At 44.0% G+C, this 1,153,433-nt stretch overlaps 1 protein-coding gene and 1 pseudogene across 2 annotated transcripts; both read left to right on the top strand.

Annotated features, from left to right (window-relative positions):
• Nucleotides 1–375,837: 375,837 nt before the first annotated feature.
• LOC147688996 (ATP-dependent translocase ABCB1-like) lies at nt 375,838–1,060,384 on the top strand. Of its 2 annotated transcripts, none has more exons than XM_086941883.1 (26): nt 375,838–375,888; nt 381,463–381,613; nt 433,165–433,228; nt 454,889–455,080; nt 496,379–496,550; nt 544,288–544,412; nt 582,331–582,508; nt 593,197–593,310; nt 611,476–611,586; nt 623,603–623,728; nt 702,372–702,575; nt 742,885–743,055; nt 747,148–747,309; nt 770,132–770,335; nt 803,282–803,425; nt 807,618–807,722; nt 835,289–835,366; nt 852,814–852,897; nt 852,987–853,190; nt 876,141–876,241; nt 885,735–885,875; nt 972,360–972,516; nt 1,016,977–1,017,174; nt 1,037,299–1,037,505; nt 1,049,521–1,049,667; nt 1,058,346–1,060,384. In XM_086941883.1, exons 1-26 carry the CDS (start codon nt 375,868–375,870, stop codon nt 1,058,541–1,058,543), a joined length of 3,759 nt encoding a protein of 1,252 aa, XP_086798009.1. In that variant the 5' UTR covers nt 375,838–375,867; the 3' UTR covers nt 1,058,544–1,060,384. The 2 variants fall into 2 exon arrangements, with proteins under 2 accessions (XP_086798009.1, XP_086798008.1); XM_086941882.1 differs by having other exon boundaries at nt 433,162–433,228.
• On the top strand, nt 527,118–528,179 carry LOC147688997 (uncharacterized; annotated as a pseudogene).
• Nucleotides 1,060,385–1,153,433: the final 93,049 nt, after the last annotated feature.

Below are 1,153,433 nucleotides of genomic sequence, written 5' to 3'. Positions count from 1 at the left end.
CAGGAAGATCAATGTGAAAATGTTATTTGGAAAACCCATCATGTACGGTATATAATTTATGCAAAATTGGAGATTTGTTACAAACATAAAATAGGACTCATCCATCCAGGTGGTGAGAAGGCAAGTGAGGTATAACTTTACTGAGGTTTTAGTGTAACTAGCTTCTACTCTCTTGTTTACCGACGTCTCCGGGAATATTTGTTTGATTCTTTCATTTCTGTTATGTTTCTACATATGGGAGGGTTAACAAATAGATCCCTCCAGTAGCATGCTGATAAAGTGTTCAGACCGAAAGAAATATTGCCTGAGTTTCCTCTGACAAATGTGAGCTGGTTCCTTCTTTGGCAGGTCGCAAATGCTTGTTGGTTGTTTCCCTGAACCGCTCACTGTCTTCGTTCTTTACACCAGAGATCATTTTAGCGGTTCACTGAGAGAATCTTAATTTAATAAAATTTAGGTGTAAAAGATTTCAAGGTAAAAATATAGAATGCAAAAATGTTGACTCCCTTTACTTAAACAGGTATGTACAAAAGTACAAAAAAAGACCACATAAAGCCTAAAGCGAGGGTGTAAAGCCAATTACAGAAAATAGACTGTTGCAGTAAGAAATGTTCACGGACAGCGAAAGGGAGAAAGCGGCAGATACGTTGTTTATACCGAAAACGGGGCTAAAAAGAAAGATACCCTATCGCAGAAAGCAGAAGCACCTGACTCACTTATAAAGCTCTTCTCCACACTCAAAAAGACTTACGAGCGAGAAATTCGCAAGTGGTGGGAGGCCACTAGCCTGCAGAAATATTTGGAAGTGGGGCGTGTCCCTAGAGGACTGAGAATTCTTCTGGTCCCTTCGTATGAAAACCCAAATAATGAGTTACTGCGGGAATGGTCAGAGTTTATGACTAATGTGATGCAGGTAATGCTAAAACTGCTAGTTAAACACGCATGGAACAATAGAGTGAAGTTACAAGAGGAGATCAAGGACATTGAGGAGAAAATCAGTAGTGACAAAGACACAAAAAAATGCGAGGAGTTGCGTGAACTGATTAAAAAAAGAATAATTGACTACGAGAATACAATTAAATTGAGAAAGCAATCCAAGTTCATCCGGGATGAAAAAGATTACGCAATTGGAAGGATTCTAACATTTGCAAGGAAATATGATGCTCCAAGAAAAACCCTACAGCAAGACAAATTAAGGAACAGAACCCCGGCGAGCACTGGAGAGTCAGAAGTTTCTGAAGACGAATCAGTCAGGGCGAAAAACACAGGGCAAGAAAGAGGTGCTGAAGGTGGCGGACGCCATACAGAAGCAGGGGCACCCACGCTTGCTTCAGAATCAGAATCTTTTTTCGAGGAGTACGAGGTTATAAGAGGACTCAGACAACGACCAGCAGCAACAACACATCCTCCAAAAGCATCAAGAGGAAAACGAGGAGGGGCAGGAGGAGCCGCGCAAGGAAGATCTACCCCAGTGGTGACGAGGAGTACCCGAGGGAAGAATTGGAAATAAATACGATGATGTCAGTACAAAACACCATAGTCAATTTATCTGACAGGGAACTGACAAAGAATGAAGAAAAAGTTCTACAACTCGGTCTGACTTTCTGTCCAACTCCGGCTTTCGACTATACGCAGACACGAATAGATCTGTTCAGATTCATCAGAAAAATCAAATTACAAAAGATACATACGATGCATCCAAAAAATGATGATAGTATAGGAATGGAAGAAATTGATCCTTTGGAAGCAATAACTGGAAAGGACCTAGATGCCATTGTGATGGCACAAACTATGATTGGAACAAGCAACTCCCAGGATTGGGAGATATAACCCACGCAGATATTGGAAGAGAGTGGGATCACCCAACAGGGCTGCAAGAGCACAATGACAATAAAATCAAAAACGAATCCAAGAACCCCACATGATGAGATTGATACCTTTCAAGAGGTTGTTATTGAAGAGTTAAAAAGACTACAAGAAGGGAAATTCAATTGGAAGAGAAGAAATTTGAAAAAGGAGGAATGGGCAATAATCAAAAGTCTAAAAGAGGATGAGAATATCATAATTAAACCTAGTGATAAAGGTGGAAACATTGTCATCCTAAAACGCAGCCAATATGAGGATGAGGCACTTTCCCAATTTAAAAACAAGAAACACTACATCGAAATAAAAAGAAAGAAACATGTAGAAAGTATCGTAGCCTTCAACAATCTAATTACAAAATGGAAGGATGATGGAATCTTGGATTTCAAAGATTGGAAGAATCTGAAATGCGAATTTCCCCAAATAGCCACGTTTTATCACCTACCTAAGGTGCCTAAGAGTAAAGTATGGCCTCCAGGAAGACCGATCGTATCTGCAAAGGACAGTCTGCTAGAGAATACCTCCATTTACATTGACAGTTTTATTTCTCCGTTTGTCAAAGATCTCAGCTCATACTTAAAAGACACAAAAGACTTTTTGAGAATCATACAGGGTGTAAAGTGGGAGGAGGATATGATCCTAATCACATTAGACACCGCCAGCCTATGTACCTCAATCAGGCATGAAGATGGCCTAGTGGCAATGAAGAGTTTCCTGGACAATAGATCTCTCAAATATCGGAGCCATAATAGAATGTTGTTAGAATTAACACATTTCTGTTTAAGAATTAACATTTTCTTATTCTCAGGAAAACTCTACCTACAACTCCAGGGGACCGTGATGGGCACGTGCTTCGCCCCCAGCTACGCGAATCTATTCGTGGGCTGGTGGGAGAAGCACGTGGCCTGGGCGGGGGGAAATGAACGGTGGATGAATAACATCATCTTGTGGACCCGCTACATCGATGACTTGTTCTTGGTGTGGCGGGGTTCACAAAGTGCGGCTGAAGAATATATTAATGAACTTAACAATAACAGTCTAAATCTCAGCTTCACCAGCAATATCAGTAAGAGTGAGGTCTTCTACTTGGACCTTCGGGTCTAAGTTGAAGATGACACAATCCAAACTGCAGTCTACTGGAAACCCACAGCGGGTAATACAATCTTGCACTCAGAAAGTTATCATCCCCGTAGCATAATTAACAATATTCCCCTGGGAGAGTTTTTACGTATGAAACGTAATTGCTCAACAAAGAGGAGTTTGAGAAAGCGAGAGATCAGTCTAGGAAAAGATTTCAACAGAGAGGATACTGTAAAGGAATTTTGGACCAAGCCGAGATAGAGAGCAATTCAGTGGGGAGAAATTACCTACTGATAGATAAACCAAAATCTGGCGAATCTGAAATTAGAATGATTACAGACTATTCACAAAAGTCATCAGAAGTCTTTAACATTATGAGAAAGAACTGGAAAATTTTAAAGACAGATTCTGTAATAGGAAAATCATTATCTAACTATCCCCTCATTTCCTATAGAAAGGGAGACTCATTCAAGGACCATCTAGTTGACAGTCACTATGAGAGCAGAAACAAGAAAAAACCCACAGTTTTTTTTCCCTGTATGAAGTGAAAGGCCTGTAAAAACTCACATAAGGTCAAAGAATATCAAGTACCAGGGAGGAAAACCAAAACCAACATATCGAAACTGCTCAACTGTAATTCAGATTACACTGTATATTGCTTGATGTGCCCATGTGGGAAAAAGTATATAGGAAGTACAGTGAAACAAACTAAACTTAGGGTCCTTGAACACATGAGGGCCATCACCTCGAAAGACCAAAGCTACCCTGTAGCTCGGCACTTCGAGTTGATGCATAACAGCAATAGCAATTTACTCATCTATTACGTACTGGATCAACTAGTCAGAACTGATAGAGGGGGAAACTGAGTAAAGAAATTACGAACCCTAGAATCCAGGTTCATTATCAAGCTCCAGACCAAGACCCCAGGAGGGATGAACAACGAGGAAGAAATGTGGACACATATCTAAAACGTTGTCATCCTTGAACCTTTGCCATATAAGTATGAAAATTCTGAAAAGAACGCAATCTGCCCAATCCCTGAAACCAATAAAATTATGGAACTATTTTATTTGATTTATGTGATAACACAACATGAATTTTATGGAAAAAGCCCATTCAGGGCCTGGCTGTAAAAAACCAAAGACAGATAAATTGTTCCATTGATCCTAAATCTGTGAATCATTCGACAAAGCTCTAAACGGGACAGTTATGAGTCTTGCGAATGAACGGCACTAAGAAGAGAGGCGACCAGTAATATGTCTGACAATATTACCCACCACATGTAATACACATGATAGATAAAACAAAACAATTGATTGTCATAGTTATATAAATTGTACATATGAATGTGTGACATACATAATGATATGGTACCAAGCTATACTGATGTGATTGATTGTATATGGTACTGAACCACTTTAGGATGGCCGCCACAAGTAATGCTGTAATTACATGAATTGTGCCGTTTTTTATGTCTACCTTTTTAGAACACGTGACAGGTTGTCACCAGGAATTTTAATTAAATCACTTAACAAAAAATGCTGGTTTACACTGACGAAGGCGGCAACGCCGAAACGCGTTTGTAACCTTGCCAAAAAACTGCAAAAAGATTCTGTAATAAAACTTGGCGAAACCACGCTGGAGCGGCTATGAGTGCTCTTTTTGAAAATCTAGTCCCGAGGACTGAGGGACTTGGCGTTGGAAATATATATATATATATGTGTATATATATTTTATATATATATATATATATATATATATATATATATATATATATATATATATATATATATATATATATATATATATACAGACACATCTTCCTCCACTTTGCCGGGGGCCTCCAACTCTGCAGGGCGGGCTCACAGACAGGAATGGAGAATCCTGTTATTAGAGAACACACGAAAAAACGGAGCCCACAGCTTCTGCTTCATTTCATGCTGTGACTTTTATTTCTCTCGATAGCTTGGCAGCAAACAACTCTCAACACCTTACGCGTTTCGACGCACAGCGCCTGGCTCACAGGTGAGTTGGATTCTAACTTTATATCTCCAAGTGGTCATGTGATCCATAGTTCCGACCACAGTTCCGATAATGCATTCATATTCAAATTTTAAAGCTGGGCTTGACATCGTATCATATTGTGCATTTAGTAGCGTTGTAATATTGTCAAAGTCCAATTATATGCACTCTTTTCACATTGCATTTCTGGACAGGTGTTTAAAACAGCATAGTGCACTTCGCTGCCACGCAGAAGGATACTTGTTTGAAATAAAAGCATGAAGTCCGTCAGAAAGAGGAACAACTCCTCCTTCGTTTCCCTTTCGCTGATATCCACACCAAATAGCTTGGAAATCCATTTTGGCTGGTGTAGCAAAGCGCGAGTCATGCCCCCTCAATTAAATATACACACACATCTTCCTCCACTTTGCCGGGGGCCTCCAACTCTGCAGGGCGGGCTCACAGACAGGAATAGAGAACCCTGTTATTAGAGAACACACGAAAAAACGGAGCCCACAGCTTCTGCTTCATTTCATGCTGAGACTTTTATTTCTCTCGATAGCGTGGCAGCAAACAACTCTCAACACCTTACGCGTTTCGACGCACAGCGCCTTGCTCACAGGTGAGTTGGATTCTAACTTTATATCTCCAAGTGGTCATGTGATCCATAGTTCCGACCACAGTTCCCATAATGCATTCATATTCAAATTTTAAAGCTGGGCTTGACATCGTATCATATTGTGCATTTAGTAGCGTTGTAATATTGTGAAAGTCCAATTATATGCACTCTCTTCACATTGCATTTCTGGACAGTTATTTAAAACAGCATAGTGCACTTCGCTGCCACGCAGAAGGATACTTGCTTGAAATAAAATCATGAAGTCTGTCAGAAAGAGGAACAACTCCTCCTTCATTTCCCTTTCGCTGATATCCACACCAAATAGTTTGGAAATCCATGTTGGCTGGTGTAGCAAAGAGCGAGTCATGCCCGCTCAATTAAATATACACACATATCTTCCTCCACTTTGCCGGGGGGCTCCAACTCTGCAGGGCGGGCTCACAGACAGGAATGGAGAATCCTGTTATTAGAGAACACATAAAAAAACGGAGCCCACAGCTTTTGCTTCATTTCATGCTGAGACTTTTATTTCTCTCGATAGCGTGGCAGCAAACAACTCTCAACACCTTACAAGTTTCGACGCACAGCGCCTTGCTCACAGGTGAGTTGGATTCTAACTTTATATCTCCAAGTGGTCATGTGATCCATGGTTCAGACCACAGTTCCCATAATGCATTCATATTCAAGTTTTAAAGCTGGGCTTGACATCGTATCATATTGTGCATTTAGTAGCGTTGTAATATTGTCAAAGTCCAATTATATGCACTCTTTTCACATTGCATTTCTGGACAGTTATTTAAAACAGCATAGTGCACTTCGCTGCCACGCAGAAGTATACTTGCTTGAAATAAAAGCATGAAGTCCGTCAGAAAGAGGAACAACTCCTCCTTCGTTTCCCTTCCGCTGATATCCACACCAAATAGCTTGGAAATCCATTTTGGCTGGTGTAGCAAAGCGCGAGTCATGCCCCCTCAAGTAAATATACGGACACATCTTCCTCCACTTTGCCGGGGGCCTCCAACTCTGCAGGGCGGGCTCACAAGCAGGAATGGAGAATCCTGTTATTAGAGAACACATGAAAAAACGGAGCCTACAGCTTCTGCTTCATTTCATGCTGAGACTTTTATTTCTCTCGATAGCGTGGCAGCAAACAACTCTCAACACCTTACGCGTTTCGACGCACAGCGCCTTGCTCACAGGTGAGTTGGATTCTAACTTTATATCTCCAAGTGGTCATGTGATCCATGGTTCCGACCACAGTTCCCATAATGCATTCATATTCAAATTTTAAAGCTGGGCTTGACATCGTATCATATTGTGCATTTAGTAGCGTTGTAATATTGTCAAAGTCCAATTATATGCACTCTTTTCACATTGCATTTCTGGACAGTTATTTAAAACAGCATAGTGCACTTCGCTGCCACGCAGAAGAATACTTGCTTGAAATAAAAGCATGAAGTCCGTCAGAAAGAGGAACAACTCCACTTTGCCGGGGGCCTCCAACTCTGGAGGAAGATGTGTGTGTATATTTAATTGAGGGGGCATGACTCGCGCTTTGCTACACCAGCCAAAATGGATTTCCAAGCTATTTGGTGTGGATATCAGCGAAAGGGAAACGAAGGAGGAGTTGTTCCTCTTTCTGACGGACTTCATGCTTTTATTTCAAGCAAGTATCCTTCTGCGTGGCAGCAAAGTGCACTATGCTGTTTTAAATAACTGTCCAGAAATGCAATGTGAAAAGAGAGCATATAATTGGACTTTGACAATAATACAACGCTACTAAATGCACAATATGATATGTAGCTTGTCTCCTTTCTGGTGAAGAATTGGCTTGGTAGTTTAGTCTGCCCTGTTCCCATGATGCACCGGGCCAGGGACAGACTGATTTGCATATAGCCAGGTTCTGAGCTGGGATGGTGCAGTGAGATAAATAACGGTGATGGATCAAGCCCTGATCTTTGGACTGGGTAAGAGTGGTCTGCTTAATTCAGACACTCTGTTCATCACCACCCCCTTTTCTGAATCGTTTTTGGCCACTATAGGTGTGGCAGGGTATACTCAGACATGAGTCCCTTTCTCACTGCACCATCAGGATTCAAGCAAGCCGGGCCGAAGACGGATGAAATGCCAGAAACCGGTCCCCGGTAGCTTGTCTCCTTTCTGGTGAAGAATTGGCTTGGTAGTTTAGTCTGCCCTGTTCCCATGATGCACTGGGCCAGGGACAGACTGATTTGCATATAGCCAAGTTCTGAGCTGGGATGGTGCAGTGAGATAAATAACGGTGATGGATCAAGCCCTGATCTTTGGACTGGGTAAGAGTGGTCTGCTTAATTCAGACACTCTGTTCATCACCACCCCCTTATCTGAATCGTTTTTGGCCACTATAGGTGTGGCAGGGTATACTCAGACATGAGTCCCTTTCTCACTCTACCATCAGGATTCAAGCAAGCCGGGCCGAAGACGGCTGAAATGCCAGAAACCGGTCCCCGGTAGCTTGTCTCCTTTCTGGTGAAGAATTGGCTTGGTAGTTTAGTCTGCCCTGTTCCCATGATGCACTGGGCCAGGGACAGACTGATTTGCATATAGCCAGGTTCTGAGCTGGGATGGTGCAGTGAGATAAATAACAGTGATGGATCAATCCCTGATCTTTGGACTGGGTAAGAGTGGTCTGCTTAATTCAGACACTCTGTTCATCACCACCCCCTTTTCTGAATCGTTTTTGGCCACTATAGGTGTGGCAGGGTATACTCAGACATGAGTCCCTTTCTCACTGCACCATCAGGATTCAAGCAAGCCGGGCCGAAGACGGCTGAAAGGCCAGAAACCGGTCCCCGGTAGCTTGTCTCCTTTCTGGTGAAGAATTGGCTTGGTACTTTAGTCTGCCATGTTCCCATGATGCACTGGACCAGGGACAGACTGATTTGCATATAGCCAGGTTCTGAGCTGGGATGGTGCAGTGAGATAAATAACGGTGATGGATCAAGCCCTGATCTTTGGACTGGGTAAGAGTGGTCTGCTTAATTCAGACACTCTTTTCATCACCACCCCCTTTTCTGAATCGTTTTTGGCCACTGTAGGTGTGGCAGGGTATACTCAGACATGAGTCCCTTTCTCACTGCGCCCATCAGGATTCAAGCAAGCCGGGCCGAAGACGGCTGAAATGCCAGAAACCGGTCCCCGGTAGCTTGTCTCCTTTCTGGTGAAGAATTGGCTTGGTAGTTTAGTCTGCGCTGTTCCCATGATGCACTGGGCCAGGGACAGACTGATTTGCATATAGCCAGGTTCTGAGCTGGGATGGTGCAGTGAGATAAATAACGGTGATGGATCAAGCCCTGATCTTTGGACTGGGTAAGAGTGGTCTGCTTAATTCAGACACTCTGGTCATCCCCACCCCTTTTCTGAATCAGCATGAAATGAACCAGAAGCTGTGGGCTCCGTTTTTTCGTGTGTTCTCTAATAACAGGATTCTCTATTCCTGTCTGTGAGCCCGCCCTGCAGAGTTGGAGGCCCCCGGCAAAGTGGAGGAAGATGTGTGTGTATATTTAATTGAGGGGGCATGACTTGCACTTTGCTACACCAGCCAAAATGGATTTCCAAGCTATTTGGTGTGGATATCAGCGAAAGGGAAACAAAGGAGGAGTTGTTCCTCTTTCTGACGGACTTCATGCTTATATTTCAAGCAAGTATCCTTCTGCGTGGCAGCGAAGTGCACTATGCTGTTTTAAATAACTGTCCAGAAGTGCAATGTGAAAAGAGTGCATATAATTGGACTTTGACAATATTACAACGCTACTAAATGCACAATATGATACGATGTCAAGCCCAGCTTTAAAATTTGAATATGAATGCATTATGGGAACTGTGGTCGGAACTATGGATCACATGACCACTTAGAGATATAAAGTTAGAATCCAACTCACCTGTGAGCAAGGCGCTGTGCGTCGAAACGCGTAAGGTGTTGAGAGTTGTTTGCTGCCAAGCTATCGAGAGAAATAAAAGTCTCAGCATGAAATGAAGCAGAAGCTGTGGGCTCCGTTTTTTCGTGTGTTCTCTAATAACAGGATTCTCCATTCCTGTCTGTGAGCCCGCCCTGCATAGTTGGAGGCCCCTGGCAAAGTGGAGGAAGATGTGTGTGTATATTTAATTGAGGGGGCATGACTCACGCTTTGCTACACCAGCCGAAATGGATTTCCAAGCTATTTGGTGTGGTTATCAGCGAAAGGGAAACGAAGGAGGAGTTGTTCCTCTTTCTGACGGACTTCATGCTTTTATTTCAAGCAAGTATTCTTCTGCATGGCAGCGAAGTGCACTATGCTGTTTTAAATAACTGTCCAGAAATGCAATGTGAAAAGAGTGCATATAATTGGACTTTAACAATATTACAACGCTACTAAATGCACAATATGATACGATGTCAAGCCCAGCTTTAAAATTTGAATATGAATGCATTATGGGAACTGTGGTCGGAACTATGGATCACATGACCACTTGGAGATATAAAGTTAGAATCCAACTCACCTGTGAGCAAGGCGCTGTGCGTCTAAACGCGTAAGGTGTTGAGAGTTGTTTGCTGCCAAGCTATCGAGAGAAATAAAAGTCTCAGCATGAAATGAAGCAAAAGCTGTGGGCTCCATTTTTTCGTGTGTTCTCTAATAACAGGATTCTCCATTCCTGTCTGTGAGCCCGCCCTGCAGAGTTGGAGGCCCCCGGCAAGAAGATGTGTGTGTATTTTTAATTGAGGGGGCATGACTCGCGCTTTGCTACACCAGCCAAAATGGATTTCCAAGCTATTTGGTGTGGATATCAGGGGAAACATCACTTACAACGCAACTTTTACAACGACATACTATTACAACGCAACTTTTACATCGCAAAAACTTTTACAACGCATGTATTTACAACGAATGTTTTTACAACGCAGGCACCTTTACAACGCACACATTACAACGTAAGTATTGGTAAGAATATAATTATATTTAAAATGTTATATGTTTGGGGTAAAGGGGTATTTTTAGGGTTCAGGGTCAGTTTTGGGTTTTTGGGTAAAGGGGTATTTTTGGGGTTCAGGGTCAGTTTTTAGTTTTTGGGTAAAGGGGTTTTTTAGTGTTCAGGGTCAGTTTTTAGTTTTTGGGTAAAGGGGTATTTTTGGGGTTCAGGGTCAGTTTTTGTTTTTAGTTTTTGGGTAAAGGGGTATTTTTAGGGTTCAGGGTCAGTTTTTAGTTTTTGGGTAAAGGGGTATTTTTGGGGTTCAGGGTCAGTTTTTAGTTTTTGGGTAAAGGGGTATTTTTAGGGTTCAGGGTCAGTTTTTAGTTTTTGGGTAAAGGGGTATTTTTGGGGTTCAGGGTCAGTTTTTAGTTTTTGGGTAAAGGGGTATTTTTGGGGTTCAGGGTCAGTTTTTATTTTTTGGGTAAAGGGGTATTTTTGGGGTTCAGGGTCAGTTTTTAGTTTTTGGGTAAAGGGGTATTTTTGGGGTTCAGGGGCAGTTTTCAATTTTTGGGTAAAGGGGTATTTTGGGGGTTCAGGGTCAGTTTTGGGTTTTGGGGGTACAGGGGTACAGGGTAAAAATAAATTTAAATTAAATTTAAATTAAATTACATTAAATAATATTTTTTTAAATTAATTTACGATTATAAAATTAATATATATTTACCAATACTTACGTTGTAATGGTATGCGTTGTAAAGGTACCTGCGTTGTAAAAACATTTGTTGTAAATACATGCGTTGTAAAAGCATGCGTTCTAATAACATGCGTTGTATCAACATAGATCCGGATATCAGCGAAAGGGAAACGAAGGAGGAGTTGTTCCTCTTTCTGACGGACTTCATGCTTATATTTCAAGCAAGTATCCTTCTGCGTGGCAGCGAAGTGCACTATGCTGTTTTAAATAACTGTCCAGAAATGCAATGTGAAAAGAGTGCATATAATTGGACTTTGACAATATTACAACGCTACTAAATGCACAATATGATACAATGTCAAGCCCAGCTTTAAAATTTGAATATGAATGCATTATGGGAACTGTGGTCGGAACTATGGATCACATGACCACTTGGAGATATAAAGTTAGAATCCAACTCACCTGTGAGCAAGGCGCTGTGCGTCAAAACGCATAAGGTGTTGAGAGTTGTTTGCTGCCAAGCTATCGAGAGAAATAAAAGTCTCAGCATGAAATGAAGCAGAAGCTGTGGGCTCCGTTTTTTCGTGTGTTCTCTAATAACAGGATTCTCCATTCCTGTCTGTGAGCCCGCCCTGCAGAGTTGGAGGCCCCTGGCAAAGTGGAGGAAGATGTGTGTGTATATTTAATTGAGGGGGCATGACTCACGCTTTGCTACACCAGCCGAAATGGATTTCCAAGCTATTTGGTGTGGTTATCAGCGAAAGGGAAACGAAGGAGGAGTTGTTCCTCTTTCTGACGGACTTCATGCTTTTATTTCAAGCAAGTATCCTTCTGCGTGGCAGCGAAGTGCACTATGCTGTTTTAAATAACTGTCCAGAAATGCAATGTGAAAAGAGTGCATATAATTGGACTTTAACAATATTACAACGCTACTAAATGCACAATATGATACGATGTCAAGCCCAGCTTTAAAATTTGAATATGAATGCATTATGGGAACTGTGGTCGGAACTATGGATCACATGACCACTTGGAGATATAAAGTTAGAATCCAACTCACCTGTGAGCAAGGCGCTGTGCGTCTAAACGCGTAAGGTGTTGAGAGTTGTTTGCTGCCAAGCTATCGAGAGAAATAAAAGTCTCAGCATGAAATGAAGCAAAAGCTGTGGGCTCCATTTTTTCGTGTGTTCTCTAATAACAGGATTCTCCATTCCTGTCTGTGAGCCCGCCCTGCAGAGTTGGAGGCCCCCGGCAAGAAGATGTGTGTGTATTTTTAATTGAGGGGGCATGACTCGCGCTTTGCTACACCAGCCAAAATGGATTTCCAAGCTATTTGGTGTGGATATCAGGGGAAACATCACTTACAACGCAACTTTTACAACGACATACTATTACAACGCAACTTTTACATCGCAAAAACTTTTACAACGCATGTATTTACAACGAATGTTTTTACAACGCAGGTACCTTTACAACGCACACATTACAACGTAAGTATTGGTAAGAATATAATTATATTTAAAATGTTATATGTTTGGGGTAAAGGGGTATTTTTAGGGTTCAGGGTCAGTTTTGGGTTTTTGGGTAAAGGGGTATTTTTGGGGTTCAGGGTCAGTTTTTAGTTTTTGGGTAAAGGGGTTTTTTTAGTGTTCAGGGTCAGTTTTTAGTTTTTGGGTAAAGGGGTATTTTTGGGGTTCAGGGTCAGTTTTTAGTTTTTGGGTAAAGGGGTATTTTTGGGGTTCAGGGTCAGTTTTTAGTTTTTGGGTAAAGGGGTATTTTTAGGGTTCAGGGTCAGTTTTTAGTTTTTGGGTAAAGGGGTATTTTTGGGGTTCAGGGTCAGTTTTTAGTTTTTGGGTAAAGGGGTATTTTTGGGGTTCAGGGTCAGTTTTTAGTTTTTGGGTAAAGGGGTATTTTTGGGGTTCAGGGTCAGTTTTTAGTTTTTGGGTAAAGGGGTATTTTTGGGGTTCAGGGTCAGTTTTTAGTTTTTGGGTAAAGGGGTATTTTTGGGGTTCAGGGTCAGTTTTTAGTTTTTGGGTAAAGGGGTATTTTTGGGGTTCAGGGTCAGTTTTTAGTTTTTGGGTAAAGGGGTATTTTTGGGGTTCAGGGTCAGTTTTTAGTTTTTGGGTAAAGGGGTATTTTTGGGGTTCAGGGGCAGTTTTCAATTTTTGGGTAAAGGGGTATTTTGGGGGTTCAGGGTCAGTTTTGGGTTTTGGGGGTACAGGGGTACAGGGTAAAAATAAATTTAAATTAAATTTAAATTAAATTACATTAAATAATATTTTTTTAAATTAATTTACGATTATAAAATTAATATATATTTACCAATACTTACGTTGTAATGGTATGCGTTGTAAAGGTACCTGCGTTGTAAAAACATTCGTTGTAAATACATGCGTTGTAAAAGCATGCGTTCTAATAACATGCGTTGTATCAACATAGATCCGGATATCAGCGAAAGGGAAACGAAGGAGGAGTTGTTCCTCTTTCTGACGGACTTCATGCTTATATTTCAAGCAAGTATCCTTCTGCGTGGCAGCGAAGTGCACTATGCTGTTTTAAATAACTGTCCAGAAATGCAATGTGAAAAGAGTGCATATAATTGGACTTTGACAATATTACAACGCTACTAAATGCACAATATGATACAATGTCAAGCCCAGCTTTAAAATTTGAATATGAATGCATTATGGGAACTGTGGTCGGAACTATGGATCACATGACCACTTGGAGATATAAAGTTAGAATCCAACTCACCTGTGAGCAAGGCGCTGTGCGTCGAAACGCGTAAGGTGTTGAGATCTGTTTGCTGCCACGCTATTGAGAGAAATAAACGTCTCAGCATGAAATGAAGCAGAAGCTGTGGGCTCCGTTTTTTCATTTTTTCGATTTTCATATATATATATATATATATATATATATATATATATATATATATATATATAGTTAGGAATTTGCATTTACAAAACCTTGAAAATTCACTGAAAAAACCATAGGTTATAGACCATATATAGTTAGGGTTTAGCATTTAAAAAACCTTATTTTATTTGCACAAAACCATTGAAATTCCATATATAGTTAGTTGCACTAACTATATATCGCGGACCCGCAATCCACTGCTAATGATGTCACATAATACATCATTCATGACATGGTCAGTGACATCACTGATGACATCACTGATGACATCTCAAATGACATCACTGATGACATCACTGATGACATCTCAAATGACATCACTGATGACATCACTGACATCTCATTTGACATTACTGATTACATCACTGATGATATCATTTATGTGATAATACATCTTCAGACTCTAATATAACCTTACATACACTCAGTGTAAACAGGCACTCACAGACTGTCACACATCCATGGAGTTACTCACACACCTAGTCAGTCATGCAAAGAATCAATCGCATCTCCATTTCCTCAACCATACAGTAATGCACACCTTACTTATTCAAACATATACACCTCTTGTCTCTCGATCCCACAGAGAGACAAGATGGCCGCCGCTCCAGCCTGTTTACAATGATAACAGCCAATCAGCTTCTCCTCAGACTCCCGTTACACTGCCGGTTAGCTTCCCGGTTAGCTGCCGGTTAGCTACCCGGTTCGCGTACCAAGACGCGTCTCTAAGGCGAAAAAATCGGATTTTTTTTTTTTGGGCCTCGCGTGGCTTTATAATATCCCCCTCATCAATCCTAGGGGGTCAGAAGGGGTCTACCTTGCCCTCTTTCCTTCATTTCCCCCTTTGTTTTGGCCTCCTCTTGTCTCTCGATCCTACCGAGAGACAAGATGGCGGCCGCTCCGGACTGTTTACAATGTTGACAGCCAATCAGCTACTCCTCAGACTCCCGTTACACTGCCGGTTAGCTTCCCGGTTAGCTTCCCGGTTAGCTGCCTGGTTCGCGTACCAAGACGCGTCTCTACGGCGAAAAAATCGGAATTTTTTTATTTTTTTTTCGGGCCCGGCGTGGCTCTATAATATCCCCCTCATCAATCCTAGGGGGTCAGAAGGGGTCTACCTTGCCCCCTTTCCTTCATTTCCCCCTTTGTTTTGGCCTCCTCTTGTCTCTCGATCCTACCGAGAGACAAGATGGCGGCCGCTCCGGACTGTTTAGAATGTTGACAGACACCGGAGAGCCAATCAGCTTCGCTTCGGAAAGTTCCGATACGCGAAAAGTTCGCGAACCGGAGCGCTTCCCGGAGCGCTGTTACAGATATTTATCTTGTTTTAAAGGTCAATTTCTCAGAATCCACTGAAGCACATATATTGAGACCTAGCAAAGGCACATCGGGCTAACAGTCCCTACAATTTTGCCAAGTTTTGTGGAAATCCATTCAGCCGTTCGGGCTAAAAGTGAGGCCAACCGCCCTATGGAAATTAACATGGGAAAAACGCGTTTTGGGACCCCCCCTTTTTTCTCGCCCCCCCCCTTGACGAACCTCCCCAAATTTCCAGGAGCTGCTCAGAAACAAAATGTGCCATTTTCCTGAAAATTTCAGCCAATTCCGTCCACAAACGCTAAAGTTATTAGGCATAGAATTTTCAAAAGTTCCATAGAGAAAAAATCCTAACTATATATACCTACTGGCTATCGCCAGTAGGTAATATATATATATATATGTATATATATATATATATATATATATATATATATATATATATATATATATATATATATATATATATATATATATATATATATATATATATATATATATATATATATATATTAGGTTATATATATATATATATATATATATATATATATATATATATATATATATATATATATATATATATATATATATATATATTACCTACTGGCGGTCGCCAGTAGGTAGTTATAGTTAGGATCTACTTTCCATAGGAAATCCGCAACATTCTATTGGGAATTACTTTGGCGCCGGTGGACGAATTTTTGCGAATTTCTCCAAGAAAATGGCCCGCTCCTTCCCTGAAAGTTTGGGGGGATTCGTCATGCGAGGGCCGAGATAAAAGGGGGGTCCCAAAATGTGTTTTCCCCATGTTAATTTCCATAGGGCGGTTGACTTCACTTTTAGCCCGAACGGCTGAATGGATTTGCACCAAACTTGGCAAAATTGTAGGGACTGGTAGCCCGATGTGCCTTTGCTATGTCTCAAGATATGTGCTCCAGTGGTTTTTGAGTAATTTAGGTTAAAAAAAATATATATATCTATGGCAGCGCCCCGGTACGCGCACCGGGGAGCGCACCGGGCGTGCCACGTGACTTGCGCACGGAAAGCTGATTGGCTCTCGGGTGTCTGTAAACATTAGAAACAGTCGGGAGCGGCCGCCATCTTGTGTCTTGGTAAAATCGAGACACAAGAGGTGGCAAAAACAAAGGGGGAAGTGACCATAAGGGGGCAGAGTAGACCGCCCTGACCCCCTAGGTTTGATGTGGGGGTCATAAAAGGGCCCCGTGGGGCATAAAATCATTATTTTTTTTTCGATTTTCGCGGGGGGAGCGCATGGTACACGCAACGGGGAGCAATCCTTGGGTGAAAAAAGAAAGACAGTTTTTAAAAAATGTAGCATTTTCATATAAATTGGAGGAAGTTCTGAAAAGAACGGTTTGTTTTATTCTTTTTGTTGTTTTATATTTTTGTTAATGTTTTTTTGAACATTTTCTTTTTTTGGGGGATTTTCTGTACAATTTTATATTTTTTTTGTAGTTTTTCTGGGGTCAAACAAAACACAGGGAATTGCAAACAGCTCAACTGGAGCAAAAAAAATAGAAAAAAATTAAAGTTGCTTGCTGCAGTGATGGTTTTCTGCAGCTCGATTGAGTAAAGTGATGCTCTGCTCACCATATGATATTGTTTTGTTGCAATATATGCAAACAAATTTAAATTTTGCAATCGTTTTTTGGACATTAGGGACCATCTCCCTAGCCTCTGCACCCGATGGAGTGGGTTGGTTGGAGGTGCTTGAAGAAGAAGGATGGGGAGGGTTCTTGGTCAGTTCCCTGACCTCTGCTCTTGAATAATTGTTTGGGTGCTTCCTCTGCATATGCCTAATCATAGTGTGGTTCCCAAAAGAATATTTCTTGTTTGGGTTCCCTCTTGACAGTTCTTGGTGACAGATGAGGCAAGTCACCTTAGCTGCATTTTTTGGCACCCCTTGGCATCTTGAAAAACTCCCAAATAAAATGTTCCTTGGGTCTGTATGGGGGATTGTCCTCAGGCAGATATTGACTCTCCTCCTGCTCCTCTTCGTCCTCCTCTTCTTCATGACCACCAATGTGGTCTTGTTGTGGTCCTTGTGGTGGTGGTGGCGGTGGTGGTGGTGCAGATGCACCTGCAGTTGCTACTAGTGAAGCCATTTCTCACAGAATGAATGCAGGTCTTCTTCACTCAAACACCAAAGTGAAAATGATGAAAAAAGGTGGGGTATTTCATCATTTGGAAAACAAAACTGTTGTGAACCAATCAAAAGTGTTATTTTCAGGTCACATGACCCGACGCGCTTACGCTACGGGCCCCGGGGCGCGTTCCGTGGCGCGCCCAGCGGCGCGTCATGTAAGCGCGTCAAATGCTTCTGGGTGCGTTTACGCCGTTCGTATCACGCGGACGCGGCTACGTGATACGTCACAATCATGTTTTCGTTCGCGACATTGGCGCTTACGGGACGCTCCCGGGTGCGCTTTCCGGGGCGCACACCGGGAGCGCTCCTAGGCAAAAAAAAACTTTAAAAAAAAAACAATATACAAAAAGAAAAATTGCCAAAATTGTAGGGACTGGTAGCCCGATGTGCCTTTGCTATGTCTCAAGATATATGCTCAAGTGGTTTTTACGAAAATTAACTTTGAAAAAAATATATATTGGGCTATATATATATGTTAGAGCCCAAATGTAGCCCAATGTAGCCCAAAGATGGCCACCAGAGACAAAAAAAACTAATGTAGCCCAAATATCAGCCAGATGCAGCCCAAATATAGCCCAATGACAGAATGTCCCAGAATGTTCTAAATAACAACTAGAGCGCTAACAGTCTTACTTATAAACTGAGACTTATAGTTAGGAATTAGCATTTAAAACACCTTTGAAATTCACTGAAAAAACCATAGGTTTCACACCAGTTATAGTTAGGAATTAGCATTTAAAAAACCTATTAAATTCACTGAAAAAAACCATAGGTTTCACACCAGTTATAGTTAGCTGGAAATTTTACTGACATAAAACCAGTGAAATTCCACGTTATAGTTAGTTGGACTCACTATAACTTGCGCGTGTAATGCACTGCTGATGACATCACATATTACATCACTGACCCAGGACCACCTCGCCTTCAGGAAGCAGCTCAAGACCTGGCTGTTCGAGCAGTAGCGGGCCCCCCCTCCCCAAGCGCCTTGAGACCCTCTGGGTGAGTAGCGCGCTATACAAATGCTTTGATTGATTGATTGATTGATATATATATATATATACTTTAAAACAACAGTAGGGAAAGTGTTGGAGAGTGAAGAGGTAAAAAATACTATTCCCTCTCCAGAGAGTGCAACAGTAGGGAAAGTGTTGGATAGCAGAGGGGTAAAAAATACTATTCCCGCTCTGGTGAGTGCAACAATAGGGAAAATGCTGGATAGCGGAGGGGTAAAACATACTATTCCCACTCCAATGAGTGCAACAGTAGGGAAAGTGTTGGATAGCGGAGGAATAAAAATTAGGGGTGGGCGGCCAGCTACGCTCCGTGCACGGAGTGTGCGTAGTGCCGCCTACTCCGCATTTTGCGGAGCTGGCGTAGCCAGTCGGCACTACGCACGCTCCGCAGACGGAGCGTAGCTGGCCGCCACCCGCCTCCCTCCCGCCCTCCCTAGATACTTTCATATAGCGCAATCAAATAATTTAAAAAGCACTTACCTTGCCGCCGCTGCCCGCCGCGTCCCCGGGGCTCGTTATCTTCCGTCTTCCGTTTTCTTTAGTAATGCGCATGCGCGGGCGGCCGCGCATGCGCATTTTCACGAGAAAATGCGCATGCGCGGCCGCCCGCGCATGCGCATTACTAAAGAAGATGGAAGATAACGAGCCCCGGGGACGCGGCGGGCAGCGGCGGGAAGGTAAGTGCTTTTTAAATTATTTGATTGCGCTATTTGAAAGTATTTAGGGAGGGCGGGAGGGAGGCGGGTGGCGGGGCTGGCGGCCAGTGGTGTTTGCGGAGTGGGGCTACGCGGAGTGCGGAGGTGGGCGTAGTTTTTCGCCCACTTCGCGTAGCTCCGCGAAGCCCCACTCCGCCAACTCCGCCCAGGGCTAATAAAAATTATAACTCCCACTCCACTAATTGTAACAGTAGGGAAAGTGTTGGATAGGAGAGGGGTAAACATTACTATTCCCACTCCAATCAGTGCAACAGTAGGGAAAGTGTTGGATTTCGGAGGGTAACAATTAATATTCTCACTCCAGTCAGTTCAAAATTAAAAACAAACAAAATATTAACACCAAAAATATTCAAAAAACAAAATACATGAAAAAATATATAAATATGTTCAGAATTTAAACATAAATATATTTAATATACAAATTTAAAAATAAAAATCGAATTATAATATTGAATACATATGACAAATACCTACATATATATTAAATGAAATTAAAAATAGTTTCAAACAAATAAATATTTTTAATTAGAAACAATTTAGAAACAAAAACATGAATTATTACATAAATTAACTTTTTTTATTTCCTACCCTATAGCACCACACAATTATCAACCCACATCTAAATTAAAAGAAATGTACTTCCATAAATAATATAATTCATTACCAAATAAAGAAAAAATTAAAACTCATAAAATGCAATTAACTTCCCACACTTTACCCCTATAATGCCCACAACCCACAGCTAAAATTAAACTGTAAAAAAGGTATTACACAATTAAAACTTATTTTCAATTAAAAACTAATAGTATTCAACAACGTATAATAAAGTAAGCAAAATTAATTTACTACCCAACCTTCATCCCTATAAAAGTAAAACCTACACATGAAAAAACTAAACAATTACCCTAATTAAATATCAATGAATAATTATTAATAATGATCAACTAATTATTACTTAATTAAAGATAAATGACTTCCCACCCTTTACCCCTATAAAACCCACAACCTACACCTAAAATTAATCACACAATTTTATTATCTAATTTTCTATTAATATTGATTAACAACAAAGTATTAATTAATTAAACATAAATGACTTTGCACCCTTTACCCCTATAAACACAACAAGCTGCAACTAAAATATTAACAAATTATTAAATAATGAATTGAAAATAAATTGCTTTTGCATTCTTTATCCCTATAAAACCCACAACCCACACATAAAATGTTTTGCACAATTACCATAATTAATTACCAATTAATGAATTAATATCAATTACCAACCAATTAATAATTAATTACAAATACAGTACTTCCCACAATTAACACTATAACATCTCAAACAAATAAATACAAAATAATCATTAGTTCATTATAATTAACTAACTTCCCACCCTATTTCCCTATAAACCCCAAACCTGCTATGGAACAAAAAAACACAACATTTTATTAAAATAAAATTGACAACTACAAAATGTGACACCTACATTAAAAAACATATACAAAAAAAGATACACCACATAAATTAAAAAAATATACTAAAATATATAACACTAATTAAAAATTGATATTGCAAATGATAATAATGACTTCTATATTTTTGAAAACGATATTTTTACCTTAAATTTCGATATTCTTGACCACAATATTGTTGCTGTCGATATTTCTGTGTCACGATATTCCCAACTCAATATTTGTGTTAGTTGACATTTCCAACTCAATATTCTGTCTGAATACTGTCACAGCATTATCTGCAGGTTTCGATCCCTCGGCCTACAATGAAGAGCCATTATTGTTTTATTTATGGCTCTTTTAAATGTTTTCAGCTGTTTGTTCTGCGCCAGGGGAGTGAAGCCCTGTTGCTAGGTACCATATGTTTGGAAACGTGGTGTTATTAGGTGGCAAATGTTTTGGCAAGCCCTTAGGTGAATAGCTCTAATATAATTATACCATTATTGGACGTTTCCAGATGTTGTTGTAGCAAGCCCTTCGCTGAGTCAGTCGCATCTCTTATGGATGTAGGAACAATCTGATCCTTTTGCTGTTAGCAGTAAATGTTAAGCCGTCTGCCTTAACTGAGCAGCGAAATATTACGGGGGTTGCCTAGAAGGTCACTTCTTTTGGAAGGTGATAGCTAACTTCCTTCTCACTGAGATGACATGAGTTAACATTGCGTATTAATGTAAGAGTGACAAAGATATATCTAATATGGAGCTGGTTGAGTTTGATTAGAAAGATGCTGCTGGCGGGTTGTTCTATAAGAATCGGGCATTACGTGCATGAAAGCTTAGGTGCTCTAAAACTCCAAAAGTTGCATGCCAAATTTATTTAGTTTGAAAGTTCAATTTCCACCCTGAGCTGGTACATCCCAATGTGGTGATATGAACTCTTCAGAGGAGGAGACACTTAAGAGCTATAGGTTGAAGTTGCCTAAACACCACAAAGTCTGAGATTTGTTTGTTTTTCTTCCAGATACCTCAGAATTTGGTCTACCGGCAATTTTGAGGCATTTGACCTAATTTTCGTGTTGTATAAAAATTGGCTATTATGACCTCAATTTTGGCATTCTTCAAGTAAATTGTAGTCATAATTGCATCTATTGCCAGTGAGCTTGAATGAAGAGGCCTGGAACAGCCTACGCTTGTCAGAGTTGTGGTAATTGCCAGGCTGCCCTTTGAGTGGCATGTTTTGCTACTTTACAGGCTGGAAAATATATATTTTTTAATCCCTCTATGTGGAAAGGACCTTCAAGCCAGGTTTCCTGGAGGAGGATGATAGCAAAGGTTTGCGAATAAGATAGAAATTCTAGGTCCAATGGTTTACTTGCTAGACTGTTGATGCTTCAAGAACACAGTTTTAGAGATCCTAGCCGTACCTTTGAATATGTGCAGTGTGCTGAGTTTTATCACAAGTTCGTTGTTGCACAAGTTATTGTTCATGAAAGCTCTCTTCAATCTGGGTCTGAAAACCCAGACATTTCCAAGTGTTTTCTAGGTTTGGCTCATTTTCGAGGGGATTTGCCTAGTGCACCCTTGAGGACTGAGTGTATGAATCTTGGTTGGCCAAACATTGTCTCTGAATGTATCCAGCCAAACAAAAATTAGGGTCTCCCGGTTTTTGGTATGGTCTCAACCGTATTCCCCAACTCCTGAAGGTCGGCCATTCGCTCAGCACTTTCTGGGCTATCTCTAGTGACCTCCAAGTAGCCTTAGTTGCCTTGTTCTCTAATGGATTTCAGGAGTGAATGAATTTGATTGTGTACTTAATGAGGGAGCCTCTGGCTTGTTGATCCCAGTGGTTATTAGAACAAGGGGTTCTTCATTTGGTACAGATGATTTTGGAGCAACTAGCTGAGTGTGGTCCTGCTTTACATTTGACCCTTCTTGTGCCTTGTGTGCTCTTGATGTTGAGAAGGACTTTCCCATTTGATCACCTCCCAATGGGATAGTTGATAGTACCTTAATTGCAAGGTTAGCTCCTGTCCTATTGTACAGAGATTCATCTAACTGTTGTACTTCTATACATGGTGGAGGAGTGAATCCCTCTTCTGTGCTCGGAAATGCATCTCTCGGGCCTGTGGAATTCCGAATTGCCATTATATTGTTGCTCTTTTGTTCTTTCAAGGTGTCAACATTGACTACTTCACAAAAATTATAGATGCCTTCTCCCAGATTTTTCTCCAGGCTGCTTACCTGCTTCTGGAGTGGCTTGTAGGTGGAGTGCTGTTTCAGGAATGTTATTCTCGCAGAACCTTATCACTGTTCGGGATGTAGAGTATTCCCCAAAATTGTCAGTAATGGCAATTTTTTTGTTCCTTCCTTTCCCTCTGCTTCCGTCGATTTTGGGCGTAATTCAGCGGCCCCTGGTCTTGCAGATGTTTGTCGAATTAGGTTCTAATTTATTTGAAATTCCCACCTTCTTGTTTGATGATGAATTGTGAGCCCTTTCGGCTTACTGATTATGTTTCAATCCAAACTATCCTTGGCCAAAGGGCTAAGCGTGTTGGTTTGTAGTGAGACATGAGCTTCCATGGTGGAGCCAAGCGAGTGTAATGAAGCCCCAGTTGCAGACTTAGTGGTTTGAGCATGATAGGTAGGGAGGATAATTCACGCGGAAGGGGGGAATAAGTGGAGCTAGCCTTGTGTCAATTGGGAGTCAGAATGGGCTCGCTTGATAAGATTATTTAGGTGGCCTAGTTTTTCATCTATACCAGTGACAAAAACCCTAAGGGTATTGAGTAGTGATAGCTGGGTGTCCATTTTATTTGACTAGTATTGTATGGCATCCACTGAAAGCTGCATTGTGTTTAAATGGGATAATCAGATGGTGCCCATCTTCAGCTCTACTTCTGACCCTAGTTTTGCTTTAATGCATTGAGTGCTTCCTGCTTGAGGTGAACCCTGACTATATGAAGTTACATTCTACTTTCGTTCCTGAATTGTGAGGTAGGAGATGTTGTTATTTGTTCTTTGAGCCTCTATTAGAACTTGCAAGTCTATGATGACATTAGCCTCTATGCCGTGGTTATGCTCAGTGGCCAGTGGAAGTGGAGAGAGCCGAACATTTGCCCCTTGATTAGGTGTTTTGATTGTCTGCTACGCCCCATGGGTTGAAGTTCATGTTCCACAGACTAGGGCCTTGCATTCACCTGGAAAGCCCTTTTGATCCAAAAGTGTACCTCCATTGGTAGCCTCAACAAAGTCATAGATATGGTTAGGTGTTCACCCTTCCTCCTTCGAAGACGTCTGCGGCACTAGAGGGCTGGTGCTTGGAGACCTCTCATAGGCCTGGTCTATAACGCCTTCCATGTTTTCTTGGAGATCCAACTGATGCCTGCTGCTCCTTCTCACTGTCCTTGTGTTGGAAAGCCAATAGGGCTCAAAGCATCTGGATGCAAAAGTCCCTTCCGAGGGGCAATCAACAACCTTTTGTTGTAGTCGTGCCGGTAACCCACTAAGCACCTATTACTGGAGTAGAGGCTGGATCTGGCATCCTTCAGAAAACTGAAGTTTATATACATTTTTGGCTGAATCCAAGGTTGTTGCTTTTGAGGCAAAGGTATCCTTGTTAGGGTGTAGGCCCCGATTGTGAACATTCCTACATGTTGGACAGTAGTTTCTATGCTGGTGGGGACCAGAAGATTCTCTATAGTGATGGTTGATCTTGTTGTTCCTATTGTTTGAATGGTTTGGTAGGTGCATCTTTTTTGACAGATCTTCTGGCGACTCAACAGGAGTCTGTTTTCTGGAGCCTGTCTACACTTTCTGGCAAGAGGAGTGCCATTGAATGCACTTGTTTGCAGTGTGTGAAGATCCACTCTCACCAAGGCTATTTTGTCAGTGCCTGTGGGGGGAAGTGTCTATCAAAGGCCTTGCAGAATGATTTAGTAACAGTTCAGTAGTGCACATGCCTGGGTGCATTCTAATGTCATTACAGTTTTCTGTATTTATCTCTGGTTATCAAAAGTTTGCCCAAGTTGCAGTAGATGTCAGCAGTAGCAACTTGGGAGCAGTGGAATGAGCAGGACAAGCAGAGCAGGAATTTCCTGGGAGGTGCAGAGCTGCAAGCCACACCGTGACCTAGCACAGCTGCTTCTGCGTCCCCACTACCACCTCTAGGGCAGACACCCTAATGGAGTTTACGCTCACTGTTAGCCTGCGGGCCAAGAAGCTGACCAGGATGCCAGAAAGCCTAGACCAGAGCTTTCAGGTGTAGGCAAGTGGGTTATGTGGGCAAGCCAGTTCTGTGGGCGCAGGGGCGGCTGCACATTGATGGTCATTCGCCTGTCTCCTTCCTCCAGGGGTCATGTGAAGTTGATGCATCCATACACGCTTAAGATACTTCATGAACTTTGGCTCCAAATTTCAAGCTTCAGAACCCCCCCTCAGGCTGCCTGCTGATCTCAGCACCCTTTTTGCCATTGCTCAGGCCGCGCACACGTTCGGATGCTCCTCAGCTGGCTCCACTGTCTTTCCTCTCCTGTTCCAATTCTGCTTCCTGCTGGCTCACCATGAACTCATGCCAGGAAGCAGATGCTTGGAAGAAATAGTGTAATTGTGTTGTAAAGAAGAACCCCAATCTACCTGCAGAAATGGGGACCCCCTCTAAGAGAAATTCATTTAAGGCCAGGGAGGAGAGGCGAAAAAACACAACATACAATGAGAGCACACCCTCAGGGCCTATATTTCTGTTATCATAAGAACTGAGTGGCATATTACCAAGGCAGGCGATATGACATTATTTGCAAAGCAGCGATCATTTCCTCGCCCTATTAGCAAGCTAACGCTAACATCAGATAGCGACAGCTTTTAGGTGATAGCGAGCGGTTTGGGGCCCGCTTTGCATGTCAGCGATATTTATCGCTAATAACATGCAAAGTGGGAGTACCAACCTGTTAGCGACGGAAAGCAGTCGCTAACATCGCTATCACCTATTATTAACGCAGGCGTGGCGATTAAAAAATTTGCGCTACGCGCGAATATCGCTGAACACTAACGCCTGCTCAGACCACTTCTTAACCTGTATATCCAATGGGAGTTGGATATTCAAGTTAAGACCCTATTGGGGTTAATGCCTGAATATCGCTGGATTTCCAGCAATATTCATGCATTAAGCCGCTATCGCCGGATATTGTATCACATTGGAGATAAACGTTGCTAATAGCACGTTATCTCTGCGATAAAATGCGGCGATGCGCGGCTATAGAAAAATTGTCGCTAAGCTTATTTAGCGATAAATATCGCTAGTTGTTGATAATATGCCACCAATCCTTTATGGGCTAAACAATCAATTAAATCATTTCAGTGACCCTAACATTTATGATTTGTTTGTCATTATTTCATTTCTCTGTATACTTTATAACAATTCATTTTTTCCCTTTTTTCATCTTTAAAACTTTTTTTGGTATATAAGTTACAATAAAACTTATGAAAATCAAATTCAAAAACATATATAATGTATTATTGAACAAGGAAACCCCGGAGAAAATCACATCAATACATCAAAGATGCAAAACTCATCCAAACACATACAGACTCATACAACAATCACACAAAATACATCTGTGAAAAGGGGAGACTGTAGATAGCAAAATCTCCACGACCAGGTTTGATAAATATGTGCAAAAGGGTCTGAACAATCTAAGCCACAAGGGTATTCATTCGTAGTTAACAACTGCTGCTGTAATTTTAAAGCATTACAAAATTCCCAGCTGGTGAGGCACCTCTGAGCCATTTGCAAAGTGTAAGGTATCCACGAAGAGCAGCAGCAAGTGGCATTTGCCGGTATCAAAGAAAGCTGACAGCTAGCCAATAACTTGCAGCATTTACTTGTACCCTGCTCCTTTTTCCATTTGCATTGTGCCATGATGTTGGTATTGCACTCCTTGTTCTTTTGTTAGATTATATAGGAATGTGTAACCATTACAGAAATTAAATTTTGCAACTTCTTGCGATCCTCACTTTTATATTTTCACCCCATCACCAGATTCACAAAGGAAATATTGCCTTATGAATTATAAGGATACAGGATACCTATGAGTAGTCATGAATGATTTCTTTACTCTTTGCTGGATTAGTATATCTGGAACAGCACTGAAGGTTGGCCAGTGTATTGAAATGGAAAGAGTCACAAGCACTTGCTTTGAAGATTTCTGGAAGGAAACCATTTTAGAATACTTTAACCTTGAGAACCTTATTTTCCAGAATATTTGTCAGCTACAATAGGTAAAGGGTCCAAGCTCTGGTAGAATGGTGAGAGGTAGAAGAAGCTATCCAAGTATCCTTACCTAATTGGATACTACTTCAGTCTTGTCCTGCTGCAAGTTTTTTAGGTCCCTAAAAGTGTTGACCAATGTCTTTCACAAATTCATTTGAAGTTAAGAAACTGTCCTCTGTTAGCACCTCCTTGCTAGTTCAGATTTCTTCTAAGTCTGATCATGGAGGTACTGATCCATATTTAAACTTAACCCCTGTGCACTTTTATGGGTATATCTTTATTTGCGGCTTTGTCCTATGTGGTACCTTTTCACCTCGATGTCAAGACTTCATGGACCACCTCCATATCATTAAACTCAAGCCTTCTGGTGCCCTATTTACAAACAGTGCACTTATTTGTCCAGATGGAGGTTTACAAACCCTGAAATTATTTTTAATTATTTAGGTAGATTTCTTCTGCATGGGAAATTCCATGCATGCATTTGTTATATTTCATTGTTACAACTCTTTTCTAATTTGTTTTTGCTTACAGGTGCTGCGGATGGTGAACTTCCATAGAACAGCGATATTCACAGATGGAGAGTGAGGCTATCGCTATCCACTGGGCCTGTAGACATTATCAGTTGTACATCAACAGCCGTCCATTCAGGATTATTACAAACCACTTATTTCACTGTTTCCAGGGCATGTCATCCAAGATGCTGCCATAAATCAAGAAGTAGATGTTGCAAGACTAGAATAGAATGCAATCCCAAAGCCAACAATTTTGAGGGCTACCTCTCCCACCACCCTCACGAAGTGACTCCAATAGAGGCGGTAGATGCTGATAGCACCTACTGTATGTGAGGTGTGTTGTAGAAAGTTCTAGACCATTACTCATCTACAAGACAAAAACTTATAAGCAGACTATTGTAAATAACGTGCTATAAAAACATCTGCATTTTTAGTTTTCTATATTTTTACATTTTTAAACCTATGATTCAACCGATGTATTTTTAAAAGTTTATAGTTCTATTTTTAAGGAGCACAAATCAAGTTTTTTAATGGATTTCTATGTATGAAAATGCTTTTATGTGTTTTATCACGAATAAAGAAAGACTTGACTTGACTTGACTTGACTACTCATCTACATGAACAAGAGTTGCAGTGAAATGGTGCACGATGAGTGTTTTCTGCGACTGTTCGCAGCCACACAGTTTGGGAAGTGGGATTGTCTCAAAGAATACCTAGCACACTAAACACCTGAAGCCAGCAGGATTTTAGACTTACTATATCATGTGCACCACAAATTAGTGACAGATGTCAAAAGCTGTCTCCTGTGACGACCCTGAATAGTGATTCCCACTGCCGCGCTACGCAAGTGATACAACTAGCCCACAATGGTCACCAGGGTGTAGTGAAAATGAAGATCCACCTCCAAAGTATTGTCTGGTTTCCTCTATTAGAGGAGTTGTTGGAGAATATGGTGTGGTCTTGTAGATGGTTCCTAGTCACTGGTTACCCAGATGCACCACCCCCAGTAATCACTGAGTAAGGCCCGAACAACCACTTATATGTGTCAGCCTAAATTTTGGATGTCTTCCCAATATGCGATACACATTCATTTTTGAAAGACTATTACACGAAGTACCCAGAGATGGAGCTGGTGAGTTCTCAAGCAGCCATGGAAGTCATACCCAAACTTGCGAAAATTATGCCCAGACACAAACTAATGAAGAAGGTGCGAAGGTCACGATTTCACAGAATATCTGTGTTGTGAGTTAAATAAATTCAGTTCAGGATACTCCAGCTTTGTAGTTAGAATTTATTGTAGGAGAAACGGGCCACTGCACCACTCTCAAGCTCAGAGTGGTACAATCTGTCAAAACCAAGAATTAGAATGGAATAAGAACCATGATAACAGAGTTCTTTCAATACCTACTGTGCCAACAAATTCTTAACCATCAATCTGGACAAAACTAAAACCCTATGCTTTGGGAAAAAGCCAAACAGATTTAGTTGGTTCATAGGGAACCTTAAACTTGAGACAGTAGATGAGTACCGATATTTGGGTATCTGGTTCGACAGGGCCTTGAACTGGTCTACACACATGGAAACGCAAAAAGCAAAGGCACTTTCCTCCATATGCGGCCTAAAAAGGTTCAATGGGGACTATGGCGAGAAATCACACCGACCATTACTCAGAGCCTTTGACGCAATGATCCCCCCGCAAGCTTTATATGGTGCAGAGATCCTTTATTTGAGCGGTAAGGGATCTTGGGACACGATGGAGGGTAACTGCATAAAAAGGCTCCTATCTCTTCCTCAATCTGCAATGATACAAGCCATCAGAACTGAATTAGGTACAAAGTCTTGGGTAACTTTAACCCAGATGGCTGTGATCAGATTTTGGAAGAGACTAGACGACCCCGAAAGTAAAAAAGTAGCATATTGGTGTCGTAAAGAAATTCAGAAAAGCGAGTTAAAATGGGCAAAGTCCAGTAGGGAAAAATTGAAGGGAATCTGCAACGCACTAGAGATCGATTTAGATTTGAGCTCATACCAAATACTTATCTCCAAAGGCGATTTGAAGCAAAGGGGGAAAGAGGTCTCGAAATTAACTGATATGGGTTACCTAACTAAGAAAAAATCTGTGGCACACATGCTAAATGCGTGGCCCCAGGAAAACTGGTCCCCATATCTCGATAGATTACCCAATCGTGGACTCAGGCAAGAGATACTGAGGCTTCGAATTGGTATCAACCCATGGGTAACAAACAGAGGCCTCAATATAAGAATGCTAGATGAGGAAGGTCACTGTAGGTGCTACTTGGGAACCAAGGGGGACCTGATGCATTTCCTGCTAGACTGTGCGGTACTCTTAGAATATAGGAAAAGGTGGCTGCGCCCAGTATTCCTAAAATATGAGGTAAAAACAAGGTTTCAGGCGGCCAGACTCCTTTCTGAAATCCCATACTTGGATATTGTAATAGCCCTCGGGAAGTTCTTAAAGGAGGCCCTGGGTGCGCTGAGGGCCAAAGAATAACCTGCATTACTGTATTTTTATCTTAGCAGAAGAGACTCTTGGAGGGATAAGAAAGTGTATAGGTTTTAACATTTGTATATAAATTATGTAGTTTTAATAATGGTGTGTATGATATTTTAATGGACACGTTTTTAAAAATAAGTGTACAATTTTATGTCGCATACTCAAATCGGCGTTACTCACTGTATTGTTTAAAGACTAAGGTCATAATAAACATATATTTTTGATAACAGAGTTCTGTTAAAGGAGAGGTAGAACAAGCACAGGTAGATACAACAATCTGCAATCATGGGGCATCAAACACAAATGGCTAATGCAGCAATGTCCTCAGGCAAACGGGGTGTCGGAGCACTTTATGCACGCTCTTAATGAAGTCGTTCGCATAGCACACGCGAATCAGCAGCCCCTGCGTGGGTGAAAGGTGCTTTTCTGCTGGAATATCACCAAACTCCACACTCGACCACCAGCCAGACCCCAGGACATGCCAGCATGGGGTGAGTGATAACTAACACCATTCCACACCACCAAAAGTGGATGCCACCCCCATTGATGATACACTGACACTACAAAGAAACAGAGACATGAACCAGCGAGCAAGTGTCTGACAACTAGCTTGAACATCTGATCTCCATCCCTAGGACAAACTATTTGGTAAAACCAGATACCTTGGCAGTAAGTGCCGGCTCCCTTTTGAATAACACCCGTGGGTATCAACCACATTCATGGCACCATGATCATCGCTCAGCGAGAGGGAGAAACAATTACCAGCAATGTATTTGATCATTGTTGATCTGATTACCTGGACGGACAAACTTAACTTGATTCCAATAAAGTAGACTGTTTCAAAAAGGCCTTTGGAATGATAACCATGATTCTATGACTCTCCCTTACTGTGTGAAAATAGAAGCAAAAAAAATGCCATCTTTGTTTCGTAGACTTAAATGCTGGATCTGAAGCTCTTGTGGAACAAACTCAGTTGGTGGACCATACCCGAAAGAATACTAAGAGGCATAATGCTATTTTACTCTGAAACCTGGCTAAGAGTAAAACTAGACAATGGCTTCAGAATCTCAAGAAAAGTTAACACTAACAAGGGCCTGAAACAAGGATGCCTTCTGGCCCGCATCTTTTCAATCTATTTATGTAGGACTTGTCCGAAAGGCTTAACGAGAACAATTCACACGCACTGAAGATGGGAGTGCTACCACTATTGCATCTTTCTTACCCAGATGATGTGGTTCTAATAAGTTTAAAAAAGGTTGGATCCAAAGGCTACTTACAGGAATTCTGGAATTTATATCAGATAACAAATTAGAAATGAATTCATCCAAAACCAAAACAATGACCATCAGTAATGGGCCGAGTCCCAAGTTGTGCATCTGGGTAGGAGGGAAACCCTTGGAGGAAGTAACCTGTTATAAATACTTTGGGTTCTACATTGATAACAGGCTAAATAAGCAAGAAATGACAATTTACGTACCAAATGTACAGCAATTTCATTTGCGATTCGCAATTTGCAAGATTTACCAACTCACAATTTAGACACATTTTGCGATTTCCGTTGGGGTCGCAAATGGCATGCCTCATCAATATTCATGAGACGGATTGCAAGTTATGACCCTTGGGGAATGGGCAATAACAGAGAGATGGTGACCTGCTGATGTCAGCAGACATCCATGTCTAAATTTGCCTTTTAAATATAGCAACCTTTTTTTTAATACAGTTCTTTTTTCTTAGAGGAAAATGGGATGCGTTTCACTGTCAATCACAAAGGGAAAAGGGTCTCCAGGGACCCCTTCCCGTTTGTGAATGGCTTACCACCTACATGAAGTAGGCCATAAACTGCAATCTTTTTGCTACTGTATTTTGGTCGCAAATCAATCGTACATGCCCATGCGTCTCGCTATTAAGAAGAGATGCCCTTGTCACGCTACTACCTAATAGTGACCAACAAATCCTATTTTGTGAGTTGGTAACAGGTTACTGACTTCCAAATTAGAGTTGAGACATGCTACAACTAAGCTTTGGCGGAGTTCACAGAGTTTTACTCAGCAGAACCCCTGCGAAGTACCAGAAAAACTCTGCCACGCTACAGAGAGTTTGGGCAGCGGCGGAGTCTGTTAAGTCGTGCTGCTCACACTGATTTTTAGCACCAGGAGTTTGTCCTGCATTACTGGAAGCCGGGAGCGAGATACCACCACACAGCCGGAAGTGCTAAGGACTACAGTCCAGCACCCCTATCCCCCGGATGATGCAGTGGATGAAGTAGGCCAGCTGCCACAAATGGACCTGTGCCACTAGGCATGAGAACCTTTGGCATGAGTTTGGGTCCTGGGGACTGGCATCCAGAGGAGAGCCTGTTGCAGAGCAAGCCCCGAGTGGTAGCCCTTTGAATTGGCCTAGAACCACAGGGTGGAGGTACACCTAGAGGCCCTGAATGCTGCAGATGGCCTGCACGGGCCTTCTCCCATGTGGTGAGGAGCAGGGAAACAGATTTGGCTGCATACTTGGTGTCCAGATATTGGCAAGGGGCCTGTTGGACCACTTGCTTATGCTGCTTTACTTGTCCTAGGTGCCTGGCCGAACTGTGGTTGGGTGGCGCATTCGCTGATGGAGTCTCCAGAGTGAGAAGTTGCGTAGGGTTTGTCGGCACATGAGTCAGCATACCTGAAAGAAAACTGGGGGTCAGTAGAATCCCTGGGGGTTCTTTGGAAGGCCCTGAAGGTCAAACTGTGTGGCAAAATTGTTAGCTACGATATGAGACAGTGGAGTAAGGCCCAACAGAAGGTGTCGGACCTGGAATCTCAGGCACTCAAGCTTGAATGGCGCTAGATAGCTGCAGCAGAAGACTTGATCCTGCTTGATTTGCTATATACTCATTCATTGCTACACTTGTGAAGACAAAGCTTGCAAAACGCTGCCTTGGTTATGCACTCCCTGTATCTCTGCTGCTCCTATTGCTTATATAGAGTCAGGCGGGGGCTCATGCACAACTGGCTGCGAGGCTATAGCAGAGGCATTTGCTTCATACTACTGGAGGCACTATGGTCCTGATATTGCATGCCAGAACCAATCTACACCAGTTTGTTGCAGACTTGCCAGTGAAGTGCTTATCCCATGAGTACTGCGATTCCTTGGACACAGAGGTCACCTGCGAGGAGTTGAGGACAGCCTTTGCACAGCTTCAGTTGATTAAGGCATTGGGGCCTAATGGCTTCCCAGTAAAATTCTTGCAACTTACATAGTCCCAGGCAGGTGATCTGCTGTTGCAGACATTTATTGAAGTCTTGACGAGAGGTGAGTTGCCCAGGGACTTCATTGCGGCGGATATAGTAGTGGTCCCGAAGGAGCGCCTTCATGGCACCCATTGCGAGGTGCACCAAGCCATATCTTTGCAGGACAATTGGGTCAAAATGTGGGCCAAGATGCTAGCTAATTGGCTATTGAGCATGATCTGCCGCCTTGTCCACCTAGATCATTTTGAGATTATGCCTCACTGGGCCTTCAGACAAAAATATACAAAGGGAACCACCTGCAGCTGTTTGGGAGTGCTGCTGACGGCTGGGCTTGGCTCCACTGTGCTTCCTGTTCTCCACCGTGATTTGCGAGCCGGGCTTAGCTCCACTCTGGGTCTGGCCGGGTTTGGCTCCGCCGGGCCGTTGCTAAACTACAATCCCCAGGAGCCCCAGTGCGGCAAGGACGCCGCTGACGACGAACTAAAGGCGCAAGGAGGCGCTTAAAGGCTTCCCTGGTCCCTCGTCCCGCGGGACGCGCGCGGGCGCGCCCGGGAGATGCCCGGGACAAGGGCGGGCCATCTGTGGCCCTCAGAGGCCTGAAGAGACTGGGCTATTCCCGAGACCCTGGTTTACTTGCACTGACCCCTCTTTTTTAAAGTGAGACTTTAATCTTTTAATCTTTTTTAACATTTATGTATAGTCGCATTGCTACTTAATCACGTATTGTTTCTATTTAGGATGTCTAAGGCTAAAAGTGATAAAACTGCTACGGGCCATAGTACCATTGACAAATACATGGTAAAAATAGTCACTCAGATCAACAGTGAACGTCGGGCCTCTCTAGGGAAAGGGCCCCCTGCTACAGCATTGGGTGAGACGCCGCCTCTGATAGTGATGGTTGCGGAGGGAGAGGCCAGCGTCAATGGTGCTGCTAGAGAAAACCTGGTTACAATGACTGTGGTCAGTGCTCAGGTCCATCTAGAACACCATGATACATCTAGTGAGGATTTGGAGGAAGTTCCGCCAGCCATAAGGCCGGTACGCAACTGTAGGCGAACACAGATAAAAGGGGGTGGTAAACAGAAGAAAAAAACTACTATTGTAGATTCTGCTATTGTTAATGTCCCACCTAATAACCCCTTTGTGTTTACTGGAAACAAGGAGAATAACTTAAATGCTAACATTGCACAACTGGTTGCCCTTGTAAAAAACCTCGAGTCTAAATTGGAATCTAAGGTAGAGGAGGCTATCAGACCTTTAACCACCAAGATAGACAGCTGAGGTATCCAGGCTTGGTGGCATGGTATCTTCGTACCAGGCTGCAGTTACTGGATTAAGGGACAACTTTGGGGAAGGTAGACAGGCAGGGATGGTGCAGGGAAAAACTCAGTCAAATTCCATTAACATGACGGCAGTACCTACCACCGTGAGTGGGGCACCATCAAAAGCAACTACACCAGCCACCCAAGTAATAATGGATCCACATATTCAATCTAACCCTGTTTCAAGACAGGGAACAGATAGCAGGCCGCACAGGAGTAAACGCTATCTTAACCTACCACCTGACTGTGCGCCATTTTTGGTAGTCCTAACTAATGTCCCACCCTGCAGTACCATTCCTGCCTTACCCTACGACGAGTCTCATGCCTCACTCAAAAACAAAACAGTGTCATGGCTTAATAAAAATTGTGGCTTTTTAACTGCATATTCTGATCAGATAGTGGCAGTCAGGTGGATGAACTAGGTGGGCCCATCGAAATAAATGGGAAGCGGAGACTGCATTGTTGTGAATTTCAAACATCCCCAACATGTGGCCACCGCTCTCTTAAGAGCTTCGTCACTGATATATAATGAGAGCAGTATATGTGTCCGACCTCTGGGGTACTTCTATGCTCATCTTTGTCATAACTCCCCTCAACAAAGGTTGTGTAGTCCAGTGGCTGAAACTCAGACCCAGGTCATGGACACCCGCTTCCAGTATAATATTGTTAACCCGAGGGGATTTGGAAACGTTACCAACACACAGAATAGACCCAATTTTTTGGCCCAACCTAATTTTGGTGCGAATATCAACACACAGAACAGATACGATCTTTTATCTGGCCTGGACATGTGTGACTGACATGAGACCCCTGTGGGTCAGGGCATCTCAATCTCAGATGAACTGGTACCTATTCTGAACTCACAGGATAACAATTGTGGTAGCAATATTGTATCGTGCAACATTGCGGGGTTGGCTGCAAAAATGGCAGACATAAATTGGGTAAACTACATTAAGCAATTTAAAGTTATCTGCCTACAAGAGACATGGCTGGTTGATTGTGATCTTTTTTTAGAAGGGTACAAGGCCTTCTATGTTCCGGCCACACCATCATTAAGAGGCAGACCTAAGGGTGGACTGGTGATCTTTGTTTCTATCCTTGTTACCTGTAAAATCAGTAGAATTGATGCAAATGATCCTGGTATGATGGGTTTGGTTTTAAATGGGGAACACTGTTGAGTATGTTTAGTGAATTTTTATAATGCTGCCAATGTCACCTCAGTATCTAATCCCGTATCTGTCCTGCATGCTTTTCTCACTTCCTCTCTAAAGGATTTTAATCATAGCCTCATGATTGTGGGGGATCTCAATGTACACCTGTGTGGAGATCCTCTGCACAAATGCATAAATGATTTAAGTTGTGAGCGCATGGAGGGACTCCACCTCGATCACACAATGGCTGGGGAACTATGCAATGCTCTCCTTGATAACCTGGACCTCTCCCTGGCCATGACACTCAGGGATCCATTGAAATGTTTTGATACTCCCACCTTTACGGGGCATGGGAGGGGTACATTTATTGATCACATGCTGTTGTCAGCGACACTGCTGCCTTTTTTAGATTCGTTTGATATTGTACCAAGCGAATTCAGTGACCATAATCCTTTAACAATTCATCTGAAGGGACCTTGGTTTACTAAGGAAAGACAGATATGTAACTCCGGGAGATTGGGCACTACAGATGGGAGGCGGCGACTTAAATGGTCAATAGTGACCCCAGATTTACTGTACAAAAACATTATAGACACATGTACTGAGGATATTGTGAACTGCACTCAGGTGGGGGCAGACCCACGACGGGTTCTCACTGCTTATCAAAATCTGTCGGAGAAGGTGTCAGAACTGATGTCGGTTCCAGCAAAGATGAGTGTGGAAAAATGTGGGCCAAGATGGTTCAATCATGACTGCTCCAAAGCTGCTCGCAACCTTAGGATAGCATTGGCAGCTATTCCGAGAGTGCGGGAAAACGTCAAACTGTGCCGTAGAGAATATAAGTCTATCCTTAAATCCCATAAGGAGTCGCTAAGAGTAGAAGCGTGGAATGAGTTACTTGATCCCTCTACCTTAAAATCCAGCACCAGATTTTGGACAATAATTAAAAAACCATTCCTGGTAGAAAAACCGGGTAATGGTCTGGACTGTTGTGTTACCAAGGAAGAGTGGGAACTTCACTTCAAACAATTATACTCTTCTGGGGTACCTGTTACAACTGCGAAATTGCTTGATGCTAGGGGAGGTGCTATTAGGTTCACTAATGGTGAAGTTATGGTGGCCATTGAAGGACTTACTGCTAGAAAGGCCCCAGGGCCTAATGGGATTAAGCATGGGCGAATTTTGCGAATCTCGCGTTCGCGAATTTTGCGGATTTGCGAACTCGCAATTCGCAAAATCCGCGAATTCTCGCGAATTTGCGGATTTTTTTTTTTGTGTTCGCGCGGGTTTCTGCCAGTTCGCGAGGGTTTTGTACAATTTCGCAAACGCGAACTTACCTGTCGGGTCGCAAGTTTTGCGAAATTGTTGTTTCTACGTGTCCAGCCTGTTTGGGACACTCTTCTTCATCACTGCCACTCTCTGTCACCACTGCCACTTTCTGACTACTCATGCCACCCTCTGGCCCACCCATGCCACCCTCTGTTTCATCACAGCACCCTCTGGTTGTCCAGTCAGTGTACATTATTGTGGCAAAGCAAAGCACACCTTCCCTGCCTCAAGTGACCTGAATTAATTTGGGGCTGATTAATGTGTCACAGAATATTTTTTTACCTGGCACCTGCTTCCTTAGTGCTTCCTGATTAGTGATCTTTTGCACTTGCTAAGTGCTTTCATTGTTGCAAAATTAGTTACAACACCTGCCCTGCCCCAACTGACAATAATGAATTAGGGGCTGATTAATGGATTTGAACTTCCAGCCTGGCTCCTGCTTGTCTCCCTTAGCTGTAATTCAGGACCTTTGTGGCATATGTGTAACTATTCTGAGGTTCAGAGCAGGGTCACATAATAGTTGCAAGTAGGCAACTGAACTCTGGAGGGGCCCCTCAGGAAGCACTACAGGAAATGGCTACTAATGATGAGCCTGAACTTTTGAACCTGGTAAGTAGTTTCAGTTTTCCTAAGATCGTATTTCTGCAATTTAGCGCTTATTCGCGGGGCGCGAAGTTGTACTGGGAAGCCGCGAACTCACGCGAACAGTGCGAGCAAGCCATAAAATCCACTGCTTGCGGATTTGCGGATTTTGCGGGAGATTCGCGAATCTCGCGGATTGCGAATTTACCGAAAATCCGCAAAATCGGCGAGCGAAACGGATTTTCCGCCCATGCTTAAATTGGATCCCCCAGATTTTTATAAGTCCGACCCACACTTTTGGGCGCCCATCCTGGCTGCAGAATTTGATGCAGCTGCCAAAGTGGGCTGTCCTACCTCCTGGGGACTATCAACGATTGTTCCCGTTTTTAAAAAAGGAGATAAGGGCAGTCCTCATTGCTACCGGCCAATCTCATTAATTGACTCCATGGTCAAAATTATGGGGAGAATTCTACTACAGAGAATAACATGCTGGGCAACCGCAAATAACATCATGCCGATTTCTCAGTATGGTTTCTGTGGGGGGCGCTCCACCATAACCCAGTGCCTTAACCTCTTCCTTGTATTGAGCAAATACACCACTGTACAGAGGGGAACTGTCCATCTTGCCTTCATGGACCTTTCCTCAGCCTTCGACTGTGTTAACAGGGGGGGGGCTGTGGAGGTCCATGAGGGAAAAAGGTGTGGATCCAGGGTTAGTCGACTTTCTGGTGGATATGCACAGTAATACCAGTGCTAACGTCAGATATTCTGTAAACGGGGACACCACTTGTAATTTTGACATAAAGAAGGGAGTGCGTCAGGGTTGCATTCTTGCCTTCTTCCTTTTTAATTTGTATATTAATGATTTAGATGATTATCTACAGAATGTACAGGCAGATTGCCCTAGAGTCGGCAGGCGGGGTATTCCAGTTCTTTTATACGCAGATGATGCGGTTTTAATCTCAAGAACGGAGAAGGGACTCCAGGCCCTTTTAAATGGTTTTAATACTTTTATGTCTGAACGAAATCTATTGGTCAACAACTCCAAATCATACATAATGCATGTTGGCCATAAACCCAAAAAGAAATTTATTTTTAAATTGGATGATGTCCCAATACCAGTCACAGAAACATTCTCATATCGTGGTGTCCTGTTTGATACCAAGCTTAACTGGGGTCCACACCTGGCCAAAAAGAAAGGTGAACTGACAAGGGCTAATGCATCTGTTTTTAACTTTGCGACAAAACTGGGCAAGAAACCAACAAACGCAATGATTAAGCTTTACAATGCCAAATCTGTTGCTACAGCTGCATATGGTAGCGGACTTTGGGGATATGTAACTGGAGAACAGTTGCAGGTTGTCGAAAACAATTTCCTAAAACGTCTACTTTGTGTCCCCACCAGTACACCCAACCTGACAGTACATGAAGAACTGGGAATCCAGTATCTAAGTGATATTTTTTCCTTAAGGCCTTTGATGTGTTGGGTGAAACTGTGGATAAATCAGGACATACCCCTTACCCATTTGATTGTAAGAGATCTTGTATCTCAGGACAAACACATGCGTGTCCCCTGGTTAAAATATCTGAAAACTTGCTTTTCCAGGCTAGGCCGCCTGAATTTGTTTGAAAATCCTAGCGGAATTGTAAAAGGGGATATATTAGCAATCAAACAAGCCTTCTATAAGGACAAGTTGGCTCAAAGGGAAAGTGAGGAGCTTATGAAGCCAAGAATTAGGAAATATGTGATGTTAAAAACCTGTGAAAGCATGGAGCCATATTTAATGAGTAATTTCACCTCTCATGAGAAATTCTTGTTGACTAGGTTTAGATTTGACATCTTCCATCATCTTTTAATTCGACCGAAGTCAGACACATTTATTAAGGTTACAGCACCCTGTGGCTGCGACGGGAAGTCTCCTCAGGATATGCTGCATTTTATGTTTTTATGTAGGTTTTATGAATATCCCCGCAAACGTTATCTTGTTGTACTCCTAAGGAAACTTAATTTTAACCAAATCAAACCTGCCTTTTTTTACTTACAGCTTTTGTACAGCGATAGTGTTTTACAGGTTAAAGAATTTTTAAAATTAACCATCAAATTAAGGAATTGCCTAGACCAATGATGTTGTACTTACTATCTGCACTTTACCATGTATCTGGATCATTTTATTGACAATGGGCTACGTGTAATATGATTTTTGTATGTGACTATGAATTATTGTAATAGTATGAATAATGTTTTTTATCGCACTGTATATATGTGCACTGTTATGGTGTGAAATATAACCGAATAAAGTCTCTATTGAATTGAATACAGAGGGTCTACAGCACAATTCAGATGCCTGGTCCCCAAGCTATAATGCTGATAGATTTTCAGAAGGCCTTCAATTCAGTGGTCTGGGATTATATGTTTGCCTTGTTGACCCATCTTAGGCTTTGGGCAAAAATATATCAGCTACATGTGACTGCTATATACTGGCCTGTTAGTGAGGGTGCAAGTCAGCAGGGGCACTTGCCAGGTTTGTCCCGACTCCCCATTACTTTTTATCATGGCAATTGTGCCTCTAGAGGCCTGGGCGAGGGTGGACACTTTGTTTCATGGCTACTAGTGGCCCCCAACAGTCAGCAATAGAATATCCCTCTATGCGGATGACATTTTATAATTTCTGTACAATCACAAGATGATGGGTCCTGTTCCCTACAAATCCTCCATATTTTCGGAACCTTTTCCGGTCTCAATTTGAACTTTTATTTTAATGATGTCAGTGCGCCCTGCACGCTGATCGTCATTACAGAAAAAAAAGAGTCTACCTGAGCAGTATGAGCTAAACATACAATAAAGGACTTCCTCTGGTGTAGAGAGGCCTTTAAATATCTCCCCAGTTTTGGCCAACAGAGGTTACCTGCACCTGTTTCGTAAAGATTAAATATATAATATTTCAGTCCTGCCAAGTATCACGCATCAGGTGTGACGCTCACACATTTCAGTGTGGTGTTCCGCATCACCGCACTGAAATGCATTGTCACGCATTTTGCCACCAGAGGCGCGCGCCACCAGCGGCTCTTGTGCACCGGCTCTGCTGCTCCCAAGAGACGTGCTGCTTTGCTGGACTGAGTTCCTAAATAGTTAAATCCATCTGCTCCCAGCTCCGGAGTGGCTGAGAGCGCTAAAATGTATCATATCTCTGCCTTGCTTGTGTCACCTGGCAACAATGCAGCAATATTCTGGCTGTGGCGCCGGCGCGGTGCAGGTTTAACACAGTCAACTGACTCACTGCTGCCAACTAGGGGGGGGCAGCAGTAGATGCTACTGCTGTCAGTCACACTGTGGCACACCATGGGGCCAGTATCAATATCCGGATGTGCCGGTAGAGTGCCGTCACGTCTGGAGGAAAAGAAAGAGGAAGTAGGCAGAAGCGGGGGGACTCAAGTCGACGAGACTCTGCTGCTCTCTCAATGGCCGTGCAGGAGCATGCAGATCGATCACAATGATCGCGGTGGGCAGCAGGCGGGTGCAAACACTTGACACTACTGCGGGACGAGTGAGTCAGTGGTCAACAGCTCTCCTGCCCTGGATGAAGAAGAACAGGCTGCAGAGTCAGTGCATCAATGCAACAGCAGTGCAGTCTGACACAGACCGCATTAGTCAACTGTGCAAGTAAGTACTGTTTTAGTCGGTGACACTATACAGGTGACACTATACAGGTTAGGACGTGCATAGCATGCAAAATGGTAGCAAGATGAAAAAGTCACGGCCATATAGTCCAGGGGTCACTCGCGACTTCAGTGGGACACTGCATGATCAGGTGGGACTGGGAGCCATGGTGTAAAGGGAACAAACACAGAGCAGGAGATGGCACAATATATAACTGGGGGACAACTTAGGGATAGTGGGTCACGCGAGGCAGAAAGGCTGTGAATGTAGGAACAAGTAGTTCTCGAAAAAAGAAATAATAAGGGTATACCAGCCAAAAGGTGAGACAGCACCCACGCAGAAGGTAAGCACTGAGGAACCCTTTGCATTATTACAGCCCACCGTTACCCTTATTCCTATCAAGCACTGCATCAGGTATTCACATCCACTTGCCCGTAGCACCTATTACTAACTACATGAGTCATGATCTCATCTGAAAAAAATAATTTCACTCAAACAGCATCGATCTGCAGGACTAATCTGTCTGATCATTTTTCCGGAGTCAGTGAGCCTGAGTCCTGGTTTAGTTTTATCTCTGCAGTCTCACGTGACTTTATCAGTAGCAGGCGCGGGCGCAGCCAGGCAGCTGCTCAGCTCTGTGAGTCTCATCTAGAGCACCAGACCACTGTAGTTGGGTATTATCTTCACGGTCAATGTGTGACCGTTAACAGGGGTGCTCTGCAGCAGTTTCAAGAAGTTCTTGGAGTTTCTTGTTGCTCAAATGGCTGTAATTTCTGATATTTAGTCGCTTCCCTCGTCTTCATTGCATGATTTTTGCTCGCGAGAAAGTGTCACTCATAGTCGTTGTAATGTCACTCATAATTTCACTCAAATTTTTAAAATGTCACACATGGCAATCTGAAACCTTGGCAGCTATGTTAATAATATTAAGTGGGAGGTGAATCTCAGTGGCAAAAGGATAACTGTTTTTGTCATCAGACTTCAATGGTACAGCAGTGGCAGTGCGATTTTAAAAAGTGTCAGTTGGTGTATGTTAAACGTGGTGAGATGTAAATACTTTCCCGTCCCCAGAAGTGTTAAGGCCTATTCTCAGTTTAGATTTCTTGTTGAAAGTTTATTAGTAGCTGTCATTGAAGTGCACAGGAAAGGTGAATTAATTACATTATGGTTTATGCAAGTGGATAGCTTTTATAGTCTGCTAAGGGTGCTTAGATAGAGAACGAGATGTGCTAACCTGGTCAGGAGAGTACCCATTTGCATGATTGATATCAGTTCTAACAAGAGAATAGAAGTTTTTAAAAACTCTAATGCTATGAAATCCTTTTTAATCAGTGGGTCTTTATTCTCTTTTTAAATTTGAGACCACGTTGGTACACCTAACACATATACACAATAGACTTTACTGTTAAGCCTGACTGACAGCAATTGACTCTGCAGGGGATCTCTTTTATCATCTGTTATCACTTTGGTAGCATCAGCCAATCTACCTCCTAGTATAATTTCCTGAGGACTTGTGAAATATGTTGGATGCCTTATAAACGTTGAGATTGTGCCCATCCAGCTTATTCATGGAGAAATTGGGAGCATTTAGGTTAAATTCATTCTAGGAGTACATGTTTTTTTCCCTCTTAGTGGATTAACTCTCCTTATCACTATGTAGAGCCAATTGCGAAACACCAGCTTGTAAAGTACACACCAAGTCAGCTGTTCAAAAAGTTGTTGAAGCTACAAATTGTGCTGGATTAGGCAATGGTATTAACAGCCGGCATAGCTCACAGCTGTGCAGCACTTGCTTACTCTGAAGACTTGCTATCCACTGAACTGCAGGTGCGTACTTCTAGTAGGACCGGAGCAAAGGGGTTCCCACTTTTCACCTCTGTGTCTTCATTGACGATGGGTATTATTTGACCTCATCTACTTTATTTACCACATTCATGGCAGACGCTTGTTAAACTCTGTCTTGGATTGAGGCTTAATAACAGGTGTATATGTATCAGATTTCAATGAGTCTAAGTAGTTCTCTTGAATTTCTCACACTTTAGTATTTTAAAAAAATATTTACTCAATACTAGCACACATATTGCATTTCGGTGGAAGAATCAGGGCCAGCATCGCCCAAAAACTGCTCAATCTCCTGAAGCAAAGATGATATTTTGATTAGAGAGGTAGCTTCTGTAGAGTGTCATGTTTTTTGAGCTTCCCTTTCTGGGTAGAGATGATATTCACTTTCATTTTCCCCATATTCAAATTCTCTATTATGAAAGATTTTTATGAAGAAACGAAAAATCCATTAATACAAATAGGAATTATAAAAATTCATCAAGCAATGTATTAAATAATATATTAAATATTTGAGGGGCTGCAGCCTACAATGGGTCATTGACGTGCCTGCACTTGGAAAAAACTTTCAATGAATCAACCTCAGTGCAGCCTTTATTTGCATAACCTGGCCACACTTTGAGAATCAGAGAGCACAGGAATTCCTCTATAAGGGTAAACAAGGACCACAACTAGTATAATTGTTCTGAAGTATGTTTCACTGAGAAAAAGGAGCTGTTGTGTTATGGTCCGAAAAAACTAAAGAAAATGAACTTTATTCCTTTGCTAAACTTTCAAGATGAATCGTTAGAGCAAAATTGAACAGATGAACAAAAAAAAATATTTTCCTTTCTGAAAATTCATTCGCTGCATGGGGCAGATTTGAAAGAAACTGACGCATCTTTACAGATGTGTCAGTTTCCCTGCGCCAGCCTGTGATACCCTTGCGCCACCATGGATGCGCCCTATTTATGATCCAGCGCACCATGGCACAAGGATTGACAGATGCGTCTGTTGGCCCAAAAGTCACGCATGGCTGGTCATGTTGCAAGCATGACGCAACTCCAGCAATGCATGTTATTGTACTTACTGTACTCCATCACTCCTTACACCTGCTTCAAGCAGACGTAAGGTTTTGATACAGTGACATCCTAGAAGAGGTGCAGTGAAATCTTGCAGATATCACTGCATCACTTTTACAAGGCTCTCCTGTGTGGGAATGCTCACCCTGCATACATTATACCTGACGCAGGTATAATGTGACGCAGGGCTTTTACAAAGTCCTAGAGTGCTGGCATTTACTGGCTTGTGCTTCTCAGTTCTGTATGCTCTAGAAACTTCTTTCGACATTCTTCTTTTTCTGGCATGTAAATCAGTCTTACAGGATCTAATTACATACAGATTCAATTAGGCTTAACCCTGTACTTCTTCCTTATTCTTCTAGTATATTTTTGATGTCAAGTAAGGCTTTACTGTAAAAAAACCCAGACAGAAGCTCCAAGGAACAAAGTGGCAGACCCTTATCGGTCCATTATTGACAAGTAATTGTTGAACTGCTATAATAACGGATTAAGGTGCCAAACTGTAAAATAAATATATCACTTCACATTGCAATTTACCTTGGAATGTACAACATACCATGGAAATTAGGTGGCCAGGCAAAACAATCAGTACTGGATCACAAATGATATATTCTTTTGTTTATTTATTAATCTGAATTCCTTTTAAGCATCGTTGATGTATTTTCTCTCAAGAAAATACTATAAGGTTATACTTCACACAGTGAGAAATCCTTCATTACCAGTGGTCTTGTTAACTGCAATATGTGCAGTAACACCTATCACCACACATATGGTAAATACGAGTTTTGTGCTAAATATTGGCAAGTCAAACCTGCCAATCATTATAGCAGTTAAAATGTCCCGTATTTACTCGAGAATACAGATTTTGGTGTGGTAAGAACCAAAAGAGAAATAAGTTATGACAATTGTTCCCTTATCGCCCATTACTTTCATTACCCCTGTAGAGCATTAGCTGGTGTTCTTCCAACTTTTTTTAATATATATTTATTTTCAGAAGGTGATGACAATGTCAGAACAGAACATTCACAGGGGGCACGGCCAAGATGGCGGCGTGAGAATACGTACTGCTCTGGAGCTCCCGCCGACAGACTGCTTTAGCACCGGCTTTCGGGCTGTTTCAGCTACAGTCGCATGCACTGGGGCCGGTACTGAAGAGACATCGGTGAGGTACCTGCCCAAAGTGGTCGAGAATTCTGGGAGGGCACATCACTATTGGCGTCAGGAGCGCGGCAGAGAACTCGATTCCCCAGCACCAACACGAGCAGAGGCCTGGAGACTGCTGTTGGGGCAGAGAGAAGCCCAGGTGACAAGGAGGCAGACCGATGCAGCCCACATGAGATAGTGCCCTGAGCTGGGGTCCCGATCCACCCGAAATGCAGACAGGGCCAGCGGAGCCCGGGGGAGCCGAACCGCAGCTCGTTCGAGCAGTTAAGCAGGGGCGAGTACCCAGTCCGCCATCTTGAGTGAGTAACTTGGCGGAACCCCATAGACCGCCGCAATGATCGAGGGCCCAGCAACAGCACTGAGTCCCCCTGTTGCGGCATTAAGAAGAAGCTCGCTACGGTTGCCGCCCGGGACCCAATGGAGACTCAGTGAGACCGGACTAGGCGGACGCCGACTACTGGAGTGCTGGGACGGCAGTGTGACGGGGTGGGCTCGCTACCCGGGCCCGAAGAGAGGAGCGCTGGCCACTGGGGGTCTCGCCTGAGTGAAGCAGAGACAGCGGAACTTGGCCGGCGGTACAGCAAGCAGGAGCTAGACCACCCTTTGGTGAGCAGGGGTAACGAGCTGCGACTGGCTGGGATGGCTGCGGCCTTGCCCGGCACACACTGCCAGGAGCTCCACAGGACAGGATGAGAGAACGGCCTACCCGGCGAGATTCATCACAAGGCCCGACCTCAGAGGATAGAACTGTTTGTCGCCCATAGAAAGCCACAACCAGAGGACGCTGACTTAACGGGTGTTAACTGCGGGCTCTGGGGCTCACCAGAATATCCTTGCATTGTAATGGGCCCAAGGTGACAGAGGATTTGCCCAGCAAGGCCAGCGAGTGTCCCCCCTTTTTTTCCTTTTCTCGAGCTCCTCAACGTGGCCGTGGGGAAGCGGAGAGAAGCGCCTACACCTCGACGGCTCTCTGCTCCACCGGAGGTCGTAGAGGCGGATTCTTATTGCCATCGCAACCGCCTCTTGGGAGAGAGAGAGGAGAAGCAACGACTTGAGCCGGGCACCCTGAGTGCTGGCTGGGGGTGAGCTGACATAGCGGCCTCAAGTTCAGTGTTCAGCAACCTTGCTGGTTGGATATCTTCCGCACAAAGGTGGGAGTCAGGGGCCTGGCCTGGGCCAAGTGGAGAGCGCCACTATTCAGTCATCGGGCTGGCCTAAGAGAAGATGCCCGGACTGGTGGAGGGCCCTGGGAGCCTGGAAGGACCCCTCCAGAGGGTCATATGACTGTGGGGAATTGGAAGCGGAAGACCCGGCCGTCAGGAACCTCACACGGTTTGGCAAAGACTGCAGACGTCTCCAGGCAAGAGTCGCCTCGCAGACACAATCTTGGGGCAAGTGAGAGCAGTGAAGGGGGTCGCTGCTGAGAATTGAGAGATAATGGCGGCACTGGGTGCACGACAGCACGGGCGAGAGGTCAGGCCTCCTAGAGGGGGCATACTGAGGGAGCCCCTGTGACACTCAATTGTGCGCGATATGTCCTCATCCAGGGGATGTAAAGATAAGACACTGAAGGACTTGTTCCCAAATGCTCAAGTGGGGCAACAATCCACCACCATGGCATCAGGCACTACCTAGCCTAGTCCTGAGAGAGGGGACGGGCGGAACCAATTACCAAAGCCTTCTTAGAATCCATGTTTGTCGCACTAAGGGAAGACATCCAAAACCTCAAGAGAGAATTCACAGAGGAAATAAAGAAGGTACGCAGGGATGTTGATGGTATTGGAGAACGAGTCACCAAATTAGAGGACAGCAGCGACGGAAGGGACACAGAACTAGCAGCACTACAGCAGGAGGTTTTTCCTATTGATGACCAGCATCATAACATCAGGATTTGAGGAGTGAAACTAGCAGACGACACAAAGGACCTCTTTAGATATACGAGGGACCTCTTCAATCACATCCTAGGGAGGCCCCTAGAAGCGGAACTTCGTCTAGACAGAGCACACAGGGTGGGTCCCCCGCGAGCCCCATCGGCTCCACCTCCAGACATCCTGGTCTGCGTGCAAGATTATCGCACCAAAGAAGACATCCTCCAAAAAGCTCGCCAGTTACACCCTCTGACGTTCCACGATCAAACACCTTTAGACCCATCACTGCTCGTCTACAACAGCTCAATATTTCCTATAGCTGGGGACGCCCGTTCCGCCTAGTGTTCCGCATGCACAATAAGCTATACCAACTACGATCCCCGACCGACGCCTGCCGCTTACTGGGGATGGATCACCTTATGGAGGAGAACGACACAGAGGGCCTCAGGCTGGAAACGGATGACTCCAAGCCCCATTGATGCCAACAGGGCCAAAGACGTCGGCCTAAAAACCCCCCTGCAACAGAAATCGCAAAGGGCCAGCAAGCCACGCTAGAAACTTCATTGACGGAGCTGGCTGCATCTCAACCTGGCTGAACCCTATGATATCAAATGGCCAACTGACTGTTTGTTCTTTACCTGGGCCGTTGGCGTGAGGGAGGCTTCTTGAATTCTGGTTGACTACCCCGAATCGACATACCTCCAATCACCTACAGATGAAGGACAATATGTTGCTGTTCTCTTTTTTCACAATTCTTAGTCTTTTGTGGGGGGGAGGGTTGTTTTGGGAAAAGTTTAGCCTTTTTCCGGGGATTTTGCGGGGGGATCCGATGTTCCATGTCCACTTTCTTCCCAGATGTAAGGTAGCTCCACATACCCAAGGGGCACACTGTTAGCTGTTTCCTCTGATCTCGGGTGGCACCGGATACTACACTCTACCTATGCTTTTGTTCCTGTTAGATACCAGACATTCCGGCCACCAGATGTATGATGTTACAATGCATACTTTTACAACGCATACCTTTACAACGCATTTTTTACAACGCAACATCCATTACAATGCATTCGATTACAACGCATGCCATTACAACGAATATTTAAAAACTACCTTTACAATGCATTCCATTACAACGCATACTACCTTTACAACGCATACCATTACAACGCATACCATTAAATTGCATGTATGGTAAGTATTGGATAGTGTAGGGGTAAACATTACTATTCTAACTCCAGGGGGGTGCAACAGTAGGGTAAGTGTTGGATAGTGTAGGCGTAAAAATTACTATTCTAACTCCAGGGGGTGCATCAGTAGGGTAAGTGTTGGATAGTGTAGGGGTAAAAATTACTATTCTAACTCCAGGGGGTGCAACAGTAGGGTATGTGTTGGATAGTGTAAGGGTACTATGCGTTGTAATGGTATGCGTTGTAATGACTGCGTTGTAATGACATGAGTTGTAATTGTATGCTTTGTAGTGTCATGTGTGGTAATGGTTGCATTGAAATAGCATGTGTTGTAACAGATGTTGCGTTGTAATGACTGCGTTGTAAAGGTAGTGCGTTGTAAAAGTTGTGTAGTAAAGGTTGTTTCCCCAAGCCACTACACTTAAGATATTAACCTTAAATGTGCAGGGTCTCAACGACCTGGTGAAGCGCAGAGTAGTTCAGTCTTGCTTGGAAAACTCTCAAGGGGATATATGCCTACTACAGGAAACTCACCTCTTAGCTAGAGATTGCCATCGCCTTCAGTACCGGTAATTTCCCACTTAATGTTTTTCCTCTGGTCCTACTAAAGCAGCAGGGTCGTCGATTTTAGTGGCTCAGCGGTTTAAGGGGGTGGCCCTACACAAAGAGGCAGAGATTAACCTATAGATTTTCCCTGGGTAGCTTGATATTCACTATTGGCTCCATTTATGCCCTGAACGATGGCCAGGAACGGTTCCTGCATTCTGCCCTCACGGAAGCCACAGCCACGACAGTCTGCAATATTATCCTGGAAGGGGACCTAAACCTAGTTTTTGACAACAATAAGGATAAATCTAGTCAGACACTCATCAATCGGGCGCACTCTCAGCAGAAGGGCGAGCCCGGCTACATAACTTGGGGTTCTGTGACCTGTGGCGAAGCTTTCACCCACTTGATCGGGAATACTCCAACGCACACAAGATTTACGTAAGGCTAGACCATTTTTTAGTATTCCCACCCTTACACACGCTCACAATAGGGTTGAAATAGGAGTTGCCTCCCTCTCAGATCACGCACCAGTACTCGCCACGCTCACCCCCCTGCCCACAGCAAAGCCCTCCAGGGTATGGAGGCTCAGAGACACTCTTCTGCGCCGCGAGGAAGTAGAAGCGGATACAATGCTCTATCACGGACTGCCTCTCACATAATGCCAACACTGAGACAACACTTGCGACACAGTGGGCAGCACTCAATCAATCAATCAATCAATCAATCAGTCAATTTACATAGCGCGCTACTCACCTGCTAGGGTCTCAAGGCGCTGGGGTAGAGGGGTCCGTTACTGCTCGAAAAGCCAGGTCTTGAGTTGCTTCCTGAAGGAGAGATGGTCCTGGGTCAGCCGTAGGTGGATGGAGAGGGAGTTCCATGTCTTGGCCACCAGGTAGGAGAAGGATCTTCCTCCGGCAGTGGCTCTGGTATGGTGGCGAGGGCGAGGCTGGTCGATCGCAGCTGGCGGGTGGGCGTGTAGAAAGTGAGGCGGTTGTTGAGGTACTTGAGGCCCAGGTCGTGGAGATCCTTGTGTGCATGGGTGAGGAGTCTGAACGTGATCCTCTTGCTGACGGGGAGCCAGTGCAGGTCTCTGAAGTGGGCGGAGATGTGGTTGTGGTGGGGGATGTTCAGGACGAGTCGTGCAAGGCGTTCTGTATGCGCTGGAGTTTTTCCTGTAGTTTGGCTGTGGTTCCCGCGTAGAGGGTGTTCCCGTAGTCCAGTTGACTAGTGACGAGTGCCTGGGTGACCGTCTTCCTGGTTTTGGTGGGGATCCATCGAAAGATCTTTCGGCGCATGCGCAGGGTGTTGAAACAGAATGACGAGACGGCGTTGACTTGTTTGGTCATCGAGAGGGAGGAGTCGAGGATGAAGCCCAGGTTTAGTGCGTGGTCCGTTGGCTTGGTGGTGGTGCCCAGGGCAGAGGGCCACCAGGGGTCGTCCCAGGTGGAGGGGGGTGATCCCAGGATGAGGACTTACGTCTTGTCTGAGTTCAGTTTCAGGCGGCAGTTCTTCATCCACTCGGCGACGTCTTTCATTCCTTCGTGTAGGCTGGCTCTGGCGGTGGTGGGGTCGTTGGTGAGGGAGAGGATCAGCTGGGTGTCGTCGGTGTAGGAAATGATGTTAAGGTTGGTTTGGCCTGCGATGGCCGCGAGGGGGCTCATGTACACATTGAAGAGGGTGGGGCTGAGCGAGGATCCTTGCGGTACGCCGCAGATGACTTTGGTGGCTGCGGATCGGAACGGGGGTAGGCAGACTCTCTGGGTTCTTCCGGCGAGGAACGAGATGATCCACTCCAGTGCCTTCTCTTGGATTGCTGTGTTGCGCAAGCGCTGTATTAGTGTGCGGTGGCAAACTGTGTCGAACGCTGCAGAGAGGTCCAGGAGGATGAGAGCAGCTGTTTCCCCGTTGTCGAGCAGGGATCTGATGTCGTCGGTGGTTGCGTTGAGGGCGGTCTCGGTGCTGTGGTTGGCTCGGAAACCAGACTGTGAGGGGTCGAGGGATCCGTTTGTCTCAAGGAAGGCGGCGAGCTGCTTGTCGACGGTCTTCTCGATGACTTTGGCAGGAAAAGGGAGGAGCGAGATGGGGCGGAAGTTCTTGAGGTCAGTGGGGTCCGCTGTCGGTTTCTTCAGGACGGCGCTGAGCTCGGCATGCTTCCAGCTCTGCGGGAAGGTGGTGGTGGTGAAGGAGATGTTGATGATGTCCCGGATGTGGGGTGCGATGATGGAGTCGGCCTTGTTGAAGACGTGGTGGGGGAAGGGGTCGGTAGGGGATCCAGAGTGGATGGTGTTCATCGTGCGGGTGGTGGCTTCGGTGTTGACCGGGGTCCAGTTGCAGAGGGTGGTGGTGGGGGGCATTGGTTCGGTGGTTGGGTGCGTGGTCTGTGCGCCGAAGCTGTTGTGTATGTCAGCGATCTTGCGGTGAAAGAATGAGGCGAGTGAGTCGCAGAGGTCTTGCGAGGGTTTGACGTCGTTGTTTCCGGCGCTGGGGTTGGAGAGCTCTTTGACGATGCTGAAGAGTTCCTTGCTGTTGTGGGTGTTGTTGTCCAGTCGTTCTTTGAATGTTGTTCTTTTGGTGGTGCGGATCAGCTGGTGGTGTATGCGGGTGGCATTCTTGAGGCCTGTCATGTTTTCTGTAGTCTGGTCGTGGCGCCAGGTTTTTTTGAGGCTGCGGCAGTTCTTCCGGATGTTTTGAGTTCGTTAGTGAACCACGAGGCTTTCTTGCTGCCGAGTCTGCTGGGTGGGTTCTTCAGAGGTGCGAGGTCGTCGGCGCAGTTAGTGAGCCACTTTGTGAAGTTGCGGGCTGCTTCGTTGGGGTACGTTGCGCTGGCGGGAGGGTTCTGGCTGAGGGAGGTGGTGAGCTGGTCGGCGGTGATCTTGTTCCAGCTCCTGCGCGGAGTCTGGTGCGGGTGGTGGTGGGTCGTGGTTCTCCTGAAGTTGAAGTAGACGCAGCTGTGATCAGTCCAAAGAAGTCCGGTGGAGTGGCTGAAGTAGGCATGAGCGGATTTTGCGGATTGGCAATCCGCGAATTTGCGGATTTGCGAACTCGCAATCCGCAAAATCCGCGAATTCCCGCGAATTTGCGGATTTTTTTTTTTGTGTTCGCCCGTGTTTCTGCCAGTTCGCGAGGGTTTTTACAATTTCGCAATTTGCGAACTTACCTGTCGGGTCGCAAGTTTTGCGAACTTGTTGTTTCTACGTGTCCAACCTGTTTGGGACACTCTTCTTCATCACTGCCACTCTCTGTCACCACTGCCACTCTCTGACTACTCATGCCACCCTCTGGCCCACCCATGCCACCCTCTGTTTCATCACCACACCCTCTGGTTGTCCAGTGTACATTATTTTCGGCAAAGCAAAGCACACCTTCCCTGCCTCAAGTGACCTGAATTAATTTGGGGCTGATTAATGTGTCACAGAATATTTTTTTAGCTGGCACCTGCTTCCTTAGTGCGCCCTCATTAGTGATCTTTTGCACTTGCTAAGTGCTTTCATTGTTGCAAAATTAGTTACAACACCTGCCCTGCCCCAACTGACAATAATGAATTAGGGGCTGATTAATGGATTTTAACTTCCAGCCTGGCTCCTGCTTGTCTCCCTTAGCTGTAATTCATGACCTTTGTGGCATATGTGTAACTATTCTGAGGTTCAGAGCAGGGTCACATAATAGTTTCAACTGGCAACTGAACTCTGGAGGGGCCCCTCAGGAAGCACTACAGGAAATGGCTACTAATGATGTGCCTGAACTTTTGAACCTGGTAAGTAGTTACTTTCAGTTTTGCTTAGATCATATTTCTGCAATTTCGCACTTATTCGCGGGGCGCGAACTCACGCGAACAGTGCGAGCAGTGCGAGCAAAATCCGCTGCTCGCGGATTTGCGGATTTTGCAGGAAATTCGCAAATCTCGCGGATTGCGGATTTCCCGAAAATCCGCAAAATCCGCGAGCGGAACGGATTTTCCGCCCATGCCTAGGCTGAAGGAGATGTGCTTGCTGGAGGAGAAGACGGGGTCAAGAGTGTGGCCGGCGTAGTGGGTAGGGGTGTTCACCAGTTGCTTGAGTCCGAGGTTGGCGAGGTTGTCCAGCAGGGTGGTGGTGTTGCTGTCATTGTTGTTTTCCAAGTGGAAGTTGAGGTCCCCTAGGAGGATGTAGTCAGAGGAGGTGAGGGCTGATGAAGTCTGCAATGGCTTCGCTGAATTGTTTGCGTGGTCCCGGGAGTCTGTAGATGAGAGTGCCTCTGAGGGTGGTCTTGGGGTCAGTGTGTATCTGGAAGTGGAGGTGCTCGGCGGCGGTGAGGATGTTGTCGGAGTTGGTCGTGATGCAGATGGTGGTCCTGTGGACGACTGCGATGCCTCCTCCGGTCTGGTTGACGCGATCCCTCTGGGTGATCTTGAATCTGTCCAAGATGGCTATGGCAGTGTCGGGGGCTGAGGAGGCGTTCATCCAGGTTTCCGTGAGGAAGGCGACGTCTGGTGATGTTGTGTCAAGCAGGTTCCAGAGTTCGACAGCGTGTCTGTGGACGGAGTGGGTGTACTGTTGAGCAGGATGCACTTGAGGTTGTTGTTGCTGGTGCATGGCCTTTCAGGTGCGGTGCAAGTCCGGAGGCAGGTGAAATTGCAGGCTTGGCAGGTGTAGGGTCCGTGGGTGCGTTTCGGGGTGGCTCGGTAGCAGGATGGTTTTCCGGACGGTTTTGAGTGCGTTGAGGGTGGCGGCATCGTAGGTTCGTCATGTGGGCTGGCATCGTTTGGGGACAGGGGTCCTGGCGCTGGGCACGGTCCAGGTGCGGATGGGCTTACCTCTGGCGTGCCAATGACGCGCCCTCTGCGTGCGTCCGCTGCACGGCCATGCAGCGGCCTGCATTAAGAAAGGTGGAGGGAGGGAGGAGCAGAAGCTGGGAGGCAGGTGGCAAATGGGAGAGGATGGGGGCGGGGCCGCAGGGAAGACAGCGGTGGGAAAAGGAGAGTGGGGGGCGGGTGGGGGAAGAAGGACACTGAGACACTGAAAAATAAACCAACAGCAGTGAACAACAGAGAGTGAGAGGAAAAACAGGCAGGCTAAAGGCAGAAAGGCTTATGAAAAATAAAACGAGCAGAGGCTAAAGGCAGAATACAATTATGGGCAGGAGACAAGCAGGAGGAGGGAAATCAGGAGAGAGAGAGACGGACAGAGGAAGAGGTCAGACCTGATAATTACCGCCCACTACTTGGCCACCAGGGATGAGGCGCAGGCGGGAGCCTGCGGGTGGAGGAGGGCCTCAAACTTCCAACAGCAGCATCGGCGAGGGCAACAGGCAGAGCACCAGCAGGGAACGCTGCCGCGGCAGGGGAGCGGACCCGGCCTGAGAACAGGTCAGGGTTAGGGACTGAAGGCAGTCGTTAGACGAGAGTTCATAGCCATCTCAGCCGCAGATAACGTATAGCGCAGGTGCAAAAGGGAAGAACTCACGCAACAAACCAGGGAATTGAAGCAGATGCACCATCGGTGCGGACTAGTGGGTGAGACTGCGCTTGTATCTGCACTGACACAGACATCCAAAGCTGCGATTTTTTAACCTAGCACATTACAATCCTTTTTAAAAATTGTTTTTACCTGATATTTGCCACTTTGCACTTTCCTCTTTGATGCTCTCTGACTCCCTTCTGTGCCTCTTGCTCCCCGGACCACTACAGGTTTTCCCAATTGCTGTTGAGGGAGCGCCAGGTGGGGCACTTCCGGGCTAGAGGGGTGAGGCCAGCATAAAGGTCTGCGCTGGCTGCTTCGAGCTGCGGGCTAGTGGGTGAGACTGCACTTGCATCTGCAGTGACACGGACATCCAAAGCTGCGATCTTTTAACCTAGCACATAACAATCCATTTTAAAAATAGTTTTTACCTGATTTTTGCCACTTTGCACTTTCCTCTTTGACGCTCTCTGACGCCCTTCTGTGCCTCGCGTTCCCTGGTCCACCACAGGTTTTCCCAGCTGCTGTGGATAGAGCGCCAGGCTTGGCACTTCTGGGCTAGAGGGGGAGCCCAGCATAAAGGTCAGCGCTGGCTGCTTCGTGCTGCGGATTAGTGGGTGAGACTGCGCTTGCATCTGCACTGACACGGACATCCAAAGCTGCGATCTTTTAACCTAGCACATTACGATCCTTTTTAAAAATAGTTTTTACCTGATATTTGCCACTTTGCACTTTCCTCTTTGATGCTCTCTGACGCCCTTTTGTGCCTCGCGCTCCCCGGTCCACCAACGGTTTTCACGATTGCTGTGGAGGGAGCGCCAGGCGGGGCACTTCCGGGCTAGAGGGCGGAGGCCAGCATAAAGGTCTGCGCTGGCTGCTTCGCGCTGCGGACTAGTGGGTGAGAATGTGCTTGCATCTGCAGTGATACGGACATCCAAAGCTGCAATCTTTTAACCTAGCACATTACGATCCTTTTAAAAAAATAGTTTTTGCCTAGTATTTGCCACTTTGCACTTTACTCTTTGACGCTCTCTGATGCCCTTCCGTGCCTCGCGTTCCCTGGTCCACCACAGGTTTTCCCAGTTGCTGTGGATAGAGCGACAGGCTTGGCACTTCTGGGCTAGAGGGGGAGCCCAGCATAAAGGTCTGCGCTGGCTGCTTTGCGCTGCGGGCTAGTGGGTGAGACTGCACTTGCATCTGCACTGACACGGACATCCAAAGCAGCGATCTTTTAACCTAGCACATTACAATCCATTTCTAAAATGGTTTTTACATGATTTTTGCCACTTTGCACTTTCCTCTTTGACGCTCTCTGTCGCCCTCCTGTGCCTCGCGTTCCCTGGTCCACCACAGGTTTTCCCGATTGCTGTGGATGGAGCGCCAGGCTTAGCACTTCTGGGCTAGAGGGGGAGCCCAGCTTAAAGGTCTGCGCTGGATGCTTCACGCTGCGGACTAGTGGGTGAGACTGCGCTTGTATCTGCACTGACACGGACATCCAAAGCTGCGATCTTTTAACCTAGCACATTACTATCCTTTTTAAAAATAGTTTTTACCTGATATTTGCCACTTTGCACTTTCCTCTTTGATGCTCTCTGACGCCCTTTTGTGCTTCGCGCTCTCTGGTCCACCAACGGTTTTCACGATTGCTGTGGAGGGAGCTCAGGCGGGGCACTTCTGGGCTAGAGGGCGGAGGCCAGCATAAAGGTCTGCGCTGGCTGCTTCGCGCTGCGGACTAGTGGATGAGAATACGCTTGCATCTGCACTGACACCCAAAGCTGCGATCTTTTAACCTAGCACGTTACGATCCTTTTTAAAAATTGTTTTTACCTGATATTTGCCACTTTGCACTTTCCTCTCTGATGCTCTCTGACACCCTTTGGTGCCTCGTGCTGCCCGGTCCACCACAGGTTTTCCCGATTGCTGTGGAGGGAGCGCCAGGCGGGGCACTTCCTGGCTAGAGGGCAGAGGCCAGCATAAAGTTCAACACTGGCGGCTTCGCGCAGCGGACGCGCGCAGCGAGGGTGCAGGCGGCGCGCTAAAGGCAAGCCCGTCTGCGCCCGTCCGCGCTTGGACCGGGCCTAGAGCCAGGACCCCTGCTCCTTTAAAACCAGGTAATTTCCATTACAATTTCACAGACCTACTTCTTCTCAACAGGCCTGATGACAAATGCCGTAAACTCTCACTATGGAATGAACAACTCCCCTGCCCCTGTGGCTTTACCCTCCCTGAACCTCAGAAGATTCTTGCCTTTCAATCAGCCCAAACCCATGAACTTCCACTTATTTAATAAAAACTCCGCTCTAAAGGGTGGCCTTTTGAATGTCAGATCACTAGTGATAAAGCAGACTTTTAGAATAAGTTTTGAATTAAAGCACGCTGAATTAAAACTCCCATAATTTTAATCTACTAATAGGTGTTGCATGTTTTTTGTATACTGATTCAACCTATAATAATGTGCACCTACACGAACACGCAGGTTTAATTATATGTCCTCTTGTCATGTTTGTCATTCTGTTTTAAATAATACATTTACTTTGTCTTTCGTTTTGTCAAACATTAATTTGCGGCCGATTCAAATAATAGCATGTGCTTTCTTTTAAATGTGCTTTTGTTTATGTCGTGTCTTTTCATGTAATTGTGTTATGTTTGTCTTTTGTATGTAAAGCTAGGTAACTTAAACTAATGGGTTAACATTAGCAAAGGGGGTGGGTAACAGAATAATTATCATTTCCTGAATTAATTATTATCTTGTGTTTCCTTGCATACTAGAGTCTTGTTAAAAGAGGCCTGTGGCCTATTTCTAAAATGGATGTCCGAAGTCCTGTCAAAGTTGGGCCTTGCACAGCAGCGTTTGGAAAAGGAAAATATTTTCTGCAATAATTCTTTGAAAGCCGCTCGTAAAAGCAAGGCTGTGTGGAAGTAATGAATATTCTTTTGACAAAGCTTTCATGGTCAAGGACAGGATGTGCAGCGGCGGAAAAGCTTGGATGGAGGAAGCATTGGATAACTTTACCTAATGTTGCGAGTCACGGAAAAGCCTGTGACACTCTTAGTCTATGAACAATGCCGCTCTTGAAGAAACGTGTTTTCTGCTATGCGAAAGGCAAATGATTTCATCAGATGACATTTCTCGTCCAATCATACTTCGTGTTGCTCGAATATTTGTATTCTTTTAGTTAGTTTTAGATGGGAAAAAGGTATAAACATTGCCCCCTTCGAAAGAGCACTGCTGGCTCGTTCCTGTGCTCTGGAGATGCTGACGGACTTTCGTTTCACGTAAGATCCAATTGAAACTTTACTTTTTCCCTTTAGGTTCACTTAGTTAAGTTAGGGAATTAGGGTTTAGGGAATTTTCCTAAATGTTTGAGCACTTCTCATGCTGATCTTGTTTTGAGCTGACAGTCAAATGTGCCTTTCTAATAAATAATTTTGCTTAATAAAAATTACTAATAAAAGAATGTATGCTTCAAAATGCATTCTGCTTTATAATAAAGTTAATAAAATAGATTTTGAAATGACAAGCTGGTCTTGATTGTTTCCTTGAATTACCATAAGTTAATCCATTGCCTATGATACTGACTTAATTAAATGTATTATAAAGTGCTTCTGAATAATTAGGTCATAAGATTCAGTTGGTCAATTCATGTCTCAGTCATTTATGGGCCTAGTGTTAAATTTATGAATAATGGTGAGTATCGTGATGTAGAGTTATTCATATGAGACTGAATTTCTCTTGGCCCGCTGGATCAAATCCCTGGTAGCAGAGTTTGGTTACTATGGTAACTGACATGTTACATGGTAATTACATAGGATACATGTTTAACACATGTTAAGTTTTGTCTAGTTGTTATTTGTTGTCGAAGGGTTTTTCCAGCAGTGAGAAAAATCCTATGTGCTGGCAGAGTAGTGTGACAGGTGAAGTTACACAGTTCATTTGTTCCGTTTCAAACTAGTGGTACTGAAATATCACTAAGTGTTGTGGACGAACAACACAAGTTTAGGGATTTAGGTATGTTAGGTTCCATGAATAGTGAGGTTTGCCTATGAAATTGTAGCTCTGAGTATAGGGACTAGGAGCTGGTTTTAAAACTTGTTGTGAGAAGAGTAGTAGGATTTTTCTGAGCTTGTGTGAAGGGTGAGGTAGCGTTGTCTATTCTTACTGGTGTTTTTGGATTTCTATTGGTTGGTTAAAGTCCTACCGAAGATTTCATGTATGCATGAGTAGGTTTTCTGTGTGAAAGTTGTAAACTGTTTTTGTGAAAATAGCATTGTCTATTTCACGAGAGTGGAATCTTGAATGTCTTGTAAAACTATCACTTTATTAGCGAAACGGACAAATGGTTTGTTTTTCTGTAGTTATTAACTGCATTCTATTGAAAAGGATTGTTTTAAAATGGCGGTGTGAAAATATTTTGTAAAGGAGGGGTGAGTTTACGGAGTGACACTGACACGCGCAGCTTCGCTGCAGCAGCAGTATACGTCACAGGGTTCGTGCTGTGATTGGTGGACATACGTCACAGCGAGCAGGCTGATTGGTTCACGTGACTGAAACAAGCTGTTAGCTGATTGGTCATTTCTGAAAATTGGTTTCTCATTGGTTGAGCAAGGTGGTGACGTGGCTTAACCTGATTGGCTTGTTGGTGAGTTTTGCGCACGGATTGGTCAGAGTAGCGGAACAACAGAAAAATTATTTACGAGAAAAAGCCTTCATGGTTTCAGAAAATTAAAAATGTATTCAACCCTGACAAGAAAATTGAAGCGCGTGGTGGAAAATTACTTCATAAGTATAAAACACCCGCAGCATATATGGAAGGAGAATATGGTTATCATACTTTTCTCTGGTTTGAAAATTGGATGCAATATACTAAAAATGATGGTGTTTTACCCTGGCCAGAAGATGGATCGTTTAATGTTAAAGTTTTAAGAAACTTAAGAGATAAAATGATGGCTCTTTCACCAAGACCTAGACCCACTCAATTTGAAGCTTTAGTTGAATGGGAAGTTGAAATGATGGAACTTGAGCGAGAAAATTGGGGAAAACCGAGTGGCATAGATAAGGAAACTCACCAAGATAAAGTGCGTCGTTGGAGGAAAGGAGACATGTATGAAGGATTATATCCGGTTTTAGAAATGGTTATAGAAACAGGTCAAAAGAATTCTCAGAAAAAAGGTCATCTTGATCAAGAATTGGATGATGCAGTTTTAGAGGATATGTTAAATAGTCCTCCACCTTATCAGCCAGGTTGTTCACATTCTACCCCAAGGAGTCTTCCAGGTATTTCTCCTAGTGCACCTAGGGAGATTGAAGATTCACCCAGATTTATGAAATTACCTGATAGGGCGAGATCGAGAAGCAAAACAAAAACCCCAAATAGAAAGTTCTAATTCGAGAAATAATTTCCTGAGAAATGATAAAAGGACAGAGTTGCTTGAAGATATACTAAATATTACAGAATATTTTAAAGCAAAGGGAGAATTAATTCAACTGTTAACAAAAGGCATGGAAGCAGTGACAGTTTCAGTTACAATTGGTCCTGTTGTACCAGTTTTTGATCAGAGTGAAAATAGACATTCTGTTATAGCAAATCCTTTAAATGCAGAAATTCAAAAAGTGGCTGAAAAATGTTTTTCGGAGTTAACAGAAATACACAAAGATACAACAATGCCAAATTGAACTTTAAATCAAGGTTTGTCAAATGTCACACCATCAGCTGCAGAATCAGATTCTGGTTCCATAAATAGAACAGACTTAACACAAGTTCCTAAGTCTAAACAACTTGATGTTGCAAAATTAAAAGCAGATTTAGAAGAATTCATTATTGGCACAATTGGTACTGACTGTTTGAATCAATATCAGGATGATGAATTGCTATTCATTTGCAAGAGCATTCAGTGGAAAACTAAAAACAAATATGAACAATTTGAAGAGGTGACTGCTGAATTGGAAATAGATTTGACTCGCCAAAAGCAATTGCAAAAACATTACAGAGTGGATTTTTCTGAAAAAGATATAGAGAACCTAAATACTACAGTCAGAATTACCCATATAAAATAATTAATTGTGTTTCTAAAAAGATTGGGTGATTTAAGTAAATGGAGAGTTAAGTGGACAAAGAAAAGAGAAGAAGAAAAGAGAGACAGAGGAGAAGTCTTTGGTGAATTTCCTATGAGGGAAATAGCTGGTGGGGGTTATGTTCATGTTCCATGGACAAGACAGGATATCCTACTCTTTCCAAATGATTTTCCTCGGCTGAGAGAAAAGCCGGTGGAATGGTACCGTCAAGTTGACAGATTCATTAAAGTCTCAAAAGTTCAGTGGATTGATCTTGATGGTTTCTTTGACATTGTTGTCCCGTCATATCTTTGGACAGAATGTAAAATTTCTGTTAGTTGGCCCAAGGAGGAACTGCCTCGACATAAAGTAACAGGCGCTCCTTCAGACATTGTCATGGATTTCTATGACAAAGTAATTGTCTGGCTGAAAGACAAGATTCCTGCTAAAGAAGTAGATTGGGTTAAAATAGACAGAACGAATCAAGAGCCAAAAGAATCAGTTCATTCCTATTATGAAAGGTTACTCTTGGTATTTAAACAATACAGTGGCTATGAAAAATTAAGTGAAAGTGACATGAGCCACTTCATTTACATGTTTGTTTATGGCCTGAGACCTGAGATTGGGGATATGATTAGGACTGGATTTGTTGGTTGGCAATCACTCTTAGTTGATGACATCGTGAGAAAGGCAAAATACTGCAGTGATAAGTTAGATGCAAAACAGAAGAAACTCAAGGAAAAGGCAATGTGGGGACAGGTGAAGGTAGCTAAACAGCAGATAGCAACATTGGAAAATAAAAATTTTCAGCAGAATCCAGGGAAGTTCAAAGGGAATTTTACAAATAAGCCAAAATTTAATATAAATATAGAAGAGCTAAAACAAAAGCTACCTTGTTTTAATTGTGGCGAAATTGGACACTGGAAGCGTGAGTGTAAAAATCCACCCAGAAATTTAAAAAATGCATCATTAAATCCACAGATGCAGAGTGAGGTAAATCAGCAGCATCAGCTTCAGCAACAGTTAAATTAAATAAGTCAGCAGCAACAGCTACAGTGACAGTTAGCGAATCAGCAGAACCAATAGATTCATCAGAACAAAATTCCACAGCCACCCTTGCCACATTGCATGAATACACAGAGATACAGTCCAGAGACGGGTTTCTGCGGAGCTGAACAGGTAAAAAGATCACAAAAAGTAAATGTGTTAAATGTCTCTCAGCAATTTTGGCTAAAAGAAAATGAGAGCAGTGACTCAGAAGATTTTTCATGACGGTGACTGAGAGAGGAGGAAGAGTGTGTGCTTGGAGCCACTCTTGAGGTAGATCAGTCAGGTCCATTTGTAAATGGTAAAGTGAATGACAAAGATATCACTTTTCTTGTGGACACTGGTGCTACCCGTTCTACTGTTAGATCAGTGGAAATTGAAAATCTTCCTCTCTCGGGTGAATCCATCCAGGTAGTTGGTGTAGCTAATCAGCAGATTAAAACAAACCTGACAAAGCCAGTTGATGTAGAAATTGGAAATTACAAAGACAAGCACAGATGTGTTGTCTGTAACAGCAGTCCTGTTAATCTTTTGGGAAGGGATCTGCTTTGTAAGATGAATTGTAAAATTTATTGTTCACCGGAGGGTATTGAGCTTCAAACTTTAGAAGAAGATGGTTTGTACAAATTGACACTGCTAATGGTTGATGAAGAAAATAAAATGTTCCCTGCTTTTGATAAAAATAATTTACCTGAAGAATTGAAAGAGACAGTAAATTCGAAAATTTGGGATCTAACTGGTGACGAAATGGGTTTAATGAAAAATGTGGACCCAGTAAAAATTACTGTGAGACAGGGAATAGATTTTCCAAATATTGCCCAGTACAAAATGAAACCTGAAACTATTAAGGGTGTCATTCCTGTGATTGAAAAATTTATTAAGCAAGGTGTTTTGAGAGAGATTGAAAGCAGCCCATGTAATTCACCGATTATGGGAATTAAAAAGCCAAACGGAACGTACAGAATAGTTCAGGACCTGAAAAAGGTTAATAAGATATTTGTTCTTTGCTGTCTAGTTGTACCAAATCCAGCGGTAATCCGATTTCAGATTCCGCATGATGCAGAATGGTACATGGTCATTAATCTGTGTAATGCCTTCTTTACGGTTCCACTGCATCCAGATAGCCAGTAAATTTTTGCATTCCGGTTCAGGATCGTATATTAGCATGGTGTCGTATCCCTCAAGGGTATACTGAGAGTCCATCTATCTTTAATCAGTTATTAAAGAAATCCCTGGAAGATTTAAAATTACCTGGAGAGTCAACATTGGTTTAGTACATAGATGACCTCCTGATTGCAGGAAAAACAAGAGAAAATTGTGTAACTGACACCATTAAACTTTTGAATCGATTGGCAGATGAGGGACATAAAGTGTCACCTGCAAAACTACAGTTTTGCAAACAAGAGGTAAATACCTTGGTAACAGAATTGCAAAGGGAATTAGACAAGTCACAATTGAGAGAATAAAAATGATTCGAGCAATACAACCACCCACAACACAAAGACAGATCAGGATGTTTCTAGGAATGGTTATTGTCGCCAATGGATTTGTGGGTTTTCGGTAATTGCGAAACCACTGCAGAGATTAAGAAAAGCAGACATAAAAGACCCGTTTGTTCTAACAAAAACAGAATTGGAGGCTTTTGAAAAGCTAAGGAAAAGTCTCTGTGAAGCACCAGCATTGGGAATGCCCGATTACGACAAGGAATTTGAGTTGTACTGTAGTGAAAGGGAAGGTTGTGCATTATCAGTTCTCATTCAGAAACATGGAAAAATGAGAAAACCTATAGCTTACTTTTCAGCTGTCCTCGATCCTGTTGCTAAAGCATTGCCAGGTTGCTTAAAAGCAGTGGCTGCAACAAGTGTAAGCCTTGAGCAAAGTGAAGGAATCATAATGGGATTTCCTGTAAAAGTGTATGTACCTGATTCAGTTGAAACACTTCGTACCAGAAGTAAAACACAACACCTGTCGAGTGATAGATTGACCAAATATGAAAAAGTTATTCTGGGATCAGATAATGTATCCATTGTGAGATGTCTTAATCTCAATCCAGCTACACTTTTACCAGATAATGTGGTCTCTGAAAATGACAATGAAGCTGATGATGTTGATCATGAGTGTTCGGATGTTTTGGAATACTGTACTAAACCTAGAAAAGACATTAAAGATGTACCTTTACCAGAGTCAGACATTGTTTACTTTGTTGATGGCTCCTGTTTAAGAACAGATGAAGGCATTTTGAGAGCGGCATATTCAGTTTGTACAGATTCTGAAATAGTTGAGGGTTCAACTCTAGAAGGAATTCGTGCAGCACAAGTGGCAGAATTAGTTGCTTTAATTCGTGCCTGTGAAAAAGCAACAGGGAAAAAGGTTACCATAGTGACTGACAGCCAGTATGGATATGGCGTAGTCCATGACTATGGTCAGCTCTGGTCGCAGAGAGGTTATTTAACATCTGCGGGAACTCCGATCAGAAATGCGAAATTGATCAAAAGACTGATCGATGGCATTCAGTTACCAGAAAAAATTGCTATGGTAAAATGCGGAGCGCACAAAAAAAGACAAGATTACATAACTAAAGGAAATGCCTTTGCAGATGAAACTGCACGATACTGTGCGAAAAATAATCTCTCACTTAATCGGGAAAAAGATAATGACGATATAATGAACTCTCTCATGCTAATATCTGTGGTAGAAACATGGCAGGGAGTGAAAGATTTACAATATGAGGCAGACGATGAGGAGAAAAACACATGGCTCAATGAAGGTTGCAGACAGCAAGAGGAAGATGGAATTTGGGTTTACAAAGATGGTAGACCTGTTATGCCAAATTGCATGATTGCTGACATGGCACAGATGTACCATAGACCAGGTCACTTAGGAAGAGACACAATGATCAGACAGTTCAGGGAAATTTGGTATAATCCAAAATGTAGGGTTATTGCAGAATCACTTTGCCAGCGTTGTTTGATGTGTCAGCAAATCAATCCAAACAGAAAAACTGTTGTAAGCATGGGAACCATAGGACGGGAGGATGGTCCTTTTACTAGGTTGCAAATGGATTTCATTGACATGCCACAACATAACAAGCTGAGGTACGTTCTTGTTATTGTCTGTTTGTTTTCAAGATGGGTGGAAGCGTTCCCGACACGTCACAATGATTCAATTACTGTGGCAAAATTGCTTTTAAGGGAGATCATACCTAGATATAGTTTTCCAGTAACTATTGAAAGTGATCGTGGCACACACTTTGAATACAAACTGATTAAATTAATTTGTGAAGCATTTGGCATTAAACAAAAGCTACATTGTGCTTACAGACCTGAAGCATCAGGTGTCGTTGAACAGATCAATGGCACAATTAAAAACAGAATTTCAAAAATGTGTTTAGCTACAGGAATAAAATGGACTGATGCACTTCCACTTGTTTTGGTGTCTTTGAGAAGTACTCCAGATAAAAGAACAGGTCCTAGCCCTCATGATTTACTCATGGGAAGGCCAATGAGACAGGCTTTTATTCAAGTTGGAAAGTTGTTAGCAATAAATGATAGTGCAATTTTAGACGGATGTACCATGTTACAACGCATACCATTACGACTACCTACTGTTACAACGCGACCATTACAACGCATACCATTACAACGCATAGCGCTTTGAGGTGCTGAATAGTGGTAAGTATAATTTACTATTCTAACTCCAGTCCCCGTGGACACTAGGGAAGGTGTTGGATAGTAAATTATACTTATTCCCTATCCTAGAGCGCCCCCCAGCGCAATGCGTTGTAATGGTATGTGTTGTAAAAGTTGCGTTGTAACAGTAGGTAGTTGTAAAAGTTGCGTTGTAACAGGTGGATACCATTTTAGACTATTGTAAGCAGCTCTCTGACGTCGTAACTTCTGTATTCCATGAGGTGGGAACAGATGTGATTTCAAAAGAAAAGGAGCAGGCTCATGATCTATTTCCAGGAGATTGGGTCAGGACAAAGGTTCATCGGAGGAGGAACTGTTTGGTACCCAGGTGGCAAAAAGCAAGACAGGTGATATTAGTTACAACAAATGCTGTAAGGTGCAAAGGATTGAAAAGGTGGGTGCATGCAAGCCATACCTTTCGTGTAACTGCACCTGATAACCCTGATGAAGATAGTGACAACACTACAGCTGATTGTGATTCAGAAGGAGAACCTGAAGATCCAGATTTTGAGGATCGACAGGGAAGTTGACATCTGGAAAATTCGGAAGCAGATCAAGCATCAAATGAAAATTATCTAGACATCGTTGTTGTTGATTCAGAGGATGATGAAGATGCTCTAGAAAAAAGGACTGAAAAAGAAACTGTGTCAGAAGAGATTCAAGATCAGGAGAGTATTGAAAAGCAGATTGGAAGTTCTGAAAGCAGGAACAGGAAATCTGGAACTGGGAAGTTAGAAGTAATTCCGGAGGAAGAGGACGAATTGCCAAGTACCAGCTACAGAGATGTTGTTCCTAACGGAGTAAAGCTGCCGAGTAAAGAAGTTCCTAGATACAGTATTGAAATCTTTGAAACTGATTCGTATGACAGTGATGAAGAGTCTGAAATAAAAAGATTCAGGAAAAGAGCTTGGGAAGCTGAATGTAACGAAATTGAGCCTAAGAAACAACATTTGAGAAAAGGTGATGTCTGGCCAAATAGAAGACTTGAAATTCAAACTAGTTAATAGATCGAAAGAACAAGTTAACGAGGTGTCAAGTCAGAAGAGTGATTCAGACAAAAAAGAGCAAGCTGGAAAGAAATGATTAGGGTTTAGTTTTCTTTAAGGTTGAAGTTTGCTTTTGGCATAAGGCTGAAGAAATTGTGTTAGGTGACACAAGGTCGAAGAAATTGTGTTAGCTGGTTACGCTTTATGGACGCATGGTCGAATAAAAGTTGTTAGAGGGTTACTAAAAAAAAAGAAATTTTTTAAAAGAGGAGGGTGTTATTTTGACTTAGACTAATTTTTAATTTTTACATTTTGTTTTTAGTTTGAGCTGAGTGAAAGTGCCTAATACTGATAATTCAAGGTGTGCAATTCTCAGAAGATGTTGTAAAATGTCTTCTATTTGTGTGATTCTAATCATTCTAGTTTGGTTAATTTTAGCAGTCATCTTTCCTTTTGGCATTAATAGGGAGGATTACAAGGTGAATATGACAAGCAAAGCTGAATCTAAACAAGCTGTTCATGATATTGCAGGCAAAACTAATAGGGTTATTGAGCATAAACCAGAGCTCCATCAGGACAGATCTGTTGGACATTTTTCTACTAATTCTTTTTCTAGACTCTTATTCGAGTACGTTAGAGCCATGGATGTTAAGGACTGTTATGTGTGTGTTAAGCTTCCTACTTCAGTTTCTTAAGGGGTCAAGTATAATATGCTTTCCCTTACTTATGGAATAACATGCAGTGTTATATCAAGCTTGTTTTATCAAACAGGTCGACTGGAGTACTATTACTCAGACTTCGATGAGATTTTTGCTAACTTAAGAGTTGTGCATAGTCTTAACAAAGTTAGGCCTGCTAAACAGATGAGGGAATTCTTCCTGGTAACTAATGAACTCACCTACGAGTACGCTTACAGAATAATTTAACTTGCAAAATGAGAGATGAAGAAAGATCTTTCCTTGATCAGGTTGAGGAGAGGAGAGCGATTTACAAAAGGAATGAGATGCTGAAACAAACTAAATCCAAGTTTTGGCAAATAGAGGACGAGAAGCCTAATGGTGAAAAAAGATTTGCTGCTATTCAAATAGATGATCCAGTTAGTGGAAAGCTATGCATTAGAAGAGATAACACGCTTTACGACAATTATTTTGTCGGTGCTAGTCAATGTGAGGACACTTATCGGATTGTAAGGGGATGGGGATTTAAAGGTGGTAAAGACCCAATTTTCCCAGGAATCTATTTTGTTTGTGAAAGTAAAGCATATTTCATTCTCCCAGACCATTGGTATGGTACATGTTACCTTGGTCTTGTCTTTCCTAAAGTTTTCCATGTTGACAGAAATGGGGAAGGTTCATTCGAAATTGTCAAACACCTGAACAGATTTAAAAGAGAAAGCTTTTCTGAGATCATGGGAGATATATTTGGTGCAATAATTCCAATGGTAGGAATTACTCTGAATGCAATTAAAATCAGAAAGGTTTCCACAAATGTTGACAGGTTGTCCACTGATACTGCAGGCGGTTTTCAGTTGGTTAATACTGAGCTCATTGCCATCAGAAGCATGGTTATGCAAAACCGGCTTGCGTTAGACATCCTTCTAGCAAAAGAGGGAGGAGTCTGTGGGATTTTGCATGTTCAGCATTGCTGCACATATGTCCCAGATAAGAGTCAGAAAATAGAATTATTGATCAAGAATAGTACAGAATTTCACTCAGAAATAGAACCCATGGAAAGTGACAGTTTTTCTGAACGTTTGGCAATGAGATTTGGGGCAATTAAAGAATGGTTTGCAGACATTGGCAGTTCAATCATTGGCAAAGTGCTTTATCCTGTTATAATCATTGTTATAGTGACACTTTTGTTAAAAATCAGTTGCATGATTCACAAGAGAAAGAAGCATGTGAGGGAGAAAAAGAGGATTTATAAACTCAGAAAGGCTCAGGAGAAGGAGATAGAAATGAATGAATTTCGCAGGGATCAATATGTGAGTTCCAGACAGACTGATGAAACAGGAGTTTAGATTTACTAACACAAAGAGAGATCATTATATGACATTACTAAAAGTATAAAATTTTAAATACATTTTTGGGTTTGTTTGGTAATTTATAAATCACCAGATGAGGGAGTTGATGAAGCGGACTTTTAGAATAAGTTTTGAATTAAAGCACGCTGAATTAAAACTCCCATAATTTTAATCTACTAATGGGTGTTGCATGTTTTTTGTATACTGATTCAACCTAGAATAATGTGCACCTACACGAACACGCGGGTTTAATTATATGTGCTCTTGTCATGTTTGTCATTCAGTTTTAAATAATACATTTACTTTGTCTTTCGTTTTGTCAAACATTAATTTGCTGCTGATTCAAATAATAGCATGTGCTTTCTTTTAAATGTGCTTTTGTTTATGCCGTGTCTTTTCATGTAATTGTGTTATGTTTGTCTTTTGTATGTAAAGCTAGGTATTTTAAACTAATGGGTTAACATTAGCAAAGGGGGTGGGTAACAGAATAATTATCATTTCCTGAATTAATTATTGTCTTGTGTTTCCTTGCATACTAGAGTCTTGCTACAAGAGGCCTGTGGCCTATTTCTGAAATGGATGTCCGAAGTCCTGTCAAAGTTGGGCCTTGCACAGCAGCGTTTGGAAAAGGAAAATATTTTCTGCAATAATTCTTTGAAAGTCGCTCGTAAAAGCAAGGCTGTGTGGAAGTAATGAATATTCTTTTGACAAAGCTTTCATGGTCAAGGACAGGATGTGCAGCGGCGGAAAAGCTTGGACGGAGGAAGCATTGGATAACTTTACCTAATGTTGTGAGTCACAGAAAAGCCTGTGACACTCTTAGTCTATGAACAATGCCGCTCTTGAAGAAACGTGGTTTCTGCTATGCGAAAGGCAAATGATTTCATCGGACGACATTTCTCGTCCAATCATACTTCGTGTTGCTCGAATATTTGTATTCTTTTAGTTAGTTTTAGATAGGAAAAAGGTATAAAAATTGCCCCCTTCGAAAGAGCACTGCTGGCTCGTTCCTGTGCTCTGGAGATGCTGACGGACTTTCGTTTCACATAAGATCCAATTGAAACCTTTCTTTTTCCCTTTAGGTTCACTTAGTTAAGTTAGGGAATTAGGGTTTAGGGAATTTTCCTAAATGTTTGAGCACTTCTCATGCTGATCTTGTTATGAGCTGACAGTCAAATGTGCCTTTCTAATAAATAATGTTGCTTAATAAAAATAGCTAATAAAAGAATGTATGCTTCAAAATGCATTCTGCTTTATAATAAAGTTAATAAAAAAGATTTTGAAATGACAAGCTGGTCTTGATTGTTTCCTTGAGTTACCATTGGTTAATCCATTGCCTATGATACTGACTTAATTAAATGTATTATAAAGTGTTTCTGATTAATTAGGTCATAAGATTCAGTTGGTCAATTCATGTCTCAGTCATTTATGGGACTAGTGTTAAATTTATGAATAATGGTGAGTATTGTGGTGTAGAGTTGTTCATATGAGACTGAATTTCTCTTGACCCGCTGGATCACTAGCAAAACATAAATACAAAATCTCGCACCTCATTTCTGACCATGAACTAGACCTTCTGTGGCTAACCGAAACCTGGGCAGACACAACTTCCGAACCAGATTATGTGACAGCCACCCCGGCAGGGTACCAAGCCTTGAGGGTGGATAGACCTCTGAAACGAGGTGGGGGGTAGCCATGATCCTAAAAGAACACTTCCCGGTCAGATTTAATCCGGCCTCCACACTGTACTGCGAAGTCCTAATATTTATGATTGAACTAAGTACCAAACAGACATTTAAGGGCATGCTCTTATACCGACCACCAGGTTACAGGAGCAATTTCACTTCTAATCTAGACTGCCTACTGGAGCCCACCCTACAAAATGATGATTTCACCATCTTAGGTGATTTTAATTTTTACCTCGAGGACAAAATAAATAGAGAGACAGCAGCCCTATTAGAAACCAGCCGTAGCAGTGGGCCTCACACAAAAAATCCAGACCCCTACTCAAGAAGCAGGGCACACACTTGACGGCATCTTCACATCAGTCAACAACCTTGTCCCAACCAAAACCCTGCCTCTAACCTGGTCTGACCACTCGCTCATTGAATTTTCCGTACCATGTACCCCCCTCAGCCCTACTGAGACAGTTAAAACCCCGGCCACGGCAAAAAGAAACTGGAACTTAATGGACAGACAGTCTCTCCATTCCCAGCTGGAGGCTTCCTGCCCACAACTCACTGGGCCTCCTGAAACCACATCCCTGCCATACACTAAATGGCTAAACAACGCCTTTGATACCTGCCTCCCTATAAAAAAAATATTTTGCAACAGGCCCAACCCCTCAGCACTGTGGTTCTCCGATGATCTTCTGAAGGAAAAACAGCTCTGCCAATCACTAAAAAGACGTTGGCGAGCCAACTACAGCCTGAAAGAAAAAGAGATATATAAATTGGCCCTGGCACAATTCAAACGCCACCTGATAAGCAAAAAAACAGGTTTTTACACGAATCAGATCCAAACGGCTAAAAATTCATCCAAAGAACTTTTTGCGGTGGTGAACAAACTCACTACTGGAAAAAACCTCACGGATCAAAAGTGATCAAAAGTTATGCAATCACATCGCAGCCACTTTTAAAACAAAAGTGATGAATATTTTTAAAAACTTTCAGGACTCCTCTTCTCCCTCCCCTATGGATTCCATCATAAATGAACCCAATGCCAACACTCTGCTCTCCTTTTCACCGATCTCTTTGGACATAGTAACTAAACTTATCCGAGACTCTAGATCTGGGTCTCCCACGGACCCCTGTCCACCAAAAATTCTTAAAGAATATGCCGAACTGATCAGCTCTAGTCTTACTGAAATTTTCAATGCTATGTTCACTTCCAGTTCCTTTTCTTCCATCTGGAAAGACGCCATCCTTCCTTTGTTGAAAAACCCCTCTCTGGTTGCTTCAGATCCCAACAACTATCAACCCATAGCTCGGTTTCCACTACCTTCTAAAATAATCGACAAGATCATGAACTCCCAGCTGACCCAATTTATTAATGAGAAAAGCTTGCTAGATGCCTCCCAGTTTGGCTTTCGTCAGGAACACAGTACCGAGACCGCACTCATCAAGGCCACAGAAGAAATCAGGGCGGTGATGGATCGAGGAGCCACAGCAGTGCTAATACTCCGCGATCTATCAGCCGCCTTTGAAACAGTGGACCACTCTCTCTTGCATGAGCGGCTCGAGAAACATGGAGTAGGGTGTTCTGCACTGGCCCTACTGTCCTCCTTTCTGAAAGACAGGAGGCTTACGGTCTCGTTCAACACCTTTTTCTCAGACCCCTAACCTCTTCCTTGTGGGGTGCCACAGGGCTCCTCGCTGAGCCCTTCACTCTTCAACATATATGTCTCGGAGCTGGCTCCACTGATTCAGAGCTATGGCTTTCGCCTTACTTCCTACGCTGACGATACACAGATCGTAGTGACAGCTTACAAGAATGAAGCCCCCATCCCACAATTTCTAAACTGTATGCGCTCCATCAACCAATGGATGAACTCATGCTGCCTCAAACTAAACTCTGAGAAGACCGAGGTTCTGATTTTTGGCAACTTACTGCCCAGTTGGGGATATCTATTTTGGCCTCCAGAACTTAGCGAACCCCCTAAACCGGTATTAAAAGCTAAGAACCTGGGGGGGTGTCTGGATCACAAACTTTCCTTCATCCAACACACAAACTGCATGGTCTCGGCCAGCCACTTCCTTATAAAGAAAGTTAGGAAAATACTTCCATACCTCCCGATGGACAAAAAAAAAACTGTAGTGACATCCCTAATCCAGTTAAAACTAGACTATTGTAACGGACTGCTGGGAAATCTACAAAAATAATACTTGAAAAAACTGCAAAGTGTACAAAACTCGGCAGCACGATTACTATCTAACATCCCCAGATATGACTTGATTTTTGCTGAAATTCGTAGTTTGCACTGGCTCCCAGTGGAGCAGTGGATCAAATTCAAGGCCCTCTTCCTAGCCTATAAAGCCTTGAACCAAAAAGGCCCGGTCTTCTTACAGAACCTGCTCACCTGGTATGAGCCTACCAGGCATCTTCGTTCCTCTGGCACCAAACTTCTTCAGGGGCCTATAAATCCGTACCTTACAATGGGGCGGCCGCAGCTTTCACTTTTACACTACCAAGCTCTGGAATTCCCTTCCTCTTGATCTCAGGAGCGCACCTACTCTCATCTCCTTCAGGAAGGGCCTGAAGATCTGGCTGTTTCAGAACTAGACGCAAGTACATACCCCCACCGTCCACAGCGCCAAGACACCTCCGGGTATAGGTGCGCTTTACAAATCCATATAACATAACATAACAGGGGACGGGGGCCCCTCAGGTGTGGTGACAGCTTAAGACCGTGCACCACCAACTTGCAGCGCTTAACCAGGATAGAGCGGAATTTGCAGCGGTGCGATTGAGACATGCCTACTAAACGGGGGTGACAGATGCGGGCGCCTCCTCGCCCACAAGCTGCGTGAGACCTGACAAAAGCAGGGGGCCCGGAAAAAAGCTGAGGGGATGGTAAACAAGTCTCAGATGATGGAGACATTGCTGAGGCGTTTCGTGACTTTTATGCTACCCTTTACGCTAGCACTCCTTTAGAGTTCTGACGGAGCTTCTTTCCTTGACTCCGTCACCCTGCCAGCTCTGACTAAAGTCCAGGATGTTCATCTCGACGGGAAGATTCAAACAGAAGAAGTCATTACTGCCATATCTTGTCTCAAGCTGGCTAAAGCCCCCAGTCCGGATGGCTTTTCTGCTATTTTTTATAAACAGTTTTATTCCCTAATAGCCCCTCTTCTTACTCAACTTTTTAACTCTTTTGCCGAACCTGGGGCGATTCCAAGAGACCTCCTCTAGGCCCCCATAGCAGTAATCCTAATCCCAGGAAGGATAGAGCCAGGTGTGGGGCATACCGCCCTATCTCTCTCCTTAATATAGATCTTAAACTGTATACAGGGATTCTGCCCGCCGGCCTTGCCCTTCTTATGCCCGGTCTTATTGACCTGGACCAAGCGGGCTTTATTCCTAAACGCCATGCCTCGGACAACACAAAATGTGCCCTGCATTTCATTGAGAAAGCCACACGTGTAATGGGAGAATATATGATGCTTGCGATTGATGCCAAAAAGGCCTTCGATCGAGTCCACTGGCCTTACTTAGAGCACGTCTTGGAACGCATGGGGATAGGAGGAAAATTTCACACATACATCCTGAACTGCTAAAAGTTCCCAACAGCTATGGTCTGGGTGAAGGGATACACATCCTCCTGATTCCCCATTGAAGGAGGCACGAGGCATGGGTGCCCTCTGTCGCCTCTTCTTTTTGCCGTCTATATGGATCCTCTGGCTCAGAGGATGCAGCAGAACCCAGTGGTTACCAGGATCAAATTTGGCGGCTATGTACATACGATCAGCCTCTATGCTGATGATGTTTTAATATCACTTTCTAACCTGTGGAGTGCATTGCCGGCATGCCTTGCAGACTTAGACATCTTCGCACAAGCGGTGGGGTTGAGGTGAATGCAGATACATTGTTAGCTCTAGATCTCTCCCTGTCACGACCCACTCGAGAATATCTGCAAAGCGTGCTTCCCATTCAATGGCCAGCAGACACGTTCCTGTATTTGGGTATTCAGCTGGCTTCCTCTCTCCCAATGGTAGTCACCAACTATGCCCACCTGAGACAGAAGATCCGCCGGGAACTTGGTCAGTGGAAACAATACCCTCTTTCGTGGCTAGGCAAAATCGCAGCGGTCAAAATGACCATTCTACCCGAGATCCTCTATCTCTTTCGCACCATTCCTCTCCAACTGCCTGCAGGTTGGATAAAACAGACACAATCAGATTTGGCTCAGTTCATCTGGAGCGGTTGAAGGCCACGACTGAGGTGGACCCTGGCGAAGCTCTCTCCCGAGAGGGGTGGTCTAGGAATTCCTGATCACCAGCTCTACTTCCAAGCAGTACAGCTGCGGCACCTGGTTGAGTGGAGCCGCTGGGAATCGGAGAAACACTGGTTGTTTCAAGACCAGGCAGTTGCGGCGAGACCCTTGCAGGAAGTTCCCTTTTTGCTCAAGCACCATAGACCCCCAACCTACACGCCTCGTATATCACGCGAGTCCCCCTCAAAGTGTGGGACGCTACTAATATTAAACACAAACTCACCACCTTCCTCGTCCGCTCACCCCACTAATGGACAACCCCGACTTCACCCCAGGTACGGACACGGTAGGCTTTGCAGGTTGGAGGCCTGCAGGATGCAGATTCCGGTATCATATGTATGATGCCGAAGGAGTCATCCCGTACCACCAATTTAGGCAGGAATATGGGCTCCCTGAAACAGAGAGACTTTGGTATTTACAAGCAAGAAACTGGGTGCTCCAGGTTCAGGTCTGCTCCGAGGCATTCAGGTCACTCTCCCCCTCTGAGTGGTGGCTTATTACGCGCACGTCAGATAAAAAAGTTTACTCTGACTTATACAAGGTGCTACAGGCCAGACACACCCACACATACAATCCCGGCAAAGCGCGATGGGAGAGGGAACTGGGCAGGACACTCAGTCACAAAGAATGGGAGGGATATTTTATAGGGCCCGACATTCAGCATACCACATGGGGCTCACTGAAACTCTTACAAAGGTAGCAACATACTGGTACTATACCCCGGAGTGTCTTCACACAATGGACCGCACCTGGGAGGGGACATGTTGTCGGGGCTGTGACCAGGTGGGCACATTGATACACCTATTGTGGGAGCGCGAACAAGTCCAACCATATTGGACTCAGGTACTTGACAAAGTGGATAAACTTTTCAACACAGAAATTCCACACTTTCCAACGTATATCCTGCTGGGTCTTCCCAACCCCCTGACTCTCCCATTGAGATCCTGTAGAGGCCAACAGATGGCAATAGCGCTGGGGTCGGCGATACAAAATGTGCCCGCTCACAGGCATACCCCCACTATACCAACCTTCACAGGCTGGCTATATCGCCTATGGCATGTTCTTGGAATGGAGAAACTGACATCACAATGGCAGGGGAGGGATCCAAATATGTTGACCTGTGGCAATCCTTTTTGTCACTCTTGGCCTCCGAATTCCGAGAGGTCATCTCTTCCTCTATACCATCGTTTACTGCGCCTCACGGATACACAGCAGGCGGCTTAAAAAAGGAGGCTATCTAGGGGTCTACATAGCTCAGGTAGTGGACATGAAACACAGGGAGGGGGGGATGGATGGGTCGGGGGTGGGGGTTTCCAATGTCCCTTTCCCTTTGTTAAATGTTTCCTTTTATGTATGGGCTTTCAGCCTGATACACGCCCACTGTTACGCATACGCTCTTGCAATGCCTGGTTAAGTCGCATGTTCTACAGTAACAGTGGTTGGATAGCTAAACATGCATGGTCGCATTTGTGTGTTGCAAATTCAATAAAGGAATTTAAAACTAAAAAAAGAACATTCACAGTGCTACAGTGATCGGATCTCAAGAACACCATCTGTGGCATCCCTCAAGGTTCATCTCTCACCCTTCCAAGAAACTACATCAACAGAAACTATAATTTGGAAATGAACAAAATATTATTCTAATCCATGCTATGGGAGGGCATCTGCAAATAATGATGTGCTAAAAGAACATGACTACCCCCCAAAAGAAACAGAAATAGAAGTAAGAGGGCATCCTTTGGAACTATATGCAAAGGGATGCCCGCCGGCCGCAATGGAGTGTAAACAACGTTTTTGACCTGAGCTCATGCCTCTGTGGATGAAAGAGAGACCCACTCAGTTGCTTTATGACTATGAAAACATCTTTTAGGCAGCAAGGGTTTGCGGGATTTATTTGACTTGTGCATAGATCAAAATAGGAGATGAAATTTGACTGAGGAAGCACTTCAAAGAACTGCAGAAAATCCAGTGTTTAAGATTGATTGTGAAATGGCAGAGGTGTTTTCTTTTGAATTGTGCAGGACATTATCTACTCTGCGTTATAAGAAATTGACTTGATTGAGGCAACATGAGTTTATGATTTACGAGCACAAATGTAGTGCATGATAGTGTGGCCCCTTAAATCTTACATGAAGCACAAATGATTTACATGCAAGGAGAAATACGCATGGAATATATATATATATATATATATTACCTACTGGCTATCGCCAGTAGGTATATATAGTTAGGATTAATTCCCTATGGGACTTTTGAAAATTCTATGTCTAATAACTTTGGCGTTTGTGGATGGAATCGGCTGAAATTTTCAGGAAAATGGCACATTTTGTTTCTGAGCAGCTCCTGAAAATTTGGTGGGGTTTCGTCAAGGGGGGGCTGAGAATAAAGGGGGGTCCCAAAACGCGTTTTTCCCATGTTAATTTCCATAGGGCGGTTGGACTCACTTTTAGCTCGAACGGCTGAATGGATTTGCACGAAACTTGGCAAAATTGTAGGGACTGTTAGCCCGATGTGCCTTTGCTAGGTCTCAATATATGTGCTCCAGTAGTTTTTGAGAAATTAACGTTTAAATCAAGATATATATCTGTAACAGCGCTCTGGGCAGCGATCCGGTCCGCTTACTTTTCGCTTATCGGAACTTTGCGCGCAGAAAGCTGATTGGCTCTCCGGTGTCTGTCAACATTCTAAACAGTCCGGAGCGGCCGCCATCTTGTCTCTCGGTAGGATCGAGAGAGAAGAAGAGGTGAAAAACGAAGGGTGAATTTAATGAAAGGGGGCAAGGTATCCCCCTTTTGACCCCCTAGGAATGCTGTTGGGGTTATTAAAGGGACCCGTGGGGAAAAGATAAAAAAAATGATTTTTCACGGTAGAAGCGCTTCACGGGCCGCGAACTGGGCCGCAAACTGGTAGCGAAACGGGAATTCGCCATTTTGTGCTTCGTAAATTAAATTACTAGTTATAAGTGGGTACGGGAGACGTATCCTAATCCCCTATGTTTCCTGAGGGTGGGTGAGGAGGCTGATATATGTTGATACATCTCTTCCAGCGGCTGTGCGTGAGCTTTTTTTTTTTTTTTGCTGCGTGACAGTCCGGAGCGGCCGCCATCTTGTCTCTCGGTAGGATCGAGAGAGAAGAAGAGGTGAAAAACGAAGGGTGAATTTAATGAAAGGGGGCAAGGTATCCCCCTCTTGACCCTCTAGGAATGTTGTTGGGGTTATTAAAGGGACCCGTGGGGAAAAGAAAAAAAAAATGATTTTTCACGGTAGAAGCGCTTCACGGGCCGCGAACTGGGCCGCAAACTGGTAGCGAAACGGGAATTCGCCATTTTGTGCTTCGTAAATTAAATTACTAGTTATAAGTGGGTACGGGAGACGTATCCTAATCCCCTATGTTTCCTGAGGGTGGGTGAGGAGGCTGATATATGTTGATACATCTCTTCCAGCGGCTGTGCGTGAGCTTTTTTTTTTTTTTTGCTGCGTGACAGTCCGGAGCGGCCGCCATCTTGTCTCTCGGTAGGATCGAGAGAGAAGAAAAGGTGAAAAACTAAGGGGGAATTTAATGAAAGGGGGCAAGGTATCCCCCTCTTGACCCCCTAGGAATGTTGTTGGGGTTATTAAAGGGTCCCGTGGGGAAAATAAAAAAAAAATGATTTTTCACGGTAGAAGCGCTTCACGGGCCGCGAACTGGGCCGCAAACTGGTAGCGAAACGGGAATTCGCCATTTTGTGCTTCGTAAATTAAATTACTAGGTATAAGGGGGTGCGGGAGACGTATCCTAATCCCCTATGTTTCCTGAGGGTGGCTGAGGAGGCTGATATATGTTGATACATCTCTTCCAGCGGCTGCGCCATCTTGCCTTTTTTCGAATGCCACAATTTTGTCGTGCACGGCAGCCATTTTAGATGCCAGGCTGGTCCCAGGCTATCACCTACCCCTGCGGATGTAGTTTATGGCCCCAGCTGTAGAGAATTCAGACATGCCAATCCTCCTGATTCAGGCGTGTGAGTACTGATTTCAGTGCTAGTCTCCCGCCTCCCGATTTCTGCAAGCAAAAACCCGGGGGCATATTACTAACAACTAGCGATAATTTTTGTCTATAACTTGTTTAGAGACAAAAATTATCGCCGCACATCGGCGATTTTTATCGCAGATAAACCTTGCTATTATCGCAGAAAAGTCAGCGATATTCATGTATTATCGACCTAATGCTCTTAGCCATGTTATCCACCTCCCATTGGATAACATGGCTAAAACCTGCTCAGGGCAGGTGTTAGCTTTTGGAGATATTCGCGCTTAGTGCGAATATCTCCAAAAGTTGGTAATAGAAGGTAGCGATGTTAGGGACTGTTTCCAGTCGCTAACATCTTGGCACGCCACTTTGCATGTCATTAGTGATAAGTATCACTGACATGCAAAGCCGGGCCCAAGATGGTCGCTATCTCCTTTTAGGTGTCACTAACTGGTGTTAGCGACAGCTTGATAATAGGGAAATAATTTTATCTCCGCTTTCATGGTTTTTAAAGCCAAAAAAGGGGAGATAAACCCCCTTGCTAATATGCCCCACGATTCCTTGGGGGTTTCAGCTGATAGGGCTTGGTATTGTGTTACATGGTAATTTTTCCATGAAACGTCAGAGGGTCGATGTAGGGGTTCTAGAAGAGGTGATAAACCATTTAAGCCTCATGAACAAGCGCATGGTCTTTTAAAGATTTCTGAAGTACTCGGGGCGGCGGTGTGTGTGTGCCCTCTTTCAGGAGCGGGCGGGGGGGCACTGCCAGCAACTTGCCAGGTCAGGTAGTGTTCAACACGTGCATCACCCTTTCTCTGCTTGCTATTGCGCTCCATGCTTCGGAAAGGTAAGAAAAAGAACGTGCATTTGAGTTTGAAATGTCCGATCCTGCAGCAGCACACTTCCAAAGCCCACACATGACAATAACCCGATTCAAGGCCCCATTCATCCGTTTTTCAAAAAATAGATAACACTCCAACAAATTAAGGTTATAAAACTTTATTAACTTTTAACGATAATGAACAGAACAAAAACTAAAAACATTTAAACATTTATTAACACAAAAAGCAACAATGGTTAGAAGCTGTCTTTTGTGCGAATAGTCCCAAGGCAGCACAACGTGCAGAGTTCTGGACGGCACCCAGGTGATGTCGCCTGGGTGCCGCACTGGTTTAGGGATCCTACAATGCTGCTCCGAAAATTGGCGTGGGGCGTCCCGGGTGGGGCGGGGGGAGGCCTCGTCAGTAGCGGTCTGTTGTGCGAATAGTCCCAAGGCAGCACAACGTGCAGAGTTCTGGACGGCACCCAGGTGATGTCGCCTGGGTGCCGCACTGGTTTAGGGATCCTACAATGCAGCACAGAAAAACAGCGTGGGGCGTCCCGGGTGGTGCGGGGGGAGGCCTCGTCAGTAGCGGTCTGTGTCCAGTGTCACATGGCTGACACAACATGTACGACAGGCACCCAGGTGATGTCCAGTAAACTGCCGCACTGGTTTTGGTATCCTACAATGCTGCTCCGAAAATTGGCGTGCGGCGGCCCGGGGGGGGGGGGGGGGGAGGCGGCGTGAACGGGTCTCCCCAGGTGGCGGCCATCTAGCTGAGTTGCGCTCGCTCTTGCGGCCACAGCGTCTCGCTCACCATGTTGTGGAGTTGCTCCCACTCTTGCAGTGCAGCGATAGGCGGCTGCCACATGGCTGTCAAAATGGCGGACGGCTCTTCGGTTTTGGGCCTGGTCCACTGAAATGGCCCTGGGACACCTTGGAAGTCGGACGCTTGCCTGCTAGGGCTTGGGCTCCATTCTCGAAAAGCGTCCCCTCAGCCGTGAAGATTGTATAAAAGTCTTGGGGGCCCCCGACTCCCGCAGGCTTCCGGTGGGGAGCGGCTGCCATGATTGCTCGCGGAATGACCACGACGGAGCCACGAGATGGTGGTGCTCTCATGCTGACGCCAGCTTCAGTCTGAATGATCCAGAAACAAGGTGGGGCTTTCATCGTTTGGGAAAAAAAAATGTTCTAAACCAATGAAAAGTGTTATTTTTAGGTCATATGACCAAGCCTTCCATCTTTAGGAAACCAAAAGTAAAATGAACCAATGAAAAGTTTTATAAACAAGTCACATGACCTGTTATGCGACATAGGGCTACAAAAAGCGTAGAAAATCCGTTGGCACGTGAGGCGGCGTCAGTAGCGGACCGATGTGCGAATAGGCCGAAGGCAGCACAACGCGCCGAGATCCGGATGGCACCGAGGTGGTGTCCAGCAAATTGCCGCACTGGTGTGGCCATCCTACAATGCTGCGCCGAAAGACGGCGTGTCCAGCTGAATTGCGGTCACTGTTGCGGTACAGTGACTCGAACGCGCCGAGATCCGGATGGCGCCGAGGTGGTGTCCAGCAAATTGCCGTACTGGTGTGGCCATCCTACAATGCTGCGCCGAAAGACGGCGTGTTCAGCTGAGTTCCGGTTACTCTTCCGGCACAGTGACTCGAACGCGCTGAGATCCGGATGGCACCGAGGTGGTGTCCAGCAAGTGGCTGCACTGGTGTGGCCATCCTACAATGCTGCGCCGGAAGTCGGCGTGGGGTGCCCCGTTGGCTTATGAGGTGATGTCAGTAGTGGACTGATGTGTCAATAGGTCGGAACCAGCACAAGGCGCCAAGATCCGAATGGCAAGTCCTGGATGTTGAGTGCCTCAGTTGAGATTTCTGAGAAGTGCTTGTAGAACTGTCTGAAGCTTATTTGCACCTGCTGCAGCTTCACTAGGTCCGGCGGAACTTGTTGCCTTTTCCTTTGTGCTTCTTTTCCTACAATGCGTTTCTTCTGAAGACACGACCAGGTCCCTGAATGTGTGCAGGGGGACGCTATTGAATGAATGAACGCGCCGAGATCTGGATGGCACCGAGGTGGTGTCCAGCAAATTGCCGCACTGGTGTGGCCATCCTACAATGCTGCGCCGAAAGACGGCGTGTCCAGCTGAATTGCGGTCACTGTTGCGGTACAGTGACTCGAACGCGCCGAGATCCGGATGGCACCGAGGTGGTGTCTAGCAAATTGCCGCACTGGTGTGGCCATCCTACAATGCTGCGCCGAAAGACGGCGTGTCCAGCAGAGTTGCGGTCACTGTTGCGGTACAGTGAGTCGAACGCGCCGAGATCTGGATGGCCAAGTTTCAAGTTTCATCTGGCAGTTTTTCTCCATCCCTCCTGGATCAAAGAAGGTGAATGCTAAATATGCCACCTGCCTCATCTGAACATATGAAGTTAACTTGTATACACTGTGGTGCTATGCTGTCCTATGGCAACATGAGCATCAACCTGATGAATACGGCATTCGAAAATCATAAATGCCCTAATGCACCCAAGAAGTAATTTTTTTTTTGCTCCAGTTGAGCCGTTTTCAATGCCTGTTTTTTGTTGTTTCCCCTCCATCAAGAACAAAACAAAAATACAAGGCGCTAAGATCCGAATGGCAAGTCCTGGATGTTGAGTGCCTCAGTTGAGAGTTCTGAGCAGTGCTTGTAAGACTGTCTGAAGCTTATTTGCACCTGCTGCAGCTTCACTAGGTCCGGCGGAAATTTTTTCCTTTTCCTTTCTGCTTCTTTTCCTACAATGCGTTTCATCTAAAGACACGACCAGGTCCCTGAATGTGTGCAGGGGGACGCTATTGATTGAATGAAAATGGCGGCTTGACACAAAGCTGACTCAAGCGTTACTGTTGGTGCTATACAGACAAAAATTGGTTTTCAGTTTGTACATTCTTCAGGTTTTTTTTTCCATCTAAGTCTGATTGAGAGTTTGTAGAAAAATGGCTTCAGATTTTCCACATACTACTCTTCAACATTCTTCCTAAATGTAACAATGTGAAACTCACTAGGAGAACGGCTGTTTCTGTTTCCTTTCAAAATGCTGCCACCAATATTTTCTGAATAGAAGACACCATCTTGTAACATAAAGGGCCGAAAGGGGTTCTGGTCTGGCCGATGGTTGGTGGAGACATTTTGACTATATCTTGGACCTGCCCGGCCTCGCCCAAAATGGCGCCGGTATAAATGGGACTCGTAACTCTTTGCCCGCAAATGTATATCTAGAAAATGTTATTGTAAGTGGCCCTGTCGTATTTTAATTACAAAATGTACGTCCACCGATTCCGCAACTGTTAGACACCTTTGTTCTTGTCACCTAATGGCCCGCTCGTTACGTTCTTCTACAGTGTAAATGTCTCCTCATCATATACGATTTGAGTTTGCTCCGTGGCCGGCCCACGTGGTTATAGGCCCGTATTTGTATACTGACATTTTCACAATAAAGGTTTTTAAAACAAAACACGGTAGTAGTATTTTCATTTGTAAAGTTTTTACTTTTAGTGACTGTTTTCGAATCAGTAAAAGGCAAGTGAAATAAAGCAGTCCAATTACATGACGGATAAAAGGTATAATATGTAGGAACGCAGTAAAGATAAATGGTCAAGGGCAGTTGTGTTTTTCATGTCTGCAACATAAAGTGATCGATAAGAATCTGATAATCAGGCGTATCGGCGACTAAGACAGCAGGCCGAATCTCTTTTACTCAACGGCTCCGTCATGGAAGGAAGAAACGCCCTTTTTCTCGAAAAAGGAATATATTTTACTTGCAAGACAGTTGTAAATTTTCCGGGAAAGTACATTAGCCTGGAATATTATAACATATGTTTGAAAAAAAAATATTGTTCGAAAATAATAAAAAGCGTAATTTTTAGGTCATAAGACCAAGCTTTTCATCATTAAATTAACAAAAGTAAAATGAACCAATGAAAAGTTTTATTAACAAGTCACATGACCTGTTATGCTTACGTTACGCGCTGCGCGCCGCGCCTCGGATCACTTCCGGGTGCGCTAACGCGGCGTGTCATAAAACGCATTACGCGACAACGTAGGTCAAGAATATAGTCTAAATGTCTCCACCAACCAGCGTTCAGAACACAACCCCTTTCAGCAGTCCAAAAAGTTCTGTTAAATGACAACAGAGGGGACAGGCAACAAGAACCATCAGTCAAAGAGGGGAGGGCAAGTTCTTCTCTTCCGGGTCATGTTGGGGCGCTACCGGAACTGATCGAATTGGTAGTCTACAGTGTTTCTGGATGTTTCACACTAAAGCTGGCGTCAGCATGAGACCACTACCATCTCGTAGCTCCGTCGTGGCCATTCCACGAGCAATCATGGCAGCCGCTCCCCACCAGAAGCCTGCGGGAGTCGGAGGCCCCCAAGACTTTTGTAGAATCTTCACGGCTGAGGGGACGCTTTTCGAGAATGGGACCCAAGCCCTAGCAGACAAGCGTCCGAGTTCCAAGGTGTCCCAGGGCCATTTTAGTGGACCAGGCCCAAAACCGAAGAGCCGGCCGCCATTTTGAGAGTCCTGTGGCAGCCGCCTATCGCTGCACCGCAAGAGCGGGCGCATCTCAACTACATGGTGAGCGAGACGCTGTAGTCGCAAGAGCGGGCGGAAAACAGCTGAATGGCGGAAGAGGCACAGTGTAGCAAAAGCGGGCGGAATGGCAACTAAAACGATAAAGGGGCGCCCCACTACAGCTTGTCTTCAGGTCAAACGGATTGTGGGACAAGGTCCAGAATTGAAGAGTCATCAAAAGGCAAAAAGTACCGCCGGGAGCCGGCCGCCTATGTCGGGGGCGATCTCAGGCTACACCAGTGCTATAAGACTTGGGGAGGGTGTCGGAGCCAAGCGTCTTCTCCGAGTCCATGGCCATCACAGCGTCCCTCAGGGGCCTCCGTCAAGCTGTTTAGGAAGGTAACATATCACATTGTTTTCTAATGCAGTCAGGTCCACAAACGACACTCACTTACTTTGAGAATAGTGAAGCTGCAGTAGGTGGAAATAAGCTTCAGACAGTGTTACAAGCGCTGCTCAGAACTCTTAACTATGGCACCCAACATCTAGAACTTATGCTATTTGAGAATGGTAGTGACATCGAAGCATCTCAGGGACCAAAACCATTAACGTACTTTCACGTATGAAAATCTTACTTGGGGAGGGGGCAGGAGCGAAGCGCCCCCTCCCAGTCAGCGCCACCACACCGTATGTTGAAAATCTGAAGCCATCGTTCTACAAAGTCAACCAAACTTGGATTGAAAAATCTAGAAAAATGTACAAACTGAAAACCAGTTTTGGTCTGCATAGCATCAGTAGCAACGCTTGAGTCAGCTTTGTGTCAAGCCGCCATTTTGATTCAACAAAGCACAGGCATTGAAAAAGGCTGAAATTCAGAACTCTAAACTATGGCACCCAACATCCAGGAGCTTGCTATCCGGATCTTGGAGCCTTGTGCTGTTTTCGATCTATTCACACATCGGTCCACTACTGACATCATCTTATAAATCAACGTTATGTAAATAGTTTTTTAATAAAATGTTTTACCCTGTTTCTTTGCTGGTGTGTTGTCTATATTTTTAATATTTGCATAGGGTTTGTCATTATTTTGTGCGGGATGGGTGATGGAGCCGAGCTGTCTTGCAGCCCTCATGGTGTGGAGCTCAGTTCATGTCACTATTTTCGTATTTCTCAAGAAGGGTTGTTCCTAATATTTCTATTTTAGCGAGGTCAAAAAGAGATCCAATTAGTGGCCTACTGATTTTGCTCGATTACTTTTATTTTTTTTACACGATTTTTCACTATCTGCAAAGACTAAACAGAGTATTGCGACTTTGTGCTTGTTTGTAAATAGAGAATGATCCAAAGAGAACCAATTCTAAAACAGTAAATGCTTGGACAACAATCAATCAAATGGAGAGACAAGGAGGTACGACGGATTACAACGGAGGGGAGGGGGGGGCAGCGTTCAAAGCACATCAGCGTGCATAAATACGAAAATGTTTTTATCTATCACGTACTTGACATTTTAAAGCTTTTCATATTTGCTATTAAAAAACCAATGAAATTCACAGAAAAAACCATAGGTTATAGTGGATATATAGTTAGGAATTTGCATTTACAAAACCTTGAAAATTCAATGAAAAAACCATAGGTTATAGGCCATATATAGTTAGGAATTAGCATTTACAAAACCTTATTTTACTCGCATAAAACCATTGAAATTCCATATATAGTTAGCTAACTATAAGCGCTAACTATATATCGCGCACCCGCAATCCACTGCTGATGATGTCACATATTACATCATTCATGACATGGTCAGTGACATCACTGATGACATCACTGATGACATCTCAAATGACATCACTGATGACAACTCAAATGATATCAATGATGACATCTCAAATGACATCACTGATGACAACTCAAATGACATCACTGATGACATCTCATTTGTCATCACTGATCACATCACTCATGTGATAATACAATGAACCTCTTCAGACTCTAATATAACCTTACATACACTCAGTATAAACAGACACTCACAGACTGTCACTCATCCATGGAGTTACTCACACACCTAGTCAGTCATGCAAAGAATCAATCACACCTCCATTTCCTCAACTATACAGTTATACACATCTTACTTATTCAAACATATAATAACACATATTTACTCTCTTATATAATCCCTGATACAAGCTCACAGTGATCGATACAGCCACTCACACATTCACTGGCTCTTATGTTCAGTTATTTATATATCTCAACTCTCACATGTATTGTGTTTTACATACGTACTTACTTGCACATGTAGCAATGAGAAATCCATTCACTCACCAACACACCCATGCACAGTCAACCGCCCATATAGCTGTTTCCACATGCACTCTTGAACTCATACTCCTAGTGAATCAACTGCTTACACATCTATGCACAGAGTCACGCACCTCCCAGCCACCCACACACACACTCAGCCTCCCATTCAAATATTTGGGCAACCAATCAATAACCCATATGGCCACTCTTATAGCTACTGATCAACACATGCAGCAGCTTACACAACATCAAACATACTGATGCACGAATTAAGACAGTTTACTCACTAACCCATGTACTCAGTGAGACACATTTAATCACTCACTCATACAGTCAGTCATGCACCTACTAAATTCTTCATCCAGACACTTATACATCCACTCATTCTTCAATATGTGAAACATATTTAAACTTTACAGACACATACAATCATTGGATGTTGTGATCAGTGATGTCATCAGTGATGTCACTGACCATGTCATGAATGATGTAATATGTGACATCATCAGCAGTGGATTGCGGGTGCGCGATATATAGTTAGCGCTTATAGTTAGCTAACTATATATGGAATTTCAATGGTTTTATGCGAGTAAAATAAGGTTTTGTAAATGCTAATTCCTAACTATATATGGCCTATAACCTATGGTTTTTTCATTGAATTTTCAAGGTTTTGTAAATGCAAATTCCTAACTATATATCCACTATAACCTATGGTTTTTTCTGTGAATATATATATATATATATATATATATATATATATGTATATATGTATATATATATATATATATATATATATATATATATATATATATATATATATATATATTACCTACTGTGTCAGTAGCTATATATAGTTAGGACCTAGTTTCCATAGGAAATCCGCAACCTTCTATTGGGATTAACTTTGTCGCCGGTTGAAGAATCTTCGCGGATTTCTCAAAGAAGATGGCCCGCTCCGCTCCGCTCCTTCCCTGAAAGTTTTGCAGGGATTCGTCAAGTGGGGGCTGAGAAAAAAGGGGTGTACCAAAACATGCTTTCCCCATGTTATCTTCCATAGGACGATTAGACACGGCTACAGCCCGATCGGCTGAACGGAATTACTAGAAATTTGGCAAAATGGTAGAGTCTGAGTTGCAGATCACGCTTTTACTTAAATGGTGTAAATCCCTCCAGTAGTTCCTGAGAAAATTAAAAGGAAAAATTTGTATATATCTGGGCGGAGCCTAACCACACATCTCATCGTGAGATCTGATTGGCTGTCAGCACTTCATCCAAGAAGTGTTGGCAGCCATCTTGGGACCAATATACATGATAGCACCTCATTAAAACGCATTGCAGTTAATAGAAGGTTTTAGGACTTTAGTTACATTATAAACCATTTGTTGATGGTACCATACTCATTTTAGGAATTGTGGTGTGTTCCAAGGTGATTTTACCATGTGAAAAAGCCTTCTGCTGGGATATCATGAATCATGTTTGAAAGAAAACTATTATCTCATGCTTTTCCCACAGTGGTTTGGAAGGGGATCTATAAGCTAAACTGAAAGCATATTTTCTGTAAATTCACATTATCTTTCTCAGTCATGTGAGAATGAAGTCTGACATTCTCAGTAAAACATGTACATCCAACAAGGACACAGACTGTCAGCTGATTCCTTTGTGTTCAACTGCAGCCTCCTAGAGTTTTCTAAAGAAGAACTAGAGTGCTAACAGCCCTACTTATTACAAAGGTATGGCACACCTGAAGACATCTTGATTGGAATAGAGTGGTAACTCTTAAAACATTTAATTTAAAAAAGAACAAAATGAGGGGTTATATTTTGCCATAGAAAGTATGATTAGTGCTGCAGAAAGAAAAATGATGGCACATTTTGAGTGACTTCTCAAATCCTCTTCTATTTTACTAATCAATTCTGACATGCAGTCTCCCAAGATGGCCACCAGAGACAAAAGAGCCCAAATATCACCCAGATGTAGCCCCAAGTATAGCCCAATGACAGAATGTCCCAGAGTGTTCTAAAGAACAACTAGAGTGCTAACAGTCCTACTTATTACAAAGGTCTGGCACACCAGATGCCATCTTGATTGGAATGAAGTGGTAAGTCTGAAAATATTTAATTTAAAAAGGAACAAAATGAGGTGGTTCATTTTGCCATAGAAATTATGATTAGTGCTTCAGAAAGAAAACTGAGGGCACATTTTGAGTGACTTCTCAAATCCTCTTCTATTTCATTAAAACAATTCTGACATGCAGACTGAAACATGCACTTTGAATACCAGCAGCAGACTTCCCTGGTGAGCAGTAGCTTTACTACAGTGATCTAATGAGCAACTAGAGTGCTAACATTCAGAATTTATGGCAAATGTGTGACACATCTGAATGCCTTCTTGATGGAACCAAAGTAAACAAGCATTGAAAATGCAATAGATCTCGCCCTCGTTTAAGTTAAAGCCATCCTGTTTGTAATGAGGTGGCTTTTTAGTTTTGCTTTTATTAGTGTTTTTCAAACTGGCATGTAAATAACATGCATATGTATGCATATATTTATATGTATGCATGCATTTATATTTGTATTTATATAGATATGCAGATTATATATGTTTATATATGTATCTATATATATATATATATACACATACATATATATAAATAAATGCATATGCATATATATATGTGTACCTGTGTGCGTGTAAAGAGAGGTAGAGAGGTGGAGGTGTAGAGGTAGAGAGGTAGAGGTAGAGAGGTAGGGACTAGTAGAGAGAGAAGTAGAGAGAGGTAGAGAGGTAGAGAGTAGAGAGTGAGTAATAGAGAGTAGAGAGTGAGTAATAGAGAGTAGTAGGGAGCAGTAGAGAGAGTAGCAGAGAGTGAGTAGTAGAGAGTAGTAGAGTGAATAGTAGAGTGAGTAGTAGAGAGTAGTAGAGAGTAAGTAGTAGAGTGAGTAGTAGAGAGCAGTAGAGAGAGAGTAGTAGAGAGTAGTAAAGAGTGAGTAGTAGCGAGTAGTAGAGAGTGAGTAGTAGAGAATGAGTAGTAGAGAGTGAGTAGTAGAGAGTGAGTAGCAGAGAGAGACAATAGTAGAGAGTAGTAGAGAGTGAGTAGTAGAGTGAGTAGTAGAGAGTAGTAGAGAGAGTAGTAGAGAGTGAGTAGTAGAGAGTAGTAGAGAGTGAGTAGTAGAGAGAGAGTAGTAGAGAGTGAGTAGTAGAGAGTAGTAGAGAGTGAGAACTAGAGAGTGAGTAGTAGAGAGTGAGTAGTGAAGAGTGAGTAGTAGAGAGAGAGAGTAGTAGAGAGTGAGTAGTAGAGAGTAGAGAGTAGTAGAGAGTGAGTAGTAGAGAGCAGTAGATAGTGAGTAGTAAGGAATGAGTAGTAGCGAGAGAGTAGTAGAGAGTAGTAGAGTAGTAGAGAATGAGTAGTAGAGAGTGAGTATTAGAAAGTAGTGGAGTAGTAGAGAGTGAGTAGTAGAGAGTAGTAGAGAGTGAGTAGTAGAGTGAGTAGTAGAGAGAGAGTAGTAGAGAGTGAGTAGTAGAGAGTAGTAGAGAGTGAGAACTAGAGAGTGAGTAGTAGAGAGTGAGTAGTGAAGAGTGAGTAGTAGAGAGAGAGTAGTAGAGAGTGAGTAGTAGAGAGTAGAGAGTAGTAGAGAGTGAGTAGTAGAGAGTAGTAGATAGTGAGTAGTAGGGAATGAGTAGTAGCGAGAGAGTAGTAGAGAGTAGTAGAGTAGTAGAGAATGAGTAGTAGAGAGTGAGTATTAGAAAGTAGTGGAGTAGTAGAGAGTGAGTAGTAGAGAGTAGTGGAGAATATTCCAAAGTTTGGCACAGCACCACTTGCACCACAAGTCCAATCAAATCATATCACTTAGAGTCCTTATTGAAGTACTGAATCTTGGTGTATATTCAAATGCTTTTATTTTCTTTAAGTTTATGTACCACAGCCAGCCGACGCGTTTCGTTCTGTACAACAAAACTTCTTCAGGGCGCTTTTATTTCCTTCAAGTTATGTCGGTATCCTGTTGTCATATAACTAGATATTTCTTCCAAATGTTAGATGAGACGTAAGTACATTCTTACTCAAAGTGACTAGGTATCAATTTTACCAACGCAATTCGGGTAGACTTGAGTAATTTATAGCATCCTCAAAGTCAGTCTTTCAAAAATTCCAAAGTATAGGACATGATAATCCAAATCCAAATGTTTCTCAAGAAAAGTCATTTTCAATCGTTTGGAATATTGGTATTTGGGCAGATATGACCCACGGACATGTGGACAGGTCAGCTAGTCGGCCCCCAAGGACCCCCAGTATGCAAGGGGAATTAGTTCCCCCTCTTCAAACATGCACAGGGGTTGCGTTGCAGAGAGGTGTAAAAAAGGGTGTGGCCTCATTACACCTCTCTGCAATGCAGCCCCCTGGTGCATACTGGAGTATCCTGGTGGGCTAGTTGTCCCCCAGGGACCCCCAGTATGCAAGGGGAATTAGTTCCCCCTCTGCAAACGCACCAGGGGGCTGCATTGCAGAGAGGTGTAACAAGGGGCATAGCTCATTACACCTCTGTGCAATGCAGCCCCCTGGCGCATACTGGAGGTTCCGGGTGGGCTAGTTGGCCCCCAGTATGCAAGGGGAATTTGTTCCCCCTCTTCAAACATGCACGGGGGCTGCGTTGCGAAGGGGTGTAAAAAAGGGTGTGGCCTCATTACACCTCACTGCAATGCAGCCCCCTGGCGCATACTGCAGGTTCAAAGTGGGCTAGTTGGCCCCCAGGGACCCCCAGTATGCAAGGGGAATTAGTTCCCCCTCTGCAAACACGCCCGGGGGCTGCTTTGCAGAGAGGTGTAAAAAGGGGCGTGGCTTCATTACACCTCTCTGCAATGCAGTCCCCTGGCGCATATTAGAGATTCCTGGTGGGCTTTCAAGTCTTATATAATTAGGAATTAGCATTAAAAAAACCTTTGAAATTCACTGAAAAAAACATAGGTTTCAGGCCTTATATCGTTAGGAACTAGCATTTAAAAAACCTTGCAAATTCACTGAAAAAACCATAGGTTTCAGGCCTTATATAGTTAGGAATTAGCATTTTAAAAACCTTTGAAATTCACTGAAAAAACTAAAGGTTTCAGGCCTTATATCGTTAGGAACTAGTATTTAAAAAACCTTGCAAATTCACTGAAAAAACCATAGGTTTCAGGCCTAATATAGTTAGGAATTAGCATTTAAAAAACCTTTAAAATTCACTCAAAAAACTATAAGTTTTTTAGGGGTGTTATAACTAGCTGGACATTTCACTCATACAAAGCATTTTGTAACATGCGAATACTCACCTAGGAAAGCATTGTGAAAGCTGCGAGTATGTTCCTAAACTACACTGACCGGAATGCTCGATGCTACACACCCTGATGGGCGGTACTTTGGACATTAAATTCAACTCGAAATACTAGGCAGCTGTTCTTTTCTGTTTGCCTGCCACTGAGGAAGGGAGAAAATGTCTCCGGAAACGCGTTTGGTGAAAGGCTGCAAGAACTGATGTAATCCAGTGCGCTGTGCCTCTGCTGTTGCCGTTTTGAATAAATAAGAGGTAAAAACAGTACTCCGTGTGTGGCACTTCACCTTGGGAGCAATTTCTTTTGGATGTGTAGTGGCCTGCTCTGGCCACGGAGTTGCCCCCCTGCTGACGGTGCAGGTCCGGTTTTTCTACCAAACAAGAGCAACCTTTGGAAACAAAGTCACCTCGTTCAACCTGGCATGAGTAAGCAGCAGAAGCGGAGCACTTTGTAACATGCGAATACTCACCTAGGAAAGCATTGTAACAGCTGCGAGTACGTTCCTAAACTACACTGACCAGAATGCTCGATGCTACACACCTTGATGGGCAGTACTTTAGACAATAAATAGAACGTGAAATACTAGGCAGCTGTTCTTTCCTGTTTGCCTGCCACTCAGGAAGGGAGAATATGTCTCCGGAAACGCGTTTGGCGAAAGGCTGCAAGAACTGATGTAATCCAGTGCGCTGTGCGTCTGCTGTTTCGAATAAATAAGAGGTTAAAACAGTACTCCATGTGTGGCGCTTCACCTTGCGAGCAATTTCTTTTGTATGTATATATATAGGGACCCTTTTGCTTGCCAGCGCTTGTAAGAACAATAAAGCCAACTGTTTGAATCCCCCGTAGTTGGTCACGCTCTTCTTTTTGCGGGGAAGAGATTGGAGGTGAAGTACTGCCAGCAAGTAGGAGATGCAGGCTACGTGACCCACTCTCGTTCAGGAGCAACGCATAAAAACCTACAAACCCCTTTTGGAACCTGCATACAACTGCATATCCGTCGCCCCCCCGGTGCAAGATTCCCAGTTGGAGAAGATTGGCGCATGCGGAGAGAGGAGGCAGAACGGACCTGCCTTAGAAGGGGGACAAAAAGCTGGTTTTTACCTGCGGAATGACTGCTGCATCGGCGCTGTAACACTTTCCAGTGAGACTGGAGGGCAGCACTTGCTGTCTTTGCTGTCTCCTCACCGTAGGAGCGCAATTGGTGGACTACATCGCCAAGCATGCTGTTGAGCTGCAGGAGCAGCGCGAGGTGCCTGACACCTGTGAGGCGAAGGCGGGGCGAGTGGTCACGGAAAAGGGAGTGGCCACGGGTCTAAAAACACCGGAGCTTTGAATCCCCAAGTAACAAAGAAGGACACTATTGAAACGGGCACTGAGGAAGGACAAACGAAGTCTGAAACGCGTCTGCCTAACGTTTCAGGGACCCTTTTGCTTGCCAGCGCTTGTAAGAACAATAAAGCCAACTGTTTGAATCCCCCGTAGTTGGTCACGCTCTTCTTTTTGCGGGGAAGAGATTGGAGGTGAAGTACTGCCAGCAAGTAGGAGATGCAGGCTACGTGACCCACTCTCGTTCAGGAGCAACGCATAAAAACCTACAAACCCCTTTTGGAACCTGCATACAACTGCATATGCGTCGCCCCCCGGTGCAAGATTCCCAGTTGGAGAAGATTGGCGCATGGGGAGAGAGGAGGCAGAACGGACCTGCCTTAGAAGGGGGACAAAAAGCTGGTTTTTACCTGCGGAATGACTGCTGCATCGGCGCTGTAACACTTTCCAGTGAGACTGGAGGGCAGCACTTGCTGTCTTTGCTGTCTCCTCACCGTAGGAGCGCAATTGGTGGACTACATCGCCCAGCATGCTGTTGAGCTGCAGGAGCAGCGCGAGGTGCCTGACACCTGTGAGGCGAAGGCGGGGCGAGTGGTCACGGAAAAGGGAGTGGCCACGGCTCTAAAAACACCGGAGCTTTGAATCCCCAAGTAACAAAGAAGGACCCTATTGAAACGGGCACTGAGGAAGGACAAACGAAGTCTGAAACGCGTCTGCCTAACGTTTCAGGGACCCTTTTGCTTGCCAGCGCTTGTAAGAACAATAAAGCCAACTGTTTGAATCCCCCGTAGCTGGTCACGCTCTTCTTTTTGCGGGGAAGAGATTGGAGGTGATATATATATATATATATATATATATATATATATATATATATATATATATATATATATATATATAGTCAAACTACTTCTGTCTCTCCAGTGCGGCACCACAGAAATCACAGACCACCAAGCAGCATAGAGTATATAGGGTATGTTTATTATCCCTTCTTTGTTCACTCTTGGCATGACGCGTTTCGGGTAATGAATACCCTTGCTCACATAGCGAACATGCAATACAAAATAACATTTATATACAATTTTTTTTCAAACTTTGAAACACCACGTGATCATGAAAAGTGAAGATATACTTATGTGCATGAAAAAACGGCAATACAATGGAATTTTGACTCCTTTTCCTGTTTCAAACATAATACATCACTGTTGATTTCATTTTTGCCTCATGTCGGAATATAGCAGCTTAAATGCATGAAGTATATGTGCAACAATTCGCTATAAATATTTATACATAAAAATTGCAACAATAAATAATGTATAATACAAGAGTATTTACACATATTACAAAATGAGATCTTTTTTTGAAAATCACATATATAAATCTCATTATCATTGTAAAAAAGTTTATGGATCCATCTGATGTTCATTTTGGTTCCAATGTGCAAAATTCCAGCTTCAATGCTGCGATGCATGTGCAAATTATGCCATTTCTTATGCAAAATTACTGCCTCAATGCAGTTGCATATATCTAAACTTAATAATCATATACTGCTGAGAATATTCTTCGACTTATCTAATTCTGTTATGAATTCATGATGTAAAAACATGTTAATAAACAACTGTTGAATCAGATTGACACCTGGTCCCAGGTATCAAAATTACTCAACAGACTACTTCATTGAAATTTGCCAAAGTGCTTGGTGCTATAAAATATACATAAATGAAAGTACCTAAAAAATGACCGTGAAGTCCAATGAGTTCAAACCTCTGCATCCTTTTTGGGGAGACTTATAACTAAGTTTCTTGCCTCCCTTCTATCATTCATCTAATTGTTAACTGGAAGATCAGTAGATACCCCTTCTCTGCAAGCCTGCAGGATAATACTAGTCTAAAAAAGAGAGAGATATCTTAAAGGAAAGTATGTAAGTCTTCAGTGTTATTGAGACGGTTGGGAAATGTACTGTTCAAATTCAGAATATATTTGGTTTCCAGTTGTCTCAATAATCTTTCCCTATTTCCACCTCTCCTAGGCATATGGACCGTATCAATGACAAAGTATGAAAGATAATTAATGTCTTTGTCGTGAACAGCTTTAAAATGTCGTGCCACAGGATAAGCTGGGTCACAGTTTATGATGGCTCTAATGTGCTGCAGGATTCTCATGTGCACCTGGAGCTTTGTGCTTCCCACATAACTTAGTCCACAGGTGCACGTGAGAACATATACTGCAAATTCCGTGCGACAATTGTTACTGCCCCTGATATCCAGTTCATAATTCTTGAAGGGTGTGATGTATTTCATGGTGGTCACACCAAATTTACATGCACTGCAGGTTGCGCATTTAAAGAAGCCTTGTCTGGTAGGTAGCCATATGGTTGCAGGAGCTATTGCCACTTTAGATTCAGATAAATGTGCGGCCATAGTCTTACATTTCCTAAAGGTCACAGTTGGTGTATCTGGTAACCTTTCCTTCAAAATGTTGTCAGTTAATATTATATATATCAAACTTCTGCTTTGCTTTGTGGAAGCAACAGCAGGAATCCTGCTCTTGCTTCCAAAAATCAAAGCAGTATTGCTTTGGGCCAAGGAGAGCTGCATGTTAGCAGCTCCCCTTGTCCAAAAGCAATGCCAGGGACAGTGAGGGCATTGAGGCTTCCCAGCGGTCCCCAACTTGAAGGCCAGCCTCGGGGATGGGGTCCCCGGGGCCAGTAGTGGCCCAGGAGGAGAGCCACAAGGCCACCTCCCTTTTCAGGTTAAAAAAAAAGGCCGACCTTGGGGGATGGGGTCCCCAGGGCCATAAATGGCCTCAGGAGGGGGGCCATGTGGCTTCCATCCCGCAAAAAAACAGGCTGTCCGGGCCCCAGGGGAAGGAGTCCCAGGGGCTAAGAGTGGTCTCCTTCCGACAAAAACAATTTTAAAAAATCAGGCAATGCAGCAGGGGATGGGGTCCCCAGGGCCAAAAAAGGTCTCAGGAGGGGAGCTATGCGCCCCCTCTTTTTATTTACATACATATATATAAAAATAAAGATATGACCATGCCCTGGAGAATGGGATCCGTGGGACCAAAATCAGCCTCAGGAGGGGGGCGCCCTTCCCGGTTAAAAGCTGACTTCTTCCTCACGAATGCACATTAGCGGACGCCCCGCATGTGCATTTCTTGCAAGAAATGCACATACGCATTTGTGAGGAAGAAGTCGTGATAAACCAGGAAGAGGGAGCCCCAAGACGCCGCATCTCAGGTAAGTTGTTTTCATTAGTTTTATAATTTTTTTATGATTTTAAGGGCATTTAGAAGAGGACGCGAGGGAGACGGGCGGTGCGTAGTGGGGCTACATGAACTGTATGGGTGTGTGTAGATTCCCCCCACTTCGTTATGCTTCACGTAGCCCCACTACACCCACTACGCCCAGCCTTATTTGTAATGTAATAGGTCTGCATTTGCAACAGTTAGAGCTATTAGCGTTGTAAATCTAAAAGTGTTTTATCAATGTTTCTTGGAGTGGAGTGAATGTAGGTTGTGTCTAGTGGAAATATTTGGTATGTTTGGAAGTGAAATTATGTGGATAGAAAGTATGTGGTATTTAGTCTATAGGAAATATGTAGAGTGGTTATATGTGTTATGGAGAGTAATTATCTGGTATGGTAGTCTGATTTGTGGAATGGTTACCTCAGGTTCAGTCTTCTTTGTCTCCATAGAAGCTAAACTATGAACTCAATATTTCAAAAAAAGAAGGAATCACCAAGGACCACTTCTGGACCTAGTCAAAGGTATAAGCATGGCCACTGAAATTATGCAACTGTTGAGCTGCACCAACGTTTGCAAAATTAGAAATTTTCCGCATTAGCCACATAATTCATCATCTGCTGCCTAGTCTGCAGATTTGAACAAAAAAAGAATTGTTTCTAGTTCAAACGGCTCAAGCATTACAAAAATGCAGCGACAAGTGTTACAGCATGTTAGAAGGTCCTTTGTACTGGTCACCTGTTACTTATTGCTAAATCTGGGTGTTAAATTGGTACTAATAGTGTGCAAGACACTCTTGCTTCTTTCTGAGCCTCTCTTGCCTCTTTCTGCATCATTGTTGCTTCTTTCAGCACCTTTCTTTCTTTTTCTGTATGTCACTTGACTCTTTCTGCACATCTCTTCTACTTTCTGCACCTCTTTTGCCTCTTTCTGACTCTCTGTTGCCTCTTTCTAAACCTCACTAGCTTCTTTCTGCACCCCTCTTGCATCTTTCTGTACCTCTCTTGCCTCTTTCTGCACACATCTTTCTACTTTCTGCACCCCTCCTGCCTCTTTCTGCACCTCTGTACCTTCTTTCTGCACTTCTTTAGTTTCTTTTTGCACCTCTCTTGCTTCTTTCTGCACCCCTCTTGCCTCTTTCTCCACACCTCTCCCCCCTTTCTGGATGTCTGTTGCATCTTTCTGCACTTCTCTTGCCCCTTTCTCTACCCCTCTTCCCTCTTTATGCAGCTATGTTGCTTCTTTCTGCACTTATCTTGTGTCTTTCTGTACTACTCTTGCTTCTTTCTGCACCCCTTGCACCTGCTTCTGCAACCCTGTTCTCTTTCTGCACTCCTTTGACATCTATCTGTTCCTTCTTTCTGCACGTTCGTATTACTTTCTGCACCTCTCTTGCTTCTTTCTGTACTCATCTTGCCTCTTTCATCATTACTTTTCCCTCTTTCTGTACCTCTGTTGCTTCTTTCTGCAATGTGACTTCTCTTGCTTCTTTCTGCACCCCTTTTGCCTCTTTCTGCACCCCTCTACCCTCTTTTTGCACCCCTCTTGCCTCTTTCTGCACCTCTGTTGCATCTTTTTGTACTACTCTTCTTTCTTTCTACACCTCACTTGCTTTTTTCTGCACCACTTGTGTTTCTTTCTGTACCCCTTTTCTCTCTTTCTGCACCCTCTTGCCTCTGTCTGCACCCCTGTTCCTTCTTTCTGCTCTTCTTTTGTTTATTTCTGCACCCCTCTCAATACTTTCTCCATCTCTGTCCCCCTATTTGCATGTCTGTTGCTTGTTTCCGTACTTATTTTGCCTCTTGTTCCACCCCTCAACCCTCTTTCTGCATCTTTGTTGCTTCTTTCTACACTTCGTTTGCTTCTTTCTGCACCTCTGTCCCTTCTTTCTGTAACACTTTTGCATCTCTCTGTACCCATCTTTCTCCTTTCTGCTCCCCTCTTGCCTCTTTCTGCACCCCTTTTAGTTGTTTTGCTCTACTCTTGCTTCTTTTTTTACCTCAGTTGTACATTTTTGCATCCCTCTTGCCTATTTCTGTACCCCTTCTCCATCTTTCTGCAACCCTCTTGCATCTTTCTTTAGTTCTCTTGCCTCCTTTTGTACCTCACTTGCATCGTTCTACACTTCTCTTGCTTCTTTTTGTACCCCTCTTTCCTTTTTCTGCACATCTCTTGCCACTTTCTGCACCACTCTTGCCTCATTCTGCACACCTTGTGGTTCTTTCTGCACTGCTCTTGCCTATTTCTGCACCCCTCTTGCCTCTTTGATCACCTCTTTTGCTTCTTTCTGCACTTCTCTCTCCTCCTTCTACACCCATCTTGCCTCTATCTGCACCTCTGTTGCTACTTTCTGAACTTCTATTGCCACTTTCTGCATCTCTCTTGCTTCTTTCTGCACAGCTGTTGTCTCTTTCTGTACCCTTTTTCCTTTGTTGCCTTCCTCTAGCCTCTTTCTGCTGTTCTCTTACCATTCTATGCACCTCTCTTGCCTCTTTCTGCACCTCATTCGCCTCTATCTGTACTTCTCTTGCATCTTTACACACCTCTGTTGCTTTTTACAGTAATTCTCTTTCCTTTTTCTGTACTTATTTTACCTAATTCTTCACCTCATTTGTTTCTTTCTGCATCCCTTTTGCCTCTTTCTGCACCTTTCTTTTCTCCTTCTGTACCTTTCCTGCCTGTTTCTGTACCTCTCTTACCTCTTTCTGTACAGATTATGTTTCTTTCTGCACTTCTCTTGCTCTTTCTGCACCATTTGCACCTCTTTCAGCACCTCTGTTGCTTCTTTCAGCAATTCTCTTTCCTCTTTCTGTACTTTTTTTGCTTGTTTCTACACCTCTCCTGCGTCTTTCTGCACTGCTGTTGCCAATTTCTACATCTCATTTTCTTCTTTCTGCATCCCTCTTGCCTCTGAACCCCTCCTGTCTCTTTCTGTACCTCTCTTGCCTCTTTCTGCACCCCTGCCCCCTCTTTCTGTACCTTTCCTGCCTGTTTCTGAACCTCTCTGCTTCTTTCTGTACCTCTAGTGGTTCTTTCTGTACCTCTGTTGCTTCTTTCTGCACTTCTCTTCCTTCTTTCTGCACCCTTCCTGCCTCTTTCTGTACCTCTCTTGCATCTTTCTGTACTTCTCCTACCTTTTTCTGCACCCCTCTTGCTTCGTTTTTTACCTCTGTTGTTTCTTTCTGCACTGCTCGCTTCTTTCAACACCTCGTTGGCCTCTTTTTGAACTTCTCTTGCTTCTTTCTACACCTCTGTTGCTTCTTTCAGCAGTTCTCTTGCCTCTTTCTGCACTTCTCTTCCTTCTTTCTGTACCCCTTCTGCTTCTTTTTTTAACTCTCTTTCCTCTTTGTGTGCCTCTCTTGTTTCTTTCTGCACTTATATTTCCTCTTTCTGCACCTCTGAGTTAGAGGTCGTTTTAATCCACCTGCCCTAATATGTTCTAGGGCCTTTAGGGGAGGTCATGACAATTACAGGGGGGAACCCCAACCCATATTGTACCCTATTGGTTGTAGGTGTTTTCACTGTGTCTTTCAGCACAGCCTGGTTAGTCAGAGTCAGTTACCACCAGTACCAGTCAGCAGCACAAATTAGGGGGCACAGGATGACTTTGCAACAAGGCCTCTTTCTGCTCCTCTGTTGGTTCTTTCTGCATATCTCTTGCATCTTTCTGTACTTTTCTTTGTCTTTCTGGACTTCTGTTGCTTCTTTCTGGATGTCTCTTGCTTCTTTCTGCACCTTTCTGCCTCTTTGTGCACATGGCCTACCTCTGTAGGCATAGTTAGAAATTAACATTTAAAAAACTTTTGAAATTCACTGAAAAAAACATAGGTTGCAGGGACGTTATAGTTAGAAATACGATTTAAAAAACCTTTGAAATTCACTGAAAAAACATAGATTTCAGGGACATTATAGACGTTATAGTTAGATATTAGCATTTAAAAACCTTTTGAATTCACTAACAAAAAACATAGGTTTCAGGGACAATACAGTTAGAAATTAGCATTTAAAAAACCTTTGAAATTCGGGGGAAAAGCATAGGTTTCAGGGATGTTATAATCAGAAATTAGCGTTTAAAAAACCTTAGAAATTCACTGAAAAAAACACAGGTTTCAGGGATGTTAAATTCGGCTGTTATAGTTAGTTGAGCTAACTATAACCCCCACCCCCGCAATGCACTGCTGATGACATCATATATTACATCATTCATGACATGGTCAGTGACATCACTATTGACATCACTGATGACATATCATATGACATCACTGATGAAATCATCCATGTGATAATCTGATGCACCTCTTCACACCCTAATATAACCTTTGATACACTCACTCTAAAATAAAGACTAACATTTTCAAAACCATGGAAACACCAATACCAGTTGCTGGATAACCACTGATTCCTAGATCTACACACACATCCACCCATTCACCCATGCAGTCACTCATACATACAGTCACTCCTCAATACAGCACTATCATATGCACTCACACACCGCCACTCATCCATAGATTTACTCACACACCTAGTCAGTCATGCAAAGAATCAATCACACTTCCATTTACTCACCTGTGCAGTTATACACACAGCACCTCACTTATTCATACAGATACTAACACATACTTATTTTCTTATACAATCACTGATACAAGCACACACTCATCAATACAGACACTCTCACAATCACTCAATCTCCCGTATAATCATTTATATACTCTAAAAATCACATATACTGCCTTTCACATATGTAGTTACTCATACATGTACCAATGAGAAATCGATTCACTCACCAACACACCCATGCACACACTCATCCACCCATAGAGCCCTTCAGAGATGCACTCTTGAACCCATACACCGAGCGAATCACCCACTCACACATCTATGCACAGTCACACAACCCCCACCCACCCACACAGACTCTCAGGCACCCCTACAGATACTCAGACAAACAATCAATCACCCACATAGACACTCATGTAGCTACTCGTCAACCCCTGCAGCCACTTACACACCAACTGATAGACTGATACAGAAATTCACACAGATTAGCCACTAACCCATGCATTCATTAAGACACTTTATTTATTCATTTGTCAATGATTGGATGATACAGTATACACAAGGATAAATCAAGGCAATAACTATACTGAATATAAGCAAATATCAAAAGCAATATCGCAAATGGAGGGGATAAGAAATAAAGATAGATGACAAAAGGGAGAGAGTAAAACATAGATTAATATCTGACAGATAATTATTTAAACCCAAAAGCATATTTGCACAGAAATAGACCTCCTAATACATCACATTATATTGCCTAAAACCAAGACCCCCAAATTGCATTACATTTAGCAACTGAGCAAATGCCTCTTGCCTTGGCCACTGCCTGTTCCATATCATGCATCTGTCTAACAAGAAGCCACCAGCCCGTAACAGATAGGGGCTTTGGTGAAATCCACTCCCGGGCAAAAGTCAGCCTTGCCAAGACTAACAAAATAGTTAATAAACCATTCCTTTTGGATCCAGCATTCCTACAACCCAGCATAATTTCCCCTATCGTCAAAGGCGTTTCCAACCCCAGTTTCTGAGGTAGACTGCAATTTCAAAATATAGGGCAAGGGTAGTAACAAAAGAAGTGTGGAAAATTATAAACCACACAACACACAGTTAGCTCCTCGGTATCCACAGTACATAGTTTATGAATGTCGGGTCACTTACTCAGACCAACAGCCAAGGGGGGTGGACCAGCCCAGCCTCCTCCGGCCACTGACGGCCTAGGACGGCCCGCCTTCTGCCCGGGCTCCGCCCGGTGTCGCCCGCGTGCGTCCCGCGACGCGGGAATTGCCCCTTCCTTTTGAGCGCCTCCGGTCATAATACGAGTGTGGGGAGAAAATCGGGAAAATAATTGCCTATAAAGTAGCTGATGTCAGAGCCAAGGCTCATATCAAAGTAATATGAGTAGTGGGACAATTGTGTCTTATGTCACTGAGATCTCTGAGGACCCAGTGAGGGATGTAGGTAGCAATATTGGGAGGTTTGCGAATGAACACTGTAGTAAAGGCAAGAATCCTAACAATGCACATGGCATTTCTAACAATGACCATACCATGGGGATTTCAATTGTTAGTTGGAATATTGCCGGTTGGGCTTCTAAGGTACAGAAAATGGAGTGGGAGGGCATTGTAAGGTCCTATGACATTCTATGCCTACAGGAGACATGGTGTGTTGCCAAACCTAGTTTCAAAGGGTACACATGCTATAGCCTAGAAGCTACTGAATCAAGGCATGGCAGGGCAAAGGGAGGTCTACTTTTTCTAATTTCGGTGGATTTAAAGCTGACAATTATCAAACATCTGCTAGTCGAACCCCACTCGCAAATTCTTTGGGTCCGCATAAAGGATGGCACTGATTTGCTTTCAATAAATTTTTACAATAACATTTTTTAATAATTCACGGCACAAAGTAATAGAGGAGTTGGATTGTGCCCTCATGAAGCTGATATCTGAGGCAAAATGCACTTTTACTTATATTTGGTTAGGGGATTTTAATTTAACAGTTTGCAGTCTGTCCTCCTCCAGGGCATGTGGGATTCAAACCAATAGCGGGGAGTGCATGTCGCATTTCCCACATCATGCCTATGGGGAAGCTATCAATAACGTCATGGCCTCTTATGACTTAGAGTCAGTGAGTACTGACCTAGGGGGTAGTGAGAGTCCCATTCCCACCTTTACTGGGCAGAATAGCGGATCCACTATCGATCATATTATGGTTTCATCTAATTTGGTACCTCACTGCCTGAGCATGGTAAGGGATGCCTCTGCCCTGAGTGACCATAACTATATCACTATGCAAATAACTACATGGGAATGCAGAGTAGAACTGCCAATAAAAACTTTGGGTGATGTCGAACCACACAGGGCTAATGGGACCAGGCTAAGGTGGAAAGGGGAAAAAGCATCTATAGTGGAACCCATTATTGCAAATAAATGCCTTGGGTGAAACATTTTTCCGCAATCTTTCAGGATAATACTCAGACGTCCGAGGAGCAAAGGCTTTGGCCTGTGGTGCCTTTAGATATCGCCTTGAAGGAAGTGGAAAGTAGTATTAAATCTAGTAAGGGTGGTAAGGCCCAGGGGCCAGATGGAGTCCCAATTGATGTTTTCAGGGCTCAGCCGCAGCTCTGGGGACCATTACTTACTTTGGCACTCAATGCTGCGGTTACCACCCTGATCCCACCTTCTTCGGGTGACTCCATTAGTGTCTACATTTATAAAAAGGGGGATAAGGTATCAGCTTGTAATTACCGGCCGATTAGCCTGCTTGACTCATCGGTTAAAATTATGAGTAGAGTGTTGTTGTATAGATTAGAAGAGTGGGCTGATGAGAACGGGATTCTTGCCGATTCACAATATGGATTCAGGAAGGGACGAGGGACGTTAGATCAGTTCCTGAATCTAGAATTGTTGATTGGCAAGTATACTAGAGCTAAGCCCGGTAATTTATATCTTTGCTTTGCTGACCTAAGCAGTGCTTTCGATTTAGTAAACCATTCTCTCCTGTGGTCAGTTCTGCTAGATATGGGCGCCCCCAAAGAAATTATCTTTTTCCTTGCAAGATTGTACAGTAAGATGCAAACATGTGTACGCTATGGGGTCCGTGGGGAGTGTACCCCAAATTTTAATGTTAAACGAGGAATCAGACAGGGATGTGTTCTTGCCCCCCTGTTTTTTAGTCTTTTTATTAATGGGGTTGATTCTGCCCTGAAAACTGTTAAAGCTGATGCCCCACAGGTTGCTGGTAATAGTGTCCCTGTTCTGCTTTATGCAGATGACGCAGTACTTCTGTCCCGAACACCTGTTGGCTTGCAGCGCCTGATGAACGGGTTTACCCATTTTATTGGGAGTAGGAGACTGATGATTAATAAAAATAAAACTCATACTATGACCTGTGGGACAAAGACGGGAAAAACTGTGCCTTTTTTATAGAAGGGGTAAAGGTACAGCATGTTAATAGCTTTTGCTACCTGGGAGTTACCTTTTCCAGAGATGGTAGCTGGGGGCAAGAATTAACCAACGTTAGGACGAAAATGAGCAAAAGCTCCTTTGGTATTTTTAAATTTGCCTCTAATTTGGGAGATAGACGAATTAAAGATATGATGGAGATCTACAAGGCACGCAGTGTATCCATCGCCCTTTATGGGGCGGGACTTTGGGGTTATTGCAATGTTGAGTACCTGCAGAGGGAAGAGAATAACTTCATAAAGAAATTATTGTGCCTCCCTAAATCTGCCCCAACAGAGTTGATACATAAAGAGGTAGGGGTCGCCTATTTGGGCGACCTAGCCTTACTCAGGCCTCCACTACTCTATCGAGCGATTTGGCTCAAGGAAGAGACTGAGTTTAATCAACTTGTAATTAGGGATTGCCTTGGTTTAGACAACTGGCTGATGATATTATGGCTTAAATATGTTGTTCACAGTTACCTGAGCATCTATGATATTAACTTGCTGTTAGACCATTGTCCCCCAAAAGGTCTTGTTAAACAGGACATGAAAAATTCTCTTAAGTCCTATAGAGCTCTGAAACGCTCAGCTGTGACCAATTCCCTCGTCACTGTTAATATTTACGATAAATATATTGCTATCGAGGGATTCCAGAATTACCTGAGTGTGGTAACTAGGCCTGCGCATCGAGTTGTACTAACTAGATTGAGAGCTGGAATTGCTCATGCTTTGGTGGCCTTTCCACATCGAAAAAAGCACCTGGTTGGCCCTTGTCCCTGTGATGGGCATTCTAAACAAAGCACCATGCACTTTATGCTTATTTGTACGTTGTTTCAAAATGTAAGGATTACATATTTAAAACCAATATTTCTTAGGTATGGTATTCGTACTGTGGAGGATGCAATGTGTTTATTATACAACATGGACTGCCCTTATATATGTTTTTATGCTGCGAGTTTTATTTGTAAATCTATGGCTTTTAGGAAAAGTATGATTTTTTAAACATTACTGTCATTTTATTGTATTTTATCTTGTTGCATTTTGATATGTGCTTTTATGGTCATCAATTGTTATGAAGCGAATAAAGCTTCATGAAATGAAATGAAAATGACTGACGATATTTATTATATTTAACCATGCTCTTCTCTGTTAGTGTTTTCTTCAACCTCAATCTAAGATTGATGACCTCAAACCCCAGCTGTTCTGAATCACCAGCTCCCTTCAAGACGGCCTCAGCATGTAGATCTTCTACAATGCATATTGCTGAAGTTGTCTCTTTAAGTGCCTCTATATCAGGTTTATTTTGAGGCCAAATATACTGTTAATTATGCCCCCTAATAATGTATCCCAGACCACGATAGGAGAGGCTGACCCTGTATTCTCCTTGAAAAAACTTTTGATTTGTTCCCGAGTCCTGGCTACATATTCCGCATCCAATAAAAGATACCTAAGGAATGTAAATGATCTAGGTGGCCTATTCTCTTCGAGGATCTTACAAATAAGAATAGAGTTATGATCTGATCTCACTTTCGGGCATATAACTATTTCTGATGACCATAGAATTTGTTCAGATACCCAAACCATATCAATTCTGGAGTATGATGTATGTGAAACAGAAAAATATGTGTACCCTGGTATATTTGGGTGCAATGTTCTACAAGCATCTCTAATGACCTGCAGCCGACCTAGTTCCCGTATTGCCATACATGTCCTTCACACCCTATGAAATGCCTCTCATCTTGCAGTATCAATCCCATAATCCATAGTGCAGTTAAAATCACCCATCACCACCCGTTCCCCCTCCCAATTCAACACCTCCATATTTATATTATCCACAACTGTGGGATCCATCATTATTAGGGCCATACACTACGCAGAGCACATACTTCTTCTCTTTAAACATAATCTGCGAAATAGCTCAACGGATTCCCTTATCCGATGTTGTCTTGCAAACTATCGCCCAAAACCGTTCATTCTTTAATATTGCAACCCCACGGATAGAGGCACTTTGAGTAGAACATACTATCACTTTGAAACCTAATTGTTTTAAAAAAAACACTGATCTTTATAAGAAAGATACGTCTCCGTTAACATAAACAAGTGTGGGTTAAACATTTTTAGCTCTCCTGCCACTAGTTGCCTCTAAATCCTGCTTTTCAACCCCGCCACGTTCCATGCTAAACATTTAACCCACTTCATAAGAAATGAAATACATTGCTTATTTTAGTATCCATCGTAGCTACCTGAATATACCTTCCAGCTGTACATTTATCATTTTTGTTCACCCAAACGTTGACCTTTTCTTTTTTGAACTCCCACCTATTCCCTCCCTCTCCCCCAATCTCCACAGGAGACCGGCCCTCTCCTCCCAGCATCTAGAAGGAGAAATCATCCTCTCTCTCAAAGCTACCGCTGGTTTGGGAGCCCCCTGAGAGTCCCAGCCCACAGAGGCTCCAAAGGCTTCTTCTCTCCATATTATTTACAAATTTTAAAGCAAAACGTAGAATCAAGGAAAGCATTAAAGAGGAGAAAAAAGGGGGTATTTGTTTAACATACCATCCAAATAGATTCTTACATAGCAAAAAAAAAGAGAATAGTATGCATTTTCTACCCTCTTAAACCACCCCCTCTTTTTGCCATTAAAAGGGAGCCTCCTTTGCTTCTATCTCGGAAAAGAATAGATAAGATTGGCCCCCAAGAACTACTTTCAGTTGAGCTGTCTCTTGCAAGTATGCTTGCAATCTAGTAGCTTTCCTTGGATCAATCAGTTGCCTAAGTTGCCAACGTCTATCTATTGTTACCTTACAGTAATCAGAACAAAAATAAATTAAATAAGGATCAATAGACATAGGCGATCTAGGACCTGCTGCAGTAAGAAATTACCAAAATAAATCAAGAAAGGTCTAGGATATTGATTATCATGCCTCTTTTGCTCCATTGGAAATCTGTGGGCTCTTTGAATCTGACATTCCCAGTCCGAATCCCCAAGGTCCAGGAAACCGTTTAGCAATATTTGTACTATAAAAATTCTGGGGTCTGATTCCTCTTGCCCTTCTGGAATGCCAAACATCTTCAAATGTTGCCTCCTCTGATGATTCTCTAAATCTTCTAGTTTGAGTTGCACAGTGGCCAGCAGATTGTCATGCTTCTCAGTCATTCCAGATGCTTTCAAATTCATTTCCTCCGTGGCTGCCACTCTCTGTTACAGTTTAGCTATCTCAACTGTCAGTGTCCCTACTTTAGTAGTAACTTATTTTAGAGACTACTGATACCCTGAGTGTCTGATCGAACTTGGGTGAAGAGTTCTCTAGTTTCTTCTCTTTCGTCCTTAAGATTTTGAAGGATCATCATGGTTTAATTTCTCTGTACTTCCTTGCTTTCCGGGTCCTCGGATGGTTGCTGCAAGCTTGTTTCCTCGAGCAAAACCATTGAGGCTGACCCAGAGCCATGTTCTAGGTCATCAGTACCCTCAACTGAGAGCCCCATTGCACCACGAGCTTCGTCCGCCAGACCAGTCTCTCATAACCTTGATATCAAGTTTTTGACCCCCCTTTTCTTGAACCCATCGCCATATAGGACTATCAGCTGAGACTCTATTCTTTCGTTGTTTTAGCTTCTCATCTCCTGACTTTTGATCTGTGCACCCAAAGGTTTTTTTCAATTCCTTCACAGTTTTAGAGTTTTGATTTCCCTTTCTAGTAGCCGCTGAACATGGAATTTGCTTCTGTTGGCTGACCGCAGCCAGATGTTGCAAGGCTGAGGGGCTTTGGCTCTGCTTTTGTGCTTGATCAGTAACAGAGTCTGAGGACAAAGTACTGGAGGCACCCAATATTAAATCATTAGGCATAGTTGCTGGGGTAATAGGGCTTATAGGGCTAACAAGAATACCAGTCTCATCAGGAATTAAAAGAATCTTGCCTTCAGACCCTCCTTTATCCTGCTCTGAATTTCTTTGATTCATATTAGTAGCCTCACCCCCTACCGGACTCGGGTCCACATCACCATCCTTAGAGATTCCAACCTCAGTTACAGTCCCCCCCTAGGGTGTGGATACTTTCTTTCCACTTTTCAGAATCTTAGCTTTGCCCGGGCATCTCAGCTGAATCCAAAGTGTTTACCAATTTACCAGAACTGGCAGCGAGGATTTCACACCCCATAGGGGTCTCTCCCCCCATATCTTTGGAGTTCATATTAGGAATTCTTCTGTTATCAGATCCTTTCTTGAACTGAATAAATGCCTGTGAGTTGTTTAAGGCATTACATCCAAGGGAAATAGGAGCCGCATTACTTTGTTGCTCACTGATAGCTAGACTCACTATATCTGCTAATGTGTTGCAAGTATTGAAAGTGTCAGCTTCAGCTACCATATCAGAAGTGAACCATTCCACTGACTTCCTCGACTGCAAACATTGCAATACAGGTTTCCCCAGCTTCCCTAACCCAGTACTTGGATTGGAGGAGTCCACCCTCTAAACCTCTACATCTCCAATATCTGTAATGCCCCCCCCCCCCCCCCCGAGTCACTGCCGTACTCACCGGCGCTCGGTTGGTAGCCCGGGTGCTCCTAACAGTAGTTTTCATTGGAGTCATGTTCTGATGCACCACCAAGTACAACTTCGCCTCCGGACACCAACGAAAATGTCCTCGTCAGTTTCCTTGTAAATTCTGTGTAAATCATTGGGCGGCCAAACACTCTGCAACTTTCGTGAACGGCAAGCGCCTGGGGCCAATCCTCGCAATCGCCTGCATCCAGTACCACTAACTCAGCATGATCGGCCGAATCCCAAAGCAGAATCAGCACAGTGAGTCCGCCAGCGAGTCCATCAGCCAGTAAACCTTGATTCCTGCAGTTTTGTGAGTCCGCCAGCGAGTCCATCAGCCAGTAAACCTTGATTCCTGCAGTTTTGTCGTATTCCTCCGTAAGCGCTGAGACGCTGAGGACGCGGTGAGAATCAAACAATGTCGCCGAAGTTCCATTATTTAAAATCCTCCCTTCTGCCTTCCCTTCTGCCTTCCTCCTTGCCACATTTCTTTAGTCATGACTCCAGCCTCCAGGGCTCCTCCATGAACTGGCTCTCTGAGACGGCGTCAGTCTGCCATCTTAGCTCCTCCCCCACCCCTTAGCGCCCATTTATGCTCCAGAGCCCACCCATTAAGAGATGTTTAATCACTCACTTATACAGTCAGTCAGCCACCTCCTAAATCATCCATTCAGACACTTATACACCCACTTATTCTTCAATACACCTTGGCATATATATATAAAACATATTTAAAATTTACAGAAACACACAGTCACTGGATGATGTCATCAGTGAAGTCATCATTGATGTAATTTGAGATGTCATCAGTGATGTCTGAAGGCTTTACCAGTAGGATGAGTATAGCAAAGTTGTATGTACATCAATATAAGCATTATATATATAGTAAATGGCAAAGAGATACAATATGTGAGGCTGTAAGTAGTGTTTTCCTTATGTCATTGTTAATGTACCTCAGTAATAAACTCTAATTTGATCTTTTCATTGCATGAATCAATGTGTGAATATAACCTTCTAAGTACAGTTGCTCTAAATAACGAGCTATTGTGCCACATTTATTTTTTTTATTGTGCATGGCTTTAAGTGTCCTGCAAGCCTAGGCATAATAGAATGACTATAAAGTACGAGACACTTGCAGGCTATTCCTGACCTTTCTATATTCCTGAGTACAAATGATTTAAATGTGCGAGGAACTCGAACTCAATGTTTAAAGTGAAATTCTCTAGGTAGAAACATTAAGTTGGTCTTCAAAGTGACATATTTAAGCCCACTTGACATGCACATTCCTCAGGTCTAAGAATTATCCACTAGTTATTCGGTTTACATATGCAGCCATCTTGTGCCTTCGCCAGTTACAACGTGTTTGTATGTAAAAAAAGAATCCTGTTCTAATTAATTTGGAACCTAATTACAATTTACTGTTTATTTTATTCTATGAGGCGTAAGATGAATCAGTGGGTGTAGACGACAAATTGCACAGCAGTAAAATAAACAATGGATACCAGCATCTACATCAAACAATGGGAGGGTTTCCTTTGAGCAGGCACGCCTCTAATTGCAAGCAAAAGCTATGCACAACTGTTGAAATTATGTCGTATAAATTGTGTTACGCCGTCGGCACTTTTACTTTCGACACTTCCTGTCTGGTGGCTTTTCAACGTGATGTTAGTATAATGAGACCAGCTGCTGTGGAAAGTTTTAATCACCTTTCACTGGGCTACCGAAAATATCTGTAGTCGCTGGATTTTGTTTTAGGAAGGATCAACAGAAAATGTTGTTTTAGTTTTAGATTGGGAGACAATGCGTAACTTGTGAATAATCTCAGTACACCAGTGGCGGATGCAACTGTGTACTGCAACTACAGATCACTGAAAATCTACTTAAATCAGTCACCAAATCAGATTATAGGATAATGATTGGCCTATCATATGTGGAACAGTCAAATCTGTTATATCAACACTGATATAGGGTAGATCAATACAAACAAGTATGGGTGCAATGCAGATGCAGGGGCATTATTAAATACATGCTTGAATCAATTGAAAAAAGGAAAGGGTTCATTTAGAGCTTGGTAAATGATAAGCCCTTTCATCATTGTGGTGAAATGACCTTCACTCCTAACACAGCAAATGTTCATCCACCATATTTAAGATCTGTCATGACAGCCAGCCTTCCACCTGCCTATTTTTTTGTTTTGCAGTTTTATATAGCACGAACTCGACCCTTGAAGTTATTGGAGTGTTTTACATGAGCACCAGTTATGTTACACAAGGGCACATTAATTGTTGGTAGGCACGGGGAGATTAAGTGATTTGACCAGAATCACAGGATGTTGAGCCGACACCCCGGCTTGAACCTCGTGCTACAGCTCCAACGTCAGCAGGTCTGGCCGTTACTACACCCCCAATGCCCGGTCCTTCAGCGAAAGGGATGTATCCACGTTTCTCCCCTGGACTATGTGTTCTGGATTTTATTGCTCCACGAACCACAATTGTGTAAAAATGTGCATATCCATAATCTGTGAAATAAAATATTCAATTTGGCACCCTTCCAATTAATATGGTTAGAAGAGCAAATACAAAACAACTGCGACACACATGGCAGAGATACACACATGTCTAAACTGGTTAGCATGGAGCTGCAAAAGCTAAACTGATGACCAAACGACACCACTATTGTTCAACCTTGGTCATTAGATTTAATAAATGATTATTCATAACTATGTACGTCTTATTGCATCAACTGAAGTGGAAGTCAACTTCAAATGCCACAATGCCTCACATTATCAAACATAAACCAATGGCTGGCGCACACTGTTGAATTGACAACATCAGATCACTTAGCTCACATGAGATTATCCTGCACAGAGATTAGCGCATGCACTCATCCCCTCAAAAAATCTACGTAAATGTAGAATTCCCTAGATTCACACCAACGTGTCTACAATGTCAATACAGCACCACCACCTTTCCTGATATCAAAACTACTAATACCTACCAGGTATGCCCCAGTTTATATGTAGGATCTCACAACACCATAGCGGTTCACCACTGTGTGAGTGTGGCATGACTGGCCATTGTGGCTGGTACACAAGCAAGGGGGAGCATCCCAATCAGTCTTGAAAGGTGATCCACTGTGCTCCACACCCAAGGTGTATGATGAAGCAGATCTATACACCACAGTGAACAACCACTGAACATAAGAGGATGTTTTGCAGTGTGTGTTGATCAAATGAAATGATTTAGGATTACGTAGCCACACCAGAACTAAGTGCCATAAACCAAACTTCACATCAAAAGTAGTTCGCCCTCACCAAGCAAATGCTGAACAATCCCATAACATGAATGAGGTCCTTATTGGAAATAAATACGTTGACAAGTGGGACAAATCACTTTGGTGTGGCTAACATGTTGACCGATGTGTCACTAAAGCTTCATTAATCTGTCATCACATTACTAAATCAAAGGTGACATCATCACGGCCAAATTATAAAAGCAGATTGTGACACATCTCTAATATGTGTACGTGACCTATCGTGATTTTACTGGTTCATGCATAGGTTTGAAGGGTGTAGACTACAGATTATTCTGATGAATGAGCTGCTCAGAATAATTAACCCATGGTCACAAAAGGAGTGTGCAGCAAATTGTGATTAACTAATGTGTCAGATTTTTCCATTTGCAACTGTGGTGTACCCTGTTCACATTCACTTGAAGTAATAATGACATGTGTACAATCGATCTAACCACATATGTTATACCTTCAAATCAATATAAATCAGCTATTTCAATTCACTATTCTTCAATCCACAAGGAGGTATATTTGCTTATCAGCATAGTCCCTCAGGGAATACAGAATATGAGAATATTGCCAAGAAAGTAGACTGTTAGATTCCATTTGGAACAGTCTTTTGCAAAGATCGGATATACAAAAGTGCAGGAGTGACAGTACCTTCACTAGTGGAGGCATTACTGTCCTGATGAGCATCCGAGATATAAGAGTTACCTTTAATATGTTCATTAGTCTCAATATAGCAGTACTTTTCAGAATGCAATTTGTGATTTTGTTCTTGCATGTCATTGAGATCGTTACGTAAACTTTAGGCACCTCACCTCAAAAAGTGTGGCATAACTGTCACAGTTGTCTAGTGTTGAGCCTTTGCCTATGTTGACAAGACAGAAAGTGTTCAGCCCTGTGTATGTATGAGGAAATGTGATTCATAGTCAAGGAAAGCACTAGGATCACAATGTGATCAATTGTTAACATGCAGGATATCACATGTGCAGAATGTAAACAACTTTGCAAAACCCTTCTCACCGCAAAGCCCTGTTAGGTAGCGAAATAACATGTTGACACAAGAGACATATTTTGGGATAATTGTCATGATGAACGGTACCGACGCTGTCACATGAGAAAGCACAGGTTGGCCACAGATGCCGCACCCTGTTCATGCAAGGACTTCAAATGCGGTACTACTCAGACACATAATACTGTGCCACTATTGCAGGGCCTTATCAAGCGGTCACCTCTTGAGCAAAGAGTACAGTCCTACACAGCAACACAATTCCAACACCCAACCACTATAAACACCTCATAAACATCACCCTATGACAAATCAATTCCATACCGCTGTCTAGAAGAAGTTCATAGGACATATAACCTATCTTGGTACACACTCTCATGTACGAAGACATATGATATAAACATCACTACGTGCAGGTTCAATTTAAACACAATGTAAAATTCATTATGGGTGGCGTGCGCCCTGAAAGTTTGTTAGGCTGTCTGGCACATATGCCCATTATAAATATAATGATGGCAGAAACTAAAGTAGTGCTATGTATGCCCATCGTTGGTATGGCTGTCATGGTGGCCAGCTACCATGGAAAGTGCAACATGCTATACACAATGCATTTCCACCAGAATCTGTATGTGGCAGAATAATAGGGGGTACCAGATAGAGAGCTAAATAACTACCACACTGTATATCAATTCTAAAGATATGACAACGATTACTTTGAGAATTCCTTTCGACCCTGATCACCCACATTTTTTGAATGATCCTTTTAAAGACAGGTCTGCTTTACAGACTGCCTTCAAAAGTACATTGCATGCAAATTTGACTTTGAATTAAAGGTACTACCAAAGTGATCATTTGCATTGTTTTTACATATGTCACCCAAAGGTCTCACCTAGGTGCCCAAGGGGTCGGGTGCCATGTAACTATAAGCAGGGACGTTATAAGAGATGTTTTATATGCCCTGGCGAGGGAAAAACTGCTAATTTCCTGTTCCCCATTGTAGATAATTAGCTCCATAGGCTAATATTGGAATATTTTATTTACGTATAAATATTGACAGGAGAGAGCTAAAAGTTTTCATTACAGGACTTAAAATGATAGTTATCATAAATCCAACAACTTGATACTGTTAGGGTTATAATAACTCCCACAAAAAAATAAGTTATTACACTTTCTTTTCTATAAGTCAAAATCCAGCCTTCCAGCTGCTCTCTCCTGGTTGGACAGCCAAGCTGTCTTAATGAGGAATGCAGTGGCCTACTAGAGAGACAAAGTATTTCCTGTGGCTGGAGAACTGCAGCTGCAGAAGTAAACGGAAGGATGAGAAAGGGGTAGCTAAACTGGTCTTCAATGGGGGAATGACACTTTAGGACAGCACAGGATCACCCCCAAATACTTCACCCCCAGCCACACAGGAGCCCCTGTAATTAAATTAGTGAAGGGGCTGGAAGTGGTGTGTTAGAGAATCTTAGCCACTGCAGTAGGTTGGCTTAGCCAGATCTAACCGCCAAGGTGAGCGTTTCTACATTTTGGAAGAATGGTGCTTTCTGTGACAAGAATATGCTACACTTTGGAGGAAGTGGTCACACTACTTGGTGGCACCCTGCATCCCATTGTACAGGGGAGGCCTCCTGTTTGATGTGCAGGCACACTGCATAAATATGGAAGAGTTGCATGGCAACACAGATCTGATGCCTGAAACTGCAAGGAAACCTGATTAGCACCCCAAAGTTCTGCATTTTGAAGGACTGCACTTGCTGCACATTATGGAACTACAGCCCTAAGTACTGTGCATTGCTTCAAAATGGATTAAGAAGTGGAGGTCCTGCAAGCTACAGGTTAACTGAGCCCACCTGCATCATCTTCCCCATCCTGCAGTGAGCCTAGTGGACCTTTAAGCATTTGGCCAGGTGCATTGTGGGAATTGTTGTCCCAACATCCCAAGGACCATTTCAGAGATTCTAGATCCCTGGAATAGTATTGTGGACACTTTGATCCCTCAAGGGGACCTTCTGGAAGAAGATCCATACGTTTGGAGAAATCTGGTGACCTTTTTGAAAAAGCTCAATTGGGTGATGAGAATCAGGTTGGCGACGTCAAACCACAACTCGGCCTGAAATCCAGGTTTGCACTGCTGAAAGCTCCGGAGCTTCCTGGAGTTGACAGAGACATGATGATGACCCAAGCCGCCATCATCAACTCCAAACCAGGCCTGCTAGAGGGGCCCACTCGATGTAGAGAGAAAACCCTCCAGGAGAGTTTCTAAGTGAGAAGGTGTATGTGGCCAGTGCTCCAGCGCGGTCCGCCTCAAACTTTGACATTGTCCCAGTCAAGCCCGACCAGGTGTATGAAATTGAAGGTATTGTTTTTTAAGCACTGGCAAGTATTTATTCGTGAAAATTCATATCTGCTGTTCTCTACATTTGATTTCTTTCATTTTGGTGTCTATTTGTTCATAAAACTATAATCTCATTCTATAAATTGCTGTTGAAATTTTTATTGTGTGTTGTGTCTTAGTTTTTTTTGTTTACTTTTCTTTATTGATTTAAGAAGAAAAGGAACACTAACGAGCCACTGTGCTCCACCATCATTGGGGTGGAAACCAGGAATTCGTATTGCTAAGTTTGGCTGTCATAAATAATATGAACGAAGGAAGAAGCAAATACCCACCTCCACCCTGTAAATAAATACTCCTATATATGAAGGGAACGGACAATAATCTGGAAAAGGACCTCCCAAAGCCTTCTATGTAGTTGACATGCTAGGGGCTATCTGTGTAGGGGTGTCTGCTAGTCTCAAGAGTCTTAGCTATTTGGGGCAGGTAAGCTCTGTAAATTCCGAAGTCAATAACGTGAAAAAGGGCGCCCATGAGTCGTGGAAGGAAGCCCCAGGGTTGGTCAAGGAGAGGGAAATCTTTTCCATCCCCAGGATGGCCCACAATCAGTGGACCATGTCAAATTAGAATTCCCTTTGAAGACGAACAATCAACATGAATACGATAAACACAATTTATCAGTTTAAAAACACATTATACACAATAAAAACAACATTTTGGATCTATACCTTAGAGATCAGCTCCTTTATTTTTTTCTTTCTTTTCCTTGTGTGGTCCCCGTGTTAATGGAATACCAATGAAACGTAAAACTTTGATTCAAATGAGCCTGCTGAGAATAATCATATTTTTAGAAACTGTAGTGAAGGAGCCCTAGAACTCTGTCGCCCTTTTAAATGTATAGGAGCCATAAGCACATAGTGCCTGAGTCTCACCTTTCAATTAAGGTCAAGAGATGCTTCTATAGTTGTTTCTTTACTCAAAGTGTCCTGAAGATGGTGGCTTAATAATTGGGGTGCCACCGAAACGCGTCGATGCTTTGAAAAGTGGCTAAATCCTGTTGGGTACAAGAGATACAGAGACAGTAAAATGGATGTCTTTTTCTTTGTGCACTACGTTGTTTGGATTGGTTGTGCAAAGGTTAAAAACTGTCTTTGCCTTAGTTTCCTTCCCGGCACTATTAGATCCCCTGGATTAGTGTCTGCAGCTTGTTGTCACTATTAGAGTGAACATTGTGATGTTGTTTTTATTGTGTATAGTGTGATTTTAAACTGATAAATTGTGTTTATCGTATTCAATTGATTGTGTATTGCTTATTAAATGTACATTTTATTTTTGTAATCATTGTGTCTGGTTTTCCTATTTGGGTGTTCTCAGTATGGTTGTCTAATTTGTGTGACAGCAGCGTGATTGAATACTAGGCCTTATGTTGATTGTTCGTCTTCAAAGGGAATTCTAATTTGACATGGTCATTTGTGGTGCTCTATCCCTTTGGATCGCTTGAGCCCCTCTCCTTGTTTTCAAGGTTTTTCCACAATCAGGGGAGCCATCAAATTCGGGTTGGGACTTTCTTAGTACCCCAATGTGTCAGGACATTTTGGACTGTCGCCCATAAGGCCAATGCCATCTGTCCACCCCTCCTGGATGTAAGAGGAAAAGTGAGGGTGTTAGGAAGGCCCAAAATAACGTAGGCTGGGAATCTGGGAATCTGAGTGTCGAAGTAGGAGTCTATGTTGTCCAGAACCTGCTGCCAGTATGTGCCCAGGAGGGGGCATTCCCACAGTAAGTGGGTAAGGGTGTCTTGCAAGCCACAGGCTCGCCAGCAGTGTGGGATGCATTAGGGATGGCCCATATGAAGCCGCACTGGGGTTAAATACCAATAGGTGGACACTTTAGTAGCAGTCTCGATAGAGGTCACGTTGCATGCAGTACGTCAGGCTATGTAATAAATAAATATTCCTCCATTCCTTCTGTGTGAGTGCCGTACCCAACTCCTCCTCCCAGCGTAATTGTCCGGGGGACTTACCATCGTCTGAGGTGCATCGAGTAGATTTATATAAGTCTGAAGTCAGTCGTGCATCCCTATGCCTTGTCAGCAGTCACTTCTAAAAAGGAGTGAGAAGCCTCTCTGCACCCTCTCACACCCCTTTTTGGAGAACCCTATGTCAGACTTGTAAGTATCAGTACCGTTCTGTCTCGGGATGCCATGGTCCGTACGGAGGGCAGAGAAAAGAAGCGGCCCGTGAGATCAAAGAAGTAGCCTATGGAGTGGCATCCCTCTGCCGTTCAATGATGGAAGTCCCGGGGGTCCAGTCCTGGTTCTGTGCTATAGGCGCTATCGGGGATGGGGGTGTCACAGTCTCCCATGCTAATGATGTGGGGTGGGTTACCTCTGAAAGGTATAGGCTGCAAGGGTGTCCTGCACATGATAGAAAAGGTACCCCCATAAAGGATAGAGGGTACCCCACCAAACTGATTCGTGACTCCACCAAGAGAGCACTAAACAACCATTGGGAGTCCCTCCTTGAGGTACACCAAAAGGAGCGTGATGACCTGATTACTTGCGTCACCAGTTTTGCCAGAAATTCCAACTTTATTAAAAAAAACTGTAAACAAACATTGGGGCATCCTAAACACAGGGGGCGTTGAGTTACCCAAGCCGAGGTTTGCCTTTAAACGGACGGCGAACCTTAAAGACTCCCTGATACACATGCGCCCCAAGAAACAACACAGCAGTGGGCATCAGACATTGTGGCACCTCCCCCCGTTGTTGGTCACTACCCTTGCAGTGGCTGTGCGGTGTGCCCCCAGTCTAGACAATGTAAAGAAATCAGGCTTACCGATTCCTTTACGTGGCAACTTAACAGACACACGAATTGTCTCAGTACTAAATGCATCTACCTCCTGATCTGTCCCAGCGATAAGTTTTATGTAGGTATGACTATGAGACAGGTTAAGCTCAGAATAACGGAGCACAAAAGCAACATACGGTGCTCCAGAACCCACACAAGACTGTATGAACACTATCAACAACACAATCATCCTGCTGACAGCATCCAGTGGTTAGTGCTCGAGTCCCAACCAGCCATGACCAGGCAGGCACTGTTCAGGCTTGAACAGAGATGGGTGCACCGCCTCCAGCTTGATACAGTTGGGCTCAACGATTCAGTCCCCTGGGCTACCGTTTCTAGATGACACGCCATAGCTGGCACCTGTACCGACTCATTAGCGCAGAGTCCTCATGGACTTATCCATACCTGTGTTTCGCAAGGAGATTTGACACCCTACAATTCACACAGCCCCTTCCGCGAACTCAATAGTTTTCTGTTCACCTCGCCCACCATTGACAGGGTGGGACCAGCCACTCCTACAGGGAGACCCAGAGACCCTCTTACATCTCCTCTACCCTCTCAATGCAGCCTATACCTGTAATGGGACACGTGCCTACATCACCTACATCTCCCGACACACTAGGACAGGCACCCCTTCTACACATAGCTGACACCTCAGCTCGGAACAAGCCATCCCCTTACAATGGCGATCCTCACCATCAGAGGGTTTCTGACCTACCCTCGATGTCCCACACACGAGGCATCCAAATACTAAGGCTATCCAAGTGCCTGACGGACCCTTGTTGCCTCACACACGAGCCTCGCAACCCATTTAACATCAGGGAGCCTACCTTATTCCCCTTGTTACCGGCTGGTAGCAGTTCATATCCACCAAAATACGCCCCCCACCCCTGTTAAGTTTAATTTATTTCAAATACCTGAATGATATAAATCATATAGCAGCAACCCTGTGTAGCACTAACCCCTAGCAGAGTATGCATCCACTTTCCTACCGCGATAGCGACCTTTCCAATATGGCCGCCAATTGTGCTACTATCGCCCGGAAGCCGCTCTAGCTTACTTGCTGCCTGGGCACATGCGCATGATGCACGGGAGGCGCCACCAAGCCCGCAGAGCCCCGGCGAGGTAGCGGGCAGCCTATATAAAGATGGACCCAGCAGGGACACACCACCAGCTGCTCCGCACCCTGACCAGGTGCCGCGAGCGTGAGGGGTAGGTGTCGCCGCCGTCCCAGCGTCTACGCTCAGGTAAGCCTTGTCCCCAGCCCCTCCGACCGTAGGTTCCAACCATCTCTCGCAACCCCACAGCTCCACCAGGAACTAGTCTCCTACCCTGTGATTTCCAACTTATAAATCACACCTTCCCTTCCATACCCTGCAGGTACTCTTACCAGACAGCGCTGGCCTCACGGGAGCATGCTGCGAGGCCTGTGTTACTCTCCCTTAGGGTAAGAACCTTCCCTTTTTCTCCCAGGAATGGGTGTGGATTTGACAGATTCGGCTTTACACTTAAGACTAGTGTTTTACTTGTACTTTGGTTTCTCCAATGAGAGATAGTAGTCGCGCCATATTCAGACCTATTATGAAGGGAAATTCTCTTCCACTTTGTGTCCGGTATGAATGTTTTCCCTACACGCCCCCCTCACAGTGTGGAGAGTGTTTATCAACAGTCACTCCATATCATCTAATGTATGACTACAATATTGAGATATGATTTGACCCGGTTTCTGTTATTTTCTTTTTTTACCTCCTACCCTTAGGTCGCCTAATTAGAGCAGGACCCATGGCCCGCTTTGTACCCGACCCAGTGAGGTTGTATTTGCATTTGCTTTTTACTTTCTGAATGAGCAGCGTATCACCGTTTTCCTGTGTAGTCCTGACGAATCGCCGGTTGGCGAGAAACATGTTGACCACAATATGGGGTTGAGTTAGTTTTCTGCATACCCTACAGTCTCTAGCTCCCCTCACACCCCTTTTAATCAGGGAATCAGCCACGCCAATAAAATACATTGTGGATCGCTTACCCTGTTTTAACATTCACTCACTTTTCACCGACTACACTTCTTGTTCTCACTCACACACATCATCGGCAAGGAACAAAAGAACTCCGCCAAAAGAGTGCCTCCTGGAGGAGCAGTGAGCCGATGATGAAGCTGGGCATCCTACAGTCAGGGTGTTTTACACCTAGCGCTCTGGGTGTGTGAGGCTCTCTAGTTCCGACAAGGGAAACTCTCTAGTTCCCTGATTCTGCACTTATCCTTCTCCACACTGATGTACTCTCCCCGGGGAACTTTGTATCCTTCTGTGTGCTCTGCCAGGGACCTACCCATAATCAGGCAATGTTTTTTGGATTCAAGATGGAACCACTCCACTAGCACCTTCATTTGGGCCGCTCGCCAGTATGCTAAAAGGTCAGGAATACCTAGCCCTCCCTCCACTGGGTCTATAAATGCAAGCTTCCGACTCAGCCGAGCCCTCTGGTCTCTCCAGATAAAGGGCTCAATATCAGGTTGCAATGCGTGTACGACCCCAATTGGTGGTGTCAAGGTGAGTGTGTGAAACAGGTAGAGAATCTGGGACAACATCACCATTTTGACTGCTGCAATACAGCCCAACCATGAGAGAGAGTGTGGTCTCCATTTTCGGAGGGAGTTGCGGATTTGTTTCAGGATCGCTGTGTAATTCGTTGTTCTGGTGGCTGCGATAGTAGCGTATACTTGCAATACCAGGTAGGGAATGAAGTAACGTGCCCGTTGGATCGGATATGTGCGCTGCAGGAGCTCCAGAGTGCCAGGATTCAAAGATAAAGCAAGGCTTGTGACTTGTGCACATTAATTTTGAAGCCCGAGGTGAGTGTTAACCAATCTAGTTCATCCAGGAAGGGTGGTAGGGAATCTCTGGGGTGATCCAGCGATGCCACCACATCGTCTGCATATAAGCAGAGCTTGTGCTCCAAGCTTCCAAAGCGCTCTCCTTTAATATCGGGGTCATCCCGGATTCATTGGGCCTACGGCTCCATGTAGAGAGCAAACAGGAGCGGCAAAAGTGAACACCCCTTCCTAGTCCCTCTACAAATAGGAAAGGCCGAAGAGGCCATCCCGTTTAACTGGACTGTAGCTGTAGGAGATATGTAGCTCCCAAAGATTCAATCTATGAAGCAATCCGGTAGTCCGAAGTGGACCAGGGTCGCCCGGAGATACGACCAGTGAACCCTGTTGAACGCCTTTTCAGCGTCAAAAGAGAGGATCAAGCGTTCTGCTGGGAAGCGTTCGGAGCGATCCATTAGATGGAGGAGCCGTTTGGTAATATCAGAGCATTGTCGTCCGGGGACGAACCCTGACTGATCGTGGCCAATCATCCCGGGTAGGTGCCAAGAGAATCTGGCCGCCAGCATACCAGTGAAGATCTTCAAGTCCACATTGAGGAGGGATATAGGGCGGTAAGAACCACAAAGGGTTTAGGAATTACCGTTATTAGGGCCTCCAGCATAGAGGGTGGGTAGGAGGAAGCTGGGGTAGATCCAAGCAAATTAAAAACAGGCACCAGGAGTGAGGCTAGTAGTGCACAAAACTTCTTATAAAAATAGAGGAGAACCCATCCGGGCCTGGTGACTTATTGAGTTTCAGACGAGAGATTGCCAAAATTACCTCTTCCAGACAAATGGAGGCCTCCAATTCTGCTGCTTGACATGGTAATAATTTAGCCGTGGCCACATCCCGTAGGTAAGAAGTAGGCTCATTCTCAGGTAAGGATTGGGCCGCATATAAAGTCTCATAGAATTGCCTAAAAGCCTCTACAATCTCGGGGTCGTCACTACAACCCCCCTCCTTGCGAATCCCGTATCTCGGTGACCTTATCAGCTTAACGTTGTGCCCAGAGCTGATTGGCAAGGTGTCGCCCACAGCGATCTCCCCCCGCATAAAAGGCATGCTTCAGGTGGAGGGCTACGTATTCGGCCCGATCAACATCTAACCCTGCTAGTTGTGCTCTAACTGCTTTGAAGAGTCTCCAAACCCTGGGCGCCCCAGTCCTCTGATGTTTGTGATGAAGCAAGGTTTCATATCTACAGACTTGCTTTGACTCAACCCTCCCAAAATAACATATAATAAATTATTCAACATGTTTTATCTATTAATATTTGCATTACACAACATATTTAGCATCCAGGGGAAGCTTGACTATGTAATTTTACTAACAGTAACCTGAGTGTCCTAAAAATGTCCGCCCGTAAACGCTGGAACTTCACTGCGCATGCATCTGCCACATCTACGTGATGTGACGTCTATTGCTTTGGTGGGAAACTTCTTGCTTATGTGCACTAGTGCCAAGATGGCCGCTTCATGATTACTCACACTTACGCATATGCTGCTGCTTGTACTAAACTTTGTTCTTTCTGCTTAACTATTAATGCTATAGTATAAATAAAGTAATGGGGTTAGAGTAGAAATAAATGGTATACAGTGCATTCATTTATTTTTGTATTCTAATATGTTTCTCTTTGACTTTATTATCAGCTTGTGTTTGGGCCTAAAAGTAACACAAAACTCCATATTGGAAAAGCTGCGCCTGCGCAGAGAATCCCTGAAAATCATGCAGCTACTGTCATTGAGTAGCTGCCAACACCCTTCTTACCCACAATGTTCCTTGGAACCTGCACATTTGACCTCAAGAGAGGAAGTAACTATATTGTATCAAATACAATGTATTCGAATTGTATACCAATATTGGTGGGTGGAATAAAATGGTGAGAAAAATAAATTATGTGCAGTAACTTGATCAATACAAGTAAATGAAGAATGATCTCATCCTAGTATGGTGTGATGACCTCTCCTCGTCTTTTTGACCAATCACTGAAGGGGAACACATAGATTTGCAACATTTAGGGGTGGTGGATTGCCCTGGAAATTGTATAACTAAGGTAGGTTTAGATAGAGATTTTGTCAGACTTGTCCGAGTAGCTGACCTGTCACTGGCCCAACGCATGCTATAGGAGATCGAGAGCAGAGGTGCTGGTTGAGCACTCTATCAGAAAATTCGAGGTGTTTGGTGGGGAAATTATCAATTACCCAGACGGGGTACCCACATTTTTTAGAGAGAGGTGTGACGCTGGCGTTACACTTAGCGGAGGTCACCTGTCCTGAACTGCACCTATTTTGTCCCGTGGGAACCTGATTAGTCAGGAGCCTTGTCTTTTGCCCCAGCCCGTGGCCAGGATTGTTCCTTGTACCATTCTAGGAAAATATAATGCATGTGGTATTTCCTTGTGCTATTTCCCTTTGTCACCCTTCCCAGGTACCAATGTCTAAAGGTGTTACTGTGATTTCTTGCAAATTTTATATCCTATTAATCATATTCTTACTTATAACATTTATGGTCTCTGTAATTTGGATGAAGACTCACCTAAACTTGCATAGATAAAGCTTTTTAAACATTTCCAGAGTCTGTGTTTATTACAGGAAAGGCAAAATTGTTTAAATACTGCTTATTTATTCTAACACCCTTTCGATCCCTAGGACTTATAGCAAAGGTGACAAGGATTGGTAAGTCATAGTTTACAGATATAAGTCGTAAAAGGACTCAAAGTACTGATAGGCGGATAGTAGTAGAAGGATGACTACTAGTTCAAAGTGTGAATGTTTTATGGGCCCAGGTGAGTATGATAAATTAAGCTAGTAGTCCCGCGCTCTATCATATGTGCTCTAGTTTGGCTACTTCCACAGTCAATCGCGCTCTTTTCTTTTCACCTATCCTTATTGTCAGCCGCTACTATGCCAATAAATTCCCCCCGCACCACTGCTTTCATGGCCTCCCAAAGGGTCATCGTAGAGATGGTAGGAGAGTCATTAAGTTCCAAATAATCCATCATGCATTGCAGGATTTTTTGTACCACTGAGGGGAATTGTAGCATGGCCTCGTGCAGGCACCAGAAGCAGCGAGTAGGGTGACGGTAGTGTAATGATAGGGATATTTTTATCGCTGAGTGGTCGGATAAGGGGAAGGGAAGGTTTCTCCATGTCTCGCGTCTGTCGCGTCAGGGAGTCAGAGGTGAGGACATAGTCAATTCTAGCATAGGTCTTGTGTGGGTGTGAGTAAAAGGTATATGTCCGAGCGCTGGGGTTACAGAGTCTCCAGATATCAGTAAATCCGGCCTCTGTCAGTAGTCGTTTCCCTTTGGTGGAAAGAGTCCCTGACTGTTCCCATCTTTATCCTTAGCGGTCCATGTCACTAACAAATGCTAAGTTTAAATCCCCCCCCCAGGACGAGTGTTCTATCCGGGAGGCCCCTGAGTTAATGTATGGTGTCCTTAATAAAGCCCTCTTGCTCACTGTTGGGGACATACACCGAAGCAAGTGTGAATGTGTGTGCCGCTAGAGTAAAAGTGTGCGCTAGGAGTCTCCCTCTGATCTCAGCTTGTTTATTGCTCACTTGGCCAGGGAGCCGAGGGGAAACCAGGATCGCTACCCCTGCTGTCTTGGAAGTGGCAGAAGGAAACATCTGGTGAGGGAACATTCTAGACCTCAATATGTGCATATCTTTGTACAGGAGGTACGCTTCCTGAAGTAGACAAATATGGGTGTCGGACTGTTCAAGATAGGGCAGGATTGTCCGTTGTTTAATAGGGCTATTTAGCCCCTTAACATTAAGGGTCACAATGTTAATGTTGGAAGACATGGGGAGGAGTCCCTATATGAGCTATGAATAGGTGCCCCAGATCCAGCAAAGGTGAAAAAAAAGGAAAAGGAGTTGGAATAAAAGGTGGCATTCCACCATCAAAATGCAGAGGAGGAGGAGAAAACCCCAAACCCCACAACAAAAAAGAAACAAGAAGAACCATTTACTTATAGAGACCACAAATGTCCGGGCCTCCACCCAGTGGTGAGGCGGGAGATGGATAGCAGGAACTCCCTCCACCCCCTACCTGCACCAGGCCCCGCCAGTGAAAGCATGGTAGAGCCCAACCATATTGAACACCAGAGCTCCTCAGTTGGTACGTATCAGTCTGCAGCATTCGAATCCTCCGACAGGGATTGAAGGAACGCCGAGCGGTCTTTGGCCATATTGTCTGGGCGCAAACTCCGCAGCGAGCCCCCCACCTGCTGCCATAGAGCAGTGTCATCTTGGTGTTAACAGGGTGCAGACCTCTCAGGTGTAGCATGGTCATGTTCTGGCAGATGAAGAAGTCACGCGGCCTCCTCAAATGAGCGAAGTTGACGCAGCTTGCCCTCCCATTTAAAGATGAGTCTAAACTGGTGCCCCCAGGAATATGCCACATCTTTGGAGCGTAGAAAGGCTGCGATGGGTCAAAATTCTCTGCGTCAAAAGATCTGGGTTTAATCCATCCTCGGAAGCTTGTTTCCGGTCCAGTGAAGACATTGCTTGGCAGTTCGGGCTGGACTGTTCCCATGATGTACAGGGTCAGACTGATTTGCAAATGGCCATGTCTGAACTGGGGTGGCAAAGTGGGCTAAAGAACGGTGATGGATTAAACCCAGATCATTTGACTGGGTGTGAGTGTTTCATTGATTCAAATGCTCCGTCCATCACCACCCCCTTTTGTACCGCTTTTGGCCACCATCAGTGTGGCAGGGTATGCTCAGACGTGAGTCCCTTGCTCACTTTGCCACTGGATTCAAGCAAGCCGGGCTGAAGACGGCTGGAATGCCAGAAACCGGTCCTCGGAAGCTTGTTTCCGTTCCAGGGAACACATGGCTTGGCAGTTCGGGCTGGACTGTTCCCATTAGGCACAGGGTCAGACTGATTTGCATATAGCCATGTCTGAACTGGGGTGGCGGAGTGGGCTAAAGAACGGTGATGGATTAAACCCAGATCTTTTGACTGGGTGTGAGTGTTTGATTGATTCAGATGCTCCGTCCATCATCACCCCCTTTTGTACCGCTTTTGGCCGCCATAAGTGTGGCAGGGTATGCTCAGACGTGAGTCCCTTGCTCACTTTGGCACTGGATTCAAGCAAGCCGGGCTGAAGACGGCTGGAGTGCCAGAAACCGGTCCTCGGAAGCTTGTTTCCGGTCCAGTGAAGACATGGCTTGACAGTTCGGGCTGGACTGTTCCCTTGAGGCACAGGGTCAGACTGATTTGCATATAGCCATGTCTGAACTGGGGTGGCAGAGTGGACTAAAGAACGGTGATGGATTAAATCCAGATCTTTTGACTGGGTGTGAGTATTTGATTGATTCAGATGCTCCGTCCATCACCACCCCCTTTTGTACCGTTAAACTCAAAATAGCCCTTCCAAGAAGTCCTGTTTCCTTATAGCACAAACTAAAATATTACTTGTAAAAGATGGCTTGAAAACTTCCTTTAATTCATTCTAAGGGGGGGATTACGATGGCGTAACGATCACTACCCGGGTCAGCGGTAGCGACTGTCACACCATCGTAACGTGATTTACCCACCGCCATAGCACTATGGCTGTGGGTACTGCGGCGGACGGAAAGGCCATCCGCCGCTTTTTCACTAGTCGGCAATACGATTGTGGACTGGGCGGAGCTGCGGCTCATATGTGGTGGTGGTGCCTAGCAGAACTGCCATCCATATTATGATGTCGAGATTTCAAGGCCTTTTCATGGCGGCAATGCCATGGAAGTCGCATCGCGGTGCCTGCCACATTGTGCATGGTAATGCACAACATGGCATTTTACCATTATGGCGGGTGCTGCAGCCAGCAGCACCCAACGCAATGCTAAAATATCAGATGCGATCGCCGATGTGGCGGTAGCATCATGATCAGGGGTGCAGGACTGCCGCAGGGCAGGAATGCGGGACCGCCGCATGGCAGATGGGTGGTCCCGTTTCTGCTAGGATGGCGGGCGGCCTCATGTCCGCCCACCATCCTAATAGGCCCCTAAGTGAGGAATCTATTCACAGACACTTCACGCCCATGGCCCCTTTACCCAAAAGGAATAGAAATGTACTGTTCTACGTGTAGTAAGTATTCATTTGTGCACCAAATGCTGCGTTCCTGAAAAATTCTGAAAAGTAATCCAAGCCTGCCGAGGACTCCAAAAAGGACACGATTCGAAATGAAATCATAAAAACAATCAAAAGCAGATAGAGGTTTGGAGTGCAACGATCTAGATCTAACGGAGTAAATAACCTGAACGAACAGAACAAATCCATCACTTTTCATTATCTGACTTCCACAAGGCCTATGGTCTTGTGGGAACACTGAAATTAAATTCTTCTGCAAGACTGTCTGTTTAGAAACACTAAGGAGCATATTATCAAGAACTGCGATAACATTATCGCCACTTTAGCGGCAGAAAACTGCCGCTAAAACTGCGATAATGGGCTTGATAATATGTTCTTTTGAATTCCCATAGCAGCCCAGGTTCTGGTGTTAACCTGGCTGCTATGGGAATTCACAAGGGCATATTACGCCCATTATCGCCGTTTTAGCTGCAGTTTCCTGCCGCTAAAGCGGCAATAATTTTATCGCAGTTCTTGTTAATATGCCCCCAAATGCTTTTACATCTGTTTTTGGGGACCATGGTAGTCGATAATTTCACCTGCAGATAATGGGAAGGCGGTCCAACATCTCTCATAGGAGCCCTGTTAAGGCAATAGGTTGTATGTCCACAAGAACATTTTGCCCGAAGAATGTCCGCTATTGTTGAACTAATAATACATAAGGGGAATCATAACATAATCCTTTATTGAGCTTATAAATCCATAGTACTACCCTCTCACTCACCCTCAGTCAGCGCCAGCTCTACCACGTTCAAACAGTCACTCAGTGAATGGAATATACCAATCCAATAACGACAGAGAAAGGGGGAGTAAAGGGAAACTGTAAGGTTAAGATACATGGATATACATGGAATAGCATTTGTTTTAAGAGCAATATTGTTGTACATATATAGTAATCATAGCATATTGGACATGGCCCTCTTTGTGGTTTCTGCTTGAGTAGGGTTTTAACGCCCTCAGGCCAGAAGCCTAATTGCTTACATAACACATCTCCTTTCGGTAGCGAAGTGTGAACATATAGGGGCCTATTTACAAGCCCCTTGCACCACTGGTGTGTCACTTTTAACATGGGAAAAATGACATACTGGTGGTGCAGGAGGCTTGTAAATGAGCCCCATACAGAGCAACAATCAGCATAGAACATAACTAGGTGTATAAGATTGCATTACACCTCTAGTTGTAGAGCAGGGGTATGCTGTTAGATAGTCCTTCTGCTAACTAGGTGTCTGTCTGATTGTTTGAACGTGTTCATCTCTCCCCTCTTCAACCACTTGGGCAACTTTTGGGTTCAGAAGATCACTCCCAAAGTTCAGGACTGTAGGGCATTTGGCAAGTCCATCGATGCTCCATGTTCTCCAATCTTCCAACCCCCACATTCTATTTAACCTTGTTGATTTTCGACGATTTGGAAAAAACACTTTCTTCTACCCTTCGGGAAGTGGGTAACTTTACTATGAGCAGGTTTCCTGTCCTCCATTTTAAATGTTTAGTTTCATGGTTCGTATTGTACTTGTTTTTGCAAAATGCTTGATGATGAATTATTCATTCATTCATTTCATCTCTCCATCCCCATACAAGTTCTCCACTATTCAACCAGCCAGGGGAGAGTTTTGTTCCTGGATGTTGACCTTTAAGGGTTACGAAACGGGGCACCCTTGTTAATGAATTGGGTATTGTATGATAAGACCATACAAGTTCTGATGAAATTTGTGCACTGGTTCATGTGGAATGCAAGAGTTGCACACATTCTTTAATCATTGTATTCACACATTCTACAAGCCCATTGGCCCGAGGAAAGTATAATGCTGTTTTCAAATGTTGTGTCAACATTTTGCTTAGCAAATCCTTCATCTCATCTGAGGTGAATTGCACACCATTGTGTGTTATGAGACTGCTGGGAATATCTCCCAGCATAAAGGTATCAGTTGAAACTTCTGTCAGGTCTTTAGTGGAGATGAAATTCACTACTCTAGTCGCAATCCAGCGGGAGTCGTAATCCAACAAAACAAACATTTACTTGCTGTCGGATCCGATACCCACCAATGAGCATTTCCCCAAACTATTTCGGTTTTTCCAACTGGTTTTTGTTCATTTTCTTCTGTAAATTTTGGGCACTTTTCCACCGTAAATACAGTGTGAAAGTGTGCATGCCCTTCCTATTTGTGTTGGGTGAGTGGCGCTGATTCACTGTTCTGAAACATGAGTTAATCTGTTTTTGCAGACTGGTGGGTGCACAATGGTATATATCATGATTAAACTCATGAGCAGCTTGCCATTTTAGGATGCTCTGAGTGCGCACTCGCACCTATGGTGCCTTTGAATGCGCATGCCGCCTGCCAACACAGGCTAGTGCGTGTTCACACACACAAGTATTAGGGTAACTAGGCAGAGATTGCTAGTAGGGTGACTACTCTCTGCCTAGCTGATCAGAGACTGCTAGTTTATCTATTCTCTGTCCCCATGCCCGGTGTCTATCTGACGAAAAAAAAAAAAAATTATATCAATTTTTAAATATGAAGTAGGATTGCTTTTATATATGACCTTTATTATATGAACTTTATACCTTATGGTAAACAACTAGACGTAAATGTTATTTTAAACCCCCTTTTTACTGTGTTTGTGCTTAAAGTCATGTCTGACTTTGTAATTTAATTGTATTTTATTATGTGTTTGTTTGTCTGCTTTTATGAGTAAATACTCGAATAAAGCACTTTTGAATTGAATTGAAACTGGACAACAAGTATTAGTTAAACCAGTGACTTCTCTGCCGTGCAGACTCAGGTGGCACACCGCCACCTCTGGTGCTAGGTCTATATGTCCCTCCTGAGATAGCAGGTCAGTTTGTGCAATAGCACACATACACTGAGGTAGGGAGGAACACCTATGTGTGTTTTCACTACCTATGAGGCCTACCTTTGCCATGGGTTAACATGGGGAAGTGGTTGACATTACTTCCAACTGCAAGAGTGAATGGCAGTGGAGCAGCCTGATGATATTTCATATCAATGCATCCACAGGGCCAACCCTTCCCATCGGTAAAGGTGGTTGTCATGTCATAACTATTTTTAAATGCCACTTATAGAATATGAACATTTCTATGCTCCAAGAGTTCCGGGACTATGGTGCCTTTCTCCAGTGGACACCAGGGGTCAGGGGAGCACATTGTAGTGTAGTTCCTATATTCTCAGTAGGCTCTCTGCATTGGAATAATATATCCTATAGATTAGACGTAGGACTGAGGTCGACTAGGTCTCTATCGAATATAATAAACTTAATAGTGTGTGCCAGCTAGCTCAGAGGTCACTAGAAACTTTCTCGAATTCACAAGAAGGGATTAGTTTCTGACTTCATGAACATGATAACTTTCTTTCCCAAGAATAAGAAATATATCTCTCTGAGTTGCGGAAATAATAGATGAGTATTTCACGTAGTCAATCGTGCGTGCTTCGTTTCAACAGAGTTGTAGAGAAATAGAGAGACAGGCGTTTTCAATAAAAAGGTTTATTGAACAGTCTTCTTTCTCATACAAGAGAAGTGAACTGCTACAATCGTTAAGCAGGCTGCAAAGTATAATGCGTACAGTGAGAATAGTATTATAAAATAATACTGTAAAAGCATTGCGTGGTTTCTAAGCCATATAAAATACATACATAAATAACATTCACTAAAAATACTCAACTGGAGCTTCTAAAATACGCCTACCCCAATGTACCTATCCTCAGTCTATCGCAAGGGAAAAAGTAAGTATTGTGTAGCATAGGTTTAGTTGTTTTTTCCAAGAATCTACCAAAGGTTTCTCTAGGTTCTAATCAGCTCCATACCTTAGTTAGAATGAAGGAGGTCTGATATCTCAATCTCGGGAATCGGTTTCCCAACACCCCGCAAGGGGATATGGAAACACTGGAGCTGCATTCTCGGCGAGAGAAGAACAGCCTCTTGATCAGTGTGTCAGCTGGAGAGTCGGCTTCCTTCGGCACTTGCTGTATCGAGCTGCGTCGGCCAAGTAGATAGTCAAACTGCTCCGAACCACCGTCCTTTGCCATAGCAAAGTTAGGGCATATTTATACTTTGAAGGTGTTTAGGAATGCCACATTTTGACGTAATGACGTGCATATGAACGTCAGGAAAGAACCCCTATGGAATAGTTATTCTTTGAAAAGTACATGAGTTCTTAGACAAATCAATATTCAAGTAAGGGGAAGATCCCTAACTGCTTAAGCCGATTTTCCAAGAAATCATTGTGACGTTTGGTACGGGTGGAAGTAGCCATGCCTGTATTTGGGTCGCATGGTCTATGCCTAAATAGGGGATTGATTTCTATGCCTATATAAGACCAATGTGAATTGTACCTATATAAGGGCATGAATCGGGAAAATTCCCTTGGAGCTCTAAATGTCACACAACAACATCTGTGCATTCCCCAATTGACAGCCGTAAACCATGGGCATCCCATGGGAATGGCAGACCTCTGCCCTTTGAGGGCCGAATAGGATAGATTGAGGATAGAGGTTGTCACACTTAGCCTCTAGAGGCCGGATCATGGCCCCGCTAAAGATTAAGATCTGTATTCCAAGGCCAGATGGCAAGATGGCCTGTAATTTAGGGGAGACATCTGTGGTTCCAATGGAAAACGACTCCCAACTCCAAAGACACACAACAATATAACTAAGGGTACCATCCTTCAGCAAACGGTGATATACACTTTTGGGGACGTGGAACTGGAGAAACTGGACTGCGTGGTGCACATTGTCAGAGGTCTGTGTTCGGCACATGGAGGATAACTGTCTGAATAGGGGCTGGCCTGAGCCGAGGACCTGCTGAAGTGTGGTGCCCTGAAATTTACTCCCCAAGGCCCGACCGTGGGCCTTCGGTTATCTCAGAGATATCAGGGACAGCAAACATCTACCCTGAGGGACCTACACCATCTATCTGTGACATCTGGGAAGCGGTATCCACTCTAGTGCCCATCTTGACTAAGAAATCCAAACTGGTAGCGGATTGCCTAATGCGGAGCCTCAGAAACCTTGCCTGCATATAAGGTGTGTGGTTCCCGTACTGCGGGGGCCTCAATACTCATAACTGTCTAGTGTTTGTGAGTGGATTAACCGGTTACGGGAACCTGCATGGCCCGTTTCATAGATTGTTCTGCATTTCTCTTGTGTGACACGCCGACTGCATGAACATTGCGTGTGGTGTCCAATTCACAGGGTGCAACCCTTGGAGATGGGGGTCTTACCAGAGTAGTGCCTCATTCTACCTCATGTGGCTCTGCTAAACTTGCACATGTTTGTGTGCGACTCGGTTGGTCTGGTGTAAACTGTATCATTGTGCACCAGGCGCTGTGCCTCATTTCCAGGGAGGTATGGAATTGCAACTCTTCGCTATGTCTAACCACAATTGCCTGGTGCAACCCAACTCAACATGCACTGGTCGTTTAGTTTAGTTTTGTTTCGTTTTGTAAAGCTTTATTCGGTTCATATAAAAACGACCATAAAAGCACATAAGACATAATACATAGTTATACAAATTCGAACTGCATAGTACAGAGATAATCAAGTAATATAACCACAATTAAAATATCATACTTTTTCTGGCATTAATGCATTTAAGTAAAAAAGACGCAGTAAAAAAACAGATATCAAGATCTTGCATTTTAAAAAGCAGCTTAAAACATAAGTTTTAGGTAAACAATGCGGAAATTCATATAGAGATTGCAGATAAGAAGAAAGTGCAATGTGCATTGTTTGGTTTGGCCATCACGAGGGCATGGGCCTACCGGGTGCCTTTTAGGATGTGGAAAAGCCACCAGGTGATGTTCCAGCCCAAACCTAGGTCTGGTAAGAACATATCTATGTGAGATTCTTGTCACCTGGCTCAAATATATCTGGAAGCCTTCACAGCCTAGATATCTATTGTTAGTAAGGGGCCCAATACATGTGGTTAATTCTGCTGGGTTAATTGTTAAGGGGCCCCATACATGTGGTTAATTCCGCTGGGTTAATTGTTAAGGGGCCCCATACATGTGGTTAGTAAGAGGCCCCATACATGTGGTTAATTGCCCGCTGTAGTTCGACCGCCTCTTTGCTCTGTATGACATGAACTTATTTTTCATCACTGTTTTGGGCATTTCTACTACAGCGTAAGGATCATCCAGAATATTTAAATAATACATTTCTTGGAAACTATGTACAATATATTTTAGCCATGGTATCCTGAGATAGTTCTCCAGATCAAGGCAATCCTTAATTATTAGTCTATTAAAAGCAGTCTCCTCTTTTTGCCAAATCGATTGCCAGATCATTAGAGGCCTTAAAGATATCAGATCTGACAGATAGTTAATCCCGACTTCTCTATGGATTAGTTCTGTTGGGGCTGAAGTTGGTAGGAAGAGCAGTTTTTGAGGAAATTATTTTCCTTGGTTTGTAAACTGCTATCGGAGTGATATCCCCATACCCCAACCCCATATAGTGCGATAGAAACGCATCTTGACTGATAGATCTGCGTCATGTCCCTAATGCGTCTATCGCCTAACTTAGCTGCAAATCTGAAGACTCCATGGGCACTTTTAGCCATCTTTGCCCGAACGTGTATTATTTCGTGCAACCACGTTCTGTCTCTGGCGAAGGTGATACCTAGATAACAAAATGTATCCACTTGTTGGACTTTCTATCCATCTATAAAAAAGGAATAGGGTTTGTTAAGACTGCTGCCACAAACCATAGTGTAGGTTTTTTTCTTGTTAATCTGCAATTTCCTATTAGTTATTAAATCGGTGAACCTGTCTATTAGGCGCTGGAGGCTGATTGGGGTCCTAGACAATAATACAGCAATGTCTACATAAAGCAGTACCGGTACATCTATCCCTCTTGCTTGGGGGCACCTGATTTTACTAAGTTTAGTGCTGCGTCAACCTCATTAATAAAAAGGGTAAAAAGCAGAGGGGCGAGGACGCAGCCTTGTCTGATGCCACATCTAACGTTTTATTTGGGCGTACACTCCCCTCTCACCCCGTACCAGACAGAAGTTTGTAGTATTTCGTACAGCAGCACTAAAAAATAAATTATTCCCTCTGGGGCTCCAAGCTCTATTAGCGTTCGCCATAGGATTGAGTGATCCACTAGGTCAAACGCACTACTTAACCCCTTGCAAGCTCATGACGAGCTGAGCTCGTCATGAGCTACAGTGCTCCGGTGCTCATGACGAGCTGAGCTCGTCATGGCCATTAGAACGGTCGCCCGCTGGGATAATTCCCCTGCTGTGCTGAACGTTCTATTTAAACGGGTGTGGCCGTGACGAGCTCAGCTCGTCATGAGCACAGGAGCACTGTAGCTCATGACGAGCTGAGCTCGTCATGAGCACCGGGGCGCTGTGCCTGCCCCCCACCTCCCAGCCCAGCAGGAAAATTACCCCAGCAGCCAAGGGGTTAAGTCCGCAAAGCAGAGATAAAGAGAACCTTGTTTGGCATGAGTATATTTCCCAATTAATACATATAAGTTTATGCACTGTTCAAGCGTTCCTTGCCCTTTCCTAAAACCATACTGATTATTGGCTAAAATCCCATTTGCCTCCACACACTCTTCTAGCCTGACTAACAGAATCCTACTCATAATTTTAACGGATGAGTCTAGTAGGGAAATTGGACGGTAATTTTTAGCAACCGATTTATCCCCCTTCTTATAAATAGGAATAATGATAGATTCTCCCCATGCCGGTGGGACTCCATTACTTACAGTGGCATTAAAAACAATTGTTAGTAAGGGGCACCATAACAATGGGACGGCTTTATAAACATCAATGGGAACCCAGTCCAGCACCTGAGCCTTTCCCCCCTTACTTGCTTTAATGCCTTGTTCTACTTCATCTAAAGTAAAATTTAGCGGTACTATAGGCCAGGACCTAATATTGGCACAAGAAGAATGACTAGCTTTAAATATACCAGAGAAAGGGGTTACCTAGGCCTCGCTAAATACCTGGGACATTAGCCCTGGGACCAATTCATCTTTTAAAAAAGGGGAGTTAACATTTGCCCAAAACAATTGGCAATTAGATGTCTCTGCCGCCTGTGCTAGTTTATCCCTCTCTTTTCCTCCGCTTAAGGGCAAGTTTATAATTACTTCTTAATTTAACTACGAATGTCCGCTCCCTAGACCTATTCGTTAATGCCTGCTTTAGCTGTGAAAGCAAAGTGGTACAAGCATGTTCAAACCGTACCTTATTATAAGTAATTTCCCAGGTGCCAGACCTTGTAAAATTGGTATCTATAGAATTATTGATTTTGATAAAATCCCTTAAAATCAGTTCTGACTCACTAATAATATTCAGGATGTCGTTTATCTCCACAGTACAATCCGTTACAATGGTTTTTAACACTTTCTCGGTATGCGCCCTTTTCCACTTTATTCTAGTGCCCGTTTGGTCTATGCGGTTCAATGTTAACCACAGTACGTGTAGTAATATCAGGCAAAGATTCCCAAATTACAGTTGTTAAGATACTACAATTGTGGTCACTGAGTAGGGTCTCTTCAATCCTGGGCACCATACATAAAGGGGTGATCATTGAGGATACCACGACATGGTCAATAATTGAGTTTGAATTCTTACCAGTAAAAGTAGGAATCACATTACCACAACCATCTCTTGCATATTGCAGGAGTTCCATGACATGGTCTGCCATGATTTTCTTTAATGACTCACCATACATATTGTGGGGGAAGTGGAGGTCGTCATCTCCTGTATCACTCCTCACCCCACAGACCCTTGATGTGGACATAGGACATATTGGAAAATTAAAATCACCCACCCAAATGAAATCAAAAATAACATTTTCCTCTGTATTCAGCTTCTCAATAGCAGTCTCTAAATCCTTGATGACTTTGGTCCGTGTATTATCGAAGATATTATTATAAAAATTAATTAAGAGGACATCCTGGGCATGTTTTTGATAAAGCCAGAGGATCTGCGTATGTGCCCCGATATTCAGGTGCCTTTCCACTTTTAGTGGCAGACTTCTTAAAACAAGAGTTAGAAGGCCCCCCTTTGCTCTACCAGACACCGAACCCTGTGCTAGTAACAAACCCATCATAACTAACCAGTTCCGTACACCATGTCTCTTGAAGACAGATAATATCATGAGAACTAAGGAAGTCCTTCCAAGACAGATGTTCCCCTTTTGAAGCCAGCCCGGCTATAATCTAGCTAGCTATAGATATCCCTTTAATATTACATATAACTTCCAGCTCTGGGGTGGTGTTTCCTTCTTGGGGGACCCACTAACCTAGATTAATATTGCATTCACCTCCTAGACCTATACCATGCAGTAGGATATCCGCAGGCATTGTTCCCTGACCATCTAAATTTCCCCTCTCTATGACAACAGACCTAGAATTAGCCGCCATATCAGTTATAGGGTGGTCCACAACCTGTCAATCATATACATTGAGGGTACTAAGTGCTTAAAATCGGTTGGACACAAGTATCGCATGTTGGATTTGCCATCCCCATTGTTTCCGAAATGAGCTCGATGGGTCTAGGGACATGCACTGGTCATTGTTCCTCTTTTCCAGGGAGGTATGAAATTTGCAACTCCCCCTTTTATGCACCAGAAGCTTTGCCCGGATTTCCTGGGCAGGACCCAGATCATCATGTATTGAAGGGGGTGCCTCATCCTATTGACAGGTTCCCCTGTGTTACTCCCCATTCAACACTGCTGACCATCCTGCTGATCCCAAGCGCCTACAGACTCCGAAAGGCTCAGGAACATAGTAGGTGGGTGTCTATGTCCCTCAAGGTCTGAGCTTCCCTATCACCAAGTTTGAGGTCAGAATCCCTTGGGGGGCTGCAATACCTGAAGCCCAGTGCACCGCATACTTTTGAAAGTGCATGTGCTTGTTGCTGATTCTTCAACAAGTGCATTTGGCTCCAAGTAGCCCCAACCTCTAGCACCACTTCCTACAAAGATCTTCCACCACCTTGTACCGTGTGCCCTGTGGCCTGTCGGTTTATGAAGCTGCTTGAGGTCCTCTTGCGACTTCAGTGCCTCCAGTCTGTGGGTCCTTTCGAACGTCAACTTTGCTTTTCTTGGGTTCCCTTGGTTGCTCTAGGCTTGCCCTGACTCCCCTGTGTGTGGTGAGTCTCCTGAACCTTGCTGGTCCGAACCATACACTCCCTTGACCTTCTGCATGGGTTGCTGTTCCCAAGGCTTGTTGGTGCTCCTGCCGGACACTGACCCCTCAACACTGGACATTCTTTGTGGTACTTTTCGTATCTGGCTTTTGATTGTCCTCAATGTTGCCTGGTATCAGCTCAGGTCAACTAGAATCCACATTTCGATTTCAACGCACATTCTTCTCCCTTCCAACAGCGGGTCTTTTTTGAAGTCTTCCATTGGGTTCGACAGTGGTTTTTGATGCCATTTCCCACCTATGCACCTGGCTTCTCTGGGTTAGGTAACTTGGGTACTTCAGTATCCATGGATGGGGTGGCTTTCCAACCATCTGTCTTCCACAGGGTTTCTTCGTAGTCCACTTGGAAGGGTCCTTAATCTCTAAAACTCCAACTGTGACTTTCACATAACACATAACATAACATGAGTATTTGTAAAGCGCACGTTCACCACTACGGGCATCTTGGCGCTGAAATAACAGATGTTTGTTGTTACCCAACTCAATGGTACTCATTTTATCGACCCCAAATGGATGAAAGGCTGAGTGGACCCGCCGGGATTTGAACCTGTGACCATGAGGTCGAACACAGGCCCCTGCAGTAGACGCATTAGTCCACTGAGCCACCAGACCCGGCTAATAGAGTTGTATGGAGCAAGCGGTCATGTTCCCACACTCTACCCGCCCTCTGTGGGGTCTCTATCCGCTCACCTTGGGTGGTTCCTTGGGGTCGCAGTGATACTACGTCCTCTTGACCTCGTCCTGACTCGAGTCGTGGTTCTTATACCAATTTCTTAGTATATGGTTTGTTCCCCCCTGGGGCTCACTGTGTATTATTGCTATGTACTGTTGTTTCTGTGCTGAAGTATTTGTATCTATCTCTGTTAAGGAGATACTGTAACATACTAGATAGTATTAAAAATAAATACATATTTTTTATAACTATTTTGTGGTTCTCTTTTCATTTAATCTATTCTATAAGATTGGATTCTTGTAAAAAAAAGTCTGCGTTATACTCTTTCAAGACTTAGCCTGAAGGCTTCTCTCCACAGCTACCACTAGGAGAGCTTTCTAAAGTTGTTTGAGATCTTACATCACAATAATGGTTGTCTGGACTGGTGCAGGGTGCCTACTTTAACGAGTGGAATGCACATACCAGGAAAGCCTCTTACCACATCTCTTAAACAGAAACAACTGTGTATTATAGCATACCTTCAGCCAATCTCAGAGGTCACTTATGTGTACTAAGAGATAGGCTAGTACTTGGTGAATGGATTTTTAATGGGAATTCAAGCTGGCACTAAAAGTGTGAAAATATAATCAACAATTGTATAGTCACTTAAAAATACAGAGATACCTTGTGCAGTACTAGGCCTCACCCATATTAAAAAGACTACTTAAGTAGAAGGGTGACGAGGTAAATAAGTGTAACGGTATATGTCTGTCTGTTTAACTACCCCAATGGGTTACTTAATCTGTATGTAAATGGCTGAAGAAATAGCTCAGTGTTATGTTGTGCGTATTATTATTATATATAGTATGTTGCTTTAAGGCTCGTGTTAGGAGCGAGCCTATCTTTCGAATGCTTTTACTTCATGTTGTGTTCTGATTCTGTGTAGCAGTTGAAGCCTAACTTTGTTGCTGTATGGTTGTGCTTCCTGGCACCACCTGTTTTCTACCATATTCTTAATAAAGGATTTACAGAAGAACCTTGCCTCCACCTCTACATTTCAATTGGCGACGATCGGGATCTGGATTCATTTATTTTGCAGTTTGTGAGAATATATATATATTTTTTTTATTCACGGAAGAAGAAAATAATGTCTACAGTTTGATTTGGAAACTGTAACAAAGACTTATGAGGATCGATCTTCTCTACAACGTCTACTTAGCCTTGGATGTTTATTCGCCTTTGTACTTCAGGTAGGCGAGAATTCACTTACTGGGTTCAGTTGGGCCGCGGCACATGGTTGCATCTTTCAACTCCGTGTTGGATTCCATGCGCGACACCCTCCTGCACGAACCTTGAGCCACGAACCCTTTTGGAATTCTACCACGGCGTACTACGTATTGTTTACGCGGTGATGCTTTCGCGCAAGGTCACGTTGCGTGACCCTGCGTAGCAGCCATTTTGGGTTTACTGACGAACTCCTCAATTCTTGTCCATTTTACTGAGGCAATCGAAGGAACACTATTTCTTTGCATAACTGTCAGTTTAAGCAATTTATTGACACATTAATGCTACGAACAATTTACTAGGAGAACTGGTGAGACTGTCGGGGCACAGTAATTTTTATGTATATTATTTTACATTATTGAAGATTTTTACGTTATTGAGGAAATCTTACATTTAAGTACTTAACTTGTATGGATACTGGTGATCAACCCCAGGAAAATTTAAAAGAAATAAAGGCTCAACAAAGTTTTGTCATCAGTCCCCCACAACCTTTTTGGGCTACAGGTTCCCAACCAGACATGAAATGGGTGGAATGGAAAGAGTATTTTAACAACTACATTTGTGCTATTGATGAGAACGCAAAAATGAAACCTGAACAAAAGAAAAGGATACTTTTGCATTCTTTGGGACCTAAAGGTTTAAAAACGTATTCACAAATGCAAAAACTAATTAATGCTGACTTAAGTGAATTTGATAATGCCATCGCAGATATGGATAGGTATTTCGCACCTAAAATGTGTATAGGTGTAGTGAGGCACAAATTCTTCCAGAGGAAACAAAAGAAAGAGGAACTGGTTGATGAATGGGTTGATGATTTAAAAAAACTTGCTATTGACTGTAAGTTTGGAAATTTGCACGATGATCTCATTCGGGACCAATTAGTTATGCACAATGATAATTCTCTGATTCAGGATCGCCTTTGAGTAAATGGTGATGCACCTCTAGATGACGTACTTGCTATAATGAGGAAATCGGAAATGTCAGGGAGATGTGCTACTGTTGTAAAAGATACAGTTAAGGAATTAGACAAAGCATCGTCTGCTGTTTTCAAGATTCAAGGAGCAACAAAAAATCAGAATAAGCAAGTTCAGAACAATAATTTTAGTTAACCTGTCAGGAGTCAAGGACAAGACAACAGAATGGAAGACAGAAGGTGTTACCGTTGTGGTAGCAAGGAACATATGGCTTACTACAAGTCGTGCCCTGCTCTACGGAAAAAGTGTAGTGTGTGTGCACTAATAGGCCATTTTAGTAAAATGTGTCGCAGGCGTAGTAATGTCAAATGTATCTGGAATGAGGATGCGTGTGCTAGCGAAAGTAGTGAAGATGAAGATGGTTGTGTGAAAAACGTGAGGGGGAACTATATGTTGAATATCACTGATGAAGCTATGGAAGGTAAACCTATCTGTGAAGTATCTTTAGGTGGCATTAAAGTGAATGTGTATGCGGATTCGGGATCTCCATATACGATTGTTAATGAGGAGGTGTGAAGAAAGAAATTTATACATAAAATAGGGGACAAGTTGAATGCCTCAGATGTTAATCCTGTGAGTTACACAGGAGAAAGAATTGGCTTATTGGGATTCAGATGGCTCACCTTCCTCTTTAAAGGTAGGGTAACCAGAGGCAAGTTGTACATAGCCAAAAAGGGACCATCTGTTCTAGGCTGGTATGACCAGAAGAATCTTCACATCATCTTAGACCCTAACAGCAAGGAGAAAGTGTTAGTCTTAGATGAGTGTAGCAGGTTAGAAGATGTATTAAAAAGTAAGTTCCCCAGTGTGGTGAGTGGAAAGTTAGGCAAGTTGAAAGGTTTTGAGCATAGAATCATGCTCAAGGGGGATGCACAACCTAAGGTGCATAAGGTCAGACCTATTCCCCTCTTAATAAGGGATGAAGTTAAAAAAGAAATTCAAGGTCTTTTGGCTAAGGGTGTTATCGAAGAGGTAGATTCTTCGGAGTGGATTAGTCCAGTGGTCGTAGCAAGGAAATCCAATGGCAAAATTTGTTTGTGTATTGATTTACGCCATCTTAACAAAAATATAGTTATTGAACGGTTTCCTTTGCCTAAAATTAACAAGATGGTTTCTTCCTTAAGAGGAGCAACTTGGTTTTCCACAATAGACCTTTCTGCTGCTTACCACCAAGTAGTTTTAGAACCTGAGTCGAGACATCTGACAGCCTTCATCACACGGTTTGGTTGTTTCCAATTTATAAGGATGCCTTTTGGCCTTGCATCGGCCGCAGCTGTGTTTCAGCGTTTAATGCACAAATTGTTTGGTGATATGGATGGCATTTGTTTTTTCCAGGATGATGTTCTAATTGCAGGTACTGACAAAGAAGATCATGACGCCAAGCTATGGAGGGTATTTGACACACTTAATTCAGCAAGTTTAACTGTGGAGTTATCTAAATGCAAGTTTGGTGAAAGAAGTGTCTCATACCTTGGCCATATCATTAGTGAAGAGGGTGTCAGGCCAAAAGCATCACTAATAGAAAGCATCGTTGCTTCGCCTGCACCTGAATCTAAAGAGGAAATCAAATCCTTTTTGGGAATGGCAGAGTACTGTGCCAAATTCATCAAGGATTTTGCTTCTAAGGTATATAACATCATGTCCTTGTTAAAGAAAAATGTAAAGTTTGAATGGACTAAAGAGTGTGAAAGAGAGTTTACTGAGATTAAATGGGAATTGCAAAAAGTGAACGCCTTATCAAGTTTTGATCCCAATTTGGATTGTCTTTTGACAACTGATGCAAGCGACAAAGGTTTAGGCGCAGTATTGTCGCAAGTTCAAGGGAATGGAAAAGAAAGAATTATTTTATTTGCGTCCAGGGCATTGTCACCAGCAGAAAGCAGATACCCTATTATAGAAAGGGAAGCTTTGGCCTGTGGATGGGCTTTAGAGCATTTTCGTGCATTTGTTTGGGGTAAGATGGTAAACATCAGGACTGATCATAAACCGTTAGTCCACATCTTATCTACGGATGGCACTGCAACTGCTTCTGCTAGGTTGGCAAGAATCTCTATGCGTATGAAGGAATACATATAAAATATCACTTATGTACCAGGGAAAGACAATGTTGTAGCTGATTGTCTATCAAGGCTTCCTTCCTCGCTAGAAGAATGTGTTGATGATCCTTGGGGGAACTTTAGTGTAGCGTTTGTACACGATTCTGGTGTCCCAGCCATCAGCAAGGAGGATTGGTTAAGGGAGCATGATGCGGACAAGGAGTTAGTAGAAGTCTCAAAATTTATTTGTCAGGGTTGGCCCAAAGAAAGATTCTTGTCTGGCAGTTTGAAACCGTTTTGGGAGGTACGGTCTGAGTTGTCATTTGAGAAAGAGGTTTTGATGAGGGGGGACAGGATTGTTCCACCTGCTGGGTTAAGGAAAAAGATTTTACAGTTGTGTCATGAGGGACATTTTGGTATAGTAAGGACTAAGATGTCTGTTAAAAATTCGTTTTGGTGGCCGAAAGTTGACAGTGAAGTAGAAATCTTTGTTAAGGGTTGTTCTGCTTGTAGTTCCTCAGATAAATCTTTGAGGACTTTGAGACCAGCGATGAGTGAGGGACTCATTCCAAGTATGCCTTGGGAAACTATCTCTGTGGACATTTTTGGTCCAATTGGTGATGCAAAGGAGTATGGATTGGTTGCTATTGATCTTTTCACCAAGTGGCCTATAGTTAAATTTGTGGATAAAGTGGACACTCAGGCGGTGTTAAACTTTTTGGATAAGATTTTCATAATAGAAGGGTTACCAGTGAATATTTTAACGGACAATGGAGTACAATTTTTGTCCAAGACTGCTAAAGAATATTTTGGGAAGTGTGGCATCACACATAAAACAACCTCATTGTACAATCCTAGCGGAAACGGAACTGTTGAAAGCTTTAATAGAGTGATTAAAGGCATTTTGCAGGCGGCTAACAACAAGGGTTTGAATTGGAAATTGGAAATACAAAAAGCTGTTTGGTCTTATAAGGTGACGTTAAATAATTGTACGGGTGTGTCCCCTTTTGTAATGATGGAAGGTAGACTACCCAGGTGCAAATTTAATCCTAGTTGGTTATTCAAAGACAGTGCTCAGCAATGGTCACCTGAGGAGGTAAAGAAAAACTTAGAGTTGGTGCATGGCAGAAGTAAGGTATACTATGATAAACGTCATGGTGCAAAGGATATCGTTGTAAAAACTGGAGATTGGGTTAGGATCAAAAAACCTTACAAAGTTTTGAAAGGTGAAAATAAATTTGATTTGCCTAAGAAGGTTATTGAAGTTGTTAGGAACTCGGTCAGATTAAGTGATGGTAAAGTTTGGAACCTGAAGGATGTTGCTTTGGATATTTGTCAAAATCATGATGAGGAAAGATTTGTGAGGAACAGACAGACGGATTTTGATTGGGTTGAAGACTATTTTGAAGCTAGTGAATTACAATCTCAGCTTGCGCCTGGCGTATCGCTTCCTCAATTAAGGGAAGGGGAGGTGGTGATTAGTTCTCCTGACTGTCAGGATAGTAGGTCTTTGCATGATCCATGTCAAGTTGACATAGAGTACAAGGGTGGTAGTGAGAGTTCTCCTTCTGGTAAGGGTTCTCCTTCCGCTGATAGTGACACAGGTTATGTGCCCTCCTTACCTGCTGCAGAAGTTTCCAAAAGGAAAAGAGTTTTGCCTAGTTGGCTAAAAGATTACGTTAGGTAGTTCAGCAGGATTATTGTTTTTTTTTTCCTTTTCCTTTTTCCGTTCCTTTTCTTTTTTTGTTTTCATTTTGTTTCTTTGTGAGGGGGGGGTGTGTTATGTTGTGCTTATTATTATATATATAGTATGTTGCTTTAAGGCTCGTGTTAAGAGCGAGCCTATCTTTGGAATGCTTTTACTTCATGTTGTGTTCTGATTCTGTGTAGCAGTTGAAGCCTAACTTTGTTGCTGTATGATTGTGCTTCCTGGCACCACCTGTTTTCTACCATATTCTTAATAAAGGATTTACAGAAGAACCTTGCCTCCACCTCTACATTTCACTCAGTGCCTGTTTTGTTGAATACAGGGGTATGTAAGTGTGTCTCTAACTGCTTTTGATACTGTTGGATACATAACTAATGTCTGAGCATGTGAGTGAATGTATAAGTGCCTTTGCAATGTCTCACTGAATCAGAGAGAGACTGTATGGTTTTAAACACATGTATGTCCCTTGCATTATGGGTGATATGTAGTACCTGGCATAGAAGTCTCTAAGAGCACGAATGACTTTATGAAACTGAAAAGCACATCTCGTAGCATTTAAAACACAATCCAGAGTGCATTATACATAACTAGAGTATATTCCAGCGATCCGGACCCCCCCCCCCCATGTCCTGAAGCAGGTGTTTGACTCAGACGCCCCTACTATTCTTGAGCTAGTTAATAGCTTTTTTTCCTCTGGGATTGTTCCTTCCCTCTGGAAACGGGCTAGGGTTAGAGCTCTCTTGAAGAAACTTGCCCTGGATCCCGAAGTTCTTGCCAATTATCGACCGATTTCATTACTTCCTGGGATTGCCAAAATTTGCGAAAAGCACGTTAATTTGGTTCTTTCTCCTTTTTTGGGAAGAAATCACTGCCTCCATCCCTCTCAAACGGGCTTTAGGCCACAGCAGGGCACGGAAACTGCCTTGCTGGCAGTTACAGAGGAGGCCAGAAAAATTCTTGATGTCGGAGGCTCCGCTGCTATTATTTTGCTTGATATTAGCACGGCCTTTGACACGGTTAACCATCAACTTCTGCTAGCTAGACTCAGAGACAGTGGGGTGACTGATATGCTACTCGACTGGCTTGAGTCCTTTCTCTCAGATTGCTTTTTTTCGGTGTTTGAGAACACGGCCGTCTCTGATTGGATGCCATTGCAGTGTGGGGTGCCTCAGGGCTCCTCTCTCAGCCCCACACTTTTTAATGTTTACATGTGTCCGTTGGCAAAGATTGGTAAGATGTACAATGTCAAGATTGTTATGTACTCTGATGACACTCATCTTCTTGTGTCTCTTAACCTGGTAGACAATAATAAGTCTTTTTTGGCAAATTGTTTGGAAAAAGTTTCAGCATGGATGGACTCTGCCTTCCTAAAGCTGAACGCTGCTAAAACAGAATTGATGTTTTTGGGAAGGACTACCAATCTGGAGGTCGGCACTATCTGGCCCAAATGCATGGGAGACATGCCTGCCCCTAAAGACCAAGTTAAAAGTCTTGGTGTATGGCTGGACCATAATCTGAATTTTAAGACGCAGGCCTCCAAGGTAGCAGGTACCTGCTACTGCATTCTTATCAGGAGGATTCTGCCTCTGTTGCCTTTTAATGCTAGGAAGCTTCTGGTATAGGCACTGATCTTATATAGGCTTGATTATGCCAATGTGCTCTATTTGGGCTCCCCTTGTTCTACGATAAAAATACTTCAAACAGTTCAAAATTGTGCGGCGCGACTTCTCATGCAGTCGCCCAACAGGGAATTCGCTAAACCGCACATTAAGGCACTTCACTGGTTGCCAGTTGATAAAAGAATTCAAATCAAAGCCTTGTGTATTGCCCAAAAATCACTGGTGGCTTGTACTCCTCCGATTCTTCAATCAATCATCTCTCCGTACATCCCTAGCAGACCCCTCCACTCTGAGGTGAAACATCTTGCCATTGTCCCCAAATTCAATCGAGCCCGGAGCGGGGGCCGTCTTTTTTCGGTCATTACGGCAAAAAGCTGGAATTAGCTCCCTGATTTTATCCGTCTTGAAGCTAATCATCTTCTCTTTCGTAAGCATCTTAAAACCCTCCTGTTTTCCTGAGCCCCTTTAGTCATGCAGGGCATTGTCTTTAGCGCTGGGAGGCCTTTGGTAGCCATGCGCTTTATAAATGCGTTATTCATTCATTCATTCATTCATTCATTCCAGAGGTAAGTAATGTGTACTAAAAGGTGGGTTTAAGACTTGTTGAATGGCTGTTTTATGCAAGACAAGCTGTGACTAAAAGTACAGATATAGCAGTTGCTGTAGTAGGCCTTGTGCAAAACTGGAGAGATACACACCGCAGTACTAGGCCTGACCCATGTTTAAAGGACTATTTGTCTGGATGGATGACAAGGTTGTGTCAGTGCTTGCCTACATATTTGAGTGAGTGTCGGAGTCCACCAATAGCAGTGCCATGAGGTGATTAAGTAAATGTCTCAGTATGTGACTGTCTGTTGAGTACATCTATGGCTCACTAAATGTGCATTTAAGTTGCTGAACAAATACCTCAGTGCTTGTGTTAGGGAATAGAGGGGTATGTAAGCGTTTCTGCAACTTCCTTTGATACTTCTGCAGACATAAGTAGTTTCTGAGTATTTGAGTGAACATATAGATACCTGTGTCGCTCTGTGACTGGATGAGAAAGAGGCTGAATGCTTAAATGCTTTGGAAATATGTATGTCAGTTGTATTATTGGTAGGATATGTAGTGCTTGGCATAGAGGTCTACAAGTGCATGAGTAACTTACTAAAACTCAAAAGGACATCTGTCATTCTTTTAGCACAAGCACCATGCTTTATGGCATAACTACAGAGTATCCCAGAGGTGAGTTATATGTACTAAAACTGTGGATTTAAGACTTGACAAACAGCTTTTACATGCCAAGTGAAGATGGCAGTGAGAGTCCACAGACAGGTTCTGCCCTAACCCATGTTTGAACACTGATTATTTACCTATCCCTAGCACTCTTATACTACACATGTGACTCACCATCTTACCATCTTAACACATATACACCTGCCCTAAAAATTACCAACAGCTACCCTAAAGGGCATCTAATACATAGTTCTCAAGTTCAGTACAGTCCATGATTGTCCTTTCAATTCTTAGACTTGTAGTCTGCTTTTAAAATAGAATAATAAGTACTACAATTCCCGGACTACAAACAAAAACATTAGTTGTGACAGCACATCATGTATAGACATGTACAACTTAGCAGATCTTCTAATACAGTGTTAAACATAAGTTAAATATAAGTTTAACACTTAGCAAGCATTTTTTTTCTAGAAATTACACCAAGCAACAGAAAAGCACATGTACAATGTACAGTTTCTGGGAAACAAATTGTGAACCAACTTAGCACACACCTAGAGCCTCATAACGATGAGACCCAGAAAGCTTTACGAGTGTCATCGCAGGTTTCAGTTTCAACCACCACAACACGATGCAGGAGGTTGAAAGTGAAACCGGGCGGTCATTCTGGCTGGATTCAGACAGGCTCAAGGAGCCAATGGGCTAGTCATAGACTAGCCCATTACCCCAATGGATGGCGTTTCCACTGTAGGGATTACGATGTTAGTTTCCGACAGGCTTTTCATGTCGGGCTTTCTGACATGGAAAGCCTTTCGAAAAGTGATATTGGGGGCCCCTAGGAGCTTTCCCTTCACCCTGTGGCCTGCAGTTGGGGGCAGAGGGGGCACCTATGGTGTCTCCCTGTTCATCCCTATACTGTGTGGCAGGCACCCCTAGGTGGCTGCCACACGGTGCAGGGATGAACAGATCCTTCCATTTGTCTATAGGAGCTTGTGCTACAGCCGGTTTATGGCCACAGCACACATGCTTCCATATAGAAATGGTAGTATGCATATGCACCATGTGTCAAGTCCACAACTGTGTCGGGTGGACATCAGTCCACCTGACATCATAATAAGGGCCTTAGTCTGCACCTGAGACAAACTGTTACATACTCAAACACTCAGAAAAGCATCTTACTCACCTATTAATACACATATAAAATGACGCACATCCTCATAGAACATCTCATAAAGAATCCATACTTTTCTTTATATTTCCTACTCACTTTTAGCCACTTCACACACATATATACCTGTTCAATTGCATTGTACTGTGCTCAATTGTACAATCAAGGCCCAGTGGGCTAATTCACTCCATTATTATTACATCAAAGTGGCTTCTCATGCAACCACTATTTAGGAATTGATCATCATTGTTCATTATACCATATTATGAGTCAAATTGAGATGAGCTGTGCCCGTTCTTGAATAGATATATCTGGCTCTTGTGCTTTTCATACTAGGGACCTGAGGGAGACAAGAGGTCCTAAACAGTAGAAAATTAAAAGAAATGAAACACTGACAAACCTAACATACTAGAGAACAAGAGACAGGGGAGCCAGTCAGAGAAATGATGCCTTTTAAAACCTTACGGGATCTACAAAACACTTCATGTTTAAATAAAGGGGTTATCCAATGCACTCTTTAGTAGTAAAACATTTGTTATGTAACAAATAACAGTTCAGTACAAAAGATAAAGCGACAGAAATTTCTAGGAATCTCCGGAAGGAGAGTCGTCCGTTGGAGTCCTTTATTGTGTCAAACAGCCAGCCGACACGTGTTTCATCGCTTTTGCGAATCCTCAGGGCTATAAAGGCCGTATTACAACCAGAAGGACGCACAGCTGGTGATAATTCCGACCCAGCCGGCCCGTGACCGTCAATGAAGAAAATGCAAGGAACTGGACTCCACACTAAAGAAGAGTCTTGTCAGACACAAAATAGCCTATAGTCGGGTACGACTTCAATCTCTGTAGAGAGGACGCCAATTTCTGGTTACACCAAGCGTGTACTCTCCCCGGGCCGTGTTCCTGTCCAAACACTGGAACATCATAAATGGAAATCAATGTTTTCACAAATTATATTCAGAGAAGCATCAGCAATCACATTAACACTTCCTTTCAGTCCCTCATTTTGTGTAGAGTTTCAATAATGTCACTTACTTTAGGGTTGGAAGGCCTTTCCTTCCTAGTTTGAGTGGTTTAGGGTGTTTTGTAGAATACCATCGCTTGAGTTTCATTTTCCTATTTTCCTATATATATATATCCACAGAAAAGGGTGCCCTCAGATGGAAGAGACTGTAGGTAACAAGGACCCCCTGATAAGGATGAATATCCTGGGACAGGGTAAATAATGTATGAAAAATAACACTCCCAGGCATACACTAAGGAAAGTACGCAATAGATTCAACAAACAAACTAGTTCAGTTAAGAAAAGTGTAATTTTTTAATTTGATAAAAAAGAAATATTAAAATTTAGTGCATTAGTCACAATTGATAAAAATAGCAATATAATGATACATATGTATTCACAAAACAGATTAAAAAGAGGTTAGATGGCATCCGGTCGACGCGTTTCGGCATACACAATATGCCTTCATCAGGACTTTTACCATCAAAATTCTGTAAAAAAGTAATCATAACAAGATTTTAGTGTTATTGATTTCCTATCGTGACAGGTTTGCAACTGAACTAGTTAACGGTTTGTTACTCCATTCTATTGGTACGAATATAATACTCATTTCACATTCTCGATATACCGCTTTAATAAAACATCTCAAAAACCTATGCGTATACGTTAATCTCAAAAACACGGCATGATGTAATTTATGTTCATAAATCTGGCAAAGATAGCCTGACCGAAAAGTATTATCCTAATCATAGAGTATAGCAAATCTAATTCTACTAGGGACATATGGAAAAGATGGTACAGTTGTAAACAATCTTTTTTTGTGATCCATTCTGAGGAGTTAAATACTGTAACTGATAGTCATTATTACATGTTTGCCACCATATATGATTAGAAGTGGGTACAATTGACAAAAATACTTTTTTATATATTCAATTTCATGATTACTTGATACATTTTGCAAAAAACATATTCACAATCATGTTTGCATATGTCTGTCGCTAGACTATGAATAAGGCTTACTCAATTCATGATTACTTGATACATTTGCAAAAAACATATTCACAATCATGTTTGCATATGTCTGTCACTAGACTATGAATAAGGCTTACTCACTCGTGTTTACTCAGGTAGTAAAATAAATTAAAGGAAAGGATGAAAAAAAGGAGAAAAAGGAGAAGGGAGAAAAGAGGGATAGGTATTTACACTTTTCACACTGTTTGAATTTTCTTAAATGTTACTAGATTCCTTAAAATTAATTCAGACGGTGCTATTTAGTAAATGCCACGTGTTTGGTTGACTCCTATCTCTAGTTACTAACCTAAGGCCCGTTCACCTAATTATTGTTCTCTTACCTTAAAGTCGTATCATTGTACGTGGACAGTACTATAGTTATCTTCTACTGAGGCTGTATTAACACAGAGGGGTAACCTGGGTCCAGGGCGTAATTACATACCTACAAGTAAATTATGTGATTTAATTAGTAGCCACCCTGCTGCTATTTTTTATTATAGGCGAGAGAGCACATATTAGTAGTATCTTACCCTCAAAACAATATTAATATGCTTTAAGTCTGGGGTCCAGTCAAACGGTTGAGCAGCACCATAAAACAATAGCGTGTATTATAGGAATCCTACCAAAGGATACAAAATATGGAAATGATTAAATGATCCCGGAGAGGTAATCTGTTGTAAATATTTTCAGTGCAGGTAAAGTCCGCTTACCTAAATAGAGAAGGGAACGTTGCTTGTTGATAGTATTAATCCTTTCTCATGATGTGTTAAAATGTGCGGCGTAGGCGTTTATATGGAGGCGCCGTTCACAAGATGGCTCCTAATGAAAACATATTTGCTCCTTTTAGATCACTATATCGTAATACAATGATGGCCATTAGATGCGTAAAGTAATATTTTGCCTTAAAATGGCAAAGCAATATTAACAATGAAGTGATAATATACCTTATTATTGCGGAGCAATTATAGCAGTGACAACGTGTACGCCTCACACGCCGGGCGTTCAAGCTTTAAGTACTCGAGTCTTGATGACGACTTGAAGTCGAGTAGGGTTTAAAAGCCAAGCGCATGTAATTCCTATTGAGTAACGGGCACATTGTTAGTATTTACATCGCTATCTATTTAGTTGCAATTAAGTTAAGACTAATCTAAGCGGTATATGCGTTCTCTTACCGTGAGCGCTATGAGCGAACAGCTGCATCCGGGTTCTCTGCCAACGAGTCAGGTTACGAAAAAGAGCGACTCTGATTGGGAGTTTCAGACGTTCTTTTATAAGGCCATTTTCTATTGGATTAAATGTCACCTGTGTATCTTAAAGGGCAATACTATTGTTGACACTTCGTGTGTTTATGTCTAACCCTCCTAAAATCATTAGTTACATATCTTCTACTGTTAATAAAGGTTAAAAGCAAAAGTATACTAGTTGTATTGCGATATAGGGGAAAAAAAAGGGAATTATTCGCACTTTATATTATTTTTTATCTAACCTTCCCAAGGTTGATAAGTTCATATGTTCTGGTATCGTTAAAACTACAGTCTGGTTATATGTGAGAGATAATCTCAATGTAGAGTGTAATCTATCTGTTCGGGATCAAGGTTGATTATATACAGAGGATTAATAGAGCTGATTCAAGATTTGTTTATATCAAATATATAACCATATTTTTTCTTATCTTTTCTCCTCCTTTACTATTAGGTATAAGGATCTTTTCCAAAATGCGCCATCGCAAGTCGGATTGTCAGCACCATTAGTGGCACACTTCATGGACTTTCAACATGCTCCATCCGACTTGCGATGGCGCATTTTGGAAAAGATCCTTATACCTAATAGTAAAGGAGGAGAAAAGATAAGAAAAAAACGAGAAGTTTTTTGGATCTTTTCCCTCAAGACCTTCACCCAGGGCCTCAATAATGAATTGCCCTGGGAGAATGCAATCCTATGAATACTGTAACCCTTTTGATTAATAAGATCCCAGTTATTGATAATCTGTCCCTTATTCTTTCGGTATATGGTTATATATTTGATATAAACAAATCTTGAAGCGGTATATCGAGAATGTGAAATGAGTATTATATTCGTACCAATAGAATGGAGTAACAAACCGTTAACTAGTTCAGTTGCAAACCTGTCACGATAGGAAATCAATAACACTAAAATCTTGTTATGATTACTTTTTTACAGAATTTTGATGGTAAAAGTCCTGATGAAGGCATATTGTGTATGCCGAAACGCGTCGACCGGATGCCAGCCCTCAGATGGAAGCACACACTCAAAGCAATTAATTCATTTCTAAAGGTCTTAAGCATTTCAGACTTCCTTGTCCTTGTTCACAGGAAAAATGCTTGGCTATCTAGTAAATCCCACTCGAGTAAAAGTACACATTGCAGGACTTCAATTAACAACATGCACTGGCTTGGAACTCACTTGGGAGGCCCACTTAACAACAGAATTACTAACAGGTGCCTGCAATGGTTTTACTGGATAACCTGTTTTGGGTGTGTACTTCTTCTGAGAGCAACCATTCTGTGGAGACAAATCTTCTCAAAATTTCCCCCAAAAAGTGTGATTGTGATTCTAGTAGTGCATGGAAAGTTTCAGGGTGATCCATTAAGCAGGGGCTGAGAAAAAGAGAGGGGTCAAAAAAAGTGTGTTTACCATGGTAATTCCCGTAGAGATTTTAGACACATTGACAGCCCACACAACTTGATGGAATTACACAAATTTCGCTGAAAGCTAGCTCTCCGTCCGAAAAGTGTACTTTTTGTGAATTGGTCTAAATTCATTTAGTAGTTTTTGAGAAAGTGAAAGAAATCCATATTTAGAAATATTGGAACGCAAAGGCTTCACAAACCCTCCCCATCATGTGCTGAGATCTGATTGAAGTGTTGGTGGTCATCTTGGGACTCGGCTTCAGCTGAGTCAGTGAAAAAAGAAGTGAAGAAAAAGGGGAAGGGGAAGAATAACCTGACTCCTTAGCTCTGATACTGGGGTCTCCGAGGCACTCTGCCAGGCTAAAAAAGCATTTTTTGTAACATTTTGCAAAAAAAAAATCACATCAGAGCTGCGAATCCACTGCAAATCCACTGCATAAATAAAGAAAAAAATGCTTGTTTAAATTATAGCCCCAGGGTGGGCCAGGCCGCAGGGGCATGCAGTCAAAAAACGAGGTATGCACAATTCAAGAGCTTATTTTTGCAGCGGGCGAACCACCTGCCCGGTGCTAATGTTTCTGATTTTTGAACTCTAATACATTTATTTCAGCATTTATGCCATAAAAGTTTCCACTTCACCAGTTAGCCAAGCAACAAACTGAAATTGAAAGCCATAAATAATGAATAAATAGGTAACACATGTACAGTGTTCAAAGTACATTAGACTGTTGCTTTCATGTCGCAGATAAATAAATTCTGCAATACAAGACACTGAAAACAATTCTAAAATTCCAGCTGGAATAAAAAACGTGTACAAGTACAAGCTAAACCATGAGAAAAACGATATACATGCAATTATCGAATGCAATTTAAAATTAGTAAATTAAAACCTTTGGGTTTTCCTCCTAATTCCCTCATAGAAATCTGGCAACAGCACAAGCAAACAAGGGTCTAGCGTCTTTATCTTAATATTCATAAAGCTGATTGATAGTTGCATGTATTGAGCAGCTTGCAAATTGGCTTTATCCACTTGGCTCTAGGAAGCACATATTTTGGACAGGCAAAGAGTATATGGGCAACAGAATCAATGACAATGTTGTAGACATAGCGTAGACTAGGTAACATCAGGTTGTGGTGCCATCCACTGGTAAAGGTGTTCAGAGGGAGGGTGCCAATCCTAAACTGGATGTACAGCTTCCTATTTTTCAGTACCTGGAGGATATCTTGGTAGTGTAACAGTGTGCTAACTGATTTGAAATCCAAGAACCCACTGATAAGCCTCCTCACAGTCTGGATTTGTTTATCTCTATTTGTGCCACCCACTACCAGTCATGTGATTTCACCAGATGTTTGGAGGGGATTGAGGCAGGAATAGAGATGTTCCAAGTTTCTCGCAACAAATTATTTATATTGCTTATCCAAGCTTTCTTATTAAAATTATCTAGAAAACTACTTTACATTAGCACATTGACATAGGGGAGAAGTTCAGGTGAAGACCTAATTCTCCTAAAAAATAACAAGGAATGTATCTTGGCCTTATCAGCAATGGATTTCCTGCCCTTTTCCAGTTTTAATGGGAGCAGTAAATAAAAAATTGTAAATTGATACTTGTATAGCGCACTACTCACCCGCAAGGGTCTCAAGGCGCTTTTACGAAGACCGCTGTGGAACGCATCCTGGCTTTCCCTGTGAGGCATCCACTCCTGGGCACCCCCAAGGTGGCGGCCAGGCATCCTTAGCGTTGTGGGGGCCATTGTGGAGATTAAGCAAGCTATTGCCCAGAGTTGCAGAGTGGGACTCCATGATTGGAATAGGCACCGAGGCGAGAATTATCAGGTCCGTGGATTTTTGAGCCCAAGACCCACCGAGGCGGGGAATTGAACCCTGGTCCTGGGCTAGACCTCTGCATCAGGGTCTGCCGCTCTAATCATTGAGCCACACTTCTCCAGTGAAGTACTCAGGGGGCAAAATAACCTATTGTTTCTATTTCGCAGTGGACCACATGGACCCTCTACCCTCTGCCCTAGTAATAATATTTAGCCGGGGCCGTGTGGAACTCCCTGGCCTGCGAATAACCAACTCCCCGTTGCTAGCTTTAACGGTGTGACTGTATGGGCCCTCCCGACCTCATGGACTACCACCTACCCAAGGCCAATTCCTTTTGAAAAGAGAAGGATAGGCCATACATGGCCCTGGGAACCACAACCCCCAGGGCCGCCTTCTGCTATGTCCCTGGGTACCCAACCCCCGAGACAGAGCTGTTTGCTTGGCAGGAGCTTTGACAGCACCCGCCCACTTTAGCACTCCGGTTAAGTGGGCGGGAGCTATCAAAGTGATCCCACCTGCTGGAAGCAGAGGTTTCTGCTCTTTCCCTGCCGGCAGACATGGGGGCAAGTAAAGAGATAAAAAAAGATTGCTCCTGCACAGAGAAATCTGCCTTTCCAGTAGCAATGCTGGCTCCAGCAGGAAGGGGGAGCCAGCTGGGACCGTTATGGCCTTGATGCTCCCCTGCTGTACTGAGGAAAAGAGAAGAAAGGTCAGACATGAGCAATAAGAGACATGATAAAGGTGAGAAATGAGAACAAAGAGGTAGGATAAAGGTGAGCAAAGAGCATAGAGAGGCAAGGTAAAGGTGAAGAATGAAGAGAAAGAGGAAATATAAAGGTGAGCAACAAGTAGAAAGAAGCAAACTAAAGGTCAGAAACAAGCTGAAATAGTCAAACTAGATATAAAAAAAGAGCAGAAAGAGGCAATATAGAGTTCAGAAATTAGCAGAAAGAGGCAAAACAAAGGCCAGCAATGATTCAGAAAGAGGCATAATAGACATCAGAAAAGAGCAGCAGAGGCAAAATAATAGTCAGAAATGAGCTAAAAGAGGCAAAATAGAGATCAGAGATGAGCAGAAATAAGCAAAGTAAAGGTTAGAAACGAGCAGAGAGAGGAAGAAAAAAGGTCAGAGATGACAGAAAGAGGCAAAATACAGATGAGAAATGAGCAGAAGATGAAAAATAAAGGTAAACAATGAGTATAAAGAGACAAACTAAAAGTCCACAATAAGCAGAAAGAGGCAAAATAAAGATCAGAAATAAGCAAAAAGACAGCATAGAAATCAGAAACGAGTTAAAAGAGGCAAAATAAAGGTGAGCAACAAGCAGAAAGAGACATAATAGAGATCAGAAATGAGCAGAAAGGCAACATAGAAAACAGAAACGAGCAGAAAGAGGCAAAATATAGGTCACAAACACTGCATTGGCTCCACATCGGGTCAATGAACAGCAACCTTGCATTCAACCTACAAGTAACTTGGAACTAAAATTTCAAGTAAGTTATCCAATTCTTTTGACAAAACCTTAGATATTTTCACAAATCGCTCAACCTGTATGTAACATTCCACTGGGAAGAGTGATGTCATAAATTATTGCAGAGAAAGAGGCCCCCAACAACCCTCAGCAGCCAAGGTCATCCCCATACCAGTAGTGCACCAGGAGGTGTGTTTGCAAAGTGGTTGAGAAAGGAGACAGGGCGTCGGATGAGGTCTCAGCAATCCCACTGCGAGGTACTAACTAATGGCAATAATAGGGGATCCTGGCCACCAAGGACCTTCAGCTGCCAAGGGGACTTCATCCCCCAACCAGTAGTGCATCACAAGGGCATTTGTCGACAAGGTCTCAGCAGTCCAGCTGTAGGAGAGTTACTGATGACAACAATCGGGGTTCTTGTCCCCCAAGGACCTTCAGCAACCAAGTGGCCTAAATCCTCCAACCAGTAGTGCACCAGGTTATACATTTGCAGTGCGGTTGAGAATGGAGGGCGTGGCCTCCAATGATGTTTCAGCAATCTAACTTTGGATGACTTACTGGTGGTAACAAGAAGTGTTCTTGACCCCTAACTACTCTCAGCATTCAAGGGGACTTTTTACTTAGGCTCTTCATGCTCACGGAACTCAGCAGAATTGGGTGCCTTTTTTTGGTAATGTCACAGATTTCTACGTAGTGAAACTCTGAAAGCTCCACCCAGGCCTAGCAGAAAGAGGAAAAATAATGGCCAGCAACAAGCAGAAAGAGGCTAAATAAAGGTCATAAGTGAGCAGAAAAAATACAGAAAACGAGCTGAACTCATGCACAGAATCTTCCTTTCTCCCTCTCTTCCTAACTTTTTATCTTTCAGCAGAGAGGCTTGTTTGCGCAGCGGGGGCAGTCACCTCTGGCCGGTGGGAATGGATGGTGTGCAGCAGCCTGGGTGCATAGGAGCGGGCAGACACCTCTGGGCAGTGGGAGTGGATGGGGTGCAGCATCCTGGGTGCGCAGGGGCGGGACAGCGATTTAGGCATGTGCAGTTGTATGTAATCTGCCATTACTGAGTCTATACTATGTTTCAGATGAGTGAGCTTGACGGCTTCACGTTGTCGCGGCACATGGTTGGAGACACACCGGTGGCGGAAAGGTGAGCTGTGAGTGTTTTGTCCACTGTGTCAGCAATCTCTCTCCCTCTCCATCTCTTACTTTCTCTCCCTCACAATCTTTATCTCTCACTTCCTCTCTCTCTCACACTGTTTCTCTTTTTCTATCTCTATTCCTCTCTCTCTCACTCTGTCTCTCTTTCTCCCTTCCTCTCTCTCACACTGTTTCTCTCTCTCTTCCTCTCTCTCATTCTTTCTCTCTGATGGAAGCATGACGCACAATCTTATCTTGCTTTTTGTCTAGCAGGCTATGACTCACAGATTGTCAACCCCCCCGACACGGACCTCCCACCATGTGGCGATGACTTGAGTTCCACTGAGTTAGTGCCACCAGAGCTGAGTGGGTATGCAGCCTGCGATGATGCGTGGCCTTGATACACCTTCCTGGCAATCAAGACACAATTTTAATTGTGAGCTCAGCTGGACCGCGTGTACGCAACGGTGGAGGAGGTTGCTTCGACACGTGGTGGGCCCTCTTGGACACACGCCGGTGGCGGAAGATGAGCAGAGAGGCTTGTTTGTGCAGCGGTGGGCAGTCACCTCTGGGCAGTGGGAGTGGATAGTGTGCAGCAGCCCGGGTGTGCAGGAGCGGGCAGACACCTCTGGGCAGTGGGAGTGGATGGGGTGCAGCACCCGGGGTGTGCAGGGGTGGGCAGACACCTCTGGGTGGCGGGATTGGATTGGGTGCAGAGCCAGGGTGCGCAGGGGCGGGACAGCGATATAGGCGTGTGAAGTGGTTTGTACTCTGCTATTACTGGATCTATACTATGTTTCAATGAGTAAGCTTGAGGGCTTCACTATGTCCTGGCACGAGGTTGGAGACACACCAGTGGCAGAAAGGTGAGCGTTGAGGGTTTGGTCTACAGTATCGGCACTCACTCTCCCTCTCCATCTCTTCCTTTCTCTCCCTCATACTCTTTCTCTCTCTCTTCCACTCTCTCTCTCTCACTCTGTATCTCTTCCTTTCTCTCTCACACTGGTTCTCTTCTTCTCTCTCTCTTCCTCTCTCTCTCTCACTGTTTCTCTCTCTCTTCCTCTCTCTCACACTGTTTCTCTCTTTCTCTCTTACTCTGTCTCTCACTCTTTCTCTCTCTCTTCCTCTCTCACTCTTTCTCTCTTTCTCTGCCTTCCCCTCTCTCTCACTCTTTCTTTCTTTATTTCTCCCTCTCTTCCTCTCTCACTCTTTCAGCAGAGAGGCTTGTTTGCGCAGTGGCGGGCAGTCACCTCTGGGCTGTGGGAGTGGATGTGTGCAGCAGCTTGGATGCGCATAAGGGGGCAGACACATTTAGGCAGTGGAAGTGGATGGGGTGCAGCAGGCTGGGTGTGCAGGAGCAGGCAGACACCTCTGGATGATGGATGATGTGCAGCAGCCTTTCTCTCTCTCTTCCTCTTCTCACTCTTTATCTAGAGAGGCTTGTTTGTGCAGTGGCAGACAGTCACCTCTGGGTGGTGGGAGTGGATGGTTTGCAGCAGCCTGGGTGCACAGGATCAGGCAGACACATCTGGGCAGTAGGAGTGGATAGGGTGTAGAAGCCTGGGTGCGCAGGAGCGGGCAGACACATCTGGACAGTGGGAGTGGATGGGGTGCAGCAGCCCAGGTGCATAGGAACGGGCAGACACCTCTGGGAAGTGGGAGTGGATGGGGTGCAGCAGCCTGGGTGTGCAGGGGTGGGCAGACACATCTGGGCAGCGGGAGTAGATGGGTTGCTGCAGCCTGGGTGCGCAGGGGCGGGACAGCGATTTAGGCGTGTGCAGTTGTATGTCCCAGCACATGGTTGGAGACACACCAGTGGTGGAAAGGTGAGCTGTGAGGGCTTTATCCACAGTGTAGGCACTCACTCTCCCTCTGGTTACTGTCACATTTGTTTGTCGGAGGGGGGGTCAAAGGGTGTAGTGTAGTTCTGATATTCCCAGTAGGCTCCGCGCATTGGAATAATATATCCTATAGATTACACGTAGGACTGAGGTCAACTAGGTTTCTATCGAATATACTAAACTTAATTGTGTGTGTGCCAGCTAACTCAGAGGTCACTAGAAACTTTCTAGAATACACAAGAAGGGATTAGTTTCTGACAACTGCATACACATGACAAATTTGTTTCCCAAGCGTAAGAATATATCTCTCAGAGTTGCGGAGACAATAGATAAATATTTCACTCAGTCCATCGTGCATGCTACTTTTCAACAGAGTTGCAGAGAAATCGAGAGACGGGCGTTTTCAATAAAAATGGTTTATTGAACAGTCTTCTTTCTCATGCAAGAGAGGTGAGCTGCTACAATCGTTATGCAGAATGCAAAGTATAGCGTACAGCGTAAACAGTAATATGAAATAATATTGTAACAGCATTGTATGGTTTCTAAGCCATATAAAAATACATACATTAATAACATAGACTAAAATGCTCAACTGGTGCTTCTCAAATACACCTACCCCAATGTACCTAACCTAAGTCTAGTATGAGGGAAGAACTAAGTGTTGTTTAGCATAGGTTTAGTTTTTTTTGCCAAGAATCTACCAAAGGTTTCTCTAGGTTCTAATCAGCTCCATAACGAGTTAGAATGAGGGAGGTCTGGTATCTCTGTCTCGGGACTCGATTTCCCAACACCCCGCAAGGGGAACCGGAAACACTGGAGCTGAATTCTCGGCAGGAGAAAGGCGGTTTCCTGATCAGAGCGTCAGCTGGAGAGTCGGCTTCCTTGGGCACTTGCTGTAGCGAGTTGCGTTGAGCAAGTAGGTCGTCGAACTGTTCCGAACCAACGTATCTTGTTAGAGCAAGTGAAGGTATATTTATACCTTGAAGGGGTTTAGGAATTCCATAGTTTATCGTCGGGCATATGAACGTCAGGAATTAACCGCTAGGGAATAGTTCTTCATTGTAAAGTAACTGAGTGCTTGGAGAAATCAATATTCAAGCAAGTTGAAGATCCCTAACTCCTTAAGTCAGTTTTTTACAAGAAATCATTGTGATGTTTGGTGAACGGATGGAAGTAGCCATGCCTGTATTTGGGTAGCATGGGCTATGCCTAAACAAGGGCTTGATTTTAATGCCTATATAGGGGCAACATGAATTGTACCTATATAAGGGCATGAATCGGGAAAATTCCATCGGAGCCTAAAACGCCACACAACAGGGGGATTGCGGACAAGGGCCTGGTGGTGGAGGGTGTCAGGGCACTGTTGGGTGTCCGAGCTGCATGATCGTTGGCTCCATTGCATCTGTTGTTGTTCAGGTGTGGCTGTGGGCTCGGCTCCCTTTCATGTTGCAGGTTGTAGTCCGACTTTACACCAGGTCAGAGCAGGTGTAAACTTCTTGGTGCTAACATCCCCTGTTTTGTACTCTCTTCGCCGATCTTGCTGGTGGTTGAGAACGTTACAAAGTGGTGTGTTCACTGCTTTTTGCATGGAAATGCCTACTCTGCATCTCATTAGCATTAGTTGCGGGGGTCATCCGTGATGATGCCTTTTGAGGCTGCTATCGCTGGTAAACTAGTGATATAGGCTGTTTGCATCAGCTTGTGGATGGTGCATTACATTTATCATAATTTTGGCTGCTGTAAAGTGCTGTTAACTCGGCAATGTGTCTTTGAGAATATGCCCCTAGATGTTTGAAAGACCTGAGAGGTACTCGAGTGCCGCGCTGAGAGCCGCGCACCCAGCACATTCACACTAAGGGGCGTGCTGAGAGCCACGCACCCTTCTTATTCACATTAGGGGGCTGCGCTGAGAGCCGCGCACCCTTCGTATTCACACTAGGGTGCCGCTATAGGATCGCGACTCTATACTTTTTTGAAAAATAAAAAGCGTTCACTTTAATTTACATTTGCATCGGTGACCCCACCCCGAGGCATGCCCACATCTACATATTTAAAAAAAAATTTAATGGGGAGGGGGCCATGTGGCCCCCCTCCCAGGCCACTTCTGTCCCTTGGCACCCCATTCCCTGTGGCCTGACCTCTCTGTTGGTGACCGTGGGAGGAGACCCAATGCCTCCACGGTCCCGTCGGCTGGCCACCTCCTGCGGGAGCTGGCATTCCTTTTTGGGCAACGGAACCTGCTTCCCTTGCCCAAAAGCAATTCTGCTTCGCTTCATTGAACCGAAAACAGGTTTTTCTCCTCTCGCTTCAACAAAGCAACTGAGGTTTGCTATGACAGTGTGCGAGACATGCTGCCACCCTCTCATAGCAAACAACAATGTCCAGAGGGTGAGCTCCCCGGGACATTGCAAGTGCTGACCCTGGGGAGTGGCATTACCCAGGGCCATCAAGGGCTTCAGCAGGGGAGCCGCGCAGCCCCCCAGCCTCTATTTTCAAAGCCCAGCATATTTAATTAAAGCCCCAGGGGGGTGGCAAGCCCCGGGGCTTGAGGGGGGCCTCAGACGCACTCAAAAATTAAAAACAAGCCCTGGGGAGGGGGCGGTCCCCAGGACTGCGGGAGGGGCGTGTGCCCTTCTGCACCAAATGTACATAGCCCCGGGGAGGTGGTGGTCGCCGTGGCTGCAGAGGCCCCGCAGGCCCCCGCAAAATAATTATACTATTGCATCCGGAACCTGGCCCACACAGTGGCTCATTTAAATTTAATGGAGCAGCCCCTGCTTTTTCATCCGAATTCACGCACGCAGCGCACATTTTGATGTTGTTATTTCTAAAAATAAAACATAATTTTTGGACCTGTGGATCCTTGTGGGACACTGTGAGCAGAACTAGGGGGTCAGGGTGTTTCTACCCTGCCCCCTTTTCTTTTCTTTTAATCTTTTTTCAACTGTTTTCTTTTGACTCGGTTCTACTGAGTCACAAGGAGGCTCCCAACACTTCCTGGTTTGGAGTGTTGGCAGCCTATTACAGTGAAGCTCGTGGTCATGGCAGCCAATCACAGAGAAGCTATTGGTTGGGAGGGTGCGCTAACCTACCGCTGCCCCAGATATCGAAACTTTTTTTTTTAATTTCTCAGCAACTACTGAACGGATTTACACCATTTTAAAAAAAAGTTGCTTTCTGACTCAAGCACTACCTTTTTGCCAAATTTGGTGTAATTCCGTACAGCAGTTTGGGCTGTAGCCTGTAATAACATTTCCTATGGAAATTACTATGGAGAAAACACTTTTTGAGACCCCCCTTTTTTCTCAGCCCCGATTGATGAATCATCCCCAAACTTTCAGGATAGGAGCTAACCTGGATATGTATATATATATGTGAACGAGGCCTCTGGGCCGGCCGAAACGTTATGCTGGCGGGCGAGCTTCACGAAAAAAACTTCTAAATTGCTCATTGCAATCTGGGTCGGCTCCTCTTTCCTTACCGTGTTTGAGCTGGAGTTCTGGACTTTTATTAAGGTCCAGAGGTGTCAGGGACAACACCGAAGACCCCTGAGTTCTACCTGTCTCGGTGCACAAATAAACAGAAACACGGGCTTCTCGATGGTGGCGTCAAAGACCAAAGGTTTATTACTGCAGGGACACAGAAGTCACAGAAACTACACACGGGCAGATTCTAGGAGCCTGTTCGATTTGCACAAAATGGGTTGCTCCTTAAATACAGTTTTTTTAGCTGGGGGCAACATTCTCCACATACTCGTGTGTTTCTAAACCTTTATGTTCTAAACAATAAATATTTGGCGTTACACAGGAATCGTCAACAATATCTGATGTCAAAACATTACGAACGAGAGGTTCCCACTGTTCCATCATAATCCCATGTCATCTCTTCATTCAAGAGCCGGACCGCCTCATCGTAAATTTCGTTACCTCCCCCTAATAAAGGCCCAGAAGGAAAGGAGCAGAGCCAGGTGCAGAAGATAGAAAAACAGGATAAGAGATGTTTGTGGGTCGTAAATGGGCAAGGCTACCAGCTTCGGCCACCTAATCATGATCAGGCCAACGAACACAAGAACCAGTATAGCAGGACTGGCCTCAGGCAGAGGAGGCAGCTTGTGCCGAGTCATGCGGCCACAGCGTTTCTGTCCTAAAGTGCACGTGTCACTAGCAAGGTGAGTCGCCGGCTAAAGCCTACGTGTCCTTAAGTGAAATGAATTGATCAGAGGTCACCGCGTGTCCATTGACTATGTGAGGGCAAGAATACAAGATGGATGCCTCAATCTAAAATGGATGCCATGGGTGAATCAGAAATATGGTTATAACAGGAGTGCTCTTGCTCGTAGCATAGCGAAAACACCAGGATATACTAAATGGATCATTTGCGGTTCACTGGTACCAAAATTATGAGTTTACGACAATGTTGAAAACACGGGTTCAAATCGTCACGGAACCTCAGACCCTCCTTTTGCCCTTACATAGGCAATTACTCAGTCTATGTCAGAGTCTATCTCGATGTTCATTAGGTCAGTGATATGTTGTTGCATCATCATCCTTTCTCGTACCTTGTCTCCAAACACAGTCGGTTTTCTGAAACAGGTTGCAGCACAGAGGCTACCCAAAGCGGGACCACATTGGATAATAAGGCAGCACGAGAATAGGAATACTGGGATAATACCAACGACCATCAGAACCTTCCATCCCCACGCTGATAGTAGAGTCCAAAGCCATTCCATTAAGGACCAATTTCCCTTGTCTAAGTGAATAGAGTCGGAAATCTTGTGTAGCTTGGAAATCGCTTCGTATACGGTCGGAGCATTATTGGGGATAAAAACACAGCAGCTCGATTGGATCATTCTGCATACCTCACCTCGATCTGCAAGTATTACGTCAAGAACCATACGGTTCTGTAACGTCATGAGACGATCCGCCTGGAGCTCAGCTGTTAAATTACTAAGGGCACCAGCAGTTTCTGTAATAGTAGATTCAACTACCCGTGTTAGCTGACGTAGATTTCTACTATTGGCCATAGGCCCCCAGAACGGAAGGAAACCTTTGAAAAAGTCTCCGGCTTCCTGACCAGCGGTATCTTCTTTGCTGAAAACACCTCTTGCTACTCTGGTCTTGTGATAATCTGGGGAAGCAGTATATGTCGGAGGCAACAGTCGAGCAATATAGCATGAACCTGAAAAGTCAGCAGGCAACCATGTATATGCCCTATCCTGACAGATGAAGTAGGTACCCTTAGCAGTTAGGAAGCAAGGGGAAGAGTTTGACGGATACACATAAGTCTCAACACAGTCACTCTTCCCTAGCCGAGCTCTTGGATTTCTCCCATTACCTTGCAAGCAGAATTGACCTCGGTGAGGTACGACCCAGACTGGAGTGGAGCTCTTACGCTTGCTTTCACCCAAACTAATGCTATACTCCGTAGAGTTCCAACTCAGATAAACTCGTAGTTCATCTCTAGGGACAGATGGGGAGTTATTGACGTCTTTAATCATGTCAGTTATTCCCTTTATCAAGGCTTTATTAACGGAGTTATATTTAGCGGAACGTGGAGGACGCGGGGGATAGGTCTCGAGAGCATAGACAAATACAGTTTGGAAGGCCCGACATGATCCATTGTAGCTAAAAGGCAAGACCAGATAGGGAATGCCTTTATCCATAGTGTGTGGTATCAAACCACATACCCAGCAGTCTCTTGTGTTAACTACCAGTTGGTGTTGATGCAAGAGCTGTACAAAAGTGTTATTTATAAATTCTGAGCGTCGAGCTTACTCATGTTCAGGGAACGGATGAAAGGAATGAAAAGAAGCAACAGTAGAAGAAACAAGATCAAGGGGAGGTACTGTAGTTGTTATCGGTGCAAAAATTAAATGAATACCAAAGACGATTCCACCCACCAACGTTATTAAAAGAATCAAAAACGTAATTGCACATTGCATCAGAAAACATTTGTTATGAAGAATCTTGTATAGTCTATTTCTGCGAACATAAATTACATTCTCTCGGTGCAGCCCAGGAAGCTCCATCTTCTACAACCGCTCGCGACCACTGATGATATGTACGTAGTTGAAAATGCCTCTATCAGCCCTGGGAGTTCCCAGAACTAACAGAAAGACCGACCTTGTGTCTGGCCCCCGCAGATTCAACTAGGCACAAAGCCACGACCCTACGGCTACCCAGACGGCAAGGTAATTAGAACAACAAAATATACATAGAGAAATACAAAATATTAGCAAGCTTCCTGGCTGGAGGCAATGTATCAGATCAAAATATGAAAAATAGGCAGTTTCCTGCTTTATTAGTCCTTAGAATGAGAACGTAGGTTGTATCTCAGTTTTCCTGGAGTAGTTTGATCCGGAAATAGTCTATTATCAGCAGGAGTAACAATGTTCGAATTCGCAGAGGACAAATGTTCGTTTGATGCAGAGGACAAATGTTCAGTGTTCAAAGGAGCAGCTTCAGAAGGGGAGTCAGAGTTCGGTGAATCAGTTATCAGTTCTGCATCGCTGAAAGGAACATATCTAGGAATCGGTTCGGTGTCAGAGGCACCAATTCCTTTTCTCACCCATTTATCATAAGGGAGTGGAAGGGGTACACGCTTAGTATGTGTCGCGTGGACCCAGTTTTTCCTTCCAGCCACACGTACAGCAGTCCTTGTTGCCAACAGTACTTGGAACGGGCCGACGAACTTGGGTTGAAGATTTCTGGTCCGTCCAAAATTCCTGATGACAACGTAGTCTCCGGGTTTCAGCTGATGACCTGGACTTTCCGGAGGCTTTGGCAATGCATCGAAAACCTGTTGGTGAATGAGACTCAATTTAGCAGTCAAGTCAAAAAGGTAATCAATTAGCATTGGGTATTCCAGTTGTTTGAACTCCCTAGGTCTTGGTACCCCCCAAACATTAGCAGGGCGACCGAACACAATCTCATAGGGGCTAAGCCCCACTCGAGAATGCACAGTCGCTCTTGTGGATAACAGGGCCAAAGGTAGTGCGTCTGGCCAGGACAAGCCCGTGGAGGCTTGTATCTTAGCCAGTTTCAGCTTGAGGGTGCCATTGTACCCTTCCACTAAACCTGCTGACTGGGGGTGATTCGCACTCTGAAACTTTTGCTTAATACTCAAACCTGCACACACACTCTGCATAACTTTCCCTACGAATTCACTCCCGTTATCTGACCATACAATCCGTGGCATACCATACCTGGGGAAGTATTCTTTTAGGAGGATTTTGGCAGTGGACAAGGCAGTATTATCTTTGAGTGGATATGCTTCGATCCACCTTGAAAAAGCACAGACTACCACTAGGACGTATTTAAGGTTGTTACATCGATCCATGTAAATGAAATCCAACTGAATCACTTCGAAGGGGCAAGAAGGAGGAGCGAAGTGACCAGCGGGTGTGGGGATTCCCTTGCCAGGATTATGCATCAGGCATATCATGCAATTTTTCACCACTCTATCTGCACACTTACTAATTCCATCATTCTTCCAGACTGGAGCCAACATCTTACAAATCCCTTTAGAACTGATGTGCGCTGCTCCATGCGCCATCGTTACCACCACAAGCACATACGCATCAGGCAACATCCAACGCTGCTGTTCTGACAAATCAATCCAACATCCACTCGAGTCCAATTTACCCGTATTCTCTTTCCATGCAAGCTTTTCCTCTTCAGTCGCTTCTTCCTGAATTGCTTTCACACTTTCCACTGTGTCCTCACACATTCCTGATTCAGTAATCCATCTTGCAGACGTTGCAACATACATCCCACTCATCGTATTCCTAGCTGTCTGTTTAGCGGTCTCATCAGCAAAGGCATTTCCATGACCAACATCATCCGTGATTGTTCGATGAGCACTGCACTTCACAATCGCAACTTCCATTGGTAAGGTTAGAGATTACAACAAGTCATTGACTAGCTGACCATGCTGGATCTTAGTCCCATGGGACGTAATAAAACCTCTTTCCTTCCACAAATGGCCAAAACTATGCGCTACACCGAACGCGTACTGACTATCTGTAAACACATTCACTCTCTTTCCCTTAGCTAAAACACACGCTCTAGTCAATGCAATTAATTCTGCAGCTTGGGCAGAATTCTGACTCACTCTTGCAGTCTCCACAATCGTACTCAAAGCCGTTACTGCATAGGCAGCTGTTACATCACCATTCTCCAATTTAAAACAAGACCCGTCGACATACAACGTGCCATCTGGATCTGATAATGGGGTGTCTTTAAGATCAATCCGTCCTTTTGTCTCTTCCTCGGTTCTGAAACAACAGTCATGTGGTTCAGAATCACTCAACTCCTGACGAATCGGCAACAGTGTTGCTGGATTCAATACATTGCATCTTTTAATCTGAATATGACTTGCTAGCAGTGTCAGCTCATAGCCTGATAATCTAGCACTGGTAAGGTGCTGTGTCTTGGTTCGGTTCATGAGCGTATCCACGGCATGTGGAACCATGACCACTAGCATGTTGTTCATGACCAAACCAGCAGATTGTCGAATGGACGCTGCAGCTGCTGCTGTAGCTCTCAAGCAACTAGGAAACGCTCTGGCTACCGGGTCTAATGTTGTTGAAAAATACGCACAAGGGCGTTGTTTATCACCAAATCGTTGCGTCAAAACACTCAATGCGCAACCTTCTCTCTCGTGCACATAGAGTGTAAATGGCTTACAGTAGTCGGGTGTTCCCAACACCGGAGCTGAACACAGTGCATTTCGTAACTCAGAGAAACTTTGCTGACATTCGGCAGACCATGGCACCGGACTCGGAACACCTTTTCCAGTCAAAGCCACCAATGGTTTTGCCAAAAGAGAAAAATTTGGGATCCATTGCCTGCAGTATGAAGTAATACCTAAAAAGGCACGCACTTCTCTCTGTGTGCTAGGAACATTCATCTGCGTAATTGCTTTTATTCTCTCTGGGGTCAACCTTCTTCCCTCCTTTGACAAGAGATGACCTAGGTAGGTCACTTCTTGACAACAATATTGCATTTTGGAAGATGACACCTTGTGATTTAAATTAGACAAATGATGCAATAAGGAAATTGTAGCTGCTTTGCAAGTTTCCTTGTCATCGGCAGCCACTAGAAGATCATCGACATATTGCACTAAAGCAGAACCAGGAGGAAGTACAAAAGAATCTAACTGACTTTTTAATGCCTGGCTGTAAATGGATGGGCTTTCACAATAGCCTTGTGGAGCACGTTTAAACATGAAGCTTCGGCCTCCTAGAGAGAAGCCGAAAATATCTCTGCTTTCCTCGGCTATCGGAATGCTGAAAAAGGCATTCTTCAAGTCGATAACTGAGAACCATGTGGCTGTAGCAGGAATCAACGTTAACAATGCAGTAATGTCTGGAACCACAGGAAACTGTGGGATCACAATTTTGTTAACCTCGCTAAGGTCGATTACAAATCTATAGACTGGAGGCTTTGAAGGATCAGTGCGTTTTAGAATTGGCAGTACAGGGCTGTTACAGACATTTCCTCTAGTTTCCTCTATTACGTCTTTCTTGATCAAATCTTGCACTATCAATAAGAGCGCACGTTCACCTTCACTAGAGATCTTGTATTGTGGGATTCGTGGAAATTTGACATTTGCTTTCAAAGTTACTACATATGGTGGAGTTTCCAAAAGACCTACGTCGTTAGGACCAGTCGCCCAAAGAGTATCAGGGAGAGAACGCAGCTCCAGTGGGAGCGCATCCATTGATAAGTACATCGGGGAGATGATTCTCTTACCCAATGTAAGCTGTACTCCTGACGGAGAACAGTACAAAGTCGCGTACAGGCGTTTTAAAAAGTCTAAACCAAGCAGATTTTCATTACAACCAGTCGTCAAAATCAGAGGTGCTTTCAATTGACGAGGTCCAACAGAAATAGACAAAGGACCAGAAAAGGGGATTGTGAACAGGGGCGCCTGAAAAACCTACTGAAACATTTGTTAAGCCAGACAAAGGTGCGCCAGGGAGTTTCGCATGTATGATAGAACTTTTTGCTGCACCAGCATCCAACAGAAACGGTTCGACTACACCTGATGTGGCTACTGCGACATAAGGCCCACTCTGATCTACTGGAACTGATACTACTCCCTCTCTTTGTCCATGGCTGTCCTAGTACTCATTTTGCTGAAATTCCTCACTAACTTCACAGTAATCCTCAACGTGATACTGTTGAGATCTAGTTGGTTGTGCATATTGTCCATTTCGCTGATCAAAATAATTAGAAGGGCGATCATTCGTTTGTGGAGGCATAGCACCTCGTCCTCGACCTCTAGAATTTTGCGTAGAACCACCACAACCTCTCTGAGCTGCAGCAGCATTGTTTTGTGCTAGTACCGGACATTCATTCTTATAATGGCCTTCCTTTTTGCAGTAAGCACACTGATTCCATTGGTATTGCGGTCTCTGAGACCCATAGTCGGTCCTTTGGTATGGCCCTTGCTGTGTGTTTGTCTGATTCGTGCGAGGCGGATATGCCTGCTGCAAAAGGACTTTAGATTTTAAATCTTTTATTTTCTTATCTGACTTTTCTTTCTCCTATTTATCCCTATTTTCATAGTACTGGGCAGTTGCAAGTATTTGCGCAGTCGTAGAGACAGCCCACGCACTTTCAGAATCTTTTAATTTATTACTGAGCTCTGGTAACAGATTGTGCACAAATTTATCAACAAATAATCTCTGGCCTCCTTCCGTGCTCATATCCTGACCACTGTGATCTACGAAAGTTTCTTCAAATCTGGTGAAAAAGTCGGAGACGCTTTCGTCCTTCTTCTGCCTGCATGCGGACAACTTGTCCCAGTTAATGCGCAATGCTGGCATCAGAGTTTTCATTAAATCAATTATTCTACCGGGCAAATCAGCAATTAGAGGTTCAGGTTTAGAACCACCAATTTGTTGACCATCTGCCGCTATTATAGCTGCCCAATCACCACCTAGGGCAACTGGATGATTTTCTTTACGAATTTTAGCCCAAATTGGTTGTGGTACTACATTGCCAAAAACCATGTCAATGTCCACTAAATTCATTACGCAAGCTTCAACCGTCTGAGCCAACTCTTTGTAATATCCAGCGGGATGTTTACGCGGATCTGGCAAAGCCTGTTTTACTGCTAACATTTCAGCTCGTTTCCACGGAATGTGTATCCACACTCTCTGGAATTGGGCCGGAGCGGCTGCAATACCACAGACCGCATCAGCTTGCACAGCTTCGCGCCATATTGGAGGAACTTCTCTCATGGGATATTGACGACCTTGTTTCGTGCTACGTTTTTCTAGATCCCTTGGTGAACGGAGGGAAGGATCAAATCTAAAATCTAAAATTAGTTCCATTGCTTCTTTTATCTCCTGACCAACTATCATACCTGCAGCAAATTTTTGTTGAACATGAATTAATTCATCCGGTACTTGTTCAGATTCGCTCTCCTCCCACTCTTCACGTAAAAGGGAACACATGACATCAAACACATAGCGCTGTGTCGGTTCATTCCATTGCATAAATGTATCTAATACATCTCGTACATTATACCTTCCAACTTTCGAAATCCACCTAAGGGCAGTAGAATTTAATATTCCTCGTTCTTCACTACTAGGAAGCTGACTACGTCTCTGAACAGATTCAGAGGCAGGAGTCCTAATCAGAGTTTTGTAAAAAGGAGATAGAATATTAGAGACAGAATCAGTGATTCTCCGACGAACAGAAAGCGGAGTCACATAGCTTGCAGAAGTTTGAAGTAGAGTAGTAGTCGGAACAGAGGAAACAGCAATAGTAGGGGTAGCAGGCAAAGTAGCTTGTGAAACAACAGGTATTAGTGGTACAGGCACAGGCAGAGGAGCTGGCAACCCTGGAAGAGGGGGTGCCGGAGGAATATTATTAACCACAGGGAGTGCAGGAGCTTGATTCAGGGGAGCAGGAGCAGGTATACCAGGCTGTCCAGCAACCGGTACCAAAACATTCGGCAAGGGTGGAGCCGTAGCACCTTGTGCATACGGTGGAGGTGACCTCAACAAGTAAGACAACAGGGGATCCTTTTCAGGGTCCTCTACTATCTTAGCTGTACTCGATGGCAAGGCAGGATAGCATTTGTCTATCGCTAAATTACGCTCTCTATTGGCTACCTCTATCGCTTTCTCAGATTCATTGAGTTGCAGCTGCTTGGCAGACTGTTCTAAAGTCAACTCTTGCTCTTTTTGATCCTTCTTCAACTTTTTAGTTTCTCTCTGTTTGGATTCTTTTCGCCAATAACGGAAAGAATCAAACATTGCCGGCCGGGCTTTCTTCTTAAACAATTTCATTTCTAGATTATCAAGAATTTCGGGTTCAAAACTACCATGTAGTGGCCAACTAAGGACACCATCTTTCTCCGTGTAACGGATCCACACCTCATTATAAGATATTGGACCCACACCGTGCTTACAGTAAAGACCATAAAGAGGAGTTCCAATCAGAGGAACCAGACACGAGTCCTCCAACCGGGAATCCATGTTGCAACCAAAACATGACAACATACAATTTTTCCGACTTACCATTTTATAAACCGGAACACAGAACAAACACAAACAAAGGTGCGCACTTGAACTAAGAACTTAGGCCTACCAAAGTGAACAAATGTATCGATACCCAAACTAAACCGGAAGATTATCGTAACTAGAACAACCAGTGATAATCTTACGAAACCAAACCAAACCAAGGAACTAAAGGATTATCCAAACAGGAGCAAACCCTTACGAAGTAACCAAACAACTAGCAACCACTTAATACTTAACTGAGGCACTGAAGACGTCACCAAGGAGAAACCCGTCTTGTCTCGCTGTACTAAGGTCTGCACCTCGGGTCCAAGACAGGGCGACAGTCAAGGCAGCGGACCACTGCAGCCGTCCGAACGGCAACCCTCGTGGAAGAGAACGTCGGGCCACTTTTGCGATATGCAGGGATCGATGAAGTGGGCCGCCTCCCTCTGGAATCTTCACACGAAGCTTCTCGAACTCTTCAGGCTTTTGGACCGGTACCGAATGACGTCGCCTCACGTTGGGCGCCAATTGGAGTTCTGGACTTTTATTAAGGTCCAGAGGTGTCAGGGACAACACCCGAAGACCCCTGAGTTCTACCTGTCTCGGTGCACAAATAAACAGAAACACGGGCTTCTCGATGGTGGCGTCAAAGACCAAAGGTTTATTACTGCAGGGACACAGAAGTCACAGAAACTACACACGGGCAGATTCTAGGAGCCTGTTCGATTTGCACAAAATGGGTTGCTCCTTAAATACAGTTTTTTTAGCTGGGGGCAACATTCTCCACATACTCGTGTGTTTCTAAACCTTTATGTTCTAAACAATAAATATTTGGCGTTACACAGGAATCGTCAACAATATCTGATGTCAAAACATTACGAACGAGAGGTTCCCACTGTTCCATCATAATCCCATGTTATCTCTTCATTCAAGAGCCGGACCGCCTCATCGTAAATTTCGTTACCTCCCCCTAATAAAGGCCCAGAAGGAAAGGAGCAGAGCCAGGTGCAGAAGATAGAAAAACAGGATAAGAGATGTTTGTGGGTCGTAAATGGGCAAGGCTACCAGCTTCGGCCGCCTAATCATGATCAGGCCAACGAACACGAGAACCAGTATAGCAGGACTGGCCTCAGGCAGAGGAGGCAGCTTTTGCCGAGTCATGCGGCCACAGCGTTTCTGTCCTAAAGTGCACGTGTCACTAGCAAGGTGAATCGCCGGCTAAAGCCTACGTGTCCTTAAGTGAAATGAATTGATCAGAGGTCACCGTGTGTCCATTGACTATGTGAGGGCAAAAATACAAGATGGATGCCTCAATCTAAAATGGATGCCATGGGTGAATCAGAAATATGGTTATAACAGGAGTGCTCTTGCTCGTAGCATAGCGAAAACACCAGGATATACTAAATGGATCATTTGCGGTTCACTGGTACCAAAATTATGAGTTTACGACTATGTTGAAAACACGGGTTCAAATCGTCACGGAACCTCAGAGCTCCAAGTTGATTGGGAACTCTTGGTACTGGACTGGGTGTACGGGCATATATATATATATATATATATATATAGATATATATATATATATAGATATATATATATATCTATATATATATATATATCTATATATATATATATATAAGAAATAGGCAGCTTCCGATTCCGTGATACATCCTGTGGCCTGACGCGTTTCGATGGACTTTCACCATCTCTTCAGAGGCCTCGTGAGCAGGAAAAAATGACGAGCATGACTCGCCGCCCATTGTATTAATTGGCTTCCGGTATGCCGAATTTGTTGTATTTTGGGCAGCGTAGTCCATTTAAGCACTACATATATTCGCCTTTATTCCCGTTGTTTCTTGCCAATCGCAATGTTCATGGCACACCCATCGTCAAAATCAAATGACAGCTGCACTTGCTGTGGTCCTGTGTCCCCTCGCCTGCCGCTCCACACCTGTGAGTGCCCCACGTATTAGAGAGACACTCCTGCTTTGCATAAGCAACGACCTACTCGGTCGACAGTATCTGTTAGCGGCGTTTCTGGCAGCCCAAATTAATAGAAAGACACCATTCCACCCAGGGCCAGCCGAACTCTCGGCGGGTGCAACCGAAAAGCGGAGGTGGAGCCGCTTTAAAGATCAACAAACACATGGCAACTTCGGTACACACACGGGGCATTAGTGGGCTTAGTCGTATCCGCAGATGCGTTTCTGGCTTCTGCCTTCATCAGTGCAGAAAAGCCATCGATGATTGGCCACAGTCTTTCAAACAGTCCTGCCATTTGATAGGTGTATCCTTGGCCAATGAACAGCCAGCAATGGGGGGTCTTCATTCCCGTTGTTTCTTGCCAATCGCAATGTTCATGGCGCACCCATCGTCGAAATCAAATGACAGCTGCACTTGCTGTGGTCCTGTGTCCCCTAGCCTGCCGCTCCACACCTGTGAGTGCCCCACGTATTAGAGAGACACTCCTGCTTTGTATAAGCAACGACCTACTCGGTCGACAGTATCTGTTAGCGGCGTTTCTGGCAGCCCAAAATAATAGAAAGACACCATTCCACCCAGGGCCAGCCGAACTCTCGGCGGGTGCAACCGAAAAGCGGAGGTGGAGCCGCTTTAAAGATCAACAAACACATGGCAACTTCGGTACACACACATATATATGTAGTGCTTAAATGGACTACGCTGCCCAAAATGCAACAAATTCGGCATACCGGAAGCCAATTAATACAATGGGCGGCGAGTCATGCTCGTCATTTTTTCCTGCTCACGAGGCCTCTGAAGAGATGGTGAAAGTCCATCGAAACGCGTCAGGCCACAGGATGTATCACGGAATCGGAAGCTGCCTATTTCTTTTAAATAAGGATGTCTCCTTCATCGCAGTGTTGTGCGGCCTCAAATGCTGGGCATTTTTTAGTACATGTTTATACGGCTGCTCCAGGCCGTAGAGAGATCGCACCATCCATAGAACTTTATGGATGCTGACAGGGGGAACCCCCACCCTGTAAATGGTAATGTGATTTGTAATTTAACAGGCAAAGTCCGATTCGGGAAGCCTAATGGAGGGCTTGAAAAACATTTATCCTGCAAACAATCGTGGGCATGTTACCCACTGGAGGGGATAAATAGTGCTTAAATGGACTACGCTGCCCAAAATGCAACAAATTCGGCATACCGGAAGCCAATTAATACAATGGGCGGCGAGTCATGCACGTCATTTTTTCCTGCTCACGAGGCCTCTGAAGAGATGGTTAAAGTCCATCGAAACGCGTCAGGCCACAGGATGTATCACGGAATCGGAAGCTGCCTGTTTCTTTTAAATAAGGATGTCTCCTTCATCGCAGTGTTGTGCGGCCTCAAATGCTGGGCATTTTTTGGTTCATGTTTATACGGCTGCTCCAGGCCGTAGAGGGATCGCACCATCCGAAGAACTTTATGGATGCTGACAGGGGGACCCCCCCCCTGTAAATGGTACTGTGATTTGTAATTTAACAGGCAAAGTCCGATTCGGGAAGCCTAATGGAGGGCTTGAAAAACATTTATCCTGCAAACAATCGTGGGCATGTTACGCAGTGGAGGGGATAAATAGTGCTTAAATGGACTACGCTGCCCAAAATGCAACAAATTCGGCATACCGGAAGCCAATTAATACAATGGGCGGCGAGTCATGCACGTAATTTTTTCCTGCTCATGAGGCCTCTGAAGAGATGGTGAAAGTCCATCGAGACGCGTCAGGCCACAGGATGTATCACGGAATCGGAAGCTGCCTGTTTCTTTTAAATAAGGATGTCTCCTTCATCGCAGTGTTGTGCGGCCTCAAATGCTGGGCATTTTTTGGTACATATATATATATATACATATATAGAAAGACACCATTCCACCCAGGGCCAGCCGAACTCTCGGCGGGTGCAACCGAAAAGCGGAGGTGGAGCCGCTTTAAAGATCAACAAGCACATGGCAACTTCGGTACAAACACGGGGCATTAGTGGGCTTAGTCGTATCCGCAGACGCGTTTCTGGCTTCTGCCTTCATCAGTGCGGAAAAGCCATTGATGATTGGCCACAGTCTTTTAAACAGTCCTGCCATTTGATAGGTGTATTCTTGGCCAATGAACAGCCAGCAATGGGGTGTCTTTATTCCCGTTGTTTCTTGCCAATCGCAATGTTCATGGCGCACCCATCGTCAAAATCAAATGACAGCTGCACTTGCTGTGGTCCTGTGTCCCCTCGCCTGCCACTCCACACCTGTGAGTGCCCCACGTATTAGAGAGACACTCCTGCTTTGCATAAGCAACGACCTACTCGGTCGACAGTATCTGTTAGCGGCGTTTCTGGCAGCCCAAATTAATAGAAAGACACCATTCCACCCAGGGCCAGCCGAACTCTCGGCGGGTGCAACCGAAAAGCGGAGGTGGAGCCGCTTTAAAGATCAACAAACACATGGCAACTTCGGTACACACACGGGGCATTAGTGGGCTTAGTCGTATCCGCAGATGCGTTTCTGGCTTCTGCCTTCATCAGTGCAAAAATGCCATCGATGATTGGCCACAGTCTTTCAAACAGTCCTGCCATTTGATAGGTGTATCCTTGGCCAATGAACAGCCAGCAATGGGGGTCTTCATTCCCGTTGTTTCTTGCCAATCGCAATGTTCATGGCGCACCCATCATCGAAATCAAATGACAGCTGCACTTGCTGTGGTCCTGTGTCCCCTAGCCTGCCGCTCCACACCTGTGAGTGCCCCACGTATTAGAGAGACACTCCTGCTTTGTATAAGCAACGACCTACTCGGTCGACAGTATCTGTTAGCGGCGTTTCTGGCAGCCCAAAATAATAGAAAGACACCATTCCACCCAGGGCCAGCCGAACTCTCGGCGGGCGCAACCGAAAAGCGGAGGTGGAGCCGCTTTAAAGATCAACAAACACATGGCAACTTCGGTACACACACGGGCATTAGTGGGCTTAGTCGTATCTGCAGACGCGTTTCTGGCTTCTGCCTTCATCAGTGCGGAAAAGCCATCGATGATTGGCCACAGTCTTTTAAACAGTCCTGCCATTTGATAGGTGTATCCTTGGCCAATGAACAGCCAGCAATGGGGCGTCTTCATTCCCGTTGTTTCTTGCCAATCGCAATGTTCATGGCGCACCCATCGTTGAAATCAAATGACAGCTGCACTTGCTGTGGTCCTGTGTCCCCTCGCCTGCCGCTCCACACCTGTGAGTGCCCCACGTATTAGAGAGACACTCCTGCTTTGTATAAGCAATGACCTACTCGGTCTACAGTATCTGTTAGCGGCAATTCTGGCAGCCCAAATTAATAGAAAGACACCATTCCACCCAGGGCCAGCCGAACTCTCGGCGGGTGCAACCGAAAAGCGGAGGTGGAGCCGCTTTAAAGATCAACAAACACATGGCAACTTCGGTACACACACGGGGCATTAGTGGGCTTAGTCGTATCCGCAGACGCGTTTCTGGCTTCTGCCTTCATCAGTGCGGAAAAGCCATCGATGATTGGCCACAGTCTTTTAAACAGTCCTGCCATTTGATAGGTGTATCCTTGGCCAATGAACAGCCAGCAATGGGGCGTCTTCATTCCCGTTGTTTCTTGCCAATCGCAATGTTCATGGCGCACCCATCGTCGAAATCAAATGACAGCTGCACTTGCTGTGGTCCTGTGTCCCCTCGCCTGCCGCTCCACACCTGTGAGTGCCCCACGTATTAGAGAGACACTCCTGCTTTGTATAAGCAACGACCTACTCAGTCGACAGTATCTGTTAGCGGCCTTTCTGGCAGCCCAAATTAATAGAAAGACACCATTCCACCCAGGGCCAGCCGAACTCTCGGCGGGTGCAACCGAAAAGCGGAGGTGGAGCCGCTTTAAAGATCAACAAACACATGGCAACTTCGGTACACACATGGGGCATTAGTGGGCTTAGTCGTATCCGCAGACGCGTTTCTGGCTTCTGCCTTCATCAGTGCGGAAAAGCCATCGATGATTGGCCACAGTCTTTTAAACAGTCCTGCCATTTGATAGGTGTATCCTTGGCCAATGAACAGCCAGCAATGGGGCGTCTTCATTCCCGTTGTTTCTTGCCAATCGCAATGTTCATGGCGCACCCATCGTCGAAATCAAATGACAGCTGCACTTCCTGTGGTCCTGTGTCCCCTCGCCTGCCGCTCCACACCTGTGAGTGCCCCACGTATTAGAGAGACACTCCTGCTTTGTATAAGCAATGACCTACTCGGTCGACAGCATCTGTTAGCAGCGTTTCTGGCAGCCCAAATTAATAGAAAGACACCATTCCACCCAGGGCCAGCTGAACTCTCGGCGGGTGCAACCGAAAAGCGGAGGTGGAGCCGCTTTAAAGATCAACAAACACATGGCAACTTTGGTACACACACGGGGCATTAGTGGGCTTAGTCGTATCCGCAGACGCGTTTCTGGCTTCTGCCTTCATCAGTGCGGAAAAGCCATCGATGATTGGCCACAGTCTTTTAAACAGTCCTGCCATTTGATAGGTGTATCCTTGGCCAATGAACAGCCAGCAATGGGGCGTCTTCATTCCCGTTGTTTCTTGCCAATCGCAATGTTCATGGTGCACTCATCGTCGAAATCAAATGACAGCTGCACTTGCTGTGGTCCTGTGTCCCCTTGCCTGCCACTCCACACCTGTGAGTGCCCCTCGTATTAGAGAGACACTCCTGCTTTGTATAAGCAACGACCTACTCAGTCGACAGTATCTGTTAGCGGCATTTCTGGCAGCCCAAATTAATAGAAAGACACCATTCCACCCAGGGCCAGCCGAACTCTCGGCGGGTGCAACCGAAAAGCGGAGGTGGAGCCGCTTTAAAGATCAACAAACACATGGCAACTTCGGTACACACACGGGGCATTAGTGGGCTTAGTGGTATCCGCAGACGCGTTTCTGGCTTCTGCCTTCATCAGTGCGGAAAAGCCATCGATGATTGGCCACAGCCTTTTAAACAGTCCTGCCATTTGATAGGTGTATCCTTGGCCAATGAACAGCCAGCAATGGGGCGTCTTCATTCCCGTTGTTTCTTGCCAATCGCAATGTTCATGGCGCACCCATCGTCGAAATCAAATGACAGCTGCACTTGCTGTGGTCCTGTGTCCCCTCACCTGCCGCTCCACACCTGTGAGTGCCCCACGTATTAGATAGACACTCCTGCTTTGTATAAGCAACGACCTACTCAGTCGACAGTATCTGTTAGCTGCATTTCTGGGAGCCCAAATTAATAGAAAGACACCATTCCACCCAGGGCCAGCCGAACTCTCGGCGGGTGCAACCGAAAAGCGGAGGTGGAGCTGCTTTAAAGATCAACAAACACATGGCAACTTCGGTACACACACGGGGCATTAGTGGGCTTAGTCGTATCCGCAGACGCGTTTCTGGCTTCTGCCTTCATCAGTGCGGAAAAGCCATCAATGATTGGCCACAGTCTTTTAAACAGTCCTGCCATTTGATAGGTGTATCCTTGGCCAATGAACAGCCAGCAATGGGGCGTCTTCATTCCCGTTGTTTCTTGCCAATCGCAATGTTCATGGCGCACCCATCGTCGAAATCAAATGACAGCTGCAATTGCTGTGGTCCCTCGCCTGCCGCTCCACATCTGTGAGTGCCCCACGTATTAGAGAGACACTCCTGCTTTGTATAAGCAACAACCAACTCGGTCGACAGTATCTGTTAGCGGCGTTTCTGGCAGCCCAAATTAATAGAAAGACACCATTCCACCCAGGGCTAGCCGAACTCTCGGCGGGTGCAACCGAAAAGCGGAGGTGGAGCCGCTTTAAAGATCAACAAACACATGGGAACTTCGGTACACACACGGGGCATTAGTGGGCTTAGTCGTATCCGCAGACACGTTTCTGGCTTCTGCCTTCATCAGTGCGGAAAAGCCATCGATGATTGGCCACAGTCTTTTAAACAGTCCTGCCATTTGATAGGTGTATCCTTGGCCAATGAACAGCCAGCAATGGGGCGTCTTCATTCCCGTTGTTTCTTGCCAATCGCAATGTTCATGGCGCACCCATCGTCGAAATCAAATGACAGCTGCACTTGCTGTGGTCCTGTGTCCCCTCGCCTGCCGCTCCACACCTGTGAGTGCCCCACGTATTAGAGAGACACTCCTGCTTTGTATAAGCAACGACCTACTCGGTCGACAGTATCTGTTAGCGGCGTTTCTGGCAGCCCAAATTAATAGAATGACACCATTCCACCCAGGGCCAGCCGAACTCTCGGCGGGTGCAACCGAAAAGCGGAGGTGGAGCCGCTTTAAAGATCAACAAACACATGGCAACTTCGGTACACACACGGGGCATTAGTGGGCTTAGTCGTGTCCGCAGACGCATTTCTGGCTTCTGCCTTCATCAGTGCGGAAAAGCCATCGATGATTGGCCACAGTCTTTTAAACAGTCCTGCCATTTGATAGGTGTATCCTTGGCCAATGAACAGCCAGCATTGGGGCGTCTTCATTCCTGTTGTTTCTTGCCAATTGCAATGTTCATGGCGCACCCATCGTCGAAATCAAATGACCGCTGCACTTGCTGTGGTCCTGTGTCCCCTCGCCTGCCGCTCCACACCTGTGAGTGCCCCACGTATTAGAGAGACACTCCTGCTTTGTATAAGCAACCACCTACTCGGTCAACAGTATCTGTTAGCGGCGTTTCTGGCAGCCCAAATTAATAGAAAGACACCATTCCACCCAGGGCCAGCCGAACTCTCGGCGGGTGCAACCGAAAAGTGGAGGTGGAGCCGCTTTAAAGATCAACAAACACATGGCAACTTCGGTACACACACGGGGCATTAGTGGGCTTAGTCGTATCCGCAGAAGCGTTTCTGGCTTCTGCCTTCATCAGTGCGGAAAAGCCATCGATGATTGGCCACAGTCTTTTAAACAGTCCTGCCATTTGATAGGTGTATCCTTGGCCAATGAACAGCCAGCAATGGGGCGTCTTCATTCCCGTTGTTTCTTTCCAATCGCAATGTTCATGGCGCACCCATCGTCGAAATCAAATGACAGCTGCACTTGCAGAGTGTCTCTCTAATACGTGGGGCACTCACAGGTGTGGAGCGGCAGGCGAGGGGACACAGGACCACAGCAAGTGCAGTTGTCATTTGATTTCGACGATGGGTGCGCCATGAACATTGCGATTGGCAAGAAACAACGGGAATGAAGACGCCCCATTGCTGGCTGTTCATTGGCCAAGGATACACCTATCAAATGGCAGGACTGTTTAAAAGACTGTGGCCAATCATCGATGGCTTTTCCGCACTGATGAAGGCAGAAGCCAGAAACGCGTCTGCGGATACGACTAAGCCCACTAATGCCCGTGTGTGTACCGAAGTTGCCATATGTTTGTTGATCTTTAAAGCGGCTCCACCTCCGCTTTTCGGTTGCACCCGCCAAGAGTTCGGCTGGCCCTGGGTGGAATGGTGTCTTTCTATTAATTTGGGCTGCCAGAAACGCTGCTAACAGATACTGTCGACCGAGTAGGTCGTTGCTTATACAAAGCAGGAGTGTCTCTCTAATACGGTGGGGCACTCACAGGTGTGGAGCAGCAGGCGAGGGGACACAGGACCACAGCAAGTGCAGCTGTCATTTGATTTCGACAATGGGTGCGCCATGAACATTGCGATTGGCAAGAAACAACGGGAATGAAGACGCCCTATTGCTGGCTGTTCATTGGCCAAGGATACACCTATCAAATGGCAGGACTGTTTAAAAGACTGTGCCAATCATCGATGGCTTTTCCGCACTGATGAAGGCAGAAGCCAGAAACGCGTCTGCGGATACGACTAAGCCCACTAATGCCCCGTGTGTGTACCGAAGTTGCCATGTGTTTGTTGATATATACACATATATATATATTATCTCATTCACCTTTTCAGCTTTTTCTCAAACAACAAGAAATGTGAAGAACAAAAGAGTTTGCCCATAAATTGCCTCCTATACAAAGTCCACAAGGTAACCTCCTCAGAAAGGGGCATTGATTGGGCACATGGCAGGCAACTCAAGCATTTTTCTTGGGAGGAGTATGTTTACATTTGGTAGGGGTTACGGAAAAATAGGGGATTGATTCAAAAGGAGCTGTAAGAGTTGTAGGGGTGCTAGAGGATTGGTTTTGGAGATAGAGGGAGCTGGAGTGGGCGATGTGTGTGTAAGTCTGGCAGTTGCATGTTGTCCTGGTGTCTGTTGTGTATGTTTGGATGTGTGTTTTTTTGGTGATGTTTGATATTCTGCTGAGTGTGTGTGTTTGCTTTTGATTGGAGTTATTTTGTTTATAGGTGTCTTTGTGTGACTGTGTTGATTTTGATGAGTGTGTTTTTATGGTGGTTGGTGTGGTTGTGGTGTGGTGTTTGTTATGATGCTTGTGGGTATGGTGGTGGTTGTGCATGTGGTGGTGGTTGTGGTGTTTGTCTGTGCGTTGGTGGTTGTGGTTCTAGTGGGTGTTGTGCTTGTGGTGCTTGTGGGTGTAGTTTTAATAATGTATATATTGTTGTTTGTTTATGTTACTTAGTGTGCTTCTGTTTTTGTCTGTGTGATAGTGCTGCTTGCGTCTGATTCTGTGGGTGCCTACAAAGAATTGAGTGGTGTGCTTGGGATTGTAGTGTGAGTTTAGATTTTGGTTGAGGAAAAGACCTTAGTTGGGGCAGAAGGTTGGGCTAGTTGGGAGTCTGAGGCTATTGAAGAGACTTCTATTTTGACAAGTAATCTATGTATGCCAGACATTGAATTGTGAATGGCATCCAGAAATGCAACCATTTTTTTCCTTTTGGCAGGATAGCCTCTTGATGTCATTCACTATCGCAGTCTGGCCTACAGAGATGCTAGGTAGGAGGTCAATATCCTCCTCACTCAGCACAGCCGGGTTGACAGGGGGTGAGGTGCCTGTGGCAAAGGAGACCCCAGCCCTTTTAGAGGGTAGTTTGGCCAACTGTGGGAGGGGCAATATAGAGGGTGGATGTGTGTCTCTGGGTGGTGGACAAGGATGAGGTTTTTACAGTTCTGGCAGGATCCACCACCACTAGGAACTGGTCACTTGTGGAGTCCTCTGATGAAAAGTTTGTGCCCTCCATTCCTGTCCCCACACCCTCCATGCCACTGTGTCCATTGGTGTCACATGTGTCACCCTGCAAAACACAGTGGCGAGCTCCTTCCCTGCCTGCTAGGATAATGTTTCCTTCTCCTGCTCTTGTAGATGCTGTAAAGACATTTACAATAGTCTTATTGTATCTTTGTAAATATAACTAAAAACCAAATACTTGAAAACAGCAGCAATTTGATTTGCGTTCGAAGTAACTTTGAGTCCGACACAGGGCAGCAGTAAGCACTTAATTTGAGGCTGCTGCATTGAGTGTGGTCGTGTCTCTCTCTCTCTTGTACAGTCTAGTGGGGCAATGCTCATTTCGCCCCTATGCACCAGCCGCCATTGGTTTCATTTGTGATGGAACATTCCATCTGCAAAAGTCCCTTTAGGTACGCTATTTTTCTTCATTATTGATTTAGCATCTGACAACAAAATACATAAAATTCATGTTTTTTGTTATGTCACTCTGTCACATTACTGCTTGTTTTTTTCTTAAAATATATGCCTACAGAAATCATTTCTCAATAAGAAAGACTTCACATGTACATTATTGTATGAGTAAGACATTATTCACAATTGTAATTTTTAACATAACCTAAAATGTTTTCTGTATTAAAAACATAATTTTAGTATATTTATAATCAAAGTTTAAGCTATTTAATCTTATATTTCCAGTAATTTCGGCACACATGTTTACTATTGTTTGTTGATAATACTAACTCACAAATGTGAAGTTTGGAACATCCACTGTATCATAAGCGGATTTTATGCTATGTCACCTGAAAAAGGGGAATGTAACATCCTTCACAATTGTGAAAGAGCATCACATATGCCACACTAAAATCTTTTGCCCTCTTTGACAGAACTGTCCCTCATAAAATCGAGTCAAGTTATGTTTAATGTATGTTTGGCAGGCATGTACCTGCTCAACACAGTCCTTTTTAAGTGATCAAAAATATATTGTTATAATTCTCAATATTTCTTTTTAAAAAGCACATAATGATACACGTTGTTCAAAACGTGCACCTTTAGAAACTCTTCTTGTGCTTTGGTCAAGTGTCAACCTTTATGTTCATGCCACATTTTGTTGCAGTAACATGAAAAAAAAATCCATACCCCCTTCATGCTGCTGCCTAGCTTTCAACTGCCCGTCAACCAGGAGGTATGCCACCACAAGTATGAGGGCATTGGGGGGGTCCGGGTGCATCGCATACCCTTTGAATGTTGGGAGGACTGGATGAGCTGTACTTCTGCTGACTTCTTAATATAGCATCGTAGGTCCTCCCAACTAGCGTCTGCTGATGCCTGTTGGGTGACATGCATCAGCTGTGCGTGCTGCGTGCTATACGACTTAGGGCCGGATGTAGGTCGGTCGGTAACGGCCGAAAATCGGTATTTTCGGCCGTTACCGACCGAGATTCACAAAATGGTATGTAGGGCCACATATTTTACAGATTCGGTAAATTTACCGATCGGTAAATTTACCGAATCTGTAAAATACCGAATCGGTATTTTTACCGATTCGGTAACAATGAGATGTAGGTGGGACTCTTCTGAGTCCCACAAGCCTTACAGAATCGGTATTTTACCATGGAATCCAACTTCATGGTAAAATACCGATTCCGGTGTGCATGCACATGTGTGCATGCACACCTGTGCCATATGACAGGCAGACCTGCCCTTAGGGCAGGTATGCCTGCCACATGGCCCCTGAATCTTTTTTGGGGGTGTTAGAGGGTGTCAAAGTGACACCCCCTGCACCCTTGTCAAAATCGGTATTTACCGATTCGGTAAATACCGACCAGTAATGCCCCATTCATTCCTATGGGCTTCAAAGCCCATAGGAATGAATGGGGCATTACCGGTCGGTATTTACCGAATCGGTAAATACAGATATTTACCGATTCGGTAAAAGGAACATCTGGATGTTCCTACATATCCACCCCTTAGATTTACCGATTTTTAATTACCGAATCAGTAGAATTCGGTAATTAAAAATCGGTAAATCTATTTTACCTACTTCTGGGCCTTAGTCCTTGGAAGTGCAATTAGCATGGAAATGCTGAACTACTGTGCTCCGTATATTCACAGTAACCAGGAGCCAGAGATGAGAGATAAACAAATAGAATTGAGGCGCAAGGAGCTTTGTATGCAGCAGGGCACTCATTGAGCCCAGGAGTCTGCAGATAACAAGGCTTTAAGGTGAGGGCCCTTGCTGGAAAAGTTGTTCCTGAAGCCAGGAGACAAGCAAACACGCTCCAGAGTTACGACCAATAGGACTTAAGGACTTAAGAAAAAAGGAGCAAAGTTCAAAATTGGGTAAAGTTGCAGCAGTACAGCACACAGTCATTCAACTCGAAGGCACCGCGAAGGTAAGTGTTTGGGGGCAGAACTTTCAACAAGAGAATGCCAGATGTGGAAAAGAGAGGGGTTAGATATATATATATATATATATATATATTACCTACTGGCTATCGCCAGTAGGTATATATAGTTAGGATTTATTCCCTATGGGATTTTTGAAAATTCTATGTCTAATAACTTTGGCGTTTGTGGACGTATTCGGCTGAAATTTTCAGGAAAATGGCACATTTTGTTTCTGAGCAGCCCTTGAAAATTTGGGGGGGGTTTCATCAAGGGGGGGCCGAGAAAAAAGGGGGGTCCCAAAACGCGTTTTTCCCATGTTAATTTCCATAGGGCGGTTGGACTCACTTTTAGCTCGAACGGCTGAATGGATTTGCACGAAACTTGGCAAAATTGTAGGGACTGTTAGCCCGATGTGCCTTTGCTAGGTCTCAATATATGTGCTCCAGTAGTTTTTGAGAAATTAACGTTCAAAACAAGATATATATCTGAAACAGCGCTCCAGGCTGCGCACCGGTTCGCTTACTTTTCGCGAAACGGAACTTTGCGTGCAGAAAGCTGATTGGCTCTCCGGTGTCTGTCAACATTCTAAACAGTCCGGAGCGGCCGCCATCTTATCTCTCGGTAGGATCGAGAGAGAAGAAGAGGTGAAAAACGAAGGGGGAATTTAATGAAAGGGGGCAAGGTATACCCCTCTTGACCCCCTAGGAATGTTGTTGGGGTTATTAAAGGGTCCCGTGGGGAAAATAAAAAAAAAATGATTTTTCACAGTAGAAGCGCTTCACGGGCCACGAACTGGGCCGCAAACTGGTAGCGAAACGGGAATTCGCCATTTTGTGCTTCGTTAATTAAATTACTAGGTATAAGGGGGTGCGGGAGACGTATCCTAATCCCCTATGTTTCCTGAGGGTGGCTGAGGAGGCTCATATATGTTGATACATCTCTTCCAGCGGCTGTGCGTGAGCTTTTTTTTTTTTTGCTGCGTGACAGTCCGGAGCGGCCGCCATCTTATCTCTCGGTAGGATCGAGAGAGAAGAAGAGGTGAAAAACGAAGGGGGAATTTAATGAAAGGGGGCAAGGTATACCCCTCTTGACCCCCTAGGAATGTTGTTGGGGTTATTAAAGGGTCCCGTGGGGAAAATAAAAAAAAAATGATTTTTCACGGTAGAAGCGCTTCACGGGCCGCGAACTGGGCCGCAAACTGGTAGCGAAACGGGAATTCGCCATTTTGTGCTTCGTTAATTAAATTACTAGGTATAAGGGGGTGCGGGAGACGTATCCTAATCCCCTATGTTTCCTGAGGGTGGCTGAGGAGGCTCATATATGTTGATACATGTCTTCCAGCGGCTGCGCCATCTTGCCTTTTTTCCAATGCCACAATTTTGTCGTGCACGGCAGCCATTTTAGATGCCAGGCTGGTCCCAGGCTATCACCTACCCCTGCGGATGTAGTTTATGGCCCCAGCTGTAGAGAATCCAGACATGCCAACCCTCCCGATTCAGGCGTGAGACTACTGATTTCAGTGCTAGTCTCCCGCCTCCCGATTTCTGCAAGCAAAAACCCGGGGGCATATTACGAACAACTAGAGATAATTTTTGTCTCTAACTTGTTTAGAGACAAAAATTATCGCCGCACATCGGCGATTTTTATCGCAGATAAACCTTGCTATTATCGCAGAAAAGTCAGCGATATTCATGTATTATCGAGCAAATGCTCTTAGCCATGTTATCCACCTCCCATTGGATAACATGGCTAAGAACTGCTCAGGGCAGGTGTTAGCTTTTGGAGATATTCGCGCTTAGCGCGAATATCTCCAAAAGTTGGTAATAGGAGATAGCGATGTTAGGGACTGTTTCCAGTTGCTAACATCTTGGCACGCCCACTTTGCATGTCATTAGTGATAAGTATCACTGACATGCAAAGCGGGGCCCAAGATGGTCGCTATCTCCTTTTAGCTGTCACTAACTGGTGTTAGCGACAGCTTGGTAATAGGGAGATAATTTTATCTCCGCTTTCATGGCTTTTAAAGCCCAAAAAGCGGAGATAAACCCCCTTGATAATATGCCCCACGATTCCTCGGGGGTTTCAGCTGACAGGGCTTGGTATTGTGTTACGTGGTAATTTTTCCAGGAAACGTCAGAGGGTCGATGCAGGGGTTCTAGAAGAGGTGATAAACCATTTAAGCCTCATGAACAAGCGCATGGTCTTTTAAAGATTTGTGAAGTACTCGGGGCGGCGGTGTGCGTGTGCTCTCTTTCAGGAGCGGGCGGGGGGGCACTGCCAGCAACTTGCCAGGTCAGGTAGTGTTCAACACGTGCATCACCCTTTCTCTGCCTGCTATTGCGCTCCATGCTTCGGAAAGGTAAGAAAAAGAACGTGCATTTGAGTTTGAAATGTCCGATCCTGCAGCAGTACACTTCCAAAGCCCACACATGACAATAACCCGATTCAAGGCCCCATTCACCCGTTTTAAAAAAATATATATAACACTCCAACAAAGTAAGATTATAAAACTTTATTAACTTTTAAATATAATGAACGGAACAAAAACTGTAAAAACATTTAAACATTTTTCACTCAAAAAAGCAACAATGGTCAGAAGCTGTCTTTTGTGCAAATAGTCCCAAGGCAGCACAACGTGCAGAGTTCTGGACGGCACCCAGGTGATGTCGCCTGGGTGCCGCACTGGTTTTGGGATCCTACAATGCTGCTCCGAAAATTGGCGTGGGGCGTCCCGGGTGGTGCGGGGGGAGGCCTCGTCAGTAGCGGTCTGTTGTGCGAATAGTCCCAAGGCAGCAGAACGCGCTGAGATGTTGATGGCACCCAGGTGATGTCCAGTAAACTGCTGCACTGGTTTTGGTATCCTACAATGCTGCTCCGAAAATTGGCGTGGGGCGGCCCGGGGGGGGGCGTGGGGGAGGCGGCGTGAACGGGCCTCCCCAGGTGGCGGCCATCCAGCTGAGTTGCGCCCGCTCTTGCGGCTACAGCGTCTCGCTCACCATGTTGTTGAGTTGCTCCCACTCTTGCAGTGCAGCGATAGGCGGCTGCCACATGACTCTTAAAATGGCGGACGGCTCTTCGGTTTTGGGCCTGGTCCACTGAAATGGCCCTGGGACACCTTGGAACTCGGACGCTTGCCTGCTAGGGCTTGGGCTCCATTCTCGAAAAGCGTCCCCTCAGCCGTGAAGATTCTACAAAAGTCTTGGGGGCCCCCGACTCCCGCAGGCTTCCGGTGGGGAGCGGCTGCCATGATTGCTCGCGGAATGACCACGACGGAGCCACGAGATGGTGGTGCTCTCATGCTGACGCCAGCTTCAGTCTGAATGATCCAGAAACAAGGTGGGGCTTTCATCGTTTGGGAAAAAAAATGTTCTAAACCAATGAAAAGTGTTATTTTTAGGTCATATGACCAAGCCTTCCATCTTTAGGAAACGAAAAGTAAAATGAACCAATGAAAAGTTTTATAAACAAGTCACATGACCTGTTATGCGGCATAGGGCTACAAAAAGCGTAGAAAATCCGTTGGCACGTGAGGCGGCGTCAGTAGCGGACCGATGTGCGAATAGACCGAAGGCAGCACAACGCGTCGAGATCCGGATGGCACCGAGGTGATGTCCAGCAAATTGCCGCACTGGTGTGGCCATCCTACAATGCTGCGCCGAAAGACGGCGTGTCCAGCTGAGTTGCGGTCACTCTTGCGGTACAGTGACTCGAACGCGCCGAGATCCGGATGGCACCGAGGTGGTGTCCAGCAAGTTGCCGCACTGGTATGGCCATCCTACAATGCTGCGCCGAAAGACGGCGTGTCCAGCTGAGTTCCGGTCAGTTTTGCGGTACAGTGACTCGAACGCGCCGAGATCCGGATGGCACCGAGGTGGTGTCCAGCAAGTTGCCGCACTGGTGTGGCCATCCTACAATGCTGCGCCGAAAGTCGGCGTGGGGTGCCCTGTTGGCTTATGAGGTGATGTCAGTAGTGGACCGATGTGTGAATAGGTCGGAACCAGCACAAGGCGCCCTGCACTGTTGAGCTTTTTTCAATGCCTGTTTTTTGTTGTTTCCCCTCCATCGAAAACAAAAAAAAAATATAAAACTGTGCAAAAATACAAAAAAAGTTCAGAAAAGCAGTGCTTGTAAGACTGTCTGAAGCTCTTTTGCACCTGCTGCAGCTTAACTATTGCCCTGGTGTGGCCAAAGATCGCCCATGACATAGGCGGCCGGCTTCCGAGGTCCGGCGGAACTTTTTTCCTTTTCATTTCTGCTTCTTGTCCCACAATCCGTTTCACCTGAAGACACAACCAGGTTCCTGAATGTGTGCAGGGGGACGCTATTGATTGAATGAAAATGGCGGCTTGACACAAAGCTGACTCAAGCGTTGCTGTTGATGCTATACAGACAAAAATTGGTTTTCAGTTTGTACATTCTTCAGGATTTTTTTTCTCCATCCAAGGCTGATTGAGAGTTTGTAGAAAAATGGCTTCAGATTTTCCACATATTACTCTTCAACATTCTTCCTAAATGTAACAATGTGAGACTCACTAGGAGAACGGCTGTTTATCTTTCCTTTCAAAATGCTGCCAACAATATTTTCTGAATGGAAGACACCATCTTGTAGCATAAAGGGCCGAAAGGGGTTCTGGTCTGGCCGATTGTTGGTGGAGACATTTTGACTATATCTTGGACCTGCCCGGCGTCGCCCAAAATGGCGCTGGTATAAATGGGACTCGTAACTCCTTGCCCGCAAATGTATATCTAGAAAATTTTATTGTAAGTGGTCCTGTATTTTAATTACAAAATGTACGTCCACCGATTCCGCAACTGTTAGACACCTTAGTTCTTGCAACCTAATGGCCCGCTCGTTATGTTCTTCTACAGTGTAAATGTCTCCTCATCATATACGATTTCAGTTTGCTCCGTGGCCGGCCCACGTGGTTATAGGCCCGTATTTGCATACTGACATTTTCACAATAAAGGTTTTTAAAACAAAACACGGTAGTAGTATTTACATTGGTAAAGTTTTTACTTTTAGTCACTGTTTTCGAATCAGTAAAAGGCAAGTGAAATAAAGCAGTCCAATTACATGACGGATAAAAGGTATAATATGTAGGAACGCAGTAAAGATAAATGGTCAAGGGCAGTTGTGTTTTCCACTCCTGCAACATAAAGTGATCGATAAGAATCTGATAATCAGGCGTATCGGCGACTAAGACAGCAGGCCGAGTCTCTTTTACTCAACGGCTCCGTCATGGAACGAAGAAACGCCCTTTTTCTCGAAAAAGGAATTTATTTTACTTGCAGGACAGTTGTACATTTTCCGGGAAAGTACATTAGCCTGGAATATTATAACATATGTTTTAAAAAAAATAATGTTCGAAAACAATAAAAAGCGTAATTTGTAGGTCATATGACCAAGCTTTTCATCATTAAAATAACAAAAGTAAAATGAACCAATCAAAAGTTTTATTAACAAGTCACATGACCTGTTATGCTTACGTTACGCGCTGCGCGCCGCGCCTCGGATCACTTCCGGGTGCGCTAACGCGGCGTGTCATATAACGCATTACGCGACAACGTAGGTCAAGAATATAGTCAAAATGTCTCCACCAACCAGCGTTCGGAACACAACCCCTTTCAGCAGTCCAAAAAGTTCTGTTAAATGACAACAGAGGGGACAGGCAACAAGAACCATCAGTCAAAGAGGGGAGGGCAAGTTCTTCTCTTCCGGGTCATGTTGGGGCGCTACCGGAACTGATCGAATTGGTAGTCCACAGTGTTTCTGGATGTTTCAGACTAAAGCTGGCGTCAGCATGAGAGCACTACCATCTCGTAGCTCCGTCGTGGCCATTCCACGAGCAGACATGGCAGCCGCTCCCCACCAGAAGCCTGCGGGAGTCGGGGGCCCCCAAGACTTTTGTAGAATCTTCACGGCTGAGGGGATGCTTTCGAGAATGGGACCCAAGCCCTATCAGGGAAGCGTCCGAGTTCAAAGGTGTCCCAGGGCCATTTTAGTGGACCAGGCCCAAAACCGAAGAGCCGGCCGCCATTTTGAGAGTCCTGTGGCAGCCGCCTATCGCTGCACCGCAAGAGCGGGAGCAACTCAACTACATGATGAGCGAGACGCTGTAGTCGCAAGAGCGGGCGGTAAACAGCTGAATGGCGGAAGAGGCACAGTGTAGCAAAAGCGGGCGGAATGGCAACTGAAACGGTAAAGGGGCGCCCCATTACAGTGTGTCTTCAGGTCAAACGGATTGTGGGACAAAGTCCAGAATTGAAGAGTCATCAAAAGGCAAAAAGTTCCGCCGGACCCCGGGAGCCGGCCGCCTATGTCGGGGGCGATCTCAGGCTACACCAGTGCTATAAGACTTGGGGAGGGTGTCGGGGCCAAGCGTCTTCTCCGAGTCCATGGCCATCACACCGCCCCTCAGGGGCCTCCGTCAAGCTGTTTAGGAAGGTAACATATCACATTGTTTTCAAATGCAGTCAGGTCCACAAACGACACTCACTTACTTTGAGAATAGTGGAGCTGCAGTAGGTGGAAATAAGCTTCAGACAGTGTTACAAGCACTGCTCAGAACTCTGAACTATGGCACCCAACATCCAGAACTTATGCCATTTGAGAATGGCAGTGACATTGAAGCAACTCAGGGACTAAAACCATTAACGTACTTTCACGTATGAAAATCTTACTTGGGGAGGGGGCAGGAGCGAAGCGCCCCCTCCCAGTCCGCGCCACCACACCGTATGTTGAAAATCTGAAGCCATCGTTCTACAAAGTCAACCAACCTTGGATGGAAAAATCTAGAAAAATGTACAAACTGAAAACCAGTTTTGGTCTGCATAGCATCAGTAGCAACGCTTGCTATCAGAGTGCATGAGTTTCATGCTCGATTGATTGAGCTAGCCGGATCGGGCAATAAAAAGTATAAAATAGTTATGTAAATAGTTATTTAATAAAATGTTTTACCCTGTTTCTTTGCTGGTGTGTTGTCTATATTTTTAATATTTGCATAGGATTTGTCGTTATTTTGGGCGGGGTGGGTGACGGAGTCGAGCTGTCTTGCAGCCCTCATGGTGTGGAGCTCAGTTCATCTCACTATTTTCGTATTTCTCATGAAGGGTTGTTCCTAATATTTCTATTTTAGCGAGGTCAAAAAGAGATCCAATTAGTGGCCTACTGATTTTGCTCGATTACTTTTATTTTTTTACACGATTTTTCACTATCTGCAAAGACTAAACAGAGCATTGCGACTTTGTGCTTGTTTGTAAATAGAGAATGATCCAAAGAGAACCAATTCTAAAACAGTAAATGCTTGGATAACAATCAATCAAATGGAGAGACAAGCAGGCACGACGGATTACAACGGGGGTAAAGGTCTGCAATAACTACCGTTCACTATCTGCAAAGAGAGAGTACTACTAAGAGAAAAGAGGGGAGGGGGGGGTGCAGCGTTCAAAGCACATCAGCGTGCATAAATACGAAAATGTTTTTATCTATCACGTACTTGACATTTTAAAGCTTTTCATATTTGCTATTAAAAAACCATTGAAATTCACTGAAAAAACCATAGGTTATAGTGGATATATAGTTAGGAATTTGCATTTACAAAACCTTGAAAATTCAATGAAAAAACCATTGGTTTTAGGCCATATATAGTTAGGGATTTGCATTTACAAAACCTTATTTTATTCGCATAAAACCATTGAAATTCCATATATAGTTAGATGCGCTAACTATATATCGCGCACCCGCAATCCACTGCTGATGATGTCACATATTGCATCATTCATGACATGGTCAGTGACATCACTGATGACATCACTGATGACATCTCAAATGACATCCACTATAACCTATGGTTTTTTCAGTGAATATATATATATATATATATATATATATATATATATATATATATATATATATATATATATATATTACAGTTGAAGAAACAATAGAACTGGAACGAATTGAACAGGGGTCCTTAAAGCTGGTAAGGACCCCAAAGTGTTTCAGTAGGAAGCAGTAGCTGCTGAAAATACTGCTGTAAAAACATTTAGAAAATGAACCCAAGGAAGGCACTTAAATGTTAAAACAACATTAGAGCCTACTTGTATGATGGTGCCTGGAAAAGGTAAACAACCTAAAGGGCAGAAAGGGCGGGTACAGGTAGATGCTGATGCTTCAACTGCAATTCGGACCCACAAAGGGAGTTTCGGGACTCCCAAAGACAATGGGATAAGAACAACTTTGAGAAGTACAAGGAAGAAATCCAAATCTAAAAAATTCCCTACAATGTGAGAGGGGGAGTGTCAATGTCCAGAAAAAAGTAAGACTTTGTGGTAAAACATTTTTAAAAGAAAACAATTTTTAACAGATTCACAGATAGCTGGGTATGCAAACATACTGGAGGACAAGAATAGCAGCCAAGGCCACTTACATCTACGCACATCTTCTATGAGCCAACAAGACTAGCTAAAGCAAAATGACTGTATTTTAGAACCTAGATTTTCCTTGTCACCTCAATTCTTAACATTGCAAAATAAAGAGGTGTCACAATTGGTGGAGAAAAGCATTGAGGGAGAGAAAGAAAGAAGACCACAGAATCGTTGCAAGAACATAGTATGAAAAGAACATGGAGCAGCCCCTGAGTTCAGATTACCAGTGGGTGTAGCACTTCGCTCCGCCCACGGAGTAGGCGTAGTGTTGCCTACTCCTCCCTTCACAAAGTAGGCGTAGTAGGCAACACTACGCCCACTCCGTGGCCGTGCGAATTTGCCCACCACCCGCCTCCCTCCCGCCCTCTTCTACAACCCTATTTTTCATATTACATACAGTAAAATAAAAGGAAAATAACTTAACTTGGGTGCGGCGTCCGGGGGCTCCCTCATCCTGTAGACGAGTCGAATTCTTCAAACGAATGCGCGTGCGCGGATGCCCGCGCATGCACATTCGTGGGCGCCCGTGCATGCGCATTCGTTTGAAGAAGTCAGTGCGTCTACAGGATGAGGGAGCCATGGGTCGCCGCATTCAAGTTAAGTTATTTTCCTTTTATTTTACAGTATGTAATATGAAAAATAGGGTTGTAGAAGAGGGCGGGAGGGAGGCGGGCGGCGCATAGTGGGGCCACAGGAAGTGTGTGGGTGGGCGTAGCGCCCACCCCACTTCGCGGAGCTTCGCGTAGCCCCACTACACGGACTACGCCCACCCTTAGTTCAGATAATGATGCCATAGAAGGCTCAGCATATACCTCCTCAATAGTGATAGTAATTAAGGCAACGCTATCTGACTCAATGTTGGACTTAATATTAATGCTACAAAAAACATTGCAAGGTCTCTTGGAAGTAACCATAATGAATAATGATATCCTAAAAGACCAAAAAGATCAGATGCAGAACATAGTGGGAGAGCTAAAATGTATTCGGGACCATATGTAGACCACAGTTAGACCCATAGAAATTGTAAATCGAAATACAGAAAAAATAGGGGAAGCTCCTCGACAGATAGAAGAACAGAATGTGTATATCTTTAATCAACCTATACATGTAAAGAAACAGGGAGAACCAGCAAGATAAAGGCTGTAGATGCCCCGGGTAAAAAGAGGGAGGAAGATCCCAGGAAAGGCTACTGTAAAGAGGATAAATGGAAAACTGCAGATAAAACATATTTTGGGAGGCAAGACATAAGAGAATAAGCCAAAGATAAAAGGTCCTGTAAGAGACGTGAAAGAAGGGAAAAGGAAGGGGCTTTCTGGAGAAGAAGGATGAAGAGGAAAAAAGGGAGTAAGGAAGGATTTACAATGGCCACCAAACAACTGTGAAAACAGCAGAGGGAGGGGCACGGTACAAAAAAGACAGCTGCGTGCTAACCCCACTACTCTTTTCCATATTGGTTGCAGATCTCGCCAAAACCCTTACATTATCAAGAAGAGCTAGCCTTAGAATGGCTAGCAAACACATATCATGCCTTTTGTATGCAGACAATCTGGTGATTTTAGATCAGATGGAGATGGGTCTACAGAGAAAGTTGCATGCATTCAGGGAACACTGTAGACATAACAGTTAACCATAAATATGCATGAAACTAAGGGGATTTGTTTTGGTAAAATATTTGATACGTTCAGCTGGCACTTGGGAACCACAAACATGGAAATATGGTGAGTATAAGTATATAGGAATTCGGTTTGAAATGTCATTAAACTTGCATACCCAAGTTGAGACCCCTAAAGGTGAGGGTCCTTGAATTTATTGAGTGACTTGAGATCATTTAAATAGGACTATGGGGATATGTCACATAGACCAGTTTTAAAAGCTTATGTGTCCAATATACCTTCAGAATGACAATACGGAGATGAATTACTCTACATTATTGGCAAAAGCGGATGGGACACCAAAGAAGGGAAATGTGTCCCCTTATGTCCTGATCAAGTTCGTCTATGATACAGGCCATTAGACTAGAGGCGGTTTTGACCTCTTGGAACATATCGGCCCAAGTGGCTCTATTAAGATTCTGGAAAAGACTGGGCCAGGTACAGGAACAGAAAATTTCCCTTTGGTGCAAAAAAGAGAGCCAGCAAAGTGGATTAAAATGGGAAAATGGGGTCAGAATTGTTTTTAAATCTGTATGTATGGATAGGAAGGTGAACTTATGTAATGAAACCCTTCAAGTAGAAGTTTCCAAAAGGTGAGCTGAGGCCAATAGGGTTGGAACTATCCCGGGAAAAGAATTGGTGATATTTGTGTGGGAAAAAATCAGCACAACTTATAGCAGAAAGGAGTCTGGTTCCTTTATCTGGATATCTTAACAAACCATTAGCTCACGTATGAATTTATTAAGAATAAGAATTGGTATCAATCCGTATCATGCAAATGGGATAACAAAAAATGGAAATGATCCAACATGATAGGAACTGTATATGCGCGCTCTGTACAAAATGCAACATTTTGCACATATTAGTGGATTTTTTAAAGATTTTATGTCTACTATTTCTTAAATATGGTATGACGAATCGAGCACAGGCCATAGACCTTCTTACTGCTTTTTGCTACTTGGACATTGCAATTACTATTGGAAGATTTATGATTGCAGTAAAAAAGCCATGCTCAGAAAATAAAATGAACTTGATGTATGGACAATTCACCTTAGAAATATAATAGGAAATTAAATAGTATATTTATAACCAGGAAGTTTAAATGTCATTGCTCTTATTCTGATTTTAAAGAAGAAACTATATATATTTAAACCCCACATCAATAAATTGCAAATTATTTTTTTAATCTAATGATAGAAGAGGTAGTTAAGAGTGGACTAAGAACAAATTCAAAATTGTACATTCTGATGATTTGATTACGATTTTTTTAATTACATGGTTTTGAAGGGGTATTCTCAAATCAAGGCTTTGTCTTCTTTTAAACTGTATGAATATGAATTATGAATTTTAAGTATAGTAATTTAGACTCTTAAATTGTGAAATGTTTAACATAAGGTGATTATATGTGTAATTGTGTTGTTTGAAGACCACTGGTCTAAATAAACATTCATTTGACTGACTGACTGATAACTTTTCCCACAGTGGATGTTGCCCCACTTGCATATCCTCAGGATCCACACCTTCTTGGAGATGGCCTTTCAAATCTTCCTCATCTGTAGTGTTTTATTTACAAAAAAACACATTTTTAACGTTTAAATGCAGACATATGAACACAAAGTGAGTGAGAATAGGACGGCCTTAAGTTATGACACCATTTCCAGACCTTTCCACCATGGAAGAACATGATATAATCAAAAATATAGATGAAATAGGCAAACCCTTCTTTATTTATATCACTAGCTGGAGCCATATCTTCTGCCTCACAATAGGAATCCCACATCAATAACACCAATAATTAAAATAATGACAGTACTCCATTTTCTGGCCACAGGATCCTTCCAATACATTGTTGCAGTATCTGGTGGAATGTCACAACCAACTTTCAGTTGTGCGCTTCAAGAAGTTCTTTCTTCCATGATGAGACACATCAACCTCGTCATCCAGTTTCCACAACATGAGGATTTTACCAATGTGAAGGGAGATATTTATGCTTTGGGTTGCCTACCACATGGGATTGGAGTAATTGATGGAACACATATTGCCTTGGTCAGGCCACGTGACAGAGAACAAGTCTACTGCAATTGAAAATCTTCCATTCAATCAATATGGAAAATGTGTGCTTTACAGATCAGTACTTCAAGACTGTGTGTGCGCATTTTCCAGGATCAACACATTATTACATTATACTATGGAACAGCACCATACTCCTTCAAATGTCACAACTTATAACTGAGAGGGCCTGCATTGTTGGTAAGTACAACCTGTCAATATATATTTTAGTTACTTCCAAGTTTAATGATCGAAAATAGTATTAGATTTTGGCTCATTTTTTTTTTCATGTAGGAGACTCAGCTTATCCTAACTGACCATGGTTGTTAGCACTGCTGGGGAATCCATCAGCGCCAGGAGATGTCCACTTCAACAGGGTACATGGTAGAACACTACGTCCAGTGGAGTGGGATTTTGTGCTCCTAAAGGCCAGATTTCAATACCTGGATAAGACTGGTAGAGCCTCCTCTACTTTTCCAATATTGTGTGCAAAATCATCATGGAATGCTGCATGTTACATAACATAGTCCTGCGATTGAACATCCCGCACATTGCAAAAGCATGCTAGTCTACTGCCCATCAGGCCCCAAAGGTATTTTTCAAAATAACATAAGCTCACTATTAGAGGCCAGTGCCTGCGAAAAATATTTTTTTCTTTTAAGGTGATTTTAATTTTCACCTCAAAGTTTAGGCAGACAAGTACTTAGCGGCCTTCCTTGACACCATGAGCATGCTATGATTAACACAAATAATTAACAAATACTTTAGATGGCCTCTTTACCAACAGCTTCCTGTTTACTATCAAGGAGGTTTTACCGCTGGTCTTGACAGATCATTATGGTATTATTTTTTAAATAAACTCTCCACAAGCCCATCATATGAGTTTAGGGCCTAGTCATTCTATTTGGTCGCAGGCATGGAAGGTCACAGGCATGGAAGAATACCAATGATAACCTTCTTACCCAGCAACTGCTCCAAACCAAGCCTAGTCTGCCAGATGACACTGAACAAGCCTAATACTTTTTCAAAGACTGGCTAAACTCTGATGTCCTCAAAGTAGCTCCTTAAAAAAAGTCCTCCAACAATATTAGGAAAATCCTGTCCACCCCATGGTTCACTGAAGCACTTAGATTCGAAAAACAAGACTGCAGAAGGCTAGAAAGATGATGGTGTGTTATATATGATGTGCTGGAACAATCCCTTTATATGGACGCTTTATCCAAATACAAAAGCCTACTGATTAAAGAAAAGAGCAACTACTTCGCTCAACTAATAGATGGAGCTAAATATTCTACCAATGAGCTCTTTCAAGTGGTCTCTAAACTTACCACACAATCAAGTAGTGCAGTAAGCAGCCAATCCCAAGTCTTCTGTGACACATTAGCTTCTCGCTTCAGGGATAAAGTCAACCAATTCCAGTCTAAGTTTGAGGCATCATTCTCTTCCATCACCGGGGCTGATACCACTCAAGTCATTTCCAGAATTTGCAGAATTCTCTCCAGTTACCTTTTATCAGATAGCTAATATGATTTCAAAGGCCAAGTCAGGCTCTTCACAAGACCCGTGTCCTCCTTCTGTTCCTAAACAGGTTCCTGAGCTGTTAGGCATTAGTCTCCCAGCCATTTTTAACTCCATGTTTAGCACTGGAGTTTTCCCTCACTCTGGAAATCAGCCTCCATCCTACCTCACTTAAAAAAACATAGCCTGAACCTAGTCGGGCCTAATACCTGTCGACTGATCTCAGTTGAGAAAGTCATGAACACTCAGCTGGGCCCTTATCTACAAGACAATCAACTTCTTGATGAGACTCAATTTGGCTTCAGGTCTGGGCACAGCACCAAAATGTCCTTGATCAAAGGTACAGAGGAAGTAATGGCTGCACTAGATAATGGATGAGCCACAGCACTTATTTTCCATGGTTTGCCTGCAGCATTGAACACATTCAATCACAAGTTGCTGATTGACTCTTTGAGCACTCTTGGAATCAAAGATCAAGCTTTGGCCTTAGTCACCTCCTTTTTTACAGACAGACTACAGTTGCCTTGGGCCATTATGAACTCTCCCCTTCACTCTTCCTTTTGGGCTGCCTCAGGGATCATCTAAAAGCCCTACAATATACAATACTTATTTCACTGAGTTGGCTAACTTGGTTAGATCTTTTCCCTGGTCCCTGACTTCCTATGCTGACAACACTTAAATCGTCTTGTTAGCCTTCAAAAATGGCACCAAACTCTTGGCTCAGTACTATGACTGTATGCGGGTGGTCCGTCTATGGATGATTAGTCATTGCCTGAAACTCAACTCAGGTAAAATGCAGGTACTACTGTTCATAAACCTCTCCCCAGCCTTCTTGGAGGCCCCTTCCCATCCCTGTGACCAAGGCTAACAACGTAAAAATGCTCATTGATGGAAAGCTTGCCTCTGGGCAGCAGGCCAATGCAATTGTCTTCTCTAGCTTTTATTTACTTAGGACAATTTAAAAAATCCTGCTCTTTATTCCTGCGCACACCAAAAAGAATGTCATTAACTCCTTAGTTCTATCTAAAATAAATTCTTGCAATGGCTTATATTCGGACATGCAGGAAAAATATCTTAATAAGCTTCATACTGTGAGGAATGCAGTGGCTAGGCTCCTCTAAGTCATTCCTAAATTTCAATCTGTCTCTAAGAAAATGTAGGGATTTCATTAGCTACCTGTAAGGAGCTGCATCAAATTCAAAGCCCTCTGTATGACCTATAAGGCTGTTTTTGACACCGGCCCTATGTTCTTTCAGATGTACGAGCATTTTATTTTTCCATGCTTTTCCGCATTGAGATGACCTTGTTTCATACCAAGCATTGCAAGCCCACAGCTGCAAAGCAGGGATGAATCAGTTTTTCCCCTCCTGCATGGCATATTCAGGATCTTCAGGCAACCTCTCTCTCTAGGAGAGATGATGCACTGCTGCATCACCCTTCCTCTCTTCAGCATTGAACTTCTATTTGTGACAAGCACTAAGGTGATTGTTCATTGAAGATATTCTGAAGCTGTATTTGTCTCAGCTACCACTGGCCAGCTGTGCAGAAAGTGGTTATCGCTTCCTTGGAAAACAATTTGTTTTCACCAGGCGACAGGGTAAAAATATTCCACACAATGAAGTCCAGTCGCGATCTTGAACTCCCTGCCTAAATCCCCTCCAGTTCTTCATTTTTCACCCCTCATATTCCTTTAGAATTCTCCATTTCTGTTACCCCTCTGCAAAAGCCATTGTAACGGAGCAAAACATTTTGGATCCTCAAAAAAAGAAAAGCACAGTGTTAGAAATTGGGTTGCTACCTGTCCAGGTAGGAGCCACAGTGTTAGTCAGGGTAAGTCAGATACACACTATAAATTAACCTGTGCTCACCCTCTGGTAGCTTGGCACAGATCAGTCAGGCTAAATGCAAAAGGCAAGGTGTAAATTATTTGTACAACACTTCAAACAGTAACACAGTGAAAACACTGCCAAAAGACTCCACACCCAATTAGAAAAATAAATTAGGATTGTATAAATAAAACAAGACCAAAATGACAAAACTCCAATAAGTTGAAGTCAAGATAGGAATTTTCTCAGATTAAAACTTAGAATGACACTTAGAAGCAATAAGCCCCTAAGGGAATATGTGGTCGTGTTTGACCAGGCAAGGTAAAGAGTTCTTGCTGACCACAATGGAGCACAGGCCAGATACAGGAGCCAAACAAGGCCAGCTGAACAAAAGTACCTTGATCCTGGTCACAACACTGAGATACAAGGTGAAGACAAGCGTTGCATGAGGGTCAATCCAGCAGTTGGGGTAATGCATCTATTTTCTCCACGCAACAATGGTGATGCATTGAAGACCAAGCGCCAGTTCCAAGATGCTTGCACTTGAGGAGATGTGTTGATCGGTTCACAGTGCAGTGGCAGTGAAGCAGTGTTTCCAATACATCAATTTCAATGGCAATGTGCTGGTTCCAAAGTGGTGTGCCGGTTCTGTTCCCACAACAGAGACATTGCAGCAATTCCCTTCATGCAGCAGAGGAGGCGTCAGTTCTAATTGAGCAAGTACCTAGATCCACTTAAAAAGGGCCTTGCACAGGAACAGGGGTTGAGATGTTGTTATCCCTGAGACTTAAAACTGGAGGCACTGCAGCATGGCCTTGGAGATCACTCTGGATTCAAGCGAGAGTCCAGTTCTTCTTCAGCAGGGCAGAGGGCAGAAGGCAGAAGAGCAGCGCAGCTGAAAAGCAGTTCAGCGGAGTTGCAGCCCTTGTAGCAGGAAAGCAGTCCTTCCTACTGACAGAGTTTCTTCACAATTCCAGTATTGTCTGATTTTGTGGGGTCAGAGACCCAGTACTTATACCCAGTTGTGCATTTGAAGTGAAGGTGACTTCAAAGGGCTTCAAAGAGAGGCTTTGAAGCGCACAGAGGTGCTCCCTCCCACCACTGGCTCCACCCTCACTACAGGGGGTATGCAGCTCTTTATGTGAGAACAGCACACTAATAAAGTATAAGTGTCAGCTCCTCCCTCCCATCCTGCCCAAGATGGCCCATCAGAATGTTGATGGCGACTCAGTCACACCTAACCTTGCTTTGTGTGTGGCTGCCCTGAGAGAATGCACAAAGTCCAGCTTTCACACACCCTTGATGTATATTGAAGACAGGCTGAAGGCATACAGAAGTAAGAGCAGATAAATGCTATCTTTCTAGAAGTAAAAAGAACAGCTGATGGATGGAATGCTAAACAAATCAAACATTCACTCCTACTCATGAATGTAGGTTAAATCCATAATTTTTCTGCTTTTCATGATTAAACCCAGATCTGTGACTGGGGGAGAATTTTTGATTTGTTCAGCATTCTGTCCTTCATTGGTTCTTTTTTATGTTGCCACCATAAGTGGGAAGGGCATGCCAAGACATTGGTCCCATGCTCACTGTGCCACTATATTCAGGCTAGCCCGGCTGATGAGGTGTAGTAACCTGGAACTGGTCCCAGGATGCTTGGTTCTGGTCCAGGGAGGACCTGGTCTGACACTGTGGGCTGGGCAGTTCCCACGGGAACAGGGTCAAGACTGATTTGCGTATGGCTGGGTCCAAACTGGATTGGCATGCTGAACAAAAAAACAAAGGATTAAACCCAGATCTGTGACTGCAGTGAATGTTTGATTTGTTATCATTCCTTCCATTTCTAAAATAGTGATGATGAATTCAACTTTGCCGACAAAAAGGATTTATCATCAAGGGGCAGATGTATCAAGATTCCATTTTGCGATTCCTAAATAGCGATTTTTAAGGAATCGCTATTTAGAATTCGCAAAATGGAATGTATGAAATAAATCGCTATTTTTTTGCGAGTCCTTAATCTTCCTTATTTGCGATTTCGCATTTTGCTAATTCGCAAATAAGGAATATTTTCCCATGCATTCCTATGGGCCAGGAGGCCCATAGGAATGATTGTGAAGTAATTCTCAAATTGCGAATACGCAATTTGCTAATCGCAATTTGTGAACTATTTCAAGGGTGCAGGGGTGTCTCATGGACACCCTGCTGCAACCCTGAAACTTACATGTGTGTGCATATGGCGCACATACATGCCCTATGGGCATGTATGTGTGTCACATGCCACCTTCAAAATTGCCAAATTGTGAATTTTGAAAGGATTTCGCAAATTAACACCAACCTGAAGTTGGTGTTAATTTGCGATTTCTTAACCTGAATTCGCAATTTGAAAAAGCTTCATACATGGCATTTAAGGAATCGCAAAATTGTGATTCCTTAAATGCTTAAGCAAAATAAGGAATCGCAATTTTTTGCGATCCCTTATTTTGCTAATTATACATGCCAAAAGATGCAAAATGTCCGTTTGCTATTCGTTAAGGCCGAAATTCTGCGAATTTCGGCCTTAATGAATCGCAAAAGGCTTGATACATCTAGGCCCAGAATTCCAATGATGTGAAACATGATGAAGCTACTACTTGTCAATGAGCAATTACAGTATATAGGTGCAATAAGGAATTCCCAAAGTTAACCTATGAGAGGGGTAGTCCTAACAGAAGTGAAAAACATATTTGGGAGTTTTTCAGTACCAGGATATGCAAATCTTAACAGTGCATTTCCTACCTTTAATTACACAGGACCCTGCCCTATGGACCACTATGGCCTTCTTTAATGGTGACATATGGAATAAAAGGGGAGTTTAAGGCTTTGCAAGGGGTTTTAAAAGTCAAGTCAACATGACAGTAAAACTGCACACACAGTTGCTACAGTGATAAGTCTGAAACATGTTTAAAGTACTACTTGTGTGGGTAACACAATCAGTGCTTCATACCCACTAGTAGCATTTAATTTATAGAGTACTGTACTTGGGGCTAACACATAAATTAAATATGCCAATTGTGGCTAAGTTAATCGGACCATGTATTAAGGGAGACACATGTGCACTTAGCACTGGTTGGCAATGGTAAAGTGCTTAGAGTCCCAAGGCCAACAAAATGAAATCAGCAAAAAGGTGAGGCAAACATGCAAAATGTTTGGGGCAAGACTACCCTAAGGCTGTCAGGTCTAACACATTGGAAAGAAACTAGACAGTCTCCTCTGCTTCAGAGCTCTTTCATGACAAAGAGTACAATGATTCCAGCAATAAAGTCATGAAGTATTTTAATGGGGAGTAATACAAGCAGGAACAAATCAAACTTCTGTAAAGGTCCACTCGGAGCGGATGTTCTTACGTGGCTCATAGAAAATGGGCATGGGTCGATCCGGCACACTTAGGAACTGTTGCCATTTTTTGGGTGTAACTAAAGCATTGTATGGTAGGGTACTGTCATTTACAGACAGCAAATTTTCCATTGAAATAGACCAACCAAACTATATTGTACACAAATGATAATGTGTGAAAATCAGGTTTCAGCAAATATGTATCATTTGTGATTCATCAAGTAAAGTATATTGATTTGATCTGACCCTATTACAATCTCTGTTTCCATCACACTTTAGAATTAGAAAAAAGTGCTTAATTTTTATTTTTTGACTATTTTATGTCTACAATTCCTTTCCAGTTATTTAAATGTTGTTGTGTGTTACAAAAAAATGAAATCCTACAGCCTTTCTTTTCACACTCCTTTATCCCCCATCAAGATTGTCACATAATCCTCTTTAATTTTCTTTCTCTGACTCGAAAGTGAGAGGAGTTTGTAACAACAATCCATGTGTTTCCAAATAAGCAGCAATTTGTCAGAAAACATATCCTGACATTCCACCTTTGTCTTTGCAGTGCAGCAAAGGTTAAGATATAAATACAAATATAAAAGCTATTTATTGCTTGCTCTTTAGCGACCCACGAAAATTCAGCTCGGGACCCACCCACAGTTTAGGAAACACTGCATATGAGTTAGTGAATTTATGAAATTTGAAAATGTTGCCAGTAGTGTTTCATAGAGTTTTAGAGTTATTTTTTACTTCTGTCATATCTGCATGTATAGTTACAGTAGCCAATTTCTAAAAAAACCTATGGGCAGCATAGCCACATGTGCATGAGGTTTGTGTTACATGCACAACTATCTTAATTTAACAATGCAAATGCACTTTTACAATTCAGACATTTTTAGTTTGAACTCAACAAAAAATTCTCTTATACAAAGGTTTCTATATGAGTAAACCTCCTTGCATGGTAGTGTTAAACCTTCACTCACCTGAAATCCAGGTTGTTTAACTTGAGAGACGTGCAGAGGAGTCTCAGCTGCCCTTTAGAATTTACTCCCGCTAAAACTGAATTCATAAACATAGTTGAACATAAGCAAAATCCGAAGGGAAGGGGGAATAGGGACAAAATAATAAACAGAAAGAAACACTCCAGATCCTTGCTTCAATTCTGTCTTAAGTGCTCCGGCATCTATGGACCGTGTCTCTAATCATGAAAAAGAAACAAGAAAGTTTAAGCTTATGACTTAGGTCTTGTAATTTTCTTTTACCTTTAAACCATACCAATAGGAGATTATACCTTTCTATTCTTGTCTTAACTCCACCAAAATATTAGTCAACGTGTAAAGGTAGCGTACATTCAATTACTCTCTGTGAAGAAATAAACACACTTAAGTAACTATAACCTATCACAGATTTAGTTAAAGAAGTTGACTAGGTTGCTTATTGTAAACTTACTGAATAACTAAAAGCTTTATTTATTTCAAGGAAATCTTTGTTTCAAGGTAAGTATAAATTGGCTGATTAAGGTAGTGTTGTTCTTAAATGGTTAATTGTAGATCACCAACTCCTAATTAAACAAAAACGCTAGCAGTAGTTCACCTATCGATCTGCAACTGAACTGTCTTTGTGTTCTCAGAAAACGAGTTGCCAATATGTCTATGCGTATTACAAATCCTTTATTTCTATTGTTTTGAGTAGTAACGCTGAAATACGATGCGCATTAGTCCAATGATTGATTAAATTGAATATGCAGTGACTTACTTGTTCGGCGCGCGCTTTTTTTTCTATTTAGGGGGTTTTGTAAAGCGCATGGTGACGCACAGCGGCGTGTCCCCGCGCTGAGGAGTGACTCTTACTGGAACCTATAGAAGCGGCATACCTTACTGAGCGAATAGTGCAGTTTTAAGTTTGGCTCTAAAAATTGATTCTGATGGCTCTAATCTCAATGCCATGGGTAGTTTGTTCCATCTTGAGGCTGCAAGGTACCTGAAAGATCTTCCGCCCATCCGTGCTCTAGACACCTTGGGAACAACCAGGAGTCCAGAGCCGGAGGATCTCAACGAGCGGGATGGCTCGTAAGACGTCAGAAGTCCTTGCAAAGGGAGAGGAGATCTCCCATTGATGATCCGATGGCACGTGCATAGAGTTTTGAATTCTACTCTGCTTCTGACCGGGAGCCAATGCAGAGACCGAAGGGCCGCTGCAGATGCGGCTCTTCTGGGTAGTCTAAGCACTAGTCGGGCAGCGGCATTCTGTAGGACCTGTAGGCGGTTGAGATTCTTCTCCAAGGTCCCTAAATAGAGAAGATTGCCATAGTCCATCTTTGATGTGACTAGTGCATGCACCAAGGTTTGTCGGGCTCTCACAGGTAAAAACTTCAAAGTCTTCCTGAGACTTTTGAGGGTCCCAAAACATGATCCGACCACCTGATTGATCTGGGGGCCGAAGGTAAGGTCAGTATCAAACCAGATGCCCAAGTTCTTAGCTTTCTGGCACGGAGTGGGTGTTGGACCTAGACAAGATGGCCACCATGCCGACGTCCATGCTGATTGGCAGACCCCCACGACCAGCACCTCGGTCTTGCCTCCGTTGAGCTTGAGGCAGTTGGCGGACATCCAGGCAGCTAGATCTTGCATGCAAGCTCTGAAGATGTCCGCCGAGAGACTGGGTGCACGCGACAGGGAGATAACCAACTGCGTGTCGTCGGCATACGACACCAAACGGAGGCCGTGACTCTCTACTAAGGTGGCAATAGGAGCGACATAAAGGTTGAAAAGTGTTGTACTCAGGGACAAGCCCTGCGGCACCCCCTGGTCCAAAGGAATACGCTCGGAGTAGTGGTCACCCTGCCTCACTTCGAAGCCTCGGCCAGTAAGAAATGAATAAATCCACACACACTTTCATCAGGACCTTACTTTCTCTTCCAGGTTAACACCAGAGCCCGGGCTTACATGGGAATTCACAAGGACATATTATCAAACCCATTATCGCCGTTTTAGCGGCAGTTTTCACCTGCTAAAGCAGCAATAAATTTATCACAGGTCTTGATAATATGCCACAAGGTTTCCTTGAAGACGGGGAATGAATGTTGGTGCCGGACCGGAAAGCCAATCCAAGTGTCAGGATTGCTATGGTTACCGCTGCAAAATGAAACCTTGGTGAAGCAGGAATGAAGTCTCCAGGTGAGGAAGGATTGTTAACGAGCGTAAGCGCTTGTTCCTGCTCGTTCGGGATATAAATAGCTTTGCAGGAGGGTGGGGTTTCTCAATGTTTCAGGAAGAAAGCGTGCTGCACATGAGTTTAACTGACTTTTACACAACATGCTTATTTCTGTACTCTGCACATGGCTTAACAGTCTTTTATACAACGTTTCTACTTGTGCAAGGGGTTTTAAGTCCTTTAAAAATAAGCATTGGCAATTCAGTCGTTACCGAACGACTTTCTAACTTATTAGACATTCAAGAAAAAGCTAAGAAACATCTAACTAAATACAATATGTAATGAAAAAGCAAGCAGACAAACATAGACTAGACACTCCAGAATACCAAATTGGAAACAAAGTATGGCTTTCTGCAAAGAATTTGAACATATTAAGACCCAGAAAATAACTATCAAGATACATAGGACCATTTCCTATAGTTAAAATTATTATTCAAGTGACAGTACAGCTAGGCTTAAAAATAAATATAAGACTTACAAAGAAATATGAGTGCCTGACCTTGAAAACAAATAAGCACTGGCAAAGTACAAAAGAAATGTACATGAAGCAAAAAGAATGTACATGAAACTAAACTTTTCTTTTAAAAGACAATCCTATAATGAAATGATCATCCTTTTCATGATTCTGTGTGAGGTTGAGCATGATTCTTTACACAAACCCTAACAGTCACTCCCCTACTGGACAAGGTTTTTGTGGTAATGGTAAATAAAATTGTCTTACTAATCTTGGTGCGTGAACAAATGCCGCTGGTTCCCAAGAGTTCTAAGTAGCCTCGTATCCTTTCCAGGCTATTAAGTAATAGAGCTTTAAATGACCACTGATGGGAATGGGTTGGGGTTCTGACCTTGTTTCAGGATTATAGGGTTTCAATAAAGAGACATGATGGTAGGATGTATGGCATAATCAGAAGGTAAGTCTAGCTGTACTGTCACTGGAATAATAATTGTAACTATAGGAAATGGTCCTATGTATCTTGGTAGTAATTTTCTGGGACCTAATATGTTCAAATTCTTTGTAGAAAGCAATACTTTGCGTCCAATTTGGTATTCTGGAGTTTCTAGTCTATGTTTGTCTGCTTGCTTTTTCATTACATCTTTGCATTTATTTGGATGTTTCTTTGCTTTTATTTGAATGGCTAATAAATTAGAGATTTGTTCAGTGACGACTGGTGTTGAGGAAGGGATTACAGTTGTAGGTAAGACTCTTGGATGGTACCCATTTAAAATATAAAACGGTGTACATTGTGTTGCTGAATTATTCATTGTTATTATAACTGAATTCAGCAATGGCAATGCTCCATCCCATTCGCTGGTAAACTCTGCCATTAAACATCTCAACGTTTGTAGTAACGTTTGCTTTAATCTTTAAGTTTGACCATCGATCTCGGGATGAAAGGCTGTGGAAAGAGCAATTTCCATTTTCAGAGTTTTACATATATTTGTCCAGAATCTCAAGGGAAATGGACTTCCTCTGTCCGAAACACCCTTAGAAGGCAAGCCATGGAAGCCCACTATCTCTTGAATACAAATGTTTGTTAATTCTAAAGCAGTAGAAATTTTAAATAGCAGTATAAAGTGTGCCATTTTAGATAAATAGCCAACTACTACCAAGAAAGTTGCATACTTGTTTGCTGTAGGTAAATTAGTTATAACATCCAAATTGACCGTATGGCAGGGACTTGGAGGAGTAGATAATGGTTGTAATAAACAATTTGGTGCCTTGTGTAAAGATGTTTGTAGCACAGATAGGACACGTGTTTACATATTCCTTGATATCGGTGATTATTGAGGACCTCCAAAAAATGTTTTTTTACAGTTATCTAGAGTCTTTTGATAACCTGGATGACCAGCCAAACTTGAGTTATGATGCCATGTCATCACCTTCTCTCGTAAATCTTTAGTTGGCACAAACAATAGTGATTTGTCGTAAAATAAACCTTCCTGGATAGAATTTTGAAAATATTTTAACCATGTTTGTGCATTTATTTTTAGAGGCTCTGCCTTTAGTGTTTTCATAAAATCATCTTGAATGATTGGCGCCAATATTTTCTGTGGAGAAATGATGGGGGGACCTGTTAAATCTTTTTAGGAATAATTTGTGTAACCATACCTAGATAAAATGTCTGACTGCAACTGCATGTGACGCGCTGAAAGGGCTTTCACAGAGGTAAAAATGTTTACATTTTTATGATCACTAAAGATGGTCACTGGAAATTGTGTTCCCATTTAGTGATGTCTCCATTCGGTGAATGCTAAATTAATAGCTAAGATTTCCCTCTCAGCCACTGTATAGATTTGTTCCACAGGTAGCAATTTCTTGGAATAAAAAGCTACAGGATGTAATTGACCATTGTGCGTATCTCTTTGAGAGAGTACCCCTCCTACAGCCATCTGGGATGCATCTGCTTCCACAAAAAATGGAAGACCAGGGTCTGGATTTTTCAATAAAGGTGCAGAAGTATATTTTTGTTTCAAGAGCTCAAAAGCTTGAGCTGCTTGATCCGACCAAAAAAATAGTTGCACTTTTTGTAATACTTTAGTAAGGGGTACCACTGTCTCTGGAGAGTGGGGTATAAAAAGTCTATAAAAGTTGTCAAAACCCAAAACTTTCTGTACTTCTTTTACTGATGTGGGCTCGGGCCAATCTTTAATGGCACTCAACTGTTTTTTGGGGTCCATCATTATTCGTGCTGGAGATAAACAATAACCTAAATCTACTGTGACTGTATTGAAGATACATTTTTCCAGTTTTGCAAACAAATGATTGTCTTGCAGTTTGCTTTAAACTGCTCTTACTTGATCCGTATGTTCTTCCTTTGTTTTAGAATAAATGAGTATATTGTCAATGTAACAAACAAGCATCAAGAAACTCATGTAACACCTCATTTATATAGTTTTGAAATGCCGCAGGGGCATTACATAAACCAAAGGGCATGACAGTGTACTCAAATAATCAGAATTTAGTTTTAAAATCAGTTTTCCATTCATCATTCTCTTTTACTGTGACAAGGTGGTATGCCCCTCTTAAGTCTAATTTTGTGTAAATTGTTGAATGTCGCAACTGGTCCAAGAGGACTGGCATTAAAGGCAAAGGGTACATATTTTTGATAGTAGCTTTGTTTATTCCGCGATAATCTATACACAGGCGCACACTTCCATCAGGTTTAGGGATGAAAAATAATGGCAAGGATACAGGGGATGTGGAATGTCGTATAAAACCTGACGCCAGTAACTCATTCAAGTAAGTTCTCAAGTATTTAGTTTCCTCTTCTGAGAGAGCATACACTCTACTATTTGGTAGAGCCAATATAGCCCCGGGTATTAAATCTATGTGACAAGCATATGATCTATGCGGTGGAAAAGAACTAGCTTTTACAGGATCAAATAAATCTTTAAATTCCTGATATTCCGGTGGGATACCAGGAGCAGGTGTTACAGTATTTTCAAAATGTAATATAGTCCAAATGCTCGACAGTGAGAAGAATCTAAAGTTACCGTTTGTGAAATCCAGATTCTTTTAGGATTATGCATTGTTAGCCAAGGTACCCCTAAAATAAGACCAAAATTAGGTATATCAATTAAATCAAAACTTATCTTTTCTGTATGATGATTTTGGCATACCATGGTCATAGGGCTGGTTCTTTTTCTTATCATTCCTGACGATAATTCAGAACCTTATACATAACAAGAAAAAATGACCGGTCTATTGTGATGCTGTACTAGTAGCTGTGAAACCCGGGCACATGCAAATACAACGAGTCACAACTGGCTGAGATATTCCCATCAGACTACCCTTTGGTGGAGTCTCATCATATGGGATGTTTGTTTAGTCTATCCAACCTGCCGCCCAAGCCATCAGATGATGGTGCGGATATGGATATAGAGTAGAAACTCTAGCCAAGTTGTTACTAAGAGGGTAGTGTTCAGGGTGTGTGGTGCAGTGCTGTGGTGAGAATTAAAATTAACGACTCAGACAAGTAAAGTATTTTAATAGGATTTGTCTGAGTGCCAAGATTAAAATCACACCTGGTAGCAAAAATATATAAATGCACTGTGGCGCTGTGCAGGACGGTCGACATGTTTCAGCCAAAATGGAAATGTTTATCCGGCTTTCATCAGGACCATAGATGATAAGCTATTGCAGCCTAATGAAGTGAAGTGCACAAGTGAAAAAATAATAATACATTTATATATAGGTGCCAAAAACAATAATATCAGAATACTTATATCTACCGGGAACTTGGAGCCCCAATGTTCACACGGGAGAAATGTATTCTCTCTTAATCCTGTTGAAAAAGCACAAGAAAAATACATGTTCACATGTATGGCCATGTATTCACAAGAAACTGTACAGACAGCACATCAAAATAGAAGTAAATTATACTCTATTTGTTTGAAGAGTAAACTCACTCAGTCACAGAGGGAAATAGTAGCCTGACTGTGAGTACTCACCACGCTTTGCGTGGGAGATGACCTCACCTCACCCTGCGACCGCTCGGGAATATGAGGCCCCGCTCTAAGGTGCAGAAATAAAAGAGGGCATGAATTTGCAAAAATTAAATGCCCAAAGCCTGTGGATATAGCATCCTAAATCCAACTCACTATATACAAACTCAGCCAACACAAACCATGGAAAATAGACTCCATAGGATATGGCTAGGGACAGCTATGCAAAAAGTACTCAGTTGTCTAGTATAATTGGTTCCAAAATCTGAAAAAATAGATTTGTCTAGAGGCTATTTGTAAAATTACCCAGAACTGGAGGATGTTTTAGGAAAAATAGCCAAAGACTAACTAGGAGGGAGCCTTACCTGTCCGTCGGTACCTCTCTCTGGCATCCGAGAGTAAGTGGAGGTACCGGGTAGGACCAGGCTCCTCCCTTTTATATCATACTCGATTGGTTAATTAGTTAATTGTACCGTGTAACACCCGCCAAATCGGGTGATTATTCGATAATTGTTGGTACGTTTTTGAGAGATGCGCATGCGTATGAGCGCTCAGGAAGAAAGGTTCTTTTAGACGACCTGCGCAGATCTTCGTAGGTCGCGGTCGGCTAACACTGATCGTTCGCGCAGGCGTGTGACGTGAAAGACTTCACGCGTCCGGGATAGGTAAGTGCGCTATTCTCCTGCGCAGCCGCTATATTATGACTCCAGACCTGCTGGTGCTAGACAGAAGGATGAATAGGCATGCACGCTGCAAAGTCAGCGAGGGAGATTTTTGACATAAAAAAACTCACGCAATCTTGGGATAACGTCGACTAGAGCTACACGGTACTCTTGGTCAAAACGAAAATCAAGTACGGAGGATTAATAAGCCAAAGAGTGGACGATATAAGGGGAAATATATCTAACACATGTCCAGTAATTACAAACATTTTTTGGACTAAGTCTCTAATAATGTGAATGTTACCTAGACCTCAAATTGGTTATAAACCCCAGATGACACACGAATAGCTAGGTGTATCAGATCTTGAATAACATGGGCATTAACTGAACGTGAGCTCAAAAAATACACCAAATTCAGAAGGGCTGCAAGAATATGTTGCAATTAATCCTCGCCATATGATTTATGCATCTCTATAGTAACATAAGCAGATCGCAGTATGTTGGAAATTAATGTTGATGGATCTCTAAACAGTTTAAAACTGGTATACAGTAATCAAATTGAGATCCATGGAATGGAGTTGTTTTATCCTCTGCTGTCGCTATGGAGCTTAAATATCCATTTTTGTTCTTTGACAAATAGGAATTTAGATTTGTCACTGATATGAGGTGGAATATATAGGTGTTCTAGAATCACCCACTTTAGATCTTCTGGACGATGTTTCATAGCCAGGAAATGGTTGGTGAGGCAAGTGGACTGTTTCTGGCAGCGAATTGTGCTTTTATGTTCGCTAATGCGAACCTTCATCTTCTGCGTGGTATGATCGATATACCGAAGTGCACACGGGCAGGTAATCATATATATCACTACCTCGGTGTTACAATTGGTGCGTTTACGGAGTAACCATGGGTTACCTGTGCCTATATCTACTTGATCTGTTTTGTATGTCTGGGGACAAGCACTGCAGGAGCCACAAGGGAAGTGACCACGTACTGGTTGGGTATTCCATAGTGTGTTGAGAGTTTCTGCCATTTTTCCTCTGGGTCTGGTATGAACCAGACTGTCTCGTAAGCTACGTGCTTTTTTGAATCAAAACAAAGGGGGAAGGATGTTTGTTTGAGCGATGTTTAGACTATTCCAATGCTTACGCACTGTCTTTTGAATTTGATTAGAAAGGACACTGAATGTGCTAACAAAGGTTAGCCTATCCAGAGGTGCCTTTTCAGGGCGTCTCTCCAAAAGTGCCTCCCTATTGGTATTAGTGGCTCGTTTCCAAGCTTTTCGTACCAGATGGCATGGGTATTGTCGGTCTTCCAGTTGTCTAGACATAATACGGGCATGTTTGTTGAAAAGGGGAGTGGAAGAACAGTTTCTGCGAACCCTTAGAAACTGTCTTACCAGGAGATTCTCCCGTAAGGCCCGATGATGATGACTGGTAAAGGCTAAAAGAGAACTCCTGGACATAGGTTTTTTTATAGAGTTCGCTTTCCAGTTTGCCATCTTTAGGAAAGATGAAAATGTCCAAAAAGGGCAATTCTACCCGACTGAACTCAATTGTGAATTTCAAATATGGGTTTTGATGGTTCAACCAATCATGGAATGATTGAACCTCCAATGGCGGGGATCGCCAGACCAAAAAGATATCATCAATGTATCTCTTCAATAGCACCACCTGATGGAAGTAGGGGTTGCTATGGTTGGGTACAAGATTCTGTTCAAACAGATGAACATAGAGGTTGGCGAGGCTGGGGGCAAAAATACTCCTCATAGATGTTCCAGAGGTTTGTAGAATGATCTGATCTTCGAATTTAAAGTAATTTTCCATCATTGCCAATCTGGCACATTCCATGATGAAATTCACTGAGGTAATGCTCTGTAAGTCACGTGTGATAAGAATAGATCTAATAGCCTCCAAAGTTTCCTCCTGCGGTATGCAGGTATATAAAGATTTGAAATCGAAGCTGACCAAAAGGTCAGTCTCCGGGTCGAATCTTACCTCTGGTAGAAGTCTTAAAACATCCGCCGTATCCTGCAAGTATGTAGGCATCTCTTTTACAAGAGGCCTCAAGAAAAAATCAACAAAGGTGGACAAGGTTTCAAGCAAGGAGCCTATGCCTGAGATGATGGGGCGTCCTGGGGGGGGGGGGGCGAGTGGGTTTATGAATTTTAGGCAAACAATAAAAGCCAGGCATGACTGGTTTATTGGTTACCAAAAAATTCACTTCCTGGGGCGTAATCCATCCTTCCGAATTCCCTTCTGCAACCAGGGTCTTGATCTCTGTAAGGAGACGGGGGTAGGGTCACTGACAAGACGTCGGTAGGAATTAGTATTATCCAGTTGTCTCTGGCATTCTTGAAGATAGGTAGCCATGTCCAGAACAACAATGGAACCGCCTTTGTCCGCCGGCTTGATAATGATGGACTGATCAGTAGATAGATGGGCCAAAGCAATTCTTTCTTTGGTGGACAAGTTTTGGAAATTACGTTGATGTTTGTCGAATAGGGCCATGACATCATGAGTCACCGCTTGTTCAAAAGTTGTGACTTTTGAAGGAACCTGTTGTGCTAGTGGATTAAATGTGGACTTAGGGCGTAGCCCTGTGTTAGTCAACTGATCCTGTGCATCTGCAGGCAAATCCTTATCATTTTTTTCAAACAAAAAATTAAGGCGAACCTTCCTGAAGAATCTTTCCAATTCGCAACGAGTCTCAAAGGGATCCCCCTTATTTGTAGGCACAAAACCCAAACCTTTCCTTAACACTGACTGCTCATCTGTTGTCAACTCACGAGAGCTGAGATTCACTATTAAGTTCCTGTCGTTGTGGGTGTTGTCTGAGCTGCTCTCCGGCTCCTGGTGTTGGGGAAGGAATTTCATCATGGAATGTGTCAGATTGGCAATGATGGAAAATTACTTTAAATTCGAAGATCAGATCTATCTACAAACCTCTGGAACATCTATGGGGAGTATTTTTGCCCCCAGCCTCACCAACCTCTATGTTCATCTGTTTGAACAGAATCTGGTACTCAACCATAGCAACCTCTACTTCCATCAGGTGGTGCTATGGAAGAGATACATTGATGATATCTTTTTGGTCTGGCAAGGCACACCATTGGAGGTTCAATCATTCCATGATTAGTTGAACCATCAAAACCAATATTTGAAATTCACCATTTAGTTCAGTCGGGTAGAATTGCCCTTTTTGGACATTCTCATCTTTCCTAAAGATGGCAAACTGGAAAGCGAACTCTATAAAAAACCTATGTCCAGGAATTCTCTCTTAGCCTTTACCAGTCATCATCCTCGGGCCTTACGAGAGAATCTCCCAGTAGGACCGTTTCTAAGGGTTCGCAGAAACTGTTCTTCCACTCCCCTTTTCAACAAACATGCCCGTATTCTGTCTAGACAACTGGAAGACCGACAATACCCACGCCATCTGGTAAGGAAAGCTTGGAAACGAGCCACTAATAACAATAGGGAGGCACTTTTGGAGAGACGCCCTGAAAAGGCATCTCTGGATAGGCTAACCTTTGTTAGTACATTCAGTGTCCTTTCTAATCAAATTCAAAAGACAGTGCGTAAGCATTGGAATATTCTAAACATCACTCAAACAAACATCCTTCCACCTTTGTTTTCCTTCAAAAAAGCACGTAGCTTGCGAGACAGTCTGGTTCATACCAGACCCAGAGGAAAAATGGCAGAAACTCTCAACACACTATGGAATACCCAACCAGTACGTGGTCACTTCCCTTGTGGCTACTGCACTGCTTGTCCCCAGACATACAAAACAGATCAAGTAGACATAGGCACAGGTAACCCATGGTTACTCCGTAAACACACCAATTGTAACCCTGAGGGAGTGATATATATGATTACCTGTCCGTGTGCACTTCGGTATATCGGTCACACCATGCGGAAGATGAAGGTTCGCATTAGCGAACATAGAAGCACAATCCGCTGCCAGAAACAGTCCACTTGCCTCACCAACCATTTCCTGGCTATGAAACATCGTCCAGAAGATCTAAAGTGGGTGATTCTAGAACACCCATATATTCCACCTCATATCAGTGACAAATCTAAATTCCTATTTGTCAAAGAACAAAAATGGATATTTAAGCTCCATAGTGACAGCAGAGGATTAAACAACTCCATTCCATGGATCTCAATTTGATTACTGTATACCAGCTTTAAACTGTTTAGAGATCCATCAACATTAATTTCCAACATACTGCGATCTGCTTATGTTACTATAGAGATGCATAAATCATATGGCTAGGATTAATTGCAATATATTCTTGCAGCCCTTCTGAATTTGGTGTATTTTTTGAGCTCATGTTGAGTTAATGCCCATGTTATTCAAGATCTGATACACCTAGCTATTCGTGTGTCATCTGGGTTTTATAACCAATTTGAGGTCTAGGTAACATTCACGTTATTAGAGACTTAGTCCAAAAAAAATTTGTAATTACTGGACATGTGTTAGATATAGTTCCCCTTATATCGTCCACTCTTTGGCTTATTAATCCTCCGCACTCATTTTTCGTTTTGACCAAGAGTACCGTGTAGCTCTAGTCGACGTTATCCCAAGATTGCGTGATTTTTTTTATGACAAAAATCTCCCTCGCTGACTTTGCAGCGTGCATGCCTATTCATCCTTCTGTCTAGCACCAGCAGGTCTGGAGTCATAATATAGCGGCTGCGCAAGAGATCAGCGCGCTTACCTATCTCGGACGCGTGACGTCTTTCACGTCACGCGCATGCGCGAACGATCAGTGTTAGCCGACCGCGACCTACGAAGATCTGCGCAGGTCGTCTAAAAGAACCTCTCTTCCTGAGCGCTCATACGCATTCGCATCTCTCAAAAACGTACCAACAATTATCGAATAATCACCCGATTTGGCGGGTGTTACACGGTACAATTAACTAATTAACCAATCGAGTATGGTATAAAAGGGAGGAGCCTGGTCTGACTCTGTACCTCCACTTCCTCTCGGATGCCAGAGAGAGGTACCGACGGACAGGTAAGGCTCCCTCCTAGTTAGTCCTTGGCTATTTTTCTTAAAACATCCTCCAGTTCTGGGTAATTTTACAAATAGCCTCTAGACAAATCTATTTTTTCAGCTTTTGGAACCAATTATACTAGACAACTGAGTACTTTTTGCATAGCTGTCCCTAGCCATATCCTATGGGGTCTATTTTCCATGGTTTGTGTTGGCTGAGTTTGTATATAGTGAGTTGGATTTAGGATGCTATAGCCACAGGCTTTGGGCATTTAATTTTTGCAAATTCATGCCCTCTTTTCTCTCTGCACCGTAGAGCGGGCCTCATATTCCCGAGCGGTCGCCCGGTGAGGTGAGGTCATCTCCCATGCAAAGCACGGTGAGTACTCACAGTCAGGCTACTATTTCCCTCTGTGACTGAGTGAGTTTACTCTTCAAACAAATAGAGTATAATTCACTTCTATTTTGATGTGCTGTCTGTACAGTTTCTTGTGAATACATGGCCATACATGTGAATATGTATTTTTCCTGTGCTTTTTCAACAGGATTAAGATAGAATACATTTCTCCCTTGTGAACATTTGGGCTCCAAGTTCCCGGTAGATATAAGTATTCTGATATTATTGTTTTTGGCACTTATATATACATTTATTATTATTTTTTCACTTGTGCACTTCACTTTTTTAGGCTGCAGTAGCTTATCATCTATGGTCCTGATGAAAGCCGGATAAACATTTCCATTTTGGCTGAAACATGTCAACCGTCCTGCACAGCGCCACAGTGTAGTTATATATTTTTGCTACCAGGCGTGATTTTAATCTTGGCACTCAGACAAATCCTATTAAAATACTTTACTTGTCTGAGTCGTTAATTTTAATTCTCACCACAGCACTGCACCACACGCCCTGAACACTACCCTCTGAGTAACAACTTGGCTAGAGTTTCGACTCTATATCCATATCCGCACCATCATCTGATGGCTTGGGCGGCAGGTTGGATAGACTAAACAAACATCCCATATGATGAGACTCCGCCAAAGGGTGGTCTGATGGGAATATCTCAGCCAGCTGTGACTCGTTGTATTTGCATGTGCCCGGGTTTCACAGCTACTAGTACAGCATCACAAAATACCGGTCATTTTTTCTTGTTATGTATAATGTCTTGTTAAGGGAAATAAAATGACAGGTCGTTAAATACATTCCCTCGACCCTTTTCAAATTTAGTTTTGTAGTGTGATAATTCAGAACCATCAACTGCACAAACTGACTCAGGGTGGGTTTCCCTCTCTGTGGGTATATGTGAATCTTGAGTCAACTTTATATCTAAAAAATTCCCTGTGGCTCCGCAATCTAGCAGGACTGACACTGATTGTCACAATTGGGTACTAATAATCCTAATAACTTGTATAACAAAATGTTGAGGTATTCTTGGCACAGTATTTGCTAAATATTTTGAGATCTGTAGATTTGTATCACTCGCGCAAGCAACCTCCCTTCTTGAGGAGTTTATTAGTTTTCCTACTCCAGAGGATTCATTACTAAAGCATTTTAGTGTAGTTCCTATATTCCCAATAGACGCTGAACATTGGAATATTATAGCCTACACATTTGACGTAGGACAGAGGTCAACTAGGTCTCTATCGAATATACTGAACTTAATTGTGTGTGTGCCAGCTAACTCAGAGGTCACTAGAAACTTTCTCGAATACACAAGAAGGGATTAGTCTCTGACAACTGCATAAGCATGACAACTTTGTTTCCCAAGAAAAGAATTTATCTCTCAGAGTCGCGGAAACAATAGATAAGTATTTCCCTCAGTCAATCGTGCATGCTTCGTTTCTGCAGAGTTGCATAGATATAGTGAGACCGGCGTTTTCAATAAAAAGGTTTATTGAACAGTCTTCTTTCTAATGCAATAGAGGTGAACTGCTAAAATCATTATGCAGACTGCAAAGTATAATACGTACAGCGAGAATAGTATTATAAAATAATACTGTAAGAGCATTGTATGGTTTCTAAGCCATATAAAAATACATACATAAATAACATAGACTAAGATACTCAACTGGTGTTTCTAAAATATGCCTACCCCAATGTACCTAACCTAGGTCTAGTACGAAGGAAGAAGTAAGTATTGTGTAGCATAGGTTTAGTTTTTGCCAAGAATCAACCAAAGGTTTCTCTAGGTTGTTATCAGCTTCATACCTTGTTAGAATGAAGTAGGTCTGGTATCTCTGTCTCGGGATTCGATTTCCGAACGCCGCACAAGGGGAGCCGGAAACACAGGAGCTGGATTCTCTGCAGGAAAGCTTCTTGATCAGTACATCAGCTGGAGAGTTGGCTTCCTCCGGCACTTGCTGTAGGGCAAGTAGGTCATCGAACTGCTCCGAACCACCGTAGTTTGCAATAGCAAGTGAAGGCATATTTATACCTCGAAGGTGTTTAGGAATGCCATAGTTTGACGTAAAGTCGGGCATATGAACGTCAGGAAAGAACCCCTAGGTAATAGTTGTTCTTTGTAAAGTAACTGAGTTCTTGAACAAATCAATATTCATGCAAGGGGAAGTTCCCTAACTGCTTAAGCTGGTTTTCCAAGAAATTGTTGTGACGTTTGGTACAGGTGGAAGTAGTCATGCCTGTATTTGGGTAGCATGGGCTATGCCTAAATAAGGGCTTGATTTCTATGCCTATACAAGGGCAATGTGAATTGTACCTATATAAGGGCATGAAACGGGAAAAATTCAATCTGAGCTTAAAATGCTACACAACACCCACTCCACTTTCTTATGTACAACATTACTAAGTTATACACACATAAAAACATATCTAAGCATGATGTGTTAAAACCCACCCAAAATACATACAAATGCATTGGTCTTGGTTGTACACGAAAAGCATTTGTGCTTACGCATTAAAAGCAATGTTTCATTCAAAGCATATAGATGACATTTGAAAATGCTATCAGTATGAATCATGAAAATACATTTGTGAAATTGCTCTTAAATACAGAAGAAAAAGTCGAGACCAGTTCATGGCAGATTATATAAACTGTTTGAATGTGGACAAGGTCAAATGTTGTCTCTTTGACGTTTTTCAAAGAATTCTGATTGTCTATGAATAGTTCAACTTAAGGCAGATTACTTTGTGCCAAAAAATTGAAAAAATACACATTTGGAAAAACAGAAGTTTGATCCTAGAAAAAAAAGAATTCCAAATTTAGAAACTTTGCTTTGAAAAATTGAAGGTCGAATTCAGAGTCTCTCAGAACAGTGTGTACCAAATCAAATGTCAGTGTTATTGTTTGGAGAAAACATCAAATCTTCTAAGTCTGCAAAGAATGTGTTTACTATTGTAGGTGAAAGTTGGATTACCTCGTTAAGAAGATTAATCACGGGGGGAGGACCTTCGCGCGTGACCAAGATGGCCACGTGAGCACAGGGCTCCCGAGACCCTCGTAACCTCCCGCATATATCCTGTTGTTTATCCTGTCTCCTATTGATGTCTTCGTGAAGACGAACCACGGGAGAGGCAAGAACTGCAATCAGAATCCTGATCGGACCCTGGGAGCTGGAGTTATGGCGCTTGGAAGATTGCGGCCTACACCTCCGTGATGCCCGGCTGTGGAGTTGGCATAGTGCCCGAGGTGCAATTGAACAACATCGGCCTGAGGTGGAGGGGACGACCGGTCTGGTTCACTTTCACTTTCGGTTTTGCCTATTAGAGAGATCCGGGACTGGGAGCGCCTCTCTCTCGCCGCGGGCAACTGTTTGGCTTGGCACTCAAGTGTGCATATTTCATTGATTGGTCTGTTCTGGAAGGATGCTTGAGCCCTGTTCTGAGGCTGACTCTGGACTGCCGCTTGAGGGACCTTTGACTCCTTCATTTTTCCACATAGTGTGACTGTTCCAAGTCGACCGACATCGATTGCTGCCGGGCATAGCCTGCCATCCTTCAGCTGCCTTGTTTGCGCTTTGTTCCCCACTCCCGTTCGGGATCATACCTACTACTTCCCGCAATGGCTGGGAAACAGGAGGGGGCCAAACAGAAGTCTAAGACCACTCGGCGGGGTGGCTATACCCAAACTAACATCATGGATCGCTATGCCCAGGCTAAGGGGTCACCCAGTGGACAGGGTAGGTCGCTGGAGGAAACGAGAGATCCACTGACTTCAGCAGCCGAGCCAACCCTACAAGATGTTATGGCCGCTATCGATGGGATCAGATCGTACCTAGGGAAACAAATGGAGACTCTTGCCCACAAACTCAATACGGTGGCGATTGATGTGAACCTGAACCACACGGACCTAATGAAAACCAATGAAAAAGTTAAATCGATAGACATCAAGACTTCCGGTCTGACAGACGACGTTGTTGAGTTACAAACGGAGGTTCGCAACTTAAGGGATTCCACTGACCTTTTTACGTGTCGACTGGAGGATTTTGAAGGAAGGGCTAGGTGGAACAAAGTCCATATCATTGGAGTTCCGGAGAAGGCTGAGGATCCGGCAGCTGACCTCTTTGTTAAGAACCTCATCGTTAGTCTCCTCTCACCCAAGGGACTGAGTAAATTCTTTACTGTGGAACGGGCTCACAGGGTTCCGGGTGGTAAACCTAAGACGGGTGCCTCACCGTGGCCTATGATAGCACAGATCTTTAGCTTTCGTGACAGGGATGCTATCCTGCAGGCTTCGCGGGTGGGTGGTCCCGTAAAGTTTGAGAATTCTACCATCAGCTTTTATCCAGACTTTACCCAGTCGGTCCAGAAACAGAGACTTGGTTTTCTTGGGGTAAAAAAGAGACTCCGTGAGATGGGCCTCAAGTACGCCATGCTTTTTCCGGCCAAGTTAGGAATCGAACACTCAGAGCGGACCTATTTTTTCGATAGACCGGAGGTGGCGGCCGACTGGCTGGATACTCTACCGACCCATCGTCCACAGGATGAACAGACTGGCGGTGCAGAGGGCAGATCCATGGAACAGGAATAAGCCCTTTTTTGTCTGGTTCCCGGGGTCTTAGAAGGGCCTTGAACTGTGGTGCACTAGTTATGTCATATGATTCGGTGTGACATTTGGGGGGTTGCGGGGTTATTGGTGTGTCTTTTTTCTCCTCTGTTCGACTTTCTGTAGCTCAGTTTAGATGTGGGGGCGACAGGCGCACTGCAAGTTGGGGTGGCTTTTTAATCTTACGCAGGGGTGCAGGGTGTGGGGTTGTAACAGGCTTTTTGGGGGGGAGGGGGGATTTGTTCGTTTTTATGTTCATGTTTCTGCAAGGCACAGTATTGCATGACTTTCTGATTACAGTGCTGGTTTCTTCTCTGGGTTGGATTTTCTTTCTCTTATGGGATGGGGGTAGGGGGTTGAGGCTTATGAGCTGGAATGTGAAAGGGTTGGGAGATAGGTAAAACGTGGAGTAGTGCTGCAACTATTAAAACGTCACTCCCCGGACGTGGTCCTTCTTCAGGAGACTCACTTGATTGGGAATACATGTTACGCCATGAATAGGAAGGGGTATGGCTTGGTAGCGGTATTCACCTGTTACAACGCATTTTTTACTCCGCACTACCACTACAACGCGGGCATTACAACGCATACCGTTACAACGCATTGCGCTGGGGGGCGCTCTAGGATAAGAGGTAAGTTTAATTTACTATCCAACACCTTTCCTAGGGTCCACGGGGACTGGAGTTAGAATAGTAAATTATACTTACCACTATCCAGCACCCCAAAGCGCTATGCGTTGTAGCGGTATGCGTTGTAAATACCGCGTTGTAATGGTACGCGGAGTAAAAGTATGCGTTGTAATGACATACATCCCTTGGTAGCCCATGCGGGGTTCTCCTCTGGTTCCCGGGGGTGGGTATCCTTATTAAGAATTCTCTCCCGCTGGAAGTTGATGAAACAGTCCTTGATAATAGAGGGTGCTATGTCGCCCTTACAGGGCAGTGGGAGGGCAAGACCCTCTCCCTGGACTCTGTTTATGTCCCCCTTGGCCTGCAATCAACAGCCTTCATGGTCTTGGGGCGGGTTATCCTTGCTCTCCCCGAGGGGTCATTACTGCTGGGTAGTGATTTCAATGCGGTTGTTTCTGATAGGAACCCACCTAGGGACCTCAAGGGTGCTCAGAACTGGCTTCATGATTTCATTTATACTCTAGGTGTGGTGGATTTCTGGAGACTGTTGCACCCCGCTCAGCGGCAATATATGTTTCATTCTGGCGCTCATGGTAGCCTCTCGAGGATCTGTCACTGAGGTTAAACATATGGCTCGAGGAATCTCTGATCATTCTCCTTTATGGCTTCAGATGGAATTGTCTTCAGGGACCGAGGGGCGGGTAGTCCGATCAACCCTTGGTATCGCCGAAACCCTAAAACTCATAATGATTTGATAAAGTCACTTGATCAATATTTCTTAGAGAATGAGGGCTCTGTTTCGCCGCAGTGTCGCTTTGGGAGGCTTTTAAAACAGTCCTTAGGAGCCAAGCCCTGTCGCTGATTGCGGGCGCTAAGAAACGGAGAGATGAGGATGTAGTGAAGGTTGAGACTGAGATAGCAGATCTGGAGCTAGACCTAGAGCAGGAAATTACCCGCGCTAGGATGCATGTATTGCGATTAAAGCAGTTGGAATATAGGGCGTTGGTTACGGAAGCGGCTAGGGCCATGAGTCGAGAGCAGCAGGGACGTCTGTATGATGTGGGAGATAAAGCAGGTAAACTGATAGCATGATTGAATAAGAGGGACAGAGCTAGTCGTGTGGTGCCTGAGATTGAAATGGCGAGTGGTGCTCGGGTCACTGACCCTGTAGGGATTGTTGCGTTTTTTGCGGATCATTTTCTGACGGTGTACTCTTCCGTGTCGGACAGGCCGGAGGAGGACTCTCACTTATGGTTGCGAGACATCGCTCTGCCGAGTCTTTCAGAGGCTGATAGAGAGGAAATGGATAGTGCAATAACTGTTGATGAGGTAGCCCTAGCGAACCGCTCCCTGCGGTCTGGAAAAGCCATGGGTCCTAATGGTCTGCCGATAGAGTTATACAAGTTGCGGCCTGACAAGATAGCTCCCTATTTGAGAGATATGTTTCTAGAGTCTCGTGAGTGTGGTTCTCTGCCCCGTGATCAGCGACTCGCGACGATTGTTGTTATACATAAGGAGGGGAAACCAGGGGGTAAGTGTGCGTCGTACCGACCGATATCTCTTTCGAATGCTGAGCCTAAGATTCTCGCAAAAGTATTGGCTAATCGATTGATCACTGTTATTAGCGATCTGATCCATCCGGATCAATCCGGTTTTATTCCCCATAGAAACACTGCGCTGAATCTTAGGCATCTGCACGGAGTTCTCGCGAGGGCAGCAACGCTACGTGAGCCGGCCATTTTGGCGTCGTTGGATGCCACAATAGCTTTTGATACTGTTGAGTGGCCATATCTGTGGGCTGCGTTGGCTAAATTTGGGTTTGGTCCCGGTTTTATTGGCTGAGTGCGGCTTCTGTACGAGGACCCCCGGGCACAAATTGTGGTGAACGGTCGCGTCTCCGTTCCGTTTGGTCTCGGGCGAGGTACTCGACAGGGATGTCCCCTTTCACCGCTCATGTTTGCCCTAGCCCTTGAGCCCCTCGCTGCATGGATCCGCTGAGAGCCCTCGATGAGGGGTATCCGGTGGTCCTTTGAGTAGGAGGATCGCATCTCGCTTTACGCAGATGATATTTTGCTATATCTGACCTCGCCCAGGAAATCGTTGATAGTTTTATGCGATGTCCTGACCTCTTTTGGTAGAATCTCAGGCTTGATTATTAATTGGACAAAATCCTATTCTTTTTGGCGACGTTCCCCTCCCCGCGTAATTGCCCCATCCAGGTGACGCAGACGGGATTTAAATATCTCGGTCTATGGGTCTCTATGGACCCTGTAACTCGGTATTAAGCATGGGCGAATTTTGCGAATCTGGCGTTCGCGAATTTGCGTATTTGCGAACTCGCAATCCACAAAATCTGCGAATTCTCGCGAATTTGCGGATATTTTTGTTTTTATAGTGTTCGCAAGGGTTTCTGCCAGTTCGCGAGGATTTTGTACCAGTTCGCAATTGCGAACTTACTTGTCGGCACGCAACGGTCGCGACTATGTTGTTTCTACGTCTGGTTCATCATCACAGGTTCACAGCACCCTCTGTTTCAACACTGCCACCCTCTGTTTCACCCATGCCACCCTCTGGTACATCAATGCCACCCTCTGGTTCATCATCATCACTGTAGATTTTGGGGGGGGGGGGGAAAGCAAGCACACCTGCCCTGCTTCAACTGACATGAATTAATTTGGGGTTGATTTATTAATGTGTCACTGTTTTAAAATTCCAGTCTGGCACCTGCTTCCTTATCTGTAATTTGCTTTCTGTTGCAGTGCAATTTTTTTTTCCAGGATCTTTGTGGCCTACTTGTAGCTATTCTATGATCCGGCTGTGAAGGTCAGAGCAGGGTCATACAATTGTTTTAACTAGCAACTGAACTCTGGAGGGGCCCCAGTCAGGAAGCACTACAGGGAATGGTTACTAATGATGAATTTGAACTTTTGCACCTGCTGAGTGCTTTCAGTTTAGCAAAACTCGTTTTTCTGCAGAACAGCAAATGTAATGCCCCAAACAAACTTACTTGTGAAAGTTGATTTCTAATCCAAAAGTGATCCAAAGAAAGTCAAAAGGCCTCAAATCCAAAAAGGGCAGGCAAATGTCAACCTGAGGAGTTATTCCGATAAAAATCATCATTTTCAGAAGGTCTATGCTGCTTGCTAGTGGATTTCTTGTGCAGAATTGCAAATTTTGTAATTTCGCGAGTGCGAGATTGTTGCTGCCCGCCGCACCTACATATTCGCAATTGCGAACTTACGTAGCACGCCGCAAAATTGTATCACCAAGAAAAAAAAATCAGCTGCGTGCGAATTTGCAGATTTTTGGTAAATTCGCGAGCGTTCGCGGATCGCGAATTTACCGAAAATCCGCAAAATCCGCGAGCGGAACGGATTTTCCGCCCATGCTTACTCGGTATGAGCAGAATCTTCTCCAACTTCTGACTAGATTGAAGCAGGACGTCGCGGGTTGGCGTAAGCTTCCGCTTTTGCCGCTCGGATGCGCGGCCCTCTTTAAGAGAATGTCTCTGCCTCGTTTTCTTTATGCCCTCCAAAACACTCTTGACATAGTCCCTGTTAGTTATTTTCGTACAATTGAAGGTCTTCAAAGGAAACTGATATGGGACGGTAGACCTCGCATCGCGCTTGCCAAACTAACGGTTCCGTGGTATGACGGGGGTATCTCTCTCCCTGACATCAAACGATATTATTGGGCGTCCCAATTGGGGGCCATTATTCATGGAATGTATGGTCCTGAATTGAATCCTGCTTTCGCTATGGATAGATGGCTGCTGCCTGGGGGGAACTACTATAGGGCGCTGTACTCGAATTCAGTGGTCAAGTCTTTGTCGGGGCCTACGAAGACGGCAGTTCGTATATGGCAAGATGCAACTAATTCGATGTGTTGGAAGGACCGTTTAACTTTAGCGACCCCACTTTTCGACTCTGAAAGACTTAGTAAACTGTGGAAGACTAAGGGGTTCGATAAGTGGGACCTCATTGGTATTAGCAAGGTGGGAGACCTCTGGGTTAAGGGGCAAGTGAAATCGTTTGAGAATTTAAGGACGGAGTTTGAATTAGGGAACACGGAGTACTTCCGCTATGCCCAGGTTCACCATGCCTTGATGTCAGTCTTTCCAGTGGGGGAGGTAGTCCCGGAGTCGTCCCCGCTTGAAGATAGATTGTTAGACGGTAATGTTCCAGACAGTACTATTTCCCTTGTCTATAAAAAGTTGATCAATGATAGGTCGGACCTCCTGCTGCCCTTATGTGATCTCTGGGTTCGTGACGGCCTCGAATTGAATGACGAGGACTGGCAATCGGCGATCTCCTCTCCCAAGGAGGTCGCGATTCCAGTGAGACTTCGACTGGTCCAGCTTAAGATCCTTCACAGAGTGTACATCACGGGCCCCCGTCTTGGTCAGATGGGCTTTTCCGAGGAGGGTCTGTGTAAGCGGGGATGTGGGCAGGTGGGGACATTTCTTCATAATATTTGGGAATGTCAAGAGGTCGCGGCTTTTTGGAGCGGAGTGTACGATGTAATGAAAGAGGTGAAGAGTATTTCTCTCTCACCGGAGGCCAGGTGCTGCTTGTTAAATGTCTGGGAACCTACAGATTATAACCTAGCCCACACCCAATGGGCAGCCCTGGGGGCCGTGATTGCTAAACAGGATATTGCACAGTTGTGGGGATCCCATAGGCCTCCTACAGTTGAAGTATGGAAGGAAAACATGGACTGGTGTATGTTTAGGGGAAAAGACAGTGTATCAGGACCGGGGCCGCCCCCGGAAATGGCATAGAGTATGGGGGCCATGGAACAGGTATCGTGGAGACATATTTACACTGCCTGCAGTGGATAACATCGATATCCCACTCTCCCCCTGACCCCACATAAAGTTGCACTATTGTCTGTTTATTGCTTCTCCCCCTGTCCCCCTCCCTCCCTTGTATTGATTATTGATCATTCGATGTAATGATTTCTCCATCCTCGTTTGAACAAAGCACGCTGTATATTTTGTTCTTGCCTTGCTTGTTATATTCAATAAAAAAATATTTTAAAAAAAGAAGATGAATCACACATAGATGGGAAGCATCGCCATCAGCGTTGGTCAAATTAGCAATGTTCGAATTGGATGGTACATTTGTGCCGCTTTCCTCTCGTACCTCATCGTCAGCATTTAGCGTCTGTGAGATCTCAACGAATGCTGTCAACAGAATTGGTAGTAAGCATGGGCTGAAAATTCATTCTGCTCGCGGAATTTGCGGGTTTTCCGCGATTTCGCGATCTGCGAATCTCGCCCAATCGCGGTAAAATCCGAGAATCAGCGGGACGAATTTTCAGCCAGGCACTTACAGGGTTACAGCAGCAGGTGCAAAAGTTGAAGCTAATTTTTTGTAACCTTTTACAAAAGGGTTACAAAGAAATTAACTTCAACTTGGGCACCTGCTGCTGTAAGCCTGTAACTGCTTCCTGGCACCTCGTTGCCTACTTTTAACCATTCTCTGACCCTGCTCTGACCCTTGAAGCAGGGTCAGAGAATAGTTACAAGTAGGCAATGAGGCGCCTGTCACGAAAATTAAACCTCAACAGGAAGTACTGACAGATATAAAAACAAGCATTTGCAATGCAATAGGTCTCGCATTAGGAAAGTTTGAGCTATTGGTCTTGTAAATGACAATTTTTTTTTTATTTATATATTGGTTTTGAAAATAGCTAAATTAATAGCTTTGACATTTACGATGCCAATAGTTATAACTTTCGCAAATGTGACACCTATAGCATTTGTAATGCAACATGTTTTGTATTTACGTGACTTAGATGTATTGATATTACAACTTACAATGGCTTTTAATTTTTTTAAATAATTAATACTTAAATAAAAGTGATTTTAATGTGGGGCGTGGCCAAGATGGCGTCGGAGTAAGGCGTGCTCTCGAGTCGCTCCGGCGCCCGACCTGCTAAGCATTGTACAGCTACGCCTGCGGGGCTTCAATCCGCTCTGAAACGGCCGCAGACATCAACGGCTTTGTGCGGGGTGGTCTGGTGCCATCGGTATGTCCTGGAGTGGCTGGGCGACGCCGCCGGGAGCTCTTCAGCTTGAGGCCTACGGAGCACCGGCCTTGCGTGAACGTGAGGCCGCAGTGGGACGCAGCTGCACAGCATCAACTTGGTGTGACCTCGCAGACCGGAAGGTGTCATCTGCCCTCCCCAGCCGTCCACCCCCTCTGCTGCAGCGAGTTGCTTGTTTTGTGGCGTGCCTTGCACGACTGGACGCCTTGTCAGCCGGCTGGCCACGTGCGCCTGAACGGTGGAACTCTAGCGGACCCGGATGAACTGGGAGTGGTTCGGCCTGCCCCTCGCATCGGTGCCCTTGATGGCCTCTGCCCACCGGAGAGACGTCTCCACCGGTCCCCTCCAGTGTGAACACCGCCCGGCCTTGGGAGGCCCATCACCTGCGTTTCCTACAGCTTCCCTGCGGCTTGCAATGGTGGACTTGTGAGATTCGCCTGCGACTGGACATGAGCTACATAAGGTCTTCGCTCTGTCCCGCGGACTGTTTACCAGACTCACGCGATCCAGGAGCGGTGCCTTCCGCCCGGCTTCCCCGGGTGTCCTCCCCCGGTGCCTGACCCCGTGCTACTGAGACTTCAGCATCCTCGGCGGGAGGCCTTGTGCCGCCATTTTCTCGGGCGGCTGCCGCTGGCAACGCGGGTGCCCCAGCAAGGCTTGCATCCTAGACGGCCCTGCCTCTGCAGCTCCGCCGCGATGTCGCAACAGCCGCGTAAGGGGAGGACGGTGAAGGAGGGGACCTCCAAAACATCGCAACCACCGAATTCCCCTGGGGCGAGTGGCTCGGCTAGACAATCAGACGAAGACGCGCCGGCCACTAAGGCCTTCATGTCTGAACTCTTTGCCTCGATCAAGGAGGACATTTCCGAGCTCCGCGCTCAACTGGCTTCAGACCTACGTGAGGTCCGGAGGGACGTGGATGGCATCGGGGAACGGGTGGCCGTGCTGGAAGACCACGATTTGAGTATGGCCAATGACGTACACCAGCTGCAGCAAGATGTTCTTCGCCTTACGGACCAGAACTTGAACCTGCAAGCCTATGCCGAGGACCTGGAAAACCGCTCCAGGAGAAATAACATTTGTGTCAGAGCGGTCCCCTGGGACGGTGAGGCTGGGGATCTGAGGGGCTACGTGCAGGCCCTCTTCATACAGGTTCTGGACGACGAAGACGTCCGGGAGATCAAGCTGGACAGGGTGCACAGGGTGGGCCTACCCAGGCGAGGGGGTCCCCCTCCGGACATTCTTGCGTGTGTACACGACTTCCAGACTAAGGAACGCATTCTCCGGAACGCCAGAGCACTCTCCGACTTGGACTTTCGGGGCCATCGACCCCAGCTATTCCAGGACTTGGCAGCGTCCACGCTTCAAAAACGAAGGGAATTCCGGCCGGTGACTGCCTATCTGAGGGAGCACGGCATCTCCTACTCCTGGGGTCACCCCTTCCGGATTATCTTTCGCTGGCAGAACAGGTTGGTGCAGATCCGCTCTCTGAAGGCTGCGAGGGAGCTGTTAGGACTGGAGGAGGACCCACCATCGCAAGCGTCACAGTCCTCACCTTCGCGGCGACGACGTCGCTCATCTTCCTGGCACCGAGTTGGGGCTTCCCCGGAGCGGCTGCGCCCAGACCACTCTGTGAGCTTGCAGGAAAGAGGATCGGCTGTGGCGTCGGTGGCCTCGGCCACCCTTGCGGATTCTCAGCAGACCTCTGGAGCGGCATGATCCCTGCTTTCTGTGATGGTTGGGCGCCGGGGCGCCTCTATTCTTGAGGCCCTGGGGTACTATGGTACTTTTGGAGAAGACACCCCGGGCCTTGGCCCTGGGGGCCCCTGATCTGGTGCCCCCACCCCACTTCCAGTCTGATGTGGACCGTGTGGCCTGTGGCCCATTGGAACTGTCGACTGTACACTACAGGTTGCGGGCCCTGTGCCCTGTTTTTTTGGTTCTTGGGTTGTTCCGGGGGGATGGGTCTGTTAACGCTCTGCGTGTGGATGTCATGACAGGGCGGTTTGGGTTGGGGATGGGGGTTGGGGGGGTAGTGACGGCGACCGTGTGTGCTGAATGTGTGCTGATGAAGTTTCTTTTGATGTTCACTCCTGTATTTTGTTCATTGCTCTGTGGTGTGACTCATGTGGCCCCCACGTGCTCTGGAAGCGTGGATGCCTCGCGTGGCTTGAGAGGTGAACTTGCGAGCTCTTTGGGATGGTTGTGGCCGGGATCTTTCCCTCGAATACCTGTGCTTGCTTATCTCCCTTGGGAGCGGTTTCTGGTTCTTGTGCAGCACGGTGGCTGTTTGGATGTATGCATGGCGTGGTGTTTTAACTTTCCCTTATGCCTATCAGCGTAGGAACTTGGAATGTGAAGGGCCTTAACTCCCCGCAGAAACGGCAGAAACTCTGGAAGTACATTGTGGATCACCACCTGGATGTGGTCGCCCTCCAGGAGACCCACCTGGCTAGGAAGGACGAGTTGAGGCTTCGCCATAGACAGTTCCCTCTTATCTACAGGGCGTCTGCGCCCACGAAACATAGAGGAGTGGCCCTGCTCTTCCGAGCTTCCCTGCATTTTCAACCCATGGGAGTGAGTGTGGATAGGGAAGGCCGTTGGCTTCTGGTGAAAGGTTTGTTGCGTGGTCGCCTGTGTAGTTTTGCTGTATTGTATGCCCCTAATGCGGGTCAGAATGGCTTTTTGCAGGGTCTACTGGACAAAATGGGGGACTTTGTGGAGGGTCACTTACTCTTGCTGGGTGATTTCAATATGGTATCGGACAGGGGTTTGGATAGTTCTGGGGCCCGCAGGGCGGACCCTGGTGTCTTCTCAGACGAAACTAAACGTCAGTTGGGTGATATGGGACTGATCGACAGTTGGCGCTCTCTCCATGCACAGACCAGGGATTACACCTTTTTTTCCAACGTTCATAGATCATACTCCCACATTGACTATATCTTGGTTAGCCAGGCTCTTCGGGGGGACATACAATTGGCTACTATTTTTCCACTCTCACTATCGGATCATAGCCTCGTGGTTCTGGGACTACACTGGGCCACTGGGGGGGATGGTTGGCGTAAGTGGTATTTCCCGGCAGCTCTGGTGCGGGATGAGATGTCCTGTAAGGCCTTGCGCACGGCTATTGGTGAATTCTTTCTCCTCAATCCCCCGGCGGACACATCGGTATATACCACGTGGGATGCGTGCAAGGCCTCTTTAAGGGGCACGTGCCTTGCTCTCAACGCGAACTTGAACAAACTAAGGCGCGAGAAGAGGGAGGCTCTTGAAAAGGAGCTGACCTCTTTGGAACAGGCCCACAAGGCGAACCCCTCCAGGGTGACACTGCGCCCCCTGACGGCGGTACGAGGGAAGCTGAGGGCCCATTATAATAACAGGGCGGAGTTTACTCTTTTGCGCCTTCGGCGCACCTCCTACTCCCAGGGCAACAAGATCGGACGCCATCTTGCCCGGCAACTCCGGGATAAACGCGAGAAAGATTATATAGGGGGAATTCGCGACCATGCGGGCTCTGTTCAGCATAAAGATGCAGACAAAGCAACCATATTCGGGCGCTTCCATGCGGCGCTCTATTCGAGTGACGCTCTCGATCCGGGGGCTCAATCTAGATTCCTAGAAGGCCTGCCTCTCCCGAAAGTCTCTAACGAATGGAATGACTTACTGTCCTCCCCCATCACCCGGGAGGAGGTCTTAGATGCCATTAAGGCCCTGAAGTTGCACAAGGCCCCTGGGCCTGACGGCTACACGGCCCTCTTCTACAAAACGTTTGCCTCTGACATTTGCGACTACTTAGTCTCCCTCTTCAACGCAATGGCGGTTGATGGTAGGACCACGGACTCTATGGCCGAAGCATTGATCACTATTATCCCCAAGCCGGGGAAGGACCCCACTTCTTGTACATCCTATCGCCCGATAGCGCTTCTCAATTTGGACGCCAAGCTGTACTCCTCTATACTGGCGGGTAGACTGCAGGGTCTGATGCCTGCCTTGATCCATCCCGATCAATCCGGGTTCATTAAGGGCAGGCAGACTCATGATAACCTGCGCCGCGTCGTCCACCTCATCGAAAAGGCGGAACGATTTCGCATACCTGCGGTGCTAGTGGGGCTTGACGCGGAGAAGGCTTTCGACCGCATCGATTGGGGGTTTTTACATCAGACGTTGGTGGCCTTCGGATTCTCGCCCCATTTCATCAGGATGATTGAAGCCAACTACAGTGGCCCTACCTCTCGTGTGCTGATCAACGGCCATAGATCCGCGAGTTTTCGTCATTCTCGAGGGACGCGCCAGGGGTGTCCCCTCTCGCCCCTACTTTTCGCCCTTAGTATAGAACCATTGGCGTTGGCGGTGCGGGAGGACGAGCGGATTCTAGGCCTTCCTTTTACAGGCGAGCAGCATAAGATTTCGCTCTTTGCTGACGACGTCCTGCTGTCCATCAGAGACCCAGCTCTGTCGTTACCTCATGTCCACTCGGTACTCTCTGCCTACGAGGCGGTGGCGGGCTTCAAGGTTAATTTCGATAAATCCTACATCCTGAATCTGACCCTGTCGGCGGGGGAGGTGCAACTGACCCGGCTGCTTACTCCGCTCGCGTGGGCGTCAAAGTGCTTGCTCTACCTGGGCGTACGGTTGACTTCCACCGTGGGTGCCCTGTTCCACGCTAACTTCCCCCCGATGTTATCTTCCATTAAGACTGAACTGGAACGGTGGAAGCCTAAATTCATTTCGTGGCTGGGCAGGATACACGCCCTCAAAATGGTGCTCCTTCCCAAACTGTTATACCTGTTTCAGGCTTTGCCTATTCCGATTGGGCTCGACTACTTCCGCCGATTGAAGACCGTGATGCTGAGATATGTCTGGCAAGGGGGCCGAGCACGGCTTCCGTTTGCGGTTCTGCGGCGCCCGCGCTTGGAGGGGGGGTTGGCTTTCCGGACATGCATTTGTACTACAAAGCTGCACAGCTGAGGGTCATCGTGGAGTGGTCCCAACAACTGTCGGAGAAGCATTGGCTCCACATGGATCGGAGCGTGGCAGGCCGCTTCATCTGGGATCTGGCCTGGAAACCTAAGGCAGACCGGCCCAAGAATGCTTACATTAGCACTCCCACGAGCAAAGTGCTGAAGGTCTGGGACACGGTGAGTGGCGACGACCGCTGGACCACCTTCCCGTCACCATTCACCCCGATTCACTTCAACCGGGCCTTCCCCCCGGCTCTGACAGAAGGTCCCTTTGACGCTTGGAGGGAAGGTGGCTGTAGAGCCCTCACCCACTTGTTCCATGGCGTCGAACCCCTCACTTTCCACAACTGTATGAGGGATTATGGTGTTCTTCCAACGGAACGCTTCAGACATCTCCAGCTCCTGCATTGGGCGACGTCGCCTGCAGTGGTGGACGCGGCTACCAGACCCTTCTCGAAATTTGAATCCTTCCTCCTTCGCACCTCCACCATGAAGGGAGCGATTTCCTTCCTGTACAAATTGTTGTTGGACTCTGCCGTGTCGCCGCGACCGCGATACCAAGACCATTGGGAGACCACATTGGGGAGGGACATCTCTACTAGTGAGTGGCAGGGCCTATGGAGGGACGTAACGGCGCATAATCACTCTACTGACCTCAGGGAGGCACATATGAAACTCATCTTTGATTGGTACCTGTATCCCTCTAAATTGCACCGCATATTCCCAACTTGTTGGGAGACTTTAGCCACATATGGTGGGAGTGCCCCACCATCAAGCCATTCTGGGCTGAGATTCTGTCCCACGTAAAGGACAGTTTGGGTTACCTGATCCCGGACTCCATGGCCTTTGTCTTATTAGGGCTTAGGGACCCGCTGCTCGAGCACCAGACTAGGGCGGATAAGCGTGTTATGTGGTTGTGTCTGGGTGCGGATAAGATGACTCTAGCAGCTGCGTGGAAGTCACCATCTGCCCCCGCTATTTCCTTTTGGCATGCCCAATTGTGGCATCTGTTAAGCATGGAACGCCTCTCTGGCATTTTCCTAGGGAATTTTAAGAACTTTATGTGCAACTGGGGCCCGCTTGTGAGGTTTCTGTCCCGGGGTCTGCCTTCAGCAGTGTGTCCATCAGCGCTGTGGTCCCTTCATCTCTTCCAAATTTGATTTCAAGAGTGTCTGTATTGCTTTGTATGCCTGCTGGTCAACGCCACTGGGGGGGAGGGAGATGTTGGGGAGGGACGAGGGAGGGGGGTCGTTGGGGAAATTGGTTCTTTGTTCCTTCTTTGGTTGCGACTAGCTCTGATTAGGGATGGCCGCTGGCCTTGGGTGGAGTTTAAGCTGCTCTTTCTGTCTGAGGATGCTGCGTCCACTGTTGGGATATCTGTCCTGCACGAGGGCCTGAACTGAGCGGACGCTCCCCCGTTGCTCTTTCGGACTATTGCCAGCTTTTTGTGGACTTTGGAGCCCTGTTGCCCTTCTTCTGCGAATGATTCCCTCCCTATTTTTGCGCCCCCTGTGTGGGGTTCTGTGGCGGTATGTCGCCAGTCTTTCTCTCTTTTCTTTCCTGATCCCCTTCTTACTGTTTCCCTACCCCCTCTCTGTTTCATCTGATATACTGCAAAATAAAAAATTTACAAAAAAAGTGATTTTAATTTATAATGACAATAGCTTAAACTTTTGTAAATAACTTTTGTGAAGATTATGTTCAGTGTATTTTATTGTGACGAAAATCCAAGAACAGAAGTGAAATATTAACATCTTTTTGTGACATTTGTAATAAAGCTTGAAACATTGAGAGAACATATTTGAACCAGTTGTTGAATGATTGCGCAGATTGATGCAGGGGTGGCGCTGAGTGGTGCTGTGGTGGTGCTGAGTGGTGCTGTGGTGATGCTGAGTGGTGCTGTGGTGGTGCTGAATGATACTGGGATGGTGCTGAGTGATGCTGGGGTGGTGCTGAGTGATGCTGTGCTGGTGCTGAGTGATGCTATGGTGGTGCTGAGTGGTGCTGTGGTGGTGCTGAGTGATAATGTGGTGGTGCTGAGTGATGCTGTGGTGGCGCTGAGTGATGCTTTGGTGGCGCTGAGTGATGCTGTGGTGGCACTGAGTGGTGCAATGATGGTGCTGAGTGGTGCTGTGATGGTGCTGAGTGATGCTGTGGTGGTGCTGAATGGTGCTGTGGTGGTGCTGAGTGATGCTGTGGTGGTGCTAAGTGATAATGATAATGATAAATGATAATTACGCACTTATATAGCGCACTACCCGGAGGCATCTCAGCGCTTGTATGAATACCGCAGAGGAACCCTTCCTGGCCTTTGCCTGTGAGGAGCCCACTCCTGGGCACCCCCAAGATGAAGTCAGGCACCCTCAGCGTTGTTGGGGCCGTTGTAGAGATTAAGCAAGCTATTGCCCAGAGGTGCAGTGTGGGGCTCATGATCAGAATAGGCACAGAGGCGAGAATTATTAGGTCCGAGGAAATTGAGCCCAAGACCCGCCGAGGTGGGAGTTGAACCCTGGTCCCGGCCAGCCTACTGCATCAGGGTCTGCCGCTCTAACCATTGAGCCACACTTCTCTAGTGATGCTGTGGTGGTGCTGAGTGGTGCTGTGGTGGTGCTGAGTGATAATGTGGTGGTGCTGAGTGATGCTGTGGTGGTGCTGAGTGATGCTGTGGTGGCACTGAGTGGTACCGTGGTGGTGCTGAGTGCTGCGGTGGTGGTGCTGAGTGCTGCGGTGGTGGTGCTGAGTGATGCTGTGGTGGTGCTGAGTGATGCTGTGGTGGTGCTGAGTGGTGCTGTCGTGGTGCTGAGTGATAATGTGGTGGTGCTGAGTGATAATGTGGTGGTGCTGAACGATGCTGGGTAGCGCTGAGTGAGGATGTGGTGATGCAGAGGGAAGAAAGGCACAAAAAGCAGTCTAACAAAGGGCAGAAAAATAAGGGAAGAAAAGTCTAACAGAGGGCAGAAGGGCACAAAAAAACAGTCAAAAGGAGGACAGAAGGGCAGAAAAACAAGGGAAAAACAAGTCTAACAGAGGGCAGAAGGGCACAAAAAACGAGTCTAACAGTGGGCAGAAAGGCACAAAAACGAGTCTTACAGAGGGCAGAAGGGCACAAACAACGAGTCTAACAGAGGGCAGAAGTGCACAAAAACAAGGGAATAACAGAGGGCAGAAGGGCACAAAATACGAGTCTAACAGAGGGCAGAAGGGCAGAAAAACAAAGTAAAAATGAGTCTAACAGAGGGCAGAAGGGCAGAAAAACAAGGGAAAAACTAGTCTAACAGAGGGCAGAAGGGCAGAAAAACAAGGGAAAAACGAGTCTAACAGGGGGCAGAATGAATCCCGCCCTGCGTGTTTGTCCACGAAGATGCCACCTTTTTGTGCAATACCTCTACTCAACTGGAGTACTTTCTACTGTCTAATCAGTAAGTGCTCCCTCGTTGGCTAAATGTATAGGGGCAGATTTACAAAGACTGGTGCATCCCCAGGGATGCATCAGGTATTGTGCGCCACAGCTCCCATTTACAATGCGGCGCACCATGTGGCAAAAACGGCACAGATGCGTCACGCATCTGTGCCGTAAAAGCAGTGCATTTCTAGTGCTGCATCGCAAGTGCGACGCAGCTCCAGCAGTGCTCTGGGGGGCCCTATCTCCCCACTGCTACGTCAAGCCTTGCGCCTGCTTCAAGCAGGCGCAGGGTTTTGACGCAGCATTGGCCTAAAAGTGACTGAGTGAAATCTTGTAGATTTCACTCAGCCACTTTGAGGAGGCGTTCCTGCGCAAGAACGCCCTCTACGCCGGAACACCTCCTGATGGTGCAGGGCTTTACAACGTAATGCATCTCTCAGAAGCGTCACGTTGTTAATACCCAGCACCATGGTGCATCTTTTGTGCTGCTGCTGTGTCACAAAAGTGACGCAACTGCGGCGCAAAAGAGGCGCAAGCGGCTTGTAAATCTGCCCCATAGTGCTTTTACTCCACTGTAGCTGCGTAAAGGGCCAGAAGAGAGACCACTGTGCCTGCACCTGCGGCCTGGTTGCCCCCACGCTCCTCCTGCTGTCGCTCCTGAGCCCCGCTGTTTTTGCCGCCTTTCTCCTGCTGCTGCCTGGGCGACCCAGCCGCCGCTGAGCCGTCCGCCCGCACCAGACTTTCCCGCCGCTGCCTCCCTGCGGCCCACCCCCGCCAGCCCATTCGCCGGCCCACCGCTGACCCTCCTCCCGGCTGCCTACTTAAAGGAGCCGCGTCCTCATCCAGGGAGCGACCACTGTGCCTGCACCTGCGGCCTGGTCGCCCCCACGTTCCTCCTGCTGCCACTCCTGAGCCCCGCTGTTTTTGCCGCCTTTCTCCTGCTGCTGCCTGGGCGACCCAGCCGCCGCTGAGCCGCCCACCCGCACCAGACTTTCACGCCGCTGCCTCCCTGCGGCCCCGCCCCCTGCCAGCCCATTCGCCGGCCCGCCACTGACCCTCCTCCCGGCTGCCTACTTATGACGACCCCGAGCACGCACAGCGTTGACGTGCAGCGGGCGTGCTGATTATGCACCGAAGGTGCGCCAGAGGCAAGCCCGTCTGCACCCGTCCGCGCCTCGACCGCGCCCACCGCCAGGACCCCTGGTCCCCGACGATGCCTGCCCAGACGACGGACCTATGGGCCGCCACCATCATCGCACTCAAACCTGACCAGACAAGAGCCTGCCACCGAGCCACCCCGAGAAGAACCCACGGACCCTTCACCTGCCAAGCCTGCAAGTTCTCCAGCATCCGGACCTACACAGCCACCAAACCGAGCACCAACAACTTCAAGTGCATCCTGCTCAACACCCGCTCCATCCACAGACACGCCATCGAACTCTGGAACCTGCTCGACACTACCTCACCAGAAACCTGGATGAACGCCTCCTCCGCACCCGACATCGCCATCGCCATCCCAGACGGATACAAGATCACCTGGAGAGACCGCGTCAACCAGATTGGAGGAGACATCGCCATCGTACACAAGAACACCATCCGCATCACGACCGACTTCAGCGACACCTTCGCCGCCGCCGAGCACCTCCACTTCCAGATACACACTGACCCAAAGATGACCCTCAGAGGCACCCTTGTCTACAGACTCCCGGGACCACGCACACAATTCAGCGAAGACATTACGGACTCCATCAGCCCGCACGCCCTCCGATCAGCTGACTACATCCTCCTAGGGGACCTCAACTTCCACCTGGAGAACAACAAGGACCGCAACACATCCGCTCTGCTGGACAACCTCGCCAACCTCAGACTCAAGCAACTGGTCAACACCCCCACCCACTACGCCGGCCACACGCTTTATCCCATCTTCTCATCCAGCGAGCACATCACCTTCAGCCACTCCACAGGACTGCACTGGACTGACCACAACTGCGTCCACTTCAGCTTCAGAAGAACGACGACCCACCACCACCTGCAACAGATCCCTCACAGGAACTGGAGCAAGATCACCGCCGAGCAGCTCACCTCCTCCCTCAGCCAGAATCTACCCGCCAGCACAACGGACCCCATCGAAGCAGCACACAACTTCACAAAGTGGCTGACCGACTGCGCCGACGACCTCGCGCCACTAAAGAACCCCCCCAGCAGACCCAGAAGCAAGAAAGCCTCCTGGTTCACCAACGAACTCAAGGACTCCAAGAAAAACTGCCGCACCCTCGAGAAAGCCTGGCTCCTCAACCAGACCACAGACAACATGACTGCCCTCAAACACGCCACCCGCAAGCACCACCAGCTCATCCGCACCACCAAGAAGAAATCACTGAAGGAACGTCTGGACAACAACGCCCACGACAGCAAGGAACTCTTCTGCATCGTCAAGGAGTTCACCAACCCCAGCACCGGCAACAACAACATCACTCCTTCACAAGACCTCTGTGACTCTCTCGCCTCGTTCTTCCACCGCAAGATCGCCGACATCCATAACAGCTCCAGCGCACCATCCACGCACCCAACCATCGAACCAACGCCCCCCACCGCCACCCTCCGCACCTGGACCACGGTAACCACCGAAGACACAGCCCGCACGATGAACACCATCCACTCCGGATCTCCTACCGACCCCTGCCCCCACCACGTCTTCAACAAGGCCAACTCCATCATCGCACCCCAACTCCGGGATATCATCAACACCTCCTTCAACACCGCCACCTTCCCGGAGAGCTGGAAGCATGCCGAGCTCAACGCCCTACTGAAGAAACTAACAGCTGACCCCACCGACCTCAAGAACTTCCGCCCCATCTCACTCCTCCCTTTTCCCACCAAAGTGATCGAGAAGACCGTCAACAGACAGCTTGCAGCCTTCCTCGAGACGAACGGATCCCTCAACCCCTCGCAGTCCGGTTTCCGAGCCAACTACAGCACCGAGACCACCCTCATCGCAGCCACTGACGACATCAGAACCCTGCTTGACAACGGAGAAACAGCGGCCCTCCTCCTCCTGAACCTCTCTGCAGCGTTTGATACTGTCTGCCACCGCACCCTAGTTCAATGCCTCAGCAACATCAGTATCCAAGAGAAGGCACTGGAATGGATCATCTCGTTCCTCACCGGAAGAAACAGAGAGTCCGCCTCCCCCCGTTTTGATCCGAGGCCACCGAAGTCATCTGCGGCGTACCGCAAGGATCATCACTCAGCCCCACCCTCTTCAACGTCTACATGAGACCTCTTGCAGCCATCGCACGCCAGTACAACCTCAACATCATCTCCTACGCTGACGACACCTAACTGATCCTCTCCCTTATAAGAGACCCCGCCACCGCGAGAACGAGCCTACACAAAGGGATGAAAGAGTCGCAGAGTGGATGAAGAACAGCCGCCTGAAACTGAACTCAGACAAGACGGAAGTCCTCATCCTGGGACCATCACCCTCCGTCTGGGATGACTCCTGGCGGCCCCCCGCCCTGGGCGCCACCCCCATGCCAACAGACCACGCACGCAACCTGGGCTTCATCCTGGACTCCTCCCTCTCGATGACCAGACAAGTCAAAGCTGTCTGCTCATCATGCTTCAACACGCTATGCATGCTACGCAAGATCTTCCGATGGATTCCGACCGAAACCAGGAAGACGGTCACCCATGCACTCGTCTCCAGCCGACTGGACTACGGAAACACCCTCTATGCCGGAACCACAGCCAAGCTACAGAAAAGACTCCAACGCATCAAGAACGCCTCCGCCCGACTCATCCTGGACATCCCCTGACGCAGCCACATCTCCGGCCACCTGAAGGACCTGCACTGGCTCCAAATCAGCAAGAGGATCACGTTCAGGCTCCTCACCCATGCACACAAATCTCTCCATGACCTGGACCCGAAGTACCTCAACAACCGCTTGACCTTCTACGCGCCCACCCTCCAGCTATGTTCTACAAGCCTCGCCCTCGCCGCCGTACCACGCATCCGAAGAGCCACCGCCGGAAGTAGATCCTTCTCCTACCTGTCGGCCAAGACATGGAACTCCCTCCCCATCCATCTTCGGCTGACCCAGGACCATCTCGCGTTCAGGAGATAACTCCAGACATGGCTGTTCGAGCAATAGCAGACCCCTCCCCCCAAGCGCCTTGAGACCCTGCCGGGTGTAGTGCGCTATACAAATGTTATGATTGATTGATTGATTGAAGATGTGTCTCCAGTGATCATGTGTGCTTGTGCCTGTGTTACAAGCACACATGATCACTGGAGAATTTGCAGATTTTTTGTGATTTCATGGGGAAATCCGCAAATTCGCAAATTTCACCCATGCCTAATTGGTAGCCGCTGGGGACAACGCAGTGCGTGAGCCGTCACTGGTCCAAGCAAAGTATCAACATCCGTTGACATGACTGATTTGAGTGTAAGACAGATGTCTAACACACATTCTTATCCGCATAGCAGGCATAGTAGAACAGTTAAGATGCAATCTTGCCAGATTGGTCTGAATGACATAAACCATGTGGCATTCAATTCTCTTAAACAAGTTAATCCCAAAATGTGGTCTATGCGCTCACGACACTTCATTACCAGTAGAGTATTTAGCACGGTGATCTGGGTGTCTGCTGTGGATTGGCTTGCCATATCGAAGCAGTAGGAGCAAAAATAGTATCCCTACTGCGAGTCCCAAAATGAGTCAGCCAAACACAGAGTGCACAAAGTTTGGAATTATTCCTAGGACTGCTTCAAAAGGTGCTAACAGTCCTGAATAAATCGTCCTGAATACATGTACAATACCACTCGTATCTGACATGTTTAAGATACGACCTAAGATTTCTGAGAAATGTATAGGGCAGTTTGTAGTTAATAGGGTGTGTATCTCTGCAGAAGTCCTTGCGACTTGCAGATCATAGGTCTCTTTGGCCGAGGTCAATGGCACAATTTTCTGTAAAAAGAATGGCTTTTATTCTGCTTAAAGTATCAATTCGTATAGAAGAGATGTTCAGTGAAGGCCATAACAGCAACTCCTGGTCTGTCTTGGTTTTTGGAAAAAATACTTGCATACAGCAATTGACTCTGGCTGACAGAGTTACAAGATAGGCTAAACCTGGCAACATGCCACAGCAGCTGTGATCATTCAACATAATGTAACTTCCATTAGAAAGTTGCCTTAAAATTGGATCGATCACTGCTGCTGGTGAACCTTGCAGGTGGCAGGATAAATTGTTAGACAAACCATCGCAGGCCCTGTGTAAATGAATACCCTGACAAAGGAGAAAAACGCTTAGTGCGTTTTCACAATTTTTACCACTAAGAAACATTTCTTTCCCCCCACTCCAACATTTGTGTCTGTATGATAATTCACTGTATGTCTTGATGCATTCTTTACCCAACCTTTCATATATTCCTTGCGGGTATATGTTTTAAGCAATACTGAAAATGGAAAATTGTAACAGGCAGAGTGATTGTACCGTGTATTATACATTCAATGGCTGGCTTTTCAGCGACAGTAAATGGCAATCTTTCCAGTTTTTCAATGCTAATCACTGTATAGTTTGCTCCCTTCTGTGCCAGTTTGATCTGTTTATCAGTGAGATTAAATTCTGAAAACAGTGACGTGGTATTGATTAAACGCCAAGGTACATAGCCTGAATGAAGGTTTTGCAACGCCCAGCCCAATAGCATTATAGAACCTAATTGCGACTGACAATATTGCAACATGACCAAGTCCTGTTCCATTATGTCTATGGCACATGATACTATGCTGTCCAAAGAATATATCCTGGAGTCGTTAACCCATTGTCAACTAGAGAGAGTGATTTCTCTAAATTAACACAATCAATTTCTCGTATTCGTTCTGCAGTCTCTGCTTGCGTAATCTTCCATGCTTCATTATTACCAGCATAGATACTGGCATATATAAAATGTTTATGACACAGTTTAGTAGGTCCTTGTAGGAAGTCCCTCAGATCAGCGCCATCTTTCAAGTAAAGATAAATGTTGTTTTACATCTCTTAGTTTAGATTTGTGTAGCCACCCAAGGCACAGTTTCCCTACACTGTATGTTGTTACTATTCCTGGATGCTGTCTCTGAACATATCTTAGATCCGGCCTAGTGAATGTGAACCCTTTTGTTTTATTCAGGAATCTATCTTGACAGTTGTTGTGTCTGTGGGCCAGATTAACCATTTTTTCCAATCTGGATCTGTTCTGTTGTGAAGCAAAATGGTATGCATGTCGACCACCCCCTCTGAAGTGTTACTGCTATCAGGTGTAGGTGTAGGTATGGGCGGATTGTTTAAATCTTTTATCTTGGCTAACCCAAGACAAGATGTTAGTTGGACAGTGTCATTCAAAAACATTATTTGCTCTGGGATGATGCAGGATCTAAATAAGGCTTCTAATCGCTGTACTTGCCAGTCTTTTGCGCCCCAGACAGTTTTTGTCTCAATGTTGTCTTTCCAAAAGTCAAAACCTAATGACACAGCTGAGCATAAAAGGCAGCAGAATAAATTTGCTTGGTATTTGTCAACATACTTTCATTCCTGTCCAATTAACATTTTTAAAGTTAAATGATTACGGATTTGAAACATTAAAACCTGGAAAATATGGAAATTTGGCATACATTTTTTTTGGCTACCCTTTTGTGGCGTAGGACAATGTTCCCATTGGTTATATTTCAGCACATATCTAGCATTTGCAGATCTGTGCAAGAAATGTTGACCATAGTGATTATAACAATACAATTGTTCATAATCTGATGAACCTTTTAAGTATTCATGATTAGTACATTTTGACATTATATCAATACCAGTCTCAAAGTCCCAATCATCAGAAAAAGATACTAGAGGAAACAAAGTCATTCAAGGAAATCTTGAACTGGTGTGGAATCTTCAACAGCTCCGCCAGACCGAAAATGTCATATTCAGTTCTGTTCCAAGCAATACCACCATGTATAAGAACAGCTGTGATGTTCACTGCTGACAAGTCTCTTTGTTCACAATTAGATGATTTGTGCGGCTTGGAAAGTAAGTTCTTACTTGCTGTGTCCTTTTTAACATATCTTCCATTTATCAGCATTCCCAAAGTTATTACCAGAGTCAACTAAAGTAGAAGACAAAGTACACCCAACGCAATCCAAAGGTCAATCCATGGTGAAACCATATCAGTCTTTTCCAGTTGATGAAAAGGTTCTATAAAAGATCTTTTTACTGGCATTGTTTCAGGTTCGCCAGGATCCACTGAAAACGTATTAAAGTTAATGAAATAGACAGAGGCAGTTCTGTCAATGGTAGGGATTGCATCAGGATTCGTTAAAATCGCTGGAACCACTTGATCACTTGTTACATTTGTATAGTCAGATGCTATTTCATTGTAGACAGGTGTTTCTTGTTAAACTGTTGTTTTATTCTCAAGAGGTACAATTTCCATGGCTTTGTTGCATAGTCCTTCTTTTTGCACTGCAGATTCTTCAAAGGTGATGAGTCTCTCAGTTTGAAACTCTTGGATTGTAGCCAGATTCGGGCGTCTGCTACATCTTTGGCGTCCACTTGGCATACTGCTTATGATAGGCCACATGATGTGGTTTTATTAGGTTGATGGACACAAACCTGTTCTCCTTTTTGCAAGCAAGGGGCGGCAGTAATATTGTTCTTGATCAGTGGATGGCTAGGACAGGTACTGGTTGTCTGTAAGAAGGCCCAAATTCCTTCTTGTCCGCAATCTTTTCTCTGACTAGATCCCCAATCTTTGGAATCCAGACAGGTCTTGCTGAGATGGTTGGTTTCCCTTCAGTGGTTGTTGGCTTCAGGAACACATTACTTTGGCTTTTTCTTATTTCATTTAAGTCCTGTAAAACAGCCAAACGATCTTTGATATCAAACGGTTTTTGTTCTACCACTGAAGTCTGACAATCGAGATCCAAAATAATCATTCTTGTTCCAAAAAGGATTTCATTTGGAGTGATACCCCATAGAGAACTTCTTGGAAGATTATTAAGACTACTTTGGACACTTATTAGATGTTTAACCCACCTGTCACCCAAGCCTAATACCTTAGCTTGTATAGATTCCTCTATGTCCCGGTTTTTTCTCTCCAATACCGAATTTCCCTCAGGATGGAATGGACTAGAGTACCGCGATGCAACGCCCAATTTGGCCATGGCCTCCTCGTAAGCTCGACAGCTAAACGCAAGACCCTGGTCAGAATTTTAGCGTGCCGATTGTGTATGTGCCGATAAAGACTCGCAAATCTTTTATCACAGTTCGAGCGTCAGCCTAGCGCTGAGGTCACATCCAAATTAATCTTGTGCTCGAATCCACTGCGACCATGATATATTTGTAGTTCCCATCCCTTTGTAAAAGACTGCAGTGATCCAGGTAAACGCAAGCTCATGGTTTGTCTGAAAATAATAGGGGAGTCTGCGCAGGACATTTTACTGTAGAGACTTTCATCTTTTGGCAGATTTCACATTCCAAAACATAGTTTCTAGTTTGTTTCCTCATGGGCGGCCACCAATATTGTTGTTTTGATAACAACACTGTGGGGGAAACACCTGCGTGTGCAGAGGCAAGCCATTCATGTGCTGCTAAGATTAATCCTTATCTATGTTCAATGTTTGGAATTACTCTATCCCCTCTATAAATGGAACATTATTTGCAACAGTTATGTGTGAGTATTTGAGTGGAAAGCCTTCCAGGTAGTGTTTTACCACTGTCTTTGGTTGAAGCATTGACAGCTTGCATAATTTAGCTGTCTATTTTCAATTTTAAACGAGTTATTGCTGCTATGGAAGCCGTTTGCACAGCAGCCTTCGGGGCTTCATCAGCCAATGAATTCCCTGCAATGTGAACACTATCACTTTGATGACTCAGTGTATGTATCACGTGAGCCTTTTGTAGTTCTTGTCGTAACTGAACTACTTGTTCCCAAAGCAACTTATGCTTGATTGTGCCACCTTTTGCATCTTTGTAACCGTTTTGAATCCAGTTTTGCAAATATTCATTGTAAGATTGAACACAATAATACGGATCGCAAACTATGAGTGTGGGGAATTTGCGATCGGTATTTTCAAGCGCCATCTTGAATGCTTGTAGTTCAGCTCGCTGAGCTGTACAATATCCAAGAGATTGTGTTTTAGTGACCATTGGTGGGAATTTGCCATCTCGCCAGCGACCTTTAACGATCGCGCACGCAGTACTATAAGCTTGTTTATCTCAGTAGCGGGCTGTGCTGATCCGTCAGTATAAATCATACATTCATATTTTTCTAGAGCCAGAATCTCAGTAGGAAGAGGACATTCTTGTTCATATTGTAGAAATGCTTGCGTTTTCAAATAAGGGTAAAAAATGTATTCAACGTTTGTTGCAGCAAGAGAATTAACCGATTGTATCCATCTCGGATGTAAAACATTTGCATTTGGAATGCTCGCTTTTGTTACTGCCTCTAAGGCAGGTACAGGTGTAACGACCATAATGCGTTTAGCTTGTGCGAGGGCACTCTCTTTTGCTACTATAGTTTGAACCGCTGTCAGAACTTTTCCTCTCGAAGTGAATTTCATTTCTGTTTGTGTGTACAAATGTGATTTGTACGGTATTGGTACTTTTTCTCTTTTTTTAAAGGTTAAGTATGTAAATCCGCACTGTCCTGGAAAAATTCAGATCACTAGGTTGCAAACGTTTATGCGTGTTTGTAAATGTTTTGATGCTAACATGTCTGTTTGCAATGAACGCAAAATTTCTGTATATTTTTTACTTCAATTTACTGTTTTGAAATCAGGTTTAATTAATTTGTAGAGAGGTTTAACCCTTTCTGCGTAGTTTAGAATGTAAGTTCTTCCGAAGTTCAGGAAAACTAGAATCGACTGTAAGTTTTCAGCGTTTTTGGAGGTTGTAGCAGTGCACATTTCTCTAGAAAGTTTGAGGCTAGGCTATTGCCTTCACTTGAAAGTTCATTTCCCAGGAAAAGGACATTTAAATGGGCAATTCTCAATTTCTTGACATTGAATTTGTACCCTTCAGAGGTGAAGCCCAATATTTTGGTGTTGACCCTGTTCAAGTGCCTATCCAAGGTATACACACAAAATATAGAATGGACACAATATCGAATGGACAGAATATAGACAACAAAAATATCGAATAGAATAGCATTAACATTGAATCCAAAATATAGAATGGACAAAATATCGAATGGACAGAATATAGACAACAAAAATATAGAATGGACAGAATATAGACAACAAAAATATAGAATGGGCAGAATATAGACAACAAAGATATCGAATTTGAGGTAAGTAAGTTAATATCAATTTTTTAAAGTGTTTTTATGTTACTATATGTGTGAAAAGTGTATATTTATTTTATAATTTATTTTAATTAATTAATTTATGGTATTTAGTTTTTGCATAATATAATTCTGTAGCAGGTTGTGGGTTTATAAGGGAATAGGCTGGGAAGTAATTTAATCATAAAAAAATATTGAATATGTTAATTTATTTATTGATATTTATTTAGAATTTATTGTTAATTAATTATTAATTGGTAATTATTTAAAACATAAATGGTAATTAATTTTAAACAATTGAATAATTGATAATTATATTAATGTATTTTCTGTAGCAGGTTGTGGGTTTATAAGGGAATAGGGTGGGAAGTAATTTAATTATAATTAATTAAATATGTCAATGTATTCGTATTTATTTTGAATTAATTGTTAATTAATTATGAATTGGTAAATAATTAAAAAATAATTGGTAATACATTTTAATTATTTGATTAATTGATAGTTATGTTAATTATATTATTGTATTTTATGTAGCTGGTTGTGGGTTTATAGGGGAATAGGGTTGGAAGTGATTGAATTTTAAATAATTAAACTTTTAAATGTAATTATTGGTTATTTTTGTTGTTATTTTTTATTATTTTTTAATTGTTAATTAATTTATTGTTAATTAGTAAATAATTTGTATTAGTAGGTACATTTTTATAAAAAAATAATTTTCTTTTGTATTTGTAATTGATTAATTAACAGATTATATAAAATTGTTAATTATTGTAAAATATTTGTAATTGGTATTAATATTTAAAATATTTGTATTCATATATGAAGTATTTACTTTCCCTACTGGTGCACTCTCTGGAGTGGTAATATTAATTTTTACCCCTACGCTATCCAACGCTTTCCCTACTGTTGCATTCTCTGGAGTCAGAATAGTAATTGTTATCCTCCCGCTATCCAACGCTTTCCCTACTGTTGCACTCACTGGAGTGGGAATAGTAATTTTTACCTCTACTCTATCCAATGCTTTCTCTACTGTTGCACTCTCTGGAGTGGGAATAGGAATTTTTACCCTCTCGCTATCCAATGCTTTCCCTACTGTTGCACTCACTGGAGTGGGAATAGTAAATTTTATACGTACGCTATCCAACGCTTCCCCTACTGTTGTACTCTCAGCAGTGGGAATAGTCATTTTTACCCCTGCGCTATCCAACGCTTTCCCTACTGTTCCACTCTCTGGAGTGGGAACAGTCATTTTTACCCCTATGCTTTCCAATGTTTTCTCTACTGTTGCACTTAATGGAGTGGTAATAGTAAATGTAACCCTTTCGCTATCCTACGGTAAAAATATTGTATATTTTTTGTTAATATTATGTTTATATCTATACTAATATAATAAAGAGAGAGCCCAAACCTTTGAGGCGGGTAATCTCAGAAACGACAGCACCAAACACAACACCCAATACAGCGTTGGAAAAAGCAGTTGCAACAGAAGGACATAGGCTATGCACACACCTACCATATACATTTAAAAGGTAAAAGAACTGTGCCTGCAAAGTAGTCCCTTGTGGGCGTGTCTGCGTTGTGCTGTGGGCGTGTGCTGGGGGCGTGACAAACGCTGAGGGCGTGTGGTACGTTCCGCCCTTCATGCCATGTATCATATTGTGTGCTAATCCCACCCTGCTCCCTTTAAATACCCCTGCACCCGATAATCATAACCCACCCTTATTCCTTAAAATACCCCAACTCCCTTAAACACTAACCCATCTTAACCCTATAAATATACCCTGTATCAAAAACCCAGACCTATCCCTAAACCCTAAAAATACCCCTGTGCCCCAAACCTAGCCCTGAACCCTATAAATACCCCTGTACCTCAAAACCCAAACCTAGCCCTGAACTCAAAAAATACCACTGTACCCCAAAACCCAAACCTACCCCTGAACCCTAAAATACCCCTGTACTCCAAAACCTAAACCTACCCCTGAACCCTAAAAATACCCCTGTACCCCAAAACCCAAACCTAGCCCTGAACCCTAAAAATAACCCTGTACTCAAAAACCCAAACCTACCCCTGAACCCTAAAAATGACCCTGTACCCCAAAACCCAAATGTAGACCTGAACCCTAAAAATACCCCTGTACCCCAAAACCCAAACCTAGCCCTGAACCCTTAAAATACCCCTGTACCCCAAAACCCAAACCTACCCCTGAACCCTAAAAATACCCCTGTACCCCAAAACCCATACCTATCCCTAAACCCTAAAACTACCCCTGTACCCCATAACCCAAAACTATATCTGAACCCTTAAAATACCCAAACTCACCAAAACATATACCTCAGTACCCCAAAACATATACCCCTGTACCCATACTTACCTTAACCAAACATAAAAAACATGCTTTTACCATTCATGCATTTACAACGAATTTCGTTGTAAATGTATGCGTGGTAAAAGCATATAAAATGTAATGCCATGTGTTATAATGGCATTGTGGTGTCATGGTACGCTCGTAATGAAAGTATGCGGAGTGATGGTATACGGAAAGAAAGTTGCGGAATAATGGGTGTTTACCCTCCCCTGGTAGGTACATTGGTGGCACGGCGGCCCACATCTCCAGCAACATACTCATATTTTTTACCACCAATTTGAAAAATACACAGGTCTCCTTCACTGATGGCCAGCACCAACATACACTTTTAGACACACCTCCTGCCACAAGTTCTAGAATTGCGAACTTTAGAGCTGGGGAGCTACGTTCGAATCTCAGCATCAGCTCAATATTCTGTGATTCCAGGCAAATCGCTTTGTCTCCCCGTGCCTACCGCAAATGAATGTGTTCTTCTGTAATGTAAATTGTGCTCATGCCATGTTGTCAAGTTCACGCTATATAATATTGCAAGGAAAAATAAAGTTGGGAAACTCGAGTTCACACACTACTGAACGCGCACTCTTAAGTGCATCAGCAGTGCTCTGTGAATGGGAGCGTTGCACAGGCCTGCCACAGATAAGAAATGCTATTAAAACGAAATCCTACAAAACAATATACTACTGGCCGGCAGCAATTCATACCCGGACAACGTCGGGACGGGCTGCTAGTATATATATATGTATTAAAATTATATATATATTTTTAAATTACATTAATTATTTATTAAGTTTACGGTTTTTAAAGTATTTTAAGTATGTTTAGTTAATTATATTTATTATTATATTGATACTTTATTATATTTGAAATTGCAAACCATAAAAGTCAATTTAAGAAAAATTACAGTCAAGTATACCCACAGAAAATATTACAAAGCAAAACATTAAAAGTAATCAATCATAATAGCAACAGACCAGCAAATACAAGGTTCATTTAATAGCTGTGAAAACAGAAAAGCAGGCCTAGACTAGTAAAGTTTCTTCCAGCTAGTAGTGGCTTTAAAACACGGGATCTAAGGTGCTTGTAAATGGAAAAGAATCAGGAAAAGTGCTTAGTGTCTTGAGTGGGTGTGGCATCACAGATTCAAGGTGGGTGGTCCAAATAACAAGACCATCCCTTTGGGGTGATTAATAAAAAATGGACCATATTTAACCTGTGCTAATAAATAATGATGAGTGTTGGACATGTGAAACAAAAGCTAGGGGTCTATGGACAGAGAGGACTACACAAGACAATATGACATGACTGAAACCTTTGTTAATGTTCCCTCTTTTTGAGTACCTGGCTTAGAAAAGCATATTTTATCCAAATAAGAACTGTCTACTTAATGATAGCAGAGGTGCTAAAAAGGGATGTTCGCCCTAACTTAGACGAACAATTCCAAATGTAAGTAATTCAGGGTATACAGGAGATATGATCCAAACCTAAACAGTCTTCGAGTAATTTCCTGTTAAATTCCTATGGCGGCTTGAGCCAGATGGACAGTCATAAAATGAGTGGTCTTAGTCGATTGTGTCAGAATAAAAACCCTACCCCAGTTCTTCATGAATGATAAAAGTAGACGAGCTAAGAGGGGGGAGCAAGAAACCTTCTGAAGAATGTATTCTCAACACTGTGTAAGGAAGCAATGCTAGCATACCCCCTAATTACAAAGCCATGAGACACTAGAGGCATATATTTTGCTTCATAGATCTCAACCACGGCCGCCTCCGATTTCCAGTCTAGCAGTAAAGTCAAAGACAGCAGCAATACTGGCAACAGCATGTCTCTGATACATTACCAACTGAGACCAACTAAGGAAGGCCCTTGCTGAGGTGGAGTCTGCTTTTAGTGTTTCTCAGACCTATCATCATGGTGTGCAATTTAGTCTAGTTAATACTAAGATCAGGGGTGTTCATATAAAAAGGTTCAGTAAAGTTTGAAGACCTTGCGCTGTCCACGAAACGAAAACAGTATCATCTGCATATAAAAGAGCTGAGATAGCGCAGTCATCAAACAGATCACAACCCTCATATACATGGATCTGCTTCATTTTATTAACATAAAGGGGTAATAAAAAAGGGCCCAATGCAGCCTTGTGTGACCACTCTGTGGAGTGTAAAGTGCTTAGTGCGTTCTCTTTTCAGGCCACATCTGACAGAGGCACTCAGGTTAAAATGCAAGTCACATAAAAATAAAAAAATATATGTTTATATTGATCCTCATGTCCAGCATAAAATGCACCACAACCTGTCTCTATTAATCCTGTCAAAGGTGGACCTTAAGTCCATAAAAACCAAATGTTCGGCTCCCAATCTGGCCAGGGTTTATTTATTAATTAAAAGATACACATTTAAGCATTGGTCTACAGTTCTCTTGCCTGGTATAAACCCGTCTTGGACATCCGTTAGCATTCTGAGGGCTTTGGCTCAAGTTGTTAATCTAAATAGGAGCACTTTGCCTATAGCTTTGACCTCAGAGTCTATCAAGGAAATCAGGCAATAACACCGTTCATCGTCCCGTGAGCTATTTTTGTGTACGGGAACGATAAATGATTTAGACCATGAGCTGGGGAGACTAAGCTTAAAAACTGTGTTAAAGTAGATTATTAAAATTAGGGCCCATAATAAGTGTATGTTAGGTTTGAATAGTGTCATAGGGACATTCAGCAGGTTTAGAATAGCATCTCCTACTTTTTTCCAATCAAATGAAGGAGAGAAGTCATTCAGATAGGTCAAGGCTGGTTGAACATCAGCAGGTCCCACAGCAGAACAAGGCCTACCATAAAATGCTTTAAAGTGTCTGACCCACATGTCAAACATGAAATTCTGCAAAAGTTTGCTTCCCTGGTTAGAAGTAAATAATGGTTGATTCACAGCCTCCCAAATGTTTGTACTAGATCTAGAGGAATAGGCCTCTGTTTCAAAGCATAATTCCTACTCGGTAAGGTAATATTATGAAGGGTTCTGAGAGAGGCGAAGGTACATCTGTCCCTAGGCTTTTCCTTCTGAGCTATCAAGAGCTCATCATAGTATTTATTTATTTATTTATTTATTGACATTTGTGGAGCGCGGCGAATACCCGTGGGCGTCTCGGCGCTAATTAAGGGCATAGATCAGCAACTGGGGTAAAGAAGATATACAAGGCTATTGGTCAAATAACCACGTCTTTAGCTGTTTGCGGAATATGAACAGGGAGGGACTTGCTCGGATATGTGCAGGAAGGGTGTTCCAGAGTTTAGGGGCGGCAACCAGGAAACGCCTGTCGCCCCATGTGACTGTTCTTGTGCGAGGCACAGCCAAGAAGTTCTGATGACAGGAACGAAGAGATCGGGTTGGAACATGATGGAGAAGATTCTGTTTGAGAAAGTGGGGACCTTGATTATTGAGTGACTTGTAAACAATACACAGCGATTTGAATTTGATACGGCTGCGTATCGGGAGCCAATGGAGATCCCTAATGATGTTTGTAACTGGTGCGAACTTGGGGATCCCAGCCAGCATTCGTGCGGCTGCATTTTGGATTGACTGCATCTTATTTGTCACTCGGACTTGAGCATTTAAGAATAGAGCGTTACAATAGTCCAAGGAGGACAGGACTAGTGAGCTGACCAGTGTTTTCCCGGCCGTATTCGGTAGGAAAGGTAGTATTTTCCTAATCATTCTCAATTTCATATGAGCTGAAGCCGCAGTTTTGTTTGCATGTGCCATAAAGTTGAGGCCAACATCAAAGATGACGCCTAGATTTCTCACTTTGCTGGCTGGACTAGGCGGGGGACCGAAAGATGGTGGCCACCAGACAGGTGACCAGCCCGGGGAGAGGTGACCGAAGATGACCACTTCAGTTTTTTCTGAATTGAGTTTCAGACAATTCGTGGCCATCCAGTCACCTATTGCCATCATTCCTCTCGTGAATCGATTGGCCACTTCCTCACCGTCCCCTTTGATAGCCAGTACCAATTGGGTGTCATCGGCGTAGGAGGTCAGGCTCATCCCAAATGCTTTGATGACACTTGCAAGGTCCGACACATAGATATTAAATAGTGTCGGACTCAGGGATGAGCCTTGAGGGACCCCACACGGCAGAGACACCTTAGATGATTGGTAGGGTCCTAGAGATACTGCCTGTGATCTATTGGCCAGAAACGATACAAGCAAGTCCAGAGCAGTTTTCTGGACCCCCAGTCGTTCGACACGGTCGACTAAGATCTTGTGGTCGACCGTGTCGAAGGCCGCCGAAAGATCCAGCAATACCAGGAGTGCTGTCCCCCCCTGGTCTCGTATGGCTCTGATGTCATCTGCAGCCTTTAGGAGGGCAGTTTCCGTGCCATGACATTTGCGGAATCCGAACTGGGTGTTGTCGAGCAACTGGTGCTGCTCCACAAATTCCGACAGTTGCTGATTCATTGCTTTTTCTATTACCTTAGCCAGGAAAGGAAGACTGGCTATCGGACGATAGTTTTTCAAGTCATCTTTATTCAAATTAATTTTCTTTAAGAGGGGTTTGACCAACGTATGTTTCAGAGAAGCCAGGAAAATTCCGGAGCTAAACATAGTGTTGCAAACATGGGTTATAACCGGTATCAATGTGTCCATAACTGGCATAAGAACTTTAAGCGGACACGGGTCTAGTGCTGAACCTGAATTGATCCTTGAGATAATGCTCCTTGTCTGATCCATAGTAAGATCGACAAAGCGGGTCAGTGTGTTATCCCGTGAGGTGGAGGACAAGGATAGTGGGGTAGAGTCCGTGTTTGAAGAAAAAGCCTGATAGATGTCGTTAACTTTTTTAAAGAAAAAATCAGATAAGGCGTCGCAAAGATGTTGTGAGGGAGGTGGTGTGAGGTCGTGCGTGCCACCCGACAAGCGTTTAGTGATGTCGAATAACTCTTTGCACGAGTTTTTGGCGGTCTCAATTTGTGCGGCATAATAGGCTCTTTTCGCCTCTGCGATCATCTGTTTGTACCGGGCAAGTGAATCTTTGTATAATGATTTGCTTTCTGGGTCGTAGCGCTTCCACCAAAGTCTTTCTCTTTGTTTAATTGTTTCTGTTTTTTGAGTTCATCCGAGAACCAGGGAGCACTAGGGGAGGCTCGATTCTGGGAGATAGATTTTACGGGCGCTAGCTCAAGTGTGGCCTGATTGAGCCAGGTATTGAACTGATTTATGGCGACAGTAGGGTCAACTGGCAGCAATGGCGATGTTCTAGCCAGGAATGTGTTCAATGTCCCCACCTTTATGTCCTTCCATGCTCTCACCTGTTTGCGGCTATTGTTAACGGCCCTCCTCTTAGAGGCGTCGGATATAGCTAAATGACTTAAAATGGCGTGGTGATCGGTCCATGCCAGGGGAAGGACATCTGCAATATGTAGCGACTCAATATTAGTAAAAATGCCGTCAAGAGTGTGACCAGCGTCATGGGTAGGGGCAGAAATACGTTGATACAGACCTAGTGTTTCCATGTCCGCTAAGAGGCATGCAGTGTCTGTGTCACTACTTGATTCAAGGTGGAAATTAAAGTCGCCTAACATTGCAAAGTGATCTTCAAGAGCTATGGATTCCAATATAGACCCAAGGCTGAGTAAAAAGGGGCACGTGCTCCAGGTGGGCGGTATACCAGTACGCCTTTAAAATTGAAGAGGGGTGTGAGCTTAATACTAAATAGTAGGGCTTCGCAACATGTGGATGGTATCAGTGTGGTCCTGATTGGTAGATAGTCTCTGACAATAATTCCTACCCCACCTCCCCGCTGGCCTACTCTGTCCTGTTTGTGTATGGTGAACCCACTAGGGACTGCTATAACCAAGTCGGGGTCCGAGGCACCATCCGTCCAGGTTTCCGTGATGAACAGGACGTCCAAGTGGGCATCTGTTATTAGGTCTGCAATTTCTTGCCTGTGTTTGCACATGGAACGGGCATTGATAAGTGCTAAGTGAAAAGTGGTGATAGGAGGGGGCGGAGTAGTCAGGGCCTAAATTTTGTGTCCCAAATGAGCAGTGTGAACAAGATAATTGGTAGGGTACATCGGTGAATGATAGTGGGTCATAAGTAACACAGCAATCACTGCCTGGTGACCGAAGTACAGAGAGGGATGAGGACGAGTAGACCAGTCTGGTCGCTGAACCAGGGGTTTTGGCACTCAGCACGGACCCAGCGCGGACGGGCGCAGACGGGCTGGACTTTGGCTCGACTTCGGCGCGCTTCCGGCACGCCCGCTGCGCCAGCCCGCTGCGCCGTCTGTAGGGAATACACATTTATAGGTAGTGAGGAGGGTAGGAGGCAGCCAGCGACTAGAGCGCTGACCTGCCTACCTCAAGTACTTTACACAAGAGCGATCCAACCATTTGACATGGGTAAATTGATGCTGTCAAGAGGAAGAAAGAAGGACTACTACATGTCTACTTACAAACTTATAGGAGCTGAGAAAATTCATGTCTGGACATTGGAAATTGAGGCATGAAATAAAGGTATTAAAACAATAAACACATACATTATGATAAAAACATTTTGAATCAATACCCTTCCATCCCAGTCTAAGTACTGGGTCATGTGGGGAAAACTGTCCATGGGATAAATTCATGGAGGTGTCCATGTGTTGCCTCCAATGTAAGGTGGCAAAAAGTGTGTTATGATCACTCTTGTGTCCCCCAAAAATTCTAATTAAACAAGAGTGACACCAAAGCAGTAGAAACACAAATAAATCATGGTAGAGACAACTCTCCTGGTAAACGTGGGGGGTAAAAGTGCAGTTGCCAAGCTTCTTCTAGCTCTCATACAGGACAGAAATATTATAGTCACTTGGCAAACACAAGAAGACGATGGACGGAACGCTGAAACTTTTAAAACACTCACCCCCAGTCACAGCTCTGGGTTGAATCCATCATCGACTAAGAACATGACATGATGTCCCCACTAATAAGCAACAAATCGGGCAGAAGCTCCAAGATAATTAGAGATACCCAACAGATCAGTTCTTAAACCATTTATTTATTTTTCATCATTAATTTTTTCTGGATAAAAGGGATGTAGAAAAGTTCATATTTATAAATAAAATATCACACAGGAGGTGAACATATATTCATAAAAGGACTACATACATTTTCATGAACCATGAAGACCAGCCAACGAAATACAAAAAAATGAGGAACACACCATAAATACAGCAGTATAATTATCAAATATGACATACAGAAAAAACAAAGTCAAAAACTATTACAAGAAAAACCACACAAGACATAAAACACAGTACATAACAATGGGCAATAGGATCACAATATGTACAGTCAAAGATATCACATAAAAACCAACAACCAAGAAAAGCGCAAAGGCACGTTTCGGAATATGTTTCTGCTTAGTGATTTTCTTCATCAGGGCACATTGTTTCTGCTTTATATAGAAAGTAGAGGCAGGAAAATGGCCATCAGTCAAAATGGTGCTGGATACAGTGCGGAAACAAGTCTGGAAGATCTGGCTGGAGATGAAAGAAATATAGACGTGGCCAGCAAGAAGCGATATTAAAAAAAGGTTGATAAATCCAAGTAGAATGTAAAAGGCCCCAGCGGAAATAAGTAAAATGCCAAGTGGTCTGTCAGTAATTGGACAGTTTCGAAGTAGAGCATTGAATCCCTCTGAAATTTGACAAGAGTTTGAATCCCAGGGATCCAAAAAGGCCAGGGCGAGAACACGGTAGCAAGGTCCCATAGAGGCGGCAGGCTTGAAACCACCAATAAGTAAAGCCAGCTCGATAAACTGATATGGGGACTAAGCATAAATTTCCGAGTGCACGTACCGCCGGTATGTCCATAGAAGAGGCTGGAGCCTTCATCCATTCATCCATCATCATTCTTTAGCTCACTTTGCCACCCCAGTTCAGACCCAGCCATATGCAAATCAGTCGTAACCCTGTGCCTCATGGGAACAATCCAGTCCGAACTGCCAAGCCAGGTCTTCCCTGGACCAGAAACAAGCATCCAGGGACTGGTTTTGGGGTAACACCCTTCATCAGCCAGGCTAGGTTGAATTCAGTGGCAAAGTGAGCAAGGGACCAACGTCTGGGCATGTCACTTACCAGGGCTTCAAACAACTCACTGTACGCAGTATGTACGGAATGAATGTTTGAGGGAGAAATTGAAATTCCTTCGTCAGACCTGCAGTTACCAAAAAGAAGGAAGTTAAAATCACCCATTAAAACCAATGGAGTAAAAACACTGCCAGAATAAGAACATCTAGCAATCAGAGATATAAGTATGCTGAAATGATCGACAGTCAGATGGAAGCTGTTAATATTGTAAAAATGAATGACAAGCCGCCTGCAAGATAAAGACATCCACAATCCTAACAAATGCATCTATTTTTCATTTGAGAGCAAAAGAACCTAATGTCAAAAGACCACCCTTGTTTCTCCTTGACTGAGATCTCTGTATGGATACAAAGAAACTGCTGTAAACATCAATGAAGAAGCTATGGCTAGTTTCCCTAATCTCCTGGAGGTAAATTATTGTAAAACTCCTTACAAAAGCCAACCAGGAAGAGTCAGCCCTAAGTCCTGCAATGCCATCAATATTTGGGAAGTATCCTTAACTGAAAAGAATTAAGTACAAAATGCATTAACCCTGAAGTCATAACAATGCCTTTAAAATAAAAGTCTATCTCACACATATGCTTTTTTGTTATGTAATGTTATGTTGTAACAATTTATAGAGCGCACAAATACCAGAAAAGGTGTCTCGGCGCTAGCTACTCCTGAGACAGGACAAAGTGAAAGAGGACAGAAGTAAACTAATTATTAAAAATCTAGGTTTTTTAACTTTTTTCCAGAACGTCAAAAGTGAAGGCAAGTCTCTAATCTGACAGGGAAGAGAATTCCAGATTTTAGCAGTCGCTACAACAAAGCTTAGTTGAATCCATATGTTCTGGGAACAACAAATAGATTTGCGCCGGCCGAGCACAGTGACCTGTTTGGGGTGTAGATCTTTAACGATTCTTCAAAAATGTGTGTCCTATATTATGTATGGCTTTAAAGGCAATGCACAGCACCTTACATTTTATTCTGTTTCTGATAGCCATCCAATGCAGTTGTCTGATCACTTCAAACACAGAATGAAATTTATGTGTGCTGGACAGCAGTCTAGCAGCAGCATTTTGAATTAATTGCAGTGTGTTTATGATTGATTGCTTAGAGTTCATCAGTAGACAATTGCAATAGTCTACCTTAGACAAGACCAAGGCCGATATGATCGGCTTACTGGCTGTAATAGGGATGAAAGGAGACAGTCCAAGATTTCTGGCCACCTACCAGAGGACCATGCCGGGGAGAGGTTACCAAACACCATCACCTCAGTCTTAGAGGAATTTAATTTGAGGCTGTGATTGGACATCGAGGCCCTCACCGCCAACATACCATCATGAAAATTAGCCAAAACTAGGGGTGGGCGTAGTTTGCGAAGTAGCGCTATGCGTAGCTACGCCAAGTGCACTTCGCAATACGCGAGCTACGCGTAGCACTACGCGAAGTGCGTAGTAACATGTTCGCACTGTGCACGATGTCGTTTTCAATGATAGCACAGTGAGGACAAGCATCCAGCACTGTGTAATCATTAAAAACGGCATCTTGCACAGTGCGAGCTGTACTTTTCTGCCGCTCGAGTAGATTTTTACTCTAGCTGCAGCTTTCTCAACGCAGACTGGTAGTTTTTCATCGTGAGCGGTTGCGATCATGTGCGACCACTCGCAATGAGAAACCTGACCTCCCCGCATTGAGAATCTTGCCGGGAGGCTTATTTTCAATGCTCGCGATCGGCAACTTGATGTTGCTGATCGCGAACAAGGAAAAAGTCTCGTGAGGATGTAATTTTGCTTGCTCGCTGTCGCTAACTTGACGTTGAGGACTGCAACCAAGCAAAAAAAGTACTGCCGCACTATGCTACGCATGTTTGCACTGTGCTATGTGAAGTTCACGTAGTGCAAAGTTGCGCAAACTTCGCAAACTACACAAGCGTAGCGTAGTGCTTTGCCACAGAATTAGCTAAAACACAAACAATGTGAGTATCGTCTACTCATGGTGCAAGGCTTCAGCCAGCAGATTTATTCACACGTGCCAGGTTGGTCAGGTACTAGAAAAAATGGTTAGGGGTTCTGCCCACCTCACCCTCCCGTACCTGAGCAGGAGTCATCCACGGATGAAAAAAGTAGAAAAAAATGGTACTGAAGGGATAAATCCACTTTTATTTCTCAAACAAGAAACAATTAATTTTCTTGTGAATAGTAAATTAAATCAAAGAAACATATCCATAAATTCATATATACATATATGGGCGGGCAGCCAGAGAGGCACAACAGAGAACATTATATATACACAACACATCACATGTACATTCTATACAAATTTACAACATATATAATACAAACAATACTTATATGTACCCTAAGGAAAAGAATTATATATATAAGAAAAAATATATATATACATACACCAATTTACAGATGTATCACCTCTTACAATCTAACGGAGTATACAAAAAAGGTAGTCCCAACAGACAGGCACCAGGGGGGTTAACACATTTACCCAACCTATATTTGTGTAGGTGCATCAATGAATAAATCAAATCTTTGTTGTATTGAGCTAAGGGACTCCGTTCTAAACCAAAGGTGTCGACGCAGTCGCGGTCGCGTTTCAGCCAGATGATGTAGGCTTCATCAGGACATGGGTACTCTAACAACAACAAACACATATATTATTTTATCCTCTTTCTTATCGAAACAAGGAAACACATTACATTACAGCTGCAGAAATTCAAGTGGAACAATCTATCTCCCCCACAAGTGTGGAAATGCAGTGTCACTAGAGAGCTCAATCAAAACAAGAATAGAAAGAAATATAACCACACTAAGTGCACCAGATTGAATCCAAGATCACTTCAGCATCAGAAATGATGTTCAAGAGAAGAACCACAATCAAACAGGGGGAGGATAGAGCAACAAAAACCCACACCCACACCTAGAAAGGGTGCAACGCGTAACTATGTGATAAGGTAGGACCAAATAGAAGCCATAGGTATTTATCCTTTATATCCCAGAGTGTCCAAAAACATGCGCAGATCAAGGATTCCATTACGTCCATAAAAAGGGAAATGAATACCTCATTTACAAAGCCCTGTCCAAATCTAGGGCAACTATACTCGATCAACCCACAACCCACCCAGAAGGGTGGGGTAGGTGCCAGCGTCTCGGCTCAAGTCTCGAGAAATCTGTACGTGTCAATCACAAGGACAAACAAATAAATCATAGGAGCACGACCAAAGTCACACATGTATTCAAACTCTAATAGATAGTAGAGTACCATTATTGGCAGACATACCTTAATCTTTACAGTGTGTCCGCCCAACACAGTATATAGATTCCAAATCGTATGGTTCACAGGGGTGGCTCAAGTCACACGCTCTTCCTATCATCAAGGCGAGTTAAAGAAGGAGAAGAAACAAAACAAAAAAGGAAAACCCATCACGAGTTATACCAATCTATATGTGCTCAACACGTCACTCAGTTACAGAAAAAAGCACAAGGTAATTGGAGCCAGACCCCACAAACAAAGAAATAAATAAATAAAACCACACTTAGTAACCCCATAGATAAAGGCACCCTCGCGCGATGTATCCGAGAGAATATGTGAACTCAAGCTAAATTCAAATCAGCCAGTTATAACACCGGGGAGGCGGGGAGTCAAGGCTAGCTCAGAACACTGACCGCAGTAGCTACTCGGTCAGTGGAATATTTATAGAAGTGAAACTGCAGGACGAGGGCAGGGCAAACACCCAATACAGTCTACAGGCAGATTGACACGGTCCCGTCCGGGAAACCCCAATCAAAAGTAACTAGCCAAGGCTCATACAGAGCGAGCATAGTAAAAAGCTCAGTGCGGGGAATGGAACCAAAAAGGGCATAACGTGGAGAAGGGGGTACCTGAAATCTCCAAATATGCACTAGTACGAGGAACCGGTGTCCACTTGCAACGTCTTCCTCCGGGTAGGCACCGCAGTGGAGCGGGCGGCTAAGTAACGCCTAGGGCAAGGGGCGTGTCAGCGTAAGACGGAACGTGAATGCCGTCAATAACACCAAAAAGGGACAAACGATCCCTGAGTAAATCCGGAAGTCAGGCAGAGAGAACTGAAACAGGGAAACTGCTAGCGAACGAAACACACGCAGGAAGTAATCAGCTACATCCGGCCAATCTCAAGTCAAAGTGCCGAAAAACACCAAAATAAAGGAATTAAACTAAAAAGACAAAATAATTAAATGTAATAAATAAAATAGGAAAAGAGAGAACAAAACACCAAAGATGAACCTCTAGTGACACCCCAAGGTTGAAGTTAAACCAAAAACACATTTGCATTTCCACTTACAAGGGTTCCCATTCTTAATCAAACTCCATGACCATACATCTCAAAAGGATAATAAATATAAAAGAGAACAAGTATAAAAGGACGCAGAATCACAAAACATCATGAATATATAAATGCCACAAACATGTAATAAAATATATGGTGGCATGCAAAAAGCTATACATATATATATATATAATACACAATCCATATATGTACATAGATCAAACAAAATATACATATATCAAGCCTATTTCCCTATACAGTCAATACATCGCATCTAGCCATAGGCTCAATACAGATTCACAACAGAGTAAGTTCGATCAAAATCAGGAAACAGAGTATAAAAAGACTATAAATCCGAAGTCAAAGCAAAGGGTCAATGGATTCAGATCAATGCCCAAATTTCATCACGCTCATTAAGTCCCTTTTCAGAGGTATGGTATCTTTCTATTAATCTTGCTTCTGTGCGATTCAACTTGGTCTCTAATTCGGTTTTATTTTTTGCCATAATGGTAACCAGAACTGCCCAAGTCAGATCCTCTTCATTGTGGTCAGCTTCCATATAGTGCTGCACTAAGGGTGCGCCAATGTACTTGCACCTTATGCGTGATTTGTGCTGTCCAATACGCATTTTAACTGCTTGCGTAGTTTGTCCAATATAGGATAAATTACACGGACATGTCACTACATAGATAGCGTTCTTAGTGTTGCAATTGGAAAAGGTACGCATCGTATGTGTATGGCCATTGATATCAATTGCTTTCAAGTCTTTCGTGTTAGGGCACACAGCGCAATTCATGCAGCGGTAGTGTCCAATCACAGGTGGTAATCCTAATAAACTCCTAGTGTCTTTTTTATTGGCCGTCAATCTACTTGCCTTTACCAGATGCTGCTTGATATTTTTTCCTTTTCGAAAGGCAAATAGTGGTTTGGGAATATCCAAATGTTCTATAAGTCTCCAATTCCTGGATATGATCTGCTTTACCTTATTAGCTTTTGGATTAAAAGTTAAGACGCAGGTCAAGGATGTGCTCTCTTTCTTTTCTTTGGGTATCAACAAACTTTCTCGGGGCGTGTACCAAGCACGTTTCAGAGCTGCTCTTACCAACTTCCTAGGGTATCCTCTATTACAGAGTTTAACCATCAGGGTGTCCGCATTGTCAAAATAGTCGTTTTTGTTAGAACAATTGCGACGGATACGCAAAAATTGCCCATAGGGCAAATTTTCTTTAAGACTGAGAATCTTGCCGGGAGGCTTATTTTCAATGCTCGCGATCGGCAACTTGATGTTGCTGATCGCGAACAAGGAAAAAGTCTCGTGAGGATGTAATTTTGCTTGCTCGCTGTCGCTAACTTGACGTTGAGGACTGCAACCAAGCAAAAAATGACTGCCGCACTATGCTACGCATGTTTGCACTGTGCTATGTGAAGTTCACGTAGTGCAAAGTTGCGCAAACTTCGCAAACTACACAAGCGTAGCGTAGTGCTTTGCCACAGGATTAGCTAAAACACAAACAATTTGAGTATCATCTACTCATGGTGCAAGGCTTCAGCCAGCAGATTTATTCACACGTGCCAGGTTGGTCAGGTAGATATAAAAAAGCATAAGACTGATGGAGGAGTCCTGTCGGACTCCACACGCAAGACAAAAAGAAGGGGTTTCAAATTCACCCAATTTAACTGATTGGGCTCTGTTGGCTAAGAAGGATACTAACAGAGCTTTGGCATAGTCCCTGATGCCTAGGGAGGAGGTACGGTTGATCAGGAGACCATGGTCAACTGTATCAAATGCTGCAGATAAATCCAAGAGGACCAATACCACTGTGCCACCATTACCAACGCAAACCTTATTTAATCTCTGGCTTTGATGAACGCTATTTCTGGACTATGGCTTTTACTTAAGCCAAATTGCGTTTCATCTAACAAATTGAGGGATGAATCTATTAGGTTAAATGGTCATTTATAACATTTTCTGCTAATTTGGTGGGCAAAGGCAGACGTGCAATGGGCCAATAGTTGTTAGTGTCTATTGGGTGAAGTTTACACTTCTTTAATAGGGGACGAATGGAAGCTTATTTTCATTGAGAAGGATAGACACAAACTGTAAACATAGAATTGAAAGTGTTGGCCAGAACTGGCCCAATTAGCTCAGAAGACTTCTTAAGGGTAGAGAGCGGACACAGGTCCAAGGGTGATTCTGATTTAGCCCCCACTACCGGGTGCATTCCTAGCTCTGAGTCGACAGGGGTGAACTCTCTCAGAGAGGAATTTCCGAAATATTCTCTATGCCCGTCTGAACTGGTTGAGGAGATGGGAGAGGCATTAAAGTTGGAATAGATGGAGTCTACTTTAGCCTGAAAACTAAGGGCTAGGGGATTACAAAATGAGCGAGTCGCTAGATTGGCCCAATTACAAGGTGGGATCCCGAGTTTGGATACCACCATAAATAAGTTTGATAGGGTCTTGGGCAGCTTCAATTATCTTATTAAGTAGCTGCTTTTCTCCTTAAAAGGAGATGTTTGTAGTTGGCCAAAGCTTGTTTATTAAGAATTTTCTCCTGGCTATTGTAATCTCAACACCAGCATCTCTCTTGATTTCTACAATGCTGTTTCTCAAGCCTCAAAGCTTCCGAGTACCACAGGGCTGAGGGCGTGATTCTATTTTTGAAGGCTGTCTTGTAGGGAACTAATTTGGCGAAAGAGGCATGAAGCCAATCTGTATGGCTCAAGTCTGCCTGGTCTGCATCTTGGGAAAGAACTGGCCAAGTGTCCCGTTTTGTCTAAGAAGCCATGGTCTATATTGTTCCAGGCTCCGAAATATTTGGAGGGCACATGCCTAGGGTGAGGGGAGTTCACCTCCAAAAACCGAATGTTGAAAAGGACTGCATGATGGTTCGGCCTAACTAACAGGAGAACCTCCTTGAAAGTTATAGTGTCATTGTTAGTAAAGAGGCCATGTAAGGTATGTCCGCAGAATGGGTGGGTAGGCCTACTTTGTGCAAAAGGTCCACTGATCCCAACTCCATACTGATGCGATCCCAGTCCTTGTCATTGTTAACCGGCAGATGAAAATTGAAATCACCAGTATAGTAAAACTCGAATCCTAGGCTGCAGCTTTGAATGGGCAGCCCAGAGTCGCTAAAATTACCACTAATAACTTTTCCATGACAATTTAATTATTTGCAGGTGAGTATAAAGCGTCAATCAGTAGCGACCAAAGTACAGAGAGAATCTAAAGGATTTTATATGGATATTAAGTAACATTACTGAACAGAATGTACAAGTTCAAAAATGTAATTTACATAAATGGTTGTGCCATAGGATTTGCAAGGCATAACATTGCAAGCCTGCCAGTTTCTGTGAGTAATTTCTGTAGGCATGGGGGTGGAGGAGAAAATGGCTAGGGCCACGTCATAATGAAAGGTCTGAAGCCTGCAGCTAATAAGAGGTGCTTCCTTGGCATGATAGATCAGTGTCGCTGAAGCGATCCGCCTGCAAACAAAGAACAGCACACCCAATGACAGACTAAAGCTTGGACGAGGTTCAAACTGCTGGTAAAACGGCAAGATTTTTATTACGTTTAATTTGTTAGTCTATTTCGAAATAATGCCTTTGACTTGCTAAAGTAGTTTATGTAAATCTGCTTCTGTACATTTAGAAAAAGCCTGGGGTTTGGAAAAGAAACAGGAACATATTTTGAAGGCAGAAAACCAGATTTAAATGATGTATTTAACGCGTAGCACCTGAAATGGCTGGTAAAGCCAAATTGTACTCTATGTAAATGTTATCAGTTTTCTTGGGGGTGGGGGGGGTGGGGGGGATTTTAGAGCTAGAAATATGCCAGTTGGCTGTTAGGCATTAGCTCAGGCGATGGAGACAAATATCTGCGTTGCTGTACTTATTGACTTCTCTAGCCCATACTAAAACACCATAGTACGTATGAGAACATTAACTTCCTAATTAGAAATGATTATTACATCTTATTAAGAATTGGTGCGCCTGGGTGATCTGCACCAAAACTCAGAGTGATGCTATGAATCATTTTCAAACACAGCTTTCGAAGTGTCGCTTCTTGGAGTTCGGTGGGGCTTGAGGAAGGAGGTGGGCAAAAGGCCAAGCGAGGAAAGACAGTTTGGGCACATTTTAACTCTGCAATCAAATAATTGTTGTGGTTAATTCTGCTGCACTCAGTTGTGAATTACCTGTATGTGACAGATTTGAATCCACCCACAGGACAATGCGCACACTGTCAAAATACTCGGAGCGTGAACAGAAACATATTTAGGGAGGGATAACTTTAAGGCATAGAGATTTTATGCCACAAAGAGCAATACATATGTGTAAGGTAATGTAGGGTGTTCTCAGCCTATCCAGCAGATCCCTGCTTCTGCCTAATATGCAACTGACTCTCTCTCAGCCTCCCCAGCCTTTCCAAGGCTCCAACCTGAAAGTGCATCTCCCTGGGTCCCAACAAGAGATTCACTTTCAAATCAAGGTGGGGTTGGCTGAGCAATATATTTGCTTATTCTCTTCCCCTTCCTGCAGGTAGGACAGATGAATGAAGCATTGTCACTGCTTCGCAGCTCTGTGTGAAAGCAGACGGTTAAGGTTGTGAACTTAGTTCAGCCGGTTGAGAAATCTATTGCAGATGACTGGTTCCATGTGCAGTAAGTGAGCGTTAAGTTAAGCTTGAAAATAGTGCATCATTTGTGTAGAAAAAGCAATAAGTGCCAAAACTCATGATGTTCACGGAAGGCATCTGCAAACTAGAGCGCTGCCAAAATGCCACGAACACTGTTACTACTTCCGTCACTCTCCAACTAATGTTTCCACTCGGTCTAGTCTGTGTTACACAAAGGGCTGAATTATCACCTTCATTTTAATGGATATGGATTTTTTAAACACTGCTGCTTTGTTCAAAAGAAAAAGACAGCGCTACAACCTGTTAGAAATAAAGGGCGGTTTCGAAGCACTTGCAAACACTGGCACACATTACGCACTGCCTATAAATCACAAAATGCAATTCCAATGAGATCACTTACTATGGCGAGCGCCTGCAAAATATATCTTGGCAACCAGTGTAACACAGTGCAATATTAAGATTGCTCAGGGACATAATTCACGAAATGTTATAAAATATTTATCAAAACATTTCTTTCTTTTTAACGGATCACATTTTCTCTAATGCTGAAGTTTTGATTCTATGGAGAGACTGAAACATAATTTCTTTCTTTGTGAATGAAACAGTAGTGAAATGTTATACATTTTTCTGGAATAGTTGAACGAAACATGAAACAGGAATATACTCTGAAATTATTTTGATATTCTCTCTGTGTGAAACTACTTAGAAAATATTGATTATTGGCTGTCTGCCTATGATCCAAAAGTGAGCAAAATCTTAAATCCAATTTAAAGGAAAATGCTATATCCAAAGCATTGTCTTAAAATGCGGGCTAAAGTTTGGCATCCACGTAGTTTGATAAAATGCGCACACACGAAACGAGCAACAATTCCATCTGTTATAAAGCAGCCACAGAAAATGCAGTTGTATAAGAAACATTACTACATATGTGTGGAGATTCACAGAGATACTTGAACCGGGTTTGTCCAAGAGAACTACTTAAAGAAATATTTTTTGCAAGGAAACGTAAAGGGATGATTCTAACAACTAGATTAATTAAGTAAAATCTAATACTGGTCTTTTATTCTCATTCTTTTACCATAGGGATGATGGTATACCACTAAATAGTTGTAGGCATTAACAACTGTGGTATTTTATTGAGTTTACTAACAAATGTATGTCCCATCGGCTGGATTTGACACGACTGATCATATTACTGGTCTTCTTTCTAGTCTCACTATTCATCACCACTCTAGCACACAACTAGGGGCCTTATTTATGAAGGCCTTGCGTCAGTTTTGCGCCGCCGGTGCGTCACTTTTTTGTGACGCACCAGCTGTGTAAAAAATGCGCCTCGTTGAACTATATTTAAAAAAAAAGTGACGCATCTAGGTACATGCGTCACTTTTTAAACCCTTGCGCCACATTATACCTGCGTCAGGTATAATGTATGCAGAGGGGGCGTTCCCCCGCAAAAGGCCTCGTAATAGTGACACAGTGAAATCTATGAGATTTCATTGCGTCACTTTTAGGACGCTGTTGCGTCAAAATCGTGCGCCTGCCTCACAGCAGGCGTAAGACTGACACAAGCCCTTTCACATGGGGCTTTCCCCATGTGAAAGGACGCATTGCTGGAGTTGCGTCACTATTGTGATACACTCCAGCAATGCGTCACTTTTGCGCTTACAGATACGTCAGAAATACTGACGTATCTGTAACTCCTTGCGACATGATGCGTCATACATTAAATATGACGCATTAGGAATGTCGCAAGGAGTGCGCAGTGAAAAGTGACGCATCGCTGTTTTCACGCAGCGATGCGTCACTTTTCATAAATGAGGCCCGAGTACTCCTAATTCTGGCTGCTCTTTCCCAATCACTTACGACTCAAAGATATTATTGCCATTTAAAGACACTGTAGTCATTCATGCTGAACTCCTCTAAAAGTTAGATACAAGTACTATTTGTAGGAAAATTCTTCTTTTTCGATGATAACCCCTATTTTTTGTAGACAGATGGTGCTGGTCTTTTAACTCTGTGCACTGGGACGCTGCTTACCAGGCCCCAGTCTTTTGCCCTGACCCCTAACATTTCTTGAAACTGATTATGCTTCCAATTGACATATTTAACCTACCAATAATGCTCTGTTATACAATGGAAATTTGACAGAGGGCCTGTAGCCTAAATGTCACCAGTGGACTGCAGCACCCATTGTGCCACCTTCTACAGTAACAATTCAGACATGACAGCAGGCCTACCATTGTAGCCTGACTGTGGGAGTTTTAACCAGCAAATGTGACCCATCAAAATAACAACTTTGTCAGGCTTGTGAAGAATGTGCTGCTTTAACTGAAGATGTGTGTTTTCAATTGCTTCATAAAGCTCAGTTGATTATTATCTTGGAACGAGGAAGACAAATGAGTGACCCCCTGCTCTTGCTCTTTTAATTCTAGGGACAGGAAGAAGAAAGAGAATATTGAAACTAAGCTCTCTACGGGTACTCTATAGAGTAAAAAGATGATAACGTTGATGAGTGCCAGCCAAATGTTTGATTCTGTGGGCAGCACATAAGGCCTGGAATTCGAATATTCTGCTTACAGGCAGCCAGTGAAGATGAACAAGGGTCAGGCGTGCTCAGTGCATTCTAGGCAACCTCAGCAGAGCTTAAGCCCTGGCATTCTGGGTGAATTGTGAATTACTGATAACATGTGAGGGACTACTTAATCCTGCGATCTATGACCCTGCTCGCAGGCAGGTCGCTCCCCACTCGGCTGCATGGCTCTGCCTGCATTGTTTTTGCCTAATCTTGTATTTTTCCCCTGTGCCTAACTTGTTTCTTGCGCAGACTTGTTTTTATTCCCCTGTGCCTGTACTTGCTTTCTTGCCCAGACTTGTTTTTATTCCCCTGTGCCTGTGCTTGCTTTCTTGCCCAGACTTGCTTTTATTCCCCTGTGCCTGTACTTGCTTTCTTGCCCACATTTGTTTTTATTCCCCTGTGCTTCACTTGCTTTCTTGCCCAGACGTGTTTTTATTCCTCTGTGCCTGTACTTGTTTTCATGCCTAAACTTGTTTTTCCTTCCTGTGCCCAGTTCTCCCACTGCCCCGCCCCTTTTTTTCTGCTGCTGCGTCCCTGCGGCCCCGCCCACCTGCATTCCCATTCGCCGCCCGCTCCCGCCTCCCAGCTGCTCCTCCCTCCCACATCCCCTCATATGGAAGCCGCTTCGTAGTAGCGCTCAGCGGGCGTGCCGCTGGCGCACCTAAGGCCAGCCCGTCTCTGCCTGTCCGAGCCTGGACCATGCCCAGCGCCAGGACACCTGGACACCATGAACACCACGATGCTCAACACGGCTAAGATGCCAGAACCCTCCACCCACTGAACACCGGACGATCACACACCTGCTTCCTGGCCGCCCGAAGAGCGCCCACGGAGCTTTCACCTGCCGGAACTTCAGCTTCACAAGCATCCGCCCCACCATGCAGCCGACCAGGAAAGATCCCAACGACCTCAGATGCATCCTTCTCAACACCCGCTCCTCCTGAAAACATGCGGTTGAACTTGACTCAACCTCCCCAGACGTCACCTCCCGGACGGAGACCTGGCTGAACCCCGCCTCGGCACCCGACATAGCCATAGCCGTCCCGGAAGGCTACAAGATCACCCGCAAGGACCGCACCAGCAGAGCGGGAGGAGGAATCGCCATCGTCCACAGGAACACTCTCAGAGTCTCGACCAACACCGACGACACCCTCAGCACCGCCAAACACCTGCACTTCCAGATCCACACCGACCCCAACATTACCCTCAGAGGAACCCTCATCTACAGACCGCCCGGACCCCGGGGACCTGAACTTCGACCTCGAGAACAAAGACGACACCGACACCGACACCGACTCCACCACCCTGATCAACAACCTAGCCAACCTCGGACTCAGACAACTCATCACAACACCCACCCACTCCGCCGGTCACACGCTTGTCCCCATCTTCTCCGCAAGCCCTCACATCTCCTTCAACCATACCACTGAACTCCACTGGACCGACCACCGCTGCATCCACTTCACCTTCAAGAAACCCACCACGCACCACCGCACCCAACAGATGCCTCACCGCTGCTGGAGCAAAGTCACCGAAGACCAGCTAACCACCACCCTTGCCCAGAGCCCACTCGCCGCCCATACTGACCCCGACACCACCGCCCGCAACCTCAGACAGTGGATCAATGACTGCGCCAACACCCTTGCCCCGATCAAGAAACCCTCCAACAATCATACCAACAAGAAAGCCAGCTGGTTCACTGAAGACCTCTGGGCCTCCAAGCAAACCTGCTGAAAGCTGGAGAAGATCTGGCTCCGTGAATGAACACCAGACAGCCACGCCGCCCACAAAAATGCCACCCGCAGACACCATCCCCTCATCACATCCGCCAAAAGGGCCTCCTTCAAAGACCGCCTAAACAACAGCGCACACAACAGCAAAGAGCTCTTCAACATCATGAAGGAACTCTCCAACCCCAGCTCCAACACCAAGGACGTCCCACCCTCGCAAGACCTGTGCGACTCGCTAGCCACTTTCTTCCACCGCAAGATTACAGGCATCCACGACAGTTTCAACGCCACGACCGCCCGACAACCACTGAGGCCTCCACCACCACGACCACCATCCGCACCAGCCGCCTGCTCTACTGGACCAACATCAACGACAATGACACCATCAAGATCATGAACACCATCCACTCCGGATCTCCGTCAGATCCATGCCCACACCACATCTTCAACAAAGCCAGCACATCCATCGCACCCCATCTCCGGAAAGTCATCAACACCTCCTTCGAGACAGCAACCTTCCCGGAGAGCTCGAAGCACGCCGAGATCCACGCCTTACTCAAGAAACCCAAGGCAGACCCCAAGGATCTCAAGAACTTTCGGCCGATCTCCCTGCTCCCGTTCCCGGCAAAGGTCATCGAGAAAACCGTCAATGAACAACTGACCCGCTACCTCGAGGAGAACAACATCCTGGACCCTTCCCAGTCTGGGTTCCGCAGCAACCACAGCACCGAGACTGCCCTCATCACCGCCACCGATGACATCAAGTCCCTGCTAGACAATGGAGAAACGGCGGCCCTCATCCTCCAGGACCTGTCAGCCGCCTTCGACACAGTCTGTCACCACACACTACGAACAAGCCTCCACAACGCTGGGATCCAAGAGAAGGCCCTGGACTGGACCACTCCAGCAGAACACCTTCCCCCCTTCCGCTCCGAAGCCACCGAGATCATCTGTGGCGTACCCCAGGGCTCACCCCTCAGCCCAACTCTGTTTAACATCTACATGGCACAGCTCGCCCAAGTCGCCCGTCGGCACGACCTCAACATCCTCTCCTATGCCGATGACACCCAGCTGATACTCTCCCTCACCAAGGACCCCCACACTACCAAAACCAACCTTCACGAAGGAATGAAGGCCGTTGCTGAATGGATGAGGAACAGCCGACTGAAGCTAAACTCGGACAAGACAGAGGTCCTCATCCTCGGATCCAACCCTTCAGCCTGGGACAAATCCTGGAGGCCGACCACATTGGAAACCGCTCCAACACGCACCGACCATGCACGCAACCTAGGGGTCATCCTCGACTCCACCCTCTCCATGACTAAACAGGTCAACGGCGTCTCCTCCTCCTGCTTCAACACCCTCTGCATGCTCTGTAGGATCTACAATTGGATACCCACCGAAACAAGAAGAACAGTCACCCAGGCCCTTGTCAGCAGCAGGTTGGACTATGGAAACACCCTCTACGCAGGAGCCTCGGCCTAACTCCTGAGACGGCTCCAACGCATCCAGAACGCCTCTGCACGCCCGATCCTCGACATCCCTCGCCGCAGCCACATCACATCCCACCTTAGAGAGCTGCACTGGCTCCTGGTCAATAAGAGGATAACCTGAAAGCTCCTCTCCCACACACACAAGGCACTCCACAACACCGGACCAACGTACCTCAATAGACGACTCAGCTTCTTCACCCCCTCCTGCCAGCTCTGCTCCACTGACCTCGCCCTCACTACAGATTCCCCGCTTCCGAAGAACGATCTCAGGTGGCAGATCGTTCTCCCACCTCGCCGCCAAGACATGGAACACCCTCCCCATCCACCTACGGCAGACCCAAGACCTGCTGACCTTCAGAAAAATCCTCAAGACCTGGCTTTTCGAGCAGTGGCAGCATTCCCCACCCCAGCGCCTTGAGACCCTCACAGGTGAGTAGTGCGCTTTACAAATGATATGATTGATTGATTAATTGATTGATTAATGGGGGAGAATTGCCTTAAACAAGGCAGGACAGCATCAGTCCCTGGACCAATGTTCTTAAACATTTGATGGGAAGCCATTTGATCATCTTCCTAAAGGATCTCAAGAGACCAAATCAGGCACCTGCAACTTTCCGTGCCCGGGAGCTCAAAGTTTAATCCTTATCTAAGATAACCTCCTACGGTCTTTACTTTTTATCTGGGCGAAGGGTGGTCCCCTAGTCTTAGGGCCAGAGGAGTAGATCCCAGAGTGAGGCGTTGATTCTATTCACCATCACCTCTGTTTTCTCTCCATTGAGCTTGAGATAATTTGTTGCCATTCAACTAGTCACCTGCAGCTGACAAGTAGTACATTTTCCAGAGTTTGAGTCTGAGTTGTGTGAGATTGAGACAACAATCTGAGTGTCGTCCGCAGATGACACCATCATATAGCTTGCACAACAAATGATGCCTGATAGGGATCCGACATACACATTAAAAAGTGTCAGGCTCAAGGAGGAGCCCTGCAGCACCCCAAATTTAGGCTGATGTGCCTCCAATGAAAATGACCTTTCACTGACTTGAAAGCTCCTTTTTGCTAGAAACAAGATTAATCCATTTAACGGCACACCTGTCATTCCAGCCTCTTCTAACCTCTAATACAGGATTGGGTGGGAAATTCTATCAAATGTTGCTCTCAAAATCCAAAAAGATGAACACAGGTCACCCTCCCTGGTCCAGCAGCATTCTAATGTCATCTATGGCCAATAAAAGAGCTGTCTTTGCACTGCAGCCAGAACGAAAACCAGTCTGTGGCTGGTGCAGTAAGTTATCTGAATCAAGGAAGTCAGAGAGAATGCCATTGAACAATTTTTCCAGGATTTTACTAACTTCCGGAAGTAGCAAAATGGGTCTACAATTATCTGCCTTATCCGGGTCCAGAGAAGGCTTCTTTAGAAAAGGGTGAATTATTGTGTGTTTCTAAGTAACAGGAACATCTCTGCTCTCTGAACATAAGAACCAATTTACCAGCCTCACCCGCTTTTAACAGAATGCCTATGATGGACGGGTCCAGTGGTGAGCCTGACTTCAGTGTAAGTGGTACCCATAAAACATTGTTTTTACTCAGTTTTGGGAAACTTGAGAGTTCCACTATTGGCTTCTCAACTTCCTGTCTGTTGTTGGATTTCATAGTAGGGTCTGAAAGTCTTGATGGGGAGTTATAGGTAAGCCTGACCTTCCCTAAAACATTATTGGCCAGCTTCTCACTGTGTTCCTTAGAGGAAGAGGGGTCCGCACCAGTAATATTAGGTTTGAAAAAGGAGTTTACAATGGGGTATATTTCTTTTGAGGAATATAGGGACTGACTAATCTATGAGCAAGGTGTTTTAACCTGGCTTTGCAGATCACATACTGATACACTCTTTCAAGCTTTCTTATACATTTCTTTACTACCTTCCATTTCATTTCATATTGTCTGCATTCTTTCCTCAGCTCCTTCCTCTCAGGCGTGAACCATTTAGCATTTGTTCTAGCTCAGGAGTGTTTGCAAGTATTAAATTAATCCATTTATTAAAGGTCCCCTAAGAGGCAAAAAACATCACCTTCCAACCAAGAAGCAGACTTGCCTAGAGCTGCTTCCCACTTTAAAATATCCAGTTTAGCCCATTGTTTTGTAGATTTGACTTGAGCTCTATTAGCTTTGGGAATTCCCAAACTGGGAGTAGAGATTGGAACCAATAGATAATCTAAACAGGTGAATTGCAGAGGGGCATTCACTGTCATAGTCAGGAATTTTGTAAAGACCAGATCAAAGCTATGGCCCTTAGTATGAATAGGCAGCCTACCCAATTGCACTAGCTGCATTGCTAATACATTTTTTATATGACTGCTAGCCTATGTACTTGACATATCATCTATATTGACTTACTGCCTGTTGGAAAATGGCCCTCTCTGTAGGTCATCCCAGACATTTTGCTTTCTTCCTCCTCTTTTTCTGGCATCTTTTTGTTGGCCTTAGGCTTCTGAACATTTTACCACTGCTGACCAGTGATAAAGTGCACATACTTCTCGCATAAGCATAGTACCTTTTATCCACAATTGGTATATTTAATATATCTGTAAGCCCCTAGTAGAGTGCATCTACTGTGTGATTAAATGCTATCTACTAATGGGTCTGCAGCACTGCCTGTTCCACAAACATAAAGTAGCCATTTAAATATACCTCAGGCCTGCCACTGCAAAACCTGTGTGTGCAGTTTTACTGCCATGTCAACTTAGCTTTTAAAACCCGTAGCCAGGCTTAAAACTCCCCTTTTATTACACATATGTTAGGGCAGAGTGCTGTTTAAGTAAAACGTTGGACATGTACTTTTAAGTTTCGCATGTCCTGGTAGTGAAAAACACCCCAATTCGTTTTTCACCGGTGTGAGTCCTAGTCCTCTCGTAGTTAACATTGGGAATTTCTTCTTACACTCTTAAGATGTAATTCCTGATTGGAAAGAAGTAGCTCTATCGTGTCTTATATAATTGGAATGCTAATGATAAAACCCTCTTTGCTGGTAAAGTTGGACTTAACATTACTACATTAGAATTGCAACTATTAGGAAAGTTGGCATTTCTCTTCTCCTAAATCTCTGTGTGCATGCAGCCTGTTTACAGTACACGTCTGTGGTGGGTGACAGATTGAATGTGTGCACTACCTCTAGACAGTCACACACGAAGAAAAGTTAGGTGTGCCTTACTGCCAGTCTGCATCCTGATGGCACATCCTGGGCAGGATGGGAGGGAGGAACTGACATCTACACCTGAATAGTCAGCATCCTTTGCCCACACAAAAGGCTTATTACCCCCTGTAGTGAGTCTGGAGCAAGGGCTAGGATGAAATGACATCTGTGCACTTCATATACCATTCTTTGAAGCCACCCCCACTTCAATGGCACAACTAGGTATAAGTACTGGGTCTCTAACCGAACTAGATAAGACCTTCTGGACCTGTAATGAAACTCTGTCAGGAGGAAGTACTGATGTGCTGCTACAAGGACTGTCACTCTGCTGGACTACTGATCTGAAAGAACTGTTTTTCTGCTGTGCAGTGTTGCCCTGCCACTTGCTTCCCTCTTACCCTGCTCAGGAAGAATAGGACAATGTATCCGAACCAATGCATTGCCACCGCTGCAGTCTGGGAAGATTGATGCATCCCCTCGACTATGTGGAGAAACCCAGTGGCTTGTCTATGGAACTAATGCCTCTCAGCTTGGGACATCGTCTTTGGAACTGGTGCATCACCATCATTGCATGAAGAAAATCAACGCATCGCTCGGAATCGACACTGATGTATCGCTCATCTGCACCCCAAATCTCCTTGTTGTCACCAGGATCAAGGCCTTTTGTTCAGCAGGCCTTTCATGGTTTCTGTATCTGGCCTGAGGACCATCACAGTTGGCCGGAACTCTTCACTTTGCCCCAGTCCAGCACAACAAGATAACCTCAATAGGCGCTTATTGCTTCTAAGCACAATTTTTACATTTAATCTTTAAAAATTCATATCTCGACTTATACATTTTGGATGGTTGTCAGTTTGGTCTTGTGTTATTCATAGAATCATAATCTATTATTCTAAGATGGTGTGGAGTCTTTTTGTGCTGTTTTCCTGTGTTACTGTTTGAACTGTTGTACAAATATTTTACACATTGACTCTTAGGTTAGGCCTGCCTGCTCTCTGCCAAGCTCCTAGAGCGTGAGCACAGGTTAATTTATGGTATGTATTTGACTTACTCTGACTAGGATTGTGGTTACTGCTTGGACAGGTGCATTACCCTGCCAACCAGAAACCCAATTTCTAACACTGCCCACATGGCATAGTGCAGCATACTTAAAAGTAGGACATTTATATTACAAATGTCCTTACGTGAAAAAGGCCAACAGCTATTTTCACTTTTGCATTGCTGGTTGTTCCGTAGCAAAGCACTGGATTACATTATTACACTTAATAATGCTAATTTTTTGGGAGAAAACAGCTAGAAATTTAATTCTGACTCTTTTCAATAGGTGTTTAAATTTGATGACTATTAGGAAAAGGGTACTTTTAGAAAGTTAATAACTGTTAAGGCAAAGGTACTTTTAGAAAGGTACATTTTTCCTCCCTAAGGCCTCTAGAGACTCATTCGCATAAGTTAAAAAGGTCACCCAGACGCTGAATAGCACACTTGATGAGGAGTGAACTTGCTCCAAGAGCTGAGACAAAGGCATTGAGTGAAGGGAGGTGTTTTTGTTCCCTTGACAGGATGGCCTGTTGACTGGGCCCAGGAACTTTTTTAACATCAAAGAGGCCTATCCTGTAATTGCCACAAGTGGTTAACACCCAGGTCAGCCCCTTCCTTTATCCACCTAATGTAAATGTAAATGTGTGTGTCTTGTAAAGCGCACTGCTACTCGGAGGCGTCCTGGCGCTATAGACCGCTGGGGAACCCGTCCTGGCTTTCCCTGTGAGATGTTCCCTCCTGGGTATCTCCAAGGTGAAACCAGGCATCCCCAGCACTTATGGGGGGCCGTTGTGGAGATGAGGCAAGCTAATGCCCAGATTTGCCGAATGTGATCCCTGGTTAGAGTAGGCACCGAGGCGAGAATTATCGAGTCCGCTGACCCTGGTTCACAAACCTGCCGCATCGGGAATTGAACCCTGGTCCCAGGCCATCCTCTGCTTCCGGGTCTGCCGCCTCTAACCAGTGAGCCACACCACTCCACTTATTCAGGTAGGCACCAATTGAAACTAGAGAGGACATACTCCCATAATTGATTTAGCGTGATCTAAGTGGAAGATACTGCTAATTATCATGACAACACCTCTAGTCTGCCACAGAGGCTTTGAACAGTGGATGAAGGGTTGTTCTGCCATATCAGATTTTGGTAAGGAGATGCTGTGTGGGATTAACTTTATAGCAAACAAGAACTGCTACAAAAGCGGATAGGGTAACCCCAGGCTATTTTTTCCCTATTGGTCAGGGAAGGGTCAGGAGTTTCCCCCTTCCACAAGCTGGTGGACTGCCATACATAAATGTAGCACCCCTGGGCACCTTTGTATGAACACTAATGGACCTGTGGAAGACAGAAGCAGGACAACACCTACTGTTTACCTGTGAGGAGACAAGAGAGGCTGAAACTGCTCCCAATTGTATCCAGGACAAGGAAATGAACTACAAGAATCAGTTAGCTGGCCCTTGTTAAGCTGCATGGCTATAAAAGCACTATTTTCGAAAGAATTTTGCTGTTCAGTTCCAACTGGGTCATCCCTGGACTTTGTTGGTGGCTTCTGCTAGTATGAGTATGCCAGAGCAAGTCTTCATCCCCAAGTCCTGCTGAGACCTTGAAACGTTATGGCTCTTGAAACCTCAGCCAGCCAGGACTAGCCAAGTCAGTTTGGTGAAAGTTCATTGCTGCTTGGCCAAAGACTCAGGTTGCTTCAGCTCGGAACATTCCTATAGCAGCTAATCCATTTCAGCAGGAAGTCATGGAGAGGGATTCCAGTCTTATGGAGCCCTACTGGACTACAGCTTGCAGCCTCACCCCACTGGGGGAATCCGAACTCCAAAAGAGAAAGTAAATGCAAATGTAGAAATCTTCAATGAACCAAAATTATCCAACTGGTGAGGGGCCTTCTGCCGCTGTGATTTTGAATGTCTTCCACTCAAGGCTTTTCCACCAGAGGTCAACAGCGTCATGGAGACCTCCGCTGACAGTGGCCTGGACACATGGAACCTTACTTGGCCACAGGCTGCTGCCTTGCCCTGCTGAGGATTTTTGACTTCGAATGCAGAGACTATTGGCCTGATTTAGAGTTTGGCAGATTGATTACTCTGTCACAAACATGATGGATATCACATCTGCTGTATTTTAAGTGCCATTGGATATAATGCACTTACAATACAGCAGATGAGATATATGTCATGCTTGTGACGCAGTAACTTATCCACCAAAACCGAAATCAGACCCAAAGTCGGAAGGTAAAACATCCTATGGGGTGGAACCTGGTTTTTGTAGCTGATCAGTGCTCCACCTTCATAGGCCTTAAATCATTTCTTGTTCCTGGTCAAGTGCAATGAGATGACTGCAGTTCTCATTTAACACTTTGTGGGAGTATTTTCATTTAAAAGATTAAAAATTAATATCTCCAGTACTCTAAGTGGGTTTTTGTCATTTTGGTGTCATTTTTTTAATTAAAATTGGGGTTTGTTTTGACTTTTTATCAGTTTTGTTACTTCTTAATGCTTTACTTGTTTTCTTAATTTATACCAGTTTTCTCTGTGCCATAGCTACTAGGGGTGGAGCTCAGGTTTAAGTTATTGAAACATGTACTGTCCAAAAGGTGCTACTCCTTTGCCTACCTGACTGTGGGTGGAAACGCTGCTGGCGCTTGTTCTCTGCCGTTTGCTGCTGACATTTGGCTGCCTTTAGACCCACGCCTCGCGGCCCCCGCTCCGCGGGCGCCGCTCGTGGTCAACGCACTCCCACCTACGCCGGATTTTCTTCTGCAGGGGGTCCTGCCACTGCCCATTAATTGTCGGGACTGCGAGGACCAGCAGGCGCAGCGCTGCTCAACCCGCCGCAGCTGGTCCTCTTCCCGCCCCTCCCGCTTGAACCTGATAACTGCGGGCTGGGAAACTCTGCGTGGTGCTACTCCTTTGCCTACCTGACTGTGGGTGGAAACGCTGCTGGCGCTTGTTCTCTGCCGTTTGCTGCTGACATTTGGCTGCCTTTAGACCCACGCCTCGCGGCCCCCGCTCCGCGGGCGCCGCTCGTGGTCAACGCACTCCCACCTACGCCGGATTTTCTTCTGCAGGGGGTCCTGCCACTGCCCATTAATTGTCGGGACTGCGAGGACCAGCAGGCGCAGCGCTGCTCAACCCGCCGCAGCTGGTCCTCTTCCCGCCCCTCCCGCTTGAACCTGATAACTGCGGGCTGGGAAACTCTGCGTGGTGCTACTCCTTTGCCTACCTGACTGTGGGTGGAAACGCTGCTGGCGCTTGTTCTCTGCCGTTTGCTGCTGACATTTGGCTGCCTTTAGACCCACGCCTCGCGGCCCCCGCTCCGCGGGCGCCGCTCGTGGTCAACGCACTCCCACCTACGCCGGATTTTTTTCTGCAGGGGGTCCTGCCACTGCCCATTAATTGTCGGGACTGCGAGGACCAGCAGGCGCAGCGCTGCTCAACCCGCCGCAGCTGGTCCTCTTACCGCCCCTCCCGCTTGAACCTGATAACTGCGGGCTGGGAAACTCTGCGTGGTGCTACTCCTTTGCCTACCTGACTGTGGGTGGAAACGCTGCTGGCGCTTGTTCTCTGCCGTTTGCTGCTGACATTTGGCTGCCTTTAGACCCACGCCTCGCGGCCCCCGCTCCGCGGGCGCCGCTCGTGGTCAACGCACTCCCACCTACGCCGGATTTTCTTCTGCAGGGGGTCCTGCCACTGCCCATTAATTGTCGGGACTGCGAGGACCAGCAGGCGCAGCGCTGCTCAACCTGCCGCAGCTGGTCCTCTTCCCGCCCCTCCCGGTATTTAGTTGCCGCTACGGACGCGCCAGCGGGACGCGCGCGGAGCATAGCGCGGAGCGAAGCCCGGGCAAAGGGCGGGCCCTCTGTGGCCCTCAGTGGCCGAGGTAGGCCGGGCTGGGCCTGGTCACTTACATGGACTAAGTTATTTGTATTGTGCACTCCTTGAGTTGTATTGATTGTGTTGGTTTATTCCTGGAAGATTTCGATAATTGATATTGTTTACATATCTGCTAGAATCTACTTTTATGGTTTTTTCTTCTTTCTTTCGGCGGTCCTCATTGGATTTTCTGGACTATTTGCTTTATCTTTGAGAAATATTTTTAATATTTTATATTAATTCTTCTAGAAGTCGGTATTCTTGTATTGATATCTTGTGAGTTATATTTAAAATGTCTAAAACGTTGCGTTCAGGGAGGGAAGTTGGAGGCATATTGGCCTCACAAAAAGAGTCTGTTCGCATAAGAAATAAATCTGTGAACAACCCCCCACTGAAGGGTCAATGTCAACTATCTGATCTCTGGGATCTGCCGACCCTTAATAAGGCTAATGTATCAAATAAAGCCTCCGGTGTCAAGGGCCAGGTGGTTCACACCACTGCTCTTATGTCTCCCCCGCCTACTTCTGTGTTGCTTTCTGCACCACATTCAGTTTCGGTGGTGCCCTCCCCTATTGCGATTCTTGAAGGGAAGGGAGAAAGCATGGTTAATCTAGTGGGACCTGAAGGAGATCTTACGATTTACCCACTGTTGTCTTGCACTCCACAGATTGACAGGTCGGGTGGTGGTCTGTTGCTGCCATCATCTACCGACTGTGAATTCTGTGGTCAATGTGCAAATATAGCCAAAGTGGAGTCTGAGGCCCCCAGTTGATCTCTGGGCGGTGCGACCCCCTCCCGGCTTATGCTCCATAGTAGCACCCCTTCCTTATATGATCAGGATATGCCTAATTTGTTAGACGCTTCTGGGTCTCTGAGTCTTAACTTATCGGGTATATGCCACCCTCCGGAGGCATGCGAAAAACCCATCTCTGAATCCATGATTGCTCTGGAACAATTACTGGCCTCGATATTAGCTTTATTGGGGAAATTTGTTGGCAGCTCAGACTGCATCTTGGATTCAGTTACCCAAATCTTGAAGGCCTTGTTACAAAAATCAAGTGATTTGAGAGGTGCTGCCCTACCCATGACGGCACATAGCTCGCAAGGGGGTGAGATAAATATCTGTGCACAAGTTGCTAATTCGAAGGATGTGGTGCCTGCCCAATTACATACTGCAGCTAGTCCCCCAACTGTAGTGTCGAATTGCATTAAGAATTCTGTTATAGAGATTGAGGAAGAAAATAAATCTGTGGCTGGTCCTACCGGGGTTCAAGACCTATTTCCCATCTTTACGTCTGAGAACAGAAAAGGCATCTATGATTCTGAACCTGTGGTAAGAAAAAAAATCGGCAAAAATGGAAAAAATAAAGGGAACAAAAAGAAGCCAATTCGCAAGTACAGGAAGAAAAGGCAGCGTCGAATAATATTCCAAGATTGCTCGGCCGAAGTGGAGAATGAAGAGGTTGGTTCAGAGGTCCACTCATTTTCAACTAAGGCGGATGCTGAATTGAACTCCTTTCTCTCCTCACCTCCTAAGGGTAGACGCGAACTGGGTCCCTTGACATCTCAGGAGGTTTTGCTTCGACTGGGGGGTCCCTCGCAAACCCAGTCTCAACCACCTGTGAGTGGAGACCCAAGTAATTTTCGATCCGGCCCTCTTAATCCTATGGCGTCTTCCTTTGCCATGGCTTTGGAGACTGAGGTTGTCCCTATAGTGGAGGACTTCCAATGTATATCCAAAGCTCCAGTGGACACCCTTGTCTTGGACTTTCTACCTTTATTTGATGTGGACCTTCCCCTAAATAGAGCTCGGTTACTTAAGCGATTCAGTGAGAATGAAAATCTCCACCATATCCAATCTAGGGATATTGAGCTGGTTACCCTGTTTGGTGAAGTTAAGGTTTCTAGTATAAGGGTTAAATTTTACTCACCAATCATTGTAAACCTGATATTGCAGCAAGCCGAGACTTTTCAACGCACGGGTATTGATATTCTCCCGATTTTTAATTTGGGCAACATTAAGTATGCGCCCGGGGAGGCATTAGGAGCAGACAGGATTGGGGGGGTTACCGCTTCCCTTGGGGATCTGAAGATTCAGGTCTCTAAGGGAAAACGTGTGGTCGTGCAAGCAAAACCACCCCCGTTGACACAGATTTCCTCTTGTATAGAGGATAATGATCGGTGGAATTGGCTGCATGGAGCCCTGACCTCAAAAATTAAAGACAACCCCAGACTATTCCAGCATCTTTAGCACTTCGTTGAAGATTATTTCTTGGAATGCCTCAGGGATCCATAGCAGCCCTGAGAAATTTGATTTCCTTTTTTCTGTAGGAGCTAATGTGATTTGTTTACAGGAAACTTGGTGTGTCAACATGTTGAATGTGTCTAAAGATTTTTATGTCTTGGAAGTGCCTGCTGCCCCCTCCAAGAAAGGACACGCCAGGGGGGGAATAGCCTGTTTATTGTCTAATAAATCGCAATGGAGATTCTCCCACTATATTGACTCCAGTAAACTCTTCCATGCCATAACTATAGAAAATCTGTTTAATGATGGCACTAAGTCCCCTATCATGATTTTAAATGTTTATATTCCTCCAGAAGAACGTTTTAATGTGTTAATGAAGCGGGTATTTCGTTATGTGGATCAGATTAAAAATGTTCCATCTCCACCGGAGGTGCTGATTATGGGCGATTTGAATTGTAAGATCTCTAATGTAAGTCTGGATCTTTTTAGGAATAAGTCTAAAGAAGAGGCGCACTTTATTCCCCAAGCTCTCTTCCCCGAAAAGTCAGTGACAAATAAAAGAGGGAAGATCTTGCTAAATGAATTAGTGGCTGTCGACGGGATTATAGTAAATGGGAGATTCCCGTCGGACGTCCCTGCAAAATGTACCCATAAGTCTCCCTTTGGGTCTTCCATCTTGGATTATGTCATCACTGACTATGGCTTGTTTCCATCTATTCTTGACTTTAAAATTGTACCCACCCCTCTGAGTGATCACAGTTTATTATTTGTAACTATTTCCTTAAAAACCCTGCCTACTGCACCTTGGTCTCTTAGCGGCAGCGATGCTGCCTTCCATGCTTCCTCTGGAAGGTGTTATTGGAATGCCGCAGCCGTTAAAGGAGTGCAGGAACTTTTATCTAATACTGTTTTAGTTCTCAATGAGTGGCATGGTAACGAAATAGTATACTTCGAAGAATTTTTGCGGAAGATTACGTCTTGTGCAAAAAAATCTTCCCGACCAATAAGAGGGGTTGAAGTTCCCAGGGCACTGTGTACCTTAAATAAGGAAATTAACAACCTTGTCCGGGAACAATACTTGGATAGAGGTATAGAACGTGGAAGAGAGATTTCAAGGCTAAAAAGGAAGAGAAGTAGACTTAAACTAAAAATAAAAAAGGCTAAGGAGGACATTATCTGGATCGATCTGCGAGAATCGGTCGTCCATGGTAGGATTAGAGATTTCTGGGCAATAATAGGCAAGGGGTGTGGGTCCAGATTAAGCCCCTCCCCCATTCCCATAGCGGAAGAGGCATGGTCCATCTACATTCGGGACCTTTATGCAGGGAATGGTATCTCTGATATTATCGCTTTTGATGATTTCCTAGGTAGTGTTAACACTATGGCGCAGGATGCGGACGGCCTTTCGAACTTTCCTCTAGCAAAGGAAATCGAGACGGCCATAAAAAACATGCGTGCATCTGGGGCAATGGGACCTGATGAACTCCCCATGACGATCCTTAAACAGGACCCGCTCGGGTGGAGTAAAATACTGTATCCCCTGTTTAAGGTATGTTTTTTGTCTAAAAGGGTTCCTGTCTCGTGGAGGGGGAGTATTCTGGTCCCAATCTTCAAGAAGGGAATTAGGGATTGCCCAAGTAACTATCGTTTGATTGCGCTCCTCGACTCAATCGGGAAGGTCTTTGCGAAATGCCTTCTAGGATTTCTTTCCGCTTGGGTTGAGGAGAACAATATCCTGCCGTTTGCTCAGACTGGGTTCCGTAGGAATCACGGAACCCTGGATAATCTTACTGCTCTACAGGTAGTTACGGACAAATATGTACAGGTGAGACGGGGGACGGTGTATGCAGCTTTTATTGATTTCTCCACTGCGTTCGATAAAGTGGATCGCGGAACGCTTTGGAGAAAATTGGCTGCGCTCGGTCTCCCGTCTCACCTGCTGGAGCTGGTGCGGGCTCTCCATACAGAGACCTGGTGTAGGGTCCTGTTGGGGGGAGAAGGGGGGCTTTCTGACCCAATTCCATCGAGTAATGGCCTTAAACAAGGCTGTTTACTGGCTCCCCTCCTATTTTCTTTATATACGGCTGATTTGCCCGCCACTCTGTCAGCCACTGAGGGTATCGCCCCCTTGTTGGGGGGGAGCCCTGTATCTTGTCTGATGTATGCCGATGATGTCCTCATTCTTGACTTAACGCCCAAAGGACTTGCAAATCGGCTGCATGCCCTCCATAGTTATGCGGTGGCTCATTGTATGAAGATTAATATAACCAAGAGTAAAGTCATGTGTATAGTAGGAAAAAAGAGGTGTCGAGCTGCAGATTTTGGTTGGTGTATCGGGGGGCAAAAATTGGAGGTTGTAAAGTCATATATTTTTCTGGGGAAAATTGTTACGGCTAATCTGAGTGAGAAGCTCCATATAGAGCATTGTTCTCGCAAAGCTCTTGCCCATGGCAAAGGTTTAAACTCACTTTACCATGCAACGGGGAAACGGCACTTTCAGATTTTATTGGAGGTGTATAGATCTAAAATCCCCGCGACAATTTTGTATGGTATAGAGTTATTAGAGTTGAAAAAGTGGGACTTCTGCCATAGGATTGAGGGGAAACTCTTAAGATCTCTCTCCTCATTAAATTCTGCCTGCTCTCTGGCCGCCTGTAGGCTTGAATTTGGTCTAAGGAGCAGTTGGGTACAGGGCCTTTGTGCCCTAGTTAGATGGGTGGCCTGTCTTGCAAGAGCGGAAGCTGGGACACTGAGAGCACTCATTAAAAGTGAATTACTAGGTAATTTCAAGGAGTTTTCCCAACTTGTTTGTAATTTCAGAAAAGCCGTAACTCTTTTAAAATTAGACGAAAAGTCCCTTTTTGTATATTCCCCTACTCAGTTAAAACTTGTGCTAAAAGCAGCCTCCTGGGACCTATGCTTTCAATCGGATAAAAAATCAATCCATGGGAAAAGGAATGTACATATCCTTCTCGATACTTATCTGATGAAGCAGCCACAATTCTATGTGCGATGGTCCCTTCCACGTGGTATACGTAGATTTTGGTTCCTGCTGCGATACGATTTAATTCCTTTAAATCTTTTGTTATCCAAATGGTACGGCTCCACCTCTTTGTGTAATCTATGTCATCTAAATACTCAGGACTGTATGCATGTTCTACTGATTTGCCCGGCGTTATGTGAATTGCGTTCTAGATGGATAAAAGTTATTTGTCTCCGTCTGGGCATTCTAACTCTGAATGATTTTCTTCATGCACTTTATTGTCCCCCTAACAAAATGTTCTGCTCCTACATTTTTAAATTTTTCAAAGGTTTTTTAGCTATTTATTAATAACCAATGGAGACGCCTTTTTGATTTGCCAAATTTTCTGTTGCACTGTTTTGTATTTTATTTCTGTATATTGTATGTGGCCCTCTGTCGAGAGCCAAAACATAATAAATAAAATTGAATACTGTCCAAAAGAAGAAGAGTGACTTTACTGCTTGGGTGAAGTACCATCCTCACCAAATAATATTCTCATTTCTCACTCTATTCTTTCATTTACATTAGCACTTACTGAATGCATCTATGTTTATCTAGACCCTCTGAAATGCAGGCAGAAACCTTTGGTTTCTTCGCAGTCATTTTTAAAACAATGGAAGAATCTATAACTAAGCAGCTAATGCAGCACAATCATACCAGTAGAACATACACAAAAAATACTGACAAGAACCGTTCAACAGAGCTAAAAACTCAATGAATTTGTGTTCAACAGATTGGCCTCCTGCAACAGTCTTCTAGTAGGCGGTCCCCATTCCTCCTCTGCAGTAAAGGACAAGATCCTACACTTTGCTATCTACATTCTCAACACTTTACACATACATAACTCTCCCTCACCATACCCCCATCAAGCTGACAGGCTAGCCACCAATTAGAGGCCTTACACAAGCAAATAACATGTGTATTCAAAGTAATAAATGACCTCGGCCCTAACTGCATCTCCGTTATCCTATCTCGATGCCCACATATCCGGAAAACTAAACTCCACCATCTATGAGATTTTAGTTATACCCAAGATAACTAGTGCAACCTCCAAGTCACCACAATTTTTCTCCCTTTGCATTAAAACTCTCAACAACTAGACATTTGTTCAACCCCTCTATCAACTATTTAACATTTGTATTGGAGCAACACAATTTGCAACTTGAAAGACAAGAACAGAAACAGGGATGTTCCTACTGCGAGTGCCTGAGGCACTCTATTTGGAAACTTCAATCAAGTGCAACCTATTTCACCACACTTTTATAAAATTTGTTTTCAAGTTGCAACACACTTTTCCCACAGTTGGTTATTTGTTTGCCTATGGGTTTAAGTGGTCCTCTGAATTGAAGTCTTCTTTTAATATGGCTGTGTAATTGATGATTTCCCATTGTATGATTTTAATTAAACATGCAATAAAGATTTGAATTTGAACATACACATCCAAACTAACTGTTGGAAGGTGGTTTATTATTAGGTGTAGGTAGGTCTTAACACTACAAATAAATACACAATCACAATACAAGGTCTAGTCATGGTCTCAATAAATTATCCTCTTGCCCAACCCTTGATAGGTGGTTGATAGTAGCCAGGCTTAACTTAGGAGACAGGTTTGTAAAGCATTTAGAAACACCAATACATTCAATAGGTAAGACACAACACGCAATAAAAATCCAACACCAATTTATAAGCATAGTAAATATCTTTATGATTAAAATGACACCAAAATGACAAAAATCCAATATATGGAGCAAAGGATATGAATTTATAAAGTTGAAATGTTTTCTAGTGCTTAAAAGCCAAAAGCACCAACTTGCGACATCTGGTCATCCTAGTGGTAGGGCCTGGTCACGTTTTTTACCCTCTGACTCTGGAATTTGTGTGAGTCTCCTTTGTAGGCCAAGTTTGGGTTTAATGACAACGGCTTGCTTCAGTGGGATGCCTCAGCTGTTTCCTGGAAGTCTTGTTGACGATGAAAAGCCTCCAGAGCTTAAGCTGAGCAAACATGAATTTCAGGCCGAGTCGCAGTTTAACATCTTTGCTTTGACTCTCGATGATGGGTCAGTCAACATATTGAGCTTTTTGGTTAAAAAAAACTCCAAATAATCTCAAACGTCTGGAGATGCCTTTGGTTATTTGTGGTCTGGATTGGTCCAAAACAGAGCCAAGGTTCCAGAGGCTTAGAGTTGCTCCTTGGAGAGTTGGGACTACAGTTTCTGCAATGCACCGGGCTAAATCCTTTAAAGTCCTGCTGAAGGTGGTCAGCTGGTTCCTTTTTGGAGGAGATGATGAAGGTAGAGCACTTGTACCCTGTTGCTTTTAGGGAGTCCACTCCTTAATTTAAAGCAAAACCCTTCTTTTGCAGCAGTTTCACACAACACAGCAAGTGCTCTCATTCAGAGTTGAAGACCTCTTGGTGTAGGCCAGGGATTCTAGCAAGACAGTCCTTCTTCTTCTTCTTATTTCTTCAGCCAGGGATTTGAGTTGCTGGGTATTTATCCAGGCATATGGGCTGGCAAGCAGGCAGTGGGCCGACCATTAAGGCAGCAGGGTAACACCCTCAATAATGACCACTTTCTCTGAAGTGTGGCAAATTCATGTCCCAGAAGCACTGTTCTTTAAAAACCAAAATGGAGAAAACCTCTCCTGGAGCTTAAGGTATGGCTAAGCCAACCTACAGAGGTTTCTAACTTTCCCTAATAATCACCATACAACCCCATGCTAAATCAATTACAGAGGCTTCCATCTAGCTGGGGGTTCAGTGAGGTGGGTGGGCCTAGGTCCTGTCTTAAGTGTCTTTCCCTCTTTAAAGACCAATTTAGAAACCCAGCCCACTTCCTGACTTTTGCTCTGGAATTTGCAGATCTCCTTCCACCAGATGTCTCTCTGCTTCCTCTCAGTCCACTTCACACCTCATCAGAGCAGGTTGGCTCAGCCTGTCAAAGACTGACCAATCAGGAGAGACTATTCTAGAGTTAGATTTAGGCATATCAGAAAAGCAAGTTCTATAACTTCTTTTTTGTTATAGTTATAATGCATCCAACCTTGGCTTGTTGTTGGATTCGGTCTAACTGATATTTAGACACCTTGAAGTATCATTTTAGCTCACTCCTGTCAATAGATAGATGTTATTTAAGTTTATTAAAGCCTTCCTAAGTTAGCCTATGGAGCAAATGACTACAATGGGGGTAACACAATTGGCAGTTTTTACTTCACCAGGACAAATAAAACATTGTTCATAATGTCCCTGCTTATAACTGCAAGACACTCTACACATGGGCCACCTCAGGGATACCTTAGGGGTCACCTATATGTAAAAATAAGGTACCTTTAATTCCAAAGTGAAATTTGGACATGGTTTTATTTTTAGAAACAGCCTGCCAGACAGTGCCGGCTTTTAAACTGACAGCAGGCAACACAACAGTGCACACTTAAGTGTTTTAAATCTACTGGGCCTCTAAACCTCCATGATCTATTATATACTAGAGACTTAAAGGTTGGTTGTCACTACCAATTGTAATCATACCTATTTAACATGTGCTTTTTACAAAGAGCACAGGCCCCGGTTTCTCACACTAACCTTAACTCCAAGCAAGCAATAAATCTCTATTCAGTGTAAAAGGCCTAAAAGAGCAGATTAGGAGCACAATACATAAATATGTATAGCAAATAAAAAATTCAAATATTAGTACAAAGAGCAGTTGCACCGAACTTAAAAGAGTGCTTTACATTCTTCAATTCATGAAAACTATAAAGCCTGTAGACACAGAGCATTACATGCAAAACCAGTTGACAAAATTAAAAAACAGTATTGGCTAACAAGTTGTTTAAAAGAAAACAGCTCTTGGTAAAACTTAGACCATTGACTTGAAATTTTGCTTTAGCTAAGCCTCCACATACACAAAAATCGAGAGCCAGGAATCACAATGCGTTGCCTGGTATCACTTTTCAAAATTCTAGATGCAGTCCTAAATTTCCTAGTTCCCAGATTATGACAGACTGGTAAACCCCACTTCCTTCTAATACTTTGGTACTTTGGGCAGAAAATAATGATATGCTCAACTGTTTCAGCCACTTGTGGATAGAGTGGGCAGCACCAGTCACTATCGCTAGGGTAATATATCCATTTTGCGGTGAAGATGTGATTGGGCAAAATCCCTAAGTAGAATTTAATATATAAAGATTTAGCATAGGGAGGCTCAATCTCATACAGATATGCTTCTGAGTAATAATCTGCTTTAAACTCTAGGAAGGAATCTTTAAAATAGCAAGCTCTAAGAGCACAGAAAGTTATGTTGTCAGTATAACTCCAATAGACACCTTTCAAATATGTCCTAGAAACCAAACCAGCATATGCAGGGGAAAACCACAAACCCAATTGGAGCCAGTGAATCTCCCATAACCTGAGGCCATGCAATCCTACCGGCCCCGGGCTGCCCCAGTAACCTTCTAAAACCATATGCAAAGGAGTGAGCTTCGGAGTTCAACACAGAAGCTGTCTTAACCCAGCTATGTCATTAGTACGTCTAATGCTATAATTTAGGTGAAGTGAGAGAAGCGGTGTACTGACAGATAGACTGATTAAATTCCTCAATAAATGATTTTGTATAATTTTTAGGGACCTAGAGTTTTAGAAGCCCAAAGTTCCCTACCATACATGGTACATCCTAAATAAAACCTGATTCTTATAGATTTAGAGGGCTGGTGTCACCAGGTGAAAATAGAAGCGACGATGGGCCCTCAAAATACCCTCCCAGTGCTGCTCTAGCTTGAGTCGATGCACCTGAATGTGGCATGACCAATCGATTCGCTCAGTGAGCATAACCCCAAGATAATTGAACACATGGGGGCAGATTTATGAGGCCCTTGCGCCTCTTTGCGCCGCAATTGCGTCACTTTTTTTGACGCAACGGCGGCGCAAACAATGTGCCCTATTTACAATGTGACGCATCTAGGAGATGCGTCACGTTGTAAAGCCCTGCGCCATAAGGAGGCGTTCCTGCGCAGGGGGGGGCGTTCCTGCGCAGGAACGCCTCCTAAAAGTGGCTGAGTGAAATCTATAAGATTTCACTCAGTCACTTTCAGGCCAATGCTTCGTCATGCGCCAAAAGCCTGCGCCTGCTTGAAGCAGGCGTAGGTCTTGACGCAGCATTGTGAAGATGGGGCACCCCTGAGCCTTGCTGGAGCTGCGTCGCGCTTGTGACGCAACTCCAGCAATGCGCCACCTTTCCGGCACAGATGCGTCACGCATCTGTGCCGTTTTTGCACCATGGTGCGCCACATTATAAATGCGGCGCACCATGGGTGACGGAGCGGTGGCGCACTGTGGCGCACATTAACTGGCTCATCCCTGGGGATGCCCCAGTTAACATAAATCTGCCCCATGGACTCTTTCCAGGGCCACACCATTGACTGTCGGTTTGAAGGGGTAGTTGGGCAGGAGTTACAAACCATATATTTTTTTCTTGCCACTGTTGGTCTCTAGCCTCAGCTGTTTGCAGAATGACCCAAAACGATCCAGAAGGTTCTGGGTTACCATAGGAGATTTAGATAACAGGAGGGTATTGTCTGCAAGCAGTAGGGTGGGGAACATGACCCGACAAGACGAGGGGCGTCCCCTTTGCGTTGCTCGAGCTGAGACACCAACCTACTAATGTATAAGAGAAAAAAGCTAGAACCTAACACACTCCCCCTCCTTATACTCCAATTGACTAGGATGAGGTCGGTCAATTTGCCCTGTGGCCCACAGCTAACCTGGGCATAATTATTTGAATACAATGTAATTAAGACTTCTATAAGATTCTCAGGGACCCCCATCTCATCCAATACCTTCAATAGTACATTTCTGGGGACTAAACCAAAAGAAGACTGAAGATCCACAAAAATAACATACAGTCTACCACCTCCCAAGTAAACATGTTTCCAACAATTGCAAGTGGAAGACCTGGTTGAAAGTTCCTATGCCATCCCTAAAACCAGCCTTCAGGGGAGTTAGCAAATTTGAGTCAGACATCCACTCACTTAACCAATTCAAAAATAATCTGACTAAACAGTTTTTGTGAATTGTCAAGGAGGCTGATCAGTCTTTGTTTGAAGGTAGGGATCTAGAGCCCACTTTGTAAATTGGGATTACCTCTGCCCCAGCTCAAGTAAGAAGCATGAGGGCACCATTCATTATAGCACTGAAGTAAATAGAAAAAGAGGGGTACTATACATCTCTGTGAGACTTAAAAAGATCATGTAACACCTCATCTAATCCTGAGGCTTTGTTTAGTATGGTTTTATGCAGGACTTAAGAGCTCTTAATGCCTGAAATACTTTGGTCTATTGGTGTTGTCGATTCAGTAGAATGAGGACTAAGGAGGAGTTAATAACCACCACACTGGTGGCCTGAGTATTATAGTCAGACTGAGGCAATCTCTGTTCTGAGACTAGTGAGTAAAACTCAGAGAAGTTCTCACCACTAGCAGCTAAAGATGTTACTATCTAATAGTGCAAGAATATCCGATTCCTTATTGCCAACAATAGACCAAAAGGAATGATAGTACTTACACTAAATGGCACTCAACATCAATTCACATTTAAACTGTTCCTGAATTCTTTTCTCATTAATAATTGAATTTTGTACCATGACCTAGCCCTCTATATAGCGTCTCTTGACCCAGATTTAATGGATTGGTAAAGAGAACACTTAGCCAGTCTGCAGGATTTGATATGCCAGGGGGCCATTTTCTTCCTTTAGGGACTGGATTTAAATTCTACCAAGAATATGTTCCTTAGTAAGGCAAACATATGGTTGTGGATTTCGCTCAGTCTTAAGAATGAATCTGAGTCATCCAATGTTCTTGCTTCTGATACTTCAGCATCCAAACCTGCATAAACCACCTAAAACACTTCCCCAAGGCTCCTTCTGAACCTTCCAGAGAGAGCCACTTAAGCCTATGCCACTAACCCTAACTGTTTTGCCTGAGTAATCCTAACAATGCAAACAATCAATAGTATTGTTTGTTTACAAAATCAAATTCAAATCTTTATTGTGTGAATAAATAAAATCATACAATTGGAAATCATCGATTACACAGCCATAATAAAACAAGACGTCAATTACGAGGACCACATAAAACCATAGGCAAATAAATAACCAACTGTGGGAAAAGAAAAACACATAATATGGTCAAATTAAATTCCGCCATATTGCAAGTCAACAAGTCATATCTTATAAAAAGAGGCAAGTTACACTTAATAAAATCATCAGTTATGTGCAAATTCTCCTGTGCAAATTAGATTTTTATTCTCACCATTTTCAACTACAAGTTTACTATACTCAAGTCACTGGCTTCTAGTTTCTTTTTTGTTAAAATCAGAAACTTTGTAAAGTTTGCATTCATGAATATATCTGTTGGGTTAAACAGACTAATGTAGCTTGTCCACATGATTGTACTCCTCAATTATTAAAATAGATTTTTAAATATCTCAGTATTTCTCCCTTCATTGCTGTACATATACAAACCAAATGAATAATGCTTTCTTCCCATAGGTTGCATAGACTGCAGGGGATCGATTCAGATGGTCGCAACCATGAAAATGCATGCATTTTTTTCCTGTAAGATAGACAATTCTCACTTTAATAAATATATTATTTATTCATGCAGTCCAAGGCATTTCTAGGTAGGGCTGGGCTTTAAAGGATCGTATACTCATTCACAATCATCCATGCATGTGCTTGCTTAGTAAAATGCTCTTTATCTTTCGGGAGTGACAGACGTTTTATTATTCCGTTAATTGTCTTTTAAAGGATGTTGGTGTTATAGTCATATCCCAAATCTCATGTGCAGATAACTCTTTCAATGCTGTTTGCAGATATTTCCAAATTTGTGTACTTTGATTTAGCTGTATTTCTTGCCTGAGTAAGCATCTCATTGGATTAGAAGTATTAGTTTTTATTTGTTTCCATACTTTTATATATTGATCAATCCTTGTAATTTGCTGATTGCATATTCCAAATTCTAATTTAATTTGTGCAGGTGATGCGTTAGCAGGGAGCCGAAACAAATACTTGAACATTTTGGTAATAGCATTATTCGAGAGTACGGCGTCTTTGTCAAAGAGTGCTTCACTACCATAAGTGAGACTGGGCAGCAATTTTGCTTTTATAACCTTTAGTAGTGGGAAATAGGTAAAAGAACTATGCAATGATTGAAAAGCCATAAGTTGAGAGTTACTTCTTTTTGTTAGCTCTGTTTTACGTTGTAAAAATGAGCCCCTGTCATCAAACAGTACACCCAGGTATTTATAAGTTTTCACTTGTTCTGTCAACTTTGGAAATACCAATTATATTTACTATGTTTCAGTGCTTTGTTATTGACTTCCATTACTTTTGCGTTTGCTTCATTTATTACCATCTTGTGCTCAATTGAGTATTTTGATATTTTATTTATAAGACGCTATAACCTATCTTTGTTTGATTCAGTAGAATGATGTAATCAGGTTATAGTAGATTTGAAATTCATTTATCTGCCAATTTAGGTGGACAAGCCAACTCGTTATCTAGAGTTTCCGTTAAATCATAAAAATAAATTAAATAAGTAGGCTGCTAGAACACACCCTTGATTTAAACCCTGGGTTGTTTCGATTTTTCTTGATAGCTGTGTGCCTTTACTTAATCGAACCCCAGTCTAGGTGTCGGTATATAGTAAATGAAATGCTTTTAAAAGGCCAGGGTCAAAGCCATATTATTCCAATTTTTCCCATCCAATTTGCCAATTTCCACAATCAAAAACTGATCTAAAATCCATGAAACATAGGTATAGTGGTTGATTTCTCAATTTATATTTTTCAATTAAAATTGCAAGTTTTGAATTGTTAGTTGCCATAACTAGTCCTTGTATAAAACCCAATTGATTTTGCGGGACTAAGTGCATTTCTGTTGCCCACTCTATTAATTCTCTCAGAAGCATTGCTGCAAAGAGTTTAGCTTCTGTATCTTGCAACGTAATTTATCGATAATTTGTTGGCTGTGCCCACTCTCCACTTTTGTAGATAGGATAAACTATTGAACCTTTCCAGGACTCCAGTATAGTTGATGTTTGCATTGCTTGGTTAAAAACCCTTGTTAGGTAACCTGCCCCAATTAGTGCATTCTCTTTCTAAATCGCAGCTGGAATCCTGTTCAGGCCAGGGCTCCATCAAGTCTCAGTTTCTTAATAAAAATAAGTAAAAAGGGACCATTTTTCAATAGCGTTAAGAGAGTCACCTTCAAAACAATTTTCAACCGTATCTTGCTGGTGTTATGATCGATGCTTTGGAGGTTTTCGACTAATAAAGTTTCCTATAATTTAATGTAGTCATGCCTCCTGGAAGGGTCACATAATTTTCATGTCACAGTTTAATTTTGACTCTATTATTAGTTGACTATGATCACTCCCATTTGTTCCTGTGAAATAAAATCCTTTGAAATAGAGTAAGAGGCACTACTGAATAGTCTATCCGGGATTTATTACCAAGTGCGTGGTAAGTCCATGAAGGGGTGAATCTTGTGGAAAACGCTCATTTAAAACCCTTAGTATCAAGGATTCTAGCTCTTTTAATACGTTCTTACCAATTATCCCTTTTTGCCCCTTAGTGTCTTGAATAGTTGGGTGGATAGGGATTGCCTGTAGATAATCCTGCTTTGTTCAACTTCATCTCTAACATAAGACCAGAACATATTCATGTTAAAGTCGCCCAAGATGATAATTTCAGGTTGGATAAATGTATTCAGTTGCTGAAGCAGTATAGTATTAAATTGCAAGCCATTGTTTTTCTTGAACTAGGATCAGGGTGAATATATTCATGTATAAGTAAAAGTGATTTTATTATATTTTTGTCTTTATAGCGTAATCAGAAGGTCACAAGTATTTAGGGCTACCACCTCACTTTCCACTTTTATTTCTATTGAGCTAAAAGTTGCCAAGCCCCCACTGGATCTGCCATATTTGCTTATTTTCATGGCGGGCTTATAGTATTCCAAAAAACGTTCTAATTTAAAAGTATTAGATGCCCAGGTCTCCTGAAGGAAAATAATTTGAAAATGATCCAATGTTGCAATCAGGTACTCATTTTGAGTCTTTGATTGTATACCTTTTATGTTCCAAGAGCATATTTCAAACCCTTCTCTTGGTTAAGTCACCACCTCCTGGTCTGATGGATTTTGTCAAACCTGCGTTACTCCATGTAGAGCAGCTGTTAGGCAACCACATTTTAGTTCCTCCACTGTTTCTCTTTGTATGTATGTATTGGCATTTATATAGCGCACTACTTACCCGTAGGGTCCCAAGGCGCTTCGACCGCTGCAAAACCCTTGCTGGCTTCCCTGAGAGATGGTCCCTTAATGATCAGAGTGGGCACCGAGGCGAGAGAATTATCGAGTCCGCTGACCCTGGTCCAGAAACCTGCCGCGCCGGGAATCGAACCCTGGTCCCGGGCCGTCCTCTGCTCTCGGGTCTGCCGCCTCTAACCAGTGAGCCACACTACTTCACTTTTATACTCCAGAGTGGATATAGAACCTTGTCCAATTGTTTTAGCAATAGGATTTTTCAATATTGAAAATACCTGCTTATTATCTGACCCTTTCCATTGTTCGTCTGATTTTCAGGGGGGAATAAACAGACTTGAGTAGGAGGGTTGAAGTTGCCTTGTCACTTTTATTCCCCATTTCCAAAAGACTTCATGTTCCCTTAGGATTAGGTCTACTAAGCAGGGGGAAATCCAGGATACCAGTGTTGATTCCAGATTATTGATTTTATTTGATAGAAATTTAATTGATTCTATATCGTCACTTCTAATTCTTTCTAGTGACAATATTGCCTTACACAGTCAAAATGTCATACTTACCACAGGACTGATATTCTGGTTTAAAAATGTGTTGTGTTCCTCCTTCTTTATGTACCTTGTGTTTACTCTTGAATTCTCGTGATATACCCACTTTGTTTTGTAAAGTATTAAGATAGTTAGATGATACCAGCTCTTGGGATTTTCTATCTTTTGGACATAAGTCTGTTGTTCGGTTGGTTGTTGGTTCCTAATTAAACTATTTGACATACTGAAATTATTATTTCCATCTGTATCCCGGTCTTGTAGGACCTTGCATTTCCTCCGACTTTTCAAAACTCCTATGTTGTCTTGGACAATTAAAGTAGCCTCAATTTCAGCTCTTGTCTTTTCTGTTTGCAATAATTCAAAATGTGCTTTCTTATTATATCCCTCAGCTCCTGACATGACCGTTTGGTGTTTTGTTTCAGTTTCGACCTGTTTTGGATGGTCTGTTGGGTTTGTAATGGTTTTACTTATTCCTACTATGATTACTTCAGACGGTTTTCAGTTGATCCAAGGATAAAATCTTTGCTTTGACTTTATCAGATAGATTCTGAGATGCTTTTCTTGCTTGACTCGTATTTTGTAGACTATTTCCTGTTGTTATTGTCACTGTTTCTTGGGGAAATACTGTTATTGCGCTTTTTTACTTTATTTCTTGCTTTCCGTTGTTTTTCCCTCTGTCTTTTTGACAACTGGGGAACTTGTGCTGTTAGTACTGGTGATGTTAATAGAGAGAGTGCTTTCTTTTCTATTAGCTCCTCCTTCTTTTCATCCGTTATATCCTTGTTATTTTCCATAATTAAATTGTTACTTTTTTTTTACATGCTCAGTCAAATAATCTTTATTTCCCTGAGTGGGCAAGTTTCCTCTTATGTCCTCGATTACTATATTTACTAATTCTGGAATTCTAGCCAATTTGTTAATCAGCGGAGTACAGTTACACTCTGTATATGGTGCTATTGGTTGTGCCTGAGCCGGTATTATCAGGTTGTTTAATGTGGCTAGCTTCTGGTCAATTCCCACTACTGAAGATGCCACATTGTTAAGAAGATCTATTTACACCCCATTTAGTTCGATTGATACATTAGGGCTTCTAATGTCAGTTGAGAAGTTCTGAAAAAAGGTCCCTGATTGCCACGAAGTCCCAATTTCATGAAACTAGTACTCCTGAGGTTTGTCTGTTTTCAGTAGGGTGTTGTTTATTATTCCTTTATACAGGGCTTGGTTGTTCTTCCACCTTTTTTCTTGACTGATCTTGTGGCAAACTACTGTTCGGTTCATCTTTTTGACAGGATGTACTCCAACACTGCAAATTATCTAATTTCATAATATAGTCATCCATATTACAGTGGGATCTATTGGTCTGCCTGTAAGTCTCCTAGCCCCACTTTTGTTCTGTATATTATGGTATAACATTTGTATCTATTTGAAGGGGTTGGGATAAGCTATTAGTGTCCCTAGGAGTTTAGACCGGAAACAAGCTTCCGAGGACCGGTTTCTGGCATTTCAGCCGTCTTCAGCCTGGCTTGCTTGAATCCAGTGGCAAAGTGAACAAGGGACTCATGTCTGAGCATACCCTGCCAACTTATGGCGAACAAAGCGGTACAAAAGGGGTGGTGATGGACGGAGCATCTGAACCAATCAAACACTCACACCCAGTCAACAGATCTGGGTTTAACCCATCACCATTCTTTAGCCCACTCTGCCACCCCAGTTCACACATACCCATATGCAAATCAGTCTCACCCTGTGCATCATGGGAACAGTCCAGCCCAAACTGCCAAGAAATGCCTTCCCTGGACCGGAAACAAGCTTCTGAGGACCTGTTTCCGGCATTTCAGCTGTCTTCAGCCTGGCTTGCTTGAATCCAGTGGCAATGTGAGCAAGGGACTCATGTCTGAGCATACCCTGCCAACTAATGGCGAACAAAGCGGTACAAAAGGGATGGTGATGGACGGAGCATCTGAACCAATCAAACACTCACACCCAGTCAACAGATCTGGGTTTAACCCATCACCATTCTTTAGCCCACTCTGCCACCCCAGTTCACACATACCCATATGCAAATCAGTCTCACCCTGTGCATCATGGGAACAGTCCAGCCCGAACTGCCAAGCCATGCCTTCCCTGGACCGGAAACAAGCTTCTGAGGACAGGTTTCTGGCATTTCAGCCGTCTTCTAAATAGTGTTTGGAAGTGAGGAAAGCAATTTGGCATTCATGAGACCAGGGCACCGGATTAGACACACCTTTGTGTATCAGAGCTTGATAGGGGCGAGCAATCCAGGAGAAGTTTGGTATCTAGTGGCGGAAGCACCCTGCCATACGCAAAAAGGCCCTCACCTCCTTCTGCATGCAGTGTCTGGGAAAATGTGTAATGGTGTAAATCCTATTGGGCAGCAATTTCCATGTCCTTTCTGATAATTTGTTATCCAGGTACTTGACAGTGGTCATACAAAGCTGCAATTTCTTAACGGATATCTCATAATCCTTCATAGCTAGGTGACACACGAATGCTATTGTGTCGGTAGTGCATGCTGCCCTTGATGGTGATGCTATCAATAGGATGTCAATGTACTGGTAGAGGGTGGAGCTTCCCATCAGTGTGGGACAATCCAAGTCCTTTTGTAATGCTTGGGAGAAGAAAAAAGGTGACTCTGTGGTCCTCTGCACAAGTCTCAAGTCTCTTCTGCCTGAAGGTGAAGGAGAACAGGTACTGACTATCTGGATGCTGACGTATGTTGAAAAATGCCGAGTAGAGGTCCAGTATTGAGAAATATTTAGCTGTTGGAGGAATGTTAGATAGTATTGTAGAGTATGGTTGGGTGGCACAGTAAACAATGAATCACTATTTTATTCAACACCATAAGGTCCTGGGTTAATGTGAATAAGGGGGCCCCATCCAGGCCCCTAGATTCCTTTATTACGGGAGGCATGGGTGTGTTGCAAGGGCTGTATCCAATTTCCCTTATTATGCTTCATTGTAAGAGATCACAAATTATTGGTGCAATTCCCACTTTCCTTCTTTGGAAATCCTGGAGAATGTGTGGTAGTGTTACTCCCATTTGGACCCTGATTAACACTGGAGGCTAATCTAAAAATATGCCCACATCATTCTGGTGATGCACCAAGACTGAAGCGGGATCATGTCCTTTTGTTCAGGAGAAAAACACGTTTGGCACATGTCATGAAGGCATGAAGAAGTAACTCATAATCTTTGCCCTCCAAAGAGATGCCATCAGTGGTGCAGGCAGTGGTGCCCTGCAATTTGCAGAGCAAATTTATGGAGTATATTTAAATAATTGGTCGAGGTAGTTTATATATTTAAACAATGACATTTTGAAGAACAGAAACAAGAAGTTCACCACTCTGTAACCATTCAGATTTTTATTGAGTTTACAAACAGAAAAAGTCGTGAGCTTTATCATGTTAGCGAGGTGAAGTGTATATTTACACATTGTGAGAAGAACATAATCAGAATCTGGAGTCAGCATCGCTTGGTATGGGACCCCAGTAGTGTGTAACTGATAGGTTTGTGTGTTGGATGTCAGGGGGTTGGGAGTGTTATTTTCTATTCTGTATGCAACCTGCCATTTGAGCATAGGTAGTATCCTGTTTGTTCAAATCGTTGTTCACAGCGTCCAGTCGGTACATCCATTTACATTCCCTGATGTTTAGTATTGTACAGATGTCCCCTCCACGTTGACCAAGGGACACTTTCTCTAGTACTAACCATCTAAGAGACACAGGTGTGTGCATGTTAGTAGAGAAATGTTACAATCGGGGGAACCTCCTGCATGTTCCTTTCTTCACCAACCCTATGCCAAACTGCCGCACTGTTTCCGAGCAATATGTGGAATCCTACTTTAATTTTGGAAGCCAATACCAAGAGTTCATTCTGTCCAAATGACTAGAGTAGACCAATAACTGACCCAAAGTTTTCCTGCTTCAATAGCTCTGGAATTTGTCCAACACCAATGGGAGATTGAGTCCTTTTAACTTCATATAAGGGAGTAGGCCACCCTTCCTTCTTTTCCTCATGCCAGGGCAATTGTGCATTTTGTATGGGTGGGCAGAACAGATTTCCAATTATTAAAACAGAAACCTCATATATTCAAAATAAAATAACAAGTATTTCTACATACTAAAATGCATACAGTCATTTCACAAATGTGTCACAAAAATGTATTCTAACAAGCAGTAAGAGAAGTGGTGATTTTGAGATCCTCCCTAACCTAGGGGGAGAACCAAGAAGATGCCTTCAAAACAAAGAGCACATCTTGCTGAACGATTCAAATCGGTTGTGGTCACATCCTCTTAGGACTACCACAGGCATAGTTATGGGCACAAATACAGTCCCAATTAAAAGCCCCTGCAAAGCATTATGGGACCAGATTAGCAGTGGGAAGTGAATATTATAGTATCCAAATAATTCTACAAAGAGCTGCAGTTCACCTCATCATCCCTTGATGTCCCTGATGAGGCAAATGCAATAGCATTTAAAATATTATACATCAAGCTGCAGTTCACCTCGTCGTCCTTAGATGTCCCTGATGAGGCAAATGCAATAGCATTTAAAATATTATACATCAAGCTGCAGTTCACCTCGTCGTCCCTAGATGTCCCTGATGAGGCAAATGCAATAGCATTTAAAATATTATACATCAAGCTACAGTTCACCTCGTCGTCCCTAGATGTCCCTGATGAGGCAAATGCAATATTTTTTAAAATATTATACATCAAGCTGCAGTTTACCTCGTCGTCCCTAGATGTCCCTGATGAGGCAAATGCAATAGCATTTAAAATACTATACATCAAGCTGCAGTTCCCCTCGTCGTCCCTAGATGTCCCTGATGAGGCAAATGCAATAGCATTTAAAATATTATAAATCAAGCTGCAGTTCACCTCGTCATCCCAAGATGTCCCTGATGAGTAAAATTCAAAAACATTGAAACCCTTTCATGAATGCTAATAATAATGCTAATCTTATCCCATAATGCTATGCAGGGGCTTCTAGTTGTATTTTTGCCCATAACTGTGCTTGGGGTGGTTCTAGGAGAATGGGACCACCACTGAATTGTTCAGAATGATATGCTCTTGGTGCTCAAGGCATCTGCTTGGTCCTCCCCCTAGTTTAGAGGGGACCCCAAAATCATCACCACTCTCATTGTCTAATGTTTATCATTACATCTCCTGATTGTATTGTTGAAATAGCTCTAGAACCGCCAAGGCGCTGGGCTTGCAGTCACTCTGGTTTGTCTGGTGAGAAATACGTTTGGAATCTGGAATGGCAAGAGGAAGTTTTTTTGTGATACTTAAACCAAATCCTACTGGGGGAGTGATCCACCTCCCACAAACTTTTACATTGGTATTTATACTACTCAAGCCAACCACAATATTGTAGGAACTGTTTAAGTTTTGACCACCTTAAAGAAGAATGCAAAAATGAAGGTTGCAAGTTCTGTGGGGGTATAGGCCACAAACACACCGAATGTAATGCCCCCAAATCATGTAACCTATATGGATCCAAAGAGCACCTTTATAGAGCATGCCCAAAGCAAAGATTCTCATATGCGGCATTTGCAGCTGCCAAACATCACCAGCCAGGGGATAGTAAACCTTACGCCGCAGTGCTGGCACCATTAATCTTTAAGACAGTTAGTGATGGAGGCACCAGGGAAACACCCTAGACAAAAGACAAGTAATACAGGTTGAACCTACCCCTACCCCACAGGCAGAACAGGAACAAACCAAGGAAAGTACACAGGTAGTAGAGGAAACTCAAATGACAGAAATAGGGGAAAGAGAAAAGAAAGTTAAAGGGATGTCAGACAAAAACTCACAAGTGGAAGACAGGGAAATAGATTCAGATTGTACTCTTGTCCCTACTGATATATATAACATCATCAAAGAAGCAAAGGACAGGGCACAGGAAAAAAGGGACAGAGAAGAACAGACCTCCTCAGAAGAGGAAACAAAAACCACCGAGGGCCAAATGCAGATGGTTAAAAAAAGGAATAAAATCAAAATTAAAAAACAAACGGCGGCCCCAAGTGGTCCGGCCGCAACAGAACTGAAAGAAACTAAGAAGAAAAACTCTACCAAAAGGGAACTGTTCAGGGTCCAGGTATAGTGTACTAGGGGACCTCTCAGACTCAGAAGACGTAGGATATAGCTTATTCTCACAAGAGGTAGAAGGAACCCCCCACAAAGACCTTTTTTTCCCCATACTTAGGGGGAGCAGAAGAAATTGGCGGGCAAGAGATGCAAAATAGTGAAAGCAATCAGCAAATATGTGACAGCATCTGGTCGCCATTGAGCTTGGAAAATGTTCAGATTTAACATGTATTGTATACTGTGCAAAGTAATCTCCATTGCAAATATAATGTTTAACATCATATCATGGATTGCCCGAGGAATGGGCTCACAAGTGAAAAGAGCGTCAGTGTTTGAGCTCTGCAAAGTACAAAAAGGGGACATTATATGTTTACAGGAATGTACAATTCCCCACTCCACGGACTACAGTCACATATCCAAATATTGGGAAGAAGGCCCCTCCAAATGGTCTGGGGGTAGAAACAAGAATGCTGGAATAGGCATTCTCATAAAAAACAAAGGGACATATTATCAAGGGGGTTTATCTCTGCTTTTTTGGCTTTAAAAGCCAAGAAAGCAGAGATAAAATTATATCCCTATAATCTAGCTGTGGCTAACACCAGTTAGCGACAGCTAGTAGGAGATAGCGACCATCTTGGGCCCCACTTTGCATGTCAGTGATATTTATCACTAATGACATGCAAAGTGGGCGTGCCAAGGTGTTAGCGACTGAAAACAGTCGCTAACATCGCTATCTCCTATTACCAACTTTTGGAGATATTTGCGCTAAGGGGGAATATCTCCAAAAGCTAACACCTGCCCTGAGCAGTTCTTAGCCATGTTATCCAATGGGAGGTGGATAACATGGCTAAGAGCATTAGCTCGGTAATGCATGAATATCGCTGACTTTTCAGCGATATTCATACATTGCGGCGATTTTTATCGCATTTGCGATAAACCTTGGTAATATCAAGGTTTATTTTCGGTAAAAATCGCCGCAGCTCAGCGGTAAATTTTTGTCTCTAACCAAGCAATAGCGATAATTTTCGCTATTGCTTGGTAATATGCCCCAAAGAAATGTCAATCCTTGATACTAAAATTATACAGCCAGGCAGGGCTATGATGGTCACCATACAATACAGAAACACTACCTTTAAGGTCTGTAATATTTATGCACCAACCGACAAGAATGAAAGAATGTCCCTGTTTGAAATGCTCCCAAGTTTTATTGCAGGTGCAACCCCAATGGTGTTAACAGGGGATTTCAACTGTATCATAAACCCCACAGACAAATTTGGGAAGAAAAATTGTTACGAAATTGATAAGTCTGCAACATGTTTGAAAAATATGTGTAATGATTTGCAACTGTCAGTTAAGGGGCAAAGTCAGGGTCAAAACAAAGGTTCACCTGGGAAGCAGAAAGTGGCAAAGTCAAATCAAGAATTGATTTCATTTTCACCTCCAAAAATATAAAAGCAAGGAATTATGAAACAAACGAGAGTGGTATGTCAGACCACAAAATCTTGAAAGCAACCGTTGAAATCTCAAACATGTGTCAAATGGGGAGGGGTGTGTGGAAAATGAACATCTTGTTATTACAAGATGAAAATATATGTAAAAATTACAGTGATATGTACAACAACTTAAAAAACAGAAAGGAAAGTTTCCCATCCTTAGCGGAATGGTGGGAAGAGGTGAAAAAAAACAAAAAACTTTTTTTCAGAAAACAGAGCATGATCAAAAACAAGGAAAAGTTTCAAAAATTTGATGAAATACAGCAAAGAATGATCACGCTAGAAAACCTGGAAAGGGGTGGAATTGGAAGTAGGGGAGGAAAGAGAAAAAACAAAAACAGAACTGAAAGAATGGCTGAAACAACGAGGGAAAGAACACTTTTTTAACTCCAGGGTCAAGATCTTTGAAGAAGATGAAAAGTGCTCAAGGTTCTTTTTCAAAAAGGCACAGCAAGTGCAAAAGGTAATGAATGAACTGAAAGACACAAATGGACAAACAGAAAAGGGCACAGAGAAAGTAGGGAAAATAACAACAGCCTTTTTTCCCAATTGTGCAAAAAAGAGACATAAGATATAAGTGTATGTGAAGATTTTCTAGGTTCTTTGCAGAGCTCTTTATCCCAAGAGGAACAACATTTTCTAACCACTCCCATTTCAGGAGAAGAACTCTTCCAAATTATTCAGGAAGCCCCAAAAGGATCAACCCCTGGGCAAGACAGCCTTCCATGGGAGTTTTACAAAGCTTTCTGGGGGCTTATTGCAAAGGATTTTTGGAGTCTGTTGAAAGAATGCTTGGAAAAAAATATTTTACCCCCTCCTTTCCACAGGGCATCATCACCTGCTGGAGAAAAAGGGGGACAAGCTGGACATCAACAATCGGAGGCCAATCACCCTCTTGAATGTGGACAGTAAGATCCTAAGTAAAGTACTGGCAGGAAGATGCAGGAAGGTGCTGGCCTCCATCGTACACCCAGACCAAACATGTGCGGTCCCAGGAAGGAAAATCTGGGACAGCTTGACCATCATTAGAGACACCTTGTGGTTAGCGAAAGACAGGGGGAATCCACTAGCCATCTTGGCCCTTGATTTCCAGAAAGCCTTTGACTCCCTAAGTCATGAATACCTTTTCAAAGTGCTCAGGAAAATGGGATTCCTAGAAGGTTTCAACAAAACTATTGGCTTAATATACACAGGATGTGAAAGCCAGGTCCTTATAAATGGTACACTATCTGAGGGATTCCACATTGAATCAGGGGTCAGACAGGGATGCCCCTTATCACTGGCACTCTTTGTATGTGCAATACTGGCCCTCTGGTACCAGGCAGCCAAGGCAAACAGGTCAAATGTATGTGTAGCATACATGGATGATGTCACCATTGCTTGCACTGACTCTAGATCCATAAAAAAAACTTTCCTTATAACCCAATTCTTTTTCTTAGCAGCTGGGCTACAGGTGAATGTGGAGAAAACGCACTGCATGACGGTGGGACAATGGGACAAACTGTCTCAGCTCTCAGTGAAACCTTCCAAAGACCCGGTTAAAATACTGGGGATTCTTTTTTCCCAGGACATGAAGGGAGAAATAAACTGGGAGAAGATCCAGGCAAAGCTCAAGCAGAAAATGGCGCTCTGGACGACAAGAAAACTTCCCTGGAAGGGAAAGTCTTGGTGCTGAAAGCAATATGTCTACCAATCCTGTTGTTTATTGCCATGATTTACACTCCATCATACAGGTGGACAAAAGTGACACAAAGACTTTTTGCAAACTTCTTTTGGGGGTCAAAAATTGAAAAACTAAAAAGAGACACAGTTTTCAAACTACCCACAAAAGGAGGGAAAGACCTGCCAAACCTCCATGACTTCCTGATGTCACATTTTGTTAAAAACGTACTGGGGAATGCAAAGAAAGACTCACATGTGGCTGCCTACACACTGTTTGCATGAAGCTTCATCTTATCAAGAGTGGGCATTTGTAAACTGGACAATAAAAAGCCTTTTTTACTAGAACCACCCCCTGCGTACAAAGGCATCAAACCTTTCTTCAAGAAGCTGGAAGAGAGACAAATTCAAGCGAAGGACATCACACCCCAGATGGCCTTAAGCAAAGAACTGAAAGAAACTGACTCAGTGACAATGGTAAACAACTTATCAGAGAAGCAATCAGGGAAGGTTTGGGAGATGGTGAACCACAAAGACTTGACAAACTCCCAGAAAGACTTGGCATGGATGATGGTATCCAAATGCCTACCAGTGAAGCAATTCCAACATGCAAGGAAACTGGCAAAAACAGCAAGATGTCCATCACCAGGCTGTGCAGCAGATGAACCCATGATGCACTTCATTTGGCGCTGCGGTGGAGCACAAAGTATGTGGAAGGCAATAGGACAGCTCATTAAAGAATTAACAGAACAGTCATCCCTGTCCTATGAACTGGTTCTCTATGGGTTGGACATGAATTGCAATGCAAATAAAGAAAGGACGCTATGGAGAATAATAAACTGCGTGAAAGAGGCGATGTGGGAAAACAGGAACCTTTCCTTGTACAAACACCAAGCAATCACAGAAAAAGAATGCCAAAAACGTGTTTTCAATAAAATGTTCTCTTACATGTGCATAGACACCCATAGATTTGGACAAGAGTGGGCAAAGGAAACCTAGAAAATCAGGAGTTGGTCTGGATGGGTAAAATGAGAAATCTTGATGGAAAACTACCATAGATAGCCTGCGTGTGCTTCTTTGAGAATGGTTAAATGTACAGTACCCAAATATAAGGGCCTGCTTAAAATGTAAACCTGACAAATAATTTTAAATAAAGTATATTTTTACCCAAAAAAAGCATGTAAAGTAGGTTTATTAAAGCATTATTTGATGCAGTTTAAAAACTGATTCTACTTCACAAAACGGATTTGAGTGTTTCACGGAATGCAGATTTAACAAAAATTCGCATAATCCATGAGCGGAACGGAATTACTGCTCATGGCATGTAAACTCAATAAGCATGTCTTCACACCATTCCTCCATTTCTTGATACTGAACCTATATTAATCACTCCTAGGTGCTCTCCTGTCCTGATGAAGACCCTGACACAGTGAAACGTAGCCTACCGATCTGAAGACCTACATGCTCATAGGACTAAATTGAATATATACAAGAATACTTATGAGCAATGTATACATAGGCATTCTTTGACTTTTCACAGGCTGGAAAGGACTATTTGTATATATTGTGTATTGTATGATTGCCACATACACCTTTACCTTGTCCTTCACCCACCAATTCACTGCCACTTCCCCAATTCCCCCTCCTTCCCTATCTCACAATAGCACTGCAAACTGATTTGTGAACAGATTTGTTTAGAAAATTAACAAATTGTCTCCCATTAATGCTTTGAATACAAATCACATTGAATGCTGATATTATATTTGTGAATTAAATGTTTTTCGATATTTTTGAAAATCTGAATGGTTACTTTCAGAGTGGTAAACTGCTTGTTTCTGTTCTTCAAAATCTCATTGTTTAAATATATAAACTACCTCTACCAATTATTTAAACATACTGCATTGATGACCCAGGCCGGGTGGTTTTTACCTGGGCATAACCCCGTAAAAACTGAGCAAATTTATCGGGCACGACCTATTAAAGATAAACTGATGATGTACAGTTATCGGACCTTTGACAAGCATCATTTGTTTTGTCAAATATTCATTAATCAACTTGCCTGTCAGACCAACTGCTGTTATTTCGTATTCCTAGAATGGGCACGTCATGCACCTGAAGTACCATCAGCACTGATCTAGTGGCTCCAGTGTCGACCAGAAATGGAATTGTTTTCGCAATTACTGTCACCATGACATATGGACCTGCTTGGTTGACCTCAATCACCAGAGCCATCAAGCAGTCTCCTCCTTTCAGGCAGCCCTAAAATGTCTCGCCAGGTGGGGGGTAGGGCAGGTAGTACCCATCTGTCAGGTCAATGCTTGCTGGTCACTGCATATTATTGCCTGTAGGTGGGGTGGGGAGGGAGCAGGAATGACAGGTGCATTTCCATGCTCCAATGGCCATGTCCTGTGTTTTGTGAGATAGTTTTGTGGGGGGTGTGTCAAAAGCATTATTGAATATGGATATGTCTGCTCCTTCCTAGTGCATCCACCTCTGGACCACGAAGTATTTAGTATGGGGTAGTTGGCTCGCCTGGTTACAGTGGAATCAATTTTCTCTTGGCAGGGGCTGTGACATCACTCTATCTCTTCCAGATCTACCTCTGCCTCTTGCCTAGACCCTCCCCCTGCCTCATTGGCCATTGTTCTGTTAATACTGCTCCTGGGCAACCATAAGCAGCACCTTGTCTTTCTTTGGCTTAGCCTCTTCCATTGCTTTAAGATGCAGCCTGTGCAATATTTGGCAGCAGCCAGCACTTTCTCCACAGGCTCTGGTTGCCAGCAGATGATGGATGTCTGTAGGGTTCTGATCAGAAAAGGGAAGAGGAATTTGCGTCCATTCAGTTCCCCTGAATAGGTACCTCAATTATCAAGAATGGGAATGGACACTTGTATCTACCATAGCCAATGGTTATGTGTTGACAACCCTCATAGACGCTAAGGTGTTAAGCGTGCGGTTTATCTTTTGTCCGCCCCTTCTCTTGCGTCATGGCATATTCATCGGGTTGACAAACGACGTGCTATATGCCAGCCTCACCCGAGGCAACCTCTGGAGAGGGTAGAAGTGTCCAGAGAGAAAAATAAGAGTTGGAGTGCAGTGCCACCAAAAGAACCAAAAAGATTTAAAAAACAGTGTTGCACCGCAAAAACAAAATTTATTATAAAGATGCACACTGCAATTAAAAAAAGAACATAATAGTATATTAGGCAGTCGAGTTACATGAGTGCCATATAACTATTAGTGGGTCGACATGTTTCAGCTCTATTTGGCCATAAGGTCTACAGAGCTTTCGTCAGGACAGGACAAACAGATAAAGATGAATACTTACACAATTTGTGTAGTTTTCAAATGGAAGTGTGAGAATATCACACTCAGATTCCTGTATTGAGGAAACAAAATAGACAGTGTATCTTGACATATAGCTAAAGTAAGTAGGTCTTATAATATAGACCACAACACATATGAGACAGCTAATAACCAATCTCAAATTAAATATTATGAGTACGACTCTATTGGTACCACATTTGACAAGAGCTAAGGAGACAGAAGGCAAAAAAAAAACGGACAGCTCAACTGGGACATAAGATGGAGTTAGACTGTATGTCGTGCATAATATATGCTTCATGTGAGAGCACCATTGGAGTGAAATACAGCGTTCTCATCACGGTACAGGTACATACTAACGTTACATTATTCATAGAAATAGTGGGTTCGTGTGTAGAGAATCGTAAACATAGTCTGAATGCGCAGAGAGGTGGAAAAGCGTTCTGCATAAGTTAACATCTAGTGGGTTAATTCCAGAATAACAATAAACCTGAACACATATTTGGCGCGTGCCAAGTTACGCAATGCAGCAAAACTTAACCCTGTTTAAAATGCTGTCATGCGGCGTAATGCTGAACCTGTACAAATCTGCGCATGCAAAGTTACGTAATACAACAAATCTTGATTCTGTTTAAAATGCTAATATACGGCGTGTACACATAGAGATGCCTTTAAGTGTAAGAGAAAACACTGCATATGGGTGGAAACAAGAATAGCATTGAGCTTGAAATAAATGTTACACTTTGCAACGGGTCGTGGCTCCAATTATAGTTATAGTACACAGCGTGATGTCGAATTTTTAAAAAAGTGAAAGTACCTTCTATTACAGGAAATCTCACCCCAACAGGAGCCCAGAGTCGCTTCACGCAGGGCGTTTGCTAAAGTAACGAGAGTGAAACATAGCCGTTTACAGCTTGTAACTAAAGACGCTGTCACTTACTTTGTTTGTAGAGACTGACCACCGCCATTTTTACCCTCGTGTTAAGCGTGGTGACGGCTTGTGCTGACTCTGCCCCCGGGAAGTTGGAGGGTATTTCCTTGTTTGTATTAAAGGAATAGAAATGAACGATGGACTATAGTATTAAATGGCTGGTCGAAAGGTATTGCGGCGTTATTAAAAGTTCAGGCAACTGTTATAACAGGAAACAATTTACAGCCCTTGAAAATTTGGGGGGGGTTTGTCAAGGAGGGGCCGAGAAAAAAGGGGGGTCCCAAAACGCGTTTTTCCCATGTTAATTTCCATAGGGCGGTTGGCCTCACTTTTAGCTCGAACGGCTGAATGGATTTCCACGAAACTTGGCAAAATTGTAGGGACTGTTAGCCTGATGTGCCTTTGCTAGGTCTCAATATATGTGCTTCAGTGGATTTTGAGAAATTAACGTTTAAATCAAGATATATATCTGTAACAGCGCTCCGGGCAGCTATCCGGTTAGTGAACTTTTCGCGTATCGGAACTTTGCGATGCGAAGCTGATTGGCCCTCCGGTGTCTGTCAACATTCTAAACAGTCCGGAGCGGCCGCCATCTTATCTCTCGGTAGGATCGAGAGAGAAGAAGAGGTGAAAAACGAAGGGGGAATTTAATGAAAGGGGGCAAGGTATACCTCTCTTGACCCCCTAGGAATGATGTTGGGGTTATTAAAGGGTCTCGTGGGGAAAATAAAAAAATATATATTTTTCACGGTAGAAGCGCTTCCCGAGCCGCGAACTGGGCCGCAAACTGGTAGCGAAACGGGAATTCGCCATTTTGTGTTTCGTTTTAATTAAATTACTAGGTATAAGGGGGTGCGGGAGACGTATCCTGACCCCTTATGTTTTCTGAATATGTTGATACATGTCTTCCAGCGGCTGTGCGTGAGCTTTTTTTTTTTTTTGCTGCGTGACGTCTGTTAACGTTCGATTCGATGGAAATCAGGAAGTGTCACTGCGATAAAATATTTTGTTATAAATGAATCCTTATTGATAAACATTGTCTGCGCCATCTTGCCTTTTTTGTCCAATGCCACAATTTTGTCACACCCTGTGCCCGCCCGACACCTCCCTTTCACCCTATTCACTACCGCACCCTCTGACACTCCTCTTCCTCTGTGTCCGATTGTCCAGGCCGGACCCAGGCTATCACCTAGCCCTGCGGATGTAGTTTATGGCCCCAGCTGTAGAGAATCTAGACATGCCAACCCTCCCGATTCAGGCGTGAGACTAATGATTTCAGTGTTAGTCTTTCGCCTCCCGATTCCTGCAAGGAAAAATCCGGGAGCATATTGCCAACAACTAGCGATAATTTTTGTCTCTAACTTGTTTAGAGACAAAAATTATCGCCGCACATCGGCGAATTTTATCGCACATAAACCTTGCTATTAGCAAGGTTTATCGCAAATGCGATAAAAAACGGCCGCAATGCATGAATATCGCTGAAAAGTCAGCGATATTCATGCATTATCCAGCAAATGCTCTTAGCCATGTTATCCACCTTCCTTTGGATAACATGGCTAAAAACTGCTCTGTGCGTGAGCTTTTTTTTTTTTTTTGCTGCGTGACGTTTGTTAACGTTCGATTCGATGGAAATCAGGAAGTGTTGACCACCATTTTGTCACTGCGAGTAAATATTTTGTTATAAATGAATCCTTATTGATAAACATTGTCTGCGCCATCTTGCCTTTTTTGTCCAATGCCACAATTTTGTCGTGCACGGCAGCCATTTTAGATGCCTTGACCAGGCCCACTCTCTGCACGCCGTCGATTCTCAGCACGGCTCCCCACCCTCGCAAGCATCTCCCCCACGCACTGGTCACCCCCGCTCTCTCTCTCATGCATGGGCCATACACTTCCCCCCATCTGCGAAGCTCTTCTCTGAGAATCACACCCTGTGCCCGCCCGACACCTCCCTTTCACCCTATTCACTACCGCACCCTCTGACACTCCTCTTCTTCTGTGTCCGATTGTCCAGGCCGGACCCAGGCTATCACCTAGCCCTGCGGATGTAGTTTATGGCCCCAGCTGTAGAAAATCCAGACATATCAATCCTCCCGATTCAGGCGTGAGACTACTGATTTCAGTGCTAGTCTTCCGCCTCCCGATTCCTGCAAGGAAAAACCCGGGGGCATATTACCAACAACTAGCGATAATTTTTGTCTCTAACTTGTTTAGAGACAAAAATTATCGCCGCACATCGGCGAATTTTATCGCACATAAACCTTGCTATTAGCAAGGTTTATCGCAAATGCGATAAAAAACGGCCGCAATGCATGAATATCGCTGAAAAGTCAACGATATTCATGCATTAGCGAGCTAATGCTCTTAGCCATGTTATCCACCTCCCATTGGATAACATGGCTAAGAACTGCTCAGGGCAGGTGTTAGCTTTTGGAGATATTCCCGCTTAGCGCGAATATCTCCAAAAGTTGGTAATAGGAGATAGCGATGGTTAGGGACTGTTTCCAGTCGCTAAAATCTTGGCACGCCCACTTTGCATGTCATTAGTGATAAATATCACTGACATGCAAAGCGGGGCCCAAGATGGTCACTATCTCCTTTTAGCTGTCACTAACTGGTGTTAGCGACAGCTTGGTAATAGGGAGATAATTTTATCTCTTTTTTTTTGGCTTTTAAAGCCAAAAAAGCGGAAATAAACCCCCTTGATAATATGCCCCACGATTTCTCTGGGGTTTCAGCTGACAGGGCTTGGTATTGTGTTACGTGCTAATTCTTCCAGGAAACGTCAGAGGGTCGATGCAGGGGTTCTAGAAGGGGTGATAAACCATTTAAGCCTCATGAACAAGCGCATGGTCTTTTAAAGATTTGTGAAGTACTCGGGGCGGCGGTGTGTGTGTGCCCTCTTTCAGGAGCGGGCGGGGGGGGCACTGCCAGCAACTTGCCAGGTCAGGTAGTGTTCAACACGTGCATCACCCTTTCTCTGCCTGCTATTGCGCTCCATGCTTCGGAAAGGTAAGAAAAAGAACGTGCATTTGAGTTTGAAATGTCCGATCCTGTAGCAGTACACTTGCAAAGCCCACACATGACAATAACCCGATTCAAGGCCCCATTCACCCGATTTTTAAAAAATATATAGCACTCCAACAAAGTTGGATTTTAAAACTTTATTAACTTTTAAATATAACGAACGCAACAAAAACTGTAAATATATTTAACCATTTTTTGAAATTAACCAGAACTATAACGATAACAACAACAACAACAATAATATAACTTTTATGCCTAAATTACGCAAACATTTAGCTAATCTCCTAAAGGGGGGAGTCGCCATTTCTTTACAATAATCAATAATGAAAAATCCACATCAATAGGGTTGTCCGTTTTCTCGATGCAGCACTATAGTGCAACATACACAGCACCTGGGGTGTCAAGAGTGAACAGGTCTTTCTTTGTTCCTTAAGATGTTATCTGTGTCAACCTCTTCCGAGAATGCTGATGCGTTTGGATTTCCTTGTGTTTCTTAATAGCATTGGTGTCTGCACACTTCTTTGTCAATTCTGTGAAGATGATAACTGCTTCATAAACAGACGATATCTTTGTTTAGTCATTAGTGTTAAGTGTGTCTGAAACTACAGTGCCCTTCTGGTTTTTTTTCTTCAGGCTCTACAGAGTTTTGTGTGTTGTTCTTTTGAGCGACAATTATTCCAGAGGTTTCAGGTTTACTTGTTTTGTCCTGCAGTGAGTTAACAGCTTTAGAGACTTCATGTTTATTTGCTATGTCCTGCAGCTCGTCAAGTGCTTCCGAGACGTCAGCCTCATTTGTTATGTTTGACTAGATCCTGGACCTGCCCGGCCGCGCCCAAAATGGTGCCGGTGTAAATGGGACTCGTAACTGCTTGTTGTGTACTGGTTGCCCAACCTTGATATCACGAGATACATATGCAGTTTTGAAGCACATGGCGGAGGCTTGTCTGCTGTAGTGGGGCGCCCCTTTATCGTTTCAGTCGCCATTCCGCCCGCTTTTGCTACACTGTGCCTTTTCCGCCATTCAGCTGTTTAGCGCCCGCTCTTACGGCTACAGCGTCTCGCTCACCATGTAGTTGAGTTGCTCCCACTCTTGCGGTGCAGCGATAGGCGGCTTCCACAGGACTCTTAAAATGGCGGCCGGCTCTTCGGATTTGGGCCTGGTCCAGTAAAATGGCCCTGGGACACCTTGGAACTCGGACGCTTGTCTGCCAGGGCTTGGGTTCCATTCTCGAAAGCGTCCCCTCAGCCTTGAAGATTGTACAAAAGTCTTGGGGGCCGTCGACTCCCGCAGGCTTCCGGTGGGGAGCGGCTGCCATGATTGCTTGCGGAATGGCCACGACGGAGCTACGAGATGGTGGTGCTCTCATGGTGACGCCAGCTTCAGTCTGAAACATCCAGAAACAAGGTGGGGCTTTCATCGTTTGGGAAAAAAAATGTTTTAATCCAATGAAAAGTGTTATTTTTAGGTCACATGACCTAGTCTTACATCATTAGGAAAACAAAAGTAAAATGAACCAATGAAAAGTTTTATCAACAAGTCACATGACCTGTTATGCTTACGTTACGCGCTGCGCGGCGCGCTCTGGATCGTTTCCAGGAAGCTGCGCCTTGCGCACCGGAGCACTTCCGGGTGCGCTAACGCGTCGCGTCATATGACGCATTACGTGACAATGCAGGTCCAGAATATAGTCAAAATGTCTCCACCAACCAGCGGTCGGAATACAACCGCTTTCAGCAGTCCAAAAAGTTCGGTTAAATCTTAAGAGCGGGAGCAACTCAACTACATGGTGAGCGAGACGTTGTAGTCGCAAGAGCGGGCGGTAAACAGCTGAATGGCGGAAGAGGCACAGAGTACCAAAAGCGGGCGGAATGTCAACTAAAACGGTAAAGGGGCGCCCCACGACAGCGTGTCTTCAGGTCAAACGGATTGTGGGACAAGGTCCAGAATGGAAGAGTCATCAAAAGGGAAAAAATTCCGCCGGACCCCGGGAGCCGGCCGCCTATGCCGGGGGCGATCTCAGGCCACACCAGGGCAACACGACTTGGGGAGGGGGCAGGAGCCAAGCGCCCCCTCTCAGTCCGCGCCATCTCACCGCCCCTCGGGGGCCTCCGTCAAGCGGTTTAGGGAGGCACCGTATCACATTGTTTTCCAATGCAGTCAGGTCCACAAATGGACCCCACTTACTTTGAATAGTGAAGCTGCAGCAGGTGCAAATAAGGTTTAAACAGTGTTACAAGAGCTGCTTAGAACTCTGAAGTATGGCACTCAAGAACCAGGACTTATGCCATTTGTGTAAGGCAGTGACATGGAAGCAACTCGGGGACAAAAAGCATGAACGAACATTCACGTATGAAAATCTTATTTGGGGAAGGGGTAGAATCCAAACGCCCCCTCCCAGTTCGCGCCACTACACCGTATGTGGAAAATCTGAAGCCATCGTTCTACAAACTCTCAACGCTTGCTATCAGTGCATGAGTTTCATGCTCGATCGATTGAGCTAGCCGGATCGGGCAATAAAAAGTATAAAATAGTTATGTAAATAGTTATTTAATAAAATGTTTTACCCTGTTTCTTTGCTGGTGTGTTGTCTATATTTATAATATTTGCATAGGGTTTGTCGTTATTTTGGGCGGGGTGGGTGGCGGAGTCGAGCTGTCTTGCAGCCCTCATGGTGTGGAGCTCAGTTCATTTCACTATTTTCGTATTTCTCATGAAGGGTTGTTCCTAATGTTTGTATTTTACCGAGGTCAAAAAGAGATCGAATTAGTGGTCTACTGATTTTGCTCGATTACTTTTATTTTTTTACACGATTTTTCACTATCTGCAAAGACTAAACAGAGTATTGCGACTTTGTGCTTGTTTGTAAATAGAGAATGATCCAAAGAGAACCAATTCTAAAACAGTAAATGCTTGGATAACAATCAATCAAATGGAGAGACAAGCAGGTACGACGGATTACAACAGGGGTAAAGGTCTGCGTTAACTACCGTTCACTATCTGCAAAGAGAGAGTACTACTAAGAGAAAAGAGGGGAGGGGGGGGCAGCGTTCAAAGCACATCAGCTTGCATAAACACGAAAAAGTTTTTACCTATCACGTACTTGACATTTGACAGCTTTTGATATTTGCTATTAAAAAACCATTGAAATTCACAGAAAAAACCATAGGTTATAGTCGATATATAGTTAGGAATTTGCATTTACAAAACCTTGAAAATTCAATGAAAAAACCATTGGTTTTAGGCCATATATAGTTAGGGATTTGCATTTACAAAACCTTATTTTACTCGCATAAAACCATTGAAATTCCATATATAGTTAGATGCGCTAACTATATATCGCGCACCCGCAATCCACTGCTGATGATGTCACATATTACATCATTCATGACATGGTCAGTGACATCACTGATGACATCACTGATGACAACTCAAATGACATCACTGACAACATCATAGATGACATCATTCATGTGTTAATACGATGAACCTCTACAGACTCTGATATAACCTTAGATACACTCAGTGAAAACAGACACTCACAGATTGTCACTCATCCATTGAGTTACTCATACACCTAGACAGTCATGCAAAGAATCAATCACACCTCCATTTCCTCAACTATACAGTTATACACACCTTACTTATTGAAACATATTCTAACACATATTTACTCTCTTATACAATCACTGATACAAGTTTTCAATGATCCATGCAGCCACTCACACATTCACTGGCTCTTAAACACAGTAATTTATATATGTCAACTCTCGCATGTACTGTGTTTTACATATGTACTTACTTTGACATGTAGCATTGAGATATCCAATCACTCACCAATACACTCATGCACACAGTCAACCACCCATACAGCTGTTTCCACATGCAGTTTTGAACCCATACATCTAGTGAATCAGCTGTTCACACATCTATGCACAGAGTCACACACCTCCCAGCCACTCACACACATACTCAGTCTCCCATACAAATACTTGGGCAACCAATCAATAATCCATATAGTTACTCATATAGCTACTGATCAACACATGCAGCAGTTTACAGAACAACAGATATAATGATGCACAAATTAATACAGTTTAATCACTAACCCATGCACTCAGTGAGACACATTTAATCACTCCCTCATACAATCAGTCATGTACCTACTAAATCCTTCATCCAGACACTTATACATCCACTCATTCTTCAATATGTAAGACATATTTTAACTTTACAGAAACATACAGTCACTGGATGTTGTCATCAGTGATGTCATTTGAGTTGTCATCAGTGATGTCATCAGTGATGTCACTGACCATGTCATGAATGATGTAATATGTGACATCATCAGCAGTGGATTGCGGATGCGCGATATATAGTTAGCGCATCTAACTATATATGGAATTTCAATGGTTTTATGCGAGTAAAATAAGGTTTTGTAAATGCAAATCCCTAACTATATATGGCCTAAAACCAATGGTTTTTTCATTGAATTTTCAAGGTTTTGTAAATGCAAATTCCTAACTATATATCGACTATAACCTATGGTTTTTTCTGTGAATATATATATATATATATATATATATATATATATTGCATACAACTTGTCCTGTCGCAGCGGGAGCGCCGTTACAGCCGGTGCTTGCGATGGGACCAGGGCAGTGTCCCAGATTTGTATTTTTACCAAAAAATCGCCGCACTCGCCTTGGTTTTCAGTTTGCAGTTTTATTATTCAAAACGTGACAAAACACCTACGCGTTTCGAACCGAACGTTTTGAATAATAAAACTGCAAACTGAAAACCAAGGCGAGTGCGGCGATTTTTTGGTAAAAAAAAAATATATATATATATATATATATATATATATATATATATATATATATATATATATATATATATATATATATATAATTACATGTTTTGGGGTTTATGTTGATTTGTTACATTTGGTTAAAGAGTAAGATTATGAAACTTTCTGTCAATAAAATTTGAAATTTGTCCATTATATTCTTTCTTGGTTTAGGAACATTACACATATTTAGTTACTGTAACACTTTGAAGTTTTGGAAAAAGGGTGTCAGTCATGCAGAATGTACAAGTTCCACCATTTTTTTAAGTAATCCAGGAGAACCTCCTATTAAATCGAGCAAGTGGAAAAAAATATACTCTCATTATGCGAGTCTGTGGATGTAACTTAAGTGCTGAAAGGAAATATTCTTTACTAATGCATTGTTTAGGAGGGGAAGGACAAGAAGTACTAGACCATTTACCTGTTCTTACTACACAAGAACAGGGAGTGATTGATGAATATGAAATATGCATTTTACAATACTATAGAACACAGAACTCTGTATGCATTTGATTGTCCTGGTGTCAGTTGCTCCTGAGAAGCTGATGGCTGGGGTGTAACAAATAAACCTCCATCTAAATTACTTGCAGAGTCTTTATATTAATCTGAACTTTACAGCATTCAATGTGCTTTTTTATCCAGTGTCATCTGAAATATTTCCTTCCATATATTGATCAACCTCATGAAAAGGAATAATGGGAGCTACTTAATGCTACACTGGATTCTATAAATGCACTAATGGTAGGCTTTTCAAAATGTCAGATTGAGCAGATGCAATTAACGCAGAATGCTGCAGCATGCTTGATCTTAAACATGCATGAAATTTGAAAACCAACGGACATTAGGAACATCAAAATCTTCACTTGTCTGAGGGCCGTGGACCAAAGGATGACATGGATCAACCGCAACTTGAATGCACCCAAAACATGAAATACTCACCTGTGGTGACTGGAAAACCTATTAACCTCTCTGTGACTAGTCTGACAATCTAGGACCACCACCAACAATATATAAGGAGGTAAGAAACCTCCGAATTACCATGAATGCCAAGCTGTCAATGAATTCACAAGTGGATAAGGTAGCCATATCAATGAAAACACTGAAACACATCTTTCCGCACCTAAGATTTCCTCCTGAGATTCAAACAACCATTTCACTTGTGCTATCTTGTCCTATGTAAACTGGATTACACTAATGGTCTATATCACAGCTCACCTATGTCAACTATGAGAATAGTAAAGAGAATTTAGAACACTGCTGCTAGACTCCTCTTACATGTAAAGCCACAATCACTCATATCCCCTGCCTTTAGGGCTCAACACTAGTTACTAGTTGCCAGAAGATCCACCTTCAAGCTGCTCTGTATCACTTGGTCCTCTTTGCAGGATCACCCCCACACGTTTTGCCTTCATATTCCTTTTTTCTGAACCCATTATTGCAGGCTTTTAGAACTTTACTATTGCTAACCTGTGCTAAAGTGCTTGTGATCACTACTTTAAACATAGTGAAATTGGCTCACACCCAAATGGCACATTTAATTTTCTTGTAATGACCTAGTAAAGTGATGGTATATGTATCCAGGACCTGTACATTAAATGCCACTAGTGGACCTGCTGCAGTAATTGTACCACCGACTTAGGTAGCCTTTTAAACATGTCCCAGCCTGGCATTTCAGACTGTGTGTGCAGTTGTAAACTGACATGTTGCCATAGCAGGCCAAAACCTTTCCTTTTGATACTCATAAGTCACCCCTAGGCTAGGCCCTAACCAGCCCACAGAGTAGGCTGAAGTGTATTAAAAAATAACATGGACACATACTTTTAGATTTTACATATCTTGATAATGAAAAACTTGTTTATCACTAGTGCAAGGCCTACCTATCAAACAGAATAACATTTGGTTACCTTACTACATTTAATAAGTGACAACTTTCAATTGGAAGCAGGTGGTAATGTTGAGTTTGGTGTCTAAAGAATTGCAATTTAAAACCCTCTTCAATGTAAAGTTTGATTTTAAGGGCCTGATTTATATCTTGGCAGTACTCCTGTAGTCTAGTTGCGGCTGCAGTTCCAAGTACTCGGTTGAGCTGACGGCGGTCCACCTGCTTTATTTAGATTTGGGGTGGGAGACAAACTCCACTCTGCCGGCAGAGTTGGTGGAGTTTTGCCACTCTGCGCTCCATATGGAGCGTACAGTTCTGCCTGTGCATGTTTGCTGCTCACTTCCATTATGAGCAATGCTGTGTGTGTCAACTGCAAGCTGAAAAGATAAAGGACAGTCCGTGTCTGTGCTACTCTTGCAGCAGCTTCACTGACACGCTCTGACTCCAAGAACCACCCGGTCTCTACTGTGTGTCAAGTACATTATCCGAGCAAGAACCTATGGCCTCCTCCCTCGAGTTATTATCTGCTCTCCACTGAATAATAGGCTGCAGTGTCCCAGGGAGAGGCTAGTGCACCTGTCAGTCCCCGTCCAAGGCATCACAGCCACCTGCCAGAGTAAGGCAGCTGTAAGTTTCAAGAGTACAGTGAGAGTGAGACCTCCAGCCATAGCTGTGCTCTCCATGACACTGGAGTCAAGCTATCCTGCCTAATGAGTTGTGAAACCCCAAAACCGGTCCTGGATGCTTGTTTCCAGTCCAGAGAGGACCTGGCTTGGCAGGATGGGCTAGACTGTTTCCATGAGGCACAGGGTAAAGACTGATTTGCATATGGCTGGGTTCAAACTGGAATGGCATGGTGAGCAAAAAAACATGGATTGAGGCCCAGATTCCTCCACTGGGGTCAATGTATGACATTGTTCTGCATTCTGTCCATCAATTGTTCTTTTTGCAATTCTTACATATAGCATAGCACACCAACAACATACACACACTATTGTATGTACACCCACACTCACCACAACAACAATACCCACACTCAACGCCACCAAAAATCAATTTTTTTATATGTACATAAAGGTGAGTACATGTTACCACAATAGGTGGTAAGATGTACTCTCATGCATGACACATAAACAAAATGCATGTAAGTGCAATGTAAAAATACATGAGTTAAAAGCTAATGTTAGCACATGATTCATAGTGAGACAAGTAACACAGAAGCCTACCTTAGAATCCAGTGACAATGGGGCAGTTGAGGATCATGGTCAAGTGGTAGCAGGATGACCGCCGAATTAGCGACTGTGGGAACAGATCCGCCAACATCTTAATCAGGCATTAAGTCACAATTATGAAGATCCCACTTTTAGAAAGTTGGCATTTAATAATTCTAACCGTTTGGTGCCAGAAGCCTGTATTTGCAGTCTGTATTGTGGGTAGTATGACCAGGCGCAGCTGGTAGTTGGTTTTTGTGCATTGCTCCCAGACAATGAGACAAAGAGGGAATAGGTGTTGAAACGGAGGTGGAGCTGTCACCTACCACACTTGCACATCACAAAGGCTCCGCCTGACCCCCCTGCAAAGGGTTTGAGACTAGTCTTTTGTGCCCTTAGTCAAGCTGTGCCACAGCACAGAGACAGGAAATTCTAGACACCTCTGGGGCTGAAAATCCCCAGATCCTTCTCCTACTTCAAAGCTGGCACCAGGAATAGATAGCGGACCATAAGACCCATACCTTCAGTACACCAATGGACTTGTGGAACATTCCGAAGGACTGCTGTGCTGCTCTGTGCTGCAAGAAGAATTGCTGCTCAATGCCCTGCTACACTGCTGCCCTACTGCCTGAGTGAAAAGAACTGGTGCTCCATTTTGAACCAAAGACCACCAGAGTGACTCCAGGGGCTAATTGGTTAGGCTCCCGATCAGAAACTCAGGGATACAAAAGGCCCCATCCAACCTGAACCCAGCACCTACATTCTGCCTGCTGTAAGTCTTGCCCCCCCACTTCCCCCAAGTAGTGCTGCCCCAGTCCTGGACCTTTGGGAGAGGGTCTGATGGTGTTCTGCCAATGCAGCTGTGTTCTTAGCAGAACTCATGGGTTCCAATGTGAAGCCTCGCGGCTTCACATTGGAACCACTGCTGCACAATGCATCCCTGATGCAGGACCTTGCAACTTTCTGGAACCGCTGTTGCACAATACCTCCTTGATGCAGGACCTCAGAACTATCGCGGTCGGCCTGAACTTGTGACTTTGTCCCAGTCCAGCATGACTAGATAGCCATAGTTGGTGCATGGTGCTTCTAGGCACTATTTTGACCTATATTTTTAAAATTGCAAATCTGCAGTTCTAACAATTGGAATTTTGTAGTTTTGGTGTAAAATAATTTAATAAAATTAACTCTATTTTTCTAAGTTGTTGTGGGGCTTTTCTTGTCTAGTGTTTCCACTTTATTACTGTTGGAAGTGCTGCATACATTCACAGTACCTCTAAGTTAAGTTTGGCTGCTTATGTGCCAATCAACCAGAGGGTTAAGCACAGGTTAATTTGGGGTTTGCTTCTGTTAGCTTGAGTAGGGTTTCACCCCCCCCCCCCCCAGCTAGTAACCCACTTTCTTACTGTATCCAAATTATTATTATTATATTTATTTGAATGCAATCAACAATGATCTATTTAATATATAATAAAACAAATTTGCTTTCTATCATGAATTGGGTCAGTTTGGTAAACTATACTTATGTAAGCCTGTGCAAAAGCAGATCAAATAAAAAACGTTACGATGGCTCAGAATGTAATGTGATGGCATACTTTTGCACATCTTACTACACAGACTGGAAGGGCTTAAATGTTTTACATAAAATGTCTCTGAGACGGCTGCTTTGATATAAAAAAAAATGGATACAATGTGTTTGTTTAGTAATAAAAGAAAATGACGGTTCAAATGTATCCATTTATTCAAGCACCTTTAATTTCAAGTACTCCTACTTCAGTAGCATTAGGTAAACAGTGACCTCTTCTTTTCAACAATAATAACTTATAAATTGATAGGAAAATCAATTTTAGACAAGTTTAAAAAATTGATTATATTTCGGCCGAAGTAGATTTTTCTACAAAGGGGCACACATTTTATAGAAGTCTCAGGCTAAGATGTTGCTTTCTCTTCCTTTTCCGGAGACCTGTTACATGCCAGGAACTACAGGCTTGACCTGGGATCAGTTTCGAAAATGAGTCTCTCTAGTGTATATTTTTGTGTACATTGCCAAGGTTGGAATGAAACAGCTGAGCTCTTAATTAAGTAAAGTGAAACTCTGTTGATTTTGTTAAGATTCTTTCCTCTGACCTTCTCTTGTTGGCATCTAAGTTTTGTAAGATACAAAAAAGACATTCTTGTAGAGGAAACGTGGTGAGGCATTTAATGCCGCTGCTAAACTGTGTAATAATCCCTCAGGGGGGCAGGATAGGACTGCTCGATGCAGGGATGCAGAATTATTTAGAAGCCCTAACTGGCTAGCCGTTCACAATATAACTGGAGCTAAGTACATTTATTTGTAGATCTGACAGGCTTCCACAAGTCAAGTTAAAGGCAATGGCTACTCTCAGGCACTAATACAGCAGTCGCAGCCGGCATGACTTGCAGGTGGGGTGCAAGGGGTCACGCAGAGAGGGGTTGCACAAGGGGGGGATTAATAATAAAAAAAAGAATAACTTAACTTTGCCTCCGGTCCCGCGTCGTGTTGTCTCTGCTCTGAGTCCCAGGAAGAAGCCTGCCTCCCTACCCTCCCCTAAGGCAATCACAACGCTGCAATGGCAGCAGTGTGATGTCTGGGATGCACAAGCGCCTATGGGGTGGCCATGGATGCAGCCTACATGGAGAAAACGGAGAGTGCGTATGACTGGTTTAGTCGGCCCTGGGGCCAACCAAACAGTCAGCGCCCAAAACAGTGGGCAAGCCAGGACCGCCAACCCACCCCCAACCAAACATTTCTGCTTTCTTTAAACCATTTTATGTTTCAGGTTCTCGCACTGCGATAAAGCAGTGGGGCGACTCTGATCCGCCCACATGGAGGAGCCGCCCCTGTAATACAGATGAAGTAAGACACTTGCACACCTTTATAAGTGCTTAGTGGTGAAAATAAATTATTCCATATTTTGGTGCTGATAGGTTTCATCTCCTGGGTATGAGGAGTGCAATCATTCAATAGCGAAAGTGTTTTCCTCCAACCGTGAAAAACGTCCCCAGTCTGTACTCATTCCTTAAAAAGGTTCCATGACTTCATTAGCAAAAGTCATTCAAATGAGTCTTTCATGTTCCTATTGTTTTCTCCTTATTCATCAACTTTTCCTTACATGTTCAATGATGGTAATGTTGCAATCACATTACAATTTATCCTTTGCCACCTCAAAGTATGCCCAATGCATTTCGGGCTGGGCCTTTTATCAGGGGCTTTCTGCTGCAGACATATTACAATTTTCTAATCTTAGAAACTGAATACCACATCGTAATTTATTAAAATTGTGGGAAAGGATGACTTGCTGTTTTGTTAAAAGTGAAAAACATTCCATCAGCATGAAGGATATTTAATTTACATTATCCAATCTTCTTGTGATAAGATATAGAGTGCGTAACAGAGTGAAATCAGTGAAAGGCCAACCATGGAGACAAGCCTCCAAGTTTATATAAGAAAACGACTACCATACATGTGAGCCGCACATCATTCCTACATGGTGTGACTTTCTGGCACTGCCATGGTCTTTATTGACTCTCCCTCTGCCAAGATACTTATCTCCACCCTTATGAGAAGTTAACTATGCTATGCCTCATGGGCAAAAAAAACGACAAGGGTTTGGCTAAAGCGCAGCAAGGACACGCCGCTAATAGATTCAACAAAACAATATGCCAGTACGAAGCAATGGTTTCGAAATTCACACAAAACGATGAATAAAACAATTGTTCTGTAAAGACCACTAATTCAGTCTGTATGAATCTTTAAATTAAATTGTTTTAATTTTTATTAAAAAAATTCAAAAATAATTTTTTCGAATATTAGAACAAAATAGAAAATACAGCCTATTTACAGAATGTATTTTTATGTTAGAAAGGGAATATCTACAAAACATTCATTAAAAAAGAGAGAAAGAGTTCGAATTTCTAATAGAAGAATAAACAAAAAAAAACATTTATCCCATCCACAAGTTCAATCATTCCGTGTTGCTTTCGTACACATACCACAGTCATTCGCTCAAAATCACAAAACGAAGAAAATAGAACAAAGTCAGAAAATAGAAAAGGGAGGGGTACCTCACCTAGAAGTTTTAAATCTATATTTTTTGTGTGGTGGGGTACTATCAGATACCTATTTTACATGGGATCGTGTAAATCAATACAACAACGGCCATCCGACTTAATTTTATATCATACATTTATATTCAAAAGAAAATAAATAGCAGATTGGCCTAAAAGAAAGGGTCAACGCGTTTCGAAGCCCCTTAGTACTGGGGGTTCTCCTCAGGACCGTGTAGTACAAAATCCTGTAAATGTTCGGTTGGATCCAAGCAGTAAGGGTTATTTTGGCACAGTATTTTTGTGGAAGGGAGAGTTCTTACGATGTCTCTCAATGGAGCCTCTTATTCAGATGGGGCCTTATCAATTCTTTTTGTGGTTTAGTCCGTTCTTGACTCTCAGTCTGCCTTAGTTATTTTGGCAACACTCTTCTCAGCGTCAGGGATCAACTTGTCCTAATGCGTAAGCCTCATGGGCAGTCACATCCTAATTTGTTGGATGGAACTGCTGACTACCAGACAGGAGGTTTCCATTTCAAAATGATGCCATTCGGATGCACGTCTGACCGGCATTGTAATAAGTCTCCTAATAATTTGGGTGCTCCCCATTCATTCTCCTTTTACTGTTTGTTTTCCTTCTTCTTTACATTGTTTTGCCCGCTTCTAACCATCGGTGCAGCAGGTGCAGTGGCACATGGGACTTGAGAGCCAGATTAAACCCTGACAATCGCTTAGTTTTAGGTATGTGGACATAAAATCGAAAAAGGGGATATCAAGAGGAAGAAATATTGAGTTGTAATTATTGTGGTGCACAAATATCATGTGTTGAAATATAATTCACAAGTATATCGATTTTAAGGTAAGTAATATTGATATTAAAATATATCTATTTACAAAAATATGTACGTTGTTAATATCGATATTAAAAATCTCTGCTGTTAATACAAAAATATCTTTCATAACAATATTGTTTTTTATAATGTTTATGTGTTTTAGTATATATTTTAATTGTGTACATACTGAATTTTTTAATAATTGTAAATGTTTCTTGATTTGATTTTCAAGCTTCTAGAGCAAGCATTTGGCCAAGAGCGTCTTGGCACTAGCATAGTTAAATATCCAATCTCAATGCACTAATAGCAGGTGTGCAAATCACTTACCTAGAAAGAGGGAGAGGAGAACAGCAAGGTCTTTAAGTTTTTTTCTGGAAGTAAAGCAAACTAGTCTGATTTTGTATGTATCGGGGCAGCCTGTTCCAGAGAACATCATGGAGTGAACAAAAACCTGTCCACCCCAGGTCGCTTTCTTGAATCTTGAAACTATTACTGACCTAGAAATGGCTGACCTTAGGGATCTCTTGGGAAAATACCAGCTGAACTTGCCTCTGAGATATTCTGGGCCTGATCCATGTAGTGCTCTATATGCCAGGCAAAGAGCCTGAAAAGAAATCATCTCCCTTTCTGGGAGGGAGCCAATGATGCTCCTCCAATGCCCTTGCTACAGATTTGAAATTTGGAATATTTTTCAGAAGACAAAAGTCAGCATTTTGTAGCATGTGAAGCTTTTTTAATGATCTCTGTTTAACACCTATATAAAAGGCATTACAGTAGTCCAGAGTAGTCCAGATTAAGGAGATAACCACTGTCTTTTTTAGATCAAATGGAAATAAAGGTAGCACACTCATCAACAATTTTAAAATAAAGACAGATAATGAGGATAAAGAATGAATCTGGGCAGTAAATGATAATTCTGCATCAAATGTAACACCTAGGTTCCTAATTTTGGATATACTGGCCGTGGAGGGGCATCAAGTAACTTGGCCACCAATTATGCCCCCAGAAATTGACATCCTTCCCAAAAATCTGAAATTCTGTTTTCTGGGAGTTTAGGTCTAAACAATTTTTGCTCATCCAATTATCACTTCCCATGCTTCTGTTAAATCAATCAGCCTCTCTAATCACATTTCTGGAAATCAATACCACAATTTATGTATCATCAGTATAAGCAACTGTGGCAAAGCCAAAAGAATGGTTTAGCTTAGCCAGAGGATCCACATATATGTTGAAGAGTGTTGGAAAGGATGACCCCTGAGGAACCCCACACAGCTGGGTAAAATATTTTGACGTGAACTCCCCAAGGGCCACCCTTTGTGTGCAACCGTCTAGAAAAGAAACATGGAGTTTCAAGGCTGATTTGGAAATCCCAATACATGCCAAGAGATTTTTTAAAACCTTATGGCTTACTGTATCGAAGGCCAATGAAAGATCCAAAAAGATCATTGCATCCTTACCTCCCTTGTCCATGAGAGATCTTATTTCTTCTGAGACTACTACTAATGACATTTCATTGCTGTGATTTGGCCTACATTCACATTGTGCAGCATTCAAAATAATATTTTCTTCAAGAAAATCTATCACCAGTTTGTAAGATGTGTTTCAATTACTTTGGCAGGGAAAGCTAATCTACAAATTGGTCTAGAATTGTTTTCTTTCGTAGGATCAAGGGAGGGCTTTTTAAAAGAGGAAGTACAGAGCTTTTTACATTTCCCAGGAAAAAGTCCCTCCTTAATGATTATATTACACAAAGCTGTCCAAGCTGGTGCTATTTTGAAAACTGCATCATGTATAACTATAGATGAACATGGATCTAAGGGAGCTCCTGATTTATTTTGTCTACTGAATCCACTGACCTGATCGACTGTTAGGGAGGGAAAATTAGAGAGCTCAACCTTATTAGCATTGTTAACGTGGGACTCCTCATCATTGTGTAGTAAAGGACAAACCATATCATGACTATATACAGTTTTGACTTTATCTTTAAATCTTTAAAAAAAAATTAGCCATATTATCACAAAAAGACAGACTTTGGGTAGGCCTGTAAGACTGATGAGAATTTGTAAGTGTTTGTATAGTTTTAAAAATATTTTTCTTAATATAGTTTGTAAATTTAGAGTTGTTTTTTAAAATTAATTTAATAGTTTATTGTCATTTTTTGTGCCGCAGAGGGCTGTGGGATTTATTAGGAAACAGGGTGTTAAGCAAATTAATTATAATTATTATTATTTAACATTTAATCAATGTTACTTTTTTAATTAATTGTGTTAATTGTGTATTTTATTAAGTTATGTTTTCGGTGCTGATTGTGGGGTTTGTATGGCTATATCAATTATTTTGTTAATATTTAATTATTTGTTTATATTGATATGCCAGGTGCGGGTTGTTACGTTTGTGGGGTAAAGGGTGGGAAGGTAAATATTAAATACATTTTTAAATTTATATATTAGGTGTTGGTTGTTGGGCTTGAAGGGATAATGGGTAGGAAGTTAATTAAATATAACCATTGCATTATTAGTTATTTACCATTCATTGTTTAATTGATAAATGTAATATTTATAATGTTAGGATATGTTTTAGATGTGTGTTGTTTAGTTTGTAGAGGTATAGGGTAGGAAGTCATTTAAGAAACATTATATGTAATAATAGTTACTCATTAAAAATTGTGTTATTTATTATGTTATAGGTTATTGTGTTATGCTTTTTAATTGTAAATATCATTATATCTGTTGGTTGTTATGGTTGTGAGACTATAGGATGGCATTATTTGTTTTAATTTAAATTATTTATTAAGCATTGTAATTAAAATGCACATTTGTTTTAAATGTATAATAATATTATATATAATATTTTTTAATATTCATATGTCTTGTTATTTATTATAGTTGTTATAAATATTTTATGTGTTTGAAGTGACCTACTATCTCTCTACTGTTGCACAGACTGGAGTGGGAATAGTACATTATCCCCGCTGCAATCCTACTCTTCCCTACTGTTGCACAGACTTGAGTGGAAATGGTAAATTAGACCTCTCCTGAGCCCCAAAAATTCCCGACTGTTACACAGACTGGATAGGGAATAGTAACATTTAGCCCTCTCAATTCCAACATTTTCCATACTGTTGCACTGACTGGAGTAGGAATAGTCAATTGTACCTCTTTGTAGTCCAACTTTCCCTCTACTGTTGCACAGACTAGAGTGGGAATAGTAACATTTTGCCCCTCCTGAGTCCATTCCTTTCCCAACCGTTACACTCACTGGAGTGGAAATAGCAAATAGTACCCCTCTGGGGGCAAACACTTGCCCTACTGTTGCACTGACTGGAGTAGGAATAGTAACTTGCAACCCTCCTGAGTGTAATGCTTTCCCTATTGTTGCAAAGACTGGAGTGGGAATGGTAAATATTACCCCTTTGTATCTAACACTTTTCCTACTGTTGCAGTGACCGGAATGGGAATAGTGTTTTGAACCACTCCTAAGTTCAGTGTTTTCTCTACAGTTGCTCTGACTAGAGTGGGAGTAGTAATTTTGAACCCTTCGGAGTCCAATACTTTCCCTAATGGTGCACAGACTGGAGTGGGAACAGTAATTTTTACCCCTCCTGAGTCTAACACTTTCCCTATTGTTGCACAGACTGTAGTGGGAACAGTACATTTTACCCCTCCTCAATACAACACTTTCCCTACTATTTCACAGACTGGAGTGGGAATAATCATTTGTAGTTCTGCTAAGTTCAACGCTTTCCCTGCTGTTGCAGCTACTAGAGTAGGATTAGTGAATGTTTCCATTCCTGAGTCCAACGTATTCACTACTGTTGCACAGAATGTAGCGGAAATAGTATATGTATTGTTCCTTCAATTATTGTTTTGTTTATATTGTTTATATTTATATTATTATGATGTTTGATTCTGTGAATTTAACATTATATTATTTTTATTTAGTAATGTAAAATTCAGCCTCAGGCCGACTCGTTTCGTGCTCCTACACTTCATCAAGGGCTTGGCTGGTTCAGACATGCACAAACGATTATCAAAGCACCTGGGTCCTTTCGAAAAAACCTGCCTCAGTGGGCGTGGCATATATGTATGTACGTATATATATATGTATATATATATATATATATATATATATATATATATATATATATATATATATATATATATATATATATATATATAAATCTATATATCTAAATCTATATATATATATATATATTCACTGAAAAAAACATAGGTTTCAGGAACGTTGTAGTTAGCTGGACATTTCACTCCTACAAAACCATAGAAATTCCACTGTTGTAGTTAGTTCAGCTAACTATAACTCGTGCTCCCGCAATGCACTGCTCATGATGTCACATATTACATCCTTCATGGCATGGTCAGTGACATCACTGATGACATCATGAATGACATCATCCAGTGACTGTGTGTTCCTGTGAAGTTTAATTATGTTTTAAATATATATATATACCAAGGTGTATTGGAGAATGAATGGGTGTATAAGTGTCTGGATGGAGGAATTAGTAGGTGTGTGACTGGCTGTATAAGGAGGTGATTAAATGTGTCTTAGTGAATGCATGGGTTAGTGACTAAACTTTGTGAATGTCTGTATCAGTCTGTCTGCTGTTGTGTAAGCTGCTGAATGGGTTGGTCAGTAGCTACATGAGTGTCTAAATGGGTTATTGATTGGTTGTCTAAGTATTGTTTTGAAAGACTGAGTGTGTGTGTGGGTGGGTGGGAGGTGTGTGACTCTGTGCATAGATGTGTGAGCGGTTGATTCACTGGGTGTATGGGTTCAAGAGTGCATGTGGAAACAGCTGTATGGGTGGGGGAGTATATGTATGGGTGTGTTGATGAGTGAATGGATGTCTCATTTGTACATATCCAAGTACCTACATATGTAAAAGACAGTGTACGCGAGAGTTGAAGCCTATAAATGACTGTACATGAGAGTCAGTAATTGTGAGACTGACTGTATAGATGAATGTGTACCTGCATCACTGATTATATAAGAGAGTAAGCATGTGTTTGTATCTGTAAGAATAAGTGAGGTGGTGTGTGTATAATTGCTTAGGTGAGTAAACCGGAGTGTGATTGATTCTTTGCATGCCTGACTAGGTGTGCGAGTAACTGCATGGGTGAGTGGCGGTGTGTGAGTATCTGTATTGGTCATTGTAGCTGTTTACCGGTCAGACCAATCCTTGTTCCAGTGTTCCCTGAGCTTTTGCTATTCTTTTTTCCACTGTTTCCTAAGCTTTAGGTGTGAGGCTTCCAATAGCTCAGAGCCAGGAGCCGGGGTGCCGCTCGCAAGCCGAGGAAAGAGTGGTGATTCTGCCGTTCTGACTTTCCCTTTCCTGGTGTGGTGATTCTGCCGTTCTGGCTTTTCTTACCCTGGATTTGTCACGCTGAATTGGGGCACTTTGGATTTTGCTTGGACAATTGCCTGAACCCGCCGGGGAGTGTGGACGGGGCCGGGACTGCGAGGCCCAGCATCCAGAGCGGCCAGGCACTCGCCGCAGCTGGAGCCTCTTCCCGCCCCGCCCCCCTGCAGCACCTGAAAACGGCTCGCGGCCCCCGCTCCGTGGGAGCCGCTCGCAAGCCGAGGAAGGAGTGGTGAATCTGCCGTTCTGACTTTCCCTACCCTGGTGTGGTGATTCTGCTGTTCTGGCTTTTCTTCCCCTGGATTTGTTACGCTGAATTGGGGCACTTTGGATTTTGCTTGGACAAACCATCACCATGTAGAGAGTACACCAGTGCAGATCCATTAAAAGTAGATGTAAATTCTGATCACCCAGTTTATAGACCCACTAATGAGCGATCCTCTGAAACCATGATTAGACTAATTACAACCCCACACAATAATTAGTCTATCACCAAAACCAAAATCCGCTAGCAATAAAGGCGGATGGCCTAACCACCGCCGTGGAAGAAACTGAATCTATCCAAATATTGGAGCCTTTAAATGACACTGAGGGGTCTGGGGGTCTATTAGAATGTTGACCAGAAGGAACCCACGAATGGGGAAAAAGGGTCCATCTATAAAAAGACATAGTCTGTCCCTAATTTCTTGGAACATTGCGGGTCTCTCAAAAAAATCTAAGGACCCGACTTTTATAAGCTTTGTGGCCCAGTTTGATGTGATCTGTCTGCAGGAAACTTGGGATGAGGGTAAGACTCACTTGGAGGGTTTTAGTACACAAGCCGTTCCGGCGTGTAAATCGGGCAAAGGAAGATGTTTTGGTGGCTTATCCACTCACTTCTCTAATCTGGCTAATCTAACAGTCATTAACCTGGACACTATAAATTCCCCTCATAAGTATAGGCAATTTTTTCAAACCTTTTACATCAAGGGGGTAGGATCCCAGAGTTTGCTCCTCATAAATTTATATAACAACATACCAAGGGAAGAGCAAAAACTGGTTGTAGAAGAACTAAACGGAGTTGTTAGTAGGAGGCTGGAAACAGAGCAATCGGACACATGTTGCATTATAACAGGCGACTTTAATTGTCATTTGTGTGCCCAAAATGGGACAAAGTCATGTGGTATAGTGGACTTAAGGGAAGACCCCAGCACGCATTTTAAACATACTACCTTTGGACAATTACTAAATAGTATGATGCATGACCTGAATCTCGGTTTTGCAAATGAGTTAAACGATCCTCAGGTAAATTTTGAACCCACTTTTACTGGCCGGGGCTTAGTTTCCATCATTGATTTTATGCTAGTTTCTACTAACTACCATCACAGCATACGGTCTTTCAACACTGAAAAAATCGCACTTAGCGATCACTACCCGATTAGTGCTATTTTTGTTATGGGCCCCAGAGACAGCCAAGCTACGGACCTGGCAGAGGTTCTATACTGCCATGGGGTCTCGCTGGCTAGGTCAAATGGCTATGCAATCAAATGGTGCAAAGTCAATACTCAGAAATTCATTCATGATCTCGTGTCTGACGACCCCAACTCCTTTATGAGTTGCCTTGACGATAATCCTAATCCTTCATTGGTCGTAACAGCCTTTGGGGAAATCACATTTAAAATAAGTGGTAATCTAGTTAGAAAGAGGAAGAATTGTGACCGGGATAGAACAGTGGGTTGGTTCAATTCTGGTTGTACCAAAGCCCACCAATATCTAAAGGAAGTACTAAAGAGGGTTCCAAGAGATAAAATCGAGATCAGGGGGGCAAGAGCAGCCTACAAAATAGCGTTAAACAAACGGAAATTGGAATTTAAGGAAGCGGCCTGGGAGGCCCTGCAAAGGGCTAGTGAATTAAGAGATAACACTATGTTCTGGAGAGAGGTTAATGCCCCTTTTTTTAATGACAGACAAACAGATTCGATTGAGATCGCTATTGAAGAATCTGTCTGGGTCAATTACTTTACAGATTTGTTTAAGAAAGATGACCTGGGCAGTTTAGAAAATGTATCTGTAGCGGACTCATCCCATCAGGACTCTTCACCAATAGGTTCTTCCATAAATGCCTTCCCCCTACAGATAGTTTTTACTTTAGCAGAGGTTGAGATGGCACTACAGGAAAGCTCCAAATCTAAAGCCCCAGGCCCAGATGGGGTCCCTGTGGACATTTATAAAGATAATATGGACCTATGGGCACCACTACTGACTAATGTTCTTAATAGCTATAAATCTATCGGTTTTCCAACAACATGGCAGGAGGCAGTTGTGGTGCCCATCTTCAAAAAGGGAAATCGCCAGGACCCTAAATGTTACAGGCCGATTTCCCTGCTAGATTCATTAATGAAAGTAGCTGGCCGAATCATCCTGAATAGGCTGCAATCTTGGGCTAAGGATGCGGGCATCCTTTCCAGATTCCAATATGGATTCAGAGAAGGGATGGGAACCATTGAGCAAGGTCTCAATCTGTCATTAATTATAGGTAAATACATGGCAGCTAAGAAAGGTGATCTCTTCATAACATTTGTAGACTTGAGCTCAGCTTTCGACTGCCTCAGTCACAATGTCTTGTGGAAAACCCTGACTGAACTAGGGATTGATAATTCTATCCTTGACTTTTTGAAGGAACTTTACAGGGGGGTAGGTGCGAGGGTCCGATATGGGAGAAATGGGGAATGCACGTCAAAATTCCCCATAAAAAAAGGGGTACGCCAAGGCTGTATACTGGCGCCCCTCCTTTTTAACTTATACATCAATGGTGTGGCTGCCCACCTAATGACACTTGATGTAGATTACCCCAAAATAGATGGCTGCGCTGTCCCAATTTTACTTTATGCTGACGACGCGGTCATCATGGTGAGAACACAGCAAGGCTTACAGAAAGCATTATCTAGTTTTTCTGATTTTATTAGGTCTATAGGCCTAAAGATAAATGTGGGAAAGACCTTCACTATGGCCTGTTCATCAAAATCTAGTATCCAATGTAAAGCCTTCTTAAACCAATCAAAGGTCAGTTTAACAAAATCATTTTCATATTTGGGCATTATGTTCAATTGTAGAGGTACATGGACCTCTGCCATATCCACCCGCAATATGGTTTTTATCCCGAGCCATTGGGGCTCTGAAACAATTCACAAATAAATTGGGTGGCAAACCGTTCCAAATCCTCCTTGATATCTATGCTGCAAAATGTGTATCTACAGCAACTTACGGTGCTGGTATTTGGGGGACGGCGAATATTCAAGAGATTCAGACAAAGGAAAATGCTTTCCTCCGATATCTCCTGGCCGTCCCGAGGTCAACTTCAAGCACCGTTTGTCACAGAGAGCTTGATAGGGTCCATATATCTGACCTAATCAAAATTAGCCCAATTATGTTGTGGCACAAGATATGGACCTCTGAAGACACAGTTTTTAATAGACTTATTATCGAAGGCGCGCCTAAGGCACGCCCGTCTGCGCCTCTCGGCGCCTGGACTGTGCCCAGCGCCAGAACCCCTGGACCCCGCGAGCGCCAACACCAGACTCCACTACAACGCCAGCACCCTCCACACACTCAACGCTGGCCAAAACCACACCTGCTTCCAGGCCGCCCCAAAACGGACCCACAACCCGTTTTCCTGCTGCACCTGCAGCTTCACCTGTGACAGAGCCACCAAACCTCCAAAGACTGGACCCAACCACCTCCGCTGCATACTCCTCATCATCCGCTCTGCACACAAACACACCATCGAGCTCTGGGATCTGCTCAACACCTCCGCCCCAGACGTGGCCTTTCTGACTGAGACCTGGTGAAATGCCTCCTTGGCGCCCGACATCAGCATAGCCATCCCGAACGGCTACAAGATCACCCGCAGGGATCGTGCCAATGGAATCAGAGGAGGAATAGCCATCATCCACAAGTCCACCCTCAATGTCGCCACCCACGCAGACGACACCCTGAACACTGCCGAATACCTCCACTTCCGGAACCACACCAACCCCAACACCACCCTCAGAGGAACACTCATCTACAGACCCCCTGGACCCCAGACTCAGTTCAGCAACTCCATCGTCGAACTCGCCAACACCCACGCACTCGCCTCCACGGACTACATCCTCCTCGGGGACCTGAAGTTCCACCTCGAGAACAACAACAACACCAACTCCTCCACCCTGATCGACAACCTCGCCAACCTTGGCCTCAGACAACTCGTCACCGCACCCACCCACGCCTCCGGCCACATGATTGGCCCCGTCTTCTCCACAGGCACCCACGTCGCCTTTGACCACACCACCGAACTCCACTGGACCGACCACCGCTGCATCCATTTCACCTTCAAGAAACCAACGACGCACCACCGCACCCAACAGCTGCCTCGCCGCTGCTGGAGCAAAATCACCGAAGACCAGCTGATCACCACCCTCGGCCAGAACCCACCCGCCAACCCCACCAATCCAGACGCCGCAGCCTGCAACCTCAGACAGTGGATAGACGACTGCGCCAAGACCCTCGCCCCGCTCAAGAAACCCTCCAACAGCCACACCAGCAAGAGAGCTACCTGGTTCACCGACGACCTCAAGACTTCCAAAAGCGCATGCCGGAAACTGGAGAAGATATGACTCCTCGAACGCACACCGGACAACCACGCAGCTCACAAGGATGCCACCCGCAGACATCGCCACCTCATCAGATTAGCCAAGAGATCCTCCTTCAAAGACCGCTTGGATAACAATGCACATGAGAGCAAGGAGCTCTTCAGCATTGTAAAGGAACTCTCCAACTCCAGCGCCAACGCCAAGGACATCCCGTTCTCACAAGAACTGTGTGACTCACTAGCCATCTTCTTCCACCGCAAGATCGATGACATCCACAACAGCTTCAATGCCAAGACCACCCGGACAACGCCAGACTCCACCTCCCCAGTGAACACTACCAGTGCCAACCGCCTGACCTCCTGTTCCAACGTCAACGACGACGAAACACGCAAGGTAATGAACTCCATCCACTCAGGATCTCCGTCAGACCTGTGCCCACACCACGTATTCAACAAAGCAGACGCAGCCATCGCACCCCAACTACGGAAGGTCATCAACACAGCGACATTCCCGGAAAGCTGGAAGCACGCCAAAATCAACGCCCTCCTCAAGAAGCCCAAGGCAGACCCCAAGGACCTCAAGAAATTCCGCCCATCTCCCTGCTCCCGTTCCCGGCAAAGGTCATCGAGAAAATCGTCAACCTGCAATTGGCCCCCCATCTGGAAGACAACAACATCTTGGACCCGTCCGAGTCCGGATTCAGATGAAACCACAGCACCAAGACAGCCCTCCTCGCCGCCACAGACGACATCAGGCACCAACTAGACAACGGCGAAACATCAGCCCTCATCCCCTGGACCTGTCAGCTGCCTTCAACATGGTCTGCCATCGCACTCTAAAGACACGCCTCCTAGAAGCCGGAATTCAAGAGAAGGCCCTTGACTGGACCACGTCCTTCCTCTCCGGCAGAACCCAGAGCGTCCGCCTCCCACCCTTCCGATCCGAAGCCACCGACATCATCTGCCACGTCCCCTAGGGCTCATCTCTCAGCCCGACGCTGTTCAACGTCTACATGGCCCCCCTTGCACAAGTGGCCTGCCATCACAACCTCAACATCATCTCCTATGCTGACGACACCCAGCTCATCCTCTCTCTCACCAAGGACCCACACACCACCAAAACCAACCTCCACAGCAGCCGTCTGAAGCTGAATTCGGACAAGATGGAGGTCCTCATCCTCGGACCCACCCCCTCAGCCTGGGATGACTCCTGGTGGCCGCCCACACTGGGAACAGCACCAACACCCACTGACCATGCATGCAGCCTAGATTCATCCTCGAATCCTCCCTCTCTATGTCTAATTAGGTCAACGCCATGTCCTCCTCCTCTGCATGCTCTGCAGGATCTACAAGTGGCTCCCGACCGAAACAAGAAGAACAGTGAAACAGGCCCTTGTCAGCACAAGACTGTACAATGGCAACGCACTCTATGCAGGAATCCCAGCCAAACACCTAAGACGACTACAATGCATCCAAAACACCTGACTGATCATCAAAGTCCCCCGCCGCAGCCACATCACCCCCCACCTGAGAGACCTCCACTGGCTCCCCGTCGACAAGAGCATCACCTTCAAGCTCCTCACCCATGCACACAAAGCACTCCACAACACCGGACCAGCCTACCTGAACAGCAGACTCAGCTTCTACACCCCCACCCACCAACTCTGCTCCGCCAGCCTCGCCCTCGCCGCTGTCCCCCGCATCCAACGAACGACCTCCGGCGGCAGATCCTTCTCCTACCTCGCCGCCAAGACCTGAAACACCCTCCCTACCCACATATGGCAGACCCAAGACCTACTCGCCTTCGGAAGACTCCTCAAGACCTGGCTCTTCGAGCAGTAGCAGCACCTCCATCCCCATAGCACCTTGAGACCCTCATGGGTAAGTAGCGCGCTTTACAAGTACTCTGATTGATAGATTGGTTGAGCAAAATGTCGATAATTTCTCATCCTCAGTGTTAAGTTGGCTCACTGTTGCCATAGATACTAGTCTACCTCTGACCAATCAAAAAACGAACAACCATTGCTCACCCGCTCCATGGTACGACGAGTCACTTAAAACTGAAAAAACGAATTGTAACATCTTAGAAAGAAAATAGAGAAAAGATTACGCTTCTGCATCCAAGTTGATCTACCAAAATGCTTTGAATAAATATCATAAACTCTGCAAACAGGCACGATTAAACGTTGTCACTGTGACTATTTCTAAAGTGGCCAATTGATCTAAAAAACACTGTTTAACACGGTGAAGGAACTCGCCGGATCCAAAACCTTAATGCAGCTTCTTGCATGGACTCAGACTAAATGTGAGGAGTTAGCCTCTTTCTTCATTCACAAAGTCAACAAAATGTATCAAGATGTTGTTTTGGAACAAACAGCACATCAGATCATAGTCCATCCATCACAACCCCCACTAGGCATGGCCCATTCTTTTCCAAACCAGGATGAAAAACTCAATGACATAGATCACTCTCTGATGACTTGGCCTCTACTTACAACAGAAAGTGTAATTACACTCTTAAAGAACATCAAATCTGGATCTCCACAAGACCCATTACCCGTATCTATACTCAAACAGTTAAAAACCTCTGTACTATCTGTGATAACCCATCTCCTAAATACCTCAATAGAGGAATCCACAATCCCTTCAACATGGAAACATGCGATGATCCATCCCCTTCTGAAGAAGGAGAATGCGGACCCAGAGATATCCAGCAACTACCGTCCCATATTGTCAGGGACTTAGCAATTTGATCATAATCTATGTTCCTTAGGAGCAGTACCCAAAAGCCCACCTTCCAGCAGCTTCGGCTCTGCACTTAAAAAGTTCCGCAGAGGATCAAAGTGGCTGGACGAGGGGAGGTAAGGATGGGTACTGCGGGGAGGGGAATCTGGAACGAGAAAAAATAAAACAACTGGAACACGTGACCTCTGCCACGCTGTTGAAGGAACTCCGTAGATGACTAGACTCAGTTACCTTAAGAAAAGGCTGGTTAATAAAAATACATTATACTGCCAATCACCTTCTTGGCTTTCCTGTGTAATAATACTAAAAGTAATTTTAATTGGATTTAAACTATTGTTGTCAAACTCTTGATTAACGTTTTGGCTTCTGTTCAATTACACCTTGTACTAAAAGTATTAAATAGGTAGCCATCAGTGAAAATACTCCTAATAAGCCCCCTAAGTATTATAAAAATAAACACCAAATAAGTATCATGGAAATAAACACCACAGAAGCATTTTACCTCATGCAAAAGGTATTTCACATTAAATACTGTTTCGTAAATAAAGATTCAGTAAATAAAGATTCAGTAAAATAAAGATTCAGTAAACTATTCAAAACATCAAAGGGTTCTTTGCATTACTCTCAATAATCGTTATAGTTCAAAGACATTTATAGAATGTCACATTATGCACTCGCGGTTTTTTAAGGCATTAGCTTTAAGGTTTTAAGCTAACACGCAATGACTGCCCAGTTCCATGGAGATTTTCACATTAAGAAATGAAAGGCGCACCCAGCCGGGAGCCCTTTCCGACGTGTAAATCAAAACTGTTCTCGAGCACAAAAACGGAAGGATCCTACCTGCGTTTTCTGTGCAACGAATCTCGTGGTAGAACACTACCATAGGTCTGCAACTGCAACTGAGGGTCTTTGAAGAAATCAGTGGACTCTGGACCGGGAACCAAGACGTGCTCACTCGGGAATGAATCTTCAATAAACCGCATGGATCCCTGGGCGTGGCACTATTTATAGTGCAGTATCCAAGCTAACAGTACTGTGAAGGGACAAAAGAGCTCCCAGCAGAAATGTATATGAAGAGCAGACAACAAGCATTGGTACAAAACATGAGGCAAATAACATCGGTACGAATTATGAGCAAGCAAGCATTGCAACCAACAAGACATGAGGAAATCAAGCATTGGTATCAAGCATTGCAACCCACAAGACATGAGGGAATCAAGTATTGGTATGAATCATGAGCAATAAGCAGTAATACAAGGAATCATAGAAATCAAGCATTGGTATGAATCATGAGCAACAAGCATTTATACAAGGAATCATAGAAGAGACTTGAGATTATAGCTCCTGAAACATAGATACTGACAGTGCCCCCCAACAAAAATGGAAACACCCCTCCTCAAAAGGATCAAGTCACAGCCTCTGGATGTTGAGCATGAAATTGTCGTACCAAACGGGGAGCGTGGACATTCTCCTGTGACACCCAAGAATCTTCCTCGGGTCCGTAACCTTTCCAGGCTAGGAGATACCATAACTTCCCCCTGAAGCGTTTACTGTCTTTGACACATTGGACCTCAAACTCTTTCTCATTGTCAATGTAAACTGCAGGAGGAAGGGATCACCTCTTTTTAGTAGCTTTCTTCAATAAAGAAGTATGGAATACAGGATAGATTTCCATTGTCTTTGGGAGTAACAATTTGTACGTAACTGGATTCATACATTGTACAATTGTATAGGGTCCGATAAACCTTGGGTGGAATTTATAGCGTTTTCTGAATTGGAAGTTTTTAGTAGAAAGCCATACCTGTTCACCTATCTGATACTGTGGACCTTTTTGTCTCTTTCTAGCGGCAAACTTTTTATATGAAGCTTTAGCATTCATCACATTCTTCTGTAAAGTTCTGGTAACTGCCTGCATTTCTCGGAAGTGAGAGTCTAAGGAAGGTATATTGGTTTTAGTTTGAGCTAACAATAATGGTGAAAAATGTGGATGTTGACCATGGACAGCGAAAAAAGGTGACATACCAGTTGAAGCGTTTTGTAGATTATTGTATGCAAATTCTGCCTCCCATAGGAGAGTTGTCCATGAACCTTGTTTCTTGAAAAGAAACAAGGAAAAATGGAAAAAAGAAAAAAGAAAGTACTGTTTTAGGATCTGAATAACCCGTTCCGTTTGTCCATCAGTTTCTGGATGAAAACTAGTTGAAGTATTACTCTTGATTTTCAAGGATTTACACCAAGCCTTCCAAAATTGTGAAATGAACTGTGGACCGGGGTCTGAAGTGATGGATCGGGGTAAACCGTGTAAACGTATGACATGTTGTAATAAAAGTTGGACGAGTTGAGAAGAAGTAGGACGTTTTTTACAAGCTATGAAGTGAGCCATTTTAGACAAACGATTCACTACAACCAGTATTGTTGTCATCCCTTGATCTTCCGGTAGATCAGTAATAAAATCCATAGCAATGTCCTCCCAAACCTGTGTCGGTGTTGGAAGAGGAAGTAAGAGACCCTTTTTCCTTCCATGTTCTCCTTTGGCTTGAGCACAAATGTCACAATCTTGGATGAAAGAGATAACATCTTTTTTCCACGTTGGCCACCAGACATTCCTTTGTACTAGGTCCTTAGTTTTAGTAATACCTGGATGACCCGCTAACTGTCTTGAATGGCACCATTCTAACACTTGAGTTTGTAGTTTTTTTGTTGGAACAAACAACAAGTTAGAAACAAACAGTAGATTTTGGTGAGTAGTTCTATTGGGGCCTTCCTGTACCCAAGAAACAAGTTTTGGTAAAGGCATGGCTTGTCTTATTAGGTGAAAGAAGGTATCTGACATTGTGACGCCAATTATCTGATTACTTGACAGCATGGTCGTAGGTTTAGGAGGGAAAGAGTCATTTTGATTGAAATCATATCGTGATAAGGAGTCCGCTTTGTTGTTCTTGATACCTGGTCTGAAGGTTATAATAAAATCAAGTTCTGCAAAGAACAATGTCCAACGAAGCTGTCATGGAGTGAGTGCCTTCGCACACCTTAAAAACTGTAGGTTACGGTGGTCAGTATAGACCGTCACTGTGTGCTTAGCTCCTAGTAAATAGTGACACCATTCTTTGAAGGCATAACAGATTGCTAGAAGTTCTTTCTCAGCTATTGTATAGTTTAGTTCTGCAGGTAAAACATTTCTGGAAAGAAAAGCAATCGGGTGGAGTTCGTTACTTCTTGCATCCTTCTGTGATAAGATAGCTCCTATAGCGAAGTCTGAAGCGTCAGCTTCTACTATAAAGGGTCTTTCAGTATCTGGGTGTCGAAGAACAGGTGCTTGGGTAAACGTTCTTTTGAGAGCTTGAAAGGAAGATTCAGCATCTACAGACCAAACAAATTTAGCATTCTTTCTCAACAATTGAGTTAGGGGAGTAGCTAGAGTTGAAAAATGCTTGATGAATCGACGATAAAAATTAGCGAACCCTAAGAATCGCTGAATGTCCTTTACTGAAGTTGGAGTGGGCCAATCCATCACAGCTTGAATTTTTCTTGGAGCCATAGTAATACCAGATGGTGAAAGTATAAAGCCTAGGAATTCAACATTAGTAGTATGAAATTCACACTTAGATAGTTTGCAAAATAAACCATGGTTTCGCAACGTGGTTAAAATAATTTTAACATGTTGAACATGTTCCTCAGTAGAGGAAGAAAAAATTAAGAGATTGTCAATGTAAGCGATGACGAACCTGTCGAGATAGTCCCGAAGGACATCATTAATAAAAAATTGAAAAGCGGCCGGGGCATTGCATAAGCCAAAGGGCATTACACAATATTCAAACAAGTCAAAGCGAGTTCGAAATGCCGTTTTCCACTCGTCACCGGGTCTGATGCGTACCAAGTGGTAGGCACCTCGCAAATCAAGTTTGGTAAAAATTGTAGCTGAGCACACCTGATCAAGAAGCACTGGGATCAATGGTAGGGGGTACCGATTCTTAATGGTGATGTTGTTAAGCGCTCGGTAGTCAATACATGTGCGCAATTCTTCATTGCTTTTTGGCACGAAGAAGAGTGGCGAGGCTGCAGGGGATTTGGAGGGTCTGATAAAACCATTTTTTAAAAATTTGTCAAGATATTCTCGAAGATGTGGATTTTCTTGATCAGTTAACGCGTAAATCCTACTACAGGGTATTTTGGCTCCTGGTACAAGATCAATAGCGCAATCATAATCCCTATGAGGAGGTAGGATTTCTGCTTTCTGTTCGCAAAAGACATCAGAAAAAGATCCATAAATAGATGGCAACTCAATATCTTGTTCTGCAGCAGTAGATACATAAAGAGCAGAAGCACTACGAAGAAAGGAACTTGAGGACTCCTCTGATAATTTGCTTATGGCAGAACAAAAACATTCTTGCTTGCACCAAATAGAAGTAAAAGCTAACCCAATCAATAGCAGGATTGTGTAAAGTTAACCAAGGTATGCCTAAAATAACTCCAAATTGAGGTGTATCTATGACGTCAAAAGAAATGGCCTCTTGATGCTTTCTGTTGTTGGCATCGCAGATCATACTTAGCGAACAGGTACAATGAGTAATCATTCCCGAAGTTAGTTGGGTCCCATCTACCGCGTAGACAATTTCAGGTTTTGTTTTTGCTGTGATTGGTATGTTTGTTTTAGTGACGAAAGCTGTGTCAATGAAATTTCCGGTAGCCCCTGAGTCTATCATAACCGCTACCATTAATTGTTTCTGGTCGGGTAAGATGAATTGGATGTTCAACATCAAATGTGGTACAGTTAACTGTAAAGTATACGCCGCTGACTGTTCAGGAGGACACTGCAAACTTGAAAAAAAAATCCTGATCCGATCTCGAGTTAGCTAGTTTTCCGACTTGTTCTCTTTCTTGTCACGTGGCCAGGGAGTTTTGGATTTAAGAAGACAATCTTTAACAAAATGACCTTTCTTTCCACAATAAAGGCAAAGACCATTTTTTCGTCTGGTTTCTTTCTCTTCGGCAGAAAGTTGTTTCCTTAAGCTGCCAACTTCCATTGGTTCTACATTATCTTGGGTGTTAAAATGAGATTTTTCCTTAGCTCTAGTAAAAACTCGCACATCCGTTCTCCTTTTATCGCCTTTACGATCTGCAATTCGGTGATCTAAACGAAGACTAAGAGCTATGAGATCAGCACAAGACCGAGGTTGAGGATCGATTGGTGCGATCAAGTCTTTCAACTCATCTTTCAAACCTTGGTAGTATAAAGCTGCTCTCTTCTCCTCAGGCCACTCAGTTTCAGCCACTAAACGATTGAATTGTGTATGATAATGAATCAACTCTTTATTTCCTTGTTTAAGTTCTAGTAACCCTCTATCTGCAGATCCTGTGATGGTTCGTCTGTCAAATATTTTTACGAACTCGCGTTTGAAACGAGCCCAATTATATAACATAGGATCATCAGACTGTACCAATGGAACCGCCCACATTGCAGCATCACCACTCAAAAAGGAAATCAAAAAGGCAATACGTGACTGAGCGTCTGGGAAAGAAGCTGATTTAACCATAACATGTAATTGAACCTGAGTCATAAAGGTCTGAAACTTGTTTGGTTCCCCAGCGAATCTCTCCGGTTTTGCCAAAGGAACCGGTGTAGGTACAGATACTGTTATTGACGAGCCAGAACCAGTAGCGTTGGTTTGAGTAGGAACAGGTGTGTGCCCTGAATCCAGGCGTGACTGTAACTGAGTAACTGTGTTAGCTAAAGCTGCGGTTTCTTGACGACTAGCAGCTAGTTCTTTCTGTAAATTCCCTAACATAGCACAGAGATCATTCATGGTGGCCATCTTTTGTGTACTGCTCAGGAGGAACTGTTATTCTTGGGCGGAATATTCTGTCAGGGACTTAGCAATTTGATCATAATCTATGTTCCTCAGGAGCAGTACCCAAAAGCCCACCTTCCAGCAGCTTCGGCTCTGCACTTAAAAAGTTCAGCAGAGGATCAAAGTGGCTGGACGAGGGGAGGTAAGGATGGGTACTGCGGGGAGGGAGATCTGGAACGAGAAAAAATAAGACAACTGGAACACGTGACCTCTGACACGCTGTTGAAGGAACTCCGTAGATGACTAGACTCAGTTACCTAAAGAAAAGGCTGGTTAATAAAAATACATTATACTGCCATCACCTTCTTGGCTTTCCTGTGTAATAATACTAAAAGTAATTTTAATTGGATTTAAACTATTGTTGTCAAACTCTTGATTAACATTTTTGCTTCTGTTCAATTACACCTTGTACTAAAAGTATTAAATAGGTAGGCATCAGTGAAAATACTCCTAATAAGCCCCCTAAGTATTATAAAAATAAACACCAAATAAGTATCATGGAAAGAAACACCACAGAAGCATTTTACCTCATGCAAAAGGTATTTCACATCAAATACTGTTTCATAAATAAAGATTCAGTAAATAAAGATACAGTAAAATAAAGATTCAGTAAAGTATTCTAAACATCAAAGAGTTCTTTGCATTACTCTCGATAATCGTTATAGTTCAAAGACATTTATCTCCAAGTTGGGCTTTACCGAGTTCAAGGTTTAAGAATGTCACATTATGCACTTGCGGTTTTTTAAGGCATTAGCTTCAAGGTTTTAAGCTAACACGCAATGACTGCCCAGTTCCGTGGAGATTTTCGCATTAAGAAATGAAAGGCGCACCCAGCCGGGAGCCCTTTCCGACGTGTAAACAAAAACTGTTCTCGAGCACAAAAACGGAAGGATCCTACCTGCGTTTTCTGTGCAACGAATCTCGTAGTAGAACACTACCATAGGTCTGCAACTGCAACTGAGGGTCTTTGAAGAAATCAGTGGACTCTGGACCGGGAACCAAGACGTGCTCACTCGGGAAAGAATCTTCAATAATCCGCATGGATCTCTGGGCGTGGCACTATTTATAGTGCAGTATCCAAGCTACCGGCACTGTTAAGGGACAAAAGAGCTCCCAGCAGAAATGTATACGAAGAGCAGACAACAAGCATTGGTACAAAACATGAGGCTAATAACATCGGTACGAATTATGAGCAAACAAGCATTGCAACCAACAAGACATGAGGAAATCAAGCATTGGTATCAAGCATTGCAACCAACAAGACATGAGGGAATCAAGCATTGGTATGAATCATGAGCAATAAGCAGTAATACAAGGAATCATAGAAATCAAGCATTGGTATGAATCATGAGCAACAAGCATTATACAAGGAATCATAGAAGAGACTTGAGATTATAGCTCCTGAAACATAGATCCTGACACATATCATTGCACACCTAACTCAATATGCCATAACACATGATCTTCTTTACTCATCTCAATCAGGCTTCAGAGCAGACTTTTTAACTGAAACCACCCTACTTGGGGTAACAGAAGGCATACAACACCATTTAGACAACTGGGATACAGTGGCGCTCATTTTAGTGGACTTGAGCGCCGCATTTGACATGGTATCCCATACGGTGCTTATAAATACACTCAAGTCAGAGGGTATTGGAGGGACCGCCCTAAATTGGCTCATTACCTTCCTTACAAACCGTACCTTCCAAGTCTTCTCCCAAACTGCCTGCTCTGAAGTCGATTATTTTTCTCACGGGGTGCGCAGGGCTCCGTCCTTAGCCCCTTATTATTTAAACTTTATAGAAGACGGCGTACTGAGATGGCTAGGAAATCTGGCTTATCCAAGTTTTCCTATGCTGATGATTCTCACATTATTTTCTCCATATCTCCACATAACCCAACTACCCCGCCCCCACTTTAAAAACTGGTTTAAATTACATAGCATCATGGATACAAAAAAATTCCTGAAAATAAATGGAGAAAAAACGGAGATACTAGTACTGGGAAAACAAAAAGATCTCTGGAACCAGCTACACTGGCCTTGCAAAATGGGTGATCTTCCATCCCCTCACCACGAGTTCGCAACTTAGACATCATAATTGATGATGCACTTACTATGCATCCACAGTCAGTTAAAGTCGAGGCAACCTGTTTTATCATCATTAAGTGGCCGCAAAAAATTTGCTGGATGCTACCAGAAGCAACCAGAAAAACTGTAGTCAATATCTAATTTACATCGAGGCTTAACTACTGCAATGTGCTCTATGTGGGATCAAATAAATTTGTAATCCATAGACTACAGATGGCCCAAAATGCCGCGGGTAGACTTTTATGTGGAGTCCTAAAGCCACTTCCATCTTGGCCTATCGACGCAAACTACACTGGCTGGAAATCAAGAAGCAAATAAAATTCAAGGCACTTAATTATATGCACACAATTAAATCCCAGTTACCTGCTAGCACTGGCCAAGCCATACTTTCCCTCTCACAATCTCCGATCAGGCGCCCAAGAAAGTCTTGTTGTCCCGAAATTTAAATAAGCCCGGATGGGCGGCAAATCCTTCTCGTTCCTAGGCCCTTCACTTTGGACTTCTCTCCCCATTGCTCTTCGTAATGAGACAAACCATATCCAATTCCGCAAATCCATAAAAACCTGGCTGTTCGACAAATAGAATGCTTTCTGTCTATCATGCCTTGACCTGTTTTTTGCGCCGGGAAACCCTTTTTGGGTAGCTGTCGCGCATTATAAATTCAAAAACCAAACTAACTAAGTCAAAAACGAAACTTCTACTTTTAATGCTTCACAGCCAATGAACATTAATCTTGGGAAGGTACTCCTTGGAACACGTTACCCTATGAGATGTCCCTGATACTCTGGGGAGGGGAAGAGAATGGCTGGCATTTCAGTGGTTTACAGCCACTCAACAATAAGCTTGGGAAGGTCCTCCTTGGAACACGTCAGCCAATCAGATGTCCCTCCTCCCCAGTGGAGGTAAAGGGAATGGCTGGCAATACTTGTACTTTCAATGGTTCGCAGCCAAGGAGCAGTAAGCTCTGGAAGGTCTTCTTTGGAGCATGAGAGCCAATCAGATCTCCTTGCTACTCTGCAGAGGGGAAGGGAATGGCTGAAAACACTTCTACTTTCAATTGTGCGCAGCCAATGAACATTAAGCTTGTTGTTGGAGAACACCTCGGCCAATTAAACATTAATTTTGTTCCACGCACACGGAGAGAACACACCCTCCCACATATTAAATTTCCTCTAACAAGTGACACTATCCATGATAAAAGTAAACACCGCATTATAAGTAAACATTACTCTGCATTATATTAAAGGAAGGCCACAATATGGAGTATTGTTGTTTTCCCGATATGATTTTCACAGCCTACTGAACATTACCACAATACCGCGCATCATTGTTTTGCACACGTGATTTCCACAGCCTATGCAACATTCACACTACCTGTGTGTGCACCCTACACACTTTTTGCAGCAATACGGCGCGTTGTTTTCCCAACGGGATTAGCAGAGCCTTTGCACCCTTGCCGCAATACCACGCACCGTTGTTCTGCGGACGTGATTTCCACAGCCAACGCAACATTCAAACTCCCTGCCTCTGCACCGTACAGACTGCTTAAAGTAACTACACAGTGTTCCTACTATGACCTCTTATACAATTTTTCTCTTTTTTCCCCCTAATCCTTTTAACTGAGTCATAAAATGGCTGCCAACACTTCCTAGTTTCAACTGTTCACAGCAAATGCGCTGCATGCTCGTTATCGTAACCCCTCAGCCAATCAGATGTCAGAATTCTCAATTATCGATATCTGTAAAATTTCATATTTCTCAGAAACTACTGATCAGATTTACCCCATTTAAACAAAAGCGTGCTTTCCAGACAAAGACCTTTCTTCCTGCCAAATTTGGCGTAATTCCGTTGAGCAGTTTGACCTGTAGCCTTGTCTAAAGTTTTCTATGGAAATTGCATTGAGAAAACACATGTTGGGACCAATGTTCTCTCTAATTTTTTTCCTCTGTGTGCAGCAGTGTGAGGTCTCTGTGCGCTCCAGCCATGGCAATGTGCGCCAAGAACCCGACCGCGTGTGTGGTTGTAGCAACAGGGGTTCTGACACTGGGGTTCCTGCTTGATTTTGCAGATAAATAACCTAAGTACTGGAAGTGAGGAGGCCTGTTTGATGGGCCAGACATGGCCGGACTGGAAACCCAAAGTAGCCCTGGCAATTTTGGGAGGGCGGAGTCTGGCCACCGACTGAAATGGCCACCTCCACGTAAAGCTCCGAGACTCCAGGGAAGAAGTGTTTTCCACACAGCTGTTATGAATCGTCCATGGTGCCAGAATGAAAGCAACATGAATGAGATAACAGTGACATAACTTTGAGAATACCAGACGTCTGTGAAAAAATGATTGGTTCTGTCAGGAAGCACAGCCTGATTCTGAAGAAATCCCACAAGTCTGTGAAAAAATGACTCATTTTGACAGGATACACAGCTTGATTCTGAAGAGTTCAGTGGAATTCCCTTTCTTGAAGTGGAAAGGCTGCTGTGTGTTTTGGAATTACTGTTGTACTTCTCACAGGGCACAGGAGAAGCATATGAGAACTTTCAGCCCTGAGGCATTTCTCTTCATTTGACAGCTTAGTCTCTGCTACAGAATTAAGTAGACAAGGGGATTCCTGTCAGCAAAGTGTGCAGAGCAAACTTAGATAAACAAGGGAAAGCTGTGTGACACTTCTGATACACTGTTTTTCAGTAATCCCTGTTTGAAAACATGCCGCCATCATTTTTTAAAATCCCTGAAGTCTGTCCATATCCAAATTTGTATTTGCGTTTATAGAGTTACTACCTAATTGCTTGCTTTGTGAGGCGACTGAATATCATATTTGGTTACTGGCTGTACTTATTTCTTGTCTTCTCTAACATTGATGTATAACAGTATGCCAAATGGCAAACCTAAGTGAAAGCCTTTGTTTACCCTAATAGTAGGGAGCACTCTACCTTTGGGCACTTCTAATACAGTTACACAACATGCTGCTTATTTTAAAAGAGATCCCTGCTGTGGAGCAGTATTTGGATCTATGGTTGTAGAAATTTCAGATCTCACGACAGAAATGAAGTCAATAAGGATTGATCCAAACTCTTTCTACACAAAAATGGAAAGTCTAGATAAATGAACCACCGTTTTTGAAGAATGATTAGATAATGCAGAGTACTGGGGTCCAGATATCTGGCATTTCAAACAAAAAGGAATAATTTAGAAAACAGGGCTGAAGAAATAACATTGTTTTTGGGGAATTCTAGACAAAATGGAAATTACTCATACTGTAAATAACTTGCTACTAACTTTAATACCATGGCTACTGAACATATCTTTTGAGCATCCCCATGAGTTGCAGAGAGCTCACAGAATTTGGCCAGGAACTTCAACTTCAATTCCAACCCTTGAATCTAGACCTAGACCAATATTTGCGTGTCTCCTGCATTATGAGCAGGTCCGTCAGAGACCAATGACAAAAAAAAATAGTTCCTGCAACTTAGGCCAAGACTCCGGATGGGAATGGGATATAAAATATGGTCTTTTAGAACCTGCTACAAGGTGGATCACAATGGATGGAAATCAAGGGATAACACAGAGCCTGAAGATGTGGTATGCTTCCTGGGAAGCTTAGAGGACCAGCACATAGACTTAACACCACCACTCCTGACCGAAACAACTATGAACAGTCAACTTCAATTACAGAATGATCCTCAAAGCCACTTTACTGGTAGATTACACGTCCCTACCTTTACAAAACAGTCTGACGGAGAAAAAGTGGTCCACTGTGTAGAAGTACCCACAGAGGACAATAATAGAGACAAGTTGAGATCACCTCTAAAGTCATCCATGTCTTTTGATAATGTAACTGATGATAAACCTTCCACTGCTGCTTCTTCCAGCTAAATGAGTATATATAAATGCTATGCATGAATGGTATTTTCTCACTGTTTTACTGCAGATATTACCTCTGATGGATTTGATTCAGTTCCTTTCATCATACATTGTTGTTTAATGCACCATATATATCTCATACTGTATGTGTACATGCAGACTTCATCCTGGATGGACTTTATAACTCGTGGCGTGGTTTTTCTCATTATCTGTTTACCATGAGAGATTTTCTTTGCTTGCCTGCAGATTCTGGGTCTCGCATTGATGTTTCGACCCACCGACGGAAGATACACATTCTTTGATCTATAGTGTTCTTTTCCTTTCTAGCAGTTAGAACGGTGTATTTACACCAATTAGAGTTTACTGTTAACTCTATTTTGGGACTATATTTTCACATATTGATTTCAGATTTAATATACTCCACTACCATATTTCCACATCATTTATCAACCTTATTCTTCCTTTTTACCTTTTTGATTCATTCTTGCACAATACAATCCTTCTCTAAGAATTCCAGTTAGCATCATCACAGCTAGTCGTATGCACATTGTTTCTATCAATGTCAATGAATTTACTAACTACATTCAAAGGAAGAAAGTTCTTTCCTATTTAGCCTCCAAACATATGGATATTTCTCTCATTCATGAGACCGACCTATCCAGAATAGAATAAGAAAAATTATAACAAAATTGTGAAGGCACATTCTTTAAAGCTGCAAACCCTTTTCTCACATGCCAATAGATCCTATATCCCATACTACTAATAGAAAATGTGGTGTAGCCATTCTGATATGGAAAACACTACATTGTAAAATACTACAGTCATGGTCAGATGAAGATGGTCCATTTGCTTTAGCCAAGTTAAAATCGGTGATAACAAATTAGGAGTGGGTTCTATTTCTGCCCCCATTGGGAACAAAGCTCATCTTTTCCTTCATCTAAACAGAATTCTAAAGGAAATAGACATTTCTAAAATAGCTCCGGGGGTGATTGGAATCTTAACTCTAATGTGATCTTAGACAGAGTGGGCCCCATAGGCACGAAGTTCTCCCATTGTCCAGGGGTATAATGAAAGCAGCTATTTTAGGCTATGATTTTCAATTGAAATCAGACATCCTGAAGTATCTAGGTATTCATATCAACACTTGTTTGGAGCATATGAATCAGGATAACTTAGATCCATTTATCGCTAAAACAAAGTCGGAGTAGGAAAAATGGTCCCATCTTAGCCTGTCCATTTGGCGTAGAGTAAAGGCAGTGAAAATGATTATAGCGCCTCATTTTACATATGTTTTCGGTATGTTGCCTCTGACAGTTAAAATATCACTATTGCAAGGTATCAACAAAGTTATTAAAATCTTTATTTAGGGACCTCTGAGACCAAGACCTAAAATCTCCAAATTGATTGCACACAGGCGTTATGGGGGCCTTAGTTTACTGTGCATTGAGCATTACTATAAAGCCCTCCATTTATCTCAAATGGGTTATCTTTTGCCCAGACATAATGACCCCTCTCCAGTGGTTCTCATTCTAAGACAATCTGTGCAGGCAACATAAGGTTTACAATGTACCGATAGCGTCCGAGATGCCATCGGTACATACACCTCGGACACCGTCGCCATCCTTACAGGCTGGATCTTGGCCTTGGGTCAGTGCCCACCTTTTACCTAGGAAATATTGCCCTGATTTCAAGGTTTGTGACTTCTTTCTTAGTCAGACTACTTCGGGACACCAGAGAATATCTTAATTATGAAACCCTTATCCTTCAAAGGCAAATTTATACATAATTGCCCCAGGTGACTCCTATTATATTCTTGCTTGACTCCCTCTTCACGTGGCTTGGATTGTGACCTCTCTCTACCGACATTATTTAACTCAGAAATACATCTCCAGATATTTGAGGAAAAATCCTTGGATCAATCAAGAATATTGGATTTGGGACTACATTGGGAGTGTTGTTTCAGACCTAATTACTGATATTTTTTTCTTTGGATTGGGATTTCTTTGGTGCACGAGATAGCAAATGTACTCACAGCATATGAGAACTTAACAGATTTCTCTCCTTCAACACGGGTATTACCCTGAGAAGCCCTGATGAAGTTCTCAATAAGAACGAAACGCGTCGGCTGAACTGTATGTTATTTATGAAATATATTCAATAACGAATTTTTTTGGAATACTACAGAGCAAATCCCTGGATATTCTTTCATTCCTGCGCACACCATTCAAATTTTGATCTAGGATCTGGGACACAGTGACACGACAGGACAGTTGGTGTCTGGGTTCGTCGCGCGGGACTATCATATGCAATGAAACAGGTTTAGAGGTGCAGGAGAAACAGTCCACCGTTCTTTGTGCTCTTTCTGTCAGGTTTACAAATGTTTTACACTCATAAATCACCATCTATACAAACTTCCAAATCTAATATTCAGTCTGTTCTAAGATTTGGATAACTGCCCACAAACTCTTTAAGAGTAACCCAAGACTACATAAAAAGGCCCCCATATGGCATAATTCTGATATTAGAATAGGTAAACAGACTATTTCCTTGGACATATGGGAGAGAGCAGGAATTCTAATGTTGGATCACCTACTCACTTTAGAAGGTGAGCTTAAAACCTTTGAAATCATTCAGATAGAATTTCTAAACCCTAGCTCACAAGAGGGGAAATAACTACAACTAAAACAAGCTCTATTTCATACACTAGAGCCATATTTGCGGATACTTGAGGATTCCCCAGTGTTACAATTCTTAAAAATTGGTGGAAATTCAAAGGTGCTGTCTCTGGATTTTATAATCTCATAGTGAATAAACTACACTTATGCTCTCTACTAGCACAACTTCACTTCAAATGTCAAGTGTTAATTACTATAGCTCATTCCAATGAGGAATGGGCAGATATTATTATGAACATAGATAAAGGAATCAGAGAGGTCAGTGTGAAATGTACTCTCTTCAACATTTTTCATAACTGGTGCTGGTCACTACAAACGCTCAAGAGTAGTTTACTACACCAATCTACCTGTTGGAGGTGGCCACAGGAGGACTGCAATATATTACACATTGTATCCCAATGTCCAATTTTGAAGGAATACGTGTCCTCCATAACTTCTCTCTACACAGAGTACACAGAGCTATAAATGTGTCCATTTCCTTAACAGAAAACATAGTTCTATTACTTGATGTACTGATCTTGCAAATATCACTAACCATACAAGACTATTCACAGCTATTGCACTCACTGTAGCAAAAATGTGTATATTAAGACATTGGAGAACAGCACAATGTCCTACACACGATGAATGGCTTATTAAAATATATAAAATGGCATCATATGAAAATCTTGGACAATTTTGGAATTTTCATCCAATTTTGGAAACTTTTTTTAGCTAATATATATTCTATTTCTGGTAATATTTAAGATGTCCTTCCTTTTTAGTATTTTTAATTCATTATCATTTTTATTTATATTTATGCTGTTGCTGTTATCATTTGGGCTGTTTATGCTTTAGCCAACAACACTATAATTTTAATTAGGATTTAATATTCACCAATTGGAAATTGTTGGGTTCGTAGGAATACCTCCATGTGAAATGTTATATTTGTGAATTTCTATAATATTTCTATAATATTATCCCCACTATCTTCTAACTATCTATAATATATGGTTTAATACACATTGTATACTGTCTATAGCATCTCCTCCCGTGTCCACCTTTCCTACTTTTTCCTTTCCAGGTTTTATAAGTATCTCAGATATTGTAACTTTTGATATCTGCATTATGAATTTTGTGTTTAGAAATCTGAGAAGTTATCATTTCATAGTGATTTATTGTGTGGTCATATTCTGATTTATTGTTTAATTCTCTTTGTATGTATTGTTTATATACTGACATGTACTTCTCAATAAGACAATACATATAAAAAAGCAAAGAACTGGCCAATTTTGGATAAGCCACAATTGCATCCCAGGCACGGCCATCCACAGATTACCTTTTGATTTAGACCCTTTTGTAGAGGTTGAACTTCATCAGCACAGCAACGCTGAACATGGATACCAAAGGGCAGACACCTTGTTCATGAAGCGCTCCTAGAGCCATAGTTCCTATTGCTAAAAAGCTCTAAGTGGAAAGAGATAGGAAGTCTTACTCACCAACCAAATGTTTATTAATTGCCCCTGGGAAGTGTATACACATGACCTGGATGATTGCATATTATCGCATATACTTTAGGTATTTTCACTCAAACAATTGTCTAATGGTTTCTGTAAAGTGCCTCAAAGAGATTTATTTTGTTTGTTGCTAGGAGAATGAATACACATACGCATCGAAGTTCAATTTTCAGTGAGTGGTTTAAGTCACTAAGTCCTGGCCACACAGAGTGAAATTTGATTCAAAACTAGCAGAACTTGTAGCATAACTCTCAAACGTTCAGGTAATGTTTACTGGGCACCACTTCACGGGTTTCAGTAAGAAAAGGACTATTCATTTCTTCTATTCTAGGGGGAAACACCCGTTACAGCGGAAGCACTGCATCGCGTTGCTATCGCATCGCGACTATTACATCGCAGATGGCTGTACATCGCATGCTACCGCGCCGCATGCTAAGACGCCGCGATGACTTTTAAAGCGCTAGGCATTACATCGCATTACAGGGCAAAAGCCATGACATCGCCACAAAACAGAAACTGGTTATTACGAATAAAAACTACTTGCTAATGCAAGATAAAACAAGAAATATACACAGAAAAGCAAAAACGAACGGAAATAAAAGTGCACAGTACAGTGCACCAAAAAGAAAAGCAAACGTACGGAAATTACACTAAAACAATTAGCAGTACAGTGCACGACAGACATAATCCGCAATATGATGGCCGAGGGCACTAAATAATAGAAAAGATTTACAACCACATATTATCTGATACAATTAAGATTTTTGGTATGATGAGCGAGGGCACCAAGTAATAGAAATGATTTACGACCACAGAACGGACAACGATGGTCTGAGTGCAGCGCGGCCAACTTTGGTGCTGGGGACTAATGTTCGAACCTCCTGTCACGTCTCCAACACATATAAAGTTATGATATTATCTCATTTAGAATTATGATTTCCACCTTTTGGCCCTGGATTGATTTACATGTATTATTCTATGTTTTCGAGTGGGAGTTACTGGATGAACTAAGAATGTGAACCCTTCTATATCAGTTCATACTTTCCAGACTGGATGAACTAAGAATGTGAACCCTTCTATATCAGTTCATACTTTCCAGCGGACTTTTGTTGCTGCCAAATTGGACATTCAGGCCTCAAGCTATATATACAAGCCTTTTTATTCATAGAAATCATTCTGTGAATGTTCGATGGTATCTTTATCTTCGTTGGACTGGGAAGTGGTGCGTGCTAATTAGCGGTCCTTTTGATTTTAAAAATCGAAAACAAACAAAAACCGAAAAGTAACACTCCAACGAAACCCAGCAGCCATCGATACAGCAACTACAACCCGGTCTCCTCCCACCCCTCCTCATGCCCCCCTACCGCTCAGAGGGATAATCCCATCCCTTCCCATCATTCCGCTATCCTCGGGTAGGCAGGCTGACCCAGTGTCTATCAAGGTATCTCTCCCTGCTTAAGCATGGCTAGAAAACATATTTTCCATGAACACAACGATAATGTATACAGCGCCACCTCAATTATACTTCTGAATGTTACCGCACAAACTACAGACATTGATTTGAACCCCCCTCCGTTTTTGTACTGATATCTTTCCTGTTAATGAGTTCCCCCCCAGCACGAACCTATCTTGCCACGTTGTACGGTTTTTTCATTTTCACATTCACACATCCCTTCTGCCCTGCCCTTCTAAAACCTCTGCTGCAGTTACTTGATGTGAGAGGAATATTACTCAAAAACACATTCGAGTGCATCGTATCCTGAATGTCTTTCATGACTCACACCCAAAAAAAACAGGACCCAGGTTCGTGTCTAAACACACAATATGTGGTGGAATTGCGTTGTTAGTAAATAGTAAATGTCAATTCAAGTGCGCGATACAAGGATCCTGACTAGGGGGGGGCGACCGGCATAGATGCAAATGCAGGACGGTGAGTGTAAAGAATCCGGACAAAGGTTACACATCATGACAAAAAGTAATGAGAATCGGGGCAAAAGGTACGTCATATAGACACATCAGAGCGCAAAGAGCTGGTTTCACGCTCAATAATATTTTCTTTTCACTTACTTGCAATGTGGGGCGAGTCCTTTTATACCACCCCAATATGTGTTCCCAACATGTAAGGCGAAGCACTTTAAAAAGCGTGCAATTTCTTAAGATATAATTATAAATGTAATTAACACAACACCCCAAAAAAATGCAACATGTGCAAACATCCGATAGAAAGTGAAGATTTGGCGTTCAGGTGAGGGGGGGGGGGGGAAGGGGGCCAGGGCTTAGAGGCGGGTTCTCGCAGGTGATTTCAAAGACCGCGTTGTTTTGCCATGCGACATGCTGTACTGCGGGGTAAAGTACGGCCCAATAGAAAGCAACGGAATCGCGTTGCAATAGATTGCGAGGTAATAACAGACGATGTCATGGACTCGGCGATGAAATAGATGCGGGGAAAAAGCACGCGATGTAAATGTGCGCGATGTAACATCATACATCCATTCTAGGTCACAGAGGACAACAACTATTCCATTTAGTCTTGCTAATTTTCCGCACAGTGGATTTCAAACTCTGTGTTTCTTGTATTTTCCACATTTGTCTTGTACATAAAAAAGCTCCACACAGGTTGTGCAACTGCCGAAGAAATTCTGGACCTTCTTAGTGTGTGGGTTTTTCAAAATGTCAGCTCTTGGCCTCAAGAATCACTTTTCAAAGTCAGGGAAAAATATTTAAACAGAAGACACACTCCTCAGTTCTTCAGTAGGCATTAAGGGATTCTCCCAAGCTGGTATGCCACCGGGTCTTTTAATGCCCCATATCCAAGGAGCACAATGACTTGAGAGAGGAGCAGCAGTCTTTTATAGGGTTAATAGAGCAGTGATTGTCAAAATTCTCTACACAAATCAGGGCAAATTTCTAAACATTTCACCCCTCACTTTTTCTGCACTATGGCTCATCTATGGTTTAAACTAATCTGCAAGGCCATATTATCCAGATTTGCAAATATGCCCCAGGTCACTTGGGTGTCGTTTTTTAATTATTATATTTTTAACTGGAGTGATATATTTTAAAATTATATTTAAGACACAGAGAGGCTTATTTACAAGCCCCTTGCACCGTCAGTGCCTTACTTTTTGTGATGCGCCAGCAGCATAACCTGCTGCCCCATATTTACAAAGACATGTAAACGTACCCTGCTTAGCTTTTCGTGTCCTTGTAAATACGGCCCTTTACACACAGCACTTTGCGTAAAAGGGGCGTGCATTGGGTATTTCTGTGGGTGTTCCCATGCAACACCTACGGCTTCTGTCGCATTTCCAGAATTACGAAAATCGTAAACCTGGAAATGCATCAGAATGCTACGCCTCACCAGGGGATGTTCAACAAGGAGAAATGTTTTCCTTTCTCCTAGTTTTTTTCCTCTACCTATGCGTGCTGTATTCTGCAGCAGACATAAAACTTGGAGATCATCTCTGGTGATTGTTTATGTGCAGGAAGGTGTCCCTTCCTGCAAAAAAACCATTACAAAAATTAAGTTTTGTAACTTCTATGTGTGCTAATGCAACATACATGGAAGCTGACAAATGCCTGCACAGAAACAATCATCCCTGTGACGCAGGCATCCTTGCACCATGGTGCAAGGGTGCCTACGCTGACGCATGGCAGCCAATTGCGTACCAGTGCAGGGGAAAGCACAGGGATGCTACATAATATTGTAAATGCGTCACATCCCTGTGCTTTGCAAAAAGACAGCAGTGTGGCAGAGCCAAGCGGTTAGGGTGCCACGCTGCAGCACTTTCTTGTAAATGAGACCCAATATTTCTATCAGGCAATATTTTGGATGTGATGTTCTGGTGCCATACTGTAATAGATTGGTTGATGAAACCCTACAACAACCACAATTCGTGTCAGGGTGAAGTCACAATCAAACCCCAAAATAACATGTGCTCAACCTTCTTGTAGATTTGAATTTTGAATTTGAATTTTGAATTTTAACATATTTGTAGAGCGCGCTTATACCGAGACGGTTTCATGGCGCTAGGTAGCAGTGAATTCAGTGGACAGGGACAGAGACTAGACTGCAAGGGATCTGGAGAACAGGAAGGTCTTGAGATGTTTGCGGAATTCCGCATAGGAGGTAGAGGCTCTGAGGGCAGAAGGGAGAGAGTTCCAAAAAGATGGAGCTAGGACCGCAAATCTTGTCCCTCCGGACCTCTTCCTCCTGAAGCGGGGAATTGTCAGGAGGGCCTGGTGAGATGAGCGGAGCTCTCTGGCCGGAAGGTAGGGTGATATGACATCACAGAGGAAGGCAGGGGCAGTCCCTGACCTAGCCTGATAAGTCATGCAGCCCAGCTTAAAGAGAGCCCTCTCCTTCACCGGTAGCCAATGCAAAGATTGTAGCAACGGGGTAGCATGGTGAAATTTAGGGAGTCCGTAAATCAGGCGGGCAGCCTGATTTTGAATCTGTTGAAGGCGACGGATCAGGTAGTCTGGGGCGCCATTGTAGACCACATTCCCATAGTCAAGGCGCGATAGCACCATGGCCATGAGGATAAGCTTAAGGGCGGGAACAGAAAAAAAGCGGGACACCTTGCGGATAGTGCGAAGTGAAAAGAAACAGGAGGACACCACTGAGTGAACCTGCGTGTGAAGGGAGAGCTGGGAATTGATGAAAATGCCCAGGGTTTTGACCTTTGGAACTGGGAGGGGAGGGGAACCAAGTGAGTCTGGCCAAAAAGACGGGGACCAGAGACTGCAACCACTCCCGGTCAAAACCAGTTCGGTTTTGTCGGGATTTAGTTTAAGGTGGTTGCAGTTCATCCAATCTTGGATGAAGAGCATCACCCTCTGGAAGTTCTGGGCAGAGGAGGGAGAATGGGAAAGGTTAAAAATAAGTTGGAGGTCGTCGGCGTAATTGAACACCGAGACCTCCATCTGCTGTAAAGAAAAAATAAGGGGTGAGATGTATAAATTAAATAGCAGGGGGGACAAAGAGGAGCCCTGGGGGACGCCGCATGTCACTCTACGAGGAGGGGCAGCAAAGTCGGCCAGATGGACAGCCTGCTCCCTGTCCGTTAGGAAGGACCGGAGCCAGGCGTGAGCCGTGCCCCCAATGCCCGCCGCCTCGACACGGGTCAGCAGGATGTCATGGTCCACCGTGTCGAACGCGGCGGACAGATCTAAGAGGACCAGGGCCTGGGGGAGGCAGATGTCAATGCCCTCCCTCAGTTTGTCCATCACCGAAACTACCACCTTCTCGGTTGAGTGCAGCGGGCGAAAACCTGCCTGACAGGAGGAGAGGCGGCCAGTGGACTCCACAAAGGAGCTCAGGGTCGCGGTAATATGAGCCTCTGAGACCTTTGCTAAGTAAGGGAGAAGGGAAATGGGACGATAGTTAGCGGGCAGAGAAGGATCGGCACCTGCCTTTTTCAGAATTGGAATGATAACTGCTGATTTATGGGCGTTTGGGACAGTGCCAGTTGTAAGGGAGTGGTTAATTAATGTGAGTGGAGGGGAATAACAGCTGGAGAAGATCTCTTTCAGGGCAAAAGCCGGGCCGATGTCCTGGGGTGAGCCCGATTTTACCCGGGCCAGTAAGGGGAGAAGGGTTTCTCGTGTCAAGAGGGGAAGCTGAGTGAGGAGTGGAGCAGCGGGAGGCGGGGGAGCAGTGGACGGTGCCGGGAGTGAGGGAGGGATGTTGGCTTTAATGAGAGCTACCTTCTCGATAAAGAAGGAGTTGAGGGAATTGCAGAGTGATTGAGACGGAGGAATTTTAGGAATCACCCTGTCGGAGGCAGCGAGCTTGTGTACTGTGGCGAAAATTTCCTTAGATTGATTTTCCGCTGCCAGAATTCTGCCAGAAAAGTACTCAGTTTTAGCTTTTAGTATGTCCCTTTTATAATCATTGAGTACCAGGCAGTACTTTGCTCTAAGAAGGGGGCAGTAGGTACGTCGCCAAGCTCGTTCTGCTCTGCGCGCCGCCAACTTCTTGTCCCTGAGGAGGGGAGTGAACCACCTGTTGGCCGCGTGGGCGCGTTTAATAGCCACTCTCTTAAGGGGAACAAGGCTGTTGCATGTCTTTAACAGCCAGTTGTTGATGGCTGTGAGCTGAGTGGGGAGAGATAGATCATTAAGCTCAGGGCTGGATGCCGCAAGGGAGGAGCAGACATCAGGAAGATCAGCCTTGTCCCACTTTCTGACCCAGATGTTTTTGGGCAAAGCAGTCAGGCTTACCTTAGTGCAAGATGTGTGAAGTATTTATGCAACACTTTCATCAGTGATAAAGTGAAAACACTACACACACAAAATTCCACAGCAATTTAAAACAAGCATTGTCAAAGCCAATAGATTTAACCTGAGTGGGAACTATTGGCTTTGTCAACGTTTTCTAGACATGTTGCAGAGGAAAGTGTGCTGCTTTACAATATGGCTTAAAGTAAGGAAATAAGGTGCTATGACATGGCAAGTGCTTTTTCTCTATAATTTAAGCCATGTTGCACAGAAGCAAACGCGACTGTTCAACATATCTAATAAAACATTGACTAAGCCAATAGATCTCACCTCACTCCCACAACTCTCCTGGAAGGCATGGGCACTTGCTTCACTTGTTTATTACCATCCTGAGGTGATAAACACATTTTCTGCTTTCACCAGTATAAACTGAATAAAAGTAAAGAGAGACAGAAGGCGTAGGAGAAACAGTATTAATGAACAGAAGGCGGTTACAGGAGGACATTAACCAAGAAAGGAAAGAAGAGTGACAGAAATATTTTTAAGTGGGAGAGACTGAGGAGCAGTGAGAAAGGGTGCTAGCAAAAGAGGTGAGTAGAATGGAAATGAGACGATAAAAAGGCAGAAACAGTTAAGCGATCCATTGAAGACCCCAGCTGACCACAGGTTCAGTATCTTGCCATGCAGCATAGAGGTTTAAAGCACCTACTGGAGAGACGTATGTGTTCCCTACTGGAAGCAGAATAGAATTTTGCTAAAACTGTTTTGTGCATGCATGTATGATGCAGATCACTGAATAGCTATCTGGTTAAATTCCTCATGAGTACTGCGCCTGCTGCAGAGATAACTGTTTAATTTGCATACCTGAAACGCAATGTATTAATGTGGGTTTGCATAAACAGTAAGTCAAAGGAGCATATGTATAAGCCCTTATCCCCATGGGAACGCCACGTTTTGTGACGTCCTATTGGTGATAGGGCCTTGCCTTATGTACAAGGCAGCGTTAAGCCACTTAACATGGCTTAACGCTGCCTTGTACACAAGGCACCTATGTTTAGCGCGAAAGGGGCATGCAGTGGGTGTTGTGGTGCGCGTTCCACTGCAACACCCATTATATTTGATGCAACTCCCTATGTACAAGGGTGGCGTACATAGGAGGTAGCACCAAAATTAAGACCAGAGAAACATTGGTCTTAAGTTGGCAAAACGAGGAGAAATGCATTATATCTCCTCGGTTTAGCTTTTTCCATGTGTGCTACCTTGTGCAGCACACATGGAAAAAGCTAAATGCCATGGTTTGTATATGTACAGGAAGTTGTCCCTTCGTCTACTCAAACAAACCTTTTTTTAAAAAATCAATTTTGTAACTTTCATGTGGGCTGCATGAAGCAGCACCCATGAAAGTGACAGAATGGCATTCTAGGATTGTTTATGTGCAGGAAGGGACACCTTCCTACACATAACCAATCCTCCCCTGTATACAGACACCCTTGCTCTCTGGTACAAGGGTGCCTGCGTTGGCGCTAAGTTGTTAAACTTAGCACCATAGCAGGGGAAACACAAAGATGCACCACATTCTTGTAAATATGGTGCAGCCTATCGTTTCCAAAATGGGGGAGCGTGTCGTTAAGCCCAGGACTCTAACAACACGCTCCGCCACTTCTATTGTACGTATCCCCCAAAGTGTCTAATCCTGGTTAGCGTTAGCCAGGTTAGTGTGTTAATATACCTTACACAGAGATACTTGTACAACCTGCTTGTCACATACTGGCTTCTCGGTACGAAAGGAACATTGTTTAATACTCTTACAACTGAAATTACTGTGAACATTCTGGACACAATAGCATTTCAACATCCTGGGGCCGCTTACATAAATACCAGTGAGGACATATTAATTTAAAATATTCTGCATGTGTTGCTTGGTGGGGATTAAGCAATGATTGCAATGAAAATAGCAGACGAGAATAAAAATGGTGAAAGCTCCAAAAATAAAGACAGACATGGCTAATAAAATGCAGACGTGTTTGAAATAAGGAAATCTCCTTTGCTGGCTTGCAGCTGCAGAATTTGTAAATCACAGTCAAAAAGCAGTAAATTAGGCAGACTGATAAATACCTATACTCCAAAGTTGTGTATTAGAACTAGACAATTCCATAGAGAGAGATGTGGAAGATGCAATTTGTATTATCCTCTGTGTCCTCTTCACAATTCAAAGAAAATGTGAGTGACCGTAGCAGCGAAGCGCAGGGGAGTGATCTGTTTATAATCCTGTGAAGTAGCATCTGATTATTTAATATGAATTGAACAAAATTCCACCTAATGTTGGTTCAGACGCGTTTATTCAGTGATGGAATATCGAATATGTACAAAGTACATCTCAGGGCTGCTTTTCCATGCTGACAGTGTCTTAAATACAAACAGTGTCTTAAATACAAGCAGTGTGGGCAGTGAACATACACCAACCCATGATGCACTATTGAACAGTTGCAATCTGCACTAAAATATGCACACATGGTGCTGTCCTTGTATTGTAGTGCAATTTAGATAGCGCCTTATGACCCCTGGCAAACACCAATGATAGCATTTGCTCACTTTGCTTTTGCTCCAGTCTTATCTTTTGAAAGGGAACCAGACTGTGTATTAACAATACAATTCCTCAAATATTCACTACTAGGCTAAGCTATTTACCACTGCATACAAATAAATGTCACCAGTAATGGCCTTTTGTTTACAAAATTAACTATAAGCAATAACTATCTAACAAATCCATCAGCACACATTAACAGCAATTTAGTGAATTCCTAAAACCCTTCCCACAAACCAAGTGACAAGGAAAAAATGGCTTGTCCAGGATCACACAATGTCTTTCAGTGGTGAAGTTGAATAAGATTGCCAGGCAATTCTTGGTATCATATTTTTGTATAGAAAACTAATTTAAATAACAGGAATGCATTACATCCTTACATATAAACAATGGATCCTGAAACTGGCCCGGAGTGGCGGAATGTTTACAGTTGGGAAATCGCAGCAGATGGGCGAAGTATATCGCCATAAGTCTCTCCTAATCGTACAGTGAGCCTGCTGCACCCTGTGTGCAACGGAGTTTTCTGAAGGACTTTGACTGCTCCTGGTTTGCACGTGCTCTAAACACTGTGATCACCTCTAAATGACCAGCACATGATATCGATATGGGGTTTTCAGCATTCTAACGTGCTTTGTAACAAGACAGGTCAGTTTTCCTGCTGCAGTGACAAATGTTACTGTTGGGGCCTATGCTGAAATATATACCATTGAAATGTGGTTGCTTTTTTGTCCCTGTATGCATGTTTCTGAATGAGGCCCGGGTGGGAGAATGGGCTCAACTAACAATGGTGGGAGGTGCGAAGAGGAGTATAAATGCCTGCAAACAAATGTACTCTTATGGAGTGCTCGATTAACATAAAAAAATGCATCTATACATTTTTTTAAACAATGTCTAGGAGCTCAATGGTGGGGGCTGAAAGAGATGTCTGGGGGAGAAATTGAACTGCTATGGTCAACTTGGCGAGCGTTCTCTAGCCCTGTCCAGAGACTCCCACCTTTCGAGCACCTATCAGTGCCTTGCTGATCAATAACTTGACCATAAAGAACAGACAAGCTGTTTCAAATAACAAAGAAGTTTGGTGATAAAAGCAGAGGAAAAGGAGTACTTGGGCTATGCACCACTAATAAGAAACACAAAGAACAACAGGAAGCAGCATGCTACAACCAATAGAAAAGGAGGAAAAGTAAATGGCATGCACACAAACAAATTAAATTAAGGGTGAGATGTAAGCCCCTTTTAAGATTTATATTAAATACAATAGAATACACAAGCACAGCGCAAACACTGTGCAGGGGAAACCTAAAAATAGGGTCAAATTTAATAAGCAAATCAAGACCAAAATAACGACAATCTAATCAATATGAGGAAAATAGAAAGCTTCTCAGGGGTCTCACTGATACACCTGGTCCTTTTAAACCAACAAAGAAGAGATTGGCACAGAAGCTGTAATATAAAGAAAACATATTTATTGACCTCAGATGAGGGAGACTATGTCACACAGTACCCTCAGGCAACTGTAGTAGACATTCTAAGGAGTACAGAAAACAGGGACCTTATATATGCATAGGTTTCCATAGTCAGCATAAAACCAAGGGGAGGTCCTGGCATGTACCAGAATGCAAAATGACTAATATGGGTATACAAAATTTGCTTGCTCAACAAAGTGGGAGGAGAGACCAAATTGAGCACATCAGTAAGAATAGCCTGACAGTTATAACATAAGGGCAGGTGCGTTCTACTAGCTAGGCCCCTCTGAGCATGTGCAAGGCTCTGGAAGAGGGAAATGACACATGGCAAGCGCATAGCTAACTAAGATGGCTGCCAAGTACAATATGGCTTTCAGCTCATGCTAACAGATCCCTGCAATCTTTAACAAGTGGAATCCGAGATATGCAATGTTAAAGATTTCAGTGAATTTAGTGCCAAAATCCACAAAGTGCCAAACTGTGAATATATGGTTATGTTAGACCGGGACAAAGCAGCAAGTTCAGGCCGTAGGCAATAGAACGCCAGCTGGCTACTGGGACGAAATTAGGACCACTGATTATAGCACCTTATTCCTGATGTCAAAGCAATGCAGAATCCCCTGTTAAGGATGTTTCGCGCAGCAGAGGCAATGTGAAGTCCTACTATCAGGGAGGTACGGGCAGCAGGTGATGCATCAGTTCACAGGGTGATATGTTGAACAACAAAGGCAATATACTGATTCTGCTGGAGATGCACAGCACCACTGAGCTGGTTCTGCTGGTTCCACAGATGGGATAGCAGAACACCTTTGGCCCAGTTCCAGAGATCCAGGACAGGGGTGGTACGGCTAGGGAGGGCAGGACTTCGAGATGGCAAAGTCCAGATACAGCGTTCAAGGTTCTTGAACACCTGTTAGATCCCTGAGGCTTCTGATCAGGAGGCCAGCCAACTATCTCTTGGAGTTACTCTTGGGTCATGAGTTTAAAGTTTTATGTTCAGTCCTTCTCACACAGGCAAGAGGGGAACAAGGCAGTACGTCATACAAGCAGGGCAGCAGTCCAGCAGAGTGACACTCCTTTCAGCAGCACATCAGTCATTCTTCCTGGCAGAATCTACAGGTCCAGAAGTGTACTGAGAGTTGGGGTCCAAGGTCGAAATTTCTAGAGTTTTCCAGCCCCATGACATGTTCTTGCCATGGCCCCAAGTTGTCTGGGGTCACAATAGTCCAGTGTCAAATCCTTTGTGCGAGTGCTCAGGCAGAGCCTTTGTGATGTGCAAGTGTAGTAGGTGACACCAACTCCCCTCGATAAGTCAGAGTGGCCCATCCTGCCAACACCCATCTTCCCTTTGTCATCTACACCTAATCATGTATCCCAGAATTAGGTTGCATCAGGCCCAGACTGGCCATAGCGGGCACCGGGCAATCCTCCGGTCCTCCGCACGGGTGGGGGCCGGTTTTGGGCCCCTGGGGGGCGTTTTTTTTACAGGATGCTTTTGCAGTAAAGCTGCAAAAACGGCCATGTAACAAAACTGTCCGAAAACCGGCTTCGGCAAAGTGGTGCTCGGCGGCCCCTCCAACCACCCTCACCGCGCCCCCGAGTGGGGAGGGAGGTGGGGGGGGTGTGGCCGAGCCCTTTGCCGGGACCGGTTGTGGTTCCCAGTCCGGCCCTGGGTTGCATGCACCGAAGAGATAGGACAAGAACATGCCAACTTTCTAATAGTGACATTTTCAGAATTCTGATTAAAAATCCGACTTTAGTATTCAAGAGGGCCTTTATTACCAAGTCTTCATACATCAGACTTTGAGAGGGGGTTGCAGACACAGGGCTACTTGTAGAATATTATCAGAGCCACTGGAATTATGCAGCTGGGCTGAATAAATGATGTGGCATGAAAAGGCAAATTATGCAGCATAATGCAGCACAGTTTGTAAATGTATTACTTCATTATTTCATTATAATTTCATCAATTTTAAATGTTGTAACACTATCGGAGATTTAGTTCCATTAGTACCCGTTTAACACTCATATATAGCAATAATCAACAGAAAGCTGACCAGTCAAGTTTTGAAAAGGGCCTTCCACCGCAATGGAACACATTTTGCTGCATGTTTTGTAACTTTTGAACCATTTGAGCTAGAAACAAAATGTATTTTTGGGTAAAATCTGCAAAATATGAGGCAGATGGTAGATTATGTGGCAAATGCAGCAATTGTATAATTATGTGAAAATCTTCACGTCCCCACAATGACATAATTCTAGGGGCCCTGAATATTATACACAAACACACATACCCACCCACACACACACAAGTGCCCAATGATGTTAATACCAACATCGGTGGCCAAAAGACAGACAAGTGTATCCCCACTTTTAGATACAATGTTTTTATTAGCAGACTTCAATTCCTCGGGAATATCCGGGATAAACACAACGGGATGTGTGAAAAATAGTGTTTCTAAGTAGACGTTTTTAGTGTATGTACTTCAGCCATGACTGGATGCAGAAGCTAGGTATCTAAAAGGCATTACAAAAGATAACACACACCACTACATCGAAATTTCTACGTGTTCCTTTATGTCAGTTCGTCAATTTCCAAGGACAAAAATATTTAAGAACTTAGCTGACAGAGAATACTTGACTGAGAATCTATTTTAAAGAAAGAAAATGGAAGAACAATATTATACAATGGAGAGGGTAGACGTGTATGTTGTACCTTTAGAGTGAGTTGTTCCTGACAGTCAGGTGACCCTTAAAAAAATAGCTCGTCACAAGATACTTTGGAGACAATTATAGTTGCACCCAATCATATACACTCACCGGCAATATTAATACAACACTTCTCCTCAAACAAACACACAGTTATGTCAGTAGAATGTCCTGTGCTGTATCAACGTTTTCAAATGATAACACATTAGAATTACAAGAAGGATTTCATTTTGCCACCATAGATCTGGTATCTGATTTCATTGAGAGGAAAAGGTAACGACTGCATTAATATAGTGAGATAAACAAGTATTCAGTGTTGTAGAGTTACTAGTGTAGCCATTCACTTAATATTCTTCATTGTATTTTAAATATTTAGAGCACAAGTAAACAAGGGCACTTTACTCATAACCAAACGACTTGAACAAGGAAAGGTATGAATGAACTTCGAATTAAAGAACCTGGAAAATATATGTCTCTATGCACCAAAACGTTTCATGCTGGATGTTGAAAAGTTGTTTGAGTCCCATTGTCTATGTTGATGTAGCTGGCCTTTAGAATGTGATAGAAGAGGGTTAGGAATTGTTTTAATTCGTGTGTTTTAGGTTGTCTTCGGACAGTTGTGAGAGTTGTGAGTTTTCTAAAGTTTGATATGATAAGTGATGTCAGTGTAACACATAGTTTTATGCTCAGCAGGCCGTTCTGAGCGACACAAGAATCAAACTCAATAAGTCAACAATTAGTTGATTATTAGTTGGTAATAACTATTTATTAATTTACTTGCATGCTTGTACTTATTTCGCAAAAAACTTGCAACTCTTACTTAAAACAGACGTGTTTATTTCAATGTATATGGCAATTTATTGGTATGAATATGTATTGTATTGTGTTTCATGTATTGCTGTTATGTGGTATGAATGAAGGTAAGAGTCTTTTAAAGGATCCGTGTATCCGAGCATCTATACCTCCTTGCCGGAGGAAGATCGAATCTGCTCTACTGAACTAGAAGAGAAATCGGCTGAGCTGAGTTTTCCACCCCTAAGGGAATTTCACGCCCCCGCAATAGAATTAAGGAAGTGGCTTTTAAAATTAAATCAGGCTCCACTGCCGATCCAGCTGCACCCAACAGAATAAAGGAGGGCGTGGAACTAATGATACCTGTTATACAGCAACGAATAGACGCATCTTTCAAATGTGGAGAGGTCCCTAGGGCATGGGAACACGCAACTGTTGTACCTCTAAATAAAACCTCAGCCAACCCTGAGGTGGACAATCTATGCCCCATCTCTCAGCTCCCCTACTTCTCTAAAACTGCTGAAAAGGTTGTGAATATATAATTAGTGACACATATTAATGAACACAACCTTCTACATTCTACACAATCGGGTTTCAGAGCAACCTTCTCAACTGAATCTGCTTTCCTCTTTGCAACAGAGACTATATGGAGACGGCTGGATGCCAGTTAGACGGTAGCCTTGGTCCTATTGGACCTGAGTGCCGCCTTTGACACTGTATCCCATAAACTACTTTCGAGCGTCTACAGGTGTGTGGATTAGATGGGGTTGCACTACAGTGGATGCTGTCCTTCTTGGAAGTTTGTAGTTTTCAAATCTTACTGCGACCCCATTGATCAAAAACTCTGCCACTTCATCAAGGGGTCCCACATGGATCTATCCTGAGCCCCACCCTTTTTAATTTGTATATGGGTCCGATGGCTGAGATTATGGACAATTACAAGATCTCTATGGTGTCATACACTGACAACACACAGCTTGTAGTGACCCTTGCACAAGATTCGGATGAGTCAGTGCTACAGTTCTCTTCCTGTCTCAATGATCCGGCCTCATGGATGCTAACAACTGCCTTATATTGAATGGCAGCAAGACAGAGATCATGACTATCTGGAAAATCCCCCTCCATATGGGGTACAGCCTGGTGGCCCCAGACACTGGGGCCTGTCCCTGTGCCCAAAAAAGAGGTAAGAAATCTGGGAGTGTGGCTCGATCCTAAACTCTTGTTCAAGTCTCAAACTAGAAAGGTGGCAGAAAGATGCTTTAGCACCCTTAATATGCTAAAACCTGAGACATTCTTCCCATATCAGCAAGGAAAACCATAGTACACATTCTGGTGACCTCACAACTCGATTATGGGAATGTCCTATATCTGGGTGCGCAAAAAGACAGCCTGAAATGTCTCCAACGAATTCAAAATGCAGCGGCACGCCTTGTCCTCAACCTACCTAGATGCACTTCAATGACTAAAGCTCTTGAGTCCCTTCACTGGCTGGCTATTGGGAAGAGAATTATTTTCAAAGCCATGTGCTTCTGTCATCGGAGCATACAAGGGAAAGACCCCAGCTACCTGCACAATTTTTTCACCCCGACAATCCTAGTCGACAGCTAAGATCGACATGAGCGCATCTACTAAAGATCCCTAGGATAAGAAAGGCAAGGATGGGAACTCACTCATTTGGCCCGTTAGCCGCCAAAAACTGAAACACTCTCCTGCTTTTGTTACGTGAGAGACATCAGAGCTCTGAAAACCTGGCTATAGCAACTCTAGTCCAGTATTCTTTCTCCCAATCCTGCTAGCGTGCTTCTAGCGTGGGGACTATCCTTTGGGGGTAACCGGGCGCTTTACAAATAAACTATTATTATTCTATTATTATTATTTGATCCGTCCATGTTAAATGGAGCTCCTGAAATTATAAATGTTTTCATGATAAAAAAAGACACTTTTACCATTGAACCTTCCAATGCCAGAAGAAATATATGACTAAGATACATATTAAACATTTAAAATGTATTTCGATTTGTTCTTATGTTGTTGTAGTTACCCACATTTCATTGGCTGTGGATGACTCTCGCCAAAAAATAAAAACATAACAAGATGAAGGACGACGCTGTGACTCCAAATGACCTTGGTATGTATTTCTTTCAAATTGATTTCCACGTTTCACCCAAATCCAGCCTTTGGATTTGAATGCAGTTTTTCAGGGTTCTTATCAACTGATTTTATTGTACACAGTGCGTGAGGAACTGTAAAATATGGAAATATAAAACGAAAATTCTATTCTTTATCACCATGACTTGTATTAGAAATCACGATTCCTAAATATCAAATGTTAACAAAGCCAAACTATCTCACTGAAGCAAGGGGCTTACTTATATTGAATTTACATGAGGGATTCAAATTGCAAACATTAGATTTGTATTACACTCCTACTAGTAAAGTTATGTCCACCAGGTTGGATAATGTCAAGTGGCGGTCTAAGTGTAGAGGAATCCCAAACGTCTGTAACCAACAAAGGAGGGCCTCACCTTTGAAGTTTTGTTGGAAAGGGATCTGGCCTGTAAAGTCAGCTTTGGGTGCAGCTGAAGCCCGTAGTTGAGTTCTGTTCAGAGAAAACATGACAGCACCAGTTTGGTTAATTCTAGAATGCTGTACAGGATTTTTGGGTCAGAGGTAACACTGTGGCCAGAAGAGCACCACACAGCAGATGCTGGCTCCTCCTCAGTGTGGGGAACTAGTGAGACTGCAGTGGCCTTGGAGCTCCCCCGCCCCCACAGGCTCCAATAACCCTAGCATGTGTGGGTGTCCTGGGTGAGATCAGGACTCTCCCATCAAAACAAAGATGACATGCAGCTGCAAACATAAGATGAGAATCCACTAATATTCAACGCTGCTGGCCTCAGAACACTACACGCGGGCTTATTTGTATATGTTCGATCGGGGCAGGGGCACCACCAGAATATTATCCAAATGTTGTACGGATCTGCAGGGAGTGAAGCAGCCCCTCTTCCAGAAATCATTAAAAAACAAATCACAGCTTCTTGTGACATAGACATTACCACCCTCTGATAAAGTAGGCATGATTTCAAGCACTACTGGGGCTAGAACTTTTTCTGTGTGTGGCAATCTTCTGTGGTTGGTCCCACGGCTCCATTATATGGGCTGAAAAGGTAATAAAATATTTAAATATATGGTGAAAACTTAATTAAAATGATTATTTAAAGTATTTTATTAACAATTAATGTTGCCACGAATAGTTTTAATAGTTAATACATTTGAATATAGTTATGTTCCCATTGCTTGTGATGGTGGTATCATGGCATGAAGCTGTTTTATTAATGTAATGGCCCCTTGACAAAACCAATAAGTCTGTGTTATACACGTTGCTGTGGTGAACCCTTGACAAAACCAATAGGCATGCCTTATATATATTAATGTGGTGACCTCTTGACACAGACATTTTGCCTGCCCTATTTAAAATGACACCCTCTTATATTGTGATGGTGCATCTGGTATAGCTGGGTGCATTATTATTATGGGGCTGAGGACCTTTGGGTATGCAATATAATGGTATCATCAAAGGCACTTTCCTATATCAGGGTATATTTGTATTTCAATTCATATTATTTAGTAGTGTGTGTAATAAACATACTTTTCATTTTTAAAAGACAAAACTCAACTTTACAAACTGAGTGTTGTTGTTGCATGCCAGTGAATGGAGATTAGTGTCCAACACCTCTGAGTAGGCCCTGGTCTGCTCTGCTTTCCTACCCTGAGAGAGCCAAGCACTACAATGGTGTACTTGTGTAACAGTAAGAATAAAATTGCGGACCTATTAATCATGAAGGACTCATAAACTATGCCCCTAGTAATAGAAGGTCTTATTGTTGGAACAAGTGGCGACTGAAACTCTTCATCTGGTAATAGCTTTGGCAGATTACCACTTTGCTCTAAACAAACCAAATGGCAAATTGGAAACTAACATCATTTGACTAAATAATTTGACAGCAGTGTTGGACAATGCAGTGGATTGATAATATGTGATACATCTGCAGTAGGTGCTTTGTTTTTGGATGAGAAAAAGGTTATGTAGCTTTTTAGGGAAAAGTTGCCTTTTAAAAATAGCTATTCTAAGCAAGGGTTATGTAGGATGGTGGAGAACATATTAATTGAGGGCCTGCCTGTACCTTATTTCATAGGATGGCTAACACCATACTTTTAGCTTTGTCAAGTTGAAAAACAGGGGCATGGGCACAGCCAGGTTAAGAAGCTGGAGGTTGGTTAATGGTAACTCACTACTGTCTTTTCAGGGTTACCATCTGCTATGCATCACAAGGTTTATCTGTGGGCTCTTTACCAGTTATAGGCAAGTACTTGTGGATTCAGTGGCAGGTTTGAGACGAAAGAAACCTTAGCAGTGGTGCAGATGGAGAGTCTTCTGCACTTACAGCAGAATATGATGGCAACTTATTTATAGTAAAACTTGTGGAGATTTACAAGGTGTCTTTAATGGATAGAACAGGCAGTGATATGAAAGATTGTATCAGTACTCCTTTCGGTGTGAGTCCATGTAGAAAAGTCATTTGCTAACTGTGCTGCTTCAGATTGCTGCTAATTTGTTTCAAATTGTGATTGAGAATCTACCAGATTTGAGACAAGTGAGCTGTGGTTTTCTAGGGGATAACTCAGCTAAATGTTATGCAATTTTGAGTGTGTGAAGAAGTGCGTGAGTTGGGGGCAATGAAAAATAGAGAACAAATATTTAAAGCCTCTTCATTTAGTGTCTACTATTACATAATACTCTACTGTTAATACCTCTTTTCTAGAGATGAGAGGAGACAGGCATATTGACCCACTCAAGACTATGGGTGAGCGATAACTCCCACTCCATTGGCAGAGTTGGCATAATTTTGGTCACTCAGCATTATGCTTTTAACACAGAGTTCTGGCCAAATGCTGCCAGCAGCCACATGACAGAGTTTTTTCTCACATGTGGCTCATGAGCGCAAGTCAGATTTGGTGGTGCCTAGTGTGATTGTCGGTCACTAAGAGGGCATCCGCGGAGATTTCCCCAATGCGGGCAGTAGTGGGTTGTCGTGACTTCCCAGTCAGCAAACTACTGTTCAAGTAGGAAATCACAGTAGCATAATTATTTTAAGAAGCAGCGCTTTCTGGAATGCCGCGTGGTGCCGTGCGTGCTAATTTTCCAATGCAGAATGAGCTCCCAGTGCTAAAAATCAGTGCGAACAGCGTGACATGCCTATTTATGCCCATTCATGGAACTCCACAGAATCGCGTGGAGTTTTCATTGAACTCCACAGAATTTCATGGATTGAAACTCTGTGATTTCCACTCACATCTACTCAAGATGGCATCTCTCATGAATCCTGATGTCATCAGATAGATTTTTCACGGCTGCGCTGTTCCAAAGTCATGAAAACAGATGCAAAGTGTTGATAAAACGTGCAGATGCTTCAGATCTATATCAATAGCAGTGGAGAGACTGGACATCCTTAGTGAGTACCACTCATAACCTCAAAAGACCTCCAGGAACTTTCATTGATTATGATTCTGGCTTGAGGTGTGATATAAAAACATACACGAGTTTCATGAAGTGAGTTTTGATCCAAAAGCATCATATCCACATCTGTATGCTCAGTCTGTGCAATATAAAATTACAAACTTGACATGTTTACATGTTCTGTGGCATCGTGAGGGAGTACAAACCCATGATGTTGCTGCGATACCACACAGTCTATTACCATAGCTAAAAGGTCATCTAGAACCTTGGAATTATCATTATCATCCAGTTTAATTAGTGAGATAGGTCAATGGGAGGCTCTGTAGGAGGAGGCTCTCTCGTATCACGCTTGACATATTTTTTAAAAAGGCAAATGTGGGCCAGAGATTTGGGAACTGCTGCTTCATTAGAGATACTAATAAATAGAAGGTAGATAATAGGGTACATCCCAAATAATGTATAGATCTCTACAGGCAATGAGTCATTTCCTGCTGCTTTTCCATTTGGCAGGGATTTTATCACACTCAAGATCGGGTCTGGGAGAAATTTAAATTATACCATTATAATTTGTGTCATTTCAGGAATTTCACACCATTTTATTAATAACATGACATCCATAGTAAAAACCTTCTGCGAGCACATACTTTGGGGTAAAAATGGACCACAAACCCACTGGAACAACACAACTTGATTGTCTGTTCTTTTATTTTGTAGCCCTTTATGGCTCGAAATGCGTCCTCACCTTAAAAATGGGCACGAGGATGTATTTCATGCAAAAATATAGCGAGTAATGATGAATTTGCATTTCACTTAATTGGGCATCATTTTATCTAGTTCTTTCTGAATTTCTCATAATGTGAAAGCAAAATCTGTGAATTTTCGACACTTCAGCTCAATATCTCTAATAAGGTTAATGCTTTCTCCAGACTGCCGTTAAAGTAATATCATATGTTGGTGAAAATTGCATAGGCCATGCACAGCTTGGTAGGCTGACCCCAGGTATGTGGCAAAGAGGCTAAATGTAATTAAAGTCCATCACATAATACAACCAATTCATGATATCACATTCATAGCTGTCTCTGACACGGTAGTACGGGTAATCTGATTTAAAATATTTGTTATTGCATCTGTCTAATTAAGAATGAGCTCATGAATATAGGAAATAATGTGCAACTGATGCTTTGCATGGCTGTCTATGATTTATGGACTGTGGTCCTAAGCATAACCTGCAATTGTCAGTGTTTTGTTGGTTGTAAACCATAACCACAACAGAATTGTAACTGAATTTTTTAGGTGAATTTGGGATTTTTAAGCATATATTCAAGTATATATCAATTCCAACCATAACCTCGTTTTAACCATTGTTTTTTTTTCAAATAAAGAATTTCTTTATCTATATTCACACTCTCTCTCTCTCTCTCTCTCTCTCTCTCTCTCTCTCTCTCTCTCTCTCTCTCTCTCTGTCTCTCTCTTTGACACCTGTGGTCCAATAATGAAGTCATGCATTTAATAGGCTTAGCTCAAGTGGGAATTAGTAGGAACCTATGTTTTTCGCTGTATAAAACTAGTCTGTCACTTCAATTTATTTATTTGGCTACATTCTACTTGAGAAAATGAATTGTTCAAAAGTAAAAGGAGTCACAAGCAGCATTTGAATTGGTTTCTTGTAGTAAGTAGATGATTCTGGGAGAAGTAATTCAAATGTTATCACAGTCTCATCTTAAATGAAGGCAGTGGCATATTAAAAAGTAACTTTAGTATATGTTCTTATCCACAGCAGAATTCCCAATGAAAGGGTATGACAACCCCAACTTCCAAGATGATGAAAATAATCAAAAAATGGGAAAATCAAAAAAAAGAAAAAAGCGGTATGCATATCTTTTAACTGTTTATATGTTCTAAAATATAGCATCACAAGGATAGATTTTACAGTTTCTTTCATTTCATTTCTAGTGATGTAAATGACAACTTCGAAGAGCCTAAGCCAAAAATGGTTGGATTACTGGAGATGGTGAGTTCACTCTAGACTTAGGGCCTGTTTTACAGTTTGTTGGGCAGGGTACTACATCTCAAATGTATCAGATATCCCTGTCCTCCGAATCTTAGTCCACCCCCCTCATTTAGAGATGGGTAGAACATAAGATTTGCGCCAACCAAGCCCTTATTTTCTTTGTCGAAAGAAGCTTCCCATCTGAGGAAGGACAGTACACCTCCCACCTTAACTCCTTCGACGCTCATGACGGAGCGGTTCCGTCATGAGCGTCGGTTGGGCTGTACTCATGACGGAACCATTCCGTCATGACCACGCCTGTTATTTAGAACCTTCAGGACAGCGTGAAAATTCGCGCCGCGCTGAAGGTGTTAAATAGTGCAGATCATGTAATATCTTTTTATTTCTGTTTGTTTCCTCCAGAAAAAACATGGTGGTGAAGGTAAAAACAAACCAATAATAACTCCTCAATGTGGGAGAAAACTTTCAATGTTTGTAGGTAATTTTTGTTTGTTTTTAAGAAACATGCACTCACTGTGCAAGTTTTTTTCTGAAACACAAAAAAAGTAAATAGTTTGGTGAACAGCTGTCATACTTTTTCGACATTAAAATGAACTGCAGTTATGATGCTTCCATTCAATTTTCAGAGAGAATTGTTGTGCCAGTGGTCATCTCTAATGTTACAGATGGTAGTACATCAGGGTGGCGGAGGTAATGTCCTTCACCACCCTGATAGTAAATGGGCATCCACCAAATCATAAATCGGTCCCTTAGAATTAATTTAAAGTTGGGAGGCATGCTACCTCTTCAGTTGGGGAAAGACTACCAACACACCAGCAATGGATAATATCCCATATTTAAGATCCCTCATCAATTCTGCAAAAACCTTGTTAAACAAAAGTGCCCCTCCTGCTGCAGTATAATTGACCACAGTAAATGAATCTTTGTGGAAATTTCACAATGCTCATTCCCAATCAATTAATCAATCATTTGTAAAGCACACTACATACCCGCAAGGGTATCAAGGCACTGGGGGGGGTGCTACTGATCGAACAGCCAGGTCTTGAGTATCCTCCTGAAGGTCAGCAGGTCTTGGGTCTGTCATAGGCTCAGTGGGAGGGTGATCCATGTCTTGGGGTTAGGTGCAAGAAGGATCTCCCACCGGTGGTTGTTCTTTGGATGTGGGGGACGGTGGTGAGTGAGAGGTCGGCGGAGCGTAGCTGGCGGTTGAGGATGTAGAAGGAGAGCCGTCTGTTGAGTTAGGCTGGGCTGGTCTTGTGGAGTGCCTTGTGTGCATGGGTGAAGAGCTTGAAGGATATCCTTTTGTTGACGGGGAGCCAGTGCAGGTTTCTCAGGTGTGGGGGGATGTGGCCGTGGCGTGGTACAATGAAGATCAGTTGTGCCGAGGCGTTTTGGATGCGTTGTAGTCGTTTCATGAGCTTGGTTGGGGCTCCCGTGTAGAGGGCATTTCCGCTGCTGACGAGGGCCTGGGTGACTGTCTTTCTTGTATCTGTCGGGATCCACCTGTAGATCTTGCAGAGCATGCAGAGGGTGTTGAAGCAGGAGGAGGAGACGGTATTGACTTTCTTGGTCATTGAGAGCGTTGAGTCGAGGATGATTCCCAGGTTGCGTGCGTGGTCGGTGGGTGTCGGGGCAGCCCCCAGTGTCGTCGGCCACCAGGAGTCGTCCCAGGCTGAAGGGTTGGAGCCGAGGATGAGGACCTCCATCTTGTCCGAGTTCAGCTTCAGACGGCTGGTCTTCATCCAGTTGGCGACGGCCTTCATTCTTTCGTGGAGGTTGGCTTTGGTGGTGATGGGGTCCTAGGGGAGGGAGAGGATCAGCTGAGTTTCATCAGCATAGGAGATTATGTTGAGGTTGTGAATTTGGGCTACATGTGCGAGCGGGGCCATGTAAATGTTGAACAGCATCGGGCTGAGCAAGAATCCTTGGGGTACACCGCCGATGATCTCCGAGGCTTTGGAACAGAATGGGGAGGCGGATGCTCTGGGTTCTGCTGTAGAGGAAGGAGGTAGTTCAAGCCAGATCCTTGTCTTGGATCCCTGCGGCGTGAAGGTGTGCGCTTAGTGTGCTGTGGCAGACGGTGTCAAAGGCAGCAGAGAGGTCTACGAGGATGAGTGCTGCAGTCTCGCCGTTGTCCAGCAGGGTCCTGATGTCGTCGGTGGTGGTGATGAGGGCAGTCTCGGTGCTGTGGTTGCTGCGGGAAGGGCCCAGGATTCTGTTTTCTTCTATGTATATGGTTAGCTGTCTGTTGACGGCTTTCTCTATGACCTTGGCCGGGAAGGGGAGCAGAGAGATGGACCTGAAGTTCTTGAGGTCTCTTGGGTATGCCTTAGGATTTTTGAGTAGGGCATTGATCTCTGCGTGTTTCCAGATCTCTGGGAAGTTCGCAGTCTCGAGGGAGAGATTGATGATGTTGCGTAGGTGGGGTGCGAAGGAGCTGCTTGCTCTGTTTAGGACCTGGTGTGGGAATGGGTCTGACGGAGAGCAGGAGTGGATTTTGCGCATCACCTTGATGGTGTCATTGATGCTCACGCTGGTCCAGGCTAGCAGGTGGTCGTGGTCGATAGTGTGTGGACGGTCTGTTGTGTTGCTGTCTGTTGGGGCTGTCTGGGTGTTGCAGCTGACATGGATGTCTGCTATCTTGCGGTGGAAGAAGGTGGTGAGGGAGTCGCATAGGGCTTGCAAGATGTCCATGGTGTTGGAGCTGGGGTTGGAGAGTTCCTTCACGATGTTGAAGAGCTCCTTGCTATTGTGTGCGTTGTTGTCGAGGCGGTCTTTGAAGGAGGTCTACTTGGCCACCCTGATGAGGTGGTGGTGGTTGCGGATGGCGTCTTTGTGTGCTGCGTGGCTGTCTGGAGTTTGTTCACTCTGCCATTTCTTCTCTAGTTTCCGGCAGGCTTGCTTGGAGGCTAGGAGTTCTGGGGTGAACCAGCTGGCCCTATTGCTGGTGTTTGCGTGGTGGGTTTCTTCAGCGGGGCGAGGGTGTTGGTGCAGTCCTCGATCTATGGTCTGAGGCTGTCGGCAGCGTTATTGTTGTTGGAGGGTTCAGTGGGTGGGCTGAAAGCAAGGTTTGCGTGTAGTTGATCTTCAGTGATTTTGCTCAAGCAGCGGCGGGGGATCTGTAGGGTGCGGTGGTGTGTGGTGGGTTTCTGGAAGGCGAAGTGGATGCAGTGGTTGTCAATCCAGAGGAGTTCGGTGGTGTGGCTGATGGAGACGTGCAGGCTTGAGGAGAAGACGGGGTCAAGCGTGTGGCCGGCAGAGTGGGTGGGTGTTGTGACGAGTTGCTTTAGTCCGTGGTTGTCGGTCAGGGTTGTGCAGTTGTTGTCGTTGTTGTTCTCAAGGTGAAAGTTCAGGTCTCTGAGGAGGATGTAGTCGGTGGAGGTCAGGGCATACGTGCTGATCAAGTCGATTATGAAGTCGCTGAACTGAGGGAGGCGTCCGGGGGGTCAATAGACGATGGTGCCTCTGAGGGTGGAGTTAGGGTCTGTTTGGATCTGGAAATGCAAGTGTTCGGCGGTGCTGAGCGCGTCGTTGGTCCTAGTCTTGACACCTATGCTGTACTTGTGGACAATGGTGATTCCTCCTCCAATTCCATTGGTGAGGTCTATGCGGGTGATCTTGTAGCCGTCTGGGATAGCTATGGCAATGTTGGGTGTCCAGACACAGATGGGCACATACTGGATTGTCTTCGGCATGCAGCGCACAGCAGTCGGCATATATGGGGAGGTGGGAGGGAGGAGCAGATGGGAGGCGGGAGGCAGGGGGAGCGAACGGTCAGTGGGCAGTCAGGGGGGCGGGCCACAGGAGACGCAGTGGCGAGGGTGGTGAGGGACAACGAAGGTAACAGAAGGAAAAAGGGGCACAGAGACGAGGTAAAAACGAGTGGCACAGAGGGCAGAGGGGCACAAAAAACGAGTGGAACAGAGGGCAAAAGGGGACAAAAATGAGGGAAAGACGAGTGGCACAGAGGGCAGAAGGGCACAAAAAATTAGTGAAACAGAAGGCAGAAGGGCATAAAAAACTAAGGAACAAAGGAGTGACACAGAGGGCAGAATGGCACAAAAAACGAGTGGAACAGAGGGCAGAAGGGCACAAAAAACGAGTGGAACAGAAGGCAAAAGGGGCACAAAAATGAGGGAAAGACAAGTGGAACGGAGGGCAGAAGGGCACATAAACGAGTGGAACAGAAGGCAAAAGAGGCACAAAATCAAGGGGAAAACGAGTGGCACAGAGGGTAGAAGGGCACAAAAAATCAAGTGGAACAGAGGGCAGAAGGGCACAGAAAACAAGTGGAACAGAAGGCAAAAGAGGCAAAAAGCGAGGGAAAAACAAGTGGCACAGAAGGCAGATGGGCACAAAAAACAAGTGGATCAGAAGGCAAAAGGGGCACAAAAATGAGGGAAAAACGAGTGGCACAGAATGCAAAAACAGCACAGAAATACCAGAAAAACGAGTGGCAGGGAGTCAAAATACAGAATACAGAAATACAGGGGCAGCTAAGAACAGAAGGCAGAACAGGCAGAGAGGCACAGGGGCAGCGAGGGGAACAGAAGGGAAAACCGGGCAGGGTCACAGGGGCATCGAGGGGTGCTGAAGGAAAGACCGGGCAGAGAGAGCACGGAAACAGTGAGGGGAACAGAAGGTAGAAAAAGGGGCACAGACCACATACAGGCAGCGGGGAAGACATACAACGGCAGTCACAGACACAACAATGAAAATACATGCAATACAATAAAAGCAATAAAGCAGAGGATGAACAAACCTACCTACGGCCTACCACTGGCCACCAGGGATGAGGCGCAGGTGATAGCCTGCGGGTGGTGGAGGGCCTCGAACTTCCTCAGCAGCGGCAGCTGGGGCAGGGAGACACAGGCGGTGCTGTGCAGAGGGGGAGCGACCTACCTGGTAGGGAATATTTACTGTTACTAACTTGTGTAATCAAAAGCACCCCCAAGCAGTGGATCCTTTTTCGGGATCCTCATTGAAAGTATTCATAAAATACTGGGAATGTGTCTTCACATGTTATGGAACACTTTCAACAAGGTTACAGACTACCATGGTAAACAAAACAGACTGTCACAAAAGAGGAACTGCCAACAATAATGGCAGATCATTAACCTCATAGATGCTATTAAACATTCCTCCCCAGTGCTGCGCTGTCCATTGGAACTAGTGCTGAATGGACGTCCAATGGTCGTGCGCAGCACTGGGGAGGTAGTGCTGCCGTCGGCCAATGCACCGAGGCAGCACTTAAGGGGTTAAACCTAAATCAAGGGACTGGTCTTATGTCATGTTTCATTATTGCTGCATCCTGCAGATTCCTAAGGTGAGAGCAACTGCAGCTGTTCTACTAGGAGGGTTGTTTCCTCAACATAGGAAGACATGACACATTTTTTTTATCCTGTTAATTCTCACCTCTAAATCAGGCCTTATGACTATATCACTGTCTGTGAAAAACTGTAAATGTTATCAAAAATACTGAAAGGTTCATATTTTTATAACACAATAATATTTTAATTGGAGTGCATAAATGAATTTTTTAACAATTGGTATTTTTATTTAACCTCTTTCTAGTTCTGCTTTGCTGATCGCATTGATGTATTCCTGATGATTGTTGGCATATTTTGTGCACTTGTCAATGGTCTTGGACTGCCACTGATAATCATAATCTTTGGTGAGATGATTGATGTTTTTGTGATGGGCGGTACTACAAATTCATCAGAAGGTAAATTTTGTTTAAATAGCACAGCACTATGCACTACACATGTCATTCTTCTAAACTTGTTGGCAGCAAAGTAACCAGATGTGGTAGTTCATCTTAGTGCGTAGTATCTATGTTTTATTCAGCAGTTATTCATTTGAAAAAATATCTATCAATATCTATATCATATCTATCTTCTATGCCTACACCTATAAATATATATCTACATCGATATAAATTTGTACCTATCAATCAAACAATCAGGGCATTATAAAGCATGCTACTCACCCTTGAGGGTATCAAGGTGCTGGGGAGGCGGGGGTGCCGCTCCGAACAGCCAGGGCTTGAGGGTCTTCTTGAAGGTGTCCAGGGAGAGGGCGCATCTGATGTCTACTGGTAGCTCGTTCCAGGACTTGGCTGCGATGTGAGAGAACGATCTTCTGCCTGATCTGGTTCTGCAGGGTAAACAGACATAATATCGAAACCAAAATATAGACTGGACATAATATCGAGGAAAAAATATAGACTAGACAAAATATCGACCAGACATAATATCGACTACAAAACTATCGAGTTATATCGAAATTAATAGCCAAAATATTGAATCAAAAATATAGACTAGACATAATATCGACTAGATAGAATATAGAGAAAAGAAAATGGAAAATAAGGTAAGTTTTTACTAATTTTAAAAAATTGTGTAATATAAATCTGTAGCGGGTAGTGGGTTTATAGGGGAATAGGGTGGGAAGTAATTTAAATAGAATTAATTAATTATGTATTTATTAATAATAATTGTCAAATGATTAATAATTGGTAATTAAATATAAAAATATTGGTAATTAATAATAATTGATTAATTGATAAATAATTAATTTATAGTAAATTAGTTTCAGTAGCGGGTAGTGGGTTTATAGGGGAATAGGGTGGGTAGTAATTTAAATATAAATAATTAATTATGTAAAATAATATTATTTGTAAAATAATTATTAATAGGTAAATAAATAAAAATTAATTGGTAATTAATAATAATTGTTTAATTGATAAATAATTAATTTATAGTAAATTAGTTTCTGTAGTGGGTTGTGGGTTTATAGGGGAATAGGGTGGGAAGTAAATCAATAATTAATTAATTAATTAAGTTAATTAATTAAATTGTTTAATTAATTAATAATTGTCCATGAAAATACAAATAATTGGTAAATAAAAGTTATTGGTATAGGAAATTAAATTTACTTGGTACTAAATTTTCTCTAAATTATAATTAATTATGAGGTTTTGCCTTTTTATACTGTTGCACTCACTGGAGTGGAAATAGTAATTTTAACCCTACGCTATCCAACGCTTTCCCTACTGTTGCACCCACTGGAGTGGAAATAGTAATCTTTACCCCTACGCTATCCAGCGCTTTCCCTACTGTTGCACCCACTGGAGTGGGAATAGTAATTTTAACCCCTACGCTATCCAACGCTTTCCCTACTGTTGCACCCACTGGAGTGGGAATAGTAATTTTAACCCCTACACTATCCAACGCTTTCCCTACTGTTGCACCCACTGGAGTGGGAATAGTAATTTTAACCCCTACGCTATCCAACGCTTTCCCTACTGTAGCACCCACTGGAGTGGGAATAGTAATTGTAACCCCTACGCTATCCAACGCTTTCCCTACTGTAGCACCCACTGGAGTGGGAATAGTAATTATAACCCCTACACTATCCAACGCTTTCCCTACTGTAGCACCCACTGGAGTGGGAATAGTAATTTTAACCCCTACGCTATCCAACACTTTCCCTACTGTAGCACCCTCTGGAGTGGGAAAAAATAATTGTAACCCCTACGCTATCCAACGCTTTCCCTACTGTTGCACCCACTGGAGTGGGAATAGTAATATTTACCCCTACGCTATCCAGCGCTTTCCCTACTGTTGCACCCACTGGAGTGGGAATAGTAAATTTTACCCCTACGCTATCCAACGCTTTCCCTACTGTTGCACCCACTGGAGTGGGAATAGTAAATTTTACCCCTACGCTATCCAACGCTTTAGCTATTGTAGAATTCACAACAGTTGTTACAATAAATGTTAACTATTTTGCTATGCTACAGTAAAATTATTATATATGTTTATTTATTAAAAAATATATATATAAATATATATGTATTAGTTTTTTTATATTTTTATTTAATTTAAAATAAATATTTATTAATATAACATTAATTTAATAATTTTAAGTAAGTTTATAATAAATATATTTATTGCTACATTAGTTTTAACTTAATTTAAAGACATTTAAAAAAAACATATTTTTTACAGTCTATATTTTAGTAACTCGATATTTTAGAGTCGATATTTTAGTACTTACCTGTTTAAAGATAGCCAGTCGATATTTTGTCCATCGATATTTTGTCAACGATATTATGGCAACTCGATATTGTTGGGGTTGATATAATTTCAGTGATCCGTTCTGCAGATCCGCAGGGTTTTAGCCAGTGCAGGTTGGATGATCGCAAGTTTCTGTTGGGTACGTGAAAGTTTATTCTGTCGTTGAGGTATTTGGGTCTTTTGTTGTGCAGGCACTTGTGGGCGTGAGTGAGGATCTTGAAAGTGACTCTCCTCCACCGCAGGTGTTCGCTGATGTATTCATGCTGGGGGATGCCGAGGACGAGTATAGCTGAGGTGTTCTGTATTGTTTGCAGTTTGCGGAGCAGGGATTTGTTGGTGCCGGTGCAGACTGCGTTGCCATAGTCGAGTTTGCTGGTAATGAGTGCATGGGTGACTGTTTTGCTCGATTCGGGGGGATCCATTTGAAGGTTTTTCAGAGGATGCGGATGGTGTTGAAACAGGTTGAGGTGATGGTGTTGACTTGTCGGGTCGTGGTGAGTGATGAGTCGAGTATGATGCTGAAGTTCTTGGCGTGGTCTGAGGGGATAGGTGGGCTTCCAAGGGCAGTGGGCCACCAGGAGTTGTCCCATCAGAGAGGGCTTCTTCCGAGGACGAGACTTCTGTTTTTCCATCAGCAGATCCTGGGTCTGTCACAGGTGGGTGCGGAGGGTGTTCCATGTCTTGAAAGCGAGGTAGGAGAATGATCTGCCACCGGTGGTTGTTCTGTGGATGCATGGAACTGAGGGCGAGGTCAGCGGAGCGGAGCTGCCGTTTTGTGGTGTAAAAGGTGAGTTGTTTGTTGAGTTACACTGTTCCGACGTTGTGGAGTGCTTTGTGAGCGTGGGTAAGAAGCTTGAAGGTGATCTTCTTGTTGACAGGGAGCCAGTGCAGATCTCTCAGGTGGGCTGCAATGTGGTTGTGGCGGGGATGTTGAGGATTAGTTGTGCGGAGGTGTTTATGTGTTGTAGTCTTTTCTGGAGTTTGGCCATGGTTCTCGCGTAGAGGGTGTTGCTGTAGTCCAGTCTGCTGCTGACGAGGGCCTGTGTGAAAGTCCTTCTGGTTCCGGTGGGGATCCATCTGTAGATCTTGCAAAGCATGCGGAGCGTGTTGAAGCAGGAGGAGGAGATGACGTTGACTTGCTGGGTCATTAAGAGTGATGAGTCCAGTGATGAGTCCAGGACGAACCCCAGGTTGCGCGTGCGGGGTCGGAGGCTGTCGGTGCGGTTCACAGTACTGCCGGCCACCAGGAGTCTTCCCGAGTGGAGGGGGTGGAGCCAAGGATGGGGACCTCTGTCTTGTCCGAGTTCAATTTCAGGTGACTGTTCTTCATCCATTCGGCAACGGCCTTCATTCTTTCGTAGAGGTTGGTTTTGACGGTGGCGGCATCCTTGGTGATGGAGAGGATCAGCTTTGTGTCGTCGGCATAAGAGACGATGTTGAGGTTGTGCGATCAGATGATGTTGGCGAGCGGTGCTATGTAGATGTTAAAAAGGGTTTGGCTGAGGGATGATCCTTGTGGCATGCCACAGGTGATCTTGGGGGCTTTAGATCGGAATGGAGGAAGGCGGACCCTCTGGGTTCTAGCGGTGAGGGTGGAGGTGATCCAGTCCAGGGCTTTGTCGCGGATCCCTATGTCATGGAGGACTGTACATAGGGTGTGGTGTCAGAGGGTGTCAAAGGCGGCCGAGAGGTCCAGAAAGATAGGGCCGCAGTTTTGCTGTTGTCCAGCAGGGTCCAGATGTCTTCTGTGGCAGCAAGGAGGGCAGTTTTGGTACAGTGGTTGCTGCGGATCTGGTTTGGGATGAGTCCAAGTTGTTGTTCGAGGAAGTGGGTCAGATGCCTTTTGACAATTTTCTTGATGACTTTTGCTGGGAATGGGAGCAGGGAGATCGGCCGGAAATTCTTGATGTCCTTTGGGTCAGCCTTAGGGTTCTTGAGTAGGGCGTTGATCTCAGCATGCTCCCAGCTCTCCCGGAAGGTGGCAGTCTCGAAGGAGCTGTTGAAAATCTTCTGGGTTGGGGTGCGATGATGGAGTTCGCTTTGTTGAAGATGTGGTGAGGGCAGGAGTCGGATAATGAGTCGGAGTGGATGGTGTTCATGATTTTGATGGTGTCATCATCATTGACGTGGGTAAAGGAGAGCAGGAGGTTGGTGTGACTGTGGGATGGTGAGTCTGCGGTGTCGGCAGCTGTCAGGAAGGTCTTGTGGTGAAAGAAGGTGGCTAGGGAGTCGCAGAGGTCTTGCAACAGCTGGATGTCGTTAGAGCTGGGGTTGGAGAGTTCCTTCACGATGTTGAAGAGCTCTTTTCTGTTGTGTGCATTGTTGTCGCTGCGTTCCTTGAAGGAGGTTGCTTTGGTGGTTTGAATGAGTTGGTGAAACTTGCAGCTGGTGTTCTTGAGGGCTGCATGGTTGTCCTGTGTCTGTTTGTGGCACCACTATGCGTTTGCGTCTGCAAGGGGGGCCATGTAGATGTTAAAGAGGGTGGGGCTCAGAGGTGACCCCTGTGGTACTCCATAGGTGATGTCGGTGGGGTCGGAGAGGAATGGTGGTAGTCTGGTCCTTTGGCTTCTTCCGGTGAGGAACGAGCGGATCCAGTCTAGGGCAGTTCCTTGTATGCTGGCCTCGTTTTCAACATCTGATAAGGAACCATATAAAACATTTGTATTCAGTTCACTTAAACTTAATGAAGGACTTTTTACATAGTACAGTTTCTTTACAAACTTCGACATTTCTGAATCGTGTACTGCTAACATCCTTAAATGATGAAAAACACTTTTATAAACTTTTATTAAAAGACAAGCTGGAGAATGTCCATACTTCTCAGTATACTTTCTTAGATTACATGGATCTAGTCCTTGTAACAACTTAATCTTCACTGTTACACTTTTTTGAGTTTATACTTGTAGCAAATTTTGCATTATATCAATGGATTCCTGTTGAATACTACATATACTACTACAACTACATTTATACACAGGAGCTTGTGGACGTTTCCCTTGCACTTCTTCAGCTATTAACTCTTCTGCCCTTTTACCAATCATTTCCTCCTTTAGATGAGGACAATCATCCTGAACTTTGTAGCAACGACCTCCAGTATCAACTGCAACTGATAAACTATTTTCCTGGAAGTAACTTTCCTAATTAAAAAAAGGCTCAGTAGTAGAAGTATGTCCCCAATGTCCACTTAAGATTTTACAAAAGTTTGTTCTTTTTACAACTCTCTTTTTTCTACTTTTGTCTTTCAATACTTTGACTATTTTATCCAATAGTTTCTTACTCTTTAAAATCAAAATGAATAACCTATGTTTTAAATTGAAAGCAGTATCAACTATACTTTCAATACACTGCTTCTCTTTGAATTGCAACATTTTTCTTTTGTATTTGCAGCATGTTTTCATTAAATTCTGAATCACTCTAGATCAAAAAAGTGTCGGACAAATTTCTTGAAATTGCTTTTGACTCCAAGTAGTAAATACTATTTCTTTATCATGTTTCCTTTTCAATTGAACTCTGCTTCACCTTACTTGAAAAATTCTTCTTTTTGCTATGTGTGATCTTTTTCATGAAATGTTTGTAATATTTTTTCAAAAGTTGTCTTCTACTTTTAATAGAACAAACTGTTTCTGTACTACTCACATATTTTTAACTTGAATATTTTTTCTTTTACTCAAATATATATTTTTCTTCTCTTTTCTTTTTCTTTCACTTCTTCTAGGCATTTCCAAATTTTAATCCAAATGAAATACATTTCTGAAAATCAAAACATAGATTCAATTATTTTTCACATTTGTTCACTATGTTGAAATATTAACAAACAATTACAAAACTTCCACTAACAACTTCCAGACCCAGTGCTGCAACGTGATGGAGCACGACAGAGGAGCACTAGGAAGACAAGTAGTGCCTTAGAACATACAGCAAGTATTTATTTAATTATTTACATACACCTTTACAATTTATATATAACTGCACTACCTCATACTTTTCACCTCTCCGCCACACCCCAACAGCACACAGCCATTTCTCTGCAACCCACCGCAGACAACTTTATAAATAGTATTTCTTTTGTTTTATCTATGTACTTAGGATGATATTATCAACCAAACAGCACACACACATTTTCCATTATTATCCTAACAATTTTATCTACACTTCGCAAAAATAACACTGCACCCAGGGCTTTAAGTGGGGGGGGGGTATCTGTGGGGATCTGACCATCAGCACTTTATTTTTGGGGACCTTGAAACGGGTCTTTATAGGGCTCTATTTTCGGGCCTCACAAACGTAATCCGTTTTTTTTCTTTATTGCACTGCAGTGACACTGTGAGAGCATGCACACTGCTCACTACTTAAAAGTGCAGACATCATGCCAAGTGACTCACACTGTAGGAGAAGGGAAATCCTTTAAAGAGAGCCATTTTCTCTCAGGATTTCCCTTCTCTTTTTGCAACGCAGCAGCAACATCATCGTGGGGTAATTAGCAGACAGACACCAGAAGAGCAACGCCCATTGCCCAGAAATGGCTGATACAGCTTCCCGGGCACAGACACAGAGGACCTCACAGGTCTTCAAAAGATCACTTTTTTTGTAAAGGAGACTCGGTTCTTTTTCACCGCTTTTTACAGCCCCTACATCCCCACTCTGCCTATTGCTGAAACAATTAGGCTCCCCTGAAAGTTCACTCTAGTTGCGCCTCTGCAAACAACCACAAGCAGGCAACTCCAGCACGAACCTGCTCTCACCTTACACAGGGTGATGTTTTAGTGCTACGAAAACACACACTTTGCCTGCCTCACTTAGGCCCCCATTAGGATGACAGGTTGACTGTCCACTTCCATGCACAACATGGCAGGCACCGTGCGGTGCCTGCCATGTTGTCCATGGAACTGCTGGGCGGTGCATTAGGTACCCCCCATGTGCACCCCCACTCCCCCTGCAACGGGCCCCCAAAGCAGACTCTGCATGCCTTTCTGTGGTGGCATTGCCACCACGGAAAGGCATTGCAAAATGCCATTCCATATATGGCTGTCAGTGTCTGATAGACTCCTCCACCATACAGAACCCTTTTCCGCCCGTCGCAAGGCGACTGGAGCGGAAAAGCGGTGGACGGTCTTTCCGTCCGCCATGGACCCCCCAGCCATAGTAATATGGCGGGGGGTCAATCCGACATGGATGGCGGGCAGATCGCCCCCGCAAGGCCGGCGGTGGCTACCGCCGGCCTGGATGGGGGCGATCTGCCCGCCATCCTAATGGACCCCTTAGTTCTCCCACCCCCTCTTTAATATGAACATAAAAGTTTAACAATAACTTTTATATTCCTATACTGTGCTTCACATGGAAATATAGAACTCAAGGTTCTCATCACCCCAAATTAGCTCTCTGGTATAGTTTCTGAAATGTAAGAAATACAGGTATTCAGTATCTGTCAGTCACGCCCACTTTAAAACAGTGTACCTATATACAACTTGACAAAACTTTATATTTCTAAATTAACGTCTCTTTCGCTAGATGTACCTTTGTTTACAACACCACCAGAGAAGGGTGGTGAAGTATGCTCCACAAAGAGCAACTCAAAGCTTTGGTATTCTTTATAAAATAATCTGCCTGTCAATGCTTTTTGCAAGCCATTATGATGCCTTAAAAGGGTGGTGGTGAGTATAATAGATCGTATTTAGGATCAGGGGCGGACAATGCACAGAAATCAGAACGTATAGTTGAATAAAGGGCGAGTGGATGCATGACCAGAGGCATCAATGCATAGATACATAGATGGATGTATCAACGTATGGATGGATAGAAGGATGAATGAATGCAGGGACCAGTACTTGTGATAGACGGGTGGGCTGATAGATGCTTAGGATTGGTTCTGGGACAGATGTATCTATGCATATATAGGCGTATGGCTGCATGAATGGTGCAGTGCTTACTAAAGGCGAGTTCGCTCATAAGATAAGCACAGGAAGAGATGTATGTATGTATATAAGTAGGAATATATGCACCAATAAAAAGATGGTTGAATGGCGCAATGCTTAGGATGGATGGACACTGAGCTTTAAATTGGGCCGGGTCTGAGCCTCCAAACAGCTCTCTTTCAGCCCTCTCAAAGATAGTCAATTTTTATTTTATTTGATTACATTGCAGTGAGAGCATGCACATTGATGTACGCATGCTTATTTTGTTCACTACTGACAACTGGAGACATCACGCTAGGTTACCCACGTTGTAGAAGGAAGGGAAATACTTTAAATAATGTTTTTTTTCCAAATGTAGGATAGTTGGAGAGGATTTTCTAAAGCACACAATGATACTTATCTTAATTTAGACCACGCCCCAACTTGCATAGCCCACTCCCCTTTAACCACATGCGCGCTGTGCTTATTCTGCTGGAATGCTGACTTTTTAAAAAACCCATTGTTCATGACGAGCTGGGCTCGTCATCAGTGTTTGAGGAGGCTACACCATGACGAGCCCAGCTCGTCATCAGCCTCGAAGGGGTTAAAAGCTTTGCCCCCCTTTTAAAGCACCCCCACTTTTTTTCTCCCACTTAGAACCCTAACTAGACCATAGTAACAAAGAAACAGTATAAGCGTCCATTGAAATCTACAATGGCATCAAGTTTCATAATTTTCCATCAATGCTGTCAGCATTCTACCACAGTACAAGAGTGTCTATCAGCACGAAGATTTCTTATCGACAGAAATGTTGTGTTGTCAGAATTTCTAAGAAATGTCATTTGTACTAGTGAGACAGACATGGCATGCGATCTAAAAAGTAAAGTGAAGACCTGGGCAGATCTGCTAAACTGGAGAGAAAAGGTCATAGGGGCCAATGATTAAGCCATTACACCGTCCGACCTAGCCTCCTCAGTAACTTGGACGGAAGCAAATCGGACAAAGTGAACGGGAGCTGTAGAAGGTAACTGTGTTATCTGCAAGGGAAAGCTCCATCTCTCTCCATTGCCTCTCCGCAGGGCTGGTAAAGAATGGGATGGAGTAGTTGGAGGTATCCCAGCTTGAGTTTTATTTTTGTAGTATGAGGACAAAAAAAAAAGAAAAATGTTGTGTTATTTGTTCACCTGTCTGCTGGAACACTCATCACCAAAAGGTATAAAAACATGGGAATTTGCCAGAAAAGCATATATCATACCATAAAATATTTAATGAATGGGCACACTGCCACTGCACCACCCTCTTCCCCATCCTTCCTTAACCTTTCAAAATCAAAGAAAGAGCCACACCAAACCTAGTAGACACACTATAGCAATACAGGAACTTAATTTCAACAACTGTCTGCTGGACCACTCATGAACCAAGCTTATTAAAACATGCAAATTTGCAGGTAAAACATATACCATGCTATAGGGCACTTTATAAGTGCTCCCAGTGGTACTACATCACCTTCGGTAGCTCAACATCTACATGTTACTAAATTCTGTGTTTCAATCAGCAACATAACCACCTCCCCACACCCACCCCTGCCCTTCCTTAACTGTACGAAATCAAACAGAAACCCCCACCATTCCTAGTAGCACCACTATACCTTTACACAGGCTTAATGTTAACAGGTGTGTGCCGGAACACTTATCAACAAAAAGTATTCAAACATGCAAATTGACGGGAAAAACATAAACCATCCCATAGCACGGTTAATAAATGAGCCCAGTGAAACTACATTACCTTTACTAACTACACATGCCCACATTACAAATGTCCTTTTTATAATCAGCAACATATGCACCTCCCCCACCCCCACCCTTACAAAATCAAACAATGAACCCCAGCACTCCCGTTACCACCGCTATAGCCATACATAGAATTAATGTCAACAGGTGCCTGCCAGAATGCTCACCAGCAAAAGCTACTAAAACCTGCATTTTTGCAACTCAAACATACACCATACCATACGACGGTTTATAAATAGTCACAGCACCACTACACCACTTCAACACCAGCCCCTGCTTAACTTTACGCAATAAAAGAACCAGCCCAAACAAACGTAGAAGTGCCACTATAGGCATACAAAGGCTTAAACATATTAAAACATGCAAACATGTGGGTAAAACATATACCATGCCGTAGTAGTACCACTATACCCATACACAGGGTTGATTTTAACAGGTGTCTGCTGGAACACTTATTAGCAAAAACTATTCAAACATGCAAATTGGCGGGAAAAACATAAACCATCCCATAGCATGGTTTATAAATAGGCCCAGTGAAACTACATTACCTTTACTAACTAAACATACCCATGTTACAAATATCCGTCCTATATTCAGCATCATACACACCTCCCCCACCCCCACCCCACCCATGCCCCTCCTCACCCTTACGAAAACAACGAGCCCCAGTACTCCCGTTACGGCCACTATAGCCATACATAGACTTAATGTCAACAGGTGTCTGCCGGAACGCTCATCAGCAAAAGATATTAAAGCCTACAATTTTGCAACTCAAACATACCTCATACCATGAGATGGTTTATAAATAGTCACAGCACCACTACACCACCTCAACACCCGCCCTTGCTTAACTTTACACAATAAAAGAACAAGCCCAAGCAAATGTAGAAGCACCACTATAGGCATACAAAGGCTTAATTTCAACAGAAGTCTCCCGAAACGCTCATCAGCAAAACATATTAAAACATGCAAACATGTGGGTAAAACATATACCATGCCACAGGGCGCTTTATAAGTGCTCCCAGTGGTACTACATCACCTTTAGTAGCTCCACATCTGCACGTTACTATATTCTGTATTTCAATCAACAACATAACCACCTCCCCTACACCCACCCCCTCCCTTGGTTAACCATACAAAATCAGACAGAAACCCCCACCATTCCTAGTAGTGCCACTATACCCATACACAGGGTTCATTTTAACAGGTCTCTGCCGGAACACTTATCAGAAAAAACTTCTCAAACATGCAAATTGGCGGGCAAAACATAAACCATCCCATAGCACGGTTTATAATTAGGCCCAGTGAAACTACATTACCTTTACTAACTACACATGCCCACGTTAAAAATATCTGTCTTAAAATCAGCAACATACGCACCTCCCCACCCCATCCATGCCCTTGCTTAACCTTTCAAAATCAAACAACGAGCCCCAGCACTCCCATTACCACCATTTTAGCCATACATAGACCTAATTTGAACAGGTATCTGCCGGAACGCTCATCTGCAAAAGCTAATGAAACATGCAATTTTGCAACTCAAACATAAAGCATACCATAAAACGGTTTATAAATAGTCACAGTACTACTATACCACATCCAATCACGCCCTGCCTTAACTTTACACAATAAAACAAAGAGCCAAAGCAAACGTAGAACCACCACTACAGTCATACAGAGGCTTAATTTGAACAGATGTCTCCCGAAACGCTCATCAGCAAAACGTATTAAAAAAATGCACATTTGCGACTAAAACATATCCTATGCCATACGGCGCTTTATAAGTCCTCCCAGTGGTACTATATCATCTTTAGTAGCTCGACATCTGCACGTTACTATATTCTGTGTTTCAATCAGCAACATAACTACCTCTCCACACCCACCACCGCCCTTGATTAACTGTACGAAATCAAACAGAAACCCCCACCATTCCCAGTAGTACCACTATACCCATATACAACTTTAATTTTAACAATTGTCTGCCGGAACACTTATTAGCAAAAAGTATTCAAACATCAAAATTGGAGGGTAAAACATACACCATCCCATAAGACAGTTTATAAATGGGCCCAGTCGAACTACACCACCTTTACTAGCTAGACATCTATATGTTACGAAAGTCCTTTAAACACTCTGTAGAGCAGAGGTCTTCAAACTTTTTGATGCCGAGACCCCCTTGTAAAACCTTTTTAGGCATAAGGACCCCCTTCCGACAAAAGATTCTAGAAACTGGTACTCCTCATCATAAAAAACTATAGACAACCATAAATGCGCCTGTTAGACCTCATCACATCCATCCATCCATCATTCATACACCCACACTTCCACACATCCATCCATCCTTCATCCATCCACCCTTTCATCCTTCCATCCATACATCCATCCTTTACCTATCCACCCGTCCATCCACACACCCACCTTTTCACACATCCATCCATCCATCCATCATTCATCCATGTAACCTTTTATCCATCCATACATCCATCATCCATCCACCCTTTCATCCTTCCATCCATACATCCATCCTTTACCTATCCACCCGTCCATCCATCCATCATTCTTCCACCCACCTTTTCACACATCCATCCATCATTCATCCATGCAACCTTTTATCCATCCACCCATACATCCATCCTTCATTCATCCACCCTTTCATCCTTCCATCCATACATCCATCCTTCATCCATCCTCCCTTTCATTATTCCATCCACCATTTCATCCATACATCCATCCTTCATCCACCCACCCTTTCATCCATCCATCCACCCATCCATCATTCATCCCCCACCTTTTCACACATCCATCCATCCATCATTCATCCATGCAACCTTTTATCCATCCATACAACCATCATACATCCACCCTTTCATCCTTCCATCCATACATCCATCCTTTACCTATCCACCCGTCCATCCATCCACCATTCTTCCACCCACCTTTTCACTCATCCATCCATCATTCATCCATGCAACCTTTTATCCATCCATCCATATATCCATCCTTCATCCATCCACCCTTTCATCCATCCACCCTTTCATCCATACACCCTTTCATCCATACATACTTCATCCATCCACCCTTTCATTATTCCATCCATATATCAATCCACCCTTTCATCCCTACATCCATCCTTCATCCACCCACCCTTTCATCCACCCATCCATCCATCATTCATCCATCCATGCAACCTTTTATCTATCCATCCATCAATCCATCCATACATCCATCCATCCATCCTTCATCCATCCACCCTTTCATCCATCCATCCACCCACCCATCATTCACCACTCACCTTTTCACACATCCATCCATGCATCCATCATTCATCCATGCAACCTTTTATCCATCCATACATCCATCCTTCATCCATCCATCCACACTTTCATCCTTCCATCCTTCCATCATCCTTCATCCATCCACCCTTACATCCATCCATTCACTCATCACTCATCCACCCACCTTTTCACAAATCCATCCATCATTCATCCATGCAACCTTTTATCCATCCATACATCCATCTACCCTTTCATCCTTCCATCCACCCTTTCATCCATCCATCCTTTATCCACCCACCTTTTCACACATCCATCCATCCACCCAATCATCTTTACATCCATCCACTCATCATTCATCCACCCACCTTTTCACACATCCGTCCACCCTTTTATCTTACCATCCGTCCATCCATACAGCCATCCACCCTTTCATCCATCCATCCTTCATCCGTCCACCCTTTCATCCATCCATCCACCCATCATTCATTCACCCACCTTGTCTGTGCCTCTCTCATGGGGGGTCAGTATCTCTCTGCTTCGTCTTCCTCTCTCATGGGGGGGCATCTCTGTGCCTCCCTGCTTGGGGGGGGGGGGTGGCAGCCGGCTGTGAAAACATCTCACCATGAAGAACAGACTCTCAGCCACATTTCTCCTGCACAGGTGCCAGGTATGAGGGCTCGTGGGACTTGAACCGATGATATGATTGTAATGTCCTTCTGCTGTCCTTCTGCTGTTTACTGTGTATTTGTAAAGCGCTCTGATACCTACGGGTTAAACTAGCGCTATTTAAAACGTTAAAAGTAAAAATAAACCCACAGCTAAGTCCATTGAACTCGAAGGGCTACAGCCTCCTCCCCCCCCCCCCCACTCCCCCCTCCCCAGCTCCTGTATGTCAGCCTGGCTGAAACAGCTTGAACACACACAAAGGCACACTAGAGTACTATCACAGGTCTTTAAAAGACCTTTACTTGTTAACGAGGCTTTGGTGTTTTTCACACCTCGGTGTGAATTAGGCGGCCTCCGATTTGAGCAACCTCGATCAGCCCGACGCCAGGAACTGCACTCTGGCAGAATCTGCGACCCCCTTCCCAGGACTCCACGACCCCCCTGGGGGTCGCGCCCCACAGATTGAAGACCTCTGCTGTAGAGTGTATAGCAGGGGGTGGGGAGAGTAAACGAAGTTCTAATTCCCAAAGCTTTGATATACCGCCCCTTTACTGTATCTTTATTAAAGAGTTTAAAAGGAATTAATAAATTGACAAGTGTCTCAGAAGGGATAGTGAAGCTCAGCATCTGTAAACGCCGGACCACTTCAACACCTACATATATCCAGCACAGGGACACAGCCTAACAAATAGTATCCCTTAAAATCACATGCAGTTCTCTAATGTCAACAAAGTCATACAGAAAATATACCGCACATTTTCACTTCTTTTTTAACTCTCACACATTTATAAAACATCTCTTCTAAAGAAGCACTCGCCAACCATTTCTATTCCATAAGAACAGACAATAATTAATACGTTTACTGCCATATATTTGAGTATATATACCTTTTCATTAATCACTAGTAACAAACTACAAAAACTATCAACTATACCCAAATGCAAATCAGAAACCATGTTCATATTATATCTCAACCTAGGATCACATGATTCAAACTATGCGTACATATAAAAGGAACGTATCATCATCATTGGGTCTATATTTGGAATAAATTCATAAAAGACATACCATTTTCCAAAAAAGTTAGCATAAAAAAGAAATAAACATCATAATAAATTGATTACATAACAGTAATCCAAACCAATACATTTCATGATCATCAGTGTGCATTAAAGGGTTTGAGACCAGACTAATAAAAAGCAGTAGGTCCACCGTGAATAATGCATAAAAATATTAAATAGATTTTTTTAAAAAGTCGCTAAAAAATCTCTTTCGGAAACTCCCACCAGAGCTGGTATAGTAATCATAAAATCCTCTGTAAGATTAGCCAGGCTAGTTACATTTTAAACAATATAACACAATGTGTGGTATTATTCACCTCCAACAAGTTACAAGAATACAGATATCATTGCCTCAGCTCCTTTGCTCGTATAACCCGCATCCAGCCTAAAAATATAGCAACAGCAATCACAATAGGTTCATTGGTAGATGTTTTTAAAATCCTTAGTGTCTCATTGCTTAACCTAGTCCCCAGGTTTAAAAAGATAGGTTTTAACCATTTTTGCCTAGAAGATTTATAAGCTGGGCAAGCAACTAAAATGTTTTGTGCTGGACAAACTGGACATTTGCTGTGGTTTGATAAATCCATTTACAAGAACATAAATTGGTGGGAAGTAAGACCACCCTAAATTGGCGGTGGAGCTTCCGATCTTTAGTGGAAGTGATGAGATCCCAGTACTTTTAATACTCTGCTTCTAGATTATGTTCTAAAAAATCACTAGATAGTGAAGGTGTCACTAAGGTAGAAAAATATCTCACTTTAATCATATTCCAATATGCTGCCTTATATTCACTCTACAGAGGAAAGGGGTTTCCCACAGGATTTACCCATAGCCTATTCATCGTCATCTCACATAGAGTGACTTTTACTTGTCTCAGACATCAAATTTTATGCAAGCTGTCAACCTCCCTGACTTCCAGCAGAGCTTGTGCTTACTGGGATAACTCTGGGGTAACCCAGATCCTTTTCCAGTACACCACAGGCCTGTATTGCGCCGTGTTTGTGATAGAATGACAGCCAAGATCTGCCACTAAGGGCTATAAGTGAGTTGACTGAGAAGACCAGTCACTGCCCTTAAAAATGTATTTCGTGCAATTACTAAGGTGGCTAAATTGTTGAAGCCCCACAGTTCAGCGCCGTACAATATCGAAGCACTAATTTTGGAATTATAAATTTTTAAAACTGGAGCAATGTGTTTGGTGTAAGAAAGACGCTGCTCCTTTAACAGGGCACTTGACAGTTGGGCATGTCTAAGTGTTAATAGATTAATCTAAGGCTTTATACTGAATGTACTGCCAATAGTTACCCCCAGATATGTAAAGGTCTGTATCTGTTCCAGAATACCTTCCTTCATTTCAACTCAGCCATTAATAACCTTATGTTTGTGTAAGACCATGAATTTTGTTTTCCCAACATTCACCTGAAGATCATGGTCTTTGCAGAACTCCTCAAATCTCCCCAGTGCAGATTGTAAACCCTTCTGCATCTTGGATAATATCAGGGTGGCATCTGCAAACATAAGCAGGGGAATCTTCGATCCTGCTAAGGTGGGAGCGTCCATAGGGAAGTTCTGGAAATACGGAACTACCCTATTAATATACAAGGAGAAGAGGGTAGGTGCTAGTACGCACCCCTGGCGAACCCCCTTAGCTATTGGGAACCTTTGTGTGATGTTGCCCAGCGCATCCCAAAGTACCTGATCATAATTAGCATTGTGTAGAGTAACGAAAAAAGCCAATATTTCATGAGGCATACCTAGTTCCTGGAAGGATCTCCACATTTTATTGCAGGGAACAAGATCAAACACCGACTTAAGGTCAAGAAAAGCTGCATAGATAGTGCCCCTGCCTCAAAATACCACGCGCCAATATACTAAATTAAATCTAAAAACCTGGTCAATAGTGCTGGTACAGGAACGAAAACCCGCCTGCAGAGGTGGCAAAATTTCATGTTCATCCATCCAGGCCTGGATTCGGCTAAGTACCATCCTTGCAGAAACTTTGTGTATAAAGTCAATAAGGCTTATCAGCCTATAGTTACCTGGGTTGGAACGGTCTTCTTTCTTAAATATCGTGAGGATTTCTGCTCCTGACCAAGCATCGGGCTTAGATGCCCCACTAGCAATAGCGTTTACCAGGAGCTGTATATACATTACCCAGTTGGTAGTGTCATGAAGGAACAGGTCTGGCGGAATATAGTCCAACCCAGATGCCCTGCCTCTAGGAACTGTTTTTAAGACTGTTTCCACCTCTTTCTTAGTAAAAAAACAGAGTTGTTTCAGGAACAAGCAAATCAAAATTTTCCTGTACGGGGTTTAAAATTGCAAATTGGGCCTTGTAGTGCGATACCCACATCTTAGGGGCTACATGGTTCACCGGCATACAGCTCGATTCACCCTGGCCCCAATTCACAAGATGCCAGAACGTGGTCATACTGGCCTTGAGCAGCTCTGCCCAGTATTGCTCATCCCGTTCTCTTTTTGCTTGCTGTTGGGGCGCTTTATACCCTGCCCTGGCCATTCTTATGTCTCCCTGGTTCTTGGACCTTATTGCACTAGCTAAAGTTCTATATGCTTGTCTACAGGATTGACTATACCAAGCAGCTGTCTTATGCCTGGAATTATTCTGGGGGTATATAACCGCAGTCGTAAAAGAAGCCTTTAAGCTTATTAAACAAATCACTGTGGACCTGTGGTACCATTACATTCATCTCCTTTTGAGTTGCACAAGTTAAAAGAAAAGCTGACATGTTGGCCACTAATTCACTCATCTGCTGTAAGTGCTAATCTTTTTTAATAACTTTATTCCACTTGACTCTCCTTGTGTCATATTTAAAGCTACTTCAACATAGGCATTTCCAGGCACCTGACTGGCGGCAATGGGATTTCTTTCAATCTGCATGGAAAGAACTAGGGGATTATGGTCGCTTTCTGTCCGCTCCAAAACTACCATATCTACTAAAGTGGGACAAAATTCCGTATTAAGGAAAATAAAATCAATGCGACTAATATTGTTGAAGGTTTGCGAGCCCTGCCTGTCATAAGCGGACCTCCCGTTAACTGCCCTAACCGCCTGTTCTAAACAAAACACTTTCAGCTGTAAAGTTGCCCCTGTCCATTTGTTAATCGGAGGAAGATCCAATTGTGGCATGTTCCACTGGCCGTCCTCCTCGCAGCTAAGATTAACATCATTGTCATCAAGGGGTTCAAAAGCAGATTTGAAGTCGCCAGCAATTATCATATTGCTTACACCTCTGTGATCGTTTAAAAACGTATCTAAGATGGCTACGGTGGGAGAGGCTTTCCCACCTGACATAGACATTAATGAATAGCAAATCAGGGACTTCTGCCATCTGTATTCTAATTATAAGTATGTCCCTACTGTCAATGTACAATTCTTCCGTCCTATACCGGTCAGACTGACTCACCCAAATTGTAATAGGTCTTCCCCTCTGCCCTCCTTGTGCCTTTTTTGAAAAGTTTAAAAAACCCTGTCGATAGACGTGGTCAGAGCCCAAGTTTCCTGGAAGGCCACCATGTCGTGGCCTTCAATAAAGGTGGACCAGTCCCCTGACGGTATTTTTGAACATAGGCCTGCTATATTCCAGGAAATTACTTTTAAGTCGGGCATAGGATATGGCTTGTTTGTTTTACACACAATATGCCCAGTACAACATGGGTCCCCTTTGCTTGGTTGAGAGAGTTCATGGCATCTCACCTCACTTATGATTCTGTCACTCCTGTTGTTAGTTATCATTGCAAAAGTTGGTGCTTCGTTTATTTGGGTGCCTATTACACAGTTAGGCAAACACCATACATTGGATCGGTGTGTAACTGGAATAATGGTACTTAAGTTGTATCCAAGTCAATCTATTTCTTCCAAAGTGGGGAAAGCTTTAAACCTATTACCGACAGGGACCGCGTACTTATAAGGGCCTTGCTAAAAATTTGGGTCCATCAATGCTCCTCTACCTCTTACATGCTCATCACTGGGCTGGTAAAAGAACCCCAGGGGGAGTACATTGATGTCTTCCTCAGTAAAACTTCCCGTCCCTACCCTGTCCGAATCATTTTGAATTCAGTGAATAGTGCGTTCCCAACCTTCGATCTAGCGTTCAACAAATGCAAAGCTTTATTCTTTAGCGAGGACCAATCTTCGTGGGCACAAGGAGGAAGCAGTGGTACATTAGCTAGTACAATTGTATAGGGAGTTGCTTCGGGTGATAGATGTAAAGACATATTAGCTTTCGCCACCGACCCCAGTAACTGTTAAAAATACCCAGGGACCTACCAAACCTGCTTTGCGGGTTGAGTGAACTTTTGAAGGAGGAATTACTATGGGGTTAGCCACCAATGGCCCTGTCTCAGTGAGGAGTGTTGGTTTCGCTACACTAGCTGGTAATCTGGTATCAGAGACGCTATCCTGTCTAGCATTGGTCAAACTTGCTTGCCCTGACCCACTCAGAGGTTGAAAGGTACTAAGTATGTGCTGCTCTAGTATACACAATCTTTTGTAAATTCCTGACAATTTTCCAATAACGGGTCCAGAAGGGCAGTAAGCTTCTCCTCAACTCTACTCAGGAGGACAGACTCATAATTGCTGTTCACACTATTAATAATTCCATCGTCTCTATTATCACATCCCAGTACTTCCTTTGCGCCTCCCTCACAACCATGTGTCACAGACTTCCTTTTCACCATTTTTTATGCCTGGTGCGTAGTTTTTGTTACTACCTTATTAGTGGATTCATCAGAGGTGGATGTAATACAATCTAAACTGACTAATGGGGAAGACCCATTTTGCCGATGCGCCAGGAAAGTTTGACTCTGTGCGGGGGAGCTATCAAGTACAACATTTTTTCGGGGATAGCGGCGGGAACAGATTGTACTGAATCACTGGGGAGTCTCTGGGAGTCTAATGAGAGTCACCTTTCAGTCATCTGGATCTCATGCATTAATACGGACTCAGCCCACGTCAGAAACGCATCTTACATTCCCACTACTCCAGGCCCTCCTCCCCCCTTACGCTTTCCTTTGCTTATTAGCCCAAAGATGTGACAACACAAAGAGAATAATGCAAACAAGCCAGAAGGATAGCTGCAACATGAGGATTATATGGCTTACGCTTAGACAAATGTTAGTGGGGTGGCCCAGCCCAGTCTCCTTCGGTCTCCGACGGGCTCAAGGGGCCTGCCCTAGGTCCGGGCTTTGTCCGGGCTACGTCCCAGCGCAAGTCCCGGGTCGCGGTAGGAGGGGCTGCCCTATGAGCGCATTGGCCCCGCCTCTCCTTCACTCACGGCAGCTGCGACGACCTGCGGTGCACTATGGGGGTTGAAGTCCACCCCAGAGTGTGGAGATGTCGTGGCAGTGGCAGTGTTTACTCCTGGGACCCTCGTCCCACCAGGGATTCTCGTTGAGGCAGATGCAGGCATAAAGAAATCACCACGGGCAGGTGGCAGGCAGGCAGAAAGGCTGAAAGGCTCCCGCGCCACGGGGGGATAGGCTGCGCTATGGGCGCATTGACCCCGCCTCTCCCTCACTCACGGCAGCTGCAAAGACCTGCGGTGCACTCTGGGGGTTGAAGTCTACCCCAGAGTGTGAAGATGTCGTGGCGGTGGCAGTGTTTACCCCTGGGGCCCTCGACCACCAGGGTTTCTCATGGAGGCAGATGCAGGCGGAAAGAAATCACCATGGCAGGCAGCAGGAAGGCAGGCAGAAAGACTGAAAGGCTCCCACGCCGCGGTGGGAGAGGCTGTGATATGAGCGGGTTGGCCCCGCCTCTTGCTCACTCGCGTCAGCAGCGAAGACCTTCTGTGCACTCTAGGGGTTAAGTCCACCCCAGAGTGTAAAGATGTTGTGGCAGTGACAGTGTTTACCCCTGGGACCCTCGTCCCACCAGGAGTTCTTGTGAAGGGAGATGCAGGCGGAAAGAAATCACCATGGGCAGGCAGCAGGCAGGCAGACAGAAAGGCTGGAAGGCTCCCGCGCCACAGGAGTGAAGCTGCGCTATGAGCCCGTTGGTCCTACCTCTCCCTCACTCGCGGCAGCTGCGAAGACCTGCGGTGCACTCTGGGGGTTGAAATCCACCCCAGGATGTGAATATGTTGTGGCAGAGACAGTGTTTACCCCTGGGATCTTCGTCCCACCAGGGGTTCTCGTGGAGGCAGATGCAGGCAGAAAGAAATCACCACTGGCAGGCAGGCAGAAAGGCTGAAAGGCTCCAGCAAAGGTAGAATCTGCGCTATGAGCGTGTTGGCCCCACCTCTCCCTTACTCGCGGCAGCTGCGAAGACCTGCGGTGCACTCTGGGGGTTGAAGTCCACCCCAGAGTGTGAAGATGTCGTGGCAGTGGCAGTGTTTACTCCTGGGACCCCCGTCCCTCCAGGGGGTCGCGTGCAGGAAGATGCAAGCGGAAAGAAATCCCCACGGTCAGGCGGCATGCAGGCAGGCAGAAAGACTGAAAGGCTCCCGCTCTGCGGGGGGAGAGGCTGCGCTATGAGTGCGTTGGCCCCGCCTCTCCCTCATACGCGGCAGCTGCGAAGACCTGCGGTGCACTCTGGGGGTTGAAGTCCACCCCAGAGTGTGAAGATGTCGTGGCAGTAGCAATGCTTACTCCTGGGACCCTCGTCCCACCAGGAGTTCTCCTGGAGGCAGATGCAGGCGGAAAGAAATCACCACGGGCAGGCGGCAGGCAGGCATGCAGAAAGGCTGAAAGGCTTGTATCACTTTTTCTATCTCCATCTCCTCTCCATGTAATCTCCAAACTCTGTAGACGGCCTCCCAGTAAAACAACTTACCTTGACTTACATTCAAATCTACCTCTCAGTGTCAAAAATGAGACCACAACCTGCCACTTAACATTTCTGGGTTTCGTTTTATCGCTTTTAACTTAAATACACATACATCTCCTACCACCACTCCCCCACTCACTAAATTCCACAAAAAGTATAATTTGCAAATGTGCAACATTTTGTTTATCTCCCCAAATACATTACAAACCCAAAATAACGCTGTACCTCATATTCAAAACCATACAGTCCTATAAAGATGACAAAGTTCACTTCTTTGTGAAAAATTCCTAAACAAATATAAAGTACTTATTTAACATCAGCTCACATTTTATGCATATTTTATAACCAATATCAAATAACACACATTACTAACACTATATTACTTTGAAATAAAAAACTACTTTCAAAATTAAAAACATCACCTCAAATACTTAATCACTACTACAGAACACATAACACACCTTGTTCATTTCTAACTCACCTTTGTAGTTGTTATCCAGATTTCAAATGTCACCCATGCATACAATTCTTTCTTTGTCACATAGCACATGTAAAGCACCGATTTCATCAAGAATGGAACCAGGAATGGCAAAATTTCTATGTCTCTCCACACATAAATACATGTAAAGAACAAATCAGAAAACTTCATTCCTTCAATGACATTCCAAAACTTATCTCCATTGGTTAATTTCAAATTTTCTATACAAAAAGCTACTTAATATTCTGCGCCACATACAGGTCACAAGTTCAACCTATTATATAACCACACTTTCTGGAACATTCTACGACACCTGCAAGTTAAAAGTTCATCAATTGTTTTTGGACCCTAACTATATACTTTTACAACATTTTATCGAACATTTAATGGCATGTGCAGGTTAAAAGTTCACAATAGGGGTCAGTAGTTCATCAGCTTTATCTCCAACTCTAGCAGCTCCTCACCTTATGCCCCCAGCACCATCAGACCCGTAGGAGTCAGTGCTTTACACTTTCCAAATACCAAATTCATTTCATACACACAAATTCACCTTCGCACTCCCTATATAACACCTTGTAAAAACCATACACAAGTTACAATGTTCGAAACAAAAGTTCCTTGGAGTAGCTATAACTGCAGGCTGACACTACTTGGATAGATGTGGCACAGCGGCCAGAGCACATGACTTCACAGCATATGACACACACAGTTTGGACTCAAGTTTTGATCCCCGAGTCCGGCAGTAGCTCAGCTTAGCAGCATGAGACTCTATTTACTACGTCACATATTTTACGTACCCCAGGACTTTCAGACCAGTACGGGTCAGTAGTTCATCCTAGTAGTTATAAACACATGCTGACAGTACTTCCACAGCTGTAGTGCAGCGGCCACGGCACATGACTTCACAGCATAAGACACACAATTTGGGCTCACCCTTTAATTCCAGAGTACGCACCAGCTCACCTTAGCAGCATCAGACCCTAGGCAATACCTCACTTAATTTTCGTAGCCTAGCACTTTCAGACCAGTAGGCATGAGTAGATCACTTTGCTCCCCCTGTTTGCACACACTAAGCACCCAACAGAGGTTACAGTGCTCCTACCCTCCTCTTTCCTACTTTTTTTGCCCTTTTTTCCCCTTACTCGCTTCAACTGAATCACAAAATGACGGCCAACACTTCCTAGTTCCATGAGACTCCAGACAATACCTCACATATTTTCCGTACCCAGGACTTTCATACCAGTACGGGTCAGTAGTTGGTTCTTGTAGGTATAAACACATGCTGACACTACTTCCACATGTATAGCGCAGTGGCCATGGCACATGTCTTCACAGCATAAGACACACAGTTTGGGCTCACGCTTTAATCCCAGAGTCCCGCACCACCGTACCTTACCAGCAACAGACTCTAGGATATACCTCACTTAATTTCCATAACCCACCACTTTCACACCGGTAGGGGTCAATACTTCACTTTGCAACCCCTCTATAGCACACCCTAAACACCCCACAGAGGTTACAGCGCTCCTACCCTCCTATTTCCCACTTTGTTGCCCTTTTTTCCCCTTACTCGCTTCAACGGAATTACAAAATAGTGGCCAACACTTCCTAGTTCCAACCGCTCGCACTGCTCGCAGCCAATAAGTGGCAAGCTCGTGCTCGTAACGCCTCAGCCAATCAGATGGCAGAATTCCCAAATATCAATATCTGTAAGTTTCAATATTTCTCAAAAACTACTGAACGGATTTACACCAAATAAACAAAAGCGTGCTTTCTAGACCAAGACCATTCTCCCTGCCAACTTTGGGGTAATTCCGTTCACCCCTTCGACCTGTAGCCTTGTCTAAAGTTTCCTAAGAAAATTTACAATGGAAAAAAAAACTTGTTGGGGACCCCCCTTTTTTCTTGGCCCCCTTTGACAGATCACCCCCAAACTTTCAACATAGGAGCTGATATCAACAAAGAAGTAGCTTTGAGAATTTCACAAAGATTCGTCAACAGCGCCAAAGTAATTGGGAATAGAATGTTGCCATTTTACGATGGTAACTAGGTCCTAACTATAACTACCTACTGGCGACCGCCAGTAAGTAATATAGATAGATAGATAGATAGATAGATAGATAGATAGATAGATAGATAGATAGATAGATAGATAGATAGATAGATAGATAGATAGATAGATAGATAGATAGATAGATAGATAGATAGATAGATAGATAGATAGATAGATAGATAGATAGATAGATAGATAGATAGATAGATCGATCACCTACTGGCGGTCATCAGGAGGTAGTTATAGTTAGGACCATGTTTCCAATGTTTTTTGCTTGCCTATATCTTTGGCACCGTTTGACGAAGTTGATGACATTTTCCCAAAATGTGCTCCGCTGATTTTTGTTGTGCATGGAAGGTTTCTGGGCGATCTGTCAAAGAGGGACCAAAAAAGGGGGGGGCATGAAAGTGTTTTTCCACTGTTAACTCCGTAGAGATTTTAGTTGCGACTAAAGCCCGTACCGCTGGACGGAAGTACACCAAATTTGGCAGAAAGGTAGCTCCTGGTCCAGGAAGAGCAAATCAGTTCAGCAGTTTTTGCAACATTAAAGGAAAAGCAACTGTGTAAATATAGGGAGACGAAGGCTCCGTGAACCCTCCCAACCTCATTCTGAGATCTGATTGGCTGCCAACTAAGTATGAGCGAATTTTGCAGATCTGCGGCCCGCGAATTTGCCCAAAATCGCAAAATAAACATGATTTTGCGGATTTTCCCGCAAACTCGCGGATTTTTGGGTGATTTGCATAACTATTACTGGAGTACCTTCTACTGGCTAATCTAGTAAGTGCTACCTCATTGGGTAAATGTATAGTGCTTTTCCTACACTACAGCTGCGTAAAGTGCCAGAAGAGTTGTCTCCAGTGACATCTGCAATAACGCATTACCGGCAATGTTAGCCTATGGGCCGAAAAGCACCTTAGAAACAGGGCCAGATCACCATTCCTCTCAACTGACAGACAAACTACTATTTTTCCTCTAAACTAGACCTTCCCACCGTGCCTCCCAAACCCCTAAACCCATCCCCAAAAATCTAGAACACCCCCAAACAGCCCCCCAAAAACATGCAATACTGCTACCTCGCAAGCCGCCAATGTAAGCCAATGGCGAAAATGCACCTCCGAAACAGGTGCAAATTCCCCTTTCCCCTCAACCTACAACCAAACTGCTATTTTGACACAAAATTAGACCTTTCCAGCAGTGCTCCCAGACCCCTAAACTCACTCCAAAAATCTTGAACACCCCCACATAGCCCCCCAAAAACATGCAATACTGCTATCTTGCAGGCCGCCAATGTAAGCCAATGGCAAAAATGCACCTCAGAAACAGGCCCAAATTCCCCTTCCCCTCAACCTACGACCAAACTGCTGTTTTGACACAAAATTAGACCTTCCCAGCGGTGCTCCCAGACCCCTGAACCCACTCCCAAAAATCTAGAACACCCCCAAATAGCCCCCCAAAAACATGCAATACTGCTACCTTGCAGGTCTCAAATGTAAGCCAATTGCAAAAATGCACCTCAGAAACAGGCCCAAATTCCCCTTTCCCCTCAACCTATGACCAAACTGCTGTTTTGACACAAAATCAGACCTTCCCAGCAGTGCTCCCAGACCCCTAAACCCACTCCCAAAAATCTAGAACACCCCACATTACTCTCCCAAAAACATGCATTACCGCGACCTTGCACATGCCTTAAAATCGTGCCAAAACCCACTCTGAAACTAGGCCCAAAATACCCCTTTTCCACCATGGATTTTCTTTAAACCACTTGCAATCAAAACTAGACATTCCTAACTCTATACCCAGCTAAGCAAATCCACTAAGAACTACCTACAACACACTCCAATCGCACCCTGAAAACACGAAATAATCATATATTAACATGGGCGCCTATGGCAGCGGTTTCCCTTTCTCGACTTAGCCTAAACACACCCTTCCCATCAATCGATTCCTCCCAAATTTCCCGCACCCCCGCCAATTCCCCCTCCCTATCACTCACAGAAGCCCAGTTCCCCTAGCTCAACTGGAACACCCCAAACACACTTTCTCCTTGCGCCCCCAAACCACCCATTGGATGACATAGCATATCGCGCATTGACTAAAAATTGCTGTTTTCTGCACTACTTCGATCCTCTTGAAACTTAGCAGGACACTTGTTCCAGTGATTCCCAAGAATCTCAGCAAGGCAGGACAAAATCGAGCCACTGGAAGGTGTACAACTTTTCACCCAAACACACGTGCCCGCAAAACACCAAAAAAGGCCAAAATTCGGCCAATTCTGGACCAAAAAATGCCCGCATCCCTAGACTCAGGGAACCCTACCAAATTCAACCCAAAAACCCTAGTAAACCGCACTGAACCCCCAAAACAGGCCTAAACCCTAAAAAACACGCACATTCCCTCAAACCTAGCCTTCAACCCTACACTGAACTGGCCTAAAAAAAAAATCCGCCCGTTCGCGAATTTTCGGCAATTTTGCGAGATTCGTGGATTGCGTATTTGCCGAAAATCCGCAAATTTCACGAGCGGAACGGATTTTTGGCCCATGCTTACTGCCAACACTTTAACCAGGAAGTTCTTCAGCCAAGTCCCAGAAAAAACATTAAAGAAAATATTGGGGGCAGGGTAGGAATACCTTGACCGTGTAGCCCTGGTCCTAGGGTTCCCTAGGGACCCCACAGGGGCAAATGTTCTATTTATTTTTATGGCGAAAATCACAACGAATTAGCAAATTTGCAGCAACAAAAACCTAAAACGACTGTGGTCTTCTGCGCTTGTTCAAACAAGGGCCCCTTGATTTGTCCAGGACCTGGGGCATGCCATTACCTCCAGATGATAACCTGACTACTTATTATGTTAACGATTTTTAAAAGGAGTCTCCATTAAAGGCCTGTCACTTCTCGCAAGTCAATTTGAATCTGCTTCTGAAATGGACCCCAAAGGGGCAGAGCCAGCATCCTAGCACTATGCGCACATTTTCTACCCTGCCGTGTGGGACAAAACACTACCTGGACTAGGGATCACTAGCCCCTTTTGACATTACCTGTGCTTGGGCACCCAATTTCTCTCCACAATACGCGCCAACAGGTACATCTACAGAATGAGCCCAAGGGTTGGACCCATCACCCCATAGATGAAAGGGCCTCTGCTCTCCCACCGTATGGAACAATACACTACCTGGACTTGGGGTCACTAGCCCCTTTTGACCTCACCTGTGTTTGGGGTCACCATTTCCCACCAGGATACATACCAGGAGGCACAACTGCACAATGGAGTCCAAGGGGGTAGGACCATCACCCCAGTGTTAAAAGCACAACTGCTAGCCACTTTCAATCAGAAGAGTAGGTCACAAATTAAAGATCCATTAATAGAAAATGTAAGCTTTAGCAGTAGATGTTACAATTTCACTGATATTTGTTAACACCACAGTTACTTCAAGGTACCCTTCTGATCTGAGATGCTCAGTGGAGGACAGGCAACATGTACCCATGTTATGTAAACCAGGGATGCCACACAGGTTTGCCACATCTGCCAGTTCTTCACATGATAACCTCAATGTATTAACCTCTTTCCTTTCTCTGAGCGGCTGTTCCGAGAGAAGCGAGATAAGAAATGGTGCAGGCAAAGCACACCCCATGTCCATACCCTGTTGAAATCTGGAGACCTTCCTCAGGCCTCATTCATAATAACCTCTTTCCTCACAATAGCACAGATCTGCAAGTGACCTGAGAGAGGCACTCATGTAGAGGAGGCACGGGAGAGGTTGATGAGGGAGGGGATGGGTGACCTCACAAGATCTCAGGTGAAAAACAGTTAGTTTAGGAGGCTATGCACTCAGCGGACATATGCTTGATGGCCTCGTCTCTAACAATCCTTCTTTAAAAATTCAGAATATCTTTCCTGCATCTGGTCGGATCATTCGGTTATTACGTTCTCTATAGAAAGCCCTAGAGATCAGGCCTATTTGCCTAATACACCGGTTACCATTAGTTACAAAGATTATAGTAAATTTGATCCTGTCATCTTAGCACAGTCCTTAGATGAACATTATCCCCTTTCACTTACAGATGCTGAATCTTCTGCAACCTGCTATTCTGACTGGTTGTCGGAATCCTTCAGGGAGCTAGTTCCTATTAAAAATCAAGGTTCATATGACACGGAACCTACGGCTCCTTGGTTCACAGAAGCCTTGAGGCTTGTAAAACAAGCCTGTAGAAGGCAAGAAAGGATTTGGAGGAGAAATTATGACAAACAGATGAGACAGGCATACAAGAAGGCACTAGCCACTTACAAAGATCTCATCACAAAGGAAAAAAGCCAGTTTTTTACTCATTTAATAGATAGTGCCTCCAATTAATCGAAAAAAATGATTTCAAGTTGTTCAGAAACTCACTATCATCTTGAATAAGACTAATTCCTCTGACAGTCAATCCTTTTGTGATGCCCTTGCATATGCCGTCAAAGTGAAAGTCAATGGCATTTTTAAGTATTTTGATAGTGGGAATTCTCAACCTCCCCGGAACCTCTTACGTAGTGGGGTCCAGGTGATTGCTTGAATACCCATTTTTCTGCCACAACATCAGAACAAGTGAGCTCTTTACTTTTGCAAAATAAATCCGATTCCCCTTTTGACCCCTGTTCGGAAAAGATCCTAAAATTGGTTCCAGACATTAATGCGAGGAACCTATCACATACTTTTAATATCACGTTTTCTTCTGGTAATTTCCCTTCTGTCTGGAAACAGGCTTCTATCCTCCCGCTTTTAAAAAAGTCCACTTTAAATATTTAAAAAATTGTGAAAATATAGTAAACTGTGAGCTATCTAAATAGATTCTAGATAACCAGCTTCTAGACACCTCTCAGTTTGGCTTTAGACAAGGGCATAGGACAGAAACTGTCCTGGTCAAGGCAACAGAAGAAGTGAGAAAGGCAGTAGATAGTGGAGGTTCAGCAGTTATGATCTTATTGGACCTACCTGCTACCTGCGATACTGTTGATAATACAACTCTAATCCACTGCCTAGAGGAAATAGGGGTGAAGGGGGTTGTGCTTGATCTATTCACCTCTTGTCTCAGAGACAGATCAGAACCAGTATCATTAGGGAAATTCAATTCCTCACCTTTTTCCCTGCCTTGCAGCGTCCTTTATGGGTCGTCTTTAAGACCAACACTCTTAATGTTTATGTAGGAAAACTGGCCCCTCTCATTAGAAGCTTCAATTTTGAGGTAACATCCTATACTGATGATACTCAGTTGATAATTGCGGCAGCCAATAATGATTCATCAGGCCTCTCAAGATGCCGAAACTGCATCAAGGCAGTCAGTCGCTGGATGAGTGGGCTCTGTCTGAAGCTCAACTCAGATAAAACCGAGATCATTGTGTTCGGAAACCCTTCTCCGGCTTGGTCTACTAATTGGTGGCCTGAAAATTTGCCTCAGCCACCTCTTCCGGTCACCAAAGCTAAGAATTTAGAAGTCATTACTGATGACAACCATAGTATGAATGTGCAAATCTCAGCTATAACGTCCTCAACTTTATATATCCTAAAAATGATCAGGAAATGTTTTCATTCATCCTGGATAGCTATAGAAAAACCTTAATCACAACGCTAGCCCTTCCCAGGTTGGACTACTGCAATAGTCTCTATTTAATCATTCTAGAAAAACACATGAGACAACTTCAGTCAGTCTAAAATACCACGGCTAGATTGATTCCTAAGCTTCCCAAATTCCAATCCATCATGCATGGACTTCACAAGCTCTACTGGCTTCCCATGCGCAGTCATGCAAATTTAAAGCCCTCTGCTTAGACCACAATTAAATGCATGACTCAGGAACAGCTTTCCTTAGATCAGACTTTAAGCAATATAAGCCTAATAGAGAACTCAGATCGGCCAAAGCCAATTTCTTAGCTGTCCCTAAATCAACCAAGCACATAGCCAATAGGTCTCGCTTTTGGGACCTTATAAGTATTAGGTTAAGCAGCACAATATCATTAGTGCAACAACATTAACTGTTGCCTGGTTAAACACTTATAAGGTTCCAAAGGCCAGACCTATTGGCTATGCCAATGCTTGTTTACTTTGCTCCTGGTTACCCACCTGCTTCCAATGAATGGAATTTTCCATGTGCAATTTGCTGTGTTTCGATGAATTTCATATCTGCGAATGGGTAGTTCATGTAAATAGTGGTTCACCACTTTGTAATCGCAGTTTTAGGTTCAGTATTTTCTATTGCAAAAATAAGAAATCGCAAATGAAGCAGTATAGTGCGCAATCATAGGAAATACACCATTTGCAATTGTTTGTAATTCAACAAAACACAGTGTAGTGGATGCAAACCAGTGTGTGACTAGTGTGTAGGCTCGCTATTTTTTCAGGCATCAGTTTCACCTATATTGCAAGTGACTTCTAAGGGCCTAAGGCTTTTATAGGCACTGACCTGATATGCGACTCACTATAACCCAGCCCAACCTGTCTTTTCCAGGCCTACGGGCTCTTCTGAGACACTAACCTGGCACATGAATAATATCCCCCACCCCTTCGGGCCTTACAGCAGCACCTGCATGACTTGTGGTTGACTCATCTCTACAGCTATGGGCCTCTCTCTAAGGTACCTAACTGACAGGTGAGTGTGAGCTGGCTGTTCCCTCATACTATTGGCCATTTCTGAGGTACCATATGTGAATTATTCTGCCCCAGTTGTACCTGCTTTTCAGAGGCACTGGTCTGACATGACAGACTCAACCCCAGCCCCACCATTCTTTCCAACGCAGCTTACTGAAATATGACTGGCTCTCCCCTAGCCCTGCAGGCATTTCACAAATATTACTTGACTTGTAATTGATTCTCCCTGGTGCTTCTGCCTTTCATGTGACCACGACTGTCTCTGCACCAGACCCACTGACATTTAAAACACACTCAACTATCTGGAGTTTCTTAGAGGCCAGTTCTCATCAAAGAGTCCATAACATGAATTGTTGCAAAGCGCCCCACTTTTCACCACTTCTCAGACCTCTCTGAATCAAACTCTGCTTTGTGCCGTCGTTTGTTGAAAGTTCCAATGGCAGCATCCCAGAATCTGGTGCTTGCAGCGCCCGGTCTCCATGCTTCAGCTCATTCTAATTAAGGAGCACTTCGGCGTGTGCAAGGGAGCGGCTGCGCAGTCAGATTTCTGTGAGGAGCGCAAGCGCCGGGACTTTGCTGCTCTTGCGGCTGCTGCCGGGATGTGGCTTCTGCTGTGTTAATCAGAGCCGGAATGACGAGTTTTATGCCCGTGCGGCATCTCTGATATATTAACCTTGCCTGCAATATTGGGATTTGTCATGCAGAAAAAGCCACTTGTATTCTTAGGCAGAGAAAAGGAGGGGGAAAAGAGAAAGGAAGAGGAAGGTGGAAGGTGGGAGGGTGCGTGAAGAAAAAAAGGAGGCGATAGAGAGAAAGAGAGTAGAAAGAAGGGGAACTCACAATAGATGATAGAGAAGAAGAAAAAGGATAGAAGTATCAGGCAGTGATGAAATAGAATAGAAAAAACATGAAGCAACAATAGCCAGGCCGTGCCCTTTCCCCGTGGGTTCACGAGTGTCCAATTGCTACCATATGGCGTCGCTCGCTGCCACAAGGAAATCGCCAAACGTACACGCGTTGCCATTCTAAGCAATGCAACGCATGCACGTTTTTAGGACAAAAACGCAATTGATTACATGAGGTTCCCTCATATGCAGCGCATGTGTGCTGTGTAGGCGAGACCTAAAAAGATGCAATGGGGTGGCGGAGGTATAGTCCTCAACACGATCAAACTTTGGAACAGCCTCCCACCCCTTCACAGGGCACTTCCCTCACTAACATATTTTAGGAAGGAGATACAGACATGGCTATTTAACTTTTAAACAACATCTAGCTTGCCTTTCAGACAAAGGCAAGACACCTTTGAGGTAATGGCGCACTTTAAAACATTCTTAACATAACAACAAAAACAGGGTGCTGGTGACGTGCGTTCTTTATGCTGTGGTACATGAGGACATCTTAATCAAACAAAGAAGCACATACATCATATAGTTAAGAGAAAGTATCCTTGTTTGGTGGAGATTTACCTCTTTGTAGTTTTGTTGTCTCCTCTATAGGACAATTCATATTATCACAGATTTATGGATAAAGATGCACAAGGAACAATTACATTGCCGAAACACACACAAGAAATATGACCAATGAGGTAGCTCTCAGTAATTAACCAGAAGCAAGCATTGCAGTTAGGTAGACATTTTATTGAAAACTGTTCTCTTGTACAATAAAGGGACAGGTGAGGTTCTGTTCTGGTGTAGTCACTCACACAGTAACTGCCACTCCCCCACAGACACTCACACACCCATTCTGACACTCACATCCACTCATAAATCCACAAAGCCACTAATATCCACTGACTCATCCTTACACCACTTATACACCCTCTCACACACCCACAAAAACCATTTACACACCCACTTACAGACCTATAAGACTACTCACACACCCACTTAGAGGGCAATACAGCCACAAACACACACTAATTTACCTATTCAGTCACTCACACACCTACTCTCAAAGGTCACATGTTACAGCTAGCAAATAGTGTTAAAAAACCTTAGAACTTCACAAAAAATATAAGATTACAGAGCAATTATATTTAGGAAATAGAATTTAAAAAACCTTAGAAATTCAAAAATAAAACCAAAGTTTTTCAGGGCCATTATAATTAGGAAATAGAATTAAAAAACATTAGCAATTCACTGATAAAAACAAAGGTTACAGGGACGCTATACTTAGGTTCAGGCATACAAAACCAGTGAAATTCAGCAGTTAGAGTTACCTGAGCTAACTATAACTCACGCACCTGTAATGCACTACTTTTGACTTCATATATTATATCACTCATGACATGGATTACCTATTCTTGTTCTTAACCCGTTTGTACTTTATCCCGCTTTGCACTACTGCACTTTTAATTTGCCTCAAAATTGAATATCATGCTGTGATTTTTAACTAAATTGTACTTGAATCCAAAAACCTGTTAACTTACCTGTGCTTGACTCAATTGGTAGGGTGAGAGGGCGCTATACCACGATTAAGGTAAAGCAGAAACTGAAAGTCACCGGAAGTAGCACTGTAGAAGGGGCAGCGTTCTAGCTTTCAATCATGGGTGATTACAAAAATGGGGCAGCGGCCTAGAGATCGTAGGGATTGCCTATTTTTGTTCTTAACCCGCTTGTACTTTATCCCGCTTTGCACTACTGCACTTGTAAATTGCTTCAAAATTTAATATCATGCTGTGATTTTTAACTGCATTTTTAACTGAATTGTACTTGAATCTGAAAACATATTACCTTACCTGTGCTTGACTCAATTGGGATGGCGCTATACTGCGACTGCAGGCACATGCAGTGGGCGTGCCGCTGGTGTGCTAAAGGCAAACTTGTTTGCGCCCGTCTGTGCCCAAAAGAAACCAGGGGCCAGGAACCCTGCCCCTGTATTATTACCAGATCTCAGTAATCGCCGCCAGTACTCTAGGGAGATGCTCTTAAAAAATTAGCCAAATCCCGGCAATACAATGAGGCACTATGTGCGAAAGTCTCCCAGGGAACACGGAGATCCCATTCTCAGGCCTTCATTGTAAATGGAGGAGCCAAACACCATCAGAACAGCATGCTAGGAAATGTAATAGCCTGGCTGGACTTCAGCTGACCTGTATTTATTTTAACTCTAGGTCGATGCCCAAACACTGCCTCGAGATCTGGGATACTTTAGCTGACATAAAACCTGACCTAGCTGGATGATAATAACTCCTCCGACATTAACACTGCCCTACCATCTAGATACAAACTAATAAAACAGGACAAAAGGGAACAGAAGGGAGGGGAATAGCCATTTTATTCAAAGACTGCTTTACTTGGCATCAAGAGGCGAACACGAGATCCTAGCATTCCAACTGTCCAATGGAGACCATAAACTACTTGGGGGAGTAGTAATTTACAATCCCCCAGGAAACAAGCTGGGTTTTAGCACTAGACTGCAGTTTCAACTACTCTCCTTGTGCTAAAACATAGCAACTTGTTAGTCATTGGCAATTTTAATGTTCATTTTGAAAAATCTGCCGACTCTGTGGGTAAACACTTGGAAAACAACTTGCAGATGTTGCAGCTAAAAAATGGATTAAAGGACAAATTCACACGACTGGATACAAACTTGATCTGCTGTTTTCCAACATAGAATCCACTAATGTCTTCAAGGTTACACCTCTGTCCTGGACTGACGACTCCCTTATCTCTTTTTCTGTTACCTGCAAACCAGGCCAACCTGCTTGATCACACATCTTCAGCAGTAAAAAGGGCATGGAACCGTATCACCCCTGACTTATTCGCTCCCCACTTCTCCCTAAGCAACCTAAGTATTGCTAGGGCACTCTCTGTTCAGACAGAGGCTGAAATTCTACATTCTGAAATCACCCACGCATTGGACCAGTGTGCCCCCAGGTTAGAAAGTAAACCAAATAGGAAAACACCATATGAGAAATGGTATTTGTCAGAACTGAGACAATGAAAGGGATATGTAAAGCATTAGAACATAAATGAAGACTGTCTAAAGCAGGTAGCAATAGATTGCTCTTCAAAGGGGCGTTAAAGACTTATCAATTCAATTTGTAAAGCTTTATTCGACATTTGTCATAAAAGCATCCTTCCTGTCCCTAATACAATAAATACTATATTTAAAAATAATTTTAAAACACATATTAAACATTTGACAGCCGAATATTACATGATAAATACAATACGGTTAAAATTCAGATCATTTCTTAAAAAAAGGACAATTCATACAATGCAATAGGAAAATTTAAGACAACACTATTTCATAATACATTAACATTTGTCTTTAAAGTGCGTGTGCGTATTGACCATGCCCAGGCAAGAAATTTAGCTACGGCAACTACAAAAAGTGTGGAGGAATCCGTTTCAAGTATTCTCAAGGCTGTTGATTGACTACGTGTGCCAATAATTTGGCACACTGGCTTCAGCCATTTACGTCTAGGGGTAGCATATTGTGGACAGCAAAACAGCAAGTGGGAAATATGTTCAATTTGGTCCTTACAAGAATAGCAATGATCATCCCACATGGGGGACCAATGCTTTTTAAAAGCATTTACCGGTAAGGTTCCAATGCGGAATTGGAAGTACAATTTCCTATCGTAAGGGCGTTCTATTATATCCCAATATATTTCACACGACGGATACATTTTGATATCCCAGAAGCGGGTTGTCAGTGTTGATTGGGAACCTTTACGGAACATCACTGTGTACACCATTTCCCAGTACAGTTCTTTCAATTTTGCTTTTGATGGAAAACTAGCCACATCATAATTTCCCCATAGATGATCCAGTTTTAACAATACAAGAAGCCCCTTGAGTTCTTTTAACCATTTAATACAGTGGAATCGGTCAAACTCAATGACATCCTTCAAAGCTTCAGCATAATGGCCCAGCTCTGGGGTCACCATCAAGCGCCTCCAATATAGTAGTGGCCGTAGTCTGGCTATATCCTCAATATTTTTCTTGCCAAGGTCCAATTTCAAAGTGAGCATGGGTGTGCTTTGTGGGACCATAACTAGCCCTCGCAAAAACCTGTTCTCTGCACAACTCAATTCTCTCAGATTTGAAAACCCCCACAGTTCAGACCCATACAAGCAGGCACCTAATACTTTCATATTGTATATCTCTAGTGCAGGTTTAACCGGCTTTGTTAATGATTTGCGGTGTTTCAGTGTTACTGCACCAGCAAGCTGGTTAAACTTTAATAGAGTATTATCAATATGCGATTGCCACTTCATGTTTCCTTGCATGGTGATGCCTAAATAGGTAAAAGCGTCCACTTTCTCTAGAGGGATGCCTTTGTATTTGATTACTCCTTTGAAAGAGGACTGGTAGTTTAGGCACATGAATTTAGTTTTAGTAGTATTCAATTCAAGTCCTCTACTATCACAGAATTCCCCAAAGGCATCCACCACTTTCTGGAGACCGCTCGGAGTGCGTGAAAGTAGGAGCGTGTCGTCCGCGAACATTAAAACTGGGACATGGCGACCTGCTATAATAGGGGCGTCACTTGGGGATTTCATTAGGTGGTCAACAATTCCGTTAATATAAATTGAAAACAGTGTTGGAGCTAGCACACAGCCTTGCCTAACTCCTCGTTCTACTGGGAAAGAATCTGTGGTTTCACCTTGCTTGCCCCATCTAATTTTGGCAAAGTTATTGTCATGGAGGCGGACAAGGAGAGTAATAAATTCCTGGCTTAGGCCTACATCAGCCAGGGTCTCCCACAATTTTTCCCTGGGGACTAGGTCAAAGGCTGCTTTTAGGTCTACAAAGACTGCGTACAGCGATCCCTTTTTGAGTGAGACATTTCTCCAATAAATTGTTAAGAAATAGAGAACTTGGTCAACACTACTTGTCAGTGGGCGAAACCCTGCCTGATAAGGGGATAGTATGTTTTTGTCGTCAATCCATTGTTGTAGCTTATTCTGAACTAGGCGACCCATCACTTTTTGCGCAGTGTCTATGAGACTTATTGGTCTATAATTTTGGGCTAGTGTTTTGTCTCCTTTTTTAAATATGGGGATTATTTCTGCTCCCTTCCATGAGTGGGGTATTTCCCCTCCCATTGCCACAGCATTAGCCAGCATTTTAAAATATGAGCACCACGCATTCCGGTCCGACAGAAATACGTCGGCCGGGATGCCATCCATACCTGGGGCTTTTCCTCCTGCTATACCATCCAATGCTTTAGTTACATCATTCTCATCGAATATTTGGTTTTTGAAGAAAATAGATGGCGGATGTTGGACAGAAGCATGGACCGGATTGCGGGCATACTGTGGTTTAAAAAACTCAATCCATTTGTTAATAGGGACATTATTTTGTGGCTGGGCAGCTATCCCTCCCCTCTCCCATTTTACAATAGCCCAAAAGCGCTTGGAGTCCTTGGCAGCGCAAGCTTCCTTCAATTCCTGCCACCCTTCTTCATCCCAGCGTTTCTTGGCCTTTTTTTGGGCTTGTCTGTATTCATCTCTTGCTCTCCTAATTCCTATTGCATTGCCGATTTTTAATTCTGAACTCAAATTAAGTCGTGCCAATCTGCAACTTTTGTCATACCAGCCTTGTCTCTGTAGGGTTTTACCCTCTTTACCGGAATCTACTCTTTTGATGAAAAAACTTTGTAATTCAGTAAAAAGTTTTTCATGGGCCTCCATCATATAATCTTGGAAGCCTGACATCCCTTGTTCAGACCTGATATTATTTACTTCATTTACCACTAACATTTTAAGTGCCTCTAGTTTTATATTATCTTTTATCATCATTCCCCATTTAAGGTGGCGCTGGTTGTTGGAGCATACTACATCCTGCGTCACCATTCCATTATCCTTAGGCTGCGATGGGGGCTTGCAGTGGAAGATGAAGGTTAGTTTTAAGGGATTATGGTCGCTTTCTAGTCTAGGTTCTACAACCATGTCTAGCATTTTGCTCCAAAATTTTACATCTATTAATATATAATCGATTCTGCTAGATGAGCAGCCATTGTCGAACGTATTATTACCTACTAGATCGGAAGGCGAGCGCCCGTTTGCCGCTCTCAGCCCTCTGGCTAAACAGAGACTTTTTAGCTGGATTGCCACATTACTCCATTTTTTAATGGCAGGCAAATCCAACTGTGGGATTCCCCACTTGGCATCCTCTTCCTCGGACAGAATCCTGTCCTCTTCCCCCAGGGGCTCATAGGTTACATTGAAGTCACCACCGACTATTAATTGATTTTGTGGTGATAATAATTCTATGTTTTGTTCTAGAACTGCTAAAGTGTTAGAAGTTTTTCCCGTAGACACTCCCCTAGCATAAACGTTAAAGATGCTGAGGTCTTGGCCATTTTCCCATCTGACAGTAAGGGCCATAATGTCATTTGATGGTATTGATAGTTGTGTTATAATGACATTTAGAGATTGTCGTACCCAAATTAACAAGCCTCCAGATGGGCGTCCGAGGCGGTTTCTAATTGCCGGGATGTAATAATTTAAATATCCCACTTTAAATGTTGGGGTAAGTGACCAGGTTTCTTGCAGCATAATGATATCGTGCTGATTAATATATTCAGCCCATTCCAATGTGTTTATCTTACTTGCTATGCCTGCAATATTCCATGATACAAGGGATAGTGTATTAGTTTTGCATTGATCTGGTAGCTGATCTTCTTTCTGATCGCTTGCATTAATTGGCACTTCTAATACAAATTTTTCCCCATCCCTTGAACTAATCTCAGACTCTCCAACCCCAGTAGCACATATGTGATCTTCTGTTGCTTTCTTTAACACTTTTAGAACGCGGTTGTTACATGTCAAGTGCGATGATTTATTTTTCTCTTTATTCCGGTTGCCCAGATTAGAGCTATTTATGTTACCTTCTCCTGTGAGTTTTTGCTGCAGCGGCCCAATGTGAGAGGCCAGATCGTGGCTTTCGAGTCAATCGCATTCGTTTAAGTCAGATAGAGCCGAAAAACAGTTATCCAAATTTAACCCCCAGTCACCGCTAGTACCACCCCTATCCATTCTAGATCCAACCACTGACCACTTGGTTCTAAGAATAGTTGGTTTTGCTAGTAGACCTCTTCTACTATAGAAGAAGTCTAACGTTAGCGGGACTATTTCTGCCGTTCTTCGTTGGGGTGGGAGCATATTTTGTAGGATGTCTGGCAATACATCTGGACCCTTCAAATTTAATACCACACAATCCCCGGCAAATTTCTTGGGTTTAGACCCTATCCACTTAACTCTTCTTGCTGATAGCAAGTCCTCGGACAACTTTTCTTTACCCCAAGGAGTTGCTTGGATATTATTTCCTAGCCACTGCAATGATTTGTTTAGGAGAGAATCTGGGGTCTCAATCTGATCTTTTTTCAATATTGGGACGTTGGCAAGTACTAACACTAGAGGTGACGCTTCCACTATCAGCTCGACAGGATTTAGATCAAGGTGGGAGTCAGATATAAAACCATTCTCTTTTGTCGGTGGGGGAACTACAACAGTGGGGTTGATAAGATCACTTGTAGCACTAGGAGCACCAGTCTGCACTGGTGCAGGTGCAGCTTTTACGTTCTCAATCATATTTTCCTGCAGCTCATCTATTTTATTTATGATTGAGTTAGAAATGTCCCCCATGTTGTCGTTTGTTGTTTTTAGTAAGGACTCTAGTTTGTGTACTTTATCGGACAAGTGATCTATTTTCGATATTAGTGGTTTAATTATTCGTACAATCCTAGATTCTAACATACCCATGAATTTGTTCGACAACAGGTCATCCCAATCTATAGTGCAACTCCCTTCCTCTACTATATCATCAATTACATTTTTGTGTTTAGGGTTAGGCGGAGTTGATGGTTTTTTACTATTTGATCGTAGTCCTGGCCTTTTAGTGGGAACTTTAGTGGACCTCTTTACTGCTCTTGGAGCAGGGACTGGTGTTGGCGGAGTGGTACTGCCATCAACTAACACTAAGTCATTACAGTGCAGGTTAGGTTCATCAACCACTAGTGATTCAGTATTTATAACAGATTGTGGGGCATTTATAGAAGTGTTTAGTACAGTTGAAACAACATTTTCCACATTTTCAGCGTCACTTAGATTCATGGCTTCTATGGCTTCTGTGTCCAAGTCGATTAAGCAAGACACTTCTGTTTGAGCACAGGGAGGGGAATCATTAAGCCCTAGGGAGGACCGCTGATCATTGATTATTTTAGTCACTCTGTGTACCAGATAGTTCTCCATAGTATTGGCAGGGGTGACAGGTGTTTTCCTCTTTGACATGGTTAATAAAAGGGGCAAGGTAGGATAGCAAAACACCCCCGTACGTATACACAGTCAAAACCAAGAGCAAGAAGACACTACGACAAGTAACTCACGGTGCGGCAGATGTTAGTGTTCCGGGCCAGTCCAGTCGTGGCCAGTCTTGGACTGTCTTAGACTGTCCGCCCTTTGTCCGGGCTTAGTCCGGGCGTCCCGCTCGCGTCCCGCGACGCGGAGGACGGCGGGTTTTTCAAGCGCCTCCGGGCGCGATGACCCCAGGGAAGGTGTTTCGGGTCAGGAGCAGGCTGGGAAATGTAGTTCCCTTCACCCGGCGGCCGCGAGGGAGACTCGAGCGGCGGCGGGGAGGAAACCAACGAACACCAATGCAGGTTAGCGTAGAGCGTGGAGGACTCTCGGCACCCCCAGGCAGGTTCTGGTAAGTTGCTGGCAAGACACCCGCTCCACCGAGGACGGCGGGTTTTTCAAGCGCCTCCGGGCGCGATGACCCCAGGGAAGGTGTTCCGGGTCAGGAGCAGGCTGGGAAATGTAGTTCCCTTCACCCGGCGGCCGCGAGGGAGACTCGAGCGGCGGCGGGGAGGAAACCAACGAACACCAATGCAGGTTAGCGTGGAGCGTGGAGGACTCTCGGCACCCCCAGGCAGGTTCTGGTAAGTTGCTGGCAAGACACCCGCTCCACCGAGGACGGCGGGTTTTTCAAGCGCCTCCGGGCGCGATGACCCCAGGGAAGGTGTTCCGGGTCAGGAGCAGGCTGGGAAATGTAGTTCCCTTCACCCGGCGGCCGCGAGGGAGACTCGAGCGGCGGCGGGGAGGAAACCAACGAACACCAATGCAGGTTAGCGTGGAGCGTGGAGGACTCTCGGCACCCCCAGGCAGGTTCTGGTAAGTTGCTGGCAAGACACCCGCTCCACCGAGGACGGCGGGTTTTTCAAGCGCCTCCGGGCGCGATGACCCCAGGGAAGGTGTTCCGGGTCAGGAGCAGGCTGGGAAATGTAGTTCCCTTCACCCGGCGGCCGCGAGGGAGACTCGAGCGGCGGCGGGGAGGAAACCAACGAACACCAATGCAGGTTAGCGTGGAGCGTGGAGGACTCTCGGCACCCCCAGGCAGGTTCTGGTAAGTTGCTGGCAAGACACCCGCTCCACCGAGGACGGCGGGTTTTTCAAGCGCCTCCGGGCGCGATGACCCCAGGGAAGGTGTTCCGGGTCAGGAGCAGGCTGGGAAATGTAGTTCCCTTCACCCGGCGGCCGCGAGGGAGACTCGAGCGGCGGCGGGGAGGAAACCAACGAACACCAATGCAGGTTAGCGTGGAGCGTGGAGGACTCTCGGCACCCCCAGGCAGGTTCTGGTAAGTTGCTGGCAAGACTTATCACAATGCTCTCAAAAGTGCTAAGAAACACTAGTATGCAAACCGAATAGATGACAACCGTAATTCATCCACAGAGTTATATAAAATAGTGAAGGAACTCTGCAAACCTACCAGTATGTCCCAATAATATGACCCCTTCAAGTGACAACTGCGAGATAATCAGCAACTTCCTCACTGATAAAATCTCTAAAATCTATTTCTCCTTCAAAAGCCAACCCATTTCTGATTAACCAGACTGGGAAACTATGGCCCCACACCCTGAAGCACATGCTTACTTAAGCAACCTGGCTTCTCTTACTGAAAAGTAGGTTACAAAAGCTATGACCAACGTCAAATCAGGATCTCCGCTTGATCCTTGTCCTCAATTTATTTTCTTTCAGCTCGCATCAGTCATAAGCCCATCTGTAACCCATATTTTTAATAAATCCCTTGATACTGCAGTATTCCCGGATATATAGAAGGAAACTGTTATATTCCCATTATTAAAAAAATCTGGCATGAAAATTTACAATCCTGTAAATTACTGACCAGTTTCCCAACTGCAATAATTGTCTAAAGTATTGAAGAAACTGGTCAATAGTTTTCTAGAAACCAACGATCTTTTGAATCCATCTCAGACTGGTTTAGAGCTTCTAACAGCACAGAAGCCACCCTACTTGCAGTATCACATACCATCTGATCTTTGGTGGATCAGGGCAAAGCTGCAGCCCTGATCCTCTTGAATTTGACAGCAGCATTTAACACTGTATCTCATGACCTCCCGTTGAGCATTCTGCATAGAAAGGGATTACATTTGAAACTCTTCAATGGTTCAACTCCTTCCTACGTAATAGAACACAAAAACTTCTAAATTCAAATGGGCTCCTTCTCTTCCAGTTAAAAAAGCATCAACTATGGTCTGCCACAGGGAGCCTCCCTAAGCCCAACCCTTTTAAACGCCAATGTCTCTTCATTAGTTAAGATCAGCAGGAAATTGAGCTTCAATATCTGCAACTATGCAGACAATAACCATCTACTAATAGCCTTCGAAGAAAAGCATGAGTATACCTGAAACAACTGTCTCTCAGAAACGGCAACTTGGATGACAGAACACTGTCTGAAACTAAACGCTGAGAAGTCTGAAATCCTGCTCTTCAGACTCACCTACTCTGGGACAATACCTGGTGGCCCCAGTCACTAGGAGCCACCCCGGAACACAAACAGGTTGCAAAAAACCAGGGCATACTCATCAACAATGCATTAAACATGCAAGACCAAGTGCGAGCACTGTGTGTAAAAAGCTTTGCCACGCTAAAACTACTAAGAAGATTCTTCACATGGATCCCCTTAAGCTGCAGAAATGCTATTACTCAGACATTACTTTCAAGTACACTAGATTATGGGAACGCACTCTATGTGGGCATGCCTGAGTATCTTTTCTCATGACTGCAAGTGATCCAGAAAGCCGCCGCCAAGCTGGTTTGTAATAAAAGCAAATACAGCTTAGCATCTGAATGCCTGATAGAGCTCTATAGGCTACCTGTGTGCCAAAGGGCCAAGTTTAAGCTACTGTGTTATGCACACAGATTGCTATGCAAGTGTGGTCCCCGAATTCTGCAAGACAGCATCAGTTTCTAGATTCCCACACGAAAACTGAGGTCTTGCCATCATGCCTTGGCCAAAATCAAGCGCATTAAGAAAGTTAGAGCAGGGCATTGCCTTTTCTCCAACTGCATGGGGCTCACAGCAGGAGGGTGATCCTCAGGCAGGAATCCACCCAATAGGCACCAGGAAGGGGAGAGTGGCCCCTTGAGCAAAGGCCTTTCCTCCCACCCATTCAAAACGGGTGCATTGAGCCTTTCTGCCCCCCGGGGGCAGAAAGTTACCTAGATACCAGGTATTCGTTTTTTATAGATCAGGGGTGGGGCTGCCCAGAATGGGCATGCCTATGCCCCCACCCTCCCCCCTTAAAAATATAAAGTCTTTCTGTCCCACCCAGGAGGCAGATGGGGGAAATATCTCCTGAGGCAAAAAGCCTACTAGACACCAGGTATTGTTTTTTTATACATAGTGGAGGGGTTGTCCAGAATAAGCATGTCAATGCCCGACCCCAAAAATATTGCTACAGTCTTTCTGCCCCACTGAGAGGCAGATGGGAGCAATTGCGCTTTAATCTGCCCCCTTGGGGGTCAGAAAGCCTACAAGGAACTAGGGATTATTCTTTTTCAAAATTCTGGGGTGGGGGAGGCCCAGAATGGGCCTGCCTATGCCCCCACTCCAAAAAACAATTATCAACAGTCTTTCTGCCTCCCTAGGGTCCAGAGGCAGATGGGGGCATTGTCCTTGATCTGCCCTCCCAGGGGCCAGAGAGCCCACTATGCACCAGGGATTATGCTGGCTTTTTTATACGTAGGGGTGGGGGCTGCCCGTAATGGGCATAACAATGCCCACACCCCTAATAAAAAATAGCCACAGTCTGCTTAGACTCCATAGCCCAGCATCCTGGGATCGGTTCCGGCCTGCAGCCTGTCTCTTGGATCACATGACTAGGTATTCTCAGGTATTTCCTAAGCATGGGCCAAATATCTGTTCCGCTCGCGAAATTTGCGGATTTTCGGCATATTCGCAATCCGCGAATCTCGCGAAATTGCCTAAAATTTGCAAATTCGTGAGCCAGCAGATTTTTTTTTTTAGGCCAGCTCAGTGTAGGGTTGAGGGCTAGGTTTGAGGGAATGTGCATGTTTTTTAGGATTTAGGGCTGTTTCGGGGGTTCAGTGCGGTTTACTAGGGTTTTTGGGTTCAATTTGGTAGGGTTCCCAGAGTCTAGGGCTCAGGGCCCGATGCAGGCCCGTTCATAATGATGTTGGCAAGGTTTTAGGGGGGTTTGGCGTTTTTTAGTCGAGAAGTGGCCTTTTTTGGCCTTTTTTGGTGTTTTGCGGGCACGTGTGCTTGGGTGAAAAGTTGTACACTTTCCAGTGGCTCGATTTTGTTCTGCCTTGCTGAGAATCTTGGAAATCACTGGAACAAGCGTTCTGGTAAGTTTTAAGAGGATCTAAGTAGTGGAAGTGCTGAAAACAGCAATTTTCTGTCAAAGCGCGATTTGCCATATTATCCAATGGGCGGTTTGGGGGCGCAAAGAGAAAGTGTGTTTGGGGTATTACAGTTGAGCATGGGGAACAGGGCTTCTGTGAGTGGTATGGAGGGGGAATTGGTGATTGTGCTAGAAATTTGGGAAGAATCGATTGATGGGAAGGGTGTGTTTAAACAAAGTCGAGAAAGGGAAACCGCTGCCGTAGGCGCCCTTGTTAATTTTCAATTATTGCGTGTTTTCACGGTGCAATTGGAGTGTGTTGTAGGTGGTTCTTAGTGGATTTGCTTAGCTGGAATGAGAGTTCGGAATGTCTAGGTTTGATTGCAAGTGATTTTTAAGAAACTCCATGGTGGAAAAGGGGTGTTTTGGGCCTAGTTTCAGAGTGCATTTTGGCACAATTTTAAGGCATGTGTGAGGTCACGGTAATGCACGTTTTTGGGAGGGTAATGTGGGGTGTTCTGGGAGTTGGTTTAGGGGTCTGGGAGCACTGCTGGGAAGGTCTAATTTTGTATCAAAACAGCAGTTTGGTCGAAGGTTGAGGGGACAGGGGAATTTGGCCCTGTTTCTGAGGTGCATTTTTTCCCATTGGCTTCCATTGGTGGCCTGTGAGGTAGCAGTATTGCATGTTTTTGGGGGGCTATTTAGGGGTGTTCTAGATTTTTGGGAGTGGGTTTAGGGGTATGGGAGCACTGATGGGAATGTCTAATTTTGTGTCAAAACAGCAGTTTGGTTGTAGGTTCAGAGGAAAGGGGAATTTGTGCCTGTTTCTGAGGTGCATTTTTGCCACTGGCTTCCATTGGCCGCCTGCAAGGTAGCAATATTGCATGTTTTTGGGGGGCTATTTGGGGATGTTCCGGGTTTTGGGAGTGGGTTTAGGGGTCTGGGAGCACTGCTGGGAATATCTAATTTTGTGTCAAAACAGCAGTTTGGTCGTAGGTTGAGGGGAAAGGGGAATTTGGGCCTGTTTCTGAGGTGCATTTTTGCCATTGGCATACATTGGCGGCCTGCAAGGTAGCAGTATTGCATGTTTTTGGGGAGCTATTTGGGGGTGTTCTACATTTTTGGGAGTGGGTTTAGGAGTCTGGGAGCACTGCTGGGAAGGTCTGATTTTGTGTCAAAACAGCAGGTTGGTCGAAGGTTGAGGGGAAAAGGGAATTTAGGCCTCATTCTGAGGTGCATTTTTGCCATTGGCTGACATAGGCGGCCTGCAAGGTAGCAGTATTGCATGTTTTTGGGGGGCTTTTTGGGGGTGTTCTAGTTTTTTGGGAGTGGGTTTAGGGGTCTGGGAGCACTGATGGGAATGTCTTATTTTGTGTCAAAACAGCAGTTTGGTCGTAGATTGAGAGGAAAGGGGAATTTGTGCCAGTTTCTGAGGTGCATTTTTGCCATTGGCTTACATTGGCGGCCTGCAAGGTAGCAGTATTGCATGTTTTTGGGGGGCTATTTGGGGGTGTTCTAGATTTTTGGGAGTGGGTTTAAGAGTCATTTATGAAGCGCTTAACTAGGGAAAAAGTCAATACCAAAATCCAATATGTAGTGCAATGGTATGGTAAATGTAGGTGAAGGGTTAAGTGACTACTCAAGCCTACATGTGGGTACTCTAATAAAGATAGATAATAGAGAATTCCTCGCAGACTGTGAGACAAAGGGAGATTAGGCATTTGCAGAATGGACCATCCTGCTAGGTTAGCAGGGGCGGAGCTGCTCCCCAACCCATTCACATTTCAAAGGATCTGCCTCAGCACACTTCCGAATAACTTGGCACCAGTCTTTTGTCACAATAGACCTCTTGGTGCTTAGTCAGTGGAAGTCAGCAATTCCACAACCAGATGACAGAAAGATCTAGATGTTTCTCCCACTTAAAAGACTGGCACCAGTTATAAATATTGGACCTCCAGAGCCACTCTTCAGTACACTCCTGGATCTGCGGCGGACACTCAGAAGGCCTGCCTGGTACTTCAGAGGTCTGCCCTGCTGCTTGAATATAGATTCAAGCAGCAGGTCTTGCTTCAAATCTTGCTAATCCCCCACAGCTCCAAAGAAACACTAAACTCCGCAGATCAAAGGCTTTTCTCAATGCCTTGAAACAAGAATGACAGAATTGAGGGCCTCTATTTTGCTTACCTTGTGTCTAAACTCTGGAACTCCCTGTCACCATTATCAAGATAGACCAAACAAGAAACTAAGTTCAAGAAACTCCTCAAACCCCATCTTTCTTAGCAATATACCCATGCTACTAACTGTCTGAAGGACATGACATCTAGCTTTGGGAGACCTGTGTGTGTATCCTTGTGCTTCACAAATGCCTACCATAGCATACCATAGTTTTGTACCTCATAGGAACTGCCCTACTGCTACCAGAGGACTGTCCTGCTGCTTGAAGCTTATTTTGTACCCTCAGAGGACTGCCCTGCTGCGGAGACTTGCTGCTCGATTCCAAGACTACTAGATTAACTCCAAGGGCTAGTTGATTGGCCTCCTGTTCTGAGCTACAGGGAGACAACAAGCTCCAACAACTTGAACTGAGAACCTGGATCCTGCCTGAAGGGAGTTCTATCCACCAAATAGTGCATTTCCAGCCCTAGAGCTTTGGAACTGCTGCTAAATGTGCCAAACAGCTGAAAAGCTCATCTTTTAACTTGGAACAATTTCCATAAAGGGGCCTGATTACTGGGACCTACCTGCTCGTTGATTCGCCCAAGATGCACAGCAGATTGGGCTGACTTCACAGTAGCTCCCATTACATTTTTCTCTGCAATAGTAAATTGTGATAAAAACACAAAGTAACAAAACAGGTAAATGTAAGCTACTTCTTCAGATAAAGCTTTTGACGGATTTTTAAGATTAGTTGTGATAGTTGAGGGTAGTAACATTGACTAACGAGCTATCTGAGCTCAATTGGTGGGAAAAATGATTTAGCATACTATATGCATCAGTCTTATTAAATTAATCAAAACTCTCAGTCAATGACAGGGAATTATTAACTTACATGGAAGCGAACAAAAATGTATAAACCTGCAACTTTTTCATGTAAATTACAAGAGTAATGGTTAAGTGTTGAGTGCAGCCAATGCTGTTAAAATTCTAGATTTCATTGATAGTAAACGTTTCTTCTGTCATGCAAAAATAAAACATTTCCCTGATCATTTCAAAATTGTTTGTGGGTATTGTAATTTTCTTGACTGTGTACATAAGTAAATATATGACCAAATTATGGAAAATCGTTTGGTGTAATGCATTTAGAGTTGGGTTTTTGCCTTTACTGATATTAACTTTGAAACAAATATTTATAAGTCACTGGACTTATTTGTCTTAGGTTCAATTCAACTAATAATTCTGTAGGAAAGGATTTACTAAGTTATCTTTTGAATCCTGGTGGAATGGTGTAGGAAGGTGGAGTAATCTGTTGGGTTAGACTTCACTGTGTAATACCCTCACATTACCCCAAAAATGATCCTTAGATTCACAATATTAATTCCATAGCTCAGTCCTGGTAGTGTGGCAAAGAGCAGTGAAGCTTTACTCAAGGAACATGTGTTAAGTATTTCAGAGATCCAACATGGATGATAAGAAATTGACATATAAATCTAGACACCAAAACAAAGTCAATCAGATAAGTATGGCTTGTATTGTGGAGAAGTGTGGCTCAGGGGTTAGAGGCGGCAGACCCGGAAGCTGAGATCAGTCCTGGACCAGGGTTCAATTCCCCGCCTCGGCGGGTCTTGGGCTAAAAATTCCACGGACTCGATAATTATCGCTCCGGTGCCTTCTCGACTCACGGGTTCACACTCTGCGACTCTGGGCAATAGCTTGCTTAATCTCCACAACGGCCCCTCGCGGCGGGATGCCTGACTTTCACCTTGTGGATACCCGCTGGGGCTATCACACAGGGGAATATCAGGACGGGTTCCCTAAGCAAGCGCCGGGACACCCACTGCGGGTAGCTGTGCGCTATATAAGCTCAACTACATTTACATAACCAGAGTTAAGGATTTTAGGTAGCAAAATTAAACCAGTGCAAAAAAAATACTGTAAAACATTTTCAGTTCAGTCAATCGGAAAAAGCACTAGTTACAATCAGTCATTTTCAGGTTGAGTTGTGTGAAACCCAAAGAGGGTAAAGGTGATGCAGGTCAAAGGACCAAGCCATGACAGTCAGTTCAATTTTACCTGGCTCAGAAATCTCTGGTGCAGAGTTGCCCTGGTTGTCCTTGGTGCTGGTTTTACTGCTTACACGATGATGGTAAGGAAAAGGGTGCAAAAAGTAGACAGCAAAGCCACTGCTGACATGGATGGAGTTTTTGAGGTGTTCATTCGAGGTTCAGTGTTGAGTTAAGGTGGTGGTTGCCAGACTGTCCACCAACAAGCCTAGGTACTGGTAAGGTCCACAGAAAGTTATTTCGATGTCCAGAGGTCCAGGGGGAAAGGGGACCTACCTGAAACTTGCTGGAGGTTAGGAACACATTTCTCATAATGCACTAGACCATCTACTGTTGGATGGTCCCTTGGAGGGCCTCATGGCCAGAGATTCTTTGATTCCAGTAACTTGTTTTCATCTGCACTCTGCAGGGGACTCAAGACAATAGTCCAAGGGAGTCTGGAGTTGCCTTTGACTCAGGAGGGTTGCCACAGGTGCAGGGTATCACACCTTTGAATAATGAAACTCCTGTTTTCTAAGGCTCGGGTCTCTTCTGTGTCCTTTGTTGAAAGGCAGATCAGAAATGAGGATCTTGTGACAGGGGTAGGCCTTAAATCCTAGATTTAGGAGTGTTAGGGATGCGGGTGCAAGTGGCCAATGGGTTACTTGCCCCAGCGGCTAATTGAGCCCTGAGGTGACCACATCAGGGGGTGTGTGTCACCTTTTTCCACCCAGAACCCTCTGTTCTGACACTTAAAACAGCAGAAACCATCCTTAGTTGTACAGACCTGGTAGCCCACCCTAGAGTTGTGGATATCCCTCTGGGGTAAACACCTCATGAATACCTAATGTTCGTACCTGCCTGGAGGCAAATGTGTCTGGGCACATGGGGAAGGATGTTTCCTCCTTTAGGAGGCTGCAAGGTTGCATATCATAGGAATTGAAATCTTTTAAGCTCACCACCATTATGTGCCACTTCACTAGCCATCCTGTCAGGGAGGGGCGTGTTACCTCCTTCCTGTCCAAGCCATTGTTCCTGACTCCTGGAAGAGCTCACACCTCCTGGGAGGGGATAAGTTTCCTGTCTTGGTGCAGCAGGTGTGAGCTGGGAGCCAGAGTACAGGATAGGCTGAGGCAACCATGTAAGCAGCCTCTAAGGTAGGCACCTCGTGCATGCCACATCATCCTCAACACAAGAGTAATGTCAGAGGAGTTAAGGTACATTGTTTGATACTAAACATGACATATTTCGGCAGTACCATAATGGACCTAGAGACCCAGAGTTTGCCCGAGTCCAGCCCATGTTATCCTATGAACCCCTTATAACTTATAGTAGCCTTTAATGGTAAAAACCTCTACAGGTACATAAAAGCTTGCACTCACATGTTCTCACCTTAAAATAATGCACCCTGACACCTAGGCTCAGGAGAACTTCCTTAGGGGTGACTGGCATACGTTAACAAAATTGTAATAAGTTTGCCACTCATGCTGCAGGCAAAGTCAAGTTCAAGCAGTTTGCATTGCTCCTGCAGTCTGCAGTGGCAGGTTTACTTGGGTCATTGAGGGTGGCACAAACAGCTCCGCAGGCCCTGGTGACCCCTTCAACACCCATGCCCTGGGTACCACTGTTACCATATACTAGGGACACTTGGGACTTATAAGGGGGTCAAAGTCCTTGCCAATTGGGATTCCCAATTCACATCTATCAGTTTTACGGAGAGAGCACTTACACTTGGGTCTGGCCAACAGGCTTCAGTACACTTTCAGAGTCATAAACATCAGCCCTGGATCACCAAGTGGTCAGCAAGTGGGGGGTGGGGGGACCATACAAAAATGGCAATGTCCTACAAATGGTATTTGTTTAAAATGGCACAGTGGATCGCTATTTAAATATCAATTCCAGATATGAGGGTGAAAGATGTATTTTTGCTTTCTCTTTTCAGCTACTTATCTCATATGTCCTACATCAAATTAGAGCATGTTTCTCAAAATGAAACTTATAATAATTCTCTTATTAATAATTACAATTAGTGGTGTTAATGTTATTAATAATAAGTTTGACTATGAATGTAAACTACTATGTTAGATCTATTTATATATTCTCATAAAAATTGTTTTCACAATTACTCTATTATTTTTCATTCTGTTGCTTATTTATTATTACCTTGTTTCTCTCTCTCTTCCTTTTTTCCCTATTTAATTATGTCTTGATTTCCTTCTCCAATCTTTCATATAATAATTTTTATATATTATTTTACGCTGTCATTCCTATGTTTTTCTAAACGTAGCAATAACTATTTAATCGGTTCCATATTTCAAATTGTCATGGCTGTAGAAGCAATATTTCCTTCTACTTATTCTCATTTTCTTGTATATTTGTAAAATGCATGGCCTCAATAACAATATAAAACTCTAAAAGAAGTTGCCACAGACAGCAACTGATATTGTCTATCCTAGAAACTTTCAGTTCTAAATCAAACATACTTGGACTAACCCTGATAACAGCCACAGGCATTCTCATCTTAGGGCATGAAGCTCTATTTTCTTAACTCTCACACTCATCCAATTGCACAGAGGTACGTGTTAAAGCCTCTCCCTTGTCATATAGAACTGGAGAGTTAGAGTGGGGGCTGGAGATTAGAAATGTAACATGTATGCAGAGTTTAATTGACTTGTTATATATTTTCTTTTTCACAAAATGCTTCAGGTTAATTATTTCAGATACATATATATTTTCTGTTCATTTTCAGCAGCACCAGCAAACAGTTCTCAATGCAATGGTTCTCCTGGAATAGATCTCGAAGCAGAAATGTCAAGGTAAGGAAATCCTCCTATTTTCAAAGAATGCAAAGTGTCTTTGTTTTATTACTGGGAGGTGCCCTTGAAAATGGCAACGTGCTCTGTGATTTTCAGGACTCAACCATATTTCACTCACAATCAGTGTGATATTAGAGTTGCCATTGATGCATGCAGTTCCTGTCTGTCTCACAGTGACTCTGAGACTAGCTGTTTCGCTATTTCTCTTTCCCAGTCCTCTTCATATGTATCTATTTCTTTTTCCTCTTACTCCGCCTTGGATTTCCTTTCGAGTTAAACTTTTAGGGGCAGATTTATGAAGGACTTGCGCCGCTGGTGCGTCACTTTTTCCCATGTTAAAAATGACGCACCGGCGGCGCAAGGCCTTCATAAATCTGCCCCTTAATACATATGCCTTTCGCATGTGGGCATTGGAACAGTTAATTGCTAATACGTCGCCAAAGTGTGCATTTATACTGTTTTGTTTACCATTCTTGTCAGAATTATTCTCAATAAGTGCTTTACTGCTAATATCATCTCAGGTAACAGTAGAAGAGCGATAAAATGGAGCAGGGAGAAATACTTGAACAATAAAAGTACACTAACCGTGTACCTAGAACAATTGAAGTCCAGCATCCACATTAGGGGCAGCAATGAGCATGAGACAATTTTGACAACTTACATTAAACTCTCCAGCAAGCTATTGCTACTGGTCTGCACCATAGACATCAAGCAGCTATAGTGGAAAACTCAATGAAGGCTGCTACGACAAAGAGTGCAAAGCTGACAAGCAATGGCTGACAAGGACTGGCATAACTCTCCAACAAACTGGCAGCCATATAGGGCCACAAGTAGAGACTACAAAGCCCTATTGAGCGAGAAGAAATTGAACCATCAAGAAGAAGTGTGGCAAGACTTGATTAAGGCAGTGGAGGGGAAAAATAGTACATTTTTCTGGGGGAACATTGTCTGAATATTCAGGTATGGCCCAGGATCCCAGGAATATCACATTCCAGCACAAACCTAGATAGCTCAAATACTCCAGTGTCAATCAAATGCCACCACTGGCTGAACAAATGATGTACCACCAATGGGGCATTTACAAATTTTGCATCCAGAAGATGGAAGAGCAATTCTGGAACAGAAGGCAAATAAAGCACCTCATCCCGATTGAGTGTCAGTCGACACGTTTGTATTTGTATTTATAAAGCACAACATTCATCCTGAAGGACATCACAGTGCTAGGAGATCATACAGTAGGGCGTAGGGTAATTGGTTGTGGCGTGGAATATTCTAGAGTGATGGGTAATCTACTTAGTACCTAGGAAATAGGAAGGTTTTTAGCTTCTTTCTAAAAGCCAGATATTCATCTGTCAATCATAGGTCAAGTGGGAGGTCATTCCACAGCAGCCAATTTAGAGAAGGAGCGGTCTCCCATCCTAACTCTGGAGGTGCGTTTAACCCTTGCCAGGGCCTGATGGCATGATCTCAGGTTACGTGGAGGGACATGGAACGTCATTTTGTCTTGCAAAATGTGTGGGCCTTTCTTATGCAGAGTTCTATGCGTATTGCAGAGGAGCTTGAATTCTTTGGTGCACTGGCAACCAGTGTAGTTCCTTCATGCTGTCAGATGCTGAGCTGTATCTGCTCTTGTTGCAGATCAGTCTAGCAGCCATGTTTAGGACTACCTGCAGGCAAGAAAAAGGTACACGGGTAGGCCCACTTAAAGTGCGTTCTTGTAGTCCAATCTACTCAGAAAAAGTGCCTGAGTGATCATTTTTCTACAGTTTAGTGGGATCAAAGGGAAAAGTCCACAAAATAGTTTTGGTGTGGCAAACCTTTTTCCGCATAACGTTCCCACTTGGTACTGCATGGGTAGGGTATTGTTGAATAGGATACCCACATTGTTAGTGACTCGCTTGGGTTCAGGGGTGGATCCCAGAGCTTGGAGCCACCAGCTGTTGTCCCAGATTGAGTGTGCAACCCCCCAGAGCAGAATCTCGGATTTTCCAGCATTTAGCTTTAGGCAGTGCTCTGTCATACAAGTTGCAATTTCGGTGAGAAAATTGATTAGATTGCTCTTGCTCTCAGTGTAAGCCCGATTGTCATCAAGAGGGATCATTAATTGTGTGTCATCTGCATATGAGCAGATGTCAAAGCCCCATTTCCTACTGACTGCTGTTAAAGATGAAACATACATGTTAAAAAGAGTGGGGCTTAGCGAGGCTCCCTGTGGGACTCCATATTTGATACTTTTTGGTTTAGAGGAGCAAGGGCCCATTTGAATTTTGTGGGTGCAGTTTTTCAGGAGGGATGCAAAACCATGAGAGGGCTTTTGAATGTAATCCTTTTTCATGGAGGATTCATAGTAGGTTGTTGTGGGATACAGTATTGAAAGCCGCAGTAAGATCCAAAAGGATCAGTGCTACGGCTTTGCCTTGGTCCACCAAGGATCTGATGTTGTCGGATACAGCAAGTAATGTGGCCTCAGTGCTGTAATTGGCTCTCAAACCAGTCTGGGAGGTGTCCAGGAGAATATTGGTTTCAAGAAAGGCGGTAAGTTGTTTACTCTCAAAGACCTTTGACAGATATGGTAGCTGCGAGATAGGTCGGTAATTTGCTGGGTCATAAATATCTAGGCCTATTTGTTTTAGTAGGGAAAAGACCATGGTTTCCCTCGATATAGCTGGGAAGGAAGCTGACTCCAACGTTTGATTAAAAATTGCGGTGACATTGGGGAATAGAACTGATACTAATCAGGAGAAGATGAAGTGTGGGCATGGATCGAGTGGCGAACCTCTAACACAGAAGAAAGAAGACCAGGTCTAAGTGTGGTGTGCTGTCCTAAATGGTGTGTAGGAATCACACGGAAAACCATGTGGCTGGAGATGTTATGTTTCAATGGGCTAGAAACGTCCCATCAGACCACCCAATAGGCGGTATATCATCATTTGGGGGATGGCAGTAATTCCTGCACCGCCAAAGAACAGTGCGGGCAAGGAAATCAACCATGTTCTGCCAACATTGTGCCCAAAATGAAAAGTGTATTATAGAAAAGCAGTGCTGTGAAAAAGGTGATGCTTAAAAATGACTACCTAGACTGCGTGGATAACCTGATAGCAGAAAGTATAGGTGTCATGATTAAAAACACGCCTAGTAGCGAGATAGTGGAGCTACATGGTGGCGTTGTGTGGGATGGTCAACTAGTTTCAGCTGTTAAGAGTAGTGCTCCAGCTTTCATCAGGACCTTAAATTAAGTGCGCTACTGCCAGATTGACTAAAGGGTGTACAAGTATTAGGAAGCTCAGGTTGCATCAAAATACTATATAATTGAAGACGTATCACCCAGACTTGGAGACTCTGTGTCCTCTGCAGACAGGAAAGGAATGTTCTACCCAGCCTTGTGTGGGTAAAAGCCTCACCTTACCCGGCGACCGCTCGGGAAATGGAGGCCCCGCTCTATCCGTCGGTACCTCGGCTCGAAAACGAGCGGAAGTTCCGCTCGTTTTCGAGCCGAGGTACCGACGGATAGAGCGGGGCCTCCATTTCCCGAGCGGTCGCCGGGTAAGGTGAGGCTTTTACCCACACAAGGCTGGGTAGAACATTCCTTTCCTGTCTGCAGAGGACACAGAGTCTCCAAGTCTGGGTGATACATCTTCAATTATATAGTATTTTGATGCAACCTGAGCTTCCTAATACTTGTACACCCTTTAGTCAATCTGGCAGTAGCGCACTTAATTTAAGGTCCTGATGAAAGCTGGAGCACTACTCTTAACAGCTGAAACTAGTTGACCATTCCACACAACGCCACCATGTAGCTCCACTATCTCGCTACTAGGCGTGTTTTTAATCATGACACCTATACTTTCTGCTATCAGGTTATCCACGCAGTCTAGGTAGTCATTTTTAAGCATCACCTTTTTCACAGCACTGCTTTTCTATAATACACTTTTCATTTTGGGCACAATGTTGGCAGAACATGGTTGATTTCCTTGCCCGCACTGTTCTTTGGCGGTGCAGGAATTACTGCCATCCCCCAAATGATGATATACCGCCTATTGGGTGGTCTGATGGGACGTTTCTAGCCCATTGAAACATAACATCTCCAGCCACATGGTTTTCTGTGTGATTCCTACATACCATTTAGGACAGCACACCACACTTAGACCTGGTCTTCTTTCTTCTGTGTTAGACGTTTATTTGGGGCATAAGTTGACAGGTCTTTAAATTATATCCCCTTTGACCCTCCCCACTTTTGTTTTTCAGCGAGTGGCGAACCTGCCTTAACCTCAATCATAGATTTTGTTACTTGCCCTTCTGAGAGGGAGGCCAGAATGGCTGGATGAGCCTGAGCCTGAGGATGTGGTGTCATGGTTTCCCAATCTTTATTATCTCCCTCGGGCTGAATGTTAAAGGATGTGTAGATTTGGGCCACTTTTTCAGTGAAGAATTTGTTAAGTAATTCACAGTTTTCTATTGTAGGTGCCGTAATTTTGGACAGGCTAGTGGGGTTGGAGAGTTCTTGAATATCTTTATATAGTTGTTTGGATGAACTACCATTGTCTTCAATTCTTTTGTGTAGTAGTTCTTCTTTGTGGTTTTTTAGGGCACTATGATAGCTTATCAGCTCGACTAGGTATCTTTTGACAGTCTCCATTTGTGTTTCCGAGTTCTACACTGTTAGATTTGGGGGTCTCTAGTTGGCACAGGTAGGTACTTGTGACACATAGGGACCCTCTCCTCTAGTCAGGATAAGGGGGATTACACTCCTAAAATAACCCCTGCTCACCCTCTAGGTTGTGTGGTGCGAGCAGTCAAGGTTTATTTCAGAGGCGTTGTAATTTAAGCAGTTGTGACCACATTCAGTAACCCAGTGACAACACTACAAATGGACACCACACAGGTTTTATATAAAAAATAAGTAGACTTTATATAGAGTTACCAAAAGACCATAAACGACAGAAATACACACTATTATTGCTTTGAGATGGTAGATTTAAATTTAGTTCAGCTCAGTTCTTATATGCGACACTCTGCGTCATTGTACCTTAAGTTGCGTTGCGCTTCCACAACAAGCAATGTAGCAGCGATTGGAAATGCAGAAAAGTTCAGATACAAAGAAATAAAGACGAGAAGATCTTCCAGATGCAGCACGCTTCTCGGGGATGCGAGAAGTCCTGGGTTCGATGCGTGGACTGCAGCGGCGACACCCGTATGATGCGAAGGCAACAGCTCCAGCGGTTACGCTCTTCTCCACGATGCATAAAGCTTCTGCTCAATGCGACAACTACAGCGGCGCCATCCGCGATGCGATGGCAGCAGCTCCAACGGTGGTGCGCTTCTCGTGGATGCAAGGTGCTCTTGGTCGATGCAGTGCAATGCGACAGTTCCAGCGGCGACACCCTCCTTCGGAGTTGCAACGGCAGGCACAGCGACAGGGACACGCTCCGACCTCGTTGCGAGATTCTTCTCCTGATGCGGTGCAGTGCGACAACTACAGCGGCGACACCCTCCTTCTGAGTTGCGACCGTAGCAGCAACGACAGCGACACGCTTCTTCTTTGTTGTGGCACGCTTCTCTACGATGCGGTGCAGTGCGACAGTTCCAGCGGTGACAACCTCCTTCAGAGTTGCGACGGCAGGCACAGCGATGGCGACACGCTTCTCCTCGTTGAGTCACGCTTCCAACTCCTTGCAACACGCACTTCCTCTGAAGGCCCAAAACAGCAGTAGGCACTTCCAAAAGAACTCTGGGGAGCTGGGGGTGAAGTCTGTTGTCCCTGAGACTTCAGCAGGAGGCAAGCTCTTTTCCAAGCCCTTGGAGATCCTTCACAAGTTGAAAGCAAAGTACACAAAGTTCCTTTCTTCTTCCTTTCTTCTTCTTCCTTTTGCAGTAAGGCAACCACTGCAGGCCAATCCCCCAAGCAGCACTTCAGCTTGGGAATAGTCTCTCCTCAGTTTCTTCAGATTCCTCTCCTCAGTAAAGGTTTCTTTTTGTAGTCCAAAAGTGATCTAATTTCATGGGATCAGGGTCCAAATATGTATACCCCAAAATCCTTTGTTCTCTGAGGGGAGAAGGGCCTTTCCCAGTCCAAACCAGTTCTGAAGCACTCTGTTTACCAGACTTCTCCTTTCCTTTCACAGTGCAGGGCAGGCACATCAGACGCCCCACAGGAGGTGGAGCCAGCATTGTGGAAGGCAACTACAGTCCTCGAGCACTTTGTTTACAGGACTCCTTCTCTTCTTTCAGTGTGCAGGGCAGAGAAATCAGCCGATCCCCAGGGGGTGGAGCCAGCATTGTGGAAGGGAGGCACAGCCCTATTCAAGGTTCAGGTGCAAATCCTCTCTCCCATCCAGATGCAGAGCTCTCTATTCACCACTGGGTGACTCAGCCTGTCTCCTGGAATTCCCCAGCCCTGTCACTCACAAAACCAGACATAGGAACACACAAACTAGCAGATGCAGGTTTGATTGGTTAGACAAGCAAAGACCTACTTTATAAAAGTGGCATTTGCAAACACATGTTCTCTGAGACAGTTAGGATTATAAAATGTAAAACTCTAACAGCACATTCTGGCCTATGGAGAACAGGTAGCCTCGCAATAGTGAAAACGAAAATGGCTGTAATTCACTGTTAGGACATGCAACACACATCAGGGCTTGTCCTACCTTATACTTACAATGCACCCTGCCCTTGGTGACTGATATGAAGAAAAGGGAAGGTTTAGGGACTGGGAAGTGTGTGCACTTGCCCAGTCAGCATAACAGTACCAGACTGCACACAGACTCTGCAATGGCAGACCTTTGACACATTTTACAAGGCTGCTTCTGTGGGTGGCACAACCAGTGCTGCGGGCCCACCAGCAGCATTTGGATTTACACACCTTGGGCACACTTAGTGCACTAGACTAGGGTCTGACAAGTAAACCAAATAGCCAAACAAGGAACCACTGATTAATACATCAATTTACAATAGGGAGCACTTGCACTGTGGCACTAGATAGCAGTGGCACAGTGCCCAAAGCATCTAACACCAGCAAAAATACATGAGGTAACAGCAAAAATGGAAGGGAGACCCACACCAATGGTGCCAGGTCTAACACGTGTTCCCTCCAGATGAAAAGTGGGGAGAACTACCCCAAATCCTGGGAGTTCTCTTCTTTAAGGCGGAAAAATCTGGACAGACCATCAGCGTTGGCGTGTTCTGTACCAGGGCGGTGTTCCACAGTAAAGTCCATAGCCTGTAGGGAAATAGACCACCTCAACAGCTTTGGATTCTCACCCCTCATCTGCATCAACCATCTGAGGGGCCTGTGGTCTGTCTGAACCCGGAAGTGAGTCCCAAACAGGTATGGTCTCAGCTTCTTCAATGCCCAGACCACAGCAAATGCCTCATGCTCAATAGCACTCTACCTCTGTTCCTGTGGAAGTAACCTTATACTGATAAAGGCTACAGGTTGATCTAGGCCCTCCTGATTGATCTGTGACAAAACAGCCCCCACACCATGCTCTAAAGTGTCTGTCTGAACGATAAACTCACTTGAAAAATTGGGTACCCTGAGCACGGGCGCCATGCACATGGCAGCTTTCAGGGCCTCAAAAGATTTCTGACTGTTGTCAGTCCAGATCACCTTCTTGGGCTGCTTCCTGAAAGTCAGATCTGTCAAGGGTGCAACAATGTTGCCATTCCCCATGACAAACCTCCTGTAGTACCCTGTGAGACCTAAGAAGGCTCTCACCTCTGTCTGGGTCTTGGGCGGTTCCCAAGCCATGAGGGTTTCAATCTTGGGTTGTAGAGGCGCCACCTGGCCGCTCCCAACTTGGTGTCCCAAGTACACCACAGAACCCTGCCCGATCTGGTACTTACTCGCCTTGATCGTGAGGCCTGCTTTCCACAGTGCCATCAACACTTCCCAGAGGTGGTGCAGATGTTCCTCCCAACTGGCACTGAACACTGCAATGTCATCCAGGTAGGCGGCACTGAATTCCTCTAATCCAACCAACACCTGGTTGACCAACCTCTGAAAGGTGGCAGGGGCATTCTTCATCCCAAAGGGCATAACACAGAACTGGAAATGCCCATCTGGTGTGGAGAAAGCTTACCTCTCTTTTGCCCCATCAGTCAAGGCGATCTGCCAGCACCCAGATGTTAAGTCAAACGTGCTGAGGTACCGTGCAGCCTCTAGCCAATCTATGAGCTCATCAGCTCTGGGGATGGGGTGCATGTCAATCTTCGTGACTGAATTAAGCCCTCTGTAATCCACACAGAACCAGAGTTCGGGCGCAGCATCCAGCACTGCAGCCTTCGGGAGCAGGACCACTGGGCAGGCCCAAGGACTGCTAGATGACTCAATCACACCAATTGCAAGCATCTTTGAGACCTCCTCTTTAATACAAGCCCTTACCCTGTAAATTACCCTGTAAGACTTGTGCTTCACAGGTAAGCCGTCTCCTGTGTCCACATCATGTCCAATCTGTGACACCAGGAACCAGGGAGAATAGATCAGAAAACTGTCCCAGCAACTGGTGGCAGTCATTATGTTGCTCATGGGTTAACACCATCCACTGACCCATCTTGCTCTGAGGCTGACAGGAGGTCAGGAAGAGGCTCAGTCTCCTCCTCCATCGCAGCATCCGTTGCCTAGAGCATGCCCACTTCAGACCTCTCTAAGTGGGGCTTAAGGCGGTTAACATGTAGGACCCTCAAGGGATTCCTAGGAGACCGCAAGTCCACCATGTAGGTAACTGGACTTTTGCGCCCCAAAACCTCAAATGGTCCGGTCCACTTTTCTTGGAGCGCGCAGGGCTTCACTGGGGCCATGACCCACACTTTCTTGCCAAGTTGAAGATCTACCAGAGTGGCATTCTGGTCATACCAGCGCTTCATCTCCTCCTGGATGGCTTCCAGATTCGCCCTTGTGAGGTACCTGAAATGCCTAGTCGGGTTCCTGAAGCCAGCATGTAGCTATATACATCCTGGGGAGGTTTCCTGGGAGATTGCTCCCAGCCTTCTTTAACCAATCTCAGAGGTCCTCTGACTGGGTGTTCATAGAGAAGCTCAAAGGGACTGAACCCTAGAGATGTCTGTGGCACCTCACGGTATTCAAACAACAGGCATGGTAAGAGGACGTCCCACTTATGCCTCATGGGTTCCTCCAGACCCACAATAATGCCCTTTATGGGTTGGTTGAACCTTTCAACCACCCCATTTCCTTGGGGGTGGTAAGGAGTGGTGAACTTGTACGTTACGAACTACAAAAGCCATGTCCTTCCCAGAACGGAATCAAGCATCCGAGGACCGGACCGGTTTCGAGGTAACACCTCTCATCAGCCCGGCTAGCTTGTACGTTACACCACACTCCTGCCACAGGGACTTAATATACTTGGAAATGAAGTTGGTCCCCAGTCAGACACTACCTCGCGAGGGAATCCCACTCGGGACAAAATTCACATCAGTGCTCGTCCCACCATGGGGGCCTTCACTGTCCTCAGAGGTATGGCTTCCGGGTACCAGGTGGCATGGTCCACCAAGACCAGGATGAACCTGTTGCCCATGGCTGTCTCGGGGTCCAGTGGCCCCACAATGTCAATCCCCACCCACTCAAAGGGGGTACTAACCACAGGGAATGGCTGGAGAGGAGCCTTGTGCTTCCTCCCACTCTTTCCACTTGCCTGGCAAGTCTGAAAAGTTCTGCAATGAGTATCTGAACTCTTTCGCATTTGGGGCCAATGAAAGTGGGTGATAAGCCTTTACAAAGGTCTTGTCCTGCCCCAAATGTCCTGCTAATGGCACATCATGAGCCAGCCCCAGTAGGAAGGCTCTGAACTTCTGGGGTACCACCAGCACACAGGCTGATCCAGGCTCAGCAACCTTAGGCTCACTATACAGGAGACCATTCTCCCAGTAAATCAAGTGTGACCCTGACTGATCACCAGCTGCCTGGCTTGCAAGCTGTTGCTGCAAACCCACAAGAGAAGGGCACTCTCTTTGCTCCTTGCACAATTCTTCCCTGGAGGGGCCTCCTCCTTGCTGCCAATGGGTCAGCTCAGGCAGGTCCCCCAGTTAAGCTACTTGCTCCCCGGTAGGCTCCAGGGCATCCCCCTCAGGATCTACCTCTTCCTGGGCTGTGGGAACTTGGGGGGCTGGTTTCCCACACCCCTCACCACTTCTCTCTTTAGCAGGTTCCTGGGCCTCCCTCTCAGGCTCCAGGTCCTCTTCAGAACCCCTACTGCCTGACATTGACCGGGTGGTCATGCACTCCCAGTCAGGCAGTCCAACCATCTTCAAGTGAGTTGTTTTCTCCACCTTTTTCCAAGAGGAACTCTCCAAATCATTTCCCAACAAACAGTCAACAGGCATGGTGGGCCTCACAGCTACCTGAAAAGTACCAGAGACCCCCCATACTCAAAGGGAACCTGAGCCATTAGACAATGACTCTCTGTGTTTTCGGCCTTAACAACTCGGCAAAATGCATGAGGGACAATCTGCTCTTGAGGCACCAGGTGACACCTGACACTGGCTCCTGTATCTCTAAGAGCCTCCACCTTTTGGCCATTGACGGTCACTTGCTGCCCATATTTCTTAGTGTTACCGGGCAGCTTAGCCTCTGAGACCATCTCACTGTCTCCTAAAGAGACTAAGGTCATCTGTGCTGGACCCCACCCACCTTGGACATCAATCTCGTCCCCCAAGGCTACACTAGCCATCTGCCGGGGCGGAGCACCAGTGGGTGCTTTTTTACCAAACAGGCGGCACCTGGTATCATTCACCTTATGACCCAGGTCACCACACTTGTAACATTTCAAGGGCCCCTGGGGAACAGGACTACCTGTCGGGCCCTGGCTTCCTCATAGGGGGAGGCTGGGAACCTTTCACGGGGTTCCCTTGGGGACTACTTTGGGGCCCTTTGTGGAACTCCTTCTGTTTACCCTTGTCAACCCCACTCTTCTGCCCACCCTTGGCTGAGTCTCCCATGTGACCCTTGTGGACCTGGGTGCTCACCCAGCGGTCCGCCTCCTCAGCAAGCTTTCTAGGGTTAGTCAGCTTGCTATCTATCAGATGCTGGCAAAGCTCTGGAAAACAATTATCAGACAAGTTCTCCCATGCAATAAAATCAGAGAGACCTTGAAAATTATTAACCTTGCTGCCTTTTACCCAACCATCCAATGCTCTGCATTGGATGTGACATATTCAGCCCAAGTACTGTTTTCTAACTTTTTGCATTTCCTGAACCTCTGCCTATAGAGTTCAGGTGTCAAACTTCAGGTGTCCAGACTAGAGAACTGCATTGCATCGTAGGACGCACAGAGCATAATACAGGGGCTTTTACCCTTTTTAATCGCAGCAATTGTTGTTGACTTTTTACTGTTAATAATCTACTATTTTAAAGGCTTTTGATTGATTGCTATAGAATAACAGCATAACACTACCGCATACCCGCACTTTAAAAAAAGGAAACTCACTTCTTCACCCGCTGCTTTGGCGTGGATTGAACTCCCGTGTGGTTGCTGTGCCATTTTGTGTGAGGGAGGGTCGGGCTTGCTGACACCCGGAGGCGCCATTTTGAGAGGCGTTCTAGTTGTTTGGCAGCTCCTACAGGCCACCATATTTAAGGGGGGATGCAGGTGCGCAGTACCAAACTACAGAACTGCATTGCATCATAGGACGTACAGAGCATAGTACAGGGGCTTTTACCCTTTTTAATCGCTGCGATCGTTGTTAACTTTTTACTATTGATAATCTACTATTTTAAAGGCTTTTGATTGATTGCTATAGCATACCAGCATAACTCTACCGCATACCCGATTTTTAAAAAAGAGAAACTAACTTCTTCACCCACCGCTTTGGCGTGGATAGAACTCCTGTGTTGTTGCTGTGCCATCTTGTGTGAGGGAGGGTCGGGCTTGCTGACATTCGTGGGCGCCATTTTGAGAGGCGCTCTTGTTGTTTGGCAGCTCCTAAAGGCCACCATATTTAAGTGGGGGGATGCAATCGCGCAGTGCACGCGCGCAGCGGACGTGCCAATGGCGCACCAGAGGCAAGCCCGTCTGCCCCCGTCCGCGCTCCGGAGGTGCTTGGCGCCGGTAATGCTACCTGTTCGGCCAGCACTCGAGGGTGTCTAATCTATGGCAGAGAACAACTGATGAGGTTAGGTAAGGCAGAATGCAAAGCGACCCCTGCCCTGACCTGTGTGGGAAAGGCTGGAAAGATAACTTTCATGGGGACTGATTAGTAGCCGGTCCCTTGTTAAACATTCCATTGAGGTATCAGGCCTGATAGAGGATATGGGACTAGACGCTATGGGGCCCATTATGATGTTTGGCGGATTGCCCCCGCCAGGTTGGCGGTAGCCACCGCCGGGCTGGCGGGGCAATCCGCCCGACATCATCACCAGAATTCCCCCCCACCATATTAGGATGGCGAGGGGGGACTGCGGCGGGTACCTACAGGGGTAGCTTGGGCCTTCCTTAGGGGTGACTTACATGTACGAAAAGGGAAGATTAGGACCTGGTAAGTGGGTGCCAGGTCGACATGGCAAATACAAACTAGACACTGAAGGGGCAGGCCTGAGATGCCTTTTCAGGGCTGCTTAAGTGGGTGCCACAATCAGAGCTGCAGGCCCACTAGAAGCATTTGGTTTACCGGCCCTGGCACTTTTAGTGCATGTTACTAGGGACTTACTAGTAAACCAGCCAATCATTGAAATACCAATCCATAACACAATTTACAACAGGAGCACTTGTACTTTAACACTGAACAGCAGTGAGAAAGTGCACAGATACATTAAGCCAGCAAAAACAGAGTAAAAACTGGGAGGTCAGAAGGCAAAAAGCCTGGTGAAACATGCCAAAAGATACCAGGTCTAACACTTGCACTGCAAACGGCCCAAAAGCCTGCATGATTCGTGGGTCACTTGCTCCAATTACTGGGAGGAACGGCCCCCCTCTAACAGCTATGCAGCAACTTTTGGCTTCGGAAGAACCATCCCAATCTACTACCTTATTACTAAACTCTTCTAACAAGTCAATCCCAAACCCTGACGACAGGGATGTTGGTCAGGTGTAAAACATTCACAGCTTTCAAGTCTGCCTGAAAAAACGATGAATGCTGGGAATGCTGCAAAAGCTTCCTACCCCTTGTTCTTTACGGCTGGTTCCACAGTGAATCTGAAAGAGCAAAGCAATCTACCGCTAGGAACAATGCCTGATGGGTATAGCCATGATATTGCGGAATTTGCTTCTGCACCTAACAAATGCTCTATGCTGGCAGATGTATTCCTGATCGCTCTATAAGTTCCCAAGACAAGGCACTGTCTCTACCTCAAGCAGCATCTCTGGAAAAAATACTGAACATAGTTGTGAGCAAATTTCATCAGATTAAACTGTCGCAGGAAGACGCTAGCAGATAAACTAGTGAGCAGTTGAGCCAAATCTTTGACAGCCTGCAGCAACTTACTTCCATTATGACGCAGGTGCAGCAGAAGGTTGCCAATTTGAAGGATTCAAGTGACGATCAAGCAGGAATCAACATGAAAGTTCATACTGATTTATAGCAGCTGCAGCTCAAGCAGGACGAGGCAGAGAACAGATCCAGGTGTACAAATCTAAGATTAGTTGGAATTCTGGAAGATAGAGAGGCTGACCAACCTGTTGCTACCTTAATTTTAGCACTGATCTTTAAGTAAGTTCTCACAGATAAAGAATCAGAAGGAATGGACTTAGCTATCGCACATGCCCATCGAGTCCCTGATATTCAACCTGCTAATGCGAAATAACCTAGAACATTCCTAGCAAACTTGAGGGACATTCGTATCGAAGAACAAATTCTATCTTCTGCAATGATAAATAAATCATTAATCACATCTGATAATTTCACGTTTCGTATATTGTTTTTTACTTTTCTATTGCAGAGGCACGTTGTTGCAAAGAAGGTATTGCTTTATTTGATGATTTCAAGCGCCATGGAGCTCCTGCTAGTATTTTGCAGCAATCTAATTATACGTTTTTTTTTTTTATCAGGAGCATGCACATATTTTTCACCCTGTCAACTTGGCTAGAAATCTTTTGTTTTCTATTAAACAAAATCCAGGAGCAGCTGGGCCAAGAAATGGGGTCCCTGAGATATTTGAGCACTAACAAGGGCAAGATTTAGTTGATCTGATTTGAGCAAGGTTCAGCGAGGGGACGTGCATTTCAGTGCATTTCAGCCAAATATATGAATGTATCTCATGTACGATAATACATCTCTCAAAACAGCATCATGCAATGTTAATGGTGCTAACAACCCGTTTAAATAAAAATCCACTTTAGAATGGCTTGTAGCAGCCCAAGTTCAGATAACTCTATTACAAGAGAAGCACAAAAAAGCCCAATCTAAACTACCAAAAATGCCAACATGTATCTCACAAGCATGCTACAAAACTGATTGATTGATTCATTGATTCAGTGAATTAACATATTTTGTTGTCCCCCTTTTTCAGAGGAGCAGGTTTTACTAAAGAACATTTGCTACAACACTAAACATAGTTGATATATGATTCATGTTAACTAACTTTACATGTCCAGAGTAAGCCAATAAGCTTTATTTAAAATAAAACATAGATTATATGCATCAGGTCAGGACTTTGAATCAGTCTTCTTCAGTAATTGACTTCTTTGGGGCAGTCCGTTGCAGCCAATTTCTTGAGATGCCACCAAGAAAAACCTAGCTCATCCTTACAAGATTATTTTCTAATGATTTTGGCAAATTTGGCCATATTTCTATTGGCTTTTTGTGCGTTTACTGCTGCATCCATTGTGATGCATAAGGTTCTGTTTTGCATCTGAAAAGTATTGCAATCATCCCGCATTCTCTTTTTATATCTTAATGTCATATTGTTTACAAAGCAATCATTCATGTTATTACTTCAGGACCTGCTTATTTTTTTTTTCAAGCAATGGCATCTAATCCTGACAGATGAATATTCGGTGTTTCCTCTCCGGTGCTGTCAGGGGGTAGTTTGATTGTCATGATCATACTGGTGCACTGGAAAAAAAGATTACAAACACTCTGAGTAATAAAAAAAATGTAAATTATTACTAGGTTAATAGCAAACAATACTGAATGCTTCTGGGTTTTTATTCGTCTTACTAGCACAAAGATGGACAGCCTTCAGCAACTCCCACCTAGTACGGCGATGTGGCTCTCACAGCGAACCCCATAGTATCTCCTCTACTTTGCTGCTGGGATTCTGCTCATACACGGGCTTTCAAGCTGCCTCATCTCCTATGGCCTGGCGGCTCCTATCCTCTGCTGCTGGGCCACACCAGCCTATCAGCTTTCCTGGCAGTTTTGCTGTAATCCCGCCACCATGTCTCTGCTGTAGTTCAGTGCAGGAAGTTTATCCTTTCTACTCACAATCATTGCACAAGTCAATAGGTCTGGCTTGTACATCAGAAGACCCGCATTAAGAATGCTTTTTCAAAAAAGTAAATAAAGTGTTCCAATCTTATTTTCACAGTTGGCCAAATGGTCAAATTCTTAGAAGCAAAGTTGCTTAGCTCTGAGCTAATACACATCTCGAGAACCATCATACTGGTCAGACCAGGAATAGAAAAAAATGAAATGTTACAGTAACTTAGTTAGCTCAGGCCTGATCAACAGGTCCATAAAAAAATAAATATTGCTGAAGATTTGTCTCCACAGCCCCATACAATCATGACACTGCTGATAAGAAAGAAGTAGCTTCTAGCAGCTGAACATGCTGTCCTAGACACGGAGAGAAGAGAGATCTGTACTGCCACTTTCCCTGGGGCCTTAAAGGGAGAGTGAAGCTAACATTTCCCTTGGGTGCCTTTGGCTGAGGCCCTGTAGTTAGTTTTTCCTGCTACGGAATTTGCCGAAGGTTTTTTTATAACTGGTCTCTCAAAGAGATGTAGATGACAGTGTTTCACAAACTCCAGAAACAGATAAAACCAGCAAGTATTGATAGTTAGCCTGAGGAGGAACATTTGGCTACAGGCACTGGCCAAAGTGCCCACCCATGGGTGTGGGCTCTTTAGTGTGAACAGAGGATGGATCCAGGAAACAATACCTTAAACAACAAACAGAAAATGCTGCCAAGTTCGGGTGGAAAGACGACCTTTGCAATACCTGGAGGGATGTGTACTCAGACCACGAGTGGTCAAGAGGAATGAAGTTGGGTAACAAAGATTGGGGGAGGAAAGTAAATGGATGGGTGAGACTAGTGAACACCTGAAAAACCTAGGCTTCTCAAGTCAAGTCCAAAACGAGAAAAAGTCACACTAATGAAACAGGATAGAACCCTCAAAGGCAATGCTTACAGATATATTTGTACAGTGGGAACCATACCATGGAGCCAGCCAAGTGCTTATCCTATATAAATTAATCAACAATAAAATAGTAGTATAAACAAGAAAGGTAGAGTTGTGTAGAAGTGGGTATGTGAATGTCAGAGAATTCGATTTGACTTAAGTTTTACACATCTAGGGTGATTTGTTTTGCGATTTCAATAGCAAGGCCACTGAACCAATATTGTTAAGGCCAGCAATCATGTATTTGACGTGCAAACTAAAGCAATCTGGTTCTTCGAAAGGTGAATATTGCCTGACCCATGCAATATATGAATATGTTTTATTTGTGGTGTGGTGAATTCCAGGATGTTTCAGGCACTTGGACTGGCTGTGATCAGAGTAGCAGACCAGTATCGCGCCTCCGCAACACTGATGAGTTGCACTGCTGTTTATACACGTGCTTGGTTTCATAAGAGATATGCCTAAAGGTGACCTGGTACTTATACATCCTTATGCTATAAGGACTGTGGCAAGGACGAGGGACATCCTGTTTCCCTCCTTCCTTCCTGGAAGAGGGCTTCTGGCAATCTTTCATCATTTGAGTACAGTTTCCCTGGGAGGGTACCTGTAGTTCACTCTCTCCCCTCTCTGGAAGAGGAATTCAAAATGGCCAACATTTGAGAGAAGCTTTTGCCGCAAATCGAAGAATTAATAAGGAGCCGATAAACACAACCACTCACAATATACTGCATTGACATATATTACCTGTATAGGAGGGGGTAATGAACGACGAGAATACTCGTGAAGATTCCAGATCACCGGTTACAAATGGATCCCACGTTTCCCATGGCCAGAACATGAACGCATAGCACTGAAGAAACTGCGACAAAGAGATAATTGCAGTTGTTCTCATTTGCAACATGAAACTGCTTATTTGTGTCCATTGGTTTAATTTGATATTGTTCATTTAATATTATTATAGAACATGCCTTGGGTCTATTTGCATGGCACACAATTAACATGTCCAAAAACGTGTAGGTTAAAATAAGAGGAGAAAACACAGGACTATTGGCTTCTCAAATACACTCACTGCAGGGTTCTATGTTTGTCCCAATGGTAGAAGGTTCGAATATCAGTGGGTGCATCAGCCTTTCATTCTCCTGGAGTCGATGACAGAGTACTATCGTAATGGTAAGAATACCCATCTGTTTTTCAGAATCAAGCTGTAAACAGGCGAATGTGAGCTTGACAAATACATATGGGGCAGATTTACAAGCCCCTTGCGACACTTTTACGCCGCTGTTGCTTCACTTTTGTGACGCAGCATCGGCGTAAACAATGCGCCACGTTGCGACTTATTTACAACGTGATGCATCTAGGCAGATGTGTCACGTTGTAAAGCCCTGCGCCACATGAAACCTGTGTCTAATTTCATGTGGGCGTTCTGTCCCAGGGTCGGCGTTCCCTCGTAGGAAAGCCCCGTAAAACTGATGCAGTGAAATCTACAAGATTTCACGGAGTCAATTTTACGACGCTGCTGCGTCAAATCCTTACGCCTGCCTGAAGCAGGCGTAAGGAGTGACGCACCACGTTGAGTATGGGTGGCCCCTGTGCATTGCAGGAGTTGTGCCGCGCTTACGACGCGACTCCAGCAATGAGCCGCCCATACACCACAAGATGCGTCACGCATCTTACCTTCCTTGCACCATGGTGTGCCGCATTGTAAATGCGGCGTATCTGTGATGGCGGAAGGAGAGGATTGCATGACGCATCTGTTCTGGCGCATCCCTGCTGATTTGCAGAGATGCGTCAGAACATGTAAATATGCCCCATGGTGTATAAAGTTTACCTGCTCCTAGGAAAGAATATGAATGAGACAGAAACAGATAGTGTCAATGTGATTCAAGAGTCGTTGGAAGAACACCAATTATTCCAAAAAGGAGTGGAGTTAGAAAATGTGAGACAAATTATGAAAAGGGAATGCAGGCCGGGAGAATGAGAGACCAAGTGCAGGGCCTGACTTGTGTGAATAAGACACTTGTTATTAAATCTTTTCAAAGAGGCACATTGTTCCCAGAGGCAAGAAGAACACGTCTCTTTTGCCAAGATAAGCTTATGAATTATTGCACGGCTGATGAAATAAAATAAACCATGCAATGACAAAACAAATATCTCCAGCTTTGTAAGAAATGGAAGTGCTGCATCTTTATCGTGTGGACTTGTGTACGGTCGTGAGCACGAACGAGTGGCTGAAAGTGGGAATCCGCCATTGGTTCTGAAAAGGAGTAGAAGGGTGAATAGATCAATCGATTAATATACAAGTGACTGACTGTCAGGGAGGTGAGTGTTTGCACAGACGAATAAGTGAGTGATGGGGAAGCATGGGCAGACTTAAGGGAGGCCGCAGAAAGAAGGGACATTACTGAATTCTGGAGAATTGTTAATAGACCATGTTTTCAGGACGGTAATGCCCCTGATATCGGGACAAACATTCTGCCGGATCATTGGCTCACACATTTTAAGGGCCTGTATAACTACGGAACAGAAATTGTCCCAGAGGAGGTGAGGTTGCCCAGCAGGGACAGGTAGTAGACTTTACCCTAAATGAAATTACTGTAGGAATTGAGGGATTAACAAAAAATAAAGCCCCAGGCCCAGATGGGACCCAACCTGACCTGTTTTTGAGTAATGTTGAGCTGCTGGCCCCAATACTGACACGAGTAATAAATGCTGCTAATAGGTCTGGCTTGCCTGCTCTTGGTCTATGGCTATAATCGTCCCTATTTTTAAAAAGGGTAATAGGGACAATCCTCAGTGTTATCGACCAATTTCACTGATAGATGTGTCAGCTAAGATATTGGGTCGGGTAATCCTTAATCGCCTTACTGAGTGGACCGAGGATAATAACATCGTCTCGGACATTCAGTATGGCTTTAGGATAGGGAGGTCTACAAGTGACCAATGCCTGAACCTCTATATGCTGATAGCAAAATATACTAAAGCTAGCAATGAAGCCACTTACCTGGGGTTTATGGATTTGGCAGCTACCTTTGACCATGTGAATAGGGATAAGCTTTGGGCTATGATGATCAACTTGGGGATTGACCTGGGCTTGATCAACATCTTAAGGGAGTTACATAGGGATACCACTGCTAGGGTATGCTACAACATGGATGGGGGATTGACAGAATCCTTCCCATGCAGGAGTGGGTGAGGCAAGGATGTATCCTTACCCCTTTTTTATTCTCACTATATATTAATAATTTAGAGCAGTTTCTGAATAACCTAAATACAGATTGCCCAAGAGTAGGGTCCCGCTGCATCCCAGTACTTTTGTACGCGGATGACGCGGTCCTAATCACTTGTACCCTAAAGAGCCTACAGATTTTAATAGACGGATTTGTTAAGTTTATGGAAACTTTAGACCTGTCTGTTAATTTGGAAAAATCATATGTAATGCTGGCGGGTAATAAACCTTGTACCATTTTCTCTTATAGGATAGGAAGCCATATTTTAGAAAGGGTTCAGTCCTTCTCGTATCTAGGCTTATTATTTGATGGTTCCTTAAAATGTAATCCTTTGATGGAGGAACGTTGCTGTAAATTGGTTTCCGCTAATGGCGCTACTGCAAGTTATGGGCGGAGGGTTGGCAGATGGTCTTCCGAACAAGTAATGAATCTTTATAGCTCCATTTGTTTCTCCAAAGCTATGTATGGGGCAGAAGTATGGGGCTTTGCGAATATCAACCAATTACAGCGGGAGGAAAATAAATTCCTACGATCACTCCTGAATATCCCTCAGAACACCCCAGCTGTAATAGCCCATAGAGAACTAGGGAGGCCATATCTTGAAGACTTGGTTAAGCTCAGACCCATCTTGGCTTGGTTAAAAATCTGGACAAATCCTGAGGCGACCTTGAGTAGGCAAATCCTAGGTGATTGCCTGGGAAGGGATAAAAGTATGAGTATACCATGGCTTAATTATGTAAAGACTAGTTTGGAAAGCCTTGGTCATAAGGACCTTTTTACAAATCCCGCAGCAATTGTATCTCAAGATAAGTTGACTATAGAGAGATATTTTTTGGCCCAGAGAATCGCACACAGAACAGAGGTTGAAGGGATCAAATGTACTGTGAGTGCCCATAGCCTTGTCAAAAGTACTGAGGGAATGGAGCCATACCTCTACCTTATGTATAACGCCCAGGATAGGTTTTTAATGTCTCGTTTTAGGCTCAATCTGTTACCATATTTATTGGCGGATCCACCAGGTTTTAGACATTTAATTGAGCAGAAGGGTGCCTGCGACAATAGGTCTCCGCAGGACACCCTTCATTTTGTACTTTTGTGTTCTTTTTATTCAATGCCTAGGCGTAGATTTCTGATAGGAATTTTAAAACAAGCTAAATTGACACATGCCAAAGCCGCTTTACTTTTTTTGCCACAGGCGATTGACCCCCTGACATTATGTAGCATTATGAATTTTATGAGATTGAGGGTAACTAGAGGGTAACTAGAGGGTAGGCCTGATTGTTACTATTATAATGAATTTTTCTTGCTAACCTCTTTTCAATTTTATGTAATTGCAGTCAGGGTTCTGATAATGATTTAATTGTATTTTAATTGTTTGTATATATGTGCTTTTATTGTGTTTTTTTAATTACCGAATAAAGAACTCTTGACTTGACTTGAGTGATGGGCAAGTGCATGAGTGAATGTGAAGGTGGATGAGTGGATGCATGGATGAATGGATGGAGGGATGAAAATGTAAATAAAGAATGAATGGACGAGTACATTGGGAACTGAGTGATTGGATGGATGCATCAGTGGAAATTGTTAGAAATTATGATATTGCCGGTCCCATAAAAGTATAACAGCTTTGCAAGATGTGTTAAACCAATAGAGGGAAAACAGTGTGGTAAATGCTGAACAGTCCATTATCAAACAACATTAGAGCCCAGACTCCAGCCTTGCTCCTCTATATGGTCATTGAGCCCCTCGGTTCTTCTAAAGTTCTTCTTATAAAGTACAACTGCGAGTACATTATCATATATAACTCATAAAATATATTAGTTATTGCTTTTTCCACTATTATCATGATGCTGACTGTTCATCATACGTAACATGTTTATGAGGGACACACCTTTGTATTGGAGCCTTTAACCCGGACTCAGCTTCCCTCACAACAATGTCAGTAAAAGCATTTGATAATGGTACTTTGGGGATTTCTCTCTTCTCTTTGTGGAAATCTATAATTCCCTTGCATTTGCCATACGATCAAGGCACTGCATTCGGTGAGTAGAGCAAATGTTAAAAAAAGTTTTGCATAATATTGAGTTCATGCAGATCTTATTCAGCAGTTTAAAAAGTAACTCTTTTTTTCCATCCAACAGGATAGCTTGGTATTATGCTGGAGTTGCTCTTGCTGTACTCATATTGAGTTTCTTTCAAGTCTGGTTCTTTTTCCTTGCTGCAACTCGACAGACTGCCAGGATCCGGCGCAAGTTCTTCCAAGCCATCCTCCACCAGGAAATGGCCTGGTTTGATTCATCTAAAACGGGAACACTGAACAACAGATTAACAGAGTAAGAATGTGTTTTTGAACACCAAATTTAAATCACTCATCTGGCAAATAGTTTAAGGATTCATTCCCGGTCTCCCTGAGATCTAAATCAGGGAAAGAATTGTTGTGAGATTAAAAAACTGGTCTCTGTATTTTTACTTGCTTGTCCACAGTTGACCTAGAGCTGTGTTGTTATTTTAACTTTGCCTGCATTTGCTCCCTTACCTTTCCTGTGTGTGGCTGTGCCGCTGGACTCCCCGTTCCACCGCAAGCTGACTACTAGCTCGATTGATGTGGAGGGAGCCCATTGGCCGCGACACTCGCTAGGGGTTACTCACTTCCGGTTGAAGGAGGTGAGCAGTCTAGCGCTCCGACCTCCTCCTCCTCCTTATAACCCGATGCAATTTACGACGCGGAGCGGACGCGCGCAGCAGGCGCGCCTAAGGTAAGCCCGTCTGCGCCAGTCCGCGCACGGCTGGGACCAGGGGCCAGTCGCCCTGCTTGATGACCCTCCACCTGGGTGTACTCGGCGGAAGAACTGCTCTCGTTATGTGGCAAAGTACCCTCTCCCACGCCCATGCTGGGTCCAGACAATCTTGCATGCCTCAGCTTAGTGCAACACTTCCCTTACACTCCTGTTGCTGCCTCGCCGCTTCTGGGGGACTCTGACTCGGTCCCTTCACCAATCACTCTGCCCTCAGACAGGTCAGGTGTTAGACGTAACTGTTTGTCTATCTGGTACCTCAATACCAGATCGCTGGTTAAACACCAGGTCGAGATTTTCTATCTTCTCGACACAGTCAGGCCTGAAATACTTCTATTGTCTGAAACTTGGCTCACGGCAGAGTCCTCCCCCGATATCCTGGCAGCCGTCCCTGATGGCTATTATGTCCTCCAGGCTAACCGCCCCCAGGGTAAAATTGAAGGGGGGGTGGCAACCATCATCTCTCACTCCCTCAAATCCAAGTCGTTCACCATGCTCCCTATACCCTCCGCTGACTATGTTCTTTTCAAATTAGAGTTAGACACCCTCCCTCTTACTTTTGCCCTATTCTACCGTCCTCCTGGTCAGTCATCCAGCTTCCTGCACCATTTTGGCAGCATGGTAGCTGAATTAGCAATAAATCATGCCAGCATCCTCGTAATTGGGGATTTTAACTTCTGGCCCAATGCCCTGCACGAAAGTGCCCACTCTAGGGAGTTCACCGACCTGTTAGTCGGTCTCAACTTCTCTCAGTTCATTCATACACCTACCCATGTTAAGGGACACATCCTCGACCAAGTCTAGTCACTGAATGAGGACATCTGTGATGTACAGATCTCCCCATGTGCTTGGTCGGACCATTTTTCCATCTCTTTCACAGTCCCCAAGTCCTCAACTATGACAGCACGCCCCGGTAACCCTCCACTAATTCGTAATTGGGGCCGAGTCGATATCCCTTCGCTCTGTCTCTCACTTGCCACTACGACTCCTCCCCTGACTGGGGAGGCTGGTCTTCCTCTGTCTGTCAATGTTCAGGCAGAGAACATTTATAACTGGCTGGCAGATGCTCGGGACACTTTTGCCCCATTAAGGAAACTTAGGACCAAACGCCCCCATGATGCTCAGCGTTGGTTCACTAGTGATCTCTCCAACATGAAACTTGCACTACGACAAGCAGAGCACAAGTGGAGAGCTCATTACTGTCCTCACAAGAGGTTGATCTTTTCGGCAGCACTGAAAGAATACAAAGCCGCCATTCTCGTTGCCAAAACAGAATATTTCTCGCAGAAAATTCTCAACTCCTCTAATAAATCGAGGAAGATTTTCATGATAGTCATCGAGCTTGCAAAACCTGACCGGGTCACAATGCCCCCTTGCTCTCCCAGACTCTCTGTGATTCTCTCAGCAATTACTTTGTTGATAAGATAGATCTCATCAAAGCGAGTATCCCTAGCCTTGATCAGGGATTCGACATAGGCAACCCCCCAATGAACCCTCTTTCGCTATTGAATTTTCCCCCAGTTACCACTGATACTTTCCCGAGCTTCTTTGCAGAGTCCGCTCCGGCTCTCCCTCCGATAGTTGCCCAGCTCATGTTGTTCTGAAGGTCTTTCTCGACCTCCCTGAGGTCCCCCTCTCCTTGCTTAATAATTCCCTCAGCCAGGGTATGGTTCCCAGTCCTTTTAAATCTGCCATTGCCACACCTATTCTGAAAAAAACAGGGGCTAATCTGGCCACTCTCAGCAATTTTCGGCTGATATATCTGCTCCCATTTCTGGGCAAACTGCTGGAAGTCCATGTCTCCAGCTGTCTTCGCTCTTTCATTCAAAGTTCTGGGTTTCTAGACCAGCACCAGGCACGATTCAGAGCTCGGCACTCTACTGAGTCGGTCATGGTAGTAGTCCATGATGAACTCAGAAAGGGAGCAGACCGGATCATCTCCCAGGCCTTGGGGCTCCTTGACTTGTCGGCGGCATTCGATACCGTTGATCATTCCATCCTTATTCAGTGGATCGAGAACGCCGGCATCAGGGGCACCCCGCTCAGGTGACTTGCCTCATTTTTGCAAGACCGCAAGCAAGCAGTTTGTCTTGGTTCCTTCAGGTCCGAGGACCTTGCTTGTGGGGTCCCCCTGGGCTCCTCCCTTTCCCCCTTATTATTTAATCTTTATATCCTCCCACTGATTCCCAAACTCAGAGAGAAACCAGTGGTTATTTTCAATTATGCAGATGATTTGCAGCTCATCTTCAATATTGACTCCTCCCCTTCCTCAGTAGAGAACTTTCAGAGCACAATGATGTTCATCAGCAGCTGGATGAGCGCTAATCAGCTTAAGCTTAATCCAGACAAAACTGAGCTGGTGCTCACTGGACCCCCGAATAATCCATGGAATCCCAGCTTCTGGCCAATCACGCTGGGTGGAGCCCCCTGCCCAGCGAGATCAGTCAAGAGTCTTGGAGTGACCATCAGTAAGGATCTGTCTATGAAACACCAAAACAAATCTGTGATGTTGGCTTGCTTCTTCCATCTGCGCCGCATCAGGAAGATTAGCAGATTCCTTACCCATGATGCCCTGGTTCACATCGTACTGGGCTTAGTAGTGTCCCTCATTGATTACGCGAACTCCCTCTACATCGGGATTCCCCTCTACCAGTCTCACCAACTCCAACTCGCCCAAAACCAGGCTGACAGAATGATCTTTCGGCAACCCAAGTCTTGTTCTGTGAAACCGCTCCTGAAAAATCTGCACTGGCTCCTAGTAGTCCAGCGTAGTCTCTTCAAGGTTGGCTGCACCACCTACCTAGCTCTCACTAATCAAGGTCCCTCTTTCATTGGTGCCCTGCTCCAGCGATATATCCCCTCCCGAACACTTCGGTCGGCTGGCCTTAACCTCCTCTCCACCTGTACGCTCAAGCGTAAAAGGCTTGGGGGTCTAAGATTTGCCTCACAAGCCCCTCGCCTGTGGAATTCCCTCCCGCCCGACCTACGCCACATTACCTCCTACCAGGTATTCAGAAGAGCCCTGAAGACGTGGCTGTTTGTACAGGCATTTGAGTAACATCCTCCTACTCTTTTGTCAGCATCAGTTAGTCTCAAAGCGCCAAGAATATGCTGGTGTACGTGCGCTGTATAAATGTCTTTTTCATTCATTCATTCATTCATTCATTCATTCATTCAATACTCTTTATGCAGCTTCTAGGATTCTTTGGGGGAAATAATGATATGAATAATAGAAGGTGCATACTAGTTTGGTAAATGTGTTAGAACAGAAAAGTTACCTTAATAAAGTACTTAGCTGCATATTTAAAAAAGCCTGGTTACGTTTTTTCCCTTCATATCCCTGACGCCCTTGGGTGCGTGTAATGCATTGCACTAGTGATTGTGCAGTTGTGCAGAGATTTTACTAATATTTTTATGGATTAGTCACGAATGTAAGTTACCTTGAATGATCCATACGAGAACGACTTTCACTAACTGAAAATAACATGTCGCTCATGACAAATTCCAGGGCATATTTTCCCAATCAACAGTGTAAAACAGCTGAGTCACCAGGGCAGTTCTTGTAACTAGCCCAGGGTAGACCATACAGGGAACTAAACTTATCACCTCTCCATGTTGACGAACAAAGGCCCATATGAGTAATGACGGCGTTTTCTTAATGATTATAATCAACGATTAAAATCAGTGACGGCTGGCACGGATCGGGGCTGGTGAGGCGGAGGGCGGAGTGTTGGTGGAAGGGGGTAAAGAAAAGAAAATAAAACTTACCTCCTTGCCGTATCTCTCCCAGTGGTACGTCATCGTTCCTCCGCTCTGGCTTGAACAGAAAGCACCCAGGCTCCCCTAAGCCAATCACAACGCCGCAATGCAGCATCTGAGCACCATGGTGCAGCACTCAGCCAGGGAATGGGAGCCTGGGCATATTCTCCACCCAGACTGTAATGCAGCCTGAGTTGAGAATATGCAAAGTGTGCATGACTGTCTAGCTGGCCCAAGAAGGCCAGCCAAACAGTCATGGGTACTTACAGAATGCTCACCACTCACCCTCATGCTCTGAAAGCAGATCAGCCCCGCCCGCAAAGCTGCCACAGCAGGAACACATAACATGATCATAACAACGAGTTATTATCATTTTTTTTCCCACTGCTAGAAGCAGTGGGGCGACACTCCTCTGCCTTAGTGGTAGAGCCGCCACTGATTAAGATAGAAAAATCCCTGGCAAGGCAGTTTTTTCAAAAGATCACCACCGGAGCGATAAGCTACAGACAAACCATTGGTTCAGTTGACCGAAGGCCAGCAATGGGCCTTGGCAGATAAATGTATCTGTGAGGCAGAATAAGGGCAGCAAAAGCCGTGTCACGTTGCAGAGAAAACCCGCTTTAAAGCAATGCGTTACTGTATAGAAATTCATCTTTATCTAGCACCGCCTCGAAATTGTTTTATATTTTGGGGATTCTCCATAGTGACCTTTTGAGCTCTAGGCCATCAAACAAGACAGAAGACAAAGAAAATATGTTACCATTTCGTTTAGCATATTTGGCATTTTGTAAGTCACTTGTTATTTGCACAAAAATGAAGAAAGATGTCTAAAGGTCAAATTCTAAATATGATCCCGCAGAGACGTTTCTTCACTTTAATTGGAAGGAACTCCTGTCTCATGTACCGTAAAACAGACATGTATTACTCTGTGCTAGACTAGACGATTAAAGTAAAAGCCAAACAAATTTGACAAACAAATAGTATAAGTAACACTGCATAAATAAGCCATAGAAGAATGCCAAGGTGGATAGTACATGAATTATTATGGAAGCTTTGCATATATTTGTAGGTTACAATGTGTATCATAACCTTAATTGTTATGTCACATGAGGCCCCACGCAGGCTGTATGTTTCTATTTGTCTATAACTCCAGTGGTGGCTGCCACCAAAAAAGGGTGGTGAGCAGGTGGAGGGAACGCAGGAGGGGGAGCGCAAGGGGGGAGCGTGGGGTATTAATAAATAATATTATTTAAAAAAAACTGCCGGCCACCTCCCAAGTTGCGCCTCCTGTGCTCGTCCTAGTCCTAGCAGCCCCTGGGACAGACTACCTGCGCAATCCCCGTGCTGCTCTCATGCAATGAGAGCAGCATGGGGATTGGCCTGAGCAGGCTGAAAATACACTCTCCTCTGCTCAGGCCAAGGAGTCTGTGGGGTTTCTCCAGCCCAGCTGTTCAATGCAGCCAGGTTGGAGAAACATAAGTGTGCATGTGTGCTTGTGCAGCCCAAGACAGCCGCCAAACAAACGTGAGCACTTAGGGCCTCATTTATGAAAGCCTTGCGCCACCGGTGCGTACTTTTTCCAATGTTAAAAGTGACGCACCGGCGGCATAAGGCCTTCATAAATAAGGCCCTTAGAACTTAGTGCACATGGCACTACTCCTCCCCCTCCCATGCCTTGGCCCACGCATCCCTGCAAGCACTGGCAAATGAAAAATAAAATAATGCTAGAACACGGTTTTATTTTTCACCTGCTGGCTCTAAGTCAGGCAGTGGGGAGACGCTTCTTCGTCATTGCGGAGTAGCCGCCGCTGTAGTAAAGAGATTTGTAAGAACATTATGCTTCCATATAAGTGAGTAAAAAATAAAAATCATTAGTCAGGATAAAATATTATTGGATATGCCTCAAATACAGCTTTTTAAAGTTTGAGCAATCAGTCTGTTCTCGTGCCCTTTATTGCGTTCTTATATATGAGAGCTGTAGGTCTGACAGATGATTAAAGGCAATTTCAAGATTCAAAGAAACTTTATTCGGATATCAGAGTATCCATAAAAGTACAAATACATAAAATTCACTACAAAATTTAAAAACATCATAAGGTCACGTAATGCATACAAATTCATGGGTCAAACATAGTCTGTCTAGCTCGAACGGCTATTCGCAGAAAAGTACCAATACAAAAAATAAGTTCTGTATCATCCACAGTTAATATCATTAGATAAGCATTTTCCAAGCTAATAGGTTTCAATTTTTTAAAATACGGAGTTAAGAACCATTTAATATATTTCATATAAAATTTACAAAAGAATAAAAAGTGCAACGCAGATTGACCACTCCGGCCGTCACACGGACAGGGCGAAAAATCAAGTTCATTGTGGTGGCCGAGGGGAAAACAAAGTACAAATTTAATTGTGCCTGCCTTTAAACAGAATAATAAGCCCCGCACCCAATGACTCATTAGAAGTGTCAAATAACGAGGCATGGGTAAAGTTAAAAAATCATGGGCCAGATATGTAGAGACAGTAGTCTTTGAAGATTCCCTGCATAATCTTTCTTGGTCATACAGTGTGTATAGAGCATTTCTTAATTCATTTTCATGTGGGAGATCATTTGCAGTATAATTGGTAAAAACACTCCCTTGATTAATGCTACAAAGGTTATTATACACTCCAAAGAGCCAAGCAATATCCAAACATTTATCACAGTTTAAACAATCGATAATGATGTCTCTAGTATGTGATGCCGCAGGGTTCTTCCATATAGAGAGCCAAAAGAGGGCAGGCGGGCACGAACAAAATCTTCGATAAAATTCAAATTTAATTCCTTATGACAGACATATTGTGTGGTGGAAATGGGGACGCAGAGCATCTTCCTGAGAAATCTATTCTCTTCAAATTGGATGGGTCCGCTCTTAGCCACACCCCAAACCTCCGCACAGTAAGTGGCAACGGGAATACACTGTGCTTTATACATTTTTAAAATTGCAAATATGGTACCAGTATTTCTGGGATGGGGTAGGCTGAGGATGGAGTTAATGGCCTTTGAGAACTACCCCTGGAGTGAGCAATATGCTCAGTCCAGGAGTTGTTCGCAGCAAAGACCACCCCTAAATAGGGAAAACTATTAGTAGACCACAGCCTGGCAGCGCCCACCGAGATACTACCTAACTGTCGTTTCTTAGGGCCACACGACGTAATGAAAGATTTCTTAAAATTTGTTTTTAAATCAAGAGACTCCATGAATCAACAAACCCCTTCACCAGAATATGTAAAGCATTCCGGGTGCGGCCCATAAGGACCGCATCTTCTGCATAAAGCAGAATAGGAAGAGATTTGCCCATAATTTTCAGGACGTTATGAGAAAGAGGGGTAAGGACTTTGTGCAGGCCGTTAAGATAAATAATAAAAAGAAGAGGGGCTAACACACACCCTTGTCTGACCCCTCTTTATACTTTTATGGCGTTTGTCACTTCGTCCCCCTGACCAATCCTGACACAAGCATTAAGGTCCTTGTGTAGGTAAGCCAAAAAATGCACAAGGTGCTCATCTAGACCATAATTCAAAAGGGCTGTCCAGAGTTTCGATCTATTAACGAGATCGAAAGCAGAGGACAGGTCCATACATGCAAGATAAACTGCCGATCTGCGTGCAATATTATATTTACCTAAAATTAGGTTTAAATTAAGACACTGCTCAATGGCTCCTACCTTATTACAGAAACCTAATTGGCAGCGTTCCAAAATACCATTGTCCTCAGTCCAGCTCAGAATCTTATTATATAAGATCTTGCCAAATTTTTTCAAAGTATTATCAATAAGAGAGATAGGTCTGTAACTGCTAGGTTGAGAACGGTCTCCCTTCTTAAAAATAGGAACAATGATACTTGATGACCAGGTGCGGGGAAGAGGGGCAACGGTAAGATTATTAAAAACATTTAAAAGAAGCGGTGCCAAAACTTCTAAGTTTGATTTGATAATGTCAATGGGTAAGCTATCAGGGCCAGGTGCCTTATTTCCTGCAGTCTGATTAATGCCGTCTTCTACCTCAGATAGAGTTATGTCAACCCTCGGTGGGTGGCAAAAGGACGGTGGGGCCGACTCCGAGTGTGGTGCGGGATAAATGGCATCAAAATGATTCACCCATGCTTCACCTGTGATGGTACAACTGATCGGAGTCAGGAACTGACTAGAACAACGAAGGTCCTTGACAGCGGCCCAAAAGGCGTTTCCTTTCTTTAGATCAGCTGCTCTGGCCAGTGCATCCCAACGGTCTCCGAAGATCTCTGTTTTTCTTTTGTTTATGATCTCTCTATACCTGCGTCTTGCTTCTCTCACTTAGATGGGACATTTTTATCTAAAAGACAATGCCCTATGCAGTTCCCTATTTGCCACTGAACACTCCCGGTTGAACCATCTGGGGTCTAATTCAGTTTCCCTGCGTAGTACTGTTAATAAAGATTTAGCGGCTGAACAGATCTTTACAAAGTCAGAGACGGCCGTGTCTGACAAACATGAGTTAAAGAGATGTAAATTATCTCCAACTAAGGCGCAGAACACTTCCTTAATGTTGATACCCCGCCATTTGAGTCTAAGTTTACCTGTCATGGGGATAGGTTCCTTGCACCACATTCCTTATTAAAGATGGGCTGGGATTCCAAACTCATAACAACCCTAAAAGGGTTGTGATCCCCTTGGTTCATTGGGATAACAAAGCCCTCTGATAAACAATCAGTGAGGCGGGGTGAGACAAAGAAATAATCAATGATCAAGGAACATCCCCTGCCTCTGAAAGTTAGCACTAACTGGACATTCATTGAGAGATTAGCCACAATATCCATGACATTTTGCAAGTTGTGAGTGTGAGAAGTTGGCCTGATATATGATGTTCACTAGTTCTAGTGACCACCTTGTATCAGTCCAAACAACCCTTATGATGATTGGTTGTAAGTCAATCTTATAGACCAGCTATCCTAGGGGTAGCGTGGACAAAGCAGTCTTAGGCTAAACTCTGTAAAGGCATGTGAAGCAAGCTGTTTTACCATATACACTCTCCTTGAATACCAAATGAAAGGACACCACACAGATATATATAGAAAATATATATATATATATATATTTATTTACTACAAGTATCCCCTATACTCTTTATGAGCACAGAAGCAAATGCGTTAACACAAAACAGTGTTTAAATATACAAAAATTGCACATTATGGATAGGCCCTGGTGGCCACTCAAACCATATACTAAAATAGTGGTATAAGTACCACAAATAGAAAAGGGAGAAGGCCTAGGGCCTTGGGAATCACTGGGACTATGATGAGCTAACAACTGTTAGTGACCAGGAGGCCCACGGGATGCGTGTGCAGTGCTGAAAGTTACACGTGGGCGCCCGTAGACTTTCAATGAGTGCGTAAAAAGTACAAAGTTACTGCAAAGGGAACCTTCCGGACAACCTAGAACCTAGCAACTTGGAACATAGACACTAGAGGTGTATTGCTACACAGGAGCACCGAAGTGCCAGGGTTACCTCACCCACAGGACGCGGGTGCATATGTCTCAAAGTGTGTTGGGTTTCTTCGTGCTGTTCAATGGAGCCTGGAGATGAAGATGCTGCAGGCGGGTCGTCGTGGAGAGTTCTGGTGGATCCAAGGGTGGATCTGAAGAAGTGAAGACCTGAAAGGAGAGGGGACAATGTTCAAAGTCACTAGCCAGTGACTACCGTGGAACCAGGATGGAACCAGGCAATGACGGGTGCCAACAGGTGAAGAAGTAAAGATTGTCTCTGCAGCCATGTGGACACGAAGAGGTCAGCGACATCCAGGAGTCGATCACCAGCTGTCCCATGAAGGCTCTAGCTGATGGCGGTGTTGGCTTCTTGATTGGAGCAAACAGGCCTTGGCTAATGCAAGCCACGCAGGAAACGATGCAAGCTTCTTACTCTGACCAGCAAGGTCAGAGGGGCTGTTCCTTTTCACAGGAGCAAGGGCCAGTCTGGAGCAACCAGACCAGCAGTGTAGATTTCAATGTCATCGCCAAGATGACCACTAGCCAACGGACCAATAACCGGGATGACGTGTCGAGTGGCAAAATGCAAAAGGGCCCCACTCAGATCTCGTAGATGCAAGAGGGCTCACCTTCGGTGCAGATGCTGATCGGTGGTGGGGCTTCTTATACCCCAAAGCACAGCATTGCGGATTCCTCGGGTGCTGCGCAGTCAGCTTCTCGTGGATCTTACAAGATGGCCAATCCCACTTCTCTCGGTGCCTCCACGGGTCTCATCTTTTCAGGGACTGTGGATCGGGCTCTGAAATGTCTGGGAATCCAGATCTTGTTTGGCTCTGGGCTCCGGCTCCGGCGGGAGGCGGCGGCAAAGCACACGTCGAGTTGCTGGGTGGTGCCTGTGTTCACAGGGTGGTCACTCCTTGGCCACAAGGGAGATTCTCTTCAGTCTTCTGTGCAGCAAAATGTCGAAGTCCAGTTTTCTTCTTAGTTGCAAGTTGAGTTCAGGATGATCTGAAGTCTATGGGCACAGCTCCTACTCTTAAACCAAATCTAGGGGCCGGATCATCTGCTAGGTCCCACCTCTGGGTGGGACCAGGAAGGGGGGTGGTTACACCCCCTTTCCTTTGTCCAGTTTCGCGCCAGGACTGGGGCTGGAAATCCCCAGCTCCGGTTTGAACTGGCATATGCACAAGGACACCTTGTGTGCCCCAGGCATGTCTCAATCTATTCAGCCCTCCCAAACCCACTACACAAAATCCTGTCTGGGGTGGTGCAAGCACCTCCCCTGACAGGAAACCCTTTGTTCAGGCCTCCCAAGCTGGAAGGACTCCCAGCAGCAGGAGGTCAGACTCGTGTCTGTGGTGGCAGCATCCATTTTGTGATGCTGAGGCTCATGTTTAACTTTACCCGGGTTTCAGGTTAGGTACATGTCGTCTCCTTCTAGAAGGGTGGAATGCTACCCCCGTCGCCAGAATTAGCAAGGGGGTAGTATTCCAATTCGTATAACACCTTACTCGACATGTTCTGATAAAGCCAAACCAAAGATAGCATTTACCCGCGAGGTTCATAATGCACTTAAGAGTATATGGTATGGCAATATCATGAAACAGCTAAAGGACATGGTTCCAAAAGCTGCAGACAGGCTCAGCTCATGCCAGAGCACCATTTCACATGAGACCAAGCACTCTGCCTCCAGGATTGTCGAGGCCTACCATAGGAGTGACTTATATGTTACCATGTGTTCATATATGTTAGATATAGATATACTATATCTAAGTAAGAGGTGATTACACCAACTTACCCCAGCTGAGTGAACAGCCAGTTGTTCAAATAGCTAGGCCAGGCCAGGGGTGGCACAATACATGCTGCAGCCCCTGGTAGGCCTGGGTTACACCTATGCCCTGGGTACCTAGAGTACACTGTTACAGGGGCCTATAAGGTGAACCAGTTCCAATTGGTAATGCACCTAGAGTGCATTGGTATTAATTTAGAGAGAGAACAGCAGGCTGTGGATCTGATTAGCAGGCCCACAGCCAAATTAAGTCAGAAACCAGTGAAGTAAAAAGCAAAAATTTGGGGTGACTGTAGGATAGCAGACCCTACTCTCCTACAGTGAGAGCTTAAAAAAGAAGACAGTTCGATGCCCCTTTGAGAAGAAGTTCCTTGCTCATTCAGCCTGATATGCGAAGGGGCATTGTTAAGCCTAGCATTAAAATCTCCGCCCAGCAAGATACCACCGACTTTATCAAAATATTGCCTTGACTCTAAGTTGTCAATAAAATTAAATAAATCAATAAAATTCCTATTTGGGGAGGTGTTAAAATCATTATTATAAAAATTAATCAAGAAGAATGAAACTTTCCGTTTAAATAAAAGAGCTTGGAAATGCAAATTATCAGTTGATATGTTCTTAACCCACCCACCAGCAGCAATATTAATCCATATCGATAGGCCGCCAGATGGCGGTCCAATCTTGGTTTAGCAGCTAAGATGTTATGGCACTGGAACCCATTAAGATGCAGCTCTTGTGTAGCCCAGGTCTCCTGAAACATTACGATATCCTGCTGATTTATTAGCCTAAGCCACTCTGGGTCTTCTAACCTTGATTGGAGGCCTGCTATGTTCCAGGTCAAAATATTTAAATCATTAGCTCCCACTGTTCTAGTCAATCTGAGTACATTATTAGAAGTAATAAGAGGGGATGAAGAGGATCTCTTGCATTCTCTGCGTGATGAGTTTGTGGGGGTGGTTGCCAGTCAGGAATATCCAAGTCTGACAGGGCAGAGAAGCGATTTGCCAAAGGTAAATCTACATGCACATTTGGATGAGACTCCAAGGCATGCAAAATGTTATCTGTTTTCAATGTAGGCAGTATGTCATCAGTCTGGGTACCCGTGGAAGAAGTAATCACTACAGGTGTAGGGAGGTCCATGCTTCTTACGGTTTTAGATGGATTTTTGGGTTTTAAGTTAGGGGGGACAACCCGCTTCTGTTTTGCCGCGGGCTCCTGTAACTTTGTTGAGGCCATAGTTTTAGGAGCGCGTGCCCGGGTGGCTAATTTGGGACCATTAGGTGGAGCAGTGGGGGGAGTATCCATGATCAGCGTTGGCGATAAGGAGGGCATTACTTCAGGCATTACTTCAAGCAGTGGCTGTAAGTTCAGCGTTAGAGAAATGCGATGATGGGGAATATCACCCTGATTTAACGCATCCAGGGATGCGTGTCTTTCAGCAGTTAAAAGGTCCAAAGACAGACGCCATTCACTGAGCTCGATTTCATGCGTGAGTAAACTTTCGGCCCTAACAATAAAAGTTTCAAGAGTTCCTTCTGCTCCTTTGCGCTTAGTCATAATAGATTAGTGCTAATGGTGCCCCCACAAACGACAACAGTTATTAATGAATAAATGATCAGAATGGGTACGCTAAAATATAATCATCAGTACCTCTAGCCGATAATCTCCAGGGAGCCGATGTCAGAGGGCTGGCCCAGCCCAGGCTCCTCGGGCTTTGACGGGCCCGCCCTTGGCCTGGGCTTCCCCGGCGCCCATCCGCGCGTGTCCCGCGGGCTGGAGATGTTCTGCGTTCTTATGGCGCCAGCAGGCCCAGCGGGAGCATCACCGGTGTGCCAGGGCAGCTGGGGGATGTAGTTCCTGGTCCCTGAGCCCGGTAGCTGTTTCCCTCACAGCAGGATTCTCCAGATAGAATGGGCATTTCCCTCACGGCAAGATGCAGGTAAGTGTGGCGCTGGTAATAGAGTTTCTCAGCTCCCCTCTCACCCGCTCAATGCTCCGCGTTCTTATGGCGCCAGCAGGCACAGCGGGAGCGTCACAGGTGTGCCGGGGAAGCTGGGGGATGTAGTCCCTGGTCCCTGAGCCCAGTAGCCGTTTCCCTCATGGCAGGATTCTTCAGATAGAATGGCCGTTTCCCTCACGGCAAGATGCAGGTAAGTGTGGCGCTGGTAATAGAGTTGCTCAGTCCCTTTATATAAAATAGATATGCATGTGTGTGACACATGCGGTTGTAGGGGTTCTCATCCTCAAGGTCGGCTCCCCTATCAGTCGATAATATGGACCCCTGCAGGTAAAATCTCGACGCTCGTTTTCCACCATATAAAGGGCAATTTATATTACTTTAATTTCATAAGACCCTCTCTGACATTGGTAAACTTTTTGTTAAGCAAAAACCTTTCTGCTCCCAGATTCTTTTTTCTTTTTGTATGGCTACCACATATCAAAGGCAGTTCCTCACACTTGCCAACTATGAAGAAATAGACTCTTGAAGAGGTGAAGGTGTATAACTTCTCTTCTGATTGTGGTATGCCTGTGTGTAACTCTCTATAATAGCTCTGCTGTTTAAAACCAACACATGCAGGCAATTTAGGAGATAGTTCTAATGTGCAAGGACCATTCCTTCATATTTTGTATCAATATATTCCAACAATGTTTTAATCTGTTTGTGGCTTATAGAGCAAATGGTGGTATGACTTCCTAAATAATCCACTGAGATATTTAAATGCATAGGATTAAAAGATATCTGAATAACATTCACAGTTCCCTCTTCTTTCTACCACAGTAAGGGTTAGACCTGTCAGCCTTAGGGTTGTGTTCCCTCAAATATTTTGCCTTCCCCCACCTATTTTTCAGAATGTGTTTTTGTTCGCCGTAGGAATCGGTGCACTATACCCCTGCTAACCAGTGCTAAAGTGCTTGTGGTCACTCCCTAAAACATAGTAAAATAGTTTACACCTCCTTAGCATGATTCATTTGCTTACATATTTCTACTAAGTGGTGTACCATATACCCAGGGCCTTTGAATTGAACGATACTAGTGGCCTGCAGCACCTATTGTGCCACCCACTTAAGTAGACCCTTAAAACATTTTCCCAGGCATACCATGACAGGCTGTTTTAAGCTGCCAATTCAACTTGGCAATATAACCCATTGCCAAGCCTAAAACTCCTTTTTATCACATATGCCACCCCTAAAGTAAGCCCTGGACAGCCCATAGGACAGGGTGAATTGTAAATAAACAGTTGGACATGTACTGTTAGGTTTTACATATCCTGGTCCTGAAAAACTTTAAAATTTGTTTTTCACATATCTTGGGCAGGCTGTGGCACACCAAGGGCTTTGACAAATGGGACCTCATCGGTATTTCCAGGGTGGACTATATGGTCATTAAGGGCGAAGTTAAGACCTTTTCTCAATTGCCGGCCGAATATCACTTGGGCGGTTCGGAGTTTTTCCGCTACGCTCAGCTGAGACACGCGCTGCTCTCTGCCAAGCCGGCGGAGGGTGAGATCCCCGAAAGTTCCCCCTTGGAGGACAGGATCCTTGATGGCCATATGCCTGACAGTGCCATTTCCCTGTCCTATAAGAAATTGATCAATGTTCGAACTGACCTCCTCCTGTGCTTGCGAGAACAATGGACGACTGATGGCCTTGAACTTGACGATGAGGACTGGCAGAGTGCAGTGTCCTCCCCTAAGGAGGTCGCCATCTCCTCACGTCTCCGGCTGGTACAGTTCAAAATCCTTCATCGGGTGTATGTCACCGGCCCTCGGCTCTTACGTATGGGATTCTCGCCTGACGGCCTTTGTCGTCGGGGTTGTGGTGCTCTCGCAACCTTTTTGCATATTCTATGGGAATGTCCCTTCATTGCCCCCTACTGGGAGAGAGTACACCGGATCATGGGAGAGGTGACTGGGGTTGTGCTGGCTGCGGAGGCGCGGAGGTGTCTCCTTAACGTTTGGGAACCGTCTGACCACAACACGGCGCAGACTCGTTGGGTGACATTGGGCAATATGGTTGCTAAGCGCGATATTGCTCAAAAGTGGGGCGCTACTGCGGCCCCCCTGGTGGTACAATGGAAAGCAAACATGGACTGGTGCATGTTTAGGGAAAAGACGGTTTATGTTGCCAGGGGAAGGCCTCAGACATGGAACAAAGTGTGGGGGGCATGGAATGCATACAGGGGTGATGTGTGTTTGCCGCCGGAACCTGCCCCCGTGGACGAGCACCTGTCACCGTAACCTGTGACACCAACTGTTCTCTGATGTTTGTAATTCTCCTTCTCCTTCCTTCCCCCCCCCCTCCCTATCCTACCATTCGCTCTATTATCGAATCTCTACCTGTCCTCCCCTGCCTATGGCCGACTCCTTTACGTCTCTATTGCTCCATTGCCACTCTCACATGCCCTTTGGCGTTTCTTTTCTTGGTTTAGTTATCTTGTTATTAAAAATCAAAAAACAACCTGCAATGTACTGACGTTAATCGCCTTGCACTATTCTCCTCCTGAGTCTATGCTGCCTTGCCTCCGGGATGTTAGGCTGAATAGCTGTGTGCACTTTTATAATAAATGTTTTAAAAATTAAAAAAAAAATAATAATTGTTTTTCACTACTCTGAAGTCACCTCTACTAAAGGATAAAATTAGGTTGCCGTTTAATATTCAATAACTGCTAACTCTCATTGAGAGCAAGTAAGAAATTCAAATTTTATGTCTGAGAACATGCAATTTAAATTGCTCTATAATGGTAAAGTTGGATTTTAAATCACAATTTTGAAAATGTCACATTTATAAAGTTGGCATTTTCCTGCCATCACTATTTGGTGCCTTCAGCCTGTTTTTGGGTCACATGACTGGGTGTAACTTTGTAAATTCCACCTAGACAGCCACACAATAGAGTGATTAGATGTATCTGGATGTGCCATCGCTTGCAGAGTGGCAGGGTGGAATTGGGACCAGCCCCACTTGCAAGTCAATAGGCTGTCCCTTGTCATCACACAAAGGTCTTCATACTAGCCCATTGTGCCTGCAGTCAGGCTGGAGCCAGAGGAAGGAGGCAGGATATTCTATGCACTTGAAATTGAATCACTAGAAACTGCCCTACTTCAAAAAAGTCACCAGGTATAAAAAAAGACCCTTAGACCAACCCTTCAGGACCTATCTAAGACTCAGAAGAAGAATTGCTGTGCTGCTCTGCTACAAAAAAGACTGCTACTCTGCTGCCATGCTACCTTACTGTCCTTCTGGGTCTAGTACAAATACAAGTTCAAATCCCACCGCCTGACCACCAATGTTAGAACTGGTGGTCTCTACTTGGCAGAGGTACGTACCACTGTCCAAATAGGGACCCTTGCTTCTAGTCAGGGCAAGGAGATAACCCTCTGAGATAACCCCTGCTCACCCTCTAGGTAGCTTGGCACGAGGCTAACCAGAGGCAATGCGTAAAGTATTTGTACCAACACTCACAGTAACACATTGAAAACACCACAAACTGATTCCACAACAGTTTAGGAAAATAAAGATCTTTATTCTAAACTACACAAGACCAAAACGACAAAAATCCAACATACACAGTTCAAGAATATGGTTTCAAAAGAGTTCTTAAGGTTGTAATGTAAGTTCTTTAAGTTGCGATAGAATAATCCACAGATGCGTGAAAAGTTCACAGTTGCGTCACGTTTACTCACAGTACCTTTTAGTTGCAACAAAGTTCCAAAAGCAGAAGCTGGTGCGGTGGAAAACAAGCCATGCGTTGCTCCTGGGGAGGGGATGCGATAGCCCCGCTGCAGCAGCAGGCGTGTTGCGACGAATCCGGTCTGTATGGGGAGGAAGGCCACTTGTATGGATTCTGGTGCGTAGGTTCCACAGGAAGTTGGTTCTCGCAAAGGCACGATGTGACGATCTCGTAGGGGCTGCGACGATCTCCGGGGCGACGATGCGCAGTCCAGCGGGGATCCTCCCTCTCGCGGCTCCTGGATGCGATGGTTCTGCGACGATGCTCGCAGCGACGTGATGTGGTTTGCAAGCAAGCGGTGCGGCAATCTCACCCAGCGACGACAGGTTCTGCGACGACACTCGCAGCAATGTTCGGCTTCCCGCACCGATCGGGTGCGTCCCAGCAAACGAAGGATGCGATGGCTCTGTCAGCGGCGTCAGGCGCTGCGAAGATCTCGACCTTCGTAGCGGCGGGAAACTTCTCGCACTGTCGGGGATGAGCTCCGCAAGCGAGCGATGCAACACTTTTCAAATGCAAAAGTCTCTCAAGCTTAGTTTCAAGCTTCCCAGCACAGGTACAACTTTCAGAGGCCCCACAACTGGATGAAGCACTCTAGGAAGGACAGAACTCTCTCAGCAGAGTTCAGGGGAGCTGGGGGTGAAGTCCTTTTGTTCCTGGGACTTCACAACAGTGAGCCAGCTCTTCTCAGTCCCTTGGAGATTCCTTCAAGACAGGGGACACAGGCAGCACACAGCAAAGTCCTTCCCCTCTCCTTGGCATCAAAGCAACAGCTGGTCAGTCCAGCAGAGCAACAGCAGGACAGTCTTTCTTCTTCAGAGTCAGCTTTCTCCTTAGCAGAGGTTCCTTCTTGATTCCAGGATGATCTAATTTTCTGTTGTCAGGGGTCCTGTACTTATACCCCTAAAGACTTTGTTCTCTCTGTGCATGTGGGCCCTGAGCCCGGTCTGAACCAGTTCTGAGTGTTTCCTGAGCACTTTGTTTTGCTGGCTTCTTCTTTCCTTTCAGAGTGAGGGGCAGGGTCGTCAGCCGCTCTCAGCAGGAGGTGGAGCCAGCATTGTGGAAGGCAGGCACAGCCCTATTCAGGCCCAAGTGCTAACTCCTCCAACCACTCCAGTTGCAAATGCAGTCATTCAGCCTAGGGCTGACTCAGCCAGCCTCCTGGGGAATCCCCAGCCCCTGTCACTCTCAAACCAGACAGTCAATACACAAACAGGCCAAGGCACACAGAAGGGTCAGACAAGAGAACAACAACTTTCTAAAAGTGCTGTTCTCAAACACAGGATTTAAAAACAATCTTTCCTAAAAGATATGTTATTAAATTCTGAGTTCAGGGATACTAGATACTTATGTCCTATCTTGTTCCTATGGGAAGAAATGCTGGAAGCCACTTTAGCCAGCATCCCCCATGTTAATCTATGGAGCAAGATATGCTTATAATAGTGAAAAACGAAAACGGCTGCAATTCACTACTAGAGCATGTCACCTGCACTAGTACATGCTCTACCTTTCACATGCACTGCACCCAGCCCAGGGGGGTACCTTGGGCCTTCCATAGGGGTGACTGATGTGCACAAAAAGGGAAGGGTTAGGCCTGGTAAGTGGGGACACTGACCAGGAGGACAGGGCAGCTTTTTAAACTGCCCATAGGCACTGCAGTGGCAGGCCTGTGACACCATTTTAGAGCTACTCCTGTGGGTGACACAATCAGTGCTGCGGGCCCACTAGTAGCATTTGCCATCACCAGCCCTGGCACACCTGGTGCACTTTACTAGGGACTTCATGGTGATACAAATATGCCAAACATGTATATCCAATCAGAATAGCAATTTACACAGAGAGCACATGCACTTTAGCACTGATCAGCAGTGGTAAAGTGTGCAGAGTCATATTGCCAACAGCCAAGGGCCAGGAAAAATAAGGGAGGAAGAAGCAAAAGGTTTGAGGATGACCCTGCAAGAAGGCCCAGTTCCAACACAACCCCCTTCCAGCCTAAAGCCAGGGTAGACCAAACGATACCTTGATGGGATTCCCTGCTTAAGGCGATAGAACATGGAACCTGGCCCAAACGGCAGGGCACTATTCCTATTCTTCGCCTTCCTGAACCTAGTTCAATCACTCTATCCATACTCTCAGGGTCCACCATGCCAATCCATGTGGAACCTTTCACCTCACCTGTGGACACCACCTGTGCAGCACCTGACCTTAATTTTCTCACAGGTGTGTCCTAACAGATCGACAGCAAGCCACAGTGACCGCCAACAGTGATCAGGGATGAGACCCAGGCCTCATGCCTCTCATGGCTCTCAAACCCCTGTGGCATCAGAGGGTGGGGGGCAGTGGCCCCAGGTGCTTGACACCCTTTGTCCACTCTCTCTTTTGTCAGGTCAGATCTGACACTCTGGCACTGACCCACCAGTCCCGGACCAGTATCCGGCGGCTGGACAAGAGGCTGAGGTGGGCTTCTCCACACCTGGTCCTCCTCTTCCTTGGGGCTCTGTAACCTCCCACCTGGAGCAGTACCCCCTTCTAGAATAGTCAGGGCACCTGTGGCAGGTACCCTGCACCATTCATCCACCAGTTCAGGGGTTCTTTCCTGCAACTGGTATTCCAGGTCAGGGGGACACCCCAGACCTGGCCCTCAAACCTAGGCTCCAACACCCCCAGGTCAGACAACACCTGAACATGGCTTCCCCACCCAGGGACCAACCCTTGCGGTGGAACACTTGCCTGGCACACCAGGACTTCACTCACTGGTGTGCCCACACTAGTAGACAGTACCCACCTGGCCAACACAAGGGTATGGCCTAGTCCACCCCCAGGGTGAGACTCCTGCCCTCCTGCCAGGGGCAACCCTGTCCACCAAGAAAACCAAAACACAACTTTCCTACTAGTTCAGGACCTCCCTCCAGCAACTGGTCTCCCAACCTAGGGTTTAACCCCTCAGGTTGAACCGCGGTCAGAGGCCAGAGCGCTGCACCCTCCCTACTGGAGGGGTACCCATGGGACCCATATTGGTCAGGGCACTGGTTACAGATGCCCTTTCTTCCAGGTCAGGTAGATTCTGAACCTTGTCTCCCAACCCAGGGACCAAAACCTGCAGTTGAGCATTCGCCAGGCATGCCAGGACTTCTGGGGACTCACATAGTACCCCCTTGAGGGTGACACACAACTCATGTGTCCTGTGACAGTCTGCCTGGTGCATATCTCCCGACCCCTGTCCACCTGACAGTGCCGGAAGATCCCCCAGGACAGAAGTGGTGTCACTATGGTTACTCGTTAGGAGACTCAACCCTTCTGACTGGTCCCTGACCCACTGGTTCTCCCACTGGGGACTCTTTCCCCCTCTCATCCCTCAGTCTGGACTTCTGTACCCTCCCAACTGGAGTGGCACTGCCAGTCACCAGAACTGATGGAGGTATGGGTACAGGCACTCCCCGTTCAACAGACACTAGGAGATCCTCCGCAAATGGCCTACTAGCACCTTCTAGGCCCTCAACCTGGTGTTCCCTTAAGGAACCCTCCAAGCCTTAGACTGGGTTTTGGGCACCGTGAGACACACCGTCCCACACTCACTCCTTCTCCACTGAGACCGGACATGAGCCCCTACACCCCTCCCAGTACACTGGGACCTAACTGGGCTACACTGAACCTCCTCCACCTCACAGGTCTGGAAGATATCTAAGCCACTCCTTTTGGGATCACTCCCCAATGCCTCCTCAGGCTCTCTGGCATCCACCAAGAGGTCTGCCTCCAACGCTAGCTCCCTGGGATCAAAGAACTCACACTCCACCGGGTGTTGGCATAGCTCTGGAAACAAGGGCTTAAAATATGCTCTCCAACAAATGAATCACACAGCCCCCCACAGTTGTTAACCAAGCTACCCTTAGCCTCACCCTCCAGTGCCTCACACAAGTACCCCACACCATTCTCCTGAGACTGGCAAGACAGTATCTGAATGTCTCTGTCACACGACCCACACTCTTCTGGCTGGTCTTCACACACACACACCAAGGTTTCTACCATGGGGGGGGCCCTCTCCCTGTACCTCTCATTTAGAGTCAGTAGAGTGTCCCTCTCACCACTAGGAATATGGTCCCCTGTGCCAAACCCCCAATCTACTTCAGGGACACTGCACTCCACTGGAACTACATCATAAACCTGAACCCCCTGGTGTATGTTGACCCCCTCCCTCAAGTCAGGCGCCACATCTCTGGGTGTTTGTACCTTTCTCTCAGCACTGGAAACTATAATCTTGCTGCCACCATCTGAGCTGGACTCCACCTCCAACTCAGCAAAGCTCACTTCTTGAGCTACCCATGTTTCTTCTTCAGCTGAGACCCTCATGGCCTCACGCCTCTTAAGTTCTATCTCAAGTTTCCTGATTCTTAATTCATGGACCAAGTTCAATTTCAATTCTCCAGAGCACAGGCATTTTTGCTCTTCTCCACCGCCCTTTCTCTCTCTTCCTCCATTTGCTTTATCTTCAATTCAAGCCTCAACATTTCTAACTTATGATCTCTAGCCCTTTAGTTTTCCTCCAACTCCTCTGGGGAAAAACTTTCAGCTGAATGGTTGCTGCCAGCCCTTGAGGCTGCTCTGGACACAGGCAGATCCTGTGGCCTGAAACCATCCCTCTGTGCATCCTTATCCACTTCTGCATCATCTGTCGCCTCAGCCTTTTTGGTCTCCCACCAGGCCCTTAAGGCCTCCTGTAGCTTCCCCCTCCTGGAGCAGCGCTTCATGGGGCATCCAAAGTTCCTGCAGAACTGCCTGAGTTGACCTACTTTGTAATCACTTAACATTTCAATATCAAACTCCAGTTCTGCAACATGACTTGCTGGTTTACCATTCCGAGACATGATGCTTGGATTATTTCAGGGTTATGATCAAAAATAGAACCAAAAATAAAAAATGTAGTATGTGGTGGCATAGTGGCCTGCACTCACTAGTGATGTACACTAATCAATGTGGGTCTAGTACAAATACAAGTTCAAATCCCACCGCCTGACCACCAATGTTAGAACTGCGGGTCTCTAGTTGGCAGAGGTAGGTACCACTGTCCAAATAGAGACCCTTGCTTCTGGTCAGGGCAAGGAGATAACCCTCTAGGTAGCTTGGCATGAGCAGTCTAGGCTAACCAGAGGCCATGCGTAAATTATTTGTACCAACACTCACAGTAAAACAGTGAAAACACCACAAACTGATTCCACAACAGTTTAGGAAAATAACGATATTTATTCTAAACTACACAAGACCAAAATGACAAAATTCCAACATACACAGTTCAAGAATATGGTTTCAAAAGAGTTCTTAAGGTTGTAATGTAAGTTCTTTAATTTGCGATAGAATAATCCACAGATGCGTGAAAAGTTCACAGTTGTGTCGCGTTTACTCACAGTACCTTTTAGTTGCAACAAAGTTCCAAAAGCAGAAGCTGGTGCGTTGGAAAACAAGCGATGCGTTGCTCCTGAGACCCTGGGGAGGCGATGCGACAGCCCCGCTGCAGCAGCGGGCGTGTTGCGATGAATCCGGTCTGTATGGGGAGGAAGGCCACTTGTATGGATTCCGGTGCGTAGGTTCCGTAGGAAGTTTGTTCTCGCAAAGGCACGATGCGACGATCTCGTAAGGGCTGCGACGGTCTCCGGGGCGACGATGCGCGGTCCAGCGGGGATCCACTCTCTTGCGACTCCTCGATGCGATGGTTCTGCGATGATGCTCGCTGCTACGTGATGCGGTCCGCAAGCAAGCGGTGCGGCGATCTCACCCAGCGACGACAGGTTCTGCGACGACACTCGCAGCGATGTTCGGGTTCCTGCACCGATCGGGTGCGTCCCGCAAACAAAGGATGCGACGGCTCTGGCAGCGGCGTCAGGTGCTGCGACGTTCTCGACCTTCGTAGCGGCGGGAAACTTCTCGCACTGTCGGGGATGCGCTCCGCAAGCGAGCGATGCAACACTTTTCAAATGCAAAAGTCTCTCAATCTTAGTTTCAAGCTTCCCAGCACAGGTACAACTTCCAGAGGCCCCACAGCTGGATCAAGCACTCTAGGAAGGACAGAACTCTCTCAGCAGTGTTCAGGGAAGCTGGGGGTGAAGTCCTTTTGTTCCTGGGACTTCAGAACAGGGAGCCAGCTCTTCTCAGGCCCTTGGAGATTCCTTCAAGACAGGGGACACAGCACACAGCAAAGTCCTTCCCCTCTCCTTGGCAGCAAAGCAACAGCAGGTCAGTCCAGCAGAGCAACAGCAGGACAGTCTTCCTCAATCAATCAATCAATCAATCAATCAATCAATCAATCAATCAATCAATCAATCAATCAATCAATCAATCACAGCATTTATAATGCACGCTACTCACCCGGGAGGGTCTCAAGGCACTGTGGGGGGTACGTTACTGCTCGAACAGCCAGGTCTTGAGCTGTTTCCTGAAGGAGAGATGGTCCTGGGTTCGCCAAAGGTGGGTGGGGAGGGAGTTCCAGGTCTTGGCTGCTAGGTATGAGAAGGATCTTCCTCCGGCTGTGGCTCCGCGGATGCGTGGTACGGTGGCAAGGGCGTGGCTGGTTGATAGTAGCTGGCGGGTGGGCATGTAGAAGGTCATGCGGTCGTTGAGGTACTTGGGGCCCAGGGCGTGGAGAGCCTTGTGTGCGTGGGTCAGGAGTCTGAACGTGATTCTCTTGCTGATGGGAAGCCAGTGCAGGTCTCTCAGGTGTCCGGTGATGTGGCTGTGTTGGGGGATGTTAAACATGAGCAATGGGACCCCCTCAAATATGTAAATTATGGCCCTGGAACCGAGGGGAACAAGAAAACACAAAGCAAGAAGGGTGTTCCTACAGTGGCCGTATCATTCAATAATGTGTGTACATCTCTAAGTAATCACAAAGGGCAGTGACAGAAGAAGATAAAGTGCAAACAAAGTTCATTCAGAAAAATATTTATTTGTTCTTTTTTTATTTTTTCTAGATATAAATTCATATAAATATTATTGTTGATCAAAAAAATCTTTTTGAATTAATAGGTAATACATAGATTAATTGAAAAAATACATAAAGAGCACAAAACAGTCATAAAAACAGCAGCAAATTAGCAGGTCCCCTGAAAGGCAATCATACACAGCAGCTCACTCACGTGCTAACAATCATTCTACATTCACACCACATACAAAGATGAAGAAGGAACTGGATTCCAAATAGCAAGATGACTATGCTAATGTGATCCAAGGGCACCAGAGTGTAATTGTTGGCCCTTGTAGCGGGTCTACGCGCGTTTCGGTGGACAAGCCACCTTCATCAGGACCTTGTTCACCAAATTGTGTAGATATCAGGGGATCAAACAAGAGGAGATTTGGCCTAAAAAGAAAAGATAAATCTGTCACTAACACATACACCAAAGAACTATTTACAAGAGAGCATTAATACATTCACTGTTGGGTTGGAACCCGGGGTTCATCACTGTGGTTAAAGAGAAAATCTACATTATGGAATAGCAAGCAGGGGAGCCTCGTCATGTGAGCGCAAAAAATGCTGACACTAGGTGACTAGTCAATATGAGAGTTAATGAGAGAGTGACCGAATAAACAGAGAGATTCCTATTTTGCATAAGTTGATACTACATATAAAGGCATATCCAGTCATGTAACAGTACTTACGAGTTAGAAGATCAGCTATCACTAGAACGAATTCACTTTAAGAATTAGGAGGTAAAGTCACATGAGTTGCACCATATCTGTGAAGGGACCAAGGTAGGTTGTTAGGGTAGGTAATAGTAGAAAGGACTGGATGGTATGCATGCGCTGTCCCTAATTCATAGGCTTTACATCGGTAAAGCCTATGAATTAGGGATTACGAATTCACTTTAAGAATTAGGAGGTAAAGTCACATGAGTTGCACCATATCTGTGAAGGGACCAAGGTAGGTTGTTAGGGTAGGTAATAGTAGAAAGGACTGGATGGTATGCATGCGCTGTCCCTAATTCATAGGCTTTACATCGGTAAAGCCTATGAATTAGGGACAGCGCATGCATACCATCCAGTCCTTTCTACTATTACCTACCCTAACAACCTACCTTGGTCCCTTCACAGATATGGTGCAACTCATGTGACTTTACCTCCTAATTCTTAAAGTGAATTCGTTCTAGTGATAGCTGATCTTCTAACTCGTAAGTACTGTTACATGACTGGATATGCCTTTATATGTAGTATCAACTTATGCAAAATAGGAATCTCTCTGTTTATTCGGTCACTCTCTCATTAACTCTCATATTGACTAGTCACCTAGTGTCAGCATTTTTTGCGCTCACATGACGAGGCTCCCCTGCTTGCTATTCCATAATGTAGATTTTCTCTTTAACCACAGTGATGAACCCCGGGTTCCAACCCAACAGTGAATGTATTAATGCTCTCTTGTAAATAGTTCTTTGGTGTATGTGTTAGTGACAGATTTATCTTTTCTTTTTAGGCCAAATCTCCTCTTGTTTGATCCCCTGATATCTACACAATTTGGTGAACAAGGTCCTGATGAAGGTGGCTTGTCCACCGAAACGCGCGTAGACCCGCTACAAGGGCCAACAATTACACTCTGGTGCCCTTGGATCACATTAGCATAGTCATCTTGCTATTTGGAATCCAGTTCCTTCTTCATCTTTGTATGTGGTGTGAATGTAGAATGATTGTTAGCACGTGAGTGAGCTGCTGTGTATGATTGCCTTTCAGGGGACCTGCTAATTTGCTGCTGTTTTTATGACTGTTTTGTGCTCTTTATGTATTTTTTCAATTAATCTATGTATTACCTATTAATTCAAAAAGATTTTTTTGATCAACAATAATATTTATATGAATTTATATCTAGAAAAAATAAAAAAAGAACAAATAAATATTTTTCTGAATGAACTTTGTTTGCACTTTATCTTCTTCTGTCACTGCCCTTTGTGATTACTTAGAGATGTACACACATTATTGAATGATACGGCCACTGTAGGAACACCCTTCTTGCGCTGTGTTGGGGGATGTCCAGGGTGAGTCGTGCGGAGGCGTTCTGGATGCGCTGGAGTCTTTTTTGAAGTTTGGCTGTGGTTCCGGCGTACAGGGTGTTCCCGTAGTCCAGTCGGCTGGTGACGAGTGCCTGGGTGACGGTCTCCCTGGTTTCGGTGGGGATCCAACAGAAGATCTTGCGGAGCATGCGCAGGGTGTTGAAGCACGAAGATGAGACGGCGTTGACTTGTCTGGTCATCGACAGGGAGGAGTCCAGGATGAAGTCCAAGTTGCGTGCGTGGTCCGTTGGTTTGGGAGCAGTGCCCAGGGCCGGGGACCACCAGGAGTCGTCCCAGGTGGAGGGTGATGATCCAGGATGAGGACTCCTGTCTTGTCTGAGTTCAGTTTAAGGCGGCTGCTCCTCATCCAGTCGGCGACGTCTTTCATCCCTTCGTGTAGGTTGGCTCTGGCGCTGGTGGCGTCATTGGTGAGGGAGAGGATCAGCTGGGTGTCATCCGCGTAGGAAATGATGTTGAGGCCATGTTGGCGTGCGATGGCTGCGAGGGGGCTCATGTAGATGTTGAAGATGGTTGGACTGAGTGAAGATCCTTGTGGAACGCCGCTGATGACTTCGGTGGCCTCGGATCTGAACGGGGAGACGGACTCTCTGGGTTCTTCCGGCGAGGAACGAGATGATCCACTCCAGTGCTTTCTCTCGGATTCCGATGTTGCTGAGGCGCTTCACTAGGGTGCGGTGGCAGACTGTGTCGAACGCTGCAGAGAGGTCCAAGAGGATGAGGGCCGCTGTTTCCCCATTGTCGATCAGCGTTGTGATGCCGTCGGTGGCTGCGATTAGGGCGGTCTCGGTGCTGTGGTTGGCCCGAAACCCGGACTGCGAGGGGTCGAGGGATCCATTCGTCTCGAGGAAGGCGGCCAGCTGTCTGTTGACAGTCTTCTCAGTGACTTTGGCCGGAAAGGGAAGTAGCGAGATGGGGCCATAGTTCTTGAGGTCGGTGGGGTCCGCCGTTGGTTTCTTCAGGACGGCGGTAAGTTCGGCGTGCTTCCAGCTCTCCGGGAAGGTGGTGGTGTGGAAGAATGAGTTGATGATGTCCCGGAGATGGGGTGCGATGATGGCGTCAGCTTTGTTGAAGACGTGGTGTGGGCAGGGGTCGGTTGGTGATCTGGAGTGGATGGAGTTCATCGTGCGGGTGGTGTCTTCGGTTTTGATCGGGGTCCAGTTGCAGAGGGTGGTGGTGGCGGGTGTTGGTTTGGTGGTAGGGTGCGTGGTCTGTGCGTCGAAGCTGTTGTGTATGTCTGCGATCTTGCTGTGGAAGAACGAGGCGAGTGAGTCGCAGAGGTCTTGTGAGGGAGTGATGTCGTTGTTTCCGGCGCTGGGGTTGGAGAACTCTTTGACGATGCTGAAGAGTTCCTTGCTGTCATGCGCGTTGTTGTCCAGTCGTTCTTTGAGTGCCGACTTCTTGGTGGCGCGGATCAGCTGGTGAAGTTTGCGGGTGGCGTACTTGAGGGCGGTCCTGTGGTCTGGTCGAGCCGCCAGGCTTTCTCGAAGGTGCAGCAGTTCTTCTTGGATTCCTTGAGTTCGTTGGTGAACCAGGGGGTTTTCTTGCTAACGGTTCTACTGGGAGGGTTCTTTAGTGGAGCGAGGTCATCGGCGCAGGCGGTCAGCCACTTGTCGAGGTTGCTGGCTGCTTCTTTTGGGTCCGCTGTGTTGGTGGGTGTGTTCTGGCTGAGGGAGGCGGTGAGCTGCTCGGCAGTGATCTTGCTCCAGCTCCAGCTCCGGCGGGGAACCTGTTGCGGGTGGTGGTAGGTCGCAGTTTTCCTGAAGCTGAAGTGGACACAGCTGTGGTCAGTCCAGTGGAGTCCGGTGGCGTGGCTGAAGGAGATGTGCTTGCTGGATGAGAAGACGGGGTCAAGCGTGTGGCCGGCGTAGTGGGTGGGAGTGTTCACCAGTTGCTTGAGTCCGAGGTTGGCGAGGTTGTCCAGCAGGGCTGGTGTGTTTCTGTTGTTGTTGTTTTCCAGGTGGAAGTTGAGGTCCCCTAGGAGGATGTAGTCGGCAGAGGGCAGGGCGTGCGGGCTGATGAAGTCTGCGATGTCTTCGCTGAATTGTGTGCGTGGTCCCGGTAGTCTGTAGATGAGGGTGCCTCGGAGGGTGGTCTTGGGGTCATTGTGTATCTGGAAGTGTAGGTGTTCAGCGGCGGTGAAGGTCTTGTTGGCGTTAGTTGAGATGCGGATGGTGTTCTTGTGTACGATGGCGATGCCTCCTCCCGTCTGGTTGACGCGGTCCTTCTGGGTGATCTTGTATCCGTCCGGGATGGCTATGGCGATGTCGGGCGCTGAGGAGGCGTTCATCCAGGTTTCGGTGAGGAAGGCAACATCCGGTGCTGTCGCGTCGAGCAGGTCCCAGAGTTCTACGGCGTGCCTGTGGACGGAGCGGGTGTTCAGCAGGATGCACTTCAGGTGGTTGCTGCTGGTGCTCAACTTGGCGGGGGTGGTGCAGGTCCGGAGGCAAGTGAATTGGCAGGCTTATCATGCAAAGGGTCCATGGGTGCGTTTCGGGGTGGCTCGGTAGCAGGCAGGGTTCCGGCCGGCATTGAGTGCGTTGAGGGTGGTGGCGTTGTAGGTCCGTCGGGTAGTCTTGGATCGGCGAGGGCCAGGGATCCTGGCGCTGGGCGCGGTCCAGGGGCGGACGGGCGCAGACGGGCTTGCCTTTGGCATGCCTTCAGCGCACAATCGGCACGCCCGCTGCGCGTGACCGCTGCGCGTGACCGCTGCATGTCCGCTCGGTCACCATTTAAGGCTAAGTGGGAGGGAGGAGCAGCTGGGAGGCGGGAGCAGGGAGAGCACAGAACAAAAGGGGGCATGGCCACGTGAACAGCGGCGGGGAGCGGGGCGGGGAAGGCACAGGGGGAAAAACAACAAAGTATAAACAAAAAGCCAATAAAAATACAACAATGCAACAGAATACTACAAAATTACGGCGGAACTGCGGGGGCAACGAACAGCGAGGCAGGCAGCTATTGCGGCAAGGCAGACGGCAACACGAGGCTGCGAGCAGCAGCGAGGGGCACACACACAGCTGTTGGCCGTGTGGCATGGGGGTGTCCTGAGAACAGGTCACTTCCTTCATCAGAGCCAGCTTTCTCCTTGGCAGAGGTTCCTTCTTGATTCCAGGATGATCTAATTTTCTGTTGTCAGGGGTCCTGTACTTATACCCCTAAAGTCTTTGTTCTCTCTGTGCATGTGGGCCCTGAGACCGGTCTGAACCAGTTCTGGGTGTTTCCTGAGTACTTTGTTTTGCTGGCTTCTTCTTTCCTTTCAGAATGAGGGGGAGGGTCGTCAGCCGCCCAGCAGGAGGTGGAGCCAGCATTGTGGAAGGCAGGCACAGCCCTATTCAGGCCCAGGTGCTACCTCCTCCCACCACTCCAGTTGCAAATGCAGTCATGCAGCCTAGGGCTGACTCAGCCAACCTCCTGGGGAATCTCCAGCCCCTGTCACTCTCAAACCAAACAGTCAATACACAAACAGGCCAAGGCACACAGAGGGGTCAGACAAGAGAACAGCAACTTTCTAAAAGTGCTGTTCTCAAACACAGGATTTAAAAACAATCTTTCCTAAAAGATGTGTTATTAAATTCTGAGTTCAGGGATACTAGATACTTATGTCCTATCTTGTTCCTATGGGAAGAAATGCTGGAAGCCACTGTAGCCAGCATCCCCGATGTTAATCTATGGAGCAAGATAGCCTTACAATAGTGAAAAACGAAAATGGCTGCAATTCACTACCAGAGCATGTCACCTGCACTAGTACATGCTCTACCTTTCACATACACTGCACCCTGCCCAGGGGGTACCTTGGGCCTTCCATAGGAGTGACTGATGTGCACAAAAAGGGAAGGGTTAGGCCTGGTCAGTGGGGACACTGACCAGGAGGACAGGGCAGTTTCTAAACTGCCCATAGGCACTGCAGTGGCAGGCCTGAGACACCATTTTAGAGCTACTCCTGTGGGTGGCACAATCAGTGCTGCAGGCCCACTAGTAGCATTTGTCATCACAAGCCCTGGCACACCCGATGCACTTTACTAGGGACTTCATGGTGATACAAATAAGCCAAACATGTATATCCAATCAGAATAGCAATTTACACAGAGAGAATATGCACTTTAGCACTGATCAGCAGTGGTAAAGTGCACAGCGTCCTATTGCCAACAGCCACGGGTCAAGAAAAATAAGGGAGGAAGAAGCAAAAAGTTTGGGGATGACCCTGCAAGAAGGGCCAATTCCAACAGTCTTCAATGACTATTTGGCTGGCCTCCTGATCACACCATTTGGAACAGAAAAGGCTCCTATCATCTTGAATCCTGAACCTGGACTCTGCCTGCTGTGAGTCCAACTCCTAACTCCCTAAGTTGTGGTCCACCAGTCCTGGACCCAGAGAAATGGAAAAGGGAGAAAGGGAGAAAGGGTGCTCTGCCAGCCCAGCTGTGGTCTTGATGAAGGGCAATTTAAACTTGATACAACTACACTTAGCACCTCATCGGTGCTTGCAGAGCTTTGACACATGCCTGTATCACAGGCCTGCATGGCTCATCGGAACAACTGTGTGACCATCCCCGACATGGACCAGCAGCCTCTCAAGGAAATCAATGCAACCATGAAAGCCAGCATTGGAGCCCTCGCAGCTCATTTGAACCCCATATGTATGACGCTTCTACAATGCTGACCTCATATTGCTTTCCGGGAGAGGCACTGCATGGCGCAGCCCTCTGAAACTAGTACTTAAAGTAAATTTCTAAGAGGAACTAACTTGGTCCCTGTATCCGGCCCACACTCCAATTCGGTTGGCCAGAACATGTAACTATGTTCGGGTCTGTGTGACCAGCCACAGTAGTGTTTTGTACTTCTAAGATTTATTCTTAGGTAAATCTTACAAATTGCATATCTCTGGTTCTACTGATTGGAATTTTGTCATTTTTGCTCAAATAATTTCTTAAAATGTAGTTTATTTTTCTAGAATTGGTGTGGGATTTTTTGGGATTATGTTTTCACTTCTTTACTGTTTGTGTGCTGCATAAATCCTTTACACATTGTCTCGAAGTTAAGCCTGACTGCATTTGTGCCAAGCTATCAGAGTGCTAAGCACAGGTTAATTTAATGACTTCACTGTTTCACCCTGATGGGGATTGTGGCTGTTGCTTGAGCAGGGTTCCAACCCCACTCAACCAGTAGCCCAATCTCTCACAGTAAGCTACACACATCTAATCTTCCTAAATACTGCAACTGTTCCTCAATTTAATCTGATATTTTGAAAGTGTAAACCATAAAAACATCTTGAATGTTCCTTGAGCTTCATGACTAGATAAGTGCTTTAAACTAATTCAGAGTGCAAGAAAGTTTTGCAGAGATCAGCCTAATTGTGTGAAATCCACATTAATTCAAATAGATCTGCTTCATCATTATTAGAATAGTTTGACCAGGCTTACCAAGTACAATTACAGCATTAGGGGGAGGGTAGTGTAGCACGCCTTTCAACAATTATCTGATATGTATAACATACACTTCAATATAGTCTGAATACCTGTGATGCAATGGAAATGCAGAGCTACACCATGTCAGTGAGATCCATGAAGGGAAAGGAAAGCACTGAGCATGGATATCATACAAAGTATATTTGTATCGGACAGTTGGAGTAGCATAATTTTAGCTCCATCGTTCTATATTTAGTTAGGTCACATATATATTTATACTTAGCCTTTTGTACTCGTGTGATGCAATATTATTAATGCCATATGGTGCACCAACTTTATGACAACTGCCTTTATTGTGTGTTTTGATATATGTGTGTGTGTATGCAAATTAACATTTTCCTTTCCAGAAACTGGTGTGCTAAACTGCCCTTAATGCAGTGCATATGCCAGGGATTAGTGAAAATGAATCCATGTTTACTTTATAAATTGTAACCAGTTATCATTTTTGTTTACAAATACATGTATCAGTTATAGTGTACCATAAAAGGGCACAATACAAGACAGATTGATTGTATATAAAATATTTCATTTATTAGAATGCATGTAGGCTGCAGGATTAATATACATGTATAAGAGAAATGTTAACCTAGCATGATTGTGGGCCTTTAGCTTACCGTTGAGACATTTAATAATATGGTAAAAGGTGTTTTTCTACATATTTTCTCCTCTGCAGGTGCATATCAAAAGCAATAATTTGTTAGTGAAAGCACATTGTATTTCTGAGATAGTGAGGCGAAGGAGAGTTAGCTCCTTCTCTGGTCTTGCCCCAAGAAATTTGGAACACTTTACCTCCGGAAATCAGGACAAAGCCCTCGTTCGCCAACTTAAAAAAAATCTCTTATGGCTTAGATTGCTTCTCAAGGAGCGATGAACCTTCTTCAGCCTGGCTCATGATGGGTGGACTTCCAGTGGCTCTTAGAACTGTTAAGTTCAATATTAGACTGTATATATGTAAATGTATGTTATTCCTTCTCTGATTATCATTTGTTTTCTCCTTTCCTGATTTTGTATGACATGATGGCTAATTGTACAGAGCTCTGATACCCAAATCGGGTCATGTTTGCACTGTATAAAACTCCAAAATAAATAAATAAGGTTGAACAATTTGAATGAAGAACAAACGGAGAGTTACCGTTACCAGTTTGCATTATCAAATGAAGGGAGGAACCTAGGATGCTTTGGAAGTGAAGATAGGAATATGGGAGTAGTGTTGAAAGTATCCAAGATATTTCTTGGGAACCAAAATATACTGAAATGTGCTTGAGGTCATGTTTTTTCTGAATGTTTTTGTGCATTATAATGAGTGAACCTACTTTGGATTTAAACAGATTTTACCTTAGATTTGGATAGGTGCAGAACTCTCTCAAGTTCTTTGATTGTCTGGCTTCATGCTATCATCTTACCTCTAGGACTTCTACAGAGCCTCTGATGCTGACACCTTTCTTGCTTCCTTGATTGAATAGGTTTCCCCATCCTTTGTTTCGTATAGGGTTGGTTAGATGCTGAAATTCTTTTACGTGTATGTGGAAAAGGATCAAAATCATTCATCTAGACAACAAGTCCTTTTCCTTATAATTTGCTTTGCTGCAACTGTTATTCTTATATACTCTTTGCTCTTGAGGACTAATATTGTTAGTTGTTTTGGTCTTCCTTTGATAATTTTGCATTTCTATAGTATGTTCTTGAGCTTGATCTATATTAGTCTGGCTTTAAATTCTTCAAGTTACTGACTCAGACTTTGATTGTGTAATCTTAATGATCACACTGTACTTGGATACGTAAATTGTTGTTGACCCCTTTCTTCTCTAAGGCTGCTAAAAAGGTCTATTGTTCAGAGTTGAATTTGAAGAAATGACACAGAGCGTACTCACAGTTCTAGGACACAAAGTGTGCCTACATCAAAAGCTCACTCAAGTCAATCAAGGAATTTCCTGTGTGAGATGGTGAAATATTTGTATAAAGAGAAATAAAGTTTTTGGAAAGTGGGTTATCAGTAGTGGATAAATCTCCATCTACCACTGGCAATAACGTCACTAACACGGTCTAGGGCTCCGTACATGCCTCGATAAATTATTCCCATGCTCAACCCTTGGTAGCTTGGCTGCGAGCAGGCAGGCTTAACTTAGGAGACAGGTATGTAAAGTATTTATAAACAATAATTCAGTATATAATAAAGACACAACACACAAAAAAAATCCCTCACCAATTTATAAAAAGACAAGATATTTGTATCTTTAAAATGACACCAAAACTAAAAGAATCCAATGTAGGGAACAGGACACATGAATTTTTAAAGATTTAATACTATATAGCACTAAGAAACCTATAGCACCACTCTGGGAAATCTGGTCATGCTTGAACGGACAAAGTCATAGTTTCAGTCCACCCGCGATGGAGCCCTGCTTGGATACCCTGTGCGGTAGGCCTCAGTTGAAATTTTAACTTCGGACTTAGAAACCTTTCTTGGGCTTTTTCTGCCAGGCTCCATATACGCTCTTCATCAGTCCAGATTCTGTGAGGGTTTACCAACTTGCATTTCAGGGAGCTCCTGGTCAAACTCTAGAAGTCGGACATCCGGAGCTTTTCAGTGGGATGAACCAGCAGGTCAGGCCGGCTTTGCTCTTGTGGTTGAGTCACTCCCCTTATTGAACTTTGGTCCAAATTTGTCCGAACTCCTCCAAACATATGGAACTTCTTACTGAAGTTCCTCTGGAGGATCCAAAGTGTCCAAAACACAACCCAAGGGTCTGGAATCTCCACAATGGTCCTTGAAAGGTTGGGACCACAATTCTCACAATGCCCCTGGACAAAACACTTCCAAATCCATCCACTGGACGGACTCCATACAGGGAATTATTGGTGGTGATGGACCAGGTGAGCTCTGTTAACCTGTAGCTTGCAGGGAGTCCACACTCTTTATTCCTCTTGAAGCTAGGTACATCCAAAGGGCTGTAGTTCCAGTTAATGCAGAATGTGCAGTCAGTCAGAATGCAGGGCCTGGTGGTGCAAATCAAGTTTCCAGCTTGAAAATCCTTGTTCTTTTAGCTTTAAGTAGCAGATCTGAGAGTCTTTGATCCTTTTACATATTTATTCATTGTTCCCTGGGGTCAAGCAGGAAAGAACTCCTGTCCGATGAGGTGCAGGGAAACACCCCAGAGCAATACCACTTCCTCCAAAGTGTGGCTTAATCTTCTCCCAGAAAGCACTATTCCTCCGAAATTCAGTATGTCTGAAATCTCGGCAGAGGAGTAAGAACTAGTTAAACTAACCTCCAGTATGGCTCATTTGCATAGCTCTCCTCCTCCTACCATCTCAAATTCCTGCCTTAAGCTTGCCATCTTGCTGGGTCCGAGGGGCTGGTGCTTAGATGGACCTGACATGGCCTGCCTGTCATATTCCCCCTTTGAAGGTTCATGCTTTGTGACCTCTCCCCCCTGTCTGGCATTCCTGTGTCCCCACCAGATAGCCTCTCCCTGGGTGAGACACTTATCACTTCATCAAAGCAGCCTGGCTAATCCTGTTAACTCTGACCAATCAGGGAAGGGGGCAGGGAAGCTGAATTTTGGCTTACAGACAGGAATATCTTGTGACTTCTTTTCTGTAATCTGTAAGATAGATTCAACAATGGCATATGGTTGGATTTTTCAATACCATTCTCCTAAGTCTTTGAATGGTATTTTCTTTTAATTCCTAGCGATAGTTATGCATTCATAAACTATTGAAATGTTATCCTATTGGGCTCGGTATCTACAATGGGGAAAATGAAATGTGAAATGTCTCCATCACCAAGGCATATAAAACATCTTTACTAAAGGCCCTGCTTATAGTTACATGACCCCCCACCCCTGGGACACCAAGGAGAGCCTCTAGGAGTCCTGAATATGCACAAATAGTATAGATCCTCACTCTACAGTGCTCCCAGCACCAACGTTGATTTTGGAAGGCAGTTTACTACAACAGGGAAAGTGAAGTGAGGTAGTGTGGCTCACTGGTTAGAGGCGGCAGACCCGAGAGCAGAGGACGGCCCGGGACCAGGGTTCGATTCCTGGCGCGGCAGGTTTTTGGACCAGGGTCAGCGGACTCGATAATTCTCTCACCTCGGTGCCCACTCTGATCAGCGATCACACTCGGAAACTCTGGGCATTAGCTTGCCTCATCTTCACTAACGGCCCCACCAGACCGCCGGGGATGCCTGGTCTCTCCCTGGAGATATCCATTAAGGGACCATCTCTCAGGGAAGCCAGGAAGGGGATTCGCAGCGGTCGAAGCGCCTTGGGACCCTCCGGGTAAGTAGCGCGCTATATAAATGCCTATACATTTACATTTACATACAAATGTGCATGTCTCTATCCCCAGGGCATGGAAAACATATTTTATATGGGCTCTCCTTATTATTACATGACCCCCCCCCCGCGCCCCTGGTACACAAAGGAGAGACCCTGGGGCCACCTAAAAAGCAGTTTATCACTTTTTAGGTGACCCTACCACCAAACTCGAGTTTGGGCACAATTTACATTTAAAGCCAGTGCTGCAACAAAAGTCTGCATTTAAAATGGCATCAGGCTCTCAGCAGTGCACGCAAGCATGTGGAGAAAGTGCTGCTGACCTCTAAACTGCCATGCCCTATTAAATACTAGGAACTTGTAGGTAGTTTTAATCCCCTACCCTATTAGCTACTAGGGACTTGTAGGGTAGGTCATGCCAATTATAAGTGTACCCTAATATATAGTGTACGCACATGCATGTGTGTGTTTTCACTGGGTTTTCAACATAGCACTGGCCCGAGCCTGATTAAACAGAGCCCAGGGGCAGTCAGTGTCAGTTACCAACAGTACCAGTCAGCAAAAAATAGGAGTGCACAGGGCACACAGGATGACTTTGCAACAATAGTTTGTTGGTGTATGTAATCCTAACACGCTGAGACCGGTGAAACATACACTTTTCCAAAAGTGATTTTGTTAATCAGGTACAATAGCTCAATCCCATACAGCATTCATTGTAGAGATTGCTGTGTAATATAAAGGCCAGGATTTCGAATCACAATGGGTCCCTTCAGCCTTTAATCAATTTGGTGTGAGCTGGGTTTATATTAACACCTAATATCAATGCCTAGATACCAGTTAAATGGCAGCATGTGCTATATGTGTTGTAGTTGTTAATTATTGTTTTTATTATAGTGGAAGATATTTCCGCAGTTTCTCTGGATGAAATGAGCAGCTTGTCCAAGGGAGAACCGCTCGAGCTACTAAAATCTTACATTGCAGTTAACATTTAATGTGCGTCAGTGTTATTTTTTTGAAAAATCTGGTGCCATCTAGAGCCTGCACTTGCATTTTTAGCAGGTGTTAGAATGATATAATCCACACTGACTGCTCTGCCAAGCGGAATAATAGAAGAACAAAGACTACGTTTTCCATTCGTGATATTAGAAATATTGGCCACATATAATGTTGACTCATTTCTGGTTTATAGCATGACAAAATACCTTTTTGTCCACTGTTAGAAATGGGGGTCTCTAGTTGGCAATGGTTTGCACCTTTGCCCAAGTAGGGATCCTTCTTCCCAGTCAGGGTAAGGTGGACACACTTTGAAAATAACCCCTGCTCACCCCTTTGGTAGCTTGGCACGAGCAGACAGGATTATCTCAGAGGCATTGTGTGAAGCATTTGTGCATGCATACAGTAACCCAGTGAAACCACTACACATGGACACAACACTAGTTTAGAAAAATAAGCAAAACTTTATCTAAAACAACAAGACCAAAAATGACAAAAATCCACCCTACAGTACTTGAAAAATATGTACCTTGCAAGATAACCTTTAAATTGCAGAAGTATCCCAAAAACAGTCGGTAGTCCCGTTGCGGACGGTTCCATTGGCACAAGTCGTTTGGGGCAACCGTTGCAGTTGCGATGTGAAGTGGAAGTGGAGCAGCATGCGGTGCACTCATGGTGCCTAGCAGGCAGCGACTCGGTGACGGTCATCAGACGACGTCGGTGAGACCAAGGCTATGATGTGGAGTGAGGCAGTGCGCAAGGCATTGCTGGCAGGACACGGTGAATGCGACTGAGCTGTTTGATGTTTGGATCGGGCAATGACATTGTTGGTGACATCCGGGCACAGTGAAGCGAGAACACCGTACAAGCAATGGCTTGGTGACGGTCACCCAGCAGTGTCAGTGAAACCAAAGACACAGTGTGAAGTGTGGTGGTACCTTCTATGTTGCAATCAGGACACGGAACCAGCGTCAGACTCGGTGATAGAGTTGACTGCTCTTTTCTTCTGCTGCGACTGAAACCAGCAGTTCCAGAGATGTTACCCAGAAGGATGGTGAAGTCTTTGCTGTTCCTGAGACTTCTTGAACAGGGGGCAAGCTCTCCCTAAAAACCCTTGGAGATACTTTGTCAAGCAGGATACACATACTGTTCCTCTCCTTGGCAGAAACAGCTACTGCAGGCCAAACTCAGACACTACCCAGCAAAGGGGTAGTACTTGTCCTCCAGCTTCTTCCTGATCTTCTCCTTGGCAGAGGTTCCTTCTGAAGTCCAAAAGTGATCTAAATGCCTGGGGTCTGGTCCCCACTTTTTATAGCACACATTTCTTTGTTCTATGGTGGCAGAGAAGCTCTTTGCCCAGCCCAAACCAGTCATGTCCTCTCTGGTGCAGTTGCCCGGCAGGATATGGAGACAGCATTGTCCAAAGCAGACCAGGCCAATTCAGGTTTTAAAGAAATCTCCTCCCCCAACTCTGAATGCAGCCTAGGTCTATTCTGCCCAGCCCTGACTCACCGTGGATAGGGAGGACCGACCTTACCTCTCGAAGTAGCTGTCTGAACAGAATTCACGTCCCCAGTCCCTGTCACTCCAAAGCAAGACAGTCAATACACAAATTTATTAGAGGCCCACAGGGTTGCTAAGCGAGAAAATAGATACTTATAAAAAAAAGGTAGTTTCAAACCCAGAATGTAAAAATCATCCTTACTGAAAGAGGCCTCTTTAGATTCTGAGTTCGGCATTCTTAATCCCCATTTCACATTTGGTTCCCATGGGCAGTTATACTTATAAGATGTTAAAAGTAAACTCCCTATTTTATCCTATGAGGCAGATAGCCTTAAACAGTGAAAAACACATTTGGCAGTATTTCACTATCAGGACATGCCACCCTCATCAGGGCATGTCCTACCTTTCACATACACTGCAGCCTGCCCACAGTAGTATCTGGGGCCTACCTTAGGGGTGACTCACATGTAAGAAAAGGGGAGGGAAGGGCCTGCAAGTGGGTACACTTGCCAGGTCGATATGGCAGTACGAACTGCACACAGATTTGCAAGGCTGCTTGTGTGCGTGGCACAATCAGTGCTGCAAGCCCACTAGCAGCATTTTGTATACAGGCCCAGGGCACACACAGTTCACTGTACTAGGGACATGTCAGTAACCCATATAAGTCAATTATGAAAACACTAATCTATGACAACAATTTATAGTGAAATCACTTGCTTTTTTGCACTGAAGAGCAGTGGCAAAATGCCCAAAGCATCTAGGCCAGCAAAAACGAAGTCCAAAACACAGCAAAAACATCGGAGGCAAAGACAACAATACAGGGGAAACCCACGCCAGGGATGCCAGGTCTAACATCCACATTATACAATGACCTTTGGAGTCAACACTGTTTTATATGCTGAATCATTCATCACCCAACGTACCCTTGCAAGGAACTCTGATTGTAAAATGTAATGAATTCTGAGAGAGCTTTAGAGGTCTTAAATTCAGAGAATGGTAGTAAGAGATTTAACACAAATCAATAAATACTGCACATTTATATAAAATATTTTTGGTTGAAATGTTGAGATCTAGGGGCCCGATGTAGGTAATTCCTATTTACCTACTCTTAAATACCGAATCATACCGAATAGGTAAATAGGAAGGCGGCAGATGTAGGTAATTCTTATTTGTCTGTAAGATTCGGTATTTACCGATTCAGTAAATACCAAATCGGTATTTCCTATTGATTCCTATGGGCCTTGAAGCCCATAGGAATCAATGGGAAATACAGATTCGGTATTTACCGATTCAGTAAATACCAAATCGGTATTTCCTATTGATTCCTATGGGCCTTGAAGCCCATAGGAATCAATGGGAAATACCGATTCGGTATTTACCGAATCAGTAAATACCGAATCCTGCAAGGGTGAACGGGGTGTCACTTTGACACCCTGTAGCACCCCAATTCCAGGCTTGTGTGCCATGTTGCACACATACATACCCTAAGGGCATGTCTGTGTGTCACATGGCACAGGTGTACATGCACAGATGTGCATGTACACCTGAATTCGGTATTATACCACCCAATTGTATTGGGTGATAAAATACCGAATTCTGAAGGCCTGTAGCACTGTAAACAGTGTTACCTACATCTGGGATTTACAGAATCAGTAAAATTACTGATTCAGTATTTTACAGATTCAGTAAATTTGCCGAATCGGTAAATTTACCGATTCAGTAAAATAATGCCCCCTACATCTCAATCACCAAATACCGGTCGGTAACGGCCGAATTCGGCCGTTACCGACCGGTATTTGGTGACCTACATCGGGCTCCAAATAACTTACATGAGTCTTGAAAATGCAATTTTCAACTAAAGCTACTCATCTGTAAGCACATTAAATGAAATACTAGTGGAATATTGTTATTCTAACAACCTCACAGCTAGTCATATATTATCAATGATATTCATATAGTCCCTTACCGGTCGCATATGCTCTTCACTCAGGTTTGGGTCATTATGTCAGACACTAATAATTAACTGATGTTATTGACTTACATAGTGGTCAGGTAAGCATAAGCCATCATTGGTGCTGATAACGAGTTTCATCAGTGTAGGAGCAGATGGTACGCCACCGTCATGCCCAGCAACTCCGATACTCGCCCATCTGCCAAAATATGACTAAAAGTGGTCTGGTGGGCAGGCGGTGTGGAGATCCCATGGCGGTTCCTCTTTCAAAGGCAGCAGTACCTTTGATAAAGGCACGTAGTAGAAACACACAGCAGGGTCCTGCTTGGCATGGAATTGAAAGTCCATGTCATGCAGGAACTGGTGTGCATGCACACAGAGGGGTGCATGTTATGCCCTCCTCTGTGCACCCACATGTGTAGGAGGCAGCCCCCTTTGTTTCCTCTCCGCCACAGTGTTTATGGAGGGGGAACCTCCATGACACTGTAAACGGAGAGGAAACTTGGTGGGGCTGCGCATCGCGGGTCCTGATCACCGCAAAACCACCAGGGAATAGCAGTTCCCTGGCGGCGGTCCTAGGTGGTCCAACTGCCCAACTCATAGTGGGGCGGTCAGACTGCCGGTGTGGCGGTGGCTAGACTGCCACTGCCGCACCCCGGTGATTCTGGCGGTCTAAGGAATGCCAGACCAGGCCATAAGAGTTGCATGTATATTAAACTGCTTTTTATACAGACAACACTTTTTTATTTGCCTGACTCATAATGTTTGTCTCTCTATTTCTCTTGTTTGTCTTCTCTCACTCTTCCCCTCTATTTTCATACAGTGACATCAACACCATTCGTGATGGCCTTGGAGACAAATTTTCAATGTTTGCGCAATATCTTTCGACATTTGTGGCAGGGATGGTCATTGGATTTGTATACGGCTGGAAATTAACGCTAGTGATTTTATCCGTCTGTCCATTACTTGCTGCATCAGCAGCAGTGTGGTCAAAAGTAAGTAAATGAAGAACAATTATAAAAGAATATCTTGCTGTTTTTGTCTTTTTAATCTGTTAAATATAAAAACCACAGATCTAATATGTATCAGAAACAAAAAGCATAAGTACTGCATCTAAACCTTTAGAATTAAATGCTATTAGGAATAGTCATATGATCATTTTTCCTACAAATGGTGCATTTGAAGAGTTATAAAGAACCATTTGGGTATGTTGTGCCTTTTACCTTCAACATTTGCTGAATAAATTTTTGTTGGTGTGGTCACTCCTTTAAAATATGGTTAAATTGGCTCATACCCAATTGGCATATTTAATTTGCTTGTAAGTCCTTTGTAGAGTGGTATACCATATACCCAGGGCTGGTAAATTTAATGCTACCATTGTGCCTTCGGCACTTATTGTGCCACCCACTTAAGTAGCACCTACCTCCCAGGCCTGCCATTGAAGCCTCAAAGCAGGTTTAAATACCCCTTGCAAAGCCTTACGCTCTCCTTTTTTCACATATAAGTCATCCCTAAGGTAGATACTAGCTAGCCCATAGGGCAGGATGCAATAAAAGGTGGCACCTGTACTTTCAAGCTCTATATGTCCTAGTAGTGAAAAACTCCTACATTTATATTTCACTACTGTGAGACCTACCCTTCCATAGGATAGCATTGGAGATTTTGTATTACTTTTAATAAACTGTTATTTCCAATTGTATGCTGGTAGCTATGTCATGTTTGGTGTCTTTGGAATTGTAATAAAAAGCCCTATTAAATGGTAAAGTTGGGTTTTTTATTACCATTTTGAAAAGCCCAATTTAAGAAAGTTGCCATTTTTCTGTCCTTGGCTCTTTTGTGCTAGTAGCCTGCTTTGGGTCACATGACTGGGTGTAACTGACAGTTAGTCTTTGTGAATTACTCCCAGACAGTCACACAATAGACAGATTATATGCGCCTTAAAGGGCCATCTGTTGGCAGAATGGGGGGCAGAGCTGAGCACAGCCCCACATGCAACTAAATAGTGAGTGCTCTGCCCTCACACAAAGGACCTATCACCTCCACTTTGACACTACAGCTAGCTTCATGCCAAGGCAGGATATTCAGGTAATTCCAAGCACTTCAAAGCCACTGTCTAGAAGCTTTTCCCACCTTCCAGAAAGCGGGCAGCAGGGTATAAAAAGGGGATCTTAGACACCAACTCCTCAATACACTACTGGACCTGTGGATACTCATCCAGGATGAAGGACTGCTGTTCTGTGTGAAGGACTTCCACTCTGCGGCACTGCTGCTCTGAAGGACTGTTGCTCTGCTGTGCTGACCTGCTGTGTGCTGTCCTACTGTTTGGGTGAGAAGGACTGGACCTGCATCACTTGAATCCAGAACTCCTGAGTGACTTCAAGGCCTGGTTGGCTGGCCAACTAATCTGAATCCTCAGGGAGACAATAGGCTTCCATGAACCTTGCACCTGTATCCTTGCATCTGTGAGTCTACTCTTCCAAGTGGTGCCACCCAAGTCCTGTACTCTTGGAAGTGGGCCGTAGGTTCTCTGCCAGCCTCTGTCTATCCAGAGTAACCAATGCATCTCCTCTGCTGCTTGGCACAACCCCAAGCAGAACTCATGCATAGCCGCTGTGGGTGGATTGGGCCCGTAGCAAAGACCATCATCACTGCAACAGACCAAAACCACTTCTGAACCACCGCTGCTTAACGCATCGTCTGCACAGTCCCTCACATCCTTTGTCAACGGCAGCCTCATGGCGATTTTGGACTCTTCAGCATAGCCTCACAGGTTGACGGAACTGACACATAGCATTGCCTCTGTAACGCATCCTTGATGCCGCACTTCGCATCTCAAGACCTCAACCTTGATGACAATGCCAAACCTTATATCGCAGCTTTGCCACACCTTGGAACAGAACCATTAGCCAGCGGCGGCCGGTGGTGGGAGTAACTGCTGGGTGGTGACGTGCGGAGTGGGAGGGGCAGTGTGGGGGGTAGTAATGTATGGATTACGGATTTTAACAGGTATGTAAACTTATAAATAAATAAATCAAATGTTGTAGTGCGCACTGCATCGCATTTGGTGATGCAGTGCAAACAACAAAATTCATTTTATTTATTTATATGTTTACTTACCTGTTAACTTCTGTAATCCATACATTACTACCCCACACCCTCCCCCTCTTCACCCCACGTCACCGCCCGGTAGGTACTCCCACCACCGGCGCGGCTGCCATTAGCTCAGCTGTGCGATGCATCTTCGAAAGGGATCCTGTCAATGCTTTGCAAACCGGGATTTAAGGTACTTTGTTCAGCTGGCCAAATTGGGTCCCTGTAGCTGGCCTGCGCTCCATTGTGGTTGGCCTGAGCTTGTGACTATCGCCCGGTCCGGCACAACCAGATATCCACAGCTGGCTCTTTGTGCTTTTTAGTGCTATTTTATCTCAAAACGTTGAAATGAATATCTTCAGTTCGACTGATAAGACTTTTGTTTTAGTCTTGGTTTGTTTATTAAAAATGACTCTATATTTCTAAACTGGAAAGGGATATTTTTTTGGTGATTTTTCACAATTTTACTGTTAAAAGTGTTGTACAAAACCTTACACATTTCCTCTAAGTTAAGCCGGACTGCTCTGTGCTTTTCTGTCAAGAATTGTGGTTGCTGCTTGACTAGGGCTCACACTCCAGTCAACCAACAAGCCAATTTCTTACACACACATGTAGTTCTTCATATTTTCTACTGCTGTCCATGACTTTCTTTATTATTCCAGCCTTCTACTTAACACTACTGTCTAGGTCGGGGATTGACTCCTCCACCTTATTTATATAAACACCTTCGGTTACTTGTGTACTCTATATGCCTTTCTGATGAAAACCTCCTTTGTTTGCCACCTTCAGGGAGTCTCATTACATTCCCCAATGCGATTCAATACCCCAGTTGGTCCTCCATTTGGGATGCTAACTCTGTATCCACACCATGTATGCTCCATACAATGAGGGGTATTAGACAATATAATTTTGCACAAGTAGTACAGAGCAAAGCTTCTACCCAAAGCACAGGGACTGTTGAAAAGATAATGTATTCTATTGTACAAGGCATGGTGGGTAAGGGCGGGCGGACATTTCTATTCTGCCCACGGAATGTGCGATACTCGGGCGGAAAGGAAATTGGCCGCCGACCCGCCTCCTGCCTCCCGCCCGCCTTATTAAATTAGATTTACAGGCTACAAATAAAGTTAAATAAAACTTACCTTATTGAGCTGCAAACTTCCCCATCATGGCTTCTTCTTTGCAGTTTCAAAGAATAAGCCGCGATGGGGAAGTATGCAGCTCAATAAGGTAAGTTTTATTTACCTTTATTTGTAGCCTGTTAATATAATTAATAAGGCGGGCGGGAGGCGGGTGGGAGGCGGGCAGTCTCGCTAAACGGAAATATTGCGAAGAGGCACAGAGATTTGTTCAATCTCCGTGCCTCTCCGCATAGTCCCTTCCATGACTTCCGCCCACCCCTAATGGTGGGGTAAATAGAAGGAATACATCAAGTCTCTTGATGTTGGTTGTCACCACACATCGAGATGTAACCCATCCAGAAGCAAGTTACATTTTAAATCAATTTTCCCTATTGTATTGAAGCTAAATTGGAGTTGGTGGTCTGTTTTGTTCTTGAAACAAATTCAAAGGGGCATAAGAGGCACAATTTAATATGGAAAAACACAGATTTAAGGTGTTCAAAATGTTAATTCCTGCTGAATAGAAGTTCTTGGATGTCAGACATTTCCTGTCACTCCTTCCATTACAATGACTCAGTGTTACCTAATACGAGTCCCTTAAATTACTGCTTCAAAATGAAGTACAGGTAGGCCCGGTGCGTTCATTGGGGCGTACAGGCGTAGCCCCCCCCCCGCCCGCAGCTCCCTCAGCGTCTCTGAACTTAAGTAAACTGAATCAGTTTACTTAAGATCAAAGATGCCGAGGGAGAACTGACAATCATGTCAGTCAGCATGACGCCGTACGGCCCACCCCTTCAGAGACTGATGGGGGTGGCGTTCTGGCGTCATGTTGACGGACATGACTGTCACACTAGTGGGGGGCAACAGGCAGCAGCACAACACAAGTGCGCATGAGTGGGGATGGAGGGAACATTTTTAGCCGTGCCCACTCATGCGCACTTTTGTTTTCACTTGTTTGCGCATGCCCATGGGCATGCGGCGGGTGAAGAGTAGCCGTGCCCTAAGTCAATCCTGGCGCTGCTGGCATTGCCAGGATTGGCTGAGAGGGGCTACCAGTCCGCTCCAGTGCTGTTCATGAAGGCGTCAAGGGGAGCAGATGTGGTGCGGACCTGCTGTGAGGTAAGTTTACTGTTTATTATTTAGTTCTCCACTCTCCCCGACCCATCCCCTCTGCACGGTTCCCCCATTCCCCTCCTCCCAATCCCCCCCCCCGAGCCGCGATTGCACATGCTTGTTCCTCTCCATACTGAAGTGGTGGCAGTAAAAAATGCTTCACTAAATCAAAGGAGAGAGGGAGGACTAGGTAAGCTAGTCTGAATCCCCGCTTTTATATATCAAAAATCAAGAAAGACTAGCTAGGTTTATACAGGTAAGACTCAATGGAGTACGTATGTCAGGGAAAACCAGTGGGTTTTATTAGAAAGCCCTCACCCACCAACCTAGTTGGTGGCATGCTTCATCATCGGGCCCACCACAGTGGCACCTAACGTGCCCCGGGTGTGCTTCGACGCCAGATTACTGCGGAGCTGGTATAATTACTGAGTGTGCAATGTGGTGAGTATGAAGGTGAAGATTAAAAAGCCATACAAAAATCCCAGCACCCGAGGGTAAAAGCTATTTTAATGAAACTGGGTATCTGTTGGCACGTTAAAAAGGCAAACGGACACGGTGGAGTATGGATTATGACCTCCAGTGTCCTGTGTGGTCTACATGTTTCAGCCTGGCCTTTCTTAATTTGAAACAGGCTTTCCTCAGGACCAAGTGAGTATGTGTGGGGTTATAAAAATAATTTACAGTGAGTGTTTTTTGGATTTTATGTGTAGCACGCACTAAGGTGCTATATGGGTGAGAAGGGGATTCCCTCTCGCTTTGCTACATATAACATAAAAGGGAAGACATACAGACGTACAGGGTAGAGTCATATTAGCATATTATTGCAAAAACAGTCGTCATTCCACCGTCTTGTAAGGTGAGTGAGCGACCTATACATGGCTAAAGTGTGGTCTTGTCAGTGGCAAGACTCATGTGATAGTTATCTAGAAGCCGGTTGTAGTGGTGAGCTAGAAAACGAAAATGCCAATGTGAGGTTCAGGTAAGTGAAAGAAAATCAATTATTGTCCTCACACAGTATTTTAGCTGTTCAAAGCCTCCTTGGGTCGCCTGGCAGAGAAAAAGACCCTAAAAGAAGGTAGTATTGGTTTTATAAAGTTATCCGACCTGTAAGGGAAGACCTCAACACCTTACGCCTCAATTACTCACGAAACTGTCGATCTGGTTCCTCCTTGGACCTGTAATCCTTCTGCGGCGCCCGGTTGTGAAAGGAGGGCTAGCCGAGTAGGGACTACTACTCACGGCACGCATGCGCAGAGCGCGCATGACATGGCGCTTTCAGCGCAGCACCCCTCCCTCTGTTTCTACCCCGACCCAGGTGCAGACAATTACGGAGGCTTTAAATAAACATGCTCGGCTAGCCCTCCTTTCACAACCGGGCGCCGCAGAAGGATTACAGGTCCAAGGAGGAACCAGATCGACAGTTTCGTGAGTAATTGAGGCTGCGCGCTACAGCAACTGTGGGGGTAAGGTGTTGAGGTCTTCCCTTACAGGTCGGATAACTTTATAAAACCAATACTACCTTCTTTTAGGGTCTTTTTCTCTGCCAGGCGACCCAAGGAGGCTTTGAACAGCTAAAATACTGTGTGAGGACAATAATTGATTTTCTTTCACTTACCTGAACCTCACATTGGCATTTTCGTTTTCTAGCTCACCACTACAACCGGCTTCTAGATAACTATCACATGAGTCTTGCCACTGACAAGACCACACTTTAGCCATGTATAGTTCGCTCACTCACCTTACAAGACGGTGGAATGACGACTGTTTTTGCAATAATATGCTAATATGACTCTACCCTGTACGTCTGTATGTCTTCCCTTTTATGTTATATGTAGCAAAGCGAGAGGGAATCCCCTTCTCACCCATATAGCACCTTAGTGCGTGCTACACATAAAATCCAAAAACACTCACTGTAAATTATTTTTATAACCCCACACATACTCACTTGGTCCTGAGGAAAGCCTGTTTCAAATTAAGAAAGGCCAGGCTGAAACATGTAGACCACACAGGACACTGGAGGTCATAATCCATACTCCACCGTGTCCGTTTGCCTTTTTAACGTGCCAACAGATACCCAGTTTCATTAAAATAGCTTTTACCCTCGGGTGCTGGGATTTTTGTATGGCTTTTTAATCTTCACCTTCATACTCACCACATTGCACACTCAGTAATTATACCAGCTCCGCAGTAATCTGGCGTCGAAGCACACCCGGGGCACGTTAGGTGCCACTGTGGTGGGCCCGATGATGAAGCATGCCACCAACTAGGTTGGTGGGTGAGGGCTTTCTAATAAAACCCACTGGTTTTCCCTGACATACGTACTCCATTGAGTCTTACCTGTATAAACCTAGCTAGTAAAAAATGCTTAGCACTTGCCAGCACACATACCTCACAGCTGAAACTTCGGTGGCTGGTCAGAGGTTTGACACTACAATAATGCAGTTGCAAAGCTAGGCCAAACTGACTAGACAACATAATGTCCCGTCTAATTCCACTGCTTTCATCAGTGGCGGCAGTAGCAGCAGCAGGGAACTGTGCACATCCTACACCGCTCTGTGCTATGGCAGAAGAGCCCATGGGAGGATGGTACAAAGCTGACCATGGGTGCGACATAACAGACTGCATCTCCGGTGTCCCCTTGCGGTAAGGCTCATCGGTACTCATGCATGAGTCTGTGCTACAGACGCATTTGCATAGCTCCTTGCCCTCGACCCTCCGTCACTTATTCCATTGCCTAGCTGCTCTCGGACTCCTCACATTGTTTATGGAGGAGGCTGCCAGCCAGCCCTGCTCCCTCTTAGTGCTCTCCTCGCACTTGTGAAAATTTTCACACAAAGCTCCAGCTCTGATGACACCCTCCGCCCCGTCTAAGATGCTGAACAAGAAGCGATAGACTCCATTAACTGCAGGAGCAAGATGTTATCACAGGAAAATTGTTTTTTTATAATGGTGTATTTGTTCTTGTGTCCAGGACAATCCTACCAGCTAGGGGGTCGTTTAATAATTGTCCTACCATAGTGGGCACACTGTAGGCTATATGGCTTGTTTGCCTCACAAATGCCTAAACAGACTTTCCATACCTCGCCATAAAACAGCCTGTGCATTGCAGCACTCTGGACTTGCCAGTGCTCGCTATCTTAGTTGTACTTTTGCAGTACTGGCTGGTTTAAGAGTGCCAGCAGGTGCAGCACCAGGGGTTGCACAAACATAGTGCACTACGTTTACAATTCACAGTGTATCTGAGTAATGTGCCCAGTATCACACATTTGTTGATCCAAGTACGAAAGAGTGTATCAAAATTCAGGACTCCTGGTTCCTCTGTGACCTGCTTCATTGTGCTCCATCCTATGTTCCTACAGCATAGCAGGAGAAAGGCATCTTCGTTATTTATATGTAATACAGACTATACTGTCTTTCTCATACTGTCCTCTGCACCACACACCACTCCCTCATCTTCTTTTTTCCTGTTCTCCATCTCATCTGTCTTCTCTCGAATTCCATTTCTTATGCTGGTCTAGCTCTCATCTCAACCCCTCGTTCTCTTGCCTCTCTCACATTCTTTTCCTATCTACCTGATTCCTCTCTCCTCATCACTGCTGGCCTTCCCTTTTGCTAATTTATTTTTCCAATCCTCTCTATTTTCCTTGCTCTCCAGACCATTTCTCAGTTCACACATGATTTCCCCCACTTTCTACCTTCTCCCACTCCGCTACCATCTCTAAGTATTATCCCTGGGCAAAGCACTACGCTATGCTCGCATAGTTTGCATAGTTTCTGTAACTTCGCACTACAAGAGCTGCACGTAGCACAGTGCAAAGATGCATAGCGTAGCATAGTGCAACAGTCATTTTTTGCTTGCTCGCGGCCCTCAACGTCAAGTTGGCGACGCGAGCAAGCAAAATTACTTCCTTGCGAGACTTTTTCCTTGTTCGCGGGCATAGAAAATAATCCTCCCGGCGATATTCTCAACGTGGGAAGGTCAGGTTTCTCATTGCGAATGGCCGCGCATGCTCGCGACCGCTCGCGATGAGATACTACCAGTCCGCGTTGAGAAAGCTGCAGCTCGAGAAAAAATCTACTCACGCGGAAGAAAAGTTCAGCTCGCACTGTGCAAGATGCCGTTTTCAATGATTGCACAGTGCCGGATGCTTGTCCATACTGTGCAATCATTGAAAATGACACCTTGCACAGTGCGAACATGCTACTACACAGTTAGCGAAGTGGTACGCGTAGCTCGCGAAGTCTGAAGTGCACTTCTAAGCTTCGCGTAGCGCTACTTCACGAACTACGCCCACCTCTAGTAAGTATATGTTCCTCTCTCTGTCTCCTTATATACCTCTCTCCCCATCTCCTTGATGTCTCCCATTACTGACCCCTTCTTATTTCTCGTTCTTCCTTATCGTTACTCCCTTTACAATTCTTTTCCTCTTACTTTTTTCCCTCCTTTCAGAAGATCTTCTGACTGAGAATGTCCTGAACCCGATCATTTGGAATAATTACTTGATGCAGCTCCTCAGGACCAACTTGAGCAACATAACAAGATCCTCTGCTAATTTTAGGAACCAATTCTATAGATCAGCACTACCTTTAAAGAGACACCTGAAAAAACTCATACGACAGGCACGCGGACACACCAAAAACGCTAGTGTCTGGACAGCCGTACGCAAGGTCAGGACCCAATACAAGAAATTAATATGGACCAAAAAACAAAATGAGTTCTGGTCTAAATTATTGCATAACATCAAGAAAGCCGACTCGCGGGCCTTCTGGCTGCAAGTTAACTCTGTAAACCGGACAGCCCAACCAATAGGCATGGCCTGCATAACCGAATCCCAATGGTCCCAACACCTAACGGATACATTCTCAATCAACAACAAGCGGTCAGTTACCATCTTGCCTCTCGAAGCAACAGACAACACAGTGCGGGAAGTCACTGCCCCAGTCCACCAAGGGACCAGTGCAAAGGTAAATGGTCCAATAGCTTTATGGCCCAGGCATGATGGCGAACGAAGTATTTTAAAAATAATTGGGAAAAGCAGGCAAGACAGCGCCCCAGGCCCAAATGGCGTTCCACAAGCCATCTACAAGACTGACCCGCAGTATTGGGCTAGCAAACTCAGCTCACTGTTCTGAACAGTAACCAACACAGGCAGTATTCCTGAGAGCTGGAGGGGAGCTATTATATCCCCAATCTATAAAGGTGGCGAGCACAAGGATCCAAATAACTATTGCCTGAATGCTCTCCTCGGAGCAGAATCAAAAAATTACGCGTCACTGATACTTGCGGACCTGGCTGAATAGTCAGAAATGAACAGCAAAACACCATTGAACCAAACCGGCTTCCGGCGCGGCATGGGTACAACGACGAACGCCATGGCCCTATGCCTTATTGCTGAGAAAAGTCTACAGAACTCCCACGATCTTCATACCTGATTTGTAGACTTTAAAGCAGTATTTGACCGTGTAAACAGGCAAATGCTTTGGGCGAAATTAAAGCACCAGGGCCTACCGGACTCAATTCTCTCGCCCATTATTAACCTTCACACTGAAACCTGGATGCAGGTAAAAGTCGACAATGGACGACGTCTGACCAGGAAGATCTACACCGTTGACGGACTAAAGCAAGGATGCGTCTTGGCCCCACACCTATTTAACTTATTTATGAGCGATCTGGCAGAAAGTCTAGACATCCTCCCAAGTTAGGCACCTTTCGCCTAACGCACTTATCGTACGCGGACGATGTGGTACTCTTGAGCCAGACAAGAATCGGCCTCCAACGTCTGTTAGACGACTTGTCCGCCTATACAAAAAGGAACCTTTTGACCATAAATATTAAGAAAACAGAGACAATGCTCATATCACGCCGACGCAAAAATCTGCCAATTTTTCAAATAAACAACGACCAGCTGGAATCTGTCAATGACTATAAATATCTGGGGGTACACCTAGACAAGCATTTAAATTTCCTGGTGCACTTCAAAGCCATGGAAAGAAAGGGGGCAGCATTATTGCATGCCTTCACAAACTTGGCAACTGAGCTAAAGGGTCCTGTTGTCTCCCCCCTGCTAATTGTAATGAAAGCCATATCAGATGAAATCTCTTTATTGATGTCATAACTTCACTTTCACAATTGCTATCAACTTTCTTGCTTTCCATAATTACTTGAAAATGCACCATTTGCCACTCTTTTTCCACAAACGTTTCTCTGTAGGGGGTAAAGAAGCCTCACGAACCCTGCTTATGGTGGTCGGGCTTGCTTACTCGCCACTGGGCACTCATCTAGCACATTTACGCCCTAACATTTTCAAATGTCACCAGCCACCATTGAGTACAGGAAGTTAAAATGGTTGTGGCACCTGGTCTGGAGACAGAATTTACCAATTTAAAAAGTTGACTGGTCTGGCCTGGGATTTTTGTACAATAGCAATTATCCGTTATTCATATAGGGCTTTAAATGGTTTATCCAAAGAGATTGACGTACACATTTTAATGTACAATAAATATTATCAAATTTAAACTAATTCTTATTTTCATGAATTCAGAAGGACGAATGATTGACTCAGCCTTACACAACAGCAAACACTCTACCCAATGGTCTTCTTCCCAACTGTTGTTTTTGCATTTGTCAACCCGAGTGGGATGGGTATGCTCAGACGTGAGTCCCATGCTCTCCACACCACTTGAGTCAAGCTATCCTGGCTGAAGACGGCTGATAGCCAGAAACCGTTCCTAGGATGCTTGATTCCGGTCCAGGAAAGACATGGCTAGGCAGTTCGGGCTGGACTGTTCCCATGAGGCACAGGGTCAAGGCTGATTTGCATATGGCCATGTCTGAACTGGGGTGGTGTGGAGTGCAATAAAACAATGGATTTAGGTCTGATCTCTGTACTGGGGAGAATGTATGACATTGTTCTGCATTCTGTCCATCAACTGTTGTTTTTGCATGAGTCACCCCGAGTGGGATGGGTATGCTCAGATGTGAGTCACATGCTCTCCACACCACTGGAGTGAAGCTATCCTGGCTGAAGACGGCTGATAGCCAGAAACAGGTCCCAGGATGCTTGATTCCAGTCCAGGAAAGACATGGCTTGGCAGTTCGGGCTGGACTTTTCCCATGAGGAATAGGGTTAAGGCTGATTTGCATATGGCCATGTCTGAACTGGGGTGGTGTGGAGTGCAAAAAAACGATGGATTTATGCCCAGATCTCTGTACTGGTGTGAATGTATGACATTGTTCTGCATTCTGTCCATCAACTGTTGTTTTTGCATTTGTCACCCCGAGTGGGATGGGTATGCTCAGATGTGAGTCCCATGCTCTCCACACCACTGGAGTCAAGCTATCCTGGCTGAAGACGGCTGATAGCCAGAAACCGGTCCTAGGATGCTTGATTCCGGTCCAGGAAAGACATGGCTTGGCAGTGTCATATAGTTACTGCTTTTCTATATACTGTGTTAAGTTAGCATGAGTTTATTAAATGTTTAAACAACATATTTTCCTTCGGCTTCAGTTTGCACACGACACATAATTGTTATTGTAGCTTTCAACCTAGACGAAAGATGTGATTTATTTGAGAATAATATGTTATTGCTCTTATATCAGTCGTGCTTGGTACACTTGGTACACTGTTTGCACACTGAGTGCCGAACCCTCTAAGAATAACCTAACACAAGGTTGCTGGGAGGCCTGATCCTCGCACCACATTAGACATAACACAAATACAGTTGCTGCCAACATTGGGCTCTAAGCGGGTTTAAGATAGAGTTACTGAGAATGCAAAAACACACTTGATGATGCTTCGCATGCAGAGAGCAGGCAGCAGATGATGTAATCCTCTCCTCCTGACATTTAGAGGTAAAACCCAAATGAGACCTTCTTAGATATAATATAGTATGCTAATTAGGGAGTGCGATAAATAGGTTTTATTAATTTCTATTGATTTTAGCATTATAATATGCTATCACCGTTTGCTTATTATGGACTAGTAACTATGCTGATAGCTCTGATTCTTATAATATGTCTTTTTGTATTATATAAGATACTGTTTTTGAGAACCTTGCATTGAATAATACATATTTCAAAAGTGCACGTGTCCTCTGTTACTCTACGTTCTGGTTTGAAATGATTATAGAGCGAAAGAGTGTTCATGTGTTCCACGATACCTGAGGTAACCTAAGTTCATGTTCTGGTTTGTCTAAGTCATTGGGAGTTTGTTATGACCAATGAGACACTGTAGCTAGCTCGGTAAGGGGATTTTGGAAACTGAGGTGAGTTTTGGGTCACCCTAATTCACTGAGGTTCCTGATCTCTATGCACAGTTCTGTAAGAGAACGGAATCCCTGCGACATGGCTCCCATACGTTGTTGGCCTTATATCATGACACTCGAGTAGTATATCTTTCAAACCTTAACCCCTTCATTCCTGTTTCCGGAAAACGGTGGTGTCGGAAAAACCTACCTATTTTTGAAATAGGTCTTTTCAAGCTTGAATCTATCTAAAACGGTTTCCTTGAATTACTATCCAGTTGTGCTACAAAGTAATCTTTGTTTTTTCGCGTTCCTGTGCAGCCATGGCACAAGGCGTGGACATCCCGCTGCATAGTCGCATTGCGGTGCGTGATCATTTGCGGGCTTATGATGTTCCTTTGGATGGCTTGGCTGTGGTTCTGGTGGTGAGTGCGGAACATGCTTACCCGTACGAACTGTTTTATTCGGGGGTGACATTTCCGGCAGTGGACGCAAATTCTGGTGTGTTCCACTCATACACTGCCTCACCTGTACCTGCTGAGTATGCTCCGTACAGGGCATAGGAAGTTCCTATTGATGTTTGGCAGCATGGAGTTTGGTTTGGTGGCGCCCTACCCCATTCTTTGACCGCTCCGAGATTAGGTCCTTTGTCCATTTCGGGCGCAAATTGGCCCACTTTAGCTGGATTTACTCCTCACCCTAATCACGGCAATTGTAACTTAGGTGAACTTAGGCGACTTCATGTAGTCGCTTTTGTTGTGATTAGAGCCCTTGTACATTACACAAGTCGTAATGTTCAAGGGGCAGCCCCTAGAGATGCAGCCCTTCCGGCAGGGCAGGCTGGTTTGAAAATCAGTCCTGTCATGGTGAATTCCGTAATGGGCAAGAAGCCCCAGGATAAGGATGATTTTCCTTTCTGGCTTGCCGTGGAATTTGACCAGCTGGAAGCGGTATTTCCGAAACGACTCCTGGTGAGAAGCACGGGATTCTAACGCTTAGCTTGTCAAAGGATTTGGACCTGTGCTTGTTGACTGTGAGTCGTGGGGTAAGACTTTTGCAGCGGTCTATTCGAGGTGCTATGGCACCCCGTCTATGTCCAATCTGTCTACGGTCCTTAAATTGTTCAAGATGATCACGGACCGGAGTCTGCGGTTGAATTGGGTATCCGCCTGTGTGGCATCTTTGATGTAGTTTGCAAACTGATCCTTGCGAATGTCAAGGGGGATGAAGTGAACTTTCAGGTGGCTAACGCGTTAAAGGCGATTCCCGGCCCGAGAAACCCCGAGAAACCCCGACAGTTAGCGAAGATAATTGTGGCGGCTTATAAAACGGTTGGCCGCAATGCCAAGGGTCTTAAGCCTTTTTCTGATAAAGAGATAAAGCAGCCCCAGGGACAATCTTCGGCAGCGGCGGTTCAGCCCAGTTCCAATAAAAAACAGAATTGGCCTTAAAACAGAAACAGGGTAAGCAACAGCAACAACAGGCTCAAACATCTCGCCCTGCGTCTCCGTTGCCTGCGCAGTCGGAACGTGTTTATGATTTGCGCGACCGTGCGATGATTAAATCTCCTGATCTGTTTCAGGCTTCTGACCAACGCTCTCCTCGTTCATTTCAGGACTCATCGGCTCCGTCAACAGGTGGTGGAGGGGGTGGCAGGGGCCGAGGTGGCCAGCAAGGACGTGGTCAGCCCCGCCCGCGCAACAGTGCAGACAAGCAGGAGGGCTCTACGCCTCAGAGACCGCAGTTTGCCAAGAAGAAAGTCGCAGCCTTAACGGCGCATCGATATGCCCCAGATTGTGAGAACGAGGCTTCGGAATCGGACTTGGGCTCTGACCTTGCTGGACAGCGCGGCGGAGATTACCATAGTGAGAGAGGCCCTCCGTCCACTACTGAAGGTGACAGCGACTGACACTTATATTGTGATTGAAACAGCTGATACAAGAGTTGCTCCCGTGATTCGTGAAGTGCATGTCATGGACTGCCTCGGAAGAGCTCGTTATGGGTTCTGGTAAATTAGGATCTGCTAGAGTACAGCTGTTTGCAGAACTCGTGTACTTGCTTCGGAAATCCTGCCTGTTTGCCTGCAGAAGCGGTGGAGTGGAGTAACCGACCCTTTGCCATCAGAAAGGAGAGTGTGAGGCGTCTTTAACAGGGGCCGGGACTGCGAGACCCAGGGTTCCGCGCAGGATCAACGCAGCGCACCTGGAGTCTCTTCCCGCCCCTGCTCCTCCCCGTTTGCCCGGCCTGTGCTGACCAGTGCCTTTATAACAGCTCGCGGCCCCCGCTTCGCGGGAGCCGCTCGCAGCTGTTTGCAGAACTCGTGTACTTGCTTCGGAAATCCTGCCTGTTTGCCTGCAGAAGCGGTGGAGTGGAGTAACCGACCCTTTGCCATCAGAAAGGAGAGTGTGAGGCGTCTTTAACAGGGGCCGGGACTGCGAGACCCAGGGTTCCGCGCAGGATCAACGCAGCGCACCTGGAGTCTCTTCCCGCCCCTGCTCCTCCCCGTTTGCCTAGCCTGTGCTGACCAGTGCCTTTATAACAGCTCGCGGCCCCCGCTTCGCGGGAGCCGCTCGCAGCTGTTTGCAGAACTCGTGTACTTGCTTCGGAAATCCTGCCTGTTTGCCTGCAGAAGCGGTGGAGTGGAGTAACCGACCCTTTGCCATCAGAAAGGAGAGTGTGAGGCGTCTTTAACAGGGGCCGGGACTGCGAGACCCAGGGTTCCGCGCAGGATCAACGCAGCGCACCTGGAGTCTCTTCCCGCCCCTACCCCTCCTATAAAAACGTGCCTCTGACGCATAGCGGGACGCGTGTGCGGGACGCCGGACGAAGCCCGGACAAAGGGCGGACAGTCTTAGACAGTCCGAGACAGGCTGAGACCGGACTGGGCACGTCACTCTGCCTCTATTGAACCTGATTTGTACTATACAGTAAGACTATTAATCCCTGAAATACTCGTTCACCCTTTTTTTAATTTTGCACTGTATTACCGTGATTTAGCTTGTTTTGGCAATTGGCCAATTTTTTAGGACTTAACATCTACCTCATTTTAAAATGCCAAAGAAGAATGTTGCGGTGGGGGGTAATTCCATTGAAAACTATATGGTACAAGTAGTGTCAAAGATCAATAACGATAGGAGACAATCTTTAGGTCTTAGTCTCTCCCCAAATTTATCCTCCTTAAGCCCCTCACCAGACTCACCATGGTTAGATATTCCATCTCAGGTTGAGGGAAGTGTAATTTTAGATTCTGAGATACTCGAAAACGGTCCATCAAACATGAGTATCAATATAGCTCAGGGTCAAGATATAGCTACGATCAATGTCTCAGACTCACAGATAGTAGATCCTGAAGAAAACCATACTGCACAAGACAGTGAGCAGACAACCATAGAAGCCGATCCCCCTGTTCAAGCTCCAGCTTCGCGAGCGATTAGAAAGTGTAGAAAAACCCAACTACTTCGCGGTGGAGTTAGTACAGGGAGGAAGAGGGCTGCGTCACCACTGAGAAGCAGGGAAAAAGGTAGGAGGAAATTAGAAGAGGACGAAAAATTAAATATGGAAGAAGAGCTTATATCCAGGATAGCAGATTTAATTGACACCAAATTTAGAGCTCTAATTAAACCGGTAGTGGCCAAACTGGATAAGTTGTCCGCAGATGTGAAAAAGCTGGGAGGAGATCAAAAGAAGTTAATGGAAGAGGTGTCCAACATATCCGGTTCAGTTAAAAATCTGGCCATGCCTGTAAAAGAGGTACTTGGCCTCCAGCCAGATACAGGCACAATTCCTAACACCACAAGGGTAAATCTCTCGGATCAGACGCCAAATACTGCATCCAACCAGTCACCGTCAAGGGACATCCACCTTCCACAACCACCAGAAATAACCCTTCCAAGAGCAGAAGAAGATATACTACACTTCATTGAGGATGCAGCTCCTTTAGTGCTGGTTTTAGCAAATGCTCCCCCTTTAACACCGGACCAAACTGAATCATCTACGGCGCTAACAAGTAAAGCCCTACACTGGCTATCGGGCAATATGCGGTTGGCCCCCTGGGGGAAGCAACAGCTAGCTAGAGATATTAAATCAGCCAGAAGGGCCACTTGGATAGGTCAAAACCCCCAAAAATTTAAAGGCGACTGCATAATTATAAACTTTGCAAACTCTGCAGTCTTACCAAATATCCTTCCAAACATTCTACCACCACAACGAAGGAGTGGTACTATCATCCCTCTCACTTTGGAATTTTTTGGTAAAAAACAAAGGAGTATGTCATACCCTAAGCCTAATCATACCTACACTAGACCAATATGGCCAGAAAAAACAAATGGTTGGGGTTTTGATGTACCAGTAAATAACTGGGGTTATAGCAGGGACGGATATGACCAACCACCACGTCCATATCATACAGATCCCCATTACTTTAATATCCCCACTTCCAATAGGTATGATATTTTCTCTGCAGAGGGTGGGCTGGAAGGGGTAGAATGACTACCAGAAGACGTAGGCATAGTGAATGTGAATACGTGTAATACTGTAATCCCTACTACCAACCCTCCTGCAATTGAGAATTTGAACAGAACACAATGTGGAGGTCAAAAATGTGTGGAGGGACTTTCATTGTTATCATGGAATATAGCCGGACTTTCTGATAAAATGCAAGATAATGACTGGCTGCACTATGTTAAAAAATATCCCATAATATGTCTCCAAGAAACCTGGGTAGTAGGGAAAAACCTGTACATTGAGGGATATCAGAGTTTCATAATCCCGGCAATACCATCTGCAAGTGGAAGAGCTAAAGGGGGATTGGCCATCTTTGTCAGTTTGTCGCTTATATGTCACAAAAATGAACATAAATCTGGTAACAATAACATACAGGTTTTGGAATTCAGAAGGGGTAAAACTAATTTTGCACTGTTTAATTTTTATAATTCTGTGAACCAGGCTGGAGAATGCAATATAGAAACCTTACGTGATTTGCTAGGGGCAATTGATAGTTCTCTGCCATGCTCTAAAATCCTAGTAGGTGATTTTAACACACATTTATGTGGGAACCCTAGCGTGGGACCTGTTGGACAATTGGGCTGTAACAGTATGGAAGGAATACACTTTGAACACTCGCGTAGGGGTACAAGGTTAAATGAGTTAATGAATGAAAACAATCTATTCACGGCAATGTCGACAGTACCTGATCATACTGTATTCCGAATCCCTACTTTTAAAGGCCATGCCACAGGTACATATATAGACCACATCCTTATCTCAGCTGACTTTGTTAATATCATCGAGGATTTTAGAATCCTCATGAGTATTTACAGCGACCACAACCCTTTATGCATTACTATGGGCATGAGTCTACTTGAAAAATACATTCCTCGTGAGGACCGTGGCCATTTAAAATGCATTAATGGGAAGCGTCGCTTAAAATGGGCAATGGTGGATTGCGATCAATTTTATACCTCTGTTAGTGCAGTTTGTAATCAAGAATTAATGATATGTACTTCCCCTGCATCAGCTCCGACGCAAATCCTGACATCCTTCAAGGAGATAGCTAACAAGGTGGAGTCTCTTCTAATGGTACCCAATAAGGGAAGGATAAATTCAAATTGCAATCCAAAATGGTTTGACAGTGATTGTTCAAAGGCCAGTCGCGAGCTCAAGAAAGCTTTAAAAACAAAACCGAGAGATCCATTGATCATCAGGGGTTTGCGAAACGATTATAAGAAATCACTGGCTACTCGCAAGCGAGCTGTTAAAAAAAGTGTATGGGAGTCACTCCTAGAGCCCGAGACTTTAAAAAATAGCTCGAAGTTTTGGGAGATAATCAACAAACCAATATTTGATTGTCCTACCATCCCAAATGTGGGCACAAACATATCAGAGGACGAATGGATAGACCATTTCAGTTCTATTTTTATAAATAATGAATCACAGGCAGAACACAATTCAGGTACAGGTAGAGATATCTCTCTATGCTTCACAAATGAGGAAATAGTTAAAGGAATTAAAGTACAAGAAAAAGAGGGAGATCCCCTATATGCCAATGTGGGACGGGGTAGGATAATGGTAAAACACAAAAAGTCCCTAATTGTCTGGGAGTACCCTCTGTCACGGCCCCTTGTTCCCCAAAGGACCTAGCGTAACTCCAACACTATTGTTGTGTCACACCTGGTCCTGTCATACGACCTGGACCCCACTGACAGTTATGAGAACAAGACTTAACTACTCGAGGTCCATTTAACACACTGAACTTGCAATGAAACAGATATAATTCATGTGGCATTCAAAAAAAGGTCTAACTGTATTTGTGTATATTAAAAACAATAATTTATTAAAATCTCATCACATTACAGCACATCACAGTTTGCATCATTATACGAAAACATTACAATAAAAACCAAAGAGTCGACGCAGCGTTTCGGTGTCTTGACCAGTGTGTCACACCTTCTTCAGGACAGGTTTTTTTAAAAATTCACTAGAAAGAGAATGCCACAATTATACACTGTTTATAACAAGACCTCGAGCTATGACTATAAACATTGCACCCTTATACAAAAACATTTAAAAACCTTACACATTTTGACAAAACTAGTTGTAACTAGTTTTGTCAAAATGTGTAAGGTTTTTAAATGTTTTTGTATAAGGGTGCAATGTTTATAGTCATAGCTCGAGGTCTTGTTATAAACAGTGTATAATTGTGGCATTCTCTTTCTAGTGAATTTTTAAAAAAACCTGTCCTGAAGAAGGTGTGACACACTGGTCAAGACACCGAAACGCTGCGTCGACTCTTTGGTTTTTATTGTAATGTTTTCGTATAATGATGCAAACTGTGATGTGCTGTAATGTGATGAGATTTTAATAAATTATTGTTTTTAATATACACAAATACAGTTAGACCTTTTTTTGAATGCCACATGAATTATATCTGTTTCATTGCAAGTTCAGTGTGTTAAATGGACCTCGAGTAGTTAAGTCTTGTTCTCATAACTGTCAGTGGGGTCCAGGTCGTATGACAGGACCAGGTGTGACACAACAATAGTGTTGGAGTTACGCTAGGTCCTTTGGGGAACAAGGGGCCGTGACAGAGGGTACTCCCAGACAATTAGGGACTTTTTGTGTTTTACCATAAAGGAATTAAAGGTCTGTCAAATAATAAGGCCCCGGTTCCCGATGGACTTCCGCCTGACCTCTTTAAGTCACGCGAAGCACTATGGGCGCCGGTACTCACAGCAGTACTTAATGCAGCTGTGTTATGTGGATGCCCAAAATCATGGGGGGTATCTACAATAGTCCCTATATTCAAGAAAGGAGACCGTAGCAGCCCGGCCTGCTACAGACCGATATCGCTAATAAATTCTGTGGCAAAAGTGATAGGAGGAGTCATTTTAAATAGATTGTCTAGTTGGTCAGAGGAAAATAATATAATATCTCCAATCCAGTATGGTTTTAGGCCCGGACATTCTACCATTTCCCAATGTCTGAATTTGTATCTTATAGCCGGGAAGTACACCAAGGCACGAAGAGGAACGATCCATATGGCATTCATGGATCTCTCTTCGGCCTTCGATTGTGTGAACCGTGGGAAACTCTGGGGCGCCATGGAAAAAATGGGCGTGGACAAAAACCTAGTAAACTTACTAGAAGACATACATTCAGACACCAAAGCGAATGTCAGATATACCCAGGACCTAAAAGTGACCAAATATTTTGGAGTGTTTCGGGGCGTCCGGCAAGGATGTATTCTGGCCCCGTTCCTCTTCAATCTATACATTAACGACCTGGAAGAGACCCTTTTAAGTACCAACACAGACTATCCATACATTGGTCGAAAAGGTCTGCCGGTTTTACTATATGCGGACGACGCAGTCCTTTTATCTAGAACGGCCAATGGACTCCAAATTTTACTAGATTCCTTTTACACTTTTATGAAGACCAGAGATTTAAGTATTAATAACACTAAATCCTACATAATGAAGGTTGGCCAAGGCTTTAAAAAACCAAACCACCTAAACGTAGCTGGAGTGGAAATACCTGTAACGCACACATTCTCCTATCTCGGGGTCCTCTTTGACAGCCAACTTAAATGGGGACCCGTGATTCAGAAAAAGAAGGGAGACGTTTCAAGGGTAAACGCGGCTATATTGGATTTCTCAAAAAAGTTGGGAAATAGCCCAGTTGCCGCTCTACTCCAACTATACAAGGCCAAAAGTGTAACCACAGCTTGTTACGGCAGTGAATTATGGAGATACGTTCCCTTGGACGTACTCCAGATAGTTGAAAATAATTTTTTAAAACAGATTTTAAGGGTCCCAAGGGGTACAGCAAATTTTTCTGTGCATGAAGAACTGGGGGTTCCGTATGTCAGTGATAAAATTGCATTGAATCCCATGTTATGCTGGATGAATAGCTGGTTAAATGACAATATTCCCTTGACCAAGCTTATTCTAAGAGAAGCACTTACATGGGATAACAGGCTGGAGGTTCCCTGGCTTAAATATCTATCTAAATGTTTTACTGATTTAGGCCGACCTGAGCTCTTTTTATGCCCGGAATCCATCACTATAAAGGATCTTACTACGGTCAAAAACGCTTTTATTGACTTGAGACAACAGGAAAGGGAATCATGTGAATTAAAAAAAGAAAGTGTACGCAATCACATACTAATTAAAAGCACTTTGCTTATGGAACCCTACCTGACATGGCATATGTCAAGTTATGACCGATTTCTGTTAACAAGGTTCAGGTTCAACCTGTTTCATTTCTTGCTGGCGGTACCTAGGGGTTCTCATCGAGGTCAAGTGTTGCCAGCTTGCGGCTGCGACGATAAGTCTCCACAAGATCTGGCACACTTTCTGTTTTTTTGCCCCTTTTATGCTGTACCAAGGAAGCTATGCTTGAAACCCTGTTTGAAAAAATTGAACTTTCAACAATTCCGTCCTGCACAACATTTTTTACAGCTGCTAAACTGTGATTACACTTTATTTATATGTAGTTTTTTAAGAATGGCAATCAAATTTAGAAACAGTATGGAAGGATAATAATACTGATACTGTTATTTATAACTGTTGTCAAAGGAACATTATTTTTAAAAAGGTCTTTAATATCTTGATATAGTGCTGTATTTTTAATTCTGTGTTTTTTGATCTGTAATTGATTACGCTTTTTTAAGATTATGTGTATGTCATGTTATTAATAGTAATGTATATACTTTTATGGTTGTCAAATCGAACAACCGAATAAAGTTATTTGACTTGACTTGACACTACTGAAGGTGACAGCGACTGACACTTATATTGTGATTGAAACAGCTGATACAAGAGTTGCTCCCCCTGACAGACTATTTGAAATTGTCCTGTTAATTGAAGGTGACATACAGCGTACCATAAAAGGGGTATTTTGGGAAAATCTTTCGTCTACGTATGACATTTTGCTTTTGGAGGCTGACTGGCCCCCACCTTTTGTTCTTGCAGCTGCGCGAGGGGAGGAGGTGATCCTCCCCAGTTTCGTGAACACTGTTTCGAGAGTGGAAGCGCTGCACTTTGCAGAAGAGTAGGCTCTGGCGCTTGCACCGGCTGTGTACCGCAATCAATGTGGCTGGGATAAATTGTCCCCTAGCCACGAGATTCCTTTACGGTCTCAGCCGCAGCCTCAACCTCAATATTTCATCCGACGTGAAGCAAAAGCTTCAGTCGCGGCTATCCTTGAACAATTGTAATATTAAGGTGTAATTGAAACATGTGTGTCACTGATGAATAACCCCCTCTTTACTGTGAACAAGCCAGACGGCTCATATCGTTTGGTTTTGGATTACCGGCATTTGAACTCGCATTGCCGTAACTGTGCAGTACAGAATACTCACGGCTCCGCCCTTGTAAATAGTCTTGTGCGTAAGCGGTTCAAAACCACGCTTGACATTTCCAATGGTTTCTATGCCCATACATTGGACAGTCTAAGTCCCCAATGGACTTCCCTCACATGCGGCGGTGTCCAAAAATGTTTCGGCGTCTCCCAATAGGCTATAAGAATAGCCCTGGAGTTTTTTCCGCCCGCATTGTCTCTCTGTTGGAGAGAATCAACCTGGATGCTTGTTCGTATGTGGATGACATTTATCTCACAGACAACGAGCTTTGGGAGCATCTGTGTCGAGTGAACAGTATTATTTGTAACTTTGCAGACATGGGTTACAAATTTAACTTTGCAAAATCGCACATTGCAGAGTATACAGTGTTGTTTCTAGGCTATGAACTAAACAATGAAGGAAAAGGATTGGCTCCTCACTTCCTGGAGAAATGCGCACAGTTGCGTGCTCCGACAACACTGAAGAAATTACAGTCTTTACTGGGCTTCTTAAATTTCGGGAGAACATACATTCCGGAATATGCCCAGCGTATCAAGTCTTTGTATGCTTTGATACAACCATCTTTTTCCAAATCATGCTGGCTGCCTGAGCATTCAGCTATTCTGCAGTCTTTGCAAGCTGATTTGCTCACTTCTGAATATTTACAGACTCGTGATAACCAGACCAACCTTGTGATAAGAATTGTCCCTGGGACGGTAGGTTTCACATACCTAACTTTTAATGAAGGAGATACAGTACCTATTTCTTACAAGTCACACTTGTACACTTCGGCTGAAATGCATTTTTCCACTGTGGAGAAAGTTTTAACGGCTGTGCAGATGGCAATACTCAAGGAACGTGCCCTGTCACAGGGAAAAAGCATGTTGGTTGTTACCCCGTGTCCTGCCCAAGAGGCAGTTACGAAAGCCAGTGTACCAAATTCCAAAGCATTGCACCCTCGGTGGATACAATGGGCTGCTTCCTTGACATCCCAAGATGTCACGTTTATTTTTGATGCCACTTTACTGTCGCAGGAGTACTTACAGTATGAATTTGTTCATCCGGCTCCTTTAGCAATGCAGCCGTTGGAGGATTTCGATTGCATCATTTACACTGATGGTTCAGCGCAGGTTGTGCATGGCTCTAAACATGCCTACGTTTCCGCATGCGCCATTGTGGTCGGTGCTATGGTAAACAATGAGTTCAAGTCCAGTGTCGTGCACACGCAGACACTTGGAGACTGCACTGCACAATTAGCAGAGCTTCGTGCTCTGATGCTTGCATTGGAGTACGCAGATCCTTGTGTGACGACTTTGATCGTAAGTGACTCTTACTACTGTGTCCAGTCTTACAATGAAAACTTGTTCTTTTGGATTCAGAATGAATGTCGTGATTCCAAAGGTAGCACAATAAAACATAAAATGATCTGGGTCCGAGTGGCGGAACTTAAAGAAAAGTTACTACTCGTGATTGCGATTCTTGCGCTTGGCCACCAGCATGTGGGAGTCCACTCTGTCGGAAATTCGCTTGCTGATGTTATGTTATGTTATGCGTTTTTATTTGGCGCACAGATGCTCCAGCTAAGGAGCGTCCTGGCGCCCGACAAGGCAGCAGCACAACACAACGAAACAATAAACAAACAATAAACAAACTAAGGAAATAAGAAAGTTTTCACCGCACGGCGAAAGGAGAGCAGGTCCCTCTCGGCACGAATCACCAGGGGCAGGGAGTTCCACAGAACCGCCGCGCGAACTTGAAACGAGCGCCCTCCTGCCCTACTCCGTTTAAAGCGTGGCACAACCGCCAATTCCAAGTCCGCAGATCTTAAGGCTTGGGTTGGGGTGTAATGAGCTAGGAGAGCCATTAGAATCGTTGCTGGGGACCCCTTCAGAATCTTGTAAGCGACACAGAGGACCTTAAACTGGATCCGCTGGGCCACCGGGAGCCAGTGCAGTGAACGCAGAGTGCTAGTGGTAGGGCAGAATCTTGGTAGGCCTACCACCGCTCTAGCTGCGGCGTTCTGGATCCGTTGTAAACGCCCAATCTCTGCTTGATTCAATCCAACCAGTAGGGAGCTTGCTTAATCCAGCCTAGAGATGACAGTGGCTTGGATCATGAGCTGCCTCGTGGGGGCATCGAAAAACCTAAGCACTGGACGAAGCCCACGCAGGATACCAAAGCAGCAGGCAGCCGTCCGTTTGGTATGACACACAAATGAAAGGGTAGGGTCCAGCCAGACCCCGAGGTTCTTAAGCTCGGCGACTGGGAGGGGAGCAGGACCCAACTCCCCTGGCCACCATCTCTCTCCCCAAAGATCCGGTTGTCTGCCAAAGACCATGACCTCGGTCTTACTAGCGTTCAGCTGGAGACAGTTGGACGTCATCCAGCTGGCGACCGCCCGCAGTCCTTGTTGAAACCTGGGGGCATCGACTTCGGCATCCCCGCTGATCGTGACCGCTAGCTGGGTGTCATCGGCGTATGACACCATCGTCATACCCCATTGCCTGACAACCTCAGCTAGCGGCCTTACGTAAAGATTGAACAACGTAGGACTCAGCGAGGAGCCTTGGGGGACCCCCAGGTTCAACGGATGGAATTTGGACTGGTAAGGTGGGACGGTCACGCTAAAGGCCCGATTGGCTAAAAACGACCGGAACCACTGGAGAGCAATGCCGGTGACACCAGCCTCCTCTAAGCGCCGCAGAAGGATCTGGTGCGAGACGGTGTCAAAGGCAGCGCTCAATTCTAATAGCACCAGTGCTGCCGTTTGTCCCGCGTCAAGCACGGAGCGCAGATGCTCCACCATATAAAGCAGAGCCGTCTCCGTGCTATGACCGGCCCTAAACCCATTCTGCGTAGCATCGAGGATATCTGCATGGCGGAGATGTTCCGAGAGGACTGCGTTGACGTGCGCCTCAGTCACCTTGGCTGGCCACGGCAGGAGTGAAATTGGCCGATAGCTCTCAGGCTTGCTACCGTCCAGGCTAGGTTTCTTGAGGATAGGACGAACCATGGCTCGCTTCCACTTCAGTGGGACCTCGCCAGATGTGAGTGATGAGTTGATCAGAGAACATAGCGGCGAGATCTGATGTACCGCTAGGTCATTGAACACAGCTGGGCAAAGCGGGTCCTCTGGGGACCCCGACTTCACCTGCCGAGCCAAAGTGTCGAGACTATCAGGTGTTAGGATCGGAAAGGAATGCAACCCCTCAGATGGTAACGGCTTAAGAGGTGGATTAGCCGCGGGGGTGGGCACCGGAAAGGCTCGATAAATGGCATTCACCTTTTCCAGAAAGAACTCTGCCAGTTTTTCACAGTGCTCCACCGAGCTCTGGTGCGTCGAAGTTACCTTCTTGGCCGTGAGGTCTTTCAGTACCTTAAAGATAGCCTTAGACGGGTTCGAACTTGTCCTAAATTGTGCAGCATAGAAGGCGGCACGGGTTCTACACACTGCCCGGTGATACAGTTTCACCGTAGACAGGTAGAGAACCTTCTTCATGCTGTTATAAGACTTGCGCCAAGCCCGCTCTGCACGCCTACAAGAAACCTTCAGTGCCCGTAGCGAGTCATCGTACCAAGGGCTGGCTTTGCCGGTTCCAGTTTTACAGCATACCAAGGGAATGAGTGTATCTAAAGCCCTGGAAACCCAATGACAAAACCTGTCATAGACCTGATCAGCCGACCCCGTGATGTCAAATGAGTCGGCTGATAGGAGATGGAAAAACTCGTCCAGCTTGAGTTTATTCCAACGACGTCTTGGAATAGTACACACCACTGGCTTAGGTTGTCTAGCCGGTATAGGGCACTGGATCTGTATCAAGTAATGATCAGTCCATGCTAAAGGTGTGTAGCTGGAGATGCAGGGGTCCGTAAGATTGGTAAAAAACGGATCAAGGGTGTGACCCCCTGAATGGGTGGGCTGTGCCGCCAGCTGAATCAGCTGGAGCGCCTCGAGGTCGGCCACAAAACTGGACACCGTGGGGCTAGCTATGTTGTCAAAGTGCAGATTTAAATCTCCAATGATGGAAAAATTGGAGCACCCCGCAGCCAGTTCACTAATGGCGTCAGGTAGCGCCGTTCTAAAAGCCACTTCACTCCCTGGGGGCCGATATATCAGTAGCCCCGACAGGGTGAAATTAGGTGTAATAGCTACCTTAAACATTGCACTTTCGCAACCCGGGATTTTTTGACCATGCCACGTACATGAATAGCAGGACTTAACCGCAAGGGCTATTCCTCCGCCTCTAGAAGCTCGGTTCAAAGTGAATACCGAGTATTCCGGCGGGAAGGCCAGATTGACAACGGGCGAGTCGGCATCCTGCAGCCAGGTCTCCGTCAGACAAAACACGTCAGGAGCATCCTTATCTAGCAGATCGAAAATATCTAGATGGTGCCTGACAAGCGACCTAGTGTTTAGGTTCCAGATTCTGATATAAGACTGTGGACTAATGGCCACCGCGATATCATCCCTACAGTCCCTACTTACGGGGGCAGAGAGTGTGAAACATCCGCATCCACACGTAAAAGGGCCACATAAGGGATCCACACGAGGCGCAGTACAAGTCACCCCAGACCGGTTGATGGCAGCCAGGCTGTCTCTGGTGTAACACGGCATGATAAACAGAAGGACGGCCAGGAGAGGGCTCAGAGTCCAGCCACGTCCAGCGCGTCCTGTCGCGGACGGGCGCAGACGGGCAGGAATCTGGCACGACTCCGGCCACGCGAGGACGCGCCCGCTCCGCTGGGGGGGGCATTAAGTAGGCGTCCCCTCGCTGGCTCATGCGCAGTCAAGCGCTGTCGGAAGGAAGCTGCTCTGCCCCTCTCTAAGATGGCGCCCACCCCAGGAACCAAGCCCGCCAAGCGGCGGTGGGGGACACAATTTAAGGTGCAGGTGAGGGGGATTTTTAAAAATGAGCCCAGCAGTCTGCTAAGCGCCAACGCGCAACACAAATCACATCCAAAATGCAAATTTCAATTTAATTTTAAAACGCGGTATACACGCCAGGCGCTCCTGCAGCAAAGCGCTCAGCTACCTTGTCTGATGGAATAGAGCCGGGACTCGCCTTAAGTAGGCGTCCCCTCGCTGGCTCATGCTCATGATGAAGCGGCGAAGTCAGCAGTATCAAAATACTTAGTTGCAGCAGTTACACAGTCCAAAAGTAAAATAGATGATGACATCTTGGCGGCTGTTGCTGCCACTGAGAAGGGAGGTAAATATCCTGCGGGGTTTCCTTCGAAGTACACATACCACTTAAGTCCTAATAAGGTTCCTTATGTGAAAATTCCTGAAGTTGGCGAACGTTTAATTCCCAACTCGGATCGCAGAGCTACTTTGATTACAGCGGCGCATGCGGGTGTCTCAGCCACTGTAACTCAGCTACAACAGAGGTTCTGGTGGCGGGGACTGTACAAACAGACGTGCGATTATGTCCTTCAATGTGACATATGCCAGCAGATTAAACCTTCAACTGCTGCGCGTCCACCTCAGTCACAGTTGTACATATCTAATAAACCGCTAGGTTGTGTTTATTTAGATCACTGCAGTCCTTTTTCTTCTGATACTGCGTATAAGTACATCTTAGTAGCAGTTGAATTATGCACACGCTTTGTGTGGGTATGGCCCCATCGCAGCGCTGATTCACGGACTGTCCTTAAGGATTTGCGTGTCTTTGTAGGGATTTTTGCCTGTGGTACCTTCCATTCGGATCAGGGTCTGGCTTTCGCCTCTAAGGCGTATAAGGATGCTATGGTTTCATTGGAGGTCCAAGTCAAGTTTTCGTCTCCGTACAGACCTGAGGGTAACAGTGTAGTGGAACGAATGAACTGTGACTTAAAGCAATCTTTGACAGCTCGAGTTATAGGCACTGGCAGAAACTGGTTCGCCCATCTCAATGGTGTGCAGCGTGCGCTTAATAATCTCCCTAGAAGGTCTCTGGGTGGGCGGACCCCATACGAAATGCTCTTTGGTATCAAGATGTATGTACCTGACCTCGACGGTCTAGACTGCAAGGCCCAGGCCGCGGCCTTTGACGTAGATGAACATTGCAATGTTTTACAGGATCTACAAAAGACCAGAGACAGTCTAGCTAAGGAACATTTGCCCTCCACCTCGGATGATGCGTTGCAGATCCCGGTAGTTGGCTGGCTACCCCAAGTTGGAGAACTGGTTCGAGAGAAGATCGATAACAAGAAAGAATTTGGTCCTTCATATCGTGCACCGGTTCTAGTTCTTGGAGTGAAGGGCATGAGAACAGTCATATTACCACCACTTCCAGGTCGTAAGGAAAACAGATTTATCTCAATTGACAATGTCAAGACACACAGGGTAGCCGATTCTTCATAGCATGACACCGGCGGTATCCTGTCCTTCCATGGTGAGGCATTCTATGTTGGCCATTACTTCTGGTGCTGAGCCAGAGGTGTCCCTCGGGATGCCTGTTATTTCCAGTCCTTTATTAAATACTTTTCCTGTTAATGACACTGAGGAGCTGAACTATACCTATCCAACTGATTTATCAATGCCGGATTTGCAGACCCGTTTGGCCACACAACCCAGATACTCTTTTTTCTCTGTTTCAGTACATTCGAAGAAACCCTCAAATATTGCAATTTATGCCACTTTCTTTAAAAAACATTTTTTGATTCCCCCATGGACTTACATTTGGATGATTCTATTTTCAGTTTATCTTTTTATGTCAATTGGTTTTGTGTTTTATTTTTTCCGTCTAATCGATGTCCACTATGTCAACGAAAGAACAGGAATTCGGTACCTTAATGGAACATTGGCCCCTCTTTCCTCTTCACATTCAGCACACAGACTGAAAGAGACTTGAATACAGTTAACATCACTGCTTGGCTTGTCCTTGATGGGATTGTGTGGGATGCGGTTAGGTTTCAAATACATGGTCCCACTGAAGTGATTAATGTTCCGAATGTGCTTAGAGTAAACATGGGGGATGTGGTAAAACAAAATATACGTTCTGATGATTGGGATATTCAGGCCGTGGAAGCATTATTCTCTGATTTAAAATATTATGCTGCTTTTGATGCTGAGGATTTATACTTAGATTCTGTTAATTATGGTGATTTGTTTTGCTTTCAACATTATGGTAATCATTTCTTTGCATAAAACAAGTTCCAGAAGGGGTACTGTAAATTATACACAGTGGGAACACTGCCCAGCTACATTAAGAGGCAGCTCCAGTACATTTCTGAAAAAATATACTTATTTTACAGACTTTAATCAATCAAATCCTGAGTCATTTTATTTCAAAATGACACAAAAGTCCATGTCCAAAGTTAGACTTACCGATACAAAATTGCTGTATTCGAAGTCCTTTCTAGACAAGTTAGCTGTGGATGGCTACGAGCTATGGAAGGAAACAATTGACCTTAAATCGGTTTGGGGTGCCAAAGATTGGCAGGTACAAGGCACTGAGGCTTTGCACCGTGCATGTCTCATCCCGAATCACATGTTGTTTCTAAATTCAACTATTTCCCAAACAACATGCTTTGGATTGGCTACTTCAAAAAAATTAAATACACCAATTATCCCCGAATTGGAAGAATATTCAGGTTGGGATAATCATACTGAATTATCCATTTGTGAGTTATAAACTATATTGCAAAATTCATCCTTTAATGTGTCCAGTCTGGATCCAAAGGGTTGGCTGATGTGGCATAGAAGCTCTGATTCTTGCCAACGTCGTTTTCTGGGTTTGACTGAAGGGTTTACACAAGTCAGGCCTGATCCCCGTTTTGAAACTGACCATACTGTCACAACTTACTCTGTGGGCAAACTTTGTCAGAATTGGTTACAACATTCCACGTTGGCTGCAGTTAAACTACATCTATCTCAGTTAAATGATAATGTGGATTTAAATGATTTTATAAAAGGCCCGGCTAATGGTAGATCTAAATGGTGGATTTATGCGGTTTACAATGAAATTTGGAAATGTTCTCAAATTGAGGCTGGTAAGCGCCTAAGGGCTATTGACCAAGCAAATTTGGAAAAAGTGCTTGCAGTAGTCGATAACAGTATTAACATGCTTTCTTCCCGAATTTACACGTTAAATAATATTGTTTCTTCGGTAGTTGACATTGTGAATGATGAGGTGTCTGTGTTATACCATGGTCAAAATCAATTGCGTTCTGTAATGCAGTTTGCATGGACACTACAGACTCTTAAGGCGGGATGCGTGCCCTGGAGTTACATGAACGTGTCCTCCCTCTTTGCCCCATTTAATTTGACTGACAAGCAGCGCATGCTTTCAATGCGGGATGCATAATTTTCTATGTTACATATTGAAAAGTTAGAATCTTTACCCTTTTCTGTAGCTGAAGCCGCTGCTGCAACATGGCTTATCCATGGATTAATTACATTACCATTTGCCTTGTACAAATTCACTAATTGTATGCGGTATATTGCAATAGGGTGATATGAATCACTAGGCAGCGCATTCCTCCAAGAGGCATGGTCTCTACCATACACTTACAGATGTCTAAAAGATGGAAAGGAAGTGAATCTTAATGGTGAAGAATGCACGCAGTCGCCTGACCGCTCATTAATATGCAGACACATCCAGTTACACGGTTCTTGTAATCAGGACCGGCCTAATTTAGCCTGTGTTATGAAAGGCACACCAGTACCAGCGATTGTTCCCACATTTACATTATTGACAAAAGGTAGTTATTTGCTTTTGAATAACGAAGAGTGTTGTGGGTTAATGGTCGGTATCGCTTATGTGGTTACTGTATCAGAACGTGTGGTGTGTTGCAAAAATGTACTATATCCTCCCACACATGGGAATTCAGATGTTTCCATCTGGCCGCGTATCCCAACCTTGAAAGCGGAGTTCAATGGTCTGAGTAGAATAAGAGCCCTTTTGTCTCAAAAGGAAGTGGCCCTGAGCTCGACCCGTGAAACTTATGTCCTTCACATAGCTAACACACGCACAGAGGTGCAGGCACTTTTAAATACTGACTTGCCGTTTTATTTCTGCAAATTAGTTCATCAAATCTTTAATGCCTCTTCCACGTCTGGCTTAGCTCATTTTTTTAAATTAGTTAGCAGTGGTCTTGTGACTACCTTTGAAAAAGTTTTTGGTGTCATCCCTGCGTTCTTCCATTCTATATTTTCAAGTTTGTTTGGCGGATTCCCTGTTTTGCTGGCTTTGGCTACAGGCATTTTGATATTATTTTGCTTCCTAAAACATTGATGCCCGTCCTGCGCAAGAAGCCGCTCAGCTCCTTCTGACACTGTTTCGTAACCGGATGCTTGATTACTATGGCACCCTGCCGCTTGCGACTTTAAGCACGGCATTTGGATTATCGTTTCGATTTTCCTATTTCACATGTGTCCAGCCTGTGTTTCATTGCCTGAGCTGCGATTTCAACTGGGCCATTGATTTGTGTCTCTGCTTGCCGATATCTCCTGACGTCGATTTTAATCACCTGATGGGCCCCGTAGTTGCTCACGAGTTGGTTTGTTCTGGCGAAAGGATTATGGCCTTGGCAGCGATGCATGGACTAATGGGTCAGTGGGACATACCCGCAGCGGCGCATGAGTTTCTGGCACTCAGCGTTCTTGAGAACCCACCAAGTTGTCCTCTGATGTTGCTAGAGGATCCGGTGCTGGAGGAGCACGTATGTTCTTTCCCATTACTTAATTGGATGGCTGAACTGTTTTCGGATGATAACAGTGATTTCATGTTGGAGGCAGTTGCTGCCTATTTTGCATATTCGGTCCAATCATGAGATGCCTTGGAGGCTTTCATTATTATGGCACATGACTTTCTGGTATTTTTGAAAAGTGCCCTTTTTCTTACGAACGTTTGACTTTATATGATCTAGGCCTATAATTTTATACTTGGCCTTGAGTTGAAGACTTTTAATTGCATTTTGTTTGGCCACTATAGGCATTCATACATATTTTTATATCGTTTTTTTTATATACATTTACATACATTTCGCTTGGCTCAATATTGTTGAACTCTGCTTTCATGTTATGCCTTTATTCTAGTATTGGCTTGTTTTTTGACCGTCCTCGGATCATTGGGGGGGTGTCATATAGTTACTGCTTTTCTATATACTGTGTTAAGTTAGCATGACTTTATTAAATGTTTAAACGACATATTTTCCTTCGGCTTCAGTTTGCACACGACACATAATTGTTATTGTAGCTTTCAACCTAGACGAAAGATGTGATTTATTTGAGAATAATATGTTATTGCTCTGATATCAGTCGTGCTTGGTACACTTGGTACACTGTCTGCACACTGAGTGCCGAACCCTCTAAGAATAACCTAACACAAGGTTGCTGGGAGGCCTGATCCTCGCACCACATTAGACATAACACAAATATAGTTGCTGCCAACATTGGGCTCTAAGCGGGTTTAAGATAGAGTTACTGAGAATGCAAAAACACACTTGACGATGCTTCACATGCAGAGAGCAGGCAGCAGATGATGTGATCCTCTCCTCCTGACATTTAGAGGTATGGGCCCGCCCTGTTAAAACCCAAATGAGACCTTCTTAGATATAATACAGTATGCTAATTAGGGAGTGCGATAAATAGGTGTTATTAATTTCTATTGATTTTAGCATTATAATATGCTATCACCGTTTGCTTATTATGGACTAGTAACTATGCTGATAGCTCTGATTCTTATAATATGTCTTTTTGTATTATATAAGATACTGCGTTTGAGAACCTTGCATTGAATAATAAATATTTCAAAAGTGCACGTGTCCTCTGTTACTCCACGTTCTGGTTTGAAATGATTATAGAGCGAAAGAGTGTTCATGTGTTCCACGATACCTGAGGTAACCTAAGTTCATGTTCTGGTTTGGTCCAGGAAAGACATGGCTTGGCAGTTCAGGCTGGACTGTTCCCATGAGGCACCGGGTCAAGGCTGATTTGCATATGGCCATGTCTGAACTGGGGTGGTGTGGAGTGCAAAAAAACGATGGATTTAGGTCAGATCTCTGTACTGGGGTGAATCTATGACATTGTTCTGCATTCTGTCCATCAACTGTTGTTTTTGCTTCTTCCCAACTCCAACAAATTTAGGAGTCAAGATTATGCTTGCCGCTCAGTTGTTCTGCATTCTGTCCATCAACTGTTGTTTTTGCATTTGTCACCCCGAGTGGGATGGGTATGCTCAGACGTGAGTCCCATGCTCTCCACACCACTGGAGTCAAGCTATCCTGGCTGAAGACGGCTGATAGCCAGAAACCGGTCCTAGGATGCTTGATTCCAGTCCAGGAAAGACATGGCTTGGCAGTTCGGGCTGGACTTTTCCCATGAGGCATAGGGTCAAGGCCGATTTGCATATGGCCATGTCTGAACTGGGGTGGTGTGGAGTGCAAAAAAACGATGGATTTAAGCCCAGATCTCTGTACTGGGGTTAATGTATAACATTGTTCTGCATTCTGTCCATCAACTGTTGTTTTTGCATTTGTCATCCTGAGTGGGATGGGTATGCTCAGACCTGAGTCCCATGCTCTCCACACCACTGGAGTCAAGCTATCCTGGCTGAAGACGGCAGATAGCCAGAAACCGGTCCTAGGATGCTTGATTCCAGTCCAGGAAAGACATGGCTTGGCAATTCGGGCTGGACTGTTCCCATGAGGCACAGGGTCAAGGCTGATTTGCATATGGCCATGTCTGAACTGGGGAGGTGTGGAGTGCAAATAAATGATGGACTTAAGCCCAGATCTCTGTACTGGGGTGAATTTATGACATTGTTCTGAATTCTGTGCATCAACTGTTGTTTTTGAATTTGTCACCTCGAGTGGGATGGGTATGCTCAGACGTGAGTCCCATGCTCTCCACAACGCTGGAGTCAAGCTATCCTGGCTGAAGACGCTGATAGCCAGAAACCGGTCCTAGGATGCTTGATTCCTGTCCAGGAAAGACATGGCTTGGCAGTTCGGGCTGGACTGTTCCCATGAGGCACAGGGTCAAGGCTGATTTGCATATGGACATGTCTCAACTGGGGTGGTGTGGAGTGCAAAAAAACAATGGATTTAGGCCCAGATCTTTGTACTGGGGTGAATGTATGACATTGTTCTGCATTCTGTCCATCAACTGTTGTTTTTGCATTTGTCAGCCCGAGTGGGATGGGTATGCTCAGATGTGAATCCCATGCTCTTCAAACCACTGGAGTCAAGCTATCCTGGCTGAAGACGGCTGATAGCCAGAAACCGGTCCTAGGATGCTTGATTACGGTCCAGGAAAGACATGGCTTGGCAGTTCGAGTTGGACTGTTCCCATGAGGCACAGGGTCAAGGCTGATTTGCATATGGCCATGTCTGAACTGGGGTGGTGTGGAGTGCAAAAAAACGATGGATTTAGGCCCAGATTTCTGTACTGGGGTGAATGTATAACATTGTTCTGCATCCTGTCCATCAACTGTTGTTTTTGCATTTGTCACCCCGAGTCGGATGGGTATGCTCAGACGTGAGTCTCATGCTCTCCACACCGCTGGAGTCAAGCTATCCTGGCTGAAGACGGCTGATAGCCAGAAACCGGTCCTAGGATGCTTGATTCCTGTCCAGGCAAGACATGGCTTGGCAGTTCGGGCTGGACTATTCCCATGAGGCACAGGGTCAAGGCTGATTTGCATATGGCCATGTCTGAACTGGGGTGGTGTGGAGTGCAAAAAACTGATGGCTTTAGGCCCAGGTCTCTGTACTGGGGTGAATCTATGACATTGTTCTGCATTCTGTCCATCAACTGTTGTTTTTGCTTCTTCTCAACTCCAACAAATTTAGGAGTCAAGATTATGCTTGCCGCTCAGTTAAAAAGTTCCAAAAAGGAATAAGATTTACGGATTTGCCTGTTCCTTCTGGCTGCTGGCCCGCAATTACTTGTTGCATACTACTAGGACAGTTTACCACTTGGTAAATTTGCATGGGAAATTACTAATACTGAAGTGTAAATACACCTAGCACTGTGCAATCACTTTGAATGGGAACTACGGTGTATTATTGGGGCCAGTTTTCCAGCCATAAAATCTCACTCAATTCCTAATACAGTGAGGTTTAACGAATACATTTACTACCTGCTCTGAGCAGGTAGTAAATATTTGCTGCAGGCTCTGTGCATGGTGGAGCTTGAGGCATGGTGACGAGGGAATGGGGGGAGAACATTTCTATTGTGGGGTGAAGGATTGTATGCATTGTATGCTTCCCCCGTAATGAACAAAATGTAATTTATAATGAATTTATTCTGTAGCCAAAGCCTCAAGCGTTTTCCCAACTAGTTTAACTGTTCAAAAAAATGGCCTCTGATTATTCCACATCCACTGCTGTTGAAAGCACTTGGCACACCGGATGGTGCGGCTGACTTGACCCCACGCACGTCTGCCAAAGCGTTTTTTGGTTCACCAAGCCCTGCCCCCTGAGAGGCTGCTCAGCGATGGCGATGGCGGTTGGCTCCATGCATGCGATGGCGTTGGCGTTTAGCTATGTAATGACTCCACACTAAGCGAAGCTAGCAGGCGATGGTCAGCTTTTGGGCCCCTACCTCCACCCTGTTGGATTTTTAGTTGTCACGCTGCTCTGCTGCACTGTCCCACTCTGTAGCGCTCATTTTTCATTGTTCCCGCCCGCCTTTACTTGGCTGGGCTGAAGCTGGGCAGGGCTGAGCGAGCGAGGCAGACCTGAGGTTGGGGACAGCACGCGCGGAGACGTGCCAGGACAGGAGAAAGGACATTGTGGCTGATGAGACCGCTGATGGAGAGAGAGTTGCTCTTGTTGCTGCTGCTGCTGTGAGTCACCTAGAGAGGAGGCGCAGATGATATGAAGCTGTGATATGGCGCTGAGTTCATCCTTAGAGGTATCTGAATAATTTTGGCTCTGGTGCTGGAGCCGATAAAGTGGGCTCTTTTTTGACTTTCAAACATACAACAGTGGTGAATGAGGAACAGGGGCTGGAACAAGGGCTGGAGCATTGATTAAGCTGCTCGAGGTGTAATTGGACCAGCCAGAGCTCCCAATTACATCTTTTTAGCATAACTTACCTATCAGTAGCTATCTTTCCTTGTGCCAAAGAGTTAAAGGTGTTAAAAAATTAAGATGTCAGCAAAAGTGAGAAATAAACACGTCAAGGCTGGGACAGCAAAGGAGTTCCTAAAAACTGGTCAGTCTCCACCAACACCTGTACTTGGATCTATGTCGATACAACGCATGTTATTACAACGCATGCTTTTACATCGCATTTTTTACAACGCAAAAACTTTTACAACGCATGTATTTACAACTAATGTTTTTACAACGCAGGTACCTTTACAACGCATACCATTACAACGTAAGTATTGTTAAATATATATTAATTTTATAATCGTAAATTAATTTAAAAAAATATAATTTAATGTAATTTAATTTAAATTTAATTTTAATTTATTTTTACCCTGTACCCCTGTACCCCCAAAACCCAAAACTGACCCTGAACCCCAAAAATACCCCTTTACCCAAAAACTAAAAACTGACCCTTTACCCAAAAACCAAAAACTGACCCTGAACCCCAAAAATACCCCTTTACCCAAAAACTAAAAACTGACCCTGAACCCCAAAAATACCCCTTTACCCAAAAACTAAAAACTGACCCTGAACCCTAAAAATACCCCTTTACCCAAAAACTAAAAACTGACCCTGAACCCCCAAAATACCCCTTTACCCAAAAACTAAAAACTGACCCTGAACCCCAAAAATACCCCTTTACCCAAAAACTAAAAACTGACCCTGAACCCCAAAAATACCCCTTTACCCAAAAACTAAAAACTGACCCTGAACCCCAAAAATACCCCTTTACCCAAAAACCCAAAACTGACCCTGAACCCCAAAAATACCCCTTTACCCAAAAACTAAAAACTGACCCTGAACCCCAAAAATACCCCTTTACCCAAAAACCCAAAACTGACCCTGAACCCTAAAAATACCCCTTTACCCCAAACATATAACATTTAAAATATAATTATATACTTACCAATACTTACGTTGTAATGGTATGCGTTATAAAGGTACCTGCGTTGTAAAAACATTTGTTGTAAATACATGCGTTGTAAAAGTTTTTGCGATGTAAAAGTTGCGTTGTAATGGTATCTCGTTGTAAAAGTTGCATTGTAAGTGATGTTTCCCCCTGTACTTGTATCCAAGGGTGCTAGAAAAGGGAAAAGAAACGTGCAGCAGAGAACAGATTTAAAATTTGAGTGCTAGCATTAGCAGAAAAGAATAGACAAAATGCCTCTTCAAAATCTTTGGAAGAGGAAGACGAAGAGGCAGAGGCACTGTCTGAGTTGTCGGCAGAGCTAAGTATGCTGGCTGTGGGTGACGAGGATTGCGAAGGAGATGGAGAGGAGGATAAAGTAGAGGATACGCTGAGTAGAGGAGAAGAGAACCAGTTAAACTCTAAACAATACCCCCTCTTCAGTAAGCCTCTGGCAACACGGCGCAAACTTACTAGCTCCCCACAACCAAGCCGGGAGGAGCAGAAGGCGAAAGGGCAAACGGGTGAGAAAGGCATTCAGGAAGTGCAAGGGCGGAAGGTGCTATCCACCCCGATCATTCCCTGTTACCTCAAGCCTCACAGCCACAGCCCCAATCCAAGTCGATTGGAGTACTAGAGCCTGCAGACCTGGCAGATATTACAGAAGTAAATACAGTTATCCTTGCAAATGCATCTCTCTCTGCCCAGCTGCTAAGCCCAGAGACTCAGGTAACGCAGCAGATGCTGCAAAAGATAGATAGAATGGAGGTATTACCAGATAAGCTGACTTCGATACCGGAGCTAGAACCAGTTTCAGTGTCAGAAAAGGGAATATGCATGCCCTTGGGGGCTGACGGAAACCCTGGAGAGAGAAGAGATGAACAAGACATTTCAGTTCAAGAAATGCTAATAACTATCCTCCAAAAATTAAGGGATCTGAAAAAATCGCAAGCATTTGAAATATCTCAACTACATAGCAGACTGACAAAGATGGAGGAGAATCTAGGCAATTTGCCCAGAAGGGTCGCAGAGGCAGAGGCACAGGTTTCAACCTTCGAAGACACCGTCATCTCCATGCAGAAGGATCTTCAGGTGCTGAATAAAAATAAGTCACAGATGGAGTCAAAACTACAAGACTTAGAAAATTACAATAGGAGATCCAATCTATGCCTCGTAGGAGTATCGGAGGGGCTGGAGTGCGCAGAAGTGGTGAAATGTACTGAGGTATTGTTGAAAAAGGCGATACCTGAGCTGCAAGGCGATCTAACAATCACGAGAGCCCACAGGGTACCAGCACATACACCCGCTAATCTTAAATATCCACGAACCATCTTAATGAATTTTTCAGACTGCAGGATTAAAGAGCAAATTTTAAATGTGGCAATATCTAGGAGAATTTTCAATACTGATGAAGTCAAAAACTTTAGAATCTTCTCAGATATGTCAGCTGCCTCTGCTCGCAGACGTAAGGACTTTATCAAAACGATTGACTCTTTCAAGACCAAAGGTGTGCAGGCGATGATTGTCCAACAGTCCAAATTAAAAGTGATAGCAAAAGGATTTTTTTTTATTTTTACAGATACCGAAGAAGCCCAAACCCTTTTGAAAGGTGTTAATACAACATAAGGAAATGAGAATCATCTAAAAAGGCAGAAAGTCCAGAAACTTAAAAATCTCCTCTGAGGGACGGTCACAAGGTGAATCAGCAAACGTGAAAGGATGCAACAAGATGGCATCCAACAAGAAGAAGAAGAAGAAGGAGGGAATGACAGTGGGACAATTGGGCTTTTTGTTCCTTCTAGAGGGGGTGGAGGGGGGGAAGGTGGAGGGGTGAAGCAGTGGAAAAAAGAGAGTTCATAGATGATTTTCTTTTCTTTGTGCTTTATATGAGTCTTTATATTTACAGCAAGGTGAATAATGCTGCTAAGTGCAGGTTTTTTTTTGATGGATTGTGTTTTCTTGACTCATGCATGGTAGATTGCATATTGATCATTGAACTTTAATGCACTTTAACGCACCCTTGCTCTTTTTTGTTTACCATGCCGCTTCAATATATGCGTGAGTTGCACTTTAAATGTTTTTTCCACATCTGAAATTACAAACAGCGCGATTTGCACATTAATGCTATTTTTGCACAATTGCTATAGGCTTAGGCTGGCTGTGTTGGTGTAATGTTTGTATAATTTGCATTTTAGATATATTCTGTATAGATGAATTGACAATTGCGCAATTTGCACATTAATGCTATTTTTTGCATAGTTGCTATAATGTTCCGATCAGATGTCTTGGTCCAAATTTTGCGTAATTTGCACAACCAAACGTGGTCTCTCCTTTAGAGCATATAACAGCTATTTATTGTGGGTTTCAGTGTTGTCGTACTATCGATGAGAAATATATCTTGCATATTTTGCATATTCTGCATATTTTGCACATACTGCACTTGCGGCACTTACTGCACCTATTGCACTTTGGAAACATCTCTTTTGCACATAGAGCATAAAATTGCACTCAATCAGGTGTTAGCTGGATATGAACTGCAACCTGTGGATAAAAATAAGCAATGACTTACCTTTCTTATTTAGTACACCATGATGAGGAATAAGGTGACATTCTTGTCTTTGAATGCAAATGGATAGAACAACAGCCGTAAAAGGAATGCTATAGAGAGCTGGCTAAAAGGTCTCCGCCCTGACGTGATCTTTATACAAGAGACGCATCATAGGGCCCTATCAGATTCCATCAAAATGTTCAGAAACTGGGTGGGCTATTGAATTTTAATTTTTTTAAGTGAATTTGAATTTATTATTTATTGTTTAGTTAATTAAAACCATAACAAGTTTCCTTTATACTTTTGAAGCAATGTTTAAAGATAAGATTACATAAATAAAGATGTTCAAAGATAAAATTACAGCATAAATAAAATCCAAATGCTCATATATAAAAAACTTAAAATGGGGAAGAGTAAAGAAACCAAAAAACATAATACATTTTAAAAAATATTAAATTGCTTTCAAGCGTTTTTCAAAAGCAAGCAGGAACTTTATAGTCTTACAGTTTGTTTGTGAGTCCGTTGAATCCAAGCAGCCAATGATCGCTGTCCTGCAAGTGCGTAATCTCTTAACCAGAAAGCAATTCTTTAAGAAGAGCGTATGCTCCTGATTTAGCTTCTTACAGTGACAAATGATGTGAATTATGTCCTCCTTAGTATGACTACAAAGCCGCCAGGCAACAGATGCAGGATGTTTCCAGGCAGGCTCGTCGGCCAACGCTGGATATTTACCAAATCTTAGGGCCATCAACCTTTTCTTGATAAAAACTGAGTAAGTAGAATCCAAGTAGGATGCCTGAGTAAGTAATGTGTAGCTGTTGATCACAACCCATGAGTGGGAGCGATGGGGAAAAATGTCCTTATCAGTAATCAGTGAATTAAATTTGGCGGCTTTGTTTATTGCCTGTTTGAATGAAGTAAATGGCAAATTTTTATTCCAAAGCTGTGCAGTACATGTTAATTCCAGCGCACTAGTCAGGAATTTGTTTGCCTCTGCTTTATTTTGTGTTTCCAATTCCTGCCATAAAAATTTGTTTAGATTATTTTCCATGGCATTCATCTTAATCCGGTACCATACCTTAATGCATGTATTCAATCTTCCCACTGACTCGTTCATAAGCCCAAATTCTAAGCGCATTTGCGCTGGTGAAACAGAGCGGGAAAGTTGAAAGACTCTTGTAGATTTTGGTAATAAGATTGTTTAGAAGGGCGCAATCCTTACTGTGCATTGCTACACTTGCATAAGCTAAGGTGGAAAGAGCTTTGCTGGCAATACCAGTTAGTAATGGTTTATGAGATGGGCCCTCTAGTTTTTTTGACAAGGTGCTGAATGCAAAGATTAAGGCTCCAGCTCTTTGTGTCAGGTAATTTTTCTGGTCTTTTAAAGTTAACTTATCATCAATAAAATATCCCAGATATTTATAATTTGATACCTTTTACATCTTTTTACCTTCAATGCAGATATTATAATCTATTGAGCGTCGGTTGGTAATTAACATAGTTTTGGTCTTAGATAAATTCAAAGACAGCTTGTTTGCAGACAGGAAAACTGAAAGTTCTCTTAGTAGCCTGGGGAAACCAACTTTTGTTAAGCTCATGAGCACAATGTCATCAGCATATGCGAGATGTGAGAGTTGCAAATTGCCTAATTTCGGAGAATGAGCATTACAGGAGTTTAATTTACCAGAAAGATCCAAGAGAAATAGATTGAATAGATGTGGGGCCAGGACGCAACCTTTTTTTAATCCTGTTCTTGTGAACACTTTTCTTGACAATCGGGAGCCATCCCCTAGTTTTACTTGTGCCCATGTGTATGAGTAAAATAACAACTGGCCCCTTAATATGCTCTCAGGTATATCCCATGATCTCAATTTTGCCCATAATAGGTCCTGCTCCACACTGTCAAATGCAGCTTGCAGATCTATAAAACATAGGTTCAGCTCCTGTTTGGTACTCTGGCATTTTTCAGCTATCATGGTAATGAATAAAATATTTGAAATTGTTCCGATCCCCGCTCTAAACCCTGTTTGGTTGATTGGGTCAAGTTCTCTTTCTCCTGACCAGGTAACCAAGTCTTTTAAAAGAAGTGATGCAAAATATTTTGCTTCAACGTCCTGCAGTGCTATAAGTCGGTAATTAAGTGGGTTAGTTCTATCGCCATCTTTATATATGGGCATTATTATGGATCCTTGCCAGCTTTCCGGAACTTGGTTGTAGGTTTGTACATCAGCAAAGAGGTTCTCAAGAAGTGGGCTCCAATATTCGGGTGCATGTTTATAAGCAGCTAGCGGGATGCCGTTTGGCCCCGGGGCCCCGTTACTCTTGCCCTTTTTAATTAAGTTTATGATCTCCTCCGCAGCATACGTTCCGAGCGTAGTAGCCAAGGTTGGAGCTTTGCTTGGATTAGTTATTGATTGCTGACTGCAGCATTCCACCTCATTTGTCCTTTTATTATGATGTTGCGGAATGAGTTGTTTCCCTGAGATTTTTATAATATTTTCTTTAAATTTTAACGAGAGAAAAGTAGCCCATTCGCTTTCCTGCACATTTGATGTAAGTACATTTGAAGGTCTAGTTAGTTCATTTATAATTTTCCAGAAAGTAATTGAATTCGGGAGTTTGGAACTAAAGAGCAATTTAGTTCAAAAATTCTCATTTATCCCTTTTTTATGCTCCCAGACCTTCTTTTTATACAACTTTCTTAAAGCCTGGAAAATGTCCAATTGTCAAGAATCTTTAACATTCGATTGTAACTTTTTATGTGTTTTTCTCAGGTCCCTTCGTAAATCTGTCAATTCCTTTGGCAATTTGTTATTTAAACTGAGTCTATTGGCCTTCAAATCTGGTGATTTCATTTTTAACTTTAGATTCTCTAGAAAGAGAGGCCATACTTGAATGCTATTCATTGGGATGCCACCTAAATTGTTCATTGTATCCTCTATTATCGAGAACCACTCGATTTTATTCGAATTAGACCAGTTTATGAGTTTTTGACAGGTTGTGCATAGTTGGCCCTCGAGTATGTATGATGATTGGAATCTTTCCACGCACAAGTTGAATTTAATGTGTTGCATTGCATGATCACTCATGGGCAAATACTCAATATAAAAACGATTTAGTAAGGGAAATAACGAAAGGCTTACAATTGCATAATCCAGTATTGATTGGGCATACGGACCATAGAAGGTTTTCTTAGGCGGTCGATCCTCATCAGTCCTTCCGTTCAGGATACGCATGCCTAAGTACTCTAACTCTGTCGCCAATTGTATGCCTAATCGATCTGTTCTGGTCCTTGCCCCACCTTGTGTCTGTTGTGGAACGCTCCAGTACATGTTATCTGCAGTTAGTATTTCATCTTCCTCCAGGGAGTGGAGGAAGTTGGTATTAAAATCACCGGTTATTATTATGTTCCACAATGGCTCGGAGCTGCGAAGGTCAGTTATTACATCACATATTAAGGCATTTCTTTATCTTTTTCATTCGAACTTTAGGTTGCGTGTAAAAATTAATCAGGATAGTGGTCATTTTATTGCTTGGAATCAGACCTGATAGTTTGATTACTTGAATGCTTGGATCTGGAGATTTGAGTTGTTCTGAATAAAATTTTAGAGCAGATGACACGTAGACTGAAAGACCACTGATGGCTCTACCATAGATTTTACATTTTTCAGCGGCTACCGAGTGGAGCGTGAAGCCAGCCAACGCAATTTCTTCTTGCAACGATGTCTCTTGTAAAGCAATTATATAGCAATTTGCCCATTCATCTAAGGCTAATCCATCCTCCAGTAATCTTTTAGCTCCGGCAATGTTCCATGATAGAACGTGTATACCTCTTTTATCAGCTTGCTTCGCATTATCTCTTATCGGTCAGTTTTTCCGCTTATCATTTAGCAAACTGGGAAGCCATTTCCAGCGCTCTGTTGGTGATCTAGTTTCTCCCCCTCTTTATGCTTCCATTTCTTCCTGGGTGAGGACTTCATCGTTTCTGTCTTTGGCATTGTATAGGATCGAGTAAACGGGCTTTTGGCGAGCCGCTTCAGCCGGTTTCCTAATGGATTGCAAACTACAAGTTTTCTTTAGTGGAAAACGATAACGAGGGGTAACGGGCTGTGATAGTTGGATACCCCATATTTGAAATAATCTGATCTTCCTAATATCGTTTGAGCAATCCCAGGTCCAGGTGGTCAGTGTCTGTTCATTTATTAATTCCGTTGGCCCTGTTAGGAATTGAACTCGTTCAAGATCTGTGGATTTAATATCTCTTAACTCCTTGATTTCAGCCATTAATTTAAGGATATTGGGCTATTGTTTCTCATCTGTATCAGGGATGGCACAGAGGGGTGTGAGTATCTTTATAGGTAAGCATGTTCAGTTCCACATTGAAGGCTCACATTCAGATAAGAGTGGTAGATGGCCATTCCTACATGGGAAAATTAATTGGGTAAATATAATACTTGTTACAATATATGCATCAGTTATAGATGATCCGCTTCCTATTTTACAATTAAAGCAAGCACTGACAGGTATACCAGGTCAAATAATATGGGGAGGTGATTTTAAGTTTTTTACAAAATCCCACAGTTGATTCTACCAAAAAAGATAGGTGGCCAAATAAACCACAAGTTGCTATAGCTCTGCAGGGATGCAGGACAGATTTAGACATATTTGATAATTGGTGTTTTCAAAGCCCGTTTAAACATGAATATTCTTGCCACTCTGCAAAATATCACTCAGCATCCAGGTTGGATTTTTTCTTAATTTAACACAGTCTCGAAATTAGTAAATACAAGCATTTAGCAAATGCATTCTCAGATCATGCACTCCTTAAGATGGAAATAAACATAGGTAATATAGAAAAGAAGTATCAAGAAGATGGTACTTCAATAAACTAAATCTAGCAAAGTAACAATGGTTTGCAGAAATAGAGAATGAGATAAGGGTCTTTTTTAACTTGAATAAAGGCTCGGCCCCAATTAATATATTATGGGACGCCTTTAAGGCCACATTGAGAGGCCTAATCACCTCCAAAGAAATACCAAAACGGAAGGCAAAAAGGGAGTAGAGAATGGCACTGCAAACTAGATTGGCCCATGCAAACCAAGAGTAATATAGAAATAGGACCCCACCACTAGACAAGATGTATTTAATGCCAAAACAAAAATGAGGGAATTTTATTATGAGCCAGGGGATATGGCCAGTAGACTATACCTGCAGTAAAACTATGAAGAGAGCGAGTACACGGGGAGACTGCTAGCCTGGCAAGCAAAAGAAAATCAAGTCTGTATATACGATAGAGTAACTAAAGTCCGCATGAAGACTACCTCATCTATAGGTGAGGTGTTTCTTAAACATTATAAAGATATTTATCAGACAACAGGCTACATTGGAAACAATCCACGATTTTTTACAGGAATTACAAATCCCAAAATTTGGAAGCAATTTTAAAGAGCTGCTGCTAGCGGAATTTACAAAAGAAGATCTAGATGTTGTTATCAACTCCCTGCCTAACTGCAAAGCCGCTAAGGAGGATTGTATTCCAGGGGAATTTTTTAAAGCATTCTGTTAACTGAATTTAGACAGACATATAATATCCGTCCCAAGAGATATTTAGGAATTTATATATCAGAAAAAGTAGAAGATCTCTATTCACTAAATCATATTCCTCTATTGAAAAGGGTGAGTTCTCAGTTAACACAATAGAATCAACTCCCTTTGTCAATAATGGGAAGGGTTGCGTTAATACGAATGTCTATTCTTCCATTTTTTAACTTCCTTTTTAGTGCAGCTCCTTGTGCAATACAGACTTCCTTTTTTAAGCAGATAGATATCTGATTCCTATTTTCTATGGGCAAATAAGGTATCAAGATTGGCACTTAGCACTTTTTCGGTCGCAGAAGGAGGATTATCTCTTCCGAATATTAGAGATTATTATTATGCGACATTTGCACATCATGGTTTTAGTTTTTTTTTTAAATACCAAAGAAGCAGATCATTTTTTTATGACAAAGATTTTAAGGGTACATAATATTATCAATCCTTCAGGAGTGACAAGTACCCTAAGACAGTATTTCCACTGGTTATTTAAACAAAAAGCCCAGCTTCTAGCATATTACGATATTTTAAGAATAATTGCTGAACTAGACTTGCGAACATATATACAGGAGAAATTGGTATTTTGGATAAAAATACATTGAGATTGTGGAAAGAAAACGGATGTGATAAGATCCAGGATTTCATTGAGGGGAATTGTTGGAAAACATGGGAAGAGATCCAGACGGGGCTCCAGCATTTTAATATAATTCTAAAATGGTCTTTTATTAGATTAAATGCTACGCTGGAAAAGCTAGATATAAAAAAACTGCGTTTTAAACCCAGCGTTAGCGAAGCCCTCAATGGTCCCATACAACGGAAGGTTAGAATCTGGATAAAAATCTTTAACGAGAATAAATCTCCTCTGCTATATGAAAAGATCAGGGATAGATGGAGAAAAAGAGAAGGCTTACAGACCTGTAAACCAGCCTGGAATTAACTGAATAAATTGAATGCAGTTATTTTCCGAGGAGCGAATTTTAAACGTATGCAATATTACTCGAAATGGTTGATTTACAGAACACCCTCTTTTCTCCATAATATATACCCACTACTAGAAGATAAATGTTTTCGTTGTGTAGAGAAGAGCAATTGGACACACATTATGTGGGAATGTCCAAAAAACTGGCGTTTGTGGGAGGAGATTGAGAAATACCTCAGATATACAATAGACCCCCAAATCTCACTTAATGAATCTATAGCAACCTTGGGTTGCTCTTCCGCTATCTCTAAGCATGACGAAAGTTTATTTATTGCAGCTCTAGTAGCAAGATCCCTAACCCTGCAACTATGGAAAACAGACAAAGTACCTACTTTCAATGCATAAAGAGTAAAACTATCTAAAATGCAAGGGATGGAGAAGAAATATGCATTAAGATCAGGAGCAGTGAGAAAATATGAGAAGTACTGGAGTGTGTTTGAATCCTAGGTCCTCTGGTGTCACTTTGCACTTTATTAAAAACAAGATATTGATCATAACTTACGGAAGGTCTAGGATGTTTTATGAATATATGTATTTGATTTAGCACTTTGCACTTTAATGAGAACAATTTTTTCTATTGAATATAGGAACTGTGATTGCCTTATTGTGCTTGAATCTTAGGCGTCTTGGTTTTTTGTTGCACTCTATTTAAACTAGATCTTGAATATAATATGTGGAAGGCCTGGGATCCTTTTTTTTCTCTTTCTCTTAATATTGTATGTATTTGAGGTAGCACTTTGCACTTTAATGGAAATAATTTTCTGTTTTGACCATAGGAATTGTGACTGCACTATCGAGTACTTTTTAATTTGTATTCAAATAGTGTTTTGATAACTTTTTGCACTTTATACTGCTGGAATTTCTTATCAGACTCGTATGTATCTTATATTTATGTCTATAAACTCACAATAATTTTTTATTTTTTTTAAAAAGATTATTCCACATCCGGAAAAAATCTGGCTTGGAAAAACCTAACATGCAATAGTTAGACGTAACACAATTATGGCATGAAGATATGAGTTTATTTTGTTATGCCTGACTCATAATAGTGCCTTTGGTGTAGTAAACTGGGATGTTCCTAAAATGGCATAGGCTAAGGGTTGCACAGGAGATACTAAACAGAGTGATGTTTAATGTGCTTACTTGCAATTCTTCCATTGAAACATACAGTAGAAACAATATTAAATCCAGTTTCAATTATTGATTCCTTGACAGCTCCTAGGATCATTGGCAGCCAAGGAAATGACCGCATACGCAAAATCAGGGGCTATAGCCGAAGAAATTCTGTCTGCAATAAGGACAGTTGTTGCCTTTAATGGTCAGAAGAAAGCAGTGACAAGGTAATGTGTGATTATCTCTTAATAAGGGAATTCATGACATTTGGAATGTGCTTATATGTATCCATATTTGTAGCAAAGTCACACATTCAAATAATTTGAGGCCATTACAGCTGGTGTTATATTAATGTATATGTGAAGCATCAGTTTTGTATCAAATATGGATACTCCTGCATAAACATAACAATAAAGTAACCCCAGACATCTCCGCTTCAGAAAACTACTGAAAACCCACCTCTTCCCATGATCCTCTGCCCTCCTTCTCTCCCGGAACACCCCACCGAATCTGCTGTCTTGGTTTTAGCGCTGGAATGCTCACGGGTTACTTATTCGCTCTACAAAAACCACATTCATTCATTCATTCCAGACACATTCATAACAAATCGTGTATAATAACAAGACAAAGTGAAAAGACAGCTTACTATGTATGTATATATATATTCAACACCATGAACAACTTCAAAATGCACGATTTCAAAACCGCGCAATCAGTATCAGTAAGAGTGCAAACATGGGCTAAAGATCGAAAGGGCAAGATAAATGAGTAAAAAAGTTATCAGCATATTCCTGACACACATGACAATACTTGGAAGCAGGAAATAGGAAGATATAAAAAATATGTATCCATGGATTTTCTTTTGTTGAAGTGGAGCCAAAATAAATACACGTTTCTCCATAAAAATCTCCCTTCTAAACAGCTGTGGCCCTTGCATACAACATTTAGAGCTGTGCCTTTTGCATACAACATCATCCACAAACACAACCGAGAACTTTAGTTAAGGAAAAGGTGAGAGATCCAGATTTCTTTAACATGAAATAATAGAGTGCTGATGTTTCATTATCATTATACGCGACCCTTGACCTTCTGGTAGGTCGCTCCCCCCTCCGCTGCAGCGCCACCATCTCCTGTGCCAGCCTTGCCTGCTCGTCACTGCCTGCTGCTGTCTGTGTCCCTGATCGCCGCCTCCACTGCAGCCTTTCCCCCCGAGTGCCTGCGCCTTAACCCTTCTTCCTGTACCCCAGCTGCCTGTGCCCCTGTCTCCCCGTGTGCCCGTGTGACTGCCAGCCTCCCTGCTGCCCCTCCGAGTGGGCCTGCCTGCTTCTGACCTCGCTCTCCCCTCGCCGTTTCCTCCCGTTTTCCCACGCCGTTTTTCTCCCTTCCCCCGCTGCCCTTCAGGCGGCCCCGCCCCCGTGCCCATTCGCTGCCACCTTCCCGCCTCCCAGCTGACCGGCCCTCCCCACCTCCCCCTTACATGGCGACCGCTGCGCAGCCGAGCGCAGCGGCAACGCCCAGCGGGCTCGCCGCTGGCGCACCGAAGGCGCACCTAAGGCAAGCCCGTCTGCGCTCGTCCGCGCCTGGGACGTGCCCAGCGCCAGAACCCCTGGTCTCCGCACCAGAGACGAAGCAAGACTCCAACACCCTCATCGCACTCAACGAAGGAAGGCCCTTCAACTGCTACAAAGCCACCCCAAGCGCACCCATGGCCTTTCACCTGCCATAACTGCACCTTCACCAGCACCAATGACGCCAAAGCCCCGACAGCAACAGGAGCCGACCGACTGCGATGCATCCTGCTCAACACCCGCTCCGCACGCAAGCACGCAGTCGAGCTCTGGGACCTACTCACCACCACAGCACCGTATGTCTCCTTCCTGACTGAGACCTGGCTGAATGAAACCTCCGCCCCTGACATAGCAATGGCCATTCCCGACAGGTACAAGATCTCCCGAAGAGACATCGCCAACGGAGTCGGAGGAGGAATCGCCATCATACACAAGAACATCATCAAGGTCTCTACGAACACCGACAACACCCTCACCACCGCTAAACACATGCACTTCAAGATCCACACAGACCCCACAACCACCCTCAGAGCCACCCTCGTCTACAGACCACCGGGCCCACGCCCCCAATTTGGCAACTCCATTGCAGACTTCATCAGCACGTACGCACTGACCTCCACCAACTACATCCTGCTCGGCGACCTGAACTTCCATCTGGAAAACATCAACGACAGCAACTCCTCAACCCTGGTCGACAACCTCGCTACCGTTGGACTGAAACAGATCGTAACAACCCCGACCCACATCGCCGGCCACACGCTCGATGCCATCTTCTCCTCCAGCCCCAACGTCACCTTCGGCCTTATCTCCAAGCTCACCTGGACCGACCACCACTGCATCCACTTCACCTTCCAGAAACCCGTCACCCACCACCGCACCCCACAGATCCCCTGCTGTTGCTGGGGAAAAGTAATCAAGGAACTGCTGGAAGCTCACCTCGCAATCAACCCTCCGACCAGCCCCACCGAACCAGAGGAGGGGGCCCGCACCCTCAGACTCTGGATGGAAAAATGCACCAACACCGCAGCACCTTTACGACTACCTGCCGACAGAGACACCAACCAGAGAGCCAGCTGGTTCACCCCCGAGCGGCTGACATCCAAGCGCGCCTACCAAAAATTCGAAAACATCTGTCTCAGCGATAGAACACCCGCCAACCACGCAGCCCACAAAGACACCATCCACAACTATCACCACCTCATCAGAACAACCAAAAGAGCCTCATTCACAGACCGCCTCGACAACAACGCCCACAACAGCAAAGAGCTCTTCAACATCATGAAAGAATTCTCCAATCCCAGCTCCTGCACCAACGACATCCCACCGTCGCAAGCTCTGTGCGACACCCTCGCCGCCTTCTTCCACCACAAGATCACCGACATCCTCAACAGCTTCAACACTCAGATCATCCCAATGCACCCCACCACGTCAAGCACACCCAACCCCACCGGCCATGACCTTCTGACCATGTGGACCAACGTGAGCACCGAAGACATAATCAAGACCATGAGCACCATCCACTCAGGCGCCCCTTCAGACCCTCTCCCCCACCACATCGCCAACAAAGCCAACAGCCTCATTGCACCCCACCTGCGCAACATCATCAACCTCTCCTTCGAAACGGCCACTTTCCCGGAGAGCTGGAGGCATGCCAAGATCAACGCCCTCCTGAAGAACCCCAAGGCGGACCCGAGCGACCTCAAGAACTTCCGGCCCATCTCCCTGCTTCCGTTCCCAGCGAAAGTCATTGAAAAGACCGTCAACACCCAGCTCACCCGCTACCTAGAAGACAACAACATTTGGACCCGTCCCAGTCTGGATTTCACAGGAACCACAGCACTGAAACAGCCCTCATCGCTGCCACAGATGACATCAGAATCCTTCTCGACAATGGCGAGACAGCAGTCCTCATTTGCCTGGACCTCTCCACCACTTTCGACACCGTCTGCCACCACACTCTCCGCACACGCCTCTACGACGCAGGGATCAGAGACAAGGCCCTGGACTGGACCACCTCCTTCCCCACCGACAGAACCCACAGAGTCCTCCTCCCCCCGTTCCAATCCAGAACCACCAAAATCATCTGCAGCGTCCCTCAGGAATCTTCCCTCAGCCCGACACTGTTCAACGTCTACATGGCCCCCCTCGCCCGCATCGCCAGACTACACGACCTCAACATAATCTCCTACACCGACGACACCCAGCTGATCCTCTCCCTCACCAAGGACCCCCTCATCGCCAAATCCAACCTGCACCTGGGGATGAAGGCCGTCGCCGACTGGATGGAGGCAAGCCGGCTCAAGCTGAACTCGGACAAGACGGAGATCCTCATCCTCTGCTCCAACCCATCGGCGTGGGATGATTCCTGGTGGCCTCCTTCCCTGGGAACCCCCTGACACCGACCAACCATGCACGCAACCTAGGGATCATCCTCGATTGCACGCTCAGTATGACCTACCAAGTCAATGCAGTCAACGCAGTCAACGCAGTCTCCTCCGCATGCTTCGGCACCCTCTGTATGCTCCGCAAAATTTTCAGATGGATCCCAACGAACACTCGAAAAACAGTCACCCACGCCCTGATCAGCAGCCGACTCGACTACGGAAACGCCCTCTACACCGGAGCCCTGGCCAAACTCATCAGCAGACTCCAAAGAATTCAGAACGCCTCCGCACGTCTGGTCCTAGACGCCCCTCACAGAGACCACATCACCCCCCACCTGAGAAACCTGCATTGGCTCCCCATCGACAAAAGAATCACCTTCAAACTCATGATCCAGGCACACAAAGCACTCCACAAGACCGGCCCAGCCTACCTCAACAGCAGACTCTCCTTCTACAGCAAACTCCGCTCCGCCGACCTTTCCCTGGCCGCCGTCACGCGCATCCACAGAACCACCTCCGGGGGCAGATCCTTCTCCCACCGCACCGCCAAGACCTGGAACGCCCTCCCCCTCCACCTACGACAGACTACTGACCTCCCGGCATTCAGAAGACTGCTCAAGACCTGGCTCTTCGACCACTGACTGCAGCTCCCACTCCCAGCGCCTTGAGACCCTAGCGGGTAGGTAGCGTGCTTTACAAATTACTTGATTGATTGAATGATTGATTATCTCGTCCCAACTATGTGACACCGAGCCCAGGCATACTCAAACAGGATAGCTATGGCCCTCACTAAACAACATTTATCTCCTGCCCAAGTGGGAAGTAAATATGTCTCTGGGGCGTTATATATGTACATATAGAAAATTATAAATTCTGTCCATGTCTAGATAGGTGGCAAAATGTGGCAAAATGTGTAGTCAAATTTGTAGATGTGTACCAGGCGATTTCCACGAGCTGCCAACACCATCACCTGCTAGAAATGCATCTCCTAATTTGATGGTGCTCTCTATTCCCTGAGCAAAGCAGAATCCACATGAATTTCATCACACATCTCTGAGTCTCTACGAGGCTTCCCAAGCAACAATACTCTGAAAAAGATAAACAGAACTCAGCTCTCCTGCTGGACTCTGTTTCCCATCCCATTCCTCGAGTTTAAATATCAAAAGGAAGTTAGGAGTGGCTAGTGGTGAATACTTTTGACCTGGAACTTTCTCTCATTCAATTGAACTTGAGAGTGGCAGGGAGAAGTCTGTATGGAGCTCCAGCAGTGCAGTTTGACCTTCTCAAGAGCATTACACCAGACACTTTTATGTAATACTAGCAGCCCGTCCCGACCTTGTCCGGGAGCAATTAGGCTTCTCGGACCCCCGCCTGCCCTGACATTGTGCAGCAGCCCGGCCCCCACCCGCCCTGACATTGTCAAGCAGCTCGGGCCCCTGCCCGCCCCATCCCCCGCGAGCAATCCGGCTTCCCGGACCCCCGCCCGCCCCGACATTGTGCATCAGCCCGGCCCCCCGCCCGCCCTGACATTGTCAAGCGGCTAGGGCCCCTGCCTGCACCGTCCTCTCCCTGCCCCGACCCCAGCCTGCCCAGAGCCTACCTCAGCTGCCGCTCCTCCCCGGCGCTCCTCATTTCACCGCTCCGCCGCTCCTCACCGCTTACTGCTCCTCCCGCCTGTTCGCCGGTCCTCACCGCCATTCCGCCGTTCGTCACTGCTCCTCCCCCGCGCTATGTCCGCCGCTCCTCTTCCGCTTCTGCACGCCGCTCCTCCCCACGCTCCTGATGTCATCACGCAGGTCACGGCCGCCGCTACTTGCAAGGGACTACATTTGTTTTATCTGCAATTTTTTAAATAACGGATATTTTTTTATTTATATAGCCTATGTCCATCTGCACACCCTGACGATTACAGTGATGTATCGGGTGTGTGGATTGGCGCTGTGGTTCCCGAGTTTACCCGCCTCAAAGGTGCAAAGTTCTTCCTTTATTATAGTAGTTTAGATATTTCTCCTGTTGCACTGCCCAGAACTAGTTAACGGTTAGTTTGAACCCTCACAACAAGCGCGAGGTGGCCTCTGCAGTCAGGCATTGTGGAAACAGATACAATGCTGAAATTGACTCCGTAACTGTGGAGTGTATAACTGAGAATATACTCACCCATAGAAAAATATCAACAGGAGAATAACCAACTTAAAATGAGTAAGATAAGAGAACTAGATTAAACTACCATGACAACAGCGGGATAGAAGTACAAACGACTATAAGGATTTTCTCAAGAGAATATATAGCCCTGAAGAAGTCGCTGGACATTTCCCATTGAACGATAAAACACGTGTTGGCTTTTTGTGGATAAAGATTACTACAACTGAACAAAAGATCACAAAGGAATAAAAGGAAAAGACAACTGATAACTTTCGATTCATGTTTATGTTATTACATATGGGAGTGTGCTGGTGGATTTCTTGTGCATTATTTCTGTGGTCTTAGATCACATATTGGGGGGCGGAATGAATCTCCCTACCTCACAAGCACCGCATCCTCAACACATGAGCAATAAATACTTTCTGGATTTTTATGGAGCACCATTCCTACAACCAGCCACCCGTAACAAGAGAACACGTTGTACTGGAAGCACATGTACTTGTTAAAAAATTGGTTTGGGTCAAAATCATGAATGTGAAGAACAAGCATTGTAATTTGCTACACAACTCACAATAATCCATATATGCGCTGACATAAGGGCAAAAAACTCTTTAAATGTACAGCTGACATGTATTGCGTGTAGACTGCACCAACAATACTGCATTGCAGTCTTGATGATGAAACCCCAAGCAACCAAGTGGGGTGAGGGTGATACATCTCCATAAAATGACAGGTTTTGCTTGTGGGCATGATCATAGCATTATGCTTTGACCGAAGACACCTAGTACCACAGTTTCAGTTTTTCCTAGTCAGCATCATATGCCTTTTGTACATTGATGATGTGATACTTCTTATGGTTGCAGTACACTTGTGTACTGCAACATATAGCACTATGTGGGGTCACCAGTACTATATGATTGCACTTAACTGATCCTACGTCGATATAGAAAATTGTGCTATGGCATAGAATTTGCCTTGGTGGCATTGGCTGTGAAAGTGTCACCTAATAACTCTCAGAAAAGTGTCCATCACTTAGATGAGTATTTTCCTGAAGGCTGGCTGAGAAATGCCATGCAACAATCTTTTTGTCCATTATGTGGTGCCTCTTGCGAAGAATTATAGTAGAGCTAACATATTCAGAAAGGGGAAACGGCAGTATATAAATATTGTAGTCTCCACAGTATCCCTATTGATGCAAGGTTGTTTTTTATTTTTCCAATATCAAGCCTCTACTTACCCTGGCTGTCAGACTCACTTATGTTTGAAATGCCAACCTTCCTTTCTCTGTCAATCCTGGCTTTTATCTTGCATAGCTGTGCCCTTTGAGGTTGTTGCTTGGAGGCCTGGTTTCCATAATCATGCTGCAAGGCTTGCTGTAGCCTATAATGGATCTAGCACAGCTTAATGTAGTCTACTAGTAAAGATGCATACATGGTGGTGTACTGTAGAGTAGAGATGTGAGGTGTTGCAATCGGCTTGTGAGTGCTTCGTGTATGAAGCTGTTTATGTAGTTCTGTTCCTGTGTACAAATGGGTGCCATTTTGATTTTCCAGCTGCTTCATGGTGTTCTATATGTTTGATGTTCTTTTTCAGCTAAATGTAAATGTAAATGTAAAATGATGTTTAAACCGCGCTACTATCACTCCAAGGAGCATCTTGGCACCTACACATAGACCTGGATGGAACTAAAGTCTGATCTGGCGGCTAACTGTAGTGAGACCAGGGCCCTCATACTAGTGCATGAGCGCAGGTGTCAGGGAAACTAAAAATCCAGGTCTTTAATGCCTTTCTGAAGTCAGATTCCTGTTCCAAAGCACGGAGATGTGGAGGGAGTTTGTTCCATGCTTTGGACCCTAGGACTGGCAAAGATTTGCCATCCCTTGAGCTGAGTTTAAAAGTCGGAATAGCCAGCAGGTTGGCATTGGAGGACCTTAAGGTGTGCGATGGATGGTATCGGGAGAACCTCTTTTGTATATATTTTGGTCCTTGCGAGTGGAAGGCCCTAAAGGTGATTATCAGGATTTTAAATAGCACCCTTTTGACCACAGGTAACCAGTGGAGAACTGGGCCTTATGGGCCTGGTGTATCAGGGCACGCCTTAAATCCCCGAGTTTACCTGCCTTGTCGAACAGAGACACAAGAAACTCTTTTGGGCATAGAATACCAAGTTTATTAGCAGCAGCTAAGCACCGTTGTCCCAGAAGTACATACAGAGTGTAGATTCTAAGGAGACTGCCACTTTAGTACGAGGCGCACAATCTTTTACAGTAAACATATTTATGACATTTACTCCCAATACATACAAAACAGGGCAATAGGAAAAGTTGGAAAACAAGCTATCAGGTGTCCCGAATACGCCCCTCTCTCAGACCCCGTGTGTTACCCCTCCCAACAAATTAATCAGTGCTAGTACCGACAATCCAATTTGCAGGTGGCAGGACGTATTTGTGTGCCTCAAAGGATAGTTGTGTAACAAGAGAATACAAGGAGAGAATAGTGAAGGCCAGTCGGATAAGATAAAGCTAGGAGAGAATAGGAGAAGCCAAATATTCAGTCAAGACAGGGATCAATCAACCCAGACATGGATTAACGAACTCCGCCAGACCCTGAAATCGGTTTCGTAAACAAGGGCAGGGGGTTACTCTTTAACCGAAGAGGCACGTAGTAGTTGAGAAAAGCAAGAACACTCCGTTCGCCATGCTGCCTGAGTGAGAGCAACACAAAATGGCGACGAGACACAAAATGGCGGCTAAATACGGGACGAAGTCAGAAACCGAAGAACCTCAGACCCTCCTTTTGCCATTACTCAGGCAAAAACACAAAGGACTCAAGTTAATCTGAGTCGATGTCAATGGCCATGAGGACATTGAGTTGTTGCTGCTACATCATTTTAATGTTCTCTGTTTTCTGTGATACAGACCTTGGGACACATATGGTGGTACAAAGACCGCAGATGGCAGGGCCACACAGTATACAGAGACAAGAGAAAATTATAGCCAAAAACCATTCCAAGGAAAGTTAATATCTTCCACCCCCAAGCGGACAGTAGTCCCCAAAACCATCCCATCACAGACCAATCTCCAGTGTCCTGATGTATAGACTCGGAAATTATATGTAACTTAGAGATAGCTTGGTATACCATAGGGGCATTATTAGGAATGTAAATGCAGCAATAGACCCGATCAATTTACAGACTCCTCCACGATCTGCAAGAACAATGTCTAAAACCATCTGGTTCTGCAAAGTCATAAGGCGATCCACCTGAAGCTCAGCTGTCAAATTACTCAAGGCTCCAGAAGTTACATTTATGGTAGCCTCAACAACACGAACTAACTGTCTTATGTCTCTGCTGTTGGCCATTGGGCCCCAGGAAGGAAGCAACCCTTTGATAAAGTCACCTCCTTCTTCTCCTGCTGTGTCCTTAGAATCAATAACCCCTCCGCCATATCTTTTTCTGTGATGACCTGAAGGAGCAGTATATGTTGGAGAAAGAAGAAAAGCCACATAGCAAGTGCCTGAAAAGTAGGTAGGAAGCCATGTATAGGCTCTATCACGACAGACAAAATATGTGCCTTGTGATTGCACTAACGGTGAAGAAATCTGAGGTAACTAGATATACGTCTGGGAACAGACACTCTTCTCCTGTGGATTTTTAACATTTTGGCCATTGATCTGCAAACAGAAATTACCTCGATGAGGTAGAGTTTAAATTGGTGGGGATCTCCTTCGTCTAGCCTTATCTTTAAGGCTAGTGACATAATGAGTCACGTTCCAGCCATCATATGCACGTTTCTCATCAACGGGAATCTTACTAATCTCACCAATTCTAGCCATGGCCACTATTCCCTTTATCAAAGAACTGTGACTAAAATCTGCCCCACCACCATATGGACTACCAGGAGGATATCGAAGTTGGTTCTTATAAACATTAGAAAACATGGCCAAATAGGCCCAAGTGGAGCCTTCGTAGGAAAATGGAAGGACTAAATATGGCATCTCTCTCTCTGTGTTATGGGGCATGAGTCCACAGACCCAACAGTCAGTAGTGTTGACTATCAGTTGATGCTGATGCAATAACTGAATAAATGAATTATTGAAGTATTTCGTCCTCCTAATTTGTTCATGTTCTGGGAGTGTATGAAACCGATGTGGGGAGGCAGTGGTAGGAAAAGACATGGAAACAGAAGTTGGAACAGGTGCTTGCTGCATTTATTTATATAGCCTATGTCCATCTGCACACCCTGACGATTACAGTGATGTATCGGGTGTGTGGATTGGCGCTGTGGTTCCCGAGTTTACCCGCCTCAAAGGTGCAAAGTTCTTCCTTTATTATAGTAGTTTAGATATTTCTCCTGTTGCACTGCCCAGAACTAGTTAACGGTTAGTTTGAACCCTCACAACAAGCGCAAGGTGGCCTCTGCAGTCAGGCATTGTGGAAACAGATACAATGCTGAAATTGACTCCGTAACTGTGGAGTGTATAACTGAGAATATACTCACCCATAGAAAAATATCAACAGGAGAATAACCAACTTAAAATGAGTAAGATAAGAGAACTAGATTAAACTACCATGACAACAGCGGGATAGAAGTACAAACGACTATAAGGATTTTCTCAAGAGAATATATAGCCCTGAAGAAGTCGCTGGACATTTCCCATTGAACGATAAAACACGTGTTGGCTTTTTGTGGATAAAGATTACTACAACTGAACAAAAGATCACAAAGGAATAAAAGGAAAAGACAACTGATAACTTTCGATTCATGTTTATGTTATTACATATGGGAGTGTGCTGGTGGATTTCTTGTGCATTATTTCTGTGGTCTTAGATCACATATTGGGGGGCGGAATGAATCTCCCTACCTCACAAGCACCGCATCCTCAACACATGAGCAATAAATACTTTCTGGATTTTTATGGAGCACCATTCCTACAACCAGCCACCCGTAACAAGAGAACACGTTGTACTGGAAGCACATGTACTTGTTAAAAAATTGGTTTGGGTCAAAATCATGAATGTGAAGAACAAGCATTGTAATTTGCTACACAACTCACAATAATCCATATATGCGCTGACATAAGGGCAAAAAACTCTTTAAATGTACAGCTGACATGTATTGCGTGTAGACTGCACCAACAATACTGCATTGCAGTCTTGATGATGAAACCCCAAGCAACCAAGTGGGGTGAGGGTGATACATCTCCATAAAATGACAGGTTTTGCTTGTGGGCATGATCATAGCATTATGCTTTGACCGAAGACACCTAGTACCACAGTTTCAGTTTTTCCTAGTCAGCATCATATGCCTTTTGTACATTGATGATGTGATACTTCTTATGGTTGCAGTACACTTGTGTACTGCAACATATAGCACTATGTGGGGTCACCAGTACTATATGATTGCACTTAACTGATCCTACGTCGATATAGAAAATTGTGCTATGGCATAGAATTTGCCTTGGTGGCATTGGCTGTGAAAGTGTCACCTAATAACTCTCAGAAAAGTGTCCATCACTTAGATGAGTATTTTCCTGAAGGCTGGCTGAGAAATGCCATGCAACAATCTTTTTGTCCATTATGTGGTGCCTCTTGCGAAGAATTATAGTAGAGCTAACATATTCAGAAAGGGGAAACGGCAGTATATAAATATTGTAGTCTCCACAGTATCCCTATTGATGCAAGGTTATTTTTTATTTTTCCAATATCAAGCCTCTACTTACCCTGGCTGTCAGACTCACTTATGTTTGAAATGCCAACCTTCCTTTCTCTGTCAATCCTGGCTTTTATCTTGCATAGCTGTGCCCTTTGAGGTTGTTGCTTGGAGGCCTGGTTTCCATAATCATGCTGCAAGGCTTGCTGTAGCCTATAATGGATCTAGCACAGCTTAATGTAGTCTACTAGTAAAGATGCATACATGGTGGTGTACTGTAGAGTAGAGATGTGAGGTGTTGCAATCGGCTTGTGAGTGCTTCATGTATGAAGCTGTTTATGTAGTTCTGTTCCTGTGTACAAATGGGTGCCATTTTGATTTTCCAGCTGCTTCATGGTGTTCTATATGTTTGATGTTCTTTTTCAGCTAAATGTAAATGTAAATGTAAAATGATGTTTAAACCGCGCTACTATCACTCCAAGGAGCATCTTGGCACCTACACATAGACCTGGATGGAACTAAAGTCTGATCTGGCGGCTAACTGTAGTGAGACCAGGGCCCTCATACTAGTGCATGAGCGCAGGTGTCAGGGAAACTAAAAATCCAGGTCTTTAATGCCTTTCTGAAGTCAGATTCCTGTTCCAAAGCACGGAGATGTGGAGGGAGTTTGTTCCATGCTTTGGACCCTAGGACTGGCAAAGATTTGCCATCCCTTGAGCTGAGTTTAAAAGCCGGAATAGCCAGCAGGTTGGCATTGGAGGACCTTAAGGTGTGCGATGGATGGTATCGGGAGAACCTCTTTTGTATATATTTTGGTCCTTGCGAGTGGAAGGCCCTAAAGGTGATTATCAGGATTTTAAATAGCACCCTTTTGACCACAGGTAACCAGTGGAGAACTGGGCCTTATGGGCCTGGTGTATCAGGGCACGCCTTAAATCCCCGAGTTTACCTGCCTTGTCGAACAGAGACACAAGAAACTCTTTTGGGCATAGAATACCAAGTTTATTAGCAGCAGCTAAGCACCGTTGTCCCAGAAGTACATACAGAGTGTAGATTCTAAGGAGACTGCCACTTTAGTACGAGGCGCACAATCTTTTACAGTAAACATATTTATGACATTTACTCCCAATACATACAAAACAGGGCAATAGGAAAAGTTGGAAAACAAGCTATCAGGTGTCCCGAATACGCCCCTCTCTCAGACCCCGTGTGTTACCCCTCCCAACAAATTAATCAGTGCTAGTACCGACAATCCAATTTGCAGGTGGCAGGACGTATTTGTGTGCCTCAAAGGATAGTTGTGTAACAAGAGAATACAAGGAGAGAATAGTGAAGGCCAGTCGGATAAGATAAAGCTAGGAGAGAATAGGAGAAGCCAAATATTCAGTCAAGACAGGGATCAATCAACCCAGACATGGATTAACGAACTCCGCCAGACCCTGAAATCGGTTTCGTAAACAAGGGCAGGGGGTTACTCTTTAACCGAAGAGGCACGTAGTAGTTGAGAAAAGCAAGAACACTCCGTTCGCCATGCTGCCTGAGTGAGAGCAACACAAAATGGCGACGAGACACAAAATGGCGGCTAAATACGGGACGAAGTCAGAAACCGAAGAACCTCAGACCCTCCTTTTGCCATTAGTCAGGCAAAAACACAAAGGACTCAAGTTAATCTGAGTCGATGTCAATGGCCATGAGGACATTGAGTTGTTGCTGCTACATCATTTTAATGTTCTCTGTTTTCTGTGATACAGACCTTGGGACACATATGGTGGTACAAAGACCGCAGATGGCAGGGCCACACAGTATACAGAGACAACAAGAGAAAATTATAGCCAAAAACCATTCCAAGGAAAGTTAATATCTTCCACCCCCAAGCGGACAGTAGTCCCCAAAACCATCCCATCACAGACCAATCTCCAGTGTCCTGATGTATAGACTCGGAAATTATATGTAACTTAGAGATAGCTTGGTATACCATAGGGGCATTATTAGGAATGTAAATGCAGCAATAGACCCGATCAATTTACAGACTCCTCCACGATCTGCAAGAACAATGTCTAAAACCATCTGGTTCTGCAAAGTCATAAGGCGATCCACCTGAAGCTCAGCTGTCAAATTACTCAAGGCTCCAGAAGTTACATTTATGGTAGCCTCAACAACACAAACTAACTGTCTTATGTCTCTGCTGTTGGCCATTGGGCCCCAGGAAGGAAGCAACCCTTTGATAAAGTCACCTCCTTCTTCTCCTGCTGTGTCCTTAGAATCAATAACCCCTCCGCCATATCTTTTTCTGTGATGACCTGAAGGAGCAGTATATGTTGGAGAAAGAAGAAAAGCCACATAGCAAGTGCCTGAAAAGTAGGTAGGAAGCCATGTATAGGCTCTATCACGACAGACAAAATATGTGCCTTGTGATTGCACTAACGGTGAAGAAATCTGAGGTAACTAGATATACGTCTGGGAACAGACACTCTTCTCCTGTGGATTTTTAACATTTTGGCCATTGATCTGCAAACAGAAATTACCTCGATGAGGTAGAGTTTAAATTGGTGGGGATCTCCTTCGTCTAGCCTTATCTTTAAGGCTAGTGACATAACGAGTCACGTTCCAGCCATCATATGCACGTTTCTCATCAACGGGAATCTTACTAATCTCACCAATTCTAGCCATGGCCACTATTCCCTTTATCAACGAACTGTGACTAAAATCTGCCCCACCACCATATGGACTACCAGGAGGATATCGAAGTTGGTTCTTATAAACATTAGAAAACATGGCCAAATAGGCCCAAGTGGAGCCTTCGTAGGAAAATGGAAGGACTAAATATGGCATCTCTCTCTCTGTGTTATGGGGCATGAGTCCACAGACCTAACAGTCAGTAGTGTTGACTATCAGTTGATGCTGATGCAATAACTGAATAAATGAATTATTGAAGTATTTCGTCCTCCTAATTTGTTCATGTTCTGGGAGTGTATGAAACCGATGTGGGGAGGCAGTGGTAGGAAAAGACATGGAAACAGAAGTTGGAACAGGTGCTTGCTGCATAGTGTAAACAACCCAAATTACACAAGCCAATAAAATACATGAACATATTAAAATACATAAGGTTATGCCACATGGCCTAACCAATAATCTTTTACATTTACTTTTCATTTGTTCATTCTTAGCACAGATTTCCACTTTAGAATCCATACTCTAAAGCGTTGCTCACGGCAATCTTCCTAGATCACTTAGCTGTGATTATTAGCCTTCCTATGACACTGCAAGTCCTGCAGACCTACTGCCACTACTCAGGTCACAGCCTAAGACTCCTACCGTGACCCTGCAACTTGATGGATAGTGGAAAAGAAATGTCTCGCAAAAAGTGTAATCAGAAGAAGGGGAAAAAAGTTCAATTGTCTTAGGTTAATCGGGATTTTAAATTGCACAGAGTCTTATTAGGGATCGTTTGTTCTTGAAACAAAGTCTCTGGATTTACTGTGTTCAGTCGTAGATGTGATGGTACAGCTTCTTGCAACACGTCGTCGTCTTCTTTCTCAGAGTTCGTTCAATCCAGGCGTGCACTACTGAAAGGTACAAATCGAGGGACCCTTTCGCCTTCACTGTCACTTATACCCTTACGAACCCACTGATCGAAAGGCAAAGGGAAAGGTACCCTCTTACAGTGCACGCCATGGACCTAATTCTTCTTCCCGACGACATTTACTGCTGTACGTGTTGCTAACAAAACTTGCCGAGGCGGGCCCCAACGAGGTCCCAGATTTTTTTTCCGCTGGAAATTCTTCAGATAGACCCAGTCACCAGGTTGGATGGAGCGACCTGGATCGGCAGAGGCCTCCGGCAAAGCGTTTTGAACCTGTTGGTGAAGAACACGTAATATAGTGGTGGGGTCATGCAAGCAGTCAATCAACATTGGGTATGGGATGTCAGAATACTTCTTATGTCAAGGGACTCCCCAGACGTTGGCTGGGCGCCCAAAAACAACCTCATATGGGCTGAGTCCTAAACGAGAATGTACAATAGTTCTCGTGGATAAAAGTGCCAAAGGTAAAGCGTCAGGCCAAGCAAGACCTGTTCTGGCCTGAATCTTTGCCAAGTTAAGCTTGAGAGTGCCATTATAGCACTCTACCAAACCTGCTGACTGAGGGTGGTTTGCAGCATGGAATTTCTACCTAATACCAATACACATTTTCTGCATAATTTGACCTACGAATTCACTTCCATTGTCACTCCAGTCGATTCGCGGCAAACCAAACCTCTGGAAAAATTCCTTCAAAAGGACTTTGGCAGTAAAGAAAGCAGTATTGTCTTTTAGAGGGTAGGCCTTTTTCCATCTGGAAAAGGCACACACCACCACCAGAACATACTTTAGATTGTTACAACGGTCCAAATGAATGTAATCATTTTGTATTACCTCAAAAAGGTAAGTAGGGGGAGCAAAATGACCTGCTGGAGTTGGGGTTCCCTTTCCTGGATTATGCATCAAACAAACAATGCAATGCTTCACCACATTCTCCGCACATTTAGGAATTCCTTCATTCTGCCATACTGGAGCCAGAAGTTTACATATGCCTTTTGCACTAATGTGGGCTGGACCATGCGCCATAGTAACTACAGGTAGTACGTAGGCGTCTGGTAACAGCCAACGCTGATGTTCTGACAATTCCGTCCAACACCCTGCCGCGTCCAACATTCCCGTACTTTCTTTCCACTTACTCAATTCTTTCTCAGTTGCCTCTTCTTGAATCGTTCTCACACTTTCTATTGTGTCCTCACACATTCCTCCCTCTCTGACCCATCTTGCAGGGCCTGCAACATACATGCGACTCGTAGCATCTCTCGCTGTTTCTTTCGCTACCTCGTCTGCAAAAGCATTCCCACGACCCACATCATCAGTGATTCTCTTATGCGCACTACACTTTATTATCGCTATTTGTGTAGGTAAAGCAAGTGATTCGAGAAGGTCAGTCACCAACTGACCATGCTGTATCTTAGTCCCATGGGAAGTAAAGAATCCTCTTTCCTTCCACAAACGACCAAAGCTATGAGCCACGCCAAAGGCGTATTGGCTATCGGTGTAAACATTCACTCTCTTTCCCTTAGCCAACACACAAGCTCTCGTCAGGGCAATTAATTCAGCTGCTTGGGCTGAATTCTGTGCATTGCGTGCTGTCTCCACTACCGTATACAAGGTGGTAACAGCATAAGCTGCTGTCGTCTCGCCATTTGGAAGCTTAAAACAAGACCCATCCACCCATAGGATTCCATCCGGATCCACAAGTGGTGTGTCTTTTAAGTCTATTCTGCCTTTCGTTTCCTCCTCTGTTCGGAGAAAACAATCATGCTGTTCTTGAGTGTCTTTCTCTTCCAGAATGGGTAACAACGTTGCTGGATTCAAAGTATGACACCACTTGATGTGTATATGGCTTGCCAAGAGCCTCAGCTCATATCCAGACAAGCGGGCACTCGTGAGATGTTGTGTTTTCATTCTATTCAAAAGAGTATCCACTGCATGTGGTAATATAGCAACAAGAGTGTTATCTAGTACCAACCCAGCAGATTGACGAATGGAGATTGCTGCCGCTGCTGTAGATCTAAGACAACTAGGCAATGCCTTGGCTACTGGATCCAACGTAGCCGAAAAAGAGGCACATGGCCATTGTTTGTCTCCAAATTGTTGCGTTAAAACTGACAACGCACAACCTTCCCTTTCGTGAACCTAAAGTGTGAAAGGCTTACTGTAATCTGGAGTACCTAACACAGGGGCAGAACACAAGGCAGTACGTAAGTCAGAAAAACTCTTCTAACATTCATCAGTCCAAGGAAGAGGTTGGGGTGTATCTTTCAGCGTAAGTGCCAGCAGAGGTTTAGTCAACAAAGAAAAATTTGGAATCCACTGTCTACAATAAGAGGTAATGCCCAGAAAGGCATGCACCTCTCTTTGTGTGGATGGCACAGACAATTGCGCGATTGCTTGAATTCGTTCTGGGGTCAATCGTCTTCCCTCCTTCGACAAGAGATGACCTAAGTAGGTAACCTCTTGGCGGCAATATTGCAATTTAGAGGGTGACACCTTGTGATGCAGGTCAGACAAATGACGCAACAATGAAACAGTCACACCCTTACAAACATCCTCTGAATCAGCAGCAACTAACAAATCCTCCACATACTGAATCAGGGTGGCACCTGGGGTCAAAGTGAAAGCATCAAGCTGAGATTTCAAAGCCTGACTGTAAATGGAGGGACTCTCACAATAGCCTTGAAGTGCACGTTTGAATCGGAAACTTCGGCCTCCAAGAGAGAAACCAAAAATATCCCTACTTTCCTCAGCAATAGGAGTGCTAAAGAAAGCATTTTTGAGATCAATAACCGAGAACCATGCCACCGAAGCGGGTATCATAGTAAGCAAGGCAGTGATATCTGGGACAACAGGAAACTGGGGGACAACAATCTTGTTGACCTCCCGAAGATCAATCACAAAGCGATATACAGGAGGCTGAGAAGGATCAGTGTGTTTAAGGACAGGTAGAACAGGACTGTTACAAACATTACCTCTCGTCTCTTCAACCACACCCTTCTGAACCAGATCATAGATAATAGCCAACAAAGCTCGTTCACCATCATTGGAGATCTTATACTGAGGAATGCGTGGTAATTTAACATTAAGTTTAATAGTCCCCACGTAAGGCGGAATCTGAAGCAGACCAACATCATTCGGACCTGTAGCCTAAAGCATAGCAGGGAGAGAATGCAATTCAGGTGGAAGTTTGTCTTTCGATAAATGCATAGGAGAAACCAATTTCACACCTAAAGTAAGATGCACACCAGAAGAAGAACATTACAATGTGGCATGAAGACGTTTCAAAAAGTCCAAACCCAACAAGTTCTCTCCGCAACCAGTCGTTAAAATAAGTGGAGCTTCCAGATCGTAAGGACCAATCGAAAGAGGCAAAGGACAAGAAACCGGGTTAGTAACTGGGGCACCAGAAAATCCTCCAGAAACATTAGTTAAGCCAGACAAAGGTGCCCCAGGGAATTTGGAGTGAATGATAGAACTTCTCATTGCACCAGTATCCAAAAGAAATGGCTCTGCAACACCCAATGCAACAACTTCAACATAAGGCCCATTCTGATCCACTGGAACTGATAAGACTCCCTTACTTTGTCCATGGCTGTCCTAACTAGAATGAAAATCCTGAACCTCACCCTCAACACAATAACCGTCATTGTAATACTGTGCAGACTGAGTATTCTGCTGATCAAAATAATTGAAAGAATTCTGAGGGGGAAAAGAACGTTGTCCTTGAGGCAACGCACCTCGCCTCCTACCTCTAGGTGCCGATTGAAAACCACCACGGCCTTGCAGCCCTGAAAATCCAACATTACGCTGCAATAAAACCGGACAGCTATTCTTAAAATTACCTTCCTCTTTACAATAGGCACATTTGATTAGGACCTAACAAAGGTCGCGGACAAAAGGTTCAGGTTTTTGTAACAACCTCTGAGGCTGGGGAGGCTGTTGAAACTGACGCTAGGCAGAAAGAGGGGGATAAGCCTGTTGCAAAAGAACCTTCATTTTTAATTCCTTAGTCCTCTTCTCAACCTTATCTTTCTCTTCCTTATCCCTATTCTCGTAATACTGAGCAGTGGCTAATATCTGTGCAGAGGAAGAAATGGCCCACAAAGTTTGTGAGTCTTTCAGCTTATGCGATAATTCTGGAAGTAAATTAAATACAAATTTATCCACAAATATTCGCTGTCCACCTTCAGTACTCATATCTTGACCACTGTGGTCGATGAACGTCTCCTCGAAACGAGCAAAGAAATCGAAAACACTCTTATCTTTCTTCTGCTTACACGCAGCCAACTTATCCCAGTTATCACGTAAGGCAGGCATCATCGTCTTCATTTAAGCGATGATTCTACCAGGCAATTGTGTATTCAAATCATCTGGCTTAGCACCACCCACTTGTGCTGCATCTGCGGCACTTATAGCGGCCCAATTACCACCTAAAGCTTGGTCGTGGTCTTCCCTACGAATCCGAGCCCACAACTCTTTTGGAACTACATTTCCCATCAGCATATCAATGTCGGCCAGATTCATAATACACGCATCAACAGTCTGGGACAGCTCTTTATAATACCCAGCAAGATTTTTACGAGGGTCCGGTAGAGACTGTTTGAGTGCCAAAACTTCAGATCATTTCCAGGGGACATGTACCCATATACGTCGGAAATGAGCAGGGACAGCCTGAACAGCACCTGCCTGCGAAACCGCTTCTCTCCAGACTGGAGGAACTTCCCTCATAGGATAATCTTTCATTTTCTGTCTAACTGCAGGATCAGGTTCAAGAATAGTTTGAGAAGAAAATAAAGACCTGAAAGTGACAAGTGTCTTTACAATGTCCTCAATTTCGGAACCCACAACAAGTCCTTTGTCAAACTTATCCTGTATTTCTAACAGACCTTAAGGAGTTAAATCCAACTCCATACTTTCCCATCCTTTGACAGGAATGTTACACATGACATTCAAAACATATCTCTGCGTGGGCGCATTCCACTGGAGAAAGGTACTCAGAATATCAGGTACACTATACTGTGGACCACTCATGATCCATTTGTGAGCAAGAGAGTCCAACGCAACTTGTTCGTCAGAATCTGGGATTTGACTACGAGATTGCCTTCGAGAAAAAGCAGGAGTCCGATTAAAAGGCCCAAAGAGGGGGGAGAAAAGACCAGAAACAGTATCAACCAACCGATTGCAAGTAGGGGAAGAAGCAGACAGTAAAACTGGAGATGCGGTATGAAGCAAAGGAAGAGAAGAACTAGTCCCGACAAGAGGGACCGAAGATGAAGGAGACTAAGGTACAGAAGTTGGTGGCAAAGGAGGTTCAGGTGGCAATGCAGGAAGGGGCAATTGTGAAAGAGCCAGACCAACTGGTTGAACAACAGGTTGCTGGACAGGTGGCAACAATAAGGGTGCATTAGCTCCCGGTACATAAGGCGGAGGCAATCTCAACAAATGGGACATTAAGGGCTCTTCCTCAAGATCCTTACTCTGTGGAGAAGTAGGCAACACAGGGTAACACCTATCTATTGCCATACGATGTTGTCTGTCTGAGACTTCAATCGCTTGATCAGTCTCATTGCCCTTAAACTGCTGGGCAGCCTGTATGATCGTCATATCCTTCGCTTTTCTATCTCTTTTAGCCTGCTTAATTTCTCTCTGTTTGGCTTCTTTACGCCAAAGGCGGAAACAGTCAAACATTGCCGGACGGGCTTTTCTTTTAAACAAAATTGCTTCCAGATTGTCTAATATGTCAGGCTCAAAGCTACCATTTTGTGGCCACTGCAAAACATCATCTTTCTTCGTGTATCGGATCCATGCCTCATTAAAGGCAATGGGGCCAAGACCATGTTTAGAATAGAGCTCATAAGTTGGAGTTCCAACCGGAGGAATCGGACATGAGTCCTCGAGCCGGGAATCCCTATCACAACCAAAACAACAAAACTTCCTAAATTTGCTAAGACCAGGCATCTTAAATTCACTGGTTCGTTTACCAACTTCAAGGGGTTAAAGCAAATAACACAGCACAAACGTACTCACCCCTTGGCTTTGGCTATTGCAATGGTCGAATAACAAAGCTCAAAAATAAATCAAAGAAGTGGACGCTACCCACGAGTACTTAACTAAGTGGTCTCTCACGCCAACAGAGGTCCGTCTAATGTCTCGTGATACCAGTCATCACCAGAGGGTCCAAGGCAGGGCGGCAGTCAGGGCAGCAGTCGTCAGCAGCCATCGGAAAGGAGTAGCTGTGCTGAAAAAGACCTTCGGTCCACTTCGACATACAGGGGTCACTTGGCGTGGTTCGCGAATCCTCCAGAATTCTCTTGCGAGGCTTCTCACGACCCTAGGGCTGAACCGCTACCTCTGAACCTGCCCCACATTGGGCGCCAGTTGGAGAACCGGGCCTTATGGGCCTGGCGGCGCAGGGCACGCCTTAAATCCCCGAGTTCACCTGCGTTTTTGAACAGAGACACAAGACACTCCGTTGGGCGTAGAATACCAAGTTTATTAGCTGCAGCTAAGCACAGTTGTCCCAGAAGTACATACAGAGTGTAGATTCTAAGGAGACTGCCACTTTAGTCCGTGGCGCAGAGTCTTTTATAGTAAACATATTTATGACATTTACTCCCAATACATACGAAACAGGCCAATAGGAAAAGTTGGAAAACAAGCTATAAGGTGTCCCGAATACGCCCCTCTCTCAGTCCCCGTGTGTTACCCCCCAACAAATTAATCAGTGCTAGTACCGACAATCCAATTTGCAGGTGGCAGGACGTATTTGTGTGCCTCAAAGGATAGTTGTGTAACAGGAGAATACAAGGAGAGAATAGCTAAGGCCAGTCGGATAAGATAATGCAAGGAAAGAATAGGAGAAGCCAAATAGTCAGGCGAGACAGGGATCAATCAACCCAGACATGGATTAACAAACTCATCCAGAACCTGACATCGGTTTCGTAAACAAGGGCAGGGGGTTACTCTTTAACCGAAGAGACACGTAGCAGCTGAGAAAAGCAAAAAAACTCAGTTTGTCGTGCTGCCTGAGTGAGGGCAACACAAAATGGCGACGAGACACAAAATGGCGGCTAAATACGGGACAAAGTCAGAAACCGACGAACCTTACCAGTGAAGAGTCTTTAATGCGGCAGACGCTGAAGATCTCTTTGGCCATTTCAGAACCAGCCTGGCGGCTGCATGCTGCACCACTTTCAACCTGTGAGTGACCACCTTGCTGGTTCCCGCATATAGACTATTACAATAGTCGAGTCTTGATGTTACCAGGGCCACCGCTACCATTTTTCTTGCTGTTAGTCGGAGTAAATCAAAGAATTTTCCTAGCCCTTTAATGACTTTGAAACAGGTGCCAGCTACTGCTAGCTCCTGGTGTTTGAACAATAGAGCGGTATCAAACTTGATACCTAGGTTACGTGCAGCGTTGGTTGTACTAGACGGTGCCTCCACATTCTCAGGCCACCATAGTTTGGGAATAAAATCATTTTGTGTGCCCAGTGGTAAGATTTCCGTTTTTCCTGTGTTGCACTTCAGATGGTTCTTACCCATCCAATCAAATGTGGCCGTCAGACAGTGTTTGAAATTATCTTCCCAGTCCTTAGTGTCTTTATCAAGGACTAGGATGAGTTGCGTATCATCCGCATACGCGACAACATCCATCCTAAAGGACGATATCAGCCTGATCAGAGGGGTGGTGCAAACATTAAAAAGCGTTGGGCTCAGGCTAAATCCCTGAGGCACTCCTGATGTAAGAGTTTTTTCCTTTGAGCAGAAGTAACCAAGGGTGACCACTTGCCTTCTGTCACTCAAAAAGTTCTTTATCCACTCCAACACGACTCCTGTAATGCCAGATGTTATTAGCCGGTCAATCAAGATGGTATGTGAGACCGTGTCGAAGGCTGCCGATAGATCTAATAGTATCAGGAAAGCCTTCTTACCCTGATCCATTGCCGTTCGTATAGTATCAGTGGTAAACAGGAGCGCGGATTCAGTGGAGTGTTGGGCTCTAAAGCCTCATTGATTGGGGTGCCAGGGGTTGTTTTCCTCCAGAAACTTTGTGACTTGTTTGTTCACAAAGGATTCTGTAAGTTTACATAGCACAGAAAGCAACGAGATAGGCCTAAGATTGGACAGAGTGGTAGGGTCAGCAAGTTGTTTTTTCTGCAGAGGCTTAACTGCAGCAAGTTTCCATTCAGAGGGGAGAGTTGCGGTGGATAATGATGCATTAACAATGTTATTAATCACAGGGTTAACGGTGTCTGCAAGCGCTTGTAGGACCGTAGGAGGGCATGGGTCAAACAGCGATCCTGACTTGATGGCCAATATGGCCTGGCGTGTTTCCTCCAAGCTATTAGGTCGAAAAGTTGCCATAATGTTCGAGTGTGATTTTAACGCGCTCCCTTCTTCCGCTGATTGTATGATGGGGCGGCAAAATCTTTGGTAAGAGCCTGTACTTTTTGTTTGAAAAAGTCCGCTATGGTATTACAGAGTTTTTCAGATGGGGGGATTTCCTGCAGCAATATTTTTGGATTGTTAAATCCCTTCACAATGTTAAAGATCGATTTTTGTTTGTTCCTCGCTGCTTCTGTTGCTGCCGTGTAGAAATTAGTTTTAGCTTCCTTAATCAATGCATGATATTGACTTCTTGCTAGTTTGTATCTACCGCGTTCCTCATCTTGATAGTCTTTTCGCCACCTACGCTCAAAGGCTGGCACCTCTCCTTGTTTTTCTTTTAGTGTGCTATTGAACCTGGGGGCAGATGCTCTTCTTTGAAATGCCCTATTTATATTGTTGGTATGGCCAGATTTTTCTTTAAGAGTAGTCATCCACTCCCCAAATCAGATATTGTCCATGACAGGATTTCCTGTCATTAGAGGCATGCAGTCATTAGCTATTGTAGTCAGCTCTGGATGCCAAATGACCGATTTCCAACCCCCCTCTCCAGTCTGTGCCCCTTTCCTTAAGTGTTTGCCCATAACTCCCCCTTCTAGTGAGAGATTAAAAGGGATCAGTGAGAGATATGACCATGTCTGGACCATAGGAGGGTTAAAATCAAGTGTAGCAAGGTTAGAGCAGATACAATCTAAAATGTGCCCTGCCCGGTGCGTTGTCTTCTGGGTGAGTACTGATAGCCCTAACATCTCCATTGTGTCTTTAAACGAAATGACTGCCGGATCTAAGGGAGAGTCCAAGTGGAGATTAATATCCCCGAGTAAAGTAAAATTGGCGAATCTAAGGGCCAAGTTACTATGTCCCTCCCCGATACTTTCCAGAAATTCCTTATTTGGGCCTGGAGGGCGATAGACCAGTGCTCCAGAGAGAGTAAAGGAGTCATTGACCTTAATGCAAAAGCCAGCGCATTCTGCTCATTTTACATCCTGGAACTCAGTTATAGAGCATTTCCAGGTATCCCTGTGGATAATCGCCAGTCCTCCCCCCCCGTTGATCCTCTCGGTCCATCCTTTGTATGAGATATCCTGGAGGTAAAGCTTGCACTATATCAGGATTACTCCATGCCTTCAACCAAGTTTCAGTGATAAAAAGGCAATATAGGTCACTTTCAGTTATCAGGTCGAAGATGTGCAAAGCGTGTTTGGACATGGACCTTGCGTTTATGAGTCCCCCACGCAGTTCTTTACTACCACCTGTGAGTGATCATATTTGCGTGTAAGAAAAGGATTTTTTACAATCCCGGCAGCTGACCGGGCCTTCCCATAAAGATAGATAGAGCAACTGCTGACATGTATGAGAAGTTGTTTGTAATGCTAGTAGATAACTCCTATTATATAGAACAGTATTTTGCAAACGGACATTATCTCTGGCCCTAGGCCCAACCAGAGCGCTGACGGGCGCAGACGGGCTTACCTTTGGCGCACCTTCGGCGCGCCATCGGTGCGCCCGCTGCACGCGTCCGCTGCATGTCATCGCCATAGGTGCTTTAAGTAGAAGGCTGGGCTCGGTCCTAGTACACGACTAGACTGTCAACCTCAGCCAAGATGGCCACGAGTAATGTGCCCCCGGAAGTGAGGATACTCGCTCCCTATGTGCTGCGCTGTCTCCCTCCACACAAACAGCACCAGCTGGGGTGGAACGGGGAGCAAAGCGGCGTCTAAACCGTGAGTTTTACAGCTTGGGTGATTAGAGGCACTTGTTATTCAGTACTGGCATATTTATGTTAGTTCCTTTTTGTTTCTAAGAACAGTCGTTTATTAACGGAATTTGAGTTAAGGTGACATAGTACCCGATTGGAGGGTACGTTTATTTTACATTTATTTTACATTTTTTCACACAAGTCACTGGTTCACGTGACACATACGTTGGGTGCACTATACTAAACTTGATGGCATGTATAGGGCATACCACAGTAGTAATTATCACTCAATTGCTTGGATAGCTGGCATGCTTGGATAAAGTGAGATAATGCATCTGCATGAGTAAATAGGTTGTGTGTCCACTTATTGTGGAGTGCATGAGCACAAATCGAAGTTTGATGACAATATTTGAGAAATATGTACACATCGTTACTTTTTCTTATACATCATTTTTTCTTATACAGCATTTCCCCTGACGAAGATGCTTAGGCATCGAAATGCATTGGGAGTCGTCACAAGTTCTGATGGAATTGCTTATTTGTATTTGCATTAGTTCGGTATCTGTCAGGAATAAGTGAATCATATTTTCAATGACAACTAATTGTTAATATGTTTGCAAAAAAAAGCTGAAAAAACTATGCATTTTTGAAAATCAATAGTAAACAATCAATGAACTTCAATCATGTTGATTATTTCTGTTGTTCATCAGAGTAATGATGGTATAATATAGATCAATGAATGTTTAATTTAACACTTTCACATTAAGATAAATGATATAAATGAGTGGTTAAAATTTCGCACCTGAGCAAGTTCGAACAGTGCACTCCTGCACTAGACATAGTTGTGTCTGAGTGTTCAGTTAATTTAGAGACCTGACAGGGGTCAGTCAGGTAGCAGGTCTGCACCGATTTATTTTTTTTTAAATTGCATTAAGGTTCAAAAGCAGTGGTGTGCAGGTTACAGACACATCTTTGTTCAAATTTTGGAATTTCACATAACAAATGTAATGCAGAATTTCCAAAATTACATGGTGTAATTTAAATTTAATCTGGGCCTATTTGGGTGCTCCATCCAACATTCTTCTGTCTGCAAATGTCTTACTTATGTTACTAAACTGACCATTTGTGTTGCCTGGAATCAAAAGCAAAACTACTTTCCAGACAGGTGCCATACTACCTACGCCTCGTATTTCCTCATCTTCGCCCATTTTCCTGGTAATAGTTCCTTCACCATATCCTGTAAGCACGCTGCAACACTGCAGTCGAATCTTCTTTTGGGCGTTTGGATGCCTTTTCTGATACAGGCGTCTTTATCCACTACATATGAGACATCACAATTTGTCACTACTTAGGATGTTTGCATTAATAAGCAGTGGGTTGTCGTTACCTGTGATCTCAGTTGTGTCTGAAAGGGCTCTAAGAGCACTGTTTACATATAATTGAATTGGAATCTCTACCCCCCACCCCCCTCCACACACACACTCTGTTGAAAGTTCATTAGTGGCCTTGATCAGGTATCCCATAAATCCTTTGTATAGAAGTTAATATGGACTGGGGCTAACATGCACTTGGTTTGTCCTTGCTCTTTTGTTTATGTCAGTTTGTTAGTGATCCTGTCATTTTTTCCCAATTACCCAAATATTGTACGGGATGGAGTCTATGTACACAGCTTCATGACTGCAGCCCTTAATAACTGGTCCCTGTTTTTTTTCCCACTATGTTAAATACTTGTGTAGTCCAAAAATAGCAGGCAAAGGCACAGGTTTTTTGCATGCAAAATGTATCTAGTAGATGTAGGAAAAGAAATATGGGTCCCACTGTGAGCTAGCCATTTTGGCATCCACATTGTGAGAGGTGTATCATTTTCTCTTTCTCCTTCTACTGCTGTATGGAAGCTTGAGAGCTTTATGCATCTTCTGTTCATCAATGATCAATTTTCTGTTTTAAGGCTATCTCTATTTCTTTTCGAACATTTTTACGTATCTGGATGATTAAACTGGCCATCTATGACTTTGGAGAGATTTGTATGAAACTACGGGTTTAAATACTGCCCTTAGAATCATTGGCAGCCAGGTGTTTGGTACCAAAAAGCACATCATAGGACTCATGTTGGGTTATGTCATGTTATGTTTATATGTAAAGGGCACTATCACATATGTCAGCATGGAAGTTCTATACATGAATTCCCTTCTTCCACACAGGCACCGGGTAGCCCCTACCGGACTTTGGTGCTCCCTGCTAGACCTCTTTCTCTTAGTTAGTTGATGGACAAAAATACAGAAGACAAGTACAAAGCATTTCTGGTAAAGAATGACAGGCCAGGATCTTCGTTTTAAGATTTACTTAAAAGAATTAAAATACAGAAATGCACAACCTGGGCCATCAAGTAACATTGCTGATTCTTAGATTCAAAAGAAAATACAGAAAAACTCAGTAGAGTTCTAGTCAATATCTAACATATATTTACCATCAGAGTGTGGAGAAGGGTCTCCTGTCATCATAGAGAAATCTTACCCTTTTATAGGGCTTTAGACAAAAGCTTCATCCATTGACTACATTGGTACATAGTTTGCACACTTATAACCAATAGAAATTAAGCAAAAGCAACAGTTGATAAAGAAATACACTATTCTAATACTTGGAGATCTAGTGTTCAGAGCATATTCTCTCTGTAAGTGAAATATTACATAGTATGTTATTCAGGCTGGGACAGTTGTTCTGTCCTTGAGAAGGTGCACTCTGCTTAGGTAGTCACAGGCAATAATTTCTTAGCTACTGAAAATCTATGAGTCTTTATTGTGGTACATACTAAACAGCACCTAGAGTCACCTGATTAACTGCAGCGTCAAAATAAAAATGGACTACAAGGCCAAACTATCCTTAGTTAAAATAAAGCATAAATGTTTGCATTTTGAGCATAACATATAAAGCAATCCTCACCCACACCCTTGAGGGTTTCCTGTTGCTGGGCAGATGTGTGTGCCTAGCCCTGCCTGTTGTAGGTTGGCAAATTGAAAAGCCAGGTATTCAGCTTCTTGCAGAATTTAAGAAGGGAGGCAGAGACTCAGATGTAAAGTGTGAGGCATGCGTTGAGTTGGATCCGCTCCTTTATCACAGGCCGTACTCAATCAGTAAGATTGGGCCCTTTTACAGCTCCCACTATTTCCACCACATGCGGAGTACCCCAGGGCTCATCTTTGTCACCTTTGCTTTTTAATTTGTACCTGCGCCCTCTACTGTACTCCCTAAGAAATGCCAAAGTTACCATCTTTAACTACGCGGACGATCTACAACTCATCTTCCCTTTGAACACCAAGGACTCTGTGGAAGAATTTTATAACACCATGACACACATTCAGGGATGGATGAGTCGTAACCATCTGAAACTTAACCCAGGCAAGACTGAACTTGTCTTGCCTGGGCAAAGTGAATTAAGTTGGAGCCCATGCTTTTGGCCTTCTAGCATGGGAGCTCCACCTACGAGATCGTCCTCAGTCAAAAGCTTGGGAGTAATAATTAGCGAGGACCTTTCCTTGAAAAGACAAGTAGGTACTGTAGTGTCGTCCAGTTTCTTTCAACTTAAAAAAATAAGGAAAATAGCTTGCTTTTTTACGCAGGCCGCTCTCACCCAGGTCATAATTGCCCTTGTCTTATCCCGATTGGATTTTTCTAACAGTCTCTACTTGGGGCTCCAAGCGGGAGAGTTAAAACGACTCCAGTTGGCCCAGAATCAAGCCGCCAGGCTTATTCTGGGGCTCACAAAATGGCAATCTATAAGACCTGGCTTGAAACAACTACACTGGCTACCTGTTGCGCAGCGAATTGCATTCAAAACCGGGTGTATTATTTTTAAAACCTTACAAAACTCAGGCCCGAAGTTTATAAAAGATCTGGTCTCTAGATATAATCCATCTTTAAATCTCCGCTCTGCTCAAAAATCTTTACTGATTGTTCCATCTTACAAAAGGAAGAGCCTTTGTGGCAGCTGCTTCGACCATCTTGCAGCCACCTTTTGGAACTCGCTTCCCTTACAATTGAAATTGAGTGGAGACCTTCTTAGCTTCAGACATTCTCTTAAAACTTGGCTGTTCTTGAAGGCCTACTGCTGAGCTGTATCTTACTTTTAACTGTTGAGTTGTGTTCCTTTCCCTTAGCGCCATGAAGCCCACGGGCGTACGAGCGCTTAATAAATACATATTAACATAACATAACATAACATAAGGTGGTTCTTTCATCATGTCCCCCAAGTGCCTGATACCGATGCATCGGTTAGGGTGTTTAAACCAAAGAGTACTTTTATTCCTCCCACATCACATACAACTTTGGATTTATTCGAGTTATTGGTGAAGAAAGATTTGGTAGACACACACAAGAATGCACCTAAGAGTATGAATTTGACGAAACAAGAACTGACAACTCTAAAGGCATTGAGCAACAACCAGGATTTAACGTTTCAAGCTGCAGACAAGGGAGGTGCCCTTGTGGTTATAGACACTACCTATTACAACCAAAAAGTCTCATCCCATGTGGACGACACCGACACTTACATTGCTCTGGATACAGACCCTACTGTTACGTTTCAAACTATATTGCATGACATTCTTTAGAAAGCAAAGGACCTGGGATGGATCAACGAAAAGACTTTCAGATATCTAATCACTGAATATCCGAAAAGACCTCATATCTACATGCTACCAAAACTGCATAAAGATGCCCGAGACCCTCCCTTCCGCCCCATTGTGGCAGGATGCGGTTCGCTCCACGAGCCAATAGGAAAATTTCTTGACTACTATTTGCAACCACTGGTGCAACAGTGGGTATCATACATACAGGATACCAAGGATTGTCTCAATAAGCATGCTAATTTAGCGATATCCAGTGAGAGTGAAACATGGTTGGCTACAATTGACGTGACCGCACTGTATACGTCAATCCCCCATGGGGAGGAGGCAGACCCGGACGCTGAGATCAGACCCGGGACCAGGGTTCAATTCCCGACGCAGCAGGGTCTTGAGCTCAAAATGTCCACGGACTCGGTAATTCTCGCTTCGGTGCCTACTCGAATCACAGGTTCACACTCTGCAATTCTGGGCAATAGCTTGCTTAATCTCCACTACGGCCCCCCGCGGCGGGATGCCTGGCTTTCACCTTGGGGATACCCAGTAGGGGCTATCTCACAGGGAAAAACCAGGACGGGTTCCCAATGCAAAGCGCTTTGAGACCTGGCGGTGATATTGCGCTATATAAAAACCCATCCATCCATCCATCCATGGGGAGGGTATAGAAGCGGTGGAGTGGATGCTGTTAAGGAGTGATTATGAAGAATCATTGAACATCTTTTTACTGGAGATTTTACAATTTTGTCTCTATCATGGTTATTTCTCGTGGCAATCCAAGTTCTATCTTCAGAAGACGGGAACCTCCATGGGCTTTACGGGGGCGCCTGCGTACGCAAATATCTTTATGGCTAAGTTTGAGCATTTTCACATTTTGGAAAATTCGAATTGGACTGAACATCTAAAACTGTATGTCCGTTATATTGATGACATTTTGATAGTCTGGCAAGGGACTAAAACACAGTTGGAATAGGTCATTGAGATACTGAATGGACGTCACCCTAGGATCAAGTTTACTAACCACATTGATCAGAACACCATAAACCTTTTGGATATCACCGTAACAAAGCTGGGAAATCAAATCACAACCAAATTATTCAAGAAACCGACCAACAGAAATAATGCTCTGCATTATTCTAGTTTTCACTCCCAAAATTTGAACAAACATTTGCCATTTTCGAGTTCATCAGAATTAAGAGGATTAGCAGTGATGAAGCACAGGCTACTGAGGACATAGAAGAAATTGCGCAACAATATAGCAACAGAGGATACCCAGATAAGGTATTAGCTGGAGCAAAATTGAAAGTTGCTTCAAAAACACGAGAAGTTCTACTGAAAAAAGTCCAAAAAACACCGTCAAGGAGAGAAGTATGTGTTTTGAAGCAATCTACGCTCACACCTAAGATCAAGAAATGTATATTGCGGAGATGGGAGTTAATTGAGCAGGAAGAAGACTTCAGAACAGTATTTGTTGACACACCGATTTTTGCACTGTCAAGATCCAAAAATCTTAAGGAACTGTTGAAACATAAAGAAACGAAGGCAATTCAGAAGAAGGCGAAAGGGATGCGCAAATGTTTCAACTGCGGACACTGTGGAAATGTACTGATGGGAGACACATTCACACATCCACATACAGGAAAACAGATTAAACTCAGACACACTTCTGACTGTAATACGAGCTCAGTTATATATGCCATTAAGTGTACGTGTGGCCTAGTATATGTAGGCCGCACTACAAGGAAAATCAAGATCAGGCTCACTGAGCATAAATCAAACATAAGGTTAGGAAACGAGAAATCAAGTTTGGCGCAACATTGGAGAGAGAGGCAGCACACCATCCCCCAATTGAGATACACTGTACTAGAGCAGGTGTTGGTTGAGCCCCATGTGGATCCCAACGTGCGAATAGCCCAAAGAGAGACATTCTGGATGAGGTATCTGAACACCGTTAAACCGGGTGGGCTGAATGACAAAATCGAATTTGCGTGTTATTTATGAGTATATTATGTATAAACCATGATCCATGTTCCTGTGGTCATAAGTGAGTTGTTAATACAGGATCAAGTTTTGGTTAAGCGCCACCAACGCCTGTGCACACATGACATTTTTTATACTTCTATATATTTTTTTACACGTTTTTTTACACGTTTGCTAGATTGCTACACGATTTTCACTAACATACACATTTTTTATGTTATTTATTTTAATTGTCATTAGGACATTTTACACATGATTGCTGGATACACTGTACAGATTATGAGCAATGAGACCAGAGTAGTTTGGTGACATAGCTCTCTCAATAAAGTTTTTGTATTCGAAAGCTACAGTCCTCTTTCTATCAACACAGTTTGGGTGCTCGTGTTTATTATTAAATGGATTTGTACCATTTTGCGCTGGACACGATTAAGAAGCATGTAAAATACTTCTAAAATAAAAACGCTTTGGAGTATTGTAGAAGCCTCACGACAATGTTTGGAGGTTGCGAGTAAGGGGGCGGGGACACCAGTCCGTTGTTGATGTCGGGCGTTAAATTACGTCCCGGCATGCCGTGCCGATGCTCGGCGTTTTCTCACAAACTCGAACAGACGATGGAGGCAGTGTTCACGTATCGGCAAGAAGTTTAAGGTATTACACAGGGCGAGTACAATTACGGTTTTCAGATAGTGATGTTGTCGAAAAGCAAGGATAGATAAAAACGCATGGAGTAAGGGTTGTTTTTGTACCTTAGGTGGAGCAGCAGTGAAACAGAAGTTTCGAGTCTTGTGTAGTGACAACAGGAAGTAAGTAGCTGGTTTGCACAGGGTGATAGAGGCATTTGTTATTCAGTACTGGCATATTTATGTTAGTTCCTTTTTGTTTCTAGGAACAGTCGTTTATTAACGGAATTTGAGTTAAGGTGACATAGTACCCGATTGGAGGGCAAGTTTATTTTACATTTATTTTACATTTTTTCACACATGTTACTGGTTCACGTGACACATACGTTGGGTGCACTAGACTAAACTTGATGGCATGTATAGGGCATACCACAGTAGTAATTATCACTCAATTGCTTGGATAGCTGGCATGCTTGGATAAAGTGAGATCATGCATCTGCATGAGTAAATAGGTTGTGTGTCCACTTATTGTGTAGAGCATGAGCACAAATCGAAGTTTGATGACAATATTTGAGAAATATGGACAAATTGTTACTTTTTCTTATACAGCATTTTTTCTTATACAGCATTTCCCCTGACGAAGATGCTTAGGCATCGAAATGCATTGGGAGTCGTCACAAGTTCTGATGGAATTGCTTATTTGTATTTGCATTAGTTCGGTATCTGTCAGGAATAAGTGAATCATATTTTCAATGAAAACTAATTGTTAATATGTTTGCAAAAAAAAGCTGAAAAAACTATGCATTTTTGAAAATCAATAGTAAACAATCAATGAACTTCAATCATTTTGATTATTTCTGTTGTTCATCAGAGTAATGATGGTATAATATAAATCAATGAATGTTTAACTTAACACTTTCACATTAAGATAAATGATATAAATGAGTGGTTAAAATTTCGCACCTGAGCAAGTTCGAACAGTGCACTCCTGCCCTAGACATAGTTGTGTCTGAGTGTTCAGTTAATTTAGAGACCTGACAGGGGTCAGTCAGGTAGCAGGTCTGCACCGATTTATTTTTTTTAAATTGCATTAAGGTTCAAAAGCAGTGGTGTGCAGGTTACACACACATCTTTGTTCAAATATTGGAATTTCACATAACAAATGTAATGCAGAATTTCCAAAATTACATGGTGTAATTTAAATTTAATCTGGGCCTATTTGGGTGCTCCATCCAACATTCTTCTGTCTGCAAATGTCTTACTTATGTTACTAAACTGACCATTTGTGTTGCCTGGAATCAAAAGCAAAACTACTTTCCAGACAGGTGGCATACTACCTACGCCTCGTATTTCCTCATCTTCGGCCATTTTCCTGGTAATAGTTCCTTCACCATATCCTGTAAGCACGCTGCAACACTGCAGTCGAATCTTCTTTTGGGCGTTTGGATGCCTTTTCTGATACAGGCGTCTTTATCCACTACATATGAGACATCACAATTTGTCACTACTTAGGATGTTTCCATTAATAAGCAGTGGGTTGTCATTACCTGTGATCTCAGTTGTGTCTGAAAGGGCTCTAAGAGCACTGTTTACATATAATTGAATTGGAATCTCTACCCCCCTCCCCCCTCCACACACACACTCTGTTGAAAGTTCATTAGTGGCCTTGATCAGGTATCCCATAACTCCTTTGTATAGAAGTTAATATGGACTGGGGCTAACATGCACTTGGTTTGTCCTTGCTCTTTTGTTTATGTCAGTTTGTTAGTGATCCTGTCATTGTTTCCCAATTACCCAAATATTGTACGGGATGGAGTCTATGTACACAGCTTCATGACTGCAGCCCTTAATAACTGGTCCCTGTTTTTTTTCCCACTATGTTAAATACTTGTGTAGTCCAAAAATAGCAGGCAAAGGCACAGGTTTTTTGCATGCAAAATGTATCTAGTAGATGTAGGAAAAGAAATATGGGTCCCACTGTGAGCTAGCCATTTTGGCATCCACATTGTGAGAGGTGTATCATTTTCTCTTTCTCCTTCTACTGTTGTATGGAAGCTTGAGAGCTTTATGCATCTTCTGTTCATCAATGATCAATTTTCTGTTTGTAAGGCTATTTCTATTTCTTTTCGAACATTTTTACGTATCTGGATGATTAAACTGGCCATCTATGACTTTGGAGAGATTTGTATGAAACTACGGGTTTAAGTACTGCCCTTAGAATCATTGGCAGCCAGGTATTTGGTACCAAAAAGCACATCATAGGACTCATGTTGGGTTATGTCATGTTATGTTTATATGTAAAGGGCACTATCACATATGTCAGCATGGAAGTTCTATACATGAATTCCCTTCTTCCACACAGGCACCGGGTAGCCCCTACCGGACTTTGGTGCTCCCTGCTAGACCTCTTTCTCTTAGTTAGTTGACGGACAAAAATACAGAAGACAAGTACAAAGCATTTCTGGTAAAGAATGACAGGCCAGGATCTTCGTTTTAAGATTTACTTAAAAGAATTAAAATACAGAAATGCACAACCTGGGCCATCAAGTAACATTGCTGATTCTTAGATTCAAAAGAAAATACAGAAAAACTCAGTAGAGTTCTAGTCAATATCTAACATATATTTACCATCAGAGTGTGGAGAAGGGTCTCCTGTCATCATAGAGAAATCTTACCCTTTTATAGGGCTTTAGACAAAAGCTTCATCCATTGACTACATTGGTACATAGTTTGCACACTTATAACCAATAGAAATTAAGCAAAAGCAACAGTTGATAAAGAAATACACTATTCTAATACTTGGAGATCTAGTGTTCAGAGCATATTCTCTCTGTAAGTGAAATATTACATAGTATGTTATTCAGGCTGGGACAGTTGTTCTGTCCTTGAGAAGGTGCACTCTGCTTAGGTAGTCACAGGCAATAATTTCTTAGCTACTGAAAATCTATGAGTCTTTATTATGGTACATACTAAACAGCACCTAGAGTGACCTGATTAACTGCAGCGTCAAAATAAAAATGGACTACAAGGCCTAACTATCCTTAGTTAAAATAAAGCATAAATGTTTGCATTTTGAGCATAACATATAAAGCAATCCTCACCCACACCCTTGAGGGTTTCCTGTTGCTGGGCAGATGTGTGTGCCTAGCCCTGCCTGTTGTAGGTTGGCAAATTGAAAAGCCAGGTATTCAGCTTCTTGCAGAATTTAAGAAGGGAGGCAGAGACTCAGATGTAAAGTGTGAGGCTGTCTCACACTTTGAGAGTGTTGTAAGAGAATGCCTTTCCTCCTGATCTGATTCTGTGTATGTATGGGATGTCTGCGAATAGGAGTCATACAGAGTGGACGTGTCTGGGTGGTTGGTGGAAAAAGTTAAGACTGTCAAGGTTGGTGGAGACTAAGCTGTGCAGTGCCTTAAATGTGTGTGTGTGTGTGTGATTAGTGAAATTAGTGTGTTTGTGTATCAGAAGCCAGCAGAGCTTCCTCAGATGTGGTGTGATATGAGATCTATATGAGAGCTTGAGGATGAGTTTGGCTGCTGAGTTCTGGTTGGTTTGTTTAATTTTAGTGAGATGCTTGGTGATCCCACAATAGAGGGTGCTCCCTTAGTCCAACTTGCTGTTCATGAGGGCGTGAGTGACAGTTTACCTAGTGTTGCTTGGGATTGACTTGAATATCTTCCTTAGAATCTTCAGGGTGCGAAAGCAGGATGCAGTAACAGCATCGACTTGTGTAGTCATGTCCAGTTTGCTGTCGATATTTATTTTGTGGTTCCTGGCGTGGCTGCTGGGTGGGGTCCTAGTTTAGCTTGCCACTAGTTGGACGTCCATGACGAGGTGTTCTTGACGAAAATCACTTCTTCTGTCTTAGTGATGAGCCTGAAATAATTGGCTTTCATCCAGGTAGGGACTTTGGTCAGGCATGCAGTTCACTTGTTTCTTGTGTTGCGGTCTCATCCGAGAGAGTATGAGTTGCTTGAGTTTGGCATAGGGAAGGATGTTGATGTCGTGTGCATGGATAGGGCTGCATTATGAACCTTAAGGCACTCCACAGATGAGTTTGTGGGATTCCGAGGAATAAGGTTTGAGGCTGACATCTTCTGTTCAGAAGGAACATATTCAGAGAAGAGCAGATCCTTGGGTGTCAATTTTGTGCAGGCACCTTATGAGGATGGGGGGTGAGATCATGTCAAATAATGCAGAGAGGTCCATTAGAATGAGGGCTGCCATGTCTCCACTGTCAAGGATCAAACAGATGTTGTTTAGTTTCAATGAGGTCTGTTTCTGTGCTTTAGTTGGGTCTTAACCAGGACTGTGTGGAGTTAAGGAGGTGGCGGTTGGTTGCTCCATAGTTAAAAAGCATGGTGGATCAGGGGATGATTTTTTGAGCAGGAGAATGATGATCACATGTTTCCAGGTGTTCAGGAATGTGGTTGAGTCAATGGCATTATTAAGGATAGGTGTTAGTGCTTTACTGGTTGGAAAGAGCCCTTTTGTGAAGGAGTGGTGGGGGCAATAGTTAGAAGGGGCCCCCAGTGGAAGTGCTTCTTTGTAGCAGCAATTTCAATGGTGGTGATGGTGTCCCACATAGTCAGAGTTTGTTCTTTGGCTATGATGGGAAGTTGATTTCTAACAGTGAAAGGGCCTGGTTGAGATTTAAAATGCTATAATCTGAAAGTGATTTTTTAACTGAAGAATTCTGAGAGGTCTTGGGAGGGAGTGATATTGCTGAAGATGGAAGGAGGCACAGTGAAATCTTTGATGATGGCAAAGATTTCCTTGCTGCTGTTATTGCTGATGTCAATACAATCTGCAAGTGGTGTGCTCTTGGTGTTCCATATCTACTGGAGGTAGTGTCTTAAGGTTGATTTGAAGATGAACCCTAAAAGTGTTGAGTCATTGGACCTTTCTCATTTTATTTCTTTAAACTCTTTTTTGCTGCAACAATGTTGAATCATTGTGCACTCCTGCTCTCGAGTTGATTCACTTTGATGTCATACTCATTTGTAGATCCCTGGTGTACAATAGTTAGGTTAATGTCTTGTAATATTGAACTGAAGTGTCTGATATATAATATTTGATTAATACATTCCTAAAACGTGGGCCCACTGCAGTACTTCTTTGCTACTTAAATGTAAAGAGAGTCTTGGGTAATCAAGAGGTAACTCCTAGTCATTCTCTTACATCCTACTGTTATCTGTCCTGAAGCTTTTGGTGGTCTCTCTTTGTTGCTTCAAAACCGCACTCTTTCTTGATAATGGGCTAGATGCTGTAACCTTTATTGATATTATTGATGATGGATTTTTCAGTTGGAGGATGTTGATGTGACATTTCTTAGCACTTGCAATTGACGCAACAACAAACATTAAAGAAAAATGTAAAATACCTTCCTGAGATACATTTTGAATAATTATATTGATTTAAGGAATTATCCCAGATGCTCAAACATTCATGGACTGGGACTAAATTTGTTTTTTACATTTGATGACGTAATAATAATTGTTGTTTTCTCTTGCTTAGGTATGAGGTTAACCTAAGAGATGCAAGAAACGCTGGTATGAGGAAAGCAATTACAACAAATCTATCTATGGGCATCTCACAGTTTCTTACATTTTCAACCTATGGACTTGGGCTTTGGTACGGAACAAAATTAACTGTGGATGAACCTGAGAATTATTCAATCGGTCATGTGATGATTGTAAGTACATACATAAGAATCATCACTTCTACATAAACACAATTAGAATAAAAAAACATCCAATTCGTTACACAATTGCTTAATATGATATCACAGTTGGCAAACTAAGGGCCTAATGTATATGTTGGTGATATGTATACTCTTTTGCAATGGCGACGGAGTACTTTCAAGATAATGGACTGCCCGCTTGATTTAGATGCAGGCAGACCATAAGTTTAATCACAATAGAGCCTAATCTGTCTCAGCCATGAATTAGAGGTTAGTGTTCACTGCCCCTTACTGCTAGGAAAACCATGGCAGCAAGGAGCAAGGAAACTTGGTAAATACCTCCCTCACCAGAGGGAGGACTCTGATGGAAGAAGGACATTTTCTTTTTTTATTTAAAAAGAAAAACCCAGCTTCAGGATTTTCTTTTAGAATTTTGTTTTTAAAAAACTGTTTGGTGCAGGGCTCTGGCATGGCAGTTTCCGGTAATGCTTTAAGGATGGAATGGTACTGCTTAATTTTGTTGTTTGTTAAACAATGCAATATTTTCAGTCACACAAAAATGTCAATGTTAACGTGCTGTTTAACAGGAATAGTCTTAAATATATTTAGTAGGGTTATTTTAATGTTCATTTAACATTATGCTGTATTCTAGAACTGTACCAGTCCTAATTCTTTTCTTACGAACCTAAGTTTCTTACAACTTTAAAAATGTTGGCTAAAGTATCATATTTGTCATCCCCTTCACCGTTTACCAGCCTTAGCACATTGGAATGCTGAGAGCTCCAGTAAAGACAAAGGAGTGACTCAGGGCACTTAATGGGTGTATAGAGATAATGATCAAACACGACCATGGTTGTGTTTATCTTTCTCCCTTTTTAAATAGAATATTCTTCCTTTGGTGGGTGAAAAAGTTCTAATAGACTCTGGAATTTCTTACTTGGCCCATACCAGCTGGTAAAGGCCGTGTTCCTCAATACAGGACCTAACTCAGATGAGGGCCTTTACAACTGGTATGGCCCTAAGAATTAGATTATAATGCTACATTAAATACACATGTCTACTATTAACAGTCATCAAAACCTTTTGATTCCTCTGCATCATGAGTGATGGTAAGTTGGTCTGAATGAGAAGGAGAGACCTCACATTGCCTATTCTCCGGCCGCTCACACACTTCAAGGTAATCAACATTTAAATCGTGGGAACATTGCAGTGAATAAAATTCAGGATTTGTAAACGAAAATTGGGGCAGGATTAAAATGATCACCTCAAACCTAAGAGCATTGCACTCCTCATCACAACTTGGCCTGCGTGAAATTATAATGACGCATGAGTAATTGGCATAGTTTGGTAATTTCACATAATGGAGTCTAAGCACAAAACAACAAATCCAATCCTGAGTGGCAGGGTTTTGAACGCAAGCGTCACTTCCTTTACCTTGGATAGTCAACAAACAAATAAGGTAGGTTTTCATATGAGTTGACCATTCAGGTGATTTGTGAGTGCAACACAACAAATCCACACTCCAGCTACATTATTCTGTACATAAGTGAGCCAAAATCAACTCAAAATTACAACTGTTATTTTCATTTTTACCTGAGCGGACCATTCAGATAATGTTTTGATTACGAGATTCATTTTGTGCAGTTCCGTAAATTTCTTCATAGTTATATTGGATGTTGTGTAATTATGCAACAACATATTACCTGGCTTTCATACACTCTTAACCACAACCCTCTTCTATTGTTTGTAGTGGGGTGACAAAGATACAGTGAGGAGTACAGTAGTGGAAAAACTTGGAAAAAGGATGGATGCAAAATCATATGCCACCTTTTGAGGGAAAAGAGTTAGGGCCTGATTATATGTTGCTTGGTACTGGAACAATGGTACAGTGGTCAATGGTAAACTTACACGAGTATCGTGTAATCACAAGTAAACCATATGTAATGGGAACTACTATGTGGGACTGAATTACCTGGTTGTAAAACAAAACAGAACTCCAAATTCCATGGGGTGTTAGAGCACACATTTATAACCTGGTTAATAGATGCTGGTGAAACTAATCAAAGGGCTTGTGTTCCTAAGTCAAAATAGACCACCCCGTCACCTACCCCCTTGGCGTCTCCACCATTAATGCCGTAGAAGTGGAAGGGGGTAGGTGATGCGACCTGGCCCCCAGCTCAAACCATAGCACGCACACTAAGCTGCGCCTTTGCGCCATCTGATGACATGCTGTAGTACAGAACTTAGGCTGATCTGGATCAATGAGATACACACCCAGCAGGTAGCTCAATTTGGCACCACTCTATGTGGGGTAGTATTTGCACTATATTTGTTTTTTGTCCTGAGGAAGTGCCCCGGATCCTTAAGACCAAAAAGGGCGTGAAACATGTTGACAACACAAGGAGGATTGACCACCACTAGGTCCACCTCTTCAAACAGGAAGCGCAATCTTCCTTTCCAGTCTTCACATCTGATTGACTACCAGGTTTCATACTAAAACCAAAGGTAGCCACAGTCTTTATTAGACCTTTCATCTCTGGAAGGAATTCCTACTAATAAAGTGTAGTACCCGGAAATCCCCCTACCAGTTTTAACCTCACACACAACACCCCACTTTAGAAGCCAGCCCCCTCACTTTCATTCATCTATGCAGCAATTCTTAGGGACCTGTTCGACATTGCAGCGCCAGCCCAATGAGGAGCAACGCCTGATGATAAAGCATGACATCCCCTAGGGGATGTGTGAGGGCAACATGAACAGTCTTGCTGACTGTCCACTCCCATTATTCTGACATAGCCACACTCTATAGCTGTGAGATTAGGTGCTTTATATACACTCTATTTTGACTTAGGAACTCGAGTTTCTGTATTGATCCTTGGGAGCATGTGCTCTTGAACCTCTCTAACATTTCCCCTGTCATCCACAGGAACCCCTCTCCTCTCTGACATGGTTTCTTCCTTTTTTTGAAACGTAATATATGCTGGTACCTTGGTGGGGTGTACGGTGAGAGAAAGGCTTGGCAGAGTAGGAAATTAAAGTTTTTTTCTGGCTTGAGGGAATTGCATGCTAAGTGGAAAAACTTAACTTCTTTGAATCAGGTGGAATGGAAACACGTATCCATGAAGTACTTTAGCTCTGTCTGACTAAGAAATGGGGTCCATGAAAGTTCATATTAATATATATTGTGCTTTCATCTTCTTGCTGAGGATTTGTCAGGTAGATACAGGGCTACCAAATCTTTCTCACCACTGAAAGAGTTGTGTTTAAGATAAAAACAAAAATGTTACAGATGACCCTATGACAGCTATCAAAAGCTCAAAGTCATGTAGATAGATACAGATTGTCCCCTATTGCAGCCCTTCATACTGACGGTTTTAGCTTTTTCCAGTTCTTTTATGCGCACAACATACATTGTAAAATACATCATGGGTTCTTGGGTCAGCCCTCTTCTGCCATTGGCTTGTTCTAGTGAGCCTCCATTTAGCAATTTGTTTTGCATATTATAAATCATGTTTTCTGGGCAGCCCATTTTGGGCTATATTTATCATCATATCACGCAGTGCAGATCAGCAAGTCACGTTGCTGCACTGCGCTGCATGTTAGGGAAAGGGCAGAAATGCTCCGTACTTAACATTGTATGGTGCATTCTTGCCTTTCCCAGCGCTGGTTCACAATGTGCTGCCTAGTGCCAATGCAGGTACTCTTGCTCAATGGTGCAAGTGTGCTTCTGTTGTTGGCAGAATTGTTTATATGCAGGAAGGGACACTTTCCTTAACAAAAAAATCCCCTGAGGCATTTTCCTCCTTCTATGTGTGCTGCAGAATGCTGCAGAATTCTCAGGTCTACCACTTATGGTAAATCTGCAAATGCATGAAAATCCAGGGGGTTTTCATGCTAACACCCACACACCATCCATGGAATGTCTCCCTGAGGCAGAGTAACACAACGGAGTGATGTGCACTGTGTTGTGTTACTCAGGATATAGCAAGCCACTCAGGGTCACATCTCAAGGGCTGCATCACTTTTGCACCCTGTTGAGTAGTGCACAAGTGATTCAACCCTTTGTGTATGCCCATTGTTAGAAATGGGATTTCTGGTTGGCTAGGGCTTGTGGCTAAGCCAGGCAGAAACCACCACTCTAGTCAGGGCAAGGGAGTTACACGCTGAAGATAACCCCTGCTCACCCCCTTGGTAGCTTGGCACGAGCAGTCAGACTTATCCCCGAGGCAATGTGTAAAGTATTTGGGCAACACACAAACAGCGGCACCACACTAGGCACACCACAAAAGAAACTCCACACAAGGTTATATAAAAATAGCCTTTGTATTTTCATAAAGACATTAGATCATAACCACACATATACACTGCACAAACTGGCACCAAGTAGAATTTTACAGGGGATTATATACAGGACAGGGCCAATTGGGCCACTGTCAGAACCATCAGAACCGGTTAGTAAATATAAAACACAACCAGTAACTACTGGTACAATAATGGTCATAGGCATAAAACACTTTAGGCTCAACCTTATTAGCATAAACACAATATGCAATAGGCCTCACCAGCATAAACATATTATGCAACCATCATGGGGCATAAATCACATCTGGCAAGCATCAGCATAAATACATAATGCACACATAATGAGGCCTAAACATTATAGCACTAGCGAATCACAGTAACCCCATGTACACACTGTAATTGCATTAGGCATTAATCAGCAGTGCACCGCAGTAACACTACAACAAGGTGCATACATCACCTTACAAACTGACCCCAGGCCAACTGGCCTTCCACTGGGGCTCAAATGCTCTATGTCCAGAAAAGCAGGGCGCTAACTGTGGTCTTTCAAGTAGCCCTATGGCTGCCAATGCAGCTAAAGCAAAGGTGCGCAGCTTGCAGGAGGCGGAGGAGTGTATCTCACTCCTTTCTTGTCTCCCACAAAATGCCCCCAAAGGAAAATGGCATTGGCACCACCATGCCGTGGAAGCCCCACTCTGGGAGAATGTATGATGTTACAACGCATACATTTACAACACATGCCTTTACAACGCAGTTTTTACATCACAACATCCTTTAAAATGCATTCCATTACATCGGATGACACTACATTGCATTTTTAGAAACTACCTTTACAACGCATTCCATTACACAGCATACTACCTTTACAACGCATACCATTACAACGCATACGATTACATTGCATTTAAGGTACGTATTGGATAGTGAAGGGGCAAAAATTAATATTCTAACTCCAGGGGGTGCAACAGTAGGGTAAGTGTTGGATAGTGTAGGGATTAAAAATTACTTTTCTAACTCCAGGGGGTGCAACAGTAGGGTAAGTGTTGGATAGTGTAGGGGAACTATGCATTGTAATGGTATGCATTGTAATGGTATGCGTTGTAATGCCTGCGTTGTAGTGACATGCATTGTAAAGGATGTTGCAATGTAATGACTGCGTTGTAAGTGTAGTGCGATGTAATGACTGCATTGTAAAGGTTGTTTACCCTCTGGGACTTGTAAAATAACTTTGCCCCAAACGTTGCAGCTACCCGCTCTCTCTCGCGGTGCAGCTGTGGCCAAATTCCCCTGGGCACCACTGTGCCCTTGGAGCCCCACTCCAGGACTCCCAAATGTCAACAAGAATGCCCCAAAGAAAAATGGCACTTCCAGGGCTGCCTTAGGGAAAGCAATGGCCCATGTACAGCCCCACTCACCGGGGCATCTCAGGACTCCTCTGGCTGGCCTGAATTGGTGGTTACACTGCGTTCGCCCGTCTGGAGCGTACATGGAGCTAAGCCTCCTCACCCGTGATCCTCTCAGCATTGTGGGCCCGCTCACCATCAGGCTTGGAATTGCCTGACTTCCTGTGGCCTCCCTTGTTGCTCGGCAACACCTCAGAACTCCATTGCGCGGGTTTCGCTTACGAGCGATAGCGCTGGACAGCTATCCGTTCTCCTCCTTCTTGGTCTCAGTCAACGAAAGGGGACAACAATGGAGTGCTTGTCCTGCACTCCTGCAGGGCCATCACCAGTAAGGAGAGAGAGAGCGTTTCCTCCCTGCAGCTCTCCCCTCCTACTCCCCCTGGACCTTCTTCACGCTGCCCAATGGGTTTCCAACCACTCGCAGGGCTCCCACTTTGCTCACAGGACCCCTGCCCACATTCAGGTGCCGACTTGCCTGACTTCCAGTATGCTGGACTCGGTGGCTTCTCCTCTCCTTACCTAAGCGCGGGGTAGGCTCCCGCCTTCTAATAAACACAATTGCGGGGTGGGCACCCACATTCTTCCTACTGCTGGGTTGGCTCCTGCCAGTCAACACAAAATACAGGGTGGGCGCCCGCTCCAAAGGCACCGGTTCATCCAGGTGGAGGAATCCCCACACCGGGGTTCCCTCGGAATTCAGTGCAGTGCTGCAGAGCACCATGATTCCATCATGGAATTAAAGATATAGTGCTCACAAGGCGCTATGCTCAAAAACGTCCAGGGCAAAGGCTGGGCCCAGGCAGGCCAGCTCACAGGATCCTCCAGCAGAGAAGGCCGTCTGTTGTGGCGGTTCCTCCTGGTGCCCAGTTGCAGCAAGTCCCCTCAGCACAGGAAAAAGCACAACACACATGGGGCCACAGCCTCTATATTTATATTACATCTGGGCTTTGTCTACCCTGGCACAGGGCTTGAGGGAAAAAGCCAAAACTGGTTCGGGGGGAATTGGAGCACTTTGTTTAGAAGGCTCCTCTTCCCCTTTGTCAGGTGGGGGCTCATCATCAGACACACCACAGGGGCGGAGCCAGCATTGTACAGGTTAGGCACAGACCTATTCAGGGACCAGGGACTACTCTTCCCACTACTCCAAATGCAGATGCCCTATTCAGCCTAGCGCTGACTCATCCTGCCCCTCCTCGAGCCACACACACCTCACCAGCCCCTGTCACTCAAAAGTCAGACATGCAATTCACATCAGGCAGGCAGGCACATAGCACATAGAAATGCCAACTTCTAAAAGTGGCATTTCTAAAATAGTTATAATAAATGCGCACACCATTGCGTAGCATTTAATATTACTATTTCAAACATACCAAACTTGACCACGCTGCTACTCTCATATCAGGAATTACCACTGAAACACTTATCAGGGAATCCCCAATGCATTTCTATAGGAGGGCACCTTCACAGTAGTGAGAAACCAAAATGGCTGTTCGTCACTACCAGGACATGTCACACACTTAAGGTACATGTCCTACCTTTCACCTACAATGCACCCCACCCATAGGGCTAGCTAGGGCCTACCTTAGGGGTGACTGATATGCAGTAAAAGTGGGGTCACGGACATGGCACACACTTTAGGTGCCACGTCGCAGCGACAGTAACACTGCGCGCACAGGCCCTGCAACAGCAGAGGCCTGAGACAGGTTTGAGAGGCTACTTTGGTGGGTGGCGCAATCAGCGCTGCAAGCCCACCAGTAGCTTTTAATTTACCAGCCCTGGGTATAGAGATACCACTTTACAAGGGACTGACAAGTAAATTAAATATACCAAACAGGTGTAGGCCAATCCTTACCATATTAACACAGAGAACACACACACTTTACATTGGACAGCAGTGCTAAAGTGCCCAGAGTCCTAAAACCACCAAAACCCTGTCAGAAAAAAGTATCGGAGAAAATCAAAGGGATGAAGCTCCAAAAAGGGCCAAGTCCAACACCCATATTTCCCATCAGTCTGTTGGAATGGATGAACACATCGAATGAGCTCAACCAAGGCCTGGCCTGCAGCCTCTTTTGTTTATAAAAGAGTGTGGCTGGCCCTCTTCCCATCATTACATCCACACAAAGCCTTTCATATTAGAGTCAGGGCTACACAGGAAATAAGTTCACATCCACGTCACACCTATTTTATGATGAATTTGTGGACAAAAAATGAAAACAAGTAGCCTTAAATAGACTATCCCTCAAAGCCATATTTTATACTGACCCTTCCAAAATGAACAATCTTAATTGCAGGTAATTCTTTTTCTTTAATGACCTAAATGGGGATGATGTTATACATCATATTCCATGAGAAATACAATAGTCAGCCAAAGCCGAATATATTTAATAGTAATTAATATTAAGGAATGTATATTTCTTATGCAATGTAAAATACGTGTTTGTAATAGTCGAAATGATTCTGTGTATGTAGATTCTGTGCACAGGATTGTTGTTCTGCACATGTTATGCCGAGCTTTCCACTGGCCACAAGATAAATTAAAAGCTAGATGAGCAGCTATTATGTCATCACTTTGACTGCAAAAGGAAAACATGTACCAACAATTAAGTCTCTACTCCCTAGTTTTCTAAATCAATGATACCCTGAACAAGAGCACATGGATTAATCTTCTGAAAAGATAAAATTGTTATATTATGTAATATTATTATCACATTTTTATTCTTGGTTTGTGAAATCATTGATGAACACACATGAAATAACATAGTAAATGCCAGAAACACAGTAGATAGCTTTTGAAGAAGATGTTACAAATATTATCAATAATCAATATGAATAGTGTTTTACAAATTGTGTTGTTTTATACAAGACACAAAAAACACAAGCAATAAAACCTTTATTGGTCTGGGAAGGGGAGGGAGCTAATATCCAGAGGTAAATAATGAGCTGAGGAAGAAACCAATAGGACTGTTGGAGGGACAAAGTGTTACATGGGGTTAGGCATGTAAGTGAAGGAAGCAGTATGGAACACAGGTTGTGGGGATTACAAGGGGAAAGCACTCAAGGTAAAAGGGCATCGCTGATTTGGCCGGGTTGAAGCAAACACGCGAGGGAAGAGCAACACAGAGCATAGGGTGGAAGTTGCAGGGAGAAGAAGGCAAGGGAGACAGCAGCACAAGGAATGGGGAGGAAACACACAAAGGGAGAGAAACACAGATCGTGAGGGAAAGGGCATGGTGGGGAAAGGCACACGAGGGGGGATCTGCAAAACACGTACTCTTGTGGAATGCTGAAATAAAACAATAAAAAGTTGATTCCTAAAAGTGAGTAGTGGAGTCACCCAATCAAAAGGATACTGCAGAGGCTATGCTCCAGATTGTGTACAAACACAAGATAGGACAAGGAAAATCATAGAAGGAGAAGTAAGAAAATAAGAGTAACAGTAAAACCAACCAGTGATAAGTGGTGGGTGGCCCAAGGCCCAATGTAAGGGCTTGCTAAACTACACCATTAGGCAACCTCGTTTTTCCAGCGATAGGTTAGATGTGATAGATGGTGCAGGGATACGCCATAAGGATAGTCTTGACATAGTAAACACATTTGAAGCTTACTATACAGAGTTAAATAGTTCTCAACGCACCTCTCCCCCTGAATTTACTCCCTATTTAGAATACATAGCTCTTGGATGGCTAAGTGACTCACAGCTCGACTTCTTAGCAGCGCCATTTGAAGAGGATGAGCTGCGGGCAGCCATGATGCAAATGAAGTCCCTAAAAGTGCCGGGTTCCTATGGCCTTCCCATTGATTTTTATAAAACCTACATTGATCAGCTGCTCCCAGTACTAAAAGAGGTTTTTCTTGAAACCCAGGAGACACAAATCCTACCTGCATCGATGAGAGAGGCGCTTATTACATCATTATTAAACCAGGCAAATCCGCAGATCGCTGTGAATCTTACAGCCCACTCTCTCTCATGAATACAGATGCAAAAATACTTGATAAATTGCTAGCGAACTGGCTCAACCTACTGATGGAAAAACTGGTCCTCCCAGGCCGGGTTTATTCCCGCAAGGGCGACTTCGCACAACCTTAGGACACTATTCTCCATCTTACCGGCAGTAGATCCCAAGCTAGCCCTGGTGGCTGTGTTTCTTAATGCCTCTAAGGACTTTGATTCGGTGGAGTGGGACTAATTTTTCACCATCTTACAATGTATGAGACCCCCCACATGCTTTCTATTATGGATCCAGCTTCTCTACACCTCACCAACGGTGAAAGTTTTGATCATCGGACACACCTCACACTCGATCTCTCTATCCCATGGTACTCGTCAGGGCTGTCCACTCTGTCCCATTCTTTTTGCATTAGTAATAGAACCATTGGCAGTCAAGATCAGGCAACACTATCATCACAATAAAGACCCCAGCCGAAATCTTAACCCGCTACTGCGCAAGTTCGTTAAATTCGCGGCCATTCAGGTATCTACATTAACTGGTCCAAATCACTGAATCAGGCTGTTAGAACAAATACACCAACACTGGCAAGTTTTCTACTCAAGCATATTTTCAAAATGTTGCATAGAGACAGATAAATCTTTTATGAACTATACTTGAGAGCAGGGCCGGACTGGGAATGCAATCCAGCCCTGGAAATTGAGTCGGACCGGCCGCGAGGTTGGTGGGCTTGGGAAACACTGCTGGTACTTTTGTTACAAGGGGCCGATATTACAGCAATGCTGTAAAACCCGTCGGGGTAACAAAAACGGTCCCCAGGGTCCCAAAAGCAGCCCCCACCCTGGTGTCCCACCTGGGAAATGCCCAGTGCCTTCTATAGCCAGGCCAGCCCTGCTTGAGAGCACGAAGCAAAACAACAGTGCATGAATATTAATAAATCTATTGACTATACATAGGTTTCAAAGTATAAAGTGTTTCTTTTTCCAGAGCTATTTGATAGAGGAGGAAGTACTTAAATTCACTACCTGATTGCTTTCTCTTACAGATTTTCTTTTCACTTATGATGGGTTCATTCCATCTTGGCCAAACTGCCCCAAATCTGGAAAGTGTGGCCAGTTCTCGCGTGGCAGCCTATGAAATTTACAAGGTTATCAAAAAGGTAGGCAACCAAAAAAGTCAATCAGTTGTTTTTTCACTATAATTTTTTAACATTGCTTCTACATCTTATGTGCTTAAGGTTGAACCCACATATGCTACAAAATACATTTTCCTATCAGAAGAAATAGAAAAAAACCTAAGCTAATCCATTGTGCATTATTGATATACCCTCTCTTCAATGCCATTCAGTCTGTGTGGTTGTTTATGCAGAGTTGTACTTTTAGTTTATTCAAGTGGAAAGCTATTTTATTTCCTTTCCTTTATTTGGTAAAAAGTGAATATACCTTTTTCATTGAAGTGGTAGGGATCTCAATCTTTTAAGGCACCAGGTACATCCAGAAAGTAAAAAATACATCAAGGTTGCTCTTTTATAGTCGATATATTTTAGGAACCAGGATGGTTTTATACATTTATTTAAGCAATTCTGCAATGCCACATGTGCACTGAATCATCAGTCAATTTAAAAATGTATAACAAATAAGGTTGACTGCTTTCTACCCCTCAAGGCTAGTTCAGATGTGACCGCTGAGGCAGTGTCTGCTTGTCCTGGGCCATCCCAGCTCTAAGTATTTGAGGCAATTGACACAGATATGCTGGGTATCTACTACATGTAGAAGTGAAGATGTCTAGAGAGTGTTCTGAGGGATAATGGTGAAGTCCACTTTTGTACACTTCAGTAGCCTGTGGGTGGGAGGACCTCTGAACCCTCTCTAATCAATAAGCAAAAAGTTCCCAGGGGCAACTACACTCACTTTTGTAGCACTTCTTGTTTGCTTTACTGCAGACTGGCTGAAGATGTCTTATTCTAGGAGAAGTTATAATGTCAAGCCCCATCTTCCAGGGTAGGTCAGCCGGAACCCACCCATCAGTATGGTGTTAGGAAAATTAGCAGCCCCCGCTTAAGCTATGTCAAGCTGGTTCTGAATCCAGCTCTCATCCTACTGGGATGGTGCCAGGATGAATACAATTTTCCATGGGATCAGAGCGTCCCCGTCCCAGGTCTCTCCTTTATACTATATATGCGCTCAGGCACACTTTGCTCATTATTGGTTTCATTCACCCCGCTATGATCCACATGTCGCCACTGAACATTGGCTCGCAGATCCAATCCCACTGGATGGCGTCCTCCTTTCTAACGTCGAACCCCGAGGGCATTGCCCCACTTCTGTAGATTGCACAATAGAAGCCTGGTCCCTCCTCTACTCCCCCCTTCTACCACTTACCTATCATCCAGAGATGTCACTATTACAAGAAGGTTTATTTAAGAAGGTTGCACGTACACAAAATATTCACTGCGGAGAGACCTATATGTTAGTGGTAAATTTCGCACTCTCCAACAACTATGCCCTGACCCCTCACCATCTACCATGGAAACCTTTTTATATGCCCGCCTTCGACATGGCATCCAAACCTGTAACCCCACATAACCCTCTGATCCTGCGACATGGGCCCCACTGCACCAAATCCTGCGTGCATCTACTGCCTCAAACTTGGTGTCCACATTCTACCACACTCTGTATATAGATGCTGACTATCCTCCATGTGCAGCTTGTGCTAAATGGGCTGCGGAGCTGGGGCAGGACCTCACTGAAGAACAATGGGTATTCTGCTGCAGGCAGACGGAACAGGTCTCCTCCAATGGCAGACTCCAAATTATCCATTATAGATTCCTACATCGCAGCTACTACACTCCATTTAGACTCCATAAATTCGGTTTGCCGGACACAAACAGATGTGATAGGTGTAAAGCAGAAAATGCTGATTTCCTGCACCTTGCTTGGCAGTGTCCAGAGGTACTTACCTATTGGTGTCAGGTCCTCATGGCTCTGGACTCTATGACTTCTGTGTCTATATCTTGATGGTCTCAGCGCCTTGAGACCCTACGGGTATGTAGTGCGCTTTATAAATGTCATTGATTGATTGATCTTGATCACCACTTATAACCCTTCTTGGGTACACTGAACTCATCCCTGCCATGTATTGAAAATGTGTGTCCTGTCTTGTGCTGGCTAAGAAGCAAGTGGCATGCAGATGGGGCTGGGGGCGAGCACCCAAATTTAAAGATTGGCTGGGAGACATGATTCTCTGGCAGGACCAACTCTGCACTTATGCTGAACTACTCCCTCGTTCCTCACGTCCTCGCGACATTTGGAGCCCACTGCAGACACATTTCCTGGAACATCCTGTCAATGCTATAGACTGACCATGAGGCCTGCTCTCATTACCCCTGGGTTTACTCAAGCCAGCTTATGCTGTGGCCTTCGCTTGTGATAACTGTGCAGGATGTGCCTATTTTAGAGATCTACGATCAAGGAGCACCGCAGCGGCCGGTGTATTGGGGTCTATCCTATGTAATACTGTAAACAAAGTGCGCAAGTTAAGGGAAGTAGACCTGTGGGGGACAAAGCCAGACTGTGCTGGTGAAATAATAAACTCCATCAATAAAGACAGCCGGATAGCGATTACTTTGGCTGAAATTTTATAATCAAGATTCAGCAGGGACAATGGCTGGTAGGAACAACACAGTGAGGGGTCTTTGCCGGGCTTAGGGAGAAGGATAATAACAGCCTCCCTGAAGGTTGGAGGAAGAATACCGATTTCAAGGGCCTCCGCATACACCTCTTTCAACCGGGAAACCAGTACATCCTTATATGCTTTATAAAAATCTGCAGAAAACCCGTTGAGGCCGGGCGCAGAGGAACCTCTAAGTGCATCAATCGCTTCCACCACACTTTCCTGGGATATAGGAATGGCCAGGAAGTCTTGCATATATCGTTCAAGATAAACAAAGGCAATTTCGGCAAGATATTCCTTCTGTTTACGGATGTCCCCGGTGTTCTAGTGGTGTACAGAGTTTTGAAGTAAGACAGGAAGGTGTCTCATATCTCCGGAGTAGAGTGTACCACCTGGTCATACGGATCTTTAATTACAGTGATATAGGCATTGCTCTACGGACGGCGGAGCGTATGGGCTAAAACCTTACCAGGCCGTTCACCCTCCCCATATCGTCTGGCCACATTCTGTTTGTTCTCTTACGCGGATGACACCCAGATTGTCTTCTCCCTATCAGGGCGAGACGAGAATAACCCCTCTGCACTAAAGTCTGGCCTCACTCTTGTGGCTGACTGGAGGCAGAGGAACTGTCTCAAACTGAATGGGGAGAGGACAGAGGTGGTCATTCTGGGTAAAAATAAGAACCTTTGGGGCCCTCAGCACTGGCCAAATGAGATGGGTTCACTTCCTGTGCCCACACATGCCGTACGCAATTTGGGCGTCTAAATTGCCGACAAGTTAACAATGAAGCAGCAGGCCATTAAGGTCGCAGCAACCTGTTTTTCCACTCTTAGGTGGCTCCAAAAAATCCTATGGATGCTTCCCATTCCCTCCCGTAGAACGGTTGTCCAGGCATTGATAACATCTCGCCTGGACTATGGCAATATACTATATTTGGGCGCTGATGTAGCCACTGTTAAAGTACTCCAGGTTGTACAAAATGCAGCCGCGCGACTTTTGAAGAATGTTCCTAGGAGAACTTCGGCATTATCTGCCTTGCATGATCTTCATTGGCTTAAGGTCTCTAGTCGCATAAAGTTTAAGACATTGTGCTATATGTTTAGAATCAAGCAAGGCATTGCACCTACATACTTACAAAAGCTGGTGCAACCCTACAGGCCCAAACGTACTTTTACATTCTTCGGAAATTGGGAACTTCATTGTACCAAGAGTTAAGCTGGTAAGGATGGGGGGACGATCCTTTTCCTATCTTGGTCCCAAATATTGGAATGCCCTGCCCACAGCCCTTAAATTAGAGACCAGTCTTCTTCGCTTTCGTAGAGCACTGAAAACGCTGTTGTTCACATACGTAGTTGGTACCTGTATGCTGACTTATCTGACATCTTCTTCTCCAGTCTATACCTAGCGCCGGGAAACCCACTGCGGGTAGCTGTGCGCGGTAAAAGTTCAAATAAATAAATAAAAATAAATAAATTAAGGAATAATAGTGCACGCTCAGTTGTCTCTTGAAACTCCATCATTAAAGCCAACCGTCGAGCCTCACCGGCCTCCGACACAAGCAAGTCCACGTCTAGGGCAGCAATTTCTTTCTCAATACAGCTTAAAGTGGATTGTAGATCTCACAGGACCCCTGCATTCTTAGCAATACAAACTCCCCTGATATAAGCCTTAAAACCCTCCCAAAGTACTGCCCAGGAAGGCCTTACATCTGTTTCTTTCAACTTCCTGAAATTCCTAGAGCATCCCCAGCTGCCCTTCCTGAGCTGATATGTATCATATGCTCCACACTCAGCCCATCCTGTACCAGGCCTAGGCCATTGAATCTGCCCTGAGAGCAGTTTTCACACTTTATTAAGGTCAAGCACTGGTGGAGCAGCTGTGTAAGGTTAAATCAAATTAGCTCCCCTGAGTGTCAGGCAGAGGGAAACAGTACCTATGAAAAGCTACCTTTCACAAATATGCATCAAATTGTGACTTTAACTTTGAATTGTATTTTTATAAATATTAAACATAGTGGTTGAATTAATTCTCTACTGGTCCCTAAATTGAGACAAAAAAATATTGTATGTTGTTTCTATGGGCCAACAACAGGCTTGCACAGTAAAAATAACTGTAGGGTGCTTGCCACTATAGCTACATGTTAACATTATGATTCCAAGTGTCCCGCTTTTAAAAACCACTCACAATACCTTGTAGGTTACAAGGTCTACATAGGGGTGACTTTATTTATTTAAAATGAAGGTTTTTCTCCTGCCAAAAAGAATATTTTGACATTTTGGACTGATGGTTCAAAGCACAGGAGGTACAGGAGGTACAGGTACAGTCGTAGACCAGAAGCTGTGTTGATATTGTTGTGATAGTGAATGGCACAATAAGTGCTGCAGTCAACTGGCGGCATTTAACTTTTCATGTCATAGGTGCATTTCTGCATTTCTGCACCACATTATATGATCTTCTAGGGAAAGTAGATATGGCCATTAGATGTGTGCAAATATCACTATATTTTAAAGGTTAGACAACATGTACTAAGGTCTATTTAGCAGCGTCTCAATGCACAGCGTCACAAAAGCAGCAGCAGCAGTCTAAACAATATGAGGATAGCGGGTAGCTGTGCGCGGTAAAAGTTCAAATAAATAAATAAAAATAAATAAATTAAGGAATAATAGTGCACGCTCAGTTGTCTCTTGAAACTCCATCATTAAAGCCAACCGTCGAGCCTCACCGGCCTCCGACACAAGCAAGTCCACGTCTAGGGCAGCAATTTCTTTCTCAATACAGCTTAAAGTGGATTGTAGATCTCACAGGACCCCTGCATTCTTAGCAATACAAACTCCCCTGATATAAGCCTTAAAACCCTCCCAAAGTACTGCCCAGGAAGGCCTTACATCTGTTTCTTTCAACTTCCTGAAATTCCTAGAGCATCCCCAGCTGCCCTTCCTGAGCTGATATGTATCATATGCTCCACACTCAGCCCATCCTGTACCAGGCCTAGGCCATTGAATCTGCCCTGAGAGCAGTTTTCACACTTTATTAAGGTCAAGCACTGGTGGAGCAGCTGTGTAAGGTTAAATCAAATTAGCTCCCCTGAGTGTCAGGCAGAGGGAAACAGTACCTATGAAAAGCTACCTTTCACAAATATGCATCAAATTGTGACTTTAACTTTGAATTGTATTTTTATAAATATTAAACATAGTGGTTGAATTAATTCTCTACTGGTCCCTAAATTGAGACAAAAAAATATTGTATGTTGTTTCTATGGGCCAACAACAGGCTTGCACAGTAAAAATAACTGTAGGGTGCTTGCCACTATAGCTACATGTTAACATTATGATTCCAAGTGTCCCGCTTTTAAAAACCACTCACAATACCTTGTAGGTTACAAGGTCTACATAGGGGTGACTTTATTTATTTAAAATGAAGGTTTTTCTCCTGCCAAAAAGAATATTTTGACATTTTGGACTGATGGTTCAAAGCACAGGAGGTACAGGAGGTACAGGTACAGTCGTAGACCAGAAGCTGTGTTGATATTGTTGTGATAGTGAATGGCACAATAAGTGCTGCAGTCAACTGGCGGCATTTAACTTTTCATGTCATAGGTGCATTTCTGCATTTCTGCACCACATTATATGATCTTCTAGGGAAAGTAGATATGGCCATTAGATGTGTGCAAATATCACTATATTTTAAAGGTTAGACAACATGTACTAAGGTCTATTTAGCAGCGTCTCAATGCACAGCGTCACAAAAGCAGCAGCAGCAGTCTAAACAATATGAGGATGATCACACAAAAAGAGGCAGTTTTTCACATGCACCAATTAGCATTATATTACATTACACTCAACTATTTTTTTAATCTTTATTTTCATTTTTACACATACATGTCAATAATCAATGCATACAGCGGTACAATGGTAAGACGCCTTCGCACATAGGAGTGTCATAAGAAACGGTACATGGTTAACCCATGGCAACAGTAAGCAATTGAATAGATACGCAAGTTAAGTCACAGTGTCAACCATTCAGCATGAACATTTCCATCACCCGTAACAGTCCCGCCACTCCATCTCTGCCCAAGCCCCAATCTACAGCGGCATACATGCATAGCACACAAGTAAAGTCATATCCAAGGAGTATAATACGTTACAACTCTCCTAGCCAACTCCTTCAGGAACAATGCAGTTCGCAACCTGTGCGTCAGCTTCACTGTGTGTTTTGGCAATGTATGCTCTATATGGACCCCAAATGTCTACCGGGCATGAGGGGCTAGGCACGAGGGTCTCATATTCCTCGCAGTTTACATTACAGTACGCCAAGCTGCGAATCCACGCCTGCGAAGTAGGGGCCTTCCCACTACCCCATAGTAATGCCACCTCCCGCTTGCCAAAAAAAATCCCAGCGCTGCAAACCTTCTGACCTTTTTGGGGAAGTTGACCATATAGCCTAACAGCGCAAATTCCGGAGTAGGCACAAGTCTCATAGAAAGCATGTCTCCCAGCGTGGCGTGTATCTGTACCCAATAGTGCTGCAACTTGGGGCAGGACCAGGCGAGATGAGCAAAGTCTGCTTGTGGAGCATAACATTTCTGACAGTGGTGAGGCCTAGAAGGGTCTATCCTGTGGGACCAAGCCGGGGTGTAATACATCCTGCAGAGAAATTTGAAGTGTAGCAGCTTGTGTCTACGGTTCAGGGATACCTCCCTCTTGACCCTGCAACATTGCTCCCATTGATCGTCAGCAATAGGAAGGCCCAAATCCTGCTCCAATGCCATGCGAATCTTACGATCAGAGAAGGGGCGATCCATAAGACACTGTTTATACAGTTCGGAAACCAAATGCTCACCAGTTGGACTCTCGATTAGTAATGAGAGTGGAGTGAACGTTTCAGGAGCAACCGGAAAACGTGGGTAAGGTAGCCCGCAACATGGAAAGCATACGTTGCAACACAACAACATCTATAAAGGAGCCGTCTTGGAACTGAGTGTCCTCCGATACTGAAAAAACATGATTGTCGGGAAAAAGATCTCTAATCGTATGAATTAGGAATTTGGCCAGTATGCGTTGCACTAACACTTTGCCAGTAATAGGAATCAATGTGGGTTTTGGCTGAGGCAGTGCCAGAGAATATAATAGGTCCAATCCCAATAACCTACGTAACTTAACCCATGCCCAACTGGTGGTGGAGATCGTCTGAATATCCTGTGGGTCCCGCTGGAGCCCTTTAGGTAACACTGTGGGCAATTTCTGCGGCAGAACCAAATCTGCCTCCAACATTAAATAAGGGATTCAGGCGACTGTGTGCTACCAAGCGTAGGAATAACAACACTGCGCAGTTAAATAGTATAAAAACATATCCGGGACTCCCTATCCGCCTGCTCAAGCGGCAGTGTCAGATTCTGCCAACTCACCCGTGGTCTCTTGTCACCCCATACCAAGCGCAAAAGAAGTTGGCGCAGCTGTGAAAAAAAGGACTGGGTAAGAGGAATGGGGATGTTGTTAAAAAGATATGAAATTCTCAGGAGGACTACCATTTTGACAATGGCCACTCTACCTGCCATTGACAAAGGTAGCCGTAACCACCTCACCACCTGTGATTCCAACGAGCTACTCACACGGCCATAGTTTAACCTAATGATGATAGCTGCAACTAAATGAATATAAACCCTGAGATATTTAACCACATCATGGCACCATTCCAGCGGAAATTCACAGTCCCATATAGTCGTACTATTTGTTAACGGAAAAATCACTGACTTATGCCAGTTTATACTAAGACCGGAGAACCTGCCAAAACGAATAATTTCCCTTATAAGGGGTTCAAGGTTAAGGTGGGGCTGCCGCACATATAAAACAGTATAAACGGCGTATAGTGAAATCAAGAGCGGGCCGGTGCGAAACTGCAAGCCATGGTGCAAATGTTTCTCTTGCAAATGCCGCACTAAGGGGTCCATCGCCAAAATGAAAAGCAATGGGGACAAGGGGCAGGTGAAAAGGCGGAGAGATTGTGCCATTCAGGCATAGTCTAGCTGTGGGTTCCGTGTATAGCAGAGCAATGGTAGAGACGAAGCCTTCAGGCATTCCCATGCGGCACCATCACTGAAAGAAAAAACGGCCACTCAAGGGAGTCGAACGCCTTCTTGGCATCAAGGAGCACCGCAGCGGCCGGTGTATTGGGGTCTATCCTATGTAATACTGTAAACAAAGTGCGCAAGTTAAGGGAAGTAGACCTGTGGGGGACAAAGCCAGACTGTGCTGGTGAAATAATAAACTCCATCAATAAAGACAGCCGGATAGCGTTTACTTTGGCTGAAATTTTATAATCAAGATTCAGCAGGGACAATGGCTGGTAGGAACAACACAGTAAGGGGTCTTTGCCGGGCTTAGGGAGAAGGATAATAACAGCCTCCCTGAAGGTTGGAGGAAGGATACCGATTTCAAGGGCCTCCGCATACACCTCTTTCAACCGGGAAACCAGTACATCCTTATATGCTTTATAAAAATCTGCAGAAAACCCGTTGAGGCCGGGCGCAGAGGAACCTCTAAGTGCATCAATTGCTTCCACCACACTTTCCTGGGATATAGGAATGGCCAGGAAGTCTTGCATATATCGTTCAAGTTAAACAAAGGCAATTTCGGCAAGATTTTCCTTCTGTTTACGGAGGTCCCCGGTGTTCTAGTGGTGTACAGAGTTTTGAAGTAAGACAGGAAGGTGTCTCATATCTCCGGAGTAGAGTGTACCACCTGGTCATACGGGTCTTTAATTACAGTGATATAGGCATTGCTCTGCGGACGGCGGAGCGTATGGGCTAAAACCTTACCAGGCCGTTCACCCTCCCCATACCGTCTGGCAACATTCTGTTTGTTAAGGAATAATAGTGCACGCTCAGTTGTCTCTTGAAACTCCATCATTAAAGCCAACCGTCGAGCCTCATCGGCCTCCGACACAAGCAAGTCCACATCTAGGGCAGCTAAGTTCTTTCTCAATACAGCTTAAAGTGGATTGTAGATCTCACAGGACCCCTGCATTCTTAGTAATACAAACTCCCCTGATATAAGCCTTAAAACCCTCCCAAAGTACTGCCCAGGTATCCACCGACCCAGTGTTGATCTCAAAATAGTCCTCAATGGCCTCCCTCACCTCCTCAAGAAACACCAGGTCCTAAAGTGCTTTACCAGGAAAAAGCCATTGTTTCTCATATCCCCCAGTCCTGTGAATGTTAATGCGAAGTACAACCAGTGAATGGTCTGAAAGCGTACGTGGCATTGTATCTAACCCACGGAACCAACCAGCGATTCCAGGTGAGACCAACCAATGGTCTATTCTAGTCCAAGTGTTGTGGAACCCAGAATAATGAGTATAAGATGTGAGGGCCAGGTGATGTATGCGTTCAATGTCAACCAGTGAGAACTGCCTACAGATGTCTAGCATGACAAGGCATGAGAAGTGTTTAACATCAGGAGAGGAGGAAGTGCTTCCCCTAGCAGGATATAGCAACAAATTAAAGTCCCCTCCCATTATCAATAGGCAGGGATCAAGAGCCAGGAGGTGCACTTGCAATGCGTGGTAGAATCCCGGTGAGTCTACATTAGGCCCGTTTATGCCCACTAGAGCAACATTGTGTCCTAGCAGAGAGCCGACCACTATCAAAAAACAGCTCTCTCCATCAGTTATGACCTTGGAAAGAGAAAAAGGAACTCTTTTATGGATATATATGGCCACACCTCTAGCATAACTGCTGTAATTAGAAAAGTATCTGTGGGACCCCCAGCTCACCACTATAGGCTGCGCATCGGACTTAGGAAAGTGCGTCTCCTGCATGTAGACTACGCCAGTGTTATGTCGAGCAATGTAATTAAGAACTTGCCATCTTTTTCGAGTGTTATTCAGCCCACTGACATTCCAGGACATCAGAGATAGCCCGGAAGGACCGGGCTGCCAGCCTAACTGTGCCATCCAACGAATGTACTAACATGCATGTGTCTTTTCAATCTAACCCAGCGCCATATACCATTGACCTGCATAGTAATACTTAAAAAACTATGAAGAAACAGCAAATGTCCCCCCCCCACCCACCACCCAGCCACACCCTGTCCCTGGAGAGGCAAAACCCATCCCCAAAAGCCTAAGGACGGTGTGATTCAATCAAGCATTGCAATAATGTAATCACACATGAACACCGTAAACTTGGCATAAACAGCAAACATATTTCAGTGTTCACCATGAGGCGCAGCAACGCCGCGCTGGCCGGCCAAAACAAAACATTACATTGACAAATGGAAAAAATACCACAATGGGAAATACATTACAGAGCCTCAAAGCGCTGGAAAGAATCAGCCAGTCCCAGGATTAGAGAAGAGTTCCACACTGGCTTCTGAACCGCTATGTGGGGGATACGTCGCTCGTGCAGCAGCCATCGCACCATTGTTATTCTTCTTGTACTTGTGGCAAAATTCCTGTGCTTCGGTCGGATTCTCAAAAATGCAGGATCTTCCGTCAATGTCCACCTTCAGTCTAGCCGGGTAGAGCATACCATACCTAAGACCCAGATTCTTCAAAGCGGCCTTCACACAATTAAACTATTGTCTTGCATCTTGTACCACTACTGTGAAGTCTGGGAAAAATGATAGCTTACTCCCCTGCCACTGTACCTCCCCTCGCTCACGGGTGTCCCTGTCCCTGAAGTTCATGAGTCTAGCAATGATGGGTCTCGGAGGCTGGCCGGGTTTGGGGCGGGCCCCAATGATCTGTGGTCACATTCCACCACAAAGCCCTGCGTGAAGGTCTCTCTGCCAAACAGATCAGATAGAAGTTGCTCCACAAAGACATCCATACGGCCAGTGGTGGCAGTCTCTGGCACGCCAATTGTTCCGGCAACTATGGGCTTCTAAATCTCAATTCTTTATAGCTACTTCCTTCAAAATCCTTTCCACCCTCTCTAGCCGTTTCTGCGATTGCACTGCTCCATCTTCTATGTCAGAGACCCTAGCCTCCACGACATCCAGCCGACGATCATGTGCTTGGACCTTTGCGCACATATCAGCCAATCTCTTATCCAATGCATCAAACCTGCCATCCAGGGCCTTGAAGCCAACCCTCATCTATTTTAACCTTGCAACAGTGAGCGAAGCAGGGTCGTTGACATCATCATTGCCCTGTGCACCATCGGCCGCGTCTGTGGAGTCGTCAGATGTTGCGTCCGTGACCTTTTCAAACGGCAGTGTCCATTGCTTAGGATCTTTCCGTCCCATCGTTTAATATAACTGTCCGTGCCCACCAGAGCAGACGGAGATAGGCAGAAACGTGTCTCTTAGCTGGCGCGTAGAATCGGTATCACAGAGGTATGAGTATATGGGAAAGGACAGGCCGTGGGCCTAACTGCACACCGCAGCGCCACAATGTGAGAGGTTGCACACCAAGCCAATAGAGGGTGCACTATAGTACTGGCCGCACAGAGGTACGATGCTTGTGTCCCGAGGGATGGGCAGCTGGCGGTGCGGAGAAAAGGACCACAAGTGCAGCACAGCGCCGGACAGCCAGCCAACAGGAGAATCCCGCTAGTGGGAGTGCTCTGCCCAAATCACAAGCACAACCAGCAGAACAGATAGTGAAAAGCGGTGGGGCCCAAAGCCAGTGCTCATGTATTCCAGCGCAGGGGAGCCAGAAACATTCCCGCAGGTCGCGTCATGCCCTCAATGATAGGTGCAATTGAAGAACTTAGTGCTTTCCTCATGAGGATCAATAGCGGTGGCGCAGCAGTCAAGAACGGCATCCACCCCACGCCGGCCCACAGATCGCCATTGAGGTCAGAGACGTCGGGCCAGGTACAACATAGGTCCCAGGGCCGGCGCAGGAATGGCAGCTTCATCACCCCCAGGCCAGCACAGATAACAGCTGCAAGGGCCGTCCAGGGGGGGGGACGGGAGCCAGCACACCCGACCAGGCCCCGCGCCATCACGACCCCCGAAGCGGGACCTATCAGGCCTCCACCCCTAGCCCCCCACACCCCCAGTGGCAGCAACGCACGTCAAGGCCCAGCAAAACCGCAACCGCAAGGCTCGAGAAAGACCCTGCAGCCGCCATGTCTGACGCAGGCCACAACATACAGCCCCAGCAGGGGGTGATCACCCTAATAGGGAGGCTGATACCGGCCAAAGGACACCGATCGGGGGCTTACGCTCACCTTGGTGGTCCAAGCCGCACCCCTCACGTCATTGTCGCCTCCAGGAGGGCCTCAGGGCCGTTGTACTGCTCCAAGGATTGCCATTTCAGGGAAAGGTCGCTCCGCACCTTGGATGAGCCCGGCGCCGGCACCCACACGATCCACGTGCTTCCCGGGGCATCATGGTGAGGCGCCTGTTGGGTTATACATGGCATATGTTAAAGAAATTGGGCTTTGAAAGCGCCCGGCCAGCGGAGCTTCAAGCGCAGGCGGCCATCTTAGTCGCCTGCGTGGCTACGCCCCCCCCATATTACCCTCAACTATTGACACTTTTTCCAGCATTTATCACTGTTAGTTTTGTTCTAGTTAATGTGACTGTTGAGTCTTTGCCCTGGAAATACTCATTAAAATAGATATAACGTTTTGGTTCCCAAAAAGGACTTCCCCATTGCACCAAATATCAGTAAAAGGATTGATTTGTCTACTTACCCAAGGACATCAATGTCAGAATTTCTACCAACTTCTTCTCTATCATTAGGTAGATTGGCTGATATATATAGAGGGGATCCACTGCTAACTTCCAGTAAAGAAATGTATGTACTGCTGTGTGGTCTTCCATTAATTGCTATGAAGTTCAAGTGCAGAAAGGGGCTCTTTATGAGCCAAATGTATGAGGTTATAAAGGTGAATTGGATACAAAAAGGTCATGAAATATTAACCACTGAAAAGATACAATTCTTAAGATCAATTCATGGTCTTCTTTAAAGTATGCCTTCAACACCACTCCTTCTTGATAATGTCAATGAGTACGTACAGGATACAGACTTAACAGTTAACTAAAGCTAAACAAACAGTGAATTAATTGTGAATTAGTAAAGAAAAGGGTATTGACCCCAGCTTCTTAGTGGTTTCCTATTAGGGACACATCACACTGAGACATATTTGTTTACACAGAGGACTTAGTTTGCCGAAAAAAAATAAGAGATACACCAATTTCTTTTAGGTAATCCAATAGAATACGAAATTGTTTTACAATCTACAGCAATGGGAAACATTCTATGTTTATTTAAAGGCACACTTCATAGATGGAGAGGTATGTTATACTTCCATCAAATCTTTCAGTCACTGCAAGAGAATATTTTGGGTAATAATGTTGGTACATTTGTGGGCGTGTTAGGCATAACCAGCTGGTGAACAATAAACTCAATTTCATTATGATGAATAAGCCTCACTATCTTATTTGCTAACATGATTGACTGAGATGTCACCACATTGTATAATTAAAGTGAGGAGCGTCCTGGATCCCTGAGTAATGAAGAGGATCATAACCTCACCGTCTTTGAAAACAATTTAGATTATCTAAGAGAAAAGGTAAAGTTTTTAGGATTATCATTAAAACAACTGTCAACCTTGGAACAAGAAAATTAATGTTTCACATAATTAATTTGGGAGCCTTTATTCTTCCAGGGCTTTCTTAGAGGGTTGATACAATTGAGTGCTAAGAACTTCCTGTCCTGAGGTTTATCCTCCTAAACCCCGCCTCACAGGACCATCTGCATCAAGCCTGTTGTCATCAAGATTGATGTTATCAGCTCTCGTTGTTGCTTAAAGTGAATGAATACTTGTCCGGTAATAGTTGGATCTCCCAAGGCCTCTTTAAAAATGGTGTCCTTCATATTAATTAACTGTTTCTGTCCAGATTTACTTTGACTCTGACAAACTAGCACATTTACCGAATTTCTCGTTCTAAAATATACAACCTTCTTCTTAACAAACTACCCTGTAATCCTCTCTTGATTAACCTCCACAATTATACGATTCTACTAAATTTATGTAAAAGAAGAACACTACTGAGCTTCCATCGGCAGTATTTATAAAGCAGAGCGAACTGGAAAAACTTGGATATCATTTTTTCCTCTTGGGTGATCAGTAAAGCATGAGGACATTACCTAAATGAACACCAGAATGTATCCCTTGCAGCAGAGCATTCTACAAATGGTAAAAACAAAGACAAGGGGCCTTAGTTAGAGTAGGGCAGATGTGGTGTATGGTCGTTCTGGTGGATTAAGCGTGAATTGATGTCAAGGTCTGAATTTCTCTGAATTTTCTAGAAAAATAACTGATTACAGTGACAAAGTCCAAAAGCACATTTATGCGAACGTCACTGGCACATAATACTTAAATATATTGGAAAGTAGTCTAAGGTATGGCTAATAAAAGTGTAATTATTAAATAGATGGTTAATATTAATAATCACCCATGGCTTGGCTTGGCAATTGCTTACTAATTTAAGCATATGCCACTTGCAAAGTATGCTGCAAGTTCTATAGATGTACTCGGTCAAGATGTTTTTTTATAGTTAGGCTCTCTATCATGGCGAGCATAAAATAGCATTACTCAGAAATTTCAGGGGAAAGAAATTTTAAAAATGTCAATACTTGCTCCTCTAGGAATTTCACTCTCACACACTTTGCATCGGAAAGGCAATACGTCACCAAAGAAATTACGTGTAAACCTCTTCCTTGGCATCGAGTACAACGTTCTTCCTCAAAGCAATGAGTATTTCCTAATGTGATGTTCTGTTCGCAGAATATACAGCAGGCTGCACCCACCTATATTTCTCCAATGAGAGCTTTGTTGTGAGTGTGAAATTTATTTTCATGTGCATTCAACACATTTTCACCAAAATACATGTTAAACTATTCACTATTTATCTGAAATGCCAGCTGAATGTTAACTGGAATCAAATGTATGTTGTGTTTCTTCTCTTGAAGAGCTAGTGCATTCTGAGTTAAAGAAAACACGAACAAATGCCCAGAAATATAAATAACACAACTGTTCCATATATAACCTCAGAGATACCTCCTCAGACAGGCCTGATCATGTCACTACCCTGCTATGCTTCTGCCATGGCCGCTGGCTATAACTTCTCTGAATTGCAGGGCACAAGGATGGCTGGAGAATTATGGGCAGTGGCAAACATCAGCCTGGCAGTAAGTACACATTCAGGTTCATATACATGCATTCTCTTCCAGCAATGGAGGGTCACCTGTTGAACCGCGTACCTGTCGGAAACCATTGGCTGTTTGGAATACCTGGAATCATCCCGTGCCACAGTTTACATGTCCTCGATTGAATTTGGACTCTAGGGCCTCATGTAGGTAAATGGTATTTACAAATCGGTAAATGCTATATAGGTAAATATTCGGTTGAAATTACCGAATCGTTAAGATTCGGTAAATACCGATTCAGTAAATTACCGAATCGGTAAATTTACTGAATCTGTAATTTTTAAGGCCCCTACATCTCAAACTCCAAATACCGGTAGGTAACAGCCGAAATCGGCCGTTACCGACCGGTATTGAGCCCATATGTGATTTCTGAGGGCCCTAGGGGCCTTCAGGTTTTACGCTGCCTAGAGCTCAGGAAATTGTCAGGCAATATGTCTTGTCCTTTCCTGGAAAAGCAGGGAATAGGAAGGAGCCAGCAGGTAATCCTGGCATGCCTCACACTGACAAGCCTTAACCAATATTTCCTATCTACAAGGACTTCTGAAAATAAGGTAGTGGGTGCCTCCATATATTTCTTACTTGGCAGTTTGAAGGTTTCAGGATGGAGAGGAGGTGGGGCTGAAGATACTGACATATCCCTTAATCCCCCTTTTGATTGGCTGCTGGGAGGACGGAGGTACTGGATGACTACTGCTTCTAAATTTGCCTATGCCACTGTATGTTGATTCACTTGATTCAGACAGTGAAACTCTTTGAAATGCTGAATAGTTTCATTTGCTGTTCTGGAAAAAACGTAAAGGAGAATCTCTCCACTTTTCAATTGGACGCATTTGTAAAAATAAATACGGAGGATTCTTTCTTAATAACATAACCTTGAAAACGATTTAGAATTGTTTTGGAATATTATCTATTCTGGGGAGATTACTGGAATGTGGTGGATTAGAGAGATATTTTTTATAGAGTTTTTTCTATAATGCAGACCCCGCCGAAAGAGGTGTCAGAACACTGCACCCGAGTTGTTGAAAGCAAAGCAGCGATTAAGCAAGCAACATGTCCTTTTGATTGGGTGAATGCAAACACCAACAGTACAGAATTAAAAGGCACTATGAATATTATTTAAAAAAAGAGGTAAATCCTGAACATAAATATTAAACCAATCCAGAATTTATGGAAGTCAGAAATTTCCCAGAGTGAATAAATATTTCATTTGTTGATTCCTTGGCATCCTAACAGCCCAGTATGAATACACTAGGCTCCAATCTAATTTGCAGTTATCCATAATCAAGAAAAGCATTACAGTCATGGCTTTAAAACCAGTAACAATTCCTAGTAGTGTTTGGGTGCATCTTCAGGTGATATGAACTAGACTGTCATTGTAAACTAGCTATAGGATGCTAGAAGGCTGCAGTCCAGAGACTTCAAATGTAAGCATCAGGTATAATCAGTAGATATAATAATACCGTATTTAATAAGGAGGTGGTTGTGAGAAAACAGTGATTAGATAAACACATATATTTAGTGGTTGCCAAATATACATAGTTTTAAGAACAATAATTATTAAAGAGGCATTTAGAATGTGATAAATAAACAATATACTAACAATTCATACCAGTGTATACATTGAGTTCATTTTAAGGCAGGGAAGCATGATCTTCAGAGGACAATTATCAATTTAGGTTTGAAGTAGAGGCAGGATAGACTATGTATTAAGAGTCAATACCAATAGCATATGAATCAAAGGCAGACCCCCAAATGAATTACCCTGAGAGCCTACAGGAATTGATTCCTCTTGCTGACTCCTTTGGCCTTAGTCCAGACTGAACATTACTTCTTCCCTGTGTGTCTATCCACCCACTCACTGGGCACTGCATCGACATCACTTTGTGTATGGAAATATGCTTGCACAGTTGAACACTAAATATATCTAAGGACATTAGACTTCTGCACAACTTTCATAACTCTGTGGTGGTCCTTAGACGTTTTCACATTAGCGCATGTTCTAATTCATCACAGAAAAGGGATTTGTTTGTGTTTCTGACATTTACAATTGAGTGGATGAATTCACGTTATATTTGCAGGAATACTTCGGAAGCAATGGCTTCTTTTCTTTGAACATAGCCAGGTTTCCAGTGAAGGGTTACCCCTGATGTTTCCCCCAATCACAACAATAATACAGAGTAATGTTTTATAAATACATAAACAGATTTGCCAATCTTATTCTCTATATTAGGTAATTTGTTTAATTTATGACACGCCTAAACTGTTAAAAATGTAGTTGACAAATAATCTTTATTGGCATTAATCAGTATTGGTTTGCCAATAGACTGCATATTGTACTGCTCCAATATTGTTCAGACACTGTACTCACAGATGAAATCCATGCCAGTCTGGCTTTTCCAAACACTAACACAAATTTACTTTTCTCTATCAATTGCATCTTCAGACAGTTCACCTGAGCTCCTTTGCTTTACTTTTTTTTACTTAGAAACGCCTTATAGATAGCAGCTCTACCGATGGACACAAACCAGACAGATTCACAGGAAGGATTGAATTCCGAAACATCCATTTTTCATACCCTACAAGACCTGATATTCAGGTAAGTTACACCACTATGGACCCATAAAAAGGGAGCCTTGGAGTCTTGCACATGTGGCACCATGTTTTGTTATGTGAACAATTATGCTGCGGGGGGTAACTGCTAAATAGAGCTAATGTTGAAATATTTGAAAGTAAGGACTTTAACATTTGTTTTTTCAGTTTATTTCTAGGTTTTTTAAAGCAAAGTAATATTTTGTTACAATATGTAAATCCAACCCCCCCCGCCATGCACGGCTGTGTGCGGTGCTGGATTGGCTGCGGGGCCTGTGAGCAACACTCACATGCAACTAGCCTCACACTTTACACAACCTTTGGCGATTCACAGTGGGGGGGTTGGCCACAGGGCCTGGCCCTAGGGACCCTACCCCAGGGTATTTATTATAAAGGGGAGGGGGGTCCAAGTGGCCCACTCCCTGAGCCACTCCCGGAGCCAAATTAGGCCCTGGGGACCACATCCTCAGGGCTTTTTTTATAGGGAAGCACAGCTGTGTGGCCCCCTCCCTAAGCTGTTTTTTTTATTAAAGAGGAGGGTCCATGCATGGTCCCCCTCTCCAGGCCAATTATCCCACAGGTCCCGGCCTTATTGTCGGGGGAAGGGGGCATGTGGACCTCCCTGGGCTGATTTCGGACCTGGGCAAACCCATCTTCTGGGGCCCAGCATAATGTTTATGGGAATGGGGCATGCAACCCCCGTCTAGGATGATTTCACCCCCAGGCATCCCATCACCCAGGGCTTGATATGACCACCCAGGGTACCCACCACAGTCTCATTGGGGGACACAGGGAGAGTCCGAAGGCCTCATTGGCAGTAGCACATTCCCTGCAAAGAGCAGGCAGAGGCATTGCTCCTGCCCGCAGGGAGCAGCTACTAATGATGCTCCCTGTGGGTGGAAGCTATATTTTGATATGTTTCCCTGCCTGGATCAGCGCGTGCAGAGAAACAGATCAAAAGTCTGCTCCCAGTGGGCAGGCGATACAAAAGGGTATGATGGACAGAGCGTTGAGCAAATCAAACACTCACCCCCAGTCAACTGATCTGGGTTTAATCCATCACCATTGTTTAGCTCACTCAGCCACCCCAGTTCAGACATGGCCATATGCAAATCAGTCTGACCCTGTGCCTCATGGGAACAGTCCAGCCCGAACTGCCAAGCCATGTCTTCCCTGGACCGGAAACAAGCATCCTGGGACTGGTTTCGGATTCATAATCCTCATCAGCTAGGCTATCTTGAATCCAGTGGCCAAGTGAGCAAAGGACTCACGTCTGAGCATACCCTGCCAACTTAGGGCGAACAAAGTGATACAAAAGGGGATGATGGACAGAGCGTTTGAGCAAATCAAACACTCACCCCCAGTCAACTGATCTGGGTTTAATCCATCACCATTCTTTAGCTCACTCAGCCACCCCAGTTCAGACATGGCCATATGCCAATCAGTCTGACCTTGTGCCTCATGGGAACAGTCCAACCCGAACTGCCAAGCCATGTCTTCCCTGGACCGGAAACAAGCATCGTGGACCGGTTTTGGATTCATAATCCTCATCAGCGAGGCTATCTTGAATCCAGTGGCCAAGTGAGCAAGGGACTGACGTCTGAGCATACCCTGCCAACTTAGGGCGAACAAAGCGATACAAAAGGGGATGATGGACAGAGCGTTTTTGCAAATCCAACACTCACCCCCAGTCAATTGATCTGGGTTTAATCCATCACCATTCTTTAGCTCACTCAGCCACCCCAGTTCAGACATGGCCATATGTAAATCAGTCTGACCCTGTGCCTCATGGGACCAGCCCAGCCCGAACTGCCAAGCCATGTATTCCCTGGACCAGAAACAAGCATCCTGGGACTGGTTTCGGATTCATAATCCTCATCAGCCAGGCTATCTTGAATCCAGTGGCCAAGTGAGCAAGGGACTCACGTCTGAGCATACCCTGCCAACTTAGGGCGAACAAAGTGATTCAAAAGGGGATGATGGACAGAGCGTTTGAGTAAATCAAACACTCACCCCCAGTCAACTGATCTGGGTTTAATCCATCACCATTCTCTAGCTCACTCAGCCACCCCAGTTCAGACATGGCCATATGCAAATCAGTCTGACCCTGTGCCTCATGGGAACAGTCCAGCCCGAATTGCCAAGCCATGTCTTCCCTGGACCGGAAACTAGCATCTTGGGACCGGTTTCGGTTTCATAATCCTCATCAGCCAGGCTATCTTGAATCCAGTGGCCAAGTGAGCAAGGGACTCACGTCCCCAGTGGGCAGGAACATTTTTTAATGTGTTTGCTCCTGCTTGGTGAAAGTTTTGAAAATGCTCCCACCAAGCGAGAGAAAACATAGGTTTCTCTATGCAACCCCAACTCCCCTAAGGTAATTAGTAACAGGGATAGGCACCCTGGGGTCTACAGAGGTTCGGGGAGGGGGCCCACATGTCCCTCTCCCCTTATTTATTGATTTTGGCTGTGTGCCGTCTTTCCCTCCTCCCCATACATAATTTCTTTGGCCTAGAGGGTGGGTTCCCCTTGGTCTCTAATGACTAAGGGAGAGGGGCCATGCAACCCCCTCCCAGACATAATATGTTCAGGACCCTGGGTGGACTCCCCAGGGCCTATGATGGCTCCCCTCCCTATAACTATTGTTTTCAACCCCGGTTGTGGGCTCCCCGGAGTGTCTTGAGGCAAGTGGAGCGGGGCTGGGCAACCTTCCCCCTTTATACAGCCCCCAAATGGGCTTCCTGGAGCTTATAGTAAATAAATGTGACCACAATGTCATTTTCCGATCCCGCAACAGTGTCATGGGATTGCAGAATCTTTTTGACACCTTTTTCCCTTTTTGGCCCCAGAGGGCCCTTCTGGGTCCACCCCATGAGGCCTAAGGGGTCAGGGGATTCCTATCCTGTCCCCCTATATTCTTTTATTTTTAAATTCAGGCCAGGGTAATAAGTATCAAAGTCCTGTAATGACTGACAGAAACATTTTCTCATGTTGATGGCAGCCAATCAGAGTGCTCACTCTCACAGTAGTCTGACTCCAGCAGGAGAGTGAGGGTCAAAGGGAAATAAAGCTTCCTGAGCCAGTCAGAATGCTCTATTTTCACATTGGCTTTTAAGACTTTCGGGGGCTTATTTACACGCCCCTTGCACCACTTTTGCGTCATTTTTAACATGTGAAAAGTGACATACTCAAGACATGAACTGTGACATCACTGATGACGTCTCAAATGACATCACTCATGACATATTCCAGTGAGTGTGAGTATTCTTCATAACGGTTCCGAGTGTTATGTATGGTAAGATACTAGAAAAGATAACTTACTATACTTTGTGTACTACTAATGAGTGAAACTATTTCAAACATATATTATGTGAGTTGCTGTGTGACTGTGTGTATCAATGTTAGAGTAGGTATCTGAGTGGCTCTATAGGTGTGTGAGTGGCTGTGTGGGTGAGTGAGTAGCTGTGTCAGTAGCTGTATGGTGTGCGAGTGGTTTCATGGGTGAGTGAGCAGCTGTGTGAGTGGCTGTAGGGGTGAGTATGTGACTGTGTGTGGATGAGGAAGTGGGTATGTCAGTGGTGTATGGGTGAGTGAGTGGGTATGTGAGAAGCAGTATAGGTAAGTGTTGGGGTGCGTGAGTGGCTATATGGGAAAGTGGGTGGTTTTCTATTTGGGTGAGTGAGAAGCTGTGTGATTGGCTGTAGGGGTGAGTATGTGACTGTGTGTGGCTGAGGCAGTGGGCATGTCATTGGTGTATGGGTTAGTGAGTGGGTATGTGAGAGGATGTATAGGCGAGTGATGGGGTGTGTGAGTGGTTGTATAGGTGAGTGAGTGGGTGCATAAATGCTATATGGGTGAGTACATGGGTGTGTGAGTGACTGTATAGGAGAGTGAGCACATGTGTTAGAATCTGTATGAGTAAGTATGTGGATGACTGGGTAATAGTATGGGTGAGTGAGTGGCTATAATAATTGACTGTATGGGTCAATGAGTAGGTGTGTAAGTAGCTGTATGGTTGACTGACTAAGTTTATAAGTGGCTGTAAGGGGTGGATGTGTTAGTGACTGTATATCTGTTTCACTGAATGTGTGAGTGGCTGTATTGATGAGTGATTGGGTATGCATGAGTGGAGATATGGGTAAGTTAGTGGCTGTGTGAGAGGCTGTATGAGTGAATAGATGTGTGAGTGGCTCTATGAATCAGTGATTGGGTGTGTGAGTACTCGTATGGGTCATTGAATGGGTTTGTGCGTGGTTGTGTGGAAATGGGTGATGGGAGGTTGTATAGGGATATGAGCGGTTTGGCCGATGATTACATCAGTGATGTCATATGAGATGTCATCCATGTTGTCATTGTGGCTGCCTTTTTAAGCATTGTGGAATGGTTTCCCGGGCTGAAAATTCTGCACAACAGTGATATAAATGTTCGAGTTACTCTGATACCAGGTTTGAGAAATGGCGGTGTTAAAGACACAAGTTATGTGTCCACAATAGATTTTATTTTGTGTGCGTAATTCGCCAGTGTGGCCACCTGTGTAACGTAGCAGAAACCTTGCCAATATCGCAATGTCACTTTGAATATTGGTGAAAAAATGCTAAAAAATAAAGATATAAACACACCCACCCTCAGTTTTACTTAGATGCTCAAAGACCCACTCACAGATAGGCATGCACCCAGTAACAGACTCATTCAGAGATTCATAGACTGAGTTGTAGTCCCATACCGACACTAACACATCCACTCACAGACCCACTCACAAACTCACACACCTAGTCACAGACCCACTAAGTAACTCATGTACCCATTGACAGACCTACTAATGCACTCAGCCACATATCCACTCAGAAACTGATGCTCCTACCAACAGCCCCATTAAGAGACTCAGACATCTACTCACTGACCCACTCAGAGAGTGATACAGTCTCTGACAGACCCATTCAGACCCTCAGACAGTCACTCAGAGACCCACTCAAAGACTGACGCATCCACTAACAGACCCATTCAGAGACTCAGACACCCAGCCACATACCCTCTCATATACTTATACACTCACTCACATGTCCACTCAGACAGTAATGCAGCCAGTGAGAGACTGAGACACCCAATGACAGAGCCACTCAGACACTGATGCACCCACTGAGAGACCTGCTCAGAGACTCAGACAACTGCTCACTGACCCACTCAGACACTAATGCATTTTCTGAAAGACACATTCAGACACTCAGAGACCCACTCACAGAGTGATGCATCCCCTATTGTTCCTTTATAACTGTTCTGTGGAGTCCACTGATCCTCACCACACCCCAAAAAGGTCATCGATAAACCTTGTCCAAATAATAATGTGATTGTCGCATGTCTCAAAGTGGTCCCTGCGGAGCACCTCTTCCTCCCACCAGCCCAAATGGAAACATACGTAACTGGGGCGAAAAAGGTACCCATCCCAGTACCATGTGCCTGATGGAACAGCTCACTTCCAAAGTGAAAGAAGTTGCTCTCCAGGCGTCTCCTGACCATTGTTAATAACATCTGTGTATTTTTCTACAAGGTGACCTTCCTGTTTTGCATAAAATGACACATTTCCCTGAGATCATTATTATGGCAACTACTGGTATACAGTGCTATAACACCCGGTGCAATCAACACATAATCATCTTCTATTGGAATATCATATATTATAAGTAAAAAGTAATCAGTCTTTTACATAGGATGGTAGATTTGTTACACATTGCTGTAGAAAATAGGCAATGTATTTTGACATGTTCCATTGTGTTCTTTTACACTTTTGAGATCAAGTATAATACTGGTGTTGTTGGGTAGTTGTTTTGTAGAAACATGTGTTCCTCCTGTGTGATTAAACAAACTTTGCTCCATCTCCTTAGCGCACCTTAGTACTGTTGATTCACTTGTGATAGCATGTTTGAATCACATCTCATTTAACAGTTAATTTCATTTAGTGGATTATAACCTTTCTTATATATATATATATATATATATATATATATATATATATATATATATATATATATATATATATATATATATATATATATATATATATATATATATATATATATATATATATATATCGCACTGCAATCATAGGAAAATAGTTTTTGATTTGCTAATAACGTTGGTGCCATTTGATGAATCTTCACGACATTTTCAAAAGTAGTTTGCCAGGCACTTCAGCTGTTGTCTGGAAAGTTTAGGGGTGATTCATCAAGTGGAAGCAGAAAATATATTATTCCCATAGGGATTTTAGACACTACCGAACCACTGTATGGAATTACATAAAATTTGGCTACATGTCATCTTATTTTTATTTTTATTTTTTAAATATTTTTATTAATTAAACAAAACAGTAGGATTCACATCAGTATAGTCATATAATTACACATAAATGCACTTTTATGGCCATCTTGCTTAACTCGCTTGGCGTATCCCACCCTTCCCCCGTACCCCGGATCATCTCCCTCCCACCCCACCACCCTAACTCCTATAATTTTTCCAGTCACCCCATAATCTCTTCCATTTCTTTGGGCATCCCCTGGCTGCATAGATCACTTGTTCTGCTCTCTGGCACAAATCTAGGTGCACCTCCCAATCCTTAACTGATGGGGTGGACCCCGCCCCCTAATCCCTCGCAATATTGCATTTTGCGACCCCTGCTGCCAGATCAGCCAAATTTCTTTTCACTTAGGCCTGTCATGGTCCCCTTTTATTTCAAATATTAGCCAACCATGTTCTACCGGGACCTCCACCTATGCCACCTATGTTATTACCAATGTAGTCTGGGCCCAGTACCGTTGCATCAGCTGGCAGTCCCACATGGTGTAGTAGAAGGATGATTTGTGCCCATAGCCCTTCCTGCACAGTGGGGAGCCTGCTTTACCCATTTTATATGGGAGAGTTTCTGCATAGTAGGATCTGGGAAGAATCTTGAGCTGAACCAATGGAAAGAGTGCTTTTTGTAAATTAGTGTAAATCTATTCAGAAGTTTTGAAGTAATTAAAGATATTAAGAGTATATCTAGAGACATGGATGCATAACCTAACGGCAATGCCATGATTGGCTGGCCGAAACTCAAGATAAAAGTAGTGCCTGCCATTTTGTGAAACGGGGCATGTTTCAGAGGTGGGTAAATAAATTAGAAATTGGATATAAAGGGTCAAGGTAGGGGTATCCTTATTCCATGGGACTGATGGGGGGTGCTGTGAGGGATCCCTCAAGGGGAAGAAATTGTAGGAAAATGTTTTTTGGGCACATGAGGATCTGTGTTTCTATCAACATGGCCCACTGAGTGAGTCTGCGGCTGATCTGAGGATCCAGATCCACATTTTTAAAAAATGCACCTACTCTCAGACTGACTCATACAACCACTTACATACCCATAAAAGCCCTCACACACCTACTCACACACCCATACAGCCACTCACACACCAACTCAGAGAGACAGTGATCCACTCACACACCAACTCATAGACCAACATAGCCACTCACACACACCCACACACCTAGGTTCCTATGACGTTATAGTTAGTAAATTGCCCTCACCATACACTGATAATTACCCCACATAATACATTACTCATGGCATATTCAATAATATAATTGATAATAACACTGAAACATTTCCTGTGAAAATATTAATGTGAAAACTGTGCATGGCAGGGTTGCGAGTTATAGTTACCTTAGGCCATTAGTTATATTTACTGGAGATAACTATAGCTGCTGAATTTCTATGGTTTTGTCTGTGTAAAATCTAAACCTGTTGTAAGGTCTGACTCCTCAACTGGTACAATGACTTTGCTGCCTCACTACTGAAATCTACAATCAAGGCTCACCCAAGGATCTAACGGTAATGACAATTTTATCTGTTCATGTTGTTTGTAAGTGGCAATTGGCACTGGTGCGTGACTCTTAGTGGGTGCCTAAACTATTACTATATTATTCTTGAGGTATCTTTTTTAGACATGCTTTTGCGAACTATATCTTTCATTTGGGGCTTTCCTTAGGATCAGAGTCATCTCCTCATACCTTTTCTTTATTGAGTAGGACAGAAAATAATCAAGTACCCAGAAAAATTCAGGGGATACACTGATTTGCTCCATGCCACTGATTCACATAGGAACATTACACTTTTGAGTACGTTTGTAGATTTTCACAAACTCCAAGTCTAAACTTACTAAAAAAGTTACACGTCTCCACCTCTAGAATAATATAATTGGATTATTCTTGTATAGGTGCATAGCAACCCTCCCTCACCCCTCTCTGAACTTCACTAAACCCCTCCTTCTCCTCCGAAATCCCATCCCCTTTGGCAGGAAAATTCTGCCCTTTTCGCTCCCTCTCCCCTGTGTCCCTCCAACATTTACTACTAGAATATATAGTTGTATGTGTGGAGACTCTGCAGTCAAGACAAAGAACTCCACACATATAAGTATTGTATGAGAAATTTGGTTGTTGTGTGAGTGTGGTGTTAACTAAGCATGGGAGAATTTTTAGAATTCACGATCAGCGAATTTGCGGATTTGCGAATTCGCGATCCGCAAAATTCGCAAGTTTGTGCGAATTTGCAGATTTTTTTATTTTTGTGTGTTCGCGGGGCGCCTTGCGCGTTCGCGGGTGTTCGTGGGGCGCTTTGCGTGTTCGCGTTTTTTTTTTTGCCTGTTTAATCACTGCCACCCTCTCTTTTTTTATGCCCTTCTGCCCTCTGTGCCACTCGTTTCTGTGCCCTTCTGTCCTCTGCCCCACTCATTTTTTGTCCCCTTCTGCCCTCTGTCCCACTTTTGTGCCCTTCTGCCCTCAGCCCCACTTAGAATGGCGCCGGCAAGCTGCCAGCGCCATTCTAAAATAGCTATAAAGAGCTTCAACAGGAAGCACTAATAGATAAAGTAAAGCAGGTGCTCGAGTTGAAGGTCAAAATAAGTTACACAATCATTAATCACCCCAAGTTTGGAGTGATTAATGATTGTGTAACTGAATTTGAGCTTCAACTCGAGCACCGGCTTTACTTTATCTATTAGACCTTCCTGTTGAAACTGACTTTTGTAAGTGTTTTAGAGTGGCTCTGGCAGCTTGCCGGCGCCATTCTAAAAGAGTTACAAAAGTCAGCTTGAACTTTTGACCCAATCCGTTCTGCTCGCGGATTTTGCGGGAAATTCGCTAATCTCGTGGATTGCGAATTTACCAAAAATCCGCAAAATCCGCGAGCGGAACGGATTTTCCGCCCATGCTTAGTGTTAACCCTTCTCGAGCACCAGCCACAATCTCTGTCAGGGTGAATTGCAAAAAGGCAATGAGCAAAGTATTTATGCAGCACAAAACAGTAATAAAGTGAAAACACATTTTAATAAATTATTTGAAACTAAAATGATAAAAAAAATCGAATCAGTAGAACTGGGCATTTCTAATGTTTGCAGTAAAATTGTGCACCTAAAAGATCAAAGTGCCAACCATGGACATCTAGTCGCACGTGACCGGGTCAAAGTGTAAAAATATGTCCAACTGCAAAGGAGCGCGAGTCAGATATAAAAAATGGATTGGGCGAGTTCAGTGCTTACCTTTGGACTTAGAAAAAATTTGTAGAATATATCTCTTAGGCAGTCTCAATTCAGCAGGGCAAGATGACAGGTGGTGTTGGATTGAGGAGGAGGTGTTGTTATTTAGGAGCCACTGAATAAAGTCCTGGTGAAGATTTCCATATTCAGACTTAGTCTATTTTTTGGAAGTTAAAGTTCTCCAGTGGGACGAGGCTGAAGGCTGTTGCCAACGAGGGCTCAACGAGGCTGGTTACCCCTTCTTGGAAGGAACAAGGTTTGCTGCTGTAGAGAATAACATCATGGGAGCTACTACAAAGCCATGCCAACAGGCAATGCACCCTGGGTGGATAGATAACCAGGTTGGTTTTAATCACCACCACTGAGGGACCAAGACTGAAAGGGTACCACTTAGAGGGTTAGGACTCTAGATGGTTCCAGGTGAAATTTCAAGATGGTTGGAGCCTTTCTGTCCTTGAGGCTCTGTTTAGGAGTCTGACCAACTAGCCATTGGGGTACCTTTGATAGTCCTGGGTTCAAGAAGTGGAAACTCACGCAAGCAGCAGGGTAGGCATCTGAGGCTCCATGGCAGGCTTCAGGCAGCAAAGCAGTCTTTCCAGGCACAGCAAAGAAGTCTTCTGGGGTACACAGCAGACAGAGCAGCTGGGAGTCATCTGAGAGCCCTTCAGCAGGTCTAGAGATCAAAGAATGGATATGAGGGTCCTACGTTTGTACCTGGTGCTTTCTTTGAAGTAGTTTGAAGTAGGAGACGTTTCCAGAGGATTCCCTTTGAGGTGCTTGGAGTTTCCTGGCTCCAGCCTGGTTGTCTGAAAAATGCAGTGTTGTGAAGTCCATTCTGTGAAGGCAGAGCGCAGCCTACTGATTTGCAAGTGGGGCTGTGCCCAGCTCTGTCCCCCCATCCTGCCCATGATAGCCTATCCAGGCACACCTACTCTCTCTATTGTGTGGCTATCTTGGAGGAAAAAACTAAATCCAACTGCCAACTACAACCAGACATGTGACCCAGGGTCAGGCCATAGGAACAAAATAGCTAGGGTAGAAAAAAAGGCCTCCTTTTTAAAAGTGAAATCTTCATAAATTTAATTTAAAATCTGACTGGGGTTTTAAATTACACTTTCTGAAACACCAAACATGACATTTCTACCTGTTCCCAATTCAAAATGAACACTTGTAATATAATAAGGCAACCTAATGTTTTCCTATGAGAGAAGATCTTACACTAGTGAAAAACTAATTTGTGAGTGTTTCACTACCAGGATATGTAAAACTTAAAAGTACATGCCAATCTTTTAATTACAATGCACTCTACCTGGGGACTACCTTAGGGGTGATATCTATTTATTAAAAGGGAATTTTGGGGTTTGGCAAAGGGGTTATTTTACCAAGTCGAATTGATAGTTTAAAACTGTTTTCAGGCTGCAATGTCAGACCTGAGACATGTTTTAAGGGGTTACTGAAGTGGGTTGCACAATATGTGCTGCAGGCCCACTAGTAGCATTTCATTTAAAGGCCCTCAGTATATGGTATACCACTGTACTTGGGGCTTATAAGTAATTTAAACATGCCAATACGGTGTAAAACTATTTTACCATGTTTTAGGGAGTAAGCACAAGCACTTTAGCAGTGTTTAGCAGTGGTAAAGTTTATAACATCCTAAAGCAAGCAAAAATGAATTTAAAAAAGTGGGAGAGTGAAGGCAGAAAGTCTGGAGGAAGACCATCCTAAGGCGGACAGGTCTGTCATATAAGAAGTGCGGATTTGGAAAACTCTGCTCAAAGTTTGTGAATTGTAATTTGTAGTATTTTTTGTAGTAATGCAAAACACATTTAAAAGTGCAGTTTGAAAATCTGACCCTGAGTGTATCATCCCTGCTAAAATCTAACTCCTGCTCAGTATACCAAAAGGTAATACCTCTAGCTATATGGTTCTATTGATGTGCCCTGGCAGCCCATTATTATGTGACTATTGGATTTACAGTGATGATGGCTTTAGTACCAAACAATGCTATTTTGGAAGCATTGTGTCCGGGCTACACTACAATCACCATATCTAAACAGCAGAGGCAAACACCTAATTGTTTCTACTATGCTGCATAAACAGATTTTACTGTAAATGTTGATGTATTTTTGTTCATTAAAACTCATGTGTTAGAACATACACAAATATGTACATACACACATACTTACCTTAAATACACTTTGTGTTGTAAAGGCATGCTTGGTAAATGTATGTGTTTGGTAAAGGCATTATGTTGTGAAGGCAATGTGTGGTAGTGATGCGTGGTGGAGACATTACGTGGTAATGCCTGCGTAGTAAAGGCTGTTTCCCTTATTAATGTTGCCAAATGTTATACATTCGATTTTAGAGCTCAGCAGCTAAGATTCAATATTTTTCTATTTTGCATGTTATCACTTAAACCCCATTGTAATATTTCAATTATGGCTGACATCTATTTGTAACTTTCAGATTCTTAAAGGTTTAAATCTAACTGTGGAACCTGGAAAAACCATTGCTCTTGTTGGTTCCAGCGGCTGTGGAAAAAGTACCACGATTCAGCTGTTACAGAGATTTTACGATCCGCTGCAAGGAGAGGTACACTCTGTTCTAAAGTTATCAACCTGTAGTAATCTACAAACCCTTGCTTTCTTGATCATTTAAGCTGAGCTGTAAATGTCAGGTCATTTTATAATGCGTTATAGTCATGTGTAGTGACACAACTTAATTTTAAGGATCATAGGAAGGCTATCTGTGATGTAAAATGGTGAAGGAAGGCACCTGGTGTCATATATAAAGACGTTTTGGCCTTTAAAAGTCTGAATTATACATGGGGACCTTTTTTAACCCCTCCCCTGCTGATGACGGAACCACTCCGTCATCAGCTGCGGTGGCGCTGTGCTGATAACGGAGCGGTTCCGTCATGGCCCGGCCGCCGCGCCTGTGCGGCGCTGATTTCGCGCCTGCGCGGCGCGTTCTATTGAGCGGGGCGGGCCATGACGGAACCGCTCCGTCACGAGCACAGCTCAACCGCGGCTGGTGACGGAGCGGTTCTGTCACCAGCATGCGGCCGCCGCGCGGCCGCCCCGCCCTGTTAGTGCTGCAGCGGAATAGCCGCCGCAGCGAAAGGGTTAATGTCCAGAAAAACAAGTCTTTTTTTAAATGACTGCAAACTGTTTTTTTTACTGCAAGAGGTAAATGACTATGTTTCAAGTGCAACCTGCTCTAATATTAAATTTAATAAAGCATGTGGATGGATTACCAGCCATGCACTGCATCTACTCTTTAAGGTCTGGATGTACTATGATTTTGCATCCTTTTTGGCATTTACTAAGCAATGAAAAGGCACTTTGCATGGCTTTGCAGGGTTTAGTAAATACAAAGTAACAGAAGGCAGCACCTTGAGTTACTTTACTTCAGGTAGGCATCACATGGGTAGACAATGGGCATTTGCATTGATCCACCCATGTATTTTGACAGAAACATAGATATACAAAGACATGTGAACCTGGGTTTGCTCTAAAATGGTGCGCTTACCCGAGAGCAGTAGGAGAAGAAATATATTTATTTCTCCTTGTTACTTCCTCCGTCGATGTGTGCTGCATACTAAAGCTCACATATAAAGAGGAATATGTCTCTAGCAATGTTTTTTTCTGCAAGAAGCTGCCCCTTCTTGCATAAAAACAATCATGTCTGTAACACAGGCACCTTTACATTATGTTGCAGGTGTGACTGTATTGTTGCTAGGCAGCACACTGTGCACTAGTCCAAAAAAAGAGCAAAAATGTGCCATAACGTTCTGGTCTCTTCCTTTCACACGGTGCTGCACAGCTATCTCCCTAGCTGTGCCACACTGCATAAAATATCTCTAAGTGTCAGGTACACTCCAGACACACTACAAAAAATGTAGGGGCATATTACCAAGCATTAGTGATAATTATCGCTATGCTTGGTTAGTGGCTATTATTTTATCGCCGTGCATCGTCTATTTTTATCGCTTAGGAGCCTTGCTATTATCAAGGTTTATCTCCTAAGCAATAAAAATCGTCCGAAATGCATGAATATCGCTGAAAAGTCAGCAATATTCATGCATTAGCGAGCTAATGCTCTTAGCCATGTTATCCACCTTCCATTGGATAACATGGCTAAGAACTGCGCTGGGCAGGCGTTAGCTTTTGGAGATGTTCGCGCCTAGCGCGAATATTTCCAAAAGTAGGTAATAGGAGATAGCGATGTTAGCGACTGTTTCCAGTCGCTCACATCTTGGCACGCCCACTTTGCATGTCATTAGCGATAATTATCGCTGACATGCAAACTGGGCCCCAAGATGATCGCTAATTCCTACTAGCTGCCGCTAACTGGTGTTAGCGACAGCTAGGTAATAGGGCAATAAAATTATCGCTGCTGTAGCAGGAAAAATTCCCGCTAAAGCAGCGATAAGGCCCTTGGTAATATGCCCCGTAATTTGTTGTGAACAGCAAATTTGTATGCATAGCTTCATCTTGTTTCCTTTTATATTATATTGAAAACATTCAAAACAGTAAAGTCACAAAGATGTACAAAATATATTGGAATCTGATTTCGATATCTAACCTGTGGTGGAGGAGCGGAGGCAGTCGGGGACTGCCGCAACAGTGGTTTGTCTGCCGTATTACAAGTACGGCAGTTGGAACATTTTAGGACCGTGGTAACCGCCAGGGATCCATGATCCCTGGTGGTGGTGGTGTGAAGCCACAGTATACTTGGCGGTGCCGCTGCAGCCCCAACAAGCATACTATGAGTTCCCCCACTTAAGGCTGTGTTCACACCATGAAACTGCTGGTGGTGTTACGGCGGGATTTTTGATCTCTTATCTGAACCTCTGCTCCTGCTCTCTCATGGATCTTTGCAACCTATTTGATCTATACCATTGATATAGCCTCACTAATCCCCACAATGTGATTACGCAAATCAATATTATGATGATAGGTTTCAGTATGTACCAAATTAAACTCCTCCCTAGATTGGCAAACCAACCTCCAACTTTACCCATTCCATGACCCACTTTTTCCCACACATTCACCTGTGTCAGATCCTCAATCTCATGATGAATTTCAGTGATGTTCTGTATATGCTTCTCAAGAGGTTTTGAATTGCCTGGAATGTAAGTGCAACATTCCTGGACCTTCAAAGCCTTACATACTCCGCCCTCTTTGGCTAACAGAACGTCTAAAGCAAGTTGGTTCTGGAGAACCATTGCCCTTATCGATTGCATCTCTCCCTCCACCAGCATTAATGATCTAGCAGTACTGGCAGATAATCTATCTACAACTATTGCCAATCTCCTAATCTTGACATCATTCAGTATTAGCCCTAAAAGAGGGAACATGGCACCAAATGCGTCTCCAACTACCTCATCATTACTTACATCCCTTCTCCCTCTGGCTTGAGTTCTTCCCTCTATGATTTCTAGATCCTTCGCATGATATATTTTGGGGAAGACAATTGCTAGATAACATGATCCGTACCAATTATCCGGTAGTTTCACGTATGCATTTCTTCCACAGACAAAATATACATTCTGGATCACCTGCATTCCTTTCAAGAAATCCTTGGTATAGTATTCTATTTGAAAAGCATGTTCACAACTTACTTCTCCCACAAACACATTCTCATAGTAGGTTTTACCCCTGTATATTCATAGTTTTCCTCTTTGCACTCGATCTAAAGCTATTGGACCATTACTACCCTTCCTCTTGTGTGACTTTTCTTCCTCGGTCCAATCTGTTTTCCATTGGCCCGAAGCCTTTAGGATCTTCTGCCTCCTATATCGATCATCCACCTGCCCTATAAACTTTTTCTCAATTTCTGACACTTTACAGGTCAAATTATTTCTTCGGGCATATGAAGTATCTAGCGTTCTCCAAGGAATGAAAAATTTTCTTAATCGATCCTCACTCTTGTAATAGTCCAATTTATTCATATGCTTGTAGGCCGGGACCTCTGGTAAAACAGCGTCAAAGTTTGAAAAATAATACTCAAAGCTATCGCGTTCATTAAATATACTAAGCAACAAGCTACATGTGATTCCATAAGTCAGTGGAAGATGATGATACCTAATACCTTCGTCTACAGAGGCTGGCAATTGCATGCAGACGTAGCAGTCCTTTGCATCCATAGCATCGATATATTCATACAGTAATTTAGCATATGCATTTGATTTGAAATTTACCTGTGATTCATCTACGTGCAACCTACGAGCTTCTGCTGCTAGCAAAGCTTTATCTTTCTCTGTATTGTCCCCCTTTTTACCTGCAGTAGTAGGTCTCAATGTTACTACAACTTTTGCTTCTTTTGTTGCCTTCTCTTCATTTTCATGTCCCACTATATATGACACAGTAACTACTAGAACTATAAGGAAAATTACTCCCCCTAAAAGTGTGCCTACTATGCATTTTGCTTTGCGGTTCGGGTTGCCGGCCTCCATGATCTCAAGACAGTGTAGTTCTAATTTTCTGCCACAACTCAAAGTCTCTTTTCTTTGCTCCTTCAACAGTCTTCTTTGCTTATTCTGTCTTTTTGAACCACACCTGGAAGCTGACAATCCCTCTTGCAAGATCAATCTTTTGAATTATAGCAACAGACAACCCTAGCCCTTCTCCATCCACTAAATGAAAGAGTCCCTAAATTCCTTCTTCTTTCACTTGGCGCTAGGTTATCTTCTCAATCTTGTTTATTTACAAAGTCTTTAGCAGTCTGTAATCATACGTGTTCCAGCAGGTCTAACCACGTATTCTAAAATTTCTAAGCTAAGAATGATCTCCTTGAGTGCTGGTATCGTTGGACCAAAAGTTGGAAATTCTACTCTGTTTAAAACCAGTTCTCTTATTCTGCTCAGATAAGGAGGATTGGGGACAGTGAGAGTCAGCAACCCTTCGATCTCAAGTCCAGGTACCAACAACACCACTTCCAGTGTTATGATTGGGTCGGTACTGGTCACTGTCACTTCCCTCACCCTCCCGGATCTCCGTGCACTAGACATCTGCTGCTAGGTAGGTCCACTCAGGAGTGGCGTATCTTCTGCAGGACACGCGCACCCTCCTTGATCTTCTTGGACCCTCCTGTTCTTGATTCTGTGCACCTTCGTCCAGATCTGAGTCTTCGGATATAGGAGAAAGGGTTCTTCCTGGAGTTGGCTTCAAGCTCAGCCTCCTCTTCCTTTCAGGCCAACTAGCTTCTCCACGCCTTGTTCTCCTATTTCTTGTCCTCACACTCGATTCTTGATCACTTGTGGCTTGATCAGTGTCTGAGCCGTATTCAAAACAACTTTCTCCTTCTGTGCAACGTCAGTTTCACTGTCGTCCTGTCCTTCTTCCGCTTGATCTGACGCGCTCCCAGCTTCCTCCGACACCCCCACAGCTTGACTGATCCCCTCTAGTGGTTCATCGTCACCAGCTCGATTTTCATCTGTGAGAGGAGCTGTTTCTTCCAGGGGTGCTGGAACTCTTCGAGTGTGGGAGGCGTGTATCCAATTTGGCAGCCCTCCACACTTGACAGCAGTATTCGTTGTCAGAATTATCTGGTAGGGTCCTTTCCAGCGCACATCTAGGCAGTTCTTCCGGACGTGCTTCTTCACCACCACCCAGTCACCAGGGCACAGGTCGTGACATAGGTCTCTGGAAGATGGAATTTCAGCAGCCTGCACCTGAAGAGACACAGAATGAATGACATCAGAAAGTCCCTTGCAATAATCCAGGATCAGATCATCTGTGATATTCAACAAAGCTGCAGTTGGGACAGATGGAAGTCTCATTGCCCTCCCCATTAGAACCTCATGTGGGGAGAGACCTGTTCTCCTGTCTGGTGTGCTACGTATACTCATGAGTACCAATGGCAGGGCATCAGGCCAGCTTAAGGATGTCAATGAACACACTTTGGCCATTCGGGATTTTATCGTCCCATTAATCTGCTCCACGATTCCCGAAGCCTCTGGTCGATAGCTACAGTGCAACTTCTGATCAATATTTAATGCAGAGCAAAGCATCTTCACAACTTCACTGTTGAAATGTGTCCCTCTACCTGATTCCAAAGAGGTCGGCACCCCGAAGCGTGGTATTAACTCTCTAAGCAACAGTTTTGCTACTGTGAGTGTGACGCATCTGCGTGTAGGGTATGCCTCAACCCATCTGGAAAATATACATACAACCACCAGAACATACCTAAGACGGTTGCATTTTGGCATCTCAATAAAGTCTAATTGCATCCGGTTGAAAGGCCCACCAGACCTCCCAATGTGACTCAATGTAACTGGTGTCCTTTTCCCTACATTCAATTGCTGACATGTTACACACCTCTGACACACTGCTTCTCTAAACTTGGGGTTATAGCAAGTCTGCCTAAATACCCGCAGCATGGCATCTCTTCCCAAATCTACTGGACCGTGTATCTGACGTGCCATTGGACTCACTAATTCATTTGGTAATAATGCCCTTCCATCTGCTGAAATCCACAAATCCATTTAACTTTTTACACAACCTGCAGTTTCCCATGCCTTTTTCTCAAAATCTGATGCGTTCTCTTGCATGCCTTTTAAATCATCCCACGTATCAACTGTTTCTAGCATCATGTTTAACTCTGTCTTTTCCTGTGTCCCTCCCACTTCCACTTCTGTGAAAGAGTATCCTTGCTCTGCGCAGTAGCGAGCAACCTCATCGGCGTACCTGTTTCCTTGGGACACAAAATCCGTGCCTTTGGTATGGGCTACGCATTTGACAACGGCAATTGCTGCCGGACCTTGTAACGCTTCTAACAATAGTCGCACAAACTCCCCATTTCGTATAGGTGAACCTGAGGAGGTCATGTAACCTCTCTGAGACCACAATTGCCCAAAGTATTGAACTATACCGAAACCATATTGGCTATCCGTGTAAATGGTGACTCGAATTTTGCTACCTGCTAAACAGGCACGTGTCAATGCAATGAGTTCAGCTACCTGAGCGGAGTGTACTCCTTCCAGGCAAGCGGCTTCCACAACTCCAGTAATGGTGCAAACAGCATAAGCTGCTCTCAACTAGCCAGTATTGTCCCTTACACATGAGCCATCAACAAAGAAAATTTCATCAGGGTCGGTCAACGGCTCATCCACAATATCTGGTCTTGGCTTGGTGCATAGTTCAGTCACATCAAGGCAATCGTGATTTTCACATTCCTCGTCTTCTATATCATTAGAGAGTGGCATCAAAGTGGCAGGATTCAAAACAGAGCACCTCTTAAGGGTCACGTTCTCCACAGCAAGAATAACTTGCTCGTAGGGCGTGAGCCTATTATTGGTCAAGTGCTGTGTCTTGGTCCTGGTCATTAACAGTTCCACAGAATGAGGTACATACACCACTAATTGATGTCCCATTACAATACTTTCACACCTCTCAATGCTGACACACGTTGCAGCAACGGATTTGAGACATCCGGGCAACGCTGCGGCTACAGGGTCTAAGGTAGCCGAAAAATATGCAACTGGTCTATGGGCATTTCCATGAATTTGTGCTAGGACTGACAAAGCACAACCTTTCCTTTCGCAACAGTAAAGTAAAAATGGTTTTTCGTAATCTGGCATTCCCAAAGCTGGAGCACGACACAAGTCCTCTCTCAGCTGTAGGAACGACATCAAACAATCCTTGTCCCATGGTACCGGATCACTCACCTCCTTGTGCGTCAGTTTTTGTAAGGGTTTTGCTTTCAGGGAAAAGTTAGCTATCCACTGTCGGCAATAACCAACCATTCCTAGGAACATCCTGACCTCTCTTTGTGTCGTAGGCGAATTCATCTTTATGATCGCCTCTATCCTGTCTGGTGACACCTTCCGTTTTCCTTTTTCAATTCGGTGACCCAAGTACTGTACTTCTGTCAGACAGTACTGTAATTTGCTCGGAGACACCTTATGTCCATTTTCAGCTAAATGGTTCAGCAAGGTGATGGTGTCTATCTTACAAGCTTCCTCTGTTTCTGACGCAACAAGTAGGTCGTCTATGTACCAAACTAGAACCAAGTTCTGTGGTAGTACTAGACTTTCAAGATTTTTCTTCAGCAGCTGGTTGAAAATCGATGGGCTTTCTGTATACCCCTGTGGGATACGACACCATGTTAAGACGCGATTTTCCAGCTTAAATGCGAAAAGAAACTGGCTCTCCTCATCTAATGGAATTGAAAAGAAAGCCTGACAAAGGTCTATCACTGTGAACCACTCGGCTTGGAATGGTATCTGAAACAATATCACTGATGGATTCGGTACCACTGGACAACATGAAACAACTATGTTGTTAACCTTTCGGAGATCCTGTACTATTCTGAATTTCCCGCTAGGTTTCTGCAAACCCATAATCGGGGAGTTGCATGGACTACCCACGATTTCCTTCAGTATTCCCTGCTTAATCATGGAGTTGATCACGGGTTTTATTCCTGCAATCGTCTCCGGGGTCAATTTATATTGAGGCGTTCTTGGATATTCAACATTTGGTTTTATCATGATTTTCACTGGTTCTACTCCTTTAATCAATCCTATCTCTTCTCCAGTGAAATCCCAAACTTCAGATGACACAGTATCCCTTAAATCCCAAGGGAGCTCTTCCACCGTCAGCGTAGGATACAGTTCTACACATACTTTTGAATTTGCAACTTTAAAGGTGGCATCGTCATCGTTAGTCTGTACCTCTACTCCCTGAGGCGTGCAGTATATTGTGCAATTTAGTTTGCACAATAAGTCTCTTCCTAACAGACACACAGGGCTAGAATCACATACTACAAACTGATGTTCATCGCTGTATTTTCCTATTCTCACTAGCACTGGTTCCGTCAAAGGGTTAGTCATTCTCCTAATTGCGACTCCTACCACTTGAATTGTTTCCCCCGACATTGGCAGATCTGGAACCACTGCTGATCTCAAAGTTGACGGAGTAGCTCCCGTATCTACCAAAAATGTCGTAGGGCACCCTGCCACCTCAGCCTCAACAAACGGTCCCCTTTGGTCCACCTCTAGAACTGCCCCGAGGGTACAGTCCTCCTCTCTACTCACTCGCCGTCCAGTTAGTGGATCAACGTAGTAACACTCTTCTCCTCCTACTAAAAGAGGCATTTGTCTATAGATGTTTCCCCCTGTCGCAATCTTTGGTGGTTGAGGGAACTGGGCTCGAGGAGCCAATGTCCCCCCTTTGACCACCTTACCCTTAGGTACTGTCACCCCTTGTACTGGAACGGTCTGAACTTCTTCCTCCTCTTCTTCCAGTTCTCCGTTTTTAGGATTATAGGGACACTCCCGTTTCCATTTTTTTTTTAAAAATCTTTTTATTGAGAGGTTTTTTTTTTTTTTTTACTGTTACATACAGGGCACGGCAATATTACTGGCAAAATAAATCACATTGAGAGAAGAAAAGGAAAAATAAAATGCAAATAAAACAGCAACAATAATAAAAGGCGCAACACCCAGTTGAAAAAAAAACATAATCAAAACTAAGAAATAGCAGTCCAAATTCTGAAAACATAAATCTAATCAAGCAAAGTTTCCATTCTATAATATTTTCATAGCTTCACTTATTTACAATTATATCCTATCAGCTGTCTCCCTCCTTCCATCGTGTAATGGGACCCCATATTAACTTACCCAACTTCCTTCCCCTTTTTCCTTTCCGTGCATAGATCTCTTTCTCAACATTATAAGTTGTTATTAATTTGGCCAACCAATTATGAAAAGTGGGTGGGATAGGGTCAATCCATGCAGAGGCTATTCATAGTCTCATAACTGATAATGCTACAAATAAAAATTCCCTCCCGCTTGATAATTGTTCATCCTCCACATTTACTCCTAGTAATATTGTTCCGGGAGTTAACACAATTTCAGTTCCTAAAATATTATTTATGAAACCTTCAATATCTTTTTTAAGTAAATATAGATGAGGGCACTTTGCAAATACATGTTTTAAATCAGCTTCCAGGCTTCCACACCTATAACACTTAATACCCACAGTACCTCCCCATTGTGCTATTTTTGCAGGGGTATAGTATAAATGATACAGCGTTTTATAATGTTGCGCCTGCAATGGTGCCGAGCATAACAAAGAATATCCCTTTTCTAAAGAGATGCTAAAGCTTTCCCTGCTGATGTTAAGATTATCTTTCCATTTTTCATTCCATTTTTCATAATCATCCTGCTTTGATTTTATCAGTTGAGCATAAAACCTCTTGATAGTACAATCTTCCCCTAATTGAATCACTTCCATAATCGGATCGCGCCTGAAACCCAGAGCACCCCCCTTTTTATTCAACAGGAAGCTCCTAATTTGTAAGTATTTAAAAAATTGCCTGGTGTCTAGCTTAAATCTAGCCTGTAATTCTGAGAATTTAAAAAACCCCTGTTCCCCCATTACATCCCCTATACTTCTAATTCCCTTATTTTCCCACTCAATAAATGTGGAACCCGAGAAAATCTCTTGTGGAAGATTTGGGTTATCTGAAAGTCTGGTGTATACATTATATTTCCCCAAGCCTTCTCTTTTAACAAAACTTTTCCAAATTGTACATGCTGCTATAAGCGTCTTAAACTTTGTCCTTGTATAGTAACTTGCCTCTGTAAACTTCAAAAACGCATTCTCCACTTCTATTCCCAAGGTTAGTCCATAAATTGCCAGTGTTCCAAATTCGCTCCAACCTTCTGATTCTGCCCCTCCAACAAGCCAGTCATATTTTGAAGAGCTGCTGACCAATAATAAAGCTTTAAATCTGGTACTCCTCAGCCTCCCCTCTCTCTCGGAAGTGTCATGAATCTGAGGGCTCTTCCAGTTTTCCCCTTTGCCCAGATGAATCTATTGATTATATGCTCTAATTTTTTAAATAATTTGACATCAAATAACAAAGGTATAGCTCTGAATAGATATAAAAATTTTGGGAGAACCATAATTTTTATTATATTCGTCCGCCCCACAATTGACATGTGAAAGTTGTCCCTTTCTCTTTTATTATATTCGTCCGCCCCACAATTGACATGTGCAAGTTGTCCCTTTCTCCACTTTCTTAATTAAGGGGGTAGTATTCTTCTCTACTAACAAATCCACATCTGCCAAAATTATTACCCCTAAGTATATGCCTGCCTGCATCATTCGGTTATCTGTACAGATAGTATACGAGTTTTTAATTATCTGTGTTTTAGATGTATTTAATTTATAACCCAATATCTTTCCAAACTTCATCGCCTCAATTTCCAAATACTCTATAGATTCAGTAGGATTAGGAGTGATTACAGTGATATCGTCTGCATAGGCTAAGATTTTACAGTGCCCGATGAGTGTTGTTAGAGGTGTGATCATCTCAGACGCCTCTATTCTACGGATTAGTGGGTCCATATATATAGCAAACAAAAGCGGTGAACAGGGGCACCCCTGTCTTGTACCCCTTTTTATTCAAAATTGCCCCGTATTCCCAGCATTCACACGTAGAGTTGCTACCGGATTTAAATATAGAATCTGTATTGCTTAAGATATCCCTGTTTAATACCTGTTCTTTCTAAAGCATACCAAAGATAATCCCAGGAGACCCGATCAAATGCTTTTTCTGCATCGAGTAACATTACTGCCATCGGGTCTCCTGTGACTGATGTAACATCAAATAGAGTTATTACTTTACGTATGTGGTGAGTCGTTCCTATTCCCGGTACAAAACCATGTTGAGCACTACTAACTATTTTGTGGATTACTCTGGCAAGTCTTAATGCTAATGCCTTGGAAAACACTTTCACGTCTGCATTCATTAAGGTGATAGGCCTATAAGATCCTGGTTCCTCCGGATTTTTTCCTTTTTTTAGTATTACTACCACCTCGGCACTCCCCCATGATTTGGGTGCTGATTTACCCAACTGTGCCTGTTGCATAATCTTTATTAGCTCTTCTTCCAAAATATTCCAAAACACTTTATAAAACTCTATAGGTATTTGGTCAGGGCCCGCTGCCTTACCTGAGGGAAGTTTCCATACTGCCTCCTTAATTTCCTCTGTCTGCAAAACCACCTCTAAACCATCTGCGTCATCCTCCTCCAATATATCCACCGGGATCTCTTGAAGATACTCTTTCATATCCTCTTTATCTCTCCGGGTGTCTCGCCCCGCTAGTTCGTCATCATATAGCTTCTCATAAAAAGTCCTAAATACTTCCCTTATTTCATTAGACTCTGTATACGCCCTACCTGATGTATCCCTAATCTCTCTCACTGTTCCCACCACTTCTTGTTGCCTTGTCCGGGTAGCCAAGATGCTCCCTGCTGACTCACTCAGTTCATAGCACTTCTCCCTTTTAGTAGTGTATATTTTCGCTGCTTTGCTGGCTATATCACTCTCTGCCTCGCCTTTTGCTTTCACTAATTCTATCAAGGCATTATCCATTTGACTCCCAGTCAAAACACATTTTTCTAAATTCTCCTCTGCCTTGAGTACCTTTTTGGACAGCTCTAAATTCCTCAACTGCATCTGTTTCCGTTTATAAGAATTATAGCTCCTCGTTTTCCCCCGTACCTCTGCTTTAAAAGTGTCCCAGACCACCCCCAATTCCGCGCTATCCCTGTTAAAGAAAAAAATATCGCTAATCCATTTATTCATATGTTCTATATATTTATCCTCTTTTAACAACCCTCTTTCAAAAGTCCAATTTGTATATTGTCTAACATTTGTTTTTGTTACTGTTGTAAGTACTAAAGGATTATGATTGCTAAGGATCCGTGGCAGCCTTTCAATATTTGTATTCGATATGGTAGTACTTGAAACAAAAAAATAATCCAATCTTGAACACGTTCGATGTGGGGCTGAGTAATATGTAAAACCTTTGTTATCCAATCTCTTTTTCCCCCATACATCTGAGAGAGCATTGTTTAAGACTAACCTATGTAGTGCCTGATTAACTCTCCTTTTCCGACCTTTATATTTTCCAAAAGAGCCCAATCCTAATCCATCTGCTCCATTTATATTAAGATCACCTGCCAAAATAATTTTCGGTGCCCAGGTAGCCAACTCCACATCTAAGAATTGAAAGATTTCGGGGTCATCCTTGGTTGAACCATAAACAGTTACAAGTGTTGTCCTCTCCCCATCTATATAACACTCAACCATGGCCCATCTACCCCATTTATCCTGTGCTTTCTTCCTAGTCAAGGTATTTTTATTTCTAGCTAAAATAGCTACCCCTCTTTTTTTAACCCCTTGGCTTGAATCGACTAATAAATGGAAGCCTAAATGACTAAGGAAATATGCTTGTGTAGCCATAACATGTGTTTCTTGGATACATACAAAATCCACATTCATTTGTTTTAAGGCTACTGATATTTTTGATCTTTTTTGAGCATCATTTAAACAACATACATTCCATGTTACACACCTAACTCCCATAGCTTAATTTATCATATAACTTTTCCCATCTCCAGTCTCGTATGCACCCTAGCCATCTTGTTGTACAAAATTTTATCAACTCTCTAGGAACATTATTTCTTATCTTTCTTCCTTCAGATTTTCTCCTCCCTGTCCATTCTCCTGTTTCTGCTGTTGCCCTTTCTAAAATACATCTCTCTCTTATGTGTCCTGCCGTGTCCTGTACCCCCCTAACTCCCCCCCAGTTCCCTCTTCCCCCTCCCCCCCTCCCTTACTGGCAAATAGGTCAATCCTGACCTATGTGTGACACTCGCGTTTCCAATGTCCCACCTGGTGACACTGGAGACACTTTGTCGTCCTTTTCAAGGTAAGAAGTTCTACTTTAGGTCTCGGATTTTCCTCATTGTCCCTATTCTGATTATTTGATCTCCTTCCCATCGTCCCTGTTCCCTGTTGCTGCTGTCCACCCTTTCCAGCTGACTGCATCTGAACCATCATCAACTTCTCCTTAAGTTTCTTTGCTTTAAAATCTATTTCATCACTGCAATACCTTGCGTATCTCAAAATTTCATCCAATGGTTTGTTTTGCCAGCAAATTAAGTGTTGCTGAATCATCAAACAAATATCAGGTCTCAACCCCAAAACGAATTTCGATACAAACTGTCATATGTCTTTGGGATCCATTACATCTAATCCACTGTATTGTTTGAACGTTTTCAGCAATCGCTCATAAAATTCATGGACTGTCTCCTTGGGTTCCTGTCTAGTTCGGTCTATTTTCACCCAATCTATATCCTGCGGTGGCACCTTCTCTTTCAGCCATGTCATCACCCTTTCATATTTTTCCATTACTCTTTCTGACGGTCCATTAGTATGAGCATCTCTTACTGGTTCAGCTGTGGGCCATTCGACACTAACTTTGCATGCTGTCCACAAGTCTCCTGGGACCACAATATCAAATAAGGTGTTCAAATCAATCCACAGTACTTTAGAGATTTTCACAAACCTCTCTACCTGTTTGTACCACTCTACAGGATTCTCTCTTAACTTTGGAAATGAATTGGTAAACGCAGCCAAATCTCCCCTACTCCAGGGCACATGTACATAACTCCCATTCGCTATTTCTCGCAAAGGGTATGCCTCCATCCGCAGTGGTCCTCCCTCCGGGGACATCACAATCGCGCTCCGCCTGACAGTCCCTTTCTTGGACCACCTTTCTTCCCATTTATCCAGATCTCTCCATGCCCTTATTACTGTGATCAGTTCCCTAATGTGTGTTTTTAATCCAATTGTCCTCCTCTCATCAAGGTCCTGATCTGAATAATCCAACCTATGGTTACCCTGTAATACCTTTGTTCTCGACAAGTCTACCATATACTTGTCTTCCAGTTCAGATAATTTCTCGTGAATTGCTCTCACCTTCCGAGTAATATCCTTTGCTATAAACAGCACCTCATCTTGCTCGTACATGTCAATCCTTTCTAAAGGCAACGTACCATCTATTATCTCGTCCAGGTCAGATTTCAAACTAGTCACATCGAGCCTTTTTGCCTTTATCACAGCTTTCAGTGTGTTGTCTCTAGAGAGACTAACCAACAAAAATTAATACAGAGTTCCCCGGGCAAAGTCAGCTAAATGACTGGCATTAGCCTCTCTCATCGAGTCAGGCAGAAAGGGTGAGTGTTGTGAACCCTTTTCGGAATTTGTAGGGATACCTCACACAGCTCACCGGTTGGACTACATTTGTAATCCCACCCGGTGATCGTCCAGCGTCATCATCGGTATCCTGCCCCTGCGACAGACTGGCGGTGCAATGCCTGTCGGGCAACAACAGATGTTGCACTTTGGCGGGGATCTTCTATTCCTTCGCCAAAGGGTGTGTGGGTGTAAGGGGCCTAAAAAAGGAGGGGTTTGTGGTTGTGCAAAAGTGAGCGTGGGTGAGATTAAAAAAAGTCAGTAGAGTCCAAAAAGATAGACTTTTAATGGTATGGCTCACTGCTTTATTAAAATAATAAGGGGTATAGAGGCGGAACAATCAAGGTAGTCGAGCCTCATTCAACCCTTAGTGAGTCAATGGTCAACATGTTTCTCGCCAAGAAGGCAATTCGTCAGGACCAAAAAATGTAAATAGTGCTCATATAATTGCAGGGGATCCCTCAGTGATCAGAGGGATCCAGTATACGACCTGGTGTGTGTCGTATGGCAATCCTTCGTCAGGGCCCTTCCCAGAACTGAATGGGAGAGAGGAGAAGAAGGGTGTCATCAGAAGATTCTTTGTATATCTCTGTATCCCTCGGTGGAACTTACATGCACCTTTAACATGCTAGTATGGTGTAGCGAGGTGTCGATGGGTCTCTAGAGGCCCCATCGTGAAGAGATATGAGAGTGAGAGAGAGGCAGAAAGCCATTGTGAAGAACGTGGAAAACTCGCGTTCTGTGACTGTTAGGAGTATACAGTGGGTGGGCATGCCTGTGGTCTGCCCTAGAAAATGGCATGCACAATAGTATCAGACACATTTAGCTGGAACTCTTCATGCGATAAAAATCTTGTGATATCAAAGGCTGTCACTAAGCCAGTAGCATGTATGGTTGCAAGCAGTATTTAAGACAACATTTGTGGAGAGAAAAACAATATTTAAACATATCCTTGAACAATTCAAAGATAAACACTAGATGGCGTCAGTGTGTTGCAGGAGACTTAACCTTAACGTGAACCATAAAACATGCCAGGATATTATAGTGTTAATGAACCCAGTTATGACCTTACCCGTATTCTTTACTAGGGAAGCTCCCTCGCGCTGACCTGGTGGGGCCAGAACTTGGTGTGAAACACCTGAAAGGAGTAAGTATTGCCGCCGGGTTAGGGGCTGGGCGGTCAGCGCGTCTTACCATTTTCCCGCTTAGAGCTCGGTCCCTGCCGCGGCGATCAGAAGGGAACGCACGCGGAGGGTGTAACATGGAGCATTTCGCCTTACCTGGTAGTTCTTGGCAGAGGGCGTCTAGGCACCTACCCCTCCCACTTCGGACGATACCGCAGGACAGCCGGTGGAGCTGCAACGTCCCGAGGACTCTGTTTAAGACCGAGGAGTGCGGCCATTAGAGTGGGCGTGTTCAGGGCGTGTTGCTAGGCAACGGAATGCCGTGAGTGAACATCGAAGATTCCCTCTCTAGAGAGCCCATCTACGTCTCTCCCATCACAGCTCTGAGTCCTACGTCTGGGCTCAGGCGTGTTATGGGGAGTCCTCCCATGCTCCCATCTCTCCAGGTCCCATGCAGTTCCATCTCCTCTTGGTGTATGGTGAAACACTGCTCGATTCCCCATAATCCCACATCTCCCATTCTGCCTGGTGCCTCTAGATGCATGATAAGACACTCCATTATTCCCCATGCTTTCGCAACTCCCCTGCTGTCCATGATCGCTCGACGCAGGGCAAGGCCCTTCACGGCTCCCCATGTTCCCGCGATCCTGCTCCTGCCCATGATCGCTTGACGCATGGTGAGACACCTCGTGGCTCCCCATGTTCCCGCGATTCCAATGCTGTCTGATATCGCCAGGTGCATAGTGAGTGCACTTAAAGCTATCCCTGTACTCTTGCGTCCTTCGGTCTCCCTCACTGTAAATGAGACGAGACACCCCTCCACACTCTGTACTTCTACCTTCTTGCTCCTGCCTACTTCCACCATGGATATGACGGGTAGCTCCTCTACTCTCCGGACTCTTATCGTCCCACTCCTGACCGGTTTCGCTAGCCCCACCCTGAGACAATGTCCCATCGCCTCGACCTCCACATTCAGCTTCCGCTCTTGATCTGTTACTCTGTGTTCCTGTGGCAGCATCCCATTCCCTCAAGTCAGCCCTCAACTCCTTAAAGGATTTCGGCCGTGGTCCTCTCAGATCCATCGGTCCTCTCTGACCCCCCTGATCTGTTATGGGATCCACTGCTAAATCCAATGGGGTGCTCCATTCTCTCGGTCCTGGCAATTGCCTCCGGGCATTTGTCATGTTGTTCCACCTTTCCATTTCTGCTCTTTCTCTGTCTAGCCGTACCTGTTCCTCCTCTCGCACTTTCTCTGGGTTATAAATCGATACTATAGGGCCTATGGTAACGGGTACTTGAAGAGCATCTGGCAATTGATAAGACTCAACACTCTCCGTTGCTGGCACCTTCTGCACCACAAACCTTCTGACTACTCTCTGTACTGGATTAGGTTAAGGTGTTTCCTCACCTTTGGTGGGTTCCCAATCCGTTATAGGGAGTGGTCTATTCTCCCCTATGCCAACCCTATCTTCCCTTGGGAGCTCGATACCTTCCATCTCTCTATTGTACGGAGGCGGTCTATCTATCAACAACCTATTTATTAGGCTATCCTCTGTCTCGCTCTCGTTATCCTCCTCTGGCGTTCTCTTTTCTCCTGTAACCTCTATTACTGGGTACAACTTATCCACTTCAATAGTCTGCACCCTCCATTTCTTGCTTTCCGCATCCCATTTAGCATCTTGTACTGCTCTTACCGATCGTCTCACTCTTTCTTGACGTCTGTTCTGATTCCTGTCATGCGCCGCCCTAATCCACGCATTAAGGGCTTCAAACTGTGTTGGTCTAGGCAAAGGTCTCAATGAAGACATAACTGCTTTTAGCTGGTGCAACACTTCTAATCTAAACGTTCCGTACTTCGTAAAAGTCAGTTCCTCGTTCCCTTCTGTAATCTTACTCCAAGTACTAAGCCACAGTATAGCATGCAACCCAACATTCGTAGCCATATAATGAGCTGGTGTACTCTCTGGCGGGGCCTCTTCCCCGTAATACGATTCTCTCCTTTTTCTCTTAAAGATCGCTCTAAAACATTTAAAACACTTCATGTTCGAAATCTACAAGATTTTCCTATTTCCCTGCGTTCGTTGTCAGAGCTCCAAGTATTACCTGATATGTAATCACCTTGGCTTGTACTTGCGCGGGAGCAGAGATGATTCAGGCTCAGGAACTAGATGCTAGTACCCGAATCCCAAGAGACGATGCCGGCAGGTCTATAAGAACCTCCCTACATCATCCTCCGGGAAGGGGGTGTGGATAAAATAACAAACAGAGAAGAGACTGGTCCGGAAAGTTTCCTCAGACAACTTCCTTCAGGATGTCTGCGTATTAGAAACCTGTAAGAGGAGCACACCATTAGTTTTCCCTCCTAAACTACTCTGACTCTGATGTTCTCGGGTTCTACTTTAACTCACTTAATATTTTCCTGGACCTTGCTTCTCTTCTATGGGATATGGTTTTTCTCGTCTAGTTAGTCATTACTGTATGGGGAGACAAGAGCGAATGGGTTAATTCCTTACTAATACTATTCTGTGGTCACCCCTGAGCCAATTTCCTTTAACATACTTACTTGGCTAACTAATCGAGGACGCTGCTTAGGGGGTTCTGTAAAGTTGCTCAGAGTTGGAAACCTGGAACAAGTCTTTACTTATAGATAGTCTTTACACTAGCAATTGACTCAAGGAGGAATGTTCTGGTAATCCTTCTTTCCCGCTTATTTCATACAAAGTTCAGGAAATGATTTCTCTTTTCTCTTTTCGCTCAATGTTCAAGAAATAGGTTTCTCGTTTCTCTTTTCACTCAATGTTCAAGAAATAGATTTCTCGTTTCTCTTTTCACTCAATGTTCAAGAAATAGATTTCTCTTTGTCACACAGGTTCTAGAAGTTCGAGTTATGCACTTGACAATGTAAACTACGTCACTACGAATATCTTCAGTTTGGCCAAACACTTGTTATTCGACACTTAGCTTTCCGTTGCTGACTGACTCTCTTACTCGTTGAAATCTTCTTCTCCACAGGAAATCACCTTTACTCACTATACTCTCGACGACTCTTCGGAGGTTCTCTTACTGCTGGAAACTTGGACTTGGAAAAGGGCAGGTTATTACGCGTTTGAATTAATACGCCGTAACAACGTTTCCTCGACACTCGCGCTAAACGCAAATGGAGTACTACAACCAGGATACTTAAACTAAGGATTCGAGGAATTCACCAGAGTACGCACACAGGTTCTTCTTCTCTAACGGTTCAGGTGAAGTGCGTAGTTTCTAGAACTTACGTCCCGCTCATACTCTCCGCACCAGAACGAGGCTAAACGACTAGAGCGTCAACCTCACAGCACCACGGCACCGCGGCAGCCATTTTGTCTCTCCAGAGTCGGACCCTCTCCGACCATGATGAATCTGTGTACCTTCGGACTTTACTTTGGGTCGAGGTTGAACCACACATCAGCGTATCCACATGACGGGTTCTGACAGTACCCCCCAACAAGGCAGGCTCCTTCCCTCTGGGCTTGGAAGGGTAGCGTTGATGGAAGGAATGAACCAATCTGGGAGCGTGAACATCTTCTTCCAGTTCCCACGATCGCTCTTCCGGCCCATAACCCTTCCAATCGATGAGGTAGTACAGTTTCCCTTTGGAGACCTTGGAATCCAGAATGTCTTTCACCTCAAACTCTGTTCCCGTCTCCAGGTGAATTGGCTTAGGGGGTACTTGCATTCTCAGGTCTGCAGAAGTTCTCTTAAGCAAGGAAACATGGAAGACAGGATGAATCTTCAGCCTAGGAGGGAGTGTCAATTGATAGGTGACGGGATTAATTTGCTTCTCCACGGGGTAAGGACCAATAAAGCGGGGTTGAAATTTTCGATTTCCCTTTAGTCTCAGATGTTTTGTGTTCAACCACACCTTATCCCCCACGGACAGTGGAGGACCAGCACGCCGCTTCCTATCCGCATAAATCTTATACCTCTCCTTAGCCTTTTGCAGATTGTCTGTTGCCTTTTGCTGGATTTGACTCATCTGGGACACCAGGTCCTCGACAGCTGGGACTGCAGTTTCCATTTGTCGAATTGATGCGTTTGGGTGTCGTCCATAATTCAAGAAGAAGGGGGAGAAACCAGTGGAACTGTTTCTCGCATTGTTATGGGCGAATTCCGCCGACCACAAGTAATCAGCCCACTGAATTTCCTCCTTCAGAAGGAATAGTCGAAGATACTGCTCCAGCTCTTGGTTCACCCTCTCTGTTTGCCCATCTGTCTCTGGGTGATAGCTCGTGGAAAACCTAACTTCAGTACCTAGACCTTTCATGAATGCTCTCCAAAAATGAGATACAAACTGGGTACCCCTATCCGAAATGACCACCTTGGGTATGCCATGGATCCTGACTATTTGGGAGCTAAAATGATCTGCTACTTGTTTAGCTGACGGAGTTCCTTTTAATGCTATGAAGTGGGCCATTTTTGAGAAGGCATCTACTACCACTAGAATGGTGTCATAACCTCTGCTCAAGGGTAAATCGGTAATGAGATCAAGAGTCACTGTGTGCCAGGGATAAGGAGGGGTGGGTAGGGGTTGCAGGAGCCCCTTTGGTGCTTGTCTTTCAGATTTTCCCTGAGCGCAGATCTCACAAGCCTTAACATATCTCTCAATATCTGTTGACATTCCAGGCCACCAATAGTGTCTCTTTATCAACTCTTCGGTTTTGTTCTCTCCCTTGTGTCCTGCCAGCTTATCATCATGACACTCACGCATCACTTGTTGCTGCAATTCCGTTGTAGGCACATACAAGGCCTCCCCTTGATATGGCAACTGACGAACAATCTTCCTGCTAGGATCTTCCTTAACCCAATTCTGCTTAGCCTCCGAACTCATGCTTTCTGCTATGGCCTCTTGGACATCGATCGAAACTGTGGCCCCAATAAACTTGTTCTCAGGGATGATCGGTTGAACCTCTATGGCCGTTCTCTGAGGGTCGGTGTCCAGTCTGGAAAGTGCATCGGCCTTCCCGTTTTGTGCTCCTGGACGAAAGGTAATTACGAAGTCGTAATCTGCAAAGTACAAGGACCATCTGAGTTGCCTTGGCGTGAGTGTTCTGGCGGATTTCAAGAATTTCAGGTTTCGATGATCCGTGAATACTGTGACTTGATGCTGTGTCCCCATCAGATAATGCCGCCACTCCTTGAAGGCATCTTTGATAGCCAGTAATTCCTTCTCGGTGATAGTGTAGTTGATTTCCGCCGGGGTCAGCTTCCTAGATCGGTAAGCTACTGGATGCAGTTGACCTGTGCTCTTGTGACGCTGCGACAGGACTCCCCCCAACGCCTGGTCTGACGCATCGGTCTCTACATAAAACGGTTCCGATGCATCAGCATGAAGCAGGACTGGTGCAGTAGTAAAGGCTTCTTTTAAGGCTTGGAAGGCCTCCTCGGCTTCTTCCGACCACTCGAACTTCGTTCCTTTCTTCAATAGCCTGGTAAGGGGTAGAATCCTTCCGGAAAACTCTCTAATGAATCGTCTGTAGAAGTTGGCAAACCCAATGAAGCTTTGGACCTCTTTCACGCTCGTTGGAGATTTCCAGGTGGTTACTGCCTCTACCTTCCTCGGATCCATTAAGATGCCAGACGGGGAAAGGACAAATCCCAAAAATTCGACCTGGGAGACGTCGAAAGCACACTTCTCCAGTTTTACGAACAACTTGTTCTCTTGTAGTTTCCTCAAGACTCCTTTCACCTGCTCATGGTGTCTCGTCACATCGGAGGAATAAATCAAGATGTCATCGATGTATACAATGGCACACTGGTCGATGAACTCCTTCAGGACATCATTAATAAAATGCTGGAAGGCAGCTGGGGCATTACATAGCCCATAGGGCATCACTTGGTACTCGAATAGGCCGAATCTAGTCCGGAAGGCCGTCTTCCACTCGTCACCTTCTCGCATTCTGACTAGGTGGTAGGCCCCTCGCAGATCTAATTTTGTGTAGACTTGAGCTCCTTTGACTTGATCCAATAGTTCCGATATCAAGGGCAGGGGGTATCTGTTCTTTTTTGTTATCTTATTGATTGCTCGGTAATCGATGCATGTTCTTAATTCCCCTTCCTTCTTTGGCACGAAAAATAGGGGCGATGAGACGGGTGACTGTGAGGGTCGGATGAAACCATTTGCCAGATACTTGTCCAGGTATTCTTTCAGATGTTGGTGTTCTTTCTCGGTTAATGCGTACACTCGACTGCATGGCAAATTGGCTCCAGGTTCTAGATCTATCTTGCAGTCATAGGCTCTGTGTGGAGGTAAAAGCTCGGCTTCCACTTCGTTGAACACGCCTTCGAACTCCTTATACACCTCCGGGACCTGGCGTGTGTCTATGGCACACACAGAGTGCTCTACAAGACTCAAGGCATGAGCTGGGTTTATTTCTTCTCCGCTATCCCTTGGAACAAAACAGTTCTCACAACAGTAGTTTGAGTCCATGAGAACGGTTCTGGAGTTCCAGTCAATCGTAGGGTTATGCTCCGTGAGCCATGGCAATCCAAGAATTAACTGAAACTGTGGAGCATCGATCAGGTTGAACTGGATCTGTTCACGATGGCCATCTGCGGTAATCAGTTCCATCACCTCTGTGTGGCTCACGATGGGCCCCGATGACAGGTTTGTTCCGTCCACGGCGCGGACTGGCTCACTCTTCTCTTTCTTAATGGCTCTGATTACCACCTTGTCCGCAAAACGCAAGTCACAGAAATTTCCCGTCGCTCCAGAGTCTATCATGACGGAGACTTCGGTCAGGACCGTCGATCGGAACATCACTCTCATAGACAGAATCAAATGTGGAGCCGCCGCTTGTAGGGTATTCGCCACATGGTGTTCCTTTGGAGTCTCTTCAGTAATCGCACCCACCCGTTCAACTCCAGCCACGGGTGGTGCCGCTAGTTTTCCTTCGGCCTGAATGTTCCTTTGGGCTTCTTCGGACAGTTTCGGACAAAATGCCCACTCGAACCACAATATATGCACAGGTTATTCGTTCTCCTCCTCTCTCTTTCTTCCTTCGTTAGGGGCCCTCTGATGGTTCCGATTTGCATTGGTTCTACTCCGGAGTTTCCTTCTGAGGTTCGTGTTCCTTCTGGACGCGCCCTGTCAAATCTAGGAACGACCGCTCGGAAATCTTTCTTCTTTTCCCCTCTCCGCTCTCCTTGACGAAAATCTATTTCTAGAACTAAATCGATGAGGGCCGATATCTCCGTTGGGCGATTTGGAATTTGAGCTAACACGTCCTTCAGCTCGTCTCTCAAACCACGATAAAACACTGCTGCTCGCTTGCTTTCTGGCCAATCCGTCTCCACCACCAACTTGTTAAACTGCGCCAGATATGCTATTAAGTCTCGATTGCCCTGTCGCAAATCTAGTAATTCGTTGTCCACCACCTGGGAGATTCTCCTGCGATCAAATATCCGAAGAAATTCTTGTTTGAAATTTTCGAAGTTCCTCAACAGCGGGTCTTCTCTGGTGACTAGAGGCATGGACCAGGCCGCGGCGTCCCCGCTCAAATACAGGAGAATGAAGGCTAATTTGGACTGCGCGTCAGGGAAAATGGATGGGCGGCACAGGAAATGCAAGGAGCATTGTGAGAGAAATATCTGTGCCTTCTGTGGATCCCCACTAAACCTTTCAGGGGCGGCAAGAGGAATAACTGGAGACAGGGAGTGAATGACTTGTGTAGTTGACCTGTTTGTCGCTTCTAACACTGGGTTCATGGCCTCTCGCTCTAAACTACTAGTTCTGTGTAACCTCAGGGCTAACTCGGCTGTTTCCTTTCGGGCGTTAACTACCTCTTGTTTTAAATTCTGATTCTCTTCCCTTACTGCTCCCAGTTCCTTGTGGATTGCGTCTAGGATTGTCCCTAACGATTGAACATCTATTCCTTCGGCCATCTCTGCTCAGGTGCAAAAAATACTTGGGCACTTCACTCTGTCAGAGCTCCAAGTATTACCTGATATGTAATCACCTTGGCTTGTACTTGCGCGGGAGCAGAGATGATTCAGGCTCAGGAACTAGATGCTAGTACCCGAATCCCAAGAGACGATTCCGGCAGGTCTATAAGAACCTCCCTACATCATCCTCCGGGAAGGGGGTGTGGATAAAATAACAAACAGAGAAGAGACTGGTCCGGAAAGTTTCCTCAGACAACTTCCTTCAGGATGTCTGCGTATTAGAAACCTGTAAGAGGAGCACACCATTAGTTTTCCCTCCTAAACTACTCTGACTCTGATGTTCTCGGGTTCTACTTTAACTCACTTAATATTTTCCTGGACCTTGCTTCTCTTCTATGGGATATGGTTTTTCTCGTCTAGTTAGTCGTTACTGTATGGGGAGACAAGAGCGAATGGGTTAACTCCTTACTAATACTATTCTGTGGTCACCCCTGAGCCAATTTCCTTTAACATACTTACTTGGCTAACTAATCGAGGACGCTGCTTAGGGGGTTCTGTAAAGTTGCTCAGAGTTGGAAACCTGGAACAAGTCTTTACTTATAGATAGTCTTTACACTAGCAATTGACTCAAGGAGGAATGTTCTGGTAATCCTTCTTTCCCGCTTATTTCATACAAAGTTCAGGAAATGATTTCTCTTTTCTCTTTTCGCTCAATGTTCAAGAAATAGGTTTCTCGTTTCTCTTTTCACTCAATGTTCAAGAAATAGATTTCTCGTTTCTCTTTTCACTCAATGTTCAAGAAATAGATTTCTCTTTGTCACACAGGTTCTAGAAGTTCGAGTTATGCACTTGACAATGTAAACTACGTCACTACGAATATCTTCAGTTTGCCAAACACTTGTTATTCGACACTTAGCTTTCCGTTGCTGACTGACTCTCTTACTCGTTGAAATCTTCTTCTCCACAGGAAATCACCTTTACTCACTATACTCTCGACGACTCTTCGGAGGTTCTCTTACTGCTGGAAACTTGGACTTGGAAAAGGGCAGGTTATTACGCGTTTGAATTAATACGCCGTAACAACGTTTCCTCGACACTCGCGCTAAACGCAAATGGAGTACTACAACCAGGATACTTAAACTAAGGATTCGAGGAATTCACCAGAGTACGCACACAGGTTCTTCTTCTCTAACGGTTCAGGTGAAGTGCGTAGTTTCTAGAACTTACGTCCCGCTCAGACTCTCCGCACCAGAACGAGGCTAAACGACTAGAGCGTCAACCTCACAGCACCACGGCACCGCGGCAGCCATTTTGTCTCTCCAGAGTCGGACCCTCTCCGACCATGATGAATCTGTGTACCTTCGGACTTTACTTTGGGTCGAGGTTGAACCACACATCAGCGTATCCACATGACGGGTTCTGACATTCGTTTACTTCCTGATGACAATCCACCAATCCCAGCGCGGTTCTCGCTAACCGGCCTATCCCAGCGCGGCTTCACACCAACCGGCCTATCACAGCGCGGTTCGCGTCAACCGGCCTATCACAGCACAGCTTCACACCAACCGGCCTATCACAGCGCAGCTCTCTCTGACGTCACTCGTCTCCCCTTCGCAGCAGTTCATCTCCTCTCTCAGCTCGTCTCCCGGTCATGCATGCGTCCCATTCATACTCTGAAAAATGATTACTTCCGACCAAGCGATCACTTTTCTTGACTGTACGCCCACAGTCTAACTGTAATTGTCACTTTAACTGATGAAATGTCTTTCCGTGAACGTCCAGACAATCGCCTTGACTGATAGGTTACTTACACACAGTAACTTCCGACCAGCGTCCGTTACCCATACACTCACTCTTTCGTTCCCCCTATCTCAGTCCTGCGGGCGATCAATGGTACCTCATGACCCCCTTTACAATGGTCGACAATTACTCTGGATGTCCGATACACCCGAACCACTTAAGCTCTTCTCTGAACTTAAGATTTTCACCAGGTTGCGCGCGCTCACAACCCTGCCACAATCACACTACAATTTACAAAAAGGGGGTGGTGATGAACAGAGTGTCTGAGTTAAACAGACCACTCTTACCCAGTCCAAAGATCAGGGCTTGATCCATCACCGTTATTTATCTCACTGCCCCATCCCAGCTCAGAACCTGGCTATATGCAAATCAGTCTGTCCCTGGCCCAGTGCATCATGGGAACAGGGCAGACTAAACTACCAAGCCAATTCTTCACCAGAAAGGAGACAAGCTACCGGGGACCGGTTTCTGGCATTTCAGCCTTCTTCGGCCCGGCTTGCTTGAATCCTGATGGAGCAGTGAGAAAGGGACTCATGTCTGAGTATACCCTGCCACACCTATAGTGGCCAAAAACGATTTACAAAAAGGGGGTGGTGATGAACAGAGTGTCTGAGTTAAACAGACCACTCTTACCCAGTCCAAAGATCAGGGCTTGATCCATCACCGTTATTTATCTCACTGCCCCATCCCAGCTCAGAACCTGGCTATATGCAAATCAGTCTGTCCCTGGCCCAGTGCATCATGGGAACAGGGCAGACTAAACTACCAAGCCAATTCTTCACCAGAAAGGAGACAAGCTACCGGGGACCGGTTTCTGGCATTTCAGCCTTCTTCGGCCCGGCTTGCTTGAATCCTGATGGAGCAGTGAGAAAGGGACTCATGTCTGAGTATACCCTGCCACACCTATAGTGGCCAAAAACGATTTACAAAAAGGGGGTGGTGATGAACAGAGTGTCTGAGTTAAACAGACCACTCTTACCCAGTCCAAAGATCAGGGCTTGATCCATCACCGTTATTTATCTCACTGCCCCATCCCAGCTCAGAACCTGGCTATATGCAAATCAGTCTGTCCCTGGCCCAGTGCATCATGGGAACAGGGCAGACTAAACTACCAAGCCAATTCTTCACCAGAAAGGAGACAAGCTACCGGGGACCGGTTTCTGGCATTTCAGCCTTCTTCGGCCCGGCTTGCTTGAATCCTGATGGAGCAGTGAGAAAGGGACTCATGTCTGAGTATACCCTGCCACACCTATAGTGGCCAAAAACGATTTACAAAAAGGGGGTGGTGATGAACAGAGTGTCTGAGTTAAACAGACCACTCTTGCCCAGTCCAAAGATCAGGGCTTGATCCATCACCGTTATTTATCTCACTGCCCCATCCCAGCTCAGAACCTGGCTATATGCAAATCAGTCTGTCCCTGGCCCAGTGCATCATGGGAACAGGGCAGACTAAACTACCAAGCCAATTCTTCACCAGAAAGGAGACAAGCTACCGGGGACCGGTTTTTGGCATTTCAGCCTTCTTCGGCCCGGCTTGCTTGAATCCTGATGGAGCAGTGCCAGAAACCGGTCCCCGGGAGCTTGTTTCCTTCCCAGTGTAAGAATTGGCTTTTGTAGTTTGGTTTGCCCTGTTCCCATCATGCACTGGGACAGGAACAGACTAATTTGCATACAGCCAGGTTCTGAAACTGGGATGGTGCAGTGAGCTAAAAAACGGTGTTGGATCTAGCCCTGATCTCTTGACTGGGTGAGAGAATTCTGCTTAATTCAGAGACTCTGTCCCTCACCACCCCTTGTTGTAAATATTTTTGTCCACCCTAAGCGTGGAAGGGTATACTCAGATGTGAGTCCCTTGCTCATTGCACCATCAGGATTCAAGCAAACCGGGCCGAAGACGGCTGTAATGCCAGAAACCGGTCCCCGGGAGCTTGTTTCCTTCCCAGTGTAAGAATTGGCTTTTGTAGTTTGGTTTGCCCTGTTCCCATCATGCACTGGGACAGGAACAGACTAATTTGCATACAGCCAGGTTCTGAAACTGGGATGGTGCAGTGAGCTAAAAAACGGTGTTGGATCTAGCCCTGATCTCTTGACTGGGTGAGAGATTTCTGCTTAATTCAGAGACTCTGTCCCTCACCACCCCTTGTTGTAAATATTTTTGTCCACCCTAAGCGTGGAAGGGTATACTCAGATGTGAGTCCCTTGCTCATTGCACCATCAGGATTCAAGCAAACCGGGCCGAAGACAGCTGTAATGCCAGAAACCGGTCCCCGGGAGCTTGTTTCCTTCCCAGTGTAAGAATTGGCTTTTGTAGTTTGGTTTGCCCTGTTCCCATCATGCACTGGGACAGGAACAGACTAATTTGCATACAGCCAGGTTCTGAAACTGGGATGGTGCAGTGAGCTAAAAAACGGTGTTGGATCTAGCCCTGATCTCTTGACTGGGTGAGAGATTTCTGCTTAATTCAGAGACTCTGTCCCTCACCACCCCTTGTTGTAAATACAATCACACTACAGGCATTTAACTCTGCATGACATTACAACACAAATACAACACAAAACACCGCAATCTGACAACGCATGACCCTTATTATACTCACTCTCGTCCGACTCTGCTGCTTTTCTCTCGCACCGTCAGCACCTTCTTCGGCAGGCGATTCTTCTGTTGCTCATCTCTCGATCTCTAGGGGCCTCGGGGTAATCTTAACCTAGTCTAGATCACCTTCCTCTAGAAGGTAACCATCCTACACTGCTACCAACTGTTACGGCGGAATTTTTGATCTCTTATCTGATCACTATAGATCTAGATCCCAACTCAGGTCAACTGAACCTTTGTTACCTGTCATAGAGTAAAAGCAATCCACTACTAGGTTAATCAGCTCAAGACTTCACACAACTCTGAAGAACCACTTACCACGAATAAGTTTTAAAGTTTTATTATAAAGCCAAAGATAACTGGAGATACAAACATCTCAATATAAGGTTCAAAAGATACACTGGCATCAATACAAACATGAATTTTCTGAATGCTCTTAGGCGACAAAAGAATATCACCAAGACTAATTCAAAGATCAGCAAATTTGCAAGAATAGACACAAGTTGTAACTTGAGCGTCATTTACAAAAGGAAGAAAAATCCAGATTAGACTATCTCTACACTAGACTAAGTGACATCCTTACTTAGCAGAATCTTAACCTAAAAAGGTGTCAACCGTGGTGACTTCCAAAGAAGATCACTCACTTTCCCTTAGTCTTTGTTGTAAATCTGTGCATCGCAGTTATGCCCTCTCTGCCTACCCATCCGCTCTCTAAGATTCCTCAGGCCATCTGCTCTAACTCCACCCAAGGGTGCTGTCCCTAATACAAAATCACAATTACAGTTGAAACGCCCCACTGAGACGCCCCTCACGTACACCCCTCACGTGGTGTCGGTTCTGGCTTTTTCCATGCTGATACTCCTCTGGGCTCCTTGTTAGCGTTGACCTTGCTTCTCAGGCTTTTCTCCGGCAAGACGGTACCCCCCAGGAAATTCCTGAATCCTCCTCCAGGCCTGTGCCTGTCTCCCAGAACAGAGCTCTATTCATCACTCTCTTGATTGGAACCCCCTTGCACCTGCAAACAGACACCCATGAAGTGGGCCCCAAATTCCGGCCTCCAGCTTATCTCACAAGTCGTAAACCTTCGAGCATGGTCCACAATTTATGCTTAACACGACCTGATTTTAACTAGCACATGCAGATCAAAAGAAACGACTTATCTCTCCAGGCCTACTAGAATTACATGAAACAGGCCTGTGCACTCTATGAACCTTTATTTCTCAGCCTAAAACAGTATTCTAACTTATTACACACTCTGGTTATTGGAAACACTTCTATAAAACATATATTTTCAGTCTATGATCAATAATACTTTGAATTATAACAACAATAATCGATATTACGTGAAATTGTAAAGGCACGTTTTCTTTTCTCAATGGACTGCCATGAGGCCTGCACATTTCTAAGTTTGGCAGCATTACATTCTCCTCTGCAACAGCCACATAACATGGAATTTAATATCATTCTAACATCTCTAAACATTACTACATTAGCTTTTCACACTGATATATGCATTCTGTATTAGTTAAACACTCTTATGTGTATGCACTCTATAAATTCGACACTCTTATATGTGCCTTTAACTAGACTTATGCAACGTGCTTGTAAATATGGTGCACTTCTACATTTTACTTAAATTGCGCTCTCTCAGTGGTGAGGAAACTTTGGGGGCCCCTGGTGCCTCTGACCATGGGGATGCATGCAGTGTGTGCCCCCCTGTCTGTATGCCTGTCCAGTCCATGCTGTGCAGGAACATGCTTTGAAGTTCCCATTGCAGTGCCTTTTTCAAAGGCACCGCCGTGGGAGCACCAAAGGACTGCCCACTAGACAACAAGAATACTCGTAATCTGGCAGGTTGCCAGCACTCGAGTTTGCCGTTGCGGGTGGTTAAATGCTCACCCGTATCACCAAACTTGTAATCATGCTCTTAGAGATCTTTCTATGTAGCTTATGATTTGGTTTGTAATTTCACAACCATGCAAATTTAAATCAGTTCCCAACTGAGCATAGGTTCAACATTCATTACAATATATCAAGTACATACGTGGTTCACTTGTCCCTTTCTAACCCCTGTCTGGAAAGCGGGAACTCTGCAGCCTTTTCGCACTCGTGGTCCGATGATGGAGTTGATTAACGCATGCAAATGACGAGGATGAGCGTTCCACATTGTTGACCTCTGCTTGCTACCTCGAGGACGTTTGATGGAGTCCTACTGAATCTTAGGTCGCTCACCCCCATTTTGATTTGTCTCCCCTCCTTACTATCTTCCTATTCCTGATATCCTTCCTGTTTATCTCTTCAATTCCCTACTTATAGGAAACAATCTACACCAGATTAGATCTGTTTTTCATGGCAAACTATTAGAATTCTCTTACCTTGCTTTAGACTGGAGCTCCACCTAGTGGCCGAATTATGAACTTCGACCCACACTCTTTTCCTTATGGAACTTATTTCCTTTAACCCTCTGTCTGGATCTTCCTATATGACTTCATTTCTTTATTTGTGATTGCTTATCAACATTTAGCTGGGGCCTGTAGAAATACTAGAATAGCATGCAACAGTTACCCATCCCTGGTTGGCAATCTAGCAAACTACTTTCACTATTAAAGTCTTTGTTGTTGAACTCACTAGCCTGTTGAGCCCCCGCTAAGCTCTATACCAGACATATATGGCAATGACTTAGCCCTGTTATTTCCATTCCTGATCTGCAAGTGTAATTGTTCTGTCCCAGATAGTCTAGACTACTTTATTCTGCACTGCTGTGGAGGCCATACTACTACTTTTACTTTCTTATAATCTTGTTGGTTCTTAAAATTGCAGCTGAGTAAGAACACTTGGTAGTAGCGTATGGGCTGTGGTTCACCATTTTCAGTGTCCCTCCCACTCTCCTCCCCTGATACATTCCCCTTTACCTTAACTCTAATTGCCCTCACCATCGTCTTCTAGCTCTCTACTTCTCAGCCCCGTTCCAATATGCCCCCCTTCAAACACGCACACATCCCCCATGACGATACTCTCTCCAAACATGGCCCCAACTCCTGGACCATCCTTTACCCCCCAACCTGTCTAAAAATGCTAAGAAATCTTCAAACATAAACTACTCATTCGCAACCCTGAAACACTTATCATTGATAACTACCTTAGCCTCTCTTCTGACATAAAAAAACAACTACATCTTCTATTCCAAAGCACTTTCCTAGGTAAGCTCCCAGTCACTCACTCAATCAAAATTCCCAATGGATTTAAATTATCCACTACTCCCTCCCCAATTTTTCCTGGTGAAATTGACATCTACATCTTCAAAACGGGTAACATCCTCATACAAGCCGCCGAATCCCACCTCGCCATCTTTGTGCACCACTTCAACACATTGTCTCTCCACCTAGACAAAATAGTCCCTAATCCTCTATATACCCAACCAATCAACACCCCGCTCTCTACCCTTCCCCCTACCCAACTCTCCCTCTCCCCTCTCTCCCCTCCTCCCAACACCATAGTGCAAAAATGTACCACCCCCTCCCCTGTCATCTCTATAACCTATGCCATCTCCCAATCACTGTCACCCATATATTCTCCCCCTCCAGCGATCCTCCCTCTTCCTGACATCTCCACTGCACACCCCCTCCTCCAACTACTCACATCCTCCAGTGACCAGTCCCCCTCAACCCATTCTAAAATACCTAACCCTTTTCCTTCCTCCTTGACCCCTATCCAGAATCTCTACCCCTCCGCCCTGGCTCTCCCACCATACCACCTCTGACCCCACCCTCACCCTTGCCTAATCCTCCATCACTACCATCAAATTTCTCACCACCGTTAATCCCAGATGCAGTCCTACTTCAAACTCTTTGCACCCTCATATTGTCTCTATCTACATGCCCTGAGTTCTCAAATCTCTTGTCCTCCAGCACGCCACCACCCACGTCTAATAGCCTTAACTCTACTCTTTTCACCACCATTGACCTTGCACACTCCACACACAATTGCCCCCTTGTCTGCAACAAACACTATCCATTCCCTCTCACCTTCATCCTCCCCTTCTAAGATCCCCCTCACCCCTGTAACCCTGACCCAACACAATATTGAACCCAGTCTCTCTTTACTGACGAATGAACTCTCTCAACTTGAGAAGATGTTAAATCCCTCAGCTTTGGAATCCGACTCACGCGTGCAAACTCATCCCAACCGCAAAATCCCTGCCAACATCAATCGTTATCATAGGAATACTTTCCCCTCTACAACCGGATGTCTAGACCTCGCTGCACCTCAAACCACCTCTCCCCATCAGACCTCTCTGACATAGGCAATTCTTACCATCCTAGTACTTTAGTCAACAGCCCACCTCCCCTCTTCTCCAACATCCCTGTTATTCTAGGTACCAACAGAATTCCCTCCTCTCCCGCCTCCCCAAGACCCCCTCCACAACTCACCACCATCCACTCCTGCCCCCAAAAACAACCCCAAATCACTCGCCTGCATGCTTGTTAACTGTCAATCTGCCATTCAACACGCAACTAAAATCTCTGAATCTATCCTCAGTGAATCAATTGACATTGCGTTCCTCATGGAAACCTGGCTCAATGACCACTCAACGAGCATGATTGATCTACTCTCCCCCCCTGGATACTCCATTCTCAGAAAAGACAGACTTGACAGAATAGGGGGAGATCTCGCCATAATCTTCAAAAACAAACTTCAACTCTCCCTTGTTAACAACTCCGGCCACTCCACCTTCGAATAATTTGAAGCTGAACTTAAAGTTCAAGATACGCACCCTATTAGTTTACATACTATCTACAACCCTCCTAGTGATCCACAACCCTTTATTGATGAACTTTCTGACTTGATGACACAATCCTCAATATCCAACTCAAAAAATCTCTTCCTTGGAGCCCTCAACTTCCACCTGAATGACACCAACAATCCCACTAACACCCTCTTCGCCAACCTTCGTCAGATCAATGACCTCAAACAAATTTGTTAGTCCTCCACCCACATCAAAGGAGCCATCCTGGACGCCATCATTACCAACAATGACTTGGACTTCATGACCAACATCATCCCCATTGACTGGTCCGACCACCACCTCATATTCTTCACCATTGCTATCATCAAATTAAACCCATGAAATGGACCAGAAATCTAAAATGTATCCCTCCTGACGAGCTTGAGTCCAAACTCCAAGCTCATCTGCCCCTCCCTTCTCCCTCACAAGACGCAAATGAGCTTCCTGATCATTGATTAAAGCTGTCACGGATGTCCTAAACCAATTGGCCTCTCCTAAGCTTAAAACTCTAAGTAACGTTCCTTCCAAATCATGGTGTAACCCAGAACTCAACAATGAAAGACGTACATTAAGACTGATGGAAAGAACCTGGAGACAGCATCCCTCCTACTCAAACCTTACACTCCTCAGATCAGCTAGATCTACATACAAAAAACCAATGTTTAATGAAAAGGCATCCTTCTTCCGTACATAACTCGATCAGGCCAAAAACAGACCTAGAGAACTGTTCAACATTATCCGTCACCAAACCTCCTCACCTCCGCCTAACCCGACGGCCTCAACCGCTAGTTGTTAAGAAATTCTTCTTCTCTGAAAAAATCACCAAAATAGATCAATCCTTCCTTTAAACGCACATCCCAACCAACCCCCTTACTCCTGACATCACCTCTAAATCACACACCACTCTCCAGACACCCCCTGATTCCCCCTCATACTCACCCGCTTCCTCACTTCACCCTAAACCCTCCTGACAAAACTTCCACCCTGTAACTGAGCGTGAAGGCCACAGCATCATTGCTAAACTAAAACCATCCTCCCATACCAAAGACACTCTCCCTTCTAACCTTGTCCAAGACCTAAAGCACATCATTGACACATCCTGGACAACAATCATCAACCCCTCCCTTGCTACTGGAAGGGTCCCTAGCTCCCTTCAACTTGGTCAAATCTCCCCATTATTAAAAACACTTATGCTGATCCTAATGACTTAAACAATCTCCGCCCCATCACTAACCTCCCCCTTCTTTCTAAAGCCCTCGAAAAATATGTCTTGCTCCAATTAAACAAATACATCAAAAAATTCAACCTTCTACACCCCTTACAATCAGGCTTCAGAAAAGGCTGCAGCACTGAAACTGCCATACTAAACATTGTTGACGACATCCACCACTCCCTTGATAATGGTGAGTCATATCTACTTATCCTCCTTGATCTATCCGCAGCTTTTGACACTGTTAACCACTTTATCCTACTTAATGTGCTCAAAGATCGTTTTGGCCTCAATGGTACTACCCACAAATGGTTTGTCTCATATCTTCAATATCGGAACCCAGCAAATTAAATTTCAGGACTGCCTCTCTAACCCCACTCCAGTCTCCCTAGGAGTCCCACAGGGATCTATTCTCTCACCCTCTCTCTTTAACCTCTTTATGGAACCCCTCACCCTCATTCTTAAACAAGCTGGTATCAACTACCACCTTTATGCTGATGACACCCAACTCTACTATAAGATCAAATCCCACGTTGACATCATACACCTTAATAATACCCTCACTAAAATTCAATCCTGGTTCCACCTTAATCATCTCAAACTCAACCCCCAAAAAACTGAAATCATTCTCTTCTCCCCTAAAAAAACATTCATCTCCCCTTTCAAACCTGAATCTCTGACCTCAATGTCCTCAACTGCTCTCGCTCCTTGTCCAACTCAGTAAAATCTCTTGGTATCTCCATCGATAACAGTCTCAACCTCATAGTCCACGTCAGAAATCTGGCTAAAGGAGCCCTCTTCACTCTCCGTCATCTCAAGAAAATCAAACCCTTTCTCCCAACTGAAGATTTTAAATTAGTAGTTCAATCCCTGGTTCTTTCGCAAATTGATTACAACTATGCCATCCTCACCGGAATCCCCAAGGTCCACTTAGCTCCACTCAAATCTGTACTCAACCTTGCAGCCAGGCTCATCATCGACTGTAAACGGTTGAACCACATTTCCCCAGCCCTCAAAACTCTTAAATGGCTCCCCATCGAAGGCAGATCTGCCTACCAAACCGCATGCATCAAACAAAAAGTCCTCCACCAAAATGGTCCCCATACCTCTCCAATAAACTCTGCAAAGCAGGCAGCACACGACCTCTGAGAAGCACTATTGCTCTCCTCCTTGTCCCACCCCTGCTAAAAAAGAAGTCCACACAATCCCACTCCTTCTTCGGAAATGCCCCTTGCATCTGGAATGCCCTTCCCAAAGACCTACTATGCAAACCCTCCTACTCCAGCTTTAAAAAAGACCTCAAAATTCCCCTCCTCAACAATTATTGGGAGTCTTCACCTGCGCCTTAAACTCGGTCTGCCATATCTTATAGGCATTTAATCTTTACTCTGACTATCTGTTTATATGATATGTATAATCTCAAACTGTTCTTCCTGCTGTTATTTAATGATGTTGTAATTTTGCTGTACTGTAACTAGCTCTGTCGTGTAAAGCACTCTGAGTTTTGTTATTCCATGATGCTGTAATTTGTTTCTTACCGTAACTAGCTCTATCATGTAAAGTGCTCTGATACCTCTGGGTTCAGCCAGTGCTATATAAAACCTCTATAATAAATCAAATAAAATAAACAAAAATAAAATAAATGCCAAAATAAATACGTTCCTAAAATTATTAGATGGCCTTTTAAATTATTGCCTGTTAGTAGTTTATACACTTAGGGCCAGATGTAGGAAGCCTAATACCGGTTGGTAACGGCCGAAATTACCGAATTTCGGCCGTTACGACCCGTATTATTTATTTATTTTATTTTGAAAGTTTTATATAGCGCGAACAAGATCTTTGCAGATATCAGAGCGCTTTACAGGGGGAGATGAAGTAATAGAATGTAATAGTTGAGGTAGTTAGGTACAAGGTGCATAGTTACATAGGTAGGTCAAAGAAAAACCGGAGGTAGATCATAGGTGAGGTAGTGTCAGTACAAGGTACATAGTCAAACCGTTGCGCCAATAATATAAAAGTACAAAAGTAAGCATATACTTATTTAAGCGTGCTGCAAGTGTTTTTGGAGATAACATAAAGGTGGGCATAGTTGAGGTAGGTGCGTGCAGGATGTATAGTCACACAGGTGCAACAGTAGTACAAAAGTAGGGATGGTTGAGGTGGTGTAGGTACAGTGTGCAAGTCAGACAGGTGCGTCAGTAGTACATCAAAATACAAAGAGGGAACATATACAATCAAATAAGTCATAATACCAGTGGTACAAGTAGTACAAAGAGGGAACATATACAATCAAATAAGTCATAATACAAATAGTACTAGTAGACCAAGGGGTCAGGCCGGTATTACGGAGCGGATTCATGAGAGCTACAGGATAATAGATCATGTGTATTTAGCCATGAGGATCGCTTTTACTTCTTTCTTAAACAGTTTGTTGGAGGAGATGAGCCTGGTTTCAGGAGGGAGTGAGTTCCAGATCCTGGGCGCCATTCCTGAAAAGGAGCGTTTATAGGTTTTTTCCTTTCTGAATCTTCGAGGTTTCAGCAGAAGATTGTTTGTACTTCTAGTAGTTCTAGAGCCACCCGAGATTGTCAGCTTTTGAGTGAGGTAGCTGGGCGAGTTGTGGTGTACAGCCTTGTGAGTCATGCAGGCGATTTTCAGATGTATTCTGGCTTCAAAAGGCAGCCAGTTCAGGGATTTAAAGTCAGGGGAAATATGCGAGTGTTTTTTTGAGCCAGTGATGAGTCTCGCTGCAGCGTTAAGGGACGCTCTAAGGGGTGCCGTTGTTGTTAGTGGGAGCCCGCAGAGGGCGGTGCTTCCGTATTCTATGTGCGGGATGACTATAGATTGTACTGCAGTTTGGAGGTCTTTGTCTGGAAGGAAGGCTTTAAGTTTCCTCAAGGTATTGATTTGGAAGTTCGCTCCTTTGGTTGCCTTGCTGATGTGCTGCTGCATGTTGAGATTGGCGTCAAGTGTTATGCCTAAGGATTTTGCTGAGTCTACGACGGTAGGTTGTACATTTAAAGCTGTTAACTGCTTAAGCCATGTTTGAGCCGTGGAGATTTTTGCGGGAGGAGAGATCAGGAGGAACTCAGTCTTCAGGGCATTGAGTTTGAGGTGATTCTCTGCAAGCCAGGACTGGGTGTTTCTGATCGTGGTGTTCAGAAGCATGATGTCCTTGGGGGATTGTATTTTGAGATAGAGTTGGGTGTCGTCGGCATACATGTGGAAGTGAACATTGGATGTCTGTAGCAAAGTAGTGAGAGGTTCCATAACTAGGTTGAACAGTGTAGGGGAGAGGGAGGATCCTTGTGGGACGCCTAGTGATACAGGTACCGGAGAGGACATCAGGTTGTTGCTTTTGAATCTTTGTGAGCGGTTGTGTAGAAAGGAGGTGAACCACTTGAGAACAGTCCCTGAGATGCCCATTCTTGTGTTTAACAGTTCGAGTAAGTTCTCATGTTTAACTGTGTCAAATGCTGAGGAGAGATCCAGAAGGATGAGGAGGCAGGTTTCGTTTTGGTCTAGGATTTGGAGGGCGTCGTCCACTATGTGCGTCATGGCTGTTTCGGTACTGTGCCCTGCACGGAAGCCTGATTGATGAGCGTTGAGGAGATCAAACTTGTCTATGTGTTTAGTCAGTTGTAGCTGTACGCATTTTTCCAACAGTTTGGCGAGGGTGGGAATATTTGTAATAGGGCGGTAGTTGTTTAGATCAGTGGGGTCTGCTGTTGTTTTTTTTAGTAGAGGTGTGACTTGTCCGACTTTGAGGGCATCAGGGATGGATCCTTGTTGAAGAGAGCTATTGATGATTTTAGTCCAGAGTGGGAGGAGCAAAGGGGTAAAGTCTTTTACAGCGCTTGCAGGAAGGGGGTCAGTTAGGTGATTGGATGGTTTCAGGGTGCTGAGCAATCTGCCAATTTCTTCTTCGGAGTAGGTGCTAAAGGATGACCATGTAGCGTTGTTCTTTGGTTCAGGCGCTGCTGTGAGTTGGGGGTTGGAGTAAAGGATTGCTTCATTGAGGAGATCGCTTCTTATGTTGTCGCTTTTTTGGTTAAAGAAAGCAGAGAATTCTTCACAGGAAGGTGTAATGCCCATGGTGCTGATTGTCTGGGGTTGTTCTTTGGATTGTGTTCTGATTAACTCAAACAATTTCCTTGGGCGGTTTTTTGCTTGGGCGAGCTGGAGGCTGAAGAAGTCTCTTTTTGAGTGTTTTATTTTCCTGAAGTAGGCATTTCTCTGCTTCTTCAGGCTTTTTAGGTGCAGTGCAGAGGGGTCTGACCTCCAAGTGCGCTCTGCCATTCGCATGGCCCGTCTATCCTCATTGAGGCTCCCGTCATACCATGGGTTGGAGATCTTGGACGAGACTCTTTTCAGTTGCATGGGTGCAGCCTCATTGATTATTGTGGACATAGCATTTAGATAGTGGTCAGTCAGGAGTTGAACGTCCGTAGCGCCGGACGGGGGAAGTAGTAGATTGCAGCTGTTAGGCGGTAATGAGTTTGGGTTGAGTTTCTTCATGTCCCTTTTCCAGACTTTGGGCTTAGAGGGTTGACATGGGTTAAATTTAATTTTTTCATTGATAAGGAAGGAGACAATATGATGATCTGACCAGTCACAAGGTTGAATTGACTCCAGTTGAATAGCGTCCTCTTTGGCGATGATAAGGTCGAGGATAGCACCTTTCTCATGAGTCGGGCTATTGCATATTTGGGTGAAATCAAGGGCGTTGAGGAATCTTTTGAGGCTATTAACCACTGTGTCACTGCTGTCGTTCCAATGGAGATTGTAGTCGCCAAGGAAAACTTGGGTATTTTGCCGTCCTGAATTGGTTGTTATTGTGTCCATGAGTTGTTGGCAGAAGGAGAGCTTGTCTCCAGGTGGGTGGTATATGATGTGAAGTGAGCAGACCGGTTTGCTTTCGCTTATGACATCAAGGCAGAGGTATTCACAGGAAGTAAGAGAAGGGGCGGACGCTTTAGTAACAGAGAGATTGCTTCTGTAGATACAGGCAATTCCACCGCCTGTCTTTATGGGCCTGTCAAGTCTAATTATACAGTAGTTGGGGGGGACTAGTATATCCAAGATAGGTGTAGAGGAATCTGACAACCATGTTTCAGTCAGAATGGCCAGATCCGGTTCCTGAGACATGATGAGCTCGGCGACCCCCGCGGAATGTTTTTGGGCCGATCTGCAGTTGAGAAGTATGCATTTGAGGCTAGGGGCGCAGAGGGTGGAGGAAGGTTCTGTAGTGATGGGCACATTAGTGAGGTTGTTAGGGACGGCGCCTCTGTTATCCTTTTGGTGCCTGAGGGGGTTAGAGATGATCGTTGGGATGGGCAGGTGGTTGGTGGCTAAGCGATTTTGGGGAGCCGGGACGTAAGATTGGAGAAGGGCGTGTGTCTCATGGTCTGTGAACGTATTGGCAGTGCGTCTGGGGCGGTTGGTGGTATTGCGAGAGGGGATAGAGGTCCAGTGTGGGGGGAGTTGTGTGATAGGGCGAGTAGGCGGTGAGAAGGAAGTGTTGTTAGGTGTAGAGGGAGTATTGCGATTGGTGGTAATGCGATTGTGATTGGTATTGTGATTGTTAGAGTTGCGAGAGGGGATAGAAGTCCGGTGTGGGGCGTGGTGTGTGGTAAGGCGTGTAGGAGGCGCAGGGAGAGTGTTATTAGGTGTAGAGGTGGTGGTGGTAGAGGGGTGTCTGGGGTGTGTGATGAGCAACTCTTTGATGGAGTGTAGTTCTTCTTTCAATTGGAGGAGGGAGGACATGATCATGTCGAGCGTGGTGTTCGGCGCGGAGTTGGGGAGGGGTACAGGCGATGAACCGGCGAATAGGTTGTTGGAGACGGGTGAGGATCGGGATGGGGAAGTGGAGCTGGTGAAGGGGTTGGGAGTGTTAGAGAGAGGATAGATGTTAGGGATGGTGTTGGCGTTGTCGGGAGGGGCATCAGTGCTAGGGGGGGAAGGGTGAATGAGGGCTGTGTGGAGGCTGGAAGTAATGGGGAGGAGGAGGGATAGTGGGGAGTGAGAGTGGGGGGTGAAAGGTTGAAGGAGGGGTGAAGGCTAGGCGGGACGGGAGTGCTAAGAATGTGGGGCGAGATAGGCGGAGAGAGAGCCAAGTTATGCGGGGAGCAGTTGGGGGAGGAGGGGTGTTCTGAGAAGATTGGTGTGGAGGACGGGACAGGCGTGCAAAGTGTAGGGGGGGATATGGGAAGATGAGCGGAGGGATGAGGGTAGGTAGGGGGGATGGCGGAGCGGGTGGTGTAAGGGGGGCGGGGTCTCTGTCTGAGATTGAGGGGTGGTGAGGGGTAGCTGCAGCAGGTGGGTAAGTGACTATGGTGCTGGGTGTGAAGGTGAGATGAGTGTCGTTCTGGTGCTGAACTTGGTTGGGGGTGTTAAGGGTGGGTGCTGTGTCGTCAGGGGTGGAAGGACAGGAGGTGATATGAGTGAAAGTCCGAGGATTGGATAGGTGCTCTTTGAAAGTGGGAAACAGATTGTCAAGTAGTTCCAGGTTCCTGTCTGTCGCTTGAATTAGGACAATCCCGTTATTGTAAATAGTGATGGTGGTTCTGCCTGGGAAGAGTTGGGATGGTGTGATGGAAAGTGTTAGGCCATGGGTGGATTTCCTGGTGGAGGAGACGTTGAGTAGGGTGAGAAACGCTTTTTTCCACTGAGCTCTGCGTGTAGTGTGGAAGATGATATCGGTGTTCAAGGGTCCATTGACCGACGAGAAGTAGGTGTCGGCAAAGGGGGTTTCTGGGTGGCGGCTTTTTTGGTGAGCACGGGTGGGTAGTTGATTTTATATGTGTGCTTGCCGAAGAGATCCATGTTGCAGGTTAATAAATAAATGTGCTGAATGCACGCTACAAATGCCACCACAGTTTACAAGGCTCCAGAGTGCCCCTAGGGCGCCAACGTGACACTAGTGCGCCTACCTGACTCTAGTGACTCTAGTGAGCGACCAAAATACTTGAGGTAGCAGTTGGTAAATTACAGGAGAGGAAAGCGAGAAATGGGTGCAGGTTGCAGAGTTTTGCAGAGTAGTGCAGAATACAATTGGAGGAATAATTCTGATAGAATAAGAGCAGAATACAGATGCAAGGCAATCAGTTACACGCGACAGGTAGGTCCCCTAGGGCGCCAATGTGACACTAGTGCGCCTAGGGCTCCAACGTGACACTAGTGCGCCTACGTGATACTAGTGAGCGACCAGAGTACTTGAGGTAGCAGTTGGTAAATTATAGGAGAGGAAAGCGAGAAATGAGTGGAGCAAGATTGACACTAATGAGCAGCCAAAGTGAATGAGGTAGTAATCAGTGCAAGATATATGAAGTAGTAGTCAGTGCATATGGGAATGAAAAGTGTAATGGGTGCAGGTTACAAAAATGCGACACATCTATATGCAGTCGTGAACGAAATACAGATGCAATCTGAAGATACATGAATCAAAAGTGACAGTAGTGTGCAACCAAAATATATGAGGTAGCGATCAAAACATACCAAGTGAAAAATAACAATAATAATATTAAAAAGTGCAAGATACACGAATCAACAGTGACAATACACAATATATGGATTAAAAGTGACGATAGTGAGCAACCAAAATATATGAGGTAGCCATCAAAACATACCAAGTGAAAAATAACAATAATAATAATAAAAGTGCAATGATTAAGAATGTACAAAAAACGACTAGAAGTGTAATACTGTAATAGAAGGCAGACACTCTATAACAGGAAAGTGAGTGGATGACTAGTCCATGATGGCAGCCAGGGAGAGAGAGACCAGTCTAAAATGGCCTCCATGTAAGGGCGATAGAGACAGTAGTCCTCTGTCTGTTTTTGTTCCTTTGAGAGCAGGGCCTGGCAGTTTCAGTTTCTATTTGAGCAATCCCTGGGAGTCTTATCTCTATTTTGGAGGTCCTATGCGGAGGAGTTACGAAGAGGAGCCTCGTGGGCATCTGGCTCGAGGTACAGGAGGGGATTTATTGCTTCTGTTAGTGAACTCAGCCATTTTGAAAAAAGGAAAATTTAAAAGTGTGAAGCAGTAAATGCCTTTAGAGTGTGATGCAGTAAATGCCTTTAGAGAAGTCTGTTTAGTAGGTAAACCGATGTCGACAGCAAAGTTATGCACACATCGAGTTTTGTAGCTCTCAAGGGTCTAACAGAAATGCGAGATGCAAATATCATGCTCCATCAAACCTCCATGCACGCCTGGGGAGCCTCGATCCCTGCCAGCGTCTGTAGGTCACCCGGTCCGCTGCCTTGATCCACGCCCCTTCCCGCCTCGACAGGCGAAGACGCTTGCTTCCAGCTTGGTTTCCTCGCTCCACCCCGGCAGCTTCCCTGGGCAACGAGGCAACACTCTCACTCGGCTCCCGCTCCCTCAGCCAGACCGCAGATGGGGGCGACGACACCCGTTTCCCGCTTACCTCGCTCCACCACGGCAGCTCCCAGGGCAGCGGGGCAGAACTCCTACTCGTCTCCTGCTCCCGCCGCCAGCTGCAGGTGGGGGCAGGCTCTTTGATCGATCCTCCGGAGCCAGGTAGCCCCCTCCGATGAGTGCTGCAGCTAACCCTCCAGGGTCCGCAGGTCCTCTCTCCAGGTCCCGGCAGCAGCAGGGGGGACCGCCGGGATTCACAGCCGCAGGGGGATTCCTGCTGCTGTCCGCAGGGCAGACAAACTCTCGAGCCGCACCCCCTCCCGCCTCAGTAGGTGACACTGCTTGCCTCCAGCTTGCCTCGCCGTGTTCCTCGGGGCTCCACTCCGGCCGCCCACGCTCCCCCTCGGCTCAACTCCCGCTGGCTCCAGTATATACGGAATCCGTCCCGGGCACCGCCGATGGCAAGGGCAGCCCTGGGTCCGTACACAGAGGAGAGGGGGGGGTGTCTCGACTCTCTCCAGCGAACGTCCCCGGGGGGCGACCAGGTGTCTCCAGCGACGGTCCGGCGGGGGGTGGGGGGGGAGAGACCAGGGACCCCCAGCAGGCTTCAGACCGAGCCACAGCAGACTCCAGGCAGCCAGACGGTCGACCCAGGCACCGCCGATGGCCGGGGCAGCCGAGTGTCCGGTGAGGCGGGGGCGAATCGGTCCTCTCCCTCGACGATCCCAGCCTCCGAGGGCTGACAATATTAATCCAATTATCCTGTTGCCGTTACTTGCTTGCGATGTCCAAGGGTGCTGGGTGCTAACAGGGATTAAATCCAAAATTGGAATCCCAAGCACTCGGAGCTCGAGCGTAGAGCTCCTACCCGGTGGCCATCTTGAAAATGCAGGTATTTGAGATGTAGGGGCCTAATTTAAGGATTCGATAATTTACCGAATCGGTAATTTAAGGAATCGGTAAATTACTGAATTCTTAAATACCGATTTGGTAAATTACTGAATCCTTAATGTAGGAAGTACTCAAGGGAGTGCTTTTCACTTGTAAGGATTCGATATTTACCACCCACTATAAGTGGGTGGTAAATAACGAAAACCGTTAAAAAATAAATGTTTTAACGTGCAATGTGGCAGACATTACAAACTAAAGGGCATATGCAGAATTGGCCAGTTTGTGACTGCAATAAATATTTTTAAAATGTAAAGAAGTCAAATTTTTATTTGGTAACCTGTTACTGAATAACAATTTGGTTTAGCAAGTCAATATTTGAAAGGGGTGTGTTTAGGGCATCATTTCTTCATACCGAATCCCAGTGGTAAGTATGGCTGTTTTGTGACCGAATTACGGTTTCAAAACATTCATATTTAACTGGCACCTCAGAAGAGGTGGTACCCATTTGCACATGGGAAGGGACACTGCCTGCTCATCAAAAATGAAACTGTGACGAACGTTTTATTTTATTTTTGGAAATGCATCCTAATTTCCTTCCTTAAAAAATGCTTTATTGAAAAGTAATCACAAACATGGTGGCTGGCTCACCCCAGCAGGCCACCACACCTGTGTTGGTGCTATTATCAACGGTACACAAACTTCGATCTACCTTACTAATATTCAAGAGGAAGGCCGATTTGCAACCAATCAATAATTGCTAAAGGAAACTCTAAGAGTTTCATACATTAGGGATAGTGATTCGCAGGGAATTATTATTAGGAATTTGCTATCCATAAAATCTGTACTTCTGGCCATGAATAATAAATGACAAAAAAAGACCTCTTGAGTTGTTAGTAAATTTGTACAGCTTTTTGAATGTGTATGTGTTGAATAATCATACATTTGCAGAATATATATGAAACATGCAAATGTTTCAGGACATTAAATTTAGGCTCAGATTTCACTCATACAAAACCAGTGAATTTCTGCAGTCATAGTTAGCTGAGCTAACTTTAATTTATGCCCCCAAAATGCACTTCTCATGACCTCACATAATACATCACTCATGACATGGACAGTGACATCACTGATGACATCACTAATGACTTTACTGATGACATTACCAATGACATCATCCAGTGGTTGTGAGTGTTTTCTAAACGTTTATGAGTATTACAAATATGCTAAGGCACTACAAAAGTTAAATTTCTATACTTTTTGTTCTACTAATATGTGATCCTATTCTAACATATATTATGTGAGTGGCTGTGTGACTGTACCCATGTGTGAGTGGGCGTGTGAATGTCTGGGTGTGTGAGTGGTTGTATGGGTGAATAAGTGTGTATGTGAGTAGCTGTGTGGGTGAGTGAATCACTGTGAGTGGAAGTATGGGTGGGTGAGTTAGTGTGAGTGGCTGTATGGGCGTCTCAGCAGCTGTGTGAGTAACTATGGGTGAGTGACTAAGTGTGTAAGTGGCTGTATGGGTGAGTGAGTAGCTGTTTGAGTACATGTTTGGTTAAATGAGTGGGTGTGGGAGTGGCTGCTTTGGAGAGTGACTGTATGATTGTCTGTATTGGTGAGTGAGTACATGTTATAGTGCTTAACCCCATCAACGCTCATGACGAGCTCAGCTCGTCATGAGGCACAGTGGAGCTGCACTAATGACGAGCTGAGCTCGTCATGCATAATGGATATGAAGACCCTTCAGCACAGCAGGGAAATTGCTGTAGCATCGATGTGGTTAAAAGGAAGTGTGATTCGGTATGTAAGTGATTGTGTGGGTGTGTGAGTAGCTCTGTTGAGAGGCTGTATGGGTGAGTGACTGCGCGGAAGATTGTTTTGATTAGTGAGTGGGTATGCGAGTGGCTGTATCGGTGACTGAGTGGCTTTGTGAGTGATTTTATGGGTGAGTGGCTTTATGAGTAGCTGTATGGGTAAGTGAGTGTCTGTTTGTATGAGTGAGTGGGTATGTGAGTGGCTCTGTGGATGAGTAACTGGGTGTTTGAGTTGTTTTATCGGGAGGACAGTGGGGTGTAGGAGAGGTTGTGTGGGGGCGTGAGTCGGTATGTGATCATTTCTGTGGATGATGTCATCAGTGATGTCATCAGTGATATCATTTGAGATGTCATCAGTGATGTAACTGACCATGCCATGAGTGATGTAATATGTGAGATCATATGCAGTACAGTAAGTAATACGTTTATTGTTTAGTTAATAAAAACCTTATCAATTTCCGGATAAAGAAGCGTGATTCAGCAAAATTCATAGTTAAAATATGACAGAGCGCTTGTCTCCTGAGGCGGAAGCCGGGAGCAGCATACAGAGCGTCTTTTTAAAAATTGTTTGAAAATTGTTTCCATTGCTCTTATTTGCACATCCCACTTACCTTTTCCCATTCATTTTGTGGCCTTGCCCTCTGCAGCCGATTAGGCGCTGAGAGGGGAAACTGAAAGAAAGTGCAGGTTGACGGTGCAGTTGGCCGGACGATCCCACACCCAGTCAGTACTTAAGATGCCTACCTCAGCCGCGCGCATTAGTGACAGAGCGCTTGTCTCCTGAGGCGGAAGCCGGGAGCAGCATACAGCATGTCTTTTTAAAAATTGTTTTAAAATTGTTTCCATTGCTCTTATTTGCACATCCCACTTACCTTTTCCCATTCATTTAGTGGGGAAACTGACAGATAGTTTTGCCGCCATCTTAGGGAAGGTGCAGGTTGAAGGTGCAGTTGGCCGGACGATCCCACCCCCTGTCAGCATAAAATGACCTTATCCTCTCGGCCGCGCTAAAGGCAAGCCCGTCTGCGCCTGTCCGAGCCGGGACCGGGCCCACACCCGTAATCCCTGGCCTAATCCAGCTTGAAAGGAGGAAGCTGATGTACTCTAGTCAGGAACTCCTCTTGCTAAGACCTAGAGCTTCTTGCCCTGTTATTGAGTTGCACAAGGAATGTAAAAACTGTCCGAGCTGCTCTCGCGCCTTTGCGTTCTCATCTATTGGGGAGTCAATCTCACCCCACAAACAGTCCAAGATATCAGATTGCAGACTCACCATCATTAAGGCAGGTTTAATTAATGCCAGGTCACTGGTTAAACACAATACTGAAAACGGCGGAACTGATCGAAAGCCAATACCTTGACCTACTGTTTATTACGGAAACCTGGGCAGACGAAGCCTCTGATGCTGATCTGACCTTAGCAATTCCAGATGGTTTCTCCATTTGTAGAGCTGACAGAAAAGGGAAACGTGGGGAGGGATTAGCAATTATAGCTAGAGATGGGCTTAGGATCAATAGTTCAGAAAAAGGTAGCAATCCGGACTGTGAAACACTGATCTTTCAGATCAAGATCACTAACAAATATACTTTTAATGGCCTATTAATCTATAGACCTCCCAGTGCCAAAACTCCATTGATTGAGCTACTAAGTCCTTTCTTAGAATCCAGTGTAACTGGTCCTGACTATACCATTCTGGGAGATTTTAATTTACACCTGGAGAAAACTTTCGACCCCAAGGTAGCCTCATTTAAGGATGCACTGGCTAATTTTGCCCTGGACCAAAAGGTTCTTCTAGACACTCACTGTGCTGGCCATTCTTTGGATGGCATTTTTACCTCCTGTCAGGGCATAAGCAAAATAGGAACTCTTTTAGTCCCATGGTCGGACCACAAGTTGGTCACCTTTTCATTGAAAATTAAAGAAGACACAGGAAGGCCCGTTGAAGCTCTTAGGAAGGCCACCTGTCCAGACTGGTCAAAAGTCAACTCACAGACTTTTCTTGATAAACTTTGTTTATCCTACCCAGATCTTGCTCCGGACAGCAATATAGCCTGTAAGCAATTTAATGAGTGGATAGATGCCGCTGTTCAGGTTGCAGTCCCACAAAGGAGAGTGATTTTCAAAAGGAAAACTCCCTCACAGCCTTGGTTTTCAGAAGCATTGAAGGCACAAAAACAGAACTGCAGAAGAGCTGAGAAAAAGTGGAGAACAAATTGACACCAAGCTCAAAGAAGAATACAAAGCGGTCCTAGCCATCTATAAAAACTGACTATGACTGAAAAAAGCAAATACTTTGTGCAAAAAATTAATGAGTCAAAAAATTCTAGTAAAACTCTTTTTTCCACTGTAAAAAATTATCAAAAATTGAAAATAACAGTACGGAGGCAATGGCTTCAGATTTTTGTAACTCATTGGGTGAATTTTTTGTTAACAAGGTATCTTCGGTCTTCGATTCCTTCAAGACCTACCGCTCAGCTAACTCAGTTCAGGTTTTTTCATACCCAACAAAAATAGCTGAGCGGTCAGCACACATCCCATTGTTTCAATTTACTCTGTCTACAGCAGATCAAATCCTGCAGGAGGTGATTTCCACTAGTTCAGGCAGCCCAATGGACCCCTGTCCGCCTAAAGTGATGCAGCTCTTCCCAGAGCAGTTGAGCTCGTTATCGGAAAAACTATTTTCACAAATCCTAAAAACCGGTACTTTCCCAGATGCCTGGAAAATTATATCGGTGATGCCACTCTTAAAAAAATTGAAAACTAGATTGCGAGGAACCAGGCAACTATAGACCCATAGCCAGGATTCCTTTCGCAGCAAAAATTCTCGAGAAACTTCTAAATAAACAGCTGTCTAGATATCTGGCGGAGGGTAACTGGCTGGATCACTCTCAATTTGGTTTTCGCGAGGGACACGGAACGGAAACGGCACTGCTCACGGCTGTGGAAGAACTCAGGAGTGTGCTGGATGATGGAGGGAAGGACGCCTTGGTTCTATTAGACCTATTGGCGGCCTTTGATACGGTCAGCCATGAGACTCTCCTGAACCGTCTGAGAGAAGCAAGGGTCCTTGACTCAGCCTGTGCCCTCCTCGCATTCTATTTAGGGAACAGAACTTTCTCGGTAGAACTAAGAGAGGCAAAATCCAAATTATTTAGTTCACCATGTGGGGTTCCTCAGGGGTCCTCTTTGAGCCCCACCCTTTTTAATTTATATGTTGCACCACTGGCAGAAATTATAAGGGGTTGTGGCTTTACTCCAGTATCCTACGCCGACGACACCCAGATAGTGGTGTCTATCAGCAAGGATGTGAATGAGACGGCAGAATTTTTTTTATTGTGTATGTCACAGGTTAACCAGTGGATGCTGAATAATTGCCTAAAGCTTAATGGGGACAAGAGCAAGGTGATGCTACTGGGGGGTGACGCAAACATCTGGTCCCCGGCCTGGTGGCCTGATAACCTGGGCACCTGTCCAGATCCATCAGAAAAAGTGAAAAATCTGGGCATTACTCTTGACACCAAACTTTCATTTGATGCCCAAGCCAGCAAACTGGCCTCAACAGTCTGGTTCATCTTAAAGATGATAAAAAAAATACTGCTGTACTTACCAGAGGATTCACGAAAGACAGTGGTGACAGCTCTAGCCTTGTCGAGGTTGGATTACTGGAATGGTCTGTACGCCGGGGCTGGAGTGCAGATCCTAGCCAAACTACAATGCCTGCAGAATGCAGCCACAAGGCTGGTGCTTGGCATCCCTAAATATGAGCCAATTGCCCACAAACTAAAAACCATACATTGGCTCCCAATAGTAAAAAGGGTGCAGTTCAAATCGTTGTGCCTGGCCTATAAGGCACTTCAGGGATCAGGCTCACAATTCCTGAAGACCCACTTGAAACTGTACGAACCGGCCAGACTTCTTAGATCCAGCCAACTGAAACTAATCAGAGTCCCGAAATTTAGACGGGCCAGTTGGGGCGGAAGAAGTTTCTTGGTGCACACAGCACGGGCCTGGAACCGGCTGCCTCTATCTATAAAAAATAGCCCATCTCTGGGGTCCTTTAGAAAAGCAGTCAAAACTTGGCTATTCACTGCGGTTATCTAGGTTGCCCATCTCAGAAGTTAGCGGTATGTCATAGCGCCAAGACGCCTCCCGGCATTCGTGCGCTTTACAAATGGATAAATCAAATCAAATCATATCAACAAGCATATCATAAGCATATCATAAAATCATTAATTCCTCGCTATTGTCAAAGTCAGCAAAATGACAATGTCTCTGATCTTCCAGTGAGGCTTAAAATATTCTTCTCGAGCTAGTTGCCTTTGCAAAGTTCCAACTAGTTAACTCGGCATGTAAAGTTTGGACAAATCATTCACGGCCACATGCATCAATCTAGAATTTTGCAATTCCTAAATAGCGAAATTAAGGAATCGCTATTTAGGAATTGCAAAATCCTATGCATCAAGAAATACTAAAAATGTTTAGGATTTCTTAAATTTCGGAATTTGCGTTTCGTTAATTGCGAATCACAATTAAGGAATGGCATTACATTGATTCCTGTGGGCCTAGAGGCCCATAAGAATCAATGCCGTTTTGCATTTCTTTATTTAGGAAATCGCAATTTGTTGATGCATTGCAAGGGTGCAGAGGGGGGTCCAAAGGACCCCCCCTGCACCCCTGAAAAGTAAAAGTGCATGTTTCACACACACATGTCCTAAGGACATGTGTGTCTGTAACATGACACTTTTCAAAATGCATTTTTGTGCTTTTTGAAACAATTTCGCAAATTAACACGAGGGTCAACCTCGTGTTAATTTGCACTTCCTATTTCAAAATTCGCATTTTTAAAAAAAATTATGCATTGCATTTAAGAAATCGCACAAATGCGATTCCTTAAATACATTCGCATTTTTAGGAAATGCAAAAAAAAACGAATTTTGAAAAAATGTTTCATGCATTCCAAAAGCGTATTTAGGAAGCGCTAACGGCCGAATTTACCGATTTGCACCGTTTGCACTTCCTAAATAGGTTGATGCATGTGCCCCTCAGTGTGCAAAACGAGAGAATTTGGTACAGGACTGATGGCCTTGAGCTCTCGGTTCATTGCATACATAGGTAGTCAAACAATCTTCCATCTTGCATAGCAGCTTAACAAGTGCATCCTTTCAGAGCTGGTTCAGTAGACAAAGTGCGTGTGAGTTCCATTCTTGGGCGTAAACATATAAGACGGGAAAAAGCTTGTTTGCTGGCGAATTGGGGCCATATGTATCAAAAAAGATTTTAGCGATTCTCATATTGTGATTCTTAGCGAATCGCAATTAGAGAATTGCAAAATGCAATGTATGTAGGATTCACAAAAAATGTTGCTAATCCTACATATTCCTTATTTGCGAATCTAAAATTCAGATTCACAAATAGGGAATACCTTCCCATTGGGAAGACATCCTCAATTTGCGATTACCAGTTAGAGAATCGCAAATTGAGAATGCAGTTTCAAGTTGCAAAGTTGCCAAAAGGACACCCTGTTGCACCCCTGAAATATGCATGTGTGCACATTTTGCGCACATACATGCCCTAAGGGCATGTATGTGCGTCATATGACACTTTAAAAAAATCATAAAAGTGCATTTTTAAAGAAAATAGAAACTTGTTGGTGGTAATCTGCAATTCCTTAAGGCCAAATAGCACATTTCTGGTGCTTCTAGAATTGCATTTAAGGAATTGCTATTTGAAATTCCTTAATTGCATTCGCAAAATAGAGAATCCCAAATTTTGCAATTCTCTTTTTTGCGATGGCCTTTTGGGATGATACATCCCAAAAGGCTTTTTTCAATTTGCAAACGGACCGATTCTGAGAATCTACCAGTTTAGGAAAAAGGCTTGATACATATGGCCCAAAGTGCCTAGAGCATTGTGGATGAAAATGTAAAGACTTTGATCACTTAATTCGATGAATAGTCTTAGCAATGAGTTATAACAATTTTATAATGGTGCATTTGCTAAAGGAAGATTTAGGATGAATGGTGCTTGGCCTTAGTGTTTATGATTCACTGGGCCACAACGCTGCATGGTTCTTTTAATTGCAGTGATTGCTGGTTGCTTGTTCACTGAGTTTGCCCTTACCGCATCCATGAATCGTATCCCCTTGTTATTAAAGATGGGCTTCAGTAGCAGTCGGCATTCAAATTGCAGTGCCCTGCAAATGCACAAAAGGTGTAAAATGCTCTCTTCCACTTTCTCATCTAAGCAACAGATAGTTGGTGTCAGTAATCGTTTCCAGGGAGGAATGTGTGGCAAGATTGGTAGAATGCCCATTCGGAAGCAGAGGTACTTTTCTTTCACTCTCATATTGAATCCAATGCCTAAGTAAGATTTTGGGAAGGGCTTGGTGTAGCTCTGCAGAACGGACCATCGATAGGCCCTTACTTTAAGTGCTGCCTTTTCTTCCACTATAGACAGCCTTTTCAATGTCTTGTTTACAAGATGTTTGAAACTGTTGTGGGTCCCTGAGGTTGCCAAGAGGTCTTTGAGGTCTAGTTGATTTATTAATGATGTCAAATATGCCATCGCTGCACAGGCCTTCCTTGCGTATATTTCATTCCATAGATGTGTGTTCAGTGTTCCTCGTTCTGACTTTTTTTGTCCTGTGCCAGCACTTGGCATAGGCTCCTTTGCTAGTGATATCTTGGGTCTGCAGGCAGAATTCCAGCCTAATTTGGGTGGGCGAGACATAATTGGGTAGATTGAATATCATTCTTACCGATCTTGAAACTGTACTGCCCAGATTTACAGCGTCTCTTCCATTCAGGCACTCGCTACCATAAGTATTAGCTGGAACGAGATTTGCTTGTAAAACCTGCACCACTGGGGTAAACTTTGGTCCAGCAGTTTTGTTTCTGATGGATTTTAGAGCTACCGTAATTGAGTTACCTCTTCTCTTGATGGCTTCTTTTTGTGTGTTAAATCTGCCTTTGCTGTCTATTATCACTCCCAAGTACTTACAGACTTCTACTGCTTCTATTGATGTCCCACCCAAATGCCAATGGTGACTGGATTTTCTCTTTTTTGGGTTTAATCGCATTACCTTTGACTTGTCAAGATTGATAGTTAGGCCCTTGATAGCCGATTAGTTGCTGTTTGAATCTAAGAGGTGCTGTAGACCGATAAGAGTTCGGCTGATCAACACAAGGCTATCCGCATGCAGCAGATTGGAAAGAAAAAAAAAACTCAAGTTGAAAAGCGTTTGGCCCATACACTTCCCTGTTTCAGCCCCTTTGTTGTTGGAATTTTTCTAGAAAGGCAATTTCCGTCCCCCAGCTTTACTTGGACCTACGTGTTGGTATGTAGGGACATTATCTGGTTTAGGAGAACAGATTCTATTTCCAGTTTCTTAAGTTTGGCCCAGAGTTTGTTCCTGTCAATGTTGTTGAAAGCTGATGAAAAATCGATAAAACACAAAAAAGAGGGAGTTTTGCTGCTTTGGCACTATCTATTAGTAGCAGCAGGGATAATATGTTAATTGTAGTTCCCATGCCTTTGAAGAAGCCCGCCTGGTTGATGGGGGTGAGCAATTTGTTGTTTGCCCAAGCTGTCAAGTCATCCAGGAGAAGACCAGCGTAGTATTTGGCCTCAATGTCAATTATTGCTACAAGCCTGTAGCTTTTTGCTTTGTCCTTATCACCTTTTTTGTATATTGGGTACATGATAGATCCCCTTCAGGAGTCAGGTATTGTGTTTCCTCCCTAGATTTGTTCATTCAGCTGTAATAGTACAGGCACCCAATACTCTGAATAGTTTTTAAATAGCATTGGAGGCATCTCATTAGGGCCCGGTTTGCCCTCCTGCTTGCCTTTGGCAATCCTGTTCTTAATCGGATGAATTGTAAATGAAAGAAGATTATTTACTATTAGGATGGTTTGGTCAGGGGGAGAGGCCTCAAGGGGGTGGCTGGGGCTAAGCTTCCCAATCCGAAGGTCACCCTCTTCTGAATTAAAGTGTTCCAGTAGGTGAGTTGCCCACGCATCTTCTGTAAGGTGTGAGTTAACTCTCTGAGCATTCAGTTTTCTAAGCTATATTATTCTATGCCAAAACCTTGCACTATTATTGGTTTTGGAATTGTACAATAGCGTGGCCCAAAAATTATTGTCCGATTGACTATGTGCTTGCCAGACTAGTTTTTCTTATTTGCTTTTAATTGCGCTAGCTCCTTCTGAATGATGCGGTCATGTCCCGTTCACTGGAGCCTACGTAATGTTTTAATTATTTCCTTCGTCAGCTCCAGGAGGTTCCGGATCCTAGGTCTGGAGAGATAACTCTTCTGGTTGTCTAACGGACAATGTAGAGTCTGTTGTTGAAGAGTTTCCCTAGATTTTGAGCCAGCTCATGCAGTATGTATATCTCCTAATTTTTTGATGAAAAGTTCCCAGCGCGTTATCACGTTTGAGTTTGCCATTTCCTGGTTGTCCCAAAGTGACTTTGCTAAAGCCTGCAGTGTTTCAGGTTGATTGATTTTACATTTTATCCTCCAGAAGTTCTTGAAGTGTATGGAATCAGGATCCACCACAGGCTGGTCTAATTCCGGCCTGGATATGCTCATGGTGATTTGCTGTGGTAGGTTGTCGCTTTGATCTTGTGTTCTATCTGAAAGCCTGCAATCATGTTGATAAGCGGCAAAGTTATGAAGGTGTAATCAATTAACGTGCAGCAGTAGCGTTGTGAAAAGTTGCCGCCTTATGCTGATCTTGTGAAAGCATCCATTTAGTTCCACAAAACTTAGATGTTCAATATCTCTTATCAAATTCCCGACATGTGCTGATTGATTCGTCTTGTTGCTCTGATCCTGGTGTGGAATAGTCCAGGCCAAAAATTGTTGTTCCCAAAGCTCGTCTCTTCTAGTAAGTGCATAATGAAGTTTCATGTCATCAATAGATTAGATGTTGATTCTTCTGAGACCAATCTGGTTATTTCGGATCACAGCAATTTGACTCCTTTGGTTTTCTCATGTGAATGTATGTAGGTTTTAAGCACTATTATATGTGGTTGTGTGGTGCTATCCCATATGTTCACTCTAAGAGCTTTGACTACATTTGGTGGAGTTGTGGTAATATCTACGTCTTTTGTCGCTGATATGTTCCTAATTGGCGAGTAAGTTGTTAGGCTGCCCTTTAGGTGCCCAAATTTGGCACCTCTTACTGCTGGTGTGTGGTGTCTTTTGAAACCCAGTATGTGAATGGATTCTTCTGACCAAGTCTCTTGTAATAGGATGAGGTTGAAGCCTTGGAAGAAATCCATAAGGTCTCTGTCCAATGTTTTGTTTCCTAAGCCATTTATATTCAAAGAGCAGATTCGTAGTTGGTGCTCGACTGCTGGATATTTTTTTGTTCTGCGTCAGGTGCTGTCTCCATGTTGATGTATTGTTCTGGCTAACCAGGTCCAATCTTCTTGTGTGAAGGCTGAGTTCTGATCTTTTCATTCTATCAGGGCTGTGTCCATACTAGAGTCCCTTTTAGTACAGTTTGTGGCTGCTTATCCAGTGATGTAGTGCCTAGAGTTGCTTGCTTGAGTCTGTTTGGAATCAGAGGATCTGGGCAACCCGGATTTTGATAGAGGAGTATTTTAATTCCCCAGGACTTTAGTTGGAGCTCTTCATCCAAAAAACTCCTCACTATTTCCTCTGAGGACAAGATTGCCTTTGTTACTTCTCTATTCTTTCTTTTTTTTCTTTTTTTTTATTTTATTAAAGAACCAGTAGGAGCTTAAAACAATCAGAGATCATTTTAAACAGTATATACATGGGAAGAACAAAAAAAGTACAGGTAAAAGAGAATAACAAAACAGAACATATAGTTTCGGGAGTGGATACATTATACATACATTTCAAAACATTCAAAAATTGTGGAGCTGGATGGACAGACTAAGAGCTACTAAGTGGCAAAGTTATAATCAAAGTAGAGTCTTGTTAACCTCAACCAATTCCACTTGGAATTATCCCAGCTTTCCAATTTGAGACGGCTCACCAAATCGCCTCCCCTCGAAGCCTTGCTTTAAAGACTCTAGTAGCAAATGTAGCCGATTCGTAGCTGTAAACCGCTAAAAAGCAGGCCAGCCACATCTGAAAGCTGGGTGGGGAAGCTTCCTTCCAACGGGCGGAAAGAATTAATCTCAATACCGCTGTACCAATGAATAATAATCTTTCTTCAATTTTTGAAAGTTTTAAAGAATAGTCATAACCTAAGACAAATAGGGTATCAGACTCGGGGAGTTTATGACAAAATACTTTCTCCCAAAAGGAAGCAATCATACTTTTTATAACAATTAAGTTACCAGACAGTTTTAATGTTAAAGTTGGGAGAGATTGGGCCATTTATGGGATTAAGATACTGGGAGACCTTTATGGTTCTGATGGTTTTCTTCAGTTTTCGACCTTACAATTGCTTTACAAGTTGCCAGGGGAAATGCTACTCAAATATATGCAAGTTAGGGACTACTTAATATGAAAAAAGAAGCTGAATAAAATCACAAACTCGGATATGTGGGACTTCTTGTATAGTACAAAAAAGAAATCCTTATTTAGCTCTGGATACAAACTCTTAAACCAACATAACGTGGATGATTTCCCGAGATTGGCACAAAAATGGACTATAGATTTGGGAATAAGTGTGACACCACAAAACATATCTAGTGCTTTGGTTAATATTAATAAAATAGTCCACTCTTCGAGCTTAAAGCTTCAACTATATAGGATGGTCAGCCAACTCTATTAAACTCCGCAGAAAATCTCTAAATGGTCACAAAATAGCGATCTTATTAAATGCCCTAAATGCGATCTGGTGGCAGCAGATTTCATTCATATGATCTATTTGTGCCCAATGTTGGCTTCATTCTGTCAAGAAATAGAAAATACCCTACTTCAAAAGCAATTAATTTGCTTCCTACTTACTGCACCTATGGTCTTACTTGATTTAAATACGAGAAGTAATAACTATACTGGTTGGCTAAATATAGCACTATCTTGTGCTAGACTGGTGGTAGCTAGAGCACGGATTTCACCGAATCCTACTTGTAGGACAGAATGGTTAACCTTAATCCATGAAATAAACAGTAGCCGAAAGGCAGTAGAAAGAATGGAAAGGATTTGGGCTAATTTTGTATAAATCCTATAGGATACAAGATGAATTGTTAGGGACTTTGAACTTTGAAGATTGAATGCTTTTTGTCTATTTTGATTTCGTATATATTTCTTATATTTAGTATTTTTGTCAGGCTGATGCGGTATTATGTGTAAGAATACTGTGTGTTACTTTGTATACTTGATATCTCCCTGAAATCAATAAAAAATTTGTTTTAAATATAATGTTTTTTTTGTATGACATGCTTGCCAAAATAAAAGATTAAAAACAAAAAAAAAACAATTAAGTTCGGAACAGTTGCTAAACATGTGGATTAGAGTAGGGGGTCCTTGTAAACATCGCGGGCATAGATCATTCTCTCTTATGCCCCACACAAAAAGTTTGGCCGGGGGAAAATAGAGATCCAATACTGTTTTGAACAGTTGAGCCTTGAGGTTACTAGCCATAAATAATTTATGGCTCCTCTCCAGGACTATATCAATATCTGGATTATTAAGTCTCGCCGCCCATTTAGTTTCCGTCTGTTCAATATCATCCTGTGTTTCTATCAGGAGAGTGTCATAAAACGCTCCTATCCTGGTATTTGGTCTAGCCATTGCCTCAATTATATAAATTTTTGAAAGACTCAGTGAAGACCCTTTAGCTCTTAGCTTAGCCAATAACTGTGCAAACTTAAGAAAATCCCCATTAGAAAGACCATATTTCGATTTTAAATCAATAAAAGCAGTTTCTGATCCTTTTAGCAAAAACTCGTTAACAGTTTTAATACCCAGCCTTTCCCATTTCCTTGCCGTTGATTCAATATCAAGACCGAGTGTAATAGTAGATTGCCACAGAGGTGTGTAGCGATTGATTTTCCCAATATGCATGTGTTTGGCTACTTTATCCCAGTTACTTCTCTATTCTTTCAAGATCATGCAAGCTTATGTCTGCCAAGCTACTGATTGATCAAAATAATCGTAGAATGTTCCCTTTGTTGAGGATGTCCCCACAACCTCTAGACTTGAATTCCGGGATGAACAGGGTCGAGCGATTTTTAATTTGTGGCTGGTCAATAGTTGGAAGTTTGGCCTGGATAGCCTGGACCACTTGAAGGTGAAGATTTAGAGAGTCATTTTCAGATCCAGGGTCATCCCTGGTCATGGGGATTACTTTTGTTGAAGAGACTGAATGTGATTGTCCTTCATTAGTTGAAGCTTAGCAGTTGTTACTGGCTGTGGAATTCATGCTTTCATCTGATGCTTTGAAAGATGGCCTGGGCGGATCTTCCTCAGCCCTGCTCAGCTCAAATTCGTGACCCCCCGAGATTGCTGTGGAAAGTTGGCGCAGGTTTTTGACTAATTGTGGAAGCAATTGATCTTGTGTTTAGCTGTCAACTTGGCTTTTTGTCCCCAGTTTTGTTCCCCCTGTGGGGAAGTAGTCCGTAATGTTCTTATTCCTCTTTAATCCTTCCCTCCTCTGCTTATGTCAGGTCCTCTTTTCTTGCACCATTGTTCAGGACAGGTGATTCTATTCCCTGTTTTGTTGATGAAGGTTCATCCCAATAGTTGGAGATGCTGGCTGCACTCTCGGGCTCTTTTGTATTCTTTTGCATTATTATGATCATCATCTCCTTTGGCCCAGTGTTTCTCACTTTTGTAAACTGCTTTGGTGTTAGCTGTAATTATTCATCTTCGGCTTGAATGATTGCATATGGACCTGTCATTATGGGAATCCCTGGTTAGTCGTAACCTGTTTGCAGCCGGTTAATCGTTCTGTGGAGCTATGAGTGTGGGACTCCTGAACTGTTAAGCTTGATGAATTTGATGATTTCTTAATGTCTGCTAGAATGTCCCCCATTACTGCTGGGAAGGTAGAAGGTTTATCTACTATGGTGAAACAAGTGCAGTGTGATTGTATTATTTGTGTATCTGCCTGAGCCCTTTTGATTTTCTGCCCACTCTGACAGCCGTGCACTGGCTGCACAGTCCTCCGTCGGGTACCCGTAGACTCCTGTGAACTTTTGAGGGTGCGAGCTAAAGCAAGCAGAGAAGAGGCAGCCCCTGCTTCACAGCGCTGACAACAACAATCAAGGAGTCAAGGTGAAGCATCTCCTCATCCAGACTCTCGCAGCAACGCAGTACAGTGCAGGGGCTACGTTATAGTTAGCTCACCTAACTATAACTGCTGAATTTCACAGTTTTTTTATGAGTGAAATCTGAGCCTAACCTGTTTTTTTCAGTGAATTTCAAAAGTTTTTTAATGTTAATTCCAAATTATATGTTTCCTGTAATCTTTACTTTTTGGTGAATTTTGAAGGTAGTTTAAATTGTATTTCTTAACTGTAACCTATAACCTTTAATAGTGTGTGTGTGTGAGTGGTTGTATAGGTCAGTGAGCAGGTGTGTCAGTAGCTGTATGGGTCTGTGACTGGGCGTATGAGAGTTTTTGTTGGTGTGAGTAGCTGCATGTGTCTGTAAGTAGGTGAGTGAGTGGCTTTATGGGTTTTTGAGTGGGTGCATAAGTAGCTGAGTAGGTCTGTGAGTAGGTGAATGAGTTTCTGAGTGGGTGTCTGACTGGGTGCAAAAGTGTCTGAGTGGGTATGTGAGTGAGTGTGAGAGTTAGTGGGTTTGAGAGTACCTCCAGGACTTTGTGAGTCAGTGTGTAAGCAAGTGATAAGTGTCTGAAAGAGTCTGTAAATTAGTGTGTGAATCTTTGAGTGGGACTGTAAGTGGTTCTGTGAGTCTATGAGTGCATTTGTGAGTCAGTGTCTGAGAAGGTCAGTGAGTAGATGTGCGAGAGTATGAGTAGTTCTGTAAATGGGTGCATGAGTGTCTGAGTGGGTCTGTGAGTGTTTGCATGAATGTCTGAGTTGGTCTGCAAGTGGCTGTATGGATATATGAGTAGTTGTATGAGTGTCTAAGTGAGTGACTGAGTACCTCTGTGAGTGGATGTGTGAGTGTCTAAGTTGGTGCGTGAGTGGGTGTGTCAGTGTCTAAGTGGGTCTGTCAGTGGGTATGTGAGTGACTGTATGTGAGTGCGTGCATTTCTGTGTGGGTGTGTCAGTAGCTGTGTGAGTGATACAGCCACAAAGGAAATGCATCTGCCCTTCTATCCTAGTCCATAGTTTTGCACAAAATATCTACCCAAGTGGAGTACTTTCTACTGGCAAATTATTAAGTGCTGCCTTCTTGGGTAAATGTCCAGTACGTATTTTCCATTACAGCTGCGTAATGGAGCATGAGGATATGTCACCAGTGACCTGTAAATTCATTTTGGCAATGTGATTATTCCTGGTGCATCGTTATTCAGAAATATGTGATAACATGAATCTTCCTATTGAGAAGACATCCAGACTACAGAGGTAAATCTCCACCAAACAAAGGTCCTTCTTCTTAACTATATAAAGTAAGTGTCTTCTTTCTTTGGTGGAGATGTCTTCATATTTCTCAGCATCAAGAACGTGTCATCAAAATTCGCAGGAATTGGGCTGGGGGGCCAATTGTTAAGCTCTCCATCACCCTGGCAAAAGGCAGGAAGACCTTTGTATACTACTACAGTAGGTGGGGCCAAACAGCAAAGCTTTCAAGTGATTTTTTTATTTATTTATTTATTTATTTTCGATATTTTTATTGCGCATACAATTACCCGAAGGTGTCTCGGCGCATGTGGAGGCCAGAAGGACCGAGCAACAAGCTTACTGGTTAAACAACCATGTCTTTAGGAGCCTACGAAAGCTCATCAAATTGGGGGCGGTTTTAATCATGAAGGGCAAAAGGTTCCAAAGCTTGGGCGCAGCAACCAGGAAACGTCTGTCTCCCCAGGTTGCTGTTCTCGTGCGAGGTACCGGTAGGAGGCAGGTGTTGGCAGATCTCAGCTGCCTTTTAGGGGTGTACAGCTGAAATGCTTCAATCAGAAACTTGGGTCCAATGCCATGCACTGCCTTATAGGCAATGCAGAGGGTCTTGAATTTAATACGGCCCTCTACTCTCAGCCAATGCAGATGACAAATGGCGGGAGTAGTAGACTGGCGGCGAGGGATGTCAAGAAGGATTCTAGCAGCCGCATTCTGTATGGACTGCAACTTAGATATAACGAGTTTCTGAGAGTTAAGAAAGAGGGCATTCCCGTAATCAATTTTGGAAAACACTAGGGTAGAAACCAAAGTCTTCCCAGCTGACGTAGGGAGGTAAGGCAGCTGTTTCCTAATGTTCTTTAAAATAAAGAACGCAGATGACACAACCTTGTTGACGTGAAGGTTAAATGACAGCTTGCTGTCAAAAATAACTCCCAGGTTTCTAGCCTTTTCAACTGGGACAGGTGGAGAGCCCAGCTGGTTGGGCCACCAGATGGAAGACCATTCCGGGGAGAGTTTACAGAAAGTCATAATCTCGGTTTGTCCGAGTTAAGCCTCAGACAGTTGGAGGACATCCAGGTACTGACAGCAAGCATGGCCCTTTGGAAATTAGCTGCCACCACTGGGCCGTCCTTATGGATCGCCAAAACCAGTTGGGTGTCGTCTGCGTAGGATGTAAGTCGCAACCCATGGGCCTTTATTACCCTCGCTAAGTCCGCTACATAGATATTAAATAGCGTAGGACTTAGCGAGGAACCCTGTGGGACTCCACATGGGAGTGCAGAGACAGGAGAGTAGAAATTACCCAACTTCACTGTCTGGGTACGGTTGGCCAGAAAAGATGAAATAAGATCTCTAGCCACGCCATTGATCCCCAGGGCTGTGACACGGTCGACCAAAATAGCATGGTCGACCGTGTCAAAGGCTGCAGACAGGTCCAAAAGGATCAGGACGGCCACACCTCCCTGGTCCATAATAGCTCTGATCTCATCAGAGGCCTTTATTAAAGCGGTCTCGTTTCCATGCCCTTTCCTAAAGCCAAACTGCGTTTCGTCGAGAAGTTGGTGAGTATCGACGAACTCTGAGAGTTGTTTATTCATCAGAGCTTCGCATATTTTGGCGGGAAAGGGGAGACACGCAATCGGTCTATAACTGGCCATGGCTTCAGGATCCAGGGAGGGTTTTTTCAGAAGGGGTTTAATCACTGCCTTCTTCCACGGGGCAGGATAGTGACCAGTTTGAAATGCGGTGTTACAAATGTCCATAAGTGGGCGAGAGATCACCTCACTTAGGTTGGCCATCACTGAGGGGGGACAAGGATCCAAGGGGGAGCCAGACTTGATAGTAGAAACGAGTCTGCTGATTTGATCTTGCGTAATGGGGGCAAAGGAGGAGAAGGGATCATGGTCAATGACTAGTTCTTCCCCGGTACAAACTCTGGATCTTGACCCTACATCCCCTGCAAAGGATGAGTAGATATCTGCCACCTTAGTGATGAAAAAACTGGACAGAGCGTTGCAGAGAGACTGTGAGGGTTCAGCCCCGGGACCCGAAGAAGGAGTGGACAGAGTGGTGACCACTGAGAACAGTTCTCTGGCAGAGTTCCTGGCATTCTCTATTTGGGCCGAGAAAAAGGTAGTTTTACGGGCAATGATAGCCTTTTTATATATTATCAGGGCATCTTATAGGATTGCTTGGCTATGGGGCAGTAAAATTTCCTCCAGCGCCTTTCTAGGTTCCTACAATGTTGTCGGTGGAGCCTGAGCTCCTCAGTATACCATTCCGCCGACGGGGATATTCTGTTGGGTCGCGTAAGATTCTCCGGGGCCACCTGATCAGCAGCATTCTGAATCCAGTCTTGGAAATCGGAGGCTGAGAGAGCAGGGTTGGCTCCTCCCATGGGGGAGGATAGTGTCAGAATGTCTACCATCTGAGGGATATCTGCATTTTTCCAGGCACGGGTCCCTATCCTAGTTCGTGGCCTGGAGGAGGAGGGGTTAACAGGCCGAGTATGTATGCCAAAGATAATGGCCCTGTGATCTGACCACGTGAGGGGAAGAATATCTAATACAGAAATATCTGGGTTGTTGGTAAACAAACCATCCAGTGTATGTCCCGCCTGGTGAGTGGTTCCCTTTACCAGTTGTTGAAGTCCTAAAGTTAGGAGATCAGCAGCAAGTTGAATGGTGTCATGATTGCCCTGTTCTTCCAAAGGGAAGTTAAAATCTCCCAGTATCATGTATTTCGTGTAGCTTATGATATGGTCATTAAGATCAGAGAGTGTAGCAAGAAAGGGATTTCGAGGCCCAGGAGGTCGATATAGCAAACATTCCTTTGAGGGATTGTTTGCAATTAATATTAATAGCAAAAGTAGCTGCTACACAATTGGTGGATTGTATGGGATCAAGAGTGGTACAATACTGATTTTTATAAATAATAGCGAGTCCTCCACCTCTTCCTATATGTCTATCATACCTAGCAACACTGTAGCCCTCGGGGGTTGCCTGGCAGAAGTCCGGTCCTGAGCCAGCATCTCCCCAGGTTTCAGTGGCAAAAAGGAGATCAAGATCATGAGCAATAATGAACTCGCTAATCTGTAAACTGTGGCATGGGAGGGAGCGCGTGTTTATAAGCGCTGCTCTGCAGCCATGAAAAAGAGTGGTATCCGATTCATGAGAACATTTATTACTGGGGGCATCTGAGGCTAAGAAGCCTGGCAAACAAGGCTGCGGAAGTTGGTATTGGCACCCAGGACAAGGGGAAGGGGTAAGGCCCACTGCAGTAGAGAGAGGCAGGATAGTACAATGTTGGTGAGAGTAGCCTGGGTTCAACTGTCTTAATTGCTGGGGGGAATAGCACACTAAAGGGCCAGGGGTCATGGCCCTGGGCCGTGTCCGGTCGCGGACGGGCGTAGACGGGCTTGGCTAAGGCGCGGCTTTGGCGCGCGTCCGGCGCGCCCGCTGCGCCAGCCCGCTGCGCCATCTGGTCATGGTGCCAGTTATATAGGGTGTGAGGAGGGTGGGAGGCCGGCGCGACTAGAGCGCAGCCCCAGCCACACCAAAGATGGCGCCCACCGTCGCCTGCACCGAGTGAATAAACGGCTGGGCGAGGCAGGCAAAGAAGCAGTAGCGTGTGGAGGGGTGTCAGTGTGCCTCAATAACAAATTCCCTTAAAATACGTAATTTAGAGCCCCCAACAGAAAATAGTGAAACAATTTAAAAGTCCTTAAAAAAAACGATTTACACAGCGTGATGTTGCCAGCAGAGAAATGGAATCGGTCCAACTAGCTCGCAGCCCTAGTACTCTCACTAGGGAGAGCTCTGATTAGGCAGCGAGAGCAGAATACAACCAGGCTAAATAGCTTGGGAGGGCGGGAGGCCGGCGCGACTAGAGCGCAGCCCCAGCCACACCAAAGATGGCGCCCACCATCGCCTGCACCGAGTGAATAAACGTCTGGGCGAGGCAGGCAAAGAAGCAGTAGCGTGTGGAGGGGTGTCAGTGTGCCTCAATAACAAATTCCCTTAAAATACCTAATTTAGAGCCCCCAACAGAAAATAGTGAAACAATTTAAAAATCCTTAAAAAAAACGATTTACACAGTATGATGTTGCCAGCAGAGAAATGGAATCGGTCCAACTAGCTCGCAGCCCTAGTACTCTCACTAGGGAGAGCTCTGATTAGGATTTTACATTTGAATACTCATAGCAATTTAAAGGGAGAACCATGGACTCTACTCTCACCAGGTAAGGACAGGAGAGGACCAACTCCTCACAGTCACTACAGATTGCACAGATTGGAACTTGAGTGTGGCCCCCTCTCTATAGAAAAAAAAGAAAAAAGGCTGGGCCCCGGGGGATGGGGTACCCGAGTCCAAAATTGACCCAGGGAAGCGGGGCTATACAGCCCCCTTCCCTAAAAAAAGAAACGGACTCAGGGATAAAAGCCCAGCAACTTGCCAGAGGCCTCGCCCCCTTCTCCACCACTCTGCAAACACGCCTCCTGGTACACTACTGGTAGGGAAATGAATTCCACTTTACTCCTGCAGGCCAAATATACATGTTCACTGAAAAAAGAAAGGTTACAGGGACGTTTCACTTGGACAAAACCATTGAAATTCAGAAGTTATATTTACCTGAGCTAGCTATAACTTATGCCCCTGTAATGCACTGCCTATGACCTCACATATTACATCACTCATGAAATGGCGTATCAGTCTGTGAGTGGGTCTGTCAGTGTCTATGTGGGTGTGTGAATGGTTGTGTGAGTGCATGTGTGGGTCTGTGATTGGGCCTGTGAGTAGCTGTGTGAGTCTGTAAATAGGTCTGGGAGTGCCTCTGCAGATCTGTGAGTGAGTCTGTGAGTGCCTGTGTGGGTCTATGAGTGGCTGTGAATGGCTGTGTGTGCCAGTGAGTGAGTGTACAACTTGGCCTCTCCAGGACATAGATTCCAGCTCTGCGGAATAGCGGTCCGCAGGGCTATTAAGGGCTAATGACCCCTCCTTTCTGTGTTTAGGGATAGACCCGGGGAGGTGGTGGTCCCTAGAGCCAAGAGCCACCTGGGAAGGAGGGTGCACGACCCCCTAATTTTCAAAATGTTACCGAAGTCCCAGGGTGGTGGTGGCGAGGGAGTGGTCCACACAGTTGCCTTCCCCCTTTAAATGTAATTCATGGCTCTCGGGAGGTAATGGTCCCCAGGCCCTTTAAGGCAATAATTGAGGTGGGTCCATATTGCCCAACTACAATTATTTTATAAAGCACCAGAGAGATGGTGGTCCCCTGGGCTCTTACAAGTCTCAGGAGGAGGGTCACGTGGCCCCCCTCCACTTAAAACAGCATCAGCTTGCCCCAGGGAGGTGGTGGTTCCGAGGCCAAGACTGGCCATGGGAGGCGTCAGTGTGCTACCCCTCCCCATTTTATATATATATAAAGAAGCCCCCAAGACCTGGTCTACCCAGGGGCTAAGATTTACACAAGTGCGTAAGACTGTGCTTTGTTTTTAAAGAAAAAATGCAGTGAATTTGCGAACCTTTGCAATTTCACTGCAAACATTTAAAAATATATATTTTTTTGCCCTGTCGGGGTCCCCTGGGGGCCCAAGGACCAGGGCTAGGGGGTCAGGGTATTCCTACCCTCCCCCCCTGTTCTTAATGTTTTGGGCTGTTTTTGGGACTCAGCTGATGCTGATGTCCCAAGATAGCTGCAAGCACTTCCTGGTTGGAATTTTGCCAGCCAATCAGATCTCTGCACAAGACCATCAATATTTGCAAAGTATATGCAACCCTAGCTCTCCAAAAGTACTGAATCGATGTCCCCAAATCACAAAAGCACCCTTTCTTGACCAAGATCTAGCTTTCAGGCAATTTTTGTTTATTTATGAAGTAGCATAGAAAGAATAAAACAAGAAACATTACTCAATGCAATATCCCTAGAAAATAAAATCAATAACTCCTTGGCAATTTCAATTTCCATATTCATTTATTTCAGTGTTCAAATAGGATTTTTTTTTTTCAAAATATTCCCTGCCCCCAAGCAACAACATTTCTGTATTTGTTCGTCGATAAGATTCCATATTACCATAAGAAAAAAGAATATTTAAAGATGTAAAGTTGATGTGTGATTCTTCTTTGGTAACAAAGTGCTGCATTTAACCCTAAAGAATTCAGGAGTTACCATTTACCAGCCGCCACTCCAGTAGTCAAACAACTTTCAATTCCAATTCTTACATATTCTATTTAATTTACTTATTGCGCCAACCCTTTTTGCATATATCCCAATGAAAAACTCTTTGCATTTTAATAAGCTATTGAGTGATTGTCAGGACCATCTCTGATTGACAATTGCCTAAGAATAACGATCTAGCTACTAGAGTGGCAATACAAATAAATTGGTGCTGGACAATAGTTAGCTCTGCCGCTATTTCTGCTCTACCAAAGAGAGCAGTTGAAGCATCTGGAGGAAAATTGATTGATAGGGGCAGATTTACAAGCCCCGTATGCCACTTTTGCGCCGCCATTGAGTCACTTTTCTGACGCAGAGGTGACGCAAAGCCAGTTCCATGCTGTGGGGTATTTACAACGTGGCGTATCTAGGAATATGCATCACATTGTAAAGCCCCGTGCCACATGAAACCTGCGTCAGGTTTCCTGTGGGCGTTCTGGCGCAGGTGGGCGTTCCGGCGCAGGAACGCCCCGGAAAAGTGGCTGAGTGAAATCTACAAGATTTCACTCAGTCACTTTTCCGACGCTGCTGCGTCAAAACCTTATGCCTGCGTGTAGCAGGCGTAAGGAGTGGCGCAGCACAGATAGTATAGGGCACCCCCAAGCAGTGCTGGAGTTGTGTCGCGCTTGTGACACGACTACAGCACTGCGTCACCTTTACAGCTTTAGTTGCGTCACGCATCTGTCTATTCTTGCGCCATGGTGTGCCGCATTGTAAATGCGGTGCATCCATGGTGGCGCAAGAGGGGTCTGCTTTGACGCAAAATAACTGGCGCATCCCTGCTGATATGCAGGGATGTGCCAGTTATTGTAAATCTGCCCCATTGTTTTTTGCCAATTTCTAAAAAACATTTAGCCAAAAATTAATTAGAAGGCTGTATGTAAACCCACTATATAGCCAATCCCCAATTGCTTGTCTACATCTAGAGAAATTAGCATCCACCGCAGGGTAGATTTTGTGTAGTCTGGCAGGAGTATAATAGATCATCCATTTACTAAATAGCGCCATCTTCTTTAAATTATATGCTCTAACTGCCTTACAGCTCATTTAATTATAGCCCTGACACTTTTGAATGTCAAAATGGCAGCCCATGGGTGATTACATTCACTCTAGATGATCTCAAACCATCTGCTTGTTGTCTACAGACTTAAATATTCTATACTAGGTCCCGAGCCCTTTGATCTTTAGAACCAGATGGGCTCTCCCAGGCTCATTCCATCACTATCTTCTAACCCTGTAATTTCCAAATTAATCTGTTTGATCTGAGCATAGTCAAAGGCAAGATACATATTTGTTGTGCTATTTCAGTCAACTATTTCCTGCCATGATAAAAAGTTCTCATTTCCATAAAGATCTTTTATTTTATGAAACCCTAGGTTAGCCCACTGATGACAAACCTGGTGGGACCATTGTAGCCCTAGAGGTCCACAATCTGACAGAGACAGACTTAGCTGTGGATAGCGCCAGGGGATTCCATGTTCTTCCCAAATTCTTTGGAGATAAATCATTATCAATCAATCAATCAATCAATCAATCAGGGATTTATAAAGTGTGCTACTCACCCAGCAGGGTCTCAAGGCAAGGGGGGAGGGGGGCGGGTGCAGTTCCGGATCAGTCGACGAGCCAGGTCCTGAGGCTCTTCCTGAAGGTGTGCAGTGTGGGGGAGTGTCTGATATTGATTGGGAGCTCGTTCCAGGGCTTCACTGCGATGGAGGAGAAGGCTCTTCTCACCTGATCTGGTTCTGCAGATGCATCGGGTCTCTGCCAGTGCAAGGTTGACAGAGCAGAGCTTCCTTTTGGGTACGTGGAAGGAGACTCTTTCTTTTTTTTCTTTTTGGGAATGTGGGGGTTCGTAATAATGGGGAGAGGCCAATCTAAGCTTCCTGCAACATTACGTTTAAAAAGAAATTTGCAGCCTGCATATCCCCCAAATTATTATAGTTCAGCCAAATAATAATTGACGCTTGGAAGTAAAAATTAAAATTAGGAAGGGTAACGCCTCCTTCTTCCACATCTAGCTGCAAGGTTTGTAGTCTCAATCTCAGCCTTTTCCCTTGCCATATAAATTGTCTAATTTCCAAATCAATAACATCAACAAAAGATTGAGGGAACTTTGTCATTATGTTGGAAAATAAGAATAAATACAATGGTAGGATACACACATTTTTTTCAGGACTGCAAACAGGACATGCCACGGGATTCTATAGAAAACCTTTTCCGCGTCCAGCAATATTACTGGTCCTTTCATTTTATTAGTAAAAACATAGTCAATAGCTTGGATCAGGGGGTGAGTATTAGAAGCCAAGACCCTATCTTCAACTAAGCCATTTTGATCTTAATGGATAATTGAGGAAACCACTTGTGAAATCTAGTTTTCTATAATTTTTTAGAAGATCTTATAATCGTTGTTTAGTAAGCTAATGTGCAAATGGGAATTTACCTCTTCTTCAAATTCTCTTTTTTTTGTTTGTAATTCTTCTTTAACATTTTGCAAAATATTACATCTTGAAAGCAATAGCATCTGCCACGCACTTTCAAAAGCTGGATAAACAGCCTAATGATAAACTTGCATGACACGTGCCTCTTAGGGACTGAGAAAAACATTAATTGGTATGTGTGGAAGGGGGAGAAAGAGGGGGGTATGAGGGAACCCGTGGACTGATAGGCATGCCACTGATGACAGATCTAGTGTTGGCCTGATCTGTGGAGCCCTACGGGTGGTGGTTTGTTCAAAGGGCTGGATTCCGTGCATGTGCTGGGTGCTGTCTATAAATCAGGCACATCGTCCTGTGACTCTGTGGGCATGCTCCCCCTGTTCCTGGATGCTGCTATTCCGGCTGGTGGGGAGGTGGGCCAGGGCTCTGGAGAAGGGGTACTATGCACCTCCTATGTGGGTTCTCTTCTCTGCATCTATACGTACAGTGGTCGGAGTGGGTACATGTTGCTGCATTGCTGAATTGCTGCGGTGCCAGAGGAGGAGGGGTATGGGGAGAGGCTGGGGGAGGAGGTAGGTGAATTGGGAGCAGTGCAGGAGGAGACCAGAGCCTGCAAGGGGATAGGAAAGATCTCCGGATACCCAGTTGGGAGCAAAAGGTGGCTGAGGGTGCGGAGGATGCATGATGGGTGATGTAGAGCAGACTTGGTGTGTCCACATGAGAGAGAGGGAGGGGGGATTGAGGTGCATGTAAGGCTGTATGAGCACTGATGGGGAGGGAGGATTACCTCTTAAGCGTGGGGTCGCTGCTCTTATTTTGGTTTGGTTTAGAGGTGTTAGCTGATGTGGTTGCCGCTGTGGGGGTCGGGTTGTCTGCTGTAGGGCTCTCATCAGTGCGCTCTCTGTACGCAGGAAAGGTGCCCATATCTGAAGGAACAGGTCAGACTGGTCCTGCAGGTTATAAATGACTTGTTCCTGGGAGGCCATGTGCATCATGGCTACCAACCATGACTCTTGCGACTGTGGGGTCGGTGATCTCCACTGTCGCAGTATGCATATTTTGGCTATGGCTAGTGCTGTGTGGAGGAGGTGGAGTTGTGGCCTTGAAAGCTCTGGGGAATACCACAGATAATGAAGAAAAATAGTGGCGGGTGTAAGTGGGAGGTATAGGGGCATTGTGGTGCGTAAGACATGGCCCACATAGGCCCAGAAGGGTTGCATTGTTGGACATTCGCATATAATGTGGGTCATCTTGCAGCTGGTGCTATCGCAGCCCTGCCCTGTGCTGTTTTGTCATGACCAGTGCTAGTCGTGGAGTGTTTTGACTAGATAGAATTTCAGTCGTGCCTGGCGGGTGCACCTGTCCAGGTCGTCCAGGATCTCTACCCATTCATCGTTCTCATAGAAGACTGATAGGTGCCATCTGGTGCTGAGGTCTCACCACAGGGACTGCGAGAATGGATGGAATGTGAGTACTCTGTACAGGCCAGACGTAACCCCTTTTTGTTTCCCTCACAAGTGTAGATACAGTACCACTGGCAAGTCCTGCAGCGACCAAGGACATGGTCTCAAACTTTTCTTCAGGCAGTGTCGAAGTTGCATGTACCTCCAGGATTGCTGAGCAGAGAGGCCAAACTCCTCCCTAGAGTGCACAAATGTTTTAAGATTACTGTTGTGGAGGAGCTAGTCCAGGGTGTGGATGCCTGAAACCTTCCACAAGGACCAGGACAGTGTTTGCCCATCAATGCTTATGCCTGTGATTTCTCACAGTGGGACTTTCTCATAGATGTGTGGGTTCAAGCTCAACTTTCAGTGCGCCCATTACCAGGTCTTGTGCATGGCTGATAGTATCAGATTGGTGGGGTCGTGATGGCTTGCCCCTGTCCCATATAGGGTGAAGAAGCCTGCATCTGTAGACAGCAGGTGCCTTTCTATTTGTATGCATTGTGGCACGTCAAGTGTTCCTGTTAGCGTGTATACAATTTGGGATAGCTGCAGTGAGAGGGTGAAGTGTTCCACAGATGAGAGGCTCAGTCTTCTGGTAGAGCAGCGTGCTTTCACTTTCAGCATGGCCAGACGGGGTCTTGCGAAACCCCATACAAAGGATTTTTATCCTATAGGGACCTGGGTGGTAACATGCCAAGGGTATATACGAAGCCCAGGATTGTGACCATTCGCACAGCTTGTTCTCTACCTCACAAGAAGTGCCCTAGCGCCTTCCATTTTTCAAAGTCCATCCCCTCTTTCCTCTTGTTCACCAAAACACCCAGGTATTTGTGACACAAGGGTTACCAGTGAAAGGGGAACCGGTGTATGGCTGCTTTCGTGGTACCGTCTGAAATGGGCTGTGCTTCACTTTTATCCCAGTTTATTTTGTAGCTGGAAAAGGAGGAGACATCCTCTATAATATGGAGCAGGGATTGCAGGGAGTGGGGTAGGTCTGTGAGGGACGGTAGGATGTCGTCTGCATACAGGTAGAGTTTAGATTCTGTATAAAAGGTAATATAGGAGGTACCCTTATTTTGGAAAAAGGATGGGTATGAGCATTTAAACAGAAAAACAAACTTCCTTTTTTCTTTTATTAAAGAGGGAAAAGATCAATATCTTCAAACCCAATTGTATATCCAGCCAGAACTGGATCAACACAAATTTTAAGATTAAACTTTTACAAGGTCTAATCTTACCAGGTTGCCAAATTTCCATATTTATTTATGCAGTATGCCCCATAGTTGAAAACAATACAAACTCAAAGGAATGTTCTATTTTTCTATTTTAGTTTTCAGCAAATTATTTTATACAATTCATAATATTTTAACACAACCCATGAAAAAACAATAGATCATACATTTTTATTTAAAACATATATTAAACATAATAAAAAGAAGAAAATAAACTGTTGGCACAGCGTTTCGGTGTTATAAAGGTTCGTCACCTTCTTCAGGACAATAATTTCAAGTTAAAAATAATCTAGGTAAAATATATAAACACTGTGTTACCAACCAACCTAAAGACACATTCCATTGTTTTCTCAACTGTTCTTCTATGTACCAACCTGGGCAATTGTTCTGATTGATACACTATATACAACTATTCACATTTGATGGTTAAAAATTTCATATTTCCGCCCATGCATTTAAAAGTTTGTCCTAATTGCTTTGAATACATTCTTGTTATACTTATATATATCACTGTGGTCTTGTACTTATAAAAGGCATTCCTCCATTTCACTGGTCATAAATTCATGTGGTATACTTATCAAATTATCAATCATGCATTTCTTCATAGAAATAGTAACGTTTCAACTCATTGATGTCATTTCTTTTAACTTCAAGCATCTGTATGGTTAAATCCAATTATATTAACAAAACACTGTTTTTGTTACATTTAACATCAATGTATTTGATAACCTGAAGATAAGTCCTTGAAAGTGTTTTTTAGATATATAATTTTAGCGTTTGATAATCTATTTACTTTTACCTGAAAAATGTCCAGTCATTACAAATATGTCTATTGTGTATCAATAAATAACATCACATACCTGGGCTAGTACTATATGAGCCCTTCTCAATTGGCTTCAATAGTGGGCAAATATATTCTTCAGTACAATCAATTAGAAAGGTACAGGTGAGTACTGCAATGAGGAAAAATATTTAATTTTGAATTTTTCTTGAAAATTCCTGTTATTATTATCTCTTTTAATAACATTAGTCAAATATAGTCCACTCAAAAATAATTTAGATACCCGTAAAAGATACCTGATTTTATATCCAGGGTTTCCACTTAATAAATAAACCTCTTTAGAAGGGCATTTTTGTTTATTCAAGGGAATATTAGGTTAGTGTGTTGCTTCTTGTAAAATGTACCTTAATGATGAGTTTGTCTTTACAAAGCAATCTCATTTGATTATGGATTTCTTGCTTTCATCATCAATCAGATATACTGAATGGAGATTTATTGAGTAAATATATTATGGTGATGAGCTCTTATGTTTTTTCAATTTACATACTCTCATTTCATCCCTTACCTTTTGATTTTTTTTAATATCTTAGTTCAAGGCTATTTCCGTTGACTGCTAGTTTCTCTTGTTCATCTTTATTCAATTTGATGAACTAAAAACAACATTTTTTATAAGAAGTTTTAAAGCGAGCAGTTATAGTTTATATTAAGTTACTATTTCTACTATGCACCGCATTTTGGCCATATCTTACCTTAGATAAAACCTTAATCTTGTCATTCCTCTCACTATTTTCTATTATGGTGTGTGTCCCGGCATGTTATTACTCTGTACCACAATGTCTAAAAATTAGAACAATAACTTAGTTAATGATTCTAATATACTTATTACTTTTTAAGGTGAAACTACCCCTAGTATTCCTGCAGTAGAGTCACTCACCTGAGGATAAGGGATGCCGAGAGTGAACGTCCGTCTTCCTCGCCCTCCAGACTGGATCTAAATGTTAGCTTGTTCCCTAGTTCCTTTTATCCGCGTTCTAATGAGTTGCTAATTGCCTAATTAGAACGGCTTATTAATAATGCTTTGTACGACACTCTATAATGTCTATGTTATCAGTGCGGACATCTTGTAATGTAGTCAAATTATGAAAAGCACTGTGTTTTACTTGTACTGTGCGCTTTATGTTCTACCCTCTTGCATTCTAAGTTTAAAATCATCATCATTTTAATTTTATCTGCATTGTTTGTTTTTGTGCGATAAAATTTGGATGTTTCATCCGTATTATGCCTTCTCGGATTTTCGCTTTAGAATATATACCGATATTCATTAGAAAATCAACCTTATCCGGTTAGCCACGAGACTGCTCTATTTTCTCTATGTATCCTTTTGTGTCTTACTTTTGTTGTTCCGAAAGATCAGATACTCGAAGCCCGTGTCTTAACCTCTCTACATTACAATTACACCAGGTTACTGTTTTTCTCTCAGCGACGGCCATCTTTAAATGGTTCTTCATAGTCTACATGTTATAAAGATTACATTGGGAGACGTTGGCCGTTTGATGTTTTGTGGCTGCTAGGGGCTCCTAGCAAAGAAGACGAGGAGTGGGGATAGGGGAAACTTTGACATGTTCCCCTGTGGGTCGGGAATGGATCCAATGCAAAGCCCCCACAGTTTCCTGTGCAGTGGGGTTATCGTATAGCAGTCACAATTTGTCTATGAACTGGTCCCCCAGTCCGAATCATTCCAGTACTTTAAAAGGGTATTTCCATTTGATGCAATCAAACACCTTCTCCGCGTCGAGTGATAATTGCAGTGCGTCGTTTTAAAGGCGTTTGATGGACCACAACGTGTGGGCTAGAGTTTGCGGAGGCCCAGTGGATATTTCCCGAGTCCACAAGCCCTTGATTGGTGGAGAGGTAGCCCTGAAGGTGTGCTCGCATTTGGGTTTTAACCTTAGGGGTCCGGTGGCACTAAATGTTCATGCCCCAGGGCTTGCAGCCTGCCTTGGCCAGTCCTATTTCCAGGGATGAGGATTGGAGAGTGGTCAGAGAGTGTTGCCTCTAGGATGTGGGATTCCTGGACAAGCTGCACCGCTCTCTGGGAGACTAGGAAGTAGTTTAGGTGGGAGAGCATGCCATGGGTGGGGGAGGTAAAAGTATATTCTGCATTGGCTGGGGGACAAAGGTGCCAGTGATTCACAAGTCTGTTATCTGCCATTCTTTCGTCCATCATGGCCCTGTCCGTGGTGTTGCCCTGTCGGGAGGCCTGTTCTCTCCAGGACTGGGTCTCTCACAAGATACCAGTCCCCACCTATAAAGTACTGCGAGGCACCTATTTCCACTAGTAAGCAGTTCAGTTGGAGAAGGAACAATTTTTTCATTCCCTTTGGGGCATAGACTGATCCCACGCAGATATGGGCACCTGGATGAGTGAGGACCACCAAAAAGTGTTCACCTCTTGTGCCTGGGGCGCCTTGAATGCTTTGAATGGCTGAGAGTCTGGATGACCTTTGCAGCCTTGAATGCTGACCTGCTCCTTGTTCATGCCCTGCAGAACCAGGCTGATATATGCCTTTGTACTTAGCAACTCAAGAACTCCCCTCTCTTTGTTACTGTGCTGGGCGGTGGTGACTGATGAACCCTGTGGGCCGGGTGACTGGACGTTTGGGGGCCTCAGTTGCTGGCTTGTCTTAGCTGCTGATCTGGTCTTCATCCATGCCCTGGGGTACCAAGCCGCTACTTGCCATTGCAACTTGTGTCTGCCTTGGGACTGGGGGGAGCATGTGGGTCTGGAGGCCTGTGCCCTCTCTCACTACTATCAGGAGGCCCGGGCGGTGGGGTGACCATTTGCTTGGGCCATTTTAAGGGCAGGGTCAAGCACTCTCAAAACAGTCATACCCTTAGATCTAACTACCTTCGCCTCTTGACGGCCCCATCTTTCGTCGGTCTAGAATGGGTGGTAGAGCCTTTTCAGTGATCACTGCCAAACTTTGGAACAGCCTGCCACTCTCCCTCATACTGCTGAGTCTGAAGCCGTTTTCTGAGATACCCTTAAGACCTGGCTGTTTTCCAGCACCTAGACCCCTCCTGGTTCCCACTTCTGCCGTCTGATATTGCGCCGAGACACCCCCGTTAGGGATAGCTGCGCGCTCTACAAACTTCTAAAATAAATAAATTACTGCATTCCCATCGGGTGCCACCGCTACTCCAGGGCGGCAAATGCTTTCAGAAGATGTGGGAGGCAGGACCGGGCAGGCCGAGGCTTTCAGACGCACCTCGAGGCCCGGCACCTTCCACTCGTTGCTTGCCTTTCAGGAAGCCCGTCTTCTCTCACTTACTTGCTGGGTGATGCGCTGCAACACTTGTGGCTCAATGTCCCTGCTCACATCTCTGGCCGTTGTTCCCTGGGCCCCTGACACCATGGAGGAGTCACAATTTCTGTTTCCGCCACACCAGGGTTGCGTTGTTATTCAGTTGGCATGAGAGGTGGCTTCTCTGGGTCCTGTAGTGGCCGAGGCTCCAGGCACACCTCCAGTCCCATCTCTTTCAACACTCTTTGGGCATCACAGCAGGTTCTTAGTTTCCTTGGGGCTGCCGATATCGAGGTGGGCACAATTGCTTCCCCTCCCTGTTCTGCCATCTCACCAGGGTAGTGGGTAACTTCCACAGATGCGGAAGGCGAGGCCTCTAGTCTAAGGGAGGGCTGAGGCTGCAGGGGTGCCTTGAGGCCCGGCATCCTTTCAGTTGCCTCAGGCCGCTTTCTTACTAGTGTGGTCCTCATTTTCAGCAAATCCTGTGCAAACCATACCTAGGGCTCTTGGTGTCGCTGGGGACATCGATGTTGGGTCCCCAGCCACGCTGGGAAGGCCACCGCCTCTGTCCAGAGCCCGTCTCACAGCGGAGCTCTTGGTTCAGGCAGCCATTTTCCCTCGTGGCCAGACCACGCACCCAAGATTTCCCTTTTTTAACAAAACTGATCACAGCCACTTGAGTGAACATATGGAGAACAATGCCCTCTTGGAGGATCCCATTAAATAGAAACACAAAAAATGTGTTCAATTGGGAAGAAATAACTTTATAAACCTCGATGGGAATTCCATCTGGCCCACTTGCCTTAGCCGATGGGATGATATAACCGCCTGAGCGACTTCTGCAAGTGAGATAGCCGAAATCAAAGTCTCTCTCCGTTCCGTAGATAGTGTAGGAATATTTAACCCTCCTAGCTAGCTTGTAGCTTCCTCTGAGGTGGTATTCTGTGACTCGGAGTATAGCTTAAGGAAAATCTCTGCAATTTCTTGAGGATGTGAAGTAATTCTAGATGTGGCCAGGTCAGTTTTTTTTTTAACACAGTTGGATTTTAGCCCTACGCTTCGTTGCCCAAGCTAAATATTTCCCTATGTGGTCGCTCTCTTCACATTTCTATCATAGAACAGAATTCCAGTTCAATATTTCCTTTAATGTAAAGAAGTAATGCAAGTTATCTTTCGCACTAGAGAGCTTATTTTTATTTTCTTGAGTAGGTGAGGATAGATACTTTGTTATTGCTCTACTAAGTTATTTTCCTAGCTGTACCCTTTCATCCTTCTCCTTCTTCCCCTTATAGGCCCTGTAAACAATTACTTCCCCTCAAAAAAAGCCTTACAAGCAGCCCACACTCAGAATTATGTTGCTGTGTTGATATTTTGCTTTAAGAACTCCTCTAATGCAGGGTACATATAAATAATCCACTGCTCATCAGTTAATACGGAATTATCAAATACCCATCTGCTCCCAGTTTTTGCTTGAGTTTTAATCTTAAACTTGACCAAAATGACTGCGTGATCCAAAAAGGGTTCTCACTTATTTCTGATTCAGTTTCTAGAAGTGTATGGGATAGAAGAAACACATCAATCCGAGAGGAAGAGTGGTACCGCCCCGAGTGACATGTTTACTTCCTCTCGCATGGATATTCGTCTCTTCAGCAATCGACCAGAGCAAAATCACGGATTAAATCCTGTAGCAGTTTTTTCGACATAGGCTTTGTCAGCGTTTTATGGGTCGGAGAGGAGTCAAAAGCTGAATCTATCAGAAGGTTAAAGTCTCCGCTTATCAGAAAGAATCAAGAATGTGCTGTTGCAAAATCATAGAGAGACTGCAAAGTTGCAGGAGAGTCCTCAATAGCTTACCATGTTGATTAACTGTTCTGAAATTCGCATCTATGCCCAAAGCCACCTGGCACTATCATCTTTGTGCACCATCGTAATTTCACACTGTAGATTCTTAGCTACCAGTAAAGCAACCCCCTAATGGCTGCATGATAAGAAGCATACAACTTGTGCTGAATAAATTGGAGACCCTTCCTTGTAATGTGTCTTACAGAAAAATTACATTTGCTTGCAATGCTTTGAACCAAGCCAACTTAGATCGACACTTCACTCTGTTGTTAAAACCATTTACATTGGACAATACTATCTTTAGAGGCCTAAGTGCCATCTCTAAAATGTACGGTATACAGTCCCAACCAAATTCTTGCACTTCTTTACTACTGCTACATTATTTTCCTATTCCCTCCCAGTGACCCCCAACCCCATCTTGTTAACCCCTCCTGTGACCCCTCAACCCCTCAACCCACCTTCCTTGGACCCCCTTGCCTCCAGAACCCCAGTCCAGGGTTCCCTGGGTGCCCCCCTCAACTCTCACTAAGCCCAGCCGACCCTTCCCCAGCCATAACTTGGGGCAGTGTGCCATGGCGCCCAAGGCAGTTGAGTGGGTGGCTGGCAGCCATAGTAAAAATTACCTCATGGCAGAACTCTCTCAGGAACCAGTAGCCATCTAAACCTTTACAGGAAAAAGAAAACCAAGCCAAAGCAAAACACTAGCAGACTCCATATACTACCAGTTATTCTGAAAAAGTAACATGTCGGGACATATTTTCCATTATTCCCTCCCACGTGGTGTGACAGGGACTGAAGAATCTCCCAAGCTACTTCAACCGACTGACATATGTGAGCCCTCCCCTTGTACAAGTCTTTCAGCTTGGATTGTTGGATGATACCCACTGGGACACCAAGCTGCCGAAAGCTGTTCATCATGCCTCTGAATTCCTCCCTGCACCGGGCTGCAAAGACAGACATACCAGAGAATAATTCAAACATAAAATGTAAGGGGTCTGGCATGCCTTGTCTCGATTAGCACATGCCAAGATTTTTTCCTTAATACTAAGGTCACCAAAGTGTACAATGATTGTTTGTGGGTACTTGGCATTGGGAAACTGAGCTGCTGGTGCACAATGATCCTGTGTGATTGTAAGATCAGTCTTATGTGTTGCTATTTCTGGGCACACATATTTGGAAATAAGGTCTGATAGGACAGCTATCACTGATTGGCAATTTTTGTCTAGCTTCGTGGAACCCAAGAGTACAAAGCATTGCTTATTTAATAGGCAATAGGCAAGGAGCAAGCTGTTCCCGCAGCCTCTGCTGTATGGACTGCAGCGTCAGCCGAGTGACTTATTCTCCACAAAAAGAAGAAAAACTAGACAGTCAAAATGCACTGGTGCACACAATTGTTGTTTGTTTAGGTGCTGCGGCTCCCACCATGCCTGCCGCCTCATCAGGATGCACCTGTTTCTTAATTTAACAGAAACTGCCAGGGAGTTGTAACATAGGCAGGCAGTAAATCTCAAGTTGTACAAATAAAAGCTCATTAAAAATAAAAAATGAGCAAATAATATTTTAGAGCAAAATTAAGTTTACTCTTAGAGTAAATTAATCTGTCAAGAGGGAGGTGAACTGTTTGGCAAGACGATTTAAATGAACTGTTTATTTTAAACTTCTTTCACGTATCGTTAAAAAACCAAAAGTACTCAATTGTTTTCGTTTTCACACATTTATCATGCTGGGCTCCACAATTATACAAACTGGTGTTAACAAGTGGTAACTGATACTCAAAAATGGTAATTCATAAACTGGCAATCAATTTATACCAATGTCTTAAATTACGAATTTTAAATAAGGCTAACACTTTCATTCTGTTACAGCTGTTATCCTTTGTTTATATATGTAATGCTAGTTGAATATATATAAATAAAAATTTGGTGGTTAATGTTGTTATTTTGCAGATTACTCTGGATGGACATGATCTTCGAAGCCTCAATGTGAAATGGCTGAGAGAGAAGATTGGAGTTGTGAGTCAAGAACCCGTCCTCTTTGGTACAACAATTGCAGAGAACATTCGATATGGCAGAGAAGATGTAACTGATGCTGAAATTCAGCAGGCTGCAATAGAAGCCAATGCGTACGACTTCATTTCCAAGCTCCCAGAAGTAAGATGCTATATTTGAAGTAATGTACTGGGAGCAGTATTAGAAATGATCAACACAAATGTAAATAATACCTGCAATGGGCATCAGCTAGGAGTAGCTGAAATCGCAGTAGTGAAACCTGGCTTGCCTTTTGGTGCCTTTGACAGTGCCCTAGCTGGCCCAAGATGGTAGTGACAAGAACAACATGTTAAATGAATGTTAAATGTCGTATACTTGTAAAGCGCACAGCTGCCCCAGCGAAGGGGCGTCCCGGCGCTGTATACCGCTGGGGTACCCGTCCTGGCTTTCCCTGTGGGATGGTCCCTACTGGGAATCCCCAAGGTGGAGCCAGGCATCCCCGGCATTGATGGGGCCGTTGTGGAGATTAGGCAAGCTAATGCCCAGAGTTGCCGAGTGGGACCCCAGGTTAGAGTAGGCACCGAGGCGAGAATTGTCGAGTTCGCTGACCCTGGTCCACAACCCTGCCGCGTCGGGAATTGAACCCTGGTCCCGGGCCGACTTCTGCTCCCGGGTCTGCCGCCTCTAACCAGTGAGCCACACCACTCCACACGACAACCTGGACTCGTAGACAGGGATCTACGAGTCCAGGTTGGTTTCTGTTCATTTTCCCTTACCTAGCTATTCAACAGCTGAAGAGAAGTGTGGAGGGCCTAATGGTGGCAAATTGGAGTAAACCCCCAAATGTCAGTGAGACTCCAAGAATGAGTAAGTTACTTCAGTTGTCCCTGGCACTTTTGTAAATAGTCGTGACAATATCTAGTCTGAGCCAGATTGATACATTCTTGAAATGAATAGTATAGTTAGAGAAAAAAATTCCACAGGTACAACATAGGTGTGAATGCACTGGAATGCCCATATGCCACTCATGGAACTCCTACTCCTAAGAAATGTAATTCAAGGCAGCACCAGTCACCGTGTTATGTTACATTTCTTTACAAAGCACCTCAAGTCTTCATAAAATCAAGCCATGTGTGGCTTTGAAAATCCTAAATAACCCTTTGTGTTGCCCTACATCTCCTTGTGCGATGCAAGAGTGATGCAAAGGCTTAGTAAATATGGGCCATGGGTAGCCATAAAAGTCTTAGTTGTTTCTAAATAGTTGAGTGAAGACTTACAAATATCCAGGGACAAAGGGGATCGTTCTACAGATATAGAATCAAAAAATGAAAGCACAATCGCATGTGAAGTATGGAAGTAAGGCAGATTTTAGGATTCAATCCAGGATCACAATGCAATAGCTGTTGTGGAACATACTAGAGGCAGAAAGATGATATAACTAAGCAATCTAGATCACCCAATCTGTAGATAGACATGACCTCACTTAAAATGGCACCTCAGTTAACTACCAAGTAAGAGAAGCACACTCAAAAGGGTTCAAAGGGAGATCATTGGAAGTCCAAAAAGACAGTGTGAAATCCCAGGAAACAAGAGGAACTTGAATTGTACATGTCTGCAGATAGAATATTTTCAAAAGGCTGCCTGCCTATGTGACAGCAGCTACCATGAATTAAACACGGTGAACATTCTGCTGATAGAGTTTAGACAATTGGTGAGGGAAGGGTCAAACTGGAAAGTAGCTAAGCAGTTCCACCAACAGTTGAGGCAGGAAAAATATTCAAGGCCAGCATAACCAAAATGAAGCCTTCAGAATCACAGCTGCTGTCTCCTTGAAATTCCTCCAAAATCCTTGGAATTAGGGTAATGGGATAATGTGTCAAGTACCTCTTGAGTCATAGGGATAGTTAGAGCATCCACTAACTATGCTTCTGGGTGCCATGTTTATGTGCAAAAGTGAGAAAGCTGAGTATTGTTGGAACTAAGTTTGTCTGCTCCACCAGTAAATTGTCCAATAAAGGAGGTATTTTGAGATGAGAGACAATAGATGCATTTTCACCCAAGAGAAAGGGTTCCAGGCCATCTGAGCTAAACCTGTCCTCCTCATGTCCTCTTAGTAATTGACATACACCTTGACTACCTGAATATTGGTCTATACTAAAGAGCTTTTCCTATCTAATGAGGAAGAGAATTTTGAAGATCCTGTAAGATGACTGTAACTTCCTTTGATTTGGATGAGTGAAGCAAAGATCAACAGTCACAGTGAAGTGGTAGAATGGCAGAATATTGGACTGTTTTGCCAGGAAGAGTACATGTTCATGTGTACAGATTATCTTAGGGTGCCAAGTTTTATCTATACCCAAAAGTTCATAAATATGTTAACAAACCACCTGGTCAGATGATGATTTCAGCTATTGATTGTCATTTAAAAAAACATTTCTAGATATGTAAATCATTTATGGCAGGAACATTTTAAAAAAGTACCCTCCTTTGCCTAGGATACCAGTGATTTTCTAAAGTGGATATTTGATATATCGTGGGAGGAGGATTTTATATTGATGTCTTTGGATGTAACCTCACTACATACAAGCAAACATCATGAGGAAGGTATAAGAGCCATTAAGTATATTTGAGAGCTAGACCACTTAGGTTACTCAAATAAAAATAATATCAATCAAAGTGGGGAGGAGGGATTTGATTGTCCATTCAATTCCCCCTTGTAATATATATGATCAATAGAGAATGAACACTTGTAAGCACGTTACAAATAGATTTTATGGATCACCCTCATAAATGCTATGGTACTTTTGCGGTTTATATCGTTTTTCCGCCCCACATATGCGGTATGGCATTATCATTGGGTGTACCATATTTGTCTATATGCCAGCGTCAAGCCTGAGGCAATCTCTGATGTAGCGTGGTAGTGTCCAGAGATAAAAAGGGGGGACCCCCAAGAAAGTGGAAGAATATTTTGACTTTAAACCAATTCTCACCTGATTTAGACTTTTAATTGTCAGGTGTGAATTTTAGTAGTTAAAAAGCAAGGGGTATAATGGAGAATCGAGTTAATGGATCTCTTTATATCACTTTAGAAAAGGTCTGCATGTTTCTGTCCCATCTTGCCCAGCCGGGTCTGAGGGACATTCGTCAGGACAAACACACAGAATTAAAAAATATATCTTGTTCACACAATTTGTGTGATATATAGTGATTTATTTATCACTCTGTTTTCAAATAGGTATGTTGTACCTGTAATGAAAAGAAACATAAAGAAGTGTGGGGGTACAGTGTAGCACTCATCAAATATGCTCATTTAGCACTCATCAAATATACTCAATTAGAGGTACATGGTAAAAATGCCTCATTATTGCATTAATGTGGATTCTGGAAGATCGTGCTAGGGAAAAACAATCATGTTGTGCTGGGAAGGAGGTGAAATTTAGAAATGACTCATTGGTTTTGACTGTCAATTGGGGGAATGAGAGAAGTACTGTATTATCAAACTTTATCTCACTCATTAATAATCAATTGTTTGCTTAAAACAAGTTTAAATAAGCTATTTTAATCGCTAAGGAAACGCAGTGTTGGCTACTAATGTTTAACCATATATCATATGGATATAAATAGATCTCTTGTAACCGTTTTGAAACAGGGTTAAATTATTTGACGGAGTCACTAAGGAAATACCGTGGTGACTACTGATGTTTAGCTTTATCTATGAGATGTAAGAGGATCAAGGTACCCTGAATAAATGTTAAATTACCTGAAATGGAATATAACCACGTTTTCACAGGAGCGCAGGATTTTCTGGTCCTGAGCTAAAACATAAGAGAAGTATAAAGTGAGATTTAACTTTACCATATTGTTCCTGAAGTATCTTAGTCCAGAGTTAGCAACCGAGAATCTCACCCGCACATTAGAACTGCTCCGTCTCTTAGGTGCTGGCTCTGCTCCCGATTACGGGGATTAGTTTCCGGAGTGTTTTTGAAACGCGTTTTTTCAGGTTGGGAAGTAGAAAGAGGACTCCAGTGACTAATTATGTTTCGCATTTACACTTCGTTCTAAAGTATGTTGAAGCCAACAAGTTAGTTAAATACGTATCTAGTGATGGAAAACCCAATCAAGAGATAATTTTAAACCGTTTAATTCCAAAAATCAAAAATTATGAAATTATATCACTTTTTGGAATAAAATCGTTCCTCTGTTCAAATACTTGAATTACCCTTAAGATACAGAAGGTTTTTCCAATACTGCTTAGTTTGGCTCTTATATCTCGAGAATGGTTTTATTGACAACATCGATATCGGTGTTTTCAGTGAGTAGAGCTAGGGACAGGACTTGGATTTTGGTAATACCGGCTTATCGATGAACTGATCTTAATTATAACCTTATATAGTGATATTCCAAAGACTAATAATATGTCTAACAGACGACAACATATTATTTATTGTCTTTAAATGCAAGAGAAGTTTACTCATATGTTAGTCAATATTCTGTTGTAGTTATTGTCTCGTAGGGGACGAAGAAATTGAGCTATATCTCTGTCAGCCTTATAGTTTAGTACTCAACAATGTCTTTTACAAACAACGAGGACAACTATCTATGATGTCTTCAATTTATCCATAGTTAGTATCGTCTTACATAAACTGTGGGTACATGTTGTTGGGATCTATTTTACAGACTCATGGCTGTTAAATTGGTGATATTCACTCAGGACGTATTGGACTATTCTGTTTAGGCAAATTGATGCCAAGGTATATTGCCTCAGGCTTGAGGCTGGCATATAGCACAAATATGGTAGACCCAATGATAATAGGATGTGGTGTGGGGAGAGTCGTCTACCCACCAAAATGTGCGCACAATATACATTGAAACACACCGGTTTCTTCACAAAAATTCAATTTATTTTCTTCAAGTTTGAATCTTCTTGAATTATTCTTTAAATTCAATCTTTAATCCATAGACAAATGGCATGCATAATAAGTCTTATGCTGCAGTCTTCATGTAGTTAGTATATTCTTATACACCCAATGCATTTTAGGTCAACAAACGAGGACCCTTCATCAGGGGTCTGTAACAAGGTTAAAAAGGACCAAATCAGATACTCCACAATTAATAAAACAAATATATCAATCAATAATCATAGGTATGATAAAAAAGAGCATGCATACCAGAGATTCAAAAGAACCCGAAAGTGTCGAAAAAATTTACAAAGTGTGCCTGGCAGAAGGGCGCCTCACAGGGTGAACGTGAAACTACGTAACGGATGTGAATTGAGGTAGCTGAATGGTGAAGTTAAACGAACTCTGTGAGCATCGAAAGTAAACAGGTAGATAAAACATAAAACACGCGAAGTACTGTGTCGAGTTAAAACGGGCCAGCAAAACAGTGAAACATGCACGATATACAACGGATTTAGCTCCAATCGCTTCAGGAAAACTTACATGGGACCGGACAACCGCGTGTCTCGATAGAGATTCAGGAAGTCCAACTCACGGTAGACGTGATAGGTCAAAATATGTCATGTGATCGGAGTCAACTGGCCGATGGGAGCGTGAGGTCAACACCATGTGATATGGGTGTATGTGCTTCAAGAAAACTAAACCGCTCGGAACAATAAAGTTGTGTGGATGAAAAACACCAAACGGAGTGTGAACCATGTATGTAACAGAAAAGGTGAAGATACCTTGAAAAACGATCGTAAAGGCAAAAAAAACATAAGGTTTTAAATGTGCATTCTCAGGTGATTTGGAAAAAAAGACTTTACACAAGATCAGCAATCTTATAATTCATTAATCTAGGTGGGACTCCGAATGTATCATTAATAGCATTGATATTATATTTACAGGAAACATGAATGTTCTATCCTATCATTCATCCCAATCTGATGTGTAGATTTGAGTTTTTTGATCCAATAGTATTCTGCTCTTAGTCTTTGTTTCACATGGTCCACCCAATGATAATGCCATAACGCATATGTGGGGCGGAAAAACGATATAATCCGCAAAAGTAACATAGCGTTTATGAGGGTGATCCATAAAATCTATGTGTTACGTGGTTACAAGTGTCCACTCTCTATTGGTTACTCAAATAAACACAGCTGTTGTTAGGTATGGTTAAGTGGTGCTTAACATAAAACTTATTTCTGTTTAACAATGAGGTGTTCTAGAAGATGACATAGACAGTTATGGGTACTTGCTTCACCCCCAGCTATGCTAATTTGCGTATGGGCTGGTGGGAGGAGCAGGTACTCCAGGGAGAACACACTGAATATTGGGCACGGCATGTGACATTGTAGCTACAGTACATGGATGACCTGTTTGTCATTTGGAAAGGATCAGTAGAAAGTGCATACAATTTTGAAAGGAAGATTAATGTTGATGACTTGAATCACCACTTTACGAGTTCTATAAGCAGCACAGAGGTTCATTATTTGCATCTGAAATTTGATAGAAAGATCTAGTTCAGTCACATAAAAAGCTTGCGGCAGGAAACACCATTCTGAACACAAGCAGCCTCCATCCTGAGAGATTAGAATATGATATACAATATGATGAGCATATGTGTATTTTAAGAAACTGTAGTGAGATCAGAGAACACATTTTGGCACAAGAGGAGATGTGGAGGATATTCCAGGAATAAGAGTAAACACAATGGACAGTGGAAGATGCCAAGCATAGAGCTAATCAGCAAAAGAGAAAGAAATTGTTGCTTGAAAGGTGGAGAGGTGTCACACACTACACCAGGTTCATTACACACATTCTGCAATGAAGAAAGCTAACTCAGAAGAATAATGTTCCAACATTGACATTTGGTTAAGATCGACCCTATATTTGGCCGATCGGTTCCCAGACGACCAGAGATAACATGTCTGGTCAATGGAGGACAATCTAGTAAGGTTCAGTCTGGAGGTGGCAAGATCCAACTGGTTAGACAAAAATAAGGGTTTTCTATAATGTAGTAAATGCAAAGGCTATCAGTATGGTACCAACAAAACTGAGTTTTTCTCCACACTGTGTAAAAAAAACATGAAAATTATAAGAACATTTAATTGTAGAACATACTATGCTTTATATATACTTACCTGCCCATGTGCCCTGTTGTATGTGTGTAGTACTATTCATGAAGTTCACAAGTGGATTCTATAACATGTCAGGGCAATAAGAGAATAAAGATAGGACATACTCATTGGCCGGTCATTTCAAGGACGCCCATACTAGCAATGACAGGGTGCTGCAATATTTTGTGATTGATGTCATACATAGGCAGTACAGAGGAGGAATAGAGAAAAAGAGTTGCATGAGCTAGAGTCGAAATACGTCCTAAATCTGGATAGCAAGACCCAGGGCAGAGTCAACATTGACAAAGATTTGTGCACTCATTTGTAGAGCTTTTCCCTCAGCATCAGGAATCATATGTTGGAATTAATAAGAAGCATAGCCCAATGGGAAATCCATATGATGCTTAGATGGGTATTGAAGACACTGTAGAATAACAAGGTAAATAAATGATTTCCCACTTGGGAATATATGCCTTAGGTTTTATAGAGGAGCATATGTGTCAGTGTACATTAATGAAATTACTGTCTATCTGACATTTGGTTGAATGTAAACATTTTTAATTTTTATTGTGAATTAATTTTTGTTTCTATAATGTGTTTTCTTATGCACTTTGCACTTTAACGGAGATATGAATGATGTTGGAATGCTTTCCATATTCATAAATTTGATAATCAAATGTGCCCATTTAAACTGAGCCATAATGAAAGGGGTCTGTAGTTGCTGCAGGTGAATCATGATAGATTAAGTTTATGATCTATACTTTGACCTCTCCTTTAAGCCAGTTACAGCCTGAGCAGTGGCAATGTAATTGTGGGCCTAGTCACCAGGTGAACATGGCATTTCTATTGTCACACATATTCCACTTTTACATATTTTGCACCCTACCTTGTGTGCAGAGTGGTGTGCTTAGGGGTGCTGTAGCTAATATTAAAAATAAATCCGGTTTCTGTACCTGCATACCTTTCAAAATTGTGATTTTTATAGGTCTGTACAGTGGGCTTCAAGTTGCAGCTTCAAGGTTACACAGGATAGGCCTAAACCCATGGTTTCACTGCAAATGTAGGGGATGGCACAAAAAACAGTAGGTATTTTTCAGAGTGGCTAAAAAAAGACTAAATTAACTTTCTAAGGGGTATATGAGGACTAATATTCTACATAGAAAGTATGTTTTCACAGTGGAGAAAGAACAAAAGAAATATGATTTTCCACAATTCTGCAATGCATATGACAACTGATTCTGACAATGTAAACAAAATGCTACATTATGCACAGAGGTCAAAGATATATCTTGTACTGTGTGATTTGCCAGAAGTCCCAGATGTATTCTGAAAGATTTCCATAATCTTTTCAAGCATATAAATGTACACAACTCATTTGTCTATGTCTTTAGGCACAGTTTTTTTAGTGTGGGGATCAGACTGCTACAGGACCGCTGCCTCTGCCAGGATCCAGGATCCTGTGGTGGTGTCACAGTGGGAAGAGGCAGGAATATGCTGGCAGTGAGCCCGCCATGGAAAGGGTGGCAGAGATGCAACTATGGGGGCCCTACCAGGGCTCCCAGCCACTTCTGGGCTTGGGAGTGCATGTCTGGGGCACATGTTGTACCCCGCTGGAATTGCATTCCAGTTTCTTTTTGGTGTGGCATGCACAACATGGTGCATGCCATACTGTGCAGGAATGCGCTTCAGGTGCTGTCAGGGAGGCGGTCTCCTGTTAATGCTCTCTTGTGAGCCGAACAGAGCCGCTGCCGTGAGACTGCTGCAGCACTGCCCACCTGCCCTGGATTTAACCCATAATCTGGCTGGCGGGCACACCAAGGGCTTGGCTGTACTCCTGCCAGCGCAGGGGTGGCGGTGCCGCAAGCAGACCACCAAACTCTTAATTAGGCCCTAAGAGGAGCTATTAACAATGTTCCCGGATTCCAGATTAAAGGGTTAAAGAAAACAAAGATTAGAGGTTCTAGGTGTTTGTCCTATTTGAATCTTAGGATACAATTACTTTGCTGGCTTTCTTAGAGTATTCAGACAAAATATTAAAAATAAATATCCAGATGCAGCAATATTGAGCTGCAAATGTTGTGATGCAGAAATATGGTCAGGCCATAAGGCAGTGTTTTATTCTATCAGCCCACTCCAATCACAAATCGTACTCAGAGCATCATCCTAAGGACCCAAATTCCAGATCATGGAGCAAAATAAACACACATGAGCCCGAAAAAACCCTGCAAGATACAATTCCGGCATTAAGCGGCGCCGCCGTCGACGTTGATATCACGGGACAGAATTATACCAGTTGGGTAAAAAAGGTCATGTATAATGTAGCACTGGAAAAAGTACTGAAACATTGTTGCAGCACCCCGTCTCACCCCTGGTTCTCTGAGTGCCTAAGGCTTCAGAAACAAACATTTAGGAAGCTAGAACGAATGTGGAGTTCCAAATACGATCCTCTTGATAGAGTAAACTTCAAAAATGCCATTGGCAAATATAAAATCCGGATACATAGGGAAACAACAAAATATTTTACAGAAAAAATTATTTTGGCTAACAATTCAGCCAAAGAACTTTTTTGTATAATAACTAAAATGAGACCAGTAAATGATGGCACAGCAAATAAAACCTTCTGCGACACCCTTGCCAGTTTCTTTCAAAGTAAAGTCACAGAGGTCTTCAATTCCTTTTCATCAAATCATATTGAAGACTCCATACCCACTAGGAATAATTCCCTTACAATCTTTGACAGGTTCTGTCCCCTAAACAAAAAGCAGATATTGAAACTTATAACAGCATGCAAATCAGGGTCCCTACTAGACTCCTGCCCCCCCCCAAAAACATTTAGCTCTGAGGGTCTTTGAAGTACAACTTAAACAACACAGTGCTCAGTACAGGACATATTGCCACTGAATGGAAGATGGCATCCATCTTGCTCATACTGAAAAAAAGCAATCTTGACCCCCAGGAACCCAGTAGTTATGGGCCTATCTCTAGACTCCCATTCCTGGACAACCTAATGGAAAAACATTAAATAATGAACTGATGGCCTTTATCAGCAGCAATAATCTGCTGGACCCCTCCCAATATGGTCTCAGAAAAGCTCACACAGCACTGAAAGGACCTTGCTTACCGCCTCTGAAGAACTCTGATGGACCATGGAAAAAGGCGGTTGGCTGCTTTGACACGGTCAACAACACTATCTTGATCAACTGACTAATGGAGTTGGGAATAAGAGGCGTAGCCTTGACTATATTGAAAAACTTTCTAACAAACAGAAGAACCCATGTAGCCTTGGGCAACTTTACTTCAAAACAATTCAGTTTACCATGTGGGATGCTGCAGGGCTCTTCGATAAGCCCAACGCTCTTTAACTTGTATTTCGTCCCCCTCCACTTTGACCACCAAGTAAAAGCACTCTCTTCTTCTGTATTTATTACACTGAAACTAATAAAGAAAATCTGTCCATTTATTCCGAACAAACTTAAAAAAACAGTTGTTACCTCCTTGATCCTGACCAAGCCGGATTATAGTAATGCTCTCTTTATCGGTATCCGAAAGAAGTCTCCACAAAAACTTTAGACTGTATAAAACACTGCGGCCTGACTTCATGCTGCCATTCCCAAACATAAAACAGCAACCCAAACAGTTGTCAATCTGCACTCACCACCCATAGCAAAACATCTAGAATTTAAGATGTTATGCATGCCCTTTAAAGCCCCGCATATTTCTGGACCAAGCTATTTTCGCGAAAAAATATCCTGGAGCTCCCCAGGCAGAAAGCGCCAATCCTCAGAAGCAATGCTACTACCCCTCACCCCCCCAGAGCAAAGTTTACTGCCTGTGGTGGTAGGAGCTTTCTGCCGAAGGCAGATACACTCTGGAACAGCCTACCCCTGATGATAAGGAAACTTTACGATTTCCTGATTTTTCTGAAGCAAATAAAAATCTGACCGTTTACATGCATTTAATCAGGAGTAATTAGTCTACCTGCAGCCCCGCATTTGTTCAGCAGCAGTGCCAAGATGCCTCCAGATATTTGAGTGCTATACAAAACCCAAAATTAAATCAAATCAAATTATTGTGAGCAAAACTATCGTTGACAAGAATATCGGTTGCAAGGTAAGTAATATCAATGTTAAAAATATCTATGTTGTTAATATCGTTTACAAACATATTGTTTATAGTAATGTTGTATTTAAATTATTTATATGTATTGTGGTATATATTTAATTATATATGTTATGATTTGTTTGTAAAATTATTGTTAATGATTTTTAATATAATTTGTATATTTTTATTTTTGTTTTTTAAAATTAGTGTATTAGTTTATTGTTATTTTTAGTACTGGAGCAGACTGTGGGGGATATAAATGTACAGGGTGGGAAGAAAATTCATTATAATAAAGTAATAAGAATAAGATTGAGAACATCGTCTCTAATATTAAAAATGCTAACAAGTTAACAGACAGGCAAGGAAACACCACCCTAGTCCCAAGAGTAAACTGCCATCTTGAAGCCTGGCCTCCTATTAAATTAGATATACTGAAGGAACTACTAAAATCAATCAAATCGGGTTCCCCACGTGACCCTATTCCTGTCAGTATCATAAACAAATTAGAGGATGCTGCCCTAACTCCCATAGCAGAAATACTGAACGTATCCATAGAGCAAGCCATAGTTCCTGCTCTATGGAAACATGCGATGGTCAGCCCCCTACTTAAAAAACCAGGCGCAGACCCGATGATATTGGCCAATTATCGCCCAATTTCATTGCTACCTGCCTTTTCCAAGATCCTAGAGAGGCATATCCACAAGGCACTCGCAACTTATGTAGAAAACAATAATCTCCTACACCCGTCTCAATCGGGGTTTAGGAGTGGTTTTTCTACTGAGACGGCCCTGCTCGGGGTCACAGAAAGGATCAGGGAGCTCATGGACGACGGCCAAACAGTAGCACTGGTCTTGTTAGATCTCAGTGCGGCCTTCGACACCATTTCTCACTCCATACTGCTGGACAAGCTGGGGGAGTATGGTGTCGAAGGCAAAGCTCTGGAATGGATTAGATCCTACCTTTCCCTCCGTACTTTCCAGATCTCCTCTTCGGAAGCTTGCTCTGAGGTATTCCACTCTCCTCACGGAGTACCACAAGGATCTATTTTGAGCCCACTGCTTTTTAATTTATACCTACGTCCACTGGCCAATCTTGTAGAAAATGTCGGCTTAAGTTTAATGACCTATGCAGATGATTCACAAGTCCTATTCTCACTCTCCAAATCTGACATGTCTTCCCCATCTGCATTAAAAGTAGGCCTCCAAGAAATTTTTTGCTGGATGTCAGACAACCAACTTAAACTAAATGGAGATAAAACAGAGGTACTTCTGTTAGGAAATAGCAAAGATCTCTGGAATGATTCCCATTGGCCACCATCATTGGGTAAACTTCCATCTCCAGCCTCGCAGGTTAGAAACCTTGGGGTTACCATTGATGATTGTTTATCCATGTCCCAGCAAGCAAACAAAGTAGCAGGTATATGCTTCACCATTATCAAATGGTTACGCAAAATCATCTGGATGCTGCCGCCTACTACCCAGAAGACCGTGGTCAATGCCTTAGTGACATCCCGGCTTGATTACGGTAACATCCTATACCTGGGCTCAAATAAGGCAGTGATAAAGCGTCTGCAACTAGTGCAGAACGCTGCGGCTAGACTGCTTTGTAAAATCCCCAGATCTGCTAGGATCACCCAACATCTCAAGGATCTGCATTGGCTTAAGGTTGAGAACCGTATTCGTTTCAAAGCCTTGAGCTACCTATTTAAAATCAAAGCTGGCACTGCCCCCAAATATCTTCAGGCCCTTGCTAAGCCCTACCTTCCAAACCGTAACCTGCGTTCAGGTACAGCGGCAAACTTTGCAGTACCTAGGTTTAAAAGAGCCAGAATAGGCGGGAGATCTTTCTCCTACCTGGGTCCAACGCTGTGGAACACACTGCCCTCTTACATTCGCAAGGAGGAAAGCTATGTGAATTTCAGAAAGAACATAAAAACGTGGCTTTTTAATAAATAATTGCTTTGTCTGTTCTCTCCCCAGTGATTTCTGAGTGTTCTGCGTTTCTGGCGCCGGGAAACCCTTTGTGGGTAGCTGCGCACCTTATAAATGCTATAAAATAAATAAAATAAATAAATAATATTAATTTTTTAATTAATAATAAATATTTAATTCATCATTAAGATTTATGCGCAGGATGTGGGGTTTGTAGGGGAATAGAGTGGGAAGTAATGCAATTGTAATTATTAATAATTGATTTTTGATTATTATTAATCATGTAATTGATAATTAATTATGATATTCTGTAAAAAAAAATTGTTGTGGGTTTTTGTTTATGTATGGGTAAGTGGTGGTAAATTATATTAATAAATAATTCATGTTACTAATTAATAATTATTTAATTGCTAATTAATTATGCACATTGTGTAAAAAGATATCAGGTGTGGAAGGTTGGGTTTGTAGGGGTAGAGGGTGGAACATTAAGTATAAATAATGTATTATTAGTTCATTGTTATTAATTGTCGAATTGATAATTTATTATGTAAATCATGTAAATAGGATATTTTGTATTTATGTATTATGTGTGCATTGTTGCATTTGTAGGAAGTAAGGGAGGGAAGTTAATTAAATATAATTATTCTGTTATTAGTTAAGTACTATTAATAGTTGAACTGATAACTATACAAATTTCCATCATTATGATTGTTATGATATATTTTAGCTTGTTGAGGTATAGGTTAGGAAGTTGTTTAAGTTATAATAAATGTAAAAATTGCTATTATTTAAAAAGTCTGTTATTTATTATATGTTTTAAATTGTGTTATACATTGATTGTAAATAACATTATATGTGTTGGTTATGATTGTGAGAATACTGTGTGTTATTTTAATTATAATATTAATATTTGTTTTAATTTAAATATGTATTAAACATTGTGATACATATGATTTTTTTTAATGTTTTTAGATATATTATATTTAAATATTTGTAATTTTTGCTATTTAATGTAGTAGTGAAAATATTTTAGTTGTTTGAAATGAACTACTCTCTCTCTACTGTTGTATAGACTGGAGTGGGAATGGCATGTTTTACCCCTCCGCAATGCAACGCTTTCGCTACTGTCGCAAAGACTGGAGTGGGAATAGAAACTTGTTTCCTCTCCTGAATCAAACCCTTCCCCTACTGCTGCACTGACTGGAGTAGGATTAGTTATTTTACCCCCCTGCAATCCAACACTGTCCCTACTTTCACACAGACTGGAATGGGAATATTAATTTGAACCCATCCTGAGTCCAACGCTTTCCCTTCTCTTGCACAGACAGGGGTGGGAAAAGTACATTTTTACCCCTTCTGAGTCCAACCCTTTCCCTATTGTTGCTCTGGCTGGAGTGGGAATTGGAAATTATACCTCTCAGCAATCCAACACTTTCCCTACTGTTGCATGATTTGGAATGTGAATAGTACATGTGTTATTCCTGCAATGTTATTTTTTTTAGATTGTTTAAATTTATATTATTGTGATGTGTATGTGTATTAAAATTATAATATTTTTTAATTAATAATGTTTGTAATATGAAATATATTTTAATACAATTTAATTTTTCATATTGTTTACTTTTTATGTGTAATTAAATTGGCATGTTCCATTTAATCTGTTATGGTTTTTAATGTATTGTGTGTGTGTGTATGTGTGCATGTGTGTGTGTGTGTGTGTATATATATATGTATTACCTACTGGCGATCGCCAGTAGGTAGTTATAGTTACAACCTAGTTTCAATAAGAAAATAATTTTTTGATTTGCTAATTACTTTGGCGTCGTTTGACAAATCTTCGTGAAATTCTACCAGAAAAATGTCTATCCAGGTCACCTCCTATCTTGAAAGTTTGGGGGTGATTCGTCGTGCAGGGGCTGAGAAAAAAGAGGGGTCCCAAAACGTGTTTTCCCCATGTTAATTTCCTTAGGAAATTTTGCGACGAGCTACAGCACGAACTGCTGAACGGAATTACCCCAAATTTGGAAGAAAGGTAGAGCTTGGTTAAGAAAGCGACCTTTTTTTAAATTGTGTAAATCTGTTTAGTAGTTATTGTGAAATTCAAAAAATAAGAGTCAATAAATCAATTTCCCATTGGAAACTTTGTGCAGGGCTACAGCCGAAACTACAGAACGAAATTACCCCAAATGTTGCACAAAGTTAGTGCTTGGGTCAGAAAGTGACCTTTTTTTAAATGGTGTAAATCCATTCAGTAGTTGCTGAGAAATTAGAAAAATAAAAGTTTTGATAACTGGGTGGACCCTAAGTCCTGTGAACGAGCTTCTCTGTGATTGGCTGCGAACACTCCAAACCAGGAAGTGTTGGCAGCCATCTTGTGGCTCTGTAGAACTGAGTGACTTGAACACAGAGAAACAAAGGTATAAAATAAGAGAAGGGGGCAGGGTAGAAACACCCTGCCCCCTAGAACTGCTCAGGGGGTTGCAGAACGACCCCAGGGCCAAAACAAGCATTTTTTTAGAACAAAATTGACGCAACTCGTGCTGGGGTCTTGGGTTCCGGTGTTTTATTTTAATGAGGCTCCTGGGTGGGCTAGGTACTGGGGCATTTGTTTAAAAATATTAGCGGGGGCTCGCTGGGGCTGCAGGGGCCCGCTGGGGCTGCAGGGGCCCGCTGGGGTCCCTGTATCCCCGGGACTTCACTCATGTTGGGAGGGGGTTTGCGCGGCCCATCTCATGTTGCTGGGATTCGGCTCATGCACAGAACTTGTGCAGGAAACCAGGACCTCAGTGAATTGTGGTGTACCAGAAACTCACCTCAGTACCGAGAACCCCTACCTGACTGGCATCAGTGTCTCATTTGTTCTCTGTCCTACCGTGAAGCTACCAATGATTAGATAACCCAGAATATTCTCAGGAATGGTGGGAATCAAGAACACTCTTTTGTTCATATTCTCATACAAGTTCACAACAAGAGTAATCAGAGACATGTTAAAGTTTAAAATGTTTAGTCGAACAAGAAGAGCAAGGGCGGATGGGGGTAGCCGCACTTCCCTGCTGTATTCCCTATGTATTAGATCAAAGAGTACTTCGGGATGGTGTGCTCCTACAACTGCTGCCCCTGCCGTTCTTAGGTGCCAACATCACAGCAGAGATACAACTACACCGGAAATTGGAGTGGTGCACTACCCAAGGGGTCAGTTCAATAAGTGAGTTCACTTGTAAAGTTGTGTCAAAAAATAGTTCTTTATTTTCACAGTCATCCGACAAAACTGAGTTTCAGCCAACGCGTTTCGTTCATTACCAATGAACTTCTTCAGGGCTGAAAGTTACATACACAAAATAAAATAAATATACGTCCAAAACATCAAAAATTACTCAATTACATACAAAAAGTTGCAACAAACATGGGGGGCAAAGGGGCATGTGGGGAACAGAAAGGAAAATGGAAGCAAAGGGGTGATGGAAGTGGCACCGGGTGGGGGGCAAATGGACATAGACATAGCAACATATATATAGTGTTGCTAAACATTTCCCTTGTTCCGAAGTAGTTGTAATCTATGTGGCGAGAAACAATAGTGATCCAAGTAAATGGGTGACATATTACTGTTTTTCAGAGTTTAATCTGTGGCAACTAATGCGTCCAAAAAACATTACCAAAAACATTACCAAAACAGTACCACAAAACAGCCACAGCGTTAAGAAATAAGTGAAGGTAATATCATTGAGGTCTGCCTCTACATAAATCTGTGGAAGGCATCTGTAAGTAGAAGACTAGGCAGTTACTCAGTGGTAGTGTTGTAATGTCACATGTGGCATACAGTGGCTTCCAGTGGTGGTATGCTGGCGATATGGTGTGGCATAGAGGTTTGGAGGGTGATCAGGCCGTAGTCATAACATTGTAATAGCAGAAGGGGACCACATATGTGAAAGGACTGAGTTGAAGCATGAAAAATAAGAAAACAGGGGGCATAAAAATCGAAGAAACAAGGGGAGAAAAAGAATGAGAAAACAGAGAGCGAGGGGGCGGGGAGAAACAGGAGATGGTGACTAGAAGCAAAGTGCATGAGGAAGGAAACAGTGCATAATATTTTATGTAAGCATGGACGGCAGGAGATAAAAGTTTTCCCTGGAGCTGTGTCCTGAACTTGCGTAGTATGATTCTGCTCGATCTCTAGTAATGCAGCGTCAGTACCGCTGGTTGTCCATGTGGGAATTGTGGCCTCCTTGATAAGGGCCACGGTCCGTGGGATCTGGTGGGAGCAAAGGATGCAGGGTTGAGAATGTGAAGGGAGACTCAAAGCAAAGTACCGTGCATGTGAAAATCAAAGGTGCTAGCACAGAGAAAGAGACAGAAATGCTGTGTTAGCCTTTGTCTATCAAGCTAGGCTGTGTGGTCTAAATGCCGTGTGAGGCGCTAGTCTGCCTAGGTGCGCTAAAATTGGTAGTTGGCTGCGTTTATCTTGATGTGGCAGAATGCATGAGTGACGATGGGTGGGGTAAGCCTAAACATGTAAGGCTCATCTGGAAAGTTGCATGATAACAGTAAATGGAAGAATGAGAACCGCGGTCCCGTAAATAATAATTGCCGACTGCAAGGAGGAAAACCCGGCAGTGTGAAAACGGCTGTGCGGGATTAATAAATTTAAAAAATGTGAATCAGGCGGGTTGTGCATGATGGTGGTGTCACAACTATGAAAACCTGGTTTGTGAGGCTGGCAGTGGAAGGGTGATATCCTGCGGTCCTAGAGTGGGATAAGACACCTGTAGAGTGCCCCAGTGAAAGCGGGAAGTAGATCTTAAAGGATGAGCGGGTAGTGCCTAACGACGTGTGCCATGAGGCCCTGGTTGTCCGGGAGTGGGGGATGATAGCGCAGTGGCTGCTGGCTTGTTGGAAGACAAGCAGGCTGTCAGACCCCCGTGGCCGTGGTGCAGTAGTGCAGAGCGTGGAGGGACCCCATGTATAAAGTGGATCACCGCATTGTAAGCAGTAAGCATGAGGAATATGGGTGAGATAGTGTACCCATAGGGATGCTAACATGCCACTGAATGGCCTAGTCGAGTGATAAAAAAGAACATCTAAGCGCCCCCCGGGGGTGTAGAGCAGGCATGCTGGGACATGGGCAATGTTGTAGCGTAAAAAAAAAAAAAAAGTGAGCGGTGGTCTAATGGGCTCAGAACCGGACGCGCCGTTGTGTGTGGAGAGTAAGGGGACCTGATGGAAAGAACAAGCACAGAGTAATCTCTTCAGACCATGGGGGCCCTGTGGAGGGGGGCGAGCGGGGGTCAGTTAAAAATGTGCATAGACAGAATGGAGTACGTAAAGATATCCAGGGGACTATGCAGTGGTCGCGGTGCAGCAGGGGAGGGCACTGTGAAGGGTAAATACCTGGGAAGGCAGTGTGCCTGGATCCGTCCTGATCTGGTCTGTGTCTGACCAGGGGTTGAGTATCTGGAATGCATGTGCTTGAAGAGCGGGAAGCTTGCATTAAGGAGGACATAGTGGAAAGACTGTAAGGGTATCCGGTGGATACCGGATTCGACGATTTATCAGTTTTATCCACCAGGATGTCAGATCTGTGTAAGAGTCAGCAGAAGTCGACATCAGTGAGCAAGATTGGTTCGAAGTAAAAGCCAGCACAAACATGTGAGGGTATACAAAGAGCAAGCTGCTTGATGGAATGGTTGGTAGTGTCAGTCCATGTTCCAAAAATGGCAGAAGCGTACGTGGGGTGGTAAAGACCGGGGGAAACTGTGAGCGAGGTCGCACCCGCTTCTGTTATGATAAGAGGAATAGGGATAGGCATGTCCAAAACCAAACGTCCAGAGCCAGTCACAAGCGCAAAAAAATATATATATTCTCTGGGGTTAGGATGAAATCAATGATGCCCTATATTAGTTAGAAAACCTGCAGGAGCATATGTGGGCTGGTAATGAAGACAGGGATGCTGTGAGTGAGGTCAAATTAACCCGCCTTCTATGGGGCTGTGAGGGGCAGTCCCAAGTGCTTGTATCTGATGCGGGTTGTGTCCTCGTACTGTATGGAAAATAAGCATAGATATTTGTAATAACGCGGAGTGTGGGCACGGCAGGAATGAGCCGAAGGTGTGGAGGAGTGGGGTGTGTGGGACTGGGTGTCCCCATAGTAGGAGTAAAACTGGTAGAAGATGTGGAGGGTGGATGCAGGGAAACCAGCAGTGAATATGATAGGGTGGTGTCTCTGGTGGAGCCGGAGATCTGGTCCCCGCTAGTAACAGGAAGGCCAAAACAATAGTCAGAGGGTGATTAACTCAAGACGTAATGGAACTCATGGTCAGAGTTGTGTCCTTTACTGACTGCCTGTAGCCTACAGATCCATTTGGCCTCCGCCCCTTCGTAGTGTCAATTTCCTATCCCCCCTCGGTTATTCATGGGGATATGGTCAATGCCAAGGAATTTGAATTTGATAGGCCCAGTGTGTGTTGAGTGATATTGCCCTGTCATAGGGTATCTCTCATCGCCATTGATGAGTGCCTTACTGTGTGCCTGTATTCTGGTTTTTAGGCTGCACATGGTGCTGCCTACGTAGATTTTCTGACATGGACATTCGATAATATAGATGACATACTGTGTGTTGCAATTGATGTGGCGTTTGATTGTGTGAGTAGTGTCTGAGTTGTAACAGAATTCCTTGCATTTGTTTTAACCCAAAATGCAGATGTTGCAGTTGGTGCAAGTGTAGAACCCCTGGGGGTCTGTGGCAACCATGTGGTGATGGTGGCTTTGTTAGTTGTTACGTAGCTCGGGCATAAGGATCTCCTCAATGTGCATCCTCTTCTATACACCAGTGAGGGGTTGCTGTTGATGAGTGGGCGTAATGTGGGGATTTCCAGCAGCAGGTGCCAGTGTTTTCTGAAAGCCCTGAAAATCTTGTCTCTAGGTGCCGTATAGTTGGTGAAAAAGGCTATTCTTTCCTTGTGATGTTTACTCTTATTATGTTTACAAGTCCTGTCTTCAGGGCTTGTTCTGAGTGTGGGGAGGCTTAGTGCTTTCTGTTCTGCTCTGTCAAGGATTCTGTGCTCATACCCCCTTTGTATGAAGCATTCCTTAATGTCCTTTAGGTTCTCTCGGAACCCCTCCTCTTCACTGCATGTGCGTTGTGCCCGAACCATTTCACCGTAAGCTATATTGGAGATGACTGATTTTGCATGGGCACTCCCAGAGTACAGTATGCTGCTGCAGGAAGTTGTTTTTCTAAATAGTGTACTGTGTACTAACTCATTTTTCACAACAAAGCGAATGTCCAAGAACTCAATGTGTTCTTGGTGGTGCTGCATGGTAAGTTGGACAGTAAAGGGGTTGCTGTTGAGGTATGTGAGATATTCGTTCAGAGCTAACTCTGGGCCTGACCACAGACTAATAATGTAATCTATGTACCTCCCCCAATAGACAATGTATTTGGTCCAAGGGGAGGCACATTTGGCCCAGGCATGCTCCTTCTCGTACCAGCCCATGAAGAGCCGGGTGTACGAAGGTGCAAACATGGAACCCATGGCAGTAACCTGCAGCTGGTGGTACCACCTTTCGTTGTGTTTGAAAAAACTGTTGGTGAAGATCATCGCGATCGTGTCCATGATCGTGTTGTTATATGCATAGTGGTCTGCCCCTTCTGTTTTAAGGTAGTGGCAGACTGCCAACAACCCAAACCTTTTGAAGATACAAGTGTAAAGTCCCACCACATCTAGGGTGACAAATCTGAGGTCATCAGACCATTGGAATCCTTCTAGTTTAACTAGGATATCTTTGCTATCCCTCAAGTAAGCTGGTAGTTTGGTGACATGTTTCTGTAGTGACAGATCGACAAACTCTGACATTCGCTCAGTGGGTGACGCTACCCACGAGATAATGGGTCTGTCTGGTGGAAATGTGCCTCCCTTGTGCACCTTCAGAAGGATATAGATGCACGGGTAGCGTGCATTGTCAACATGTAGGTATCTGTACTCATTATCAGTCAATAAACCTTCCTCCCTCCACCCCGAGAGTCTTGTGTTGATAATGTTTTGTAATGCACTCGTGGGGTTATGTTCAATTGATTCATAACAGAGGGGGTCATCCAGTTGTCGTGAGATTTCGCCAATGTAATCTTGTTAATCCATTACCACTACATTCCCCCCTTTATCCGCTTTCCTGATTACACTGTTGGAATCATATTGTAACCTTTGTAGTACCTTTCTTTTCGTGACTGATTGGATGAGGGGTGTGGTGTGTATTTGCTCGAGCTTTCCAGTTTTATAAGTTTCTGTGCGATGTTGTCCCCAAATTTCTTGATGTTGGCATGGTACGCCCCAGGTTTGACAAATTTGGATTTACATTTGAGACCAGTTTCCCGCTTGTAATCCTCCCTGATGTCCAAATCATCCAGGATGGTCTGTAGGCACCTTGCCTCGTCATTTTCTATGGATACGAGTGTTTGAACTTGCCATATGTCCCCTATTGTTCTATGTACAGGTGATGAGTTACATACATTACCAACAGGTCTGGTTGGTTGCTGTGCAAAAAGTCCTTTTGCTGACAATACCCACCCCTATGTTCAGCCACCTGAAAGATTTCCTGGTCCACAATCGCCCTATACTTACAAACCCCACAGTAAGAACTCAACCACTACCAAGTGGACATTTTCCCTGCAACAATTGCAGTGTCTGTCATTTAACATCAGTAACAAAAACTGTAATTTTCAACAACAACACGAAATGGGAACTAAGAGGTTTTTCCAATTGCAACACCAGTGGAGTGGTATACCTCATAACATGCACCTGCAAGTTATACTATGTAGGTATGACCACCAGGAAGGTCAGCACCCGCATAGTGGAACATAGGAGCAATATCCCGTGCAAACGAGCCACTACCCGGATGACTAACCACTTCATCGAGCAGAACCACACACCCAACGATCTAACTTGGGTGGTGTTGGAAACAGGAAAATACAAAGACAACCTGGATCGAATTCTCCATGAACGCGAGCAAAGATGGGTGTTCAGATTACACATAGACACCCTTGGGTTGAATGATGAAATTCCATTGGGCGCATTCAGAAACTAATGTGGTCCACAAAAGACACAAAGAAACCATGGATATCTATTCACAACTCTTTCTGACCTTTCACAAACTCCATCAGGCGGTTTGATGACATCAAAAAACAGTCATAAGCCCATATAGTGATAAATGAAGTAAGTACACCAAAATAAGTTACTATCAAAGAACCAAGTGCATCAATAACCATAACTTTATGAATCCGACCTTTTCACTGAACAAGTATTTGAAAAAACTAACGTCTCTTCGTTTTTCAAAAAGTGTTCTAAATATCACACAAAAGAAGTAAATCATTGGCACACCGATGTAAAAACTTTCTTTCTAAAAATCTCCACGAAATACGACATCTGCGAGTCGTTTTTTAAACACACTCGCGCCCAGTACATTAGCATCCACCCAATATGGCCGCCGTACACGAGACGGTCTAGCTTCCAGCGGTCAGAACCCGGAAGCGCGGTGACTCCAAATACACCGGTTTACCCAATTACCGTCAATATACGGTCGGGTGAGGATCGAGCAGGTAATACCGAGCGGTTTCACCAATAGGAAGTAAGTACAGCGAAACGAAGCATCAGGAGAGAATACTGGCATATCGATCTTACGGAGGGTTTTGACTCTTCATAATAACGCGCAATTTCTGATGAAACGCGAATTTAATTATTGCTTTAAAAACCTTACAGCAATGTTTCCACGAGGTGATCCCGCCCTCGCCTGAGACCATGAAGTGCAAATTAGCACCCATACATGTAAATATGCCCTTTGCCATGACAAAACTGTGTGTGTATATATATGTTGTATGTCATGTCTATAGTCACATCAAGTCCTGTGTTATTTATATGTGTGAATTCACAAAACCACTTTTTTCACATTATTTATATCTTTGCACTGGATTTGAAAGCCTGCATGCACCGATAAGGTGCATAAGGCACACTCACGCCCTAGACAATGTGAGCTGCATGTGTGATCCCCTTGCTCTTTAGGGGGGATGTTTGCCACTAATCAAGTGTTATTCTCTTTTACAGATACGCCAATAAGATACAAATCGGATGTATAAACACGCATGTTTAATAATTAACAGCGCAAAGAAAAATAAGTTAAAATTGTAGGTTAGTCATCCGGGTAGTGGCTCGTTTGCACCGGATATTGCTCCTATGTTCCACTATGCGGGTGCTGACCTTCCTGGTGGTCATGCCTACATAGTGTAAATTGCAGGTGCATGTTATGAGGTATACCACTCCACTGGTGTTGCAATTGGAAAAACCTCTTATTTCCCATTTCTTGTTGTTGTTGAAAATTACAGTTTTTGTTACTGATGTTAAATGACAGACACTGCACTTGGTAGTGGTTGAGTTCTTACTGTGGGGTTTGTAAGTATAGGGCAAGTGTGGACCAGGAAATCTTTCAGATTCTTCCCCCGGCGGTGGCTGAACATAGGGGTGGGTATTGTCAGTCCACCACTGTTGACCACATTCCCTTTGTTCAATTCCTGCGACTACGAAGGAATTGTAGCCACAAAGAGGATTACATGATCCAAGCGGAAGACCGGAGCAACAAGCTGAAAAACAGGAAATATCCAAGCAAACTAATAAATAACTGTTGGAACTGAAAGAAAAATCAGAATCAGACAACACCAGACCAATCTGCATCACAACATTCAATCAAGTATCAGACACAGTGGCCAAGATAATCAAAAAACATTGGCCTGTGGTCAACAGTGGTGGGCTGACAATACCCACCCCTATGTTCAGCCACCGCCGGGGGAAGAACCTGAAAGATTTCCTGGTCCACAATCGCCCTATACTTACAAACCCCACAGTAAGAACTCAACCACTACCAAGTGGACATTTTCCCTGCAACAATTGCAGTGTCTGTCATTTAACATCAGTAACAAAAACTGTAATTTTCAACAACAACACGAAATGGGAACTAAGAGGTTTTTCCAATTGCAACACCAGTGGAGTGGTATACCTCATAACATGCACCTGCAAGTTATACTATGTAGGTATGACCACCAGGAAGGTCAGCACCCGCATAGTGGAACATAGGAGCAATATCCGGTGCAAACGAGCCACTACCCGGATGACTAACCACTTCATCGAGCAGAACCACACACCCAACGATCTAACTTGGGTGGTGTTGGAAACAGTAAAATACAAAGACAACCTGGATCGAATTCTCCATGAACGCGAGCAAAGATGGGTGTTCAGATTACACACAGACACCCTTGGGTTGAATGATGAAATTCCATTGGGCGCATTCAGAAACTAATGTGGTCCACAAAAGACACAAAGAAACAATGGATATCTATTCACAACTCTTTCTGACCTTTCACAAACTCCATCAGGCGGTTTGATGACATCAAAAAACAGTCATAAGCCCATATAGTGATAAATGAAGCAAGTACACCAAAATAAGTTACTATCAAAGAACCAAGTGCATCAATAACCATAACTTTATGAATCCGACCTTTTCACTGAACAAGTATTTGAAAAAACTAACGTCTCTTCGTTTTTCAAAAAGTGTTCTAAATATCACACAAAAGAAGTAAATCATTGGCACACCGATGTAAAAACTTTCTTTCTAAAAATCTCCGCGAAATACGACATCTGCAAGGTGTTTTTTAAACACACTCGCGCCCAGTACATTAGCATCCACTCAATATGGCCGCCGTACACGGGACGGTCTAGCTTCCAGCGTTCAGAACCCGGAAGCGCGGTGACTCCAAATACACCGGTTTACCCGATTACCGTCAATATGCGGTCGGGTGAGGATCGAGCAGGTAATACCGAGCGGTTTCACCGATAGGAAGTAAGTACAGCGAAACGAAGCATCAGGAAAGAATACTGGTATATCGATCTTACGGAGGGTTTTGACTCTTCATTAAAAACGCGCAATTTCTGATGAAACGCAAATTTAATTATTGCTTTAAAAACCTTACGGCAATGTTTCCACGAGGTGATTCCGTCCTCGCCTGAGACCGTGAAGTGCAAATTAGCACCCATACATGTAAATATGCCCTTTGCCATGACAAAACTGTGTGTGTATATATATGTTGTATGTCATGTCTATAGTCACATCAAGTCCTGTGTTATTTATATGTGTGAATTCACAAAACCACTTTTTTTCACATTATTTATATCTTTGCACTGGATTTGAAAGCCTGCACGCACCGATAAGTTGCATAAGGCACACTCACGCCCTAGACAATGTGAGCTGCATGTGTGATCCCCTTGCTCTTTAGGGGGGATGTTTGCCACTAATCAAGTGTCATTCTCTTTTACAGATACGCCAATAAGATACAAATCGTATGTATAAACACGCATGTTTAATAATTAACTGCGCAAAGAAAAATAAGTAAAAAACAAACCTATTTATTTAAATATAGGAGTGGAATATACAGGGCTGGACCCTGTATGGTCCTGATGAAAAGCTTGGGGAGCTTGAAATATGTCGACCACAGAACACTGATCTAGCCCAAATTCAAGGTTAGACAACAGTGTTACCCCATTTTATTATACCAAACTAGGAGCAGAATAAATTGTTGAGGCCCACTAGCACGGTATTTTTAATCACACACCCACTCCACCACCACAACACTCTACACCACACATAGCCTTTCACAAATATAGTGCTCCTGCGTAGTCCGCTAGTCGCAGCACGCCCCTTTTCGTAGAGAACTGGGATGGCCCCAATGATGAAGCATGTCACTGTGGGGAATCCCCGGTGAGTGAGGGGACTCTATAAAGAGATTTTTATTTCTCATTATGGTAAACACTGACAGAATTTGGCAGTAACCATACACACAAACTAGGTCTCTGGACCCATCACAGTGGGTTCCTGACTTTCTGATACAAGTCTATGTGGACATCAATAAGGTCCCCATACTGGGTGGGGCAGAAACTCAACCCCCTTTTCAAAACATTACATTCATGCTCATCAACGATCCTATTAGACAAGTTGATAATCTGTAAATCGGTTTGTGACACTGGCATGGCTGTTAGACTAGTAGAATCCCCGTGGTGGGAGCTCCTGTCTGTTCTAGAGGAGGAATGGTAGCTAGTTTTTTTGGGACGAAGTAGCATCGCTTGACTGTCTGCTCTTCCTCCCTGGCCTCCCGCCTCTCCTTGTTTTTTTATGCTCTTTTTTGTCTACCTGTCGCCTATGCTTAGTCTCTCCAGTTCCCTCTGGAAACTTATGGTACCTTCGCCTAAAGGGACTTCTAGTTGTGCTGTGCTGGAGGTGGAGCTTTCTGATGATGCCAGAAAGCTACTACTGGCTGATTTAGTTTCTAGGCTCTCCTCCCTTCCCCTTTTTCTATCCTCTTTGCTCTTGGGGTTGTCATACTTTCTAGCAAACATGTAGTCCTGCCATCCCTGTAATTTTGGTCGTCCCTCTTAATGTTTCTCTTTTGTTTCCCCTCAGATGATGTTGGTGCTCTTCTAGGGCTTTATTAAGGATGGCATATTTTTTTTCCACTAAGTCCTGGCAACCTAAGGCTTCTATCTGCTTCTCCATTTCATCTATTTCAGCCTGCAATTTTTCTCCCTTCTCTCTAGCGTGTTTTACCAGAATTCTCATAATTGTCAGAGATGCTCCTTCTAGATTCTGTTCCCATTCCCCTAAGAAGTCCCCGCTTAAGTCTACAAACGTGGCAAATATGAGTATTCTGAGTCCTCGGGGAATTTTCTTATTGTCCAAGTTACGCTGTAGGGTTATGCCATCCCACCAGCGGGCCAATTCTTGTTTCTTGATTCTTTATAGTTTGATAACGCAAAAATAAAAAATATTGAAGTAAAAAACTATAGATGTAAACAATATTAATTTATATATATATATATATATATATACATATGTATGTATATATATTTATATATATATATATATATACAAATAATATATGTATCTATATCTCTATATCTATATATACATATAGATATAGATATATAAATTAATCTATAGTTTTTTACTTTAATATTTTTTATTCAATATTTGTGTACTTACCTTCGTGGGTATGGGAGTCAATATTTTTGTAGTTATATATATTTTTTCTATAATTTGAACATTGATTTTTAACATCGATATTCTATTCTATATGTAAAATTTTGTCAAAATGTACATTAATGTAATTTATTTTGTTAAAATTAATATTTATTATGTAATATATTTAATATAATATATATATATATAACATATAATAATATATATTAAATATATTACATAATAAATATGAATTTAAACAATAAAATTACATTTACGTACATTTTTACAAGATTTTACAAGTAAACTTTATTGAAATAATAAACACACACATATAATAGTTTATAGATATATATATATATATATATATATATTACCTACTGGCGGTCGCCAGTAGGTATATATAGTTAGGATTTTTTCTCTATGGGATTTTTGAAAATTCTATGTCTAATAACTTTGGCGTTTGTGGACGGAATTGGCTGAAATTTTCAGGAAAATGGAACATTTTGTTTCTGAGCAGCCCCTGACAATTTGGGGGGGTTTCATCAAGGGGGGGCCGAGAAAAAAGGGGGGTCCCAAAACGCATTTTTCCCATGTTAATTTCCATAGGGCGGTTGGCCTCACTTTTAGCTCGAACGGCTGAATGGATTTGCACAAAACTTGGCAAAATTGTAGGGACTGTTAGCCTGATGTGCCTTTGCTAGGTCTCAATATATGTGCTCCAGTGGATTTTGAGTAATTTAGGTTCAAAAAAATATATATATCTGGGCGGAGCCTAACCACACATCTGATCTGATTGGCTGTCAGCACTTCATCCAAGAAGTGTTGGCAGCCATCTTGGGACCAATATACATGATAGCACCTCATTAAAAAGCATTGTAGTTAATAGAGGGTTTTAGGACTTTAGTTACATTATCAATCATTTGTTGATGGTACCATACTCGTTTTAGGAATTGTGGTGGGTTCTAAGGTGATTTTACCATGTGAAAAAACCTTCTGCTGTGATATCATGAATATTGTTTGAAAGAAAACTAATATCTCATGATTTTCCCACAGTGGTTTGGAAGGGGATCTATAAGCTAAACTGAAAGCATATTTTCTGTAAATTCACATTATCTTTCTCAGTCATGTGAAAATGAAGTCTGACATTCTCAGTAAAACATGTACATCCAACAAGGACAGAGACTGTCAGTTGATTCCTTTGTGTTCTACTGCAGCCTCCTAGAGTGTTCTAAAGAACAACTAGAGCGCTAACAGTCCTACTTATTACAAAGGTATGGCACACCTGAAGCCATCTTGATTGGAATAAAGTGGTAACTCTTAAAACATTTAATTTAAAAAGAAACAACATGAAGGGGTATATTTTGCCATAGAAAGTATGATTAGTGCTGCAGAATGAAAAATTAGGGCACATTTTGAGTGACTTCCCAAATCCTTTTCTATTTCATTAAAACATTCTGACATGCAGTCTCCCAAAATGGCCACCAGAGACAAAAGAGCCCAAATGTAGCCCAAATATCACCCAGATGTAGCCCAAGTATAGCCCAATGACAGAATGTCCCAGAGTGTTCTAAAGAACAACTAGAGCGCTAACAGTCCTACTTATTACAAAGGTATGGCACACCTGAAGCCATCTTGATTGGAATAAAGTGGTAACTCTTAAAACATTTAATTTAAAAAGAAACAACATGAGGGGGTATATTTTGCCATAGAAAGTATGATTAGTGCTGCAGAATGAAAAATTAGGGCACATTTTGAGTGACTTCTCAAATCCTTTTCTATTTCATTAAAACATTCTGACATGCAGTCTCCCAAAATGGCCACCAGAGACAAAAGAGCCCAAATATAGCCCAAATATCACCCAGATGTAGCCCAAGTATAGCCCAATGACAGAATGTCCCAGAGTGTTCTAAAGAACAACTAGAGCGCTAACAGTCCTACTTATTACAAAGGTATAGCACACCTGGAGCCATCGTGATGGGAATAAAGTGGTAACTCTTAAGACATTTAATTTAAAAAGGAACAAAATGAGGGGGTATATTATGCAATAGAAGGTATTATTAGTGCTGCAGAAAGAAAAATTAGGGCAAATTTTGAGTGACTTTTCAAATCCTCTTCTATTTCATTAAAAAATTCTGACATGCAGTCTCCCAAAATGGCCACCAGAGACAAAAGAGCCCAAATGTAGCCCAAATATCACCCAGATGTAGCCCAAGTATAGCCCAATGACAGAATGTCCCAGAGTGTTCTAAAGAACAACTAGAGCGCTAACAGTCCTACTTATTACAAAGGTATGGCACACCTGAAGCCATCTTGATTGGAATAAAGTGGTAACTCTTAAAACATTTAATTTAAAAAGGAACAAAATGAGGGGGTATATTTTGCCATATGAATTATGATTAGTGCTGCAGAAAGAAAAATTAGGGCACATTTTGAGTGACTTCTCAAACCCTCTTCAATTTCATTAAAAAATGCTGACATAGTCTCGCAAGATGGCCACCAGAGACAAAAGAGCCTAAATGTAGCCCAAATATCACCCAGATGTACCCCAAGTATAGCCCAATGACAGAATGTCCCAGAGTGTTCTAAAGAACAACTAGAGCGCTAACAGTCTTACTTATGACAAAAGTATGGCACACCAGAAGCCATCTTGATTGGAATGAAGTGGTAAGTCTGAAAACACTCAATTTAAAAAGGAACAACATGAGGGGGTTAATTTTGCCATAGAAAGTATGATTAGTGCTTCAGAAAGAAAAATTAGGGATCATTTTGAGTGACTTGTCAAATCCTCTTCTATTTCATTAAAAAAATTCTGACATGCAGACTGAAACATGCACTTTGAATACCAGCAGCAGACGTCCCTGGTGAGCAGTAGCTTTACTACAGTGATCTAATGTGCAACTAGAGTGCTAACATTCAGAATTTATGGCAAATGTGTGACACATCTGAATGCCTTCTTGATGGAACCAAAGTAAACAAGCATTGAAAATGCAATAGATCTCGCCCTCATTTAAGTTAAAGCCATTCTGTTTGTAATGAGGTGGCTTTTTAGCTTTGCTTTTATTAGTGTTTTTTCAACTTTCATGTAAATAACGCACCGTTTTCACCAAATCGACTTTGCCCAAGCACACCCTTCCCTTCGGCCAACAAATCCCAAAAATTCGGCACACCTGCCGATCTACTCTCCCTACAGCTCACCCAAGCCCCGTCCCTCTAGCGCAACTGGAACACCCCAAATTCACCTTCTCCATGCGCACCAAAAACTCCCATTGAATAACATGACAATTCGCTACTCCGCACAAAAATTGCTCTTTAAAGCACTTCCACTGCTCCGATCCGCTTCAAACTTGGCTGGACACTAGTTCCAGCGATTCCCTAACATCTCACCAAAAATCAGCCCAATCCATAAACTGGAACGGGGACGAATTTCAACCCGAATACACGCCCCCCGCAAACACAAAAAAAAGCCATAAAACGGCCAAATCTCGACCAAAAACCGCCAAAATCCCTCAAAACCTTGCCAACACCAATACGCACGAAACTGAACCGGCCCCTCAGCCCTAGGCTCCGGGAACCCTACTTAATTGACCCAAAAGCCCTAAAAAAGCAACATAATACACACGAAAACGCCCTAACAACCCTAAAATGCATATAAGTATATGTATGCATGCATTTATGTTTGTATTTATATGTAGATATACAGATGATATATGTTTATATATGTATGTATATATATATATTCACTGAAAAAACCATAGGCTATAGACCATATATAGTTAGGAATTAGCATTTACAAAACCTTGAAAATTCACTGAAAAAAACGTAGGTTATAGACCATATATAGTTAGGAATTAGCATTTACAAAACCTTGAAAATTCACTGAAAAAACCATAGGTTATAGACCATATATAGTTAGGAATTCGCATTTACAAAACCTTATTTTACTCATACAAAACCATTGAAATTCCATATATAGTTAGTTGCACTAACTATATATCGCGCACCCGCAATCCACTGCTGATGATGTCACATATTACATCATTCATGACATGGTCAGTGACATCACTGATGACATCACTGATGACATCTCAAATGACATCACTGATGACAACATCCAGTGACTGTATGTTTCTGTAAAGTTAAAATATGTCTTACATATTGAAGAAGGAGTGGATGTATAAGTGTCTGGATGAAGGATTTAGTAGGTGCATGACTGACTGTATGAGTGAGTGATTAAATGTGTCTCACTGAGTGCATGGGTTAGTGACTAAACTGTCTTAATTTGTGCATCATTATGTCTGTTGTTCTGTAAACTGTTGCATGTGTTGATAAGTAGCTATATGAGTAACTATATGGGTTATTGATTGGTTGCCCAAGTATTTGTATGGGATACTGAGTGTGTGTGTGGGTTGCTGGGAGGTGTATGACTCTGTGCATAGATGTGTGAGCAGTTAATTCACTAGATGTATGGTTTCAAAAGTGCATGTGGAAACAGCTGTATGGGCGGTTGACTGTGTGCATGAGTGTATTGGTGAGTGAATGGATATCTCAGTGCTACATGTCAAAGTAAGTACATATGTAAAACACAGTACATGTGAGAGTTGACATATATAAATAACTGTGCATAAGAGCCAGTGAATGTGTGAGTGGCTGTATGGATCATTGTGAACTTGTATCAGGGATTGTATAAGAGAGTTAATATGTGTTAGTATATGTTTGAATAAGTAAAGTTTGTATAACTGTATAGTTGAGGAAATGGAGGTGTGATTGATTCTTTGATTGACTGACTAGGTGTGTGAGTAACTCCATGGATGAGTGACAGTCTGTGAGTGTCTGTTTACACTGATTGTATCTAAGGTTATATTAGAGTCTGAAGAGGTTCATCGTATTATCACATGAATGATATCATCAGTGATGTGATCAGTAATGTCAAATGAGATGTCATCAGTGATGTCATCAGTGATGTCATTTGAGATGTCATCAGTGATGTCATTTGAGATGTCATCTGTGATGTCATCAGTGATGTCACTGACCATGTCATGAATGATGTAATATGTGACATCATCAGCAGTGGATTGCGGGTGCGCGATATATAGTTAGTGCAACTAACTATATATGGAATTTCAATGGTTTTGTATGAGTAAAATAAGGTTTTGTAAATGCGAATTCCTAACTATATATGGTCTATAACCTATGGTTTTTTCAGTGAATATATATATATATATATATATTTACTTTAAAAAATGAATACATTATCATCCTTAATTTATCTTAAAATTTAGAAATTTTATAAAAATATTACATATATAAATATATATATAAATGATTTGAAACATACAAACATGTTCTAGAATGAAGTAAAACATTAAACTATTCAAAAATATTTAAACTTAAATTGCCCAATACAATCAGTGCAACAGTAGGAAAAGTGTTGGCTAGCAAAATAAATTTACTATTCCAACTCCAGTGAGTGCGGCAGTAGGAGGGGTAAAAATTACTTTTCCTACCCCAAACATTGCAACAGTAGGAAAAGTGTTGGATAGCAGAGGGGTAAAAATTACTATTCCCACTCCAGTGAGAGCAAGAGTAGGGAAAGTGTTGGATAGCGGAGGGGAAACATACTTTTCCCATTCCAGTGAGTGCAACAGTGGGGAAAGTGTTGGATAGCAGAGGGGTAAAAATTACTATTTCCTCTCCAGTAAGAGCAACAGTAGTGAAAGTGCTGGATAGTGGAGGGGCAAACATTACTATTCCCACTCCATAGTGCGCAATTTAGGGAAAATGTTGGATAGTGGAGGGGTAAAAATCAGTAATCCCACTCCACTAAATACAACAGTAGGATAAGTGTTGGATAAGGGAAGGGTAAAAAATGTATTCCCACTCCAGTAAGTGCAACAGTAGGGAAATTGTTGGATAGCGGAGGGATAAAACCTACTATTCCTACTTCAGTGAATGCAACAGTAGGGAAAGTGTTGGACAGCAGAGGGGCAAACACTACTATTCCCACTCTAGTGAGTGCAACAGTAGGGAAAGTGTTGGATAGCAGAGGGGTAAAAATTACTATTCTTCCTCCAGTGAGAGCAACAGTAGGGAAAGTATTGGATAGCGGAGGGGTAAAAATTACTGATCCCACTCCAGGGAGTGCAACAGTAAAGAAATTGTTGGATAGCAGAAAAGTACAAATTACTATTCCAACTCCAGTTAGTGCATCAGTAAGGAAAGTGCAGGATAGCAGAGAGATACAAACTACTATTCCTACTTCAGTGAATGCAACAGTAGGGAAAGTGTTGGAAAGCAGAGGGTAAAAAATAGTATTCCCACTCCATTGAATGCAACAGTAGGATAAGTGTTGGATAGCGGAGCGGTAAAAAATGTATTCCCACTCCAGTGAGTGCAACAGTAGGGAAAGTGCTGGATGACGGAGGGGTAAAAATTACTGATTCCACTCCAGAGAGTGCAACAGTAAGGAAAGTGTTGGATAGCAGAAAGATAAAGATTACTATTCCAACTCCAGTTAGTGCAACAATAAGGAAAGTGCAGGATAGCAGAGAGATACAAATTATTAATTCCATTCCAGTGAGTGCAACAGTAGGGAAAGTGCTGGATAGCGCAGGGGTAGAAATTTATATTCCAACTCCAGTGAATGCAACAGTAGGGCAAGTGTTGGATAACGTAGAAAGAAATTACCAGTCACACTCAAACACTTAGAAAAAAATATACACATAAAAAAAGAAAATTAATTAACAAAATAAAATAAATATAAAAAAGTTAAACACATAAAAAGAACACATATTATAATACTAATTACATATAAAAAAAATGTCCGAATATGATATCAAATAAAATAATAAATACATTTACAAAAAGTATTCTGACAAACTAGAAAATATTTACAAACAAAAACATTAATTAAAACATAAATGTATCTATTTTATTTTCTAACACCACACCAAAGACAAAACACTTCAAACATTGTAATTACATTTATTTACATAATTAATAATGAGTTAAAAACCTACTATTAATGAAAAACCTAGTAAACATTAATTGACTACACACACTTTAACACTATAATATCCACAACACACACCTAAAAAAACTATAAAACAGTAAAACACAATTAAAAATTATTTTAAAATTAAAAACTATTACTATTAACAACTTGTAATAAATAATTAAAATGTATTTAATACCCACCCTTTACCCCTTTAAAAGTAAAAACAACACACACAAAAATAAACAATTACCCAAAATAAATGTCAAATAATTATCATTATTTATATATAATTAATTAAACACAATTTAATTCCCACCCTTTACTCCTGTAAACACCACAACACATACCTAAAATAATGACACAATTACCATAAATAATTACCAATTAATTTATAAAAAAAATAGTGAACAACCAATTAATAATTCATTAATTAAAAATAAATTACTTCCCACCCTTTACACCTATAAACACCACAACACACCTAAAATTAATTACACAATTACCAACATTAAATACAAGAGCTGGAATGGGCACCCTTACCAACATCTCTGTGGTCACGCACCTAGCCAATCAAGCTATGGCTAAATCCTGCTCCCTCTACGCCTGCTTTATTGACCTCAAAGCAGCATTCCATAAAGTACAGAGGGCAAAGCTATGGGTCAAAATGCAAAGCTTGGGGGCACCAACAAAACTTTTGGAGGCAATTATCAACCTTTACTCGGATACATGGGTCCAAATAAAAAAACGAGACGAGCGCAGCATAACAAGTAAGATCTAAACTAAAAACAGGCTGAAACAGGGGTGCGTGCTGGCCCCTTGCCTCTTCAACATCTATACCGCCGACCTCGAGAAACACCTCCAACAAGTTCTAACCAAACCCCCAAAACTGGGCAAAACACTAATCACCAGCCTTCAATATGCAGATGATATTGTCCTTCTATCACAAACACTGATAGGCCTGCAACGATCAATGATCCAACTAGGAGCCTATACCATCGCATCCCAATTAGCAATTAATCTCAAGAAAACTAAGGTGCTGTGCTTCTCAAAACGACATAAAAAAGGGTCAAAAGGTAAATTCATCTGGAACTTAGGTGACAAACCAATAACCCAGGTGGAAACTTACTAATACCTAGGGTTTCAACTGGATCAAAAGCTCAACTTCAAACATCAGCTGAATCAAGTGAGAACAAAAGCAAAACAACTTCTTTACGCCTTCAAAATTTTACACAGGAAATTAAAAGGCCTCTCAACAGGGCATCTGCAAAAGGTAATCGCAGCAAAATTCATACCAATTATATCATATGGGTCGGAAATAATGTATACAAAAGACTCAGCCGCCCTTATCCAAGCCCAATCAAGCTTCTTCAAAAGGTTGTTCTCAATTCCTCAGCACATTTCTCAAGCCCAGATTCGACTGGAATACGGGCTAAAAAACTAGAAACCAGCCAGACAAGGGGCGGTTGTCAAATACTATTGGCGGATGAGGCAAGCAGAAGATAACACATTAGCCCACTCCTGCTGGGAAGAAATCGAAAAGCAAGCGAGGCTAAATAATTCAATTGCCACTCAAGGACCTACACTTCGAGGGGGCATGGCATACAAACACCTCTTTCTCTGGTTTCAAAAAAGAAGTAAACAGCGCAACCAAATAAATTTCGCAGCTAATGGATAAAACTGCATTCTCAAAGAGAAACCACTCTTGGGCAGTGATTCATTCTTATCAGTCGCTTAAACCACAACCATACTTGTTAGAACACTTTTCACAACACAAAAAGCATTATCTGACTATGTTACGGTTGGGGTCATTCCCCACGAAAGACCTAACCCCAAAATGGAAACAAGTATGGTTAACAAAAGAATGCCGGCTGTGTGGACAAGGAGAAGAGAGCCTCTTACATCTCCTATGCATCTGCCCCACACTCCTAGAAATTCGGAAAAGGGTCCTTTGCAAGTTGTTGATAAAAAACCAGCTACGGACATGCAGAGCTGCAGTCATACAATGTCTTGGAGGCCACTCCATTGAACTATCTTGTAAAGCCATTATGCTTTGGAAAACGGCAGCCAAAGAATGAACTGGAGCGGTTCCGTTACGACTGCTTGGACCGTTCTTCTTCTGCTCCTGCACCAACATTATTTCTGGTCTCCTTGTTTACAGTACTGCCTCTCACTGTACAAAATGTCATTTTAATATAAAAGTTAACTTTATGTATTATCTATGGATGATTATCTAGGTCATAACAATATTGTGTTTTCATCTTTTAGCCCCTTTTTAACCCTCATCTATTTATCTATTTATGAATTTTCCTCAACATGTTTGTATTATTGAACATGTTCCACTCTTTTATGATTTGTAACGAGATCAAATAAAAGTATTTCTGACTGACTGAAAATTACCAACATTAATTACAAGATAATTAAGTAAAATATATAAAGAACCAATTATTAATTCATACATTAAAATTAAATTACTTTCCACCCTTTACAACTAGAAACACCACAACACACACCTGAAACTAATTTCAAAAATACCAAAATTCATAACCAATTAAATATTAAAAATCAATTAACAACCAAGTATTAATCCATCAATTTAAAATACAAACAAGTCTTATACAAAAAAATACATCACATACATATAAAATATATACTAAAACACATAACAATAATAAAAACGATATTTTTAACAACTATATTTTTGAAAACGACAATAAACACTTCGATATTTTTAAAATCGATATTACTTACCTTAAATTAATATGCTTAACCAAGATGTTCTTGCTGTCAATATTTCTGACCCATGATATTAATGGAGTGAACTGAATTTGAAGTGAACAGAAAATAAGCACATTTTCACAGGAACATCTAAAAATCCACTGGCTGAATGTCCTTTACAGGGGCATAGAGAGAAAAGTTGGCCTAATGGCTAGGGCTGTCGACCTCGATTCTGGGGACCCGGGTTCAAGTCTTGGCAATGATGCTGAACATGCTGTGATTCCGGGCAAATCACTTAATCTCCCTGTGCCTAACGAAATGAATGTGTCCCCATGTAGTGCAACTGGTGCCATGTTAAGTGCTCCGTTACCGGGTCAAGTTCGCGCTATATGAAACTCCGTAAAACAATTTAAAAAAAATGGTATTCTTGAGAAAAGTATTCCACTAAGTTCTCATCCCTATTTAGAGTTCCTCTAGAAAAATGGATTTTCAGTTTCTTTCACACTCCATATCAAGTCCTTTTTATCTATAGAAACATGATGAGCATTGTGATCAACCTGAAACTTGTCCAGAGGTTTCAAAAATTCCATTAGGTGCCTTTTTTGGGACATTAATGGAGTTAGACCATAACCATTGACACACGGCTGAATCTCAAATATAAGGTGGATTTTTAGAGCACTGCTTGTCACCCCTGAGGGTATCCAGATGCTGTATTAGTGACCGTAGGCATATGGTGAGACTGGGCATGAATACAGGAAGTCTTGATGCTGAGGGAAATTGTCAGGTGGGTTAGTTGAGTGAAGCCGGTATGCAGGCCTCAAATTGTATAGTGACTTAAATGTGTGTGCGAGAAGTGTGAGAAGTTTGAACTGGCAGCTCATCTAGATGGGGAGTTGAGCTCTCTGAGGATTCGTGTGGTTGGCATGGGATGTCGAATATGTATCTGGCAGTGGCATTTTGGAAGGCTTGAAGTCTGTGAAAGAGAGCCAAATTTCATCCGCGTGTCTAAGGTGGGATCTGCAATAAATCAAGCACGTCCTTATAGGGGGGAGTGAGTCTGAGTCCAGTCAATGGGGGCAGGGTTTAGAGATGGAACAGAGATGTATTGCTGGGAATAAGACACAGGAGAGTATTGGCAGATGTGACAATCTGTTAGTGGGAGAGACCCCATGCAGACAAGTTTGAAGGTATGCTCACAGTCCCTGATCTTCATATTCAATATTTGTGACCTGGACCAGTGGATGCGTGCACCGGGAGAGCCACGGACAGCATGGCTGGTGCTGGCTGTGGTCCTGATGCGGACCAGCGCAGACGGGCTTGCCGTAGGTACGCCGGCTGGCCGCTGTCCGGATGCGGACGGGCACAGAGGAGCTTGCCTTAGGCAAGCAGGCTGTGAGCGTCCTCTGCGTGGCTACGCTGCAGCCCCGTTCAAATGTATCGCCATGAGTGGGAAAAAGCTAGTGCGCTGTCCCACAATATTCCTGCTTCAGCCCCCACAGTGATTTCTGGAATGGATGGGTCAGGAGGGAGAACCTGCCCCGATCAGGTGGAAAATATCCCAAAGAAATGCCCAGATTCAAATTCAATCACAGTGAGTTGCGATGTGCATGAAACAAATTTATATACAGTTTAAAAGCCACTGATTTAAAGAGTTTAAAAGGTTTAAAAGAATGTGCTTGCAACTACCGCAGTCTGTCAGTAGTTGCTGAATACTTCTGGGTTTAATAACATTTTTTTGAGGAGGGCGGTGATATTGGCATGTTTCTAGCTATCTGTTCCAGCTTCCTTGAGTGTTTCGAGGGAGATGTTGATGATGTAGGTGAGTACAGTGCTTAATGTAGCCAGGTGGTAGATATGGTGGGGGCAGGGATCTGTAGGAGCCCCTGATCGGATTGTCTTCATTAATGTTGCAGTGTCCTTGAGGGATATAGGGGTACCTGCTGTCAGTTGGTAGTCTTTGGGTCATGAGGTTAGCAGGCTGGGAAAGTCGATGGGTGGTGGCTGGAGATTCGAAGTTGCTGTAGATGTTGGGATTTTTTTTCTCAGAACTTGGAGAGGGTGTTGCAGAGTTCTTGTGTAGGGATGATGGTTTGGGTCCTGCCTGTTGGGTTGGTGAATTCCTTGACAATGGCATAAGATTCCTGGCAGTTGTTGGAGCTAGATTCACTTCTCAGGGTCCGAGTCTTTTTTGTTGCCCAGGATGTGCTGCGGCCTCCATTAAGTAGGGCTTTAGTGAATTGGAGGACCCTCGGTTGGTGCTGGATGGGCTTAGTAAGAGCAGGAAAGTCCAGTGGGAGCAACACGGTGGGACAATGCGATCAGTGGAGCAAGCAGGGGACCAAAAAGTGACAGAAAATATCTAGGTGCAAAACAGAGCAAAAGGAGGAGAAAAATATGGAAAGGGGGCACTTAAGAAGAACAAAGAATGCAAAAAGGAGCAGTAAAACAGAGACAGGGTAGATATAACAGATGGCTCGAACAAGAAAGAGCAGTTACCAAGTAGGGGACAGAACGAGCAGCTAACAAGAAAAACAGCAGGAAACAGACACCAACATGAGTCAGAAGGGCAAGGCAGGGTCAAGGTAGTACTTAAGAAGAGGAGAGATGCATGAGTACCTACTCAATAGAGTCACACTTCTTCCTCAATTAAGTAGGGCCCTGGAGAGTGAGAGAAGTGCAGGGGTTGGTGGGTGGGCTCAGCTAGAGCAGGAGAGGGGGAAGGTTTGGTGAGAACAGCAAGGCAGGAAAAAGCAATCGGCTGAACAAGTCAGGGGCAACAACTGACAGAAGAGACCAAGATGCAAAACCGAGCAGTAAGAGGAGCAAAGGATGCAAAAAGGAGCACCTAAATAAAAATATGGGGCAGATAGAACAGATGGCACACACTAGAAAGAGTTGTTACTGAGTCTGGGTAGAGTGAGCAGCCAACAAGAAAAACGGCAAGAGACAGACACCAACATGAGCCAGAAGAGCAGGGGGAGGCCAAGGTCATACTGAAGCAAAAGAGAGATACATGAGTACCTACTTCCAAACCTACTCAAAATGTGATGAAGAAATCACAACCATAATTTAAGAAAATTAGATCAGATTTACTATTATTATATAATATAGTAGGATTTAATTGAAAAACAATTATTTAAAAAGAAGTCAGATAGACAAGGAAATATATATTATCTTATCATTTTATAACTTCTAGAAAATAGAGTTCTAGGCAAAAAGATACACATAAAAATGTATATCTTGTAAATGAGCTATGTTGTATATCAATTCATCTTCACTTTAGTGTTCTCTATTTATTAGAAACCAATATAATATATTGAAAGATATTGCCTTGTTTTGGTGTAGTGAAAACTGTAAGGTTAAACTTGTTTTGGGATGGGAACTGATGCCAATTGTGGAACACTCATGCTCCTGCACAAAATGATCTTTGCATTATTCACACACTTTCTATAATATGAGTTCACACTTTTTCAACAACAATGACTTGGCTGACAATTTTTTTTTTAATATTGTTGATGAGAGGTAATGACCTGGGATAGATATTGTGAAGTTGAAATTTCCTTTTTTCCTCAGAAGAAAAGTAAGCATATATAACAGCGTATATAATATGTTTGTTATCTTTTTTAAGAAATTCAACACAACAGTTGGTGAAAGAGGGGCTCAACTAAGTGGAGGGCAAAAACAAAGAATTGCAATTGCTCGTGCCCTAGCAAGGAACCCGAAGATTCTATTGTTGGATGAAGCAACATCTGCTCTGGATACTCAGAGTGAAGCTGTGGTGCAAGAAGCTCTGGATAAGGTAAGGGTCACCCTTATCAATTATATTGTCATGTGTTTGTTCCTTTGAATTCAAAATTACATGATGAGTTTTGTTTGAATTTGTTTTTGTTATATTGCTTTTGTGAGGCAATATTTAATAGGAACCTTTGAAAAATGTGTATAATATGTGAGATGATGAGTATGATGATCATAATAATGATGCTAATGATAATAACATTGATGTTAATAGCAGTAATAACAATAATAACCTCTAAACACATTTCCACAATTTCTACGTGCTGAAAAAATATAGCTGCTACTGCTGCTGCCCTGGTCACAGCGCCCTTACGGTTCCTCAGTAAATATAATACATGGCCTGCTCTGGTGCCAAGTTGCTCTTTGCATAGGATTTTCTCTATCATATTGGACCTGATTTTGCTATAGTGGCTGCAAGCCAACATAAGGTGTTCCTTGTCACACTGATGTTTGTAAGAAACCTACGGGTTGCAAGTGCTTCTAATTGTATTTAGTAGCAACACCCCCCCCCCCCCCCGGCTAAGGAAAGAGTCTTCTTTCTCTGATCTTTGCTAGAAAAACAGGGTGTAGTTGGGCACTCATGGATGGATGAAACAGGCCAATACGGGCAAGGTAAATGACAATTAATGAAGTAGTACTAATACCTAATTGGCTTCAAAGCACAAAATAACTTAGGGGCCTATTAGGATGGCGGGTGGATCACCCCGCCGGGCAGGCGGAAAACATGCATAATATGGTGGCGGTGTCTGCAAAACACCGCCATCCATATTATGATGCGGACGACGAGCAGCCTTTCCAAAAGGCTCGCAGTCTTTGCTGTTGGGGGCCCGTAGAAGGCCCCCATGGTATTGGGGGGGGGGGGTTAGGGGTGCATATGGGGGTACCTATGGTACCCCCCTGCATTTGCATGCACAAGGTGGCAGGCACCGCGTGGTCCCTGTCATGATGTGCAAGCAAATGCACAACATGCATTTAACATTGCGGCGGGTGCTGCTTACAGCACCACCAGTCGCAATGTTAAAAATCCGGGATGCGCACGCCAGTGTGGCGGGCGCAACCTAATCTGAATAGCGGGACCGCAGCGACATGGTCGGTCGGTCCCGTGCCCCGATACGGTGGCCATCGTAATAGGCCCCTTAGTGGCTAGTTTAAATCTTAGCAGATGGGGTAATTACCATTGCCATGGTGGAGAACATTACTTCCCCCATACCCTTTACTTTATATTTACAAATATCTGGAGCCCCTGCAGTGATTTTTTGTATTTTCATGAACTGCGGTCACAGAGGTTCCTGGAAATGCATTGTAAATTTGACAGAAGGATCCGTCAATTTGACAGAACCATATGAAAAAGAAAAAAAAACAATGGCCCCCTTGCCCGTGGAACATTCAGGCATGGCATGGGGGTCATTTAAACATTTTCACTGACCCTTACTGCCATGTTTTATATGCCAATTATGGGCACTGAAAACTGGCCATGTGTCTGCCTATTCTAAATAGTGCTGGCAGACACATTGCCAACCATTAACAGCTCCTACTCCGCCAGACCAACGGAGGAGTATGTAGGGAGTAGTCTCCTCTTTCTGATAATGTGGCGGAGATCCAGTTTGCATAAAAGGTACTCTGTCACTGTTGGAAAGGCCTCATTTAGAGTTTGGCTGATGGGTTACTTTGCACAAACATTCCACAGTCCACTGTATTAAAAGTGCATTTTTTCCAATGGCACTTGTAATACAGCTATGGCATATACATCACCTTTTTGAAGAGTAACCCTTCCACAGAACTATACATCAGACATCAGACCCATAGTTTGTCGGTTGCTAAAATAAATAAATCTCCTATTGATTTCAAACTCTTCAGTAGATGGGGATGTGTAGGAGTGTACCTTTATTCTATTAACCTTTCAAACTTTTTCCTGATAATTATAATTTCAGTTCAAGTTTTCAAATTTTCTTAAGAAACAGGTCTAGGAGTGAAACATATGCATCAGTTATTTGTTATTTTGCAATGAATTTTGGAAATTATGCAACAGTCATTTAGCACTGGTCTTTCATCTGAATGACTTGCATATGTTCTTTATGAAATGTACTAGTATGTGTCTGAAAATATAAGATATATTTATTTCAAAACCATTGCATTATTTTAAGAAAAAAAATGTACCAACAGATTAGGAAGAAGCACTCATGCCTTATATTTCTTCAAACTATCTTAAGTTTATCTTTCTTTAAGTCTTAAGTTGTTAAATTGTAGAATATCAAGTAACCAAAATATAATACTAAGGGGCCTACTTTGATGTCGGTCAGAAAGCCTCGGACATGCTGTCGGGGGCTTTACGACCCACAGCTTTGATTTCACTTTAGACTGCTGCAATACAATACCGGTGGTCAAAAGTGAAACCAAACTGTCATTTCAGCTGGATTCTGGTGGGCTCGCGGAGTCCAGCCCAGTCAGCGGCCACATTGTAATCCCTGAGCACAGCATTTCCGCCGTCAGGATTACAATGTCAGTTTCCAATAGACTTTCCATGTCGGGTTTTCTGACATGGAAAGAATGTTGGAAAATGACTATGGGGGCCCCTAGCAGAGCCCCCATTCTTCCACGGCCTCCAGGTAGAGGTTGAGGGGGCACCTATGGTGCCCCCCTGTTAATCTCTGCATCATGTGGCAGGCACCTCAAATCAGAATCTCCCATTTCTCCATGGCTCCAGGCTCTGGACTGGACCACCTCCTTCTTCCACGGCAGAAACCAGTGCATCTACTTCCCCCCTTTCACACCGAAACAACTGAGATCATCTGCGGCATACCCCAGGGCTCATCGCTCAGCCCCACATTGTTCAACATCTTCATGGCACCGATCGCCCATGTCACCCAACTACATGATCTTAACATCATCTCCTACGCCGACGACACCAAGGACAACCTCACCGCCGAATGAAAGACATTGTCGAGTGGATGAAGAACAGCCGTCTGAAGCTAAACTCAGACAAGACTGAAGTACTTATCCTCGGCTCCACCCCCTGTGACTGGGACGACTCTTTGTGGGCGACCCCACTGGGATCAGCACCAACACCAACCGACCACGCACACAACCTGGGGTTCATTCTCAACTCTACTCTCTCCATGACAAAGCAGGTGAACGCCGTCTCATCCTCCTGCTTTAACACCCTCCGCATGCTCCGCAAGATCCACAGGTGGATCCTCACTGAAACAAGAAGAATAGTTACCCAGCCCTCATCAGCAGCAGGTTGGACTAGGGAAACACCCTCTATGCAGGAACCTCGGCCAAACTCCTGAAATGACTACAGCGCATTCAGAACGCCTCTGCAAGCCTGATCCTCGAATCCCTTCCCGCAGCCACATCACACCCCACCTGAGAGACCTGCACTTGCTCCCCATCGACAGGAGGATCACCTTCAAGCTCCTCACCCACGCAGACAAGGCACTCCACTGGACCGGCATACCTCAACAGATGACTCACCTTCTACACCCCCAACCGCGAGCTCCGCTCCACCGACCTCACCCCTGCCACCGTCCCCCGCATCCAAAGAGCGACCTCCGGTGGCAGATCGTTCTCCCACCTCGCCGCCAAGACCTGGAACACCCTCCCCATCCTCCTACAGCAGACCCAGGACCTGGTAGCCTTCAAAAGACTACTTATGACCTGGCTATTCGAACAGTAGCAGCATCCCTGCCCCAGCACCTACAGATCATCACGGGTAAGTAGTGCGCTTCACAAATGTTCTGATTGATTGATTAATTGCTTCGGCCAGTTTATGGCTGCAGCACAAGCTCCCATAAAGAAATAGGATTATGCAACCACAGCATGTGCGTTCGCATTGTAACAGCGGTGTCGGGACTGCCGACCAGAAGTTGGTAGGTCCCGAGACCGCGGTGATGTCACCAACATTGTATTGAGGCCCTTAATCTGTGAAGAATCTGTGTCATCTGACACTGAGAGTGGATCATTGGTACATGGAATTTAAAGCTGACTTTCAGTAAACACAATATGTCTAGCTGATTTAATAATAGCTATCTCACACATGTTATAACATTGCTTAGTATTCATTTGATAATATCTATGTTTTTGTTTTATCTTCAAGGCTAGAGCTGGTCGTACCACAATTTTGATTGCTCACCGCCTCTCCACTGTGAGGACAGCTGACATCATAGCAGGATTTGAAAATGGCATCGTTGTTGAGCAAGGCTCACATAGTGAACTCATGGAGAAAAAAGGAGTATATTACTCTCTTGTAATACAGCAGGTAATCATGGAGAGTTATTGCTATAAATTATTCTCAGAAGTACATGCCAATGCAGAAGCCACACCCTGCTGTTTCAATAGCATAACATGTGAAACATTTGCTGTAACCAGGAGTTTCTGACATTAGTCCTTAATGTTTGGATATACTTCAATTTTTCAAGATAATTGTATATTTAACAGGTTGATATTTAGATCCAAAGTACTTTAAGTAAATGTTTCCAGTGTAGATATCAGGTCAGGATATTATCCTCATTGAGAATGATAGGGGTTCCTGTTGTGGTGGTTTTAATTTATTTTTTTACCAAATTCTGAGAATCCATTCAAAATTTCTGGATGGTCACATCACTTTATTTTTGTTAACTGTATGATTGCTGCAACAAAGTTCCAATATTGTGAGTTTAATTTTCAAACAAAAGAAATGTCATGTTGTAATCATAAAGATAATAAAGTGTAGAAAAATGGGAGGCATTGGGAAAGCAAATTATCCCTTGCATTCAATCTTATTTGATAATTTGTTGCATCAGGTACCATCATACTTCTTAAGCTTTCGCAGTGGGTTGCCATGTTGCTTCAATACATCTCAAATTTAGTCTACTCTCTTCCATGTGTGCTTTGTTTCCTGCATCAGAATTATTTACTGCATTATATGTCAATTCTTCCCAAAAATGAATGCATATCCACCTTTATGTGATGTATATTACCTAATCAATCAATTTCTCAGAATATGATCTCTTCACCTCACTTTATAGTGTTGCGTGTTTATCTAGGTTCCTGATCGATACTGTGACCTTATGCCCCTATTCGGCTATAAATCCATTTATTCCCTATATTGGCATAACCGTTCAAGTGCGATTTTCTGAAAAGTCATCTCTGGCCTCACACGAACAGAGCCACATTCCAGCATAGTTCCCTCTGCCACTTCCTTTGCGACCAATTAGTGCAATGACAGAGCAGCAGTCACTATCTGATATTCCTAGATAACACTCCGAGTTCTTCAACAAGATAAAAACTCAGCAAACCTGGAAATCCCCGCTTGCTATGTTTTGATTAGTAATGGAACTCTAATGAGCAACTGATAACTAACACTTCCTAGTGACATCTTTAATTGACGTCTTATGTCCAGCAAACTTGCGTCAAACCCGGCACCTGTCAGGTATAAATATTACCAACGTTGCCTTAAGCAATGCCTGTTGTACGAGCTACTGAAGCCAGCTGCCTGCACGACCCCGTGTTGGTAAATCTAGCACTCTGTCGCTGCAGCCTGCTATCCTGTGGTGGTGAAGCTGCTGATACCATTATCGCCGCTAAAGCGCGACCTATGGTGCAGTACGCTTAAGGAGCTGAACAGCCGTCCCTCTGCGAAGACATCCAGCAGACTCCAGCTGCCCGCGGACGCTGTCCCCCCTCCTTCCTCGACGCGCTGAAGAGAAGCCGCTGCCTTTCTCGTGCAGAGAAATCCAGTCCCGGCGCTTCCGGTTTACCCTCGCGGGTGACTGGGATATCGAGAGTGACCCCTGAAGGAGATACCAATCCTCCATCATTCTATTCAGAGGTATGGTGTTGACTAAACCCTTAGACGAGAATTCTTGAAACAAACCTTGGCAAAACCAACTTAACTTAAAGCTACTTACTTACTCCCCTTTCACGTGTTAGGCTTAGGTCAGGCACACTGGGGTAGGCTTAGTTAGAAGCACCAGTTGAGTATGTTAGCCTAAGGTATATATGACTGTATATATGTTTTATTACTTTTAAACCATTGTATGGCTAAGAAACCATATCAATGCTTTTACAGTTCTATTTCGCAATACTTATCTTACTGTACGTACTTTTTATAATAACAATTATTGCAATTGTGGCAATACATTTCTCTTGTACGAGAAGAAAGACTGTTCAATAAATGTTAACCCTTTATTGACAAACGCCCGTTTCTCTATTCTCTACATCTCGTGAAAGTAAACTGCACTAGACTGACTGAGTGAAATACATGTCTATTGTTTCACACGACCCTAGAGATTGACTCTTGATCTGAGGAGCAAAGTTGTCATGTTGCACGGTTGTTGGAAAGCTGAATCCCTTCTTGTCTGTGCCAAGGAAGCTGATCACTTCCTATGCAGAGAAGAAAGTTTCCAGTGACCTCTGAGCTAGTTGGTAACACAACCCAATTAAGTTTAGCATAGTCAGTGGAGGCCTGGAATATCCGCAGTTCCACGTCGATACTACTGTTTATGTTATTCCAATGCGCAGGGCCTAGTGGGAAACTAGGAACTACACTACAATAGCTATGAACACTAACATGCTAAATGTGTCCTTGTGTTGCTAATTGACCATTACAGAAACTATTTTCTTTTCTCTAATATTTCAGAAGTGAAATCTCAATTTTTCCTTCAAGTCCTGTAACTTGTGACCCGACTTTTTTTTAGATTTTTCTGAAGGCACGATTTTTGTTTAGAGCTTTTTGTCGGGCGAGTATGGTTACAGGAACTAAGGAATTCTCAATAATGATCTTTGGCACCTATAGAAGACTCTGAGTAGAACAGAGGATCTTACTTACCTTCTAGAACACAAGTCTTCAGGTTGCTTTAAAAACATGTGTTTCCTGATCTCTTAAAGCCTATTAAGCTCACCCAAAAGGCTTTATATCCCAATTACCTTTTCCTCTTGCAATAACTGCTAGGAGGCTTATGTAGATCTTTTAAAGGTGTAGACTTCTACATCTCAAGACTTTTCAGAAAATCATTTGGAAATGCTGCTTAATCTGGAAGACATTGTCCACACATTTCTACTGGCTCCTACTTTTGGAAATTGGAATTTGGTGAAAGTGTGAGCTTTCCCAGCATTTTCCAAATGCATTGCTTGAACTATTCTACTTTGCAAAGACAGCAAGTCTAAGTCAATAATAAGTAGGGCTCCCGGTTTATGGTATTTTGTTTGTTGCTATTTTCGTCTGTATTTATCTATATTTATTTTTTGGGCATGTTATCTGTATTTATCCACATTTATTTTTGTGACAAGCAAAAGACGACGCAACAGCTAGTATTTTTCCACATTTATTTAAATTGATACAGGAAGGAGGCTGTAGGACATAGATACTGGTTGTGACAGAGCAAGCCCCATGCTAAATATTAGCTATAACGTGGCTTTAAGTCAGCCCAATTATTTTTACTGGAAGCGGAGTGGACTAACCTATAGCTGCCAATGTTTCAGATTGACATGTGTACCATTTTAATAATTTCAGTGAAATTATGAGACATTTCTATGACTATGAGTGGCTTTGTTAGGAGCAAAATCAAGCAGGCACACTTACTGATTGGAAGGCTAGGGGTAGGGCTTTTAGTGAAGTCAGGAAGAATGGCCCTCAGACTAATGCGCGTGGTGTTTTCAATGGACCTGAGTAGGTACGGTGCTGCCAGGTTAAGGGAATTACCCAATAACCCCAGAGGTTTGTGTGAATCAAAGGATCCAAACAGGAAACTGAGCACAGTCCCGGGCACACGTAGTAGGGATATAACAATGTTGTGGAAGTCTTGTGGAATTAATATTGCTGTGGTCGACACCAGTTTAAAGTTTGAAAAAGTTATTAAATAAAGCAACAACTGAATTGAAAACAAACAACCAGCAGACACGTGTTTCGTCACTAGGAGTGGTCCTGTGACTCTTCAGGGCTGTATCCCGTTTGTATGGATATGGAGAGCAGGCCCCATGAAACTGTTGATAATTCTAACCCAGTCTGGGGTGTGCTGCACACTCAATGGAATGGACAAGTAGAGGTAAAGGTGCTTCAAGTTGGTCACTGGCATGGTGTAAGCGCCACGTGAATTGAGAGATGCAGGTTGGGGGTACAATGTTGTGCAACACGACTTCCACAACATTGTGATATCCCTACTACGTGTACACTTACTAATCCAACTCAACACTGGAGCTTAGTTAAACCCTCCTCAGAAGGATGAAAGGAACAGCCAGCCCTGCTGAAACCTCAACCTAAACCTGATCTGTAGTCAATTATGTGATATTTGTAGCACACAGATGAATAGTGCCTCAGGGCTGCCTTTGAGATTACACATTGTGGGAGCTTCAGACGTCGGCGCATAGCCATGTGCCAAGAGGCTACGTGGTGTGACGATGTACTCGTCTGTCCACACTCACTCTCCTGAAGAGCTGTTGCATGTGCAGCCTCACTGCCTCAGGTATGCCACGAGTCCCCCCTGCACACCCCACTTCCAAAATACATATCTTTTGATCGGATTAAAGTAATACTCCCAAAACACAAACATGCCTGAATATGGACTCGAATGGTTGGCGATAACTTAAATTCCATACAGTGAAGTTGAAGCTATTGAATATGAAAGTATGAAAGTTTGTGGCCATCACACAATATTACCTCTGAATGAAGATTTTCTCTAAATAAATGTATGCCGACAAATCTAGTCACTTCTGCTTTGATTTAGCCCTCAATTAGTCGTGTACAATAGAGCTTCAGAAGCACTCTCAGCCAAAAAGGCATGAGAGCCTCGGCCGGGGCAGCCCGCAACGAGTCACCCCGGCCCAGACTGGGCGACGCAGCTCTCCCAAGGGCTCCTTTCGGAGCTCTCACTCGTCCACGAGTTCTGGGGTGGTGTGAAGAATTACTGCCCATTCTCCCTACTCCACCGCAGTAAAAGGGGGGCTCCATTGCTGCCCTTAACTCGGGGTGGGGGAGAGTATCCCGAAATTAAAGTGCTTTTCACTTGATAACATGCTCGCTACGTCCCTTACCCAACTGGTGTTCGATGGGTTTTCACCACAAATGAAGGTACATTTCATGTGACAACAGACTCACTGCAGCCCTTACCAGCATGGGGAGGCAGGTGAGTGGTTTGTTGGCTGGGGGAGGGGTTTCAGGCGTTCAGTTGGGGTTCACTCTGAAACCAAGGTGAATTCCAAGTGACAGTAGACACTTTGGGGCCCAACGCCAGAGTTTCTGTTCAAAGTCCATGTACGTTTCACATGAAAACAGACGATTTGCACCATATACGGATAGATTTTGCTCCGAAATCGGGTACATTTCCCGTGATAAATACACCTCCTTTTCGCAGCGGCCTACCAAGAGTTTCACCCCAAAAATGAAAAAGCATTGGACATGATAAATGGACTCGCTGCCGATTTTTATGAGGGATGTCACCCCAACGTTTGCACTTCTCATGATATTTCAAACAATGGGAATTTGTGCCGCCTCCGTTTCATAGTAATTCATTGATGAATGTGTCTTTAAAAGTTCATGTGAAGTTTATATAGCCATATGGTGACATTTAGCCACATGCCGATAAACATCTAAAAGTGTGATTGACCACCAGCCGCACCCGAGTACTTCACAGGTCTTTAAAAAGACCATTCACTAGTTAACGAAGCTTTGTTGTTTTTTTCACCCCTTCTTACCAGACTGCAGGCAGTGTCTATAGGACCCCCCTGTGCTCAGTGGCTTATACATCGAAACGTAAAAAACTCCCTTTTACACGGGACAGCAGAATTGTTTATTTGGAACGTCAGTAGCAAAATACCCGACGGCATTTTTGCTAGTATTTTGCTGTTTCTAAATATAAATACAGACAAAGGAAATATAGATTTCCATCTGTATTTATATGTAAAAACGGAAAACCGGGAGCCCTAATATTAGGCTATGCCAGGTTGTTTTCTGGCTTCCATGTGAATGATTGGAGCTGTTAGAAAATTCTAAGGAATGGACCAGGCAATAGCTCTGAGTATATAAAGAAACATAGAAATACACACATTTTTATCATATTATCAAAACTGAGAAGTGGCAAGGGTAAATCGTGCCATTTCTTCAGCAACTGTTTTATTTTGTCTAGAAAAAGTTCCAAATTAATTCACCATGTTATCATCATGTCTTTGTAACCTTACCCCAGATAGGCTACTATCTTTGTGGTTTTGTTTCTTTCCCAGGCTTAGTCATATTGACTGAAATAATTTATGTTTTATCTATTTTCAGTACATTTCCTGAGATAAACATGTAATCATTTCTACATTGCCAATGGCTAACATTTAAACAGCAATGTCATAGGCCAAGCCTTTAGGAGTGTGACGGAGCAGGATTTTCAGTATCTCAACCTCCGGGTATAACCATTAAATAACCCCTGACACTTGTTGTAGGGACCTTTGCACCAACCCCAGAGGGAAAGCTACTCCAGACCTGTGTTGGAGTAACAACAGAGGAGAGGCTGATCATTACCCTGATAATTCCTCTGGGTGGACACAGAGGCTGTACACAAAGGGATAAGTGTTTCTCAATCTTGGATGTCAGGAGACTTCCTCACCCAAAAGCTAGTCCCAGGAATGTATGTGTCACCCAAAAGATACTTTATTCAAAACACTTAGGACATGTGGAAAAACAGAAGAAGGACTGCACTGTTTGAGACCTGTAAGGAGACCTGAAGGATTGGGCAGTTTCACTTTGTACCAAGGACAAAGAAGTAGACTAACTGCACCTCTCCTATCACTTCTGAAAACCTGGGTAGGGGAAGATTTGTGGGCAGGAAGTTCTCTGGAGGTCTGAAATAAACATGTCAAGCTAATCTATGAATGTGCTGGCTAAAGAACCAGGTTTACCCTGCTTGGAGCTTCCCTGCAGCAGCAAATCCATTTCGGTGGGATCTTTGTAATTAAGTATCTAGCCTCAAGCAGCCCTAGTTGGACACAGCCCAGAGCCCTACCCTCCTAGAGGATTCTGAGCTCCCAGAAAGAGACTAATGACCTGGTTTAGATTGCGTCAGATGGGTTACTCTGTCACACCAGTGAGAGACATCTTGTCAGACGAAATATGAATCCCATTGGGTCCTATAGGTTTTACATTTCAGGGGACAGAATATCCATCACTGTTGTGATGGAGTAACCCGTCCACTGAGTTCCTAATCAGGCATTAAGTCAAAAAACAAAAATCTTCACCAAATTAAGGTAGCAAAAACATCCGGCTGGTGAGAGAACTTTCCTTGGCATAAAATTAGCTTTTCTCTACTTTGAGGTTTTCATGACAAGACCAACAGCTTCACTGGGTCCAATGCCTATCTGCTGTTGTGGAGCCCTCATTGGATATTGTCTGCTACCTTACCCTGCTGAAGGATTTTGACTTTCATATTTGAGTCCCAACGTAAAACCTCTTACAGGGCAGAACATGGTTGGGTTGTCTGACCCGTATTTCATCGTGAATGGCCTGAAATCACACCTAGGTACGGGTCTGCCGCGACCAGTTGACCCACATTGGTGCTTAGTGCATTTTTGGTAATATGCTTATTTAAATCTTCTCAAATTAATATATTCTGTTCCCATTATCAGTTAATTGTTGTTTTATTATTATTAAATACATTACATTATTGCCTATTTTATAAATTTGAGTGGGGTTTTCATTATGTTGTGTTTTTTAAGTTTTTTACTGTTTTAGTACTTTAAATAGTTTCCATATTTTCCCTCATTCATGCCTGCCTGCTCCGTGCCATCGTTAAGAAGGGTTGAGCTCATGTTTAAATTACTGAAATATTTACCTTTACCCAATAAGATATTGCCTTTATTACTAGTGGTGGGCATCAATCCACACCAACTTATGAACCACAGGATCAAACCAGTTTTTTAGCATCGTTTTGGGGATTTATTTTTTAACTTGTCTTATGACAAAAACCTTGTAACAGTTTACATACAACGGGGCTTTTTTACAAGCCCTGTGTGCCTCCAGAACATCACTTTTTGTCCTTAGCTTAGCCATATCTACAAGGCAAAATATAACCACCCTGCGTGGCATTCATGGCCTTGTAGATATGGAGTGAGGCAATGCAGCGAGTCGCTGTGTTGCCTCACACTACGATGGGGAGGCGTGCCATGGGCGTTATGGTGGGTGTTCCCACGTAACACTCATGACATTTGACACATTCCCAGATTTACAACAAGATGTAAAACTGGAAAGGCATCAAAAGCTTATGCCTCCCCAGGTGCGGCGGTGCAATAGCAGTCCGACTGCCTTTGTTGTACTCGGGTGGTCAGAATACTGCCACCACCGTGCCACCATGAGCCTGGAAGTCTGTGGGCCACCAGGCTCATAATCAGGCCCAATGTGTGATATGAATGAGTTTTGTTCTGTTTTTAAGTATCATCTTACAAGTTGTGCGGAACAATTTTCTAGTGTGGGTCACCTCCTGCACAAAAATAGTGGCAGGTTTTCCTTCACCCAGATTTCCTGGAACGTGGAATATGATTTCTCCAGCTGGAAAATGCAGCTGGACAAATACCATTGGTAAATGGTTTAATTGCACCTATTCTCCGGTCCTCACCATAGCGCGCTCAGTCAAGAATCGGGGCGCAATTCATTTAATGGTCAATGACCTGCAAAGTACCATACTCCCCAATTCTATCCTCTCTCCCCTCTTTCTCCCACTCTCTAGAGAAGTCCTTGCAGATATTAATCACATGCTCAGAGCAGGTGGTAAATATCTTCATTAAATCCCCAGGAATAAGTAACAATGTGAAGAATTCCATCTGGTACATTCAGGTCCACAGTATGCCTCACTGTGAGGGACAAACTCATAACTGCAGGAACTCTATATGGAGATTCAACCCGTCATCAGTGGTTCCATTTACCTGGAATCTCCACATAGAATTTCTCACAACTCATAATTGGGACATAAGCTCCCTTGAACGCCCAAGACCCTGAGTTCATTTCTTAGAAATTAAAGGATGTAGAGAGAAAGTGCTTTATAAGACATGTACACTGTCTTAAAAGAGAATCTGGCACAAAAACAGCAGCCAATTTAGGCTTAAACAGAGCGGAACAACGTGGAAGTTTCTTTTAATTATTTAGAATTTGAGCTGTGGTACAGAGAACTATTGAACAGATATAAGTGGGCTGAGGTGTTTTGTTAGATGACTAGTGTAGTGGTCACACAATCTTGGTCTGAGAAGGAGATTACTCAGACTTTTGAATACTATTTTAAAATATTGATGCAAGGGTGTATGTTTGAGCATTTTTCTTTTTTAGGTCAAATCTTGCCAAATTTTCCATGACCTGTATGTTTTTATTGAAGTGAAAGCTTCGATCAAGAAAGGTGGCAAGTGATTTTGTTGCGGTAGCCATTTTGAATGTGATAGTTGCATTTTGCAGTTCTTTTGACTAAGGGTCGACAAGTGTTTTGTTTTTGGCTAAGGTTTAAAAGTAAAAATTCAGTCTTTGCTATGTTAAATTTAGATGTCATTGCTTCATCCATTATCTATGTACACAAGCTGCCATTTTAGAATTGTGATTAAATTAAGAGATTTAAATTTTAGATACACTTGCATATCACCAGCACACTGGTGATTTGAGTTATTTTGAGTTGAGCCATTATGTGCTGGTTGTGCTAAACACTGGTCACAAAATAGTGATATGCGACCAGTATTTTTGCAATCAGTATGGTATTTAGCATACCCATCTCTGAAGGGACCTGTCTACTATGTATGGTTTGAAAAATACTGGATTGCAACAGTTCATTTGGCCAACCTCATTAATATTAATATTAATGAGGTATGTCCCAAATTGAGGGACACTATTATTCGTTAACAGCTAAGGGATGGTGGCCTGGTCGGGTCAGTAAACCACCATATCTGGAATTGTTTTTGAAACAAAGCCATAATTTATTTTAAATACAGCCCATTTTCCATTTTAAAAATAAAATGTGCAACAAACATTTTTTTAAGGCTGGGCATAACTTTATGGAACTCCTGCCTACTCTTAACCCATTTGCTGCTAGGCTTTGACTAATATTTAACACAGTTTTGGCACATTAGTGGGAGATAGTCCATTTTACCAATTCCTTGTGCCTACAACCTCCCTCCAGTTTGAGGTGGAAACAGGTGTAAAAACCATGGTGGGTCCTAGAAGCATATACATCTCTAAACGCTAGACAACTTTCTGAATTCAGCAAGTGGTTATTTGTGTAGATCCTTCAAGGATTTCCTATAAAAAATAGTAGCTGAAATAAAACATATTGAAATTCAGTTTACCAAAAAAGACATTTGTTTATATGTTTTCATCTGTAACTTCTTATTAGTATGGTAGATTTTCAAAAGCAATATATGGTTATGTCCGCTGAGCCTTTCTGGTTGTGGGGTTTGATAGGGCTTCTACATTTTCAAAGAACTCAAGGTACCCACTTGGACAAGAAAATGGCGACCTACGTTTGAGGATTGTAAAGATTGAGTGGTGCCGCGATTTTTCGTGGGTGAGCGAGGCTTAAAAAAATTAAGTATGGAAGAACGAAAGAACGGCGGTTTGAAAACTCCGTCATAGCAAGCAAAGGGATACGAAGTTTGAGAAGCTAATCCGGCTGGATTTAGCACAACCAAATACAGGGGCATTAACAGCTTCATAAGGCTCACATAAGCATCGAAATATACATCGCTCAGGAAGGAAACTGGGAGGTCCTCACTTCAAGATCTATAATACATAAGTAAGAAGCTGCACATTGAGAGAGCGTTTCCATGTCATTTCAGATAAGAATGATACAGCCCTGATGAGAGTCCTGAGAGGAAACACCAGTACTCGAAACGCGTTGACATATGGACTAAATAGGCTAATTGAATTAGAATTTTTTTCACTGTACAATCAAGGCATTCAGAAGAAAAATGTTTTCCTTGTTCAAACTTTATTGATTATTTTAAGGGAATTATTGTACAATCAAGAGATTCAAAAGACAAAATGGTGGTTTTCTTGTTTGGATTGAATAGTGCAATTTCAGAGTTACAATAGTGCAAATGATTGTTGTTGTTTGATGACAATATTTATTCACAAATATTGCTTGTATATTTTAGGATATTGTCCATTAGAGCACAATTACTTCATCTGTTTGACTTTTTGTTTTCAAAGGGATAATGAAATGTTTTGAGATGTTGCTGTGAAATATTGATGTTTTTTATTCTCTGCACACTAATGTATGAGATGTAAAACAAATCATATAAAGTAAAAATACCAAGATAAACAGAAGTAAGGTCAATTATTTGTCCAATATTGAAAAGCACCGCTCTATAAGTTGGTCTTATCCAGTATTAGGAGACTATACAACTTTCCTAGTGTCCTCTTATACAAACGTTGAGTCTCGATGTAAATTTATAATGTTCGTTTAATGATCCATTTTAGGAAAACACCAGCCAACGCGTTTTGTTCTGAAACCAGAACTTCTTCAGGGCGATAGTTGTTCCGAGGCAGGTTAACCTCCAATCTCGAGAAGTAGCGGAATGGGGGAGAGAGGGCTTTTTATCCTTAAGCTTCTTTTCTATTCCTTGTATTGTAACTTCCCCATGAACGAACTCCAAATTGCGAGAGTTATAAGTATCCCACTCTAGTATTCTTTCTTATGTAAGTAATTGAGAAGACCGGAAATTCTTTAATTTCCAGAGGATTTTGTATATATTTGATGGTACTTTATCTTATGAAGGAAAAATCCGTCTTTATGTCATAGGGTATACACGTCTATTTAATCCAGAGATAATAAGTATCTTTACGGTAGTCACCTTTTATAGTTGATCACGATGCATCAACAACTCGGCGTCCTGCCGTTTCAAAACGCCGCCATCTCCGGTAGCGGACTTTTGGCATAGTGTGGGCATAATAATACAAAGTGAAGCGTGTCCTGCGGAGACCGTTGGTCGCAGCGGCACTGACCCTCCATCTCCATGGAAGATGTGTGCCCTGTGGGAACTGCCAAAATGTGGCGGAGTAAGTTCAACCTGAATCGGGTCATTAAGAATCTGGCCTGTGCATTGTGAATGAGGGAAAGATACGGTTCAATGCCCAGGCAGGATTTGGCAAACAGGTAAGCTCTTACCAATGGTTTGGTCAGCTCCCTGTCTCCCCTGATGGATTCCACGTAATTTTAAAATTCCATCTTCATGAGGCCCTTGTCCCGGGGTAGCAATTTTGTCAGGTGGTTGAAATAATCAACATGACCCAGGCCCATCAAAGTTTCCCTCACGTATTTGAGCCAAGGGATATTTCGACCCCGATCCCAGGCAATACAGTCCATTATTATCTGCTTAATTAGTGAGGCTTCGGGGTTTGTCCATATTTTAATCCAACATGTGACAGGTTTAAGTTGCAACTTGTCACTAATGTAAGTGAGGCCCAGTTCCACATGGATGATGTGGGAAGGTGTACTCTGGGGTACTTTCAATACCCACCGCAAATATTTATTCTTTTCAGTTTGTAGCTTCTGTGGATCAGTAGAGACCCAGACCTCACTGCCATACAAAACCTTGGCGCAGCATTTGGAACTATACAATTTCAGTATTTGCTCTGAGGACCAGCGACCCAGCCTGCGTGCGAAGTTCATAATTGCCCCAACGGAACTACTTAGTGTGCTGCATTTCTCATCTGCCAGGGTTTTAAAACTAAGGTGGCTACAAAATAAGATCCCTAGGTATGAAAATGCCTGCACTTTTCCCAAACAGTGAGTGCCAATCATGTAGTTGAATTTCCTGTTTGGTGTTTTTCCCATTTCCATAATATATGATTTTGAGAGGTTGGTGGACAGATCTAAACTCTCCATAAAACAGACAAAGCCGTCTATAAGGCACTGGAGTCCATGCGCGGTGCGTGCTAGAAGCACTGCCTCGTCCGTGTAGAGCAAGATGGGGATCCCTCTCCTTCCTATCCTTGGGCAGTCTAGCCCTAGAGCTCTGAGCGCCTGATCTAAACCTTTTATATATAAAGTGAATAGGAAGGGTGCCAGAATGCAGTCCTGTCTCACTCCCTGAGAACTTGGAAAGGAGTTGGTAGTAGTTCCCTCCTTGTTGTATCTGACCTGGGCGGAGGTGTTCTGGTGTAAATGTAAATGTATAGGCATTTATATAGCGCACTACTTACCCGTAGGGTCCCAAGGCGCTTCGACCGCTGCGAAACCCTTCCTGGCTTCCCTGAGAGATGGTCCCTTAATGGGTATCTCCAGGGTGAGGCCAGGCATCCCCGGCAGTCTGGTGGGGCCGTTAGTGAAGATGAGGCAAGCTAATGCCCAGAGTTGCCGAGTGTGATCGCTGATCAGAGTGGGCACTGAGGCGAGAGAATTATCGAGTCCACTGACCCTGGTCCAGAAACCTGCCGCGCCGGGAATCGAACCCTGGTCCCGGGCCGTCCTCTGCTCTCGGGTCTGCCGCCTCTAACCAGTGAGCCACACTACTTCACTGGTGCAATACTCTTAGAATGTTCATCAGTCCTGGATCAACTCCAAGAGCCCCAATTAGTTCCCACAGTTTATTTTGGTTTACCCGATCGAAGGCTGCCGTCAGGTCCATGAAAGCCAAGTACACTCTCCCTTAATTAGCAACAGTGTACTTGGCTACCAAGAGATATAAATTGAGGTACTAATCGGAAGTTGAACGGCCATTCCTAAACCCATACTGAGTATCAGTAATTATTTCATTTTCTTCCGCCCAATCCATTAAACGATTGAAGATGGCCCTACCTGGGACTTTCTCTGTTACATCATTAAAGGAAATGGCCCGATAACATTGTGGGCTATCCCTATTGCCCTTTTTAAAGATAGGGACTATTGTAGCCATGGACCAGGACACTAGCATACCTGACTCCACTGCTGCATTTATGATTCTGGTTAATATGGGTGCCCAGAGTTCTACCTGGCTCATTAGGAGATCTGGGGGATGCCATCGGGGCCCGGGGCATTGTTCCGTGACAAACACTCAATGCCCGCTTTTATCTCTCCCGGAGAAAAAAATGTCTGGGTAGGGCCTGCGCTTCCTTCCTCTGCTACAGTCAGATCGTCAATGCTGCGGTGATTGTAGAGACCTTGGAAGTGCTCAAACCAGGACTCTGGTAAAATGTGACCTGCTAACTTGGGTTTGTTAGTGTCTTGAAAACGAGGGTCGTTGATGACTTTCCAGAAAGCGGTTGAGTCCTTCGACTCGTCCGCTTCTCTTAAATTCTCTCATGCCTGCTGCTGCAGTAAGGATTTGCAGCATTTTAATGCTTTTTATACCACGCCATGCAAAAGGACACCTTCTCTTGGTCTTTAGGGGCAGTTTTTAAGGCTGTCTTCAATTCCCACAGGGCGGTTGAACATTAACGGTCAAACCACCTAGGGGTCTCCAATTCCTTTTTCACCGTTCTACACCTGAGCCAGCCATCAATTTGTTGTGTGACTCCCACAAATGCTTTGATTAGATCTACCCCCTCCACTGTTAGATCTAGACACTTCCAGACCTGTTGTCCGCTCTCTGTGAGTAACGCTTTATAGAATGTTTTGCCATTAATGTTAGCCTATCTAAGTCTCCTGCTTTGATCAGTGACTTGGATTGTGCTGCCGGCCTCCCCTCGGCGTCAATGATTTGTCGGGTTGGGGTCCCTAATAATCAGGACCAGGGGATTGTGGTCACTGAAAAACTGACCTCTATATGAAAACTTGTAATACAACACTTTAACGTGTTGGTAACAAAAATGAAATCAATAAAAGTACCTCTTCCCCTGCCTTTAAAGGTTGGGTGAACCAAACTGTCCCCCCCCACTCTGATCAGATCCATAGTGTGCGTGAGGGCATATGTACCCAGAACTTTACTTAACTCATTTCCTGCCCTGGAGTGTTCCAAATGCAAGCCCTCTACCAATGGGCAAGAGGACCAATCCCCCCCTGTAATTTTCAGAAAGGGGCACGGGTGACAGTTAAAGTTGCCCAGTAACACCACCTGGTAACTCATCGCACCATACTCATGTATTCCTGCCAACCAGCACTCCAACTCGGACAATCTTGTTAAGGTCTGTCCCACTATATAAGCAATATAGAAGTTAATGAAAGTTAAATTTAGACTCCTATTGCGATACCTGATCCCTTGCATACAATCTGAGTCCCAGCCGAGGTCTTCCCAACTCCCTTGTAACCTCAGGTCCACATAAATGATCAGACCACCCTTGGCTCTCCCCATGGCTGCCTTGCGTGCAGGAACAAAGTACATTTTGTATCCTTCTAAAGAAGGTGCACCACTATTTACCTCCCACGTTTCCTGTAGGCAAATAATGTGAAATTTCTTTATTTAGTCTAGCCAATCATGGTTATTTAGTTTAGAGGACAGTCCTGCAATATTTCAGAAGATTATCTTAATGTTTTTATGATTCAGGCCAACTGGGCTTTCAAGCCTGGAACGGGTTTGAGGACTGAGTGGTTCCACATGTGCTCGAGAATTCCCTGCTAGGCCCAACCCACTCTGCACTCCATCACCCTGGTTCTCTGAACATCTTAGATCATTACGGCAGAAATGTAGACAGAAGGAGAGAGCCTGGTATGCCTGTCCTGACCCTCAGGGGAAAAATCTACATAAGTCAGCCCTGAGAGAATATAAAAAGGCCATAGCTGTCGAAAAAAAGAACTATTTTAGCAAGATTACCACCTCACTGAAATCATCCAGAGAGCTTTTTAAAGTCATTGACACTCTATCAACACCTAAAGCTATCGGATCAGTGAACGAGTCCCAGGAGCTCTGCGACGATATTGCAAGCTTCTTCCAAACAAAAATTTCTGACATATATGTCTCCTTAAAATCCCTTAATACTGAACTAGATGCCAATAGGATACTTCTGTCCCCTTCCCCCTCCTTTCCACACAATGAAACCCCTGAATTGGACCCCTTGCCTAATTTCTCTAAATTTCCACATCTGACACACGACGATTTAAATCGTCTCCTTGATTTCATCAAGTCATGTTCGCCTCTTGATCCATGTCCTTTAAAGATCATGAAGTCCTGCAGAGAGACTGTTCTTCCTTTTCTCCTGCAGGTTATGAACATGGCTACAGATGAGGGGTCTTTTCCAACCCCCTGGAAATCAGCGGTTGTCAAGCCCCTTCGAAAGAAACCTTCCCTAAATCCTGAAGTTTTTAAAAACTTCCGGTCAATATCTCTGCTTCCAGCCCCGGCAAAGATACTCGAGGCCCATCTTAATTCTCATCTTACTACCTACTTAGAGACGACGGGCCTTCTTGACATTTCCCAGCATGAGTTTCGTGCTGCCCATAGCACCGAGTCTGCCCTCTCTGTCGTAGTTAACAACATCTGCTCCGAAGTGGACAGAGGGCAGACCGCATTATTGGTGCTACTTGATCTCACAGCAGGATTTGATACCCTATCCCCTTCAATCCTGGTGGACCGGCTGAAGGGGATAGGGGTAGGGGGAACTGCCCTGAGCCTCCTATCTTCTTTCCTCTCTCAGAGACAACAAAGGGTCCAGCTTGGTAGTTTCTTGTCCCCCTCCCAGGCCGTGCAATGTGGGGTCCCTCAGGGCTCCTCCCTGAGCTCCCTCTTATTTAACATCTATGTAACCCCACTTGCTGAGGTAATAAGATCTTTTGGGTATCAAATACTGTCCTATGCAGACGATACCCAAATTATAATTTCCACCACTTCACCGGCCAAAGAGGCTGCCTCCAAATTTCGAACCTGTATAGAGGCAGTCTCGGAATGGATGGTGTGTAACTACTTAAAGCTCAATGGGGAGAAGACGGAGGTCCTAGTCTTTGGGGCAACCCACGATATCTGGTCCGAAGACTGGTGGCCCCCTTCTCTGGGAGACTGCCCTAAACCTTCCAACTCGACCAGAAACCTTGGTGTCCTCATAGACTCGGCCCTCTCCTTTGACCTTTAGGTCAACAGAACAGTATCCACCTGCTGCAATACCATCCGCATGCTGAAAAAGATCGGCCCCTACCTGTCATTTGACGCCCGCAAGCAGGCCACAGTCGCCCTGGTATTTTCCAGGCTCGACTACTGTAATGCATTGTATGGGAGCATTAATAAAAAATCCCTCCATCGGCTTAAGATGGTCCAAAATTCTGCTGCTAGGATGGTCCTAAAGCTACCCAGGCTTACATCCGCAACTCAGACCAGGAAGGATCTCCATTGGCTTCCCATGCATGCCAGGATTTCCTTCAAGCTCATTTTTCTGACCCACAGGGCTGAGTTTGGCTCTGCCCCCGAAGGTATAAAGACTCTTGTTAGTCCTTACTCTCCTAAAAGATCCCTTCGTTCATCCTCACGAAATCTGCTCGTCGTCCCCAGATTCAAAAAGGTGAGATAGGGTGGCAGAGCCTTCTCTACTCTGGCTCCCAAACTGTGGAACAGTCTCCCCCACAAACTCTCCAACCAACCCTCTTTGGCCATTTTACGGAAGCTTTTGAAGACTTGGCTTTTCTCTCAGGCGTATTATTAAATGTTTTCTGTATTAGTATAAGTGTCTATGTGTGGACTGTGCCTTGATGACCGCCGGGCTAAGTTCGCGCAATACAAATCAACTTTCATTCATTTATTCATGTCCAGCGGGAAGAATGGGTTCATTTGACTTTAACGTGACTGTCCCTCCCAAATCTCCGTGAGGAGGTGAACCCTCCGGTATGACACCATTCCCAGTTAACAACCCGCTGATCAGTTAATCTAATTCATTTAGGGTTGAGACACTATAAAGAGGTGTGTACCTGTTAGTTAACTGTACTGTCCAACCCTCCCGGTCTAGTCCAGCTAGGGGACGCCAATGATCATCCGGGTTTTTTGCACGCTTCGTGCCCCTGTAGAAAAAACACAGGGGGAGTATCCTAATGCTGGACCCCCCCCCCATCATGAAACAACCCCATGCATTGATTCGAAAGGAGGTCTCTTGCCCCCTCAGGATACCTTAAATTTAATATCACACAGTCTCCTGGAAAACCCTTCCTGCTATTTTCAATCCAGGACATCCTTCGTGCCTATGATGTGAAATATTAAAACCTACATTGTTAACCAACCAACCAATGGGCTGCCTTATTAATCAGGGTTCATGGAGTTTCTTCACTTTCATCACTACAGCCTGGGACCCCTGTCAAAACCATTGTATAAGGGCATGATGCCAGTGGTAGGTCTAAAATCGGCAAGCCACTTGGGCCCCGTGCAAGGTCGGCTGATGATGGCCCTGTGTGCTTGGATTTGGCTGATCGTCCCCCGGGGTGTATGGTAGCTGTGTTATCTGCCTATTTTCTTCCCCTGCGTTGGTTGTACCTGTGGCATTTCCATTATTGGTTCCCACCATTGATCTCTTGTTTGCATCCTCATTTGTTCCTTTAGGCTGTCCACTATCAGGATTTTCCCCCTCTATTACCCCATTACTAGGAGCTGACTTGGGGCAAATAGCAGCCTATGTTACCCCCGCCCTTTTTGAGTATTGGCCCATGGTCGTGGAGGACAGAGTGCTGCCCTGTGCAAGTAGCAAGGAGAGTTTCCCATCTATCGCATCCATTTCTCATACACAGGACCCAGATACGTGGGTAGCATTGTTTCCAACTTGGACAACAGTGCCTTTTCCACTCCCCGATTCATCTCAGCCTCCCCGGGTTTTGACACTGAGTATTGGCTGCGTGCCTCCCTACTTCTTTGTCCCTGCTCGCTTTGACTGCGCCCCTCTGTTTTGGAATGGGTTTCGACATATGATGCCCCCCGGGTTCGATTGCCTGTAGCCATTGAGTCAGCCAGATGGGGCCATAGTTGCTGTACCCTTAACTTTCAGAGCCCTTTTAGATCGCGTGACTACCTCCCCACATTCCCCTGGAGTAATTCCTGCACCTGATGATTCTGCACCTAGCGCAGGTTCTCCTCCCCCAACCCTACCCCATCAGGTGTCAGAGAAATTGGATTGTGATGCCCCTCCGTCTCTTCTATGGTAATCTGTGACTGATTTAAGTCAGCGGCTGACAAATCGACAGAGTGCGTTAACAGACCCGCCCCCTGAGACAGAGGAGTAGCGTGAATTAGGGCTTTTGAGTTGTCACCAGGGGTTGGATTAAGTTGGCCTAGAGGGGTACCCACAGTAGGTGATTTGCTCATGGCTATAGTGCCCATGGGGGATCGCTTGTGTTCTATGAGCGTGTCCAGCGAGAGTCTATTCTCTGTCAACTGGATTTTGTGGATTAACAGAGACTCTGCTCTCCTGAGAAAAGCATCAAGGGTCCCCTTTACCCCGCCCCCAATGACAGAAGTAGTGGCTTTGCGCTTGCTCATTCTAGACAATCAGGGCTTATGCCAAACTTATATTGCACAAGGTAAAGTTAAAAAAGAGTCAACAAATACAGCAAAGAGCAGTACCTTGATGGCTATTAAAGTTCGGATTTGGTTCTGTCCTGTGGGCCCTTGAATGTCCTGAAGATTTGGGGTCACAGAGAAACCCTTTTGCCGTGTCCTGGCGCAGATGAAGAAATGCAAGGCAGCTGTTTGGTATTTTTTAACCCCCCCACCGCGGACCTTCTTCCCGGTAACTTCTGGTGCAGAACTAAAATAAAGCTCCAACTAGAGACGAAAGAGGGGTGGCCCAGCCCAGCCTCTTCCGCCCCCTGACGGGCCTGGACAGGCCCACCCTTGGCACACCTTCCGGTGCACACAATGATCAGCTGATCACCTCCTCAGTCCCAGGTTGCACCAAAGCATGCACACTGCTTTACTGAGACTTACTCCAACTCCGGTGCCCCGATATCCAGGCGCTCTTCACCAACGCCTACGGCCGCACCTCGACACGCTCACTGTGCCGAGCCTCACTTCTCCTTCTGTGCACTCGATGACCAGGAGCTGTTCACCAACCCATACCTGTGCACCCTGACACACACCCTGCACGCCCGAGATTCACTCCACCTCTGATGTACACGCCGACCAGGCGCTGTTCACCAGCAAATGCCGTGCACCATGACACACAGCCAGCACGTCTGAGTCTTACTTCAGCTTCGGTGCACACGCCGACTAGGCGCTCTTCACTAATGCCTGCGGTGCACCATGACACACACCCAGCAAGTCTGAGACTCACTTCAGCTTCGGTTCACACATTGACCAGGCGCCCTACATTAACGCCTCTTGTGCACCACGACATGCACCCAGCATGTCTGAGTCTCACTTCTCCTCTGTGTGTCCAAGATAACAGGGCACATCTTTCTGAGGGTCTCAAGCTGCCACTACATGCGCTCATCACATTGCTTTGAACATCTCTGAAAACTTTTATGTTCCTGTGTTTCCAAACAGGGATCCACATTCAGCAGAGACACACAGAAATGCTTAAAGCACAAAACATAGCCACTTTCTAAAAGAGTGGTTTTGACCACACAGTGACAAAACCACTTTCATAGAAAGATGTGTTATTACACTGTGAGTTCCTACATACTAAACTTCACCTCTCCATTTCAAACTGATTGAAAACTAGACTAACAAAACACACTACCCAGCCTCCCCCATTCTGTCCTATTGGCAGAATGGCATTTCACCAGTGAAAACGAAATGGATCTTTTTTTCACTGTCAAGACATAGCACACACCTCAGTATATATCCTGCCTTTTACTTACACTGCACCCTGCCCAGGTGTTACCCAGGACCTACCACTGTGTATGAAAAAGGGATAGTAAGACCTGACAAGTGGTTGCACTTGTAATGACAACATGCTAACTTAGCAAACTGCACGCAGGTCCTACCCTGCAGGCCTGAGTTCCCTTCCCCGCGCACCTTTGCATTACTAGCCCTGGCACACAAAGTGCACATCACTAGGGACGTTACTAGTAAGGCAAACATACCAATAGTGGCCAGTCAATGACCATTAAACTTTACATAGGGAACACTTGTACTTTGACACTAATCTGCAGTGGCAAAGTACCGAAACCATCCAAAAACAAAGGAGGTAGAGGCAAAAAAGCCTGGGGTAATCGCACCAAGATGTGCCAGGTCTAACAAAAACAACAAACATTGATCTATTCATAAAACTTTTGAAGAATCTTCATGTTTTCTTGTATATCAAACAAACAAGTATTCTCTGGGGAGCGCACCAGCAAACAGTGGATACATGTGCGAACACCTATAGGTTTGATTAAAAACTAGCTCAATACAAAAGTGGTCCCGCACACTTAAACAGAAAATAACCAAGTTTTTTATATATACATATTAATCATTAAAAGGCAGAATCAGTGGTCTTGTGGAAGCTCATTCTTTATTAAATCTTCATTTAAAAGTCTCTAGCCATAGCCAATGCATTTCGTCCTTTACAGACTTCTTCAGGGCGAATAAACTCTGTATCATAGAGTGGTCGTTAGTCACTTTCATAGAGTGGTCGTTAGTCACTTTCAGTATGTCCTCTATCAAAGACAATTATACATCATAAATCTCATGAAAGTTTTTAGGTCCTTCTAGTGATAACACTTCATCTAAGTCGATGGTAACTCGCTTTCACGTTTGGCGAATAACTTCAAAAACAGTAGTTCCTTTAGTAGGTCATTATAGTTTAGATATCAGCCGGCTCCATGGCGTGGCGTCCTCCGTACTGGTATGCCATTAATAAAGAATGAGCTTCCACAAGACCACTGATTCTGCCTTTGAATGATTAATATGTATATGTAAAAAACTTGGTTATTTTCTGTTTAAGTGTGCTGGCACACTTTTGTATTGAGCTTGTATGTAAGGACAGTTCTCTGCCCTGGGAGATTTAGGGGATTGTGAATTCCTGGTCCGTGGTACCTAAAAATGTGTATAATACAGTACGTAAGATAGGTGCAATCGTTTATAACCCCACTCCCCTGAAGCGCTTATCCAAATTGATTAAAAACTAGATAAAAGACAAGATAAACAAGTTATATAAAGATAATACCACATTTTATCAAAAGTGGTAGACAGGTTCTATTTTAAAAATTTGTCTTTGCAGAACAAAAGTACTCCATGTTGTGTCACATTGCTTGATATGTACAACAATTGCATATCAACAACAATTATTTAATCTATTACCTGCAATGTTAAGCAATAGGTTTTTATATATTTTCTTCCATTGTTTATCTCAAATTATACAATGAAAATAATCAACAATAAAATCTGCCTACCCCTCATTACTTTAACCCCTTGGACGCAGATTTATTTTCTGCGCTGTGCGGTAGAAATAAACCGCGGACGGGATTCGTACGGGTTCCGGTCATCGCGCGCAAACGCCCACCATGACGCATGACGGGGCGGGAGCCATCATGAGCATGCAAGGGGCAAATTAACTTTTGCCACTGTGCTCTGCATTGTAGTGGATTTGAATGGCACATTTGCACTCTTTGCAAATTCATGGCTATAAAGACATTTATCTTGTATTGTGAGACAAGGGACCAAATTCACAAATCTAAGTTGTAATTTGAAAAATTATTTTTTCACATGGATGCTCCATGCAGTATATTTCTTCCTGTGAGTTATAAGTTGGCATTCCAGGACTGGAATGCCCTGGAGGTTTGTGAACAAGCAGAAATGTTCACAGATGTGTATATTCACCAAACATTATCCTACTACTTCCCACTCTGAAATGTGTTGAATTCTTTACTTCTTTGCAAGAAAGGAGTACGTCCGGGGTGTAAAAGAGAAGGTGATATCACTCAAAATTAGTGGGGCTGTACGAAGAAAATGGTTCTCCAGAAAGCAACATATTTTTTGATTAAGAAAACAAACTTACCACATGAATTTGTACTCTACTTTGTTTTTTCCTCATACAAAAATATGTGTGTGTACATTTTTGTTTAAGAATGAGGAACTCTCAAAACATTTACTAGAAATATGCCCATAAATGTGTAACATGTTAAAGTTTACAGGAGTAACATGGCATTTTTGAGTGAATTACAAACAGTTGTAAATCAACACCCACACAAGGTTGTAAAGTGGGCTTCCAAATTTAAGGATGCTTTGAGAATGAAACCTACTTTTTTAAGGTCTACACTGACATGGCACTATTTCCTTCAGTACATAGCAGAACAAATGTTGTAAACATGGTACACTTCTACTATCTGTATCACCAATTGTATTTTTTGTAGAGTCATAAAAAAGACAGTGATGTAGAGGATGTTGAGACAGAAGACGAAACAGATGATGACCTTGGAAACGTTGATGACAGTAGTCCAACTATCAGTCCAAAACAAAACACAGACAGAAGACAGAGCGTATTCAGTGTTATCTCAAGAAGAAAGTCATCTATCAAGAAAAGGAAATCTAAGAAAAAAAGAAATACGGATCCGGAGGTGAGCTTTTTGGTGTATACTTAGTATTTTGACCGAAAGTGAGACCTCTATCCAAATGCCAGTTTCAAGAAATGTTGAAAGAATTCCACCAACTATATAAAGTGATTTGGTTCTCATGGATGTCAATTTGAGCATGCCAAAGGTCGCATCTGTGGCCCCTGACCAGCACCTTGCTACCCCTGTTACTGCCTTTGTGACTCCTGGCCCAACAACAGAAGCTAAACAGTCGGCAGAAGAGTATTTTTTTACATTCTGCTGCCCAAACTGGGAACCATTTCTGTAAAGTAAGTAAGTAATGCGAACTCTTCTGAAAAATCAAAACAAGTGAAACAAGAACACACGTTGCTAAACAGCTCATGTTTCATTGTTGTGGCTGTCTGAAGAGTCTATTTGAACTCTTTTTACTAATAAATGTAAAGGGCAGATGTGCAGGATCCGGGCATTGAGTGCCAAAGGATCGGGGGTCACTTGCAAATAAATAAAACCTTCATGGGACAAAATTCAAAGTAAAATCATCAAGGTGTATTTAAAATGTATGAGTGCAAAACTCAGTTAAATACAAATCTGAATTAATAATGCATAAAAAGAAATCCGATTGTAAAGAAATTATCATATCTCAAATTATAATTCAAGAAATACTAGCATAATCTACTCAGGTCATCGGTCTAAGGAGCAAGAGCTCTGACATGAAGTCTGCCTCATAGAAAGAAGCCAAGGGTAAAGATATAATTCTGCAGACAGTCTAACATGGACACTGCACAGTTCGAAAAGGCTGTGGCGTCCGCCACAGGTAAGAGCAGTGTGGCGGGGTGGAGGCGGGGTGGGGGCCGGAGACCTAGACATACGACGGGATAAGTAAAATATAACCAAACACTTACCTTGCGCTGCCCGCGTCGCTGACTTGGCGATGCAGCCAGCGCAATGTAAGTAGCTTTATTTCTTTTTTTATTTTAAGTTAACTTATCCCGTCATATGTCGTGTTCACTGTCCCCCACCCCGCCCGTCCCCGCCACGCCACTCTTACCTGTGGCAGCCGCCACTGTGAAAAGGCACTGAAAATCTAATTGTGAAGTCAGATAACAGCCTGGCATAGAGAAGTCTCAGTATGAAAACAGGAAAAGTCTAATTATAAAACTTCAGAGCAGTCTGACAAAGGGAGGACTTAGTTGTAAGGCTAATAAAGATCTGCCACGCATTCCAGAAAGGGCACATTTTATAGTTTCAGACAAAAGAAAAGAAACTCACTTTCCAAGGCATAAAGTGGCATCATATGGCTGGACTAAAATAGATACATGACATAAACCATTCAAGATTGTAGAAATTGTGCCACACAAAAAAAAGATGACTTTAGAAAATGCATGCAGCATAAATAAAGGTTAAACGCCCTTTACCGTACAAACAAGTGAAAAGACATTGACTACCTAAGCAAACGAAAGAGTAAACCATTTGAAGTACAATTGTGACATGAGCAGCTGCAGTCCTTGAAAATTACAGCATGCAAGAACATCTCAACATGCTTTCCTCATAAGGCACACATTTAAATACAGTTCATTCAGTGCATGAAAACAACACCATAAAATGAATCTCTTTTTGTCGATTTTATGAAACAAACTAAAAAACAGAGAAGAGAGATATTCACGTATAAAATGTGTTCATGCAATTTGAAAAGCAACATTTTCTTCAGCAACGTTAAAATGGACGTCAAGTAAGCTGTGGCCCAGTAAATTTAATTTGCTGTAGTAAATGAACATTATTGTCTAATTACTAAAATTATTCTGTCCTTATAAAGAGTTAAAGTGCCTTTCAAGTGGTCATGAATCAAAATATTTTAACAAAAATAAGTAATATTGTAAACCAATAAAATAACAGCTATTGATTTTTTAAATTTTTGTAAAACATTTTCTTCTGATATATCTATATATTTTCCATTGTTGGTGTACTTTAGTAGAACTAATATTTCACGACCTTTTTTGGTAGACATAATTAAGGTTCCTAGTTTTGTTCTCTGTTTTGTAGAAATATCCTCCACTTCAAGCGAAAGGAAAGTGTACTCTTTTGATGAAATATCATGTCAGCTCCTAGTTAAAAGACACAAGACATCTAAAAGTTGTTTTACTAACTCCTATGCCATATTATATTATTTGTGTGTTTGTTATGGGGTTCTTATCGTCTAAGGTCATATAATATCACCTTCAATTATGTCAATGAGGTTAAAGGATGTTTGAGGACGCTTGCGCTACCACTGGTGAATCGATGTCTACGATGTTGGTATTCTCGTCTCCCAGCACTGGCGCAATTATTTCTGGTAATAGGGTCAAGTAGATACTTCCTGTCGATAGCAACATATACAGCTTTGTATTCTTGCTTTTCTCTTCAGTCCACCCTGCCCAGGACTGCTCAAAATGATGTTTCATGCATGCTCCATATACTATTACACAGTGATATTAAGATGTGAATACCTAAACTGAAAATCGTAAGGGCCATGGTAAACATAATTTGTAAAAAGTGCCTGAGGATTTCTGAAAAGCAAGTGCATTTTATATACAATAAATGCACTCAAAAATCAAGACTACAAATAGTGTCCAGACTACAAATACTGTCCCTACTCTTATTTTTCAGTGGTTTATCTTTGTAAACATTAGCAAGAAGAACATCTTCAGATCTTTCATGTTTTCGAATTTCAAAGTGATGAACAACTCTGGTTGAAAGCCACTCAGATCTAACTCCACAGCTTTTAATGCATTGTAGGACACTTTTATTTAACTATTTGGACAAAATATCGTGTCAAGAATACAGAGGATAAAAATATAGTGAAGGTAAGTTTGTATGGGTTAACAAAGTTGTATTTTACTTAAATCCATATCTATGTACCTTGAAAATATATATATCTTCTAGGTACGTTGATGTGGCGTTACGAAGAGTAAATCTATACTTCCCTATATGCACTTACCTTCTTGAGACAACCTTTGTTTATGAACAATGCCTGCACAAAGTAAGGCAAGCAGTTTTCAGCTTATGATCAAACAAAAAGTATTGGTTTAAGAAGGAAGATCTACAGGAGTTTATCTCAAAGAGTATGTGGGGTACATTTGTCAAATTGCACAAACTTCCCAGACATGTGACCAGTGCAGGCACAATTCTGTCCTGTTTGGTCAACTGCCAGGTATTTGTCATTGTATTGACACTGCAACATTAAGGAGTATGTAACTATGGGTCGGCCGGCTGGGATGGCTGCTGAATGTTTGCTCTTGCATCACACCATTTCTCATGAGCCATGCCCATCGGTAGTATGGCAGCACTTAGCAAAGCAGCACACCTGAAGTTGGCCTATGTGAACAAAGTTCAGTGAGGATCTAACTGCCGTTGTCTGAAGTGCTCATGCTCAGCAGATGTATTCTCTCCCACACAACGTTGCTCAAAAACCCTGTAAAACATCTCAGAGGCTGATTCACAAAGGAAAACTTAGACCGGAAGTCTAATTTTGGACCTAAAGTCTAAGCTTAGGGCTAATTCATAAAGGGAAGTTTAGACCTGAAGTCTAAATTTAGATCAAAATTCAATCTTTAGACCTAAAGTCTAATTTAGACATGAAGTCTTACTTTAGACCGGAAGTTTAACTTTAGACCCGAACTCTGAAGCACTGGACTGGTTCAAAGTCAAAAGTTCAAGCCAACCACGATGGATCACAGGTTAGATACAGTCCCAGATTAGTCTTGATGAAGGGTTAACTTCTCCAGTTTTGTGCCAAGAGTTTTGTTTGCATTAGAGAGGGCCACAGGCAACAAGGGGTCAGAGTGGTGGGCAGAGCATCCTGGGTGTTGCAGGTGAGTGGGCTCGAGCTTTGCCCTTGCTGTGCGAAGAGACTGGCTGGTGGCAGCTCTTGCTAAACTTCGGTGCCAGCTGTATAGTCTTGGTAGCAGGCAGCAGATCAGCACAGCAAGGCAGCAGTTCCTTTAGAGCAGCAGTCCAGCAGAGTGGCAGTCCTTGTAACAGCACAACAGTCCTTTTTCCTAGCAGAGTATACACAAGAACAGAAGTGTACTGAAGAGTTGCTGTCTGGTGTCCTCTTTTTATACTCACGTGCCCAGGTTCGGGAAGGGGGGAGAAGCTTCTATACAGTAGCTTTGAAGTGCATGAAATCTCCTACCTCCGCTGTCCTGGCTCCAAGCTGACTGTAGTATTAATGCAGGGTCGTTAGGCCCTTTGTGTGAAGGCAGAGCACTGGCTATTTAATTGTAAGTGGGGCTGTGCTCAGTTCTGACTGCATCCTGTCCGCAAACGTCCCACCAAGGCACACCTAATCCCTTTATAGTGTGACTGTCTGGGAGGAATTCACAAAGTCTTACTGTCAGATACACATAGCCATGTGACCCAAGACAGGTTACAGGCACAAAAGAGCAAAGGGAAGGGAAATGCCAACTTTCTGAAAGTGGCATTTTCAAAATTGTAATTTAAAATCAGACATCCCGATAAGGTAGGATTTTAAATTTCTATTCCAGAGACACCAAACTTGATCCAGTAATCTCTTCCCAGTTAGAAATTACACATAAAATGTAATAAGGCAACCCCAATGTTATCCTAGAAGAGGCATTGGTCTTGCAGTAGTGAAAAATGTATGTAAGAGTTTTTCACCACCAGTACATGTAAAATTTAAAAGTGCATGCCCAACTTTTTAAATACATTGCACCTTCCCTCTGGGATGTCCAGGGACTACCCTGGGGATGACTTGTATGTATTAAAAACTGTAGGGGTGGGCGTAGTTCGCGAAGTAGCGCTACGCGTAGCTTTGCAAAGTGCACTTCGCACTACGTGAGCTACGCGTAGCACTTTGTGAACTGCGTAGTAGAATGTTCGCACTATGCAAGATGTCGTTTTCAATGCTTGCACAGTGCGGACAAGCATCCAGAACTGTGCAATCATTGGAAAAAGGCATCTTGCACAGTGCGAGCTGTACTTTTCTGCCGCTCGAGTATATTTTTACTCGAGCTGCAGCTTTCTCAATGCGGACTGGTAGTTTCTCATCACGAGCGGTTGCGAGCAAGCGGGACCACTCGCAATGAGAAACCTGACCTCCCCACATTGAGAATCTCGCCGAGAGGTTTATTTTCTATGCTCATGATCGCGAACAAGGAGAAAGTCTCGCGAGGATGTCATTTTGCTTGCTCGCCGCCAACTTGACGTTGAGAACCTCGAGCAAGCAAAAAATGACAGCTGCACTAAGCTGCGCTATGCTACGCATGTTTGAACTGTGCTACGTGCAGTTCGCGTAGTGCGAAGTTGCGCAAACTTCGCAAAGTACACGAGCGTAGCGCAGTGCTTTGCCCAGGGTTATTAAAAAGGAAGGTCTGTGCCTGGCAAAAGGTTTATTTTGGCAGATTGAAACGGCAGTTTGAAACGGCATACACAGGCTCTGCAATGACCGGCCTGGACCATGTTTAAAAGGCTACTTAAGGGGGTGTTACAATCAGTGTGCTGGCCCACTGGAAGCATTTAATTTATAGGCCCTGGGGAAAAAAAATGTATTGCCACTTTACTAGGAAACTATGAATAAAATAAATATGCAATTGGGTTTAAGCCAATTTAACCATGTTTAGGGGAGAGAGCAAAAGCAGTGGTTAGCAGTGGAAAAGTGCACAGAGTCCTGAAGCAAAGAAAACAAATTCAGCAAAAATAGGAGGAGGAAGGCACAAAGTCTGGAGAGACAGTATGAGTCTGAGGAAACATGGACTACAGTGACTCAAACATAATAGTGGTCTGTACTTGCAGCAGTGAATAGCTCTTGCTTGGCTATGTTACCAAATGACCAAAGAGGTGAAAGATCTTAAATCAGCTGTGTTTTGTAGCTTTTATTTCCATAGAACAGTCTTGTAGTTGTTCCTCATTATGGCCCATTTAAGACTGACTCTCAGTGGTGTCAATGTTTTTATATTGGCCCTGGCTCTTCTGTTGGATATGTTTCATATTTTACAGTGATTTTAATTTTAGATTTTCACTTAGGCTGGACTAATCCAAACCGATGCATCGACAAACACAGGCTAGGTCTTTTAACATAACAGACTCATTTGAAAAGGGTTTGGGGCCAGAGTCCCTTTCTTAGTGCAGACCAGACATGAAATCTGTTTGGGATTTACAAATCAACACATATGGCAATTTGGATTGGTTTGTAACAAAAAAGTATAGCAACTCAGCCCAATGAGCTTCCTTGCGTTACTGTGCATCAGGGTGACATTCAATGGATGATGCATGGACATTTTTGGGCATCCTCCCAGGGGTGTTGATGCAAATCCATAACTACAAAGAATTGTAAAATACATGAATTTAAGCAAAATACTTGCACCTACCTCAGGTTGGTATAACCAGGAGACATACTTTTTCTCCTTATGTTTTCTTCTTTGCATGCTTGCTGCATTCTGCACACCTCCCAGCACAAAAACTATGCAGACCACAATGCAGACATCCTTGCACTATGGCATTGGGCATGGCCTCACTGCATGCACCAGTGCATGGAGAGAAAAGAACTGTGTAATTTATTTGCAATATTGCTGCCCTCTCCAGTTCCCACAATACAGCACATTAAGTTTGCAACCCTGCGTTGAGTAAATCTGGGCTCAGGTCTTGGAAACATGTTGAGAACAAAACACCTTTATATACAAATACACTTATTTGTCTGATGACTATGCAATTGCAACAAAACTAGATTTTTTTCCTGCACCCTAAAGTCGAAATAAAATTGAAGGTTTTTATTGTTTGCAATTTTTTTAATACACATGGAAAACTCAACAATGAGTAAAAACAGATCTTTGAGCAGAAACCATTTTACAGGAAGCAGCAAAACAATCAAAATTGCACTGCAAAATTCTATATTCGGAATAGAGAAAAGCATTGCGGTGATAGAAAGAGCTAAACCCCAGTGTCCCGGCCAGTTAATGCATCCATCATCCAGAACCGGATGGATGCTATACCTAGCAGTGCCCCCACCTCTGTGCATCATTCGCTACCAATGTCATCTCCAACAGACTGATGTTTAAAACTCCCACAACCAGTCCCAAGGATCTGGGACCTCACTTGAAAGCTAAGAGCAAGCCCGCTCCAATGCAGCCAAGGACACAGAGAAAAAGTATAAGCCTGTGAATGTTGAGGGATGGCGAGCGTTTGTTCCAGCATAATCCGCTTTGGATACCACACAGCCAGTTTTTGAGGGGCATAAGTTTTCCCATGAAAGCCCAAAATAAATACAGAGTAAGACAGGAGGCAAAGACATGAACCACATTAGCCCACTCGAGCCTGCAGCAAAAACAACAAACATCTACCCAAAGCCTCATAAAACCCAGGCATTAAGGAGTATAGTAAAAGTCGTTTATGCATTTAATATGATGCACAACATGTTCAAAGGGTATGTCCCAAAAATGTGTTGCGCCTCAAGGCCCCATCTGTTACCTCTGTATTGAGGAGTTGATTCCATTTAACCACCCTTACCTGAAAAGGATCAACCGAATGATCCCATGAGAAAGAATAAATTAGACGGTAAACCAGATCGATATTTCTATTTGCTGGAGCTTTTATTACCAGCTATCATAGGGAATTATCAGAATGCCTAATCTCATCTTTATTGAGACTAGAAATGAAGTGTAGTAGTTGAAGATACACATATAAACAAGTATGTGGAAGAAAAACTGCTGCCTCAGATTCTCAAAAGAGAGAAGGATGTCCTCCTCAAACAGTTGACTCATAATAGAGAGTTTGGCCCTCTCCCAATTCTCCCAGAAACAATAAAGAACACAAGAGGGTAAGTTGGGGTTATATCCTAAATATGTAAGCTGATTAAGCGGAGTAATGTTAGGAAATCTTTGCCTAAAAAAACCTCCAAATAAAACTGAAAACCTTTGAAGTCTTAAATAGGGTTCTCTTGAATTATATTGTGTGGACGGTACCAACACCTGGAACAATCGATTTCCTTAATGGCAAAAAGTCACCAAACATATACCAGTGTACCCACATTCCCCCCTTCAAAATCAGACAAAGTCGAGAAAAAATAAATGAGGTGGGATAATAAAACTGAAAAACAGGGAACAAACCCCCACCATTCTCTTTAGGCTGTTAAAACAACTGTATCTTACAACGAGGCTTCCTATAACACGATATACACCCCTGCAATGAAGGTTCAATCTTATTACAAAAAAGCTGGTGGGAAAAAAGAGGTACACACCGGAAAAGGTAAAGGTACCTCGGGAGAATCATCATTTTGTTAAGATTACAGTGACCGATCCAGCCTAGATGAAGAAGGTTCCACTTGGTGAAGGAATTAACTGTATGTTGCTACAGCTTAGCTTATGTGTAGATAACGGTACCCCCAGATACACCACTGACTGCAGTGGGGGGTGACTAGGTCTTATTTGAATTTAACATATATCCAGAAGCTGTCATGTCATCTTCTTAAGCTAGAACCTTAACTTCAAACTGGTTTATTCTTAAGGGCATGATATCCTTGGATGATTTGAGGGAGTGAATAAAAGGCTCAATATATAATGCAAATAACTAAGGCGAGAGAGGACACTTCTGTCTGTATAACCAGAGCAGTGGATCCTTGCTTTCAGTCCGGTATAAACTCGACAAACTCTGGAGACAACACCTGAGCCTGTAAGGATTGCAGGTAGGTTCCACAGGAGCGTCAGGAATCCGAAGAATATTCCACAGCCTTCCCCTACGGCCTTCCGACTCTATCAAACACTAGAGTACGAGAGACACGCCAGGGGAAAACAGGGAGACAAAACAAGGAAAGTTGGGGGAAAAAAATGTGTTCAATGGTGATCTTCAGGCTGGATGCATGGTACTTCAATGGGGGAACTGGTCAACAGGTAGGCTGCAATAAAAGGTGAGTAAGTTTTCTATCTAATGACACACTACACTGATATCACTAAGACACCTTTATACATAGAAACATCACATACCCAAGGTTTCCTAACTTGTTGCTGAATTAAACTTGTGGAGTCTTATATAAGGAACTTCATCTGGAGCTGTGGCAAAGATGACATAATGTGTTAGTGAGTAATTATTAACTAAATAAAGGCGCTGTTACCGTGATTCCCTGTAGTGAAGATGAAACTGCACCCACTCTGGTCCACGCAAGAATCACACCAAATACACGAAGTTGAATCTCAGGACTTGAATCCAGTAAGGGGATTTAATAAAAACAAAAGGGGAGTTTAGGGCTAATAGTGAAGGACAAACTTAAGGGGGGGGGAAGAATGGACACTAACTAACTATCTAATGGGTAATGAGAGAAATACAGAAACACAAACCGGGCAGCAGAGACCAAGCCCGGCTGCCGGGTAGAGGTATTCCAGGGAGGCGGTATCGGAATGAAGCCCGAACGGACAACGGAGAACAGGCCCTGCTGTCAGACGAAGCACACTCCGGAAAGAACACAAAGCTGAGCCCAGCCGGATGGCGGGGCAAAACCCGGCCGCTGGGCGGGACTCAAGGGCCAGGGGGAAGAAGGTTCACGGAGAATATCGTGAACAAGCAGCAATATGGGAAACAGGCACCCAAACTATGAACGCCTATAGACAGCTAACCGCTGCCGATCATAAGCGCAATCCGGAGCCCGCTCAGGAACGCGGGGGCCGGGAACGCTCTCTTCGGTACAGCGTACAGCAAACAGGAAGATCCAAACAATACGGAAGTCAGGCATCAGTAGCAAGACGGATACGGAAACGAATGGAGCTTGACGCAAGAACGTGAAGCGTCGCTCCTTGGTTCATGGTGGTCTAAATAGCACATTTTTTAAAGGGGCAGTGTCATAGGAGTCTCAAGGGGACAGTGTCATAGGAGTCTCGAGGGGACAGTGTCATAGGAGTCTCGAGGCATGACAGTACACTCCCTCCACAATGTTTCCCTCCTGATTTGGGCCTGTCAGGATGTTTTTGATGATACACTCTTAGCAATCGAGGTGCATGGATATTGGAAACGGGTTCCCACGTGCGCTCCTCAATACCATAACCCTTCCAATGAACCAAGTATTGTAATGTATTCCTCACTCTACGGGAATCTAGGATGGCCTAAACCTCATATTCTTCCGAATCTTGAAGAGTTATAGGAGCAGGTCTTACAGGTACTTTAGTCCCAGGTTCAACCGGTTTGAGTAGTGACACATGGAATACTGGATGAATCTTAAACGATGGAGGAAGAATCAGTTTCATGGCAACAGGATTGATCACCTTTTCCACCTTATAGGGACCTATGTATTTGGGGTTAAACTTGCGTGGACCCCCCCAGAGTAATGTATTTTGTGGAGAGCCAGACCTCATCTCCTGGTACGTAAATAGGTTCCAATCTCCTGTGTAGGTTTGCTCCTTCTGTGTATCTCACCTTAGCCATTTCAAGACTCTCTAATGCTTTCTTCTGTACTTCATGTAGTCTCTCTACCCTGTCGGAAGCAGCAGGGGTTGGACACTCAGGAGGAATACCGGAGGGTAACAACTTAGGGTGATAACCATATGAGCAAAAGAAAGGAGAGGTGTTGATGGAGGAGTGTGTACTGTTGTTGTAAGAGATTTCAGCTAACCAGGCTAACTCATCCCAATCCTTTAGGGTTTGCAACATCTGATTCCTTAAGTATTGTTCAAAACACTGGTTAACTCTCTCCGTTTGACCATCTGACTGTGGGTGGTGACTTGAGGACAAACGGACGTCTATCTGGAGTAAAGAACATAAACTCTTCCAGAATCTTGACACGAAATTGGGCTCCTCTGTCGGACACAGGATAGAAGGAAAACCATGAAGTCGAACTATCTGTTGCATGAATATGGATGCCAGTTCTACTGCAGTGGGTAATCCTTTCAAAGGCACGAAATGAGCCATCTTTGTGAATAGGTCTACTACCACTAACAAGGTATTATTCTTCAACTTCGTGAGCGGTAGTTCCACTATCAAATCAAGTTACACAGTATGCCAAGGGGCAGAAGGAGAGGGTAATGGCATGAGAAGGCCCACGGGATTGAGGCGTGATACTTTGGTTTGTGCGCATACATAAAATGTCTTCACAAATTGTTCAATGTCTTTAAGCATATTAGGCCACCAAAAACGGTCACGCACTGCTTCGGTGGATCTTTTGATCCCTGGATGACCTGCTATCGGATGAGAATGGTACCACTTCAGAACTTGATCCTGTAACTCCTTTGTCGGTAACACCACTCCCCCTTGTACCTACATAAGTCCTCCTCTCATTGACTTTTCATGTGACCCTACCACCTGCATCATGTCTACCGAGGCTTGGCTGTTTCTAACCTGTGTTAGGAATTCATCCTCAGTCTGTATGTTTCCTATGATATTGGCTCTGGGAATGATATAGGTCTGCTCTATGTGGTCTGAAGGGGGTTCAAATCCCAATCGTGACAGGGCATCCGCTTTGCCGTTTTTCCTCCCAGGTCTATATTGGACAGTGAAGTCGAATTCACTAAAATATTGAGACCAACGTAATTGTCTCATGGACAGTGCCTTGGCTGATTTGAGGTATTGGAGGTTACGATGGTCTGTATATACTACAGCAGGATGTCTAGCCCCCAAGAGGTACTGCCTCCACTCTTCAAAGGCCTTTTTGATGGATAAAAGTTCCTTGTCCCCCACGGCATAGTTATATTCAGAAGGGGTGAACTTATGTGAGTAATAGGCAACCGGATGACACTCGCCTGACACCGCATCCGCTTGGGATAGTACACCTCCCACAGCCACTTGAGAAGCGTCCACCTCCACCACAAAGGGCAGTGCAGTATCAGGATAACGCAAAACAGGGGCACTAGTGAAAGCCTCTTTTAGGAGCCGAAAGGAAAGATCTGCCTCACAGGACCATACAAAGGGAACACCTTTCTTCAATAGAGCTGTAATAGGTGATACCAAGGCTGAGAAATTACGGATGAACCGTCGATAAAAATTGGCTAGACCCAAAAAGCTTTGGATTTCTTTTACTGAACGAGGAGCAGGCCATGCCAGAACAGCCTCCACCTTGGAGGAATCCATACTAAGACCCCTAGGGGAAACAGCATATCCCAAAAAGGGTACCTCCCTGGTGTGAAAAGTACACTTTTCTAGCTTGCAATATAGATGATTGTCTAGCAAACGTTCTAACACGTTGCGTACATGTTGTTGGTGTTCAGTCAAGGTAGAAGAACAAATTAACAAGTCATCTATGTAGGCAATCACATAGATCTCAAGCATGTCCTTTAATACTTTATTTATGAAGAATTGAAACGCCGCAGGGGCATTGCATAGCCCAAAGGGCATCACAAGGTACTCAAAGAGACCGTATTTGGTGCAAAAGGCAGTTTTCCACTCGTCTCCCTCCTTGACCCGCACCAGATGGTAAGCCCCACGTAAGTCTAACTCAGTGAAAAATTGGGCATTGCGGATTTTGTCAAGGAGAGAGGCGATAAGAGGTAGAGGGTAATGGCTCTTTATTGTAACAGCATTTAACTGTCTCCCTCCTTGACCCGCACCAGATGGTAAGCCCCAAGAAAGTCTAACTTAGTGAAAAATTGGGCATTGCGGATTTTGTCAAGGAGAGAGGCGATAAGAGGTAGAGGGTAACGCTCTTTATTGTAACAGCATTTAACTTCCGATAATCAATGCAGCAACGCAGACCCCCTTCTCGTTTTGGAATAAAGAATAAAGAGGAAGAGGCCGGGGAACGAGACTGTCGGATAAACCCTTTTTCAAGCATGGAGTCCAGATAGTCACGTAAATAAACATTCTCCTTTTCAGTAAGGGCGTAAACTCTGCTGCATGGAATCCTAGCCCCTGCCTCGAGATCAATACGGCAATCGTAGACCCTGTGTGGGGGGAGAACCTCTGCTTCCTTAGCATCAAAGACTGCCTGTAGGTCTTGATAACAGGGCGGTAGAGCAGGACTATTCTCATTACAGTCGCTGCCTATGTGTAATTCATCCACAGCTGCCCCAACTAAAGGTGGAGGTATGACAGGAGGGAACGTTACGGTAGAAGTCTCCCAATTGATGTTAGGGTTTTGAGACCTCAACCACGGAATACCCAGCAGCACCGGGAATTGTGGAGAGCAAATTAAATCGAACATTACTTCTTCATGATGATCAGGATCTATTGTCATGTGTAATGGGGTGGTACATTGCGTTACAGGACCAGAACTGAGAGAACTGCCATCGATGGTGGTAACATTACTGGCTATCTCCTTTTCTGTAAAAGTTATCATATTCTCTTTTGCCCACTCTAGGTCCATGTAGTTCCCCGATGCCCCCGAATCAATCATTACCAATACATGCAAACCAAGTGCACCTTGAGTCAGATGTGCAGAGACATATAAATGATTAGTGGGAGTAGTGATAAGGTCAGAGGAAGAGACTGTAAGACCAGACCTACCTGGGTTCCTCGTCTCACAAGAACTCAGGCTTCCTAGTTTCCTGAAAACTTTGACTGTGTGGGTTTTACCGGGCATTCCCGCAGAAAGTGACCTGCTTTACCACAACATAGGCAAAGTCTAAGTGTTCTTCTCCTCTGTCTTTCCTCCGGAGTCAGGGGTCCTTTAATTATACCTATCTGCATAGGTTCGCTATCGTCGCTGGGTTTTTCTGGAACACTCTTTTTCTCCTTTGTAGCAACATATCAGTACTCATGCTTCCCTCTCTCTTTCTTCCTTTCTTGAATTCGATGATCAATCTTTACTACCAAATCAATCAACGCTGTACAGGAGGTGGGGAGATCAACTATTTGAGATAAAGCATCCTTTAAATCATACTGCAGACCCCTGTAGAATATGGTACTACGTTTTTCTTCGGGCCAGTCGGATTCGACCACCAGCCTACGAAATTTAGTTATATAGGTCACTAGATCATGAGTACCTTGTTTAAGATCTAGTAACTCCGTATCAGATGAATGAGTATACATATGTCTGTCAAATAGTTTGCGGAATTCTCGCCTAAAGGATGAGTAGCTATGTAATAATGGGTCATCCCTGTCTACTAATGGTATCGCCCAATCAGCCGCAGACCCACTAAGGTATGAAATTACAAAAGCTACTTTGGCCTGGTCTGAGGGAAAACAGGTAGCTTTACAGGAAAACTGCAGTTGACATTGGCTAAGGAAAGCTGCGCATCGCGCTGCGTCTTCTGCAAATCTTTCAGAGGGTGCTAGAGGTATGACAGGGGGAGTGGTTACTTGTACCACCGGCGTTCCCCCACCTGTTGCCCCCGCAGTCTGATGTCTTTGGATAGTGTCTACTCTTGTCATTAGTGTTTGAGTTTCAACCTGCAAATTTCCTAACATACCCGCTAAATCTGCCAAAGGTAATGCTTCGAGATCCATGACGCTCGGGCAGAAGCACCACGTGGGCTTCACGTTCTGTAAGGATTGCAGGTAGGTTCCACAGGAGCGTCAGGAATCCGAAGAATATTCCACAGCCTTCCCCTACGGCCTTCCGACTCTATCAAACACTAAAGTACGAGAGACACGCCAGGGGAAAACAGGGAGACAAAACAAGGAAAGTTGGGGGAAAAAAATGTGTTCAATGGTGATCTTCAGGCTGGATGCGTGGTACTTCAGTGGGGGAACTGGTCAACAGGTAGGCTGCAATAAAAGGTGAGTAAGTTTTCTATCTAATGACACACTACACTGAAATCACTAAGACACCTTTATACATAGAAACATCACATACCCAAGGTTTCCTAACTTGTCGCTGAATTAAACTTGTGGAGTCTTATATAAGGAACTTCATCTGGAGCTGTGGCAAAGATGACATAATGTGTTAGTGAGTAATTATTAACTAAATACTGGTAGTAATAATATAGTCTAATTTGTACACTTCTCACTTTAGCTGTTTTGTAGAAGGCTTGAAGAAACATTCACTAACTGGTGTCATGCAAAGAACCTTTAGCCCACTTCTTCTGATGGTTGTATGACCGTATATAGAAACCAAAAAACATATATTCAACCTTATGTATGACAAGCCTTATTATAAAAATATATAAGTAGAGCAAAGGCGCTGTTACCGTGATTCCCTGTAGTAAAGATGAAACTGCACCCACTCTGGTCCACGCAAGAATCACACCAAATACACAACGTTGAATCCCAGGACATAAATCCAGTAAGGGGATTTAATAAAAACAAAAGGGGAGTGTAGGGCTAAGAGTAGAGGACAAACTTAAGGAGAGGGGGGGGGGGGAAGAATGGACACTAACTAACTATCTAATGGGTAATGAGGGAAATATAGAAACACGAACCGGGCAGCGGAGACCAAGCCCTGCTGCCGGGTAGAGGGATTCCAGGGAGGCGGTGTCGGAATGAAGCCCGACCGGACAACGGAGAACAGGCCCGGCTGTCAGGCGAAGCACACTCCGGAAAGAACACAAAGCTGAGCCCAGCCGGATGGCGGGGCAAAACCCGGCCGCCGGGCGGGACTCAAGGGCGAGGGGGAAGAAGGTTCACGGAGAATATCGTGAACAAGCAGCAATATGGGAAACAGGCACCCAAACTATGAACGCCTATAGACAGCTAACCGCTGCCGATGATAAGTGCAATCCGGAGCCCGCTCAGCAACGCAGGGGCCGGGAACGCTCTCTTCGGTACAGCGTACAGCAAACAGGAAGATCCAAACAATACCGAAGTCAGGCATCAGTAGCAAGACGGATACGGAAACGAATGGAGCTTGACGCAAGAACGTGAAGCGTCGCTCCTTGGTTCCTGGTGCTCTAAATAGCACATTTCTTAAAGGGACAGTGTCATAGGAGTCTCGAGGGGACAGTGTCATAGGAGTCTCGAGGGGACAGTGTCATAGGAGTCTCGAGGCATGACAGAGACTAGTCCAGCGGGCTCCATGGACCTCACAAAAGAAGGGCCAGGAGACCCACTCAAAGGCCTTCTCAGCATCTAAAAGAACCATATCCACGGGTCCACTGCCAAAGAAAGGCTATCTCTAGGGCAGTAATTGCTGCTTTGACGTGTGATGTTGTGTCACATCCCGGAATGAAGTCATGCTGGTTTGAATCCACCAGCCCAATGATTACTACAGATAGTCGATTAGAAAGGATTCATATATAAATCCTTGAGTTTGCATTAATTAAAGAGATTGGGTGAAATAACCCTCAAAGCATAACATATTTCCCTTTTTTTAGGAAAATAACAATGTTGGTCTACCCCAAAGATTCAGGAACATGGCCAGAATCATCAAAGGATTTAAACAAATCCCTAAGAACTGGGGGGGAAAATACAAGAACATGAAGTAAAACTCCAACAGAATCTGATCAGGACCGCAGGACTTACCTTAGGCTAAAGAACCAATGGCAATTTCCACCTCAGAAAGAGTCATAGGTGCTTATAGGTTAGACCTCTGGATATGACTCAAGTTATGAAGGAAATAACACCCAACAAATTACAAAATATCTTCATCGGAGGAAATACATTCCTCTCGATAGAGTTATTGATAGAAAATAGCAACTGGGTCAACATCAAGCTCCCATTTCTCACTACGAATCTGCTGATTGGTATAAAGCTAGAACTATCATTCACTCTACAAGAGATTATCTGCCCCATCTCTTCACTATTTTCAAAACTAACCATTTGCCTAGCGCAGCAGTTTTTCACCATCTGATCCCAAATTCGCTTCCTAAGAGAGGCCGGTAGAGCGTTAGACAGTTCCAACAAAACCTCAATCCAGGGCCCATCCCTAGTGATGATGCAATGTTCCAGATTGGTCTCTAAAGAACTGAAAGTCCAACAGGCTTCAGCCTCCTCCAATATTGCCATCCTCTCCTCGCATGCAGCAAACTGGAGCATTTGTCCCCAACACAAAGCCTCACATGGGTCCCAGACAACAAAAAGTGTGGCTGTACCGATTTTAAATTTCAAAACTCACATAAATGAGAGTTCATGAGCAGATATAGCCCTCATCAAGTAAGAGTTTACATTTAATTGTCCATCCAGGAGGCCCTGATGACTGAATAGGAACACTGAGTTGGATGATCAAATGGAGAATTGTGATTGGATATAGCCCTTGGATTAGGAATCAGCTTCAAGGATGAAACCAACATGTCTAAATGTGACAGAGATTTATGGGGGACAGAATAAAACGTAAAACCTGGTTCATTAGGTCGCTCCAATTGCAAAAGATCAACCAATACAAATGTGGAGATGAGTTTCTGCAGAGCTCCCCTAAATCGATACCTCCCACCGAGAGCCGAACTTGAGTCGCTGTTGGACTTGGCCCTTAAGGAAGGTTCACCCCTAATCTTTTTGCTTTAGATCTGTGATCTGTATGGATGATTTTCTGGTCTGTGCGCACTTTTTCCCTGTGTCCCAGAGTAAAGTGCGTGCATGTAGTTAGGCTGGCCTGTTCTCCCATAGGAATGCATGGGGAATGTATGTGTCCCTGGTAGTTCCTGATGCGTAGGGAGTGCATGCTCGAATTTGGTATGTGCGAGCTCGGGAGAATGAATGCTTCGCAATGGTGTATGTGGCATGTGTGTGTCATGTGTAGAAATGCCACTTCTAGGGCTTGGCATATTACTGTAAAATATGCCTGCCGTGTGATTGGCTGGAGCTGGCTGGTGAGCCTGGCTCCAGGAAGGCTGGATGGGTCTGCCCGGTGGTGAGTGTGAGATTAGCATGTTGATGGCTTGGGAGGAGGGCACCTGGTCCCTGATGGGCCTGGACTTTCCCCACACAATGCTGGCTCCACCCCCTGTAGTGCGACTGATGTCCACAGCCCTGCCAGTGAATGGAATGGGTGGTTGAGCTATCAAGGGTACTTCAAAACCAGCTGCGACTGGTTTTACCCCCACCCTGCACCTACAGACAAAGGGAATTTACTGTATAAGAACGGGCTGTGTCCCCATACAATTGTTCCTTGGTTCTCCTTGTGGATCCTTGCCAGAGGGGGCTGCTGCTGCTGCTTGGGCCAGAAGGACCGCCACTTGGCTGTCTCCCTGCCTGGAGACCCAGTGTGCTAGCTCTGGCCCTGCCTTGCCCCTCTGCCTGCCTCCAGACCCTGCTGGAGCTTTTGCTGTGCCTATACTTCTGAGAGCGCTGCTCTCTTGCCTCTTAGCGCTGTGAGCGCTTTTCCCTGCCTGAGAGCGCTTTATTTTGATTATAGCGCTGGACTTTGCCTTGAGAGCGCTTGGGAGCGCTCCGATTGCCGAGCCGGTGCCAGCCGGCATTTGCCCGCTTAATTGCCGATTTTCGGCATAGCGAGTGCCTACCTCGCTTTATGTCTTAATTGAAAGCTGGTGCCCACCCGGCATTGCCCCGTTGTTATTTTGCTGTTTGAAGCCGGAGCCCACCCAGCATTGCCCCGAGATCACCGCCGCAGCCCAGGAGCACTGAAAACCGTTGCCGGGCCGCTGCCTGGTGCGACCCGGAAGTCCCGCCTCCTGACCCCCAGGGCCCCGCTGCCATTGGCGGCCCCGGCAAGAGTCAGGCAGAGTGCACTGTGACGAGGCCAGGCAGGAGATGAAGGAAGCCGGCTGCCGCGTCCGCGAGGCTCCCCGAGTGAAGAGTCAAGTCAAGTCAAAGAATTTATATAGCGCACTACATACCCAGAGGGTCTCAAGGCGCTTAGGAAGGGGAGGAGGAGCCCCGCGCTGCCCAGCGAAGGTGAGCCAGCAGTGTCCCTGCCCTCGCAGCTACGGGGAGGACCTGGTGAGTGCGGGGGCGGGTCCTTTGGGATTCTTCGAGCGGCCCCAGTTGGCAGAGGGCCGCTCCAATGCTGCAGTATTTCTTGTGGGAGCAGAGAGGCTCCTGGGGCACATTTGTTTGTGAGCCATAGAGGCTCCACCTGCCCGCATTGGTTCTTGCGAGCCCCGAGAGGCTCAGGGCACTTTCTGTTGTCGAGCCCAAGAGGCTCGAGGGGGCATTCATTATTCTTTGAGCCCACGAGGCTCCTGCCCATATTGATTTAGAGCCCTGAGAGAGGCTCTGGGGGCATTTCATTATTTTGAGAGCGCTGAAACTCTAAAGCGCCACATTTGCTTTGCGAGCCCCTGAGAGGCTTCTTGTCCACCTGTGTTCTTGAGCCCACGAGGCTCCAGCGTTTGCCCAGCTGTGATTCACAACTGTCCAGCACTTAGTGGACAGTTGCTACGTTTAGGCTTTGTGTTTGTGCTGCCTGCACAGACCCCCTGGCATTGAGACTCATGGCATTCCGCCCCTTGCGAGGCCAGTTGGCCTGAGGGACAATCCTAGTGTTGTGCTACATGCACCCTGCGCATTGTAAGTTGCTTGCTGATGTGATTCTTGTGCAAATGTTCTAACCTGCACCTCTGACTGTGTTTAATGCCTCATGTGCAATTGTTTATGTCCCATTACCTTTGCTTAGGTGATTGCTTAGGTATTTTATGTTTTTTGTTTAGGTTTTCCTTCCCTTTGCTAAGAGTGACCTGCTTAGGTGATGGTTTTCCTTCCTTAGGTCCTGATGATAAGGTCCTAGTTCCCTGCGTGATTGTCCTACAGTGTTTTAGGGTTGCGTAAGAGGTATTTACTCTTTACCAGTGATTACTGGTTGTGTGCTACATGTACTATTTTGGTGCTAATCATTATATGTTTATGTGCTAAGTGTATACCTACAAGTATTATTTCTAACAAGTGCCTACCCCTGACAGTGGTCCATGTGGCCCTGTCCTGTACATAATCCCTAGTAAATTCTGCCCGTGCCTGTTGGCACATTGTAAAGTTTGTGTGTTATCTAATGTGTTTTTACTATAATACAAAGGCTATTTTTTATATAACCTTGTGTGGAGTTTCCTTTGTGGTGGGCCTTGGGTGTTGTTGCTGGGGTGCGTGTGCAAATACTTAGCTCACATCGCCTCCACGTTTAGCCTTGCTGCTCGCGCCACGTTACCTAGAGGGTGAGCAGGGGTTATCTTGGCGTGTAACTCCCTTGCCCTGACTTAGGAGTGGTGGTCTCTGACTGACTTTGGCGTGAGCCCTGGCCAGCCAGGGATCCTGTTTCTAACATTGGCGGCAAGCGGTGAGGATAAGGATTTGTGTTTGCGCTGTACCACAGTGGCGACAGGCCACAATTCAAAGCTCTACATTTTTAGATAACCACATTTGGGGATTATTGTTTTTTAGGTGAAGTTCAGTTTTGCTTCTCCTGAAAGGTGTCATTTTGTATTTTGTCCAGTACCTTGTTCCCCGCCCTGCTCCCAGAGTTTGGTACCTGTGCCGCTTGTGGTCAGGTTGAGAAAATCAGGGTTGGTAGAAACTGCCTTACCAGTCCGAGGGGAGGGTTGTGTGTGAATGAGTGTGTGTTTACCTGGACAGTGGAGTGCAAGTTCTCTGAGATAGGAATCTTGCTGAATTGTGTTGATTGTATTCTCCTGTTTAGCTCAGACCCCCAGGTTCCCTGTGTCAAACTTTTCTCGAGAACGTCCGCCAAAATGGAGCCAGTTTTTGATCTCTGTGGTCTTTTTAGATACAGTAGGTTAGAGCTGGTCAGATTTTGTGAAAAGGGAGGCATAGAGGTGAGTGAGTTGGATACTCAGTCCCAGCTTAGGGACAGCCTGATCCAATGGCAAAAGGATCAGTGGGATCGTGAGCACAGTGAGAGAGATAGGGCCCGGGCCGCACGCCATGAGGGTGGTGAGTCTGTGGGGAGCCCTGAAGATTCTTATGAAGAATGTGAGTTGGATGGTGATGACAGTGGATGGATGTCAGCAGATAGGGAGGACCCCATAGATAGGGAGTCCCTTGCTGGGTCCAGTGTCAGTACCAGCGCCCCATCCCTTTCCCTGTCCCCAGAAGAGTAGTTGGATAGGAAGGAGGAGAGGGAGCATCAGCTAGCGATGGAACAGCACTGGTTGGAGCATACCAAGCTAGAGGCTGAGAGGGCCTTGTTCAGGGAGAAGGTAGCCCTAGAGAATAGGTTATCCCCTGAGTGCATTTGTAATTGTCTGGATTCCCCAGGGAGGGTGGAGTCCAGTGGTGGCAGCTATTTAAATTTAAATGTAGACAGTCCCACTCCCAGTTCCCCGAGTATGGTTCCTGTTTCCCCAGAGGAGGAGAATAGGTTGAGGTTTAGGAACCGTAGGAAACCGTCTCACCAGAAATGGGGGTATTTTGTGGATGACTGTTCTGATGCAATGTGTGATTGGCTGAGGGCTAACTCGGACAATGAGCTGGACGGTGTGGTGAATATGTTCCTCAAAGAGCAGTTGCTCAGTGTTGTTTGTCCAGAGTTGCGCCAGCACCTGCTGAAGTTGAAGTGTTTTTGTCCTTGGGACCTTGCAGAAGAAGCAGAGCGCTGGGAAGGTGCAAGATGTTCCTTAGCGCCGCTAGTGAATGATTCCAACAATAGTGGGTCAGGTTTTCTCCAACCCAGCGTGGTGGAGGAGGGTGAGAGTAGCCCAGCTAGGTCCCAGTATAGTGAGGAGGGTGTAGGGGCTCACTGCCTGTCTCAGTGGAGCGGGAGTGAGTGTGAGACCAAGAGTCCCCAGATGCCCGAAGCCCTGCCTCAGAGCCTGGATGGTTTCTTTAGGGAACACCAGGGTGGGGACCTATGCTTACCTGTTAGTCCACTTGAGGGAGATCTCCTAGTGTGTGGAGGACCTGGAGCATCCGTAAGCGGCGCTTCTATGGTTGTAGAGTCTAGCAGTACTGCTCCAGTAGGGAGAGTACAGAAGTCCAGTAAAAAGAGTGATTGGGGGATAGGATGTGAGTCCCCAGAAGTCCTGGAGTGCCAGGCAGTGATTCCACCAAAGGTTCTAGACCGGAGGTTGGAGGTCCAGGTTCAGGGTTTGCCTGACCTGAAGGGTGGGAATACTGTAATCAGTGTCCTGACCAGTTCTTTCTCCAGAGGTACCTCCCCGGTTGGGAGGGAGAAGGACTCTGGAAGGGGGTGCAGAGGGTGGGAGAGCCCACCTCTGACCCCGGTACCACCTGAGGGGTTAAACCCTAGGTTGGGAGAATGGTGTTTAGGGGGTACCCCTCGCAGAAGGAGGAGGAACCCTAGGAGAAGAGGTAAAGGGAGGAGAGCCTTCCCTGAGACTCCTGGTCCACCTAAGGTTGTAGACCCTAGGCTGGAGAACCAGTGGCAGTCTAGCCCTGTCTTGCAGACAGGAAGAGTGGAAGATGGCTATTATGTGCCAGGGGTTACTACCCCCCACTTTGTGAGTAGGCAGGAGCCAGTGGCACCTGGGTGGCCTAGGGCCTGGTCCTCGCCGAGGGCAGCTGGAGAGTACCAGTGGGGTAGTCCAGTTAGTCCCTACCATAGTTTTAGAAAGAACCCCAGGGGTTCACTATGGCGTAAAACAGGAGGGTGTCCCTGCAGTTGCGGGCCCGCGTCCGTGTTTTATCGCCCCAAGCAGGGAAGTCCATCATGGTGGTGATTGGTCTGCCCTGCGTTTTGGCTGGAAGGGGGTTGTGTTGGACTTGGCCCTTAAGGCAGGTTCACCCCTAATCTTTTTGCTTTAGATCTGTGATCTGTATGGATGATTTTCTGATCTGTGCGCGCTTTTTCCCTGTGTCCCAGAGTAAAGTGCGTGCATGTAGTTAGGCTGCCTGCTCTCCCATAGGAATGCATGGGGAATGTCTGTGTCCCTGGTCGTTTCTGATGCATAGGGAGTGCATGCTCGAATTTGGTATGTGCGAGCTCGGGAGAATGAATGCTTCGCAATGGTGTATGTGGCATGTGTGTGTCATGTGTAGAAATGCCACTTCTAGGGCTTGGCATATTACTGTAAAATATGCCTGCCGTGTGATTGGCTGGAGCTGGCTGGTGAGCCTGGCTCCAGGAAGGCTGGATGGGTCTGCCCGGTGGTGAGTGTGAGATTAGCATGTTGATGGCTTGGGAGGAGGGCACCTGGTCCCTGATGGGCCTGGACTTTCCCCACACAATGCTGGCTCCACCCCCTGTAGTGCGACTGATGTCCCTAGCCCTCCAGTGAATGGAATGGGTGGTTGAGCTATCAAGGGTACTTCAAAACCAGCTGCGACTGGTTTTCCCCCACCCTGCACCTACAGACAAAGGGAATTTACTGTATAAGAACGGGCTGTGTCCCCATACAATTGTTCCTTGGTTCTTCTTGTGGATCCTTGCCAGAGGGGGCTGCTGCTACTGCTTGGGCCAGAAGGACCGCCACTTGGCTGTCTCCCTGCCTGGAGACCCAGTGTGCTGGCTCTGGCCCTGCCTTGCCCCTCTGCCTGCCTCCAGACCCTGCTGGAGCTTTTGCTGTGCCTATACTTCTGAGAGCGCTGTTCTCTTGCCTCTTAGCGATGTGAGCGCTTTTCCCTGCCTGAGAGCGCTTTATTTTGATTATAGCGCTGGACTTTGCCTTGAGATCGCTTGGGAGCGCTCCGATTGCCGAGCGGGTGCCACCCGGCATTTGCCTGCTTAATTGCCGATTTTCGGCATAGCGAGTGTCTACCTCGCTTTATGTCTTAATTGAAAGCCGGTGCCTACCCGGCATTACCCCGTTGTTATTTTGCTGTTTGAAGCCGGAGCCCACTCGGCATTGCCCCGGGATCACCGCCGCAGCCCAGTAGCACTGAAAACCGTTGCCGGGCCGCTGCCTGGTGCGACCCGGAAGTCCCGCCTTCTGACCCCCAGGGCCGCGCTGCCATTGGTGGCCCCGGCGGAAGTCAGGCAGAGTGCACCGTGACGAGGCCAGGCGTGAAACGAAGGAAGCCGGCTGCCGCGTCCGCAAGGCTCCCCGAGTGAAGAGGAGCCCCGCGCTGCCCAGCGAAGGTGAGCCAGCAGTGTCTCTGCCCTCGCAGCTCCAGCGAAGACCCGGTGAGTGCGGGGGCGGGTCCTTTGGGATTCTTCGAGCGGCCCCAGTTGGCAGAGGGCCGCTTCAACGCTGCAGCATTTCTTGTGGGAGCAGAGAGGCTCCTGGGGCACATTTGTTTGTGAGCCATAGAGGCTCCACCCGCCCGCATTGGTTCTTGCGAGCCCCAAGAGGCTCAGGGCACTTTCTGTTGTCGAGCCCAAGAGGCTCGAGGGGGCATTTATTATTCTTTGAGCCCACGAGGCTCCTGCCCATATTGATTTAGAGCCCTGAGAGAGGCTCTGGGGGCATTTCATTATTTTAAGAGCGCTGAAACTCTAAGGCGCCACAATTGCTTTGCGAGCCCCTGAGAGGCTCCTTGTCCACCTGTGTTCTTGAGCCCACGAGGCTCCAACGTTTGCCCAGCTGTGATTCACAACTGTCCAGCACTTAGTGGACAGTTGCTACGTTTAGGCTTTGTGTTTGTGCTGCCTGCACAGACCCCCTGACATTGAGACTCAGGGCATTCCGCCCCTTGCGAGGTCAGTTGGCCTGAGGGACAATCCTAGTGTTTTGCTACATGCACCCTGCGCATTGTAAGTTGCTTGCTGATGTGATTCTTGCGCAAATGTTCTAACCTGCACCTCTGACTGTGTTTAATGCCTCATGTGCAATTGTTTATGTCCCATTACCTTTGCTGAGGTGATTGCTTAGGTATTTTATGTTTTATGTTTAGGTTTTCCTTCCCTTTGCTAAGAGTGACCTGCTTAGGTGATGGTTTTCCTTCCTTAGGTCCTGATGATAAGGTCTTAGTTCCCTGCGTGATTGTCCTACAGTGTTTTAGGGTTGCGTAGGAGGTATTTACTCTTTACCAGTGATTACTGGTTGTGTGCTACATGTACTATTGTGGTGCTAATCATTATATGTTTATGTGCTAAGTGTATACCTACAAGTATTATTTCTAACAAGTGCCTACCCCTGACAGTGGTCCATGTGGCCCTGTCCTGTACATAATCCCTTGTAAATTCTGCCCGTGCCTGTTGGCACATTGTAAAGTTTGTATGTTATCTAATGTGTTTTTACTATAATACAAAGGCTATTTTTTATATAACATTGTGTGGAGTTTCCTTGGTGGTGGGCCTTGGGTGTTGTTGCTGGGGTGCGTGCCCAAATACTTAGCTCACATCGCCTCCAAGTTTAGCCTTGCTGCTCGCGCCACGTTACCTAGAGGGTGAGCAGGGGTAATCTTGGCGTGTAACTTCCTTGCCCTGACTTAAGAGTGGTGGTCTCTGACTGACTTTGGCGTGAGCCCTGGCCAGCCAGGGATCCCGTTTCTAACAGTCGCGCTGGGCCTTAGAGGTAGAGTCTCTATTGGGGGATAAAGTCACGTTAAAATTGTCTCCAACAATAAGGGGTGGTGGCCAAAAATGAAGCTCAGTCAACAAAAAGTCTAAGATCAGTGGGTCATCAGTGTTTGGCCCATAGACCACACAAATGGTAAACAGATGCTATAATTGTGGATAGCTGCCCGCAGCCATCGCCCCTGAATCCACCCTTTGACATAAAGCCATGTGTTTTGATCTGTAGAAAAAGAACAGATTATCATTGTTTCGTGCAATAGTTCTTTATGTATATAGAGGAGAGCCCTCTGTCTATTCACTGCACGCACTATTCTACTGTGTTTTGGTTGCACCCATCACCCTTGTGCACCGTGTCATGCCGGACCAATGTACCTCCACCTCATAACAGTACCATAGCCATTTCAGTGTCATGCTGCTGTCACAGTAGAGGCGTCTTTATGCAGATTAATTCTCACGTGATTTGTGTTTATGCCAGACCATGTTTTCCTTATCTGCATAGTGCACACGTTTATTCCCAAAAATCAGTGCCCTTTGGAGAGCACAGGCCGATGAACCCCCTACTCACACTCTTTTGTCATGGTAACTTAGAGGGAAAAAACAAGTCTATCATGCATCAGTGCCGAACCCAACCAAAGACAGTCAAAGCAATTATCCCTCACTAACAAGTGCTTGGAGTCCACCTGGCTTCTGCACCTATTTCTATCTCTCTCTTCTCCTGAATGGATAACTCAAATTTAAATTTTGAGTTATTTTAAACGCCCCTCTCCTCGCCAGGAAAAGTTGACTATCCATAATGAACACTTCCCTCCCTCTCTTTGTTAGTCACCAATTATTTTTAGCCTAAGAAAAATGCCAAGGTGCATCTGGCTCCAGTCCTAACTGGTAGACGGACACACACACTTTTGTTTCCGAGCATGGAACAAGACCCTGTTTGAAGTACATGTGTGGGTCTCGGCCCCCCCGTAACTAACGGAATCCTACAGATAACAGACAGCTCTGAACACTGAAAACTGAGGAGTCCTCAGTGGTGTGATTTGCGTGGATGCCACTACGTTTGTTTACTCAGAATTTCACTGAATATTGGAAACAAAAATATATTTTTTCAGATTTCTGTGAAGAAAAATTGCAGATTTTGTATGTAACAGCAAACTCCCACAACCCAGGGCTTTCCCTGTTCCACAAGTAAATTAGAACCTCACCGGTGGGTTGGCCCAGTATAATTGAGAGAACAAGAAAAAATTGTGACCATATAAAGTTAATATATTGTCAATCTGGTCTTCACATACTCACTTTGGCCTTTTTCCTGCCTGGTGCAATAAGCTCAAATTAACAAGTAGGCTTTTGCTTTTATTGGGACAAGTGTTGGGACGTTGGATGGCTGGACTGTAGCTGTTTACTAGAAGCTTTGTAGTTTTCCTGCAAGAAAACTGAAGAAAATTAATTTTTTACTCAAACGTTGACATCGACATGGATTTTTGATTAATTACATTTGTTAAAATTCATGCACGCCACCTCACTGTGATTTATTTCCTCGTTGTCTTTATTTCTCAGAAGTGACGGGTTTTGTAGGTTCCCCTGAATATGAGCCAAAAAGCACACCAAAACTGTGGCTATTCCCTGTCTGAAGCTTCCTTCATCAAATACATTCCCTAGTATCTAGTTTTGGTTCCCTAATTAAAATGATGGAAAACTCATCATGTCTGATAACCCCACACTCAGAAGAACTAGTGGAACACTGATTTTGAAGGACAGGGGCAAAATGTACCAAAGAAATGAGGTAATGAACACACAGTCAAAAGCACTCAGATTTCAGCCTCTTGCTCCTTGCTCCTTTTCATGTGTCCGTGAAAATTCTGTACTCACCAACGAATGGAGTGATGCAACATGGATCCCCAAAACAGAATGGGAGTCCTGACAACAACAAAAGACTACAAATAATCTTCGGTGCAACCTGCTTCCTTACCAGACTGGGACTTGGCCACCAGCGTCAGAATAACATATAATCTGCAGCTCTGTGTGCCGTTCGGTCTGCTATATCCAGGTTTCATGTCACCACGCACGACCGTGCGTCGGACGTCAGGATACCAGGGTGCTGATGGGAAATATAGTTCCCTAGCTTCCGGGATGGTTCTTCTGCACGGAGACTTTCTGTGGACATTGCTGATGTTGCCTGACAGAATGGCAGTTCACACTGCACTCCCCCACTTTCGGAACTCCGCAGAGTTTTTTTGTCACTTCACAGAGTTCTGTGTATCAAAACTCTGCGAACAACGCCCAGGCTTGGTAAATGTTAAATATATGTATATAGTTGTTGCAAAGAATCTGTAAATCTTACAAATGTGTATAGTTGTTGTAGATTTCAATGCACCTCGGAGTAATACTGTCACCAGAAGACAGGTGGCCTAAACTAGCATTTCTCTTGCGGTTGCTTTCCAAATTCCAAAATGTGAAGCTGCCTGTTGATTGCACTGGGCACTGAAAATCCATAGAAACCACACACATCTTATATGGTCACTCTCAGACCACCAAAAGGAACAAACTTAGGGATCACACATGGAATTGATATATTGCTGCATGAGGGGAAATGGAATGAATTACCATATTTTGGGAAATATATTTCCAATATTTGACAAATGTCATGTTCAGTACAATCATATGGCCAGCCAATTAAAGAAAGGGAGCTCTGGCACTCAGCAAAAAAAAAAAACATACAATGTGTATATGTTCCAAATATATGTTTGCAATGTGTCCAGACAGACCCATGGTGCTACATGCAACCAATCAGGATTTCGCTTGCACTTGCTTCTCCAATTTCCAAGTGCACTCTGCCCATTTTTTTGCCTGTAGGCTCCTTGAACATATGGAAAACCCATATATATTTGCTACTCACACATTTAGGAGATAAAGGGGAGCAAAGTTGGGGTAGAGACTGGAGGGAATTGCCATGTTTAGAAAACAAAATGCTAAACATTTGACCAATGTCATGTTCAGCATGACCCCTAACTCAGTGAATCAGGGTGATGAGTTCAAGCCTCAGCCAGGCCCGCAAGTGCGAAAGGTTCGCTCTTCTGTACGTAAAAGTCCTCAGACTATTTAAGAAATTGGCACAGAAACTGGAAATACAAAGACAAAGTTTAATAAACCTTTAAAGGTGGTACTACAACCAACACAACACCCTTCAGTATTGTACAAGGTAGCACAAAGAACTCGGACACGCGGTCCCCTTTTATACACAAAAGAAAGGGCTCATAAGTGGGCGGTTACAGCTCAAAAGTATAATTTACATCCATATATGGACATTTCTTGAACATGATCAATACATGGGTGGAGTTAACGGTTCATGAAGCCCCCCCTCCCGAATGCACATTCAAATCCCCTCTAAGCAGAAACAGATGTTACACGTACTGAGCATGCGCTAGATAGGCTGGAACTATTTATAGCCAGTTGCTGGGCAAACTCCAGGGGTGACGGTCAGTGAGGTAGGACTTGACTCGTGGCGAGCACATGGCACGATGTGGCCTACAAGATGGAGGCCAGAAAACAAAATGGAGTCTGGCCGTAGATACAAGAAAAAGTGGAAAACTACACTGAAGACACAAAAATATGTCTTCAGCGAATGCTTAACATTATCGCTGTTTTATTTACAACAAGGGGGATAAAGCCCTAGCACACAGCAGTAGAAACCTTAGGATGAGTTGATAATTAAAATTGATGATTGTGATAAGATTCCAAACCGCCCAATGGAGATACCAGGTGAGAGGAAGACAGGTAACCTAAACTGGAATAATTGGTTAATTTCCAAATTTCCATAAAGCACATAATTTAGGGCCTAATTACGTCTGATCGCCATCTCTTCGGAAACGGGACTGCCCGACTAGCTTTGGGTGATCCCGTAACTGGTATTGCGATACAACCGCCTTCAAGCCAGTTTATATTTTGTATTGCGGCATGTGATGTAGGCTGAGGCACACACCGCAGTACAAAATATACACTCTGAACATATCCCTGCACTATGTGGCAGGCACCACCTTGAAGTGCCTGACACATGGTACAGGGATATTTAGGCCCATGTCGGAGGGCCAGGGGGTAAGGGGGACCCTCTGCATGGCCCCCAATGTCCCTTTCCTCCTGCCTTTTCATGGTGGGTAAACCACCATGAAACAGCCGGCGGGAAGGGACATTGTAATTCCTAAGGCAGTGTCTAGCAGGCACCTCCACCATTTTAGGGATAGCCGTCACTCCAGCGGTCTGACGGGTTCCATGAGCTTGTTGGATCTATTACAGACAGTCTTTCCAACCGTCAACAATCCGCTTACCATCATAATGCTGCGGCCGGTAATGCAGGGTCCGAAGGTGGTGGGATGACCAGGTCGGGCTGACGGCAGCGGTCCCACTGCCATCGTAATGAGTCCCTACGTTTTTTATCTGCGTGCCTGTTGAACCCATAAAAATCCATACATGTTGGGTAACCTCATGCTCAAGAAACCTAGAGGGGCAAATACGCTGGTGAAACTTTGGCAGGGCTATGTTCCTGTGTGAGGGAGACCCCATGTTATAGAAACAAAAGTTCAAAGTCTGACAACTGTACTGCTTGTTCAACCATCTGGACTGAGAGATAGGGAGCTCTGCTTTGCACCATTACTAACTTTATGTCAAACAGAACTGGAAATATGTCGGTTTTTTGCTTTCCATATCTTCCTGAGTTTGATATCTGGCATGAAAAGGAAGAATGCGTCATAGGCAGTAATTTTAAAACAATGTAATACTCTGCCCCGATATTGCATAATTTACTATGCAAACCATTGCAACAAGAGCACTGTGTTTTTTACAATTTTTTTAAATGGTTGTTTTAACCGCATAAACGCGGTGCAGATTTCCGCGGTGCGCTGAAGATTTTAAAAACCTGCGGTTCATGACGAGCTCAGCTCGTCATGAGCGTACGAGAGGTGTACCTCATGACGAGCTGAGCTCGTCATAAGTGTCAAAGGGGTAAACTTTTACACATGAACGTATCTCTTTTTTTTTTTGAAAACTTTTATTGTGCATAGTAAGCGTACAAATACGGGCCCACAACCATACAGGCCGGCCTCGAAAGCAGTCAGTAGCACAAAAAGTAATAATAGATCAACCCAGCAGTCCCAAAGAAAACCCATGCGATAAGTGTCCAAAACGTGACTCAAATAACGCGGGACCGCTAGGCACAGGAGAAATTAGGTTAATTTTTTTAAAGTTTTGTAGATAAGAAGGATCAGATGCATTCAATCCACCGAAAGCAAATGGCAGGCAACGAACCAGCGAGTTAGCAGCAAAACGAGGGAAAGAAATTAAAAGCAGCAAAGGATAATAATCATCAGGATAGTTGCACAATAAAACAGTACATGTTGGCCATCGCCCGCCCCACGGACTCAGTACACCCAAATCCACGAAAGTGACAGTATCAACAACGGAGAGAATAGGTATCACTACCCCGAAGCACCTGACTGACCTAAAGGAAAGAAAAAAGAAAAAGGAACCAAGAAGAGACGAGAGAAATAAGGCCCATAGAAACTGAAACTTAAACAAAATCCCTACCCCCAACCCCCCACCCTGCACGTATGCGGAGGCTACGCCCTACCCCCCCCCCTAGCAGCGTGCCTGTCGCCCACAAACCGAACCCGAAATTTAGAACAGAAAAGGGAAGAAGAGAAGATAAAGAAAAAAAACATAATACACATAAGACCGGAGGAGGGCCAGCGGATATTCCCAAAACTACCATCACGTAACACTCCAGCCGCCCGATCCCAGACCCCGCGACCAATACAATACCCATGTTCGATATCCCCGGCAGTCCATCAGTGTCCCAGCAGTACAAGTGAAAACAGTCCTAAAATGATGGGAGGCACACTCAACCCTGGCCCCTGCGATGCGAAGCAGCGACATAGTCCAGCCTCATGGTAGACATCTTGAAGGAGGCGAGCGAGCCAAGTATCCAGATCCGAGTGGGAGGACGACCAGTAAAGTCCATCCGATACACAGCCATGTAGATATCAATGGTACAAGAAGGGACAGTGTACAACAAAGATCCTCCAGAATTGACAAGCCCAGTCAATAGGAGCCGCGTCAGGATGGGGAAGCAAGTCATGCCGGGGACCTCAGGAGGGGCAGCTAGACCTGGCGCCCGGCTGCTTGGCTCCAGCCACATCGCATCTCCAGAAACTTTAGTTCACCCCAAGGATAGTACAGCCGGCACCTCAACAATAGTAGGATCTCGCACCCTCAGTGTGTCGATAGCAGCCTGAGAGGAGGAACAACAGAAGGCAGAAGCAGAGTGTGGCAGAGTGTCCTGCTCCCGGAGGCATCAATGATCAAGCAATGGTGCCGCAGGTGAAATCACATCTAGCCGGTCTCCCAATACACGGGCAGCAGTGCGTAGAGCCGCTCTCAGAGTAACTAGGGTGCCCAAAACGTCACCGATCAGCACTGGTGCATCGGGGAGAGAGGATTCAGCAGTCCTCTGCACGCAAGGCGAACAAATGCAGCACTGTCCCATAGGCCGTCCACCATCACCATTCGCAGTCAGCTGGGCACCGCGCAGACACGAGCCATGGCACAACCAGGCTTGAGGCACAGGGGAAGCACACTCCATGTGCACAAAGTATCAGCGTGATGTAGGCAGACAGCAGTGTCTTCGGTAGCAGCCCAGGGTCCGCTGTCCCAGGAAAGGAGAGCAGGCTGTAAGATGGCGCCCAGCCCAGCTCGTTGAGAGACAAAGTATCCAGCAAAGTTGTCTCCGGGTGAAGGACACGATACAATGTGTTCCCCCGCATCGGCGGCGTGCGAGCCCATGAAGCGATGAAGGAGGTTGCAGGGAGCAGGACGAGCTTTACGCCGCCGTGTTCGATCCGCCGGTAATGGTGGCTGTTATTATGAGCAGGGCCGGCCCCAGTCCGAGAACAAAGACCCGGCCACAGCCGCGCAGCGCCAGGAGGAGGCGGAGACGTTCCGGTATTCTCACTACCGGGATCGAGCAAGAAAACACACCAATAGATCCGGGGTCGCCTCCCGGTTCCGCCGACGTTACTCAATAGCAGGATAGGCAACAGGATAGAACGGAAAACGGGAGAAAGGCGAGAGGGTCGGCGGAGCCGAGGGATCAGGCGACCATCATGGTTGCCGGTTAGGCTCCTGATGAACGTATCTCTTAACATATTTTTTAAAATATTATTGCACTCTATGTTGTAACAGTTTTTATTAACTATACAATAAAATAATTTATTTCATTACTATGCAAACTGCATTCCCAAGGGAACCCATGCATATTTATTATTGCTAGATTTAATACATTCATGGCAACATACCTTTAGCTTGAGTTCTGGTAATTATGTTTGTTATTTTAGAACTGCAACAAAATATTGATAACATTTGTTACAAGAAACTATCACCACATTTTTCAATATATTATCTGGGTGTAATGAGATTCTGATGCCGGTTTATATAGTTTTGAATGTGCTAAATAAATCTCTTAATATCTTCATCTAAAAAGAAATTAGTCTTTATCATATAATGATAATAAGAGAACTGCATTTTATCTACTAGTGCATACCAACTGAAAAGGCATAGTAACATTACTTTGGGTTTTAACCTCTGGATACATACAGAAGGCTAATTGAACGCCAACATTTCCCTTTGATTAACAGTAGTGAATCACTCTAATGTGTCTGTGAGCCTGACAGAATTTGTATTTACATTTATGAGACACCTTTTGTTTTGTTCCTTTTGAGTGACAGGTATCATAGTGGCATAGAACTGCATTGTGCATTAATAAAACTGTTGAAAATATGTTTACTTGTAAAGTTTAAATGTATGTTCTACATTTTGTCTTGTTACAGGACGATCTTCCAGAGGTGCCATTTACCAAGATTCTTCGCTGGAACAAGCCAGAATGGTTTTACCTTATTTTGTGTGTGATAGCTTCTGCTATTGCTGGGGGTATTTGGCCTACGTTTTCTGTGATGTTTGGAAAGATCATTGGGGTATGTGTACAACATATAATTATTTATGTATTTGAAAGTTTTATAGAGTGTGAACCAGACCTGTGAGGGTATCAAAGCGCTTTACAGGATTGACAGGTTGTAAAATCATTCATAGGATGGGTGTATACAATTGGGATGGGAACAGGTAGATGACATCAGTGATGTAATTTGAGATGTCATCAGTGATGACCATGTCATGAGTGATGTAATTTGTGACATCATCAGCAGTGGATTGCGGTTGAGCGAAATATAGTTAGTAAAACTAACTATATAGGAGCAATTTCCATGGTTTTGTATGAGTGAAATGTCCAGCTAACTATAACACCCTTAAAACTTATAGTTTTTTTAGTGAATTTCAAAGGTTTTTTAAATGCTAATTCCTAACTATATAAGGCCTGAAACCTATGAATTTTTCAGTGAATTTCAAAGGTCTTTTAAATGCTAATTCCTAACTATATAAGGCCTGAAACCTATGGTTTTTTCTGTGAATTTCAATGGTTTTTTAAATGCTAATTTCTGACTATATCAGGCCTGAAACCTATGGTTTTTTCATTGAATTTCGAAGGTTTTTTAAATGACAATTTTTAAATGTATTAATTGTTATTTTTTTTATACTGATTTACTACATTTTTTGCAGGCAGGTGTTTAGAGGGCATGCACCATTTTTATAACACTCTGCAGCGCAGCTCCATGTCGCTTACTGGAGATACCTGTTGGACTAGTTCCCTCTAGGGGACCTCTGTATTGAACAGGAATTAATTCCCCAACTTAAACTGTGCAAATGCGCCCTGTAGAGTGTTCTAAATTGGGGGATTAAGTTCCCTTGCATACTGGGGGTCCCTGGGGGCCAACTAGCCCACCATGAGCCTCCATTATGCGCCAGTGGCTGCTTTGCTTTCCCCGGGGGCGGCGGTCCCCGGGGCAGTGTAGGGGGCGATTGGGGCCCCCCCACACTTCTTTATCACTATGCCCCCATGGTTTTGTCCCCCGGGGGGGTAATTTGAGGAAAAATACTGGGTTTAAAAAAGAAATGTGGCCTTGGGGGTCCTTGAGGGACCACCTAGGCAGGCCTAGGAGGTCAGGGTGTTTCTACCCTGCCCCCTTTTTGTGCTCTACACGTTTGTTTTTCTGCTTTCTTGTGCCTCGGTCTACCGAGGCACAAGAAAAAAAAAAGGGGGCAGGGTAGAAGCATCCTGACCCCCTAGGCCTGCTCAGGGGGTCCCACAAGGACCCCCAAGGCCCCCCCCAAAAATTCTTTTTTTTAAAAAAATCGTGGGGTGCGCGTACGGTGCGCGTTCCCCGCGATTTAAAAAAAGAAAAAAAATTGCCTTGGGGGTCCCTGTGGGGCCCCCTGAGCAGGCCTAGGGGGTCAGGGTGCTTCTACCCCGCCCTTTTTTAGGTTTTACACGTTTGTTTTTCTGCTTTCTTGTGCCTCAGTCTACCGAGGCACAAGATGGCTGCCATCAATTTCTGTTTTGGAGTGTTGACAGACATTGGCAGCCAATCAGCATGCAGCTCGTGCACGGGAAGGTGCGCGCATGGTGCGCGCACGGTGCGCGCAGAGTTCGCGCTTATAGATATATATATTTTTACTCTTTTGATTTTCTCAGGAACTACTGGAGGGATTTACACCATTTGAGCAAAAGGGTGATCCGCGAATCATACTCTACCGTTTTGCCAAATTTGGTGTAATTCCGTTCAGCGGTTAGGGCTGTAGCCATGTCTAAAGGTCCTATGGAAATTAACATGGGGAAAACACGTTTTGGGACCCCCCTTTTTTCTCTGCCCCGCTTGACGAATCTACCCGAGACTTTCAGGGAAGAAGCGGAGCAGAACAGGCCATCTTCTTTGAGAAATTCGCGAAGATTCAACAACCGGCGCCAAAGTTATTTCCAATAGAATGTTGCGGATTTCCTATGGAAACTAGGTCCTAACTATATATACCTACTGGCGACCGCCAGTAGGTAATGTATATATATATATATATATATTCACTGAAAAAACCATAGGTTTCAGGTCATATATAGTTAGGTATTAGCATTTAAAAAAACGTGCAAATTCACTGAAAAAAACATAGGTTTCAGGTCATATATCGTTATGAATTAGCATTTAAAAAACCATTGAAATTGCTCCTATATAGTTATTTGTACTGCACTGATGACATCACTGATGACATCATCCTGTGACTATGTGTTTCTGTAAAGTTTAAATATGTTTTACATATTGAAGAATGAGAGGATGTATAAGTGTCTGGATGAAAGATTTAGTAGGTACATGACTGAATGTATGAGTGAGTGCTTAAATGTGTCTTACTGAATGCATGGGTTAGTGACTAAACTGTCTGAATGTGTGCAACAGTATGTCTGTTGTTGTGTATGCCCCTGCATGTGTTGATCAGTAGATATATGAGTGGCTATATGTGTTATTGATTGGTTGCCCGAGTATTTGTATGGGAGACTGAGTGTGTGTGTGGGTAGCTGGCATTTATAAATGACTATGCATAAGAGCCACTGATTGTGTGAGTTGCTGTATGGATCATTGTGTACTTGTATCAGTAATTGTATAACAAAGTATGTGTTACTACCCCTTAAAAGATGGATTGCTTTTGTGTTTGATTATTGACAATGCTGAGAGTTCCTGCCACTAGTGCCAAGATGCCTATTTCTGGGTCTAGGCATGCTTCATAAACCTTTTAACATAACATAACATTGCACAGTGGCGGTTCCAATGGCGATGCAGTATGTGGCGGCATTTGAGTCTTTTTAACTGGTCTAATCCTCACAACAAAGGGGATGTGCCAGTACTGCTGGACCCACAGAAACTGGCAGAGCACCTTAAGCCCCCTTCCAAGGATGCAGGACTGGGCTTTGATCATTTGGCAGGGTAGACTCACTGATGACTGAGTCCAGGTGCAGATGCAAGGTTGTTGGCAGCCTGTTATATCCCTGAGTCTTCAGATCAGGAGACTTGAAAATAGCCATTGGAGTCCCACTGGGTTCAAGTGATGAAGGTCCAGTTTTTCTCACCAGGCAAGAGAGCAGCAGGTCAGCACAGCCAAGCAGGAGTCTATCATAGTAGAAGTCCAGCAGAGTAGCAATCCTTGTAGAAGCACAGCAGTCCGTTTCCTAGAATAGTATCCACAGGTCTAAAAGTGTACTGAAGTTGTGGTGTCTGAGGCCCTTCTTTTATATACAGTTCTGTCTTTTTAAGTGGTGAGAAGCTTCTAGAAGCATAACTTTGAAGTGCAAAGATGCCCTGCCTTCCTGGCCCTGGCTCCAGACTTACTTTTAGGGGATATACAACCCTTTGTGTGGAGACAGAACACAGCTTTTTCAAGTGTAAATGAGGCTGTGCCCAGCTCCTTCCTCCCACCCAAGGATCCCAGGTCTAACAACACTACAGTAAAAAAAAAGAATGTGCATGGATGCATAATTTAATAACTTTGGCACCATCTCGGATTGGTGTCACTACAACGCAGGCTATTACAACGCCTGCCGTTACAACGCGGTTTTTACATCGCATACCAATACAACGCATAGTGCTTTTAAGCGCTGGATAGTGATTTATTTAATTTACTATTCCAACTCCAGTCCCCGTGGATAGTAGGGAAGGTGTTGGATAGTAAATTAAATATATTCCCTATCCTAGAGCGCCCCCCAGCGCAATGCGTTGTAATGGTTTGCGTTGTAATGGTTGCGTTGTAATGGTAGTGCGTTGTAATAAATGCGTTGTAAGTGATGTTCCCCACCATCTCATGAATCTGCAGGACGTTTGGTTTGATATGTTTTGTTCAGATAGAACTTGTGGAGTGCTAAAAAATTAAATCGTGCTTATTCTGAAAATGCATTTAGGATTTGTTACCACAATGCATGTTCGCCTGATGGGTAACATGCCATCATTGATATGAGCTTTCGTACTTAGGTTTTTAAAGGTACTTAGGTTCTTTAAGTATTATTCCCACAGCCACATTTATTAATCATTAAACTGATAAGCTGCGAGCACCAAGTATATTAACAAGATGTTTTTAAGACAAAAGATAATATTCAATTAAGAGTTTGCCAAAGTAAAACTCATGTATCTGGCGCTAACCAAATATGTGTTTTTAATATCACAGAATATGTGTTTCTTTTATGGATTTTCACAAATCAAATATTCATGCTGATAATTGTATTTTGATTTTTTTTATTAATAGGCGTTTCAAGAAACGGATGGGGAAAAACGACTCAGAGTGACTAATGTGGTTTCTCTAATGTTCTTCATCTTGGGAATCATTAGTCTCATTGTCTACATTGTAATCGTAAGTGAATCTATTTTTTGGTAACCAAGAATTGGTTTCGTAAAATACATTAAGGATATATTTCTGTACAGAACAAAGTGAATTGTTTCTTTTTAAGTCCTTCCGGTTTCCTCTTCACCATACGTCAAATCTAAGCTGAAGTTAATTGATATAAGTTGTTGTTTATTAAGCTTTTTTACAAAAAAAGAATACTATAACGTCTTTTATGTGATGCCATTTAATACATAAATGTTTCTTACAAACGTGATCCCTATTACAGGTGCCATCTAAATATGTTGGTCATTTCAAGTTCAGTGTATGTCTTTCTCTTAAGGACTGGTGGCAAAGACAAACTTTTCAGTTTCCCTCTTGATTGCCCAAGGAAAGGGCAACTCTTCCTAGAAGCCACGCTGTCCCCCTGCACAGTATGACGTGAAATATGTTGTGTGTGCCCTTAGGAGTGTTGAAGGCCTGTTACATTTTTTCCTTGACTGCTTAAGGAAAGGGTGGCTCCAACCAGTAACCACACTGCCCCTTCACACTATAACACATGTGAAATGTATGCTGTGTCTCCCTAAGAATTAAAACCAAGGCAAAAGATTCAAGAAATCTGGTAATGCTTGTTTGAGGATGGACATTTATATTAGAGTAGTTAGTGTACCAAACGATTTTGACATTAGTAAAAGAGAAGAGCCAGGTGACAATTTCACTAGAGGAAACTAAATGGAATCTGCCTGCAAGCATTAAAGCCAAAAGTTTGAGCGGGGCTATGAAAAAACTAAAAGGTAGGCAACAACTGTGTTGTGACACATCTAACTCTTGTGATTGCTTCCTTTACATACGATTTCAACAGGAACTGATATCACTAGAAAGACACATGCTTGTCAGTCAGTCAGTCAAACATTTACTTTATTTGGTTAATCATAACCATAAAGCATACATATACAAAAAAACTTCCATAAAAATAGTAGCAAGTTAAAAGTTCATTTAAATAAAATGTATCTTATTGTTCATTAAATTTACCACTTTGTCTCAGGCCTTATCTATGATCTGTTTCTGCTTTTTAAAACTGAGACTCTACAAAATTCATAAATTTTACCCCACGGCATGCTAAAATGTTTGAACCTCCTTCCAACCAGCTTAGCACAGCTTGCCTGCAGGTGCGAATCTGTAGCATATTAAAAATTGGTTTCAATAAAATGTTTCTCTTTTCTTTTAAGGGAACACATGTACACAGGAGATGGCACAGTGTCTCACTGTGATAATCACATAGTCTGCATCTTTGTCCCTGATGTGTGTCCTTCCAAGATGGAATCAAGTCTTTGGAGGAATGGTCACCCATTCTGAGGGCCATGTATTTTCTTTTTAAAGATAGTCTAAAGTGCGCCGTGAGGTACGGTTGTGGTTTTAAACATTTGTACGAATTTAGGATAGTCCATGCGTGTCGTCGTTTGGCCAGGATCTTTTTATCTTCAACCAAAGAGAGGGCTTTTGTGTTTAGCTTGCAAATCTTTTTAAAGGTGGCTTCTTCTGGTGGGTTCTTCCAGATCTCCACCATTTTGAGGGTTTCCAATGATGCTCGCAGGTCGTAGCCCCATGAATTGGGTTCCTGTTGGTCGTGTTGTTTTTTGATTTCTTGCCAACATAAATTATTTAGGGATCCTGTCTCTGCCATTCTCAGTTTCCAGCACCATTTCACTAGTGCTGCTTTCCTTTGGTATGTTTGATTTTGCAAACCAATTCCAACAAGATTTGGGCCGGGGCCGTACCTTTGTGTAGGAGAAACACAGATTTATATATTTTTGTCTGTAGGGTATTTAAAATGTCTGATTCTTTTCCGTGCCATATTTCCAGTCCGTATGAGAGAGTGGGTAGAACTTGGGCTGCCATTACTTTTAGCAGGTGGTCGTATGAAGGGCATTGCAGTTTCTTCTGGAGAACTTTGAACGCAAATCTCAGTGATTGTGCTTTTGCCGTGATTATTCTTTTTTGGGTTGAAAGTGACATGTTTTTGCTTATTGTGACCCCTAGATATTTATACGCTGTTACTTCCTCTATGTGTCTGCCATTAGTGAACCACTTGAAAGAACTTTTACTGGTGCCCGCCAATCTCACCACTTTTATTTTTTTGATGTTTAGTTCCAGGCCTTCCCTCTCAAAATAATCTGTTAATTCCTCTATTGATCTTTGTAGGCCTATTGGTGTTTGACTTAATATTGCAATGTCGTCCGCACATGCTTGTCTTGATTTCAGAAACCCCAAGAGAGTTCTCTGGACAATCTACCATCTTGGGAAGGGTAATTCATAGGCTTGATCATGCCTCTTCCATCAGAATCATGGTATTGGTGCCAGATTCCACAGCAATACTACTACACATGCTGGCTAATGCCTCCAGCTTATGAGGGAACACTCCTGCAGGTGACAGTGATTGCAGAACCATAAGTGCTGTTGAGTCAATGAGGATGCCTCGATACGAGCTTGGTGATGTGTCCAGCACCACACTGCCTGAGCATGCAGTCCATGCAGGCATCCTCTGACAGTGGACCACCTACATTAAGCCCTGGGCATGGGTGTGAAACTTTGTTCACAACTATTTAACGCATGATGTCTGTTCCTGTAACATGAACATGTCAGACAAGTAAAGTGCGCTTAAGAAGTAATCAAATGCCTTTTTTCTTTGGGTACTATTGGATAGACACTCAACCGGTGATATAGACACTTATATTATAATAAATCAAGTAAGAAGCATTTATGAGGGTTTAAGTATAATATCACGAACAGCGATATGATTCAGAAAGAACTTTAAGGGCCATATGCATTAACATTTGGATTTGTGATTCCTAAATAGCGATTTTTAAGGAATCGCTATTTGGGAATTGCAAATCCTGTTGCATGGATTCTGCACATATACTTAACTATGCGCAGGAAAACAGGACCTCAGTGTGCAGGAGCTGAGCCTTCCTACCGCTCAGTACCCACAATCCCAGAACCGACCAGCTATAGCTATAGTGTTTTATGTGCTCTTCTACATAATCACAAAACTACACATAATTGGACAACCCAAAACACAACATACCCTTTCAGAATTCCTGCCTCTTCTTTTCTAGCTCCAGGAGGTGTAAAAGGGCTGCCCTTGATGTCTGATACAGAACACTGTGTTATCAACATGCATTGAGACCACATTTTCATTTGCACCCAATTTATCCCCCAGTCTTGAAACTTCTTTCTAAGGGTCAATGCTAAGGGTTACATTGCAAGTTTAAATAGCAGGGGCAAAACAGAGCAGCCTTGCCTTCTGCCTCGCTCAATGTGCCGCCTTTCTCAAATGATGCCCCTGCTTTTTAAGTGTCAAATGCAATGATGGTGCGTTCCGCCTCTATTTTGCTTGTGGTGTGAAGTACTTGCAAGCCTGCATAGGTTCCTTATGGTGCTGCAACCTGGAATACAATAACATGGATCATGTTGTAAAAATTACCCCACCATGATATTGTATTTATCTGCTAGTACTATATGTAAGAGTGTAACATCTGAGTGTATCATCAACAATGGCCCGTACGATTCAGTATCTCTGGGATGTTATGTTATGTTTTGTTATCCGGATTTGTAGAGCGCACAGATGCCCCAGCAAAGGGGCGTCCTGGCGTATGGATCTTTGTTAGGTATTAGCATCATCCCAGCAATGGCTTCCATCATCGTGCTGAATACACTGTTTGACCTCTACATATATTTCCATCTCTTTATAGAGTAAATAGTGCTTTTATGCTTACTACCAGCATACGAAAACCCCATTTCTTCCTGCTGATCTTTCCCTTGGCATCCCAATGATTGCCTCTAGTATTTCTTCTTTTGAAAGCTGTTTCTACCCCGGCACAGCTATTGGCTCATCTTTGAGTTGGGGGGTGGGGGGAGGGGGGGGAGGGTTGGGAGGGGGAATTTCTAAATTCTGGTTTCAATAGATGGCCAGCTTTCTTGCATTGGTTGCCTGTAAGACTGACCACGCGTAGCCTAAATGTTTTATTTATATCTTCATGTTTTACTGCAAAAGGTCAAGTAGATTTTCTAAGGATAATTTAAGTTGGGCTGTTTTTCTTTACCAACCAGGATAGCGATTTACTTGAAGAGTCTCCCTTTCTGTCTAGGTTTCATCTGTTTTCTTTTAGTACAAGTTTGTATAAGGTGCCCCATGTTTCTCCAGGCTCATGTTTTGCTGACACCAATTCAAGTTCTCTTTCAAGGTTATGTGGACTCTAGCTTCTCCAATTGATTAAGAGCGAGATTTTTTATGAATTTAGGTATTATTTGTAGCACATGATAAATAACGATACCACAGGGTACATTATTTTTCATGTGTGATAACAACTATCAAGAGTTTGTGGGGAATACCAAGTAGAGTTTGGTGTTTAAAGCACGGACGTATGCATGGTATGCCAAATACCGTACAATTTCCCCTGTAGAATTTAGGCAGGTTAAACTTGACAACATGTAAAAACAGCTGAGGTATTTAATGCATTGAATAATTAGCGGATGCGTTAAATACAGCTAAACTCTGATTTCAACCTGTGCATAAACAGTATGGCTGAGATACCCGCCACCCCCTCTCAACACAATCCCCAAGGATGGGAAACCGGAAACAGTTCTGAAGTCTTTGGAAGACGGGAGGGAGTAACCCTCCCGGCCGTATTTATTAAAATATGAAACAAAATTAAAACATTAAATAAACAGTTTCATATTATGTACAATTTCATTACCACATTGCGATGTTTGGCTAACCTTAACAGATTCTCTAATACAAAGGTTCTCCTAGCCGAACTAACATCCTACAAAACATTTACTTGAAATTTTGAAATTGTACATCCTAACGTTTAAGGGCCAACGGCAAGGTCGTAACCGGTGTCAAGATCCCTAACCCAGAAATATCGCCCTCACTTGTGAGGGGCGGCCCAGAGGCGTACCTCAAGTGCAATTACCAATTTCCCTTGACTTGACGGGGGCCCCAATAAAACTCGACGCCACTTAGAGGTCGTACGAGGACTCGTGTGAGGTATCTAGAAGGTAGCGTAGACCCCCCCCCAAACCCCACACAACTTACCACATCTGCCGTCGCAGACGTCCTGGCCCCGGGAAATTCCCCAGGAGGGGGCTGTAACCCCTCCTACCCAGGAAGGGGCCTTGACCGCCTTTCCTTTTCTTTCGGCGACCCATCCTTAGAAGGGACCGCCTCCCCGTTGAGGGGCCAATGGCCACCTCCCCCGAGCGCTCCCATCCGTGTTGGGTGACGCCCACTCATAGGGATCTTCCAATTAGTGCTCACCGATCATGACCTTACCGCCCGACCAAAATAAATACGACAATGCTAACTAAATGACTAAACTAAAAAGACAGTAGCAACTACACCTTTATTAAATGCATGCTTACCAATGAACACTAAAGCAGAATTTCTTCATTTGCGAAATGTAACACAAGTCGACCATTCTTTATTACATACTCAAAATCATCACGATAATAACACAACCTGTAAACGCAAATCCGAGTTATCCATCAACTTTATTCAAAAACCACTTGCTGTCCTCAGGGGCTGGTGGGTGGGTCAAAATTGGCTCTTCGTTCCGTCTCGAGCTCACGTGCAGCGAGGAGGTGCAGCTTCAGAGCACAGGAACAAGAGGATGCCTTCGGATCTTGCTTCTCCTTTTATCCGTCTTCAGGGCGGGCGTAAACCCGCCCCTGCCTGCCCCAAGGGCGTGGCCAGCCGCGTCGGTGTCTAGGCCAACCCACTCTAGGGCGGGAAAAGGCGCGCCCGGCTACGCCGCTTCGGGCATACCAGCCGAGACTCGCCTCCCGCCCAAGATGGCTTCCCGGGGGGATCGTGGTACTCCGCCATACGTTCGGGGGGACCGAGTGGTCGCCCCTTTCCATATGGCTGAGATACCCGCCACCCCCTCTCAACACAATCCCCAAGGATGGGAAACCGGAAACAGTTCTGAAGTCTTCGGAAGACGGGAGGGAGTAACCCTCCCGGCCGTATTTATTAAAATATGAAACAAAATTAAAACATTAAATAAACAGTTTCATATTATGTACAATTTCATTACCACATTGCGATGTTTGGCTAACCTTAACAGATTCTCTAATACAAAGGTTCTCCTAGCCGAACTAACATCCTACAAAACATTTACTTGAAATTTTGAAATTGTACATCCTAACGTTTAAGGGCCAACGGCAAGGTCGTAACCGGTGTCAAGATCCCTAACCCAGAAATATCGCCCTCACTTGTGAGGGGCGGCCCAGAGGCGTACCTCAAGTGCAATTACCAATTTCCCTTGACTTGACGGGGGCCCCAATAAAACTCGACGCCACTTAGAGGTCGTACGAGGACTCGTGTGAGGTATCTAGAAGGTAGCGTAGACCCCCCCCCAAACCCCACACAACTTACCACATCTGCCGTCGCAGACGTCCTGGCCCCGGGAAATTCCCCAGGAGGGGGCTGTAACCCCTCCTACCCAGGAAGGGGCCTTGACCGCCTTTCCTTTTCTTTCGGTGACCCATCCTTAGAAGGGACCGCCTCCCCGTTGAGGGGCCAATGGCCACCTCCCCCGAGCGCTCCCATCCGTGTTGGGTGACGCCCACTCATAGGGATCTTCCAATTAGTGCTCACCGATCATGACCTTACCGCCACAGGCCGGATAGTTGACCGGCTATCCGGACCCCCCACACAACTCCTACCTAAAGGTCATGTTATAACGTTTTCAGCCATGCCAAGTAGTCTCCTATGAGTAACTCATTCCCCACCCGAGACAAATGCACACCATCCCCCAAATACATACTGTCATCATTAATACACCCATGTGAAATAGAATGCAGTGTCTTGGAACGGAACAACCTACTCACTTTGTTATTAAGCTTTCTAACAGAATGATTTAAAGCCGGAACCGAAATAGCCCCCCGCCACACTTTTCGTGGGATCATATGGGACCATGCAATTGTGCACCCTGGAACTCTCCTAGCTAACCAACTTACAGTGGAAAGCATTGCCTCAAGGAGAAGTCGTCTACCAGTGGTGACCAAATCATTACCCCCAAGATGTACTATGACTACAGCCGGCGGTGACCTCGTCCGCCCTAGTAAACCCTCAAAAAATGATTGAAACTGGTCAATACAGAGACCGCCTCTTCCGTAGAAGGACACACTGTACCCGTATTCCCCAGCCACGTGAATCATGTCACCTGCCTTGAATACGTCCGCGGCACGTCTCACGTATGAGTGGCCCACGACCCACACCTCCTTTCTCACAGCCGGTGATGTCTGACCGCTGGCCCGGTGTTGGGTCGACTGCAAAGTTCGCCCCGCCTCGTAGGCTTGCGCCACTGAAAACCAAACAAAAACAAGAAGCGTGAGTACATTGTTACAGCTTCACAACATGTGCAACCGCACATACCTTTTATAACAATTGGAGGACCAACGCCCCACCCGTTTAACTTGTTCAACATTCAGACCCCTGGCTGTAGCTTCTGTAGCAGCCCCTATCCGAAAGGAATGGGTCCCAAACTCGCCCGGGTTCAAGCCCGCAGCGGCAATCGACATCGCAAGCACCCGCTGAAACTGAAACTTTGTCAGTGGGGTGGCGTCAGCGTGTCTCAACAAGGTCCCCCCCCATGATGCCACCCTCCGTGCTAAATAATCTTCTAGACACCTTACCGGGCACATGGAGGACCCGGGAATCCTGCGTATGATTACGCAGTCACCCATCCCACTTTGATCGGTCTTGGACCTGACAAATGAGACCGTCATCGTCTCCCCTCTGATCTGGACGTGCTCCTGGCACAATCCTCCTGTCACATCCTGCTTGTTCCTCGCCACTAGTTCGCTTACCCGCATAGCCCCATGGAATGCCAGCGTAAAAGCGGCTCGGAATAACACTGTCTCAAACTGAGATGAACACGTAGCAGAGAGTCTGGATAATAACTGGGCCAGCCTATCCAAACCTATCGGGCGCCTCTCGTCTACTCTGCGACCCTCAAGGCGTTGCCACCCCCGTAGCGCTTTCTGTACTACGAAAGACGCTGTCGGGTCCTGGATCCCATGAGCCCTAGCAACAAAAGAAATGGCAGCCCGATGCCTCTGAGCCGTGGCCACCGATTTCCCAACCAGGTGTAAAGACATCAGAAAATTTACCACCCACTCCTCCTGTCCCCAAAGCTCCTCTCTATCAGTCCCCAAAAAGGCTAAATAGGACCGGAACGCCCCTTCATACGCCTTCCTCGTCCTGGGTGCTAAACTCTCTCCCACGAGGTTACGAAGTTCGGGGCACCGAGAGACCAGAGAGCTTCGGGAAAGGGTGCCGGCTCCGGGTCCGCTGTGGGCAGAAAACCCCAGAAAGCCTGCATACGAAAACGGGACAGTGCATCAGCTGCCTGGTTCATTACCCCTGGGACATGTCTAGCTTTAAACAACACATTCAATTGCATACACAGTAAAACAATTTCTTTTAGTAATCTCAAAATCCATTTGCATCGTGCTGCCTGGCTATTGATACACTCGACCACGGTCATATTGTCAGACCAGAATACCACGGAGTGATCCTTGAACAATTCGGGCCAAGTTCTCAGGGCCACTAAAATGGGGAAAAGTTCCAGGAAAGCAATGTTACTTGTCAATCCACTGTCATGCCACCATGTCGGCCACTTTTGTGCCGACCATCTTGTGCCAAAGATGGCACCAACACCTATGCTCCCTGCCGAATCCGTCCACAGCCCCAGCTCCTCAGAGGACACGGCCGTTTTATTCCAGACGACTCGACCATTGAAATCCGCCAGGAATGCCAACCAAATGCGCATGTCCTGGCGGACCTCAGCCGAGAGCCTCGTGCGATGGTGGCCTTCCTTCAGGCCGACCATGGCTTGAGCAATCGAACGAGAAAAGGGGCGGGCCATTGGTATAACCCTCAGGGCAAAATTCAACTGGCCCACTAGCTGCTGTAACTGATGTAGTTTGACCTTGGATCCATTTATACACATTTGCAGGGATGTCTTGAACTTTAACACTTTTTCGGCTGGTAAACGAAAACAACCTTCATCGGAGTCCAATTCGATCCCCAGAAACTCGAGGCAAGTGGACGGCCCCACAGTCTTACCTGGTGCCAATGGCACGCCAAACTGATTCATCAAGACACAAAATTGTGCCAAAGCCTGCCCACATTCCGGATCCCCGGCTGCCCCCAGGAACAAAAAATCATCAAGGTAATGCATCACATTTCGGAAACCCGTCTTCCTTGTGAAGACCCATTGTAGAAAAGTACTGAATTTTTCGAAATAGGCACAAGATATAGAGCACCCCATCGGCATACACCTATCCATGTAATAATGACCCTGAAACATGAAACCTAGGAGACGCTGATCGTCTGGATGTACCGGGAGCAACCGGAACGCTGACTCGATATCAGATTTTGCCATCAGCGCCCCGGGCCCCAGGCGATTCAAAATGGCTACGGCCTCATCGAAGGATGCGTACCGCACCGAACACACTTCCGGGTCTATCGCTTCGTTTACGGAAAGACCACGTGGGGCTGATAAATTATGTATCAGCCGAAACTCACCCGGGTCCTTCTTTGGGACCACACCTAAAGGGGAACAAACAAAGCTAGGAACCGGTGGTACACTAAACGGACCGGCGACTCGACCTCGAGTCACCTCTTTCCTGATCTTATCCTGTACCACGGTCGTATGCTGGAAGACCGATAGCTGATTTTTACATTTCGCTGCACCTTGAAAGTCCCCCACTGGGATGCGGAAACCATAAGAAAACCCGTTCCGCAACACCCCAGCAGAAGTACGATCCGGGTATTCACTGAGCCAAGGAATCATCGCCAAGGTATCAATCGGGGTAGGTAAAGGCGCCCCTCGGACTATATTAGACCTGTTTGGCGCCTCCTCTACCCCCGTTATCACCCGTTTTGGCTCTGCACGTGGACTCAGGATGAGATGATTGCCCACACCCACTACATTCGTGCCTAAATTTGCACGATCCCTGGGGCCTGGTACATTTACCCCTGTTGAAGTTCCAACAAACCCCCTTTTTTCCTGTATTTCCGGCCGGCCTCGAGTAATTGTCGGTACCTGTACCTGATCGAAAGGGCGTCCCCGCATACTGGCGGTAGGATTCGCCAACGTTACTTCCCACCAATGGCACTTTCAACATACCAGTCTCCTTCATTTTATCCCAAGACACAGAATCATAACAATCCCAAGTTAAGCTTTTATCATGTTCTTTAGCCTTTCTAAACAGATTATCATAGCAGAACCAATGGTTACCCTCATGTGATACCGAGTACCCCATGATTCGAGACTGATAAATCGGCAATTCGTGCAGCAGATCGGGCCTTCGTTCCCCCAAGATCGATGTAAAGACCCCCCACGCTTTGCCCCAATTGCCAATATTTTCGTTCACCTTAAAGGCGGCCATTTTTGCGCGCCAAACACTCGGATGCATGAGATCCTTCTGGCCCTTAACATGCTCCATTTCATAGTGATCAGTAAGCAACGAGAAAATGTTTACATATTCTCCCGCCCATATCTTCTCCTTAATAGCCAAGGGAACATGCTGACCCACCCTTTCCCTACGAGAAGGTGCTGACTCATCCCTTGCAATCGGCAATGGCCGCTTACCTGAACCGGACGGCGTCTCTGCGACCGAACCTGTCCCCTGTGGCTTCTCTACTACCGCAGCCGGTGTGGATACCTTCGCTGCTTCCCGTGACTCACGCAGTTGCTTCATCAACACCTGCGCGTCGACAGCCGTGGCGCCCTCACTATCTTTACCCAACCACGCTGCTAGTTGTGCTGCCAGCTCCGGCGGCATATCGTCCCCGGACACGGGGGTGACCACAACGGGAATCGGATTCCCTCCCTCCGGCACGGGGGTGGGTGCCTCTAGCGGGGCACTAGGGCCCGGGATGTCTTCCACAGCTCTCCCTCTCCTGGGCCTCTTGTTTTTCCCTCCCGGGGCTGCTCCCGCCAAAGGACGTTTCGGTCCCCCTTCCTCGTTTTCATCCATTCGCCTCTTTAACTCAGTCATCTCTTTCATAAGAACGCGCAGCATCTGGTCAGTAGTCATGCGCTTTCCCGCCTTCTTCGGCATTCTCCAACAGAGTATCTGGAAAACAAACAAGAAAGATTACAACGCTCAAAATTGGCTCTTCGTTCCGTCTCGAGCTCACGTGCAGCGAGGAGGTGCAGCTTCAGAGCACAGGAACAAGAGGATGCCTTCGGATCTTGCTTCTCCTTATATCCGTCTTCAGGGCGGGCGTAAACCCGCCCCTGCCTGCCCCAAGGGCGTGGCCAGCCGCGTCGGTGTCTAGGCCAACCCACTCTAGGGCGGGAAAAGGCGCGCCCGGCTACGCCGCTTCGGGCATACCAGCCGAGACTCGCCTCCCGCCCAAGATGGCTTCCCGGGGGGATCGTGGTACTCCGCCATACGTTTGGGGGGACCGAGTGGTCGCCCCTTTCCAGGATTTACGTATTGGGTCAGAATTTACCGCCCCACTCGTAATCAGGCCCCAAGGCTTTCTTGCTGCGTTTGAGGGTATCTTGTAATTTCCCTTTGGCTCTATATACTCTGTTCATGCAAACGCCCCCAAAGACCTCTTTCATACATTTCCATTCATTAGCCTGTATGTCTGTAGTCTCCCAATAATCCAGAAACGATGTTATTAACTTGTATATGATTGTTATGATCACTGTATCTAGGTGAGTTTCAGGGTCTAGCTACCATATAGGGATTCAAGTGAGAGTTTTGTTCATTCTAAAACCTGCTATTAGAGGGAAGTGATTAGAGAGGCATCTGTGTAGGTTCCATGGTTATTTTATTTTGTCGATAATATTTTGTGACAGCAAAATTTTGTCTCATCAACTGTAGGTGTCATGTGTAGCTCAGTGGCTCAAATATTCTTTATCATCTGGTCAGGTTTTCGGATTACAGGCGGGATACTGCAGGGTTGTATATTGTCTGCTTCATGAGCTATGTGTTAATCGTTGGCCACACCCTCTTAAAGTGAATGTTAGATATACGTTTATAGTTTATTTAGTAAAAAGATTGTTTACCTGTACCAGTCAGGATTGCATGTGAACATTTAGTTTCAGCTGGTCTGGTTGAATTCCTTTTGCAACTCTGCTCCTGCAATCTTTCACATTCTTCTTCCCTCAAAAGATATCCAGTATACAGGCGTGGGTCTTCTACATATATTCTATCTCATCTTATTTTTATGGATCTGCTAGAGGCTAGTTACCCTTACCCTGAGAGTAGCCTTTATATATAACAACATACGAGGAAGCAGGTGTCTTATTATCCTTTGCCCTTTCCCAGACAGATAGGAGTTCACTTAGCAACTAATATTCTGATGTCTTCTTAATCCCAGCAGCACTCTGACGTGAGAGTGAGAGATAGCTTTCACAATGTTAACCCAGCAGCAATTGGCTAGTTTACTGTGATGAATCACAACAGAAATCAAAATACTGACTTCATGTTAAAGGGACCCCGCAATGCCTTTTTTCCAACTTTGTAAGATGTCAGAGTAAAGCCTTGTCTAAGGTCCTTCCCCCCATTTTCTAAGATCCTCTCTTTCTTTTTGCTGCCTCCCAATAAAAACTTCTTTCAGCCCCTCTAAGATTAAAGTAAGAAAACACCTTCTAGGCACCATTTCCTTCATCGCCATAAGGGAGTGACGCTTCAGTCTGTCTTAAGATCACTAAGCCAGTATTGTGGCCTTCATTAAATTCCTAGTTTTTGACTGTTTTTGTTTTTTGAAAAAGATGGAAAGGAGTTTGTTAATGCCAACAAATTCACACATTTGAGTGTGTTCACAAACTGTCAAGATAAAACATTCCATGATCCTCCCAGTCCTTACTGTGTATGCTAATGTATAACTGTATGCAGTTTCCAGCATGCATTTATGCAGTAGTTTGTGAATGAAGTTTAATTTAGGCAAAATCCAATAATCTTAATCTAAGAATGATATGAATGTAAAGTCCTACCACCACTTATGAGGGATAAAATGGGAGGGTGTAGGAAGAAAGAACCTACCCAAATAAAAAGAAACACAAATAAGGGGAGGGAAAAGAAGGATCGACAGGTAAGAGGAAAAGGTGCTGCATAGTCAATCATTTAAAAAAGAACACAGATGTAGTTCACTGGAAGCATTTAAAATAATCATACATATAATGCTTTGAGGTCACACCAGGTGGATTTATTTTCCGCTGGACTATTTCTACAGCAATAGATCTCTCAAAGTGTGCTTACTTTTGTAGCCTCAGATCAAGTTCTCCTGTACTGTTGAAGGGTTACAATTCCAGGTTTGCAAGAAAATCACTACTATCGGGAAAAGACATATGGAAAAGAAATTCTGTCACTGATATCATCAAACGATGATGTCATGCAGAGCCTCAACGGCAAACAAATGTTGTTTTTCGGAATCTCATCCCTTTGTGCCTGAGAAGGGGTCCAGAAAGGAGAATCCCTTCTGTGTGAGCACCAAAACGAAAGTCAGCACTAGTTACCATGCTGCGACCTCCATGTCCTCTCCACTCAATAGGTAGTTGGGAGATGTATGTGGATGACATGCCCTCCACACTAAAGATCTGGTAGATTGTAAAGATTTCAAATATGTCATTTTGATTTTATTTGGGAAGGTTGCAGTAACTAATGACTGATTTATTTTGACTTTGTCTGAAGTGGTGATAGTTTTTATGGGTGTACCCTTTAAAATGTGCTGTGAGCATGTATCCATTTATGAACCGATTACTGAAGTCTTTTTATTGTGTTGATGAAAGGGAGTGGATTTTGTTCATAGTTGCATAAAGATAGTTCGTTGTGCGGTTGTTAAGGCTAACATGATGTTTAGTTTTCTTCTCAAGATCAGATTTGTGGCCATTTCTTTTTTTTTGTTTAGTCGTTTACAGGAGGATTAAATAGTTTTGTGGAATTACATTTCGGGATCTGGAATTCATTCAACATTTTATGGAGCTTCTTTACTGCACATGGGACTACAGAAATGCAGAGTGCATACTTTTGTTTTTGCTCTCACATTGGCCTTGTATGTTCTGGTGTGGAGTTAAAGGATATCATTTTGATGTTGCTGTGGGTTTTCTGCTGAAGTCTTCTCAGGGTTTGTTTCTTTCATTGTAGCAATTTAACACCCAGAGTCTTTCAGACAGGTGTCCTGGATAGTTTATTGCCTGGGATTGATTTGAGTGGACATAGATTGTTAAAAACACTTATGTGCCTATGATAGAAGTGATCTACTTTTACTAACATACTAGTAGTTAAGGCAATGGAGAAGAATGGAGCTGAAAGAGTAGCAATCTAGTTTCTTGTAGGATCTCATGGTTATATCTTGATGTAGGCAGTGACTTATTTTGATTGTTGATGGTTTGGAGCACTGGAATGTAATTACATGGTGGTCAGTCTTCAATCCGCTCCTCTTGCTGCCTCAGCAGGTCTCCCGGACTCTGCCTGCTGGCAGTTTGCATTTGCCCTGTGTGCCAATGACTTATCCTCTGCGTTCCTTTCTTTTGTTTCCTGTATTGTGCTCATTGATTTAGCTTAATTGCTGCCTATTAGGGTGCTGCCTATAAATTTATTTAGCCATACTGTTGTTTAGCCTTTGTGGTAGTGTATTACTAGTTACTCACTCACTGTTATTTTGTGCTGTTTGTAACAGCTCCTTTTTTCAGGAGCCAGTTTGCTGCATGCTCTGTTTTCCTGCCGCTCATGTTTCCAACCACCCAGCGTCCTGCCCCCTCTCAGGACCTACTTAATGGAGGCTGCAGCACATTCACATAGAAGCTGCATGCAGAGAGCATGCTGCTAGCATAGCAAAGGCAAGCCCATCTGCGCCTGTCTGTGTCTGGACTACACCCAGTGCCAGGAACCCTGGTCCTCCTACCACCCACAGATACTCTGCTGCAGAGCTCCTAGCCCTGGACCCCAAACAGTGCAACAACACCTTCTACCTCAGATCTCCTTGATCAATGGTAGGACTTTTTACATAGTGCTGCTGCCTCTTTGCCTGCAACTCAGGAACTTCCGCCATCACAGAATCACTCACTACCCCCACCTCACTGACCACGGCTGCCCCAGAACTACTCCATTGCCTCCTGCGCAATGCCTGATAACTCTGTAAACACCACACTGAAATATGGGATTTCATCACCACCCTTAACCCAGACATACTTTTCATCACAGAGACCTGGATAAACCCAACATCCACCCATTACGTTGCCACCATGAAGCTCAATGTCTACAAGATAATATACGAGACCGCACCAACAAGCACGGAGGCTGTATCACCACCACCGAAGAAGACCCTACACCAATCATAGATCACCTCAACTTCCAATGCTAAACCGGCTGCAGAACTACAATCAGAGGCACCTTCAGACCCCCAGGGCCATGCCCCAGCTTCTGTAATGCCGTCCCCGATTTCCCCGCCCCACTCGCCATCGACTCAGAGCAGTGCATCTTCCTATATGATCTCAACTTCCACCTCAACAAACCGAAAGTCGCAAACACTGCCAACCTCCGGGAAAGCATGAGCAACATCGGCCTCACCCAACTGGTCACCAACCTCACACACAGTGTAGAACACATGATCTTCACTGCCATTGACAGAATCAAGTAGAGTCATGCTACCGAACTCACCATGACCAACCATGCCATCGTCCATCTCACCATCGCAGGATCCCTATGCACCACCACCAAGATTCCTAGCTCCTCCTACTGCAGCTGGAATAAAGTGACAGAGATCCAAGAGACAGACACCCTCAACGCCATCCATTCCGACATTGCAACAAACCTTGAACAGGCTGTCAAGAGTTTTTCCACTTGTATCACCAGCTGTGCCAAAAGAGTAGCCCCTATCATGCCAGCCAAGACTAGCAGATCTGCCAAACAAGCCAGTTGGTACACACCAGAACTATTGACATTGAAATGCAACTGTAAATGGCTAAAAAGAAGATGTTGCATCAGCAAAAATCCCATAGACCAAGCACCTTCAAATCAGCACTTAACAAATGCCACCAACAACTAAAAGACAGGAAAAGAAATGCCCTGCAGACCACATAAAGTAAACTCCAACCACAGCATGAAACTCTTCAGCATCGTCAGAGAGTTCTCCTTCCTGTCAGCCACTGAGAACATGATCTCCCTTCCCACACCCTCAGCAGTCTACTTCCACAACGAAATATTCACCATCTACTGAAACTTCAAACCCCAACCCACCAACCTCTACAACTTCCTCACACCAACAAGCGCCATTCAAACCCATCTGCACAATTAAATGAACTGCAAACTCAACTCCATTCTCAATGCGTTCCTCACAACAGCTACCTTCCTCAATGGATGAAAACACAGAGAGGTTAGACTTCTCTTCAATAAATCCTGCCCTGACCCTACCAAACTCAAGAATTACCGCCCCAATCTCTCTGCTCCCTTTCCTCACCAAAGTCGTCGAGAAGGCCATCAACTGCCAACTCACCAAACACCTGGAAAAAACAACCTGCTAGACAACTCTGAATTCAGTTTCCATGCCAACCACAGCGCCATAACTGCACTGATTCCTTCTACCGACTACATCAGAACCCTCCTCAACCAGGGAGAAACCGCAGCCATGATCCTCCTCAATCTCCCAGCAGTGAGCAATACTGTATACCCCCAGACCCTCATAAAGAGACACTACCACATTGGGTTCAAGGGAGACACCCTCGTATGAATAGCATCTTTCCTCTGAAGAACAAACCCAGAGAATTTGCCTACCACCATTCACCTAGGAACCTAAGTAAATCATATGCAGCATCCCTCAAGGTTCATACCTCAGTGCCTCCCTGTTCCAAATACACATGACATCCTTGGCCAACATAATCAGAAACCACAGCCTCAACATCATGTCCTTTGCAGATGACACCTAGGTCATTCGATCACTCTCAGTAGACCCCTCCATAACAAGGAAAAACTTCGACAACAGCACGACAAGTGTCGCAGACTGGATGAAAACGAACTGTCTGAAACTCAACACTGATAAGATGGAAGTGCTGAATGTTGGGAACAACACCTTACCGTGGAACGACATCTGATGACCCTCTGCCCCACACAGACAGACCATGCCTGCAACCTTAGCATCATCCTGGAAAGGAAACTCACTGAAATGCCAGATCAACACAGTTTCCTCTGCCTGCTTCCGCAGGCTCTGAAAGATCTTCCAATTGCACCCTATCAACACCAGGAAAACCATCACTAAAGCCTTAGTCACCAGCTGGCCAGACAACGACAACACGCTCTACGCAGGAACCACCATCCAGCTCCTGAAAAGACTCCAGAAGATACAGAACTCTGCTGCCAGGCTCATCTTTGACCTCCACAAGCAGGCCCACCACACCTCAATCAATCAATCGACCAAAAGGACATTTATACAGAGCACAACTACCTCCAACTGAGGTGTTCCAGCACTAACAGCAGATACAGTAGAGGAAGAAGGGAGGATAGGGCTACGAACGGGAAAACACCAGGTCTTCAATGCTTCCCGAAATACTTGTTCAGTTTCTGCCTTACGAAGGTGGTCAGACATGGAGTTCCACAAAGACGCAGTTCTCACTGAGAAAGCTCGACCACCGATCCTGGCTTTAGCAAAAAAGGAGATCCTCAGAAGTTGCAGTAGATTGGATCTCAGGGCCCTAGTCTGGTGATATTTACTGAGTCTCTGTCTCAGGTACGGAGGGCCCTTATCCCTGTTAGCTCCATAGGCGATGGTAAGCGCCTTACACTCTATCCTCCTTTGGACAGGCAACCAATGGAGTCTCTGCAGGTGGGGAGAGATGCAGTGACAAAACAGCACATTTCTAATGAGTCTGGCCGCAGCATTCTGAATAACTTGCAGTCTGTGGGTCAGATAAGCTGGAAGACCCAAGTATAGGCTATTTGCGTAATCTAACTTCAATGTAACCATAGCGTGGACCAAAGTTTTCCTACAGTCCCTAGTTAGGAGATGCAGGAATCTCCGCAAGGCTATTAATTTCCAGAAACAAGCCAAGGAGACTTAACAGATCTTGGCTTTGCAAGAGAGGTGCAAGTCAAATTTAAACCTGAGATTCCTAGCAGAATCCACTGGGATCGGTGGGGGGTTTAGCTCCGACGGCCACAAGAGATTGGAGGTAGGAGGTGAGGGTTGATTAAAAAACAATACCTCCTTTGAGTCTGTATTTAATTTCAGGCAACAATCCGTCATCCAGGTCGAGATGTTGATCAGACAGTTTTTAAAGTTGTCAAAAGCTGCCTCCGAGTGCTCTTTAAAAGAGAACACCAGCTGAGTATCATCAGCATAGTAGACAGTTTTCACTAGGGGGGGGGGGGCGGACAACTCCATTCCGCCCATGGAATGTGCAGAGATTTGCCCCTTCCGACTTCCACGATAAAGGCGGAGAAACAAGGCACACTCTGGCGTAACGGAAGTAGGCCTCCTGCCCGCCGCCCGCCTTCTGCCCGCAGTAATAAATAACTTTAAAAAGCATGATATATAACATTTCAAATAACCTTACCTTATGGGCGGCGTCTCCTGGCTTCCATCCATCTCCATTGCGTCTTCTTCTGGGAACTGCGCATGTGCGGGAGCCCACGCATGCGCAGTTTCCAGAAGAAGATGCCTGGAGGCAATTTTCTCTATCTGTGCTGTTGAATGCAGCACACATAGAAAGAGTAATAAATTAGGAGAAATAAAGTTATTTTTACTGGTTATTTCTCCCCTGGGTAGGTGTCTGCTTTTGATGCATTCCCAGGTTTACAGCATGTTGTAAATCTGGGAATGTGTTAAATGCCATGGGTGTTAAATGGGAAGGGCCACCGTAATGCCCATGGCATAACTTCCAGCTGCACTGTCACATAAAGCAGAGACTTGTGCTGCGTTGCCTCACTCCATAGCTACAAAGCCATGAAAACCCGCCTAGGGTGGCTTTTTGTGGCCTTGTAGATATGGCTAAGCACTGTGTGACTTTCCCGAGGTGCACAGGGCTTGTAAATGAGCCCCTAAGTCTCATTTTTAGAAGTCAAAAATCGCCAGCGGGACAAAACTAAAGGCTGTAACTGATGAGAGTTCGGCGAGGCAGGATATCCCTCTGGTGAGGGACCACTGAACAGGATTTGCTGCTGTGGAGATGAATGTAGCAGAAGCTACTTCGTATTCACACCGACCGGCGATGCAGCTTAGGCAGATAGACGAGCATGTTGGTCCTGGTCTCCTCACAGTTCTCAGAGTAGTTTTTAGCTAAATGTTTTCTAAGTCCTAAGGTTTAGATTTTGGATGTCTGGGCACTTTTCACACCACCAGCAAAAGTCCAGGACTGGACGGTACCACCTGGGGGGTGAGGACTCACACAGACTGGGTCAAGGTGCAAGTTCAAGATGGTTAGAGTTTTTTATGGCCCTGAGGTATTGATCAGGAGAGCAGCCCATTCGCTCTGGGAGCCCTTTTACCCTGTTATCTCCAGAAGTAACAACATCTCCATCAGCCACACCTCCAAACCACATTGGACCGACCACCACTGCATCTTCAACAAACCGACTGTATGCCACTACACCCACCGCTTTCCTCGCAGAAGCTGGAACAAGGTCAACAAAGACCAGCTCACCACCTCCCTCAGCAAAACCCCACAACCGACATCCACGGATGCCAACACCTCAGAACGCATCCTCCACTGTTGGATCTGTGACTGTGCTAACACACTGGCTCCCCTCAGGAAACCCTCAGGCAAGCAGCCATCGTAAAAAGCCAGGTGGTTCTCCCACTCCCTGCAAGAGTCCAGGTGCACAGCTCAAGGAAAGATGAAGGAGCAGCAAGATTGTGGCTGACAACACAGCCTTTAAAGCCACCATCAATGCACACCACCACCTCATTAGAACAGCAAGTAAAGCAGCCATACAAGAGCACATCAATGCCAACACACACAACCGCACAAACTTTTTGCCTTGGTCCAAGAATTCACCAACCCCAGCACAGAGACATCAGACATTCCCCCCTCGCAGGTTCTCTGCAACAATCTCACCAGTTTCCTCCACTGCAAGATCAGGGAGATCTATGATAGCTCTGCAATCCGAGACCCCTCCACCTCTCCCGCAAACACTGCACCCAATGGCTTCAGAACCCAGCAGACATTGCCCAGTTTGACCAACCTTCACCTCTAACAACACCCTCAAGATCATGAAGAGCATCTTCTCCGGAGCCCCCTCGGATCCCTGCCCTCACCCTATCTTCCACAGAGCCTGCACCTCCATCACACCTGAATTCTGCTACACCATCAACTGCTCCATCAAGTCTGCCACCGTCCCTGAAGACTAGAAACACACAGAGATCAACCCCCTGCTGAAGAAACCCTATGCTGACCCGACCGACCTCAAGAACTACAGACCCATTTTGCAGCTCCCCTTCCCAGCCAAAGTCATCAAGAAAGCCATCTATGCCCAACTCAACTAATTCATTGAAACAAAGCACATGCTGGATCTCTCCCAATCGGGCTTCAGAAACAACCACAGCACCAGGAATGCCCTCCTTGCCAATACAATCAACATGCGCACCCTCCTCGATCAATGCCAGAAGGCTGCCCTCGTCCTCCTGGACATCTCCGCTGCCTTCAACACCATCTCCCACCACAGCCTCTGCTCAAGACTACACAATGCCGACATCTGCAAAAAAGCCTAAGAATAGATCCGCTCCTTCCACACCAGCCGAACACAGAGTCAGACTCCCACCATTCAACTCAGAACCCAAAGAGATCAGATGTCGGCTGCCTCGGGAATCCTCCATGAGCCCCTCCAGCTTCAATATCTACATGGCCTCAATTGAAGCCATCATCAGAAGACACTCAACATCGTCTCCTATGCCGACAACACCCAGCTGATTCTCTTCCTCGCATACAAACCCTCAGCGCCTTAAGACCCTAACAGGTGGGTAGCCATGCTTTAGAAGAACCTTGATTGATTGATTGATTGATTGGTAGCTCTGGGTTCAAGAGATGGAAAAGAACACAAGTAGCATGGCAGACCACTGAAGGTTCAAGATGTGCGTTAGGCAGCAGGGCAGTCCTTCCAGATGCAGTAAAGCAATCATTGGGAAATACACAGCAGGCCACAGGCTGAGGGTCCCATTTTATGCCTGGTGCCATTGAAGTAAGAGAAGTTTCTAGAAAATTCCCTGTAAAGTTTCCTGCCTCCCCTACACCTGCTGCAGGCCGGCTGCATGAACAATGCAGGGGTGACGAGTCCTTTGTGTGAAAGCAGGGCACAGCCTATTGATTTACAAGTGGGGCTGTGTCCAGCTTTGTCCTCCAATACTGCCAAAGATGGTCCTTCAAGTCACACCTAATCCCTCTATTGTGTGGCTGTCTGAGAGGAATATGAATGTCCAACTGCCAACTATACCCAAACATGTGACCCAGGAACAGGCTGCAGGCACCACATTTTTAGGGCAGGAAAATTCCAACTTTCTAAAAGCACATTTTCAGAATTTTTACTTAAAATCTTTCTACCATTAAAGATGATTTCAAATGTAATTTCGCAGACACCAAACATAAAATCTTTACCGATTCCCGATCAAATATTAGCACTTAATAAATGTAATCAGGAAAACCATTGTATCCTGTAGAAGATTTAGACCTCACCGAAGTAAAACATATGTTTGAGGTTTTCCATACCAGGGCATGTAGAACTTAAAAGTACTTGTTAAACCTTTTAATTACAATATACTCTGCCCTATGGGCTACCAAGGGTACATCTTACGGGGTGGCCTATATGCAATAAAAGAGGAGTTTAAGGCCTAGAAAGAGGGTCATATTGCCAAGTTGACATGACATTGTAAAAGTGAATTCAGAGTAGAGTGTCTTTCCTCTGACATGTTTTAAGGGGCTACAAAGTGCTTCAAGCCCAATAGAAGCATTTCATTTACAGGCCCTGTGTATATGGTATTCCACTTTGCTAGGGGCTTATACGTAAATGAAATATGCCCATCAGATCTTATTCAATCTTTACCATTGTTAGATCTGGGGATCTCTAGTTGGTAATGGTATTCACCTTTGTCCACATAGGGACCCTTACTTCTAAGTCAGGATAAGGGGATTACACTCCTTAATAACCTCTGCTCACCCCCTTGGTAGCTTGGCATGAGCAAACAGGCTTATCTCAGAGGCAGTGTGTTAAGCATTTGTGAATATGCACAGTAATACAGTGAAAACACCACAGATGGACACAACACAAGTTGTATAAAAGTAAGTATTCTTTATATAGACTTAGCACAAGACCACAAACGACAAAAATCCGCAATACTACACTTAAGATTACTTAAAGTTGCTTAGTTCATGTTGGTGATAAAGGCGACAAAATTCTCAACAATGTACCTGGATGTGTAACGTAAAGTAAACAAAAGGCTCGCAAAAGGGGAGATGCGTCGGTTCCGTATTCCGGGGGAGATGATGCGTCGTGCCTCAATGCTTGCGCAGAGTAGGGGATGCGTTGTTCTCTTTACAGGTGCGGAGGTGATGCGTAGATTCTCGGCCTAGGGGCCCGTTGTGGTTGCCCAGATGGCACCTTGATATGATGCGATGATCCAGTTGCGATGCGAGAAGATGGCGCCCTTGATGCAACGATGATGCGATGACGCCCTGGCAGCCTTGTGACGACTCAGTACTTTGGAGTCGCGACAGGCCCTGTGACAAGTTTCTCCGGTGATGCAAAGTGACTCTTTTGATGGCATCACGCTTCTCCGGTGATGGGACAGCAGGCAGCTTCGATAAGCACACGCTTCCAGGGAGATCGGGCAAAGGCTCGCTTCTCCGGCGATGAAATGATTTCAGCTGCAGCGGCGACGCGCTTCTTCTTGATGTGTCGCGCTTCCATCTCCCAGTGACCCGCAAGTGTCGGGAGTCAGAATTCCCAGCAAGGAAATTCAGTGGGTGGCTGGAGGTGAAGTCTTTTGTCCCTGAGACTTCAGCAGGAGGCACGCACAGTTCAAGCCCTTGGAGAATATTCTGTAGATAAAAGTCCTTACAAAGTTCCTTCTCCTTTCCCTTGGCAATGAAGCAACCACTGCAGGCCAACCCAGCAAACAGCACACTGGCAGAGGGACAGTACAACTCATGCAGCTTCCTTGGTTCTTCTCCTTGGCAGAAAGGTTTCTTGTCCAGAAGTGATCTAATTTCTTGGGATCAGGGTCCCAATATTTATACCCCAAAATCCTTTGTTCTCTGAAGGCAGATAGGCCTCTGCCTAAACCAAACCAGTTCCTGAGCACTTTGTTTACATGACTCTCTTCTTCCTTTCACTGTGCAGGGCAGAGGCATCAGCCGCCCCACAGGAGGTGGGGTCAGCACAGGGGAGGGAAGATGCAGCTCTGGAGAACTCTGTTGACATAATTCCTCCTCTCCTTTCACAGTGCAGGGCAGAGACATCAGACAAGCCACAGGAGGCGAAGCCAGCATTGTAGAGGGAAGTCCCAGCCCTACTCAGATCCCAGGTGAAACTACTCCCTCCCATCTAGATACAGATCTCTCTATTCACCACCGGGCTGCCCCAGCCTGTCTCTTGGAATCCCCCAGCCCTATCACTCACAAACCCAGACAAGGAATACACAATCCAGCAGAGGCAGGCCTGGATAGTTAGGCAAGAAAATACCTACCTTCTAAAAGTGGTATTTTCAAACAGAGAATATTAAAACCAACTTTACTAAAATATGTATTTCATTATTCTGAATTCAGGCATACTAAATTCGAATTTCTGCCATGTTCCCTGAGTTAGTTAGGATTATAAGAATGTAATAATCTAACTGCCCTTTCTGGCCTATTGAGAACAGTCAGCCTTCAATAGTGAAAAACTAAAATGGTTGTAATTCACTATTAGAACATGCATCAGAGCATGTCCTACCTTATACTTACAATGCACCATGCCCTTGGGCCTACCATGGCGTGTCTAATATGAAGCAAAGGGAAGGTTTAGGGACTGGCAAGTGGATGCACTTGGCCAAGTTGACATGGCAGTGCTACACTGCACTAGGCCTTGCAATGGGAGACCTGAGACACACTTTAAAACCTGCTTCTGTGGGTGTCACAACCAGTGCTGCAAGCCCACCAGCAGCATTTGATTTACAAGCCCTGGGCACACATGGTACACTGTACTAGGGGCTGACAGATAAATCAAATAAACAAATCATGGAATTACCAATTAGTACATACATTTAACATAGGGAGCACTTGCACTGTGGCACAGTACCCAAAGCATAAAACCAGCAAAAACATATCAAAACAGAGGAGGCAATCTGTCAAAATGGAAGGGAGACTCACGCCAATGATGCCAGGTCTAACAACCATGTTTTTGGGGAGTGAACACAAGCATTTCCGCACTGGTTACCAGTGGTAAAGTGCAGAGTGTCCAAAGACCAGCAAAAATGAATTTGAAAAAACAGGAGGCATGAAAGCAAAAGGTTTGGGTTGACCCTGCAGAGAGATCCAAGTTCAACAGTGTGTGTCTGAATAGAGGGACAGGTAAAGAGTATGAGAGTGAAAGGTGTTGGATTTAGGATAGGAAGATAACCATCACAAGGTAAAATTAAAGTTTAAGGTGTATATGATCTAATAATGAGTGAGGGCAAAGGTAGTTGCAAGTACTCTAGGTTAACTGGTGGATTGTGTAATAACAATTGGGAAGACAATATTAGGGAAGTGAGTGCTTAATAGAGTATTAGAAGTAATGAGGTTGGCTCTGGGTTTTCGTAGGTTAGATGGTGTGAAAGTGAAGGATTAGTGTCAGAATGTTAAGGTGGAGAGATGAAGGTAAAGGTAAGGGTAATAGCATTGTTTAATGCAGAGAGGATAGGTGTTTAATGGAGGGCAAGGTAGATGGTTGGAGTAGAGATTTCACATATATTGGCTGGTAAGTTCAGCATTGTTAAAATTCAATCAGATGCAAGTAGTTCAGAGTGTGCAAAATTAAGGGTTAGAAGGGCCAACAGCAAGGCATCAACTTTTACAAACACAGCTATGTAGATTCTGATTTGCAAGGGTTGTCAGATTGATATGGGATACAAGCCTACATATGTGGCGCATGTTTCTTTAGTGGTGGGTGCTAGGGAAATTCATGGGTGCAGCATCACAGTAATGCGTATAGTAAACTCAACTGACTTGAACCAACATCTAACTGGTCTATTTAGCCTATCACTATCATAGGAATTTGTTATGCTGTAGAAATCTCAGAAGTCTCAGCATTGGGTTTACCAACAAGTGCTTATGTCACTGTTCGATAGATTTCATAGACCCTACAGTAGTCAGTTTATTGGCTGTCACAAAGGTGGAGTGGTGACACTACTTAAAAGAAAGCACACAGCCCACAGAAGGGCATCTGTGGGGCCCACCTAGAAGTGGTGTTGTCAATTATTGGCAAAGGGCTGGCCCAAAGACCACTTTAAGTATATGATAATTTGTGGAAACTATAGGTCTTACCATCATCAATAAAAACTTGTGTTAGGGTACCATTATTAGAAGGAACTCTTTAACTGCAAAATCATTAGCTCAATATACTCCTCTTTCCAATGTTTCACCGTGGAGATCACACCCATGACACCTAAAACACTGAGGCTGAACTTTTACCATCATTTGGCAACAAAATTGATGTTATTGATGTTTCCTGCAAAGAAAAAACAGACAAAAAACAAGTACATTATTACATTTCTTTCTACCCATAATAAGGACTCAAACTTCGATCTGATTTTAAGAAAGAAACACCATATACACATTTCTAACCCATTTAAAATGCTAAGATCCAGGTTTACAAACATTAGGAATGCCGATTTCCTAATTACTATTCTCTTAATATATGAAACTATTTTGAGTTTCATTTCCAATTCCTAGTGGGTCGCAAATAGACCTATCTTATGCATATTGATACGGCAGGTGACAATTTGCGACCCATTAGGAATCACAGCCATCACAGGGATGGTGGCCTGCTAAGGTCAGCAGACCACCATGTCTGCAGCTGCTTTTATTAAAACATTTTTTTTTAAATGCCGTCCTTTTCGTAAAGGAAAACGGAATGTTAAAAAAAAACATTTTAACATTCTCAAAGGGAAAGGACCCCTTCCCTTTTGTGAATGGGTTACCACCAATTCTAGAGTGGTAGTAAAGTATTACTGCTTTGCGACCAGACTTTGGTTGCAAAACATTAATACATACCATTCTGATTCGGTATTTGGAAGGGATACTGAAGTATTATTTGAGAGCAAACGCAAAGTGAGATAATAAGTTACCAAATCGCAACTTGCCTTTTTATAGATTGTAAAAAGATGTTAATGGTCACAAGAATAAGACCATTTGCGACCACAAAAAAGCCTTGAACATCTGGCTGTTGAGCTCTTGCCATGCAAAATTAGAAAACGAAATTGTAAATTTTAGAGAGATCAAACACATTGATAAACACTGGCAAAGCAGATGGGTCTGGCATTAATGTGGAAATGAAATCACAGGCATGCAACAAATGCGAGCAGAATTTGTGAACCGCGGCTGTTTATTGTTTTATTCCCTAAGGTTCTGGTGCTGGTGACATGCAGCACTGCAAGAAAGTGTGTCTTTGACTGTATCTCTATTTGCATTTGTTAGCACATAAACCCCTTCCATGCTGATGACGGCCCCCAGCCGTCATGCACTACGGCGTTCGTGTGCTGATGACGGCTGGGGCCGTCATGAACCCGCCCACTCACGATTCTGCCGCACAGGCGCAGAATCGCGGCCGCATGGGAGGGGTTAAGTACAGAGCTATTGATTTCCCCATGCTGATTATTTATTTTATTTGGGACACTATGATGTGTTTTTTTCACTGTTTGATCATAGTAAAAGTGTTACATTAAGATAATATACATTAAGATAACTTAGCATAGTGTACAAGCAGTCTTTCAATATTTGAGCCCCTACTAGGTTTCCTCCTTCTCTCCATTGGGAGATTCGGAGACAGGAATTAGTGACACTGTGAGTTAATGGGGCGACTGAGTTAAGCTCCCCAGAAAGGTGAATAACCTGCTGGACCAAGAATAGCAGTGTAGTTTAACAAACATTTTCCATGATTTTGGGCAATGTAATAATATTAATCAGGTGTTCTGAGCAAGCTGTAAATCTTAGGGAATCTGGTGTGGGAGAGTGTTGGATGGAGAGCAAGGATAGCATTTGAGTAGTAGAGAGATCCTCCCATGGTTCAGGAGTAGGTGGGCAGGGCTGGGCTATGCCTCTGCCCACATTGGCTGCCCTGCTCCATCCATGGTTTTGCTGTGTGTGTTCCACATCCAGAAAACTGGGTCAAATGTTCTGAGATGCAGCAGTTTCGAATACAGAAACACTGGAACACTTGACTCCGCCTGAAATAGTATCCTACAGGGGACATTGCTCCGGCACCGCATAATGAGGGCCTATGTGAGGTACCTGATTTTGTTCTTGTGATTCACAAAATACAAACATATGTACATAAATTGCCTGTCTAGCGACACCACCAAAGAAAATGCTCACAATGATGCCTATTTTTTCCGTTTTTAGGGATATACCATCGGAAGAGCAGGTGAAAATCTTACAATGAGACTACGATTGTTATCATTCAAAGCATTGCTTCGACAGGTCTGTATAATATATACAATTAAATTACACTTTTCAAACATCAAATATTTGTAACATCAAAAAATATGTGTTCCTTTCCAAAACGCGAATGAAATTTAGAGGTAAACATATATCTCAACAAAACACGCCTTGCCAAGGCTGGAAATATGTTGTGGTAATACAGTTTTTGCATGTAATGTAAATCAATGGAAACAATGGAAATTCCTATGCCATGGTCATATGCCTTTAAATTCAAACTAATAAGTGGCGTTCTTTCTGAATTTGTGAATACAAATAGCGACTTAGATTGATATCTGATTTTGGTGCATGCTCATATATGAAAAATATATAAGTATATGGGTGCAACTCATCTGAAGATAAACACCTAGTTTATTTGAAGAATTAACAATTACCCTTCTTGTTTCTTAAGTAGTTTCTATTGTTTTGCTCACACATGCTGTTTTGCAAACATTACAGAGAATACCTAGGCAGACCAAAAGGACCTCAAAACTCCCACTCCTCACACAAATAGGCATGTGGTTGTGCGCGCCAGCAAAGCAGAATCGTGTACGATCTGCTACGGAAATGTACCCAATCAATCCATAGTTTCGTTTATTTTAACATCAACAGTCATCAAACTAAAACAGCATAATTTATTTGATCATATCACAGTAATGAAATTCTTCAATGCAATTGGCACCAAAGTGGCATTGAACTGTATAATACAAGGTATTGAGAATACTCTGGGCCATTTCTTCCTATTAAACTCTGGTCAATAGGCCTTGATAGTATCCTGAGAAGAAAAGGGGTTAACAACAATTTAAATCCTAAAGTACAGTGTGATCATTAAGACCACACAATAAAAGTCTGAGTCAGTAACTTGAAGTTAAAAGGTTTATTACAAACTCAAAGCCAGATTGATATATATCAATCTCAAGAACAATCTATAAAAGTATAAGATCATCAAAGGAAGAACAAAAAGCCCGATTCACAGACTAACTTAAGACAAATTCCTAAACTTACTACCATTTTGGTATTCACAGAGGCACATAGGGCCATATGTATCATCAACCTGATTTGCGATTCTGAAATAGCAATTTTTTAAGAATCGCTATTTCAGAATCGCAAATTTGGATGTATGTACAAATTCACAATTCTTTTGCGAATTCTTAGTATTTCTTAATAGCGATTAGCAAATTGCGAATCGCAATTAAGGAATACTTTCCCATTCAATTCTATGGGCCAGGAGGCCTATAGGAATGAATGGGAAGTTATTCTCAATTAGCGATTTGCAATTTGAGAATCGCAAATTGAGAATAATTTCAAGAGTGCAGGCGTCTTCAAAGGACACCTTGTTGCACCCTTGAAATAAGCATGGGTGCACATGTGTCGAACATACATACCCTAAGGGCATGTATGTGCGTCACATGGCACTTTGAAAAATGCAAAAATTTGCATTTTTTAAGGAATTTGCAAATTACCACCAACTTGAAGTTGGTGGTAATTTACGATTCCTTAGGGACAATTAGCATTTTTTTTGCTTCATACATTGCATTTAAGGAATCGATAAATTGCGATTCCTTAAATGCAATTGCAAAATAAGGAATCACAAATTTTGCGATTCCTTGTTTTGCACCAGACATACCATTTGGCAAATTCGCATTCGCAAACACTGAAATTTTGCGAATTTCGGCGTTTGCGAATGCGAATTTACTTGATACATATGGCTCTTACTCATTTTGATATTCACAGAAGGCACTTACTCATTATGGTATTCAGTGCTATTGGCGGGATTCCACTATCCCAGAGAAGTATTCTTATCTCCGATTCTATAGCTCGAAAATACCTAGGAGGCACTGGGTAAACGAAACCGGAGAGTGCCATCATTTTGCATAGGGAGGCTTTGCCAGTAATGACAGGGGGAGTGTCCTCCAATGTTGTACATCTTCATGTAATCGACTCAAGGGGGTTTAAATTTGCAATCATAAAATATCACCAGGTCCATGTTAACATAGATACCCAGGTATCGAAACCCCTCATTACCTCTCTGTGCCGTACAAACTCTGGGAAGTTTGATGCGCGAACCCCAAACGACGTAGAGTAACGACTGGTCCCAGTTTATTGTGTATCCTGAATACATTTGATACATGGTAAATATATGCAGCACCTTATGTATAGTGTTTTAATTATATTGTTGATTACATAAAGTCTTTAGTTTTGGTGTTTAGATTTACCTGCTTTTAAATGTATAGTTCGAATATGCAGGGGCAACAGGGAAGTGGAAGAGGCCATTAGGTCCATATAAGTCCAAAATAAAACGTTCAACATGCAGATAAAAATTGCACACATAAAACAATGGATTTGGTCATTGAAGAGGTAGAATTATTAATTAATGTGGGCAAACTCTAGAAGGCAATCCAATGGGCACATACTTCACGCGCCAACCCCTTGCACTACGAAGAAAGGTATTTAACCCTGATATCCATCTTACTCCATGTTGAACAGTTAGTACACAGGTTTTGTCAAAATGTATCCAAACATTTAATCAAATCGCTCAAAATTACTGCGAGGACAGCGAGATTTCTCCATAGTTTTTTATTATTCACATTTTTAACTGCCTTCAGTGTGCCCAACTGAAGCATGTAGCGGTAAACAGTTCATATTCCATCACTTCACATAATTCTACCCAATGCATTTCAGCCTCTCTTTAGACCTTCATCAGGGGTAACTTGAATGCCGCAGTCGGAAACTTTAACACCTTCACTGCTTATCTACTATGATTGCGTGTTCTCTCTTTGTCCGTAAACTGTCCTCGCAGTGATTTGACACAATGCCAGGGTTAAATCCCTTTCTTCACAGTGCAACGGGTTGGCACATAAAGTATGTGCCCATTGGATTGCTTTTCAAGTATCCGTGACTGGGATAGTTCTTTACGGCTCCTGTGTGCACGCATCTATTGACACAAAATTAAAAAGGTAAGGTATGCATTCTGCATCTAACAGAATTCTTGTATTTCAAACACTAGAAGGGCAACTCAAACATAATGCACATCTTCAATAAACCTGATAAAGATATTGCATCCGTACTATCCCTCTGTAGTGTTTCTCTGCTAAAAATACAGCTGAGTCTTGTAAATCTTTTAATTACCCAATCTTGTGTAACAACAGATTCTCTGTTCTACAATCTCTGGAGGGCAGTTAATTGATTATTCAGACTAAATCGTTTGACTTTTGCGACATTGGTGCTTCCATTACCCTAATAATTCCATAATGCAAAATATTCTTGGTACTTTAAATACACTCAAAGATGAGGTAGCCCAACTTAAAATCTTATTTGTGAATGTTTTACTGTCAGGCCAGAGCATTCCCCGCAGGGCTGCGCCAATGGAGGGGTGCCATTGTGCCATCAGAGCATCCATGAATCAATCAACAATGACAGAGGCATGACCTGCTCAATTGTTTCGAACCATTGTCCCAATATCAGATCTCCCTCATGTATTCCCGCACCCCCACATATAAATTTCCATCTCGGGAGAGAGGAGCCCGTGCTCCCTAATGGCATTCAATTGATAGGAAAGCTGCCAATGAATGGCTATTCACCTTTACCTCCGCTCAGCGTGGGCAAAGACTGGCTCCGACTTCCATCCACAAGCCTTTCCACCAAGGCTTTGAAATAGACCATTTATTTTCCAAATTTACACTGCCTTCCGTCTCCAAATACCATAAGGGTGCCAAGGTTTTTATGATTAATGTTCCAAAACGCAGGCCCAGGGCTTTTGAAGATGGTAACTCCCTTGTTAACAAGGCCATTCGAAGATTAAAACTCAGGGTGGCTCTACTTATATTATCCGATCTTGCATTATCCGTGCTCACAGGATATTGACTAGAGATATCCCTCTAGATTAAATTTATTTAGAACTAGATAGTAAGCATGGACACTAGATCTATAACTCCTTCTTGCACCCCAATTATATTCAAGCCCAGCAGTTCCCCAGAAATTATATTAGACCCTCCTACCCATTTTTCTTCTCCTTGCAATTTAAATTCATCATTGGTGGCAGATATGTATTTTGCTTCTCACTTACCTTCCAGTGACCAACTAATGGAACCCCAATCTTACAACTCACAGTTTGCCAAGGAACTCTCTAAATCTAGCAAGTTTTCAACCACAACCACATTCATGCGCCTCTTTGTGAGCCCCTAGTGGTCTCTTGATGAAATAGAATGATACCCTCTACCTGAGCCTACTGTTAACTCAATCATTGACTGTCCTACTTTTATTCAGAAAATTTCTCCCAAGCTACCTGATACATGCACTGATGTCACTGCAGATCCTTTGATGTGAAATAGTAACATTTGTATACTTTCATGGGATGTTGCAGGGGTCTCCAGCAAAGCTGTGGATCCTACCTGTAACAGTTTAGAGGCTCCTTTCATATAGTCCTTATTTAAGAATCTTGTGCAATTTCCACACTACATAAAGTGGAGTACACCACCTATTGTAATAATGCAATTCTAGCCACTATCGATAGACCTCCAGGCAGCTTGATAATTTGGCTTGAAATATTGTTGATTAGCCACATTAAAACATGGATATTCCTTCCTTTGACATCTTGGTGCTGAACATTACGCCTTGCAATGTGAGCTCCATTGACCTCTTGAATATCTATAATTGTTCAGTCCCTAAAATGAGAGTCCCCTATTTTAGCCACGTTAGAAAATGTCCTTTCTTTAATTAAAAATTCTATGTCCCCGATCTTCGCGGGAGACTTTAATATCATATACAAACCCATAGAGTTTATTACATCTATGATCCAAAGGGAAGACAAAATATTGGGCGTTCCATCTTCTGAGGCAGAACGTATTAAAATTTGCAGTATGGCCGCTTCACAGCTCACCTCACTAACCCTTTCTTTCAGACTGAGGGCATGCAATGGGAGGTCAAAGTCTGGTTGCTCTAGGGCTTTCACATTCAATAGAGGTGACAAGAAAAGTCAAATTGATTATTGCATCTTAGATTCTAGAATATGGGGTGAGCTATGTGATTTTAAGGTATTACCCAGAGGTGACAGTATTGATAACACATTAGATCTAACTCAATTTGGTAATCTTCTTTGTGACTTGTCCACCTCTTTGGTGAACGCCCAATTTAGGGCCAATGTTACCAACAACAGTACAGATATTAAGTGGGCATCTATAGGCAATGACCTGGGTTCGTTGTTCAAAATTTATACTATCTTTTCTTCTATTTTTGCACCATTGAATACTGCATATTTCCAAACAAGTTAGTAATGGACAGTCACCTTTCTCTTTTAAAGTCTCTTAAAGATTTATCAAGGCCATCTTGACAAATTTCAAGTAAAGTGCTAAAAACACCTCCATTGTATGACAAAGATTGCAGTCAGGCTAAAGCGTGACCTATGAAGGCAATTAAATCCCATAATCCTGCTTCTGTTATAGATGCTAGACAATCTTATAAACAAACTCTCAGAGCAAAGCAGAACAGTGGGATGAAACCATTTGACTGGATCTGTTAGACACTTCTAAAGGCAGGAATGAGGCTGTGTTCTGGCAGATCCTTTTCCATGTTAGCATCAGGGCTAGCTCTTCCACCAATCACTTTATTCCCTCACATATTTGGGAAAAGCACTTTTGAAGCTTTATTTTGATATCCAACCAGAGCGTTTTTATCTATGACCTGCTCCTCTTTCCACATCTATAGGCAATGAGCTTCAGTTTTCACTTCCGAATACAAGGTTAGCCATTGGATGTTTACACTCAGGTAAGGCTCCAGGATCAGATGCCATCCCTGGAGATCTTTACGAATCGGAGGTGGATATATGGGCCCCTTGCATCTGTTGCCTCTCTAATGAAATCTTACAGGTTACTGAATTACCCACTACTTGGGCAGGGGCTCATATTATCCCTATCTACAAGAAAGGACTGGATGAACTATGCCAATATCCTCTTTCCCATTCGGGCTAGGTTCCATTGTAGGATTAGCATTGTTGACCAAGGTCTACTGTTTACCCTCATCACCATGAAATATGCTACTCTTCTGAAAAACCACCTTGATGTGGTCTTTGTTGATCTTGGGTCTGCCTTTGACTTGGTCCTAGGCATCCTTTGAGAAATCCCAAGCAATCTGGGAGATCCTCACCACATATTAGATATTCTTATTAGGCTCCATCAATCAAAATACGCACAAGTTAGATGGGGAAGAGGGGTGAACTGACTAAGCTTATACCCGAAAGCCGGAGGATCCAATCACGGTGCGTACTACGTTATTCTACCTATACATCAATTAAAAAGCAGCCTGATTATTCCAAATAATTCAGTAGACAATTGAAAAATGCATAGATCCTCTAAACATAAGGCAGTTTCTTCAGCACTGAAGGTCTAAAGGGGTAAAACACAAGCAGCAGTGCTCTCTGGAGCAGAGCCATGGGGAATTTCTAATCTCACCCCATTGAAGACCAAGGAACTTAAGTTCAATAAATTACTACCTAATCTCCGTCTGCGCACAACGTCCATACCTATAATTATTGAAACTGCTCTTAAGGGAGTTAAACAACATCTTGCTGCTCTTAAATCCCTCTTATATTGGGCCAGGATTTGGTCTTATTAAGAACTAGACCACTACTAAAAAGATGTTCTGGAAGTCAAAATCTTGCTCCAGGCCATACAATTAAGTGGCTGTTGCACCTAAATTCATGGTTCTCCAAATTGGTTCTGCAGAGAATATATACACTTCCCGAGACCATATGACCTAACACAAAAGCCTTTATAACAAAAACTTACTTGGACTTCATAGTGACCCAAGTGCACCACTCTACTAACCTAGCATCCCTTTCTGACCAATTCTTATGCCACAAATTGCTCCCTAAATTTGAACCTTTTCTTGATGAAATTACATTTCCCCTTGTGAAAAGCCTTTTTTATCAAATGCCGATTCGGTATATAACCCCTAAATATTCTTACTAACAAATGGTCTTGATGGTATTCTACTTCTATTGAGTGCCATAAGTGTGGCAAGAAAACTGAGGATATTGACCACTTCTTGTTCTTTTGACCTTGATACGCTGGCCCCAGACTCAAATGGATACGGCCCTTGTGCCTTAACTTGGGCTTCAATAGTTACTTCACTGCCCACAGGATTTTCATCTCCGCCTCTTTAAGAAGAGTAGTCTTTTCTGTTAGTAATATTTGTTTCCAGCATGGATCATAGGCTCTAAACTTCCTTGAACGTATGACTCCATGCACTTTATCTGTGTTCACTCAGCTAGCGGCTCTTGCTTATATAGCCATGACTAAGGTTGCATTATATAAACTGCTCATGTGAGCAATATCTTCCTTTTGGAGCCCTGATTTGTTAATAGCAATTCGTAGCTTAATAGGCTGTATCATGCTGTGGAGTCCATTAACTTTTGGTGCAAGACTATTATGCACTTTATTTGAATATCGACTTGTTGCTGCTGTATTCTATGCACTTTGCTTATTTCTTTCTGGGCTCTTGATTCCTGCTACTGCACTTTATGCCCATGTTTCGAAACACTGTGCATGTAGTAAGGGACCAAGGCTTCTCTTTGGGACCCCTGGCTCCCGAACAGCAGTCAAACATTTTTAGCACATATGTTTGAGCGCACAAATGTTTTGTGTTAAATCATTTTTTTTGTCTTTTGCATGAAAGACCAAAATTGCTCAAACTTTCTTTTTAGGTCGAGCATTTGAGACCTCTTGTATATACTTTAGTATTAACTTATATGTGAATGTACTATGTGGGCTCTGGAGATCAGCCTTAGGACTTGTCTGACTTCGCTTCAGGACTTTTTTTCATTTCAACTGCCCCTATTTTACTGTTTTTGATCGAAAATGACCAGTGGAGGTCAGTAAAATACCAGAATTTCTTTCTACTTTAGGGACTTTCTTTTGAATTTTTTTCTGCTACTGCCTCTATTTAACTTTCTTGATAGAAAACGACCAGCAGAGGTGAGTAAAATACCAGAATCACTTTAGCATTCTCTAGATTCCAGTCCATAGAAATTGTCTTCCATGAGCACCCACAGACAATAATATTTTTTTTTAATCTTGTATTTTCAGTGGTATGACCAACAAAGGCCCTGATTTTATATTAAAAACAGAGCTTTGAACTATACCATTTCCCGCTGAAAGGCAATATTTCTCTCCATGTGTTCCTATACCTGTCGTGTCACGCAGTTTGGTGCTTACTTTCCCTATATGTTAAAGAACAGTAGATGTTTCAGCACCCAGGCTAGTGTGCTGCATTGCTAAATATATATATATATATATATATATATATATATATATAAGGTCCCAAAGGCTAGACCGATTGCATTGCAAAAGCTTGTTTTGTTTACTCTCGGCATTAAGGACTGTTTTTGCATGTCATTTTCATATGTTTAGGCTATGCCCGATATTCTTCATGTTAATCCGTATGAGATCTAGTGACCTTCAAAATTTACCCACATGCGACAACAATATCTTCCTGTAATTTTACTTCTTTAAATCACTCTTTATTCTCTTGCTATGGTTTGTCTTTCTTTCTATTTTCTGTTTTAAAGATTGTAGATCATGTATTTTATTATTCTCGTGTATGGCCATTTAGCAGTAATAAAGTTTAAAACTACTACTCACTTATGCAGACGACTCTCAAATTACTTTTTCACTGTCAAATTCAGATCAAGCATCTACTTCCCTCCTTCAATCCGGTCTCAGGAAAATTGCCAAATGGATGAGTGATAATTTGCTCAAATTGAATGGTGGAAAAATGGAAGTCCTTATATTAGGTCCCAATCAGGACCTCAGGAGTCCCAGACACTGGCCATTAGAAATGGGAGCCCTCCCCATTCCATCTGACCAGGTGTGGAATTTGGGGGACCATTGACAAAGGCCTAACTATGCAGCACCAGGTTAGGAAGTTAACTGCCCTATGCTTTACCATCTTGCGTTGGCTAAAGAAAATCATTTGGATGCTGCCAGAAGACACACAGAAGTCAGTAATTAATGCCCTGATTACCTCACAGTTAGATTATGGCAATGTTCTCTACCTAGGGGCATCACAGGCGGTCCAAAATGCTGCTGCGAGGCTGTTATGTAAATGTCATAGAACGGAACACATGTCAGGACATCTCCGTGCATTACATTGACTGAGGGTCGAAAGTAGAGTCAAGTTTAAAACTCTCAGCTATATGCACAAAATAAAATGGGGTACTGCCCCGAGATACCTACAATCGTCTCATGGCCTTTTTAGCCTGCCTAAGATCTGACTTTCCAGAATGGGAGGCAGGTCTTTTTTCGTTATTTGGCCCTAAGCTGTGGAATTCTCTCCCTTTGACTATCCGAATGGAACCAAGCTATGTCCGCTTTCGCAGAGCCATCAAGACTTGGTTGTTTGATAAATAATTCCCCCTGTTTTTGCATGATAGTAATTTTTTAGTTTCCTAGCTCTCTCTTTAGTTAGCACCGGAAAATCCTTTTGGGTAGCTGTCGTGCTCTATAAGCTCAATAAATAAATAAATAAATACTAATATAGAAAAGTTTAATTGACCATTCTTGTTATGTGGAGGCAATTGGAGTCACAATGACAACAAATATACATTTTTGCCACTATCAGGACTGTGGAAATCCATTTATAGTAGAAAATAGCATCATCTGTGCCTGGCATATTATCTAGGATAGCCAGCTTTGGCTGTTGCTCAGAACAATCTATGAATGTGGCCTGGGATCGCTAGATCTCCAGGACTCCAGTGCGCACAACGATGTAGACCCCGAAATGCATTGGGTTACAAGTGTAATTGTGTTGTACTAAAATTGTTTTGTATAATTGTATATGAATTATTGATTTTTGATGCAATGTTCACAAAATGACATGAATGGATTTTTATTGACTAAACTTGTGATGATTTAACAACAAAGAAAAATTTTGACTAATGGTTTCATTTGTATAAATAACTAATCGTTGTGCGCACTGGAGTCCTGGAGATCTAGCGATCCCAGGCCACATTCATAGATTATTACGGGTTCAGCAGGCACTAATCTAGTGCTGCACACATATCGAATTAATGCCAGGAGACTGAAAAATCTGAGTGCAATACCCTCATCCCCATACACATGTTGCTCAGAACAGGCATGAACTAGCATTTTGTAATGTACACAAGATGTCTTTACGATGCATGGTACATTGTGTAAAGTACAAAAATAAATGAGTAATGTCACTGTTTAAGTACTGCATCTTCAGTATGTATCATCTGTTGTGAGCTAGGCCTTTTTCTATTTATATGTTGACCAGTGCCAATTATTTGGCATTTTGAAGTATGTGGGGCAGTTTTACACACCTCTTGTTCCGCCTGTGCGTTACGTTGCATGACACACAGGCGGCGCACCCTGCTGAGTGATATTTACAAGCACAGGTAAAGCCACCCTGCAGGACTTTACCTGTGCTTGTAAATATTACCCCTTTTCACGCAACACTTTACCTGTTAGGAGTGTGACATGGGTGTCACACACAAAAGCATTTCTTGAGGGACCAAATCATGATTTCCGGGTATTAAGAAATGCTAAATAGCCTTATGGCATGTATAAAGGCCTATACGGTCGCAAAATGCAATTTCTACCCAGTAGAAATCTCATTTTGTGATTCCCTAAATAGGCAATTGTAAATAGGGGTTACCTATTTGTGATTCCCTAAGCACATGTACAAAGCATTTCCTAAATGTATAATGGGCATCTAGAAAATGCTATTACCATTGACTCCAAGTCAATGGTAACCATTACAATTTTGAAAATGTACCCAAAATGCTTTTTTCCCAGTGACATAGAGCCCCCAAGGGCAACTGGGCATTCTTACCAAGCATTCACGAAGTGGGTCTAGAGGTGCTCTAGAACCATCCCTTCACAGGCACTCATTGGGTTGTCTCCCATAGATAAGAAGACTTTCACTCTGTTGGTCCAATCATTCATAAAGATTTTTATTTCATGAAATTTAAGTATTATCCGTTGAAAACATGTTTTTTTTGTCCTTTACATGATTATTGACATGTTTTATATTTCAGGCATTGTCATTATAGGGCATCCAATGCATTTCGGGCATTCAACAATATGCCCTTCGTCAGGGAAAACGACACTGCGAAAAATGATAAAGTGTTGTTACTGTTATGATAGGTCAAGTAACATACATCCAAAGCATTATACATATCCTACTAGCCTAACAAATGATATTAATAGAAACCAGTGTTTGTGCAATGGGTAGTCAGGAGAAGATACAAGGTGAGCATGCATTGTGAAAAAAACTGGTGATAGAATACAAGTTTTACTCACATGACTGGGGTATCCAGTTTGTAGTGAGATCTGTCAAGAAACGGTAAAAGAGAGAAAGCGGCTCTTAGAGACAAAGCTCTTGAAAAATATACACGGATTTGGTCTTAATCCCTCGGAGGGGAATGGGTTCGTCTAACTTACTAGCCTCGGTAGAAAGAAGTGTCGGTTCCACTCAAGTCCTCTCCTTCATAAGAGCTACCTACCTTAATTATACCATTTTCCAGGGTATGTACCACCCTCAAATGTTGTGAATATGTGTATTTCCTTCATTTGATTGGACAAAAAGATGAGGAGAGGTCATCACACCATACTAGTATGAGATCATTTCTATTTGATGTACTTGATCAATGTTCCCACCCATAATTTACTTTCCCATGAATGTTATTCCACCCAGCAATATTTAGTTTCAATTCATATACAATGTATTAAACGCAGTCAGTATTTCTTCCTTTCATCGGGTTAAAGGTTGAGGTTCCGAGGCACATCGCGGGTAAGACGAACTTTGGCAGCCTTTCAATGACAGAGCTTTAAGGTTTTCAGTGTCAGTATGCGCAGGCGTGCTAATTGAAGATGGAGTTTTGCAGTACCCTTCAGGCCTAAATACCAGCGAATAATAAAGCCAAAGAGAGATATGTTAGAAACCGAAAATAAATGAATGCACTGTATACCACTTATTTCTACTCTAACCCCATTACTTTATTTTAACTATATGTTTTTCATTATATATATATGCATTTCCTAAATAGAGATTTCCCAGTGGCGACTTTGACTCTGTAGTAATCACTATTTTTGTACATTCTATTTTGCATTTCCTGATTAGCGATTTCTTAGGATTCACTATTAAGGAAAGGCACAATTGGAATTTCGTAAAATTAGATTTAAGAGCTGTAGCCTTACCAAAACCTAATAACGACTCACTGGCATTCAACATTTTTGCCACTTGTACACTGCCCTACAACAAACGTTTTGAGGAAGTTTTTATCATTTTGGACCAATATGGACAGAAGATTGTCTGTTTCCATGTTTTGTTGACCTCTATGAACGAGACTGCCCAAATAGTTCAATTTGGAGGCCTTTGACCTGAACCTATAAAGGTTAGCTTAATGTCTGGTCATACATTTAGTTATAGGGAGTGCTTTACTCTTGCTCCAGTTCATTCTATATCCTGCAAATACAGTGAACGAGTTAATCAGGGACATAAGATGTGATATCAACATATCAGGATCGCCTAGTTTCAGATGACATTGTCAGCATATAAAATGTTTTTTGTCTGTCCTGCTGTTCTCGCTATTCCCTGTATTTAGTCTGTTTGCCTAATAGCAGCTGCTAAGCATTCTAATGCCAATAGAAATAGATGCAGGAACTGGAGTGCTCCTGTCATGTCCCACAATGTATCGGGAAGTCCTGAAATACATGTCTTCTGAAGCCTACTTGAGCAATTCAGTCTGTATATAGCTATTTTATTTTTGCCACGGAGTGCATTTTCAGCATCCACTGACAGCAGTATCTTCTCATATGTGTCATTTCTAACCTGCCATAAAACATTGATCAACAATCACATGTGGTTTCATATCAGTGAGGATGGTAATTAGCACACTGGGTAGGATCATTATCGGCCTCTGTGGCACTTGGTGGTTGGGCATCTGGCTGCAGCTACACTTGCAACATTGAAGACCTCCATGCCAGTACTAGCAGTCAGAGGGTTTAGTTTGCTGCCTCAGAAGCCATTCCTTTGCACTTCAAGCTTTGTTTAAACTCTTGCTGTGCTTTTCTCAGACACTTGGGGTGAAGAATAGCTGTAAATTCTCATTGGATTGCAGTTGTTGTCCTACTTTGTGCATTTATCAATATCTACAAGGCTGCTATGTCATCAGCGCTCACATTTCGACTTTCCTAAAAACAAGTTTTAGTGATTAAAAAGTAGCGATTTATTATGATGATATTCATCATCGTTTGATCTTTATTTCGACATTTTTTCAGTCATAAAAGATTGCAGTTAAGACATATATAAAACCAGAGGACATAAAATTAACATTTCATAAAATCAGATTATCAATCAGGATGTGCAATCACAATAAACAATCACTCCTGGGTTCCGCTGTGATCAGGGAACATCTTTTGGTCCACATAGCTAGAAGGAACTTTGAGAGTGCATAAACTATATGCAGTGATGTGTCAGTCTTAAAGACTCTCATTGCAACATAACATTTGTTGAATCCCATGTTCTTACATACATAGGGGTACCAACCAGTACTTTCTAGCTTTTCTGTAAACGGGGCTAAAAAGAGCATGTGTAATTCATCCTCCTTAGTCGCACGGCACCCGGGGCAGGAGTTACTCGTGGGAATCGACCACTTGCCAGTGAATGCCCTTAATGCTAGTGTTCAATGCCTCCATTGGATGTGTAGCTTCCTAGCTCCTACTGGATAAATGACATTCAAAAACTCCTCGAAAGCCTAGGAGTGTTTAAGTGTTAAGAAGGTTGCTGTCAGAGAGCCAGCTTTGGAGTCATGCAACCATATATTCTGTTTATAATCCATGAAGAACTTTGCAAGCTTTTTACCTGAGACCCCCCTGCATGCCCGTTCTGGATCATACCAGAGGTCTGATAGTGCCATTTTCCCCAGTTTTCTTTTTCACAAATGCAAATGCAAGCCAGGGGATTTTTGCTGCACTACCATGGCTCAACACGTCCTTTAATTCAAGCCTGTAGTTGGACAGTTCTGGAGTTATCCATAGCCTGCGCCAAAACCTTAACCTCTTCGCCGCTAATGACAAGGGTAACTCGTCATGGAGTTTCCATTGATTTCAATGGAAATTACATTGAAGTTCCACCAGAAGCATAGCATCCAAGTGGTTAAGGGTTTCAGAGCTAGCTCATCCTGGATAAAACTCAGTCCTAAGTCCAATCTCAATGGAAGGAGAGGTGTGCTTTGGGGAAGTGTGAGTAACTGCCTCATAAACTTATTCTCCACATTAGGGATTTCGGGCCTACAGGAGTACCCCCAAAGTTCCCCACCATGAAGAGCAGATGCCCTCGCCTTGACTTTGTAAATCTCCAGTGCAGGGCTCACTGGCTTGAATGTAGATGTATTTGACATTTTGAGAATGCCACTCACTAGTTGGGAGAGTTTAAGTTGGGATTTCACCTGTTGGGGATCCCAAGAAAGGTTTTCGTTGATCGTCACCCCCAGGTATTGAAAAGTCTGTACCCTCTCCAGTCTGACTGACCCCAGGATCGGTGTTGGGCGGGTGAGTGCCGGGGGACTGAAAATCATAAATGTAGTCTTATCAGCATTGATTTCCAGTCCGCGGCAAAGGCAAAAATCCGTGAAGCCGTCCAGCACTCTCTGGATCCACATGGGGGACTTGGAAAGCAGGAGGGTGTCATCGGCAAACATTATCACTGGCACCCTCCTACCTGCCAATCTGGGTGCGTCGTTGTTAGGAACCGTATCCAGGTGCGATATAACGCCATTCACAAAGAGGCAGAACAGGGTTGGTGCCAGGACGCACCCCTGCCTGACCCCCCTGCAAACCAGGAACCGGGACGACAGCACCCCATATTCAATATTCTACTACTTCATGACTTTTGCCTCTATGCATAATTCAAAAAGCAGCTGCTTTTGGGACTCACAGAACTTTTATATTGGACCTATGCTCACATAAATCATTAATGTTTACTAACATATGAGTATGCTTTGAGGTTGTTCCACCCGCCAAAAATTGAAATATTTACTCAAATCATTAGCGGAAATCTAAAATTGATGTGTTTTTTAAATATCTAAGGGATGGGATGACATACGCCCAATATTGCCCGAAATCTAAAAATACAGAACTCATCTTAAATACTTGCCATAAGTACCAGTCATTTATTATTTGTAAGTAAGGCACTTTCCCTGTTCAGAACAGCTATGATTCACATGGCCAAACAAGACAGTAAAAAAACTAAAATTAAATCATTTAAATAAGGGTAAGCCCCTTAAAGACATTTTCTGTGGCACGGGTTAAGCTGAGAGGATTTTCCTGAATCAGTGTGCTAATATTTGATATTTGTGGCATGTATCTAATAACACACTGAATTCACTAAGGTTTACCTGTACTTAAGAGAATTTTAAGTTTGCTATCAGTAGGATTTAGAAGTGCATATTTATTTTGCACCTTAACATAATAATCTAAACTTATAAACAACTTTTTTCAAAAAAAAATCACAACAGAGTGGTGAAATTATATGAGTGAGTAAATGGCTTGAAGGGGCAAGTACTGCGCTTTTGAGGAGTAGGCCTCCCAAAATAGGGACTAAGCAATAAAGACCAAAACACATTTATCAGGTAAATATGTTAATAAAAATATGGCATGTGCAGGCAACATAAACAGTGGCCTTCCACTATATCTCAATTTGGAGAATGTCAAAGTTTATTTAGAAAGTTTTGTCTGCAAATCAAAGAAATCACATATGTGCATGCTGAGTAACAAAACCTTAGATTCATGGGGGTATGCTTTCCAAAAGTTCTATCTGAAATTCATAGAAGCTTTAAAACAGACCTTCATTGCTGTGCATCTCTAGTGAACTTCAAGCTCAAGTGAACTCCCTTTTGCAGGATATCGTGAAACATTTTTAATGAGTTTTTTGCTAAATCCTCAAATCTGTATAATTTAGTGCACCAACATAAGGGACATAGCAGAACTTTTTGCTGATATACGTTAGCGCTGGCAAAATTTTGGCACTGATGTAAAATTAATATTTCCAAATCCTAAGCTTATTTGTAATTTGATGTTTTGATGTTCAGAAGTCTCCACCTGTTGAGATATGATGTGCATCTAATATTCTCTTAAATATATTCAACCAAAATGTTGATTTGGGGGCTATTCAAGGGTTTTCAAGCAGTAAATGACAACTAATAGGCTAAAGGCGAGCTATTTCGGAAAGGTTAATGGCATGCTGCATATATGTGTGATAAATTAAGACCGCCACATAAGGGGTGAGTGATGAATTCTAATCCGCCGTCGGAATTGGTGGAGTTTGGGCTACTCACGTAACCCATGTAATGCAGAGTTCCAGCCAAATTCCTCCAACCTTCATGTGGTAAGTTGGCGAGCATGAGAGAGAATAGGCATCCCGTAGCATGTTTTTTGGGTGTTAAGAGGGCACCCCGCAAGATTTTCCTAATGTGGGCAGTCGCGGGATTTCACAACCAATTGCGGTGAGAAAACAGCCTATCAAGGAAAAGATCTGCTTCAGGGGTGGCAAAGAAGCAGCGTCCTCTGTCATGCAACGTACTGCCATTCGTTCTGATTTTGCAGCACAGAACAGGATCCCATCAAAAATAAATCAGTGAGTGCAGTGTGACGTGCTGATGTATGCCCATTTGCGGAACTCCACAGAATCTCGCAGAGTCTTCATATAACTGTGTAGTTCCTCCTTGACTTCCGCCCACCCCAACTTCACAAACTATGGAGTAACTGTAAACAAGCTACTTGTGACCTCCCTAAAAGTGACCTAGAAAGGTGCCCCTCATGGATATGCCACCACGGCTGTTTTGAACAGCCTTGTTTTTCGAGACACGATAACTCAGTGTCCAGTATACTGGCCATATGAATGCATGTGGACTAGCTGTGCAATGGACAGTGCCTTTTTCTGCCTAGCCACAGGCCACCGTGGTCCAGCACAATGAGGGGAGCTGAAAATAGTCTCTCCAGCTCTCCCCTCAACTCCTCTGTCCCTAATAAAGCCCAAGCATGGCTTTACTGCCAAGCAAGTAGTAAATTGATGTGGATTTGGGAAAGGTATTTCCCCAGAAGGTGAAAAACATGTGGATTTGGCCCCAGCATTCCTGGTTGCGAGTGTTGCTCCACATTACAGAAACTCCAGATTCAGGTGCTGGAATGTTGGCCGGAATTTCCAGTTTCATACCCCAGGGAAGTTTTTGTGAAGCCATGAGTATTGAAAGGTATATTTAATATGTGATTCCATTTACGAGAACAGAGAGGTTTTAATCAGAGCTAAACAGAGTATATAATGGCACTAAACCGTATGTAATCTTTGTGATGTGAGAAAAATATACTTGCTTTTGTAACTCCGAGTGTATAAAGCCTTTTATATGATGTTGTATATATATATTCTTTTTCCAGGAAATTGGATGGTTTGATGATCATCGGAATGCTGTAGGGATTTGGATCACACGTCTTGCCACAGATGCATCTCAAGCCAAAGGGGTATGCTTAAATAAACCTCCTATATCATTGCCAACATCTAATTGTGTGAATATTTGTGAAATATTAAAATATTCTATCCTTTTTTTCAGGCTACTGGAGGTCGTCTGTTTCTAATTACTTTAGCCAGCTGCACCATGCTGACAGCTATTGTAATTGCATTTGTTTATGGATGGCAACTCACTCTACTGATGTTTGGTTGTGTACCAGTCATCCTTGCTGCTTACATTATTAAAACAGCATCTCTGTCTGGCCATGCTTCAAAGGACCAAGCTGCCCTGGAAGAAGCTGGAAGAGTATGTTTCATTGGCTTATTTATTTGTTTACTCTGTTCTTACCAGCTCTACTTACAATTGAATTTGAGTTTGAATGTTGCACTAGACACTGAATAAAGGGGTCTGATTTACATTTTATATGACCGTTTACTCTGTCACAAATGTGAAGGTTGTACTATCCGCTGTAGTGTAGTTCCTATATTCCCAATAGGCTCTGCGCATTGGAATAACATAAATGATAGCTTAGACGTAGGACTGAGGTCGACTAGGTCTCTATTCAATATTTTAGACTTAATTGTGTGTGCCAGCTAGCTCAGAGGTCACTAGAAACTTTCTTGAGTAAACAAGAAGGCGTTTAGCTTTCCTGAATAGACAAAAAGGGATTAGCTTCTGACAACCATATCACATGACAACTTTGTTCCACCTGCAATAAGGAATATATCTCTAGAGTCGCAGAAACAATAGATAGCTATTTTACTCAGTCAATCATTTCACCAGAAATGCAGAGAAATAGAGAGACGGGCATTTTTAATAAAAGGGTTATTTATTGAGCAGTCTTCTTTCTAATGCAAGAGAAATGAATTGCCACAATTGCAATACTTGTCATAAAGTAAAGTGCGTACAATAAAAGGAGTATTATGAAATAATACTGTAAAAGCATTTATATGGTTTCTAAGCCATATGATACTTAAAATGGATAAAATACATACAATGATAAAATAATGACTAAACGTACTCAACTGGTGTTTCTAAGATACGCCTACCCCAGTGTGCCTAACCTAAGCCTAGTACTGGGAAGGAGCAGATGAGTTACAGTTTTTACCAAGAATCTGAATCAAGTATTCTCTATGGGTCTAATCAGCTCCGTACCTTAGGTATAGAATGAAGGGGGTCTTGTATCTCTCTCTCAGGACTCGATCTCCCAGAAACCCACAAGGGTGACCGGAAAACACTGGAGCTGGAATTCTCTGCAGGAGAAAAGACAGCGTCTTTCTCAGTGCGTCAGCAGGGAGGGTCGGCTTCCTTCGGCACTCGCACCAGCAGGGCGTCGGGCAAGTAGATAGCCGATTCTGCTCCAAACCACTGTGTGTTGCTTAAGGCAGATGCTGGTATATTTATACCTGGAAGGTGCCGAGTTTGACGTAAGGTTGGACATAAGAAGTTACTAAGAACTGGCAGTTCTTTCAGGACTCTCAGGAGTTCTAGGACAAATCAAAACAGAAGCAGGGGAAATTCCCGGGCTGCTGGAGGCTTGGTTTGTTTAAGAACGCGTTTTACTTTCTAGGAGTCTATGGGAGTAGCCTTGCCGTATTTGGACTGCATTGGCTCTGACTTAATATGGATATGATTCTTATGCCTTAATAAGGATATGATTTATTATAACCACACAAGGGCATACATCGGCAATATCTAATTAGGGTCCTAGATACATTCACAACACCGCCTGATTGCAAGTGCTACAGGACATAATACACTTGTAGTAAGACAGACATTGAGATGGAGTAACTTGTGTGCCAAACTCCTAATCAGGCCTTGTCTCAAATGGATACAATGTGAATCTAAATCAGATAGTATCATTTGGAAATGAAGCACAAAAAAGATTTGCCTCAGCTTATACACTATTATGGAGCTTATAAAGATAGTCCAACTGTGTTGTTGGAGATATAACATTTATTTAGGAGTTAACTGATGGCTAGTAATGCTTTTCAACGAGTTACTGACATCTTGACATCCCTATAACAAACAATGCTCCAAAATAGAATTTCCTTTTCATTTTTCTGACAAGAAATCCAGAAAGTTGCAGAGATTCAAAAGCACTTCCTCCTAGTGTTCCTACACTTCTCTTTGTAAAGCTTGTGCCCAAAGGTGTGGTGAAGTCTATCAATCAATCAATCAATCAATCATCGCATTTATATAGCGCACTATTCACCCGGAGGGTCTCAAGGCGCTTTGGGAGGGGGGGTCCGCTACTGCTCGAACAGCCAGGTCTTGAGCTGCTTCCTGAAGGCGAAGTGGTCTTGGGTCAGGCGGAGGTGGGTCGGGAGGGAGTTCCAGGTCTTGGCGGCCAGGTAGGAGAAGGCCCTTCCTCCTGTTGTGGCTCTTCGGATGCGGGGGACGGCGGCGAGGGCGTGGCTGGTCGATCAAAGCTGGCGTGTGGGAGCGTAGAAGTTGAGGCGGCTGTTGAGGTAACTCGGGCCTTGGTTGTGTAGGGCTTTGTGTGCGTTGGTGAGGAGCCGGAAGGTGATTCTCTTGTTGACCGGGAGCCAGTGCAGGTCTCTCAGGTGTCCGGAGATGTGGCTGTGTCGGGGGATATTGAGGATGAGTCTCGCTGAGGCGTTCTGGATTCGCTGGAGTCTCTTCTGGAGCTTGGCGGTTGTTCCAGCGTAGAGGGCGTTGCCGTAGTCCAGACGGCTGGTGACGAGGGCCTGGGTGACAGTCTTCCTGGTCTTGGTGGATATCCACCGGAAGATCTTGCGTAGCATGCACAGGATGTTGAAACAGGACTAGGAGACGGCGTTGACTTGTCTGGTCATGGAGAGGGAGGAGTCCAGGATGAAGCCCAGGTTGCGTGCGTGGTCTGTCGGTTTGGGTGCAGTGCCCAGGGCGGGGGGCCACCAGGAGTCATCCCAGGCAGAGGGCGATGGAGCCCAGGATGAGGACTTCCGTCTTGTCTGAGTTCAGTTTCAGGCGATTGGTCATCATCCACTCGGCTACGTCTTTCATCCCTTTTTTGTAGGTTGGCTCTGGCGGTGGCAGGGTCGTTGGTAAGGGAGAGGATCAGCTGGGTGTCATCGGCGTAGGAGATGATGTTGAGGTTGTGTTGGTGTGCGATGGCTGCGAGGGGGCTCATGTAGACATTGAAGAGGGTGGGGCTGAGCGAGGAGCCTTGAGGTACGCCACAGATGACTTCGGTGGCTTCTGATCTGAACGGGAGTAGGCAGACTCTCTGTGTCCTTCCAGCGAGGAAGGAGATGATCCACTCCAGTGCCTTCTCCTGGATCCCGACGTTGCTGAGGCGCTGCCCTAGGGTGCGGTGGCAGACAGTGTTGAATGCCGCCGAGAGGTCTAGGAGGATAAGGGCCGCTGTTTCTCTGTTGTCAAGCAGGGCTCGGATGTCATCGGTGGCTGCGATGAGGGCGGTCTCAGTGCTGTGGTTGGCCCGGAAGCCAGACTGTGAGGGGTCCATTAGTCTCAAGGAAGGCGGCCAGTTGCTTGTTGACCATCTTCTCAATGACTTTGGCTGGAAACGGGAGGAGCGAGATTGGGTGGTAGTTTTTGAGTTCGGTGGGGTCCGCTGTTGGTTTCTTCAATAGAGCGCTGAGTTCGGCGTGCTTCCAGCTCTCCGGGAAGGTGGCGGTGTCGAAGGAGGTGTTAATGATGTCCCGCAGGTGGGGTGTGATGATAGCGTCGGCCTTGTTGAAGACGTGGTGAGGCCAGGGGTCGGTTGGAGATCCCAAGTGGATGGAGTTCATCGTGCGGATGGTGTCTTCGGTGCTGATCGGGGTCCAGGCGCTGGTGGTGGTGGTGGGGGGCGTTGGTGCTGACATGGGGAGCGTAGGTTGTGTGCTGTAGCTGTTGTGTTTGTCAGCGATCTTGTTGTGGAAGTAAGAGGCGAGGGAGTTGCAGAGGTCTTGCGATGGGGTGATGTTGTTGTTTCCGGCGTTGGGGTTGGAGAGCTCTTTGACGATGGTGAAGATTTCCTTGCTGTTGTGTGCGTTGTTGTCCAGCCGTTCCTTGAATGCTGTTTTCTTGGTGGTGTGGATCAGTTGGTGGTACTTTCGGGTGGCAAGCTTGAGGGTGGTCATGTTGTCTGGTATTGGGTCTCTTCGCCAGGCTCTCTTGAGGACTCGGCAGTTCTTCTTGGAGCTCTTGAGTTCGTCGGTGAACCATGTGGCCGTCTTGCTGCCGGGTCTGCTGGGCGGGGTCCTCAGTGGGGCGAGGTCGTCTGCGCAGTTGCTGATCCACTTCGTGAGGTTGTCGGCGGCCTGGTTGGGGTTCGCTGAGCTGGCGGGAGGGTGCTGGCTCAGGGATGCGGCGAGTTGGTCGGCTGTGATCTTGTTCCAGCTTCTTCGTGCAACCTGTTGCTGGTGGTGGTGGATCGTGGTTCTTCTGAAGCTGAAGTGGACGCAGCTGTGGCCCGTCCAGTGGAGTCCGGTGGCGTGGCTGAAGACGATGTCCTTGCTGGATGAGAAGACGGGGTCGAGTGTGTGTCCGGCGTAGTGGGTGGGGGTGGTCACCAGCTGCTTGAGACCGAGGTTGGCGCAGTTGTCCAGCAGGGTGGTGGTGTTGCGGTCGTTGTTGTTCTCCAGGTGGAAGTTGAGGTCCCCGAGGAGGATGTAGTCAGCGGAGGGGAGTGCGTGCGGGCTGATGAAGTCGGCGATGTCTTCCCTGAATTGTGTGCGTGGTCCCGGGGGTCTGTAGATGAGGGTGCCTCTGAGGGTGGTCTTGGGGTCGGTGTGGATCTGGAAGTGTAGGTGTTCGGCAGTAGTCAGGGTGTCGTCGGTGTTGGTCGTGATGCGGATGGTGTTCCTGTGGATGATGGCGAGGCCTCCTCCCGTCTGGTTGGCGCGGTCCCTCCGGGTGATCTTGTATCCGTCCGGGATGGCGATGGCGATGTCGGGCGCTGATGAGGCGTTCATCCATGTTTCCGTGAGGAAGGCAACGTCTGGAGATGTGGTGTCGAGGAGGTTCCAGAGTTCGACGGCGTGTCTGTGGGCGGAGCGGGTGCTGAGCAGGATGCACTTGAGGTGGTTTCTGCTGGTGTTCGGCTTGGTGGGTGCGGGTGCAGTGCAGGTCCGGATGCAGGTGAACTTGCAGGAGTGGCAGCTGAAGGGTCCGTGGGTGCGTCTCGGGGTGGCTCGGTAGCATCCCGGGATTCGGGCGGTGTTGAGTGCGTTGAGGGTGGCGGCGTCGTACGTCCGGCGGGTGGGCTGGGGTCTGCGGGGTCCAGGGGTCCTGGCGCTGGGCGCGGTCCGGGCGCGGACGGGCGTAGACGGGCTTACCTTTGGCGCACCTTCGGCACTCAAGAGTTTGCTCCCGCTGCGCGCGTCCGCTGCGCGGTCGCTCTGAGGTCATCATAAGTGAGGAGCCGGGAGGGCGGGTCAGCTGGGTGGCGGGAGCGGGGCGGCCAATGGGCAGGAGGGGGGCGGGGATGCCGGAGGCAGTGGCGGGAAAGGAGGCCCGAGGGCGGCTCAGCGGTGGCTGGGTCGTCCGGCGGCTGGGCAGGGAGCGCGCAGGAGTGGTGGTACAGAAGGCAAAAGGGGAGAAGGGAGAGGGGAACACAGGGGAACACAAGTCAAGAACACTGGGCAAACAGTAGAAGGCACAAAATAACGGCGGGTTGCAAAGGGGGAGAAAAAAGTAAAGTCAGCAGGCGAACGGCAACAGGGGACACACAGGAGAACAGACGGCGGGCTGCAGGGCAAGGGAAGGCAGCAGCAGGAAGAGCGCAGTCAGCAGGGCAAGGTGCTGGCAGACAGCGGGCAGGAGCAGCGGTGTGGGGGCGACCTCACCTGGAACAGGCTCAGCGGTCGCTAAGTCTACAGCCCAGGGCAGAAAACATCAAAGATATGAACTTCTATCATTCTTTGCACATGGCATGCTTTTGGAATGTTAGTAGTTGCTGAATAGGAAAGGGTCAAAACTGTGACCTTGTGACGTTCATGTATTGTCATTTTTCTCTATACATAGTCTCATATTTGGTCCGTTTCCATGCAAGAGACTTAAAGGTAGGTATGAGGACTATTTTTATTAGGAAAGAAGTGAAATGCAGACTGGTAAGACTTTTGGCATTGACTACAAGTTCTCAAGTTTTTGGTCAGATATTTGTACGGTATTTGAGCTTTCTTTTTAAAAAATTTTGACATCTGCAAGGCATTCTGGGTAAGAAAAGATAGTGGGATCCATCCGATCCTATAACCATAATGTTCCCTTAAACTTTAGTTGTCAGCTCAAAAATGTTTCCTGGCTACTGGCAGCCCACCCCCCCTTGCTCCGAGCATAACAAACGCAGTTGGTTCCCATTCCAGCAGAGATTAATTTAGTTGTATGTAGCATTGGTGCTTGTAAGCCATTTGCTTGTATCAACACAAGCCACACACAACTTTACTTCAGTGAGTTTCCAGATTTCAGAAATACCCATGCTTTACTAGTGTTTTCTATGTGCCGGCAAAACCCTGGCCCACAACTTGCAGTCTCTCCCTGTGGAAAGTAAGAAGAAATAGTGGATGTTTAGGCATGTTTTTGACACAGGACGTTCTGTATAAGATAACTTGCTGGCATCAGTGCAAGGCTTACCACCCTGGATCGCCTTGCATCTCTACTTTTCCAAACTCCATCATATTTGTAGAGATCCTTGGGTACTGGCTTACCATGTGCCACAATACCCCAGCCATCACCTAGGCTAATTGAGAGAATATTCTTTTTTTAGTCATAGTTTTGATGTTTGTAGGGCCTTCTGCTTAGGAAAACATGTTAGTATCAATAAAAGTCACAGCAGCCTGGATTCCCTTTGCCATTAGAAATGCCCAGGGTTGGTAGTATTCCCTCAGTGTAGACTGACCCCTGGACCAAGTACTGCAGACATCCTCAAATAAAACTGAGATGAAATTAAGGGTTTTTACACATATATTTGATATTTACATGGTACTCTGGGTAGGAAATACTTAGGAAATACTTCAGAGAAGCTACACTTCACTAGATTCTCCCGGTCTCTAGTATTCAAACAGGCGTATAGTTGAGTGGGTTTCCTCAGTGCAGGTTGATCCCGAGTCAAAATATCCCACATATTCACTACTTAGACAAAATTGGATTGAATAGTGCTGAATTTTGAAGGACATTTTGAGAAGAAAAATATGCTGATCTCTGAACTTGACATAGGTCTCCGATTGGTAGAAATGTTCAGAATTGATCGGGTTCCTTTTTCACCAATAGACTCATAGCCTAATTTTGTACTGCGTAAAATGAAAGAAAATTGGAAATTCTTTTGTATAGTTTTTATGTTTTGGCTAACAAATTGGCAGTATATTCCCCCAATTTGCCTCTGAAGGAGGCCGAAAGGCTGTTTGGTTTCTGAGGATAAGAGGGAGCAAGACATTGACAGGACAGATTGGCCTCCACCTCATTCCTTTTTTAACACTACTCTAACCCTCACAAACTACACTATCTTTTGTCTGTGGAGCAAGGGGGTGGTGCAATGCCAGGAGAGGTTCTGCACCTGATCAAATAACTTATTTTTAAAACAATCAATAGTATCTTGTGAATTTTCTGCAAACCCTGGAGCTGGCAGATTGGCAGGGACCCAAGACTGTCATGTACCTGGGGTGGCAGGGGGCAACCTAGTGCCAGGATAAATCATCTCCTCATCTAATTTCTTTTGTTGAACACCAGTTCCAGATTTCTTCTGGACTTTCATCACCCCTGGCCAAACACTCTAATCTGCACACCCAGGAGACACAAAGTATTTCTGCTGTTTCAGGCCCCCACTTAAGTGATAAAAAAATCCAAATGTCATATGGGCTTTCTTCATCACTGAGGCAGACTGATTGGAGATCTACCCCTATGGCTGCCTAAAGTACTAGGGCCTGAGTAGGATGGGTCAATTGCCCATTACAGGGGTCGATTTGCCTCAATTCTACCTGGTGGTTAAATGGTGTTGATTCTTGGTCTGGATTTAGCCTCCTGCAGTGATCCCTGCGTAGGGATCTACTAGTAAGAGGCACCCCTGAAAAGGAGCCATCTCCCCTTTCCAATGGTACATTTACTCTCCAAATATATGCTGCTGGGGCTGAGCTGTGTCACTAATTTAAAGGATCCAGAGATCTTAGTAGCTACTGCTTTCAGTTTCAGAGCTGATCAAAACCCCTGGCATGCTGCTTTTCATCAAACAAAAGGAATATTTTCCCTTGCACCTCCGGAGGTGGTGTTTGAGTGGAGACTTCTGAAGCATGCATCAGATGTTTTCCATGCAATGGATAAGAGGACATGACATCTATGGTATACTGTAGAAGATGCACAATTACACTTTCAACATTTCCTAAATCTCTTTATTACTTTTGTGACACAGTATTTTTTTCCAGAAAAATATTTATCCATATGGAGCAAACAAGCAAAACATTTAATAAAAGAAATATAGAGGGGGTAGTGAAAGTTAGGAAAGGTGATCGGATTGGATGCATTTAAAAATAACTATACTTTTTTAACTGTGTCTATTTCATAAACAACATGTGTTATTCCTGTGGTCGAGGTACTTATAAAGCGCACGTTCACCCATAGGTATAATGGCACTAATATTCCAGAGACTACAAGCAGGTAATAGGAGAGACTATGTATCAGAGCCAAAAGCTTTTCTGAAAAGCCATGTTTTCATACGCGTCTGAACATTTCCAATAATGGCAATGATCGAATGTGAAGTGAAAAAGAATTCCATATCTTAAGGGCTAGAACTGAGGACCTCCACCCGCTCATCTGAGCCTTGCAAAATCTTGGTGCCGCTAACAAGTTGGCCATAGAGGAGCGCAAAGTTCATGTTGGAATATATCTGATAATGCACCCTGCAAGAAAGTCTGGGGTTAATCTATGAATAGCCTTAACCCCTTTTGCTGCGGTGGTTATTCCCCCGCTGTGCTGGGGGGAAGGGAGGCACGCACAGCACCCACATGCTCATGATGAGCTCAGCTCGTCATGAGCTACAGTGCTCCTGTGCTCACGGCGAGCTGAGCTTGTCACAGGTGCATTGGCTCCCGTGGAACGTTCAGCACAGCAGGGGAATTCTCCCAGCACCTTGGCGTTCCACGGGCCGCTCATCATGAGCACCGGAGCGCCGTGGCTCATGACGAGCTCAGCTCGTCATGAGCATGGGAGGGGTTAAAGACTAGACAGTATACTTTAAATTGAATGCACCATATAAGAGGGAGCCAATGAATTTGCTTTAGAATAGGACAGGTGTGTCCATTCGGGAGCCCTACACCAACCTTGCAGCAGCATGTTGAAAGAGCTGGACTAGTCGCAGATCACATTCTGGCAGACCCAAATAGATGCTATTAGCATAGTCTAAGCAGTTACCAATAATTGCCATTGTAATAATTTTCATGGCTTACAAGGAAAGGTAGGAATTACGTTTCTTCAAAGTCTGGAGTATAAAATCCCCTTTTGAAACCCCACTGTTAATTTCTGGTCCCAGGGTCAGTTGCCTATCCACTAAAATACCCAGGGCCTCATTCATGAAAAGTGACGCATCGCTGTGTAAAAACAGCGATGCATCACTTTTCAATGCCCCCTCCTTGCGACACCAATGATGCGTCATATTTACAGTATGATGCATCATGGCGCAAGGAGTTACAGATATGTCAGCATTTCTGACGTATCTGTATGGCGCAAAAGTGACGCATTGCTGGAGTGTGTCACACAAGTAAGGCAACTCCAGCAATGTGTCCTTTCACATGGGGCAAGCCCCATGTGAAAGGGCCTGCATCAGTTTTACGCCTGCTGTGAGGCAGGAGTAAGAAATTGACGGATTTGTGTCCTAGAAGTGGCGCAGTGAAATCTTATAGATTTCCCTGCGTCAATTCTATGACCCTTTCTTGCGTCAGAACGCCCCCCCCTGCATACATTATACCTGGCGCAGGTAGAATGTAGCGCAGGGGTTTACAAAGCGACGCATCTACCTAGATGCGTCACTTTGTAAATATGGTGCAACAAGGCATATTTTTTACGCTGCTGGTGCCTCACAAAAAGTGATGCACCGGCGTTATAAAAGTGACGCACAGCCTCATAAATGAGGCCCCCAGACTTTTTTCCACAACCTTTGGTGTATGAAGTAGACCTATTTCACAGACCCAGCAGTGAAAAGTACAGGCTGTGAGATTACTATTAAAGACAACAATTTCAGTCTTTTCAGCATTTAGCTTCAAAGAATTACAGCTGCGGCCGCCATAAACAAAGGGTGGTGGGGCGGGTGATGTTGCGCAGGAGGCGTTGCATGGGGAGAGGGGGTACAATTTTTAAAAATATATATAAAACTTACTTTTTGCCGCTACTGGCGTCCCCCTCCAGCATCGTGTTCACCACCTCCTATCTGCCTGGGTCCAAGCAGCCCCTGATTGATCTGTGCCCTGCTCAGACCACGGAGTCTGTGGTGTTTCTCCCGCCCAGCTGCTCAATGCAGCTGGGCTGGAGAAAACCTAAGTCTGCAAGTGTGTTTTGGTCGGGCTGAGATGCCCAACCAAACACATATGAGCACTTAGCTGCTGACAGAACCAAGGTGTTGCAAGCCAATTTCTTGTGCTAAGCTTATTAATCGGGGAACCAATATCTTCCTCTTCTAAGCCAGTAAATTCTTAGATCTCTCAAGTCAGGCTCTCCAACTGATCCTTGCCCAGCTAGAGTCCTGGCTGGGGTGGCAGAGGTGGTCTTCCCAGAGGTTAAAACAATTATTAATCCTTCTCCACAGACTGCCACTGTATCCCTGGCTTGGAAACAGGCTTCTGCCACTTTAAAAATAAACCTCCTTGGATCCACTTAAACCCACCAGCTAACGCCCATCTCTCTCCTCCCGGCAATGTCCAAGATTTGCGAAAAGGTGGTCTTTCGACAGCTTGAGGCATATGTGGAAGCATCCGGAGTTTTACACCCGGCGCAATCTGGCTTTAGGGCATCATATAGCACAGAGACTGCACTGGTGGAAATGGCTGAGGTGATCAGGGAATATCTGGACGCTGGCAGCAGAGTAGCTTTGGTCCTACTCGATCTTTCTGCCGCCTTCGATAGGGTGCCCCATCATCTACTTCTCACTCGCCTTTCAGACATTGGCATCGCGGGCCCGGCCTGGGACTGGCTGAAATCCTTCCTGGAAGAACGCACGCAGCAGGTCTGGATGCCACCTTTTTATTCTGCTGCCAGGATAGTGTCTACGGGAGTCCCACTTTGAGCCCTTTGCTCTTTAACATTTATCTGACTACGCGGATCTTTTTGGCAGAGGAGCTGGGAGCAAAAATAATAGCTATGCCGATGATAGCCATCTGCTTTTTACCTGGAAAGACTCTGACCTGTTAACCGAAGGGGCCCAGAAAAGTCTTGCGTCGGTGTTTCAGTGGCTTGCACTTGCTCAACTGAAGTGCAATGAGGTCAAGTCGGAGGTCCTTTTGTACGGCAGTTCCCTCCTGCCTTTAGAGAATCCTTGTGGCCTCCTGACTTTCCCCAACCAAATTCTGTGGGCACCCGGGCCAAGAATTTGGGGGTATGGTTTGGAGAAGCCCTTCGCTTCTCAATGCAAATTAAGAAACTCACCGGAGTGTGCTTTGGTACTCTTAAATCTCTAAGACGATTCTTCCCTCTGCTTCCCAGGCCTGCTAGGGAAAAGGTCGCTCGAGCCCTTATCCTCTCCCGCATTGACTACGCCAATGCTCTGTACATCGGCATTCCAGGTTATCTGGTTAAGAAATTGCAGACCATAAAGAACGCCGCAGCCAGACTTCTGTTCAACATCTCCAGAAGATCAAGCGTAAAACAGCACTTGCGAGATATACACTGGCTCTCTGTGGTACATAGAATACAATTCAAAGCTCTCACTCTGGCCCAGAGAGCCCTACACGGTCTTGGTCCAATGTACCTTATGAAGCGTTTTGCTTTCTATGCTCCGAGCAGGGCGCTGCGCTCAGCCTTCCAATGCCGGCTGGTGACTCCCAGATTCCGTAGGACGCTTCTTGGTGGTCAGGCCCTCTCTGTGAAAGCAGATAATGCTTGGAATTCTCTCCCCCTGGAATTACGCGACATCCAGGACTCTAGGTTATTTAAAAAACAACTCAAAACCTTCTTCTTTAACCTTCCAGTCTAAACTCTTCTGCTTTGCCAGGTTACGGTAACTTTGCGCGCCAGGATACTCTCGAGTAGTTGTGCGCAACATAAAACTTCTATAACATAACATAACATAACAAATTATCGAAGGACTGGGCTACTACAATCATATTATTTTTCAATTCTGGCGTGGAATTTTCCAAAGTGTCGATCATCTTTTCCTTCTCTAGTTTGTGCAATACTCTGACCTATGAGCACAGGGGATTAACAAATCTAAATGATTAAAGTAGTGGTCACATCAGACACAGGGTTCAATATTGCATGACATCAAGCCTGATTTACAACAAAATGACACAGCCATTTTTCTGCGCCAAGATGTGTCATTTTAAAATCACAGGGATGAGTCATATTTAAAACAATATGGTGCACCGTTGGCTGTAATGCGCCAGTGCAGACACCCTTGCGTCATTTTGCAAGGGTGCCTGCGCTGAGGGAATGATTATTTTTGTGCAGGAACGTACACCCATCCATTAAAAGCATTTCCCTCTTTCTAAGTGTGCTGCAGAATGCAGCAAGTATAGAAAGAGGAAAAAAACAAGGAGAAATTAAAGTATTTCTCCTTGTTGCACCTCGTTAGGCCTCACACAGGGTGGCTTTGCATGGCCCTGTAAATATGGGTCTGCACACTGCGCAGCCGGCACTTCGAAAAATTGACGCACCGGCGGCGCAAGGGGCATGTAAATAATCCGCTTAGTGAGCAGTCAAAGGTTCAAGCTAAGTTTAGAATGTGACTCTTTAGGTGGGTGGATTTATGTATGTGTTGCATGAGCTTAACAGAGGCTGGGTTTAGTGTGGGTAGTTTTCTGGGAGGTGTTTGAGGGGGTATTTAGGAGTAAGGGGTTTGTGGGGGAGTTTTTAGTAGGGGGTGGTTTTAAAGCTTAGGGTGGGGGGTAACGGGTCGTTTTCTTTAATTAGGGGCAGGGTTTTAGGCCCCAGGGCTGTGGAAGGGGTTGCGGTAGTAATTAATTCATCAAGCTCCTCACAAACAATTGGAATGATGAAAGGTAGGGATAAAGGCTCTAATAAATGTTACACAGGTAAAGTTTGATATACCATATTATTCTAGTTGCTAAATGCTCGCAATTTGTCCACCTGAGCATGCAGAGTTGGACCGCCATCCTGTATAATTTCAGTGATCAATGGACATAGTACCTCTTGGCATACTAAGCAAGCAAGCATGTGCCCAGGTTTATCGCCTGTTGCTTGAATCAAAGCAGTGTATTCTGCATAATCCAGCATATATAGCATCGGACGCGTCCCATCAGTGCTGTGTAATGTGCTTTAGCATCTGGCAAAGCGTGATAGATTATCTCATCTGGAGGATGTTGAATGTCCATGCTCGCAACCCTCCCATCAGCAGTTCAGACTAAGCTCTCTGCAAATCACAGCTTTAGTCTGTATATAGAAGCTCCAGTATCCACCTTAAACGAGTCACATTTAACAGCCTGTGTAGTTGTAGTAGTGTGAGTACATGCAAGGTAATTGGTAATATGTGTGCGCTGAACTTCATGGAAGGCAGCTTCATCTAATGTATCTTTTGAAAGTCATCATGTAAGATTCGGATGATGCGGTGCACCCCATCTGATGTCTACAAAATGGGCCATGTGGTCAGAGATCACTCGCCCTTGATAATCGGAAAACGCTACCAGCAGAATAAGCTCTGGAGAGCAGAGGAAACAGTCTGGTCAGACGTAAATGCGAATACAGATGCAGGACACAGATGAGTACGCCATACATCAAAGAGGGGCCATTGCTGCGTCCACAGTGCAAACTGCTGTGAATGTTGACAGGCTGGGGAACCAAGAAGCAGAGAGTGCAAGAGATCCAGGATAAGATCTTGGACATTATTGTAGCCGCCCTCCCCCCCCCAATATCCACTGGATAGCTACTCATTGTGCTAAGACCCTGGACAATGTAGTCCAAAAGCCCTTGTTCAAAATTTGGGGCATATATACATCCTAAAAGAACTGGTTGGTGATCTTGAGTGCCTCCTGCAAACAAATATCTACCTTCACTATCAATCTCTATTCGGAGACATTGAAAGGGTGTGCATAGATGGATCCATAATAAGGCTCCTTGTGCATAAGAGGAGTATGTTGTCCCATAAACCTGGCCACACCAGCAATTACTGAGCTGCTGCAGTTCTTTGTCAATGAGATGAGTCTCTTGCAAGAAACAGATAAGTGCCTCTATTCATTTAATGTATGCATAAATGGAATATCAACATTGCGTCAACTACAGTCCCAGTATATTCAGGGTCAGGAATCTAGTGCTACAGTGATGATCTATGTTGCCTTTGCCAGTAGTGTAAACAGCCTCCCGCACTGCTCTCCATCCCATCCACCCCACAACACTTGTGCCTATGTGTAATTCAGTGCTGCCTGTGCCAATAGGGAATAACAATGGGGTATAACCAATACAAATGTAACTTAAACCAGAGCCTACAGCCAAAGACTGCACACCCATACATGTATAAAGCTTACACTCCAAATGATGGAAAATTACAATTCACCATGTATTGATGAAACTTGAAGAGGGGAAGGAGACCAGCAGATCTGCAAACTGTCATGCTACAGGTGTATACGTTAATATAGTACATTATATTCAACACTGTATATTTTGACGGGGGAACGGCTGGAATAATGCAAGAAGAGCCATGTGTGCCAGAACACCACAAGCATAACCATGCTTTCCTGTACAACACATCTGCCTTAACCATGCTTATGCGTGGTTAAGGCAGATAGAGCTCTAATGTTCAGGATGGGGGGAAGCGTTGGAGCAGGAAGCTTCAATGAGGAAAGGTAAGTGGGGCTGGGACAGTGTATTGGGGTAGTTATTAGGGGTGGGTTTGTGGGGGGAGTATTTAGGAGTGGGAAAGGTTTTAGGGCTCAGAGCGGGGGTAGATCAGGTTTTTTTCAATTTGGGGCAGGATTTTAGGTCACAGAGCAGTGGAAGGGGTTGGGTAATTTTAGGTAACAGTGCAGGGTGGTGGGGTGGTATATGGTGAGGGGCAAGTTTTTAGGCCTCAGGGCAGGGGAGGTGAGGTAGGGGTTAGCATTTTAGGGTTTAGTGCAGGGGTGGAGTAGTGGCAACCTTAACTTTGCCTAACCCCTTACCATTCAAGCCTTTTCCACAAAAATTCATGGTAAAGGCCTGCATTTTAAAGGACTGCATGGTTTAGATGCAATCGTGGTTCAGGCTGTGTGGTAGAGGCACAGGTGGTTTAGCCAAGTAGGCCCATGAATCTTGGGATTGAGAGTATTATAGCAAGCCATCCTCTGTTTGCGTTGTAATAGTAGGCCCAATCATAATCCCCCCCATGACTCAAATCCACAGAGGTCATCTCATCATCACTTGAGGCAGAACTTGTGTCAGTGCAGTGTAAGGGTGAGGGGCGGTGTGAAGCATAAGAAGCCTCTATGGCAGATTTCTGGCTCTGTCACAACTCATTTGGGGATGGCAATCTGGTAGTCTCCCAAGCTTTTTTGTGACTACCATCTCCTCTGCCCCCTCGGCAACCACTCACCGATGCTTGATTACTAATCTTCAAGGGACGGCAGTTCCCCTAAAATTGGGTTTCCACCCATTTCCAGGCTGATTCTGGATCTGAAAAAAGTGAGTACCCTGTTTATGTACTATTTACAGCTTCACTGAGAACATTAGAGAATATTGTACATTTAGTTCTAGAAGATGTCATTTTGCTGATTGAAAATAGAAACTCAACTGTTCTTATACTTCAGGGGAGCAGCATGTCTGGCCCCTTTTAAAACTGCAACCCTGTATTTGTAATGAAGCAGCTTTGCGATTATTGGACGTGGAGGTGTCCCTTGTTGAGGACTATGTATAGGAACTCTGTGCTCTTTCCATTGAAAAAAGAGGGGAAAGAGTGTGGGTTAGTGTAAACAAATTCACCCATTCTTCCAGGGAGTCAATTGTGTTACGGGATCCCTCTGAACCCTCCTGCATGCCCACCACTTGGATGTTATTTCTACAGGTTCTACCTTCGGTTCCCTCTGCTTGGAACTCCAGTTGATGAGTAATCTTGACTTGGTGTTCTGGACTGGCCTCTATGCACTTTAACTTTACCCACGCTTTGTATGTGGCACATTGCTTAGTCAGTGCTACTGATAACGCAGAATCATGTAAGGTCAATGCTAAGCATTAAAGGCAGTATGTAGCTACAACGATGTTAAATATAAGCAGTTCAAGCACTATGATGCCTTCAACCCATCTCTTCATGCACTTGTCTCTTAGATACACAGTTTTAGCAATAAGCCACTCTCTCCCTTACCATGCACTCTGCTTCACACTTCGATATGCAAATTCTGCCTTATGCTGCTCTCCACCACAGTCTGTGCTTGCCACTAAAAGAGCTTCGCCCTACACATGTAAATTATTTTTCATTTACATGCTTCTTGATGCCTATTAAATTCATTTCAGCAGACTCACTGTATTCTACAGTAACTTGCAATGTACCTGAGGTGCTAGTTATTTCATCAGCTCACACCATCAGAGTCTTGAAGGGACCCACCTGGGTCGAAAAGGACACAGGGTCTCACTTTGCTGTGTGCTGTGTCCCCTGCTTGAAGAAGAACTTTGCTGTGTGCTGTGTCCATCTGAAGAAAAGTCTCCAAGGGCCTGAGAAGAGCTAGCCACCTGTTTCTGAAGTCCCAGGCACAAAAGGACTTGACCCCCAGCTTCCCTGACTTCCTTGCTGGAAGTTTTGACCTGCCCTGAGGTGCCTGTAACTGTGTGTGAAGCCCTTGATGCCGGGAGCTGGAAGCGCAATGCAACAAGGGGGAAGAGCGATGCCAACGCAGCAGCTGCCAACGCATCACTAAGGAAGCGTGTCACCATTGCCGCTGATCGCCATGGCAGGGCAGGGCCTGTTGGTGCTCAAGAAACTACCGATGTTGCATCACGACCGTCAGGCGTGCATGCATCGCACCCACGTTGACACATTGCACCAAAGACGCCATTTTATTTAATTGCACCAGATCATCAGAATGCATCGAGGCGCCATCTTGTCGCATCGCAACCGGAGTGCATCGCCTTCTCTGTGACCCTTTTGTTTGTTCTGCGTTACGCATTTAAGGTAGTTTGAGAGAAAAGTGTCGCATTTACCATCTACAAGTTTATTTTTGCAACAACCTTTTTTAAAGACATTCTGACTATCTATATGTTGGATTTTTGAAGGTTTGGTATTGTTTAGTTTAGATAAAGATATTTTATTTTTCTAAACTGGTGTGGTGTCCATTTGTGGTGTTTTCAGTATGTTACTGTGAGTGTTGGTACAAATACTTTAGACATTGCCTTTGGGATAAGCCTGTCGGCTCGTGCCATGCTACCAAGGGGGTGAGCAGGGGTTATCTAAAGTGGATATCCCCTTTATCTTGACTAGAAGAAGGGTCCCTAGTAGGACAAAGGTACCTACCTCTGCCACCTAGAGACCCCCATTTCTAACAACAACCCATGCAAAAATCTTTCTATGGCCAATGCTTAACAATAAGGTGGATCTATACAGCATGGCATGTGTAAGTGACCAGGAGCTACCTTTATATCTGCATTCACTATAGGAGAATTTGCATGCAGTAGAGAGTCTGTTAGAATCAAGAGAGCGAGATTATCTGACCCTTATTTCTTTTGTCACAGACTGTGCCACTCCAGCGATGAAAGAGAACTTCTTCAAGTTTCCACGACCAACTGTATTTTCAAATTACCGAAGCTTCCAATGTCAGTACATTCACCCCTAGAATGGTGAATTTGTCAATGCAAGTTTTGAGACCACTCACATTTATCCCACAAATAACCCCTTCCAGATGAAACTTAAACTTCAGAAAAGATGTATAGATGTCATTTTGGTCGTCCTTGATGGTGATCTCATGTCACTTGGCAGCTTTACAGAGTGGCACAAAATGTCAATCCTAGATTCACATGCGAATGCAGCAAGGATACGCTACAATTCCTGGATTTGCTATTGTACCCTAATGATGGAGTTATTTTCTCTGAGCTCAGGGAACTGATGGCCCGTAATTCACTGCTAGCATATGACAGTCGCCATCCACACGCACTTTCTAACAATCTCCCAGTGGGCCAATTCCTTAGACTTTGTAGAAATTCCACAGAACTGGATAAGTTTAAGAACCATGTGGCTGAGGTAAGTGACTGTTTGCCACAGAGACATTACCCAAACATACTTATCGAGGGGACAGCAAAAATTCCCAGAATAATCATAGGGATGCACACTTAAAAGTAATCCCCAAACGAACCTTGGACAGGTTGGTCTTTGTAAGCACTTTTGGCCGCTTGGCAGAGACCTCGACGAAGGTTGTCAGTTGAAATTGGCATATCTTCTTAACACAGCCGAAAAAAACCTGGAAAAAACCCTATTTGCCTTAAAACAAAGCATGAGCATTAAGGATATGGTGGTGCACACGAGGCCCAGGATGATTCAGAAAGACAGTTAGAATACACTCTGGTCATTTTAACAAATAAAGGCTCAATTCCACCTGTGGCTCATGTTCAATCTGCCAATTTACAATCCTCTCTCTCAGATACACCTAAGATTAAAACCTCTGTGAATTCTGCAGAACCATGCCAATTGTAAAACTAGTGAGGTCATCTATTTGATCCCCTGTCCTTGCATGCTCAAGTATGTGTTAGCATGACAACTCGCAAGGCGAAGCCAAGGATAGTTGAACATCGGAGATCAGTAAGATGTAAAAAATCGAACACAAAGCTGGCCAGACACTATATTTCATTACAACACACTGACAAAGACATTAGGCGGACAATAATAAGCATACCTCACAACAGCACATATACTGGAGATTTGGAGGATTTACAGTTTTTTTTTCCAGTTAGTTTGCCAAACTGGAAGATTTCCCCCCTCTACTTTAGGAGAGGAGTTGGCCTAACGGCTAGGGCAGTTGCCCTCGAATCTGGGAAACTGGGTTCCAGTCTCGGCAATGATGCTGAACATCCTGTGATTCTAGGCAAAACACTTAATCTCCTTATCCCTAACAAAAATGAATGTGTCGTCATGTAACACAACTGGTGCAATGTAAAGTGCTCTGATAACCGGTTCGGGTCAAGTTTGCGCTACATAAAACTCTGTAAAAAAAGAAAATACTACTCATGACTAGGAGTCCCAGAATACATCTGGGTTACATTGCTTGATTTTGTCCTTTGTTATGGTAGGCGGTGCCACAGTAGCGACAATACAAATGTTTTTTCATAACATGCCTATATTGGGTTTCTATGGATAACATATGATTCAAAACCCAGGGGCACACCTGGTATTTTCCTAGAGCATTTAGAACGCCCATGCTGACAATGTGACTACATTTTCCATGTCTCCTGACACGTACGGCCTTACACTTTTTTTCAAGGCTACGCTATGTGTCAAAATGCATTTCCTTCAAAGCGACGCCCCCAAATGTATGTGATGGCTCTTGCATGGGTACCGCTTTGGACCTGAGAGAAAACTCTGGAGTTGAGAGATTATGCCGCCACAAACCTCTACTGGTCACTTAATCCATTTTTGGGCAGGCCTCAGTCATATATATTTGATTGGCACAATTGTCTCTTGCTTACAAACAGACCAGTTTTGAGGCTCTGCTTTCACTTTCTGAAAAGCAGGCACAATATATACCACCACACCATTAGGTTTTATAATCATACCAGTAATGTATATGATGTATGATTGGTGCAGTTTTGGTAGTGTAAAGGGTTCTCTGTCATTTACATATATTAACCATCATTGCTTTGATGACTTTTATGTTTTGTAGCAATTGTGGTGGAGGTAGTCTACACCCCCCTCTTTTTCTGCTTGAGAGTGAACAACATTCCCAGTACATGGGAAAGTCATCTGCTCACCTCACCTCTGTCATTAGAATGCACCGTGGTGAAGGGCACCCTTCTCACATAGGTGTATATACACCACTGTTGATACTGGTTTGTGGACTATTGTGACATTTTCAAATGCTTTCAGTTGCTTGTTTTAATAGTTTATCTATGTCTTCTTTCTGATTCAGCACGACGGTGGACCCATCAATAAAATATTGTGGGCCATCTTCTGTATCAGTTGGCCTTATGTACAGATGCCAAAGTCAGGTTCAAACTATATCTTACAAATGGGGGTGGGGTCGCACACTACTCGCACACCGGCGGTGTCGCCCCTAAGGACTCTGGTTAGTGTAGTTACGTGTTCGCGATGCATCGTCTTTCGATCTTCTGCTATCTTCGCTGTCTTCGCCATCCCTGGACACGTGTTTTGGGGTATTACCCCTCATCAGCAGGGATAGGCCGTGTTCTGGAGTTGCTGATGGCTGCCAATATCTGCCAGGTATAGTACCACTCGGGCGCGTAGGTGCGGGATCCCAGGCTCATCAGCCAAGAGCTCAAGGGAGCTTTAAAGTTACAAATGGTGGTGGGGTCGCACACTACTCACACACCGGCGGTGTCGCCCCTAAGGACTCTGGTTAGTGTAGTTACGTGTTCGCGATGCATTGTCTTCCGATCTTCCGCTATCTTCGCTGTCTTCGCCATCCCTGGACATGTGTTTCGGGGTATTACCCCTCATCAGCAGGGATAGGCCGTGTTCTGGGGTTGCCGATGGCTGCCAATATCTGCCAGGTATAGTACCACTCGGGCGCGTAGGTGCGGGATCCCAGGCTCTTCAGCCAAGAGCTCAAGGGAGCTTTAAAGTTACAAATTGGGGTGGGGTCGCACACTACTCACACACCGGCGGTGTCGCCCCTAAGGACTCTGGTTAGTGTAGTTACCTGTTCGCGATGCATCGTCTTTCGATCTTCCGCTATCTTCGCTGTCTTCACTATCCCTGGACATGTGTTTCGGGGTATTACCCCTCATCAGCAGGGATAGGCTGTGTTCTGGGGTTGCCGATGGCTGCCAATATCTGCCAGGTATAGTACCACTCGGGCGCGTAGGTGCGGGATCCCAGGCTCGTCAGCCCGCTGCTCAAGGGAGCTTTAAAGTTACAAATGGGGGTGGGGTCGCACACTACTCACACACCGGCAGTGTCGCCCCTAAGGACTCTGGTCAATGTAGTAAAGTGTTCGCGATGCATCATCTTTCGATCTTCTGCTATCTTCGCTGTCTTCGCCATCCCTGGACACGTGTTTCGGGGTATTACCCCTCATCAGCAGGGATAGGCCGTGTGCTGGGGTTGCCGATTGAGGCCCTTAGTGTTAATCCTCTGGTGAATTAATATTAGGCATGATGAATACTCTTGTGAATGAAGGTTGACCTAAAAAAATAAAAGGAAAAAACAAAAAAAAATATTGCCTTCTATCCACCTATCTAAGAAAGAACTCACTTGGGTTGAGGCATTGTCATTTTAGGGTCCAAATATAAATAAGGAAACAAAACCTGGCCCTGAGGGATTTGAATGTCATTGTCTGAGATAAGGAAAGAAAAGAGTGTTGCATCCGACCTCTCAGATATCCTATAGAAAGATTCTCAGACACTTTTATACTGCATAACTGGGGTAAACCTAAGAGTGTATTATGATTCAACACAGCCAAAGGCAGCCAACAAGTTCAAAGCATCGGTGCCACGACAGCCGTGTGGTCTACTACAAACTCATTTTGTTCAAACTGTTTTTTCTTTTTGTTGGTCGAAACCTCCCTTGACAAGGACAGGGAATATTAAAAATTTTTCGAGTTCATCACTAAACATGTTCACGCTAGGAGGAACAAGAAAACAAATGAAGCAATGTCATGTAGATGCTTCAACCATTCAAGGTTTTTTCCAGTAGTAGTCTGATCATGGCTGTTTTAGATTTCAGTTGAATTATTCACAATTTAAGGGACACATTAACAGGATTTATCATTAACAGCATAAGATCATCTGTCTTTAAAATCTCTTTATACAATGTGCAGGATAAATAGCTATTGAGGGTCCAGGTGTCTGATTCCTCAAATCTCTCTTGCAATGTTCTAACGGATACACAGTAGTAAGACGGGCAAACAGAGAGTCCTAATATTCCAAGAGTGCAATGCACTTCAGTACTATCATAAGGTAGAAGATTATTGTTAAACTCTGAATAGATTTTAAGAAATGTTTTATTTAATAAAATGATTGTGCAGGAGAGTCACGTTTCTTCTAGGATACTAGTGTTGCATTTTCATCAACCTGAGATGTACACACCCCATGATTACTTGTCACATTGGGGCATATTATCAAGAAAGCTCGATACATTATCGCCGCTTTTATCGGCAGGAAACTGCAGATAAAACGGCGATAATGGGGTTGATAATATGCTCTATGGAATTCCAATCCAAGCCCATGTTAGATATCTTCACATCTAACATGGGCTTCGATTGGAATTCCATAGAGCATATTATCAAGCCCATTATCGCCGTTTTATCTGCAGTTTCCTGCCGATAAAAGCGGCGATAATGTATTGAGCTTTCTTGATAATATGCCCCATTGTATTTTAGCAATACTCAAGTTGTGTTGAAAAAAGGTCAGTAGTTTCTGTTCGTGTTTCCGAGCTCTGCTGTCAGCAGTACATGCATTAGCTAGGAGATTTTTCAAGTTACTATATGTGCCTTAGGTGAAAACCTGAAACTGTGGAGATACCATATGCTCCCGTGCAGTGCAAAGAATGAGGCCATGATAGGACCCTAGAGCAATGAATACAGAAGGGAAAAGAGTTACAGAAATGTTGTAATAATCAATATGCAACTGCACCGTATGAATTCGTACCTGTCATTATTTTAATTAATCAAACATGAATAACATAAACTTTGAACTTTGTGCTGTACTGTAAGACTTGATTGGGATATCTCCTTCCGGACCATAGTATATCACTGAATGCGTGAGAGCCTGAATTCCAAATTTCGTCATCTGAAATAGTAAATGCATCACACATTTCCCTCAGAGGCGAGAGACTTAGGTTTGTTAAGAGATAGTATTGAAACAAGAGGAGCAGAATTATCACTATTGGATTTTAGACAAAGTAGTCTGCTGATGTTGAATCGTAATTCTCCAATGGAATAACGGGCTCAAACGCATTTCATTAAAGGTGTCACTTAATGTGATATCATCACTTTCTTTGATAACTTTTTTTGTATTTTCGTATCATAATAGATATCAACAGAAGCTGTGGAAAACATACGGACGGTGGCGTCATTAACACGAGAGGTCGCATTCTATGAAAGATATGCAGCAAGTCTGAAGAGACCATACAGGTAATGCTTACTCTAGAAAGATGCTTTTTTCATTTACCTTTTTATCAACTGGACCACAATCAAAAATGCGTTCCTTCAGCAAGGGCAGAAACTTAAAATTCAACATATCCGAATTAGAGTTGCTTATGTTAGTGGTTTGATAATGAACAGTGAATATGGCTAAAGGGCCCGATGCTGAAGGGGGTCTGAGAGGACCGGAGTCCGCTGTGTCATTGCAGCCCAAGAAAAAAACAAACATTTAGGCAAAAACCTCCTGTTTCTGCCACTGTGTGGGGTTCATTGGAGAAGGCCATAGAACACAGAAGAAGATTGGGGTAAATGGAGGATACAGAGGACCAGGTTTTGCTGCCTACCTTCAGGCTCATTCCTGTCATCCATGGGCAAAAGCCAGCTGTTTGGGATTCGTCCGCGCAAAACATGGGCAAAGGAAATGTTCATCTGCTCTTGTCCTCCTCTGATTTTGCACCATGTTGACAGGGATACAGCCCCAATATTTGCAATTTGTCAAGGCAACTGTGGAGGGGGAATTTCTGGCCATGTAGGAGGGGATGAGAGAGTTCACTAGCCAGGTTGATGTGTTAGGATATTCTCAATACCTTTGACCAATACTGTAATCAAACCGAAGGAAAACCTTTGTTTACAGGTATTGACTATAATATTGCCCTAGGATCCCCGATTTCCTATATGAAAATCACTCGAGGTTGTGAGCAATGTTCTCTCTAATGTTTTTCCTCTATGTGTGGCAGTGTAAGGTCTCTGTGCACTGTAGCCAAGGCTATGTGCACCAGGATCCAAACCGCGCATGAGGTGCAGCGACAAATATCAAGTGGAGATTGTGTGAGTATTCTTGTTAATCGCAGCGCCAGTCATGTGCTTCAATTAACATTAATTCTTTCCCAGAGGCACACAATGTTCTCTAGAGCTGGTGGTGGCCTGTGCAACAATGTTTGTTGACACCTCCCAATGACCACCTCTGCCAGTGATTGCCTTTTACCCTTCAACAGTGCCCCTCAAGTCTCCATTACCAGACTCTCTGAGATGCATTTAGTTTGTTTTTTTCAGCGCAGCTCATACCAGTGTAGGGTGTACTTTACATTGAATAAACAACAAGAGAGAAAGGGCTATAATAATTACTCTCCCGCCCCTAGGGATAAACAATCGTAAACAACTAGAGAGTATTATTTACAAAAAGTAGCAAACAAAAACTACGTCAAAGGAGTAGTCAGGCAGAACAGCCTCCAACACAAATCAGTGCTCCATGCAAACGTATTAACTGTGCCACAGAAATAAAGTGAAAGTACCAAGATGAAAAAGGAACCCTCAGGCACCCACTCAAGGTAGGTAGCTGTTTATCTTCATTGGGTTCCTGTGGTTAGTGCATGTGAGAAAAAACATCAAACCAAAATAGGTGCAGATTAAAATGAGTGTAGATCACTCCCTCAACCAACACTTTTAATGGAGGGGTGATTCGAACTCAGTTAAAACCAATGTGTATAGACGGACATAAAGAGTTAAGTAAATTTGAACTCCTTGTCCTAAAAAACGGTCGACATGTTTCAGCTATCTGGTCTCTTACGACCCAGCATTCCTCAGGACCAGAAATATAAAAAACTCACCACACGAGGCAGTACACCCCCTAACGTGTCTACTCACGGTGGATGGATATTCACATAAACGCAGTTATTACCAACTTGGGTTCTATCTATTGGTAGGTGTCTTGTGCATTACCTCTATTCTGAGAGGTTTGTGGAATCTGTGAAGAAACCCATAAACAAAATTCAAGTAAAACATTGTTATATAGCATTTCTCCTTTCTCAAGATATCACCGTAGTTGGTAATCTTCATTCCCTTCACTCACCCTGTGGCATAGTAAAACCAACATTTAATTAAACGAAAACACATACACAAAGATTATTGTTATTGTGCTAGAGGGATATATATCTATCTTCCCCCACTAGTCAGTTATTCTGATATTAGCAGATTATAAGTCCCATCCTTTTTGTTCCTCTTGGCCACTAGTAACACTACTCCTGTGTGAACCTGGATTATTTTTCAGTCCATGCTCCACTATAAAAAATCAACTTAAAATCACACAGTCGTCCTTCGAGAAATGACATATGGGTAAAGGTTTATCACATATACCACATCATGTCTGTATTAACGTCTGCTTTTAGGGTCACGCACAGAAGGATAGAAGACTCTGAATCAAACTTTACAATAACTCGTATAATGGAACTCACTTGATTGAATTCCCACTTTTGTCTCATGTATAATGAAAATCAGACCTTCTCTTTCTGATCTATTTAAAGAAAAAGACAGGCGAAAACACGAGTCAGATGGAAACACTCCTTATTTTTTGATAACAAGGTAATAACCAAAATCATCACACAGTTAACCACCGGTGATAAAATGCACATCTCTATAGGGTTAGCACTATGACTTACATCTCTGTTTTCAAATACATTACTTCATGAGTCCGTGGTGGGGGACATCTTCACGACAGCATCTAATTAGGAATAATGGGAGTCTGAAATTATTCCCCACTCAGACCACACACCAAATGGAATTATGTTGTGTATACCCATCAACTCATTAGCACTACGTTGAAAGGTTACAAATAAGACTAAAATAGGGCGTACACATATGGCTGAATCCCGGACAACCCAAGTTCAATCGCTAGCTAGATGATGCGATTTTAAAGTGAAGTGATATTCATTAAACACTTAATAGGTCCGTGAAAATTCATAGCCTCGATAATAGTACGGCTTCGAGATATAGAGAGGCATGTTAACCTGCTCCATGTACTCACTGGTTTGCTGGCGGCTCCCCGCATAGACACCTAACAACAGCTCACCCACGGCTCGAAAAGACAACTCGACCCGCGGACTGAGCAGTCCTTTTCACTACCGCTATTCGCCGTAAACTACGTGGATGCTTACCACGTGATCTGATCACGCACGTTAGTCGCAAGATTTAAAGCAACAGTAGCCCTATTTTGAATATGCTCTAATGTTTATCAAAAGGGACAAAAAAACTACCACTATGGCCCCCACAAACCCATCCTCCAATGGGACCTATGTTATTCCTCTCAGCGCACCATTTCAATATCTCCTCAATGGTCATTAAAGGGAAAAGGCCACCAGACCAAGACTGCATATCGCCATAGATTAAAGCCGTCGAAATCTCAAAGGGGTCACCCAGATTGATGATGTTACGTGCACTTACATCAAGGGACTCTAGAAGAAGGGAGAATTAATAAAGTGCAGGGAGAAATAATACGTCCACACATAATTTTAACCCTTTTAATATAGGTCTTGTCCTCATGTGTATATTAGAAAATTTGAGAACCCTTACAGCGTGCATCATATCCTTATATGTTTGTAAATACCAGACAATTTTGAACAGTGATGATTACAATAAGACATTTTTCAGCGTTTCATCACTGTCCCCCATGGGACATCATCGTTGAGTCCGTGTCGATTGGTTGCCAGACGGTGAACCCATCTTTGTTCCTTTTCGAACAAAGCACTCTCACTGCTGTGTTCCAGGTGTTTAATAATGGACCACTTTAAATCATTCAGACCATGCCCCTGTTCCAAGTAGTGTGCTGTCAATTTAGTTGTACTCCTCTGGCATCTGACATTACTACGATGTTCCCCTATACGTAGCTTAATTTTACGTGTAGTCATGCCCACGTAACGCAGGAGGCATGGGCAGACTATCAGATACACTACGTTGCAGGTGTTACAATTAGTTTGACTCTTCAGATGCCAGGTTTTCCCTTCTTCTAAATTGAGGGTTTTGGTTGGCGTGGTCAAATGGCACATGCTGCAACCTCCGCACGGATAATGGCCCACCACTGGTGGTAGACCCCAGGTAGCCAGTACATTTGGGTCCTGTATCTTGTCTTTTTATTAACAGGGCGAGTACGCACTAGTGCATCTTTCAGGCTTCTCTCGCGCCTAAAGGAAAAAAGTGGTTTTTGCCAATTGAGGCCATTACTAGTCAGGATTCTCCAATGTTTTGTTATTGTCCGATTTACCACATTTGAGATGTTAGAGTATGTTGTTACACATGTCAGCGGTGTTTCGAGTTCCCCTTCTCTTAAGTTTTCCTCTAGGAGGGCTTCACGATTTTGATTTCTAGCCGCTTGCAGCTTTTCTTTAGGATTACAGCTGGATATCCTCTGTGTGAGAGCTTATTGGTCAGGTCATCTGCCTGCTTCTTAAAATCGGTGATGTTACTGCAGTTTCTACGTAAACATAGATACTGACCGAATGGGAGATTCTCCCGTAAAGGGCGCGGATGAAAACTCGTAAAATGGAGCAGGTTATTCTTGCTGGTGGATTTGTAATATATCTTGGTAGTTAGGTGGTCACCAGTCCTGGTGATCATCACATCCAGAAATTCTATGCTTTCCCTGCTATATTGGTGGGTGAACCTCAAATGAGGATCGCAGGTGTTCACCCAATCAAAGAAGGCCAAAAGGCTCTCCTCAGTGCCCTTCCATATTAGCAGCACATCATCAATGTACCTCTGCCCCAGGGTAACATTGAGAGTGTAAGGGTTGGTATTAGCTAAGATATGGGTTTTCTCGAAATTATGGACATAAAGTCCCGCAATACTAGGGGCAAATGTACTCCCCATAGAAGTACCAGTCTTCTGCAGGAAAAACTTGTTTTTGTACTGGAAGAAATTACGTTTCAATGCCAGAGTTGCACACTCAATGACAAACGTTTTGGAAGTATTATACTCCCACGGAGTTTGATCCAAAACATCCGCCAAAACCTTTAAGGTCGCATCCTGGGGAATACAGGTGTATAGGCTCTCAATGTCTAGAGAGACAAGAAAGCAAGATTCCTCATGTAGTTTAACTGTCAAGAGCATGGCCAATAAGCTCTTAGTGTCTTTAATATAGGTGTTAGTGGACTGTATCAGAGGCTTAAAGAAAAAATCACAATATTTCGAAAGAGGTTCTAGTAAAGACCCTATACCTGCCAAAATCGGTCTACCAGGAGGGGGAAAATGGTTCTTAAGCATTTTCGGTAGACAGTAAAAGTAAGGAACCTTACCTTCGGAATTCGTTAGGAAATCTGCTTCATGTTTACTGATGTAATCATCCCGTTCTGCAGTTATCACTAATTCAACGATCTCATCCCTCAGTGATACAGATGGATCTTCATTGAGAATTGTATAACTTTTTGTGTAACTAAGGAGTCGTTCACATTCGGCATCATATGCAATAGTGTCTTGTATAACGATGCCACCGCCCTTATCAGCGCTTTTGATTGTGATATTGGGATCATTTTTTAATGATTCGATGGATCTGTATTGTGCACTTAATAGGTTTTTGAAAGGGGTAGGTTCCTCAATAAGTTCTACTTCCCGAAACACTGCCTGTTCAAAGGCGATTACTTCTGCTGGAACCAGGTGTGCAGGGGGAATGAAGGTTGATCTATTTCTGAAGTTGGTATCGGTGCTAGGGGTTTGGCTTTCTACTGTCTCACTGTTTTCAAAGAAAGCTTTCAAGCGTAATTTTCTAAAAAACTCATTGAGTTCGCACAAGAGTTTGAAGCGATCGAGCCGTGCTGTTGGTATAAAGCCTAACCCTTTCTCCAGAACCGATTGTTCGTCTGTATTTAGAATCCTACTTGACAAGTTAGTGACTAAACTCATATGTGGCTGGGACCCGCTCTCTGTTCTTGCGTTTTGCTGCGTGTATTGTCCCCCACCGCCTCTGGTGTCTGCCATCGTACTTGATTCCCTCCTCGTCTCTTGCCCCGGCCTCTCTTAATTTTCACGGACCTATTAAGTTTTTAATGAATATCACTTCACTTTAAAATCGCATCATCTAGCTAACGATTGAACTTGGGTTGTCCGGGATGCAGCCATATGTGTACGCCCTATTTTAGTCTTATTTGTAACCTTTCAACGTAGTGTTAATGAGTTGATGGGTATACACGACATAATTCCATTTGGTGTGTGGTCTGAGTGGGGAATAATTTCAGACTCCCATTATTCCTAATTAGATGCTGTCGTGAAGATGTCCCCCACCACGGACTCATGAAGTCATGTATTTGAAAACAGAAATGTAAATCATAGCGCAAACCCGATAGAGATGTGCATTTTATCACCGGTGGTTAACTGTGTGATGATTTAGTTATTACCTTGTTATCAAAAAATAAGGAGTGTTTCCATCTGACTCGTGTTTTCGCCTGTCTTTTTCTTTAAATAGATCAGAAAGAGAAGGTCTGATTTTCATTATACATGAGACAAAAGTGGGAATTCAATCAAGTGAGTTCCATTATACGAGTTATTGTAAAGTTTGATTTAGAGTCTTCTATCCATCTGTGCGTGACCCTAAAAGCAGACGTTAATACAGACATGATGTGGTATATGTGATAAACCTTTACCCATATGTCATTTCTCGAAGGACGACTGTGTGATTTTAAGTTGATTTTCTATAGTGGAGCATGGACTGAAAAATAATCCAGGTTCACACAGGAGTAGTGTTACTAGTGACCAAGAGTACCAAAAAGGATGGAACATATAATCCGCTAATATCAGAATAACTGACTAGTGGGGGAAGATAGATATATATCCCTCTAGCACAATAACAATAATCTTTGTGTATGTGTTTTCATTTAATTAAATGTTGGTTTTACTATGCCACGGGGTGAGTGATGGGAATGGATATTAACAACTACAGTGATATCTTGAGAAAGGAGAAATGCTATAACAATGTTTTATTTGAATTTTGTTTATGGGTTTCTTCACAGATTCCACAAACCTCTCAGAATAGAGGTAATGCACAAGACGCCTACCAATAGATAGAACCCAAGTTGGTAATAACTGCATTTATGTGAATATCCATCCACCGTGAGTAGACACGTTAGGGGATGTACTGCCTCGTGTGGTGAGTTATTTATAATTCTGGTCCTGAGGAATGCTGGGTCGTAAGAGACCAGATAGCTGAAACGTGTCGACTGTTTTTTAGGACAAGGAGTTCAAATTTACTTAACTCTTTATGTCTGTCTATACACATTGGTTTTAACTGAGTTCGAATCACCCCTCCATTAAAAGTGTTGGTTGAGGGAGTGATCTACACTCATTTTAATCTGCACCTATTTTGGTTTGAAGTTTTTTCTCACATGCACTAACCACAGGAACCCAATGAAGATAAATGGCTACCTACCTTGAGTGGGTGCCTGAGGGTTCCTTTTTCATCTTGGTACTTTCACTTTATTTCTGTGGCACAGTTAATACGTTTGCATGGAGCACTGATTTGTGTTGGAGGCTGTTCTGCCTGACTACTCCTTTGACGTAGTTTTTGTTTGCTACTTTTTTGTAAATAATACTCTCTAGTTGTTTACGATTGTACTTTACATTGCACACACATTAAACAGAGACAATCAATCATAGGTATGAAATCAGTGTGCAAGAAATGTGACAGAGGATTGCAAGGTGTAGGAGTGACATGTCATTCATACTTGTAGGCAGTATAGTTTAAGAGTGGTTTATCTGGAGAAGCACAAACTCGGAATTAAAATGTAACGCCATGGTTAGGTTTCTCTTTAATAAGAATCGCTTTGTACCCAAATAAACCCTTTTTGCAACATTAGGATAATGAATGGCTAGGGAAAAATCAGAACACTTTAATGTATACCTTGCAGTATGCATGGAGTTAGGCTGGCGGCTACCAACAAAGCTCCTAGTGTTGATGGCTTTCCAGCTGGGTTTCACTCAGCATTTAGATTATCTTTCCATTTTGGCCAAAGCACGCTGATTCTGAAGGCACGCGTGTGCTTGTAGACTTGTTGCATTTCTTTTAGTAATAGAGCGGGCCAGATTGTGTGCTGCGCTCTATTACCAAAGAAAATGCAGGAAGTGTTCAAGCACACATTGTGCTTTCAGAATCGCTGCCTTTCATTTATTAAAAGGGCGCAGCTGCAGGACAAATTGTATGCCTTAGTTCAAGTAATAATGCTAATTGCAGCACATGACGGTTGCTGCGATTAACATGAATACTTTCAGAAAGGCATAGTATCTGTCCCCCAACCACGCCCTTTTAACACAAGAAATGCAGCAAGTGCAGGGAGACACTTGCTGCTGAACTCACCTGTGTGAGCTTTAAACAGCACACTGCGCGCTCGAGGTGAGATAGGTGTGCAGGCGTGCCCGCGCGAACCTTATTGAGAACAGTAGTTGTGAGTCGTGCTGACAGTGATCTCAATCATTTGGAAGTGTCTCTTCCAGCTAAAGTTGCATTTGTGGTGTTTCCTGCTTGAATTGAGACTTTGTATAAGAATATGGGGAAGCTCACAATACTAAAGGCCTAGTTACGATGTTTGGCAGATTTACGTCCCCCCGACACAATGTCATCTCGGGACCGACTGACGTCTGGTGCAGTTGCATAATCCCATTTGGGGAAACATCCTTTACAACGCAGTGCCTTTACGACGCAACTTTTACAACGCAAACCATTACAACGCATTGTGCTGGGGGGCGCTCTAGGATAGGGAAAAGGGTTAATTTACTATCCAACACCTTCCCTATTATCCACAGGGACTGGAGTTGGAATAGTAAATTAAACTATTCACTATCCAGCGCCCCAAAGCACTATGTGTTGTAAAGGCATGCGTTGTAAAAACCGCGTTGTAAAGGCATGCGTGGTAAAAACATGCGTTGTAACGTCATACATCCTCCCATTTGTCTATGGGAGCTTGTACTGCAGCCGTAAACCGGCTGTAGCACAAGCTTGCATGGAGAAATGGGAGAATCTGTTTATCCCTGCATCAGTTTCCTGCTCTCATCGCAATGACACGCTAAATGTGTGAATAAATCAATTTAAAAATATGAATTCATTTAAAGTGCAAAGACAGTAGTAATATTAGGCCATTTCTCACAGCAGTCCCAGCAGGGGAGTAGCTTCAGGGTGGTGTTTAGGGAGTTATACATCTGTAATAGACATGTTGTCTAGTAAGAAGTTGAGTACAGGTGCTTTCATTCGGGTATGGTAAAGTGTCTGTTGGATTTTACCTGGGATTTGTCTATACACACACACACACATGCACTCTCTCTCCCATAGCTGTTTTGAAGTTCCTAAAAAAAATTGCTTATTTTGCTAATTATTCTGTTTCAAATACCCCTAACAATCCGCATTCCTCTCCCTCTCCCCTGCCTCTTAAACCCTCTCATGCCCCACTTTTCATATAATGTATTTTAATATGATATACCCAGCAATGATTGTTGGAAATCTGAAGCTCATACCCCCGAATCTTACAGACTAAGCTACTCCCATGGGACCAAGAGATTTTTTTAAATATATTTCGAAGAACACAGAATGGCAAATGTCATCAAGCGCGCTGTATTCAGAGCTGCTACAAGAAACAGCAACCCATCCGCCACCGAATGTTGAACTGGCGTTAATCTTTGCCTATGGTGTGGTTTAGACTCACATTATAATTTTTATTTCCTATTTTTTGCTTCTCAGGGATGCAATGAAAAGCGGACCAGTGCATGGATTCGTTTATGGGATAGCACAGTCCATCCAGTACTTTCTGAATGCAGCAATTTTCAGATTTGGAGCATGGCTTATTGTGCACTGCTACATGAATTTTGAAAATATGTTCATGTAAGTATCTGGCGCTCGAATCTTCCGAGTCATTATTAGCTAAATGGTTCACTTGAAATCCATCTATTCATGTCTGAATGTTTGATCTATGAGTTGATGGTACTGTGTTGTGATAACACCAATAGCTTAAAACCCTGCTTCTAAGCTCTAATTTAAGTCACCCATAAATATACCTTATTGCCCATTCGGTACATAGTGTACATAGTGCCTTGAAGTAGTACATGCCTAAATTAATGTTAGCATGTTCATAAGCTGTGAATAAATCACTGTATTGGGTTTAGCTGTTCCAATAGGAAATACTAGCAAAGCAGTATACATCACTATTTCTGCATTATCTAGTAGGAAACAGCAACAGAAAAGGTTAAAAAACATTTGTGTTTTAAAAAATCCAGTAGTTTGATTTCTTTTGACTTGTTACGAAGCAGAGTTTTCAGAAAAATTATATTTGCCTGCCTGTGCCTTTATTGCCTAATTAGGTTTATTCTGCATCTGCTAGCCAGCCGTGCCCTACCCAAGGTGTGAAATTCATTTCCGTAGCTGCACGGTGTCATTGGATTAACAGGTTAGTTTAAATGAGAAGAGATTTCTCCTTTGAGCTAAGCTGAATAATGAAGGTGGGACTGCTGCTACTCCTGTTTGCACAACAGTATCAAACACTACATGGCCTGGCGCATCGCTATTTGGGCCTGTTTCCAGTAAGCCAAAAAGGAACTATGAAAAAAGTAGGTGGGCCAGGTCCAGCGAATATTTACTTCATTGGTCTAGAGCAGGGATAATCAAAGTACGGCTCCGGGGAGCATGCAGCACTCCTGACCTTCAATTGCCACCCCCTGGTGAACAGCAGCACTGGGCTGCTCTTCACTTGACATAGTAGATATGCTTTGAAAACTGTGAAACAAACAGGGGTACTTTATTTACATGTTAACTACAGTAACAGTAAAGAAGAAGAGGAACACCTTTAGTTTCAAAGACCTCTTGCGCTAAACATGTAAACACATGATAAACTCACTTAAAACTACAAAAAAGTGCATTTTATTAATAAGTGTGAGCACTTTACCTTAGTAGGTAAGATTGTATCACTGCATTAAGAGGCATTTATTAGCAGTGATAGTTTTCAAACGTGATCATCGAAACATTCATAGTACCCCCATCCTGAAAACTATGCCATTAGTGAACCAAGTGACAAGTCATTTGTCAGGTACCCCCTGTGAGTAGCTTTGGTCGTTATATATTTGGAACAACAATATAGTTTACTAAGTAAAACACAAGAGAACATTTTGTACAGCACACATCCTGAACTTGTATATTGTAGGGGGCTCTCATATGTGTCTCTCCAATACCCCAGAGATCCTCATTGAAGGCATGATAGGAATATAGGGTGCCTCTTTCCCTACTCCTCCCTTCTTATATTCACTTCCACGGTCCTGATGAAGCGCTCTGGGATCCATTAGGGACCAATTAAAAGCGCAAAACATGTCGACCTCTCACTTTTAGACACCACACCACATTGTCACACGAGTTGAGGGAAGTGGGAATGTATTTGTTTTTTCCCCTCTCTAACAGTATAAAGTGCATCTCCATCCACGTTCTGATTTTATCCTAACCCTGAGGACCCTTCAATAAATACATTAGGGTACCAACAGGTTATTTTATCTGGACTCACCCTGATCACTTGGCCCACACACCCACATGCACAACTGCAGCAACTCCTAAAAGATCTCCATCAAAGTGCCCTCTTCGAGGGCCCGTGAGGGACTGCAGCGCCACCCCCAAGAGGAGCAGTGGCCAATGATGACGCTTTACACTTGCAAGGGTGTGTGAGGACACAACACACACAGGAGTATCACTCCCTTCTTTTACACTCTCATTCCTTCTCTTTGGAGACACCTTATCCTTACTTGCAACCATAATAGGCTACATTCCACGTACTCTCTTTTAGGAACTGGTACCACCTTTAGTACTTACAATTGTCTTTAGGAGCATCGGTACAGGACCTTTTTCTAATTGGCTCCATGTCCCTCCCTCTTTGAATTGTGGTTACTGGTTCACAAAGCAACCTTTTTTGAATGGTGTACATCCGTTTCGTAGTTGCTGAGAAATTAAAAAAATAAAAGTTTTGATATCTATGGCTGCAGTGCATTCACAAATCCTCGGGATCACAAGCTTTATTCTAATTGGCTGTCAACACTCCAAACCAGGAAGTGTTGGCAGCCATCTTGTGACTTGGTAGAAGTCATCAGTGATGTCATCAGTGATGTTAATAAGCTTGTCATGAGTGATGTAATATATGGCATCATCAGCAGTGCATTGCGGGGGCGTGAGTTATAGTTAGGTTTACGACGTCCCTGAAACTGTCATGTGCTTATCTAGGTTCCTGATCGATACTGTGACCTTATGCCCCTATTCGGCTATAAATCCATTTATTCCCTATATTGGCATAACCGTTCAAGTGCGATTTTCTGAAAAGTCATCTCTGGCCTCACACGAGCAGAGCCACAGAGCCACATTCCAGCATGACTCTCTGCTACTTCCTTTGCGACCAATTAGTGCAATGACAGAGCAGCAGTCACTATCTGATATTCCTAGATAACACTCCGAGTTCTTCAACAAGATAAAAACTTAGCAAACCTGGAAATCCCCGCTTGCTATGTTTTGATTAGTAATGGAACTCTAATGAGCAACTGATAACTATCACTTCCTAGTGACATCTTTAATTGACGTCTTATGTCCAGCAAACTTGCGTCAAACCCGGCACCTGTCAGGTATAAATATTACCAACGTTGCCTTAAGCAATGAGCGAACATGTTGCTGATGCCAGCTGCCTGCATGACCCCGTGTTGGTAAAAACTAGCACTCTGTCGCTGCAGCCTGCTATCCTGTGGTGGTGAAGCTACTGATTACCATTATCGCCGCTACAGCGCGACCTATGGTGCAGTACGCTTGAGGAGCCGTGCAGCCGTCCTCTGCGAAGACATCAGCCCAGCTGCCCGCGGACGCTGTCACCCCTCCTTCCTCGACGCGCTGAGAGAAGCCGCTGCCTTTCTCGTGCAGAGAAATCCAGTCCCGGCGCTTCCAGTTTACCCTCGCAGGTGACTGGGATATCGAGAGAGACCCCTGAAGGAGATACCAATCCTCCATCATTCTATTCAGAGGTATGGTGTTGACTAAACCCTTAGACGAGAATTCTTGAAACAAACCTTGGCAAAACCAACTTAACTAAAGCTACTTACTTACTCCCCCTTCTCACGTGTTAGGCTTAGGTCAGGCACACTGGGGTAGGCGTAGTTAGAAGCACCAGTTGAGTATGTTAGCCTAATGTATATATGACTGTATATATGTTTTATTACTTTTAAACCATTGTATGGCTAAGAAACCATATCAATGCTTTTACAGTTCTATTTCGCTATTCGTATCTTACTGTACGTACTTTTTATAATAACAGTTATTGCAATTGTGGCAATACATTTCTCTTGTATGAGAAGAAAGACTGTTCAATAAATGTTAACCTTTATTGATACACGCCCGTCTCTCTATTCTCTACATACTGTGAAAGTAAACTGCACTAGACTGACTGAGTGAAATCTATGTCTATTGTTTCACACGACCCTAGAGATCGACTCTTGATCTGAGGAGCAAAGTTGTCATGTTGCACGGTTGTTGGAAAGCTGAATCCCTTCTTGTCTGTGCCAAGGAAGCTGATCACTTCCTATGCAGAGAAGAAAGTTTCCAGTGACCTCTGAGCTAGTTGGTAACACAACCCAATTAAGTTTAGCATAGTCAGTGGAGGCCTGGAATATCCGCAGTTCCACGTCGATACTACTGTTTATGTTATTCCAATGCGCAGGGCCTAGTGGGAAACTAGGAACTACACTACATGGTGCCCAAACGTTTGGTAAGGCGATAAACTAACGCAAGACTTGTAGAGTAACTCAGTCGTGCATATTTCACACCCCTTTCTCCCGTAAATACTCCAATAGACGTCTGGAGTGGGTGAAAGGTTAAAATCCGCCCGACCTTAGTAGGAAGAGATTCCTATGTAAAGCTCTGGTTTATTCAACGTTGAAGGATACAGTGTTCCAAAATATTGTGCATCTAATCTTTGTCTCCTTGGAGACCTACTCTGCAAACCTCGCATTTTTACAATGCCAGAAAACGGAGCCCCTGGGGCCGCAGTAGATGCGACTCAGCAAGGTCCCGAATACACAGACCCGGGTGCTATTATCATCCCGGTCCAGTTAAGAAGATCTATAACTTTAAAACTTATAGAAAACGGACTGCCACCTTAAGGTGGTACAGTAATTTTCGTGATAGAGGCTCACGAGTATCGGCAGACAGAGGTATTCTATTCATGGATAAACTTTCCAGCGGTAAACGCTATAACACAAGAGTTTCACTATTACAAAATAGAGGAACCTCCGGGAGAGTACGCTCCTTTCGAGGAGATTGAAATCCCACTTAAATTTCAAGAGCACCTGCTCTGGTTTAATGGCGCCCTAAAACACAATGATCACATAACTAGGCTCGGTCCACTAGGTAGACCAGGAGCCACGTGGCCGGTTCTAGCCAGCTACACACCACATCCTGACATTGTAAAAATGTCTAGAGAAGAGCTGTTAGCACAGCTAAACACATTAATAAAAATACATAGGCAATTAGTCCAATATGTAATACGGACTGAAACAGTCCAGCCAGCTGTTAATACACCACAGCTGACCCCTCATCAGGGGAACACAAATAAAATTACACCACAGAACATACAGTCATGTCTTGGTAAAACACCCGCAAAACGGGAACAAATTCCTTTCTGGTTAGCCCAGAAAATCACTCAAATAGAGGCAGTATTTCCTGATACTACCCCTATTGAGAAACACAGAATCTTGACCATCTGCCTTCCTATGGGAATCGCACCACACGTGGAGGACTGCGACACTTGGGGTACAGTCTTTGCTTCCATTTACACAAAAACACACGGTGTTCCGTCTATGGCGGTAATACCAGACGTGCTAAAACAGATTCAAAATGAATTCGGTCCAGAACCAGCTTTAAATCTAGGTATGAAATTACTGAAAGACTTCAAGCAGGTCACGGCTATATTATTAGCCAATGTAAAGGGAGAAGCAGCATCTGTGGCGATTCGCCAGAAGTTGAGGGAAACAGATATAAAAGATCCTGTTGAGCTTGCCAAAATCATAGAAAAATGCTATGAAGAATTAGGTAGAGACAGCTTGGGTGGGAAACCAGTTAAGCCCCAACTGCTCGAAAATCCTGAAAAATTATTTATTAAAAATAATTTAAACACTCCTAAAAAGAGCTGGGATGGAAATAAACAATCCACTCCCAAGGAAAAAGTTTTCCAGTCCAGAGGAAGGTCTCCTCGACGGAGGGAGAGAACTCCGACTCGAGAACGCCAGTCTCCCCAACGGGAGCCCTCTGAGAAAAGATATAACCTTAGAAATAGGGATAATATAAAAAGACCTGATAGATATCAAAGTATTGATACACGTCCCTCTCGATCTCTTCCACAGAATTCGGAAAGAAGAGGACGATCAGACCCAGGAGAGCACACCAAGTCCAAAGACAAGGAACCTGCTCAAAATAAGAAATCTCAATTTCAGAAAAAGAAGGTAGCCAGTATTAGAGTAATCAACCATGCCGAGAATACTGAGGACACAGTTGAAAAACGGGAAGTGGGCATTGACAATGTTGGACAGTGCAGCAGAGATCAGTATAGCGCGCAAGATCTTGATGAGTCATCTGGAGACAGTGGACACGAATGAATACATTCAAGTTGAAACTGCCGACACCAGACTTAGCGAGCCCCATAAAATATACGAAATAACATTGCGTATAGAGGGTGATAAGACTAGGAAAATTAAGGGTCTATTTTGGGATAAGCTCTCAAAAGGCTATGATATTCTGTTAGCTGAAAAAGATTGGCCCCCGGAGTTTGTCAGGGAGTGCCCTCGTGGCGAAGAAGTGATTATGCCTGCCTTCTCGAATCACATACCGATTCATAAGAAATACACATATGCAAGGAAATGGGCAGTAGCCCAGGCACCTGCATTGTATAAAAATCATGTAGGATGGGATGAGGATTCACCGCCTCACAAAATCCAACTAAAAAGTGAACCAACTGCCCAACGGCAGTATCCCATAAAGCAAGAAGCTAAAAAACAACTCAGGGAGATCTTAGATCAACTTGAGTACCAGGGGGTGATTGAAACATGCACCTCTCAAATGAACAATCCTTTGTTTCCTGTCTCCAAGCCAGACAATTCATATCGTCTAGTTTTGGACTACAGACATCTTAATACGTGTTGCAAAACTTTTGCAGTACAAAACTCGCATAGTGCAGCCCTAATGAATAACATAGTTAGGAAAAAATATAAAACGACATTAGACATTTCTAATGGTTTCTTTTGTCAAAACATTGCACCAGAAAGCAGATATTTGACCGCTTTCTCCGCATTTGGGTCACAGAAAAAATTCTGTCGACTCCCACAGGGGTTCAAGAACAGCCCAGGACTATTCTCAGCTAGGGTAACAGAGTTACTACAAATCTATGATGATGAAGCATTATCTTACGTAGATGATATTTATCTCACAGACGACGACTTGGATACTCACTTGAAAAGAGTGAACACCATTATACTTGGGTTCGCAGCAGAGGGTTACAAATTCAACTTTAAAAAGTCCCGAATTGCCCATCTGACAGTACTGTTTTTAGGGTACGAATTATCAAGTGAAGGGAAAAGCCTAGCGGACAACTTCTTAGAGAAGTGCGCTGTACTCCAAGCTCCAAAAACGCTGAAGAATTTACAATCAATACTAGGTTTTCTGAATTTCGGAAGAACTTACATACTAAATTACGCAGAGAGGGTTAAACCTCTCTACGAACTAATAAAACCTGATTTAAAACAAATCAATTGGACTCAAAAACACACAGAAATTTTGAGATCACTGCAAACAGACATGTTAGCAAAAACAAAATTAGATACACGTGACAACACACGTGATCTTGTAATCCGAGTCATCCCAGGAAGATGCGGATTCACGTACCTAACCTCTAATGAGGGAGAAAAGGTACCAATAGCTTACAAATCACATTTGTACACAAAGGCTGAAATAAAATTCAGTTCAACGGAGAAAATTCTAACTGCGGTTCAGACTGCTGTAGCGAAAGAAAGGCCCCTAGCACAAGGTAAACGAATAATAATCGTAACACCAATTCCGGCTTTAGAAGCGGTAACTAAAGCAAGCATTCCTAATGCTAAAGCTTTGCATCCGAGATGGATTCAGTGGGTTAATTCTCTTGCTGCAACAGACGTAGTTTACGAATTTGATCCTAACTTAAAAACACAGGAATTTTTACAATATGAATACGAATGTCCTCTGCCAATTGAAATCCTGCCTCTCGAAGAATACGGAAGTATTATATATACTGACGGATCAGCACAACCCGCAGTTGGGGGTAAGCAAGCTTACAGTGCTGCGTGCGCGATTGTTAAAGGTCGCTGGCACAAAGGAAAATTTAGACCATTGATCACTAAAACACAATCTCTAGGAGATTGCTCGGCTCAACGAGCTGAATTAGTAGCATTTAAGATGGCGCTAGAAAATACTGATCGCGAATTCCCCACACTAATAGTGTGCGATTCTTTTTATTGCGTACAATCTTATAATGAATACTTGCAGAATTGGGTGGAAAATGGTTTCAAAGATGCAAAAGGGGGCACAATAAAGCATAAAATGCTTTGGGAACAGGTAGTTCTTTTACAAAAAGAACTACAAAAGACTCACATGATACATACACTGAGTCATCAACGTGATGGCGTTCACGTTGCAGGGAATTCATTGGCTGATGAAGCCGCGAAGGCAGCTGTGCAAACGGCTTCCGTAGCTGCGATAACTCGGTCACAAACAAAAATAGACAGCGATGTTCTACAAGCTGTCAGTGCGTCAGTAAAAAATGATAAGAAAACACTCCCAAAAGGCTTTCCTGAAAAGTACTTGTACTTAACGGATACAAATAATGTTCCTTTTGCTCGAATCCCTGGAGTGGGGGATAGAGTAATTCCAAACAAGGAACACAGACTAGGACTAATAAAAGCGGCACACGAAGGGCTTGCTTCTGCACACGCTGGCGTTTCCGCAACAGTATCACTATTAAAACAGATATATTGTTGGCCTCGCTTGAGAATACAAACTAAAAAGTATGTATTAGAATGCGACATATGCCAAAGGATAAAAGTATCAACAGTGAAACGACCAGCGCAGACACCCCTTCTCATCTCGGATAAACCATTTGCATGTGTTTACCTGGACCACTGTGGTCCTCTACAAAGGGACGGTAACTATAGATATATCATGGTAGCAGTGGATTCCTGTACGAGGTTCATATGGATGTGGCCCCAGCGCTCGGCTGACGCTAGAACGGTTATAAAAGATTTGCGAGTCTTTATCGGCACATACGCAATTACCACGTTCCATTCTGACCAGGGTCCTGCTTTCAGCTCTCGAGCCTATAAGGAGGCCATGGCCAGCGTGGGAATTGGGTTGCGGTATTCTTGTCCGTCGCACAAGTGTGGTAGAAAGAAAAAGCCGGGATATAAAGCAATCTATAACAGCGAAGGTATTAGGTTCAGGCGCTGGGTGGGTCAAACATTTAATAAGTGTCCAGACTAGTCTTAACAACATGCCAAGAAATTCTCTAAAAGGTTTCAGCCCATACGAACTATTGTTCGGAATTAGAATGAACGTTCAGGACCTCGATAGTCAGATGTCAGTGGTACAAGAAGAAAAAACGCAGTTTGATGTAAAAGACCGTTTGGCTGTTTTACAGGAACTGAATGAAACAAGAAAATCATTAAGCAACATAAAGTTAAAGCAACAGCCAAGTACCACTGACGAGTCACCACCCGCAACAGCCCCAGCAAGGCCTGTCTGGATTCCGAAGATTGGGGATCTAGTCAGAGAAAAGATCGCGGTTAAGAAGGAATTTGGGCCTTCTTACAGAAAAGCAGTACCTGTCTTAGCAGTCACCGGAACAAGATCAGTTGTGCTACCGCCCCTTGCTGGTAAAAAGGAGAACAGAGTCGTGTCTATCGATCTGGTAAAACCACAAGCATGTGGCCTATAATCAACAGTAGGCCCAGTGGACTCCCAAGAAACAACAGAATACCCAAACTTGCAACAATCCAAGAGGTTCAAACTGAAAGACTAATCACATTCGATCAGCCTGCAGTGCACAATGAAGGACTATGCAATAATGCCATGGAACTCGTGCCTCTTGAAACACAGCTTGAAACAGTTCGTCAAGAAACAACACCAGTCTACAATGATGTGGCATCAGAAAGTGCTACCGAGAGACAGATTGAAAGAACAATCCCATCAATTGACAGAACTGCCTCTGGTTATTTCATCAACTTCGACAACTTCTCTGAAGATTTAAACGACCCCGAAGTGATGCCAGAAACAAAAAAGTCTTTTAAAGAAAAAGCAACGGAACTCTTTCATCAACTGAAGGAAATCTACCTAATTTCCCCTTGGCTAGAGTTCTGGTTCGGTCTAGGTGTATTTTTCCTCCTGCTTTGGCTCATCATGGTACTATGTTTGGGAAAATTCATTGAAGGAAAATATATTACAATGGACACAGCAAGTCAGAACATCAACCTAGTCCTGAAACCACACAGATCATCCCACGTGAAGAAAAGAGAACTGTCAACAGTAAATGTCACAGCAATTCCAATACATGGTGGGGTAGTATGGGAGAAAACAGACTATTAGATCTATGGTCCGGTTGAAATCCTGAAGTATCCTCATCAACTAAAGGTTTCCTTAAGTGACTTTGTGACACCAAGTACATTCTCTGATGGTTGGGACTTTAACAGTATTAATGACATGATGTCTGATTTAGTAATGTCAGCTAGATTCACAGATCATGATTATTTACAAGGTTCATCTAGTTATGAGCAGTTATTCTGTTACACCCACTATGGGGATCATTACTTGCATAAATCTGCACAGCCTAGAAATGTTTTTATGTATAATCAATGGGAACATTGTTCTACACCACCTAAAAGCAGTTCTAAAGCATTTTTTGAGAAATTCAAATATTTTTCAGGGTTTAACACCAGTGATGCAGAAACGTTTTATTATAAACTGTTAGATAAAACAGGAATGAAAACAATGCTGACAAATTCTAAATTGATATATTCAGAAGCATTTTATGACAAAATGATGACATTTGGGTTTGATTATTGGAAAAATAATATTGAAACAAAATCAATTTGGGGTACAAAAGATTGGCAGGTGCAAGGCATAGAAGCACTATTTAGAACCTGCATGATACCAGAACAAATGTTATTTCTAAATGACACTGTACACCAAAAATCTTGTCTTGGCCTAGCTAAGAACAAAGACCTTAAAACACCGTCTATACCGAAGCCAATACCTGAAAATGCAACAGCTGATATTGAGTTAGACGTGTCACAAATTTTACATTTCAACAGAACACATCCTGATTGGAAAAAGTGGTTAATCTGGCCTACAGACACAAATAGCTGTCAAGATAGATTCCTGAATAAAACACAGGGTTTAAAAATGACCAGATTAGACTCGAGATATTCCCAGAGACAACATCCAGGAATTATAACCACATACAGTGTAGGGAAACTCTGCCTAGAATGGCTAACTACATCCACACTGGCTGAAATTAAGCAACACTTGTCTTTATTAAAAGATGGTGCTGATTTGCGCGATTTCATTCTTGGACCACGCAAACAGCGTCAAAAGCGTTTCATAGCGACCAGTATCTATGCTGCTTACAACGAGGCTTGGAAAGTAAAGCAAATTGAAACTGCTGAAAAAATACGAGAAATTGATCGTATTAATTTGGAGAAATCACTTTCTGTGGTAGACAATGGGTTAATGACTCTGTCTTCCAGAATATATTCTTTGGACAATATTGTATCCTCTGCCTTTGATGTGATAGACAGAGATTTGCTAATGTTACAACATGGCCAGTCTCAATTACGCTCTATTATAGAATTAGGCTGGACGCTGCAAAATCTTCGTTCAGGCTATGTGCCTTGGCGTTTAATCAACACAACGTCATTATTTTCCAGTTTTAACCTTACTGATAAACAGATCAGTTTGGCACAGAAAGGAGCAGACTATACAATCCTGAGCATCGAAAAACTCGAGAGATTATCATTGACAATGTCAGAGAGTCCTGTCATTGAATGGATAATACACGGAATTATCACAATTCCGATAACAACTTTCCGATTTAAAAAGTGCCTTGAGTACATACCTGCTGGCCAATATGAACAATTGGGTAAGGGATATGTAAAATCCGAATGGAAATTACCATACACTCATTCTTGCTATAGTGACAGCGACAAAAATGTATTTCTTAGTGGTGACAACTGTAAACACTCACTAAGCGGTATACTTTTGTGTCAGGGTATTAATTTACACGGAGCATGTGATGGAAATTCTAACAACCTTTCATGCCACCAGCTAGTCACACCTGCAACTCAGATAGAGCCCTTCTTTATGCAACTCGCAAACGGGAGTTACATTCTTAGAACGGATCACAGATGTTGTGGCCTGACGCCAGGGAAAAGTTATCTAATACAAGTAACGTCCATGGTCAAATGTTGTATGCAAGCATTGTTTCCGAGCGGGCCTCCAGACATAGTAACTCCCCTCTGGCCTCGTCTGAATCTCTATTCTATACGAATTGATACATTAAGCAAAATGAAATCTGTGCTTTTACAGACAACAGTGCCTATAACGTCATCTAAAGAGACGTATGATCTTCTAGTCGCAAGGACGGCTACTGAGGTCCATGACCTTTTATCAACAAATTGCCCCGTGCATTTCGTAGAAATGCTCGACCAACTCCTTAACATGTCTAGTGCTACAAGCATCCCAGGCATATTTAAGACAGTCTTTACGGGACTGCTAACACCCTTCCAGGCAATTTTGGGAATCTTTCCTAATTTTGTGCACTCCATCTTTGGCGGCATACCACTATTTTTGGGACTCATCGCAGGGATCCTATTTTTGACCATTCTGCTGCGATATGGCAAGCCTCGGCTCAGACATAGCTCCCATGGGAATGGAAGAGACAATCCTAGCAATGCGCTACAGGGACAGGATAACTAACGTCCTCGGATTGGCCAGGCTGAGAGATCTAAACATGACCTGGTTCCTTTCATTCAGACCAATATGGCAAAATTGCATTTTACCTGTGCTACGGTGTATGCTTTGCGGCGATGAATGCGTGTTGGACATCTGTCTTTCACTTCCATCAGCAGTACCAATGGACGTCGATACTTTGCTAAGTCCAATAACGGCTCACGCATTGTGTTGTCCCCAGCGGCTACCAATCCTGATGACGGCATTCGTGGAGACTCCTGTACTACAGCCAAGTGGTAACAGTGGAGCGAGTGACAAAAGCAACATCATCCAGGTACAACGTTCTGTGAGCAGGGCTGGTCCTGTCTTCGATGACAGCAATCATTCTCACACCTGCCAAGTTTCAGCGCTATCTAATTTGGTTGAACTATCACCTGATTTTGTAGACCAATTCTTTGCGAGCCTGTCTGATACGATGTTCTCACCCACAGAGAAACAATAACTTTTGAGAAGCTTTCCGACACACAGCGTTCCCATGAACTCTGAATTCGGCCTTCAGTTTTGATCAACATAAAACTGCCAGGAGCTTTGGTAAACTGATTTTTTCTTTGAATTGGACAATTTTTTAAGAAATATTGACCCTCTCCTTTTGGCACGAACAATTCTTTGCTTAACGTAAAAACTATTCTTAGAGAACAGAAGCTTCACACTTCTATTTCTAAAAACACATCTAGAGACATAACAACATAACACCAGCCTCTAGCACACATATTATTACAATGCATTTTTTATGTGATGATTTATCTCGCATTTCTTCTGTCAGAGATACTTCATGTGTAATTCTTTATGCATAATCGTTCATTGATTTCATATGCAATAATTTCTGAATGAATTACTATGCTTTTAAAAAACGTACAGTACCTAAATTCCATGTATTACAAGTACGCCTATTTCGAATGCATTTATGTATTTTGGGGTGGGCAATGTTACACCATGTTACACATGCATCTAATTGCTTAGTTTTAGTAATTTTGATGGACATGAATTCGTGGAGTGGGTGTCATGTGCTTATCTAGGTTCCTGATCGATACTGTGACCTTATGCCCCTATTCGGCTATAAATCCATTTATTCCCTATATTGGCATAACCGTTCAAGTGCGATTTTCTGAAAAGTCATCTCTGGCCTCACACGAGCAGAGCCACAGAGCCACATTCCAGCATGACTCTCTGCTACTTCCTTTGCGACCAATTAGTGCAATGACAGAGCAGCAGTCACTATCTGATATTCCTAGATAACACTCCGAGTTCTTCAACAAGATAAAAACTTAGCAAACCTGGAAATCCCCGCTTGCTATGTTTTGATTAGTAATGGAACTCTAATGAGCAACTGATAACTATCACTTCCTAGTGACATCTTTAATTGACGTCTTATGTCCAGCAAACTTGCGTCAAACCCGGCACCTGTCAGGTATAAATATTACCAACGTTGCCTTAAGCAATGAGCGAACATGTTGCTGATGCCAGCTGCCTGCATGACCCCGTGTTGGTAAAAACTAGCACTCTGTCGCTGCAGCCTGCTATCCTGTGGTGGTGAAGCTACTGATTACCATTATCGCCGCTACAGCGCGACCTATGGTGCAGTACGCTTGAGGAGCCGTGCAGCCGTCCTCTGCGAAGACATCAGCCCAGCTGCCCGCGGACGCTGTCACCCCTCCTTCCTCGACGCGCTGAGAGAAGCCGCTGCCTTTCTCGTGCAGAGAAATCCAGTCCCGGCGCTTCCAGTTTACCCTCGCAGGTGACTGGGATATCGAGAGAGACCCCTGAAGGAGATACCAATCCTCCATCATTCTATTCAGAGGTATGGTGTTGACTAAACCCTTAGACGAGAATTCTTGAAACAAACCTTGGCAAAACCAACTTAACTAAAGCTACTTACTTACTCCCCCTTCTCACGTGTTAGGCTTAGGTCAGGCACACTGGGGTAGGCGTAGTTAGAAGCACCAGTTGAGTATGTTAGCCTAATGTATATATGACTGTATATATGTTTTATTACTTTTAAACCATTGTATGGCTAAGAAACCATATCAATGCTTTTACAGTTCTATTTCGCTATTCTTATCTTACTGTACGTACTTTTTATAATAACAGTTATTGCAATTGTGGCAATACATTTCTCTTGTATGAGAAGAAAGACTGTTCAATAAATGTTAACCTTTATTGATACACGCCCGTCTCTCTATTCTCTACATACTGTGAAAGTAAACTGCACTAGACTGACTGAGTGAAATCTATGTCTATTGTTTCACACGACCCTAGAGATCGACTCTTGATCTGAGGAGCAAAGTTGTCATGTTGCACGGTTGTTGGAAAGCTGAATCCCTTCTTGTCTGTGCCAAGGAAGCTGATCACTTCCTATGCAGAGAAGAAAGTTTCCAGTGACCTCTGAGCTAGTTGGTAACACAACCCAATTAAGTTTAGCATAGTCAGTGGAGGCCTGGAATATCCGCAGTTCCACGTCGATACTACTGTTTATGTTATTCCAATGCGCAGGGCCTAGTGGGAAACTAGGAACTACACTACAAAACCTATGTTTCTTTCAGTGAATTTATATTTATCTCCAAATGAAAAAGCATCTAAAATTGAAACCGCCACACGTCATTGTGTCAATTCCTTTTATTTCCGTGGGTAGCAGAGCGGCAACATCACTTGACACAGCTTGGATCTCACCAAAGTCCGTACAAGTTTCGGGCGTGCGTTTGCCATTGTTCACCTCTAACTGAAGCCTTTAATCAATTGAACAACAGCTCAAACTATGTTAGGATCACAGAAGATACAATGCTAGAAAGTCACCAAAACTACAATATAGAGCTACAGAAATGGTATGATGAAAGCTTGATCAGCCATGATAAATTTACGTTTTTAAAAATAACAAGTCGAATAAAACCTGTACTTTATTTAATAACCTAGGTACATAAGGATGTGCTGAATCCGCCAGGGCGCCCCATAATTTCTGCAATTGGGAGCGCTCTGGAGAACACATTGACATATGTTGACTCTTTTCTTTGTAAGTTGGTGAAGACTCTTCCATCCTATATACAGTATACAGGAGATTTTCTTCAAAGGATATATGATCTGCAAAGGGAAAAAGACTTCCTATTAATTACAATAAAGGTGACTATGCTCTATACGAGTAGTAAACATGAGGATGGCTTGCATGCAATAAAACACTTTCTAGGTGGTAGACTGTTTACATTCTGTGCATACATGCATATGCTTCTACAAATAATAGAGAAATACCTTACCAATAACTATTTTTTATTCAATAGAGAACTCTTCCATCAAATAATCGGTCCAGCAATGGGCACCTGCTTTGCCCCCAGCTATGCAAATTTGCATATGGGCTGGTGGGAGGAGCAGGTGGTCCACACAATGTACCAGGACAAATGGCAAAATAACATCATGCATTGGAGTCGCTTTTTGACAACTTGTTTGTGGTGTAGAAAGGTACAGAAAGGCAAGAAAAAGAATTGATTAAGAAAATTCAAGCTAACAATCTTAATCTTAAGTATACAAGTAACATCAGTGACAGAAGCGTCAACTTTATAGACCTTTCAGTATATATTAATGAGGGGGAGCTTCAAACAAACCTTTATAGAAAGACGACAGCAGGGAATACATTGCTTCATGCAACTAGCTTCTATCCTAAAAACCTATTCAGAAGGATACTTTATGGGAATGCTTGAGAACAAGGAGAAACTGTAGCAACCAGGAACATATGAGTAATGAGATATTGTGCCTGAAAAACAGATTTAAAGTCAGAGGGTACTCAGATGAGAGCATTGAGTCAGCAGTCTTAAAAGGAAGCAAAAGAACCAGGGAATAAATTCAATCTGGTAAGAGCAAAGCAAAGGAAAAACGTGAAAAGAGCACAAAGATCAGTGCAGAATAATAACTACATATATCAAGCAGCATAGTATTTTAAGAAACATCTTAAATAAGCAGTGGCATATTGAATGTAACAATCCTATTCTAGGCAATTCAATTCATGAAGCTTTATTCGGTACATATAAAATGACCATAAAAGCACAAGGGAAAACAACATTAAAAAAACTAATAAAAATAACAGATAAAACCATTCATAGAGAAATTGTACAAGTAGATTTAACAGACATAATTCAATAAAACACATACTTTTCCTGGAATTAATGCAGTAATTTAAAAAGGTTGCAGTATAAAAACAAATATCTGCAGATTGCAGGTTAAAAATTAAATTCATAGCCTGCTTAACTGTACGTACACCATATTTTACAAACATAGGTTTCAGAAAGGTAGTACGAAAGTTCATGTACAGTTTACAAAACAGCAAAAAGTGCAAAGTGCTCTGAATAGAAACGCCATCACACATGCATGGCCAAATCGGGTGTTTTTTGATATCCGGATGAGCCACTAAATGATGTGCCATACCAAACCTTAGTCTAGTAAGCACAAACTTATGTGAAGGCCTTGTCACCATGGTTAAATAAAAAGGAAATCCTTCTACAAAACTATATCTATTATAAAACATGACAGTGGATAAAGATCTTTAGGCTACTGCCCGCTTCCTCTCCCTAAATGCCATGAATTTGCTTTTCAACTCAGCTTTAGGTATCCTAGATGCTGCACTTGGTTCAGATAAAATATTTAAATCAAATATATCTGAGAAGCAAACAACAACATATTTTACCCAGGCTATCTTTAGATGTTTATCCAGTAATAAGCAATCGTCGATTATGGACCTGCTTAAAAACTTCTCATCCTTAAGCCAAATAGAGCGCCAGATCATAAGTAGCCTTAGGGATAACAGATCAATTAAATAATTGGTATCTAATTCTCAATGGATTAGTTCGGTTGGGGCGGAGGTTGGAAAAGACAGGAGCTTTTTTAGGAAAGAATTTTCCTCCCGCTGCAGATTATAATCGCATCTGTGGCCCCATACACCCGCCCCATACAATGCTATGGCAACACATCTTGCCTGATAAATCTTAAGCATATCCCTGGTGCGTCCGTCCCCAACCTTCGCAGCAAATCTGAAAACTCCATGGGCATTTTTTGCCATTTTATTCCGGATATTATTAAATTTGTTGGTCCATTTCCTGTCTTTGGAGAAGGTTATACCGAGGTAACAAAATTTGTCAACCTGCTGCACCTTTTTACTGTCAATAAAAAAGGCATTTAAAAATTTGCTTTTGGCCCCACAGGTCATTGTGTGTGTTTTCCCTTTGTTAATGACTAATTTTCTATCCTTAATAAAGGAGAAAAACTGTCAATCAATCGCTGTAATCCCACGGTGGTTCTGGAAAGCAAAACAGCCTCATCGGCATACAATAATACCGGCACCGGGGCACCTTTAATCTGGGGGGCGTCTGCATTAACCTTTTTTAGAATAGCATCAATTCCATTAATAAATATTATAAAAAGGAGGGTGGCCAAAACGCAGCCCTGCCTGATCCCTCTTTTAACTCTAAATTTTGGGGTGCATTCTCCTCTGGTTCCAAAGCGCACACATGTTTGCAATTTCTCATATAACCTGGCGAGAAAGAAGATTATGCCAACAGGTGCTCCTAACTGCAAAAAAGTTGGCCATAAGATAGAATGGTCTACCATGTCAAAAGCACTACTTAGGTCTGCAAAGCAGAGGTAGAGTGAGCCAGGTTTAGCTTCAGTATATTTCCTGATCAATAAATCAAGGTTGATGCACTGATCGAGTGTAAACCCGGGCCCTTCCTAAATCCGTACTGGCTATCAGCCAGAATGCCCTCCTGCTCGACCCATTCCTCCAATCTAACAAACATGACTCTACTCATGATCTTGACTGAGGAGTCAAGAAGTGAAATGGGGCGATAGTTTTTAGCATCAGACCTACTTCCCTTTTTATAAATCAGCACTATAATAGATTCTCCCCAGGTTGCAGGGGTCTCAGTACACACAGCTGCATTAAAGACAGTGCCCAAAAGAGGTCCCCACATCTCAGGTGCTGCTTTATATACATCGATAGGCACCCCATCCGGGCCCTGGGCTTTCCCTCCCTTACTTGCACGAATGCCACATTCTACCTCTCTTACCGAAATATCCAACGGCAAGACAGCCCACCTATTAGGATACGTTTCTACAATTCTATTAGAATCAAAGATATAGAAATGAGCGATCCATCCATCACTCAGTACATTAGAGGTTAACTAGGGAGTCTTTTCATCTTTAAGAAAAGTAGAGTTAACCGTGGCCCAAAACAAAGTACTATTCGATAACTCCGCTGCTTGATTGAGAGAGTCCCAGGCCTGCTGCTGTAACTCGCTCTTCCTCTGTTTTAGTGCACATTTATATTCCAATCTTAATTTAATAATTAAATTAATATCCCTGGGCTTTTTTGCTAGCGCCTGTTTTAGGTCAGTTAATGAAGCGGTACAGTGATGATCGAACTAACTTGGTCCGTTTCTACGCTGTCCGCTGCTACGTCTGGTGAACCTGGCATCAATAGAATTATTAATACCATTAAAAGAGAATAAAATCTTCTCGTGATCAGCCCTATTTTCGAGGATGAAAACAATGTCCACCAAGCTCTCCTTGACAATAGAACTGATCAACTCATGGGCCCTATCTCCTACCCATCTTAGTCTAACACCATTGGGCCTGTGAGGTTCTACATTAGTGATTGTGGTCCCTACTTTAACTGAACTACCAGCCCAAAAAGTAGTGTCCAGGATTATACAATTGTGGTCACTTAATGAAGTAACATCAATTTTAGGGGGGGCACAGCAAGAGATAATATTATAAGAAACAATCACATGATCAATAACTGAACTAGGATCCGATTTTTAAAAGTAGGAATAGATAGACCATTTATATCTTTGATATAATCCAAGATTTCCAGGTCATAGCAGCCCATGAGTTTATGTAACGCTTCCCCATAGCTGTTATGTCCGAAATGCAGGTCATCCTATCCGGCATTATTTGTGAACCCACAGACCTTTAGTGATGACAATTTGCATAAAGTAATATTAAAATCCCCTACCCAAATAAAATCAAATGCAATATTCGCTTCTAAACATACATTTTCAATGGCGCTTGCCAGATCTGTTACTACTTTCGCCCTGCTGGTATCGAAGATATTATTATAATAATTAATCAATAAGATATTACGACCTTTATCCTCGATAAGCCAAAGTATATGCACATGATCTCCCACAGTTATATACTTTTTTACTACAATTGGGCGAAGAATAGATATTAGTATCAGTAGACCACCTTTAGCTCTTCCCAGTCCCACACCCTGCGCCGGAGGTTATAGGACACAAATCCTGCATAACTAACCTCTTCCCTGCACCATGTTTCCTGAAAACAGAGAATGTCGTAGGTATTAATAAGGTTTGACCAACATAAGACATTCCCCTTAGATGTTAATCCTGCCACATTCCAACTAACAATCGTAATCCCTTTACCCCCTGTTCCAGCGCTATCCAACATCATACAACTATTTAGGCCCTCACCCTCATTCTGGTTTCCATTACTTGAGCCCCCACACTCCATGGTCACATTTAAATCTTCCACCAAGTTTAACTCAGGAGTGATTTTTGGCTCAAGTACCACATTATTATCGTCTATATCATCCGTATGGAAACTAGGGGTCACATGGGGTTGGGGCTGACCGTCCTGTTTGAGTCAGTCATTTGCATCCAGAGAATTTAAAGCCTGAAATCGGTTTTGCATAGTAATATCAGGAAATGGCCTGTGGATGGGTGGATAGGGTCTGCTTCTTTTACTATCATATCGGGTAGTATTAAGGTGGCTGTAAAAGAAGCCAAGTGAGCGGGCACACACATTATTGTCAGAGGTTGGTAAATAGGGCGCTCTAAGCAGTACGGTAGCGGCATGTTGTGGATGTTTAAAATTTACAATGACACAGTCACCCCTACAACTCTTCTTAGAATTCTCTATCCAATTAACCCTTCTGGTAGTTAATACTTGATCTGAAAATGCAGTTGGAAAACCACATTGTCTATGCAACCAAGAGACCGTCTTGTTTTTTAAAGATTCGTGTGATTCCTGGTGGCTCATATTGCTTTCAGTGGGAGGTACATTAGTTAAAACCACCACATACGGTGCACAATCAGGGGGGAGGTTAATAAAACGTCTTCTCTTTACTTCAGTCCACCCCCCCCTACTCTCAGCTGGTGTTACAGCCTGTTTATCTTGGGAGACTGTTGGGGGAGGGTTCTGTATAACAGTCTCACTAACACGCGACGCCCCCGCAGGGAGGGAATCTTGGCTGACGCTACTACTCTCAGTAGGAGCCATTGAGCTGCTCGCCTGATTCGTATACTTGTCCAGAAGACCTCCTAATCTAATTACCTCCGCAGACATCCGATCAAGTTTGGCCACTAGGAGTTTAATAATGCCCTTTATCTTGGAATCAAGGATACTAACTAGGAGATTAAATTGCTCAGTATCCAATTTTACAGCGCCGTCTTTGGCCATGGTATCCTCATCCTCGGCTATATTTTTGGGGGGAGTAACTGCTCTTTTTCTAATAGTACGGGTTCCCCCACGTTTAGATTGAGCTTTCCTGCACACTCTAACCACTCTAGGAACAGGGGTCGGAGAGTGCTGTGCCATGGTATCAATTGAGTCGTCTAACACTTGGGTGGACGTTGACTGCTCAGGCATTTTGTTGTCTGATACATCCAAGTTGTAAGGGTTACAGCTATCATCTTGCGCTGGTGAGGCAGTGGGAGCGAGCAGGGTAGGGGACAATAGGGGACTACTTAATCCTAGCGATAATCGCCTTTCATAGTTAATTTTATTGACAACCTTGACTAAGTAATTATCCAAGGTGGCCAGCACTGGTGGAGTTTTCGCAGCCTTTTGTTTAGACATGACTACTAGGCTAAATAAAACCAAACAAATACGAAAATTAAGAACCCAAAGCTACCATGAATTTCACACGTTAAAAAAGTATGCCACTTCCTAATGGCACGAAACTTTAAAAGAAGCACAAAATGATATGCACAAACAAGTTACAATACAAAGTCTCACGGTATGAAGAATGGGGGCCTCGTTAACGACCAATGTCTGTGGCCCAGTCCAGCCTCGTTCTGCCTCAGACTGCCACAGACTGCCCTCCCTTTGCCCAGGCTTCGCCCGGCACTGCCCGCGAGCGTCCCGTGGGCGGTAGGCGTTCAGAGATCTTATGGCGCCTCCAGGTGCGTTGGGAGAGTCACGGGACTACAGCCGTTGCCCCTACAGCTTAAGGTGGATTGACGAGCAGTTGGGAGCTGTTTAAGAACTGGTGCCGTTTCCCTCACGGCATGTTCAGAGCACCGGTAAGTGACCCCCAAGAGCGCTCGGCGCTCAGAGATCTTATGGCCCCTCCGGGCGCGTTGGGAGCGTCACGGGACTGCGACCTCCCTGGGGCTGCTAGGTAGTGTAGTCCGTAGTCCGCTGGACGGGACTACAGCCGTTGCCCTCACGGCGTAAGGTGGATTAACGAGCGGTGAGGAGTTGTTTGTTTATTACACAATTGCACTTAGCACTTTTTAAAAGACAGTTTGTGCATGATAATGAATACTGACTAATGTGCCCACTTGAGCTAAATTTTAATTAGGAGTTGGCAACAACCATGTTGATCATTTGCCCACTTGGGTGAAATTGTAAGTGACTAAAAACGGAGCACAGAAGGAGACTTTGATGAATGTTTAAGTCTATTAAGACTGTCAAAATTATGTGGATGACCAGTCTTGCTCCCAAATGCAACTATTGTGGTATCATATCAATATTCAAGATACATTTTTTTTGTCAGGATTTTAATCAAATTGTGATAAAATCACTGTGATTTAGTAATGGTTTTATGATATAGCACAAAACCCTGCCAGTCTGTCTTCACTAGTAATTTCACAGAAGTTTTTGCGTGACACGTGGCAAAAAATATGTTTAAAAAGTGATTGAAAATGTACTTCCTTGTTGGTAAAAAAGGCTGCTGGGCAGCCAAAATGCATCCACTAGTGACCAGCAAATAAACATTTTTTTTCATCTGTACACTGTGTTGTCATCCTTGTAGCAGAGGGAACGGAGGAAATTAAGCAGACCTTGCTTGGGTGGTCCGAATCGACGACGCACCCTTTGTTCAGGAGCACTGGTGGTGGTACTCAGGCAGCTCCAAAGGATACATATATATATATATATATTTACGTCATCCATAAGTGAAACTAATTTGTTTTTTTTAGATGTAGAAATCTTCATTTTGAACAATCAACTATGCAGCAAGATACATAGAAAACCAACTTCATGTAATAGCATCCTCCATGCCAATAGTGGACATCCAGCAAAATTGAAGTGGAGTATAGCCTATGGCCAGATGTTAAGAGCTAAATGAAATTGCTCTGAAGATGGGGACCTGAAACAGGAAATTGAAAGAATGAGTGATCGTATTCTGGAAAGGGGGTACCCAATTGAAGTGGTTGAGACAGCGAAATTAAGAATGAATTTGAAAGAGAGAACAGATCTCCTAACACCAGCAATTAACACAACAAAAGAAATGAAATATGGATCAGGAGAGAAAATGGAAAAAACTCGCCTAATCATGGACTTCCACAATCAAAGTGATGATCTGAGGAGGGCACTAAAGAAACATTGGAAGATTCTATTACTGGATGAAACCTTAAAGGAGAATTGAACATCATTTCCAAGTGTCACATACAGGAAAACATCCTCACTACGAGATATCCTAACCAAAAGTCATTTGGAGATTAAACCACCAGTTCAATCATCTTGGCTAACCACTCCTGGATTTTGGAAGTGCGCAAAGTGCAAGGCCTGTGAAAACGGTCTCAAATTACAGAGTAAAAAATTGCAGAATGTCAGGTCTGAAAAAATTGTGGATCACATTACATGTGAATCGAAATATGCAGTCTACAGGTTTTCATGCCCGTGTGTGAAGTCTTACATAGGAAGTACCATCAATAAATTGAAACTAAGGATACTACAACACCTACGTGCGATTATGAACAAGGACCCCAATTACCCGATGGCAAAACACTTTGAGGAACACCATCTAAGTGATTGTAGCCAATTACAATACTCAGGGATAAAGATCAGTAAACAATCACAACGAGGGGGTGATTGCACTATGCAACTTCGCAAACTGGATTCAAGGATGATCCTGGGAATGGAAACTGAGACCCTTAAGGGCATAACCAAGATGCAGAACTGCAGGTACATCTGTAAATAGACTATAAGACTATGTAAATGAATAATTCAGAAAAGTGAGACATGGATCTCCAATATCAATTAGCTTAATGTATATAGGTGTAAATATCTCAGAAAAGAGTGACTTAACCAACCCATCAAACTTGAGTGGTAATGAAACATAACAGCTGCAAGAACAATAGATCGCAAAAATCGACATTATTAGTTTCTCTTTTAACCATCATAAACTATGCACCCATAAAAGACAAATATAAAAGAATAACTCAATTCATATAAGTGTTATACCATGAAATCTGCAAATAATGTACATACGAATGAGGAATTAAATTCCTCACAATAGAATAATTTGGAAGTACATCACTGGAGAACGGATCTTGGTACTTTACAGAAATGAATAAGTGACTAATATAATGAGATCGCACTAGGAAGTACAGGAGAAATATATACATATATATATAAAAAATGAGTTGCGAAAAGTACATTAATGGATTGAGAATTTGGGAAGTTATCTGTAAATGATTGCAAATAGTGTACATAGTGGGACTGACAATGGAAAAACTAACTTATCAACTGTCGAAAGAGTAAAAGAAGTGATAGAATGGACAATAGCTAATTACTTCAATTTGAAATGGTGATCAATAAGTACTTGACTATGAATGTAATAACTCGAATTAGAGTAAAAATGCATGCTGCAGTATGATTTAATTCAAACTCAATCATGATTATATATGTGTGCTTTACTGTGAATATTATTTGAAATTTGAGTTAGAATCTTTTCCCTCAAGAAAACGGTGCCTACCTTTTGGCCGTAATCTGTAATCAAGGTTGACTGTCTAGAGGAGCAATAGAAAGGGAAAAAGGGCACGCTCACTAAGTATTTTAAGAAGGTCTAGACATCAGGGACTCTATGGTCCAGTGGGAGGCTGCAGAAGTCGAAACGCGTAGGCCGTCCTATCTTGCACGTAATCTTACACATGGTGTGTGAAAAATAAAACTTTTGAAAACACACCTGCTGCTGTGCCGTGACTCCTGCCAGAAGGGAACCAGAGAGCTAGAAGATTCCATGTAATATATATATATATATATATTCACTGAAAAAACCATTGGTTATAGACCATATATAGTTAGGAATTAGCCTTTTCAAAACCTTATTTTACTCACACAAAACCATTGAAATTTCATATATAGTTAGTTCCACTAACTATATATCGCGCACCCGCAATCCACTGCTGATGATGTCACATATTACATCGTTCATGACATGGTTAGTGACATCACTGATGACATCACTGATGACATCGCAAATGACATCACTGATGACATCACTGATGACAACATCCAGTGACTGTATGTTTCTGTAAAGTTAAAATATGTCTTACATATTGAAGAATGAGTGGATGTATAAGTGTCTGGATGAAGGATTTAGTAGGTGCATGACTGACTGTATGAGTGAGTGATTAAATGTGTCTCACTGAGTGCATGGGTTAGTGACTAAACTGTTTTAATTTGTGCATCATTATATCTGTTGTTCTACAAACTGCTGCATATGTTGATCAGTAGCTATATGAGTAACTGTATGGGTTATTCATTGGTTGTCCAAGTATTTGTATGGGAAACTGAGTGTGTGTGTATGGGTGGCTGGGAGGTGTGTGACTCTGTACATAGATGTGTGAGTAGTTGATTCACTATATGTATGGGTTCAAAAGTGCATGTGGAAACAGCTGTATGGGCGGTTGACTGTGCATGAGTGTATTAGTGAGTGAATGGATATCTCAGTGCTACATGTCAAAGTAAGTACATATGTAAAACACAGTACATGTGAGAGTTGACATATATAAATAACTGTGCATAAGAGCCAGTGAATGTGTGAGTGGCTGTATGGATCATTGTGAACATGTATCAGGGATTGTATAAGAGAGTAAAGTAAATATGTGTTAGTATATGTTTGAATAAGTAAGGTGTGTATAACTGTATAGTTGAGAAAATGGAGGTGTGATTGATTTTTTGCATAACTGACTAGGTGTGTGAGTAACTCCATGGATGAGTGACAGTCTGTGACTATCTGTTTACACTGATTGTATCTAAGGTTATATTAGAGTCTGAAGAGGTTCATGGTATTATCACATGAATGATATCATCAGTGATGTGATCAGTCATGTCAAATGAGATGTTATCAGTGATTTTATCAGTGATGTCATTTGAGATGTCATCAGTGATGTCATTTGAGATGTCATCAGTGATGTCATTTGAGATGTCATCAGTGATGTCATCAGTGATGTCACTAACCATGTCATGAATGATGTAATATGTGACATCATCAGCAGTGGATTGCGGGTGCGCGATATATAGTTAGTGGAACTAACTATATATGAAATTTCAATGGTTTTGTGTGAGTAAAATAAGGTTTTGAAAAGGCTAATTCCTAACTATATATGGTCTATAACCAATGGTTTTTTCAGTGAATTTTCAAGGTTTTGTAAATGCAAATTCCTAACTATATATGGCCTATAACCTATGGTTTTTTCAGTGAATTTCATTGGTTTTTTAATAGCAAATATCAAAAGCTGTAAAATGTCAAGTACGTGATAGGTAAAAACTTTTTCGTGTTTATGCACGCTGATGTGCTTTGAACGCTGCCCCCCTCCCCTCTTTTCTCTTAGTAGTACTCTCTCTTTGCAGATAGTGAAGAGTAGTTAACGCAGGCCTTTACCCCCGTTGTAATCCGTCGTGCCTGCTTGTCTCTCCATTTGATTGATTGTTATCCAAGCATTTACTGTTTTACAATTGATTCTCTTTGGTTCATTCTCTATTTACAAACAAGCACAAAGTCGCAATACTCTGTTTAGTCTTTGCAGATAGTGAAAAATCGTGAAAAATCGTGTAAAAAAATAAAAGTAATCGAGCAAAATCAGTAGGCCACTAATTGGATCTCTTTTTGACCTCGCTAAAATAGAAACATTAGGAACAACCCTTCATGAGAAATACGAAAATATTGAGATGAACTGAGCGCCACACCATGAGGGCTGCAAGACAGCTCGGCTCCGTCACCCACCCCGCCCAAAATAACGACAAACCCTATGCAAATATTAAAAATATAGACAACACACCAGCAAAGTAACAGGGTAAAACATTTTATTAAATAACTATTTACATTACGTTGGTTTATGAGATGATGTCAGTAGTGGACCGATGTGTGAATAGGTCGGAAGCAGCACAAGGCGCCAAGATCCGGATGGCAAGTCCTGGATGTTGGGTGCCATAGTTCAGAGTTCTGAGTTTGAGCCTTTTTCAATGCCTGTGCTTTGTTGGTTCCCCTCCATCAAAAACAAAAAAATATATAATACTGTGCAAAAATACAAAAAAATCAAAAAATGTTTACAAAAGCAGTGCTTGTAAGACTGTCTGAAGCTTATTTCCACCTACTGCAGCTTCACTATTCTCAAAGTAAGTGAGGGTCGTTTGTGGACCTGACTGCATTTGAAAACAATGTTATATGGTACCTCCCTAAACCGCTTGACGGAGGCCCCCGAGGGGCGGTGTGATGGCACGGACTTGGAGAAGACGCTTGGCTCCGACCCCCTCCCCAAGTCTTATAGCACTGGTGTAGCCTGAGATCGCCCCCGACATAGGCGGCCGGCTCCCGGGGTCCGGCGGAACTTTTTGCCTTTTGATGACTCTTCTATTCTGGACTTTGTCCCACAATCCGTTTGACCTGAAGACACGCTGTAGTGGGGCGCCCCTTTACCGTTTTAGTTGCTATTCCGCCCGCTTTTGCTACACTGTGCCTCTTCCGCCATTCAGCTGTTTACCGCCCGCTCTTGCGACTACAGCGTCTCGCTCACCATGTAGTTAAGTTGCTCCCGCTCTTGCGGTGCAGCGATAGGCGACTGCCACAGGACTCTCAAAATGGCGGCCGGCTCTTTGGTTTTGGGCCTGGTCCACTAAAATGGCCCTGGGACACCTTGGAACTCGGACTCTTCCCTGATAGGGCTTGGGTCCCATTCTCGAAAGCGTCCCCTCAGCCGTGAAGATTCTACAAAAGTCTTGGGGGCCCCCGACTCCCGCAGGCTTCTGGTGGGGAGCGGCTGCCATGTCTGCTCGTGGAATGGCCACGACGGAGCTACGAGATGGTAGTGCTCTCATGCTGACGCCAGCTTTAGTCTGAAACATCCAGAAACACTGTAGACTACCAATTCGATCAGTTCCGGTAGAGCCCCAACATGACCCGGTAGAGAAGAACTTGCACTCCCCTCTTTGACTGATGGTTCTTGTTGCCTGTCCCCTCTGTTGTCATTTAACAGAACTTTTTGGACTGCTGAAAGGGGTTGTGTTCCGAACGCTGGTTGGTGGAGACATTTTGACTATATTCTTGACCTACGTTGTCGCGTAATGCGTTATATGACACGCCGCGTTAGCGCACCCGGAAGTGATCCGGGGCGCGGCGCGCAGCGCGTAACGTAAGCATAACAGGTCATGTGACTTGTTAATAAAACTTTTCATTGGTTCATTTTACTTTTGTTATTTTAATGATGAAAAGCTTGGTCATATGACCTAAAAATTACGCTTTTTATTGGTTTCGAACATTATTTTTTTTTAAACATATATGTTATAATATTCCAGGCTAATGTACTTTCCCGGAAAATTTACAACTGTCCTGCAAGTAAAATATATTCCTTTTTCGAGAAAAAGGGCGTTTCTTCGTTCCATGACGGAGCCGTTGAGTAAAAGAGACTCGGCCTGCTGTCTTAGTCGCCGATACGCCTGATTATCAGATTCTTATCGATCACTTTATGTTGCAGGAGTGGAAAACACAACTGCCCTTGACCATTTATCTTTACTGCGTTCCTACATATTATACCTTTTATCCGTCATGTAATTGGACTGCTTTATTTCACTTGCCTTTTACTGATTCGAAAACAGTGACTAAAAGTAAAAACTTTACCAATGTAAATACTACTACCGTGTTTTGTTTTAAAAACCTTTATTGTGAAAATGTCAGTATACAAATACGGGCCTATAACCACGTGGGCCGGCCACGGAGCAAACTGAAATCGTATATGATGAGGAGACATTTACATTATAGAGGAACGTAACGAGCGAGCCATTAGGTTGCAAGAACTAAGATGTCTAACAGTTGCGGAATCGGTGGACGTACATTTTGTAATTAAAATACGACAGGGCCACTTACAAAAAAGTTATCTAGATATACATTTACGTGCAAGTGCCATGGGTGGCGTTAATTCGAACTTTCAATAGTACAGTAATAAATAACACATCAGAACTTAATATCAATAGGGATGTAGAAATATTCAATCAATTCTCGTCCCCGCCCGCCATGAGCATCAAAACTGCATTCATATCTCGTGATATCAAGGTTGTTCAACCAGTTCACAACAAGGAGTTACGAGTCCCATTTATACCGGCGCCATTTTGGGCGAGGCCGGGCAGGTCCAAGATATAGTCAAAATGTCTCCACCAACAATCGGCCAGACCAGAACCCCTTTCGGCCCTTTATGCTACAAGATGGTGTCTTCCATTCAGAAAATATTGTTGGCAGCATTTTGAAAGGAAAGATAAACAGCCGTTTTCCTAGTGAGTCTCACATTGTTACATTTAGGAAGAATGTTGAAGAGTAATATGTGGAAAATCTGAAGCCATTTTTCTACAAACTCTCAATCAGCCTTGGATGGAAAAAAAAATCCTGAAGAATGTACAAACTGAAAACCAATTTTTGTCTGTATAGCATCAACAGCAACGCTTGAGTCAGCTTTGTGTCAAGCCGCCATTTTCATTCAATCAATAGCGTCCCCCTGCACACATTCAGGAACCTGGTCGTGTCTTCAGGTGAAACGGATTGTGGGACAAGAAGCAGAAAGGAAAAGGAAAAAAGTTCCGCCGGACCTCGGGAGCCGGCCGCCTATGTCATGAGCGATCTTTGGCCACACCAGGGCAATAGTGAAGCTGCAGCAGGTGCAAAAGAGCTTCAGACAGTCTTACAAGCACTGCTTTTCTAAAAAAATTTTGATTTTTTTGTATTTTTGCACAGTTTTATATTTTTTTTTGTTTTTGATGGAGGGGAAACAACAAAAAACAGGCATTGAAAAAGGCTCAACAGTGCAGGGCGCCTTGTGCTGGTTCCGACCTATTCACACATCGGTCCACTACTGACATCACCTCATAAGCCAACGGGGCACCCCACACTGACTTTCGGCGCAGCATTGTAGGATGTACAAAAAGGGGGTGGTGATGAACAGAGTGTCTGAGTTAAACAGACCACTCTTACCCAGTCCAAAGATCAGGGCTTGATCCATCACCGTTATTTATCTCACTGCCCCATCCCAGCTCAGAACCTGGCTATATGCAAATCAGTCTGTCCCTGGCCCAGTGCATCATGGGAACAGGGCAGACTAAACTACCAAGCCAATTCTTCACCAGAAAGGAGACAAGCTACCGGGGACCGGTTTCTGGCATTTCAGCCTTCTTCGGCCCGGCTTGCTTGAATCCTGATGGAGCAGTGAGAAAGGGACTCATGTCTGAGTATACCCTGCCACACCTATAGTGGCCAAAAACGATTTACAAAAAGGGGGTGGTGATGAACAGAGTGTCTGAGTTAAACAGACGGCTGAAATGCCAGAAACCGGTCCCCGGTAGCTTGTTTCCTTCCCAGTGTAAGAATTGGCTTTTATAGTTTGGTTTGCCCTGTTCCCATCATGCACTGGGACAGGAACAGACTAATTTGCATACAGCCAGGTTCTGAAACTGGGATGGTGCAGTGAGCTAAAAAACGGTGTTGGATCTGGCCTTGATCTCTTGACTGGGTGAGAGTATTCTGTTTAATTCAGAGACTCTGTCCCTCACCACCCCTTGTTGTAAATATTTTGGTCCACCCTAAGCGTGGAAGGGTATACTCAGATGTGAGTCCCTTGCTCATTGCACCATCAGGATTCAAGCAAGCCGGGCCGAAGACGGCTGAAATGCCAGAAACCGGTCCCCGGTAGCTTGTTTCCTTCCCAGTGTAAGAATTGGCTTTTGTAGTTTGGTTTGCCCTGTTCCCATCATGCACTGGGACAGGAACAGACTAATTTGCATACAGCCAGGTTCTGAAACTGGGATGGTGCAGTGAGCTAAAAAACGGTGTTGGATCTGGCCTTGATCTCTTGACTGGGTGAGAGTATTCTTTTTAATTCAGAGACTCTGTCCCTCACCACCCCTTGTTGTAAATATTTTTGTCCACCCTAAGCGTGGAAGGGTATACTCAGATGTGAGTCCCTTGCTCATTGCACCATCAGGATTCAAGCAAGCCGGGCCGAAGACGGCTGAAATGCCAGAAACCGGTCCCCGGTAGCTTGTTTCCTTCCCAGTGTAAGAATTGGCTTTTGTAGTTTGGTTTGCCCTGTTCCCATCATGCACTGGGACAGGAACAGACTAATTTGCATACAGCCAGGTTCTGAAACTGGGATGGTGCAGTGAGCTAAAAAACGGTGTTGGATCTGGCCTTGATCTCTTGACTGGGTGAGAGTATTCTGTTTAATTCAGAGACTCTGTCCCTCACCACCCCTTGTTGTAAATATTTTTGTCCACCCTAAGCGTGGAAGGGTATACTCAGATGTGAGTCCCTTGCTCATTGCACCATCAGGATTCAAGCAAGCCGGGCCGAAGACGGCTGAAATGCCAGAAACCGGTCCCCGGTAGCTTGTTTCCTTCCCAGTGTAAGAATTGGCTTTTGTAGTTTGGTTTGCCCTGTTCCCATCATGCACTGGGACAGGAACAGACTAATTTGCATACAGCCAGGTTCTGAAACTGGGATGGTGCAGTGAGCTAAAAAACGGTGTTGGATCTGGCCTTGATCTCTTGACTGGGTGAGAGTATTCTGTTTAATTCAGAGACTCTGTCCCTCACCACCCCTTGTTGTAAATATTTTTGTCCACCCTAAGCATGGAAGGGTATACTCAGATGTGAGTCCCTTGCTCATTGCACCATCAGGATTCAAGCAAGCCGGGCCGAAGACGGCTGAAATGCCAGAAACCGGTCCCCGGTAGCTTGTTTCCTTCCCAGTGTAAGAATTGGCTTTTGTAGTTTGGTTTGCCCTGTTCCCATCATGCACTGGGACAGGAACAGACTAATTTGCATACAGCCAGGTTCTGAAACTGGGATGGTGCAGTGAGCTAAAAAACGGTGTTGGATCTGGCCTTGATCTCTTGACTGGGTGAGAGTATTCTGTTTAATTCAGAGACTCTGTCCCTCACCACCCCTTGTTGTAAATATTTTTGTCCACCCTAAGCGTGGAAGGGTATACTCAGATGTGAGTCCCTTGCTCATTGCACCATCAGGATTCAAGCAAGCCGGGCCGAAGACGGCTGAAATGCCAGAAACTGGTCCCCGGTAGCTTGTTTCCTTCCCAGTGTAAGAATTGGCTTTTGTAGTTTGGTTTGCCCTGTTCCCATCATGCACTGGGACAGGAACAGACTAATTTGCATACAGCCAGGTTCTGAAACTGGGATGGTGCAGTGAGCTAAAAAACGGTGTTGGATCTGGCCTTGATCTCTTGACTGGGTGAGAGTATTCTGTTTAATTCAGAGACTCTGTCCCTCACCACCCCTTGTTGTAAATATTTTTGTCCACCCTAAGCGTGGAAGGGTATGCTCAGATGTGAGTCCCTTGCTCATTGCACCATCAGGATTCAAGCAAGCCGGGCCGAAGACGGCTGAAATGCCAGAAACCGGTCCCCGGTAGCTTGTTTCCTTCCCAGTGTAAGAATTGGCTTTTGTAGTTTGGTTTGCCCTGTTCCCATCATGCACTGGGACAGGAACAGACTAATTTGCATACAGCCAGGTTCTGAAACTGGGATGGTGCAGTGAGCTAAAAAACGGTGTTGGATCTGGCCTTGATCTCTTGACTGGGTGAGAGTATTCTGTTTAATTCAGAGACTCTGTCCCTCACCACCCCTTGTTGTAAATATTTTTGTCCACCCTAAGCATGGAAGGGTATACTCAGATGTGAGTCCCTTGCTCATTGCACCATCAGGATTCAAGCAAGCCGGGCCGAAGATGGCTGAAATGCCAGAAACCGGTCCCCGGTAGCTTGTTTCCTTCCCAGTGTAAGAATTGGCTTTTGTAGTTTGGTTTGCCCTGTTCCCATCATGCACTGGGACAGGAACAGACTAATTTGCATACAGCCAGGTTCTGAAACTGGGATGGTGCAGTGAGCTAAAAAACGGTGTTGGATCTGGCCTTGATCTCTTGACTGGGTGAGAGTATTCTGTTTAATTCAGAGACTCTGTCCCTCACCACCCCTTGTTGTAAATATTTTGGTCCACCCTAAGCGTGGAAGGGTATACTCAGATGTGAGTCCCTTGCTCATTGCACCATCAGGATTCAAGCAAGCCGGGCCGAAGACGGCTGAAATGCCAGAAACTGGTCCCCGGTAGCTTGTTTCCTTCCCAGTGTAAGAATTGGCTTTTGTAGTTTGGTTTGCCCTGTTCCCATCATGCACTGGGACAGGAACAGACTAATTTGCATACAGCCAGGTTCTGAAACTCGGATGGTGCAGTGAGCTAAAAAACGGTGTTGGATCTGGCCTTGATCTCTTGACTGGGTGAGAGTATTCTGTTTAATTCAGAGACTCTGTCCCTCACCACCCCTTGTTGTAAATATTTTTGTCCACCCTAAGCGTGGAAGGGTATACTCAGATGTGAGTCCCTTGCTCATTGCACCATCAGGATTCAAGCAAGCCGGGCCGAAGACGGCTGAAATGCCAGAAACCGGTCCCCGGTAGCTTGTTTCCTTCCCAGTGTAAGAATTGGCTTTTGTAGTTTGGTTTGCCCTGTTCCCATCATGCACTGGGACAGGAACAGACTAATTTGCATACAGCCAGGTTCTGAAACTGGGATGGTGCAGTGAGCTAAAAAACGGTGTTGGATCTGGCCTTGATCTCTTGACTGGGTGAGAGTATTCTGTTTAATTCAGAGACTCTGTCCCTCACCACCCCTTCTTGTAAATATTTTTGTCCACCCTAAGCGTGGAAGGGTATACTCAGATGTGAGTCCCTTGCTCATTGCACCATCAGGATTCAAGCAAGCCGGGCCGAAGACGGCTGAAATGCCAGAAACCGGTCCCCGGTAGCTTGTTTCCTTCCCAGTGTAAGAATTGGCTTTTGTAGTTTGGTTTGCCCTGTTCCCATCATGCACTGGGACAGGAACAGACTAATTTGCATACAGCCAGGTTCTGAAACTGGGATGGTGCAGTGAGCTAAAAAACGGTGTTGGATCTGGCCTTGATCTCTTGACTGGGTGGGAGTATTCTGTTTAATTCAGAGACTCTGTCCCTCACCACCCCTTGTTGTAAATATTTTTGTCCACCCTAAGCGTGGAAGGGTATACTCAGATGTGAGTCCCTTGCTCATTGCACCATCAGGATTCAAGCAAGCCGGGCCGAAGACGGCTGAAATGCCAGAAACCGGTCCCCGGTAGCTTGTTTCCTTCCCAGTGTAAGAATTGGCTTTTGTAGTTTGGTTTGCCCTGTTCCCATCATGCACTGGGACAGGAACAGACTAATTTGCATACAGCCAGGTTCTGAAACTGGAATGGTGCAGTGAGCTAAAAAACGGTGTTGGATCTGGCCTTGATCTCTTGACTGGGTGAGAGTATTCTGTTTAATTCAGAGACTCTGTCCCTCACCACCCCTTGTTGTAAATATTTTTGTCCACCCTAAGCGTGGAAGGGTATACTCAGATGTGAGTCCCTTGCTCATTGCACCATCAGGATTCAAGCAAGCCGGGCCGAAGACGGCTGAAATGCCAGAAACCGGTCCCCGGTAGCTTGTTTCCTTCCCAGTGTAAGAATTGGCTTTTGTAGTTTGGTTTGCCCTGTTCCCATCATGCACTGGGACAGGAACAGACTAATTTGCATACAGCCAGGTTCTGAAACTGGGATGGTGCAGTGAGCTAAAAAACGGTGTTGGATCTGGCCTTGATATCTTGACTGGGTGAGAGTATTCTGTTTAATTCAGAGACTCTGTCCCTCACCACCCCTTGTTGTAAATATTTTTGTCCACCCTAAGCGTGGAAGGGTATACTCAGATGTGAGTCCCTTGCTCATTGCACCATCAGGATTCAAGCAAGCCGGGCCGAAGACGGCTGAAATGCCAGAAACCGGTCCCCGGTAGCTTGTTTCCTTCCCAGTGTAAGAATTGGCTTTTGTAGTTTGGTTTGCCCTGTTCCCATCATGCACTGGGACAGGAACAGACTAATTTGCATACAGCCAGGTTCTGAAACTGGGATGGTGCAGTGAGCTAAAAAACGGTGTTGGATCTGGCCTTGATCTCTTGACTGGGTGAGAGTATTCTGTTTAATTCAGAGACTCTGTCCCTCACCACCCCTTGTTGTAAATAGCATTGTAGGATGGCCACACCAGTGCGGCAACTTGCTGGACACCACCTCAGTGCCATCCGGATCTCGGCGCGTTCGAGTCACTGTACCGCAAAAGTGACCGGAACTCAGCTGGACACGCCGTCTTTCGGCACAGCATTGTAGGATAGCCACACCAGTGCAGCAACTTGCTGGACACTAACTCGGTGCCATCCGGATCTTGGCGCGTTGTGCTGCCTTCGGCCTATTCGCACACCGGTCCGCTACTGACGCCGCCTCACGTGCCAACGGATTTTCTACGCTTTTTGTAGCCCTATGCCGCATAACAGGTCAGGTGACTTGTTTATAAAACTTTTCATTGGTTCATTTTACTTTTGGTTTCCTAAAGATGGAAGGCTTGGTCATATGACCTAAAAATAACACTTTTCATTGGTTTAGAATTATTTTTTTCCCAAACGATGAAAGCCCCACCTTGTTTCTGGATGTTTCAGACTGAAGCTGGCGTCAGCATGAGAGCACCACCATCTCGTGGCTCCGTCGTGGTCATTCCGCGAGCAATCATGGCAGCCGCTCCCCACCGGAAGCCTGCAGGAGTCGAGGGCCCCCAAGACTTTTGTAGAATCTTCACGGCTGAGGGGACGCTTTCGAGAATGGAGCCCAAGCCCTAGCAGGCAAGCGTCCGAGTTCCAAGGTGTCCCAGGGCCATTTTAGTGGACCAGGCCCAAAACCGAAGAGCCGGCCGCCATTTTAAGAGACCTGTGGCAGCCGCCTATCGCTGCACTGCAAGAGTGGGAGCAACTCAACTACATGGTGAGCGAGACGCTGTAGCCGCAAGAGCGGGCGCAACTCAGCTGGATGGCCGCCACTTGGGGAGGCCCGTTCACGCCGCCTCCCCCACGCCCCCCCCCGGGCCGCCCCACGCCAATTTTCGGAGCAGCATTGTAGGATACCAAAACCAGTGCAGCAGTTTACTGGACATCACCTGGGTGCCATCCACATCTCAGCGCGTTCTGCTGCCTTGGGACTATTCGCACAACAGACCGCTACTGACGAGGCCTCCCCCCGCACCACCCGGGATGCCCCACGCTGTTTTTCTGAGCTGCATTGTAGGATCCCAAAAACCAGTGCGGCACCCAGGTGACATCACCTGGGTGCCGTCCAGAACTCAGCACGTTGTGCTGCCTTGGGACTATTCGCACAAAAGACAGCTTATGAACATTGTTGCTTTTTTTTGTCAAAAATGTTTAAATGTTTGTTACAGTTTTTGTTCGTTAATAAAGTTTTATAATCCTACTTTGTTGGAGTGCTATATATTTTTAAAAAATCGGGTGAATGGGGCCTTGAATCGGGTTATTGTCATGTGTGGGCTTTGCAAGTGTACTGCTACAGGATCGGACATTTCAAACTCAAATGCACGTTCTTTTTCATACCTTTCCGAAGCATGGAGCGCAATAGCAGGCAGAGAAAGGGTGATGCAAGTGTTGAACACTGCCTGGCCTGGCAAGTTGCTGGCAGTACCCCCCCCCCCGCCCGCTCCTGAAAGAGGACACACACACACCGCCGCCCCGAGTACTTCACAGATCTTTAAAAGCCCATGCGCTTGTTCATGAGGCTTAAATGGTTTATCACCCCTTCTAGAACCCCTGCATCGACCCTCTGACGTTTCCTGGACGAATTACTACGTAACACAATACCAAGCCTTGTCAGCTGAAACCCCCGAGGAATCGTGGGGCATATTATCAAGGGGGTTTATCTCCGCTTTTTTGGCTTTAAAAGCCAAGAAAGCGGAGATAAAATTATCTCCCTATTACCAAGCTGTCGCTAACACCAGTTAGTGACAGCTAAAAGGAGATAGCGACCATCTTGGGCCCCGCTTTGCATGTCAGTGATATTTATCACTAATGACATGCAAAGTGGGCGTGCCAAGATGTTAGCGACTGGAAACAGTCCCTAACATCGCTATCTCCTATTACCAACTTTTGGAGATATTCGCGCTAAGCGCGAATATCTCAAAAAGCTAACACCTGCCCTGAGCAGTTCTTAGCCATGTTATCCAATGGGAGGTGGATAACATGGCTAAGAGCATTTGCTCGATAATGCATGAATATCGCTGACTTTTCAGCGATATTCATGCATTGCGGCCGTTTTTTATCGCATTTGCGATAAACCTTGCTAATAGCAAGGTTTATCTGCGATAAAAATCGCTGATGTGCGGCGATAATTTTTGTCTCTAAACAAGTTAGAGACAAAAATTATCGCCAGTTGTTGGTAATATGCCCCTGGGTTTTTGCTTGCAGAAATCGGGAGGCGGGAGACTAGCACTGAAATCAGTAGTCTCACGCCTGAATCGGGAGGGTTGGCATGTCTGGATTCTCTACAGCTGGGGCCATAAACTACATCCGCAGGGCTAGGTGATAGCCTGGGACCGGCCTGGAATCTAAAATGGCTGCCGTGCACGACAAAATTGTGGCATTGGAAAAAAGGCAAGATGGCGCAGACAATGTTTATCAATAAGGATTCATTTATAACAAAATATTTTATCGCACTGACAAATTGGCGGTCAACACTTCCTCATTTCCATCGAATCGAACGTTAACAGACGTCACACAGCAAAAAAAAAAAAAGCTCACGCACAGCCGCTGGAAGACATGTATCAACATATATGAGCCTCCTCAGCCACCCTCAGAAAACATAAGGGATTAGGATACGTCTCCCGCACCCCCTTATACCTAGTAATTTAATTAAAACGAAGCACAAAATGGCGAATTCCCGTTTTGCTACCAGTTTGCGGCCCAGTTCGCGGCCCGTGAAGCGCTTCTACCGTGAAATTTTTTATTTTTTTTATTTTCCCCACGGGACCCTTTAATAACCCCAACAACATTCCTAGGGGGTCAAGAGGGGTATACCTTGCCCCCTTTCATTAAATTCCCCCTTCGTTTTTCACCTCTTCTTCTCTCTCGATCCTACCGAGAGATAAGATGGCGGCCGTTCCGGACTGTTTAGAATGTTGACAGACACCGGGGAGCCAATCAGCTTCGCATCGCAAAGTTCCGTTTCGCGAAAAGTAAGCGGACCGGAGCGCAGCCCGGAGCGCTGTTACAGATATATGTCTTGTTTTGAATGTTAATTTCTCAAAATCCACTGGAGCACATATATTGAGACCTAGCAAAGGCACATCGGGCTAACAGTCCCTACAATTTTGCCAAGTTTCGTGCAAATCCATTCAGCCGTTCGAGCTAAAAGTGAGGCCAAAGGCCCTATGGAAATTAACATGGGAAAAACGCGTTTTGGGACCCCCCTTTTTTCTCGGCCCCCCCTTGACGAAACCCCCCCAAATTTTCAGGGGCTGCTCAGAAACGAAATGTGCCATTTTCCTGAAACTTTCAGCCGATTCCGTCCACAAACGCCAAAGTTATTAGACATAGAATTTTCAAAAGTCCCATAGACAAAAAATCCTAACTATATATATATATGTATATATATGTATATATCAAAACACAAGTTTTGCCTGCTGAGAGACGACCAAACACCAGGTAGGTTTCAATATGTCTTTCATTTATTCTGCGAGGACAAGCTGTTTGCATCATCATTATAAAGGCAAAATCGAATTTTCCTGTTTGTGGCTCCCTCATTCCAGGCAAGCTTTTGTGAGTTTGATTAAATGTGGCTTGTTGTCTGAGCCACGAGGTGAACACAGCTGCAGTCTGCAGTCCGAGCTGAAGCATCAAGCGATGAGTCAGTGAGAGGAGCAGGGAAAAGCCGGTGATGTGATTAATGGGGTGTTTGAACTGTGACACTGACCCCACAACCCACTGGGGATTTAATTTCTATTTTGGCACCATGGATGAGACACGCAAAAACTCCTGCACTACAAGAACCATCAGGCCATAGTTATGGCCACGCCCACTGAGGCGGGGATTATCAGAGACTAATGCAGGCATCAAAAGACTGGTTTCATTCACGTAAGTCCTCAACCCTTTGAAGAAGTGCGTCAGAGAGCACGAAACGCGTCAGGGCTGGACATTATTTTTGTGAGGCAGCAAACTGTTCCTGCGCTGTTTGCATCATCATTATAAAGGCAAAATCGAATTTTCCTGTTTGTGGCTCCCTCATTCCAGGCAAGCTTTTGTGAGTTTGATTAAATGTGGCTTGTTGTCTGAGCCACGAGGTGAACACAGCTGCAGTCTGCAGTCCGAGCTGAAGCATCAAGCGATGAGTCAGTGAGAGGAGCAGGGAAAAGCCGGTGATGTGATTAATGGGGTGTTTGAACTGTGACACTGACCCCACAACCCACTGGGGATTTCATTTCTATTTTGGCACCATGGATGAGACACGCAAAAACTCCTGCACTACAAGAACCATCAGGCCATAGTTATGGCCACGCCCACTGAGGCGGGGATTATCAGAGACTAATGCAGGCATCAAAAGACTGGTTTCATTCACGTAAGTCCTCAACCCTTTGAAGAAGTGCGTCAGAGAGCACGAAACGCGTCAGGGCTGGACATTATTTTTGTGAGGCAGCAAACTGTTCCTGCGCTGTTTGCATCATCATTATAAAGGCAAAATCGAATTTTCCTGTTTGTGGCTCCCTCATTCCAGGCAAGCTTTTGTGAGTTTGATATATGTATATATATATATAGGTAATATATATATATATATATATATATATATATATATATATATATATATATATATATATATATATATATATATATATATATATATATATATCAAGGTCCACAGTTACCCAAAGGTTCGGGGGCACTCTCCCAACAGCGTGTTCAAGTTATAGGCAGGAAACAGGAGCATTCAGCGTCAGCAGCGCCTGACGCGTTTCGGGCTACGCCCTTCCTCTGAGGCTTGCTGCTTCACTCAATAACTGCCAGCACAAGGACTCCAGATATACTCCCACATTTATTCAAATGTTATACACTCAGGTGAGTATGGTTATCTCAAAGCTTTCTGGGACAGGTAGTCCTTAACATCAACACCCCAGTGGGCTGCCAGCAGTCATAGAGTCAAATATGATTAAAATCACGAGTGCTTCTGTTCAGTTCTCACCCATGTAGATATGCGCCAGTTGTATCTGCAGCGTCGATCATAGACCGGCCGCGGAGCTGTCAGATTCCACAGCGGTGCACCCCACGGCCGGGTTGGCCGTTATTATATCAAGGTCCACAGTTACCCAAAGGTTCGGGGGCACTCTCCCAACAGCGTGTTCAAGTTATAGGCAGGAAACAGGAGCATTCAGCGTCAGCAGCGCCTGACGCGTTTCGGGCTACGCCCTTCCTCTGAGGCTTGCTGCTTCACTCAATAACTGCCAGCACAAGGACTCCAGATATACTCCCACATTTATTCAAATGTTATACACTCAGGTGAGTATGGTTATCTCAAAGCTTTCTGGGACAGGTAGTCCTTAACATCAACACCCCAGTGGGCTGCCAGCAGTCATAGAGTCAAATATGATTAAAATCACGAGTGCTTCTGTTCAGTTCTCACCCATGTAGATATGCGCCAGTTGTATCTGCAGCGTCGATCATAGACCGGCCGCGGAGCTGTCAGATTCCACAGCGGTGCACCCCACGGCCGGGTTGGCCGTTATTATATCAAGGTCCACAGTTACCCAAAGGTTCGGGGGCACTCTCCCAACAGCGTGTTCAAGTTATAGGCAGGAAACAGGAGCATTCAGCGTCAGCAGCGCCTGACGCGTTTCGGGCTACGCCCTTCCTCTGAGGCTTGCTGCTTCACTCAATAACTGCCAGCACAAGGACTCCAGATATACTCCCACATTTATTCAAATGTTATACACTCAGGTGAGTATGGTTATCTCAAAGCTTTCTGGGACAGGTAGTCCTTAACATCAACACCCCAGTGGGCTGCCAGCAGTCATAGAGTCAAATATGATTAAAATCACGAGTGCTTCTGTTCAGTTCTCACCCATGTAGATATGCGCCAGTTGTATCTGCAGCGTCGATCATAGACCGGCCGCGGAGCTGTCAGATTCCACAGCGGTGCACCCCACGGCCGGGTTGGCCGTTATTATATCAAGGTCCACAGTTACCCAAAGGTTCGGGGGCACTCTCCCAACAGCGTGTTCAAGTTATAGGCAGGAAACAGGAGCATTCAGCGTCAGCAGCGCCTGACGCGTTTCGGGCTACGCCCTTCCTCTGAGGCTTGCTGCTTCACTCAATATATATATATAAAACAAGAGAGTTGCGTCTCTCGAAACGCGTTGCAAGATTTGAATAAAGACCTCCTGAACACAAATCTTCTACTGAGATCGAGCTGTTATTTCATCTGTGCGATAATATATATATACACATATTACCTACTGGCTATCGCCAGTAGGTATATATAGTTAGGATTTTTTCTCTATGGGATTTCTGAAAATTCTATGTCTAATAACTTTGGCGTTTGTGGACGGAATCGGCTGAAATTTTTAGGAAAATGGCACATTTTGTTTCTGAGCAGCCCCTGAAAATTTGGTGGGGTTTCGTCAAGGGGGGGCTGAGAAAAAGGGGGGTCCCAAAACGCGTTTTTCCCATTCATTTTTCCATAGGGCCTTTGGCCTCACTTTTAGCTCGAACGGCTGAATGGATTTGCACGAAACTTGGCAAAATTGTAGGGACTGGTAGCCCGATGTGCCTTTGCTAGGTCTCAATATATGTGCTTCAGTGGATTTTGAGAAATTAACGTTTAAATCAAGATATATATCTGTAACAGCGCTCCGGGCAGCGATCCGGTCCGCTTACTTTTCGCTTATCGGAACTTTGCGCGCAGAAAGCTGATTGGCTCTCCGGTGTCTGTCAACATTCTAAACAGTCCGGAGCGGCCGCCATCTTGTCTCTCGGTAGGATCGAGAGAGAAGAAGAGGTGAAAAACGAAGGGGGAATTTAATGAAAGGGGGCAAGGTATCCCCCTCTTGACCCCCTAGGAATGTTGTTGGGGTTATTAAAGGGTCCCGTGGGGAAAAGGAAAAAAAAATGATTTTTCACGGTAGAAGCGCTTCACGGGCCGCGAACTGGGCCGCAAACTGGTAGCGAAACGGGAATTCGCCATTTTGTGCTTCGTTAATTAAATTACTAGGTATAAGGGGGTGCGGGAGACGTATCCTAATCCCCTATGTTTCCTGAGGGTGGCTGAGGAGGCTGATATATGTTGATACATCTCTTCCAGCGGCTGTGCGTGAGCTTTTTTTTTTTTTGCTGCGTGACAGTCCGGAGCGGCCGCCATCTTGTCTCTCGGTAGGATCGAGAGAGAAGAAAAGGTGAAAAACGAAAGGGGAATTTAATGAAAGGGGGCAAGGTATCCCCCTTTTGACCCCCTAGGAATGTTGTTGGGGTTATTAAAGGGTCCCGTGGGGAAAAGGAAAAAAAAATGATTTTTCACGGTAGAAGCGCTTCACGGGCCGCGAACTGGGCCGCAAACTGGTAGCGAAACGGGAATTCGCCATTTTGTGCTTCGTTAATTAAATTACTAGGTATAAGGGGGTGCGGGAGACGTATCCTAATCCCCTATGTTTCCTGAGGGTGGCTGAGGAGGCTGATATATGTTGATACATCTCTTCCAGCGGCTGTGCGTGAGCTTTTTTTTATTTTGCTGCGTGACAGTCCGGAGCGGCCGCCATCTTGTCTCTTGGTAGGATCGAGAGAGAAGAAGAGGTGAAAAACTAAGGGGGAATTTAATGAAAGGGGGCAAGGTATCCCCCTCTTGACCCCCTAGGAATGTTGTTGGGGTTATTAAAGGGTCCCGTGGGGAAAAGAAAAAAAAAATGATTTTTCACGGTAGAAGCGCTTCACGGGCCGCGAACTGGGCCGCAAACTGGTAGCGAAACGGGAATTCGCCATTTTGTGCTTCGTTAATTAAATTACTAGGTATAAGGGGGTGCGGGAGACGTATCCTAATCCCCTATGTTTCCTGAGGGTGGCTGAGGAGGCTCATATATGTTGATACATCTCTTCCAGCGGCTGCGCCATCTTGCCTTTTTTCCAATGCCACAATTTTGTCGTGCACGGCATCCATTTTAGATGCCAGGCTGGTCCCAGGCTATCACCTACCCCTGCGGATGTAGTTTATGGCCCCAGCTGTAGAGAATTCAGACATGCCAACCCTCCCGATTCAGGCGTGTGACTACTGATTTCAGTGCTAGTCTCCCGCCTCCCGATTTCTGCAAGCAAAAACCCGGGGGCATATTACGAACAACTAGCGATAATTTTTGTCTCTAACTTGTTTAGAGACAAAAATTATCGCCGCACATCGGCGATTTTTATCGCAGATAAACCTTGCTATTATCGCAGAAAAGTCAGCGATATTCATGTATTATCGAGCAAATGCTCTTAGCCATGTTATCCACCTCCCATTGGATAACATGGCTAAGAACTGCTCAGGGCAGGTGTTAGATTTTGGAGATATTCACGCTTAGCGCGAATACCTCCAAAAGTTGGTAATAGAAGATAGCGATGTTAGGGACTGTTTCCAGTCGCTAACATCTTGGTACGCCACTTTGCATGTCATTAGTGATAAGTATCACTGACATGCAAAGCGGGGCCCAAGATGGTCGCTATCTCCTTTTAGCTGTCACTAACTGGTGTTAGCGACAGCTTGGTAATAGGGAGATAATTTTATCTCTGCTTTCATGGCTTTTAAAGCCAAAAAAGCGGAGATAAACCCCCTTGATAATATGCCCCACGATTCCTTGGGGGTTTCAGCTGACAGGGCTTGGTATTGTGTTACATGGTAATTTTTCCAGGAAACGTCAGAGGGTCGATGCAGGGGTTCTAGAAGAGGTGATAAACCATTTAAGCCTCATGAACAAGCGCATGGTCTTTTAAAGATTTGTGAAGTACTCGGGGCGGCGGTGTGTGTGTGCCCTCTTTTAGGAGCGGGCGGGGAGGCACTGCCAGCAACTTGCCAGGTCAGGTAGTGTTCAACACGTGCATCACCCTTTCTCTGCCTGCTATTGCGCTCCATGCTTCGGAAAGGTAAGAAAAAGAACGTGCATTTGAGTTTGAAATGTCCGATCCTGCAGCAGCACACTTCCAAAGCCCACACATGACAATACCCGATTCAAGGCCCCATTCACCCGTTTTTAAAAAAATAGATAACACTCCAACAAAGTAAGATTATAAAACTTTATTAACTATTAACTATAACGAACGGAACAAAAACTAAAAACATTTAAACATTTTTCAACACAAAAAGCAACAATGGTTAGAAGCTGTCTTTTGTGCGAATAGTCCCAAGGCAGCACAACGTGCAGAGTTCTGGACGGCACCCAGGTGATGTCGCCTGGGTGCCGCACTGGTTTTGGGATCCTACAATGCAGCACAGAAAAACAGCGTGGGGCGTCCCGGGTGGTGCGGGGGGAGGCCTCGTCAGTAGCGGTCTGTTGTGCGAATAGTCCCAAGGCAGCAGAACGCGTTGAGATATTGATGGGACTGTGTCCAGTGTCACATGGCTGACACAACATGTACGACAGGCACCCAGGTGATGTCCAGTAAACTGCCGCACTGGTTTTGGTATCCTACAATGCTGCTCCGAAAATTGGCGTGCGGCGGCCCGGGGGTGGGGGAGGCGGCGTGAACGGGCCTCCCCAGGTGGCGGCCATCTAGCTGAGTTGCGCCCGCTCTTGCGGCTACAGCGTCTCGCTCACCATGTTGTTGAGTTGCTCCCACTCTTGCAGTGCAGCGATAGGCGGCTGCCACATTGTTCTTAAAATGGCGGACGGCTCCTCGGTTTTGGGCCTGGTCCACTGAAATGGCCCTGGGACACCTTGGAACTCGGACGCTTGCCTGCTAGGGCTTGGGCTCCATTCTCGAAAAGCGTCCCCTCAGCTGTGAAGATTCTACAAAAGTCTTGGGGGCCCCCAACTCCCGCAGGCTTCCGGTGGGGAGCGGCTGCCATGATTGCTCGCGGAATGACCATGACGGAGCCACGAGATGGTGGTGCTCTCATGGTGACGCCAGCTTCAGTCTGAAACATCCAGAAACAAGGTGGGGCTTTCATCGTTTGGGAAAAAAAAATGTTCTAAACCAATGAAAAGTGTTATTTTTAGGTCATATGACCAAGCCTTCCATCTTTAGGAAACCAAAAGTAAAATGAACCAATGAAAAGTTTTATAAACAAGTCACATGACCTGTTATGCGGCATAGGGCTACAAAAAGCGTAGAAAATCCGTTGGCACGTGAGGCGGCGTCAGTAGCGGACCGATGTGCGAATAGGCCGAAGGCAGCACAACGCGCCGAGATTCGGATGGCACCGAGGTGGTGTTCAGCAAATTGCCGCACTGGTGTGGCCATCCTACAATGCTGCGCCGAAAGACGGCGTGTCCAGCTGAGTTGCGGTCACTGTTGCGGTACAGTGACTCGAACGCGCCGAGATTCGGATGGCACCGAGGTGGTGTCCAGCAAATTGCCGCACTGGTGTGGCCATCCTACAATGCTGCGCCGAAAGACGGCGTGTCCAGCTGAGTTGCGGTCACTGTTGCGGTACAGTGACTCGAACGCGCCGAGATCCGGATGGCACCGAGGTGGTGTCCAGCAAATTGCCGCACTGGTGTGGCCATCCTACAATGCTGCGCCAAAAGATGGTGTGTCCAGCTGAGTTGCGGTCACTCTTGCGGTACAGTGACTCGAACGCGCCGAGATCCGGATGGCACCGAGGTGGTGTCCAGCAAATTGCCGTACTGGTGTGGCCATCCTACAATGCTGCGCCGAAAGACGGCGTGTTCAGCTGAGTTCCGGTCACTCTTCCGGCACAGTGACTCGAACGCGCCGAGATCCGGATGGCACCGAGGTGGTGTCCAGCAAGTGGCCGCACTGGTGTGGCCATCCTACAATGCTGCGCCGAAAGTCGGCGTGGGGTGCCCCGTTGGCTTATGAGGTGATGTCAGTAGTGGACTGATGTGTGAATAGGTCGGAACCAGCACAAGGCGCCAAGATCCGAATGACAAGTCCTGGATGTTGAGTGCCTCAGTTGAGAGTTCTGAGCAGTGCTTGTAAGACTGTCTGAAGCTTATTTGCACCTGCTGCAGCTTCACTATTGCCCTGGTGTGGCCAAAGGTGGCACATGACATAGGCGGCCGGCTCCCGAGGTGCGGCGGAACTTTTTTCCTTTTCCTTTCTGCTTCTTTTCCTACAATCCGTTTCATCTGAAGACACGACCAGGTCCCTGAATGTGTGCAGCGGGACGCTATTGATTGAATGAAAATGGCGGCTTGACACAAAGCTGACTCAAGCGTTACTGTTGATGCTATACAGACAAAAATTGTTTTTCAGTTTGTACATTCTTCAGGTTTTTTTTTTCCATCCAAGTCTGATTGAGAGTTTGTAGAAAAATGGCTTCAGATTTTCCACATACTACTCTTCAACATTCTTCCTAAATGTAACAATGTGAAACTCACTAGGAGAACGGCTGTTTCTGTTTCCTTTCAAAATGCTGCCAACAATATTTTCTGAATGGAAGACACCATCTTGTAGCATAAAGGGCCGAAAGGGGTTCTGGTCTGGCCGATGGTTGGTGGAGACATTTTGACTATATCTTGGACCTGCCCGGCCTCGCCCAAAATGGCGCCGGTATAAATGGGACTCGTAACTCCTTGCCCGCAAATGTATATCTAGAAAATGTTATTGTAAGTGGCTGTGTCGTATTTTAATTACAAAATGTACGTCCACCGATTCCGCAACTGTTAGACACCTTTGTTCTTGCAACCTAATGGCCCGCTCGTTACGTTCTTCTACAGTGTAAATGTCTCCTCATCATATACGATTTCAGTTTGCTCCGTGGCCGGCCCACGTGGTTATAGGCCCGTATTTGTATACTGACATTTTCACAATAAAGGTTTTTAAAACAAAACACGGTAGTAGTATTTACATTGGTAAAGTTTTTACTTTTAGTCACTGTTTTCGAATCAGTAAAGGCAAGTGAAATAAAGCAGTCCAATTACATGACGGATAAAAGGTATAATATGTAGGAACGCAGTAAAGATAAATGCTTAATAGCAGTTGTGTTTTTCATGTCTGCAATATAAAGTGATCGATAAGAATCTGATAATCAGGCGTATCGGCGACTAAGATAGCAGGCCGAATCTCTTTTACTCAACGGCTCCGTTATGGAAGGAAGAAACGCCCTTTTTCTCGAAAAAGGAATATATTTTACTTACAAGACAGTTGTAAATTTTCCGGGAAAGTACATTAGCCTGGAATATTATAACATATGTTTGAAAAAAAAATATTGTTCGAAAACAATAAAAAGCGTAATTTTTAGGTCATATGACCAAGCTTTTCATCATTAAATTAACAAAAGTAAAATGAACCAATGAAAAGTTTTATTAACAAGTCACATGTCCTGTTATGCTTACGTTGCGCGCTGCGCGCCGCGCCGCGGATCACTTCCGGGTGCGGTAACGCGGCGTGTCATATAACGCATTACGCGACAACGTAGGTCAAGAATATAGTCAAAATGTCTCCACCAACCAGCGTTCGGAACACAACTCCTTTCAGCAGTCCAAAAAGTTCTGTTAAATGACAACAGAGGGGACAGGCAACAAGAACCATCAGTCAAAGAGGGGAGGGCAAGTTCTTCTCTTCCGGGTCATGTTGGGGCGCTACCGGAACTGATCGAATTGGTAGTCTACAGTGTTTCTGGATGTTTCAGACTAAAGCTTGCGTCAGCATGAGACCACTACCATCTCGTAGCTCCGTCGTGGCCATTCCACGAGCAATCATGGCAGCCGCTCCCCACCAGAAGCCTGCGGGAGTCGGAGGCCCCCAAGACTTTTGTAGAATCTTCATGGCTGAGGAGAGGCTTTTCGAGAATGGGACCCAAGCCCTATCATGGAAGCGTCCGAGTTCAAAGGTGTCCCAGGGCCATTTTAGTGGACCAGGCCCAAATCCGAAGAGCCGGCCGCCATTTTGAGAGTCCTGTGGCAGTCGCCTATCGCTGCACCGCAAGAGTGGGCGCAATTCAGCTGGATGGTGGGCAAGACGCTGTAGCCGCAAGAGTGGGCGCAACTCAGCTGGATGGGACAAGGTTCAGAATTGAAGAGTCATCAAAAGGCAAAAAGTTCCGCCGGATCCCGTGAGCCGGCCGCCTATGTCGGGGGCGATCTCAGGCTACACCAGTGCTATAAGACTTGGGGAGGGTGTCGGAGCCAAGCGTCTTCTCCGAGTCCATGGCCATCACACCGCCCCTCAGGGGCCTTCGTCAAGCTGTTTAGGAAGGTAACATATCACATTGTTTTCTAATGCAGTCAGGTCCACAAACGACACTCACTTACTTTGAGAATAGTGAAGCTGCAGTAGGTGGAAATAAGCTTCAGACAGTGTTACAAGCGCTGCTCAGAACTCTTAACTATGGCACCCAACATCCAGAACTTATGCTATTTGAGAATGGCAGTGACATCGAAGCATCTCAGGGACCAAAACCATTAACGTACTTTCACGTATGAAAATCTTACTTGGGGAGGGGGCAGGAGCGAAGCGCCCCCTCCCAGTCAGCGCCACCACACCGTATGTTGAAAATTTGAAGCCATCGTTCTACAAAGTCAACCAAACTTGGATTAAAAATCTAGAAAAATGTACAAACTGAAAACCAGTTTTGGTCTGCATAGCATCAGTAGCAACGCTTGAGTTAGCTTTGTGTCAAGCCGCAAATTTGATTCAACAAAGCACAGACATTGAAAAAGGCTCAAATTCAGAACTCTAAACTATGGCACCCAACATCCAGGAGCTTGCCATCCGGATCTTGGAGCCTTGTGCTGCTTTCGATCTATTCACACATCGGTCCACTACTGACATCATCTTATAAACCAACGTTATGTAAATAGTTTTTTAATAAAATGTTTTACCCTGTTTCTTTGCTGGTGTGTTGTCTATATTTTTAATATTTGCATACGGTTTGTCGTTATTTTGTGCGGGGTGGGTGATGGAGCCGAGCTGTCTTGCAGCCCTCATGGTGTGGAGCTCAGTTCATCTCACTATTTTCGTATTTCTCATGAAGGGTTGTTCCTAATATTTCTATTTTAGCGAGGTCAAAAAGAGATCCAATTAGTGGCCTACTGATTTTGCTCGATTACTTTTATTTTTTTTACACGATTTTTCACTATCTGCAAAGACTAAACAGAGTATTGCGACTTTGTGCTTGTTTGTAAATAGAGAATGATCCAAAGAGAACCAATTCTAAAACAGTAAATGCTTGGACAACAATCAATCAAATGGAGAGACAAGCAGCCACGACGGATTACAACGGGGGTAAAGGCCTGCGTTAACTACCCTTCAGTATCTGCAAAGAGAGAGTACTACTAAGACAAAAGAGGGGAGGGGGGGGGGGGTGCAGCGTTCAAAGCACATCAGCGTGCATAAATACGAAAATGTTTTTATTTATCACGTACTTGAGCTTTTCATATTTGCTATTAAAAAACCAATGAAATTCACAGAAAAAACCATAGGTTATAGTGGATATATAGTTAGGAATTTGCATTTACAAAACCTTGAAAATTCAATGAAAAAACCATTGGTTTTAGGCCATATATAGTTAGGGATTTGCATTTACAAAACCTTATTTTACTCGCATAAAACCATTGAAATTCCATATATAGTTATAAGCGCTAACTATATATCGCGCACCCGCAATCCACTGCTGATGATGTCACATATTACATCATTCATGACATGGTTAGTGACATCACTGATGACATCACTGATGACATCTCAAATGACATCACTGATGACATCACTGAAAACATCTCATTTGACATGACTGATAACATCACTGATGATATCATTCATGTGATAATACGATGAACCTCTTCAGACTCTAATATAACCTTAGATACAATCAGTGTAAACAGACACTCACAGACTGTCACTCATCCATGGAGTTACTCACACACCTAGTCAGTCATGCAAAGAATCAATCACACCTCCATTTCCTCAAATATACAGTTATACAAACTTTACTTATTCAAACATATACTAACACATATTTACTCTCTTATACAATCCCTGATACAAGTTCACAATGATCCATACAGCCACTCACACATTCATTGGCTCTTATGCACAGTTATTTATATATGTCAACTCTCACATGTACTGTGTTTTACATATGTACTTACTTTGACATGTAGCACTGAGATATCCATTCACTCACCAATACACTCATGCACACAGTCAACCGCCCATACAGCTGTTTCCACATGCACTTTTGAAACCATACATCTAGTGAATCAACTGCTCACACATCTATGCACAGAGTCACACACCTCCCAGCTACCCACACACACACTCAGTATCCCATACAAATACTTGGGCAACCAATCAATAACCCATATAGTTACTCATATAGCTACTTATCAACACATGGAACAGTTTACAGAACAACAGACATAATGATGCACAAATTGAGACAGTTTAGTCATTAACCCATGCACTCAGTGAGACACATTTAATCACTCACTCATATAGTCAGTCATGCACCTACTAAATCCTTCATCCAGACACTTATATATCCACTCATTCTTCAATATGTAAGAGATATTTTAACTTTACAGAAACATACAGTCACTGGATGATGTCATTTGAGATGTCATCAGTGATGTCATCAGTGATGTCACTAACCATGTCATGAATGATGTAATATGTGACATCATCAGCAGTGGATTGCGGGTGCGCGATATATAGTTAGCGCTTATAACTATATATGGAATTTCAATGGTTTTATGCGAGTAAAATAAGGTTTTGTAAATGCAAATCCCTAACTATATATGGCCTAAAACCAATGGTTTTTTCATTGAATTTTCAAGGTTTTGTAAATGCAAATTCCTAACTATATATCCACTATAACCTATGGTTTTTTCTGTGAATATATATATATATATATATTTATAATAAGCATTTTATATTAGTAAAAAAAATAATACTAGTGTTATATATATATATATATATATATATATATATATATATATATATATATATATATATATATATATATATAACACTAGTATTATTTTTTTTACTAATATAAAATGCTTATTATAAATATATATATATATATATATATATATATATATATATATATTCACAGAAAAAACCATAGGTTATAGACCATATATAGTTAGGAATTTGCATTTACAAAACCTTGAAAATTCACTGAAAAAAACATAGGTTATAGACCATATATAGTTAGGGATTAGCATTTAAAAAACCTTATTTTATTTGCACAAAACCATTGAAATTCCATATATAGTTAGTTGCACTAACTATATATCGCGGACCCGCAATCCACTGCTAATGATGTCACATATTACATCATTCATGACATGGTCAGTGACATCACTGATGACATCACTGATGACATCTCAAATGACATCACTGATGACATCACTGATGACATCTCAAATGACATCACTGATGACATCACTGACATCTCATTTGACATTACTGATTACATCACTGATGATATCATTTATGTGATAATACATCTTCAGACTCTAATATAACCTTTGATACACTCAGTGTAAACAGGCACTCACAGACTGTCACACATCCATGGAGTTACTCACACACCTATTCAGTCATGCAAAGAATCAATCACATCTCCATTTCCTTAACTATACAGTTATACACACCTTACTTATTCAAACATATACTAACACATATTTACTCTCTTATACAATCCTTGATACAAGTTCACAATGATTCATACAGCCACTCTCACATTCACTGACTCTTATGTTCAGTTATTTATATATGTCAACTCTCACATGGAGTGTGCTTTACATATGTACTTACTTTGACATGTAGAACTGAGATATCCATTCACTCACCAATATACTCATGCACACAGTCAACTGTCCATACAGCTGTTTCTACATGCACTTTTGAACCCATACACCTAGGGAATCAACCGCTCACACATCTATGCACAGAGTTATACACCTCCCAGCCACCCACACACACACTCAGTCTCCCATACAAATACTTGGGCAACCATTCAATAACCCATATAGTTACTGATATAGCTACTGATTTAAACATGCAGCAGTTTACAGAAGAACATAAATATTGATTGCCAAATTAAGACACTTTAATCACTAACCCATGCACTCAGTGAGACACATTTAATCATTCTCTCATACAGTCAGTCATGCACCTACTAAATCCTTCATCCAGACACTTATACATCCACTCATTCTTCAATATGTAAGACATATTTTAACTTTACAGAAACATACAGTCACTGGGTGTTGTCATCAGTGATGTCATCAGTGATGTCATTTGAGATGTCATCAGTGATGTCATCAGTGATGTCACTGACCATGTCATGAATGATGTAATATGTGACATCATTAGCAGTGGATTGCGGGTCCGCGATATATAGTTAGTGCAACTAACTATATATGGAATTTCAATGGTTTTGTGCAAATAAAATAAGGTTTTTTAAATGCTAATCCCTAACTATATATGGTCTATAACCTATGTTTTTTTCAGTGAATTTTCAAGGTTTTGTAAATGCAAATTCCTAACTATATATGGTCTATAACCTATGGTTTTTTCTGTGAATTTCATTGGTTTTTTAAAAGCTAATATCTATAGCTGTAAAATATATTCTTTATTAAGTGACGTATCACGTAGCCCGTGAGACGCCTCATGATGCATCGCATAACCGTGACGTATCGTCTCTGCAGCGCAAACCAAACCCAAAACGTAAGCGCGCCAGAACACGCTTAAAGATATATATATATTTTTTAACCTTAATTAGACAAAATCCACACGTGCACATATCACAAACGTTCAAAAAACACAATATGTCGGACTCCCGTTACGCTGCCGGTTAGCTGCCCGGTTAACGTACCAGGAAGCACCTTTACCGCGAAAATCGCGAATTTTTTTTTTTCACCCCCCAGGGAACTTTAATAGCCCCCTCATCAATCCTAGGGGTTCAGGAGGGGTCTGCCTTACCCCTTTCATTCATTTACACCTTTTTTTTTTCCACCTCTTGTCTCTCGATCCCACAGAGAGACAAGATGGCGGCCGCTCCAGACTGTTTACAATGATAACAGCCAATCAGCTTCTCCTCAGACTCCCGTTACACTGCCGATTAGCTTCCCGGTAGCTGCCCGGTTAGCTGCCCAGTTCGCGTACCAAGGTGCGTCTCTACGGCGAAAAAATCGGATTTTTTTGTTTGTTTTTTTTTGGCCCCACGTGGTTTTATAATATCCCCCTCATAAATCCTAGGGGGTCAGAAGGGGTCTACCTTGCCCTCTTTCCTTCATTTCCCCCTTTGTTTTGGCCTCCTCTTGTCTCTCGATCCTACCGAGAGACACGATGGCGGCCGCTCCGGACTGTTTACAATATTGACAGCCAATCAGCTACTCCTCAGACTCCCGTTACACTGACGGTTAGCTTCCCGGTTAGCTGCCCGGTTAGCTGCCCGGTTCGCGAACCAAGACGCGTCTCTACGGCGAAAAAATCGGATTTTTTTTTTTTTTTTTTTGGGCCCGGCGTGGCTCTATAATATCCCCCTCATCAATCCCAGGGGGTCAGGAGGGGTCTACCTTGCCCCCTTTCCTTCATTTCCCCCTTTGTTTTGGCCTCCTCTTGTCTCTCGATCCTACCGAGAGACAAGATGGCGGCCGCACCGGACTGTTTAGAATGTTGACAGACACCGGAGAGCCAATCAGCTTCGCTTTGCAAAGTTCCGATACGCGAAAAGTTCGCTAACCGGATCGCTGCCCGGAGCGCTGTTACAGATATATATCTTGATTTAAACGTTAATTTCTCAAAATCCACTGAAGCACATATATTGAGACCTAGCAAAGGCACATCGGGCTAACAGTCCCTACAATTTTGCCAAGTTTCGTGAAAATCCATTCAGCCGTTCGGGCTAAAAGTGAGTCCAACCGCCCTATGGAAATTAACATGGGAAAAACGCGTTTTGGGACCCCCCTTTTTTCACGGCCCCCCCTTGACGAACCCCCCCCAAATTTTCAGGAGCTGCTCAGAAACAAAATGTGCCATTTTCCTGAAAATTTCAGCCGATTCCGTCCACAAACGCCAAAGTTATTAGACATAGAATTTTCAAAAGTCCCATAGGAAAAAAATCCTAACTATATATACCTACTGGCTATCGCCAGTAGGTAATATATATATATATATATATATATATATATATACACATACATAAAACAAAATAATTGATAAATCAAATAAAAAATGCATGTTCCAATATAATAAAAAATAGAGATATGCTTGTACAAATAATACAAAAAAATATAGAATTAAACAAATATTACATATATTTGAACAATAATGAAAAAAGTAGTAATAGTTGTGAAAAATAGATATACTATTTCTACTGAAATGTGGACAACAGCAGGGAAAGCTATGGAATCCTTAGGGGTAACAATTACTATCCACAGTCCAGTCTGTACAAAAGTAGACAAAGTATTGAACAACGGAGGGACAAAATTTACTATTTCCAAACAGTCTGTGCAAAAGTTGGGAAAGCATTGGAAACCGGAGGAGTAAACTTTACTATTCCCTCTCCATTCTGTGCAAAAGTAAGGAAGGTGTAGGACACCAAAGTGGCAAAATGTACTATTCCTACTCCAGTCTCTGCAACAGTAGGGAAGCGTTGGACTCTGAAGAAGTATAATTTACTATTACCGCTCCAGTTGGTGCAGCAGTAGAGAGAGACTAGTTCACTACAAACAAATACCATATTTTAAGAACACTATTAAAATAGCCTAATATTGTCTAAAAATTACACAGGTTACATGATTATTACAATATTTAATGAAACAAAACATTAAAATGGCACACTATATTCCCACAAATATAAGTCAACAATTAAATTGTAATTGAAATATAAAAAGTATAACACAGTTAACATATTAAGTAATGAGTACAACAATTATGAATAAATTAATACATATTTGTGACCATTATTACTTACATAACTTTCCACCCTATTCTCCCACAAACACAACAAAACACAACTGATATATAACATAAGTTAAATTGTTAAAAAATTTACCGACTTTATTAATAAATTAAATATTTCAATAAAAATGAATAAATATTTTGTAGTTAATTATCTTCCCATCCTATTTCCCTACAATATAAACAAACTGCCCCTAAATTGTAGCTTACAATATGATAATTACACAATTTACATCATTATCAACTAAATAACTAATAATGAACAATAAACTATCCGTAGATTTCTAATTTAACTTCCCACCCATTACCCCTCCAAACCCAAAACCCCACATCTAAAATAAGATATTGAAAAATATAATAATGGCACAATTTACATAATAAATAATTAAAAATTAATAATAAACTACCAAAAGATTTCTAAATTAACTTCCCACCGTGTACCTCTCTAAACCCAACACCCTACATCTAAAGTATGACTTGAAAAATAGGATAATGATAGAATTTACATAATTATCAATTAAATAATTAATAATTAATTATTTATAGTTAATTAACTTCCCACCCTTTACCCCTACAAACTCAACAACCCGCACATAACTGTATCTTAGAAAATATAATAATGACATAATTTGCATGATTAATTATCAATTAAATAAGTAATAATAAATCAGTAATTATTAATTACATTTATTTGACTTTCCTCCCTTTACCAATACAAACTAGCAGCCTGCACCTAAAATATAGCTTAACAAATATATTAATTACACAATTTATATAATTAATGATCACTTACATAATTAATAATACATTAAAATAATTATTAAATTATAATAAATTAACTCCTACAAACCTCACATCCCACTATGACACTATAAATGACAATAAACAAATACATTAAATTGAAAAACAACAAAAATTACAAACTATATTTAAAACCATTAACAACAAATATACAATTAAAATGTAAACTAAAATACATAAAGACAAGTTTAAAAACTGTATTTTGGGTAAAAACTATTAACAGTGCAGATATTTTTGACAACAATATTACTTACCTGGAAAAATTGTTTTTTTGTAAGAACATTTCTACATCATGATATTTATGTATAAAAATACTACAAACTCAATATATGTGTCACTTGATATTTTGGATAATTTGTCTAAATACCACAGTGGGCGATTTCAGTAACATAAAAAATGTCTGAAGAGGGCACACCTGTGAATAATCCCAGTGCCAGTAGCAACTATATGGGACTGGCCTTTGCTGTTTGCCTCTGCTTGACACCTTAACAGTCTGGCACTGGGGCGTCTTAGTAGTGAACACCTGAGACTGTTTGGACAATAGAAGAAAGTTTTGAAACTTTTTAAAACTTTTCTTTCAGAGCTTAACCAGGACCCACCAAACAAAAGTATCGGACTGGCAGTCCACATCGATGGGTTGGATTTCAGCTTCACCTGTGCAGAGTTTTCTGCACTTCCCAAAAATGACTCAGGGCCTGATTAGGAGTTTTCCAGTCTTCTGACTGCCATTCCGGTGGATGTAGATTTAATGATGCCGACTCAAGTCAGCAGAATCTAAGGATTTGGGGCTCATACTTATCCATTTCCATTTCCTCATGCCTTCAGTCCCTGAGGTGGATACCTTCCTCCAGGGCTCCCCTTCACAGCAGCACCTTGACGCAGATAAAAATGACCCTGTTGGTGCCGAAATCCAGTTAAGTCTTTTTCCATTAACTGGACTGGACATATAGGGTCCAGACTCCAGCAATGAGAGAGTACTGGTATTAGGTATTTTTATGGGTATACTGCAGTCAGAAAATACACACCTGCTCTGACACATATGAAAAAATAGACACCGCCGTAAGAAAAACTGCCGCTGGCCCATCAGGGTCATCGTAATACAGTGTGCAGGAATCCACTGTTAGAGCGGTCTTCTTGGGACTGCCGCCTTGGAGGTCAGACTGACAAACTCGTAATCTGTCCCTGAATCCTATTCTGAGTTGGGACTTACAAAATTTCTTGTGAGAAATCTCAAAAGCTCCAGTGCTTCATACATCTGCCTTTTGATCTTGGATCTCAGGTCTCTAGTGGGGAAAATTTAATGACTTGAGATTTGATGAAGACTGGACTATCCAAGTACGAGGCCTTAAAGATGGTACAACAAACTTTGAACGTGGATCTCTGTGCGACTGGGAGCCAATGGAGGTGTTTGGGAAGTTGGTAAATCAGCAGAGTGGCCTGATTTTAAATCAACTGAAGCCTAGGCTTAATGTATTTCGGGAGGCTCAAATAGATGGAATTGGCATAATCAATTCTTGATAAGACTAAAGTAATTATTACTTGAATCAAGGCATCTTTAGAAATAGTTTCTCATTAATGATAAAGCTGAGACTTTTTACTGACTTCTTAAGAGAGGGGGCAGGGGAACCCATCTCATTGGACCAGAAGAAGGAGTTCCAGAGGTCAAGCCTATTTTTGGTAATTACTATCCCCGCTTTATCAGAGTTAAGCCTCAGATGGTTGCTGTTCATCCAATCCAGGATGAGCAGAATAATTTCTTGAAAATGCAATTTGGATTTAGGGGTATTATTGATTGTGAAAAGCAGCTGCATGTCATCAGCATAATTACAAATATGTACTCCCCTGATTTTGAGGGAGTGGCACATGAAGAAATTAAAAAGAGGAGGAGCGGGGGAGGAGCCTTGTGGCACCCCAGGATTCAATTGGACCTCCGAAGAGTTAAACTAAGGGGAATCTAACTGATTGAGATCTGTCCCTAAGAAGTTAGACAATGCAGTTAAAAGCTGCATCCTGCAATTGCACGTCCCTGTCATGGTCAGCCAAAAGAGTGTGGTCGACCGTGTCAAAGTCCACCGACACATCAAGGAGTACTAAGGCTTGAGTGTTACCACTATCCATTTCCTTCCTCATGGCATCCACTACCAAGAGGAATACTGCTTCCGTGGAGTGCGCAGGACAGAAGCCCACTTGTCAGGGGTCAAGGAAGTCTGAGGCTCCAATAAGTGTGCAGAGATGACAGGTACATGTGCCTCATGTAGTTATGCCAGACAGGGGAGGAGGGAAATAGGCAGGTATCTCATGTTGAGGGGATCCTCACCTATTTTCTTTAGTAAGGGGAATACAATTGCCTTTTTGAAGGATGTGGAGACTATGCCTGTTTTGAGAGACTGATTGAGAAATGATAATAGCAAACTTGTGACGTGAGTGGATACCATTTCTAAGATATTTTGAGGGACAAGTATCATTAGGCGACCCTGATTTGACTTTTGTCAGTAGAGTTGCTAGATTCTCTTGACTTATCTCAGGGAATGATGAGAGGGTGCTTGTATCTGTATGGCTGAGAGCCAGACTATTTTGCAGGGGGCATGGAGGAATGATCTTTTTGTTTAGCTCAATCTTATTGATAAAAAAAGAGTTGAGGGAGTAGCATAGGCTTTGTGAAGGCATGATAGGTAATGTGACTTGGTCGGGTTTCAGAGGTCTGTGGCTATCTTAATTATCTCTTTAGATGTTTGGGGCATTCAAGATTTTACTAGTGAAATAAGTGGCTTTGGCTTGCTTGATTAGCTGTTTGTACCCTTGGAGTTGTTGTAGATAGATTACGCAAAGAGACAGTAAGATATGTGCCATTTCCATTCCAAGCATTGCAAATTCAATTTGGCTACTTTTACATCATCTAGAAAACACTTGTTTGCTTCATGGCATCTTGGCTATTTAGTTCTGCAGACGAGGGCATGACCATTGCTGGCCTCTATACGCCAGCCTTTAACTGCTTCCTTGAAGGAATCTATATCATCCTTCAGAGATGGCATGGATTTTACAATTTCATTACAGAAGGATGTCAAGTTGGCTCGAGACCAGTTCCTGGATACAATGGCAGGGCTGCATAGGGTTCTATGAAAGTTAAGAACTGGTAAAGAGAAGGAGATCAAGTAGTGGTCTGACCATCCACATGGTATAATGTTCAAATTCTTTAAAGGGAGTTTGGTGGTCCAGATCTGATCCAGAATGTGGCCTTTAATACGTGTAGGCTGATTAACCTGCTGTTCCAGGTTTAAATTACTGAGGGTGTCAGTGAAATCAGTGACTTGCTGCTCGCCTTTTTCCTTGTTAGCCCAGTAGTTCAAGTGCCCAATTAGTGGTTTGTTGGCTTGATCAATAAATAAGGGAGAGATTGATTCTGCTAAGGTGTGAGAAAAATAATGCATGTATTTAGGAGGCCTTTAACCAATGATGCATGTTAGAGATAAGGTGGAAGATTCCTATTTAATCGCCAGATTCTCCACTGAGGGAAATTTTAGCGACAGTAGCTTGATGAATCAATGCTTTTTAATAATTATTGCAGCAACACCACAGCCCTTCTTCCCTGCTACCCTATTGGTTGGTAAAATATAGTAATCATTTGGGAGAGCTGATAAAATACCTGGAGATTACTCATCTGTGAGCCAAGTCTCAGTTAATAATAGTAAGTCGAAAGTCCCTGAGCCTAGTGAGTAGAAAATTTCATCCTAGTGTTTAACCAGGGAACGTGTGTTCAGATAAGTCACCTCACGTTTGGTGTAATTTTGATTGTGTGTGGTGGTAGTGGAGCTATTTAGGCTGCTGGGTGACATAGATTTAGAGTTGTTACCAGGAGTGTGGATACTCTCATGGGGAATTAGTAAGCCTAACTTGCTTAGATGCATTGTGAGTGAGGAAGAAATATTTTGACTTTTGAGTAGGTGATAGTTTAGGCATAGTAGCTGGCTCCTGGCCTCGGCTGGACCTAACGGGCACACTTTGGCGTGCTTCTCCTTAAGTAGGCAGGGACATAGTCCCTTAGAATGCCTGTGTCCCAACAAGGCTTCTGATTGGTTACCCCTTTAGTCAATCAGCCTTTACTAGTGTAATGCTGCTACCCAACAACGCTATTCTGGATTGAATTGAACATAGTTTTTAAAAACAACAATTTCCTCCTCATAGTAGTTCAATTTAAAACAAAGCAACAAGTTCCCCTTCTTGTTTGGAGGGAACATGGTGTCTGCCCCCTAGCAGCTGCCTGCTCCTGACGCGCCTGCTGCCAGGTTTAATCGCTCATTTTAACCGCTAGCATACCTTCCAGGCCCATGTCTTTTCGTTTTTTCTGAGCTTTCTTCTTTTCTTTGGCTCGCCGTGGATTTTATAAAGAACCAGTACTGTTGCGAGTACCCGGCTGGGGATCCGTCGAGGTGAGACAGGACGACTCGCTGGTCTCTCCTTTCTGCCTCACTGGTCTGAGGCAGCACTGGAGCTCCTCAAGGGTCGCAGAGCAGCCGCTCATGGTTGCTTCTGGGGAAGCAGCTGCAGAGACAGCATCAGCGGTTTCTTTCAGACCTGTGAGCCAAGGAATCAGCAGGAAGGTCTTGTTGGCCCTTCAGTTGGTTCTCTCTCCTATTTTGAAAGCACCGCAGCCTACCATTGTCACTAAAGGGGGTCCTAAGAGGCGCAGAAAGAGCGCTGGGGGTGGTTTGAGTCCTGGCAAGGCGTCACAAAAAATAATTCTGACAAGGACTCTGCAAATTCCTACAAGATCCCCGAGTTTGACCATGACATCAACAAACATGCTGATAATGTTAATGCTTTTCCTTTGTCGCCAGTTTCTCCTTTTCCCATACTGGCACCTGTTTTAACTAGTAGTTCTGCCTTCCAGACATATCAAGTCAAAGGCAGATCTATTAAACCTAGGAGGTCTAAACACAACCCCGTAAACACTGCAGTTAGGATCACTCCGACATTTAGATCATATTTCAGGGTGCACCCAGTGGTTTAGGAGATCACCAAACAGGGCAAAGCCCGTAGGAAAAGCCCAGCTATTTTAAATATCTTAACAACTTCTGTACCAACATGGGCTGTGTCATCTGAGAGAGTTATGGAGTCAGAAATGGACTTGTTCTCTCAGCAGGGCAATTCTTGTATGGTTTTGGATCCCACCGCGGGCATGAACTGCCCTTTCACTAGCTCTTCCAGGAGCCCCCCAGAATGTTCTCACATTCAAGCTCAGACTCAGTCCTAGCTGCAGCTACCGTCCGTTCCCATTAGCGACTCTGGGGGGAAACAAGTGGCGGCTGGTTCTTCATCCTCAGCCCTGGAAGCTCGCTTCGCTACACTGTCTGCAGCTATAAAGAAGGGCTTCGCGGTTTCTGCAGGCAACCAGTGAGAAATTAGAAGCTTCTGCGAATCTCTGGAGAAAAAAGTGGATTTATTGAACTCTAGGACTGCTACCCTTGAGAACATTGTTGGTGAATTAAAAGAAGACCTCGGGATGGCAAAATCGGACATTTCATCGCTAAAGAAAGAAGGGGCGGATCTGCATGACAGATTGGAGAGCTTGGAGAATAACGTGCATACAAAAAACTTACACATCTTGAATGTCCTAGAAGGGAGTGAAGGATCTGATCTTAGACCTTATATTGTCCTGTTGCTTAAGACCTCCCTACAGCTTGAGGACTCAGAAGATGCATTATGTCATGACATACAGAGCGTACATAGGGATCCCTTTCGTAGGAACCCCAGTAGATCTAAGCCCAGGAAAATATTAATTAATTTCCTTACCAATGCTTTAAAAGAAAATATCCTCAATTTAGCGCTGAAAATGAAATCAGTGAAGGCCAAGGAGTTTTTGTTTTAAATCCACTCTGACCGGTTCAGTCTTACACTGAATAGGCAGTGGGAACTGGGAAGGAAGCTAGAAGATTTTAAAAAATACGGCGCAGGGACCCAGCTGAAATTTCCAGCTTTCCTGAAAGTAATGCACAACAATAAAATGCACATTTTAAGATTAGTCCAGGAGGCGGATGAGTTGCTGGATATAATCTCAGTCTGGGCTTTAGCCTAGGATGCGCTAGTGTAGCCATTCCCAGCAAGAGCTGTTTATCTTCTTTTTCCTTTTCCACTCCCTTCTCTTTCCCTTTTCCATTAGCACCTGACCAATAGTCAATTATTTGACCAAGGTGTTAGAGCAATAGATAACTTATTAATAGTAGGAAGTAGCAGGAAGTGGCATAAAAGTGGTAAGGAATTGAATTGATTTGAAAATATACTAACCCAATATATACCCACTATTAATAGATACACTTAAGTGTATAGATTCAAGGGAAGGAAATTAAGAAAATATTATAGAATAAAAAAAAGGTAATAAGTGCCCCTGATCATTACTTGGGGTTGGAAGGGTCTTTTCTCTTTTGTTTCCTTTTTGTCTTTTCACACGTTTCACTTGTTTGCGGCCGGTCGGGGTGGGTATCTTCAGGATGCAACTTTCTGGACTACATCTGACCAGATTATTGGAGTAAGGGTTCTCTAGGTGTGGAGGGAGGCATGGTAGGGGCTCAGGGGTTGGGTGCAGTGGGGTAAAAAAATGTTTTAAAAAATTCCTCATTCTCCTTTTTTCGATCCTACCAATCTCATTTTTTAAGAGCAACAATGATGGAATTCTGTTGGCTCCAGTGCTGGTGCTGGTCCCTTCAATCTCCCCTCTTGGCGGCAGATCGTCAGTTCGACCCACCATGAGTTCTATACAGATTCTGTGCTGGAATGCCAATGGCCTGGGCACCGACCAAGGAGAGGCAAGATTATGCAATATCACAGGGATTCCCCAGCGCAGGTCATTGTCCTCCAGGAAACACATCTACTTAAAGAAGAGGTCATCACTCTTTTGAAAAATAAAAGATGGGTTGGCCCGTATGTTTGCACTAGCCAGTCAGCAAATTTCAGAGGGGTCTTAATTCTATTTAAGAAATCAGCTAGAGCTCGTATCCTCCTACAACTAGTTGACCCGGGTGGCAGATGGGTCATTGTGAAAGCTATTATCTATTAAGGAGATCCAATTTACCTTGATTGGTTATTACGGGCCCAACCAAGATGTCCCTTCTTTTCTCAAGACTATCTTTTCTCACTTGCTGGATTTCCCTGACCCAGTAGTTCTAGCAGGAGATTTTAACATCGTCTCGAATCCCTTGCTAAACAAGTCAACAAATAATAGAGCTCAGGTCCCATCTAAATCGCGGGAAATTTTTTGGGGGGCTATGAAGCACTTCGCCCTCTCTGACATATGGAGGGAAAGATCAGGCTAGCAGGTAGGAGTTTCGATCAGGAATTTTAAGTATCTACACCAATCTAGAATAGATTATGGGTTGATAAGTCAATCGCTAGGAGGTAGAGTAAAATAAAATGTGTATTTGGCATCGCATCTCTCGGACCATTCTGGCATTTTGCTGGGGCTAGAGTGTCCTGTTGTAAACGAATCTAGGACCCTAGTGTAATTTTCCCGATTCATGCCCTTATATAGGTATACTTTATCATATCCTTATATAGGCATAGAGATCACTACCCTATTTGGCCTAAGCCATACAGCCCAAATACGGCATGGCTACGGCAGGCACTTGTGTGACGCTGCTACGTCAATTCCTAATGCCTGCTTGAAGCAGGCGTAAGGACTAACGCAGCACGTTAGGTATAGGGCACACCCAAGCATTTCTGGTGTCGCGTCGCGCCGCCCTTACATCATGAGATGCATCACGCATCTGCCTACCCTTGCGCCATGGCGTGCCGCATTGTAAATGCGGCACATCCGCCGTGACGTATGGGTAGTTTTGCGTGACGCATTTGTTCTGGCGCATCCCTGCTGATTTGCAGAGATGCGCCAGAACTCATAAATATGCCCCAGTGTCTCTCCAGGTTATGGTCTTTTGACAATGCGCTTCTTTTGGAGGAAGAGGAGATTTCCTTCTTATCCCAGGAAACTGATTGTTTTCTGAGGGTAAATCTAGATTCCACTCCAATCTCAGTGGTTTGGTCTCTTTAAAAGCTTACTTGCTAGGTCAAATCACTAGCAGCTTGAGCTATAGAAATAAAAAATATAAAGAAGAGATCTCATCAATTGAAGCTAAGCTTAAGGCTGTGGAGTCCGATCTAAGCTGACAAGCTCCCCCCAAAATCCAGCAAAAACGCCAGACCAAGTTCAATAATTTGAAAGGTCAGTGAGAGTGACTTGCACACCAGGCTTACTCGAAGATGGGAAGCAAGTAAAATTGCCCACCTCGAGTATGGTGAAGGGGCCGGGAAGCTCCTCTCATGGAAATCTAAATGAGATCGGGTTAGAGACCACATCAAGGAAATCATCAGCGGGGCTGTTACTCTTTTCTCTGATGAGGAAATCTGGGATGCATTCCAGACCTATTTCCAAGACATCTATCGTGACAACAAAAGGGTGGAAAACTGCAATGCCCAGAGCTGGCTTGAGGATATCGTTCTTCCTTCCCTGAAGTCTGAACAGCAACAACAATTAGATCGGGAAGTCACTCAAGCAGAGGTTAGGGAAGCCATATCTCGCTGTAAGAACGGGAAAGCCGCTGGCCCCGATGGGCTCCCCGCTAAGATCTATAGACTAATGAGTGACAAGATTGTACCCAACTTGACAAAGCACTTCAACCAGATATTTCATGAGGGTTTACAGCTCCCAGTCTCATGTAACAATGCCACAATAATTCCTATTCTGAATCCTGGGAAAACTCCATCAAGTTGCGGGTCATATAGGCCAATTTCACTTCTGAATGCGGACTATAAAATCTTTGCTTCAATTTTGACGGCAAGATTGGGACTCGTGGAGGAAGACATTCTCCATCTGGATCAGAAGCTTCGTCAAGGGACGGCAGTTATCAGATCTCACTTACAACTTTATAGGGGTGATTGACATGTCTTCCCCGTATTCTCTACCATTAGCAGCCACAACCCTAGACACTACTTAAGCGTTCAATAGGGTGAACTGGATTTACCTACAGAAATCTTGGGGAAATTTAACTTAGGGCCCAACTTCTGTCAAACAGTGCAGTTGATCTACCAGAATCCGACAGCCAGACTTTTAGTTAATTGTGATACCACTGAGCCTTTTAAGATCTCGAGGTGGACAAGGCAGGGCAGCCCACTCTCCCCTCTCCTCTTTGACCAACATATTGAGCCATTTGTTCAACGGCTCAGGGACGATCCTAACATTCAGTCATTTAAATATGGGAAATGGGAGAGGAGGGTCATCCTGTACGCTGACGATATTTTAGTTCTGTCGGCCAACCTGTTAACAACTTTCCCAGCTTGAATCAGCCTGGTGCAGGAGTTCGGTTTGGTCTCAAGCCATGATCAGTGCCTCAGAGACAGAAAATATGGTTTGGAATCTTGGAGGGACACAGCATCTGCATTGGATTAGCTCTAAAATGAGATACTTGGGAATCAACATTGTGCAAGACATCACTAAGATCGGTGAGGCAAACCTGGCTGGGGTGGCTAAGGAGTGTTAGAGGCTGATGAAATCTTGGGCCCTACTCCCTTTACCCATTCTAGGAAAGGTCAATTTGGTTAAGATGTCAATACTCCGTAAGGTCACCATTCTCTTTAACTGTATTCCCTTTCTCTTTGAAAAATCGGCTATTGACAAATTACAGCAAGATATTAATTAATTTGTCTGGGCATATAAGTCATCAAGAATAGCATTATAGAAGTTGAGGCCGATCTCCAGTTTTATGATTGAGCTTTTCAACTTACACACTTGTGTATGCTTATGAAAGCACCGGTTAATACCGGAGGAGGGGGGATGTTTCTAGCTATGCTTAGAGATGCCAATCTACCTGAGGAGGGGTTTTTATTTAAATTTGGGCACCCAATTTAAAAAAAGGTTACAATGAAGGTTCTACAGAGATTTGCGAAAACTTGGGTGAAACTGACGGGCTCGGCTGCTCTAAGTTACTTTTCTTGCCTGGCTCCCCTCTGGGACTCTCCTGGTGCCCCGGAGTGTGTGAGGGATAGACTGGCAGCACCCATGAGAGAAGCTGTGTTGGTGTTTTGGAGGTACCTGGTCTCCGACGGTACTTTGGTTTCATGGAGCAACTTAAAGATAAAGTCGAAACAGGTCTTTCAAGGTTTAAATACCTTCCGTTGAAAAGCTGGGCACAATCGAAATTAAATCAATAGAACCCTGTAGGGAATAGCAGCTTTCTAGAACATCAGTTGGTGGCTAAGCTTCTCGGAGGAAGGAGTTTTCTTTTTCTTATAAAGCTATAATCAAATCTGTGGATAGCGAATATAAACTGGCCGAGGAACTGTGGACGGTTCCTTACTAGCGCAAGATTGCGGTGATTTATGGCAGAATTCATGCAAGATCTTATATGAGGTAGTAAAATCTGCATGGCTGAAAAGAAACCAGCTGTTAACCATTCATAGGGTCTATTTCTCCCCATTAAAACTCTCTAAAATCACTAGTGGCCTACCGGTGTGCTGCAAGAAAAGTGGGCTGGCCTCAGCTTCTGACACTCACATGTTTATGGAATGTCCCGCCTTGGATACCTTTTGGGATAGTGTTGGAAACTTCTTGGCAAGCTCTATGGGCTGTCAATCCATATCGACTTACCTCTGATTATCTTCGGTTTTACAGATAAAGTTACGGGTCCTTCTAGATTGCTGCTTTTTAGATCGAGGTATTATCCGGTCTACCAAAGGCAGAACCGGAAGTACCGAGATTTAATGTTTCTTAGTGTGGACTATTTGTCCCGCCTCTGTTTTTGCCTCTCTCCCATTGGCTGGCTACCTAAACGGAGGCCAGCCATTGGAGGAGAGAGCTGTCCCTCCGAATAGGCTCCGTCCCTTTTGGATTTGGAGGTGTGTTCGGTGTTCTTCTTTCCACCTTTAGGCCACCCCCATTCTGAGAACACCGAACACGCCCCCAATCCGAAAAATTTTGGAAGCTTGAGGCCGCCATTTTGTTTCCTTCACAGTGAAGGTGAGCCGTTCCTTGCTGTCCTCTTGCCTTCTTCCCCCTGCCTTCTGTTCCACTGTCCGTGTATGTTTCCCGCCCCCCTCCCGCTGTCCGTGTCTTTTTCCCGCCCCCTCCCGCTGATGAGGTCGCAAGGGCTGAGAGCCCGGGCTGCTGGGAAGCGAGACGGGCCGTGGGGAGCCGTGAACTGTCCGTGTATGTTTCCTGCCCTGGTTCGGCGCTAGGTGCCTACCTGGAATCGAATTCTCAATTTCTGTGTTTAAATAAACACATTTTCAAAGAGGCACAGGGCTCTCGGAATGTTCAACATGATTTACCACTTCAAGTGAAGGCAAGCACCTTGTGTACCCGAGGGAGGGGCCCAGCGCCTGTACTTGCCGTTCCTTGCTGTCCTCTTGCCTTCTTCCCCTTGCCTTGTGCCCCGCTGTCCGTGTATGTTTCCCGCCCCCCTCCCGCAGTCCGTGTCTTTTTCCCGCCCCCTCCCGCTGATGAGGTCGTAAGGGCTGAGAGCCCAGGCTGATGGGAAGCGAGACTGGCCGTGGGGAGCCGTGAACTGTCCGAGTATGTTTCCCGCCCTGGTTCGGCGCTAGGTGCCTACCTGGAATCGAATTCCCAATTTCTGTGTTTAAATAAACACAGGGCTCTTGGGAGTGTTCAACATGATTTACCGCTTCAAGTGAAGGCAAGCGCCTTGTGTACCCGAGGGAGAGGCCCAGCGCCTGTACTTTGTAGTGCTTCCTGATGTCTCTCCACTAGGCTCTCTTTACCCTTCCTGTCTAGGACTGCAGTCGGCCCCTAAATTGTTCTCCGTGAATTACCGTTAAGGGAGCCTCAGCCTGGCCTTTGGCAGAATCTCACAGCACCCGACCATCCAGGATAAACATGCAGAGCACGGATTACTGATTTATAATGTCCCACAAGGCACCACCAACAAAGGGCGGGTGCTCCTGTCTCTGCACATACCCTCAGAAATACCAGTATACATGTCACTGACACTGACTCCAATACCCGCCTATTTCTGGTGAGAAAGCCTACATCCAGGGTAATAACGGAAATCCGCACTGTCGTTAGGCGGATCTGCGGCCGGTATTCCCGCCGGTTATCGCCGCCTTCTAACGAGCGGGAGGCATTGCACGCTCTTCTGAAATCTTCTTGAATAATGCGTTTTAACATTTCTGGCAGATTTTTTCATCATTGGCTCTTGCTCTCTGCCAGGGGGAATCCGCGGGTTGGTATCAATATCGGATGCTGCTTCAGTGAGCAGGGTCGGTCCCGAGTGATTGAGAGATGCAGGGATTCCAAAGATGAACAGTCAGACTGAGCATGAGCTCTCCTGGTTGGCGCCCGTGTGTAGAGTAACCCTTCCTCGAGTCCAGATGTTTCCAAGATGAATAGGGATTCTCTCATTTCAAGCAGAAATGTATTCCGTCAGGTTAACTGCATGTTCTCTCTCTCTGCTGTGCTAATGTTGGGAGTGTAGGTTTTGATACTGTAGAGTGTGAGTTTCAATAATGTGCGGAGTCCGATAATGCTTGGTGTGATTCCTACTAATGTTGAGGTGTGGTTCTGATCATGTGTGGTGTGTGATTTCTACTAATGCTGAGACGTGGGTTCTGATGATGTGTGGGGTGTGATTCCTACTAATGTTGAGGTGTGGTTTTGATCATGTGTTGTGTGTTATTTCTACTAATGCTGAGATGTGGGTTCTGAACATGTGTAGTGTGTGATATCTACTAATGTTGAGGTGTGGTTCTGATCATGTGTGGTGTGTTATTTCTACTAATGCTGAGACATGGTTTCTGATCATGTGTGGGGTGTGATATCAACTAATGTTGAGGTGTGGTTCTGATCATGTGTGGTGTGTGATTTCTACTAATGCTGAGACGTGGGTTCTGATGATGTGTGGGGTGTGATATCTACTAATGCTGAGACGTGGGTTCTGATCATGTGTGGGGTGTGATTTCTACTAATGCTGAGACGTGGATTCTGATGATGTGTGGTGTGTGATTTCTACTAATGCTGAGGTGTGGTTCTGATCATGTGTGGGGGGTGATTTCTACTAATGCTGAGATGTGGTTTCTGATCATGTGTGGGGTGTTTTGTTTTTAACACTTCTTATGCTTGGGTGATTTGTATATATTTTTTGAACTGTGTGTGCCTGTGATGAAGTAGTATACTTATTAAAGTGATCCGCTCACTACCAGTCTTATTTGTACTATGTATTGCAGCTAAATATTAGCTCTGATTCACTGTAGTTACATCTGCAAGCATTTTCTGTTTCCATGCAAGTGGAAACCTTTTTTTCGTTGGCTTTTAATTTAATTGCACAAAGCACGAGCAGCCTAATCCATATTTACTCTGTTAATAGTGGTGTCATTCATCTTAAAATAAATAATACAAAAAATGCTACTTCATCTGGACACGAAAAACAGAGTAGTTTCCCTTTGATTTAGTGATTGTTTATTTAATTTGGATCATAGCTTGACGTGGTGTATTTTGGAGATATGACGCAAATGTCACTCAGTGGCCGCCTTAAATACTGTCTTAAACATCTTCTATTGAAAAAGGTTGTTAACAGCAGTACATCAGTCTTGAGGAAATTTGCTACCTTTTTAGGACTTATCTTCAGTGCACTGCAGTAAAAATGCAAGTTAGTTGTCGGGATTAGAACAATGTAAATTATGTCATCTGTAACGAGATAGCTATATCTTTTAGTAATTTTAGAAAAAGCAGTTGAGTTGCAGGAAGTGTGTGACATCATTTTTTCCCTTCAGCGCTGTATTTGACAGAATCTGAACTTGTTCAGGACAGTACCATTCTCACCATTGTAGTGTGCAGAGTGTCAAGGACAATATCCTGGGCTACTGTGTCAGCAACTAATTTCCTTTTATGGATAGATATAGTGCATAGTCAGCAATCTTGTGTCATAGTTTCTGTACTGTGTCTAGTTGTAAAGCGAGTCTGGTGATTCCATAGGTGGTGGTTTTCTATGTAGCATTCTTCTGGAGTTCCTATTCAACTTTAATGAGTGTAGTACTCGGGAAGACAGTTTTCTTCATCTCCATATTATACAATGTACTGGTTGCCTTTAATCATTTGACTTTAGAGACTTTGTCTGTCTTTTTGTTTTTATGTATGGGTGTCCCCAGATTATCCATAATTCTACAATAGGACCAGAAGTGAGGCTTTATCTTTCTCTTTTGTCACATTAATAAACAGTGGCTCACTGTATCAAATTTAAACTACAGTATCCAAAACACATGAGAGATCCTCAGTTGTGTGACTTATAAAACCATTCGATTCAGAGAATGGGGGTGGTGATGAACAGAGTGTCTGAGTTAAGCAGACCACTCTTACCCAGTCCAAAGATCAGGGCTTGATCCATCACCGTTATTTAGCTCACTACATCATCCAAGCTCAGAACCTGGCTATATGCAAATCAGTCTGTCCCTGGCCCAGTGCATCATGGGAACAGGGCAGACTAAACTACCAAGCCATTTCTTCACCAGAAAAGAGACAAGCTTCCGGGGACCGGTTTCTGGCATTTCAGCCGTCGTCGGCCCGGCTTGCTTGAATCCTGATGCTGCAGTGAGCAAGTTGTTGTTGTTAAATATTTTGTCCACCATAAGCGTGGAAGGGTATACTCAGATGTGAGTCCCTTGCTCATTGCACCATCAGGATTCAAGCAAGCTGGGCCGAAGACGGCTGAAATGCCAGAAACCGGTCCCCGGAAGCTTGTTTCCTTCCCAGTGTAAGACTTGGCTTGGTAGTTTGGTTTGCCCTGTCCCCATCATGCACTGGGACAGGAACAGACTAATTTGCATATAGCCAGGTTCTGAGCTGGGATGGTGCAGTGAGCTAAAAAACGGTGTTGGATCTAGCCCTGATCTCTTGACTGGGTGAGAGTATTTTGCTTAATTCAGAAACTCTGTCCATCACCACCCCTTGTTGTTAAATATTTTGTCCACCATAAGCGTGGAAGGGTATACTCAGATGTGAGTCCCTTGCTCATTGCACCATCAGGATTCAAGCAAGCCGGGCCGAAGACGGCTGAAATGCCAGAAACCGGTCCCCGGAAGCTTGTTTCCTTCCCAGTGTAAGAATTGGCTTGGTAGTTTGGTTTGCCCTGTCCCCATCATGCACTGGGACAGGAACAGACTAATTTGCATATAGCCAGGTTCTGAGCTGGGATGGTGCAGTGAGCTGAAAAACGGTGTTGGATCTAGCCCTGATCTCTTGACTGGGTGAGAGTATTCTGCTTAATTCAGAAACTCTGTCCATCACCACCCCTTGTTGTTAAATATTTTGTCCACCATAAGCGTGGAAGGGTATACTCAGATGTGAGTCCCTTGCTCATTGCACCATCAGGATTCAAGCAAGCCGGGCCGAAGACGGCTGAAATACCAGAAACCGGTCCCCGGAAGCTTGTTTCCTTCCCAGTGTAAGAATTGGCTTGGTAGTTTGGTTTGCCCTGTCCCCATCATGCACTGGGACAGGAACAGACTAATTTGCATATAGCCAGGTTCTGAGCTGGGATGGTGCAGTGAGCTGAAAAACGGTGTTGGATCTAGCCCTGATCTCTTGACTGGGTGAGAGCATTCTGCTTAATTCAGAAACTCTGTCCATCACCACCCCGTGTTGTTAAATATTGTGTCCACCATAAGTGTGGAAGGGTATACTCAGATGTGAGTCCCTTGCTCATTGCACCATCAGGATTCAAGCAAGCCGGGCCGAAGATGGCTGAAATGCCAGAAACCGGTCCCCGGAAGCTTGTTTCCTTCCCAGTGTAAGAATTGGCTTGGTAGTTTGGTTTGCCCTGTCCCCATCATGCACTGGGACAGGAACAGACTAATTTGCATACAGCCAGGTTCTGAGCTGGGATGGTGCAGTGAGATAAAAAAACGGTGTTGGATCTAGCCCTGATCTCTTGACTGGGTGAGAGTATTCTGCTTAATTCAGAAACTCTGTCCATCACCACCCCTTGTTGTTAAATATTATAAAACCATTCAGCAACAACAAAAGTTCATATCCATCATTGGCCTAGCCATCATGACCTCATTCTTTGCTGTTGCGCAGGTCGAGTTGGGCCTCTCCCAAATTCTCTATTTAGCTGCCACTTAATTGTACTGTTTTTACTACTTGATATTTTCATTTTGCTTATATTTCGCCAATTAGCTTGTAGGTGCTCTTTTTAGCAGTGCTCCTGGGTTACGAAGTCTATTTTTCCCATCATATCTTATTCATTCTTCTCACAGGTTTAGAGGCCTTGAGCGCAAATAGTTGGTAGTGGGGTCAGTGTGCATCCGTGTGTGTGGCTCTGTGTGTGTGGCTCTGCGTGTGTGTATGTGGCGGTGTGGCTCTGTGTATGTCTGTGTGTGTGTGTGTGTGTGTGTGTCTCTGTTTGTGTGCGTGTGTAGCTCTGTGTGGATAGCTTTTTTTGTAGGTGGCTCTATGTGTGGGTGGCTTTGTGGCTCTGTCTGTGTGAGGGTGGCTCTGTGTAGATGGCTATGTGAATGACTCTGTGTGGGTGTCTCTGTGTGGGTGGCTCTGTATGTGTGTGTGGGTGGCTTTGTGTGTGTGGCTCTTTGTGGATGTAAATGCAATAGGTCATGCAATTGCGAGCGATTAAGCTATTGGCATTGTAAATGACAATGTCATTTATTTATGATTAAAAAAAATGTCATGAGCAATGCGAATAGCTCTACCTTTAATGATGCCAAGACCATTGCATTGTAAATGCTTGTTTATGCTATCCTCCTAGCCAGGAGAGAAATTTGAAAAAGATGGACAGAATCCTTTCCTCCCTCCTTTTCAGACTAGCTGACTTCAGTCGTGGCCGTTTCTAAGCTAGACCAAGATAGATCATGCAGTTAAAAGAATATAGCATTTTGTGACTTGCTGCAACTCAGATTGGGCTCGGAGCTGCTTGATTGAGTTTTTTTTGTGTGACTTCTATGATTATGCTACCTTAACACTCTTCGGGCTATGCCGGTTACTCAAAGTCTCCCCCTGGAAGTTTTTAAGGCGAGTGTCATCTAGCTCCTGTAGCTTGGCGGAAGAGTTATCTCAGTTGGTTTCTTCATTAGCACCCAAGTAAATCTTGTACCTGTATCTCCATTTTCAATTGCCTACCTTTCTCAGCTCCCTGCGTATGGGGGTGAAGTGGAGTGAGATTGGTGGCGGATGAGGATAATAAAAATAAAAAATGTCCCCTTCTTATTAGTGCCATTTAACAACAAAGTATAAGTGTACGATTTTAAGCAACTGCTAACAGTGTTACCGGCTCTACGCTCCACACTTCTCATTAAGTAGGCATGAGTACAGCCCATTCGACTGCCTGCATGCCAAAAAGGCCTCTGATTGGGTCCCACTTTGACCAATGAACTTCTAGCTAAACCCTCAGAAGCGTAATGCTGCAATCTAACAATGCTATTCGAGATTGAGTTAAACAGTTTTAAAAAACAATGATTACCCCTTCTTATTACTTCAATTTACAACAAAGCAACAATTTCCCCTTCGTATTAGTGCAATTTAACAAAGTATAAGTGCAAGATTTTAAACAAGTCGTTAACAAACTTACCGGCTCGTACGCTCCATGCTTCTTATTAAGTAAGCGTGGATACAGCCCATTCGAATACCTGCAAAGCAGCTTTTAGCTATACCCTCAGTAGCGTAATGCTGCAATCTAACAACACGATTCGAGATTGAGTTAAACACCATTTTTAAAGACAACAATTACCCCTTCTTATTACTTCAATTTAAAACAAAGCAACAATTTCACCTTCTCTTTAGTGCAATTTAAAAACCAAGTATACGTGCAAGATTTTAAACAAGCTGCTAACAGAGTTACTGGCGCGTACACGCCATGCTTCTCATTAAGCAGGCCTGGATGCAGCCCCTTGGAGTGTCTGCGTCCCAACTAGGCCTCTGATTGGGTCCCCTTTTGGCGACTCAGCTTCCAGCTAAGCCCTTAGTAGCAGATTTCTGCTATCTAACAACGTAATTCGGGATTGAGTTAAACACAGCTTCTCAGTAGTTCAATTGAAAACAAAACAACAATTTCCCCTTCTTATTAGTGCAGTTTAAAAATTAAGTAAAGTGCAAGATTTTAAACAAGCTGCTAACAGATTTACTTGCATGTACATGACTTACTTCTCATTAAGTAGGCACGGATACAGCCCCTTCGTGGTCCTGAGTCCCAACAAAGCCTCTGGTTGGTTCCCCTTTGGCCAACCAGCTTCACGCTAAGCCCTTAGTAGCGTAATGCTGCTATAATAATAATAATTCTTTATTGTTTGATTACTTAAAACCATTACAATTTTCCATTTAAAAAAACTCATACGGTTCTTATATACAAGAAACAAGACATTAAAAAACCAAGGTTAATACTAAGATAATCTAAAAATTAGTGTGTGTGGTAAAGACACCCTCACGAAAATTAATTAACTGTGGCAGTCCAATACTGAGGTATCTGGTCAATCAAAACATCTCCTCCTCTCCTTTAAATACATAAAAACAGCAGAACTAGTATTTTCAAAAGCCAACTGGGGAGTATAAACTAATAATGAGAGCAAAGGGCAATGTTCCAATCAACAGTAGTTAGCTATCAAAAGTTCATTAGTAGAACCTGGACCAGGGTTACAGCTCAGCCGAGTTGATGGAAATTTGCAGCTCTGTTATCTCCCAACTTTTTTGCTGCTCTATTAACAGATTTGGTGAACCGAATGTTCAACTTCATGTTGTCAGGGTATGGGGCGGCGATTATGGCTTGACAACAACATCGTATTCCAAGGTTGTTCCATTTGTGCCGTAATAGAGACCGTCTATCAGTGAGCATAGCAACTTCATGTTTCCGAATGAGTTGAATTAAAGCATTTAAAAGGGCCGGAGGTATGCCCCAGAGCTCAGGTTTTTGCCACAAGTGGCCCGGGGCACCCGATCAAAGGGCGCTTTAAAATCAACAGAGCAGCAGTGAATTTGAATGCGTTGGGCTGCCGCCTTCTCTATCAAGACGAATAGGTGAATACATTTGTAGTTGTTCCGGAGTTGGCCACGAAGTCGGTCTGGTTGAAAGGAAGGTGCTTTGTTGTGTCTGCCCAGGCCTGCAGCTCTTCCAATAAAATGCTGGCATTGTATTTGGCCTCTACGTCCAGGAGAGCTATCATTCTATAGTTGTTGGGTAGCATTTCTCTTGCCACTTTTATAGACAGGGTGGATGAGAGCACCTTTCCAGGACTCCAGGATGGTATTATTTAGGCAGCAGTGGAGAGACACAGGAGAGCAAGTGGTCTGACCACAGGTCATTATCTGATTTGAACAGACCTGGGAAAGGCTGTTGGGCCCTGGTGCTCCTTCAGCCCTTGCTTTCCTAATTGAGCGTGAGATTTTGTTTTTCAGTGCTTCTAATGTCATTGGGATCTCCGTCTTTGAGTCATCACTCTTCTCAAGGCCCTTGTTTGTTAATTCAGCAGTAACATTCTTGACTAGGGTTATGAGGCTGGATGAGCTTGGGCACTTTACTTCCAAGGGTGATGACTTGGGGTTGGATGATGAAGGAAAATTGAGGTTGTCGTCCCTCTCTCTGTGATCGTTAAAATAGGGTTGATAAAAACTGGGTCCATTCATGTGCCCTAATATTAGCGCTACCATGGCCGCTTCCACCATGTAATCCCCTATTCACAAGAGACCAAAATTGTTTTGCGTTGAAATTCTTGCTTTCATGAACTAGTTTCAGCCAAAAGTGGTCAGAAGCAGCTTGTTTGTCCCTATGTATAGAGGACTTGAAGGCTCTTTGTGCTTGCTTATAATTGTCAAATACAGTTTTGTTTCCTAGACTGTTCCTGGAGAGACGGAGGACCTTATTTCTTTGAACTTTAAGTTTTTTTGTTAATATGGGGATGTGAGGTTGCGTTATATGATGCTTCTCTTAGTTGGAAATTAGTTGAGTAATTGATTTACAAAGCTAGCCCAGACGCAAATACCAGTGAGGTCTTTGTCTGGTGGTAAAAGTAAAAGAGCTCTGAATCTATCCATCGTGGAGAGGGCAGCACTATCCGCCCATTTCATTCTCCTTAGGTTCTCTGCGTGGCAGTCTGAGAGAGTATGAGTACTGATGACATGAGATGTTAGGGGATAGAGTTATGATTTGAGGACGATGGTCGCTCTCACCTTACGCTGCGATATAGTAACTCCCAATCAGGGGGAGTATTTCGCTACTGCCTAAAGTTAAGTCCAGAAATGAGTATGACCGCCAGTGCATGTTAAGAACCAGTCATACCAGCCCCAGGGGCAATATCAATCTCATCCCCAGGATCATCAACAGAACACAGACAGATTCCTGGAAACACGCAATGCCAAATACTGGAGACAGTGAAGACTATTCCTATATTCAATTTAAGCTCCCATGAAACCAATTCAGCCATGTTTACTCTATTATCTAAAGGACTGTCGTTTGTTCCCCACTCTGGTCTCAACAAGTTTGAGCTCTTTAATGACATGATGGATTTCTTTCGTAAGATCCGACTAAAAAGTTTTTTTGCCAACAGAGAAACCAACACCAGTGAAGTAAACAAATCAGGTCTGGCTCCGAAATCTGTGTTCACACCAACCCTGGACCAAATAGATCCAGAAGTGGAAATTTTTGAAAAAATTGTATATGCCAAACTAAAAAACATCACGAAGCATATACCACATACCCCGTTTAATATTTCCCGTGAAGAACATAATGCCCTTCTTGAACTCAAGGATTCTACACAAATAACTATAAAAAGTTGTGATAAGGGCGGTGGGATCGCTATTCTAGAAACAACCAAATACATTGAGAAAATGGAAACCATGCTTAGTGACACAAGTTTCTATACCAACATTTTCAGGGATCCCACTTCAAAGACTAAAAATAAAATTGCAAAGTTAACAGCGAGAGCGCTCAACAGGGGTATCTTCTGCCAAAAAGAACATGATTTCATGAACATAGAAAATCCAAAAATGGCCAGCATATATGGCACCCCCAAAATACATAAAAACCAATATGACCCTCCTTTTTGTCCAATTGTTACCACAATTGGTAGTGTCACTGAACCTATATCAAAATATTTGGATGTAATCTTACGGCCTTACATCAGTAAAACACTAGGATATATCCAGGACACTAGACACGTGATTACCCAACTTGAGGGCGTAGCATTTAATGCCCATAGACAATGGATGGTAACACTGGACGTGGAAAGTCTCTACTCCAACATTCCATGTAGGGGTGCCATTGAAGCCACTAAATGGTTCATCGAATCGTTTCAAATTGACTGTAACTTGCCTTTCATCCTAGAGTGCCTTGAAATTGTATTAGAAAACAATGTATTTGAATTTAGAGGAAGCCTCTACCAGCAAATAAAAGGCGTCAGTATGGGGGCGTCCTGTGCTCCTACTATTGCTAATATCTATGTAGCACAGTTTGAGGAAAAACATATTTTTAATGAAATAGCCCCGTTCTTTGAATCCATTTTTTACTGGTCGAGATTTATCGATGACATCATTTTTATCTGGGATGACAATGAAAATGTCTTACAGGAATTTTTGCTATGGCTCAACTCCTGTGATCCTAATCTGAAATTCTCAGAAAAAATAAGCAATTCTCAATTGGAATTCTTAGATTTAATGATTAAACATCACGAAGGCCAACTCATCATGGATCTCTATGTAAAACCCACTGCCCGAAACACTCTACTCCATTATAGTAGCTTTCACCCGACCTCCCAAAAGGATAGTATACCTTTCAGTCAGTTTCTTAGACTGAGAAGAAACTGTACTAGATTACAGGACTTTGATGAAAAGGCTACTATGATGAAAGAAAAGTTCAAGGAACGTGGTTACCCCCATAGGCTGATAAGAGAATCCTACAAAAGAGCGAGGTATTACGACCGCCAGCACCTCCTGAATAATAGCAAAAACAAAAGAGATGCCAGTCTAGTTTTTGTAAGTAGACATTCCCTGCTCAATAATCAGATCCGCCATATCCTCTACTCAAATTGGCACATTCTAAATGTCAACAAAACAGGTCCTGATGTGATTCCTAAACCATTGTTTGCTTATAAAAAAAACAAGAACATAAAAGACATAGTGGTCAGATCAAGAATGCCTATGATTAAAAAAGATACCCACCTTAAGAACATAAGTACCGGGGCTCCGGTAATAGGAAACTATAAATGTGGGATCTGTAAAATTTGCCCACTGGCAATAGAAACAGAAGAATTCAAATTCAATGAGATTCCAATCAGTTTACCCTATATGACTAACTGTAAAACAACAAACGTCATCTATCTGTTGATATGCCCATGTCATAAAGGATATGTCGGTGAAACTTCTCGTTCGGTCTACGCAAGAGTGACCGAACACAAATCAGCTATCCGTACTAAAAAACTTAATGCCCCTATGGTAGCACATTACATTGAAAATGATCACAATCCAGAACAAATACAATGGATTGTACTAGAAAAAATTGTGCCTAGACCAGGAGCTGATATAGACAAAATTCGCAAAAAACGCGAAGTTTTTTGGATATTCACATTGGACACTGTGAGACTGGGACTAAACTCTGAAATTCCTTGGCAGCAGGCCATTATGTAACTTCCCAGTCATGTACATGGTAGTCAGTTTCATTAAAATAGAATGCACTGCCATTGACCATCTCTAATCTGGGGTATATATACCTCACACTAATATAACCTTCGAAACAAAATAACAATGTAGATAGACAACATGTGATGACATTTAACCCCTTATAAGAGAGAACATGGCATGCCATTTATCCCTCATAAGAAAGTGCATTTCCACCTTTTATAGAACATATACAGTTCTCTATTTTTCAGAAAATTTTCCCCTTTAGAATATATTATTATATATTCTCATCTCTCTTTTTTCTTAAATACATCCTAAACTTTGTTTATAACTAATTATTCTGTTGAGACGTTGATTTCTCAAATAAACGATCGTGGGACAAAAGCAGGAAGCGTTCATGAAAAATACATATGATCATTGACGCTTTACAGCACCATGGTATTTATATGCGTCACATTGGTTAGTTATATAACACATTAGAACTTTTTGTTTTCTTGCCAAAAGATATCTGGGCTAACATCACCCGTTTAAACCATCACTGCTCTTTATTGTAGTCCACGAGTTACTGGATAAACTACACTCGTCCAAACCATCGTTGCTTTCTATTGCAGTCCACTCGTGTCTGGAGGAACTACATTTTAGCCGTTTTTAGTCTCCATCACTATAAGATCAGAAAGTGCTCGTTTGTCTTTAAAACTACGCAATCAATTTAGAACGAGGCCATGCAGCTGACACTAATTAAAGCCCTTACTTGACCTACAAATACCGGGTGACTTTTCCATCAGTTTCACGCCGGCATGCTTGGCAGTGCACACCAGCAGACTCCCCTGACTACGGAGAAGCGCATACATACGCAAGGTAAGTTTATTTAGAACAGGGTAGGCTTTAGCACAGAACCCATTTGTCCCCCCACTACCCTATACAAAAGACGGACTCCTTCAATACTTATGTATTCCGTTTTTTGTTCACAGATACCAAAACTTTGAAGAGGCTATTTAGTGAGACCAATCCTTCCCACCAGTTATAACAAGGTAATATGTCTTTAAACAAAAGGACCCAATACAAAAACGTAAACTTAGCATTATGTGAATAGAAAGTAAAACATTACAACCTTGTGTTTTACAATAATAATTTCAGAAATGGTGTGTATGAAGCTATACAAAATGAAGACATAACCATTAGGAAATTATCCTTCCTTCACCGTAGCCATTTTTGAAGGTAAGAACCCTCTAATAGAGTTTGTGAATATCTGGGTAACTGGTTTTTTTAAAACAAAGCGTTAAGAGGCCAGACACAGGGTATTTACTAGAAACAAGTCTTTAATAACTATACCAGGCCAATTATCACGCAGCATACAGCCTTTAATATAGACTATCTTATGGAGAGAATCTTTGCTTAAAGTAACACCTTAGGCTCCAACTAATTAGCGGGAGTAGCCACACGAAGCATGAAAGGACGGTAAAAAATTATATAAATATACAGAATTTAAAAATGGCTTTTTTCTGTAGATTATTTCTGTGGAACTAATTTGGAGCGAACTAAGTCATGCCTATGAATCATCATTCTACTTAAAAATACACCTACGAGTAACTTGACTCAAAATAAGAAGTGGAAACAGCAAATATCAGGTATTTTTAAATAACCCAGTATTCCCCATAAAATAATAAATGGTTGTCTTTATATACTTTTTGTGATATATAATTGAGCATATCTATTTCCTTAGTGCTACATAATTCCTGCTGAAACCTCCATGAGATAAAAAATCACAGAACTTCTGGTTTATGAAATAACTGGAATCCACCCCACAGGATAATTAATTTCAGTGAGTAAATAAGTAACTGCTAATTAGCTTCTCAGTACCTGTTTCTTTTCTTTTTATTCTTAACTCACCTTCCTTTCCCTCTCCTTTCATCCCCCTTTTTTCAGACAACATCCTTATTAAGAGCTCACAAACTCTCTTTTTTGCTTGCATTCATGATATAACTAACATCTTGCTCCCTATCCATCATACATAATTCTGGCCCTTTTCTTTCCACCCCTCTTTATATCCCTCTCATAACTATATCTATTAGACACCCTGTAAACCCTAGTTAGTTCAGATAGGTAAGATAGGTATTAAAATGAGATCACAATTGTCAGTGTTCTATAACATTCTGTTATATACTGCTTGAAAACTGTTAGGATAACATGTAATATAGGACTTCTAGTCTACCTTGTACACATATTGGAAATGTATCATGTAATCAAGTATATAATATAAATTATATGTTTATTAATCAACGATTGACCCTTAGAGCATCAATATGTTGCTATAACTAGTCTTCCTTTTCTAATCAACCTCGTGTTGTCTGCTTGGACAGTAAATATACATGTATCTTCATAAAGTAGTGATATATATATTCTATGTGTTTTATCCTTATCTATATAGGAATTTGTTGTACACCTGTCTCTGTTAAAAACGAAATGACGGCCACCTGATGAAGGCCTCAGGCCGAAACGCGTTGTGTTCTATTCTACCGCATTTGCCTTCATAACATTTTCCAGCGACCGAACATATCGTACAGCACTGTTCTTGTACTTACATGTATATTGTTGTCATTTATTGTTGTTTGTATTAACTATAATTGTTCTATGAATTTAATGAATATACATTTTATGGAAAAAGTAAAATACATTTATTGCTCAAAATGGTAAAAAAGACATAAAAATGAAACAAATAACAAGAAAAATAAAATAATCATATATTTTTCATACATTGCTGTCCAAGCAAATTATTACTGTTAATGTAATGAATATGTAAAATGAGGTTGCAATAAGGGCATTAATATTATCATGTGGTTTGCTATTTTTCTTCTCAACTCATGTCTGTCGCATTCCCTACGATTAGCAAGCCACTAGTTTGTAGGGGTCCCCTCTCTTTCCAATTTGCGCCAGTGCATGTCCAAGCAGGAAGGGTGTCTGTAGAAAAGCACCCATTCAGTATGGTGTACACTGCTCTGCTAAGTTGGAGGACTGCCACTCGCCCAGTTTCGAGAGTCTGAGTCCGACGGGAATTGATTGTGGGGTAAGGTGAGTAGAAACCAGTGGCAAAGTGAGCAAGGGACTCACGTCTGAGCATACCCTGCCACACTTATGGCGGCCAAAAGCTGTACAAAAGGGGGTGGTGATGGACGGAGCATCTGAATCAATCAAACACTCACACCCAGTCAAAAGATCTGGGTTTAATCCATCACCATTCTTTAGCCCACTCTGCCACCCCAGTTCAGACATGGCTATATGCAAATCAGTCTGACCATGTGCCTCATGGGAACAGTCCAGCCCGAACTGCCAAGCCATGTCTTCCCTGGACCAGAAACAAGCTTCCGAGGACCGGTTTCTGGCATTCCAGCCGTCTTCAGCCCGGCTTGCTTGATTCCAGTGGCAAAGTGAGCAAGGGACTCACGTCTGAGCATACCCTGCCACACTTACGGTGGCCAAAAGCAGTACAAAAGCGCAACGCAGCTCCAGCATTGCTCTGGGGGCCCTATTGTTACAATGCTGAGTCAAGCCTTACCCCTGCTTCAAGCAGGCGCAGGGTTTTGACGCAGCATGGGGTCAAAAGTGATGTAGGTTTCAATCAGCCCCTCCCCCCCCCTCCGCGCAGGAACGCCCCCTTCTGGTGCAGGGCTTTACAACGTGATGCATCTCCTAGATGTTTCACGTTGTAAATTCGCCGCATCATAGCGCATCTTTTGCGCCGACGCTACGTCACAAAAGTGACGCAACGGGGGCGTAAAAGAGGCGCAAGTGGCTTGTAAATCTGCCCCAATGCATTTAAACGGATAACTCACTTGTGCTTCTATGTTGCAAATCCACACTCAATGCTTCATTATTTTCAGTACACGGCAGGAACTTCAGCAAAGGGTATCTGAATGATGAAATATCATCAAGGTATTTGATTGTGAATGCCGTGGCCACTTAATGTGCTCGAGGACGGAAACAATGTATTTGAACAGATGACGCACGGATGCTTCAAATGTATTCCGCGATTCCGCATCTCTTTCAGCATTAGGTCTTGGCCTTGGGCCCATTGACGCAAATTTTCACATGCTTGATCTCAAATGTGACATCAATGGCAGCATGCCAGAGCTCTCTGACATCTCTTGTTCCATGATTGTTGAACAGAGTAGCATCCTCAACAAAGTAAATTATCTTGATATCTAAGGCACTCATGTCCTTTAAACTCTGCTGTTAAATCCATACAGGCTTCCAATCTCAAAGATATTTAAGTCTTTTTGGGTTACATTTTTCAGAAATGCAGATGGCATGAAATTTGAACTAGAAATCATTTACTTCTCCAGGTTTATGTTCTCAGAGTGTTTGCTTAATTTCCTATATCTGGCCCCTGTTTTTTTTTAACTAATCTTTACCAAGATTAAATTGAAATGTTTTTCCAAATTAAAGGTAAGTTTTGTTTTTGGTAATTTCTGAATTTTAGAGCCTTCACAAAAAGGATGACATACATACAACAGCATAACACGATATATCATAACCAAAGCAAAAAATTGCATAAAAAACAATATAACATATCATATAATATTACATATAAATGTCTCTCTTATAAACCATGGTCTCTAAGATTCATTCAGACATGTGCCATTCCTCAAACAAAAATTTGCCTTTGAGCCAAGCGAATTCATTAAAACAGGAGAATGTAGATTTTCATAGTAATTTATGACTGACATTTTTATCTTATTAAAGACATGGAGGCGAGTACCAAGCGGTCCTTAGCTTGATTTATTAAATAGCCGCAGTCAAGAAGCTTGAAGAAACTACACATCACATGAGGCCCAGGAACCACACGATACTTGGAACAAAGAACACCAGAGTACAACGTACCAGTCAGTAATGGAAACAGCCAATTATACCTAAGTTGACTGCAAGCAGCCCTCTTGTCTTGTGTGAAAAGTAATGAAAAAGTAGAAAACATTGAAAAATAGAACATACAACAGCAAAATCCATCATAAGAGTAAAAATGTCCTGAACAAAGTCTATCCAAAAAGATCCAGGGGGCAGAGCTGAGGCCATAAAAGGAGCGGAAGAGGAAGGAGCTATTTTCTTAGAAGAAAGCAAGGATGAATCAGCCTTGGAACCACCGACTTTTCATGTGGATGTAGAAGCTGGCATTGCAGACACTGTTAGGGTGGGAAAAGACAGAATAAAAACAGTGTTGCCGGGGGAAAATAAAATAATCAAGGGAGGATGGATCACATGTCCTGTTTTTGCCAGGGCCTAAAGGTTTTGTAGTCTAAAAAACACTCATACACGTAATGCTTGTCGTAGTGGTATATCTTGATTATCCGCTTGGTCTATTACGTGGACAGCATCATCATTGGGTCTTATTTGTGCTTACCTCCACTGGGAGAGAGACCAACTGGTTATTCGCAATAGTGATCAAGAGTAGTGAGAGTGGGGGTAGGTGAGCCTAAAATTGCCTCCAGTACCCTGGTTCGTAAATATTCTGTCAGGGGTGGGGCAAGGTTAAAAAGAAGGCGTGGTGTTTAAACAGAAGGGCTGCTGTTCTATGGCACCTGTGTAAATAGGTGAGTGGTCAGGGGGTCGACATGTTTCTGCCCCTTGGGTGCCCAATCTGCTCGGAAGACTTTCTTCAGGACCGGGTGTGCAGGGGGGGAATACTCTGCTCCATGTGCTTAATAAAAGCAAGAATTTCCGTCATAAATGACTAGTAAAATCTGCTTTTTATGGCAGTAACGGAGGCTCATATTATGCTGTTTAATGCATATTAACTACCACAGAAGATGCAGTAATAACAGGTTTACAATAAACATTGCAGAAGTTTGTATCATTAGCCCATTAGCAGATCTCAAAATGTCCTCTAACTGAGAATCCACCCAAAAGGCTTTGGAAGCAATAGCTCCCCCCAGCGGAACAGGCTTAAAAAATGGACATATAGAAACCAGCAAGAGACATAATCCATTTAACCCTACGGGCTTTCGAAAAGAAATGAGTTGTTGGGTATGAGAGGCCGTTCTAAGATGTACTGTTATCTGTTTCTAAGCCTTAAGGCAGTTACCCACACATAAATTGGGTTAGTATTAGTTAATGTTAATGTAAATGTAAATGTTAAAAATGATTTGTAGAGCGCACTTACACTGATTGGTTTCATGGCGCTGTAGAAAAAGGCAGAGTGCATAGCTCGAGAGGAACTTTAGTACCTTTCCTAATGTTGAAAAGAATACCTGTGGGAGTGAAATGTCTTAAGCTTTTATATCAGCTGGTAAGTGTTCTACATGAATGAAAAGTTTGTGAAGAAGGCAAAATTCCCAGAACATTTTTGTTAGATCTGCAAGGAGTTTTGATTTGGTGCCGCTCAGGTGTTTTATGAAATGGACAACTGAAAGATTGTCAGTCGGAAGCAGGATGGAACATTGAAACCTGTTTGTTGCAAAACTCTTTATTGCAAAAGATCCAGCCAGCATCTCTAAACAATTGGTGGGTGTAAAACGAAGACTCCTGTAGAGACCAAGTACCTCCAGTCGATATTTGACCACACAGGGTGACCCAACCTGTCAGGCTTGCATCAAATTCAAGTATAGATCTGGGGCCAAAGTTAATAGGGTTTTCCCATTCCAGGCATCTAAATTGTCTTTTCACCATTGAAGCTCTAGTCTGGACTCCTGATCAAAAAGAATGGAGTCGGACTAAGCAAGACCAATGCAGAAATGGTAAATGCTTAGTCTCTGGAGAGCACGATAATGCAAAAGTCCTGGAAATTTGGCCAGAGTCGATGAGTAAAGCAGTCTGAAAATCCTTGCAAGAGATCTAAGGGAGATAAATGTGCAACTCAAAGTGTGAAGAAGTTATAATTTTATTGCATGAACTATGGTTTGTGGTAAGTGAAGAACTGTGTGAATAGAATTTATGAGGAAACCGAGAAATTCAACATAATGGGCCCGAACTAGGACTGACTTCTGTTTGTAGATGAGGAAATCTAGATGTGAAAGGAGAGAGAATAATACGAGTCAAAATTCTATGTAGCATTAATGAGGAATTTAAAGTAAGGGGTTCAATATCTGAAGTCTTTAAGGATGGCACCTTACTGTAGCAGCACACAGCAACGAAAAGCCAAGGGAGAGGTGGCGTAGCAGAGCAGGTTGCACCTAAGAGGGGTGTTCCGGGATGCTAGTGCTCTGCAGGCTGTTTAGAAGTGAGGTAAAACACTTCAAATAGGTAGAGGTAGATGCAGAATGCATCAACAGCAAATCTGAGGCCAATTTGTGGTGTACCAAAAACAATGGCGGGCATGACCACAGGAGAGGGGAGGAGTAGAGAGACGTGCAAGAGTGTGCCAGGGAGAAAATGAGATTCGAACAAAAGGAGGTACTACAAATAAACAAATAAAATACCTAAACTAAGACCAAATGACTTAGTAATTATACAAGCTAATACAATATATAGTTATCTTGATAGCGACCAGCAAGAAAAGGGGGCTGCTTCTGGTCAAGTTAGGTATAATAGGCTTTTCCTCATTACTGATTGGTACGTTGTACTCTGCTGTTCTTTGTTCCCATTGGCCTGTGGTTCCTGGACCTCATGGGATGTGTAATGTTTTTCAACATTCTTGACTGCTGCTATATAATAAAGCAAGTTAAGAAATAGCATGAAATGAGCCTACAGTCCTGCCATGAAATTGATAAATTGTGTTCCATGTGCCACAATATGGCAATCAATCGACGACTACTAATCCTGAATAACCACTACATTTCGTTGCCATGGCCAAAGCCCCAACTACTCAGAGACAGGAAGTGAGGAAAGTGACACAGCAGTACTGCCCTGGCCTGCATGTACCCAGTCCATGTACTGCTAGCACGTAAACAGGCAAGGAATACCATCATGTGAACAACAATGCCTGTCCCTGCTACCACCCTTCCCATAATCCACACCCACATGCCAGACTTGCTCACACGCATTGAAACTGGAGAATGATGGAAAGGAGGTCAGAGTAGAGGGCATGTGTGATGCTTCCATCCATGTACTCAATCACTCACTTGCCATTTGGGCACTAAGCTGTCCATCTATTGTTCCAACCACTGACTCATGCTCACATTCACCCACTCACCATTTACGATATTATAGAGACAAACGTGACAATCAATGAAGACACACTTCTACTAATTTAATAGTCAGAACTACAGGCTTAGGCAATACTTAATTGCTCTGCACTTGAACTGTAAAGAATGCTATTGACTGGGTTCGAAAAATAATCTAAGTTTCCAGACTAAATTAATTCTATTTATGTTCATAAAACTAACATTTATTTTGATAACTATTCAATACAATCTATTAGGAGACATTTGAGCAATTCAATTATTTTTGTTTGGTTTGTAGTGTGTTTTCTGCCATTGTATTTGCTGCCATGAGTGTTGGACAGGCCAGTGTACTTGCACCAGACTTTAGCAAAGCAAAACTTGCTGTTCGAAGAATCGCCAAACTTTTGGATCGGAAACCTCAAATAGACAGCTATAGTGAAGAGGGAAAAGTACTGGTGAGTTGTCTTGTGTTATTCTATATTAAATTATAAAATGGTGAATTGTTAAAACACTACTTCATGCCTCTGTTTTATGAGCAATTTTGTGAAATTTATTTTTGCATTTTATGTACTACTCATTTACCTATGAAGGGGAGGTTGTCTTCTGTTCATGAGCGTCAATTCACCAAAATGCTTGAAGTAGCAGTAGAGATATCACACAGCATTTGACGTTTACTTTGACTCACACACACATACACTTAAACATACACATTCACAAACTTTCTCTCAGATAAACACACTCACCTACAAGTATGCATACAAGATACATTTAAAAGCACATTTTACTTACCATAACTGTCAGATATGGTCAAATCAAATTCAAATTCAAAAGCTTTATTTGGTTTCTAAGCATAAAACCATAAAAGTACACAATAAAAATATTGCAATCTATAAATAGATAATCCAACGTGTATATGTGCACACACCTTCCCCAGACAGACACCCCGTAACAATTGTGGTGTGACAACATGGAAACCATCTCCTAGGGATGACCAGGGCATGTATAGCAGTCAGTCAGTCAGTCAAAATACTTTATTCGATAATTCAATATTATAAAAAGACAGTATTGATCAATCTATAAATTACAGTTACATACTTAAAAAATTCACAAGGTTCACAAAGTTTCATAAATATAAAATAGTTAGGAAAATATTAAAAATATTAAAAATATTAAAAAAGGTCGATACATATACAAGGTAAGTACTATACAGAGCAGCATGAACACAGATTATAAAAATACAGTCGAATGTGGAGATTCATTATCTTTTTTCTCTCCCTGACAGCCCCCACCAAGAAGCTTGCAACATGAGAGATGACCCTGGGACTATTTAATAGTTGCAAATATAGGAGAGCAGGCCTCACCTGAATAAACCCTGCTTCCTTAAGAATAGGAACAAGAAACTTCCTCCTTACCGCCATATAATGGCTACAGAACATTAAAAAATGCATCGTGTCCTGCTTAGAGAAATTATCACAGGAACACGGAGGCGCTTGATCGGAGGTACACCATGCCGTTAGTTGAACTAAATTAAAATGAATCAGATTTAAACGAAAACGCGTTAAAAGAAATCTATGATAGGTTTGTTAACTAAGACCAGGTAGGGCTCAGGACCTGGAGAATTAGAAATCATAAAATTAGATCTAACAGTAGTTTTTCTAAGTTCCTTCTCTTCTCTACATACTGACAGCCTCTGTAGTGTTGCCACCTTTGTTAATGCTATGTCCTTAGCGGTTATGTTTTTTGGCTCAAGAAAGAGCTCTGGTCTTCCGATGTCCTGAAAACCTTGCTTAACGTAAGATAACCACTTTATTTTGTTTGCGTTGTCTAAGTGGAGACAATCCCTGAGTATGGAGTGATTCAAGGAGAGTTCTTCATTTAGCCAGGTCTTTAGCCAGGTTATTAACTGCGCTACCTTTAGTAAATCAGTAATAAAGCCAACGCCCAGCTCTGAGTGCACAGAGAAAGAAGGGGTTGACTGCGGTACTTATAGAATTGATCTCAGAAATTTATTATCTGTGATTTGCAGGGAGTCTGTCGCACCGTATCCCATAGTGAACAACCATATGTCGCTACCGCCAAACATTTTGCTTTATAAATATTTAGCAATGCTTCTATGGGTCTTCCTCCGAGCCTTTTACTAAATGCCATGATGGCCATAGAGGATCTTGCGAGAGCAGTGTTTTTTGCTTTAATCTGTGTGCCCCAACGCCAACTCTCCTCAAAAATAATGCCTAGGTAAGGGAATGTTGAAACTCTACTTAGTTCCTCACTGCCACAGAAGAAGGTTTTCACGTTCTTCTTTCAAAAGCCTTTCCCAGTTATCATAATTTGGGATTTTTTTACATTAATTTTAAGGTCTAATGAGTTCATAAAAACTCCAAATGCATCCAGCAGGCGTTGAAGCCCCAACACAGTTCGCGAGAGAAGGACAGCGTCATCCGCATACAGGAGAACCGGTATGCCCAGATCTCATGCATGTGGTATGTCTGCCTTCACCTCCTTGAGCACCGATTCAAGGGCATTTATATAAATCATGAATAAGAGAGGGGCCATAATACACCCCTGCCTGACCCCCCTTCCTGAGTGGAAGTGGCTAGAACAGCGCCCCTCTGGGTTTACCCTAACGGTGGCCCGCAGACCAGAGTGTAAGTCCACTAGGAAGTTTACCAAGGTTGGATCAAGAACTAAGTCAGTTAGGATCTGCCACAGTTTCGGGCGATTCACAAGATCAAAGGCAGAGGAAAGGTCCATAAAACCTAAATATAAGGACCCTTCCCTAGCAACAGTGTATTTGTCCACTAACAGTTGTATAGCAGTCCAAAAATCATTACTATTCATACAGCTTCAGGTCCCGCCCAGTATTCATTCAATACGATTGATAAAATTTGCATTATACAATCAAACAAGAAGGTAATACGAAGTTTTGTAAGTTAGGGCTTCCAGGTGTACTACGTTTTTTCTTCTTCCTAGGGCCATTGTAATAAACACTTTGACAGATAAACAAATATCCATGTTTTCCAGAGCACTTCTATAATTAAAAGCATCCTGGTAGTAAAATATTTGGCAGTTTTAAAAAGCAGAACTAAAAAACATTCTCTAAGGTCCTTGTAAAAACTTCAGAAAAATAAGTGCATAGTGCTTTGTCTTGTGCTGTCATCGCAAGGACATTTTGGGAGATTATTAGTCCATGCCACAATTTTTGAAAATGCAAACCTAAAATGTAGTATTCCTAGTCGTAATCTGGTAAAATAGAACCTATGTTGGCTGTTCTTAACAATTTTCAAGTAATTTGACTGACCTTCACGTACGTGATGTAACAAGTATCTATCTACTGTGGATATTTTGCTCTCAATAATGTCTCTCTCTTTTACCCTCTGACCCCTGAGTTAGTCCTGGCATCTGTTTTGAAGTAAGTAAGGACCTTAACTGTGTCATTGGCTCCAATAGCTGGGTCCATTTTTCTTAGATGGCTGTCCATATAGGACAACCATGCTATTTTCTCCCAGGCAACTAGCCTGAGGTAATCTAAAATTATTGCCTTTGTAAACTGTGTCCCTATTTTACTTATATTGTGCCACAGAATAAAGGGTCTCATGTATAAGTTGTCCTTTAAAAAAGGATCAGCCACTTCCCTATGTGTTATATTCGTTGAGCTTGTTTTTGAGATGGCTAATAATCAAGCCAGAAACAAGTTCTCTAATGTATGCAGTTTGTCACAATTTGTATACCGCCAGAGGGCAGTGCCATAGCCAGCGCTTGGGAGAAATTTGCTTTTATACAACATCAGTATTTCCCTGATCGGTTTTTGGCCTAGCCTATTTTACTGGCAAACGTAAAGATAGTTTTTATCACTCTTGAAAGGGTCATTTTGAATATATTTAATTGGCTTTCCCGGGACCCTGATGCAGTGAAGTGAATTCCCAGGTATGTGACAAATTGTGTATCCACTAGCCTCTCCCCATTTATATGATGTATCCTCTTTTTTGCTCTTCTTTTTTCCAGCTACCATACAAACAGTTTTCTTTAAATGTACTTTCATGCTTTTTTTATTCATAAATTTAACAAAGTTATCTATCAGGAGCTGCAGCCTATTGGCTGTTCTATGAAAGAGGACTGCATTGTCCGCATATAATAAGATGGGGACATGACGAGATCCGACCATGGGGGCTTCAGCTCAGTTTTTTGTAGACATTAGTCCACCCCATTTATGTAGAGTGAGAAGAGCAAGGGAGCAAGGACACAGTCCTGTCTAATACCTTGGGAGACCTTAAAACTTTCTGTGCATTCCTGCTTTGGTCCATATTGCACCTGCGCAATAAGGTAAGAGTACCATTGGGACAGATAGTTGGTGATACCCAGAGTGTCTCCAATATCTGCAAGTGTTTCCCATAATTTATTATGATTTACCAGATCAAACACACTGCTCAGATCTGCAGTCCCACCCTTGATACTGTATTTATATTGATTAACAGATGTTAATACATTGTTCTATTGTTCCAATATCGCTCCTGAACCCATGTTGTGTGTCATTGAGTATGTGTTTTTACCTACCCAGGAGGATTCTGCCCATTAATTTAGCCCTGGAGTCCAAGCGGTATATTGGGCTATAACATTTCGGATCCCCTCTGTTACCATTAATAAATATTGGGATTATTGTTCTTTCTGTCCAGGAGACAGGGAGGAAACCCTGTACTGTAGAATTCCATACTTGGGTCAGCATCGGGGACTATAAAGTAACATGTGCTTTAACAGTATCTATTAGAACGCCGTCCGGGCCTGCGGCCTTTTCACTTGCTGCTTTGTTTAGGGTATTAATGACATCTTCTAGGGTAATGTCAGGGATATACATAGCGTCAATTTGGTATAAATGTGTGGTTGTCAATTTTAAAGCACAATGTTTCGGATTAAAAATAGTGTTAAAATGTTTATCCAATCCCCATGTTGTACAAATGCCTCAATCCTTGGTTCTCCTCTCTTTTTAAGGAATGGCTGCTTAATATTTTCCAGAAAAGGGATTTATCCTTTAGGTTGGCAGCCTGCAACAGGTCATCCCCAATTTTTCTTTCAACTTTCCTTTCCTATCTTCTAAGGCAGATCTGTCTATGGATTTTTTCCCTATCTCTCAGAGAATCCCGTAAGTTTTCCTTAATTTTCTGTTTATCGAGGAATGTTCTGTATTGAACCATCTCCTCTTTCTATTTCTTTTCCTTCTGGATGGGCATCCACGTTTCTAACCATGATTTTACAGAAGGCTTCTATAATACACAGCAGGGAGGACTTTAAGATTGTTCTTATATAAAAATCTCTAAGATTTTCTGCCATGAATTCCCCGTTATGTAATCTATGTTTGCCCATCTTAAAGTAATACCATTTCTGCCCTGTATTTCAATTTGATTTGAATAATAGTTTGTGGACCAATTGGCCAAAGATATTAAAATTAAGGACAAATGTCAAGATAGCATGGTCACTAGGAGCACTTGGGGTCATGTTGGAGGATTCTATTAAGCTTTGCCCATTTCTGTCACAAAAATGTGGTCAGTGACAGAGCTTTTGCGATTCCCATAATATGTTGGTACTGAAATTTGGTCTTCATTAATGCATTGTTCCTGCAAATCCAAGCTATATTAAAAATCATTTAATTTGGGGCGTGGCCAAGCCGTTTAACTTGGTGGACGTGCTTTAGACGGGCTCCTGTTAGCCCTTATTTATCCAGCGATTATCCTGCCGTCTTGTCGGCTTTCTTATGCCATATTTTATAGGCGGTGATCTGCTGGCCGTGCGGCACCTAGAAACCTAATTGAGACCTGCCTTCCTGGTCTGGCGGTTCCCAGATCCCTGCAGTGATCTGTGGCCTGGCAATCCTCGCACTGGTGTGGTGGGTGTCGCTGGACAGGCCTCGACTGGTTGCCATGGGGGTTGCTTCCTGTGCCACGTCTTGTTGGTGGAGAGGTGGCGCATCTTTGCCTGCTGCATAGAGATTCGGAGGTATTATCGAGCCGTGGCAGATGCTCCTCCATTCGTCTATCCTGCGTGCATGCTTAGGGAGTCGGTGACCACAGCGGACAGTGCAGTTTGTCCTTTTCTCCTGCGGCGTTGCGATTCTTGTCCGACTAAACAACCATATCGGGCCATAGCACCTCATAGACCCACCTTGGCATGCTGCCTGCCTCATTGGGCTGAAGATTCCCCATAACAGGGTTACTTATGTGGCATAAGAGACCCGCCTGCTGGCGGTGTTTGCTGAACCGTGAGGGTTGAAGCTGGGTGCCCCATTGGGCGAGCTGGTGCACTCGGGGCCTGACCCAATGAAGTTGGGCCCCTCGAACTGAGGCAGTGCTGCCATCGGGAGCTTGCGGATGACCTGCGAGGGCACCTGGATCTGACTCGGCGGCCGTTGCGGTCTGCGGCGTGTTGCCTTCCATCCTGGGGGTCCTGCCCTATATGTCGCTCACTCCATTGCTGCCGTTGGGCCTGCTGACGCAGTGCACCATGACTGACCCTACCCCTACCTCTACCTTCCTCGCCTTTTGTGTTATGATGGGCAGGTATTGGGGGAATTAGCTGAAATTGCTGCATGGAGTTATGTCTGCGTGGTGGGGCCTGGGCCTTGATATCCACCTGAAGCTACTGGGACATCATAGCCTGGGATATATGTAGTCAGCGCCTTGGCCCCCTACTGAACTGAGATTTCAATGTAGACATACTGCCTGGCCGCTGCCCTAGCATTGGTGGCTTTCTCCCCTTGTAACCCAGGGAAACCCACCTCCTTTGATCCTGCTGCTGTGGACTGGTGTGGTTTGACACATAGGGCGGTACCACGACATGTCTAAGGATAGAAGTTCTGGTTCTTTGGCACAACAGAGCACTTTGGACAAGTTTACAGGCATGACTGCTCAGCCCCCTGTGTTAGGCGACCCACAGGCAAGTATGCCGGACAACGCCGCTTCATGGCCGCTAACATGCAGACCAGTGACATGCTCAAGCTAAGAGGGAGGTGGTGGGTCCTGATGTGAAGCTTCTCAGACAAGACCTCTGCAATACCGCACAGCATATCTCTGAGACGAGTCCCGGATATCCACGGTGGAGGATTTGAACACGACACTCCAGAAGAAGATCTCAGCCTTAGAATCCATCGCCAAGTGGCTGCCGACACAGGTGGAGGTCACTGAGGAACGCGCCCGCCGCAATAATCTACACTTTGTTGGCTTTCCTGGGGGGTGCGAGGGCAGAGATGTGGCTGACTTTCTGGCCAAATGGCTAACAGACTGGCTTCCTCCGGGTCTTCGGTCTTCCTGCTTTGTCATTGAACGCGCATATCAAGCCCTGATACAGAAGCCGCCACCGAGCACAAGACCCAGACCAGTGATCGCGCGATTCCTTAACTTTAAGGACAGAGATATCATCTTACAGCAGGCCAGACTCAAAGACCCCTGCTGTTTGCTTCGCAAAAGATTATGATATTCCCAGATTACACCAGATTAGTGCAGCAGCGCGTCAGCCCTTTACCAAGGCGTAGGCCAGACTGAGGCATCTCAAGGTCCAATACTCCTTGTTCTTCCTGGCCAGGCTATGGATATAGTATAAAGAGCAGACATACTTTTTTGACTCCCCTGAAGAGGTCTTTGCATGGACCTATGAACATCTCAAACTCCGATCACACACTCCGCCCAGACTCGACACTGACTCCTCCTCTGGCGGGCCGAACCTGGAGCAGTCTCAGGCCCAGGGCGAACAGCGCCAGCAATCTTTATCAAAGAAACGCTCTCAATCACGCAATAAATCAAATGTACGACCCTCACTGTCTGACATAGGAAAGCTTCTGCACTCCTCCGCTCTGCGCATGAGCGATCTAGATTTAGTGATTGATGGCCAAGTTTAGCCCTCTTGAGGCTAAGGTGTTCATGGGAGAATTGGGGGAACACAAGATTATGAAAATGTATTGCATATTGAATTTATTGCATGCTTGTTATTAATAGTAATACAACACTTTCCAACACACTGGAGGCCTGGCAGGCTGACCTGGGCCCATTGGACTACGAAGACTGGACTGAGGCGCTTGCGTCCCCATGCGGTGCTGCCATCGCAACACAACTCCGATATAAACAAGACATAGGCTCTGGCGGGCTGGACATATTGCCTCTCCGCTTTGTTTGAGGTGCTGTGTGGACAACTGTACTTTCTTCCACACAGTAAGGTCATGTATTTCTTCTTTCAAAGTTTTGGCATGGTCTTATTACATGTCTGATTTCTGCATGGGGTTGGAGATATATATTTTTGCTGCTCGGGGCTCTCCTCTGAAACATCCAAAGATATGGAAGAGTTGGGCCGACTTCCGAGGGATTTACTTAGAGCCTATTCCTGATCCAACAACAGAGTGATTTGAACATAGTTGCTATATGGGGCTTTACAGACTGTGGTAATGTGGACTTTGCAGTTATAGATGGACTTCTATGCTTTATACTTTTTGCAGATTAATAGCACTTCTGTTATTTTTTATTATGACAAGTTGTTATGCACATGATCGTCCATTGTATAACCTGATAAAAAATGGCGACATCAGTATTTGTATTATGTACCTATTGCTGTTTTGGAGCAACACCCTGTTGGGTGTCTTCAGGCTGTTGACAATAACATTTTGTTATGAAAAAAAATCATTTAATGTAATGCTTCTCCATATGGGTTGTGTGAAAAATGCAACATGCCTTCCCCATTTGTTTTAATATAACCACATCTGTGATATCTCTGCCTAAAGCATTGACTCCAATGATAATCTCCTAGCCGTAATAAAATATTCTCATCCTTAATATGAGTTAGGACCAATTCAATCTCCCTACTTAAATCCATTATAACAGTTACTTTGACTTTATCCCAAAAATGATTATAGAAATTAATTATAACCAGATTAACCTTTTCTTCTGTTGTTAAATGGATATATTGAAAATAGGGGGAGGACAAGTAGGCCCTTAATACTTTTAATGAAACTGTGATAAATATCAACATTGCCAGGCCTCCCTTATCCCACCCTCCCTCTGAAGGGGTTGCCGGGGTTAAAAGTGGGTTCAAGCTCTCCACAAAAAGTCATCTGTTGCCCATGTCTCTTGTAGGCAAACTAATTATGTCTGACTGATGACCTCCAACCACTCTGGGTTTGTTTGTTTGTTCTTTATTCCCACAATGTTCCAAGTCTTAATTACAAGATTGAAGTTTCCTGTCTTTGGGCAGGTTGAAATACCCTGGTCAGAGTTCTATGTTTCATGTTCTATATCATGTACATCGATGGGCACGGTAGCGGGATCATTCTTTGGGCAGGTTGATATACCCGGGTTAGAGTTCTGTAATTCATGGTCTACCTGATAAACATTGATGGCTGTCCTTGGGAAAGTTGAAATACCTAGATCGTAGTTCTGTACTTCGTGATCTACATGATGTACATCGATGGGATTTATGCCCTTTCTTCCCTCCCCCAACTGTTGTCAATCCTGATCCTCATAGTACAGAAGGGGTAGGAAGCATTGTTGGGATTGTTATCTTTGACCTGTTGGTGAGTTTAGTTATTTTTTATTATGACAAGTTGTTATGCACATGATCGTCCATTGTATAACCTGATAAAAAATGGCGACATCAGTATTTGTATTATGTACCTATTGCTGTTTTGGAGCAACACCCTGTTGGGTGTCTTCAGGCTGTTGACAATAACATTTTGTTGTGAAAAAAAAATCATTTAATGTAATGCTTCTCCATATGGGTTGTGTGAAAAATGCAACATGCCTTCCCCATTTGTTTTAATATAACCACATCTGTGATATCTCTGCCTATAGCATTGACTCCAATGATAATCTCCTAGCCGTAATAAAATATTCTCATCCTTAATATGAGTTAGGACCAATTCAATCTCCCTACTTAAATCCATTATAACAGTTACTTTGGCTTTATCCCAAAAATGATTATAGAAATTAATTATAACCAGATTAACCTTTTCTTCTGTTGTTAAATGGATATATTGAAAATAGGGGGATGACAGGTAGGCCCTTAATACTTTTAATGAAACTGTGATAAATATCAACATTGCCAGACCTCCCTTAGCCCACCCTCCCTCTGAAGGAGTTGCCGGGGTTAAAAGTGGGTTGAAGCTCTCCACAAAAAGTCATCTGTTGCCCATGTCTCTTGTAGGCAAACTAATTATGTCTGACTGATGACCTCCAACCACTCTGGGTTTGTTTGTTTATTCCCACAATGTTGGGCAGGTTGATATACCCGGGTTAGAGTTCTGTAATTCATGGTCTACCTGATAAATATTGATGGCTGTCCTTGGGAAAGTTGAAATACCTAGATCGTAGTTCTGTACTTCGTGATCTACATGATGTACATCGATGGGATTTATGCCCTTTCTTCCCTCCCCCAACTGTTGTCAATCCTGATCATCATAGTACAGAAGGGGTAGTAAGCATTGTTGGGATTGTTATCTTAGACCTGTTGGTGAGTTTAGTTTGTTGTCGGGTAACATTCTGCCCAGCTGATAAAGCTATATGTATAGGAGTATCAGTCCTTCCCATAAACATTTCTGACCTGTAGAAAATCCCTCCGAATATTCCACTAATGTTCTTAGCACTGCGTCTACCTGCCAGGCCGGAGAGGAGGGTTCTTACCCGAAGGGGGGTGCGCAAGTTCACCACGATGCAGTCACCTTCACTAGTTTTCTTTGAATAACCTATCCACCCAACTCATCTTACCATTATGATTTCTTGGGCAAGACAGTTTGTGCTCCAAGATTGTTTAGCCAACCAGTGTATCACCTTATTTTTAAGCTCAACCAGCTTTCAGTTGCATTGGGCATTAAGATGGGTACATTTCTCAATACGATTACAAATGGCCTTGCTTCCGTTGAGAGATGTAAAGATATCTGGGGCTACGTGTCTTGGTATAGGTGGTGGTCATCGTTTGCACTCAAAACAGGCAGTTGCTGGAAAGAAGCAATGTCTGAGGTTACAATTGCCACAGGGTTAGTTTGTGCAGCTTCCCTTATAATGGACTGCCCAGAGAGTAACATTGCGTGATCTAGTATTTCCTTTAAGGTTACCTCAAGTATAGAAATCCCAGATTGTATGTCCTCCAGTTTGTTCTTTAATGATGTCAGTCTATTGTGTACATTCTTTAGTGAGCAGTTTGCTGCTTTAGTAGAAATAGCTCTAGCAAAAAAAATCCCATGCCTGGACCGTGATACAGACATACCAGAGGCTGCAACCACAACCTTATTTGCTAGATCATTTTCCTTATCAGAAAAAGCACTTCTTCACGCTACTAGGGCTTGGGTCATATCCATCAAAGGACCTAACCCTGAAATGGAAATACACATGACAATCAAAGGAATGCCGCCTATGGGGGGTAGGGGATGAGTCCTTACTGCATCTAATATGTAATTGCCAAGTCCTAGCGGAAATACACAAAACAATCCTTTGGGAGGTGTTCAGGAAGGAACAAGTAAGAACTTGTAGAGCAGCAGTGATTCATTTTCTCGGAGGCTCATCAATCCCACTGTCTTGCAGTGCCATAAACGTTTTGAAAAACGCTGCAAAAGAACTAGTCAACATAGAATCTGCTAACCAACTCAAGAAGTTTCAGAACATTAGGTCCCAAAACCCCTCTACTGCACTGCTTATACATTTTAAATACTTTTTTAACTATCGCTCCTTGCTTTTCGACAGATTTTTCTATGTCCTTTCAATTTTTTTCCAACTAAAAAATGTATATCTTATGCACGTTTTATCCATGTTGGTTTTTTCCACCCTTTTATGATTTTTTTTAATCAAATAAAAGTATATTTTACTTGACATGTCTCAGGAGATTTTAACAAGTTATCTTTAGTATTTGGTCTAGGTGTCTTTGTATTGACAGTATTTCCTTTACCTCCTGTGATTACCTTCCTCTTTTTTGAGTTTTTAGGGGGTAGGTATGCCAGCCGACAAATTTTCTTTTCTGGGGAGGGGGAGATAGCTCCCCGAGCAGGAAATCCTCGCTAATCATCAGGGAATTATTTAAAAACAGATGTTGTCACAGTCTTTTCAATGATAGGAAGGTTCCCTGACTCCCTTGTGGTATCCTTCTCAACCACCTTGTCCATAGAATTATGTAAGGCGGATTTAGTTGTGGCCAGTCTTTGCTCCACATAGTGATTTCGCTATTCAATAGACTCATGGCATTCATCAAATAATTGGCAATTGATTTAGTTGAGGCAGTTGGTTTTAAAGCCCCTTTTCCAGATAGCGGTGGTAATTTATTGTTTACCCATTGTCTATGTCTTGTTATCTCCTAATTACTAGGTATAGAGGAAGCAAAACAAATTTAGGAAAGGTAGAAAGGTAAAAGAAAGGAAATATACATGGACCTGTCTGTCCTTCAGACTCTTTTTGTTATTCTACTTCAGTACACAGCACCAAAGTCCGTAGCTCTGTCAAGGCCAAAGGCAGAAAACTAAGGAGTAGGGCTCAGCCCAGCCTTGCCCAACTGCAGACGTCCCACGCTGTAGGAGAGTGTTGTGAGTTTTGTAGGAGGAAAGCCCCTCCCTCTCCCAGGAGCAATGAAGACTGGGGGGACCGAGTCCCACCCCAGCTGTCAAGAGAAGCAGATGAGAGTTGCGGGTCCGCAGAACCCATTTGATATATCCTGTGCTGCGGGAGAATGGGGAAAGTGTTGTAGGAGGGAAGCCCCTCCCTCTCCCAGGAGCAATGAGGCTGAGAGGACCGAGTTCCACCCCAGCTGTCAGAAGCAGGTGAGAGTTGCTGGTCAGCAGAACCCATTTGATGTACGGCCATATTCCATCTCATTATACGCCTTTTTTTTTTACACTGCACTATTTGTTTTGGCTGCCATTTAGTTTCATTCTTTCATCACACCCCACTTTTTCAGTTATCCTCCGCAGCTTGCTCAGCGCCATGATGCTCCCTTGGGAGCGAACGTCTGCACTTTACAAATACACATAAATATCAAATATCAAATATTTGTGTAATGAAAAATGTACAGAAAACCAGAAGAACGGAGTACCAAACGACATTCATTAGGGTGAGCTGCTACTGTGTTCTAGGCACTGATTTTGCCACCTCTGAGGCAGGGTCACAAAGGCAGTGCTATCAGTAGCAAAGAGCAAGACAGGGCTCCCAGCTGCAACCCCTGCCGACCTCTGAATGGCGTCCATGCCTTGCTTCTCTGACACACTATCTACAGTAACAGAGTTAAGCGCCAAGGCAATTAAATTTAATTGATGATCCCAGTAATGTCTTCAGTATTTAAAATCCACAACATAATAAATACAATTCTTAAATTTATATCTCAAATATATACTGTTTAACAGTGAATATAATTGAACATTTTTCCTTTATTTTATTTGTTCCCGCCAATCAAGATGGTATCACTAGTGGGACATCAATCAAAAACACATAAACACAAAATCTTCTCTCAATATATACAGTTCTTTTTCATTTTGCCTCATGGATAACAAACAACCTGGGTTAGTCAGAAATATTAGAATTGAAGCAATCAGGTTAATTTCCATAGGCATATTCATTATCACATTTCGTAAAGACATCATGCCTCCCTCTTCACAGGGTAAATAACACATTTTTTTCTATTAAACTCTTTACCTCCGGGAAGTTCTGTAACAACCACCTTCCTGTTAAGTTCCTTCTCTGGTAGTGCAGACATCATATCTTCTCTATTGAGTATCTTCATACTTTCTCTAGATCAGTCTTTCCAGGAAGACATCTTCTCGTATTGAACAAAAGGTTTGTATAGGATCTAAGTAACTGAGCTAAGTAACCAATTTAAGAACAAGACTGTTTGCAATGGAAGGGGCTGATAGAGAAAATGTGTCTTTAATTCATATCATGCAAAATGACAGGTCATCCATGGATAGTTGTGCAGGTGATGCATTCCAGAAGTAAAGTCCTAACAAAAAATGACCTTGCCACTCCTGCAAACCATGTGGGATACCCACAGTTGTTGCTTAAGGAGGTGCAGACTAGGCCTGGGCAAATTTAGATAACGCCGGACTAATCGTGGAAATTTCGGTAATTCCAGGTTACTCTTTGACCCGCAATTACCGGTTGCTTGAAGGTGGTTTATTAGTAGGTGTAGGTAGCTATCTAGCGCTAGTAATAAGGCCGCAATCACAATATAAGTTCCAGTCAGGGTCTCAATATAATATTCCCTTGCTCAGCCCTCGGGATCTGGCTGCGAGCAGGTAGGCTTAATTTAGGAGATAGACAATACATTGAATAAGTAAGACACCACATTATAAAAATCCTAGACCAATTTATAAAAAAAGGAAATATTTTTATGATTAACAGGACAACTCAATGACAAAAATCCAACTGAAGATATGAATGTAACACTTTCTAGTGTTTAAAAGCCAAGATCTCCAACTTGGGACATCTGGTCGCGATAGACAGGGACAAAGTCAAAGATTCAGAATGACTGCATTGGTACACAGGTCTGATACATTGATCGGTTGGGCAAGGTCAAGCCCTTACCTTCTTACTTAGTAATATTTTTTGATGCATTTTCTCTCGATCTAGAACAGGTCTCCTTGGCGGGCGGAGTTTGATTCAACGATGGTAGTTTGTTTCAGCTGTATGCCTCTGTCAATTCCTGGAATTCTCATCAACGACGAAGAGCTCTGGATCTTCAGCGGGACAAACTACAATTTCAGGCTGGTTTGCTTTTCGATGTTGTCAGCTTGACTTCCGATGACAGGTCTGTCAAAGTATGGAGCTTTTTGGTCAAAATGCTCCTTAATGATGTCAAACTTCTGTAGATGCACCCAGATACTACTTTTGGGTTCTTGATGTGTCACCAACACCAGCCTAAGTTCTAGAAGCTTTGAGTAGCTCCTTGGAGAGTTGGTACTACAGTTCCCATAATGCACCTGGCCAAATCCTTTGAAGTCCAGATGAAGGTGGTTAGCTGGCTTCTTCTTGGTGAAGATGATGCAGGTGGAGCTATTTTAACTTGTTGCTTTCAGGGAGTATGAAGGATTCCAATTTCTTAAAGTCGGACTATACTTACCAATAGTCCACGAATATATATATATATGTATTCACAATTAAGGAATAACCAAGCAGTCGGCAATGGAGAAGGTCGAATCGTTTTATTGAATCAAAATAAAAACCCTGACAGGGGAGCCTCGGTCTACATAACACAACCCACGGAGGTGCGCAGAGGAGACTAACTAATATACATTACACAAAGTATATATACGTTTTGCAGATTCTGGTTAACACCAAGAATGGAAATACACAAGCTGTCCGTTAGTCCACCGGAACACCCATTTAAGGTTCTTACACATGTATCAATAGCTAAGCTAAAAGCTATTCCTAGAGTAAGTCAGTGAGGTGCCCTTCTAGTCTCTGTTGGACCTGTGGAGTACAGAAACAGACCCTGCTACAATGTGTGCGTTCTACGAGAAGAGCAAGTCTGACCTTGGATTTCCCTGAACCATGTTCCATAAAAGAGAAGCAGACTTAAACGGTATAACCTGTTTTTCGTATTCTGTGTTATACCGTGAAGTATCAACACTCTTAAAGATAGACGAAGGGATATAACACTTAGTAGTCCTAACTTCATAAATATGACAGAACTACATTCTATAACCTACCATTAGGTTATCTTACATTAATGTTTTATTCTCGATTCACAGATATGAGTGTGTGGTTATATAGGGTACATAGTGGGACAATCATATTAATATATTTTATATTCCAACAGACGGCCCTTTTGGCCCACTATGGCCAATATAACAAAGTTACATTACTCTACAAATACCCCTTCATCTATCTGCATGAGATCCGCTACTTCCTTCTGAATCATTTGTTTTTCCATCTTCTTTTGTTGGGCCTGGGTCAAAGAAGACGTTATTTTAGTTGCACAAAAAGTACAACACGCTGGACCACAATGAAGGCATATGCAACAAGTTAAAATTATTCCAAATATTCCTACTACAATCATAAATACCTTCCATCCCCATGTAGCTAAAAGATTCCAGAACCACCCACTAAGGGTCCAGGTACCATTTTCCTCATGTAATTCATTAGCTAACAGGTGCATTTTTTTAAGGGTAAGATGTATAGTAGGGGCCGAATCAGGTATGTAAACACAACATGAGCTGCCGATCACACGACTGCCTCCGCTCCGATCTGCCAGGATGACGTCGAGCACCATCCGATTTTGAAGGGAAATAAGTCTCGTAGCCTGAAGCTCTACAGTAATATTAGCTAATATTTCAGTCGTTGTTTGAACCACATTTTCCACAATTCTAGACAGTCGTCTTATATTACGACTGTTGAAAATTGGTCCCCAAAATGGAACCAGTCCCTTTGAGATATCCTCAAACTGTTGTAGTGAGGTATCCATCTGGTCAGTTTTACCAGTATCATAGCTTCTTATAGTTCTATTAGTTTCTAAATCTCTTTTTATTAATTGATGAGTCTTATGGTAATTTGAAGGGGCAACATATACAGGAGGGTAAAGGAATGAAAGATAACACCGTCCTGCCCATCCCCGGGGAAGCCAAGTATAAGCATTTTCCCCACAAACGAAATACACGTTAGGGGGAGTGATCATCGGAGGAGTACTATCAGTTTGCAACGTATAGGTATAATTACAGGCACTACTCCCTACCTTAATGTGACCCCGCCCCCTAATACAAAACGAGGAAGTGGAATTTATAATGGGGACTGGCAGTGCTCTATCATTTGTCACATTACGTTCCTTGAAATGTTGAAAATACAAAGTGGAATTGAAAAGCTCGAAATCCTGCATCTCTTCCTGTAACAAAGTATCATTTTTGGAATCTGTATATACATTCATGCACGCATTTGGATCTAAGGAACCCTGACCTTTATCTCCTTCTGCATCAAACCCCAGGTGTCTCTCTATATATTTCAAAATAGCTTCATAGTCTCTTTCAGAATATATTTTGGGATTTACAACATAATGAGAATACATGAAGGATAACAGTTGCCACCATGCTTCACAACTAGCTAAATACGATAGAGGTAGAGATATAAATAATTCATGTTGATGCATAACTGATGGCAATAATCCACAAACCCAGCAATTCGTCTTGTTTGTAGTCCTGTGAGTCTGATGTAACATTTCTATAAACACATTTTTCGAATAAGTTTCCCAATGCCTTGCCTTATGCGGGGGTAGAGAATAAAATTGATGTTCTTTGGGAGCAGGAGTAGTCGCTAAGAATTTATGAACTGGATATTGAAATTCTAGATATATAAATACACACATCATGATTACAGTAATGAAAGCAATTAGAACTACGAATGCAACCTTCACTCTGGTGGGCCATCCAGAAAACAATTGCATATCACGAATCTGGCGCCGAGGGGCCAGCGGTCTTTCATCCTCCATCATAATTCGGCCAAAGGGAAACATACTCTCTAAAAGTCCAGATCTATCTCGGTCCCTTGCTAAAAGTCCACAACTAACTTTGTATCCACAAAGCACGCCAACCACCAGAGGGTTTCTTCTTCCCCTATAGGGATCTTCTCCCTGTGTCCGTTTTTCTTCCCCTAGAGCCTCACAGGCAGGCTCTTATCCATCCATCCAAGGTGAAGCAAACTTTAAAGTACAATCACGGCCCTTTTCTCAACCCTTCTTTCTGAACAGAGCTTTTTACACAAAGTTCCTAGCTCTCTACGAGTTCAGTCCAGTGTCTCGCCCAGCACCCCAATCACTCTGCTCGATTCTTTAGACAACAAAGTCTCATTTTAGTTTCCTTTCTTAGCGAGTGGGGTACCGTGCTGTTTTCGGGGCCGTAAATCGTAACAACACCGGCCAGGTTGCTCCTGGTCAAAGAACAAATCAGTACCATGGGTGACAGGCCTGGCCTCCTCTCGTGCTGCCTCGGGATTAGTAATTACTCTTGACCTTCAGGCAACACGACGTTTGACTGCTCTTTCTCCTGAGCATCAGAAAAAGGGACAAAACTTTGAATCAATTCTCCTTCCTGACTTGGTACTCTGTTTTTGTTCTGTCGATTAGATGGCAGTGTTAATGGGAGGATCTTCACATGGTTGGAGTGGATCCAATGCTTGCGGCAATGCACTTTCACTGCCGTCCTTGTTACCAGTAATATTTGGTAGGGGCCAGTCCACCTGGGCTCTAGGCTCGATGTTCGTTGATAGTTTCTCACCAGTATCCACTGGCCAGGCTCCAATCGATGTACGGGACCCTCCGGTAGTGGCTGCAATGTGTCCGATACCTGTTGATGAATAGAACGAAGATCTTTAGTCAACTCATATAGATAATCTGTCATCAATGGTTAATCGATATCTCTAAAGGATCTAGGTCTGGGGACTCCCCATACATTAGCCGGACAGCCGAATATTATTTCATAGGGGGACAGGCCCGTCCTTGAATGGGGAGTTGTTCTAAGTGATAACAAAGCTATTGGGAGGGCATCAGGCCATTTTAGTCTAGTGTCTGCACAGACCTTGGCCATTTTGAGTTTCAATATGCCGTTATATTTCTCAACCAGTCCCGCAGATATCGGCTTCCTAGCGGCGTGAAACTTCTGCTTAATCTGCAGGCCATCACAGACACATTGTACAAGAGTAGAATTAAAATGGGGCCCATTATCTGACCAAATAACTCGGGGCAAACAGTACAGAGGAAAGAATTCTTTAATTAGTACTTTTGCGGTGGTAATGGCAGTTGCATCCTTAGTGGGGTAGGCTTCAACCCATTTACTGAAAGCACACACCACCACTAAGACATATTTTAAAGTATTTACACGTCCCATTTGTATGAAATCTATCTGTAAAACTTCAAATGGTAAGGATGGCGGAGCAAAATTGCTACTCAAAACAGATTCTCTACCTCCTGGATTATGTCGTAAACACACAGGACAATATTTCACAACATGGGCTGCTGTCTTTATAATGTTGGTGTTATACCACACTGGACCTAGTACTGTACTGATCCCTTTCGCACTGATATGGGCTGGGCCATGTGCCATCATAACTACTGCATACACCATTGCGTTTGGGAGCAACCATCGCTGTTTTTCAGATCGATCTATCCAGCACCCATTCTCATCTAGTTTCCCAATATCCTGTTCCCATGTCTGTATCTCTTCTGGAGTTGCTTCTTTCTGTAACAATTTCACACTTTCAAGAGTTTTATCAAATAAAGATGTTTCAATGGGCCATCGGGTGGATGCACTAGAAAACATAGGACTTCCTCTACTTTGAGCAGTTTCCTTCGCTACTGAATCGGCAAAAGCATTCTCTTGTCCTATCGAGTCTACAATTTTCTTATGTGCACTACACTTAATGATGGCTAACTTTTTTGGTAATGTTAGTGCGAATAACAATCGATCAATCAAAGGACCATGCTTTATTTTCTGTCCGTGAGTAGTGAAGAAGCCCCGCTCCCTCCAAAGCCTCCCGAAACTATGTGCGACGCCAAAGGCGTATTGACTGTCTGTGAAAATATTTACTTCTCGACCTTCACAAATTTCACAGGCTCTTAACAAGGCTATTAGTTCAGCTGCCTGAGCTGAATGATGTGGAATCCTTGCGGTTTCCACTACAGTTTTTAAAGTCGTAATTGCATATGCAGCTGTCGTAGTGCCATCTGGTAATTTAAAATAAGAGCCATCAACTTATAATTCTCCCTCTGGTTCCAGTAAAGGGGTGTCAGTTAAATCTATACGCCCTTTTGTTTCTTCTTCTGTTCTGAACACACAATCATGGGCATCAACTTTTTCATGTTTGTCAGGGAGAGGTAATAACGTAGCAGGATTCAAAGTGGTGCATTTCTTAATTGTAATATGGGGGGCAAACAATGTCAGTTCATATCCAGTCCACCTAACAGTTGTGAGGTGTTGTGTTTTGGTCCTATTTAAAAGAATATCTACAGCATGCGGCACCATGACTGTGAGATTAGTGTTAAGGACTATTCCTTCTGACTGTCGGATGGCCAGCGCTACTGCGGCAGTGGCCCTCAGACAGCATGGGAGGGCTCGTGCTAAAGTGTCTAAAATTGAAGAAAAATATGCACAAGGCCTCTGTTTCTCCCCGAATGTCTGTGTCAATACTGATAATGAACAACCGTCCACCTCATGTACATAAAGTGAAAAAGGTTTTCGGTAATCTGGGGTTCCTAACCCAGGTGCAGAACACAATGCAGACTTTAAAGATACAAAGGCTTCTTGACATTCATCCGTCCAGGGCAAGGGTTCATGCACATCTTTGGTTGTCAATTGCAACAAGGGTTTAGAGAGAAGGGAATAGTTAGGAATCCATTGAGGACAGTAAGAGGTTATACCAAGAAAAGCACGAACATCACGTTGCGTACGAGGAACAGACATGTTAGTTATTAGAGGTATGCGCTCTGGAGTCAATCGTCTCCCTGCTTTCGACAGGAAATGACCTAGGTAGGTCACCTCCTGTCGACAATATTGAAATTTGGAAAGGGACACCTTATTTCCTTTCTTGGCCAAATGTTGTAATAGTTTTACCGTGGCCTCCTTGCACCCTTCTTTAGTATCGGAGGCCACCAATATATCATCCACATACTGAATGATAGAATTTCCGGAAGGCAGGATTAATTCATCTAGGACTGCTTTTAAAGCTTGACTATAAATACTGGGACTTTCAGTATAGCCTTGAGGAGCACGTGTAAATCCTAAACTTCGGCCAGCCAATGAGAATCCGAAGATATGCCTGCTATCTGGATGAATCGGGATGCTAAAGAAGGCATTCTTCAGATCTATTACTGAAAAATATCTGGCCGTGGGGGGAATCATTGTTAATAGCTGTTATATCTGGTACCACGGGATACTGTGGAACCACTATTTTATTAACTGCACGTAGGTCAATTACAAATCGCTAAGTATTTTTATAATCTGGAGCGCCATCAACCGGTGCCTTTTTCAAAATCGGTAAAATTGGACTATTACAAATATTAGCTGATGTTTCTTCCACCACCCCCTTTTGAATAGGATCCCAAATTATTTCTAACATAGCCCGTTCACCTTCTGGCTCAATCTCATACTGCGGAATGCGAGGCAGCTGCGCATTAGGTTTCAAAGTAATGGATACATGGGCTATCTTTAACAGACCTACATCAGTGTCCCCTGTCGCCTACAAAGTCTGCAGAATGGTAGAAAATTCAGGGGGTAAATGCTCTTTCCTTGCAAAATATTGTGAATCTTTCAAAGAAGGTTTCTGCATTGTCAAATATACACCATCCGGTGAGCAGTAAATCCGAGTATGTATTTTTTTCAAGATATCTAAACTCAAAAGATTCTCACCACAGTTAGATGTTAACAAAAAGGGCGATTGTATAGAAATAGGTCCTAGAGTGAAGGGCAAAGGCTTGGAAATAGGGCTTACCACTGGTATTCCAGAGAACCCTACTGATACATTTTTGTGGCCAGACAGAGCCGCCTCTGGGACCATGGCATGAGCAACTGAACTATTCATTGCTCCAGTATCCAGTAGGAATTTTCCTGATGCACCCAACAGTTTCCCCTTTACATAAGGTCCTTCTTGGTCGATTGGTACTGTAATGTGGCCCCCTCCCTGTCCTTGGCTGTCTCATGCAAAATCCTGCTCATCATAGTTGTCATCTACAAAAGTCTCATTATAGTACTGCCTAATTTTTCCGAGAATCACCATCTTCTCTTCTCATGCTATTTCGGTCAATGTTTCCCCAGCCCCGGCCCCGTCCCCTACTGGGAACATTTCTGGCCATTATTAACGGACAATCCGCTCTCCAATGCCTCTCCTCTCTACAATGTGAGCATTGATTTAGACCCAGAACCGGGGGGCCTTCTCGTCCTCTGGGGAAGGAACCACACCCACTTCGCCCTGAATTCTGCCCTCTACTGACTTGTTGCAACAAAATCCTAGTCTTCAAATCTTTTGTTTTTTTCTCCGATCTTTCTTTGTTTTCATTTTCTCGATGTTCATAGTACTGAGACATGCTAAGAATCACAGATGGGGTGGATGTAGTCCATGTACTTTCGGCCGCCTGAAGGCGCGTCATGATCTCTGGTAACAGGTTCGTCACAAATCTATTTACAAATAATCGTATTCCCCCATCTGTGGATAAATCCTGTCCACTAAAATCTATGAATGTTTTCTCGAATCTAGTGAAGAAATCCGAGACACTCTCGTCCTTCTTTTGTTTACACGCAGCCAACTTATCCCAATCTATCTTTTTAGGGGGCAGGAGTGTTTGCATTTAAGAAATTATTTTAGCTGGTAATGTCAATATTTCATCTCTTGGTTTCTCTCCAGGTTTCCGTTCTTTATCCCAATCTTTTAATTGATCCCATGCTGCTACTAACTCAACAGTATGATCTGTGTCATGTATCTATCTCCAAATATCGACCGGAATCAAAAGGCCAAAGAACAGCTCAATATCTACTATAGTCATGATCGCAGAATTAGCAGCCTCGCTCAGTTCTTTGTAGTAAGCAGTGGGATTTTTACGCGGGTCAGGGAGCTGAGCTTTTAATGCAAGGACCTCGCTTTGTTTCCAAGGGATAAAAACCCATTGTTCCTGAAATTTAGCGTCCACCCTAGCTCTAGTTATATTGCCCCCGTTATCCCTAATCTCTGGTAATTCTGGGATAAGAAGGGGGTGTACCTCTCTCATTGGGTTCTGTATTCCCCAATCAGCACATCTGCGATGCATTCCCTCACGATACTGCAGGTGAGTTGCTACGTTCTGATATACTTCATCGGCCTGCAGATGGAATTTATGGGCTTGATCTCTAATATCTTTTGTTATCTGTGATGAATATCCTTCCTCAAAACACTGTTCCCACAGCGAAATCAAACGAATCGCCATATTTTCTAGAGCTAATTGTTGAGCAACCGGCTGATAATCCTTCAACGTGCTCCAAATATCTTCTAACGTATAAATAGTATTCCGCATCCATTGGGATGCTTGATTTACTATAGTTTGTCGTTCTTCCATTCCCATTGCAGACCTAGTATAAATTCGTGGATCACTCAGGTCCGATCTTAAACGTTTAGGGGTCGTGTCTATGGTAGCCAAAGCTCGAGGATCTATAACACTGCAAGCCGGAGAAGAGATAAATATTGGACTTGACATGGATTGTACAACCAAATCTGGTTGTAACGTAACCAGGGGAGAAGTAGAGGGTTGGAGCGAAGGAGTAGCAAGCAACGCATCCCGTACAGACCCATCTAGTGGGGCCGTAGCCGTTGCACCTACAGGATTCCGTATTGGTAATACTAGGGGCAGTGGGGGCGCCGGAGGAGGTGCAGGTGCGGGTGCAGGCACAGGACCTTGCTGAGCCAACGGCACTGCCGGATATAGCCTCTGTGGGGCATAAGGAGGAGGCGGACGGGCTTCTAATAACCCGTCTAACTCATCACCCGTATCGGGTCGGGTTACATAGCTTTTGTCTGTTTCTAAACGGTACTGCCTATCCATTTGAGCAATATTTTCCTCTATTTTCCCCCGATCATAAGCTACTGCCTTTTGAGTTATAGTTTGTCCAGCTTTAATTCTTCCTAATTTCTCTTCCCTTATTCGCCGTCGTTTAGCCTCCTTTAACCATAGGTTCAAGGAATCAAACATAGACTGGCGGCTTTTCTTCATGAACATTTTATTCTGCAAATACGTTATTTTATTTTCATCAAATGACCCTGTAAGGGGCCATTGCAATTCGGTATTATCCTTAGTTTACCTATTCCATAATGTATTAAATAAAATTGGGGTAACGCCATGTTTGACGACATACATATCAAAACTGGGGCTTCCTTCGGGAGGGGCAGGCTGTCTTTCTTCCAGCCGAGTACCTCTCCCACAGCAGCAACCAAAACTCAGTTTACTAAAAGAAGGCATGTTAACAATAATGTTCCAAATGTTTACAATTTTATCAACTTGCTTCTTTCACAAGGGCGCGCCCACTTCACCATTCACTCTCTTATATTCTTACGATCATTTTCATACAAAAATACCACAATAGGTCGCAGGGTTTCAGAAATGAGCTCTTATCCAAATTCCAATTCCAATGACATGTCTTACATTACGAACAGAGCCCGTCGACTCCTGTTCGGGGAATCAATTTCCAAAGAATTCCAAAAATTCACAATAAAACCCCTTGGTAGGAAAACCACAAACTCACTTTTTTAGGTATCCCCTGGTCGCACTCTGGTTGGGCTGGCGTTTTGGAGCCCAAGGCTTCCAAAATCCTGGCTTACCCAGCTGCTCCGAGGGCTTCCCTAAGTGAGTTTGGCCAAGTGAACACCCCGTGCTTCGCAAGGCAACAAGTGCAATTTCACAATGCAAATACAAATCCTAAAGGCATCTGCCCGTGCAGCCCCTGCACCGCCACGTCAGACCCTTTTTTCCTGATTTCCTCGTGGTCCGGCTTCCCCGGCCACCGTTTCCAAAATAGAAACTTCCTTCAAGTGTCTGATTCCTTTCAGAAGATTCACTCACCTGGTGCACTCAGGTCGATCCCGACTTCTCCACTGCCGATTCCTAGACAGACCGACACAGTCTGTATCTCTCTCGGGTTACGCCCGTAGGACTCTGGCGTAGGGTCTTCAGCCACCGGGCAGAGGGCGGACTTTCTACTAGCGGGGTCTTTAAATAAAAACTTCTTGTCCACCCACTCAGCCAGAACTCCTCCCTGTGCCTTCTGCTCCTGCTTACAGGAGGGGACGACCCTAACGCGGAGTCCCAGCGGAGTCGCCAACTGAAGGATTCCAATTTCTTAAAGTCAGACTATACGTACTAATAGTCCACCAATATATATATCTATGTATTCACAATTAAGGAATAACCAAGCAGTCGGCAATGGAGAAGGTCGAATCATTTTATTGAATCAAAATACAAACCTGACAGGGGAGCCTCTGTCTACACAACCCACGGAGGTGCGCAGAGGAGACTAACTAATATACATTACACAAAGTATATATACGTTTTGCAGATTCTGGTTAACACCCAGAATGGAAATACACAAGCTGTCCGTTAGTCCACCGGAACACCCATTTAAGGTTCTTACACATGTATCAATAGCTAAGCTAAAAGCTATTCCTAGAGTAGGTCAGTGAGGTGCCCTTCTTGTCTATCTTGGACCCGTGGAGTACAGAAACAGACCCTGCTACAATGTATGCGTTCTACGAGAAGAGCAAGTCTGACCTTGGATTTCCCTGAACCATGTTCCATAAAAGAGAAGCAGACTTAAACGGTTTAACCTGTTTTTCGTATTCTGTGTTATACCGTGAAGTATCAACACTCTTAAAGATAGACGAAGGGATATAACACTTAGTAGTCCTAACTTCATAAATAGGACAGAACGACATTCTATAACCTACCATTAGGTTATCTTACAATAATGTTTTATTCTCGATTCATCGATATGAGTATGTGGTTATATAGGGTACATAGTGGGACAATCATATTAATATATTTTATATTCCAACAAGTAAACTCCTCGAACTTTCATTTAAAGACTGATTCCTTCTTTTGCTGCGATCCAAAGTGTACACTAGATTCAATCATTCAGAGTACAGTCCTCTTGGTGCAGGCCAGGGGTTCCAGCAGGAGAGTCCTTTTCTTGTTTCTTCAGGCAGGGATCTGAGTTGCAGGTCAGCTCTCCCATATTTATCCATGCTTCTGTGGTGACAAGTGGGGGGAACCCTTGACCAATGGGTGCGACCCTCCATTGTGACAACTTCCTCCAAAGTGTGGGATATTTGTGTCCCAGAAAGACCCCCAGAGCTTAAAGTCTGGTAACCCAACACTGCTAAATTCAATTACAGGTGCTCCTTCTGGCTGGGGGTGCGGCTAGGGGTGGTGGGCCTGGATCCTGTCCTAAGTGTCAGGTTTATGCACTAAGAGGTCACACACTAATGCAGGTCCCCATGTTTTTGTCATTCGCAGCTATTGGTCCTGACGAGAACTCATTATACCTGGAGTTCGAAACGCGTAGACCCTTTGATAACACGTTTCTCTCGTGGAAACCATAAGAGAATTGAACAAATCTGTACATCAAAGTGATTTATATGAAAATGTATATCTATGGTTTCTCTTCCATATATTGTTTATAATTGTACAAAAAGTGTGTTTCTTTACCTTTTAGAGTGTTAGGAGTTTGAATGAGTTCACAGTATGATTGTAATGTCTTATTGGTGTGAATGGTGTATATAGGTGATTTATGACATGATTATCTTTTGTATTGTGTATCTGTAATGTGCTTCAAAAAGCTTCTCTGAAAAGAAAAAATATTTTGAAAAAATAACAAAATTGATGAATTGTGCAAATAAAATGCAGATTTGAATTGATTTAGTCTGATGAGATAAATTCCTTCTTGCATACAGTCTTGTCCATATGCACGGTGTAAAATAAGTGTATTTGAAATCACTTGGCAGTATTGGCATTTAGTTTTGGATTAATAGTTAAGGCAGGGTTTGGCCTTACTGTCTGGAAACCCATACCCAGTTTTGGTTTATCGTTAGTGAAGATGTGGCAAGCTAATGCCCAGAGTTGCCGGGTGTGATCGCTGATCAGAGTGGGCACCGAGGCGAGAGAATTATCGAGTCCACTGACCCTGGTCCAGAAACCTGCCGCGCCGGGAATCGAACCCTGGTCCCGGGCCGTCCTCTGCTCTCGGGTCTGCCGCCTCTAACCAGTGAGCCGCACTACTTCATTACATTTAATAAAGCCCTCGAATGTTAGCTAATGGATTACAAAGGGGGAAAAATGGAATTGGAAGGTTTTCCCTCTCCATGGTATATAAAACATATTTTATAATTTCTCTGCTTATAGTTGCAAGGCACCCTCCCCCGGGTCATGTAGGGGAGACCTTATGGGTGACTTATATGTAAAATAAGTTAGTTCAAGGTTTTGGAACTACCTTTAATTCCAATATCGACTTTGCATATCATTTTACTTTTAAAGCAGCCTGCAAATCAGGGTTAACTTTTAGAATGACAGCAGGCCACACAGCAGTGCAGACTTAAGTGCATTAAATCCACTCAGAATCTAAACTTCCATGCCCTACCATACACTAGGGACTTACAAGTTGGCTGTGCTACCAGTTCTAATAACACATGATTACTACATACATTTTAAATGGAGCACTGTCTATGGGCCTGGTTTGCAGAGTCAGGGCATAATCAGAAGCAGTAACCTGCAGTATCAGTCAAAAAATGGGGGTGATCAGGGCAAACAGGATGATACCCTCGAAACGATAATTACGTGATTACTTGTGGAATTTCGAGTAATTTTGGGGAAAATAATCCTACCACAAGTTCACATTTAGTGAGCAAGAGCAGCCACCTGTTTTCGCTATTCATGCTCTTCTGCACTTAGCCCTGTTTCTGAGAGCACAATGCAGCCTTGTGTTCATTTTGACATTTGAAAGTGAGAGGGTGTTTTACAGTAAGAAATAGCACTAAATGCAGAATTACTCTTTTTGCATAATTCAAGCGTTATCTGGCGGAATTCTTTAGTAATTCTGTTTGATTAAGCTACACAGAATTATTTAATTTACGCCCGCCCCTAGTGTGTGGTAGTTCCCTAGCACAAACATAGCCACAAGTCAGTGGTGCCCTGCACAGGATCAAAGACAAACATAAAATCAAAGAGTGGTATGAGAGGTAGCTGGGATGTGGACCATTGATACATTGCGATGTAGTGTTCTTTGAAGAGGTGCATCTTAAATGTACAAATTGTAGAAGTGCTGGGATGGTCCTTGTGGATACACAAACGTTGTTTCACATTCTGAGAAGTTAGGTGGAAAAGGCCTGCTGCCTTGTTTTGTCTTTCTCACACTTCAGAGTCTGCATACTTCAGTCTGATTGTGTAGTGTCAACGGTTGTGCTGAGAACTAACAGTGTTTGTGGGCTTCTCTGCAAGATAAGCTGTGGTGCTGACCTTGATGGCTCTGTAAATGATGGAGATGCTTCTGAAGATGTGCAGGCCAGCAATGGAAGCCTATGGAATTCCATCAAGATGGGGGTGATGTGATCATATTTCTTCAGACCCTGGATAAAATGTGCTGAAGCATGAAGGATTCCCCTAAGGGGTGACAAAATAGAGTCTGGAAGGCTTCGGATCAAGGGGTTACCATCATCTAGAGCAGAGAGTACAAGGGCTAATGAAGCAGGTCTGAGGTTGTGTTCTAGAAGAGAGATCCGGTGTGCGAAAATGATTTTAAGACTCTGCATCCTGGGGTGCTGCTGTCCAGTGCAGTGCGTATGTGGTCTTACCACTAAACCTGTAAATATTGTCTCATCCCTGACTCCCATTTTAACTTTCTTATAAAGCCATGTACATGGTGTCAAAAATACACCTATTACATAGAAAATTAAATGTCACTTGCTGTGGACTGCAGCATTTATTATTGACAAGTCAAACATGACTCCAGTCCTACAAGTTTAGGTTAACAACAGTATCTTGAATCCACTTTTAGAATAAGGCTTGGGGTTTATTATATAATACTCTCTCTAAGCAAAGGCTGTCTAAGATACCAAACGCATTAGATTCAAATATGTGTAGCAAACTTATAATCTAAAGGCATGAATCAATAATTATACTGATTAATAATTTGAGAAATAAATGAATTGTACCAATTTAGGAAAGCCATTAAAACTCATTTATTCCCTTAATTTCCAGGTGTTTCTCTGTTCTCTGTTGTGTTTTGTTCAGGATCAGCGCCGGGACGCCCCTTTGCTGGGGCAGCTGTGCGCTTTACAAATTCCCATAACATAACATAACATAAACAAGCAATAACTGATATAAGATACACTGGACGTCCTGCAAGAGATCATAAAGATATGTATATACAGAGTAGAGGATCACTCTAGATGTGCACCTCCCACACCACAAAGAAAACACCTCAAACGATCACAGCCGCTGGCTCACATCACAATGGCAATAACCACAAAACTCAATACATCACCTGGCCGGGGGAAGTCTTCACACAGCTGGGGATCAGAGCTCAGCAATCAAGGTTCAATCCAAGATAGACACGTCTGCCCTCACTCGGAATCCAAACTTCCACCAGACCAGTGGAGGCTCCCCTTTTAATACAAATCCAAACATAACGAAGCTTCTAGCAAGCCTCGCCCTCTTGTTCTCATGAGAGCCCGTACCAGTCTGCTCCAAGGCCACGGCATTGGTTGATCAGGCCTTTGCTATGGCTTAGAAATGGACCATGTACATTTCTCTGATAAGAACCGTTTTCCTCCGAAAAGTGTCAAAAACAGGAAGAAAGCAAAACAAGCCCTCTTCAGCTCTGCAGCTTCTGGACAGAAAGGCCCAAAGCAAGATGGAATTGAAAAGCAAGATGGCATGAGAGCATGTCAAAGGCAATAGTCAGCACTGCCATAAAGCAAGGTAAAGTCAGAAAACAGAATGGTCAAAGCCAATAGTAAGAACTCATAATTCTCACCAATGCACAATACAATACACATTCCTGCACAACTGCACACTTTCAAATACACATCCCACACGCTCTGCTCTTGGCAAGACTGGTCCACTCCGTAACAGCTCTCACTGAAAGACAACAAGATTACAGAACAGAAGAGAAGCAGGCAAATGCAGGACCATCCTACATTAAGGCTAGGGTAAAATAACACACTAAAATCAATTAAAATGGTGGTAGTTGGAGGTCATCATAGAGGGCCAGACTACAAAAGTGTCTCTTTCACTACAACCAGCTACAGACTTTATTCAAAGAATTAATTTCAGATATAAAAAAGATACATAAGTTACTGGTGAATTCTTATTTTTAATAAATACATTGGCAATGTCCATTTTTGAAAGTTACCTTTGCCCTACCTAAAGCTGCTGGATGCTAATTAGCATTAGCTCTCAACCCACTGGCCAGCCTGATCTTGGCCTGAATTAGGTGTGAAAGAGGTGTGAAAATTAGTCCTAGAGCAAGGAAAGGCTGGCCCATGAACTTTATTAACACCTAAGGGGCTTTTCCTGTCACATGTAAATGTTAGGTGACACCAGGAAAAGCCCAGCGTTTGTCCATGTAGTCAGAGTGGGCACACAGGCTATTTATTTATTTATTTATTTATTTATTGGATTTGTAAAGCACGCAGCTGCCTCAGCAACGAGGCGTCCCAGCGCGATGAGAAGCCCCAAGAAACCCAGGCCGACCAGTAAACGACAACAGATTAGACTACTGTAGTGAATGGCTCGAAGGCAGGTTGATTTACAAGTATATTTATTGGAACAAGTGCTGCGCAGCAGCTCCTTCAGCCAGCAGATCATTACAATACAGTTGGCAATTCAAAACACATTCTAAACAGAATCCAGAGATAGAGGAGAAAGAACACAGGGTGTGGAAGATTCTGAAAAGACTAGAAAGTAAACCTTAACAGAATACTACATTATCCTCTCTCCTACAGAACAGAACAGAACAGGAGAGCATAGTAATGGATCAAGAAATAAGGAAACACAGCAATTACCGAAACCTGGCAGGAGTGGCTCGAGTACGAGAACTCCTGCGAGGTAGGACCATGGCAGAAGAAGTGGAGGGCAATGCGGAAACATCATGGGAAGATAGAACAGGAGAACCACTGTGAGGCAAAACAAAATTAGATGAAGTAGAAGGCAGTACAGGAGCATCAAGAGGTGACACAGGCATATTATGCTTGCTCACCTTAACAACCCTGGCAGCATTCCACCAGTTCTTCATGTTAACTCTCACAGAATTTCCACATACTTTGTCAATAACAAAAGGTTCAGAAAACTTGGGACTCCCCTTGGTAGAGTGAGTGGGTAACTTGATCCGAATTCTATCACCCACCACAAATGACTGAGAGATTACTTTCTTTCTGGAGTCGAAAACACTCTTTTGTTTAGACTGAGCATGCAAGACATTGGACCTGACAACTTCATCAACATTATCGATGGAATTCATTTTTACCCAACGTGACATCCACCCAGGACAAACTTTTGAACATGGTTTCCTCCCACGTAACAGTTCAAATGGGGAAACCTTGGTGGAAGTGTGGGGGGTGGTACGATAGAACCACAACATGGATCTGACAGCGTTCGGGACATGGCAGTGTTGAGCAATGGTCCATTGAATGCAATTGTTAAGCACCCTGTTCATGCGCTCAACAAGACCGTTCGTCTGAGGGTGATAAAGAGCACTCCTCAGATGAACAATGCCACTCAAATCAACAAACGAACAAAATTCCTGACTAACAAATTGTGTCCCATTGTCACTTACAATGGAGGAAGGAAAACCTTCACGCAAAAACAGGTCCTTCAAGAAATCAATAATATTCTTGGAACTGGCTTCACTTACAAAACGGACCTCTGGCCATTTAGAGTAGTAGTCGACTGCAACTATCGCAAACCTGGAGGTAGAGGGAAGCAAGTAGAACGGGCCAACTAGATCTATACCTATCTTTTCCCACGGCCTATCAGGAAAAGGAATGGGTTGAAGGGGAGGAGAACGTGTTTTCAAACACTTTTCAGCACTGGAACAAACCACACACTCAGCAACGACAGTGTCTATATCCTGATCCATCTGGGGCCACCAGTAATGCTCTCTAACCCTTCTTTTGGTTAGTGTTTTGCCAAGATGACCCTCATGCGCACCTTTGACAATTCTAATTCTAAGATCACCGGGAGGAACCAATCTATCCCCCCGCATTAGGATACCCCCCTCAATGGAGAGCTCATCCGAAACTTTGACAAAGGTCTGGAGGGAAACATGAACATTCTTCTCCCTGGGCCATCCACCTCTAACAAATTTGATCACTTCCCCTAGCAGGGTATCGTTAGATAAATGCTCTCTCCACTCTTTTTCACTAATGGAGCGCATATCATCAACCCCAACAAAAGCCACAAAACAGTCTTCTTCATCATAATCTTCCTCACAATCTCTGTCAGTATCAACGTCAACAGGATTCCTAGAAAGATAATCAGCCCGTATGTTTTTATTCCCGGGTATGTAGCTGACCTCAAAATCATATTGGAGCAACTTCGTTGAAAGCCTGGCAATCCTCGGAGAATGATCTTTAATCCGAACCCCAGTCAGGATAGAGACTAAGGGACTGTGATCAGTCCTCAAACAGAAATGTTTACCCCATATATACGGATTAAATTTCCTGATAGCCCAACAACAAGCTAGAAGTTCCTTTTCAATGACTGCAAAGTTGGACTCCGCTCCCCGAAGAACCCTGGAAGCATATCCAAGAGTATGCTCAACGCCACCTACCTCTTGAGTAAGAACAGCCCCCAAACCGAACCCACTGGCATCTACAGTGATGGTGCACAACGAATTGGGATTAAAAGGTTTCAAAACCTTAGACCCAGTAAGTTCTTGTTTGATCCAAGAAAAAACTTTTTCACAATCAGCATCCCAACAAAAAGGAACCTCCTTCTTGAGCATGTTGGAAAGGGGTTGTACTTTCGTGGCGTAATCAGGTATGAACCTAGCGTAAAACTCACAAAGTCCAATGAATGACTTCAAACCACTCTTGTCTTTAGGTGCAGGACTATCAACAATGGCCTTAACCAAACCAGGTCGGGGTTCAACACCATTCTCAGATAATACGTGTCCGAGGTATTCTACTTTGGGAGCCCTAAAAATGCATTTTTCTTTCTTTAAAACTACACCTGCACTACTCAAGGCTTTCAACACCTCTTTGAGAGTTTTATCATGGGCATCACTATTTTTACCATGAATAAGCACATCGTCTTGGAAGACGACCACACCATTGATGTTTTTTAAAATATTAGTCATAATCCTTTGAAAGACGGCTGCCGCAGAGGCCAGCCCAAAGGGCATACGGCAGTATTGGAAAGAGCCTATAGGGGATACAAAGGCAGTAAAATGCCTAGACGCTGGATCCAGGACCACCTGGTGATATGCAGATGCTAGATCCAGCTTACTGAACCACTTGGAACCATCAATAAGTGACAACATGTCGGGGATCTTAGGCAGAGGAAAAGAATCGACCCAGATGTTTTTGTTTAGGCTGCGTAAGTCGACACAGACACGAAGCTCCCCAGTCTTTTTTTTAGCAACAACAAGAGGAGAAAGCCATAGAGAGGATTCAATGGGTTCAATTATTCCTCTGCTGCAAAGATCGTAAAGCTCAGTTTCAAGCTGCTCTCGCACACTGAATGGGACATTTCTCAATTTATGTTTGATTGGAATAGCATTGTCCTTGACACGGATAGTGTGCATGAATCCTTTCACTTCCCCTAATTTGTTGCTAAATACACCAGGAAAATCTTTGGTCAAAGTGCAGATAAAATCATCATTTTGAGTGGAAAGGACATCATTAACAGGGGAAATATCGTCGGATTGAACAACAGCTATGGAAATGGGATCTTTGGTTCCTGGGCGGAGAACCATCTTAAATAAACCTTGGTGGAACCAACCAAGGATGTTCAACCCTTTGACTGAGACATACACTTTGCCAAAAATTTTCCTCCCCCTAAATTCAATAGAATCTTCAAAATATCCCAATAGTTCGATCTTCCTGCCCTCATAGTTGAGGGGTAACCTGTCTGGAGGAGAAAGTTTGCGATTACCCCAAACTTCCTCGAAGAGTTCCTGAGTTAGCATTGTTATCCTGGCCCCAGAATCCACCAACAAACAAACAATTTTATCTCCAATACCAAAATCGGAGTAAGGATCTACGCACTCTGACTCAGGATCTTCAATGCTAACCACAGCAACCATGTCTCTCAGATCATCTTGTATGCTGCTATCATCCTGAGAATGATCAGAAACATAAGCAACCGAAGTGGGGGCAAAATTATTGTTCCACTGTTTACCAGGTTGCGAGAAGGACAAATTTCTTTTTCCACTTTGACACACTTTAGCAAAATGTCCCACTCTGCCGCACAATCTACAAGTGACACTCCTGGCTGGGCAAGGACGACCAGACTTTGAATGGGGAAAATTTCCACATTTAAAACACACATTAGTTTGTTTAAAAAATTTGTTGTCGGCACGACCCAAAGTACCTATCTTGTTATCAACAACCTTCACAGAACTGACTACTGTCTCATCCTTAGTAGTGGACGAGGAAGACCTAATATCTAATTCTTTGACAGAAAGTTTTGAAAATTCAATGCTTTTCGCAACTCGCACAGTCTCTTCGAGAGAGGGATTATCAAGTGATAACAATTTCTGTTGAATATTTTTATCTAAACATTTGCAAATATATTGGTCTCTTATCATTTGGTCCCTAAAATTTTCAAACTCACACTCAGCACTCAATACCCTAAGGGTAGAAATGAAATCTTCCACCTTTTCACCATGTTTCTGCTCAGACTTGAAAAATTTGTGCCTGACAACAACAAGACTAGGTTTGATATCAAAACGTAGTTCAAGTAGTTTTACAGTTTGATTGTAGTCATCTAAATCTTCCTCTTCAGGAGCAGGTACCAAGGGGGGTAAATGTTTAAAAATTGAACGTCCTTCAAACCCCAAACTGTTTAACAAAAGGTATTTTTTCCTTTCTGCCCTGTACCTGGATGCACCAATAGCCCCTAAGTAAGTGGTGAAAGCGTCAAACCACTTTTTCCAGACAATGGGAGGTTCACCTGGAAGATCAAGGAACGGTGGAGGAGGAGAAACCGCTTGCAAACTCATATTTGTTTGAATGTTAAGATTTTCTTCAAAACACAGGAGAGATACTCAGTCAAGAAAACAATAGCGTTATTGATGGCAAAAACACAGGAGGGACACAGTTCAGAAAACAATAGCGTTACTGATGGCAAATGTCTCCAGTTCAGTGAAGACAAGTGACTCAGGTGGCTGCTGTAGACAATGGAATGAACTAAGACTGTCTCCTCGATTTGCAGAATAACAGCGACTCAGATGGCTGTAGACAATGGAATGACTATGACTGTCTCCTTGTTTCTTAACAATATCAGAGCTCAGGCAAGGTAAAAGTGACTCCTTTGTATAGTTCAAACTGTTTCCTAGCTGCGTGTTTTAAAAAACGACCTCTCGTTTCGTGAAAAGAATATCAGGTTGAAACCACTCACCTCGTGGTGGTTGTCTCTTAAACGGCTCCGTTATGAGCGCTTGTGAAGATGCGTCTTTGTTTACGCGTTGAAAATTGGTTTGCTCTTCGGTGGTGTAACAATAAAACTGTCACGGAAAAAAAAATGAAAATGATCTTCAAAATGGTCTCCAACGTTGCGCTCCAACGTCGGGACGTTGCGTTTCAGTGACGTTCTATATGCAACTTACGTCAGTTGCGTTAGAGAATTGTATTCACTTCGATGCTGGGCGTAAATCAATCCTCCAAGAACGTAGGTCAGATGCGCTAGTTGCGTTACTGACGTAATCAAACAGGCTGATGCTCGCGCTGAATGGAAACTGCTGCCGCTTCTGTGAAATGACATAAATCAAGTACAGTACCTTATTTTTCTTTTATTTGAAGTTCGGCGAGGTCATTGATGACTGGTCCGAGTTACCGATTCTTCTGTCCGCTCGACGTATTCTCGAGGGGTCAGTCGGTGTCTGTAGTACTTAGTGTCTTCTGGTGTCCCAGTGTAGTCGACGCTTCAGGTTTGCCGAATGTTAATCCACGCGTGGTGAGCAGTCACTTGTTCATCAGGGATCGTCGCCAAGTTTTTTGTAGTGAATGGCTCGAAGGCAGGTTGATTTACAAGTATATTTATTGGAACAAGTGCTGCGCAGCAGCTCCTTCAGCCAGCAGATCATTACAATACAGTTGGCAATTCAAAACACATTCTAAACAGAATCCAGAGATAGAGGAGAAAGAACACAGGGTGTGGAAGATTCTGAAAAGACTAGAAAGTAAACCTTAACAGAATACTACAACTACTTACAGGGAAAGAGCCAGGTTTTTAAGGTTTTACGAAATGCCAAATGATTTGGCATTACTCTCATGGTGAGAGGGAGTGTATTCCAAAGTTTTGTGGCCAAATAACGGAAGAAACGACCACCGGCCCTCACTCTCCAGACGCGTGGGACACGGCCCAATGCAAGGTCAGAAGATCGAAACAGGCGACCTGGCGCATAGTACTCCAGCAAGTGGATTAGCCATGGAGGGGCCTGTCATGACAGTATCTTGTGAGAGTAACAAACTGCCTTAAACTCAATACGCGATCAACTGGCAGCCAATGGAGCCTAGGAAGCACTTGGGCAACTGAGTGAGATCTAGGCAGTGCAACCAAAAGGCGAGCCGCCGCATTCTGAGCCCTCTGAAGGCGTTTAATGCTCGCTTTATTGGTGCCCCGGTAAAGACAGTTGGCGTAGTCCAATCTGGACACGATAGATGCCTGGATGATAGTCTGTCGCATCTTAGGGGGTAAGAAACCGAGCAGTGGCCTGAGACCGCGCAATAGTCCAAAGCAAGTCCCAGCGACGCCTTACGACTGTTTTTCAAAAGTCAGGTTACTGTCAAACCACACACCCAGGTTTTTCCCTGCCTCTTTAGGGCGGGTTCGGGGGCGGGCTTGAGGCTATCAGGCCAGTACTGTTCAGACCACAGCTCACGGTCTTTGCCGAAGAGGAGGATCTCCGACTTGCTGGCGTTCAACTGTAAGCAGTTAGCCGCCATCCAATCCGAGATAGAGAAGAGGTCATCCTTAAACTTACTCAAATTGGTGTCACACTTCTTTGAGAAAACAAACATCAATTGGGTATCATCGGCGTAAGACACCAGGGACATCCCTCTGCTCTTAGCCACCCCTGCCAAGGGTATGACATACAGATTGAACCAAAGAGGACTCAGAACGGAGCCTTGAGGGTGAGGGACTCCCCGCTGTAGAACAGCCTCCCGAGAGTGGTATGGAGGAACAAGGACCTGAAATGACCTGTCTTCAAGAAAGGATCCAAACCAGGCCAATGTCACATCTCTCAGCCCCACTTCCTTGAGGCGTTTCAGAAGGATGTCATGGGAAACAGTATGGAAGGCGGCACTTAGGTCCAGAAACACCAGTGCCGCAGAGTCCCCCACATCCAGACTGCCCCGGATGTTCTCTAACACAGTGAGTAGAGCAGACTCGGTACTGTGCCGCGGCTGAAAACCATGCTGAGTTGTGTCAAGAATAGCATTCTGCTCAAGGAACTTGGCCAGGATAGAGTTCACATGAGATTCCACCAACTTGTCGAGAAAGGGGAGCTGGGAAATCGGTCGATAATTCCCTGGGTCACTCTGGTCCAATGAAGGCTTTTTTAGTAATGTGATCACTTTAGCATGCTTCCATGCCTGAGGAACTGAAGCTGAGCTCAAGGACAGGTTGGACAGATCGAGACATACCGGGGAAATTGAGTAGTGTAGCTGACAGAGGAGGGCAGGTGGCAAAGGGTCCGCCGGGGAGCCAGATCTGATTTTAGAACACAAAGCCTCATATCCTGACAAGGTCAGAGGAAGGAACGAGGACAGGCTGACTACCCCTGGGTTGCCTGGTGTGTCTAACACCCCTCCTTCCAAAGGGGAGGACGTCGTTATTAGACCCCAGTAGATCTGCTCCACTTTATTCAAAAAGTACTGTGCAAGCTCATCACAATGTTGGTTAGAGCTGATGGATGAAGCCCTCTTGAGCCCCGCACTCTTCATACCATTAAGCAGAGAAAAAATAGTCTTAGCAGGGTTTGAACTGGTTAAGATTTTATTGGCCACATAATCAGCACGAGCTCTGTGAAAGCACTTATGGTACTGTTTGATTGCTGCCCGATACTCTATCTTTGCAGAGGTCTTATATGAGAGGCACCTGCATAAGGTGAAAATGGTTCCCGCATTTTTCCCATCATGGATTTTGAGAGTCAAGGGCACTGTGGGATTGTTTGAAATAGTGTAAATAGGAACTCCTGAAAAAGTTGGTAGGGTCAACTGTGGAACCTTTCACCAATTGGTTAGCGAGTGCCCAGGAGTCACCTCCACACAATAGCTAGTGGCCAGTATAAATTTGGCTCCCCAAGGCACTACCTCAGAATAGTTTCTTGACCTTCAGAAGATCTGAAGAGGAGTGTATGTGGTGTCTATGACCAGAGAAGAACCCTGAAGAACCAGCCTGCTCCCTCATCTACCCAGGGCAAAAAGGAGGACTCCAAGGGTCAGTTGGCTGGCCTTCTGTGTGGTTACAGGGACATAAGAAGCGGCAAGATATCTTCTCCTGGAAATGCCAGCTACCCATTAGCCACTTGACCTGAACTGGCCTTGCTGTTCTTCTTTCTCTACCACGCTGAGAGACCCTTCGTGCTCTCCCCTGAGGTCATGGGCGCCTCAGAAGTGCACTCTTGTGGTTGTTTGAGCACCAATGTTTTGCAAGTTTTGAAAATGTTTCGTCCACAACTCTAGAGCTCCGATGGGACCCATGAGAAAAGTATCTGAATGAAAGTTCCATGGCTTTGGAGTGAGTTTCAACTTAATCCCACTCAATGCTCTCAGCACCTTTGAAAAATGATTAATAGCCTGATTTATATTGTGGCATATGGCCCGTTTCTCAGGGAGAAGGAGTAATTACTCCGTGCCAATCACCTAATTGAGAAATGACCGCCAAGTAGCGGTCATTTTTAAAGCATTGTCAGGAACTGCCATTATGCGGTTCCTGTCAATACTTTTTGAAGTTTGTTTCAAAGCTACATTAAAATGATGGAGCCTTGCACCAAACTGGTATCTTTCTTTTATTTTCAAAAAGAAAATCATTTAACATAAAAAATGAAAATCTTCCCTCACAATGGGAGTCTTTTTCCATGGCAAGGAGAGCATTTATACATTTTTACTGCACGCCAGATATTTCCTGGCAGTGATGGGCAGTGAAAACTGACTTCTATTTCTGCTCATCTATATCAGATGGTCAGAAATAGAGGTCTGCCTCTGAAGGTCCTTAACCCATTTTGATGAAACCTATGGTTCACCCGCATCAAAATCAGGTAGGTGAATCTTTATATTGGTGATATATATACATCGTTGCCATTGTGACTGAGTATGCATACTGGCAAGATATAACTCAGGCGCTAAATCCCATTCCACATTGGAAGTACACACATTTTAAGTACATTACGCATCCCTACCATTGACAAATGTAGGCACTCAACTGGTCCCAATAGTCGCTGTGCCGAAGATACTATATCTGCCCAATTTACTTCCACAACTTCTTGAAGTGACATCCTCATTATTATGCCCAGATACCTAGCTTCTTGCGTGACGCGTGCTTCTCCAGGACAGAGTCCATCAGTGCGTATAATCTGGGTTTTGGATACATTCAATTTATACCTGGCAACTTTCCCATATCTTTGAGTCAGATTCTCAATCTCTCTTACTGCTTCGTCACTGCTATATCGTCAGCATAAGCAAGGACACATACTTGATGCTGCCCAAATGTCATTGACTGTATTTCATTAGTTGTTTCCAGCAATAATAACAAGTTTAATGTAAATAGCGAAAAGGAGGCGCTAGCCCAGACACCCCTGCCTTGTTCCCCTGGTAATATATACAAAGGATGACTCTACGCCTATGGTGCATATTTTAGCCCGTGGTCTTTTATACATAGTTTGTATAGATGTTATGTAAAGGGGTCCAAACCCCATCTTTAGCATAACGGCCCAGAGAAACTACCATGATACACGATCAAATGCTTTTTCAGCGTCTAATAAAATTATGCCACTATGCTTTTGCTGTATACTGGCATAATCTATCATTGCAATCATCCTATGCAGATGATTAACAATACACCAACCTGGTATGAAACCATGTTGATATCTGGAAATTAGCGGGGAAATAACATGGGCATTTCTAAATGCAAGAATTTTTTTATATAGCTTACAATCTGCGTTTATTAAAGATATGGGTCTACAGGACCCCGGAAGCCTCGCCGATTTATCTTTCTTTTTAAAGACCACAATATTGCCATTGTCCCAAAAAGGTGGTGGATTCCCCACCTGAGCCTCTAGAAATGTAGCCAACATGTCTCCTTTTATAATGGAGAACTGCATCCAATATATCTCCAAAAGAAGTTTGTCTGGCCCTGCCGCTTTACCCAAAGATAGTGAACCCAATGCTTCTTCCCATTCTGACATTGTTATAGGTGTTTCCAGTTCGTCCTGTTCCTCTTGTGTCCCAACCCAATAAATTCTAATGTCTCCAAAAACTGCTTGATATTGGCCTGCTCAACTGTATCTTGTGTATATAGCTCTTTGTAATAAGAGTAGAACACATATAATTTATCTTCCATAGTCTCAACTACCCCCTTTACCCACCTTCTAGTATTTCAATTCTCTGGGTGGCTGCCTGCTCCGCAACCTTTGAGCCAAGCAACGACCAGATGCCTCCCCATAATCATACCTCTCCTCTTTATATGTTTGAAATTGGGCCACTATTTCCTGATACCATTTCCCATTAATCCTAGCCTTACAACATGCAGTCTTGGTTTGCGCTTCCTTGGGATCTGCATTGTCTCTGACCACTTGTATGAGTTACCGCTCTGCTGCCTTTTATTCTTCTAGTAAGCCCAACATTTGCTCCTTCTGTTGCCTTTGATTAGCCCAACCATAGATAAATGTTTCCCCCTCAACCCAGCTTTCAATGCATCCCAGACCATTTGTTGAGAAGCCAAGCCTCTACTGTTCTCAAGAAAGGATTTTGACCAATTTCTAATATGGCTTATATAATCCTTATCACATAATAACTTCTTATTAAAAGTGAAAGGTCTATGCGTCCTTGCAAGACTGAGGCCAGAAAGATCTATTACCACAGGTCCATGATCCGACGAAATTTGTGGCTAGACCTGCATCCTTGCACCGACCGTGAGTGGCTGGGGCAAAAACACATAGTCGAGCCGAACTAATTTATTACATGGGTATGAATAAAACGTAAAGCCTGGATCCCCTTGATTCACAACAGTCCAACCCATGATTCTGCAAAAGTTGTTGTAGGGCCCTATATACTTTTGATTTACGCCCAGTATACTTCGCATGTTCCGGGTACCACATTTGCCCTTCCCCATGTATATTAAAGTCCCCAGATAATATCAGCGGGGTTCCCCATAACGCTAATTCAACATTCAGAAATTCCAGGGTCTCGGCCTCATCTAGATTCAAACCATATACTGTACAAAGAATTATCTTAGTGTCCTCTATAACACACAGTAATGGCCCATCTCCCCAGATTGTCAACCTTCTCCCCCATCGTACCGGAGATTCCACGTTGCGCTAAAATCGCCACTCCCCAGTTCATAATAGAATGTCTGGATGTTGTTATTACCATATAGCCCAACTCAGATAATATATTCCTGTTAGACCAGGGGATGTGTGTCTCTTGCAGACACAGAATGTCTGGATTTATTAGGCTTAGATCAGCAGCAACACGCTTCCTCTTAAGGGCACTATTTAAGCTACATACATTAAATGTGCATATTCGCAACCTCCTATGACTCCCCTTAGCTGCCATCACTGAAGTCATATCTCCCTGCCATGGATATATGTATGTAAGCCGCATCATGCCAACACCACATGCTATGAACTGAGTTTTTTCCTTTTGCCTGCCACCCACCACACACTGCCCCACCACCTACTCCAAATGGGTTTATCAATTGACGCATCTGTCATCTTTTTTCCACAGTAGCGTGGCAATAATCAGGCATAACAAATACTTGTATCCCCTTCCTGGCTCTCTTCTTATCAGGTCTCGGCGAGTCATATATTGCCTGTCTAGCCAAAAAATCATTTAAAGAAATCAAAATCGCCCGTGGTTGCTGCGCCGCCTGTCCACTTCTTGCTGTCTGTTGCAGAAAGGGAAATATGTGCGCTCGGTGGATTTCCTGAGACCATTTCCATTCTTTAAGTTCAGGAAGTGCTTTCTCAAGCATTTTTATTACAAATTGCTCAACATCTTGCCCCTCCAGTCCTTCCGGTATACCCAATATACAAAGATTATCACGACGCAGACAATTTTCCATGTCAACAAGTTTATTGTGCACATCCTCTTTGTTAGCCGTTATGTCTGTGACTAAATCCTTGTGTACTACCATCTGGTCTTCTAACAATGAGATACTGGTCTCATCCTCGGCCATTCGCTCAGTAAAGTCTTTGCACTTTTTTTGCCAGTCTTCTCACAGTATTCTGTAGAGGTGCCAGATACTCTAGTGTCAGACAGTCATTTAAAGTGGCCATCTTAGTTGGTTTACAGAAACTTTCTTCATACCCAAAGCCTTTTAGTGTCTTAATTATGCAGTCACAAGGAACAATCATCTCTCCTCCTATTTTCTTATCTTCTCCACGGGCTATTGAGTGGGATGACTGGTTACCCATCTTTGAAAACGATTTGGAGGCTCTGGGTCATACTGAGTTCAGTGCTTCTAAGAAAAAAAGCACTTTTATTGAACAATTTTGGCAAGGAGGGTCAACGCATCTTCAAATATTTGCCTACAGCCACCTTACCCAATGGTGATCCCATTGAAGATGTTTATGCTGAAGCAAAAAAAGTTAGAATGCAGATTTGTTAAAGTGATTAATATCATCATCAGGAGGAGAACCAATCCATTGATGACTTTGAGTCCAAACTTAGAGAACTGTCTTTAAAATGTAAATTTGGAGCAATGACGGATGAGCTAGTTTGTGATCAATTGATTGTTCACTGCAAGTTTTAAAAACTCAGGAACGACTTTGGGCTGCAAAAAATCCTTCAGTAAAAGATGCTATTGAGATTGCTAAAGAAGTTGAACAATCTCAGTATTGCATGCTTGAAGTAGGTAAAAAGGTTGACAGCAATCCTGATGGTGTATCTGTCATAGCAAGGGAACCTTGATGTTGCAGCCGTATTCAAGTCTGGTAAACCTGTCCAAAGAAATAGACAACAATCTAAATCTTGTTACAGTTGCGGTAGTCCCTTTCACAATGCTGAATTTTTCAAGTTTGTAGCTCTTGACAAAAATTGTAAGAAGTGTGTGAGCAAAGTTCACTTTGCTAATGAGTGCAGACAACCATTCAAACAGAGAATTGCCACCGTAGATGAGAATGTAAAGGTCACGTCTCATGGTTTTGACACATTTTATGAAGATTTTGGGACTTTTCCTCATAAAGATAAGATTTTAAGTGTTGAACATCCTTCAGATGACAAGGGCAGAAGAAATAGACCCAAGGCAGATTTTGTGATCAACGGAAAATCTGTGCAACTTATAGTGGACTTTGTGTCCATGTATACTATTATTCCCAAAACTGTGTTTGACATGTTCTGGTCAGGTTTAGTTTTACTTCCCAAATACATTAACTCTGGGGGTCATCAAGGGGAAACTATAAACCTATTAGGTTATATGAACACTATCATAGACTTTAGGGGTAGATCAGTACAAGGGAAGGCGTACGTAGCTACTGATGGGCAGCCCATTCTTGGATGGATGCACCAGTACAATTTGTGTATCATTGTTGTCCCTAGAGCACCCAATAAGGCTTTCTACTTACTTGCTTCCCCTTTGAAGTCTCATCCTTCATGCCTCCAAGACTCTTCTTGGCAAATACATGGATTTATGTCTTGGTTGAGCTTCAAGTGGGCACTTGAGATCCAGTTCTGAATTATGTGCAGGCAGTTTTTGAGGTGTTGGTTGTTTGAAGAAGAGGAGACTTTCAAGTAGACTTGTGTATCATCGATATATTGGATATTCTTGATGCTGTTATCTGTGAGTAGAACTCCACACAGCTCCCTGTAGCTGCTGAAGATGACATGGGCCAATATCTTGTCGGACCTATAGATAACCATGTGAAGAAACTGGTGTTTATTGGAAAGGCAGGAGGAGAAACCAATAAGGATATTGCCAGTGAATCAATTTCAAGAATTGTGGGTTCATATGAGGGTGGCATAGTCAACTATCCTGCAACAACACAGTGCAGGGTTTATATTTATCTGTGGCCAGGAGAGAACATTCTCTGTGTATCATCATTTATGCCGTCAGAGATAGGGATTTCAGTAAATTCATTGTACTTTATATTCATACTTATTATTTGTAATGCATAATAAATACCAGGAGCCCAGTTTCAAGGTGCACTGAACAATAACATATGCAATTCATATAATGAATAGGACATAGAAACAACATAGGGGATACGTTAAAAAAGATTTATTAGATAACAAAATATATTCCAACGACTCAATTAGGGTCAAAATAAAGGATAGAGGATGAGCGAATTGATGTGCACAGTAAGAAAATTAAACCTGTCAAACAGGTTACTGAAGACTTCACCTAGATGAATTACATGAAGGCAGCTGAAGATGGAGATTGATGGGGATTTTGAATGATTACATTGAACTGCACTGATACCAGAATGATTCATTTTTCATGCTACTATTTAAATTTAAGTACTTATTCAACAAAGGAAATTATACATTTTAATTAAAAGGTATTTCATACAGTGGTCAACAGTGCCAGTAACACCCAGTGTGCCTTGGTATAACTACCATCTTATGACTTTCATATCATTCCCATGTCAAAAACCCGATTTTTAGTGCTATTGAGTGATACAGGACTACAACACATTGATTGCACTATCAATGTCATTTATCACCCAGTACAAATACCATAAATTGTTCCTAATTCCAGTGTGATTTTTTTTACCCAATTTCTGTGCCTCCACCGAAAATTTCATTGAACCGATCTATAAGAGGAGGAATGGGTAGCTGGTGGGTGTGACACAAAGCTCCTTTACTTTCGCATATTTCACAAAAGCTTTTGTAGGTGATCTGATGTCACTTTGGTCCTACCAACCATAGCGTACAATCAGAAGTGAAAAAGGGTTAGGGTAAAGCTCTATGTCGGTAACTGAAGAGAGAATAACTGAAACAATATACTACTATTTTCCTTCTCACCAAAATAACAACCTATAGTGAAATTACCATGATAATTTGCTCTGTAATCATACACTGCATGTTTCCTCTTATGTTTAGGATACTTTTGATGGGGATATCGAATTTCAAGATACCAGATTTGTATACCCAACAAGACCAAAAGTTCAAGTTCTGCGGGGACTTAGCATTCAGGTTAAGAAAGGCCAAACTCTAGCCTTAGTCGGAATGAGTGGCTGTGGGAAGAGTACCACAATTCAACTCCTGGAGAGATTTTACGATCCCATAGACGGACATGTGGTAAGTCAATGTTATAAGTTTCTGTTTTTAATTGTAGTCATAATACCAATATAAACTTGTTCTGTATACACTAATGTCAATCCATTTCAATTTAGATTTTCAATTGCTAGATTTTGTCCCTTCTTTTCTCCCGAAAGCCAACCTCAGCATTATTGAAGAGGATTTCAGTATCTCAATGAATAATGTCAGAATCTTAAATTAATTTACGGACATTTTTACTTACAATTCACACAACCAGACAAGCTGCTGCATTCTGGTGCATGAATGGGAGAGAGCTGAAAGGCACCATATCTATTGAGATATGATGCTTTTCAGTTCTCTCCCTGGTCTGCTGCACTTGTGACTGTGTAGCGTCAGTGCAGGCTCCCTTGCATAATAGACACCTTCCCACACAAAACTAACCGTTCCGGACATTTTCCTCTTTCTATGTGTGCTGCCTGCTTTAGGGAGGTATAGCTTTAAGACACTTTGCGTGACTTATTAAATGCTGGAAAGTATTTAGGGTCTGCGTTGCTCTATAAAAGTGTTGCAACCCCAATACAAAGGCTCACTAAATGTCACCCCTAGTTTGTTCAAGAACATTTTAGTTCATAATCCCATAGATTTAGTAACTACTGGCCTCTGATCTGACTTCATTAACCACTTTTAACACCTTATTGAATCATGCATCACATCATCTCCAAGATGCACTGCATCAACTCACACTCATTCCCTCACACTCATTTCCCTTAAACCTAAGAATTACCAGTTAGTACTAGGTTGGGCACACTAAAACCAGCCAAAGTCCACTTTAATTTAGAGTACTTTCACATCTAAATGTAATCAGCAGCTTTAGATTTATAATCCATTAAATACATAGGAGTCTGCAAATCCTGTGTAAAAGCGGATCTCTAATTTCCTTAATATAGTCTAATAGTGCCATTAGAGTCACCTCTAATAATGAAGTCACGAGGCTGTTCAACTATAATATGTTATTACAGTTGAGCTGTCATGACATAATGTCCGCTGCCAGAACTAGCAGCCAAGGTGAAAGGCACATCAGTGACCATCCATGCTGCTGCAATTTAAACAAAAAAATTAGAACTGGATTTTGGTTCTTTTGATCCATTTTCTAAATTAAAACTGTGATCAGCAGAATGGAGATATTTATGGCAACACAATTATTTTCCATGCTATAGGTCAATAATGTTACATCTTTATGCACACTTCTAAACAGTATGGGCTACAGCATTTTTATTCTGACTATTCTTGACTGTTTGAGTGTAGTTTTGGTACAACATATTCCCCTTTTATTCTTTGTGACTGCAACCATATTGCCTCTTTTATCTAAAGAGCAGGACACCAAAGATTTAAGTGTTGTGTTGGGGTGGGTGATGGTATGGCAATATGTTATAAGAATTAAAATACCCTCTGCCATAAGGTTATTGCAAGTCACCTTGGAGTTCTAAAAATCTTATGAAGGAGCTCAACTTTTTTCCTAATCTCTCCACATGGTTTCAGACCTACTCAGTCATTTGCAGTATCCTTATAATATTTGCTATGGGGTACATTATCCCACATATAATCAGTGTTCATACTTCAGCCCTGTTACAACTAATAGCCGTAATGAATTTACTCCTGAAAAGTGAATTTGAATAAAAAAAATAAGGAGAGCAGAATCCATCTTTCTAATGATTTTCAAAAAGTAAAAAGCGTTCTTTGATATGAAACACACTGAAGGAAAACAAAACATTCAGAAGGCTGAAAAACAATTCAAATGGTCCACAAAACTTATCCCTGAGCTACAGAGGTAGCCAATATGTTCCATCCCTTTCAATCTTGGTACCTCAACCTACTGACAAACCTTTTTTGTGATTCAGAAACTTATCTCACAAGTTACCACTGATGCACTCGACTCTGGTTTGCTTTCCAAAAAGGAATACGAACTCCTCAACATTAAATCTCCACGGATACCGGTCATTTACTGTCTCCCTAAAATTCACAAAAACCATGAATCCCCCCCGGTCGCCCCATCGTATCTGGATGTGGTTCGATACGGGAACCCCTGGGACACTACATAGACTTTTTCATAAAACCATTTGTCCCTGAGACTTCATGTTACATCCGGGAATGCATGACCATGATCAATCTCATCGAGGACCACCCGTTTGATCCCATATCTAACACTATGTGTACGTTGGATGTGGAATCACTCAACACCAACATTCCCCAGTTCGAGTCCCTTGGGGTCATTGAAAAAATCCTAGAGACACGCCCACGCCCTCAAAATGTGCCATCCATTTTTATTCTCCAACTTCTTGAGATTTGCCTCACAAAAAGCTTTTTCCTTTTTGAGGGTCAATTTTTTGGCCAGGTACGAGGTACCTCCATGGGAGCTATTTTTGCCCCTAATCTAGCTATCCTGTACATGCACAATCTAGAGACATCTTGCATCTTCGATTCATCTAACCCTTTCCACAATGACATCGCCTTGTAGAAGCGTTATATAGACGATATTTTCCTTCTCTGGACTGAATCCCCTGACAGCATAGTGCAGTTTCATCATTGGCTCAACAATAATAATGGAGGCCTCAAGTACACACTGTCCACCAGCAAAGAACCCATTCCCTTTTTAGATCTCGAAATCAAACACACAGAAGGCCGACTTACCACCAGCCTTCATCGCAAACCCACAGAGAGAAATACTCTACTGAACTACAGCAGTCACCATCCACGGGCATTGAGAGACTCCCTTCCCTTCTCACAGTTTTTACGCAGTAGGAGAAACTGCTACTTTAAAGAGGACTACTTTACTGAGGCCAAAGTCCTAAGCCATAAACTCAGAAATAGGGGGTACCCACGCAAACTTGTGCGCCGCTCCCTAAAACGAGCTTGGTATTGCCCAAGGGAGAACTTCCTTGAACCAAAGCCCAAAAAGAACCAAGATAGGGTAATCTGTGTTACCACCTTTTCTACTGCTTCCAATGCCATCATGAAAAGTGTGTTGAAACACTGGCCTGTACTTAATGCTGGACAACTCAACCTGGAACACACAATGTTCACCTTTAAAAGAGCAAAAAATATAAAGGACCATTTAGTGCGTGCCTCTCTACCCCAGCAACCACTTAAAACAACACTCCACTACATTGACAGGTCATGCCAAATGCGGTAGCTGTGTGTGATGTGAATCAACCATAGAAGGAAAAAGTTTTGAATTCGGTAAAATAAAATTGGACAGGAATTACTTTTCAAACTGTAATTCAATAAATGTGGTATACGCTATCTTTTGTCCCTGCGTGTTGATTTACATAGGTCAAACCACCCAGAAGATAAATCTCAGGATTGGACAACACCGCAGCAGGATCCGCTGTAAAAAGTCGAACGCCCCCCTCGTGGATCATTTCACAGAGAAAGGACACACTTTAAAAGATCTGATCTGGACTGTAATAACATTGATCAAACCTCCACCTAGGGGAGCAGATGTCTCTATGCTACTTAACAAAGAGGAACTGCCCTGGATCCTCAAGACCAACAGTTTCCGTACTGGATTGAATGGCCTTGAAGACTGGACCTCCCTGCTCTAATGTGTAATCCAGTATAATAATAAATAATTAATTGTACTGCAATTTCAAGTCACCTGCGTCGCTCTCACTCTCACTATTGACTAGAATATTACCATTCACCACATTAATCTGTCCTATGCTCTCCATTTCAAATTGGCCACTCCAATTCCTCATTATTTTCACTGAACCTCAGTCCTCCCTCTGTCTCCATGCCGACCCCTCAGTCCTTCCTCTCTGTCCACACCCATCCTTGCCTACAACAGGGCTTCCCAAGATGGCTGCCACTCTCTATCCTGAAGCCGGACCAGCCATCCAGCTCCTGATCTTGAAGTAAGTTAGTTCCCATTCCAGGAACTAGAGACCATTTCCAGCTCACCTCAATTGGAAATCTAGTTACAACGCAATTAAGAAAAAAAACACTCATTTTCAGACTGTGCAATTGCGCACTTGTAAGGAATCCCTATCTCGACTATCCAAGTGGACTCCCGAACTAACACGGTAATTGCAGCTTTCCCGCTTTTCATCCCACGGATGTGCCGCAAGCCTCGTCACAATGGCTTGAGTGATAGTAATTCTGTCCTCCCTTTGCCTCTAGATCCCTATCAGCTGGCTAACCGCTCCTTGTGACCCTGAGCTATCGCGCCCGCTTCTGATCCAACTTGCAGGTATCCGCTCACAAGCCAGTCTTAAAACCTACTTCATGTCCTAATTCGCCTTTCCGACCTTGTGTCAGCTCGATATTATTGCATGATCCCTTTTCTATGTCGTCACACCGACCACTGCGCCATAATTACTAGGGCTCTAATCACGGCAGGAGACATCATCAGCTTTCTGTTCTTGACACATGCTTTATCGAATGTGTCCTACCAATCATTGCGCTGTTTTTATCCACTTTTTCATTTCATTACCACCTTCATGCTCACACGATGGTGATGGTGGTCCTGTCATTGTTTAAACACACTGACTACTGCGCCTTACGCATAAGTGTTCACGCCACGACACTAGATTACATCCGCATTTAAATCAATGCATGATCAACCCAGATGTGGTCTCTCAGCAGCCGTACAATACCAATCACTGCGCCGTCCTCCCTTTCACTTTATCACAGTGTAATCTGTATAGATTGATCGGCAAAGAGTGGTCTCACCTCTTTGACCATGCACAAAAGGCACTTAGTCACGTCAAACCTTCCTCCTCCACTCGTTGCTCCACACATCTCGCCAATTTTAAACTCACAACAGTCACATTTTTACATGCCTAACAGTATTCATGTTTACTAATTCATGTTCCTTTTTGTTTCTTTCCCAATTTCTCCCCTGTGTCATGTAATTGTACAGTAATGCGATTTAGGCATAGTGCAATTGTGAATTCATAAAGACCACAATGAAATATTATGTTGTCCTGAGGATGATGCCCAGTATCTAGTGGTGGCATCCAAACGTCGTCGACACCAAAAAACGCCATATGCAATATGAGTATGCAATATTGTAATGTGCAATGGTGTATAAGAAAATGATCTTAGTCTGTTAAAACTTTCAAATAGGTGTACAGACGTATTTCACTTTGCCCTTTGGCCATTCTGTGCTTCGTTTTGTTGTCTCACTGTTTCGTGGGTCACGGTTGTGCCCACTTAACATTGAATGTTTCTAACAATTTAAATTTATATATATTTGAAAAATAAATTCTTGTCCGGCTGGACAAAAGACATACTTACTATTTAGAGTATGATTATTGTATATAAGTGATGCTTCCTCTGAAAATAGGGACCATTGTTTTCTATAACATGATACTGCCCAAGTTCCATATACTATACCTTTTGGGTTCCCTTGTTTTTTGTAACAACCATCAAATTAGCGATAACTGCACTTCCTTTCGCAATACTCTGCAAATCTAGCATGAAAACAGTAATCGCGCTGGACTCCTCCAAACAACCTTAGCTCACACCGATTCTAAAAATAGCTGTCATGAATTAAAAAAGTCTTATATTTGGAACCGATAGTCACTATCCACGTGTCTGTAAAAATAATGCAATTTACTATTTCCTCTCAGCTACAGCAATTTGAATTGTCAAAGGTTCACGTTGGTACTTTCATGTTATAGTTTTTACAAATCAGATAAAATAGTGATGTTAGTAATAGACAATTTCATAATTCATGCTCTCTCACACAGAAGTACCCTATTTCCATTTGTATCTGACAGTTGTGTTTAATACTTTGGATCACAATATTTCCATTACAAAGGCTGTTAGCAGTTGCTAGTATTTGCAAATATTCCCTCTGATAAGTTTAGCCGTTCAATTTATTAAATCCCTCCTAATCACAAGTGACAGCTACTCCATGCATAGGACTTCTCTTTCATTGTGAATATCCTAATGATCTATTCTCTATTATACATCTAATGCAGTTTGTCAGCAATATCCTCTGCACTTAATTGTAGGCTTTCATATCTACCCCAGCAACACACCATTGAACATGGATTTGCTATCAATCCTTCTAACCAATGTATTATTCTCCATGCAATCTTATGTTTTTACTATATTTTGTCCTAAATTCAAACAAAAAAGTGAAAACCTAGAACATCATAATTCACCCATATGTTTTAGAAAACAATAATTAGGGGGTAGATGTATCAACATTCCCCTTTGCGATTTCTAAATAGTGATTTTTAAGGAATCGCTATTTAGAAATCGCAAAATGGGATGTATGTAAAAAATCGCTATTTTTTAGCGATTTCTTAATCTTCCTTATTTGCGAATTCACAATTTGCGAATTCGCAAATAAGGAATAATTTCCCATTCATTCCTATTGGTCAGGAGGCCCATAGGAATGATGGTGAAATACATCTCAATTTGCGATTTGCAATTAGCTAATCGCAAAATGAGAATAATTTCAAGGGTGCAGGGGTGCCTCAAGGACACCCTGCTGCACCCCTGTAATTAACATGTGTGTACATATGGCGCATATACATGCCCTATGGGCATGTATGTGCGTCACATGCCACCTTCAAAAATGCCAAATTGTGCATTTTCAAAAGAATTCGCAACTTACCATCAACTACAAGTTGGTGGTAATTTGCGATTTCTTAACCAAAATTCCCAATTAGAAAATGCTACATACATAGCATTTAAGGAATCGCAAAATTGCGATTCCTTAAATGCTATAGCAAAATAAGGAATCGCAAATTTTTGCGATTCCTTATTTTGCGATTTTTTGATGCATGCCAAAACATGTAAAAAGACCGCTTGTGATTCGCAAACGCCGGAATTCTGCGAATTCCGGCCTTTGCGAATCGCAAATGGCTTGATACATCTAGGCCTAACTCTCTAAAATCTTCCTGAATTTTTATCTGAAATACACCAACAGCATTCACAATTTATTTCCATAATCTCAGCTCTCGATCATCACACGGTCCCTAGAAATTGCTTTTCAGTGTCATGTCACTTTCAGCAAACTTTGAACTCTTTGTTCCGGCTGTTTAGGAACATTGGCAATTAAAAGCATTTTTATTAATTTGCAAATCCATCCACATAATTGGTTCATATAACATTTAGTAACAGCTTTATCATTTACTCTCCAAGACATCCCCTTCACTCATCAATAAATTATTCAGTGATCCTCTGCCACTTAATCTTCCTTTTCGGCAAACAATAGTTTATGGCTAGTTGATGTGCCATATTGGTCTTTCTTATGGCAACTCTGAAAGGGCTTGTTGCGCACTGATTCTTTTTTGAGTATGTGTGATTTACTCGTGGCTTACTCCATATTTTCTCCTGTATGTAATTGATTACTGGAGTAGGTAATATTAGAAAGCTTTATGCTTTAGATCCAGAAAGACTTTCTTCCACACAGGAAAACATTAGAATGCGGGTTATTCTAAACCAAATCCAGAATGTTTATGACACTATAATAGGATCATGATTACTGCTTATAAATATTTCAGTTGTTTTCACAACAAAATCAATTTTTGCTGCTATGATTCACGTTACTAGGTTTATCCTGAAGTGTCCTCATACTTTGGTGATATGTTGCTATATATAAATAAATGTTTCTTTTGTGAAAGCTTACTATAGAATTTTACTACAGAAATCAAGAGCATGGGCACTATTTCAATGGTCAAATTAATGAACTAAGAAAACTATTAGCACCTTACATGAATGGGACCCATTTAAGTTACCTTTGTTATTACCTTGTTTATAGTCACAGTGATAGTTTGGTTTTTATATATACTTGTCACCTCTTACGAAAACATGCACACCTATTTTGTCTGCATTTTATGACAGGTTGAATCATCTGCACTCCCCAAACACGTCTCCTGTCATCAGTACTTCCAGTGAAAGCTAATAACAATCAACATTTAAAACAAATGTGCTGGGGTTTTAGAGTGTGTGAAATCATAGAATTGTATTCATTCGCATTTTACATAGCGCTAAACATACCTATCAGGAAGCATGGTGTTTCAAACAGAAAGGGGTGATGTAATAAAAAAGGCAATGATGAAACAATATACAAAATTTATGAAAATTAAATGCAAGTATTGGATGGATTGTTCCTGGGACTCGGGTAGTTCACAGTAAGAGGAGTTCTTCATACTGTAGTTAGGAACATTTTGTGTGATGGAGGAGCCAGGGAGGATGTGCTAGACAATAGGGAGTGAGGTAAAATGTTACCTTTTCCATCTCACAGGTGGTCACTAAGGGATTTAATTATTGTGTCTCAAGGTGTCTTTGTATGAGCAGCACTTTGAGTTCTTTCTACGAGATACCGTACAATGGGATAGTTCTTAAGGTAGAGGGAATGGAGTTCCAAACCTTTAGGGAACGCAAAGGAAAAGATTGGTTCAGGGTTTTTGATTGCCAGAGATGCAAAGACCAGTGATAGGCAGAATGCTTAATCAACATTTAAAGCCTTGTGAATAATACTTTCCAGCCTCATCTGGCCTCAAAGGGTATCCGTATTAGGCTGAACTTCTTGCACCTGGTATGAGTGCTTTGCAGCATTTTCAGGCAGCTCTATAAGGAGTCATGTATGTTTTGAGAATCCCTGTTGGCAGAGAAATTCTGTAGTCTAGTTTTGAGAGTACCCTTGATTGCACTGTTGTTTTGAAATTTTATTTGCCAAATTAAGGGCTTGATTTTCTCAAGAATTATGATTTGCTGGAGGGCACTCTTAGCTATAGCATTGATATGTGCATGCAGGTTCAGCATCTTATACAGGCTCCAGCCCAGCTAGCAATCTTGATCTTGTAGTAATCTACAGTGGTTCATATGAAGTCATGTAGGTTTTTAGCAATAGGCCTGGTTTTTTTAAGTGTGCAGCATTGTTGCCGGGATTATAGTAGGAATTTAGTTTTGGGGGATTTAGTGTGAGATGATGGAGATTCATCCACATCTAAAGCCTTCTAAAAGCATGGGCTCAAGATAATATATCCTCTTTGGATGTGTCATCAACATAAAGGTAAAAGCAGATGCTTGATCAAGGGATCAGTGAGGTGTTTCAAGTAAAGGTTAAAAAGCATTCAGGGATGAATGAAGCTTTGGGGGAACATCTTCTTGTGGTTGTGTAGAATGTAAGAGAGTATTTGCACTGTGTGTTTTACTAGAGATGATTCAACCCATTTTAAAACATTGCCACCTATTCCAATCCTTTCTCCAAGTTGAAGTAGTGCTGCATGGTTGACAATGCCAAAAGCCATGGACTTCTCAAGTAGTAAAAGGAGAAAAACCTTTTACTACCTCCTTTGTATAAGATATGCGGCTTATCATTTAGGTTATGAGGCACAACCATTTCTGTACTACAGTGGGATCTGAAATCTGACTGACGGTCACAAAGTAGGTTTTTTCTTTTATATATTCTTCAAGTGGATTTAAAACACAACTTTGTAGATCTCTAGGCATGAAGGTGAGGTTTACAATAGGGTGGAAATTGTTAAGTCCTTCTGGATCTGCATCAGGGATTTTTCAACAAAGTCTCTGACCAGACATACTCTTTCTTCGATTGACCTCAGGAAGTGGTTTTAGTGCACAGAAGCAACAAAGAAATTGGGCAATAATCTTGCCAGTCCACTTGAAAGAGGGGATTCAGGCCCTACTAGTTATTTTATAGTATTAAAGGTCCAGGTTCGAGCTCATCATGAATAGTACTAATTTGTAAGAAGTTGGATCATGGATTACTTCTCAGGGAAGGTTAAATTCTCGTAGGAAAGTTTTGATTACAACAGCATATTTTTTCTCTCTGCTATGAATTCCATCATATTTTCAGTAAATAGAAGTTTTACCCCATTTGTATGATATATGGTGTGTGAGATTGTGGATAGCACATCTGATGTTCTCACTTTGACTGACAGGCATTGGAATGGTGAGGGTTGTTGTATTCATATACTTTAACATTTGATGGAAGATCTGTGAATGACTGCTATATTGACTCCAAATGTATCTATCAGGTCCATGAAGAAGATTTTATGGTCTATAGGGATGAGTAAAACAAGGACTAATTGGAATGAGCTTGATGGCTGGTTTCCATTAGGAATAGTTAGTCAAGGTTTTTAGAGGCAATCATATCTGCATCTACATCAGGATGTTTTGTAATGTGTATCCAATCCAATGTAGGGAGGCTATTCCTGGGGAGGAGAGAGTCAAGGGAAAAAAGGTTTGGCTATTCAAATAATTCTGGAAGGTCAATCAATCAATCAATCAAAGCATTTGTATAGCGCGCTACTCACCCGGAGGGTCTCAAGGCGCTTGGGGAGGGGGGGTCCGCTACTGCTAAAACAGCCAGGTCTTGAGTTGCTTCCTGAAGGCACGGTGGTCTTGGGTCAGGCAGAGGTGGGTGGGGAGGGAGTTCCACGTCTTGGCGGCCAGGTAGGAGAAGGATCTTCCTCCCGTTGTGGCTCTTCAGATGCGGGGGACGGCGGTGAGAGCGTGGCTGGTCGATCGAAGCCGGCGGGTGGGAGTGTTAGAAGTTGAGGTGGTCGTTGAGGTATCTTGGGCCTTTGTTGTGGAGAACTTTGTGTGCGTGGGTGAGGAGTTGGAACGTGATTCTCTTGTTGACGGGAAGCCAGTGCAGGTTTCTTAGGTGTGCGGAGATGTGGCTGTGTCAGGGGATGTCCAGGATGAGTCGTGCTGAGGCATTCTGAATCCGCTGGAGTCTTTTCTGGAGTTTTGCAGTGGTTCCGGCGTAGAGGGAGTTGCCGTAGTCCAGACGGCTGGTGACGAGGGCCTGGGTGACCGTCTTCCTGGTTTCGGTGGGGATCCACCGGAAGATCTTCCGTAGCATGCGTAGGATGTTGAAGCATGAAGAGGAGACGGCGTTGACTTGTACGGTCATGGAGAGGGAGGAGTCCAGGATGAAGCCCAGGTTGCGTGCGTGGTCCGTTGGTTTGGGAGCGCTGCCCAGGGCAGGGGGCCGCCAGGAGTCGTCTCAGGCGGATGGTGACGATCCCAGGATGAGGACTTCCGTCTTATCAGAGTTCAGTTTCAGGCGGCTGTTCATCATCCACTCGGCTACGTCTTTCATCCCTTCGTGTAGGTTAGTTCTGGCGGTGGCGGGGTCGTTGGTGAGGGAGAGGATCAGCTGGGTGTCGTCGGTGTAGGAGATGATGTTGAGGTTGTGTTGGCGTGCGATGGCCGCAAGGGGGCTCATGTAGATGTTGAACAGCGTGGGGCTGAGTGATGATCCTTGTGGTACGCCGCAGATGACTTCGGTGGCTTCTGATCTGAACGGGGGGAGGCGGACTCTCTGTGTCCTTCCGGCGATGAAGGAGATGATCCATTCCAGAGCCTTCTCTTGGATTCCGATGTTGCTGAGGCGCTGCATTAGGGTGCAGTGGCAGACAGTGTCGAACGCTGCCGAGAGGTCCAGGAGGATGAGGGCCGCTGTTTCACCGTTATCAAACAGGGCTCGGATGTCGTCAGTGGCTGCGATGAGGGCGGTCTCGGTGCTGTGGTTGGCCCGGAAGCCGGACTGCGAGGGGTCGAGGGATCCATTTGTCTCGAGGAAGGCGGCCAGCTGTCTGTTGACGGTCTTCTCGATGACTTTGGCAGGAAACGGGAGGAGTGAGATGGGGCGGTAGTTTTTGAGGTCGGTGGGGTCGGCTGATGGTTTCTTCAGGAGGGCGCTGAGTTTGGCATGCTTCCAGCTCTCCGGGAAGGTTGCGGTGTTGAAGGAGGTATTGATAATGTCCCAGAGATGAGGTGCGATGAAGGCGTCGGCCTTGTTGAAGACGTGGTGAGGGCAGGGGTCAGTTGGAGATCCGGAGTGGATGGAGTTCATCGTGCGTATGGTCTCCTCGGTGTTCATCGGGGTCCAGGCGCGGAGGGTGGTGGTGGGGGGCGCTGTTGCGGTTGTAGGGTGCGTCAGCTGTGTGCTGAAGCTGTTGTGTATGTCTGCGATCTTGCTGTGGAAGTACGAGGCGAGTGAGTTGCAGAGGTCTTGCGATGGGGTGATGTCGTTGTTTCCGGTGCTGGGGTCGAAGAGCTCTTTGACGATGTTGAAGAGTTCCTTGCTGTTGTGGGCGTTGTTGTCCAGTCGGTCCTTGAATGCGGTTTCCTTGTTGGCGTGGATCAGTTGGTGGTGTTTTCGGGTGGCGAGCTTGAGGGTGATCATGTTGACTGGTGTCGGGTCTCTGCGCCAGGCTTTCTCGAGGGCTCGGCAGTTCTTTTTGGAGCTCTTGAGTTCGTCGGTGAACCAGGATGCTTTCTTGCTGCCGGGTCTGCTGGGAGGGGTCCTCAGTGGGGCGAGGTCGTCCGCGCAGTTGCTGATCCACCTCGTCAGGTTGTTGGCGGCATGGTTGGGGTTCACTGAGCTGGCGGGAGGGTTCTGGCTCAGGGATGCGGCGATCTGGTCGGCTGTGATCTTGTTCCAGCTTCTGCGTGGAACCTGTTGCTGGTGGTGGTGGATCGTGTTCTTTCTGAAGCTGAAGTGGACGCAGCTGTGGTCCGTCCAGTGGAGTCCGGTGGCGTGGCTGAAGGAGATGGGGTCAAGCGTGTGGCCGGCGTAGTGGGTGGGGGTGGTCACCAGCTGCTTGAGTCCGAGGTTGGCGAGGTTGTCCAGCAGGGTGGTGGTGTTGCGGTCGCTGTTGTTCTCCAGCTGGAAGTTGAGGTCCCCGAGGAGGATGTAGTCAGCGAAGGGGAGGGCGTGCGGGCTGATGAAGTCTGCGATGTCTTCGCTGAATTGTGTGCGTGGTCCCGGGGGTCTGTAGATGAGGGTGCCTCTGAGGGTGGTCTTGGGGTCGGTGTGGATCTGGAAGTGCAGGTGTTTGACCGTTGTGAGGATGTCATCGGTGTTGGTCGTGATGCGGATGGTGTTCTTATGGACGATGGTGATGCCTCCTCCCGTCTGGTTGACGCGGTCCCTCCGGGTGATTTTGTATCCGTCCGGGATGGCGATGGCGATGTCGGGCGCTGAGGAGGCGTTCATCCATGTTTCCGTGAGGAAGGCGATGTCTGGGGATGTCGAGTCGAGGAGGTTCCAGAGCTCCACGGCGTGTCTGTGGACGGAGCGGGTGTTGAGCAGGATGCACTTGAGGTGGTTGCTGCTGGGGGTCGGCTTGGTGGGTGCGGTGCAGGTCCGGATGCAGAAGAAGTCGCAGGACTGGCAGGTGAAGGGTCCGTGGGTGCGTCTGGGGGTAGCGCCGTAGCAGCCGGGGGTTCGGCCGGTGTTGAACGTTGAGGGTGGCTGCATCGTAGGTCCGGCGGGTGGGCTGGCATCTTCGGGGGCCAGGGGTTCTGGCGCTGGGCGCGGTCCGGTCGCGGACGGGGGCAGACGGACTTACCTTTGGCGCACCTTCGGCGCACAATTGGCGCGCCCGCTGCGCGTCAACGCTGCGCGTGGGAGTGGGCGTCATACGTAGGGAGCATGGAGGGCGGGTCAGCTGGGTGTCGGCGAATGGACGGCGGGGGGCGGGACCGCAGGGAGGCAGCGGCGGGAAAAGTCGGAGCGAGCGGCCGGCTCTGTGGTGGCTGGGGCGCTCTGGCAGCCGGCTCTGAGGTGGCTGGGGCGTTCTGGCGGCCGGCTCTGTGGTGGCTGGGGCTCTCAAGTGGCGGTCGGCGTCAGTGGGAGCAGGAGGGGGTGACCAGGCCTATGGAAGGCGCGGAGGTCTTCCTCTTTGGATGATGAAGCCCTCACACAAAGTGCAGTGTATCTACACTTGTGTAGAAGATAATTCAGTATAAATATTTTAATGTTGACGCTGAAAGAATTGATACTTAGGTGAGGCTTTAAGGCATTAGTGAGTTGTTCTCTGATCACTGAGCTTTTAACCTGAGCTGTAAGGTTTTTGGAATGGTCAGTATCATGGAGAAGGCCTCAGGTGTTTATGCTGAGTCCGTGGTTGAGTATGACAGGGTAAAATCATTGATCATGCATCTTTGGTGACATGAGGAGAGGGCCATGAGATTTGGTTTGTGAGGTAGGGGTTATACTGGAGGTGTATAAGGGACTATGTTCCAGTGAGGAAAGGGAGTCTTTAAATTGTGCACTTGAATTTGATAGAGATTGCATTTTGAATGTAACCAGATATTTTTTATTTTTTATTAGTGAACTCGATGCAGCTTTAATTTAGGAGGATTAATGTACGGTGTAAAGATAACTTTGTTGGTGTTCGACTGGGCTTTTACATATACAACTGGGGTGTCATGTGATTGTTGACAGAGCTGATTGTAGTTACAGAGGGAAAACTGGTAAAGGAGTAGCCCTTGCTCTGCAATCAATCTCTTTGAACATTAGGCTACAGGGTGATGATACTACCCCTGTGATGTTCACAGTAGGGTGGCAAAAGAAGGGGTAATGCATGACCACAGAATAATAGGGGTGAGTGGAGAGGCTTGTTGGGCAGGAGATAAATGAGGGTCAAGTGATTGTTTTGAAAGGTTGATGTGGTTACAGGGTGAGGCAGAGTCGACTGTGGTGATATGCAAATTATGTACCTAAAGTACTGCTTTGAATTGTCAGATATTTTGGCTAAAAGTGATGTCTATAGATTGAATCATGACCTTACCATTATAAAAGGTGGATATGGTGACATTGTCTTTGAATTGTTTGGTAGAAGAGATCAAAAGCTTTACTCCATGGGGTATTTTTCTGGATTATGAGATCTTGACTTTACTACTTAAGGTTTCAGTTCAATCGGAGGATGTTGTGGATCAAAAGTTGGAGGTCTGTCTTTAGTGAATCTTTTGTATGCCATTGTATTTGTCTGTGATAAACAAGGATGATAACATTTGTGTATAAGCTCTGACTTATTGTTGTAAATAGTCATGTAGAGAGAGGTATTCACTGATTTCCATCATGTGAACCAGGGCTGGAGTAGAGGGACAATCTTGTGGGGAGACATAGAGTATGATCGAGACTAGAAATGCTTATATAAGTGATTTTGAGGGAGGGAATCAGAGTAAGAATGTAGTACAGATGTGGTTCTAGACTCCTATTGAGCTAGTGGAAAGGACAACCTGACTTTGGTCTTGCTAATATTGTATTGGGACTAATTTCTATGTTTAGTTTTTTCATCTAATTAGCCTCACGGCACATTATTTTATTTTCTTGAATGTCTTAACAATGTCTTTACCTCAGAGAGAAGCTTCAGGTCTTGAGAGGGTATATTGGGAGGGGCTCTATCTGCGAAGAGATTTCCACTACATAAAAAACGTGGTAAAGGTGCTGTCACAATGAGACTATTGCCCTACTATGGCCATTCCTGGTGTGATTTGAGAAATCTAAACTTGGAGCACAAAGTTTCTGAGATGTGCGATGTAGACTATCCCCATGACTAAAGACTTAAACATGGTCAACTTGAAAAAGAAGATTTGTAAACTCCCTCCCTGCATTGTTGTAAGACATTGGGTTATTAGTTCAGGGGTGAGAGCCCCATACAAATAATGAACACAGTGCTTATCAGGGTGAACCTAAAAGGTCACTAAATAACTGCAATCTTTGTCAGAGTGAGGCATAAACCAACCCTAAATTAGCCTGTGCTCAACCCTGTGGTAGCTTGGCACTGAACAGTCAGGCTTAACTTACAAGCAATGTGTAAAGTGATCGTGCAACACAATCAGTAATAAAGTGAAAAATATCACACAAACATTATCCATGTTAGACAAATAGAGCAATTTTTAATAAGTACAACAAGACCAAAATGACAAAAATCCAATCAGCAGAACAGGAAATATGCAGGTTTAAAGATTTCAGTGAAAATAGCACCATAAAAGATCAGAGCATCAACTGTGTATTTCTGGTCACTCCGGACAAGGACAAGTCACAAGTTCAGGCAAACCACAATGGGCCTAGAGATATGCTGCATGACAAAATGGCCGAGGCAGTTAAATGTCAAATTTTTAAAAGTGGCATTTTCAAAACTAATTTAAAATCTGACTTCATAACAAGTTAGGAGTTTACATTATAATTCACAAAACACCAAAATATGAACTGACTACCTGCTTCCATTTGGAAATCACAGCTTAAGAAATATAATAAGGTAACATTGGATAGGTAGGTCTTGCAGAGTAGTAAAAAATAAATGTTGGAGTTTTTCAATACCAGGACATGAAAAACTAAAAGGTACATGTCCTACTGTTTAAATACATTGTACCATGCCCTTCGGGCTGTCCAAGGCTTACCCTAGGTGTGACTAACATGTGTTAAAAAGGAAGGATTGGGCATGGCAAACGTTTTATTTTGTGAGATTGAAATGACAGTTTAAAATCTGCACACATAGGCTGCAATAGCAGGCCTCGGAAATGTTTAAAGTGCTACTTAAGTGGGTGCGCAATCAGTGCTGCATGCCCCCCAGTAGTATTTAATCAACAGGCCCTGGGACCAGATATTGCCACTTTACTAGGGAATTACAGGTAAATTAAAACATGTCAATTCATCCATGCTTTAATACATACACACTTTAGCACTGGTTGGCAGTGGTAATGTGCACGGAGACCCAAAGCTACCAAATTGAAGTCAATAAACATGAGGGTTGACGGCAAAAAGGTACAGATATAAACACGGACAGGATGCCAGGTCTAACATATGTGCTTAACACTCTGGTAGCTTGGCCCGAAAAGCAGTCAGGTTTAACTTAGAGGCAATGTGTAAAGTATTTCTGCAGCACTCAAACAGTAAGAAAGTGAAAATGCAACACAAATAGCATCTCAAACCAGTTTAGAGAAAGGGTAAAGTTTAGCAAATAAAATGACACAAGACCAGCAAAATAAATAGAACTGGAGTTATGAATTTTTAACGTTCGGGTTGAATATAGTTCCAAAAACTCCCTGGTATCTGGTCGTGTTGTACTGGGTCATAGTCACAAGTACAGGCCAACTGCAATAGGATGTGGGTCAGATACAGGGACTAGGTTTGCCTAGATGAAAAATGTATCTTCAAAACTTTCACATTCATAAGAACATGCTCAGCTGGTGATCAATATTGGCATGAGGACCTGTACTTCGCTTGAGTTTTGTGTTGGTGGGAGATACAGGTGGTCGCTGTTTGGTACAAAGATCAGGTTGCTTTTAGAACTCACATTGGGGTGGACGACACAGTGACTATTGCTGCTACAAAGATTCCCAAACTTCTGAAGTTTCAACTGGAGCTTAGTTTTGAAGCAGCGGGTGTATTCCTTGCGTTGAGCCAAGGTTCAAGGATATGTGGGCCACCTTTTGAGGATCAGGATGCACTTCAGTAGAAGCTGGCAACAGCGCTCAAGCAGGCCTAGTTAGTGCTGGTCAGCTTCAGAGAAGGCCTTTGGAAGCTTGTTGTATCCCTGTAGCTCAAAAAGGAAGTTAGCCAACTTTCTGTTGGAGTTACATCTAGGGGTCCTGGGTTAAGGCAAGCAGATCAAGTCTTCCTTTGGACAGCATGGAAGTCCTCCTTCTGAATCTTCCACAGATCCAGAAGTGTTCTGATGAGAGGTTCTGGGGGTGCCATTATTATTACCAGCGATACCTTTTGTATGGGGGACAATCTCATCTCTGGCCTACTCTCAAACTATTTCAGGACAGTTCTTCTGTAGTCCCTGGGTTTCTTGTGTTCTGATTCAAGGAAGAGCCGGCCAGACAGTAGGGCTGGACTGTTCCCATTGGATCAGGGTCAAGATTGGTTTGCATATGGCTGGGTTCAAACTGTGTTGTGCCACGGTGGGTGAAAAATGATGGATTGGAATGTGGCCCGAGCATTTGCCAGTGGCTGAGAGTAATTCAAGCATTCCATCCATTAACTTTTTTGATGCCATAAGTTTCTGAAAGTGGCATTTTGAAGGTCTTGAATCTGAATTTACCAGAGAATATTTCAAATGACTAGAAGAAGTATTTCTCTATGTGTTCCCAAAGAGGACGTTTGGGTACACAAATACATGGAATAAGATACTCTATGAGAGAGAGAGCCTTGCTACAGTTAAACATTATTTTGAGAGTGTTTTACTGTCAGAGAATGGAAAACTACACTCATGTCTTACTTTTAAAATTCTGTGCTCCTTGCAATAAGAACGTTAAGGCCTACCTTAGGGGTGACTTCTAAATTTTAAAAAGTAAGGTTTAGGCCAGGCAGAAGGTTTATTCTGAAGGTGAAAATCACAGTTTAAAACTGCGCTACAGGCTGCCCTGGTAGGCCAGAGATGTGTTTTCCAGTGCTACTTTAGTAGGTGGCACAATGAGTGCTGCAGCCCACAAGTAACATTTGGCTACATGAAGTACCACATAATAGGAACGTATAAGTTAATTAAATGTACCAGTCAAGTGTAGGTCAATTTTACTGTGTTTAGAAGAGAGAGCATAAACACTTTACCACTGGTTAGCAAAAGTAAAGTGCAAAAGGATATCTAACGGGCCAAAACATCAGGAGCATGGCAAGTTCTGAACCTGATATATGAAACAATGATCATGTTGGAATAAGATTTATGTTAAATAAAAAATATTCTTATAACTACACAAATGTTCAAATAATACACATAAACATGGAAATGAATCCAAAACACATGTAGGCCTGAACACAACATTTATGTTGTCAATGCTATATTTACATAATAAAGAATGGCAATAAATCATTCAACATAAATGCAGGGCAAAAGTACTGATGCACTGCATGAATAGGTGACTACAACTCTCATAATTGCATTTCTCCTTAGTAAGACTGCCGATGTAGCACAATTCATGTTCCCTCTCCCATGGCCTAATGCTCATATGTCTATAAATGTCCAGCAAGGAGAAATTACTGTGCAGGCAACAACAACAATATTCATCGACGTTTCAACCCTCTTAAAAGGTGTGTAATTCCATTTTAGATACTGGAGTCTTCATCAGGACTGGGTATGGAACAACCTAGAGTCAAAGAAATTATTGTAAGACCTCCAGAGGCCACAGCGTGTCCCTCTAAGGTTTTGGGTACTGGATTCAGTGGGTGTCCAAGAATGACAGACTCCCACAAAGATGATTCCAAAATAAACTGTTAGTTGTGCGTTGCTGAATTCAATCGCATTACAGATTAGATAGAGCCTCTTGTAGTTACTGGAAATGCCCGCCCAGTGGGAATCAGATTCAGTGACGCACAAACAACTGTTTTATTCTTAGTTTTTTTTTATATTGCTTTGTGAACAGTGAGGTCTTGAAATGTATATTCTGAACCTAAATAAACACTATTAATCAAAATATAATTTCCTTGAATTTTTTACTTAAAATGTATGTTTACACAAAGTAGCAGAGTACATATTTCTACCTTTCTGTTTAGGGCCATACAATTCACATTTGAATTATGGAAGTGTTTGTTGCTCGAATATTAATTTACCTTGAAAAAACAAAAGAAAAGAGGCTATTTGACAAAACAGGAACAGTTAGTTTAATTAAACACTTCAACCGAGAGCACAATTACGGAAGCGGGTCTGAGGTCTGTGTCAAAGTACAATCTTTGAGTATCGTAAAGTGCTTCAGAAGAACACAGGCCTTGTCTTTGGAGTCATATACATTATAAAGAAATTCAAAATTGTCAATACTGTTATCGATTCAGGTTGAATATTCATTGTCAAAGATTAATTTTTATATCTGTTTCTATTTCTCTCTGATGTTTTTAATAATATTTTGTAATTATTGTCTGGTATATGTTTTTTTTAAAAACGTTATGTACATTCTGATGATGTTTAAATTCATAAAAAAAGATATAGATAAATACATCCCCTTGGTGTTTCCTTTTCAGTACTGGTGAAGTTTTGTGGTTTGATTGATTCGCAAAAAGCAGTGAATATTGACTTGCCAAGAGTTCTTTTTAAAACAGCCAATCTCCTTAGACCATTGTGGTGTTGCTGCACTTATCAGAGGGGCTGACCTGAGTTTCCTGTTCACTTGTTTGTGTGCCCATTACGTGCCACCACACATGTGACCTTTCAGTCAGTAACATGAGGCCTAGGTCTCAGCGCCTGCCTGACCACGCATTTCTGAGCTGGGGTGGATGAAGTTCATGACAGGCAAATTCGATGATAGAGATGCAATATTTGTTCTTACATATGAATGTATCATGAAAACATATGACATTGATTTATTAATATTAACATGTTTATTGAAGTGGTCAAAAATAGCTGGGTCCTAAAAGAAACATTTGTTGTTTTCTCTATCCAGTTTGCAGATGGGATTGACACAAAATCCTTGAACCTGCAGTGGTTCAGGTCACAGTTAGGTATTGTGTCTCAAGAACCCATTCTGTTTGACTGCAGCATTGCCGAAAATATCCAGTATGGAGACAGCAGCAGAACTGTGAGTCAGGAGGAGATTGAAGAGGCAGCCAAAGCAGCAAACATTCATAGCTTCATTGAAACTCTTCCTGAGGTAAATGTAATTTAATATAGTAATCCACTTGTTACAAAAAAAGAATAACATGTTTCTATTCATTATGTTTCAATTGAAATGTACAATTTCAAAGCAGTATACATGTTACTGCAAGACTTTCCATTTTTTATGTAGATGAGTAAAGAGTAATGATTTTGAACAATTTTGATCCTTATGAAAATATTCCAGAATCTTCCTGAGACTTTTAAGGTCATTGGTTTCATTGCATAATTGAAAAGTGTGCGATTGATATTACAAATACCTTTGCTAAAGTGGTAGGTACTAGGAAACAAAATACCTTCTTGGTACCACTTAGCAAATACATTTAAAATTAACTTTGCAAATACAACAAATGCACCTGTTGGTATGTCAGATCTTGGATGTGTTTATTGAGAAGGGTTGCTATAATTCACAATAGTGTTTGCAATGACAAGTAAATTACTGTCGCATTTTATACGGTTCCAACTGTTGATAGCTCCAACACAACAAGTTAGAAGTCTACCGCACCTGTCATTTAATTTTGGGCTTATATACGTTCACCACCAAAGGCTCAAAATAATTTTGAGTATTCATTACAAATTCTCTGCCAATTTTCAGTAATGCTGTTAACTGATAAATATCTTGCAACACAATATAAATGTAAAGTTACCTTACAGCTGACCCGCCCTCCCGTCCCCCTACTCCCGCCAACCCAGCTGACCCGCCCACCCGTCCCCCTACTTAAGGGATCGTCGGGTGTGCTCGGGAGTGACCACTGCGCCTTTCAATAGGCCGGGTCACCCCCTTGTTCCTGCCGCTGCCTGCTCCTGCTGATCCTGCTGGGACTCCCACCCGCCTGCTCCTGCCGCTGCTGCCCTCCCTGCACCCGAGCGACCCAGCCACAGCTGAGCTGCCCGGCCGCCAGTTTTTCCTGCCGCTGACCCCCTGCGTCCGGCCCACCACCAGCCCATTGGCCGCCCCGCTGCCGCCAACCCAGCTGACCCGTCCTCCCGTCCCCCTACTTATGACGCCCCCAGAGCAACTGCGCAGTGGACGCGCGCAGCGGGAGCGCCGAATGAGCGCCGAGGGTGCGCCAAAGGTAAGCCCGTCTGCGCCCGTCCGCACCTGGACCGCGCCCAGTGCCAGGACCCCTAGCTCCCGCAGACACCAGCCCACCCGCCGGACCTACGACTCCACCGAACTCTTTGCACTCAACGCCGGTCGAATCCCAGGCTGCTATCAAGCCACCCCGAGACGCACCCACGGACCCTTCTGCTGCCACTCCTGCAAGTTCACCTGCATCCGGACCTGCACTACACCAGCACCGACCAAGCCGAGCACCAGCAGCAACCACCTCAAGTGCATCCTGCTCAACACCCGCTCCATCCAAAGACACGCCGTCGAGCTCTGGAACCTGCTCGACACCACAGCCCCAAACGTCGCCTTCTTCACGGAAACCTGGATGAGCGCCTCCTCAGCGCCCGACATCGCCATTGCCATCCCGGACGGCTACAAGATCATCCGCGTCAACCAGACAGGAGGAGGCATCTCCATCATCCACAGGAACACCATCCGCATCACGACCAACACCGACGACACCCTCACACCCGCAGAACACCTGCACTTCCAGATCCACATCAACCCTAAGACCACCCTCAGAGGCACCCTCATTTACAGACCACCGGGACCACGCTCACAATTCAGCGAAGACATCGCCGACTTCATCAGCCCGCACGCCCTCCTCTCTGCTGACTACATCCTCCTCGGGGACCTCAACTTCCACCTGGAGAACAATAACGACCGCAACACCACCACCCTGCTCGCCAACCTCGCCAACCTCGGTCTCAAGCAGCTGGTGACCACCCCCACCCACTATGCCGAACACACACTCGACCCTGTGTTCTCACCCAGCAAGAACATCACCTTCAGCCATGCCACCGGACTCCACTGGACGGACCACAGCTGTGTCCACTTCAGCTTCAGAAGGAACACGATCCACCACCACCAGCAACAGGTTGCACGCAGAAGCTGGAACAAGATCACAGCCGACCAGCTCGCGACTTCCCTGAGCATGAACCCTCCCACCAGAGCAACGAACCCAAGCCAGGCGGCCACCAACCTCGCGAAGTGGATCAGCAACTGCGCAGACGACCTCGCCCCTCTGAAGACCCCGCCTAGCAGACCCGGCAGCAAGAAAGCCCCATGGTTCACCGAGGAACTCAAAAGCTCCAAGAAGAACTGCCGAGCACTTGAGAAAGCCTGGCGCAGAGACCCAACACCGAACAACATGACTGCCCTCAAGCTCGCCACCCAAAAACACCACCAACTGATCCACGCCACCAAGAAAACTGCAATCAAGGAACGACTGGACAACAACGCACACAACAGCAAGGAACTCTTCAACATCGTTAAAGAGCTCTCCAACCCCAAGGCCGGAAACAACGACATCACCCCTTCGCAAGACCTCTGCAACTCCCTCGCCTCCTACTTCCACAACAAGATCGCGGACATACACAACAGCTTCAGCACTCAACCGACGCATGCCACGACTGAACTACCGCCCCCCACCACCACCCTCCGCACCTGGACCCCGATCAGCACCGAAGACACCATTCGCACGATGAACTCCATCCACTCCGGATCTCCGACCGACCCCTGCCCTCACCACGTCTTCAACAAGGCCGACGCTGCCATCGCACCCCACCTGCGGGACATCATCAACACCTCTTTCTACACCGCTACCTTCCCGGAGAGCTGGAAGCACGCCGAACTCAGCGCTCTTCTAAAGAAGCCATCAGCCGACCCCACCGACCTCAAGAACTACTGCCCCATCTCGCTGCTCCCGTTTCCTGCAAAAGTCATCGAGAAGACCGTCAACAAGCAGCTGGCCGCCTTCCTTGAGACGAACGGATCCCTCGACCTCTCGCAGTCTGGCTACCGGGCCAACCACAGCACCGAGACCGCCCTGATCGCAGCCACCGATGACATCCGAGCCCTGCTCGACAATGGAGAAACAGCGGCCTTCATCCTCCTAGACCTCTCCGCGGCCTTCGACACTGTCTGCCACCGTACCCTAGTGCGGCGCCTCAGCAACGTCAGAATCCAGGATAAGGCACTGGAATGGATCATCTCGTACCTCGTCGGAAGGACACAGAGAGTCCGCCTCCCCCCGCAACTAGCAACTGAACTCTGGAGGGGCCCCAGTCAGGAAGCACTACACTACAGGGAATTGTTACTAATGATGAGTTTGAACTTTTGAACCTCCTGAATGCTTTCACTTTTGCAAAACTCGTTTTTCTGCAGAACAGCATTACAGCAACTGTAATGCCCCAAACAAGCTTACTTGTGAAAGTTGATTTCTAATCCAAAAGTGATCCAAAAAAAGTCAAAAGGCCTCAAATCCAAAAAAGTGCAGGCAAATGTCAACCTGAGGAGTTATTCTGATAAAAATCATCATTTTCAGAAGGTCTATGCTGCTTGCTAGTGGATTTCGTGTGCAGAATTGCAATTTTTGTAATTTCGCGAGTGCGAGATTGTTGCTGCCCGCCGCACCTACATGTTCGCAATTGCGAACTTACACCGCACGCCGCAAAATTGTATCACCAAGAAAAAAAAATCCGCTGCGTGCGAATTTGCGGATTTTCGGTAAATTCACGAGCGTTCGCGGATTGCGAATTTACCGAAAATCCGCAAAATTCGCGAGCGGAACAGATTTTCCGCCCATGCTTAATCCTAGTCATGGTAAGGTACAGACAAACCCTAAATTAACCTGTGCTTACCCTCTAGTAGCTTGGCACAGAGCAGTCAGGCTTAACTTTGAGGCAATGTGTAAAGAATTTGTTCAACACTAGAAACAGTAAAACAGTTCAAACACTCAAAACCAAAACCCACACCAAGTTAGAAGAATAGATCTTAATGTTGTAAATAAACCAAGACCAACATGACAGCAATCCAATATTAGAATTGGAGGCATTGATTTTTAATTTTATAGTGAGAAATAAAGCCAAAAAGCACAAGGCACTATTAAGGATACCTGGTCACGCCGAACCGGGGTGAAGTCACAAGTTTAGGCTGGCTGATCGTGATCGAGCATGGGCCAGCTAGAGGGACCCTGTTAGGCTTATTGAACAAAGTACCTTAAATCCTCGCTGCAGAGCGTTGGATGGATCCTCATCAGAAATACATTGCCAGCCGAGGTGATGTGTTGGTTCCGAGATACAGTGTGAAGTCCTGTTGCATTGACACTGAGGATTCGATCAATGTGGCTTGGGATGTGAAGTTTGGGGTTGGAGATGTAATGCTCATTGAGGCGATTCATCAATTCTGATGAGGATGAAGCAACAGTGCAGATTCTTGGTGTTGTCATATAGGCTGCCATTAACTAGAAATGCGAGGAACTATGGGGAAAATGTGGTGCACTGGTGGGTCAGAATGTAATGCGTCGGTCATAAGATAGGGGTTGAGGCAGAGATGCGAGTCATTTGTAATAGGTCAAAGCCACGCAATTCATCAGTTCTTCATGCGGATGCGCCTCTCAGCCGAGCAGCTGCATTGGTTCTGCTCAGGGATGCATCACTCAGCAGAGAAGATGGGTCCGTTTCTATGACAATCACCAAGGGTCCAGGACTGGGGTGGCACCACTTGGCAGGGTAGACTCACAGATGGCAGAGTCCACGTGCAGGGGTTGGAAGCCTGTTATGTCCCTGAGGCTTCAGTTCAGGATGCCAGTCACTTGGCCCTTGGAGTCACTCTGGGTGCTGGGGTCGAGAGATGTGGGTCTAGTCTTTCTCACCCAGGCATGAGCGCAGAAGGAATCAGATCATCACAGCAAAACAGCAGTCCAGTCGAGTGCAGTCCAGCAGGGTGGCAGTTCTTGAGCAGCACAGTAGTCCTTCTTTCTGGGAGAGTATACAAAGATCCAGAAGTGTACTGAAGTGGTGGTGTCTGAGGTCCTTCTTTTATACCCTCGTGTGCCTTTGCAGTGGGGAGAAACTTCTAGAGGCAAGACTTTGTGTGGTGTCAGGACAGACCCTATTCAGTTGTAAGTAAGGCTGGGTCCAGCTCCTCTCTCACATTCTGTCTTGGATGGCCCATTCAGTCCCTCCTTAGCTCCCACCATGTGTGGCTGTCTAGGAGCAATACACACAGCCCAACTGTGAACTACACCCAGTCATGTGACCAGAGACAGGATGCAGACACCAAGTGGCTAAGGCAAAGCAATCACAACTTTCTAAAAGTGGCCATTTCAGATTTGTAATTTAAAATCCGATTTCACTATAATTTGAGTCAGAGATACCTAACTTGATCCAGTTAGATCTGCCCATTTAGAATTACACTTATAAAATGTATCCTATGGGAGATATAGGCCTTGCAGTAGTGAATGTAGAGTTGTACTTCACTACCAAGACATGTAAAACATAAAGGTACATGTCCTGCTTTTTAAAATACATTGCACCCTGTCCTCTGGGCTATCCAGGGATTACCTTAGGAGTAATTCCTATGTATTAAAAAGGGAGGTTTGAGCCTGGCAAAAGGTTTATTTTGTCAGGTCAAAATGGCAGTTTGAACTGCACACACAGTCTCTGCATTGGCAGGCCTGAGACATGTTTGAAGGGATACTTAAGTGGGAGGCACAATTAGTGCTGCAGGCCCCCTAGTAGCATTTATGTACAGGCCCTGGGCACTTTACTAGGAAAGTATAAGTACATTAACTATGTCAATTTGGTATGAGCCAATAATTCTATGTTTAGAGGAGAGATCCCATGCACGTTAGCACTGGTCAACAAAAATGTTTTCAGCTAACGGTGGAGGGAGAAGGCATAAAGTATGGGGACAACCCTGCAAAAAACGCCATTCCCTGCAAAAAAAGCCATTTCACACAGTGATCTGATATTATGTACATTTGCAATGAAGTGAAAGTACATAACTTAATCATAGAATATAGTTGAAGGTACAGAAATCTGCTTAAACATGTTTAAAATGACCTTTGGACCTATTTTAAACCTTCAGAAGACACCCTAAACTTTCCTTGATGATTGTGCGATTCATAGATGCATACTCATTGTATTATTCAATATGTTTTGTTTAATATCAAAGGTGCCAACTTACACCCATTTCTGATACTTTTACTGTGATTAGAGTCTCAATCACAAAGTAAGGTAAACTAGTTGACACTGACACTTGATGGTATACCCCATTCATGACATCTTGAGCCAAAGGAAGTTGTAGGTTGTGCCTTTAGAGACAGATCCAGAAATTGGGGCATTTATGGAAGATTGAGGGCTTCAGCTGAGGTTCAGGTGTCAAGGTCCTATAAATAACCCCACTAAGCAAGCATATCCAGAGAGAGAATTTATTGTGTAAACGCCCCAGCTAACACCTCCAACTGCTCCCAACTGTCAGTCTCTAGAATACTTTGACCAGACGCCTCATAACATTCCAGGTTTCACATCACTGGTCAAGGGGGAAGCAAAGAGCACACAAGACACCACACAAGACACCACACCAATACACCACCCCATAAACACATAATAAAATATACATTTTTGATAGGACTTAGATTCCAAATTCAACCATCTTCTGTTTTAACCGCATTGTTGAAAAATGTAAAAACTCTCAATGGTGCATAGAATTTTGAAAATGGCAATTCTCTTGAGGGATTACTTATCCTGTCCCAATCACCAAACTCCATATTTGTTTCACACACCCTCTACCTTTCCTTTTATCCCAAAACACCTGCTTCCAGGATTCATGACTCTGATCACCCCATCCCTTCCTCCAATTCACCCAAGAAGGAACCAATTGACTGTTGGTAGTCCTTCCTATAAACAGTCTAAAGATGTTTTCCTAGTTAGTGGATGCAGTGATAAACAATATGCTACCATCCCATCACACAAGGCTTTCTTCCAACACATGCTTGCCACTCTGGCCAATTTAGCGATTCTTTAATGGTTTGATTGAATCTTTCCACAACACCATTCATTTCCAGATGCTGCATCGAGCACCTCTCATGTTTGGTTTCCAACTTCCTTAAAAATTCCTCCATTTGTGGTGAACACAACTGTACACCATTGTCGGTAAGAATTGATCCTGGCAAACCTTCACTTTCAAAGACTGTATTTACAAATGTTGTTGCACTATGAGTGAATATTTCATTCACTGCCTGTACAACCAGCCACTTTGAGTTTACCAGCACTAATAAAAAAAGTGTATTGGATACTCCAAATCCAATGCCACATCTTGCCAAGGTGCTACCGCTTGTTTGCCTATGAGGATCAGTGCCACTCTGGGTTTCAGAACCTTGTCTTTGCCAGCATATTCTGAACAGTCTCTTACCACGCTTTCCACTTGTAAATCGAGACTAGGTCATTACAAGTCCTGTCTGATTCTCTATTTTGTCTTTACACACCCATGTGTTCAACATGAGCTAACTCAACAATCTTTTCCGGAGTGTTGTTGGTACACTAGCCTGGACCCCCTGAACAGCAGATCATCCTAAACAGACAATTTGTCCCTGATCAAAATGTATTACCTCCATTCCTCAGAAAAGGTATACACATTCACTCTCCATTTGTGGCTAAGACACGAAGCCAAGATAACATCTTTATTACCTTCACTTTTCCACTCCTGTTCTCCAATTACATATTCTGTGATCAGGCACACTCCCATCCATTCTTCATCAATATGCAATTCATCTTAATCACCTCGGCCTCCAGAGAAGCCAAATGTGAAAGGCAATGAGCTGTTTTGTTGTGGCTCTCAGGTAAATAATGTATAGTGAATTTAAATTCTTGAAACCCACTTGAGTATTAATACTGAAACATTGTCAAGCCTCTTTGTGCTGAAAATATCTGCAAATGGCTTGTGATCAATTTTAACAATGAATTGACATCCCCGCAGGTAACATTTAAATTTCTTGATTGCCAACTTGACAGTGCCTCCTTTTCAATTACACTTTAATTCAACTCAGTTTCCTTCAGACACCCCAACGCAAATGCAATTGTCCTCTCCTCATCATTCACTTCCTGGACTTGCACTACTCCTAGACCGTATTGGCTATCATCTGTTATTAAACTGCATTTAATCACAGGTATAAACACTTTTAGACTAGGAGCCGCTTTCAAATTTTCTTTCACCAACCTAAATTCTTCCCCACAATCTTGGTTCCAAGAGAATTCTCTTCTCTTCTTTGTCTCTTCCGTTATACCATTGGTTTTTTAAGTCAAGTTCTCAATGAAATGTGCATAATACTCAATCATACCAAGAAATGAAAGAATGTCTTCTGTACTTTTATGCCTTTCTATATTTACAATGATATCAACTAGTTCCTTTTTAGGAAAAACACCTTGTGCATTAATTTGATGACCCAAGAATGAATTGTTTTCATTGCCAAAACAAAACTTTTTTGATCTCAATGTCAAACCATTGTTTCTTAAAATATTTAAAACCATTCTTACTCTGTCATCATGTTCACCTTGATCTGATCCAAAAATCAATGCATCATCTTGTAAATACAGTGTTCTCGGAACATCTCTAAGAAGTTTAAACACGACCCCCTAAAAAACAGATGCCGCTCCTAAACCCCCAAATGGTATTCTCAAACATTTTAACGCACCCACAAGAGTTATAAATGCAGTGTAGTCCTGAGAGTATTGATGTAGTTTGACCTTGTGATGGGCCGAAGTCAGGTCAAATGTTGTGAATAGAGTTGCCCCTTCCAATGGTGCCAACATTTAATTGATATCAGGTAATGGGAATTTATCCACCACCACTTCTTTTCTTTCTTTGGTGCACACAGATCAACACACATTCTGATTTCCCCATTACCTTTCTGGGACACTACTATTGGAGATAACCACTCCATTGCCTCCACAGGAGTGATAACACCAGTCCCACGTAGCTTGTCAAATTCCTTGTGTACTTGTTGTTTAAAAAAAAAAGTTAATCTTCGGACTCTAGCTGTCACAGGTTTAGCTTCTTTCCTTAATGTAATGTGATGTGTATAGTTTTTTAGACATCCTAACTGTTCACAAGATACCTTTGGGTATTAGTCCACACAATTAATTGGCAACCTCTTTCTTTGCCTTATCTGTATATGTGGAACAGCATTGGGATCTGGGATAACTCACAAATCCTTATAGTGTGGCCAGTTTAATATTTCATCCTCTTGTTCTGCTACATACATTTTTCATACAATACTCTTATTAGATCGAGTTATCGTAGTCACAAAATAAACTAACATATTGATAGACTTTTCTCCATATCCACCTGATTTTGCATCCATATCTTTCAAATCCACATTGTTTTAAAATAGATTTTGATAAACATTTTTAGAAATAATGGACAGTTTGGAACATGAATTGAACATCACTTGTACTTTTCTTCCTCTGATGTTGACCCACTCTTCTGGTTTCCCTCCAGGTTTCCCTTGACAATTATCTCATCACAAAATACATCTTACACTTCTTGTACTTTTTTATTTTCAACACCTCCACTTCTAAGCAAAGTGTCAATTTTACCACATTTGTTGCAGCAGGCAGTGACAGCAGGACAACGTTTCCTATTCACCATTTGACTAAACTGACCACACCTAAAAGATTGTACTTTGAAAGCCTTTTGTTTTCCTTCCATTTTCTCTTGCTTATTTTGTTTTAACTATCTAAGTATGACTGCTTCTTTTTCTGATATTTTTATGGTATTCTTTTTTTAATTTTGAGACATATTTCATTATATGCTCTACTCTCTTGGCAACAACTGTTACCTCATGTAAATCTGGTTCATCTTTAAGGCAATCTCCTCACAGATTTTACTAGAGTTGCCACACAATAAAAATTGATCCCTAATCATTTCATCTGACAAAGCATCAAATTTGAAGGTAGCATCCAGTGTACGTAACACAGTGACATAATGTTCCACAGTTTTTTCTTGCCTAAGTTTCCGAAAATCACATCTCTCGAGAATTGTAAATGTAAATCTAATTTTTCCAAACACACATCATACTCATTTAGAGCTTTTCCCACACCCATCTCCAGCTCTGGAAAATTATCTAATATCTTGTGACACTCTACCCCTAAATATTACATTAACAAATCCACTTTCCTTTCTAAACCCATATTCGGACCACATACCTTAGCATAGTTTTCAAAAACCTTTCTCCCACTCCACCCAGATCACGAAAATAAAAATGGAGGAACTGTAATATTTTGCATTCCTCCCTCCAGTGTGAACAGTAAACTCTGAACTCAAAACAAATTATGAATATCACCAATAAATGCAACTGTGATACTGTTAAATAATCTTTAAACTTTGACATTGTTAAAACTGTAATTCAATATACAACACATGTATACGTTATCTATCCAAACCCATAACTGTCACTGAAATTCAAAAGGATAGTGTAAAATCTGTGAAAAGACGTGCCCGTCACTGTAAATTTAAAAGAAACAGGCTTGAAAAGGTCAGTATTGATTTATTGGTGTTCCCATCACCAAATACATACACTGTATGCTTGCCACCATGCCATTGAACAATAATTGTGGTAGTTTTTGCAGACTCCTCCTTCCTGGAATTACCTTCTGAAAACACCTCGTAAAAAGACATAATCTCTATGCCCTTCTAATTAAACAAAAGCAACACACCGGTCGGAGCACATCCGAAAAAGCCTGTTTCCCTTCCAAGTATGGTACCAAGGGCTTGGCGAAATGCTTCCTTTTAGGTCAGCACTCCGGCTAACCTTGTTTTCAGCAATGTACACGGATACGTCAAACACGTCTTTGCGCATAAGGCAATGTCTCCTCTCTTTTTTCTTTGGTGTGACCACAAACCTGCTCCATGTATTCAATGCTCGTCAGATCCAGCACTGAGACAGCCCCAAACACTCAATCCTGTCATATTGTTTTATTGAGTTGAGCACTCCAGCTAACTGTGTCTGCTGCATGCACACAGTTCACAGCTTTCAGGTGTGCTCCAAATGGAAACTGTCCCAAACGTGTACAGCATTCAAGAAAAGAGGTAGACTCATCCAACTTTGTAGTTAGCATCCACCCTGTGTTGCATCCAAACCCCTCAGGATACAGGGTTGCCTTTCTCTCCAAATTATCGTCAGGGTTTACACTGCAATCTCCTTCCCAGGAGCTCTCCAAATTCCTTCAATCTCAAGTGAAGCATTTTATGGCATTGAGCACACATACCCACAATGGCATCCCATCCATTTGTTCACCAAATTGTGGGAAGATGCCATAATGAACCACGCTGAGCAGGTATATCAAGAAATAGGATTTATTGTGTAAACACCTTCAACTGCTCTCAACTGTCACTCTCTGGCATCCCTTGACCAGGCACCTCATAACTATCCAGGTTTTACATCACTGGTCAAGGGAGAAAGAAAGAGCGTACAAGTCACCACAGATTCCTTTTTCGATTGAACAATGATGTTTTCATTTTTTTCAAGCCAGGTATATTTTTAAGGTGAACCTTTGAAAATGGGGCTTGGGAAGATAAAACCTATGCTATCTGGATGGGTGCAAGGGAGCCTCAGTGAGTGATACGGGCCCGCTTTTTAATTATATAGAAAATTAGGGGATGTAAGCTTTCATGTCTGTTTCCTGTTGCAAAACACTCAGCCCACATCTTTTTTAGAACGCTGTAATCATTTCAGATCTGATTTTGGCAGAAAAATGAATATTTGGAAGTGTTGTATTTTTGATTGTGACAGCGTTTGATGCTTAGGGCCTGATTACGGGTTTGGCGAATGGGTTACTCCATATCAAATGTGACAGATATCCCGTCCACTGTATTACGAGTTCAACTATATATTTTTTTTATATAATGGAACTCATAATATGGCGGACGGGAAATCTGTCACATTTGTGATTGAGTAACCCACCTGCCAAACTCGTGATCAGGCCCTTAGTTTTCAGTAGGGCAATAAATAATTTCTTTTGGTTCAATACATGGGTGGTCGTTTTAACTTCTAAGTAAAGAAACTCTATCACTTTGAGTTAAATATGTTTTTATTTCATTTTTATCAAAATTTAGAAATACAACACTCGAGTTGGAGATAAAGGAGCCCAACTCTCAGGAGGACAGAAGCAAAGAATTGCAATTGCTCGAGCTCTTGTCCGAAAGCCCAAAGTGCTGCTTCTTGATGAAGCTACCTCTGCCCTCGACACAGAGAGTGAAAAGGTTTGTAAAATGACATTGTATCCTCTATTGTACAAAATGTAAATGTTTCAATTGCTATCAGAATTAATGACAATATTTCTAAAATTCAGTTTAGATTGGATTAAGACGATGCTTGTCCTAAATTATCAAATTACTGTCAAAAAGACAAGCTTCACACTTCAAAAATTTGCGAAGTTTGTCCCTTACCTAAAAAAGCTACAGCGGCAATAATTGTATCACCTGAATTGATAATATGCCCCTGCATGTTTGTGAGAACTTGAATAGGGAGGTAGAAAGGTCCCTCATTTTCCATCCTAATACACCAAACCATATAAAAGCATAATCGTTTGCAATTGGCCAGTACACTAAAATAACACATAGAAGTACTGGAGGATGTATAAAGTGAATTTCATTTTGGTAAACGCAGTGTTTATTCATGACCTGCATTACCATACCAAGACATTGTATAAGCGAGTTATTTCAAAATTCAATAAATGTGGTAGGAATGCAATACCTTTATTCATCACAAATCGATTAGCAGAGATCAGTGAATGGTTTTAAGCTAGATACTTGCAGTTCAATCTACAGGAACATATATTAATAATCTGTTACTGTAGTTAGTGGAAGTGTTGTTTATGTATTCAGTGCGACACTGGAAATACATATTACTAGGCATCCTGGGAAGATAGCTGGCTGCCTTGGGCTGCTATTGTGAGTGGTCCTTCCGTGGGACGAACAAAAGAACTGGATCTGTTTAAAAGGAGCTCATATTCACATACTGTCCTAGTTTTCATTAAGCTAAGACAGTATAACGATGCTCTCTTCTACACTGCACAGGCGCAGAAAGGATTTATGGGGGATATTTTCAAGAACGTGTGATAACTATTGCAACATTTTTTTAACACAACTTTGCACATCGCAGTTTATCGCAGGAAAATAATGCTGTGTTAACGTTGTATTCTCAACCGTGCAACACCATGTGATAGTCACACGATAACAAGTCAAATGACTGCGGTAAAATTAACGCAACACCTAAACATTGTGGAATATGAACTCGAAAAAAGTGGCGATGTCCCAAACCGTGATAACGAAATCAGCGATAAGCAGTGACAGGCCTGCAAGTCCCACGCATCATGCGGGAAAATGCTCAATTAAAGCTAAGAAAAAAAACTGTGAGATGTCAATGTACGACTACAACTTCACATTTGTGATGTAGTACAAACGTCCACTGTCCTGCATCAAATAGGCATCACCTCACAAATTGACACAATGTACATTGTCATGCAGTCTGTAGGTAAAATTCGCCAATACGTAAACATACATGGAACACCATGTGAGCCTGCATCTCCCCTTCACATTGCAGAAGGACAATCAACACCTCCTGCAGAACAGACCCCCCATCATGTCAGTGATGATGGAAATGACACCCAGGACATCGACCCAGACAAACTCCAATGGTTCATGGACAACCCCCGCACCCCACCTCCAGTAGCATTCGGGACACATGTGAAACGCTGATGTGTAGGATTCAGTACTGTTCTTGCTACACAGAAATGGCATTTTGAATACGTGATACCCAGACAGCCCCTCTGTACGGAGGTGACACACCCACCATCTATTTTTAAATGATGAGATTGTTAGCACTTCATGTTGCACTTACACTTGCCAGAGTTTCGTGCCTGTACAGAGGGATGACATGACCTTAGGGAATGTGTGTTAAAATGGATCCTTCTTCACCTTCTGTGCCTTTGCTCATGTTGTACAGTCCATGATTACTAGGGACGGAGACAATGTGACATGCTCATGTGACGAAACTGTCAATCATGGTGTCACTACGGGCTATTCCTGCAGCACCTGCAGTGGGGTTTGGTCCACCTGCCTCATCTTCTTCATCATCGTTCGGTGCATCTGGCACTTCTATCCAGGGAGAATTGGTGCGTACACATATTTTGTGCAATACAAAACATGCAATGATAATCTTGCACACAATGTCTGGGCTGTACAGGAGCCTTCCACCTGTGATGTCCAGGCACCTGAAACATGACTTCAACACGCCAAATGTGCGTTCCACGATGCCTCTGGTGAGTTTCTGGCCCGCATTGCACTGCCTCTGGGCTTGTGTGTTCGGGGCTCAGAGGCGTGTTATCATCCAAGGGAAGAGTGCATATCCTTGATCACCTGTGACAGTGCAGATAGACATGAGTCAATAGTTGATTCTGCATGATGTGTCAGCAGGCTCACTGGTACATTGGTGTAAGGTATGTGTGACTTAGTAATTCCTGTCTGACATGTACTGCTTGTAGCAAATGAGCGGCATCAATTTGTAATACGTAGCCTCACTGCTGCTCCTCCCTCCCTATTCACCAGTGTGCGCAGCGTGGTTGCATCACTTGCACACCTAAGACCCACCATTGTCATGCCTGTCTGTGCATGTCCACAAGCCTGACAATGACACTGTGATGCCGTGCTTTGAAGGTGGGTGGCCACGTGTGTGTAGGCCTATGGTAAGGACAGGGTGGACACAGATGTCGAGTTCATGGCTGACTGAACTCGCGCTGCAGTTGAGAGTAGACCTTTGGCTTATGCTGCGGTAATAGCGACACACACAGCAGTTGGCATGTATGATCCTGGACCCCGAGTTGGCGTTCGCTCCTTCATTTACCCCTTCGGCCGAGCCCGGACTCCGGGGGCATGCTACATTTCAACATTGTCCATTGCGGGACGGGGGGTGCGGACACACTCATTAGTTACTACCTTGGCTAGGCCAAAACCTAAGCCCACCCAGAGCCCCAGGTAGAGGAGCCACACCCCTATGCTGTACTATAATACGCTGGTCCACTCTGCTTACACTTATGGGGGGTACGACAAAGCAACATGTCCCAGTTCTACCCCACTGCCTGAGGTGACTTGGTTGCGTCCGCTGTACCCAGCACAATGTACTGTGGTAGGGCACGGGCCTTCATGCATACATAATGACCACACAGACACACTGAGATAGCTTGTGGAACTGGCTGCGGGCACATGTGCCTGGCACCTTATATTGCCAGGGTCACATGTCCAGTGATGCTTGTGCTGGATGGGTATTGGAAAGTGTAAGCCACCCCTTAGGGATCGGTTGGTGTTGGCAACAACTTCAACAGTGATCAGACAATCTGAAGTTCAAAGTTCAAACAGCAAGGGTCCATGACTTGAGCACTGAGTTAGTGGCCCAAGATGCAATGCAGCCGGCCAAGGCACACCACCAAGGGATGGTGACTTGCGGTGCACTGAGGTAGGCTCAAGCGAGCTGAACGGGTCCCTGTTCATGTCCAAGGAGAATGTCGCAGAGTGTTACAGGGGACAGTGGAAGATATCTTTCCAGGGCATGAGGCAGAGAGCAGAAGCAAGCAGAAACAGGCAAATGGAGGAATAGAATGCTACAGACTCCTTTTTACCACCAAGTCAGTGTCAGCTATGTTATGATGTAGACAACCCCCAGGTCATAGACTCAGACACCGCCAAAGTTCAACCAGAGAGTATCCATGACTTTCGGGGCACAGAGTCAGTGACACCAGAGCTGGAGGGGGATTGCAGTCTGGGATGATGCCTGTACAAAGATATCAACTCTGCCATGAAGAAATCAAGACTCCGTTCCAATTGTGTGACCTATTCGACATCAGTGTAGGCCGGTGGCAGCGGTCAGTGCGGGCCAACCGCCGTTCAGCCAGCTCCTCCTGGAACTCTAACACATGATGTTGAAATGGCATGTGGAGATGATTTGTGGTTGACGGAGGTAGAAGCACCAGAGTTGAGCGGGCATGCAGCCTGCGACATTGCCGAGTCCTGCCTGGACGCAGTGTAGGCTGAAGGCAGTAGCCAGCAAGGGCCCACATACATGTGTGGTTGGAATGCTATGCACAGAGTTGGTGGCACCACATCAAAGGGAGTATAGTGATATAAACTCTGCCATAAAATATGCGCTCTGCTGTTGTATAACAAGACTCAGTTCCAGATGTGTGACCTACGTGTGACCGCTGTGTATGCCGGTGGGGTTGTATGATTATACAACTACTTCCTAAATCACTAGTACCTAATCAACGAGGGCTAAACAATGATCAAAGCCAAACCACTAAGTATTAAACCACGACTTCCTGAACCACAAATCACATTCAATTTACATAATTACCGAACCTACCACTACCTTCAAAACAGAACATACCATGAGCAACTTGCTTTCTGGCTGAGCTTTAGCGGACTTGCAATATTTAAGTTATCTTTGGCAACGATCTGTGATGCATTTTTTTAAATTTTGAATACCACCTTATGATCTGCAATTTGCCAAAGGATTTTCATCCTGGATTTCTTTCTACAAGGGTGAGCCCCGGAGACACTGTTTTTTTTTAATTTATATCAGTGCAGAGTGCCTAATTCTGCCTGTTATTATGGGGAAATGCTGCTATTCTTCCTCTGTGTTTGGAGATTACACTGCGGGCCACCTCTCTAAGGCATAACTGGTCTCATGACAGACGACACACTCCCCCAAGCCATGCCGGCATTTCAGCCCAGAACAGTCAGTTTTCCGTGTAGAATAGTCATTATTATTAGCATTATTAATATTACTGTTCTCATTATTTTATTACTGATTATTGCAATTACTATAGGTAGTAATACTCCTATTGTCAGTAGTAGGAGCGCTCTCGTTCATCAATACACTTTAATCGGGGACCCCTGTCTTGCGCCAGGAGCTGCTGACGTGTTCATACATATACAATAGCCTGGATACTCCACACACTGAGGAAGAATGGCAGTATTTCCCCAGATTAACAGGCAGAGTTAAGCACATCTCGTGAGCTTTGACCCCTTTGTCATATCGCCAGAAGTTGCATTTGTTTTGGTCTCAATTATATCGCACATCACATAAAACCACCTTTGTCTCTGGGGAAATCTCAGAACGTCTCACACATTTTATGACATTCTGATATGTAACTTCAATTTATCATGTGTATTCCAAGCAACCTTTGCTCTGAAGTGACTCTCCTTACTAAACAAATAACTATGTCTAAGAGGTTCTCACTTATCACAAAGTTACAAAAAAAGTTACTAGGCAAAAGTCTGTGAAAATCGGTAGTTCAATCAGTCGTTGTAAATGAAGTAGTGGTTAAGGAGGTCGTTGTTCAGGTCCAGGTCGTTGTTTAGGAGACATTGTTAAGGCTACTCGATGTAAAAAATTTGTTGTTAAGGCCGTTTCCCTGCCGATGGAGTACATCAACAAGAAAGGAGTGCTGCGGGCCAGTCTCGGGAGGACAGCGATGGTCTGAGGAGGGTGACAAGGTCGAGTGCCTTGGGCTTGGAACTTGAACAGGCACGTGATGGGCCCTCTTTGACAAACGCCGGTGTTGGCAGGTGAGTGGTGTGGCCTGGTTGCACTGGGGCGGCCATGACGGGTCTGGGGGCTGGCGGCTTGCGGTGCAACATACGCACATGAAAGCAGGCACCACCGCTCACGGCGTTGGCATCATTGCGGGCTGGGAGGCGCCACCCTGGTAGACACGTTGGCCATTCCGGAAGTCAATCACGCCCAGAGCTACAGGCTTTTAGTTTACACCCCTCAGCAGGCCTGGTGTACGCCGGGCCAGCCCAATCTGCTCACGCTTATGGGGGGGGGTAAAAGGCTACATTTCCGCGCTCTTACCCACTGCCTGGGGTAACATGGTTGCATCCACTGTTCACTACCCTCCAAACACCAGCAGTATATGTCGACATGGGCATGCCTGTGGTCTGCATACTGCAGTCCGTCCAACACATCCACACCACACTTGACATTGTGTACATTCTCATTCATGGGTCACTTGCCTTCTTCACACATGCCTGGTTCCCACCTCTCCCCACATTCTGCTATTGTGTGGCTGAGGTGCCATGCCGTTGATGGCTCTTGTACATGGTTAGCCCAGGTTACCACAGAAAGTTGTGCTGTCATGTCTAGTAGATGGGAGAAGTGGGGCTCAATGATTAGAGCGGCAGACCCTGATGCAGAGGTCTAGCCCGGGACCAGGGTTCAATTCCCCGCCTCGGCGGGTCTTGGGCTCAAAATTCCACGGACCTGATCATTCTCGCCTCGGTGCCTATTCCAATCATGGAGTCCCACTCTGCAACTCTGGTCAATAGCTTGCTTAATCTCCACAACGGCCCCCACAATGCTAGGGATGCCTGGCCTCCACCTGGGGGGTGCCCAGGAGTGGACGCCTCACAGGGAAAGCCAGGATGGGTTCCACAGCGGTATTCGTACAAGCGCCTTGAGACCCTTGCGGGTGAGTAGTGCGCTATACAAGTATCAATTTACATTTGTTGTTTGGCATGTTATATGTGAGTTTATAACATGTGCATTCCCAGAATTGTGAGTTGCATGATTGTGGAGTTGAGGTGTGTGGTGTGTTCATTTGGTACTTACCAACGAGCAATGCATTCCCATAGGGGCCAGCCTCAAAGCGCTGGTTGATGATGGACTGCCAGAAGCCAAAGGAATCATGTACTCTGCCTGGGTAATTGGCAACAACATTGGTGAAGAGTCCCCAGTGGTCCACTATTGCCTGCACATTGATGTAATGTGTACGCCTCCTGTTGCCTTAATTGTGTGCAATGGCGGCAGTGGGCACGAAGAGTCCATGTGTGCAGTTGATTACCCCAACACGTGCGGGAATCCAGCTATAGTGTAGAAGCCTTGCTGTGTTTCCAGCTGTTCCTGCGCATTGTGTGGGAAGCGAAGGCACTGGGGTACCAAGCTGATGATGGCATCCAAGACAGGTGTGAGGAACCAGGATAGGGCTGGCTGTGAGACTCCTCCGACTCAGGCAGTTGTTGGTTGCAAGGTCCCAGAGTCCAACATGTGCAGCACAGCCAGCAGCTTTGTCTGTGGAGGGATATTGGTTGACCGCCATATTGGTGCCGTCAGCCTGTGGGCAATGATGGTAAGTATGCGGAGGATGGTTGTTCTTAGGGGCCTGTAGTGGGCAATGACATCCTCTGTTGTTAAGTCAGTGAGGCTGGTGCATTTTCAGAAGGTCCGCTGTCTTTGTCTGTGCTGCCTCTGTGGAGGTCAGGGGAAAGTCGAGGTGGGGTGGCGGGCCTGGGAATGGTCGCTGTGGGTGGTGTCTGTGGGTGTTGTGGCCCTCTTAGGGCTCCGAGCTGCATGATCAGTAGCTCCATGGCACCTGTTGTTCTTCAGGTGTGGCTCTTGGCTGGGCTTATTATGGAGTGCTGAGCCGGCGCAGAGCCGAGCACCTGCTTTAGTGCATTGGAGTTCGTTAAAATGTATAAATATAACACTGAATTCTGCCCAGTTAGTGCATGTACTTTAGAGTGCACAAATTGGAAATAGATAGAGACCATTCCTGCTCATTATTCCTGCCTTGTGCTGTCTATATTTCTAGTAGCAGCTGCTCCTGTGAATCAACAGTGGGGCGGGGAGGTGGAAAGGGGGCAGGGGTGTTAAAAAGATGAACACTTACCTACCACCTCCTCTCCTCCGTCATATCCATCCTCTTCCTGGCTGGCGTGTGAGCAGGAAGCTCACATCGGCTCCCCTAAGCCAATCACAATGCAGCATTGCAGCACTGTGTTTGGTCTGTGCGCCGTCGTTAAGTGCTCAGTCAGGGAATGGGAGCCTGGGCATGTTCTCCACCCAAAACGGCCGGCCAAACAGTCATCGGCATGTAGAGTGTGCCACCACTCCTCCCCTCTGTGCTGCCCAGTCCCGTCCTATGAAACTGACTCAGCACAGAAAAATAAAATGATAATAACCTTGGATTATTATCATTTTATTTTTCATTTTTTGCAGAGCTGAAGGGCAGTGGGGCAATACTCCTCCGCCTTTGTGGAGGACCCGCCCCTGTATATTTCATGCATTACCTTGGCAGAGTTATACCTTTTACCCACTGCAAATCCCAAAAATGGATACTTGGGTCTGTGTTGAGCCAGTGCAGAATGTCATGGTATGGCCCCAGAATTACAGGTTAGGTAAAGAGTAAGTGACTGCACATCAGAGGATTAGTCTCCACTCATGTGACTATTGCAGGATGCATTTTAATACTTTTTTCTATATTTGCAAATGCTTCCTAAGTACACAGAGTCAATTTAAGATTAACTTAATAAGTATTTAAACATATGGTAATGGATGGGTAATAAAGTACATTATCTGCCTTAGGCTGTAGTATCATATGGTTTCACACTTGGACATTTAACAAAACTTAAGAGGCCTAGTATTGTTTTTTCATCTCAGTGCTGACATTTCTGAATTTTAGTACGGACGACACAGTGACGGTGATATCCAAAAAACACACTATTGAGGAGGTAAATGGTCAGAGGGAGGTCTAGATTTACTATTCTTAATCCTACAACTATATGCCTAGAAAATGTATATATCACAATGCTATGTATATGTGGAGCTAGGTATGGAAAATCTATATAGACTTACTTATGGATATTACTGTCCTCAATATTCTGATCATGATATTCTGACACTCGACATTTCATCCTCAGTATTTCAAATCTACACTAAATGAATGTTAAGTGCCCACAAAGGATTTCAGATGCAAAATGTAACATGGTAATAAATATAAAAAATGTATAAATTAGAAAAATGCACAGGAATGCCCGAGTACTTTGAATTTAAGGAATAATGCTTAGTCAGTGAAATAATGTATTGGACAATTTTTTATTTGCAGGTAGTCCAGAAAGCGCTGGATGATGCCAGACAGGGAAGAACTTGCATTGTGATAGCTCATCGCTTGTCAACTATAAAGAATGCTGATGTCATAGCGGTCATTCATCATGGTTCAGTTGTGGAGCAAGGCACCCACAGTGAATTACTAGCAAAGCAAGGCATATATTACGATTTAGTAAATGCACAAGTTTCTCATTAATTATTCAAATTATTGCTTGTTTTGGAAAATATGTATCTGAGAGGTATACTGAAATTAATTTGCGTTTACTAATGTTAATAATGCAGCATGTTTTAATGGACAGCACTCTCCTATTATTGCTCACGAGGAATCTTTCCAAGTATATGAATATTAAGAGTGCAATGAAGTTTGGTAGGAATTCTTTGCAAAATATAAATGTTGTTGAAGCATTGAAAACTCTTATGATATATTTGTATTGATGATCTCCTATTTTTTGGCAGTTAGGAGTGAGCAGGGTAAATAGTGCACTTCTTATGTACAGTCAGACATTTGGTGTAAATGACCATTGCACAATTATCAGAATTAATATTGCACTTTGAAAGTAATGTTATCCATTCTTTTGTGTTATTTTCATATTTTGAACATGCTTTAGTCAATGTATGAGGTTCTACTGTAGTTTCAATTTTTTACTTAAATCTTAGACTAGAAATTAGGTATATCAGTTGTGTACAGTACTCAATTCAAAGAGAGCCCTTCACCTCTACTATGAGCCATACTGTTTGTTTTGTGTTTCACAAAGTTCAAGGTGATGAGTGAAGTCTGCCTTTATCCTAATCCAAATGTGGCTTATTGCTTCATGTATTCAATGTCTTTGTTTTTGAGTTAATAAATATTATGTCAATAAAACGTGGGCTGTGGAGGAGGTATGTTTACAATATGTACCTTTGATCAAAATGAGGAATTTTTTCTAATGGTTAACATTCCAAATTTGCCAACTGACTTTGGTGTTTCAGCTTTCACCTGAAAACATTGTAATTAAGCAACATTATCCAAGAGAGAGTCCATACCTAGGTAGGTATTGACTGGGGTGGCATCAGAGGGCCCTAGGTGAAGACTGAAACCCTACTCATTTCAGTCCTTTTCTACCTTCTAGTGCCTTTCTCCTTGGATAATATTGCTATTTTAAATCAGGCCTCTGCAATTTAGGGAGAGATTAGCGAATTTGTGTTAGAGTGTATTGGTTTCATGGCAATATTTAGGTGGACGTTGAAAGAGGCATACCAGATGGATTTGTTTTGGTGATAATGCTCTGTCATGTTTGCTCTATTGAAATGTAATATGGTGAATGGCTGGAGAGACAAACTCATTTAATTTACCCTGTATCTCATTAGCTCATGATATACTAATTTAAGGAATTGTGGATCTACGGGGATGGCAGGCGGATGCAACCCATAACATGCCTGTACTCAGCTCTCCCCTGCCCTGTAGTTCTCTCTGCCAAAGGGAGATGTGGTCCCAGGGGAATGCAAGGGAAACACTGCTACAGAGATCCTCTTTGAGTTGGGAGTATTGCGGACCCATAAGGAGCTAGCAAAGAGTGTTGCTGCATATTGGATGCCAGTATTGCACACCTGTTTTTGGTGTGTTTTTGGAGACAACTGGTTGCTTTATTCTGCTTCTGCCTTGCGTTGAGAGTATTGGGGAGCAATAAGAAGCCGGTGTTCACCTTGCTTTGGTGTGTTTCCTGCTTTTTATTCTGATGGGTTCCGAAAAAGCCGCCCAGCCTTGCTACTGACATGTTGAGGAAAGCACAGTGAGACGGAACATATTATTCAACAGGTAATATGCTGTGAAGCCCGCTATAACTGATATGCATGAGCACTACATGCTGGGAAATATTATTGCGATAAAGAACTCAAGGAGGTGTCCATCAGGAATGAGTAATTAAACTAGAGAGGTGGCCCCACTGCCAAAGGAAACAGAGCACTACTAAACAGTAGAGAGAATATGGCTTCCCCCTGTTAGTCAATTTATACAGGTCCACCTAATTAACTCACATACCAGTCACACACATTATACAATGCAATATTCAAAGAGCAAAAATGTATCCCACTTACTAGCATACCCCAAACTTCAGATATAGCACTGGAGGATTGATTATTTCTATAAAAACCATATTTAAAAAAAAAACAATTTGAAAGTTCAAAACACATGAGTAAGAAATATAAAATTCATATACAGCATGCAGTATTCCATCAAATACAATATACACTGATATTAAAACCAGGCGAAGAATATTCACAATCATAAGCATAAAAAGACAAAACAAATACAAACAGGGGGCCCTTTTTAAACAGTTCTGAGCGAGCTGTTGCATAGGCTGATCCAACAATGTACACCAAGTTCATATGCTGGTAGGTGTTTCAATGTATTCCTTCCCAGAATTTCCTGTGGTTGGATTCAAAATTAGTCGACATCGATGTGTTTCGGTGGTAAATCAATTTTTTTAAAAAACACCTTCATCAGGACACAAAATAAAGGGATTTGTTCCTCCTTGGATTACTTAACAATGATCATAGCCTATATAGGGAAGGAAAACATATAAAAAGGGATTTTTAGATTCTGCACTATTGATACACAATCCCTCCCCTCTCAAACTCAAGTTCATGTCCCCACTTTAAAATCAATTCTTTAAACACTTCATGTATCAAAACCAAATCCATTTGCGCTTTATCTCTATTTTTGTGGTTCTTTAAAAAAATCCCTAGAGTTATAAACCCATATCATACTGTTTGCTTTCACACTACATTTTTTATCCACATTCTTGCATACTTAAAAAAGAGGTTGACACTCACCACTCCTGGTGAAGTGTATCCAATCTAAAAAAATTATTCTTTATGGCATCTGTTAACTCAGATTTGCGACTTTTAATCTGCTTAAAATTGTCATTTGCGTTGTTGCTATAATCTATAAGAAAAGGGTTGTATTCTATGAAATAAATGTATTAGAAATAACTTTTCTTTTTCTTGTGGTGACAATTAAACGTTATCTTACCTCCCAAAGAGTATTATTCTAGACTAGCTGTACCCGGCCATGCTTTGCTGTGGCTCAGTCTGGCTAAATGAAAGAGAAAGAAAAGAGTAAGCGCACATTTCTAATATACAATATGCTTTTGTGACTATTGTCTGTATGCATGCCTTGTAGTTGTTGCGTAGCAAGCAAATCAATAGAGTCTGTTCGGCCTTTCGATTAAAAACACGCTTGTATTCAAATCCAATGTTGTGTACATATAAACACGCGCTAATGTTGCAAAGTGAACCAACTCCTCCCCCTCCCTCCACCCACTTCCCGGTCTGCCATCCTGAAACTAAATTTCCATCCTAATATATGTAGACTCTATGCGTCCATTGTAGTTGTTGCGCAGCAACCCAATCAATAGGGTCTCTTCGGCCTTTCGATTAAGAACACGCGAGCATTTGAATCCAACGTGGTGTATATATAAACACGCACTTAATGGAATCCAACATTGTGTAAATATTTGAAAGCAATCGATGAAGAACTTTCGTAGAATTAATATTTTGAGCAAACAAACATTGACATTTATATGTGACTGTTCGGGCTTTCGATTAAAAACACGTGCGTATTCGACACACTTGTATTCAAATCCAACATTGTGTATATAAAAACACGTGCGTATTCGAATCCAACGTTATATCAAAATTTCAAAGCAATCAGTGAAGAACTTTCGGAGATTTACGACTGCGCAATCCAATAAATAGGGTCTGTTCAGCCTTTCGATTATAAACACATGCGTATTGGACACGTGCAAATTGGAATCCAACGTTGAGTATATATAAACACATGCTTAATCAAATCCAGCGTTGTGTCAAAATTTCAAAGCAATCGCTGAAGAACTTTCAGAGATTTACATTTTGAACAAACATTGACATTTTTATGTGTCTGTTCGGGCTTTCTATTAAAAACACGGGCATATTCGACTCGCGTGTATTTGAATCCAACGCTGTGTCAATATTTTGGTGAAGAACTTTCGGAGATTTAAGATTTTCAACAAACGAACATTGACATTTTTATGTGTCTGTTCAGGCTTTCGATTAAAAACACGCGCGTATTCGACACGCATGTATTCAAATCCAACGTTGTGTATGTAAAAGCACGCGTGTATTCTAATCCAACGTTGTATCAAAATTTCAAAGCAATCGGTGAAGAACTTTCAGAGATTTACGATTTTGAACAAACAAACATTTACATTTCTATTTATTTAGATATAAATGGACACTTCATCCTTTCTTTATGCAGGGATACTAGTTCTGCTGATTTTGTATGCCTTCAAGTAGTGGAAATTGTGCCATTTGCAGTTCCGTTCACACATTTAAAATGGCGGGTAGTAAATAATGTTTTTTCTACAAATAAAAAATATAGCATATTTTTAAAAGAAATTGATTTATCGGACAGGTAAAGAAAGTGTTTGCTCTTCCAACTGTAGAGATATATCCCCGCTTAGTGATGAACCCTGGCTCCTATTTCTGTACTAGTTATACTTGGGGTCAAGAAATATGCTGTATGTTGCTTTCATGTCAATTTCCGTTGAGATATAAGGAGTATTAAAATTATTAGCATGTGTATTATTGTTATTTGAAACACAGTCAAGAGGGTGAAAGATTTAACTCAATATGACTAACTCCATATAGGAGTACGAATCTATCCCTCAATTTTTCAACCCACAGAAAATATTAGCCGCTCCTAACTATTTCTACCGTCTAACCCCATTGACTGAAACAGCGTTTACATTATAAAGTGTGTCTTTCAACAGCCTCACCTCTCTTACGGCGCTTATGCGTCCATTTCAGTATATATTAATTGTTTACATCTCGCTTCATATTTACAGCCTTCACTCACTAGAAAGCGTACTCTATCGCGTCTTTCCCGATTTCCCAGTGTGCGCTTCCTGCCCATATATGGCAGCCATATTGGAGTTTCAAAAAGTACACATTATATTTTTTATTTATTTAAACTTGTAAGGCGCACATGGGCTTCCCGGCGCCAAGGGAAAGATTGAAGAAGAAAAGCTACAAGACTTAGAGGAGGTACGGCTGTTCAAAGAAAACAGTGCTTACTTGAAAAGAAAACCTATTGCTGAAAAAGCCAAGTTTTTAGTCCCTTACGGAACTTAACAAAGTTAGTTTCCAACTTCAGACTCACAGGCAAGGTGTTCCACGTTTTTGTGGCCAGATGCGAAAAGGAGCGGCCGCCCATCTTCACCAGCCTAAATCTAGGAACGACAAAGTCTCCCTTACCTGCAGATCTAAGGGTACGGCTAGGAGTATAGGCATGAATAAGATTTTGTAGGTATTTGGGGGCAGAGCCTTGTTTAATCTTAAAAATATAACACAAGGCCTTAAACTTAATTCTATTTTTAATTTCTAGCCAGTGCAAATCGCGAAGGGCGGGGAGTGCTGATGCTCTCCTGGGAACATTACGTAGCAGCCTTGCGGCCGCATTTTGAGCTACCTGAAGTTTTCTCAGCGTAATCAGATCAGCGCCAAGGTACAGGACATTCCCGTAGTCCAGGCTTGATGTTATCAAAGCCTGGACCACTGTCCTTTGGGTGTTGATCGGAAGCATCCACAGGATTGTTTGGAGCCATTTGAGAGTGGCAAAGCAGATGGCAGCTACTTTAACAGCCTGTTGGCGCATCGTAAGCTTGTCATCAATTAGGAAACCGAGGTTGCGCACCTGAGCCACAGGCTTGGGAGTAAGACCCATACTTTCGGGCCAATGTTGTGGGCCCCAAAGATTTTTATCTTTGCCCAGGATTACAATCTTGGTCTTATCACCGTTCAGCCTCAAGAAGTTTGCCTTCATCCAATCAGCCACCCGAGACAGCCCCAGTTTAAGAGCCGAGGCATTGCGGCCATCCCCTCCAGATAGAGTGAAAATGGTAAGGGAAGACCACTCGGTCCCCCCGAACGTATGGATGGGTGCCCCGATCCCCCCGGGAAACCATTTTGGGTGGGGGCGTGGTTCGGCTGGTATGCCCAAAGCGGCGTAGCCGGAGCACGCCCTTCCCGCCCAGAAGGGGTTGTCCTAGACACCCACCCGGAAGACCGCGCCCCGTGGGCGTACCTGAGGAGGGTCCCTGCCCTCCCACAGATGGATAAAAGAGCGGGAATCCAAAGAAGCGTCCTCTTGTTCCAGTGCTCTGAAGGCTGCACCACTCAATGCTCGTGAGCCCTCGACGGAACAAGCGGCAATTTTGAGAACTTGTAATCTTGTTGTTTCTCTTGCAGTTATCAGGAGTGTGAAAGATCTGGGACCTCGTTGATCGACTAGATCGGAGTAGACGAAGCTATGGCCGGCAAGAAAGCGGGAAAGAGCTCCGAGCTGGAGAAGGTACTGCGCACCTTGTCGAACCGAATGGCGATCATGGACTGGAAACTGGGTAAAGTTGATTCGATCGGTCGAGGTTTGGCCGAAGTTAAAAAGCAGTTAGCGGCCCAGAACAACCCCTCAGGCCGTCCTATGAAGGTGATAGGCCCGGCCTTGCCGGGAGTCGTTCCTGAGGGTAGAGGGAAGCGTATTAAGAGGAGGGCGGTTTCCGGGGAGGATCCGGTTCCTGGGGTGCCCCCAGTCGCCCCCATCACACCGGAGGACAGCCCGGTACCGAGTCCAGATATAAGCCTACCAATCCCGGTAGTAATTACCCCTGTTAATGACGATCAGATGCCCCCGGAACTGGATCTTCAGTTAGCGGCAGTGTTGCCCTGGCTTAAAAAGAAAGCAGGGGGGACAGTGGCTGCGGGGGATCCGGCCGAGGAGGCACGATTAATAATCGAGCAGTTACGGCAGTCGAGAGAAGCCGGGATGGCGAATGTTCCTTCTATTTCCCCACAGGTGGCGCCAGGAGCAATCACGGTTGGCCGGGAAAAGACAACGGACACGGCGGTTGAACCTGGTAAGAACCCATTGCCAATGGTGGGGGAAAGTTCAGTGCCTTCGCGGCGTGAGAGGGTGGCCCAGCACATCCCAGCGGCCACTAAGGAAATGATACGGGGGGACAAGTATGTGAATATGTCTTCTTTATTGACCGACCATCGTGAGATGGAATACGCAAAGTCCCAGAAAGATCTATGGCACCCCAGTGTATGGCGGGCCAAAATGGCGGAATTTAGGGTCGACGAGACCGTAACGAACTGGGTGAAGGCCTTTTCGATATTTACGGCAGTAATGGGGGAGCGTAAGCCTGAAGTGTTGACCGAGCTATCCTGTTACCAGAATAGGATCATGGATTTTCATAACATGTACGGAGGGAATGAGTGGAAAGGGTATGGCATGCAATTCCGAAAGTCTAAAGAGTTTGATGTAACTTTGACATGGGACTGCCTCGACACGGTATCGTGGCACAGGCAGCTCTTGCCTGGATCGGCAGGCACGGCCTCGCCGGTCGGGAGCGGGCCTGGGGCAGTTCAGCAAAGGCCAGCACAGCCCTTTCGAGCAAGCGCCGGTGGGGAATCACAGCCTAAAACCGGCGGAAATGGGGGCAAGCGCGGGGTTTGTTGGGGCTTCAACAGAGGAAACTGTAACAGACCCCAGGGAACGTGTAAGTTCCGGCATGCTTGTGCGGGCTGTGGAAACTCCTCACACCCGGAGAGTAACTGTAGATCCAAGAACGGTGGTGTGGGAGCAAAGGGGGGGTTCAAGCAAGAGTGAGGTGAGGCTTGGAAAGCAATCCCCTTCACCCGTCGACATCATGGCTTTGATCCCCTGGTTGAGCGAATACCCTGATCATGTATCCCCAGGGATTTTGAGGAATGGTTTCCTATATGGCTTCAACATCCCGGCTGGGAATTTTCGGGGGACCCCCTTTTGTAAAAATCAGCTATCCGTCCAACACAACCCGGCAGTGGCAGCCAGAAAAATTACCAAAGAAGTCAGCCAGGGGCGGGTAGCAGGACCCTTCCCATGCCCGCCGGTGGCGGATTTCGTGTGTTCACCTCTGGGAGTGGTCCCGAAGAAAGACCCAGGGGAGTATAGACTCATTCACAATCTGTCGGCCCAAGGGGCGCTTCAGTGAATGAAGCCATTGATCCGGAGGTCTGTTCAGTGCGGTACGCATCGTTTGACGATGCTGTGAACCTACTGAATCACCTGGGCCCTGGGGCTCTGATGGCGAAATCGGACATCGAATCGGCATTCACGGTTGCTCCCGGTACACCCGCGGGACCAGCGCTTGCTAGGATTTACGTTCCAAGGGAAATATTACATGGATAAATGCATGCCCATGGGTTGCTCGATTTCTTGTGCTTATTTTGAGATGTTTAGCTGTTTTTTAGAATGGGCATTCACTCAGGCCACAGGACATAGAGAAGTGATGCATTATTTAGATGACTTCCTCTTCTTGGGGCCGGCAGGCAATGCGAAATGTGCACGGACACTGCAGGATTTCTGCATTCTCATGCAGGAGTTTGGAGTCCCATTGGCGCCAGGTAAGACGGTGGGGCCATCTACTTCACTGGAGTTTCTGGGAATTGAGCTCGATTCAGTGGAGGGATACTTTTGTTTGCCAAAGGAGAAGGTGGCCAAGTTCCGGGCATCCTTAACAGAATGCCTGAGCAAAGAGAAGGTGACCCTGCTCCACTTGCAGCAAACAGTGGGTCAGCTTAACTTTGCCTTGAGAGTAATACCGATGGCTCGCCCATTCTCACGCTCCATTGCACAAGCTATGGTCGGCCTCAAGGAGGGACACCACCGCACGAGACTGTCGGCAGAGGTTCGCCAGGATATGCGCATTTGGTTGGCATTTCTGGCGGACTTCAACAGTCGGGTTGTCTGGAACAAACCCCCAGCTTCATCGGAGGAACTGGGTTTGTGGACCGATTCAGCCGGGAGCATGGGATTTGGTGCCATCTTTGGTGACCGATGGTCGGCACAAGTATGGCCGTCGTGGTGGCACTCCAGTGGCCTAACAGGTAACATTGGGTTCTTGGAGCTGTTCCCCATTTGGGTAGGCTCTGCTGGCATGGCCAGACGATTTTAGGGTCCGCTCAGTGGTGTTTTTGTCCGACAATATGACAGTGGTCGAGTGCATTAACCAGCAAGCTGCCCGCTGCAGGTGGATCTTGAGACTGTTGAAAGAGATTGTGTTACGTTGCATGAGATTGAATTACAGTTCAGGGCAAAACATGTGCCGGGTGTACTGAATAATGCAGCTGATGCACTCTCTCGTTCACACATGCAGGCTTTCAGGGGCTATCTACCCACAGCGGACCTAGTAGCAGCACCGTTCCCCGAAGCACTGTGGCTTATCGGTGCCCCGGATTACAAGACCTCGAGGCAGCCAGCTTAGCGCCCAGGACGAGGAAGGCTTATGAGGGAGCGTTTTGTTCCTAATGCGCCTTTTTAGGTCCAGCGGGGAGACATAGCTGGGGGCAGGAGGAATCCTTCCTGGGGTTCTTAGTGGCGCTGCACAGAGAAGGCCGATCAGCCGCAACTGCCAACAGACATAGGGCGGCCATATCATTCATGGCACAGCTCCACGGTGTGAGGGACCCAATGGGTTCCTTTTTAGTCAGAAAGGCGCTTCGCGGCTGGCAACGCCTGGAGGGTCGCAAGCAGGATACGAGGCACCCGATTGGTTTAGAGAGATTGTCTCTGCTTTTAGCAAAGCTGGATGAGACATGCTCCTCCCCGTCCGAAGCAGTTCTGTTCCGAGCAGCTTTCGCCTTGGCATTTCACGGGGCCATGCGGGTAAGTGAACTCGTGGCGAGGAACAAGAAAGATATGGAGGGAGGCCTATGCAGGGATCACGTGCAAATACGGGGTGATTCGATGCTAATCTCGATAGCTAGGTCCAAGACTGACCAGGAAGCTGTGGGGGATAGTGTGGTTGTGCAGCGCGCTTGAGGGTGCCCCACTTGTCCGATAAAGTGTTTAGAGGAATACTTGGCTCAGAGGCCGGCGACATGGGGTGTCCCACTTGTGGGACACCCCCGCGCCGCACGGCCACCAGCTGCTGCGTGTGCCCCTTGCCTGCCCTCTGCCTCGCTGCTGCCTCGTTTTGCCGATTGCCGGCGGTCGCCGCTGCGGTTGTTTTTGCCCTTGTTTTGTCTAACATTTGTGCCTGTTTTATATAACTTTGGTTTTTTCCTTGTTTTCCTTGTTTTGTTGAGAATTTGTGCCCGTTCTGTTTAATTTTTATTTCCCCCGTGTTGTGGTTTCCTTCCTTGTTGTCCGCCTACCTCGGCGCCCTCCGCCCTCCCTTCCCGCCACCGCCGCTTTTCCCCGCCCCTTTTTCTATTCTGTACCCTCCCCGCTCCCGCCTCCCAGCTGCTCCGCCCACCCGCGCACTTGGCCTTAAATGGCGACCGTGCGACGCAGGTGAGTGTGACCCACTTGTGGGACACCCCCGCGCCGCACGGCCACCAGCTGCTGCGTGTGCCCCTTGCCTGCCCTCTGCCTCGCTGCTGCCTCGTTTTGCCGATTGCCGGCGGGCGCCGCTGCGGTTGTTTTTGCCCTTGTTTTGTCTAACATTTGTGCCTGTTTTATATAACTTTGTTTTTTTCCTTGTTTTCCTTGTTTTGTTGAGAATTTGTGCCCGTTCTGTTTAATTTTTATTTCCCCCGTGTTGTGGTTTCCTTCCTTGTTGTCCGCCTACCTCGCCGCCCTCCGCCCTCCCTTCCCGCCACCGCCGCTTTTCCCCGCCCCTTTTTCTATTCTGTACCCTCCCCGCTCCCGCCTCCCAGCTGCTCCGCCCACCCGCGCACTTGGCCTTAAATGGCGACCGTGCGACGCAGGTGAGTGTGACCCACTTGTGGGACACCCCCGCGCCGCACGGCCACCAGCTGCTGCGTGTGCCCCTTGCCTGCCCTCTGCCTCGCTGCTGCCTCGTTTTGCCGATTGCCGGCGGGCGCCGCTGCGGTTGTTTTTGCCCTTGTTTTGTCTAACATTTGTGCCTGTTTTATATAACTTTGTTTTTTTCCTTGTTTTCCTTGTTTTGTTGAGAATTTGTGCCCGTTCTGTTTAATTTTTATTTCCCCCGTGTTGTGGTTTCCTTCCTTGTTGTCCGCCTACCTCGCCGCCCTCCCTTCCCGCCACCGCCGCTTTTCCCCGCCCCTTTTTCTATTCTGCACCCTCCCCGCTCCCGCCTCCCAGCTGCTCCGCCCAGCCGCGCACTTGGCCTTAAATGGCGACCGTGCGAACGTGCAGCGGTCACGCGCAGCGGGCGCGCCGATTGTGCGCCGAAGGCGCGCCAAAGGTAAGCCCGTCTACGCCCGTCCGCGCCTGGACCGCGCCCAGTGCCAGGACCCCTGGCCCACGAAGACCCCGGCCGACCCGCCTGACGTACACCGCCGCCAACCTCAACGCACTCAACACCGGCCGACTCCCAGAATGCCATCAAGCCTCTCCACGACGTACCCACGGACCCTTCAGCTGCCACGCCTGCAAGTTCACCTGCATCCGGACCTGCCTCGCACCAGCACCCACCAAGCCGAACACCAGCAGCACCCACCTCAAGTGCATCCTGCTCAACACCCGCTCTGTCCACAGACATGCCATCGAACTCTGGAACCTCCTCGACACCACAGCTCCAGACGTTGCCTTCCTCACGGAGACCTGGATGAACGCCTCTTCAGCTCCCGACATCGCCATCGCCATCCCAGAGGGCTACAAGATCGTCCGGAGGGACCGAAACGCCAACCAGATGGGAGGAGGCATCGCCATCATCCACAGGAGCACCATCCGTCTCACGACCAGCACCGACAACTCCCTGACCACCGCCGAACACCTGCATTTCCAGATCCACAACAACCCGAACACCACCCTCAGAGGCACCCTGATCTACCGACCCCCTGGACCACGCACACAATTCAGCGAGGACATCGCCGACTTCGTCAGCCCACATGCCCTTCCCTCCGCTGACTACATCCTCCTGGGAGACCTCAACTTCCATCTGGAGAACAACAACGACCGCAACACCAGCACCCTGCTCGCCAACCTCGCCAACCTGGAACTCAAGCAACTGGTGCCCACCCCCACCCACCTCGCCGGACACACACTCGACGCTGTCTTCTCATCCAGCAAGGACATCGACTTCAGCCACGCCACAGAGCTTCAATGGACGGACCACAGCTGCGTCCACTTCACCTTCAAGAAAACAACGACCCACCACCACCAGCAACAGGCCGCCCGCAGAAGCTGGAACAAGATCACAGCAGACCAGCTCGCCACCTCCCTGAGCCAGCACCCTCCTGCCAGCTCAGCGAACCCCAGCCAGGCCGCCGACAACCTCACGAAGTGGATCAGCAACTGCGCAGACGAACTCGCCCCACTGAGGACCCCGCCCAGCAGACCCGGCAGCAAGAAAGCCCCATGGTTCACCGACGAACTCAAGAGCTCCAAGAAGAACTGCCGAGCCCTCGAGAAAGTCTGGAGAAGGGAACCGACACCGGACAACAGGACCTCCTTCAAACTTGCCACCCGGAAACACCACCAGCTGATCTGCGCCGCCAAGAAAACAGCATTCAAGGACCGGTTGGACAACAACGCACACAACTGCAAGGAACTCTTCAACATCGTCAAAGAGCTTTCCAACCCCAGCGCAGGAAACAACGACATCACCCCATCGCAAGACCTCTGCAACTCCCTGGCTTCATACTTCCACAACAAGATCGCGGACATACACAACAGCTTCAACAACCAACCAACGCACACCATGACCGAACAACCACCCCCCACCACCACCCTCCACGCCTAGACCCCGATCAGCACCGAAGACACCATCCGCACGATGAACTCCATCCACTCCGGATCACCGACCGACCCCTGCCCTCACCACGTCTTCAACAAGGCCGACGCTGTCATCGCACCCCACCTGCGAGACATCATCAACACATCCTTCGACACCACCATCTTCCCCGAGAGCTGGAAACACGCCGAACTCAGCGCTCTACTCAAGAAACCAACAGCGGACCCCACCGACCTCAAGAATTACCGCCCCATCTCGCTCCTCCCGTTTCCAGCCAAAGTCATCGAGAAGACCGTCAACAAGCAGATGGCCGCTTTCCTCGAGACGAACGGATCCCTCGACCCCTCACAGTCCGGCTTCCGAGCCAACCACAGCACCGAGACCGCCCTCATCGCCGCCACCGATGACATCCGAGCCCTGATGGACAACGGAGAAACAGCGGCCCTCATCCTCCTAGACCTCTCCGCGGCATTCGACACGGTCTGCCACCGCACCCTAGTACGGCGCCTCAGCAACGTCGGAATCCAGGACAAGGCGCTGGAATGGATCATCTCCTTCCTCGACGGGAGAACACAGAGAGTCCGCCTACCACCGTACAAGTCAGAGGCCACCGAAGTCATCTGCGGCGTCCCCCAAGGATCATCTCTGAGCCCCACCCTCTTCAACGTCTACATGAGCCCCCTCGCGGCCATCGTACGCAAACACAACCTCAGCATAATCTCCTATGCCGACGACACCCAGCTGATCCTCTCCCTGACCAACGACCCCGCCGCCGCCAGAGCCAACCTGCACGAAGGGATGAAAGAGGTAGCCGAGTGGATGACGACCAGCCGCCTGAAACTGAACTCGGACAAGACGGAGGTCCTCATCCTGGGCTCCTCTCCCTCCGCCTGGGACGACTCCTGGTGGCCTCCCGCCCTGGGCACCGCACCCAAACCGACAGACCATGCACGCAACCTGGGCTTCATCCTGGACTCCTCCCTCTCCATGACCAGGCAAGTCAACAACGTCTCCTCGGCATGCTTCAACATCCTACGCATGCTACGGAAGATCTTCTGGTGGATCCCCACCGAGACCAGGAAGACCGTCACCCAGGCCCTCGTCACCAGCCGACTGGACTACGGCAACGCCCTCTACGCCGGTACCACCGCCAAGCTCCAGAAGAGACTCCAGCGGATCCAGAACGCCTCAGCCAGACTCATCCTCGACATCCCACGAACCAGCCACATCTCCGGACATCTGAGAGACCTTCACTGGCTCCCCGTCAACAAAAGAATCACCTTCCGCCTCCTCACCCACGCACACAAAGCCCTACACGACCAAGGCCCGAGCTACCTCAACAGCCGAGTCAACTTCTACGCTCCCAAACGCCACCTCCGATCAGCCAACCACGCCCTCGCCGCCGTCCCCCGCATCCGAAGAGCGACTACAGGAGGAAGGTCCTTCTCCTACCTGGCCGCCAAGACCTGGAACTCCCTCCCGACCGACCTGCGCCTGACCCAAGACCACCTCTCCTTCAGGAAGAAGCTGAAGACCTGGCTGTTCGAGCAGTAGCGGCTCCCCCCCCCCAGCGCCTTGAGACCCTACGGGTATGTAGCGCGCTTTATAAGTGTCACTGATTGATTGATTGATTGAGCCTGCTTAGGCACAAGGATGGCACCCCTCTGACGAGATTTCAGTTTCAGAGGGTGCTAGCACTTACAATCGCCGCGGCGGGCATGGACCCGTGCGATTTTGGGACCCACTCCTTCAGAATAGGGGCCGCTACTGAGGCTACGGCTCGGGGTCTGGGTGCTGTAGAAGTGAAACAGCTAGGCCGTTGGTCATCGAACTGTTTCAAGAGGTATGTGCGACTGCACATGTTGTAAAAGACTGATGAAATGCACTCACGCTTGTTGTCTTTTGCTTGAATTACAGTTTCGCGAGCCTGTGACGCGGGGCGGAATCTGGGATCAACCCATCACCGAAGGGCCAGCGGTCGAGGATCACCGACTGGAGAGCAAGTGGTATGGGTTGTGGGCCACTCATACGTGAGGCGCGCCGGGGAAGTATTCATGGCAGGTGACACGACTCACCCATCTGGGGAATACGGGTTTAGAGTGTCCTTCCATGGGAAGGGAGGCCTCTGTTTTGACCACTTTCAATCGTTTGTGGAGGGTCTTCTAGGGCGGCAAAGGTCACCGCCATCTATAATCATAGTACACTTGGGGGGCAATGACTTGGTAAGACTGGGAAGACGAGTGTTAGTGGAACACATTTCGGCAGTCAGCTGGTTGGCTAAGACGCTCCCGGGGTGTACAATTGCCTGGTCCCACATGATTCGCAGGAAAGTTTGGCGGGGGGGTTTCTCTGTGTCAGCGTTGAACCACTCGGTAAAGAGGGTCAACAATAAAATTGGGAAACTGTTTCGCCCCGCGCATCTGCACAGCATTCCACATGGGTGTATTCGGGGTGATCACTTTTATTTGAATGATGGGGTTTCACCTGTCCAGGGAGGGGAATGATTTACTCATAGGAGACTTCATAGCATGGCTAAGGGGTTTGAGGAGGCATGACCTTTAGGAGGTGTGGAGGGGCCGGATAGTCGGTCAACTATCCGGCCTGTGGCGGTAAGGTCATGATCAGTGAGCAGTAATTTCAAGGTCCCTGGGGGGCGCCACCCAGAATGGATGGGAGCGCCCGGGGGAGGCGGCCATTGGCCCCTCCCATGGGTAGGCGGCCCCCACTACGGATGGGTCACCTAGGGGGAGACGGCCATAGGCCCCTCCCAGGGGGGAGACAGCTAGATGCCCCTCCTACGAATTTCCCGGGGGCCGGATATCCGCGACGGCGGAAGATAGTGTGGGGAAGGGGGGGAGTCCACGCTGTCCTTCTTACAGATACCTCACACTGGGACTCGGACGACCTTTAAGATGGCGTCGAGTGAGAGGGGGCCCCCACGACAAGGGAAGTTACAGTTGGCAACGAGGGTAAAGTCCTCTGCGCATGCGCCACTCACACCGTGAGGGCGGGAGTTTGGTAGTAGGGATCTGACACCGGTTAAGACCTTGCCGTTGGCCCTTAATGCTAGGATGTACAATTTTAATTTAGAATGTATACGTTTTCAGGAAGCTAGACTCGGCTAGGAAACCTTTGTATTAGAGATCTGATAAGGTTAGCCAAAGAACATGTCTTCATCAAAATGTAACGAAAGTTAAATTGTACATAATTAATGAAACGTTTTAATTTAATGTTTTAAATTTTGTTTCATATTTTAATAAATACGGCCGGGGGGGTAACTCCCCCCCGCCTTCCAAAAGCTCAAACCAGTGTCTGTCTCCTCCCCTTGGGGAATTTGTGTTGGGAGGGGGTGGCGGGCATCCCGGCCATATGGAAAGGGAAGACCACTCGGACCCCCCGAACGTATGGAAGGGTGCCCTGATCCCCCCGGGAAACCATTTTGGGCAGGGGGCGTGGTTCGGCTGGTATGCCCAAAGCGGCGTAGCCGGAGCACGCCCTTCCCGCCCAGAAGGGGTTGTCCTAGACACCCACTCGGAAGACCGTGCCCCGTGGGCGTACCTGAGGAGGGTCCCCGCCCTCCCACAGACGGATAAAAGAGCGGGAATCCAAAGAAGCGTCCTCTTGTTCCAGTGCTCTGAAGGCTGCACCACTCGTTGCTCGTGAGCTCTCGACGGAACAAGCGGCAATTTTGACCCACCCTCCAGCCCCTATTGCAATGTTTTTGAATAAAGTGATTTGTTGATGATATGATTGTATTAAAGAGATGCAGTCAAGTTGTTTCAGCATTGAATAAATGTGTATTGGCCTTTCTTCCTTTGTAGAAAAGTAAAGGAATGTATCAAGTAAGGTAATTGTCTTGTGCTTTAGGACCTTTTTCCCTTGGTAGAAAGGTAAAGTTGATGAATCATCAAGATGTGTCACCTGAGGTGAATTTTCTTCCCTTAGTAGGTAAAACAACTGTTGTATTTATTTTTTGGTCGGGCGGTAAGGTCCTGATCGGTGAGCAGTAATTTCAAGGTCCCTAGAGGGGGCGCCATCCAGAATGGATGGGAGCGCCCGGGGGGAGGCGGCCATTGGCCCCTCCCATGGGTAGGCGGCACCCACTAGGATGGGTCGCCCAGGGGGAGACGGCCATAGCCCCCTCCCAGGGGGGAGACGGCTAGATGCCCCTCCTACGAATTTCCCGGGGGCCGGATATCCGCGACGGCGGAAGATAGTGTGGGGAAGGGGGGGAGTCCACGCTGTCCTTCTTACAGATACCTCACACGGGGACTCGGACGACCTTTAAGATGGCGTCGAGTGAGAGGGGGCCCCCACGACAAGGGAAGTTACAGTTGGCAACGAGGGTAAAGTCCTCTGCGCATGCGCCACTCACACCATGAGGGCGGGAGTTTGGTAGTAGGGATCTGACACCGGTTAAGACCTTGCCGTTGGCCCTTAATGCTAGGATGTATAATTTTAATTTAGAATGTATACGTTTTCAGGATGCTAGACTCGGCTAGGAAACCTTTGTATTAGAGATCTGATAAGGTTAGCCAAAGAACATGTCTTCATCAAAATGTAGCGAAAGTAAAATTGTACATAATTAATGAAACGTTTTAATTTAATGTTTTAAATTTTGTTTCATATTTTAATAAATACGGCCGGGGGGTAACTCCCCCCCGCCTTCCAAAAGCTCAAACCAGTGTCTGTCTCCTCCCCTAGGGAATTGGTGTTGGGAGGGGGTGGCGGGCATCCCGGCCATATAATCTGTGTGTCGTCGGCATACGAGAATAACGTTAGGCCAGCTCCTTCCACAATAGTGGCCAGGGGTCTAATATAGATGTTAAAAAGTAATGGACTAAGGATAGACCCCTGGGGCACGCCGTACGCCGATGCACAAATTTTGGATGATGCTTTAGCCGAGAAAACCTGGAAGGTACGTCCTCTTAGAAAAGAAGCTATCCAAGTAAGGGCCAAACCACCAACTCCCAGAGATTGAAGGGATGAGAGACGAATGGAATGAGACACAGTATCGAAAGCTGCGCTTAGATCCAAAAGGATAAGCGCTGATGTCTCCCCGCGATCGACACTGTGTCTGAAATTCTCGGTAACTCCCAAAAGAGTGGTTTCTGTGGAGTAGTGGGCCCTGAACCCAGATTGAGATGGATGCAGGTATCCCACACTCTCCACTAAATGTGATAATTGAGAGTTAATGTGTCTCTCCAAGATTTTGGAGAAGATAGGCAGCAGTGAAATAGGCCTGTAGTTGGATAGATTTGTAGTATCCGCGCCAACTTTTTTCAGCAGGGGAACTACCATTGCGTGTTTCCACTTCTGTGGGACACAAGATTCTCTCAATGAGGTATTTAGGAGTTTCATCAATACCCTACGCGAATTTAGGTCCAGTTGTTTAAGAATTTTTGCCGGGAGGGGGTCACAGGGCGATTCAGATTTAATGCTCTTAAGACAATTGGCAAAGGAAGCATCGTCAAAAGGGAGCCACTCAGAGAGTGTAGTTGTCATAGGAAGTTGACAATCTGGAGCAGGTCCAGGGGGCAGAGGAGAAGGAAGGTCTGAATTCAGCGGGCAAATGCCCAGTGAATCGTAGATTCGTTCTACCTTAGTGATAAAAAAATCAGCTACTGAGTTGCACTGTTCCTCATTCAGAGCTGGATGGGCAGGGTTAGAGTCAGCTCCTGTTAGTTTTTTTACCACTGAAAATAAGGTGCGAGGACAGTTCTGGGCATGTGAGATGGTGTTAGTAATGTAAGTGGCTCTTGCGATCTTACATTGTTTATGGTAGTCTTTGAGAGCTACCTTATATGCCACCTTACCGGCGGGTGAATAAGAGCGTCTCCATTGTCTCTCAAGTGCTTTGCATTTAGACTTAATGGTTTTCAAACTATCCGAAAACCACGCTGCAGGATGACAATGTGGCAGGGCATACAGGTGCATAAGAGGAACAAGTTTATTTACGGCAGAAGTTAGCCAGTCAACGACTACTGCTTCTGATGTCAAGAAACATGGGTTGTCGGTAGGTGAGGTAAGGCTTAAGTGCTGATTAAATTCTGAAATATTGAGTTTGCCCCAACAACGTGATTTGTCACCAGAGACAGCGTCAGATGTTATCTTCCTATAACAGGGAAGAGAGAATTTAACAGCCATATGGTCGGACCATTCCAAGGGGCGAGCAGCTGGTTCGCAATCAAACATCAGGTTGGATAAAACAGGATCCAATAAATGCCCTGCTTGATGGGTGGGTCCAGAATTTCGAAGCAAGATGTTAAGCGCTTCTAGGTCAGCCAGAAAAGTTTTACTAGTTGAACATAAAGGATCTTCCAAATGCAAATTCAGGTCACCTAGAATAGTAAAGTTAGCGGCTTTCAAAACTAATGGGGCAATGGTTTCTGAAAAGGTCGTTACCCATGAGGTGGAATTCCCTGGGGGATGGTATATCAGTAAACCCGATAATGTCATCTGGGCATTAATGGCTAATTTAAATAGAGCAGACTCGCATCCCTGAAGCGGGAAAGCCTCAAATTTACAATTGTAGGTTGATTTAAATATAATGGCAATACCGACACCCCTGCCTATATCTCTGTCTCTATGTACCATGGCATAACCAGAGGGAATAGCAAAGGCAATATCCGGTCCTGAGCTTGTCTGACGCCATGTTTCCATTAGGAAAATGGCATCAGGATTCTCGTCGACCAGAAAATCATAAATATGATTTTGATGTTTGGGGAGGAACGACAATTTATGCTCCAGAAGTGAAGTTTCGGAGGAGTAGAAATTTTTTTAGCAGCAACCGTTTGGCTCTGTGGAAGGGGGCAATTTCTCCTTTGACATCTACGCATCCTTCCCAAAGAGAAGCTACAGTTCTTGCAGCGAAACCCCTGATGGGGAGGAGAGCATACAGAACAATGCATATTCACTACCTGTTTAGAGGACAACAGGTCCTCAGACGTGTAAGATATGAAAATACCTGATAAGGCACAGGCATCAGGGTTGGGGGCCATATGGCCCGGTCTGGCGCGGACGGGCGCAGACGGGCAGGACTTAGGCTCGACTTCGGCACGACAGAGGTGCGCCCGCTGATCGCGTCCGCTGTGCGGAGAAGCGGCCATCTAGTTTTGTAGTCCCGTGTGCAGCGCGCTCACGCTGGGACTTGTAGTTCTGCCAGTTACCGTGCACAGGATAAACAAGGGCAGCTCCGGCCACAGACCCCAAATCGGGTGTATCAGCATGGAGGGAAAGCGGAAAGTAGGAATGATGGTCAGTGCAGTGAATTAAAATCAATGAAAACAGACGCAAATTATTTCCAAAAATAAATGATTTAATTTTAAAAACGATCTAACTATCACCCGGCTTTCTGCCTCAGGTGAGCTAAGTCCTATCCAGCAAAGCAATTCAAGGAGCAGAAAACGTAGTCTGAGTGCCCCCAGTAGTCTCGAGTTCTCGTAAGCGGATGCTCACCCCTCGTTTTGTAGTCCCGTGTGCATCGCGCTGGCGCTGGGACTTGTAGTTCTGCCAGTTACCGTGCACAGGATAAACAAGGGCAGCTCCGGCCACAGACCCCAAATCGGGTGTATCAGCACGGAGGGAAAGCGGAAAGTAGGATAGATGGTCAGTGCAGTGAATTAAAAACAATGAAAACAGACGCAAATTATTTCCAAAAATAAATGATTTAATTTTAAAAACGATCTAACTATCACCCGGCTTTCCGCCTCAGGTGAGCTAAGTCCTATCCAGCAAAGCAATTCAAGGAGCAGCACACGTAGTCTGAGTGCCCCCAGTAGTCTCGAGTTCTTATACTCATATGCGAGAGTGATTAGTTCCCTACACACCTTTTTATTGGGCAGGACCCTTGCTTTTTATTTTATACTGTCCCCAATCTTTTCAGTATTGTTTTTTTAAATTTAAAATCTTCAGTTACTAATGTACAATGTAAGGCAGTACTAGGGTTGTGGGCAAATCTGCTCTGCTTTTTTTTCTTAGGATCTATCTCGGCAGCCATATTAAGATGGGGAACCATATGGCATCTCATCCTGTGAAAAAAGTAAATTAGAAATAACTGTCCTTTGGGCAACCCATTCTACATCAGGAATGAAACATACCTACAAAACGGCTTAGGGGGGAGGGATCAGAGCTAATAAAGCTTCCTTGGTGGGGAGAAAAGCTTGTCTGTTAGAAGGCAGCCTAAGAGACAGTGGTACCAGCCACTAGAGGGCTGCAGGAAGAAACTCCGAATGCAAGGAGAGTTTCAAGGGTGGATAACAATTCCAGGGTGACTAATGGCACAACAGAGCTATGTTCTACAGGCAATAATTAAAGTGAGAACACTTCAAAAGCCATAGTGGAGAATGAAATTCCAGTTGCTTTGCAACAAATTTTGCTTGATTTTAAGTGAGATAAAGCAGAATAAATATGTACTGCAAGAGATTGCAAGACAGACGGTGGATTGCCTATCCAGACTAGTAGGGGAAATCTCTCAGTCTATTGACAGGATGGGTGAAAGCGAGCATCATATATTTGAATGCGAAGATAAGCTTTTACAGTCTTCTGATATGGAAAAAATGGAAACCCAACTGATGCTCATACATAGCAAGCAGGAGGAGTTAGAAAATCAACCTGAGAATCTCTGTAATACCTAAGCACAAAGAGTGTGTGGGAGGTTCCATTAGCTATATGAATGATTTTATTAAAAAATTGTTCCCCCAGCTCACACACTAAGGGGTCGATTAGGATCGCGGACGGACTTGAGTCCGTCCGCGACCCCAGAGTATGAGGGAACGTCCGCAGGGGCTGCGGCGTTCCCTCATGTGCGATTAGGATGTGACCGCCACCCTGGCGGTCACATCCTGGATATTTAACATTGCGGCGGGTGCTGCTTCAAGCAGCACCCGCCGCAATGTTAAAAGTGCATGTTTTACATTTACATGCACAAAGCGGCAGGCACCGCGCGGTGCCTGCCGCATTGTGCATGTAAATGCTGGGGGGTACCATAGGTACCCCCCATGTGCACCCCCCACCCGCCAACACCCTGGGGGCCCGCAACGGGCCCCCAAAATCAAAAGTACACATGCTTTTCCACGGCGGAAAAACCGCCGCGGAAAAGCATGTTTACTAATGCTTCCTAATTTGGCTGGCGGTGTCTGATAGACACTGCCAGCCAAATGAGAGCTTTTCCGCCGCGGTTGTAATCCGACCGCGGCGGAAAAGCAGCGGACAGAAACCAAGACCCACCAGCCATCGTAATGCGGCGGTGGGTCTTTGGTGAGTCCGCAGAGGATTTTCCGCCTCCTCCGGGCCGGAGGTGGCTTCCGCCGGCCCGGAGGAGGCGGAAAATCCTCCATCCTAATCGGCCCCAGAATCTGACCATTGTCTGCGCTCATGGCTTAACTTTTCCCCCTCGCTGAATGCAACATTCCCATGCCCATTTTAAATATATTTTGCAAACTTCCTGATCAAAGAAAAGTTTCTAAGTAAGGCAATCCATGGGAAAACTTTGGAAATTGAGAAAGAATTTTCAATTAAAATCATTTCGGACATGACAGTAGACTCGGCTTGACAGAGTAAAGAATTTAAGACTTTGCTACCATCCTTTTAACATTTAGGGGCACAGGCAATGTTTATCCAGCCCGCAAAGCTAAAAGTTCTGTATAAAAGTCTTGTTCAATGTCTTCATAACAGTTGAGAAGGCAATGGGATTCTTAAAAGAAATATTCCTAGAGGGAAGAAAATGAAAAAGAATGAGGGATGGCAGATGCACCAATCATTATTGCCAAATGTGGGAAGATACGGGGGATTCCAGGATCAAAGCAGGTGGAGTCCTGGAGATTCAAGTAGGGGGGCCCTAGAGGTGCCTGGTTTTGGGGTGGTGGTGGGTCTGGGCCCTGGGGGTTCCAGCCAGATAGGAGGGATCAGCACTGTGCAGCTATTTTGTAAACAAATGTGTTTTATTGCTCAGGTTGAAGTTTTTTCAGAAGAAGTGGTAGGAGCTTGTATATTGCCAGGCAAGAATGGCTGCATCTTTGAAGGCGATCTCTTGCAATATTAATGGGTTAGGCAGCAGATGGAAATATATGGCCGCTGTTAGTTGGTTAAAACTCAATATCCTGAGTGTTATTTTTTGGCAAGCAACTCATTCAAAACCAAATACTCCCCAGTGCTTTTCTCGTGCCTTTTCTATATCAGTGGGGATGTCAGGTAGGGGGTAGAAATCTTTTTTTCTAGATCCCTCGACTGGATAATTGAGAGTATCAATAGGAATACACAGGGATGTTGGCTTTCATGGTTGCAAATTTGGATTCCCCACATATTAATTTTACTATTTTTCAAGGCCCAATAGAGGACGAGGTGGATGCTCTTAAAAAAATGTATTCTGGTTTGATGGACGCCAGGGGTGAAATTATCATCACTGGTAATTTTAATCTGTTGCAGAATATCCAGCTCAATGCCTTGTGCAGGGATAGGAAACAGTTAAACTATAAATCTGCTTTTATGATGGTTCAGCTAAAAGATAAATATGATTTTTTAGATCCTGACGTATCGTAAATGCAGATGTTATACTTTATGGATGCTTCTCTAAATTCTATAAGTCTGCATTTATTGACTGATTTTTCTTTGTCTCAACTCATGTCAACAGACTTGATTCTCAACATATTGGGTTTAGCTCTTTTGACCACTCTGGTTTCTCTTCAATTGAATATCAGTACTGGTAATTTAAGAAGCACAAGATTGTATTTCGATAGCTATCAGGATAAATGGAAAATTGATAACTTTTTTTGTGTGGACTCAATGCAAAATTCGGCCTCCCGATTAAATATTTGGGAAGCATTTAAGGCCTGCATTTGGAGCCAGGAAATGATGTTTAAAACAAACTCAATGATGACCAAGCGTGCTTTGATTGAGGTAATATAGGCCAATATAGAGAAGGATATCATGGATGGTTTAAATGTAGCTTCTCCGTTCCCCAGTGAATTATTAAAACTGGCTAAAAATAAGATTTGGGATATCTTTTTGGATGAGGAAATTGCGAATGAAAAGACTGCATTTCAGCAGGCTTATGAGGAAAGTGAGCATGTGGGCCATATTTCGGCATGGTCAGTAAAATCCTGGGCCAATGCCAATCAGATATCAGAGCTGATTAAGCCCGATACTAACAGAGACTCTAATTGGAAAATATTCTTAAAGCATCACTCCCCGCTGTATCAGGCATTTTTCAAGTGTACAGAGAATGCTAATGCAAATTTCCTCAACATTATTTTTTTTCCTCAGTTATCAGTCGAACAGCAGGAAAGTCTAGGAAATCCAATATGGGAAAGATAATTTAGGACTTCTCTAGCCTCAATAGACAACACTAGGGCAACTAGACCATATGTCATTCCCATTTGAGGTTGATAAGTTATTTTGATACATCTCGTCAAGGATATTATTGCAGGTTGCCTTGTCTCCCCAGCATTTGCTCAAACAACTGTATTACGTCTTCTGAAAAAAGATAAACATCTCACTTCACTGAGGCCTATTAGTTTGTTGAATACAGATTATAAACTTTTAATGAAGATCTTAACCAACCATCTTGCTCCTGTTGCTCAGAAATTAATTCATGAGGTTCAAAATGGTTGTTTTCCTAATAGGTCTATGGTAGTTAACACCAACTACCTGATCCAGGCTGTACACTATATTTCAGTTAATGATACCAAATCTGCCATAAGTATGGTCGAGGCAGAAAAAGCTTTCAACCTACTTAGTTGGTTGGCTCCATTTGAGATTTTGAGGAGGTTTGGTTTTCACACCCAGTTCATAAGCCTTCTTCAGAATGTCTATTCAGGAGCAGTATCCACAATTTTCATCAACTCAAGTGATGTAGGCTAAGTGCACATTTCATGTGGAACGCGCCAAGTGTATCCTCTTTCACCGGTTCTATTTACTTTGTTTTTTGAACTATTGCCCATTGCTTTATGAAATGATGACTCCATTTTAACTCCAGTGGCGGTATGTCCAAGGTAAAACTTTTTGCGGACAACATTATTATATACCTAGGTACCGTTGAAGCTAATATTAAAAAAACACTTCAATAAGTTTACCCTAACCAGGGGCTATAGAAACAAAAATAACAAATCAGAAATTGTGTTTAATGCTTCTGCGGAGGACCTCCCAACTGTACTGAGGCAGCATTGGGGACCTATTCAACCTATTAGGTAGCTTAGCAACTTTTTTATCTCCAACATCCTTGATCTGTATGAGGTTAAGTGAATGTTGGAGTCTTGTTAGTTTTTGCCCTTGTGCATCATAGGCTGAGTTGCTTTAATTAAAATGTTCATCTAACTCCTTTTAATATTTTTGTTTCAAATGCTCCTATTTGACTTAGCAGGAAGTTTTTTCAGGAAGTGGGTAGCTTAATTAGTAGATTTGTATGGAGACAACAATACCCAGGTATTGATTTGTCGGCTACTCAATTAGACAAGGACCCCAGGCATCATACACATCTAATTGCTGAACCACTCTACCATGATGCATTTTTTTTAAGATTGATGGTGCAGTAATTAGGGCCACTGTTACCATTTTTTCTGAAATCCTAAATTTTTTCCTAGAAAACTAGATATAATATGCTTAAACCGTTTTTTCTTTACAGGATTAGTATAGCCTGAGTTTGTGTATTCCTCAACCCACAACTGCATTTTGTAACAAACTGGGGATTGCTACTCCAGCTGACTTCAGTATTAGTGGGTGGTAGATGGAAGATCTGGAAGCAATTAGGTCAGCTACCATAAGAAAATCCATCCTTATGGTTCAGTTATGCTCAAATTTCCAGCTGTCTGCAGAATCTTAATCCTGTTTTTGATTTATCTACGGTGAATTTTTTAAATAATTTAATAAGCATAATATGAAAGGAGTTGGTACAAAGTGTTGCATCGGCATCTCCAGCATTGCTATATCCCAAGATGTCTCCAAAACATTGCATCAGTCACTGGATGCGTTATCTCTCAAAAAAAGTGGATGGACATTTTCGTCTTTGGGCATTAACTGTTTAGGGTGGCTAATTTCAAACCTATGATTTTTTTTTGCTAGATGGGCTCTTCTGTATATACCACAATTATTAAAGAGATGCTTCCCTATTGTCCCCAATAACTGCTTTAGATGTCCGCAATAGCACAGGGAGCTACATTTTATTTACTTCTCTCGCCTTGTATTTGTTTTGCCACCAGATATTCACTTTTCTATCTCAAAGAACATCTAAAAGGATGGAGCCTAGTTTATTGGTAGGACTTTTTCGGGTATTGACAGATACTGAATATTTTAAGTGATCCGAACAGAAGTTTTTTTTGTATGGCAGTTGTCCATCTTTTGATCATTGGCAAATACAAATGAGTAGGATGCGACATCTAGGATATATGTATGCCAAGAGGCTTAACCAAACCGATAATGAGGGTATTTCTAGCTATGCACAGCAGGGGATATTAGCATATGAGAGCAGCAGGAAATATTAATTTGTTAGTATGGAGATCTTCTCTTCTGCAGTTGCCTCAAGCTGTTTTCTGTCTTACATTATAAGCACTTTTGCACATTCTATGTTGCACCAGGGATGATTGTTGTATGCACTTTAATGACTATATTTTAATTATGTGGCTAAAGCTTTTCCTGCCTATTTTAGAAGGTTGGAATAGTACTTCTAAACAAATTTGTGGCTTTATTGCTCTTGTTCATTTAGCACTGTAAACTTGCATGATTAGTAGATTATTTATATTACTAGGAGGCTAGCATTCTAATGTCAGTTTTTTGTTATGTCTTTTTAAAATGACACCTAGGTAATCTCCTAATTTGTGGAATGACATTGCTTGTTTTGTTTCATTGCTGGTGATGAATTTGTTATTATAGGCTCAATTTACCACGTAATAAAAACATTTAATAAAAAAAGGAATTGTGGTGGGTTCTAAGGTGCTTTTAACCTAGTAAAGATGTTGATCCTCTACTAGGATCTGGTAAACCATATTGTAAGTGCTTGAGAAGTTAGAATGATGACAAATTTTCTATAAATCAACAAATGTCTTCCTAAGCCATAAGAGAAAAATACCTTCCTTATCCATGTCAATAAAGTCTAGCATGCTAAGTGAAAAATACTTTCAACAGCACTATCAGTGTTTCATTTAGTTCCCAGCTGTTCTTCAATAGCTGCACTGCAGAGTTGTAATGAATGACAAGAACGCTTACATTCTGTATTCAATCAATTGAATGTGTCAAAACTCTAAATGACGAATTAAGATAACCGATGCACAAGAAAGGGGCTGTCTAAGTCTTCCTAAGATCTTTTGAGTGTTTGTTACCCTTATTCCATGGCTAATAATCAAACCGGTGTGAGACAAGGATTCCAGTGTACAAATTCATGGGTTAATTAAAAATAATAGTGACTATAGGTAGTGAAAGGTAATCAGATAATTTGGAATCAGTGTCAATAAAACAGACAAAGGATAAAATATGAAAGAAGACTAACATAAGGTCACTCTCTAAAGGGACTAAAGCAAATTACTAAACATAAATGAATAAATAGATTAGCATGGAGTATGTCTACCAAGCAATATGCTGAAAGACTGACTCATCTCCACGTACGTATCAGAATACAGAAGCCACACTCATTTCATGGTCTGTGATGACATGACTGTTAATCTAGCAATGTTGCAAACATGGAAACCAATCAATCTTCTGGTAAGTTTAATACATCTACAGAACCTGCTGCCTAATGCACCTCATTAGTAGCCCATGCCTGACTAATCATGGAAACAAGTTGACATTTTATTTAACTCAGCAATAAAATGGTTTGTTTGGCTAATGAATGACACATAATAAACATTGGCGGGGACCTTTAAAAAGTTGCAGAACAAAGAACCAACCTAAATATTGCTTCCCCGAACAAACACACTTATTGCATTGCAAACACCACAGTGTAAGCTTCCTATTCAATGATTTTTCCTGAAGTGGAATAATCCAGCAACACAGAGAAGGAGAGAAATAAATGTGCGCTATTATTCTGCAACATATAAATAGCTGTTGATACAATCTAACTAGGCATCAGTCATACTAGCTGTGCCTCATCTAAATTAGGCATTATTTTCTAATTAATTAAAGATTGCCTTAAAAATAGCCTTAAATGCATTTTTTTCTTTTCTGGAATGTGAACTGTTTTATTTAAAGCACTTCCTGTGGAGCAGCTGATCATGCACAAGTTTAACCTGCTGATTAAAATAATCTTGGGAAAGTATGAATTTTTTGTCTTTGTTTGAAACATATTTAAAGGATTGAAGATAATTAAAGAGAGGGTTTCTTACCTATGTCTAGCATTCCGTTTCCACATCTGGTTCTTCAGACGGTCCATCCTGTGTATCGATTAAGGCATTCATAGATTAAGTGTGTTTAATGTATTATTCATATGGGCAAAATCTGCCCTAATTTGAAGTTTTACCCAGCTTACTCCTACACAGTCAAGCGAGGCATCAAACTGTGGTAAATCATGCTCGCCAAGTTTGATTTTGCAGTTCCCAGCACACATTCACATTTTATGGGACTTTGGGTTTAATCATATTTCTCTGACTCAGCTCATCAATTCCAGGCCTGAAACCCCACTAATCGGACAGGAGGAGCTTAAAAACCCATGCACAAGAAAGAGGCAGCTTAGAAGGCCCTGGACCTGGGAGATGACAACAGTGGAAAGGATGCCCAGCTAGAAGAAGCCACCTGATGCCCTTCAAGATGGACATTGCATAGGGCTACCCCCCCACACACTAGGATGGATCTCTCCAGGGTCAGTGCTCCTGACTCCTGTTTGAACCCTAAGGACTAGTTGGAGGAAAGGCCTGGACTCAATTCCCCCCCACCCCCAGGTGCTCTGAAATACAGCCAGGACACTCAGAAATACAGACAAGAGGGTTTTCTGCTGACTGGTAGCAGAGGAGATGTGCAATATGCACCCACATGTAGGAGAGGAGCACCATGAGCCAGGCAAAGGGGAAGGCTGGTGCAGGGACCCAGCAAATCCTGCTCCCCACAGTAAAAGCCCATTGAGGCCAGGAGGCCTGGCCACCAAGACCAAAATGAGTCAAAGACGGAGAAAATCAGTTCAGCTGTGCCTGAGATAGATGCCTTGTTTTAAATTCCCAAATGAGAAATGGAGCCCGTGGCATTCGGCCGCTATTTCAAAACTCAAAACTCCGATGGGTCAGGTCCTGAAGTGAGTGCATCATAAGTCTGGGGAGTGATGTGCTTATGGGCCCCTCTCCTGATTGCTCATTGCCACCATCTCCCAGGGAGTTGACACATTCATGGTGACAGTAATTTTGGGGTTCGGTGGTGGGTAGTTGTAAAGGGTGGTAAGCATTATTTTATGGTTTAGGGGTGATAAGGAGTTTCTAGATTTATGGGTAGGTTGTATTAAAGGATGGTAATGATTATTGTAGGGTTTATAGGGTGATTTGGGTAATGTTAGGGTATTGGGTGGAACGTGGAAAAGGGTGGTGAGTGTATTTTTAAAGTTTAAGGATGGTAAGGGTAATTTTAGGGTTGTAGGGTGGGTAGTGGTAGTGGTAGAGGACGGTATGGGTAATTCTAGGGTTATGGAGTGGAAAGAGTAGTTTTCGGGTTTAGGTGTGGGCTGTGGTAGAGGTGGTAAGGGTGAATTTAGGTGTAAGGGGTGGGTTGTGGTGAAGTGTGGTAATGGTTTATTTAGGGCTTGGGGTGATTCGTGATAAAGGTTGGCAAGGGTAATTTTAGGGTGTAGGGATAGTAAGAGTAGGTTTAGAGCTTATAAGTGGGTAGTGGTAAAGGGTGGTTAGGATTTATTTTTTTTAGAAGATGTGTATATGTGGGTTCTTCCCCAAAAAAGAATTTAATATTATAAATCTATCTATCAGAAACCTCATTTACATTAATGTTTGACACACAATAAAAAATTCTCAGCTTTTTCCAAGTTTAATAAATGTTTTAACTTGTTTGTATTCTCTACCTTGTGTAGAACTCCAAGGTAGGGTGTTCGTTCAAGTCCTTACCTCCATTATTTTCTATAAGAGTTTGTTGCATTACCTGGCAGACCCCCTGTGTTTCTTATGTTGTACATTACCTGCAGTTCGCCATGAATGATTCTGGGCTTACCCCAGATAGCACTAGCGGAATGTAATAATTTTTTTTTGCTTTCTTTTTTGACTTTAATTACTTTATAAATGCAGTTTATTAAAATATGAATATATCACTATTAGACAGAAGTTTAGCATTACAACAAAGTGTTGAACTTATGAGAGTACTTTGATGTGACCTCATAGATCCTAGTAACATTATCGGTTTGTGATTTTTTTTTTTTACAACTTTGAACCTCTTCTATGCCAAGGACGTTATGGTTACGTCCTCGGCTGTAGTGCTGCTTTCCCAAGGATGTACCCATTATGACCTCGGCACAGCAGTTAGAAATCCTTCTGCTGTGAGCAGCATAGGGATTACTTTATTTTTCTTTGAACCTCAGGAGCTGTGGAAAAGCTTCCCTAGCTACCTGGGGCTTTTTTTGGTGTCAGTGTAGTGATGATCAGCCGCATGGCGCGCCAACATCATTACACTGAAACAGAAACTGAAATGAGCCGCTCGGCTCATTTCAATTTCATTGCCTACATGCGCAGAGGGCTATCTTAGCCCCCGGGCATGTAGGCAAACTGGAGAGATATCATTGGAAAAGGGAGAATCTCTATGCTTGGGGATCAGCGCAAGAGGGCGATCCCTAAGCAGGGTTCCACCCACTGGACACCAGTGATGGGAGAGCGTCCACTTAGGCAAGGGTATTTGCTCCCCCCATTAAATTTTGGCAACAATAATACTTTCTGCCCCCCCTGGGGGACGGATGGGGGCAGTAGCCCCCAATCTGCCCCGAAGAGGGGCAGAGAGCACACTAGGCACCAGGAATTTTTTTTGTGTGCAAACGTAGGGTTGGGGCAGCCCTAAATGGGCATTAGAATGCTACCACCCCTCCAAAACATTGGCACAGTCTTTCTGACCCACTGGGGCACAGATGTGAGCAATAACCCCCAACCTGCCCTGACAAGGGGCAGAAAGCACACTAGGCACCAGGGATAATTTATTTGCTCGCAAAATTAGGAATGGGAGCTGCCCAACATGGCCATTAAAATCCTCCACCCCTCTGAAATATTGACACAGTCTTTCTGCTCTTAGGGTGCAGATGGGGCAATAACCCCCAATCTGCCCCCATGGGGGCAGAAAGCAGACTAGACACCAGGGATTTTTTTTGTGCTCAAACTTATGGGTAAGGATGCTCTAAATGGGCATTATAATACCCTTGCTCCTCCCAAATATTAGCAGTCTTCCTGCTCCAATGGGGCGCAGATATGCCTTTATTGCCCCGCAGAAAAGGGACATGCTTTCTGCCCTACCAGGAGGCAGATGGGGTTACTACCCCAATTCTACCCTCTGTGGGACAGAAAGCCCACAAGACACCAGGGATTTGTTTTTAATGAAAGAGAGGCATAGGCTGCCCATAATGGGTGATGTTAATGCCCCCTCCTGCAAAAAATAGCTCCAGTCTTTCTGCCCTTCCCTTGGGGAGCAGATGGGGCAATAACCCCCGATCTGCCTCCGGGGGCAGAAATCCCACTCGGCACCAGGGATATGGTTATGGGCATGTCAGGGAGAGGCCACTTATGCAAGGGTTGCTCGCCTTTTTTTTGTGAACACATTTTGACTGATTGTGCCTTCCCTTGGGGGCAAAACAGCATTATTTTTAGGCTCATCTGCCCCCAAGAGGGTAGAAAATCAGTAGACACAAGCAATGGTTTCTCTGTTTGTAGACTGGAGTTTGGCTGATTGGCTGTGTGTACTGACTTTTGGCTGGCTGTATGTAAACCTTCAGCCTCACAAGTCACGTAATCCTGGATTACCCTGGTTGTCTAGTTTTTAAAAAAATGTACAGGTTTTCTAGGTTTCCCTACGGGATGGCTGAGCAAGGCCCCAAAATCCACAGCTAGGCACAGTGCAAAAACACAGTGGAAAAATGTAATGTGTTAAAGTTGCATTGTGGGTCATTTCCTGTCGCAGGAACTAGGCCTACCCACACAAGTGAGGTACCATTTTTATTGGGAGACTTGAGGGATTGCTGTGTGTGTAGAAATTCGTAGCTCTCTGCAGATTCCAGAACTTTCCATCAAAGAAGCATGAGGAAAATGTGTTTTTTTCACAACGTTCGAGGTTTGCTAGGGATTCTGGGTAACAGAACCTTTTGACAGCCACAAGTCACCCCATCCTGGATTTTTCTGGGTGTCTAGTTTTCACAAATGTACAGGTTTGCTAGGTTTCCTTAGGTGCTGGCTGAGATATGGCCAAAATCCACATGTAGGCACTTTGCAAAAAAAGGGTAAACTTTCAGTGTAAAAATATGATCCATCCAAATTGCATTTTGGGCCATTTCCTGTTGCGGGAAATTGGCCTACCCACACAAGTGAGGTACCATTTTTATCAGCAGACTTGGGGGAATGCTGGATAGGTGGAAGTTAGTGGCTTTCTCCAGACTCCAGGACTTTCCACCACAGAAAGATGAGGAAAATGTGTTTTTTACTTACATGTTTTGAGGTTTGCAAAGGATTCTGGGTAACAGAACCTGGTGAAAGCTACATAAGTCACCCCATCATGGATTCCCCCTGTGTTTCTAGTTCCCAAACATGTACACGATTGCAAGGTTTCTCCAGGTGCTGCCTGAGCTAGGGCTAAAATTTAACAGCTATGGCACATTTCAAGAAAAGGGTCAGTTTTCAGTGGAAATATGTGATGTGTCCATGTTGTTTTTTGACCCGTTTCCTGTTGCGGTAACTAGGCCTGCCCACACAAGTGAGGTACCATTTTTATTGGAAGGCTAAGGGGAACACAGAATAGTAGAACACGTGTTATTACCAGTTGTCTTTCTATGCATTTCTGTCTTGCAAATGTAAGACAGTGTGTAAAATTGGAGACATTTTGAAAAATGCCCCTTAATTCAGCTGTTAGTATGGCTACCCACAAATTTAGATGTGTGCCAATAACCACAGCTTTTAAATTCCATATCTTGTTCCCATTTTGTAGGTTTCCTTGATACCAATTTTTCACTCTTTATATTTTACCAAAATGGATTGCTGTATACCCAAGTACACAATGAAAAACCATTGCAAGGTGCAACATAGTTATTGGCTCTGGGTACCTTAGTTTTTTGGTGAATCTACAAGCCCGATATATCCCCAAAATCAGAAGGGTCCCCCAAATGTAACAGTATATTGCTTTAAAAAATCTAGCAAAGTTAAAAGAAATTACAGATGCACATGTAGGCACAAATGGTTGTTTTTTTCAACCTCAAATTCAATATTTCTTTATTTAAACTATTACTTTTCATAGGAAAACCTTGTAGGAACTACACGAATAAACCCTTGCTAAATTCAGAATTGAGTTGTATTTTCAGGAATGCATAGGTTTTCAGAGTCCAATATTGGTTTTACACCCATTTCTACCACTAACTGGAAGGAGGTTGAAATCACAAAAATAGGAAAAATAGGCTATGTTCCAGTAAAATTCCAAAACTGTGTAGAAAATGTTGGTTTTCTGTCAAAAGTCTGCCTGTTCCTGGAAGCTGGGAAGATTTTGATTCCAACGCCACAAGCACTTTGTTGATATCATTTGCAGGGAAAAAATTATGCTGTCTTCTTCAGCACCTTTTCCAATTTCCGCCCAAACCTCCAGATTTAGCTGTATTTTGCCTAATTTCTCCATCCCTTCAATAGGAATCCACAAACCCTGGGGATCTTTAGAATCCTCAGGATGTTGGAAGAAAGGGTCGCAAATTTGCCATGGATACTTTATGTGGACAAAAAGTTATAGGGGCCTTGGCGAGAACCAGCCCAAATAGTCAAAAAAGGGCATGGCACCGGGGGGACAAGGCCTTGCAGTGAAAGGGTTAAATCAAAGACCACTGCACAATCATTTGGATTCCTATACAACTTAGGGGACCAATGAGCATTATGACCCCAAAATATCCAGTCCATTCTTGGATATTGTAAGTGCACAGGTAAGCCATAGAGAATACATGGGCTAGATACTGTCATTACGAGTTTCCTTGCTCCATGATGGCTTCACTGTACCCTACGATGTTTGGTACTAAGCATCTCATTTTAATAAATCCTCACTGATGCCAGTGATGGATATATTAATGCATGCACACAGGTGACCTTTAAGAGGGTCCCCTGGAAACCTACCAAGCACTGGTGTGGTCTCTGACTAGTCATAATCAGCCTGACATAACAAAACATGTGTCTGACCTCATAGGCGGAGATCCTGCGCTCTCAGAGGCCTGAAGCAAAGTCTGCTGTTGGCGGAGGTGCTTCAGGCCTCCTCCAGGCCGGAATGGTCTTCCAGAGGAAGCTTCCAAGGCAGTGACACCTTTCATGTGCAACCCAGGCTTCCCCAAATAGTTGGGGATGCCAACTCCCTCTGTCCTGCTCCACATTTGGTAGTAAAACAGGTCGGACAATTAGGTCAATTAGGAAGTGAGTCCCCAGTCAGCCAACAACCCTTGGTTTGTGAGGGAATTAACCAATTAGGGTCAGGGTAGTGCCCCTTTCCACAGTATATGGTTGCTTAGAGGTTGTGGGCAATCAAAAGGTAGGTAGCCTATCAGCTACTACTTTTCACTCCCTTTAACACCTCTAAATTTAGTACTTAGGTGGCATCCTTGGACCCTGAACTAAGATTTGATGGACACAAAGAAGAAACGGACCAAGAAGAGCTGCTGTCAGTGATCTGAAGCCCTGTTGCAGAGAAAATGGCTCCAAAACCTACCTACTACCCTAAGGACTTGTCCTTCATGGTTTGCTGCCTTGTTTTGCCACTATGAGGACTCCAAAAACCCTGAAGCACCTCCAGCCTTCGACAAATTGCCATGGAAGCTCCCTTGTGACAGCAGGCACTGTACTGAAGGCTCCGGATTTTGTTTAGTGATTTACTGCTCCCCGGTGACTCTGAGACAGCCCCTGGACCAAAAGTTGTACACCAGTTCTGAAGAGTCAGATCTATCCCCCTCTAAATTGGAGGACACCAGGGCCTACCTCTGCAACCTGCACCAAGATAAAAAGTACCCTCTGGACTCCAACTGCCCAGGAAGCAAGCACCTATCGAGAGATATCAATTCCCCTGATACCCATTTTATGAGTGGCCCAGCTTTCCCAAAATCACCTCTCCAAGCTGCCTGCTCCTCACTGTGAGAAAATCTTGATATACACTGACCGGCTGAGATATCTGCTCTGCACCTGCATCAACTGGCCCCAATAACTTTGATCCATCTGTGCTCCCATGGTACTGATGCCCTTGTGACATGCTCCCTTGAAGGGGTCCCCTCTGATTTACCTTTAAGTCCCCGCGCACAGTGAATTTTTACGTGGCTCTTTCTCCTGTAGTGCACCAGCTACCAATTACATCAGCACCCTACTCATTGCTGAATCTGGGCCTCTGCTGAGAATCTGCTGGTGGAACATTAGACCTGATCTTGCTAACTACTGATATCCAAGAGGTCAACCTTGAAAGTCAACTGTATAATTGTATATGCATTTTTGTCTTTTTCCCCATTGATTTCAATTATGTTTAATTGAGCATGAATGCGATTCATTTTGTGAACTCGAAACATTCATTACTTTAAAAGTACTTACTGTAAATACACGTTCTTGGTCTAAAAAACTTATATAAAAATCAATATTATTGTTGCAAATTTGTATCAGATTTATTCTTGAGTGTGTGTCTCATTTATTGCCTCTGTGAGTACAACAAATGCTTAGCACTAGCTTCTGTTAAGCCCAACTGCTCACCCACACTAACACAAATAGAGCGTTAGTATTTTATAATGTGGACACTCTGTACAGTGTTCTTCGTTTTGGTACACTACATAGAGATCCAGCTCCCTACACAAATGAAACTTATAAAAATAATCATAGGAAACTTAAAAATGGCCTTGACTCTCTGGGCAGATACTTTCCCACTACCCACTAACAGATCTACCTCTCAGCAAACTCTGCAAAGGTACTCACAATATCCAACTACCAACGTTTTTAAGGGAGTTGTTGCTGAAGTTTCTGGAGAAGACGAGCAGTCTTTAACACTCCCTATTCTCGTTCATCATTTGCCAGGCTAGCCCAGTCCGAGGTAGTGCAAAGCTAATTCCTGCCAGTTTATCGCTTTCAAAATCTGGGAGTGATCTTAATCACTGAAAATCCTTGCAAAAAGCCCTGAGCTGATTTCATTGCCTCCGTATATGGTACAGATTTGGAGTTGTGGTTATGCACATACAAAGCAATTTTTCAGTTTATTCACTTATTTGCGATTGTAATTATTTTGACTTCCACTAGTCGGCACTCTTGAGCCTTCACCTCAAATCTGTTTCAGTTAAGCATGATTCTGTTTTTGTATATTATTTTTTCTCACAATAAGTTTCGAACAGAGTAGCAAAGGCGGTCTAGATAACATCGCCATCTCTATCACTATATCATCCCCCTAATAGATTCAACTTGAAAGTTTCATTTATCTTTGCGCATACGTTTGGAAAACAGCACAGCAGATTGTTTTGTGAAATGAATCCTGTAAATAATAATAAAAATACATGCATGTTATTTCGTTTTATTTAAAGTGCATTTGCTGAATGTTAATACCTCCTTGTACTTTGACTCCGATAGCTGTTGCCTGAACATGCAATATTGAAAGATCATTCTGAAAACATGTTGAATACATTCATGGTGGATTCAAGAGACGTACAGAAGTGAAAGTACTTAAGGCCTCATTTATGAGGCCTTGCGTCACTTTTACTTCGCCGGTGCGTCACTTCACCAGGGCCCTCATTTATGAAAAGTGACGCATCGCTGCGTGAAAACAGAGATGCATCACTTTTCACTGCGCACTCCTTGCGACACCAATGATGCGTCATATTTAATGTATGACGCATCATGTCACAAGGACTTACAGATACGTCAGTATTTCTGACACATCTGTAAGCGCAAAAGTGACGCATTGCTGGAGTGTGTCCCAAAAGTGACGCAACTCCAGCAATGCGTCCTTTCACATGGGGAAAGCCCCATGTGAAAGGGCTTGCGTCAGTCTTACGCCTGCTGTGAGGCAGGCGCAAGATTTTGACGCAACAGCATCCTAAAAGTGACGCAGTGAAATCTCATAGATTTCACTGCGTCACTATTACGAGGCTTTTTGCGGGGAAACGCCCCCTCTGCATACATTATACCTGACGCAGGTATAATGTGGCGCAGGGGTTTAAAAAGTGACGCATCTACCTAAATGCGTCACTTTTTAAATATGGTGCAACAAGGCACATTTTGTACGCCGCTGGTGCGTCACAAAAAGTGACGCATCGGCGGCACAAAACTGACGCAAGGCCTCATAAATAAGGCCCCAGGGGCCTTATTTATGAAGGCCTTGCGTCAGTTTTGCACCGCCGGTGCGTCACTTTTTGTGACGCACCAGGGGCCTTATTTATGAAGGCCTTGCATCAGTTTTGTGGCGCCGGTGCGTCATTTTTTGTGACGCACCAGCGGTGTAAAAAATGCGCCTCATTGCGCCATATTTAAAAAGTGACGCATCTAGGTAGATGAGTCCCTTTTTAAACTCCTGCGCCACATTATACCTGCGTCAGGTATAATGTATGCAGAGGGGGCGTTCCCCCGCAAAAAGCCTCGTAATAGTGACGCAGTGAAATCTATGAGATTTCAATGCGTCACTTTTAGGATTCTGTTGCATCAAAATCTTGCGCCTGCCTCACAGCAGGTGTAAGACTGACGCAAGCCCTTTCACATGGGGCTTTCCCCATGTGAAAGGACGCATTGCTGGAGTTGTGTCACTTTTGGGACACACTCCAGCAATGAGTCACTTTTGCGCTTCCAGATGCGTCAGAAATACTGACGTATCTGTAAGTCCTTGCGACATGATGCGTCATACATTAAATATGACGCATCATTGGTGTCGCAAGGAGTGCGCAGTGAAAAGTGATGCATCGCTGTTTTCACGCAGCGATGCGTCACTTTTCATAAATGAGGGCCCAGGTTGTTTGATAAATAGAACTTGCTCGTTCTATTTCGCCTTGACCTGCCTTCCGCGCCGGGAAACCCTTTGTTGGGTAGCTGTCGCGCAGTACAAATTTAAAAACTAAACTAAACTAAATGTAACAGATCCTGAACAGCAGCAGTCCACAACCACTCATGCTCGCTGTATTAATCGTTCCTGTGCTCCTGCAGCAGGATTTCTGTGCCAAATTACAAATGAATATATGAACGGACAGAGTAAAGTGAAATTACTGCAATACCTATGACTACTCTGCATAATGAAATTTCACCCAGGTCTAGAGATAAGGAATTAACACATGGATAAATTAAATGATGGAATCATCAATGTTGTCTAGTAGCACATAGTGTGATTATTTCCATTGATTTCAATGTAGCCAATAGACCATATCTCCCTAGCAATTACATGCAAAATTAATGTTTGAATAAGAATGGTGTATGATGATGCTCACAAAGGTCATAACTGATCCTATAAATACCCAAACTCTTCATAGACACTGTGTAAAACCATGATGAAAGTCCCTCACAGAGGCAGCATGTAAAGATAATAATGACCAAGTACCATAAATATAGATTATGATTATACGAATGTTCCTGCCTTTAAAAAGATGAAATACACCAATTTTGTTAAGTCCCCACAAAAATACTGTTGGAAATGAAAATGCTGCCCTGCATATGCTTCGCTTAAAAATAGCACGCATTTTTGTAATTTGGAGCGCAATAAGCAGTCTTGAGTTCTCAACCACATTACCGCTGTAGCTTCAGACCCGGCAAACCTACTGCTGGTTGCTGGCGCTCTGCAGCTCCCTTCACAAAGTTGTGTGTATTTTGCTGCATCGGCGCCCATTCCCCAGTCTGTGACAGTCGCGGACTAAAGGTGGTTTCCCAGAGCTGATTAACCGGATCATTGCTATGCAAGAATGTGCCGACCTTGGGCAGTGCCTTGAATACCCTTTATTCTCCCTTCAGGAACACAGGCCAGAGTCCTTGATCTCCTTCTAAGAATAAGCCTAAGAAAAAGTTAATTTGAAACCGTAGTGACTTATTAGAGGTTAAATTGTAAATGTTTAATAAAGAGAAAGTACACCGAGCAATACACAGACTACATTAGAAAATTCACATTGAGGTCAGTTGTGGCTCAGACATACAAGTGTCATTGCATGTTGAAAGTTGAAATGAAGCAAGCTTCCATTTAATTGTCTACTTCCATTTTAGGAGCTATTTGTGGCCTTTATTTTTTAAATATTAGGTTGAATATTCAGCTCGAGTTTTAGCGTTGCTAAGTCAGATGAAAAGCTTTGATGTTAGGATTGGACTTTAATGAAATGAAGGAATACAATGAACCTCTTACAATAGATATGTAATGCTTGCTAAGTATTTGGGAGTTGAGGTAATTATCTTGTGGCACGAGTAGCAGTGATTCACTTTTTAGTTCTGTATAACGGGGGAAATCATGATTCTGTGTGTAGTAGGTTTTTGAAAAAGCTTTTAGCTTATTCAAGTCAAAGTTTTCTATTATGCTCAATTGTAATTCTTAAATATTTTGGTGATTGTTTTATGAAACCTTTATTACTTTAAATGTGGTTTTGTGCAAGTGCGCCTACAAGACCCATAGTTTCATTGTCACACATGAAATTCAAGAATAGCCATTTTTCTTTAAGATTATTTGTTAAATGCTGGACGATCACATCTATCAATGCAACTGTATGTTATTCAGTGCTTTATCAAGGGGTTTATTTATCATTTTGTGCTAGCTCTTCTTTTAAACGGGAACGAAAATACATTAGGAGAGGGAGAAAATTAGCCAAGGGTTGAAATTATTTGTGTGACATGGGCACTCGGCTACATACCCTTTCCCCCACCTTTTCAAATGTGCAATTATGCCCCGGTTACTTACCGGTAATCTTCATTACTCCGAGTATAGTCTTCCTCGCCACATGACTAACATAGTGAGCTTCAGCTCCACGACAGAACCCTCCAAAGTAAAAAAAAGCCTCCCATCCCCTCCCAACATGGCCGACCAGTCACCCCTGACCTCTATAAGAGGCGGGCCGGCCCAACCAACAGTCTGAACCACCAAGCAAAAAATGAAGCCGATAGCCAGACAGGGAGGAGGGGAGGGAACTTATGTGGCGAGGAAGACTATACTCGGAGTAATGAAGATTACCGGTAAGTAACCGGGGCATTACCTCCTCGTTAGTCTTCCTCGCCACATGACTAACATAGTGAGCAAATACCCAAGCCAAAGAGGCTTCATTGTGAAAAAACAACACCACACGGTGAAGTAGAAAACCAACACAAGGTTTATTCAGCACAAACGAAAAGAAAACAGGAATAACAGGAAACCTGATTCAAGACAGAAACAAAAGGCCATCAAGGAGCCACAGCACCAGCACTCAGAACGGCCCCAGCGAAGTCCCCAGGAACAGAACCACCCAAGACAACACGATAATGTTCCATGAACATGTGGGGGGACGACCACGTCGCCGCCCGACAAATCTCCTCAGTGGAGACACCCTTGAAGGAGGCCCAGGACACAGACACACTCCTAGTGGAACGACCCTGGACCCCCACCGGAACAACCGAACCCAGCGAAGCATAGGCAAGGAGGATAGCCTGTTTAAGCCAGCGACTCAAGGTAGAAAGAGAGGGCTTTTGGCCAGAATGAACGGGACCGAAAGTAACGAACAGGTTATCACACCGGGAAAGGGAAGACGTGCGTTCAAGGTAAATCAAAACAGCACGCCGGACATCCAGCAAGGACAGGGAAGGATCTGCGTCGGGAGGGAAAGAAGGCAACGACACCTCCCGAGACCGGTTTACCAAGGAAGGAACCTTGGGAAGAAAATGGGGGTCATGACGCAGAATCAGCCGGTCAGGCAAAACCCGCAAGAAGGGAGGAGAGCGAAGGAACAAACCCAGCTCCCCCATCCGACCGGCGGACACAATGGCAACCAGGAAAACCACCTTAAAAGTGAGAAACCCCAGGGCCACCGAGGCCAGGGGTTCAAAGGGGGGACCCTGAAGGGCCCGCAGAACGAGGGGGAGATCCCAAGGGGGAGACAGGCAGAGCGTCCGAGGGCGACGGAGAAAACAACTCCGGAGCAGACGAGCCACCAGAGAATCCAGCCCGTCGAAATCCGGACTGCGGAAAGCCCGCAAGGCCGCCCACTGGGCGCTAAGGGAAGAAGGGGCCAAACCCAAGGAAAACCCCTCAGCAAGAAAATCCAAGACCCGCAAGGGATCCACGGAGGCGGGATCAGCACTCTGCAGACCGCACCAACGTGAGAAGGAAGACCAGTGCCGGGCATAGGAGGACAAGGTGGAAGACCTGCGGGAGCCCTGCAGCAAATCCACCACCCCTGAAGAGCAACCACGGGAAAGCAACGTCACCCGCTCAAGAGCCAGGCCTGCAGATGGAGCTGGCGCAACACCGACCCCGGGAGCGGGGGGCCCCTCAAAGGAAAGGGAAGATCCGGGATCGGCCAGCAGGCCTGAACCGCCAGCTCGCAAAGGAGAGGGTACCAGGGGCGGCGAACCCAGCCGGGAACCACCAGAAGCACCCTGGCCCCGTCCAAGCGAATTTTGCAGAGGACCCGAGGGATCAGGGGGATGGGGGGAAAGGCGTACAGGAGACCGGAGGGCCAAGGGAACGACAGGGCATCCACACGCCACACCCCCGGAACCGGGAGGAGAGAGCAGAACCGGGGCAGGAGGGCCGACTCCTCGTCCGCGAACAGATCCACCAGAGGCAGACCGAAGCGAGACACCAGGCGGTGAAACACCACCGGAGACAGGGAGAGACAGGACAAAGACGGAAAGATCCGACTCAGACGATCCGCCTCCACATTGTCGGACCCCGGGAGATAGACAGCCCGAAGGGACAGGACCGACGACTCCGCCCAAGACAACAACTCCTGAGTCAGCAACCAAAGGGAGCGAACCCTGCACCCACCCTGATGGTTGACATAGCTCCTCACAACCTGGTTGTCCGTCCTGATCAAGACATGGTGACCCTGGAGAGAGGGAGCAAAATGAAGACAGGCCAGGAGGACCGCCTTCAACTCCCGATAGTTCGAGGAGCAGCGAGACTGGAGGAGATCCCAACGACCCTGGACCGACCCTGAGCCCAAGGTCGCCCCCCAGCCGAGGAGACTGGCATCGGTCGTGACCACCCGGGAAGGGGAAATCAAGAAGGGAAGACCCCCGGAGAGGTGAGACTCCACCAACCACCAACCCAACTCCGAACGAAGCTGAGGGGAGATCGGGACCAGGAACTCGTAATCCCCCGAGCGGGGATCCCACAAGGAAAGCAAATGGTTGACCAAGGGATAAAGGTGGAGGCGAGCCCAGGGGAGAACATTGATGGTTGCCGACATTAGGCCCTGAACCCTTAGCCAGAGGCGAACAGGAGCGGATCCCTGAGCCAGAAGGGACCCCAGATCCCGCCACAAAGTGTCCCGGCGACTCAGAGGCAAGAACACCTTCCCCAGCACCATGTCCAGTCGACCCCCAATGAAGGCCAAGTCCTGAGTGGGGAATAGATGGGACTTCTGCTCGTTGATCAGGAAGCCGTGGGAGGAGAGAACCTCGCAGACCCTTCCGACGTGCAGCATCTCCTTGGAAAAAGAAGAGGCAGAGATTAACCAATCGTCCAGGTAAGGAAAAACCCTGATCCCCTCCCGGTGAAGAATACCCACCAGGGGAGCCAGGATCTTAGTAAACACCCTCGGGGCAGACGACAAGCCAAACGGAAGTACCTGGAACTGATAGTGGGAACCACCAACGCATAACCTGAGGAAGGACTGAGAAACCCGATGGACCGGGACATGGAGGTAGGCGTCGAGGAGATCCAGAGAAGCCACCACCTCGCCTTGAACCAGAAGAGGCAGAATTTCCTGCAGAGAGATCATTTTGAATTTAGTATGTGGAATATAAGAATTCAACCACTTCAAATCCAAAACTGGCCGAAAATCCCCAGAAACCTTCCTTACCAGAAAAAGGATGGAGTAGACGCCCGCAACCCTCTGAGAGGGCGGGACCGGGCGGATGGCCCGCTTGGCAAGCAAGTCCTGAACTCCAGCCAGCAAGGCCCGTCTCTTGACCAGGGAGGAAGGCAGGGGTGTAGCGAGGAAAAAGTCCGGAGGTGGGGACGAGAAGGTGATGGAAAACCCCTCCTTCACAATCCGAAGAGCCCAAAGATCCGTGACAGACTCCTCCCAGGCAGGGACGAAGTGGCGGAAACGGCCCCCCACAGGGAACACCCCGGAGGGAGACGGCCGAAAGTCAGGATTTAGGGGTGGAAGAGGAAGCGGCAGCTGCAGGCTGAGACCGGGACTTGTTGAAGAACGGGGCGCCCCGGCCACGACCCCTCCCTCGAAAGGGCGTGCTGCCCTTACCCCTGGAAGATGAGGAGAAAACACGGCCGCGACCAGGGAAGCGGGCCCCAGACGACTTGATGGGAGCCAGCAACTTGCGGTCTTCAGCAGATTTTTTAATCATAACCTCCAGAGGAGGGCCAAACAACTTAGCCCCAGAAAACGGAATCTTCATGAGCAAAGCCTTCTGGGCCGCCTCCGACTTCCAATGCCGCAGCCAGATCTGACGCCGAGCCTGTATCGCAGCACCCCATGCGGCAGCTGCCGCACCCAGAGTGTCAAAGGAGATGTCCGACAGCAGGTGCGTCTGCTGTTCCATCAAGGCAAGGGTGGGGACAACATCAGCCCCTTGATCCAGGAGCTCACCCAGGGACTGGAAGTCCTTCAACAAAGACTGCACCGTGCAAGATAAATAGGCCGAGGCCCTGATGGAGAAATTAGCCGCAGCATAGGAACGCTTAGCAGCAGCCTCCACACGCTTGTCCACAGGGTCAGAAGGGGAGGCGTCCTCCGAAATGATCGAACCCTGGGAAGACAGTCCCACCACCAGAGAGTCCACCTTCAACGTTTGAGGGAAATCCTTCGAGAACTCATCAACAGCGTAACGCTTCGACAGATACCATGGAAAAGACTGCTTATCCACGCCCAACCACTCCCCCTCAATGACCTTCTTGATGGACGCATGCAGAGGAATGGAGTCCGGAGCCTTGCGCTGATACTGCACAAAGAAATCCTTGGAAACATTCTCCGCCGCAGGAGGAGGAAAAGCCAAGTTATCCCTGACGTGGGAAAGAACCTCACGAAGTTCCTGGCCCTGGATGTAACGGCCATGGAGATCCTCCTCCTCCCCCTCTGCATCAGAAACATGAGCAGGGTCCCTGCGAGGACGCTTCGGAGAGGAAGGGTCACGGGCATCACGCAGTGCAAGGGCATCAGCCACCGCAGACTGGATCATCAACTGCAGGGACTGTGCAGTGAAACGCAAAGCAGACAAGGAGTCAGACCCAGACCCCGTAGCGACAGAATTCAGATCCATCACAGCAAGAACACACACCACCCTGCCAAGAAACAAGGGGAAAACACAGGGACACCCAGAACGCCGGAAGACTAAATAGCCAGCCGGGGAACCCAGCTGAAGGAAATTCCAGCACCCGGCGTGAAACCCCGCCCACAAGGGGAGGGACGCGCCTGGGCCAATCCCAGCGCGGCACACAGCCGTGGGTCGAAGGGTAGAAAACCCCGTCAAAAGCGGCAGCGTCTAGCGCCGCGAAACCAGCACCAGACCGGCAAGAAGGAATCCCGCAGCACCCAGAAAACCGGGTAAGAAAACCCCCGCCCAATCATGGGGAACGAACCATCGTTCCCTTCCAAGGTGTACACCTTCCAAGCGCATGAAGTGTAATGAAGTATGCACGCCGCCAAACGCGGGAGTAGGGACGCGGAAGCACCCGCGGGCTCCCCAGGTGAAGGCACACGGCCACACAGTGTGAGATCCAGAGACCGCACACAGAAAGAAACGCGCCAGGCCAAGTCGCACAAACGCGGCAGACCGGGACGCGCAGCACGCACAACATAGGCCGGACCCGAATGTACAAAAAGGAAACGGGCGGCCGCCCCAGACAAGGGGCATGCATGCGCCGGCCACCAGTGCCCGAAAAGGGCGGGGCCCAGAAAGTAACGACCGGGAGAAGTAAGAGGACGTAATCCACATCCCCGGCCGCCCCCCCCCCCCCCTGTAAACCCGCGGCACGCTATAGCAGCACCCAACCGGCCCCACAGGACCGGGAGAAGGAAGACGGGGGGGGGATTTAAGTTTCAGGAACCAGGGTCCGCTAAGGCAGGACCTCCAACCCAAAACCCATGGACCAGCTAGAGCAGGTCCGACTTACCTGAACAGCGCCTCTGGAGAGAATCGCGCAGAACAAAAAAAAACAGACTGTTGGTTGGGCCGGCCCGCCTCTTATAGAGGTCAGGGGTGACTGGTCGGCCATGTTGGGAGGGGATGGGAGGCTTTTTTTTACTTTGGAGGGTTCTGTCGTGGAGCTGAAGCTCACTATGTTAGTCATGTGGCGAGGAAGACTAACGAGGAGGTAATAAGCATTTAAGGCCTGAATTGATATTGACCAAGAGGGGAAAACCCACCAATTAATTAGTAAAGTGGTAAAGAGGCCAGGATGAAATGCAATTAAGTTGGTGATTTTCAAATAATCAACATTTCTGCTTTCTTCTCCTAATGTGACATTCATTAAATGAAACCATTATATCTTTAAAATTTACCTGAAAAACCCAGGAACAACCTAATGTGAATTTCTGCTGCAATGTGGTTTTTTTTTTTTTGCACTTTCTGTTTAGATTGAGATGACATAAATAAGCAGTTTGCGGTAAAATATAGTGCTAAATGATTAATTTCCATTTCCCTTGATGATGCATAATTTTCCCAAAATTTCCCATAATTAAGGAAAAGTAAATGACACAAATTTCACACACCACCTGCCAGTGATATTACCTCCTGTTTAGGATAGAATTGTACCGTAATTTCACTATGGGATTTGCCACCAAAGGAGACTTCTCCAATGGTGCATTTATACATTCCTGCATTTCCACTCCTCTCTACATGGGCCCTTCAGTCTGCCAACACTGCGGATGTTAATAGCTGCATGCAAACGGAGTGTGAATTGCCTAGTTTGCTTAAATGCCTCTGGTTGCTGAAAACCCCATTATTTGTGGAGGAGGTGATAAAACTGGTGGAAATACAACCAACAGAATATTCTCCAAGGTATAGATAATATGGAGGAGCTAATTAAAAATGTGATAATTACACATTAGCCCTATGGTGGAATTGCTATACTCTGCTATGGAGGTGAAAAATCTACCTGTAGATTTTCCTCTTTGTATAACCGTACACCACAAACTGAAGAATTTCTATTATCACTGAACTCTAAATAAGGTCCAGTAGGTTGATTTTGAGTCAATTTGTAACATTACATCTGTCTATGTAACAAGAAGGTGGCAATTTCTTCCCTAGAAGAGTCTCTACCACTGGAGAGTCTGTCAGCAGATTACATGTTTTTTGCTAGACCTATGATCAGGGCAACAGGAATTGGGTGACCGAATTATGCAGCAGGTTTTGCTAAATGATGAGGCAAAAGCCAAGTTAGGTGGCCTATTGCGACAAATTTGGTTACAGTTCTACTCCCATTATGTCTTTTTCATATGGCATCACTGTTGGGCACAGGTTCCACCCATTGATTAACATCTTAACACTCTCATATAGCGATAGGCAATCGAAAGGTGAACAGTCAGCTTTTGAGAGGGGTCTTACACTGTCTGGCAACACATTTCCGTGCATTTGTGGTAACTTTTGATCTATTTCAGCTACAGACAATTAAAAAAAAATCTGTAAATTATGCTGCAGATGACAGATTATACAGCAAATGTGTCCAGTCCCTAACTAGGCAGAAAAACCCATGACTGCACGATTGTACAACTCAAGGTGCCCAGCCTATGATGGTTACTCTATGCAGCCAGAGAACTGGAGGATTCAGTGTTACAACCCAACTCTAAAGCAGTTTATCTACATGTGTCTCAGTGAGGATATTAACATTTGCCTACAAATATCTGCAATTTGCCTAAAAAAGTCTGAAATGTTTGAACAAGGCCTGATTTAGAGTTGAGTGGGTGGAAACTTAGATAAAAACGCTGTACTTCACACTGAGGATACTCTTGTGAATTAGGTAAAATGAGTGAGAGGGTGTCACATTGAATATTAGGCACTAAGAGGAGTTACTAAGAGGAGTTACAGCTGAGGGGGACTTTGGAGAAAACAGAAATGGAACAGAAAAGGATGATGTTAGAGTATGAGATCAGATTGAAGGAGCTGGATCAAAGGAGTAGACCCAGCTCAGATGGCGGCAGCAATTCATCAGGAGAGGCAGACAGAATTGTACACATCCCTAAGAATAAGGGCAGAGAGTTCAAAAAGTGGGATGACATACAGAGGGGGTTTCAGGGTTACGAGGCATTGTTACACATGAATCGGGTCCCTGAGAAGTATTGGGGAGCAGGATTGTGGCCTCTGCTTCCAGCAGAAGCCAGGGATACTTTGACAGCTTTGGGTAAGGGGCTTAACCTCACCTATGCCGATATGAATGAAGCCCTTCTCACTAGGTATGGTCTCACTCCTGAGAAGTACAGGGATCAGTTTGGGTCCAGTAAGAAGTCTGAGGCAAACACTTGGTTGGAATGTGTGGATATGTTTTGTAGGTCGCTGGCTGGCTGGGCGAAGGGCAGTAATGTGCCAGATTTTCAGGGGCTCTACAATTTGATTGCATGGGAGCTCTTGTCTAGTCTATGTTTTGCAGATCTGCGCCAGCACCTAGTTGATAGTAAGCTGACTGACCGCAGGAAGCTTGCTATGGAGGGGGACTGCTGGGTGTGAACCAGGGTCCACAAGAAAGAGTGTGGGGAAGACTCAACCAAAGGTGTGCAGGGTCCCCAGCAGAAAAGTGGGGGGAACAAGGGTAAAGCACAGGAGTTTTCTAAAGGGACCCAAACTAATACCCAGGGTAAATGTTCCCATCCCCCAGAAGAAAAGAAGAAAGGGGTCTCTACAGGAAAGCTTGCTGTGACCAGACCCCGCAAGTGTTTTTCATGTGACCAGGTGGGTCACCTGAAGGGGGACCCCAGGTGCCTAGAGGGGATGCAGCTACCCACCCATGGGCAGGCCAAGGTGTTGGCTAGTATAGCGCTTGGGGATGAGGGGTAACCACAGGAGGGTGGTGATCCCGCAGAAATGACCCTCGTCTCCCTAGGGGACAGTGAGATGGTCCTAGGAAACCAGGTGCCCTAACACTAAGAAATACAGCACCTGGGTGACCATCAATGGGAAAAGGGTAGAGGATCTCAGAGATACTGGAACCAGTGTGACCTCAGTCCGGTGTCACCTGGTCTCTGAGAAGCAGGTAGTCCCAGGGGCATTCAACCATGTAGTTGCTGTGGACAACTCAGAGCGCCAGTGTACAGTGGTGCAGGTTACCTTTGAGTGGGGGGTCTCAGGTCCCTTGAGGATGGCTGTGAGCTTTACCATGCCTGTAGATTGTTTGCTAGGTAACGACCTGGACCTTATCGAAGGATGTTGAGCTCAGGTCTGGAGATGCTTGGGTTGCCATAGTAGGCATGCGTGTCTACTCGGTCAATGGCAGCTAGACAGGGTGATCAAGCGGACTTGGAGCCTTAAAAAGTGGCCCTAGTCCCTGCGAAGAGAGAGGACAGGGGGCAGGGGAAACCGGCCCCTGATGTTCCCACAGATGGGGAGGAGGGTGACCTTGAGGGGGACACCCCGGTGGCTACAGGGGAACAAGTAGCCCAGCTGGGGGACATCTCTGAGCGGATCCATTGGCAGCAAGAAGCAAATCCCACCAGGGAGGAATTCTGCAAGGAGCGAAAAGAGTGCCCTTCTCTGGGAGGTCTGTGGTGGCAGGCTGCAGACCAGGCAGCTGGTGATCAGTCCAGATCACATCTGATCTACTGGGAGAATGGTCACCTCTATAGTGAGCCTAAGGTTGCTCAGCCTGGGTCAGCCCGTGTGCTGGTGGTACCCCAATGCTTCAGGACCTTTCTACTGAATCTGGCTCATGACTTGCCTTTGGCAGGACATTTGGGGTGGGACAAGACCTTTGACAGGGTTGTCCCCTTCTTTTGGCCCTAAATGCGAAAGAAGTCTTATGGACACTGCAGGTCTTGCCAAACTTGCCAGGCAAGTGGCAATAGTGGGAGGAAGGTCAAAGCACCTCTCCAACCTTTTCCAATTGTTGGAACACCCTTTGAAAGGGTAGGGACGGACATTGTGTGGCCACTGGATCCCAAGACAGCTATAAGCAATAGGTACATCCTGGTCTTGGTGGGCCATGCCAACGGGTACCCGGAGGCAATCCCTCTCAAGACAATGACAGCACCAGTGGTGGGACGGGCGTTAATGGGGATCTTTTCCCATGTTGGGTTCCCCAGAGAGGTGGTTTCTGACAGCGGAACCAATTTCATATCCAAGTATGACATCCCTGTGGAAGGAGTGTAGTGTAACCTACATGTTCACTACTCCTTACCACCCACAAGGTACCGGTCTTGTGGAGAGATTTCACCAGACCTTGAAGGGTACGATTAAGGATCTAACAGAACCCATGAGGCATAAGTGGGACGTCCTCTTGCCATGCCTTCTCTTTGCATACAGGGAAGTGCCTCAGAAGTCTCTTGGGTTCGGTCCCTTTGAGCTCCTGTATGGCCACCCTGTCAGAGGACCTCTGAGTTTGGTGAAGGAAGGCTGGGAAGCAGCTCCCAGGAAAACTCCCCCAGATGTGTTTAGTTACATGCAGGCCTTCGGAAACCAAACTGCGAACTTCAGGAAACAAGCTCAGGCTAACCTAGAAGCAAGCCAGAAAGATATGAAAAAGGTGAATTTCAATCTGGGCAAAAAGTGTGGGTCATGGCCCCAGTGGAACCTTGTGCCTTGCAGGACAAGTGGACTGGACCATGTGAGGTGGTGGAGCGCAAAAGTGACGTCACCTACCTGGTAGATTTGCAGACTTCAAAGAACCCTTTGCGGGTCCTCCACGTGAACCACCTCAAGCCCCACTTCAAGATGTCCGAAGTCAGCATGCTCTTGTTGACAGATGACGGGGTAGAAGAGGAGAGTGAACCTCTCCCTGACCTCCTGTCTACAAAGGAGCATGATGGGTCAGTGGAATGTGTGATCCTCTCCCCTACACTGACCCCAGAGCAGTAGGGGGACTATCGCCAGGTGTTGGGACAGTTCACCCCACTGTTCTCTCCTACCCCAGGTGTAACTCACTGGTGTACCCATGACGTGGTCACCGGTGACAGCCCTCCTATAAAGCACAAGATTTACAGGTTGACTGACTTTGTCAGGGCCAGCATCAAGGAAGAGGTCTCTAAGATGTTGGAGTTAGAGGTGATTGAGCCCTCCAACAGTCCTTGGGCCAGCCCAGTGGTCTTGGTCCCAAAGGCTGCTGCACCCGTTGCCACTCCAGAACTACGGTTTTGCATGGACTACCGTGGGCTCAATGCCATCACTAGGACTGACATGCACCTCATCCCCAGAGCTGATGAGTTCATTGATCGGTTGGGAGCTGCCTGGTTCCTCAGCACGTTTGACTTAACGTCTTGGTACTGGCAGATTGCCTAACCAATGTGGCTAAGGAGAGGTCAGCATTCTCAACCCCATAAGGTCATTACCAGTTCTGGGTGATGCCCTTTGGGTTGAAGAATGCCCCTGCCACCTTTCAGAGGTTGGTCAACCAGGTGTTGGCTGGACTGGAGAAATTCAGCGCCGCCTACCTGGATGATATTGCTGTGTTCAGCACAGCTGGGAAGAAAACTTGTAGTACCTCGGTAAAGTGTTGAGGGCTCTGCAGGGGGCAGGCCTCACGATCAAGGCCAGTAAGTGCCAGATTGGGCAGTGTTCTGTGGTGTACTTGGGACACCAGGTCAGAAGCGGCCAGGTGGTGCCACTACAACCCAAGATTGACACCATTCTGGCTTGGGAGCCCCCAAGACCAAGACAGAGGTGAGAGCCTTCTTAGGTCTCACCGGGTGCTGTAGGAGGTTTGTTAAGGGCTATGGCACAATTGTTGCCCCCTTAACAGAGCTGACTTCCAGGAAACAGCCCAAGATGGTGATCTGGACTTAGTTCGCCAGAAAGCTTTTGATGGCCTGAAGGCAGCCATGTGCACAGCGCCTATGCTCAAGGCACCTGACTTCGTCAAGGAATTCGTCGTGCAGACTGATGCTTCAGAGCTTGGTGCAGGATTGGTGCTCTCACAACTGAATGAAGAGGGCCTAGACCAACCTGTAGTGTTCCTTAGCAGGAGACTACTCCCCAGGGAACAGAGGTGTAGTGCCATAGAAAGGGAAGCTTTTGCTGTGGTCTGGGCACTGAAGAAGCTGATACCATACCTGTTTGGGTTTCACTTCTGGGTTCAGACAGACAACAGGCCCCTCAGATGGTTGATGCAGATGAGGGGTGAGAATCTAAAACTGCTGAGGTGGTCCACCTCCCTACCCGGAATGGACTTTACGGTGAAACACCACCCTGGCACAGAACACGCTAACGCAGATGGTTTGTCCACCCAGGTTCTTCCGCCTTAGTGAAGAGAACTCCCAAGAGGTTGGGAGGTCGTTCTCCTTAATTTCAGCTGGAGGGGACATGTGTTATACTTGTTATCTTTTGGCGTGTTTCCCCTAAGTTTTTGCTTTCGGACCTTCCGATTTTGACTATGTTTTTGCTGGTGTAATGATTCTGCGCACTTTTCCCACTGCTGATCAGTGGTAAAATGCAAGTGCTCCTGTAGTAAAATGTGTTATGGATTGGTGTTTCCATGATTGGCCTATTTAATTTATGTGTCAGGCCCTAATAAAGTGCACTGCGACTGCCAGGGCCCATAAATCACATGCTGTTGGTGGGCTGCAGCACTGGATTGTACCACATATGCAAACAGCCCATAAAGTATAACTCTGGCCTGCTATTGCGGAGCCTGTGTGCAGTCTGGGGCTGCTATGTCGACTTGGCAAGTGCACACACTTGCCAGTCCCTAAACCTTCCCTTTCCTACATGTTAGTCACCCCTAAGGTAGGCCTAAGGTTCGCCCATGGGCAGGGGGCATTGTATGTGAAAGGTAGGACATGCCCTGGTGTGTTTGGCATGTCCTGATAGTGAATAACAGCCAATTTCATTTTTAGGTCTCGACTGAGACAGTGCATGCGTTGTCTCTTCGAGACATTTAGTAATTGGCTTTTAAAAGTGCCTTGATAGCTTTTGCTGGCCTCAAGCTTACGGTTACGCTCGCGTGCAGCCACCAGCTTTCAGCACCCGAGGCGCCATCTGCAGGCCGACCACTTTCACTTGTGCCGCTGCTGCGCGCACACCGCGCACACCACTCGCGAGCTTCACACAACACCTAGGCTTGCTGCTTTCATTTTTTCAGTGAGTAAACTGTGCTGTTGTAATCTGTGAAACTACTTGCTGAGTGCTGCCTCTGTGTTTAATGTCACAGGCAGCAGAAGTCATTAAATTTGAAAGTGCAGTTTTTTTGCCTGTGTTTCTGCTGCAATGTACATGTTTAACAAAATACTAAGACTTGGAAAGGGGAGATGTCGGAAGAGTAGAGTAAATTGAGATAAGATCGACCGTTTAATAAGAGTAAAAGTAGGCATTCCATACAAAAAAATGTTTGTCTAAAAGTGTGGCCTTGTGACAGCCGCTTTCCCCACTCGATTCTTAACAGTTTCACTGCTTGAAAATTCAAACAGGGCTTTAGCACAACACATTAATTAAGTTTTTTCCTTAAAAATAACACACATTTTTACATAAATATAAAGCTTGGCTTCAGGGGTCATTGTCCCTGGGGAGACAACACTTCAGGTACTTTGGCCTGGCTTATCTGCCGAAACAAACGCCGCAGAGCAATGCAGCCTTGGAACACGAGACTAATAAATGAAATTATGGGGCAGTCAAAGAAAGAGCGGTTGTCTCAAAAAGTGTTTCTTTTTATGCCACAAGCCTTGCAAATATCAACGGACAGTGAGAACCGGCTTTAGCTTTGGTGGCGTCCAGGTCAAAATTGTTTGATGGCATCGCCCCCAAGGCCTCCTTCCCGGATTTCCTCACTACCTGTAATGGTGCCCCTAACCTGCCAACAGCCCCGCTCTCAAGTGCATTTCATTTGTTTACTAGCGCCTTTCATACCAGTGTAGGGCATCTGATCACTTTACATCATAAACAAATACATAAACAATGAGTTATACAAGTGTTTAAATCAGTGTACAGGAAAGGTTACATAATACAATAAGGACTACACAGTGCAGGGGTCACATGGCATCCATACTGGTAGGCAATATATTTTAAGAGTGCTTGGACTGGAGAAGTACACACTCAGGATTAAAAACATAACACTGTGTTTGGGGTTGGCTTTACTAATAAAAATGTATTTCTACCCAAATGAATCCTTTCTTAGCAACATTAGGACAATAAGGGAATGAAAAGCATACCATTCTTACCTATGCCTTACAGTTTTACATGCAGCTCTTTGATGACAGTTTACAGCTCGCTGTGCTATATTAAGATTGTAACATGAGCTGCAAGTAAAAAGAGGCTCTCTGTGACCAAAGCAGTAACCCACAGAGCTACCTTTGGAGAAATGAAAAATGCTCATTCTATATTCCTACATTTTGCTGAACACAAAAAAGACACATGCAACTGCTACACAATACTTTATCACAGGTTGCATCAGGTGTAATAGAGAAATCTGCCTTTGGTATTCTCAGTCTTTATGTTTTTTTAAACACACAGAAAACACACATTTTCACACTGAGGGGCCTATTACGATTGCATTTTTTCCGCATTCTCCGGGCCGGCGGAAGCCACCGCCGGGCCGGAGGATGCTGAAAAACCGCAGCGGACCCACCAAAGACCCACCGCCACATTAGGATGGCTGGTGGCTCCTGGTTTCCGTCCGCAACTTTTCCGCCGCGGTTGGCTTACAACCGTGGCGGGTTTTCCGCTGTGAAAAAACATGTGGTACTTGACTGCGGGGGCCTGTTGCTGGCCCCCTGGGTGAAGGGGGTGGAGGGTTGGAGGGTGCACATGGGGGATACCTATGGTACCCCCCTGCATTTGTATGCAGAAATCGGCAGGCACCGCACGGTGCCTGCCGCTTCCTGCATACAAATGCAATGTCTGCATTTTTACCATTGCGGCGGGTGCAGCTTGAAGCCGCACCCGCCGCAATGGTAAAAGTAGAGGATGTGACCGCCATTGGACAGGAGGGAACTCCGCAGGCCATGCGGAGGTTCCCTCATCCTCTATGGTCTCGGACGGACTCAAGTCCGTCCGCGATCATAATAGGCCCCTGAGTTCGCAGATCAAAATGAAACCAGACACGCTGAACTGTGAATGCTGGGAATACTTATGAAAAGTTTTTTTTTTACTCTGACAATCCTTTCCTCCTCATAATCCTTCTTGCTCAATGATCCTCCTCGCATGTCAGGCCCATCACTGCCTAATAACATCTCAAATCTTTTACACAAATGATGCCTATGGTAACTATTCAAAGGAACTTTTCAGAAACAGGTACCATTAATTAGCCGTCTCAGGTTTAGATAACCTATTTCATGCTGGGGGTTGCGTAACTAGTTAGCATGGAGGTGCATGGCCGTTCTTAGTTGGTGGAGCGATTTGTCTGGTTAATTCCGATAACGAACGAGACTCCTCCATGCTAACTAGTTACGCGACCCCCAGCCTGAAATAGGTTATCTAAACCTGAGACGGCTAATTAATGGTACCTGTTTCTGAAAAGTTCCTTTGAATAGTTACCATAGGCATCATTTGTGTAAAAGATTAGTTTATATTCCCGGATGCCTAATTTGGTTTAACGGGTAGCCCCCTTGGTAATATAAAAAATAATAACATCTCAAAAGCAAACAACCCCAAAACAAGCATTTGCAATGCAATAGGTCTCGCATTTACGTGAGCTTAGGCTATTGCCTTTGTAAATGACAATGCCTTTAATTTATGTTTTAAAAAGCATAACAAAACAAAAAAGTCATTGTCATTTAGAAAGCCAATAGCTCAAACTCGCATAATTGTGAGACCTATTGCATTGCATAGCCAATAGATCTCGCTTTTGGGACCTTATAAGTGTTTAGCCATGCAACAGTTGATGCTGTTACACCAAGGATATTGTGCTGCATAACTAAATACTTATAAGCGTATTGCCAATGCCAATGCTTGTTCACTATTGCAAGACTACTTGTAAGTATGGGCGAATTTTGCGAATTCGCGGTACGTGAATTCGTGCGAAAGCGTACTCACGGTTCGCAAAATCCACGAACGTTCGCGAGAGTGCGGATTTTTTTATTTTTGCGTGGTTGCGGGATTTTTTTCACTGCGGCTACCGCAAACTTACCTATGCGTTCGTATATGGGTGCCGTAATCTTGTTTTCACTGTTTGCGTTGCGTATTTCCGTTTCCGGTCGCTAGTTGCATGCTCGTGTTGCGCTCTTCCTGTTCGGGGCCGCAGTTGCGTATTCGTGTCCGTTTTTGCGTGCTCGCGAGTAAAATATTGCGCAAACTTACCCACGTGGTTGCAATGAGCGCGGCCATCTTGTGTTTTATTCATTGCTATGGTTCTGGGCATGCCTTTTCTATCCAGCTTTGATCTTTTTTAAAATCTTTTTTACTAATTATCTTTCTCTTTATTTTTGTACATCTATATTTTGTGTTTTTTTCTACTTTTTGTTACTTTAATAACTACTACTTCTTTTAACTCTCTTTTGTCTTTTATTGACTTTTTTTCCCTATTCTTTCCTCTTTTTCCTTTCTTTAACCCAGGACCATGGCAAAGGGAGCCGGCAAGTCCAAGGGGAAGAGTCCCGCTCCCACACCCCGCAGCCAGCTCCCTTGAGGGTGCTTACGGGGGGAGTCTGTAAGTCCCAAGGAGATCTTCAGCACAGTGGAGGTGGTCACACTGGTCTTCTTTGTGCAGCGCCACCTCCCGAAGACCATGGCAGGAGGCGGCAGGCCCGGTATGGGTACGGCCTCCCGGAGCGTCGCCAGCTATGGGGTAAGCTGTGCCGGGCCATGTATCGGGATTCAGGGGTCCGGCGCACCTACAAACAGGTGACGCACCAGTGGTCCGACATACTGGACCGGGAACAAGACCTGCTCGACCTGCTTGGCGTTGAGATCCCTGGGCTTGGTGAGTACTAGTAGCTATTTAATAACTACTTTGTTTTCTTCTGCTCTGTGTTATATTGCAAATATATGTTTTTTCCGAAGAGCAAGAATGCTGCAGATTGCATTGCAGGTAAATTAGGTTTCAAAAGCTTCTGTGATTGCAGGTGCTCGCCTGCTGAGTGGCGGTGCTACTATGCTTACTTGTTTTCAATTTTGTGCTCATTTGGCCTGAGTGATTATGAGTGTACTTTACAGAACTGCGTAATGCTAGAGACTAGAGACACAAGTCTAGTCCTTCCTTTGTACTCCTGCCACTAAGAAGAGATAGTGGTGGTGGATTGATAGGTTGAGTATATTATGACTTGTCATTTAGTAGGACATTATTTAGTGGTCTGCAATTATGACGGACTGTGTCTGTCACTTTGCGTGCTGCTGAGTGCTGCCAGTCCTAGTAGAATCTTTTAGTAGTTGATTAAGTGAGTTACATAACGTTCGAAGTAGACGGTCCGCGAATCCAGCAATACTAATATCCTAGTAGACCATATCAGATAGGTCAATAAATTTAGTGCAATTGTTGTTTATTTCATCAAAATAATTTGTTATTGTTTTTTTGAAATGATTGATTTAGTTGACAACAGCCATCCATGTTTGTGTCTTTCTTTCATGTACATCAGCTCCTCCCAGGGGCAAGAGGACAAAGGTGGCAGTGGCGGCGCCGGTGGAGCAGGAAGGCCAGGATCGGTACGCCGGGGGCTCTTCTGCTGGCCCCAGTAACTTTTCCTGTTAATATTAATAATTATACTTCCCTAACTTTTACAGCACTTACTCATTCCAAACGTTCATCATAATTAAATTGTTTCCTAAATCGTCTTTGATCTTCTTGTAGACTGTTTCTAAATTCTTATCCTGCCTCCACTATGACTCTCTGTGCTACTACTATTTATTATTATTTGTCTGTCTGAATAGCTAACTAAGCTTGCACAGTTGGCAAAAGGTGTTAAACAAAACTCCTATTCAGCCATAGCTCTAGGCACTGAGGGCAGTACTCTGGGTTGTCCATAATGTCTATTGAAGTCTTCTTTATGTCTATGCTTTGACAATTCCCAACAATAAAATGTAAATGGCCATCAAGAATAAGATATTAGTTTACTTTTTGATAGGATAGGAGGACATACTACTACTGTTGCAGGGACTATTCTGCACATACAGAACTATGGACAAGAAATAGGGCATTGGTGATTATAGGCGCAGTTAGACTTTCCGCATACCTCAGTCATAACAGAAGTTGAACCCCCAATCTCCTTACTGATTAGCTAGTGTGTCAGAGTCAATATTTAGCTCCCGAATGCAGCGATGATCCACAATGATTATACAACCCAGAACATAAGACTACGGAGTCAGAGTCCCGACCTCTCAGAGTCACGGAATCACGCTTGCAAATTGCAAACCCTTTCGCTCACTCACTCATGACCAAAAACCACAGAGTCTATGTAAGTTTTGAAGCTTTATTAAAAGTGAAACAACTAGCTCTGTGTGTACTCTGTATATTAATTTTCAATTGTGCATTATATAAAAACATTTATTAAAATCAACTTCATACTAGAAGAGAAACAGTGAACACATGAAAACTGAACAGTGGGTGATTTACACATTAATTGTGGGAGACCCCTCACCTGAACTTAAAGTACTGGTGTTGATGATGATGAGTAACATATTGCTCTTGTTCGTAGAAGGAAATCTTCTGTCTGAGTGCCTGATATGAGAAAAAAGGTGCGTGTTAAAAAGCAAGCATTCATCAGTTGTGCCAAAAAGTGTAGCATGTTATGGCTAAACATAAATAAAAACACCCTCCCCTTCCGAAAGGGGAATTTTTAGTTTAGACTAGAGAGTCACAAATAATTAAATTTGTTTATGTAGTAAAAAGTTTTTCATTCCTAGACAAAATAGGGAGTGATGTATATGGCATCTAAAAATATGAAATTTATTTTCTAGGCGGAACACCATCACCACAGCCCACCACCAGTGCCGGGGCCAGCGCGGAGGTGGTCACTCCAGGGGCAGATGCGGTGCCCACAGGAACTGCTGTGGGTGATGCCTCGGTAGTGGTGGGCAGTGTTAAGCTATTATATTCCTTACTTATTGAGATTGCAGAGTAGGCTCGCTGCAAGGGTGTATATGTTGTACAGTACAAGTACACTTTACTGTTAAGAAGACTTACAAATTTAGAACTAAGTTTTTGTCAACCAGGTAGAAGACAGTCACCCTTGACTTCGCATTAGCAATAGAATTAGCGGCGGGAGTTGATGAGTAACCAATGGCCTTCTCTAAATTTGACTTGAACTCAGCTGTGAAGGACGAGCAAGTTAAATTAACGACTGGAAAGAATGATATGTGTTTTTTAATGCAGGCACAGGTGGCTGGGAATCTGATGCATGGCCGGCTGAAGGTCTGAAGCAAGGATGGGTGGAAGGAGAAAGAAAAGAGGACTGCCTGGGTGGGTGAAACAGAAACTGTATGTGTGCGGAATATATCCTTTGGGTCAAATTCAAATGCAAGTCAAGCACAGATGCATGGGTGGTGCTTTACAAAATAAAATAAAAAGGGTGTTTTTTGGTGAGAAAAAGTAAGGTTTGTCCAGTTGAGATATTAAGAAGAATGATTGACATTTACTTTGAATGGATGGATGCCTGGATGGTATCTTCCTCATAGATAGCATAGGTGTATGTAGAGTAGACAGAGTAGAAGGTCACTGGATGAAGAGTGTTACTTTGAAGAGCATGTAACACAGCACGTCCGTGCCAGAGTAGCAAAGCCGAGGAAAGTAGAAGTTGTAATTTTTCAGAATACTCCCATGACTAACAGTAGTTTGCAAGCACAGCATATATTGTGTATCTATATTGTATAGTTCACATTATCAAGTCAAGTCACAAGTGCCTTCCTCCGGCGATTACGGGGACCACTCACTATGTTAATATTTTTTTTCACCTGTGTCATTCACGTGTGGCCTATCGGTGTTCACTCAATAAAAACAAAGAATCTAAAGTCATCCCTTATATAAGCAAATATCCTGTTAAGGGATAGATGATCATATTATCTTCTTCATTTTCCTATTGTAGTAGTCAGGGGCAGGGCAGGGCAGGGTGGAAGTTAAATTAATTGAGCAGTAACCCTTGTAACAGAGTATGGCCAGTGCCACCCGTAATAGAAAGTAAGAGCTTCCGCACCTGCATGTACTGGACTGGTAACAGTAACACGAGCCTGCGTCTTCATGGCTTGCGTATGTTTTTCTTGAGTGCAAGCTGACTGCGCTGGCATTATGCCGGCTTCCACAAGTTTATGTACTAATTTCACTAAACAAGAGAGAAGAAGAAGACTGGTGTACTGTCTGAGTCTAATGTAGTGAGTCCATATAGTGCTAGTAGAATTCCTGAAACTCCCACTAATGTTAGAGCAGAGGCTGACGAAGTGGGAGGTTAGATGTATACATGCCACAAATGTTATGTACTGTGCTTGCAAGTTGCTAGTGCTACTGTGACACAACTTTCTGTTGAATTATTTTGTGTTAATCTTAAAGAGTATTGGTTACAGTATTTTTTTCTTTCTTCATATAGATACTCCTTCTAAACTATCAAGGAAGGAGTTGCTATCCGGGCCAGGCAACAGAAGCTGGAGGCAATTGTCGCCGAATATCGGCGGCTGGTGGCTCAGGAGGAGGAGGATGACTCTCAGTCAACATCAACAACAACAGCTGCATCCTCCTCCGCTGCCCCCTGGGTCATACAGCTAGCGCAATCCATCAGCGGTACGGCGGTGTGGTGCGGCAGCCACCCGCCGCCACCGAGCAGCAAAAACAACAGCTGCCCCCCACAGTACCTGCATGGCTTGTGTGCACTGACTAACCCTGCAAGTGGCCTACCTTGAGCAGGAGGTGGAGAGGCAGAAAGCCCTGCTCAAGGCCCTCCAGAGAGAGCTGCGTGACCACCTGGCCACAGGAGACCGCCGGCCAAAGTAGAGAGAGACTGTCCCTTGCCCCCTTTTTAAAGACTTTTTGGGGGGTGGGAATTGGGCGTTGGGATTTTTGGACTTTTGGGGACATTTCATGGAGATTGGTAGGGGTTAGGGATAGGGGTGGTTCAGGTCTTGTGGGATAGTTTATTTTTGTTAGGGTCTAATTTTTTTAATTTATTTTCCACCTAAACATAGCATACGTGTTTTTACAGTTTTGTGGGGGAGGCAGGGGGGTTAACTGTACGTTTGTTTTCCTGAAACTTAACTGGTTGGTTGATTCAAATTGTCTAAGTAATCACCCAAATTTGTACAAAAGTGCCACTGACAGAGTTAGTGAATTCAATTGTCCTACTACTTTACTAGTACTACCGTCAGTCTCTCCTCTCCTCCTACTCCATTATTCTTCCTCCCCCAAAATGCTTATCTTACCTGTGATTCGTGTTTGAAAATAGGGCTAGGCACAGGGCTGGCTGCATGGCAAATGATGATTAAGGTTGGCTATGGAATCCGGTACGGATGAAATGGCATCGTTGAGGTGGTAGTAGTAGTGGTACACACTGGCAGTAGCAGCATATGAAAAAAAAGGAAATGAGACATTAAGTGGCCTGAGGAGCATTAGAACAGTATGATAGTACATAGTAAAGTACACAAGAACAGTGCCATAAATTGTAGCCTAAGCAATGCTAAAGTATTCAATCAAAAGTTAACTACTAGTTGCGTGGATTATGGCTACTACAAGAACTAGTACTGAAGGACACAGCAGCGTAAGCTTTCGTCATGTGTAGGAGGATGTTGTTGTGATGAATCCACTCAATGGCGGACATGAAATTCTGAATTGATTTGCAAATACTCATGGGTGTGTGTCAAGCAGAATAAGAATATATCCTTGGATTCCTTGACCTGCCTTGAAATGGATTTTCTGTTGCTTTTGACCTTATCCTCCCCAGCAAGCGTGTGGAATTATTGGTGTCATTTAGTCACACCTCAATGAAAACCACACAGCCCGGGGGAAGAGGGTAAGGGTTTTAAAAATGGATGGGAATGGGGATTTTCGGGAAAAAAGTTTGGAGAGAGCAAAAAAACACAGCATGGACAAACCACAAATTAAGAAAAACAAATCTTTGGATACGAACATATCCATAAATCTTTTAAAGGACATAAAGGAAGTGCATGCATGAAGTTGTTTGCTTAATGGATGGGTAGGTTACTGAAAAGCAGTACTTATACTACAACTTACTAACTAGTACTAAACAATTAGACAGTACAGGGCTGCAATAATTACGCAATTTCACTTGCCTATCTGCCCTCAGAGAGAATAAACATTTAGTAGTACATTACATTCGTTTTAAAAATAGCAAAGAAACTTATCAAATAGCTGTAGGGATGAATTTGAAGCAGAGAGCAAACGCACAGAGTCGCACTCATAAAAGTTCACAACAATAACATTATTTAAAAGATAAGGACAAGTGAAGTGGATACAGTAACTGTATGTTGTAGTTGTCCTGGTCAAATTGGGAAGTTGCATGCATCTAGCCATTCCTCCTATTCGCGGTACTCCTCCATTCCATCGGGCGCTCCATCGGTCAATCTTGTTGACCACACTGGCCACTGCCTGCCTGGCGGATGCAGAACAACTGTCCTACCGACCAGAAAACCGCCCCTGTTCCTTTACCTATTAACACCTTATCGGCCATTCCTTCCATCACTGAGGATGAGCTTTGTGTTCTAAATAATAGGGTCAAATCAGGATCTCATTTTGATCCAATGTGGACAGATCTCGTTAGAAACTGCTTCCCGGTCCTTCTCGATCCTCTTTGCCAAGTTATTAACTCCTCATTTACTTTGGCGGTGGTACCACAGGCTTGGAAACTAGACAGGGTGGTCCCCCTGCTGAAAAAACCCTCCCATGACCCCACTAAACCTAAAAACTTCAGGCCGATATCTCTCCTGCCCTGGGCCACCAAAGTGGCAGAGGCCCACGTTAACAACACCCTTGCATGCTTTCTGAATAGCAATAACATTTTGGATTCATCCCAGATTGGTTTCCGCCCGGGACATGGTACTGAGACCGCACTCCTGGCGGTGTGCGAACATCTGCGGTCCATTCTGGATGAGGGTCAAACAGCAGCGCTGATTCTGCTCGACCTCAGCGCCGCGTTTGATACCGTCTCCCATCAGATCCTTCTGCGCCGCCTGGAGGAGGCGGGGGTAGTGGGCCGGGCCTTGGACTGGTTTCGCTCCTTTCTTGCAGACAGGGCGTTTCAGGTCACATCACCCCCCTTTCTTTCTCAGGTCCATCCGAGCAAGCAGGGGGTTCCTCAGTGCTCGGCCTTGAGCCCCTGCTTGTTCAACATCTATGTCCAGCCTCTGGCAAGAATAGCGCGTGAAGTCGGCCTGACCTTGGTGTCATATGCCGACGACACCCAACTGGTGGTAGCCCTCTCGGATGGCGGGGTCTGTGGCACTGTGCAGTTCCGGACTGGGCAAAAGGCGATTTCTGAGTGGATGACCAATGACTGCTTACAACTTAATGCTAGTAAATCTGAAGTGTTGTTGGTGGGTAGAAACAAGGACCTTTGCAGCACGCAGTGGTGTCCGTCATCTATGGGTTATGCTCCAACCCCGAAGCCAGTGGTAAAGAATCTGGGGATTTGGCTTGACTCCACCTTGTAGTTTCAGGATCATACTAAAAAGGTGGCTGGTACCTGTTTTGGTCTCCTACGTGGCCTTTGGCCCATCTTGGGTTTTTTTAATTCTGCCACGCGCCATTTGATAGTTCAGGCCACTATCTTGTCACGCTTAGACTATGCGAACTCCCTTCTGTTAGGGGCTAATAAGGCGGACGTGCATCGCTTACAGAGAGTCCAGAACGCTGCGGCACAGGTCCTGCTTAGGCTCCCTAGATTCTGCTCCACTTCAGGTGCCATCAGGCGACTCCATTGGCTGCCAGTTCAGAAAAGGATCGAATTTAAAGCACTTTGCCTAGCGTTTAAAATTTTCTAATTTTCTGCCCCTGAGATTCTATCGAAATTGTTGACCCCTTACATTCCCAACCGCCAGCTTCGTTCAGCAGAGCAGCTGTTGGCTGTGGTCCCCCTTGTGAAACGTGCTAGAGCCGGGGGAAGGTCCTTCTGCTTTATGGCCGCGAGGCTATGGAACTCCCTTCCTGCCCAGATCCGCCATTTGGATGATTTGTTCCCCTTCCGTAAAGCCATTAAAACTTTTCTATTCCCTTGTTATTTGTGTCGCTGCCTCTGCTCATTGCCGCTAGCGCCGGGGCGCCCCTTTGCTGGGGCAGCTGCACGCTTTATAAAATTACCTAATAATAATAATAAAATAATAATTGCGTATTGCTATGGTAAGCCTGAGTTAATGTTTTTCCCATCTCACAGGGTAAGTGACGGCCTGTAACTGTCGATGGAAAAACAGGAAGGGATATTAAAACACCCCGGAGGAAAAATATAAGGTACGGTGTGTAGTGCAAAAATACCACTTTTACTTTCAGAGGCGACAGTATTACATACATGTATCATTTCTAAAGTGCCTACTCTGAGTCTCTGTTTCCAGGATAAATTAGCACACAGCAGGCCAGGGCCATGCAGACAGTCAAGGCAGGCACCACTGAGTGAAACCAACCTCCAAGTAGCATACCTCTTTGACACAGACAGACAAAGCAGATCTGATTTTATACAGCAAGCCACATAGCCGCAATTTTACATGAACTGCTGTCTGGACTCTGGCATAACACTACACTGGATCGACCACTCCATACCACGACTAGACAGGCATGTAGTTCTGCTGTGGTTGTTGTTGACTCGTTTACCTGTTTGCCACTCACGAAATGGCCATAGTTCTTCCGTAAATCGACGATGATAATCCATCCATCCCAGTGAGTGACTGTGAAGATATTATGTAACTTTGGTCATCAAGACTCATCATCATCATGGTGTTGGCAAACTCAATGTTGTTCATGCAGTCACAGTCTACACACAGTGGGTCCAAGGAAATTTTCCATATTAAAAAATGCAACGTAGTGGCCCCTGCAGTAGAAGTACAATTTGCATTAAACAAGGTAAACAGAGTAGACTTGAGTTACATTTAGTGTGTAAAAAATTAAATATTAACAGAACACATAGTATTCATTTCATGCACAACAAACAAAAAGCAATTGCTTTCATCAGAGCCAGACAGCCAGTGTAGTCCACTGCAAGCCATCTCATCATTCATTACCTGTTCCACTTTTTGTCAGCATCTTATTCTTAAGTGAAGGGCCACAGGGCAGCCTCTCGTGTCAATTTCAGAAGTAACAGTCAGCATAGTCAGTCATTCCAGTCCCACTTCTTTTGAGGGGACTCGTCTATGAAGCAACAGTTTCTTGATTCTGCGTAATCTGGCCATCTGCCTTGAGGAAAATGGATAGGGGCAGTCTGGAGGAGGAGGATAGAGGAGCAAGACTGAGTTGTGAACTTGTGAACTTCAGGAATACAGACAGCGGCACCTTCAATATGGAAATAAGATGAAGACAGTGCTGCTGATGGATTTGTTGTGATTAGAGTTTTGTTGTGCTAAAAGTTGCAAAACAAATAAAGGCACACAGAAATAAAAGTGAATAAGGATGAAAAAAAAAGTAAATATTTCAAGCCTAGGTGTCAAGGAAGTAGAGCTCGTCCTCAAACTCTGTGAATTGAACCGGGAGTAGGACAGCTAACAGAGAAGAACTTCCGTCACCTAAGTCGGTGTCCTCTTCTTCCTGCGTGGATTCACATATTTTGAAATCTGATGGTATGAAGTGCTGATTCATCTTGATCATTGTTAACCTCTCCACATTTTTTGGCGAGAGGCGGGTCCTTTTTGAAGTTAAAATGGCTACAATAATCAACAAACTCCCTCGTGACCTATAACATTTTTATCTCAAGGTATAACCTCTAGTTTGCAGGACACAACACGTCACAATATTTTTACTTTTTTACATTTGTTTTTTTATTTAATCTATTTTTCTTTCATTTAATTTCTTTTCTCTTATTGCAACATGTACAAACATTTTATTTTCTCATTTGAAAAATCATTTGTTTTCATCTCAATTTACATTATTGTACACAATTCTACAAAAAACAACATGTACATAAATTATATTCCAGGTAGAGAACACCCTATTCACAAGCATTCATACACAATCATTCCCATGCATCACTTAAATTACTCAAAATCACAAAACAACCTAATTTCTTTCTTTATCTGATGTCCAGTATATACCCAGATGGGTATGATTATTACAAGGATTTGGCCAACGTGTTTCGGTGGAAAGAAACAACAATGTAGACCACATTCGTCAGGACCCTCCAGATAAATCAATTGTTCTCTATACCCTGGGGTATTAACCTCGTAAGTGCTGCGTCGGGGCGTTGGCCGACGGCAGCACTACCTCCCCAGTGCTGCGCACGTCCATTGGACGTCCATTCGGCACTAGTTCCAATGGACAGCGCAGCACTGGGGAGGGATATTTGCGCCGCATCTAAGGTGTTAATCTGAAAGATATATGTGAAAACATGTTACTAACCCATCCTGCATTGATGTAAACAATTTTTGTCAGAGCAGATATTGTATTGACCGACCACACATCTCTTATTCCATTTAACATCCAACTGCACATTACGGATTCACCTTACATCCCTTAGATGTGGTAAACAATATTCCATAATTTAGTGAAAAACATATAGCAGATCTCTCAACCTAAGAACTGTCCCTAAGGTCCATTATTGCACATTTAATTGTATTCACTTACAGCACTCACTTCTTTGTGAACTTTTCTGGTTTAGCCAGTGTTCCTTTAAGCTGTAGTGGGAGGATTTCACAAGCTTGTTTCTTATTGCATCTAGAAGGAATAGAGCAGAACTTACAGGGCTGTTTTGGAGGGATATTCGCTTAACAAATCTCACTTCTTTGTGAACCCTTTGTTTTAACCAGTGTTCCTTTAAGCTAAAGTGGAAATATTTCACAAACTTTCTTCTGGAAGGAATAGAGCAGGACTTACAAGAATATTTGCAGAGGATAATTTACTTCATCTTCAAATCTCTGTTTATTATCTATTGTCATTTTATTTCATATATACATGCTCAGTGATTTATCTTTTGTTCACAGTTTCTAAATTGGTTTCACCTTATAACCTAAGTAACATATTCAGGGCCATTTTATAAATCTACTAGCAGCCCGTCCCGACGTAGTCCGGGAGCAAAAGGCTGCTTCTAGGCCCACGCCCGCCCGACGTTAAGGCTGCTTCTGGGCCCCCGCCCGCCCCGACGTTAAGGCTGCTTCCCGCTCTGCCGCTCCTCGCCGGTCGTCACCCCACCTGCCCCGATGTTAAGCCTGCTTCAGGGCCCCTGAGCAGTGGGAGTCTTTCTTACTTGCTCCTGAGTTCCCCGCTCTGCCGCTCCTCACCGGTCGTCACCGCTCCTCCCCACTTGTCCGCCAGTCCTCTCCGCTCCTCCCCGCGCTCACGTCCCCCGCTCTTCCTCTTGCTCCAGTACGCCGCTCCTCCCCGCGCTCATGATGTCAGCACGCACGTCGCGGCTGGCGCTTCTTCCTAGGGACTACTTTTTTTTATATAAATTTTTTAAAGAACGTTTTTTTTTTAAATATAGCCTATGTCCATCTGCTTACCCTGACGTTTTCAAATATGTTTTGGGTGTTTGGATTGGTGGTGTAGTTTTCGAGTTTACCTGGCTCAAAGGACACACTTCCCTCTTTATAATAGTAGTATAGATAATCCCCCAAGAAGTTATCCACTGTGGTCACTATAGTCGCTGAAATTTCATTGCTTTCTCAGTGGTGAAGGGAAGATCAAATATTTCTTACAAACACCTATGGGTATTGTCTTGGGAGAGCAGTGTGGATGAGGGAGGTGTTATATTTTGAATATGTGAAATCATGGTCTGAGGGTTTTTTCGTATGAGGCTTTACAGAAAGATGTTAACAGGATATTATAACACATCCTAGCTTTCTTTTCTGTGTACATTCTTTATTTGATTAAGAACATCGAAACATGGCATATGCCTCAGTGACATGTAGTCATCATGTTCCGTTCCGTTGCTTATTTTGTTCTGCTGTTTACATGGCTGCTGAGAATGCAAAATAATGAAATCAGAGCTGTGTGAATAATAACCGCGTCAGCCCCGTGCTGAGGTGCATCATCAGAGCTGTGTGAATAATAACTGCGTTAGCCCCGTGCTGAGGTGCATCATCACAGCTGTGTGAATAATAACAGCTGTGAGCCCGTGACTGAGGTGCGTCATCAGAGCTGTGTGAATAATAAGTACGTCAGCCCCGTGCGTGAGGTGCATCATCAGAGCTGTGTGAATAATAACAGCTGTGAGCCCGTGCCTAAGGTGCATCATCAGAGCTGTGTGAATAATAACTGCGTCAGCCCCGTGCGTGAGGTGCATCATCAGAGCTGTGAATAATAACTGCATCAGCCCAGTGCGTGAGGGGCATCATCAGAGCTGTGTGAATAATAACAGCTGTGAGAAACAGCATACTCTTGCATACACTCTCGCTGCTCACCAATTCAAAGTTTGCTAAAACAAAATTATGCAACGCATTGTCATACACAATGCCAATAACTTAAACTTTAATGCTGCTAGACCTATTGCATTGTAAATGCTTGTTTTGTTTTTGTTATTCTGCTTCAAAGTACTGTCACTGTTGTACTGGGAACGCAGAGTTCAATAGCTATTTTGTGAAAGTGTGTTAGAGTTTCAAAATCGGCAAATGTGACCTGTTTAATGAAGATGCTATTTTCTGGAAGGGTCTTTCCTTCTTTTACGTTTTGTATCCCTTGAATAATGTTTCCGTTTCGTTTTTCTAATTCTGTGCACAAGTACTGGGACTGCTCCAGTGATTAGGGCCAGTTGTGTTAACTGTGGAAATCGTATTTTTTTGGTTAAGCTTTTAATATTGTCTGCAACATCGGTAATTAGTCGTAGTTTTGGGAGGAATGTTTTGTGAATGTTCACTCGATTGCCTTTCTCCGGTAAGAAATGGCCGTTTCTTTTGTTCCGGTTCATTGCCCTGGAACGTCGTTGGCAAATGGTTAAAGAGTTGTTATTTATTTTCACTGAAGTCGTGTGTGTGTTAATTATTGTGGGTTGTGATTGGTGTACTGTGTGAAGCAAAGCAATGATAGGTGGTTGTCATTTGGAATCCTGCCCCCTGTGTCACGTCATTGTTATTGAATCCGCGACGATGGAAGGCACGCTCATTTTTTCATGAAATCCGACAAATGCGTCAATGTTGTCAGGGTAACGCCGACGAATGTGCGTATGTTGATGTTAGTATATTTGTGATACCGCGCACCTCTGTTAGATTTTGAAAAGCGTGTTATAAAGTCATTGAAAGCACATTCCCGCTATGTATGTAGTTGGAAGTGTGTGGTGAAGTGTGTAGCTTGCACAGTGAAATGTGGTAACGCCGACGAATGTGCGTATGTTGATGTTAATATATTTGTGATCCCGCGCACCTCTGTTGTCGGATTTGCAAATGCGCGTTATAAATCCAGTGAAAGCGCAATTCAGTGAAAGCACATTCCCACTATCTGTGCAGATCGAAGTGTGGGGTGAAGTCGCTTTGCCTATGTTTGTTCTTCGCCTTGTAAATGCCAACATTTGTTCTTTGACACACCCACGTTCTTCTTCCACACGACCGCCAACATTTGTTCTTTGACACGCCCACGTCCACGTTCTTCTTACACACGACCACGCCCACGCTAACGCCCACAAGGGACTACTTTTCCAGTTTTAGCGTTTTTGCATTTTTAATGTATATGGTGTAGACATCTATAGCCTATGTCCTTCTGCTACATCTCCCCTTTTAAATGGTGTATTGGGTGTAGGTATTGGTGCAGTACTTTTTGAGATTACCTGGCTCAAAGGTTTGTGTTCTCTCTTTATAATAGTACTATAGATTACTAGCAGCCCGTCCCGACGTTGTCCGGGAGCAAAAGGCTGCTTCAGGGCCACAGCCGGTCCCGACGTTGTCCACCTTCAGGGCCCCCAATCAGCCGAACCGCCACCTTCATGGCCCCCAATCATCCGCACACAGTTCACTGGCACATACCGCCCTCTAAACCCATTTTCTGCAGAAGATTTAAATTATCCAGTATTCTTCAAAGCAATTTTTCCCCTGCTAGTATTGAAAAAGCATAATGCATCAAGTGGAAAGTTATTGTCAGCCAGGAAACAGGAGCTCTTTACAATGGAGGCGTTTTTAACAGGGACTGGTAATCTAGTGAGTGCAGGGATTCTGTTAACATAGACAGATTTGAGCTATTGATTTTGTCATAAGATGTTCTACTTATAAGAATGCATTAAGATTTAAATTAAGAGGCGGCCATTTCATTGCTACACGAGGGTCTGCAGCCTAATTATTTCTGAAGAGGCAAGAATACACCGGCAATTGGAACCATCCAAGGAAAATGAAAATATACTTACACCTAAGCGTCTGCTCCTTATCTTCACATATCCTTGCCTGACGACGTCATTAAAATTAGAAGCCATCCTTTAAAAGCATATGGAGAACGTAATTCGCAATCGTAAAAGTTCAGGTAATCCGTGGTTTCCGATATCATTTGCAAATTGGCATCAGTGCCGTCCTTTCGACCACACGAAGAGCAGCATGTTTCCTTTGTTGTTTTTTAATCCACTTGCCGACAGAGTAAGGGAGCTGCGGGGGAAAAATGCAGAAAATGAAAGCGCAAGAAGTAATGAGACTGAAGCCGCATCAGCTGAGAGGACTGTCTGACTACATAGTGGAATCCACCACTCCGCTGAAGAGGGTTGTTATGCTGCAGGGAGAAGCCTTTCTGTTCAGCACCGATGGTTCACCCTGAAAAGCAGATGCACATGCATTCACCTAAGCTGCCTAACAATTCCAGGACTTCATCGCTCCTCCCCGCGCTAGATGATGTCAGCACGTCCACGTTGTTAGCGCACACGGCCGGCGCTACTTCTTAGGGACTACTTTTTTTATTATTGTTTATTTTTTTATTAACATTTATTTTATTATTTTTTATAGCCTATGTCCATCTACTGGACCCCCCCTTTTCAACGCTGTTTTGGGTGTTGCGATTGGTGGTGTACTTTTCGAGTTTACCTGGCTCAAAGGACACAGTTCTCTCTTTATAATAGTAGTATAGATTAATGAACTTCAGCGTGTTCCAAAGCCTTGCCGTGCCTTGCGCTAATTTCCTATTAATTGTACATGGAAACAGCTGTATGTTTATTTGTGTTAATATGTTTCAGAACCTGCAGGCTTGCAGACCAATTCTAGGACCTTATAACCTCCTCTGACAAACCAGATCAAGATGAGGTAAGAATAATACTGTAGCACTAGTTAAAATAGCATGGATTAGGCACACCTTGTATACATTCTTGTCTTCACCCATATAGGCTGCATAAGGGCCGTTATTGTTGTGGTCCAGTCCTTTGCATGCTCCTGGGAGTACTCTTAGATACCAGAATTGTAGGAGACTTCAAGACTTCCTCAGGTAAATACATATAGAAACATATTATTTTTGTTGTGCTTTTTCTCTTTTTTGCTTTTTGACCAAAATCTTTTCTTTTAGCACTTGCATCCAACCTGCTGGAGTGTCCTGTCCAAGAAGTTTTTCCCGCTTCCTTTCCTTGTTTTGTTCCCTCCTTTCCCTCCTTATCACCATTGTGTTCTAGAGTTTGATACACACAAGAGGTGTAGGGGGGGATGGGTTGGGCTTGTCTTCGGTTCCTGGCACTCCTACGGAAACAGCACTTGGATCCTTACATATACAGATGTGCCGTTGGGTGGTTGTGTTCAAATGGCGCCTCCAACCAAACATGCTTTTAATGGTGGTGTGGACCATTTTCATATGTGATGATGATCCAGACTTCTTCAACCCACTTAGGCTCATTGATGTACTTTTTCTCATTGGTGTCTCTACCAGACTCTTACTGTGCCTCCTAGATGTTGCTGGGGTAGAGGGTGTGGGCGCTACCACTGCAGTGCTTCTGCCAGGGTTACGGTGTGTACCAGAAAAAATGTCTCTTGCTTCTTCACTTTCCCCCTGCTCGATCAGCTCCTCGTCATCACCAGATGCAATATCAATGGCTACATTTGGATTTGTACTTTTGGCTTTCCGGATGTTACTTAGGTGCGCCTCCCATTGGATGCTGTGGTGTTTTTGGAGATGACCTCTCTGGCCTCCTGTACCATAGTTGGGACCCAGCTTACCCCCGACTAACTACTTTTTTACAAATCGAACAAATGACGTGGTTTTCCGCCTTTTTGCTAATACTAAAGAAGTCCCAAACTGGGGAGTTGAGATTTCTGGTGATGGTGATGGAGGTGCCACTTTCAAGGCCTGATGAAGTGGAGGATGGGCGTGGTGGAACTTCTCTCTGTAGTGCACTTACAGTACCACTACTTGAGGTAATGGAGGTCGAGCTGGATGGAGGTCTCTGCCCGCCCTTCTGAAGAGAAAATATGGAAGCTGTAGGTCGTGTTGGTCTAGTAGTTACCTGTGTTGGTGGTGGTACCAGTGCCACGCCACCCACATCCCGCGCAGCATTTCGGGATAGGGTAAAAATGTCTGTCTGCTACATGCCCGCTGGGACTAGAGTGAGGACTGTGATGACTGGGTCGTCATCGTCAGACTCTTCTTCAGCAGCAGAATACACCACTTCTACTTCTTCTTCGTCATCACCCATAACTGAAAACCTTGCGGGAACCTTCCTTTTACCTAGCTTTGTTGGCTCATGGCGTGCCTCCCTCTCAGACTGAATTGGTGGGTGCCAATCAAGATCTAGATCATCAGAAGGAAGGAGGCTTAAAGAAGCAGTTGTACTAGTAGCCCTCTTATTCCTTGCTGGGGATCTGGAAGAGAATGGATCATCAGGAGTGGCTTGCTCAGCTGATACCTCTGCATGAATCTCGATTTTCTCATGTGCCGCTACTTCTGGAGGAACAAGCATTATGGGCAGTTGTGCCTCTCCTTGTGCCTCTCCTTGCTTATCTCCTTGCGCCTCTCCTTGTGCCTCTCCTGCTGTGGTTGAACACTCGTCAGATGAGTTAAACCCTGCGTTGATTGGATGCTACTTTGCGATGAGTCAACTCCAACATCACTGGCCGATGGTGAAAGAGCAATTAAAGTGGCTGCCTCTGCGGCACGCATTGGCTTGGGCCTAACTTGGCGTGGTGGCACTGAGACCAATGAAGCGGAGGTGCTGTTCCCAGCTTGGTTCCCAGCGGATACCGCTGCTACAGGCATAGTTTTTTTTTCCCCCAAGAAAAGTGTTGGTCGGCACACCAGTCTCCTTGGTAAGTGGTGCCACTTGCTTCTTCTGCTCCTTCTTACTGGCAGTGGCACTGGCAACTTTCTTGGTAGAAGAGCTATGGTCAATTTTCTTTGGGCCCCTCTTCTTCAGATGTCAGAACAGTAGGACACAGTTGCACGAGTTGCAGAGTTGTCTGTGACCACACTTGACGTCATGTGACGTTGTGCACACACCACAGCCGGACTTCTTCCTGGCACTACAACAAGTGATGATGATGAGTATGATTCCTAGTTCTCAGTCTTTGTGCACCTAAAAGCAAAGAATGTTGCATATGTCGTGCTTTAATTAATACTATTGCAACTAGGCATTTATTATTATTAACACAACACAACCAAAAACCGGGAAGACACAAAAACAAAATTGCAATTCTAATCAAAAATGGATGTTTAAATTAATAGAAGAGAGACCACACAAAAAGAGTTGTTTCATGCACCCATTCATCATATAACCTTAGGCCTACTGGCCCCCAAACGCAAGCTTGCCGGCCTATGGCAAAAACTAACTGGCCTCAACATGCCCCCCCTCCATCCACATGGCCAGGCCCTGGACCTGGCCCCAATAACACCCAAAAAATCTAAATACACACAAAAATCACCCCAATCCAATGCCATCCATGCCCTAAATGATGTTTAAATTCAAGAGACCCCACAGAAAGACTTGGTCCATGCACCACTGACTACCCCTGGGCATAATGGATGAAAGCAAGGCAGACTGGGTGCAGGCCTATGGCACAAAGCACACTGCCTGGCTTCAAAATAGCCCCTAGACCCCCACCCACATGGCCAGGCCCTGGACCAGGCATCAAAATGGCCCCCACCCACACGGCCAGGCCATGGACCAGGCCCCAACAACACCCTAAAAATCAGTATACACACAAAAATCCCCCAATCCAATGCCATCCTTGCCCTAAATGATGTTTAAATTCAAGAGACCCCACAGAAAGACTTGGTCCATGCACCACTGACTACCCCTGGGCCTACTGGCTAGTGTGGCTTTAACACGCACCCCAAAATAAAACAAATAACTTCCACATATAACAGTGAGCTATTCAATTCCATGCCATCCATGCCATAAATTATATTTAAGTTCAACAAAACTCACAGCTGTATCATGCACCCATGACTAACCCTTTGCCTACTGGATACTGTGGCTACCCACAATATATTTTTTTAAAGTTTTGAAAAAGTTTATAAACTGTAGTTGCAGCAACTGCAACGCCCCAAACACATAACACCAATTTTCTTGTAAAATCTCAAATCAAAAAGTGATCCAAACAAAAAGTCCTCAAATACAAATATCCAGCAGCAGCCACAATGAGTAAATCTTCCAGCTCCTGATCCAAATGAAAAGTGAGCAGGACATGGACAAAGCACTGGGATGTGCCTGCTGGACAGAAACAGGAAGTTGGAGACTCTGGGGCACTTCCTTCCTCCCATCCCCCCAAAAATGGATTCCTTGCACAAAAAAGTGCAGCCAAATGTCAATCTGTTGAGTTATTCTGATCCAAAGCATCATTTTCAGAAGGTTTATGCTGCCAGCGATAGATTTCTTGTGCAGAATTGCAATTTTTGCGACTTCGGGATAGTCTCGCGCGATCACGCAGCCAGATCCAAAGTGGCACAGCGCACACAAACCGGGACGAAAACAACTTGACGAACTCAGAATCATGGTAAGTCAACGCCACACGCGCAAGATTGTATTTTTGAAGCGCGACCAAGCAAAAAAAAATCGGCAACTAGCAAATTGAGGATTTTTGCGCGTTTCGCGCACTGAGAAATTGCCAAAATTCCGAACATTCCGCGAGCGGAACAAATTTTCAACGCATGCTTAGCTACTTGTTCCCATAGGCGAGAATGGGCAGTTTGATTATAACATCTTATAATCCTAACTGACCCAGGGAACATGGAAGATTTTGATAGTCTGAAGAATCTGACGTATTGAGTTCATTTAATTTGGACATCGTAACACCCCGGAAATTACACAAAGTGGTCATTTTCATTCCAGCAGAGAATTGATATCTAAGACCACAATAGGAAATAGTCCATACTGGATCTTACAAGGTCTTTCTTGAACAAAGCAGTAAAGGGTCAAAACTGTTTGCATAGTGTACTGTCCTGAAGAAGGTCTTAAGGATCAGCTCCATCGAAGACCGAAACGTCGACCATTCAGTCCTTTTCTTTTGCTTATGATTAATCTTCATAGATGATTTTTTATTGTAATAAAATAGATGTCATTTTTCAAATTGATACAGGATTGGACTTTGTTGCAAATGAATTATAGGTTGTTTTTTTTCACTATTCCTTATTACATTTGTATAGCACTGTATTTCAACCTTGAATGTTGATTTGTACCCTTATGACTGATTATGCAATCTTTATATAAAGATTTTTTTTCAAAAGAATAACTACTCTGTGTCTTTCTCTTTTCTACTATGTAGAGCATTTTCTCCAAGTAGCTTGTTGAATACTTTAAGTAACAGCGTTTCTGAATCGTAATGATCTCAGTATTTGATTGATTCTTTAAATTGTCTGTGATTATTTTTAACACAGAATCACTATCTGTTAAATAATTGTCATAAACGAAACACTTGCAGGCACCTTTTATTCTTGATTATCTATATAGTCCCAAGCTCGGAAGGGTTTATTGGGGTTCCCACCCTTCTCCTAAATAACTATTAAAAAGCTGGCATTTTCTTGCCTTAGCCATTTGGTGCCTGCAGCCTGTTTCTGGTCACATGATTGGGTGAAGTTGGCAGAAGGGCTTTGTTTATTCCTTCTAGACAGCCAAACACAATGGGAGCTTAGGTGTGGGTGAGTGGGCAATTACTGGGATGGGAGGGAGGAGCTGGGCTCAGCCACACTTACACCTGAATAGGCTGTATCTTGTTCCCACACAAAGACCAGGAAAGGCATAGCATCTGTGCACTTCAAAGGCATGCCTCTAGAAGCTTCCCCTCCTTTTCCAAGGAAGACTGTATATGAAAAAGGATAATAAATTATACTGTCTGGTCTGCTGACCCTTTATTAAATTTAAAACATTCCTGAATTATCTTCTTCATGTGTTGACAGTACTCTTCGTCAAGTAACAGTTTTCTCTCAAAGGACCATATTTGACTCCTTTCCTTCATCTCATAATCTAAAACCAGTTCTAATATTACAGGATTATGATCCGAAACCAATTTCGGCTGAATCTCAACATTAACTTTTCCTAACAGTGCAGATGCTACAAAAAAATAATCTAATCTAACGAATTTGGAGTGTGGAGCAGAAAAAAAGTAAACCCCGGATTGTCGAAATAGAGTGAGTTCCACACATCATATAATCCATGCTCTACAATTAACCCCCTTAATGAGGTGTACACCATCTTCTTTCTACCTATGTATATATTAGAGCTTCTCATATCCAACCCGGCGTCCATATGTATATTAAGATCACCGCACATTATAAGTGGTTGTACCCATTGTGCTAATTCTGTATTCAGGTCATTAAAAAGTTCTGCATCATCCAGGTTAGGGCCATACACATTACAGAGTGTGAATCTACACTGATTGATCTTAAGTTCAGTGATAGTCCAGCGGCCCCATTTATCTGCTAAAGATTTTATACAAACACCCAGACCTTGCTTCATCAGTATTGCAACCCCTCTCTTAACACCAGTTTGCTTAGAACATACTACTAGCTCCAACCCCAAGTTTTTCAAGTACCCCCTGTTTGCCCAAGCAACATGCGTTTCTTGTAGGCATAATAAATCAATATTTCGCAACTGCACAATTCTGGCCAAAATCTGCCTTTTCCTAAAATCATTGAGGCCACAGATATTCAGAGAACACATTTTTACTTTCTTATACATTTTCCCCCCCAAAAAACACTACCTCATAAAGCGTCAAAGGCATAATCAAAACATGACCACTCAGGCATTCATCTCTGTGCATCACTTTTCAATTTTTTCTTAGCATCATCTGGACACAAATAACCATTTTGCCTTACGACCAGCAGACCAGACAGTAGTTTGGGACACTTTTAAACTGTTGTTAGAGGTGAAACTCTTAGTTTTGCTAGTTCCAAACGTAAAAGGGTCTGGGCTAAACATAAGAAGGATTTCGACTCGGTCATAGTGGCAGAGCATAAACTTGCTGAGACAGTGAGGTTGGGTGTAGATGCTACGATAGCCCAAAGAGATTAAACTATAAAAAGGGCAGGTGTGTATGCCAATATTGCTGATCAAATAGCGGAACAGGCTGTTCAGCATAAGGAAGAGGTTTACAAATTTAGTGAACAAACAGGTAGGATGCTTGCTAAAAGATTAAGGGATACAGCGGTGTTTAATGATATTGGTAAAATCATTGTTTTAAATGGTGTCCTGCAAGAAACTAAGGAGGGTGTACTAGAAGCCTTCAAAGGATTTTATCAATCTTTCTATAGCTGCCCTGGGTCAGAATCTGGATTAGTAGATGAGGGTGAATATTTAAAGGATTTGGTACCGAATGGTTTGCAGGATGCACAAAAAATGATATTATCGGCACCGCTGGTCTGGGAGAAAATCGAGGTGGCCTTATTAGGATTAGCCCAGGGAAAGGCTATGGGTCCCGATAGTATCCCGTTCAAATTTTACCGAACATTTAAGCATGTGCTAAAAAATGAATTATTAGAAATCTGCCAACAAGCTTTTTGTTGCAATGCTCCTGAGTCTTGGTCTCAGGCAACGATTGTTGTCTTTAAGAAGAAAGGGAAGAAAGATACCGAAATGGAGTCTTATAGACCCATTTCACTTCTAAACTCTGACAGTAAGATATACTCAAAGGTGCTTGAAAATAGATTGAATGATTTAATGCCCGGCTTGGTTTCATTGAAATAACATGGTTTTATTCAGCATAGAGATACCACAGATCACATTAAAAGGATCATATCCATGCTAGACTGGTCGCAGGGTACTAATTCTCCGGTAGGCGTGGCCCTGTTGGATGCTGAGAAAGCATTCAACAGGGTCTCGCGCAGATTTTCATGGTCAGTCCTAGCATGGAAGGGGTTCCCCTTGCAATTTATTAGAGCTATACAGACCTTATACAGTAAGCCATCGACTGTTATTCGTATTATGGGCAGGCTGTCAGGGAATATTGTAATAGCAAGGGGGACGAGGCAAGGTTGTCCCTGCTCCCCCTTGCTATTTGCTCTTTATATCGAGCCCTTTATAAACACTTTGGTGAAAAATCCTGCATTAAAACCGGTTGAGATTAACAATGTGGTGTATAAAGTGTTTGCATACGCAGACGACATCGCTGTGGTTACTTCCGACATTAGTAATGCTCTGCCTGGGATCATCGACGCAGCAGATACATTTGGCAGTCTTTCGGGTTATAAATTAAATATCTGTAAAACTTATCTGATTCACTCAGAGGCTGGTCGACGAGCTGACCTTAACTTTGAAACTGAAGTAACTTATCTTGCTATTAAAATATCATCTAAAATTGAGGATATTATCCCTCTGAATCTGGACCCAATGATTGCTTCTTCAAGCAAGTCACTGGAAAGGCTTAATAATCTTCATCTTTCTCTCTATGGGCGTACTAATGTGTTAAAAATGCTTATTCTCCCTAAATTTTTGTATTTATTCCGGGCTATTCCCCTGCTTATCACAGCCTCTTTCTTTTCCCGTATTGAGAGAATGTGCTCAAGATTCTTATGGAGCTATTCTCGGTTAAGGAGAGCTCTCAAGTGGTGTATGCTACCTAGATCAAGGGGAGGTTGGGGAGTACCTAACTTGTGTGTATATCATTGGATACTGGATAGCCATATTACAGCACATGGGGGTTTTAATTCTGCAAGATGACCCAACAGATGAATTCGCAGCGCCTTCCATTTATGAGATGTTATTGGGCCCAGAAGCAAGACCATGTTTAAATCGAGTAATTGAACCCAGCTGCTATAAGAGAACAAAATTTAAAGTTGTTATGACCGCTTATGAAATAGGGAAAAAAACTAAAAAGAAATGTGATATAGGGTCTAATTTGAATTTTTCAACTCCATTTAAGCACTGCCTTTTACTTCCAGGAATATTTAGAGACCAGGTTATGGATAGGTGGCAAAATGCTGGAATTAGTCAGAAAGGAGATTGGTTTTCAGGGAACCAGATAGTGTGTTTTGAGTTGTTGCAGTAAGAATATAATTTATCCCGAATTGATATCTTTAAATATCTCCAAATTCATAGTGTTTTTGAACGAAAAATAACTCAAAATACGATTTTATTGAAAAAGATAGGTGTTATTGAAGGTATTAAATTAAGATCAAAAATAGGCCCGTTATATCAGATGTTCTCTGAAAGACGCGAAGATGATCTTGCAATTTGTGAGGCAAAATGGCAAAACAAACTGGAGATAGAACAAATTAATTTAGAGAAAATTATTGGGTTAGCCATAGAAGTATTATATAGCGGCCCTTTAAAAAGCCAACACTTTATGTCTATTTTTGACTTATACTATACACCAAGAAAATTTGCTAAGTGGAAATCTACAAGGGGTAACCAGTGTAATCGATGTGGGCTACATGCTGCGGATGCAGTGCATATGTGTTTTGTTTGCCCCAAACTTTTGCAGTTTATCAAGGAAGTTGAGTATTTTCTGATACATAGCTTGGGTATTAGAATACATTTATCGGCTGAACTGGTGATTTTTGGTTGGCAAGAAAATTTGGCTAGCCCTAGGTCGAGACCCGAAGAAGGGTTCTTGTTTATTTGTATGTCCATTTTCCGCCTATGTATTACATCTCAATGGCTGGATGCTGAAGCACCAACTTTTATTAACTGGCAATCCAGATTATTGTCTACTTATTACCTTGAGATGTCAGTGTACAAAATAAAGGGTGTTAGAACGAAAATGCAAGGTTTGAAATTGTGGTCTCCTGTTGTAAAATGTTTATGATGGATTTTTTAATTTTGACTGTTATTTTTTAATGTATGATGATTTCTAGAATTATGAATTGCTGATCGCAAAGGATATCTAAGTGTAAAAATGTGGGTAAAAGCGGAATATGCCTTGTCTGTTTGCTGACATAAAAGTTCAATAAAAAAAAGGATAATAAATTATAATGAGGGATGCAGTCACTAACCAAAAATGAAGGTGAGCGAGCAAGCAGGTGGATCATAAATGTCCAGTCAGAGGGATCCCAGAGAGGGTGAGCCAATTGATTCAATCAAAGTGCCCTTACACACCTCATAGGGTGTCATGCTTCATCGTATGGGGCTCCTTCTCGGGTCGGTGCTGGAATGCCCGATGGGTCTTTCAAAGGGGGCTCTTTGGCAGAGATCTTTTGATCTTTAAGCCGTGTGATGTGTGCAAGTGAGGGAAAGTAAGAGTAGGGTGGTGTAAAAGTGGTTAAGGGTCTAAGGGAACCCCAAAAGATTTAATGAAATGGTGGTTCCTTTGACACAATACAAACAGACAGGGGAGATATCATAGGCAATAATGTATTGTGAGAGCTTCGGTGAGTGTCAAGTGAGGTCCATATGTTTCTATACCTTGGTGCCAGGAAGGCCAGTGGCATTTCATCAGGACCAGGTAAATACCTACCCTACTGTGGAATGGAGGCCAGTAAATAGTGTAGGGCCTCCACTCGAAATAGGTTAATACTGCACCTGCTACTGTGCATGAAGAGAGATCCAACGCAGAAGTTGAGTGAGTGATGCTCCTAAGGGAATACAGAGGACACTGTCTACGCTGTGGGGAAAAAAATGTAGCCTTCCTGCATATCAGCCAGGACCTACCCTCCTCTGCCAACCTGTAAGTGTATAAAAGATTGACCTCCGACATCACCATTTCAGTGCACTTCTGGACCTGTGGATACTCTGCCTGGTGGAAGGGCTGGTGTGCTGCTGAAGGACTACTACTCTGCTGGAATGGACTCTGATTTGCTTTGCTGATCTCCTGCCTGCTGCCCTCTTGCCTGATTGACAAAGACCTACCCTCCATCTCTTGAAACCAGAACCCAGAGTGTCTCCAAGGGCTATTTGGCTACACTCCTGATATGAAGCCTCAGGAACATAAGTCTGCCAACCACCTTGCAGATGAACTCTGCTATTTATTAATCAACCCAGCCAAGTCAATCAATCAATCAGAATATTTGTAGAGTGCACAACTCACCCGTGAGGGTCTAAAGTTGCTGGAGGGGGGTTGCTGCTGCTGCTCGAAAAGCAAGGTCTGGAGAAGTCTCCAGAAGGTCAATAGGTCCTGGGTCTGTTGCATGCGGATGGGGAGAGTGTTCCAGGTCTTAGCGGCGAGGAGGGAGAATGATCTGCCACCGGCGGTCGCTCGTGAGATGCGGGGGACTGTGGCAAGGGCGAGGTCGGCAGAGGGAATCTGGCGGTTCGGGTTGTAGAAGGTGAGTCGTTCGTTGATGTACACTGGTCTGGTGTTTTGGAGTGCTTTGTGAACGTGGGTGAGGAGCTTAAAGGTGATCCTCTTGTTGACGGGAAGGCAGTGCAGGTCTTTCAGGTGGGCTGTGATGTGGCGGGGAATGTCGAGGATGAGGCTTGCAGAGGCGTTATGTATGTGTTGTAGTCGTTTCTGGAGTCTGGCTGCATAGAGAGCGTTGCCGTAGTCCAGCCTGCTGCTGACGAGGGCCTGGGTGACCGTCCTTCTTGTTCCGGTGGGAATTCGTCCGTAGATCTTGCGGAGCATGCAGAGGGTGTTAAAGCAGGAGGAGGAGATGGCGTTTACTTGCTGGGTCATTGACAATGCTGAGTCCAGGATGACCCCCAGGTTGTGTGCGTGGTCAGTGGGCATCGGTGCAGCTCCCAGTGCAGCCAGCTGCCATGAGTTGTCCCAGGCGGAGGGGGTGGGTGCGATGATGAGGACCTCCATCTTCACTAAGTTCAGTTTTAGGTGGCTGTTCATCATCCATTCGGCGTTGGCCTTCATTCCTTCGTGGAGATTGGATTTGGGGGTGTTGGGGGCCTTGGTGAGGGAGAGTATCAGCTGGGTGTCATTGGCATATGAGATGATGTTGAGGTCATGTGATCGGACGATGTTGGTGAGCAGTGCCATCTAAGTAAGTAAATCTTTCTTTATTCGATTTTCAATTTAGATAAAAACCATAAAAGAATTTCAACAAGCATTATCATAATATACACATTTAACAAATTATTAATTTTACAGCATAAAAAGGGATAATCTTTCCCCTAGTCGTTTGTGATATCTCACATTTTCTAACATGTACAAGTGGATTTTGGTCAAAGATTTACCCTATGTTTAAAAATACATTTTAAAAAGGTCACTATGCATTTACAGACTACTTCAGTTTCTATGAATTGTAAGCGGATCATGGCAGGACGACATCTTCTCACACCCATTTTTCTTAGGAGAGGGATTAGCCAGAGTTTACGGTGTACAGAGTAGAACTTGCAAAACAGAACAGTGTGGATGGTGGATTGTTCTGATGTATTGTCACATGGACACACTGTTAAACGCTCTTCCCAACTATTTTTTGTCGGAAAGGCCACCAGTCTATGAAAAATGTTCATTCTGAACTTTGTCAATAGGAAGCGTTCAAAATGTGACTGAACATATGTCAGGTACGGTTCGATCTCTAGGGTGGTCATAACTGCCAAGGAGTGTTGGGTTGAAGGTTTTCTTGCCACTGTGCAAAGTCGCATCTCTTCCACATGACCCAAGGCCCTTTTTTTTAGTTCTTTTCTGGTTATTTCACCAATTCGTTCAGGTGTGAAATAGTAATTACTAAGCCCTAGGTCTGTGAGAAAATTCTTTATGTACATGAGCCACTCAATCTTTTCCACGTGGTCCAATGACATGCAGTCTGTAACTATCTGTTTCGATAGGGTGTTTTTCGTCGCAGTCCAGATGCGTCGCCAAAGCAAGAGCGGCTGTATTTTAGCCAAATCCGTTATGTGTGGAACACCCAACTCCATATGGCAGGCATAGATGGATGCACATTTGGGGGTTGCCAGCAAAAATCTTAGGAAGGTATTCTGTGCCACCTGTAGGGATTTAGTGTTTTTATGTCCCCAAAGACCTGCCCCATAAAGTGCGGTGGATGGACATTTTGCTTTGTAAATATGGAGCAATTCTACTGGCGGTCTCTTTCCCAGTTTTTGCGAGAAGTTTTTGAGAGCAGCAGTTGCTCTCAGCAACTGATGCTTTCGTGCTTCTATAGCGGGTTTCCAGTTTAACCTTTCATCCATCATGATTCCAAGATATGGGTATTGGGCAGTTGTTTCGATCCTTTCGTTGTCAAGGAATATACCCTTTTCCCCTTTCTTCTTTCTACCTGCCACCATGACGTAGGTCTTTTTTACGTTTATGCGCAGATCCAGACTGCCCATAAACCTCGCGTACCTGTCTAGTGGCTTCTGTAATTCACGCGGAGTGGGTGCGAGGATCACGGCGTCGTCCGCGTATAATAAAGCGGGAATCAGGCGATATTTTACTCGAGGAAGGTCTTGGCCCCCTCTCAACATCTCAACCTCAAGACCATTTGTATAGAGGAAGAAAAGAAAGGGAGCCAGGACACAACCCTGCCTGACTCCACGCTCCACCGGGAATGAGTCAGTTAATTCACCGTTCACTCCAAAACGCACCTTGGCTGAGGCATTTGAGTAAAGCTCTCTTAAAAAGGTTGCGAGGGCCTGGTCTATCCCCATCTCAATAAGAATGGACCATAGTTTTGAGTGTGAAACACAATCAAACGCCGCCGACAGGTTGACGTAGACCATATACAGCCTGCCCTGCTTTGCTGAGACATATTTCCCTACCATTAATGACAGATTAAGGGCTTGCTCTGTTGTTCCGAAGCCCTCCCTAAAGCCGAATTGGATGTCAGAAAGAAGCTCCCTGTCCTCAACCCACTCCTGTAAGCGTTGAAGAACCACTCTGCCCAGTACTTTCCCCAGCGAATCCAGGAGTGAGATTGGACGGTAGCAGGTGACATTGTGTCTTTCACCCTTCTTAAATATGGGAACCATAATGGATTGGGTCCAGGGTTTGGGTAGGCCACAGATCATAGCAGAATCAAATACCCTTTTTATTATTGGGGTCCACAAATCTGGTTTATATTTAAAAAAATCCACTGGTACCCCATCTGGGCCAGAGGCTTTGGCGCTTTTACCAGCCATTAATGCATTAGTAACTTCAATTAATAAAAACTCTAATGGGATTGGAAGGAAATTAGATTGTTGTGTGTTACCATTACTATTTGTCCCCCCAGGAAGCTCTGGTTCTGGGAATTTACCCAACATTTTTGAAAAATGTTTTACCCATGCAGGTCCCTCTATAGCCACTTCTATTGTTGGTTGGTTCATTTTATCCGCTAGGAATGGGGCTCTTATCACCTTCCAGAAAGTCTCGCTGTTTTTATTCAGAGAACTTTCATGTAACTGGTTCCATAGGTCTTGTTTCAGTTCTGATTTCCTTTCCTTACAGGCTAATCTATAGGACCTTCTCCGCATCTTTATTTCTTCCTGATTCCTGGGTTTATTTGAGAGTGCTCTTTTTAGTCTTTTATGGGCCACCGTACACTTGTGATTAAACCATCCTTTTTTTATATCCCTGTTCCCTTTCTTATTTACAGTTAGACTTTTTTTTACATTTTCCAAGATTAAATCAAAATTTTGAAGTACCTCCTCTTCCCCTATGTTTGTATCTAAGCAATTTAGTATAGCCGGATAGGACGCACATACCACCTTGGCTGTTATTTCTACTGGGTCTATCTTTTCCCAGCCCAGGGCATAACCATTCATTTTAGCAAGGTGTAAATTATTTTGGGCGAGAGCTGCCATTATAAGCGGGGGTGAAAAATGACCCTGTTCTAAAAATAAATTCACACCCAGAGCAGCATGATCGCTTAGGGAATTTACTAATACTCTAAATCCACTGAATTTGTTTACTGATGTTGCAGTTGCTAGGATGTAATCTATAGTCAACTGACATCCTCTCCCTAAGTAAGTTGGGTCCAAACATCCCTGTGAATTTTGTACCTCGTTAATTATCACTAGGCCTAAATCAGATAAGGTTTCATTTAAATAGTTTCCTACCATAGAATGGTTAAAGTGGACTATTTGCTCATCTTGATTTTCCGCTAGACCACAGATATTGGTATTAATTTTTGGACAGGGGTGCTGATTAAAATCTCCCCCCCCCCAGATAATACTTGGTATGCCCATAGATTTCGTTTGATTTATACATTTTCCAAGTTTTTGGCGGAGCTCACCAATTATTTTTTCCGCCTCACTACCCGCTAAATTGTCATAGAAGTTTACCAGGAGAAAGTTCTCTTTCTTTCTAAAAGAGAGATTTAGTAATTGGTAATTTGGTTCAATTTGGAGGAACGTTATTTTTAACTCTATATAGTGTTTGCTGGTATATGTGGTAAGGCCATCCTTTGCTCTTCCATGGGTAACTGCTATCGCTGGGGAGAAGTAGGATTTATAGCCCATCAGGTGATGTTCCGTGGTGGCCCAGGTCTCCTGTAAACAGATAACCCCGTATTCTTTAAAGAAATTTAGGGCGCTACCGTCCTCAATCTTTGCGCGAAGGCCCGCTATGTTCCAGAACAGAAGTGATAACATTCCACGTTTCTGTACATGCGGTGCCTCACTTAGGGGGGCCTCCTCTAGAGGAGGGCTGTCTGCTGTCAGATGCATCTTCTCCCTTGGGAGCCTATTGTAGTATCTGGTGGGTTTTCTAAGTCCAGGGTTTCTGCCAGGGATATCAAATTAGGAACTGGATGCAGTTGATCATAAGATATCATTTCCTCATTTCGCTCCTCCATCATAATGTCAGAACTTTTTTATCGCTAGTTTCTTGGGAGGTACTTTCTAATAGCAGTCCCTCGCCCCCACTTGTATTCATACCAAGTCAGTCCACTTCATCTAGCCCATAGAGCATTGAGAAGTGGTTAAAAGTGGGAAGGTTAAAGCCCTGTTGTGGTGGGAAGCTATTATTATTACGCCCCCTGTACGAGAGTGGCCAACTTGGGTAGTTATAAGGGTTTTGGAAGTGAGGTTGGTGTCCAACTTCTTTCCATTGAAAGGGGTTCTTTCTTGCAGGATTAGCTTTTTGATAGGATGGTGGGTCTCTTGGATAAAAATAACTAACGTAATGGGTGGAGATGGAATCCCCCCCCTCTTGCTTCATACCAGTCTCCAATGCATCTAACTGTTCTGTGGTCCTTAAAGTTTATTATTACTACATCCCCTTTCTTATCCTTTGGACATGAACCTACCCAATTTGCACGTCTTACGGTTAGAATTTCTCTGTGTACATGGGCAGGGAGTGGTCTATTTTGTTGTAACCAATAGATTGTTTTATTTTTATGGGCATGATGATTTTCCCTAACCCCTTCTGCTAATTCGGGTACTCCTGTCATGATGATAGTGAAGGGGGCAGATTCAGGGGGTAAATCTACATTTCTAAACGTGTGTCTGTGGGATCGCTGTGAGGGCTGTTCCCTGTTGTAGTTCTCTATTCTATTTTTATTGGATTTGGTGTTATTCTCAATTGCCCTTTTCTCATCAGCTCCTACGGGCTCCTTTTGTTTCAGGGAGCCTTTTGCTGATAGAGTTGATGATTCCTTATTGGGCAGAGTTTTTGTGGGTTTACCCACCACTTTCTATTTCCCCATTACGGACCCAGTATTCGCATTAGAGGTACTCGTGGAGGGTTGTTCTATAGTCAGAGTACAAGTCTCAGCGAGACCTCCACTACTCGTTGTGACCTGAGTTTTCACTAATTCTGCCAAGACAGCTTTATTTCCTTCTAGTTGGTCGCCTAATTTATCCAATTTAGCGCTGATCAGTCTCGTTCTCTCAAATAAGGGGAGTAGAAGAGACCTGACCATGATCTCTAATTTGGATAGAAGGTCACCCTCTAAATTTGAACCATGTGGCTGCGCCTGTGGGTTACTAGAGGGAGCTGAGTTACCAATCTCTATTGGCTGCGAGTTTACTTGTATAGCAGGAGTTAGATTGTTCATGCGCTTTACCTCGCGTTTTTTTGGGGAAGAACCCCTTCTTTTCCTTTTTCTCCCATGTGTAGTCGTTTCCCCACTCTGAGTTATCGTTGGAGGGGAGGTGATGGTTAAATTTGGGGAACTTGTTAAGCCCGTAGTGTCTGTCCCCAACGTGGAATTATGAGGGGAAACATTTCCACTAAGGCAAATCAATTCATCATCCTCCTCTCTTGAGGCCGACTGCGAGGGTTCAGCTCCTTTTAAGTTTTCCGTAGCCGGGGATGTTGCGTGGGCTATTTGACCTAAAGAGTTTCTTGTTGACAATCTTCTCGATGACTTTCGCTCAGGAACAAGAGTAGGGAGATGGGCCGGAAGTTCTTGGGGTCCTTGGGGTTCGCCTTGGGTTACTTGAGGAAGGCGTTTATCTCGGTGTGCTTCCAGAACTCCAGGAAGCTGGCGGTCTCGAAGGAGCTGTTGATGACCTTTTGGAGGTGGGGTGCAATGGTGGAGCCTGCTTTGTTGAAGATGTGGTGCGGGCAGGGGTCAGATGGTGAGCCGGAGTGGATGGTGCTCATGATTTTGATGGTGTCATTGTCGTTGACATGGATCCAGGAAGGCAGGAGGTTGATGTGGCTGGGGGGCAGTTAGTCTGAGGTGTCGGTGTTAGGCGGCCTGGTTGTTGAAGCTGTCGTGGATGTCTGCGATTTTGCAGTGGAAGAAGGTGTCTAGGGAATCGCAGAGATCTTGCAATGGCGGGATGTTGTTGGAGTTGGAACTGGGGTTGGAGAGTTAATTCATGATGTTGAAGAGCACTTTGCTGTTGTGTGCGTTGCTGTCGATGCACTCTTTGAAGTTGGACCTTTTGGCATGAGTTGGTGGTGTCTGTGGATGGCACTCTTGTAGGCTGTGTTTCTGTCTGGTGTCTGTTCGTGGTGCCACTTTTTCTCGAGCCAATGGCAGGACTGTTTAGATGCATGGAGGTTGGCAGTGAAACAGATGGCTTTTCTGTCAGTGCGTCTTTTCAAGCGATTCATGATCCATTGCCTGAGGTTGCGAGTGGCAGAGTCGGTGATGTCAGTTGGTGAGTTTGGCGAGCGTGGTGAGTAGCTGGTCTTCGGTGACTTTGCTCCAGCTGTGGCGGGGTCCAGTTGCGTGCTGTGGTGCGTGGTGGTCTTCTCAAAGGTGAAGTGGACGCAGCTGTGGTCGGTCCAGTGGAGTTTGGTGTTGTGGCTGAAGGTGACGTGGTTGCTGGCGGAGAAGATGGGTCGAGCGTGTGTCCGGCGGAGTGGGTGAGAGTCGCGATGAGCTGTTTGAGTCAGAGGTTGGCTAGGTTGTCAAACAGGGTGGTGGAGTTGCTGTCGTTGGTGTTTTCAAGGTGGAAGGTCCTGTCTCTAAGGAGGATGTAGTCCATGGATGCAAGGGCGTGTGTGCTGACTAAGTTGGCGATGGAGTCACTGAACTGTGGCTGGGGGCCGTGGGGCTCTAGATGAGGGTATCTCTGAGGGTGGTGTTGGGGTCGGTGAGGATCTGGAAGTGCAGGTGTTTGGCGGCACTGAGGGTGTCATCGGTGCTGGTCGAGAGGGTGTTTCTGTGGATGATGGCGATTCCTCCTCCTGTTCAGTTGGTGCGGTCCCTGCGTATGATCTTGTAGCAGTCCGGGAAGACTATGGCAACGTCGGGTGCCGAGGAGGGGTCCATCCAGGTCTCCGTCAGGAAGGCGAGTTCCGGGGAGGAGGAGTCAAGTAGGCCCCACAGTTCGAAGGCGTGCTTGCGGGCGGAGCGAGTGTTGAGTAGTATGCATCAGAGGTAGTTGCGTCCTACCCCGTTGGACGGAGTGGTGGTTTGGAGGCTGGTGTAGCTGCAGTTCCGGCAGAAGAAGGGTCCTTGGGTGCACTTCGGGGTGGCCCGGAAGCAGGTGTGTGATCGGCCGGCTTTGAGTGTGTGCCAAGTGATTCCACACCAGTCCTGGTACCTTGGAGATGGGCATAAAGTGCTTGTCAGTGGAATGGATGCATCTTCTCTTTGGTGCTACCCATCCCTGAGCAGAACAGATGCATCTCCTCAGCTGAGTGGAGCATCCTTGAGCAGAACTGATGTCTCTCTGCTGCGGTGTGGATTGAACCTATCACAAAAGACCTGCATTGTAACTCCAACACAATGCCCAGATGATATTGTGCATCCACAGCCTAGGTCCTCACATCTCTCCTTGTTGACTGCTTCTATGCTGGAGACCACAGTGCAGCCTCGCAGTGCCTCGTAGCTGATGCATTACCTGCCGCACACCACATCCCTGACACTGACTTTGCATCGCAAGCCACTTAGAATGGAATCTTCAATGACAATAAACAGGACCTCAAAGTACTGAAAAATCACCTCATCTGTGCACAGCATCTTTGACACGGATCCACGCAATGTTCCACAACAAGGATTTAAGGTACGCTGCTCAGTGGGCCTAACTGGTTCTCTGTAGCCGGCCTTTTTCCAATTGCAGACTAAAATTGTCACTTTGCCTAGATTGGGTGTGGACATACAGCACCATTGGCATTTTGTGCTTTTTGCGGCTTGTTAGAAAATAGTTAGTAGTGTTGGCTGCACAAGTAATTGGTCTACATTTGTCCTTCATTGTGAGCAAAACAACCAATTGTATCACTTGACTCATATTGGGTAGTTAAGCAGAGCAGTCCATGACCTACTCCAGGGAGGTGGTGTGGGCTAGTAATCACCATTCATAGATAAACAATAATAGCAATGAATAACTAATTGTCCAGTCTGTGTTTTTTCTTTTGAAAAAGTAAAAGGTACATTTATTACACACACTACTCAATACTATGCAGTAATTTACAAATATACACAAGCTGATGGAACTACTTCTTGATGATATTGCGTAATCATTCTTGTCCTTCCCAAAGTGAGATTTAGACCAACAAATCACATGTCAAAAACATGAATTTGTGTTCAAATGCAATACTTGAGCAAAACTGAGGGTTAGTGCTTCTAATACTGGTAATAAAGCGGGCACACTTCGATAATGAATGGCTGTCTGCCTCATTATCTCAGACAAGCATTTCATCTTAGAAGTAAGGGAATTGGGTAAACACAACCATGACTGAGAGCACTTAATACTGGCAATGAAGCTTGCAAACTTTGATCAAGAGTAATTATCAACATCATTATTTCACAAACAGGAGCAAGTAAAATGTATAGGTATGTCTGGATGATTTGTGCTATCAACATAACTTCTAGCATGAAATACACAATTTAAACATAGCTCCTAAAGGCAATTATGTTGAACATTACATATATGTACAACTAGAGCGCATCTGCCAAAATGAAAATTCAGACCACTTCAGGATTGCTGCCATAGTCCTTGCCTCTGGAGGGTGCAGAACTCCCAGCTGTAGAATGAAAGCCTCAGCCTGAGGAGTGCTTACAGACACCTTGGAACCCTTGAGGGGTTATCTTTGCAGAGTCCTATCCATCTTAGAGTGGAGACATTTTAGAACCTGTTGCGGGGAACCTGCACTGCTCCTGCAGCTCCCCCACACTTATGCTAAATTTTGGTGGTGACCCGATCTTCCTGGGGCCACAATGAGGCGAAAATGAAAGTTTTAAATTACCAATTGCAGCCAGGTACTGCAGGGCATTATGAGAAGCTCCTTGAGCTGTTGGTGAATTTGTGAAACGCGGCTTTCTGGACTTGTCAGGGAAAGCTGCATCAGTTTCCATCAGTTTTCCTTTCTTTCTTAGCGGCCTCGCGCCACATTGTTTTCATTCAGGTCACCCGGTTCCACTCGGGTCCCCTAAGTGCAGACTTCCAGGATGTTGGAAAGCTCGGGGAACCCAACCCAGGCTGCCCATGCTGGCTCCCCATGCTAGCAGCATTCCATTGTGCTGACATAGGCACTGGCATCCCTTCTTCTAGCCTGTGGGCAGGCTCGTCTATTGTGGTTGGCCTTCCAACTAACCCAGTCATATGCCAAGAAAGGTAAGCCATGTGGAGGGGGTGCGGAAGCACTCCCCACACCCCCTCCACCTTAGTCCATGGGGCCCAAGAATGGGGTCCTGGCTCCCCTTCCTGCACTAGAGCAATTGCACTCTCTTGCAATTTTTACTTCGTGGAGACCAGGGATGAGGTCCTGGGCCTCTTCTCTCCTTGGTGGGGAGTGCAGCAGTGCTCCCTTATACCAGACATCTTTGCGGGCCCAGGAGGCCCTTCTTCTAATTGCACGGGAGTGGAGTACCATCCCCTTGCCTTGTTTTCTTGATGGGGTCCTTGGCCCCTTCTCCTCCCATGGGGAAAGCACTACCACATTTCCCAGTAGTGTCTCTATTCACGGGGCAGCCTCTGGGCCCTGGCCCACCCCAGGGGCCCAAACCTGCCACACAGCAGAGCTCCGTATGTTCTTGGCCGGTAAAAGGTCAATGGTCAACCCAAACTCTGAACTGTCATGTCTCAGGCCCAATGGGCCTTTTTCGATGATTTTGGTCTTTATTTGCTCAGGGTGGCGATCCCTAGACCTTCTAGGTGACCACATTTGCAGAGAGCTGGTTTCACTGGCTCACTGCACCAGCCTTTCACTGTACTTTTTATCTGGGCTTCTCTCCTTCATGGAGCGGGTGCCTAATCTTTTCTCCAACTGTTCCGCAGGGGGCATAAGGGGACCAGAATCCATGGTCCTGAGGGAGTGCCCACTTATCCTAGGGTAAATCAGATGTCAGTAAGGGGGTTGTTCCTTCCAATTGACCATGGCATCAGCCTCTGGTCGCAGCGTCCACCCAAAAATCACAACCAAAATACCTCTCCTCTTTGAGCAGCACCTTTTAAGTGGGGTTGGGGGGTTCCAGCAGGGATTCCCTGCTAGCCTATCCTGATGAGCCAACACACCTCTCCACCTCTGTTACAACCTCCCGGCATGGGCCGCCTTGGATATTGCCCAGGAGTAAATGCCTCATTTGCTCAACTTCTCGCTGACATCACTCCGAGTGTCACAGAACATTTGAGACAACAAAACTTCCACGGAGCCTGCCTCCTGGTTTGGCTTCGGGGTCCCTCCCATTGTTTGGTGGGCATGTGCCGGTCCTTTTCCTGGCACAAGATGACAGCTGACTGTTTGATGCAGAACAGGTCACCCCATACCTTCCTCCTGAGGAACAGACCTAATTAAGGTTATTTGGTCCCTTTGTGGGAGGAGGCCTTTGTTCCTGCTGCTGGAGAGAAAAGTAGTTAACCGAGTGGAGCAGGGTGACAAAAGATCTGGTCTCTAATATAAGCAGAGTCAGAGAAAGATGACATTCCTGGATGATCCATAAGCTGTGGAGATATGATTTTGGAATTAACTGCTCTTTTCTGACAGGCTACACTGTCCATTAGTATGACCCCGGATCTTTAGACCAAGGGGAAGTGGAGCTTCACTCTACGGTGGTCTTCTTTGTAGTGTTTAATGGAGGCTCATTGCAGACCAGACAGTTATCCACACTGATTTTCACTACCTGTATACACCAACATTATAAGCAGTGCTTTAAATGGACAAAAATAAGTGCAGGTACTCATCAAATTGATTTAGAGGTATGGCTAATGGGCGGGGCTATGGGCGGGGCTAGAGGTGGGACATGATACAATGGCACTGCTACCATCTGTTGTGTTATTGCAATGTTTGGGTTTTAAACTGACATGCAACCTATTCCCTGACAGTATTAACAAGTATAAAATGACAAAATAATTAATACAATCAGCAAATGTTCTTCATTACACTGAATACTTTGCCTTTTGTTGCTGCATAATTTTATCAAACCTGCCGCATAGTAACAGTGGGCCTGATTATTCACATTTATTTGCATTGGGCTCAAGTCAATACTCATATTCTCGTGTGCGCACACACTCAAACAGGCCCGAGTACACATGCACATACAAAGCAGTCCGCACACTTTATTTAAAAAAAACTTAGGAGAGGCAGCTTTTCACTTTGTTCAGGCTCTGTTTAGGACATATGCATGCATTGTTAGAACGTCGGATGTGTTAATCTTTCCCAGTATTTGCACAAAATAAATTGCATTTATATATGTTTATTACCCTTGAGGATTCGTTGTAATAATTTAGATATCACGCTTTCAACTCCTTACCTGTTATGTTATGTTATGTTATATGACATTTGTAAAGCGCGAACTGTCGCTCTGGAAGGAGCATCCTGGTGCTATAGAAGGTAGGGCAAGTACTGTAAGGAGGCACTAGATTACATTCAACACATAGGAGTCTGTCAGGTTGTATATCCACGTTTTAAGTCTTTTCCTGAAAAGGGACTCAGTGGTCAGCATTCTCAGGTAATTCGGCATAGCAATCCACGCTTTAGAGGCCAACACATTAAGTGTTTTGCCACCTTTCTTTTTGAGAAGGTATTTGGGGGTATTCGCAAGGTTCTGCCCTGCTGACCTCAAAACTCTGGAGGGGTTGTAGCGGGAAAATCTATTTATTAGATACGTTGGTCAGATGTTATTTAGAGCTTTAAAAGTGGTCAGTAAGATTTTAAAAAGAATTCTTTTATGGATCGGGAGCCAATGCAGAGTTCTAAGTGCTGTAGAGGCTGAGGATTTTCTGGAAAGTTTAAGTACCAGCCGCGTGGCTGCATGTTGGATACTCTGTAACTTCTTTAGGGTTTGTTTCTTTACCCCTGCCATCAGGCCGTTGCAGTAATCAAGTCGAGAAAGTATCAAAGAAACTGCCACCGACTTTCTGGCATCAATAGGCAAGATGTCAAAACATTTCTTCAAAGATTTTATCATGCTAAAGCAGAATCTAGCTAGTTTTCTTACACGGGGGTCGAAAGATAGTGAGGAATCGTAGAGAATACCCAGATTCCTTGCTGACTCGACCGCAATAGGCGGAGGGGTAGTGCCCTCAGGCCACCATTTGCTGGGGCAAAACTCAACAGTTTTCCCCATAGGCAAAATTTCCGTTTTGCTTGAATTACATTTAAGATGGTTGTTTTCCATCCACTTGAAAATCTCCGTCAAGCAAGTTTGGAAATTTAGTTCAGCTCTAGTAGAATTTTGTTCCAAGGAAACAATCAGTTGCGTGTCATCTGCGTATGAAGTAACGCATATGCCATATGACTCGATAAGGGAAATGAGGGGCATCATACATATGTTGAAAAGAAGGGGACTCAAAATTGAGCCCTGTGGTACTCCCGCATTGATTTATTTTTCCTTAGAAAGAAAAGAGCCCAGTGATACAACTTGAGTTCTTTCCGAAAGGAACAAACTAATCCAATCAAGGGCACTATCAGTTATGCCGTTACCTCTCAATCTATCAATAAGTATATTGTGGGAAATGGTATTGAACGCTGCTGATAGGTCAAGTAATATCAAGACGGCGTTCTTTCCCTCATCTTGCAGAAATTTAATGGAATCAGACAATTCCATAAGAGCAGTTTCCGTTGAATGTTTGGGACGGAAACCAGATTGTTGATGATGCATGATGTTGTTCAGTTCCACGAAATTGGAAACTTCTTGATGTACTATGGCTTCCGTTATCTTACCAAGTATTGGTAAGAGGGAGATGGGACGCAGATTCGCTAGATCAACTGGATTTTTGTTTTGTTTCTTCATTAGAGGTTTAACCATAGCTTTTTTCCAATCTTTAGGTACAATACCTGAGCTCAGGGAGTCATTCACTATTCTGTTGATATAAGGGTTTACAATGTCGACAATTTGATGAAGAATAAAAGGAGGGTATGCGTCCAAGGGAGAACCCGATTTACAGGATGTGATAGCATCCGTAGTACGGGTAGGAGTGGCCGGCCTAAACTTTCTGAGGGGTTCGTATGACATGGTCGGGGTGTCATTAATTTCCTTTATATTAGATACATTTATTTGTGGGAAATCATCCTGAATGCGGCTTATTTTTTCCTCAAAGTAGTCCGCGATCTGGTCGCAAAGCACCTGCGAAGGAGGGATTTCTGATTGGAGAACTTTTGGATGGGTAAAGGATTTCACAATACCAAACACAGTTTTTTGTTTTTGTTGGGCCTCGAAAATCTTTGTGGTGTAGTAGTTTTTCTTGGCCATTTTTATGCTTGCAAAGTATTCATTCCTGTTTTTTACAAAGAGATCCTTTGCTGTAGGGTCATAGTCATTTCTTCACTTCCTTTCGCTTTTCCTACACTGAAGATGGATTTCCTTGAGAGTTTGCGAGTACCTTGGAGCGCTAATCTTCTTAGTTTTATCATGTTTCCTAAAACGTTTAGGAGGCACAAGATTGTGTGTGGTGGACTGCATCCAAGTATGAAAGTTTGGGGAATCTTGCTCCACATCGCGGTCATGGCGGGGGCTTGGGCTTGGGCTGGTTGCTCGAGCCTAGTACTTTTAGCAATAGCAGTCCAGTTTTGAGTAGAGGTGATAAGTTGTCAAGTTATTTTATTTCCAGCTTTAGATGTGTTAGGAACACTTATGTTTAAAGGAATAAAACAATGATCAGACCATACGTGAGGTATGGAAGGAAGATATACTAATGCTGGGAAATTAGAACATATACCATCTAAAGTGTGGCCGGCTAGATGTTTTGCATTTTCTATTTTTTGAGATAATCCAAAGATTTCTAAAGTGTGTAGGAAGTTTTCTACTTGGGGATCAATCTTTGATTCAAGATTTAAATTAAAATCTCCCAGAAGAGTAAAAGGGGGTAACGGAGTAGCTGTTGTCCTAGAAGTTCTCCTAAGGATTCCAAGAATCCAGAGGGATTGCCCGGCGGATGATATATCAGTCCTCCGGTAAAAGAAATTGAAGGCTGGAGGGAAATGGAGAAGCCAATACTCTCAGCCCCTTTGATGTGATCCAGG

The sequence above is a fragment of the Lissotriton vulgaris genome, chromosome 10 (genome assembly GCF_964263255.1).
Source record: "Lissotriton vulgaris chromosome 10, aLisVul1.2, whole genome shotgun sequence".
Taxonomy (NCBI): Eukaryota; Metazoa; Chordata; class Amphibia; order Caudata; family Salamandridae; genus Lissotriton; species Lissotriton vulgaris.
Note: the sequence above shows the minus strand (reverse complement) of the source record. Positions and strands in the feature narration are given on the sequence as shown.

Coding starts and splice junctions, on each gene's coding strand:
- LOC147688996 (XM_086941882.1), top strand. CDS start 375,868: ATGGTTGGATTACTGGAGATG. Junction 835,367..852,813: donor TCAAAGCATTGCTTCGACAG/GTCTGTATAATA, acceptor TTCTTTTTCCAG/GAAATTGGATGGTTTGATGA. Junction 1,049,668..1,058,345: donor TCGACACAGAGAGTGAAAAG/GTTTGTAAAATG, acceptor TTTTATTTGCAG/GTAGTCCAGAAAGCGCTGGA.